This window comes from Schistocerca americana, chromosome 9 (assembly GCF_021461395.2).
Source record: "Schistocerca americana isolate TAMUIC-IGC-003095 chromosome 9, iqSchAmer2.1, whole genome shotgun sequence".
Lineage (NCBI taxonomy): Eukaryota > Metazoa > Arthropoda > Insecta > Orthoptera > Acrididae > Schistocerca > Schistocerca americana.
This window is the reverse complement of record NC_060127.1, coordinates 19,284,606-20,261,558: the sequence shown is the minus strand read 5'-3', so window position 1 is coordinate 20,261,558 and position 976,953 is coordinate 19,284,606. Positions and strand designations below refer to the sequence as shown.

The 976,953-nt window shown below is 41.7% G+C and overlaps 4 protein-coding genes and 3 non-coding genes across 27 annotated transcripts; 3 read left to right on the top strand and 4 right to left on the bottom strand.

The window, feature by feature from the left end:
- The first annotated feature begins 17,121 nt into the window (after positions 1–17,121).
- On the top strand, positions 17,122–102,192 carry LOC124550842 (N-alpha-acetyltransferase 30). 2 transcript variants are annotated; one of them, XM_047125571.1, is made up of 5 exons: positions 17,122–17,500; positions 17,657–18,335; positions 47,315–47,438; positions 82,091–82,146; positions 95,225–102,192. In XM_047125571.1, exons 2-5 carry the CDS (start codon positions 17,658–17,660, stop codon positions 95,360–95,362), a joined length of 996 nt encoding a protein of 331 aa, XP_046981527.1. In that variant the 5' UTR covers positions 17,122–17,500; position 17,657; the 3' UTR covers positions 95,363–102,192. The 2 variants fall into 2 exon arrangements, with proteins under 2 accessions (XP_046981527.1, XP_046981526.1); XM_047125570.1 differs by having other exon boundaries at positions 17,124–18,335.
- A 49,968-nt stretch (positions 102,193–152,160) lies between these two features.
- On the bottom strand, positions 152,161–199,585 carry LOC124551215 (probable H/ACA ribonucleoprotein complex subunit 1). The gene is made up of 4 exons (XM_047126205.1): positions 199,314–199,585; positions 186,383–186,497; positions 162,922–163,423; positions 152,161–155,202 (listed from the first exon to the last, which is right to left on the bottom strand). The coding sequence occupies exons 1-4, from the start codon at positions 199,583–199,585 to the stop codon at positions 155,114–155,116; spliced, it is 978 nt and encodes a 325-aa protein (XP_046982161.1). The 3' UTR covers positions 152,161–155,113.
- LOC124551077 (gastrula zinc finger protein XlCGF7.1-like) lies at positions 199,570–629,812 on the bottom strand. 12 transcript variants are annotated; one of them, XM_047125991.1, is made up of 8 exons: positions 629,627–629,812; positions 629,233–629,557; positions 612,826–612,894; positions 597,467–597,535; positions 595,122–595,181; positions 559,527–559,628; positions 523,313–523,362; positions 509,281–511,098 (listed from the first exon to the last, which is right to left on the bottom strand). In XM_047125991.1, exons 3-8 carry the CDS (start codon positions 612,847–612,849, stop codon positions 510,183–510,185), a joined length of 1,221 nt encoding a protein of 406 aa, XP_046981947.1. In that variant the 5' UTR covers positions 612,850–612,894; positions 629,233–629,557; positions 629,627–629,812; the 3' UTR covers positions 509,281–510,182. The 12 variants fall into 12 exon arrangements, with proteins under 12 accessions (XP_046981954.1, XP_046981947.1, XP_046981948.1 ...); XM_047125992.1 differs by having other exon boundaries at positions 629,229–629,544; XM_047125990.1 differs by having other exon boundaries at positions 629,233–629,544.
- A 147,751-nt stretch (positions 629,813–777,563) lies between these two features.
- LOC124551076 (zinc finger protein 501-like) lies at positions 777,564–914,878 on the bottom strand. Of its 9 annotated transcripts, XM_047125981.1 has the most exons (9): positions 914,559–914,878; positions 909,635–909,699; positions 908,208–908,270; positions 902,414–902,482; positions 897,351–897,419; positions 894,975–895,034; positions 851,764–851,862; positions 812,220–812,269; positions 777,564–780,964 (listed from the first exon to the last, which is right to left on the bottom strand). In XM_047125981.1, the coding sequence occupies exons 3-9, from the start codon at positions 908,265–908,267 to the stop codon at positions 779,794–779,796; spliced, it is 1,578 nt and encodes a 525-aa protein (XP_046981937.1). In that variant the 5' UTR covers positions 908,268–908,270; positions 909,635–909,699; positions 914,559–914,878; the 3' UTR covers positions 777,564–779,793. The 9 variants fall into 9 exon arrangements, with proteins under 9 accessions (XP_046981937.1, XP_046981941.1, XP_046981942.1 ...); XM_047125985.1 differs by lacking the exon at positions 902,414–902,482; XM_047125986.1 differs by lacking the exon at positions 902,414–902,482 and having other exon boundaries at positions 908,208–908,267.
- Positions 785,475–785,549, top strand: Trnas-uga. The gene has a single exon. It is a non-coding gene; the product is annotated as a tRNA-Ser (tRNA).
- Trnas-uga lies at positions 872,488–872,562 on the bottom strand. Its single transcript has one exon. It is a non-coding gene; the product is annotated as a tRNA-Ser (tRNA).
- On the top strand, positions 872,922–872,996 carry Trnas-cga. Its single transcript has one exon. It is a non-coding gene; the product is annotated as a tRNA-Ser (tRNA).
- Positions 914,879–976,953: the final 62,075 nt, after the last annotated feature.

Here is a 976,953-nt window from a genome sequence, read left to right as displayed (position 1 = left end):
CTTTCCTAGGCCAGCAAGGTAGCCAGATCCTACCCCAATTGAGAACGTTTGGAGCATTATGAGCAAGGCTCTCCAACCACCTCCGGGTTCTGATGATCCAACATGTCAACTGAACAGAATTTGGCACAATATACCCAAGGAAGACATCCAACAACTCTATCATTCAATGCCCAGCTGAATAATTGCCTGCATAAGGGTCAGATGTGGACCAACACAATACTGACTTGCTCAGTTTGTGAAGCTCTTTCTCTTGAATAAATCATTCAGTTCTTCTGAAACTGTAATAATTTGTCTGTCTGTGCATGTACATCACATCTACAAATTTCCATCCAATTCGGATATTTCCTTTGTAGTGCATCTTCTCTCCCCTCCTCCTCTTTATTTTTATTTATTAGTAGAGTGTATTTAGGCCGAGACAAAGATTGGTTATGAAATCTGATATCACAGAAAGGAAACAGTCTTCAAGCATACCAAACATATTTACAACAAAAAAATGCATCTCAAAGAACACAAAACTGAGACAACAACACATTCATCAAACTAGAGTGTTTCTTTATGGTACTGAAACACACATTTGAAACAGAAAGACACCAAAGAAATTTGAAAGAGAAAATGGAAAGTAATAAAAAATCTTAGGTCCAAATTATTCTAAAGAAGGCACTCACACACTAAGAGCACATAAAGAAACGGATTCAGATAAAAAACACCCACACATGGCTAACATTCTATCGGAATATTAAAGGAATGGAACCAACCACATTAATTACTTAAGTCGTGGAATTCTATGGAAGTCACAGAGAGGCTAAAACTAAAGTAATAAAACAGATTGGTGCAATGAAACAAGACCAGAAGGAAGCAGGAATCACACAATTTCATACACCGGACTGAAAATTTTTTTCATATTAACAGAATCTTCTGTCATGTTGGTTCTTGGTAGAACAACATTATAATAAATATTCTACAACATTGTAGAACAAAAGCAAACTGGTGCTATTCATTTATTATATTGAAAAATTTTTAAGTCAGAAAATTCATGACTAGGCAGTTGGCCTGTCAGAACAACCCACGGAAACTATACCAACTTGGTTTGATGATAGGAAAGAGAGATCAATCTCAGAAAATTAAAGAACATGGGCACAAATACAATTTAAAATGAAACTCTGAAAATGCCCTTTTTCTTCATTGGGTGGTCCAGCAGGGATGAAACAACAGTATTATGTATCTATTACAAATGCAAAATGTGTGTGTGTGTGTGTGTGTGTGTGTGTGTGTGTGTGTGTGTGTGCGCGCGTGCGTGCGTGCGCGTGCGTGCGTGTGCGCGCCCACACAAACTGCTGGATGGATATGGATTAAATTTGGAATGGAGATAGCTTACATCCTGAATTAATACATAGGCAACCTTCATATACCTATCGAAAGGGGAAAGGTGAAAAAGAAGTGTGGCCCACGACATGCGAATACCTGTACTTTATTCATCCAATATTTGAGAATGGGGACCACTCAGTGATTTGCAACAGACTTTACACTTAGTACAAAACCTACAGAATTTTTTTTCTCACTGACAAGAAGATGAAAGGAAAAAAGTTTTATTGATTACTACATTTTCACCGTTCATGTAGTTAAACTGCTGCATGAAGCATGATGTTTTTATTTATTACTTGTTTACTACTAACTGCATTCGCAACATACTTTGCAGACAGTGTTCACTATACCACCAAATGTACCAGCAAAATTGTATTCTACAGCACATAATTAAGGAGATGTGACATGATAAATACTGAGACGCATGGAAAACTCCTGCATCGTGTACGACATTTAAAATTGTTACTTCTTTGCCACTAACTCTATTCCCAACACAATTTCACAAACATGATCCACATATGTTAGTCAATGTACCTTCAAAAAATATCACTGTACAATACATAGTTCAGGAGATATGACGTCAAATACTGAGATGGGGGAAAAACTGCCTCATGACATTTCAATTTATTACTTCTTTAGTACCAACTCTACACACAACACATAAGACACACAGTAGCCACATACGCCACTGGACGTACCACAAAATTATTTCATTGGATGATACACAATTCAGGAGGTAAGTCATCAAACATTGAGCTGTGACTACAGGATAAAATTTGCTAGTGACACAAGTGAAATATGTGAACAATTGTGTGTGAAATATGTTAAACACATGTGAAATATATCTGGCATGTGCACACATAGGGAAAGCCATGTATCAAAAGCTTCGCCTAAACCCCTGAAATTATTTCAAACTAATTTGATATCCATCTTAGTTATGAGATGAAAAGAAATACTGTGAGTAAACACCATCAGCATTCTATTGTTGTGGAGGTGATAAAATGCAAATAAAAGGGAAAGAGGAGATGCACAAGCAGAGAGGGGGAAGGACATGATGGAAGCAGATGAAGGGGGAGGGGGTCGGAGCACATGGACACAGATGAGGGTGAGATAGGAGATGGACAGGGGGGGGGGGGGGGGGGGGGGGAGAGGCAGACAAGGAGAGGGGGAGGGGAGGAAAGAGAGGAGCTGGACAGAGAGAGGGAAGGAAGGGGGTTATGTATTGTCAGAAGATTGGAATAAACACAGACCCCTCAACCGTGGGGCACAGCTAGTAATAGTAACAAGAGTAAGACTAGTAGCAGTAGCAGCAGTAGTAGTAGTAACAACAACAATGGGGTAAAAAGAAAAAGAAAGAAACAAAATTTTGATGTTTCAGCTGCTAGAGAGTCTTCCAGGTCCATGAAACATTCCCATTCCAAGCATTCCATCCAGAGCTACATTGTACATTTTCAGATGTGCTCTTGATTCTGTCGAGTATTGCAGACTGCCTTCGGGAAAAGAAGTAAACAGGACTCTACGACCAAAGAATAGTAGGCCACAGGGCAATGATAAAATACAAAAATGCAATAACTCAGTTTCTCTTCTCTTTTTTAAGTCACCAATAAAAAAAAAGGGTAAGAAAATATAACAAACACTCCAACTTGCAAAGGATAAATGTCCTCCTCTGTCAGCATGCAGGGTACATAAAATTCCATGTACACGTTCTTCAGTCAGGAAATCATTAAGTGAAATTTTCTGAATCCGAAATTTGATCTAGAATGATTATTATTCACAGCTATAGATTGTGTATCAGGAGGAATGGACAATATTCAGGAATAAGACAGGAACAATCAGCTGAAGCAGAAAAGCTTTTTAAATGTGGGCTTCAAAATGCATACCTTAAGAGCTATGAGCACTTGCACAGTAGAGGATGTGTTTCACAGTAGCGAAGATGAAGTGCTCATAGCTCTTAAGGATGTCTTGGAGCCCATGTTTACTTGTCTTTTTTGCTTCGCACAATCGTTCCAATCATACCAACGAAATACTGTCCATTTCTCCCAATGCACCCCATATAGAGGGGCCATCGAAATATGTAAACGAGGGGATAATTTTGACAGAAAAGAAGAACTCGTGAAACTCCGCAATATAAATGGACAATGGATCTACAGAATTGAGAGATAAGCTTTATCCTCAGAAGACAACAATCGACAGACATGTTTTATCTCTGACAGACAACAATTGATACTTAAGTTTTATCTCTAACAAGGATTCTCTCTTTTGGTCATGTGTAAACTATGACTTCGCACTTTCCTGCAATACTTATGTAGCTCTGCAACACCAAAGCCATTAGTCAGCAAGACTCAGTGGAGCCAGGAGCACCTGAGATGATGTCCCATGCAGCTGTGGACAAAATATTTGAAATAGAAAAGTTTCATGGACCACAGCCGTACAACCCGAAGTAGCTAAAACATTTGATTGTTAAACCCTTCACCACATGACTTTCTAGGTTTTCCTATGATGTAGTAATTCTGTGAGACATATGAAAAGACTTAGAGGATCAGTTGAATGGAAGGGATACTACCTTGAAACAACGTAAATATCAATAAAAGTAAAGAATGGGTAATGCAACCGTAGTGTATCATGTAATGTGATTAACTTTTCTATTGTCATGTATTTAACGAGTTGGTTTTGCTTCCTATGGAAACAACAACAACATTTTTATCTAAAGAAGTATTTGTTCAAGATATACTACAAACAATACTGATACGGCCCCCTCAGGAGACACCATCTAAACGAAACACTGTCCTTGAGGGCGAGGGGGTTTGCGTGATCCAATGAAGTGGAGGGCTATACTGGCGGTAGTCTAACTACCGGCAGGGCCTCCCACACCGGATAGGTCTCCATAGAGGATCCAGATGAAGTGTGTCTCACAAAGTCCCATCTAGTGTCCGGCCCTGTCCTATCATATTCTATTCTATCCTTTACTCTCCCTTCCTTTTCTTCTCCTTTCTGAGATTGTGTGACAGCAGGCACAGTCTCCTAATGTGGACAGCGGAAGATCCTTGGAAACCAGGGCAACAGTGATGCACATAGGCCTTATTGCAAAGGGGTGGATAGCATTCTGTAGTCGCGGTGAAGACAAACTATCTAAGGGGTAAGGCCCTGAAATAAAACCGTGGCAGGTGTCCAGGCCATGAGGTGGCAGCCCCACAAGGACACTCAAGGGCTGTGGGCTGATAACCTGCACAACCAACAAATATATATCACAGAAACTAAAAGGAGAAACAGCCAGATGGATCTTAAGGATACAGGATGACTTATACACGATTTCTGCTTGGTGTGTCAAATGGCAGGTTACTCCAAATATAGAAAAATGTAATTAATGAGTAGGAAAAGCAATTCTGTAATATTCTTATCCCGTATTAGTGGCTTGCTGCTTGACAACGCCATGTCGATTAAATATCTAGGGATAATGTCCCAAAGCAATATGAAGTGGAACGAGCATGTGAGGATGGTATTAGGGAAGATGAACAGTTGACTTTGATTTACTGGGAGAGCTTTAGTGAAGTGTAGCTCATCTTCATAGGATACTACATATAGATCACTAGTGCAACCCATTTAGATCCCCACCAGGATCGACAGAAGGAAGACATTGAAGCAATTCAAGAGCATTCTGCTACATTTGTTACTGGTAGGATTGCTCAATGTTACCTATAGGCTGCAGAATGATTCTATTGCCATCAATGTACATTCCAAGTAAGGACCACAAAGGTACAATAAGAGAAATTTTGGCTCGTACAAAGTCATAGACACAGTCATTTTTCCTTCTTTCCATAGGGAAGAAAATGACTAGTGGTGGTACAAGGTATCCTCCGTTACTTACCATACAGTAGCTTGCGAAGTATGTTTGTAGTTATAGATGTAGATGCTGCAATAAATAATACTAAAATAAACAGAATAATGGTAAAGGTTAATCTTATTATCAGTGTAAATGTCATTAGATTAACTACTAATGGTCTGTGTCTGAGTTCCTCAGCTCACCTACAGTATGCCGGGGTAAGAAATCCTAAACCTTCTCAAACAAATGATTCTGTACTCCCATAAATCAAGTTCAGAAGAATCATTTGCTGGAATGTTTTGTAGATGTGATGCAATGCAGTTTGCAAATACTCATTCTCTCTCTCTCTCTCTCTCTCTCTCTCTCTCTCTCTCTCTCTCTCTCTCTCTCATATAAGCTGGACAACAAGTGCTAATTTTATTTAATTATTTCTGGGACTCTCATGATGCATATAGCCTACAGTCAGCAGTACCTGCATTACACAAGACAAAACTACATTTATATCCCGCTGAAAAGCAGCCCAAAGACCTGCAAATTAAATTGCAAAACGGCTTAGAATTATGATGCTGTGTACAGACACAAATAGTGCTGAACCACGAAGGGGCACAATACTGCACACGCTGGCTAGGAAATGAGTGACAATTGATTGAATTGTGATCACTGCTTCTGAATTGGTACCCCATTGACACAGATCAAAACATAAAATAAAGGAGTACTATTCTGATCTTGATAACAAATACTCCTACCCCACTTTCTGTCACATTTTTGATATAACTTTGTAGATCCTGACTGCAGAAGCATAAGCTACTGTTTTACTACAAAATTCGTTCAGCAACTGCTATTAACCCATGGAGGTTAACAGCAACTGATATGGAATGATATTCCGAAAACCAAGGAATCATGCTACTACTTAAAGAGATTCAAAATCTGCGACACACGAAATGATCAAAGTGGATTGAAGAGGTGGGTGAAATACAGAAGAGATGAGGCAACATGTAAGAGGCAACAGAGACCAGTGGTAAAAATATACCTCACGATCGTCGGTGCATTAACGCAGGATGTTTATGAGACTGCAGGATGACACTGTTGATTTTATGAAGTGATGCTGCAGTAAACTACTGAAACTACCAGTTCAGTTATTTTTGTATACAAGAAAGCTGGGAACTCCACACACACACACACACACACACACACACACACACACACACATTCTCTCTCTCTCTCTCTCTCTCTCTCTCTCTCTCTCTCTCTCTCAGGGGAGGGGTAGGCAAGTGCATCAAGGAGCTGGCAAAAATAAAGAACTTATGCTTGTTTCTGTTTATTTTCACTGGCGTGATGAACATTACATAAGAAATATTCATATTACAGCAAGATATGATTACTAGAGCTTGTGATATTTTCTTCTGCTGCAAATTATAAATATGCTACTGAAAAAGTTCTATGGTTAATCTATCTTAGATTAAGGGTTTGGTTTAGTTATATAAACATTATATCTAACAAATTATGAAATGATAGTGAAGAGCATAATCAGCCACAAATACTTTTTATTTCCATGCTACGAGTGGTTTTAGGCTATTGTGCTCCTCTTTGAATAGTTACACCTGCTGACAAATGTAATAACGTAGTTAAATAAGCATAGCCTTCTGAGGTTAGGTATGATAGCTCAAATCCAATTGTTGTATTGAAATAAAGCTTTTTAAAAGTTTCTGTGACTGGCTGGATCCTCTACCAACAATCTTTAACTGAAAAACAGTTGTGGAGTTCAACACATATCAAAGTTTTCCTCTTTAGAAGATAAAATATTAGAAATGGATCAAGAAGTAACAAAAATAGCGAGGGGAGGGGGTGGGGGGACATTATTTATTAGGAAGAAACACACACAAAATGTAAAAGACAAACTTTCAAGCAGAAGACCAGTCACTGACAGTAGAAAATGCTATAAAATATGATACTTTTTAAATGCTCAAATACTACACAACACAGTGCATGCCGTTTATTAAAAACACAGGCCTGTTAACAATACACTTTTCATTCAGTCATCTTGTTTTGCTGACCCTGTTAAAACATGTAGTGCCTCATGGGTGACAAAAATTAAAGATTTCACGCTTATTTTAGATTAGTTACCAAATTTATCAACTGGACTAACACCCTTGGAAGTATTAGGTAAACCCTTTGTACGTGAACCACTTATTAAATGTTTTACTTGGGCAGAACAACCTATTACCGATTACCAACTGAATCAAACGATAGTTGCTAAGAAGAAAATTAAGAGAGCACAACGGCGAGTAGGTAGGCATAACGAGCAGGCTATAGAACCTCAGTATAAGGTTGCTGACCTCGTCTTAGTAAAACAAAATCTTCAGAGCACTGCCCCGAAAAAAGAAACGCATAAATTTTTTCAAAAGTATGTGGGGCCTTACCGAGTACAATCGGTGATCCACCCAAAAACCTTATTTTTAGTGGACCCTACAACTGGAGAAGGAAAAGGGAAATATAATGTTAAGGACATAAAGTGGTATATACTCCATGGATGTTAACATTCCACAATGTGTGGAGTGACGACCATCGGTTCCGGAGTTGGGTTCAGTGTTACTTCCACATTAGTTTTCCTAATTCGAATTGCCTTCAAATCTTCGACTATTCTGTAATCTATCCATAACCTCTTAAACTATCCAATCATATTAGTATTTAAGTGACTGAACATGACAACACGATTGTGACTAATTTAGGGAATCATGAATAACCAGTGATTTCCAGACATAATATGGATCAAACAGAAAAATAATCTGGTGGTAAGCGGAGTGCTATCTCGATGACATAAAATGAATAACAGTAGTTTCTCTAAGAACGATATAGTGTGAAGTGACTAGCTGAACAAGTATTTGATTATAGCGTACAATTTTCTATTTTTATAGAATACTTTATACCTTTTGGTGAGATAGGAGGAGGGTTTGTATCGATTTTGAAAGGGGTGGGTAGTGTAGGTACACAAGGTTAACATTAACACTACACACACACACACACACACACACACACACACACACACACACACACACACACACACCCACCATTTGCCATTCCATAGGAGTTGCTAAGATCTTTCTTCGGGGACTTCAAAGGTGAAGGTGAGAATGTCTGTTCTGCAGGAGACGTTTCACATCATACCTCCTCCGGCTTCTCAACAAGTACTGGCAAAGTGGGAATCCTGGGGAAGGCTGGTGGCAAGGGTTTCCTGTCTTTGGGGCTATCTTCTTTCACTTCATCCATCTTAGGAACCATTTCTACTGTTTCCTTTTTTACTTCTCTTTTGAGTACCAGTCTATTTTTCCCTCTGTCATTATGTGTACACTTCTATTGCTGAAGTCCTTCTCAATTTCCGTGGTTTTCTATAACCTTCAACTTATTTTCCATAAGCTGGCCGAAGTATCAGGCTACATAACTACCCATACGCATACACACAATGAAAAACAAAGACACAAACAAGAAGGGTACAGTTTAAGATCATGTGGGAACAGTCATGTGTTGGGGAGAAAAGTGTGCACATAGTGATATGTATGCACACCTGATTATGTGAGGTGACAGTTCTACATCACGTAAAGGTATGTACAGGGATATACTTTTATATGTAAGAGCTAAGAGCTACCCCCATGAACCATGGACTTTGCCGTGGTGGGTAGGCTTGCGTGCCTCAGCGATACAGATGGCCGTACCGTGGGTGCAACCACAACGGAGGGGTATCTGTTGAGAGGCCAGACAAACGTGTGGTTCCTGAAGAGGGGCAGCAGCCTTTTCAGTAGTTGCAGGGCAACAGTCAGGATGATTGACTGATCTGGCCTTGCAACACTAACCAAAACGGCCTTGCTGTGCTGGTACTGCGAACGGCTGAAAGCAAGGGGAAACTATAGCCGTAATTTTTCCCGAGGGCATGCAGCTTTACTGTATGGTTAAATGATGATGGCGTCCTCTTGTGTAAAATATTCTGGAGGTAAAATAGTCCCCCATTCGGATCTCCGGGCGGGGACTACTCAGGAGGACGTCGTTATCAGGAGAAAGAAAACTGGCGTTCTACGGATCGGAGCGTGGAATGTCAGAAAATTTAAAAAGGGAAATGGATAGGTTGAAGTTAGATATAGCGGGAATTAGTGAAGTTTGGTGGCAGGAGGAACAAGACTTTTGGTCAGGTGACTACAGGGTTATAAACACAAAATCAAATAGGGGTAATGCAGGAGTAGGTTTAATAATGAATAGGAAAATAGGAATGCGGGTAAGCTACTACAAACAGCATAGTGAACGCATTATTGTGGCCAAGATAGACAAGAAGCCCATGCCTACTACAGTAGTACAAGTTTATATGCCAACTAGCTCTGCAGATGATGAAGAAATTGATGAAATGTATGATGAGATAAAAGAAATTATTCAGGTAGTCAAGGGAGACGAAAATTTAATAGTCATGGGTGACTGGAATTCGAGAGTAGGAAATGGGAGAGAAGGAAACATAGTGGGTGAATATGGATTGGGGGAGAGAAATGAAAGAGGAAGTCGTCTGGTAGAATTTTGCACAGAGCATAATTATAGCTAACACTTGGTTCAAGAATCATAAAAGAAGGTTGTATACGTGGAAGAATCCTGGAGATACTATAAGGTATCAGATAGATTATATAATGGTAAGACAGAGATTTAGGAACCAGAAGACATTTCCAGGGGCAGATGTGGATTCTGACCACAATCTATTGGTTATGAACTATAGATTAAAACTGAAGAAACTGCAAAAAGGTGGGAATTTAAGGAGATGGGACCTGGATAAACTGACTAAACCAGAGGTTGTACAGAGTTTCAGGGAGAGCATAAGGGAACAATTGACAGGAATGGGGGAAAGAAATACAGTAGAAGAAGAATGGGTAGCTCTCAGGGATGAAGTAGTGAAGGCAGCAGAGGATCAAGTAGGTAAAAAGACAAGGGCTAGTAGAAATCCTTGGGTAACAGAAGAAATACTGAATTTAATTGACGAAAGGAGAAAATATAAAAACACAGTAAATGAAACAGGCAAAAAGGGAATACAAACGTCTCAAAAATGAGATCGACAAGAAGTGCAAAATGGCTAAGCAGAGATGGCTAGAGGACAAATGTAAGGATGTAGAGGCTTATCTCACTAGGGGTAAGATAGATACTGCCTACAGGAAAATTAAAGAGACCTTTGGAGAAAAGAGAGCCACTTGTATGAATATCAAGAGCTCAGATGGAAACCCAGTTCTAAGCAAAGAAGGGAAAGCAGAAAGATGGAAGGAGTATATAGAGGGTCTATACAAGGGCGATGTACTTGAGGACAATATTACGGAAATGGATGAGGATGTAGATGAAGATGAAATGGGAGATATAATACTGCGTGAAGAGTTTGACAGAGCACTGAAAGACCTGAGTCGAAACAAGGCCCCGGGAGTAGACAACATGCCATTGGAACTACTGACGGCCTTGGGAGAGCCAGTCCTGACAAAACTCTACCATTTGGTGAGCAAGATGTACGAGACAGGCGAAATACCCGACTTCAAGAAGAATATAATAATTCCAATCCCAAAGAAAGCAGGTGTTGACAGATGTGAAAATTACCGAACTATCAGTTTAATAAGTCACAGCTGCAAAATACTAACACGAATTCTTTACAGACAAATGGAAAAACTGGTAGAAGCCGATCTCGGCGAAGATCAGTTTGGATTCCGCAGAAATGTTGGAACACGTGAGGCAATACTGACCCTACGACTTATCTTAGAAAATAGATTAAGAAAAGGCAAACCTACATTTCTAGCATTTGTAGACTTAGAGAAAGCTTTTGACAGTTTTGACTGGAATACTCTCTTTCAAATTCTGAAGGTGGCAGGGGTAAAATACAGGGAGCGAAAGGCTATTTACAATTTGTACAGAAACCAGATGGCAGTTATAAGAGTCGAGGGGCATGAAAGGGAAGCAGCGGTTGGGAAGGGAGTGAGACAGGGTTGTAGCCTGTCCCCGATGTTATTCAATCTGTATATTGAGCAAGCAGTAAAGGAAATAAAAGAAAAATTCGGAGTGGGTATTAAAGTCCAGGGAGAAGAAATAAAAACTTTGAGGTTCGCCGATGACATTGTAATTCTGTCAGAGACAGCAAAGGACTTGGAAGAGCAGTTGAACAGAATGGACAGTGTCTTGAAAGGAGGATATAAGATGAACATCCACAAAAGCAAAACGAGGATAATAGAATGTAGTCTAATTAAGTCGGGTGATGCTGAGGGAATTAGATTAGGAAATGAGACGCTTAAAGTTGTAAAGGAGTTTTGCTATTTGGGAAGCAAAATAACTGACGATGGTCGAAGTAGAGAGGATATAAAATGTAGACTGGCAATGGCAAGGAAAGCGTTTCTGAAGAAGAGAAATTTGTTAACATCGAGTATAGATTTAAGTGTTAGGAAGTCGTTTCTGAAAGTATTTGTATGGAGTGTAGCCATGTATGGAAGTGAAACACGGATGATAAATAGTTTGGACAAGAAGAGAATAGAAGCTTTTGAAATGTGGTGCTACAGAAGAATGCTGAAGATTAGATGGATAGATCACATAACTAATGAGGAGGTATTGAATAGAATTGGGGAGAAGAGGAGTTTGTGGCACAACTTGACGAGAAGAAGGGACCGGTTGGTAGGACATGTTCTGAGGCATCAAGGGATAACAAATTTAGCATTGGAGGGCAGCGTGGAGGGTAAAAATCGTAGAGGGAGACCAAGAGATGAATACACTAAGCAGATTCAGAAGGATGTACGTCGCAGTAAGTACTGGGAGATGAAGAAGCTTGCACAGGATACAGTAGCATGGAGAGCTGCGTCAAACCAGTCTCAGGACTGAAGACAACAACAACAACAACAACAAGAGTATTTATGGTGATGACAGTATTGCAGTATATGTGTACATGAGAGGAGGAGGAACATATTGTGGTTCGTTATGCTACGTCGTATACTTAGGATAATGGGTCAAGCAGAGAATAAGTAGGAGTGTGTGTGAGAGAGAGTGGGGGAGAGAGAGAGAGAGAGAGAGAGAGAGAGAGAGGTGGGGGGGGATATTATATATAATATCTGCACCACAATTATGTGTGTGCAGGGTGGATGTGTATCGGACGGATGATCAGCGCGGCCAGGTAGTCGCCGGGCCTGCCTAAGAAGTTACATGTCCAGTACAAGGAGTAATCGTGGCAGTGCGACGTCAAACATTATTGTGCGAACATTTGAATGGTGTTAAAAGCAGAGAAGAGGTAATTAGGCTACTTAATCATTCATTCTTACTTTCGTAATGTCCGGACACTTGTCTTGTTAAACTTGGAGAGATCTGTACACTGTATTTAGGGAAAAATAAATGTGGTAGTTTCTGACGGACCGGAAGGTGTCGAGCTTATAAAAAATGTCTTAGTTGTATAAAAACAGTTGTGTGTGATGAAAATACAGTGAGACTGAGTGCAAAGTATTCTCGAGTGTAAGGAGTTATTTTAAAAGCATAAAAAATTCCTCCAAAGTAGCAGCTTATCTTCAGAGAAGAAGTTGTGCAGGACATCGAAGCCAGCTATCCTGAAAAGAAGATCGGCGAAGCAACTTCAAGTAAGTTCAATAGCCAAGAGGGAGTGTGAGTCTTGCACACCAGTTCCACACTGACACCCACCGGAAACTGCCAGAAACAGAACATTTAGGAACTAGAACGAGTCAAGGTATACATTAAGAAAAGACAAAGAACTTTAATCTGTATGCTGTATTAGCAATAAACTATCGCCACATTTACACTACCTAAATTTAATCAAGTAAATTAGAACGAAAGCTACTATTTCGGGAAAAGGTTGGGAGTGCTGTGCCACTTTTGCCACCTCAGTATATGGCTGAGGTTTATCTGCAGTTAGATGCTAATACTTACTCAATGACAATGGTAGTTTTCAAAGAAAATGATTTCCAAAACTGTCAATACTCAGTTCGTTCACAGTACCAAACTACCTGTCACAAAGCTTTACACTGAAGCGATGAAAGTCATGGGATACTTCCTAATATCATGTTAGACCTCCCTTTTGCCCAGTGTAGTGCAGCAACTCAACATGGCATGAACTCAACAAGTCGTTGACAGTATCCTGAAGAAATATTGAGCCATTCTGCCTCTACCCACATGGATAGCTGTGAAAGTGTTGTCAGTGCAGGAGTTTACGCATAAACAGATCTCTCGATTATGTCCCATTAATGTTTGATGGGATTAATGTTGGGTGATCTGTGTGGCAAACTCATTCGCTCGACTTGTCCAGAATGTTCTTCAAACAAACTGCGAACAACTCTATCGCAGTGACAGAGTGCACTGTCATCCTTGAAAATTCCACCACTGTTTGGGAACATGCGAGTCCATGAATGGCATCATATGGTCTCCAAGTAGCCAAACACAAACGTTTCCAGTCAATGAAACAGCCCACACCACTGTGGAGCCACCATCAGCTTGCACAGAACCTTGTTGAAAACTTGGGTCCATGGCTTCTTAGGGGTCTGCGCCACATTCAAACCCCACCATCAGTTCTTACCAACTGAAATCAGGACTCATCCAATTGTTGAATATCTTCCAATTCTGAAGCCTGAACTAGGAGACAAAATCCACACGAAAATTATTTTTTTTGTCTTTTATTGTGACAGTCAATCAAAGTTCGCTTCAAACTGATTTTTATAATGGGTAAATAAACAATTAACGAGTAGATGTTTAGGGAAGTGAGTGTATGAATTCTACAATCCTTACAAAACTTCTACAAGATGTATGGTTACCTACTTTGCACAATATTCTCACTGCTCATTTCTGCTGAGTACACACTTTGTTGGAATTATGTTAGGTGCAGGCCCCAAACTATAATTCTCTAAAACCAAGAATGAAGATTGCAGAATGAGCCACCTCTCGTCTTTAGGCAAACGACAGATGCTTTCTCAGAGTGTGACACAGTGAAGTGATTAGTTTCATGAGACTAAGAATAACACTATTAACTGTAACACACTTGCATATCTGACCAGCTATCATCCCACTTTGTCAGCTAAAGTCGAGTTTGGACCCCGATACTACACTTATACCTTACTATGGCAACATTGAAAGTAGGACTGGAAAACACTTTGAGTTCTAAGAACACAGTTCCTGCCTACTTCAATTCTAGAAATAATGGTCAGAGGCTCAGACAAAGGCAAAAGCCGAGATTTGAAAGTTATAAATCTCCTGGAGTGTTTGTCATTAAATGTGACGGGTGTAGTTCAAGGTATATTTGTCTAACTGACAGAAATTTTCAGATACACTGCAAGGAGCACAATAACAACCAATCAGCCTTAAGTACCCACATACAGGAAACTGTAAACTCAATTACAGGTCTCCACTCTAATGTGCAGATACTTCATCGAGAAAGCGAGTGCAATACAATTAATATTTTGCAGGAATTGGAAATTTCTCTCTCACTGAAATAATTTCCTGAAGAAATACTTAACGTCCAGATGGATTTATGTCATAAAAACCTTTTGGCTAATTTTGAATCCTTGAATAGGCAGTTTATTGGTTCCAAGAAGCACATTCTTTACTCACTGTCTTTAGATCTCACTGTGTTGATCTCCTTGCTTGTTGGAGGATTAGTTCATTAACACTGTAAAGCCTCTTTCCATCCTTCTAATCTGTACACACATCTTGGCTGTTCTGTAGCTCTGCACATTTGCCATTTCCCCTGCGGTCTCTGAACAGCGTCCAGCCAGTTCAGCTCAGTTTGATGATGTGTTACCTGCCTGAGCAGTCTATGCTTAATTAACGTTACCAGCCTTGCTTCTTTCTTATCTGGTCCCTACTTGAATTTAGGCTGTGTTTATTTGACTTTGTTTATTTGGATGTTCTTGCAGTACCTCCAGTTTTCTGATTTCTTCCGTTATGTACTAATTCTACGGGTTGCTTTTCCACAGCAATCATCTCAACTTGAACTATGGCTTCACAGCAAGTTACTTAATTTTATTGCTTTGATGATGATGGGACTTGGCATTAACTGTTTTCCCTGTATGCTACAATAATTTAAAAGGAAATGTAAGTATAGTACTCTTAGAGGCCTTATGTGATTATTATCAATTATCTTTAAGAACTGGTTATTCTGAAGAGTAAATATGCTATTCTTCCATGAAGAGTAAATATGCTATTCTTCCAATGTACAGTCACTTAACGGTGAATTTTAAGTTGAGGTACATGCTGTGATCTTTCAGAAAAGGACTTTAACAGACTGAGCAGAAGACTTTCTATTCAGCATGCACTATTAATAGTATCTGCAAGGTCATTAATATACAACATGACTGCTGTAAAGGGTACTTTTACAGCAGTCAGTGACTCTCCATTCAAGATAATGTGCCGAGTTCTCTCTACCAAGATAGCCTCAATCCAGTTACAAACTTCACTCGTTAACACAATAATACTTTTGATAATTAGTAAGTATGTCAGTGAGTCAATTTCAGAAATCAAGATGTCATGTGAGAAAAGCAGGTGTTGGGTTTCCCATGACTAGTGCATTCTGAATCCAAGCAGGTCAGCACAACAATGTCATTCTGTTTGAGATATTTCACTAACCACGTGAAGTTGGTGATGGTTAAGACATTGAACTCACGTTTGGCGAGTGATGTTACAAATCCCCATCTCGTCTTCCAAATGCACAAAAGAACACAGCTAGAATCCTTTTCCATCCCTACCACAGTTTGTATTGTGCATGTCATCCATTTTTTCACTGTGTCCATGGAACCCACCATGTAGGACAACATTCAGGGATGTGGAGTGAGTAAATGTAACTTATACATCAACACAATACAAAGAAATCATAGAATGTTAATCTGCACAAGGACTCAGCAATAGAGATTCACAGTACTATTTGTCCTTAAAGCCAGCTAAGCGTAACCTAGTGTCTACATCTAATAAACTGATGATACAATGAATCCATCCGATTAGTGTTGATCCGCAGCTTTCAAGATGTCACACAATAAAAGTGCGGCTTGGGTTTCGCATAGTAAAAGTTCGAATCGAGACTGGTTCTCACCGAGATGATATTGTTCACTATAACTCAGTATGTCTGTTCTCAGAATATGTTCTAGGCTACTACAGCAGATAGACGTAAATGAAACTGCACATTAGTTCTGTGGATAGCTTCCGTAACCCTTCTCGTACCCAGGTGTAAACTGTGATCTTTTTTCCAGTCACTAGGTTCTTTCCCAAGGGACCCTTACACGTGGAACACCCATTATAAACATCACCTGTAATGACTGTGATAGTGGTTAAATCAAAATGAATGGAAATGCTCGATCTACCTCACTAACATAATTATGAGAAACTGTAGCGGTTTTAAAACAGTAGAAGTGACTTCAGAAACTAGTACATGATATTACTTCTCACCCGCCACTGCAACAAATCTGGCACAACAATCGCAGTACCCATTGTCCGGTATGCAATACACACAACACAATTAGTTCACGTACAGCAATTTACAGTCGTCATTTAAAACTTTATTATGCAAATATTATTAATGTTTCACTGGAGCTTTCTTTTAGTTCTCATGCATAAAAGGTACAGTATTTTTACCTAGTTAAATAACATTCGGGCTCATTCTCTCACACTCCTCTGGAGTCAACCAGTCACCAGTGGGCACATGCGTTCACCGATTATGCAACCAATTTTATACACCAAAGATATAATACGACTACTCCAGGAAATATAAACATCTGCGACCGCATAAAAACTTACAGAGGTCGTAAGTAACCATCACAAGCAGCGTAGTAGCATGAAGTACCCGCTTTAATTTGTGACAACAAATTAATGGTCTGATTTATGTAGGAAATACGAGTACTCCCGACTTACCATCACAGTTATTAATAGCTCTGGAAATCTTTGCACCCATGCCAGCCAACATAACACATGAAGTTTTCGTCCCTGCGTTGACCTTGCACAGTGGTACTGTTTTAAAACGTGAATGTTGTAATAGTAAATTTGTCTCTATTTTCCATGGAATACATTCAAAGTACACTACAAACGGAGGATAAAGCCTAAAAGAGCTTTAAAAACTGCGTAATAGTAACTTGCAATGGAAATCTTTCGTCTTTGCGCACTAATATTTTCTTTACAGTGACGTCAAAAAGTAGTTCAAAGATAAATTATTGAATAATGCAGCATCCTGAAATAGCTGTGTTCTACACGAAAGGCCTTCTTACAGTCTGGATATGGTGAAAATTTTTAAATTGTGATGTGACATCGAAATCATGAACGCATTGCCTAACCCATTGCGCAAAATCCAAGATGGTTGTAAGTCGTGAATTGTGTGTATAGTTTTCTGTACAGTAGTAGCGAGTAACTTTTTTTAATGTTGTACATACGATGTTTCATAGTTTGTAACCTCAACTAATATATGCCCGTGTGGCATGACATAAAGTTTCCGCGTTAACAAGTTTTCGTTTCAAGTATGGGCAGTAATGCAGAAATCATGGAATCGGACGGGCCTGTTGCACCACAAGTTCAGTCACCAATTTGCCCAGGTGCGACGAGGTCCGAATTTAATTGCCTGCAAGCCTTGGATGATTCTAAAATAGCAGCAGAAGACACGAACTGCAACTTGACCATCATGCTTTCAGCGCAAAAGATGTCATCGGACGAAGAAGGAAGAGGCGCAGCACAACTTTGTTCTCATTTCAAAGAAAAATTAAACCTGAAGGGTGGTCAGGGTGTGAACGGTATCGTTAATGGTTTATCTGTTAATATTGATATACCCAGAGCAGGAGAGATTGAACAGAAGACTGCGTCAATCGAAAAAACAGTGAAATCAGAGCACTCGTCTAGTCATTGTGATAAATGTGAAAATGAGCGTCGGAATAGTGCAAGTACAGACAGTTCGACTGAATCAAATTGTGTAAATAGTCATGAAGACAGTATAGGTAAATCATGTGAAAATGGTGAACATAAGAACGAAAGTATGAGTGATGTAACATCAGAAACTGGAAGTGGAGATGTTGCATATGTATCTTACAAATCGGAGCTGCAAATGCCTGATATTATGAGGCTTATTCAGAAAGACTTGTCGGAACCATATTCCATATATACTTACAGATATTTCATTCACAACTGGCCAAAACTGTGTTTCTTGGTAAGCATAAATGCAAGTAATCTATTATTCTTTACTGTAAATTATTGTTGTGGCACAGCATTCGTTGGATTGAACAAGTTAATTGAGTTATGGCATAGAGACTCAGCACATATTGACATGAATTATGCATTTCATCGGCATATCTAAAAGTAGTGTTCTGACCCTCATTTATAGATATAAATTCTGTTGACTAGTTACTCCAATAGATTACTTTCCAGCTATGTTCTGCTTACATATCACAAACGTAACAACAGTCAGGCTATGAAAACATTAATGTAAATATAATAATTTATTCTATTCAGTTGTTTGATTGTTGTTCACATAAACCACCTTTAATGTCACCAACAACATGCAACATTTTACAGAAGGCAAACTGTATTTCAGAAACTACAACCCTGAGATGTTCATGGTACTTGCCATAATGTAAACAGCCTGTAGCCTATCAAATTAGCTACATACGAATTACAAAGATGCAAATATGCTGCCAATATGTCTGGGTAATAATGCTATGGTAGTTAGTTAGCTACCTCCGTAAACCTACTTGCTTTGACTGAAATGAAAGAAAGAAAAAGGTTTAGGAAAAAAAAGTGCACTATGATATTGTCGAAATGTGTATCCATCTGTCTAACCTAGACCATTATATGTAATCATGGCATATGATTTGAGGATCTATTGTTAAAATTCTGTGAGAGAATCTTGATGATGTGCTAACCATATGCTATTCTGTTACTTTACAATCTTGTTACTGAATTGTCCAAATGCTGTGGGCTTTGTCACTGCACTAGTCATACAACAAGCAGCTTATTTAGCAATGGCATAGACCAGCTAAGTCATTGTTTTTAATATTGTTCGGCAAAATTTGCGAACAAAAACATTTAAAGTCTATTGCAGAGGCTCCAGTATGAGCATTGCTTGTCTAGCCTTTGAAGATAAAAAGTAGGTGGAGTTATCTCTGTCTGCTTCACATAGCAGGTCTGTAGAAAAATGTGCACAGACATAAGAGTTTGTCATGAACAGTGTGCCTCATATTAGAAATATCAATCATGACATGTAGTCATGAGAGAGCACTTGGTTCAGATGTTATGCCATTAAACATTTGACAGATGCACAAAAAAAATAAGAATTTCGGTTTGGCAGAGGGTGCCACTATATGGGAACCTACTGACATATCATCCTGGGAAAGAGTAGTAATCCCTTGGAAGCTTGAAACATTTGTTGTTTAACAAATACAAAAGTACATTTATTATTTTTTTATTAAGTGATTAAGGCACTAGACTTGAATGTGGAATCAGTTTCAGATTTCGAATTTCCATAAAGCTTGGTTTAGGTTTTGCACTGTTTCTCTAAATCATTACAATCAAATGCAGTGAACGGTTCTTCAAAAATTAATGCTCAATTTCCTGCTCTATCCTTGTTTATCTGACCCAGTATTTCTGGTCCTTGAATGTTGACATCTGTCCTCCCTTGTGTGCAGCCATTTGCATATCTAGTAATTCAAGACAATGTTTGGGACTACCTCATGGAATGAAGATGTAAATTTAAAGCTATTGAACTATTGCAGTGGACTGTATTTAGTACTAACTGTCCCCAATGTCCTATATACTAATTTGTGGCTTGCATGACATAATTGACGGAAGATATACTTCCAGATATATGTTTATTTTAACAATTACTTCTGCTGTTCTATATTTGGATATCCATCTCTGTTGGGTATACCAACTTTCCTGGATGCCAACAATCATGTGAGCTATTGTTGGTAATACACCATGATCTACATGAGAATTTGATTCTTGATGCTGTGCACATTCTGTTTTCTATTTACATGGTGCTAACGGCTGTGATGTGTAATACATCTGCTCCCTTTGCTTGCTGTCTGTTATAATGTTTATTGGTATGTCTCTGGACTTATAATCTGTAAGTTCTGAAGGAACAGAAAAGGTTAAATTAATTACAGCATACACAGAGGCATTTCCTGTGATCCGTATGTGAATGGAATGGGAAAAAGCCCTAATAACTGGTACAGTGGCATTTACCCTTTGCCACGCACTTAACAGTAGTTCACAGAATGTAGATGTAGATACTGTATGTGTCTGTTTTTTGTATTGGTGAGCACACATTCTAAAGAAATGACGTTGGTCACATCTGAATCATACTAGTGTCAAAATGATGTGTGTGTTGGTTCAGTGAAATCATTACATATCAGGTATAGCTTCATATCTGTTAGTAGCTAACACCTTTTTTAAGTGTATGGAATAGTTCGATGTCAGTGCTGCAGCTATCAAAAATACCGCGGTATAACTCTCTCTCTCTCTCTCTCTCTCTCTCTCTCTCTCTCTGTCTCTCTGTGTGTGTGTGTGTGTGTGTGTGTGTGTGTGTGTGTGTGTTATAATGAACATTCTACTTTAATAATGCTGGGCTCACTAAGAGTTTGTTTCATTATTTTGAGTAATCGACATCAGATGTGTAGTATACAGGCTGAATTTCACAACAGCCTGTAAATATTTGATCCCAATTGGAACGTGCTTTAATCACACATCTGCAAAGTTCCTTGCAAATTATAGAAGTGTACCTGTTCTTTTATTAAACAAATGGCAGAAGAAAGTAGATTCCATATAGCTGATACGAGACTTTAAATGTGAACATTTTAGGTTAAGCATATAATGCTTGAATTCTAAATGTTCCAGCAATGAACCTGATTGTTTATCTTCTCCAAATCTCTTGGACTATCTTATTGAACTAATTTAGCTGAATTATATCCATGTAGGACTATGGATGTATCACACAATATTGCAAACATTTTGTCTGAAAAGTGCTTAAGAAAATGCTGTGGAAGAAAGAACTGATTGAGAAAATTTATTATATGCACATTTCAGTCTCTAATGAGAGATGTCTTTGTAAAGTTGAGTGATAATTCCTTGAAAGCTCCCAAATTTGTGTATAATTCTTGAACAGTTCTCACAGTTTTAGCTAGCGACTGTTCTGTTGTCGTTATCCCAGCAGTCTCCTGATCATCTTGTCGGATGGATCTTCTTTCTTTTGAGTTAGGCCTTTCCATGCGTACCTAACATAAAAAGGCTCTTGTATGCTAGCAGTTTCTTCCACCAAAACCTTAGACATTTCTGCAATAACATTGGAAACTTATTGAAAGAGGAGACAATCTAGTGAGTAATGCATCAACAGTAACTCAAACCACAATTTGAATTACTGCAACAGCTATTGAAATCCAACCGTTTACATCTGCATCTATATAGGTACTCTGCAAGCCACCGTACAATGCATGGCAGAGGGTACCCTGTATCACTACTAGTCATTTCGTTTCTTGTTCCACTTGCAAATAGAGCGAGGCAAAAATGTATGTCTATATATCTTCATATATGCCCTAATTTCTCTTATCTTCGTGGTCCTCATGCACAGAGTATGTTGCTGGCAGTAGAATCATTCGACAGTCAGCTTCAAATACTGGTATTCTAAATTTTCTCAACAATGTTTCTCAGAAGACTGTTCCGTTACCTCCAGGGATTCCCATCTGAGTTTCTGAAGCATCTCCGTAACACTCACGTGTTCTTCAAACCTATCAGTAACAAATCCAGCAGCCCGCCTCTGAAATACTTCGATTTCTTCCTTTAATCTGACTTGGTATGGATCTCAAACACTTGAGCAGTACTTGAGAATAGGTCGCACCAACGTCTCATATGCAGTCTCTTTACAGGTGAACCATTCTTTACCCCAATACAATGAAAAGAGTGTAAATGGCTGTTTTAGTACTCTAAAATTTAAATAAGTATCAACTGTTCACAAGTGCAGACTAGTTATTGGACATGCATTTATTATAGCACAGCCAAGCAGTGACCATGAGTGAGAAACTATACCAAACAACATTATTACTCATAATTATTTCCAGTAGAAAAGTGCAAACGAGAAATAATGAAGACACAATGTCATTCTTGCTAGCACTTCCCAGAAAAGAAAAAGTAAATAGGTGTTGTCCAAATGCTAATCTCAACTGGTCAAACTTTATTCGTAGGTTTTCACTCATGTAATTCTTTCAGAACACATACTTCACAAAAAAATGTTTCATAATGGAGTAACATTTGTGCCTTCTCTTTAAATGGTCATTCATTAAATTCCAAATGAAATGGCTGATTTTTCTCACAAACACATAACATACCTGCTATATGACGAGGACCTTCTATGGATGACAAGCCGAAATACTCGCCTCTCCTGCATCGTCATATAAGCACTCTACTGTTGTTTCCTAATGTTTCACATACGTACAACAGCATATGATATAAATGATGCATATATGGTAGTGACTAGGTGACAAAAGAATATATTTTGTTAACTATGTCTAGTCTGAGATTCCACTGTTTAACACAATGTCTTAGTTTTTACAAACATTTTTGCATGTTAAAGTGGCAATGTTTGGGTTGAAAGATGATTCAGTTCAGTGACTTTTGACGGAAAGTGAAAGAGAATAACTTTTTTATTGTTGCCTGATGAAGTGATTGTGGAACACATGCAGATTTGTCTAATTCAAAGCCAGACGACAATTTTTCTGTTCCAAAAATATTTATACTGTGCCTGATTAAAAGTGCAGTTTGTCCACAGTAACTTGACAAATTTACTGGTGCTACCAGTCAGAAAGAAAATTGGCACTAGTTGAAAGACATTTGTCTCCAACAGCTGCCAATGTTAAGAAGCTCATAGGTGTGAGGTATTAGTGTACACACTGAAAGGCACAAACCATGTTTAAAGGTGCCAGCAGTGCTGCAAGCAGCTGCTGCCGTCCCTTCATTGCACCATTCCCTCCTTCCATATCAGTCTTAACACAGTTGCAAGGCACACATTCCACCATTTGCAACGGTACTGTACAGATTGTCAACTTATCGTGGACAAACTATAGTCTGAAATGCCACAAGCCTACTAAAACAGTGCCATTAGTTGACTTAGTTGACTGAATTGTCTTTGAAGAGAAAATAAGGGTGGTTATAGTCAAAAAATAATATGTCACACACAAAAAAAAAATATGAAAAAGTGTTTTCAAGTAACGTTGAGGCAATAAATAATATCAACAGGACCAGAGTAACCGTGTGGTGAGCACTAACATAAAAAAGGGATTTCACAAAGAAGCAATGCTTAGAATGGAGACCAAGCTTTAAGTTGTTACATTTTGCTGTTACTTTTATCACATAAAAATTTAGAAATTGTCATTTTGAGTAACTGAATTAAAACTGTTTGGAGCTAAAGTGCACTTGCCTACTACATCTGCACAATTGCATTAGACACACTTGAAGAGTCTCTCTACCTTTGTCAGTTATTGAAGAACTGAGGGGATATTAAGCCCAAGATCTTCACCCATACAAAAGTAGGAGGAGGACATTTGTAAGAAACTTTGTCATAAAGTCTAAAACACCAGTGGTAGGGGAGGGGAAGAGTTTTCAATCAGTGTGTGTGTTCCTTTTATCTTACACCTGTGAATCATGGATATTAGTCAAATTGATAAAAAGAAAACCGAGAAATGAGCATAAATATAAGAGGATTAAATAATTTGTGGTGTAGTGGTCAGTGATTTCTTGCCGTGCATATAGATCTATTTGTTTATCAGCATGTGGTACATTCAGAAATGCAACTCGTGGTGAGATGAGACTAAACCTTTGTAAATTTAGGATTAGCACTTTCTTTTATTGACACTTTCAACCTGTGCATGTATCTGATTTTTCTCCTCAACCTTGTGATGGGCAGCAGAATGGTTTAATGACAATCTTTCGTGGACTTGCCATTTTATTTGCCATTATGTGTGCTGTCTTCTGACATGAGTTATCATAAATGCCCACTACATCTGTTCAGTTTCTCTTCAGTGACTGCCAGTAAAGTAAATTCCTCTTTTGTGTTTCTCAATATCCTTTCCTTGTTTCATCAATTTTTTGAGGATTTGTGCAGCATTCAGCAACAGTGTCACGTCTCATATGCCTCTCGTCAGGTCTTATACTCCTTCAATGAGGTTCAGATATCTGATCTGTAGTTGCCACACTTCAAACTTAAAGTCAGGTTCATATACATTAGCAGATTATACTTTTCACGTAATATTATTTTGGTCTGCATAATCCTAGTGTGGACATCTATTTTATATATTCCATAAGAAGAATGCGGCTTCTCAAGTATCTGAATCTGGTAACTTGTGCTAGTTATTCCCTTTAGCATCAGACTGTAATGTTTACTCCTTTTAGCATACACATTCATTGCCTTACTTTTTGTCTTCATTATTTTCAGCTGACATTTTTCATATGATGAGTCATTCTTATATTTAGTGAAGATTCAAAGTCTTTTCATTCATTCATTCATGTCCCTTGGATACCATCATGAAGGAAAACCTTCAGGAATGTGAAACAAATCAATTTATACATTAACAAAAGACGAAGAAATCATAGAAGCTAAGTCTTTCTCATTTTCTTCTTTTACTCTTGCCCTTTTGCAAAAAAAATCCATTTATTTTAATACCACAGGTCTTTTGGATTTGAAATTATGTAATTACCTTTTTCATAAGTATGCAGTGGTGAGAAATTGAATCTTTGACTTACTCCTTGGTCCTTCTAGTTCCTTCTTTCTCTTTCCCCATTAGTGTCATTTGGTTCTTGTGCACCAAACTGATAAAGGATTTTCCTACAGTTTTTAAACTACTTTCAAATTCTTTCGAGCATTAAGCAGCACATTGGAGTTAACACTGTCAGATGCCTTTTTGTGTTTGTAGGAGACAGACTGGCTGGAGTTGTGAAGTAGCTGTCATGTGACTTTGAATAGAGTGCTCCCTGCTAACACACCGATTGCTCCTCCAGGAAGAAGCCTCTCCAGTACGCATTGTTTACAACACACCACTTAAGATGTGCTACATTTTAGTTAGTTGCGCTTTATTGGCAAACAAGAGGGCATTCCTCAATTAGCTGTGGAGGTGCCTTTGATTTGTCTGATAGTAGGACGAGTGTGGTGCAAGTTTGTGCAATGTCATAACTCCTCTCGAAATAGATATTGAGATGTGTCAGAGTGGCTGGCTCTTTTCCGTTCATATGCCAGTGCTGAATTAACCACGCACGTCGGAAGATAGGATTTAAGTACTTGCTATTGAGCATAATTTTAACATTATAGTTTTATGAAAGATGATGTGTGCAGGCTTGTATGTATACATTGTGTGTGTATGCTGGCAGTGCCTGCTGTAAGCAGTTGTGGAAAACTATAACGGTAGAACAGCTGATTTGTGTAGCCAGTGATGGAACGTTTTCACCTCAACTGTGGGGAATAAGTATTTACTTACTAGGTGCTAGTGTGATATCACATAATTGAGCTCTGAGTTTTCATTTTCTGCTTTTTCCACATCTTGGTGTTTCTATTATATAATGATACTTGTCAGTTTCCAAGTTAATATGGAACTCCAGCTAAGCTATAGATCAGTTTTGTTATCACAAGTAAGATTTTCAAATTTGTTGGCGTCACGAATCCATAACCGAATTGTCACCATCAAACCTAATGTAGACTTGACTTTGGGCCATGCTACTTATGTTTGTCATCTCAACCAAGATTTTAGTTCACATTGTAGGCTTCACCATGGGAGGAACGAAAGGCTACGAATGACAGAGAGACGTATTCGCCCCGGTATCTAGTCGGTATGAGAGCTGATGGGGAATCCTTTGTGTCCATGAAACCACAGTTCTTTGTAGAGCATTTAGAGGACAAGTTTGAGGAGGTGGTGGGCTTGTCAAAAATGCGGTCTGGGTCAGTCTTGATAAAAATAGCATCTTCTGCCCAGTCACCGGCATTACTCGCTGGTAAGAAACTGGGGGATGTTTCTGTTACTATCACACCCCATATAAGCTTAAATATGGTCCAGGGCATTATCTTCCACAGGGACCTTCTTTTACAGTCGGATGACGAGCTGCGCGCTAGCTTAGAGCGACGAGGTGTCCCTTTCATCCGGTGCTTCCACCAGGGTCCGAGGAATAATCAGGTTGCCACCAGTACCTTCATCTTGGCATTCAAGTGTGACACATTACCCGAGAAGGTGAAGGTGATGGTCTACTGCTGTGATGTCAAGCCATATATTCCTCCCCCAATGCGGTGCTTCAAGTGTTGGAAGTTCGGCCATATGTCTTCCCGCTGTGCTTCCAGCCTCATATGTCGCAATTGTGGTGGTCCATCCCATCCCGATACTCCATGAGCCCCACCTCCCATCTGTGTCAACTGCAGAGAGCACCATCTCCCTTGTTTGCTGGACTGTAAGATTCTACAGAAGGAATAGAAAATAATGGAAGAAGAGACCCTGGACTGACTGACCTACACTGAGGCTAAACGGAAATTTGAACGAGATCATCCCGTGCGCATGACATCATCTTGTGCTGCCACTGTCACTCCTGTTACTGCTCCATCCGTTGCACCACATACAGTCAGCTTCGTTCATTCCGCGTGCAAGTTGCGGCCTTCAATAGTTCCTCCCGAGTTCAGGAACCACAAGGATCTGTCTTAAGTATCTGCCTCTTTTTTATTGCAATTAATCGGCTCGCTGTGGCGGTGGGAACGTCTGTCTCAGCTTTCTTGTATGCTGACGACTTTTCCTTATACTTTAGCTCCACTGGCATTGCAGCTGCAGGGCGCTATCTGCAAGGTACAGTCTTGGGCTGTAGCGCATGGCTTCCAGTTTTTGGTTGCCAAGACCTGCGTTATGCATTTCTGCCAGCGACCATGAGCTACGGCTTTATCGTACTGTTCACCCTGAGCCACGGCTTTATCTTGACGGCAAACCTCTTGCTGTGGTGGAGCTGCATCGGTTTTTGGGATTGGTTTTTGAGACCCGGTTGACTTGGCCCCCTCATATTCGGCAGCTTAAACAGACGTGCTGGTGGCATCTTAATGCTCTTCGTTGCTTGAGTCCACCAGCTGGGGTGCCAATCGATCTACCCTTCAATGGCTGTACCAGGCATTAATTCAGTCCCATCTAGATTATGGGAGCCTGGCTTACGGTTCGGCACCATCTTCTGCATTGCAGTTGCTTGACCCCATCCTTCACAGCAGGATCCGACTCGCCACTGGAGCTTTCCTTACAAGCCCTGTCAACAGCATACTTGTGGAGGCAGGTGTCCCTCCATTGCAGTTCTGGTGCCAACAATTACTGGCCGCTTATGCTACACACATTTGTAGTTTGCTCGGGCATCCCAATTATCGTCTCCTGGTCTTCTATCTGGGTTTGAGTGAGGTTTTCCCTCTTCCACCTCTTTTCCGGGCCCCTCTGCATATACCCCTGTGGTCTTTGCCCCACCCATTCCTTTGGCTTGATTTGGCACAGTGCCCAAAGGACTTAGTCCCTCCTGAGACCCTCCGCCGCCAATTTCTTTCAATCCTTGCCGCATTTCAAGGCTCTGACGATGTCTGTACTGACGGTTCGATGGTTGCTGGTTGTATCGGTTATGCTCTTATTCTAGGGGATCATTATGAACAACACTCATTGCCGGCTGGCTGCAGTGTTTTCACTGCCGAGCTGGTCGCCATCTCTTGCGCCCTAGAATATATCTGCTCCTGCTCAGGTGAGTCCTTTGTTATCTGTAGTGACTCCCTGAGTGGTTTACGAGCTATCGACCAGTGTTTCCCTCACTCTCGTCTGGTGATGGCTGTCCAGGAGTCCCTCCATACTCTTGCCCGTGGTCTTTGTGTGGACCCCGGGTCATGTTGGCATCCCGGGAAATGAACGTGTTGACACGCTGGCCAAACAGGCTGTTGGTGCACCAGCCTAGGAGACTGGCCTTTCGGAGAGTGACCTCAGGTCAGTTTTGTGGCAGAAGGTACTTCGCAAGTGGGGTGAAGAATGGCGCACCCTTCCTTGACCCAACGAACTTCGGGCCATCAAGGAGGCTACCGGTGCGTGACGCTCCTCCTTGTTGGTCTCTCGCAGGGACTCTGTTGTCCCTGCCGGCTACGCATTGGCCACATCCGGATAACACACAGCTATTTACTGCGCCACGAGTACCCACCTTTATGTCACTGCGGGTCAGCTTTGACGGTGGTCCACATCTTGTTGAACTGCCCGCTTTTAACTCCACTCAGGCAGGCGCTTGTGCTGCCTGACATGCTTCCTGCACTTTTATCAGATGATGTTGCGATGGCAGATTTAGTTTTGGGTTTATTCGTGCAGGGGGTTTTTATCGCTTGATCTAAGTGTTTGTCCTTTTTTTGTGTTGAGTCTGGCCTTTGGCCTCCGATTTTAGACTGGGGTTTTTAGTGCGTTTCTTGGTGGTTGGCTTTTCCTTTTTTGTTTCTATGGTCGGACAACCACTGTCACACTCTGTGTGATTTTAATTCCTTTTTTTCTGGTCTCTGTCTGTGTCTTTCTTGTCCTGTGTCATCTCTCGTCATCTCCACTGTTTGTTCTTATTCTTTGTGGGTGTTTAAAGTTCATGGAAAAAGGGACCAATGGCCCTAGTAGTCTGGTCCCTTCAATCCCACAAACCAACCAACCAAAGCATATGTATACTGTTATTCGTTCGTGTTTCATTCCTGTAAAGAACAGCAGCGTCTGTAGGCAGGTGACCACTGCCAATGTTTAATGTTGGCATGCAAAAACCACTCGCAGATGGCAGGTGGTGGCACTAGCAGAGGAGAGTGTGTAAAGAATATCGGTGGCGTGCAAACCAGTGCAGTCATTGTAATGTGCAAAAAGAGTGATTTATTTGAGGTGCAGAATGGCGTGATCATTAGCTATCGGACCAAAGGTAGTAGTATTTCTGAAACTGTTCGCTTGTCGCATTGATTAAAATACACCATGCCTGGCAAAATAGCAGTATTCAGAATGGGTGCCAAGGAAATTGTGGGGTCATAGATGACAGTTACAATATTGCAGTGCCTGTGGTGTTCCAAATTACGATGAAATGTTCCTTCGGACATGCGTGCATTGTGGCGACTATAGCCATTATGAAAGACATGAAATGTATTCACAGTTGCAAATAAGGACAACTGTCAGCTGTGTAATGGAATGACAACAATGAAAATTTGTGCTGGATCAGGACTCAAACTCAAATTTCCCACTTATCGCAGTCCATTCGGCTATCCGAGCACGACTCACGGCGAGACCCAAACGTTCATATATTGTCAACCGTGTGACTATACCCTGTACTTGTAAACCTGTTATATATATTTCCATAGAGGGGAGAAATTTTACTTGAAAGTCACTTGTCGGGTGTCAGTGTATAATTAAAATATTGCAGTACCTGTGTTGTTCTGAATTTGATGCAGTGTTCCTTTGCACATGGATGCATGTACGAAGGAACAGGCCCTGCGGCAGCTCGAGCCGTTATGAAAGACGTGAAATGTATTCAACACTCAGCTGTACCATGGAATGATGACAAAGAAAAATTGTGCTGTACGGGAATTCAAACTTGGATTTCCTGCTTGTTGCGAGCAGTTGCCTTACCTTGGACAGGCATGCATGTCCAAAGGAACATTGCCCCATTGTTTGGAATAACATAGGCATTGCAATATTTTTTTTATCTACTGGCACTCGGCATTCGACTTTCAAGTAAACTATCTCCCCTGTACGGCAATATACATAATGGATGTATGAGTACAGGATGTAGGCACGTGGTTGAAGACGTGTGGGAGCTTGAGTCTAGCTGTGAGTTATGCTCGGATAGCCAAATGGTGAGGCGACTGCTCGCGATAAGCAGGAAATCCAGTTTAGAGTCCTGATCAAGCATAAATTTTCATTGCCATCATTCCGTTATACAGCCAACGGTTGTCCATATTCTCAAACATGAATACATTTCATGTCTTTCATAGATGACAAGGGTGAATGACTGCTGTGGAGATGTGCAACTGTCGAACAGCTGACCACCCAGATGAATCAGGAGGCTATCAACTGTCTCTCCTCAATGACTGCTCAGCGAACGTTGGTCTGTATGGGCATCTGAAGCAGGTGCCTGGTTCGTGCACCCATTCTGACTGCTCTTCATTGGCAACAAAGGCTGGAATTTTTGTGTGGATGGGAGGGCAGCAGTTGAAATGCAAGTACTGTTCGTGGTTGGCTGATTTAATGTGGACAGAGGTTTGAATGAAGCCATCAGAGAGAAAGTAGTAAACATACAGAAATATGACATGTTGGGTTGAGGAGGACCAGATGAAGCATATGGGATATGAATAGTGAAGATGGTGAAGGATGGAAGATTGTGTGTGTTGGGCCTGAGTCCAGATCTTGAAAATATCATCAGTGAACCTGAACCAAACAAGGGATTTGGATTTTGGGAGAATAGGAAGGTTTCCTTTAGATGGCCCAAAAACAGGTTGACATAGTAGGGTGGTATGCGGGTGCCCACGGCTATGCCACAGATTTTTTTGGAAACCTTCCCTTCAAAAGAGAAGTAGTTGTGACTCGGGATACGAACTGGGAGAGACGGGATTCAGTGTTGGATGAGATTGGCTTTGGTTGGAGGGGTTGGTGGCAAAGAAGTGTTTCCATTGGAAAAATCGGGGGGGGGGGGGGGGGGGGGGATAGTAGTCTTTGACAAATCCAACATGGTTAAATTTGGGTGTAGGACCAAAGGTGAGGCCTTTGGATAGGACTCAAAATTTTGTGAGACTTAAGCTTTTGGTGGAAAAGTTAGCAACAGTGTTCTGGGAAAGTTTCAACTCTAGATTTGGTGAAGGGTTGATAGGGCATTTTGGGGGGACGGGAGGGGGGAGGGGGTGTCAAGTTGAAAAGGCCAGCCAGGTATGGTTGACGAGGTGTGATTGACAAGGAGGAAAACTGCGGGTAGGACAGTGGTTGGATACTGCTGCCCCGAGTTGGCAGTAGAATGTCAGAAGGTTGGAGAACTTATGGAGATGATGTCTGGCATGCTCCTTCAGGTGCTGGAGAGCAAGAGATTCAATTTGAGAGATGTGATGTATGTAGCAGGTGCAGAAAGTTGGAGCAAGGGACCATTATGGCAAGGATGGCATAGGAGAAAAGGGAATGATTTGGAAGTGAGTAAATGAAAGTATTGTTGGCTGTGAGGGAACTGGATGACAGAAAAGATGTGTAAAAGTAAGTAAGTAAATGACTACTGCTTTTTCCTTTGTGTACATTGTCTTCAGTGTGAGGTATTCAAGACTCATCATCAGCAACTTATGATAATGGTTCACAGAACTGGATAATCTTGAGTGTGGAAAAGGTTTGCTTGGGAATGTGGTTCAGTATTGGATCACTGTATTGGATCACTTGTCTCAATTATTTCAGTGGTTCCTATGAAAAGTCAAAAGAGGCTGTGACTTCCTCACACTCACGAGGGATTTTGGGTATGATTTTATAAAATTACTGTCCTCTTTGCACAGATTTTACAATATTTCGTAGGGGAGTTTTGTTAGACCTCAGTGTACAGGTTGATATACTAATGTTGCATGTATCACTTGCAGTTTGCAGAACTAGCCAAAGTCAGACAAGATAATTTTTGTAACAAACTTTCCAGACCTGTGTAACTAGGATTGATCATCTTCTCAATACAAAGAATGTTGTCGGAATGTATTCTGTCTCCAAAATCATTACCATTCCAAGTATCACACAGCTATTCTATCCTTTATGTATACATACAGCACTTTTTCACTTTCTGTGTTGGGATGTTATTAATGATTTCCTCAAAAGTGGAATTTATGTTGTGGTGACAGACTAACCTATAATGTTACCCAAGGTCTACATTAAGTTGGAAGGTGATCATTCGGTTGAGAGTTGTCTAAGCTAACAAAACTGAAATTTAAATCTAGATTGTAGTGATAAACTGATCTGCAGTCTATGTTAACTTTAAAGATGACAGTTTTGTTTTGAATGTGTGAAGCCAACATGTGTGAATGTAAAATCTTGGATGAGATGATGGACTAATATTGAGCATATGCAGAGATCTAAGTCATCCTTGAAGCTGCTTATTTCATTGTGAATTATTTTGCCTCCAAAGTGTATTAAGAGAAATGCCAAAGTGTGAAGTATAAAGTGAAAACTTGGCACTCAATTATTTATTACATATTTAAGTGTATTTCCACCACTTGATGAAGTATTGTTCTCAAAAAATTCACCCTGCACATGGGTTAGCAAGGTAGCTGTTACGTTAAATTCTCAATATGTATTTCTCCCATGATTGAAACAAAATGTTGTGTTGTTGGCTATACAAATGAGCAGTGCTGCCATCATAACTTTTCTGTGATCGCTTGCAACCGGTGTTACCAACATATACCTTGAGGTTAGAGCATGGACGGTCCCTCTTAAAGTTTTACAAGGAAGAGACATTCATTTTGTTTTTGTCCACTAGGTTGTGATTGAGCCAGTCTTTGCTGAATTTCCTCTCCCAAGGGTTCTATTCAAGGAAGGTACAAACAAGAGCCTTTGTGGACTTTGAGAAGTAGCATAGAAGTAAGTAGTATGCAAACAGGATTATGTGTGGACTCCACATACAGCTGCGATTGGTCGAAATAAACTTATATGTACTAATTGGAGGGCTAATGATACAACAATGATACATTAAGGATAGTTTGTGGTAACAGGTACAGAAAGTGTAGTAGTAGGTGCTGTTCCCATTCAGCATAGGAAAAACTCGATAATACAGCACTGAACACACAAGAATGCCTTTAAAAATTCATATTGGTTATAAAGTTGTAAAAGTAAGGTATTTTCATTTTGTTAACATTTAAACTACAGTGTCTTCTTAAATAACTGAGTTCCTTCTGCTAAATTTTCTTTTTATCAGTTGCTCGATTATTTTGCATGAAAACAGCCATAGAGTTACATCTTTGTACTTGGAATATTCAATATAACATTATGTAATGCCAGTACTTATCTCCAGGAGCTGAAACATGTAATGCAGCTGAAAGACACACATGAAAGTGGCACACTACCTAGCATTCATAATTAATAGTTCCCTTGTTGGGCAGGAGGGAGGGATAATTTGGGGGAGGATTAAAGAGAATGGGGAGATGTCAGAGGGGTAGGTCATAGATGCTTTGGGAATAACTGTACCTGCTTCAGTACAGAGGTAAGGACAGAGTGAGAAGTAAAGGTAGATTAGGAGGATGAGAAACGAATAGTGCAGTAAAAAATTATGACAGAGAAAAGTAATAGTAATTTATACATAATGAAGAAGAAAGAGGGATGTGTTAATGGAGGTTAAGTTCAGGCCTCAATTACACCAGTATTTCACTGTGCCAGAGATATGATTTTCGCAGGTTGAGATTCTCCCTGATATCCTTCCCACACCACCCACTTTCGCCTTGTCACCCTCATAACCCCCGTAACATCCTAATCCAAACCAGTTGACATTCCCAGATAATTATTCTGACCCAAGGTTCCTCCCAGTGCACTTGTCCCCACTGTGAAACCTACCCCGTGCACCCACCTGCTACCAACTACTCTGGTGTTGTCACTGGCAAATCCTACAATATCAAAAGTAGAGCTGCTGTGAAATAGTGCATGTTGTTAATTGACTAACTTGTGTCCACTACAAGGGCATTTTACATAGATGTGACCACCACTAAACTGGCAGAGTGTGTGAGTGGGTATAAAAGAAGTGTCCACCTTGGGAACACCCAGTCCTTAGTTGCTGAGCATGCTCAACTGCATGACTAAAGGTAGCTGAGCGTCTGGTATGGGCTATACACCCGATACTAGTTTCTCTGAACTCTGAATATAGGAACTTGCCCTCTGGCACATCGCTGGCATAAAACTGCACTTACTGTGTACTGTAGCTTTTCTGTTGCTTGCTGCTGTTGGTAATTGTTGATATGATGGATGACAGGAAGTGAACACGAGTCGTCAGTCAGATGTTGGTAGCCAATGAGAGTGTTCATTTGTAATTTTGTATAGTTCATAAATTAAGTTAGCTGGTATTTTCTTCTAGTAGTTTAGAATGTAACCACATTGTCAAGATTTTCAGTGCAATCAAAAATAAGACGTAAAATTAGATTATTGCAGCAATGGGTGTATATCTTGGGTTATGCTGTACATCAGTCTGTTACGGCAATCCTATTTTTGTATTTAGATACATTGGCTTTGCCAGGGCACAAACAGATTGTCACATTCCAACCTAACCTAGGCCTTGATTTCGCTACAGGTCAGGATGTCTGCACATCAAGTTTTCTTTCATCCACATTCATTGGTTTTGCCAACTTGCAACAAAAGTGTCACATTCTGCTCTAATCTAGGTCTTGGGCTATGCTACAGGTCAGTCTGTGATGACAATGACATCTAGTTTCCTTCCCACTCTCCATGTCACCCCCCCCCCCCCCCCCCCCCCCCAGCCCCTGGGGGATGGGGACACTCATCTTTATTATGAGTATGCTGTTGGTCAACATGGGGTCTGGTGCTTTATTATGCTGTTGGTGAACATAGGGTCTGGCCCTTGCAATGCTGCTTCCCTTTCCGTGCTGCAAGTCCATCCTTCAAGTGTATTTTTTCTCCTCTGCCTTTCCATTGGATAGTCTTCTTGGTACTGAACATGCTTGCCTATTTTGTTTATAGTTTCGATACTCATTCTTCTCTCTCTCTCTCTCTCTCTCTCTCTCTCTCTCTCTCTCTCTCTCTCTCTCTCTCTCTCCCCCCCCCCCCCCTCTCTCTCCCCCCCCCCCCCCCTGGCATTTTGTAGAACTTTTCAACCTTATCACATGGTCCCAGTTGTTGGATTTGACCTACTATTCCTCTTCCATATTTTACAGAAGTGTGCATTGTGCAGGGAAGATCACCTGATGTGGTGTACAATCCACCCTTTGGCCTTTTCTATCATTGCATTTTTCCTTTCTGGGAAGAGTAATAAGCCAGCACATAGCCATTGTGGGTGAGGGGGGAGGGTGTCAAATTCCAGCATGGTAGTAGCCCCCTGACTGTGCAGTGATCACACTGTTGGTGCCTGAGCTGGAAACTCCCCACGTATGCCAAGGGGTATGCACTCATTGTGGCTGGGGCAGGCAGACTTGAGGCAATGGTTAACTGTTCAGGTTGCAGTTGCTCTGACTGGGTGCATCCGAGGGGAGAGCCTCCGTTCAGAGTGGGTGGCACCAAGGCAGATGATTTGCAAATGAAATGGCATAAACTTTTCTTCTGCTGGTGGCCGCAAGGCCCTAGCAGTTATATCTGAAGAAAGAATTGCTACAATCCAGAGATGTAGGACCCCATAATGTTTTCTTCCTTGGCTTCACTATGGAAGGAAGATAGAGGAGTTAAGGAAAGAAATACAGTCTTCTGCAGGACTAACGAGTGTTCCTTATGCCACAAAGCCATTATTATTTGTTCAACACCTTGAAGACAGTTTTGAGAAAGTATCAGAAGTAGCAGCGATTTCAAAAATGAAGAAGTTGTTCAGTTCTGATTGAAACAGCATACCTGTTTATTTATGGGCACTGCTTGCCTGTGACCAGCTGGGTGACATTCCTGTAATTATGACCCCCAAACAGTCTTAAACGGTACAGGGTATCATCTTTCACCATGACTTCCTTTTACAGACCGATGATGAGTTATGTCCCAATTTGGAGTGATGAGTTGTGCATTTTGTCTGTCCTGTTGAGTGCACTGGGGCCTTCATCCTGGTCTTTGAAGGAAACTCATTACCTGAAGAGGTCAAGGTTATGGTGTATCGATGCAGTGTTTGAAGCCTTATGTCTATTCAGGCACATGTCTTCACTTTATAATGCCAGTCCCTCTGTAGGACAGTGCACTTCAGCTGCATACTGACTGACCCCTCACTGGGGACATCAATCCATAACGCCCCTAGCTGGAGAAGCAACACCCTGCTAGCTGGAGAAGCAACACCCTGCTCATGTGTCCCGTACCAGGTTGTGATGTTCATTCCCCAGGATTGTGATGATCTGCAATTGGATGCCAGATAGTGGCTTAAGAAGCCGCAGGTTGCTGATTGTGGGAATCTACATTTGTCCTCTTTCCCTGAAACTGGGACAGATGAGCCCTAGTGGACATTGAAACCATCCAAGGAGTAGAGGGACAAAAAGATAACCTCAAAGATGGAGGCCCCAGTAATCCCCATGCCATCGGATCCCCATGTACTGATCTGTACATGAGGTGGAGTTTCTTGTGGCCTGTATGGCACCGGATCCCCAGACACAACCTGTTTCAGTATCAACATATATTGGTTGGTATTATATTCTGGTGACCAGTGGCAGCAGGTTACCCTGGAGTATAACCTGCCTCCTCAGTTCCCTCACGCCTCAATTGGATTCCGATGTTGTCATCCTTCAATGGAACTCCAACAGTTTTTTCCACCACTTGGCTGAGCTACGACACCTCTTATGCATTTCCCATGCTTTCTGCATTGCCCACCAGGAGACCCTCCGCAGCTATCTGGGGCATATTCTAATAATCAAGCTGATTATGGCAGTGTGTTGAGCAGAGTTTGCACAAATGTTCTGACATTCTGGACTCAGTCTACAGAGAACACATGGCACTCGATACTACTTTGGAGGCTGTGGCTGATCGTGTGTGGATGTCTCTGGATTTTACTCTCTGTAATATTGCCTTCTTATGGTTGGTGAAGTACCTTAGAACATGTTGTCTGCACTGATTTCTCATCTCAGCACTCCCACCCCTCTTTCCTCCTTTTGGGTGAATTCAATGCCCACAACCCTTTGTGGCATGAACTGTGTCCACTTGCCATGGTAAAGCTATTGAAAAGTTACTCACAGAGCTCGATCTTTTTTGAATACCAGTGCCCTCTTACACTTCCTCACACTTCAGCGTGGCATGCTGATCTTATTTGGCCATAGGTCTTTCCATTTGCAGCCCTGATCTTTCCCCTATGTCCATTGCTAGTGGTCACTATCCAGTCATTGTGTTCCTTCTCAGCATCACTCGCTTGGGCATCAACCCAGATGGGCACTCAACAATGCTGACTGGTATGCATTTGCCTCTACCATTGTCCTTCGCACCCCACCATGTGGAGGTATTGATGCGGCTGTCCAGAGCACAACTGCAGCTATTTAATTGGCAGCAGACTTGCCAATTCCTCTATTCCTCAGGATCCCCTTGTCACAACACAGTACCTTGGTGGACTTCTGAAGTCACCGAGGCCATTAGAAATCTCAGATGGGCTCTCTAATGCCATAAGTGACACCCATCAATTGAGCACGCCATTGCCTTGAAAAATGGCTTCGTGCCTGGTCCACCACCTAATAAAATGACGGAAACAAGACTGTTGGGAAAGGTATGTTACTACCATTGGACTGTGTACCCCTCCTTTGCAGGTTTAGACGAAGGTTTGATGCCTTTATGGTCATAGTCCCCCACAAGTGTATTTGATGTCACCCTGATTGATGTTGTCTAAAGACCAAAATGCTGTCACCAAACATTTTGCTCTGCATTATGCTTGATTACCTTTCACTGTATCACCTAGAGCCATATAATACTTCATTCAGTAATTGGGAATACCTCAGTGCTCTAGTCCTTTGCCCTTACGTGTGGCTCCAGGATCAGACTGCATTCACAGCCAAATGCTCGAAGACCTATCAGCGGATACTGACACATCCTTGCCATTTTCAACTGTACCTGGCACGAGGATGAGTTCCCGTCTCAGTTGTGAGAAAGTGTGATCATCGCGGTCTGAAACCAAGTAAACACTCCCTTGAGATGGACAGCTGTCATCCAGTTAGTCTCACTAATGTTCCCTGCAAGTTGCTGGAACATATGGTGAGCCAGCAGCTGTGTTGGTACCTTGTGTCTCGAGGTCTTTTGGCTCTGTCCCGTGGCAGTTTTCAGAAAGGCCGTTCTGCTCCTCACAATTTGGTCTTCCTGGAATCTGCTATCCGGTCAGATTTTGCCCGGTGTCAGCACCGTATCATTGTCTTCAAATTACAAAAGGATTATGTAAAGGGAGAGAGAGAGAGAGAGAGAGAGAGAGAGAGAGAGAGAGAGAGAGAGAGAGAGAGATTAATCACATAATGTCAGAGGCCACACGTCAATTCCCATTTCTTAGATATTCATGTCAAAAAACCTAAATATAATAATACTAATTCTTTCTTGTTTTCTCGTTATTTAAACAATAGCTTTCCAAATAAGTGTAACTTCACTTTATATCTCACTACTGTCTCTAAAGACCTTGATATTGGCAATACGTTAAACACTAATCTTCTTTCCTTCCTTCCTTCTTTCCATCCATCCATCCATCCATCCATCTCACTTCTTGATCATTTTTGTCAAAGTCCTTATAGCTTTCACCCATCGCTTCTGGTTTCCAGCCACAAAGGCATGAGTCATGTGCTTCTGGCTCCATCGTACTATCCTTCTGCAACCATAAATTTACCTTAACCAACAATTATTTAATGTAGTGGAGTTGTATTACTCTTTGGGACTGGTCTTCAATGCCCGGTTGATGTGACTTGACTTTGCCAACTTGAGTGAAAATGCGCTGGTCACGCCTTAATACTCTTTGCTGTCTCAGCAACACCAACTGAGGTCCAGACTGCTCTATACTTCTGTAAGCTTACAAAGCTCTGTTCTTGTCTTGTCTTAGTTATGGGAGTATGGCATATGGCTCTTGAATACCTTCAGCCAGCTGATGCTGGACCCAATATACCATTGTGGGGTATAACTTGCGACAAGTGCTTTCTAGGCCAGCTGGAGCCTAGTGTCCTTCCATTACAGATCAGGCACCAATTGCTGCTCGACTGTGTGATACATATTCACCGCTCTGCTGAGCACCCAAACTATTATTCTTTTTTCCAGATTGGGAGAGCCACCTGCCACAACAGTGACGCAGGACTGGAGTCACGGTTACAGTTCGCATACAGTGTCTCTACTCTGAATGCCAACTTCTTCCACTGTTACCTCTTGTTGGGGAGCAATTGGATATGCCCATCTAGTGTGTATCCTGTCCTCGAATCTGTCTCGACCTATCCTTTGGACCTAAAGACTCTTCGCTGTGTGGTTTATTGCAGGCTATTCCTGACTGTTCTTGATGCATTTGTGGGTGCAAAAGTGGTGTACACTGATAGCTCCATGTTTGATAGACGAACCTGTTTTGTCCACAGACGCGCGAGGTGCCGGGAACTACGCTCTCTGCCAGATGCAGTGTATTCACTGCACAATTGTTGGCCATTGCTTGAGCACTTATCATGTTTGTTCTTACACAACTGAGACATTCTTAATTGACAGTGATTCCCTGTGTAATCTTAGGGCTGTCAACTGTTGCTATCCTTGACATCTGTTGCTTGTGACTCTCCAGGATCTCCACTCTGACTTCAGTCAAGCTGGACAGTCGGTGGTCTTTGTACCCCAGGTCACATCGGGATCACAGGGATCAAAAATGTTGTCCAAGTTGGCTCCAGAACACTGACTTTTGAGATGTGGTTGCCAGAACCTTCAATCATATCTACACCGTCAGTTGTTGGAGGCTTGGAACACGGACTGATGTGCTTCGGTTTCTGGGAACGAACTGCGAGCAACAAAGAGGACCGTGACCATGTAGCAGTCTTTCCTTTGAGCTTCTTGGAGAGACTCTACCATTCTGTCAGCTTCGTATTGTCTGCACTTGGCTGACTTGCAACCACATCCTACGATGTGAGAAACCACTGCACTGACGGTGTGGTGCCCATGTGGTGGAGGCCCACATCATATTGGATTGCCCCAATTTGGCCACCTTATGACGAAACCTTAAACTTGAAGAGACATTACCTCTGCTGCTAGTAGACAATGCTAAAGCAGCTGACTTAGTTTTACATTTGATCTGTGAAGGTGATTTCTACTCCTCTCTGTGAGGTAAGGTACATTGGCATCATTGACTGCTTGAGGGACTGGAGGGGTGCCCCGTCACCTGCTCCAACCCGGGGGCCCATCGTTACCCTTGCTCGGTGGTCTAGCCTGGCTCCTGCCCTTCCTAATCTTTTAATGCTTCTTATTTTTTTTCCTTCTCTTGTTAATTTACTGTCTCATTTTGTCAACTTATCTGAATTGATAGTTTTCTTGCAATAATCCAGGGTGACAAAACACCGGTCAGATGTGCAGAGGGTGCATCTTCCATCGCACAGCATACTCTGGGGGTCTCTAGCTGCTTTGTGGATGGAGCAACTTGCCCAACTTCACCCTCTTACCCCTCTCTCATTTCTGCTTGCTTCTATCTCTTGGTTTTATTAATTTTCGGTTTAGTTGGATTCATCAGGATTTGTCGTGTGTGTCATTCCTCTCTGAGGACTCTTTCCAGTTGACACATACAGGATTGATGGACTGATGACCTCATAGTTTGGTTCCTTTAGCTTCCGTCACTCCAATTCCCATATCAGTTTGTATACCGGTAATCCACCAAAAGGAACCGTTAGATTCAGTGATTCTCATTGGCTTCAGCATATCACTCAATTGGCTGCAACTGACACAAATTGCCAACAGCAACATGCAGTGGAAGAGTCTGGTATAATGCATCCTGACACCCTCTTGAACTTGACTAACTTCTTTTTCCTCTGTCCTAATTTTAAATTGCAGTATTCATTTCTCTTCCCCCTGATCTATCTTTACCTCTCTCTCTCTCTCTCTCTCTCTCTCTCTCTCTCTCTCTGTCCTCCAACCTTCATATTCACTGGCTTCCTGTCAGCATGGGGTGGTATGCCTCTGAAGGCAAGTACTGGCTAGTGATTTCCTCTCATGATTTATTAGTTTTCTCAAATGAAATGGCTGTTGATAAATTGTGTATTGCATGTATTATGCAACCAGTTTTATAAATACAAAAGGACACTTATCAAAAATCAGATAAATGGGCAAGAGTTTCTGGCAGATTGGAGTTTTAAGATGGACTTTGAGTTGTGACTTGCTAGTTGTTTCAGCAAGAACATTATCCACAAAAGGAAAGAGCCTTGGTTCGACTCTCAGTGCTTTACATTGTTTCCACCTGCTAGGTTTTTCAGCTCTTCATTGTATTTGCTCCGTGGCACAAGTTTGTGCATATAGTTTTCTGTGCCCTCATGTTACCTCCCAGTTTACCTGAAAATAATCTTCATATTTGCTTTATTCAAACTGAGTGACGGATTTCTACTTGCTTTCAATGTATTTTTGAATATAACAGTCTCAGTTGCAAAAATACTGTTTTAATGATGCATTTCACCTCTGTAGGACATTATCAGATTTTCATGGGTTGAGAGACCTTTGTAGAACTATTACGCTGTGGAATAAACATACATCCAGATTAAGCTAACTGGGACATGTGCCTTCGATACAGTTATGATGGCTGGTGCAGTGATAGAACCATACTTTCAGAATTGTGCACGTCTCATTTCCCTTAACACAGTGCAGTGAAAAACCACCAATCACAGTAGAAGACAAGCATGTATACAGTTGAGCATTATGCTGGATTGATTTTATCACATATGTTTTGAAGTAGGCATTTCTCCGCAGTGTTTTATTTAATACCAGCAGCTAAACCAGGCAGCATTCTGAGGAACAATTCAGGTGCCGAGGCATCCAGCAGCATGTGACAACTAAACCTGACATGAGTTTATATATTTAGTTTCCAAACATTGGCTTTAGATTTTTCCAGAATATTTTAGAAGTAATGCTGTGGAAACATATCTTTCTTATAAATGTGAACATCTCTCTTTCTGTTTTTAGGCAGCTAGACATTTGATTGTAGAAGTTACCAAACTGTGTCAACCATGATATCCTTTTAAAATAGCTGTTACTTTGCATATAAACCTGTTTTATTGCATAGCCTGTAGCCTTGCTCTTTATTCACATAAAGGATGGACTGCTGTGGCCTAGCCATTGAAATTTTCTGAATTAATGAACACATGTTTGATTATTTGTGCAATTAAAAACAGCTTCCTATCACAAAATAATATTTGCTTTTGAGAGATTGTAATTCACGATTTGAATTTAATCTTGATGTTTCTGGTGAAGACTGTAACATGTTGCTGGTTTAATTAAATTAAAGGTTCAAAATAATATTGCTTCTGAGGAGTAGTGACTAAACTATTCATTCTGTTAGTTTCTTTGGAATTCTAGTCAAAGAAGGCGAAGAAACGCAGAAGGTGCTACAAGCAGAAACTTACTCAGTCCAGAATAAGTGACTCACATCTTATGAGTGTCTCGCCATTAGGAATTAGTAAGTTTTAAATCTGAAATTTGCCATTGTGTCCAATATTTTTAAATTGTTTAGCGGTTGTTGTCTCATAAAGTTGATGGTGACCCATGTCACTTAAAGAACTGTTACGATATCATGGATTTTCTGCCATGTGATTTTATAGCAGTAATGATGTGTTGTAATAGACTTCATAGTCTAAGAGAAAGAAGCATACAGCTGGATAATGAATTTTTTATGGGGCTGTGAGATACTTTGCAAAATTTGTATGTTGTTGAAATTTTGCTCTTATAGTAACACTTGAAATAACATTCCTGAACAGCAAGGAAGTAAATCACGCACACTGTTCGAGAGTGGAGCAATAGAGAAGTAGCTTAAAGGTGGCTTGATGAACTCTATGCCAGGCACTTAAGTGTGAATCGCAGAGTAATCATGTATAACAATGAAAATAATCAATTATTGACAATTCCTTCTCATCCTGTCCGGTAAGTCTCCCCTGACCTGGGATTCTGGGTGACTTTTCTGAACTGTACCCCTTTCCCTAAACTTCTCGAGTTCTTTTCCTTCACCCCTCTTCCTTCCTCTTCAACTCTTCTGCTAGGAGGAGGAGCCACTGGCTCACATACTCTGTGTGTGTGTGTGTGTGTGTGTGTGTGTGTGTGTGTGTGTGTGTGTGTGTGTGTGTTTTTCCCCTGCTGCCACTTGTAGAGTAATCATGTAGATATATACTTGTGAATATACAATGAGGGAGGATTGGGAAGAAGAGATGGCTTTCATAAAATCACTTGATCAAATGGGGGAGGAGTGGGAAGAAGAGATTGCTTTCATAAAATCATGTTGTGATCGTGATGTGCTGCATATTAAGTGTGGTAAACTGGCAGGGATTTCTATAAAAAATGTGACTGATTTCATTGATACCATGTTCTGGCTTTAATGTAGTCGATAAACGAGAACATCAACCGTGAATGTGCAGAATCAGATTGGGCACAAGAAATTAACTAAAATATTGTGGCTGAAGATAACATAGTGTTATGCTTATTCTGTTACTTAGCAGATGTTAAACTTTTTGCAAGCAACATAATAGAGACTCAGGCAGAACCAAAATTCACTGAAATAAAAACAGATCTTATTGTACTGCACAAATGGGGGGAAAAAAGACAGAAGGCCATTGTGTATGAAGATTTATAAATTTGTGTTTTCTGAAAGGAAAAAAATAAATTAGTAATTTCTCAGGATTTTTTCAAATGTTCATGAAATTTTTTAAGGTTGAAAAACAAACTTTGTTTTTGTTCTGCTAATATTTGTTTATTTTGACCTAGTTTTCAGCTTATTGGGCCATTTTCAGTAAATAAGTGACTACCATCGTTAAGAGATGTGTATAGGAGACCAAACACAGAAGCAAAGATACGTGTTTAGTTTCCTAGATGCTCTGTCACTATTTATTGTTTAGTTCCAATGTGTTTCGGAGCTACAATGTCATTTTTGAGGACTTATTTATGGTTTGGGCTTTCATTTGCATCAGTTCCTGTGCCAAGATGCGTGGGCCACCTCCACACTCTAATGGTTAACATTGCGTACATCTTGGGTTCAGTTCTTGGACGCCACCTAGGATTTTTCCATGGTGGGAACATCTGAAACGGGATTCACTCAGTCTTGTGAAGCCAAATCAGTACTGCTTAATAAAGCAAGAAGCTAAACTGACGCACAGGCTGCCACGGTGGCATGAAATCAAAAAGCTTGCGCAGGGCTGGGGTCCTTGTGACATTTGTTTATTGTAGATGATTTTCATTTATGCCACATTTTGGCTTAAGTCAGGTGATAAACTATGACAGTGACAATAAAGTTGCAGCTTTGAAACAGATTGGTCACAAGAAGTTAACTAAAATAATGTGGCCAGAGATAATACACTATTATTGATAAGTTCCTTACATAGGAAGCATCATTAACAGACAGACCACAACAATGAAATGGATGTTTATGGTGTAACTGGCATAAGTTCCTGATTGGCCACGTTCTTAAGGTATGCCATTGGGCAAGCGCTTGTAGGGATGCCATAGGGCAGGTACAGGATTCACAGTGCCAATACTTGGAACGACATGCCATAACAGGTCAATGTTCCAGAACTATAGAAATTAATATTTCCTCCTGTCTTCACCTCATCCATAACTATGCTCATTGAAGCACTTTTTTCCTGTTTATAGCTTCAATTGTGTTGGGTCATCATCTGTTATTGCATTGAAAGCTTTGCACTTATGTAACAAGTCTCTGGTTACAGTGTGTTTACAGGTGAAACATCTGTCGCTTTGTGACTAATAGTGTGATTTTTTTGCAAATTGGGGCATATTTTAAATGTTTTGTTTATTTGTTTGAATGATAATATTCACTGGCAATTTTGTTCTTGAGACAAATGTATATGTAATATATGGTATTAATGTTTTAAAGTATCAATAAGTTAAATGGAAATTTGACAAAATGAAGTAATTTTCACCTTTAGTCAATAATCATTGCACATTACTATTCACGCCATTATTGCCCCTCCCCTGGTCCCTCTCTCCCTCTCTCCCTCTCTCCCTCTCTCCCTCTCCCCCTCTCCCCCTCTCCCCCTCTCCCCCTCTCCCCCTCTCCCCCTCTCCCCCTCTCCCCCTCTCCCCCTCTCCCCCTCTCCCCCTCTCCCCCTCTCCCCCTCTCCCCCTCTCCCCCTCTCCCCCTCTCCCCCTCTCCCCCTCTCCCCCTCTCCCCCTCTCCCCCTCTCCCCCTCTCCCCCTCTCCCCCTCTCCCCCTCTCCCCCTCTCCCCCTCTCCCCCTCTCCCCCTCTCCCCCTCTCCCCCTCTCCCCCTCTCCCCCTCTCCCCCTCTCCCCCTCTCCCCCTCTCCCCCTCTCCCCCTCTCCCCCTCTCCCCCTCTCCCCCTCTCCCCCTCTCCCCCTCTCCCCCTCTCCCCCTCTCCCCCTCTCCCCCTCTCCCCCTCTCCCCCTCTCCCCCTCTCTCCCTCTCCCCCTCTCTCCCTCTCTCCCTCTCTCCCTCTCTCCCTCTCTCCCTCTCTCCCTCTCTCCCCCTCCCCGACCATCGCCCCCCTGACTCTCCCCTCCCCCTCCCTCTCTGGCACTCTGTCTTAAAGTAGTTGTTATTCCTAAACCTTATTTGCTAACTATACAACATGGCTTTTTTTCTTCCTCACTGCCGTAAATTCCCAAATGTGAAAACTGCCTTCTGTGCCTAATTGAATGCTCCAACCTATAGCTTGGACTGATTGTGTTGGGAGAGGGAGCTCAAGGACTATAAGCTCAGTATTCTATAAGAGGCAGTCGTATGAAAATGAGACAAACGAAAAAAAAGTAAGTAAACTGTGTGTTATTTGAAAACTAATTGCTATAATTGTTAATATATTTATTCTACTGTGAGGAATTGGTGGTCAGTACCTTCTTCGAAAAATGTTTACAATTGCCCACAGAACCACAACTGTACCCAGGTGTGCACCTCTGCATCGGAAGCAAATCAACAAATCTTTCTTTTTTACTCCAAAAATTTTGAAATTGCATGGGAAGGGACTGGGACTGTATGGAAGATATGTTAGGGCTTTCCAGGAAACTTCTGCAGTGTACTTCAAGCTGATGAAAATGTAGGCAGGCCCACTGTCTGACTGTGCTGCAGAAGTTTCACTGGGAATGCCGTACACATTCTCCGTACAGTCCCAATCTCTCCCCATGTGATTTCTGTATTTTCAGAGCTTGGGGAAAGACATTCTTGGCCATCGATTTGCTTCAGACAGAGGGGTAGATGCCTGGTTACGATTGTAGTTCTGCAGGCGATTGCAAACATTTTTCCATAAAGGCATTGGCCTTCTTGTCTCGGAGTGGGATAAATGTATTAAGATTTATGGTGGTTACTTTTGAAATGATAAAGAGCTTACTTATTTTTTTTCCATCTGCCTTGTTTTCATTTGACTACCTGTTATACTTTAAATTATTATGGGTTTTGCTAACTCTTGAGAATTTCTGTAGTTTTTAAAATGTAATTATTTCACATCAGAATGTAGAAGTAGCTGAATATACAGGGTGATTCAAAAAGAATACCACAACTTTAGGAATTTAAAACTCTGCAACGACAAAAGGCAGAGCTAAGCACTATCTGTCGGCGAATTACGGGAGCTATAAAGTTTCATTTAGTTGTACATTTGTTCGCCATTTCAGCCAATAAAGTTTTTGGTCCCTTTTTCTTCGAAGGTGCTACTGTAACTGGACTACAGTATCTGGAGATGTTAGAGAATTGGCTGTTCCCTCAGCTCGAACAAGAAGCACAACAATTCATATTTCAGCAGGATGGAGCGCCACCACATTGGCACCTATCTGTCCGTAAATACCTGAATGTCAACTACCCGAGGCGATGGATCGGCCGCCAGGCAGCCCGTGACAGAGCACTTGATCACTGGCCTCCAAGAAGCCCTGATCTTACCCCCTGCGATTTTTTCTTATGGGGGTATGTTAAGGATATGGTGTTTCGGCCACCTCTCCCAGCCACCATTAGTGATTTGAAACGAGAAATAACAGCAGCTATCCAAACTGTTACGCCTGATATGCTACAAAGAGTGTGGAACGAGTTGGAGTATCGGGTTGATATTGCTCGAGTGTCTGGAGGGGGCAATATTGAACATCTTTGAACTTGTTTTTGAGTGAAAAAAAACCTTTTTAAATACTCTTTGTAATGATGTATAACAGAAGGTTATATTATGTTTCTTTCATTAAATACACATTTTTAAAGTTGTGGTATTCTTTTTGACTCACCCTGTATTTGAAAAGTATCAGTTGTAGAAGTGAAAGAAGTACCTTTCGATTAGAGATATATACATAGTAACACATTTGAAACAGTTGTTGACTTATTTCTCACCAGCTCTGTCTCGATTGCACTGATACCAGTTTTCCTGTTGGTTGCAGGCTATGGACGGTGGCAAATGTGTGGGTGCAATTGTTTGCAAGCTCGATGTACATCGCAAGGTTGTCAAGAGAGGATACATTGCCATGCTTGCCGTTGATGAAAAGTATAGAAAAAGAAAAATAGGTAAACAGAGACCTTGTTCAGTTTACAATTTGTTTATTGGGATTTTCATAAGCTTAGATTGCAGTTGTCACTGTACTAATTGGCATGTTTTAGGTCTGTGGCAAAAAGTTTTCAGATAATGTTCCTTTCAGTATTGCTGACTGGTTGAGTGATCATTATTATTATTAATTATTATTTTTTAGCACAATTTGTTTGTTGCATTGCACTCGGATGATATTGAGGGTGTCAGTCCTACGGATCGTAGGGCATGTTTTCTCTCATGTTTCACCAGATGTTGGCATTTTCGTTTTTCCAGCGTGGAGTTAGAGTTGGCCCAAACAAATACTGCTCATCAATTCTTTCATATGACCCCTAGCATCAATGGAAGGTGTCAGTTTGTTCTCTATTACAAAGAAAGTGATTATTAAATCAGAATTTTCCTTTTCCATTTTATAGAACAGTACCATTTTTTTGTAATGCATTATTAGTTTTATTGATATGTATTAACAGGATCAGTAAAACGTGAAGGACAATCAGTAACCCAGCAGTGACTGAGCAGCACTTCTGCACGCAGTAGCAGTCGGCAGGGGCCAGGGCAGTGTTATCACTGCTGGAGTACAGGTTATTCTTTGTGTTTTCTGTCCCTGATAATACACTCTGTCAAAGGGGCACATAAAATTCCATTTTAGAAGTAATTTTGTTTGTAACAGGAGGCACTGACTCTTCACAGTGACACTTCATCATGCATGAAGGACATGACGAGCAGTATTTGTTTGGGGTGACTCCAGCCATACATAGCAAAAACGAAACTGTAAATATCTGCCAAAACATCAGAGATCACTTGCCTAATGACTTTTAGGAGAGAGACACTGCATATGCCCCCTCTTTGCCTTGCATCAACAATGACAGACTTCACTGAGAGCGTGACACCCATTCCTGCCAAGAAGGATTTTTACTATTCTGCATAAATATCAAATTTTGTTCTTTCCTTTTAGATACTGTTATGACGGCGGGTCATGTAAAGAGGAGGGTGCCACAGTGTACTGCTGGATCATTGCTTCAATGATCTGCCACTAAATGTGGCAGATGATTCAAACAATTCTTTTGTTTCAAATGACACAATTGTAATTGTGAAAGACATGAATCAGTATATAAATGATGTAGCTAATAGGGTAGTCAGTAACAACAGCAGATCTTTCAGAAAACATATCAACATTTAGCTGCAACAAAGCACAGTGCATGTTGCTTATAACATGAAGAACTTGGAAAAGTGAAATTTTCTGTCCAAACATGGTCAGTGAATTCAACCAATTTAAAATCTTAGGACTGAGGGTAAATGGAAAGATTTCTTGGAAATATCATGTGAAAGATCTTATGCAGAAAGTAAATACTGTTATGTTCCCTATAAGAATAATGTCTACTGTTTCCGACACTGATCGTGAAGGCTTGTTTACTTGGATTACTTTCACTCTATTATCTTGTATGGTAGTATATTTTGGGGTAACTTTTTACACTCAGCAAGGATATTTTTAGCCCAGCAAAGGGCAGCCAGACTAATCTGATGTGTCAGTTCACGACCTCCGTGTAAGCTGTTGTGTGTTTGTCTCGGAATTCTAACGCTGCCGTCCCGATACTTATATTGCATCACGAGATTTGTTGTTGACAATACTGACTCATTCTGAAAAATATGCGACATACATTCAGTGAAAACTAAATGCTAAAACAATATACACTTGGTTAAAACTTCCTTAAGCACTGCACAGAAGGGTGTTCACCATCCAGCAAGTTTCATTTTCAATAGCCGTCCAGCAGAACTGGAAAAAATCAGTTGATAAACTGTAAGCATTCAAAACAAATTTGCTGCAAACTACACTGCTACACACCTTCCGTATCCAGGTGAAGGTGCACCGTACTTTAAATTCATCATGGGAGGTGGTTTATACATGCTCATTCAATGGATTATCCAACGACAACATTCAACACTATCTGTCTGACTGGGGCGTAACGGCTGTACATAGTCATGAAAAAGATTGACAGAGACTTGGAACCGATCCGTACTCTCTTTTTGATGTTTGACGGAGTTCAACTTCCATCGAACATTAAAGGAGGATATGAGATCATTTCCGTTCGTCCTTACATCTCCAACCCTACGCGTTGCTGTCGGTGTTGGTGGTTTAATCGTACCAGCCAGTCGTGTTCCAATCCGGCGAAATGCATTGCATGTGACAGGCATGCCCATGAGGGTGATTGTCCACATCCATCTCCTTGTTGCATCAACTGTATGGACGACCACGCTGCTTCTTATAGAGATTGCCCTATTTTCAAAGATGAAAGAGTTACTCAGGAAATCCGAGTGAAGGAAAAAGTGTCCAATTTGCTGCTCATAAGTTATTCGCCAGTAGAAAGCCCCGCTCCCAGTGGGTAAATATAGCACTGTCCTCGCATCTCCTTGGCCTACTAAGGAGGTAGCCACACAGACTTGCGATCTCACCTTTAGCGCTACAGTTGTCAGATCAGCCAGCCCAAAGATCGCCTGTTCATCCTCCCCACTATCGCCTGCTCACTCTCAGGCTCACCCTTCATCGGCTCCTGCTAAATCATGGGCCCCAAATCGGACGCCTGGTCTTCCAAAAAAAGAGCCTACTTGCGAAGATTTTTTTTACGTATCCTGACCTCCCAACCATCAATTCCTCCCTCCTCTCACCGTCCTCCTTCCAAGAAGGCTCAAAAGAAACTAAAGTTCCTCTCCAAGGCGTGTCTCATCTATAGCACCACCCAGCGGTAGCTGCCCTCGGCAATCTTCCGTGTTGCTGGCGGCCGATCCACCAGTCGATTACTGGTGGCAGGAGCTGCGAGCAACCTACGGATCGGGATCTTCTGCCTTTGGCTGAATGCTGTTCCATGCCATCAGCCGCTGGCTCTCGGCGGTCGTTGAGTTGACAGCAACCGTAGTGAGATTTTCCCCTTTTCTGTCCACCCTATGTCCATTATCCATTGGAATATCCACGGAATTCATTCCAATCGGGATGAATTGTCAATCCACTTACGATCCTATTCCCCGGTCATCTTAAGTCTTCAGGAAACAAAGCTACATCCCCATGATCGCTTTGTCTTCAGTCATCTCCAATCGGTCCGGTTTGATCTCCCCTCTGTTGATGGCACTCTGGCACACGAGGGACTTGTGATTCTTCTCTATGATACTATCCATTATCACCCAGTCCCCTTAAAACAGTTCCTTCCAAGCTGTCCTGATTGGGGACTTCAGTGCCCACCACCCGCTTTGAGGATCTCAGCATCCTTGTCCACAAGGCTCCCTGTTGATTGAACTCTTCCACCAAGCGGATCTTGTTTGCCTGAACACTGGGGAACGTACATTTTCGTCTGCCACCGTGTCAAACTTCTCTCATTTGGACCTTTCAGTCGGTAATGTTCCACTAGCTAAGCACTTTGAATGGTTCACTCTTGCTGATACACACTCTAGTGACCATTTTCCGTGTGTCCTTCGATCACAGCCACAACTGCCATCTATGCACACAAGGTGCTAGAAGTTTTCCCAAACCGATTGGACACTTTTGTCCTCTCTAGCGGCATTCGATGACCGTCACTTTCCTAGCATCGATGATCAGGTCACCCATGTTACGGAAGTTATTCTTACAGCCGCGGAATGTTAAATACCTCGTACCTCCCCTTTGCCCCAGTGCCCCCCATTTCCTTGGTGGAACAAGACGTGCTGTGACGCAATACGCGAGCGGAGATGTGCTCTTCGCATTTTCCACCACGATCCTACATTGGCCAATTGTATCCGCTATAAGCAATTGCGTGCACAATGTCATCACATCATCCGCGATAGCAAGAAGGCAAGCTTAGACTTATTTACCAGCTCCTCTAATTCCTTCACTCCCTCATCTATAGTTTGGAGTCGATTTCGATGGTTATCCGGCATGTCTAGTTTCTCCCCAATCTCTGGGCTCACTGTCGCACATAATACCTTAGTGGACCCAGTCGCAATTTGTAACTCATTGGGTCAACACTTTGCCAAGATTTCGAGCTCTCCTCTCAAAACTGCCAAAGCTATAAAACTGTTTTCTGTATGTGGGAACTCCAACATGCACTCTCTTCCTCTCGCTCTTCTGGCCCCGGGACTGGATGGCATCCACGTCCAAATGTTGCTGCATTTATCATACCATAATCTGCATTACCTTCTTCGCCTGTATAATCGAATTTGGACTAACAGTTCCTTTCACAGAAGATGGCAGGAAGCTATTGTCATTCCTGTTCCGATACCTGGAAAGAATAAACATCTCCCCTCTAGCTATAACCCCATATCTCTCATGAGTAGTGTATATAAGGTTTTGGAGTGCATGGTGAATTGCCATTTATGCTGGTAGCTGGAGTCCTGAAACCTTTTAACACGTGCCCAATACAGTTTCCGAAAGCATCATTCTGCAGTTGACCATCTTGTTGCTCTCTCGACTTATATCATGAACAATTTTCTCAGGAAACACCAAACGGTAGCGATATTTTTTGATCTGGAGAGAGCATATGTTACCCATTGGAGGACAGGCATCCTCTGCACACTGTTGTCTTGGGGCCTTCGAGGGCAGCTACCCCTTTTTATTCTTGAATTTATGACAGCGCACACCTTTAAGGTGTCGGTGCACACCACTCTCTCCCATACATTTTCCCAAGAAAATGGGGTGCCCAGGGCTCCGTGCTGAGTGTTGTCCTGTTTGCCATTGCTATAAATCCAGTTACGGATTGTCTCCTTCCCCATGTCTCAGGTTCTCTCTTTGGCAACAGTTTTACGATCTAGTTCAGCTCTCAACGGACCAGCCTTCTTGAACTACATCTTCAAGGATGTCTTGATCACCTCCACTCATGGAGCATCGAAACAGGCTTCCGCTTTTCTCCCAGTAAAACCGTCTGTGTAAATTTTTGGCATTGTACGAAGTTTCCTCTGCCTTCTCTACATCTAGGCCCTGTCGACCTTCCATTTGCCGACGTTTGACAATTCTTGGGACTTATGTTTGACAGAAAACTGTACTGGTATTCCCAAGTGTCATATCTTTCGGCTCACTGTATGCGATCCCTCAACACCCTCTGTGTTCAGAGTGGTAACTCCTGGGGAGTGGACCGAGTGGTCCTCCTCTGCCTGTATCGTGCCTTAGTGCGCTCAAAATTTGGCTATGGAAGCATAGTTAACTCCTCTGCTCGACCGTCTATCCTTCGGCGTCTTGACTCTGTCCTCCACTGTGGATTGCGTTCAACATCTGGAGCTTTTTATACCAGCCCCGTGGAGAACCTTTATGCTGAGACTGCTGTACCTCCGCTGTTGAATCAGTGAGCTGTCCTACTGAGTCGTTACGGTAGTCATCTGTCTTCCATGCCTGCCCCTCTGACCCATGGCCTTTTTTTTTTTTTCAATGTCTCCTTGGATGTAGGGTATGCAGGCTGCCCTTCCTCTCTACTACCACTGGGAGTCTGCTGCTGTCAACTGTTACATTCTCTTTCCTTCCACTTTCCTAAAACTTGCTTGACAAATGGGGTACGGCGCCACCTTGGCTTCTCCATGCCCTTTGTCAGCTTCCCAAGGATAGTACCACCCCTCCCCCCTATGGTTTATCATCAGCCATTTGCTGCTCTATGCGTACAAATGGAGGATGCCACATTTATTTACACTGGCATCTCAAAGATCACATTTGGTTTTGGGTGTGCCTATATGTTGGCGACACCCCTAATAGATTTCAACTTCCCGACCAGTTTTCGGTTTTTACTGCGGTGCTTTATGCTGTTCTCCTGGCTGTCCAATAAATCTGTCGCCATAAGCTGCTACAGTATATTATACGCTCGGATTCGCTCAGCTCTCTTCTCAACCTCCAAGCTCTTTATCCCATGCACCCTCTGTTCCACTGGATTCAGGACAGCCTCCAATTGCTCCACTTAGGGGAGTCTCTGTGGCATTCTTCTGGATCCCAGGGCACGATGGTATCTGCGGAAACGAGGCAGCCGATATAGTGGCCTAGGCTGCAGTATCTCTTCCTCGGCCCACTGTTCACATGGTTCTCTATGCTGATCTACAGAGCATTTTATGTTGTTGTTACTTTTTTATGGCACACACATTGGTCTACACTTCCTGATAATAAGTTAGGGGACGTAAAACCTTTTCCCTGCACTTGGACCTCTTCCTGCCGGCCTTGTTGTTTTGAGGAGGTAATTTTAACTAGACTCTGGATAGGACACTGTCTTTTTTAGCCAACAACGTCTTTTAAGTGGTGATCCTCCCCCACTTTGTCCTCACTGCTCTCAACTGTGGACAGTGAGACACCTTTTACTTCAGTGTCCCTATTTTAATCCGTTATGTGCCTGTTTACAGTTGTCACCTGATACATCTTCCCTTTTAGCAGATAACATGCGCTTAGCTGATAGCGTCCTCGAGTTTATCGGTGTCAGTGAGATGATGTTGGTCATTTGAAGCTCTTTTTTCAGGGAATGCAAACCCCGCTTCAATAGTAGTTTTCTAAGATCTCCTTCCGTTTTTAGTTTCCCTCCTCCTTGAGTTTCGCTCCCATTGCTGCTGTTTTCACGTTCAGTTTCTTACCCTTCATTAAACCACAGAATGGTCTTCCATGCCTACTTATGGATTGTAGCAGTTTTGCGCCCTAAAACCATAACAAAAAAAGAAAAAAAACTGTGTGTTCCTTTAGCTTGGGGAAGAGGTGATAATCGCCAGGGGCTAAGTCCAGGCTGTACGGGGATGGGGCATAACAGTCCACCCAAATTTCTTCAAAAGCTCCTGTGTTTGACGAGTGACATGGGGTCAAGTGTTGTCATGAAGAAGCACTACTCCCTCCTTCAGTCGTCCTCTCCAGCGATGCGATTCTGGATTGCTCACTGGAGTTTGGCCAATGTTTCACAATATCTGTCGGAGTTTACTGTCATCCCAGGTTGCATGAAATCGATGAGGACCCCCTTCTGATCCCAAAACACATTTGCCATAACCTTTCCTGCCGACCGCATTTGTTTGAATTCCTTTGGTGGCGGTGAACTGGAGTGACGCCACTGACGAGATCATTGTCTTGTTTCGGGAATGTAATGAAACACCTACGTTTCATCTCCCATGACGATAGAGTCCAACAACTTCTCCTTGTTGCCTCCCCCCCTCACATTGTTGAAGAATCTTGTGAGCACAGTCAAGGCGTTGCTCCTTGTGTCCATCAGTCAGCATCAGGGGGGGACCCAGTGAGTACACATCTTGTGATAACCCAACGTTTCTGTTAAAGTTCTTTCAGTTGTGCTGTGGGAAGCTTCATGAATGCGTTTCACAAGTTCACGGACAGTGACCTTTAAATCTTTGAGCAGCTGACTGTTGATTTTCTGGACAATCGCATCCAAAACCGGCAGTCTTCCATTACGTTTTTCATTGTGAACTTCTGTGCAACCCTCAGCAAAAGTCCTGCACCATTTTCGGACATGCTGAGCGGACATGGATTCTTCACCATAAACCTCAGTTAGTTGCCAATGAATCTCCACAGGCGGTAACTTCCTTGTGTGGAGAAACCGGATTCCTGCTCGAACCTCGCAGTTGGCAGGAGCAGTGATCAATACTCCCTTCTCTGACGGCTGCCAAGCCAACACTGAGCGACGCAGCGAATCGCAGACAGGCGGGCTCAAGTGTGGGGGAACCACTGTGCACGGTACTGTTGTCGGATTTAGCATACTGGGAACCGTACTATTGGTACAACCCTCATATATTCCATTCTTGAACAACCTTGAAAATGTTATTGACATCTTTATCCATTTCTGAGACACGCATGTTCACAGTTACTTGCCAGAGAACAGTGCAAGGAAAATAATGAAAGAGACTTTACCTGTGGGAGAGGAATAAAGACAAGAAGAAAGTGGAAGTGGGTGAGAGCCAGTGATAATGAGAGACAAGAGTATATGACAGTGACTATGAGGAAGAAAGAGATTTTGACAGTAAGAAGAGAAAGCAGCAGTAGGAATGAATGAATGAATGAATGAATGAATGAGTGGGACATTAGCATTATGAGGGAGCAAGAGGAAGACAGTGAAAGCGAGATGAGAAAGTAGTAGTAAGACAGAACAAAGGTGACACTAGCTGTGAGACAGGAGACTGTGACTTTTGGAGAACCTCAAAGAGATAATGCAAGGCATGTACGTTTTTCCAGGAAAAGCTCGGGAAGTTGTTCACCTGGGAGAAAACTGGGAAAACTGGGCCACATTCAGCTGCACTCGTGGGCTCCGTCAAAGATGATTTGCTGCTCCGAAAATCTGGAGTTTACAAAATTCCATGTGAATGTGGCCTTTCTTACATCGGACAAACATCTCGTACTGTCCAAGGAAGATGTACAGAACACCAGAGGTACACACGACTTTTACAACCTAACAAGTCGGCAGTGGCAGAGCACTGTATTGATAATGGTCACAGTATGTTGTATGACAGTGTCGAAATTTTGGCAACTACATCATCCTTTTGGGACTCGATAGTGAAGGAGGCAATTGAAATTCGCTTGACGACGAATTTAATTAATAGAGATAGTGGTTTCAATCTTGATAAATTATGGAATCTGGCACTTGCTGTAATAAACTCACAAAGACGTCACAGTGCAGCTCACAATGATATATCGATATGCCAACACAGATCAACTGCGGAGTCATAGATACAACTCGCGCATTGTGCACGTCTCTGCCGCCGACCAACGTCTCTGGCGCATTTGCATCTGTGGCCGCATGCGCAGTCGCGCGGTACAACAGTATAAAGGGACGAAGCGAGCACTGGAGCGGCAGTCTTGCAGCTCACTCTGAAGATGGCTGAACGTTATACAGCCGAAATATTAGAAGAAAGAGATTTCTTGCGGCTGCACACCCGAAACTTAATGGGACAATGTTGCTATTGGCTGACTTCATTGTGTGTCCTTTGCTCTGAATATCTCGTGTCATCGGCTGGCGAGATCCCGTGACATGAACTATGACTGGCTTACAAAAGTGCATCACAGTGTCCATTTCACTGCTTTGATAACTAATGTACTGTGTTTGGTGGTATTCAAATTTATACTTTTGTAATAAGAAAATATGCAGCCTACGTGTTTCTGCAAATCAGTGTTCTTTCCAGAACATGTCTTTATTCTAGATTTAGTGTTCTAAAGTGTCCAGAAGAAGTTCTACACTGGTGTACAAAACCTTAGCCATTCAAAGGATTTATATGTTTCGCATTTCTGAGGGAAAGTATACTGTCACTTAAAATGAATAAAGTGTATGTTCACCCAGGGAAAAGTGTGTTTTTAATTGGGAAATCTCGTAAATATCTGGAAATTTTTTTCTTTAGCCCCTTATACACCCTGTAATGACAATGATTTGGGCTGAATGAATGAGAGAGAGAGAGACTGGGCAGTTGAGTGGTTGGACGTGATAGACCTACAGCGATGTTCTAGTGGATATGAGAGTTACAGTTAGGGCAGCTTGGTGGAGGTGAGTTGCATGTTAAAAAGAGCACAAATATTTTCACATGCTGATATTTTTGTGAAAATTTTTAAAGGTGCTGGGGTAGGTAGAATGAGGCAGCTGGTACCCCACTTTTCAGTCAGCCTTTAATAAAGAGGAGCATATTCGCCTTTTTTGTGCTCTGATGGGAGCATTTTTCCTTTGTTGTTTAATTCTTTAACACTTTTGTTTATAAATTTTCTAAACAGTATTCTGTACATTATATACTGTCTTGTTCCATCACAAAGCAAGTGTGACTTGTATTATCCCACAGAATCTGATAAATAAATAAAATACCGTGATCTCACCTGTAGCCCTAACACACGACAGCATTGTTCATGAACACGGATTGCGTTTGCTAGTGACAGTTTTTGCCGCTATGATTCCAAATATGCCTACCTAATTCTGGACTTGATTTGGTTGAAGATCAGTTTAGATTCTGCAGAAATGTAGGAATGTGCGAGGCAATACTGATTTTACAGTTTAGCTGAGAAGGTAGGTTGAAAAAAGGGAAACCTATGTTTATAGTATTTCTCGATTTAGAGGAAGCTTTGGACAATGTTGAGTCCATTATTCTCTTCAAAACTCTGAAGGTAGCAGGGAGCAAATTTTGTTCACAGAAACCGGACTGCAGTAATAGCAATTGAAGGATCTGAAATGGAAGTAATATTTTGGAAGGGTGTGAGACAGTGTCTTTGCCTATCTTTGATGTTATTCAATCTGTACACTGAGCAAGCAGTAAAGGAAATTAAGGAGAAATTTGGAAAGGGATTTGAGGTTCAGAGAGGAGAACAAAAACATTGAGGTTTGCATATGATTTAATTCTGTCAGAGACGTCAAAGGACAAGAAATTAGGTTGAATGGAACAGATAATATCTTCAAAATAGGTTTTAAAATGAAACCAAATGTTAATCTGAAACTTTCTGGCATATTAAATAGTGTCCCAGACCTGGACTGAAACTCAAGACCTTTGCCTTTTGCAGCCAATTGCTCTCCCATCTTCATATTTTTGCAGTGCAAAGACTGTGCCGTAAAATTTCGGGCGTGCAGCTGCATAAATTCAACTCCTAATATTCTGGCTGAGTACCATCGAGCTATCTTCAGAGTGAGCCAAAGTGACTGACGCTCCAGCACTTGCTCCGTCTTTTTAAACCTGGGGAGTGAACCACTGCGCATCTGGCCACAGGCACGCAAGGCGCCAAAGATGTTGATCAGCGGCAAAGTGGTATGACATGTGCATGGAATTAGATCTATGGCTGTGCAGTCGATCCACATGGTGATATCGAAGTATCACTGCGAGCTGCACCGTCGCGATGTCTTTGTGATTTAATTACAGAAATTGCTGGATTCAATGAATTGTCCAAGCTGAAGCTGCTATCTCTATTAATTAAATTCATCGACAACCGAATTTCAATTACTTGTTTCACTACTGAGTCCCAGAAAGATGAAGTCGAGGCTAAAATTTCAACATTACCATACACCATAACGTTCCCAGTGTCCGTACAGCGCTCCGCCACCACAGAATTATTACATTGTAAGAGCTGGGTGTACCAGCAGTGCTCTGTGCATCTCTCCTGGACTGTATGTGTTGTCTGTCTGATATATGAACAGCTGCACTCACGGGGGATCTTGTAAACCCCAGACTTCCGAAGTACCACATCATTTTAATGGAACCCAGGAGTGCTGCTGTCTTTGGTGAAAAGCGAAAAACCACTTTCACTTTGTGTTTACTGAGGATCTGTCATATTTTTGATGAAAGGCTTCCCATGTATGGCAGGAAAGCCATGGATTTAAAACTTTCCATGTCTTCTTCCGTTTTTCTTGTGTGCACTGTGGATTTCATTTTTTTATTTTTTATTTACATTTCAAGTTCTGTAGGACCAAATTGAGGAGTAAATCTACAAGGTATGGAACATGTCAGTACATGAAATTACAACATAAAAATAATAACAGATAAAAATAAAATGTTTATGAACCCAAAAAAGTCAATCAATAAATAAACGCAATAACAATACAACAAGAATCAGTTTAATTTTTCAAGGAACTCCTCGACAGAATAGGAGTGACCCATGAGGAAACTCTTCAGTTTCGATTTGAAAGCGTGTGGATTACTGCCAAGATTTTTGAATTTGAGCGGTAGCTTATTGAAAACGGATGCAGTGGTATATTGCACACCTTTCTTCAGGTTTGAGTTCTGCCGAGTATTAACTGAGTTAAAGCTGCTTATTATTGGGAATAAGCTAATATTGTTAACAAGAAATGACAATAAGAAATATACTTATTGAGAGGCCAATGGCAAACTACCCAGACTTGTGAACAGGGGTCGACAAGAGGTTCGTGAACTTACACCACTTATTGCCCGAACCGCCCGTTTCAGAAGCAAAAATATCCTTTTAGAATGGGAAGAGTTACCCCAAAATATAATTCCATATGACATAAGCGAATGAAAATTGGCAAAGTAGACTAATTTTCATGTTGAACGATCAGTCACTTCAGATACCGTTCGAATAGTAAAAATGGCAGCATTAAGTCTTTGAACAAGATCCTGAATGTGGGATTTCCAAGACAATTTACTATCTATCTGAACACCTAGAAATGTGAACTGTTCAGTTTCACTATTCATATGCCCATTCTGTGAAATTAAAACGTCAAGTTTTGTTGAATTGTGTGTTAGAAACTGTAAAAAGTGAGTCTTGCTGTGATTTGGCGTTAGTTTATTTTCTGCAAGCCATGAACTTGGTCATGAACTGCAATATTTGAAACTGACCCACTGTTGCACACATCCTTCACTACCAAGCTAGTGTCATCCCAGCAAACAGAATTATTTTAGAGTTACCCATAATACTAGAGGGCACATCATTATATAAATAAGGAACAGTAGTGGCCCCAACACTGATCCCTGGGGCACCGCCCCCACTTGACTGTACCCCATTCAGACCCCACATCAAAGTCATTCTCAACATTGTTTTTACAGTCTGTTGCTAAAGTAAGAGGTGAACCAATTGTGAGCTACTCCCTGTATTTCGTAATGGTCCAACTTTGGAGCAATATTTTGTCACCAACACAATCAAACGCCTTAGTTAAATCAAAAAATATGCCAAGCGTTCGAAACCTTTTGTTTAGCCCATCAGTACCTCACAGAGAAAAGAGAACATAGCATTTTCAGTTGTTAAGTGGTCTGCTGAACTGTACATTTGATAGCAAATCGTGTGATATAAAATGAACAATTATCCTTACATACAGAGCCTTTTCAATAACTTTAGGAAACACTGATGGCATAGAAATAGGTCTAAAATTGTCTACATTATCCTTTTCTCCCTTTTTATAAAGCAGCTTTACTACTGAGTACTTAATTGTTCAGGAAACTGACCATTCATAAAGGAAAAATTACAAATATGGCTAAATACAGGGTGGACATGTGCAGCACAGTACTTTAATATTCTGCTGGGCACTCCATCATATCCATGAGAGTCCTCAGTCTTCAGTGATTTAATTATTGATCTCCCCTTGTCTGTATCACAGAGGAGTATTTCAGACATCAATCTCGGAAAGGCATTTGCCAAGAAAATTATATGATGCCCTGTGGAAACTAAATTTTTATTTAATTCACCAGCAATGTTCAGAAGAGATTGTTAAATATTGGACATATATCTGATTTATCAGTAACAGAAATATTTTCACTAAGAACTGACTTTATATTGTCGACCTCGTGCTGCTGACCAGACACTCCCTTCACAACTGACCATATGGTTTTAATTTCATCCTGTGAATTAGCTATTCTATTTGCATACCACATAATCTTTGCCTTCCTATTAAGATTTTTAAGCATATTACAATACTGTTTGTAATGGGCTACTGTAGCTTGATTGTGACTACTTCTAATTCTAACATTTTGATATAATTTCCGCTTTGTTCTGCATGACATCCTTGTCCCACTAGTCAGCCACCCGGGCTGCCTACTACTGCTAGTACCCCATTTAGAACGTTCTAATGGAAAACAAGTCTCAAAGAGCAAGAGAAATGTAAGGAAAGCATTATATTTATCATCTGTGTATCGGCACTAAAACATACTGCCACTCTTGTTCCTTGACAAGGTTTAAGAAACTCTCTTTTGCTGTTGGATTAACTTTCCTACATAGTTCGTAATTATATGTGACATTTGTTTGAGTACAAAAGGCTTTTAGTGTTAAAATTTGTGCATCATGGACTGAAATGCTGTTCACCGTTTTATTAACAGAATGCCCATCTAGTGATGAAGAATGAATACAAATATTGTGTCCATTGTGCTACTGTTCCCCACACCCTAGTTGGAAAAAACACAGTCTGCATCAGATCATATGAATTTAGAAGATCCCACAACATCCTTTTTCTTGCTCCATCATTTACAAAATTTATATTGAAGTCACCACATATAACTAATTTCTGTTACTTCGTTCGAAGTGAATCAAGAACCCTCTCTAGCCTGAGCAGAAATGCTCTGAAGTCAGAGTGAGGGGACTATAAACAACAACAATTAGAAGTTCAGTTTCACTAAATTCAACTGCCGCTGCACAAAATTCAAATATCTGTTCAGTGCAGTGCCATGATATGTCTATGGACTCAAATGGAATACTGTTTTTTACGTACATAGCCACTCCCCAACCCCACAAGGAACTCCTTGAAAAACAACCAGCTAATCTGTATCCTGGTAAAGGAAGCCTCTGAATTGTCGAATTATTTAAGTGGTGCTCCGATATACCAGTAATTTCAGAGTCAACATCTATAAGCAGTTCACTAACTTCCATGAGTGATCCCACCACCACCCACTACGCTGTCACCTATAAGCATTGCCAGCCTCCCCTTCCCATATCTATTGAGGTGCAGGCCATGCCTAGTGAAACCCGATCTATTAGACCCATCTGGCACCACTGAAATGTAACCCATGCCTTCTGCCATCAGCACCCTCTCCGGCCCCACGTTAATGCGCCTAACAGGCCAATTGTGAGATCGTGACGCTGAAACAGTTGCACGAAATGCACATTAGTGCCACCAGTTTGAGTAGCTATCTTTACCAGGCCACCACCTACATCATAGTCTCCATACTAACAAGACTATTTCCTGCTCCATCCACTAGCACTACCTGATCCTGCTTCGTAGAATTCCTACATAACTCCCTTATGCTGTCAGTCACCTGAGCCAACCCTGCACTACGCTTCACAATGCTGGTGATGTGGTACTCATTCCCCAACACTTCCTGCAACTGCTGGCCCACACATCTACCATGCGAATTACCTATCAGTTGAACCTTCTTCTTTCTGTTAGACTTTGCAACTGATATAAGCCTTCTAACTGCTGCATGTTCCTTACATCTACAGTCACAGGAGGCTCCTCCCCACTCAACTCTGACAGTTGGTCAAAGCTGTTGCATATACGCAAGTGCATTTATAGTGCCTTACGTGTCTGCTGTGGAGAGTTCCCATTGTCTTCAAAAACTCTTCTCAGGTGTAGAAACTCGTCCTGCGGACTGTTCTCGTCAGCAATAACGTGTGTTATATGTACCAGAGTTCTGAGTACACTCATCATCTGTGAAGGGTGGTGGCAGTTATTTGCACGTAAATATAAAACCATATGGGCCGGTTTTCAGATTCCAGCGCCTTCTTCTCGAAGTCCTCTATTGTCGCCCTTGGTGGCCAACTTTTTTATGGCTGTAATCTGCTAGCTTGAAGCCCACAGTGTTTTGGAGTTATGTTGTAAAGACAAGCTAAATCATCTGAATTCTATCCACAGACAAATTCAGGTCATGATGGAAATCGAAAAAGATTGATGCCTTCCATTTTTGGATGTGTGGGTATAACACAGACGATGACACTGTAATGTAATGTATCGAAAACTGGCCCATATGGATTTATATTTACGTGCAAATGCTGCCACCATCCTTCGTAGAAGATGAGTGTACTCAGGACTCTGGTACACAGAGCACACATTATTGCCTTACGAGAGCAGTCTGGAGGATGGGCTTCTATACCTGAGACGAGTTTTCAAAGACAAAGGGTACTCTCCACTGCAGATACATAAGGCGCTAAAAATGAAATCCACAGTGCGTACAAATATAGCGGAAGAAGACGCAGAAAGTTTTAAAGCCATGGCTTTCCTGCCATACATGGGAAGACTTTCATCGAAAATAAGATGGATCCTCCACCAAAGACAGCAGCATTCCTGGGTTCCATTAAAGATGATTTGGTGCTTCGGAAGCCTGGGGCTTACAAGACCCCTGTGAGTGCGACCGTTCATATATCGGACAGATGACGTGTACAATCCAGGAGAGATGCACAGAGCGCCCCAGGTACACCTGATGCTTACAACCTAATAAATCTGCAGTGGTGGAGCACTGTATTGACACTGCCCCCCTCCCCCTCTGGAAATCATTCTCAGAGGTGTACTTGTAAGAAATTTTAAATTGTGAAGCAATCTTTTTGGTGCATATGTTAACATTGAGTTTGCCCTCAGATTGTTCATCTATGGTGTACGATAACGTCGAAATTTTAGCCTCGAATTTATCTTTCTGGGACTCAGTAATGAAAGAAGCAATTGAAATTTGGTTGGTGAGGAATTTAATTAATAGAGATAGTGGCTTCAGCTTGGACAAAGAATGGAATCTGGCAATTTTGCCCCCCTGCGGGTTCGGGTGTAAGAATAGGCCCGCGGTATTCCTGCCTGTCGTAAGAGGCGACTAAAAGGAGTCTCAAACGTTGCGGCCTTCTGTGATGGTCCCCTCTTGGGTTTGACCTCCTTTTTTTTTTTCCAAATTTCCGTTGTTAGTGCGTGCCATTTGGGGAAGGACACCTTACGTGGTGTTTTTCTATTGGTCCATCATGCTCCACCATCTTGCATGTTACCTATTGTCGTGTGGGGGGGACTACGCCCAACATCTTCTGGGTTGTCTCCTTCTCGCCTTGTGCGCACTCTTCTTAGCGCCTACGACAACTGTGGACCCTTTCAACACCTAAAATCCAGCACGGTAGCCAGTCCGTTGTGGTGGGGTCGTCATGTACCCTCTTGGTGGTAGCCCCCTGACCACGCAGGGATCGCACTACAGATGCCAGAGCTGTTCCTCCCCATGCATGCCAAGGAGTATGTGCCCATCTTCTCTGGGGCACGGGGACTCCAGGCAACGGGATATCGGCCAGGTACCCGTTGCTGTGGCTGGGTGGCGCCCTTGGGGAGAGCCCTCGTTCGGAGTAGGTGGCATCTGGGCGGATGTGGCGCAATGAAGCGCAATAAATCACACCAAGCTGGTGGTCGCACGGCCACCAGCGTCTCTAAGCGTGGTAGAGTCGACTTTGATGCTGCACAATATGACCCTCAGTCGTTCCCCTCGTTGGCTGCGCCATGGGAGGGACGCCGATCTAGTGCCAAGCGGGAGCCTTACGTACCGCAATACCTTGTCTGCAGCAGGACTGATGGTGACTCCTTTCTTATGACGAAGCCTCTGTTTTTTGTGGAACACCTGGAGGATAAGTTTGGGGAAGTGGCGGGGTTGTCTAAAATGAGGAATGGGTCCATCCTCCTCAAGACATCCTCCCCAGCCCAGTCACGAGCGTTGCTCTTGTGCGATAAGTTGGGTGACGTCCCTGTTACCGTCACTCCCCACAGTAGCTTGAATATGGTCCAGGGGATTATTTACCATCGTGACCTCTTGTTACAATCCGATGACGAGCTGAGAGCCGACTTGGAACGACGTGGTGTCCATTTTGTCCGTCGTGTACATAGAGGGCCCAAGGCTAACAGGGTGGCCACCGGTGCCTTTATCTTGGCCTTCGAGGGTGATGTCTTGCCCGAGAAGGTCAAGGTGATGGTTTACCGTTGCGACGTGAAGCCATACGTCCCTCCCCCGATGCAGTGCTTCCAGTGCTGGAAGTTTGGGCATATGTCCTCCCGTTGCCCATCCAGCGCTACATGTCGAGATTGCGGACGCCCCTCTCATCCCGATTCTCCATGTGCGCCTCCGCCTGTATGTGTCAACTGTGGGGAGCACCACTCTCCATGCTCGCCGGATTGCCCCGTTCTTCATAAGGAGCGGAAGATCATGGAATTTAAGACCCTGGACCGGCTTACTTATCGAGAGGCAAAACTGAAATATGAAAGGTTGTATCCTGCTTCCATTCGACCATCTTATGCTGCAGCCACGTTATCGTCGCCCACGCGAGCGACGGTTGTCGCCTCATCTGTGCCGCCTTCAGTGGGCCCTCGGGGCCGTGTATCTCTGTCTGCCCCCCTCGTGTCTGGGGGCAAGCCTTCCTCTGTTGCCCCCTTAGCAGTTGGGGGCAAACCCTCTTCTGTCGCTCCCCCCACGCTTACTTCGGGAGTGACATCTGCTCCACAACCGGGAGGCTCGATTCCTCCCCCTCCTTCTCCGCCGGCGTTGCCTTCGCCGGTTCCTCTCTCGCGGAAGGGGTCCCTCGGGGCTCTCCCTTCCTCCGTTTCTTCTCCTTCCCAGCCAGATGTCAGCCAGTGGCTGAGGGTTCCGCCACCTGCTGGTCGTAGGGCTTCTGCGTCGTCGTCAGCCTCAGACGCTCCTTCAGAGAAGCTCTCCCAGCCCTCTCACCCTAAGGGCCGACGTGAGAAGAAGGAACGGCATGTGTCCAAGAAGAAGGAATTTCTGGCGGTTTCAGCACCGCCTGCTGTACATAGTCCTGGCTCCGAGGATGAGGTGGAGATCCTCGCCTCTGCCGCGGATCTCGCCCTCACGGAACCCTTGGGGGCCTCTCCTATGGACTCGGCTGACTCTCCCCCGGTGGCGGCAGTTGGCTCTGAAGCGCTGTCTGCCTCTTAGTCGCATTCACGCCCTCCCAGTCCCTTCCTGCTTCCATTCTCCAATGGAACTGCGGCGGTTTCCGCCACCTGCCTGAGCTCCGGATGCTTCTGAGTGATTCCCCTGTTCTCTGCATTGCTCTGCAGGAAACTTGGTTTCCTGCACTGCGGACCCCCGCCCTTCGCAGTTATCGGGGATGCTATAAGAACCGTGCTGCCTGTCACCGAGTGTCAGGTGGGGTTTGCCTCTTTGTTCACCACTCTGTCTGTAGCTCGCCAGTACCCCTTCAGACGCCTTTAGAGGCAGTTGCTGCCAGGGTTGAGCTCTCGCCGGCTATTACTGTTTGCTCTGTTTACATTCCTCCGGATGGGGAGCTCCCCCGACATGTCTTGGCTGCGCTGCTGGCTCAACTCCCGCCACCATTGCTGCTTCTGGGCGATTTCAATGCCCACAACCCTCTATGGGGTGGGACTGTCTCTGATGACCGCGGCCGGGCCGTGGAGCATTTGTTGGCTCAGCTCGACCTTAGCCTCTTGAACACCGGTGCTCCCACGCATTTCAGTGTTGCCCATGGCTCGTTCTTGGCCATCGATCTCTCTCTTTGCAGCCCCGGACTTGTCCCATCCCTCCACTGGAGGGTGCACACTGACCTGTGCGGTAGTGACCATTTTCCCATCTATTTGTCACTACCCCAGTGTCGTTCTTCTGGGCGCCTGCCCCGCTGGGCTCTCCACAGGGCAGACTGGCCGGCTTTTACTTCTGCTGCAACCATTGAGTCTCCCCCACAGGGTGACATTGACGAGGTGGTCCGTGTTTTAACCACATCCATCATTTCAGCGGCCGAGGCTGCCATCCCCCGATCTTCTGACCTCCCTCGGAGGAAGGCTGTACCCTGGTGGTCGCCGGAGATTGCTGAGGCTATTCGCGGCCGTCGGCGGGCTCTCCAGCGTCATAGGCGGCACCCGTCTCTTGAGACCCTCATCGCCTTTAAGAGGCTCCGTGCCTTGGCCCGTCGTCTTATTGCACGGCGTAAGCAGGAGTGCTGGGAGAGGTATGTCTCATCCTTGGGCTCCCATGTCTCCCCCTCACTCGTGTGGTCCCGGATCCGACGGATTTATGGATACCAGACCCCTATGGGTGTCCCTGGGCTCTCCTTGGACGGCGCAGTCTGCACGGACGCTGCCGCCATTGCTGAACGGCTTGCCACGCACTTTGCTCAGAGCTCTGCTACTGCATCTTATCCCCCCGCCTTTCGCTCTGTAAAGGAGCGAGCCGAGTGGACGCCGTTCTCATTCCACACGCGTCGTTCTGAAACATACAATGCTCCTTTCAGCGAGAGGGAATTCCTCGCTGCCCTCGCCGATTGCCCTGATACAGCACCAGGCCCAGACTGCATCCACGCGCAGATGCTGAAGCATCTCTCCAGGGACTGCCAGAAACTCATTCTCTCGATATTTAATCGCATTTGGAGCGAAGGCGTGTTCCCGTCGCAATGGCGAGAGGGTGTTATTGTCCCCATCTTGAAGCCCGGTGCGGACCCACTGGCGGTGGACAGCTATCGTCCCATTACCCTCACCAACGTTTTGTGCAAATTGCTCGAACGTATGGTGGGGCGGCGTTTGTGTTGGGTCCTTGAGTCGCGCGGTCTCCTCGCTCCATCCCAGGGTGGCTTCCGTCGGGGCCGGTCTGCAGTGGACAATTTGGTGCGGCTGGAATCTGCTGTCCGTACGGCCTTTGCCCGACGTCAGCATCTCGTTGCTGTATTTTTCGATCTGCGGAAGGCGTATGACGCCACATGGAGGCATCACATCCTCGCCACGTTGCATGAGTGGGGTCTTCGTGGTCAGCTCCCGGCTTTTCTTCAAAGCTTTTTATTGCACCGCTCTTTCCGGGTGCAAGTCGGTGCCACCTCTAGTTCATCTTATATACAGGGAAATGGGGTCCCGCAGGGCTCGGTGTTGAGCGTCTCCTTATTTCTAGTGGCCATTAATGGTCTGGCTGCAGCAGTGGGGTCATCGGTGTCTCCTTTGTCTGCCGACGACTTCTGCATCTAATTTAGCTCCACGACTACGGGAGTTGCCGACCGCAGGCTGCAAGTCGCCGTTCGCAAGGCAGCATCATGGGCTCAGACTCATGGTTTTCAGTTCTCTGCACCCAAGACTCAAGTTATGCACTTCTGCAGGCGTCGGACGGTCCACCCTCATCCTGAACTTTACCTCGACGGCCACCTGCTTGAAGTGGTGGACACTTGCCGCTTCTTGGGACTCGTGTTTGATGCCCGGCTCACATGGGTTCCTCATGTTACTCAGCTGAAGCAAAAATGCTGGCGGCACCTCAACGCCCTCCGCTGCCTTAGCCACACGTCTTGGGGTGCAGATCGCTGCACGCTGCTGCAATTGTACAGTGCCCTTGTGCAGTCCCGGCTTGATTATGGGAGCCTGGCCTATGGGTCTGCGTCACCCTCAGTGTTGAAGTTGTTAGACCCCATACACCACTGTGGGGTTCGGCTTGCCACTGGCGCTTTTCGCACTAGCCCCGTGGATAGTCTACTGGTGGAGGCCGGGGTTCCCCCGCTGCGGATTCGCCGCCATCGTCTGCTCGCCGACTATGCTGTCCACGTGCATTGCACGCCAGGCCATCCCAATCGTCGCCTGCTTTTCCCTGCCATGGTCCTCCATCTGCCCGAACGGCGACCTAGGTCTGGGCTTTCCGTAGCTGTCCGCGTCCGGTCCCTGCTGTCGGAACTGGGCTCATTCCCTCTTCTGCCTCCCTTCCGGGTCCGTGCACCTACGCCTCCCTGGTGTTTGCCCCGTCCGTCCGTCCGTCTGGACTTGGTGCAGGGACCCAAGGACTCGGTTCCGCCTGTGGCCCTCCGTCGCCGTTTTCTTGCGCTCCTTGCCTCATTTCCGGGCTGTGAGCCTGTCTACACTGATGGTTCTCTGGTTGATGGTCGCACTGCCTACGCTTTTGCTCATGCTGCCTATGTTGAGCAACGCTCCTTGCCGGCTGGCTGCAGTATTTTTACTGCAGAGCTGGTGGCCATCTTACGCGCTCTTGAGCATATGCGTTTCTGCTCAGGTAGGTCCATCGTCATCTGCAGTGACTCCCTGAGCAGCCTTCAGGCCATTGACCGCTGCTATCCCTCTTCTCCTCTGGTGTCCTCTATTCAGGAGTCTGTTTCCGCCATTGCCCGTTCTGGTCGTTCGGTGGTCTTGGTTTGGATGCCAGGTCATGTTGGCATCTCGGGGAACGAACGTGTTGACAGGCTGGCCAAAGGGGCGATCGACGCCCCAGCTTTGGAGATCGGCCTCACAGCTCGCGATCAGCAGCTGGTGTTGCGCCGTAAGGTGCTTGGGGTGTGGTCTGCTGAGTGGCGAGGCATGACGGCGCCTAATAAACTGCGGGCTGTCAAGGAGACGACCGATGTGTGGCGCTCCTCCCTGCGGTCTTCTCGCAGGGACTCTGTTATCCTGTGTAGGCTGCGCATCGGCCATACGTACCTGACGCACGGCCATCTTTTGCGTCAGGAGGATCCCCCCCTGTGTCAGTGTGGGTCCCGGCTGACGGTCGCCCACATTTTATTGGAGTGTCCCCGACTGCGCACCCTCCGGCAGTCTTTTAATCTCCCGGGCACTTTGCCTTTGGTTTTAAGCGACAATGCCTCCGTGGCTGATGACGTTTTAAATTTTATCCGTGGTAGTCCTTTTTATTGTTCCATTTAGGGAGGTCCTGCTCCTTTCCCTTTGTGTGTCTCTTGTCCTCGAGTCTCTCATATTTGGTTGCAGATTTTAGTGTGTAGTCGGTTGGTTGACTCTTTCCCTTTTTTGTTGTCGTGGTCAGTCAACCAGTCTCCGGTCATCTTCTTTTATTCTGTTTCCTTTTGTCTGGTGTCTTCCTGTCTGTAGTGTTCGTTACCGCGTTTGTGTTCTTTTAGGGCCTGGGGGGGAGTCTCCTTCCCCTTGGGGTTTTACCTGTTTCGTGCATTTCTGTCTCGCCTTTTTTTTTGGAATGGGGGACTGATGACCTTAGCTGTTTAGTCCCCCTTAAACATCCCAACAACCACCACCTGGCAATTTTAGTAATTAAATCACAATGACTTCGCGACGGTGCAGCTCAGGGTGATACATCAATATCACCATGTGAATCGACTGTGCAGCCATAGGTCTAATTCCATGCATGTCATTCCTCTTTGCCGCCGATCAACATCTCTGGTGCCTTGTCGCTGTGGACACGTGCTCAGTGGTTCAGCCTGAGGGTTTAAAAGGACGGAGGAAGTGCTGGATCGTCAGTCACCTCGGCTCACTCTGAAGATGGCTGGACAGTATTCAGCCGAAATATTGGAAGAAGGAGGTGAATTTATGCGGCTGTATGCCCGAAATTTTATGGAACAACTGCTCTCCTGGCTGAGCTATCGGAGGAAGACTCACGACCTGGCCTTACAACATTACTTCTGCCAGTGCCTCTCCCGTGTCTTCCAAACCACACAGAAGTTCTTCTGTGTACCTTGTGGCACTGTGGCTTTTCGTGCAGTGGTCCCTAATTTCTGAGAAAGTTGATGTTGAAGTTTTATGTGTACCCCTGATACCTGTAACATTTTTACCAGTGAGCGTAGTGGCATGCCTAGCTAACATGCTAGTGATCTGGGTTCAAATCCTGTGGGTTGCCCCCCTCCCCACCCCACTGCACAGAATGTCATTAAATAGTATATGTTATACAAAATTATTCAAAGCAGTTTATTAAATAAAGTGATCATTACAGTCAACTTTTCTTCAGATGTGTACACTGTTTGTTATAGAATAGAATGGCATGTGTTAAATCATCCCCAATGAAATTTCGTCTTTTGGCCAACAGATCTTTAATTGCACTGGCTACTGTGTCTTTGATTGCAGTAGAATTAGTGGAAATCATTCTCAGAGGTGTATTTGTAAGAAATTTTAAATTGTGAAGCAATGTTTTTGGTGTATATGTTGGCATTGCTGACTTTGCCGTCAGATTGTTCATCACGCTCTGATGGATCTTCTTGTGGCTGTTGTTTTGTAGAAATATTTGCTTCTCCCATTTCACTGTACTTTTTTGACATGCACTGTGCTGAATACATGTTGTGAACAACTTATGCCAGTGACAAATGCCAGCTTCCAGTGTTCGGGCCAGGGAATTGTGTGTCCATGAGGGAGAGGACAACAAGAAGTGAGATCACATATTTGGAATTTTAACTACAAACAGAACAGACATTTGAAGAAAGTTTACATTAATGTTTGAAGTGTTAATGTAATTACTACAGCAAAAATGACTATTTTTGGATAATGTTGTGTGTCAGGTGGTGTTTATTGATGTTCTGTTGGATTAAAAAAAATTGAAAATTGAAACAAAAAAAATACGCAAGCAGGATTTGAATCCGGAACACCCATGTGGTAGCCATGAACCTTAGCCACTGCACTAGCTCATTTGTTTGAAACATGACTAACGTTACACTTATAGGGGTTAGGCATAAAAGTTCAACATAGATTTTCTCAGAAACTAGGGGCCATCGCATAAAAAGCCACTAGGCAGGTACTCAGGACAGGTCCCTTTACATCATGCCCAAGACTCATCAAAATCTGCAATTAACAGGTCTAATGAACTCCTTACTAGCCACAGCCTGTGGGATTGTTTCCAGACTGCATTTTTGCTCTGTAGGAGTAGTCCTGGCAGATTAAAACTGTGCACCTGAATGGGGCGGGGGGGGGGGGGGGGGGGGGGGGTCAGATCTGAGACCTTCGCCTTTTGCGGACAAGTGCCCTGCAAAGTGAGCTACCCAAGTACAACCTTACAGGAAAAATTGGCGCACTTTCCACTGTGAAAATTCATTTGGGAACTGTCCCCTAGACTGTGGCTAATCTGTCTCTCTGCACTATCCTTTCTTCCAGGAGTGTTGGTCGCACAATGTATAGAGGAAAATTTGTGTATAGTTTGGCAGGTTGGAGAAGTGCTGAGGAAGTAAAGCTGTAAGTGTAGGTCGTGCATTGTGCTTTAAAATCGCAGCCAGTAGAGCGCTTGCCCACAAAAGGCAAAGGTCTCTGGCTCGAGTCCCTGTCAGACACACAGTTTGTCTTCCCGGAAATTTCAGATTGGTGCACACTTCACTGCAGAGTGAAAATTCATTCAGAATAGGAACATTATCCGTAATCTTCTGTTGTAATTCTTGGAAGAACATTAGTGTCCTGATGTTCCTTTCCATTCGTGTACTGCAGGCTAGTTTCTCTTTATGATGTAGAGCTTACATTCCAAGTTTTGATTTTGATTTTTTTCTGGATGTTTGTAATCAGTTAATCCAATATCTGGTCTGACGAAGAGATTACAACCAGAATCTCTGCTTTGTGTCCCGGGGCTGCAGAGGGCACCCAGTTCTTGTATCCAGAGAAGTCATACCCAATTTCCCACACAGCTAGCACAGGCCAGTAATCCTTGATATGGGGCTCTGTGGGACCAGAGCTGTCAAGTTATTGAAGAGCATGAGTGGTTCCGAAAGTATAACTGTGATATACTGCTGGCACAGAACTCGACAGGAAACTATGGTCAAGTTGGACGATGCGCAAACTCTTTTTACAAATGGGGTGCTACAGTGTCTCTGGTTTGTGAATGTGGGGCTCTGACCTAGACATCGAGCACATTTGAGATGAAAGCCCCTTGCGTTCGTACCAGGGGAGTTGCAGCAACCTCATTATGTGGATTAGGAACCTAGGTATTGACATTTAGTTAATTTTATATCTAGTTTCGTATTTTCGTGTTCCTGTTATATATAGTATTACTAATGTTGTATACCTGTAATTTTAAAGTGCAGGTGAGCCATATGAATAAATAAATTCCAAGTTTTCCAGGACCCGTCATTAATTGCAGTCAAAAACACAGAAATTTTTCATCCAACATCTAAGTGTCTCAAAAGACAAGCACATAATTTATGTCTCTAATAATTAATTCTATTGTTAAATAAACTGCTAATAAAAAGGGTTTTACGACCTGATACCTGCAAATGTGTCGGGGCTTACATTTGAGGGGGGTAGTAGGGAATGACAAAATGAACGTTAGCAGAGGTTGGAAATACCGCTTCAGTTGTAAATTTCTTTGTTTTCACACGACCAGTTTAAGACTGTTATAAGTGCATCTTCAGGTATTGTAGCTGTGCTGTGGTCCCAGAGTGCCGCGTGTACCAGGTGCGATGTGCTGTCTGTGAGTGCAGAACAGGGAGTCATGAATATTATTAAATTGAAATAAGTAATTTACTGTGAAGTACAAACCAAACAATAACCAAAATAAAGGCAGTTTCTTTGAAAATACACATCTGTCGAATAAAAATCTGATGCCAGTTAACATTTGACACAGTGACACCCATCCACGTGCATTGTAATGTGCTCAGCTTTATGAGGTGGACAAGATGTCGTTGCTAAAGCCTATTCCACTGTTCGACAGTTGTCTGCTCTGGTTGTCCAGTGTGTGATGAGGATTCCTGTGTTCCTGTGATGAGACATTGTTTTTTCTTGATACCCATTGAAAGTTAGTCAGATTATGTCAGCAGATACTGCATGCAGTTGTATTAGACATATTCCTGCCTTCTGGAGAAATGTGTTAACTAAGTGGACATCTCAAAAGTTGAAACAGTCACTGAAATGACAGTAGTATGGGACATTAGGTCAGAGAATCTCTTGAATTACCCTCGAAAATGGTGAGAGGTGTCTGACCTCTGTATGTGACACTGCGAAAGGCAGTAACCCCGATGGCAAAGACTGTTAACAATTACAAAGAAGTTTACTGATCTCAGGCACGCCTCTCCTCACTGACCCTGGCTGGGGCCATTGTAAGTGCGGTGGCTTCGGCCCGGCACTGCTGCTGAGACAGCCTTCCGTGAGCCACAGGTCTCGTGTCAACATCGGAGGCACATCGTGTCATGCTGCAGTGGCATCCCACTTGGGAGACGGCCCCTCAGCTCTGCACACAGCCACGACGGCAGCACAGAGGGACTGTTGTGTGCTTACTTACCTCTGTGTCGTGGGCCCAACAATCTCTCGCCTCGCTTGTGTCACTACAAAGTAACATGAAGACAGCTGTGCCTGGGGTACATCTCGCTGCCCTCAGGCAGATGTCGGCCAGGGGTTGGTGCTGTGGCGCCAAGGCCCACTAGGAACTCAATGTCGGTTATTACAGGAACTAAAGGCAGGTCAGTCCCACCTGGTCCTGTGAAGGATTTAGTGTAGGTGGCAGGCATTGCCCAGTCTTGAACCCATGGCTGCAGCGGGCAGAGTCCAGTTGTCTTGCTGTCTGGTGTTGCTCTGGCATCTTCTTAAAATCCAGACTTATTTATATGCCTCCGTCACCCATGTGTGTCACTAAAACCCAGCATCTAGTTACGTTGGCACGAGAGACTTTCCTGGTGTGGTGACACCACCTCACTTGCTGCACTGTTATAACTGTGTAGCACCACTTTTCACTCATCTCTGCTATTCTTGCTGCGCTATCCACAGGCACGTCAGTAATCACGACCAAAATATTGCCACAATGGCTGCTACTGACTCTCAGCTGCCAAGCCATCACTCTACGGTGCTTCCATGTTACTTCTGAGTCGTGTCACTGCACTGTATGGGTATTTAATTAGTTGGCAGCATATACAGGCTTTAGGATGAGTAGGTGTGCATAACCTCAAACTTTGTCTAGTATTGGAAGCAATACTGATGACTTTTGCTTGTTGACAATCCCAAACGAGTGATGGGTCACTACGATACCTCCTGCAGTCTGTCGCTTGCTTTGGCGCCGCCACACACAAATGGTTAACTAAATAGTTTCAAGTGATACTTTCAATGTCAGTATCACTCTGTTGTGAAGTTCTGCTGTGGGAAATGAACTGCCATATTTGTCAGCAGTTGCTGTCAGTCTCCGTATGTCGACTAATAATAATAATAATAATAATAATAATATTATTATTATTATTATTAAATAATTTAATAATTATTAAATACTTATTATTAAAAATTAAAAAGAATTGAAGACCACATCTGTAGCTGAATGATTAGCGGACTGTCTCTGGTTGGGGAGGACCGAAGTTTGTTTCCTGATACCTCCTCGGATTTTTCAGAGCTATTGAATTCTGGAATGTGGGGTCCTCTCAGCCCCACGAGACCACAATAGGAGCTGTTTGAATAAAGTAGTAGTAGTATCTCTGGGGTTCAGATGCTGGCAACAACAGCTGGAAAAAATCAATTTATTGGCAAATAGCCAACACGGATTCAGAAAGTATCATTCTTGTGAAACACAAGGAGCTCTTTATTCTCAGGAAGTAATTAGTGCTATTGACAGAGGATGTCAAATTGATTCCGTGTTTAAGATTTTCAGAAGGCCCTTGATGCCGTTCCTCACAAGTGAATTCCAATTAAATTGCATGCCTGTGGAGTTTCGTCTGAGTTGTGAGACTGGATTCGCGATTTCCTGCCACAAAGGTAACCGTTCGTAATAATGAATGGAAAGTCATAGAGTAAAATGGAAGCAATATCTGGCGTTCTCCCAGGACACTGCGATACCTCCAGCAGTCTGTCTCCTGCCTTGGCCCATGTTGTTCCTGATCTTCCTAAATAACTTGGGAGACAATCTGAGCAGTCGTCTTATGTTATTTGCAGATGATGTTGTCATTTACTATTGTGTAATGTCATCAAATGATCAAAATGAATTCCAAAATGATTTAGACAGGATATTTGTGTGATGCAAAAAGTGGCAATTGGCACTAAATCATGAGAAGTGTGAAGTCATCCACATGAGCACTAAAAAGAATCCGCTAAATTTTAGTTACACAATAAACCAGACAATTATAAAGGCTTTAAACTCAACTAAATACTTAGGTACTACAACTATAAATAAATTACAGTGGAATGATCATGTAGCTAATGTTGTGGGGGAAAGCAAACCAAAGACTGCGATTTATTGGCAGAACAGTTAGAAATTTTTTACAGGTTTACTAAGGAGACTGCTTACACTAATCTTGTCTACCCTCTTCTGGAGTATTGCTCTGCAGTGTGGGATCTGCACAAGACAATATTGACTGAGGACACCAAAAAAGTTCAAAGAAGGGCACCTCGTTTTGTATTATGAAGTAGGGGAGAGAATGCCACAGACATGATACACGAATTGGGGTGGCAGTCATGAAAGCAAAGGAGCCTTTTGCTGTGGCACGGGACATTCTCATGGTATTTCAGTCACCAACTTTTTCCTAAGAGTATGAAAATACTATTACAAACAGCATAGTGAAAGCATATTATTGTAGCCAAGATAGGCACGAAGCCCCATCTACCACAGTAGTACACATTTATATGCCAAGTAGCCCCACAGATGACGAAGAGATTGAAGAAATGTATGAGATAAAAGAAATTATTCAGATAGTGAAGGGAGACGAAAATTTAATAGTCATGGGGGACTGGAATTTGGTAGTAGGAAAAAGAAGAGAAAGAAACGTAGTAGGTGAATATGGAATGGGGGTAAGGAATGAAAGAGGAAGCCACCGCCCCCCCCCCCCCCCCCCCCTCCCGCCACTGGTAGAATTTTGCACAGAGCATAAATTAATAATAGCTAACACTTGGTTCAAGAGTCATAAAAGAAAGTTGTATACATGGAAGAAGCCTGGAGATACTGACAGGTTTCATATAGACTATATATAATGGTAAGACAGAGATTTAGGAACCAGGTTTTAAATTGCAAGACATTTCCAGGGGCAGATGTGGACTCTGACCACAATCTATTGGTAAGAAACTGCAAAAAGGTGGGAATTTGAGGAGATGGGACTAGGATAAACTGAAAGAACCAGAAGTTGTAGAGTGTTTCTGAGAGAGCGTTAGGGAACAATTGACAAGAACAGCGGAAATAAATACAGTAGAAGAAGAATGGGTAGCTTTGAGAGATAAAATAATGAAGGCAGCAGATGATCAAGCAGGTAAAAAGATCAGGGCTAGTAGAAATCCTTGGATAACAGAAGGGATGCTGAGTTTAATTGGTCAAAGAAGAAAATATAAAAATGCTGTATATGAAACAGGTAAAAAGAAACACATACGTCTCAAAAATGACATCAACAGGAAGTGCAAAATGGCTAAGCAGGGATTGCTAGAGGACAAATGTAAGGATGTAGAGCCATATTTCACTAGGGGTACGATAGATACTGCCTACAGGAAAATTAAAGAGACATTTGGAGAAAAGAAAACCACTTGTATTAATGTCAAGAGCTCAGATGGAAAATCAGTTCTAGGCAAAGAATGGAAAGCAGAAAGGTGGAATGAGTATTTAAAGGGTCTATGCAAGGGCAGTATACTTGAGGGCAGTATTATGGAAATGGAAGAGGATGTAAATGAAGATGAAATGGGAGATATGATACTGCGTGAAGAGCTTGGCAGAGCACTCGGAGACCGAAGTCGAAACAAGGCTCTGGAAGTAAACAGCGTTCCATTAGAACTACTAATAACCTTGGGAGAGCCAACCCTCCCAAACTCTACCATCTGGTGAGCAAGATATATGAGATAGGCAAAATGCCCTCAGACTTCAAGAAGAATGCAGGTCTTGACAGATGTGAAAATTACTGAACTACCAGTTTAATAAGTCACAGCTGCAAAGTACTACCATGAATTCTTTACAGACGAATGGAAAAGCTGGTGGAAGCCGACCTCAGGGAAGATCAGTTTGGAATCTGTAGAAATGTTGGAACACGTGAGGCAATACTGACCCTATGACTTATCTTAGAAGATAGATTAAGGAAAGGCAAGCCTACATTTCTAGCATTTATATACTTAGGAAAAGCTTTTGACAATGTTGACGGATAATCTCTTTCAAATTCTAAAGGTAGCATGGGTAAAATAAATGGAGCGAAAGGCTATTTACAATTTGTACAGAAACCAGATGGCAGTTATAAGTGTCGAGGGACATGAAAGGGAAGCAGTGGTTGGGAAGGGAGTGAGACAGAGTTGTAGACTCTCCTCGATGTTATTCAATCTGTATATTGAGCAAGCAGTAAAGGAAACAAAAGAAAAATTTTGAATAGGATTTAAAATCCATGGAGAAGAAATAAAAACTTTGAGGTCTGCACATGACATTGCAATTCTATCAGAGACAGCAAAGGACCTGGGAGAGCAGTTGAATGGAATGGACAGTGTCTTGAAAGGAGGATACAAGATGAAATCAACAATAGCAAAATTATGATAATGGAATGTAGCTGAACTAAATCGGGTGATGCTGAGGGAATTATATTAGGAAATGAGACACTTAAAGTAGTGGATGAGTTTTGCTATTTGGGAAGCAAAATAACTGACGATGGTCAAAGTAGAGAGGATATAAAATGTAGACTGACAATGGCAAGGAAAGCGTTTTTGAAGAAGAGAAATTTGTTAACATCGAGTATAGATTTAAGTGTAGGGAAGTCGCTTCTGAAAGTATTTGTATGGAGTGTAGCCATGTATGGAAGTGAAACATTGTCGATAAATAGTCTAGGTAAGACGAGAATAGATGCTTTCAAAATGTGGTGCTACAGAAGAATGATGAAACTTGCACAGGATAGAGTAGCATGGTGAGCTGCATCAAACCAGTCTCTGTACTGAAGACCACAACAGCAACATTAGTAAAAAATAAAAATTAAAAAAATCTGTTTTAACAGAGGCCAAACAAATATTGGAAAATACTGGTTATCCAGAACTAAAATACCGATATCTTTAACCTGGTTGGTTTTTCCCTTCCCTAATTTGTCATATGCAATTCATCTGATTTTTTGGAAATTAAGAGAGGTGAGTGAGTGGTCACTGCTGTCTGTGATATGCCCACACAAGTACGATCTGCAGACAGATCGCGTAACCTACCGTTGGATTTCTACAATCTGTTGCTCGCATGTATGGGGAAGGAGGAGAGCGGGATCACTTTACACCCAATGTCCTTTGATGAGATAGTGATAAACAAGTGTTAATTTTCTCAGTTACTGTAGCCATTAAGGTGTTAACTTTTGTCATTTAAAGTGAGTGTGCCTTCTTGGTTTAGAAATTTGCTCCAATTGCTGTTATGTCAGTTTAAGCAACACATTCATAGTTTCTGAAAAAAATGTATATCGTGATATAATAAACTGCACACCGTGTATTATAATCTGTTGTAACAGCGGGCATTGTACAATGCCCACTGTACACAGTCAGCATGGGTAGAAAAGGAACGAACAAGTGACTGCATCCAGTAGGTGCAACCATTGTCACATCCCGTCTACATTATGTGATCAAAAGTATCAGGACACCTGGCTGAAAATGACTTAAAAGTTCTTGGCACCCTCCATCTGTAATACTGGAATTAAATATGGTGTTGGCCCACCCTTAGCCTTGATGACAGCTTCCACTCTCGCAGGCATATGTTCATCAGGTGCTGGAAGGTTTCTTGGGGAATGGCAGCCCATTCTTCACGGAGTGCTGCACTGAGGAGAGCTATCAATGTCGGTTGGTGAGGCCTGGGATGAAGTCGGTGTTCCAAAACATCCCGAAGGTGTTCTGTAGGATTCAGGTCAGGACACTGTGCAGGCCAGTCCATTACAGGGATGGTATTGTCGTGTAACCACTCCACCACAGGCTGTGCTTAATAAATAATCATGTTGAAAGATGCAATCGCCATCCCCGAATTGCTCTTCAAGAGTGGGAAGCAAGAAGATGCTTAAAACATCGATTTAGGCCTGTGCTGTGATACTGCCATGCAAAACAACAAGGGATGCGAGCCCCCTGCATGAGAAACATGACCACACCACACCACACCACCACCTTCTCCAAATTTTACTATTGGCTCAACACGCGCTGGCAGATTACGTTCACCGGACATTCGCCTTACCCACACCCTGCCATCAGGTCGCCACATTGTGTACTGTGATTCGCCACATAACGTTTTGCCGCTGTTCAGTCGCGCAGTGTTTATGCTTCTTACACCAAGCATTTACTGGCGTGATGTGTGGCTTATGAGCAGCCGCTCGACCATGAAATCCAAGTTTTCTCACCTCCCGCCTAACTATCATAGTACTTGCAGTGGATCCTGATGCAGTTTGGAATTCCTGTGTGATGGTCTGGATAGATGTCTGCCTATTACACATTACGACCCTCTTCAACTGTCAGTCAGCAGACAAGGTCGGCCTGTATGCTTTTGTGCTGTACGTGTCCCTTCACATTTCCATTTCACTATCACTTCAGAAACAGTGGACCTAGAGATGTTTAGGAGTGTGGAAATCTCACGTACAGACGTAAGACAGAAGTGACACCCAATCACCTGACTACGTCCGAAGTCCGCGAGTTCCGCAGAGTGCTCCATTCTACTCTCTCACGATGTATAATGACTACTGAGGTCACTGATATGGAATACTTGGCAGTAGGTGGCAGCACAATGCACCTAATATGAAGAACGTATATGTTTTTGGGGGTGTCCAGATAATTTAGATCACATAGTGTATGTGTGTGATGTGATAACATGAGACAAACCAGTCAAAACATGCATCAGTACAGCTGAATTTCACGAAATTAACAGCTGTTTTGCAAAAATGTTCACTATGTAATTTGCAGCTGCTGCTGGAATATCGATGTGTACATGTGTGCAAAAATAAAAATTTCTATCTGTAGCTGCGTTTGAGGTATAGCTGGCTTTGATATATTGGGATGTAAAATCTTTTGCTTTTTAGGATCCTGCCAGTTTTGGATGAAACATTGCTAGCAGACAGCCAGAAGAGATCTTTTTGACAGTCTATATTTGTTCAGGTTCCATTTTTTGCTTTGAAGGGGCAAATTGATATGGATGCTGAATCTTTTGCTCTGGGTATGCATTCTGATGAGAAAATGATTTATAGACGACCAATCTGTTCCTGTAAACATTTTGAATAATGCATGCCCTATGTAACACTGCCCTCTGTAACCTGTTACACGATGTGAATGACTTTGTTGTGTGAAGATACAAAGACGATGACTTGTTGGTTCTTTGCCAGCATACTGCACTATTTCTGGCAGCATGAACTCAATATCCAAGAGCCTCCATAATATTTGCTGTTTGAGTGTTATTTTAGCCAGGTTTTATATCAAAATACATAAATACTGAAGATTGTCCACACTTTTGATTTGGACATGGGGAGCTACAGAATGTCTTTTTCCATCAATCTTCTGATTGGTTTGATGCGGCCAGCCATGAATTCCTGTCCTGTGCAAACCTCTTCATCTCAGAGTAGCACTTGAAACCTACATCCTCAATTATTTGCTGGATATATTCCAATCTCTGTCTTCCTCTACAGTTTTTGCCCTCTACACCTCCCTCTAGTACCATGGAAGTCATTCTCTGGTGTCTTACCAGATGTCCTATCATCCTGTCCCTTCTTCTTGTCAGTGTTTTCCACATATTCCTTTCCTCTCCGATTCTGTGCAGAACCTCCTTATTACTTACCTTATCAGTTCACATAATTTTCAACATTCGTATGTAGCACCACAACACAAATGCTTCAATTCTCTTCTGTTCCAATTTTCCCACAGTCCATGTTTCACTACTATACAATGCTGTGCTCCAAACACACATTCTCAGAAATTTCTTCCTCAAAGTAAGGCCTATGTTTGTGGTAGACTTCTCTTGTCCAGGACCACTAGTAGGCTGCTTCTGATGCCCTCCTTGCTCCATCCATCATTGGTTATTTTGCTTCCTATGTAGTAGAATTCCTTAACTTCCATCTACTTTGTGACCATCAATCCTGGTGTTAAGTTTTTCAGTGTTCTCATTTCTGCTACTTCTAATCTCTTTAGTCTTTCTTCATTTTGCTCTCAGTCCGTATTCTGTACTCATTAGACTGTTCATTCCATTGAGCAGATCATGTAATTCTTCTTCACTTTCACTCAGGATAGATATCCTTTCACTTTGAATTTTAATTTCACTTCTGAACTTTCTTTTATTTCTGTCATTGCTTCTTAGATGTACAGATTGAATTGTAGGGGCAAAAGACTACATCCCTATCTTACACTCTTTTTTAATCCAAGCACATTGTTCTTGGTTGTCCACTCGTAAAGTCACATGGTGCTTATGGTAGTTTTATCATGGAGCTCATACCAGAACATCAGTGTGATCTGCTGATAGATTTGCAGAGCAAAATGTATGCACTGTGTTGTTCACAGAGTTGTAAAAATCCTTGTTGGCATGTAAGCACTTTAAATAATTGTTTATTTTTTCTGATTTGTAACTATTTTATTGAGAAATTAAGTATTTAAAACTAACTTACAAATAAAGTAGAAGTAAATCATTATTTTATTAATATTGGTGTTATTCCTTCCTGATTTTTCCACTGTTTGATATTAAAGTAGCAGATATTTATATTTGAATTTATTAAAATAGAACATTCTTTGCATTTTAGGTTCCAATCTGGTGTTGAAAGCAATCCGAGCCATGGTCGAGGATGAGGCAGATGAGGTAGTGTACTAATTCATTTGGTTTATTCCAGTTGTCACATTATGTATCTGAATGTTTCAGAAATGAATTATGTCATTTAATGAAATAGTTGTTTATATGGAATGTGTTGTCCTGCCATTGGAGTAGAAAACTTCCCCAGAGGGATGGGTAGCATCGTCAACATTAAGTTAAGCCCAGATTATTGAATCTTTTTTAAAATGGTTTCAACCTGAAATTGTGTGTGACCGAGACGTAATGAAAAGTTCACTCATTATCCATTCAGAATTCTATGGTTTTTCAGATGCTGCTGCAATCAGTTACTATAGTGCACATTTCAGTCAACACATTCAAGAGAAAATAGTACTTACCAACAGAGCATTTGTAGAGCAGGTGATGAAGTTTTTGTATTAAGGGCAGTTAAAGATAACATCTGGCTGGACAGTAAAAGAAATATGTAGAATGTTGAAAATGGGCAGGACTTCTTTTCATGAACAATTCAGGGTTTTTGAGAACAGGTTTCTGGTGCATGTGAAACTGAAATTTTACAGTCAGTGCATCACCAGTCGTTATTTTACAGCAATTGTACATGGATGTTTAATGTGAAAATTATTCAAGCTGGGAGTTGCTTCGCAAGCAGTAGAGAGACAATAGGATAAACAAGTGGATCAGAGAACATACAGGTGATCTTCCAATGAATTTGGAGGGTGATTCAAAAATGTTAGTGTTTGTTGATCACCCAGACATTATGATCAGAGGCCCAAATTCAACCTTAATATGCAGAGTTCAGATGGTAGGAGTGATTTGCAGCAAACAGTTAGTCTTATTCTCACAGTGACTCATATTATGTGATTTTAAACAAACAATGGTGACTTTTCAGTGCCAATAGTAAGACATTATCAGTGGTAAGACACTGAGTGAAATACAGTGTGAAAATTCTTTAGGGTCCAATGGGATAACAAGTTAATAAGAAATCAACACACAGATAAACTAATAAAGAGGTTAAGTTCAGCATGTTTTGCCATTACAAACATCTGTCAATATGAAATATTGTGAAAATGTTATCAAAAAATAAATATTGTGAAAAGTCTAGCATAAGCTTTTGTTAAGGATGTTGGAATTTGAACTCGCTTTCCAACATATTTACTCATTACATGTTTTTGTTGCCAGTTATAAAAATCAGTTTAAGTTACACTGTTAGTTACACAGTCACAACATAAGAAACACAAATAATTTTTGTGTACACTTTATATCTTGTTTTAGAATAGAGTTATGTGCTCTGGTAATTATAAAATATTCAACAAACTACCAACTGACAAGGCAAGAAATTGAGAATCCCAACCAATTCAGAGTAAAATTAAGAATATGCCTTATTAGCCACTCTTTCTACAAATTAGCTTTATTTTAAATTTAAGGATTGAAAAGCAGCAGCTATGCAGTAGAACAGGGCAGGCGTAATTTCTGCTCCCCTGCCCCCCCGAAAAGCAGCTTTCTATTTAATTTTATATTTAGCTATTATAAGAATGGATAGAATCAATCTGTGGAAAATCCAGGGTGGAATGCAGCAGTATTTGAGAAGGAAAGTTGCTACTCACCATATAATGGACATGCTGAGTCGCGTATAGGCACAACAAAATGACTGTCAGAATTAAATCTTTCGGCCATTGGCCTTCTAGGTCTACTAAAGGGGTATGAGCCATGAGATAAGGTATTGCGAGTGAACCTACACAATATACTCGTCCATCCTTAGACAATCCTTGCTCCCCATTCCTTACCTCATGGTTCATATCCCTGTTATAGACCTAGATGCAAGACCTGTCCCATACATCCTCCCACCACCACCACCACCACCACCACCACCACCTACTCCAGTCCGGTCTCTCTCTCTCTCTCTCTCTCTCTCTCTCTCTCTCTCTCTCTCTCTGTGTGTGTGTGTGTGTGTGTGTGTGTGTGTGTGTGTGTGTGTTGTTGACAAAGGCCAATGGTTGAATGCTTTGTGAGTCTTTTGTTGTGCCTATCCATGACTCAGCATCTCTGCTATATGGTGAGTAGCAACTTTCCTGGTCTACTACATAATATAATGTGCTATTAACATAGTATACAAACTTCTATGACTTCTAGTCTTCTGTTAATGTATACCTTGAATCATTCAATGTCCCTGAAGATGTCTTGTTTTTGATGGCATCTATGGGACATGATGGATGGACGAATGAATGAATCAATCAATCAGCCAGACAATAGTGGTAGATGTAATCCTTCTCTCTTCCAAATTTGGCCAACTGATGAGAATCTTGTGGAATTTATGGCTTCATGGCATTTCTTTTCCTCTCTTCCCGGTTAATGATGTGATGTAATTAAAGATCTTTTTGCTCAGTGCCTTTTATCCATTGTCACTAGTGTCTATAAAATTTTAACTATCTTTTTCGCACTGTGTCCATGATCTTTCTGGTGTACCTGTAATAGTCCTCATTTTTCCCAGTCTTTGGAGTGCTAACAGTAGTCTTCTGGGGCCCCATAATGTTCCTGTGATCTCCCTTTCATTTTTTCATGTTCTTTCAGCTGTCCCCTTTTTATTTAAGGTACGCCACTCCATAGTGTAGTCCCCTTCCGGTGTTATAACTGAATTATTGATCCTGATTTTGGCCTTGTAAGATATCCCTCATTTGTTGCACTTATTCTGATAGATGCTATATCGAAAGTTAAGTTTTTTAATCTCTGAACCCTTTGCAATCAAGATGGGGTCAGGCAATTATCTTCAGTTTTGTCTTGGAAAATGGTTCAAGTGGCTCTAAGCATTGTGAGACTAAGGCACATGTATGTGAGACCACATGATCTCAGACTGCAAACTAAAATTGCATGTACAAAGTAATAATATTACCAACTTTACTCTACGCCTCAGAAACCTGATGCTGTTATAAAGCTGACATTAGGAGGCTAGACACCTTTCATCTTCGCTGCCTGAGATCAATTTTCCGCATGAAATGGGAAGATAGTGTTCCAAACACAGAGATTTTGCGTCGCGTCAAACTGCCTGACATTGAAGCCCTCTTAATGAAACATCAACTGAGATGGAGTGGGCATATCATACGCATGAACGACAGTAGACTTCCTAAAGCGGTGTTCTACTCAGAGCTCTTGTGTGGAAAGCGGCGGCAAGGTGACAAACACCTGTGATATAAAGACACCATCAAACGCCACGTCACAGTCTGTGGCATTCTGAGCAAACGTTGGGAAGAGCTTGCATTGCACCGATCAGAGTGGCACTCAGCTGTACACAAGAGCGTGGAACAATTTGAGCATATCTGCCTAAAGAAACTGGATGATAAACGAAAGCTCCACAAATCTAAGTCCAAGCCTAATTACATCTATGGGTATTACTCCGCTGGGCACCTGTATTGCACTTCGTGCGACCGGATCTTCAAAGCAAAGCTCGGTTTTGCAAGCCACATTCGAGCCCGCCACAAGCTACAATATGGACTAAATGACTGACAGTCGCTGTCGCCGGACACAGCAAGGACTGTCGCTTTTCTTTCGGCCCTTTATGTTAAGTATAGTCGTCCCGATTCCTTAAATTTAATATTAGCAGACAATCCATGGATGGTTGAACTGGTTTTCAATGTCCTCCGTGAAAGTGGTTTTTATTTCCAGATATAAGGTTCTACTTTAGTCATGGAGCTGGGGCAGGTTGGTTGTGCTAGGGACTTTTTACATTCCTATCAGCCTGTGACCCCATGACTGCCCCTCTTTTTTTTTCCAGTTTGCAGATTTGATCTCACCTTTTATGGCTTTGCTGTGTGTGTTTAATGACCATTATTTTATAATTTGACTCCTCTGACTAGATCCGTCCATTTTAGCAGACCCTTTTTGTTTCTGATGACTGCACCGTTTGGTCCCATAATCCGTCTCAGTTAATCAGGGCTAATCTGGAACACTGCACTGTTCATTTCATCCAGGGAGTTCATGGAATGCCTAAGAACAATCACGTTGTTACCGGCAATTTGACCCTGGCTTTTGATGGGGACACCCTTCCGGAAAAAGGCTAAGCTACAGTTTACTGTTATAATGCGATGTGCTGCTTCCAGTGTCACCAATTTGGTCACATCTTCATGATGTGAGGTGAATCCTATCTGCGGCAACTGCAACCACCCTCTCCTTGCATCCCACTGCCCAAGTGTGGGAACCATTCCAGCACACATTTTCCTCGTCCATCAAATTGCCCACTGTATGAAAAGGGAAGAAAGACTCAGGAATTCAAAACTCTTAATAATCTGTTATACTCTGAGGCCCAACAAAAATTCAACAGTCTTCACCTGGTATCTTTTAACATCTACCATTACTTCTGTTGGGTCCTTTCCTCCTCCTCCTCCTCCTCCTCTTCGTCCTCCTCCTCCCTCCCCCTCCTTACCTCCATCTAATCCTCCTCCTCCTCCTCTTCCTCCCTTCCCTCACCAAACCACTCCTTCTTTTTGCCTGGAGAAAAAACCTTCTTCTCTGATCTTTTCTGACACCCACAGGGGGTGGGGCTACCTCTAGGACCCCCATCCCTTGCATCTCCAGGACAAGAGGTCTTTTACTTCAAGTCGGACATGAGACCCGCGCTCTGTGGGTCTCTAGGCTTCTCATTCTCTTTTTTGGATCTTGATATTACTGCGCCTTTCTCTCTTCCCTATGTGTAAATCTCGGGATGAGCACACACACACACACACACACACACACACACACACACACACACACACACCGTATATCTCAGGGGGTTTCACCCCCTCTATCTCTGTCAGGGTCCAATCTTACATTCATGGATGTCACTCCATCCTTACCGAAGATGGACACTGTCTCGGCACAGTGACAGATTGTGGCCCATTCGGTGTCCACCCAGCCTCTTGTAATGCTCTCCTCCAACAGAACTGTAATGGTTACTATTGTCTCCTTCTATAATTCCAGTCTGTTCTTTCTCTCTGCTCCGTAGCTTGTGTTACGTTGCAGGGCTCTCTTTTTGTGGATACTTCTTCCCCTTTCTCTTCATGGTTTCCAAACCTTCTGTCAGAACAGCTCCTTTGTGAGCTTCCAGTAGGTTGGTCCACACTGACATTGTTAGTTCCTGCATTCCTCTATATTCTGGGATGGAACAAGGGGCCATTCGGATATGTTTACACTATATGGTAAGGGTATGCAATCTTTATCACCCCTCCTGCCCTGCCCTGCCCTGCCCTGTCCTGCCTCCCCCCCCCCCCTCCCCTCCCCTCCCCTCCCAATAGGCCTCCTACGCTTCCTGCTCTTCATACCCTCCTTCAGCAGATCCCTCCTCCCTTCCTTCTCCTCATAAAGCCCATAACTATAACTCTCTGTGGGGTGGTACTGCTGATGGGCAGGAGTGTTGAATTTGTGCTGTCAGGTCTTGGTCTCTGCCCTCAACACTGAAGTGACCACACAATTTAATGTGACACACAGCACTTTCTCAGCCATTGGTCTTTCCATCTGTAGCCATGGGTCCTCCTCACCCCTCATTTAATGGAGAGTTCAAGACAATTTGTGTGACATCGATCCTTTCCCGATCATCTTGTCTTCTCTTCAGCATCAGCCAAATGGACACACTCCCAGACGGCTCTTTACTAATGCAGGTGGGGATGCCTTTTCCTTGGCTGCCATTCCAGCTGCTCCACCACCATTGATGTGCCCATATGGAGTTTGACCAATACCATCCTTTTGGCAGCTGCTTCGGCGATTCCTTCTACCTTGGGTTCTCGACGGAAGACGGCCACTAGGTGGACCCCCCGAAATTTCTACAGTTCATAAAGACCATCGTCGTGTCCTCCAATGCTTCAAATCGCATCTGTATCTCAACCACCTTCTGGCCTTTAAACTGCTTCATGCCCAGGCCATTACTTTAAGTGCTAGAAACAGATTTGTTGGGAACAATATGTCACTGCCATAGGGCCACATACATTCTCTTCACAGGTGTGAGGAAAAGAGGAGGTTCATTTTTGGCTACCATCCTCCCACAGGCATCCCAGGAATTTCTCTGAGTGGTGTTATCCTCATTAGGCCACACTCTATCGCTGAACAGTCTGCTCGGCATTTCGCCTGGGCCTCAGTGTTGGTCCACTATGCACCCGCATTCCATCTTCTCAAACATGATCTGAAACAACTCCCTCTATCTTTCATTCCCCACCACCTGGAGCCCTATAACGACCCATTTAGCAAGTAGAAATTCACCAGGGATCTTGCTCTCTGTCCCAACGCAGCTCCTGGACCATATTGTGTTCACAGCCAAATACGTCAACATTTATTAGAGGTGAGTCAGCGTAATATACTTACCCCTTTATTAATCATCTCTGGAGCGATGGGGAATTTCCTTCCCAGTGGTGAGAAAGTGTTGCCATTCCAGTTTTGAAATCTGGTAACAACCTCTTCAGGTGGACAGCCATCATTCAATCAGTTTAACTGAAGTTAATTGAACATATAATGAGTCAAAATTTGTATTGGATCCTTGAATCCTGGTACCTTTTTTCTGGAGCCAAGGATGATCTTTGCCGAGGCTGCTCTACTGCAGATAATTTAGTCCACCTGGAGTCTGCTATCAGAATGGCTTTTGCCCAGTGTCGACACCTTGTCGAGTCTTCTTTGATCGACTTAAAACGTACAGTGTGATGTGGCTCCACCATATCCTTACATGAGTGGGGCCTCTGTGGTCCACTCCCAGTTTTTATCCCGGACTTTCTTTCATGTCACAATTTTTGTCTCCAGTGGAATAGGGTTCTGCAGAGTTCTGTTTTTTGTGTGTGTGTGTGTGTGTGTGTGTGTGTGTGTGTGTGTGTGTGTGTGTGTGTGTTTAGTGGCTATCAATGGTTTGGTAGCAGCTCTGGATGTACTCTGTCCCCCTCTTTGCATTGTGATGATTTTTGCATTTATTTTTGTTCGTACGTGATGGGCATTTCTGAACACAAACTGTAGGGAGCAATAAACAGAGTGCAGTCTTGGGCTCTCACTCATTGCTTCCTTTTTTCAGCTGCCCAGACCTGTATTATTAATTTTTGTTGTCATCTAATAGTCCTTCCCCATCCATATCTGTACCTTGATAGCAAGGTCCCTCAATGCTGACCTTATAATCGCCGCTAGCAATCATGTTTCTTTACAGACACACGCTCATTTCAAATATTGTTTTAATTAAACTATGTTGTTTGCCTTTACACGTGTACTGGGCCCATAACCTGATGAAAAATATTATTTTAAAGACAAGAAAACATTTTATTAACTTTATAATTACACCCTGGATACGAAAAGAAAAAAAAGACATTTACTGGGGAAAAAAAAACCACAGAAGTTACACAAAAGCAAACAATAAAGATATTGACAGCAGAGTCATGGAGCAGCACATAAACATAGACCTCAAGGAATTTTTTTTTCTTTTCTTTTAACAGTATGGAAGCACATCATTCGCAAGAGGCACATTTGAAAAGATAGGACCATTTCATTAAAACAGATACACTATCTGATCGAAAGTATGCGAACACCTATTAGTGGACATTGATATGGGATGTGTCAGTCATTTTCCCTTATGCTGGCTTGAACTGTCGTGGGGATTCCTTCAGTGAATTGTCTGAGTGTCTGTAGAGGAATGGCAATCCGTTCTTTCTCAACAACTGAAACCACAAGAGGACAGTGGGATCTGCAGCAAACCTGATGTTCTAACTCTTCCAAATGTGTTCTGTGGATCTAGATTGGGACTATGGTCAGGCCAGTCAGTTTCAGGGACATTATTGTCCAACCACTGCCTCACAGATGTTGCTTCACAACGGTGTGTTGTCATGCCGATACAATCAGTCATTGTCTCTGAACTGTTCCTCTGCTGTACGCAATACATAAAGCTGTAGAATGTATCATATCCTTCCACATATCATGTTTTCTTAAGCACGATAAGGGAACCACACCCTAACCACAAGAAACAACCATAACCCCATCTCCTCCATACTTCACTGCTGGTGCTGTATGTGATGGCAGGTAATGTTTTCCATGCATTTGCCAAACCCAAATCCTTCCCTCAGGTTGTCAAATGGTATAGTGTGATTCATCACTGCAAATCAGATTTCAATTCATCCTCTGCCAAGTGTTGTTACTCTTTATACCACCTCAAGCATCATTTATCATAGACTACAGAAATGTGTGGCTTATGAGGAGCTGCTCGACCATTTTACCCCTTTCTTTTTAACTCCCTACGAACTGTCCTTGTTTGCTGGACTATAGTAGCACTTTGCCACGAGTGACTCTTTCCACTGATCTGTAGGAAGGTTGAAATGTCTCCATTGGATTTGTTACTCAGGCGACATCCAGTGACAAGTCCACGTTTAATGTCACTGAGTTCTGCAGACTGATCCACTGTTATAGCTTTTCTACTTTCAACATAATACTCCCCACCTCCATTTATACTGACAAGTTCGCCTCTTTTGAAATCTAGTGGTCAATTCTGCATTATGTATGGGTGTCCAGACACATCTGGTCTTGAAGGTTGGTTGGTTTAATGATTAAAGGGACCATACTAAGAGGTCATCAGTCCTTCCTAACTGGAACAGCCAAGTCAACAAAACTACACACCAAAGAAGGGTCTAGTGTGCGAGACCTGAGGAAAGAAAATTCCAAGGTATCCTGAAGGTCAACAAAGCCTAGAGAAAGGAACAAGGAAGAAGAAAAGAGGAGGGAAGGAAGAAAAGTTGTGAACGTGCCCTGTCCAGGGTGCATTCAGATCCCCCTAAGGTAGAAAGTGCAGTGGGGGACATACAGCCCACCACTTACTGTAGACATCCCACCGAGCAGTACCTAGAAAAGATTAGCGACATGGACAGGGCAAGAGAAGCAGAGGAAAACGGAGCAAGAACACCAAGTCAAACATGACATGTGATGAGAGGGAAGAAGAGCAAAAGAACTGGTAGGGCGAGGGCTGGGGGCAGACCACCAAGCCCAGACAGCCACTGCCCGTTCAAGGCAGAGGGGCATAAAACCAGGTCAGCCACTGAGGCATCGTTTGCTAAAACCACGAGTAACGAGTCAGGAAGATTTAGTCCGCTGCAGGGTGACTAGGTTAGGACAGTCCAGCAAAATGTGGACCACTGTCGAACAAGCACCATAATGACAATGGGGGTGGACCCTCGTGATGGAGGAGGTGATCATGAGTCACCCAAGTATGGTCAGTGCTGAACCGGTCTAAGATGATGGAATCTTTGTGAGAGGCTAACATAGAGGACATCCTCAAATCCACCGTGAGCCAGGGTCCAGACAAAGGACACAGAGAATCCACATTGTTCAAGGACAGAAAAGGGAATCCTGGATAGTTAGGATCAAGGGAAGTGGAGGGTAACACCAGTCACAAGATTGTAAACTGTTCAGAGTCGCTACAGGTGAGGAAGCACTCGTCAATGAAGGAACAGATATGCTCAAGAGCATGAAATATGGCTACCAACTCTGCAGTGAAAACACAAGGAATGGAGTTCATTACATCCTGCATGGACGTAAGCAAAGCCAGAGTAACTGGCAAATATCAAGCCATCAGTCTAGACTACTTCTGAACCCTGAAACACACTGAAAATGGAGGTGAATTGGAAGCAGATATCCTCAAAATGAACAGAGTCTTTTGGACATTGTGATAGGTCTAAACAGATATACCACAAGGGGCACATGAGCAGGCCAGAGAAGAGGTGGTAGAAGGAACAGCTAGAGTTCAGAAAAAAGAGACGGGATGCAGATGGCAATCATAACACCAGACCTAGGTCATTGTTACAGGAGGTGGAGATGGATCTCCTTATCTGGAAAGAGGAGATCATAGTTCGGGTGCTGTGGGGAGCAGTGTGTAAGCATAACGCATAAATGATCAACTGTTGTTGGTGCAGAACGAGCAATGGTAGAACCCCTGCCTCCACTAAGACGTTGATCACAGCACTAGTCTGAAAAGCCCCAGTTGGATCCAGCATCTGTAACATCGAAGGTGATGCCGAGCCGTGTGCGAGACTCCCATAATCTAGATAGACCAATGCTATATGAGAGTAGAGTAGTGCACACCCCAGTTTATGTTGCTTCGAGCTATTGAAGACCAACATGTCCACTTTAGTTGACGAAAATGAGATGTCACATCAACCGGGCATCAAAGGCCAGTCCCAAAAAACAATGAGTGTTCACCACATTGATTGACTACTCATCGAGGCGCAGATCCAGATGGGGATGGACTATATGGCAGCAGCAGAAATGAACAATGCCGGCCTTGGCAGCTGAAAAATGGAAGCCATGAATGAAAGCCCAAGATCGCTCCCTACATTCAGTGTTCAGCAACATCTATCACAGATATACAAAAATAAATGCAAAAATTATCAGCATACAAAGAAGGGAACACCACAGGGCCTGCAGCCACCACCAGACCATTGATAGCCACCAAAATTAGAGGGACACTCAAAACAGAACCCTCTGAAACCTCATTCTCCTGGAGATGGGAGGTGCCGACCTTTACCTGAAAAGGGCAGAGCTGGATAAAAATTGGGAGCAGACCATGGAGGCTCCACTAGTGTAAGATGGCAAGGATATGGTGTCACCATGTGGTATCATAAGCTTATGCAGATCGAAGAAGACTGGAACAAGGTGCTGACACTGGGGAAAAGCTGTTTGGATAGCAGGCTCCATGTGGCCTAAATTATCTGCAGTAAAACTGCCTTGGTGAAAACCACCCTGAGTTGAAGCCGAAAGGTCCCACGATTCAAGCACCTAGTACAGCCTTTGCCTCACCATATATTAAAGTACCTTGCAGAGGACATCGGTTAAACTGATCAACAATAGCTATCCATCTGAAGAGGTGATTTATTCGACTACAAAACTAGAATAATGAAACTTTCTCACCTTTGGGAAGGGAGTTCCCCCCTCATTCTGGATATGATTAAAAAGGGAAGTATATGTCATTGGCTAGCCACCACCCAATATGTATTGAAGCATTTGGTCAAGAACCGAGTCTGGTTCAGGAGTTGTGTCAGGGCAGAGAATGGGGTGCTAAACGGGGCATTATGAGACTCCAGGCAGTGAGGAACAAAAGATAAACGGAGTTGTTTCAATTGGTGTTTGAGAATACGGAACACAGGTGGATAGGGGACCAACATTAGCACAGGTCAATAGTGTACCGACGCTGAGGTTTGGATGAGATGTAGAGCAAACTGTTCAGTGATAGTCTGGTCTGGCGAGGATAACAGCTTTCAGTGAAATTCCTGGGACACTTTGTAGGAGGATGGTGGCCAGAAATGCACCTGATCTGTTCTCACACCTGTGAAGAGAAACTATGTGGCCCTATGTGCTGCGACATATTGTTTCCAGCAAATCTACTTCTGGCATTTGACAAGATAACAGGCTCGGGCATGGAACCGTTTAAAGGCCAGGAAGTGTTAGAGAGGTAAATGCCATTTGTAGCATTGGAGGGCACAACAGTGTCTTCCATTGAGGAGAACTCGAGGAAGAAGGAATCATTGAAGCAGCTCTCAAAAGGATGTCCTTGTTCAAACTCCATACAGACACATTGATGCCGTTGTGTAGTGGAGTGGTTGGGATGGCAGTCGAGGAAAAGATATCCCGATCCACATTAGTAAAGTCCCACCTGGGAAAGCATACATGTGTGGGTGATGATGAAGGAAAGGTAAGATTATCGGAAAATGATGGGCTGTTCCACAAATCATTGTGAATTCCTCGTTGAACAGAGGAGGGGGAATCCAGGCCTACCAATGAAAACATCAATGGCCGATAAAGTGCAATGGGCCTTACTGAAGTGTGTGGTGACTCCACTGTTAAAGAGGCAGAGATCAAGACCTGCCAACCAGTCTTCAAACATTGTGCACTGGTCAGGGGTCACAGTACCACCCCACATATCTGTAGATCACTTTGACAAGGATATTGGTCATGTCATGGTATTATAGTTTAAGAAAAAATCATATATGGAGGCATTTACCTACATACAGGTAAAGTTTGAAAGGCTCAGGTAGGCTATGGTGGCCTTTTAATTAGAACTATCTCAGCATTTGCCTGATGTTATCTAGGGAAACTACTGACAACGTAAAGCATCATGATCAGATAGAGACCAGCACATCCATCCACCTGACTACAAAACAAGTCTTTTTTATTTATTTATTTATTGTCATCTCATTTGTTTATCTCAGGTGTACATTACTGTCTTGCAAAGAAAATATTAAATAATGTAAAATGCAAGCACTGCAGTGATGATTCATTTCTCGTTACATATTATGGCGCACACTAAACACACATTATTTTCATACTGTAACACTGCACACTGTATGCTGAGATGGGAACTATAGCAACATTGTTTGTTTTCCATTTTGTATGCTGTAACATTCCATTGGTTTATCTGATAAATTGAGGCAGCATCTCTCTGTAATTGAATCAGTTGTTGAGCTCAGAAATAAAAGGCATTTGTATTGTAAGTTGCAGATCAGACAGGAAGATTTTTCAGGGGAGGGGGCCAAGTGAAGGAGAGAAATTATGTAGTGTGAAAGTGTTGTATGAAGAGAGAGAGATTTTATTATTATTGTCGTTGTCGTTGTTGTTGTTGTTGTTGTTGTTGTTGTTGTTTACTTGTTTTACGCTTTTAGCAAACCTTACTCTTCGTTGTGTAAGTAATCCTTCGCTGTATAGAATGTTTGTGGGGTAAGAAATTTTTAACAGTCTTTAGTTTGTGTTACTAATCTCTTTAATCTCCTGGGGTGAATTTTTGTACAGTTTTGTTCCTTGGTAGGGTATGTTGTTTTGAGTTTTATGTTTATTATTTCAAGGTGAATGTAAGTTCAGTCTGTATTTTGTGCTATAAAAATGAAAGGAGTTGTTCGTGCAGTGTTTATAGTGTGTGTTTTTGATGCACATAACTGATTGGTAAATGTACTCTCATGGTGCAGTTAATGTCTCCAGTGTTTTGAAAAGGTTTTTACAGTGAGTGTAATTACTGTTTTTGGTTGTTATTCTTATGGCTGTTTTCCATAGTGTGAAAACTGTGTTCATATTTCTGAATGTATTTCTCTTATATTGATTGTTTAAGTAATCAGCACACATTTCTCACATAAGATTTTATATTTTACAGGTTGTGTTGGAGACAGAAATTACGAACCGCCCTGCCCTGCGACTGTATGAAAATCTGGGCTTCGTTCGTGACAAGCGCCTTTTCCGTTATTACCTGAATGGTGTGGATGCTCTTAGATTAAAGCTGTGGCTGCGATGAGTTATTTGCTGTGAAACTTATAAAACTCAGGAAAATTTACCTACCTTAATGTGTTATGGAACAGTGAAAATGCAAGTGTGCTCTATCTCATTCCACCAGTTTGTTTCTCCTTTGAACGTGCCAGGCAAATCATTTTGGCAGCTTGTCAAGAGTTTCCTGGCACTTCAAAAATGATGAAATAATATTTAAAAGGAGCTAACTTGGAAAATAATGCTGCAGTACACCTATATTAAACACCATAAGTCAATGAACATCTGCCCATTGCAGCCGTACAATAGAACTGTGAGGACAGTCAAAAGATTCCTTGCTTTCAGAAAGCAAACACTTGACGGCTGTGAAATTTATGATTATCGGATGTTTGCGGCAGTTTGTTAGTTGGCAGCATGTGGAAAGAACCTCGTGACAGTTGTACGTGCCAGATAAAATGCGAAGAATTATCTGTGTTTGTGAAATGTTTTAAAGGACCTTTAACGTTATTATAGCTCTCAAAGTTTTGGTGATTTCCAGATCCTGTAACTTTATTTTTCCCCTCTAAATTATGCACATTTTAAATGTGAGTTCATCCCTGTTATAAGATTTATGACTTGTTAAAACTATTGTTCTGATTTCCTGTGAATCACTGTTTACTTTGACAGGTGGTTGTTACTGGCCGAACATTATTATGAAAGTAAATTTTGATGAACTGGGTATGTTTTGTACATTACAATTACCTGGTTTTAATGTTTCCAGATATATTTGTTGTATTCACATTTCATTTAGCTGAACTGCAAATATATGCCTAATGTTTGCTGAGACTCGTCTTCCAAAGTCTTGTGTTTCCTAGTAATATACCAGCCTTCCTAATTTTGCTTGCAAAGAAATCCTTAAAATCAGACGTTTGCAGAATGCAAACAACTCTTGGACTGAATGTTGGACGTCAAACCATTTGCTGCATAATAGATTCATGCTTTTGGAGGATATCTTAAAAGTACTACATAATCTCAGTTTAACAATAATTTGAGATAGCTTTTTGCATTGGAAAATAAATTATTTTAATCTGTCAAAAGTTTTGTACTTTAGTCATTGCTATTGTCTGTGATATTAAAAGCCCAGTTATCACTATGAATTTCTTAACTGACTAGTCTTGGAACTGATAGCACTATTGATTGTGCCTACAAGTGGAATTGTGTATTGTGTGAATTTATTTACAAATACGGACTCTAGACACTGTGCTTCTGTATCTTCTTCCTTTGACCTGTAGTATGGAAGGAAGCATAAGCACATGGTCTTTTTTTTATTTTTGTCCACAGGTCACACATTTTATGTATGAGCTGAATGTAAATGCACAGCAAATTGGCCCACCATAATTGGAATGTTAATATCCACAGCTGTTGTTATCCTCATGCTTAGATGTATCTAACCTTATCATCTTGTGATTTGAAATATATTTGTTTTGCTAGAAGTTTTTTTTGTCAGTTTTTTCTAGTTTTCATACAGTTTCAGGGGATAACCATTGAAACACAGTATACAACGTTGTTTAGAGCAATTAACATCGAACACTTCATTTGGCATGCAGTGTTGTTTAGGTTCAGCTTGTGGTTCTTTGTTGGAAAATTTTGTAGAATTTAACACAGTATTTCAGTTATATACAATACAAATACATGTGCCAAGTGTGTGTGCTTTGGTCAGTATTCTGTACATTTTAAAGAAACTGAAGCTCAAAGCTGCAAGTTTATGTTGTTTGTGCATCTGTGGATTTTTCTGCAAAATTCATTTTCGAAATAAAGGTTCTTTTGAAATATCCATTTAGCGAACTTCAGATTTCAACCATGTGTTGGCATATTATTTTTACTAAGGCTTTATTTATAAACTAAGTGGAGACTTTTGCCACCATAAACTATTTTACCTTTCTGGGCAGTCTAAGAAGCTAATTATCAGTTTGTAATTAAGCTTTTTCATTTGCTGTATTTCAAGACAATGGCTTGTAACTTGTGTTGTGAACATAATTTGAGTTTGCCTACCAGTTTTCTTGTACTGTCACCCAAACATTCCGGTGGAATTAATGTTTCAAGACACTAATGAAAACACTAACTTAGTGGCCACTTTGTGTGTATAGCGTAATACCGATGCTCAGCTTCTTGTATCTGCTGTAACAATCTCTCATTATTTGTCCATATAAGTACCTGAAATCTGGGAAATAGCGCATACAGTTAGTTTTTTAGAAAATTGTGTAATTAATTATTCTAACTACCTGAATAAAGGGTTGTATTTCAGCTACAGCAATATTAAAGAGAAAGACACAACATAATCATGTTCTCTTTTGGCTGACAGTTATGTTAATTTCCAGCAAAACCCTTTTGTGGTTTATGACTTTGATGTTGATCACATTGCTTCCATTTGTGGTATAGACAATATTATTGCTATCATATACATTATCTTGCCACACACTACAGAGAACTTATACTGATGTTAAATCTTTGTTCTAATGGCAAGAAATTTTTATAGTTTAGCATCCTTCTAAGTATTTCATTTATAATTCTTTGCTCTCATGTTTTGTTTGTGACTTTTGTTGCTTTGAATTAATACTAATCCAGTTCCAAATAACATTCGTCCTCATTTAACATACTTTGACTGTTGTTGTGTCATAATTCACCGTGTTCCAGTATTGCATGACAGATCCTTAATCATTAAACAGTTTCATTTTATCCTTTTTTTAAATATTTTTGTTTTAATGTAAAAGATGCCATTGATGTTTCTTGATGTATTCAGGTCACACACAAAATTTAAGAGAGACAACGTCTGTTTCCCAGAGCTCACATCCAGTCTCCTAGCAATGTCATGGTGCTACAGTTTTGTGCTAACATACTATAAAAAGAAAAATTTTTAAAACTTCTATTTTTCCATCAGACTAAAAGATGTTCGCAAATGGAGCAGGGACATAGTATTTGCTGCAAATCACAGGCACGCCTGAATTTCATTGTGGCAGATGCTTTCGATTTACAATGAAGGCCCCCCCCCCCCTCCCTCTCTCTCTCTCTCTCTCTCTCTCTCTCTCTCTCTCTCTCTCTCTCTCTCATGTAAAATATCTGCGTGCCACAGGGGACTGAGCTGCTAAAAAAATAAGTTGTGCATATAAAGGATGTCTTTTTACTTCATCACACATGTGAGAAAGAGAGAACCAAACCAAAAGATTGGTTTTCAGTTAGAGAAAGTTAAATAAGAAAACACAAAACAAAAAGATTACGTGAGAAATAGTCTTTAAATACAGTAAACTCTTGATTATCCACAGTAATTGGAGACTTGTAACCTGTGGATTATAGAATTCCACAGATAATCCACAGTTAAAATAAACAGTAATGTATTAGGGTTATTCAAAAATAAAATTTAATTACAGTGTCATAAATAAAACCACTTAACTAATTATTTACAATAAATTCTACTTTAATCATCATGGTACATGTGAAAATAAAGTACTTACAAAGAAAAAAATACAATCTAATTTCACATTACATTACACTACTTTGAAACAAAATAGTCTTGAATTGATTTCTGTCTTGGTTAGGTAGCTTCTTATTTACATATCACACTACAAATTTTACACTTCACCAATTTGTCAGAGAGGGAAGCATCTTCTTGCTGCTCCATGTAATCCAGTAACCCAGGATTCTATTAAAGTGCTGATGCACAGTTGATTACTGTTTCTGGAATTATAGGAATGTTTTCATCATCATCACTGTCATTCATCTCCTCAGAATTCCCTTGTATTCACTGAACAATAGCATTGTCACTCAACATCTCATGACCTGGCTCTGTGAAGTTGTTGTCAAATCTTTCAGATATACTTTCTGTGCCGACAGTTCTACACCCATAGGTATTTTCCAAAACAGCAGCTAATATTGCAAATGAGCTGTCTTCTTCATCATCGTAATTACTGATTTCATCGATTTTATAATTAATGTTTTTCCATGTATTGACTATGTTTGGTTGTCTTACCTTACATAGTGCCTTCAACACATCATAAATTGTGTCCAGCACAGTTAATTACTTCCAGAATGTTTGGAGATTTCAGTCCTCAACAATAAGTTTTTGTACCAGTTTCCTCTATAAATTGTCATCATGGCAGCAATGACACCTTGCTTCATTGCTTTAAGGCTGTCACGTTGTGGTAAATGTTTTATAAATGTCAACCCGTCATCAATTTCAGAACATTTCTGTTTGGTTGAGTAGCTGCATTTTCCCGTTACAATAAAGCCCTTGCAGGTAGCCCCTCCAGCATTAAATGTTCTCACACCTGTGGCACAAAGCAATTATGGAACCGTGTTTGGAAAAACTGTGTGGTACACCCAGGTACCTTTCTGGTGAAAATAATGGAGAGGGAAATGGCGCATTTCATTTCCTTTGAAACAGTGCAGTTTTTAGCTTTATCTACTACACCAACAGTTATCCTTTCCATGCTTGATTTATAACCAGGCACACTACACTCTGTCACTAAAGCTGAAGTCTTTGTTGGTAGGTACCTCCAAAACAACTTGGTTATATCTGCATTAAATATTTGCTCCAACTCTAAATTTTCTCATTGAAATCAGTACAAAATTCAGAAGCAACTTTATTATCTTTTGAAATCATTCCAACACGGTTTTATCCAGATCTGCGTATGTAAGATTTTTTTGTAGCCTTCAGCCTTGAAAAACCTTTAAATGGGTCAAAATTGCTAGCAAATTGAATTATTTTGTCTTTGTTTTTCCAAATATCGTGGATCGTAGTTTCACCCACACTGTAAACCAATACCAGATTTTGTATACCAATATTGCCTCTTTCAAGTTTGTGCATTATTTCCAGTTTCTGCTGAATGGTTAACACAGCATGTTTTCACTTTTTACACATTGTTTGGGACTAACAGAAACTGATGACTATCTTTCGCAACAATTAAAATCCAGTGCTTGCAGTGTTACAGCAGCATGTTGTTTACTACACTTGTTGTAACTTGAGATTATCACTCAACTGTGACTACTGTCAGCTTAGAGAAAAACTCTCTGCAGCAAAAAAAGTGAGGGAAATAGGCTGCGGATAATCTGCAAAACAGATAATCCACCCGTGGACAATCAAGAGTTTACTGTAACGTCTTCTAGGCAGTGCTTGCAACCAGTACAGAGATGATTATGCATACAAATGAGAGATCTAAACCCAGTCTGTGCCTGCTGAAAAGATAAGGAGCAAGATTTTATATATGATGATGATTGTAATTGTCTTCATGTAAAATTTACTGTAATTGTTGTTTGTATTTGATATGTGAAACATGCGCTTCATACAGAAACAGTTACTAAGTCTTCTGTCTGGAAAGAGAAAATGTTGCACAGTTTGTATTGGTCTGTTGGATGTACTGTTTCCATTAATCTCTGCTGATATTTGGAGTAAAAATAACTATTTTAACAGAAAATGTGAAATTTGTGGCACCTACGATTCAGCTCAAAGTGACTTAAGCTGTCCTAAAATGGGATCACATTGAAGTCGCTAATTGCAAACAATGAAATGATTGCACTAGGACTTGTTATTTTGCTACAGGTGTGCACTTGATATTTAGAATTTGGAGTTTATTATTTACAGCATATTATACTGAAGACAATTTTATGTCTTTGCAGATTAAATAAAACATCTGTATAAAAGAAATACTGTTATGGTATAACATAGCATCACTGACTCAAACTTGAACTACAGACGAGGATTAGTTTCATTATTCAGAAAAATCCTGTTAAATGAAATACATTTACCTACTCAAATGAATGTGTGTGTGTGTGTGTGTGTGTGTGTGTGTGTGTGTGTGTGTGTGTGAGTGATTGAATTCACGAATATACTATATGGTCCAAATTTGTTGTGAGCCTGTCCAGATCTAAGAAAGAAAATAATCCACAAAGCTCTTGGTTAGAACATATGTCTTGTTTTAGCACTTCCCTTTTGTGTTTCTCAAACCTCTCAGGTGTGCTTGATAAGACAGCTAAAAGTTGAAGCTTTGATTTAGATAGATCTTAACTACATTTTTAACAGGTTTGTATGTCAAGAAATTTTCTATGTAGTATTCAGATAACTGTAAGTTGTTTGTATTTTCACATCCGAGATAGAAGGGGAGCTTCTACTTTTCTGTAACCAAAAAAAGAACAGTCCTAGAAAGCTTGTAGGCATGCAAATACAAGAAGTCTGTTCAGATTTGAGACATCTACAAAATATTCATTGTACAGCTCCAGTTGTCTCCATCTCAACAGTTAACTAGAATGCTCTCATCTATCTCATGAGATGCTGAACCCTACTTTTGTTATAATTTTTTTTTATTTTGGACTTGTATTTTTCTGTTACCTTAGTACAGATATGTGGTTTAATCACCCTTATAAAACCCATAATAATGAGTTACGGTTTGTTTCAAAAGAAAACTATTCGTACAAAGTTACTTTTGATGTAGTATCTTTGAGTCTTGCTGAAAATGGGTCCCCCTTTTTGAATTACAAACGCTGAGCTTTGAAATGCACTCTCAGACAATCTGTTAGCTCTTCTGGGGCAACAGTGTAACTTGGTATGTAATTACTACTGACATTTTAGGTTAGATGTAAATCTTTGAAAGTGCACCCACTAAACAGTTGAGAGGTTTGATAAATTTATGTAACAGCAGTGCTTTCAAAAACTAAATTTGATTTGTATTACTGTTTTTAAAAAATAAAATAATTGTTACGTTTATGTAACAAAAGCAAAAAAGAATGCAAGAGATTTATATGTTAACTGTATTTTATTACAGCAGTGTTATGTAATTATATACTGGTGTACTAAAGAGCAAGCTCATTAAAACCGTGATTTTAACAAGTGTACAATTAAATTCTTTACTTTATATGTGCTGAAAACTAGAATATATGTATCTGCAAAATCAATTCATTTACAGACTGGACATGTTTGCTGTCATAAAGCTCCACAGTAGATTGGGGGAGGTGTGAGGAGCTGATAAACACAGGATGGTGACTTCAATGGAAAGCAAGGAATTCTCAGACAAACTGAATTTACTGCATAAATCTGGAAGAGTTGGGGAATTCTGGGAGACTCTATGAAGAATTTATGATGATCCAGTCCTGCGTATTTAGAACTGTAATTACCAGTTTTGCGGTTTACTCTTGACATGTGTTTCAAACTGCATTTCCAAATGAAAGTCAGTTAATGGATGCCTCCATTCTGGAGCTACTTGAGTTTCAGTTGCAAGTAAATTAAATATTTCTTTTGGCATACAAAGAACTTCAGTGACAGACTCCACAAATAAGTTCACTGCTTCAATGTCTGCATGAAGCATGCGTGAGCTATATTCGGCACAAGTCGTCTTACAGAAGGTCGTCAACTGAAAAATCATTATGTTAAGACTACTTTCATTCAACGCCGTCATTGTATCGTGTGTGTCCTCTCTTTCAAAGCTTCCAAACAATGGAAACTCCAGGTTGGAATATGAATGACATAAGGGGAAGACAGATTGCTACTCACGGTGTAGATGACAGGTTGAGTTGCAGACAAGTACAGTGAAAAGGCGTGCATTAGCTTTTAGCCAAAGCCGCCTTCAGAAAAGGAAACACACACACATAGATGTATTCACACAACCAAGCACACCTCATACGTACATACATACATACATGACCGTCGACTCTGGCAGCTTGAACCTCCGTCAGACAATCTGTGGATGGAAAAAGCGGGCTGCCTCTGTTGTCCAAACTCAGCAGGTGAGTACGATCAAATCTGCATGGGACTCTGGGGAAATACTGAAACTCTCGAAATAATTGAGTCAATATTGTACCATGGGTGAATGCATATCAACTCACTTTTCTCTTTTTATGTAGGACAGAAACTAACTGTACATTCATTTATGGTGCCTCTAAAATGAGTCTACCATTGCAACAAAGGTTCTTCCTTGTTAACATGTCCATCTACCTCATAAAGTACCTTTTAGCTGCGTAATGTGATAACTCATTCAATACTTGCTCGAAACCCACATCTAGTGTCTTTCTGAACAATGAGTTCATGCCAATTGGATATCAGCATGTGCCTCACTCCTACCAATGCAAAAAATTTTGTTGTTATTATCTACAAGAGCCTCTTAGATTTACCAGTTTATTTATTAAAATAATGCTCTCATAGGCACCTTTTATGACTGTTTGAACAGTGACATTTCTTATTGGATGTAACTTTGCCAATATAGACCAATATTCTAGTGTTGTAAATATATATGCTAGATCTTCCCTGCCCAGAGGCAATGAACTTGAAAGAATCCACTAGTACTATTAAATCCCATAAACCTGTAGCTATAGTAGGGTCAGCTGAAACAATGGAAACTTCAGGTTGGAATAACAACAATGTAAAGAAGATATAGCTTGCTACTCATCTTAAAGATGGCACGTTAAGTTGCAGACAGGCACAACTAAAAGCCACTTACACATTAGCTTTCAGCCACAGCCTTCATCATAAAAATAAACATGCACACACATTCATTCGCACAAGAAAGCACACCTCACACATGACAGTAATCTCTGGCAGCTCGGGCTGATCCAAGATGTCAGTTTAGTGATTTAAAAATACTTTTCCTTACATTATAGGATACAATTCAGTATAGTGGTGAATCTTGCTCACTTTTATTTTATGCCATACAACCTCTGACAACAAAGTTCGGTGAATAATCCTGTAGCATTAACATAGATGAACTATGAACTACAGTTACCTTGCTGTCCTTAGAAATAGTCGCCTCCCATAACTGTGCACCACTGAGCTCTGCAATACATGTCCCGGAAGATTTACACAAAGTCTTCCTTTGGGATGGCGTTCAAAAGCTATGTCGCGTTTTGTTCGATCAAATCTGTTTCCTTTCAAAGCGAGTTTGAGTTGAGGGACTAGGAAGAAGTCCGGAGAATTGAGATCTGGCAAGTATGGTGGATGTGCAAGTTGCACCACCCCCATTTTTGCCAGGAACTGTTTGACGATATTGGCGACCATTTTCTTGAACAAAAAACCAGGAACCTTGTTGTGCGTACTGGAGTCATACCCTGCGTAGACGTTGCACGAAACGTCTCAAAATTTCAGCGTACTGTGTAGCGTCCAATGCCATTCCCTCAGGTCGAAATTCCTTGTTGATAATGCCTTGGTTGTTGAAAAAGGTGATGAGCATCGTTTTGATGCATGACTTTTTGGCTCTGACCTTCCTCCAATGAGGTTATGTCAGAGAAAGACATTCCCTGCTTTGCAGTTTCATTTCAGGGTTGTACTGGAGACACCAGGTTTCACCCTCAGTGACAATATGGTTCAAGAAATTGGGTGTCGCATCCACTGTTTCGATAAAATCCTGTGAAGCCTCAAAACGTGCCTGCTTCTGCTCGTCAGTCAAGTGGTGTGACACAAGATGATGAACACGTTTTCCTCTTCCCTGACTTCTGGGTAAGGACTTGTCACATGGATTCACAGTTCATCTGCAGTTCATCTGCTATGGGGGTTGCCAGGAACACTTTCCGGCGTTCTCGAAAATAGGCAAACCACTCGTACACACACTTCATGGACAGTGATGCCCATAAACATGTACCAGCATTGTGTGCTTTTCTTTCGGTGTCTTCATCATCATCATCATCATCATCATTTAAGACTGTTTATGCCTTTCAGCGTTCAGTCTGGAGCATAGCCCCCCTTATAAAATTCCTCCATGATTCCCTATTCAGTGCTAACATTGGTGCCTCTTCTGATGTTAAACCTATTACTTCAAAATCATTCTTAACCAAATCCAGGTACCTTCTCCTTGGTCTGCCCCGACTCCTCCTACCCTCTACTGCTGAACCCATGAGTCTCTTGGGTATTCTTGCTTCTCCCATGTGTGTAACATGACCCCACCATCTAAGCCTGTTCGCCCTGACTGCTACATCTATAGAGTTCATTCCCAGTTTTTCTTTGATTTCCTCATTGTGGACACCCTCCTGCCATTGTTCCCATCTACTAGTACCTGCAATCATCCTAGCTACTTTCATATCCGTAACCTCAACATTATTGATAAGGTAACCTGAATCCACCCAGCTTTCGCTCCCATACAACAAAGTTGGTCGAAAGATTGAACGGTGCACAGATAACTTAGTCTTGGTACTGACTTGCCAAGCTTAAAACAAAATGTTAAATTTATACTTTGCTCGTTCATTGTCCTGTTTTTAGTTCAGAGCCAACGCACTAAACAACCACTTCGTCCAACAGGTCTAACACGGAACACACACAATGCTCAAATGAACTACGGTAGCAGCAGGTTGTCAACACCACCCACTACACAGGTGCAGCGTTATGAGTCGCCAGTGTTGCGCGATCAACCATTCTGTCTTTGTTCACCGAACTTTGTCAGAGGTTGTATATCGCATGTAGACATAGTTCTTTTGACATGACTACTCACATTCTTGAAATAATAGTTTTTACTTATTTGTAACAGGTACTTTTTTGCTCCTAAATGTGTGTAACATGTATGCAAGTACAATATTATAAATTCTGCTCCTTTTTGTGGTACAGGTGTATTGTTACACTACTGGCCATTAAAATTGCTACACCAAGAAGAAATGCAGGTGATAAACAGGTATTCATTGGACAAATATATTATACTAGAACAGACCTGTGATTACATTTTCACGCAATTTGGGTGCATTGATCCTGAGAAATCAGTACCCAGAACAACCATCTCTGGCTGTAATAACGGCCTTGATATGCCTGGGCATTGAGTCAAACAGAGCTTGGATGGTGTGTAGAGGTACAGCTGCCCATGCAGCTTCAGCACGATACCACAGTTCATCAAGAGTAGTGACTAGTGTATTGTGACGAGCCAGTTCCTTGGCCACCATTGACCAGACGTTTTCAGTTGAGAGATCTGGAGAATGTGCTGGCCAGGGCAGCAGTCGAACATTTTCTGTATCCAGAAAGGCCTGTACAGGACCTGCAACATGCAGTCGTGCATTATCCTGCTGTAATGTAGGGTTTCGCAGGGATTGAATGAAGGGTAGAGCCACGGGCCGTAACACATCTGTAATGTAACATCCACTGCTCAAATTGCCGTCAATGCGAACAAGAGGTGACAGAGACATGTAACCAATGGCATCCCATACCATCACGCCGAGTGATACGCCAGTATGGCGATGACGAATACACACTTCCAATGTGCATTCACCGCGATGTCGCCAAACACGGATGCGACCATCATGATGCTGTAAACAGAACCTGGATTCATCCGAAAAAATGACATTTTCCCATTTGTGCACCCAGGTTCGTCGTTGAGTACACCATCGCAGGCGCTCCTGTCTGTGATGCAGGGTCAAGGGTAACTGCAGCCATTGTCTCTAAGCTGATAGTCCATGCTGCTGCAAACATCGTCAAACTATTCGTGCAGATGGTGGTTGTCTTGCAAACATCCCTATCTGTTGACTCAGGGATCGAGGCGTGGCTGCACGATCCGTTACACCCATGCAGATAAGCTGCCTGTCATCTCGACTGCTAGTGATACGAGGCCGTTGGGATCCCGCATGGTGTTCTGAATTACCCTCCTGAACCTCCCAATTCCATATCCTCCTAACAGTCATTGGATCTTGACCAATGCGAGCAACAATGTTGCAATACGATAAACCGCAATCACGATAGGCTACAATCCAACCTGTATCAAAGTCAGAAATGTGATGGTACGCATTTCTCCTCCTTACACGAGGCATCACAACAACGTTTCAACTGCTGTTTGTGTATGAGAAATCAGTTGGAAACTTTCCTCATGTCAGCACATTGTAGGTGTCGCCACCGGCGCCAACCTTGTGTGAATGCTCTGAAAAGCTAATCATTTGCATATCGCAGCATCTTCTTCTTGTCGGTTAAATTTCGTGTCTGTAGCACGTCATCTTCGTGGTGTAGCAATTTTAACAGCCAGTAGTGTATAAGCTCTCTTAGACAGAAAATTGTTACACACTATCCATCTATAGAAGTCGATAATGTACAAAAAGTATGATACAGTTTGATTATTCTGTGGAAGTACTTATTCAAATTTTTCAAAAGTTGGCAATCCCTCTTAAGCACTGGTCATTCTCCACAAAGTAAACACAAAATTCTGCTCTTTCTTGAACATCTAAAATGTGCATCATCACAGGTAACAGTGACAGTGCTTGTGGCACACAAGTTTACATGTCCTTTAATATAGCTTCCTTGAAAGCAAAACTGTAAATACGCAGTCCATCTAGGAAGTCTAAGATGAACAATTTACTGCTTATAAGTTTCGAGCATGAGCATGGAAAAGCGCCAATTATAAAAGAGATGGGAGTCAGTTTTGACAGCAGTGTTATCTAAGAGCAGCAATTATGAGTTGGCATTGTGTAACGATGCCAGTGGTTTTGTGTTTCAAGGAATGTTATATTTTTACACAAAAAATAGGTATGCAAAATGTTTAGTGTACCACAAAACACTGAATGTTTTCTGTAAGTTCAATTTACAGGTGCACAACTTGTCTTACTACGTCAAAGAATACAGAAATGGGGAGGACCCTAGTGTGGACAAAAATTTTTCAAAGGAAGCTCCAAAGTGGAGGAAGAAGTAGGTGAAGTAAAATAAAGTGAGTGTGCCATTCAGATGAACTACAAAATTGTACTAGTTTTAACATAGTCCTTTTGCCCTTCCATGGATGGTGATTTAATAAAAGAATGATTTGTACACACATCAAAAAAAGTTTTGCATCACCTCGGTTCTGAGAGTTCCGGAACCTGTACAGAAAATTGGAATAGAGATCAACATAAACATCATTTCCATCCTTTTTATTGCTCATGGAAACCGCACATTGCATGTTGTACCACCACCATACACCGAGACCTTCAGAGGTGGTGGTTCAGATTACTGTACACACCAGTAACTCCAATACCCAGTAGCATGTCCTCTTGCATTGATGCATGCCTGTATTCGTCGTGGCATACTATCCATCAATGCACTGTTGGTCTAGATTGTCCCACTCCTCAATGGCAATTCAGCATAGATCCCTCAGATTGTTTTGTGGGTCACGTCGTACATAAACAGCCTTTTCAGTCTATCGAAGTCATGTCTGATAGGTTTTGTGTCTGGAGAACATGCTGGCCACTGTAGTCGAGTGATGTCATTATCCTAAGGGAAGTCATTCACAAGATGTGCGCGATTGGTGCGTGAATTGTCGCCCATGAAGACGAATGCCTCACCAATATGCTGTCGATATGGTTGCACTATCGGTCAGAGGATGGCACTCACATATCGTACAGCCATTACAGTGCCTTACATGACCACCAGTGGCATATGTCAGCCTCACATAATGCCACCCCAAAACAGCAGGGAACCTCCACCTTGCTGGACTGTGTGTAAGGCATTCAGCTTGACCGGGTTGCCTCCAAACACGTATCCGACAATTGTCTGGTTGAAGGCATATGCAACACTCATCAGTGAAGAGAATGTGATGCCAATCCTGAGCAGTCCATTCGGTATGTTGTTGGGTCCATCTGTACCATGCTGCATGGTGTTGTGGTTGCAAAGATGGACTTCGCCATGGATGTCGAGAGTGAAGTTGCACATCTGCTGCCTATTGCGCACAGTTTGAGTCATAACACATCCTGTGGCTGCACGTAAAGCCTCTCAAGGTGGCGTTGCTGTGAAGATTCCTGTGAGCCATAATCCGTAGGTAGCGGTCATTCAATGCAGTAGTAGCCCTTGTTCAGCCTGAGCGAGGTATGTCATCAACAGTTCCTGTCTCTCCGTATCTTCTCCATGTCCGAACAACATCGCTTTTGTTCACTCCGAGACACCTGGACACTTCCCCTGTTGAGAGCCCTTCCTGGCACAAAGTAACAATACGGACGCAATCAAACTACAGTGTTGACCATCAGACAACATCAGCCGTGTTCTTCCTTCCTGGTGGAATGATTGGAATTGATTGGCTGTCGGACACCCTCCATCTAACAGGCGCTGCTCATGCATGGTTGTTTGTATCTTTGGGCAGGTTTAGTGACATCTTTAAACAGTCGGAGACTGTGTCTGTGATAAAATATCCACAGTCAATGTCTATCTTCAGGAGTTGTGGGAACTGAGGCGATGCAAAACTTTTTTGGTGTACCTGGACATTATGTCAACTACAGGTAGGATAGTTTTGTGTGATGTTGTTACCACACGTGACAATCATACTTCCCACACAGATTGTGGCAGATGATGTTCAGAGCCAACTTGCAAAATATTTATAAGAGTTTTTTTGCATATTCTTTATCATTTCACGAAGGTGTAGATACCACAGACACACAAAGCTGATTGTGATAGTCTCAGCTGTATTGAAGAAAGTGTAGAAAATATATATTTGTCATGATATCTATTAAATTATGTGTGTACAGATGGAGCACCAGGCATGTTGAAAAATAAATCAGGCCAAAAAAAAAAAAAAAAACTTCCATTACCCAAATTCACACTGATCTGCAGCTTAAAGTAATTGATCTGCAATGCAGCAGGGAGTACAAAGTCAGCCTACAACCATCCAAGCATTTACCTCAGTATTGATTTTCCCATTTACCCAAGTCTCCACTCGGCTACCCACCTCATTCCCTGTGACAACAGAGGGGATACGGTACTCGTCTTTCTCAGGCCTGCGTTCGCCTCCCACTTGTGGTGCATGCTGGCTGTGGAGCTGTGCTTTAAAATGTTGGAGCCTTGTGATCGGTAAGAACTACAGTTTCATTCACTGCTGGTAGATACCTAAATTTCTTGCAACTCTATATAATGCACAGAACTTCTTTTTCAGTGATACCATAATTCTGTCATGTTCAGTTGGTAATCTGCTGGCAAATGCAATTGGACAATGAACCTTCAACCCTTGTCATTCAGTAAACTGAAAACCAGTGCCCTAATCCATACTTCAGAAATGATACTCAAAATTTGGAATAATATGCATTACACGTGCAATTTCGAATTGTGTGAGCTGTTGTCTGAAAATTTGTCCACTCCTGATCTCTTTTATTTAAATTCCATGCACGTGTGAATAAATTTATGAGTTGAATCTTATTTTGTGGTTCTGGGCATTTTCTTATGGCCAATAGTTTCTTTGGGTTGGGCTTAATATCACAGCTATTGATAATATGACCTAAAAATCTTGCCTCGTGACACCCAAATTCTTATCTGATCATTTTGATAGTCACTCCTCCACTTCTCTGCTGGAAAAATCTCTCAATAGTTTCACAATGACCTCGCGTAGAACTAAGAATACATATGTCAAGATCTAATCACATAATTCCTTATCAATTACTATGTTTAAAACTCTGATAAAACCAAAAATGACACATTAAGACCAAAACCCAGCAGTTCAAAATTTTGATTCAAAGAGAAAATTAATGTACTTAGTGGATTCTTTAGTTGGAGGCATTTTCCAGTACCCTGGTGTGGAATCTATTGCACTAACATTCCGAGTTCCCACAAATCCACTTAAAGGTTCGTCAGTGATGGGTGGTCCGTCCCTTCTATTACACGATTAAGAGCTCTAGTGCCTAGGATTACTCTTACTGTACCAGTAACTTCCTTCATAGCTGCTAGGTAATTAGTAATTTTAATATTGGCACATTCTATTATTCATAAATGCTCCATATACTCAATTTCCTTTCGTGCAGTGGCTTTGGCTGTAATCAGGCTAGGATATGAGTTCACAAAAAATGAAGTGTGAACCTTAATTTACACACAAATTCCCTTATAACTTTTCTCAGAAAACCAACAAATAGTGATTTCCCACTTATTCAATATTATTTTATCGAACATACATTAGGGAAGTCATCCTCTTCTGTAATGTCCCCCTTATCACTCTGCCTCTCTTCCCTTATTTCTTCTGTGTTGTATCTGTTACCAATAAGATGCAGTAAGTCAGCTGCTAAACTTGCTTTAATGTAATTTAAACCAGAAAAAGACACTTGTCAATATCAATGAAATTCTTCATTAGCCTCGTAACTAAGATGTTATTTTATTTTATTTTGACGGCAACCAGTTTCGACATTCCAATATGGCATCTTCAGGTCCCTGCATAATAAAAGAGTATACATGTAGTGTATACCAGGATGCACAAAGCAAGCTTACAGAAAGTGACAGTTTATCAAGTTCCCACAAGCCTGTCTGATCTCGCATGAGCCAGCCGGTTGCACATAGCTGTGACACCTGCAATTTTGTAATGTGCGGACACTCTCATTCGACAGGTCACAATCCGACAACTTGCTGCTCAGCTAGACATCTCTGTTGGTAGTGCCGACACACTCATCCACCCTCTGTGATACTCAAAGGTGTGTGCCGGCTGGGCTCCTCACTGCCTAACAAAAGACCACAAAGAGCAATAATGGGCCATCTGTGTATAATTGCTCGCACATTACGAGGATAAGTCTCAGGCAATAAAGAGTGCTTTCATCTGTTCGAATCCCCACTTCAGCCGGTTCATGCTTATCTACCAAGGGGCCTCAGCCTTTGCAGCACCTTTTCCCTTCCATGCTGCATGTCTGTCCTCTCGCTGTTCTTTTTCCCCTCCCTCAGGGAACATGTCAGGGCTATTTTCAGAAATGTATCCTGCATTTTTGGTAGTCAATAACAGAATACCCTCCACTATTTTCCCTACCTTTTTTCTTTCCTCGTTCACCTTCTATCCTTTCTCCGCTTCAATGTTTGAAGTTCCTTTTTTTCTTCCTCCCTGTGCACTCCCGAAGGCCAACCCATGCATCTGACGTGTAACAAGTGACTGTGTAATGCGTCCCAGGTCGACAGGTGACAGGTAGGGTTTGCACATACCCCCCCCCCCCCGCCCCCCCCCCCCCCCCCCAGTATAGGCGAGGCCCGAGGAGGGGTGATTGCCTGAGCTGCTACATTGCCAAATTGCCGATTGATCCCTCTGTCAGGTGTTCGGGAGGTGTGAACAGTCACCTAAGACTGTGCACCCCCTCGCGAAGGGGCCCCCCCATCGGAAGGAGCGCACCATCGGAGACACTTGCAATCGTGGGGGATTTTCTCGCAATGAGCCGATTGTCTTCAAAGCTGATGGCTACGAAATGTAAACAGAATGAGGCTAACAATTCAAAGACCCTCCCAGCTACACCGTGGTTCTTTATGGTTTCACGTACTGAAGATGATAAATTCATTTCTTATTCAGAAATGTGTTGATGCAATTGCTGGCCCTGTGAAATGCTTCTCTCATATACACAATGGCTCCTTGCTCTACTTCTATTCTCGAGCACAACTGCTCACAGCTTAGCTCCTGCGTGGCCTTCCTGTGCCACTGCGTGAAAGGAAATTGAGCATATGGAGCATTTATGAATAATAGAACATGCCAATATTAAAAATACTAGTCACCTAGCAGCTGTGTAGGAAGTTACTGGTACAGTAAGAGTAATCCTAGGCACTAGAGCTCTTAATCGTGTAATAGAAGGGACGGACCACCCATCACTGACGAACTTTTAACTGGATTTGTGGGAACTCGGCATGTTAGTGCAATAGATTCCACACCAGGGTACGGGAAAATGCCTCCAGCTAAAGAATCCACTAAGTACATTAATTTTCTCTTTGAGTCAAAATTTTGAACTGTGATGAAAAAAGTAGATTTCTTCTTAGTGCTCATGCACACTCTTTCTCACTTTTGACAGACTAATTCTTCTGTCAAAGATCAAAGCAGGTTATAAAGTTATCACTGTCAAATCCGATGTGCTCCTACCGGTGTCAGTGTTCACAACTAGCCAAATTTGTAACCTGTGGTAGAGATCCTCACAAAGGCAATCTCACTGCATCAACTGCAATGGCAACCGTGCCGCCTCCTCAGTGACTGTCCAGTGTATCTTAATGAGCAGGCTGTCCGGGAGATCTGGGTGAAGGAAAAAGTGCCTTATCTGGTCACTCGCGAGTTGTCGGCTACTCGGAAAACCTGCGTTCTGCCGTCTGGCACCTACAGTGCCGTTCTCGCTACATCTCACTCCCCGTAGGACACGGCCACGCAGACGTGCGACGTCAAATTTAGCACCGTAGTTGTGAAATCGCCGAATGTCATGGTACCACCCGCAGCTCTGCAGCACATCACCAAACTGTCACCTCACGGGGCAAAGTCACCAGCTACACAATCAGCAGGCTGGAGAGGACAGGAGGAATATTCCCGTGAAGACTTCGTGTGTCCCTCCAGCCAACCGACACCTGAGTCTTCCTCTGCTAACTGGAAAGGCTCGAAGAAGTCAAACAGAGGCAAACAGTCTTCTCCTTCGCCAACTCGAAGATCCTCTTTGACAGTGTCACCACACGGTGCCCTCTCCGGGCAGACCTCTGTGTCACCGATGCGCAACACTGACAGTTTTTATGCCCTGGACTCTATAGGCCAACAGCAGAAGTACGCCGACACTTCTGTAGACCTCGTGGACCGGGATCCTCCTACCTCTGTGCCCTGTAGCAGTGAGTCTTTGAAGGCTAGCACTCGGCAGCTGCCAAGGCGACACCCCTTCATTTTTTCATCGCCGTGACTCTCATCCAATGGAACGTTTGTGGCCTTCAATACAGCAAAGAAGATTTGTTCTCTGCCTTCAGGAAACAAAACTGCATCCTCGTGACTGCTCCGAGCTGTCGCATTTCTTCCCTGTCTGTTTTGACCTTCTCCCCGAGGTTGGCATTCGTGGGGATGTTATGCTTTTCATATGGGATGATGTTCATAGGCAACCCATCTCCCTGACTACCAGCCTTCAAGTTGTTGCAGTTCACCTTTTCCTTCCTTACTTGACCTTTTCCCTTTGTACCATTTACATCCCTCCATTATACAATGTCACCAGAGCAGATTTCCACCAGCTTATTGGGCAGCTACCTCACCCTTTCTGCTGCTATGTGACTTTAATGTGCACCATCCCCTTTGGGGTTATCCCAGAACGTGTCCAAGAGGTGTCCTCTTGGCTGACCTTCTCAATCAACTTAATCCCCTCTGCCTTAACACAGGGGCACCCACGTTCGTTTCAGACCCCACGCACACCTATTCCCAGTTGGACCTATCCTTCTGCACTGCCCAGATTGCCTGTCATCTCGAGTGGTCCATTCTCTGTGACACGTACTCAAGTGACGATTTCCCATATGTTATCGGTTTGGTGACTCCTATCCCACTTCCATGCACACCCAAATGGCAAAGGCTGACATCAGGCTTTACTCCTACCTGGTGATTTTTGCTGAACAACATTCCCCAGTTGTGACGATCTGGTAGAATATCTTACAAACTTTATCCTTACTGCCGCAGAACGTTCCATTCCTTGCACTTCCTCTTTACCACGCCATGTCCCAGTCCCTCAGTGGCCTGTGGCATGCCGTGATGCAATTTGCACGTGGAGACATCCTCTCCACCTATTTAACTGTCATCATACGATGGCAAACTGCATTCATTCTGAACAGATGTGTGCACAGTGTTGTCACGTTCTTCAGGATAGCAAAAGAGCTAGCTGGATTTCATCCACTAGTTTTTTTAACAGTTCCATTCCCGATCCCTGTTCTGTGGTGTGGCTAACCTCCAATAGCTCTCTGTGACCAAGATCCTTCCCCCAATTTCTGGCCTGACAGTAGCAGATGATGTCATCATAGACCCTACTGCTATCTCCAACACCTCGGGCCATGATTTTGTGGAGATTTCGAGCTCCTCCCAGAATCACCCTGCCTTCCTCCATCAGAAATGAGCAGACGAGACTCAGGTGATACCTCTCTCTTCTCTGAATCATTACAATGCCACCTTTACTATGAGGGAGCTAGATCACGGTCTCACTTCATCCCGATCCTCTGCCCCAGGGCCAGATACTGTTCACATTCAGATGTTGCAGCACCTTTCTCTTGCGAGCAATCACTTTCTGCTTAATATGTACAACTGCATCTGAGCAGAGGGCACGTTTCCCAGATGCCGGTTTGAAGCCACTGTCATACCCATACCTAAGCCTGATAAGGACAAACATCTTCCTTCTACCTACCACTCCATTTCTCTCACCAGCTTTGTTTGCAAGGTGACAGAACGTATGATTCATACCCAGTTGGTATGGTGGCTCAAGTCTCACAAATTTACTAATTGCTGCACAGTGTGGATTTTGAGTGCAGCGTTCTGCTGTTAACTGTCTCTTCACTTTGTCCACCTATGTCATGAATGGTTTTCTGCAGAAATCCCAGAGTGTAGCTGTGTTCCTCAATTTGGAGAAAGCCTACAACATCTGCTGGAGGATTGGTACCCTCAGTACTCTCTACACATGGGCTTGCATGGTCGCCTGCCCCATTTCCTTCAGATATTTTTAAAAGACTGAGTTTTCAATGTACACTATGTGATCAAAAGTATCCTGACACCTGGCTGAAAATGACTTACAAGTTCCTGGTGCCCTCCATCGGTAATGCTGGATTTCAATATGGTGTTGGCCTACACTCAGCCTTGATGACAGCTTCCACTCTCGCAGGCATATGTTCAGTCAGGTGCTGGTAGTTTGTTTGGGGAATGGCAGCCCATTCTTCACAGAGTGCTGCACTGAGGAGAGGTATTGATGTCGGTTATTGAGGCCTGGCATGAAGTCGGTGTTCCAAAACATCCCAAAGATGTTCTATAGGATTCAGGTTAGGACTCTGTGCAGGCCAGTCCATTACAGGGATGTTATTGTCGTGTAACCACTCCTTCACAGGCTGTGCATTATGAACAGGTGCTCGATCATGTTGAAAGATGCAATCGCCATCCCCGAATTGCCCTTCAACAGTGGTAGGCAGGAAGGTGCTGTGATAGTGCCACACAAAACAACAAGGGGTGCAAGCTCCCTCCATGAAAACCCTGACTACACCATAAGACCACCGCTTCCGAATTTTACTGTTGACCCTACAAACACTGGCAGACGACATTTGCTGGGCATTCGTCATACCCACACCCTTCCATCGAGTCGCCACATTAAGTACCATGATTTGTCACTCCACACAGCATTTTTTCACTGCTCAATTGCCCAGTGTTTATGCTCCTTACACCAAGTGGGGTGATGTCTTGCATTTACTGGCATGATGTGTGGCTTATGAGTAGCTGCTCGACCATGAAATCCAAGTTTTCTCACCTCCCATCTAACCGTCAAAGTACTTGCAGTGGATCCTGATGTAGTTTGGAATTCCTATGTGATGGTCTGGATAGATGTCTGCCTGTTGCATGTTATGACCCCCTTCAACTGTCTGTGTATCTGTCAGTCAACAGACAAGGTCAGCCTGTATGCTTTTGAGCTGTACATGTCTCTTCACATTTCCATTTCACTATCACATCGGAAACAGTGGACCTAGGGATGTTTAGGAGTGTGGAAATCTCGCATACAGACGTATGACACAATTGACACCCAATCACCTGACCATGTTCGAAGTCCGTGAGTTCTGCAGAACGCCCCATTTCACTCTCTCGCGATGTCTAATTACTACTGAGGTCGTTGATATGGAGTACCTGGAAGTAGATGGCTGCACGATGGATCTAATATGAGAAACATATGTTTTTGCCCTGATACTTTTGTGGTTCTGCCTTGTTAGACACGTTTATCCAGGAAAACGGTGTGCCTCAGGGTTCCATCCTGAGCATTGATCCTCTTTGCTATCACCATTAACCTTATAATGGCCTGCCTCCTGCCAGGCATCTACGGCTTTCTTTTTGTTGATGATTTTGCCATCTATTTCAAATCTCCACAGACTTGTCTCATTGAGCAGTTACCTTCAGCAATGTCTTGATTGTCTTTACACATGGAGCATCGATGGTATCTTTTGTTTTTCCACTGACAAAACCATTTGTATGAAGTTTTGGTGGCCCAGTTGGTTTCTTCCACTGTCATTACATGTTGGGCGTATTGCTGTTCAGTTCATTGCAACTACAAAATTCCTGGTGCTCATGCTCAACAGGAAACTTTCTTGGTCCTCCCACATCTCTTACCTGGCAGCCCACAGTATGCAACCCTCAATGTCGTTCGTGTTCTCAATGGTACTTCCTGGGGTGCAGATTGAACTGCCCTACTCCATTTGTATTGGTCCCTTGTCTGTTCAAAACTAGGCTATTGGTGTTTCATTTATACATCTGTACTTCTGACACTCTTATGCCATCTCAATACTGCCCATCATTGTGGCATCTGTTTGGCCACTGGCGCCTTTTACACTAGCCCGTTTGAGAGTCTGTATGCAGAAGTTTCCAAACTACCACTGTCCTATTGCCTTGACTTTCTCCTCAGCAGATATGCATGCCATTTGTCTGCCATGTGTGGCCACCTATGCTAGCCTCATTCTTTGATGACTCCTTTGATTGCCAGTATGGGGCGTGTCTCTCTTCTCTGTTACCTCCTGTAGCTGATTTTCAGCTCTTGCTCCAGCAGCTTAACTTCACGCTACATGCAACTTTCCCACATGGGTGCGAACCCTTGGCTTCGTGCAGTGGCCCGTGTTCACACTGGCCTTCATTCACTTCCTTAGGACACTACTCCAGCCTCACTCTATCGCCAACAGTTTTATGACCTTCACACGGAATTTTGTGATAGTGCCTTAGTGTACACTGATGGCTCTCGGACTGACCGTGGTGTCGGGTGTGCTTTCGTCATTGGTGCCAACATTTTTCAGTATCAGCTTGTGTTACAGTGCTCAGTATTTACAGCAGAGCTTTTCACCCTGTATCAGGCCACGCAGTACATCTGGTGACACAGGCTTTTCAATGGCATCATCTGCTATGAATCTCTCAGCGCCCTCCACAGCCCCTGTGTGCTGCACGCCATCCATCCCTTAGTGCAACAGGTCCAAAAAAGCTGTCACTTGCTCACTATTGATGGAGCGACTGTGACGTTTATGTGGTTTCCTGGTCATGTCGGTCTGACAGGAGATGAGCCCACTGATGCTGCTGCCAAGGCTGCAGTCCTCCTACTGCTAGTTCTTACATTCCCTCTGATGATCTCTGTGTTGCCGTTTGCCAGGAGGTGGTGTGACTTTGGTATCGCCACTGGTGCTCCGTTCATGGAAACGAACTCCAGGTCATTAAGCCTCTCCCAGTGGCTTGCACAACCTCCTCTCAGCCCTCTCGTTGTGAGGAGATCATTTCAACTAGGTTGCGTGTAGGGCACTGTCTCTTTAGCCATCACCATTTGTTAAGTGGTACTCCCCCACCACTTTGTGCACAACTTTTGACTGTCCACCATTTTATGATGGAATGGTGGATTCATCTATGATGCAGAAACTGAACTACTTGCCAGAGCATCACCTAAAAATGGTATCTATTGCTTGAATACCAATGAAATGAAATAATACTACTGCTACACAAAAACTAGTGATTCCTTTGTCATCACAGGCTAGGACATGTGAATCACAAAAATATGCTGAAGTTGACAAAGGTTTCAACAGAACTAAATGATGATATTGTGGTCAAGGATCCCAGTGAGTTTTGCATCTTGTGAAAACAGTCTTATCTTCCATTCAAAACTAGCAAAAACGTCTTGGACTTTATAACATGCATATGTATTCAGCAAGGAAAAATAACGGATATTTTAATTGCCTGTCTTATCTTGTGGCACATTGCAAAATGAAAAAGAACTTACTCATAAATTGTTGTAAAAAGTAATATCTTCAATAATAAATGTATCTGCAGGTTCATTTCTTTACTGTAATTAATCTGAGCACATATTGTCTCTAGTAATTGCCTTTGCAGAGAACAACACAAATATATAAAACACTATAAGTCATAAAAATCTTGGTGCTCCTTCGCATTTAAATTTACTCTTTCACATGATAACAAATTTAATGACTGGTGTAACATAATTGGAATACAGCACCTGCATATAATGTTTAAGAAATATTCACTTTTATTTCTATATAAACACATGTAACTTCGATATTTGTCAGTCAAGGAATGTGGCAAGAACAAATGTGAGAATTTGATATAGCTGTATTGAGTTATATAATACTTTTTAGCAACCAACAAGCTATATCAAAAAATGATAGCAATTGAAATTGAACACTTCAGGTTCCAGTGTAAGGCTATGTCATCTCCAACAATGAGCAAATATATCATTAATTAATGACATTATGCTATGCTATATTACAACTTAATTCATTCTTTCTTAGGTGCACCAATGGAGGCAGTGTCAATTGGTGGCAGTTATTATTTTCTGACAGTCATTGACTACTTTTTAAGATTCAAATTCATCTATGTTTTGAAGAAAAAGTCTCAGATCTTACAAACGTTTAAAAACTTCAGTAATGGTGGAAGCCTGACAGACAAAAATATCAAGAGACTATGATCTGACAATGAAAAGGAATATGTTAATGATAAACTAATAAGATTTCTGACTCCTGAAAGTATCATGCACCAGCTTACAATATGATACAGTCCAAAGCAAAATGGTGTTGCTGAGAAAGCTAATCACACATTGGTTGAAAAATCCTGTGCCATGACAGTTGATGTCACCTCATGAAAGGTATAATGTGTACCTCCTCCTTTGTAGCTGATTCTTCAGGGTGGTGGAGGTGGAGGGGGGGGGAGGGGTTAGAGGAGTGTGGGGATATAGTGTGGGATATCCATTTGTCCATTAGGTTTGGGGTAGTGCCTATCTGTGAAACTCTCATGAGACCTTCAGCATACTGGGCATGGCAATTCTTGTCACTGTAGATGTGTCCCCTGAGTCCATCTCCCTCCTCACCAACCCCATTGTAGCTGGTATTGTGCTCCTACTAAAAGAATTTCCACTTTTATTGACCAGCACCTCCAACCAATTGCATGAAGTCTAGCCTCTCACATCAAAGATAGAAGGCACCTTCCTAGCATCCAAAAACGCCACACCCCTAATCTAGTTCATACTCAGGGCCAAGACACGCTTTACCTGGTTCTTCTCAACCCAATGTGCCACCTTCCTGGACATTGACCTCCTTCTCTCTGATGGCTCTATCCACCCACCAACCACTAACAGTATGTCCATTTCAAGAGCTGTCACTCCTATACATCCTGACCATGCATGGACAGCGTATCTGCAGTGACAAGAATTCTGTTGCCTGGTATACTGAAGGTCTTGTGAGGGCCTCCACAGACAGGCACTACCCCACAAACCTAGTCCACAAACAGGTTTCCACGTCATATCCTCACGTGTCCCTGATCCTCCCATCAACCCCAAGAAACAGCCCCTAGGACAGGAGCAGCTGAACCTTATCATTCACCAGGGCTTTGATTATCTCTCATCACACCTAGAAATGAGGGACATCCTGCTCAGTATCCTTGCCATCCCTCCTAAAGTGATATTCCATAGTCCACCCAAAATCCTGGTCCTTTCCTTTGCTACTCCTACTCCCAACCTGTTGATCCCTATGGAATACGCACATGTAAGACCTGCCCCATTCACCCACCCTGAACTTTCTACTCATCACAGGCTTATCCTATCCCATCACAGACAAGGCCACCTGTGGAAGCAGCCATGTCATGTACCAAATCTGCTGCAATCACTGCACAACTCTTTATGTCAGTATGGCAACCAATCAAATGCCTGCCAGAACGAATGGCCACTGCCAAACTGTGGCCTAGAACAGTGGTGACCACCTGCTGGCACAACTTGCAGCTGAGTGCAATGTGTTCAATTTCAATAGCTGCTTCACAACTGGTGCCATCTGGATCCCTGCCTCCAACACCAGCTTTTTTTAACTATGCAGATGGGAGTTGTTCTTGCGACACATCATTCACTGCCATAACCCTCCTTTCGTCAATTTCCACTAATCCACTGTCCCCACTCTCTGTACCCAACAGCTTCTCCTTTCCCTTTCCTGTCATCCTGTGTCAATCCACACCTCCATGTCAACCTTCATCATGTACCACACCTCACCGACTCCAGCACTTGTGTATCACATGCCTGGCCTGTGCATCTGTCTCCTCTCCCTGTTGCATTCCTAGCCTGCAAACCTGCTGCCACCCTCCAAGCTACTAACTACCCATCCTGAACCTGTCTTCCTGTGTCCCATGTCTCTCCGTAGATCATCAAATTATGTACTCCAAAAGCTAGCAAGTTTTCTTTCTCTTTTGTATGAGGCTATTGACGACTCAGTGCTTCTGCAATTTGATGAATGGTACACTTTACTCCTTGATTATTTTACATTCTGACAGAACTTTCCTTACAATATTTATATCACCTGTATCTGACAACATCCACATTGCAAATCATGATTTGTTAAGACACTTCACCAGTCCTGTGGTATTCTTTTCCAAACTGAATTTATTATTATATATTTTATTGTAACACTACTATCCTCTTCTATCTCATTGTGATTATGTTTTAGATATATACTGGTAGGCATATAGTGTGACTTTTTGAAGTTTAGTGACAAAGAATTGGCTAGGAACCATTTATTACTGCCCATGAAAATTTCTTTGATCGCTCTTTGTGAAATTATACCTGATCAGAAACACTTATTTTTTGACGTCATTTCATCCACAAGTGCAGTTACATGGATTATTTTGATTTCTGAGGGTTATTTACCACAGCTGTTCTTTTGTAGACTTTTCTTTCCTACTGTAAATCTATGCTGTGCTTTATCCAGGATAATTTATTTTTCTATGAATTTTATAACTGTGTTTTTAATAGCTGTTTCTACACTTTTTGATAAGATGGGTATATTTGTTACAGGTCTCTGGTTTTCAGGATCCCCTTGCCACTGTCTTTGTAAACTCTTTTTCAGACATGCTGGGAATAGAGCCTTCTCCATTAGCAAGTGTACTAGGAATGAGAGGCTTTGCTAGGTTCTCTGAGCAGTATCTGATTACATTTGTTTTTTCAGTGATCTGATTATATGAGATCTGTCCAAAAATTCTGGAACATGAAATGCAGTTGGCATCCCTGTGCGCTCGTCTGTTTAATGTATAATAGTTGGAAGTTTTATTATTGTATGTGTGTTAGTTATTGTTCAGTGCTGCACTGAGTAGAACCACACAGTTTGCAAACTTCAAGGTGGCAGAGCTGGAGGAACAATGCGTTTGCATTAAATTTTGTGTGAAACATGAAAGAGACACACCAAATGATGCAGTAAGCCTACGGTGATGAGTGCTTAAGCTGTACTTGGTGTTGTGAATGGTTCACACAGTTTAAAAATGGCCAGATGGAAGTTAAAGATGACCTCATTCAGGACTCCCTTTGACATCTACTGGCAATGCTCACGTCAGGAATGTCAAAAAAACTGTGTGTGCCAATTGAAGACTGACTATCTGAGAAATTGAAGAATAATGTAACATTTCAGTTGGATGATGTGAGAAGGAAACAGTCTGAAATATGGCAAAACAATTCATGCCTCTTGCATCACAATAACACACTGGTTCATTCATCCCTAAATGGTGTGTGACTGTTGCACAAAAAACAAAATCACTGTGCTGCCTCATCCTCCATTGAAAACGCCGTGGAAAGGATGAAGATTTACAATGATGGATGAGGTAAAAGAAAATTCACAGATGGCGCTTTGTGCGATCTAGCAAGAGGCATACCAAGATTTCTTCCAGAAGTGGAAATGGCATTGGGAGTGGTGTATCAACTATGGAGGAGAGTATTTTGAATGAGACCGTGCACACTAAGTAAAAAGGTACGTGCAGAAAAATTTTATGGACAAAATTCTGTAATTTTCTGAACAGATCTCGTATTTGTGACGTCCACTCCATCTGTTGGAAATAGGAAAGTGCATTTCATTATTTTTGTTGAATGTACTCAATGTTTCATTTTGTTTCATTAGATTTTGAGCTATATTTACATAATGCTGATTTAAAGTGGAACAAGTACTATCTTTCCACTTTTTGCCTTATTTGGTTCTTTTCTGATCATATATATGTGCAACAACACCGTCTTGGAAATATTTGTTGAAGTTCCAGTTTGATGTTCATAACATCCAGATTTTGCTTGCTTATTATCTTGTAACTAATGAGGAGGTATTGAATAGGATTGGGGAGAACAGAAGTTTGTGGCACAACTTGACTAGAAGAAGGGATCGGTTGGTAGGACATGTTTTGAGGCATCAAGGGATCACAAATTTAGCATTGGAGGGCAGCGTGGAGGGTAAAAATCGTAGAGGGAGACCAAGAGATCAATACACTAAGCAGGTTCAGAACGATGTAGGTTGCAGTAGGTACTGGGAGATGAAGAAGCTTGCACAGGATAGAGTAGCACGGAGAGCTGCTTCAAACCAGTCTCAGGACTGAAGACCACAACAACAACAATTATCTTGCTATATTCTTTATTCTTATGTCTGTACATTTCACATTTGCTTCACTATTACATCTACAGCTTTTCTCAGCATTCATGTTTTTTCTGATGATTCATGAGAGTACATAACTCCAGTCTGAATCCTAGACAAAGATGCAAAGACTATGTGAATATTATTTTTGTGTATTGTAATTAATAGTGCAAATAACTGTTCAGTTAAAACTGATTTGTATCATCAGTAATGAAAACCAGTAAGGAGTAAATGTATTAGGAAGTGAGTGTAAGATTCCCAATATCCTCAAAGATGCTTCTGCAAGATGTACAGTTACCTCCTTTACATAATATAGGGTAAAGAACTGACAAACTGCAGGTATGGATTCCTGATTGGAAATGGAGGAAAAAGGTCTGATGAGCACGTGTCTGGAAATGGACGGTTGGTGTGTAATGACAACAAATTACCTCTTAACACAGTACAGAGCTGCTTCGCATCCACATCACAACAGATGCTCAACTCATTGTGGGTGATAGGCATAGTAGCGGTTATCATGCAGGATACACATAATTGTACTTTGGCTTACAACGTGTTGGAGGACCACTTTACTGGAGCTTGTATTAGAGTTTGTCTTAATATCCTGCAGAACCCAGTCCTCCAGACCTCGTGTACACACTGTCTGCCACATATTTGCATGTTTGTCTATCTGCAAGGACCCATGATCACACAAACAGCTAAAAAGGACTTGAAATGTTCTGGTATAGCCTTGCTGCCTCTCAGCTGTTTCCATCTGCTTGGGCATACACATACATCATCTTCGCTTGATTCTAACACAAATACTGGGCCATTCTGCTGCTTATAGTATGCTGCATCGATCACACAGCCTGCAACATACAAGGAACATAGGGCACATGGTCAAAGGACTTTCATTCTTCAGTGTCATCTTCTGTGGCAATGATGCATTTCCAGACACATGTTCATGGGGCCTATTTTCCATCATTTCCAGTCAGGAATCTGTCCCTGTAGTTTGTTGGTTCTATTAATGTTAAACTTCTGCTGATATCTGTGTTAAAGTAAGCTAGTATGAATAGAACATATAAAGTTATGCTATCATATGAAAGTTCTCTGTTACCATGTGCTCACTATTCTGTGGCCTTGGTTTGTCATTTAGCTAAAATAAAAAAAAAGCATTCATCATGCTTTTTATCAATACTACTTCATCCTCTGTTGGAGTTAATATGCTGAACCTGACGAGTCTGCTTTCTGATCTGCTGTTCCTTTTGTGTGAGAGAATAAAGAAAAGCAACATGTATTTGATGGGTGCTGTAATGCCCCACGTATAAGGTAGCTGTGCTCATGCAATGTTAATGTCCCCTGTAAGTGAGAAATTTGATACACGTCTTCTTTACATTCACTATCTTTAATTTGCTGATTGTTCTGTACTCATCTGATTTTCTGCAGTCTTATACAACTCTGCTATATTTTTCTGCATCTCATATACAATTAGTAAAAAAAAAGTCACTGTATCAAACATCAGAACCACCCCTCTACAAACACATAGGTAATTGCAAAAGCTTGTCCATTAGTAACTGAAAAATTTGATCAAAATTTTAATTTTAAGAGTTTTTGTTAACTTCAGTTTTTATAAGCCTGCTTAACTTGAGTGACAGAAAGGCATATGCAAGATAAAACCAGAGTAAAGGTAAACAGTGCTGCAATGAGTTAAAATGTGGTTGCAACTGAAGACAACACCAATGGCTTTTTCTTGTCAAATACACTAGTTCCAGCCATATAACTGAATTTAAGCAATGTCGGGTGTGGCCAGTACTCGGATGGCTAACCACCTGGGTATGCCATGGGCTGTTGATATTTATGGCAAAGGGGAAGAAGGATGGTGGCGTATACTTCCTGACCTTCAGACTATGCACCAGCATCCTGGATTAAATACCAACCTCTCCATAGTGTATGATTAAGTGTGGGCATGCAACATGGTTAAGGGTGATCTGTTTATTAGATGGAGACATTATGCCCAACAGCCCCCTTGGTGTATTTAAGAGGAGCAGAATGTGTGCTGGCACTGGCTTTCACCCTCTCCCTTCTCTCATCATCATACAACACAAACATAACATTACACTACACACACAGATCCCTTACAGTCACCTATAGTTCTCAAACACACATAAACACACAACTCTCATACTACACAAAGGAAAGTTACCATTCTGCATGAACAAACTGAAAAATCTCTCCAATTAGGTGGATGAGCTTGCCCTCAGAGTATCAGAACCAGTCATGCCATGTGACTTTACGTTTAACAGTCATACTGTAATACCACAACCCCTTTTGGAATCCTGTATCCTGTTCCAGTCTCATCCCCTCTATCCTGAAGAAGGCACATATGCAATATCAGTAATTTACACCAATTTAAACTGCTGCTTTAACTTTGTCATTTCTGGTTATCTGGATTTGAAATCACTGAAGTTTTTTTGTGCAGCAAATTAGTAATTTGCACTAGTTTAAGCTATTGTTTTGACATTATTTATGTTGGGCCTCACGATATGTAGAATGAAGGAAACATGTTGGATTAAAAGCTAATGTACCAACACAATTTGTACATAATACAAACTACAGGTACATGGTAAGAATAAAATTGCTATTTTAATTATGGAGTTAATAATGATTAAAGTTCTGATATTTCTGGTCATCAAGAGACAGCTATTTTTATGCTTTGTTTAATCAAGACTATTTGTATCCCTAATAGAAATATGACATAATGATTTTTCATTCATATTTAAGCATATTCATGTTTCAATGGTGTTAGTTAACAGAACTGTAATTATGACCATATAGAAATGTAAAATTTTACTCATACAAAATTTAATTAATTGGATCCAAGCCTTTTATTCAATAAAACTAATTGCTCTGTTCACCTGAAAATGATAGGATGATATTCCTTTAAGTCAGTAAAATAATATATGCAAATTAATGAAATACATTGTTGCAATATAAAACGTAATTTATAGTCTTAATAGAAACAAATTCTTTCCTGTCTTTGTATGAAATTATTCACTTTTATTTCATGTAAATTTCTATGTAATTTGAGAAGATTTAACTGTATAAATCCAGAATTCATTATATAACAATAACAGTAATTGTTTAAAATCATATAATAGAGGTGGTTTGTGTGGCACCTTAAGTCAGTCTTAGGTCAGTCTTAAGCAAGTCTTGGATAAAATTTTGTTTCAACAGCATGTAGTCTGACTTTGTATATTCACCACCAAACATCTAGCGTGTGAAATAAAATTGTCTGTGAACAGGAAGTACTGAAACTTATTTCTTCCATTGCATGATTCCTGTGTTGTGATGCAGTAACATCAAAATGAACCTACAGCAGCATTAAGAAGCAGCACCCCTGAGTACACAAGATACATGTTATTTTATTGGTGGAGGATATCTGTAATAAGACATGGTATAATAATAATATGCTTCTTGTATTAAGCAATGATACACATCCCTAACTTCAACCATGAAAACATTTTTGCCATGTTATATTACAACACCCTTACTTCATCAAATCTTTCTAGTAACTCTCACTTGATAGTGACACTTATGTTGCTGTGTTCCACTGCACTCCAGTGAGACATTTGCAGACTTAGCCTGCCTTTACTGCAGTTGGTTGGATTTCCAATGCCAGAAACAAGAAAAAGTACATTTAATACTATCAAAACATTAATATTAAAATCAGTGTATGACATATCAAAGCATAATAAAGAGATATATGTTTGAAGATTCAGCTACTGTGTTCAAACTCCTTTGTTTTAAGGTGTGGAACATGAAAGTTGTGAGTAGATTAGTACAACTCCCCTATAATCAGCATGTTGAACCTTCTAGAAGCCAGTGTACATTGTACTACATAGAAGCCATACCTGCAAACCTCTGCTACAGGGAGCTAACTGGCATCATTTCATTTTGCACCCCTAAGCCTAGATGCTACCTGGCTGAAAAAATCACTCAGTACTAAAATAGTCACAACTCTTCCCAGTAACTTAAATTCAGAAGTAAATTACTTCATTTTTGCTAATTTCATTGTAAATAAGCCTGCTCCATGCAGTATATAGTCACTGTCAATCTTCAAAATTCATTACATTATTTTTAAACACATTGCTGCAGACAAACAGTAGTTAGAGACTATTAGATTGGAACACAAGTTTCTAGCATTTTTATTTTGCATATTCATATTTCGTTTGCTATGGTATTATTTATTGACTGTCATTTTTATTTGTAGCGCACTGTTGCTATTTCAGTTTACATTTTGTCATTTGGAGATAGTGAGTGGAGCTATGGATGCTAGAAAATGGAGTGCCAAGTGAAGAAATTGAAGCATTTCTGACATATTCTTCTGTTTGAGTTCAGTAGATGGTTGACAGCAGCAGAGGCACCAGAAACATTTGTGCCATGGTTTGCTCATTTTAAGGATCATCATTTTGACATTAGTGACCCTACACATTCAGGAAGACGTTTTGGATTTGGTGAAGATCGTTTAAAGGCATTAATCCACAATGATACCCATCGGTAGAGTCAAGAACCAGCAAATGTGGTCATTCCATGATTGTGCAACATTTGCATGCAATGAGGAAGCTTCAAAAACTGGGTGCATCAATACCACGTGCTCTAAGCCAAAATCACAAAAATCAGCAAGTGCCCATAAGTACATCTTTGCTTGCTCAGCATCAATTGACTTGTGAGCAACACCAACAGTCCTATCCTGTATCATTGCTGGTGATGAGAAAAGGTGTCTTTATGGTAACATAAGGGGAAAAAAAGGAATAGTTGAGACCAAACTGAGCAGCAACTCCCTGTACAAAGGCCTACACGCATTCACAGGAGGTAAAGTTACGCATCTGGTGGAACAGCAACAGTGTGGTATACTACAATATGCTTCCCTGTCGTGTAACCATCATTGCTGACATTTATTGTAAATAACTGAGATGTCTTGAGGTGACTGCGTGAAGTATTGCCACTTCATAATAATGCCTACCCCTTCCCCCCCTTTCTGCTAGACTGTCAAAAAATACTATGCAGGAGTTGGGTTGGGAAGCTATTGCACATCCATCTTGTTCGTCTGGTCATGTGCCCTCAGATTTTCACCTTTTCTACTCACTGTCAGACAGCCTTCAAGCAACTTCATTTCTGCATGAAAATGCACTCTGAACATGGCTTATCAAGTTCTTTAGCTCAAAACTACATGATTTCTACAGTCATTGCCACACTATTGTAAATACAGAAGGAGAATATGTTATTGATGATTGAAGTCTCTGTTAAGTGTATGCGGTGCATTAATTAAACTTGAGGAAAAAAACATTACAGATTTATGCACCAACTTAATATAATTAGATTTTATTTTTTTATTTTGCTGATTTTCTGCTTATGATGTCAGACATTTAGTATTTGTGTGCATGTAGATGGGAGTATTGAAGGTTCCTGCAACAATTAATATATGCTATTGTAAAAACAATTCAGTCTTGACCACAATTCTGTACTAACATTTCAAAATCTTACACATTTTGGAGTTCTACCATTCTCAAGGGATTTAGAAATAAGTAGTAGTATACATAACAAACAGAGCCATGACTTTAAACAAAATATAAGCAACACATTGCGAACAATAAATGAACATTGCAGAAATGACACCTACCCGACAAACATAGATACACAGTATCTTGTCAGTGTTACTATTATTGGCAGACGGTTTGGAATGCATTTCTGACAGTGTAAGGAAAGCAGTTCCTCAAGATGGTGCTCACATGTATGGCTGTTCTAATATGCAATGGTAACATATCTTTGTGTCACAAAAATAATTTAATTTTGCTAATCTACACACATTAACATGCAAAGTACATTCATGAACATTTTAATTCCAATTTTGTGTTTAAAATACATAAAATAATGCTTGAGGCTATTTTCCATATGATGTTTGTGTGCACATTCCATAATAGATGGCACTGACACGCCATGTAGTGCCTATGCTTATTTTTAACAATGGAAAATCCAGGATGGAATGTAACAATACAAGAGAAGGAAAGCTGCTACTCACCCTATAGCAGAGATGATGAGTCGCGACAGGCACAGTAAAAAGATTCACACAGTCATAGCTTTCGGCCATTAAGCCCTTTGTCAGCAGTTACACACATACACACTCACACACTCAGGCAAGCGCAACTTGCACACACAACTGCAGTCTCAGAGAGCTGAAACGACACTGCGAGCAGCAGCATCAGTGCACGATGGGAGTGGCGACTGGCTGTGAGTAAGAAGGAGGCGGGGGCGGGGAGGGGGAGGGATAGTATGGTGGGAGGGGCGGACAGTGAAGTGTTGCAGTTTAGATGGAGGGTAGGAGAGAAGGTGCGGAGGGGGGAGGGGGTAAGTAGCGGAAAGGAGAGAAATAAAAATAAAAGAAATTAAAAAACTGGGTATGGTCATGAAATGACAGCCGTATAGTGCTGGAATGGGAATAGGGAGGGGCTAGATGGGTGAGGACAGTGACTAACGAAGGTTGAGGCCAGGAGGGTTATGGGAACATAGGATGTATTGCAGGGAAAGTTCCCACCTGCACAATTCAGAAAAGCTGGTGTTGGTGGGAAGTGCATGTGCATATTGGCACAGGCTGTGAAGCAGTCATTGAGATGAGGGGATGAGGGGTATCATGTTTGGCAGCGTGTTCAGCTACAGGGTGGTCTGCTTGTTTTTAGGTCACAGTTTGTTGGTGGCCGTTCATGCAGACAGACAGCTTGTTGATTGTCATGTCTACATACAATGCAGCACAGTGGTTGCTGCTTAGCGCGTAGATCACATGACTGGTTTCACAGGTTGCTCTGCCTTTGATGTGATAGGTAATGTTAATGACCGGACTGGAGTAGGTGGTGGTAGGAGGATGTATGGGACAGGTCTTGCATCTAGGTCTAGTACAGGGGTATGAGCCATGAGGTAAGGGATTGGGAGCAGGGGTTGTGTAAGGATGGATGAGTTTATTGTGTAGGTTTGGTGGACGGTGGGATACCATGGTAGGAGTGGTGGGAAAAATAGTGGGTCGGACATCTCTCATTTCAGGGCACAACCTGAGGTAATCGAAACCCTGGTGGAGAATGTAATTCAGTTGCTCCAGTCCAGGATGGTACTGAGTTACGAGGGGAATGCTCCACTGTGGCCGGACTGTGGGACTTTGGGAGGTGGGGGGAGACTGGAAAGATAAGGCACAGGAGATTTGTTTTTTCACAAGGATGGGAGGATAATTACGGTCAGTGAAGGCTTCAGTGAGACGCTTGGTATATTTTGAGAGGAACTGCTCATCACTGCAGATGCGACGACTACGGGTAGCTAGGCTGCACAGAAGGGACTTCTTTGTATGAAACTGGTGGCAGCTGTTGAAGTGGAGGTATTGCTGGTGGTTAGTAGGTTTGATGTGGACGGAGGTACTGATGTAGCCATCTCCGAGGTGGAGGTCAACATCTAGGAAGGTGGTTTGTTGGGTTGAATAGGACCAGGTGAAGCAAATGGGGAAGAAGTTGTTGAGGTTCTGGAGGAATGTGAATAAGGTGTCCTCACCTTCAATCCAGATAGCAAAGATGTCATCAGTGAATCTGAACCATGTGATGGGTTTAGGATTCTGGGTTTTTAGGAAGGATTCCTCTAGATGACCCATGAACAGCTTAGCATAGGATGGTGCCATGTGGGTTCCCATAGCTGTACCGTGGATTTGTTTGTAGGTAATGCCTTCAAAGGAGAAGCAATTGTGGGTGAGGATATAGTTGGTCATGGGGACTAGGAAGGAGGTTGTTGGTTTGGAATCCATAGGGCATCTGGAAAGGTAGTGTTCGATAGCAGTAAGGCCTGCTGGATTGCTGGAGTGGGATCACTGTGGCATGGTTTGTAGGTGGAAGTGTCTGCCACCTGACAGATTCCATCTGCCATGTAATCTTTGCGGTTGAAAACTACTGTGGTGGCGCCTTTGTCTGCAGGTAGGATTATAAGATCGGGATCAGTTTTTAGATGGTGGACTGTGGTTCTTTCTGTGGATGTAAGGTTAGTATGCATGTTGAGGGATTTGGGGAATGATGGTGAGGCAAGGTTCAAGGATAAGAAATCCTGGAAAGTTAACAGGGTGTTGTTTGGAGGCAGTCGGGGTAGATCACGGTTGGATGAAGGAGTGAACTGAGTTAGGCAAGGTTCAATGTTGGTCTTTGGTTGAGTCTGATTGGTCGGGTTGGTGACGGAAAAGTGTTTCCACTGTAGGGACCGGGAGAAGGTCGTTAACTAGTCCTGCATGGTTGAATTTGGGAGTGGGGCAAAAGGCGAGGCCTTTGGAAAGGACTGATATTCCTGTGGGACTAAGGCTTCCGGAGGAAAGGTTCATGACTGTGTTGCGGGTCTGTTTAGGTTTTGAGTTCTGTGTGATGGTGGGAGGGCATTTTGGAGGGTGGGGTAAGTGTAGTAGGTCTGCAAGACAAGGTATGTAAGGTATGAGGGGGCGTGGGGAAGGTTTGGAGGTTGTTGTAGAGGTAGTGGACAGTGGTACTCCGAGGCAGGAATAGGAAGTGAGCAGGGTTGAGAGCTTTTTGAGGTGGCGTTGTGCATGTTACTCAAGTTCCCATTCCAGCACTACACAGCCATCATTTCACCACCGCACCTAGTCTTTTAATTTCTTTTATTTTTATTTTTATTTCTTTCCTTTCCGCTACTTACCCCCTCCCCCCTCCGCACCTTCTCTCCTACCCTCCATCTAAACTGCAACACTTCACTGTCCACCACTCCCACCACACTAACCCTCCCCCTCCCTGCCCGAGCCTCCTCCTTACCCACACCCAGTCACCACTCCCATCATGCACTGGTGCTGCTGCTCGCAGTGTAGTTTCAGCTCTCTGAGACTGCAGTTGTGTGTGCAAGTTGCACTTGCGTAAGTGTGTGTGTGTGTGTTTGTGAATGTGTGTAAGTGTGTCTACTGCTGGGAAAGGCCTTAATGGCCAAAAGCTGTGACTGTGTGAATCTTTTTATTGTGCCTATCGCAACTCAGCATCTCCGCTATATGGTGAGTAGCAACTTTCCTTCTCTTGTATTGTTACATTCTATACTTACATTGAATAATCAAAATTACAAAAGTTTCAAAAGTTACAAAATGTTGGAAGTAATTAATGTTGCGTCTGCTTGTATAGCATACTCAAAAGTTCAAAAACTTACAAGTATACATATTTTCAGTGTTTTTGCAACATCTGTAGTATATATTTAGTGTACAAAGTGATATATGATAAGAAATATATACAGAAGAAAATGGAAAGGTGAGACCTACAACTATATCTAAGGTTAGAATTAATCAATGTTATGTATCATGAAGGAAATGAGGGCATTTTGATTCTGATGCACTGCAGGTTGGTAGGTCACAAAAGAGTTGCACCATCCAGTGCCCTACTTTCACATGCAATGATTATGACAACCAGGAATACACAAGTGATGCAGAAACATTGACACTCTTATCATTTAGATTTGTATTCTGCAATAGAGAAACAGATATACATGAAACATTGAAGGATCATAACAGAACATTTGTTGACTTAAAATGGGAAAAAACTGAAAATAAAACAGTACAGACAAAAGCTGATGGATTAGTAATAAGTAGAGACAGTGGGATGAATGATGGCAGTAATAACTAAAGATAAAAGTTCACAGTAACCAACCACAAGCAGCTGTGATTTTAAAATGCATATAGATAGGGTTACATATTTTGCCGGTGATCCATTTAAAAAAAAAAAAAAAAAAAATTAAATGTTCATTATCGACAATGAGCAAACTATGATACTAGCATCCAGCCTTTAAGCTCATGGTAGGCAGTGTTGAACCACAGGATTTCTGTAGTTATTGGGTTAAATAGACAAAAAGTTATCAGTTTTTATGTTAAATCATTTATAAAAATAATTTGTTCACTGTCTTTGAGAAGAAAAGCAGTAGAGACCTTAAGTTAGCAGCAGCTGCAAGGCTGGTGGCTACGGTAGCTGGCATAAATATAAAGCGCCACTTTATAACACTATATGAGAAGGAAAGTTGCTACTCACCATATAGCGGAGACGCTGAGTTGCAGATACGCACAACAAAAAGACTCTCACAATTAAAGCTTTTGGCCATTAAGGCCTTTGTCAACAAGACACACACACACACACACACACACACACACACACACACACACACACACACACACAAACCCGACTCACACGCACAACTGCAGTCTCAGGCAACTGACACCACAATGTGAGTAGCAGTCCTGCCCATTATCCTTCCTGGCCCTCCCACTGTGGTATTCCACCGTCCACCAAACCTACACAATATACTCACCCATCCTTACACAACCCCTGCTCCCAATCCCTTAACTCATGGCTCATACCCCTGTGATTGACCTAGATGCAAGACCTGTCCCATACATCCTCCCACCATCACCTACTTCAGTCCAGTCCCTAACATCACCTATCCCATCAAAGGCAAGGCTACTTGTGAAACCAGTCATGTGGTCTACAAGCTAAGCTGCAGCCACTGTGCTGCATTCTATGTAGCTATTACAACCACAAGCTCCATTAATTAAAACTTCCGGGCTGAATTGCCGTGGTCCATATATAAAACTTCTTCTCCTTCCTGACATTTCGTTGCCGACTGCGGGCAACATCTTCTGAGGTGAGTTGGTGACTGGCGGCTAGACGCTGGTGGTCCCACTTATATAGAGCGCTTAGATGGCGCCACCGCTTGTCACGTGCTTTCGACTTTAAAATTATCTCTGGCTAGTGCCATCTCTCTTGATTACAGGTAATCAATTGTCACTTCGTTGGTACAAAGTCGAACACCACATCTTGTCTAGTTTTAATCCTTCTCCTTTTTTTCTATTAAAATTATTTTCATGCTTGTAGATCTTTATAGCTATACGGTCCGTATCGATACGTGGATGACACCTTTGTGATATGGAATCATGCTGAAGAGGAACTGAGTGAGTTTTTGGTGCACATAAACAGTTTCAATCCAAGGATACAATTCACCATGGAGCAAGAGAGTAATGGACAACTAAATTTTTTGGATGTATTGGTTATTAAATGGGCAGATGGGACTTTAGGGCACAAGGTATATAGGAAAGACACACACACCGATCGTTACCTACATAAGAATTCGAATCATCATCCTAGGCAGAAGAGAGGAGTCATAAAAATTTTAGTGGACAGAGCTAATAACATCTGTGAACCAATTTACTTGCAAGATGAATTAAGCCCTTTGCGAACAGCTCTCAAGAGAAATGGGTACACTGACAAGGAAATAGATCAAGCACTCCAACCTAGAAGAAAAGTGTCTGAAAATACACAACAACAACCGTCGGCTGGAAAAGTTTTTCTTCCATTTATTCATAACATCACAGACTGTATTGGTAAAGTTTTGGCCAAGTTTCAAGTGGAGACAATCTTTCGACCTACCAAGAAAATTAGTGAAAGTTTAAGATCGGTGAAAGACGCACGACACCCTTTAGCTACCCCAAGTGTGTACAAAATTCCATGTAGCTGTGGCATGGTTTATATTGGAACAACTAAAAGGAGTGTTAATACTCACCTAACAGAACACAAAAGGAACTGTAGATTGGGACAGATTGAGAAATCAGCTGTAGCGGAACACGTTTTCAAAGACGGTGATCACGAAATAAAATTTAGTGAGACAAACGTGACAGCTAGGACCTCACATTATTATACTTGCATGTATAGAGAAGCTATAGAGATCTACAAGCATGGAAATAATTTTAATAGAAAAGAAGAAGGATTAAAACTAGACAAGATATGGCGTTCGACTTTGTACCAACGAAGTGACAATCGATTACCTGTAATCAAGAGGGATGGCACTAGCCAGAGATAGTTTTAAAGTCGAAAGCACGTGACGAGTGGTGGCGCCATCTAAATGCTCTATATAAGTGGGACCACCAGCACCTAGCGGCCCGTCGCCGACTCACCTCAGAAGATGTTGCCCGCAGCCGGCAATGAAACGTCAGGAAGGAGAAGAAGTTTTATATATGGACCACGGCAATTCAGCCCGGAAGTTTTAATTAATGAAGATGCCGGCTGTGAAAGCTTACATGCTATAACCAACAAGCTGTCTGTCCACATGAATGGCCACCGGCAAACTGTGGCCAAGGAACAAGTGGACCACCCTGTTGCTAAACTCGCCGGCAAACATGATACCCTTCCTTTTAATGACTGCTTCACAGCCTGTGCCATATGGATACTTCCCACCAACACCAGCTTTCCTGAATTGCGCAGGTGGGAAATTTTCCCTGGAATACATCCTACATTCCTTTAACCCTCCTGGCCTCAAACTTCATTAGTCATTTTCCTCAGCCATCCAGCCCCTTCCCTGTTCCCATTTCAGCACTACACAGCCATCATTCCACCACCACACCCAGCCTTTTTATTTATCTTGTTTTCCGCTACTTCCCCCCACCCACCCAATTCTCACCTGCCAGCTGTCTAGCCTGCAGCACTTCACTGTCTGCCATCCCCACCATAATAGCCCTCCCCCTCCCCACCACAGCCTCCTCCTTACCCCCGCCCAGTTGCCACTCCCATCATGCACTGGTGCTGCTGCTCTCAGTGCAGTTTCAGTTGCCTGAGACTGTGTGTGTGTGTGTGTGTGAGTGTGTGTGCATGCATGTTTGTGTGTCTATGGTTGACAAAGACCTTAATAGCCAAAAGCTTTAATTGTGAGAGTGTTTTTGTTGTGCATATCTGTGACTCAGCATCTCCGCTATATGGTGAGTAGCAACTTTCCTTCTCATATATTGTTACATTCCATCCTGGATTTTTCATTGTTTGAATCGCTTTAAAACACTGTTACATCTGGCCACAAATTTAGTATACATCAGGTAAGAAATGGCAAGGTTACTTAAAGATGGAGAATTTAACAAGGTGTAAATCAAGAAAACTGAATCTATAGTAACCAACACAAATGTGAGTGAGCTGTGCACTGTATCGCCATCTATGGGAGTAATATCTATACTTGAGGGAAAAGCAGGAGCATTCACAGATGTTCAGTGAAAATATTGGAAAAGCAATTTTTATTAAAATCTGCTGGCTCATTTGGCATATTTATAGAATCTTTTCTCTTATTATCATAGATTTTTGAGTTTTACAAAAATTTTAGGTATAGGGCATTTGGGAGCATTGTGCAAAATTTTAATACTGCCATTGACTGTGCCTAAAAGTATGGTTGTGTTGTACCATTTGATTCTTTATGTAACCATCATTACTTTTATATATGTATGCTCACAGAATCTTTTCTTAATTGCTCCCCCAGTTTGTTCCAAGTAATAACCTTTCAGTTCCAACATTCCACCTTATACAAGGTGATTATAATTCAAGTTCCATTATCAAAATACTATCTTCTGCTGCTGGCAAAGCTCTTTTTAAAGAATGGTGAATGTGTACCAATAGCACTGCAGAAGATCCAGATACTTAAGGGTATGAAACAGAGTGATGGTCTGGTACCTGCCAAGGATCTGGAGAAAATGATTGTGAAATTCAAAAAGACGGGTTCTTTATCTACATCTACATCTACATATATACTCTGCTAGCCACCAGGCAGTGTGTGGTGGAGGGCAAAATTCACAGCAAAGTCATTTCCCCCCCCCCCCCCCCCCCCCCCTCTGTTCCACTCGCAGATCGTTTGAGGGAAAAACAACTGAACGCCTCAGTACGAACTCTAATTTCCCTCATCTTTGCATGGTGATCATTGCGTGATTTGAAAGTTGGTGGTAATAATATGTGCTCTACATCCTCAGTGAAGATCGCATTTTGGAATTTAGTGAGTAGCCCCTTCAGTTTAGCACACCGTCTATCTGCAAGTGTGTCCCATTTCAAACTTTCTATGAGATTTGTAATGCTCTCATGATGGCTAAATGTACCAGCCACGAATCTTGCCACTCTTCTTTGGACCTTCTCAATCTCTTGATCAGACCCAACTGGCAAGGGTCCCATACAGACGAACAATACTCTAAGACTGGATGAACTAACTTATTGTAAGCTTTTTCCTTTTTTTGAAGGACTGCATCACTTCAGGATTCTACCAATAAACCGCACTCTATAGTTTGTCTTACCTGTTACTTGTGTAATCTGATCATTCCATTTGAGATCATTTTGAATAGTCGCACCCAGATATTTGACAGATGTTACCGCTTCCAAAGGTGGCGCTCACATAAGGGTTGGGTTAGGGTTGTTTGGGGGAAGAGACCAAGCAGCGAGGTCATCGGTCTCATCGGAGTAGGGAAGGATGGGGAAGGAAGTCGGCCATGCCCTTTCAAAGGAACCATCCCAGCATTTGCCTAGAGCGATTTAGGGAAATCACGGAAAACCTAAATCAGGATGGCTGGACGCGGGATTGAACCGTCGTCCTCCCGAATACCGCTTCCAAAGGCTGAGCATTTATTTTGTACTCATAAATTAATGGGGATTTTCGACTTGTTGTACACAGTAGGTTACACTTACTAATATTGAGAGATAACTGCCAGTCATTACACCACACATTTATTTTCTGCAAATCCTCATGGATTTGTTCACAACTTTCATATGATACTACTTTCCTGTAGACTACAGCATCATTGGCAAACAGTCCAATGCTGCTGTCAATACCATCAACCAGATCGTTTATGTAAATTGTAAAAATCAGTGACCCTTTTATGCTGCCCTAGGACACACCTGAAGCTACGCTCATTTCTGTTGAAGTCACCCTGTTCAGGACAACATACTGCTCCCTGTCTTTGGAAGTGCAATATGTCAAAGGGAGGAAAACTATTCAGCTGGTGTCAGTAGAAGGTGTGGACATGCAGTGCAAAGAAAACTGCCCAAACTTTGTACATGCCTGTGAGCATAGCACATAACAGTCTATGAAACATCCTGTGTTGCTATCCATACCAAACTACCATGTTCAGGAGTTACTTCATGCTGACCTGCCAGTAAGACAAATCTTTGCTCTAGAGTTCCTTGCTTGTGTGGAAGTAGGCAGTCAGTGGCCTTGAACATTCTGGGGATGGACAAAGCCCCATTTCCATCTCAAAGGGCATGTCAGTAAACAAAATTTCAGAATATGGGCAATCCCCTTGCACATCAACTACTTCATTCTGACTGCATCGTTTATCGTGAGCCCATATTTTTCTGACGAGATGGGTCCTGTAGGCTCTGTTACTTGTACCATCACTTGTAAAGAGTGTGAGAGTCTTTTGTGCACAAACATCATTCCAACTTTCCAGAATGAGATTTTCACTCTGCAGCGGAGTGTGCGCTGATATGAAACTTCCTGGCAGATTAAAACTGTGTGCCCGACCGAGACTCGAACTCGGGACCTTTGCCTTTCGTGGGCAAGTGCTCTACCAACTGAGCTACCGAAGCAGGACTAGTCCTGCAAGGTTCGCAGGAGAGCTTCTGTAAAGTTTGGAAGGTAGGAGACGAGGTACTGGCAGAAGTAAAGCTGTGAGTACCGGGCGTGAGTCGTGCTTCAGTAGCTCAGTTGGTAGAGCACTTGCCCGCGAAAGGCAAAGGTCCCGAGTTCGAGTCTCGGTCGGGCACGCAGTTTTAATCTGCCAGGAAGTTTCATATCAGCGCACACTCCGCTGCAGAGTGAAAATCTCATTCTGGAAACCTCCCCCAGGCTGTGGCTAAGCCATGTCTCCGCAGTATCCTTTCTTTCAGGAGTGCTAGTCCTGCAAGGTTCGCGGGAGAGCTTCTGTAAAGTTTGGAAGGTAGGAGATGAGGAACTGGCAGAAGTAAAGCTGTGAGTACCGGGCGTGAGTCGTTCTTCGGTAGCTCAGTTGGTAGAGCACTTGCCCGCGAAAGGCAAAGGTCCCGAGTTCGAGTCTCGGTCGAGCACACAGTTTTAATCTGCCAGGAAGTTTCATCATTCCAACTCTTCAACAGTGTGGATGTGTAAGTAAGATCATTTTCATGCAGGATGGTGCTCCTCCGCAAGTTGCACAGCCAGTGAAGCAGCTGCAGAGGCCTTTTGGAAATGCTAGAATTATCAGCTATCATTTTTGTACAGCCTGGGCATCCAGGACACCTGATCTGAATCCATGTGAGTTCTGGCTGTGGGTTGATCTGAAAGATACTGTGTCCAGTGCTCTGATTACAAATGTAGCTGAACTGAAGGCACATGTTACGCAACTCATTCTGAATGTGACCCCTGAGACACTCTAATTTGTTGTTGAACATGCTGTTTCTTGATTTCAACTTGTGGTAGAAAACTATGGACAGCATATCGAACATGTCTTGTGCCAGTCTCACTATGATTAAAAATTGATTTCATTGTTGGTTTTTATGCAGTTTTTGGCCTCAGGACAATTGAAAATTGATGTCATTGTTGCTTTTTACATCATTTTAGGCCTCAGGGCAATTAAAACCTGGTTTTTTTTTTTCATCCAATGTGTAACAAACTTGCCGTGGTGGACAGCTTATCTAACTAACACTGCCAAACTTGTGCAGTCATGAGCATTGCACAGTATGGTTCCTTTATTGTATAACTCACACCAAAGCCATCATATTTTGATTCATCTGTCATTTGTAGGAAAACCAATTTACATTATGACACTTATAGCGCCATCTAGTGGTAAAATTTTCATTGAATTTTTTGTTTTCATAGCAGTTCCCCATCTTTCATAATATTCCATTCAAATTTGACTTCACTGCAACTGGAACTTTAATTATAATCACCTGGTATATAGCTGTGTCAGTTCATCTATCTAGTGTGCTTTTGAGATGTGCAATCTATGTCCAAGTGTACCACAAGTCCATAAACCTACTCCTATCTCCAATATTTTAAATTGGTTCACCACTCCATTAATAAAGGGACCATTGTATGTTAAAGTGGCCACTACATGCTGTTTATTTTTAGAATGCTGAGCTACTATATTTTTTAGTACATTATACAATAACTTAATTTCAGTGGCCTTATACCCACTGGACTTAGCAGTCTGTTCGAGAGTGCTCAGTTCATTTTCTATGTCTTGTAGTTTTAAAAGCAATTTTATTAACCTGTGTAACATAGATCGAAAATAGTTCAATTTTCCACCTTTGTGTACCTTTGCCATCTCTTATCTGCTCCCTCCATACTAAAATTATGGCCATATGTTAAAGTACTTTAATGTGACACTTCATATTCATACCAGCTATCTGATCCTCCAACTTTAAAGCTGCTGCTAAACTAATGTCTCTGTTGCTTTTTTTCTCAAACACTGTGAACAAATTATTTTTATAAATGATTTAGAATAAAAACGATAAATTTTGTCTATAACACCATAACTAAATAAATCCTGTGATTGATTGTTGTCTACCTTGAAGACTCGGTGCTATATAATATTTGTTGTAGGTAATGTACATTTGATTTTTTTTTAAAAAAAAGGTAATAAGCAAAATATGTAACCCTGTGCTTATGCATTTTAAAAACTCAACAGCTTGCAGTTGATTACTGGTACTTCTATCTTTAATAGTTACTGCCACCAATCATCCCAGTATCCCGACTTATTACTAGTCAATTGGCTTTTATCTTTAATGTATTTTCAATTTTTTTTTCTTTTTTATGTCAGTTGAGGTTCTTTAATGCTCCTTAAACATTTCATACACAATTTTTAACCTTACTTCTTGTTCTAAGGTTCGTGGACTTTGCTTTATTATTTTATGTGAAATATAATCAAATGTATGCAGACAGCCCTGTTTTTTTGTTGTGTAATTTAAATATCATTGAGAGATGTGTTTATGCTTTCGGTCTTCATATTGATTGTATATTCATGGTTGTTATAAACACAGCATGTGAAAGTTGGGCCCTGGATGGTATGACTGTTTTGTATCAGAATCAAAATATCCTTATTTCCTTCTTGTTGCACAACATTGTCTAATTCTGATCTTAGGTATACCTTTCCTTTACATTCTGTGTATTTTTTTAGTTTTTAATTTTTTTTTTGGTTACATATGATTTTGTACACTAAATCTGTAGTGCACATGTTGCAAAAATATTGTACGTGGAGGTGAAAAAAGTCATAGACTATCTCCTATAATCATGTTGGACCTCCTTTTGGCTGGTGCAGTGCAGCAGCTTGATGTGGTGTGGAATAAACATGTCATTGGAAGTCCCCTGCAGAAATATTGAGCCACACTGCCTCTGCAGCAGTCCATAATTGCAAAAGTGTTGCAGGTGCAGGATTTTGTGCACAAACTGACCTTTCAATTCTGTCCTATAAATGTTAAATGGGTGGCCCAACCATTTGCTCAAACTGTCCAGATAATTTTTTACACCAGTCATGAACAATTGTGGCATGGCGACATGGCACATTGTCATCTATAAAAATTTCCATCATTGTTTGGGAACATGAATTCCATGAAAATCTGGAAATGGTCTCTAAGTCGCCAAACATAACCATTTTCAGTCTATAAACCATGTAAATATAGCCTACACCATTATCGAGCCACCACCAGCTTGCACAATGCCCTGTTGACAACTTGGGAGCGTGGGTTCTTGGCGTTTGCGCCACGCTCGAATCCTACCATTCGCTCTCAACAACTGAAATTGAGACTCATCTTCTGACTGTGCCATGGTTTTCCAGTCATCTAGAATCCAACTGATATGGTCACAAGCCAAAAAGAGGCACTGCAGGTGATGTCATACTGTTAGTGAAAGCACTTGCATCAGTTGTCTGCTGCTGTAGCCCATTAATGCCAAATTTCACTGCACTATCCTAACAGATACGTTTGTCAGACATCCCAAATTGATTTATGTGGTAATTTCACACAGTGTTGCTTGTCTGTCTGCACTGACAACTCTACGCAAATGCTTCTGCTCTCAGTCATTTAGTGAAGGCCGTCAGCCACTGCATTGTCTGAGGTGAGAGTTAATTTAATTTTGGCACACTCTCGATGCTGTGGATTTCAGAATATTGAAATCCCTAACAGGCTCTGAAATGGAATGTTGCACATGTCTAGCTCCAACTGCTGTCGCATATCTTAAACATTTTCATGTGAATCTGAGTACAAATTACAGCTCTGCCAATGCACTGCCCTTTTAAACCTTATGTATGTGATATTACTACCATCTGTACATGTATGTATTACTATCCCATAATTTTTGTCACCTTCGTGTAAATATTTATGCATGTAAGTTTCTGAACTTCTGTAATTTTGAGTATTCAATACAAGTACACAATCTTATGAATAGCTTAAGGCTCACTTTTTAGTTCTCTGTATATTTGTACCATGTATGTATCATATTGCACACTAGATTTGTTTCAAAGTATTGTAAATATATATGCTTGTAACTTTTTGAACCTTTGTTATTCTGAGTATTTAGTATAAGTACAGGCATCATTGTTTGTCAGCACAAGCTGTTATGAAATACGCTCAAGAAAATTATATAGAAAACATCAATCTCAAGCACTGTCTTTTGTACTTCAAACTGAAAACTGAAATTAAGAACGGAATGTCCTTTGTATGTAAATGTGTGTGGATTAGCAAAAACCAAATTATTTCTTGTAACGCAAAGATATGTATTCACCATTCATTAGAACAGTGAAGCACATGAACCATCTTGTGGAACTGCTTTCCTTATACCATCAGCAGTGCATTCCAATCAGTTGGTATTTATTCTTCACAGTAGTAACATTGACATGATACTGTGTATCTGTGTTTGTTGGCTAGGCGCATTTCTGCTATGTTCACATTGTATGTCATTGCTTGTTCATGATGTATTTGTTATATTTTATTTTAAGTTAGTGCTCTGTTTCTCATGTATGGCTGTACTTAATTTTTAGATCCTTTGAAAATGAAAAATTCTGAAGTGCATAAGATTTTGTATTGTTAATAAAGAATTATTGTTGTCAAGACTAATGTGTTATTAAAATGCAACAAAATGACTGCTACATCTCATAAAGCATTTATGTAGCATATGTCTAATATCAATACCCTATGTCTAATACAATGTGAATATAGCAGAAATGCACCTAGCCAACAAACACTTATACACAGTATCATGTCACTGATACTGTGAAGAATGAATAACAACTGATTGGAATGCACTGGTCATGGTGTAAGGAAAGCATTTCCACAAGATGGGTAGATCACATAACTAATGACAAAGTATTGAATAGAATTGGGGAGAAGAGGAGTTTGTGGCACAACTTGACTAGAAGAAGGGATCGGTTGGTAGGACATGTTCTGAGGCATCAAGGCATCACCAATTTAGTATTGGAGGGCAGTGTGGAAGGTAAAAATTGTAGAGGAAGACCAAGAGATGAATATACTAAGCAGATTCAGAAGGATGTAGGTTGCAGTAGGTACTGGGAGATGAAGAAGCTTGCACAGGATAGAATAGCATGGAGAGCTGCTTCAAACCAGTCTCAGGACTGAAGACCACAACAACAACAACAACAACAACAACATGTTGTCTAATATAAGGTACTTACCTTTAATGCTAAATGTTAATATACTCTAGAAAAATGGTTTGTCACAGCTGTTGTAGTGTGTATTTTGACTTGCTCCATACCCTTTAGGGCTTTCATTCATGACGGGATCTGTAGTATTTGGATGATAGAGGGTGTAGGATCATAGAGCAAGGTTTTTACAAATCAGGATCATGTTGTGATAGTGGGTGGCACAAGAAGCAGTATTGATAGGGGTCATGGCTAAAATACTGAGTGTGACCTTGTAAAAAAAGCATCTGCAATGAATCCTACAAATGTTAGCTCGATTCCTGCTTCCTTCATGCGCTATGATCAGTCCCCCCTCCCAATTGAACAGCTCTGTGAGGAGTGACTTATGGAGTTAAAGATCACTTGCTTTGGGCAGCTACTTTGTCTGGCATGGGTTTTGATCCTGTTGACACTATTGGTCAAAAGCTAATTTGTGACAGTCTTTTTTTTGTGCCTATCTGCGACTCAGCATCTCTGCTATATGATGAGTCTCAACTTTCCATTTCATAATAAAGTAGATGAGATTCTTGTTTGTTTAGAAGACTTATATAAAGTGATGGTAGGATAAGTGTACTATGCACATCTGAACATTATATAATCATGGATATGGAAGTGATAAATGTGGGGGGATATAAGCTTTTAGCAAATTTTAGGGAAAGCTTGCAATAGTAAGACCGGAATGAGGTGTGCAGGGAACCTGATGCCAATTTAAAATTTAACCTATTTTGTGATATCTTTGTGAATTTTAGAAAACAGTTTCCCTAAGAAAACAGAGAAACATAATTGCAAGAAACCACCTAAAAGGCCATGGCTTACTGTTTGCTGCTGTGTTCTTCAGTATGAAGACTCGTTTGATACAGCTCACCATGCTACTCTATCCTGAGAAGGCCTTTTCATCTCGAAGTAACTACTGCAACCTACATCCTCTTGAATCTGCTTACTATATTCATCTGTTCGCCTCCCTCTATGATTTTCCCCTTGGACTTCCCATCAGTATTAAACTGGAGCTCCCTTGAGGTCTCAGAATGTGTCCTACCACTAATCCCTTCTTCTAGTCAGGTTGTGCCATGAATTTCTACCTCCTCATTAGTTACATGATCTACTCATCTAATCTTCAGCATTTTTCTGTAGTACCACATTTCAAAAGCTATTATTCTCTTCTTGTCTAAACTATTTATCCTCCATGTTTCACTTCCATACATTGCTACACTCCATGCAAATACTTTCAGAAAAGATTTCCTGACACTTAAATCTATACTCAATGTTAACAAATTTCTCTTCTTCAGAAATGCTTTCCTTGCCATAGCCAGTCTACATTTTATATCCTCCCTACTTTGACCATCATCAGTTATTTTGCTCCCCAAATAGCAAAAATCATCAACTACTTTAAGTGTCTCATTTCCTAATCCAGTTCCCTCAGCCTCACCTGGTTCAATTAGCCTACACCCCATTATCCTCGTTTTGCTTTTGTTGATGTTCATCCTATATTCTTCTTTCAAGCCACTGTTCATGCTGTTCAACTGCTCTTCCAGGTCCTTTGCTGTCTTGGACAGAATTGCAATGTCATCGGCAAACCTCAAAGTTTTTATTTCTTCTCCCTGGATTTTAATTCCTACTCCAAATTTTTTCTTTTGTTTCCCTTTCTGCTTGCTTAATGTACAGACTGAATAATGTTGGGAATAGGCTACAACTCGGTCTCACCCCCTTCTCAACCACTGCTTCCCCTCGTGCCCCTCGACTCTTACAACTGTCATCTGGTTTCTGTACAAGTTGTAAATAGCCTTTTGCTCCCTGTATTTTATCCTTGCCACCTTCAGAATTTGAAAGAGAGTATTCCATTCAATATTGTCAAATGCTTTCTCTAAGTCTATGAATGTTATAAACTTAGGTTTGCCTTTCCTTAACCTATCTTCTATGAGAAGTCATAGTGTCAGTTTTGTCTCATGTGTTCCTTCATTTCTCCAGAGTCCAAACTGATTTTCCCCAATATTGGCTTCTTCCAGTTTTTTCATTCTTCTGTAAAGTATTCATGTTAGTATTTTGCATCTGTCACTTACTAAACTGATAGTTCAGTAATTTGCACACCTGTCAGCACCTGCTTTCTTAGGAATTGGAATTATTATATGCTTCTTGAAGACCGAGGATATTTCACCTGTCTCATACATCTTGCAGACCAGATGGAAGAGTTTTTTAAGGGCTGGCTCTCCCAAGGCCATCAGTAGTTCTAAAGGAGTATTGTATACTCCTGGAGCCTCGTTTCACTTAGGTCTTCCAGCATTCTGTCAAATTCTTCGCACTGTATAATATCTCCCATCTCATCTTCATCTCTGTCCTCTTCCATTTTCACAATATTGCCCTCAAGTACATCTCCCTTGTATGGACCCTTTCTGTTTTCCCTACTTTTCTTAGGACTGGTTTTCCATCTGAACTCTTGATATCCACACAGGTGGTTCTCCTTTCTCCAAAGGTCTCTTTAATTTCCCTGTAGGCAGCATCTATCTTTTGCCTAATGATATATGCTTCTAAACCCTTACATTTGTCCTCTAGCCATCCCTGCTTAGGCATTTTGCACTTCCTGTCAACCTCATTTTTTTGACATTTGTATTTCCTTTTGCTTGCTTCATTTACTGCATTTTTATATTTTCTCCTTTCATCAATTTCATTTATATCTCTTGTGTTATCCAACTGTTTCTACTAGCTCTCATCTTTTTACCTACTTGATCCTCTGTTGCCTTCACTATTTCATCTCTCAAAGCTATCCATTCTTTTTCTATTGTATGTGTTTTCCCTGTTCTTGTCGATCATCCCTAAGGCTTCCTATTAAACTCTCTACAACCTCTGGTTCTTTTAGTTTATTCAGGTCCCATCTCCTTAAATTCCTACCTTTTAGCAGTTTCTTCAGTTTTGAACTACAGTTCTTGACCAATAATTAGTGGTCAAGTACACATCTGCTGCTGGAAATATCTTAAAATTTAAAATCAGTTTCCAAAATCTATGTCTTACCATTATGTATTCAGTCTGAAACCTTCTAGTGTCTCCAGGTCTCTTGCATGTATATAACCTCCTTTCATTGTTCTTAAACCAATTGTTAGCCATGATCAGATTATGCTCTGCGCAACATTTTATCAGATGGCTTCCTCTTTCATTCCTTTCCCACAGTCCTTATTCACCTACTGTTTTTCCTTCTCTTCCTTTTCCTACTGTCGAATTACAGCTCCCATGAATATTAAATTTTCATCTCCCTCAACTATCTGATTAATTTCTGTCATCTCAACATATATTTCTCCAAACTCTTCATCATCTTCAGAGCTAGTTGGCATATAAACCTGAACTACAGTGGTGGGTGAGGGCTTCATGTCTAGCTTGGCTAAAATAATGTGTTCACTACACTGTTCATAATAGCTTATCCACATTCCCATTTTTTTATTCATTATTAAACATACTCCTGCATTACCCCTATTTGATTTTGCATTTATAACCCTATATTCACTTGACCAGAAGTCCTGTTCCTCCTGCCAACAACTTCACTAAATGTCACTATATCTAACTCTAACCTAGCCATTTCCCTTTCCAAATTTTCTAACCTACATGTCTGATTAAGGGATCTGACATTCCATGCTACAATCCGTAGGATGCCAGTTCTGTTTCCCCTGATAAAGACATCCTCCTGAGTAGTTCCCACCCAGAGATACTAATGTAGGACTATTTTACCTCCAGAATATTTTACCCAAGAGGATGCCCTCATCATTTAACCAAACAGTAGAGCTGCATGCCCTCAGGAAAAATTATGGCTGTAGTTTCACCTCGCTTTTTACCTGTTTGCAGTAACAGCACATCAAGGCCATTTTGGTTGATGTTACAAGACCAGAGCTATTGGTCATCCAGACTGTCTGTTGCCCCTACTACTACTACTACTGAAAAATGCTGCTACCCCTTTCCAGCAACCACACATTTGTCTGGCCTCTCAACAGATACCTTTCTATTGTGGATGACAAAAGTCTATGGTTCAGGGGGGGGGGGGGGGCAGAGGGGGTTGCAAGGGGGGGAGGGGCGCCTTACTAAAAGCATAAAAATATCTTGTAAACAGAAAAGGTAAATGTGTCTTACAGCTAGAGGGAGTAATGGTCCAGAAATAAACATTATAAAAACTACTGCACTATATTAGAGAAGTCATTAAAAAGCCCAGATGTATATGGATTATGTCTGAGATTATCACCTCTGATAATAAAATTAAAATAATTTGGAATATTGTCAAAAGGGAAATAGGACAACCGAGACCACAGGAAGACTGTACTTCTACCTATGTTTTAAGTGTTGTAAAGAAAATAGGATCCAGCTGTTCACTAAAAAAATGCAGTACTTTAAATGGAAGGGGCAATATCTAAGCAATTCAACAAAACTGAAATTCAGCCGACCTCTCATACTGAATTCAGGAAAATAATAAATTCATTCCACAGTAAAAGCTTGTGTGGAATTGGTGGCATTTCTAACAGAATACTAAAAGTTGTTCCCAACAGATAAATAGGATTCTCAGCCATATATGTAGCAGCTCACTGAAATGGAGCATTTTATCAGATATACTGAACTATGTTATTGTTAAATCATTATATAAAAAGGGTTATAGGTCTGCTAGCAACTACTGCCTAGTCTCACTTCTGACATCTTTATCCAAAATTATTGAAAAAGTAATGTATTTAAGAGTACCTTCACATATTTGCAAAAATGAAGTACTAAAAAAATGTCAATATGGTTTTCAGAAATGCTTTTCAACAGAAAATGCTGTATATGCTTTAACTGATCAAATATTAAAACCTCTGAATAACTGATAATCATCCATTTGAATTTTTTGTGATCTCCGAAAGACTTTTGATTGTGTGAATCATGAAATTCTTCTAGATAAGCTTAAGTATTGTGGTACAAATGGAGCAGTGCACAAATTGTTTAATTTATATTTAACTGGAAGAATGCAGAAGGTTGAAATTAACATTACAGATAGTATGCAAATATCAACAGATTCCTCTAACTAGGGAGGTATCATGAATGGTGTCTCACAGAGCTCAGCCTTGTGTCCCATATTATTCTTAATACAGGGGCTAATTATGATTAAAGTTAAATTTTCAAAATGCTGTAGAAATAACACCACTGGCCAGAATGATGTCAAATTGCAATGGAATATTATCGGAGAAGGGGGGAAATGTATGGCAGAAGAAAAAAAATAGAGTGAAAATTGATCAATAGATGGTGCTGTATGTGTCAGAATATGTAAATGAAAACACATGTCACATGCACAATGAATTGAAGCTGGTACAAACACACCGGGTACACAGATTTCATCCCTTCACATCGGCGATGGTTACCATGACTGTTTCAGTGTAGGATCACGCTCTGCTTATAAAGCTGTATTACAAGAATGATGACTGTGCACACATCACTCTGCATGAGTTCCAGACACTGAATAGTTTGAAAAAAGGCATTGGTCTGATGACTGCCGCGGGTCTGGAGAAAATGATTCAGAAATTCGAAAAGATGGGCTCTCTAGGTGTGCAACCTGGTAGAGGGAGAAAACAAATTGATTTGACATCAGTGGAAGTGGTGGCCACAGCAGCACTGTAGGAGATGAGTAGTGGTGTGCAAGTGTGTAGTGCATGGAGAACTGCCTGAACATTGGACATACCCATGAGTAGGTGCATAAAATCCTACAAAACATCCTCCTTTGGTATCCATTCAAAATCACCCATGTGCACATGTTGCTTCCTGTTGACTTACCAGCAAGAGAGATCTTTGCTTTAGAATTTCTTGCTCACATGGAAGTGGTGAATGACTGGCCATGGAAGATTTTGTGGACAGTAGTTATTTCTACAGCATGTCCATCTGACAGGATATGCCAATACACAGAATTGTCGAATATGGGCAATGGAAAATCCACATGCAAATCAACCAGTATCCCTTCATCCTGAAAATATCACTGTGTGGTGCAGGTTTACGGCATTATTTATCATAGAGCCATATTTTTTTGAAGAGACAGATGCTTCTGGTCCTGTAACCTGTATCGTCACTGGTAAGCGCTGTGAGTGTCTTTTGAGCAATCTCATCATTCGAGCTATTCCAACAGTGTGGATGTGATCAATGCAATATGGCACACCTGTGCACATTGCAAATCCAGCTAAGCAGCTGCAGAAGTGCCACTTCGAAAATGCTAGACTTATCAGCCGCCATTTTCCTACAGCCTAGCCATCCTGATCACCTGATCTTAATCCATCTGACTTCTGGCTGTGGGGCTCTCTGATGCATGTTGTGGTCAGTGTTCTGAATGCAAACTTAGCTGCAATTGAAGGCACGCATTGCACAACACATTCTGAACATGACCCTTGAAACACTTCTATCAATTGTGAAACATGCTGTTTCTCGATTTAAACTTGTTACTGAAAGTGGTGGACAGCATATTGACCATGTTTTGCACCAGTCTCATGAAAATTAATAATCCAATTTGATTTTGATTGATGCATTTTATATGGGTTTTGGCCTCAGGACAATTAAAAACTAATTTTTCCCGTCCGATAAGATATGTCCTTGTCATGATGGATGGGTATCACACCTATACAGCTACACACACTGAGTAGTACAGTTTTTTTAACATCAAATGTACACCTTAGGCATTGTTGTATCATTTATTTGTCATTTGTAGTCAACCACTATTAAATTATGATGCTTACAGCGCCATCTATTGCTACATTTTGTAGCTTTTTTTTTCTGCCATACATTTTCCCCCCTTCTCTGATAACATTCCATTGCAATTTGACATCATTCTGACCAGTGGTGTTATTTCTACAGTGGCTTTAAAGTTTAACTTTAATTATAATCACCCCGTATATTAATGACTTGCCAATCTAAATTCATAAAGATGCAAAGCTAGTTCTTTTTGCTGATGATGCATGTATAGTAATCACATCTGACAAACAAGAATTAGCTTGGGAAATTGTAAATAATGTCTTTCACAAAATTATTAATCAATACTGCAAATGTACTCTCACTAAATTTTGAGAAATACAGTACATACAGTTCTGTACAGAAAATTGCATAAAACTATTGATAAATATAGACTTTGAACAGAAGTCTGTTGCTAAGGCAGAATATTCAAAATTTCTGTGTGTGTGTGTGTGTGTGTGTGTGTGTGTGTGTGTGTGTGTGTGTGTGTGTGTGCATTGATGATCTGCTAAAACATTTGAGTTCAGTTACTTGTGCAACCAGGATTATTGCAAATTTTGGTGATAAATGTATCAGTAAATTAGCTTACTATAAATATGTACATTCACTGCTTTCAAATGGCATCATACTTTGGGGTAATTCATCATTAAGAGAAAAAGTGTTTATTGCACAAAAGCAAGCAATGAGAATAGTAGCTGGAACCCACCAAAGATCACCTTGGAGACATTTGTTTAAGGAATTACGGATACTCACAGTACTTTCACAATACATACATTCACTTATGAAATTTGTTATTAATAACCCATTCCAATTCAGAAATGATGACAAAGTGCATAGCTACAACACTAGAAGAAAGGATGATCTCTATTCTGGGTTAAATCTGATTTTGGTACAGAAAAGTGATTTACCAGATGGCATTAAAAGTCTGACAGATAACCAATGAGTGTTAAAAGAATTAAAAGAATATCTGAATGACAACTCTTTCTACTAGGTAGATGATTTTTTAGATATGAAGCTGTAATTGCACATAATAATAATTTAATTATATCATTTAGAGAAACCTTATGTTGACACATTACACATCATTACAGAATCTCATATTCATGATCTGCAGAACAAGTGCAAATGTAATGTAATGGCGTATGAATAACTCTCATCGAGCCTCCACAGTGTGAATCCTGCTGTATTAGTGGTAACATTTTGTTATGTACTGCATGCATTGTTGTGATTATAAATGTCTATGCAAAGTTGTAAGTGGTCTCTTGTAACTGGAATCCTGGTGAACATCTTTACCTGGAAAGCTGACTCTATTCTCTAGATAATTCAAAACTGTAAATATGGAAACTGGGGACTCATATAATAATTACAAAAAGATAAAAAGCCCATCACATTTTATTTTTAATTTTTAGAAAGTTTTCTAATACTCTATTTCATACATTCTCTGTTTTAAATGACACGGAATTTTGAAAGGCACAAATATATGATTTGAATCGTGTAATGCATGATTACTTATGAATTGCATAACAAGGCAATAGTTCAGTAGTTGTATAAAGAGTGTCTTCATTGCACTGTAATGATATAAATATGTACAGTATTCTGCTTACTTTTTTGACACTTGTGGTATTTTCTTTTTGGTTTAAAGTCAAATGAAATTACATGGCTCATATTAAAATCCCATGTCCCAGGAAACAAGAGATTACTACTTGACACACATACAAAATTCAGTCTCATTTATATTGCTTAAATGTAGGTTACATCAACATGAAATGTTCTTTAAGATAAAACGCAGTCAGTTCTCTGTTCACACTACATTTGGATGACATTTCAGTTTTTAACAATAAGTTCAACCATTTTTATCAGGAGCAAGCCACTACATGGTAGACACACATCTATGTTCTACTTTAATGTCCAGTATTCAAGTCACTCAAAAATACAGGCATTTGAATTATGAATTTCACAAACATTTCTAATATAAAAAATAGCCAGGCATTTAAAACTTTCTTCCCACATTGATTGTTCCACAAAATTTTGGGGAAACTAGCTAGATGTCCATAGCTTACTAGTATGATATTTCAATGTAGAGCCTTCTGACAATATATAGGTGCAGTGTGTAATACAAAAGTATAGACAGAATCTGAGCTTGGGGGATAGGCAGTGTGGGGCAGGAGGGTAGAGAACTCACATTAGTTTCTTGAAAGTGGGAGAGGTTGAGGGAATAATATCCAACTTATTACAAAACAAAAGTCAAAACTGTTGAAAAACTGTGATTAATTACCAAACGTATTAATGCCACCACTTTCTCCTTTTCATTCTTTATGTTGTCAGTTGACATCATCATGTTTCATTAACTACAGCATGGAAACGAGAAATGTCTGTTTTGAAGCACTGGTAGAGGACGACATTAGCTTACCTGTACTGTCTGCAATTTGAATTCCTTTTGTCTCTTTCAGTTTGAAAATGCATTAGTTGAATGTTCCCCGTGCTGTGCAACATAACATTTTTTTTAAAGTCCATGACAGAGTGACATCAAATGACAGCACAATAATATTCAAAACTATAAGTTAAATATTGATCTGTTTTCAGTAAGGATGGTTAGGTAAATGATTTGATTGAGGAAAATATGCATATTATTTTTGTGTCAGGCAACTTCATATGCTTGGGATGATTTTACGTATTCTCAGTTGTAATAGGTTTCGACAGTGGCTGCTAGGATGAGAGAAAACATTGTGAACTGAAGGTATAATGCTACTCAAAGCTTTTAGAAACCAGAGCTATCTGGCATTTTTAGTTGTAAGGAGAACAGTGGCAAAAGAGTTTTGAGATTTCATGACAAATAATTTGGATACAATTGATACTAGTCGGTGTTCACTACATGTTCTGCTCTTCTTCAAACTGATACTCAGTTGATATATCTGTCTGTCTGGCTTGCTAGGATGAGAGTTTGGTTTTTTTAAGTTCTTTTTTTCTGCCCTCTTTCTTCTTGGAGGGGAGGAATCAGTTGGCCTCCACTGCCCCCTCCCATCCTCTGGGTATGTTCTTACAGATGTATAATGAGGTCTGACACTTTTCTAAAAAATTTTGAACAGTCGTTATACAGTTATTTGTTTATAGAAATGGACATTTGATGTAAAGAGATCACAAAGTAAGTACAACTGGTACCTTGTTTAAATTATAATGTTAACAATGATGCTGTGAATAACTTTGTGTCAGACGTTCTGTATGCACTTCTTGTTTGTGGAGTATGCTACATTATATGAAAATTCAGCGCCGTCTCTGTGACATAAAATTTTCTATGACATCAAATTAATTTAGGCGATGCTAAGAGAATTATATTACGAAATGAGACACTAAAAGTGGTAGATGGGATTTGCTATTGTAGAGATGTTATAAGAAGCAAACTGACAAAGAGGAGTTTATTAAGATCTAATATCAATTTTAGAATTAGAAAGTGTTTTATGAAGCTATTTGTCTGGAGTGTAGCCTTGTATGGTAGTGAAATGTGGATGGTAAGCACTTCAGACATGAAATGTGAAATGTGGTGCTACAGAAGAATGCTGAAGATTAGGTGGGTAGGTTGAATTGCAGATGGGAGATATTGAATAGAATTGGGGAAAAGTGAAATTTATGTCACAAGTTGACTAAAAGAAGGGCTCAGTTGATATGACACATCCCGAAGTGTCAAGAAACCATTTGCTAATGGAGGGGAGTGTAAAGGACAAAATTGTAGAGGGGAAACTAATGGATGAACACAGTAAGTACTTCAAAGGGATGTTGGTTGTAGTGGTTATTCAGAGATGAAGAGGCATGCACAGGATAGAGTAGCATGGAGAGCTGCATTAAACCAGTCTTTGGACTGAAGACTAAAACAATTAATACAACTCTGTGGCTTTGATGTAACATAGTGCATCATACATTGGGTACAGAGCATGAAAGGAGAATACAAACTAATTTCCAAATTATAGTTGCTCATTTCTTACTAACAAATGGAAACATCCATTAAGAGCCTGAGATATTATCCAAATATGATATGTCAAAAGAAACTGAGTGTGAATTATCAAAGTGTGCCCAAGTGACAGAATTTTTAGCCCTCTTACTGTTTTATTTTCTGAATTTCACTTACATCTTTCACTGAAGATTGTAATTATATTTCATAGCAGCTAAGTCATTTGAAATGTTCAAAATTTTACTACAAATGAGTCAGTCACTAGTGGATACCATATTTGTGATGTGTTGACATGTCTCAAGTGAACAAAGAAACAATGGAATGTGTCAGATACAGTGAGAGAAGTCAAGTGTTTGTCCTTGACAGCTTAGGAATGTTGATTATATGGTATTTTTCAGTCTTTGGATTTGCTAACATTCTGCGTCAGGCACTGTCACCAAATGTGGTGCCCTCCTCCGACATCTCCACCTACCGGAACGTAGGAGCCAAAGCCAAATCCAAACTCGCTGCCTCCAAAACCACCTGAAACATAATGGGATCATGACTGCCATGATAACAGCTGTATTTCTGAAGTGAAATATTTTGTTGAAGTTGATAACAACTAAAGTTTCAAAGTAATAGAATTCTGAGAATTAAGTCAACAATGCAACAAGTGATGTTGAAGACAAGCTCTCTTTCTTTCATACTCTATCATGAAAAGCGTGTTGTTTGTGACTCTGGTTAATGACTTCAGCAACCAGAAGCCAGAGTCAGTTTCCCAATGTGATACACACAGCGCATTTATGCAGCACGCGATATGGTCCCACACTGTCATGCACTCTGCAATTACACTGCCTATTTTTTCAAGGGATACTTAAGGTCTCATAGTATTAAGTTAAAATAATAATATTGTACTGTTTATGATTATGGCCACATAATTGTGGAATTTTTTAAAACACTGAAGATAACTGAGCAGTTGCAGAAATTGTGTCTTTTCAAACTTTTCAAGAACACTTTTATCACAATTCTACTTGATTAAACTGTGTTTCACATCCTGAAAACTAGCACAAGATTTTTACTTACATGACTTGTACCACTCTGTTCTGCTACATTTTTTTGCATAAGTGTGCCACAGTATTGTTGATAGTGATTGTTTTTGAAACATTGTTAACAAAACTGTTAACAAAGTTTGTCTATCAATTGTTTATTGACATACCCTCACACCAAAGGTGTGCACAAGTGTGAGGGTAAGGTATAAGAAGTGGAGGGTGATATGAGAAAAACTAAATTGTGCTACATTGGAATAATTTCTTTTTGCCTCTAATGGCCTCTGCCCCTGCTCACGCACTCTCTCTCTCTCTCTCTCTCTCTCTCTCTCTCTCTACATCTACATCTACATCCATACTCCGCAAGCTACCCGACGGTGTGTGGCGGAGGGTACCTTGAGTACCTCTACCAGTTCTCCCTTCTATTCCAGTCTCGTATTGTTCATGGAAAGAAGGATTGTTGGTATGCTTCTGTGTGGGCTCTAATCTCTCTGATTTTATCCTCATGGTCTCTTCGTGAGATATACGTAGGAGGGAGCAATATACTGCTTGACTCTTCAGTGAAGGTATGTTCTCGAAACTTTAACAAAAGCCCGTACCAAGCTACTGAGCATCTCTCCTGCAGAGTCTTCCACTGGAGTTTATCTATCATCTCCGTAACGCTTTCGCGATTACTAAATGATCCTGTAACGAAGCGCGCTGCTCTCCGTTGGATCTTCTCTGTCTCTTCTATCAACCCTATCTGGTACGGATCCCACACTGCTGAGCAGTATTCAAGCAGTGGGTGAACAAACGTACTGTAACCTACTTCCTTTGTTTTCTGATTGCATTTCCTTAGGGTTCTTCCAATGAATCTCAGTCTGGCATCTGCTTTACCAATGATAAACATTATATGACCATTCCCTTTTAAATCACTCCTAAAGCTTACTCCCAGATAATTTATGGAATGAACTGCTTCCAGTTTCTGGCCTGCTATTTTGTAGCTAAATGATAAGGGATCTATCTTTCTATGTATTCGCAGCACATTACACTTGTCTACACTGAGATTCAATTGCCATTCCCTGCACCTTGCGTCAATTGACTAAAGATCCTCCTGCATTTCAGTACAATTTTCCATTGTTACAACCTCTCGATACACCACAGCATCATCTGAAAAAAGCCTCTGTGAACTTCCGATGTTATCCACAAGATCATTTATGTATATTGTGAATAGCAATGGTCCTATGACACTCCCCTGCAGCACACCTGAAATCACTCTTACTTCGGAAGACTTCTCTCCATTGAGAATGACATGCTGCGTTCTGTTATCTAGGAACTCTTCAATCCAATCACACAATTGGTCTGATAGTCCATATGCTTTTACTTTGTTCATAAAGCGCCTATGGGGAACTGTATCGAACGCCTTGCGGAAGTCAAGAAACATGGAATCTACCTGTGAACCCATGTCTATGGCCCTTTGAGTCTCGTGGCCGAATAGCGCGAGCTGGGTTTCACACGACCGTCTTTTTCGAAACCCACGCTGATTCCTACAGAGTAGATTTCTAGTCTCCATAAAAGTCATTATACTCGAACATATACATGTTCCAAACTTCTACATCTGATCGACATTAGAGATATAGGTCTATAGTTCTGCACATCTGTTCGACGTCCCTTCTTGAAGACGGGGATGACCTGTGCCCTTTTCCAATCCTTTGGAATGCTACGCTATTCTAGAGACCTACGGTACACCACTGCAAGAAGGGGGGCAAGTTCCTTCGCGTACTCTGTGTAAAATCGAACTGGTATCCCATCAGGTCCAGCGGCCTTTCCTCTTTTGAGCGATTTTAATTGTTTCTCTATCGCTCTGTCGTCTATTTCGATATCTACCATTTTGTCATCTGTGCGACACTCTAGAGAAGGAACTACAGTGCAGTCTTTCTCTGTGAAACAGCTTTGGAACAAGACATTTAGTATTTCGGCCTTTAGTCTCTCATCCTCTGTTTCAGTACCATTTTGATCACAGAGTGTCTGGACATTTTGTTTTGATCCACCTACCGCTTTGACATAAGACCAAAATTTCTTAGGATTTTCTGCCAAGTCAGTACATAGAACTTTACTTTCGAATTCATTGAACGCCTCTCGCATAGCCCTCCTCACACTACATTTCGCTTCGCGTAATTTTTGTTTGTCTGCAAGGCTTTGGCTGTGTTTATGTTTGTTGTGAAGTTCCCTTTGCTTCTGCAGAAGTTTTTTAACTCGGTTGTTGTACCACGGTGGCTCTTTTCCATCTCTTACAATCTTGATTGGCACATACTCATCTAACGCATATTGCACGATGGTTTTGAACTTTGTCCACTGATCCTCAACACTATCTGTACTTGAGACAAAAATTTTGTGTTGAGCCATCAGGTACTCTGTAATCTGCTTTTTGTCACTTTTTCTAAACAGAAAAATCTTCCTACCATTTTTAATATTTTTATTTACGGCTGAAATCATCGATGTAGTAACCGCTTTATTATCACTGATTCCCTGTTCTGCGTTAACTGTTTCAAATAGTTCGGGTCTGTTTGTCTCCAGAAGGTCTAATATGTTATCACCATGAGTCAGTTCTCTGTTTAACTGCTCAAGGTAGTTTTCAGATAAAGCACTTTAAAAAATTTCACTGGATTCTTTGTCCCTGCCACCCGTTATGAACGTCTGAGTCTCCCAGTCTACATCTGGCAATTTAAAATCTCCACCCAGAACTATAATATGGTGGGGAAATCTACTCGAAATATTTTCCAAGTTATCCTTCAGGTGCTCAGCCACAAAAGCTGCTGAGCCAGGGGGCCTGTAGAGACATCCAACTACCATGTCTGAGCCTGCTTTAACCGTGACCTTCACCCAAATTATTTCACATTTCGGATCTCTGTCAATTTCCTTCGATACTATTGCACTTCTTATCGCTACAAACATGCCTCCCCCTTCACCGTCCAGCCTGTCTCTGCGGTATACATTCCAATCTGAGTTTAGGATTTCATTACTACGTCTGGTTTCAGCCAACTTTCTGTCCCTAGTACTATATGGGCACTGGGGCCATTTATTAATGGGACCTTTCTATAGGCGCTCCTGCAGTTTACTATTAGGCACATTAATATTGTTATTCCCTGTTGCATTTTGCCTGCTCCTACCTTGCCGCGTCTCAGGAGGTGTCTTGTCGGGCCTAGGGAGGGAATTCTCTAACCTAAAAAACCCACATGTGCACTCCACACGTACTCCGCTACCCTTGCAGCCACTTCCAGCGTGTACTGCACATCTATTCAGGGGGACCCTACATTTCTCCATCCGATAGTGGAGGTCGAGAAATTTGCACCCCAGATCTCCGCAGAATCGTCTGAGCCTCTGGTTTAAGCCTTCTACTCGGCTCCAAACCAGAGGACCGCGATCGGTTCTGGGAACGATACTACAAATAGTTAACTCAGATTCAACAAAAAAATACTACAAATAGTTAACTCAGATTCCACCCCGCGGGCGAGGCTTTCCACCTTCACCAATTCCGCCAACCGCCTGTACAAACTGAGGATGACCTCTGAACCCAGACGGCAGGAGTCATTGGTGCCGACGTGAGCAACAATTTGCAGTCGGGTGCACCCAGTGCTCTCTATTGCCACCGGCAGGGCCTCCTCCACATCTCGGATGAGACCCCCTGGCAAGCAGACAGAGTGAACACTGGCCTTCTTCCCCAACCTTTCTGCTATTTCCCTAAGGGGCTCCATCACCCACCTAACGTTGGAGCTCCCAATAACTAATAAACCCCTCCCCCTGTGTGCCTGCTTGGACCTCTCTCTCTCTCTCTCTCTCTCTCTCTCTCTCTCTCTCTCTCTCACTCCCCCCCCACCCACCCCCACCCCCCCCCCCTCCCCTCCTCTCCACATACACCATTTTTTCGGTTAAAGAGGAATATTTGATACTAGTCATTAGTCCTGACCAGTGAAGAGGAAACATCTAACAAACACCATGAACAACATGATGAATATAACACGATATCAGTGGCGATTTTTCCAATAGGACTAAGCTGCAGATCAGTCTGTCACCACAATCAGGTTTTTTGCTTTCGCATTTGTTGGCATCACCAACTCCCAACCTGTCACTTTCCAAACTAACCTTCGGCTAAGGTACAGCACATTCTGTCAGCACAAACAGGTTATTGCACTTTCTCTTTCATTGGCTTCACCAACTCACAACCAAACTGTGAAAATACACACTAAAAATGACATCACAGCAGGAGTTAACATTACATCACTGGTGAAAGCCAATGAATGTCATCAAACATCCCTCTTGATCTGTTTTCTCAATGTTTATGCTAAACTGAAATGAGGCTCCATTAGAACTACTGATAGCCTTGGGAGAGCCAACCATGACAAAACTCTACCATCTGGTGAGCAAGATGTATGAGTCAGGTGAAATACCCTCAGACTTCAAGAAGACTATAATAATTCCAATCCCAAAGTAAGGAAGTGTTGCCAGGTGTGAAAATTACCAAACTGTCAGTTTAATAAGTCACAGCTTCAAAATACTAACATGAACTCTTTACAGATGAACGGAAAAACTGACAGAAGCTGACCTTGGGAAAGGTCAGTTTGGATTCCGTATAAATGTTGGAACACTTGAGGCAACACTGACCCTATGAATTATCTTAGAAGATAGAATAAAGAAAGGCAAACCTACATTTCAGCATTTGTAGACTTAGAGGAAGCTTTTGACAATCTTGACTGGAATACTCTCTTTCAAATTCTGAAGGTGGCAGGGGTCAAATGGAGCAAAAGGCTATTTACAACTCGTACAGAAACCAGATGGCAGTTGTAAGAGTTGAGGGGCATGAAAGAGAAGCAGTGTTTGGGAAGGGAGTGAGACTGGGTTGTAGCGTACCACTATTGTTATTCAATCTGTATACTGAGCAAGCAGTAAAGGAAACAAAAGAAAAATTTGGAGTAGGAATTAAAATGCATGGAGAAGAAATAAAAAATTTAGGTTTGCATGTGATAATGTAATTCTGTGATATTGTAATTCTACCAGAGACTGCAGAGGACCTGGAAGAGGAGTTGAACAGAATGGACAGTATCTTGAAAGGAGGATATAAGATGATCGAAGATACTGGAAAGTAGTCGAATTAAATCCAGTGATGCTGAGGGAATTAAATTAGGAAATGAGACACTTAAAGTAGTAAAGGAGTTTTGCTATTTGGGGAGCAAAATAACTGATGATGGTCAAAGTAGAGACGATATAAAATGTAGACTGGCAATGTAAAGGAATGCATTTCTGGAGAAGAGAAATTTGTTAACATCAAGTATAGCTTTAAGTGTCAGGAAGCATAGCCATATACAAAAGAGAAACATGGATGATAAATAGTTCAGACAAGAAGATATTAGAAGCTTTTGAAATGTGGTGCTATAGAAGAATGCTGAAGATTAGATGGGTAGATCACGTAACTAATGAGGAGGTACTGAACAGAATTGGGGAGAAGAGCAATTTGTGGCACAACTTGACTAGAAGAAGGGATCAGTTGGTAGGACACATTCTGAGGCATCAAGAGATCACCAATTTAGTATTGGAGGGCAGCGTGGAGGGAAAAAATCATAGAGGGAGACCAAGAGATGAATACACTAAGCAGATTCAGAAGGATGTAGGTTGCTGCAGGTACTTGGAGATGAAGGAGCTTGCACAGGATAGAGTAACAAGGAGAGCTGCATCAAACCAGTCACTGGATGAAGGCCACAACAACATAGGCTTAACATTTATTTGTATATTCTCTTTAAAGTTACTTACTGTTTGGATTAAATAATATTGTGTAACAAATGTATTGTCAGAAATTGTGGTGTCATGTGTCATACCACCCCAAAGCATATGAAAGTTGTTAACAGAACGACAAGTTTCTGTTAGATGCTGATAGCTGTTGTGCAGGAACCAGCACATCAGATGGAGCACACTCACTGAGCCACACCACCGGTACCTCTGGAGTATGAGTGCCCTCTGTTGTTGCAATACAGGATGGCCAGTACTAGACACATGGGCCAATTGTGCTCAGAGCCATTTTGCCACATGATGCTATGCAGACACTGCCTAGTCACAGCTTCAACTTCATCATGCGTGCCTTAGTATGGGGAGCATTTTCCTTGTGGAGAGTGTGATAGTTGGACTCTGTTTCTTGCTTCATTATTTGCAATGTGTCTTTGTGTGCTTGGAGAAATACATGTCAAGTAAATTTTCTGTTTGTTGTATTTACTTGTTTGCTAATCATTTCTGCTCCTGTCCAGCTTTCCTACAATGACAGATCTCAACCACTCTGTAGTGCACCTCGCCTTATCATTGTGTACACAACAGAGATGATATTTCATCTGCTTTTACATCTCTGTATTCTTGCTTCTCACATACATTTAGCTGTTCCTTCCATCCCTACTTCATCAAATATGTGGTGATTTCTGTGGGTGTACTCGCTCATGGGAAAAAGTCAGTGTCATTCATGGCTTACTGGGTTGACTGCTATCAAGTTTCACGGTCACTGAGTGACAGACACATCATTTCGCTTTTGCCACGACAACTGTCAAACTCAGATGGCATCATAGAAAATATGGGAGTTACACCTGAACAAGATCTTACAGACCAACTATCTTTGATTTTCTAAGGATTTGAAGTTTAGAGCCTAGACATCAGTTTCCAGGGCTATTAAAGTAGTGACTTTAATAGGTAGCTCAGTGCGTGGTGTCAGTGGTTTGAACTTCACAAGTAGCAGTTTCTGGTTTGACTTTTATTTAAATTCTAAAGTTATTATCAAGTGATAATGTTAATTAACAAATATTGAAACATATTTTTAATAAAATAACATCTTTCTATTTTTAATTTCTGGCCATATGAAAATAAATTAAAATTTGATACAGATGTGTGAAATGCCCTACTGTTAACAAAAAAAACTTTTCTTGTGAATGCTGTTGTTCAATCTCAAGAATTAGAAAAGTATTAAATTTTTTTATATGATTTTTGAAGTTTTGTACCAAATTATAATTTCTTGTGATTACTCACATCTTCAAGCAATTAGTAATTAAAAGTTAAAACATGTTATTTTTATTAAAAATTTCCAGTTTCAATATTTTCTCTCTGTTCTTGCACACATTATGTATCCCCTGACTTTCACTGAAGTGACATTTGGACTGCACAAAATTGGTAAAAAGACTGATAAGTTTAAAATATAAAATATACGCACCTTGCAGGTGGTCAAATGAAAACTGCGGATGTGCGCCAACAGCCCCTTGTCCTCCATCTGCGACACCTTCACCGGCGCCAAAGCCCACTCCAAAGTCGAACCCTGTGCCCTGGAAGCCAGCTTCACCTCCAGGGAAGGCCAGTGTGTCTCCAAAGTCGCCCAGCAGACCTCCGTCGCCCTGACCGTTACCTCTGCTGCCTCCGCCACCTCTGCCTCCACTGACACCGCCGCCACTAACGTCACCGCCTGGGACGCCACCCCCAGGGGCGGGCTCCGGCACGGGGGCCAGCGAGGGTTCCGGGCTGACCGGCGGGGCGCCGGTGGCTGGCGGCCTCGAGGTGCCAGTGGGTCTGGGTCTCGGCCTGCGCACCGCGTTGGCCAGTGCCTGCAGCTTCAGCCGCGTTGCTACCCCTGCCTTGTAGGCCGCCGCCCCCGCAATGCTCACTGCCGTCGACGCTGCCTTTGTCGCCACTGCTCCTGCGACCGCCTTTGCTGCTGCTGCCTGCAATAACCGTGATCTCATTTTCTATCATCCAACTGAAATACATTGTGCAGTGTGATCATGAATTACTGGACAGTTTCATAAGCTTCGGGGTATATTGAGAGTACTTGTCAATTGTACAACACATTGCAGAAGGTCTTCTACCAGGAATACATGATATTTTCAAATGAACTGAGTTTCTTTAATATTTTAGCAATTTTCTGTGCCTTGAAAATTGAACTTTCTGTTAGTTGCCATTAACGTCTACCCCAATGTGTTTGAACTTATAACTGAATTTTGATAAACTACTCCATCATTTGCTTTCACTTATGGATCATTGATGTGTTGTAGGGTAATAAAGCAAGACACAAACTATTAAACACATTAATTAGAAGATTTTCTCAACTGCAACACTATTAAATCTGAATAAAATATGTGTTCCTAGGTATGCTGCTGGAAAGAAAAGTAGTCGACTTGAAAAGACATCTTCAATTATGATCCACTGTTGGCATACGCCACCTGTGGGAAGTAAGTGTACTGATAATAGTAATAATGTCATCTGACAACAGACAATGTAGTGGCTTAGCTACCAGAGTGCCATCTGTGTCTACCCTTTTATAGAGAATGCTCACAGCCAGAAGGCTCGGCGTGGTGCAAATGTGTGAAGCGAGCGGGAACTGTGCTACGGAGATGCCTTCGTGCTTCCTAGAGCCAACAGTTTCAATGCAGTCAAATTGTAGCCTTTTGAGTGGTGGGATGGTCCTTTTGGAGAATTTCGACACACTTGTATGTGCTGCATCAGTTATGGAACAATGCTGGTATCAGAGGTCACATGAACATATCTCACACCCACATCTATACCTACATCTACATCCATACCCCGCAAGCCACCCGACGGTGTGTGGCGGAGGGTACCTTGAGTACCTCTATTGGTTCTCCCTTCTATTCCAGTCTCATATTGTTCGTGGAAAGAAGGTTTGTTGGTATGCCTCTGTGTGGTCTCTAATCTCTCTGATTTCATCCTCATGGTCTCTTCGCGAGATATACGTAGGAGATCTCTCCTGCAGAGTCTTCCACTGGAATTTATCTATCATCTCTGTAATGCTTTTGTGATTACTAAATGATCCTGTAATGAAGCGCGCTGCTCTCTGTTGGATCTTCTCTATCTCTTCTATCAATCCTATCTGGTATGGAGCCCACACTGCTGAGCAGTATTCAAGCAGTGGGCGAACAAGTGAACTGTAACCTACTTCCCTTGTTTTCAGATAGCATTTCCTTAGGATTCTTCCAATGAATCTCAGTCTGGCATCTGCTTTACCGACGATAAACTTTATATGATCATTCCATTTTAAATCACTCCTAATGCGCACTCCCAGATAATTTATGGAATTAACTGCTTCCAGTTTCTGACCTGCTATATTGTAGCTAAATAATAAGGGATCTTTCTTTCTATGTATTCACAGCACATTACACTTGTCTACATTGAGATTCAATTACCATTCCCTGCACCATGCGTCAATTCGCTTCAGATCCTCCTGCATTTCAGTACAATTTTCCATTGTTACAACCTCTCGATATACCACAGCACCATCCACAAAAAGCCTCAGTGAACTTCCGATGTTATCCACAAGGTCATTTATGTATATTGTGAATAGCAACGGTCCTGTGACACTCCCCTGCAGCACACCTGAAACCACTCTTGCTTTGGAAGACTTCTCTCCATTGAGAATGACATGCTGCGTTCTGTTATCTAGGAACTCTTTAATCCAATCACACAATTGGTCTGATAGTCCATATGCTTTTACTTTGCTCATTAAACGACTGTGGGGAACTGTATCGAACGCCTTGCAGAAGTCAAGAAACACGGCATCTACCTGGGAACCCGTCTCTATGACCCTCTGAGTCTCGTGGACGAATAGCGCGAGCTGGGTTTCACACGATCGTCTTTTTCGAAACCCATGCCGATTCCTACAGAGTAGATTTCTAGTCTCCAGAAAAGTCATTATACTCTAACATAATACATATTCCAGAATTCTACAACATATCGACATTAGAGATATAGGTCTATAGTCCTGCACATCTGCTCGAAGTCCCTTCTTGAAAATGGGGATGACCTGTGCCCTTTTCCAATCCTTTGGAATGCTATGCTCTTTTAGAGACCTATGGTACACCGCTACAAGAAGGGGGGCAAGTTCCTTCGCGTACTCTGTGTAAAATCGAACTGGTATCCCATCAGGTCCAGCGGCCTTTCCTCTCTTGTATACTTGGATGGAATCTATTCTTTAGGACATGTCCGAAAGAACAGATATCATCGGTGACCATACAGCTTGTTAGAATGAAATTACAATGAAATAAACGCCCTTAGTTGCTTACAAGCATTGACATACGTCAACAGAGGCAGATGAAAATGTGTACCCTGACCAGGACTCGAACCCGGGATCTCCTGCTTACATGGCAGATGCTCTATCCATCTGAGCCACCGAAGACACAGAGGATAGAGCGACTGCAGGAATTTATCTCTGGCACGCCTCCCACGAAACCCACATTCTCAACATATTGTCCTGTACAACATTCGTAGTGCCCCCACCCATTATACTCATTACTCGCGGTGTGTTGCCGATTCCCGTAAGAGTTCGGGCACTGTTTGTGCATTCGCACAGACGAAGAAGATGGTGAAGTGGCCAGTGAGCCTTAACTATATATATATTAAGATGGTATCTGTTCTTTCAGAGAATGTGGGTTTCGAGGGAGGCGTGCCAGAGATAAATCCCTGCAGTCGCGCTATCCTATGTGTCCTCGCTAGCTCAGATGGATAGAGCGTCTGCCATGGAAGCAGGAGATCACGGGTTCAAGTCCCGGTTGGGGCACACATTTTCATCTGTCCCCGTTGACGTATCTCAACGCCTGTAAGCAGCTAAGGGTGTTCATTTCATTGTAATTTCCTCTTTTGAGCGATTTTAATTGTTTCTCTATCCCTCTGTCGTCTATTTCGATATCTACCATTTTGTCATCTGTGCGACAATCTAGAGAAGGAACTACAGTGCAGTCTCCCTCTGTGAAACAGCTTTGGAAAAAGACATTTAGTGTTTCGGCCTTTAGTCTGTCATCCTCTGTTTCTGTACCATTTTGGTCACAGAGTGTCCGGATGTTCATGCAGCACAGACACCTACCAGGATCATCATATTGTAAGGGTAGCAGTGGTAGATCGTACAGCTATCACAGCACTAACAAGATGGTTTCTGATTCGAGACGTGTCAACATGAACTGTTGCACACTGGTTATTAGCAGTGGGACTATGGGCACACACATCTCTAGCCTGCCTTCCACTGACACCACAGCACCGACATGCATGACCTGACTGGTGCTGCAGAGGATCAATTGGAATATGGTAGTCGTCAGCGACAAAGCAGATTCTGCCTCCACGCAAGTGGCGGTTCTGGTGAGCTCTGTCTCATAGACTGCATTCATTCAAGGCACACTGCCCCACACCAGGCCTTACAGTCCGGTTTGCAATAGCTACAACTTTCGTTCACCTTTGATATTTGTAGAGGGAATCCTAACTAGCATTCGATATGTACAGAATGTTGTTAGACCCATTCTTTTGCCATTCTTGCAACAGAAAGGTGATGTGTTGTTGCAACAGGCTGATGCTCACCTACATACAGGGTGTCCAAAAAGACCTTCCCTGGTTACATAAATTGATAACTCAGGCTAGAAGTATGATAAAAATATGAAACTTGTGTCGAATTGTTTACAACTATCAAAGTTTTTTTTCTGTTTTAGGTTCGCAGTACGTAAATAGTGGATGAGGTGCAGTGCCCAAGAAGCCATGTTAACCAATCAGGAGAAGGCACAGTGTGTCCTGTTGCACCGTGAGACACGATCACCAACCACAGTGCACAGACAATTCCAGACAACATTTGGAAGGAATCCACCTGATGTCAAGAGCATTAAAGCCTGGTATAAGAAGTTCAAGAACACAGGATCGGTTGCTGACCTTTTGAGGTCTGGTCGACCAAGAACCTCAGCAGACAGGGTGGAAGCTGTAAGGCAGTCTTTTCTGCGAAGTCTGAATAAATCAGTGTGCAGGGCCTCACATGAATTACAGATGCCAAAAAGCTCTCCCCATGACATTTTAACAAACGTTTATTGTTTCCTGCATACAAAGTGCAAATCGTTCAGGCCTTGTTGCCCAATGACAGTACACGTCGATATGACTTTGCGGTCGAAATGCGTATTGAGGATGTATTGAGGATGATGATGGTTATCTCAGACGAATTGCCTTTTCCGACGAAGCGACCTTTTTTGTCAGTGGAATAGTGAATCACCATAATGTGCGCATTTGGGGTTCACAACCCCTTGGCGAGGTCATGGAGTGCATCAGAGGCAGTCCAAAGGTGAATTTTTGGTGTGCGCTATTGCACGATCAAATTATCGGGCCATTCGTCTTCCCTGAGGCTACCATGACATCTGCAGTGTATCTGGACATGTTGCAACTGTATGCTGTTCCTCAGCTGCTTCAGTATCACCCCGATGTCTTGTTTCAGCAAGACGGTGGTCCGCATCATTGGGGTTTGGTCGTCCGTGACTATCTCGATATGACCTTTCCTTGGCGATGGATTGGTTGTGATGGGCCAACGCTTTGGCCTCCACGCTCTCCTGACATAACCCCATTAGACTTCTTTTTATGAGGTTATGTCAAGGACAAGGTCTACCGAACACGTGTACCAGATCTTGAAACCCTGTGGCAATGGATAACCACAGACATTGAATCAATCCATCCAGTGATGTTGGCTAATGTGTGGATGGAAATTGAGTATTGCCTAGATTTGCTACGTGATACCAAGGGTGCTCATGTGGAAGTTTACCAATGTGTGAAAAAAACTTCTAGCCTGAGTTATCAATTTATGTAATCAGGGAAAGACTTTTCAGACACCCTGTACTGCCTGCGAAAGTCAACGTGCTCAGCAAGATGTTCAGCAAATGCCCCGGCCAGCATTATCTCTGGACTTATCTCCAATTGAGCACATGTGGGTTATGATGGCACGAGAAGTGACTTGTGCGACTCTTCAGCTGACAACTCTTACAGAATTATATGAACAGGTCAAGCAGGTGTGGAATAACACATCCCAGGACAGTATTCGTCATCTGTATGATCGACTGGATCCCCAAGTGAGTGCTTGCATTTCCGGCACATAGTTATGAGGGTGTTTCAACACGGGTTAAAAAATTGGAAACCGCTAAAAGGGAGTACTAATTTTTTTCTGGCATTGCACATGGCAATGTTGTGCCGTGGAACAGGTTTTCACTTTTCAGAAATTCTTACTTTTCCAGAGCAATTTTTGTAATTAAAAAAAAAAGACTGCAGCACACACAAAGTGAACCCTATCCTTTCAAAATGGAGTAAGAAAATATATTTTAGTTTTATTGCAGAACTGGCTGGAGGTAAAAGCCTGAAAAATGTTCCAAGGTGCAACACTCTCTGCTGTTCTGTCAAAAGAGGAGAAGTAATTACAGCACCTATTGCACAGAGTCAACAGTTTGATAAGCACATGCTATTGATTTGCAAAATAATATGTGATGGATGAAGCAAAGAGGACATAAGAAATTCACAAGCAAAGGCGAAGAAGGCATATCTCACCAAAATGAGTCTAGCATCAGCTTTAATTTCGAAATGTAATTTCTCAGAATATACCAGTTGTGTATAAAAGTAATGAGACTGACAAGACTTTGATTGATCTGGCAATGCTGTGTTGTTCTACTTGAGAAGGCCAGTGAGTTAACCTCTTCCAGATGCTCAGTCCAAGTTTCAGCTCCATATAGTCATCACTTGTTTTTGAGAGTGCCATAAGTGAAGTTTTGATTTTGTTGAAACTTCCTGGCAGATTGTGATTTTGTTGTCTGTTATGGAAATGGAACATTGGAATTTAGAGCAACTTTATACCATTAAGTTTTGTGTTAAGCTTGCAGAATCTGAGAGTGTGACCTTTGAAATGTTTAAACAGGCCTATGGGGAACATTGATTATGAAGAGCATTGCTGGCCATCGTGTGAACTTTCAGTTAGACACAGGTGCCTCGGTAACTTTGCTTAATTGTACCATGTATGAACAGTTAGGCTCACCATACCTTTGTCGATCTAGCAAGCACCTCACTGCTTATAATGGACAGGAGATTCCAGTGCTTGGACAGTGTAGTTTGCCTGCCACTTACAAATCTCACACTAGGACAGTAAATTTTGCTGTGTTGAATCAAGAGACAATGAGAACATTTTCGGTTTAGATGCCTTTGATTTGTTTGGCCTTAGCATCCACGACAATGTCCGCCCCCGGTAGCTGGTCAGCGCGACAACTGTCAATCCTAACGGCCCTGGTTCGATTCCCGGCTGGGTTGGAGATTTTCTCCGCTCAGGGACTGGATGTTGTGTTGTCCTAACCATCATCACTTTAACCCCATCGATGCTCAAGTCGCCGAAGTGGCGTCAGATTGAAAGACTTGCACCAGGCGAGTGGTCTACCCGACAGGAAGCCCTGGTCACATGCCATTTATTTATCCACGACAACGTACTTTCCGTATCAGCTTGTGATCTAAAAGACAGTGTCGCTAGCCTGCTTAAAGAATTTCCTGAACTATTTTCAGAAGGAATGTGAAAAGTTAATAACCTTGTACCGTGTGTTACATTGAGAGACAATGCACAGCCTAAGTTTTTCTGGCCCCGCCCCATTCCAATTGCTTTAAGATACGAAAAAGCCAGTCAATTGAAAGAATTTTAAGATGATGGTGTAATTATTACCATTCAAGCTAGTCAACGGACAAGTCCACTAGTTTTGTTGCCTAAGCCTTCCGGTCACATTTGCATTTGTGACTACAGTCAACCCACAGACAGTAGTTGACACTTATCCGTCGCCTCACCCTGAGGAACTCATTGAAAGTGTTTGTTGTAAATAAACACTTAGGACTGTTCAAGTATTTGCGTTTTCCCTTCGGCAGTGATTCCGCACCCGCCATTTTTCAACGTTACTTGGAACAGCCGACTGCTTAAGTGCCATTTTGTTCAAACTACCTTGACAATATTGCTAGTAGAGTTGTGGCGATTCGTGAATGAGTCGTTTATTTGAACGACTCTAAATAAAGAATCGTAAGAATCGAATCGTGATACGGACGAATCGTCGTTCAAAATAATCGTAAGAACGATTGCGTGTTTCCGAGTCGTGAGTTCCAACGATTCATCGATTCTTAGTACGCTATGCTTCGAAGCAACTTCCGAATCATGCCGAGTCGTGCCGAATGATTACGACCGCCAGATGGCAGTCAAGTGGAGGATGCGTGTGAACAAAGGAGGCAATTTTGCACCACCTTTCGCACAAATCGACTCCTCTTTCCTGGCATACTGAACTAAAACAATAGATGCAATCAAATCAAACGTGACCTTTCATCAATTAAGGCATTACACGTATAAAACGAGAATCACGCTTGTAACGTCATATGCATGTTTACTCATAAATAAACTATTTCTGGCATATCGTATCATGAAACAGTTCAATTCTAACCCCATTGACAATTTCAGGCATGTCCTACCATCTGTGAGTAAGATGTAGAACTTTTTGCATTCTGTAAGAATCGTGCCATCGCAGACTAGAATGAATCGTGAAAGAATCGTGAACGAATCGTAGGAATCGATTCGCAATGTGAGACTGAATCGAAGGAATCGAATCGGGAAAAAGAATCGTGTTGCCCAACTCTAATTGCTAGGTGAGGAGAGCCCTACGTCAACGTAACGTAGGCACGCGTCATCATGGGTTTCACGAGTTGTCCTATCGACTGTTGTGTGCGTTCTGTATACGTCGACTGTTGTGTGCGTCTTGAATCTGCACTGTTCATTGTTCTTAGTTGATTTACAACATGAAGGCAAAATTAAATGGAACTAGATGGTTTAATATTTCCAGCAACATTCCGAATAACTTCGAACTTCAGTTTCTCAGTTTAACGTTTCTGTCCACATGAATTATGTACAATTCATTGGCTTTTATAAAACTACGAAACACTTTAATTTCTCCCTATTTCACGTTTTTATCCACATGATTTATGCACGATTAATCGGACTAAAATATGCCTAAACACTTTCGTTATGGTTATCATTCCTTCATTCAGATATTCGTTATGTTCATGAAACACACAATAACATCCCACATTCTTTGGATTGCAGCTTAATAATTAATTATTTCATGTTTCTATCCACAGGATTTATGCACGATTCATCGGATTTTTTTTTAAAAAAAATAGGAGTAGCATTCATTTCAGGCTAGAAAAATAACAAGACACTTTCGTTATGGTTATGATTCCTTCATTCAGATATTCGTTATGTTCATGACACACACAATAACATCCTACGTTCTTTGGATTGCAGCTTAATAATTAATTATTTCACGTTTCTATCGAAACGATTTATGCACGGCTCATCGGATTTTTTTTTTTTTAAATGACTAAAAGCTTTTTTTTTACTTTCGTTATGGTTCCTTCGTTCAGACATTCATTATGTTCCTGAAACACATAATACCATCCCAAATTGTTGGGATTACAGCTTAATAATTAATTCAACTGGGATGAGCGTAACAGATAACTCCTGTCACTTCGTTTGTCCACATGTATTTACATTTAGCTTTGACGTTATCGGTACAATCGCAAAGATCGATATGCGCACTCATGTAGTCGATTTACGTCACGATGACGTAGTGTTACGTCACTATGACGTAAAGTTCTCCTCACCTAGCGTGAGATGAATGCTACCCGATATTGTACACCAGAGGAACACACTGCTAATTTGCGTACTCTTTTTCGAATGTTGTCAGAAGCAGGACTCAAGTGTCGTCGCGAAAAGTGTGACTTTTTCAAACTGAACTATAGTACTTAGGTCATGTGATAAACAGTCATGATGTGCGCCCCTCAGGTCTCATTCGCTTGCAATCCGTGACCTGCCTGTTCCTCGCAATGTGTCTGAACTGCAGTCAGTACTAGGTAAGATGACACACTATATTTGGTTCGTACCGAATGCTGCTCAGACCGCGGCTCCATTGTATCCCAAAATGTACCCTTTGTGTGGTCTAAAGACTGTTACGACGCCTTGCAGGAACTCAAAAATACTTTGCTTAGTGACAGATGTTTGGTGTATTTTGACCCTGCCATGCTGGTAGTTTTGCAAGTCGTCGCTTCTTCCCATGGAAACAGCGCTGTACTTTCGCACGGAATTGATGCTCAAGACAGACCTATTGCTTTTGCCTCAAAGTTGTTAACTCAGACTCAGTGCGTTTACTCTCAAATTGAAAAAAAAGGTTCTCGCTATTGTGTATGGTGTGACAAAATTCCATCACTATTTGTACGGTCGCAAGTTCTATTTAGTGAGAGATCACAAGCCTTTGCAGTGCTTGTTTCATCCTTGAAAGCCGATTCCTAAACGCACTGCTCAAAAATTGCAACATTGGGCATTGTTGGTTTAGCAGTACCAGCATGAAATTGTGTACAGGTCTACGGCGAAGCATGGCAATGCAGACGCCCTATCTCGCCTTCCGATTGTCCTAAAATTTGATTTTGATGCAAGTGCTACATTTTATTACCAAATCGATGCGCAAGACTCTGAATTACTGAAATATTTTCCCTTCCACTACAGAAAAATTGCACAGGCCTCAAATTTTATTGCATTGAAATGCGATGCTACAGAATAATGCTGAAGATTAGATGGGTAGATTACATAACTAATGAGGAAGTATTGAATAGTATTGGGGAGACGTTTGTGGCACAACTTGACTAGAAGAAGGGATCGGTTGGAAGGACATGTTCTGAGGCATCAAGAGATCGCCAATTTAGTATTGGAGGGCAGCGTGGAGGGTAAAAATCGTAGAGGGAGACCAAGAGATGAATAAGCAGATTCAGAAGGATGTAGGTTGCAGTAGGTACTGGGAGATGAAGAAGCTTGCACAGGATAGAGTAGCATGGAGAGCTGCATGAAGCCAGTCTCAGGACTGAAGACCACAGCAACAAAAACAACAACAACATGGCTTCTAACACGTCACGCAGCACCATTCACGCATTGTCCTCCATATTTGGCATAGAAGGTTTGCCATAACTACTTGTGTCAGACAATGGACCACAATTCAGTTCACATGGCTTTGAACAGTTTTGTGAACGAAATGGCATTCATCATCTAACAAGTGCTCCGTCATTTCACCCGCAGTCCAAAGGAGAATCAGACTGCTTCGTACACACTTTTAAGCAATATATGGCCAAGCTTTGCGCCATTCACACACGGGACAAGGCGCTGCAACTCTTTCTCACCTTATATCGCTCCCACCCGCGAGACAGACCATCACTGGCGGAACTTCTGCGCGGTCACCACCATTAGACGCTGCTTCACTTGCTACACCTACCACAGCTTCTGGCGCCGCCAATGGTCGGCAAGAATCTTTTTGCACTGCACGACCTCGTTCTTTTCACGGTTCGTGGCAACCACGCATGCCGGGAAAGAGGCGTGATCCAAGAATGCATTGGCTCTTCTGTGTATTTGATTGCAGGTCCTAATGGTTTGCATCGTCACCACTGGAACCAAATTCGCACATGCCTTGGCCACGTGATTCTACTGCTTTTTCTTCCCCCAGATACACGGCCTCATGGGACCAAGCGACCATGAGAGCATACCAGGACGAGTGGATGGGCGATGTGCCCTCACCCCCACCATCCCCGCTCGCAGACCCGATGGACTCGGACCCGCCACCGCCGTCACTGTCATCGCCCCACGACGTCCCCTCAGGCCTGGATGTGTGCCCTGGCAGCAGTCTTCTCGAGGATGTTCCTGTTCCATCGCAAGCCAAATGGCGAGGTACCGTCGGCAGTACGCCGTCCTCCACAGCCATGGTTGCCAGTTCATCTCTACGTCCAGCATCTGGCCTCCCTCCCCATTGTTGTTTGCTGTCTCACTACACGACAGTGGTGCGGCATTTCAGGAGGGAGGAATGTGCTGGCGTAAGCTGTCGCCAGCACACCAAGTGGCAAAGAGGTTGCGAGAAGACCGATAGAGCCCAAATACAGACTCTCAAGAAACGCGCTACCAACGCCCTCTTGTCTGCCAGTATTTAGATCGCTGCCGCAGATCGGAGGGTCCGGCCAGTCAGTCATCCAGTGAGTCAAGTGCCACAAGGATCAGTAACGACTCCTTTTCTGTTGTTACTCTATGTAAATGACCTAAACATAAGCAATGACAGCAGTAAAATATTTCAATTTGCTGATGATACGAGTGTTCTAATTACAGGAAACTCAGAAGAAACTCTTGTAAAAAACATAAAAGAAGCCACTGACAGGCTAACATGTTACTTTGATGACAATGACTTAATAATAAACACTGTAAAAACTGTAGCTATGGATATACACACAGCACAAACAAAAAATCTGGTATCACCCAATCTAGAGCTATACGGACAGACAATTGCCAAAACAGCCTGTACCAAATTTTTTGGACTTCATCTACAAGACAACTTGAAATGGAAAGCACATATTGAGCAAATGAACAAAAAAATTAAGTACTTCTTGCTTTGTGCTGTGTACATTAAAAAATTGTACCAGCTACAACACCCTTCAGTGTATGTATTATGCAGTTGTACACTGTCACCTCCGGTATGGGATTATGTTCTGGGGAAATTCTGGAGATGCCATCAAAACATTCAAAATTTAAAAAAAAATTATAAGAATAATGGAAGGGGTAGATAATCGCAAATCATGTAGACCATTGTTTCAAAAAAGGATGATCCTGCCACTTCCTTGCATATATATACCTGAAAATATAATCTATTTAAAGCAAAACTTACATACAAAAAGACCATTCATCACTCAAAATTACACAATACACAGCTATGATACAAGACAAAAATTGGATGTACATGTTCAAAGTACCAACACAACGTTGTTTCAAAACAGCCTTATTCATCCTACTATCAAACTATACAATGCCTTACCAGATACCATTAAACGCATACAAAACATTGGTCACTTCAAATCAAAATTGAAGTTGTACTAGGTTGATCACTGCTTTTATACAGTAAATGAATACCTACAAAACTAAATTTTTGTGTGTTTACCCACTGTAGTCTCATTCAGAAGAACATTTGTATTTTATCTCTCTGTATATAGCGTAACAACATTTATTTAAGTATCCATCATTAATTGATATATTAATGTGTGTTATTATGTACAAAGGTATATTATATGTAAAACTGTTAATATTAACAAAAAAATCCAAATATCTCTTGCACATTTTGCAGCTGTAGATGAAAATGGATCAATAAATCAATCAATCAATCAACGAGTCGAATCATCAGTCACAGCGCAATCGGAGTCGCACACGCAGTTGCTCAGCCTCCAGTTTAGAGCCAGTCAGTACCTAGTGGCCAGAATAGTGCACATAGCGAGACTTGGTGTACTTGATCAGCAGTGAGGCTAACGTGGACTATTACAGAGAGCTTGTATCACTACACCTGGAGTATCTTGAGTTAAGTAGCTTTCTTATTCTCATTAACAAAGAACCCTGTTAACACATGCGTGCAGTTTGTGTTATAGAGGAGGATACCGGCCACCAATCAACATCCTCTCCTTGCTTCTCATGGTAGAAGTGATGACGAGACGATGCAAAACGGATAGTCGGTCTTTGAATGACAAGCACAATTTTGTTGACGTCCCAGACATGAGCGTGGTCGATAGATGTCGATGGGCATTTCGAACGAGTGTAACTTCCGTCCAGCCATATTTAAACCGCGTGAACCATTGGTAACACTGAGTGCGGCCTAAGCACTCATCACCGTTCACGCAAAATTTACCGCAGACGCGTTGCTCCTCTAACTCTGCCATCTCGAAATTCGAAAACTGTGACACAACGTTCTACTCAATACAGCACTGAACAGTAAGTAACATACAACAATGAAACACATTAAACACAGGCGAGTGAAGGGATGCCAATCGCATTTCGCTGTTACCGGTAGCTGCCAAGGTGGAGAATAGTTCGTGTCGTTGGTCCATATCTACCTCTGTAAATGGATCCGTTATCACTCTCTGCCTTGCTTCCTGTTTTTCTCGCTGAGGTGGTTAAGGCAGTTCTGGAGAAGCGGTGCATCACGGTTCAAGTACTGGTCCGGCACAAATTTTCAACTCTCACCATTGCACAGCCTCAAAGTCCTGTGCGGCTGGAAGTTATTATTTCTTTCTTATCTCTTTTCCATCCAATTTCCTTTCCATTCCTTTCACCCAATTGTTCAACTATATGCCATATCTGCTTCATCGCAAATGCTGAACATATTCAATGGATCAGACACTATTCATACGTATAATTCTACAGGTGTGATGGGTGTTTAATGAAAAAGTGTTGCCGGTCGGTGTGGCCGAGCGGTTCTAGGTGCTTCAGTCTGGAACCGCGCGACTGCTACTGTCGCAGGTTCGAATCCTGCTTCGGGCATGGATGTGTGTGGTGTCCTTAGGTTGGTTAGGTTTAGGTAGTTCTAAGTTCTAGGGGACTGATGACCTCAGATGTTAAGTCCCATAGTGCTCAGAGCCATTTGAAGCATTTTTTTTTTTTTTTGAAAAAGTTTCAGTGCAGATGCACAATCAACGCCCAGACTCCTTCGGGAATCAGAAGCCTATGAGGAGGGGTTAAAGTGTCGTAGTGCAGCGAGAGAGATGTTGATAACATAGGTCAGACGGTAAGCCAGTCTGTATGGGCGAGGCGGTTACGGCAACACTTTTAGAAAAGCGGAGCATCCAGTTTCTAGTACTGGTAGAGTGTTCTACCAGTACTCGAAACTGGATTTAACTTCTGAGGTCATCAGTCCCCTAGAACTTAGAACTACTTAAACCTAACTAACCTAAGGACATCACACACATCCATGCCTGAGGCAGGACTCGAACCAGCGACTGGAACAGTAGCGCGGTTCCAAACTGTAGCGCCTAGAACCGCTCGGCCACCCAGGCCAGCCACAGCTTTTCAATTCTCGCCATCCCATTGCTGTAATGTTATTCGCAGCTGGAATTCTTTATTTCCTTCCTATCTCTTTCCCATCCCGTTTCCTTTCACCTCATTATTCACACAAAAATATTTTAAGAGACAAAGACGAAAGTAGCGTTACGTATGGGCAACACTTTACAAACAAAGATACAATCAAGAAAAACAAAAATCCTAATTTTCCCAAACTCAGGAATTTTAAAAATCTGATGCAATTATTATAACCAATTTTACACTGGAGGAACTTCTCAACTACACTCCTGGAAATTGAAATAAGAACACCGTGAATTGATTGTCCCAGGAAGGGGAAACTTTATTGACACATTCCTGGGGTCAGATACATCACATGATCACACTGACAGAACCACAGGGACATAGACACAGGCAACAGAGCATGCACAATGTCGGCACTAGTACAGTGTATATCCACCTTTCGCAGCAATGCAGGCTGCTATTCTCCCATGGAGGCGATTGTAGAGATGCTGGATGTAGTCCTGTGGAACGGCTTGCCGTGCCATTTCCACCTGGCGCCTCAGTTGGACCAGCATTCGTGCTGGACGTGCAGACCGCGTGAGACGACGCTTCATCCAGTCCCAAACATGCTCAATGGGGGACAGATCCGGAGACCTTGCTGGCCAGGGTAGTTGACTTACACCTTCTAGAGCACGTTGGGTGGCACGGGATACATGCGGACGTGCATTGTCCTGTTGGAACAGCAAGTTCCCTTGCCGGTCTAGGAATGGTAGAACGATGGGTTCGATGACGGTTTGGATGTACCGTGCACTATTCAGTGTCCCCTCGACGATCACCAGTGGTGTACGGCCAGTGTAGGAGATCGCTCCCCACACCATGATGCCGGGTGTTGGCCCTGTGTGCCTCGGTCGTATGCAGTCCTGATTGTGGCGCTCACCTGCACGGCGCCAAACACGCATACGACCATCATTGGCACCAAGGCAGAAGCGACTCTCATCGCTGAAGAAGACACGTCTCCATTCGTCCCTCCATTCACGCCTGTCGCGACACCACTGGAGGCGGGCTGCACGATGATGGGGCGTGAGCGGAAGACGGCCTAACGGTGTGCGGGACCGTAGCCCAGCTTCATGGAGACGGTTGCGAGTGGTCCTCGCCGATACCCCAGGAGCAACAGTGTCCCTAATTTGCTGGCGGTGCGGTCCCCTACGGCACTGCGTAGGATCCTACGGTCTTGGCGTGCATCCGTGCGTCGCTGCGGTCCGGTCCCAGGTCGACGGGCACGTGCACCTTCCGCCGACCACTGGCGACAACATCGATGTACTGTGGAGACCTCACGCCCCACGTGTTGAGCAATTCGGCGGTACGTCCACCCGGCCTCCCGCATGCCCACTATACGCCCTCGCTCAAAGTCCGTCAACTGCACATACGGTTCACGTCCACGCTGTCGCGGCATGCTACCAGTGTTAAAGACTGCGATGGAGCTCCGTATGCCACGGCAAACTGGCTGACACTGACGGCGGCGGTGCACAAATGCTGCGCAGCTAGCGCCATTCGACGGCCAACACCGCGGCTCCTGGTGTGTCCGCTGTGCCGTGCGTGTGATCATTGCTTGTACAGCCCTCTCGCAGTGTCCGGAGCAAGTATGGTGGGTCTGACACACCGGTGTCAATGCGTTCTTTTTTCCATTTCCAGGAGTGTACATTTAAGGAGCACACGCGAATTTCTGAACGTCATCCACGCACATTCTACATACACTTATGCAACCGTAAAAGCAGAACAAACAGAACATTCATGGAGGCATGTTCTGTCTATGCAACTAAATGAAAGGCAATTTGTTTTTTGCCACGCATGTTTCGCTTCTTTTATTTGTGAAGCATCTTCAGTGGCGATTTCCAGTGTTGTTAGTCCACATTTGTGTGATCCTGTCCTCCCTGAGAGCTGAATGGTAACTGGCACGGTAGCTCAGCGTGTTCGGTCAGAGAGCTGGTTGGCCTCTGTAGTAAAAAATTGAGTGGAAGGATCAACAAACGAACTTTAACGGTTGTCATGTGACGTCCGCAACGACCAAATACAAAGAAAAAAAAATGGTCAGCGTGACGGACAGCCATCCTCAGGGGCCCGGGTTTGATTCCCGGCTGGGTTGGGGATTTCCTCCACTCAAGGAATGGATGTTGTGTTGTCTTCATCATCATTTCATCCCCATCCGGCGCACAGGTCGCCCAATGTCGCGTCGAATGCAATAAGACCTGCCCCGTAAGGTGCCTCCCGGCCGATGACGCCAAACGCTCATTTCCATTTTTCCATATGTGTGATTCTGGAGAAGTGTTCATTCGGTTAACGAAAGGTGAAAGTGACGTTTTACAATAAATGTGAGTGGAAAAACGCCGGAAATCGGTCACCTGGTGAGTGAGGGCCGAATGAACACATCTCCATGATCACACATATGTACTAATATGGACTAACAACAACGTAAATCGCCACTGAAGATGCTTCACAAATAAAAGAAGCGACACGCGTGTGGCAAAAAAACTGCCTCCCATTAGTTGCGTAGACAGAACAAACCTCCATGATTTTTTAAGCAACTGAGGAACGACGGAAAACGAAAAAGATAAACAGAAAACGCAATGAAAATTCTACACAGTGTCGCATGTTTCCTATGTTATTGGTCAAACCCGGCGATTCGTATCGAACATTCCTCTATACCCCTGTACCCAAAGGAGCCACAATGAACATTTTGGAATAACTCGAACTTAAAAGTCCACACAGAAACATTTCCAGACAAAATTCTTAATGAGAAAACGGAGTTAAAGCACAAGCAATATTTAGAAAACTTTGTAGGATAAATTCGAGCGCCTCACGATGTCAAGAAATAAATCACGACAGTGGACCTCTTATGCACCACGTTTACATGGGACTCTCAAAACCAGATTTCGTGCACCGATTTCCTAATATCGCTTCTGGCTGATCGTGTAGACACTTCAAAGTCGATTCTGGAAGTCAGCTTCTAGTTGCGGTTTTCCATTTAGGCTATCGATTTTCGTTTCCTTGCAAACGCAAACGGTTTTGAAACGTGCTTAAGTTATCAAGTTAGGCATTTTTTCAGAATATCCGGTAAATATGGACTTATTGTGCAGAGAAAGAGAAGATTAAGTTGAACATCAAGTTGTCCATCTGTAATGTTTAAGTGAAGAGAAATAACGATTGTGCTGACTGAATCAGCAACTGTGTCAACTGTTTTCCAGACGTCGTATTTAACTTGGCTACCAAATACGCTTCAGACGTTAACCAGTAAACACGACCACGACGAAGATGTGTCGCCCATAAACGTAGTGATGGAAGAATAACAGACTGTGGGTATAATGTACTCTCAACAAAAATTATATTTGCACAGTACATGAAAACAGAGAATAACACGATCTTTGTATGTAGTTATTATCATTGAACTTCCGCGAATATGACGAATATGAATTCTAAATTCATTGTAATCATATAGCGTCACTGGACGACTGGAGTGAATTTTGCTATCAAACGAGCTACAGTACAAATAAAAAAGTGTACACAATACATGAGGTTCTGACAATCTCCATCAGCAACAGAAACTCAGAATAAATTTCAACAGACACTCCAAGCCACTAGATTGTGACACCTAAAACGTAAATATTAAAAAGTGTCTACCAAAATAGACATAAGGCATCAAACTTATATTTCTGTCATCTTACATAAAAATTCTATATATTCTATGTTGCAGGCTTACTTTAAAACGGCAGACTGCCGAAAGGAGACTCGTCGTATGTAAATATCGAGCTAATAAAGTCAGTGTGCACCATAAAATCTAAAAGTACTTAATATGCCATTCAATGATCTAATACATTCTGTGAGCCCATCTCAAAATATTTCTGTATTCAATGTGGCATGGAAGTAAAAAGTTTCACAATATCATCTGAAGGAATTTCTTAGCAGCCTGAAACAGATGTGGTATCAGTTCATGAAGACTGTTGGTTGCAAGCTGGTGCAAAAGTATTCGTCGTCCCATTGCATCCCAGACTCTATGGGTCACAAATCAAGGGACCAGGCCGGCCAGTCAACGATCCACAAGTTCCTCGAGACGTTTCTGCTTGAAACTGTAGCCTGAGGTGCTGTGTTATCCTGCTGCAATATGTCACTTGAGTACAAAAAATAGAAAAGGATATAAATGCCAAAATTAAAAAAAATACTTTTATAGTGAAAAGCCAAGCGTAATGAAACGAGAAAGATTGCAAGTGCCAGAAAAATTCCTACTAATATCAAGAGCAGTTCAAAGATAGCAGCACTGTGCAAGCACCAGCGGGTCTGAGATGGGAAGGGATGTGAGTGCCATCGCCATGATGTATGTGCCTCAGCTACATAGTTGCTTTAGTTGGTAACAGTAGATTGACAAGGCAGTGATTTCGGTCGTTTCACGTGTGTGTTTCAGAGTGTTCTTCAGTTCTATGTTTAGTGTACCAACCAGCAAATGGAAAAGCCTGTTAGGAGGAAGGTGACTGTTCGTAAGAGACGCGAAGCAAGAGAAAAGGGCCAGCTGCACATTAACAGTCATGAGAAAGAGATACCTGCAAAAAAAACCACCAGCAGAACAGTCAAGCTGCTCCTGAAAGTAAAAGCATAAAAACATAAGCAGTGAACAAAAACAGCTATTGTTTTTGGAGTTTTATGAAGTTGATGAAGAAAGCCAAGGAACATATTTGTTTAATCATATACGTATGTTGCCTATTGGTCGCAGACGTCATAGAACGTACGAAAGTGCAGCAGAGAGTAGGCGGACTTGTACTTTTGCTTATAACATCCCTGATGGTAGAAGGAAAAATGTACAAGTGTGCAAAAAAACCTTGCAATAAATTTTTTCTACATCCGAAAGGAAATTGATTGTTTTACAAACAAAAAAGAAATCAGGTTGCTTGGTTTTTGAGGGCAAAAGAGGGGAAACACCTGCATCAAATGCACATAAGTTTAAAATTACTGAAGATGATCGAAATCTTGTAAGATATCATATAAAATCATTCCCCAGATACGATAGTCACTACAGCCGAAAAAAATAAAGTAATGAGTTTTTGTCACCTGATCTATATAAACACCGAATGTACATGGCTCTTAAAAAACGAAATCCTGCAAGTGATGTTACATATAGTTTTATGCAAAAGTGTTAAAACAATATTTTCCAAACCTGAAATTTAAAGTTCTTGCAGTTGACATGTAAAAAGTGTGACTTTTTGAAGGCAAAGTTGCAATCTATGACCAGCGAAAAGGTAAAACAGGAAGTAAAAGCCCAGCAAGAGTTCCATCACAGAAAATGGGAAAATTCTCATAAGTGTACAAAACAAGATGTTACATCTTCACAGCTTCCAACGGCTACTTATACACCCTAATGCATGGACCTACAACAAGTTATGTTTGTTCCAATGCACACACATAGCACTATGTTTTATTGGAGACGGATACCTTGCTACAATCTAGGAATACATGTTGGAGACAATGGCTCTGTACACATGTGTATGTGGCATGAAGGGACTGGAGGCCGTGGCGCTAATGTAATAGCTTCTTGTTTGTTCAAAGTTGCTTCTACTGGAGGCCATTTTCCTCGCAAAAGGCTTCTGTTATGGTGCGGTGATTGCGGAGCACAAAACAAAAACCAGATGATGTTAATGTCTATTATTTATTTAGTCCACAAAAGAATTTAACGTTCAATTGATGTGAAATATCTTGTAAGTAGACACAGCTACATGAGCTGTGACTGTGATTTTGGGGTGATTGAGAAAAAACGCAAAGCTGCGAAAGTGATAACACCTAAAGATATAAATGCCAAGTGTTAGCTGCAAGTGAAAATTGACAACACATTTTACTGTAGTATCTATGAATACTGATGACTTCATAGATTTTAAAGGCCTTGCTAAACACTATCTAAATACAAAAGATCTGGCTATAAGTAAAATTTCATACTTCCACATTTCCCACAAGAATCTTAGCACAATGAAAGTGACATCAGTTTTGGGTCTTGAAGGTGATGTTATGGTAACTTGGAAAGAAGTTGATGTTTTAAAGAAAGACGCTAATCTGGACAATGTACTGGATATTCATGACCTTCCAAAAATACACTTTAAATCCAAAATCTCTCAAGAAAAGAATAATGATCTTTTGGGAATGATATGCAGAGAAAGAAGAAGACAAGGACTTCTATAGAGCCCTGTTGGAGAACAAAGATGAAGAGGCATACAACGTGGATGTGTAGGAAGAAGATGAGGAATGGGACTGCTTGGAGGAAAGAAGTACAGCACTGTAAGTTTATTTCGATTACTAAATGCAGATAACTTTGGAGGTGTGTGTGTGTGTGTGTTTGTAAAATAAAATTGATTTAGTCGAAAATGATCAACTGTATCAGAACGTAATTCGAAAGTGAATAAAAAGTCAAAATATTATTTACCTAGATGAGACATCCAAAATAAATTTAGACATCTGATTCAGTTTTTGGTTTTCAGGTGGCTTGTACTTACCGGTGACAGAAGAAGTGGAAGAAACTGAAGACAAAAAACTTTGCTCCAAAAAACCATCCAAAATTTTATTTTATACCTTTTTAATGTTAGCCTAGCACTGAAAGAGTAAAATTATATGTAAAGTTATTAAACGTTCTCAAAACTACAATGGACGTATCATGTTTTTTTAACATAAACCCTTGACTTACATCCTTTTCACAAACTTAGTAAGGCACTTACAGCGTTTTCCAGAAAATGAAAGGATGGCACTTACTTTTTTTCCATATAAGTTTTGTTCCATTTATATATGTTCATAAAAAACTGTTTCATGTTTTGTAGAGGTATTTTGATATACACGTATTTCTTCATAAAATTAATATAATCATCCAATATTTAAGACACATTTATTTGAATATTGAAAATTTTAGTTTGTGGCACTTACATCCTGTTCCATTTTTTGTACACACTTGTAACCCTGATCATGAAGGATATAACTAGATTTACAAATTTTGCCACACACTGGCGAGCGTTCAGCCCTGTTGTTAAATCCAGCAGTTCCCCACATAGTTATCACAAAAGTTGGAGAAGTATAGATCTCAAGAACTGCTGCTTCCTGTGACATCCCACCAAGACATTAAAGGTCGTGTAGTTGTTGACCACAAATGGACGCAAAATCACCACAAAATGCCGCTCAGTGTCGCAATAGACTCTTACTCCACGCTATGCAAGTATCTGTTGACTATGTTGTATGGTGCCTATTGTAAACGACGTACGCAAGCTCAAGATGTCACCCAGCTTCCAGTAATCTGATCCCATAGGATCGTTGTAACAGCCTGTAACCCCTGCACGGTTTTCAGCCGATGTTATCCTTCTGTTCTTCATAAACAGTCAGACAATCCAATGATACTTTCGTATTGTTGTCCTTACGGAATGATTCATGGCTACTTAGGCTGTTGATGTTTTTAAAAATATTAGGAATCTGATATCATTAAGGGCACTCGACATATCGACAACAGTTATCGATACATCGACGGACAAAACATCGAAGTACCGGCAAAAAAACAATATCGGCTGCACATTGTAAATACACTGCCAGTTTCAGAGTTGTACATTTAAGTATTGATTTTTTATTAGATATTCTGTACATCAACAAGCTAAACGGACTGCTTATCCTCCTTAGAGCAAGAATTGAAAGGAAAACGACACACGTTCATTCTTGGCTATAACCACTCTGCTAACAATGGCAACTGCATGTAAATGGCACAATAAAAGGTGTCCAATGGGTCCTTCGTTCAGTTTCATCACATCGCGTTTTTCTGGAACACTTCATGGCGATCTCCCAATTTTGTTATTTCTGCAAACGCCAGGAGACTAGCAGTCTCAGTGTCAAAATTGCGTAGTGAAGTTAAACATTGCAGTTTCTGATGGTAACGTCGAGCGTCGATTGCGTCCGCATTTCTCCTCAAACGTCTCGCCCTCCGCAGAGAGAAATCTTTGTCATTTAGATTTTTGTTCATCACGTACAGTAACTATTTTTGAAGAATGCCGATGAGAAGTAATAGCACACTAGTTGCGTTAAAATTGTTTTTTAACTCAACTGGTGTGCTATTTCTACACAGAGCATATCTTGTTATTCATTCACACCGCCGCCCACAAGTGGAATTGGACTTCTTCGAGTCATCCGTGCTTCACACAAAGAGAAAGACTGAACGTGATGAAAGTTCAAAAAGTAGTTAAACTCATTCACCCAGTGAAAGCAAAATTATTTTTATTACAATTTCAAAAGAACAATTTCGAATATTTACCGAAAACTGTGAAAAATATAATATAAAATAAAAATATCGTCACTCGATATTGCCATTTTGATATCGATATATCAACAGTAATGACGGTGCTCATATATATCGACTGTTTATTGGAGAAATATCGATATATCGATATTATATCAACGACGCAAAATGCCTACTGTTTTTGTCACACTGTCGTCCTGATTCCGCGTCATCGCCACTCATTCTGCAGCCATTACACTACAGCCAACATGTCAGTAAAATGCTATCATTTCCGTCATTGCAATAATTCGATCTTTATCAAAGTCCGCAAGATGAGAATAAGCTACACATGTTCGTTTTCTGTGCATGTTCTGCCATGGTATCTGCATTTGTAGAAATGGCTTTTTTGTGTACTACCAAGAAAATGTGCAGGAATAAGGATGAAACATTAATCAACGTATTCCACGCCCCGGAACTAATGGAGCATCAGTTTGGATCGTTCCGTCGAGGTAGGCGTTAATGGTATAAACTTTCCATTTCATTATTGTAATTCGCTATGGTGAGTCATGCATTCTTCTCTCTCATTACTGGAGGACGTCTACTGGGCTATGTTGTTCAGCTTTTGCCACGGTGGTATGTCCAGGAGGAGGTTTTACATTGCTCCAGCTGCTAATTCAACACACACACAGACACACACAGTCGTACCTTCTGAGCCGCAGCTGCCGATGCTGCTCCAGCGATGGCATTCTTCACAGACGTGACGAGCTGAGGGTTGATCAAGTTCTGAACAGACAGCTGCGCTGAGCCGCTGGAAGAGGGCCTGCAACAGGCGGAAACGACATTTCTCCTTCAGCTATCAACATGGAAAAGAGACGCAGCACTAACTAATTAACGTACCAACAGAGATGGGACATTGAACTTCTAAATGAACTAAACATCATGCCGTCTTAGACGCAAATATTTAGTTAGTGGGTAAATCCCGATGTCTGATACAAACTGATTATTTGTACTGATGTTATTTGTCTGCAACAACTCAGTGTTATGACTCTCATTCTTCACATTTACCATTCTGTTTGCTTCCATTTATTTAGAAACTGACGGCTGATCTACGATTGATGATGACGAGGTCCCATACTCCAAGGAGCGTAGGGAACGATGCGGGAGACCTGCACCACCGACTACGCAAGGTCGTAGCGGAGGTGGTTTGCCATTGCCTTACTCAGACTGTAATGATGATGAAGACAACACAACAACACCCAGTCATCTCATTCTGGAAACGTCCCCCAGGCTGTGGCTAAGCCATGTCTCCGCAATATCCTTCCTTTCAGGAGTGCTAGTTCTGCTAGGTTCGCAGGAGAGCCTCTGTAAAGTATGGAAGGTAGGAGACGAGGTACTGGCAGAAGTAAAGCTGTGAGGAGGGGGTGTGAGTCGTGCTTCGGTAGCTCAGATGGTAGAGCACTTGCCCGCGAAAGGCAAAGGTCCCGAGTACGAGTCTCGGTCGGGCACACAGTTTTAATCTGCCAGGAAGTTTCATATCAGCGCACACTCCACTGCAGAGTGAAAATCTCATTCTGGAAACGTCCCCCAGGCTGTGGCTAAGCCATGTCTCCGCAGTATCCTTTCTTTCTACATCTACATTTATACTCCGCAAGCCACCCAACGGTGTGTGGCGGAGGGCACTTTACGTGAAACTGTCATTACCTCCCTTTCCTGTTCCAGTCGCGTATGGTTCGCGGGAAGAACAACTGTCTGAAAGCCTCCGTGCGCGCTCTAATCTCTCTAATTTTACATTCGTGATCTCCTCGAGAGGTATAAGTAGGGGGAAGCAATATATTTCAGGAGTGCTAGTTCTGCAAGGTTCGCAGAAGAGCTTCTGTAAAGTTTGGAAGGTAGGAGACGAGATACTAGCAGAAGTAAAGCTGTGAGGACCGGGCGTGAGTCGTGTTTCGGTAGCTCAGATGGTAGAGCACTTGCCCGCGAAAGGCAAAGGTCCCGAGTTCGAGTCTCGGTCGGGCACACAGTTTTAATCTCCCAGGAAGTTTCACTCCGTATCTCGCTTGCACGTGACCTTGAAGATTCTGCAGAAGTATTGTGGATGCAACAGCCTCCACCACGCCAGACACGCTTGTGCACACATTTGACGTGTTATGAAAGGGCGAATATGAAAATATATTGATTTTTTTATAAAATTTTTTGACTCACTGTACATGATAGCACAAACTACAGGTGTCTACGTCTCATAGATTTTTATAATTGCATTTGGAAATAAGAGAGGTTTCATGTGGGCACCCTGTATAACGTTTTACTTTGAATACCGTAAGGGGGTGGGTTACTTTGGTCCTTTGCTGGTAACTTTGGTCTACTGGTCGGAAAAAGTTTCAAATTTTTACCACTAAAAATACATGATTAGGATGGAGTAAACAGTGCGGTATGGATTTGCAGTGTGCGATGAGCAACCTGGAGATTGTGAATCCCCTGAAGTAATATTGTGTTGGAAGCATTGGAATCAATGATGGTTATAAACATTTTAACAGCCCTTATACACTGATAACTTCTGCCTGGAGGGCTCACATCAGTTAAGTTAAAAATATGGTCAGTGTAATTTTGCATTCCGTCAGTATTAGGTAATAAGGCGAGACACTGTCACTTGTGTGAAACTCAATGTAGGTCATACGTTTAACACTTTTGTAAAATGGTGTATATTTTTCGAAAATATGGGGTTACTATAGCCCGACACAAATTAACCCCAAAATGAAGATGAAGTGGTGCTAGAATGTGATGGTGATTCTGAAAGTTTTTCTGATGTGTAAGATGATGTCCAGCACCACAAAATGTTGAAAGAAATTAACAGTTGGTCAACATGGTACAGATTTATATGATAAAGAACAATGTTCCAGAACTGGGGCTAAGGTGGGTTTGTTGTTGTTGAGGTCTTCAGTCCAGAGACTGGTTTAATGCAGCTCTCCACGCTACTCTATCCTGTGCAAGCTTCTTCATCTCCAAATAGCTACTGCAACATACATACTTCTGATTCTACTCAGTATATCCATCTCTTGGTCTCCATCTACGATTTTTACCCTCCACACTGCCGTCCAGTACTAAATTGGTGTTAAGTCCCATAAGATTTCACACACATTTGGGCATTTTGAACTGAATTGGTGATCTCTTGATGCCTAAGAACATTCCCTACCAAGAAATCCCTTTTTCTAGTCAACTTGCGCCACAAATTCCTCTTCTCCCCAATTCTGTTCAATACTTCTTCATTAGTTATGTTATCTACCCATCTAATCTTCAGCATTCTTCTGTAGCACCACATTCCGAAAGCTTCTATTCTCTTCTTGTCTAAACTACGAGGGCCGTTCAGAAAGTAACCTCCGGTTGATTTAAAAAAATACACCAAGTTAAATAAAAATATTTTAATATATACATCTTACAACTACATCTTTGCACTATTTTTCTACATAGTCTCCATAGCGATTGAGGCACTTATCGTATCTCTTCACAAGCTTTGAAATTCCTTCTGTATAAAAATCACCCGCTTGTGCCTGGAGCCAGCCTGTGACCGCATCTTTGAGCTCTTCGTCGTCATCAAACCGCTGTGACCCGAGCCATTTCTTCAAATGCATGAAAAGGTGATAATCACTTGGCGCCAGGTCTGGGCTGTAAGGCGGATGGTTGATAACGTCCCAGTTAAAGGACTCAAGAAGGGCCGTTGTTCTGCGAGCAGAGTGAGGACGGGCGTTATCGTGCAAAAAAACGATACCGGAAGTCAGCATACCACGGCGTTTGTTCTGTATAGCACGTCGTAACTTTTTTATTGTTTCACAGTACACGTCTTGATTAATGGTCGTACCACGTTCCATGAATTCAACCAACAACACCCCTTTGGCATCCCAAAACACCGTTGCCATCAGTTTTCTGGCAGAAAAATCTTGCGAGGCTTTTCTTGGTTTGGTAGGCGAATTTGAATGTGCCCACATCTTTGATTGTTCTTTTGTCTCTGGGTTCACGTACTTAATCCAGGTTTTGTCACCGGTCACGATTCTGTTTAACAATGGTTCCCCTTCGTCCTCATAACGTGACAGAAAGTCTAATGCAGAGGCCATTCTTTGAGTTTTGTGGTGGTCGGTAAGAATTTTGGGCACCCATCGTGCACAGAACTTACGGTAACCCAATCTTGCTGTCACTATCTCGTACAAGAGAGTCTTAGAAATCTGTGGAAAACCAGTAGACAACTCTGACATTGAGAAACGTCGATTTTCACGAACTTTTGCATCAACTGTCTGAACGAGTTCGTCAGTCACCAATGATGGTCTACCACTCCTCTCTTCATCATGAACGTTTTCTCGTCCACTTTTAAATAAACGTACCCATTCACGGACAACTCCTTCACTCATAACTCTTGGTCCGTACACGGCACAAAGCTCACGATGAATAGCTGCTGCAGAATATCCTTTGGCTGTAAAAAACCTTATGACAGCACGCACTGCACATTTGGCGGGGTTTTCTATTGCAGCACACATTTCAAATTGCCACAAAAACTAAACTAGCGCAGGTACGACGTTCACTCGACCACGGCTTGATGCCGACTGACCTGTTGAGTGCGTGAACGCACAGATGGCTTCGCTACTCCCCCCACAACCCGCACTGTGACCAATCGGAGGTTACTTTCTGAACCGCCCTCGTATTTATCATCCATGTTTCACGTCCATGCATGGCTACACTCCATACAAATACTTTCAGAAAAGACTTTCTGACACATAAAGCTATACTCGATGTCAACAAATCTCTTTTTTTCAGAATCGCTTTCCTTGCCATTGCCAGTCTACATTTTATATCCTTTCTGCTTTGACCATCATCAGTTATTTTACTCTCCAAATGGCAAAACTCATTTACTACTTTAAGTGTCTCATTTCCTAATGTAATTCCCTTAGCATCACCTGATTTAATTTGGCTACATTCCATTATCCTCGTTTTGCTTTTGTTAATGTTCATCTGATATCCTCCTTTCAAGACACTGTTCATTCTGTTCAACTGCTCTTCTAGGTCCCTTGCTGTCTCCGCCAGAATGACAATGTTTCTGGAAAACCTCAAAGTTTTTATTTCTTCTCCCTGGATTTTAATTCCTACTCCAAATTTTTCTTTTGTTTATGCTTGCTCAGTATATAGATCGAGTAATATCGAGCTTTGAGGGTGTTAAAGTAAACTATTACAAAAGTCCTACTGCAAATGGCCAGACAAGGTGACAAACTTTTTCATCCTCGCTAGGATATTATAAGAATTATCGGACCAACTTACTAACAAAATGAGGCCATTTTTAAGTACCAGAGCCTCAGTAATTTGTGTAATAAGACTCATATCCTTATTCTACAGTAAACATATTATATATTCTCTTAGCAAATAGTTACCATAATGTAACGTGTTTCTTGAAAATTAAGTAGTCATTTGATGTACTATACAACACTTTTATCATTTTATGAATAAAGTTCAATGTTCCCTGTCCTTACCTCTACTCCTTATACTGCTGAATGTCTGCTCTAGAGATAATCATTGAGTTTAATTTGCCTCAACATAATATTACAACCTTTTCATGAACAAATCGCTGGGTGGGTCAAAGTGGCCCTTAGTATTGGTAACATTGGCCCGCTTTATTCTTATGGAATCTCAGCTATAGATGTGATTTTTTTATTTATTAAGTTATTTAATTGATGGTTCAAGTCTTTGGCAATATTAGAAAAATGTATTTGGAATTTCGTATCTGCCACTATCCTTTTTTCTTGCCACATATAAAGGGACAAGCAAAAATTGAACTAAAATAACCCCAGTTTATTGTACTTCAATAATAATTGTTCTGAACACAATGCTTTTATATTACACTGTTTAGAACTTTTTACATAGATTTGGAATTTATAGGATAACAATTCCAGCTTATTTAAAACCTTTAATACTACAAGATAACAAAAATTACTAATTTCTCTGTTTGCATTTCTTTAATATATCGTATCTAAAATTTATATTACCCATAATTTGTTTACAATTGTAATTTTCTTGCATATTATAAAGATCACAGTTTGCCAATTTCATGTAAATTGGCATCACCATTCCTCTTTATGAACATTTCGAAAACTGTTGAAAGGTATAATTTCATTCATTCATTATTTTCACTCAAAAAAGTTTGCATGAGTCCAATTGCAGTCGAAACAGCAAATTTTTCTGGGAATTGGTTGTATTTTGTTAGAAGTATGTGAACAACAGTGCATCATTTCTTGCTTATGTACACCAGTCTAGAAAAATATTTATTACTGAAAATATTTACGTGTAAAACCGACAAATTATCAAACACTCAAATCTCCAAGAGCTTACATACAAGATGTAACAGTTGGCTTCTAGACTCTCTTCAGGAAAGACAAGTATGTCTTGTATTTAAGTTAATTGCAGTTTTGGGACTTCACTGAAATTGGCAGCAATGTGTAATTATATTTCTACATATAAGAAGTTATGATTAAAAATAAATTTAAAATGAATATATTGAAATTATTTTAACAGTTCGTTTCCAAACAAAGTTGTGCTTCAAAAACCAACGACAACGAAGTATGAAATGAATGTGAGGTAAGTATATATTTTTAAAAATTTTATTCCATCCATTTACTTGATTCTTCAGGCTCCTTACAGTCGGATGCAGAACCATACTACAATCACAACTGTTTCGTGTGAGAAATCATTATTATGTTGCTGAGAAGAAAAATTATAATTCTAATTTTACTTTCTTCTTTTGCATCCTATTGCATTGAAACTAATCCTTATATATTCCTACTTGGTTAACCACCTAAAACCGCGAAATGTAGGAAAGCTATCAGGACAGACGATACACGTGAACAATAACATACAGATTACGCAAAATAACTGACTCCCCATCTAAGTGCAGGTTATCGCAGGTCTCTGAGGTGAAGTAGGGTACCGTGAGATTGAGAGGGGAAGAGAGAGAAAGAGAGAGAGAGAGAGAGAGAGAGAGAGAGAACATACCCGTTCTCAAGAACAGTATCCAAGGAGTTCCCATACCTCTTTTGACTTTGAACAGTTGGGAAAATAAATAGTTGCTGTATAGATTTCCCTTTTTGAAGCTGACGAAAGTCTATCAGCTCAGCAGTATCCAGCGAAATCCATTCAGAAATGAGGAGCTGAAGTTAAAGCACCGCAATCAACAAAACTTAACCGCATGAAAAAATATTAGAAAATGAATGGATGTAGAGGGATTTTTGTAAATGAATTGTCTGACAACAAGGACATCCAGCAGCGATTTGCCGACTGCCGTGCTTTGTTGACACAATTTCGAAATGCCACATCTCGCGCAAGTGTATTACTTTGAGATAACTGTGAGATATATCGCCGTTCAACATGATAATGTGGTTTTCTGATCCAAAGAAAATCCACATTGTCCAAGTGTTGGGAAGAAACCCTTCTCATTTTATGAAATGGGCCAGGATATCATCACAATACCTCTGTGGACCACATTTTTTTCGAAGTTTATGTGAATGGAAATTATTATTTGGACACGTTGCCAGGGTGATTAGTATCTCAGTTTGAAGACAAGGGAATCGTGAATGAAGTGTGGTTAGGGTAGGAAGGACCTCCAGCAGCTTGACGAACGATTTCGAGTCCACTGGATTCGACAAGGCACAGTAACATTTCCCATCCTATTGAAATGGCCACGATGAAGCCTGGACCTTTATGGCGGACAACCCATTATTGGGATATGAAGTTCCATGTGGCCCAACATCGGCACAAGACTGATCAATAACTATGAAAAAGCGTTGAGGAAGTCTTTTGAAGCAAAATTCCTGAGATGCTTCACTAGGTCTCTGGCAAGGCAGGATGGAGCACATACAAATCTGCTGGGTATGTGCCACTTATAATTAAGTAATGCAATAGACAATGTACTATTGTGACTTTTGGTTAGGGGTACTTTTGGGACACATTGTACATCACTAAAATCAATGTGTCATATAATAATTGAATACATTTGTAGCTCAGTGAATACCTCCTCTATGAACTCAACCCCTTATGTTCATGAGATCCAGAAGGCCATAGCTACCACACCCAGATTAATTCCATGTTCCTTCAGTTCTGAAAAGCATTTGGTACAGTCCCACACTCTCACTTCATGAACAAAATAAGAGCTTACGAAATAGCGAACCATCTTTGTGATTGTGTTCAAAATGTCTTTGAGGGTTAAGTGTAACATGCCACTCTTAATGGCAAGAAATTGTCAGATATAAAAGTTGCTTTGAGAGTACTGCAAGGGAGTGTTATAGGGCTATACTAGTTATAATGAGTGGTTGTTATAAAAAGTGCCCCATCGTCTTGCACGAAACAGCAATGGAAAGAGTCAAAAAGAAAAGTCCTTTAAATATATGACTGCAGACAAATATTTGTTGAGAAGATTATCTGATCAAAAGTACCTGGCCACACTATTGTAATGCTGAATTGAACACTAGATGTCACGAGAGATGAATGCATCATTATGAAAGGAGGTAGGGAGTATCGTGTTGTCAGCAGAGAAGAAGTAACAGGAGGATGCGTCTGTCAGGAGGGCTCACTCGCTTTGAACGTACACTGGTCATTGGATATTACTAAAATAACAAATACATCAGGGACATTTCAACCCTTCTAAAGCTGGCCAGATCGACTGTTGGTGATGTGATTTTAAAAAAATGGGAAAGTGAGAAACAACCACAGTTAAACAAAGACCAGGCAGGCCTCCTACATTGACAGACAGGGACTGTCTAGCAATGTGGAGGGTGATTGTAGAAAGTCGTATGCAGTCAGTGGAGGGAACTACTTGTGTGTTATAAAGTGCTTCTAGACCAGCGGTTACCAATCTTTCTTAGACTATTACACCTGTGTGCAGTCAGACATTAGCTAGTACCCCGCTCCCCCTGCCATTTGTTGCGATGCCCCATCTCTTTGCGACATCATCATCAACTTTAGCAGCTAACTAAACTGTAGAATGAGAGCCTTTTCTTGGAACATTTTTATTTTCAAGATGATGAAAGATGAATGGTATTTAGTTTGTGTGTGTTAGAATGAATGATGAAACAATTCATGGTGTATCACAAGTGCTACCCACAATTCCTTCTCAGATAATAAAGCTAACTACCCACATTGAGGCTAGACACTTGCTACTAAATTCTCTTCCCCTGGATTACTCCTCTCCATTGCAGCACTTGCTTGACCTACACACGCAACCCTATTTAAAGTCAAACAAGGTTTGTAAATCACTTGGTTGCTGAACTCCTTACTTCTGAACTGTCAGAAAGTAGACAACTTAACATTGGTAATGCTTTGTGTGTAACTGCCATAATAATAATAATAATAACAATAGTAATACTGTGTACAGCACTATAGTAGCCCTTATGTAGTTACTGCTGTGTCTCGCTGTCAATTAATTCATTTATCTTTTGAAGCGAGTAATGGGGCAATTTCTGGACTACTGCAGGTACTATCTACAACTTGGAAAAGACATTTTCGTGAGATATGTAGCATTTGTTTTATCACTTTTACCATTCAGTGAAGTACGGGACAAATCACAACATATGTGTATAGTGGGTGAACTGTGTGAGGAACCTGTAACCTCCACCACATTAATGGTACTAAATGAGAAAAAGTAATTAGTGATAACATATAATCAATATTAGAGTCTTACGAAATCATGATAATATTAATGATCTTTTGAAAATAATTAAGTTTCGTTATCGAAACAGAATTGAATCGTTAGTTTTTACCCTTCAGAAAATTTGATTTTACCCCTCAGAGAATAATTATCACCAAGTTGGAACCACTAATCTAGCACAATGACTGTCTGTAAGGAGCTGAAAAGAATGGGATACAGTGGTCGGGTAGCTCTTCATAATCCACACATTTTTGTAGTCACTGATAACGGACACTTGAGATGATGCAGCGGACGACTGGAAGCGTGTTATTTGGAATGTACCCTGTGGCAGTCCAATGGAAGGATTTGGGTTTGGTGAAAGCTCGTAGAGCGTGACCTGCCTCATGTGTAGTGCTGAAACTTAAGTATAGAGAAGGTGGTGTTAGTGTATGAGGGTGTTTTTTCATGGTTAAGGTGAGGTCCCCTCACTGTGCTTAAGAAAAACCTAAATACGGAAAGATCTGAAAACATTTCGTGGCTTTGTGCACTTAATACAGTTCAGAGAGGACGACTGTATCAGGATGACACTGCACCCTGTGACAAAGCAGCACCTATGAGCCAATTGTTTGTGGACAACCACTGAAATGGACTGGACTGACCAGAGTCCTGTCGCCAACTCAATGGAACACCTTTGGGATGAATTAGAATGTCGAATTCGTTCCAGACTCCAGCATCCAACATCACTAGCGTCTGTGGATTCAGCTCTTGAGGAAGAATGGGCTTCCATTCCTCTACAGACTTTCATATACTTCATTGGAACTGTCCCCAGCAGAGGTCAACCCATCATAAAGGGTGTACACATGCCATATAAATGTCCAATATTAGGTATCTGCATACTTCTGATCAGATAGTGTATGCACCGTCCTGTGCTATGTCAGTTACCTGTGTTGACACTATAGGAGGTGCTCAATCTAGTTACTACTTTCTTAAGTGTCCTCCATCCCTGTTCCCCAAGTATGAAAAATCACATGAAAAATCCGGTCGCCCTCAGATTTGGTCACACACATGGGTCACATCTCCTGTAACATTTGAACGTTGTCTGTTATAAAGGGTGTTAATAAATTAGTTATACAAAAGTATACCTTTTATTGTGAAAAAGGTAAATAATTTACAGAAATGTTTAATACAGGACTGAATGCAGTACATGCTCAAGTTTTATTTACAAATGTTCACTGTGGGTGCCTTTTGTAATACGGCAAATGTACCATCAGCAATCAGTTTCCTACTAAATTCTATGAAGTAAATCTTGATGTATGGTGACAGCTGCTTGTGTTAGCTGTTGTCGCAGCTCGTCGATGTTTCCCTGAAGGGGAGGAGCAAACACTCTGTCCCTGATGTACCCAGATAAACAGAAGTCCTCTGGGGCTGAGCCAGGTGATCTTGGTGACCAGGATATTGTTCCACTATGTCGAATCCAAGCATCTATGGAGCTATGTGACAATTTCACAGTGATGATGTGGTGGTGAGCCATCTTGCTGGAAAGTTAATTCTGTGTGAATATCCTATTGTAATGAGGCATTAGATAATGTTCAAGCATGACCATGTACCATATGCCAGTTACAGTTGTCTCAACAAAAAAGAAAGGGCCATAAATCTTGTCACAGCTTACTAGAAATAAAATATTCACCTTAGGCAAGTCCTGCATATGTCTGATTAAGTAACATGGTTTCTGTTCACCCCATATCTGTGCTACATTACTACATACATGGAAGTAGTGATGGGGAGCTCGTGAATGAGTCGTTCAAATGAACGCTTCACTCCTGTGAAGTGTGAACTAACCATTCAATTTCAATGAACTGGTACTTCAAACTCTTCACAGATAGCACACTCCACACTTTTTTCTAGTTCACTCACTCTCTTCCCCTCTCCCTCGCCCACGTCACTCCTCCTCCCATCACTTCACTCCTCCCTCTACTGCCTATCGACGAATCACGCGGTGTTAGTGGGGAACGATAGGTTTAGGACGGGCGGGGGAGGTGAGGGGTGGGGAGAAGGCAGCGTCAGCTGCTACCTGCAGTGCTGACATCATTACCCGTGACTATTTGTGCAGTTACACTTCGCGTCTACGGGTAGCCTACCGTTGGCAGCGCTTGAAGACAAATGAATATTAAAGATAGAAACGAAGTGGCTATCTGTGTGAGCACGCACAGCAAACATGAAAATAAAAGGTTTGTTAATAACACTGAAAGAGGGATTTTACCTGAAATCGTACCAGTGACTACAGGTGACAGTTTACGTTTTGAATCTAGTGGGTTATTATTGTCAACAAAAATAAAATCTACAGGAAAACTTCTGAATAATTACTTAACGTAGGTATATAGACTTTGTGACAGCGTTAAACATACTCATTTTATTTTGGATTAAATTTTAAAAGGAACATAAAATTGGACTGCATTTCGTTGGTAGCCCTATTTTTCAGTTCATGAATACAACAAATAATGTTTCATTTGGCAGATAAAGACTTTTTTGGGCGCTTCATGAGAAAATGTCGAGCAAGATTAAATGTAGTACCTTCTTTATATGTGACAGCCTTCTCTGTTTATCTTTCCTTTGTCCCCCTTTTTTTTCTTTATTGTCGTTTTGAAACCTTTATACAGGCAGGCCTGCAGCAGCATACTATGCCGCTCTTTGGCCGCAGAGAAACACAAAAGATAGAAACGAAGACAATTAGAGAAAAAAGATGGTGGACATATAAACGGAGCCAAACACTTTTTAAAATACAAGGTGCCGTTGACGGGCGTAAAGTCCAAGATAAAATTGTTCAGACACTTGGACACAGACAGAAACGCCCTTTGTCCCCTTCGACCATGCTGTATTTAAGATAATTCAGACGCTGTAAGAGCGTAAAACGTTGCGTGCACGTTACTCCATAGTTCCGCCATCTGTTGGTAAAATTGTGAAGTATTACGAAGGTTTATTGTACGAGCGAGGTGAAGTGAGCGTAGCCGCGGCTGAGCGGCGAACTGGGCAACTTCGCCAGGCTTCCGCACTTCACGAATTAACTACTTCATTTGAACGCTTCACGGCAAAGAGTGAAATGAATGAAGTAGTTCACGGGAATGAACGAGTTCGACCCACCTCTACATGGAAGGTGGCTTCATCACTGAACATAACTTTATCAAGAAAATCATCCTGAGTCTGCATTTTGTTAAATATTTCTACACAAAACTCAGTTTATTTTTCTTTATCACTTTGTCTTAAAGCTTGCAACAGTCCCAGTTTGTAGGGCTTGAATGACAGGCGTTTCCATAATATCTTCCAAACTGTAACACTTGGTATATCCAATTCTATTCTGTCACATCTCATTGATTTACCTGGACTATGAATGTAAGAGTGCTAAACTTGTTCAGTTACTGTGCCAGAGACTGCTGGCCGACCCTAACCTGGCATCCTATGTGACACACAGATGGTTTTGGTGAAACGATTGTACCAATTAATAACAGTTTGTCTTTGAGGTGGCGGTCTGTAATATTTACTTGTGAATTGTCTCTGAACTGTAGTACTGAATCTGGATTCATGACACACTGTAACACTGAAAACGAACAACACTGCAAACACACTGTACCGTTATATGACTCCGTGGTAACTGTTGGAGTAACTCATTCGCCACTTCGCGGGAATGAAAGGAACGAACAATGTTAGGTGTCGAATAAAAGTTGAAGATATACTGCATTCAAGGCTGTATCAAACATTTCTGTAGGTTATTTACCCTTTTGAGGATTAAAGATAGCTTTTGTATAGCTAATTTATAAACAGCCTGTATACTTTCCTTACCACATCACAAGCGCACAACAGCACAATATGCCATTAAATGTCGCAGTGAGCAGTGGTCATACTGTTTCGGCACATCAGCATATGTCTCAGGGAGGCAGTAGAGGATTCAGATGAGGCTAGAAGAAGATGACTTGCTGGGCCTGTGCAGCTCACCTGTTGTTCTGTGGGGGTGGGATGCTGACAGTGCCATATGCCCCAGCACTGATACCTCCATCCCCGTTCCCACCACCGTTGGCAGCGTCCGCGCCCTGCCTGGAAGACCCTGCCTGCTGCTCGTCCCCTCCCCCCTCACCTTCCCCTCTTCCTCCACCTTCCCCACCCCCACCTGACCCTGGCCCAGTGAAAGGTGTGAAGTCCAGCTGCTGCTGAGAGTCTGGTGGTTCGTCCTGAGCAAGTACCGCCGCCACTGCCACCAAACACACCATCAGCACCTGCAACACCACAGGACATCACTCTTACTTCACTCCCATTATCATTCTTAATACAGCCACATCTTATGACATCCATTCATTAAACCAGCAATCAGACATCTACGAGGGAAAGTCATAAAGTTTTAATTACATCGAGAAAATAGTTTAAGTTATTAATTTTTCATATATTTGGAGGCACATATCTGCAGTCCTAGCAGAAATCCCAGTGGGATCAAACAGCATCAGAACTCTTGTATTACTTTAAAATCATGCAAATCTTCCCATCAGAGTTCTATAGAGTTTGGAAGTAGACGAAAAATTTCAAACCATACACACAATACCAGAGAAGGAAAGTTGCTACTCACCATATAGTGGAGATGCTGAGTCACAATAGGCACAATAAAAAGATTCACACAATTAAAGCTTTCGGCCATTAAGGCCTTGGTCAACAGTAGACGCACCCACGCACATGCGCGCACACACACACACACACACACACACACACACACACACACACACACAGGATAATTTCTCACTGAAGCCTTCACTGACCATAATTATCCTCCCATCCTTGTACAAAAACAAATCTCCCATGCCTTATCTTTCCAGTCTCCCACCACCTCCCAAAGTCTGACAGTCTGGCCACAGAGGAGGATTCCCCTCGTAACTCAGTACCATCTGGGACTGGAGCAACTGAATTACATTTTCTGCCAGGGTTTCAATTACCTCTTGTCATGCCCTGAAATGAGAAATGTCCTACCCACTCTCCTTCCCACACCACCTACCGTGGTATTCCGCCGTCCACCGAACCTACACAATATACTCATCCATCCTTACACAACCCCTGCTCCCAATCCCTTACCTCATGGCTCATACCCCTGTAATAGACGTAGATGCAAGACCTGTCCCATACATCCTCCTACAACCACTTATTCCAGTCTGGTCACTGATATCTCCTATCCCATCAAATGCAGGACTACCTGTGAAACCAGTCATGTGATTTACAAGCTAAACTGCAACCTCTGTGCTACATTCTAAGTAGGCATCACAACCAACAAGCTGTCTGTCCACATGAATGGCCACTGACAAACTGTGGCCAAGAAACAAGTGGACCACCCTGTTGCCGAACAATTCTGCCAAACATGATATCCCTCTTCTTAATGTCTGCTTCACAGCTTGTGCCATATGGATACTTCCCACCAACACCAGCTTTTCTGATTTGCGCAGGTGGGAGCTTTACCTGCAATACATCCTATGTTCCCGTAATCCTCCTGGCCTCAACCTTCGTTAGTCACTGTCCTCACCCATCCATCCCCCTCGCTGTTCCCATTCCAGCACTACACAGCCGTCATTTCACCGCCACACCCAGTCTTTTATTTTCTCTCCTTTCCGCTACTTACCCCCTCCCCCCTCTGCATCTTCTCTCCTGCCCTCCGTCTGAACTGCAACACTTGATTGTCAGCCACTCCCACCATTCTATCCCTCCTCCTCCCCACACCAGTCTCCTCCTTACCCCCCACCCAGTCGCCACTCCCATCATGCACTGGTGCTGCAGTTCACAGTGTGGTCTCAGCTCTCTGAGACCGCAGATGTGTGTGCAAGTTGCGTTTATGTGAGTGTGTGTGTGGGCATGTGTGTGTCTACTGCTGACAAAGGCCTTAATGCCTGAAAGCTTTAATTGTGTGAATCTTTTTATTGTGCCTATCGTGAGTCAGCATCTCCACTATATGGTGAGTAGTAACTTTCCTTCTCTGGTATTGTTACATTCCATCCTGGATTTTCCATTGTTTGATGTAAACCATACACACATATACATACATACAAATGCTGACAATGTGACTACTGAATAATGTAGGCTACATTTAAATAACATTATTTATCTCCGCATCTGTATACAGGGTGACTCACGAAGGCAAGCAGATATTTGATATGTTATTCTACAAGCAAAACTAAAGAAAAAAGTTCATATAAACATAGGTTTGCAAATGTTTAGTTACGGAGTTAGGGCTAACAAAAGATTTTATCTGAAATGCAGCAACTTCGCTAATACGAAGCCATCACAAAACTGTACAAGGTTAAAGTAAAGCACGATTCCCGTTTATTTTGTTGTTATTGATCTGGTGGATCAGTCAGACGGTTAGCTGCACTCTGTACTGAAAATATTGAGTAAATGCGTCAACGATGAACTTTGAACGGGTGCCATGGGACATCCATCCCGAACAAATGTAACAAACAAAATAAGAATAAAAAAAAAGTGGTTAGTCTTCGCGCTTTGCAAGAGGGACGTGCACGAGGCGACGGTTCGAATCGTCATGGCATTCATTCTCTGCAGTAGTCGAAGAACAGGGAGTCACCTTCAATTTTGTAGTAAAAATGTAAATTCTGTGATATTAAAAAAAAATTGCACCTACTCTATTCGTTCTTGCTACATTAGCAACGTCTCACCACTATGCAGGTTAACTACCAAATGGTGACTGCAGCTCGAAGCACCAAAGTGGAAAGTAATTGCGGGTACCTTACCAGATTGCATGTATAAGAGATTTCGCAATTCATGACAGGCATCCGTTTTCAGGAAAATTCTACGTGTTTCTTTGCTTTCTTGTCGATAGTTATGAAAATGTTTGTTCTAATAATTACATTTAATTAAAAATTGTAACTAGTCAAATAACATGAAATTCACTAGAACATCATGCAGATACACGTGCTTTTTTTAAAAATTATATTACCTCTCACATGTCATATACATTAAATAACATGACCAGTGATGAAAAAAATATAGATCAAAATTTAGGCTGGAGTGGGAGTCGAACTGTCGTCTATTCACGTTCGTCTTACGTTGCTCAAACGCTAACCACTTTTTTTTCTAATTAATTCCTCTGGAAAGTATAAAAGTGATTCAAAAATAAGGAAGGAAAATTGCCACTACCACCTTTGCCCCAAATATAAAAAACCCCTAGTCCTACTCCCAATACGACGATCCAAGAGCTATGAAGGGGTGAGAAAGGATCAAGGAAAGGAAACCACAGGGGAGCCATGAAAATTTAACATAATTAGTTTTTGTTTTTATTTTTATTTATTTATTTCTTATGTTATTTCATTTTCCTTTTTTTTTTGTTGTATATGTGAGCGCCTTGAGTAGTGGGTCCTGCGTCGGCCAGCTCCTCCCAAACGTGTCTTCTCATTGATTGGTAGTGGATTCCATTATCGGTTCAGTTCGGCTCGGGTAAGTTCAGATCAGCTCAGATCAGTTTTCAACTTCTCATGGCTTGGAAGTTTCAGCTGCGAGACGGATCATTAAACATGCTCCCTAAGAAATTAGAGCAGTATTGCTAATAGTGTGGATTGCGTGTTAGGATGCAGTGTCGTTCGTTGAGATAATTCTAATATCCTGGCACTGACATATGGCCAGAGTTAAAAAGATGAACTCAGATCCAGTTCACAGAGTGACGTTTGGTGGTGGGGTAAAAAGTCCCCTCTGGGAATAAAAGTGTGTTGATGTCGATCTGAGCCGCGCAAGTGTCCAGACATCGGATACTGGACCACAGTCGTCCACTTCACAGCGGGTGCAAAGAGCCAAGTCGGCTAGATGGATGTGATGCTGTCGATATCAGTTAACTTGTTTGCCATTCACTGTGATAGACCACGCTGATTGGGCGTCGGATTCGATAAAGTGGGTGTGGACTTAATTTCGATGAAGTTGGGTGGGCGGCATTGTTGTAACACTTGGTAAGCTGTTTTTGACTGAAACAACCCTGTAAGGGGCAAAGACCAGTAGACTTAACAGAAGGCCAGAAAAAATCGCAGAATATGTTAAAAGTGGGATGAGATGGTCAAGACCAGAACTGAGGTGGACAAAGAGACTCATGCAAAGTCTTGGAATAGGAGTTCAGTGAGGCTCTGCGGGCAACAATCCCAGAGTTCGAGCTGGGAGCTGACGTACAGCGCCATGAGTCTGGTCGGCACACGTATTAATCCCACCACATCACTGTCCCGTAGGGACAGGGGAGTCGTAATGCATTTTGAATAACACCCCCGAGCTGATGAAGGAGCCCAATGCCATCAACAGACGTCGGGCCAGGAGAGTTGGGACCAGTAGTACCTGAGCCACACCTGGTATGTGGGAGACATGATAGATGTTCACATGTTGCGTGCGTTGGATAATGTCAAGTACTCATAGCTGGTGATCTGCAAGGCTAGCTCTGATGGTGTGTAGCAAATGCCTCCCGTTAATAGCCGCTGATCAATGGAGATCGGCTGAAGCCAGGACAGCGCAGCCTGGATTTCGTCTGCTGACTTGACCAAATGAACGTCGTCGTCGGCGTATGTGCGGCATTGGAAAGATGCGGTACGTAGTTGGACGCCTTCAAGGAGTCGTTGGAGGCCTTGTAGTGCAGGTTCAAGAGTGACTGCAAATAGCACGGCTGAAAGGGGGGCAACCTTGCCGCACCAAGCGCTGCAAGATCATGTCCAAAACGTGAGGGGGTTCCCATCCGTTCCATATCTCGTAGGAACACATGGTCCACTAGGTCGAAAGTGTGATCGAAATCCACTGGCACTAGGGCTCCTCGTAAACTACATGCCGAAATCAATGCTATGACATCACTGTATGTCCCTAGCGATGTGTGTATATTGCCCTTCCCACCTAGACACGTTTGATCTAAAATTATTTTGTCCTTTATCGCCTCTTGAAGGCGAGCACGAAGGATGTGTGCAAAGATTTTGTAGTCTCCGTTCAATTGTATCAAAGCCTGGTAGTCTTGCAGTCTACGACCACCACTTGGGTTTTGAAATGGGTATCATGATACCCTCTGTGAACTCGGTAGGGGCGTGTAAGGTAGGTTGTACATCTGTAATGTGACCCCCATGAACTCTAACGTCCAACATTTTCGCACACATACATTAGGCACATAATAATCATCATCATCATTTTCTGGGGTCTTTGTCCCACTGCAAAGCGGGGTCGACCTTTTTGATTTGTCGATGTTAGTGCTGGAGGTTGGCCGGATGCCCTTCCCGTCGCCACCCATATCCTCTGGGACAGAGTTAGTGTACCCCAACTGTCTGCATCTAGTGTAAGCTATGAAATAGTGCGAACGTTTTTCAAATGTCTGCAAGTCGTGTAACTGAAGCGGGACATGGGGAGCAGCCCGGCATTCACCTAATGGGATGTGAAAAACCGCCTAAAAGCCACATCCAGGATGTTTGGCACACCTGCCCTCGTCGTTAATCTGCCGGATGGATTCCGTCCGGGGCCAGTGCGCCTGCCGGTGTCCAGGAAGCAAATTGCGGTGTGCGTACTGTAAGACCTTCAGTACACACACCACCAGATTATTTGACTTGTCGCTCTAACAAAGTAGGCAAGTGTCAGCAATATGTCTCGTGGTCTTATCGTGGCGTGTTTATCTTCTGCCATTAGGTCAGATGATAGAAATGCCACTTGCATGCTTAGAGTAGCAGATTGACGGTGACCCACTTTAAACAGAACTTGATTAATTTTCACACACATTTATTAAAATAATAACAAACATAAACCTTTGGTATTGGTACGTTAATCTTATTCTCACGTATATCTCTGATACTTGACAAAAGTGTCTATACATTTATCTTCATGCTATTTACAGGAATATGGTAATCTTATTGGGTGCAGACTGAAACTTGACTATAGACTGGTACAGACAAACGTAGAACTCGTACAGACTGTTGCAGTCAAATGCAGACTGGTACAGCAGACTGGTACAGACTGGTGCAGACAAATGCAGAGTGACTAATCGGAGGTCTGTACGCTCGTTGTAATACCTCGCGCGTTCATGTATCACTGCGCGAGTGTGATCCGTGAGGAGAAAAGGTTCTACGTTAGCAGCAATCTCATTGGCTGCATTACATATCAATACGCAGATCGGGGGAAGCAGAATTTGGTCCGTCTCTATGGCAGCGCCATCTCGTAGTGCGGAGACGGACGAGTGCTGCGCCTGAGCTGTTGTGCTTAGCGGGACCCGCTCTATTGGGAAAGTTGTGTACACGCTGACTACGCAGAACTATGTACACAAGACAGATCATTAGCACTCTGTGCTAACCTGGCGGGAGCATTAGGTACACGAGAGAATCGTAAAACTTCTCCTGCGATTTTCTCGGAATTACCGGAGTAGTGCACCTTACTACTTGCACATTATGTTCTTTTAATGGCCCACAAAAGGTGTGCAAAGTCTGAAGTTAATCTGCGATCCCAACGCTGTGGCCTCCTCTTGTAAGATCTAGTTCTTGTTTAGTTTATTCACAGCACAAGGAGTGAAGTTATCTGTTAAGATTGTCACTTTTACATATCAACAATAAGTAGTGACAGTTTTCTACACAAAAGCGTAAGAACTGTTCCGTCGCAGCGCAAGGGATTATCACACAATGAGCCTGTCCTAGCCGGCTGCTGTATTTCCGTGACACCCGACTTCTCGAAATCGTTTCTTCCACGCAAACACACGCACACGCGACTTAACTGTGCTGGTCATACACAGCAGGCATTCGGTCGAGTGAATTTCGTTTCCTGACACACCTTCCGTAATCGAAAATCGTACTAAACCTCATTACTCCTCTTTCTCGGCCTCCATAGACAGGACTCGCTGACCTCACGCCGAGCACATCTGACAGACAAATGGCACGGCGGTGAAAGTTCGCGCTGTTCCATTCTGATTCACAATAGAGTTCTATACAAACACCTACCTGCATTACCAACGTCTGCGCCGTGCTCGTTATACACTAATGAGCCAAAATATTATGACCACCTACTTGTTTGTCCGTCTTTGGAACGAAACACGGCACTGCGTCGGCGTATCAGGGATCCGACAGTTTTTGGTAGCTTTGTGGAGGTATGTGACCTTAAAGTGTCTACACACAGCTCATATAATTCTAGTAAATAACGGGTCGCGAATTTGGTCGCCGAGACATCAACGTGAGTTCACTATAACGCTCCTCAAACCACTGTAGCACGGTTCTGGCTCTAACAAGGGGAGGCCGCCAATTGCGAAATTCAGATTCGATTCATACTGCGCATAATAAAACCTCATGGCCAGAGGTGTAATGTGGCAAAGCACCAAGATGCACTTCTCAGCCGTTGTCGAGAAAATCGACAGTTAAAAGAAACCGTTGTGGTGAAATACTCTCTACGATTAATAATTCTCTACAGCGTCGTGGCGCAGTGGTAAGCGCTCGGGCTCGTAATCCGAAGGTCGCCGGATAGAATCTCGCACTATGCAACCCTTTTTCTTTAGTATTAGTTTTTTATAATTCATATATATATATATATATATATATATATATATATATATATATAATTCCCGGCAATCAGTTGCAACAATTATGCATATAATAAGTTGTTGAAAGTCGTTTGTCGTGGAAAAACTGGCGACTTCGAACATCATTATGTTTTCCGCAAACAAAGTTGTATTTCACAAATGTTATTAATTGTCTTCATAATGTTAACCACGTATAGTTAACGGAAGACGTAGAAACGATATTCCGAAACGAATACGTATAGCGTTAAGTCAAACGTTCGAATTAGAATAGAGACTCCACGAACACAAATTTGCTGTGGCAGGTATGAAATATAGACTCCGTTACTCGCTCGTTACACTTGAATGACAGATGTTGAATGGGCCGAAACGAGCCGCCGCATAACAGCGTAGTTGCCTGCTAACTTCGAAAGAAGGTAGATGCGGTCCCTAGCGCAACTTATAACATTGTCGAAAATCAGTGCGGACGGAAGATCTTTGGTACACCCTGTTAAAAAAAACGGAAAAATGGAGGCGGTACAATTGGAGAGCGATCCGCCTTCACCAACATGCATAAGCAATTCATTAATAACTGTGGATTTTCTGTACAACGGCTGAGAAGTGCATCTTGGTGCTTTGCCACATTACACCTCTGGCCATGAGCTTTTATTATGCGCAGTATGAATCGAATCTGAATTTCACAATTGGCGGCCTCCCCTTGTAAGACACGGACAGTTATACTGCTGAAAGATAACATCGCAGTGGGGGAAGAATTCAAGCATGAAGGGATGCAGGTGGTTCGCAGCTGTCAGCGTATCTTCGATTACTACCACAGGTCCCATTAAACCGCAGGAGAATTTCTCCCATAGCAGAATAGTGCTCTTACTGGCCTGAGTCCGTGGCGAACTGCACGTTTCGAGCCGCCGTTCACATCCATGACGGCGTTTGTAGAGACGACCATTGGCCTAATGTGGCAAAAATGTGATTCACCCAATTCCAATGCTCCTGTGCCCACTGCAATCGTAACTGACGATGTCGTTGGATCACTGTCTGAACACATAGGGGTGGTACGCTGCGGAGCTCCATGTTCAACAATGTACGGCGAACAGTGCGTGCGTGCACCAGCATTGCGCTCTTTCGGCAGAGACGCCGCAGATCACCATCTATCCCACTTTACAGAGCAGACAAGCCCCCGAACCCCGCGTTCTGTGAAGAGTCCTGGACGTCCAACCATTTAGCGCCTACTGGTAGTTTCAGTGTCCTTCTACCTCTTTCCGTAGATGCTCACGATGGTGGCACACGAACATTCGGTCAGATTCGCCGTTTTCGAGATACTCGTTCACAGAATCTGCGTAATAATAACCAGATATTTGTCAGAATCGCTTATCTCAATGGATTTCCCCATTTGCAGTCCGTATCTTCACTAGAGTGATTCCCGTCCGTGTCTGCTCCACTTATATGTTTTCGTTAACGCGTCACGTCCCCACGACGCCACCAGACGGCATCCAACGTTGGCGTGGGCAATGGTCATAATACACTACTGGCCATTAAATTTGCTACACAAACGAAAAAATGGCTGACATCGAAATAAGTGTCCAAGGAATAGAAAAGCAACTGAAATCACTCAACAGAGGAAAGTCCACTGGACCTGTCGGGATACCAATTCGATTCTACACAGAGTGCGCGAAAGAACTTGCCCCCGCCCCCCCCCCCCCCTTCTAACAGTCGTGTAGCGCAAGTCTCTAGAGTAACGGAAGGTTCCAAATGATTGGAAAAGAGCACAGGTAGTCCCAGTTTTCAAGAAGGGTCGTCGAGGACATGCGCAAAACTATAGACCTATATCTCTCACGTCGATCTGTTGTAGAATTTTAGAACATGTTTTTTGCTCGCGTATCATGTCATTTCTGGAAACCCAGAATCTACTCTGTAGGAATCAACATGGATTCCGGAAACAGCGATCGTGTGGGACCCAATTCGCTTTATTTGTTCATGAGACCCAGAAAATATTAGATACAGGCTCCCAGGTAGATGCCATTTTCCTTGACTTCCGGAAGGCGTTCGATACAGTTCCACACTGTCGCCTGATAAACAAAGTAAGAGCCTACGGAATATCAGACCAGCTGTGTGGCTGGATTGAAGAGTTTTTAGCAAACAGAACACAGCATGTTGTTCTCAATGGAGAGACGTCTACAGACGTTGAAGTAACCTTTGGCGTGCCACAGGGGAGTGTTATGAGACCATTGCTTTCCACAATATATTTAAATGACCTAGTAGATACTGTCGGAAGTTCCATGCGGCTTTTCGCGGATGATGCTGCAGTATACAGAGAAGTTGAGCATTAGAAAATTGCAGCGAAATGCAGGAAGATCTGCAGCGGATAGGCACTTGGTGCAGGGAGTGGCAACTGACCCTTAACATACACAAATGTAATGTACTGCGAATACAGAGAAAGATGGATCCTTTATTGTATGATTATATGATAGCGGAACAAACACTGGTAGCACTTACTTCTGTAAAATATCTGAGAGTATGCGTGCGGAACGATTTGAAGTGGAATGATCATATAAAATTAATTGTTGGTAAGTCGGGTGCCAGGTTGAAATTCATTGGGAGAGTCCTTAGAAAATGTAGTCCATCAACAAAGGAAGTGGCTTACAGACCTATACTTGAGTATTGCTCATCAGTCTGGGATCCGTACCAGGTCGGGTTGACAGAGGAGATAGAGAAGATCCAAAGAAGAGCGGTGCGTTTCGTCACAGGGTTATTTGGTAAGCGTGATAGCGTTACGGAGATGTTTAGCAAACTCAAGTGGCAGACTCTGCAAGAGAGGCGTTCTGCATCGCGGTGTAGCTTGTTCGCCAGGTTTCGAGCGGGTGCGTTTCTGGATGAGGTATCGAATATATTGCTTCCCCCTACTTATACCTCCCGAGGAGATCACGAATGTAAAATTAGAGAGATTCGGGCGCGCACGGAGGCTTTCCGGCAGTCGTTCTTCCCGCGAACCATACGCAACTGGAACAGGAAAGGGAGGTAATGACAGTGGCACATAAAGTGCCCTCCGCCACACATCGTTGGGTGGCTTGCGGAGTATAAATGTACATGTAGACGAAGAAGAAATGCAGATGATAAACGGGTATTCATTGGACAAATATATTATACTAGAACTGACATGTGATTACATTTTCACCCAATCTGGGTGCATAGATCCTGAGAAATCAGTACCCAAAACAACCACTTCTGGCCCTAATAACGGTCTTGATACGCCTGGACATTGAGCTTGGATGGCATGTACAGGTACAGCTGCCCATACAGCTTCAACACGATACCGCAGTTCATCAAGAGTAGTGACTGGCGTATTGTGACGAGCCAGTTGCTCGGCCACCATTGACCAGACCTTTTCAATTGGTTAGAGATCTGGTGAATGTGCTGGCCAGGGCAGCAGTCGAACATTTTCTTTATCCAGAAAGGCCCGTACAGGACCTACAACATGCGGTCGTGCATTATCCTGCTGAAATGTTGGGTTTCGCAGGGATCGAATGGAGGGTGGAGCCACGAGTCATAACACATTTGAAATGTAGCGTCCACTGTTCAAAGTGCTGGCAATGCCAACGAGAGGTGACCGAGAAGTGTAATCAATGGCACCCTATACCATCACGCCAGGTTATACGCCAGTAAGGTGATGACGAATACAGGCTTCCAATGTGCGTTCACCGCGAAGTCGCCAAACATGGGTGCGACCATCATGATGCTGTAAACAGAACCTGGATTCATCCGAAAAAATGATATTTTGCCATTCGTGCACCCAGGTTCGTCGTTGAGTACACCATCGCAGGCGCTCCTGTCTGTGTTGCAGCGTCGCCGGCCGCAGTGGCCGAGCGGTTCTAGGTGCTTCAGTCTGGAACCGCGTGACCGCTACGGTCGCAGGTTCGAATCCTGCCTCGGGCATGGATTTGTGTGATGTCCTTAGGTTAGTTAGGTTTAAGTAGTTCTAAGTTCTAGGGGACTGATGACCACAGATGTTAAGTCCCATAGTGCTCAGAGCCATTTTTGTTACAGCGTCAAGGGTAACCACAGCCATGGTCTCCGAGCTGATTGTCCATGCTGCTGCATACGTCATCGAACTGTTCGTGCAGATGGTTGGTGTATTGCAAATGTCCCCATCTGTTGACTTAGGGATCGAGACGTGGCTCCACGATCCGTTACAGCCATGCAGATAAGATGCCTGTCATCTCGACCGCTAGTGATACGAGGCCGTTGGGATCCAGCACGGCGTTCCGTATTACCCTCCTGAACCCACCGATTCAAAAATGGTTCAAATGGCTCTGAGCACTATGGGACTTAACTTCTGTGGTCATCAGTCCCCTAGAACTTAGAACTACTTAAACCTAACTAACCTAAGGACATCATACACATCCATGCCCGAGGCAGGATTCGAACCTGCGACCGTAGCAGTCCCGCGGTTCCGGACTGCGCGCCTAGAACCACTAGACCACCGCAGCCGGCCCCACCGATTCCATATTCTCCTAACAGTCATTGGATCTCGACTAATGCGAGCAGCAGTGCCGCGATACGATAAACAGCAATCGCGACAGGCTACAGGCCGACCTTTATCAAAGTCGGAAACGTGATGGTACGCATTTCTCCTCCTTACACGAGGCATCACAACAACGTTTCACCAGGCAACGCCGGTCAACTGCTGTTTGTGTATGAGAAATCGGTTGGAAACTTTCCTCACGTCAGCACGTTGTAGGTGTCGCCACCGGCACCAACCTTGTGAGCATGCTCTGAAAAGCTAATCATTTGCATATCACAGCATCTTCTTCCTGTTGGTTAAATTTAGCGTCTGTGGCACGTCATCTTCGTGGTGTAGCAATTTTAATGGCTAGAAGTGTATTATGGCTTATCAGCGTATGTATAGTCTGTCTCGTTTTAATATGATTGCCTATTATGCTATGTATGAACATTCACAAATTTTTCACCTGAATATGTCTATTTAACAGTGAAAACCGTATAAAAAAGCTCTGCAATAGTTCCTGAGATTATGTTTCATAGACAGACAGAAAAACATAGTGAGGGAATTTCAATACATAATTTGTACAGATTCTGATAATAACTGTGCGTGGCTCAATGGCCGAGAGCAAGTCTTTCAATTGGACACCACTTGAGTGACTTTCATCTCCTCAGTCTACTCCTGTTATCGAACTGGGAAAGAGACCTTACATAAATTAGGTTGGGGAGCGTTCAACACCGCGATCATCAGCGCCCGTACGAAGTCCCAATTTGTACACAGTCCAATTCTTAACCCAGTCCAATCTAGCAACTGTCACGAATGATGATGATGATGACGAAATGATGTGGACAACAGAAGCACCCAGTCCCCAGGCAGAGAAAATCCCCAACCTGCCGGGCATCGGCCCCGGGACCCTGTGCTCAAGAGGCAGCAAAGATAGCCAGCACACCACAAGCTGTGGAAATAATCCACGAAGAGCAGCGACCTGATTCTATATTTAAAAATGAACAGTCGAGATCGCAATAATATTTATTAACCGGTTTCGACTAATCTACAAGTCATCTTCAGAATTTTTGGTCCCCTATGGCTGGTGCTGGCGGTTCTTCGGATTTTTCGTGATACCCAGATCTCGACTGCTCATTTTTAAATAAAAAAAGGGATCTTTTTTTCATATCGTTGAGAGATGAAGGGCTAGATTCAAAACAGACTTGAATTTTCCGCGGTTCAATTAGGGTTCGATGCTGTGAGCACTTGGTTTCCAGGTATGTACATTATCACCAGAGTGCGAGGACCGACATAAACTGTGGTCTAGCTTCGCTGATCTCTCGAGTTACGATGGCTGTTTACCGCGTTTTGCACCAAATATCATCTCCTCTGCAAATGAACAGCTTCCAGCCCCCATCATTACTACGAGATGTCATTCCAAACGCCAGTTAAATATGAAACAGATGAAAAAGATGAAATAGAAAACATGGAAAAGAAAGAAAGGAAAATTTTGAGGAAAATATTAGGACCGAGAAAGATTGGAGAAGAGTACAAGCTAAAGAGTAATAAGGAAATATACAAAACTATTGAGAAAGTGAGTGAGGCAATGCGTAAACGCAGACTAACGTTTTATGGTCACCTGTCGAGGATGGATGGAAACAGACTAACAAGAAAAGTGTTTGAACATAGTAACAGGAACGAAAAAACCAACAATAAATGGATACAGATGGTGAAAAAGGATTTGGCCTATTTTAATGTCACCCGTGAGTCAATCAGGGACAGGGAAAAGTTTAGACAAATAGTGAACGAAATTAAGTGTTTTCCAGAAGAAACGAAACTAAAGAATAATAACAGGAAATGGTCGGAAGAGCGGAGGAGGAACCACTCGAAAATGATGAGGAAATATTGGGAAGAGAGAAAAAAAGATCAAAAAGCCGGGCAAGTGAATTGTTGAACGTGGTCCAAAGATGGCCGAAATCGAAAGAAGAAGAAGAAACAGATAACAATAGATATATTACGCACTCATCATTACATATCGGTAATACATTATACACACAAACCTATCTCATAAATCAGTTTATCTGTTAGTGAAAATCGAATCACAATACCTAAAGTAGCTGAAGAGGCAACACATTATCACCACATACTTAGTAGCATATTGGCCCCCACTGGAAAGCAATAAAGCACCAATTCTGCGTGCAAAGGATTAAGAAGTCCTCGGTAGTTTTCGGAGGTGCATATCCCCAGACTGGTGGGACCTAATTGGCGTTCCGCACGTGTCCTATTGTCGCAGAGCAGGCGAATTTGGTGACCAATATATCAATGTGAGTTCACAATCAAACGACTGTAGCACTATTTTGGCCTTTGTGAACGGACAGTAATCCAGCTGGAAGAGGCCACCACTACTGGAGAAGATATCAGATATGAAAGGATACAGGTCGTCTGCAGTAGTGTTCACGTAATTCACAGCTGTCAAGGAGCCTTCAGTTAGTACCACATCTTACATGGAAACCAAAGTTAAGATGCCAAATAGCATAACACTGCCCCTACCAGTCTGAGTCCGTGGTGCGACCATTTTTAGAGCAGCCATTACTTGGATGACAGCGTATCCAGATACGGTCATCGACCTAGTGTTAAAAGAAGCGTGTTTCAGTCGACCAGTCGACACGTCTCCATTGATCCAAGATCTAGTCTCGATATTTCCATGCCCACTGCATTCGTGACGATGACGGTGATGATGTTGTTGGTTCAACATGGGAACACGCAGGCATCGTCTGCTGGGGAGTCCAGTATTTAACGGTGTGCTCCGAAACGTACCTGCACCAGAACTCTGTCATGACGCATGCCACAAGTCGCCACTTATCCTGCTGTACAGAGCAGGTAATCCTTCCACCACCACGTTCTGTGATGAGGTGATCATCCAACAACTTCTCACCTAGGCGAGGTTTCACTGTCCTTCAGCGATGTTCTGTAGATGGAGACGACAACAGCTCTCCATTTGCGCCGTTTGGGAGATGCTCGTTCCCAGAACGAATGGCCCCACATCCACTGAGCTTGCTTGCAAAATGAGTGCCAGGGATCTTTCGAGACGGTAAAGGACGGTTGAGGTGATTGACTTGGTACCCCTCACGCTCCTAGCGGCACGGCGGATAGAAGGGCTGCAGTACACCTTCAGTGCGGGCGGTCACGGGCTTGTGCCACCGACGTAACATTTTATAAGCCACAATGACTCAGTGCAAACCTACCCCGCCCGGCTAGCTGTGCGGTCTAATGCACTGCTTTACGAATGGGAAGGCGTGCCGGTCACCGGCACGAATCCGCCCGGCTGTTGTGGAGTTGTGTACCACTGAGGGATATGGACGAAGCCTCTCCGTCGTTTCTAGGTCCCCAGTTCATTACATACATAGTGCAATCCTTGAGTGACAGGAGTAAATGAATATATAATCCGTCCGATTCACTGAGTCTCTGCATAAATGAGCATCTATAAACCCAAAATTAGTTCCAGAACTTTGTAGCGAATTTTTGAAGTAGAGTTCAGCATTGAGTCCCTAAGCTCTTTCTACAACTGGATCATTACACGTCGGCCGCGGTGGCCGAGAAGTTCTAGGCGCTTCAGTCTGGAACCGCGCGACTGCTACGGTCGCAGGTTCGAATCCTGCCTCAGGCATGGATGTGTGTGATGTCCTTAGGTTAGTTAGGCTTAAGTAGTTCTAAGTTCTAGGGGACTGATGACCTCAGATGTTGAGTCCCATAGTGCTGAGAGTCATTTGAACCATTTTGAGCATTATATTGCCTTCTGAGTCTGGAAGAGAACTCCCTTAAGACATTTCCGTATGTCCACACAGAAGTCGAATTAATTTTCTCTCCGAGTTCAATGGGAAGGATAATGCAGAAAAGGAACGGAGGGAGAAGAAAGGAAATGAGAAGGATGAGGAATGGAAAAGGAAAGCACCAAGAAAAAGAAAAAAGAAGGAAAAGGTAAAGGAAAAGAAAACGTAAAGGCATAAGTAAGGGCAACCAAAAGGAAAGGAAAACGAAAAGGACAGGAAAATTAAAGGAGAGGCAAAGAAAAAGGAAAGAAAAGGATAAGGTAAATACAAAAGCAAAGGTAAAAGAAAGGAGACAGAAACAGAAAGAAAAAAATTGAAGGAAAAGAAAGGGAAAAGGCAAAGTTAAAGGAAAGGAAAAGGAGAGGCAAAGGAAAGGAAAGGAAAGGGAAAGTAAAAGGAAAGGCAAAGATAAAAGCAACGGAAAGGAAAAGGAGAGGCAAAGGAATGGGAAAGGGAAAGAAAGGGAAAGGAAAAGGAAAGGTGACGGTAAAGGCAAAGGGAAGGAAAAGTAAAGAAAAAAGGAAAGGAAAAGGAAAGGAATCGAAAAGAAAGCGAACAGAAATAAAGGATAGGAAAGGAAACTAAAAGGAAAGGAAAGGAAATTACAGGAAAGAAAATGGAAGGGAATGAGAGAAAATGAGACGAAAGGAAAGTAAAAGGAAAGGAGAGAAAAGAAACAATGCAGATAAACGCATACCGTGGCGTGAAACCTTGATGGAGCTGCCTAAATGTCATGGCTGTACCTCCAGTTACATTAGTGGGCGAGTGTACCGGCTGAAAAATAGAGCTCTACGCCATTAGGAATGCGTTTTGCGAAGGTAGCAATCAGAGCGTGTAATTCTGACCCCCTCTCTCTTCGAGCATTTGAACAAGGTCACACCTTCACCAGCCAGGAAACGGCCGTTGGTAACTGCAGAAGAGCCTACTGCATTCGCGAATATAAAACACGCTGGGACGGCGACGTAATGCGGTATTAGAAAGATGGTTTGCGCTTAACAGTGTTTTGTAAGGGTTTCCGTAGAGGAACATCGACATCGGATGCAGAATTTGTGATGAAACACGTCGTTGGAAAACAAAATTTAATCGAGAGGCCCACATGGCATTTATTTATTTGGAAAAAGTCTTCGATGAAACTAACAGAGAAAAACTATGGAACATAATTAAGAAAGGAGCGTAACCACTATTTCACCGATATCTGTACAAATAAATACAGTTAATCTGTGTTTTTCAAGCGATTTCCCACGTCCTCTTGGTGATGATCCTTTTTAATATTTAAACCCAAATGACCCCCGTAATTCGCCAAATACTGTAAAACACTCATAAATGTCTAAAATACATTGTTTAAGAATATTCATTGCATTGTAGCATAATAAATTTTGTATACAGCAACATTCTTTGTTAATGTTACTCCTCTATCGGATGTAGCTATCTAGGCCACCAAGATGTTTAAAGTCAAAACAACGTCTCTACGGCAATATTTATTTATTTATTATTTTTATGTTCTGTAGTATGTGATGTTAAAACTAAGAAATTGTTGTTTGAATGTAAACACACTCTAAGAACCATGTGATATCACGATTAACAGCAACGAGAGCTTCCACCATGGGGTGGTGGGTTTTCAGGTTCGGCTTAATAGGTCAGCGGTCCATTACACGCAGGAAGCGACAACACAGATAGCATGGGCTGTTTGGAGTGAAGTGGGCAGTGTTAGAGGTTCTCGGGATATTACAGAAAGATGGTCAGTCTAAAAGGGTGCAGGGCAAACATAGGACGAGGGTAGACCCAGCGTCAGTACTGAAGTTGTAAACTGTCGTAGCCGTGTTGGGAAAGAACCAGTACTCCAACGCTAGTAGAAAGCACGGAAGCTCAAATAGTTACAGGTACTGAGAGCTGACTAAAGCTGGAAATAAGTCCAGCCGAAAGTTTTACAAAGGACCTGGTACTAGATTAAATACAATTGGCGGTGGAGTGTTTATTGCTGTTAGAAGTGGTTTACCTTGTAGTGAGGTTGATACAGATAGTTCCTGTGAGTCACTATGGGTAGAGACTATACCAGGCAACCTTAATAAATTAATTATTGTTCCCTTTTAGTGACCCTCCAACTCGGTTGATACAGTTACTGAACAGTTCAAAGAAAAATTAAGTCCCATTTCAAACAGGGCCCACTCATACAGTTATAGCTGGTTGTGGCTTCAATCTACCTTCGATACGTTGGCGAAAATGCATGTTCAGAGCCGGAGGTAGACATAAAATATAGTCCGAAATTGCACTGAATGCTATCTCCGAAAATTATTTTGAACAGTTAGTTTAGTATCACGTCCTCTTGCATTGATGAATGCCTGTATTGGTCGTAGCATACTATCCGCAAGTTCATCAAGGTACTGTTGGTCCAGATTGCCCCACTCTTTAACGGTGATTCGGTATAGATCCCTCAGAGTAGTTGGTGGGTCACGTCGTCCATAAACAGTACTTTTCAATCTATCCCAGGCATGTCTGATAGGGTTCACGTCTGGAGAACATGCTGGCCACTGTAGTCCAGCGATGTCGTTATCCTGAAGGAAGTCATTCACAAGATGTGTACGATGGGGACGCGAATTGTCGTCCATGAAGACGAATGTCTCGCCAATACGCTGCCAATATGGTTGCACCATCGGTCCGAGGATGGCATTCACATATCGTACAGCCATTACGGTGCCTTACATGACCACCAGCGGCGTACGTCGGCTCCATATAATGCCACCCCAAAACAGCAGGGAACCTCCACCTTGCTGCACTCGCTGGACAGTGTGTCTAAGGCGTTCAGTCTAACCAGGTTGCCTTCAAACACATCTCCGACGATTGTCGTGTTGAAGGCATATGCGACACTCATAGGTGAAGAGAACGTGATGCCAGTCCTGAGCCGGCCGCGGTGGTATCGCGGTTAAGGCGCTCAGTCCGGAACCGCGCGACTGCTACGGTCGCAGGTTCGAATCCTGCCTCGGGCATGGATGTGTGTGATGTCCTTAGGTTAGTTAGGTTTAAGTAGTTCTAAGTTCTAGGGGACTGATGACCACAGCTGTTAAGTCCCATAGTGCTCAGAGCCATTTGAACCATTTTTTTTTTTTTTAGCCAGTCCTGAGCGGTCCACTTGTCACGTTGTTGGGCCCATCTGTAAAGTGCTGCATGGTGTCGTGGTTGCAAACATGGACCTTGCCATGGACATCGGGAGTGAAGTTGCGCATTATGCAGCCTATTGCGCATTAAAGGTTCAAATGACTCTGAGCACTATGGGTCTTAACTTCTGAGGTCACCAGTCCCCTAGAACTTAGAACTACTTAAACCTAACTAACCTAAGGACATCACACACATCCATGCCTGAGGCAGGATTCGAACCCGCGACCGTAGCGGTCGCGCGGTTCCAGACTGTAGCGCCTAGAACCGGTGCATTAAAGTCTGAGTTGTAACACGACGTCCTGTGGGTTCACGAAAAGCATTATTCAACCATGGTGACGTTGCTGTCAGGATTCCTCCGAGTCATAAGCTGCAGGTAGCGGTCATCCACTGCGGTAGTAGCCCTTGGGCAGCCTGACCGAGGCATGTCATCGACAGTTTCTGTCCCTCTTTATCTCCTCCATGTTCGAATAACATCACTCTGGCTCACTCCGAGACACCTAGACACTTTCCTTGTTGAGAGCCCTTCCTGGCGCAAAGTAACAATGCGGACGCGATCGAACCGCGTTATTGACCGTCTAGGCATGGTTGAACTACAGACAGCACGAGCCGTATACCCCCTTACTGGTAGAATGACCGGAACTGATTGGCTGTCGGACCCCCTCCGTCTAATAGGCGCTGCTCATGCATGGTTGTTCATAGGTTTGGGTGGGTTTAGTGACATCTCTGAACAGTCAAAGGGACTGTGTCTGTGATACAATATCCTCAGTCAATGTCTATCTTCAGGAGTTCTGGGAACCAGGGTGCTGTACAACTTTTTTTGATGTGTGTATTTCCCCTCCATCTGTTCACGTACTTACTTCTTTTTTTCGTTATTTTTTCCTTTTCAGGCCTATTTCCTCTGTCAGATAGACTCGGTTCCTTATCATTAGGATCAACAGTCAGTTAATTTAGCTTGTCCTGATGCATGTTCATTAACACCAAAAAAGCTTCACCCATATAAATTCAATACTCAGGACTGTATGGCTGATTTGTGATTAATGGGGATTTATGTGGTTTATCCTCAGAGCGTCATTGTCTGAAAGAAGAAAATTATACAGGGCGTTACAAAAAGAATATCTGATTTCAAATCTCCATGTTTATTGAAAAAAAGGTGCTGCTAACATGGGATGAACTGCAAAACACTAAAAAAATATTAAATTTTTAGCTATGGCATTAGAAATCTTCTATGTGTCCACTAGCAGCAGCTCGAGCCTCACCCGGACGATAGCCAAATTCGTCATAAACTTTACACAACGTATCTAGTTTTACAGGACTTTTGGCGGCTGTAATTCTGTTCTTAACTTCTTCTATGTCATGACGTAAAGGGGAGATAAACACACTTTCCTTCACATATTCCCACAGCAAAAAGTCGCATGGGGTCATGTTTGGTGATCTTGGAGGCCAAGAATAAAGGGCAGCGTCTTGGGTTCCGCGCGCCCTATTCAGCGCTGAGGCAGAGAGTCATTGAGAAACTGGTGTATATTGTCGTGCAAGCATGCTGGAGCTCCATCCTGTTGGAAAATGAAGTCATCAGAGCCCTTCTGAAGTTGTGGAAAAAGCCAACTCTGCAGAATTTCAAGATAGCTCATTCCAGTCACTGTGTTTTCCTCAAAAAAGAAGGGATCGTAGAGATTTTCACAAGAAGTGACACAAAAAACGTTCACCTTAGGTGAGTCTCTCTCGTTCTCAGTAACGTGATGAAGGTTCTGGAATCCCCATACGATCAAACTTACGTCGGTTTACTTTACCTTTAACGTGAAATGTTGCTTCATCACTGAAAATTAACTGTGGTAAAAATGTATCGTCTTCCATGTCCTCTAGCAGAGTATTGCGTCAACTAGTTTTCTTTTATCATCATCCTAAATAGCTTGCACTAACAGTAATCCAAACGATGCCTGAACACTCGCCAGATAAACGTATGAGGCATTGCCAGTTCTCTGCTGGCGCGGCTAGCAGACTTTCGTGGACTCTGCTCAAACGTTTGCCGATTTCTTTCTACCACGTCATCATCAGAAGTGCGAGGCCGACCTGGACTCTTACCTTTGCACAAGCATCCTCTCTCTTCAAGCTGGCGACACCAATGACGAATGTTTTAAGGTGCCAAAACGCCATCGAATAACACACGCTGGAGCGAAATCACTGACTCACTCTTTGCAAACTTCAGCACACAAAACTCCATCTGTTGAGCGGACGCCAACTTACTTCCGACTGACGGAAAACTCAGATGACGTATTGACTGACATCTAACGACGATTTTCTGAAACTCTACGCCACGACCCATTCAAACAACACACATTTCCTGCCGATGTTTCGTAATATTATTACCGTCCTAAATCAGGTCATTCTTTTTGAAGCACCCTGTGTTATTAATGCCAGTGCATTATCTAGAATTATATAACGCATTAATCAATACTACATCTCACCTAGTTCCGTTTGACGCTGAAACTCATTATATGTGGTAATTGTGACCAAATCTACCATGTTACCCAAAGTCAAATGTGTCCCTGGGTGTAACGATTATGCAGTTCTCTTTCAGTAAACAGGAAAATAGCGCACAAATGCAGGAAAGCGATATTACGCAAAACAAGCAGATAGTGGTCTCTGCTGGGTTAAAACATGTTTCCAAATTTACTTAGCGAAGTAAGGAGTCTGAAAAATGTAAGAGTCGATACGTTTTGCTGATCCCACAATTGAAATGCTCTTCTTCGAGGTAGAACAACGTATGTGCCAATAAGTCCTTCTGTTTCTAAAAAGCTCGCAACTTGGAAATACACGGAATCTTATTCTCTCCAGGAGAAGAGATAGAGATGGTCGTTTTGCCACAACATACGGCTGATTACCATGAGGACATACGTTAAAAAGGCCGAATAATCGTGTTTCTGGAGATACCTTCCTCTCACATCGGTTGAAGCCATTTTTGGGCGTTCATGTGATGAAGGGTCCTTTCAGACAGACGATCAAGGAGGGAGATGGCGGAATGTTTGTACACCAGATTTGGAGGACAGGGCTCTACAGGATATTGGGACAAACCCTAGTACAAGGCCCACACAAGTGGTTCACCAGCATGGTGTGAGCCAAAGTACGATTATGCGTATACTGCATGACAAGCCCTACTGACCCTACCACCTGCATTGAGTACAAGGATTATCAGCAGCATATTTCCCTCTATGTTAAGGCTTTTCTCGATGGTTTTGCACTATATCATCACAATTATGGGGTTTTGTCATCAGTCCTCTTTACCGACGAAGTAACTTTTACTAGAGCTGCAATCATCAATTTACATAATCGTCAGCTGTGGTCTATAGAGAATCCTCGGGGAATGGTTGAGGCATCTCATCACATCAGTTCAGCATTAATGTGTGGGCAGGTATGTGTTGACGACATACGGGGAGCGTTTGAAAAGTCCGTGCAGAAATAAAAGCTACTTACGTGTTTGGGGTAAACCTTTTTTTATTTTTTGACAGTCTCTTTTAAGGCTTATACATTTCGTCCAACGCTGTTCTAATTTGTTGATCCCTTCCGAATAATAGGAATTGTCCAAGTCTGCAAAACAGCTATTAGTTGGTGCAATCTTTGTCCCGCCAGCCATTTCTTCAAATTGGGGAACAAATAGTAGTCCGAGGGAGCCAAGTCTGTAAGATAGGGGGGATGTGTAACGAGTTGGAATCCTATTTCCAATAATTTTGCGATCACAACTGCTAAGGTGTGTGCTAGTGCATTGTTGTGATGGAAGAGGACTTTTTTGTGGTCCAATCGCCGGCGTTTTTCTTGCAACGATGAGTAATAATAGTTTTACCCTTTTCCAGATAGTCGATGAGGATTATCCCTTGCGAATCCCAAAAGACAGCTGCCATAACCTTTCCGGCCGAAGGAATGGTCTTCGCCTTTTTTTGGTGCACATTCTCCCTTGGTAACCCATTGTTTAGATTGTTGTTTGGTCTCAGGAGTATAGTAATGTATCCATGTTTCATCCACAGTAACGGAACGACGCTTTAACTCCTGTGGATTCTTCTTGAACAGCTGCAACCCATCCTTGCAACGCTTCACACGATTCAGTTTTTGATCAAGCATGAGCAATCGCGGAACCCATCTTGCGAATAGCTTTCTCATGTCCAAATGTTTATGCAAAATATTATGTACCAGTTCATTCGAGATGCCCACAGCACTAGCAATCTCATGCACCTTAACTCTTCTGTCATCCATCACCATATCATGGATTTTATCAATCCACAGGGCGTCCAGAACGTTCAGCATCTCTTGTGCCCATATGGACACTTCAAAAATTTTGAAACCACTTATAAACTGTTCTAATCGAAGGTGCAGAGTCACCGTAATATTTATCAAGTTCCTCTTTAGTCTCCTGAGGAGTTTTGCCTTTCATAAAGTAATGTTTAATCACCACACGAAATTCTTTCTCACCCATTTTTTGACAATCACTCGACTTCCTTGATTCACACGAATGCCAAACGCAAAGAAATAGACCAATATGGCTGAAACTTGGTGTGCGTTCTTTCCAAAGTTGCTACTATCTAAACATGACCTCATACGCGCCGGTGGTGCCATCTCTCGGACTTTGCGCGGACTTTTCAAACGCCCCTCGTACTTGGACCGATTATTATTCCACAACGCCTCGACAAAGGACCGTACCTGGCATTCCTGCGGAATACTCTGCCTGTGCTGTTTGAAAAGGCGCCTTTAGCAACACGACAGTTCACATAATATGCAAAAAACTGGTGATTTCTCAAACAGGGGAACAATCAAGAATGGGGTGCCACAAGGTTCGGTCTTGGGTCCTCTGCTGTTCTTAATATATATTAATGACTTGCCATTCTATATTCACGAAGATGCAAAGCTGGTACTTTTTGCAGATGATACAATTATAGCTACCACACCCGACAGACAAGAATTAACTGGTGAAATTGTAATCGATGTTTTTCAGAAAATCATTAAGTGGTTCTCTGCAAATGGGCTCATTAAACTGTCAGTTTCCGGACATATGTTCATAGGGAGAGAAAGGCTATTTACAATTTGTGTAGAAAAAAAACACAGTATATACAGTTCCACACAGTAAATGGAATGACACCATTAATAAATATAGACATCGATCAGAAATCGGTAGCTAAGGTAGAATATTCAAAATTTCTAGGTGCATGCGTTGATGAGGGGTTGAACTGGAAAAAACACACTGAGGATCTGCTGAAATGTTTGAGTTCAGCTTCTTATGCTATTAGGGTCATTGCAAATTTTGGCGATATACATCTCAGTAAATTAGCTTACCACGCCTATTTTCATTCTCTGCTTTCGTATGGCATCATATTCTGGGGTAACTCATCATTGAGTAAAGAGTGTTCATTGCACAAAAGCGTGTAATCAGAATAATTGCTGTAGCTCATCCAAGATCATACTGCAGACACTTATTTAAACAGCTAGAAATCTTCACTGTAGCCTCACAGTATATCTATTCACTTATGAAATTTGTTATTAACAACATGAGGGAGTTCGAAAGTAATAGCAGTGTACATGGCTACAACACTAGGAGAAAGGATGATCTTCACTACTCAATGTTAAGTCTAACTTTGACTCAGAAGAGGATAAATTATGCTGCCACAAAAGTCTGTGGTCACTTACCTAATAGCATCAAAAGTATGACAGATAGCCATATAGCATTTAAAAGGAAATTAAAAGAATTTCTTAATGTCAACTCCTTCTACTCATTAGATGAATTTTTGTTTATAGTAAGTGGGTAATTCCCCAACCTCCACAAAAAAAAAAAAAAAAAAAAAAAAGACTATTGGGTGTTATGTAATATTTTGTGTAATGTAATATCTTGTGTAGACACCTTTTATTAACCTGACACGTTCCACATTATTACGAAGTGTCGTATTCATGACCTATGGAACAAGTACTAATCTAATCTATGTGGTTTCTGCATGACGGAAAAACCACACACTTCCGCATTACAGTTCGCTGATACCTCAGTATCTCCCCGTACGTTGAATAGGACGCGGAGGCCCTGTAGCATGGCGTGCTAGATCGCCGGGCTTAAAGCCCGTCGATTTTTACCTCTGGGAGCGCCTGAAAAGCACTGTGTATGCTGAACCGGTTCCTGATGTGCAGACGCTTTAATAGCGTTTCAACGACACCTGTGATGCTATTCGGGGAGAGGCTGGAAAGAGTGCGGCAATCCACAATACATAGTATGAATGCCTGCATTGCATCCCATGGAGGCCACTTAGAGCATCTGTTGTAATGCGGATGCGACGCAGCTCTGAACTGTGTTCCGGGACGATTTTTTGTTGCACACGCGCTCTCGGTTTCCGGACATATGTTCATAGGGAGCGAAAGGCTATTTACAATTTGTATAGAAACCAAATGGCAGTTATAAGAGTTGAGGGTCATGAAAGTTTCAAAACGGTTCAAATGGCTCTGAGCACTATGGGACTCAACTGCTGTGGTCATAAGTCCCCTAGAACTTAGAACTACTTAAACCTAACTAACCTAAGGACATCACACACATCCATGCCCGAAGCAGGATTCGAACCTGCGACCGTAGCAGTCCCGCGGTTCCAGACTGTAGCGCCTTTAACCGCTCAGGTCATGAAAGGGAAGCAGTGGTTGGGAAGGTAGTGAGACAGGGTTGTAGCCTCTCCCCGATGTTATTCAATCTGTATACTGAGCAAGCAGTGAAGGAAACAAAAGAAAAATTCGGAGTAGGTATTAAAATCCGTGGAGATGAAATAAAAACTTTGAGGTTCGCCGATGACATTGTAATTTTGTCAGAGACAGCAAAGGACTTGGAACAGCAGTTGAACGGAATGGATAGTGTCTTGAAGGTAGGATATAAGATGAGCATCAACAAAAGCAAAACGAGGATAATGGAATGTAGTCGAATTAAGTCGGGTGATGTTGAGGGTATTAGATTAGGAAATGAGACACTTAAAGTAGTAAAGGAGTTTTGCTATTTGGGGAGCAAAATAACTGATGATGGTCGAAGTAGAGAGGATATAAAATGTAGACTGGCAATGGAAAGGAAAGCGTTTCTGAAGAAGAGAAATTTGTTAACATCGAGTATTGATTTAAGTGTCAGGAAGTCGTTTCTGAAAGTATTTGTATGGAGTGTAGCCATGTATGGAAGTGAAACATGGACGATAAATAGTTTAGACAAGAAGAGAAGAGAAGCTTTCGAAATGTGGTGCTACAGAAGAATGCTGAAGATTAGATGGGTAGGTCACATAACTAATGAGGAGGTGTTGAATAGGAGTGGGGAGAAGAGAAGTTTGTGGCACAACTTGACTAGAACAAGGGATCGGTTGGTAGGACATGTTCTGAGACATCGAGGGATCACCAATTTAGTACTGGAGGGCAGCGTGGAGGGTAAAAATCGTAGAGGGAGACCAAGAGATGAATACACCAAGCAGATTCAGAAGGATGTAGGTTGCAGTAGGCACTGGGAGATGAAGAAGCTTGCGCAGGATAGACTAGCATGGAGAGCTGCATCAAACCATTCTCAGGACTGAAGACCACAACACCAACAGCCTTTTTTCCTCAATTTCCAGTCAGGAATCCGTCCCCTGGTATTTGTCGATTGTATTAATGTTCACTCTGTGCATGTAAGATACAACAGACAAACGCTATTGATAAAAATCTCTGAAAAGTTCTTGGTCGATTTATTTCTTTTTTTTTTTTTTGCATGATACTCTAATAAACATTCAGAGGCTGTACATTTTCTTAAACAACACTGCTAAGTTTTCTATCAAAACGGACTGCGAGAAAAAAATGCTGACTTGTGCTGTGAAAATGTGTAGTTTAGTTTTCTTTATCGCCATTAATTTAAACTATGATTTCAGGGTATTTAAACCAATGGACAAATTGTTTCTCCTATATACTGGGTGATAGCAATAATAGCAATAATTAGCATAACAAAGTAAGACAAGGCAAAGATGATGTTCTTTACAGGACATGCTCAATACGTCCAACATCATTCCTCAACAATAGCTGTAGTCGAGGAATAATGTTGTGAACAGCACTGTAAAGCATGTCCGGAGTTACGGTGAGGCATTGGCGTCGGATGTTGTCTTTCAGCATCCCTAGAGATGTCGGTCGATCACGATACACTTGCGAATTCAGGTAACCCCAAAGCCAATAATCGCACGGACTAAGGTCTGGGGACCTGGGAGGAAAGTGGCGGCTGAGCACACCACATCACCAAACGACGCGCGCAAGAGATCTTCCACGCGCCTAGCAATAGCTTTTTTTTTTATTCTAATAAAACCCCATGTCATTCCAAACATGTGTGTCAATTTTCACCTCTCATCTACATTATTCCTTGGTTTATTAAGTTTTCAAATTTATACTGACTTTTTGATCACCCTGTATATTCCTCTTCCTCAAATATAAAAAATGGTTCAAATGGCTCTCAGCACTATGGGGCTTAACATCTGAGGTCATCAGTCACCTAGACTTAGAACCACTTAAACCTAACTAAGCTACGGACATCGCACACATTCATGCCCGAGGCAGGATTCGAACCTGCAGCAGCAGCGAGGTTACGGACTGAAACGCCTAGAACCACAGCGGCCGGCCCTTAAATATAATTTCAAACAAAATTTGCACCACAAGGATGTGTTTTTCGCTTTATTCCTCATTGCCGGTTTTGACCGAAAACAGGGAAGTTGTATAAGGGGCGTTCAAAAACAAACGAGCTGGAGTTTGGAATGCGCAAACCAGTGACAAGATGGTAATATCGTGCCGTGTGCAACGAGGTGTGGTTCCGAGCAGAGCGTGGGTGTTCACAGCCCGCCGCTAGAGGACACGGGTGCACGTCACGTGACTATACAGGGCTAACAGCAGCATGCATCAATCGTCCAACGCTGCCAGTCGCATTGCAAATAGTGACATGGAGGTGTCAAAAGAAGAGCAAAGTAGGAGGAACGGATATTCATCGACGTATGTTACAATTGTTCAGCGGACACTGCATGTCCCTTGCAAGGGTCAAGGAGTGGCACAAGCGCTTCAGGGAAGGACGGGTGTCGTTAGCCGATGTTGCACGGTCTGGAGCACCACACAGCATTACCGATGACATCGTGCAGCTGGTGGATGCACTCATTACCCAGGACCGTCGAGTGACAGTGAAAGTGGTCGGATTGAACGTCGGAAGTGTTCACACCATCATGAAGGAACGACTGCACATGCGCAAAGTGTGTGCGCAATGGGGTGCCCCACAGTCTTAAACCACACCAGGAAGCATGTCGAATGGCCCACTGTCTTGCTCATCTGACGGCTATGCTCTGGAAGGGAATGCGTTCCTGGCATGAGTGGTGGCTGGAGAAGAGTGATGGTGTCATCACTTCGAACCAGAATACGAAGTCTCCAGTGGAAGCATCCAGGGTCACCACAACCAAAAAAACCCAAGGCCAGGAAAGGTTATGCCGACGTTCTTCTTTGACCAAGATGGCCCTCTTCTGATTCACTTCCTGCAGCATGGGACAACAGTGAATGACCAGCATTACTCGCAAACCTTGACCGCCCTTACCAAGCGATAAAATCAAAACGACCAGGCAATTTCATCTACGATAATGCAAAGCCAACACAGTCGCGGCACTCCTGCAGAAATTCAAATGGGAGGTTCTCGACCACCGTCCATTTTTGGCGTAATCACAGGGAGATTCAACGAAGTGCTTTACATCGCAGCCCCAGGAATTTTATGAGACAGCCATTTACCGCCTTGTGTCACAGTGGGACAAGTATCTCGACAGCCAGGGTCAGTACTTCTAGTATACAGGTACTGGTTTCTGTAATTATGCCCCTGGCTCGTTTCTTTTTGAACGTCCCATATATTTATGACTAGTCAGCTAATGAATGCTACAGCGGAGTCTGGATCGTCCGAAAGTTTGTAGTACTACCCATCCGCAAATTAAAACCATGCGAAATTTTGTCGTTGTAACAGATCTATCAGCTGGAGAGGTCTCTCTCATGGCCTGTATACTAATAAAGTCAACCGATTTACCCATTCATTTTAAGCGGTTTCAATTTACTATCAAGATTTCCTTTTCAACACAAATAAACAAGGCTCAGTGTCAGAGATGGGAGGGGGGCTGGTGGGCGGGGTACGAGGAGGTGGACACAGAGGGATGAGGAAGTAAATGTAGAGAGGGTAGAAGGAGATGGACAGAGCGAGGGGGCACGAGGGGAACGACAGAGAGAGAGAAAAGGGAGAGGAGGAGCAGATGGACAAAGAGAGGGGATAGGAGGAGATGTGCAGAGAGAGGGGGAGGGAGGGACGAAGAGAACGATGTACTGTACATCCAGTCCCCATGCATATTCAGCAATTGCGAAGCATCGCCGACTTTTTTAGCCAAAATATTAGCAAAAATCTCGAATAGTTATTCACCAATTTACTTCAGACCTTTATACGATACTCTAATAAACATGTATGTTACATCGTAGTACGTCGATCACATCGCGATTACGAGCAATGTGTGTTTCACGATTGCATCTCGGGTTGTGCAATAGCGGTGCGTTTCGTTTATTTCAAGCATCAGCTGCGCTTTGCAATTTCTCAGGATGTATCGGTGATTGACGTATTCTATTTTTGATTTCTCAAGTTACTGATAGCGTAAGAAATAATACGGGCTGTGAATTTAAAAAAAAAAACGTAAATTTGTGTTGAAAATAATATTTGCTTACGTTTTAGAATGTCGCGCAGTATTTATTTTCATAAGCCCTTGCCTTACACTGATACCCGTGAAAGCCGTTACTCAATGTCTATAATTGATCCATAGATATTTGCGCTAAAACGTTTAATTTACTTCAGATGTTTGTACAATGCTACATTGAACATTCGGATGGACAGCAAGGCGTACAGAGTTTGATTTCCAACATCTTTTCTATCACACCACGTCTGAATCCCTTCTTTTCTTTATTATTCGACAGTTCATGATTCACTTTCACACGATGCTGTGCTCCCGGTACACATTTTGAGCTGTTTGCTACTAGGTGAGTTTTTTGGCCTGTTTTAGTCTACTTCTTATTTCCTCTTTCCTTCGTCTATCGTGCGTTATTTTAATTCTAAATCCCACCTGTTCGTCTGCTATTTGGTCCCCAGTCCCAGTGTCAAGCCTGTCACTAATCTCATTTCTGCAGCAATGTCATCAGATAAACTTGTCAACATTTCACGTTGAAAATAATCCTGTTCCTGCTATTACCACTGGTCACCAAGCGAATAAGTTGTGGCCAGGACTGGAACTCCCTGTTTCTAGAAGACTCTGATAAAGCTCGAGGTCTGTTCAAAAAATTACGGAAATTTGTCAACGAATTTTTTCTAGGCTTAGCTTTTACTTATTGTGCACGGTCTTCTTCGAAATTCTCTCTTCCACAATTGATAACACCGCTCCCAATGTCGTTTCCACTTCCAGAAGCAGTCTTGGTACGCCTCTTGCTGGATCGCGCGAAGAGCCGTCTGCGAATTTTCTTTTATCTCGTCTATCGTTGCAAATCTTCGCTATTTCAGCGGGGTTTTCAACTTTGGAAATAAAAAATAGTCCGTAGGGGTCAGGTCTGGAGAACACGGAGGATGGGGCAGCACAGTGATTCTGCTTTTGTGCAACAGTCACGCAACAACAGGGATGAATGTGCGGATGCGTTATCGTGGTGCAAGGGCTATGAATTGTCTCGCCACATATCATACAGTTTCCATCTCACATTTTCTCGTAGACGTCTCGACACGTCCCGGTAGTACCAACGATTAACAGTTTGTCCCTGTGGCAATAGTTCATGATGAAATAATCCTTCAAAGTCAAAGAAAACTCAGCATGGCTTTGACATTTTACCTGACCTGACAAGCTATTTTTTATTCTTGGTGAACCTTTCCCGACCCATTGTGAAATTTGAGCCCTGATCTCAACGTCATAACCGTAGACTCGGGTCCCATCATCAGTTATGATTCTCATTTGCGCGATCGAAAAGCTCTTGGGAGACGAAGGTTTTTCCGGTCTTGCTTCATGAGCCGTGGGACGAAATTGGCAGCAAAAATGGTTCAAATGGCTCTGAGCACTATGGGACTTAACATCTATGGTCAACAGTCCCCTAGAACTCAGAACTACTTAAACCTAACCTAAGTACATCACACACATCCATGCCCGAGGCAGAATTCGAAACTGCGACCGTAGCAGCCGCGCGGTTCCGGACTGAGCGCCTGGAACCGAATTGACAGCAACACTATGCATTCCATGATACTGTGTCAGGATTTCATGACGTAATCCAACTGGAATGTTACATTCTTCTGCAATCTCTCGGACAGTCAGTCTTCGATTGGCACGCATAATTTCGTTGACGTTCTTAACATGAGCGTCGTCGGCAGACGTCAAAGGGCGTCTTGAACGAGCATCATCTTCTGTCCGGCCGTTTTTAAATCGTGTGAACTATTCGTAATACGGAGTACAGCTGAAGCGTTCATCACTGTGGGCTTCCTGCAGTGGTGTGTCTCTGTAAAGGTTTTCTTGAGTCTCACGCAAAATTTAATGTAGACGTGTTTGCTCCTATAACTCTGGCATCTCGAAATTCGCAAACTGTGCGACAATACGTTCTACTCAATACAGCACTGAACAATAAATAACAGACATACAACAATGAAACTTTTGACAGTTACACATAAAACACAGGCGTGAGCAGGGGTGCCAACCGCATTGGGCTCCAACACACCACCATTGGCGCAAAATTACGTTCGTTCCTGTATTTTTTGAGCAGACCGCGTGCAGCTAAAGTATTACAGTGTGGTCGGGTATCTACACTACTGGCCATTAAAATTGCTACACAAAGAAGAAATGCAGATGATAAACCGGTATTTATTGGACAAATATATTATACTAGAACTGACATGTGATTACATTTTCACCCAATTTGGGTGCACAGATCCCGAGAAATTAGTACCCAGAACAACCACCTCTGGCCGTAATAACGGCCTTGATACACCTGGGCATTGAGTCAAACAGAGCTTGGATGGTGTGTACAAGTGTCCTGCCAATGAAACGCAACCTTTGGCTCGCCTTCCCCACAATATTATCTATGTGGTCTTTCCAACTGAAGTTGTTCGTAATTTTAACACCCAGGTACTTAGTTGAATTGACAGCCTTGAGAATTGTACTATTTATCGAGTAATCGAATTCTAACGGATTTCTTTTGGAAGTCATGTAGATCATTCACACTTTTCATCGCACTCACAAGCGAAATTCCCCATCGTATCCCCTAAGATTTAGTGGTAACATTGCCCGGTGGATAGCTCGCTAAAACGAACACACATCAACCATGAAAACAGGAAGAAAGCTTACTGAACTGTGAAAGAAGAAGCAAACTCGATACAGCGAGAGGTCCAAGCTCTAGAGCCCCGGTGTCCTGGTTGTGTTGTCACGGTGTTGGATTATAAAGGGGGAGATCCGTGTTCACATCTCCCTCGTGCCCTTATATATACTTTTTTTCTCACAAAATTATTAACTGTACATTTGGCCATTGATGTGTCTGTTCGCTGTATTCAAATTTGTGTTTGAGTCGTGGTGTAACGTCCTTTTGCAACAGCGAGGTGTAAGATAGGGTCCTCCAGACGTACTTACTTCCAGTTTGTTTTACAGAAGTACCGCTCTTGCGTTCCGTTTTGGAAGTTTTGACTCTTGAATTCCTTTGTTTTCATTTCTGTGAGAGGTCTATGCGACATCACGAAGGCACTCACTATTCATTGTGGTGTCACCGCCAGACACCACACTTGCTAGGTGGTAGCCTTTAAATCGTCCGCGGTCCGTTAGCATACGTCGGACCCGCGTGTCGCCACTATCAGTGATTGCAGACCGAGCGCCGCCACACGGCAGGTCTAGAGAGACGTACTAGCACTCGCCCCAGTTGTACAGCCGACTTTGCTAGCGATGGTTCACTGAAAAATTACGCTCTCATTTGCCGAGACGATAGTTTGCATAGCCTTCAGCTACGTCATTTGCTACGACCTAGCAAGGGGCCGTTACCAGTTACTATTGATGCAGTAAAACATGTACCGTCAAGAGCGATGTTCACCATTTGTGTATTAAAGTTAAGTATTCCACAGCTACGTCCTTTTTTGCTAGTCTCGTTTCCTTGACCTGTTCCAGACCTCACGCCAGCCTGCGTGAGCTAAAACGCGTGCCATTCGGCTTCCTCTCTCGTAGTGGATTGGCCCTCTTGCCAATCCACAACATTCATCACATTTACTTGCGACGGTAATATATTCTTACAGTATGACTCATACTCTATAACCAGTGTGCAGTATGATAATTTCCAAGGTTACAGAAGAACAGGCGCGCCGATGACCGGACGGATAGTTCATAATTTTATTTAAAAAAAGGACATGATTTGAACACGAATCTCCCCCTTCATAACCCAACACCGGGACCACATAACCATGACCCTGGGGGCTCTACAAATTCGTTCCATGTTGCACATCTTGAGCTTGGACCGTTCATTGTTTAGATTTTGCTTCTTTTTTCACAGTTCGGTACACCTTTTTTCCATGCTTGATATGTGTTCAGCTTTTGACAGGCTATCCACTGGCCGAACTTACCACTAAATCTGAGGCAGGTGCGTTGGAGAGTTCAAATGGCTTTGAGCACTATGGGACTCTAACATCTGGGGTCATCAGTCTCCTAGAACTCAGAACTACTTAAACCTAACTAACCTAAGGACATCACACACATCCATGCCCGAGGCAGGATTCAAACCTGCGACCGTAGCGGTCGCGCGATGCCAGACTGAAGCGCCTAGAACCACTCGGCCACAACGTCCGCCTTGCGCTGGGGAGTTTCGAGATAGGTAGAGGCAACGTATTTACTTTCGTTAGAGTAAATAAAGACTTATTAAGCATCTTTTCTATATGCTCTTTAAAACAATGCAGTGTTTAAATTTTTTCTTTTTTTCTCCTCATTTGCTCAATTTTTTCGCTGTTTGATTTGAAGTTAATTTTTTCCGCCATTTGCCGCGCCTAAGTTTTTGCCTCCCTAGGAGACCGCCTTATCTTGCCTGATGGTAGAAACGGCCCTGGCTATGAGTCCTGTTTGGATACGATGTTGTTGTATGTTGTGGTCTTCAGTCCTGAGACTGGTTTGATGCAGCTCTCCATGCTACTCTATCCTGTGCAAGCTTCATCATCTCCCAGTACTTACTGCAACCTACATCCTTCTGAATCTGCTTATTGTATTCATCTCTTGGTCTCCCTCTACGATTTTTACCCTCCACACTGCCCTCCAATGCTAAATTTGTGATCCCCTGATGCCTCAGAACATGTCCTACCAACCGGTCACTTCTTCTTGTCAAGTTGAGCCACAAATTCCTCTTCTCCCCAATTCTGTTCAATACCTCCTCATTAGTTATGTGATCTACCCATCTAATCTTCAGCATTCTTCTGTAGCACCACATTTCAAAAGCTTGTATTCTCTTCTTGTTCAAACTATTTATCGTCCACGTTTCACTTCCATACATGGCTACACTCCATACAAATACTTTCAGAAACGACTTCCTGACACTTAAATCAATACGCGATGTTAACAAATTTCTCTTCTTCAGAAACGATTTCCTTGCCGTTGCCAGTCTACATTTTGTATCATCTCTACTTCGACCATCATCAGTTACTTTGCTCCCCAAATAGTAAAACTCCTTTACTACTTTAAGTGTCTCATTTCCTAATCTAATTCCCTCAGCATCACCAGAATTAATTTAACTACATTCCATTATCCTCGTTTTGCTTTTGTTGATGTTCATCTTATATCCTCCTTTCAAGACACTGTCCATTCCGTTCAATTGCTCTTCCAAGTCCTTTGCTGTCTCTCACAGAATTACAATGTCATCGGCGAACCTCAAAGTTTTTATTTCTTCTCCATGGATTTTAATACCTACACCTAATTTTTCTTTTGTCTCCTTTACTGCTTGCTCAATATACAGATTGAATAACATCGGGGAGAGGCTACAACCCTGTCTCATTCCCTTCCCAACCACTGCTTCCCTTTCATGTCCCTCGATTCTTATAACTGCCATCTGCTTTCTGTACAAATTGCAAATAGTCTTTCGCTCCCTGTATTTTACCCCTGCCACCTTTAGAATTTGAAAGAGAGTATTCGAGTCAGCATTGTCAAAAGCTTTCTCTAAGTCTACAAATGCTACAAAACGTAGGTTTGCCTTTCCTTAATCTATTTTCTAAGATAAGTCGTAAGGTCAGTATTGCCTCACGTGTTCCAACATTTCTACGGAATCCAAATTGATGTTCCCCGAGGTCGGCTTAGGCAGTATTAATCTGCCACGAAGTTTCCAACACGCCAGAACTAGACCAGGTGATCGGAATGTTGTTAAGTGTAACTCTGACTGACGGTCCTTTACTGTGTAATGTCACGCTATCTGATAGTTATCGCCGCTCGCAGTTTACTCCCACGAGAACGCGGCACTACGCAGTTCGCATTGCCGAAATGCCAGCGGCCGGTCGCATGGGGAAACGTGCAGTCGCCGCTCTGTCTCGCCGCCGCTCGCAATGAAAGTGGTCCCGTCTAATAGAGGAAAGGTGTTCTGGCCGCCGCGCCAGGAAAACCAGACGCGTGTCTTTTCTTTTTGGCGAGCGGCGGGCGTATTGACACACCTGTAGCCAGACAGGTTAATGCTCCGGTACGTTCATCGCGGAACTGATCCCATTTTATAACCAGACTGCTCGCCATAAAAATGCACCACCAAATCTCACACAGTAAGGGTCAACTGGCACGAGGTGTGTTACACGCCTGTTTACGCCGTAAAGTAGCAGCAACGCCATCTACATTATGTATGCAGGGTGTTTGACTGTTGTAGGTACAAACGAAAGGGGGCGAGAAGGAAATGGAACAAGCAACTAATCCTAAAGGTGAGTCCATGAGATGTCTTGCTTGTGTTCAACTTAGCGCATGCGTATAAATTTCCAACTGTGCAACTACGCATGTGCATTTGCCCACACGTAATTTCCTGGAAATGCAGGTCGTGCGTAAATCTTTGCGCTTTTTAGCTGACGACAGGTAGCTGGGACCCATATGTGTTTGGCTGTCTAGTGTGCGATAGTATCTATTAACTCCAAATGAAACACGCTTAAATTTAAAGATGACTGCAAACAAAAACAGTCGTTTGGAACATCGCTTCTAAAGATTATTTGAATAAAAATTTGAGATGTGATGTCCTGAGCGCCGAGTATTAGATAAAATATGTCTGATGATGTATCTGTAAAGAATAAGATACCGCAAGATTCCAAGCAGAAAAACAGAAGAATGAGCCACAAATTTATGAAATGTGTGTTTCGAAAATGTGGACGAATATTCATGCTATGGCAACTTAACAGGACAACAACTAAAAACAAATGGTTCAAATGGCTCTGAGCACTATGGGACTTAACATCTTAGGTCATCAGTCCCCTAGAACTTAGAACTAATTAAACCTAACTAACCTAAGGACATCACACACATCCATGCCCGAGGCAGGATTCGAACCTGCGACCGTAGCGGTCCCGCCGTTCCGGACTGCAGTGCCTAGAACCGCACGACCACCGCGGCCGGCAACAACTAAAGAACTTGACATCTGAACAAAGGAAATGATGGGTTATTTGTAGCTTCTCAACAAACTACTATAAATAGAAATGAAGGACACTAACGATGCAAAAAATACAAAATTGGAAAGTGCAATCTCTGTTCCAATCGATTCTGACATCTGTGAAAGTCACAAATTTGTCGAGTCCGAGGATGTTAATCTACGTATAATATTTGATGATTAAAGTCGTGTGAACAACTTCTTCTATAAAATAAAATACAAATGACACATGGAAAATTAATTAACCTTCACATAAAGGTTGAGAATCTCCCTTAAATATTTCTCAGTTTCAGGAATAATCACTGAAACGTTTTGTTTTGAAATAAGAAATAAATTGTTCAATCTGGTATACAAGTCGCCGGTTACTAACTAACGAAATTTTACTGCCAGCGCTATCGCTGAAGTTTCCCAAGCAGAAAATCTAAAACCTCGCTGTGACCCCCTTCAGAAACCTGCAAACAACTCGTTATCACTCTGCATTTCTCGTGCCTTTGTTATTTAGATACTTCTTTACGTACAATCACTTTTGGGCTTTCTTTTTCTGTCTCCTTTCCATCGCAATAAACACAGCCCAAGCTCACAAGCAAAGAAGTAAATCCATAGTAGACAGCTTGCGAAGTGTGGCAACATGTGAACACCAGACGTCCCACCCGTACATGTGTTCTTTCCACAAATTTTCGTGCGCGCCCTTTTATTCCCGGCCCTCTGCGATTACGTACAAGCAATGAGGTATCCTGTGGACATACCTTAATAAAAACAGATCCGGAAGCCAATCGTTCCCCCACGATAACGTATGCAGGCATGCCAACATAGAACTCTGCAATCTGTTTGGGTGATGTTCCTTATGCTGAAGGGATGCATATGTGGTACATACATGGTGGTGCACCGGCATATTTTCGTGTCCTTTTTCGGGAATACTCAGCAAGAATCTTCTACAGATGTATAGATAGTGGCATCCAACGTCTCTCGACTTGAACCAGTTGGATTTTTTTTTGTGTTGGGATATTCAAAACCTTCGGTGCGTCCCAGACTTATTGAGAATGTCGACGAAGTCCTGGAATGCATTATGGATGGTTGTCAGTATATTCGGAACAGGTCTGGGGCCTTTGAACGTGGGCGGTGAGGTTTTCCGCCCGACAGGCTATAAGCCTCGAAGTTCAGCACAAGTCACTGCATAAATGCCGATGGGGTGAGCCTGTTTCCTCTCAATGTAAATAGACGCTTTATTCTTCCTTCGGACAAATTAGAAATAGCAAATATCCTTCAGCGGGATTCTTTCGTAGACATAAGTGACTGTGTTAAAACCATACAAATACTTCTTCGTATTTCGTTTGTGTTCTTCTTGAAGGAAAATGGATTCCTACCTCTTCACATATACCGCATGATCGTTTAGTCTGGCTAGCCGAGAAGGATCTGCTCCTAAAACTTAATGTAAATCCATGAAATATGTACGCAGTTGCGTACTCGGACAATCATCAGCTGTATAATGGAATGACGACAATGAAAATTTGTGTCGGGTCGGGGCTCGAATCCAGATTTTCCCGCTTTACACGAGCGGACGCCTTTACAGCTTTGGCTATCCTTGAACGAATCACGGCCATACCCAACCGTACGTCGTCGATCATGCGTCACAACCTTCACTCATTATGTAATTCCCGAAAGTGGGGGGAGGGGGGGACGTTTTAATTGAAAATCGCTGCGCGGTATAGGCGGATAAATATATTTCCATTATACAGCTGATCGGTTGTCCATGTTCGCAACTACAAACACGTTTAATGCATTTCACGACGGCTGTGGTCGCCGTTGCGCGTGTTCCTTCGGACGCGCATGCACGCATGTCCGAAGCATCGTACATCTTAACAATACAGCCACTGCTATATCGTCTCCATGTTAATCGTCGCTGTAGTCCAAGAACTGTCTTTAGATGTTTCACAAAACAATTACACGCGTCACTGCAGAGATCGATCAGCCACAGATATTACTTGAGTGTGCAGCGGCGTGATACTTAAATATATCACTTCAAACTGTTCTGCTACAATTTCAAATAATATTTTCGGTGCGAATGTAGGCTCTGTTGTTTTTCAGAGGCATTTCCTTCACAGAAACATCGAACCGATATCAAGTCTTAAACTGTTATTGAGAAATTAACGCAGATTCTATGATATGAGGCAAAGTTCGCGTAAACGTAATATTTTGATATTCACCAGTTTACATTGGGCTCCCAAAATCGGATTTAGTAAACCGATTTCCCAATACCGGTTCCGGGTGGTCACGTAAACACATCAAAATCGATTGTGGAAATCCGCTTCTGGTTGCCGATTTTCCAGTTCCGCAATCGATTTTCTCTTCCATGTAAACTCAACCAGTTTTGAAACGTGCTTGGGCTGTCAGATTTTGTCTTGTTTCTTAGCATTTGTACGGATTGGCTTTCTGTACAGTGAAGGATAAGTAGAAATACTAGACTGGAGCTGACCAATAACGAGTGTGCTGACGAAATCATAAACTGTATCAGCTGTCCGCCCCTGGTAGCTGAGTGGTAAGCGCGACGGAATGTCGTTCCTACCGGCCCCGGTTCGATTCCCGGCTGGGTCGGAGATTTTCGCCGCTCAGGGACTGCGTGTTGTGTTGCCCTTATCATTATCATTTCATCTCCACCGACACGCAAGTCGGCGAAGTGGCGTCAACTCGAAAACTTGCACCAGGCGAACGGTCTACCCGAAGGGAGGCCCTAGTCACACGGCATTTCCATTTACACTGTAACAGCTGTTTTCCATGCGCCATATTTAACTGGGCTAGCGAATCCGCTTCTTACCTTCACGTGTAAACACGACAGCGAAAAACGGTTTCCGAAATTCGATTTTCGTCTTTCGGAAGATGTGTCGCATGTAAACGTAGTGAGTAACTGTTGAGTTAGAACCAAAGTCAAATGTCAACTCTAGGAATTAACTGAGTCTGTTTCAAGTGATTTTTCTGAATTAGTCACTTTAGAGAAATTAAGTTTTCCCTTTTTTTATTTCCCCAGAATTATGATTCACTTCTTCTCGAATTAGTTTTGATTTTCTGTACGTAGGCGAAACTTTCAGCATATGTTCCGACATGCTTAATATTTACCAAAATAGAATACTCTAAATGGTTGCCGGTTTAATACAGTAGTCAAAATTATAGCCATTTCCTTTAAAAATGTATATCACTAATAGGCTTAAAAATGTATGTCACTGTTGCTCAAGAGTCAGTAAAATTGAAAAATCTCTTGCTTGCTCGTTGGTAGGATCACTGTGCTTCTCAACAAACGTAGTCGACACACATTTAAATTAACACACTTTTTATTAATAAGACGTTGGCATATGGTGAGTGACAAAAATCGTGGGATACCTCCTGATATCGTGCGGACGTCCTTTTTTCGTTGGAAGCCACCAGCAGAAACAGTGAGCCATACTGCCTCTACAGCCGTCCGTGATTGCAAAAGTGTCGCTGGTGCAGAATTTTATGCACGTACTGATCTCTCGATTATATTCCATAAACGTTCGATGAGATTCATGTCGGGTGACCTAGGTGGCAAAATCATTAGCTCGAATTTTCTAGGGTTTCTTCAAACTAATCGCGAACAATTGTGGCCCAGTGACATGGCTCATTCTCATCCATGAAAATTCCATGGTTGTTTGGAAACATGATGCCCATGAATGGCAGCAAATGATTTATAGGTAACTGAACATAACAATTTCCAGACAAAATGTCGAATCAAACAACCTTCAAACGTTTGAATTTCCATTTGTTATTGATATGTCTGCATAAGTAGAAGAAACTAACGATCAAAGTCCGAAAACAATTTATTGGACTGTTCAGTTAACCAAAACAAATTCTCCAAGTATAACACCAACACTAAACAATGATCAGTCTTCGAATCACAACTACATACAAGAATAATATAGAAAACAACTGAAATAATTTCCTACTAGTCTCTGCCAGAGACTTCTCTGATATACCAAGCCTAATTCAGAGATCAGCGAGAACATCCAAGCCGGGCTGCCGGGGCGGCAGCTATCCACGTCTGCTGGCGGTCGATGAACTGCCGACGTGCGGCCGAGCACCGGCCTTTATAGCGATTCGGCGGATGAGTACCTCGGAACTATTTTCCATCATGTGGTTTGACGTGTGAAAATAGTTCGGGGATCTGCAGCGACCTCTTCCTTATATTTACGTGGGCCAGTAGTGGACCCTGGTGGCCGCTGGTGTCTTTGCTGTGTTGTTGTTGTTGTTGTTGTTGTGGCCTTTCATCAATATTGCCTGTCGGTTGTGTAGTGCTTCAGTGTACCTGCGAAGCGGGCAACCCGCGGCTGCAGGCTGTCAGTTTGGTTGCTGATACTCTAGGCGCCGTGATGTCTGGCGGAGAAGGCCACAACAGTTATTTTATTTGAGTAACCAGTTGCAGTGCTACATTACGCGATCCCCTGACCGACATGTAGGAAAAATCAAACCTCTGGTCCAGTCAAAATAGGGGTAGGCATTCAGTGACCGTAGATTTCTTCTTAACTCAGCGATCCTTTCAATCCTTGTCGACTCAAACCATTTCCAGTCAATAACTCAGTCCATTCCATCCAACACAGCCCACATCATAATGGAGCCACCACCATCTTGCGCATTGCCTTATTGACAACCTGGGTCCAAGGCTTCATTGGGTCTGTGCCACACTCGAATCCTACTGTCATCTCTTACTGACTGAAATGGAGACGTATCTGACCGGGCCACAGTTTTCCAATAGTCTAGGGTCCAGCTGATATGGTCAAGAGGTCAGGAGAGCCGCTGCAAAAGCGATGTCGTGCTGTTAGCAAAGGCACTCCCTTCAGTCGTCTGCTGCCACAGTCCATTAACGCCAGATTTCGCCTCACTGTCCTAACGGATACATTCGTCGTATGTCCCACATTGATATCTGCGGTTATATACCTCAGAATATTGAATTCCCTAACGATTTCCGAAATGGAATGTCCCATGCCTCTAACTGAAACGACCAAACCGCGTTCGACGTCTATGAATTCCCATCGTGCGGCTATAATCACGTCGGAAGCCTTTTCACATGAATCACCTCAGTACAAATGACAGCTCCAGTAATGCATTGTCCTCCTGTACCTTGTGTACGCGATACTACCGCCATCTGTATATACGCATATCGATATCCCGTAACTTCTGTCACGTGAATGTATTATACAGGATCATTACATGCTCAAAACTCTTATGAACTAATACATTATTCATAAATCAGTATAAAATATCCGTTTAATAAGAGTGTGCATAGTTTTGTCAACGATGGCACGATGTTCTCGCCTTCGGGAGTCATTGGGGCCCAATTGTTTAGTGACCCTCACTGCCAAATCTGCATGAGCAGAACAGAGTAGGCTCACTTTGCCAGAATCTTCCATGTGCGATACGTTACAAACAGAAAGAACATTTTAGTAGACACATCATATGCAAAATATGTAATAACTTTTCTTGGCAATCTGATGTCGCTGAAGCGGAAACTATTGAAGGTGCTGCTCAGTAAAATCTGGAACACCATAGCGAGGATCGATGAGGAGATGAACCGAGGGCTGCCTTCGCAGAACGGTGGTCATGTGGAGCGCTATATGTGACGTGTCTGTCCTCCGGTTCCTACCTGCAGTTTGGGTTCTTGGAGATTCTTGTTGTCCACAGCTCGTGGTCTAGTGGCTAGCGTAGCTGCCTCTGTATCGTGGGGTCCCAGGTTCGATTCCCGGCTGGGTCGGGGGTTTTCTCCGCCCGGAGACTGGGTGTATGTGTTGTCCTCATCATTTCATCATCATGGACAGTGAAATGATTGGGAATTTGTACGGGCGCTGATAACTGCGCAGTTGAACGCCCCACAAGGCAAATATCATCATCATCGAGGTTCTTGTTACAAGGTGTTCGTGTACTCAGCCACAACACGGGGAAGCCATTGGTTTGCTGACCAATGTTTATTAGGATTATTTGCTTATTTTATTGTCCTCTATTCGCCCGTTTGGTCTGTACCTATATTAGTCAAACGCCCTGTAGAAAGAAAGGTTATGCAGCGGTTTCTCACTCAGAAAAGGAATGTGAATGTTGGTTGTATCTGAGAAGATCGTGTTGTACCTTGCGTAAGCAGGAGCGTGAACTATTGAGGAAGCGGTTTATCGTTCTGCTGTAATGCTGATCGTTTTGGTCAGGATCCCGCGACTGCCATGTGAACATGGAATCTACGGTTTCTGGAAGATGATATTCAATTCCCTGTAGGATCATAATAGCCACAGTCGACTAGCGCCCGAGAGGACAGACATATTGCTCGCTCGACCGTGGAGGGTCGAACAATCATGTCAACGAACTATGAGTGAGAATGACCTTGTTTGCGGTAAGACGAGTATCGACGTTAACAGTGCGATGACGTCTGCAGCTGCACAGGTTGTCAGTATGACGTACTTTGTTGGGGTTCCCGTGACGCGGCAACAGAGAGAGACGCGCCTACAGTGGTGCACATGACGACAATAAGGCACAGAAGTGCTGATTTACTTACAGCATCATTGTGGATTTAGCAGTGTGTGGAGGTACAGAGCAGAGTTAATGTTACCAGGATGCATTCGTCAATGTCTCACATGCACACAACATGATCACCTCTGTATCGTAGCGGTGGTAATTTGGACAGCAGACGTGATCACATTGGTGGCTCTGCCCTATAGCCGAGCTCCCTTGACATTATCTTTCAACAAGATAACACATGACCTCCTGATGCCTGTGCTGTCCTGACCTACCTTGACTATACAATAAATGTATTCAGAGTTGCGAATATGGTTCTAGACGCTTCAGTCCGTAACCGCGCGGCTGCTACGGTCGCAGGTTCAAATCCTGCCTTGGGCGTGGATGTTATGTGATGTCCTTAAGTTAGTTAGGTTTAGGTTGTTCTAAGTATAGGGTACTGATGACATCAAATGTTAAGTCCCGTAGTGCTTACAGCCATTTTTTTGCGAATATGGACACCCGTCAGCTGTAGAATGGAATGACGGCAATGATAATTTGCGCCGGACCGGGGCTCGAACCCGCATTTCCCGCCTACCGCAAGCGGTCGCATCACCATTTGGCCAGCCGTACACGACTCACGGCCAGCTCCAAACTTCCACATCTGGACCATCGTGTGTCTACAACCTGTACTGGTATATCCATTACGTATATTCCCATACAGAAGAGACCAGAATAACACGCATGTCCAAAGTAACATTGCAATCGCAATTAGGAATACCACAGGCAGCGCGGTTTGTATATCGCGACTATTGCCGTCAGGGCTTAATTTCGGCGGCAACAAGTCTACATCGGGGATTTTAAAATGGTACAAGTGTGTTAAATTGCAACGTAACTATAGTTTGACGCTGCGCTGGCACCAGTGAACGTGTCTGTAGCAAATCTTGTTGTATTATTGTTATCATTATAAGAAATAACGTTTTAAAAACCCAAATTTCAGGAAATAAATCTGTAAAAACTGATCTCATTATTAGTTTGACGCTGCGCTGGCACTAGTCAACGTGTTTGTAGTAAATCTTGTTGTATTATTGTTATCATGATAACAATTAATGTTTTAAAAATTCAAATTTCAGGACATAATTCTGTAAAAACTGATCCCATTATTAGTTTCATCACAAGTTTTCAAAAATGGAAACTTGTGAGTGGCGGGGATAGGGTTTAATTGTTGAAGAGATTCTTTGAATCATCTAAAATTTTAGAAATTAAGCAATGATTGTTGTGACCAGAAGGTTCTCCAGATCTCTCACCCATCGGAAAGACCTGTTCAAGTGTTACCACTACTCGCCAGCCACCACGACTGATCTACAGTTTGAGGAATATGGAACGATAAGTGTTCGATTGTGTCATGTAATCCCAGTTCGACTCAATGCCCAGCACTGTGTACTAAATTTTGTAATCTTTGTACCCACAAATTAACTGCAAAGTTAATGGCGCATTCTTCCTACTGCACTCTACAGGGTGAAAAGTATTTAAACCGACAAACTCTGGGAGGTTGTAGGGGACATCAAAACAAATATTTTTCCCTAATGTCATTTTTTCCTATGATGAGTATTTAAACTGGTAGAGGAAGATTTCTCAGGCGGCAAATTAATTAAACCAGCAAACACTTTTCCATTTTTTTATGACCAAGAGACAACACATTAACACAACCCAGTTTCAATTACAGTATATTTTCAAAAATGCCTCCATTGACACGTAAACAAAGGTTACACCGCCGGATCATATTCTGTCTGACACGGGAAAAAACCCCAGGAGTATCCTGAATTGTTCCTGCTCTTGCTACTATCCGGACAACCAGATCCTCTTCTGATGCAACAGGAGTTGTGTAAACAAGGCTGCGCATCTCTCACCAGACAAAAAGTCCAGAGGGGTCATATCTGGGGATCGAGCAGGCCATGGTACAGGACCACCTCTGCCAATCCGCGTTTCTCAGAACCGTCGGTCCACGAATCGACGCAGACGACGACAGAAATGTGCCGGCGCCCCGTCATGTTGGAACCACATGCGTTGTCTTGTAGGGAGCGGGACGTCTTCCAGCAATTCTGGCAATGCTCTGGCGAGAAAATTGTAATAGTGCCAGCCATTTAATGGTCTAGGTAGCAGATACGGCTCAATTAAACAGTCCCCAACAACACCGACCCACACATTAACGAAGAACTGCACTTGATGGGCGCTAGTAACTGTGGAAACTCCAATGCGAATCGTGCATGTTGAAGACTCCATCACGCCCGAACATTGCTTCATCGGTAAACAACACAAAAGATGGAAATATAGGACGCATTTCACACTGTTCCAGGTATCACTGCGAAAACTGTGCTCTGGGTGGATAATCAACTGGTTCCACGTTGTGGACACGCTGTAATTGAAATGGACCTAACAATTGCTCTCGAAGGACTGTTCTTACATTCGTCTGATTCGTCCCCATGTTACGTGCAGTTGCACGAGTGCTGATTGAAGGATCCCGCTCCACATGCTGCAAGACAGCTTCCTCAAATTGGAGCGTTCTTACCGTGCGACGGCGTCCCTCTCCAGTTAATATGCTAAATGACCCGGTCTCACGCAGACGTTGGTACACAGCAGCAAAGGTCGTATGATGCGGGATACGGCGATTAGGATATTTTTGTTGATAAACCCGCTGTGCAGCTCGTCGGTTGTGGTGCGCTACGTAGTACGCACCAACCATATCAGTGTACTCACTCCAGTTGTATCGCTCCATTAGTAAACAGAGACAATGCACTACTACACTGGTGGACAGCAGTTGCCTACAACTGAAGAGCGTAATACGCCCTCTTCAACTGAAGATCGTAATACGGCCTCTAACAACTGAAGAGCGTAATACGGCCTCCACCGGTTTAAATAATCCTCATAGAAAAAAAGGGGTTAAGGGAAAAATATTTGTTTTGATGTCCCCTACAACGCCCCAGAGTTTGTCGGTTTAAATACTTTTTGTATAGTCACAATAAGTAAAATTTGATTATTTACTGTGCGTCCGTCTGTTGTTGGAATTGTGAAGGTTTGCATTGTCGGTTTAAATACTTTTCACCTTGTATAGTCACAATAAGTAAAATTTGATTATTGACTGTGCGTCCTTCTGTTGTTGGAATTGTGAAGGTTTGCATTGTTGTTTCGACGTACAGTCTCGGTCTGTGGTTGTGTAAATGTGGCTACGTTGGAGGACACAGACTCGAGAGAAATAACTGTCTTCGGGAACCACCTGAAGGTCGCAACGAGTGTGTTTGCAGCAATGTCGAGCAGAACTGATGACGTAAACCGACTGGACACCCGACTGTCCTGCAAGCTGAAAATTCGCCTCGAATACGCCATATTGCAGCTTTACCACCACTAGAGTTTTGTATAGTCCTTCCACTTTCGACACGAATGACAATTAGTACGTTCATATCTGAGCAGTGCCGCCCAGTGGACGTTATCCTCGGAGCAGCCACGTGTGAGTGAATTGCTCGTCGTGCTGATCAGACCGCGCAGTGCGACACTTTCCCGGGTGAGGGGCGCTCTCACGGCTGGACGGACAGGGGGCGATGTGAAAGTGGCCGCTGCTTCCGGCTCCTGCATGATTACTGGCCAACGCAAGTATTACCCGGGGTCCGCCTTTCGCTGCTCCCTGTCGACTTCTTGTCAGTCCACTGGCAGTACAGGCCTATGAGCTAGAATTAACTCACGATCAAAGTGCATAATACTGCGTGTCAATGTCTATCCTTTGTAGCAACACGGAATTTGGGTTGTGCCACTATGGACATTTTCCGCCTCAACGATACGAGGTGCGTTCAAGTTCTAAGGCCTCCGATTTTTTTTCTCCAGACTGGAAAGAGATAGAAACATGCGCATTGTTTTAAAATGAGGCCGCATTCATTGTCAATACGTCCCAGAGATGGCAGCACCGTACGGCAGATGGAATTTTACCGCCAGCGGCGAGAATGAGAACTGTTTTAAATACTTAAAATGGCGATGTTTTCCTTACTTGAACACCGTGCAATCATTCGTTTTCTGAATTTGCGTGGTGTGAAACCAATTGAAATTCATCGACAGTTGAAGGAGACATGTGGTGATGGAGTTATAGATGTGTCGAAAGTGCGTTCGTGGGTGCGACAGTTTAATGAAGGCAGAACATCGTGTGACAACAAACTGAAACAACCTCAGGCTTGCACAAGCCGGTCTGATGACATGATCGAGAAAGTGGAGAGAATTGTTTTGGGGGACCGCCGAATGACTGTTGAACAGATCGCCTCCAGAGTTGGCATTTCTGTGGGTTCTGTGCACACAATCCTGCAAGACGACCTGAAAATGCGAAAAGTGTCATCCAGGTGGGTGCCACGAATGCTGACGGACGACCACACGGCTGCCCGTGTGGCATGTTGCCAAGCAATGTTGACGCGCAACGACAGCATAAATGGGACTTTCTTTTCGTCGGTTGTGACAATGGATGAGACGTGGATGCCATTTTTCAATCCAGAAACAAAGCGCCAGTCAGCTCAATGGAAGCACACAGATTCACCGCCACCAAAAACATTTCGGGTAACCGCCAGTGCTGTAAAAATGATGGTGTCCATGTTCTGGGACAGCGAGGGTGTAATCCTTACCCCTTGCGTTCCAGAGGGCACTACGGTAACAGGTGCGTCCTACGAAAATGTTTTGAAGAACAAATTCCTTCCTGCACTGCAACAAAAACGTCTGGGAAGGGCTGCGTGTGTGCTGTTTCACCAAGACAACGCACCCGCACATCGAGCTAACGTTACGCAACAGTTTTTTCGTGATAACAACTTTGAAGTGATTCCTCATGCTCCATACTCATCTGACCTGGCTCCTAGTGACTTTTGGCTTTTTCCAACAATGAAAGACACTCTCCGTGGCCGCACATTCACCAGCCGTGCTGCTATTGCCTCACTGATTTTCCAGTGGTCAAAACAGACTCCTAAAGAAGCCTTCGCCGCTGCCATGGAATCATGGCGTCTGCGTTGTGAAAAATGTGTACGTCTGCAGGGCGATTATGTCGAGAAGTAACGCCAGTTTCATCGATTTCGGGTGAGTAGTTAATTAGAAAAAAATTCGGAGGCCTTAGAACTTTAATGCACCTCGTATATGGCAAATACAGTGAGATAATAAAAGTGTTGGAATACCTCCTCAGGAGCGCCGACTTATAAAAAATATTGGGGGAGGCCCATAGTGGGAGTCTTGCTCCGGGAAATTCTCTAAATTTTAGATGAAAAATAGTGAGTTTTAAAGTTTTTTAAGCATTTTAGATCATATGATCAACATTAGAACCCCAAAAACTGGACCATCGATAAATCGACACTCCGGGAAACTCGACAAGCCTGACACATTTGTTGGACTAGAAAAAAGAAACAAAACAGAAACTCACACGGTATTTTCGTAAAAAGCTAATTTAATTTACAGCAGTAACCATGCTTATAGACTATTACAGAGCAATGAATATATAGCTGTGCAAAGACTGAAATTATATTTAAATAAATCCTAAACTATCATTAAAAGAATAAAACATAAAATATTGTTGTCACACAGTAACAGCACTTTGATTAATAAGTGTGATAGCTATTTTAAGTTTACTTTGAATAAGGCTAAGGATTCATTAAATAAAAAACAATGTCTCAAAGTTAATGCTTTAATACAGTTAATAAAGTTAATACAGTATGCCTAATACTTTCAGTCAAAAATTATCTAAATAGTGGTTTTTAATTGGGTCTCACACCCTAAAAATATTTAAGTATTTGAAAATAACTAATACAGTACTATAGTAATATAGTAATACAATACTAAACTAGTGAATGAATGAATGAAATGTCGTGTGACGAGGGCCTCCCGTCGGGTAGACCGCTCGCCTGGTGCAAGTCTTTCGATTTTGACGCCACTTCGGCGACTTGCGCGTCGATGGGGATGAAATGATGATGATTAGGACAACACAACGCCCAGTCCCAGAGCGGAGAAAATCTCCGACCCAGCCGGGAATCGAACCCGGGCCCCTAGGGTTGACAGTTTGTCGCGCTGACCACTTTTCTTTCTTTCTTTTTTTTTTTAATGTCTCATTTTGTTCGTTTTCGTTCGTTGTATCTGCTCGGGGCGGACGTCGAAAGACACCCGTTTCAGTTCGTTGTTGATCCATTGAGTCAGTTTTTTTTTTATTACAGAGGGCAGCTAGCCCTCTGACCGAACACGCTGAGATACCGTGCCGGCATTAAAAATGGTTCAAATGGCTCTGAGCACTATGGGACTTAACATCTGTGGTCATCAGTCCCCTAGAACCTAGAACTACTTAAACGTAACTAACCCAAGGACATCACACAACACCCAGTCATCACGAGGCAGAGAAAATTATGTATGTATTTAATTCTCTATTTTTATAAATATTTTTAGTATTGCTCTAAATGCCATTATTAGGGGTAGAGTGTCTTTAGAAAGGTGTATAAATGTCGACCGTCTGAATGGATTACTGAATATGAAGTCGTTGATGACTGGTCGGATATCCAATTCATCCAAAACATCTCGGTGGGCATGAAGAAACAGCCAAGTTGTTCAATCGCTTCTGTCCCATTGTTGATCGGAGATATGACTTCAGACGCCTAAGGGCGTTAAATGACCGTTCTGCTGTTGCTGTCGTGATTGGAACTACTTGGAGAAGCTTAATGCACTTCACTACCTCACATAACATTTCTCCAACTGCAGGATCTTGTGTAACGTACTTTCTTACGTCAAGCATGTTTCTTTAAGTCCAGTTGTTTTTTATTAGCGATATCGGCTAACATATTCAAGTGTAAGCGCAGTCTCTCAATGTCTAGGTCATTTTTTAAAAACTCAGTTGATTTTTTCCAAATTTATTTCACCTCTGTTTACTAAAGGCTAGCACTCTTGTTCAACTATAACGACCTGTGTGAGTCCAGTTGAAGCAAACCGCTCGGTAATGCAAGACTGCACCGTTTCACAAACTTCAAAGTAAATACCTTTGTAGTATTCCTTTGGGGTTTTGAAAGTGTGCGGTGAGCTGGCTTCGTTGTTTTCGTAGTTCTGTGGTATACTTCGATACCGAGGAAGTGAAGGATCATCAACTTGCGAAGGTTTTTCTTTTAAACACAATTCCCAAAACTGTTCAAAATTATCACGCCTTCCATTCAAATATACAAATCAAGCCCTCATATATATTTTTTGCAGATCAGCAACACTTAGCTGAGGACACTGAATTTTTTCATTGACATCTTCTACTGGGTTCATTGCATGGCAATAAAGACGTAAAAAGAAATAAGTTTTGAATTGTAACATTGACTCAAGATAGCCTGCACATTCGTAACCTGACTCTGTTTCATCCTCTGCAGAAAATTTTTCAAAAAACTCTAGAAGCTCTTCAAAGTTTCTCAATATTCTCAAGATACTAGAAGCTTGCGTAGTCCATTGAGTCGGGCAAAGGCGTCGTAGACCATCTTGGTCGTTGGCGCTCTCACAGCGTATGCTTCTGAAAAGTCCCATCGTTTTATTGGATTCCCTACGGTGTCTATTAAGTCCTTAGCCAAAGCCATAATATCCCTCATAGACGTAAGATGGCGGAGACTGTCTACAACTGCCAAGTCTAAAATGTGAGCAGTGCAGTATACGTCACGTGCTTTTGGTTGTATATCCAAAACTAACTTTTTTAGTCCTTTGAACTTACGTCTCATATTCGAGGCACCATCATAGCACTGTCCTCTTGTCTTTTAAAATACTAAACAGAGTTTGTGATTCAATGCTGGGGGTCTCGTATAAGCCAATAAAGTCTTCGTTGATGATTTTGAACAGTTTTGGGAATTGTGTTTAAAAGAAAAACCTTCGCAAGTTGATGATCCTTCGCTTCCTCGGAATCGAAGTATACCACAGAACTACGAAAACAACGAAGCCAGCTCATCGACAGTACGTACACAAAATGACACTTGTTCGTGATTCGAAGAATCACTTGTTTCGTCAACCATAATAGAAAAATGTTCAGTCTTCTTTCTAAACACAGACTTTCCTAATAGATCAATGATCTCGTTTTGAATATCGTGGGACGTCCACTTATACCCCAAACGCCCTAACCAATCTTTAAATTCACGTATGTCATTCCTTCGGAGTTCCAACAATTGAAAAAAAAACTGAGTTTACATCTTCGTGCCCTCTAATTGCTAGTCCTTGTCGGCATAGAAATTGCACGGTAGTAAAAATTGTCTCAAAAGCTAAACGGCCTTTCTTCATATCACTATCCAACTGTTCATTCAAATGGGAGGCCACACTTCGGTTAGTGTTAGAATTTAGTTTCAGATCACCTTCTTTATGCGTAAACGTATTTTCATGAAGACGGAAGTTTTCTGAAGCCTTTTTCCATTTAGAAAACTCTACGGAAATAAACGCATCTTCTTTTTTTTTTTTTTTTTAAAAAATTGTAATAGATTTTTAGCATCTGCCTATTTGCAGGTTTTGCAAAATACTTTTTCGGTAGATGCTTCATATTCTAGCCATGTATATTTAATCAACCAAGACTTCCGAAATGATCTTCGCTTACCGGATTGTCCAAGTTTCGGCTGTGAACGGTTCTCACCTGAAGACGACGAAGCAATTGACGACACAATAATTGTTGGATGTTGACTTACAGTATCAACTCCCAAGCGTGCGTTTTTGGTAACAGATTTATCCGTTGCAAACTTAATTCACAATACACTAAGAGACTAAAGTAAACAAATAAATATAATCATATAAAACAGTCCACTAGACACTAAAGTCGGAACACTAAACATATCTGCAGCATACACTGAACGAAACCATCCACACTGAATGACTGCGACAGCAGGGTGGGCTTTATATAGCCGCGTCGTCGTAAGGTCTCGAAGCGTCAAGGCGATGCGAGGCGGAGGGTTCCAGGCACTTCTGCTATAGTCCTTTGGATGTCGCCGCGGCCACAGCGCTGGCCCACCGGCGCCAGACTTTACCCAAAGATTCGCGCACCGGGACAAATTCTAAGTGTGCCAGCAGCACAGTAACGCTATCATGTTTCACACCACTCGTTTTCAGTTAACCTGCTTACTACCGTAATGATTATTTGTTTTAACTCATCACTCAATGTATTCCAATAGGTATCTATCGTCAGACAAGGAAATTAAAAAATTTCTAACATAATTTTGTGATTTTACAAAGCATAATATAACTAATAATTTTCTTAAATTGCCTCTACAACCTTCCTTAATTGCATAAGTGTTGCCGGTGCAGGATTTTGTGCACGAACTGATATCCCAATTCGGTCCCATAAATGTTCGATGGGTGGCCAATTCATTCCCTTGAACTTCTTCAAACCAACCACGAAGAACTGTCGCCTGGTGACATGATGCATTGTCATGGGAACACAAAGTCCATGAATGGCTGCAAATGGTCTTCAGGTAGCCGAACATAAGCATTTCCAATCAATCATAGGTTCAGTTGGACCAGAGAACCCAGTCCATTACATGTAAACACAACTGACAACATTATGGATCCGCTACCAGCCTGCACAGTGCCCTCTTGACAACTTGGGTCCATAGCTTCGTGGGGTCTGCGCCACACTCGAACCCTACCATCAGCTCTTACCAACTGAAACTGAGACTCGTGTGACCTGTCCACGGTTTTTCAGTCGTCTAGGGTCCAAACAATATGGTCACGAGCCTAGGACTGGCGCTGCAGGTGATGTCGTGCTATTAGCAAAGACACTCGCATCGGTCGTCTGCTGACATAGCCCATTAACGCTAAATTTCGCAGCACTTTCCTAACAGATACGTTTGTTGTATGTCCCACATCGATTTCTGCGGTTGTTGTTTCTCACTGTTTTGCTTGTCTGCTAGCACTGACAACTCTATGGAAACGTCGCTGCTCTCGGTCGTCAAGTGAAGGTCATCAGCTTCAAATGGTTCAAATGGCTCTGAGCACTATGGGACTTAACATCTGAGGTCATCAGTCCCCTATACTTAGAACTACGTAAAGCTAACTAACCTAAGGACATCACACACATCCATGCCTGAGGCAGGATGCGAACCTGCGACCGTAGCGGCCTCGCGGTTCCAGACTGTAGCGCCTAGAACCGCTCGGCCACTCCGGCCAGCAAGGTCATCAGCCACCACGATTGTGTGGGGAGAGGCAACTCCGGGAACTTGGTATTCTCGGCACGCTCTTGACACTATGGATTACAGAATATCGAATTCCTTAAGGATTTCCGAAATGGAATGTCGCATTTGTCTAGCTGCAACTACTGTTCCGTGTTCAAAGTCTATTAATGACCGTCATGCAACCATTATCACATCGGAAACCCTTCCACATGAATTAACAGAGTACAAGTGGCAGCTATGCCAATGGACCATCATTTCATAGCTTATGTAGGCGACACTGGCGCTATGTATACGAGGGTTGGAACTTTAATAGTGGCAACCATTTATTTACAGCTCGTACATAATACGTACATGTTTCAAAGTTTTACTGTTTGTTGTGTACATAGTTCCGCGTAGTCAGCGCGTACACAACTTCCCCACTAGAGCGCGCCCCGCTAAACACAACAGCGCAGTTGCAGCGCTCGTCCGTCTCCGCACTACGAGATGGCGCTGCCTTAGAGACGGACCAAATTCTGCTTCCGCCAATCCGCGTATTAATATGTAACGCAGCCAATGAGATTGCTGCTAACGTAGAACCTTTTCTCCTTGCAGATCACACTCGCGCAGTGATAACTGAACGTGCGAGGTATTATAACGAGTATACAGACCTCCGATTAGTCGGTCTGCATTTGTCTGCATCAGTCTGTTCCAGTCGGCATTAGTCTGTACTTAAGTTTCAGTCTGCGCCTGTCAAGATTACCATATTCCTGTACATAGCTATGAAGATAAATAAATAGACACTTTGTCAAGTATCAGAGATATGTGAGAATAAGATTAACGTACCAAGACCAAAGGGACTTCAGATTGTCAATTGTAAACAGGATACAGAATCAAGTTACGTAATATCTATGATTTTTATTATTTTAATAAATGTGTGTGAAAATTAATCAAGTTCTGCTTAAAGTTGGTCACCGTCAATCTGCTACTCTAAGCGTGCAAGTGGCACTTCTATTGTCTGACCTAACGGCAGAAGATAAACACGCCACGATAAGACCACAAGACATATTGCTGACACTCGCCTACTTCGTTAGAGCGACAAGTCAAATAATCTGATGGTGTGTGTACCGAAGGTCTTACAGTACGCACACCACGCTGTTCTTCAAAGTAGTCACCAGCATTGTGTATAACCCGCTCCCAGCGAAGTGAAAGTCGTAGGATATTCTTAGCAGTGCCAGTTGTGTTGACAGTTCGAGCGGCGCGGTCTATTGCCCGACGAATTTGTAACAGTTCTGAAGCGAATGCCGCGAAGTGTTTCCTTCAGTTTAGAAATCGAGTTGCACTCATGAGGGCTTAAGTCAGGAGAGCAGTCAAACAAATCAGTAACAGCTTGCTCTGTACATGCTTGACCATTGTCCTGCAAAATGATGGTCAGGTCCTGCAGAAAGTGTCATCAATCTGCCTCTATGCTGTTCATTTTTAGAACACGACCTACGACCAGTTTAGAAACAGAAGTTATGACACTGCTTGACCTGACCATCATTTTGCAGGACAATGCTCAATCACGTACAGTGCAAGCTGTTACTGATTTATTTGACTGATGGGGCCGCTAACTGCTTTGCCACCTACTGCACTCCCCTGACTTAAGCCCTCGAGTTCAACTCGATTTCTAAACTGAAGGCAACACTTCGCGGCATTCACTTCAGAACTGTTGCAAATTCGTCGAGCAATAGACCGCTCCGCTCGAACTGTCAACACAACTGGCACTGCTAAGAGTATCCTACGACTTCCACATCACTGGTAACGGGTTATACACAATGCTGGTGACTACTCTGAAGGTAAGTGAAACTTTGAAACACGTATCTATTTTGCACGAGCTGTAAACAAATAGCTGCCACTATTAAAGCTCCAACCCTCGTGTATGTGCATATCTCTATCCCCCCTGAACAGAATTGGGGAGAAAAGAAGTTGTGGCAGAACTTGAGTAAAAGAAGGGATCAGTTAGTATACCACATTTTGAGGTACCCAGGAATCAGCAGTTTAGTATTGGCAGGAAGCGTGGTGGGTAAAAATTTCAGAGGGAGACCAAGAGACGCCTATAATCAAGCATGTTTAAATGGATGTAAACTGCACTAGTTATTTGGAGATGAAGAGGCTTGCACAATATGAAGTAGCGTGGAGAGCTGCATTAAACCAGTCTTCTGACGGAAGACCACCACCACCGTCACAACAACAACAATAACAACAACAACATTCTATTAGTAAGTGTTAAATACAAAACTAGAAAGTGTTCTGTGTTTCTTTGTTGCACGGGCGATGCAGAGAACGGGCGAGAGCTGATGGCTATTATTTGCACCTCACGAACTGGCTGGTATTAGCAAATATACATTGGAAAATCGGTAATGTTATTGTTCAGTATTATAGTCAATTTATAGTCTCGCTACGATACGGTACACATTATACAAGGCGTCCTAGGAGGATTGGTCAGTATTCAGGGATATGACAGGAACCACTACTAGAAGCGAAAAAGTGTAGTAAATATGAGGTCTAAAGGGCTTAGTTCAAGAGCTGTGATCACTTGTTCGTCTTCACTACAGTGACACACATCTCTTCTACTGAACAAGTGGTCATAACTCTGAAGGCATGCATTTTAGAGCCCATGTTTACCAGACATTTTTTTCTTATTTTGGTTCATACTATCTCATCCCAAAATATGGAAGACATTCGTCTCACACATCGAAGGTAGAGAAATAAGGTATGCATTTTAGGGTGTGCATTTTAGAGCACGTGTTTAGTAGTCTTGTTTGCTCCGACGGTTCGTCTCATATCCATCATATGAGAGGCTATTTTGAAATGCCTATTTTTGAACGATGATTCAAATGTGTAATGACATCGAAATCAAATTGAGTATCGACGAACGTCTTCTAAGCAAGGATATCTTTGACCGAGAAAAACATCGATAAAAACTATTTTTCTGAGTAATAAGTATTTTAAAGAGCAGTGTAACATGGGACTTCCTACCAGATCAAAACTCTGTGCCAGATCAGGACTGGAACCTGGGAGGTTTGATTTTTGCACAGAAGCACTCGCCTGCTGAAGGCGAAGGTCCCAAGTTCGAGTTCTAGGTCAGCGCAGTTTCAATCAACCTGGAAGTGTCAGACACATGCACATTCCTTTGCAGAATGAAAATTCATTCTGGAAAAAATCCCTTTGGCTGTGACTAAGCCATGTCTTTGCAGTATCCATTCTTCCATGCGTGCTAGTACTGCATGATAGGCAGGAGAATTTCTGTGAATTTTGGAAGGTAGGATATGAGGTGCTGTGAAAGCAAAGCTGGGAGTTGAGTGGAGGGGGGGGGGGGGGGGGGGAAATGTCTTGAGTTGTGGTTTAATAGCTCAGTCAGTAAAACATTTGCCTATGAAAGGTGAAGGGCACAGTTATGAGTCCCAGTGTGGGATAAAATTTAAATTTGGTAGGAACTTTCAGATCAGAGCACAGTCTGCTACAGTGTGAAAATTCATTGGGGAAGCATAAGTACAGTACAATGGACTATTACGTCGTGCAATAATCGAACTGTAAATTACATAAACTAGCTAATTATTATCATTTCCAATGTGTTGATAAGGGATATCACAAATAAAGTTGATACACAGCTTTGCTTATTGTTTTACAAATGCATTCATCCATAAAGGAAAATAGAAAAAATTATTGTCAACTTCATCATATTGGCAATGTGTTTTCAGTTCCAATTGGATATCTTGTTTACAAGGAAGCGTTCTATGTTAAGTATAAAATTCTTACTTTAAGTCACCATTTCAATGAATGTCACTGTCAGGTTTTTAGTGACCTTAAGGTTGTTCTCTTTTACTAATCACGCAGTTAGTTTGGACTAAATGTTTTTGTTTCATTTGTGAATGAGACAAAAGTGGCAGAAAGGCAGAGCATATAATCAGTTAAGGGAAAAATTCCCACTGCTACTAAATCAAAAGCCAAAGAGGTCATCTTCGTTGGCAGATTCGAGTACTTTTGGAAGATATGCAGTGCGATGAAATGTTACACGACGATGAGAATTTTACTGGGGAAGCTTCAAAAATGTTTCAGTTTTAGGAAGTACCAGGACACAGATTTATAATGAGGTCGCGTAAGAAGTGTCGTGATGTTAAAAGGTTGGCCGTAACATGTCTCAGAAAATGCACTTCCGTCATGATCTACTTCTACACTGACAATTGCTGAGCACTTACCGACGAAAATGGCGAGCGATTTGATAAGAATATTGCAGTCATGGAGCAGAACTGTGCAGGGAAGTTGTCTGCTGCTATTTTGAAAGACTCAGTACTACTGGGCTGTTACTAGAAATGCTTCAGATCCAACCTAGCAGCGACAAGCCGAGCGGAAAGGCGCAACCGATTTATAGAGTGATCAAAAATTTATGAAAATGTCAGAACATTGATGATGGTAAAAGTGTTTATACTACTGAATGGTTTATACACTCACGTTCAGAAAAAAAGAACAGAATAGCTTGAACGACGAGAGGTAGGGCGTTCATATTCACAGGACATGCGCATTAGTATGTTCTGCAGAAATGATTAGCATCTCAGTCACCTCATTTCAGCATGCGTCCTGTTACCTAGTAGATACAGGGTCCGCAGTGGCCCCTGATAACTTTTTCCATGCGTGATGGCATCGACGAATATAAGGCGAGAATGGCGTTCTGTGGTATAGCCATCATGCTGTATTCACCTGGTTCCAATGTTCATCCGGGGTGGTTGGTCTTATGCTGGAACCAAGGTAGCCCCTGAGGGCCGGCAACCCATATTACACCACAGAGGACGAGGTTATCTATGTCCAAGGCGTACAAAAAGCACCATGGTAAACACCTGCTATTTACATACAAGATAATGGAAACAGACATTCCGAGCACTACTTCCTGCAGGGTGAGCTCGAGCCACGGCCTGCAGGAAGTATCACTACGCCAAAACCTGACTGGCTGGAGGCAGCAATTTAGGGGCTAGAACCAGCCCCGAAGTCCAGTTCACTCTGGATGCAGACCTCGCGTACTTCGACCATTGAAGATTACGTCTTCATCTCTGAATTGGACTCTTACTAGTGTGTATATGTGTTAGTGGAAATTTAGAAGGAACTTTTGTTTGGCTCACTTAGGTGACTTTTACTGTCATCGTTATTGTTACCTTACGTTTGTTGTTCAGTCATCAACCTTGTGAACTTACATCAATAAAACTTGTCTTTGTGAAAAATTGTGAATTGTCAGTCACAACAGTTGGCATTGGGTCAAAGCACTGCACCTGTCGTTTCACCATATCTTAAACATTTTCGATTGGCGACAAGTCTGGTGATCTGGTGGAGCAGGTGAAAAGGCTGACATCCTACACGCGACCGTGCTTTTGGGGTGTTTTGCAGAAAGGGTATGACTACGTGTCGCAGGATGTCATTCACATAGGTCACACCGGTCACAGTGCCCTAGACACGCACCAACTGTGATTTGTGGTTGTACCCAGCAGCACCCCACACAAAAAGGCCTTGAGTTGGTTCTTTATCTTTTGTGCGAGTGCAGTCACTGTGATATCGTTCCCCCTGCCTATGGCGAACCAAAATGTGGCCATCATTTTCGAACAAACAGAACCTGGTTTCGTCTGAAAACACTTCATGATGTCGTTCCTGGCCCCAGTGACGTCATTCCATTCACCATTGCCGTCTAGTATGTTTCTGCACATTCGTCAAAGGTAGGCGGAGAAGTGAAGACGCGCACTAACCCATGCCGTAATAAACGGCGGGGGGCTGTCAAACTTCATAGTGTATGATGTGTTCCACCGCTACTGCACCGTTGCGTCAGAGCCGCGGAGTACACAGATCTGTCCTGCAATGCCATTCGGATGAGGTGTCGATATCCTCGAGGGGGGGGGGGGGGGGTCTGGGTGGTGCAACCTGACCCATCTCACCGTGGCCGGCCGCTGTGGCCGAGCCGTTCTACGCGCTTCACTCCGGTTGCTACAATCGCAGATTCGAATCCTGCCTCCGGCGTGGCTGTGTGTAATGTCCATAGGTTAGTTAGGTTTAAGTAGTTCTAAGTCTAGGGGAGTGCCCTACTCTTGAGTACTGCTCGAGCGTTTGGGAACCCTATCAGATCGGATTGAGGGAGGACATAGAAGCAATTCAGAGGTGGGCTGCTAGATGTGTTACGGAAATGCTTCAGGAACTCGGGTGGGAGTCTCTGGAGGAAAGGAGGCGTTCTTTTCGTGAATCGCTACTGAGGAAATTTGGAGAACCAGCATTTGAGGCTGACTGCAGTACAATTTTATTGCCGCAAACTTACATTTCGCGGAAAGACCACAAAGATAAGAGAGATTAGGGCTCGTACAGAGGCATATAGGCAGTCATTTTCCCATCGTTCTGTTTGGGAGTGCAACAGGGAGAGAAGATGCTAGTTATGCTACGAGGTACCCTCCGCCAGGCACCGTATGGTGGATTGCGGAGTATGTATGTAGATGTAGATGTAGATGACCTCAGATGTTCGGTCCCATAGTGCTTAGAGCCATTTGAACCATCTCATCGTGTTCTGCTGCCTTCCGTGAACCATTCTGCACACACCCGTGGCACTGCCAAAACCATTCGTGCCACATGAGCAGCAATTTCCTGGTTGGATGCGTCACATTCTCTCATGCCGATAACACGCCCTCTTTCAAACTCACAGCTCGGGCTACGCCTGCGTGCGATCTTGCACGTCCTCTCAGGACACACTGATTCATCACCTTCGGCTTACACAGACAACGAAAGCCGCAGGCACATTTTACTGGTAGGTGGTGTTGTGCCGCGATATCAGTGTTGACCTCGAACCCGCGGGCCGACATGTTTAAAATACTATTTCTGCAGTACATACTGTTGTGACTTGGCAAGACAGCCAAGCCACTATGAGATAGCCGAAAGGCACGCGTTTAAGCTCACGCAGGCTGGCGTGAGGTCTGGAACAGTTAAAGGAGTTGAGTCTAGTAAAAACAGTACGGAGCTTCTGGAATACTTAACTTTAATCCATAATTGGTGAACATCGGTCTGACGGTACATGCATCACAAGATAAATAGCAAATGATAATGGCGCCTTGCTAGGTCGTAGCAAATGACGTAGCTGAAGGCTATGCTAACTATCGTCTCGGCAAATGAGAACGTAATTTGTCAGTGAACCATCGCTAGCAAAGTCGGCTGTACAACTGGGGCGAGAGCTAGGACGTCTCTCTAGACCTGCCGTGTGGTGGCGCTCGGTCTGCAATCACTGACAGTGGCGACACGCGGGTCCGACGTATACTAACGGACCGCGGCCGATTTAAAGGCTACCACCTAGCAAGTGTGGTGTCTGGCGGTGACACCACACATACTAATGTACATGTCTTGTGAATATGATTGTCCTACCTCTAGTCCTTCAAGATGTTCAGGTTTTCCTGATACTGGGTGTACATCTACACCTGTATGGATACTCTGCGGATCACACTTAAATGGCTGGCAGAGGGTTGATCGAACCATCTTCACGATTCTCTATTATTTCAATCTCGTATAGCACACGAGCTCTGATTTTCCTTATTTTATCGTGGTGATCGTTCCTCCCTATGTAGGTCGGTGTCAACAAAATACTTTCGCATTCGGAGGAGAAAGTTGGTGATTAGAATTTCGTGAGAAGATTCCGTCGCAACGAAAAACGCCTTTCTTTTAATGATGTCCAGCCGAAATCCTGTATCATTTCTGTGACACTCCCTCCCATATTTCGCGATAATACAAAACGTGCTGCCTTTCTTTGAACTTTTTCGATGTACTCCGTCAGTCCTATCTGCTAAGGATCCCACACCGCGCAGCAGTATTCTAAAAGAGGACGGACAAGCGTAGTGTAGGCAGTCTCCTTAGTAGGTCTGTTACATTTTCTAAGTGTCCTGCCGATAAAACGCAGTCTTTGGTTAGCCTTGCCCACAACATTTTCCACATGTTCCTTCCAGTTTAAGTTGTTCGTAATTGTAATACCTAGGTATTTAGTTGAATTTACGGCTTTTAGATTAGACTGATTTATCGTGTAACCGAAGTTTAACGAATTCCTTTTACCACTCATGAGGATGACCTCACACTTTTCGTTATTCAGGGTCAACTACCACTTTTCTCACAATTCCAATATTTCTTCTAAATCGTTTTGCAGTTTGTTTTGATCTTCTTATGACTTTATTAGTCGATAAGCGACAGCGTCATCTGCAAACAACCGAAGACGGCTGCTCAGATTGTCTCCCAAATCGTTTATGTAGATAAGGAACAGCAAAAGGCCTATAACACTACCTTGGGGAACGCATGAAATCACTTCTGTTTTACTCGATAACTTTCCGTCAATTACTATGAACTATGACCTCTCTGACTGGAAATCACAAATTCAGTCACATAACCGAGACGATATTCCATAAGCACGCAATTTCACTACAAGCCGCTTGTGTGGTACAGTGTCAAAAGCGTTGCGGAAATCCAGACATACGGAATCGATCTGAAATCCCTTGTGAATAGCACTCAACACTTCATGCGAAAAACGAGCTAGTTGTGTTTCACAGGTGTACAACTAGTATAGCGGTATCGACTGTTAAATTCTTTATTCGTTATAAATCAACAGATTTTTGTGCTTGTTTAATAATCTCCATAAGATTCTATTCAAATGATTTATCACCTCAACATTCACAATAATTAATCAGTTTCTTATGCTGCATGTTTCTAGTTTCCTACTTGAATAAATACGTGTATTGATGGTAAACAGAACATGTATTTCTGAAGATGCAGGTATGGATTTCTTTTAATGTTTGCTGTTGATCGTAGTATGGCTTAATAAAGGTAGATGTTCGAATGTGTGTGAATTCCTAAGGGACCAAACTGCTGTGGTCATCGGTCCCTAGACTTACACACTACTTAAACTAACTTACGCTAAGGACAACACACACACCCGTGTCCGAGGGAGGACTCGAACCTCCGGTAGGAGGGGCCGCATGATTCGTGACATGGCGCCTCTAACCCGCAACCGTTCCGCGCGGCAATAAAGGTAGTGTTATCCGTTCAATAAGCACCACACACTACGATCAATACTCACAGTACATACTCCCTGTTCCCTGTACAAAAAGAAAGATAGTTCTGCTCTGTGAGAAATAGATGTCCGTAATACAGCCGCCTCAACGAACTGTCGGGTCTGGAGTGAAAAATGAACGAGTTCTCATTACGAGAGAAAGCACGCTTTACTTTCATTCTGGAACTGCTACTTTCAACATGAGCACGGCTACTCACAAGCAGAGTGCGCGAAAAAAACTGGTGTAGCTTTCCACTGCACGGTGCATAACCCGGCACTAGTATCAGGCAGTCCTCGAATGAGGCGGGAAGCAGACGGAGCGTGGGAGGTGAACGAGTTCGTAGGTGCGGAATCTACATTATTAAAACACTATTCCGCAACCCCGTACCAGTTGCAGATTGCTTCCAGCAGCAACCAAAAATTGATTTCCAATATTTCCCGTAATTATTGAAAACTTGCAAATTTGTGGTAAGGTCCTATGGGACCGTACTACTGAGGTCATCGGTCCCTAGGCTCACCCACTACTTAAGCTAACTTAACTTACGCTAAGGGCAATACACACACCCATGCCCGAGGGAGGACTCGAACCGTGGCAAGGCGCCTGAGACCGCACGGCTAACCCGCGCGGCAGATATTGAAGAAATTTAAAAATTTAAAATGCTGTCATAATATACTCATTAATACTTATAATCTTACGTTTGACGTTCAACACAATAATGCAAGTATCGCAGTTAGAAAATGTGTATTGGTATGTCCTGAGGCAGTGAACTCACTACGTGCAAATACCCAGATTACATTCGTCTAGTATTTGAGACAGAGAGCACTTAGTGGCTTCCAGCAAATTTCGCTCATAATTTCAAACCTTTATCAAACTTTTTCTCTCTGACAACCCCACAAAATGACGAAAGAAGGTTTATTTATTACCACATTTTTGCTGTTCGTGCAGCAAAACTTCGCCGAAAGCCTGACGTTGCACTTCGTCATATCGTCGCTACTGACTTTTCTCTCGCAACACATTTTGCAGACAGGACTCACATATAACACTGAATGTACCTGCAAAATTGTGTCATTTTTCTACGTATAGCTGTGGAGATATAACGTCATAAACATTGCGATGCGTGAAAAGCTAACTTTTGCTTAAAATTGAGGGCAAATTACCCAGACTACATTCATCCAGTGTTTCTTAATAAGAGAACTTACCGATTTCCAACTAAATTTAAACATAATCTCAAACCATTCGTTAACTTTTTCTCGCAAATAGGCATAAAGATAAATATTGAACACATCACCTCCTTTATAAAATAATCATACAGTTTAAGCTGTTTCACACAGGGGAGTTCGATTATTTCAGTAATCAGGTGTTTACTGGTCGTACAAGGGGCGTTTGAAAAATCCGCGCAAAGTCCGAGAGATGGCACGACCGGTGCGGCTCGAGGTCATGTTTAGTTAGTAGCATATTTGGAAAGAACGCACACCAAGTTTCAGCCACATTAGCCTATTTCTTTGTGTTTGGCATTCGTGTGAATCAAGGAAGTCGAGTGATTGTCAAAAAATGGACGAAAAGGAATTTCGTGTGGTGATTAAACATTACTTTATGAAAGGCAAAACGCCTCAGGAGACGAAAGCGGAACCTGATAAACATTACGGTGACTCTGCACCTTCGATTAGAACTGTTTATAAGTGGTTTCAAAATTTTCGGAGTCACCATATGGGCACAAGTGACGCTGAACGTTCTGGACCCCCTGTGGAGGTTACGATTCCAGAAATCATTGATAAAATCCATGATATGGTGATGGATGACAGAAAAGTTAAGGTGCATGAGATTGCTAGTGCTGCAGGCATCTCGAATGAAGGGGTACATAATATTTTGCATAAACGTTTGGACATGAGAAAGCTATCCGCAAGATGGGTTCCGCGATTGATCACGCTTGACCAAAAACGGCATCGTGTGAAGTGTTGCAAGGATGGTTTGCAGCTGTTCAGGAAGAATCCGCAGGACTTTAAGCGTCGTTTCGTCACTGTGAATGAAACATGGATACATTACTATACTCCTGAGACCAAACAACAATCTAAACAATGGGTTACCAAGGGAGAATCTGCGCCAAAAAAGGCGAAGATCATTCCTTCGGCCGGAAAGGTTATGGCGACTGGCTTTTGGGATTTGCAAGGGATAATGGTCATCGACTATGTGTAAAAGGGTACAACTATTACAGGTGCATATTATTCATCGTTAATGGACCGTTTGAAATCCGAGCTGCAAGATAAACGCCAGCGATTGGACCACAAAAAATTTCCGTCACGACAGTGCAAAATTATTGCAAATAGAATTCCAACTCGTTTCACATCACCCCTATTCTCCAGACTTGGCTCCCTCGGACTAATATTTGTTCCCCAATCTGAAGAAATGGCTGGCGGAACAAAGGTTTTATTCAAACTAGGAGGTGATTGCAGCAACTAATAGCTATTTTGCAGACTTGGACAATTCCTATTATTCGGGAGGGATCAACGCATTAGAACAGCGTTGGACAAAAGGAGACTATGTCGAAAAATAAAAAAGGTTTACCCCAAACACGTAAGTATTTTTTATTTTTGCATGGACTTTTCAAACGCCCCTCGTAGTTCTAAAAAAGGCGAATTTTATGGCCTTTTCCTCTTCAGAATCCGATTTGTAGCCTCATAGAATCTACAGTATTTAGAATTTAGGATTTATCGGTTCTGGACAGCACCGTCTGCCGTGTTATTTCGCTTCCAAGGTTGCAAAATTTCTTTACTTCGTGCTCCTCAGTTCTGATGCTATAAATTAATTTCTTTTCTGCTGCTCCTCATTACTTTCGTTTTCCATCGGTTTACCTTCTAGCAATGTTGAATTAGTACCTTTACTGTGTAACAATAAGTGTCTGTAAAACAGAGAGGTCTGCTGGACCATAAGTTACATTAAGCGACCTATGGACTTCAGCCACCAATTGATAATCGCTCTAAAGATAGCAGCCATCTAAGCAATGTTGTGTAGAACTTCTGTTTACTTCTGTTACAGTGTTTAATTTCTAGACGAGGCTTTCCACAATCTCTGCCATTATTTCTTAAGTAAGGTGAGCAACAGCTGGCCGAATGGACAAGCAACGCTGGTTTCATCTCGTAGAGACTGAATAGGTATAATCGTTCATTATGCCAGTATCGCTTGATAATTACGCGAAAAATGTGTGTGAAATCTTGCGGGACTTAACTTCTAAGGTCATCAGTCCCTAATCTTACACACTACTTAACCTAAAGTATACTAAGGACAAAAACACAAACACCCATGCCCGAGGGAGGACTCGAACCTCCGCCGGGACCAGCCGAATTACGCGAAGACTTCAAAAAGTAAGTTATTCATTATTATGGCAGACCAAGTAAGTATTACTGAACGCTGCACTAAACGTTAAAGCGACACATATGCATGACACTATTTTTCATCATGGTCACCAAGTCTCTGTACTCGACGGTTGGATCGTGACACAATCGTTCAGTTCCTCGACGATGGAAATTCGCTCCTCAGTCAGGGATCAATTCGAGAACAGCTGTCTAAAAGTCCTTATCGCTGGAAAAGATCTTTCCCCCAAATGTTTCAGCGTGTTCTAAAGATGGAATCGCAAGATGCAAAATCTAAGCTTCCCGATAAGCATCACCCACGTAATTGCGTCCTTGGTCAAATTGTTGGCTGGATACCATATTGAGTTCCGTCCATATACTGTCAGAATTTCACGGTGAATCTGTGTGAAATACAGACGTTTCGCCCTTGAGAATAGTACTGTTCCGTGTACTTCAACTTTGCGAGTACGTTTCCAGTTGCTGTGCCATTTCGCACGCGCGCTGCGATGCATCTGTTCTCCGTAACGCCGGAGTAGTGTCTCTGCACGACACACGGAACGCGCACTCCCAACTCACAGTGCGCCACTCCTGTTGCTTAATGGTCTACAGTAGGACTGTTTATATTTTCAAAAATTTCTGGAGTCCGACATACTGACATTTAAAAAATATCATTATTGGCTCTTGACATATCGAAGCAACGTGCCGATATATAGGTATATCGGCAGAAAATGGCTCTGAGCACTATGGGACTTAACATCTGTGGTCATCAGTCCCCTAGAACTTAGAACTACTTAAACCTAACTAACCTAAGGACATCACACACATCCATGCCCGAGGCAGGATTCGAACCTGCGACCGTAGCAGTCGCGCGGTTCCCGACTGAGCGCCTAGAACCACGAGACCACCGCGGCCGGCGTATATCGGCAGAAAACATATCGACGTACCTGCTATAAAAATATCGGCTGGACTTCGTAAATATTCTGCCAGTTTTAGAGCTGCATATTTAAGTATTGATTTATTATTAGATATTCTGTAAATCAACCTGCCTATCACCCTTAGAGCAAGAACTGAAAGCAAAACGATATATGTTCATAGTTGGCGATAAACACTTTGCTAACAATAGTAACTGCATGTAAGTGGCACGATAAAAAGTGCTTGATGGGTCCATCGTTCACTTTCATCACATACTGGATTCGTCCGGAGAACTTTATGTCCACTCCCTGTTTTCTAATTTTTGCAAACGCCATCGACCTAGCAGTTGTAGTGTTAAAATTTCATGGTGAAGCTAAACGTTGCAGCTGCTATTGGTAGCGCCGAGCGCCGATTACGTCAGTATTTCCCCTCACACGTCTCCGTCCACTCAAAGACCAATCTTGTCATTTAGATTTTTGTTCATCAGTTTCAGCACCTTTTTTTGAAGCATGTTAATACGAAGAAATAGCACACTGGTTGCGCAACTGGTGTGCTGTTTCTTCACATCGAAAAACTTGTTATTCGATTCACACCGCCACCCCCCTGTGCAATCGATGCTCTCCTTTTGTGCCACAAATACTTGCTTCATACAGTCAAAGAGAAAGATTGGATGTGATTAAAAAAAGTAGTAGATTCCTTTACACAGTGAAAGTAAAATTATGGCCTATTAAAATTTCTAAAGAACAACTGGAAATATTTTCCGAAAATTGTAAAAAAAATATAAAATAAAAATATCGGCAGTCGATATAGCAGTTTAGTTTGTCGATATATCGGAGGGAAGACATCGTGATAGATAAGGATACTTTTTGGAAAAATATCGATAATTTGATATTTTGTTAACACCCCTAGTTTGTGGGTGTGGAGTTGGATCCCGATAGTGTCCCAGACGTGTTCCATCAGGTTCAGACCAGCCGAAATTGAGGCCAATACATCAGCATGAATTCATTATAATGCGCCTCAAGCCACTGTAGCACTATTCTGGTCTTGTGACACGCACAGTTGTCGTGCTGGAAAATGCGATCACTGATGGTGAAGCCGTCAAGCATGAAAGGGAGCATGTTTACCTTTGATTATTACCACAGCTGCTATAGAACCCTAGATGTATGGGGTGCTATCCAAGATGTTGAGGACTGTTGCTGCGATCTGTTGAAAACCTTACGTTTGGGCAAATGGTCACCATCACCCTCGAACTAGTTCCCAAACGCACGTACACACCAGTCCCAGCGCTTCTGCCACTAGTCAAACGTTTTCTGGAAGCCCTGTTCTTTGAGGGTGTTTATCACCACCAGCGATGCTTCTTGAACTTCTCTAGAGTGTCGAACTGACGGCCTTTCAACTTGAGTATCAGTTTTGGGAATAGCGCGAAGTCGCAAGATGCCAAATCTGGCGAGTACAGTGGGTGGGGTACAACCGACATGTTGTTTTTTGCCAAAAAGGTCCTGGCGAGCAAGGACGTGTGACAGGGCATGTTGTCGTGATACAGCAGCCAGTTACCTTGACGCCAAAGTTCGGGCCGTCGTCGCCACAAGTTTTCATGGAGCTGTCGCAAATCGTCACAGTAGTAAGCGGAATTCACTGTTTGGCTGGGTGGGACGAATTCGTTGTGCACAATTCCCTTGGTATCAAAGAAAACGATGATCATGCTCTTCACTTTGCTCTTCACCTGTCTCCCTTTTTTGGGTCTTGGAGAGCTCAGGCTCTTCCACTGGGACGATAGTTGTTTTGTCTCTGGGTCATAACAGTAAATCCAGCTCTCGTCGCCGGTGATAATCCATGACAAGAAGGTTGGATCATCAGATGCGGTCTGACGAAGGTCCGTGCACACTTCAACATGCTGTGCCTTCTGATCGGCAGTCAAGATCCTCGGCACAAATTTTGCGGCGACACGATGCATGCCCAAGTCATCAGTCAACATTCGTTGACATTTCCCATAACCAATACCCACTTCATCCGCAAGGTCTTGCATAGTTCGACGTCGATCCGCACGAACCAATTGTTGAAGTTTGGCAACAATGTCTGGCATACGGCTAACGGGCCTTACAGTGTGGCATCACCTTCGACGTCTGTACGGTCGGCCCTGAACCAAGCATGCCACTCAAACACACGCGTACGGCTCATGCTCTGTCCCCCAAACACTTGTTGAATCATTGCGAGGGTCTCCATAGCACTTTTCCCTAGGTTCGCACAGAATTTGATACACACGTGCCATTCTATTCACGGATCCATGCTAAAATCGCCACACACCAAACACAGAGTATTACGGAAATCAGTGTGGACACGCAACACGTCCTCTCAGCTGAATGCCACTCCGCACACTGACTCATCAGATATGCAGCTCTCGCCACCTAGCGGTGTAAAGATCTACTATTCCTACTTTCCAGATTGCAGCACTAGTTCCGAAAATTTTGGATTCCACCTCATAATATTCCACAGCATAATATTATCCTCACTTGCGTCCGTGGCGCGGTGCATGTTGCGAGCAACCACTTGCCTGAGTGATGGCGTATCCAGACAAGGCCATTGGCCTGGCGTAACAAGAAATGTGACTCAGCCGACCACGCTACACCTCCCCATTAATCTATGGTCCAGATTCGATAATGGCCTGCCCACTGCAATGCTAGTTGATGATGTCGTTGTGTCAACATGGGAACACACAATAGTCATCTGCTGTGAAGTCCCATGTTCAACGATGAGTGCTAAGATAAAAAAAAATGTTGTGTGAGGAGGGCCTCCCGTCGGGTAGACCACTCGCTTGGTGCGAGTCTTTCGATTTGACGCCACTTCGGCGACTTGCGCGTCGATGGGGATGAAATGATGATGATTAGGACAAAACAACACCCAGTCACTGAGCGGAGAAAATCTCCATCCCAGCCGGGAATCGAACTCAGACCCTTAGGATTGACGGTCCGTCGCGATGACCACTCAGCTACTGGGGGCGGACAATGTTGGGTGCTGACCGGTGTACTCCGAAACACTTCTGCCCCGACCAGCACTGTACTCTATCGTTAGATCTGTCACAGATACCCTCTATGTTACTTTACAGCGCGGGTAATCCTCCGACCGCCACTGTGATAAGGCATGGACATCCAACACGTTTTCACGTACTCGTGGTTTCGCTGTCCTTTAACCGCTTTCCATACAACTCAGGACGATAGCTTTCGAAAAGCCAACCATCATCGTCGTTCCCGACATGCTCATTTGTAGGTATTGCCCTTTTGGAAAGTCGCTTATTGTATTTCACCGTTTGAGGCCCGTATCGTCGCTGGAATCGTTTCCCATTCGTGTCCACTCCGCTTATATACACTCCAAGATAAAAAGGAGAAAGACGCACCCCAAAGAAAATATCCGAATGGCACGGAAATCGGTAGATGTGATGTACATGTACTGGCAAACAAATGGTTACAATTTCAGGAAAACTGTACGATGTATTCAAGAGGAAGAACTTCAAAAATTGAGCAAGTCAATAACGCGTTGGCCCACTCTGGCCCTTATGCAAGCAGCTATTCAGCTCGGCATTCATTGATAGTATTGTTGGATAGTATTGAGGGATATTGCACCAACTGGCGCGTTAGAGTCGCGAAATCCCGAGCTGGTTGCAGGGCCCTACCCGTAATGTTCCAAACGATCTCAATTGGGCAGACATCAGGCGACCTTGCTGGCCAAACACGAAGACAAGCAGCAGAATCTCTCGTCATGTGCATGCAGGAATTATTTTCCTGAAATGTAAGCCCAGGATGGCTTACCACAAAGGACAACAAAACGGAGCACAGAATATCGTAAATGTACGAGGGGGGACCCAAAGGAAAGCGGACTCCGAGGGCACTGCCACTCGTAGACGTAGTGCAGGGTTCTCACGCTAGATGGCGTTAGTAGAGACCTTCATGAAACAGCTGTGCAGACGGCGTCAGTGTAGAGCTGAACGTGCAAGTGTGGTATTGTGTTTCTCTGACTGTTGGCGGGTTACCTCTGCGGAGTGGTTATGGCAACTTTAAAAGAACAAAGAGTGTGTGAAATTTTGTTTCCTGCTTAAAAAAAACTGCAGCAGAGACACACCAAATGCTTCAGGAAGCTTTCCAGGTGGACGCTATGAGCCGCACACAGGTTTTCGAGTGGTTTGGGCGCTTTAAACGTGGTGAGATGTGTGTTGAAGACCAAGCTCGTTCTGGACGCCCTTCAACATCGCGAAATGAGAACATTGAAAAGGTCCGCCAAAAGATCAACGAGGACAGTCGCCAAACGATCGACCAAATTTCAACAGAGACGGGAATCAGTTGGAGCTCGTGCCAGCGGATTTTGAGTGAGGATTTGCACATGAGACGTGTTGCTGCTAAATTTGTTCCGCGCCTTCTCACACAAGAGCAAAAAGCCATCTGCGTGAATGTGTGTCAGGACTTTAAAACAGAGATTGCACGTGATCCAAAGTTCTTGAACAAAGTCATTACAGGGGATGAGAGTTGGTGTTACGGGTATGACCCAGAAACCGAGCAAGCGTCGAGCCAGTGGAGGACTCCCAACTCTCCCAGACCAAAAAAAAAGCGTGGCGAGTGAGGTCACATGTGAAGACGATGATCATTGTCTTCTTTGATGTTCGTGGAATTGTGCATCAGGATTCGTACCCCCTGGCCAGACTGTTAACCAACACTTTTACTCGGATGTTTTAAGGCGTCTGCGAGAGGATGTGAGGAGGAAACGCCCGGAACTTTGGCGATCAGGTGACTGGTTTCTGCATCACGACAACGCTCCAGCACACACGGCCTTACGAGTGACCCACTGTTTGGCACCTCAGAGGTGGTCTGTCGTTCCCCACGATCCGTATTCGCCGGACCTAGCCACGAATGAAAAAAACGCTAAAAGGGGAGCGTTATGACGATGTGGAGGCGGTAAAAACAGCTTCGCAAAGGGCACTGGACAATATCAAACTAGAAGATTTTCCAAACATGCTTCCAACAGTAGGAAAAGAGACTTGACATGTGCATCGCATATAATAGAGAGTATTTTGAAGGTGACTGAAGTAATTTTGTAAAAAGGTTCATCAATAAATTTTATATGACAACAGTCCGGGTTCTTTTGGGTCCCCCCTCGTACCTCTGTGCCATGAGAGTGTAGTTGATGACAACCAAAGGGTGTCCTGCTATGGAATGAGAGGGCATCCTTCACCGTCACTCCTGGGTACATCTACATCTACATTGATACTCCGCAAGTCACCCAACGGTGTGTGGCGGAGGGCACTTTACGTGCCACTGTCATTACCTCCCTTTCCTGTTCCAGTCGCGTATGGTTCGCGGGAAGAACGACTGTCTGAAAGCCTCCGTGCGCGCTCTAATCTCTCTAATTTTACATTCGTGATCTCCTCGGGAGGTATAAGTAGGGGAAAGCAAGATATTCGATACCTCATCCAGAAACGCACCCTCTCGAAACCTGGCGAGCAAGCTACACCGCGATGCAGAGTGCCTCTCTTGCAGAGTCTGCCACTTGAGTTTATTAAACATCTCCGTAACGCTATCACGGTTACCAAATAACCATGTGACGAAACGCGCCGCTCTTCTTTGGATCTTCTCTATCTCCTCCGTCAGACCGATCTGGTACGGATCCCACACTGATGAGCAATACTCAAGTATAGGTCGAACGAGTGTTTTGTAAGCCACCTCCTTTGTTGATGGACTACATTTTCTAAGGACTCTCCCAATGAATCTCAACTTGGTACCCGCCTTACCAACAATTAATTTTATATGATCATTCCACTTCAAATCGTTCCGCACGCATACTCCCAGATATTTTACAGAAGTAACTGCTACCAGTGTTTGTTCCGCTATCATATAATCATACAATAAAGGATCCTTCTTTCTATGTATTCGCAATACATTACATTTGTCTATGTTAAGGGTCAGTTGCCACTCCCTGCACCAAGTGCCTATCCGCTGCAGATCTTCCTGCATTTCGCTACAATTTTCTAATGCTGCAACTTCTGAGTATACTACAGCATCATCCGCGAAAAGCCGCATGGAACTTCCGACACTATCTACTAGGTCATTTATATATATTGTGAAAAGCAATGGTCCCATAACACTCCCCTGTGGCACGCCAGAGGTTACTTTAACGTCTGTAGACATCTCTCCATTGAGAACAACATGCTGTGTTCTGTTTGCAAAAAACTCTTCAATCCAGCCACACAGCTGGTCTGATGTTCCGTAGGCTCTTACTTTGTTTATCAGGCGACAGTGTGGAACTGTATCGAACGCCTTCCGGAAGTCAAGGAAAATGGCATCTACCTGGGAGCCTGTATCTAATATTTTCTGGGTCTCATGAACAAATAAAGCGAATTGGGTTTCACACGATCGCTGTTTCCGGAATCCATGTTGATTCCTACAGAGTAGATCCTGGGTTTCCAGAAATGACATGATACGCGAGCAAAAAACATGTTCTAAAATTCTACAACAGATCGATGTCACGGTCTTTGTTCCTTGAACGGTAATGCAGGCGACAGTCAGGTTGGTATCCATCTAGGGCGTCTCTAGTCATGTGCTCGGCCCGGAATGTCACTGACTGGAGTGGAATTGTCTTAAGTAATGAGTCCTGCTTCTGAGTTCCGATTACCGGTGGAGACGTGTATGGAGACACCCCAGACAGTGGTGGGACGCAAACCTGCCTGTTGTCTGCCATACAGGCCGATAGGCGGATAGGCACTTGGTGCAGGGAGTGGCAACTGACCCTTAACATAGACAAATGTAATGTATTGCGAATACATAGAAAGAAGGATCCTTTATTGTATGATTATATGATAGCGGAACAAACACTGGTAGCAGTTACTTCTGTAAAATATCTGGGAGTATGCGTGCGGAACGATTTGAAGTGGAATGATCATATAAAAATTAATTGTTGGTAAGGCGGGTGCCAGGTTGAGATTCATTGGGAGAGTCCTTAGAAAATGTAGTCCATCAACAAAGGAGGTGGCTTACAAAACACTCGTTCGACCTATACTTGAGTATTGCTCATCAGTGTGGGATCCGTAACAGGTCGGGTTGACAGAGGAGATAGAGAAGATCCAAAGTAGAGCGGCGCGTTTCGTCACAGGGTTATTTGGTAAGCGTGATAGAGATACGGAGATGTTTAGCAAACTCAAGTGGCAGACTCTGCAAGAGAGGCGCTCTGCATCGCGGTGTAGCTTGCTGTCCAGGTTTCGAGAGGGTGCGTTTCTGGATGAGGTATCGAATATATTGCTTCCCCCTACTTATACCTCGCGAGGAGATCACGAATGTAAAATTAGAGAGATTCGACGGCGCGCGGAGGCTTTCCGGCAGTCGTTCTTCCCGCGAACCACACGCGACTGGAACAGGAAAGGGAGGTAATGACAGTGGCACGTAAAGTGCCCTCCGCCACACACCGTTGGTTGGCTTGCGGAGTATAAATGTAGATGTAGATGTAGATGTAGGTGCTTACGCGGACCATGGAGACGTAATCATCAGAGACCAGGCTGATGGGATACAACTAGAGATGGTACTTGCAAAATATTGTTCCGTATCAGGAGCGAGGGTAAATGAAAAGAAAAGTAAATTTCTAAATATAAAGCGGCTTGCTAACTCGGGCATTGAGTGGGCGAACCATGTTAGTGAATACAAGGCTCTTGGAATAGCATTGACAACTTCCCTTTTAAAAGTGATAGCAATAAATTGGCGGGAGGTGGCAAGAAAAATCAAGGAAGCTTTGATTGAAAACTGTCAACGTAGCGTAGACCAGTTCCCGAGAATACTGTTTATCAACACGTATATTTTATTCGAGACCTACTACATAGCTCAGGTTCTCCCCATCCCATCATTGGCGGCGAAGACGATCATGTCCACCATAGCAAAGTTTTTATGGAAAGGGGAATTGTTTCGAGTGCTCGTGAAGACTGCAGTGTTGGATCCAAGCAACTGAGGAATGGGACTAATCGACATCAAGTCTGAAGCGATGGCGTTGTATGTCAAACGAACATGGAGCACAATGTGTAACGATCCAGGGTGCATTACAGCAAAACTACAGGACATTGTCAGGCCATAAAGTGTAGAGCCGCCGATAACCATACAAAAAATAAGTTTTAAACTAAAACGTATTAGGAAGTTTTATCTTGAACTAAGCTACCTCATCAAAAAGCTTTTAAACTCCAAAAACGTTACAGCAAAGGGGATTTTAGCTGAAAAACGGAAACGTGAAAGGAAAAATAACATAGAAACTAAATATGCTGGAATAGCATGGAATGTAGCCTGGAAAAACATCAGTAGTGATGTTCTTTCGTCTGAGGCGACAATAGCGTGGTACAACAGAATGAGGTTTTCACTCTGCACTGAAGTGAGCGCTAATATGAATCTTCCTGGCAGATTAAAATTGTGGGCCAGACCGAGACTCGAACTCGGGACCTTTGCCTTTCACGGGCAAGTGTTCTACCATCTTTTTTTTTTAATCTCTTTTTTTCGTTTTCGTTCGTTGTATCTGCTCGGGGCGGACGTCACAAGACACCAGTTTCAGTTCGTCGTTGATCCATTACCTCAGTTGTTGTTGATAATTCTTCCGGGTTATATGGTCGTAGTCCATGGAATACTTCTATTCCTAACGTTTCGTCCAATACTACGTTGGACATCCTCAGAGGTATGGCTGGTCCTGTTGAGTCCTGCCGACAGGACTCAACAGGACCAGCCATATCTCTGAGGATGTCCAACGTAGTATTGGACGAAACGTTAGGAATAGAAGTATTCCATGGACCACGGCCATATAACCCGGAAAAATTATCAACAACAGTACCATCCGGTCGTGAAAGCCTTCATTGTATCATTACCTCAGTTTTTTTTATTACGGAGGGCAGCTAACCCTCTGACCGAACACGCTGAGTTACCGTGCCGGCGGCAGAATTGAAGCTGTGAGGACGGGTCGTGAGTCGTGCTTGGGTAGCTCAGGTGGTAGAGCACTTGCCCGCGAAAGGCAAAGGTCCCGAGTTTGAGTCTCGGTCCGGCACACAGTTTTAATCTTCCAGGAAGTTTCTGCGTGCTATAAGGTAGTCAACAAAATCATCAGCACTAATGAGCGTCTCTTTGCCATCGGTTTAAGTGATACTAACCTCTGCAGCAAATGCAGCCTCGTTGATAGTGTACCTCATCGGTACACATGTGGAGGTCGGATAATCAGCTGGAGATGGGCCAGGGAGAAAATTGCTTAAATAACAAAAACTACAGCATCAATGTCCCGACCAACATTTTCTTCAGACCAGAAGAAAGTTGCTACCCTCAGGCAAAAAATAACGCAGTGATTTGGTTAATGGGCAAATATACGTTTTTGACAATACTGGGAGTGATGAACACACTGAATACAAAATGTCTATGGAAACTGAATTCGGAGAAACACTTAAGTATCCGAACCACAATAAAAATATGGTAATATTCTCCGAATTGTCTCCAACAGAATGCGTCTAGGTTAAGGAAACGTGGATTCCTCGCGGAGAGGGGATGGGGTTGGTCCGCGAAGCACTAGCAGTGGAATGAAAGGCCCCACTGCTTCTGCGGCGCTTTCCCGACGCTAACCTCACCTGCAAGTCACACATGAAAAATAAATCAGTAGTGCTGTAGTTACAAGACAGCAAACATCTGGTGTCTGTTATAAAGGAAGATCTTGAACTCCCTAAGGATGCGTTCAGAAGGCTGAAGCTGACAAAAAATAACACGGCAGTGAAGGACTTCGTCGTGTTGCTGCTCGGGACTGCACTCCTGTCCACATAATTTACGCTGGAGGAGACTTAGGAACACACATCAAGGAATTACTGAATGATTAATTTGGGTCTGAGAAATGATGAGGAGGGACCTCAGGCTGCAGAAGAAGAAAATGTGCATGTCGAACTGAAACCAGTTGAAGGCGACAGTGAAGATGCTAAATGTGTGCTACCGCTAAATACTGAATATCATTTCTCATTCTATGAATGCTGTAATGAGTGACTACAATTATATGTCACCTTACTTATGTCATTTCATTGTAAGCTAGTCCGCCTCCGGTAGCTGAGTGGTGCCGGCACGGTAGCTCAGCGTGTTCGGTCAGAGGGTTAGCTGCCCTCTGTAATAAAAAAAAACTGAGTTAATGGATCAACGACGAACTGAAACGGGTGTCTTGCGACGTCCGCACCGAGCAGATGAAACGAACGAAAACGAACAAAATCAGATTAAAAAAAAAAAAAAGAAAAAAAGAAAAAAAAGTGGTCAGCACGACAGAACGTCAATCCTAAGGGCCTGGGTTCGATTCCCGGCTGGGATGGAGATTTTCTCCGCTCAGGGACTGGGTGTTGTGTTGTCCTAATCATCACCATTTCATCCCCATCGACGCGCAAGTCGCCGAAGTGGCGTCAAATCGAAAGACTTGCACCAGGCGAGCGGTCTACCCGACGGGAGGACCTCGTCACACGACATTATTTATTATTATTGTAAGCTAGACATTTTTGTTACTGTTCCTGTGGAATAAAAAAATATGGCCCGACGACCAAGGGTGATGGTCTGGGGTGCCATTTTATTTCACAGCAGAACTCCTTTGGTTGTCATTCAGGCGTCCCTACGGCACAGCCGTGCGTTGACTATATTCTGCACCCCGTTTTGTTTCCTTCAAGGCAAGCAATCCTGAGCTTACATTTCAGCTACATATTGCCCCCCCCCCCCTCCTCGCCCGCGGCAAGAGTGTCTACTGCTTGACTTCGTGTTTGTCAACCCCTACGCTGGCCAGCAAGTTTGCCGGGTCCCTCGCCAATTGAGAACGTTTGGAGAAAGCAACTAACTCGCGATTTTGAAGATCTAACGTGCCAATTGGACAGAAATATCTGTCTGTGAATCAATGCCATGCCAAAAAAATTGCTTGCTTAAGAGCCAGAGATGGGATAACTCGTCACTAACTTGCTCAATTTGTGTAGCTTGTAATCCTGAATAAATCATCCAATTTTTCTAAAAGTGTAATCGTTTGTTGCCCTGTACATGTACATCACATCTACAGATTTCCATCATTCGGATACCTCCTTCAAGATGTGTTTTTTTTCCGGATGTTCCGGGTGATCAAAAAGTCAGTATAAATTTGAAATCTGAACAAATCGCGGAATAATGTACATAGAGAGGTACAAATTGACACAAATGCTTGGAATGAAATGGGGTTTTATTACAACCATAAAAAATACAAACGTTCAGAAAATGTCAGACAGATGGCGCTTCATCTGATCAGAATAGCAATAATTAGCATAACAAAGTAAGACAATGCAAAGATGATGTTCTTTACAGGAAATGCTCAATAAGTCCACCACCATTCCTCAACAATAGCTGTAGTCGAGGAATAATGTTGTGAACAGCACCGTAAAGCATGTCCGGAGTTATGGTGAGGCATTGGCGTCGGATGTTATCTTTCAGTATCCCTAGAGATGTCGGTCGATCACGATACACTTGCGACTTCAGGTAACCCCAAAGACAATAATCACACGGACTGAGGTCTGGGGACCTGGGAGGCCAAGCATGACGAAAGTGGCGGCTGAGCACACGATCATCACCAAACGACGCGCGCAAGAGATCTTTCACGCGTCCAGCAATACTTTTTTTTGTTCTCATAAAACCCCATGTCATTCCAAGCATGTGTGTCAATTTTTACCTCTCTTTCAACATTATTCCTTGGTTTATTAAGTTTTCAAATTTATACTGACTTTTTGATCACCCGGTACTTGCCGTGGCGCATCACGAACCAGCAATGCCATCAGGCAGCATTGACATTGGCGGTGGACAGTGCTCCTTGCGTTTTGGCTCATCAGTGTAGAATGTACCAAGCTAAACCATTGTTTTACAGGAGCAGGTTTTGAACAACCATTTCATATGAGATAAAACAGGAAAAAGTAAACTGTTTCGTTCCATATCATTTCTCAGAAAATCGTTTAAAAGAAGTCATGCAATATACAGGGTGGTCAGAAACTGTCCGAAAAGCTTGTAAGGGTACTGCGCGGTAGAATGTACTGAGAAATAACTGTTAAGTAAAAAATTCGCTACGTTGAGCCGTTTCTGACTTAATTAGCGTTGAAGTTAGCCTATCAGGTCGTTGCGCACGCAAATTGAAGCTGTCTGCCAGAGATCGAGTCGCCAGACGTGGGTTCTTTTGGTTTCCTAAAATCGAACAACAGAGCGATGAAAAATTGTACATGGGACAGTAGTAAAAGCGAATCCGAGCCAAAGATGGAGCAGTCTCGTCCGCTATCATCTTTGCTATGAGAGTAATAGCATTTTGCGGGCAGCTTGAATTTTCGCACGCAAGAGCCTAATTGGCTAACTTCAGTGCTAATTAGCGTGGAAACGGCGCAACGTATCGAAATTTCACTGAACAATTATTTTTCAGTACAACCTACTCTGTAATACCCTTACATGCTTTTCTTAGTGTTTGAGACCAACCTGTATGTACAACATACGAGTTAGAAAACTGCTACGGAAGCAATGGGAACGTCACAGTAAACATAAACATAGCCAAAGCCTTGCACACAAACAAAAATTACACGAAGCGAAATATAGTGTGAGCAGGGCTATGCGAGAGGCGTTCAACGAATTCGACAGTAAAGTTCTATGTACTGACTTGGCAGAAAATCCTAAGAAGTTTTGGTCTTATGTCAAAGTGGTAAGTGGATCAAAACAAAATGTCCAGACACTCTGTGACCAAAATGGTACTGAAACAGAGGATGATAGACTAAAGGCCGAATTACTAAATGTGTTTTTCCAAAGCTGTTTCACAGAGGAAGACTGTACTGTAGTTCCTTCTCCAGATTGTCGCACACATGACAAAATGGTAGATATCGGAATACATGACAGGGGGATAGAAAAACGATTAAAATCGCTCAAAAGAGGAAAGGCCGCTGGACCTGATGGGATACCAGTTCGATTTTACGCAGACTACGCGAAGGAACTTTCCCCCCTTCTTGCAGCGGTGTACCGTAGTTCTCTAGAAGAGCGTAGCGTTCCAAAAGATTGTAAAAGGGCATAGGTCATCCCTGTTTTCAAGAAGGGACGTCGAACAGAGGTGCAGAATATAGACGTGTATCTCTAACGTCGATCAGTTGTAGAATTTTGGAACACGTATTATGTTCGAGTATAATGACTTTTCTGGAGACTAGAAATCTACTCTGCAGGAATCGGCATGGGTTTCGAAAAAGACCATCGTGTGAAACCCAGCTCGCGCTATTCGTCCACGAGAGTCAGAGGGTCATAGAGACGGGTTCCCAGGTAGATGCCGTGTTTCTTGACTTCCGCAAGGCGTTGGATACAGTTCCCCACAGTCATTTAATGAACAAAGTAAGAGCATATGGACTATCAGACCAATTGTGTGATTGGATTGAAGAGTTCCTAGATAACAGAAAGCACCATGTCATTCTCAATGGAGAGAAGTCTTCCGAAGTAAGAGTGATTTCAGGTGTGCCGCAGGGGAGTGTCGTAGGACCGTTGCTATTCACAATATATATAAATGACCTTGTGGATATCATCGGAAGTTCACTGAGGCTTTTTGCGGATGATGCTGTAGTATATCAAGAGGTTGTAACAATGGAAAATTGTAGTGAAACGCAGAAGAATCTGTAAAGAAAGAAAAATCCTTTATTATTTAACTACAATATAGCAGGTCAGCAACTGGAAGCAGTTAATTCCATAAATTATCTGGGAGTAGGGATTAGGAGTGATTTAAAATGGAATGACCAAATGAACTTCGGTAAAGCAGATACCAGACTGAGATTTATTGGAAGAATCCTAAGGAAATGCAGTCCGAAAACAAAGGAAGTAGGTTACAGTACACTTGTTCGCCCACTGCTTGAATACTGCTCAGCAGTGTGGGATCCGTACCAGATAGAGTTGATAGAAGAGATAGAGAAGATCCAACGGAGAGCAGCGCGCTTCGTTACAGGATCATTTAGTAATCGCGAAAGCGTCGTGGGGATGATAGATAAACTCCAGTGCAAGACAGAGAGGCTCAGTAGCTCGGTACGAGCTTTTGTTGAAGTTTCGAGAACATACCTTCACCGTGGAGTTAAGCAATATATTGCTGTCTCTTACGTAAATATCGCGAAGAGACCATGAGGATAAAATCAGAGAGATTAGAGCCCACACAGAGGCATACCGAGCCGGCCGGAGTGGCCGTGCGGTTCTAGGCGCTACAGTCTAGAACCGAGCGACCGCTACGGTCGCAGGTTCGAATCCTGCCTCGGGCATGGATGTGTGTGATGTCTTTAGGTTAGTTAGGTTTAATTAGTTCTAAGTTCTAGGCGACTGATGACCTCAGAAGTTAAGTCGCATAGTGCTCAGAGCCATTTGAACCATTTTAGAGGCATACCGACAATATTTCTTTCCAAAAACAATACGAGACTGGAATAGAAGGGAGAACCGATAGAGGTACTCAAGGTACCCTTCACTACATACCGTAATGTGGCTCGCAGAGTACGGATGTAGATGTAGATATGTACGAGGATGGCAGAGTCAGAACTGTGAGATATCTGAACTTCAGGTCAGTCTGACCGCCCTTTTTTTGGCTAACAACTTGACGAGTGCGCTGAGTTACTCCAAAATATAATACCACATGAGATAATAGAGTGAAAGTAAGCAAAGTTAAAAAGTATGAGTGTGAAAAACATTGGTAATCATTATTATTATGAAGATAGCAGCATTCAGTTTCTGCACAAAAACATGAACATCACACTGCCAAGAAAGCCCCCCCCCCCCCCCCCCCCTCTACCGTTCAGTCCCATGGTTGACTTACGTACTCGTAATCCCGTAATCCATGTAAGTGTCTAGCAACAAATCAAGGATCTCACTTATCTTAAGGGCCTCACACACGAGCGACGAATCGCAGCCGTCCGTCCCACATACTCGTAATATCGCTGCAACCGGTCGCTCGCTGCGCTCCCGCCACACACGAGAGCTTTGCTAAGCAATTTGAGCTAGTACTACAAACGCCTCTGGGTCGAGAAGTTCTGCTGTAGAAACTGAACGACTGCGTACAGCGGCAGTCGGAGCTGATCTCCATATCCCTACGAGTACTTGCAAACAATGAATTTAAAAAACGGAAACTGTAATTTATTAGATTTGTTTCGAAACGCTTAACTTGGGAGCGTTACAGTTTATATTAAACTTTTCACAGATAGCAAGTGGATTGTGTAAATCTTTGCAGTGCATTAATTCACTTCGTTTTCGTTTATTAGACCCCAAGTCCTTTTTCATTCATTTGATTTTGTAGTTCAACTTCAAGCAGTCCCAGAACACAAATTGTTTTGCAATCTCGATTTGGTTCAAATGGCTTTGAGCACTATGGGACTTAACATCTGTGGTCATCAGTCCCCTAGAACTTAGAACTACTTAAACCTAACTAGCCTAAGGACATCACACACATCCATGCCCGAGGCAGGATTCGAACCTGCGACCGTAGTATCTCGGTTTGTCTACAGAAGTGCTGTCATTAGCAGCAGTGCCGTGTACCATAACTGTTTTTATTAACAGTAAGAAGGAGAGTTAAATTATATGAAATGACAAGGGACTTGAGTGTAATAAATTTGCGATGAACATTTAAATTAAAATGTCCACTTAATACACCACTGGCCATTAAAATTGCTACACCAAGAAGAAATGCAGATGATAAACAGGTATTCATTGGACAAATATATTATACTAGAACTGACATGTGATTACATTTTCACGCAGTTTGGGTGCATAGATCTTGAGAAATCAGTACCCAGAACAACAACCTATGGCCTTGATACGCCTGGACATTGAGTCAAACAGAACTTGGATGGCGTGTACAGGTACAGCTGTCCATGCAGCTACAACACGATACCACAGTTCACCAAGAGTAGTGACTAGCGTATTGTGACGAGCCACTTGCTCGGCCACCATTGACCAGACGTTTTCAGTTGGTGAGAGATCTGGAGAATGTGCTGGCCAGGGCGGCAGTCGAACATTTTCTGTATCCAGAAAGGCCCGTACAGGACCTGCAACATGGGGTCGTGCGTTATCCTGCTGAAATGTAGGGTTTTGCAGGGATCGAATGAAAGGTAGAGCCACGGGTCTTAACACATCTGAAATGTAACTTCCACTGTTCAAACTGCCGTCAATTCGAACAAGAGGTGACCGAGATGTGTAACCAATGGCACCCCATACCATCACGATGGGTGATACGCCAGTATGGTGATGACGAATACACGGTTCCAATGTGCGTTCACCGCGATGTCGCCAAACACAGATGCGACCTTCATAATGCTGTAAACAGTACCTGGATTCATCCGAAAAAATAACGTTTTTCCATTCGTGCACCCAGGTTCGTCGTTGAGTACACCATCGCAGGCGCTCCTGTCTGTGATGCAGTGTCAAGGGTAACCGCAGCCATGGTCTCCGAGCTTATGCTGCAAACGTTGTCGAACTGTTCGTGCAGATGGTTGTTGTCTTTCCAACGTGCCCATCTGTTGACTCAGGGATCGATACGTGGCTGCACGATCCGTTACAGCCATGCGGATAAGATGTCTGTCATCTCGACTGCTAGTGATACGAGGCCGTTGGGATCCAGCACGGCGTTCCGTATCATTCTCCTGAACCCACCGATTCCATATTCTCCTAACAGTCATTGCATCTCGACCACAGCGAGTAGCAATGTCGCGATACGATAAACCGCAATCGCGATAGGCTACAATCCGACCTTTATCGAAGTCGGAAACGTGATGGTACGCATTTCTCCTCCTTACGTGAGGCATCACAACCAGGCAGCGCCGGTAAACTGCTGTTTGTGTGTGAGAAATCGGTTGGAAACTTTCCTCATGTCAGCACGCTGTAGGTGTTGCCACCGGCGCCGTCCTTGTGTGAATGCTCTGAAAAGCTAATCATTTGCATATCACAGCATCTTCATCCTTTCGGTTAAATTTCGCGTCTGTAGCACGTCATCTTCGTGGTGTAGCAATTTTAATGGCCAGTAGTGCATTATTTATTAATATAAATGGCAACTCTGGCCTCCGTTTCACTTCTCAGAGTAGATCTTCCTGCCTCAACAACTATAAATGGTAATGTAAATGTTTTATTCGGCGTGGGCAGAACGAAACGAAAAAAAGCACCTCAACAACTATAAATAGTAATGTAAAGGTTTTATTCGGCGTGGGCAGAACGAAACGAAAAAAAAAGCACAACAACACTTGATCTTAGATTACTGGAGCTCTAAAAATAATGGTAATTAACTAATGCATAACCTATAAATTACGACTTCCTTTGAATAAAATGTTGAGTAGTAAGTTTGATTATCATTTAGTAGCAATGCAACATTTTGCTGTCTATAGTGTTCCAGGATTAATAACTAGAGAAGCGAGTCCGTGCCATATGGCCATACATCGCTGTTAACTAGCCAGGTAGCCCTATTACAAGCACGAATCGCATATAGAGCAGCAGACTGCCTGGGAGTTTCATATGATTAGCGATCAGCGACTGATCGCTGCGATCCGTCGCTCGTGTATGGGCCACACAGAGATCTCTTTGGTGTACCCCTTAGATGTTTGACGTAACATCTTTGACTTGTTAGTACAGATCTTATGTTAGACATATGAAATAAGATCTCTGACTTGTTATCAATCGCTTAACTGAATATGGATCACAAGTGTTCCAGGCGACAAAATTTATGTTATCTGGTTAATAAATTGTGATGCTGAAGTTTAAAAATACAACACTTTACAAAACTGTAAGTAAGGAACACATGTTTGACTTCTAGCAGTAGCTCCAAAATTTCTTCGTATGTTGCATTTTCTCTTACTGCATGTCAAAAAACCCTATTGTGAGCTAACCAACTCATTCCGTCGTAGAATAAAGGTGTAGCTTCCATTAAACTGCACCTGATGATAAAGTTACATACTTCGAAATGCACTGTACGATAAATAATTAAGCACGATTTCTTAACACAGACTTTTGGTGGGTCATTTATAATACGATCCACTTCTTTCAGAATAATACGTGTGTCATCTGGAAAGATACAAAAAAGTAAAAAAAATCGATAAAATGTTTTGTGGAATGATTTGTCTAAAAGTGGGAAATAAAAAAAAAATTAGAGAATCACCTGACACATCTCATTTGCTGTACTTGATTTCATGAATCATTCAAAGATGCGTCAAATGTTTCTCTAACCCGTGTTACTTTTTTAGACAAATCATTTCACAAAACTTCGACCGGTCCTTTTCCAAAATCTTTTTATCTTTAAGTTTTGTGCAGAATACATTCTCTTATTGGTATATCACTTGCTCTCCTAGAGTCTCCTTTTCTCGAAATGTCCTGAATTTAGTACTTGATTCGAAGGAAATAATTTTATAAATCAAATATCACACTGGAGAGCGACGGTTATGGCTGAAACAACAGGTTTTCGATTTTACAGTTTTTTTCATCTCCAATTTAGCCTGATTCTTAAAAACGCCGAAAATAAACAGCTCCTGAAATAAGCGATTTTTAGCATGCTGCTGCTGTTATTTCCGTTAATAAACGTTGATATCGTACGAAGACTGAAATATTGAAAGGCCCCTCAGGCGTTCCAAGATATGCAGAATCAAAATAGTAAATACAACAGGTAAATAAAAGAAAAATTAGTCCGTCTATCGTTCGTTGTTTTTCTCGATAAGTAATGAGCGGCTGTATACTACAAAACACCACCAGAATCCTATTGATTCTAATTTTCAACAGGTTACCCTCCATTCAGAGGCTGTTGCACACAGCTACTGTTATTCTGACTTGTAAATAATAGATTTCAGCTATCAGTCGTGGTTTAGTATTTTTATTGGCAGATCTAGATTTCAGCTAGAAACTAGCCATTCTCAATGCACTATCACTTTTTTTGGTCAGTGCATGTAAAGCCTGTTGGTCGGGCTTTGTCCACAGTACGTTGAGTATCAAATGCATTGACAAAAAAAAATGATAGTGCATTGAGAATGGCTAGTTTCTAGCTGAAATCTAGATCTGCCAATAAAAATTCCAATGGACGATTGATAGCTGAAAGCAATTATTTACAAGATTCTTATTTTGTTGGGACTCTGATCAAAAATAATTTTGTAATCGAGAATCATACGACATTTTGGGCATTATGAATAGTCAGTGCTATAATGGGAAAACAAAGGATGGAGAACTCTATTCTTCGTGTTAAGTTGTCCATTTCCAAGGACTACAAGCAGACGGAAGCCTATTATGGAGTCACTGGCAGCAGATCAGCCATTTCATATTTTTGTTATAATCTGTGAATGAATTATTGTCTCAGGAATGATGGACCAGAAGTGAGCAAGTGTTGCATACTGTAAATGTAAGTGCATCGTCCAGCAGAGCACACTACACGGCAACAGGTACGTTATTGGCTCAGCAATGCTGTAGCGATTCTTATGCCATCTCTTTGTTGCGCGTTTCTAATTGTTCGCGTTGTTAAAGTAGCACTCATTGCTTTTCACATTTTCTATAATGAGCCAATGTTTGAAAGCAACGGAAAATTCATAGATTAGATTAGATTAGTACTTGTTCCATAGATCATGAATACGACACTTCGTAATGATGTGGAACGAGTCAGGTTAATAAAAGGTGTCTATACAAGATGTTACATTAGACAAAATATTACATGACACTCAATTTTTTTTGTGGAGGTTGGGAAATTACCCACTTACTATATCCAAAAATTCATCTAATGAGTAGAAGGAGTTGCCATTAAGAAATTCTTTTAATTTCCTTTTAAATGCTATATGGCTATCTGTCAGACTTTTGATGCTATTAGGTAAGTGACCACAGACTTTTGTGGCAGCATAATTTACCCCCTTCTGAGCCAATGTTAGATTTAACCTTGAGAAGTGAAGATCATCCTTTCTCCTAGTGTTGTAGCCATGTACACTGCTATTACTTTTGAATTCGTTCGGATTGTTAATAACAAATTTCATAAGTGAATATATATATATATACATATATATATTGTGAGGCTACAGTGAAGATTTCTAGCTCATTAAATAAGTGTCTGCAGGATGATCTTGGATGAGCTCCAGCAATTATTCTGATTACACTCTTTTGTGCAATGAACACTCTTTTACACAATGATGAGTTACCCCAGAATATGATGCCGTACGAAAGCAGAGAATGAAAATAGGCGTGGTAAGCTAATTTACTCAGATGTATATCGCCAAAATTTGCAATGGCCCTAATAGCATGAGTAGCTGAACTCAAACGTTTCAGCAGAAACAATCGTTTCTGAAAATAGTTTTATTTAAAAACCAAAAATTTTAGCACCGCTCCTATGAAAAACCGGTATACCGACCTTTCACCCTGTTACTAGTAAAAAAAAAATCTTTTGGAAGCGAGACATAACAAATATCGAAAAACACCGTTAATTATGAGCTAAAATATAAGCATCGGTTTAAACCGACCGGTTTTTTGCCTAGTTCGGTGAATGGACAAAACGTACAAGAGAACAATTACATCCCCTGCCAACAATAAATTTTTTAACGTAAAATAGTTAGGCAATGAAAAAGTGAAATTTTTAAACCTTAATTTAGATGGTCTAGTTAGTCGCAGATGTCTACATCTACGTCTACATGACTACTCTGCAATTCACATTTAAGTGCTTGGCAGAGGGTTAATCGAACCACAATTATACGATCTCTCTACCATTCCACTCCCGAACAGCGCGCGGGAAAAACGAACACCTAAAACTTTCTGTTCGAGCTCTGATTTCTCTTATTTTATTTTGATGATCATTGCTACCTCTGTAGGTTGGGCTCAACAAAATATTTTCGCATTCGGAAGAAAAAGTTGGTGACTGAAATTTCGTAAATAGATTTCGCCGCGACGAAAAACGTCTTTGCTTTAATGACTTCCATCCCAACTCGCGTATCATATCTGCCACACTCTCTCCCCTATTACGTTGTAATACAAAACGAGTTGTTCGTGAAATATTTCAGTTTTCCCTTAAATCACTAATGAAGCTCTTTTAATTACTCTGATAACTTTCAAGCGATTAAACTTTTTTTTTTTCAAACCTAAACCTAACGCTGGTCAGTTCGATATTTTATTTGTTCACTTCCCACTCTTCGTTTGGCTACGAAAATTTGTAGCAAACACATTGTGTAATTTATAGACAAGCTTGTTTTCGCCCCGCTCAAACATTTGACCAAAAAGTACACTCCAGAGGTCTTTGCCTAGACTGGAGCGGCTACTCACTAGCGAGGTCCTCATGTCGGCGCTGACGATGGTCCGGGGTTCGAAGTCCGGAACGCCTCAGCTGCACTGGCCTAGTGGGTGGGGCCGGCGGCTGCCGCGCGGCTTATATAGGCTCGGTGTGCTTTCCCTCGGAACGCCACCTCTCACTCACTCACACACACTCAGCGCAGTTTCATAAGAGGCCGCTAACCGGGACGGCTGCTGCCTTACGATGTTGCAGGAGGATCTGGCTTGGATATCGCGCGCTGAAACCTCGTAGCCCCAGGGCAATGGCCGCCAAAGCGGAAAATTACTTGCCTAGTTCGGTGGCTGGACAAAAGGTACAAGAGGGCAATTATATCGCCTGTCAAACGGCGGTTCCAATTTCCAGCACGACTGTGTTATAATCACAGACATATTGCACACTAAGAGCAGTTAAGTTGGTGCACGAGCTCTTAGCGTTGTTTTGCATGTTGGTATTCAGTTTGCCATGGGTTTATTTACCGATTGTCATTTTTTGTTTGTAGTTCACTGTTGCTACACTACTGGCCATTAAAATTGCTACACCACGAAGATGGCGTGCTACAGACGCGAAATTTAACCGACAGGCAGAAGATGCTGTGAAATGCAAATGATTAACTTTTCAGAGCGTTCACACAAGGTTGGCGCCGGTGCCAACACCTACAACGTACTGACATGAGGAAACTTTCCAACCGATTTCTCATACACAAACAGCGGTTGACCGGCGTTGGCTGGTGAAACGTTGTTGTGATGCCTCGTGTAAGCAGGAGAAATGCGTACCATCACGTTTCCGACTTTGATAAAGGTCGGATTGAAGCCTATCGCGATTGCGGTTTATCGTATCGCCACACTGCTGCTCGCTTTGGTCGAGATCCAATGACTGTTAGCAGAATATGGAATCGGTGGGTTCAGGAGGGTAATACGGAATGCCGTGCTGGATCCCAACGGCCTCGTATCACTAGCAGTCGAGATGACAGGCATCTTATCCGCATGACTGTAACGGATCGTGCAGCCACGTCTCGATCCCTGAGTCAACAGATGGGGACGTTTGCAGGACAGCAACCATCTGCACAAACAGGTCGACGACGTTCGCAGCAGCGTGGACTATCAGCTCGGAGACCATGGCTGCGGTTACCCTTGACGCCGCATCACAGACAGGAGCGCCTGCGATGGTGTACTCAACGACGAATCTGGGTGCACAAATGGCAAAACGTCATTTTTTCGGATGAATCCAAGTTCTGTTCACAGCATCATTATGGTCACATCCCTGTTTGACGACATTGCGGTGAACGCACATTGGAAGCGTGTATTCGTCATCGCCATACTGGCATATCATCCGGCGTGATGGTATGGGGTGCCATTGGTTACACGTCTCGGTCACCTCTTATTCGCATTGACGGCACTTTGAACAGTGGACGCTACATTTCAGATATGTTACGACCCGTGGCTCTACCCTTCATTCGATCCTTACGAAACCCTACATTTCATCAGGATAATGCACGACCGCATGTTGCATGTCCTGTACGGGACTTTCTGGGTAGAGAAAATGTTTGACTGCTGCCCTGGCCAGCAAATTCTCCTCTCACCAATTGAAACCGTCTGGTCAATGGTGGCCGAGCAACTGACTCGTCACAATACGCCAGTCACTACTCTTGATGAACTGTGGTATCGTGTTGAAGCTGCATGGGCAGCTGTACCTGTACACGCCATCCAAGCTCTGACTCAATGCCCAGGCGTATCAAGGCCGATATTACGGCCAGAGGTGGTTGTTCTGGGTACTGATTTCTCAGGATCTATGCACCCAAATTGCCTGAAAATGTAAATAAATGTCAGTTCTAGTATAATATATTTTTCCAATGAATACCCGTTTATCATCTGCATTTCTTCTTGGTGTAGCAATTTCAATGGCCAGTAGTGTACTTGAGTTTACAAATTGCCATTTTTCCATTTGAAGGCAGCGCCTGGCGCTGTGGGTGATAGAAATAGTGACTGGAGCTGTGGATGATAGAAAATGGAGTGCCAAGTGGATTAACAGGAACAACTCCGATATATTATTATGGTTGAGTTCAGTAGAGGCTTGATAGCAGTGGAGGCAGCCAGAATCATTCGAGCCGTGTGTGGGGACAATGCCTCGTTTTAAGCGGGACCGTTTTGACATTAGAGACCTTCAGGGTTTGATCGTTTAAACGTCATTGTACTCGAGAACTGAGGAATGTGATGAACTGCGATCATTCCACCATTGTGCGACGTTTGCGTGCAATGGGGAAGCTTCAAAAATCGGATGTATGGGTACTGCATGCTCTAAGCCGAAATCACTAAGATGAGCAGGTGGTTATATGTGCATCTCTGCTTGCTCGTCATCAGTTGGCTCGTGAACAACACCGATCATTCCTATACCATACCGTTACTGGTGACATAAAATGATATCTTTATGGTATTCTAAGAAAAAAAAGGAATGGTTGAGCCCAAACAAAGCAACAACGTCCCATACAAAGACCACCTCGTGTCCATAGAAGATGGTATTATGCATCTGGTGGATCAGAGATGGTGTGGTGTACTGCGAATTGCTTCCCCGAGGTGTAACCATCACTGCTGACATTTACTGTTAACAACTGAGACGTCTTGCAGACTCAGTCCAAGAACAACGATCAGGAAGACTGCGTGAACTGATGCTGCTCCACGATAATGCACGCCCACATTCTGACGGGCTGACAAAAAAACAGTATAAAGAGTTGGGTTGGGAATTTATTCCATACCCACCTCATTAACCTGATCTTCGCCCTAGATTTTCACCTTTTCCCCTCTCTACAGGACAGCCTTCAAGGAATTTCATTTCCGGATGAAAATTCATTCCGAACATGGTTCGACGAGTTGTTCGCCTCAAAACCACGAGATTTCTACAGTCGCGGAACCGACAAGTTAGCGCTGGCAGGCTGTTGTAAATAGTGAAGGAGAATATAGTGTTACTGATGACTCAAGTCTCTGTTATGTGTATCTGTCAACTAATGGAAAACCGCTGCGAACTTATGCACCAATCCAGTTATTTTCTGCGACGCATCAGTGCTTACTGCTGTGTTTCGTCCATTAGCCTAGCCTCGTAATTGACAAAGTCACCCTAATGAGTGTATGCAATGTACATCTGCCATTTTCAAACACATTTCTAATGGCTCTGAGCAGTATAGGACTTAACATCTGAGGTCATCAGTCCCCTGGACTTAGAACTACTTAAACCTAACGACATCACACACATCCATGCCCAAGGCACGATTCGTACCTGCGACGTAGCAGCAGCGCTGTTCCGGACTGAAGCGCCTAGAACCGCTGGGCCACAACGCAGGCGGGAGGGGGGGGAGGCAATTCGATTCCCGGTTGGGTTGGAGATTTTCTCCACTCAGGGACTGGGTGTTCGTGTCGTAGGTTAGATTAGATTAGATTAGTTTTTCGTTCCATAGATCCGTGCTGAGGAGATCCTCTTGGATGTGGAACATGTCAATTTTTTTTTAAGTTGAAATAACAGTACTAATGGTATGAGTACATACAATGCTTCATTTGTTTCTATTAAAAAATTCGTCAATGGAGTAGAAGGAGTTGGCCACTAGTAAGTCTTTCAGGCTCCTTTTAAACTGATCTTTATTTGTAACTAAATTTTTTATGTTTGCTGGCAAATTATTGAAGTGGATCCCTTTTTGAACTAAAGTAAGTGCTTTTAAGTCCTTGTGCAGATCATTTTTGTTCCTGATATTGTACGTATGAACTGAGCTGTTTGTTGGAAAAAGAGATATATTATTTAGGACAAATTTCGTTGAGGAGTAAATACACTCCTGGAAATTGAAATAAGAACACCGTGAATTCATTGTCCCAGGAAGGGGAAACTTTATTGACACATTCCTGGGGTCAGATACATCACATGATCACACTGACAGAACCACAGGCACATAGACACAGGCAACAGAGCATGCACAATGTCGGCACTAGTAAAGTGTATATCCACCTTTCGCAGCAATGCAGGCTGCTATTCTCCCATGGAGACGATCGTAGAGATGCTGGATGTAGTCCTGTGGAACGGCTTGCCATGCCATTTCCACCTGGCGCCTCAGTTGGACCAGCGTTCGTGCTGGACGTGCAGAACGCGTGAGACGACGCTTCATCCAGTCCCAAACATGCTCAATGGGGGACAGATCCGGAGATCTTGCTGGCCAGGGTAGTTGACTTACACCTTCTAGAGCACGTTGGGTGGCACGGGATACATGCGGACGTGCATTGTCCTGTTGGAACAGCAAGTTCCCTTGCCGGTCTAGGAATGGTAGAACGATGGGTTCGATGACGGTTTGGATGTACCGTGCACTATTCAGTGTCCCCTCGACGATCACCAGTGGTGTACGGCCAGTGTAGGAGATCGCTCCCCACACCATGATGCCGGGTGTTGGCCCTGTGTGCCTCGGTCGTATGCTGTCCTGATTGTGGCGCTCACCTGCACGGCGCCAAACACGCATACGACCATCATTGGCACCAAGGCAGAAGCGACTCTCATCGCTGAAGACGACACGTCTCCATTCGTCCCTCCATTCACGCCTGTCGCGACACCACTGGAGGCGGGCTGCACGATGTTGGGGCGTGAGCGGAAGACGGCCTAACGGTGTGCGGGACCGTAGCCCAGCTTCATGGAGACGGTTGCGAATGGTCCTCGCCGATACCCCAGGAGCAACAGTGTCCCTAATTTGCTGGGAAGTGGCGGTGCGGTCCCCTACGGCACTGCGTAGGATCCTACGGTCTTGGCGTGCATCCGTGCGTCGCTGCGGTCCGGTCCCAGGTGGACGGGCACGTGCACCTTCCGCCGACCACATCGATGTACTGTGGAGACCTCACGCCCCACGTGTTGAGCAATTTGGCGGTACGTCCACCCGGCCTCCCGCATGCCCACTATACGCCCTCGCTCAAAGTCCGTCAACTGCACATACGGTTCACGTCCACGCTGTCGCGGCATGCTACCAGTGTTAAAGACTGCGATGGAGCTCCGTATGCCACGGCAAACTGGCTGACACTGACGGCGGCGGTGCACAAATGCTGCGCAGCTAGCGCCATTCGACGGCCAACACCGCGGTTCCTGGTGTGTCCGCTGTGCCGTGCGTGTGATCATTGCTTGTACAGCCCTCTCGCAGTGTCCGGAGCAAGTATGGTGGGTCTGACACACCGGTGTCAATGTGTTCTTTTTTCCATTTCCAGGAGTGTATACTGAGAGGCAGCAGTTAGTATACCCAGTTCTTTGAAGAGGTTTCTACAGGACGTCCGTGAATTTACTCCACAAATAATACGTATTACACGCTTTTGGATTCCGAAAACTTTTGTTTGACTTGAAGAGTTACCCCAAAATATTATTCCATATGACATTATGGATTGCAAGTAGGTAAAGTATGCAGACTTTTTCATTGTTATGTCGCCTATGTCTGCTAACACTCGAATTGCAAATACAGATTTGTTAAGGCGTTTCTGCAGTTCTGTCGTGTGCTCCTCTCAACTGAATTTATTATTGAGTTGGAATCCCAGGAATTTAAGAGTGTCAATAACTTCTATCTACTTTTCTTCATACTTTATGCATATGCTGGGTGGAAACATCTCACAGGTTCTGAATTGCATATAGTGAGTCTTTTCGAAGTTTAATGTCAGTGAGTTGGCTTCAAACCATTTATTAATATCCATGAAAATATCATTAGCAGATCTTTCTAGAGCTACACTCGACATACTATTTATTGCAATACTTGTGTCATCTGCAAGCAAAACGAATTGCTACTGGCCGTGTAACTGATGAGATATCATTAATGTACACAAGAAAAAGCAATGGCCCTAAGATGGATCCTTGTGGGACACCACATGTAATTTCTTCCCATTCTGATGATGACTGATGACTTAATTCACTAGTCCCTTGCACTGACGCCCTTTGTTTCCTGTTCTGAGGTATGACTGGAACCATTTTGCAGCACTGCCCATGACACCATAGAATTCCAATTTATTTAAAAGGGCGTTGTGGTTCACACAATCAAATGCCTTTGACAAATCACAGAAAATACCTGCTGCTTGTAATTTGTTATCTTATGAATTAAGTACGCTTTCACTGTAGGTGTAAGCCCTTCAGAAATCCAAACTGTGCTCTTGATAATATGTTATTTGTTGTCAGATGGTTGAGAAACTGCCTGCACATTACTTTTTCTAAATTTTTTTAGTATGCTGGCAAACGTGAAATCGGTCTGTAGTTTGATGGTATCTCTTTATCCCCTTTCTTGATTAGAGGCTTAACATCTGCATATTTTAGCCAGTCAGGAAATGTCCCAGTTATAATTGACTGGTTACACAAGTAACTTAGAATTGTACTAAACTCACAAGAACATGCCTTAATTAACTTTGTTGATATTTCATCGTAACCACTAGAATGCTTTGTTTTTAAAGATTTTATTATGGAAGTTATTTCTTTTGGTGAAGTGAATGGCATATTCATGTACCTGAAGCTGTTTGTAAAGGCTAGTTTCAGATATTCAAGGGGATTATTTACTGATCCTGACAATCCCATTCTATCAGGAACTGATATAAAATACTTGTTAAATAGATTTGCCGCACTGTGTCTTCATCATCATCCTTACGTCCTCATCGACGCGCAAGTCGCCGAAGTGGCGCCACCTCAAAAGACTTGCACAGGCGATCAGGCCTAACCACCGGGGGGCCGTCGCCACACGACATTTCATTTCATCCACTATCCAGTGGCCTCGCACTTTACACCATCTGAGGCGTCGCTTGGCACAGCAACACAAATTTTTGGTGTACGAGAAACTGCTCTACCGTTTTACCCTCTTATTTCTAACTTCCTACGCACAGTAGTTGTCCTGCGTAGAGTGCTGGTAGCATTTTGACACTCACGAGTGATTGCTTCAGCTGATTTCGTGCGATCTTTTGCAGTCACCCCCTGCAAATGCCCGACGATCTCTGTTCGGCAGTACATGGGCTCTGCCTGGACTCGATTGCTCCTTCGCGTCTCCACAGTCACATCACTAACAGTCGGCTAGGGCAACTTTAGCCCCCGCAGACCCAAGCAAAATTTTTTCTATTATTTCAAGTATTTTTTGATAAGGGCGTGGTACATGGACGTCATAAATGAGCGTTGTAATGATAGTTTTTAGTTACTGCTCATCCGGACAGATATTTTCCTATGTCCAGCTGGCTCGACTTCATAGTTTACTCTTAGAAATAATTGATAAGTAACGGGGTTAGGCTACTGCACATAATTTGTTGATCTATTTGCAACAACGACGACGATAGGTACTAGTAGAAAACGAAGTATAACATTCGTACTTGCGTTTCTGTCTGGAAGACATTCAAGAGAGATCGTCAGGAGCGGCCAGCATGACGCAGTTAGTGGAACATCGCAATGTAGCCAACAGTACAGAAAAAGTATCACTGAGAAAATAAGTCTGGACACAGCTAAAATGTCCAGCTTACTGGACACATGGATACAGTGTAGAAGAAACTGAAATTGCACTTGAACCAAAGTAGAGAAGTAACGTCCAGCCGGTTGGACGCGGAGACTGAAGCGGTTAGAAGTGTTTTAGTGTCCTTGATGAATTTGTTACTCACAAGGGGAGGCCACAACGATTGGAACGCGGATTTTCTGTAAACTTCGTACACTCGTAGTACTCCATGAGGACAACAAAAGGTGTAAGCAGTAGCGCGTACTTCTCAAGCGTTAATGAGAAAATCGCAAGATAATTTCGGTCGTCAAACATATATCTCTGCGTGGCTATCTTTACGATGAAGCGGCGGCAGGCGAGTGGTGCCGGCACGGTAGCTCAGCGTGTTCGGTCAGAGCATTAGCTACCCTTTGTAATAAAAGAATTGAGCGAGCGGATCAACGAACAAACTGAACGCGTGTCATCGGACTTCCGCCCTAATAATAATGCCGTGTGACGAGGGCCTCCCGTCGGGTAGATCGCTCGCCTGGTGCAAGTCTTTCTATTTGACGCCACTTCGGCGACTTGCCCGTCGATGGGGATGAAATGATGATGATTAGGACAACACAACACCCAGTCCCTGAGCGGAGAAAATCTCCGACGCAGCCGGGAATCGAACCTGGGCCCTTAGGATTGACAGTCTGTCGCGCTGACCACTCAGCTACCGGGGGCGGACACGTCCGCCCTGAGCAAATTCAACGAAAAAAATTGAAATTAAAAAAAAAGAAGTGGTTGGCGTTCAAGCCCCGTAATCGCTGGATCGAGTTCCGTTCGTCAGTTTTTTTTTTTTTTTAATTCTCAACACATTAATTTTCTTTACTATTTATATTACAATTGATATAATGGCAAAAATGCGTGTGATCGGATGAACTTTTATTAAATTTACAATGTTATTTGGCAGTCTACTAACTTTTATGATCGCAAATAATATACACTCCTGGAAATGGAAAAAAGAACACATTGACACCGGTGTGTCAGACCCACCATACTTGCTCCGGACACTGCGAGAGGGCTGTACAAGCAATGATCACACGCAAGGCACAGCGGACACACCAGGAACCGCGGTGTTGGCCGTCGAATGGCGCTAGCTGCGCAGCATTTGTGCACCGCCGCCGTCAGTGTCAGCCAGTTTGCCGTGGCATACGGAGCTCCATCGCAGTCTTTAACACTGGTAGCATGCCGCGACAGCGTGGACGCGAACCGTATGTGCAGTTGACGGACTTTGAGCGAGGGCGTATAGTGGGCATGCGGGAGGCCGGGTGGACGTACCGCCGAATTGCTCAACACGTGGGGCGTGAGGTCTCCACAGTACATCGATGTTGTCGCCAGTGGTCGGCGGAAGGTGCACGTGCCCGTCGACCTGGGACCGGACCGCAGCGACGCACGGATGCACGCCAAGACAGTAGGATCCTACGCAGTGCCGTAGGGGACCGCACCGCCACTTCCCAGCAAATTAGGGACACTGTTGCTCCTGGGGTATCGGCGAGGACCAATCGCAACCGTCTCCATGAAGCTGGGCTTCGGTCCCGCACACCGTTAGGCCGTCTTCCGCTCACGCCCCAACATCGTGCAGCCCGCCTCCAGTGGTGTCGCGACAGGCGTGAATGGAGGGACGAATGGAGACGTGTCGTCTTCAGCGATGAGAGTCGCTTCTGCCTTGGTGCCAATGATGGTCGTATGCGTGTTTGGCGCCGTGCAGGTGAGCGCCACAATCAGGACTGCATACGACCGAGGCACACAGGGCCAACACCCGGCATCATGGTGTGGGGAGCGATCTCCTACACTGGCCGTACACCACTGGTGATCGTCGAGGGGACACTGAATAGTGCACGGTACATCCAAACCGTCATCGAACCCATCGTTCTACCATTCCTAGACCGGCAAGGGAACTTGCTGTTCCAACAGGACAATGCACGTCCGCATGTATCCCGTGCCACCCAACGTGCTCTAGAAGGTGTAAGTCAACTACCCTGGCCAGCAAGATCTCCGGATCTGTCCCCCATTGAGCATGTTTGGGACTGGATGAAGCGTCGTCTCACGCGGTCTCCACGTTCAGCACGAACGCTGGTCAAACTGAGGCGCCAGGTGGAAATGGCATGGCAAGCCGTTCCACAGGACTACATCCAGCATCTCTACGATCGTCTCCATGGGAGAATAGCAGCCTGCATTGCTGCGAAAGGTGGATATAACACTGTACTAGTGCCGACATTGTGCATGCTCTGTTGCCTGTGTCTATGTGCCTGTGGTTCTGTCAGTGTGATCATGTGATGTATCTGACCCCAGGAATGTGTCAATAAAGTTTCCCCTTCCTGGGACAATGAATTCACGGTGTTCTTATTTCAATTTCCAGGAGTGTAATATCCATAACTATCGACTAGTAAACGACCAAACGCATAAAGTGATACTGAAAATGTATGCTTGTCTGCGTGTTCAAAATTGTTCGTATTTAATCGAAAGAGAACGAGAAATTGCTTCTCCTGAAGACGCTATTAAAATACACTCGATACTGCAAGACAAATTATCAGCGCCGCTATTTAAGGAAATGCTGCGTTATGCATGGTTTGCTTCCAAATTATCGGCTGAAAGAGAGGTTTCTGAAAATGTTAACGAGGTTTGTTTTTCCACGGAAAACCTCAAAAGACCTTGCGTATGCGGGAACAAAGCATTTATTCAATGCAGCTGGTTCCGTTTAGCTTTATGTTTTTAATTTTTTTACGAAAAATACCATCCTGCAACCTGTACTCGTAATGTCGATAGCCGTCTGTGCCGGTCAAAACTTGGAGGTAACAAGTCGTTTCGGGCTCCTACCAGGTATAAGGGATTTCTCAAATCACTTTATGCGTTTGGTCGTTTACTAGTCGACAGTTATGAATATTATATTACACAGCTCTACAAAATAATTTTTTTTTTTTCGTTGCCAGGGAAGTTTGAACGAAAATGGGATATTGTTATGATACTCATTCCGAGTATATTTGTACTTTTTCCAAATTGGCTCTGGTTTTTGAGATATAGGTTATTTGTGGAAATGAGAGTTTCATGTGGATAATATCGACTGCAGGGTCCATATATGGTGTAATGTATTTGCTACCTGTTTTTTAATTAGTGATATTGTACTAACTTTATTAAACAATTGTGCTCAGGGAGTGCATCTGTGTGGTTGAGGATTACATCATGCAAACATCACACTATCAGCATGTGTTCAGTCCTGTTGTGTGGTGCGTGTGTTGAAGATATTGAGGGTTGTGCAGATTTGAATTCGGCGGTACTCGACATTCATTTGTTGGCCGAGGTAATCCCCGCAACAGCCGATAGGTAGCGTTCAGTGTAAACAAGAAAAATGACGATGGTCGAAAGTCACACACATGTGCAGTGCAGCTTCAAGGAGATAGAAACTTTTCATCGTGACGTAGCAAATAAGAGGTGAGTATTCATTTCATACAAAACAATTAATGATGTTTGTTGGATGTGATTGACATGCAAATACAAGAAAGTTCTGCATAATATGTAGTATTTGTGCAATTTTGTTTTAGGAAAACATGAGTTCTTCACGCCGTCTTTGCGTGAACCATCCAGATGAGTTCTGCTACATTTGTGGTGAATACGTTCTTCAAAAGAACAGGAAGAATATCACTCCTTTTGTGAAGGAAGCATATCTGGCATATTTCGGAATTAAACTTGGAGATCAAGACAAGGCGTGGGCACCCCATAAAGTTTGTAAATGCTGTGTGGAGTGCTTACGGCAGTGGACAAAACGAAAAAGGAAAAGCTTAAACTTCGGAGTGCCTATAGTATGGCGAGAGCAGAAGAACCATACAGATGATTGCTATTTTTGCATTGTTAATGTGAAAGGTTTTAATAGGTTCAAAAAACGAAAGTGGGAATATCCCGATTTGGAGTCAGCAAGAAGACCAGTGGTGCACAGCAACGATGTTCCTGTACCAACCTTCACAACATTACCCACGCTAACATCATCAGATGACGATGTGCACGGCGAGGAATGTACAAGTAGTGGTTCGGAATACGAAGGACGTGAGACACAACCCCAGCAGTTCGACCAGAAGGAGCTCAGTGACTTGATACGAGAACTCAATCTTTCAAAGCAAGCATCAGAACTCTTAGCATCCAGGCTTAAGGAAAAGAACTGTCTTCATCCAAGTGTTAAAATAACAGCTTACCGGACGAGAGAAGAAAACCTTCTTCCATACTTCAACCAAGAAGAGGTTATAGTGTATTGCAGCAATATACCTGGACTTTTACTTGAATTGGGGCTGCTGGAATATAGACCAGAGGACTGGAGTCTCTTCATAGACAGTTCCACTAGAAGTTTAAAATGTGTTCTCCTACACAATGGCAATCGTTACGCATCTATTCCAATTGCCCACTCAACAAAACTTTGTGAAGCATATGCTAACATCAAGATGGTTCTGCAGAAAATTCAGTATATGCAGCACCAGTGGTTGATTTGTGTTGATTTGAAAATGGTGAACTTTTTGCTTGGACAACAAAGTGGATACACAAAGCACCCATGTTTTATCTGCATGTGGGATAGTAGGGCAAAGCACGAACATTGGAAGCAGAAAACATGGCCTCCAAGGGAACATATGGCTGTTGGTGAAGCAAACATCATTAATGAACCTCTGGTTAGTAGGGACAAGATTGTTCTTCCACCATTACATATTAAGTTAGGACTAATGAAGCAATTCACCAAAGCTTTAGACAGAAATGGTAATTGCTTCACTTACATCTGCAATACGTTCCCTGGACTCAGTAGTGAAAAACTTAAGGCAGGAATATTTGATGGTCCTCAAATTCGCAGGCTCATCAACGATACCAATTTTACAAGTGTCATGACTGTCACTGAAGCATCGGCCTGGAACAGTTTTGTCGCTGTTGTAAAATGTTTTTTGGGCAATCATGAAGCTCCCAATTACGAGGAACTGGTCAAAAACATGCTCACTAACTTTCAGAACTTAGGAGCTAACATGAGCATAAAATTGCACTTCGTTCACAGCCACTTGGATCGATTTCCTCGTAATCTAGGTGATTTCAGTGAGGAACAAGGAGAGCGGTTCCATCAAGATATGAAAGGAATAGAGGAAAGATATAAAGGAAGATGGGACAGGCATATGATGGCAGATTATTGCTGGAATCTGTTACGTGACTGTTCTGAAGAGACCTATAAAAGGAAAGCGTGCAGGAAGCGGTTTGTCATGGACGGAAAATGATATACTTATAGAGAAACTTTTCAATTATGTTTTATACGTTGACAAATGCCTATCAGGTTTTCATAGAAGCTATTTATAAAGATTATTTTCTTTTTTCATTGTAGTTTGTAGCGCTCGAGTTCAGTATTAGCAATTTTTTCTAATTTTTTGAATAAATCATGCATTATCTCAAAAACTAGAGCCAAACTGCATAAATGGTTGCTATATTCGTCCTCAGCACCACTAACTCATCCTAAAGCCACTCAAATATCCTTGGCAAGAAAATGAGTGTTGACCAGTGTTATTTGTGATAATAAAAATTAGTAGACTGCCAAATAACATTGTAAATTTAAAAAAAGTTCAACCGATTACACGTATTTTTCCCATTATATCAATCATCATCATCATCATCATTTAAGACTGATTATGCCTTTCAGCGTTCAGTCTGGAGCATAGCCCCCCTTATAAAATTCCTCCGTGATCCCCTATTCAGTGCTAACATTGGTGCCTCTTCTGATGTTAAACCTATTACTTCAAAATCATTCTTAACCGAATCCAGGTACCTTCTCCTTGGTCTGCCCCGACTCCTCCTACCCTCTACTGCTGAACCCATGAGTCTCTTGGGTAACCTTGCTTCTCCCATGCGTGTAACATGACCCCACCATCTAAGCCTGCTCGCCCTGACTGCTACATCTATAGAGTTCATTCCCAGTTTTTCTTTGATTTCCTCATTGTGGACACCCTCCTGCCATTGTTCCCATCTACTAGTACCTGCAATCAACCTTGTTGATAAGGTAACCTGAATCCACCCAGCTTTCGCTTCCATACAACAAAGTTGGTCGAAAGATTGAACGGTGCTCAGATAACTTAGTCTTGGTACTGACTTCCTTCTTGCAGAAGAGAGTAGATCGTAGCTGAGCGCTCACTGCATTAGCTTTGCTACACCTCGCTTCCAGTTCTTTCACTATGTTGCCACCCTGTGAGAATATGCATCCTAAGTACTTCAAACCGTCCACCTGTTCTAACTTTGTGCCTCCTATTTGGCACTCAATCCGTTTATATTTCTTTCCCACTGACATTACTTTCGTTTTGGAGATGCTAATCTTCATACCATAGTCCTTACATTTCTGATCTAGCTCTGAAATATTACTCTGCAAACTTTCAATCGAATCTGCCATCACAACTAAGTCATCCGCATATGCAAGACTGCTTATTTTGTGTTCATATATCTTAATCTCACCCAGCCAGTCAATTGTTTTCAACATATGATCCATAAATAATATGAACAACAGTGGAGACAGGTTGCAGCCTTGTCTTACCCCTGAAACTACTCTGAACCATGAACTCAGTTTACCGTCAACTCTAACTGCTGCCTGACTATCCATGTAAAGACCTTTAATTGCTTGCAAAAGTTTGCCTCCTATTCCATAATCTCGTAGAACAGACAATAACTTCCTCCTAGGAACCCGGTCATATGCCTTTTCTAGATCTATAAAGCTTAGATACAATTCCCTGTTCCACTCATAACACTTCTCCATTATTTGCCGTAAGCTAAAGATCTGGTCCTGACAACCTCTAAGAGGCCCAAACCCACCTTGATTTTCATCCAATTGGTCCTCAACTAATACTCGCACTTTCCTTTCAACAACACCTGAGAAGATTTTACCCACAACGCTGATTAAAGAGATACCTCTATAGTTGTTACAATATTTTCTGTTTCCATGTTTAAAGATTGGTGTGATTACTGTTTTTGTCCAGTCTGATGGAACCTGTCCCGACTCCCAGGCCATTTCAGTTATCTTGTGTAGCCATTTAAGACCTGACATTCCACTGTATTTGATGAGTTCCGACTTAATTTCATCCACCCCAGCTGCTTTATTGCACTGCAATCTATTGACCATTTTCTCCACTTCCTCAATTGTGATCCTATTTCCATCATCATTCCTAACCCATTCTACCTCGAAATCTGAAACATTACTGATCGTATTTTCACCTACATTGAGCAACTCTTCAAAATATTCCCTCCATCTGGCCAAAGCATCCACAGGATTCACGAGCAGTTTTCCTGACCTGTCCAAAATACTTGTCATTTCCTTCTTACCTCCCTTTCGAAGACTGCTAATTACACTCCAGAATAGTTTTCCAGCAGCTTGACCAAATGTCTCCAACCTGTTTCCAAAGTCTTCCCAATATTTCTTCTTGGATGCTGCAATTATCTGTTTGGCTTTGTTTCTTTCTTCAACATAACTTTCTCTGTCTACCTGAGTTCTAGTATGTAGCCATTTTTGATACGCCTTCTTTTTCCTTTTACAGGCTGCCTTGACTGTGTGATTCCACCAAGCTGTTTGCTTCATCCTACTTTTACACACTACTGTTCCAACACATTCTTTAGCCACTTCTAGTACTGTGTCCCTGTACCTTGTCCATTCCTTTTCCAATGACTGTAATTGACTACCTTCAACTAACTGGTACCTTTCTGAGATCGCTGTTATGTACTTGTTCCTGATTTCATTACCCTGAAGTTTCTCCACTCTTATCCTCCTACATATGGACCTGACCTCCTGCACTTTCGGCCTCACAATCCCAATTTCACTGCAGATTATATCAATTGTAATATACATAGTAAAGAAAATGAGTGTGTTGAAAATAAAAAAAAAACACAGACGAACGGGACTCGATGCAGTGATTACGGGCCTTGGACGCTAACCACTCGGCTGCCGCCGCTTCATGGTAAAAATGGTCACGCACAGGTATATACACTCCTGGAAATGGAAAAAAGAACACATTGACACCGGTGTGTCAGACCCACCATACTTGCTCCGGACACTGCGAGAGGGCTGTACAAGCAATGATCACACGCACGGCACCTCGGACACACCAGGAACCGCGGTGTTGGCCGTCGAATGGCGCTAGCTGCGCAGCATTTGTGCACCGCCGCCGTCAGTGTCAGCCAGTTTGCCGTGGCATACGGAGCTCCATCGCAGTCTTTAACACTGGTAGCATGCCGCGACAGCGTGGACGTGAACCGTATGTGCAGTTGACGGACTTTGAGCGAGGGCGTATGGTGGGCATGCGGGAGGCCGGGTGGACGTACCGCCGAATTGCTCAACACGTGGGGCGTGAGGTCTCCACAGTACATCGATGTTGTCGCCAGTGGTCGGCGGAAGGTGCACGTGCCCGTCGACCTGGGACCGGACCGCAGCGACGCACGGATGCACGCCAAGACAGTAGGATCCTACGCAGTGCCGTAGGGGACCGCACCGCCACTTCCCAGCAAATTAGGGACACTGTTGCTCCTGGGGTATCGGCGAGGACCATTCGCAACCGTCTCCATGAAGCTGGGCTACGGCCCCGCACACCGTTAGGCCGTCTTCCGCTCACGCCCGAACATCGCGCAGCCCGCCTCCAGTGGTGTCGCGACAGGCGTGAATGGAGGGACGAATGGAGACGTGTCGTCTTCAGCGATGAGAGTCGCTTCTGCCTTGGTGCCAATGATGGTCGTATGCGTGTTTGGCGCCGTGCAGGTGAGCGCCACAATCAGGACTGCATACGACCGAGGCACACAGGGCCAACACCCGGCATCATGGTGTGGGGAGCGATCTCCTACACTGGCCGTACACCACTGGTGATCGTCGAGGGGACACTGAATAGTGCACGGTACATCCAAACCGTCATCGAACCCATCGTTCTACCATTCCTAGACCGGTAAGGGAACTTGCTGTTCCAACAGGACAATGCACGTCCGCATGTATCCCGTGCCACCCAACGTGCTCTAGAAGGTGTAAGTCAACTACCCTGGCCAGCAAGATCTCCGGATCTGTCCCCCATTGAGCATGTTTGGGACTGGATGAAGCGTCGCCTCACGCGGTCTGCACGTCCAGCACGAACGCTGGTCCAACTGAGGCGCCACGTGGAAATGGCATGGCAAGCCGTTCCACAGGACTACATCCAGCATCTCTACGATCGTCTCCATGGGAGAATAGCAGCCTGCATTGATGCGAAAGGTGGATATACACTGTACTAGTGCCGACATTGTGCATGCTCTGTTGCCTGTGTCTATGTGCCTGTGGTTCTGTCAGTGTGATCATGTGATGTATCTGACCCCAGGAATGTGTCAATAAAGTTTCCCCTTCCTGGGACAATGAATTCACGGTGTTCTTATTTCAATTTCCAGGAGTGTATTTGACGGCCGAAATTATCGTGCGATTTTCTCAATTACGCTTGAGAAGTACGCACTACTGCTTACACATTTTGTTGTGGAGTACTACGAGTGTACGAAGTTCGAAGTAAATCCGCGTTCCAAACGTCGTGGCCTCCCCTTGACAAATGAAATAGAATGACTAGTATACTTTCGAGTCACTGACCCCTTTTGAGCGACCCATTCTTCCCTTACTGTTTTTCTACTGACAACGTAATCCCTTGGTGCTTCTATACGGGGGCGTCCACCTCTGCTGACATCTAGTGGTCAAATTAGCAATACATATGGCTGTCCAGGTATTTTTTATCACATAATGTGCCCTGAGGAGCAAACACATCATAACCAACTGCTTAATAGGTACCTTTGGAACAAAATACAGAAGACATTCTATATGACATGGTTCGACAAATCCTTTCTAGGATTCCGGAGGCAAGTGGAAACCAGATTTATAAGCACAGGTCGCGAAATTCCCGCAAATACGGGCCGGTGGTTTGTGGACGCTGAGTTGGCATCTGAAAGCGACCCAGGTGGTTTTCATTTGGTTCATGTCAGGTGAAACTGGTAGCGAATACGGCAAAGTAAGCCCACTATCATGCTCCTTGAATCACAGTAGCACGATTCTGAACTTGTGACACTCAACCTGCTGCAAGATGTCTACGCAGTTGAGGCTGACAGCAAGCACGAAGGCATGCAGCTGGTCTACAATAATGATCACATACCACCGTCATTCCAAGAATCTATGAGACTGGATTAATAAAAAATGAAAGAAGGTACAGTAATTTTATGCTTTAGGTGTTCTATTGGGTTGGTTCGTAAGTTCTGGCGCTTTTTTAAGTGAAAATTCTGTGTGAAAATAAAAGGTTTTGGAAATGCGTTTTATGTTATTCGATAGACAATCGTATGCTCTAGAAAACAGTGTCTTTAGTTTTTTTCTGATATACTTCCCGCATTTTTCAGGCCATTAAAATAGAAAGTCGACACAAAAATGGTTCAAATGGCTCTGAGCACTATGGGACTCAACATCTTAGGTCATAAGTCCCCTAGAACTTAGAACTACTTAAACCTAACTAACCTAAGGACATCACAGACACCCATGCCCGAGGCAGGATTCGAACCTGCGACCGTAGCAGTCCCGCGGTTCCGGACTGCAGCGCCAGAACCGCTAGACCACCGCGGCCGGCAAAGTCGACACAAAAGAGCATTTGGGACAGATTCTACTTCTTGCTTTTAATCGAGGTGCCAGAGCGACAAAAGTTGCTCGAGAGATTGGGAAGTGAAGGACAGCTAAAATTGCTTTACGCGACAAAGACGATAGCCTCGGCCTCAAAGACATGTGTGATCCACCACGAATTGATCGGCCTGCTTTATTACAGTCTGTATGGAAGGTTTGGATCTGTTCATGGACTTTTCATAGGATCACAAAAAATTTATGATATCAATTTGCCCATGTATTCATTTGTGGTGAAAGAGTGGCAGTCTCTGTTTTGACAACAATCTTTGAATTGTATCATCCGTTATTACTGTATTTGGTATTCACATTTCTCTATAGCCTAAATTAAGATGCCTTTGAACTTAACATAGAACTCTTCTAAAGTTACCATATTTCAACAAAATTGTCTCATTTCATACTTTAAATACAGCGATGAAGGCTATAATTTCTTGCTTGCTTTTTTCTTTGTCTGATCTGGACCTTAGATCTCCTTGTAAAGAAACTTAACAAAATGCCTTGTTATATCTTTGTCTGTCCAATAAGTAATTGCTTTTCTTTTTAAAAATAAAGCAGATCTAATGTGTATAGCCTCGTGGCAGTAGTCTACAGTGTTTAGAGTAGATGCAGAGAATATGAAAGAGTAGGGCTAGTGTGGATGTATAAGAAAAGTGTAACCTGTTCCTGCAGGAGGTAGTACTGCTTGAAACTGAAAGAAAAGTCTGAAGGCCAATATCTGTTGTGGCATAGGTCAATCTGTCATTCATTCCCATCTGTCTGTTACTTAGAAGCAGACACTCTAGGCAGTGCTGTATGTGGTTGTTGTGCATTCTGACACACCACTCAGCCCTTCTTTACAGCGGATCACACATTCTTTCAATTAAACCTGGCTCCGTTTGGATTGCATCACGTGTATTGAGCACGAACTCTCGTAACGTCTGCACATTATGGGTATCCTTAAATGTCCCCATAGCTAAAAGTCCAACGGATTCAGGTCAGGTGATCAGGAAGGCCATGCTGCCAGGACTCTTTCAGTCCATCGTCCACGAATCGTTGTAGTGGGTAGACGATGAAGCGGTGCCCCATCATGCATAAACCACGGCCATTGACTTGTGCAAAGAGTGTCCTGCATAACAGCACTGGCAATTAATTGCACACTGAACTGCAACAGTTAGACAGGCTACACCACCAAATAAACCAGCATGGCTTTAGAAAGCATCGCTCCTGCGAAACGCAACTCGCCCTTTTTTCATATGATATCTTGCAAACCATGGATGAAGGGTCTCAGACGGATGCCATATTCCTTGACTTCCGGAAAGCGTTTGACTCGGTGCCCCACTGCAGACTCCTAATTAAGATACGAGCATATGAGATTGGTTCCCAAATATGTGAGTGGCTCGAAGACTTCTTAGCTAATAGAACCCAGTACGTTGTCCTCGATGGTCAGTGTTCATCGGAGGTGAGGGTCTCATCTGCAGTGCCCCAGTGAACTGTGGTAGGTCCGCTGTTGTTTTTTATCTACATAAATGATCTTTTGGATAGGGTGGATAGCAATGTGCGGCTGTTTGCTGATGATGCTGTGGCGTACGGGAAGGTGTCGTCGTTGAGTCACTGTAGGAGGATACAAGATGACTTGGACGGGATTTGTGATTGGTGTAAAGAATGGCAGCTAACTCTAAATATAGATAAATGTAAATTAATGCAGATGAATACGAAAAAGAATCCCGTAATGTTTGAATACTCCGTTTGACACAGCCACGTCGATTAAATATTTGGGCGTAACATTGCAGAGTGATATGAAGTGGGACAAGCATGTAATGGCAGTTGTTGGGAAGGCGGATAGTCGTCTTCGGTTCATTTGCAGAACTTTGGGAAGATGTGGTTCATCTGTAAAGGAGACCGTTTATAAAACACTAATACGACCTATTCTTGAGTACTGCTCGAGCGTTTGGCATCCCTATCAGGTCGGATTGAGGGAGGACACAGAAGCAATTCAGAGGCGGGCTGCTAGATTTGTTACTGGTAGGTTTGATCATCACGCAAGTGTTACGGAAATGCTTCAGGAACTCAGGTGGGAGTCTCTGGAGGAAATGAGGCGTTCTTTTCGTGAATCGCTACTGAGGTAAGAGAACCAGCATTTGAGGCTGACTGCAGCCAGTTTTACTGCCGCCAACTTATATTTCGCGGAAAGACCACAAAGATAAGAGAGATTAGGGCTCGTACAGAGGCATATAGGCAGTCATTTTTCCCTCGTTCTCTTTTTGAGTGGAACAGGCCCAGAAGATGCAAGTTGTGGTACGAGGTACCCTCGCCACGCACCGTATGGTGGATTGCGGAGTATGTATGTAGATGTAGATGTAGATGTACCTATTACTCATCACAAGTAAAACAGTCCATATGTCAACAGCAACTGCTTTCCAGACGTATAGTATACAGTGACTTTTCTTCTAGTTTTGACCAATACTACCTCTTGCAGGAATATGTGACACTTTTTTTTTAAGTACTCGGTCCAGACTTTATTGTTCTTTCGCTCCATGCATGACAACAGGACATAAAGTCATTAATAACGGTAGTGTTACACCCTAAGAAGACGTCCTGTGTGAACGCAAAATTTTTTAAGTCTCTCCCAGGCCAGCACCAAGCTAAAGGCAGGCACATGCACAACGTCTATATCTAAAAGTAAACCAGGCACTAATTCGATATTGCAGATAGCGTGGCACACAACCAAGGCCATTGCTACACATTATTCAAGCGAGATGCCTGAGTCGCCAATTCAGCAGTGTGAACTCACTGAGAAGGGAGCATAAAGGCTGTCTGACAACCACACTCAGTGGAGTAACAATGCGTGAATCATACGCAGGAACGACTTTCAGCACTCTAACACTGCAGAAAATGATAAGCTGCAAGACTGAAACGAAACGTTGGCACGTTGTAGTGCGATGAAGAGGGCTGGTGAGCCCAGAAGACGAGGCCAGACTCGGTCATCTTTGCCAGTGGATAACTTCATTGGCTCTAACAGTCAGCTACAAATACTTGGGTTTCTGAGTCCTCTTCAATTGCAGAGCTATTTCTGAGGTGCGACCTGTAACATGCTGTCTACCATTCGCCACATGAATGCCACTTTCATGACATCAGCCATATCATCGTGCTGGAGTTAGCCATTGCGAACTGCAATCTTCATCTCTGTCGATGTGAAGATGTGGAGCCTTCTACCATATGCTCACTGGAGCCAAAATGATGTTGTCAGGCAAACTGTCTGGGGAGGTACACTATCTGCTGCTGTCCCCAGACTTGCATTAGTGAGTGGACACCAGCGTCCACGGCCTACCTCTAATGGAGAGGCAGTGATATAAATCTGCACGACTATTACCCTCCAATGCAGAGCTACTAGGAGCATGCTAGACCACTGTCTTCGATGACCACGAGTGCGCCCTACTAATTTGTGTCAGTGCTCTGTCAGGCACTGTGACCGAGTGGTCAATGCCTGGCATTCGTTGGGTCAGCTACCTTGCACAGCACAGCTTCTGCTGTGTTTGCGGCGTTGACCTAGCCACGCTCCCCTAGTACTGCTGAGATGCACACATCAGCATGTCTCAATTCCGTGTGTCCACTGGTACTGCTATCACCACTGCCCATAGAGAAGATGATTCAATTTTAAAACTAAAAACAATCAAGGTGTCAACCGCAAATTCTGTCTAATAAGTGCCCCTGTGTTCCTGACAGGTACTCACCACAGCACTCCACATATCGCCATCATGTGTCCACGGGGGTCATACCTCACCGTCCGCTGCAGTAGAAACTAATCCCCAATGTAGTGTATTGTGAGTAGCGGAGTGGTTGTGAAGAGCTACACAGGAGCATATCGTGGTGCATCAAACTTAAAAAAAAACAATGGTTTTGCCGAGGACGTGGTATGAATGCGTGTCCAGGACATCACCAAAGCATAAACCTGTGCAGCAACAGTGTACACAACTTGTGCCCCAAAGTCACTCGACATCTCTTTAGTAGGCATTCCGGTCGGGTAGATACTTGGCGTGTACATATAGCGTCCGCAATCGATATTTGGATCTATATTAGCGTAACTAGACGCTAAACCTGATGACCAAATAGAGCGTTCGACTTTTGCTTTCATCAGACACAGCGTGGGACAGAGCAGAAAAAATAATATGAGATAGGAAAAATCTACATCTAGATCTACATCTACCGGGTGATCAAAAAGTCAGTATAAATTTGAAAACTTAATAAACCATGGAATAATATACACTCTTGGAAATGGAAAAAAGAACACATTGACACCGGTGTGTCAGACCCACCATACTTGCTCCGGACACTGCGAGAGGGCTGTACAAGCAATGATCACACGCACGGCACAGCGGACACACCAGGAACCGCGGTGTTGGCCGTCGAATGGCGCTAGCTGCGCAGCATTTGTGCACCGCCGCCGTCAGTGTCAGCCAGTTTGCCGTGGCATAGGGAGCTCCATCGCAGTCTTTAACACTGGTAGCATGCCGCGACAGCGTGGACGTGAACCGTATGTGCAGTTGACGGACTTTGAGCGAGGGCGTATAGTGGGCATGCGGGTGGCCGGGTGGACGTACCGCCGAATTGCTCAACACGTGGGGCGTGAGGTCTCCACAGTACATCGATGTTGTCGCCAGTGGTCGGCGGAAGGTGCACGTACCCGTCGACCTGGGACCGGACCGCAGCGACGCACGGATGCACGCCAAGACCGTAGGATCCTACGCAGTGCCGTAGGGGACCGCACCGCCACTTCCCAGCAAATTAGGGACACTGTTGCTCCTGGGGTATCGGCGAGGACCATTCGCAACCGTCTCCATGAAGCTGGGCTACGGTCCCGCACACCGTTAGGCCGTCTTCCGCTCACGCCCCAACATCGTGCAGCCCGCCTCCAGTGGTGTCGCGACAGGCGTGAATGGAGGGAGGAATGGAGACGTGTCGTCTTCAGCGACGAGAGTCGCTTCTGCCTTGGTGCCAATAATGGTCGTATGCGTGTTTGGCGCCGTGCAGGTGAGCGCCACAATCAGGACTGCATACGACCGAGGCACACAGGGCCAACACCCGGCATCATGGTGTGGGGAGCGATCTCCTACACTGGCCGTACACCACTGGTGATCGTCGAGGGGACACTGAATAGTGCACGGTACATCCAAACCGTCATCGAACCCATCGTTCTACCATTCCTAGACCGGCAAGGGAACTTGCTGTTCCAACAGGACAATGCACGTCCGCATGTATCCCGTGCCACCCAACGTGCTCTAGAAGGTGTAAGTCAACTACCCTGGCCAGCAAGATCTCCGGATCTGTCCCCCATTGAGCATGTTTGGGACTGGATGAAGCGTCGCCTCACGCGGTCTGCACGTCCAGCACGAACGCTGGTCCAACTGAGGCGCCACGTGGAAATGGCATGGCAAGCCGTTCCACAGGACTACATCCAGCATCTCTACGATCGTCTCCATGGGAGAATAGCAGCCTGCATTGCTGCGAAAGGTGGATATACACTGTACTAGTGCCGACATTGTGCATGCTCTGTTGCCTGTGTCTATGTGCCTGTGGTTCTGTCAGTGTGATCATGTGATGTATCTGACCCCAGGAATGTGTCAATAAAGCTTCCCCTTCCTGGGACAATGAATTCACGGTGTTCTTATTTCAATTTCCAGGAGTGTAGATAGAGAGGTAAAAATTGACACACATGCTTGGAATGACATTGGGTTTTATTAGAACCAAAAAAAGTATTGCTAGATGCGTGAAAGATCTCTTGCGCGCGTCGTTTGGTGATGATCGTGTGCTCAGCCGCCACTTTTGTCATGCTTGGCCTTCCAGGTCCCCAGACCTCAGTCCGTGCGATTATTGGCTTTGGGGTTACCTGAAGTCGCGAGTGTATCGTGATCGACCGACATCTCTAGGGATGCTGAAAGACAACATTCGACGCCAATGCCTCACCATAACTCTGAACATGCTTTACAGTGCCGTTCACAACATTATTCCTCGCCTACAGCTATTGTTGAGGAATGATGGTGGACATATTGAGAATTTCCTGTAAAGAACATAATCTTTCCTTTGTCTTACTTTGTTATGCTAATTATTGCTATTCTGATCAGATGAAGTGCCATCTGTCGGACATTTTTGAACGTTTGTATTTTTTTGGTTCTAATAAAACCCCATGTCATTCCAAGCATGTGTGTCAATTTGTACCTCTCTATCTACATTATTCTGTGATTTATTCAGTTTTCAAATTTATACTGACTTTTTGATCGCCCGGTATATTGCTTACGCCACCTTACGGTGTGTGGCGGAGGGTAGTTCTCTAGTAGCACTATCTCTTCCCCTCTTTCTGTTCCATTCGCTATTTGTGCGTAGGAATAACGATTAAAATTAGACCTACGGAACGTATATCGGAAAGACAGTTTAGAGGCCATAGGAGGGGGAGCTGAGAAAAATATTGTCTCTACTGAGGTCGAAGTTGAGTCGTCTGGTCACGTATAACAGTTGTAGGTGCAACCAAGTTAATTTTTGGATGTTTTTACCGGCTACCCGATTCCGCTGTGGCAGTTCTAGAGTCATTCAAAGGAAGTCTACGGTCAATAGCGCGTAAATACCCAGATCATGCAATATTAGTCGGAGGCGACTAGGCGACTTTCATCTGCCGAGCATAGGCTGGGATGTATATGTACATGGATTCATTGGGGGGGGGGGGGGGGTACAGACAACAGACAGTCATGCGAAATACTTTTGAACAGTTTTCTGAAAACTGTCTTGAGCATCTAGCTCGGCAGCCCACAGGCAATGGAGATATGTTAGGCCACGAAGCTACAAATAGCCTGGACCTTATCGACAATGTCAGTATAGAAACGGGGATTAGCGATCATGATGTCATTGCAGCATCTATGATTACGAAAGTTAATTAATCAGACAAGAAGGCTAGGAGAGTGTTTCTGCTAGATGAGCAGATAGGCAGTTATTAACATCTCACATAGACAATGAATTGGCATCACTTGGTACCAGTAAGATGGATGTAGAGGAATTAGGGGACAAGTTTAAGCAGATTGTAAATCGTGGTTACGTGCCTAGTAAGTGGATTAGGATGGAAAATTCGTAGAATGCTGAGGAAGCAGAGGCTGTTGCACTCTAGGTTCATAAGGGAACGCACAAACGATGAAAAGCGGAGGATACTAGAGATTCGTGCGTCTGTGCAGAGACCTATGCGCGACGCATACGACTACCACCGTCACACCTTAGCAAAAGATCTGGCACAGAACCCGAGAAAATTCTGCTCGTGTGTACCGATAAGCCGGCCGGGGTGGCCGAGTGGTTCTAGGCGCTACAGTCTGGAACCGCGCGACCGCTACGGTCGCAGGTTCGAATCCTGCCTCGGGCATGGATGTGTGTGACGTCCTTAGGTTAGTTAGGTTTAAGTAGTTCTAGGTTCTAGGGGACTGATGACCTCAGAAGTTGAGTCCCATAGTGTTCAGAGCCATTTGAACCATTTGTACCCACAAAATCGCTAGGCGGGTCTAACGCTTCCATTCGTTCCTTGCTGACCAGTCTGGTGTGGTAGTTGAAGATAGCAAAGCGAAAGCCGAAGTTTTACATTTCACGTTGAAGAAACCGTGCACGCAGGAGAACCGTACAAACATACCGTAATTTGACCATCGGACAAACTCCGGTATGGACGACATAGAAATAAGCATACCTGGCGTAGAGAAGCAACTTAAAGATTTGCAAACAAATAAATCACCAGGTTCGGGTGGAATCCCTGTTCGATTTTACTCTACGGCGTTGGCCGCTTACCTAGCTTGCATTTATCGTGAATCTCTCTCCCAGCACAAAGTCGCAAGCGACTTGAAAAAAGCGCGGGTGACTCCAGTATATAAGAAAGATAAAAGAAAGGACCCGCAAAAGTACAGACCAATATCGTCAACTTATATTTGCTGCAGAATCCTTCAACACATTCTGAGTTCGAATATAATAAACTTTCTTGAGGCTAAAAATCTTATTTCCACGAATCAGCATGGTTTTAGAAAGCATCGCTCGTGCGACACTCAACTTGTCCATTTCTCACATGATATACTGAGAACTATGGATGAAGGGCAACAGGCAGAGTCAATATTTCTAGATTTCCGGAAAGCATTTAAGACGGTGCTCCATAGCAGGCTGTTAACGAAGGTACGAGCATATGGAATAGGTTCACAGATATATTTAATAACAGAACCGAGTATGTTGTCCTCGATGGTGAGTGTTCATTAGAGACAAGGGTATCATCAGGAGTGCCCCAAGGAAGTGTGATACGACCGCTCTTGAAACTTCCTGGCAGATTAAAACTGTGTGCCGGACCGAGACTCGAACTCGGGACCTTTGCCTTTCGCGGGCGTGCTCTACCAACTGAGCTACCCAAGCACGACTCACGCCCCGTCCTCACAGCTTTAATTCCGCCAGTACCTCGTCTCCTACCTTCCAAACTTTACAGAAGTTTACTCCGCTGCAGAGTGAAAATCTAATTCTGGAAACATCCCCCAGGCTGTGGCTAAGCCATGTCTCCGCAATATCCTTTCTTTCAGGAGTGCTAGTTCTGCAAGGTTCGCAGGAGAGCTTCTGTAAATTTTGGAAGGTAGGAGACGAGGTACTGGCGGAATTAAAGCTGTGAGGACGGGGCGTGAGTCGTGCTTGGGTAGCTCAGTTGGTAGAGCACTTGCCCGCGAAAGGCAAAGGTCCCGAGTTCGAGTCTCGGTCCGGCACACAGTTTTAATCTGCCAGGGAGTTTCATATCAGCGCACACTCCGCTGCAGTGTGAAAATCTCATTCAGGACCGCTCTTGGTAGACAGATTGGGAAGCAGTCTGCGGTTGTTTGCTGATGATGGCGTGGTGTACGGTAAGGTGTCGAAGTTAAGTGACTGCAGGAAGATACAAGACGACTTAGACATAATTTCCTGTAGGTGTGATGAATGGCATCTTGGCCTAAATGTGGAACAATGTAAGTTAATGCGCATGAGTAGCAAGATCAAACATGTATTGTTCGGGTACAGTATTACTAGTGTCCTGCTCGACACAGCCAAGTCATTTAAATATCTGGGCGTAACGTTGCAACGCGATGTGAGGTGGAACGACCATGTGAAAACTGTGGCAGGGAAGGCAAATAGTCGACTGGTTTATTGCGACATTTTTAGGAAACAGTGGTCCACCTGTAAAGGAGACAGCACAGAGAACACTGGTGCGATCTTTACTTGAGTCCTGCTGGGATGTTTGGGATCCGTACCAAGTCGGATTGAAAGAGGTCATCGAAGCAATACAGAGGAGGGGTGCTAGATTTGTTACCGGTAGGTTCGAACAAAACGTGTTTCCCCTGGGGGGGGTGGGGGGGGGGGGGTGGGGGGCGGAAGCGGCGTTCATTTCGGGAAACACTACTGAGAAAATTTAGACAACCGGCATTTGAAGCTGAAAAATTCTGCTGCCGTCAACATACATTGTGCGTAAGGACTACGAAGATAAGATGCGAGAAATTAGGGATCACACGGATGCGTACAGATGCGGATGGAACAGGGGGGGGGGGGGGGATGACAAGTAGTGGTACAGGGCATCCTCCGCCACTCACCTTACGGTGGTTTCCGGAGTATCTATGTAGATGATGTAGACGCATCACTTCTAATTTCGCTGATTTTCTCGTCGTTATCATTTCGCGAAACGTAGGAAGGACTGAGGCCGAATGGCCCGCCTATCGTTTGGCACAAATTTTTGAGGTCGCAATAATAAATAAAATTTTTAGAAAAATTAGGAACCGTTTATTCAAACATTTTTGTAATACATTTTGCAAATGAAGATAGCAAAAAATAACATATTTCGTTAGTTATATCATTAAGCTAAGAAAATATCTTTAAGTCCATTCCGCCCCGTACACGGGGTGGAATGGACCCCTTTCTTTTCTTTTCTTTTCCTTTTTTTTTTTTTTTTTTTAATTTCTTAGATGACACATCTTACAAATAAGCTGGGCTCCATCGTCTTCCCTATCTACGCCAGCACATGAGTTATGGGCCCACTGCTTATTCTTCTGATGTGCACTCCAACCCTCAGTTGAAGTGGAACATACAGGGTGCGTCAAAAAAATGTATACACACTTTGAACTGTCATAGACAATTTATTTCCCGTTCAACAAGGTTAAGTATCTGTGAGAAAGTAATGTTATGTTTCTTCAACAGGTGGCAGCAGTGGCAAGGAAGTAACTGCAACATGGCGGACGTTCTTTTGAACTTTGAAGCGCGGAAGCAGATAAGTGGTACTGGAACGTTGAGGATGTAGCTGCGGTTCGAAGACAGTGAAGAAGTGAGTATGGTACAGAACCACCTTCAAGGTTAACAATTACACGTCTACGATACAAATTCGAAATTCATGGAACCGTGTGTGATGTGCATAAAGGTCGATCAGGGCGACCTCGTACAGCTACAAGTGACGATTCCACAGCTGCAGTCTTGGAACTGTTTCAGCGTTCGCCTCAAAAATCTTCAAGGCAAGCGGCACGGAGAGTAATGTAAGTGCTAGTAGTGTGCTACGCATTCTGAAGAAAGGCAAGTTTCGTGTGTACATTCCAAGGCTGGTGCAACAGCTAAGTGACGATGATCCAGATCGAAGGTTAGACTTTTGTGAATGGGTTCAGGAGATGGTGAGACGTGAACCGGGATTTATGGGTAGCATAATTTGGTCGGATGAAGCCCAATTCAAACTCAATGGAACTGTCAATAGGCACAATTGTGTGTACTGGGCAGAAGATAATCCTCACATTACAGTTGAAAAGGCTGTGAATTTGCCTGGCGGAAACGTGTGGTGTGGTTTGTCTGCAAGGGGACTTATTGGGCCTTTCCGCTTTGAAGGTACTGTTACTGGAGAAACGTACCTAACAATGTTTGCTCACTCCATATTCCCTGCCATTCGTGCATTATACAGTAATGATGAGTTTTATTTCCAACAAGATGGCGCCCCGCCGCACTATCGTGGGGACGTACAAGCATACCTGGATCACAATGTGCCAGGCCAGTGAATAGGACGCAGGGGACCAATCGAGTTTCCTACACGCTCTCCAGACCTCACGCCGCTGGATTTCGTCTTATGGGGCACAGTAAAAGATGAGGTGTACAAACGTAAACCACGTAACCTGGACACACTTTCGAATGAGATTCAGGCGGTGTGCGCAAAAATCTCATTGGACACTTTGGTACAATGTACGGAATCAGTGGTGCCTCGTACTCAGAAATGTATTGATGCTGAAGGCCACCAGTTTGAACATTAATCATATTTGCAAAGTACATTTATTTTTCCAATTGGACTTTAAGCTTTCCATTTCCAGAAATTTAACATTGTAGAACGGGAAATAAATTTTCTATGACGCTTCAAAATGTGTATACATTTTTTTTGACGCACCCTGAAGTTACTAGCAATATATGCAAGACACATCTTCGGATGTTTCATTTTTCGTAGACTCACTGTCTTTTTTTGGTCTTCCTCTTCTTTGGAGGAAGATCTTTTCCTTTAATTTTCTTCTCTTCTCGAGCTAGCGGCTTGATCTTTGCTCTATTTTCTTAGTTTCCAGAGACTTTTTTGACCGCTCCTTGTAGCTCATTCTTGTAGGGATATCTTGTGAGAATATCGCTTTTACCTTTCTTTCTTGTCACTCGTTTCTGCCCCAGTGAAGTCTGGGTATTTTTGTAAAGTTTTCCGGGCTAAGAGTAGGAAAGCTTGACCCAGTGCAGTTAATGATGGATGCATTTGGAATATCAAGCATCAAAGAACAGTGAGGTACAGGTTCCAGCTCAGAAATCTGGGACTGCAAGTAGTTCGTGCTAGTTGAGGAGGTAGGTTTGAGCAGTCAGTAGGAGCATTAGTGACTAGGTTTGCTGAACGAATCACTGAAGAATTTTCAGTGGTACTGACTGCTGCCTCAATCGAAATGTCAGTTGTCGCAGCTGTTAGAAAGTCATCGTCTGAAAAGAAGCTGGAATACGTTGCCAAATACCAGTTTTCTCGAATCCTTTCATTGCAGTTCTCATGTTCGCAGCACACACAGAAGCTTGTTGTCCAAGCAAGGATGACACTGTATCTACAATGAAATTTTCACTCTACAGCGGAGTGTGCGCTGATATGAAACTTCATGGCAGATTAAAACTGTGTGCCAGACCGAGACTCGAACTCGGGACCTTTACCTTTCGCGGGAAAGTGCTCTACCGACTGAGCTACCCAAGCACGACTCACGCACCGTCCTCACAGCTTTAATTCCGCCAGTACCTCGTCTCCTACCTTCCAAATTTCCTCTTCAAGGATGACATTTGCCACAAAATGACAACTTTTCATAACACAAGCTCAATGGTTTCATAAATGCCACATTCTAGGGCTGGAGTTTACGGGAGGAATTTGGCCAAAAGCGCAGAAAAATAACAGCGTTGCTCTGAGGTGGTTCGATTACCTCCAAGTTTTTCGTATGTGCGGTATGCCCAACAAGGAGCAGCAGAGTAGGATTTTATATCCCTGCATTAAAAAAGTCGATACATTGTGGAAGCGGCGTAAATATTTCACTTGTCATGAGCTTCGGCCCCACCTCGTGGTGGCAAACCACATTCGAATTCTTTCTGCTTCCTTTTCCTGGGATAGATCAACACCCGATGCACGAATCTTCCGTCAACTGAGCAACAGATTTCGGCTGTCACTGTGTTTCCGCGTTCTGCAGATCTGAGCCTCCAGCATGACGCTATCGTTCATTTGCAATGATTTTTGAGCAATGTTCGGTACGACAGTTATACGGTATCGTCACACTTGTAAATTCTTTCTCCTGTGTTTTTCGTCGATAATTTTGACAATAAGCCAAAAAACTATGAGGATACCAGTATAACTGTCGAAACATTGCACAAAAATTATTGGAAATGATGTATAGCGTCAAACTGGAGTGCTCACATCTGCCGAACGTGGAAATACAGTGACAGCTGAAATTTTGTTCAGCGGGAGAAGGATACATGATGTGATCGAAAGTGTCCGAACACTTGGCTGAAAATGACTTAAATGGTCGTGGCGCCCTCCAACGGTAATGCTGGAATTCAGCATGGTGTTGGCCCACCCTTAGCCTTGATGACAGCTTCCACTCTCGCAGGCATACGTTCAATCAGGTGCTGTAAGGTTTTTTGGGGAATTGCATCAAATTCTTCACGAAGTGCTGCGCTGAGGAGACGTATCGATGTTAGTCGGTGAGGCCTGGCACGAAGTCGGCGTTCCAAAACATCCCAGAGGTGTTCTATAGGGTTCAGGTCAGGATTCTGTGCAGCCCAGTCCACTACAGGGATGTTATTGTCATGTAACCACTCCGCCACAGGCCGTGCATTATGAACAGGTGCTCGATCGTGTTGAAAGATGCAATCGCCATCCTGGAATTGCTCTTCAACAGTGGGAAGCAAGAAGTTGCTTAAAACATCAATGTAGGCCTGTGCTGTGATAGCGACACGCAAAACAACAACGGCTAAAAGCCCCTCCCATGAAAAACAGACCACACCATAACACCACCGCCTCCGAATTTTACTGTTGCCATTACACACGCTGGCAGATGACGTTCACCGGGCGTTCGCCATACCCACACCCTGCCATCGGATCGCCACAGTGTGTACCGTGATTCGTCACTCCACGGAACGTTTTTCCACTGTTCAATCGTTCAATGTTTACGCTCCTTACACCAAGCGAGGCATCGTTTGGCATTTACAGGCGTGATGTATGGCTTACTAACAGCCGCTCGACCATGAAATCCATTTTTCTCACCTCCCACCTAACTGTCATAGTACTTGCAGTCGATCCTGATGCAGTTTGGAATTCTTGTGTGATGGTCTGGATAGATGCCTGCCTGTTACACATTACGATCCTCTTCAACTGTCGGAGGTCTCTGTCAGTCAACAGACGAGGTCGGCCTGTACGCTTTTGTGCTGTATGTGTCCCTTCACGTTTTCATTTCACTATGACATCGGAAACAGTGGACCTAGGGATGTTTAGGAGTGTGAAGATCTCGTGTACGGACGTATGACACAAGTGACATCCAATCACCTGACCACATTCGAAGTCAGTGAGTTCTGCGGAGCGCTCCATTCTGCTCTCTCACGATGTCTAATGACTACTGAGGTCGCTGATATGGAGTACCTGGTAGTAGGTGGCAGCACAATGCAGCTAATATCAAAAACGTATGTTTTGATCATATAGTGTACATGCCTCCGATGTTGATCTATCCTAGGAAAAGGAAAATGAAGAATTCTAATCTGGTTTGCCACCAATACTCATGACTCTGGATGGACGCCAACAAAATAATCTCATTCTGGTTCCACAAATTCATCGATTTTTCTAATGCAAGTATAGAAAATCTTGCTCTGCTACTCCTTGATTGACATGACTCTTATACGAAAAACTTGGTGGTGATCGAACTAGGAGCCAGGAAACCAAGGGCTTAATATTCTCCAGCCATTTCTATCTTGTTGTTGAAAGGATGTGGGCATCCGTTTCGTTCTGTGAGTTGATACGCTAATTAGCGCAGTTCTTTCATAGTTATGCCAAAAAGTTGCTTTTGTAGATCCGTAAGATATTTAGAAAATTCGAACTCTTGCATTTTATTGAAAACGCATTGATATTTTCCACACGTTTCGTCAGCTGTTGAAAGGGTATTGTCCTTTTTCTTTTTTACGGACTGTTTTTAAACTTGCCAAAGGCACGATAATTTATTTCGATGGTTTTCCATGGATTGTCGTTTTATTAATTCCGGTTGAACAGCTTTCTCCACGTTTTTCGTGGTCCAATGTGCTCTCCACGTTTTCGTGGTCCAATGTGCTCGCTTCGTTTCCCGTACGTATTGACATACCATTTGCAAACAGAAACACAAATGAAGAATAACAGGCGACATGGAGGAACGAACTATTATAATAGACTATTCCCTCCCAAACTCATATAAAGGTCGGATTGTAGCCTACCGGGACTGCGGTTTATCGTATCGCGACATTGCTGCTCGCATTGGTCGAGATACAATGACTGTTAGGAGAATATGGAATCGGTGGGTTCAGGAGGGTAATACGGAACGCCGTGCTAGATCCCAACGGCCTCGTATCACTAGCAGTCGAGATGACAGGCATCTTATCCGCATGGCTGTAACGGATCGTGAAGCCACGTCTCGATCCCTGAGTCAACAGATGGGGACGTTTCCAAGACAACAACCATCTGCACGAACAGTTCGACGACGTTTGCAGCAACATGGACTACAGCTCGGAGACCATGGCTGCGGTTACCCTCGACGCTGCATCACAGACAGCAGCGCCTGCGATGGTGTACTCGACGACAAACCTGGGTGCACGAATGGCAAAACGTCATTTTTTCGGATGAATCCAGGTTCTGTTTACAGCATCATGATGGTCGCATCCGTGTTTGGCGACATCGCAGTGAACGCACATTGGAAGCGTGTATTCGTCGTCGCCATACTGGCGTATCACCCGGCGTGATGGTATGGGGTGCCATTGGTTACACGTCTCGGACACCTCTTGTTCAAATTGACGGCACTTTGAACAGTGGACGCTACATATCAGATGTGTTTCGACCCGTGGCTCTACCCTTCATTCGATCCCTGAGAATCCCTACATTTCAGCAGGATAATGCACGACCGCATGTTGCAGGTCCTGTACAGGCCTTTCTGGATACAGAAAATGTTCGACTGCTGCCCTGGCCAGCACATTCTCTAGGTCACTCACAAATTGAAAACGTTTGGTCAATGATGGCCGAGCAACTGGCTCATCGCAATACGCCAGTCACTACTCTTGATGAACTGTGGTATCGTGTTGAAGCTGCATGGGCAGCTGTACCTGTACACGCCATCTAAGCTCTGTTTAACTCAATGCCCAGGTGTATCAAGGCCGTTATTACGGCCAGAGGTGGTTGTTCTGGATACTGATTTCTCAGGATCTATGCACCCAAATTGCGTGAAAATGTACTCATATGTCAGTTCTAGTATATTTGTTCAATGAATACCCGTTGATCATCTGCGTTTCTTCTTGGTGTAGCAATTTTAATGGCCAGTAGTGTAGAACAGCGATTTCGAGGATTTACTGGCACACAACAATCGGTCGAACAAGGCTTTCGTACGCCAGTTCTTTCGTTCGTGAATTTAAACTGCGTACGATTGTCCCAGTGAACCTAAGCCTGGCAACTGGTTACTAGTTTGAGAACACTTAAAAGATCGATAACAGCTGGTACCTCTGTACGTTCCGTGCCTGTACCGCAAGTAGCTGCTTTGGACAGCTTGGGTGCTCTTTCATGTTGGAATGACCCTGACCCATACTATTGCGAAAAATCTTTAACATGTTCGTATTTGAAAAACGTCAAAACAAGTGCACTTTTTTTAGCAACGGCGACGCTCGTATAATGAAGCTAATTAATGCCTGAGAAAGAAAGGCCATTCAGTAACAGTTCCCTTTTGTTCATATGTACGTTGCGGCCACACGTCGATACCATGGCTCACTGAAAAAATGTCTGCCCCCGGTAGCTGAGTGGTCAGCGCGACAGAATTTCAATCCTAACGGCCCGGGTTAGATTCCCGGCTGAGTCGGAGATTTTCTCCGCTCAGGGACTGGGTGTTGTGTTGTCCTAATCATCATCATTTCATCCCCATCGACGCGAAAGTCGCCGAAGTGGTGTCAGATCGAAAGACTTGCACCCGGCGAACGGTTATACCCGACGGGAGACCCTAGTCACACACACTGAAAAAATAGTGTTATATCTAGACAGAAGAATAATAAGTGGTGAATTTGTACCCATTCGTCGGTTTATTTCCTTGATTTTATATTTAATATTTATATTTTTTGATAATGCTGCGTGCACCAACAACAGCCACAACCAGTCTCCCGCCAAGTCCATTCTCCATCTTCAACTTAGAACAGAACAGGACGCACTTGACTACTTTTAACATGCGCCAAAACATATTAAAAAGTTTTTTATGGCGTTGAGCCATAGTCTTGCAATACTTTTTAAAAGAGTAAACCGCCATTTTGACTGTGTATTATTATATTCATCGTTTGTACTATCCAGATTTCGGCTTTTATGGCATTATCAAGTGCAATGCTAAATGTTGTTAGACCATTATTAAGTCACTTCTGTTAAGGCAGTCCAAAGCAGGTAAGCACGGCTAACACATGTCTTTAAGATGTAACTGTCAAAGAATTCATCTGCTTGTTGCGGCGCCATGTCGAAACCATGGCTCGTTGAATGAATAATTTTATGTCTAGATAATATGATCCACGTTGTATTTGGCAGATAAGGACAATGGGAAGTCAAATTGTATCCACCCTTTGGGTTGTTTCCTTCACTTCACATTTACTGTTTGAATGTTTCCACAATGATGAAATTACAACTGCTTAACAGAATTCTTTGACAGTTACATTTTAAAGACATATATTAGCATCGTTTACCTGCTTTGGGCCACCTTAAGAGACATGACTTAATAATAGTCTAATAACTTTTAGCATTGTACTTGATGACGGCATAAAAGCCGAAATCTGGGTAGTACAAAAGATCAATACAATATTAAACAGTCAAATGTCGGTTTACACCTTTAATGAAACATGTTAGATGAAGATGACCAGAGATACAAAATGACGACGGAGGTACAATAAGGAGAGTGGTACTACAAGCTCAGACTGTACGTTACTTTGAAGCCATGTTAGATGACCCAAAACATTAGCATACTACTGTTTACGATTGCTTTTTGTTCCTCATTTATGTCGTGTGCACGCAACATTTGTTTTAAAAGAAAATGTTACAGTGCTTTCATGAATAACATACGGCCAGGAAGGATTTGTCAGACGTTATTCTGATCCTAAATTCATGTTTGGTCCAGCAATATGACGCATTTCGAATCGCTAACAACTTTGTTTTTGCTGTGGGTTTCGAATAACGAAGACGATAAGTATATGAGAAAAGGCTGCTTTGTAAACTCGTAAATCTCTAATAAAATATCACTCGACCGTGTACATGTACGAATGAAATGTGGTTCCATTGCACTTTACGCTATAATCAGGATGCGTAGTACACCCATAAATAACGCAAGCTGGCAGTTTTGATTAAAACACTTCTACCAGAAGCTAACGTTTGGGGCTTCAACTTTGTGACGTCAGAACAACTCCCTTTACTATACCTGCATGACAGAAATCATACAGAGAATCGATTTTTACATCCAGAGAAATTTATTTATATTGTTCTTGTTGTGACCTTCAGTCCAGAGACTGGTTTGATGCAGCTCTTCATGCTACTCTATCCTGCCAAGTTTCTTCATCTCCAAGTAACTACTGCAACCTACATCCTTCTGAATCTGCTTCGTGTATTCATCTCTTGGTCTCCCTCTACGATTTTTACCCTCCACGCTGCCCTCTAATGCTAAATTGAAGATCCCTTGATGCCTCAGAACATGTCCTACCAACCGATCCCTTTTTCTAGTCAAATTGTGCCACAAATTCCTCTTCTCCCCGATTCTATTCAGTACCTTCTCATTAGCTACGTGGTCTACCCATCCAATCTTCAGTATTCTTCTGCAACACCACATTTCGAGGGTTTCTATTCTCTTCTTGTCTAAACTAGTTATCGTCCATGTTTCACTTCCATACGTGGCTACACTCCACACAAATACTTTCAGAAAAGACTTTCTGACACTAAAGCCTATATTCGATGATAACAAATTTCTCTTCTTCAGAAACGTTTTCCTTGCCATTGCCAGTCTACATTTTATACCCTCTCTACTTTGACCATCATCAGTTATTTTGCTCCCCAAATAGCAAAACTCATCTACTACTTTAAGTGTCTCATTTCCTAATCTAATTCCCTCAGCATCACCTGATTTAATTCGACTACATTCCATTATCCTCGGTTTGTTTTCGTTGATGTTCATCTTGTATCCTCCTTTCAAGACACTGTCCATTCCGTTCAACTGCTCTTCCAGGTCCTTTGCTGTCTCCGTATCATAGCTTCCGTACTATGAGAGTATGCTGTCACAGGGCAACGGCGCATCACGTCATTCTAGGTACGATTTGTTGTAATTAAATGTCAGCTAAGGGCACATCAACTGTAAAACGTCCTTAGGAGATTCTACGATGAACGATAATACTGTTCGAAATTGTAACTGATGGTTGCGGTCATGTGATTACAGACGGGCAGTTGGGGAGTCGAAGAAAGGACGTTCGCGTCCTGGTGCATGCTTTCGCGTTCGTTACACATTCTAGGGCTCTCTTATTATGTAACAGATATACGTTCTGAAGTGTTCGATGTTATCTGTACATAAGGATTGAGTTTCTTCGATTTCGTGACTTCATGTGGATTAAAAAACGGAAGAAAGTGAAACAACCAGCAATGACATTTATATTCTTTCTTGCCATAAGCATTTGAACTTTTTTCTGAATATTTCGTGATTTCAAAACGTTCGGTCGGACAGGAATCTAATCTCATTGCTGGGAGTGAAATGAACAGCAATGACATTTATATTCTTCCATGTCACAAATACTTGGTTGTTTATTTCCGAACATATGCGTTTTCCGAGAGTGTGAATGGGACGGAACCTAAGAGCGCAGCTTAAATTGCTGTGAGTGTAACGAGCAGCAGTGATACTTATAGCCTCGGTTGTCACCAAGATTTAACTGCGATCGAATCATTAGCAAAGCTTTCGTAAATCTGGCGGTCAAGACGATGATCGCACTACACAGCAACCAACTGCCGCCGTGTGACTTATTTCCGAACGCCAGTTGCGCACTGCAGTACTTCCTCATTTCAGTAATTCGCACTAGAGATGGGCAAAGCCGTTCGCCCTTGGGAACTAGTTCACTAGTGAGCGCTCTTTTTTGGGAAACGTTCACTTTTACTCGTTCACAGTTCATTGCGCTTGGTATGTGGTTCTCATCACAAATTGAAAATTAGAAGCATAGGTGACTGAAAATGGAAGGCGCCAAGAGGGGCACTTGCCTCCACCCTGGAGTACACAGTTTTTATTCATAACAGAATTCTCACATACTTGTAATTTTCGTGATTCTGCAAAACGTCTCGTTTAGCCAACTATAGCGTTATGTGGCTGATCACAGTGAAATACTATAATGTGGCGCACGAAAAACCGGCCCCGAGTACAGACTGCTCGCCAGTGACGCACGATTTGTTGACAGCTACGAGCAGAATAGATAAACATGTGAAACGTCCCCATTGAACAATTATACTGGACTGTGCTTAAACTGACACACAATATTTTGTTAGCGCAACGCAATCTGACTTTCAAAATTCCCTACAAAAGAATGGCCCTGACTAACATTAAACTATACCTTTCACAAATCACTTACCTCACAAAAATCTTCGCTGCTCAAGCTACTGCAATACAGCGAGCGCCACTACTGCCAGCTAAATAAAAGATTCAAACTATGGAAGGCACTAACTACTGATAGGGATAGTTAGCAAATGAAAGATATTAATAGAGAACAAACAATGTATTTACCTTGATATCATCATATATAAATATAGCAGTTCATGACAAATTTCAAAACTCCGCCATCTCTCTCCCCACATCCACCACTGCTGGCGGCTCACCTCCAACTGCGCAACGCTACGCGCTGTTCACATCCAGCTGCCGCTGCCCAACACTACAATGGCGAGTATTACAACAATGCAAAGCAGCCACAGACTACACACAGCACAGCCAGTGATTTTCATACAGAGGTGGCGTTACCAATAAAAAAACCTTAAACAGCCTACTTACATAGAGAAAACATAAACAGCCTACTTACATAGCCCCCATGCTCCCCACAAAAAAATTTTTACAAATGGTGTTGGGCACTGGCCAATACAGATTTGACAAAAATTTTTCACAATTACAGTAACAAAGATATAAAATGCACACACTTATTGATACAATGTTGGTCAAAAGCTAAAATTTTCTCACAGTCCATAAAGACAGTCCTGATCATTCACCACAGTAAAACTCCCGTTTCTTTTATCAAAGTCTGAGCAGTAAAAGACAATGCACACGGAAGTAGTGGATTTCCATGCAGTCTTGAAGAAGTAGTGTTGTCCTTCCAATGGAAAGACAGTGCTGACTCTCGACATGCAGACAGGTAATGGGCCACAACAGAGCAAACCCACAGCAGAGTCAGTCGAAATTTTGAAGAGTATTGGTAGGTAGGTCATCACAGAGCAGACCCACTGTAGTCCTGGTAGAGATTACGGTATTGGTGGGCCACCAGAGGTGCAGACCCACTGCAGTCCTTGTAGAAATAATGGCATGGTGGGTCATCATAGATGCAGACCCACTGTAGTCCTTGTAGAGATAATGGTACTGGTGGGTCATCAAAGATGCAGACCCACTGTAGTCCTTGGAGAGATAGCCAGCAGCCATCTGTTATGACTGTGCAGGTGCACAATCACCATTGAAGAGTCTTGCAGATAATATAACAAGTCCATAACCACCACTTGTGCACTCACGAAGTTTTTGGAATTGTCCTTAGAACCAGCAATGCTGTTATCCAGTCCCTTGCTGAGTTATTAACACACGTGCAAACACTAACAGTCCCTACTTCTCACATATTGTCCATATACTATGACCAACAGAAACGTGTGCAGTGAAATGTAACTAACAAGTTAATAATATCATGAACTGGTGACAATTACAATTTTATGATGTAAGAATACAATTACAAAGGTACAAAATACATCATTAAAAACATAATAATACAGATAACGTTTGTAGTAATAGGGGCTTTACAAAAGAATAGAAATAAACATATACATCAGTGTTACAGGAATTATGACATAAGTAAATACATAAAAGATCAGAATAACTTCTGAAACATCAACTTTACACATGAGCATTAAAACAAAACAGAATTAATAATGTCTAACATCTTTACAAAGTAAATAACATATTATTAACGCAAATTATATTTGAGGATAACAGTATTCCTCATCATAGTTCATGTAGCTGAGTATGCGAAAAATTCTACAACAAAAGTCTGATGAGGTAAACATATAAAGACAGGAAGAACATATATACACAAGGGTACCCAAACACATAGTGGGATAACACAAAAGGAAAGGACAGGGTTTGTTTCATTGCAGTATTTTGCAAACAAAACTTTCTTTGCTTCTTGGAGATCTCCCTTCATTCATCATTATTCCCAAAAGTCCTATCTAAGCCTGCCATCTGTATTTCGTTCACATCCTCTGTCAAAAATAGTTTTTCTCTCTGCTTTCTGTATTCTGTTCACATCCTCTGTCAATAATAGTTTTTCTCGACTGTACAGTATCCTTTTTATTTTGCCAGACCATTTTCTGATAGCTTCTCAATGCATTTCTTATAAATTTATAATAGTTAGTTTCTTATATAGTCTCCTCTTAAGCTAACTTAAATTTACTGAGCTCAGATACTAAACCAAGGGACGAGGCAATGCAGCAGCACATAACAAATTAACACAAACAGCAATGCAAAAAAATGGAAAATTGCAAAGCAAGCTACAGTAAATATAAATTACCAAGCAATGCAACATTACAACTAATATGAGCCAATGTACAGTAGCAAGAAAAATAAGTCAGTAGTAAAATTAGCTTAACAGAGTAACACAATTTAAAATTCAGTAGCACTATGCCTGGCAAACAGCAGCAGCAAATATAAAAAATATAAAACTTATATCTATACATGACAAAGCTCAAGCAGAAAAAATATTACAGTAAAAACAACAATGCAGATAAGGGAAATGTATATTCACATCTTAATATCTATGTAATTAAAGTGGTGCACCACAACAACTGATTGTAAAAAGAAATATTACCATGTACTTGAAAAGAAAATTATGTGTTACTGTTACTAGTTCCTTCTTATTGTTCTTTCCTTTCCAAGTGCTCCTTTTTTAAAGAATGTGGATCATAAAATAATTATTTAATAGATCTGTTGACAGAAAGTGTTCACATTAGCAAATGCATTTTATTTTATAAAAGCAATGCTGCAACACAGCTGGAAACCAGATATCAAGTGAAATTAGCAACTACGAAAAGCAAAGCATAAAAATATCATTTAATAGTCATGTGGCATTTCGTAAGTCAGTAGCTCTCAACTCTCATAGAAAGACACTTGTCATAATCAGGTGTGCAGATGTACGAATATTTCCCATCAATTCATAAGCATTGCAGTAATTAGCACAAAGTACGAGTAATCATATGTTTTCAGGTAATGAGCGTGTAATATTTGCGATGCTTTCTACAAAGGAATGTCAATAGCAAGGTTAATGGAAGTAATGAGGGTGTCGCATTTGCAATATTTTCTCTAAAGGAATGCCAATGGCGAGGATAAAGGCCTGCCTTTTTTCTTTTTTTTTTCTACCTGTGCTTCCGGAAAGGCACACCCTAATGGCTTGTTCTCCAGGTGTTTGACACAGCTGCGTGCCCACGACGCATTACGTGCAGGTGGTCACTTAACTTTCTTACGGAAATATTTACGACACCAGTTTCCGCTACAGTGACAGTCTCACATAAAAATATTTCACAGGTCAAGAATTAGCGTTGCAAATCTGTAGAAAGAAAATCCTATGAATATAACGTTGTCCAAAAAATTTTCGCCGGCATTGTGATACATTCACGCATTTACACACATTTCATAACTCTTAAAGTACGATTCTTGGTTTCCAACATCCTTTTTCACAAGTCAAGAGTCCCTACCCACTATTCATTACTCCTTACCTTATTACACATATATGTATCCATTGACACTCGTCAATATTTCGTCATTATAAATATGAAGCATAATCAAATAACTCATATAGCCTCAGCCTATTAATCGTAAACATACCTCAGCAGCATAATACACATCGTCGTCGTAAAAATAACATCATAACACCTCAGTCAAATCTCAAAATCGTCGTAGCTTCCTCCAATAATTAAAAAAATTCTCTGCTCATGTCAAAAGTGTCATCTGCCTCAAACGTACTTTAAAAATCATGAATCCATACCAAATACATCATTCAAAGCTCTCATAGTATCACAATGGTTCCGAAAAAATATGAGCATTTCACAAAGTACAGACAAAATACAATTTCATAAGTGTGAAGTTATCCAACTGTGTAATTGCGTAAACATCTGTCACTGATGTAATAAAAAAAGTTTATCTCTCAGTTACATGATCAGATAGCTGTGTAATTTGTGTGTTAGAGAAATATGGTACCGATGTGTAAAGTTGTATAAGCAAATACCATATTAGCTAGGGTTCCTTGTGGTTGCCAAACACATGGTACACAAAGTAGGCGTATACCCCCCTGAGGATAAATGTAATTATACTCCCAGGTGTTACAGATTAGAGCAATAGAATGAAATATATCACGGAAAACTTTCTCTGTAATTCAAAAATCTTGAAAAATAAATGGCTTAAGTACAAAATCTCTCAAATGCGTGTCCTGTAGCGCTAAATGTGCGTCTCGCTGTAAGATAATTCTGTGGAAGTGTCGTACTTATCGTCCTCCGAAAGCTAAGTTCTGCAGAAGTCAATGTACTTACCTCATGATAAACAAAAGTGAAATGCTTTATGTATAGATATCTTAGTTATTACGCTTATTGCCGTGATGAAGAAAGCACTGTGCTGTAACGTATTGTTGTGCTACGGAAAAGGCAATCTCATTATAGCTATACCACAAAAGTTACTACTAAAACATGTTTTACTTTGCAGAATAAAACAGAAAAACTGTGCAGATATAAAACAGAAACACCGCAAAAGCAACATTGTAAATTGTCACTCATTAGTAGCGTCGTGATAAGATCGTGTAGCTGTCACATAAACTAACCACTGTGCCATCTGGTATCTCACTGAAAGTACTTTAAATCCAGAATATATTTTCAAGTAAACCAAAATGTTGCATTAAAATCTCATTAGCAGTACTGGTAAATGTTCTAAGTATGTAAGCCTTATAGTCGTTCCATAATCGTGCAACTAACAAGCAAGAATGTACACACACAATAACACTGTGACGTCTGTTCACTATAACAATGCATTCGTCATTTCTGTTTAAGTAAGTTCTCTTGGTTCTTGATTGGATATTTAACTTCAAACATTGTTGTATGTTAACAGATTCTAAGTCTGACAAAGCGTACTAGTAGCGTCAATTGAAAAGTTTTATGGCAAAGACAAAGTTAAAAAGCAGATTATCTTTCAATAAACGGTTTTATATGTGAAGTGTGGCGAAATCCTTTACTCTTCATAGTACTCAGAGTTTGAACTCGAATGCGATTGTCATGCGGTATACGTCGGTAAAGAATGCTAAAATTTTTCTCAAGGCTAGCGCCTTATGTTATTTTTCTCGGAGCCAGCGGGCGCACGCGGCTGCCTGCTGTGGAGTCATTGTCTGTCTCTTTGTTGGCGAGCGCCGTTATTGGGATTTGGAGACCTAACTTCTACAAATTCACTCTGACGAGAAGGCCCTGCTCTGTTTGAATCCCGCCAGTTCTGATGCAATTCAGGTCTGTCGTTACGATCACATCGTCTGTCGTCATGTCGGTAGTTCCTGTAGTTTCTTTCTTGTCGGTTAAGTGGTGGAGAATTTCTCCCTGAATCGTAACTGTGCGCCGAACTGTTGCGTCTGAAGTTATTCTGCCTCCCTTGATAATACTTGTTTTGGTTCCCATATTGTCTGTTTCTCTGATTGTCTCTGTGATAGTCATTACTACGGAAATGCGATCTTTCTCTGTAACTATTATTACTCTGCCAACGGTTGTCGTACGGGTGGTGTCTATTTTGGTCACGATTTGCGTTGTAAGAATAGCCTTGTCGCGTCCAGTTATTATCGAGGAATTGTGACGGATGTGACCTGTAATTGTTGTGTTCCTGTTTCCGCATTCCGCGATTGTCAGTGTCAATTTCCAATTCTTGTAACAGTCCCTGAAAAGCTTCAATGTCGTCTTTGCAACGTCCTGCCAAAATAATGTGTCGTAAATGTTCAGGCAATTTGATTAAGCAAATGCGGATAAGTTCTGAGGGGCTGTATTGGTTTGACAGGTACTGATTCTTGTGCAACATGTCTTCAAAATATTTCATAAGACTGGAAAATTCAGATTGTTCGAAACGTTTCATCATTATGATGCTTTGCTTTACTCGGTCTTGTGTGGCCTGAGACCAATATGCTGAGAGGAAGGCATGGTAAAACTCTCCTTCACTGTGGCAATCGTGAATGACCGACCGCATTCTTACAGCTGGTTCATTCTCTAAGTAGCCACACATAAATTCTAATCTGTGCTCTAATGACCAGTTGGGAGGAAAACAATGAGAGAATTGATGGAGCCATGCTTGTGGATGAATGTCGTTGCCAGAATTCTTAAATGTTTTGAATTTACGTGTAGTAATGAACAGCTTATAGTCAAAATCATCATGTCGGCGAGTCGCATATCGGTCATTGTTACGTCGTTTCGGCGGTTCCATTTCAAAATTCGGTGCACCTTGCCAATTTCTTTCATAACTTCCGAAGTGTCCTGTGTTATTATTTTGTGGTTGTTCCGTATTTCTAAGTCCCTCTTCCCGTATTGGAGCGCGAGTGGCCTCTGAAATACGTAATTCTTGTATTACCTGAGTCAGCTGATCTTGTACTTCCCGGATTTCTCTTTGGTGTTGCGTATTAATTTGATTCTGATTTTGTTTGAATTTCCTAATTTGTTCGCACTCTTCTGTGTCATTAAAGTCTACCGGTTTTGTGTCGTTCAGATTATCATCTACCTTCGTAGATAAGTTAGTGAACTGATCCGAAAGTTCGGCTACTTTCTCCGATAGTGAACACATTTCCTCAATGTGTTTTTCTGAACCAAGTTTCAGAGTGTCCATTTGTGTTGAAATCGAATCTACTGTGTTCTTTAAGTTTTCCTGAGTTTTTGCAAGTTGCGTAACCGAATCGGTAGATGCAACTGAGTCAAATTGAGCTTGCAAGGTCTCATGATTTTCATGAACAATAATTTGCAGTTCTTTTATGGCTGCTTCGTGATTCTGTAATGCCTTTTCATGCCGCGAAAAAATAGGTTGAAAATGCTCACAAATTTGAGTTTTTACGTCATTACAGACTTTTTGACATTTCGATTCACTGTTACGTAACTCAGTAGTTAAATCTTCACGCGTTTGTTCAAGAGTTTGTTCCAATGAGTATAACTTTTGAAGCTGTTGCTGTGTTTGTCTCTGATTTTGTTCCAGTGTGTCTAACTGTTGCTGTGTTTGTCTCTGGTGTTGTTCCATTGTGTCTAACTTTTCAAGCTTTTGTCCCATTTGTTGCATTAATTGTAATAACAATGCACTGGTGTCTGAAACATGTTCCTCAGTGCTTTTCGGCAGTGAAGTTGCACCGGCAACATTCACATTTTGACAAGCGGAAAATGTGTCTTGACTCATTTGAGAAAACGGTGAGAACCCAAAACCTGAGTCTGCAGTATTTGCAATATTGTGTTCTGTCATTCCCGATTCCTGAGGCGAGCTGTTGCCGACCAATCGATCGATAACGCTTCCCTGTTCACTACCTGTTTCACTGTCTACACCATTGTTTGCCGCCCGCTCCATTTCCCTATGCGCAATTACCAAATTACTACTTTGAACATTAGTTAATTCATTACTCTGCGGCGCTAACACACTGCTTTCGTCTTCACTGTCATTTTTCAGTTTACTTTGGAGCCTAGTATTACGTTTTTCACACGCCATAATTGTCACAATATTTCACACGATAACACAGAAAAGCACAATTTGAAGAGCAAAATAAAATAACATAGCAATGGAAATAATGTCTACTTAATTGCCAGCGCAGCTGCGAAATACTTGGTGCAAATCTACATGCATGCCACAACTGTTTTACTGTACAACAATGAAAAACTACAACTACAAAGGAAATTCTCTCTATGATTACGCGCTATCAATAAACAAAATCTACACTAATTACACAAACTACAAGAAAAAAAATCAGAAGATTCCAGTGAGGTATCCTCGGCTAAGGGTCGACATATGAAACGTCCCCATTGAACAATTGTACTGGACTGTGCTTAAACTGACACACAATATTTTGTTAGCGCAACGCAATCTGACTTTCAAAATTCCCTACAAAAGAATGGCCCTGACTAACATTAAACTATACCTTTCACAAATCACTTACCTCACAAAAATCTTCGCTGCTCAAGCTACTGCAATACAGCGAGCGCCACTACTGCCAGCTAAATAAAAGATTCAAACTATGGAAGGCACTAACTACTGATAGGGATAGTTAGCAAATGAAAGATATTAATAGAGAACAAACAATGTATTTACCTTGACATCATCATATACAAATATAGCAGTTCATGACAAATTTCAAAACTCCGCCATCTCTCTCCCCACATCCACCACTGCTGGCGGCTCACCTCCAACTGCGCAACGCTACGCGCTGTTCACATCCAGCTGCCGCTGCCCAACACTACAATGGCGAGTATTACAACAATGCAAAGCAGCCACAGACTGCACACAGCACAGCCAGTGATTTTCATACAGAGGTGGCGTTACCAATAAAAAAACCTTAAACAGCCTACTTACATAGAGAAAACATAAACAGCCTACTTACACATGTAATAATTAGGCAGTGAAGAAATAACAAATGGGATAACGCAAGCAACTTCGAAACAACAGATGACGACTGGTAAGAGACAATGAGCAGTCTAATACTCGGGGACGACTTTTCGTGCGCCGCCCTGAGCCACTGAAATATTATTGTAGGAGTTATCATATTCTCTTTACAAAATGTGACACCATACACTCGATTACGAAGTGCGGGCTTCATTCGGTTGTAAGTCGGTCTGCCTTCCATAACAATGAACATGCTCTTTTACCTTGGATCAAAAAAAGAGAGAAAATGGCCACTCGTGTGTGCCGTGCCGACGTCCTTTGCATGTGTAATAACAAAAAATCTTACATTTTTACAAGTATTCCTTCTGTTGTTTATCGATATGTGAGTAAGCTGATACGCCGTTTTGTTACCTGAAAAGATGTATGTATTACATACCACATAATTTTTATGTAGTTTGCGTAGTTACAAAATACATTTTAATTACCGGTCGTGGACGCTGAACAGAATACGAAAAAAAAAAAAACGGATGTTCAGAGTTCAAAAAAGGTTTTAAACAGTGAAACACGTATGTAACGCAGCAGCGATGGCGAGGCATTGTAGCATCTGTGACCAGAGAGTATGCGCTTGACCGCGCGAGTGTTGCGAGCGGTTCTCAGTCAGTAGTAGTCTTTGCGAGTTAGTTGTCGCTATGCAGAGTAGCAGTCAGTCAGTCGTTGCGAGTCTGTAGCTCTGTCTAGTTGAGAGCAGTACTCAGTCTGTAGTCGTCATGCAGAGCGGTCGGTCAGTAGTAGCAGCCCAGTGCGGTTGTGTGATGTAGGCGGTCGGCAACAATGGTCAAGATGAGGAATAAGGTATACTGTTAATTAATATAATCATTAGATAATGAAAAATTTTATTTATTGTAATTATTCTCCAACAAGTTCCCCAATAATAATTTTTTATTTCAAAAGCATTTTTTCAAAAATTTAATATTTTATTGAACTAAAGATCTCGTTGCACTTCCCATTTCATTCCACTTCTTCTGAAGAAAAAATTTCACTAGAATCACAAAAAAAAAAAGAGAATATTATTATTTGCAATGCAGTTCCTCCGAGCGGTGCGCAACAACAAGAGCAGATATGTGACATCTATTTATTCTGAGGTAAGACTTTAATTCTGATTGTTTTACACAGGGCCAAAGACCAATATTTCGGTTTAATTGAAATTTCTTGTTACTGAATGGACTTTAATTTTGAAGGATTTATATTTGAGTCAGATTGCGAATTTCACGTTTTTGTTGCCATTGTCAGTACATTTCATTGTGGGCAGGTTACGCATAGAGCAATGTCCATTAGCATCCCTAAATAATATTGTCAATTATTATAAATTTTGCGGGGAGGTTACACTCGGCCCCCATTTCTATTAAGTATTGTCCATTTTCTTTCTTTTAAAATTGCGGTGGGGAGGTTACACTTGGCGACACCCAGTCCAGGATCGAATTTCGTTGAGAGTCTTTTGAGCGACAGTCAGATATCTGCTCTTGTTTGCTTAGATATAATTAGGATTTAGCGCAACGCTTTTAATAATATTGTGACTTTCTCTCTACAGGTCAACGGCAATTTGTTGCTTTGTTGTATTTGTGTGTTGCTTTTGCTTTGTGCTTATTTGCTTTGTGAAAAATTTTGACTATTGTAAAAATGCCGCGAAAGACTGTGAATAGTGTATCGCGAAGTATTGTGAATGAAATTACCGACTTAAACAACGTGACCGATAGTAATTGTGATACGCAACGTAATGATGACAATCCTGCGTTCACTAACAATCAATGCATTCCAACCACTAATGATGACTTTCACCTTAATGATGAACAAACGAACTCAATTGTCTCGTCTGTTAACTTGACGACAATTGATGACGCAGAACGCTCTATTGTAATGAGCGCTGCAGAGCTTAACACACCCGATTTGGAAAACCCAAGTAACGAACAGACAAATTTGTCTAATGAATATGAACAGATCACACAAAGTACGATGGATCTATTTAATTCCGAAATAGTGACCGACAGTATACATACGGCTGATAAACCTTTTTGTAAATTACAGAATGACCAAATGGTCATACAAAACGCGACAATTGTAGACATACCATCAAACAGTACTGAGAATAGAGTAGGTAATGTCACCTTGGAGCAATTTATGGCAATATTGATAGATATCAAACAACAGAATGAGAAAACAGACAACAATTTCAAACAACTTAGGGAAGATAACAAACACTTAAATGAGAAACTTGACAATAATGACGAAAATCTCAAACAACTTAGGGAAGATAACAAACAACAAAATGAAAACCTCAAGCAACTTAGTGAACAGGTCAGACAACAAAATGAAAAATTTGACGACAATTCGAGGCAGCTTAGTGAACAAATTAAAGCTGTTGCCGCGCAGTGTCATGACACTAAGGAACAGTTGCGCGCGGAAATTGAGGCGTGTTCACAAAAAAATAGCGAAGAAATTAAATCTGTTGCGCAAGAATTAAGAGAAATGCAAACAGTCGCAACAGAAACACTCAGAGACGAAATTAGCGGAGTCGCTAAACAATGCTCTGAAAAAGCTGCACAATTACGGGACGAGTTTAAAGCAATGACGGTAGAACTTTCGCGCACTATGGACGCAAAGATAGACGCGAAATTCGAACAGCAGAACACTCAGATTAACGAGCGCTTTAGTCAGCACATACAGAACAGTAATACGCGTTTCCGCAGATTTATTCAAGATCAAAACAAAGTAAAACGACAAGTCATGGAAACAATCACTGCACAGAGACAAGAGGACAAACGTAAAATATTCGCGAAAGCGAAGACGTATGTAGACAATAATGTTACTACAGTGTCCGACAAAATTAATACCATAGAACAATTGAACGCGGAATTACAGGATGAAATTTCTGATCTTAAAGCAAAAACAGATACACACACAGTAAATATTCAAACAGTGACAGATAGATTCGAACAACTAGATCTAACACAGGATTGCGATGTCATCAAAGCTGATGTTAAAAAACTGAGCGAAACTACGCGCAAGTTGCAAAAACAGATTAATGCGTCTGATTCTAAAACCGATGATCAGGTTAAAATACTGACTGAAAAATGTGATGAATTGGCCAGTCGTATTGATGTTATCGAAAATACTAATGACAATAAATCAGACGATACTGCACCGGTTTCTTTTATCCAAACACCTGAATTTCAAAATTTACAGCTGACAATTAATGAAATTGATTCATCTAACAACACGTTACGTCGGAAGTTATCAAATTTACAACAAGAAGTAACAGAGATGAAAAACATGTCAGTTAATAACATACCACAACAGACGCCACTTTATGAACATGTGTCAGAGTCACGCAGCGTGTATAATGTGAGCAATTTACAGCAACTACGCGACTTAAAATCCGAAAAGCCACGCGACTTAAAATCTGAAAAGCTACGCAACTTGAAATCCGAAATGACACAGACGAACAGATTCACACACAAACCTGAACGTGTTATCAAACTGAGTGACGAGAACGTAGATTTCGAGCAATTTGCATTTGTAAGCAAATGTAAAGAATTTAATAATGACAGAACACAGATACACGATTTGCACTGTATACGACAATTTATCTTTGTACATTCACCGCTATTATCGGTAATGGAGAAACTAGCTTTGAACCAGATGCGACAATTTATTTTTGTATTTACAACAGCATTGCCTGTAATGAAGAAATTTGAATTAGCACGAATACAACAATTTGCCTTTGAAATTTTACCGCTATTGCCTGTAACACAAAAGCTAAAATTTATTTGCAGTGCGTAAATGACCTCAGGGGATTCATTACGCTTTAATGAATATGTGCCGTAGCGAGCATAGGGCCCCGAGCTGTAGTAGTGCTGTTTCATCTTTAGTTTTCTGCACTGCTGCCTTCTCTTCTACTATCCTTTATATCTATCCAAACTGCTCTTTAACTATTGCTCTTTGTAGTATTAAGAAACATGTAATGAATATCCGATGTGACAAACTTTTACCGAATGTGACAATTTTCAGTAGGCACTCCCGTAATGACAACTACCGCCGTAATTTTAATTACAGATAAAATCGTAATCATCAGTATGTGTAAAAGTAAAATTAACAGCAAACGCATTTTTTGGTAACAATAGATGTTTTTCACCACAATAGCATGAAAGTCAACCGCTTAGCATACGTAACCAACAATGCAGTCTACAAGGTCAACCAAACTTTAATGTTTCGCCGCGTGCACGTATAGTCCCAGCCCCAACAAATAGTAACGCATGGCAGCAAAGAAATAACTACGTACAGACAACACACTATTTCAACTCGCATCGCTATGCGCCGTATAGAAATTACTATCATGACAGACGTAAAAATGATGAGCACAATTTTCAGCGTACATTTAATAACAGTCGATCTTTTCAGCAGCAAGAACATTAGCAACAACACATTATCATGAATGATCCAGACAATAGGTGTCATCCATAGCGTAACACGTCAGTATGAAATAACAGAACAGTTCATACAGTGGATATGCCACAACATTCTCCCGTAAATAATAACACGTACGATAGAATTTAACCAGATACAGCACAGATTGCATACTACAGTAACGCAAACATTACTTTTGACAAGCAGAATTTTGCTCACGAGAATGTTATTTGAAGCATGCTTTGTTGAATGCTCCACTATTATCGCACCCAGATCTTACTAGAAATTTTTCCATTGCCACCGACAGTTCTAACACCGCTTTAGGCGTACACATTTTCCAGGAAATTGAAGAAGATGGTTCAATAGTAATCAAAAACATCGCATTTGGAAGCCGCATTCTGTCACCTGCTGAGCGAAATTACTCTGTTACAGAATTGGAAACATTATGTGTTGTATGGGCTTTCACGAGATTTAGGCACTTTCTTTACGGCAGACATACCACCGTCTACACAGACCATAGAGCGATACAATTTTTACTTTCAGCTAAATTCACTCACGACAGGTTAAGCAGATGGAAACTATATTTACAGGAATTTAATTTTACAATAGTTCACATTCCCGGTACGCAAAATGTTATAGCAGACGCACTATCGCGTTCTCTCAGTAACAATCAGCAAGACGTAGCAACCAACTTCTGCAAAGCAAATTTCAGTGTCATGTACATTCAGCAGGTTGCATTTGAAAATTTTATTTCATCGTCATTACAGGACATAGCACAAGAACAAAATAAGGACAATGTGTGGAAAGAAATTAAACACCTTTGGCAAGATAGGAAAAATGTTACGATTAGGAACCACTACACTGTACGCAATGACATTCTGTTTCGCCGCTCTCATCCTGACAGCAACATTTGGTTATTATGCATTCCTGACGAACTGGTTAACAAACTAATTTGGTACACTCATTTAAGTTACGCACATTACGGAGCACGAAAATGTTTTCTTATACTGAGACAGAACTGTTATTTTACCAACATGGAAAAACGTATACGACGAGTTTTAGCGTCTTGTAAAATTTGCCAGAAAGCTAAATCAGACACCACTTCACATATTCCTCCTTTATATCCCATTATACCTGTGAAATTAAGACACATGGCCGCAGTAGATATTTTTGGTCCGATTCCGAGAACTAACAGAGGTTTTTGCTACATTTTTGTCGCTGTTGAGCTCACTTCAAAATTTGTTACTTTCACTCCGTTACGCAAAGCTACTGCTAAAACTGTTTCGAAAGCATTTGTAAAACATTTTCTATTTCATGTAGGGCATGTAATGAAAGTAATTTCTGATAATGGATCTCAATTTCGTAGTAGTGTATGGACACGCATGTTACGAGCTAGAAACATTTCTCCGATCTATATATCCAAGTACCACGCTTCTTCGAACCCTTGTGAAAGATTAATGAAGGAAATTGGTAAGCTGTGCAGAATATACTGCCACAAAAGACATATTGATTGGGATACACACATACTCTCATTCCAAGATGTAATTAATTCCATTCCAAATGAATCCACTATGCTATCTCCGACTGTTATACTGAAAAACGTTGAACCACCGAACAAAATTAAAGAATTAATAGAATTCCCCAAAAATCGTCGCCTACGACACCACGAAATAATTGACATTGCGCTGAACAACATCAAACGTGCCGCAGAGCGCCGGAGAAGACAGCAAAAACAGGTTTGTACACGCCGCGACTTTCACGTTGGACAGAAGATATTAGTACGTACACACTATTTATCCAGCAAATTAAAAGGTAAGTGCAGTAAATTTGAACTTCTATACGCAGGTCCGTATCGGATTCGCAGCATCCCTCACCCCAATGTTGTACACGTCGAAACTTTGAGAACCAGAAAATCGAAAGGCAATCACCATATCTCAAACATTAAACCGTTTATTGAGTGAAACCACTGTATGATTCAACACACTATGATGCCATTTACTAATGCAATTAATTCACCTGACTAATTATTGATGATTATCGTATTTTTTTTCTTGGCAAGTGCCCGGCAAGGTAAGGTTAGCAGGTCGCTCTTCTTGTCGTTACACATCAGACCATGCATATTTTTCCAGATGAATTTACACATTTACGACTATTTCTGCAGTTATATTTATGTGACTACTTATTGATGATTATCGTATTTTTTTCTTGGCAAGTGCCCGGCAAGGTAAGGTTAGCAGGTCGCTTTTCTTGTCGTTACACATCAGACCGTGCACATTTTCCATTTTTTTGTGTATATGACTGTACTCCAGTTTTGTTTGTATGCACTATGAAATAGTTAAGATATAACACACACTAGTCGACTTTGACATTTTTTTTTTTTGCCTTATGACATCTCAACATCGTGACTGTTTCACATTTTTTTTGCTACTGCATTGTATTATTCTGTGTACATTTTTTCGCATCCGAACACTGTCAATGTCTTGGACATATTACGTTTTCTGTCATGTTATGCTGTATGGTTAATTGTGTCACCATAAACCAGTCATTATTTAGTGGGTATAGGATTTAAATGCAAGACATTAATCTTTGTTCATCAATTTCAGAAAGGAATGATGATTCTAAGAAATAAATTTAACATAAATGGGAATTTCACCTACGGAATAAACGAAAGGAGATGCAATAACTTTATGAGGAAGAGTAAAGGGATCAGGATTAACAAGCATTAACAAGACTATACTATACTCATCACAGAATAGCAGTCTTAACTAATTTTTTCTTTCAGAATACAAGGTGATTGATGCAGGCTGTCAGAGAGAACTACACATCTTAGTTTTAGTGATGAAATATGCTAAAGATAAGGAATAGTTATGTAATGAGTAATGAAGTGATTTTTTGCAGATGATAGTGAATACTGATGAATAATGACGAAGGATATGGTATTATGAATAATGAAGTTTTTCTTTACAGGTGATGATAATGGTGAAGTTATGATGATATGGATAATGAAGTTTTTTTTTCTTTATGCCACGTAGTTATTTAAGTATTTGTTGCGGTTTGCTTTGACTGCAGGTGTTACATTGCATAGTAGGATGACGGAAAGTTTTGGAAAGGACAGCTATGGAACACATTTTATACACATTTCACTACTTGTTAATTCGAAGTTCACTACTTTTCAGCATAGTGTGCGTTTCTTCTTTCAGGTCAATAATCCGTTTTTGTATTTTTTCCAGGAGAAGTTTTTCATGACACTTACTAAACCTGTTACTTATTATACCTGTTCTAGTACTTGCATTTTATATTTTTTACCCATTTGTGTTTATCATTTATAAATGTGATCACATGTACTGCCTTGTTACATAATCTTGCTACAGCTGACTCATGACGAATGACGTTACCTATCCTCATTTGCAGCAATAGGTCAAAAGCAAAAAGTATTATGCCTCAGCAATTAATTATCGATTCCAACGCAATGCATTGCTACCAAAAAAATGTATTACCAGTCCCACATAATGTCACTAGTTTATGATAATTCTGAATAATACTGATCAACTCTGAATAGCATGTCACTCGAGTAATGACCTCTTAATGAGACTATATTCAAAATAATGCTTTGTCACTAGCTAATAACTGCCACTGTTTATTGTAATGCCTGTGATTACTAATGATTTGACTGTAATTAACTGATTTTTAATAATGACTTTGTAATGATCTGAATAATACTGAATGATGAACTATGTTTTATTCTATTCAATACTTGATGGCCACTGAGTGCCAATAATTAATGTCAATCAACGAAATTGTTATTAATTATGCCATTAATTAACTCTTGTTTTCAATGTTCATACTTTGTAATTGGAAATAAATGTGATTGTTTAATAATTCTTTGTAATTAGGAAAAGACTAATGATTCTTAATAGATTGGAATGACACATAATTAATTAACTATGGTACTGTTTAATAATGCTTTGTAATTAATTAAGGCTACAAATGATTAATTAATTAACTGTAATTAGACAAATGATTAATTAACGACAAATGATTAATTAACTGTAATTATACAAATGATTAATTAACTGTAATTAGGAGAAGGTTAATGATTCTTGATTATACTCTGTAACTGAAAAGAATGCGATTATTTCATAATATTTTGTAACCAGGAAAAGAAGGCTACTGATTCTATGTAAAACAATTAATGAACATTTTTTTCTGTAATACTACATACTTGGTACAGAAATGTTCAATAACTGGGCTATGAATGCCACGAACTATCAATGAAGACTGTAATTGTCAATATTATGTGACTTGATGTCCTTCACCTCATAAGCTGACTACCCTGAATTACTGCAATGTCCATTTGTCCTGTTTATCCCAGTGATCATGGAGCACTATATTTGGTTTTGCACTAATTCTACGTTGGTGTGCCTTGTAAGAGTGTGGTGTTGACACGACATGCTGTCCACCACCATGAGCGATGAAGACATTATTATGGTCCCACTGTTTGGTGTACCTAATGTACTGCCAAAATGAAAACATGGAACATTACTACGACAGTTCAGTGTCTTGGCTACACTGATAAATTCTGATGGGAAAAGAACTTCAAGTTGTGTCACTTGGTGTTGTACTACTGTGGAAAGATATGGACTTTCAGAGCAGCTGTGTGCAATCTAAAGTGCTACAACCATGATGCAATCCTTCCCTTTCCTATCCTGATTCTTGTCACATAAAGAAAAAATTTTTTTTTGGTAACATCATTTATGTTCATAGGTTATACATTTTTCGATTCGCTAAACTCCAGTGTGAGTACACTTATGTCACTGGTCGACATGATGTTTGCCATTATGTTTATTTGTTGTGAAAATACTAAAGACATTTTTCAGTGCATGTGCACTTTGGACATGAATTTTTTTTTTGCCATTATGTTTATTTGTTGTGAAAATGCTAAAGACATTTTTCAGTGCATGTACACTTGTCAACATAATATTTTTTGCCAGTCTGTTTATTTGTTCTGCATATGCTAAAGAATTTTTTCAGTGCCTGTGCACTTTATCTGCATTTTTTCAAAAATTTAATATTTTATTGAACTAAAGATCTCGTTGCACTTCCCATTTCATTCCACTTCTTCTGAAGAAAAAATTTCACTAGAATCACAAAAAAAAAGAGAATAATTAACAGTATACCTTATTCCTCATCTTGACCATTGTTGCCGACCGCCTACATCACACAACCGCACTGGGCTGCTACTACTGACCGACCGCTCTGCATGACGACTACAGACTGAGTACTGCTCTCAACTAGACAGAGCTACAGACTCGCAACGACTGACTGACTGCTACTCTGCATAGCGACAACTAACTCGCAAAGACTACTACTGACTGAGAACCGCTCGCAACACTCGCGCGGTCAAGCGCATACTCTCTGGTCACAGATGCTACAATGCCTCGCCATCGCTGCTGCGTTACATACGTGTTTCAACAGATCTAGAATAGGCGTGCAAAGGCAACGAAACGAACAGCAACAACTCGATACTGAACTATGAGCAGTCGGCAGCGGAACTGCGACGAGTGGCCACCTGAAGAAGGACGAGTCATTCCGAGCGAGACCGAGACAGAGACAGAGTGGGAACGGGACCGAGGCTGGAACGAGACCGACCGACGTGCCGTTGCGGGAACGAGGCCGACCGTTTCCCGTTCCCGGGAACTGTAAGTAGAAAGCCGCGACCGAAGTGAACTATGAAAGACCGTTCCCCAGAATTCGTTCCTCGTTCGTTCCGTTCATCTTGGTGAACCGTTCCTTTGGACCCGTTAGTTCACGAATGACCCATCTTTAATTCGCACACGATGACTTCCGAAAGTATGGCGGATAATAGTACAGCGTGCCACTGCAGGGAACACTGAACAACGTATCAGAGCTTCTTTATGTATACTCTATCTCTTTGATCACACTAGTATACTATATGTAATCAGATTCATTGCATGTAGATGTAAAGCATACCATTACTGCCCTTTCGAAATTAATTAAACTGCTTGTCGTAGTATACATCTCAAAAATATCATATTCATTATTAGCCCCTTCAGGTTGCACTTATACAGCGTACAACAAAAACCTATAGACAAATTTCTTGAGGCATCATTCCTCACATATAGAGGAATAAAAATTTGAAACGTTCTCTTACATGAGATGTTCAAAATATCCCTCGGTCACCTTTGGTTAAAATATACAGTAAGTTGTAATTCTTAGGATCACCCTCAGTGTTTGTTGTTCCATTGCAACGAAGGTATTGTTGACACGTGACACAGCTCATTGCTTGTGTTGACATGCGACTAAACTCACTTTTCTACTAGCATCAAACACGTGGTACGACTGTTTAGTGTTCATCACGGACTCTGCAGGCGCGTGGCAACTGTTCAGTGTTCGTCACGGACGTGGTTTCTAGTACAGTGCTGTGAGATAAAAAAATGTTCAAATGTGTGTGAAATCTTATGGGAATTAACTGCTAAGGTCATCAGTCCCTAAGCTTACACACTACTTAAGCTAAATTATCCTAAGGATAAACACACACAGCAATGCCCGAGGGAGGACTCGAACCTCCACCGGGACCAGCCGCACAGTCCATGACTGCAGTGCCTTAGACCTCTCGGCGAAATCCGGAGTTGGCAGGTGCCAATTTGCTGTGCGGATTAGCATACGGTACTGGCCGTTGCCCTCCACATTTGTATCGGGAGAGATTTTCAGAAAGACAGTGCTCCGACAGCGGGACATTTGATGTAACTAAGAGTCGTCTTAAGGAGCATGGGACGTTTAAACCTACTACTCGCATCTGGGGAGGCCTAGGAGGGCGAAGACACCTCAGCTGGGAGCTTCCTTGTGGGGTTGATGACAACCCTAGTGTCAGCATAAGACAATTAGCTGCAACAGATAACGTTGATTACATGACTGTCGGCATGTGCAGGCACTATCAGCAGCTGATTTTCCTGCACGGGTACACCTCTGCGAATGGCCCATCCAACAACGTATAAACAATTTCTTTAGCGTAAATGTGCTCTTCGTTTACAAGGCTTCGCTTTCAGCGTGATCAGATTGAAAATTTTCACAGTCAGCACGTATGAGCTGTCGAGAATTCTCACAAAATTGGGCAATCGCGTCATCAACAAAGATTTGCTGTTAACGTTAGGATCGGCGCTGTTGGTGACTGTTCTTTCTGCAACCCAGGCTCAACAGGGAAACTTAGCATGCATTCTTAGAGAATATTCCTCAGTCCTGCTAGAACATGTGCCTTTACGGGTCGACGAAACATGTACTTCATACACGATTGAACAACTCTTCATTTCAGTGTTAATGTTCGTAGGCTTCTAAATAGCAGATGGACAGGTAGAGGTGGACCACTTCCTTTGGCTCCACGCTCTCGAGACCTAAACCCATTACATTTTTGTTTGTGGGCGTTTTTGAACGCTCTTGCGTACGGAACCGTGGCATAATTAAGATGCACAGAGTCTTCGTGCCTCTATTGTGGAAGGCTGTGAAGCAATATGCACTTCTCCTGGGATACGTTAGTGCGTCATGGATTCAGGCCGGCCGCTGTGGCCGAGTGGTTCTAGGCGCTTCAGTCTGGAACAGCGCGAGCACTACGGTCGCAGGTTCGAATCCTGCCTCAGGCATGGATGTGTGTGGTGTCCTTAGGATAGTCAGGTTTAAGTTGTTCTAAGTCCTAGGGGACTGATGACCTCAGATGTTAGGTCCCGTAGTGCTCAGAGCTACTTGAACCATGGATTCAGTACCACGGTGGGTTCATACATGTATTCATGCTAACGGAGGGCATTGTACTGGTTACTCTGGGGAGAAGAATATCTATTCATTTTAATACTTTTATGATTCTTGAAAGATGTGCAGAAAAAAAAACACTTGTCATCCAACGTAATTGTATTTAAAAACAATATCTATTTATTATGTATATTATTCTTTCTTCTATGTTAAAAATATTAATAACTGTGAGACAGTGGAATGATTTTATGTAATTACCTACTCTGGTCTTGATCTTGGATGAGAGACACTGTAAGTTGTGTTGCGGTTTGGTTGCTCTTAAAACTTTTATTTACCTATTTTTAGCATTGCTACATGTTAGTAAACTAATAACTTGTTTTTTTTTCTATCAGAACCTGCACTACAGTGCGAGCGAAAGATTGGTTGTTGTCGACCATTTGCATGCCTACGAGGTTTTATTTGAATATTTCCAATATTAAACGGCACGGAGATGCGAAAAAAACTCCAAAGTTTGCATTTTAATTGTGCTATTTAACTTCAATGTCATTTTAATTTATTTGCAAATGTTAGTAGCAGTTTTCATTAAATTCTTGTGATTGCCACATAATGGCTATCTTTATCTCAGCTATGCAAATTCACAGAAATTCACTTGCTCCGAAATGATCAGTGAGAAATATGCCACACAATTATATTTCTCTGTGCAAACCCATGATGTTAATGCAGTATTAATTTCAATGAAATTGCAATGAAAAAAGAACCTGGGATATTTTGTTAACTTACGAGCTAGTACCGTGCTGAAACTTCCTGGCAGACTAAAACTGTGTGCCGGACTGAGACTCGAACTCGGGACCTTTGCCTTTCGCGGGCAAGTGCTCTACCAGCTGAGCTACCCAAGCACGACTCACGCCCCGTCCTCACAGCTTTACTTCTGCCAGTACCTCGCTTCCTACCTTCCAAACTTTGCAGAAGCTCTCCTGTGAACCATGCAGAACTAGCACTCCTGAAAGAAGGGATATTGCTGAGACATGGCTTAGTCACAGCCTGGTTGATGTTTCCAGAATGAGATTTTCACTCTGCAGCGGAGTGTACGCTGATATGATATGAAAACATGGTTCGCAGGAGAGCTTCTGTAAAGTACGCACCCATCGTTATTAATGAAAGCCCCATGCCCTGCTAAGTGTGTATCCATGGTCTCTGTCTCCAGCAGCCGCAAATTTCTTCATGGAGCACTTTGAGGAGCAGGCTCTGCAAACTGCGACATTACGGCCATCTTGCTTTCTACGATACGTTGATGACACCTTTCTGATGTGGCCTCATGGTAAAGATACACTACAGTAGTTCGTCGATCATATGAATGGTGTCCATCCCAACATTAAATTTACTGTCGAGATGGAGAATCACGGCAAGCTACCATTCTTGGATGTTTTGGCTGAGCGGAAGGCAGGAGGTCATTCAGTGTACCGGAAACCAACACACACTAATCAGTACTTGAACGCCAATAGTTTCCATCACCCTGTACACAAGAAAGCTGTCCTGAAAACGTTGGTTCATAGAGTCAAGATTATCTCTGGCGACAACCACCTACAGTCTGAATTGCAGAACTTAAAACGTGGTTTCGGGGGAAATGGATACAGCAAAAGAGACATCGCAAACGCTTTCAAGGGCCGCCGACGAAAGACACCTAATGAATCAGTAGAAGAGGCCAAACGGACTGTATTCCTGCCATACTGTGGAGCAACTAGCAGTAAGTTAGGACGTCTGCTGCAGAAACATGGGCTAAGACCAGTGTTCCGGCCCGCCCCCAAGATACGAGATACGTTGCGTCCTGTTAAAGACGACATTGTTCTTCGAGTGTCCGGTGTGTATGGTGTACTCTGTGAATGTAACAGCATGTACATTGGACAGACAATTCGCACGGTTGCGGAGCGTTGTACTGAGCACAAGCGCCATATAAAACAAAGGGAGCTTGACAAGTCGGCCTTAGCGGAGCATTGCCTAGAAAACGGACATAAAATACGGTTCGAAAATACAAAAGTGTTGGCTCATGCGTCTACATATTGGGACTCCGTTATAAAGCAAGCGGCACAGATTCGCTTAAACAACAACAATTTCAACAGAGACCAGTGGCACACACTCAGCAGGGCATGGGGGCGGGCGTTGGACGTCGAAAGAAAGCAGAGACAGATGCGCGCCGCGGGAGCGGCAGTTTCAAACGTGGTGCCTGCCCCTGGCGCCACCTGACGTCACCGGTGCTGCCACAGGCAATAGCTCCGCCAGCTGCCCGGGTCGACTTACGCGCGCGCGCCACATTGGATCGATCTGATTGGCTGCTGATGATGTGATCATGCCTATATAAGCGGGAGACCGTAACAGCCCCGGCTTCCCACACCTTCTACCCCCCTGCAGGTGTGCCCCAGGGCTATGTCCTCTCCCCTCTACCTCCTGCACATGGCAGATATGCCCCAACCCCCCCCCCCCTCCAGTACACCTCTTGCAATATGCCGATGACACCGCATTCCTCGCCCTCGCTCCTACCCTCCAACGGTCGCAACGCCTTCTCCAGAATCACCTTGACCTTTTTGCCGCTTGGTATAACCAGTGGCTCCTGAAAATCAATCCTTCCAAACTCAGGCAATCATCGTAGGTCGTACCACTCGCTCCTTCCGGCTCCTGGATTTCTCCCTTACCATCTGCGCCCGTCCTGGCCGCCTCACCCCCACCCTCACCTACCTTGGCCTCACCATTGACCGTCACCTCACCTGGATCCCTCATCTCCGCTCCATCCAATCTAAAGCCCACAACCGCCTCCGACTCTTCCAACTCCTCTCTGGCCTACATGGGGGTTGCACCCCTCTACCATCCTCCACACCTACAAATCCTTAACCCGTCCCATCCTCTGTTGTGCCAGTGCCGCCTGGATATCTGCCCCGCCTAATTTTATAAGTCCCTCCAGATCCTTGAGCGTCATGCACTCCGCCTCGCCTTCCGTATACGCCTCCCATCCCCCACGCGGATCCTCTATGACCTCATTCCTTTCCCCCATCTGCTCCTATTCCTTGAACATATCCGCATCCTCTACACCCCTGCTGCCTTGATCACCCTCACCCCCTGTTTGCTTCTCTTATCCCCGCCACCTCCCATGTCTTCACTGTTGCGTCCACCCTACCCTCCATCTCTACACCCTTCATCTCCTTTCCCAAGGTGGCTTCCATCAACTCCCCCTCCCGAATGATGCCCTCTCTCCCTCCATTTATCCCTCTGATCCTCACCCCCCCCTCATTTCCTCCATCCTTTTCTTGGGCTCCCTCTCCCCCCCTTCCATCCTCTTTTTTCCCCACCTACCCTCTCTCTGCCCCCCTGCTCTCCCCCGAGTCCATTTCCCTCCTCTGCCTTTTCCCATTCCCTCTTGCGTCTGCCCTGCCCCTCTCCCTCCTTTGGTTCCCCCCTCCTACTTGTTTTCCCCCTCATCTGTCCAGGTCCACTCCCCCCCCCCCCCCCACCCCATCTGCCCTAGGCTATGGTGTGTCCTCTTTGTGCTGACATTTTAGTGCAGTGTTTACAGTGAGTGTTCAGTGTTGTGTGTCTTTTCCGAAGAGTTGCGAATGGCCATCATACTGTCGCTGGGTGTGATTTTATATCTCTTGCGAACAGAAACCAGACTGTCGCCTTGTTTTTTAATTGTCTGTTTACTGTTTTACCTGTCTGCATCCTGTGTATTTTTATTCGCTTTGCCAACCCTTTGCTTTATGTTTTATCTTTCCCCAATTTTTCACCATTTTACAATTTAAATCCCCGTTTTATCGCCTGCTTTTATTGTTTCTTAACTTACATTTTAAAAAGTCTGTAGGCTGCAGAGCAGCGTAATAAGCTGCTGCCAGCCCACCCCCTCTGGGGGAAATCGAAATTCAATAAAGGAAAAAAAAAAAAAAAAAAAAAACAGCCCCGGCAGTCAGAGAACTCCTGACGACGATGGCGGAGATCGCCATCGAAAGCTCGAGGATTTTATTCGAATTGATGCGACTGGAAAAGCGAGAACGTTATACTTCTTATTGCTGACACGCACTGAATGAAGAATATTATCAAGATTAATTTTTTATCTTATTACTAAAAATAACGGGCGAGTGAACGAACAACGCCACTTCATCGCCACTAATAGCAAACGACCAGCATAGGTCAAATTATGTTTTACATGTGAAAAATATGGTAATTGCGTAAACATAAAACTGCAGTTTCGCTGTTTTATGTCCTACGTGATCTTTCATTAATAACTCATTGATGCGTTACGCAGCATTCGTTGTGAAAGGGCCGATATATTCTAATAATGTTAAGTCGGGGTAGTGTGTTCGAAATCCATGCATAGTTTCCATGCATAGTTTGTTAAATTTTAGTCATAACCTGGTGCAGAGGCTTTATGTTTAAGATTTTCAACCTTTCTATAAGTTATTTGTTTTAAGATATAACTGCGTTGGTCTTTTATCTTTGACAGTCTTGGTCTCAGTTAGACAGGCGCAATGTTCCCCGCCATGTTGATTTGCAGCGCGTTATCTAGTCCTACTTAGTATCACGTGAGCTCCCGAGGCCCACCGCATGGCGTCCATGGAGACGAGGCGCACGCCAGAGCGCAAGTCAAGTCTTGGTGTTGACTTGGTACTTAAGTAGCGCATCTTTAAAATGTGACTATGTCTATTCAGGTTGTTTTGTTTTATTTCTAGACCATGCCCACTTAGACAAATTATATATTCAGGCATATCTTCTGAAGAAGGCTCAATTATTTGGGCTGAAACATAAATAAAGGTTGGTTTCATTACCGCAATCGAGACTGATAGTTTCTTATACATTAGATTATCACGATTGCTGACTGAGCTGCAATGTTAAAAGTACAAAAACCCTTTTCCTTGTTGACATTGAGAGCTGAACTGTATTTCATGCTGTATTATGTGTAGTGAGTCTTTGTACACTTGGAGAAATACAAGTTAGTTAAATCTTCTGTTTACTGTGTTAACATGTTCGCTATTGATTTCTGCTCTCCTTATCATTGTGTATAAAGTTGTATCCAACAGTTCCATTTTCGTACTGTTGTTGATACATTCTTTACCAGTGAGTTTCATATGACTAGCGTGCCGAAGAATTCCGACGAGGAAATAAAGCATTTCCGGACCAATGTCCTCTATGTGTGAGGAATGTCTCCTGAAAGTATGACCTACACCTCTTTATTTCACTTGTGCACAAGGTCAACAATTTTACACAAGGAATCCATTGGCTATTTCGTAAAAGAATAAAGCACTTACAGAATGAGATTTAATAAAGAACTTAATCGTAAACCTATGGTGGTTAGTAAAGTTCATGCACCACATGGCCTGTTACTAAACTGTCGAAGGCTTGATTGTCAAAGATGTACTTTCTTTATGACGTTATCGTAGAATTATATTTGATCCTTCTGTAAAATTGTTAACAACTTACACGAGACTTTCACTTCGTACTCTTCCATACCATGAATATGGATTCGCCAACCCCACTGGACGAACTGACATACACTGGCCATTTTGAAGGTGAAACATGATATATGCTCTGTTCTCAAAGCCTTCGCCAAACTATAGACCTAGAGTAGTTGGGTACAATTGTGTTCCGATTCAGTGTAGTACGCATCGTAATCTCTCACTGCGAGTGTGGGAAGTGACAGGGGGAACTACCTTCACAGACAGGTGCGACAGCCTGCTGTTAATCTCTTTGAATTTATTGACAATCCACATCTACATCTCCGAAAGCCACCATTCGGTGTATGGCAGTTATTCCCTATCCTGTTCCATTCGCAAGTGGAGTGGGGGAAAAACCGCTGTCAGTATGCCTAATTTTTCTTATCTTGTCCTCGCTCCCCTTAAGCGAAATGTACGTTGGTGGCAGTAGGATCCCTACACAATAAGCTGCAAATACCGGTCCTTTAGCTTCTCTCAATAGTATTTCGCTGAAAGAACGTCGCCTTCCCTCCAGGGATTCTTATTTGAGATCACAAAGCACCTCTGTAGTACTTGTCTGCTGATCGAACCTGCTGGTAAGAAATTTAAGTGCTTAGAGGCCGAGGCAATGCAGTAATCAGCACACTGGACTCGCATTCCGTCCAGATTTAGGCTTTCCTTGGATTCCCGAAATCGCTCCAGGCGAATGTCGGGACGGTTCCTTTGAAAGGGCTCGGCTGATTTCCTACCCTATCCTTGAATCATTCCGAGCTTGTACTCCGTCTCTGATGGCCTAGATGTCGACGGGACGTAAAACTTTAATTTTCTTTCTGAATTACTTCAATATCTTCCTTTAATCTGACCTGGCGGGGGTCCCGAACACACGAGCAGTATTCAAGAACGGGTCGCATTAGTGTTCTATAGGTGGTATCCTTTACAGATGAGCTACACCGAAGTCGACCATTCGTACTCCCATCCTTGCATGCTTGGTCCATTTCATACTGTTTTGAAACATTAAGTCTAAATACACTCATGCTCATAAATTAAGGATAATGCTGATACATTGTGAAACAACACTCTGGTGGGCGGTTTGCGGGTTTAAATTACCTCGGGGTATGACCATGTGGTGCATTTGACCTGCGGTCGTCGCACGGTGGCGCTGGCAGCAGTCCACATACGCAGAGGTGTGTTGGTGCATGTCAGAGTACGGTGCAGCGAGTAAGTGTGCAGACGTTTTCAGACGTGCTAATGATGACTGTGTGTTGAAAATTGCTCAGAGACACGTATTGCTGATGTTATAAGGGGTAGAATACTAGGGTGACTGAGGCTGGTCAAACGCAGCAGGTCGTAGCACGGGCCCTCCGTGTGCCACAAAGTGCGATCTCAAGGTTATGGCATCCATTCCAGCAGACGGGAAACGTGTCCAAGCGCTACAGTACGGGACGTCCACAGTGTACAATACCACAAGAAGACCGATATCTCATCATCAGTGCCCGCAGACGGCCACGGAGTACTGCAGGTAGCCTTGCTGGGACCTTACCGCAGCCACTGGAACAGTTGTCTCCAGACACACAGTCTACGGACGACTGAACAGACATGGTTTATTCGCCTGGAGACCTGCAAGGTGCATTCCACTGATGCCTGGCCACGGGAGAGTCCGTAAAGCCTGGTGTCAAGAACACAGTACATGGTCATTGGCACAGTGGTCCCAGGTTGTGTTCACGAACGAGTCCAGGTATAGTCTGATTCTCGCCGGGTTTTCATCTGGCGTGAACCAGGAACCAGATACTAACCCCTTAACGTCCTTGAAAGGGACTGATGTGTTGGTAAATGTGCCAGCACCTTGTAGATAGAGGAGGCCGAAAGGCAAGCTACCTAACGCAGACGGGCGTGAATTCTGGAACAGGATAAGTAGTGAATGGTATGCAAGAAAAGTATGCAGCTCCTCGAATACTTAACTTTTAATTATCCTTGTGGTACATCGCTCTTGATAATACAAATAAGACTATCTTCAGATACGGTTAATGGCGCCTTGCTAGGTCGTAGCCATGGACTTAGCTGAAGGCTATTCTAACTGTCTCTCGGCAAATGAGAGGAAGGCTTCGTCAGTGTAGTCGCTAGCAAAGTCGTCGTACAACTGGGGCCGAGTGCTATTCCGTATCTCGAGACCTGCCTTGTGGTGGCGCTCGGTCTGCGATCACACAGTGGCGACACGCGGGTCCGACATGTACTAAATGGACCGCGGCCGATTTAAGCTACCGCCTAGCAAGTGTGGTGTCTGGCGGTGACACCACAGGGACCTGTACGGAGGTCGTGGTTTTATGGTGTGGGGTGGGGTTATGATTGGTGCACGTACACCCCGTGCATGTCTTTGAAAGAGGAACTGCAACAGGTCAGATGTATCGGGACGTCATTTTGCACTAGTATGTCGGCCTTTTCAGGAGTGCAGCGGGTCCCACCTTCCTCCTGATGATAACGCACGGCCCCACCGAGCTGCCATCGTGGAGGAGTACCTTGAAACAGATGATATCAGGTGAATGGAGGGACTTGCCTGTTCTCCAGAGCTAAACCCCATCGAGCACGTCTGGGATGCTCTCAGTCGACGTATCGCTGCACGTCTTCAAGCCCCTACGACACTTCAGGAGCTCCGACAGGCACTGGTGCAAGAATGGGAAACTGTACCCCATGTACAGGATGGCGGGTATGGGCAGGCGGTGGGCGTTATGGAATAATAGTGTAAATTTTAGAGAAAGGCCATTTATTGGCTAAAGCATGATGAAAAGGGGCTACATAGGCCTAGGGAGGTGAGGGTGAGCCAGAGCTTACAATTTGGCGAACATTGTTCGCGAAGCTACCGAAATTGGTTGTCTGCCAAAACTAAGTCCACAGTGCCGCAACACCGGGAGAAGCGGGAGATGTTCAATGCTACAGGGCGCGCATCCGCCTCGCGGGTGAGCAAGAATACAAGAGGGCGAGCCCGGTGACGGGCGGCCGGGTATATTCGACGCACCACGCGGCTTCCTCCGCCCTGATTGGTCAGGACCGAGCAAACCGTGCGGGCGGCATGGAACTTTCCAGAGCGTTGCCTGCTAAGCGACGCCTGGGGCGGCGTTACCTCGTCAGCACATGAGAGAGGCGCGTGATCAAGGTGCCCTTCGTCGGTGCTGACTTCCTGTTATTAGACCGTGGGACGAAGGAATTTACAGGCAGCTAACACTGCCGGCCGTGGCTTGGCCGCAATACGGGCTCATATAATAAAGTAAAATCCCTTATTGTCTGGCTCATCCTTTACACCCAGAAGCTGCTCGACCACCTGATCCAGAGTATGCCAACCCGTTGTGCGGCCTGTGTACGTGTGCATGGCGATCATACCCCGTATTGATATCGGGATACATGCGCAGGAAACAGTGGCGTTTTGTAGCACATGTGTTTCGGGACGGTTTTCTCAACTTATCACAAATACCGTGGACTTACAGATCTGTGTCGTTTGTGTTCCGTATGTGCCTATGCTATTAGCGCCAGTTTTGTGTAGTGCCACGTTGTGTGGCACCATATTCTGCAATTATCCTTAATTTATGACCATGAGTGTATTTAGTGGCCGTACGGGCTTAAGCAGCACATTGCTAACACTGTGCCTGAATAGTACAGGTTTGCTTTTATACATTTAGAACAAGCTGCCAAATAGAAATTCTGTATCCTCCTGCAGTCACTCAACGACACTTTCCCGTACACTACAACGTCATCAGCAAACAGTCGCAGTTTACCGCTCACCCTATCTGTCTGTATCCGTTACCTGTTAATAGTATACTCGGTAGAACTTTTCGTGGTGTAGATTGTAATGTTGTACCAATGCGTTAAGGCTTAAATATGTAGGTTACAGTCAGTAAGGGTAACTTTGTACCCGCCAAGGTATCTTTTTACAACTTACAGTTTCTGTTTCAAATGGCTGGTTTCCTTCTTACTGGCATTATTTTGTTCCAAAAGTAACAGAGATTGTGAAAGTGTTACTTTTAGAACAAAATAACGCCAATATGTGAGACACCTGCCATTTGAAACAAAAACTGTAAGTGGTACAAAGAAACCTTGACTGGCAAAAAGTTGTCCTGATTGCCTGTAATTGCAGAGACACTCGAAAATGTCTACAAGGGCGGAATTGGCGTAGTGTGCCCAAAAGGAATAAAACAACAGTTAAATGGTGAACGCCTACATGACACCGAACTGGAAGACGGCTGGTGTGGGTGATGCGAGATGTGGATCGTAGGTTGGATGCGACAAGAATTACCACTTCAGCGGACTGCAAATGTTCATTGAACGCCATGAGGTTAGGGTGGTTGTTCGTTGTCATGCGAGAAATAGATATCCTTGCCATTTCGCTTAGAATAAGTTGTTATATCGCCAGATAGTAAACGTGGTCTGGTCATTGGTAGTGAGTTGCCATGGCACAGTTTTCGAAAGATAGTTCTTTCCTGACCCAAAAGAATGGAGATTCTCCGAATGGAACTGAACTTTTTTCTCACTTGTTCTGTGGGAGGGTGCGCTGCCCACGAAAGAATATACTGCTGCCACTTTCATTGCATATCTTGCATGCGCCGCAGTGAAAGGCTAGTTAATTAAGAAGGCTAGTCGTTAGGCTCTTCTAGTAACGGTAATTTTTCCGTCCTAATTGAGTCGTAAATTACAGTTATTAATAAAAAGGGAAGCGGGGTGATGGATGACTTGTTACTCGCAGGTTACCGTAACTCCTTTCACGCAGAGGAGACACAAAAAGCCAGAACGAAAAAAATAACATTTTAATCGCTTAATTTTATCTACAAACTTGGGAAGTGTAATACTACTATCCTGTACATACGCGCAAATTTTGGCGAAATATTCTGTATTCGGCGCTCGTTAATATTTTGCCTTTATCAAATGGGCCAGGATAATATTTTGTTCCCGAATACAGATGCTGCAGGTTCGAATTCAGAAAATCTTAAAAAGAATAACGACCACAATAATTTCTCATATGTTGTAATTAAAAATTTTCAAATAATACCATTAAATTCTAGCTGTCATTTACTACGTTACTGCGACAACCAGAGTTTCTCAATGATTGCATCACAGCAACTCTGAGTTTCAAATTGGTTATTCAAATGAATTAAAATAGATTTTGTTACTTTTTTCTTACTTTTGTTTGCCTGTCACTTCTCGGGTAACTAAAAGTTGTGTTTCAATAATAGATAGCTTGCAGATCTTTCATATCACAAGTGTTAAAATCTATTATAGTACATCAACATCTTCGTAAATTTTTAAAACTAGAGATGCATTTATATCGGTATGCTACCGTCGTATTTGTAATGGGTATTTGACCTGGTATTTTCAATGCCTTTCAAAATCATTCCTTCACTATAAATCTATTAAACGTTGCAAGTAAAATATCTTCAAAAAATAACCACTTATTTGTTTTGAACAGTGCTGAAATAGTTTATTGCACATCAACTATGTACGCACTAATGCGACGCATTAAAAACGTTACGTTAGATCATAAGCATTTGCAATGAAACGTGGCTAGAGATGGAATGATACATTGTTACATGAACATTTCTCTCATTCTTATGTTTTTGCAGTCTTTATAATGATCAGCGGCGTCTTAACACGACGACTGGCATTTTATAGTGAGGAATAGCTGCCGTATCGAGATTAACTTGGTCTGGCACCTCGAACCGCACAATAATTGAACATGAAAGAATCAGAAAAAAAACACAAGAGCACTTAATATAACAAAATTAGCTGGACTGTAATGAAATAAAGTAATTTACTTCATTATACTCCGCTAATTTCTTAAAGCTTTTATTAACGATTCTGTCAGTTGCAGTTTTTACGGGGTGACAATTATTGAAGTATATGAAAAAGAAACGCAAATTAGTTACAAACTTCTGCATGCACTCACTTTATTCAACATGTAAACGTCATTACAGATATTCGGATTTAAGTTACGACACGTTCGATATGCCTGCCGTCATTGTCGATGACGTGGCGCAGACGAATAGCGAAATTCTGCATGAGTCGCTTAAGTGTCGGAACATCGCTACTGTCGATGACCTCCTGAATGGCTGTATTCAGCTCAGCAATGGTTATGGGGTTATTTCTGTACACCTTGTCTTTGTTCAGATACGAAGAAAATGGCGGCCCTTGCCATTGGCTCTGGGTACCCCAGAGCCAGAATGCAATGCCCAAAGTGCTTCTCCAGGTCATCAAACACACTCCTGCTTCGATGGGGTCGAGTTCCGTCTTGCATGAACCATGTCTTGTCGAAGTCAAGGTCAGTGCGGATAATAGTGATGAAATCATCTTCCAAAATCTTCACATACCGTACAGTAGTTACCGTGCCATCAAGGAATATCGTACCAATTATTCCGTGCCTGGACACTATACACCACACAATCACCCGTTGAGGGTGGGGAGACTTCTCGATCGCGAAATGCGGATTCTCAGTCCCCCAAATGGGCTAATTTTGCATATTAACGTATCCAAATGAAACTGGGCTTTGTTACTGTGGTGTGCATACTGTAAGACCTCCCTTACACACACCATTACATTATTTGACTTGTCGCTCTAACGAAGTAGGTGAGTGTCAGCAATATGTCTCGTGGTCTTATTGTGGCGTGTTTATCTTCTGCCGTTAGGTCAGACGATAGAAATGCCACTTGCACGCTTAGAGTAGCAGACTGACAGTGACCAACTTTAAACTGAACTTGATTAATTTTCACACACATTAATTAAAATAATAAAAAGCATAGCCACCATGTAACTTGATTCTGGATGCTGTTTACAATTGACAATCCGAAGTTCCTTTGGTCTTCTCACATATCTCTGATACTTGACAAAGTGGCTATTCATTTATCTTCATGGCTATGTACAGGAATATGGTAATCTTATTAGGCGCAGATTGAAACTTGAGTATAGACTGGTACAGAGAAATGCAGACTGCTACAGACTAATGCAGACAAATGCAGATTGACTGATTGGAGGTCTGTACTCGTTGTAATACCTCGCGCGTTCAGGTATCACTGCGCGAGTGTGATCCGTGAGGAGAAAAGGTTCTACGTTAGCAGCAATCTCATTGGCTGTGTTACATATTAATACGTGGATCGGCGGAAGCAGAATTTAGTCCGTCTCTAAGGCAGCGCCATCTCGTAGTGCGGAGATGGACGAGTGCTGCGCCTGTGCTGTTGTGCGTAGCGGGGCGCGCTCTAGTGGGAAAGTTGTGTACGTGCTGACTACGCGGAACTGTATACACAACAGTTACTAAACCAAACAATATGTACGCTTACTAACTCCTAACATGCCCCGCGGTCAACCGTTCAGTTTGAACATCCTAACGCAAACGGTTCAGAAGTTATGGAGATTTTATTTCATATAGTTCACTAACTATTACCCTGTATATTAGGCGACTAGTTTCGATCTGTTACAGGTTCATTTTCAACTTTGGCGTACTGAGGCTGCACTGACAGCGCCTGATCTTAATATAAACATCAAAGTGGCAACACATGCTTTATAAAAGTTTGCAGAATAAATACCACAATCCACATGTGACCCTTACTAAGCCAAAATCAAACTATTTTGCCATGCTTGAAAATGAACCTGTAAGGATTCGAAACTAGTCACCTGATATAAACACCCCTACTATGAACAGAATCGTTAATAAACGCTTTTAGAAATACGATAAAGTTACTAGTTCCCTATTAACAAGATGTTGAAACTGAAGAAATATACTTGCCCAAAGAAACTGGTACAGGCGTCCCAATTCAAATACAGACCTATGTAAACAGGCAGATCCGGCGCTGCAGTCGGTTACGCCTGTATAAGACAATAAGTGCCTGGCGCAGTTGTTAGATCGGATACTGCTGCTACAATGGCAGGTTATAAGGATTTAAGTGAGTTTGAACGTGGTCTTATACTCGGTTGACGGGCGGCGGGATGCAGCATCTCTGAGGTGTTGATGAAGTTGGGATTTTCCCGAACGACCATTTCACGAGTGTACTGTGAATATCAGGAATCTGCTAAAACATCAAATCTCCGACATCGCTGCAGCCAGAAAAAAATCCTGCAAGAACAGGACCAACGGCGACTGAAGAGAATCGTTCAATGCGACTGAAGTGCAATCCTTCCGCAAATTTCTGCACATTTCAGTGCTGGGCCATCAACAAGTGTCGGCGTGCGAACGATTCAACGAAACATCATCGATGTGGGCTTTCGGAGCCGAAGGTCCACTCGAGTACCCTTGATGACTGCACGATACAAAGCTTTACGCCTCGCCTGGGCCCGTCAACACCAACATTGAACTTTTGACGGTTGGAGACATGTTGCCTGGCCGGACGAGTATTGTTTCAAATTGTATCGAGCAGATGGACGTGTACTGGTATGGCGGCAACCTTATGCATCCACGGATCCTGCATGTCAGTAGGGGAGTGTTCAAAGTGGTGGAGGTCCTGTAATGGTGTGGGGTATGTGCAGTTGGCGTGATATGGGACCCCTGATACGTCTAGATACAACTCTGACAGGTGACACGTACTTAAGCATCCTGTCTGATCACATGCATCCATTTATGTCCATTGTGCATCCGAAAGACTTGGGCAATTCCAGCAGGACAATGCGACACCCCACACTTCCAGAATTGCTACAGAGTGGCTCCAGGAACACTCTTCTGAGTTTAAACACTTCCGCTGGCCACCAGACTCCCGACACATGAACATTATTGAGCATATCTAGGATGCCTTACAATGTGCTGTTCAGAAGAGATTCCGCTCCCCCCTCCCCCACCGCCCCACTTCCCCCCTCGTACTCTTACGGATTTATGAACAGCCCTGCAGTATTCGTGGTGACAGTTCCCTCCAGCACTGCTCCAGACATTAGTCGAGTCCATGCCACGTCGTGTTGTGGCACGTCTGCGTGCTTGCGGAGACCCTACACAATATTAGGCAGGTGTACCAGTTTCTTATGGTCTTTATTGTATATTGCAAATACAGAGGGCTTAAACCCACAGTCGTCAAGATCCAAATGTTGATTCAGTACAGAAGACGGAAAACAAGGAGAAGAACGTGAAGACCGTAACTCAGCTCTCGGAACCGATCGTTGTTTCAAAAGATACGTTACTGTTAGTATATCTTTCGTTATTTTCTTTGGCATTTTATTGCTTTATAGCCACCACATGCAATGGATAATCGCCGTAGTCAATTTTGCATTGCCATGTTGCTTCTCTGATTCGGTGAACGTGTGGGTAACTGTCAGATTGCGTACCCAATAGTCCAGGGTTAGACCTCCAGTCAGTCCTGTGATTTTTTCTGTGACTGCATCTCTGGGAATTTTCCGTCAGGTGTGGAAAATGCGTGATTGCGAATTCATGTTGAACTGTAGGACCCTCTATCGCTAGGCGATCCAGCTGAGTGGTGAGAATAAGGCGACGGCTTACCCAGCCTCTGATAGGTCCGTGCCTAGCAAAGTGCTGTGGCGTTCGGACCGACCTACTCACTGGAGACAGCTTCGCCTGTAGGTTATTTACGTCTCGGCACGCCACGTCTACTGATACATGTCAGTTTAAATCTAAGGCAGGCGGAGGAGCTTGTGTGAGAGTTGTTTTAGAAATTTGTTAATGAAATTTTATTCTTCAATAAGTAATGAACAAAACAGAGAGCTACAGTTCTACTCATTCCCTGTAAATGAGAAAAGTAAAAATAATCTAAATTCTCTTGACAAGGATACTGAGATTAATATAAATATTGCTGATGGATGGGAGCATCCAAACGAAGCTCAGTTTTACGTGAGCTTTAGGAGTACTAAAGCTTATGGATCGGATTACTCAACTTGTGATGGAAAATCCAGAAAAAATTAATTGACAGTTATGTGGCAAAGCTATTTCATTTTATAACCGTAAACAAAGGAAATAATGTTCTACCTAGAACTCAACATCGTTTTATTTCATCATCAGTTTTGTTACATTTAACATCGTCTCTTGCTGATAAAATAAGTGTGGAAGGACATAGATTAGTACTTAATAACAGAAAAATAAAAGAGTAAGAAAAAGAGGTGTTTCATCCACTTGGAATGCTTGGCGGATTTTTCATAGATTGTTAGGAAATTATGTGGGAGGGAGATCTTACTGTAATTTTTACTTGGAGGTCATGTGCTCGATATTGTGTTCGTAGATGGGTTTATTACAATAATGCTGGAATTGAAATAAAAGATACATTACCAAACGCAAAATTATAGTAGACTCTACAGCACATTGTTAAATATGAACCGAATTATGAGCTTGAACAACGAGAAAATATAATAAAATATGCTTAAGTTCCTATGTCTTTTTACGAAATTCAAACAGTTGAGATAGCAGGATTAAGTGGCAAGACAAATTCGAGCTATATATATCACGAATTACTGTAGCCGAGTTGAGTCTGATATTCCTCATTTCATTTTGGTTGTGTTTCTAAAACACGAAAATCTTCATAAATAAAATTTATTAAACATTAAAATAAAATTAATTTAATTAATTGGTATTAAGTAAAACTGATGAAATTAATTCGTTGAAAGGGGTGTGCAATAAAAACATGCCGGCTGCACTCAGTGTGCCCACTTACTACACCCCCAACCCAACTGAGCGGATAATCGCCACGGCAGGGTCATGCGTCAATTGTCACGAGGAGTCGTACTGACGCAGCCTTGGAATCTATGAACTGTGATGCGGCTGTAACTGTCCACCCCTGGGCTCTGACTGCTGAGGTACTTGGCAGCTCTGCACCCTGCCACCTCCAGGTGACGTCACCACCAGGATCCTGCTGGTGGCTGCTTCCCATCTCTGTGCCGTCAGAGGCTCCCAGTTGTCATTTTCTCTTTACAAAATGTGACAACAGACACTCGACTCGATTATGGAGCGTGGGCTACATTCGGTTGTAAGTCGGTCTGCCTTCCACAACAATGAACATGCCCTTTTACCTAGGAATAAAAAACAAAACTGAAAATGGCCACTCTTATGTGCCAGTGCCGTGTGCCGACTTCCTTTGCATGTGCAATAACGAAAGTTTTTTACCTTTTTACAAGAATTTCTTCTGCTGTTTATCGAAATAGTTAAGTATGCTGTTATGCCGTTTTGTTACCTGAAAAAAATATATGTATTACATACCACGTAATTTTTATGTAATTTACGTAATTATACAATACATTTTAATTAGCGGTCGTGGACGCTCAATAGAATATGAAAAGAACCAGAAGTTCAGAGATCAAAATAGGTTTGAAACAGATACAGAATAGGTGTGCGAACAACAACTCGATACTGAACTACTGCAGTCGGCAGTGGAACCGCGATGAGCGGCCAAGCGAAGAAGGACGAGTCAGGCCGAGAGAGACCGAGACCGAGACAGACGGGAACGGGACCGAGGCTGGAACGAGGCCGGCAGACGCGCCATTGCGGGAACGAGACCGACCGTTTCCCGTTCCCGGGAACTGTAAGTAGAAAGCCGCGACCGAAGTGAACTACGAAAGACAATTCCTTAGAATTCGTTCCTCGCTCGTTCCGTTCATCTCAGTGAACCGTTCCTTTGGACCCGTTAGTTCGCGAACGACCCCTCTCTACATCTGAGGAGCTATTCGGTTCAGAGGTAGCGGCTCTGGTCACAGAAACTAACAACAGTCGGGAGAGTGGTGTGCTAACCACATGCCTCTCCATATCCGCAACCGGAGACGACTATTGATTGAAAATGCGGTCAGGCGATACCATTGCGCCTTCTAAGTCTGTTCGGACTGACTTTAGTTTGTAACCTTGTACTATTGTTTACTACTAACAGACATACAAAAGTGAGTGGTGGGTAAAAAAACTTGAGTTTAGATTCACTGCCTCTGACTCTGCAACGTGCGTGCAATGTAAGTTACCAAGACACACAACCCCATGCACCAAGTTGCAGGTGTATAATTTGTTGGGCATGCTACCAAGAGGATCGTTGTGCTAGCCACTGCTGGGAGTGTATCTGGCTTATATGTAGGTACCGAGAGTTCTTACGAAGAGGCTGGTAGGCTATTTCTATTTTGAACTGCAATTTCCTTAACCTTTAATATAATGGAGTGGAAGGACTTGACCCATACAGTGTCCATTTCATTTCAACATATTTATTTGCATCATAGATAAATCATTAAGAGAATTACAACCATAAATCAGATAATTTCTTTAAGAATTGCCATTGAGGCAAACTTTACAAACTGCTTGTTATATAAAACCACAAATGAATTAATTCCTTTAAAAACACTTAAAAAACCGCTACTCGGGTCAAGTAAATCATTTAAAATAAACTTTACATCAAATAACCAAGAAATCAATTATAATTTCCACATGGATTGAAAACCGCCCCTCCCGGGCGAGATATTACAAAAGAACTTTACAAGGTTATAGACAGTCTGATCAATAATAACCCAGTTATTTCCCCATCAAAACTGACGTACGCCACTAAGGCTGAATTGCACCGCAATTTCAGAAAACGGTTTCAATTAAGACACATTCTTCTAGAGATCCCTCAAAATTCTTAAGACAAATGTTTAAAACATTTAACCCGGGCAACCTTGCAGAGCCACCACAAGTTTTAGAAAACTGCTGCTTGTACAATAATAACTGAGGCCCGAGATTGTGAGGCCGTGACTTGGCCACGAACGGTGGAGGCGACTGAGTACTTATCTTAGAATTAAGATGTGGACTCTGTTTGTACTTCCACCCCGTTCAGAACACCGAAATCGGAACCAAACAGCACACGCGAGCTCAGGTGAAGTCCACCCCCCGTACGCCCGCTAGTAATTTAAAAGGGGAGGCTCTGCACTTTGGTGGCCCACTGCTTCCGATCTCTCAAACATAAATCAGAAGCGGCAATAGGGAAACAAACAACCCTTCCTTCACCTTAATACTCAAACTTATACAGAAAACTACTTCGATACAATTGACAATAATAAAACTGATTTCATTCCTTTAAGCAGAACCACGTACACGAATGATGCAAACGGAACTGGCTCATTAAAAACCAAGCATCATATGGAGCACCTTATGTGGGCCTGTAAGGTACTACACGGCAATCTTCAGACACGGGATATAGATCGTTCGGTAAGGCTGCGCACACGTATTAATGTTTTAGACACTTGCCAGCTGAAGTAAGAACAATGCTATTAAGGAGCGAAGCACACACTTAATAAGAGGCATGACATCACAGTCCTTGCAACGCTTTGCTACCTCAAGAGCAATTATCATTATTTTTCACTAATCGTTGGCAGGACTTGAATTACTTAACTTGATGCCAGCTCCTGGATCGATGTGGCGAAGACACCAGACGTTGCTTAGTCCGATAGTAACAGCGTGTTCCTTCACGGAAGAGAGCACATGCATAGCTGTACGAAGTTGCCGAGAAGCCACAGCGCCGGCCCGCTGTTACTGACCCCAGTACGATCAGGCGCTGACTGCCGCCCGTACTCAGCCACACCGCGCTCGCTGTCGTCTCTCCAACGTCCGCGTGCCGTGCCCAACGTTCTTTCTCTCCACTCCGTACTGCCCGCTATATCCTGAGCCGGCCCAGGCCAGAGGGAATCGATAGTGCCTAACCAATAATAGCCCTGGCACCATTCCCGCCACGGCTCAGAGGCCAACATAGCGTAGTTTTTTTTGCAAGCAGTAATTTTACAAAGTAGAGTCAATACTGTAAATACTAAAGCTTAGATAACAGATTAGAGGAGCTTTTACATTAAACTGATATTAACAAGGCATGTATGAATAATTGGAGCTTGGCGTGTTTAGTAATAAAGTAGACGTAACGAGTAGAAGTTCAGCACTGCCGAAGTTGAACATGGTCTAAGGTTCGCAACGGAAACGGATGAATCCGATTTCTCGTCTTTACATTATGTAACCCTGACTCAAAGCAGCAATATGCTGAGGAACTAAGCCAATGTGAGACGAATCATTAGTTCAAATGGTTCAAATGGTTCTGAGCACTATGCGACTTAACTTCTGAGGTCATCAGTCGCCTAGAACTTAGAACTAATGCAACCTAACTGACCTAAGGACGTCACACCCATCCATGCCCGAGGCAGGATTCGAACCTGCGACCGTAGCGGTTACGCGGTTCCAGACTGAAGCGCCTAGAACCGCACGGCCACACCGGCCGGCGAATCATTAGTACTGACGACATCAATTAAACTGCTGCCCGTATGTCAGGACACAGTGCACATGATAGCAAAAAATCCGCTAGTGACATCTGTAGCCACCTGACATTATGGCAAAACACATCATTTACTAGGGAAAGTTTTACGAAGATTTTCAATAGTATATTACGGGGAAAGGAGGGCAGCTGAAAAGCAACTGTGACCCAGGAAGTAAGTCAATGGTATCAGTGAGCTCATGAAGCGGGGCGACTGGACTGCTTGTATTCTCCCGGAATGACAGATAGCTTTGAGTTTAGATGTTCATTGTGAAGTATCGTGAACAATACGATGATATTATGTGCGTTTATTGATGTATTGTGAGGATGAAGCATGTCTTAAGGAGATAGTAATGCTATCATAGACTCCTTTCCTTATGTAGATGGTTTTCATTACTTGCTACGTCATAGAGATAAGGCAACAGGATAGTATGCATATGGATTAGTGAAAAGAGAAGTGGAAACGTCAAGGTCTGCCTGGTTCTTTTATGTTAGTATTAGAGAGTTTGTTGTATTGTTTGTGTAAATTCCATCTGTACGAGTATATGAATCTATTATTCGCGCTATTAGAGGTATGTGATGTAAAGTTGGTTGGTTGGATTGGGGGAGGGGACTAAACAGCGATGTCATCTGTCCCACCGGTATCGAAAGGATGAGGAAGGAAGTCAGCCGTGCCCTTCCAAGGAAACCATCCCGGCTTTTGCCTGAAGCGATTTAGGGAAATCACGGAAAAACTAGATCAGGATGGTCGGACGCGGTTTTGAACCATCGTCCTCGAGAATACAAGTCCAGTGTGCTAACCATCTCGCTCGGTGTAATGAAAGTAATATGAGGATTTGGATGAAGCGGATTTTAGCATGCAATTACACTACTGGCCATTAAAATTGCTACACCACGAAGATGACGTGCTACAGACGCGAAATTTAACCGACAGGAAGAAGACGCTGTGACATGTAAATGATTAGCTTTTCAGAGCATTCACACAAGGTTGGCGCCCGTGGCGACACCTACGACGTGCTGACATGAGGAAAGTTTCCAACCGATTTCTCATACACAAACGACAGTTGACCGGCGTTGTCTGCTGAAACGTTGTTGTGATGCCTCGAGTAAGGAGGAGAAATGCGTACCATCACGTTTCCGGCTTTGATAAAGGTCGGATTGTAGCCTATCGCGATTGCGGTTTATCGTATCGCGACATTGCTGCTCGCGTTGGTTTACATCCAATGACTGTTAGCAGGATATGAAATCGGTGGGTTCAGGAGGGTAATACGGAACGCCGTGCTGCATCCCAACGGCCTCGTGTCACTAGCAGTCGAGATGACAGGCATCTTATATGCATGGCTGTAACGGATCGTGCAGCCACGTCTCGATCCCTGAGTAAACAGATGGGGACGTTTGCAACACAACAACCATCTGCACGAACAGTTCGATGACGTTTGCAGCAGCATGGACTATCAGGTCGGAGACCATAGCTGCGGTTACCCTCGACGCTGCATTACAGACAGGAGCGCCTGCGACGAACACGGGTGCACGAATGGCAAAACGTCATTTTTTCGGATGAATCCAGGTTCTGTTTACAGCATCATGATGGTTGTATCCGTGTTTGGCGACATCGCGGCGAACGCACATTGGAAGCGTGTATTCGTCATCGCCATACTGGCGTATCACCCGGCGTGACGGTATGGGGTGCCATTGGTTACACGTCTCGGTCACCTCTTGTTCGCACTGACGGCACTTTGAACAGTGGACGTTACATTTCAGATGTGTTACGACCTGTGGCTCTACCCTTCATTCGATCCCTGCGAAGACCTAAATTTCAGCAGGATAATGTACGACCGCTTGTTGCATGTCCTGTACGGGCCTTTGTGGATACAGAAAATGTTCGACTGCTGCCCTGGCCAGCACATTCTCCAAATCTCTCACCAATTGAAAGCGTCTGGTCAATGGTGGCCGAGCAACTGGCTCGTCACAATACGCCAGTCACTACTCTTGACGAACTGTGGTATCGTGTTGAAGCTGCACGGGCAGCTGTACCTGTACACGCGATCCAAGCTCTGTTTGACTCAATGCCCAGGCGTATCAAAGACGTTATTACGGCCAGAGGTGGTTGTTCTGGGTACTGATTTCTCAGGATCTATGCACCCAAATTGGGTGAAAATGTAATCACATGTCAGTTCTAGTATAATATATTTTTCCAATGAATACCCGTTTATCATCTGCATTTCTTCTTGGTGTAGCAATTTTAATGGCCAGTAGCGTAGCAAGTGGCTTTGAACGCCATCCTGATCCCCATTCTGTTCCACGAAACGGAATGCTGTAGCTGCTCGTAGGACTAAAAGTGAGAGTTGAAGCGAGGGAAGTGCAAACAAGGCCCTAGAGACTCAGTGCTTGTTAGATAGAATAAATGGTGCAAAGCCGGGATAGTCAACCTTTTTTACCTACCGCTGACTTTTGTATGTCTGTAAGTAATTTCTAACCGCGCACTGGTGCCACAAAAAATGGTTCAAATGGCTCTGAGCACTATGGGACTTAACATCTTAGGTCATCACGCCCCTAGAACTTAGAACTACTTAAACCTAACTAACCTAAGGACATCACACACATCCATGCCCGAGGCAGGATTCGAACCTGCGACCGTAGCAGTCCCGCGGTTCCGGACTGCAGCGCCTAGAACCGCACGGCCACCGCGGCCGGCACTGGTGCCACAGTGATGGTTTTGATAAAGTAGGAAAGTAACTTATAGCAAGTTGAAACATATAATAACAATTACATACCAGATATTTTATGCCAGAATTTTATGAGAACTTAATGAATTTTTTTTTTTTTTTTTTTTGAAATTCCTACTGCCTTCCGCCTACCGCCTACCAAGCTGGAACGCGCAGTAGTGGGCAGAAGGGACCAAGTTGACTAGCACTGGTCTAAGGAACCAAGTGTTACTATGAGTGAACTGGAGGACACAGACTTGTCAAAACTTGTAAAAGAATATGCGCGTGTGCTGCAGGAATCCAGAGGGCCGGGAGAAGGAAGCGCTGTGCCTGGAGCCCCAGCAGCCGCCGACAGAAGCACCCTGCATCCGTGTCGTCACACTTCCGCTTGCTAATGGCCTGGGACGTTGACCAACCTCCAGGAAGTTTCTGCAGTTCGACCCACTGCCACATGGCAACAGGTGTGACACCAGAAACCACACAGTGTCGTCACAAAAAGTTTTGCGTCGTCAGTGAATTACATCTTTCTTTCCGTCTGCCTCTCTCTCTCTCAGAAACACACACAAACGCACACACATACACACATGGATGCGCAAAATTGTCACAATGTTATTTCCACGTATAAAATGTACAAACGCACACACATACATACATGTGTGCGCAAAATTGTCACAATGTTATTTCCACGTATAAAATGTCTGTATTATTTTTAAAAAAATCGTGGACATATTGACAATACCTGCGCAACTTACAGAATTTCCACATCTAGCGTGTTTGTATTATTTATCATAAATACGGACGCTTAGTCAGAGGAAACACAATCATTTATTTATAAATGATGCTTTTATTCTTCACTAATCAAGTTTATGTCAAAACACTGTACTTAAAATTCTCCCTCGTCGATAAATGTCATCTGTCTCTCTCTCTCTCTCTCTCTCTCTCTCTCTCTCTCTCTCTCAGACACACACTCACACTCACACACACACACACACACACACACACAAACACATTTATTCATGAACTTCGTCTTTGCTTTAACCAACAACAAGAGACGTAGAGAGTCAGAATCTTTCACTCTGCAGCAAAGTGTACGTAGTTATGAAACTTCCTGACAGGTTTAAACTGTGTGCCGGACCGGGACTAGAACCAGCGCATATAGAATCAGCTTCTAGCCCTTCAGCATAGCCGGCCGCAGTGGCCGAGCGGTTCTAGACGCTTCAGTCTGGAACCGCGCGACCGCTGCGGTCGTACGTTCGAATCCTGCCTCGGGCATGGATGTGTGTGATGTCCTTAGGTTAGTTAGGTTTAATTAGTTCTAAGTTCTAGAGGACTGATGACGTCAGATGTTATGTCCCATAGTGTTCAGAGCCATTAGAACCTTTTTGAGCTCTTCAGCTCACCTAATATGCACCACAAACAGCCTTCTTCGACGCAAGTCCAAAATAAAGAAATATTCTTCTCCACATGTTCTCCTCATTAATCGATAAAACAGATGAAATCCCCTTGTTGTAAGTATTTCTTGACGACTAAATATTGAAATATTAAACACGTTGGGTAACATAAAGCCTTCTTGAAAGAGTTGCTATCTGATACGATGACAAAAGATATCACCATATTGTGATAGCTTAGCTATTTTGCTACATAATTACTATTTAGATTTAAGAATTTATATACACTTTAAGACTTGCGAGAAAGAAAAGAGCAACCAACTCAGCTACCGGCCACTGTTAATAACGTTATTTATTCACACAAACAGCGGCGTTACCGGTTTCGAGGCGACAGGGTCCATCTTCAGACACTATTCACGTTTAAATGCAAATTTTTGATATTTACGTTAGTTTTCAGCTCTTTATTTTCCCTTCTAGCGAACGTTACGGCTTCCTCCGACGGCTCCAAAAGGCACGGTTAAAATACACTCCTGGAAATGGAAAAAAGAACACATTGACACCGGTGTGTCAGACCCACCATACTTGCTCCGGACACTGCAAGAGGGCTGTACAAGCAATGATCACACGCACGGCACAGCGGACACACCAGGAACCGCGGTGTTGGCCGTCGAATGGCGCTAGCTGCGCAGCATTTGTGCACCGCCGCCGTCAGTGTCAGCCAGTTTGCCGTGGCATACGGAGCTCCATCGCAGTCTTTAACACTGGTAGCATGCCGCGACAGCGTGGACGTGAACCGTATGTGCAGTTGACGGACTTTGAGCGAGGGCGTATAGTGGGCATGCGGGAGGCCGGGTGGACGTACCGCCGAATTGCTCAACACGTGGGGCGTGAGGTCTCCACAGTACATCGATGTTGTCGCCAGTGGTCGGCGGAAGGTGCACATGCCCGTCGACCTGGGACCGGACCGCAGCGACGCACGGATGCACGCCAAGACCGTAGGATCCTACGCAGTGCCGTAGGAGACCGCACCGCGACTTCCCAGCAAATTAGGGACACTGTTGCTCCTGGGGTATTGGCGAGGACCATTCGCAACCGTCTCCATGAAGCTGGGCTACGGTCCCGCACACTGTTAGGCCGTCTTTCGCTCACGCCCCAACATCGTGCAGCCCGCCTCCAGTGGTGTCGCGACAGGCGTGAATGGAGGGACGAATGGAGACGTGTCGTTTTCAGCGATGAGAGTCGCTTCTGCCTTGGTGCCAATGATGGTCGTATGCGTGTTTGGCGCCGTGCAGGTGAGCGCCACAATCAGGACTGCATACGACCGAGGCACACAGGGCCAACACCCGGCATCATGGTGTGGGGAGCGATCTCCTACACTGGCCGTACACCACTGGTGATCGTCGAGGGGACACTGAATAGTGCACGGTACATCCAAACCGTCATCTAACCCATCGTTCTACCATTCCTAGACCGGCAAGGGAACTTGCTGTTCCAACAGGACAATGCACGTCCGCATGTATCCCGTGCCACCCGACGTGCTCTAGAAGGTGTAAGTCAACTACCCTGGCCAGCAAGATCTCCGGATCTGTCCCCCATTGAGCATGTTTGGGACTGGATGAAGCGTCGTCTCACGCGGTCTGCACGTCCAGCACGAACGCTGGTCCAACTGAGGCGCCAAGTGGAAATGGCATGGCAAGCCGTTCCACAGGACTACATCCAGCATCTCTACGATCGTCTCCATGGGAGAATGGCAGCCTGCATTGCTGCGAAAGGTGGATATACACTGTACTAGTGCCGACATTGTGCATGCTCTGTTGCCTGTGTCTATGTGCCTGTGGTTCTGTCAGTGTGATCATGTGATGTATCTGACCCCAGGAATGTGTCAATAAAGTTTCCCCTTCCTGGGACAATGAATTCACGGTGTTCTTATTTCAATTTCCAGGAGTGTATTTGTGATCGGAAACGCCACGGGTAGCAAAGTTGTAAGTAGGCTGTTTAGGTTTTTTTATTGGTAACGCCACCTCTGTATGAAAATCACTGGCTGTGCTGTGGGCAGTCTGTGTCTGCTTTGCATTGTTGTAATACTCGCCATTGTAGTGTTGGGCAGCGGCAGCTGGATGTGAACAGCGCGTAGCGTTGCGCAGTTGGAGGTGAGCCGCCAGCAGTGGTGGATGTGGGGAGAGAGATGGCGGAGGTTTGTAATTTGTCATGAACTGCTATATTTATATATGATGATATCAAGGTAAATACATTGTTCGTTCTCTATTAATATCTTTCATTTGCTAACTATCCCTATCAGTAGTTAGTGCCTTCCATAGTTTGAATCTTTTATTTAGCTGGCAGTAGTGGCGCTCGCTGTATTGCAGTAGCTTGAGCAGCGAAGATTTTTGTGAGGTAAGTGATTTGTGAAAGGTATAGTTTAATGTTAGTCAGGGCCATTCTTTTGTAGGGAATTTTGAAAGTCAGATTGCGTTGCGCTAACAAAATATTGTGTGTCAGTTTAAGCACAGTCTTGTATAATTGTTGAAAGGGGACGTTTCATATGTCGACCCTTAGCCTAGGATACCTCACTGGAATCTTCTGATTTTTTCTTGTAGTTTGTGTATTTAGTGTAGCTTTTGTTTATTGCTAGCGCGTAATTGTAGAGAGAATCCCCTTTGTAGTTGTAGCCTTTCATTGTTGTACAGTAAAACAGTTGTGGCATGCATATAGATTTGCACCAAGTATTTCGCAGCTACGCTTGCAATTAACTAGATATTATTTTCAGTGCTATGTTAATGTGTTCTCTTATTTTTGATCTTCAAATTGTGTTTTTCTGTGTTGTCGTGTGAAATACTGTGACAATAATGGCGTGTGAAAAACGTAATACTAGGCTCCAAAGTAAACTGAGAAATGACAGTGAAAATGAAAGCAGTGTGTTAGCGCCACCGAGTAATGAATTAACTGATGTTCAAAGTAGTAATTTGGTAATTGTGCATAGGGAAATGGAGCGAGCGGCAAACAATGGTGTAGACAGTGAAACAGGTAGTGAACAGGGAAGCGTTATCGATCGATTGGTCGGCAACAGCTCGCCTCAGGAATCGGGAATGACAGAACACAATATTGCAAATACTACAGGCTCAGGTTTTGGGTTCTCACCGTTTTCTCAAATGAGTCAAGACACATTTTCCGCTTGTCAAAATGTGAATGTTGCCGGTGCAAATTCACTGCCGAAAAGCACTGCGGAACATGTTTCAGACACCAGTGCATTGTTATTACAATTAATGCAACAAATGGGACAAAAGCTTGAAAAGTTAGACACAATGGAACAAAATCAGAGACAAACACAGCAAAAGTTAGACACAGTGGAACAAAATCTTCAAAAGTTAGACACAATGGAACAACACCAGAGACAAACACAGCAACAGTTAGACGCAATGGGACAAAATCTTCAAAAGTTAGACACCACACTTGAACAAACACGTGAAGATTTAACTAGTGAGTTACATAACATTGAATCGAAATGTCAAAAAGTCTGTAATGACATAAAAACACAAATTTGTGAGCATTTTCAACCCATTTTTTCGCGGCATGAAAATGTATTACAGAATCACGAAGCAGCCATAAAAGAACTGCAAACCATTGTTCATGAAAATCACAACACCTTGCAAGCTAAAATTGACTCAGTTGCATCTACCGATTCGGTTACGCAACTTGCAAAAACTCAAGAAAACTTAAAGGACACAGTAGATACGATTTCAACACAAATGGACACTCTGAAACTTGGTTCAGAAAAACACGCTGAGGAAATGTGTTCACTATCGGAGAAAGTAGCCGAACTTTCGGATAAGGTCACTAACTTATCTACAAAGGTAGATGATGATCTGAATGACACAAGACCTGTAGCCTTCACTGACACAGAAGAGTATGAACAAATTAGAAAATTCAAACAGAATCAAAATCAAATCAATACACAGTACAAAAGAGAAATCCGAGAAGTACAAGATCAGCTGACACTGGTAATACAAGAATTACGTATTTCAGAGGATACTCGCGCCCCAATACGGGAAGAGGGACACAGAAATACGGAACAGCCACAAAATAATAACACAGGGCATTTCGGAAGTTATGAAAGAAATTGGCAAGGTGCACCGAATTTTGAAATGGAACCGCCGAAACGACGTAACAATGACCGATATGCGACTCGCCGACATGATGACTTTGACTATAAGCTGTTCATTACTACACGTAAATTCAAAACATTTAAGAATTCTGGCAACGACATTCATCCACAAGCATGGCTCCATCAATTCTCTCATTGTTTTCCTCCCAACTGGTCATTAGAGCACAGATTAGAATTTATGTGTGGCTACTTGGAGAATGAACCAGCTGTAAGAATGCGATCGGTAATTCACGATTGCCACAGTGAAGGAGAGTTTTACCATGCCTTCCTCTCAGCATATTGGTCTCAAGCCACACAAGATCGAATAAAACATAGCATCATAATGATGAAACGTTTCGAACAATCTGAATTTTCCAGTCCTGTGAAATATTTTGAAGACATGTTGCATAAGAATCAGTATCTTTCAAACCCATACAGCCCCTCAGAACTCATCCGCATTTGCTTAATCAAACTGCCTGAACATTTACGACATATTATTTTGGCAGGACGTTGCAAAGACGACATTGAAGCATTTCAGGGACTGTTACAAGAACTGGAAATTGACACTGACAATCGCGGAACGCAGGAGCACAACAATTACAGATCACATCCGTCGCAATTCCGCGATGAAAGAAATAATAACTGGACACGACAAAGCTATTCTCACAACACATATCGTGACCAAAACAGACACCACCCGTACGACAACCGTTGGCAGAGTAGTAATAGTTACAGGGAAAGATCACCTTTCCGCGGTAATGACTATCACAGAGACAATCAGAGAAACAGACAATATGGGAACCAAAACAATTGTTATCAAGGGAGACAGAATAACTTTAGACGCAACGGTCCAGCGCGCAGTTACGACTCAGGGAGAAATTCTCAACGACGTGACCGACAAGAAAGAAACTATGTAAACTACCGACAAAACGACAGACGTGAATTTCATCAGAACCGGCGGGATTCTAACAGAGCTGGGCCCTCTCGGCAAGGCGAATTTGTAGAAGCTAGGTCTCCTAATCCCAATAACGACGCGCGCCAACAAAGGAACAGACAATGACTCGCACCGCAGGCAGCCACCTGCGCCGGCTGGCTCAGAGAAAAATAACACAGACACTAACCTTGAGCAAAGATTTAACATTCCTTACCGACATATAAAACATGGCAATTGCTTTTCAGTTGAAACTCTGCGTACTAGAAAGAGTAAAGGTTTACACCACATTTCACATGTAAAACCGTTTATTGAAAGATAATCTGTTTTTTAACTTTGTCTTTGCCATAAAACTTTTCACTTCACATTTCTAGTATGCTTTGTCAGACTTAAGAATCTGCTAACATACAACAATGTTTGAAGTTAAATATCCAGTCTAGAACCTAGGGAACATTTTTACACAGAAATTACGAATGCATTGTTATAGTGAACAGACGACACAGTGTTGTATTTGTACATTCTTGCTTGTTAGTTGCACGATTACGTAACGACTATCAGGCTTACATACTTAGGACACATACTGGTACTGCTAATGAGATTTTAATGCAACATTTTGGTTTACTTGAAAATACATTCTGGGTTTAATGTACTTTCTGTGAGATACCAGACGACACAGTGGTTAGTTTAAGTGACAACTACACGGTTTTATCACGACGCTACTAATGAGTGACAATTTACAATATTGCTTTTGTAGTGTTTCTGTTTTATTTCTGCACAGTTTTTCTGTTTTATTCTGGAAAGTAAAACAGGTTTTAGTAGTAACTTTTGTAGTATAGCTACAATGAGACTGCCTTTTCCGTAGCACAACAATACGTTACAGTACAGTACTGTCTTCATCACGGCAATAAGCGTAATAACTAAGACATTTATACGCAAACCATTTCACTTTTGTGTATTATGAGGTAAGTACATTGACTTCTGCAGAACTTAGCTTTCGGAGGACGATAACTACGACACTTCCACACAGATTATGTTGCAACAAGACGCACATTTAGCGCTACAGTACACGTATTTGATTGATTAATTTTGTACTTAAAACATTTATTTTTAAAGATATTTGAAGTACAATGATACAAAGGTTTTCAGTGATACATTTCATTTCATTGCTGTAATCTGTAACACCTGAGGGTATAATTACATTAATCCTCAGGGGGGTATACGGCTACTTTGTGTACCATGTGTGTAGCAACCACAAGGAACCCTAGCTAATATGGTATTTGCTTATACAACTTTACACATCGGTACCATATTTCTCTAACACACAAATTACACAGCTGTCTGATTATTTACCTGAGAGAGACAAGCATTTATTTTACTACATCAGTGACAGACGTTTACGTAATTACACCGTTGGATAACTTCACACTTACAAAATTGTATGTTGTTTGTTCTTTGTGAACTGTTCATATATTTTCGGAACCATTGTGATACTATGAGAGCTTTGAATGATGTATTTGGTATGGATTCATGATTTTTAAAGTACGTTTGAGGCAGATGACACGATGTGTATTATGCTGTTGAGGTATGTTTATGATCAATAAGCTGATGCTATATGAGGAATTTGGTTATGCTATGTATTTATTATGATGAAATATTGAAGTGCTGTCGCAAGATTGACGTGTCGACGAATATATATATATGTGTAATAAGGTAAGGAGTAATGAATAGTGGGTAGGGACTCTTGACTTGTGAAAAAGGATGTTGGAAACCAAGAATCGTACTTTAAGAGTTATGAAATGTGTGTAAATGCGTGAATGTATCACAATGCTGGCAAAAATTTTTTGGACAACGTTATATTCATAGGATTTTCTTTCTACAGATTTGCAACGCTAATTCTTGACCTGTGGAATATTTTTATGTGAGACTGTCACTGTAGCGGAAACTGGTGTCGTAAATATTTCCGTAAGAAAGTTAAGTGACCACCTGCATGTAATGCGTCGTGGGCACGCAGCTGTGTCAAACACCTGGAGAACAAGCCATTAGGGTGTGCCTTTCCGGAAGCACAGGTAGAAAAAAAAGAAAAAAGGCAGGCCTTTATCCTCGCCATTGACATTCCTTTAGGGAAAATATTGCAGATGCGACACCCTCATTACTTCCATTAACCTTGCTATTGACATTCCTTTGTAGAAAGCATCGCAAATATTACACGCTCATTACCTGAAAACATATGGTTACTCGTACTTTGTGCTAATTACTGAAATGCTTATGAATTGATGGGAAATATTCGTACATCTGTACACCTGATTATGACAAGTGTCTTTCTACGAGAGTTGAGAGCTACTGAGTTACGAAATGCCACATGACTATTGAATGATGTTTTTATGCTTTGGTTTACGTAATTGCTTATTTCATTTGACATCTGGTTTCCAGCTGTGTTGCAGCATTGCTTTTATAAAATAAAATGCATTTGCTAATGTGAACACCTTCTGTCAACAGATCTATTAAATAATTATTTTATGACCCACATTCTTCGATAAAGGAGCTCTTGGAAAGGAAAGAACAATAAGAAGGAACTAGTAACAGTAACTGCATACATAATATTCTTTTCAAGTACATGGTAATATTTCTTTTACAATAAGTTGTTGTGGTGCACCACTTTAATTACATAGATATTAAGATGTGAATATACATTTCCCTTATCTGCATTGTTGTTTTTACTGTAATATTTTTTCTGCTTGAGCTATGTCATGTTTAGGTATAAGTTACTGCTGTTTGCCGGGCGTAGTGTTACTGAATTTGACTTTGTGTTACTCTGCTAAGCCAATTTTACTACTCGTTTATTTTTCATGTTGCTGCACATTGGCTCATATTAGTTGTAATTTTGCATTTTATCTGTTAATTTAGATTTGCTGCTGCTTGCTTTGCAAATTGGCATTTTTTTGTCATTGCTGTTTGTGATAATTTGTTATGTGATGCTGCATTGCCTCGTCCCTTAGTTTAGCATCTGAGCTCAGTAGATTTAAGTTAGCTTAAGAGTAGGTAGCCTCTAAGAGAATGAGTTTCGATGAATTGGAAGAAATGCATTGAGGAGTTATACAAAAAAAAGTACAGAAAACAGGTTTAGGTAGGATTTTCTTGGAAATAAATGTTGAGGTGAGAAATGTGTGAACATATAAATACAGAAAGCATGCTTAGATAGAATTTTTTTGGTGGAAACAAAGGATGAAATAAGAGGAAAGATATATGAAGTTTTGGGTTGGACTGCAGTAAAACAAACCCTGTCCTTTCCTTTTGTGTCATCCCTCTACATGTTTGTGTACTCTTGTATATTTGTGTTTTTCCTGTCTTTATGTGTTTAGCTGATGAGAGCTATGTTGTAGAATTTTTCTAATACTATGTTATTTACTTTGTAAAGATGTTTAGACATTATTTATTCTGTTTTGTTTTAATGCTCATGTGTGAAGTTGTTGTTTCCAAAGCTATTCTGATCTTTATGTAGGTACTTATAATTCCTGTAACACTGATGTATATGTTATTTCGATTCTTTTGTAAAGCCTGTATTACTACAAATGTTATCTGTATTGTTATGTTTTTAATGATGTATCATGTACCTTTGTTATTGTATTTTTATGTTACCAAATTGTAATTGTTACCAGTTCTTCAAATTAAGTAACATTTCACTGCACACGTTTCTGTTGGTCATAGTACATGGACAATATGTGAGAAGTAGGGACTGATAGTGTTTGCACGTGTGTTAATGATTCAGCAAGGGACTGGATAACAGCATTGCTGGATGTAAGGACAATTCCAGAAACTTTGTGAGTGCACAAGTGGTGGTTTATGGACTTGCTATATTGTCTGCAAGACTCTTCGATGGTGATTGTGCACCTGCACATTTGCAACAGATGGCTGCTGGCTGTCTCTACCAGGACTACAGTGGGTCTGCATCTTTGATGGCCCACCAATTGCTACAAGGACTGCAGTGGGTCTGCACCTCTGGTGGCCCACCAGTACCGTAATTTCTACCAGGACTACAGTGGGTCTGCTCTGTGATGACCTAACTACCAATATTCTTCAAAACGTCGACTGACTCTGCTGTGGGTTTACTCTGTTGTGGCCCATTACCTGCCTGCATGTCGAGTCAGCACTGTCTTTCCGTTGGAAGGACAACACTACTTCTTCAAGACTGCATGGAAATCCACTACGTCTGTGTGCATTGTCTTTTACTGGTCAGACTTTGAGAAAAACACTGCAATTTTACTGTGACGAATGATGAGGACTGTCTTTATGGACTGTGAGAAATTTTTAGCTTTTGACCAACATTGTATCAATAAGTGTGTGCATTTGATTTCTTTGTTATTGTAATTATGAAAATTTTTTTTCAAATCTGTATTGGCCACTGCCCAATCCAATTTGTAAAAATTTTTTGTGGGGAGCATGGGGGCTATGTAAGTAGGCTGTTTAGGTTTTTTTATTGGTAACGCCACCTCTGTATGAAAATCACTGGCTGTGCTGTGGGCAGTCTGTGTCTGCTTTGCATTGTTGTAATACTCGCCATTGTAGTGTTGGGCAGCGGCAGCTGGATGTGAACAGCGCGTAGCGTTGCGCAGTTGGAGGTGAGCCGCCAGCAGTGGTGGATGTGGGGAGAGAGATGGCGGAGGTTTGTAATTTGTCATGAACTGCTATATTTATATATGATGATATCAAGGTAAATACATTGTTCGTTATCTATTAATATCTTTCATTTGCTAACTATCCCTATCAGTAGTTAGTACCTTCCATAGTTTGAATCTTTTATTTAGCTGGCAGTAGTGGCGCTCGCTGTATTGCAGTAGCTTGAGCAGTGAAGATTTTTGTGAGGTAAGTGATTTGTGAAAGGTATAGTTTAATGTTAGTCAGGGCCATTCTTTTGTAGGGAATTTTGAAAGTCAGATTGCGTTGCGCTAACAAAATATTGTGTGTCAGTTTAAGCACAGTCATGTATAATTGTTGAAAGGGGACGTTTCAAAGTCAAAGGACGAAGAGTTCACGACACCTCCACCAGTGGATACTTTTTTTTGTTAACAATCCCTTACAATTTGCGTGTGTAGTACTCAGTCTTTGCATCGTATCCCTCCTGCACCGACCTGTTTATAATTGAACAAGGCCAGGGTGAGTGAATTTAACACTGACTGCTATCTGCACTAATAAAGGACAAAAACAGTGCATGTTCCCAACTTCCAAAATGCCAATCTAAAGGCTTCTAGGGACAATAAAAAACTTGATAAAATTTTAAAATTTAAAATGCTATTCATAAAGAGGCATGATCTTACGACAAGAATGTAATACAATAATTCTAGTATCAAAATTAGAAACTACATACACTGAAGTGACAAAAGCCATGGGATACCACCCACTATTGTGTCGCACCTACTATTGCTCGGCGTAGTGCAGCAAAACTACATGGGATGGTCTCAACGAGTCCTTGGAAGTCCCCTGCAGAAATACTGAGCCATGCCTGCCTCTGTAACCATCCATAGCTGCCAAAGTCTTGCAGGGGCACGATTTTCAGAACGAATTGAGTTGTTGATTATGCCTCAAAAAACGTTCGATGGGGTTCATGTCGGACAATCTGGATGGCCAAAATTGCTCAAATTGTCCAGAAGGTTCTTCAAACCAGTCGCGAGCAATTATGGCCTGGTGGCATGGCGCGTTGTTATCCATAAAAATTCCATGATTGTTTGCGAACATGAATGGCTGCAGATGGTCACCAAGTAGCCCAACCTGAAAGTTTCCAGTCAATGATCGGTTCAGTAGGACCAGAGGACCCAGTCCACTCCATGTAAACTCAGTCCACATCGTTGTGGAGCCGCCATCAGCTTGCAAAGTGCCTTCTTGACAACTAGGGTTCCTGGCTTCGTGGGGTGTGCGTGATACTCTGACCCTACCATCAGCTCTTACCAACTGATACCGAAGCCCATCTGACCAGGCCACAGTTTCCCAGTAGTCTAGGGTCCAACCGATATGGTCACCAGCCCAGGAGAGGCGCTGCGGGGATGTCATGCTTTTAGCAAAAGCATTCGCGTCTGTCGTCTGCTATCATAGCCCATTAACGTGAAATTTCTCCTCCCTTTCCTAACAGCCATAAGTCCCACATTGATTTCTGCAGTTATTTCATGCAGTATCGCTTGTCTGTTAGCTCTGACAACTCTATGCAAACGCTGCTGCTCTCAGTCGTTGAGTGAAGGTCATCGGCCACCGTGATTGCGTGGTGAGAGGTAATCGCTGAAATGTGATATCCTCGGCACACTCTTGACGTTATGGATCGCAGAATATTGAATTCCTCAACGATTTCCGAAATAGAATGCTCCACGTGTCTAGCTCCAACTACACTCATGCTCATAAATTAAGGATAATTGCAGAATGTGGTGCCACACAACGTGGCACTGCACAAAACTGGCACTGATAGCACAGGCACATAGGGAACACACACGACACAGATCTGTAAGTCCACGTTGTTGGTGATAAGTTAAGAAAACCCTCTCGAAACACATTTGATACAAAATGCCACTGTTTCCTGCGCATGTACGCCGACATCAATATGGGATATGATAACATGTACACGTACACAGGCTGCACAATGGGTTGGCATACTCTAGATCAGGGGGTCGAGCAGCTGTTGGGGTATAGCCTCCCATCGTTGCACCTGTGCCTGTCGGAGCTCCTGAACTGTCGTACGGGTTTGAAGACGTGCAGTGATACGTCGACCGAGAGCATCTCAGACGTGCTCGATGGGGTTTAGGTCTGGAGAACAGGCAAGCCCCTACATTCACCTGATATCATCTGTTTCAAGATACTCCTCCTCGATGGCAGCCCGGTGGGGCCGTGCATTACCATTCATCAGAAGGAAGGTGGGACCCACTGCACCCCTGAAAAGGCAGACATACTGGTGCAAAATGGCGTCCCGATACATCTGACCTGTTACAGTTCCTCTGTCAAAGAGATGTAGGGGTGTACGTGCACCAATCATAATCCCACCCCACAGCATCAAACCACGATCTCCATACAGGTCCCTTTCAAGGACATTAAGGGGTTGGTATTTGGTTCCTGGTTCACGCCAGATGAAAACCCGGCGAGAATCACTGTTCAGATTATACCTGGACTCGTCGGTGAACATGGACCACTGTTCCAATGACCATGTGCTGAGTTCTTGACACCAGGCTTTACGAGCTCTCCAGTGACCAGGGGTTAGTGGAATGCACCTTGCAGGTCTCAGGGCGAATAAACCAAGTCTGTTTAGTCGTCTGTAGACTGTGTGCCTGGAGAAAAATTTTCCAGTGGCTGCGGTAAGGTCCTGAGCAAGGCTACGTGCAGTACTCTGTGGCCGGTCTTCTTGTGGTGTTGTACACTGTGGACGTCCCGTACTGTAGCGCCTGGACACGTTTCCCGTCTGCTGGAATCGTTGCCGTAATCTTGAGATCACACTTTGCGGCACACGGTGGGCCCGTGCCACGGCCTGCTGTGTTTGACCAGCCTCCAGTCGCCCTAGTATTCTACCCCTTATAACGTCATTAATATGTGTTTTTTGAGCCATTTTCAACACTTAGTCACCATCAGCACGTCTGAAAACGTCTGCACACTTACTCGCTCCACCGTACTCTGGCATGCACCAACGCACCTCTGCGTATGCGGACTGCTGTCCGCGCCACCGTGCGACGACCGCAGGTCAAATGCACCACATGGTCACACCCTGAGGTGATTTAAACCCGCAAATCGCCCACCAGAGCGTTGTTTCACCATGTATCAGTATTATCCTTAATTTATTAGCATGAATGTACCATTCCGCGTTCAAAGTCTGTTAATTCCCGTCGTTCGGCCATAATCACGTCGGAAATGAATAACGTGAGTACAAATGACAGCTCCGCCAATGCGCGGACACTACCACCATCTGTGTATATACATATCGCTTTCTCATGACATCAGTCATCTCGGTGTATGTGTGTTGAGCCAGGGTACTCACAGCGTGCTAGTTACCCATATGTTCATCCAGTATTTGCAAATGGAACTTATTCTGCGCCACCCTCCAGACACAACCACATTCATAGCAATAACAAAACGATTAGGCACTACAGACGCACAATAAGTAAGGGGAGAGCAACGTCTCTGTAATTTTTCCTCCTATCTACGTGCTTATGTAGCTCTCAATTCGTTCGAGCAATCAGTCATTCATAATATGAAACGCAGTCATAGCTCATTCACTCAAAATGATTCAGAAATTTTACTTGTTAGAATGAAATCAGGCGATGATTCTTCTTCTCTGGAGGCTCGTGCTTTGCGGTAGACTGCTAATCTGTACGAATGAAATGCCTCGTAATTTTTGGGAGCGTTATATAATCAGTCGGGAAACCTGAGATCAAGCCGATATTTGGCTTTGATGAAGTTTAACCTTCCGAAGAAGTAATGGAGCTCTTGGATTATTAAATGCAGGTATCCAGTCTTTAGGAAGTTCCCTTCTAATTAACAACTGCCGGCCGAAGTGGCCGTGCGGTTAAAGGCGCTGCAGTCTGGAACCGCAAGACCGCTACGGTCGCAGGTTCGAATCCTGCCTCGGGCATGGATGTTTGTGATGTCCTTAGGTTAGTTAGGTTTAACTAGTTCTAAGTTCTAGGGGACTAATGACCTCAGCAGTTGAGTCCCATAGTGCTCAGAGCCATTTGAACCATTTGAATTAACAACTACGCAATACATCGATGAATATCATTAATTCTCAAATGTCAAATACACACCTTTTGTAAGAAAGAGCAATATATATATATTTCCCTTTTAATTGTACAATTTCGTATCAGTTATCAGGATAATGGAATGTAGTCGAACTAAGTCGGGTGATGCTGAGAGAATTAGATTAGGAAATGAGACACTTAAAGTAGTAAAGGAGTTTTGCTATTTGGGGAGCAAAATAATGGATGATGGTCGAAGTAGAGAAGATATAAAATGTAGACTGGCAATGGCAAGGAAAGCGTTTCTGAAAAAGAGAAATTTGTTAACGTCGAGTATAGATTTGAGTGTCAGGAAGTCGTTTCTGAAAGTATTTGTATGGAGTGTAGCCATGTATGGAAGTGAAACATGGACGATAAATAGTTTGGACAAGAAGAGAATAGAAGCTTTTGAAATGTGGTGCTACAGAAGAATGCTGAAGCTTAAATGGGTAGAACACATAACTAATGAGGAGGTACTGAATAGGATTGGGGAGAAGAGGAGTTTGTGGCACAACTTGACTAGAAGAAGGGATCGGTTGGTAGGACATGTCCTGAGCCATCAAGGGCTCACCAATTTAGTACTGGAGGGCAGCGTGGAGGGTAAAAATCGTAGAGGGAGACCAAGAGATGAATACATTAAGCAGATTCAGAAAGATGTAGGCTGCAGTAAGTACTGGGAGATGAAAAAGCTTGCATAGGATAGAGTAGCACGGAGAGCTGCATCAAACCAGTCTCAGGACTGAAGACCACAACAACAACAACATCTTCTGTCATAAATCTCAATAATCAGATTACAGTTCTTGAAACAAAGCTCAGACTAATCGGCACGAAGACAATCTCGGAAGCTTTTTCTAACAACCACCAGAGAGAGTACTACAAAGAATAATTATGCGCTCATGGCATAGCTATTGTATGAAACTATTTTGCGCATGGATTTTGCGAGTATGAAGATAGAAAATTTGTAAACGTCATTCAAGGGTAGAATTGTATCAGAATAATTCATTGAATATAAAGAGATATTACATCTCACAGCAGAAACCAACACCTTAGTTTTCTTTAGTTGTACTCAAGAAGCACAATTCATGAGTCTACTATGTTAGCTCCATTGCGGAATTATGTCACTAAACTTCATAGGTAAGACTACGCCTAAGATAAGCAACGGGCGTGAACTTCTGTATGAGAAATATAGTCTCTCCAGATCACAACACAGACACTTTTACTTGGACGTTGAAATTCTCTCGATACAGACTGCGTACCACTATGATGATGTGCACTACAGAATTGCCACGAATACTATTTGTGGTGTGACAGACTAGTGGCAGCTACAGGATTATGATAATAATGACATTAATAACGTGTTTGACTATCAAAAGATTTACAAAGTCCGTACGAATAACTACTACTAAAGACGATCTCAGCAACAATAGAAAATTGTGTACCCTATAGTATACGTTGGGTAGAAAATCAGATACTTGATCTCACCACTCACAACAACGGAACAAGAGCTTCCCACTGAACAAGACGGCGCGGTGGTTAGCGCACTGGACTCGCATTCGGGAGGACGACGGTTCAAGCCCGCGTCCAGCCATCCAGATTTACAATAAATTCCAGTGTCCGATTGTTGGCTTTGACTAATGATGTCATACTTAAGTCAGAGACGCTACGTATAGGCAATCTATGAGAGCAACGGATCACACTCGTAAACAAACGAATGTAGCATACGATAAAATTACAATCACATTCACGCAGTTATTTACTCAGTCATGAATTATATCGAAATGAACTGAAGATAACGAAAATAATAACAAGGATTAAAAACAAATTTTCATGTCTGATAAGAAGTATTCTGATAGTTTATGCGACTAGAAAAGCACAGAGAATCTTTAAGTTGCATTATAGTAAAGCGCATGGTGAAGTCATGCTGTTATAAAATAGCGTAATTGTATATTAATTACTGAATCTAACGGGAGAAGCGCGGGAAAGTGGGAGTTTTGGGCGAGGGGAAACTAAAACGTATCAGAAAAACGGGAAAATTAAATGAATGACAACAAATACGAAACAGTAGCTTAAAATATGAAGAAACCGAGACACTAAATTCTAAAAGAAAAGTCAGTAAATGACAAATGAATATCTACAAAAAATAAAGAATATTGCAATCGATAATTAGAATTAAATTATGTACGTATATTCCAGTAACAGATTCCAATCGCCCCGTGATTCATATGTAAATTATTTTTGCAGTTGTACGCACTGAAACGTAATACCATTTCTACGTTTGTAATTGCTCTCTAAAACTGCTGCCGGCCGGGGTGGCCAAGCGGTTCTAGGCGCTACAGTCTGGAACCGAGCGACCGCTACGGTCGCAGGTTCGAATCCTGCCTCGGGCATGGATGTGTGTGATGTCCTTAGATTAGTTAGGTTTAAGTAGTTCTAAGTTCTAGGGGACTGATGACCTTAGAAGTTAAGTCCCATAGTGCTCAGAGCCATTTGAACCAATTTAAAACAGATGCGGTCTACAGCAAAAATTGGAATCGGTAACTAGAACTGACCTTCTATATAGGTCAATTCTAGTTACTGATTCCAATATCAGTAACCTTTCTGCAGTAGTTCAGAGAGCAATTACAAATGCAGAAATCATATTAGCCTACATTCTAGTGCGCACACGTGCTGAAAATAACGATGTAATTAATGAATCATTGAATGGTAACTAGAAGTGACCTAGGTCAATTCTAGTTACCGATTCCAATTTTTCAACTGTTCATAATTTTGGACATTTTTACACTAAATCTGTGGATTATGGTTTTGTAGTATTTCTAGGCTTCTTATTGATCTCAGAACTACTACGAAAAACTAATAAGTACTGTAGTTGCAGCTTGCAATTTTTCTCTTTTTCATAGTAACGAAGACAAGTAATGCCATATCGTCGCTAGGCAATGAAAACCTCGTAACTCCATCTGACAATGAAATCCACTTAACTCCATTACCAAATGTAGACAATTATGCCAAATAGCCTGTTGAAACCTTCCTTCTTCAAGTTGTATGGTGTCGCCATCTAGCGGCAATAATGAAAAACTCACATCTCCAGCGATATGTAGTTTGTGCTGTAAATCTCGCATCTTTGGTAATCGCCATTGTTAGTGTGCTGGGCGAACACATGCTCCGACATTAAAACGTTTTTTGATGTGGATAGTAACCTTTTTGACTGACAGACCGAACACTGCTTTATTGCTACAGGTACGTGTTAGTATTTCTAGGTATAGTTATGTATTGTATTTTAATATACAGAATTAATAATGACCTCGTTAAATACAATGTTGATTTATGAGTTTTTCATCGCGCGTAAAGCAGACTGCACTCGCTATATACGAGGTTTCAATTTTAGAACTTAAGAGAATCCTATACATTCTACAGTAACTACTTTGTTTTCAGCTATGGGTAAAAAGAGTAAATTCACTCTTCACCTTTTGAAACAAGCCGACAACGGGTCATATTGTATACAATCACCGGAAGAAGATTCTAGTCAGGTTCCTCCTTGTACTCCACCAAAAGAAAGAGTAGACCTACAAAATGAAGGCAAACCGTAGTTTATATTGCTGTAACTTCAAGTAAGATCCTTGTTTGAATGTTGAGGTGATTAAATTATTTGAATATAATTGATGGCGTTATGGTTTACACTACAGATAATGCGGAAAAATGAAGCCAATACAGAGGCGGATTCCACTTCTGAGTTTGAAAGTCTTTTCGAACACATCAGCGAGGATGATATCTCCAGTGGCAGTAGTGATGTGTATGATCCAGATAAAAACAAAAATGACCATAGCAGTAACAACAGCACGGAAGACGACGATGACGAAGTTGATGTGGGAGTAGAAAGTACTAAGCAGCGCCGTAAAAGGAAAAGCAATCAATCACTTCAAAGTTTGCAGAAAGAGAAACGTATGAGGGGACAGGATTAGTTAGGAATGCAAAAAGATGAGTTTGGCAAAAAGAGACCAACAATGAGCAGAAGGAGGAGGGAAATGAAACCACGATGTACTTGTAAACATTCTTCCTTAAATCGGAACAGAAATTGCAAGGATATTACAGAAGAGCAGAGACACCTAATATTTAATCATTTCTGGCAGGATATGTCTTGGGTGAAGCCATGTCTATTCTGTTCCAGTTAAAAGACAGAAATAATTCAGAATCTAATAAATCTCACCGTTCTAACACACTATATTACAATTTTGTAATAGGACAGAGAAAAACTGTCTGCAAGACTATGTTTCTGAATACTTTGTGCTTAGGCGAATGGAGTGTCAGAACATGGGCATCTAGTGCATCAGGAAGAACGCTTGCAGAAGGGCCTCAAATGCAGGAGACCAACGAAAGTTTCAAGTGGACGACAATCAGCGTCAGATGTTTTTTTGCTGAGTTGCCGAAACTGGAATCGCATCACTGCCGTCGTTCTTCCACAAAACTCTACTCTGAACCTAACTGGCAGAGTAAATCAGAACTACATAGAGTATATATAGAATTTTGCAAGAAAAGAGGACAAATCCCAGCTGCTTACAAACAGTTCTGCGTGGTATTCGATGAAAATAATCTTAACTTATTTATGCCTAAAAAGGACCAGTGCGATCTTTGTTGTTCTCACCACACAGGCAATCTCTCAGCCAATGAATACTCTTTGCATATGGCCCGAAAAACTGAGGCAAGGGAAGCGAGAAATGGTGATAAACTAGGACCAGCTAGAGTGTCCCAGACTAAAAGCATCTGCACTGCACTATAAAAGCAAACTGAAGGTCCACAACTTTACCATCTACGATTTAAAAAGTAACGATGGTTATTGTTACCTTTGGCAAGAGAGTGAAGGTAGACTAACAGCTTCGGAATTTGCCAATATACTCGTGCATTTTATAGAAACGTATGTCCAAAAATATCCAGAAGCTATTTTCTATAGCGACGGATGCACGTACCAGAATCGAAACTCAGTCATGAGTAATGCACTGGCTCATCTCACCAATCAGAAAGGCATTACAGTAGTGCAAAAATTTCTGGAGAAAGGTCACACTCAAATGGAGTGTGGTTCTATGCACTCCACCGTAGAAAGGAAGTTAAAAAACAGACACATTTATACTCCTGCTGACTATGCAGAAGTTTGTACTACCGCAAGACAAAGTCCTAGACCTTATGTTGTCAATTATTTGGACCACACGTTTTTTAAGTCCTATGATAAACTCTCGTATTCGTCTATTCGGCCAGGATCCAAGATTGGGGATCCAACAGTGACTGATAACCGTTGTCTCAAGTATGATCCCTCCGGAAAAATGGAATATAAATTGAAATTCAGCGATATGTGGGAACCACTTCTAAGATGTCAAACATATCCAGCTTATACAGTTCACCACTAAAGATCAGGGCAGAAAAGTTAACGCATTTGCAACAATTAAAGCTGGTCCTTCCAAAGGATGTGCATTCATTTTATGACACACTGTCTCACATTTGTAATGAGAGAACATGTCCGTGCCTAAAAAAAAATACAGCCGAAAATAAACTTCTTTACAGCCACCTATGACTGTGATTGTGATAGTAGCAGTAACAATAATAATAATAAATGTTAATAAACTGCACAAATGTTTACGGTAGTAAAATTTTAATTAAAGTTAACAACATCGTTTCTGTTTTTTAAACACTGTAATTTATTAACATCCAGATTCCAATATTTTGATCAATGTGCAATTATTCATTTCACTTTATATCTGTAATAATGTAACCTTACAGATGCTTCATAATACACAAATAATGCAAAGTTTAAGTGAGTACTTTTTAAAACAAATTAAACATTCATGCGTTTCAATTTTTAACCGTGCACTCGTTACATGCCTCTTATCTCCATCACTACAAAAAATAAAAAAAAAATAAAAATAAAAAAAAAAGCTGTGAAAACCTCGTAACTCCAAAAACAGGAAGACAATTTGAAGTGCACAAAAAATGTCTTATGTACCAATGACCGGATCCATATTGTGTAGCAGAAACCACTACATTTGACTAATCAGGACCCCATGTGATTTCAATAATTAGTTTTTTGTTTCTCCTGTAAAAATTGACCAATTTGAGTTACGAGGTTTTGCATTGCCTAGCGACGATATGCAGAAATCCTGTAACACTTTGGTTGGAATCGGTAACTAGAATTAACCTATATAAGTCAGTTCCAGTTACCGATTCCAGTATTTGTTAGATCGTACTTTTTGTCAGTTTTCGTTATTTCTGTCCCCGTCCCGTTAGACTTAACAATTAGCATTAAAAGTTAACGCTGATTCATAATATTATGACTTCACCATTGGCTATACTGTACTGGATTTAAAGGTTTTTTGTGGTTTTCTTACTCGCACAAACTACGATAATAATTTATTTCAGACATGTATACTTCTATTTTTCTGTCCTTATTTATTTTCGTTTCCTTTGATTCTTGTCGACAAACACAGTCGACTAATTAATCACGTGAACTGTGTTTTGTAATTTTATCGTATGCTACATTCGTTTGTTTACGAATATGATCAGTTGCTTTGAAAGACTACCTCTGCATAGCGTCTCTGCTTTAGGTATGATGTCATTGCTCGAAGCTGACGTGTGGAATCTGACACTAGAATTGACCCCAGAATTTGGTTTTCCGTGACTCCCTTAAATCGCTCCAGACAAATGTCGGGATGGCTTCTTTGAAAGGGCACGGCCTATTTCCTTCCCTATCCTTGGTACAATCTGAGTTTGTGCTCCGTCTCTAACGACCTCGTTGTCGACGGAACGTAAGCCCGATCTTCCTTCTTTTTTTTAAAACTTTTAATGAGTAACTCTACTACGCGGCAGCGTACCTCGCTAAGCAACGGCGAAACAGAGAGGGTCAACTCTTTTATAAAAAAAAAAAAAAAAAAGAAAAATACGGATTGTCGTGCTCGATAACACCGTATAAATATCTTTCCAATTCAGAACCACAACCAAATTAGGATCAACTGAAGAACGGTATATAACCCGTCGGCTTTGACCAGTGACGTCACATGTTACTCATAGATGTCAATGTGTTTACTTTCGAGCCACAGATAATACATCGGTTGTCTGCTGTGGATAAGCGCCATCATCGTAAATTGAAAAAAAAGAATGTGGTTTTAAAAAACAGCGCTAGACGTTGCGTAAGATTTTTTTCGTTTGCATTGATTTAAATAATTGGTTCTTTCTAGTTCATTCGGTACTTAATTTCATTCTTAGTGAGTGTCAGATGATTTAGAAAATTTTTTTGTTTTTCATTTTCGTTTGTAAGTATGGATTTATCTAGTCCCATGAATATAGAAGACTTAAAGGTGGATTAGACATGATGGCGATCATTCGATTTTTGCATATATTTGGTTTTCATGCTGATTACGTTCGATGTAGTGAGTGCGGCGAACATATGCGCCTGATAAGTGTGTCTGCTCGTCGTACTCACGATTTAGTCTTATGGAGGCGTAGCAAGGATCGACTATGGCCCTCAATTAGGCGAGGAACATGATTTTATAGAAATCGTAGCTGGCCTCGAGGGATATAATAAAAACTACGTACTGTTGGTGTTTGAGGTATCCTGTGTGGTTGTGTGAACATGAATGTCGTGTGAGTGAGCGTACCGTTTTAGATTGGTATTCTTTTTGTAGGGAAGTTTGTGACGAATGTATAAAGTATAGGGAGCATTTGGGGGGGGGGGGGGGGGGAGGAGGGGAGGTGTTATATAAGAAATCGATGAGTCTCATTTTGGCAAAACCAGTTGCAACAGAGCGGAACCTGCGGTAGGATTATGGGTGTCGGGGGCTGTAATTTCAGGTCCAGAATGTGACGATGTAGTTTTTAAAGTACTTTCGAACCGAACGATGAAAGTCTTGGTGATATTAATTGAATATCATGTTACAGAGGGTTTTGTAGTTATTTCCGATGGGTTTTCTTCGTACAGGGACTTCAGTAATAGAGGTTTTCAGCATCTTGTTATCAATCATAGTACTGAATTCAGATCTTCATCGACTGGGGCTTGTACCAATAATATAGGTTATTGGTCAGCCATAAAATCTGTTGTACAAGGGGGAAAAGACGGATTTCGACACTACAGAGCGATTTAGACTAATATACATGGTGGCGTAGAGTACCCGATACATATTAAGTGTTTCCTTCAACGTGTTGGGCAAATGTGTAGTCCTAAATTGGTTAGTTAGTTTCAAAATGGGATGGGGGGTAGGGGGGGGGGTGTAAACGATAATTAAGGAAAAGGGTGGGTTTGATCGTGATGGATAAAATATTGATTTGGATTTTTTGGAGTTGACCCGTCATTCTTCATTTCCTTATGTTACGCAATTTTCCTCTTTTACTTCATTTCGTTGATGTGAACTTCTGGGGTTATACACTCCTGGAAATGGAAAAAAGAACACATTGACACCGGTGTGTCAGACCCACCATACTTTCTCCGGACACTGCAAGAGGGCTGTACAAGCAATGATCACACGCACGGCACAGCGGACACACCAGGAACAGCGGTGTTGGCCGTCGAATGGCGCTAGCTGCGCAGCATTTGTGCACCGCCGCCGTCAGTGTCAGCCAGTTTGCCGTGGCATACGGAGCTCCATCGCAGTCTTTAACACTGGTAGCATGCCGCGACAGCGTGGACGTGAACCGTATGTGCAGTTGACGGACTTTGAGCGAGGGCGTATAGTGGGCATGCGGGAGGCCGGGTGGACGTACCGCCGAATTGCTCAACACGTGGGGCGTGAGGTCTCCACAGTACATCGATGTTGTCGCCAGTGGTCGGCGGAAGGTGCACGTGCCCGTCGACCTGGGACCGGACCGCAGCGACGCACGGATGCACGCCAAGACCGTAGGATCCTACGCAGTGCCGTAGGGGACCGCACCGCCACTTCCCAGCAAATTAGGGACACTGTTGCTCCTGGGGTATCGGCGAGGACCATTCGCAACAGTCTCCATGAAGCTGGGCTACGGTACCGCACACCGTTAGGCCGTCTTCCGCTCACGCCCCAACATCGTGCAGGCCGCCTCCAGTGGTGTCGCGACAGGCGTGAATGGAGGGACGAATGGAGACGTGTCGTCTTCAGCGATGAGAGTCGCTTCTGCCTTGGTGCCAATGATGGTCGTATGCGTGTTTGGCGCCGTGCAGGTGAGCGCCACAATCAGGACTGCATACGACCGAGGCACACAGGGCCAACACCCGGCATCATGGTGTGGGAAACGAACTCCTACACTGGCCGTACACCACTGGTGATCGTCGAGGGGACACTGGATAGTGCACGGTACATCCAAACCGTCATCGAACCCATCGTTCTACCATTCCTAGACCGGCAAGGGAACTTGCTGTTCCAACAGGACAATGCACGTCCGCATGTATGCCGTGCCACCCAACGTGCTCTAGAAGGTGTACGTCAACTACCCTGGCCAGCAAGATCTCCGGATCTGTCCCCCATTGAGCATGTTTGGGACTGGATGAAGCGTCGTCTCACGCGGTCTGCACGTCCAGCACGAACGCTGGTCCAACTGAGGCGCCAGGTGGAAATGGCATGGCAAGCCGTTCCACAGGACTACATCCAGCATCTCTACGATCGTCTCCATGGGAGAATAGCAGCCTGCATTGCTGCGAAAGGTGGATATACATTGTACTAGTGCCGACATTGTGCATGCTCTGTTGCCTGTGTCTATGTGCCTGTGGTTCTGTCAGTGTGATCATGTGATGTATCTGACCCCAGGAATGTGTCAATAAAGTTTCTCCTTCCTGGGACAATGAATTCACGGTGTTCTTATTTCAATTTCCAGGAGTGTATATTTGTGTGTATGTGTGCAGTTTCGTGATGTTGTGTACTTGTGTATGTGCATATGTGATTTTTGTTGATGTCTTTCAAGGCGAAGTTCGGTTTTTTGCGGAGGAATTTGCGTATGGTAAGTTTAGTTTCTTATTTTTGTGTTGTACTGAATTTGTCTATTTCGATGTAGTTCTTTGTCGTATTACACTGTACCGCGTTAAGTATGGGTTCGTCAGCTGCAGCAGGAATACAAATTTTGCAGTTGTTGCTCTTTTTCTCTTCCCCAGTATTAGTATTACTACGATTTTTTCAAGTCTATACTAGCACTACTGAAGACGACAAGACCGACATACGTAAAATTGGTACCCCACCTGACGTATACATGTCAACTGAAGTAAGGGATACCAGGACTAGCGAGACGAAAAATGTGATTTACCTATATAGGTCAACTGAAGAACAGGATACAAATGTTATGTATGTCGCTGTTTTTCGCCTTACGTAGCACTTATACCCTATTCTTCAGTTGACTTTATTTATGAGGTGCATTCAAGTTCTAAGGCCTCCGATTTTTTTTCTCTGGACTGGAAAGAGATAGAAACGTGTGCATTGTTTTAAAATGAGGCCGCGTTCATTGTCAATACGTCCCAGAGATGGCAGCGCTGTACGGCAGATGGAATTTTACCACCAGCGGCGAGAATGAGAACTGTTTTAAATACTTAAAATGGCGACGTTTTCCTTACTTGAACAACGTGCAATCATTCGTTTTCTGAATTTGTGTGGTGTGAAACCAATTGAAATTCATCGACAGTTGAAGGAGACATGTGGTGATGGAGTTATGGATGTGTCGAAAGTGCGTTCGTGGGTGCGACAGTTTAATGAAGGCAGAACATCGTGTGACAACAAACCAAAACAACCTTGGGCTCACACAAGCCGGTCTGATGACATGATCGAGAAAGTGGAGAGAATTGTTTTGGGGGATCGCCGAATGACTGTTGAACAGATCCCCTCCAGAGCTGGCATTTCTGTGGGTTCTGCGCACACAATCCTGCAAGACGACCTGAAAATGCGAAAAGTGTCATCCAGGTGGGTGCCACGAATGCTGACGGACGACCACATGGCTGCCCGTGTGGCATGTTGCCAAGCAATGTTGACGCGCAACGACAGCATGAATGGGACTTTCTTTTTGTCGTTTGTGACAATGGATGAGAGGTGGATGCCATTTTTCAACCCAGAAACAAAGCGCCAGTCAGCTCAATGGAAGCACACAGATTCACCGCCACCAAAAAAATTTCGGGTAACCGACAGTGCTGAAAAAATGATGGTGTCAACGTTCTGGGACAGCGAGGGCGTAATCCTTACCCATTGCGTTCCAAAGGGCACTACGGTAATAGGTGCATCCTACGGAAATGTTTTGAAGAACAAATTCCTTCCTGCACTGCAACAAAAACGTCCGGGAAGGGCGTGTGCTGTTTCACCAAGACAACGCACCCGCACATCGAGCTAACGTTCCGCAACAGTTTCTTCGTGATAACAACTTTGAAGTGATTCCTCATGCTCCCTACTCACCTGACCTGGCTCCTAGTGACTTTTGGCTTTTTCCAACAATGACAGACACTCTCCGTGGCCGCACATTCACCAGCCATGCTGCTATCGCCTCAGCGATTTTCCAGTGGTCAAAACGGACTCCTAAAGAAGCCTTCGCCGCTGCCATGGAACCATGGCGTCAGCGTTGTGAAAAATGTGTACGTCTGCAGGGTGATTACGTCGAGAAGTAACGCCAGTTTCATCGATTTCGGGTGAGTAGTTAATTAGAAAAAAAATCGGAGGCCTTAGAACTTGAATGCACCTCGTATTTATTATTTACACATCAAATTCCGTAGGACCAAACTGAGGAGCAAATCTCCAAGCTCCTGGAATATGTCAGTACATGAACTTAACAACATAAAAGTAATAACAGATAAAAAGAAAATGTTTATAACCCCAAAAAAGTCAGTCCATAAGTTTAAGTACGCGCAATCAACAATCCAACAAAATTCAACTTATTTTTTCAAGGAACTCCTCAACAGAATAAAAAGAGTGACCCATGAGGAATCACTTCAGTTTCGGTTTGAAAGCGCGTCGATTACTGCCAAGATTTTTGAATTAGAGCGGTAGCTTATTGCAAATGGATGCAGCAGTATACTGCACATCTTCCTGCACAAGAGTTAAGGAAGTCCGATACAAATGCAGGTTTGATTTCTGCTGAGTATTAACTGGGAGTATTCTTGGGAATAAGCAAATATTGTTAACAAGAAATGACACAAAGGAATACACACACACACACACACATATATATATATATATATATATATATATATATATATATATATATATATATATATATATATATACTCCTGGAAATGGAAAAAAGATCACATTGACACCGGTGTGTCAGACCCACCTTACTTGCTCCGGACACTGCGAGAGGGCTGTACAAGCAATGATCACACGCACGGGACAGCGGACACACCAGGAACCGCGGTGTTGGCCGTCGAATGGCGCTAGCTGCGCAGCATTTGCGCACCGCCGCCGACAGTGTCAGCCAGTTTGCCGTGGCATACGGAGCTCCATCGCAGTCTTTAACACTGGTAGCATGCCGCGACAGCGTGGACGTGAACCGTATGTGCAGTTGACGGACTTTGAGCGAGGGCGTATAGTGGGCATGCGGGAGGCCGGGTGGACGTACCGCCGAATTGCTCAACACGTGGGGCGTGAGGTCTCCACAGTACATCGATGTTGTCGCCAGTGGTCGGCGGAAGGTGCACGTGCCCGTCGACCTGGGACCCGACCGCAGCGACGCACGGATGCACGCCAAGACCGTAGGATCCTACGCAGTGCCGTAGGGGACCGCACCGCCACTTCCCAGCAAATTAGGGACACTGTTGCTCCTGGGGTATCGGCGAGGACCATTCGCAACCGTCTCCATGAAGCTGGGCTACGGTCCCGCACACCGTTAGGCCGTCTTCCGCTCACGCCCCAACATCGTGCAGGCCGCCTCCAGTGGTGTCGCGACAGGCGTGAATGGAGGGACGAATGGAGACGTGTCGTCTTCAGCGATGAGAGTCGCTTCTGCCTTGGTGCCAATGATGGTCGTATGCGTGTTTGGCGCCGTGCAGGTGAGCGCCACAATCAGGACTGCATACGACCGAGGCACACAGGGCCAACACCCGGCATCATGGTGTGGGGAGCGATCTCCTACACTGGCCGTACACCACTGGTGATCGTCGAGGGGACACTGAATAGTGCACGGTACATCCAAACCGTCATCGAACCCATCGTTCTACCATTCCTAGACCGGCAAGGGAACTTGCTGTTCCAACAGGACAATGCACGTCCGCATGTATCCCGTGCCACCCAACGTGCTCTAGAAGGTGTAAGTCAACTACCCTGGCCAGCAAGATTTCCGGATCTGTCCCCCATTGAGCATGTTTGGGACTGGATGAAGCGTCGTCTCACGCGGTCTGCACGTCCAGCACGAACGCTGGTCCAACTGAGGCGCCAGGTGGAAATGGCATGGCAAGCCGTTCCATAGGACTACATCCAGCATCTCTACGATCGTCTCCATGGGAGAATAGCAGCCTGCATTGCTGCGAAAGGTGGATATACATTGTACTAGTGCCGACATTGTGCATGCTCTGTTGCCTGTGTCTGTGTGCCAGTGGTTCTGTCAGTGTGATCATGTGATGTATCTGACCCCAGGAATGTGTTAATAAAGTTTCCCCTTCCTGGGACAATGAATTCACGGTGTTCTTATTTCAATTTCCAGGAGTGTATATAGGATACTAGTGCTAACGAAAACGAATAACCCGACGTACGTTAAGTTTGTATCCCGTACTGCAGTTATCCTACACAGATGTTAGAGATGCAACTTATATATATGTCAACTGAGGTATTCTATGCTACCGCTAGTTCTGTCCCTTTTCTTTCTTTCCTTATTTTTTACGGAAGTACTGGGTCTCAAACAAGCAATATCCTTACCAGTATGGCCGAAATATTACTGGATGTGACATATGCCCACCATCTGTTTTCTCTCCTGCATTCCTTTGTTTATGAACACTCTGCTGTTAAATCTGCGTAATATATCATCGCTAGCAAATTCTGACACCCCATCGGTAAAGGTGGAATTCAGTATGGCGTTGGCCCACCCTTAGCCTTGATAACAGTTTCCACTCTCGCAGGCATACGTTCAATCAGGTGCTGGAAGTTTTCTTGGGGGATGGAAGCCTATTATTCACGGAGTGTTGCACTGAGGAGAGGTTGTCGGTCGGCGCGGATTGGCACAAATTCGGCATTCGAAAACATCCCAAAGGTGTTCTGTACGACTGTCAGGACTCTGTGTAGGTCAGTCCATTAAAGGAATATTACTGCCGCCGGCCGAAGTGGCCGTGCGGTTAAAGGCGCTGCAGTCTGGAACCGCAAGATCGCTACGGTCGCAGGTTCGAATCCTGCCTCGGGCATGGATGTTTGTGATGTCCTTAGGTTAGTTAGGTTTAACTAGTTCTAAGTTCTAGGGGACTAATGACCTCAGCAGTTGAGTCCCATAGTGCTCAGAGCCATTTGAACCAGTATTACTACCGTGTAACCACTCTCCCACAGGCCGTTCATTATGAACAGGTGCGCGATGGTGCAGTCGCCATCCCCGAATTTTTCTTCAACGGGGAAGCAGGAAGGTGCTTAAAACATCAATGTAGGCTTGTGCTGTGATAGTGCCACGCAAAACAACAAGGGGTGCAAGCCCCTTCCATGAAAAATACGACCACACCATAACACCACCGCTTCCGAATTTCTGGCAGATGACGTTTACCAGGCATTCGCCATACCCACAGCCTGCCATCGGATCGCCACATCGTGTACCGTGATTCGTCACTCTGCACAATGTTTTTCCATTGTTCAATCGTCCAATGTTTACGCTCCTTACACCAAGCGAGGCGTCGTTTGGCATTTACCGCCGTGATGTGTGTCTTATGATAAAAAAAATGGTTGAAATGGCTCTGAGCACTATGGACATCAGTCCCCTAGAACTTAGAACTACTTAAACCTGACGAACCTAAGGACATCACACACATCGATGCCCGAGGCAGGGTTCGAACCTGCGACGTAGCGGTCACGCGGTTCCAGACTGAAGTGCCTAGAACCGCACGGCCACATCGGCCGGCTCTTATGAGCAGCCGCTCGACCATGAAATTCAAGTTGTTTCACCTCCCGCCTAACTGTCATAGTACTTGCAGTGGATCCTAATGCAGTTTGGAATTCCTGTGTGATGGTCTGGGTAGATGTCTGCGTATTACACATTACGACCCTCTTCAACTGTCGGCGCTCTTTGTCAGTCAACAGACGAGGTCGGCCTGTACGCTTTTGTGGTGTACGTGTCCCTTCACGTTTCCACTTCACTATCACATCGGAAACAGTGGACCTGGGGATGTTTAGGAAATCTTGTGTACAGATGTATGACAGAAGTGACACCCAGTCGAAGTCCGTGAGTTTCGCGGAGCAGCCCATTCTGCTCTCTCACGATGTCTAATGACTACTGAGGTCGCTGATATGGAGTACCTGGCAGTAGGTGGCAGCACAATGTACCTAATATGAAAAACGTATGTTTTTGGGGTTGTCCGGATACTATTGACCACATAGTGTATAATACGCCGTAGCCACTACTGCTACCTCACACAAAAATTCTACGTTCCCACACAAATCAATCACTTGACGCTTTTCGCCGCACGAAGTGAATTCAAAATTATCACAGATCGGCGTAAATATCTTTCGAACAAACCTATATCAATCTCACTGAATTCTCTTAAACGACTTTACTGTTTGACTCACACTCCCGAGTCCAACCCCGACTGGTCTGATATTAGTCCTGCTATCAACCAACAACGACTAACTGAATTTATCATGGGCAAACAAAGCACGCAGTTACTCCCTTTTAACAACAATTGGTTTTTCTTTGCGGCTGTCGTCGGAGTCCGTAGGTGTTACCTTTGCCGCAGTCGTCCGTGCATAGTAAACTCGCTGGCTTTGACCAGATTCTACTGCTCAGATAAATGAAATGATCGTATGGCATTGTCGGCCTGGAGGCCCCGTGCGGGAAAGTTTGGCCGCCATGTTGCAGGCCTTTATTTCATGTGACGCCACATTGGGCGACTTGCGCGTTGATGACAATGAGCTGATGATTAGGACAACGCAGCACCCAATCTATGGGTGGAGAAAATCTCCAACCCGGCCGGGAATCGAACCCGGGCTCGCTGCATGGGACGCAAGCACGTTACCACCCAGCTAAGCAGCCGGACTAGCGTTCAGATATTTTCAGGCGGCAATCTCTACAACATTTTACAAAAATATATATAAGAGCGCTTTCGAAACGACTAATTAAACTCTCGTTACTTTTCATAACAGCAAATTTTTATAATAAGTTGAGGTGACACCTTCTAGTAATGCCCATTTAACGCAACAAAAATTCTGGCACATCACAAAAAATGGTTCAAATGGCTCCGAGCACTATGGGACTTAACTTCTGAAGTCATCAGTCCCCTAGAACTTACAACTACTTAAACTTAACTAACCAAAGGACGTCACACTCATCCAAGCCCGAGGCAGGATTCGAACCTTCGACCGTAGCGGTCGCGCGGTTCCAGACTGTAGCGCCTAGAATCACTCGGCCACTCCGGCCGACGGCGCATTACAAGCTCTTAGCGACATCCAACAAACTTTAAACATAATTTTGCATCATTTCGGCACTCTTTATAGTTGAAAGGAAAATTGTTAATCGTTTCCTACACTTTCGCTGTTCGTGATGTAAAGTTCGACATCTGGTATGACGTTTTAATTATTACTTTTTTAGTACTGTCTCTATTCGCAACACATTTTGCAGACGGTATCCAGAGATATTACTGAATACACCCGCAAAATTATGTCATTCTACGAGACATAGTTCTGCAGGTATGGGTACTGTATACGGTAGTTCGATCCCTTCAAGAACTGGAGGTACGGGTGGGGCGTTTACTGGTTCAACCTGTTAGGAAAACTAGCTCTAGGAGGAACCAAGGCTCCAGTGTTATTGAAAGAGGTTATTTTGTTGGACACCAGCGATCGACGTTTTTTTTTTTTTTTTTACAAAGCAAATTTATCCGAAAGTGTGGCCATTTATTTTCATTAACTCTGCGTAATGTGCAGTCGTACAATCGCCGTGTGACGCTAAGTCGAATATTTAGTCTTTGGAGATGTTATTTTTAATTATATTTCTTTTTAGCTGAACCCGTAACGGCGCAACATTTTATTGCAGTAAGATGCCAAGTTAAGGGCCGCAGTTACGGCTATTCTACTGGTAACTTAATGTTTTCAGGCCATTTTTATTTGAGCTCTCATTGCGGTGGCTCACGTGAGGCAAATTACGAATTTTAGAACTTTAATAGTGGCAACTATTTATCTATAGCTTGTACAAAATAGATACGCATTTCAAAGTTTTACTGACCTTCAAAGTAGTCACCAGCATTGTGTATAACCCGTTGCCAGCGATGTGGAAGTCGTAGGATACTCTTAGCAGTGCCAGTTGTGTTGACAGTTCGAGCGGCGCGGTCTGTTGCCCGACGAATTTGTAGCAGTTCTGAAGCGAATGCCGTGAAGTGTTTCCTTCAGTTTAGAAATCGAGTTGAACTCTCGCGGGCTTAAGACAGGGGAGTGCAGTATGGGTGGTATAGCACATAGCAGCCCCATCAGCCAAACAAATCAGTAATAGCTTGAACTGTATGTGCTTGAGCATTGTCCTGCAAAATGATGGTCAGATCCTGCAGAAAGTGTCATCACTTCTGTTTCTAAGCTGGTCGTAGGTTGTGTCCCAAAAATGAACAGCATAGAGACAAAAGTGGTGACACTTTCTGCAGGACCTGACCATCATATTAAAGGACAATGTTGAAGCACGTACAGTGCAGGCTGTTAATGATTTGTTTGACTGATGGGGCTGCTAAGTGCTATACCACCTACTGCACTTATCTGACTTAAGCCCTCGTAAGTTCAACTCGATTTCTAAACTGAATGAAACACTTCAAGGCATTCGCTTCAGAACTGCTACAAATTCGTCGGTCAATACATCGCGCCGTTCGAACTGTCAACATAACTGGCACTGCTAAGAGTATCCTACGACTTCCACATCACTGGCAACGGGTTATACACAATGCTGGTGACTACTTTGAAGGTCAGTAAAACTTAAAAACACTTATCTATTTTGTGAGAGCTGTAAATAAATAGTTGCCACTATTGAAGTGCCAACTCTCGTATATAAGGGATGATCAAAAAGTTTCCGTTTGACTGCGTTGCTGCAGCGTATAGTATGCAACGTAGCGTGTTTCCAATACGAGTATACGTATAAACAACGACATGTAGGCAAGGGATTAGAGTAGCATTCGTGTCTTGACGACGTGCAAACGAAAATGCGGAGACGTGAACTATGGCGACGTTATTTTCTAATGTGTCCAAACATAACCAACGGGCTGTTATTCTTTTCTTGGCTGGCGAAGGATGAACATCGCTAGACGTCCATCGGAGACTGAAGAATACGTGCGGAGCAATTAAAGCGAAATACTGGGATAACTCCGACAGGGGTGTTGCTGCTACTTCGTGATAACGCACGTCTCCATTTCGCAAATGTCGTTCACGTAGAAGTTAACGCCAAAGCATCGGGTGACACTCGAGAACCAGCCCTATAGCCCTGGTCTCTCCCCATGCGATTATCGCGTCTTCGTGGCTTCAAAAAAAAAAAAAAAAAAAAAATGATTCAGATGACTCAGAGCACTATGGGACTTAACTTGTGAGGTCATCAGTCTCCTAGAACGTAGAACTACTTAAACCTAACCTAAGGACATCACACACACCCATGCCCGAGGCAGGATTCGAACTTGCGACCGTAGCGGTCGCGCGGTTACAGCCTGTAGCGCCTAGAACCGCTCGGCCACCCCGGCCGGATTCGTTGCCTTAAAATAGGCGTTGAAAGATCGACGCCTTCTGTCGCACGAGTGTGCAGCGATCTGTTACGGACTTGTTCACAAAGCAGGACATTTTATTTTACCATACGGGTCTTTTCAACCTGTTCTGTCGGTGAAATCATTGGCTCAGTGCTCACGGCGATTTTGTCTGATTGACATATCGATCCTGGATTGTAAGGCCTTCGAACCGAAACTTTTTTATCGCTGTTTATAAGAAGTAACTTAACCTTCTACTGAACTTACGCGCTCGGGATTGGAGGCAATTTGAAATGACATTTAAAGAAATGCAGTTTTCATTTTAAGAACGAGGAATGCCACAAGAGTATGGGAGGAACACAGTAATATCACAACTGAGTCCGCCTTGATGCAAAACACCTTTTTATTCGTTTATTTCTTTATTATCCCAAACTAGTTTCGGCGACAAATATCACCATCATCAGTGGGGTTTTTTAATCTAAAACATGCAGAAAATGGTATGGTTGTACAAACACAGTAAAACATTATTACATTTTTACAAATCGTCTTTTGAAATATAGTTTTATATTGATATTTTCACACTACCTTATATGTTGTATGCTACAGCATGTTTTAAGCAATTATTGGCGCTGTTTGTGACATATTTTCTGTGCTTTTTTTCTGTTGCCGTCTTTTTACTTAGCGAACATCATGTCATCTGCAACCATGTGAGCGGCTGTTAGTAAACAAATGCTCGAAGGTGTCAGCAGTATACACTTGCGGTTGTGGTAGCGTTGTGGAAACCAGTTATTTTGGTGTGTAATTAGTTGTTGCTTAGCTATTCGTGTAACACGTTCGTTGGATGGTGTGTGGCTGCTTTTTACACAGAAAAAACAAAACTTTTGCACTTTGTTTCAGATCTTGAATCTTACGCCATCTTGCTGTTCACGTGTTCATAGCAACTGTAGCGCGAATTACGACTTCTGTTCATTATTTATGTCTCTGTGTGTGATGGTGAAGTGGTTCTTTTGCGTGGGTGTGCTTTCTGTTCTGTGTCCTTGGTCAGTTCTCTCAGAGCGGTAAAGAGTGTGTTGTTGCAGAGTGTTCTGTTTCCATTTACTACATTTTCCCCTTCGACTATAGCCTTTTGTATGTGGTAATTTTCTTTTATTGTTAGTTTTCAGTATAGACTGTTGCTGTTTCTCAGAATGCGTAGATCGTTTTCCATATTAGTGAGGCTATGGTTTTTGTTCAATAGATGTTCTGCAAAAGTTGAATGTTTGCTGTCACTTCTTAGAGCTCTCATGTGCTCTGTGTACCTCGTTCGGAAATTTCTGCTTGTTTGTCCTATGTAGTGGGCCTGACAAGAGTTGCAAGTGAGTTGATATATTCCAGCGTTGCTGAATTTGTCTGAGGTTTCTCTGATTGGTCAATATAAAACTATATTTCAAAAGACGATTTGTAAAAATATAATGTTTGACTGTGTTTGTGCAACCATACCATTTTCTGCATGTTTTAGATTAAAAAAAAACCACTGATGATGGTGATATTTGTCGCCGAAACTAGTTTGGGATAATAAAGAAATAAACGAATAAAAAGGTGTTTTGCATCAAGGCGGACTCAATTTGTGACATTACTTTTTTTCTATGCAAACACGGACCAAATGGAAGAGTTCCAAGACAATATTATAGTATGGGAGGAGAAAGAAGGAAAATTAGACATATAACACGTCAGCCTGAGTTGCAAATAGAAACCAATCTACCTAGGTTTCAGTCAAAATAATTTGGCCTTCTTTAGAAGCTATTGACACTGAACTATTGACCGAGCGAGGTGGCGCAGTGGTTAGCACACTGGACTCGCATTCGGGAGGACGACGGTTCAATCCCGTCTCCGGCCATCCTGATTTAGGTTTTCCGTAATTTCCCTAAATCGCTTCAGGCAAATTCCGGGATGATTCCTTTGAAAGGGCACGGCCGATTTCCTTCCCCATCCTTCCGTCACCCGAGCTTGTGCTCCGTCTCTAATGACCTCGTTGTCGACGGGACGTTAAACACTAATCTCCTCCTCCTCCTCCACTAAACTATTGCATGCCAAAGTTTGGCCATGTCAGGTATAAAACTATAGCCCTGTAGTACCCAGTCATAAACTGGCTGATGAGAAACAGCAGGCCCCACTGCGCGCACGAGGTTGGTAGTCCGCGAGAGCTGCCCCGGAACTAATCGCAGCGAGCAGCTATGTACCGAGCACCGCCGATAGTCATGTGCACGCGCGCGTGGAAATACACAGGGTGAAAAGTATTTAAACTGACGAACTCTGGCAGGTTGTAGGGAACATCAAAACAGATATTTTTCCCTAATATCATTTTTTCCTATGAGGAATATTTAAACCGGTAGAGGAAGATTTCTCTGGCGGCAAATTAATTAAACCAACAAACACATTTCCATTTTTTTATGACCAAGAGACAACACATTAACACAACCCAATTTCAATTAAAGTAGATTTTCAAAAATGCCTCCATTGGCACGTAAACAAAGATTACCGTTGGATCATGTTCTGTCTGATACGGGCAAAAAGCCCAGGAGTATCCTTAATTGTTCCTGCTGCTGCTACTATCCGGGCAACCAGATCCTCTTCTGATGTAACAGGAGTTGCATAAACAAGGTTGCGCATCTCTCACCACACAAAAAAGTCCAGAGAGGACACATCTGGGTATCGAGCAGTCCATGGTGCAGGACCATCTCTGCCAATCCACGTTTCTGGGAACCGTCGCTCCAGAAATCGACGCACACGACGACTGAAATGTGCCGGCGCCCCGTCATGTTTGAACCACATGCGTTGTCTTGTAGGGAGCGCGACGTCTTCCAGCAATTATGGCAATGCTCTGGCGAGAAAATTGTAATAGTGCCTGCCATTTAATGGCCTAGGTAGCAGATACGGGCCAATTAAACAGTCCCCAACAATACCAACTCACACATTAACGAAGAACCGCACTTGATGAGTGCTAGTAACTGTGGCATGTGGGTTATCCTCACTCCAAACATGCGAATTGTGCATGTTGAAGACTCCATCACGCCCGAACGTTGTTTCATCGGTAAACAACACAGAGGATGGAAATGGAGGATGCATTTCACACTGTTCCAGGTACCACTGCGAATATTGTGCTCTGGGTGGATAATCAACTGGTTCCATGTTGTGGACACGCTGTAAGTGAAATGGACGAAACATTTGCTCTCGAGTGACTGTTCTTACATTTGTCTGATTCGTCCCCATGTTACGTGCAATTGCACGAGTGCTGATTGAAGGATCCCACTCCGCATGCTGCAAGACAGCTTCCTCAAATTGGAGCGTTCTTACCGTGCGACGGCGTCCCTGTCCAGGTAATCTGCTAAATGACCCGGTCTCACACAGACGTTGGTACACAGCAGCAAAGGTCGCATGATGCGGGATACGGCGATTAGGATATTGTTGTTGATAAACTCGCTGTGCAGCTCGTCTGTTGTCGTGTGCTACGTAGTACGCACCAACCATATCAGTGTACTCACTCCAGGTGTATCGCTCCATTAGTAAACAGAGACACTGGTCGACAGCAGTTGCCTACAGCTGAAGAGCGTAATGCGGGCTCCACCGGTTTAAATAATCCTGCTAGGAAAAAATGATATTAGGGGAAAATATTTGTTTTGATGTCCCCTACAATCTCCCAGAGTTTGTCGGTTTAAATACTTTTCACCCTGTAGATGCTTAACAGTAGCTACCTTTACGTTAGGAATTGAATTAACATAAGCATTGAAACTGTTAATGGCGTAATATGTAACCGAATTTACTTCTGAGGAGAATGAGAACCCTATAAACGGATTCGGAGCCCGTAAGAAAGACTAGCTCAATTATTCGGCAAAATTATTGGGAAAATTATTCCTCAATTTTGAATACATTAGTATTCGACTAAAGTCGGGCGTCGGCGACTGCAAAGGCAAGGTAACATCAGGGACGGTGAAGCAATAGTTTAAAACCTTCAAAAAAGTTCTTATTACTCAATTGTAGCTGGTCATTAAGTAGGTTTTCTTTATCAAGCAACAGGGGTTTAAAGATTTGCAACTCCTCAAGGATGTCAAGCCTAGTGCCTTTAACCTCGCAATTTAATATGGTTCAAATGGCTCTGAGCACTATGGGACTTAACTTCTAAGGTCATCAGTCCCCTAGAACTTAGAACTACTTAAACCTAACTAACCTAAGGTCATCACACACATCCATGCCCGAGGCAGGATTCGAACCTGCGACCGTAGCGGTCGCGCGGTTCCAGACCGTAGCGCCTAGAACTGCTCTGCCACCCCGGCCGGCCGCAATTTAATAGCTCTGTGTTATTTGGTGGATTAGGAGCATGCGCAAATTGAACAATGTGATCGGCAAAAGTCGAGCCTCGCGTGCCATCAGCACTTTTCGTGGGTAAATGTTCTTTATATCTGGCTGAGAGGGCTCTTCATGGTGATTTTGTACACCCCACAACGAGATAATTTGTCATTAGTATTCTTTAACGAGTGGACCAAGTTCTTTTTGAGGCTGTTATTCGTAGAATATGCACTCTTAAAGCCGTGGATCTTTAAGAGTCGCCCTATTTTATAGGATGCTTTGCCTATCAAGAGAATAGAAATGAAGCTAGTGGAGTTATACTCTGGTGCGACACCTAGTGTAGATGAGATCGCAGTTTTTCACCTGTTTTCTTGTTAAAGACCTGTCTCACAATTTCTGCTTTATATTCATTATTATAGGCGACAATAGTTTAGTGTCAATAGCTTTTGAAGAAGGCAAAATTATTTTGGCTGAAACCTAGGTAAAGATTGGTTTTTATTTGCAACTGAGACTGTCGTGTTATAGGTTTAATTATCACAGTTGCTGGCGGGACTGCACGATGTTAAAATTCTTAAAGGAAAATTAGGATTGCGTACCGTCGACAACGAGGTCATTAGAGACAGAGCACAAGCTCGATGTGGGCAAGAACGGGTTAGGAAGTAGGTTGTGTCCTTTTAAAAGAAACCATCCCAACATTCACCTTTCGCCATGCAGTGAAATCAAGGAAATCATAGAGTCAAGTAAATCTTCTATCGGATAGGGATTAGAATCTTCAGCTGCTTTATCACTGCCTTAGCCAGTTTGGCCGGTTGTAGTGCACGGGGCAGCAGGCGGGAAAGGCGTGCCTTACGAGAAGCGAACAATAAGGCTGCGCCGGCATTTGCGCTGACCGGTGGCTACCCTTGAGGAAGTCAGTGAAAGTGAGCGCTCCGTGGCCGACGCTGAAGGAGCAACGGCCTGCTGGGGAACCGGTAATACCCAAGCTAATAACCAGGTACCTGCTACTCAGCGTCGCTCTCGTGAGTACTCATCCACATGTACATCAGTACTCCACAAATTAACTTGTGGTGTATGGCGGAGGATACTCCTGGGATTGCTAACTGATCCTCCCTTCCCTGTTCCATTCGCAAATGGTGCGTGGGGTGGACGGTTGCCGGTACGGCATCTAACTTACACTACTGGTCATTAAAATTGCTACACCAACAAGAAATGCAGATGATAAACGGGTATTCGTTGGAAAAATATATTATACCAGAAATGACATGTGATTACATTTTCACGCAATGTGGGTGCATCGATCGTCAAACACAGCTTGGATGGCGTGTACAGGTACAGCTGCCCATGCAGCTTCAACACGACACCACAGTTCATCGAGAGCAGTGACTGGCGTATTGTGACGAGCCAGTTGATCGGACACCATTGTCCAGACGTTTTCAATTGGTGAGAGATCTGGAGAATGTGCTGGCCAGGGCAGCAGTCGAACATTTTCTGTATCAGAAAGGCCTGTACAGGACCTGCAACATGCGGTCGTGCATTATCCTGCTGAAATGTAGGGATTCGCAGAGATCGAATGAAGGGTGGAGCCACGGGGCGTAACACATCTGAAATGTAACGTCCACTGTTCAAACTGACGTCAATGCGAACAAGAGGTGACCGAGAAGTGTAACCAATGGCACCTCATACCATCAAGCCGGGTGATACGCCAGTATGGTGATGACGAATACACGCTTTCAATGTGCGTTATCCGCGATGTCGCCAAACACGGATGCGACCATCATGATGCTGTAAACAGATCCTGGATTCATCCGAAAAAATGACGTTTCGCCATTCGTGCACCCAGGTTCGTCGTTGAGTACACCATCGCAGGCGCTCCTGTCTGTGATGCAGCGTCAAGGGTAACCGCAGCCTTGGTCTCCGAGCTGATAGTCCATGCTGCTGCAAACGTTGTCGAACAGTTCGTGCAGATGGTTTTTGTCTTGCAAACGTCCCCATTTGTTGACTCAGGGAACGAGACGTGGCTGCACGATCTGTTATAGCCACTCGGATAAGATGTCTGTCATCTCGACTGCTAGTGATACGAGGCCGTTGGGATCCAACACGGCGTTCCGTATTACCCTCCTGAACCCACCGATTCCATATTATGATAACAGTCATTGGATCTTGACCAACGTGAAAAGCAATGTCGCGATACGATAAACCGCAATCGCGAAAGGCTACAACCCGACCTTTATCAAAGTCGGAAACGTGATGGTACGCACTTCTCCTCATTGCAGGAGGCCATTACAACAACATTTCACCAGGCTACGCCGGTCAACTGCTGTTTGTGTATGAGAAATCGGTTGGAAACTTTCCTCATGTCAGCAGGTTGTAGGTGTCGCCACCGGCGCCATGCTCTGAAAAGCTAATCATTGGCATATCACAGCATCTTCTTCCTGTCGGTTAAATTTCGCGACTGTAGCACGTCATCTTCGTGGTGTAGCAATTTTAATGGCCAGTAATGTATCTTTTTTCCGCTCGCGGTCATATTCCGACAGGTATGCCGGAGGAACCAATATGTTGTCCAACTCCTCGCACAAAACTCTCTCTCGGAATTTCAACAGTAATCCTCTCCACGACGCACCTCATGTAGTTTCTGTCGCTGCAGTTTGTTGCGCATCTCTCTACCGCCTTCGCGCCGACGAAAAAAATCGCGCGGCGAAATGCGCCACACTTCGTTGGACCTTTTCTACCTCTTCTATCGGTCCCACTGATTAGGGTCCATGCCGGTCGCTGTGGCCGATCGGTTCTAGGCGCTTCAGTCTGGCACCGTGATGCTGCTACGGTCGCAGGTTCGAATCCTGCCTCCGGTATGGATGTGTGTGATGTCCTTAGATTAGTCAGGTTTAGGTAGTTTTTAGTTTAGGGGAGTGATGACCTCAGATGTTAAGTCCTGTAGTGCTTGGAGCCATTTGAACCATTTGAATTCATTGTCTCCTGTAATTTGTCATCAACAGTGTGATTCTGCAATAGTGAATTTCTTCTCCTATGGTCTTGTATGTATTTACTTTCCGCCTAAGCGTCACTCCCTGCAGTCTTCATCAATCCTCTGCAGGTCCTCCTACACTTCTCTATAGTCTTCTGACGATAGCACTTTCTTACAGACAACCACATCATCCCCATACAGACTTCTGAACACTAGATCATTTATATTTATTGGGAACAGTAACGGTCCTATCACACCTTCTTAGGATATTCCAGAAATTACCTTTACATCAGTCCATTTTGCTGCATTAAGAGCGACGTGATGAATTGTGTATGGGAGAAAGTCCTGAATCCAGTCACAAACCTGGGTAACTACCTGGTAAGTTTGTTGTTGTTTCACTAAACGACAATGCAGGACTCTATCAAAATGCCTTCCTGAAGTCAAGGAACTCAGTATCAAGCAGGGCGCCACTGTCTATAGCTCTCTGTATCTCATGGGCGAACGGAACGAGCTGCATTTCAAAAGATCTCTGCTTACAGAATCATTGTTGATCTTTACGAAGGAGATTTTTGTTCTCTAGAATCGTCATAATACATGGTGAGGTTACGTCAATGTGACCATCACCTACGTACGACGTCAGCGTGAAATAACCAGTGACAGACGGCAGATGGCAGCACTAGCAGAAGAGGGGGGACTCGGTAAAAGTTATGGGATATCGATATGCTCATACAGGGTGTTATAAAAAGGTACGGCCAAGCTTCCAGGAAACATTCCTCACACACAAAGAAAGAAAATATGTTATGTGGACATGTGTACGGAAACGCTTACTTTCCATGTTAGAGCTCATTTTATTACTTCAAATCACATTAATCATGGAATGGAAACACACAGCAACACAACGTACCAGCATGACTTCAAACACTTTGTTACAGGTTCAAAAAATTGGTTCAAATGGCTCTGAGCACTATGGGACTTAACATCTGAGGTCATCAGTCCCCTAGAACTTAGATCTACTTAAACCTTACTAACCGAAGGACATCACACACATCCATGCCCGAGGCAGGATTCGAACATGCTACCGTAGCGGTCCTTTGTTACAGGAAATGTTCAAAATGTCCTCCGTTCGCGAGATACATGCATCCATCCTCCGTCGCATGGAATCCCTGATGCGCTGATGCAGCCCTGGAGAATGGCGTATTGTATCACAGCCGTCCACAATACGAGCACGAAGAGTCTCTACATTTGGTACCGGGGTTGCGTAGACAAGAGCTTTGAAATGCACCCATAAATGAAAGTCAAAAGGGTTGAGGTCAGCAGAGCGTGGAGGCCATGGAATTGGTTCGCCTCTACCAATTATCGGTCGCCGAATTTGTTGTTGAGAAGCGTACGAACATTTCGACTGAAATGTGCAGGAGCTCCATCGTGCATGAACCATATGTTGTGTCGTACTTGTAAAGGCACATGTTCTAGCAGCACAAGTAGAGTATCCCGTATGAAATCATGATAACGTGCTCCATTGAGCGTAGGTGGAAGAACATGGGACCCAAGAAAGACATCGCCAACAATGCCTGCCCAAACGTTCACAGAAAATCTGTGTTGATGACGTGATTGCACAATTGCGTGCGGATTCTCGTCATCCCACACATGTTGATTGTGAAAATTTACAATTTGATCACGTTGGAATGAAGCCTCATCCGTAAAGAGAACATTTGCACTGAAATGAGGATTGACACATTGTTGGATGAACCATTCGCAGAAGTGTACCCGTGGAGGCCAATCAGCTGCTGATAGTGCCTGCACAAGCTGTACATGGTACGGAAACAACTGGTTCTCCCGTAGCACTCTCCATACAATGACGTGGTCAACGTTACCTTATACAGCAGCAACTTCTCTGACGCTGACATTAGGGTTATCGTCAACTGCAGGAAGAATTGCCTCGTCCATTGCAGGTGTCCTCGTCGTTATAGGTCTTCCCCAGTCGCGATTCATAGGCTGGAATGTTCCGTGCTCCCTAAGACGCCGATCAATTGCTTCGAACGTCTTCCTGTCGGGACTCCTTCGTTCTGGAAATCTGTCTCGATACAAACGTACCGCGCCACGGCTATTGCCCCGAGCTAATCCATACATCAATTGGGCATCTGCCAACTCCGCATTTGTAAACATTGCACTGACTGCAAAACCACGTTCGTGATGAACACTAACCTGTTGATGCTACGTACTGATGTGCTTGATGCTAGTACTGTAGAGCAATGAGTCGCATGTCAACACAAGCACCGAAGTCAACATTACCTTCCTTCAATTGGGCCAACTGGCGGTGAATCGAGAAAGTACAGTACATACTGACGAAACTAAAATGAGCTCTAACATGGAAATTAAGCGTTTCCGGACACATGTCCGCATAACATCTTTTCTTTATTTGTGTGTGAGGAATGTTTCCTGAAAGTTTGGCCGTACCTTTTTGTAACACCCTGTATACAGCTGGCGGTAGTATTGCATACGCAGGATATAAAGTGTAGCGCATTGGCGGAGCTGTCATTTGTACTCACGTGATTCGTGTGAAAAGGTTGCCTACATGACTATGGCTGCACGATGGGAATTAACAGATTCTAAACGCGGAATGACAGTTGGAGCTAGACGTATCGGACATTCGATTAAGAAAACATTAGGTAATTCAGTATTTCGAGATCCAAGGCGTCAAGAGTGTCTCGAGAATATCTAAAAGGCATTACATTTCACCATGGACAACGCAGTGGCTTGCGGCACACTTAACGACCGAAAGCAGCAGAGTTTGTGTAGAGCCGTCAGTGCTAACAGAGAAGCAACATTGAGTGAAATAACTGCAGAAATCAGTGTGGGACGTACGACCGCCGTATCTGTTAGTGCGGCGAAATTTGGCGTTATGGAGCTACAGCAAGAGACGGCCGACGCGAGCGCCTCCTGCGACAGCACTAAATCGTATGCATCGCCTCCTCTGGGCTCGTGGCCGTAGACGACTAAAAATCTGGCCTGGTCAAATGAGTACCGATATCATTTGGTAAGACCTGATGATAGGATTCGATTGTGGCGCAGACACACAGAAGCTGGATTCCAACGTCGCCTTAAAACATCAGTGGCCTTTATTGATCTTACAGCTGCCTGCGATACAGTATGGAGATAAGGAATCTTGTACAAACTCGACAGTGTTATACACTGCCAATCAGGCTCATGAACAACATGCTGTCTGAGAGATACTACCAAGTAGTCCTTGGCGACCAACTAAGCAGACAGAAGAAAGTTGATAATTTTTGGCACCAATCCTGTTCAACTTTTATATATCTGACCTCCCTGAAAAAGGGTCAAGGAAGTTTATCTACGCAGACGGTCTGGCCTTGGCCACCCAATAGAGAACTCTTAAAGCTGGTGAGCAGATCCTATCCGCAGATCTAAGCACAATAGATGAACAAAAACTGAAGACTGATGCCAAATCCAACGAAGACTGAAGTTAGCTGCTTTCACCTTAACAACAGAATGGCCAATGCGAAGCTGAATGGTCATGTCCTTCAGCACCAAGACTCTTCAAAATACCTAGGAGAGAGTCTTGATAGAACCCTCTCTTACAGGAAGCACATAGAAAACACCACAGCAAAGCTGAGATCACGCAAGACACTGCGACGTGCTGCCTTAGGGCTGGTATACTCTGCTGCCGAATACTGTTCCCCAGTGCGGCTTAATAAAAAATTGACGTCCAGCTAAATGCAGCAATGAGGACAAGAACAGGCCGCATCAAATTTAATTCTCCGTAGTGCATACCACCTCTAAGCAACATTGCACCACCAGACCTGCGAAGACAGAACGCCCTCCTCAAGGAATATCAAAAATTATTTAAAATCCCCGAGCTTCCAATGCACTCTGATGTTCCTGCATTCCGAATGAACCTATTAAAATCTAGGCAGCCATCTGTCCTACTTTCAGTATCAACAAAAAGTGGACAGACATGTGGAACGTCAGACGTCCAGACCTGACACAAGACCAGCCAGTATGGAACTAACGCGACATGCCTGGAAAACAATTAATTGGATCCGCACAGGCCACGGCATCTGTGCTGGAAACCTCTATTGATGGGGAAGGGCTTCATCTCCTCAATGTGACTGTGGAAATGAACACCAGACCATGGGTCCACGTCGTCAACAAGGCACTGTGCAGGTTGGTGGTGGCTCAACAGTCGTGTGGGCTGCGTTCACCATATATGGAATAGATTGGCTCCTCCGGTCCAACTGAACATATCATTGACCGGCAATTATTATTTTCGGCTACTTGGAGACCATTTGCAACCATTCGTGGACTTCAAATTCCCGAACAACAATGCAATTTTTATGGGTAACAATGCACCATGCCAGAACATTGTGGAGCGAATGATTTGACCACCCTGACCGCCCTACGTCAATCTCATCTAACATTTATGGTGTATAATCGAGAGGTCAGTTCGTGCACAAAAACGTGCACCATCATCACCTTCCCAATTATGGATGGTTATTGAGACAGCTTGGCTCAATATTTTTCAGGGGACTTCCGACAAGTTGTTTTAAGCGGTCATTTCCCTCTAGGCCGCACCACTCAGTTACTTCTAGGTGATAATCTGAGCAGCCTCCTTAGATTGTTTGCAGATGACGCTGTAATTTACCGTCTAGTAAAATCATCAGACGACCAATTCCAATTCCAATATGATCTAGAGAGAATTTCTGTATGGTGCGAAAAATGGCAATTGGCAATAAACAAAGAAATGCGCGAGGTCATCGACACGGGTACTAAAAGAAATCCGGTAAATTTTGGGTATACGATAAATCGCACAAATCTAAGGGCTGTCAATTCGACTAAATACCTAGGAATTACAATTACGAGCAACTTAAATTGGAAACACCACATAGATAATAATGTGGGGAGGGCGAAACAAAGACTGCGCTCTGTTGGCAGAACACTTAGAAGATGCGACAAACCCATTAAAGAGACAGCCTACATTACACTTGTCCGTGCTCTGCTGGAATATCGCTGCACGGTGTGGGATCCTTACCAGGTGGGATTGACGGAGGACATCCAAAAAGTGCAAAGAATGGCAGTTCGTTTCGTGCTATCGCGCAATAGGGATGAGTGTCGCTGATATGATACGCTAGTTAGGGTGCCAGTCACTGAAACAAAGGCCATTTTCTTTGCGGCGAGATCTATTTACGAAATTTCAATTACCAACTTTCACTTCCGAATGCGAAAATATTTTGGCGAAGAGTTCTCGGGCTTCCAGCCGGGTGGCGCCACCCGGCTGGAAGCCCGAGAACTCTTCGCCAGCTGTATACGCCGGGAAAGCATACATTCACATTTACGAAAATATTTTGTTGACACCCACCTATATAGGGAGCAGAAATGATCATCATAATAAAACAAGAGAAATCAGAGCTCTAACGTAAACATTTAGGTGTTCCTTTTTCCCACGCGCCATTCGAGAGTGGAATGGTAGAGAAGTAGTATGAAAATGGTTCGATGAACCCTCTGCCAGGCGCTTAAGTGTGAATCGCAGATTAACCATGTAGATGTAGATGCAGGTATTTTATGCCTGCATTGTTGTGAACCGGCCGCTGTGGTCGAGCGGTTCTAGACGCTTCAGTCCGGAACCACGCGGCTGCTACGGTCGCAGGTTCGAATCCTGCCTCGGGCATGGATGTGTGTGATGTCCTTAGATTAGTCAGGTTTAGGTAGTTTTTAGTCTAGGGGAGTGATGACCTCAGATGTTAAGTCCTGTAGTGCTTAGAGCCATTTGAACCATTTGAATTCATTGTCTCCTGTAATTTGTCATCAACAGTGTGATTCTGCAATAGTGAATTTCTTCTCCTATGGTCTTGTATGTATTTACTTTGCGCCTAAGCGTCACTCCCTGCAGTCTTCATAAATCCTCTGCAGGTCCTCCTACACTTCTCTATAGTCTTCTGACGATAGCACTTTCTTACAGACAACCACATCATCCCCACACAGACTTCTGAACACTAGATCATTTATACTTATTGGGAACAGTAACGGTCCTATCACACCTTCTTAGGATATTCCAGAAATTACCTTTACATCAGTCCATCTTGCTGCATTAAGAGCGACGTGATGAGTTCTGTATGGGAGAAAGTCCTGAATCCAGTCACAAACCTAGGTAACTACCTGGTGAGTTTGTTGTTGTTTCATTAAACGACAATGCAGGACTCTATCAAAATGCCTTCCTGAAGTCAAGGAACTCAGTATCAAGCAGGGCGCCACTGTCTATAGCTCTATCTCATGGACGAACGGAACGAGCTGCATTTCAAAAGATCTCTACTTACAGAATCATTATTGATCTTTACAAAAGAGGTTTTTGTTCTCTAGAAACGTCATAATACATGGTGAGGTTACGTCAATGTGACCATCACCTACGTACGACGTCAGCGTGAAATAACCAGTGACAGACGGCAGATGGCGGCACTAGCAGAAGAGGGGGGACTCGGTAAACAGTGCACTCGTTGTCCTAATCCGGAAACGGAGCGTTTCATCTGACGTCACAAAGAGTAGGATCGTTGGTTTTCGAGCCAAGCGTGGAAGACTTGTCGAATCTGTTACGTTTGTAAACTGTTAGCGTGCCGCTGTGGTTGAAGCATATCGTCCATGGCAAAATGCCGCTATCCAAAAGTGGCGTCGACACCACGAGCCGCTGATGACAGGGGTGAGCGACAGCTGCGGAGATGTGTACGGTCGAAAGTGGGTGCAAATGTTGAGCAACTTGTGACACTTTTACCGATTAGAAGTAGGTTTTATTATGTAACTTATCTGCAATTATGGAGTGCGTATTCTTTGTTATTTAAAGTCCTTGGCTTGTGACAGGAAAATTAGAGTTTTGTAATGTATATTTGAAAAAAGCAAAATGATTTGTTAAAATGATAAATTAGTATAATATGTGCATGTTCATAAAAAGAAAATGTTTATTGAAAACTGGTTCGTGCTTAGGGCACTTGTATTTGTAATATATAAAATATGTAGAGAATTCTCTCTGCAACCCACCAGGATAGCCGAGAGCACTAATGCACTGCTTCCTGGACTCGGGTAGGCGCGCCAGCCCCGGATCGAATCGCCGGCCGCGGTGGTCTCGCGGTTCTAGGCGCGCAGTCCGGAACCGTGCAACTGCTACGGTCGCAGGTCCGAATCCTGCCTCGGGCATGGATGTGTGTGATGTCCTTAGGTTAGTTAGGTTTAACTAGTTCTAGGTTCTAGGGGACTGATGACCACAGCAGTTGAGTCCCATAGTGCTCAGAGCCATTTTTGAACCCGGATTGAATCCGCCCGGCGGATTAAAGATGAGGACCGGTATGCTGGGCAGCCTGGATGTGGTTTTTAGGTGGTTTTCCACATCTCGCTAGGTGAATACTGGGCTGGTTCCGCCTCAGTTACACGATTCACAGACATTTGAAAACATTCTCATTCATGGCTTACACTAGATACAGACAGCTGGGGTACACTATTTACATCCTGTGGGGTTCAGGGTGGTGGAAGGAAGGGCATTGGGCCACCTTCTGCAACTAACGCTGCCAACGCCATAACAACACGCCCAACCCGACGTGAGGCGGGATGAGGCCCAAAGAAAGAAAGAAAGGGAAGTCCCTCCGCAACAGAAGTGGGGGTGGTTTTGGCGGTCGAACTGAGCGGCTCCTTGGTGTGAACGGTACACAGTATGTGGCTAGCCGTAGCACGGTATACTTTGACGGTGCTAAGAGAGGCGATTGGAAGCTGCTTTACAATGGATTTGCTTCGGATGTGGATCTGGCTATTATTTGGTATTCTTAGCAAAAAGGAATGGCTCTACTAAGGTGAAAATCCGACACCAAGAAGAGATTTTATAGGGCATTCAAACATCAAGAGCCGTGAGTAAAGTTAGTCACCATGTCGCTTGCCACCAATCTTCGCCACTGCTTCACTAACTTCATACATTCAGTAATGTATATGGGCATGGACCAGTTAATTTGTGTGTGGTTTGAATAATAATCACAAAAACAAATTTATGTCCAGAACCATATTTTCTATCCTGATCACGAACCTATGCAGGATCCTCACCTAAGTGCTACTAAAACTGAGTATCCTGATTTAAATGAACAATTCTTGCGTTCAAGTGTTTTAAAGTGATTTTTTGCCTAATGTAAAAGTAGTAAAAGTTAAAGTTAAAACCACAAAAGTGAAGTTAGACAGGACTTGGTTAAAGTATCCTTAGTGTATTGAAAAGTATAGTTTTGTAGGGATACAGTGAAAGGTTGTGTAAATATTATTGTCTAAAATACCTGCTACACAGGTGATAAAAAGGCAAATAAGTTAAGCTCATTTTCAAAAATAGTGTGGTTTTGATTTCTATCATGAATGTTTCCTTTTTTGAAGTTAATTAGGCCTTACAAAGCAAATTATGGACTACTCCAAGTGAAGTGAATGATTATCTTTTTGAATTAGGCTTTTTTTTTACTGTAATAAGCAGAGAGAGTTGACTAGAGAAACTATACTAGTTTATGGGTCCCCATCATATTCTCGACTTATTAGGAAAAAATTGAACTATTACTGTTGCTAAGGCAAACTGATATATATAGAAGAGCTTAAACAGTGTGTTTATGAGGTTATTCATCCTTATTGATTTTTTTATGTCAGTTAAGATCAAATCCCCTCATGTCCAAATTTAGCTCTTCACTTCATGCAGTAACTTTTCAGTAATTGATGAAGTAACACTCTTGAGTGTAGCTGTCATTGGTATGAACTTGGTGCAAAACTACTTCTTATAAATTACTGATGTGTTCGTTATTGGTAACTGCTACTACATACGATTCAGAGTACACTGTGTCAGTTTGTATTCTGTTTGCTGTTCAAAGGGAAATCTCAAAGAAAGTAAGTTCAATAAACAATAATCAATTTTCTTAAACGTATATTTCCAAATTAATGTGCCTAATTGGGCTGGCGACCGTCCATTTTTTTTCATTCACTTATGATTTTATCACTTTCATTAACTGCCAAGGTTAAAGCGCGTTTCGTTTTTTTTCTGTTAATTTCACTAAATCCAAAATTATAGTCCGATACCTTTGTCCATTAGATACATGCGCAGTCAATCTTAAAAATCCTCCCAGATGGTAACGTTAGCTTCTTTCACGGCAAGTTAATGTTATAAACTGACCACTTAGATGAACCAAGCGGCTACCACCAATAGTGTCTCGTCAAAGACCGTTTGCTAACGTTATTGGGTATGGGCCTCCACAGCAACTACCAGGTCCATACATCCATGCTGACGACTGTTCATTGGTCACTAAAGCTGGACTTTGCACACCAGTACCACAACAGCAAGCCCACTGAGTGGTAACAGGTGGCCTTTTCAGATGACAGATGGTTGTCAGCGTGTACGGTATGAAATGTCTGAAAGCAAACATCCTTCAAAACCTGTCGGAAGTGTCCAAGTCAGAGGACAAAGAGCGATTCTAGGTGCTTCAGTCTATTACCACGTGGCTGCTATGGTCGCAGGTTCGAATCTTGCCTCGGGCATGGATGTGTGTGATGTCCTTAGGTTAGTCAGGTTTACGTAGTTCTAAGTCTAGGGGACTGATGACCTCAGATGTTAAGTCCCATAGTGCTTAGAGCCATCTGAACCATTTTTTGGAGGAGAAAGCGTTGTGCTCTGTGGAATGTTGTATCGAGGCATTGCCTGCATTATCTCATCATTCTGGAAAGCACAATGGAACAAGTATGGATCTATCCTTGAGAACCATGTCCTTCTCTACCTGCAGTTTCCTTTTCCTTAGCACCATGGCATCTGGCAACAGGATAATGCACGAGACTCACAACTTGCAGTGTACGTGCATGGTTTGATGAGCATCAGAATGAGTTTGCCCTGCCCATCAAACTCCCTTGGCGTAAACTGAATCGAGAATTTGTGGGACCAACTCTATTGGGCCATGCAACAAGGATTTGAAACTGAGACACCTAGTGCGGCTGGCCACAGAATGGGGTCGGCATGACTCCACATCTTTGTCAGTTCATTGAATCTCATCCTGCACAACTCATGGCAGTCTGCTCTATAAAATTTGGTTATTTAGGCTTGTCACAGGAGGACGCATTAATTTGACTGGGCAGTGTAAATAAGAATAAAACTTGTTTCATCATTCTGCAGCAGTATGCTGGCACATCTGCAGAAAGTGTAGGCGACTGTCTGAAGGGTTGGAGAGGGGGGATACCCAGAGTGAGGCCTGTTCAATGAAAGAGAAAAATTCCTGTAACTTGGTATCTGTATTCTTAATGACAGGGCACATGGAGACTCGCCCTGGGGAGCTAAAGTTACAGGATGGCTGTCAGTCTAGGATTCGGGCCTAGCTAGAGGAATGGGTGTGGGGAAGGTGGTGGTATCACGTCTACGCAGCTGGTACTCCCTCTCGATGAGCAGAGAGACATGCGGACGGCACTGGGCCATCCACTTTGGCTCAAGTCTTGTTTACAAGAGAACCTGCTCTGTCTGAAACTGGATACAAAGAGACAGATACAACTGCTCTCTGTTCCATGGGACCCTCCAACGACCACACACGTCGTCTGCTTTCCACACTATGCATGGGCAACACTGATATTTGGATACGCCAGCAAATTCAACAGAAGTCTGAAGGCGCCTCTTGTCATTGGCCCTACCAAACAGGACTGCCTCAGCTCTGAAAGGCAGGCAACTTATGCCCTGTAGTCGCAGAAGAAGTTGCTCTGGAAGAATACTTGTAAAGACACAATATAATTACAAACATTAGCTGTAAGCGGGCATTGACTGAAATCAATGGCGAAAGTTAAAAATTTGTACTGGACCGAGAATCAAACCCACGTCTACAGCTTACCAGACAGATGCTCTGACCACTGAACCCTCCAGATACAGTAGTCATCGCAACTCCATGGACTACTCTCTCGTTAGAAAAATCTGGAAATTTGTGGTAAGTTCCTATGGGACCAAACTGCTGAGGTTATCGTTCCCTAGGCATACACACTACGTAATGTAACTTACACTAACTTACGCTAAGGACAGCACACACACCCATGCCTGAGGGAGGACTCGAACCTGTGAGAGGAGAGGTGTGCAAGTAGTGGCAAAATGTCTCAAACCGTGCAGCTACCCAGCACGGCCTCCTGTTGGACCCATATTCTCAGGCCATCCACACACTACTAATGTAGTGCCCCTCACCCATTATCCTAATTACTTGCCATTTTTCGCCGATTCCCATAAGAGTTAGGGCCTACTGTACCACACTGAACAGATCATTGGCTGTCCTCCTGTCAGTTAGATATAAGTACATAATATGTAATACTTGTAAGGAGATACATTTTGTAGGTTCTGGACCATTTAAACCAACTTTACATTTTGTAAGTAATTTAACTGATTTTTAAAAATTCAGTATATTTCATTAACTAAACCGATTTTAGAACGTTAACAACAAAAATACATTTAAAAAATTCAGATTGTGAAGGTAAGTAAATAATTGAAATGTATTAGTTAAAACCAAAGTACATTATTTTAAAAATTTTAGATTGTGAACATAAGTAAACTAATTAAAATATATTAGTTAACAAAAGTAAATTATATTACAAATTTTACATTGTGAATGTGAGTATATAATTAAAATATATTAGTTAACAAAAGTAAATTATATTAAAAATTTCTGTTTCTATTTTTTCTATCTTTATTAAAACGATTCAGAAATATATATAAGCCTGAAGTTAATACTTTCATATATTTTTCAAGTTTTTCATTCATTTATATAGAAGCAATGTTAATAATTAAAATTTTTAGTAAGTAATCTATGTTTTGCATCCTATGTAAGATTCTTTTTACCATACATAATTACATAAGCAAGTGTATCGTTTGGAATTTTATCATTAAAAGTTGCACAAAGTTTCATATTTGTTTTTTGTGTAGCTGTAACATTATTTCTACAGGTCATATTGATTACATAAATTGGATAATTAGTTATAAAACTAAATGGATTAATATCAATATCTGATTTTAGTAAAGTTATTCTTTTAAAATCATGAAATGCATCATATGCTTTTAGAAAATTATTTCGTCGATAAATATTCCACATTTCTTGAGGAAAAACCTCATTTTTTAAATATATATTCTGTAGTTTAACATGATCACATAATGCTGCATCAACTAATTGATTATTTTTACAATTTGTCTGAAATACTACAAAAACTATTTTTATTACATTTCTTCTGTTTGAAGTTAATAAAAGATATAGGAATTTATGTATTTTTAAAAATATTTTGATGTTGTTCAAGTTTATAATTTTTGTTCATATTTAAAAGCTGGTACACGAATTTCCACAGATTCTATAATAATTTTACCTCCTTTAGGAAGAGTATCTTTTATTTCAACACTAGCATAATTTTTATCAAACCAACATAAAATTCCATCTCCAGAAGAAGAACTATGTGTTTCCTTCAAATGTAATTTCTTTCTAATCTTTAAAAAATCCACCAAGCACTGACAAAGGATAAAGTACTTCAGTTCTTTTACTATTTATTTTTCCTGTATTAAGAATATGTCCTCCTAAACTTATTTTGTCAGTAACAGATGAAGTTAAATGTAGTAAAATGTAACGAAATAAAAGGATGTTCTAGATAATATTTTATTTCCTTTTTCTATTGTTATAAATCATACTGAAGATAAAGTATTTGTTTTAAAACCTGTTGGTATGTTTAAATATGTTGGTAATTTACCTGTAAAATTTAATGGCGATAAATTAATAATTGTTGAAAAAACAGGAAGGCACAGAAGGATTAATGAGACTTTTAACTGCAAAACAAGTTACTATATACGATTTAAATAAAAAGTTTAATGGTGAAGATTTATCAAATTATGCAGATATATTATTAAATTCAGTAGAACTATATTCTGATAATAATCCAAATAAGATAAAATCAAGTAAAGATATAAATATTTATATTTAATGAAAGCAATTGTTGATGATTATTGTCCAAACATAAGAAGAAATTCAACTATAGATTCTTCAGATATTAGTTCTCCTTAAAAAATAGGTGAAACTTTAGTTAAAAAATATACAGACAAAGCAACTGAATATGTTTGGATGAATGATGATAGAGATTTAATTGAAAGGTTAGCAGTAGTTCATGGTGAAGAACCAGCTGGAAATAAAAATTATCATAATGAAAAAGGAAGTTTTGCACAAATGTTAACAAATAAATTTAGTGATTTTATAATTGATAATCAAAAAGGAACTGCATATATAATTAAATGTTTAAATAATCTTCCTTATAAATGCAATTTCCAGGCTATAATTAGTGTGGTCCAGGTAGAAAATTAGAAGAGAGATTAGATAAAGGTAATAAAAATGTATTGTGATATTATGAATATATGTATTGTGACATTAGATAAAGCCTGTAAAAAATATGATATTGCTTATAGAGATAATAAAGATTTAGAAAAAAGACATAAAGCTGATAAAGAACTTCAGTTAGCTGTGAAAGAAAGAATATTTGCAAATGATGCTTCATTTTGTGAAAAAGTTGCAGCAACAGCTGTTAAAAGAATAATGTATGGAAAAGAAAAAAATTAGCGATGGGAATTAATGTTAATATTGATGAAAATGGTCAGGGATTTAAAAATTTTTTTAACTATATAAAAAACTTTATACATTTTTTAACTATATAAAAAATCTTTATTATATTTTAAATTATATAACCAAATAACTTAACAACTGATTATACCTTGCTACCTACTGGTAAAACTAAAAAAAATCAGTTAAATTAAAGTTAAATAATGAACAATTAAATGCAATGGAACCATTTTTAACAGATATTCAAAGAAGGACAAAAGAAAAAAAAGATGGTGGATATTTACTTGTTACATTGGTTATTCCTGTTGTTAAAAAAATTATTCAATATTGAATAAAAAAGAAAATTGGTAAAGGAATAATACAACATGATGGTGGATTTTTACCATTATTATTAGCTGCATTACCATATTTAGCAAAAATTGTTTCATTAGCTGGTGAATCTGCAGCAATTGCAAATACAGTATTTAACAAAAAGAAAAATGATAAAGAATTAGAAGAACAAAAAAGACATAATTGCTAAATATTCTAATGCATTAACTAATTTTGATATAGAAAAACTTACTAAACAATTAAAAATTAAACACTTTGGTGGTGTATATATGATTGATGAAATAGTAAATAAACCATTAAAATTGAATGTGGTATAGTAAATTTAGATACATGTAATTATTCTGGTACTCATTGGATTTGTTATTTTAAAATAATGATGAAAAAGTTATTTTTGATTCATTTGGTACTAATATACCAAAATAATTAGTTAACTATTTAGGAAAAAATGAACTATACTACAATACAGAAAGAATAGAAAATTTTGATGAAGTAATATGTGGTCATTTAAGTTTGCTTGTTTTAAAATCGCTTTGTGAGAATTATAATTTAATGGTATTTTAGACTGAATAAATGGGCATTTTTGGAAATAAGATACATCTTACTAAACGAACTGAACAAGTACTTAATACACTTACATTCAATTTCGAAAAAATTAATAATTGGAAATATTATTAAACAACAACAATCAACAGATTTAATGATAACTAATGAAATTAAACAATTTCAAATAGAATTTAATTCTTTTTTTAAAATAACTGAAGTTTATATTGGTATTAAAATAGAAGACTCCATACTTAAATAAATTAAAAACTCCTAATGTTAAAGTATATGATAAACAAATAATTGAATTTACTTTTATAACAGGTGATGAACAAAGAATGTTCAATTTTGAATATGATTTAATACTTAAAACGATTATTGTTGTTGGTAATAATATAAATAGAGATTTAAACATTGATGATTTGAATATAACAGTATGTATAGCTGATAAGCTATATAAAATAAATAATAATAATCAATCAATAATGGTACACAAACCAAATTTTATAACTGTAGAATTGAAAGATTCTGTATAAACTGTTCCTGTAGATGTATATATAATTATATTTGGTGAAAAACTGAAAAAGTTAATAAAGTTTTTATCTGTATAAATGAATAATAACAATTCACATTTAGCACTTAAAGACGATCATATTTTTGTTTTAAATGTAAAATATTTACAGAAACACATAATCCAGATAGAGTAAGAACTAAAAATGGAAGACAAAAGAGTTGAAGGTATTTGTACAATTTGTAAAAGTAAAAAAATCACATTAAATTTTTTTTGTAAATGGTGAAGGTTAAAATAAAATTCGTGAAAATATAATTAATGAATTACATAAACCAATTAGAAAGAATTTTAAAAGAAGAAATGTTGTTTCTGTTAGTATAGATGATTTATGGCAAGCTGATCTAGTTGAAATGGATTCAGGTAATTTAAAGGAATTTCAAAAATAAATAAAGGTTATAAATATATATTAACAATAATTGATGTTATTTCAAAATATACACTTGCTGTTCCTATTAAAGCTAAAACAAGTAATAATGTAGTTGATAATTTTCTAAAAATTTTAATAATTAGAAAAAGAAATAATTTAAAGAATTTTATAACAAAATTTTCAACAATTAATGAAAAATATAACACTAAATAATATTCAACTTTTTCAGAACTAAAACCATTTGTTGTTGAACATTTTAACAGAACACTTAAGGAAAAAATAGATAAAAAATTTGCTTAGGAAGGAAATTACAAATGGTTAAATTTAGTTAAAAATCTAATTTACGAATACAATAATACAGAATAATTTATAATAAATATAAAACCAATAGAAGTAAATGAAACCAATTTAAAAATAAGTAATATTGTATCTGATGAAGAACCTAAATTTAAAAAAGATGATAAAGTTAGAATTAGTAATCTTAAAGGTTTTTTTGAAAAAGGATATGCAGCTAACTGGTCAACAGAAATATTTGAAATTGAAGATATTATTTATTCTAATCCACTTACATATAAATTTAAATATATAAAAGGAAATTTTTATGAACAAGAACCACAGAAAACCAAATATCCAGAAGTATACTAAGTCGAAAAAGATTTAAGAAAGACAAGTAATAAAGTTCGTTAAATGGTTAGGTTTTGATAATTCACATAATACTTGGATGAATAATTTTTAATAAAGCATTAGTTTACTATTTATTTTAATAATCAATTAGTTTCTAAAAGGAATTAGTTTCTCTTTAGTTTAACAATCAAAAAGTTTTTAAACAATTAGTTTTAAAAGAATAAGTTTACAATTTAGTTTAATAATCAATCAGTTTTTAAATAAGTATGAAATATTTTCATCAAATTTTGAATTCGAACATATTGCACTTTAATTAATTCATCTTTTACTTTAATACTTTCGTCTTTCATTTTAATTCTATCATCTTTTATTATCATAACTTCTCTGTTTAATTTATTCAATGTTTGTAATTTTTGTATACAAAAATCTTTGTGTTTTATTTCATCTTTTTTCCATTTATTTAGATATATTTTATATATAAAAAGTTTTATTACATTTTTCATAACTTATAATTACCTTATGGTAATGTATTTATTTTATTTTATACAAATCTTTCATCATCCTGAGGACTCAGTGCTTTTTTGTTTCCTTGAATAGAATGTATTTCATGTTTTTCACTTTTAATTAAATTAATTTTTATGTATTGTTCTATATTATTAAACATTGTATATTGTTAAATAATCTTTGTAATCTTCTTAACTTGTTTTGATTTTAATAAGAAATTTCTTAGTTCCTTTAGATTTTTTTTCTATATTGTCACCAACTTTATAAGCATAAATTTTTGCTTTTAAATGACAAAATTCTTCAGTTACTTTTCCTTTACTTTCATCTCTCATCTGTATTACAATATTTACAAAATTTAGTTTTCACAGAAGTTTCTTCTCGAACTTGCTCCATTTATATCTAACAAAATTGTTTAATTTGTGCAAAAGTAAATTTTAATAGCTTTTATATTTTTTACAATTTAAATATATAATTAGTCACTATTATAACCATATAATCCTGCTTCATTATAACCACTAATCCCACACGGCCAATTTTGGTTCCATCCCTGCTCTTTGCAAAGGTGAATGACCTTCTAATTGACATTCGACAGGCAGAACTGGTACTTTTTGTTGAAGATACTGCTGTTACAATAAATCCCATTAGAGAGGAAGTTCAGAAGGCATTTTTAATCATGGTTTAAAGAATTATTATCTGACTCTCAGAAAATGGCTTCTCCCTCAATTAAAAAAAAACACACTGTATTCAGCTGTGCAGAACAAATAAAGTGATACCAAACAACTTATGTAGCACATGAACAGTAGTCGATAAACGTGGTAGAATGCTCCAAAGTTTTGGGTATACATATTGATGAAAATGTGAACTGGAAGAAGCACATTAGTGCACTTCTCAAACAATTAAGTTCAGCTACTTTTGCTCTTCGTATAATTGCTAATGTTGGAAAGAAATCAATTAACCTCCTGACATATTTTCCATTTTTCCACTCAATAATGTCTTATGGATTTATTTCCTGGGGTAATTCAGCACTTAGAAAAAAATTATTGATTACACAAAACTGAGCAGTAAGAATAATACTTGTTGTTCATTGATGTATGTCTAGTAGATACTTATTCAAGGAGCTAGGCATTTTAGCTGCACTGTCACAATACATATATTCACTAATGAAATTCGTCATAAATAATCCATCATAATTTGAGAACAATGATGTATTATGTAAATGTGAATGTATGCTTTCCCGGCGTATACAGCTGGCGAAGAGTTCTCGGGCTTCCAGCCGGGTGGCGGTGTCTTCAAACTGCGACATTTCGACGAGTGACATACTCATCATCTTCTGGCCAGAAGAAACGTCGCAGTTTGAAGACACCGTCACCCGGCTGGAAGCCCGGGAACTCTTCGCCAGATTTATGATGTACTTTTTATGTTTCCACTCTCTATGCAGTAATGGTATATTATTCTGGGCAATGCTGCAAGAGGTGAAAAAGATCTTAAAACAGTAACGCCCCACAAGGGTCTCTTGACGAATCTGTTATTTATTTGTAGTTTACTTATAGTCAATTATCTAGAATGTAAAGACGAGCAGGGAGACTGATATCTCGTGTTAGCTATAGAGATTCATGAAGGTACCTGTTAAATTGTGATTATATCTACTCATTAACGACATCCGCGGCTAACAACAGAAAACTTTTCCACATAAAAGAAGGGCTTTATGAGCATAACTCGTGACAGAAGAAAAGTTTACACAAACGCACAGTAACCTTCGAGGGGGTGCAGAAGGTATTCAGTATGGAATAACAGTTTACAGGCATCTTCTCAAGATAAGGCAGGGCATTAACTACCCACAAAAATTCATGAGAAAACTGGAAACATTCTTGAAGAACCATAAAATGTGTTTTGTTATGTTTGTACAGCTACTTATACTTCTAAGGCTACCCAATATGAAATAATATTCTCTAGCTAATAAAGCATTACTTGACTTGGTTTATGTTACAAGTACATCCACTGAGAGAATGTAATGATGGGTTCAAAAAATCAAAATGAGAATAAAATTTTACATTGTCACTAAGAGATCATTTTTGTTACCACGTATTGAACTCTTTCCTCAGCCACTGACAGCTTTAATAACTCTGAACAATAAATTTGAAGTGAAAGTGTGTAAATTGCATGATTTTGAGTTAGTTATGTTTATTTCAGTATAAAATGATGCAAAATCATCATCTTCATAAATATTTATCTCTTGTTTTTTTAAAAAAGTAATCTACATTTTCGTATAAATAACTCACTAACTAAATATGCATTCATGTTCCAAGGTTCAGCATAACAAATTTTAAGTGAATAATTAATTAGTTGAATTATGTTACATGTCGTGCATTGATAAATTTCAGTGCCATTCTGGAAGCAAAAAACGAAAATATTAAGAAAAAATGAAGATAATATTACAGGAATGAAAATACTTTGTACCAGAACTATGTAAAGCACAAAAGAAAGTATAAATTAACTGGTTAGAAACGTATATAAAGGATTGCAAATGTTAAATGTCCGTATGCACAGTATATAGAATTACATATGTTGTTCAGAGATAAATTCAGAACATGACTGTTTTTGCTTGGCTTGACATTTATACACATACTCGGGAACATCCCTTAATACTGTCCAACAGTCATCTGCTTAAAATAGTAGGGCTCCACTTTGCAGCATACCTCTTCTCAAATGTGGCAATATCTTGATGAAATCGCTCCTCATCACTTAGTGCACCACAATCTTCGGCGGAGAAGTCAAGATGACTATGTAAGAAATGCATTTTCAATGATATGTTGCAACCAAGTTTTTTATAAGATGACAACATGTTATCTATAATCTCCTTGTAATTTATTGCTCATTTGTTCTCTAAGAATTGTAAACAGGCTACCTTATAACATTCCCAAGCATGCTTCTCATCACCTTGTATGATTCCACCAAAAGTATGGTCTCCTAACAGGTCTCAAATCTGTTGGCCTACAAAGATGCCCTCCTTTACTTTGGCATCACTTAAGTAAGGGAAATTTTGCCTTAAGTGCTTAAATGTGTCACCACCTACGTTCATTCCCTTAATAAAGATTTTCACGAGACCCATCTTGATGTTCAAGGGGGGAGGGGGGGGGGGAGCAGAATCTTTTTAGGGTATACTAGCGGTTCACTCTTAATGTTCTTTATACCTGGTTGAAGAGATTTTCGATGGCTTGTAGTAAAATTTTTTGATGTTTTGATATGACTCTTTCATATGCACACTATGCACAACTGGAATAGAAGGAAGCTCATTATCAATATGTACAAGCACTGATTTTAAGCTCAGCTTTGACGAATCAATAAAGAGTCTCCACTCATCAGGGTTGTAATTAATTCTGAGAGCCTTCTTAGACCATTTATGTCTATACACGACACAAGACTATCTTCCATGTTAAAAATAGGAGTGAATTGTTGCTCTTTTCTGCGGTAAAATGAAACATTTTCATTGCTTTCCAGAAAATTGCGCTACTGCAATCTTGATGCTAAAATCTCAGACTTAGTTGTAGAGAAATCCAAAATTCTAATGAGACCACTTAACTCATTTAGAAAAATTTTTTGTGGATCATCAGTTGATTTTTAATTTGGAAGAAACTGTGGATCTTGGGGTGTACATGGTTCAGGACATTTAGAATCCTCATCAGAAGTAATCGCGTACTCAGTCGATGATTCAGGTATTGGCAATCATTCCCCATGTAGAACTGGGAATATAGTAGATGGAATGTTAGTATAGATCACTGTCCACTTCTTCGTCGGAGATATTCCCTTCTTGATATTAGGAACCATACAACCAGAATATGGTTAGTAGGCTCACCCCAGATCATGGGTGCTGCAGAGGGCATTGAACATCCTTTCCCATGCATCCAATTCCTGAGGTTGCTGGCACAAGTGTTGCAGATCACATGTGGATCCCAGGGTTTCTCCTGATCACCTATTTTGCACCCAAAATAACAATTGTAAGATATTTAATCAATGGAATTATTTGCTGTTTTTGTGAAGCAAATGTCACTTCTCCACACACATAGCAAAATGTGTCAGCACTTTTAACACATGTCATTTTTGTTCACTTCAAGAGCAGTCAACATGAACAACTGGTAGTTAATCTGGAAACAAATGTGTAAGAATTATTACATGCATTAATAAAGTTACTGAAGTTGATGAGGAGTGAGACAAAAAGATCACTAAAATTGGTATCAGAATATTTATATCCAAAATATTACACACAAGTAAGACCAGGCACAATAATATAATCCATTATTATGACTTTGACAAACCATTATAATATTTGATTTTAAACTTAACATAAAAAACGTATATAATTATCTCACCGTTATAAAACAGTGCAAAATGCAAACTAGAGCTACTTTTGAATTGTCTTTGTGATATTTGCGATCAGCATATTAGAATTGATAGGACTGACTATTTTCATTCGATTTACATTTTCACTGTTGCACAGTGTAGTGGATAATAAAGGTCATCTTTCCCTCTAGTGTTGTAGGTACGGACATCATTGTTCTCACATTATCAATATATGTACTGTGACAGTGCAGCTAAAATGCCTAGCTCCTTGAATAAGTATCTATGTGACATACATTGATGAACAACACGTCTTACTGGTCGCTTTTGTGTAATCAATAATTTTTTTCTAAGAGCTGAATTACACCATTAAATTATTCCATTAGACATTATTGAGTGGATAAATGGAACAGTTCCTGAGATTCGACAGGCAGTAGACCACTCCATTTGCACTATCAACAAAACGGGCTCTGCTAACGGTATACTACGCCTTCCACATCGCTGGCAACGGGATCTACACAACGTTAGTGACTACTTTGAAGGACAGTAACAGGTGCAAACATGTAACTCTTTTGTATGGGTTTTGAACAAATAGTTGCCACTATTTAAGTTCCAACCCTCGTACATCAACATGTCTATGTCCCACTTTTCTACGTAGTCTCCATCACGTTCTATGGCCGTACGCCAACGATGTGGAAGAGGATGTATTCCCTGCTGGTAGAAGCTCTTGCCCTGTAGGCATAGCTATGTTTTCACTGCACGACTGATACTCTCGTCATCTTCAAAGTGTGTACCCTGTAGAATCTTTAAGCAGCCCAAAGAGATGGAAGTCCGAGGGTGCCAGGTCTGGACTGTAGGGAGGATGAGGTAGTGATGTGCAACCCAGTTTGACAATGTGTTCCTGGGTTCTCAGACCAGTGTGTGGGCGTGCATTATCGTGTTGGAGCAAGATTATTGCTGGATTCTTGTCCGATCGAACACATCGGAAACGGTTCTTGAGTTTATTCAGAGTCTTCACTTTTGCCTCTGAATTGATTGTTGACCCTCTTGGCATCACATCCACGAGAATGTCGCCATCAGAATCCCAGAAAACTGTCACCATGACTTTCCCGGCAGAGAGGGTTCTCTTGAATTTCTTCTTTTGTGGTGGATGAGAATGATGCCACTCCATGGACTGCCTTTTTGTTGCCGGTGCAAAGTGATGCACCCAGCTTTCGTCCCCCGTAACCATCCGTGACAGAAAGGTCTCTCCATCGGTCTCAAAACGCTCCAACAAATCGGCTGAAATGGCCTTTCTTTGACTCTTGTGGTCCTCTGTGAGCATTTGTGGAACCCATCGCGAGCATCTCTTTGAATATCGGGCCGGCCGCTGTGACCGAGCGGTTCTAGGCGTTTCAGTCCGGAACTGCGCTGCTGCTATGGTCGCAGGGTCGAATCCTGCCTCGGGCATGGATGTGTGTGATGTCCTTAGGTTAGTTAGGTTTAAGTAGTTCTAAGTCTAGCTGACTGATGACCTCAGATGTTAAGTCGCATAGTGCTTGGAGCCATTTGAACCATTTTGAATATCGGAGAGTCTCGATCATTGGAGACGCACTTCCAATGCTGACCGACAACTGTAGAGCCAATTATCGAGTTGTGATGCGCCGGTCGGAACGAATGATGGCATACGCACGATTCAGCATGTCTGGAGCAGTGGCTGTGACAGGATGTCCCGAGCATGGCGGATCACAGAGCTCTGTTTCTGCATTTCCTGAGGCTGTGACTTTCTTTACCCGTCGCCCAACTGTACTCCTATCAACTGCATCATCGCCATACACTGCACACTAACGTTTGTGGATGTTCACCACAATTTCTTTTTCTGCACACGAGAATTCAATAACAGTATGCTGCTTGTGAGTCGTTTGTAGACACCATTTTCACGCTGCACTACGGCTCTGCCATCTGCCAGAACTGTTCGAAACTTCACCGGCGCACAGCACAAACATGAAATGTGAAGCACCCATAAGGATGTTTGTCTATACATATTAATGGTTTGAAAAAAAATGTGTGCCATTACTTATTGAACGTCCCTCATACAGAATTTCATGATGCAGGCGATCAGGGAAGAAAGCGAGTGTGGACAGATGATCTTGTTCAGCGAGTGGATCAGGCGGTATGAGAAAATTGTCAGTTCATAATTTCAGTTTAGAGCGATTCGTTTTGCGGATATTCAAGGTCAGCTATCTATACCACTACCAAAAATTCTGTGCACGAAGGGTTCCCACGATGCTGTCCGACCATCACAAAAACAGTGAATGGGCGCCGCCTTAACGTTTCTCTAGCGTTACACTGATAAAAGAAAATATTTCTTGAACTAAATTGTCACGGGGACGAGACGTGGGTCCATTTCGAAAGGAGAAAAAGAGCAATCCAGACAGATGATGCATTTTCATTCCCCGAGTAAACCAGTCAAGTGGAAGTTAATCTTCTCCATCGGGCAACATATGATTATGTTCTGGGACCGAAATGATGGAAATCATGGAACAAGGCACGACCATCACTGCAGCCTCATACAGGGTGACTCTTCAACGTCTACGAAGAGTACTTCGGAACAAACGAAGAGGAATTTGTCATCAGGCATTTTCCTTCATGACAATGCTCGGCCGCACATTGCAGCTGCAACAAAGACGCCGCTGCTGCGTTTACGATGGGAAGTGTTCGATCACTCACGATACAGCCGGGAACTCTACGCTCACATAAAACACTGACCATTTGGACAGCTTTTTGGTACAGACAACGAGCTGCAAACCAGGGTAGCGAACTGGCAGAAAGCACAGATGGCTTCCTCCTATTACGAGGATATTGGAAAGTTGGCACCATGTCACGACGGATGTGGAAGTCGGAGCACCGACTATGTAGAGAAGTAACTTAAAGGTGTAGCAAATAAAACTTCTTGATTTTCATTGTGGCTTCCATTCCGAGAACTAACGGTCTTTAGAAAAACAATTGCCATCGTATAATTTTGCATACATTGAGTATTATTCGTAATATTAACACGTGAACACGAAAATTGAACTTCCGATTTTTAATATTAATTGTACAAGGAAGCCAAGGGTACTTACATAATTCGAAAGGAACTTTGTCATAGACGGCCAAAGAGGAAAAATAATCTTTGTATGTAGCCGTAAAGAGTGGTAAAAGGAAACAGAAACTTTCACATTCATTACACTGATGTTACATTCTCTATCGTGCATTAAACCCTCCAGTGCCTGTACGTCGACAATTGAAGAGCTACCAACTTCTGCCCTACGCACCGATCAGGTACTATGGTAGAAATGACACACGAAACAAAATATTTCGAGAAATCGCATTCTGGGGCCTTCATGTTTACACGATTCATCTGCAGTAAAACATTCATACTGGACAGCTGCAATGCGACAATTGCTAGGTCGGGGACGTTGTCAGCAGTGAAAGTCAACGTATCGTAGTAACGAAATCTGTAAATAACGTTGTATATTGGCGTCATTATTTCGATTACTTTTCTGTAAGAGTAACTGTGTGGTCATTTGCTGCCATTATCAGAAAATCTGAAGTGAGTTCCTAATTTTTAAATTCTTCATTTTCCTTCTTCCCTTACTATGCGGAAGCTATATTTGTTTTAGGATATACGTAGAAGCAGAATGCCACCGGGTCAGAGTGCAAGGCACAGAGCTAGACAGATAAAACTTTTGCGTAGAGAAAGTAATAGCAATGTGGACATTCTTAATGATAATTCGCCTGTTTAATTTAACGCTTATAATACTAATGAGCGAACATTGAAAATTGAAGTCACGATTTTGAAAATGAATTATGCAAGTAGGCGAGTGAAACGTATACAGGATAATTCGAAAGGAACTTTGCCGCAGATGTGCAAAAAAGAAAAAAAATACATGAGTAGCCATTAGGAGAGGTAAAAGGAAGGAGACACACACATGATAAAAGTTTTCCTTTGTCTCTGACATTGCCACCACCAACTACTACTACTACGCGTAACGACCAGGTACTTTGGCAGAAACGACACACGAAAGTAACAACGTTTCATGAAGTTCTATTCTAGGGACGTTCATGTTTAAATGTTGCAGATAGCTCAATTGCAGTAACACACACATACTGGACAACTACAATGTCGCAACTGTTATGTCGTTGATGTTGTCAACAGTGGAAAACGAACCGTAGTAACGAAGCCGTCGGGGAGAACAAACGTTGTTTATTAGCGCCGTTTTCTCACTTACTTTGATCGAAGAGTAAACGATAGTACCTCTGTCATGGTTTGGCGCCGTCACCGCAGAATTTAGTGTTCCTAATTTTCAGTATGTTCATTTTTCGTAGGTAAAACGTCACTTATTATGAGGAAAATCAAAGAGGTACAGTCTTAGATATAAAAATGACCGCCGGACGGTCGCCACAGAGACTTAAGTCCGAGTTGTTCACTTAAGGTGGCCAATAAAACCGACCGCCCCTGACAACGCTAAGTCCGGCCATCTGCACAATCTCGCAACACTGTTAGATGCGGAAGTGTCAGGAAGAAGTGTGATCTACTTCCGGGACGTCGTTACATTGGGTGAACCAGTGGTCTGGTGGTAATCGTCACGAATTCCAGACTTAACAGTGCGTGTTCGCGTCTAACTGTATTTTATTTTATTTTTGGTCACCTTTCGGCCCTCGTCTAAAGTTATAAGTCTGAGTGAATATCGAAGGTGGCTGGCTTCACATCCTACCCACCAGTAATAACTAATACTTCCAGAAACAATTCCGCAGGACAGCTCGTGGCTGCGTCGCGATCACAACAGCTTACGCACGAGTATTTCCTCGCGCTGCAGCGGCTACCGGCCACTGGCCACCGGCCAGACGCCACCCGCCGCCTGAAATCCGGCGCCGCGCAGGTGTATGTATCAACTGTCATTTTCGAATTTGCAGTTCTAGTTATCATCTTGCAGTTAAGCATTGGATTTCGCATACTTGAAAATCATGAACTGCGGTTAAGCGTTGTAAAATTGGGACGTAAGTGGAAAAAAGGTGTAACATCTGCAACACAATATTTACTTTTCGTATAATAGAGGGGTGAATGCAGAGGAGGCAGCTCGAAAGATTTGAACTGTGTGTGGAGTGAGTGCATTTCGGAAAAATACGCCAGAAAAAGATATTCTTGTTTCAACAAAGATCGTTCTGGCATGAATGATATTCCGGATTAAGAAAGTCTCGACTACTGATATAAGTAATGCATTACCATTTAACCATCATGCGACATTTACATTCAACAAACTAGGTCCAAAAGTCTGGTGTAGGTGTACTGCACGCACTAATTCGAAACAACAAAAAACTACGGAGTGACTATTATTGGAATTTTGCTTGAACGTCATCAGGTCGCTCATTGAGCATTCTTACGCAATACTGTTACAGGTGACGAGTTATGATGCCTTTATCGTCAACTTCCTAAGTAGAAATGAAAGGCTGAGCCCTACCAAAAGACGTAAACTCGAGCAAAGAGTAATGTGAACACAATATTTTCCATCTGATAGCTGTAAATGTGTGTTTTACACTACGAATTCTTCCCCAAGAATTTGTCCATCACAGCTGGAATTTGTTGCCAACAATTGAGACGCCTTTCGGTCGCAATGTAAGAAAATCGACCAACAAGACTACATCATGTGCGCTACTGCATGATAACGCACTCTGTTGATTTGAGAAACAAAGCTATCCAGGAGCTTGATAGGGAAGTCATCTTACAGGCACTTGTACTGATAGGAAAGTCATCTCTCAGGCACTTGTCCCTCTTATCGTTTACTCGTAACCTTTTATTTTTCCCGCTCTTGATCGATCAACCGTCAACGTGATTCATTTCTAGACGAAAATGCTCTTCAAATTACGCTGGTTTAATGACATCGTTAGATACAGTAGGTTTCTACAGGCGAAGAATTGGTAAACTACTTTAGCATTGTCAGATTTTTTTACATATTGTGGAAGAATATACTGTTGCTGATTAATTTCTCTTTGATGATTACCGTTGTGTTCATTAAACTATTGGAAAACGCAGTTAAAATATTCAATATACTAATACAAATTAAATTCGACTTACTACAGAAACATCACGACGGCAGTCTACCTTAATAAAGCATTAAGAGACTGTAACACGACTGTGCTTATTTTAATACGAACTGGTAGGATATTACCAGCTTTTGACTCCGATAAGGTATGTATTTACTTCATGTCCTGTATCATACTCAAGTATTATGAAAATGTGGCAGTTCATAGATACAATTACATATTCACAACATCAAACAATATGTCGGCTGAAAACAAAAGTGGCATTACGAATACTTGCAGTACCATAAGGTTTGCGCTCTGACACTAAGGGGTACTGAAGGTAGGAAGACGACCTTTGCTCCAGCATTGTCCTACGATTGCCTTATTGAGTTTCTACCTGCCTGCTTGTAGCTCTGCTACAGAAAGAACTAGAAACCTTTCAGCGAATCTCGAAAGGCGAACGAAAGCAAATTGCACTTCGTAGGCAAGCACTTTACCGCGGACCTAGCGGAAAGGTGTGGCTTATGTGACTTACTTATTGGCCCAGTAGCCTCTATGACAGATAAATCGCAACACAAGAGACGAGAGTATTTCTACTTCCCGTGTGGAACGACGTTCGTGGACTCAAAAGCATTAACTGATGTCCTTTTATTGCATCTCAAGAGAAAATCACTCACATTACTGTTGAAGTGACATGATAATATCAAGTGAATTTAGCAGGATAGTTCTGTACCATCAAGAAAATAACGCGTCGGTCACTGAGTTGCCATACATATTCTGTGTAGTTGCAATGTTTCAGTAATACTACGCGGAAGGATACCAGCTGATGTGTTCTGCGAATAAGCGAATAAGTGACTATAGCTTCATCTCAAAGCTGCGGGTGGCAAGGGCCGGTATATACTCATTATATGTCAAGGAGTCTTATTCGCATTTCTCTAACTAGGTTTTGGGGCTAGAGTATAATTACTTGTAACACGTCGACGCACTGAGTGCAAAAGAAACATCATAAAGTAATAACTGCGAAATTATTTATGTTTTACCGTCTTGATCGGACCGAAACCTTGAAAGCGTATTCACCAGACGCGATTCACAATTTTGGAGCTTCTCCAGTGGTTGAGTTGGCAACGTATCTTTGCTATACAATATTATTATTGAGATCACTGTCATTGGCACACCCGCCAGAAGAAAGGCATGACCTGGCATATTGTTGTCAGCTTTTCTGACGGATATTCTGCCGTTGCTCGAAACGTGAAGACTTCAATTGAACTCGAATATTCCATATGGCGAAAATCTGATGTTGCTATTCTTCCAGCTCTAAAGTTCAAAAGATAGTTACAATAAGCGTCAGAAAAGCACCTTTGAACCAACAATTAATAAAGTAGTCATAATTAGCGGAATCTGACGAACACCATCTGAATCCTGGTAATTGTGAAAAACTACTTTTTTCATCTGCACAGCACCGCAGTATGAACTTAAGAGTTTCTTTGGATTCCTACACTTAATTTCGTTGTGATTGTTTTCAATTACAGTAGAGGAGGAGCAAAACCATCTGACTTGAAATATACTTTTCCAGCGGGATTTGGATCTTCGGCTTCAGTTGCAGCAGTACAGTGTTAATCAATTAAATGTCGAAGGAAGGATGTCCAGGCTGCCTCAGGGCGTTAAAATTATAGCTACGGCGGCAGATGAAAATTTGTGTCTGACCAGGTTCGAAGCCAGATTCGTGGTGTCTTTTCTTTCGGACGTGTCCGAAAGAACAGACACCACACATATATGCATACACAGGGTGTTTCAGGAAGAATAGTAGATGTTTTAGCAGGTGTTGGTATAGACGAATTGCATAAAAATTCCATATAAATGTGTCCACTTTTTATTGAGTACGGAGATACAGCTGTTAGTACGTAACCCTTAAAAACTCAAAGCAAAGGCAAATGAGAACGTTCAAAGTCTGTTTTCAAAATTCCCCCACCAACTTCAATGCCCTTTTGACTTGTAGCTCTTTGCATTCTTTTATGAGGGCTGGACAATTCATAACCCGAACGATTAAATCGGGTCTTGGATTTACTTTCTCTTTGTAGACTTCGCCTTTCAACCATCCACACAGGCAAAACTCCAAAGGGATAATTTCCGGAGACCTTGGTGGCTAGCCGGCCGGAGTGGCCGAGTGGTTCTAGGCTATACAGTCAGGAACCGCGCGACCGCTACGGTCGCAGGTTCGAATCCTGCGTCGGGGGCATGGATGTGTGTGATGTCCTTAGGTTAGTTAGGTTTAAGTAGTTCTAAGTTCTAGGGGACTGATGACCTCAGACGTTAAGTCCCATGGTGCTCAGAGCCATTTGAACCAACCTTGGTGGCTAAGAAAAGTACCCATATCTACTGATCCATCTTCCGCGAAGTGTTAGGCTAGATGATGTGTCACCTGACGACTAGAATGTGCAGAAGCCCCGTCATACTGGAGGAGCATAAGCTTCCTTGTAGCCAAAGGAACCTCTTCCAATAATGCTGGAAGCTCATTTTCAAGGAAGTGTAGACAACACAGTCCTGTAAGGACCAACAAACGAAACGAAAATACATTGAACCCAGCTGTATGTACTCAATAAAAATTGAACACATGTTTATGACATTGGTTTTGCAATTTGTCTATACTACCACCTCCTACAATATTTAATATTCCTCCTGAACATTCTGTATAATTATTCAGGTCTCGATGGACCATCGAAAGTTTTTAGTGCTAGACGCACGTCATCGTCCGAACCCTCGCGGGAATACAGTGTGGCTGCGAGCGAGTGGAAGGTACCGCGTATGTGGTATTTGGCAAAGATGGGAATTTGCGTCTGACTAGGAGCGTATGTAGATAGGTCCTGCAGGCAGGTTGGCCGTTGTGTCCCGATAGTGGAATGGTCAGCGCGTCCGCCTTCTAAGCAGGATGTCCAGGTTTCAAAAATGGTTCAAATGGCTCTGAGCACTATGGGACTCAACTGCTGCGGTCATTAGTCCCCTAGAACTTAGAACCAGTGAAACCTAACTAACCTAAGGACATCACAAACATCCATGCCCGAGGCAGGATTCGAACCTGCGACCGTAGCGGTCTTGCGGTTCCAGACTGCAGCGCCTTTAACCGCACGGCCACTTCGGCCGGCTGTCCAGGTTTGAACCCCGGTCAGGCGCAAATTTTCTTCTGCCGCCGTTACTGTATTTCAACGCCCTGTGACAGTGTGGACGTCTGTCTTTCGATATTTAAGATGCAATTGTTTTCTGAGGCAATATGGGTGATTTGCGAACATTTATCTTGGCATCAATATAACGGGACTTCAACGGCATCCATTCCTCAGTCATTGCTTTGTGATGGCGCTAACCAATGCCATACACATGCGAATCAGATTCTAGCGCATATTTAGTCGAATAACGAATGATCAGTATACAAGTATTTATGAACTGTAGAAGCAGGATTGTAGCGAGCTGATCGTTTAACCAAGTGAAACGTAGAGTACCCGTGTAGTGAGTCATTTCAGCTGCATAGCCGACGGTAATGTTTGTCAAGCAATCCACTTCAGAGTTAATGTAATACCCGCACGATGATCTCTGTAGTCATACTGTATCATTAGCAGCTCGTAAATGGCGTACTGTGTTCGTTAAATCAGATTGGCTCTGAGCACTATGGGACTTAACATCTGTGGTCATCAGTCCTCTAGAACTTAGAACTACTTAAACCTAACTAACCTAAGGACATCACACACATCCATGCCCGAGGCAGGATTCGAACCTGCGACGGTAGCAGTCACGCGGTTCCGGACTGAGCGCCTAGAACCGCGAGACCACCGCGGCCGGCGTTAAATCAGATTACTCAAGCTGATACCAAATAAAGAGGAGCGACGACACCACCTCACTATCTTTGCTTAGGTATTCAGCGCTAGATTATGTGCGCCATCATTAACGTTATTGTAAGCAGTTTGGCAGCATAACACCGCAACACCCATTGACAACCTGTACCATTATCATCACACAGTTGTTACTCGTAGTGATTACAAGTTGCTGATGATTGTCAAGAATAGCGGAAAGCGCGTCATGAACGTGAAGTTCCATTTGCATAACGCCTAGGACAGAGAGAATCGTAAGTAACAGTAAGAGGTTACCCAGCGGAGGGAAGAGTCCACGTATTGTCTCGAGTTCTAGCAGTTTCATAGTAATGTAGTTCCCGATGGTTTCACACTAGCTGGTTCGTTTGGCTATCGGAATACTCATATGGGCATTATCAAAGTGTGATTGCTAGAACACTCAACTACCTTAATATCACTTCATTTTGGATTGAATATGACTCGAAAAGCGACGTTAATTTGACGTTTCCGTCCGTCTCCTGACGACTTACTGATTGAAGTCTGAAGTGCACTCACAGTTGTTGCCTACCGCATGAATTCAAGTGTTGTGGCAGCAGGCAGTCATTTCTGAATACAGACATGAGCAAGTATCTTCACTGCTCTAGGGCAACTCGTCTTTGTTGCATTTTTTCCATAACGTAATTAGTACAATAACATAAGGCTCATTCTACTGAAGAACTTGATGCCCGCAAGTCCTTAAATAAGAATCTGCGAGCAGTAGTAATGCATGAAAGGAAACAGAATGTTGGACAAAAGGAAGGAGTGCTGCCTGCGTTTTGCGTTTCCATTCGGCCTAAGATAAGAATCTGCTGTCATATTATGCTTCAGAACCCTAAACTGTTTGCCGGCCGGGGTGGCCGAGCGGTTCTAGGCGCTACAGTCTGGAACCGCGGGGCCGCTACGGTCGCAGGTTCGAATCCTGCCTCGGGCATGGATGTGTGTGATGTCCTTAGGTTAGTTAGGTTTAAGTAGTTCTAAGTTCTAGGGGACTGATGACCTCAGAAGTTAAGTCCCATAGTGCTCAGAGCCATTTGAACCATTTGAACCCTAAACTGTTTATCCTTCACTTCACACTAAAATAAAAGCTATAACATGAGAAGCAGAAATGACTTACACGCTTTTCCGAAACTTTAGTTTTTTTATGTTTATTTTCTCAAGTCATACTAAAACAAGGGCGTTGATATGAGAGGAGGAAATTAAGTATACGCTTCAAGACATGGTGGGGGGTACCTTTTACCACTGTTAGTCATTCCTTTTCCTCGTCCAGTGCAGATAGAGAAAACCGACTGACTATAGACCTCTGTACGAGCCCCAATTTCTCAGATCTTGTCTTTGAGGTCCTTACACGAGATGTATGATGGTGACAGTAGGATTGCTCTGCAGCAGGTCGTAAATATTGGTTCTCTAAATTTCTTCAATAGCGTTTCTCGGGAACAACGTTTTCTTCCGCCCAGTGATTGCCACATGAGCGCAAGGAGCATTTATGTAATACTCGCGTGTTGATAGAGCCTGCTGGTAACAAATCTAGCAGCATACTTTTGAATTGCTTCGATGCATTTCTTTAAAGTGGGGATCTCAATCACTCGTGCAGCACTGGAAACTGGGACGCATAATTGTTCTGTCCACAGTCTCCTTCATCTGGGAAGGCAGTTCTGAAGTAACTTATCTTTACAGAAGCAAGACTTGAGAAAAATCAAGATATTCTCACACCAGAAAACTTTTGAGGCTTTCGTGGCCACGTCCTGATGCTTTCCTATTGGGATCTACCGCCGACGTTTGTTTGAAGTTTTTTCTGAAGTTGCACCGGCACGAGTGCCAGCCACTCTCTCAGGTTTCGTTTGTGAAGAAAAAGTGGTCTACATTTTGAGTGATGAAAGATGTCTGAAATCCTCAGAAAAATAGGTATAGGCTTGATGGGTAATATACAGAAAATCTACAAAACGAAAACAATTGAAGACCAGGAGACAAGTGCGTGGAATGACGAGGGCGTTAGGCACGGATGCGGTCTTTCCCTTTTATACAGACAAAATCCTTAACATTTGTTTCCTGTAGAATTCTATAACATATTTTGAGATCGAATGTAATAAATTTCCTACAGAACGAAAAGCTTATGTTCACGAATCAGCATGGTGTTAGAAAGTGTCACTCATGTGAAACTGAGCTTGCCCTTTTCTCACATGATATATTGTGGACTACTGATGAAGTACAATGGGCAGATTCCATATTTCCATATTTCTAGATTTCTGGAAAGCGTTTGACACTGTACTCCATTGTGGGCTGGTACAGAAGGTGCGTGCATATGGGACAGGCTCACAGATATGTGAGTGGTTTGAAGACTTCTTAAGTTATAGAACCAAGTGAACCTTGCTGCGGCTTGCGTTGGTGCTGTTGTAGGTTTCCATTCTGTTGGAGGCCAGACTGTATCGTTTAGTTGACATGGTTGCGGTTGTTTATCTTCTTCTTGTGATGACTGGTGCCACTTGGTTTCACAAGCGTTGTCTGTCCGCTAGTGGCAGCAGCAGCATTGTCGATATGTCGTAACTGTGGCCCTATCTTTGGGGTGACGTGGTTCTTCTTCCGGGTCGTGTGAGTGAGCAGTTTGGTTGGGACTCCAGAGGAGCCAGGAGTGGTGTGGTCGCGAGGGTACACGACCTAGTCGTCAACCGGATCCAACAAGCCTTAAGTTGAGCGGATTTTAATCCGAGTAGTGAAACCTTCACCATTGTAAGATCTCGCGATTCTCCAGTGACTTGAGTTCGTGTTGCTGCTTGCAGTGTCGCTGAGACGAAGAGCAGCGAGTGGAATGCTTGGGGAAGGCGGATCTAATTAACTTTCCTCTACTTCTTGTTACTAATTGCTGCATTCTATGTGTTAAGTTCAACCAGCGGTATTTTTCTTGCCTGGTGGCTAACGCCCCATTTACTTGCCCTGGAGGTTAGTGTATGTAACGGCAGTGTATGTTTCTTCGCCTTGTAGCTGCTGTCCAGTAAGGTGTACAGTTTTCTCAGTTTCCTTGATTTGTAGTTCGGTTGATGTTTTTTCTGCTCTGGTAGTTGTTGTTCCTTTCTCCTTTTGGACGCTCTAAACACAGCATTCTGAGGATGTAGTGCTGACCGCCGGTTCCGGCCAGGGTTTGTTGTTCCATCGTTGCATTGGTTATCGGACGTTAGGTAGCTTCAGCAGATTATAATCAGTGATTTCTTAGACTCCCACTAGTCGAGTTACCATATTGTGATGTGAATGCAGCTCTTGGTGCCATTATCATTGTTCGCGAAAGTGTTTTTGGCCTGATCTACTCAGAGGTAGATTCCTGGAGCACCGTCTGTGACTGGCCCCAGTGTTTTAGTATTGTGTGGAAACACTGGACCAAAACTTACAAGCTATCATGATTCGTGAGAGTAATGACAGAATTACCCCAGGTGGTAACCAATCCACTCGTCGACAGACGACAACTGGGTTTTCGGATTCTGGGGAACCCGGGCCATCACGATCAGAGTTCTCAAGCAAACTTCGTCCCAAAGTTCCCATGTACATTGGTACCTTTAACATTCAGACCCTAATTCAACCTGGAAAATTACACAACTTAGTAACAGAGCTAGACCAACAAAAAATTAAGATCTTAGCGTTACAAGAAACTAGATTCACGGATGAAAATACAATAGACTATGGAAACTATCGCATCTTCAAGAGCAAGACTGACAAACGAATTGCCAATGGTACGCCACTCCTGGGCATGGCATTTGCGGTGCACAGAAATATATTAGGCTCAATTAGAGAGGTCTCTTCCATAAATAATCGCCTCATGACCATGCGTATCCAGTGCGCCAACAAGAAATACACATTGATAAATGTTCATGCACCCACAAACATAGACAACAAAAAACGCCAACTACAAACTGAAAAATTCTGGACTAAACTTGAAGATGTCATGGCCAAAATTCCCCGGGATGATATCAAAATCTTAATGGGAGATTTCAATGCACAAATTGGCAGAGAGAAAGAACACCAAAGAGCTGTAGGAAAATATCCAGCACACAGATTCACCAACAGAAACGGACTGAGATTTATTGAACTATGCCAACAAAATAATCTAAAAATATTGTCTACATCTTTGAGAAAAAAACCTAGAAAACAAAAGACCTGGAGGTCCCCCATACAAGAGATCGGCGAATATCAGATTGACCACATTGCCATCTCCTATTTCGTACAGAAAGAGATCCATGATGTCCAAGTCCGCAGAGGGGCGAACATTGACTCAGACCACTACTTAACACGCATTAAAGTGAAATTCACCCCAAAAAAATTCTATCCGAAGAAAACACACATGATGAAATTTGACACACGAACAATCAAAGAAACCAATCTGAAGGAGGAGTGGGAAAAGGAACCAGCTGACTCTTGGGAAAAATTTCGAACAAAAATTACAAAGAAGGCAAAAGAACTGATCCCATTGAAAAAGAACACAAAACACCCCTGGTGGGACTCTGGATGTGAAAAAGCGCTGGAAGAAAGAAAGAAAGCCTTTCTGAAGTATAACAGTAAAAAATCCCCAGAAAATCTAGATCACTTCCACAACACCAGAAGACAAGTGGCAAAAACAATCAGACAAGTCAAGAGGAAGTACCTCAAGGAACAGTGTGAGTCTATTGAAGAAAATTTCCGTAACTATAATGTACGAGACTTCTATAAGACCTTTGCTGGGAGAATCAATGGATACGGCTCACGAAATATATGTTTCAGAAAACCAGATGGAAAACTAGCGCTCACAAATCGGGAAAATTGTGAGGAGCTGGCGAGATACTTTTCCGGACTCCTCAATTGCCCTGAACCTTCTTCAAGATTCCCTCAAGAAACTGCTGTCTACACAAATCCAGAATCCCCACCACCTACACTAGAGGAGATCCAAAGACATATTCATAGACTGAAAAACAACAAGGCATCCGGAGAAGATAATATCACTGCAGAACTACGTAAAAATCTTGGACCAAATTCCCTCAAAGAACTCACTCAAATCATCGCAGACATTTGGCAGACAGAAAAACTACCAGAAGATTGGAAATGCGCCCTAATTCATCCACTGCATAAAAAGGGAGACATGGCAGATATAAACAACTATCGAGGAATCTCCCTTCTCCAAGTCACTTATAAAATCCTCTCAGCTTGTCTTCTTCAACGAACACAAGAACAACTCGAACACAGTATTGGTGAATACCAAGCTGGCTTTCGCCCTCACCGATCCTGTGCAGAACAAATTTTCAATTTGAAGACAACACTAAAATACAAAGCAGTCAGAAACAGTCCGATCATTTGTTCCTTTGTTGATTTCGCAAAGGCTTATGATTCAATCGATAGGCAATCTCTCTTTATTATCCTTGAGGAGCTAGGACTCGATCCGAAAACCCTAAACCTTATCAAAGAAACGCTCACAAACACAACTTCTAAGATAAAATTCCTGGGTGAAATATCAGAGCCCTTCCTGATCAAAACCGGCGTCAGACAAGGTGACGGCTTGTCTCCACTCCTCTTCAACCTTGTCTTAGACAAAGTCATCCGAGAATGGGAAAAAGAACTGAAGAATCAAAATTACTGGAAGCCTATACAACTAGGAAGATCTAAAGATGGTATTAAAATTTCATGCTTGGCATTTGCAGATGACGTGGCCATTCTAGCAGAAAACGAGACCACAGCAATTAAACAGATAGACATTCTCAAAGAATGCGCCGAAAAAGTTGGGCTACAAATTTCCTTCCAAAAAACCAAATTCATCTGCTCAAAATTTGAAACTCAAAAACTGACTACAAAATGTGGACAAATTGAGAGAGTTCCATTCTTTAAATACTTAGGCGAGGTCCTAGAACCCACAGGGGGAGAGAAAACTGCACAAAAAGTTCGACTGCAAAAACTGAAAAGAGCATACTGGAAAACCCACAACATCTACAATAAAAAGTGTCTCTCCATTCACTCAAAAATACGACACTACAATACAGTAATCAAGCCCGAAGCACTATATGCCAGCGAAACACTCACACTCCATAGAAAAGGCGACCTGGAAGGCATCCTGAAAGAGGAACGCAAAATTATCAGAAAGATTCTTGGCCCAAAAAGAACTGAAGATGGATACAGGTTACAGTCTCGGAAAACTACAGAAAAATTATCTAACCTCTCCGCAGACATCCGGAAAAGAAGACTAAAATTTTACGGTCATATCCACAGACTCCCAACACCCAGACTCTCCCACAAAATTTTAATATACATTGAAAAATTGAAAACCATACCCTGGATAAAAGAAACCAAAACAGATCTAGCAAATGCACAAATAAATTCTTCAGAAGTTATAAACAGAAATGTATACAGGCAAAAAATCAATAGTTGGAAAGTACAACCCGAGAATGAAGTTTGCAAGAGACAGGGGACAAAATGGACAGAGGAAAGAAAGAGAATTCATGGGGAAAGAATGAGAGAAGTTTGGAGAATTTAAAAATTGAATCGGAAAAGCTTTGCGTGATCCGTATGGGTCCAATCGCACATAATAATAATTTATTACCAAGTTACCATCATTTGTCTCACCTGTTTGGGAATCAGTTGCTTGTTCTTTTGAATTAACCTTGTTATTATATTTGCTGTTTTATTGTATGTTCTAAATTTTTTTTAAATAATTGCCACTCTTGGCGTTACAGCAAGTTAAACGGTTGTGCTAACAAGTTTATTATTATTTTGTCTCACCTGTCTGGTGATCAGTTGCCTGTCTTTTAAATTTACTATTGCTATTGCATTGCTGTTTGACAGTATGTTTGTTAAATTTTTTTAATAATTGCCATTCTTGTCGTTTAAGGCCTTCAGCCGTGAAATAATTCTTAATTTATTGCCAGTAAGGCATTTGCCGTGAAACAATTCTTAATTTATTGCCATTAAGGCCCTCATCTGTGAGTGTCGTTACTTGTCTTAAAATTCTAATTTGGCAATTGTATTTTTGCAGCAAGCTTTAAGACCTTTGGTCACTTGTCTTTTATATTTTAATAACTGTAATTCTAAGTTGCAGCAAGTTTAATCAATTCTTAATTTATTGCCATTAAGGCCTTCAGCCGTGAGCATGTTTACTTGTTTTAAACTCCTAATTTGGTAATTGCATTTTAGCAGTGAGTTTTAATATCTTTGGTGGTGTGTCTTTTATATTTTAGTAACTGTAATTGTAAGTTACAATAAGTTTAAAAAATTCTTAATTTATGCCCATTAAGGCTTTCAGCCGTGAAACAACTCTTAAATTATTGCCATTATTTTAATTTGTTGTTGATTTTAAATACATTATGTGTGATAAAAGAAAGGCCAACCACTAGTAACTGATTACGGTGCCGTCCACAATCGCAGCCGAATCCTGCCTTCCCTGACATCCAGGTTTCACCCAGTATGTTGTCCTCGAACGGCTGGTGTTCATCAGGGACAAGAGTATCGTCAGGACTGCCCCAGGGAACCGTGATAGGACCACTATTGTTATTCGTATACATAAATATTTGGCAGACAGGACGGGCAGCAATCTGCAGTTGTTCGCTGATGATTTTGTGGTGTAAAGTAAAGCGTAGGAGTTGAGGAACTGTAGGAAGGTACAACATGACTTAGACAAAATTTCTAGTTGATGCAATGAATGGCAACTATTTCCGCTAAATGCACAAAACTGTAAGTTAATGCGGATGAGAAGGAACAATGTTCGGATACAGTATTACTAGTGTCCTGCTTGACACACTCACATCGTTTAAATATCTGGGCGTAACGCTGCAAAGCAATATGAAATGGAGTGAGCATGTGAGGATTGCGGTTGAGAAGGCGAATGGTCGACTTCGGTGTATTGGGAGAATTTTAGGAAAGTGCCATTTATCTGTAAAGGAGACCGCATACAGGAGGCTAGTGTGATCTATTCTGTTCGAATGTTTGGGATCTTCAGCAGGCCGGATTAAAGGAAGACATGAAAACTATTCTGAGACGTGCTGCTAGTTTGTTACCGCCAGGTTCGAACAACGCACAAGTGTTGCAGAGCTGCTTCGGGAAAAATGGGAATCCCTGAAGGAGAGACGCCGTTCTTTTTGAGGAAAACTATTGAGAAAATTTAGACGACACTCATTTGAATCTGACTGCAAAACCACCCTACTGCCGCCAACATACATTTCACACAAAGACCACGAAGATACGAGAAATTAGGGCTCATACAGAGATATATAGACAGTAGTTTTTCCCTCGGTCTATCTGCAAGTGGATTAAGAAAGGAAAAGACTAGTAGTGGTACAGTGTACCCTCCGCCACGCACCAGGAGTTGGCTTACGGAGTATGTATGTTGACGTAGATGTACTATTCAGAAGTGCTATTAAACTTAAAAGTGAAGCAATATCAATTATAAAATTTTCTGATGACGTCGTAGCACACTGTGATAGCGAGGAAGAGTTACATAAGCTGTCAAATGGAGTAATCCGTGAATTGAGTCCAGTACACGGAGTAACGTTAACCAAGAAAGACGAAAGTAATTACGTGTGGGATAAATGAATAAGCGACAGATTGAACAATGAAAGTGGGAACCACACAGTAGACGAAGCGGAGGAATTTTGCTATCTTGGATGAAAAATATGCATGAAGAATGAAGCAAAGAAGGTATAAAAAGCAGGCCAGCACAAACCAACTGCGAATTCCTCGCCAAGGGTGAGTCCGCTAGCACCAAATATCGGCCTTAATTTTGGATATAAATTTCTGAGAATGTATGTCTGGAACACAGCATTCTTCGCAATTGAGTCATGGACTGTGGGAAAACGTGAGAAATAAAAGAAAATAGAAGCCTTTGAGATATTCTGTCACAGAAGGTTGCCAAAAGTGGAATGACGAGAGAGAGAGAGTAGTTTCTTCCCTGGATTGGCGAGGAAAGTAATAATGTCGAAAACACTACACAGAAAAGGGAGATGCATTAAGACGGCAGAGAATAACTTCCAGTGTACATAATGGAGCTGTATAGTGTAAAAAGTGCAGGGGAAGAAGATTAGAACGTATGCAACAAATAAATGACGTCTCTGAGTGTAAATCCTACAGTCAGATGAACATGCTGCAGAGGAGATGAAAGTGTGGCAGACAGACTGAATTCAACAAGAAGAGCAACGGAAAATATGTGCCACAGGATTCTACTTTGGGTCCTATGTTGTTTTTCGTACGCAAGGCGTAAACAATAGTTGTACCACCTACATTACAGGGCATACGCTTCGTGCGAGAATTTTCGGTGTTCTTTCACTCTCTTCCTGTAAACTTTTAGTCCTAGAGTAAAAAATGAATGTGGTATTTTCTTTGCAGGAAAAGTAACGTAGTTTAATTTTGTATTGAGAAAATTTTTCGCTAAGGGCCATTCTCACGTAAATCTGTAGATGTTACGGATGGTGAGTCTACTTACGTTTGTAAAAGTTAGGGTCTACTGAAGAACGGGATACAGCCCGTCAGCTCTTTGACCAAAGACGTAAGAATTTGCCAGAGAGAATTTATTACACAGATGGTTGAGAGGAGTGTTCAGAAACAAAGGAATACCGTAGAGGAAAAATATGGTAGACATATATCAAGGCGAGTAATATTTAGACCTTAATGTTAAGGATTTTGTTTGTTTGTTTGTGTCCTAGTACTTCTGTGGAAAATAAAGGGAAAAAAGGGATAGAAGTAGCGGTAGCATAGAGTACCTCACGTCACATATATATGAGTTGTACCTCGAACTTCAGTCGAGCTGTATAGGTTAACTGCAGTACGGGATACAAAATTAGTATCCTATTGTTCAGTTGAAGTACATAAGTCACCTGAAGTACGGGATACAAATTTTACATGTGTTGTTTCTTTCGCCTCCACTACCTCTAATAGTCTGTTCTTACGTAGATAGTAGTACTGCCGCTGGTGGAAAGATCTACGTACATAATATTTGTATCACAGAAAAACAATCTGAAATCATTAAGGAAACCTCTGCAACACGATCTTCAATTAACGTGACCAAAACTTCCTTCGTTCGACTTGGCACTCACGAAAAATCATCTAAACGATATTCTCAATGAACAAATCGATCTTAAACTACAAAAATTATCTAGAGAATTTTGTTGACATTTTTGAAAATGAGAACGGTTAAAACCAACACAGAAAGCGAAAATACAAACTATAACAAAATTATAATACCAATAAAACACAACTAACATCACCGACTAGCAAAGATTATACTGTAAACATGAGGCATCGACGAGAATAAACTGTCATTCTCAGCTGTCAAAAGTATTTCACGAAAAAATTCTACGCAAATAGAAATTACGTACTTATAAAATTACAGCAACAAACAGACAGTCGACAGTTTACTCAATGGTGCAATGTGGGCAAACGTAATCTACTGAATATACACTACTGGCCATTAAAATTGCTACACCACGAAGATGACGTGCTACAGACGTGAAATTTAACCGACAGGAAGAAAATACTGTGACATGCAAATGATTAGCTTTTCAGAGCATTCACACAAGGTTGGCGCCGGTGGCGACACCTACAACGTGCTGACATGAGGAACGTTTCCAACCGAAATCTCACATACAAACAGAAGTTGACCGGCGTTGCCTGGTGAAACGTTGCTGTGATGCCTCGTGTAAGGAGGAGAAATGCGCACCATCATGTTTCCGACTTTGATAAAGGTCGGCTTGTAGCCTTTCGCGATTGCGGTTTATCGTATCGCGACATTACTGCTCACGTTGGTCGAGATCCAATGGCTGTTAGCAGAATATGGAATCGGTGGATTCAGGAGGGTATACGGAACGCCATGCTGGATCCCAACGGCCTCGTATCACTAGCAGTTGCGATGACAGACATCTTATCCGCATGACTGTAACGGATCGTGCAGCCACGTCTCGATCCCTGAGTCAACAGATAGGGACGTTTGCAAGACAACAACCAATTGCACGAACAGTTCGACGACGTTTGCAGCAGCATGGACTATCAGCTCGGAGACCAAGGCTGCGGTTACCCTTGACGCAAACCCGGGTGCACGAATGGAAAAACTTCATTTTTTCGGATGAATCAAGGTTCTGTTTACAGCATCATGATGGTCGCATCCGTGTTTGGCGACATCGCGGTGAAAGCACATTGGAAGCGTGTATTCGTCATCGCCATACTAGCGTATCACCCGGCGTGATGGTATGGGGTGCCATTGGTTACTCGTCTCGGTTACCTCTTGTTCACATTGACGGCACTTTGAACAGTGGACGTTACATTTCAGATGTGTTACGACCCGTGGCTCTACTCTTCATTCGATCCCTGCGAAACCCTACATTTCAGGAGGATAATGCACGACCGCATGTTGCAGGTCCTGTACGGGCCTTTCTGGATACAGGAAATGTTCGACTGCTGCCCTGGGCAGCACATTCTCCAGATCTCTCACCAATTGAAAACGTCTGGTCAATGTTGGCCGAGCAACTGGCTCGTCACAATACGCCAATCACTACTTTTGATGAACTGTGGTATCATGTTGAAGCTGCATAGGCAGTTGTACCTGTACACGCCATCCAAGTTCTGTTTGACTCAATGCCCAGGCGTATCAAGGCCGTTATTACGGCCAGAGGTTGTTGTTCTGGGTAGTGATTTCTCAGGATCTGTGCACCCAAATTGCGTGAAAATGTTATCACATGTCAGTTCTAGTGTAATATATTTGTCCAATGAATACCCGTTTACCATATGCATTTCTTGTTGGTGTAGCAATTTTAATGGCCAGTAGTGTATGTAACCCGAAATTCATGCATAACTTTTATAGTCGTAAGTAAAGTCACCATCTCACAAAGCTTATTTTAAGTAAGTGGCACTACTAATTAGACTATTTGCAGCTTACCTGGAATCATTAATCATAAAATGTAATATTTCGATGAATTGTAAATTGGCTAAACTTTACTATCAGCCGTCCACGTGCTTGTATCATTCATTGGTGGCAGCCATTTGCAGACAAGCTTTTGTAGAGTTAATGAGTTAGCCAAAAAATGAGAAAATAAGAATGAATCGCGGTATTTTCACACACACGTTTTTGGCCCGATACTTACGTTTATGGTCTAAATAAAGATCAGAATACATTTCACTTATGGCGAGGGACAAACAAAAATTATTTGCGTGTTGTAGACGGCTCTTTCTTTAATTTTTACTGTTGTTGCATATTGACGTTTCTGTTATTGATATATCTAGCAATTTGTGCGGCGAAATATTATTAATGACTTTTTTGTTTAAATGTGGAATGGATTCTTCGTGATTTATGGGCGACGCTTTATTAATTTTATAGTTATGCTTCATTTTGGCGTTTCTATCATATATGTACATAGACAGTTTGGCGTTTCTTATGTTGAAGCAGTTATTATTGGTTCTATCTTAATTACAGAAATTTGTTTTGCGACAGTCTGATCGCAAGTATTTAGTATACAATTGTGAATTTTTGTTCCGATTTGAGACGAATTACTTACGTTGTGTAGACGGTCCGTTCTTCCGTTTCTGCTATTACAGCATGTTGTTGTTTCTTTTATTGATATATGTAGCACTTTCTATGGTGAAATATTTTGAATAGATCATTTTGGAATGTGGAACGTTGTGCTGGCGACGGCCCAGTATTAATTTTCTGTTATGTACATAGCACTCTCTACCGTGAAATATTGCTATTGTTCACTGCGGAATGTCTTGGTGACGGACTGCTACGAATAATGCACGTTTTATGGACAGCGCTTTACTAATTTTCTAGTTCTGCTGCATGTTGGCGATTCTGTTCTCGATGTATATAGGAAGTTGTGATTTTTGTGTTGAAGTTACTGCGAGATATGTCCGAATTTTGTGACATTCTGACAGGAAGTAAATTACATAGAATAGTGAATTTTGGTTGTGATGAGAGGCGTTGTGTAGATGACCCTTTCTTTAGTTTTTGCTGCTACAGAATGTTGGCGTTTTAATATGACCTGTAGCCAAGCGATGCCTAACTTAGTTGGGAATACGACAGTATGATTGTGAATTAGCGAAACCATCAAATGAGAAAGCAAAAAACCTGGTTATGGTGACAGACTGACCCGTAGCATAGCCCGAGCCCTAGGGTAGTTTGTAAGGCAATAGTTTGGTTGTGATTTGGCGAACCCAACGAATGTGGAAGCAGAAAAACTGGTTGTGATGACAGACTTCCCTGTAGGATAGCCCGAGGACAGGGTTATATTGGAAGATTACAGTTTGGTTGCGAGCTGGAGAAGCCAACGAATCTGAAAGCAGAAAAAACTACTTGTGGTGAGAGACTGACCTTCAGCGTAGCCCGAGGCCTAGGTTATGTTGGAAGATGACAGTTTAGTTGTGAGTTGGTGAAGCTGACGAATGTGAAGACAAAAAAACTGGTTGTGGCGACAGACTGACCTGTAGCATAGCCCGAGGCCTAGGTTAGGTTGCAAGGCAACAGTCTGGTTGTGAGTTGGAGAAACCAACGAATGTGAAAGCAGAAAAACTGTTTGCGCTGACAGATAGACCTGTGGCGTAGCCCGAGAACTAGGTTAGGTTGGGAGGCAACAGTTTGATTGTGAGTTGGCGGAGCCAGTGAATGCGACAGCAGAAAAACTATTTTTGGTGACAGATTGACCCGTAGCGTAGCCCGAGGTCTAGGTTGGAAGGCAACAGTCTGGTTGTGAGTTGGCGAGACCAACGGATGTGAAAGCTGAAAAACTGATTGTGGTGACAGACTGACGTGAAGTGTAGCCTCAGGTGTAGGTTAGGTTTTAAGGCAACAATTTGGTTTTGAGTTGGCGAAACCAACGTATGTGAATGTAGAGAAATTGGATGTGGGGACGCACAGAACTGTAGTATAGCCTGAGGCCTAGGTTTTGTTTTGAGGCAACTGTGAGTTTGTGGAGTCAACAAATGAGGAAACTGGAAAACTAGTTTTGTTGTCGGACTTACATCTATCGCAGTCGAAGGCTGATGTCTCTCAACCTGTAACAGTATTTATAGTTATAAATAGATATTAATGTGAGTTCCATTAATAGTTTTTTGTGTTGCACAGATCCTTCTGATCATCCCACATCAAAAGGGGAGGGTTTGCATAAGGGGGTTATTTCGCCCTAACCTAAAGAAAAATTTACTCAGGCGTATTTATTTCCAGGGATATTAGCTTTAAAGTTTCTGACCTGAGTTTGTGCATTTGGTGCCCCTTTAAGTAACCAATCAAAAATACCGAAACAGATGACTTCAGCCTCTTTTAACTGAATAATTCTTCTTCATTTCATTGCGCTTCCAGCTATGGCCTCCGTATGCGTTCGCTACAGGGACCTTGTCTTATGGAACACGAAGGCCATGTAGTTGACTGGTGTATGTCGCACGGTTTTATAGCCAGTCGTAGAATGTGTCGGAAATGTGGTGGGGATATGAATCTTGCTTCTCGTACAAAAGGTACAGATGGGGTGCAGTGGAGTTGCTGAAAGGCTGAACACTGAGTTAGTAGCAGCATTAAAAAAAATTCGTGGTTTAAGAGAAGCAAGTCAAGTATCCCAAAAATTCTACAATTAACTTGCCTCTGGGACAAAAGGCGCAGAATTTTTGTTTTATTTCGGAAGAGCTACGGTTATCCAAGAAGCCAGTAGTGGACTGGAAAAGCTTCAGAAATATACTTCAACGAAATCGAGTAACTTGCGGGTGATGGGGTCATTGTCGAGATCGATGAGACTATGTTCGGACGAAGTAAATATAGAGAATGGTGATTTGAATAGCGTTACTTTCAAAGTAAATTTCCTTTTACGCAAGATGGATTGTGTTACGTGTGAGAACGTGCAATGATTTTTTTAAATTACAGATCGTTTGTCTCTCGTTTAAAACGTAACACTTTGAGGACCAGCCACTTCAAAGAATATCGAGCCCAGAAGACTAGACATTTAAATTTTACTAGCACATTTGTGTGAAGTATTTTAAAGTGTAACACACGCAAAAAAAGACCAATATCACATGTGAAAGCATAGCTTCTGTTGTAGCATATTAATCTCCGAGATAAATATTATATGTGAAGGCTTAACTTTTTACTGTAGCCACACTATGTTTATTAATTTAAACCATTAACTTTTCTCATTTGTGTGTCCGCTTTACTTAAGTGATGTTGCTAGTGGCTGACAACATCACGTGTCCTATGCTCTGAATATCTGCTGTCATGGCTGACGAGATCACGAGATCGCAATCTCTATTTCAATGCTTTGGAAACTATCGTGCTGTGTTTGGTGTAGTTTGAACTTATACTTCCTTAATTACGAAAATATACAGTGTACATATTGCTGCACATCAGAGATCTTTCCATGTAGCGTTGCTCTTGGGGAACGAAAATAAAAAGAATTGTTACTTTTTTTTAATGTGGAAAAAGTGAATATTTTGGTGGGCCACTTGGCAACAGAATCAGGGATTTATTACGATATTATAATAACATACGTTGACCATTAAATACCTGAATAAGAGCAGAATATTGATATATATATATATTTGAGATCGTTCTGAAGAAACATTATCATTTCTGTGCATTTTTATAGTCGCGATGTAGTCATACCCGGATCAACACTAAGGGACCAGAAGATTTATAGACTTTAAAAGAAATGCAACACTACACAATTAAAAAAAACTTGGTTCAGAAATAATAGGAAAACGATAATGTTCCTTCTGCCTCATGCTGCGTTCGGCCCATCAGCGTGATCGTAATTTCTGATGATGAAGTAACACAAAATAATTAGCAGTTAAGTAAATAAGGAGATGGACTCATCAAGGTTAATTTACGAAAATAAGCACACTTATCTATAACACACGTTTTTTTTTAATGCTACGTACCTTTTCATATTAAATTACAATAGATGACCATTGTGGTTAAATACTTTATACATAACAGTCAAAATGTCCTCTTGATTCTGTCTGTTCGATATCAGTTACAAGAAACTACATCTTTTCTGATTGGAAAAAATAACAGTTAGCATATTCACTCAATATTTTCACATCAAATATAAAATACAGTTGTGGAACGCAGCAAGTCCGCGTCCGCCTCTCATGGAATACAAACAGTAAAAGGGGAGGCGCCAAAAGCCTCATTTGTCTTGAAACAACAGAATTCTTTTTTATACCATTAATCGATACATGTACATAGAGATTTACTGGCACCGCGCAAGAACGGCAAAGATAAAGAATAATAGATTCTGTCGCTGCTATGCGATGATTCATTTCTTTTACTTTACAATTGTTCGATAACTTTAGGCCATCAGGCGTTTACTATTGAGCGTATATTAATGTTTGTGAGGCGAAAATTACTAATATTACACTGCCTCCCATGAGGAGAGAAGGAATACCGAAGGTATTACTTTCATCCTCATGCCCATTGGAATATTTGTAATTTTCGGATGTAACATACAGGTTATTAAAAGTCTCATTTCATATTCATTCCATAATAAAACAATTAACGTTTCAATTTGTAATTACTGACGGTGGATCATTGTGAATTTGTTCTGTGTTTCTATCAGTGTTTGTATGGATTCAGTCTATCTTGATGATTCTTAAAATTAAGGCTATAAGTACACATACTTACAAAATTTATAAGGAAATAGAGTCACACTTCATTTTTCATCGTTGCAAAAGTAATTTGACTATCACAACTGGTACACAACTTTCTGTTTTGACAGTATTCATTATATTGTCATCGTCTTGTCGATTGATTGCCTTGTCCGTCGTCGCACTTAATTATACATTTATTTTCGTCGCACATACACTATTTATGATAGACTTGGATTGTAGAGCGGCCACTGGTGATGGCTTCGACAAGGAAGTCCATATCTTTCACTTTCAGGGCTCGAGTGTGGCTCTCCGAATTATTTCACATATGAAACAGATAAAATATATTATATTAGAATAGCTTACAAAACTAATTTTATATACATGTGGGATGGGATATAGGAAGGATCGGATCCTTTGACGTATTTTCGTATACTTATTTTCATTCGTATCGTGACCTCTCATTAAAGTTTACATTTGAACAGTGTTCAAAGGTGACCTTGTGACTTGTCTCTGTGTACAATCAGTCATTATAATAATTACGTTAACTTCTCTATCTTAGAGTCTCTCGGAAGGTTTATGATACATACAAAATGTTTTCAGTACTGGGTGTGAATGTTTTTGCTACAGAATGTAGCGCACAGCAACTGTATTGGCGGTTGAACGTTTACATTATTTCGTCACGTGGTGGCTGTCCGCCTCCACTGTTGCGAGCAATCTTGAAATTCAGTCTGTTCGCGCGCACGTGACCGGAGCTTTCTTGTAGAGCGTTGCTTTCGCGCTTGAGGTGCCGTGCGTCGCTTTTATTCGGCGGATCGTGGCTTTGTGCTTTTTCGATTGCTGGAGGGAGCTTCTGCCACCGAAACTGCCTCACATCACTTCCTGTCCACTATCCAGTTACGGGTTCACAGGTGAGTGGTAGCTGCCGCTGCAACTGCATGTGTGGAATGACACTTTAAAACTTCACTTGCACTGTGGTGAGCGTCTGCGTGAACGGTGTATTAACAGAAATTCTCGCGTCATAACATCACACGGTGTTTACAAGTTGATTTACATACTAATATTTACAAGAGTTCATTTAAATCGAGAAATAATCTAATTGACCACTTTGAATCAAAACAATTGTTTCTGAATTAGTCTTTTTTTTTATTTATGCCTACGGTCACAGGTAGGCTATTATAAGTCCTTTTTCTTTGACCAAATCCATTCCAATCTCCTTTACAAATTAATTTCATTCATAGTAATCTTTATCACGCTTGCTTATTCATTTTGTAGGACCAATACTTTTTCTTTTTTAGTGCTCGTCTTATTTAGTGACTTGTGAGGGGAGCTTCATTTATGTCAAAAGTTTTTCTCGTATGTGCTTGTCTTTAGAGAAAGTTCGAGGACAGATTTGAAAATAGCAATTCCGCCTCTGAGTTTCGTGTAGAAATACAAACAGTCGAAAAAAGAAAGGTGGGAAAAGCGGGTCTACTCGCTGATCGTCGACAGAATTTAAATTACTCCTCAACCAGGTCGAAAATTTAATTTACCTTGCGCATTACAAAAGCAACATGCGCGTCGCGAACCTACTCATTTTTATATGTAGTGCTTCACTTCCTAAGCACACGTACATCTTTACAAGTTGATCCTGAGGAGTGGATAGGATCAAGGATCTTAAAGGATTTGCACTTAGGAAAGGGATTCAATAATCACGTAACCACAGAGAAATCAATAAATATTGCAGTGCACACTTAAAATAAAATCTATCACTTCAAGCATGTATATCTAATATGTATCTTGCTGCAGCTTGCTTACTACTCTTTGCTCATTTCTTAGACTAAGTCAAGTTTATGCATTACGCATTTGGGTATTAATTATCATTTGTATATATAAGCCTCTCACTAGAGTGTTGTTGTTTGCTGCTGTCGCTACCTGTGAAGCTTGGGCGAGATCCTTATTCTATGTGCTGCTAGCTTGTGAATTTGCAGTATCGCTAATGCTCAATAGTACCGTGAAGTTGGCATAATAAACCATGTTACTCATGTGTTCTTTTACTCAGCTTGTTTATAGTCTGGACTCATCTTACTTTGCGTTATATAATAAACTTCCTTTTTATTCCATCACGCTTTTACTTAAGGTTAACGTCAGGCCTTTTTAGAACAATTGCACTGCGTCATCAATCTGTTCATGCTTAATCCTAGGTATCTGTTCACTTCAAAGAGATGTTATTTAATCGCTGGCACAGCACTGTGCTGGAATTTACAAGTTAAATCTACCGACTGTTTTACGCAAACAGGTGGTGCCTTATTTACGTCACCTTTGAAAATAGGGAATAACCTCATGGAATCGAATCTTTCTCACAACTTTCCTCTTTTGTCTGGACGTTTAAGTATTTCCTTTTAAAACAGGTCATTAATTTGTCCTCGATTAAATTTCACTTACTAATACTAAGCACATATAATCATCATTTTCATATTACTATTTAGTGAGAGAAGTGCATTATTCGCTCCTTATTGCTCATTCTCAAATTACTATTTAGCGAGAGAAGTGCATTATTCGCTCCTTCCTCTTTCCTCATTTTAGTACCTCGGGGCTAATTAATACCTCTCGAGTACATCATTTTCCTTACATACTAACTTATAACTAAAATTGAAAATCGCCTCTAGGACATGTCCTCCTGTTTGCATAAAGATTATTCATGTAAATACTTGTCTACAACTTATTCTGTATTTTATTTTCCAGACGCGTTGTTTTAATACATAAGGTTTCCTTTCAGCACCGGTTAACGTCCGTAGTCAGTTCAGTTCCGTTCTTGTTACTCATTGGTTAATCCTGATCTCCAATACCTTAGAATTTTCTTACAGCTTAAATTAACTTAATTCCTGGCGTTATAAAATTTTCTTAAATCTTGATGGTGGAACAATCCTTTGATTTTATTCGTGGCAGGGTCAGATAACAAATAGCTACCAATGTGTGGTTTCCTCATTATCACAAAGGGACCTTCATAAATGTGTTGCCACTTACGATTCTTCTTTAACAACAGGGATGGTTTAAAGTGAGTCCTGACTAATAATTAACTCCAAGAAACTTCTGCAGATGCTCTTCAAGATCCTCTGGTCTCGTTCTTATGGGTACTATAATTTTATTGATTAATCTTGCATCTAGGACTAGCCTTACGCTACCATCTGATTTTAGCACAGACAATAAGGGACTCGAATAAGGTGAATGAGATACTTCTATCACATTCCAGCGTAACATTTTCCTGATCTCGCACTTGACAGCTTCTCGTCTCGCATATGGAATGGAATAGCTTGTTCTACAGTAGGTTGAATGGGGCAGGACATCCATTTGATATTCAAAGCCTTTTATTAGTCCAGGTTTCTTAGAAAATACTTGAACGTAATCTGTTAACAAATTGTAAAGCTCATTCTTCTGTTGTTTGGATAATTCAATGGACTCACTAGCTTTACCGTATAATTCATTCTGACCGGGAATTAGGTCTTTATACTCATCGTTATTAACACTTTCAAGATCTGTCATGTCTTCTGTCTGACTGTACTGTTGTCTTTTAGTCCATGGCCGTACTGCTATTTGAAGCACCCCAAAGTTTGTCTTCACCTTACTTCTTAACAAATTTACAGTTACTTGTTGCTGGCTCGCTACTAGAGTACAGATTCCACACTCGATGTCAATTTTAGCTTTCGTCTGCCCAAGAATTCCATACTCAGGATACATGGCACTGATAGGTTTTTAACAATAAGAAAAATGCACGTTACTGAAATAGACTCTATCTGGATTTGAAGCTGAGTCTGAAGATTTACACGTTGTGTTAGTGGACCAATTGCTCCCGATACGGTGCAACCTTGAATTGGAAGTGATAAAACTTTGTATACAGAGGATATTTGCTTAAATAAACATAAAGATAAGACATTTATATTAGCTCCTGTATCTACAATGGCTTTTACTGGTATGTTGGCAATTGATACTCTTATGGAAGCTTGAACTTGTTCGTCCCATACGTCATCATTGTCTTTCGTCTCAGTGTCTGCTACTAGATCATCCCGTAAGTTTGTCTCTTTGTCATACCTAATTGCTTTAATTTCGTGTGGACTAAGGGACAGGGTGCCCTCATTCAAACTTGCAGCATCCTCTAGGAGGCTCAAAGGTGCTGCTTTTAATTTTTCGCTCGACGCTTACTTTCCTGCTGATTTATATTTCTTAATGTTTCGTAGAGGGAGACCAAGAGATGAATACACTAAGCAGATTCAGAAGGATGTAGGTTGCAGTAGGTACTGGGAGATGAAAAAGCTTGCACAGGATAGAGTAGCATGGAGAGCTGCATCAAACCAGTCTCAGGACTGAAGACCACAACAACAACAACAAACAATGTTTCTTCCGTCTGGAACTGGTGTTGGTTTTGTGGTACGAACTCGGTTGGAAACGGATCTTGTTGTCCTGGCATATTCGCTTGCGCATAATAAATTTGCGTATTATGCGGGCGTTTAGGCTTCAGAGTTCCCGAAGGTCCGTTCGCTTGTGGCTGAAAAGTATTTTGCTGTGGCTTGTGTTGATTGTAACCGTTAGTGAAAGGTGTACATTGGTCTCCACCTTGATTATGCCATTTATTTCTTTTCCACTGTCGATTTGAATCGTAAGACTGATCGTTTTGATAATTCCCGTTGATCGGTTGCGTGTTTCCATATTGCTGGGGCTGTGTGTTATAATGTGCATTTTCGTACTGAGGTGGTGACGAATTATATATTGGATTGTATCTCTGGCCGTTATTGTACTTATTTTTGTATTTGCTGTTGGAGTACGTAGTGTGTTTATTTTTGAAACCGCTGTGGGGTTGGTACTGGCTGTCGCTGTGACGCGCTTTCGCTCGGCCACCATTGTTGCCTGCGTATTCTGTACTGTGCTGGCCGCCTGCACTGAAGTGGGCGTTGCCAACATCAACTCTAGCGTCCTCGTAAATCAGATCTAACACAGATAGGAAAGTGTCCGTATCGTCCTCAGACACGTTTACTAACTTTTCTCTGATCGCAATCGGTAGCTTAGTTTTTAGAATCATAATAACGTCTTTGGCGGTGATCGGCGAATCCCAGAACTTGATTTTCGCTAAATACTTTTCAAAATATCTTCTCAAACTACCGCGCTTACTGTTAAACACTTCGGCGTTGTAAACCTCTTTTCTCAGGCGCTGCTGCACACCAGAACTCCAGAATTTACCTAAAAACATCTGTTCAAACTCTTTGTAACTTTTACAAGAGTCGACCATTTCGGTTCCCCATAAGGCAGCATCGCCTACGATAAATCCACTAACGAATTGAATTCGCTGACGGTCACTCCAGGTATTCGGGAAAATTCCTGAAAAATTTCGGAGGAACACTATAGGATGAATTTCTCTTTTCTGAGGGTGAAAGGTCGGAAAAATACGATGCTTGATCACGCTTTCCTCCTGCATCAAACTGACAAAAGTGGGTGGGCTGGTAGTCTGGTTAACTTGTGCTTCTATAGAACTATGAGTTTGAGCGTTATCAAATGGTGAACGGTAATGTACCTGCTGTTGTTCATTACTTCGTGGTGAATTATTCCAGTTTCCTGACACGGGAGGTGGGGAATTTTCAACTTGACATTTTAGTGTACGAACTTCATCAACTATGTGTTGCCGCCATTCAGGTAAATCTTGAGCTAACGTTCGTCTTATCTGGCCTAATTCTGACATCACCGTGTCTCCTGTTTTTCCAGGGGCTGCCAATATTTCAAAGGTCACGTTTTTGACAGTTTCCCTGAGTTCGTTCTTGACCTTGCTTTCTATGAATCCGTCTTTGTTTTTAATCCACTCTTGGTAGTGGTCGGACAATGCTTCAGCATGTGCCTTAACAGTATTCTTTATTTGATCATCTACATTAAGAGTCTCAATCTGTTTCGAAAGATCATCAACAACATTCTCGATCGTGTCTACTGCGGTTTTAACTCCTTTGACCTCATCAGAGATTGCAGTATAATCTTCTTTTAAGGTCGCAGCTTGTTTTTGATATTCTATCACTTTTGAATTTATCTCTCCCTTGGCTGCTCCGATTTTTTTATCTAACCGTTTTGAAATATCCTCTATTTTTGACTCTACTTGTGTGTCAATTTCTAGCCTCATGATCGTGATCTGACTACTGATTTGGCTTTGGACATTACCCAACAGGGTATTTAAATCAGCTGTTATTTCTGCCTTTAGTTCGGCCTTTACCGAATTTAACCGTGTATTTAGGTCATTTATCTCCGTTTGCAGATCTGTTTTTACTGAATTTATGTCTGTTTTTACTGAATTTATTTCTGTTTTTACTGAATTTATGTCTTCTTTTACTGAGTTGCACAGATTTGTAAGGATCTGATTTTTATTATGCCGTCTTTCGGCCTTCTCTTTTTCTTCGCGGGCCTTTTCATCTAATCTTTCCTGTTTTTGGCTTTCGAACTTGCGTTCCATTATTGCTTCGATCATTGCAGCCAAGTCATTTTTTTCAAAAGCGGGAATAGTTTGCACACTAGGACCAGCTTCTAAAACTTCGGTCGAGGCTGCTTCTGCCTCCGCTCGTGTACCTATCGCGCGTGATCGTAATGGATAGTGAGGTCCATTCGCATCACCGCTGTCGTCTGGTTTTGTTTGTGTGCGCTGTTTACCGTCAGCCATGGTCGTGAATTATTTGTCAAATGTCAAAATGCTACAGATACTGTTTGTCACTGCCGTCAGTCGTTTGTCTGTGACGTAGTGCTATGGCTTACTGGGACCTAAGATGAAATTTTAACTCTAAGTAACAACTGACGTTCATTTACGCCAAGAAGACAAGATGGTTCCCACTAATTACAAACAAATGAAATATCACACGTTTTACCAGTTTTTGAGCGTAGTTAACCGCCATATCGTAAATTTTTTTATGCACTGACAACAAAGTTACACTTTCACTGAATTTAACTACGTAAGAATGGACTATGGACAAATTGAAATAAAGCTGTTTCAAGGCAAGGAAAGACAGGTTTACATTCTGATCAACTCGAAAGATGCTACGTCACTACGAAAGCTTGGCTACTGCGTATAAAAATTTGACTTACTATGGCTGTCTTGATGGTGATACGGATGAATACTCGCGTTTTTTGGTAATTTCATCAATCGTTCTTCTGAATTAATTAAAAGGTTTTCCCACTTCTCTTTCTCAGTTGAATTGCATCCACATGAAAAAATGAAACAATTACTAGAACAAGCACTGAAAAATTAATAAACACATACATGAAATGATTTTTGATCAAGTCCCTGTTCGGGCGCCAAATGTAGCGTTGCTCTTGGGGAACGAAAATAAAAAGAATTGTTACTTTTTTTTAATGTCGAAAAAGTGAATATTTTGGTGGGCCACTTGGCAACAGAATCAGGGACTTATTACGCTATTATAATAACATACGTTGACCATTAAATACCTGAATAAGAGCAGCATATTGATATATATATATTTGAGATCGTTCTGAAGAAACATTATCATTTCTGTGCATTTTTATAGTCGCGATGTAGTCATACCCGGATCAACACTAAGGGACCAGAAGATTTATAGACTTTAAAAGAAATGCAACACTACACAATTAAAAAAAACTTGGTTCAGAAATAATAGGAAAACGATAATGTTCCTTCTGCCTCATGCTGCGTTCGGCCCATCAGCGTGATCGTAATTTCTGATGATGAAGTAACACAAAATAATTAGCAGTTAAGTAAATAAGGAGATGGACTCATCAAGGTTAATTTACGAAAATAAGCACACTTATCTTTAACACACGGTTTTTTTTTAATGCTACGTACCTTTTCATATTAAATTACAATAGATGACCATTGTGGTTAAATACTTTATACATAACAGTCAAAATGTCCTCTTGATTCTGTCTGTTCGATATCAGTTACAAGAAACTACATCTTTTCTGATTGGAAAAAATAACAGTTAGCATATTCACTCAATATTTTCACATCAAATATAAAATACAGTTGTGGAACGCAGCAAGTCCGCGTCCGCCTCTCATGGAATACAAACAGTAAAAGGGGAGGCGCCAAAAGCCTCATTTGTCTTGAAACAACAGAATTCTTTTTTATACCATTAATCGATACATGTACATAGAGATTTACTGGCACCGCGCAAGAACGGCAAAGATAAAGAATAATAGATTCTGTCGCTGCTATGCGATGATTCATTTCTTTTACTTTACAATTGTTCGATAACTTTAGGCCATCAGGCGTTTACTATTGAGCGTATATTAATGTTTGTGAGGCGAAAATTACTAATATTGCAATATCTGCTGTCATGGCTGACGAGATCACGTGTCATGAGCTATGATTGGCTTACAAAAGGGCATCGCAATCTCTATTTCAATGCTTTGGAAACTATCGTGCTGTGTTTGGTGTAGTTTGAACTTATAGTTCCTTAATTACGAAAATATGCAGTGTACATATTGCTGCACATCAGAGATCTTTCCAGGACCTTTTCTTTTTTGCTGGGTTTCGTTTTCTAAAGTGGCTGCTGGTAGGTCTACGCCGATGTATAAAACGTTAACCATTCAAAGGACTGACAAGTTGTAGAGTTCCGTGAGAGAGTATACTGTTACTTAACACGGAAAAAGTGTACCGCTATTTTTTTAATCGGGAAATCCGGGAATTTTTTTTCCGTGTCCACATATACACCCTGTTGTAATAATTTTTCTGCTTGATTAACGGTATTGTTAGAATATTTTTGTTTTCCAAGCGCTAGTCAATTATCGAGAGACGTGAATGATTGTGAGCCAGATCTCATTGATTCAGTGGCATAAGCTACAATTTATTCATGAAGAAATACTTTCGAAACGTGTGTAATTGCAGCTGATACCGCTGAAATGAAGAGAAAATGAATACATATTTCATTCATGAAAAGCATGTATTTCTATTGTTGTCTGTAATTTTATAGGCATTTTTCCCGATGTGTAAAAATTTTGTGTTTAGTCTAACGATTCACACTTTCATACACTGCAGTGCACGAATATTTTTATAAATGTAGTGTCTCAAATGTGGCACCAAGAATGGAACTTGTTTCTCCTTTGTCGGGAAACAGTTTTATTACTTTTGACGTTTAATTATCATGTATGTGTGGTTTTCCCTTCAGCTACAGTTGTGGTGGATTATTTGGTACGTAGTTATAATGTAGGTATTGCATTTCATACAGGTTTCGTATGTTCCACATTCACTGATTTGACTGGAAGTGTAGTGAACAAAATGACGTGTTGCTGAGCACGTATAGAACGTGTTTCAACAAAAGGTATGTCTTCTGTCGTTTACTAGCCATTTTTACTTCTTAAAAAAGTTATATTCTTCAACAAATATCTGTAGGTTACAAGAGAATCGTGAATAAATCATTCTATAATGTACCGTTTCATAGCTAGCAGGGTCCTTAGGTACCTCAAGAAAGAAAAATGTGATGTAATTTTTTAGTTGTTGTTGTTGTGGTCTTCAGTCCTGAGACTGGTTTGATGCAGCTCTCCATGCTACTCTATCCTGTGCAAGCTTCTTCATCTCCCAGTACCTACTGCAGCCTACATCCTTCTGAATCTGCTTAGTGTATTCATCTCTTGGTCTCCCTCTACGATTTTTACCTTCCAAGCTGCCCTCCAGTACCAAACTGGTGATCCCTTGATGCCTCAGAACATGTCCTACCAAATGATCCCTTCTTCTAGTCAAGTTGTGCCACAAACTCCTCTTCTCCCCAATTCTATTCAATACCTCCTCATTAGTTATGTGATCGACCCATCTAATCTTCAGCATTCTTCTGTAGCACCACATTTAAAAAGCTTCTATTCTCTTCTTGTCTAAACTATTTACCGTCCATGTTTCACTTCCATACATGGCTACACTCCATGCAAATACTTTCAGAAATGTCTTCCTGACATTTAAATCAATGCTCGATGTTAACAAATTTCTCTTCTTCAGAAACGCTTTCCTTGCCATTGCCAGTCTACATTTTATATCCTCTGTACTTCGACCATCATCAGTTATTTTGCTCCCCAAATAGTAAAACTCCTTTACTACTTTAAGGGTCTCATTTCCTAATCTAATTCCGTCAGCATCACCCGACTTAATTCGACTACATTCCATTATCCTCGTTTTGCTTTTGTTGATGTTCATCTCATACCCTCTTTTCAAGACACTGTCCATTCCGTTCAGCTGCTTTTCCAAGTCCTTTGCTGTCTCTGACAGAATTACAATGTCATCGGCAAACCTCAAAGTTTTTATTTCTTCTCCATGGATTTTAGTACCTACTCCGAACTTTTCTTTTTTCCTTTACTGCTTGCTCAATATACAGATTGAATAGAATCGGGGAGAGGCTACAACCCTGTCTCACTCCCCTCCCAACCACTGCTTCCCTTTCATGCTTTCATGTTCCTCGACTCTTATAACTGCCATCTGCTTTCTGTACAAATTGTAAATAACCTTTCGCTCCCTGTGTTTTACCCCTGCCACCTTTAGAATTTGCAAGAGAGTATTCCAGTCAACATTGTCAAAAGCTTTCTCTAAGTCTACAAATGCTAGAAACGTAGGTTTGCCTTTCCTTAATCTTTCTTCTAAGATAAGTCGCAGGGTCAGTATTGCCTCACGTGTTCCAACATTTCTACGGGATCCAAACTGATTTTCCCCGAGGTCAGCTTCTACCAGTTTTTCCATTCGTCTCTACAGAATTCGCGTTATTATTTTGCAGCCGTGACTTAATAAACTGATAGTTCGGTAATTTTCACATCTATCAACGCCTGCTTTCTTTGGGATTGGAATTACTATATTCTTCTTGAAGTCTGAGGGAATTTCTGCTGTCTCACACATCTTGCTCACAAACCAATGTAAACTATACTATTCGCACTCATCCAGTATCGTATTCAGATGTGTAGCTTGCTGGCCGCATGGAGCGCAGCTGTCGCAGAGTATAACATAAGTGAGCAGGAGTGTTGTGACTGTGAGAGCAGCAATATCGTTCTACTGTCAGTAGGTGTCAACACTGGAGTTGTAGCGCCTGGTTTGTGACGCAAACCTCGGCGCCGCCTCGGATTTCCGCGACCAGCTTGCATCCACAGGCGGCTACTTTTACTGCATCGCAGGTCAATGGGCAGGCCTCCCCGCCACGGCCGTAAGTGGACCATCAGCTGGGCGAAAGACTAGGCCCGCGGTGGGAAACCTGTTCCTGCAGAATTCTCCGTTCGCTGCGCCGTTACGAAGTGGGCCTTACAAGGAAGGGAGTCAGTAGCCGTTCTCTAGGGCTAGCGAAATGCCGTACACGCTGTTGAGACAAGACGCTGTGACCACCGCCGACCGCGGGAAGGAATGCCATCTGGTGCTGTTATAGGAACGTGACGCGGCAAGGAAAGTATGTGCTGAGGCGACAAAAGTCATGGGATACCACCTAATATCGTGTCGGACCTCCTTTTCACCGCCATAGTGCAGCAATTAAACATGGCGCGGACTCAACAAGTAGTTGAAAGTCCTCTGCATAAATATTGAGTGATGCCTCTGTAGGGTTAGGTGGTACAATTTCAGTCATTTCGAACAAATGCTATTGTAACTGGAAACATACTAGGATAGAAAAAATTTAAAATATGGCACCTTTTCTTTGATGTTTAATGAATATGTGACACAAATATTACACCGTTACAATTGTTGGTTTAAACGCAAGAAAAGGTTACAGAATCGAGTAAAATGGTTCGAAAATGTGAATTTCAGGTAAAAGTGGTTTTCCGCCCACCATCGAAGATTGCGGACCTTGTGGAATCAGTTAAGGACAATCTGTTACTACGAAAGGCCGGAATTTACAAGATACCGTGCCAATGTGGTACGGCTTACATAGGTCAAACCACTGAACATCAACGTTACACCCGCCTTTTGCAGCCTAGCAAGTCCGCTATTGCTGAACATTGTACTTCTACTGGGCATTCAATGGAGTATGAGAAAACAATGATTTTGTCCACAGCAACGTCTTTCTGGGACTCCATTATTAAAGAATCCGCAGAAATACGACTGGCGAAAAATCTGTTAAACCGTGACAGCGGCTACCAGCTGGACAGTGCATGGAATCCCATCATCTCCACGATTTGCTCAAATCGAAGACGACAGAGTGCGTCGACGGCCGTGGCAAACAGAAACGCAGAGGGCGACTGAGTTGCGCTATTCCACCAGCGAGGGCGCTGCCGGCGGGCAGTGTGGTTCATCTATCAAGTTTTCGACGCATGCGCAGAATAGTTACAGTACGCTATATATTGCGGAACGGAGGACTTTTTCGCCAGTCTGCGACGGCTCACCTAAAGATGACTGGCAGGTGCCCACTTGAAATATCGTGCGAAGTATTGAACGACGACCGGCTGGAAGCCCGAAATTTGTTTGAATGGTTCGAAAATGTACCACACTAGGTACAACTGTGATCACTTCTTGAGATCGTTAACATCTACATAAAAAGCACGTTTTTCCTCGGCCACCGACGCAAACTTTGTGGTAGCAAACACTACGTTTTTGGCAGCGATTCCGCGTTATAATAAGTCAAGAAACAAAATCCACCATCTTTCTCGTTTTTGCTGGCTATTTGAAGCTTTTAATACTTCGTTCTTCATTACTCACGGACATAATTTCTGTTTTTTTGTTCTTGTCGCATTTTTTATTTCTTTCTTCGTTCCACGTTAAAAAGATTTCTCATGCTGCGGAGGTTTTCATCTGAAGTGAGTCTAATTGATGTCTGTGACTCCCTTTTTCTAGGTGACACTTTTTTTCTCTGGAGTTGACAAAATGTCCTTGACAACATCGTGCTGAGTAATGGTAGTGGATGCTGGTGTTACGGATTTGCCGTGCACTTCAGTTATATCTTTTAAAGATATGCATTCTTCGCCCAAAATGTTGGTAGTAGCTTGATTGGGTACGGGCTGAAGGAGCAGAAGTCTCGAATAACGCTGAAGGTTCTTAACTCCTCGCTTATCTTTACGACTAACTATTTTTTTTTGGAGGGGGGGGGGGGGTCTGTTGTTAAGAGAAAATCCGAATTCATCTATATCATAAATACGCTCTGGTTTACCAAACAAAACATATTCCTTTAAGATTTCTTCCAAATTCTGGAAATAATTACTTATTTTCACTTTATTTGTGCCTTTAGATCCGGCTTGTGAAAGTCCCTCGGGTTTCCACAGGCTCAGGTTAGCGTGTCTCTTAATTAATACTCTAAACCAAACGATTCCAGCAATCTTGCTTTCTAAGGTCCATGGATGTTTCAAATTGTCCGCAGCTCGTGGTCGTGCGGTAGCGTTCTCGCTTCCCGCGCCCGGGTTCCCGGGTTCGATTCCCGGCGGGGTCAGGGATTTTCTCTGCCTCGTGATGACTGGGTGTTGTGTGATGTCCTTAGGTTAGTTAGGTTTAAGTAGTTCTAAGTTCTAGGGGACTGATGACCATAGATGTTAAGTCCCATAGTGCTCAGAGCCATTTGAACCATTTTTTGTTTCAAATTATTTTTCTCAGCCAACCGAAATGCAACTCTTCTTAACTGGAGAAGACACAGATCCAATCCTCACTGTTCTAGAAATAAAGCTCTCTGGACAAAACTATCTTCCATTTTAGAATTGACTATCGTTGAATGACCATTGCTGTTTTCTACAATTGAAGGTAATCCAGCTTGCATTTTCTTTTTAATTTATACTTTACCAAGCAGAGTGCTGAAAGGAATGTCGTATAATTCTGACGCAGCTCGAAGGCTGAAATCTTTTTATTGCCTCATGTAATGCAGTTGGCCTCCATTTATTGTAGATTTTCTTTTTTGGTCGTTTTCGGGGCATCTAAGATAAAAAAAAATAGGGATTTGGTTTAATGACTCGCGAGAGAAAACATGTTTAAATATACATTACTTCAAATTGTGTGTAATATGACTACAGCAATCAGTCTTGATGGGCTAAACTAAAGAACTGCGTTGTTGAAAATTGTACTAGGGTATCGAAATTGTACATTTTTCTGATCGAAAATGTTTTATTGGCGAGGGTGAAATCACCCATAAATGATACTGAACTGTGGCAAGAAATGGCAATACATGTCACAGAGTGTTTCTCTGTACATGCGTCAGAGTACACGGCAATGGGAAACAAGTCTGTAACTTCACTAATACAGAATTTACAAGCACATGGAAACTAGTCAGAGCGTATAAAACTAAGTTACTTCACATACCTCTCAACAAGAAAAAATTTACGAGGAATATTTGTAAAGCAATTTTGATCGGTCAAGAAATGGAAACCACTGCGAAAATCTAATAAAGCTTTGCACATATGTGTTCGACAGTGCCTCTAATATGCCTGTCGGTTACATCACTTCGCTCTTTTCAGTTGTGAGCGCATGGTGAGCACATAAAGATGCGTAGAAAATAGTGTCTCCCGCCAAGTGTGAGGTCCTGGTGAGAGATTTCGCCTGGTGTTAGGTAACCCACATTACAGAACTGTCATACGGTTCCTACTTTGTGACAATTCTCGGTCGTAATCTGCAGGGGCAATGAAAATGCTCCTGCAGCGTCTTCGATGGGAAGTGTTTGATCACCCGTTCTACAGCCCGTAATTGGCTCCCTCTGTGTTTTGTCTCTGCCCACATTAACTACTGGCTATGAAGAAAACATTTTCGCACAGACAACGAGCTGTAGATGAGCGTAGAGAATGGGCGGGAAGCATAGGCGGCTGCCTTCTGTGACGAGGGTATGGGTTAAGTTCGTACAACGCTACGACAAGAAGGTATGGGTAAAGTTGGTACAACGCTACGACAAATGTCTAAGTCGGAGTGGTGACTATGTATAGCAGTGGCTGGAAGCTGTAGCTAACTGTTGCAGATAAAATATTTCTGATTTTCAAAGTGGTTTCCATTTCGGGATCAATCGGAACTTACTTTCTGAATATCCCTAGTATATCTCTGTAGTACAATTTGGTGTACTCGGGGAAAAAACAGAGCTGCAGAAACCTTCCGCAATGCAAAGCCACACAAAGGCAAATGCTACCAACTACACTCCTGGAAATTGAAATAAGAACACCGTGAATTCATTGTCCCAGGAAGGGGAAACTTTATTGACACATTCCTGGGGTCAGATACATCACATGATCACACTGACAGAACCACAGGCACATAGACACAGGCAACAGAGCATGCACAATGTCGGCACTAGTACAGTGTATATCCACCTTTCGCAGCAATTCAGGCTGCTATTCTCCCATGGAGACGATCGTAGAGATGCTGGATGTAGTCCTGTGGAACGGCTTGCCATGCCATTTCCACCTGGCGCCTCAGTTGGACCAGCGTTCGTGCTGGACGTGCAGACCGCGTGAGACGACGCTTCATCCAGTGCCAAACATGCTCAATGGGGGACAGATCCGGAGATCTTGCTGGCCAGGGTAGTTGACTTACACCTTCTAGAGCACGTTGGGTGGCACGGGATACATGCGGACGTGCATTGTCCTGTTGGAACAGCAAGTTCCCTTGCCGGTCTAGGAATGGTAGAACGATGGGTTCGATGACGGTTTGGATGTACCGTGCACTATTCAGTGTCGCCTCAACGATCACCAGTGGTGTACGGCCAGTGTAGGAGATCGCTACCCACACCATGATGCCGGGTGTTGGCCCTGTGTGCCTCGGTCGTATGCAGTCCTGATTGTGGCGCTCACCTGCACGGCGCCAAACACGCATACGACCATCATTGGCACCAAGGCAGAAGCGACTCTCATCGCTGAAGACGACACGTCTCCATTCGTCCCTCCATTCACGCCTGTCGCGACACCACTGGAGGCGGGCTGCACGATGTTGGGGCGTGAGCGGAAGACGGCCTAACGGTGTGCGGGACCGTAGCCCAGCTTCATGGAGACGGTTGCGAATGGTCCTCGCCGATACCCCAGGAGCAACAGTGTCCCTAATTTGCTGGGAAGTGGCGGTGCGGTCCCCTACGGCACTGCGTAGGATCCTACGGTCTTGGCGTGCATCCGTGCGTCGCTGCGGTCCGGTCCCAGGTCGACGGGCACGTGCACCTTCCGCAGACCACTGGCGACAACATCGATGTACTGTGGAGACCTCACGCCCCACGTGTTGAGCAATTCGGCGGTACGTCCACCCGGCCTCCCACATGCCCACTATACGCCCTCGCTCAAAGTCCGTCAACTGCACATACGGTTCACGTCCACGCTGTCGCGGCATGCTACCAGTGTTAAAGACTGCGATGGAGCTCCGTATGCCACGGCAAACTGGCTGACACTGACGGCGGCGGTGCACAAATGCTGCGCAGCTAGCGCCATTCGACGGCCAACACCGCGGTTCCTGGTGTGTCCGCTGTGCCGTGCGTGTGATCATTGCTTGTACAGCCCTCTCGCAGTGTCCGGTGCAAGTATGGTGAGTCTGACACACCGGTGTCAATGTGTTCTTTTTTCCATTTCCAGGAGTGTATATGAAACTAAAAAATGGCGCGAAACCATAACGTTGATCGGAGTTGTATGACCTTAGCCAGGTCGCCCCTAATTGCGGAAGTGTTGACGGTGCAGGATTTTGTGCACGAACCGACCTCTCGATTATATCCCTAAATGTTCGATGGGATTCATATCAGATGGTCTGGGTGGTCAAATCATTCGCTCGAACTGTCCACTATGTCCTTCAAACCAGTCACGAACAACTGTGGACTGGCCATCCACAAAACTTCCTTCGTTGTTTGGAAACTCCACGAATGAATGCAGGTGGTCTATAAGTAGCCATACATAATCGAGGACCCAGTGCACTCCGTGTTAACAAGCGCACACCACTATGGAGCCACCACCAGCTTGACAGTGCCCTGTTGACAACCCGCGGCGCTGCCTTCGTGGTGTCTGCACCGCACTCGTGCTCTATCATCAGCTCTCACCAACTGAAATCGGGGATCATCTGACCAGGCCACGGTTTTCCACTGGTCTATGGTCTAACCGATATTGTTATAAGCCCAGGCAATTTCGTGTTGTTGGCAAAGGCTCTCGCATCAATCGTTTGCTGCCGTTGCCTGATAACGCCAAAATGTGTCGCACAGTCCTGACGGATACGTTACTCTACCATCAGCTCTGACCAACTGAAATCTGGAATCATCTGACCAGGCTACAGTTTTCCAATGGTCTATGGTCTAGCTGATATTTGTTATAAGCCCAGGCAATTTCGTGTTGTTGGCAAAGGCTCTCGCATCGGTCGTTTGCTGCCGTAGCCCGTTAACGCCAAATCGCGTGGCACAGTCCTAACAGTTGTTGTACGTCCCATATTAATTTCTACGGTTATTTCACGCAGTGTTGCACTGACAACTCTACGCTATCGTCGCTGTTCTCGTTCGTTAAATGCAGGCCTGAAATTTAGTATTGTGGACACACTCTTGACACTGTAAATCTCGGAATATTTGATTCCCTAAAGATTTACGAAATGCAATTTCCGATGTGTGTAGCTGCAACTACCATTCCGCGTGTTGCAAGTCTTTTAATTCCCATCGGTCATAATCACGTCGGAAACCTTTTCACATGAATCGCCTGAGTACAAATGACAGCTCCGCCAATGCACTGCTCTTTTATATCTCGTGTACGCGATACTATCGTCATTTGCATATGAACATATCGCTATCCCACGACTTTTGTTACTTCAGCGCTTATGCGGAGCAGAGCCGTCTGGGGAATCATATTAGCTACGACGCGGGCCGCAAATGAGGAAATCCACTGCCATGAGCGACTTTGACAAAGTGTAGGTGACCGGGCGTCTATGAAGGCGCATCTCGAAAACTGGAAATCTGGTCAGTTGTTCACCTGCTGCTGTCGCGAGCTTTGATGATAGGCCGTGGACGGACGGTGAAACCACATTTAGATAACAAGGTGCCGGACGTCGACACCTCGTCACAAAATATGAATGTCGGAGGCTTGCCTAGTCTCTAATACAGGAGAGGCGGCGATATGCGGCAGATTTGACGTCTGGGCACAGTGCTCGTGTAGGCACACTGATTCGAACCACCCCACTGAGCGCACATTATTGAACGTAAGGCTCTGCTGCAGACGACCCCTATATGTTCCCATCTTGACCCAACAATCGTCAGTTACGAGTGGAGTGGGCACAGGATTGTCGAGATTGGACTGCAGATTTGTTGGAACGTGCTGTATGGTCGGATGCTACACTATGGCAGTTATCGTCTCCAGGTACACCGTCAACCAAGTAAACAGCTGTTCGAAATTATTGTGACGGATTGTTTCAAATGGATTGGCTTTTAAACATGTGCTAAATAAAATGATATAGCACACCTAAAATATAAGAATTGAAACGTATTTACAGGCAAAATGGACACTTATCTTTTGTTATACAAATTCTTCTTGCTGTGACAGTTCTCCAGAGCGTAGGTGCATATAGAACCAATCTTAACATTTGTGCTGAAACAGACCCTTGTTGGTAATACAACTCAAAGCACTCTTCAATAGAAACTCTTATCTCATAGCCCTGTTGTCCGCTCCAATGGTCAGCATGACGGACTGCCGTCCTAAGGGGCCCGGGTTCGATTCCCAGCTGGCATTTTCTCCGCTCAGGAACTGGGTGTTGTCTTCATCATCATTTCTTCCCCATCTGGCGCGCAGGTCTCCCAATGTGACATTGAATGTAATTAGACCTGCACCAAGGCGGCCGGACCTACCCCATAATGGGCCTCCCGGCCACTGACGCCAAACGCTCATTTCCATTTTTCCATAGTCCTGTTCAAAAACATTGTTCACAAACAAATGCAAGGACTTGCAAATTAACTTGAAGAGTGTGACTGGTTGTCTCTCTGTTGTTGCCGAACTGGTGCCCTTCTCGCTGCTTGCTGTGGACAAGGTGTAGACTGCAACGTAGCCTGGTGCAGGACTGACCTCATGTCTGTTTCGAGGCAAGCCGCCGTCACTGGCGTGGATAACTTCTGTGGGCAGTTATTGCTACTTCCGTCTCATTGGTGCGGTCAGCGATGTTCCAACAGCGGGGAACATCTTTGTGGTGACGACGGCAGGCACCAGTGCTACACCTATCCACTACACCGCACCATGGACTGAGGTTAGTCTGTCAGTACTCACTATGAGAGACACTGGCCTGGTAGTAATCGAAGGGACCATGCAGATGGAGACAATGTGAAAGTTATTGAGGACCAACTGCATCACTTCATACTTGTTGACTTCCCCAAAAGCGATGTTATCTTCCAGCAGGATAACAGTCCATGTCACAAACCACAGTCGTCCTGCAATGGTTTGAGGAGCATGATAGTAAACTCACGTTGATGTCTTGGCCACCAAATTCGCCACCGAGCAAGGTGGCACAGTGGACACTGGACTCGCATTCGGGAGGATGACGGTTCGATGCTGCGTCCGGCCATCCTAGCTTAGGTTTTCCATGATTTCCTTAAATCGTTACAGGCAAATGCTGGGATGGTTCCTTTGAGAGGGCATGACCGACTTCCTTCCCCGTCCTTCCCTAATCCGATGAGACCGATGACCTCACAAGTTTGGTCTCTTCCCCCAAACAAATCAACCCCAACCAAATTAGCCTCATCTCTGCCAGACCGAGCTCATCTGGGTCCCTAGCAGCTGCAAGCCTTGGCCCACAAACAGCCGGCCCATAATTTAAGGAAACAGCGTAAACCTTGCGTAGGCATCTGGTGCCACATACCTCCAGAAATATGCCTAGGCATTGTCGAATCCATGTCAGGCTGAATCGCTGCTTTATTACGTTCCAAACGTGATCCAACATGCTAATAAGCAAGGCAATGTTTTGGCTCATCTGTGTCTTTCCAGGTATAGCTGAGCACGAGGACGAACGACGCAGATCCGTGAGGCTATTCACAGGCGATGCAGTTGTCTACAGAACGTAGCAAGGTCAGGAGACTGCAGAGAATTACAAAAAGATCTCCAGATGATCGATGGGGCAGCTAATCCTGAGTGTATGAGGGTTTCAATAAGTAATGCAACAGTATTTTCTGAAAAGAGGTTGGTTTTATTCAGGATTCCAATACACCATATTATTCCCCATTCTTTTGGCTACAAAATCCTCTTTTTAAACGTCCTCTCCGTTCAGGCCGGTGGCCTTACGCCACGTTAGTGCACGGCCTGAATGCCCATATGGTACCAGTCAAATGGTTGACGTCGGAGCCAACGTCTTACTGCATCAATAACTTCCGCATCGTCCAAGTACTGCTTCCCGTGGAACGCATCTTTCATTGGACCAAACAGGTGGAAGACGGTAGATGCGTGATCCGTACTGTAGGGTAGATGAGGAAGAAGAGTCCAATGAAGTTTTATGAGCTCATCTCGGGTGCACAGACTTGTGCGAGACCTTGTCATGGAGAAGTCGTTTCTTCAGTTTCCCGAGGGTAGCACAGTACACGTCAGAATTGATCGTTGCACCATGAAGGAGGACATAAAGTGGAATAACCCCTTCACAGTACCAGGAAACCGTCATGGTTTTACTGGCTGAGGGTGCGGCTTTGAACTTTTTGTTTGGACAAGAGGTAATGTGGCGCCACTTGCCGTTTTGTTTCCGGTTCGAAGCGATGATTTGATGAACCCATCTTTGATCACCTGTGACGATATTCGACATAAATGATCACGATCAGCCTCGTAACGGTCGAGCAATTCTGCACAGATGGTCGTTCGTTGGTCTTTATCTTCTGTTAGGCGGCCAGGAACCTAGTGGCCACACATCTTTGAGTACCCCAAATGGTGGACGAGTGTGTCAGCACTACCCACAGAGACGTCCAGGTGAGCGGCGAGGTGTTTGATTGTGATCCGTCGATCACATCGAATAAGAGTGTTCCGCACACTCCAACACTGCAGGAGTCGCAGCTGTGTACAGCCGGACGGCAGGCAGGAGATCTGATGGGTTTGCGCGACCTCGTTGTGAGCGAGCGAGGTGGCGCAGTGGTTAGCACACTGGACTCGCATTCGGGAGGGCGACGGTTCAATCTCGCGTCCGGCCATCCAGATTTAGGTTTTCCGTGACTTCCCTAAATCGCTGCAGGCGAATGCCGGGATTGTTCCTTCGAAAGGGCACGGTCGACTTCCTTCCCCATCCTTCCCTAATCCGATGAGACCGATGACCTTGCAGTTTGGTCTCTTTCCTCCAAACAACCCAACGACTCACCGTGCTTTTGTTCATTGCCAGGTCTCCGCAGACATTCTGCAAGCGCCTATGAATATGCGCGATGCTCTGGTTTTCCGCTAAAAGAAACGCAATGACAGCTCTCTGCTTGGGATGCACCTCGGTTACAGACATCATTTTCAGGGCAACGTAAAGCGCCGGCATCTACCGGAACTTGACGAAGCTATAGGGGCCGAAGCGGGAATATTTCACGATGCCTCACAACAAATTCTGCATTTTATCAACCGAAACTGGCCTAGAAAAAAATGTGTTGCATTATTATCTGAACGACCCTCCTATATAAATGTGGCACATTACGAAAAACAGTCGAAGGCATACATAAATGTGACGTATTGCGAAAAATAGTCGATGGCGGTACGATATTGCAGTGGCTGTGTTATTCCAAATTACGATGTAGGTTCTATCGGATATGCATACATGGCCGAAGGAACAGCTACTGCGGTGACTACAGCTTTTGTTCAACACATGAAATGTATTCTCATTTGCGAATATGGACAACTATCAGCTGTATAGTGGAATGACCACAATGAAAATTTGTGCAGGACCGAGACTCGAACCCGAATTTCCCTTCTCGCGAGCGATCGATTTACCACCTCTTTTTTTTTTTTTTTTTTTTTTTTTTTTTTTTTTTTTTTTTTGTATCTGCTCGGGGCGGACGTCGCAAGACAACCGTTTCAGTTAGTCTGACCAAACACGCTGAGTTACCGTGCCGGCAACTGTGTGCCGGACTGAGACTCGAACTCGGGACCTTTGCCTTTCGCGGGCAAGTGCCCTACCATCTGAGCTACCCATACACGACTCACGTCCCGACACTAGGCTACCCGAGCATGATGGTCAGCAGACCCAGACTTCCATATGTTGCCAACCACATTTCCTCTGGATAGAATATATACACTACTGGCCGTTAAAATTGCTACACCACGAAGATGACGTGCTACAGACGCGAAATTTAACCAACAGGAAGAAGATGCTGTAATATGCAAATGATTACCTTTTCAGAGCATTCACACAAGATTGGTGCCGGTGGCGACACCTACAACGTGCTGACACGAGGAAAGTTTCCAACCGATTTCTCATACACAAACACCAGTTGACCGGCGTTGCCTGGTGAAACGTTGTTGTGATGCCTCGTGTAAGGAGGAGAAATGCGTACCATCATGTTTCCGACTTTGATAAACGTCGGATTGTACCCTATGGCGATTGCGGTTCACCGTATCGCGACATTGCTGCTGGCGTTGGTCGATATCCAGTGTCTGTTAGCAGAATATGGAATCGGTGGGTTCAGGAGAGTAATACGGAACGCCGTGCTGGATCCCAACGGCCTCCTATCACTAGCAGTCGAGATGACATTCATCTTATTCGCATGGCTGTAACAGATCGTGCAGCCACGTAATCGATCCCTGAGTCAACAGATGGGGACGTTTGCAAGACAACAACCATCTGCACGAACAGTTCGACGACGTTTGCAGCAGCATGGACTATCAGCTCGGAGACCATGGCTGCGGTTACCCTTGACGCTGCATCGCAGACAGGAGTGCTTGCGATGGTGTACTCAACGACGAACCTGGGTGCACGAATGGCAAAACGTCCGTGTTTGGCGACATCGCAGTGAACGCACATTGGAAGCATGTATTCGTCATCGCCATACTGGCGTATCACCCGGCGCAATGGTATGGGGTCCCATAGGTTACACGTCTCGGTCACCTCTTGTTCGCATTGACGGCACATTGAACAGTGGACGTTACATTTCAGATGTGTTACGACCCGCGGCTCTACCCTTCATTCGATCCCTGCAAAACCCTACATTTCAGCAGGGTAATGCACGACCGCATGTTGCAGGTCCTGTACGGGTCTTTCTGGATACAGAAAATGTTCGACTGCTGACCTGGCCAGTACATTCTCCAAATCTCTCACCAATTGAAAACGTCTGGTCAATGGTGGCCGAGCAACTGGCTCGTCACAATACGCCAGTCACTGCTCTTGATGAACTGTGGTATCGTGCTGAAGCTGCTATACCTGTACACGCCATCCTAGCTGTGTTTGACTCAATGCCCAGGCGTATCAAGGCCAGTATTACGGCCAGAGGTGGTTGTTCTAGGTACTGATTTCTCAGGATCTATGCACCCAAAGTGCGTGAAAATGTAATCACATGTCAGTTCTAGTACAATATATTTGTCCAATGAATACCCGTTTATCATCTGCATTTCTTCTTGGTGTAGCAATGTTAATGGCCAGTAGTGTACATAATGAACGTATGAGTGCAGGTTGTTGACACATGGAAGTTCGGGCCTCGCTGTGTGTCGTGCACGGATAGCCTGATTGTAAAGCGACTGCTAGCGATAAGCGGGAAATCCAGGTTAGGCTCTCGGTCAGTTACAAATTTTCATTGTCGTCATTCCATTATACAGCTGGTGGCTGCCATATTGGCAACTGAGAATACATTTCCTGTAATACTTGAATAAGCCGATTGTTGTTGTGCTACACTATTGGCGACCAACAACTGGGGACAGTAATCACAGAAAAATACCTAGAAGTAACTATCTGGAGCCTCCTGGGTGGAATAACCACATAAAAGAAATCCTAGGAAAGGCGTATGTCAGGATGAGACTCGTTGAGAACTCTAAAGGGGGTAGTCATCTTTGAACGCATGAAAAATACGTAATTTTCGAGATCTTTTTTCAAACAAAACAAGAAATTATGTTAAATATGATTATATAGTTTTATTCCTTACATTTGCGTCTTTAAGAAATCATTTTGTGTCCACATCGGACGCTCCCTATAACCGCTCCACCATGTGTGAGGACCCATTGCAGCCAGAACATTGTTGACCGCTGGGAATTCCTGAAGCGCTCCTATTGGATGCGTGACAAAATGACTTCGTATAAGCCATTTTCAATATATTTCCTATCAGCATGTATAGGATAATTGACAAATATTAAGCGCTACAAAACGGTGACATGTTGAAACAAATGTCACTTTCATCGCCCACGAACAGGGACAAAAGCGTGCACCGAAAGTAGAATGGCTACGTACGCTGATAGAGAATTAAATTTAGAATGCCGGAATCGAGTTACGATCAAAATCGTCTGTACCGCTCTCAAGTTATGTTTGCCAACAATTTGAAAAACACGGTTTCGAGAAAAACACGTTTAAAGTTTTGTGTTATATTTTCTGTAGTTAAGTGAAACATGTCGCAAGTCAGCGATCCATGGGCCATACAACAATCCTTCCAAACCCAAAATGAGGTCCTCTTACACCTCCTCCTTCGCCATAGTGGTCCTGTGGCCCTCTTTGGCAGCTTCTGTCATCAGCTGCCCTTTCTTCTGGATACACTTTTTGTCCAGTTTTGTGCAGAAGTTATAATAGGCTGGTCCGATCTCAAGTATATAATTTCCGAAATGCCTGTTATGGCGCAGTTGAAATTACATGTCGACTATTTCTTCACTGCTGCCACTGGTTTTCGGACACATTTTTTCACAAATTGCTTTGTGACTCTATAACAGAATTTCTGGTGAACTTAGGATGGACACCACAATAGATATCGCAGAGAACACAAAAAGATTTTTTGAAAATTTCAAAGAGGACTGCTGCCTCTTAATAATCGGCTGCTTAGCTGAGTGGTAACGTGTTTGCTTATCATGCAGCAGGTCCGTGTTCGATTCCCGGCTGCGTTGAAGAGTTTCTCCGCCCGCGGAGTGGGTGTTGTGTTGTCCTCGTCATCATTTCATCATCACCGACGCGCATGTCGCTCAATGTGGCGTCACCTCGAATAAGACTTGCAACCCGGCGGCCGAACTTCCCCGGATGGGGCCTCCCGGGCATTAATACCACAAGATCATTTTTTACCCCTTAAGAGAATGAAATTAATCGACGAAAGTAGTTACTTACAAAGCAATGTTCGACCTATTCTGGAGTATTACTCATGGGTGTGGAATCCTTACTAGGTATGACTGATAGATACAGAAAAGCTCCAGCGAAGAGTGGTGCGTGTTGTCATGGAACCGTTTACTCGGCGCTAGAGCGTTACGGAAAAACTCAGGGAAGTCAAATGGCAGACGCTACAAGAGAGCCGTGGTGCATTACGGAGAGGTTTACTACTGAAATTTCGAGAGAGTACTTTCTGGGTCGAAAAAGAGATTACTTCCTTCCACATACACCTCACGAAATGATCACAACGACAGAGTCAGAGAAATTAGAGCTAATTCGGAGGTTTACGGACAATCTTTCTTCCATTAGCCATTTTCGAATGCAAACCATGATCTCCTGCAAACCACGAATAATGGTGAGCAACAGACAGATTTCATATTCCTAAATTTCCCGAAAGGGTTTGACAGAGTGTCAAACTGCAGACTGTTGACGAAGGTCCATTCATACGGATTAAGGCCACAGATATATGAGTGGCCAGAAGGTTTTTTTAAGTAACAGAACTCACTACGTTGCCCTCGAGTGTGAGTGTCCATCAGGGACGAGGGTATCGTCAGGAGTGTCCCAGGGATGTGTGGTAGGTCCACTCTTTTTCTCCGTGTACATAAATGATCTGATGGGCAGGGTGAGCAGCAATTTACAGCTATTTACTGATGACGCTGCAGGGAAAGGTGTCGTCGTTGAGTGACTGTAGAAGGATACAAGATGAGTTAGACAAAAATTTGTAATTGGTGTGATGAGTAGCAGCTTGTTCGAAATGTAGAAAAATGTAAGTTAATGGTGATTAGTAGAAAAAACAATCCCAAAATATTCGAATGCAGCATTAGCAGTGTGCTGCTTGATACAGTCACGTCAATTAAACGTGTAGGCAAAGCGATATGAAATGGGATACGCACGTCAGGTTGGTAGTAGGAAAGGCGAATGGCCGACTTCGGTTTATTTCACGAATTTCAGGAATATGTAGCTCAGCTATAAAGGAGACGGCGTATAAAACGCTAGTGCGACCCATTCTTGACGGCTGCTCGAGGGTTTGGAATCCCCATCACGTCAAATTAAAGGAGGACATCGAAGCAATTCAGAGGCGTGCTGTTATATGTGTTACCGGTAGCTTCGATCAGCACGCAAGCATTGCGGAACTGCTTCGTGAACTCGGGTGAGAATCCCTGGAAAAAAGACGCCACTCTTGTCGCAAGTCACTATTGTGGATATTTAGGGAACGGGCATTTGAAGCCTACAGCAGAGCGATTCTGCCACCGCCGAGGTACATTTCGCGTAAGGATCACGAAAATAAGATGTGAGAAACTAGGATTGATACGGAGGCTTATAGATAGTCGTTTCTTCCTCGCTCTATTTGGGTTTTGAACAAGAAAGGGAATTCAGATGTCAGCCGTAGGCGGTGCGCAACTAAACAGCCCAAATATAAACAAACGAATAAAGTTTATTTGAATAGAGAGAAACACAATTCAACTTAATAGTAACAAATGCCGGGAATCAAAAAACAAGCCAAACTATACACATAAAAAAAAAAGTTTTGCGTCACCCCGGTTCCCAGAACTCCTGAAGATAGAGAGTGTGGATATTGTATCACAGACACAGTCCCTTTGACTGTTCAGAGATGTCACTAAACCCCCCCCCCCCCCCCCCAAGATGCAAACAACTATGCATGAACAGCGTCTATTAGAGGAGGTCCAACAGCTGATCAGTTCCAGTCATTCCACCAGGAAGGAGGTACACGGCTCGTGTAGTCTGCCGTTCAACCATGCCAGTTAGATCTGGTCCGCATTGTTACATTTTGCCAGGGAGGGATCTAAAGAAGAGAAGTATCTAGGCGTCTCGGAGTGAACCAAAGCGATGTTGTTCAGACATGGGAGAGGTACAGAGAGACACGAACTGTCGATGACATGCCTCGCTCAGGCCGCCCAAGAGCTACTACTGCAGTGGATGACCGCTACCTACGGATTATGGCTCGAAGGAACCCTGACAGCAACGCTACCATGTTGAATAATGCTTTTCGTGCAGCCACAGGACGTCGTGTTACGACTCAAACTGTGCGCAGTAGGCTGAATGATGCGCAGCTTCACTTCTTTGCAACCATGACACCATGCAGTGCGGTACAGATGGGCCCAACAACATGCCGAATGGACCGCTCAGGATTGGTATCACGTTCTCTTCACCGATGAGCGTCGCATATGCCTCCAACCAGACAATCGTCGGAGACGTATTTGGAGGCAATCCAGTCAGGCTGAATGCCTTTGACACACTGTCCAGCGAGCGCAGCAAGGTGGAGGTTCCGTGCTGCTTTGGGGTGGCATTAATTTGGGCCGACGCTGGTGGTCATGGAAGGCGCCTTAACGACTGTACGATACGTGAATGCCATCCTCTGACCGATATTGGCGAGGCATTCGTCTTCATGGACGACAATTCGCACCCCCATCGTGCACATCTTGTAAATGACTTCCTTCAGGATAACGAGATCGCTCGACTAGAGTGGCCAGCATGTTCTCCAGACATGGACCCTATCGAACATGCCTCGGATAGATTGAAAGGGGCTGTTTATGGAGGACGACTTAGCCACCAACCACTCTAAGGATCTACACAGATTCGACGTTGAGGAGTGGGACAAACTGAACCAACAATGCCTTAATGAACTTGTGGATAGTATGCCACAACGAACACAGGTATGCATCAATGCAAGAGTACGTGTTACTGGGTATTATAAGTACCGATGATTACAGCAATCTGCACCACCATGTCTGAAGGTCACATCGTATGGTGGTCCAACATGCTATGTGTGGTTTTCATGAGCGATAAAAAAGGCGCAAATGATGTTTGTGTTGATCTCTATTCCAATTTTCTGTACAGGTTCCGGAATTCTCGGGACCAAGGTGATGCAAAACTTTTTTTGATGTGTGTAGTTTGGTTAAACGCAAATAGTCTTTCAACCCTTGGAAGCGGAAAACAAAGATTTATAGTTCTGAGTTATCATAGTAAAGGAAAAACTCAGATGTAGACTCCTGAGCACAACAAAAAAATAGTACAACTGTCTGGTCATGAGGAAAATAAAGTGCGCTAAAGACGGAAAATAAAGTGCGCTAAAGACGGCAAAACAACTCTGATCGTAAGTTCTTAACACACTTCAGATAAACACTGTAGCTGTAAAGTTTGTGAGTCACTTAGAAAATTAACTAAGTCTGTTCAAGTTCACAACACATTTAGGATAATAACAAATTCCGACAGAAATTGCAAATCTCACAGCACAGTCCAGTAGGGAAGAGTCTAAGTTGCGAGAAAGAAATCTACCATCCTAAGCGACGGAGCCGCCAAAAATAGTTCGAGCGGTAAGTTAATATGACGCAATATTGGGATAATCCCGTCGTACCCAAGGATGTGATCAGGATACTTAAAGGCAATTTATCGGTGGACCTTGTATAAGTACATGATGAAAGGCCCCCAGGATGCGGTGAAATTAAGATTTATATAAAAAAAAATTTGACACACCGTGTAACCACAGGGTTGGCAAAGACGTTAATTATGAATGCGCGGTAAGGCGCCGACAAACGAAAACATTTCCTCATTCAATTTGCTGTACAGTTTTTTGTTTTAGAGAGACACAGTCTAACTCTCTCCTATGTAGAAGGACGATGAGGATGTGCCGTTTTAGAGATGAAGTATTGCCATCTCGATGTATCATATGTGTGAATGAGTAATATAATGATAAAAACCGTATCGAGCAATTTATTTATTGAAGTAAATCAAGAGGAAAATTACAGGAGATGATTTTCATGATTACGACAAGCGCCAGTGTCTCCGGAGTCCTCTTCCGCCTGCACCTTCAACAAAAATGTAAGAAGTCCGATGCCGAAAAGAATACCAACAAGCACAGAACATTTTAACATCATATAGAATTATAATTTATTCAAAAATCATTTTTTTATATTACAACTGACGACCTGTGTGCCAGAATTTCAGGGCACCGGCCGTGTGTAATGTTTGTTAACTATTGTTATAGTAAGAAATTTCTATGACATTGTTATGAATTATAAGAACTAATTGCCAGTATTTTCTGTTTGCATCAATTACGGCGGGGAGCAAGTATTACAAAAAGGCAAAAATTGGGGAGAAAAGTTTTGAAAGGAATAAAATTTGGACACAGGTTACGTAAATATTTTTCCATTTTTGCTTGCATGATTACGATTGGTGGCGCCTCGTTTGATGTAGATAGAATCCTTTTCCTCATTATTTCCTTCCTTGAATTTTACTGGTGTAAAATTTACAAAATTTTTTCAGTCTGATATACACTGCCACCAAAACAAAGATTTGTGACACTATAGTTTGAGCATTGTAATAGACCTAAAACAGGCTTTGACATTACTTAATTTACATTTACCAAGCGTAATACTTAGTGTATACTAGTCTCAGAAAACAAGGACTCGAGACAACATACAGCACTTTTTTAATAAACATTTTAAATACAAGAATGCACTTGTACAATCCGAGAAAACATGCAGCATTTCTTATTAAATAAAAGAGTAAACTAGTGAAAAACTGCGAAAAACTGCAGCTGGCCCTCTCCCCCTGTCCCTCGCTGGGTACGCCCATGCGCATAACATTTTAACAACAAAATCATATACAGTTATAATTTATTCAAAAATCAATTTTTTTATATTACATCCTATGTGAAAAGTTAATTCACGTGACGGTTTTTAAAACTGACGGTTTTCTTTCTGTCGTCGATGCGTTAGATTTAATCCATTACAACACACGAACGGAAACGGTGGCACGCGAACGGTGCATTCCTGCCGCCTTAACAACAATGGCCGGAACGGCACTGCTCGCAACAATGCGACCCCCCCTCACGCAAGATGCGAAGCAAAACGTAAACAGAAATCAGCAGGTGCATAACGGCGCCAGATTCCAGCGTAGAAAGCGGAATGACAGGTTTCGCCCTGCGTACCAGGATGATAGGAATGGATCACATGCAGGGCAGTCGTCATTGTGGCAGAACTATGGTAACTAGTGGATACAAAACTGTCCGCAGAATAATAATCCACTGAACGGAAGTCACGACTGGAATCAATCTATTTCCAAGCCGAGACCACCAACAGGATGGTCACAAACTCCGCGAAATTAGACAATAGAGATTGTGGAGAGCATGGATGAGCGCCCTCCACAAACGAACAATGCATCAAACTAAATGCGGGCTCATCATGCTCCATGTTTGTGGTCGAAGGAATAAATGAGGCAACAGTTCCTGTAATTCAATGAACGTGCCCCGTTATGATGACAATCAATACATTCCTGATAAACTGTGTAGTGATCTAGTATTCATGTAGGGAGGTCTGGGCAGGTCAGACACAAGTGGCAGTGTATGGTGTAGTCGGAGGTATTCCATAGTGATTGACACCAGAGCAAGGATGAGTGTGATGGCCACACAGAATTGCGTTGTGTTGGGAGCTACTGACGCCCACAGGCAAAGAGTAGAGAAGCAGGTATTGGTTTAGTCAGCGCGTACACAACTTTCCCACTAGAGCGCGCTCCGCACTACGAGATGGTGCTGCCATAGAGACGGACCAAATTCTGCTTCCGCCGATCTGTGTATTAATATGTAGCGCAGCCAATGAAATTGCTGCTAACGTAGAACCTTTTCTCCTCGCGGATCACACTCGCAAGGGGATACGTGAACGCGCCAGGTATTATAACGAGTGTACAGACCTCCGATTAGTCAGTCTGCATTTGTCTGCAACAGTCTGTACCAGTCTGCATTAGTCTGTACCAGTCTATAGTCAAATTTCAGTCTGCGCCCAATAAGATTACCATATTCCTGTACATAGCCATGAAGATGAATGCATAGACACTTTTGTCAAGTATCAGAGATATATGCGAGAATAAGATTAACGTACCAATACCAAAGGAACTTCAGATTGTCAATTGTAAATAGCATCCAGAACCAAGTTAAGTAATTTTTATGCTTGTTATTATTTTAATAAATGTGTCTGAAAATTAATCAAGTTCTGTTTAAAGTTGGTCACCGTCAATCTGCTACTCTAAGAGTGCAAGTAGCATTTCTACCGTCTGACCTAACGGCAGAAGATAAACACGCCACGATAAGACCACGAGACATATTGCGGACACTCGCCTACTTCGTTAGAGCGACCGGTCAGATAATCTGATGGTGTGTGTACCGAAGGTCATACAGTATGCACACCGCAGGCCATTGAGCGCATGTTGTTAGTGGTAAAGAGTCTAACCGTACTTTGCTTAGTGGGGATGGAATTCTTAAGGCAGAGGAATGCGTGTATCAGTTTCAAGCAAGAACATGCACCCTACTTGTTAATGAGAAGGAGGTGAAATCAAAATTAATTCGTACCACAGAACGTCATGACATATTATGCGAGGGCCTGTCAGTCAAATTAGTTGTTGTGAATGTGTCGGGGGGACAGTCATTTTACTAACACTGAAGCAAAACCCGTGTCAGTCAATGCAAATGATGATCTCCCCGATGTAAACGAAATTCACACCACGGCTCGGGAATGTAAATGCCTTGATGCACAGCAAAAGAGTGAACTTATGCAATTATTGATGATGTATGTACATGTTTACTCTAAGCAGCCTGGTATTGTGAAAGGATAGGTCTATCATAAAATGTCGCTGCCCATTACACTTATTGTAATCAAACCTATGCCATCTCGTGGGCCGGGAGGGAGATGATGCAACAAGAATTACACAAGATGCTCGTATGGGGCGTCAATGAGAGCTCATTCTCTCCCTACTGCAGTACATTGTTTTGCCACAGTGAATCCAGGAGGTGGCATGCGCTTAGTTATAGGCACACATAACATAAGCAAAATCATTGTGCCTGTAGAAACCCGTTCAGAAGCTCTTGAAGAATTATTGCAAAGGTTTTCAGGAAAGAATTTCCTAACGACACTCGATGCTCAATCATCGCACTGGCAGATCCAGTTGTCAGAAGATTCTAAGAAGTACATTGTTTTTATTTTCACTGGGCGGTTGCACTCTGGCATATTTGTTACAGCCCCTACACTGTTCTCAGGCCGGGTTTGTTAGACGAAGTTACTGTCAATGTTGCTGATGTGTTAATAGCCACCGCTTCCTGGGAGCATCACATCAAGCTGTTGGGGCAAGTTTTGTAACGGTCTTCACAGTCAGGAATGACTGTGAACTTGGAGATATCGAAATTCGGTAAGCAACAGATCAAGTTTTTAAGACATACCATATCTCCAACAGGTACAGAATCTGATCTGCTCAAGATACAAGCTGTAGCCAAATGTCCACCACCAACGTCACGAAAATAGTTGAAAGCCTGATGCAATATTGCATCAAATTTTACTGGGCGAGTTTATCGCTCATTTCTGTGGGTGATAACATGAAACAAAGTCTGGTTTCACGTTTCCTCCCTGATAGTAATTGCACAGAACGAATTTTCAAAGAATTCGACCGTTTTATTCGGACCTCCACACTATATAAAAAGACAAAGTGGCTTGATTCTGTCACTCTCTTTGAGAAGATAATGAACCATCTTTCGCAACTTTCAACAGTACACACACCAAATGAAATTACGCTAAACAAAGTCAAGGAAAATGAGTAGGTGGATCCACTTACACTCTCCCCGAGCCGTGACACCTCATGCGAAAAGAAAACATGCAAAGCGTATGTGTCCTTGAATGCCAGAGCTGTGATGCACAAGAAAGCATATGATAAAAAACTGGGCCAAACCCAGTTGTTTGACCTAGACGAGATGGTGTACTTAGGTCTTATCCTAAGCCATCCCTTCTACAGAAAAAGAAGTGGCAATTATTACACAGGATGTAACAAAAATGTATGACACAAATGGTAAGACACATTCCTCACATGTAGCTGAAGAATTTACGTTATATGAACATGTGTCTGGAAACTGTTTTCTCATTACAACTCTCCAACTCATTAATCGTCAGAATCACACACAAACAGAACACACCAGCATATCAAATGCAACTATTTCTCGCAACAGATGTTCAGATGTCATCTGTGAGCATTGACATACGCATTAACCCACCAATTTAGTGAATCTCAGATGTGCTGATGTATCCCTAGAGTATTTTATATGGTTTCGCAGCCTTACATAATATGAGGACAGAGACTCTGAACATCTTGTACCAGGGTACCATACACACAAGGTTTCAAACGCCCCCACAAAGAAAATTGCAGTAGGTGTAGGTCAAGAGAGAATGGATGTTAGACTACTGGTTTGTGTCTACCTATCCAACTGTCTCTGAATCTTTTATTTAGAAGCCGATGGGCATTAACGCTAAAATGAGGAGGTGCAGGAAGTACGTTTCGTCACACATCTAAATGTACATCTGCTAAAGATCAAGTAGAACATCCTCTACAAAATTATGATTTCTTTGTCCATTGTGTCTGGATTGAAGAAAGTGAGGCCGTACCAAACTGTCACCAACAATGCCGTCAGCTAATTCATACATCAAAAGCGAATCTGCCATCATTGCATTTCTGTACACTGCCATTGCATGAGCCAAGTCTGGTTAACTCTACACAGTAACCCATGTGCTTGCAATGGTCATACCAATAGCTGGAGGGGTTGATGTAATCTGTGAACAAGCAATGATGTAAGTTGCATGGCGTCAGGGACATGTAAAACAAAACACTGGAGGTGCCCAACGTAACCAGACGTTACCAAGAGTGCATATTACCCATGAATCTAACGTTCTGTTCTTGCGTGTTTGCCATTATTAATGAGTTAGAGAAAATGAGTTAAGCGTTCCCAGACCCATTTTCACAGAAAATAATTTCATCTATGTGTGAGGAATGTGTCCTGCAATTTGTGTCGAACATTTTTGTTACACCCTGTATACTGACCCGTACCGAATAGTGAAAATTTCACACAATGGACGGTTCTTCTTAGCATATCCGAACCCATGTCAAATCAAAGGGCTCTATCACCTCCGGTACGTAAGGAAATGTGCGTGCCTAATAAGATGTTCATAACCAGCCATTACATAGATAGTAATAGTAGCAAGCACATACTTAGTGCTGGTCACTTTTAGATATATTTCTGACACACAGACCTCTATATAGTAGTTTTAAGTTTCATGAACTGAATACTTCAGTTTAAGTAATTCTTAAGTGCCTAATCAGTAAACAATTTTAAATTCTGTCATTTGTGTGTTTACTATGATGTATTACTTTATATGATTTTCTCAAGTGTATTTGCATTAAAGCTTTGGGTGTATGTATGCTTGTATATATTGTCTATGTCCTGAACATGATATTTAAAGTGTGTCAAGCAAGGTTAGCTTCTGTCTTACTGTCATTTGGCACTCGCGTTCGCGAGCCTTGTTGTTTTTCTGACTTCGGTTGGTTTGCTTTGCTTCCTGTCACGTTTGGGTTTAGGAGGCTTGATGCTCCAGCCTGTTTTCTATATTCTCTTATTTGTTAGACCCTTGGCCATTTGAAAGTGTCTGACTGACTGACAAATTCCAAACTTGGAAAACAGAGCCAGCTTTTGCTTACACTTTGTGTTTAAGAATCACTTACTAGTTGTTAATTGACCATTTCTATTTGATTAGAAAGTACGCTCCTATGAAAAAGAATCTTAAACTGATTGTTGTCATTATCCTGGACATGGAGTGCACATATTATGCATAGGTCATTCATAGACAGTCATGTGATGAATAATGATGCATAGAAGTGAAAAAACTTGTGAACGCTTAGTGGAGCGAAACTTTCTCACCTCCATGTGAGGTCAATATACATGAAAGAGAAGAACGTGTTTGTAGTGGTGTTTACTCACTCTTGCGCATCCTTACTCAGGTACTGCACTGATGTATTGTGAATACCTTGGACACTGTAATCCTGTGACCCTGAAAAGCTTTACATGAAACCACAAAGTGCATCAGGACATCAATTCGGAACAAAGCATTGGCGTCAATGTGTGAATGAGTCTTTATTAAGCACTGATACTGGGATTTGATTTGTTTCATGAACCCTGTGGAGTACTGAGCAAACAGCTGTAAACACTCCTGAGCCTGCCAATGTATGCCTGTGCTCTTGAGGCTCATGGTTCCTGCACTCAATCATTGCACTGATAAAGTATTAGAGGGGCCTACCTGCACTCATCAACCTAAGGGGTGGCCTGCTCTCAACCCCCCCCCCCCTCCTCCAAACGCTCTACCACTGATGTGGGGAGTAAAAATTCCGAGTCTACATTGAGTTTATATAATTTCAACAAATCTAAAAACCACTCTGCCAGATGACCACGACTGTACTTTGCTATTGTATACACTTATTTTCCCACAAGATTCCGATGTTACTCGACATAAGACGACCTCAAGACTAGTTTGCTTTGAATAAAGTCCTTACAAATTGAGTATTCTGTTCGACAACCATCTCCAGAAGACCCTCGAATTATTCTACATCAACCATCATCAGACTACTACGAGTCTACTTTGTGTTTTTGTGAATTCAGTTCTCGTAAAACTAAATTACTGATCCGTCCACGAAGGGCATTGAGTCTACATTGTGTTTGTGTAACTTCAATCTTTGGTCCATCGCTGAGCATCAATCCATGAAGACATCGAGTCTACTTAGCATTGCATCAAGCCAAATTTCTAGAAAATAGTAGTGACCTGAAATACGATCATTCCAAAATTTACTAAGTGAAATCTTTAACTAACCAAGTTGATGTGAAATATCTGACTTCTAAAGCGCTGTACTTCTGTGAAAACTTGTAATAATTTTAAACTATCAATGATATACGAATCCTTGAATCACTTGTAAAGATGCAAATACTTGAAGATTGAATTTGAATTACAATTCATTAAAATAATTGTAACATAAGCAACCAACCAAATCAAAATCATTATCTCATTCTACTGTACAAGCGTTGAATTTCTTATGGTATTTGTATACTTATCCTGTGTGCCAACTTACGTACTGAAATACTTTGTGGAATGAAAATACTGCAATCCGTAGCACCATTGGTTTCACCCTGACGTTGGTTGAAGACTTGAAGATATTTGGTGTGTCATATATCTTCAAGCCTTTGAGGGGGCCATGTATTATTTACACTACTGGCCATTAAAATTGCTACACCAAGAAGAAGTGCAGGTGATAAACGGGTATTCATTGGACAAATGTATTACACTAGAACTGACATGTGATTACATTTTCATGCAATTTGGGTGCATAGATCCTGAGAAATCAGTACCCAGAAAACCACCTCTGGCCGAAATAACGGCCTAAATACGCCTGGGCATTGAGTCAAACAGAGCTTGGATGGCGTGTACAGGTACAGCTGCCCATGCAGCTTCAACACGATACTACAGTTCATCATGAGTAGTGACTGGCGTATTGTGACGAGCCAGTTTCTCGGCCGCCATTGACCAGACGTTCTCAATTGGTGAGAGATCTGGAGAATGTGCTGGCCAGGACAGCAGTCGAACATTTTCTGTATCCAGAACGGCCCGTACAGGTCATAGTATGAAGGCTTTCACGATCGGATGACATATCCTCTGGTAAACCTTCCGGGATGTAAGGTCGTGGTCCATGAAACTCTTCAGCTCCTAACGTTTCGTCCAGAGCTGCGCTGGACATCTTCAGAGGGGTGTTTCTCCTCCGGTGAGTCTTGCCGACTGACGGGTCGGACGTCTGAGAGCGACTTACACTCCTGGAAATGGAAAAAAGAACACATTGACACCGGTGTGTCAGACCCACCATACTTGCACCGGACACTGCGAGAGGGCTGTACAAGCGGACACACCAGGAACCGCGGTGTTGGCCGTCGAATGGCGCTAGCTGCGCAGCATTTGTGCACCGCCGCTGTCAGTGTCAGCCAGTTTGCCGTGGCATACGGAGCTCCATCGCAGTCTTTAACACTGGTAGCATGCCGCGACAGCGTGGACATGAACCGTATGTGCAGTTGACGGACTTTGAGCGAGGGCGTATAGTGGGCATGCGGGAGGCCGGGTGGACGTACCGCCGAATTGCTCAACACGTGGGGCGTGAGGTCTCCACAGTACATCGATGTTGTCGCCAGTGGTCGGCGGAAGGTGCACGTGCCCGTCGACCTGGGACTGGACTGCAGCGACGCACGGATGCACGCCAAGACCGTAGGATCCTACGCAGTGCCGTAGGGGACCACACCGCCACTTCCCAGCAAATTAGGGACACTGTTGCTCCTGGGGTATCGGCGAGGACCATTCGCAACCGTTTCCATGAAGCTGGGCTACGGTCCCGCACGCCGTTAGGCCGTCTTCCGCTCACGCCCCAACATCGTGCAGCCCGCCTCCAGTGGTGTCGCGACAGGCGTGAATGGAGGGACGAATGGAGACGTGTCGTCTTCAGCGATGAGAGTCGCTTCTGCCTTGGTGCCAATGATGGTCGTATGCGTGTTTGGCGCCGTGCAGGTGAGCGCCACAATCAGGACTGCATACGACCGAGGCACACAGGGCCAACACCCGGCATCATGGTGTGGGGAGCGATCTCCTACACTGGCCGTACACCACTGGTGATCGTCGAGGGGACACTGAATAGTGCACGGTACATCCAAACCGTCATCGAACCCATCGTTCTACCATTCCTAGACCGGCAAGGGAACTTGCTGTTCCAACAGGACAATGCACGTCCGCATGTATCCCGTGCCAACCAACGTGCTCTAGAAGGTGTAAGTCAACTACCCTGGCCAGCAAGATCTCCGGATCTGTCCCCCATTGAGCATGTTTGGGTCTGGATGAAGCGTCGTCCCACGCGGTCTGCACGTCCAGCACGAACGCTGGTCCAGCTGAGGCGCCAGGTGGAAATGGCATGGCAAGCCGTTCCACAGGACTACATCCAGCATCTCTACGATCGTCTCCATGGGAGAATAGCAGCCTGCATTGCTGCGTAAGGAGGATATACACGGTACTAGTGCCGACATTGTGCGTGCTCTGTTGCCTGTGTCTATGTGCCTGTGGTTCTGTCAGTGTGATCATGTGATGTATCTGACCCCAGGAATGTGTCAATAAAGTTTCCCCTTCCTGGGACAATGAATTCACGGTGTTCTTATTTCAATTTTCAGGAGTGTATATATCGTAGAAAGTGGGCGTCACCAAAGTTACACATGATATCCAGAGATAATCTTTGTCAGAGATAAAACTTAACTATCGATCGTAATCTCGTCACGGGTAAAACTGTCTAGCAATTCTGTAGTGCTACTGTCCAAATATCACTAAGTTTCATGGTCTCTTCTTTCCGATTAAAATTATCCCTATGTTTATATATTTCAATTGCTTCTCTACAAAGCCGTGGGTAATAGTTCGTCGTCGTAGATAAAATTTTTGTTTCGGTTAACTTCACTTGATGATTTCCTGACTGAAAAGCGTGTTCTGCTACAGCCGACTTATCTGTTTTTCCTAATCGGCAAAGACTTCTGTGTTCTTTTATCCGTGTATTTACGCTTCTTTTTGTTGTTCCAATATAAACTTTACCACATGTGCACGGAATTTTATATACGCCACTGGCTGATAGAGGAGCGCGTTTATCTTTTACAGACCGGAGAACATGACAAATTTTCTTCGTTGGTCTAAAAACAGGTCTAATATCATGTTTACTTAAAATCTTTCCAATCTGATCCGTTACTTTCTTTATAAAAGGGAGAGAGACTGTATTCTTCCATCGTTTTTCGGGCTTGTCCTTAGGCTTTTTGTTGTTTGAGTGCAGAATTCTGCTTACTTCTTTCTTTGAGTAGCCATTTTTCTCAAAAGCGTGCTTCAGATGTCTTAATTCGACGTCTAGATACTCCGGCGTGGAAATCCGTCTGGCTCTGTCAACGAGACGAGACGAGAAACACCCCTCTGAAGATGTCCAGCGCAGCTCTGGAAGAAACGTTAGGAGCTGAAGAGTTTCATGGACCACGACCTTACATCCCGGAAGGTTTACCAGAAGACATGTCATCCGGTCGTGAAAGCCTTCATACTATGATCAGACGACTCTGCCGGGAGCAATTCTCAAAATCAGTCAGACGCCTGGAAATTTTACGTAAGAAGAGAGCGCATTTAATTTGTACTTTAACTTTCTTGTTGCGTTGTAGGGATTCGTCTACCATACCGAATTTTCTAAAGTTGAAGAGGATGTTCCAGACAGCCCGTGTTCATCGGATATTTGAGTATACAGAAGCAGCACTACTTCGAGAGAGGATACATTATACAAGACGAGAGATGGATTCTGTTGACCGTAAGTTACTGCAGCTACATTTATTCCTTGCTAGTAAGATACAGATAGACCTGTGGAATAAAATAGACTGCCTTACATTTCGATCTATGGAAACCATGATGGAAACGACTACTAGAAGGCATAAGAAGAAGTTCGAAAAGTTACAAACTTATGCAGAATCTACAAATAGTACAGTGATGTCCGAAACTGTTATTAACAAGTCAGACAGAGTTTTATCTCAAGACGAAATTTCAGTTCTTGCAAAAGGAGGAAACTACGCTATAACACCTCCGAAAGTTCCTGTTGAGGATATTATTGCAAATGTAGAAGCAGGTATACGTACTCTCCCCAAAGAAACTGCAAATGCAATCTGGATCGAAACCACCAGAGTATTATGCCGCAGTAAACCTCTGGAAAGTAATTTAACTAATGGCGAAAGAAAGGCTCTGAGAGATTTAAATGCAGATGAAGACATAGTGATTGTTCCTGCTGATAAAGGGAATGCTACTGTCGTTTTAAATACAGAAGATTATCAAAGCAAAATTTTGAATCTTTTAACGTCAGGACAATACAAAAAACTTAAGAAAGATCCTACAGCCAGCGTACTACGGAAAACAAATAATCTGATAAAATCGGCCACTTCTATTCAAAAAGAAGAAAAAAGAGCTTTATTGAAGACTGAAGCTATGTGTCCTAGACTCTATGGCCTACCCAAGGTACATAAGAGGGACCTTCCTCTGAGACCGATTGTTAGTACTATCAATTCTTCTACGTATGAAATAGCAAGATATCTAGCAACTCCTTTACAACCATATATTGGAAAAACTGACTCATATATAAAGGACTCACGTCATTTTATAGAGAAAATTGAAGCTTTAATTCTGACTCCTGAAGATATTTTATTAAGTTTCGATGTAGTATCTTTATTTACTATGATTCCAGTTAATGAAGTTATGGATTTTATAGCGGATATTTTTCCAGAAGATCTGACTGCTCTTTTCAGACATTGTCTTACTTCCAGTCAGTTCCAGCGGAATAATGAATTTTATGAGCAACTTAATGGCGTAGCAATGGGTAACCCATTGGGTCCTGCAGTAGCTAATTTCTACATGGAGAAATTCGAACAGTCAGCCTTGGAAAAAGCAGATAAGAAACCATCTCGCTGGTATCGGTATGTAGACGATACATTTGTGGTCTGGCCACATGGTAGAGAAGCCTTAGACGAATTTTTTGATTACCTTAATAATATAAATCCAAGAATCCAGTTTACCATGGAGAGAGAAAATGATAACAAAATACCGTTTTTGAATGTTTCAGTTATGAGACAGACAGATGGAAGATTGAAACAACAAATTTTTAGAAAAATAGCGCACACAGACAGACACTTACATAAAAACTCTAACCACCATCCACAACAAAAGAGAGGTGTGATTAAAAGTCTCGTTGGCAGAGCCAGACGGATTTGCTCGCCGGAGTATCTAGACGTCGAATTAAGACATCTGAAGCACGATTTGAGAAAAATGGCTACTCAAAGAAAGAAGTAAGCAGAATTCTGCACCCAAACAACAAAAGCCTAAAGACAAGTCCGAAAAACGATGGAAGAATACAGTCTCTCTCCCTTTTATAAAGAAAGTAACGGATCAGATTGGAAAGATTTTAAGTAAACATGATATAGACCTGTTTTTAGACCAACGAAGAAAATTTGTCATGTTCTCCGGTCTGTAAAAGATAAACGCGCTCCTCTATCAGCCAGTGGCGTATATAAAATTCCGTGAACATGTGGTAAAGTTTATATTGGAACAACAAAAAGAAGCGTAAATACACGGATAAAAGAACACAGAAGTCTTTGCCGATTAGGAAAAACAGATAAGTCGGCTGTAGCAGAACACGCTTTTCAGTCAGGAAATCATCGAGTGAAGTTTACCGAAACAAAAATTTTATCTACGACGACGAACTATTGGTTCAAATGGCTCTGAGCACTATGGGACTTAACTGCTGAGGTCATCAGTCCCCTAGAACTCAGAACTACTTAAACCTAACTAACCTAAGGACATCACACACATCCATGCCCGAGGCAGGATTCGAACCTGCGACCGTAGCGGTCTCGCGGTTCCAGACTGCAGCGCCAGAACCGCGCGGCCACTTCGGCCGGCTGACGACGAAATATTACCCACGGCTTTGTAGAGAAGCAATTGAAATATATAAACATAGGGATAATTTTAATCGGAAAGAAGAGACCATGAAACTTAGTGATATTTGGACAGTAGCACTACAGAATTGCTAGACAGTTTTACCCGTGACGAGATTACTATCGATAGTTAAGTTTTATCTCTGACAAAGATTATCTCTGCATATCATGTGTAACTTTGGTCACGCCCACTTTCTACGATATATAAGTCGCTCTCAGACGTCCGACCCGTCAGTCGGCAAGACTCACCGGAGGAGAAACACCCCTCTGAAGGTGTCCAGCGCAGCTCTGGACGAAACGTTAGGAGATGAAGAGTTTCATGGACCACGACCTTACATCCCGGAAGGTTTACCAGAAGATAGGCCCGAAACATGCGTTTACCAGAAGATAGGCCTGAAACATGCGTCGTGCATTATCCTGGTGAAATGTAGGGTTTCGCAGGGATCGAATGAAGGGTAGAGCCAAGGATCGTAACACATCTGAAATGTAATGTCCACTGTTCAAAGTGCCGTCAATGCGAACAAGAGCTGACCGAGACATGTAACCAATGGCACCCCATACCATCACGCTGGGTGATAGGCCAGTATGGCAATGACGAATACATGTTTCCAATGCGTGTTCACCGCGATGTCGCCAAACACGGATGCGACCATCATGATGCTGTAAACAGAACCTTGATTCATCCGAAAAAAATTACGTTTTGCCATTCGTGCACCCAGGTTCGTCGTTGAGTACACCATCGCAGGCTCCCCTGTCTGTGATGCAGCGTCACGGGTAACCGCAGCCATGGTCTCCGAGCTGATAGTCCATGCTGCTGCAAACGTCGTCGAACTGTTCGTGCAGATGGTTGTTGTCTTGCAAATGTCCCCATCTGTTGACTCAGGGATCGAGACGTGGCTGCACGATCCGTTACAACCATGCGGATAAGATGCCTGTCATCTCGACTGCTAGTGATACGAGGCCATTGGGATCCCGCACGGCGTTCCGTATTACCCTCCTGAAACCACCGATTCCATATTCAGCTAACAGTCTTTGGATCTCGACCAACGCGAGCAGCAATGTCGCGATACGATAAACCGCAATCGCCATAGGCTACAGTCCGACCTTTATCAAAGTCGGAAACGTGTTGATACGCATTTCTCCTCCTTACACGAGGCATCACAACGACGTTTCACCAGGCAACGCCGGTCAGTTGCTGTTATGAGAACTCGGTTGGAAACTTTCCTCATGTCAGCACGTTGTAGGTGCCACCGGCGCCAACCTTGTGTGAATGCTCTGGAAAGCTAATCATTTGCATATCACAGCATCTTCTTCCTGTCGGTTAAATTTCGCGTCTGTAGCACGTCATCTTCGTGGTGTAGCGATTTTAATGGTCAGCAGTGTATTTTAGTTTCATCCTATTTTGTATGTATGAACTGTTTGTGAGGTAGCCCTGTAAACGATGCACTGGTGCTCTTTAAATTTATACATCTGTGTAAGTGTATCGACTAATAAAACGTCATATTTAATCGCTGGACTAATTTCGTTTGATATTTTTGTACTTAGGATGTTTTGTTATCTCTTTCAGTTTTGTCTGTCGTTCTTTCATTATCGTAAAGGAGGGAACCCAATGCGTTGTGCTTAATGTAAAGATTATGGAAATGATAATTAAGGTTTTCTTAATATAGTATGAAGATAAAGTTATCCTCCCTTTTATTTCCAACAAAAACCCTGACACATTTATATGACTCTCAATTTGTATGATGTGTTTTCAGAAGATTGTGGCAGAAACAGAGGCATTGACAGCACATTTTTAGTGGACATTAATGAATAGACACTTTTTGTTGCAGTCATTAAGTTTCATTGCATCCTGTACTACACATCCTGATATTCTTCAACCAGACATTTTTTTTCTACCTTGGAATATTTTCATGCAGGCTATGCAAAGAATGATTCGGTCATATGTAGTGGTGTACGTGTTCCGCTTTTAACCCGCCCATGCTTGCCCGGTGGCCAGGCGGCCAGGCCGCCGCGCGTTGTCAACAGAACGGGCAGGCTGCTTCACTCCCAGCCAAGCCAAGCAGAACCCGACCCGGGCAGGCTGCGGGAAACTTGCTTGTCTGCCCACATTACTGCTGAGCTGCGCTACGCAGCCGTTTAAACAGCGTGCGTCATGAACGTTAATTAAAAGTTTTTATTTTACCTGAGCAGCAAAAGACAAACCCCAACATTGTATATTTCAGGTCAAAAAATATTGGGTTTTATTTGTACATTCTTCCTTTATGTGTATATTTCGGGCTTATTATCTATACAGGGTGTTACAAAAAGGTACGGCCAAACTTTCAGGAAACATTCCTCACACACAAAGAAAGAGAATATGTTATGTGGACGTGTGTCCGGAAACGCTTACTTTCCATGTTAGAGCTCATTTTATTACTTCTCTTCAAATGGTTCAAATGGCTCTGAGCACTATGGGACTTAACATCTTAGGTCATCAGTCCCCTAGAACTTAGAACTACTTAAACCTAACAAACCTAAGGACATCACACACATCCATGCCCGAGGCAGGACTCGAACCTGCGACCGTAGCAGTCCCGCGATTCCAGACTGCAGCGCCTAGAACCGCACGGCCACCGCAGCCGGCACTTCTCTTCAAATCACATTAATCATGGAATGGAAACACACAGCAACAGAACGTACCAGCGTGACTTGAAACACTTTGTTACAGGAAATGTTCCAAATGTCCTCCGTTAGCGAGGATACACGTATCCACCCTCCGTCGCATGGAATCCCTGATGCGCTGATGCAGCCCTGGAGAATGGCGTATTGTATCACAGCCGTCCACAAAACGAGCACGAAGAGTCTCTACATTTGGTACCGGGGTTGCGTAGACAAGAGCTTTCAAATGCACCCATAAATGAAAGTCAAGAGGGTTGAGGTCAGGAGAGCATGGAGGCCACGGAATTGGTCCGCCTCTACCAATCCATCGGTCACCGAATCTGTTGTTGAGAAGCGTACGAACACTTTGACTGAAATGTGCAGGAGCTCCATCGTGCATGAACCACATGTTGTGTCGTATTTGTAAAGGCACATGTACTAGCAGCACAGGTAGAGTATCCCGTATGAAATCATGATAACGTGCTCCATTGAGCGTAGGTGGAAGAACATGTGGCCCAATCAAGACATCGCCAACAATGCCTGCCCCAACGTTCACAGAAAATCTGTGTTGATGACGTGATTGCACAATTGCGTGCGGATTCTCGGCAGCCCACACATGTTGATTGTGAAAATTTACAATTTGATCACGTTGGAATGAAGCCTCATCCGTAAAGAGAACATTTGCACTGGAATGAGGATTGACACATTGTTGGATGAACCATTCGCAAAAGTGTACCCGTGGAGGCCAATCAGCTGCTGACAGTGCCTGCGTCCGCAGCTCGTGGTCGTGCGGTAGCGTTCTCGCTTCCCACGCCCGCGTTCGATTCCCGGCGGGATCAGGGATTTTCTCTGCCTCGTGATGACTGGGTGTTGTGTGATGTCCTTAGGTTAGGTAGGTTTAAGTAGTTCTAAGTTCTAGGGGACTGATGACCATAGCTGTTAAGTCCCATAGTGCTCAGAGCCATTTGATAGTGCCTGCACACGCTGTACATGGTACGGAAACAACTGGTTCTCCCGTAGCAGTCTCCATACAGTGACGTGGTCAACGTTACCTTGTACAGCAGCAACTTCTCTGACGCTGACATTAGGGTTATCGTCAACTACAAGAAGAATTGCCTCGTCCACTGCAGGTGTCCTCGTCGTTATAGGTCTTCCACAGTCGCGAGTCATAGGCTGGAACGTTCCGTGCTCCCTAAGACGCCGATCAATTGCTTCGAACGTCTTCCTGTCGGGACACCTTCTTTCTGGAAATCTGTCTCGATACAAACGCACCGCGCCACGGCTATTGCCCCGTGCTAATCTATACATCAAATGGGCATCTGCCAACTCCGCATTTGTAAACATTGTACTGACTGCAAAACCACGTTCGTGATGAACACTAACCTGTTGATGCTACGTACTGATGTGCTTGATGCTAGTACTGTAGAGCAATGAGTCGCATGTCAGCACAAGCTTCGAAGTCAACATTACCTTCCTTCAATTGGGCCAACCGGCGTTGAATCGAGGAAGTACGGTAGATACTGACGAAACGAAAATGACCTCTAACATGGAAACTAAGCATTTCCGGACACATGTCCACATAACATCTTCTCTTTATTTGTGTGTGAGGAATGTTTCCTGAAAGTTTGGCCGTACCTTTTTGTAACACCCTGTATAAATAAAAAATGAATTGCCAAATGTGTTGATAAGCGTGAAACTCGAGAACGGCTGGACCAATTCGGCAATTTTTTATTTATTTTTTATTTATTTTTTTTGCTGTGTTCGCAATTCTCAGGACAAGGTTTTTATGAAATAAAGTTTTTTGAAAATCGACCGAAAAATTGGAAAGTTTGAGAGAAACTGAAAGCTCCGTGTGTCCGTGTGTAGTATTGCATACAATCTTGATGAAATTTTGCACACTATACTTTGAAACCAAGAGGAAGGTCACAGTCTACATAAAATTTCGTAGGGTGCATGGCAGAGGTTACTTTACCTAACGGAATTCGACAAATTGTACGTTTTTATTCCGATCTTGATGAAATTTGCCACACTTGATATTCAAAGCAGGATGAAGGGCGCTGTCTGCTTAAAATTCTGAATGGTGCATGGCGGAGGGTACTTTACTTACACACTTCTACACCAACCTACAGTTTTATTGTGAATATTTGCACGTGCATCTTTGTATAATATATATATATATATATATATATGTGTGTGTGTGTGTGTGTGTGTGTGTGTGTGTGTGTGTGTGTGTGTTTTTGTGTGTGTGTTTTTGTGTGTATACATAATTTTTTTAAACGAAATGTCTATGATCTTTTTGAAATTTGAGAGATGTCTGACACATTCACAGTCATCGTGTTTCACAATTCACGCACAGCAAATGTCGTTTAACAGTTGCAAACCATTTCTGGTTGAGCGAACGTGTTATATTGGCTGTAAAAAAACCTTGATGTTAACGAAATGAATTTTCATATTCAAAATACGATACCTGGCGAATTGATGACATACAAGTCGGTTTATTCCGCTACTAACCAAGATGATGTAGTCAACTATCCTACGGAATTTTTAAATTCGCTGGATTTGCCCGGATTACCGCCTCCCAATCTGCAATTAAGTCGGATCGGCAATCATTATGTTGCGAAAGGTAAACCAGCCACGTCTTTGCAATGGCACCCGGTTTGCGGTGAAGAAATTAAAAAACAACGTAATCGAAGCCTCAATTTTAAAAGGAAAGTACAAAGGTGAAGACAGTTTGATTCCACGTATCACTATGATTCCGACCGACATGCCATTCGACTTTAAACGGTTATAATTTTCAATGCAGCTTACATTTGTCATGTCGATAGATAAATCGCAAGGGCAGTCGTTATATGTTTGTGGAATCAATCTTGAAAATCATGTTTTTCACATGGCCAATTGTATGTCGCATATTCCCCTGTCGGCACACCTTCAACATCATTTGTTTGCGCACCAGAAAACAAAACTATCAATGCTGCGTATCAAAAAGTATTACAATAAATGCTACCTAGCAATAAACTTTGACACTGCTTCACTGATCACCACGAAAGTTGACAGATATATATAAGTTTTCATAGATAGGTGAAGAGGAGATGAACTGAGGTGGAGAAGTCCAACAGAGAGAGGACGAGGAGAAGGATAGAGGGTGGGGGCACATGGGTCAAGGGATGGGGATGGGGGGATAGGTGAACAGAGAGATAGTGGGAGAGGAATAAATGGTTAGAGAGAAAATAGGGGAGGGAAGATGGTCTACGAGAGTATGGAATAAATAAATGCCCAGGCAACGCCGGGTTTTCAGCTAGTTGTCAAATATAAAAGGATTTCTTCGAGACTTCACAATCTATCAACACTAGATGTTCTCAATTCGAACCACCATCAGATCACATCTCAAACAGGTTTGTGTAGCAAGCAGAACAATCGCTGAAAATGGAGCTCCTTTGTACACTAAAAGCTACAGATAACCACCAGGGGCGTAGATAATGGGGAGCCCATGAACATAGTGTTTCTTGTTTTAGTGGAACGCAATGCAGTCTGTGTTGCAGTTTTCAACACTAAAACGGATGGATATTTGTACTAAAGAAGTGAACCTCCACCCCCCCAAAAAGAAGATTGGTCCCCTCCCAAGAAGAATAAATTATCTACGCCCCTGATAACCACTGTACTGCAATGAGAACCAAATTAAGATTTTGGAAGTCTAGATTCGTTAACTTTAGTATGTTTCAGCCACGTATGACACCAGTTATACAAATATTTAACTACTTTTCCAGGATGTATTTTACTGGTTCTGTGAATTCATTCGAAGTTGGCAAAATCATTCTAAATTGCCAAAACGCATTTTAACAAAATCGAAGCACTTGTTTCGTGTCCAGTTCGTCTAAAAACTATAGTACTGGGAATACAATGGCGACTCTGAGCCATTTTTCGCGGCGTCTACGTTTGCGTCATGAGAGGCCACACATGTAGCTCGGACCCTCATGATGCAGACTTAGACGACGAGTGTTTACTTGCATGATGCAAACCTAAACGACGACTGCAGACCCTCATAACACAGACTTAAACGACGAGTCAGAAACCTCATGACGCAGACGTAGACGCTGTGGAGATGGCTCAGAGTTTCCATTATATTCCTACTACAATACATTCGTGGAAAAAGACGCTCTCCATTCTAAAAGCATTTGTAGTGTCTAGGTCTTCAGCATCTTGCCCCTGCTTGTGGGATTCCCCTTAATATAGAAACACAGGAAGAAAATTACATTTCGCAATGTGTGTGGAACTCAACAAAATAAATTGTAATTTAAACTCATAATGTGTATTGCCCTAATCCACAAATGAATATTTTATTTTGCAGAACACTTTTCAATACAAAATATTTACAAATTTTCCTTCAGTTCCCCTGAAAGTATTATTTAGGCCAAACCAGATACTCCTAAAAATATTTGGCTACTTTTGCAAACACAAGTAACAGAAAATGGTTTACAAACAATAATAAATGTCACTTGGAATGATGGAAATCAAAAGGTTTAGTCTAAAATAAAAATGAACTGTATAGATTACAAAATTTCTATCTCAGAAATTGACGCCCAGAAAGCACAAGAAAGAAAACTGCACTCTTAATTAGTAAATTTGCACCCAAACTCATAGTTTCCTGTTTAATGTTCTACTGTGTTCTTAATGTGTCTGCTGATTAGTGTTTGAATTAATTATGACGAGATCGTTAAGTCTGTCTGCATTAAGACGTGAACGTTTTTCGCTAATTACGTTTCCAGCGCAACTAAAAATTCTCTCGCTAGAGGCGCTAGTGGCTGGTATATTTAATATTTTTCTCGCCACACACGCAAGTCGAGGAAGTCGTTGGGAGTTATTTTTCCACCACTGTAGAATATCTCCCTCGTTCACACAGTGTTCTTGCAAGTGTCTGCTGACTTCATCATGTAGGAGAGGAGACTCTTCTGCCCAGTCCTCAAATTTCGCCATTTTGTACGGTCCTGGATTTGTTTCTTGGGTGCTGTGATTGGGCACTTGTACTGAAACTATACAGGTTCCAATTAATATTTGCAGGACAATGTGAAGATCGTACTACACATAGTTGAAATTATAATAGTTTTTAGATGATTCTATCATTTATCGTCCAGTAAAGTCACCAGAAGATCAAAACTAACTGCCGGACGATTTAAATACGATTGGCAATAAATAATGAAAAGAGCGATGTTATCCGTGTGTGTACTAAACTAATTCCTTTAAACTTCGTTTACAAGATCAACCAGTCAAATCTATAGGCTGTAGATTCTACTTAATACCTCTGATTACAATTACGACCTACTTAAATAGGAATGGACACACAGAAAATGTTGTCGGCGTTTTAATGACAAAACACTGTTTTGGAGCATTGCTACGCAGTTGGAGAGCCTTTGCTGGTACGATTGATGGAGGAGGTTGAAAGAGTCTAAAGAAGGGCAGCTCGTTTGGTATTATCGTGAAACAGGGGAAAGAGTGTCGCGGAAATTATACAGGAGTTGGGGTGGGACTCATTAAAACAATGGCGTTTTTTGACGTGGCGCGATCTATATATGAAATTTCGATCACCAACTTACACTTCCGAATTCGAAGATATATTGTTGAGTCCCATCTACATTGGAAGAAATGATCATCAGAATAAAATACAAAAAAGCAGCGCTCAGACGGAGAGATGTAGGTGTATTATCCCGCGCGAAATTCGAGAATAGGAGACAAATAAGTTGAAAGTGGTTCGATGAACCCTCAACCAAGCACTTGCGTGTGACTTGCAGAGTACCCATGTACATGTAGATGAAGAATATATGCATTATCTTAGGAGCTTACCTTCAGCACACATGCCGGCTGGAGTGGCCGAGCGGTTCTAGGCGCTACAGTCTGGAACCGCGCGACCGCTGGTTCGAATCCTGCCTCGGGCATGGATGTGTGTGATGTCCTTAGGTTAGTTAGGTTTAAGTAGTTCCAAGTTCTAGGGGACTGATAACCTCAGAAGTTAAGTCCCATAGTGCTCAGAGCCACTTTCAGCACACATCTGTCGTGCTGCTTGGTAAACATCAATTTTTTCATCCTCGGTTAACTTTCTTAATGTACGGTAGTTAGGCACCATAAACGTTCCAATTTTATGCAACGTACTAACGCACATTTTCTGTTCTAGAAAGGCACCGGCGGCTTGTTTCAAAGGTTTCATGTTATGAAAATACATTTTATCAACATACATATTTCACAAGTGGTTCTATAATATTCAGATGGAATAAAATTACAAACCTCTTCATCATTATCCCGTACAGTACAGTGAGCTTATAAGGCATAAAACCACGGTAGAACTAAATGTAGGGTTGGCTCCTTGTCACCCTCTAGATCAACTGTGGCTTCTTTAAACGGCTTAAGAAATTCTATAAGCTGGCCAGTTATATGGTGGTCATAACCCGGCATCTTATCAGAGGCACCTTCGTTATGTAAGACAGCCTTCACTGAATCAATATGAGAATGGACTGATACAAGCATGTCAAAATAACTATTCCAACGAGTTGAAACCCACTGCTTTAAAGATGAGTTCAGTCTCACACAGAGACCTCTTCTCTTGAAGTTGGAAACCGTAGCCCGCACTGTATTAAGAATGACTAATATATTTGGAACATTTTCTTTCAAAAACTGTTCGCTCAGAACATGTTTCAAGACTGTGTTTATACTATGAGCTATGCATGGAAGACGCTGATATATTTCGAGAGCTTTGACAATGTTACTGCCCTGGTCTGTGACAAACGTAATTTTGGCAATGTCTTCACGAGAAACACCCATAGTTTCTAAGCGATCTTCCAGCTCGTTTCGAATATTCGAGCCAGTTTTTGGGCAGTCAGGAAACGCAGAGCGCATCAGTACATATTTATTCAAACGCCAGTCTGAATTTATGTTATGCATTGTCACGGACATGTAATGCACCCCTCTGTAATTGTCTGTCCATAGATCAATTGTACTGGCACATATACCAGAACGAATCGCATGCATTATATCTGGGAGCATTTTGCTGCGCACTTTATCAGCTAAGGTTTGAACTTTCCTAGCTACTGTCACTCGGGAAGGCATAATATTTTTAATACCAACTGAGCCATATTTTTTACCTATGTCGATTAGTGTCTGCTCTAAATTAAGAAATCCTTCTCCCTCTATACTTCCAAATGGTCTCAGGTCCTTAGCACACATTTCGACGCACTTTTCGGCCACTAAATCTTTGTCCTCTTTCAAGATATTTACGGAGTGAGGGAACTGCTTGTCAAATTTGCACACATGTCGTAACATACTCGAGGTTCCCGAATAAGTACTTAAGAGCTTTTTACATAGTTTGCATTGAGACACACCTACCGATTTATTTGAAGGTGAAGCTTGGCAGGCCTGCGGGAACCCAGATAGACCGGGCTTGCGGGAGCCCAAGCCGGCCGCATTACCCACTATGCCTCAGTACACGCGCACTCTTGTGTTTACGTCGCGGCAGGCTGACCTGCATGAACGGTTGCAGAGGAGCTAGGGGCAAGCAGGCTGCAAGGGGAATTTGTACACCTCTAGTCATATGTCTGCTAACAATGATGTCGTCGTGTGGCCGACACCAGTCGGACTCAGGTATCAAGAACATTTAAAGCTTTTTATGGTGGTTAACTTCCCTTATATGTTGCATTCTCAGTTTCATGACGAACTCGGTACAAAGCATTGGCTGTATTACCACACTGAGAGGTACACACTGTGGATAACAATACATGCAACCACCATCTGGTAACACCTACCAAGTTTTTTGGATTTATATTAAATCATTGAAATAACTGTTTTTGAATCTATTTAAGAGTAGTAACATGTCAGCGCACACACACACACACACACACACACACACACACACACACACACACACACACACACAAGGGAGGGACTATTTTGTTAACATTTTTGTAAGATATTTGTCTGAGTATATAATATATGTAACGTTTAATATTACAGAAAGATGAACACTGTTATGTACCAACCGTTTATCACTGTGAAAATTACAGGTGAAACAAGCATTCTGATAAAGAACGAAATCTTGTTTCTCAATAAAACGTGCAGTAGCACAGATTTGTAAAACGTTTTTAATGTCCAACACATTATTACCTAAAACGAAAAGCAGATTGCTACAAGATGTTAGTATTATTTTTATTTCACAATATCAAGCATAATTTCAATAAAAAATGAATTCCAATCACAATGATGTCTTGCAACCAATCAATCCTACTGTGGCTTTGGATGGAAAATATGGCCAAGTGTCACTGCATCAGATAACCACATTTTACAATAAGACAAAAGGAAAGGGAGAGGAAAAACTAAAGTTAGGTAGTCTTTGTTGCAGATACAATTCTGGAATTCTTGGATGCTCTGAAATCCCTGTGCCAAAGTACTTCACCACACCGCTAGAGGACAGGGAAAAAAAATGACACAGGCTACTGGTAAAGTGGAAATGGGTTGCTCCACATCGTTTTAGTTAGTCTAGCTGCATGCAACTGCACAGAGGCACAGAGATCTCAATGTGTACCAGATATGTACATATAAAACGAAGAGACATTAACTATTTAACTTCACTTTTTAGATGAGATAATGAAAACTATCACTACTCCCTGTGACCCTGCAGGACCTACAGATATTGCAATCACACAAGATGTGAGATTTCACAAGTACTTTTTAAGCTGTTTCTCCTCTTCAGCTACTTATAGTACAATCACAGCATTACCAGTATTAACCACTGTGCACTCACAGTCCATTTTCATGTGGCACTTACGCATACTGTGGGCATTGTGAACCTCTGAGGAAATACATAAGTATAGAATGGCCGCTTATGTGGAGAACTAGGTGCATTTGCATGTTGCTGCAGTAAAAAGTTACATCTGATAAATGTTACAAATTTATTTTTTCGTCACCAGTGTGCAATCACGAGTGTTCCTTCAACATGGTGATGACTCTGCTTCTCTTATGACACACTAGACAGCTTTATAGGCGTTCACTGGTGTGCAGCTGCGAATGCTGCTTGAGTGTCGAGCTACGAGTGAATGTCTTGTTGCAAACGACACACCTGTGGGGGCGTTCACTACTGTGCAATCGTAAATGCTGATAAAATGCCGAATTACGAGCGAATGTCTTGTTGCAAACGCCACAGGTGTAGGGGCGTTCGCCAGTGTGCACTCGCAAATGATCCATCAGATTATTTTTGACAATGAAAGTCTTGTTGCAAACGCCACAGATGTAGGGGCGCTGGCCAGTGTGCACCCGCATATGATCCCTCAGTTTTCTTTTGACAATGAAAGTCTTGTTGCAAATGCCACAGATGTAGGGGCGTTCGCCAGTGTGCACCCGCAAATGATCCCTCAGTTTACTTTTGACAATGAAACTTTTGTTGCAAATGTCACAGATGTAGGGACGTTCGCCAGTGTGCAACAGCAAATGATGCTTCAGTGAATCATTATGTGCGAATGTACTGTTGCAAACACCACAGCTGTATGGACGTTCACCAGTGTGCAGTCGTGAATGCTGCTTCAGTGCCGAATTTCGAGCGAATGTCTGATTGCAAACGCTACAGCTGTAGGGGCGTTCACCGCTGTGCACTCTAATGTGCCTTTTCAAATCGGAACTCTTTGTGAAAGTTTTGTGACACATGCTACACGATTGCGTAAGTTCATGTCTGTTCAAGTGCGTGTGCTCCTTCAGTTCCTGCAACTGTGCAAATGTCGTTTTGCAGATGCTACATCTGCGCCCCACATATCTAGCACAGATTTTATTCCCACAGGATGCTTCCTGCTTGGTGCTGCACTGTAGCCTGTCGCCTGTTCCTGAAGCCAGTGGAATGCAGGTAATCAAATCTCCGCTGTCATCATTAGTCTTGTCATCCTCTGCACCAACATGGATAGCACTGTAGAAAGTGGAGAAAACTGTGTCAGAAACTATTGTGATAACAGTGCAAGCATGGTGATGAAACTTATATTAACAAATGCGAGATTGGGAAATGTCTCAAAAGTTCCAGTAAACCATGTTACAAAGTAAGAGCACAATGTCTTGAATTTATATAATGTTTAGGCCCTTTTCATGAAGCAGCAAAGGGAGTTGACTTCCTTTGAGGCACCACTTTAAAATCCAAAACCTTCTAAATTTGTCAGAGAGTATTACACAGAAGTTAAATGTAGGTAGATTCACTGAAAGAGGGATTACTGAAAAGTGAAACACCAGGATAACACTAACAACAATAATTACTCCAGCAGATGTAAAAAAGTAACTGAGACTGATTACAGAACTCTAATGCATATTGCATGAAATTCTACATCAACATATATATTCTGCAAGCTTTGGATGGTGTGTGATGGGTGCTTAACTTTCAATATTCCTTTTACCTTAGCTCAGTGATATGATGCAACAGGTTTAGGCTATTGTCATAGCTGTCCTACCATCTAGAAGTCACTGGTCTTAAAAACAAATGAGCGACTTTGCTTAGTTTATTATAAACAATTCCACCTAGATCGTGGAGAAGAGGCTGAATAAAAACATTGACAGAGTGATGGACCATGGAAGGAATGTTGCACTATAGGGAACGTAAGTCAACCTTGAAGGTGTTTGGAAAAAAACTATTTGAATGACAGTAGGAGGTAGGACAAAGTTCAAACTAGAGTCTGGTAGAAATCTGCGTAAGTATTCATCCTGAAAACAAAATCGAAACCTAAAGTAGTACTGAGGTGAACAGACAATAATATATAAAAATAATCTAGACTATTTGTGTTGTTTACATCCTAAGTATTACATTCACAATGTTGATGTGTTACTATATTTATTCACCCAATATCATCAACTAATTTGATTAAAATGGGCTATTAGTTTTGCCAATGCCCACACCCACTTGCACCCAAAGAACAATGGTCATCAAAATGATCAAGGTAAAAAGTTATTCTTTCTGATGGTACTACATTCTAACATTCTACAAAATCGAAATTAATATAAATACATATCTTAACTGACAACTTGAAGAAAATATATCATAAACTAGTAACTATCAAATAATTAATACAATATAATCTATAAATTAAGAAGGATCACACACAAACACTTGAATATCCACATCTGGATTGTCAGACGCTATTTTGTAGCTCATATGATATATGTGCTTTGAAAATATGAGACTGTGTGTAAGATAGCCTGTTTGAATATTTTCTTATGCTGGGCTGATAATTGATCCAATATCCTTCTGTTCTCTTTATTTCTACAGTTTTCCAAACAAATTTCAGGGTTGTAATGGTTGCTTACTCTCTGTGTTTACATAAAACAATCAAACTGTGCACGACCAAATGTTTCTTGTTGTTTTGTTTTAGGGAACAAAAACAACTAGGGTCATACGCACCTATGTCAGAATCATAGATCATGAAAACGACAAAGAAAAAATGACTCAATCGACAGAATGAAAGACAGCTAAAAACAGGGACTTGTAAAAAGGTCCATAAAATACGCAATAGAGACAATGGAGGTCCTGAAATAAAAATTAAATGTCCTTTGCCATATTTCTACGATGGACAAAAAGTAAAAAAGCAGTTGACAGCCCAGGCGTCATTTGCTAGAACGGCCGATAACTCAGACACCAACCAAAAATGAGAATGTAAGTAGTTAAAAAAATGGTATTCCATAACAAAATGGCGAACCGTTAAAGGCTGAAGGCAATGAGCACAAAGATGTGGGGATCACCACTTAACAAATGCCGATTGCTGAAAAGACAGTGCCCAATACACAATCTAACTACAATGATCTCCTCGTGGTAAGAGGGTCGAAAGGAAGTCGTCCAAGCTGCTAGCAGTAGCTTAAGTCCCTGGATCTTGTTGCCATGAAGGAAAGACCAGTGCTGATGCCAAAGTGACACCACCTGCTGACCAATGGCAACACAGAGATCATTGAGGCGAATGGAAGAACTAACAGGCCAAGGTGCAAGGACTGTAGCCTTGGCAGCAGTGTCAGTGGACTGGTTTCCGATCAGACTGACGTGACCAGGGACCCAGATACACATCACAGTGGCTCCATCAAGAGTGAGCAAGTGAAAGCTTTCCTGAACCTGTTGCACTATGGGATGGATGCTCTACGGCACACAGAGACTCTGAAGGGCAATGAGTCAGAGAACATGACAAATTGAAAAGCCTGTCACTAGATGTACTGGGTGGTCTGAAATAGGACGAAGAGCTCCGCTATAAATACTGAGCAGTGTTCTGGAAGCTGATTCCGAAAATCGTCGGCGCCAGCGACGAAGGCACATCCAACATCACAGTCAGCCTAAGACCCATCAGCGAATACAAATGTACTATTACGGAGTTCCGTGCGAAAGTCGTGAAACTTACAGCACTAGAGCAAGGCTTGAGTAGCGTCCTTAGGAAACAAATGAAGTCCAAGGTGAACACGGGCCACAGCATGAAGCCAAGATGGTGAAGGGTTCACACACACTGGGAATGTGTCAGGTAATGTGAAGTTAAACGAACTCCAAGAGGTAACAGAGAGGAGGCGATCAAAGTAGTCATTGAAGAAAGAGGCATAGGATGGGTGGCTAGGCATGGCAGACAAACAGCATGCATATCTGCCGAGGAAAAAATTACAGTGGTATCACAGCGGTAGTTCGGAAGCTTCTGCAAGCAGACCCTCAACTGGGCTCATATAAAAGGCGACAGTGGCCAAACAGATGCCACGATGGTGGACTGTATTGAGACGGCATAAGATGGACGGACGTGCAGATGTGTAAACAAAAGACCCATAGTGTAGTTTCGAATGAACGAGGGACTGGTACAAAGGGAGGAGGGTGATCTTATCTGCTCCCCAAATACCGCTGAGTACATGTAGCACACTGAGAGACATCGTACAGTGGGCAGCCACGGAAAATTTTCCTACCGAGCGTGAGCCACAGTAATGTCGTAGTTTCAGTGAACAGAAGAGCAACAGGCCCAAGATTTCAAAGACGGTGGAAGAAACCCATTGCGCCGCCGGAAATTCACACAAACGGTTTGTAAATGGAAAAGTGAAAGCCACTGTCGATGCTCCATAAGCAAAGACGATCGAGACAATGCAGAAGACGCCACTCAAGGAGGGAAGTCCATGGAGAACTGCAATAGATGGCAAAATCGTAAACAAAAATAAGAGCCGGAGATGCCCAGCGGAAGACAGACCGTAATAGGGTTATTGGCGATAGCAAAGAGGACAACAAGGCAAAACGCACACGTACCTTCAAAACTCGGTCTTTTTAAAATTCCTGAAGGAGACATGGCATGCGACTTCAAAAGCCCCACATGTAGAGACTAGAGAGGATACCAATCTCCCAGTGTATCGTATGCTTTCTCTAAATCGAGAAACACGGCCACAGTCTGGTATTTATGCAGAAAACCATTCATGACATGGGTTGACAAAGTGATGAGATGGTCAACTGCAGAACAGCTTGCTCGAAATCGACACTGTGCAGTGGTTAGTAAATCCAAATGTTTATTCTGGTACCCACATTAAATGGCACACATCAGACGCTTCCCACATTGACAAAGCGTGACCCCAAGACTACTGAGGAAAAGGTACTCCTGTTTTCGGCTGAAAGAGCCTTACTTTTAATACTGATTCAACATTGGCTAACATATGAGTGGTTATATCAGGATTTTTGTCTACTGGGTTGAGACCTGGACACTACAGTGATATATCTTACTCCACATTTTACCACATATTTGTTGATCTAGTACAAATTTCAATTGTCCAGAATCCCTCTACTTTCAACATTAATTCGAAATTTTATTTTTAACTATAGGTTTGCAGCACAAAGCGACACTGCTACAAGAACTGGAACCGAAAAACACCTAACAACACTAACTCTGCTGTGCATGTAACAATGGTTTGCAGAGTACATACCTAAATGTACGAGGATCACCCAAAATGTAACTTTCCCTACTTTATTTCTCATAAAAGGTGGCTGTGACATGTGATGGATGTGCGCTCAGATGGTATGTGTTGACAATACTAAAACCGACTTACAATGAACACCGCAGTATCTTGCCAGTAAGCTGCCAATCAGCATGGAGTTACCACTAGAAAGTGCGTCCACATATATGCTGTGCTCTGTCATTCGTTCCTGCATGAAAACTAATATCCACTGTCGATATCCATGGAGTTAATTTCTGACTATGAGGAAGGTTGTATGAGCACTGTAATGGGGAAGAGTCATGAGTCATCCGACTCCTGAGACAAAATGTCAGAGCATCGTGTGGAAGAAAGAAGGGACAAAAAAAGGCAAACGTAACACATTCGGCATGGGAACTTGTGGCAACAATTTTTTGGAACTGTCAGGGGATGTTATTCGTTCATCGCCTCCCTTGCAACGCTACAGTGAATGCAGTGAGATACTGTAATTTCTTGAGAAACCTGTGAGCTGTCAGCAAAAGAAAACGTCGTGGATTTTTGCCGTTCCCTTCCTTTATGACCATGCTCTGTCTCATGCAGCTCGGCACACTCTGATAGGGCTCATAAGATTTAACTGGAAAGTGTTCCCACATCCTCCATGCTCACCAGACCTTACCCAAAGTGATTTTCACATTTTTCGCGCAACTCAAATATCATCTTGGAGGTAAGCACTTCAACATCAATGATGAATTCAGATCTACAGTGAACAGCTGGTTACAAGCACAGGAGCTCACCTGTCACAACACTCGTTTGGAAAAACTTGTGAATGTTAATTAACATGCTTGGAACAACTTTGTGATTATGTAGAAAAGTGACAGAAGCATTGTATAGTGTCAATAAAATTATTTCAGCATGATAAATTGTGTGTAGTGTTTTTATAAAATAGTGAAACTTACTTACTGGATGTTTCTCTTAGAAATGATGATTCTCTGACAGCCGAGGATGGTCTCACAAAATTGAGTCTGATTACCGAGGCAAGCCGAATTCTTCTGCTGATAGATGTGTGTGTGTCTCCACGATACTTAATCGTTTATTATATATTAATGTAGCTCTTCTACTTGCTTTCTGGACATCAGATATAACAAAATCTGGTAAGGGCATCACATTCAGGTGAATTCAGATCTGGTTACCTATTACGAGGAAATTATCTTTTTTATATAAGGGTCTGCAGCCACTGTAGTCTTCTTGTATGGTGTCATTTTGCTGAGTAGTTTGATGTTTTCTTCTAAAATAGCCACTTAATTTGGTAATTCAGAAATATTACAAACATCTATGTGGAGGAAGCAACAAATGATGTTGTCCATAATAATAATAATATTTACTATCTTTACAAAACTGCATTGATCCACAGTTTCCATGACGTCATGTAAAAGTAGGTTTTCATAAAAACAGTGTTTTGGAATCCACACTGGTTGATACGGACGAGGAAATCTGTTCTAGAATTTTCACTATGTTTGGTCACAGATTGTATTCTATGATTTTACAACAGACAGGTGAAAAAACAAAATATATTGGACAGTAGATTCGTAGATCAATTCCGCCAGGCTTCCTGTACACGAGTGAAACATGTGCTATCTTCCAAGACAGCTTTTTGTTTGAGGAATGTATGTGTTACCGTGAATGACCGAAATTGGAGAATGTCGACTTCCACCGGTGAATGTCAATAGATGCCATATACGTCGGTGAAAGATCGAATATTTCATTACATTGTTGTACATTCGGACCCTCTCCGGCGTGTGTCGACAATCACAGATATGCTCTGGTGGAGGTCCAAAACAGAAGAGTCAAAAAACAAGCTACTGGCTCTCTCCCGCCAAATCCTTTGTTCTGCTCGGAGTCAATCACCTTTGTCAGTCTTATGCAAGCTTTGATAACACGAGCAACGTTTTTTAATTTTTTTCCCGATATACTAATTTATATCAAAGGGATACTGCAATAAATCGTGATCTTATTCATGAAAAGTTAAATGTATTAATTGCGGGTAAACGAGAAGACAATTGTTTTTATTTTTCACAAGAAAAGTATTCCAAAATACTTTCTGAAGTGGTTTCTGCTAAAATTAAATGCAATATACCTTTGGATTATAGACGATTAAAACGTTTTGATGTTTTAAAAATTAATGATGAAGAGAAGTTAATTGTACCATTAAAACCAGGGGAAACGAACATACAGTATTATGTTACCAATGAAGAATTGTACAGTATACTATATGAAACTCACATCAGAACAGGCCACAGAGGAAGAACACGTATGCTTAAAGAGTTGCAAGTTAAATACAAAAATATTACATATGAAGTTGTAATGTTGTATTTAAATTTATGCAAACAGTCTCAAATGAAACAGTGCACCTAAGAAAGGTATTGTTGTGAAGCCAATGGTTAGTTCTGAATTAAACTCAAGACGTCAAGTTAATCTGATAGATCTGCAGTCAAAATGAGATGGCGAATATAAGTCCATAATGGTATATCAAGATCATTTAACTAAGTTTGTCCAGCTACGACCTTTTAAAACTAAACGAGCTGAAGAAGTAGCGCAACACGTTCTTTCATTATTTTTAACATTTGGTGCACCAGCAATATTGCAATCCGATAATGGTAGAGAATTTAGTAACCAAGTCATATCCGAAATACGCGCTATGTAGAAAGAAGTTAAACTAGTTCATGGAAAGCCCCGTCACAGTCAAAAACAAGGTTCAGTTGAAAGGGCCAATCAGGATATACAGAATATGCTAACTGCATGGATCAATGATAACGATACAAATAAATGGTCAGATGGTTTATCCTTTGTTCAATTTGCCAAGAACACTACGGTCCACGAAGGAATACGCCAAAGTCCTTATGAAGCCATGTTTGGCGTTAAAGAAAAAAGAGGCATAGCATCGTCTTTTTTGCCTGGTGAACAAATCGCAAATATTGAAACTGAAGAACAACTCGAAGAAACTGCCAATATTTCTGAAACCGAAGAACAGCTTGAAGAAACTTTTAATGCTTATAAAAAAATTTGAGCGGTGGTCATAGCGAAAACCATATTCCAAAGAAAAATATTGAAGAGGACCTAAAACCTACAACGTCTTCACATAAAATTCTGCCTGAAAAACACGAGTTGATTTCTACAAAAAGAGCGCCCGCGAAAGAAAATCTTCTACTGCAAGCAACAAAGATGTTACGAATCTCACAAAAACAATTTCCTCCTGCTGAAGTTGGTGATAATGTACGAATACAAGTCCCTGATGTCGACCGTGGTCGTACAGATAGCCGAAATGTGTTAGCGGTTGGTGTTGGAACAGAAGACTCCGACTTCTATAAACGGGCAAATAAAAATGGTACCCTCAAGCAGCTTTACACACGTAATCAGTTCGGAATTTGTAAAGAAAAGTTACTTTCCATAGATGACATTTCTTTTCAAGAAATGTCGCTGAGAGAAGCAGCTGCAGCTAATTCGAGAAGCGGAGGACAAGGCTATACACGTTGTCATTGCAAAAGGAAGTGTTCCACAAATAAATGCAGTTGTAAAAGCAAGGGACTCTTGTGCACTTCAAAGTGTCATAATAGTCTAAGTTGTTGCAATAAATAAGATTTGAATCACATTAGTAAGTAATTTTTTATAACTATTATTTTCTTTTCTCATGTAGGTTGTACGGTGTATTTTAAATTCTTGGTCATTCCTATCAGAAAAAGAGGCGAAAAAGTTACGTCACCCTTGTGACGTTTTATAGCTACTGAAATACGGAGAAGAAAATACAAATCTCCAACATGTTCAACATTCACCATTATTGCATGGTGAATGTCAACATTGACCGGTGAAAGTCAGAAATAAGGGTAGGCCTATTTAGCAAATATTTCGGACATACACTAAGCGACTATGTGAATGTTGACATTCACCGGTGAATGTCGACATTCTCCAGTTTCACTGTAACATATGCACAAAATATGAACAAAGTTTTCAGACTATAGGAAAGTCCATAAGAATAATAAACAAAAATAGTAGTTGAGCTCATGTAAAGATCCGTTCAAAACACGCATATTTTAACTAAACCATTTGAGTGCATTTGATAAAGACTACACAGACAGCTCAACCATGGAACGAAAGGTAGACTGAACTTACATTTAGCAACAAAGAATAAACATACAACTCAAAGCAGAATTTTCTACCACAGACTAAAACTCTACAAAAAGTTGCACAAAGAGCTTCAAGAGCTTACTAAAACAAATTTATCTAGGAAGGCATTTATGAAATACTCGTTAAGCATTACATTCTATACATTGAAGGATTACTTAGACAATACAGAGTAGGGATTTGGTACAAAATGTAGCACGTGTAAATAATAATGACGATAATAAAACATGTATCATTTCACGTAACACTTTCACACTATGTTTCTTCTTTCTTCTTCTTTCTTTTCTGGAAAAACTTTCTTTTGGAGCTATGTAAGGCATAATACTAACACATTCTCTTTCTGAGCTCAACATCTCGGGAACCAGGTTTCATCACTATGGTCCTGAGTCAGCTGATAGTTTGTATACTGTTACACTATGAAACAATGCGTATATAGTCTGTGTTGTGAATGCAGTGATTGGGAGTGAGAAATGAATGAACAGCATAGCATTAGCCTTTTACATTGTTAAATAGCTGCTTTGTAAAACAGTATTGTACATTGGGAACAAACCGAATGAGGTAGTAGTTTTAAACAGACCGGCCTTCTGTGTGTAAGAGCGGAGGGTCTAGTCTTCATCCAGCCATCGTTACTTATGTTTCCTGTGGCTTCCGAAAATTACTTCACGCAAACGCCACAATAGTTCCTACTATAATGCCACGGTCTACTTCCCATCCCATCATTGTCCAAGCAGACCTGTAAGTATGCAAATACATGAATATATGAATTTAATTATTTTTCTTGTCCTTAAATAGCAATATGAAGGCAGGTACAATATCCTCATGATCTACTCCTACTATTAAACTTGAAATAGGGTCTACCTCTAACAACAATTACATAAACTTCTGGCACTTATGCAACTTTCGAGATTTCGGCTATTTCTAAATACCCTTGAAAGTAATATCTATATTATTCATTTCTGCAGTAATATGAGAATTACACTGACTCAATACAAAGAAAATCTCCTTTGTAATGGAAAATTTGAAAATGCAGATCAAAAGTCCTTCACACTGCTACTCTCAGTTTCCGATTCTATATGATCCATCATTCAAGAGCTTCTGGACACAATCTTTGGCGCTATTGAAAGCCTTCCAACATGCTGACGAGGCTATTGTGGCAGCCATTCCGGGGTGCATTTGCGAGTGGAACAGAAAAGGAAATGACTAGTTGTGGTACAAGGTACCCTCCGCCATGCCCCATACAGTGGATTACCGAATATGGATGTAAATGCACGTGTAGAAACAACTGTAGATTGAAGCACACATTGGAACAAATGACACCTGTCGTCTGGACCCTAAGGCTGTACTTGGATGATTCCAGCGACTGGTAGAGAAGCTAAGAAGACCTGCCTTGTTCATGGACTTTCAACGAAGCTCACAATTTGCAGCATTTTAACAGAAACTGATCGTGGCCTCTGGTTCTGAGTCGAGTGCAACGAAAGAACCATAGAATTTGAGGTTCTGTGACAAGCCACACTGCAACTTCCTGTACTTGCGCCATGAAGTTGAGAACTGAAGGGTCCCCCTTATTAGGTCAGATGTGCATTATACATCAGAAGCTGCTACCCAGGCACTGACTGTGTGTGGGGTGCACATAAGAGTGTTTCAGATCAGGCAGATAACGACAGTTGTAGGAGACCTGGTTTAAGTCCAAGGAATGGCCCCCACAGGGGAGAGTGTTAAAATGTTAGTCTGAGGGGCAGTACAATGAAAACGAGATAGAAGTAAAAGTAAATTGTTTATTATTTCATAAGTATTCGCTGTAACTGTTAATACATTTATCTCAAAATGAGACAAGACAGCCAGTGAGTTCAAGAAAAAAAGTTTGCAGTTGCCTACAGAACGATGGTTGTATTAACGCCTTCATATTTTAATCCAAAGATCCACGAACGTCTTTCTTCATGACTCCAAAAATATGGAAATCGCACGGGGAGAGATTGGGACAGTATTGTGGTCGTGAAAGAGCTTCCCAGCGAAACTTCTCCAGTGTAATCGAAATAACATTCGCAACATGTGGGCGGGCATCATCTTCCAACAAAATGACGCTGTCCATCAAGATTTCTGCGTGTTTGCGCATGAGAGATCACTTACGTTTTTACGAAGTGTTGACATACCACTGTGCATTACTTGTGGCGCCTTTTCCACAAAGTCAATGAGCCGCAGACTCTTGCTGTAAATTAAAATAAAATAAAGGTCATCATGACTTTCCTGAAGCTGCTGTACCTGTTGTTTCGATTGTGTTGCAGAAATTCCGTCGAGAATACCCCACACATACGCTAAGCAGTACCAATTTCTCCCCATGCGATTTCTGTATTTTAGGACCCCTGAAGAAAGAAATTTGTGGCCAAGGATTTCCTTCGGATGAAGAGGTGCACACACTCACGCGAAACAACGAAATTCACTGTGTCAAATCCAATACACTGTGAAAGAGTGAAAAAGCAGTATAAAGAATTAAAAGAAGACAGCAGATACTTGCAGCTGGCTGATTCTGGAAGAAAAGAGTTGGAACCAGCCACTCTGGAACACACTGAAATCTCCAACCTAAAATCTTAGGTCGGCTCTTCAACTGTAAGTCCATATTCTCAAGAGCATGATTCCCATCAGAGAGGGAGAGTGCTCACCGATCCAAAAGCTTAACCACCACTTCTTCGACTTGGAACTAGTTTTCAAAGGACGTTTTTTTTTTACTTATGGGAGGAGGTGGTTGCTTGTGTTGAGGGGAGAGCTTAGTAGGCTTCTGATGGTGGGCTGAGGGATTTGGCTTAGGTGGTAAGCTAATTGCCAATGGCTTCCAAATAACTTATTTCAAGTGCAGCGTTTCCCGCACAGGAAAACTGACAAGTGCATGTGCTCGTACCTGAATCTTTGGTTCTTATATATATATATATATATATATATATATATATATATAGCGGTGTGTACCTTCCTTGGAGTCCAGGCGGTGAAGCCAAGGCACCAGTTCTCCAAAACACACAAAGTTCCATTGTTGCACTGCACAGTGGTCGCTGAAACATGCTCAGAGCTTACAGTAATGGAGGACTGATGACGCTTACCATCCCCAGCTTACGAACCCAGCGTCACCATACCCGCATCCAAATGCTGAGCCCCTCAGGACCGCACAGGATGGTGACAACTGCCCTCTCGCAAGTTAAGATACAAGTTGTTGGCTCATGAAAGACACCATGACCCAGGGTGATGTGTTTTACACTGAACCAATATTTCCAACAATGGGAGGTATCTGTAATTTTCAAACTCGTGCCAAATTTGATGTTCCAATGAATGGAATTCACAATTTTACCACAGTTTCGTGTAAGTAATTTCGAAGAGTGGGCATTCTCCAGCCCTGTAGATACTAATTAATTAATTACAGGAACACAAGCTGTGGGCAGAATAGGAGAACATGGCTGCATGTTTCACAGTGGATCAAGGGTGTAAACATTACAGGTCTGGTACCGCGCACCGCGGAATTTGAATCCGCGCCAGACGTCATGGACGTCGAAGATCCATAGAGGTCTCTGCACCATCGCGCCGTAAGCTGTGGCACCGCGCGTCTCCTGCCCTGCTTTTAGTGTGAGGGCACCACAGTGGAGCACGTGGTTCCAGCGGCCATTAGCAGCGCCCCCCATAGCGTACTCAAGCGCCTGCCTCTCGCTCAGCCAGCCAGTCTGATCTCGCGTACGTCTGTTGACACCTCGCCTCGCGTTAGAGTGGACGTGTTTGTTTCCTTGTGACTCTGTTGTTCGATCTTGTTGTATTCATTCGGTCCTTAGTTGGTCGTGTCCGTCCACTCTCGTTGTGTTGTTGTTCGCGGGCCTCTCCGCGGATCCCGCACGCTTTCCGGCATTGCTACCCCACGACCATCCCGGTCGCAGTTACAACAACAGGCACCTGTCACCAGTGTTCAATATTCTGTGTATACATGTGTACATCGTTATTTGCTGCGACAATGCACACAATATGAAGCTGTGGGACACCCCATGCACTAAATGAAAAAGAAGAGATACAAGAAAAAAATTGTACAATACCGTTCTGGTTCACTGCCACTACTTCTTGGCTCCACTTTATGTCTGAGCTCCTGAAAAAAGGATTAAGAGAAACTGCAATAACTGTACAATGCACTAACTACTTTTCACCCTTCAGTACAGATGGATAATTGTTTTTGGATTTGTCCATATTTCTCAACCATATTTCCTCACAAAGAATACTCTTTATTTCCCATTCCTCTGTATTCAATAGGTCTTTCTGTGTAACTTCACACACCTTCAACTTCCATCTTAGGCAAGCATACCTAACCTCAAACCTCCCTTTTCCTCTAGTCTCCTACTTGTCTGTTTCACACTGTACATCACTCCTTCTTCTCACATACTGCAAGGTAGTTGTCACGCCTATCTGCATGACAGCTGTTCTCCATACCTGCAGGCTTACAATTGAAACAATTTGCAATTTGACAGTGGTGTGGTACCAAGTATAAGCGCAAATCTATTCCCCAGGATCATGCTCATGTCAAGAAATGAAGGCAAACAACCTAAACACATGTTTATTGAAATTAAATATACAATCCCCCGCCCCCCTTCCCCTGCATTCTAAAGTTGTGACAGATCTCTAACTTCAAAAATAATGCTCTCATGTTTGGAATCCTTGTATGAACACATAAAAGCACAGGCCAACTACCACGTTTCAGCTTTTTAAAATTTTCCAGGAACAGCAGGACATTTAAAAGCCCTTTAATTTATTCTTAATTTGATCCCAAAAACAGCATCACATTTAAAAGCAAGCAGCAGCGTCACATATGATGCATACAAATTAAAGTCATATGTTATAGCAACAAACAATATTGTTCACTGCGAAATGATGAAAGATAGTATGAGGTGGAACAAAACATCACCTTTTGATGCTTCATACAGAATATATGCCTATAAAAGCCTTTTTAATAACACTTCATTGGTAAAACAAAAATGAAAAGACTAGGTTTTCCCTCCCACTGTACCAAATGCTAGGGCCCAAAATAGCACATGACAACATGATGTATCTGTTTAATCCAACAGTAAAGTAGGAATGTTAGATGTTTGAAATATATGAAGGATTAAAGCCAGAAAGCAATGGCCATTCCGGGGAGAGGCTAGAAATGGAACCACTCCAGGGGAAAAAAAACGAGTGTGGGGGCTAGGGAATGGTTTCTTTATTTGGGGGGGGGGGGGGGGAGGGGGTAGGATGCAGGGAATGTCTTTATTACAATTTACAATAACCAAAAATAAAACAACTGATACAATATAGTACAAGTCAACAACCACATGTATGCTCACATGATTTTTTTGCTTTGAAAACAACAGGACATGTAAAACCAATTAACAGTCAACAACAGCAGCACCACTTACAGCGTATACATACAAAATTCATGAAACAAAAGTCATACCCACTATAGCAACACATATCATCAATCATTACATCCATAAAAGAGTGTGGAAAGAAACCAAATTAGTATGACATTCAAAGTCATCACCACCTTTCAAATTACATCATCATCATAAATTACCTTATCACAAACAGACCTAACAGAATGTGTAACTATAACTTTTTTAAAACTGACACTTCATTGGTGCAAACAGATGTTAAAATCCTAGGTTGTGTCTCATACTGTAGTAAACGCAACGCCTCATTATGGTATGAATCTATTTAATCCAACACTACAGTAGTGATGGCACGTAAATGAAATATAATACAAAGGATTAATGCAAAAGGGCAATAGCAATTCCAGGAAGAAACAAGAACTGCAACCTTTCCTGAGAAAAGGGCGGGGGGAGGGGGGGGGAGGTTCGGGATGGAGATAGGCGGGCAAGGAAATGCGTGAAAGGAAGGAGCCAAACCAGAGGATTAATAAAAGGGGGCAACAAAAAGATATCACAAATTTTCTAAGTTTTATACTTGGATTGCATAGATACATCATGTTGTAATTTACTATCATGAGCACAGGCATTTGGTACAGTGTAAGACAAAATATGTTAGTGCCACTGAAGTGCCAATTTAAAAAAGTTTTTATAGTTGTGCATTCTCTTAGGCTTGCTTGCGATTAAGCTTTCTACAAAGATGATGTAATTCTAAATGTGGTGGTGATTTGAGTTTCGTACTACTTTGGTTTCTTTGCACACTATTTTATGGTTCACAGTGGTTGATTTTATGTGTTGCTATAACATATGGCTTTTGTCTGTATATAAGTGGCACTGCTGTTGCTGATTATTCACAGGTTTTAAATGTCCAGAAGTGTCTCGACAATTTTAAAAAGCTGAAATATGGTAGCTAATTTGTATTTTTATTGTATTAATTTTTTTGTCCTTGATATTTGGAAAATGTAATAAAGAAATTCCCTGCATCCTGATATGGCACTCCCCACCTGAGGTTTCCTTGTGACAGCGTAGGAACTAGACTATCAGTTGTATGTTTGTCCTGCCAATGTTCACAAAAAATCTTGACTTTGATACACATATATGTATAGTCTTAACATGATTTGCAAGCCATTACAGAATGTACCATTTGGTCCGTTTGGTACATATACCCTGGTACGATATGCTCTGTATCCTGCAATATGCACTTCATTTTTGTAACCGTTTATTGGATAAATCATAATTTTAACTTTTCATTTCACAGGATGATTTCAAAATGGGTTCAGGTAAATCAAAACTAGTCATCAATTACATGAAAACTGACTCTTTTGCATTATATGTATGCAGACAACCTTCAGTCATACCTAAGAGAAAGTCCAACATACCTGTGAACAGCCATACAGCACCTAAATGCAGACTTACATGCTTTACCCGAGTGAGCGCATAATGCAGGTTCAAAACTTAACTAAAATGCAAGCAATCTTAGTCACTCACAAAATACCTATTACGCCTCATTTCACAGAATCTTTTCCACAATTAAACCTAAACAGCACAAAAAGAACCTTTTCTTCAGTAGTTCTGAAACATTACCTAGACTGGACTAAACAAACAACTCAAGTATGTAAGAAGGTGTCACCATCACTTCATTCACTACAAACCTATAAAAAAGTATTTCCCCTCAAGTTTAAAAAGAAACTCACAGTCACTAATATTGCCCATTCTTAATTATGGTGATCCTATTCTCCACGGGCTTCCATATGAGAGTCCATGCCAGTTGAAACCGGCAATGAATGCTTTTGTGCTATAGATTTGTGACAAACATTATTTCAATAATATCATTACTGCCTATGGACAATTATCAATTTTTAGGTTAGAGGGACCCCCCTTGGGCGAAACGATAAAATACCTGACGGCTTACCAGAGAGGACATTATCATCGTCGATAAAGAACGTCCGTCCTCAGAGACCAAAAACAGGAAAAGTTAACGTATTATTGGTAAACTGCAGGAGTATCCAGGGCAAGGTTCCTGAATTAGTATCTCTTATTGAAGGAAATAGTGCGCATATAGTATTAGGAACGGAAAGTTGGTTAAAACCGGAAGTGAACAGTAACGAAATCCTAGACACAGAATGGAATATATACCGCAAGGATAGGATAAACGCCAATGGTGGAGGAGTATTTATAGCAGTAAAGAATTCAATAATATCCAGTGAAGTTATTAGCGAATGCGAATGTGAAATAATCTGGGTTAAGTTAAGTATCAAAGGTGGGTCAGATATGATAGTCGGATGCTTCTATAGACCACCTGCATCAGCAACCGTAGTAGTTGAGCGCCTCAGAGAGAACCTGCAGAACGTCGTGAAGAAGTTTCGTGATCATACTATTGTAATAGGGGGAGACTTCAATCTACCAGGTATAGAATGGGATAGTCACACAATCAGAACTGGAGCCAGGGACAGAGACTCTTGTGACATTATCCTGACTGCCTTGTCCGAGAATTACTTCGAGCAGATAGTTAGAGAACCAACTCGTGAAGCTAACCGTTTTAGACCTCATAGCAACAAATAGACCGGAACTTTTCGACTCCGTGAATGTAGAAGAGGGTATCAGTGATCATAAGTCAGTGGTTGCATCAATGACTACAAGTGTAATAAGAAATGCCAAGAAAGGAAGGAAAATATATTTGCTTAACAAGAGTGATAGGGCACAAATCGCAGAATATCTGAGTGACCACCATCAAACGTTCATTTCTGAGGAAGAGGATGTGGAACAAAAATGGAAAAAATTCAGAAACATCGTCCAGTACGCCTTAGATAAGTTCGTACCGACTAAGGTCCAAAGCGAGGGGAAAGATCCACCGTGGTATAACAATCATGTACGAAAGGTACTACGGAAACAAAGAAAGCTTCATCATAGGTTTAAGAGTAGTCGAATCATAGCTGATAAGGAAAAGCTGAACGAAGCGAAAAAGAGCGTAAAGAGAGCAATGAGAGAAGCATTCAACGAATTCGAACATAAAACATTGGCAAACAATCTAAACAAGAACCCTAAAAAGTTTTGGTCATATGTAAAATCGGTAAGCGGATCTAAATCCCCTATTCAGTCACTCGTTGACCACGATGGCACCGAAACAGAGGACGACCGAAGAAAGGCAGAAATACTGAATTCAGTGTTCCGAAACTGTTTCACTGCGGAAAATCGTAACACGGTCCCTGACTTCAGCCGTCGCACGGACGCCAAAATGGAAAATATTGAAATAAACGATATCGGAATTGAAAAACAACTGCTATCACTTAGTAGCGGAAAAGCATCAGGACCAGACGAGATACCCTTAAGATTCTACAGTGATTATGCTAAAGAACTTGCCCCCTTTCTATCAGCAATTTATCGTAGATCGCTGGAAGAACGTAAAGTACCTAGCGACTGGAAGAAAGCGCAGGTCGTTCCCATTTTCAAGAAGGGTCATAAATCAGATGCGAATAATTATAGGCCTATTTCGCTTACGTCAATCTGTTGTAGAATAATGGAACATGTTTTGTGTTCTCGTATTATGACGTTCTTAGATAATACAAATCTCCTTCATCATAACCAACATGGATTCCGCAAACAGAGAACATGTGAAACTCAGCTCGCCCTATTTGCCCAAGAAATTCACAGTGCCGTAGACACTGGCGAGCAGATTGATCCCGTATTCCTGGACTTCAGGAAGGCATTTGATACGGTTCCGCACTTACGTTTAGTGAAAAAAATACGAGCTTACGGAATATCGGACCAGGTTTGTGATTGGATTCAGGATTTCCTAGAAGAAAGAACACAACATGTCATTCTTAACGGTTCAAAATCTGCAGATGTAGAGCTAATTTCGGGAGTACCGCAGGGAAGCGTGATAGGACCTTTATTGTTTACAATATACATAAATGACTTAGTTGACAACATCGGTAGCTCCGTGAGGCTATTTGCAGATGACACGGTTGTCTACAAGAAAGTAGCAACATCAGAAGACTCGTACGTACTCCAGGAGGACCTGCAGAGGATTAATGCATGGTGCGACAGCTGGCAGCTTTCCCTAAACGTAGATAAATGTAATATAATGCGCATACATAGGGGCAGAAATCCATTCCAGTACGATTATGCCATAGGTGGTAAATCATTGGAAGCGGTAACGACCGTAAAATACTTAGGAGTTACTATCCGGAGCGATCTGAAGTGGAATGATCACATAAAACAAATAGTGGGAAAAGCAGGCGCCAGGTTGAGATTCATAGGAAGAATTCTAAGAAAATGTGACTCATCGACGAAAGAAGTAGCTTACAAAACGCTTGTTCGTCCGATTCTTGAGTATTGCTCATCAGTATGGGACCCTTACCAGGTTGGATTAATAGAAGAGATAGACATGATCCAGCGAAAAGCAGCGCGATTCGTCATGGGGACATTTAGTCAGCGCGAGAGCGTTACGGAGATGCTGAACAAGCTCCAGTGGCGGACACTTCAAGAAAGGCGTTACGCAATACGGAGAGGTTTATTATCGAAATTACGAGAGAGCACATTCCGGGAAGAGATGGGCAACATATTACTACCGCCCACATATATCTCGCGTAATGATCACAACGAAAAGATCCGAGAAATTAGAGCAAATACGGAGACTTACAAGCAGTCGTTCTTCCCACGCACAATTCGTGAATGGAACAGGGAAGGGGGGATCAGATAGTGGTACAATAAGTACCCTCCGCCACAAACCGTAAGGTGGCTCGCGGAGTATAGATGTAGATGTAGATGTAGATGTAGATGTAGATGTAGATCATGCATATGAGCCAATAAGCATAGATATTATGATACCCTGTGTTTCCTTCATCGTCTTCCCAATCGCTGCCCTTCCTCTTATTTATATTCAACCCTCACACAGCAGAAACGAAAGGAAGATGACTACTTCGACACTGAAGAAGACTCTAGGAGTGTTAACCCACACCAACGTGATTTTCATTCATGTGCCTCATCGACATGATTTGCCCCAGTGGTCATGTGTGAATAAGGAAGTGGAGCAGACCAACAAGGAGTACAAAGCTACTCTGCAGATGACGAAGAAATTGAAGAAATGTATGATGAAATAAAAGAAATTATTCAGACAGTGAAGGGAGACGAAAATTTAATAGTAATGGGTGACTGGAATTCGGCAGTAGGAAAAGGGAGAGACGGACACGTAGTAGGTGAATATGGACTGGGAATAAGAAATGAAAGAGGAAGCCGCCTGGTAGAATTTAGCACAGAGCACAACTTAATCATAGCTAACACTTGGTTTAAGAATCATGAAAGAAGGTTGTATACATGGAAGAAGTCTGGAGATAGTGACAGGTTTCAGATAGATTATATAATGGTAAGACAGAGATTTAGGAACCAGGTTTTAAATTGTAAGGCATTTACAGGGGCAGATGTGGACTCTGACCACAATCTACTGGTTATGAACAGCAGATTAAAATTGAAGAAACTGCAAAAAGGTGGGAATTTAAGGAGATGGGACCTGGATAAGCTGACTAAACCAGAGGTTCTACAGAGTTTCAAGGAGAGCATAAGGGAACAATTGACAGGAATGGGGGAAAGAAATACAGTAAAAGAAGAATGGATAACTTTGAGGGATAAAGTAGTAAAGGCAGCAGAGGATCAAGTAAGTAAAAAGACGAGGGCTAGTAGAAATCCTTGGGTGACAGAAGAAGTATTGAATTTAATTTATGAAAGGAGAAAATATAAAAACGCAGTAAATGAAGCAGGCAAAAAGGAATACAAACGTTTCAAAAATGAGATCGACAGGAAGTGCAAAATGGCTAAGCAGGGATGGCTAGAGGACAAATGTAAGGATGTAGAGGCTTTTCTCACTAGGGGTAAGATAGATACTGCCTACAGGAAAATTAAAGAGACCTTTGGAGATAAGAGAACCACTTGTATGAATATCAAGAGCCCAGATGGAAACCCAGTTCTAAGCAAAGAAGGGAAAGCAGAAAGGTGGAAGGAGTATATAGAGGGTCTATACAAGGGCGATGTACTTGAGGACAATATTATGGAAATGGAAGAGGATGTAGATGAAGATGAAAAGGGAGATATGAAACTGCGTGAAGAGTTTGACAGAGCACTGAAAGACCTGAGTCGAAACAAGGCCCTGGGAGTAGACAACATTCCATTAGAACTACTGACAGCCTTGGGAGAGCCAGTCCTGACAAAACTCTACCATCTGGTGAGCAAGATGTATGAGACAGGCGAAATACCCTCAGACTTCAAGAAGAATATAATAATTCCAATCCCAAAGAAAGCAGGTGTTGACAGATGTGAAAATCACCAAACTATCAGTTTAATAAGTTACGGCTGCAAAATACTAACGCAAATTCTTTACAGACGAATGGAAAAACTAGTGGAAGCCGACATCGGGGAAGATCGGAACACTTGAGGCAATACTGACCCTACGACTTATCTTAGAAGAAAGATTACGGAAAGGCAAACCTACGTTTCTAGCATTTGTAGACTTAGAGAAAGCTTTTGACAATGCTGACTAGAATACTCTCTTTCAAATTCTGAAGGTGGCAAGGGTAAAATACAGGGAGCGAAAGGCTATTTACAATTTGTACAGAAAACAGATGGCAGTTATAAGGGTCGAGGGACATGAAAGGGAAGCAGTGGTTGGGAAGGGAGTGAGACAGGGTTGTAGCCTCTCCCCAATGTTATTCAATCTGTATATTGAGCAAGCAGTGAAGGAAACAAAAGAAAAATTAGGAGTAGGTATTATAAACCTTGGAGAAGAAATAAAAAATTTGAGGTTCACCGATGACATTGTAATTCTGTCAGAGACAGCAGAGGACTTGGACGAGCTGTTGAACGGAATGGACAGTGTCTTGAAAGGAGGATATAAGATGAACATCAACAAAAGCAAAACGAGGATAATGGAATGTAGTCGAATTAAGTCGGGTGATGCTGAGGGAATTAGATTAGGAAATGAGACACTTAAAGTAGTAAAGGAGTTTTTCTATTTGGGGTGCAAAATAACTGACGGTGGTCGAAGTAGAGAGGATATAAAATGTAGACTGGCAATGGCAAGGAAAGCGTTTCTGAAGAAGAGAAATTTGTTAACATCGAGTATAGATTCAAGTGCCAGGAAGTCGTTTCTGAATGTATTTGTATGGAGTGTAGCCATGTATGGAAGTGAAACATGGACGATAAATAGTTTGGACAAGAAGAGTGTAGAAGCTTTCGAAATGTGGTGCTACAGAAGAATGCTGAAGATTAGATGGGGAGATCACATACCTAATGAGGAGATATTGAATAGTATTGAGGAGAAGAGAAGTTTGTGGGACAACTTGACTAGAAGAATGGATCGGTTGGTAGGACATGTTCTGAGGCATCAATGGATCACCAATTTAGTATTGGAGGGCAGCGTGGAGGGTAAAAATCATAGAGGGAGACCAAGAGATGAATACATTAAGCAGATTCAGAAGGATGTAGGTTGCAGTAGGTACTGGGAGATGAAGAAGCTTGCACAGGATAGAGTAGCATGGAGAGCTGCATCAAACCAGTCTCAGGACTGAAGACCACAACAACAACACTATTTTCAATAATGTACAAGACACAAAAGTACTGGCATGAGTGCAATCTGTCGAGTATTCAAGTTTGTAACACCATGTTTTTTGCTCGCTGTGGACGAACCAATTTTATTACAAATATGTGATGAATTCCAACGTAAATACACTGGGGTCAATAATTAAAGCAACAAGCGGTAATTTTGCAAAGTTGCATTTATTTTGCCACAAAACAGTATAAACAGATGGTACTAAAACAGAAACAATGTAAAGAATACAAAACGTAAGCAACTGCAACATGCACAACCGTAGACAAAAATGTCCTTCGTTTTTCCAACATAACGGATCTGCACGTAACTTTCAGACAACTGGAAAATGTACTAAGTACAGGGTGCGACCACCTCTGACAGCAATGCAGGCCTGACAGTAGTGGGGCATACTGTGAATGATGTCACCAATCTCATATTGAGGCAATAACGGCCATTTTTCATGCAGAACTGCTCGCAAGTCTTGCAGAGCGGTTGGTGGATGCTGACGTGATGCAACCCGTCTCCCTAGTGCATCCCAGACATCCTTCTATAAGATTCAAATCAGGAGAACGCGCAGGCCGCGCCTTGCAAGCAATATCTTTCACTTCCAAGAAAACATCAACCACCTGTGCTCTTATGAGGTCGAGCACTTTCGTCCATTAACACGAAGTCTGGCCCACAGCACCTCGCAACAACCACATATGAGGTCCCAAGATCTTATCAAGATACCTGACAACAGCTAAACCTTGTCGATTCACCCGTACCACTGCACCAAGTTGTGTTCGAGTAGTCAGCGTAATCCTGGCCCACGCCATTAAGGACCCTCCTCAATATTGGTCTCTTTCCACAATATTTGGGTCCAGGAATCGTTACCACGTCCCCTCCAGATACGAATCCGTCGAGAATCACTCTCCAGACCAAATCGGGACTCATCTGCGTAAAGAACATTGGCCCACTGTTCGACTGCCCAGGTGGCATTTTGATGCATCCACTCAATATGTTCCCTTCTGTGAAGATACGTCAGGGATACATGTTGGCCGAGCGGTTCTAGGCGCTACAGTCTGGAACCGCGCGACCGCTACGGTCGCAGGTTCGAATCCTGCTTCGGGCATGGATGTGTGTGACGTCTTTAGGTTAGTTAGGTTTAAGTACTTCTAAGTTCTAGGGGACTGATGACGTTAGAAGTTAAGTCCCATAGTGCTCAGAGCCATTTTTTGATACATGTACAGCAGGTCTCCTGATAATAAAGTCCACTCTGCTGAAGCCTTCTGTGCACCATTTGTCTCGATACAACCCGTCCAGCGATTACTGCGAGGACAGATGCCAGTTGTCGTGTACTACTAAGGCAGTACCATCGTACCCTTATAGCCAAATAATGGTCCTCTCTTTCTGATATCACATGCAGTCGGCCCTACTCTGGTCTTCGCGATACAGTTTCGGTCTCTATAAACTGTCGCAACATCCGAGAAACAACAGAACCATTCACATTAAACCCACCAAGCCACATCACTTTGAAACTGTCCTGCTTATGTTTTTTCCGTGGTCCTTCACTGCAAAGAGTCTGGTAGGCGTCTTCTTTGTGCCATACGATCGTACGGACATATGTGTGATTACATTGTGAATTATACACAAGGCAGGGAAATAGCGGTTTGTTGCTTCAATTTTCGACACCAGTTTTTGGTATAACAAGCCCTTATTTTTCACTTAAATTTATTAATACTTATCATACTGTTCTACCTAAATTCACTCGGTCATGGACTTTTCACCAATCATGTACGGAAATTGTAATTTAATATGCGATGCTAGAATGCGACATTACGGAAGTGTTGACCGCAATTTTATTATTTTATACAATACGTCTCATTTATGCAATAGCCGAAAGATCATTCGGCAAATTAAAAATAATCAAAACTTATTTAATTCTACATCTACAGCTACATCCATACTCCGCAAGCCACCAGACAGTGTGTGGCGGAGGGTACCTTGAGTACCTCTATCGGTTCTCCCTCGTATTGTTCGTGGAAAGAAGGATTGTCGGTATGCCTCTGTGTGGGCTCTAATCTCTCTGATTTTATCCTCATGGTCTCTTCGCGAGATATACGTAGGAGGGAGCAATATTCTGCTTGACTCCTCGGTGAAGGCATGTTCTCGAAACTTCGACAAAAGCCCGTACCGAGCTACTGAGCGTCTCTCCTGCAGAGACTTCCACTGGAGTTTATCTGTCATCTCCGTAACGCTTTCGCGATTACTAAATGATCCTGTAACGAAACGCGCTGCTCTCCGTTGTATCTTCTCTATCTCTTTATCAACCCCATCTGGTACGGATCCCACAGTGGTGAGCAGTATTCAAGCAGTGGGCGAACAAGCGTACTGTAACCTACTTCCTTTGTTTTCGGATTGCATTTCCTTACGATTCTTCCAATGAATCTCAGTCTGGCATCTGCTTTAACGACGATCAACTTTATATGATCATTCCATTTTAAATCACTCCTAATGCCTACTCCCAGATAATTTATGGAATTAAGTGCTTTCAGTTGCTTACCTGCTATATTGTAGTTAAATAATAAAGGATTTTTCTTTCTATGCAGATTCTTCTGCATTTCAGTACAATTTTCCATTGTTACAACCTCTCGATATACTACAGCATCATCCGCAAAAAGCCTCAGTGAACTTCCGATGTCATCCACAAGGTCATTTATGTATATTGTGAATAGCAATGGTCCTACGACACTCCCCTGCGGCACACCTGAAATCACTCTTACTTCGGAAGACTTCTCTCCATTGAGAATGACATGCTGCGTTCTGTTATCTAGGAACTCTCCAATCCAATCACACAATTGGTCTGATAGTCCATATGCTCTTACGTTGTTCATTAAACGACTGTATCGAACGCCTTGCAGAAGTCAAGAAACACGGCATCTACCTGGGAACCCGTGTCGTCTATTTCGATATCTACCATTTTGTCATCTGTGCGACAGTCTAGAGAAGGAACTGCAGTGCAGTCTTCCTCTGTGAAACAGCTTTGGAAAAAGACATTTAGTATTTCGGCCTTTAGTCTGTCATGCTTTAGTCTGACATTTGGCAGTCACAGCAATCAAAAACCAAGGCCGCATCATGTTTACATTTAACGGCAATTATCGATAATTTTCCAAAAACTAAAGCCAGAAGCAAATTGTAAAATAAATTGTTATAATAAAACTGTCTATTTCGTTTTATTGTCTACCTATATTATCAACTGTAATCTACTACAGCCACGAAAATACAGGCCCTGCCTCTGACGCTTACCGACCGGAAATCGTAGCTCTAAACGAAATCAGGCTGATCGGTACGGCGCACTGAGCTCACAGCGTACTAGTTTAGCGAAACTGCCAGCACTGACAACAGGCTCTCTCTCCGCACCTCTGTGCCACTGCGGACACAACAAATACTCATCTGACTGTTCCCAACGTGTTTCGCGGCAAGGGGCCATGATTTCGCGGCCGAGTAATATTTCTTCATTGTTCATTTTTTTAATGGTATTTGCCCGCAATTTTGTTCGTCTTGTATGGGCCAATACTGAAAATTATCCCACTTAATCATTTTATCAGCATGAAAGTATCCTGTGTCCTACCCAGGTTGAACTCTATGTGTCTGCAACATTTCATCCTAATGCAGCTAGTAGTTTTTGTACGAAAGCGTAACAAACAAACTTTCACATTTATGATGTTGTTAGGAAGTACGACTGTAATTTACTTAGCAATAAGTAGGCTTGCATTGTTATGCCACCGAGAGAGGTGGCGCAGTGGTTAGCACACTGGATTCGCCTTCGGGAGGACGACGGTTCAACCCGCGTTCGGTCATCCTGATTTAGGTTTTCCGTGAGTTAGGGATGGCTCCTTTGAAAGGGCACGGCCGATTTCCTTCCTCATTCTTCCTTAATCTGATGGGACTGATGAACTCGCTGTTTGATCGCCTTCCCAAAATCAATCAATTAACCTTATTGTGCCACGCAATGGACGGGAGGATGTTGAAGTAGTTTTGCATCTGTAAAGTATTTACTTCCCAAGTGTGATCTCTCAGACGGCTAGCACTTATTGTTACTCTGTTGCTAATGCATAACGGTGAGGTAGGACATTACAGCATTATCTAGTTGTCCTTTCCCAAAGCTTCCGTGGTTTCCTTTGTCAGTAGCAACTTGAATGTGATGTGAATCTACACTCCTGGAAATTGAAATAAGAACACCGTGAATTCATTGTCCCAGGAAGGGGAAACTTTATTGACACATTCCTGGGGTCAGATACATCACATGATCACACTGACAGAGCCACAGGCACATAGACACAGGCAACAGAGCATGCACAATGTCGGCACTAGTACAGTGTATATCCACCTTTCGCAGCAATGCAGGCTGCTATTCTCCCATGGAGACGATCGTAGAGATGCTGGATGTAGTCCTGTGGAACGGCTTGCCATGTCATTTCCACCTGGCGCCTCAGTTGGACCAGCGTTCGTGCTGGACGTGCAGACCGCGTGAGACGACGCTTCATCCAGTCCCAAACATGCTCAATGGGGGACAGATCCGGAGATCTTGCTGGCCAGGGTAGTTGACTTACACCTTCTAGAGCACGTTGGGTGGCACGGGATACATGCGGACGTGCATTGTCCTGTTGGAACAGCAAGTTTCCTTGCCGGTCTAGGAATGGTAGAACGATGGGTTCGATGACGGTTTGGATGTACCGTGCACTATTCAGTGTCCCCTCGACGATCACCAGTGGTGTACGGCCAGTGTAGGAGATCGCTCCCCACACCATGATGCCGGGTGTTGGCCCTGTGTGCCTCGGTCGTATGCAGTCCTGATTGTGGCGCTCACCTGCACGGTGCCAAACACGCATACGACCATCATTGGCACCAAGGCAGAAGCGACTCTCATCGCTGAAGACGACACGTCTCCATTCGTCCCTCCTTTCACGCCTGTCGCGACACCACTGGAGGCGGGCTGCACGATGTTGGGGCGTGAGCGGAAGACGGCCTAACGGTGTGCGGGACCGTAGCCCAGCTTCATGGAGACGGTTGCGAATGGTCCTCGCCGATACCCCAGGAGCAACAGTGTCCCTAATTTGCTGGGAAGTGGCGGTGCGGTCCCCTACGGCACTGCGTAGGATCCTACGGTCTTGGCGTGCATCCGTGCGTCGCTGCGGTCCGGTCCCAGGTCGACGGGCACGTGCACCTTCCGCCGACCACTGGCGACAACATCGATGTACTGTGGAGACCTCACGCCCCACGTGTTGAGCAATTCGGCGGTACGTCCACCCGGCCTCCCGCATGCCCACTATACGCCCTCGCTCAAAGTCCGTCAACTGCACATACGGTTCACGTCCACGCTGTCGCGGCGTGCTACCAGTGTTAAAGACTGCGATGGAGCTCCGTATGCCACGGCAAACTGGCTGACACTGACGGCGGCGGTGCACAAATGCTGCGCAGCTAGCGCCATTCGACGGCCAACACCGCGGTTCCTGGTGTGTCCGCTGTGCCGTGCGTGTGATCATTGCTTGTACAGCCCTCTCGCAGTGTCCCGAGCAAGTATGGTGGGTCTGACACACCGGTGTCAATGTGTTCTTTTTTCCATTTCCAGGAGTGTATACTATTACTGCTTCTTTCATGCTAATAGTCTCTGACACTGCACCTCGGTCTTCGCATTGGGGATTCAGTAGCCAGGTTTTTGACTACTGTTCATGTTTAATGGGCACTTACTTTGAGGGTACTGTTTTAAAATGGACTGAGGACAGTTTAGAAAGCGATGTTGGATCAGATAGTGACAAAGAAACGGAATGTGGGCATAATACAGTATAGGAACAGTGCGAAAGTTAAGACGACTTTATTTTGCCACCTGTGAATTTCTTGAATGAAACAAGTGATCAGAGTGATGAAGACAGAAGTGTGGATGCTAAATTTTTAACTAGAGGTTCTGCAAGAAACACATTAGTTTGAAACAAATATCGTTGCTTGTCGAAACCACTTCCAATGATGACCAATGGTATTATTTTTCTGCATTGTCTTTCACAATTCCTATGAAGACAATACTCAGGTGAAGTGCTTCAACTTTTGAAGAAGCATGTAAACCATTGGTGACATCTCAGATAAAAAGCGAGTCAACAAGTATCACATAGCCCGTGAACTTCATGCATACTTCACCTTGTTTCGAGTGTTGCAGAACCAAGACAAGTCGATACAGAACTATTGGAAAAACGCAAAACATGCTCCAGCTGTGAACCAAAAATAAAGAAAGACACCTCCTATTTGACATTATTGCAAACGCCAATCTGACATGAAATCTACACAAAAATTTCCAGTGAATGCAAAGAAAACTCCTGAGAGAGAAAGTAAACACCTAAAAGTACTAGAGCAATTTTAATTTTTTGAATGTTTTGTGCGATTTTTTTATGTTTTTATTATAATAAGTGTAATATGCAATAAAAATACAGCAAAAAGTAAAATTTAGAGTGCAGGGCAATGAGTTTTCATAGCACTAACATTATCACATAATATTATGTTCATTTTGTGTAATTCTGTGTTTAAATGTGGTTTTTTCCGCAAAAATAAACTTTAAAATTTATGTGAATGTATATTTTTTGTCTAGTATTAATGTAACCTCTTACATGAAGTCGAACTATTCCACTGAAACTGCTGAATGGAATTTTTATGGCTATTTAAATATATCGGTCACTCAGACCGCAACTGGGACAGTGTGTGACTACAAACTGACCTGGAAAGCTAGGGATTAAATTGGGCCTTAGTTACATAGCTACGTCACTGTAAACACAATCACTGCCAGAATGGGAGATGTCAGCATAGACACTCTCTCGAGAGTTCCACCACTGCAGCAGCAACTTCTCTTACATCACAGTGGAGTACCACTCATCCCAGTCTGAAATCACTGCCGAAAATGACAGCATCATCTCACTACAACCATCAGTGTGAGAGTTGTATTAGACAGAGTATGCAGAAAAGTTTATTGTCAATTGTACTTCAAAACAAGACGCTATCATTGTATGCCATATCACGTGACAAATCGTGTTCAGTGATAGTGATAAATACAAGACATCCTGTGGCCAAGGTTATTTCAGAGTTAAGTATTTCATCTTAGTTAGGTTATGGTAAAGTGATCAAATATTTCGTCAGTGCTACAGTATGAGCATGGCCTCTTCCAGAAATAACATCTAAGAACCCAGCACTGCACTGGCAAGTGTTATTTTGTTCCAGCACACCAAAAGTAGACGAATGTGTTCCTTGCTGATTATGTGTGCACATTGTTGTAGTGTCCACCCTGGTTTGTATTATGATTATTTTTAGTCTTCCGCTAGTCACAACGGCCAAAATACTATTTCTATATATATTTTTTTTTACATCGCATACTGTTCAGTTTCAGATGTAGTGTATCGAACGACTTCTACTCAGTATACAAGAATGGCTACCCTACTATCAACAAGCAACACCCAAGTTTCACCCATTTAATACGAGCGTCGTTTTTTTTTTTAAAAAAGCCAACGTCCTTGTTGATGCCTCACATTTGTTCTGTGCGCTGGTGAAGTTTCGAACCGTTCTGGCAGATGCCAGAGCTGTAGCATGGCGTCTACATACGACCCACATTACAAGGAGTGCGCTGTTATTGAATTCTTGTGTGAAGAGAAAGAAACAGTGGTGTACATCCATAAACATTTCTGAGCAGTGTATGGTGATGCTGCAGTTGATAGGAGTACGGAGTTGGGCGATGGGTAAAGAAAGTTACAGCCTCAGGAAATGCAGAAACAAAGCTCCATGATCAGCCACGCTCGGGGCGTCCTGCCACAGCCACTGCTCCAGACATGCTGAATCATGAAGATGCCATTGTTCGTGCCGACCGGCGCATCGCAACTCGACAGTTGGCTCTACAGCTGTCGTTCAGCATTGGAAGAGCGTCTTCAATTATCGAGACTCTCGGATATTCAAAGAGATGCTCATGATGGGTTCCATGAATGCTCATAACGGACCACAAGATTCAAAGAAACGACTTCCATCTCTTTGGGTCGCTTAAAGATTCTCTACGAGGAAAACACTTTGAAGCTGACGAGAGCGTCAGTCAAGCAGTGAAAACATGGCTACAACTACAGGTCAAGATCTTTTACCAGCAGGGAATACATGCTCTTCCACAACATTGGCGTGTGGCCATAGAATGGGATGGTCTATGTAGAAAAACAGGATATGGACAAGACATGTTGATGTATATTGCCACAAAATTCTGACTTTTAACAATAAATATGTTCTGAGAAAAATGTGGGGAATTACTTATTGAATGACCCTCATATTAATGAAGAGGATTAGTTAGAATACCACACGCGGAAGGAAGCTCACTTCACCACGCACAACATTACAGCTATGGCACACAAGGTTTTTTATGTTTTTTCAATGGTAGGAGTCGAAGTGTACTGTCTATTTTTAAAACTGTGCACATATTCTCATCCAGAAAATGCTAGTTACGATGAGCTCATTCAGCTGCTAGGTGAACATTTTGACATTCAGGCTTTTGTATGTCCATCTGCCTATACAGTAATGCAACTGAGGGGTTATGCACGGGGTTATCATCAACCTTACCGCATCAAAGACAGCCTGAAGATGACGCAATGAAGCATTGAAACTGGTAGCGACAAAATAAATTAAAATCATAAGGACAGCTGTAGGTGTTTTTATTTTTTGTCACGATTTTGACACTCAGGTTCATGTTACTGGAGAGCAATTAAAATTTTTCTGGGTCAAGAAGCAGCTTGATCTGACATTAAAACAGTGCACGGCCAAACTTAGGGGGCTAACAAGTTTAAGTGATCTTGTGAACTAAGCTATAGCGGTGTTATGTTACACGATTTAATCACGCAGAATGTGTTGGATGCACACACTCCTGCTGTCATTCTCAAATTGCCAGATAAAAATATGAAAACAGTTTTGTCTATTGTGGAATCTCGAAGTACTGTGGACACAACTGAGGTTGATTTTACGGCTCCATGTATTTCTCACGTTAAAAGTGCGCAGAACACTCAATCTAAAGTTCATGCTAATGTCAAAATGAATAAGAGCATGCTCAGACTAACAGTAGACCTAAAGGTAAAAATCTTCTGTCTCGTGGTACACGACATGTGCTACAAATACAGTGAGGAAATCTTGTAAACAGTAATTTCAAATCATGCCAGACAAGCTTGTCCTTGTCATGACATGAAATATTTCTAGTGTGGAACGTACTAAACATGAAACACCAGTGCTTGGCATATGCAATTTGTCAGCAACTTTTCGTGGTATTAAATAATATGTTTCATTTCATGTACTCAGTTCCAGGAACAGTGCAAACATTTTTGGTTTAGATTTGTTTGATTTGTTCAAACCGTGCATACAAGACAATGTGTTACTAATCAGTGTTTCAGTGCCTGATACTAATGTTTCTCATTTATGTAATGAGTACAGACAACTGTTTGATCCAGGATTAGGAAGGGCTCAGTATCTTGATGGGCACATTACTGTCAAAGACTATGCACAACCATGGTTTCCTCATGCAAGGCCTGCCGCCATACAATATGTCAGCAATCTGCTCAGGAACTGCAATGATGGAAAGCATGTTTCTGTAAGTCACTGCACCTTCGGGCATTCTTAAAAAGCCATTATGAAATTTACTTGTGTGTGCTGATTTTCATATATTCATTTCCTCTCTCACAGCCGCAGGCATTAATGGAGAGACTGGGACAAGGCAGAGTCTTTTCAAAGATAGATTTACATGATGCATATTTCCGGTTACTACTGGACAAGCAGTACAAGCAATATTTTGCTGTCAGCACTCACATGGGATTGTTACAGTTTCAAAGACTACTGTTTGGAAGTGCTTTGGCTCCTGTTATTTTTCAAAGGTTGCTGCAGCAAATAACTTTGAAAATCCCTACATGCACAAACTATTTCGATGATATAGTGGCTGGCTTAAATGCAACAAGAAATAGTGCTCCTTCCTTCACAAAGAACCTGAACATTTAAGTCATGCAATAAATACACATGGTATTCGTCCTGATAATTCACACTTGTCTGTGAATGAAGATCTGCCAGCACCGTGTAACATGCAGGAGGAGGAGGAGATTAGTGTTTGATGCCCCTTCAAGAATGAGGTCATTGGAGACCAAGCATAAGCTCTGATTAGGGAAGGGTGCAGAAGGAAATCACCGTGACCTTTCAAAGGAAGAGATTTAGGGAAATCACGTAAAACCTAAATCAGGATAGCCAGATGCGGGTTTGTACCGCCGCCCTTCCCAATGCGAGTCCAGAGTGCTATCCACTGTGCTACATCACACAGTGTGCAACATTTAGGAATACTAAGCAGTCATGTGGAGCATGCCTTAAAAGATTTTTCTTTCCTCCTACTGCTCCTTTCCAACTGAAGGAAAACAACCGGCAGAACTATTATATAGTCATCGCCAGCATATCCTGTTGCATTGTCTGTGGTCATTGTAGAAACAATGTGTTTTGTCAGGTAAGACTAAGTTTCGGCCACAAGATGAAGTCTTCTTTAAATTTTTTGGCAAGACAGTGTTGAGAGCATGGTGTCATCACAAAAGATTTTGGATGTTCATCTTACATCGTCCAAGGTTCCACTGGGCTGCATCGACATCACCAGAACCACCTGTGGCACTCTACATCAGTGGTTCTGGCACAGAATATTTGCTACCAGACACAGCACTTCGATGGAGTCAACAACAGCAGTCATCTGTGGCTGTTGCAGCAGACACCACCAGAATGGTGCCCATGGTGATTGACGTTGCACCACTGTCATCACAGCTGTCTCTGTCAACGACACATGTCCTGCAGCCTGAGCTGATGTCTGCCCAACCACAGCATATTTGTCACTGGATGTGGTGTGCACTTTGTGCCCAGTTTTTCAGCTGGTGTTCCCAGTCACAAGATGGACACTGTGGTGCAAACAGCTGTCATCTGTCACTGCACTCCCTGTCTCCTCTTCTACATTTGCATTCAGTGTCTCCCCAAATCCCTCTGCAATCGTCACGTGACACAGCATTACAAGGTGATGGTGAGGAGGTTTGTTGAGGAGGAATGTGATGTAACCTGCAGAAGGAGGTGCCATGGCAGGATTTGTACCTTGCAGCAGAATCAAGTGGTCACAGTCACTGCCAGTTGCACCAATGAATGGGAGGAAGTTGTGTTTTGTGACATTCACAAATATACCCGACATTCCTGTAACCATGGATTGTTTCAAAGTTGAGCATTTTATCTTCTTCAAGTCATAATACAGTGGTCTAATGTTTTGTATGTTACACAGGAGTTGCCCAGAAAGTAATGCACCACATTTCTTTTTCTCAGCCGAAAACAATGCTACGAATGCGAAAAGTTGCGTATGTATTATTTAAAGTCTCCTGAGTGGGTGCACCAAGTGAGCTTCCGACATACAGAGTAGCTGCAGGACAGTTTCAAAATGGAGTCTGTAGGTGATGTACATTACAAGCAATGTGCCATCATTGAATTTCTCATTGCAGAGATTGAAACTGTGAGCAATATTCACAAACGCTTGTGCAAAGTCTATGGAGCATTACCTGTTGACAGAAGTACAGTTAGTCGCCGGGCACGGAGGGTGAGGTCATCAGAAGGCAGTTTGGTGGAGCTCCACGATTTGCAGCGGTTTGGCTGACCAGTCACGGCTGTCACACCAGACATGTAGAGCAAGCTGATATTGTCAATCGCGAGGACAGATGCTAATACGACTTGGTAGTTGACGCTGCATCTGTCAATCAGCAAAAGAAGTGTGGATGCAATTATCTGCACTCTTGGACATTCAAAAGTGTGTGCAAGATGGGTCCTGTGGTGTCTAACGGCGGATCACAAATTGCAGAGGGGGTTCACCATTTTGAGCCCGAAACAAAACAACAGTTGATGGAATGGCGCCATTCCCACTCCCAACTGAAGAGAAAATTCAAAACCACTGCTTCCGCCGGTAAAGTCATGATGATCTTGTTCTGGGACTGTGAACGTGTGATTCTCATTGATGTGATCCGATGAGGCGGTACTATTAATTCAGAAGCATATGTCAACACATTAACAAAACTCACAACGCGCTTCTGCCAGCCAGGAGTCGTTTTGCTGCAACACGATCACGCTTGGACCAACATAAGTCTGAGGACTGCTGAACACATCGCAAAACAGGGCTGGACAGTGTTATCCCATCCACCCTACAGCCTTGACCAAGCCCCCTCATACTTCCACTTGTTTGGGCCATTAAAGGATGCCATTCATGGAATACATTTTGAGGATGATGTGGAGGTGATTCACACAGTGAAGCACTGGCTCCACCACCAGGACAAGGATTGGTACCAACAGGGCATACATGCCCTTGTTTCGTGCTAGAGGAAGGCCATAGAACAGAGTGGAGATTACCTGGAAAAATATAGTGTGTAGATAAAACACCATTCTTTTGTGTGTGTAATGCTGATTATGTTCAATAAAGAATTGTTGAACAAAAAAATGCAGTGCATTACCTTCTGGACAACCCTCGTAGTATGAACTCAGCCTCCTCCAGAAATGATCTAAGAACTCACCACTGTGCTGACGAGCCTTATTTCGTCTGATGCAATGCAATGGGCAGATGTTCTGTGAGAAGTGACAGGCTCTTTGAGAAGGACGGAACAGGGTAATTTTTTCAATTATTCAACTGCTTAACATCAAGGCATTCGTGATCATATGGAGGCTATGTTTCCTGGAGGTGTACCATAAGGTTTCAGTGTCTGTAGAACTTAATTCCAGCACATTCTAACTGAAGCCCTAGAACAACTATTATGAAATAATTTATTTGACCTTTATTGTAATACCTGTCAGAAGTGACACACTTCATTGTTATTTTACCTTTCTTTCATTCTATAAGGGGAATACTATATTTCAATTTACTGCATGGATAATGATACTAAACGTGTGACTTTTTGATGTGGTTTGGCCACTATTTACTTATAATTACAAAATCAGTTAACAGTTTGCAAACTTTCTATCTTTATTAATGAATATTTTATATCTTAAGTCTTATATTGAAAGTAAAAGATTAAGAAATGAGCATGTATTCGCATAGAAAATTACATTGAAATAATTAACACTTCTAATTCTTTTTTTGTTAAAATGGTACTATGAATGGTTTTTTCTTTTATAAACACCAGACTGGAGAGAATCTGCATCTCATTTCTGATTCTGAACTACTTTCTGAACCTGGTGAGCACCTATAAACATGGCTTGTTAAAGTCTTGCTTCTTGAAAATATTTCTTCTGTAAGGCAACCTTCAGCCATACATTAGCTCCAGAGATCTGCTTTTGAACTGCCATAAGTTATTCTTGTTCCTGATGTCTTTTTTGTTTAGTTATTTCTTTACATGATGAAATCTCCTTTATGTCTGCTCCAAGTTTTTGTGGAGTTTCATCATCTTGGACTGATCTTTTTCCTCTTCATACTTTTGTTTTTCCTTTCCTTGCTTCCTTCCTTCCTCTTCTTCTTCTTCTTCTTTTTCTTTCAAGTAGTTCTGGTACTTCTTGTATGCACACTGCACCAAACAAATTCTTTCATCATAGGTAACTTTTTCTGCTTTGTTATCATATAATTTCATTGTATCTTTTATTGTTGTAAGTGCACTGACAGTTGTTTCTGAGAGTGGTGCCCAATCCTCTGTAAGACATCCTTTTGATGCAGAAAAACCCCTTTCAACCTCAGCATTCCCATGTGACACAGTTAGAACTGTGTTCATCATTTTACTTGTGTGGAGATAGTTTGGTTCTCCTGTCATACACTCCATACTGATGAACTGGTTCTCATAACCATCAGCTCAAGTCAGTGTTGCAATTGAACTTATGCCTGTTTCCAACTGGAGAAGCTTCCATTCATCCAGTAACTAATCACAATTAATATCCAGCGGTAATGCTTTTGTGACACAGTATCACCGATACTCTCTGCTGATCTTCTGTTACAGAACTGAAGATACAATACTGCAGATTCTTTGACCCTGCCAGTTTGCTTTAAGAAGAATGTGTTCATCTGGTACATTTGTTCATGGTGTTTTGTGTAATAGATACACATAAGAGACTTAATCATTTATAACGTATTCTCATTTGGGGCACATTTTCATCCTGAAAGGAAGTTTCTTGAAGGTTGTTTGGCAGAGAGCACAAAAGGGCATAAGATCAGGAGAATAAAGATAGTGCGAAATGACTTTCCAACCAAACTCCTGTATTGTGTATTTTGTCAGTCTAGCACAATGTGAGCAGGCATTATCGTGGAGTAGCATCACTTCACGCAATCTTCCTGGTCATTGTTCTAGGATCACACCTGCAAGACATCTCAGTTGTTGACAATAAATGTCAGGAGTGATGGTTACATCTCAAGGAAGCAATTCATAGTGCACCACACCATCCCTCTTCCACCATCCTTTTGTGGATGTGCATAGGTCTTTGTACAGGCAATTACTGTTTTCTTTGGGCTCAACCATTCTTTTATTTCCCTTATGTTAGCATAAAGACACCATTTATCATCACCAGTAAAATATAGGATAGGAATGGTCAGTGTTACTCATGAGGCAATTGATGACAAACAAGCAGAGATGCATATATGACCACTTGCTGATTTTTGTGATTTTGGCTTAGAGCAGTCAGTACCCATTAACAAGAGTTTTGAACCTCCCCCACTGCATGCAAATATCACATGATGGTGAAATGATCACAATTCATCACATTTGTCAGTTCTTGAGTACACTGAAGTGCAACATTGTGGACTAATGCATTTAAATGATCTTCGTCAAACCCCAAAGATGTTCCTGGAGAGCAACTATTGTCAGAACGGTCATCCTTATAATGACAAAACATTTTCTTGCCATGCTCTGTGTAATGACATTATCCCCATAGAAACACATGAATATTTGTAATTGCCTCTGCTGCTGTTGCCTCTCCACTTAGTATTCCATTTTCTAGTGTCCATGGTTCTACCCATTACCTCCCAATGACAAAATGAAAATGGCACAAACTTATGCACCAACCTAATATTTACATGCCTCAGTAAACTAGTTCTTAACATGTGGCAAGAACTGAAGGTGGTCCTTTTCCGACACCTGCTGTAACATCATCGCCGTGAAACATGTCTTGCAGAGACTCCAAATTGAATTCCTGCAAAATATCTGCTGAAAGTTCATACATCTTAAATACTAATGGTTACAAATTCTTCCTACTAACACCTGAACAAGTCTCTCTATTTCACATTGAAGCAAAGGTTCAATGGCTTCTTTTACTGGGATGTTCTGGTGAATTGGATAAAAATGTATGCAGTGGTGCAAACAAATGCCAGTTCAACTTTCATTGTGAGAGTCTACAGAAGATGAACAAAGTGTTGGTGTGTACTGTTGGAAATTAGAGCAACACCAGCCCACTGTGAAGGATTCTCTCTGCAGCTAATTCCAGGGTTAGCTATCTGGATGGGCAATGAATTATGAAATGATGCCTCGACAATCCCAATGAACGCTGTGTGTCCAAGAAGTCTTCTATGCTTTAAGGCCAACCACTGAAGTTATTTACAGACACAATCAGATCAGAAGCACCCTCTCCTAGATGATGCACTCCTTTTCAGAAAGCATTATGCAGGTGGTGAATACTACAGAACTCTAGATCAATATGTTACTTTTTTCTTGGATGACAGACATGTGAATTAAGCAGCCTTATTACTTTCTTACTACCATTTGGGTCTCACTTCTACACATTAATAGTTTATGCAAAGAAAGTTTTCCTACATCTAATGCACTTTTAAGTTCATCAACAATATCCTCCGATGTAGCTTTACCACTAAAAAATGTCTGGAAATGATGGCCCACAATTTTACTCTGAGCTGCTGACCAATAGAAACCCTCAGTTTCTAACACCTTTGCACCACTATTGTTCGTTGTTTCATCAAAACACAGCGAATAATACACATTATACATATCATTTGGCAGCTGATTTTTAAAATAAGATTCTGGGGCTTCAGTTCAAATGTACTGGAATTAAGTTCTACTCAAAATGAAACCTTGTGGAACAGATCCACGAACCAGAGCCTCCAAAAAGATCAAGGATGCCTTGACAAAAACAGGCTGAATAATTGGAACAAACAATTTTAATGATCATATTATTTCAGCTATATGGCACTGTCCTTGACAATATGTGATTTCACTGCTCATAGAGACAGTGATGAACTGCCACTGTTCACAGAAGATGCTGAGTTGCACTTGTAAGACTAAACTTGTGGTGCACATTTTTGTACAAAATAACAGTTCTGTCTTGATGTCACTCCACATTGGTTCAAAGGCTGGAAGCCTTCCATTTCCACATTTATGACACTATCACACATAACATGAAGACCTTAATGATCACTGTGTTTCTTTGCCGACTCAAACATTTTCACTCCTCCTCCACCCTCCTTGACAAACCGGTCACTTCTCATAAAACAATTGCTCATTGCCCTTCGCGTGATGCATCAATACAGTAGGTTGTTGCAGAACAAGATATGACAAATGAAAACTCTGATGTGACACTCTCACAAGAGCCTGGAATGTGTAAACATTTTTCGATGGTCAAGGTTACCAGTATCAAGTTTGCACATTCACTTTCCTTGCAAATAAATGCCTCTCTCTCTCTCTCTCTCTCTGTCTCTCTCTCTGCTACCAAGCTATCCAAATCACATCTGATTACAGAAAAAGTAATTACTCGTAAGAGTGACTTCTAACAAGAAAAAGCACGAGTTGAAAAAAAGGCGACTACACGTGATAAAAGTGACCTGTTGGTAGCAGTGAGCAATGTCTGCTGGGACTAGCACCACACATGCTCTTAATACTGTAATACTGCATATATCACTTACAACTATATTAGATAAGTAACGGTGTCTTTTAGTTATACTACAGAGAAAGCCTGCTTCTCCTGGTTGTTCTATTGTGCAGTGTAATCCACTGTATGTTCATTTGTTGTTGTTGTTGTCTTCAGTCCTGAGACTGGTTTGATGCAGCTCTCCATGCTACTGTATCCTGTGCAAGCTTCTTCATCTCCCAGTACCTACTGCAACCCACATCCTTCTGAATCTGCTTAGTGTATTCATCTCTTGGTCTCCCTCTATGATTTTTACCCTCAACGCTGCCCTCCAACACTAAAGTGGTGATCCCTTGATGCCTCAGTGTGGTGTCACTGCCAGACACCACACTTGCTAGGTGGTAGCCTTTAAATCGGATGTGGTCTGCTAGTATATGTCGGACCCATGTGTCGCCACTATCAGTGATCGCAGACCGAGCGCCGCCACACGGCAGGTCTAGAGAGACGTCCTAGCACTCGCCCCAGTTGTACAGCAGACTTTGCTAGCGATGGTTCACTGACAAATTATGCTCTCGTTTGCCAAGATGATAGTTAGCATAGCCTTCAGCTACGTCACTTGCTACGACCTAGCAAGGCGCCATTATCATTTGCTATTTATCTTGTGATGCATGTACCGTCAGACCGATGTTCACCAATTATGGATTAAAGTTAAGTATTCCCGCAGCTACGTACGTTCTTTGCTACTATAACTTCCTTTACCTGTTCCAGACCTCACGCCAGCCTGTGTGAGCTTAAACGCTTGCCTTTTCGCTACCCGTCATTGTGGATTGGCTGTCTTGCCAGTCCACAACACTCAGAACATGTCCTACCAACTGATCCCTTCTTCTAGTCAAGTTGTGCCACAAGCTTCTCTTCTCCCAATCCTATTCAATACCTCCTCATTAGTTATGTGCTCTACCCATATAATCTTTAGCATTCTTCTGTAGCACCACATTTCGAAAGCTTCTATTCTCTTCGTGTCCAAACTATTTATCGTCCATGTTTCACTTCCATACATGGCTACACTCCATACAAATACTTTCAGAAACGACTTCCTGACATTTAAATCTATACTCAATGTTAACAAATTTCTCTTCCTCAGAAACACTTTCCTTGTCATTGCCAGTCTACATTTTATATCCTCTCTACTTTGACCATCGTCAGTTATTTTGCTCCCCAAATAGCAAAACTCCTTTACTACTTTAAGTGTCTCATTTCCTAATCTAATTCCCTCAGCATCACTGACATAATTCGATTACATTCCATTATCCTCGTTTTGCTTTTGCTGATGTCCATCTTATATCCTCCTTTCAAGACACTATCCATTCCATTCAACTGCTCTTCCAAGTCCTTTGCTGTCTCTGTCAGAATTACAATGTCAACGGTGAACCTCATAGTTTTCATTTCTTCTCCATGGATTTTAATATCTACTCTGAATTTTTCTTTTGTTTCCTTCACTGCTTGCTCAATATACCAATTGAATAACATCAGGCAGAGGCTACAACCCTGTCTCACTCCCTTCCCAACGATTGCTTCCCTTTCATGTCCCTCCACCCTTATAACTGCCATCTGCTTTCTGTACAAATTGTAAATTCCCTTTTGCTCCCTGTATTTTACCCCGGCCACCTTCAGAATTTGAAAGAGAGTATTCCAGTCAACATTGTCAAAAGCTTTCTCTAAGTCTACAAATGCTAGAAACGTAGGTTTGCCTTTCCTTAATCTAGCTTCTAATTCTGAATTCAAAGGTTTGTAATCCAATATTTCTATGGAATCCAAACTGATCTTCCCTGAGGCAGCTTCTACCAGTTTTTCCATTCGTCTGTAAAGAATTTGTGTTATTATTTTGCAGCCGTTTCTTATTAAACTGATAGTTCAGTAATTTTCACACCTGTTAACACCTACTTTCTTTGGGATTGGAATTATTATATTCTTCTTGAAGTCTGAGGGTATTTCGCCTGCCTCCTACATCCTGCTCACCAGATGGTAGAGTTTTGTTAGGACTGGCTCTCCCAAGGCTGTCAGTAGTTCTAATGGAATGTTGTCTACTCCTGGGGCCTTGTTTCGACTCAGGTCTTTCAGTGCTCTGTCAAACTCTTCACGCAGTATCATATCTCCCTTTTCATCTTCATCTACATCCTCTTCCATTTCCATAATATTGTCCTCAAGTACATCGCCCTTGTATAGACCCTCTATATACTCCTTCCACCTTTCTGCTTTCCCTTCTTTGCTTAGAACTGGGTTTCCATCTGAGCTCTTGATATTCATACAAGTGGTTCTCTTTTCTCCAAAGGTCTCTTTAATTTTCCTGTAGGCAGTATCTATCTTACCCCTAGTGAGATAAGCCTCTATATCCTTACATTTGTCCTCTAGCCATCCCTGCTTAGCCATTTTGCACTTCCTGTCGATCTAATTTTTGAAACGTTTGTATTCCTTTTTGCCTGCTTGTGGCTAACATATGTAAAAGCACTGACTTTGCCTTACAGTTTAGCATTTGGTCACATCTGCAGTGTGGACATAGGTCTACATATCATATATTCCAGCAACAACAGGACCATGTTAATTACTTTTTCTATTAACAATCTTTTGCATCCTCAATACAAGCTATGTAAATGTTGTATATATTATGCTATATTTCAGTCTCTTTTACAACCAATTTAGTTCTAGAACTGGAATTTGTAACACAGACATAGGTCTATGTATCATATAGTCCAGCACCTGATGGGTCCAAAATTTTAATTCTATTATAATCTTGTATATCTTCATTACAGGTTGTATGAATTATTGTATATATTACATTACATTGTACTCTCTTTCACCACAACATTAGTTCAGGAAGTAAAGTCTTGTGTTTAAGAAGCCACAATTTACACCTAGAGTCTGGCAGTGTTTTTTAAATTTTATACAGCATTTGGTAAGAGTTGGTTTCAGTGCATATATTGTACTACCTTTTTAAACTTAAGGTCAACATTTATGCATGTTCAGTAACATGTCTGTCATTGTTTGCCTTAACCCTTGTGTCCACACTCAAAAAACTATACTTTGGGATAACCCAATGAATTTATTGTCGTACAGTCATGGATGGCAACACTCAGCTCTGGGTATATACAGAATCATTGCAATGAGGCATTCTAATTATTGCTGGCTACTGTTGTGCAACATTATGAACTGTTTATTATTGTGTAAGCTTTCCTATGGTGAACCTCAAATTCTAGATTCTCATGGATGACAAACTGAAATACTCTACATCTGAATACAGCAGATTAAACTACAAAGCAAGAAAAGTCTGTATTAGAAAATTATCAACTGTTGATACAGAAGAGGATGATGCTACAGATTTCAATGATAAAGATCCTACCCACGAATGGATTCCAAGTAAAGCAGATGCTGCTGATTCAGATATTGGTACTTGTAATTATATTGAAGTTGAATGAGAGACAAATAATAATAGTAGCAATGAAAATCACAGAGCTAGTGGAAACAGTGGCGCAACTGTGTCTTCTGCAGGCGTTCTACTTAGAAAAAAATGGAACTAAATGGCATAAAGTGTTGTGGATTGGCAGGAGAGCCAACCCAGGAATACTAGAGGAAGCCGAAAGGCACGCGTTTGAGCTCACGCAGGCTGGCGTGAGGTCTGGAACAGGACAGGGAAATTAGACTTTAGAAAAATGGGCGTAGCTGGTGGAATACTTAACTTTAATCCATTAATGGTGAACGTCGGTCTGGCGGTACATGCATCACAAGATCGATAGCAACTGATAATGGCAAGCTGGCTGCATTAGGGGATCTCAACTTTCATGTTACCATCTCCTAAAGGTTTCAACTGCTCATATGGCATTATCTGACATTTGATCATAACAAATTGTACTAAGAATGACATAGTTTTTTTAACAAATCTTCAGCACATTGTTGCCTTGAAATAGCAACATAAGAGTCATAATAGTAAAACAATCAAATACGAAATGTAATATGACACCTCCCAGAGAGAGAGAGTGTTTGTAGTGCACACACACACACAGCTTACTCCTACACATCATTTTGAGGCCACTTCTGAGTAATTCCGAGTGAGCCATGAGAGTGTGTAATGCCTCTCGTTGCCACCTAAATTGCTTCTAAATGCATACATAGCCTCTGTATGTTCATCATATGCCTCTTTGATGTTCACCTTATAGACTCTTTTTAAGATTAAGAACTACCTTATGCAGTGCACAGCTGTATCAGTGTATTATTACAGGTATTGATTTTAGTCTTGGATCAGACCATCATCGGGTGCAAAAAACATCTCAACTATGCATTTGTGTAGCTGGACAAACAACTAATAGATGCATATTGTTTCATCACTAATAGTAGCTATATATATGTAATGTGTATGTCCATTTCACCTCACAGACATTTATCCAAAACAACTGTAACCATCTTTCTAAGACATTACCCATTCTGTTCAAGTGCTCTTCCAACTCCTTTGCTGTCTCTGGAATTGCAATGTCAGTGACAATCCTCAATTTTTTCTGTTTGCTCTCTGCAAACTTTAATTTCCTTTCCAAATTTCACCTTGGTTTCCTTCACTGCTTGCTCAGTATAAGGTAAACTAACAGGATTTTTTTTTTTTTTTTTTTTTTTTTTTTTTTAATTTTGCAGGCTTCATACTATTGATTTTCAAAAAATTTTTATCTTCTTAGTACTCATGTCCCTGATGTATGTTTGCATTTTCTGCTGTTTTGAATATTTAATTTATTGTTGAAAGTCAAAAAGGTTGTGTGTGTTTTCGAGTACTCGATGAATTTTTTTTTTTGAAAAAGGTGGATCAAAGAATTTGCTTAAATTTTGCTTGAGAAACAGAATAAAGTGCAGTACTGCATTTGAAATGTTGATTGTGGCTTTTGACAAATCTATTACGAATAAGGCAAGAGTTTATGAGCAGTATAAATGTTTCAAATAGGATTGAAAACAATCTGAAGACAAAGGCAACCCTGGAGAGCTTAGCACATCAATTACTGATGACAATGTGAAAGAAGTACAGAAAATACTTCTGGACAATTGCTGAATCACAATCAGGGAGGTTGCTGATGATGTCAGCATAGCCCTTGGGTCATGCCAAGCAATTTTCTTTTTTTTATGTTTTGGGCATGAAGCATGTAGCAGCAAAATTTGTTGTGAAATTATTAAATTCTGATGAAAAATGATGTTGCATCGACATCACTCAGGAAATACTGAGTAAAGTCAACAATGATCCAGAACTTATAAAGAAGGTTAGAAACAGGTGGCAAAACATGGGTATACGGGTGAGACACTGAAATCAAGGCCCCATCATACCAATGGAAACTGCCTGAAGAGCCAAGACCAAAAAACATTCGACAAGTTTGATCACGTGTGAAGGTTCTTCACACCATTTTCTTTAATTACAATGGAACAGTGGACCACCAATTCCTGCCTTGTGGCTGTGTGGTCAATAAGGAATACTAACTGGAATTTATGGACTGTCTGCATGAAGCAATCCAAAGAAAATTACCAGAAGTGGGGCAAAAACCACTCTGGAAGACTGCATCACGATAATGCTCCCATTCACACCTCATTGCTTGTTCATGATTTTTTGGCAAAAAACAAAACCATTATGTTGCTTCAGCCACTGTATTAACCAAAGTGTATTATATCAGAGGCGGCTCACTCTAAAGGGGACATAGTTGATGTTGATAATGAATAAATAAGTATTCTTTAAGAAAAACAAAAATTTCCGTTACTTTTTGATCACACCTCATATACAGATTCACTAAAATCTGCGATGTGCTACAATCCTGTCTCACTCTCTTCTCAATTAGTATTCTCCTTTCATGTCATTGTACTCTTTCAACTGTAGTTCCTGTATATATTGTAAATAACCTTTTACTCCCTATATTTTATCTATGAAATCTTCAGAATTTTCAAAAAGTATATTTCACTCAACATTTTCAATAGCTTCCTCTAAAATATACAGATGCTATAAACAAATGTTTTCTTTCTTTAACTTATCTTCTAAGATAGGTCAAAAGGTTCCTATTGCATTGTGTTCCTACATTTCTCTGGAACGCAAATTCACCTTCCCTGAAGTTGGCTACCACCAGTTTTTTGATTCTCCTGTAAGTAATTTACAGGCATTGTTTATTAAACTAATAATTCAGTAATATTCACATCTGTCAGCCATTGTCTTCTTTAAAACTGGAATTATCACATTCTTCTCTAAGTCAGCAGGTATTTCGCCTGTCATATCTTGCAAACTATGTGGTACAGTTTTGTCATGCTTGGCTTTCGCTAGGTTCTTGCTAATTCTAAGGGAATATTGTCTACTCCAGGGGTCTTGTTTCCACTTGGGTCTTTGAATGGTCTGTCAAATTCTCACTGCAGTATCATATTTCCCATCTAATCCTCATACTTCATCATTCTTTTCTATAATGGCATCTTAATTTCCCTCATCTGATAGCCTTTCTATATATAACTTCCATTTTTTAGTTTTCTCTTCTATGGTTGGTACTAGCTTGCCATCCGATAACTTGATATTCAAGCAACTGCTTCTCTTTCTTTAATTTTTTGAAAGGTGGCATCTGTCTTGCCCCTATATATGTATTTTTGTACAGTTTTGCATTTGTGCTCTAGCCATTTCTCCTTAACCTTCTGCACTTTCTGTAAATATCATTTTGTAGACATCTGCAGTTCCTTTCACATACTCATGTATCACATTTTTATATTTTCTCTCTTCGTCATTCAAATTCAGTATCTCCTGTTTTGCCCAAGACTTTCTTCTAGGCCTTGGGTTTTAACTTAGTTGATCCTTTGCTGCCTTCACTATTCCATTTCTCAAAGCTACTCATTCATCTTCTATTGTACTGGTTTCCTATGTATCTCAAAAGCAAATATTTACAGTTACAGGAACAATTCTCTTTTTAATATTTTTTTAGACCACTGAGAGTGCCTGCTGCCACCAGGTGAAATGTTTTGCTACAAAAATAATAAAAATTCAATTGCAAAAGAACTTAGTTATTCTTCTCTACAGGATAACAGCATTCTCCAGCAGACTGGGTAGCTTACTGCAGAGGAATTGATGATAAATGTGGTGTCACCACCAGACACCACACTTGCTAGGTGGTAGCCTTTAAATCGGCTGCGGTCCGTTAGTATACGTCAGACCCGCGTGTCGCCACTATAAGTGATTGCAGACCAAGCGTCACCACACGGCAGGTCTAGAGAGACTTCCTAGCACTCGCCCCAGTTGTACAACCGACTTTGCTAATGATGGTTCACTGACAAAATACGCTCTCATTTGCCGAGACGATAGTTTAGCATAGCCTTCAGCTATGTCATTTGCTACGACCTAGCAAGGCGCCATTATCAGTTACTATTGATATTGAATCATGTACCGTCAAGACCGATGTTCACCATTAACATTTTAAAGTTAAGTATTCCACCAGCTACGTCCGATTTTCTAAATTCTAATTTCCTTGTCCTGTTCCAGACCTCACGCCAGCCTGCGTGAACTAAAACGCGTGCCTTTTGGCCTCCTCTAGTAACATGGTGTTGGCTCTCCTGCCAACCAAAACAATAAACAGCACCTCTTAAATTGTCTGGTAAAGTATATGGTTCTATGAGTCTGCTGCTCCCAATTCATACTCAGTATTGATACTACAATGAAGCTGGTAGGCTGCTTCCAACATTGCTCGAAGACTTCCATATGCCCACAGACAGTTAATGCAATAATTTATTATCTCACTGAGTGTGACCCATGTTTCATCCAGAAATTAAATGCAAGCCATGAACTGTGGTTTTTTAGGTCTCTGTTTTAGAATCCATGACATAATCGTAATCTGGCACTGAGGTGATGTGACTCGAGAATTTGCAGAGTGCTCATGGAAAATTGACCATGAAAAGTAATTGTTTGTAGCTTCAGAAGCTCAAATTCTTTGCACACTTGTTCAGGATAATTTTCTTCTTATTGCAACACTAGCTCCTCTCCTCTGTACCCATTTTGCAAACTGTGGGGAGTCTACCGCAATCCCTTATCCCACTTGCAACTGATCACGTGTCTGTAACTTGCTGGAAGACTCTGCTGAATATTTTTCCAGACAGATTGCACTACTGAAGAGGTCACTTGATGCATACAAAATATGGCTGTCAATTAACACAATCAGATAAACCATAGTACTATACCCTGACTGCCTTTTTGTCTGTATTTTCCCACGTGGAATAATAGAACTTGATTACACTCTTCAGAATCACTAGTTTTATTCTAGTTCCCACAGACACTGATATACACTGATTTAGAAGGCAGTTGTAAGTGCTACTGTCTGACAGTGGCATTACAATCAGAGCCCTAACAAGGAGACCTTACAGACTGATCTGCCCTCTTTGATTTTCTTCATACTTACAGTATGCAACGCAGTGCCTACAGCAGTACAGTGAAATCTCAGATAAACTCCATAAAACTTTCCACAGAATGAGATTTTCACTCTGCAGCAGAGTGTGCGCTGATATGAAACTTCCTGGCAGATTAAAACTGTGTGCCCGACCGAGACTCGAACTCGGGACCTTTGCCTTTCGCGAGCAAGTGCACTTGCCTGCGAAAGGCAAAGGTCCCGAGTTCGAGTCTCGGTCGGGCACACAGTTTTAATCTGCCAGGAAGTTTCCACAGAAAGTTAGAAGATTGCTGAGTACTTAAATACAAAACATTTGTTATGTTTTAACACTGTCATCGCAAGCTGGGTGCGTAGCATGAAATTATAGTAATCATAAAGTTGCTGGTCTGAATCTCATTACTTACACCTTTATTTACTATTACTTACATTTCATTTTTATTAACAAATAAAAATGTTTGTTAACAAATATTGAATAATAATCTTACTAAAAATATATTTTCATTTTAATTACAAATTGCATGAAATGACAGAATTCACAGATAATTGAAATTTGGAGCAGAAATGCAAAGTGTGAAATGGGCAACATTATATTTTTCTATTTGTGGAGACTGTTTATTATTGTGAACCTGTGGTACAGCCATTAATTGAAAAAGTAACCCAATGAAAGCAGGATTGGAAATAGCACATACTGTGTATGTCACCTCAGAGAATCCCTCGACAAGCAATACAATACAACCCTATTGGATGAAGGAGTGTGAGAAAGTCAAAGAAGGGATGGTGAAGCAGGGACACGCCATAAGGTCTAATCCTGAATGAGCAGTAGCAGCAGCAGTAAAAGAAGATGAAGATCATTACTATTGAAGAACATAATATTTTTTCATTGGACAATAACGTATTTCTCATGTCTGTGACAAATTGTAATTTAGTTGCATACACTCAGTAATTAAAAGTAAGCATATGTTATTTTTATTAAAAGTATGATTCAGTATTTGATAACTAATATTTCTACTTGGTGCTAAATATGAAATTTGAAAACAAGTAAAAAGAAATGTAGATTCAATCCAGCAACTCCACGAATGCTAGGCTCCTATGCTATGGGCTGAGTGATTGCTGATTATGTTAACTCTGAACTCTTCTCATCTTTAAAGATGAATCTACCAAGTTGTTTCAAATTCAACAATATGAAGAAGATCCAGACTGTGAGCTCCCCTTGTATGAACAAAGACAGACAGAACTATAAGAAACGAGCAACGGATATCATCAGAAGGACAGCCTGCACACTGAGTGCTGTTCCCTCCACGGACAAGCAGAATCGCTCATACTTCTTTAAGAAATTATTTCCAGACATTGGTTGATAGGACTTTTGTTTCTAATTTGGCAGCTCCATCTGTTGTCCAAATATGAGAACTTTTTAAACATGCTGCATATCTCTCTATAAGAAGCATAATGCACTGAGTGATGCACATTTTTGTTACTAAATTCCCTACTCACTAGATTACATTAGCAGGAAGGTTTACAAGTGAATCTAACACTCTATTGACAGCTGTAGCTGAAGTCACAAATGAAGGCAAGCGAGTTTAGGCTGTTATGCACACCTATGTCATGCATTCTCTGACAGCCAATGCAAATTCATTACTGTTCTGAGCATTCTGTTGTGAATGATGTAGCCAATGTGAGCATTAAACATGATTTTAGTGAGCTACTTAGTGAATTTTTAATGCATTTCTTGTGAGTTGTCTTACCTGGCAGTGGTGGTAAGCGACAAATTCTACTTAAGCAAGCAAGGGACATAATTTGCAAAATAAAGGCTTTCTTCTACCAGAAAGCATGTTTACGTGCATAATGCAACTGTCATTCAGAACCAGCAACAATGCAATCTCCATCCATGCCTCGACCTGCACACACCACCATTGTTCATGAATTGGACTATACGTTATATAAAGCTTAACTTTCCTGTGTTATACACGGCTGTCAACAACACACCAGCAGTGGACAGACCACAGGGAACATGGCTCACCTGAAAGTCATCCTCCCTCATTGTGTCCTTGTATTTCCTGTCCTCTTCCTCCTTAATGCTGAGAGCTCTAGAGCTGAGAAAATCTTCTGAAGATGAACATTCCTGGAACAGTTTTAAAAATGCTTCACAAGATGAGAGGTAAAACAGAGTTAATGCAATGCAGTCAAGTGAAATCATGTGGTACTGAGCAAATTATATGAGGAAATAGGACACCAAATGTAGTAGATGGCTTTTGCCATGTTGGCAGAAGAGTAATGGTGGCTGAAGAAAACAGGATACAAAATGTAGACTGGCTACAGCAAGAAAAATATTTCTGATGTAGAGGAATTTGCAGATATCTAATACCAATTTCAGCATTAGGGAATCTTTGCTGAGGATATCTGTGTTGAAGTGTAGTTTTGTACAGAAGTAAAATGTGGACAATAATCAGTTCAAACAAGCAGCGAACAGATGTTTTTGAAATATGTTGTTACAGAACAATGCAGAAGATTAGGTGGGTAGATCGAATAACTAGTGAGGAGGTATTGAACTGAACTGGGCAAAAAACAAATTTATGATAAAATTTGATTAAAAGTAAGGAATGGTTGATAGGACACATCCCGGGGCACCAAGCAGTGACCACTTTTGGTTGCAGAGGGAAGCATAGGGGATAAAAACTGTAGAGGGAGAGAAAGGCTTGAATACATTATGCAGATTGCAATGGATGTAGTTATACAGATATGACAAGGGTTCCAACGAATAGACTAGCATGGAGAGCTGTATCAAACTAAAGACCACAACACGCAAGGCAAGAAAGAGTCTACAACAAACTTTCAGACAAAATCACACAGAAATACTCTGCCCACTTCCGTTGTTTTGCATCTAACAAATGCCTTTACAGAAGTGATTACATCTATATGCATGGTATTAAGAAGAATCATATAGAACATTTGTAATGCACACATAGACATTATAGTCAGTCCAACAGATAATGTAAATGTTCAAATGCATTAAATGTCAACAACTGCAGCCGATGTAATGCAGAGTTGGGGATGGAATGTTCTTTTAAGAAAATGGTGGTGGTTTCACACAAGAGAGAACATCAATACTGCATCACATTGCTCAGAACATTAGGAACAGTGAAAGTAAGTGTATGGAAATGCTGTCCGTCTTGCAAAAGGAAGATTAGGGTTTAATGTCTTGCTGGCATTGAAATCATTAAAGACTGCATCTTACAAAAAGTCAGAACATAGAATTTACATCAAGGAATTGGCAACAATGCTACAATTTGTTAATGGCCAAAGAAAAATGAATAATAGATGTTCTTGATAAAGACTGTGTGGTAATTTTGCATAAATTGTGGTACACTTTTCAAAATAACCTCTATTCAATGAAAAAGATGATGGTGAGTCAAATGAAAACCTTAAATATTTTTAAAAATATTATTTATTGTGAAGAAGTGGTACAAAGCTGCATCACTTTTCAACATAATCTCCCCCACACTCAAAGCAAGTCCACCAGTGCTTACAAAGTGCATAAATTCCTTTAGAAAAAAATTCTTTTGGTAGTCTGTACAACCACTCATGCACCGCGTGGCGTACCTCTTCATCAGAACGGAACTTATTTTCTTCCATTGCATCTTTGAATGGTCCAAACATACGGAAATCACTTGGGGGCAAGGTCTGGTGAGTGTGGTGGATGAGGAAGACACTCAAAATGCAGGTCTGTGATTGTTGTAACTGTTGTATGGGCAGTGTGGGACCTTGCAATGTCATGTTGCAAAAGGACACCTACTGACAGCAATCCACATTGCTTTGAGTTGATTGCAGGCTGCAGATGATTTTTTAGGAGATCTGTGTATGATGCACTTGTGACCCTAGGCATGTAATGCTCCAAAATGACACCTTTTTCATCCTACAAGGGAGTCAGCATAATCTTCCATGCTGATGGTTCTGTTCGAAACTTATTTCGTTTTGGTGATGAGGAATGGCGCCATTCCTCGCTCGCTCTCTTAGTTTCCAGTTAGTGGAAGTGAACCCAGGTTTCATCCCCAGTAACAATTCTTGCAAGGAAGCCATCACCTTTTTGTTCAAAGTGCCAAAGAAGTTCTTCACAAGCATCAACACGTCGTCCTTTCATTTCAGAAGTCAGCTGTTGTGGCACCCATCTTGCAGACACTTTATGAAACTAGAGCACATCATGCACAATATGGTGTGCTGACCCATGACTAATTTGTAAACATGTTGCAATGTCATTCAGTGTCACTTGGCAGTTTTCCTTCACCATGGCTTCAACTGCTGCAATGTTCTGTGGAGTCACAACTCATTGTGCCTGATCTGGACGAGGAGCATCTTCCACTGAAGTCACACCATTTGCGAACTTCCTAATCCAGTCATAGACTTGCTGCTATGACAAACATGCATCACTGTACTGAACCTTAATTCGTCGATGAATTTCAATAGCTTTCACACCTCCACTATGCAAAAACCGAATAACAGAACACTGTTCTTCCCTGGTGCAAGTCGCGAGTGGGATGGGCATCTTTATACTGCCACTGCGACAGTATGTGTGCATCTGCACTATGCTGCCACCTACAGGTCATTCTGTATGCTGTTTGTTGCATGCTTACCAACTTACAGGATAGCAGAGCGAAATTTCGATTTGTTATTACAAATTTAAGGTTTTCATTTGACTCACCCTCGTAATTAACTAGTGGCATGAAAGTTTTTTGTAAATGATAACACAAAATCAGTTAATTTTAACAACATAATGTGAAATCAGCAGTTCCCTTGAAATACAGTGAAATTTACTATTTTCTTCATTCCTGTGTAAAAATGTTGTACATCTGTGGGCAGCAATTCACTGGTATCATTAACTGACAGTTATTAAATGTTGAATATTGAACTGAATTATTATTATTACTATTATTATTATTATTATTATTATTATTATTGTTATTTCCACAAGATTAAGGTAAGGTTTGCATATAACCTTAAAATGAATGACACCCTATCTTTGACTTCACTTGCAAATATCCTGCTTTCAACATTCCAGTAACAATGGCGGTTTTGCACCTCAAATTGTACCAAAACAATAATGTTATCAGAGAGATCTTTAATGTGATGCATCAAGTAAACTGTTTATTTTTGTAGAACAAACCAAATATCACATTTAAGCTTCATAAGTACAGGGCATACATTAAGTCAGAGAAAACTTTCAATTATTTATTGCACAAGAACCAAACATTGTACAAATATCATACATATGTCATTTTGAAGAGAAACCTTAAAAGTTTTCTTTCATGTATACCGCCACAGCATAGTTTGCTAATTAGCTGATAGTCAGCGCTAGTTGCAAACACTGTGAGTTCAGGTGTGGAGCGAGTTTTGTGTGTGTTGGAATTCGTGTAATTTTTTTCTGTGGGGACACATTAAAGATCTGGTGTATGTACTGCATCTACCATGTGATGTAACAGAGCTCCGGGAGAGAATACGGGAAGCGACTGCCACAGTCGACAGTGCCATGCTGGGACGGGTATGGCAAGAATTCGATTACCGTATTGACGTCTGCTGGGTCACTCGTGGTTCACATATCGAATGTTTGTAAAAAAAAAAAATTTCCGAGTTTCTCTTCAAAATGCAATATGTATGACATCTGCACAATGTTTAGTTCTTGTGCAATAAATAATTGAAAGTGTTTCCAGACTTTATATACACCCTGTACACCCTATACAGATCAACTTGGAACATGTCCAATTTCCTCCTCCTAACACTCAATGACAAGCACAAGATATAGAAGAATGGAAAAGAAAATTAAGGTTCTGCTAGATGACTGTACAAGACTGGCAATTCTGAAGTTGTGCTTAATAATGGATGCAATACTTTAAAGAAAATCAAGACATGTTCATAGCATTTGATGAGCTAGAAATAGTATTATGCAACCTAAAATGGTGCAACATGTTCTCAAGACAATAGATATAAGTTAAAGGTAAAGATACAAAATATTCAATATGAACAAAAACCAAGAAGGAAAAACGAGAATGGAAAACCAAGAATCAAGTGCTCAGAAAGAAAGGCTGTACGACAGAATATCACTCCTGTTCAATCCATACACCAAAGATGCAATGATGTGAAAGGATGACAACAATAAGATATGTTGATGACACTGCTAGCCTCAGCAAAAGTTTCAAGAAACAGCAGGATTCATTGAATGGAATGAACAGTCAAAAACAGTCCGGAACACACTATGGAGTGAGAGAAAACCGAGATTAGCAGTTAACTTCATATTAAAATTAGTGACCAAGACGTAGATGAAGTGAAGGAATTCTGCAACCTTGGAAGGAAAATAATCCCATGAGAGACAAAACAACTTCAGAAAAAGTAGATTATCATTGTTGAAGAGTGCACTAGTGGCCAAAAAATGTCTTCAATATCAAACATCAGCTTTAATTTGAGGAAGAAAGTTCAGAGAATATATGTTTGGAGCACAACATTGTAAGAAAGTGAATCATGGACCATGGCAAAAACAGAAAATAAGAAAATCAAGGCATTTGAGATGTGGTGCTATAGAAAGATGATGAAAATTAGCTGGACTGATAAGACAAGAAATGATAAGGTTTTCCGCAGAATCATTGAGGAAGGGCATACATGGAGGACACTGGGACTGGATGATATGATGTGTGTTAAGGCATAAGGGAATAACTCCCACAGTACTATAGAGGGCTGTAGAAGGTAAAAACTGTAGGTGATGTCAGAGACTGGAATATATCCAACAAATATTTTCTACCTCTTAGATGGGAAAGGTTTCATACACCAGCACAGAACTTTCCGGCACTTTAGGAAATAAAACCTAGCAAAAAACAGTGCACTTTGGAAAGATGTTTGATCCGTGGAAATATGTAGACTGCGCCTTCTCGTATTAAGAAAGTATAAATATGAATTCCACCAAATACAGCATGGTAGCTTCCAAAGCAGTGAAATTGAGATTGCCATTCACTTTTGTCAGCCAATCATAGCTCACATCACGTGACCTTGCCAGCCAGTGACAGCAGACATTCAGACCATAGGACATGTGATGCAGTCGGCCAATAGCAACATGACTTAAGTACCATGAACATGAAACAAGAAAAGTTAATTGTTTCAACTGATATACGAACAGTACACCAACAACAAAAGCTAATCTTTCACATTGGTCAATTTTAGTGAGTAAAATTTTAAATATTGGCATAAATAGCTGGTCTTAAAGGCCCAAAATTTTTTTAAGTAGCTGGTCCTCAAATAGTTAGGTTTTGAATGAGAGTCAAATGCTCTATAATTTAGGAAATTCAGAGCAGATTTTCATACTTAACATAATTCATTTTGAGAAAATTTACTTTGAAAATACAGCTTCTCAAATCACCATTTGCAATATATTCCCATGACCTGTCAGATTTTCATTCAGTGTTTTAACTTCACTTAGTGTTACAGTTGCCGTCTGAATTTTTTGGTTTTAGCGTATAATTTTGTGAAGTTTTGTTGGTATTGGTATTAGCTGTGGTGTAGTAGTATTAATACAAGTAGTTGCTTTCTTAGTAGGCATAGAATTTCGAGACCATTATTGTTAGTTCTTAAATAGTCCTACTGGTGTAACTGAACTTTGGTAATATAGACGTATGGTTTTTTTCAGAAACTGTAAAATTTTACCATGAGTGAGAAGTGTGGGCTCTGCTGTAGGTTTGTGAGTAGTGGATTACAGTGTGGGATTTGTTCAAAGTATTTTCATTGGGGGGAATGCAGTGGGGAAGCCAGTGGTCACTTTAGTGAGATCCTCTTCCGGGAATGCAGAATTTGTAGTAGAAACAAGTTGATAGAGTAGCAAGAGCATGAGATCTGTGCCCTTCAAGTGCAGTTACAAAGCGCAAAGGAGGAACTACATAGGTTAAGGAGGGTGAAAGGTGGTGGGGAATGGGAACTGGCAGTTGGCAAGGAGGCAGCTAGGAAGAGGAGGTATTCAGAGGGTTTTATGCAATAGATATGATCAACTGTCAGAGTTGAGTGGAGAGGAGCCTCGTGTAGCTGTAGATGTAGGGAACTTGCAGCAGTCCTCAGCAATTAGGAGGCCTAGGTTAGGTGCAAAGTCTAGCAGAAAGAAGGTTCTGCTGCTAGGTAGTTCCCACAGTAGAGGTGTGGGCCAGCAGTTGCAGGAAGTGTTGGGGAGTGAGTACCAGGTCACCAGCATTGTGAAGCGTAGTGCAGGGTTGGCTCAGGTGACTGAAAACATAGGGGAGCTATGTAAGAATTTTACAAAGGAGGATCAGGTAGTGATAGTGGGTGGAGCGGGGAACAGTCTCGATAGGGACGGAGAATATGATTTCAGTGGTGACTTGGTTAAGATAGCTACTCAAACTGGTGGCACTAATGTGCATTTCGTGCAACTGTTTTAGCGTCATGCTTGGCCTCACCTTAATGCGGCTGTTAGGTGCATTAACGTGGAGCTGGGGAGGGCACTGATGGCAGAGGGCATGGGTCACATCTCAGTGGTGCCAGTTGGGTCTATCAGTAGATCGGATTTCACTAGGCATGGCCTGCACCTCAATAGGTATGGGAAGGGGAGGCTGGCTAAGCTTATAGGTGACAGTGTAGTGGGTGGTGGTGGTGGTGGTGGTGGTGATGGCGGTGGTGGTGTCACTCGTGGAAAACTTCCTGTAGTATGTCGTGTTAGAGCTGCACCTTTTTGAGATTGAAGTCAGCTGATATGTATATCTGCTTATAGGAAGTCCCTCTAACCAAGGGCTCACCTTCAGAGGATGTAATGTTTCCAAGTAGAGAAGGAATTAGTACATTTCATCAAAATATAAGAGGTATTAGAGATAAAGTTAGTGAACTGCTAATAGATGTTGACTCAGAAATTATTGGTAATCTGAGCACCACTTAAATAATTTGACAATTCAGAGGCTTCCTTTACCAGGCTACAGATTAGCTGGCTGTTTCTCAAGGAGTTCCTTGTGGGGTGGGGGAGTGGCTCTGTACGTAAAAAACAGTATTCGATTTGAGTCCATAGACTTATCACGATACTGCACTGAACATATATTTGAATGTTGTGCAGCATTAGCTGAATTTAGTGAAACTAAACTTCTAATTGTTGTTGTTTATAGGTCCTCTAACTCTGACTTCAGAGCATTTCTGCTCAAGCTAGAAAGGATTCTTGATTCACTTTGTAGGAAGTACCGGAAACTAGTTATACGTGGTGACTTCAATATTAATTTTGTATATGATTGTGCAAGAAAAAGGATGTTAGTAGATCTCCTAAATTCACACATTTCTCATGCTCTTTGAGAGTTGCTTTCCATTAGAACATTCTAAATGGGGTACTAGCAGTAATGGGCAGCCCGGGTGGCTGACCAGTGGGAATTACATCAAAATGTTAGAAGTAGTCACTATCAAGCTACAGTAGCCCTTTACAAACAGTATTGCAAGGTGCTTAAAAATGTTATTAGGAAGGCAAAGAGTATGTGGTATGCAAATAGAATTGCTAATTCACAGTATAAAATTAAAATCATATGGTCAGTTGTGAAGGAAGTGTCTGGTCAGCAGCACAAGGTCAACGATATAAAGTCAGTTCACAGTAAAAATATTTCTGTTACTGATAAATCAGATATATGTACAATATTTAACAATCATTATCTGAGCATTGTTGGTGAATTAAATAAAAATTTAATTTCTACAGGAAATCATATAACTTTCTTGGCAAATGCATTTCCGAGATTGATGTCTGAAATACTCCTCTGTGATACAGACAAGAGGGCGACTGAGTCAATAATTAAATCACTGAAGACTAAGGACTCTCATGGTTATGAAGGAGTGTCTAGCAGAATATTAAAGTACTGTGCTGCATATGTTAGCCCTGTATTTAGCCATATTTGTAATTTTTCCTTTAGGAATTGTCAGTTTTCTGAGAAATTAAAGTACTCAGTAGTAAAGCTGTTTTATAAAAAGGGAGAAAGGGATAACGTGCCATCAGTGTTTGCAAAAGTTATTGAAAAGGCTATGTATGTATGGATAATTGATCATTTTATATCATACGATTTGCTATCAAATGTACAGTTCGGCTTTAGAAGTTGTTTAACAACTGAAAATGCTATATTCTCTTTTCTCTGTGAGGTACTGGATGGGCTAAACAAAAACTTTCGAATGCTTGGTGTATTTTTTGATTTAACTAAGGCATTTGATTGTGTTGATCACAAAATATTGCTCCAGAAGTTGGACCATTACAGAATACGGGGAGTAGCTCACAATTGGTCCACCTCTTACTTTAGCGACAGATAGCAAAAGGTCATTATTCAGAATGTTGATAATGGCTGTGATGTGGGATCTGAGTGGGGTACTGCCAAGTCAAGGGTGCCCCAGGAATCAGTGTTGGGGCCACTCCTGTTCCTTATTTATAGAAATGATATGCCCTCTAGTATTACAGGTAACTCAAAAATATTTCTGTTTGCTGATTACACTAGCTTGGTAGTAAAGGGTGTTGTGTGCAACATTGGCTCGGTTTCAAATAGTGCAGTACATGACTTCAGTTCATGGCTTGTAGAAAATAAACTAACGTTAAATCACAGTAAGACTCAGTTCTTACAGTTTCTAACACACAATTCAACAAAACCTGATGTTTTAATTTCACAGAATGGGCATATAATTAGTGAAACTGACCAGTTCAGATTTCTAGGTGTTCAGACAGATAGTAAGCTGTTGTGGAAAGCCCACGTTCAGGATCTCGTTTAAAGACCTAATACTGCCATTTTCACTATTCCAACTGTATCAGAAGTGAGTGATACTTTGACACGAAAATTAGTCTACTTTGCTTATTTTCATTTGCTTATGTCATATGGTATTATATTTTGGGGTAACTCTTCCCATTCTACAAGGATATTTTTGGCTCAGAGACAGGCGGTTCAGGCAATAAGTGGTGTGAGTTCAAGAACCTCTTGTCGACCTCTGTTCATGAGTCTGCGTATTTTGAATTGGCCTCTCAATATGTATATTCCTTATTGTTGTTTCTTCTTACCAATATTAGTTTATTCCTAAGAATAAGCAGCTTTCACTCGGTTAATACTCGGCAGAAATCAAACCTGCATTTGGATCGGACTTCCTTAACTCTAGTGCAAAAAGGTGTGCAGTATATTGCTGCATCCATTTTCAATAAGTTGCAACTTGAATTCAAAAATCTTAGCAGTAATCCATGCGCTTTCAAATCAAAACTGAAGAGTTTCCTCATGGGTCACTCCTTCTATTCTGTCGAGAAGTTCCTTGAAAAATTTAGCTGCTTCTTATTGTATTGCTGATAGCATTTACTTAAACTTATGGACTGGCTTTTTTTCAGGTTCATGAACATTTATTTTTATCTGTTATTACTTTTACATTGTAATTTCATGTACTGACACGTTCCATGACCTTGGAGATTTGCTCCTCTATTTGGTCCTACGGAACTTGATGTGTAAATAAAATAAAATAAAATGTAAACACTTGTGACATAATGCTCATTGAAAGCAGTTTGTTGTTACAAAGCACTGCATATTCTCTTTCCTAAGGCCTTTGACATACTTTGGTGTCGGCAGACAACTGCATGCACAATGTGTGTTTTGTGTTTTTGTTGTTGTTGTACATAGTGCATTTCCTTTGCAACTAGAGTTGTATTTTGACGTTAGTCTGTCATTTATATTTTACTGCTGCAATACTATTCTGCAGAAGTGGTTTGAAGTAAAATTCTTTGTTAGAGTGTCAGTTCTTACCAGTCAAAATTACAAAATTTGACTGAAAAATACAACAATGAAAAATGCCTGTAATTCTAAAAAATTCCCAGGTTTTCTCCAAATTTTTCCCAGAATTCCCACACACTTTTTCCAGATTTCCCAGTTGTTCCAGGGCATATACACCCTGGACTAATGAGCTGGAAAGAGTTAAACACATGAAAGAATCCTAATGTGCTACAGAGAGGGCAAAATGCATGAGATTATGAGCGAGTTGGGCAAAGGGGGGCGGTTGCAGTGACTTCCTCACACAAAACTGAAGATGTCATTTCCTGCCAAACAGCAGAATCCAGTCCTTCATGGAAGTGAAAATGGTGGCACCTATATGCAAGTGATTACTATCTTCTACTTCAAGTAATGAACAGGCAGACTGTATTCTGACTCAAGGCAGCAAGTGGCAAGAGTGGAAATGTCTAGCAGCAACCGTTGGTCAGAAGAGAAGCTGGCAAAAAGTGAGACTGGAGTGGCTGTACTTCAAGATTTTATGAACTGTGAGTGTCCACTCACATTGACCTTCTGACCTTTTTTAAAAACCAGGACCAGTACCAACTGCTGGGAGGAGCAGTGGCTCCAACACAACAGTCGCCTTATCTGAATTTAACAGTTGCTGTCATCTTGGGGAAATAGTTGCCAGTATACAATTCATCAATGTATTACAGTCTCTTTTGTCTTTAAATTTTGAATAAGGGATTAATCTGAGTTTAAAGATTAGGGAAACTTGGAATACAACAAGTAATGCAGGTTAGATATTAGGACTGGCCCAAATCTGAATTGAATGTATGAAACAATAACTATTCTGGGTCTCTTTCTTGGTCAGAGGCCACATGTCAATGTACATGTACGTGTTCTGACATGTAGAGAGTCTGGTTATGGTCGTTGTGTTACAGAGAAAAATGACTCACCTCTCAACTGTCCTTGCTCACTACCTTCTCGTCATATTCATCATTCTCACATGAGGAAATCTTTTGAAGGGGAGCATTCCTCAAACAGTTGAAAGAAAAATGCCCCCATAAGATGACACGGTACACAAAACTTTCAAGCAAAGTTACAGAGAAATAACCATTCCACTACCTTTGGTTTTCGGGCATTTCGGGAAGAGATACAGCTAGGAATGTGGTACTTACAAACATCATATAGAACATGTATACTAAAAATTAGGATAAAGGTCCATCACACTAGCATTCTGGAATGCAGTTTAGATATGCCTAAGTCCTGTACACTTTAGGAAAACCAGGTTGTCAAATAAATAATCAACAATAGCAAGCAATCAGAAAACTGCTCCAGAGGTACTGGAAACTGAGAGAAAGGGTACAAAAAAAACAAGCTCCTCTATGGATGTCGGCTGAACTCCCAACAGTTTATTTGGGAACAGAAGAATGCGCACAAAAATCATTACCAGCTAAATCACCTCAAGGCAGAAAAAATTACCAGAAAATAAATCAGGAGTTAGGGAACAGAATTAAATGAGAAGCAAACACTGTGTGAAATAGAAACACATTCAAGATGTGAGTTTAATACAGGTGTGGAGGACAATTACAGGTATGAAGAAAATGCCAGTAGACAAAGCAGTCAACAACTTCATTCTTTTAACAGAATAGAAAAAGCACTAAACAGATGTTTCAATTGAAGCCAAACTCCAGAACACAAAAGGAGAAGACCGTAGCACTGAATAAACTTTTTGAAACATGACCATTATGATAGAGGAGGTGAATAATGTAGTACCTAAAATGAAGAATGGCCAATCACCTGGTCCTGGAAATACTCCTGTGGAATTATTGGATTATGGAGGATACCATTTGAAGAAAAGAGTAACGCACCTTATGAACAACTCTTTTCAATGGATTGAAAGCCCATCAAAGTGGGAAAGTTTCTATTCTCATGAAGGAGCATAACAGAACACACTAAATGCTACCGAGACATTCGTGTGAATAGTCAACAACTCACTAGCCTGCTTATTTGGCAAAATCATATGTGACAAAATAAAGCAGATTGTTGGCCACCATACTGGTGAAGCCCATAGCGGATTTAGACAGAACAGATTCTGTACAGACAAATTGCGGGAATTTATAGCTGTAAGGAAGGAGTTACACATTGTCTTTCTAGATATAGCAAAAGCTTATAAGGTTGTTCTTAGAACAAAATTGTCACGAAAGTTCTAAGATAAGACTGCAGTATGTCTCCTTGTGAGGGTACAGAATTCTGTGTAGTTAAATTGTAAATATTTTCTTTTTAAACTTAAGAAGTGTTAAGTTTTCTTTACCCTCACCCCCTTTTATAAATGAGTAATCATGTAGTCTACTAATGATCTGATGGCATAGAAGTCCATGATTTGCATATAGTGTTATATATTTGTCCATATACTTTGTTTTTGTTGTGTTGTTATCTATTTGAGGTACTCCTCGGGCAGTGTGTAGTGTTTGAAGTTAGTCAGAAAACTCCCATTACATCACACCAAGTATCAGTCAGAGTTTCCAACTCTACATAGACATAATAAGGAGCACCTCGGAATAAAAGTGTCATAGACAATCGAAGAAGTCAATATGCAAGAATTTGACATTGATCTTTTCAAGTATATTGAAGAGGATAATTATAAGGAATACATTTGACGGCAGGATACCACAAGATTTACTACTTCATCACTCAGTGAACATTCTCATCCTATTTTATTCAGTTTAAATGTAGAAGTGGCTGTCCGAAGATGGAAGGACAGCTGCGGAGGAGTGGGAATCGTTATTAATGTTGTACATATGTCTTCATCAGTTTGTGATATGACATTTATATCAGAAACATGGCAGATGGGGAGTACAGATGAGTCTACCACAAACTATCTAGTAGTGAGAAGCGAAAATAAATCTCTACTATCAGTGACAGTGCAGTTATGAGACAGACACAAAAATTTAAATATCTTACAGCATGTATTCACAAAAGTGGTTTGGACAACATAGGACAAAAATACAGAAGACAACAAAGAAGAAAAGTAACAGAGTGTATGAATTCCTTTTGGTGGGACAAAAAACGCAACAACAATAAGAAATAGATGAGAATTGTGGATTTTACATGCTGACTTCAAACAAAGGCTGATAAATGTGGAAATGGATTATTAACAAAAGAGTGTTAGTGTATTAATGACAGAGAAAAATCTAGTGATTAAGAGCTCTAGTGATTAAGAGCTCTATTGAGTGCAAGTGAAACAGTGGTAGATAAGACTGGGGGAAAATGATTAAACTGGAACGAACGTTTGTTGCAAAATTTTTGAATGGAAACCACCTGGCAGACAGAAATGAGGAAGACCATGTTCCCGGAGAGACCACAAGAACAAAATCATGGTGCATGCAAAGTGTATTCCCTGAAAAGAGGGGCTAGGCAGAAGGTAACAAGAACAGAGCAACATTTTCTTATTCAATGATCTTTGTATTAATTAATCCTGAATAACAATATAATAATAATAATAGCAACATACTCCAAAGGCCAAGATAATGCGTTATGTTACTGTAAAAAATGTAACTTAGAGAAATCGAACAATGGAAGTTCCAGGTGGGAATATCAATAGTATAAGGAAAAACACAGATTGCTACTCATTGTAAAGATGACACACTGAGTTGCATACAGGCACAACAAAATGACTGTTACAGATTTAGCTTTTGGCCAAAGTATTCTTCAGAAAAGGAAACATACACACACGTTCATTTACACATGCAAGCGCACCTCATGCACTCATGGTTGCAATCTCCAGCAGCTCAGACCGGACTCCGGAGTTGTGGTCTGAGCTACCACAAATGGTGGTCGTGTGTGTGTGAGGTATGCTTGCTTGTGCGAATGAATGTGTGTTTGTGTTTCCTTTTCTGAGGGAGGCTTTGGCCGAAAGCCAAATGTGTAACAGTCTTCTCGCTGTACCTGCAACTCAAAAAATCATCTCCACAGTGGGTAGCATTCTATCTTTTTCATTATACTGTTAACTCAGATAAATGTGACTCGTGCAAAGGGCAAATCAATACAAAGGCATAACACTGTGAAAGCTGTTGCATTTAAATGTACACTATCTCAGAAATAAACTCTACTTACTGCAAATATTCATAGAGGGACATTCACCACTTGTTTTAGCAGTAACTGAAAATTGACTGTCTACTGAAATAATGTATTATGGATTAGAGCACTACTTACTAGTGAATAGTTATTGCAAGCAGTGCGATAAAGGTGACGATGTGGAAATTTATGTTTGTAAACATACAGCAGTCAAACAACATCTCTTTTTGAACACCACATCACAGAAGGATCAATCGAAATGAAGAGTTCTATGCTCCAAAGTAATCATGTTAAGTTAGTGACCCATACAGTGCTGGAGGTGTATCACCCACCAAATGCTGATGTAATGTCGTTCATGGATAGACTTTGTAATGTAGTTCGTCAGACTGGCCTTAATGACCCTCCTATATTTGGTGGCTTTAATACAGATGAAAATTCAAATAGCATTCTGGGGTCCCACACCACAGAATTTGAATCCGCGCCAGATGGCACGGATGTCAAATACCCTAGATGTCTGTGCACCGTCACGCCGTAAGCCGTGGCGGCGCGCGCCTCCTGGCCCACGTTTAATTAGAGGGCGCCACAGTGGAACATGTGGTCCCAGCGGCCAATAGTGGTGCCCCCAATCATGTATTTAAGCACCAGCCTCTCACTCAGCCAGTCAGTCTAATCTATGTGTGTGTCTCTTGACGTATCGCCTCGACATCAGACAGCGTGTTTACCGTTCTTTGTTTTCGTTACTAGTGGACATCATGGATTCTTTTGGTTGTCTCTGTCACCCCGTTGCTTCTTGCATGTTGTTGTCGTAAGGTATCGCTCGATCGTCCATTGTCATTTCGTGTCCGTAATTTCCATTCATTTGTGTGTTTGTGGGCCGCTCTCCGTTTGGTCCCGCCGCACTTTTTCGGCCACCCCGGGATCGTTCCGGTCGCGGTTGCAACAAGTATAGTAAACGTGAAACTACCTGATATATAAACCTTGTATAGTCTTTTAAAGATATTAAGCTCAGACACTAGTAGAACAAGCACATGCTCCAATAGGGTAGCTTATACTATAATCAGCAAAAATGTTATAGATAATGTAAATACAGCAGCTTAGATTTCTGATTATTTTGACCAACAGTACCTAAATTCAACTGCATCAAAAATAACAAAAATTATTCTGCAGAATCGAATTCTGACTATTTCTAACTCAGTATTGAGAATGCTCCACACCAGTTGTCAAACATGTTAAACATTTATCACAACAAGTTTTGCGGCTACATTATCCTATTACTGGGTAATCTCACAGACAGCATGAGGGCATTGCACTTTGTGGACAAAGGGTGGTTGCTGTCAAATTTAGAGGAAGTCGAGATTTTTTGCACTTTAAGGCAGACATGTGCCAGCATGTCAAATGAGAAGACTGGAGTGTCCATGGGGTATTTCTAGGCCCAATTTAGTTATGTCCACCTTGAGAAGCAGCCACCAACTTCATCTAATTAGTGCATAAGAGTGTAATATTTTCTGTTGGTTATTCTATATGGATGAACAAATTGTGACATAAGTTTATTATTGGTTTTTATAATTTGTTATGAATTGACACAAAGTTAAAAAATATTATACAATAGACAGTAGAACTGTTTGGACTGTGATGCATACAGTCTAGGGTAGTACCATTTTTGGTAGGTGATCACAGCTGCCTTTAGTTTACAACTGAGCTTTATGAGAATTTGATGCCCAATATGAGATATGCCAGGATAGATCTAATGTTCCACAATTCATGTTTGCTGCTGGCCTTTCACATTTGACAATGCCTAATGGCATAGAAGTTTTAAGGTAAGGCATACAATTCTAAGTACTACCAGATGAGACAGTTGTAAGATGGCTTCACAACAGATAATCTGAATATGTCTAACAATGATGCCATTAAATATAACTAGCTGAGGAGAAATGAAATTCTGCATAGCAGGGGAAATGATCTGACAGCAAATAGAATTAGTTCTATTCAGTCCTATTGAAACATTATCACAACTGCTGCCCTGTCAGAGAAATCCAGAAGGTACTAAAAAAATTGCCAATATGGCATTAATTCTAGACCCAATCCCCCACCAAGTTTGATTAGGGTCAGGCAGGGCGTACTTAACCTAAACTGCTTTATATAGCTCCTGCTCTGCATATTTTCATGGAGAAAGACATTCACACTATCATTTTGATGGCTCTGCTAAGAAGATGTAAACAAATAATTAAATTAATTAATCAATTAATATGCATCATAGTCTTTGCAGTGAGCAACACTCCTGCTGAAATGCATTAAAACTCAAACAACTAAGCTTCTTTAATACTGATTCAAGTGGACATCTACGTATTGTTATGTCATTATAAATGGTGGTGTTTTCACACTGGTTAGAATGTCAACATAATATCAACTGCTCAGACACAATGGCTATAGCAGGAGAGGACACAGTCACAGTGGCGACTAGTTCAGAAATTCCTGTTAAAAACTTCTAGCACTTGTAGAGGGGAGTGAGTACATAATATTTTAAATAGAAACCCATGTCTGGAAACATACCGTTTTTGTGCTACAGTCATTTGAAAACATGTTGCTAGGTAGGTTTGCAACAGGGTAGTCGTAATGGGGGGTGCTTATATCACATTTGACATCTATCCTACGTCTCTGACCTGGCTTGAGCCTCATTCCCTTGTCTATGAGTGTTAGAGCAATATGACTGAGTACATGTTTGCAGAATACACCAACATGCTCCTTCTGAACGCCGAAGTTCACGGTAATGGAAGAGCTGCTTGTCACCTTTATCAGGATCACTGTACACGATCTCAGACTCCATCACATACCCTTTTAGCCACAATTACGCAATGGCTTCGAGTAAGGGGTACCTTCACATTCAGCAGGTGTGCCTGTGGTCCTCTAAGGAGACACTGCACACCAAAACTGGAAGAAGTCGTACTGCATCATGTTGAGGAGAACTCGTCAATGAGTACAGGAGCAATTGCTTATTCAATGGGTGTTGCTCTCAGCACTGTCTAGTAAGCTGTAGGTCATCAACAACTACATCCATACCACCTCCAACACTTCATACCATCTCTAACACTCACAGACATGTCAATGAGGCTCAAACCATATGAGAGGTAGGATAGTTGTCAACTAACTTCAGCCAGTCTGATGTAAGACCCTCCCCCACCACGACTACCCCGCTGCAAACCTACCTGACAAGCATGTTTTCAAATAGCTGTAGCACAAAACTAGCACAGTTCCGAGCATGAGTTCCTATTCAGATCATTAGGTACTCACTTCACCCTCTAGAAGTCATAGAATTTTGTAACACGAAATCCTGAATAACCTGTAGACCTACGAGCAAAAACAGCACAAGAAACTGGGATAAAATATTTTTTAACTGGTGTTTCAGAAGGTCTCTTACAACTAAGGCCAGTTAAAGAGCATTTCACCCATGAAAGTGGCCTATAGCTCCTTAAACATGCAAGGAAAATGGGACCAAACATTGAAAGAAGCTAGAAATACATAATCAAACAGTAGTAGTTTCAGGCCTTCATTAAAGATTATTGTCACAGTTAAATGTTGGCTAGTTTTCTTAATAAAAATACTGAAAGTTTGCTGACACTATAAGAAAGGAAAGGTTTACATTGTCAGGTATACCAAAACTAGTCACAAAGAATTCTGATGAAGCAAGATTGTTGCTCTCTCAGTTCAAAAGAGAATGTGGAAATGATGACAGGAAAAGGTTAGTAGAGATTTGTGTGTCTGTGAAAAGATCTATGCGTGAGGTATACAGCTACCACCATCATACCTTAGCGTAAGATATGTCTGAGACTCTTAGAAAATTATGCTCCTATGTAAAATCACCAAGTGGGTCTAAGGCTTCCATTCACTCATTCAGTGACCAGTCTGGTGCAGCAGTGGAAGATAGCTAAATGAAAGCTGAAGTTTTAACTTTCGAGTTTAAGGAATACTTACATAGGTCCGGGATGGTTCCTTTGAAAGGGCACGGCCGATTTCCTTCCCCATCCTTCCCTCACCCGAGCTTGCGCTCTGTCTCTAATGACCTCGTTGTCAACGGGACGTTAAACACTAACCACCACCACCACTTACATAGGAGAATCATTCAAACATGCCATCGTTTGACCATCACAAAGAGCCCTGTATGGACAATATAGTAATAAGCATTCCTGGTGCAGAGAAACAACTGAAAGAGTTAAAAACAAACAACTCACCAGGTTTGGATGGAATCCCAGTTCGGTTTTACGAAGAGTACTTTACTTTACAGCATTGGCGCTTGTCTTAGCTTCCATTTATCAGAAATCTCTCACCCAGTGCAAAGTCACAAATGACTGGGAAAAATCACTGGTGACTCCTGTTTTTAAAAAGGACAACACAACAGACCAGCAAAATAACAGACCAATATCCCAAACATTGGTTTGCTGCAGAATCCTTGAACATATTCTCAGATCAAATATGGTAAATTATCTTGAGACCAAGAATCTTATGTCAATGAATCAACATGGTTTTGGAAAGCACTGCTCATGTGAACTTCAGCTTACCCATTTCTCACATCATATATTGTGAACTATGGATGAAGGGCAACAGGCACATTCCCTATTTCTAGATTTCCGGAAAGGATTTGACACGGTGCCCCACTGCAGGCTGTTAAAGAGGATTCGAGGATATGGAATAGATTCACAGATATATGAGAGGCCTGGTGACTTCGTAAGTTATAGAACCCCGTCCATTGTTGTCAACGGTGACTGTTCATCAAAGACAAGGGTATCACCAGGAGTGCCACATGGACGTGCGATAGGACCGCTATTATTTTCTACATAAACAAATAATCTAGCAGACAGGATGGGCAGCAATCTGAGGTGGTTTGTGATAATGCTGGGGTGTATGGGAAGCTGTTGCAGTTGGGTGACTGTAGAATGATACATGACGACTTAGACAAAATTTATAATTGGTGTGATGAATGGCAGATAGCTCTAAATGTAGAAAAATTCAAATTAATGCAGATGAGTACAAAAATCAACTCTGTTATGCTGGGGTACAGCTGAGCCATGATAAAAATTGCTGTTTTGAAGAGCGCGGCGCAGCGCGTAGTGTGAAGCAGTGAGCGTCCGTTTCTGGCGGTGGCACCGCTGTGGCAATCGCAGCTTTGGTGTCTCCCTCTGGTGGTAAAGGGGAAAGGTTGCCTGTTCACGTGCCTTTAAGGGCCGCTATGAGCTTGCCAGTGGGTGAGTTTGGGTTAGTCAGTCTGGGTCAGTCTCTCGTCCCCAGCTTGCTAGTCTGTCTCTCATCCGCATCTGTGAGGCAGTTAGTGTCTGTCTGTCGTCTGGAGTGCTAGTATGTCTGTTGAGATCAACCTTTAAAGCCGGCAAAATGAGAGTCTTTCCACTCTGCCAGTAAGAGTAGTCAGCGAGTGGTCGCCTGGTCAGGGCTTAGTTCCAGCATCTGAGTCTGTGCGTTAGGCAGCCAGTCTGCTCGAGTTTGCTCAGACAATGGTCATTGGCAGTTAGATCAATCGGTTGGTTGGTTGCGCACTGAGACACAAGATGACTTGTCCGTCTTGAGTGTCAGCACATGTGAGGTCGCCATGTGAGTCCAGTGGGCCGCGCCGTATAGCGGGAGGTAGTGGCTTCGCAGTCGACACGAGAGCAACAGGAGTCAACCCACAACATCGGTCTGGCCGGTGCGAGCTGTGACGCCGCGAGACGGGAGGTCAGCGCGTCTTCCTGCGTCCGTTGAAGCGGCTGGCAGCATACGGTCCGGGAGAGCGATTTGGGGGTGCTGCGCCAGGTCTTCTCGAGAAATCGCAGCTTATTAGAAGTTAAGTGATTGGTGATAAGTTGTTTCATTTACTCTTGTTAAATTCTACTTGTTTTCCTGGTGAGGTCACCAGCCGTTTTGCTTTGGGGTCGTCTCACCATTCTTCTCCGTTTGCCCACCCGCAGGAAGGTGGTTGTTTGTAAATTGGGTTTTTCCCTTGTGGAGTAGGGGCGGGTTAGAGCAACCTGCGGTTTGGGTTGTTCGGTAATCTCCCTATCAATCTACCATATGTTAGAAGCTGCCTCTGTCATGTTTGTCAGATTTGGTGTGTTAATGAATTTATTGCTTGGAGCTTAACGGCCTAATTCCTGAAATATGTTTTGATCTTGCCTATCATCTTGAGAGGCGGTATGTGTGTATTGTAGAGCACCTTAACTTGTTTGGCCAACCTTGTAGAATTTAATATAACATTGCATTTCATGGGCTTTTATTTAAATGATCATTTTAGTATATAAAGTTGCCACCCTTTCACCGTAAGGCTTTTCTAAGAAGTTAAAATCAAGTTGCACCTTCAGTGGCAAAGTTAATATTTTAATTTTTAGTGTTTTGCACCATTTATATCCCTCCCTACGGGGGTACATAGTTTGTGTTCTTGTGTAAATTGTTAAAACTTTTAGTTTAAAGTAATCTGGTGTGTTGCAGATTTGCACCAGTGTAGTCTTTCAGTGGCTGTTGTGAGTGGTCGTAACTACGGCCGTGTCAAAAGGGAATGGCAAGGTTCTCTGCCCAAAAGCTCATACAGTAAAAACTTGTTTCTTTCTGCCTCTGAATACATTGTAACTTGATATTTAGAGGGTGCTTTCTGATTATAATTTTAAATCTGTTTCTTTTAAAAAATACTTTTAGGCACTATTAAAGTGAATAAAATTCCCATTCGTTAAAAGGCATTTGCTAATGATTTCGTCAGTTACTTCCTGGCAACTACTTCCATGCTTACATAGTGTGATTAAATGTGTTAATGTTCTTGATGAATCGCTAGTAAATAAAATAAATTATTAACAATATTCTTTGAAAATAAATCACGGTTCAACAGCAATAGTAGTGTCCCACTTGAGACAAACACATTGTTTAAATATCTGGGCATAATGTTGTGAAAATTTTAGGAAAGAGTGATTCATCTGCAAAGGAGACCACATACACGGCAATAGTGTGACCTATCCTTGAGTACTGCTTGAATGTTTGGGATCCACATCAGGTCAGAGAAATGGGAGACATCTAAGTAATTCCAAGGTGGACAGCTAGATGTGTTGCCAGTAGGTTTGAATAACATGCAATTATTGCAGAGATGCTTTGGGAACTCAAATGGGAATCTCTGGAGGGAAGGCAACATTCTTTTCAGGGAATACTACTAAGAATATTTAGAAAACTGGCATTTGAAGCTGACTGCAGAATGATCCTACTGCTACCAATATATATTTCACATAAGGACCACGGAGATACGAGAACTTAGATCTCCTCAGTGATGGCTCCAACCACACCTCTGTTCACATTAAACCCAACAACCACCAACAGCACTACATTTTGACAGCTGCCATCCATTTCACATCAAAAAGTCCCTCCCATACAGCCTTGCTACCTGGGAACAGCGTATCTGCAGTGACAGGAACTCCCTTTCCCAGTACACTGAAGGTCTCACCAGGACCTCCACAGACAGACACTACCCCTCAGACTAGTCCACAAATAGATTTCCCAAGCCATTTCCCCATAGAACCCCAATCCTCCCACCAACCCCAAGAGCCAGCTACAAAAAAGTGCCCCCTTCATCACCCAGAACCATCCTCTGGACTGGAACAACTGAATCACACTCTTTGTCAGAGCTTTGATTACCTCTCATAATGTCCTGAAATGAGGGACATCCTAACCTGGATCCTTCCCATCCCTCCTAAAGTGATGATCCATTGATCACCCAACCTCCATGACATCCCTGTCCATCCCTATGCCACTTCCAATCCCAACCTATTGCCACAGGGTTCTTATCTGTGTGGAATATCTAGGTGCAAGATCTGTCCAATCCATTCACCCAGCCCTTCCTATCCCAGTTCTCTCACAGGCTTATATTACCCCTGTCAAAGGCCGAGCCACCTGTGCAAGCAGCGATGTTCTGTACAAGCACAGCTTTTTATGTCGGTATGACTACCGACCAGCTGTTCATCAGGATGAAGAGCAACCACTAAACTGCAACCAAAAGAAAAGTAGACCACCCTGTGGCACAACATGCAGCAGAAGATAGCATGGTAGATTACAGTGACTGCTTCACAACCTGGGCCATCTGGATCCTCCCCTCCACCACCAGCAGCTTTTCCGAACTGCACAGGTGGGAGTTATCCTTACAATACATTCTCCACTCACAAAATTATCCCAGTCTCAACCTACAGTAACTTACTGCCCCCACACATTCCACCCAACAGTTTCCGACCCCTCATCCTGTCATCTCCTCCTCCCTCATATTCCCTTATCCTCCTCGTGTGCCACCTGCTGCCAATGTACCTGTCCATCCTTTCCCCCTTCATTGCTCCCCTCCTTTTCCACATCTCTCCTTTTCCGCTCTCCTGCTTTTCCTCTCCTTTCCTTTTCTGCTCACCGCCTCCTCCTCTTCTCTCTTTTTTGCTCCCCATTTGCCCTTTTATTTTATTTTTATTCCCCACACTCCACCTCATGATGCTGTGCCTAGCAGTTTCTAGTCCCTGAACACCTTGCCTCTTCTCTCCCCCCCACCAACACATTGCTATCCCTCCTCTTTCCTTGGCCCACTCCAGAATGCTATTCATGCGACAGTCACATTCCAGTTAGAGATGCCTTTGGCGGCGGCCCAATGTACGTGAGCTGTACCTGCTTGTGTGTACGTTTTCTTTGCTGAGGAAGCCTGTGCCTGATAGCTGCATGTATATGTCATTTCGTTGTGCTCATCTGCAACTCAATAGGTCATCTTTATGGTGAGTAGCACTCCTCCTTATTCCTTATACGGTATTGTTATTATTTCAACCTGGAGTTTCCATGTCTGACAACCTTAATTTGTGTTCTTCATACATGTCTTTATGAGGATTATTTGCAATGACACTCAATATAACTTCACACTCCCAACAGAAATCATGGTATCAGTTCTTGGTTTTCAAAATGAATATGGACTAGTCTCCCTAAAGAACTTATGACAAGTTGTATGCTTCTTCTGGAGCAGCATACTCATTTCATGGAGAAAATGAACTCTGAATTATGTGAATAATTTTGGAACACTTAACTCAGGGTTGTTAAAATATTTACTTTCTGATTTGCTGTGACAATAATGTGATGGTTTGGAAGGAAACTAGTGCCAGTGAGATGAGACCATGTCCCACATTTCCACTGCTGTTTCATGCAGTCTATTCTGTGTTCCCCTCTCTTGTCTTCTACTGTGAGAGCACCAGCATTTAATGCCTTTAAAAAATATTTGGCAAAATAATTTTTCATCTCTGTGTACTGACACTAATCTAAACTAATACAATTAAGAAACCCTTGAATCAATACATTAATAAAACAACTGTGCTTTGAAACTTCACATAACAGCATAACATAAAATAAATACTTTTCTTTTGGTTGCTGAATTTCAGGAGGTCAAGTAAGGCACTATATTACATTGAATACTAATAATCTACTTTGAAGACGTACAAACCAGTAGCTTCTGTGAGCAGTGAACTCTGTATTTGTAAAGTTAGCTAATAATCTGCATTTTTCTTTTGTTAACTACAAACTACTAAAATGTTACAGTTTTGTGTCTAGGCACAGAAATGAATATGGTTGCTGTGAGTTCCAGTTTTGGACTATTTTATGTCATGAAGAAATGGAAGTAGTATAACGTGATTTAAGCAGTTTTTCAGTTAATTCAACTGGGAAACCTAAGTGAAGTAGTTTTTATGTGTGTTACGAAAGTGTCATGATATATTAAGTGATTTGTTTTTTCTGTATTTGTAATATGGGGGAGAGAGTACATTATTTTCAGATCAGTTCTTCATGCACAGAGCAATTCGTTAGGTCAGTATGCTTGGATTTTATTGCTAGTGAATTAATTGAAAGTCCAACCATGTATAGTTAGTAACATTGGTAAAAACCTCATTCATCGGGCCCTCATTAATCTGAATTACCAATTCATCCAGATCTTTGTTCATTATTTTAAGTACAGTATAGCACAACAATCATTGACAAAAATCATAAATTTCAATTCAGTCAACTGCGGCACACACATTAAGGGGGCAGGACATCAAATGGGCCAACTTAGAGCAGGAGAGGCACCACAGGACATTTTAATTTCCACTGTCAATTCTTTTACAATATACTTTGTCAGCATTACCAGGAAGGATTCAGGATTCACATTCATTCATAACAGTGGAAGCTCAAAAACATAACAAAATAATTTCTTGTTACATGTGAAATTTCATCATTTTTTTCACTTACTACTGGCTGAATTTGTTGCTATAAGTACACTTTTCTTTATACATAAGAGAAATTCTTCAATGAATTTTGCACAGCATACAAACCATACTTAAAGGTGTATGAAACTCTAGAACTTATTTGATTTACGAAAAAAGAATGAGCTGCTATATTTTAAACTTCATATTTAGAAAAAACTCAAATTTTGTAGTTAATTGCATCTTTTTAACCACAGTTTTTAATAGATCAAGAAAATTCTAGAGTTTTGCATTAAGCAGTTTGTGTTTAATAAGAATTCCAAGAATGAAAGTAATAGCATATTTATTTTGGATGTTACATGCACCTAAGTACAGAAATTTGTGTTTTGCGGAAAATGGCCGTTAAAGTTTATGCTTGTATTTGGCATTCTTTTAGAACTATCCAGCGCCATAAGCAGGTTATTTTTCATTTTCTAAATCAGTTTTCTTCCTTTTCACATTCCTATGATGCACTATTCTTGATTTTATAACCTCCAAAAATGATTTATCTGCTTTCACTACACGCTCTGTCTATCACATACAAAGCTTTGATGCAGTTCACTCTGGGCTTAATTCCCATTTTCTCTAAAACATATTTCCTGCTTTGCACACCATCATTAAAACATGAAACTGCATCATAAACACAAATAGAAAGTGCATTTCTTCCCACAAAAATGGTTTTTGGCAATCTTTCCCCTACACATCAGATAAAACTTTCATTTGGGTTTTGAGTATCGCCATGAAGACATTTCTTCAATAAGTTTTCATTTGCAAGGTCCCTGAATATAGGTTTGATGGCTTCCGTTACAGCAGTTGATAGAGAATTTCTGTGACGATATTCTTCACCACCAACAACTGACCTTTGGTAGCTCTGAGAGGTTGCGGTCTTGAGCCACTGGGGTAATATTTGTTGCAGCACCCTTTACTGTGTATGTTACCCTGGTGACTTGTTTACGATTGATGCAATGAATTCTAGACATTTTGTAATATAATATGCCACAAATGAACACAAAACAACACAACCAAACGAAAATAATTTCAAAATTCACACCACCACACTGCAAGCCTTTCAAAACACAGAACAAACAAAATCAGCGATCAAAACAATGCACGTCGATAGCAGCAGAGACAGTATCGATATCAATAATCCCTTGTTTCGTGTTTGACAATCTCTGATGGAAATATAAACATTCGAATTCTACAGAGTAAAAGACACTTACGTATGAAAGAAGAATGCTTTGCAAAGGGGTTTGGCGCTACATCTTGGCACACTAAATCCAAATAACATGCCTTATAATCTCTCAAATATATATATGTTTTATACAACAAACTATTGTGGAAGATGTGCACTACAAAATAGGCATATTTCTCAAAAACTTTTTTGACGTCCTACCCCCTTAACAAGTGGGGACTGATATGTACAGTCCAATCTTGCCCCTATTTGTTGTGAGTGTAAAGTGGGTTCAAAGGCAAAGAGAGTGCACATGTCCAAGGACCAGAAGTCAGATGCACTGCATAGGATGAATAATGAAGATTAGGCTACAAAGAGTAAGTACAGAACCACAATAATGCATCCAGGGAACATAAAATCACTCTAATGTTAACAGGAGTAATAATAAAAAGAACTCTGTTTAAATCGGTCTTCCCTGTCAGTTTCTTACAAGTCACAAAAGAATCTGTAGATGGGCAGTTTGCTTTTTGAAAACTGATTCTATGAAGATTTTGTGCCAAGTATAACAAAATTTCTAAAAGGGGAAGATTTGCCTCTGGAGGCCTACTGTCAACTGACAATTCTCTACTACATCCAGGTGTAGAATAACATGACAGTGGCAGCATCAATGTGAAATTTCTGCAGCCTAACATACAGGTCTGTTACAGCCATTGAATCAATGAGATCTACAAAATGTTATGCACAGTGGTAAGAGACAGAAGAAGGTGGGAAGTGTCAAGTTCTTGGCAAGCATGATAGAGGAAAATGCAAGAAATGAGCTAGAGATCAATGAATGTGGCAGACACGTAGAAGCATTCTCGTGCCTTCCTGGTTCTCTGTCTACTTCTATTCCTTCATGACACTCTTGCTCATCACCAGTGGTCACTATCCAGTGCCTCAGATGATATTACCTTGATGTCCGTTAAAATCCTCTTTTGTTTCCCAATCATGGAGTAAGTAATCCAACAAAGATTTATATGCTAGATTCCTCCTGTAATATGTTACTTTGTTGCTCTCTTTCTTCCAAAACCAGGAGCTATTTATCACTATACCATTTCTCTTGCACAATTCCAGAAATCTCTTTCCTTTTTCATTTCTACATCTCCATCCTTAGGCTCCCAGTACATTTTCATACCCTCGTCTTTCACTCCACACATGTGGATTCAGGTCTCCCATAACTTTGTCCATTCAATTGCCGTTTTAGAATCCTCAAAGTAGTCCTCCTCCTGACATGTATAGCCCATTTAAGGGGCATACATCTGAACAATCTCCATACTTCTTTTCTTTGTCTACATCTGCATGATTACTCTGCAATTCACAAATAAGTTCCCAAGAGAGGATTCATCAAACTATCTTCAAGCTACTTCTCTACCACTCCACTCTCGAACAGTACACGTGAAAAACAAACCCTTAAATCTTTCTGTATGGGCTCTCTGAATTCTCTTACTTTATAATGGTGATCATTTCTCCCCAAGTAGGTGGGCACCACATTTTCACACTCTGAAGAGAAAGGTGGTGATTGAAATTCCACGAAAAAGTCCTACCACAGCAAAAATGCCTTTGTTTTAATGACTGCAACACCAATTCATTTTCAGATCGGTGGCAATCTCTCCCTTACTTTGTGATAATACAAAATGAGCTCCCCTAATTTGAACTTTTTTGAAGTCTTCTGCCAGTCCTATTTGATGCAGATCCCACATTGCACAGCAATACTCCAGAAGAGGGCAAACAAGCATAGAGTAAGCAGTCTCTGTAGTAAACTTGTCGCATTTTCTGTGTTCTGCCAATAATTCACAGTCTTTGGTTTGCTTTTCCCAGAACATTATCTATGTGATTGATACAATTTTAAGTTATGTGTATTTAGCTGAGTTTACAGCATTTGGAGTTTAAAAAAATTGAAAATCCAGGATAAAATAACATTGTGTGCCTTTAGATTTGTGTGATTTATTGTGTAACTGAAATTCAGCACGTTGCTTTTAATGCTGGATGACTTCATACTTTTCATTATTTAGAGTCAATTGCCACATTTTGCACCATACAGATACCTTGTCTAAATCATTTCGCAATTCATTTTGATCATCTTACGACTTTACATGATGGCAAATGACAGCATTACCTGCAGACAGTTTAAGAGGGCAGCTCAAATTGCCTCCGAGGGGACAACAGAGGGCATGTAACAGTTCCTTGGCAAGCACCAGATATTAGTTTCATTTTAATTGGCAACTTTCCATCAGTTATTACAAACTGTAATCTTTCTGATAGGACATCATGAATCTAGTCACACAACTGAGATAATACTCCACAGGCACACAATTTAATTAGAAGTTGCTTGTGAGGAACAGTGTCAAGCGTCTTCCAAAAATCTAAAAATATGGAATCAATTTGATGTCCCCTGTCAACAGCAGTCATTACTTCATGAGAATAAAGAGCTAGCTGTGTTTCACAAGTGATATTTTCTGAATCCGTGTTAGCTATTTGTCAATAAATCTTTTTCCTCAAGGTGATTCATAGTGTTCGAGCAAGTACATGTTCTAAAATCCTACTGCAAATTGACGTTAGTGATATGGGTCTGTAATTCAGTAGCTTACTCCTATTGGCTTTCTTGTGTATTGGTGTGACTCATGCAACTTCCCAGTCTTTGGGTACGGATCTTTCTACAAGCAAGTGGTTGGATATGATTGCTAGCTAAGGAGCTATTGTATCAGTATACGCTGAAAGGAAGCTACCTACTATACAGTCTGGACTGGAAGCCTTGCCTTTCTTAAGTGTTTTAAGCTGCTTTGCTACACCAAGGATACCTATTTCTAAGTTATTCATGTAGGCAATTGTTCTTGATTTGGATTCTGGAATATTTACTTCATAATCTTTGGTGAAGGAATTTTGGGAAACTGTTTAATAACTCTGCTTTATTGGCACTATCGTCAATAACATCACCATTGTTATAGCACAGCGAAGGTACTGATTGCGTCTTGCCCTTGGTGTAATTTACACATAACATGAATTTCTTTGGGTTTTCTGCCAGATTTCGAGGCAGAGTTTCATTGTGGAAACTATTAAAAGCATTTTGCATTGGAGTTCACACCAAATTTCGAGCTTCTGTGAACTTCGGCAATCTAGGGGATTTTGTGTTCTTTTAAATTTGGCATGCTTTTTTCATTGGTTCTGCAATTGTGTTCTAACCTATTTTGTGTACCATGGGGGATTAGTATCATCTCTTATTAATGTATGTGGTATACATCACTCCACTGCTATTAAAACTATTTCTTTGAATTTAAACAACATCTGGTCTAGACTAACACAGTCAGACTGGAAGAGGTGGGGACTGTCTTTAGGAAGGTGTCAAGTGAATGTACATCTGCTTCTTTTACCTGCTTTCTTAAGTAGATGTATTTTGCATTTCTTTTTGATGGGTATGGATGTTATGGTATTCAGTCTAGCTGCAACAATCTTGTGGTCACTAATGCCTGTCATGATGCACCCTATTTTGCATAATTATTTGTTTCTAAGAGGTCAAGTTTGTTTTTGCAAACATTTACACTTCCAAGTAATTTCCTGAAGTAGCTGTTCAATGTAATTTTTCGAGAAGGCATTCAGAATGATTTGGACAATGTTTTATTCCCAACACCAACTTTAAAATCTAAATGCAGCAGCCCATTACAAACAGTATTGTAAGGTGCTTAAAATGTTATTAGGAAGGCAAAAAGTATGTGGTATGCAGATAGAATAGCTAAGTCTCAGTGTAAAATTAAAACCATATGGTCAGTCACAAAGGAAGTGGCTGGTCTGCAGAGACAAGTTGAGGATATACAATCAGTGCGTAGTGGGAATGTCCGTGATACTGATAAGTCGCATATATGTACAGTATTTAATAATCACTTTCTGAATATAGCAGGTGAACTAAATAGAAACCTAGTCCCAACAGGGAATTATATGGCGCTCTTAGAAAAAAGTGTTCTGAGACTGTTACCTGAAATGCTTCTCCATGATACTGACAAGAGGGAGATTGAGTTAATAATTACATCACTAAAGACCAAGAACTCTCATGGATATGATGGGGTATCTAGCAGAATACTGAAGTATTGTTCTATGTACGTTAGCCCAGTACTTAGCCATATCTGTAACTTTTCCTTTAGGAGTGGTCGGTTTCCTGACCGATTAAAGTACTCGATAGTGAAGCCACTTTATAAAAAGGGAGACAGGGATAATGTTGACAATTATAGACCTATTTCTATGCCATCGGTGTTTGTTTAAGTTATCGAGAAGGTTGTATATACAAGGTTACTGGAGCATTTAAATTCACATAATTTGCTGTCAAATGTTCAGTTTGGTTTTAGAAATGGTTTAACAAGTGAAAATGCTATATTCTCTTTTCTCTGTGAGGTTTTGGATGGATTAAATAAAAGGTTGCAAACGCTAGGTGTTTTCTTTGATTTAACGAAGGCTTTTGACTGTGTTGACCACAAAATATTACTGCAGAAGTTGGACCATTATGGAGTAAGGGGAGTAGCTTACAATTGGTTCGCCTCTTACTTTAAGAACAGAAAGCAGAAGGTAATTCTCTGCAATATTGAGGTTGGTAGTGATGTTCAGTCCCAATGGGGCACTGTTAAGTGGGGCGTTCCCCAAGGGTCGGTGCTGGGGCCACTGCTGTATCTTATTTATATAAATGATATGCCTTCTAGTATTACAGGTGATTCAAAAATATTTCTGTTTGCTGATGACACCAGCTTGATAGTGAAGGATCTTGTGTGTAATATTGAAACAGTATCAAATAATGTAGTTCATGAAATAATTTCATGGCTTGTGGAAAATAATTTGATGCTAAATCAGTTTCTGACTCACAATTCAACAAGAACCGATATTTTGATCACACAGAATGGGCATATTATAAGCGAGACGGAACAGTTCAACTTCCTAGGTGTTCGGATAGATAGTAAGCTGTTGTGGAAAGCCCATGTTCAGGATCTTGTTCAGAAACTAAATGCTGCTTTATTTATGATTACAACAGTATCTGAAATAAGCGACACTTCAACACGAAAAGTAGTCTACTTCGCATATTTTCATATGCTTATGTCTTATGGTATTATTTTTTGGGGTAATTCTTCTGACTCAAAAAGGGTATTTTTGGCTCAAAAACGGGCTGTTCGAGCTATATGTGGTGTAAGTTCGAGAACCTCTTGTCGACCCCTATTCAATAGTCTGGGAATTCTGACATTGCCCTCACAGTATATATTTTCTTGTTGTTAGCAATATTAGCCTATTCCCAAGAGTTAGCAGCTTTCACTCAGTTAATACTAGGCAGAAATCCTATCTGCATGTGGAATGCACTTCCTTGACTCTTGTGCAGAAAGGAGTGCAGTATTCTGCTGCATCCATTTTCAATAAGCTACCACAAGAACTCAAAAATCTTAGCAGTAACCCAAACTCTTAAGTCTAAACTGAAGAGTTTCCTCATGGCTCACTCCTCCTATTCTGTCAAGGAGCTCCTGGAAGAGCTAAAAAATTAAGCAAATTCCAGTGTTACATTGTTGATTTTCTTTATTTAAATTTACGACTTGTCACCTGAATATGTTTTTTATATTTTATTTTATCTGTTTCCAATATCGTGTTATAATTTCATGTATTGACTCATTCCATGACCATGGAGACTTCTCCTTAATTTGGTCCCACGGAACTATAAATAAATAAATAAAATAAACCTGTATCTTTGCCAACATATGGAGGGTAGAGTGAGGTCTCCACCAATTTTAATAAGATGAGTGGTGATACCTATTTGAAATTATACATAGCTTTTCTTTGAACTGTTCGCCAACTGTCTCTCCTGAGTCAGGGGGTGGGGGGTAATGATAAACAATTATTAATTTATTCTAATTGTTAAGTATAACCTCTAACAATACTATGTCACAGGAACTATCTACTTCAGTTTCACTACAAGGTAAACTATTTCTGACAACAATATAAACACTCTACCACCAACTGTATTTAATCTCTCCTTTCTTAACAAGGTTAGGTCCTTTCCAAAATTTCAGCTGAACTTATTTCCAGTTTTAGCCAACTTTCTGTGCCTATAATAATTTGAGATTCACTGCTTTCTATTAGCACTTGGAGCTCTGGTTCTTTTCCAGCACAACTATGACAGTTTATAACTACAATTCTGACCATTCTTATGTCACTACCATGGGGTATCAGTACCATCTCTTATTAATTTATTTGGCATATATCTCTCAATTGTCATCAAAACTATTTCTTTGAATTTACACTACATCTGATATATGGGTATGTAGATAATTCTGATCTCCGTTATTCTGTCACTTGTTCTTTGTAACTTTTATTTTAAAGCATCCTTCACAAAAGCTCCCTCTCCTTTTAGTCTTCTTTCTTCATTTTCATTCCACTACAATCTGTAACCTTTCCTCAGTTAAGTAGTGTCTTCTTCTTCTCTCTCCTGTGCCTTTAATACCCAGCTTTTTTCCTCTCCATAATATCCACTTCTTTTCTAGCCTTCCTGTCTGTATACCAATGTTCAAAGTTCCAATTTCATAGTCCATTTGCCTTGCTGGGTCATTGTCTTTTTGTCCATCCTTTCTGACGCTAGTTCCCTTGTTGTAAGCTGATCTTAGATCCAATATTGACTAGCTAGGTATATCATAGCTTCACCAAAGCCCCATTAGCCGCCACTTTTTGGAATATGATAGCACTTGAAAGGAAAACAAAAAGTTTTTTTGGGAGGGGCAAATAAACAAGCCATCTCTATCACAACTTTACAATTGATGAAGTCCACTAAAAGACTTCAAATGTTCAAATATGTGTGAACTCCTACGGGACTTAACTGCTAAGGTTATTAGTCCCTAAGCTTACACACTACTTAACCTAAATTGTCCTAAGGACAAACACACACACCCATGCCCAAGGGAGGACTCAAGCCGCACAGTCCATGACTGTAGCGCCTTAGACTAAAAGACTTAAAATGACGGCAAAAATAAGGCTGGTTGTTCAAAAAACCAGACTAATCACTATTATTTCAAGACTCAGTGTTATGTGTGTTTGCCTGCAAGTAGAAACATATGTTAATACATACCAAATTAATTTGGAAATGGAAAGTTCTGGCAGAATGTAAATAATTTAAGAGTGAAGATCCTAACTGCACTCTTCCTGGATCCACACCCTCTTCCCTACAGTCTCCCTTCCTTGCTCTGTCACCCCATCCACACGACTGTCACGCCGTATCACATGCATCGACATGTGCTGCTGTCGTGAATTCCTATCTTACACACCTGCTTCCTCCCCGTGAACCATCAGCCATCCTCCTCCAAGCCTCCCTCCCACTCCCTGTCTCTTTTCTCCCCTCACCCTCTCCAGCCGGCATAATGCAACCGTACACGCATGTGTGCGTGTTGGTGAGTAGCAATTATCCTTTTCATAATATCATAACAATTATTTTAGAATGAATTCAGATATGAAATTACAAATTTAAAATATAATGCTGGAATTTGTCAACTATTGCGTAACTTATTAGTTGTTGTTCTAAGTTCTTAAAAAGTTGTACTTAACATTAAGGTTTGAACAAACAAAAATACAACCAGAAGTTTATTACTCTTTGTAAATTAACTGATTTAATTATAGTCAAGTTTACTAACAACTAAATACTGCTCTGTATTATTAAAAATTTCATAAATAGCCCACACACTTTTAACTGATGTAAAATATTTAGTCAGGTAGCATTCAAGAACAGCATGTGACTGTTTGGACACTGCATTGTACAGAAACATGGCACTGCTTTTTGTCGGAAGGAGTGGAAGAAGCTAACTAAGGTGTGTATCCATGTTTTCCCGCTAAAAAAATAAATAAATAAAAACTGAAGCTATTAAAAATGTATGTCAGGTTGAATAACAACTATAATGTTGGACTTTTGTATCCTGCACTGCAGTTCAGTACAATATATATTACTACAGTTGTAACAATATCAATTTAATTTCTTTCAAGTGATGGTATATTTGGGTTGTGTTACCAAGAAAAATCCTGTAAAAGCTATATTTTATGTAAAAACAGAAATGGGTTACCTTGGGACATGAACATTTTCTGGACAATTCCACCTGCAAAAATTGTAAATAATTGTGTCCATTTATTCAAGGACGTGGAAAGAACGGTTTAATCAAGATGTCACTGACAGTTCATGTCCAGACATTTGTTAAAAATCTTTCCTAGTCACCATTTTACTGAGTTTGATAAGGATTTTTATTTTGATAAGGATTTTCATATGTAGACTGGTGATGGTTGTGGCCATTAAATATTTCTTCCACTGTAAAAGTAATGTCATCCATAAACAAGATGAAGCAGGGAAAGTTAACATTGTTGAGACATTGGTGGTGACCTGAGGCTCAGGTACAAAAATTGGCTTGTCTTAGATAATCTTCTATTTTCTCATTTTGGATTGTCTGCATGATGAGGATGTAAAACATTTTCCTTTGTAATGTTCCATTCAAGCTACTGTATAACATTGAGTTTGTGAGCTGTTGGTCTGATGCTGAGTGAAAGAATTTTTTTGAAATATTTGAGTTCTGTAGGCTCTCTTGTCATTACTGTATACCGGTAGCTTGTCATCTGCAACTGCAAGATGTTAGTATGAGTTTTGTTGATAAGTCAGCATATCATTTTATCTATGACATGTAATTTCACTGTACAAAGACTTTTGTGACCATACTTTGTGTTTACTTACAGTTAGTTTTTCAGTATCCATTATCATCTGTTGTGGAAATGAATGCAGAAACACAATAATGTTTTATGGAACTTCACTAACAAATTACACTTTTTCACATCATTAAACAGTATTTAGGCTGCTGACACGTGTCTAGTCACCATCGATGCTCATTTGTTTTCATCTCAGTTTGGAGCGATATTTGAAGTTTATCTACTTTCTGTCTTCCTGTGTGTGTGTGTGTGTGTGTGTGTGTGTGTGTGTGTGTGTGCACGTTTGTGTTTTTTTGCAGGGATGTTTTTACCTGTTTGTGTCATCTTCTCTGTATAGCTCCCTTAATGTATTAAGCAGTGTGCCACTGCATAGTGTGGTGTATCACTTATCTATTTTTCTTCTTCTAATGCCTTCTGCATGTAGAAGTTTTCTTCTACCGTGCACCTATAGTACAGCCTGTGGATGATAAAGAAACACTTATCAAACTTAATTCTCAATATGTCATCATCAGCCATCATTTTGTAGAAGTTACCAGGTTTCACAACTTGCTGAGGTTTCTTCACTATCTGCTGAATTATCAGTTTTAGAGAAAAGGACAACGATTTTAAAGAGGCACTTTGTGCAAAAGTCAAAATTCTGGGGCCAAACTATGCTCTTGCACACAGTTTCTGCTGCCAGGAAGTTTCAATTAAATTTCTGCTGCAACTATTCAATCACCTAACAATGAATGAATATTGGTGATACAAAAATGAAACTGGATGACATAATTGCCTTTCCCAGTCTAATGTTAGAGGGGTATCTGTGTCTTGGGAACATCACACTCATTTTTTAAGCCACAAATTACAAAAATCAATTTGAATTGTGATCAAAGGTAAAAGGCATATTTTGCAGTAGTGTAGGCCGATCTGTAACTTGCATTTGCAACTTAAGTAAGGGAGCATGCAGCAGTCAAGCATATGAACAGAAGATTCATCCTCACCCAAATTTACTGGTACTATGTGTGGACTTCATCCTATAACGTAATGAAGTCCAGTCATGTAATGTCATTCAAGTGCAAACAGGAAGGGAACAGAACACTGACAATTTTTATGCACTTTTTTATTTGTTGGAATGTAGATTGTTGTGAACACCATAATGAAGCACAGACCAAGGTATAGGTTAGTGAACCTCAATGCGTTTGGCAGTATGTGTAACGACGTTCCTCTCAACAGCGAGTAGATCACCTTCCATAATGTTCGCACATGCATTGACAATGCACTGATGCATGTTGTCAGGCATTGTTGGTGGATCACGATAGCAAATATCCTTCAACTTTCCCCACAGAAAGAAATCCGGGGACATCAGATCCAGTAAACGTGTGGGCCATGGTATGGTGCTTCGATGACCAATTCACCTGTCATGAAATATGCTACTGAATATCTTAATAATATCTTAATAATAAGTGTTTTATAGTATTAATGAAAGTACTTTAGAGGAGTAGATTAACTTTCTTTACACCATACCATCCATACCTAATTGAGAGAGACTGTGTTTTCGTGATTGTTTCCAGCAAGTTATGACATGACTTTTAGTATACATGTTTAAAATCCAGTTTCTCTATAGAGAATAATTAAATTTCTATTCTACATTATGCAGGGCAATTATCCATCACAACATAATAACAACTCACCTCTTTAGTGATGCTTAGTGGATCATGTATACTATAGTGGTCATCAGGCATGTCCCACTCCTGCAGACAATGAAAAGAAGTAAACAGATTTACTCTTGTGTGTTAAGTCTTGTCGTGAACATCAACCAACATCTTCCCCTTCTACAATACATAGCCAATGATGTACACAGAGCCAGCCAGCTCTTTCTAATTTAGTGTCCTCTGCAATTAATAGTGTTTTAAGTAATGGTGGAGCTAACAAATGTAATTTCTAATTTTATGATTTTTATTTAGATACCTACCTGAAAAACTGGGCATTACCCAGGTATTCATTTTGTCAATTTGCCACTAGAAACAAAAACAAAAAATGAACTGCTTTTGGGGTGAAGTACTGAAAAGATTTCAATTCCACGTATTCAAGATATACCTTCAAAATTATAAAATTTCTTTGAGAAATGCACACAATACACAAATGTGTAAGTACAGAATCCAAATTATGAAACATAATCCCAGGCAGTTTCTCTACATTGTGCGTAGCGTATGCATGCCTACAATGTAATTTTGTAAATGGAGGAAGAGGAAATCAGTGTTTTAACATCCCTTCAACAATGAGGTCTTTTAGGGATGAGCATAAGTTCTGACTATGGAACTATGGCGAAGGAAATTGGCTGTGGCCCTTCAAAGGAACCATCCTAGCATTTGCCTTAAGTAATTTGCCTTAGTGGCCTAAATCAGGATGGCCAGATGTGGGTTTGAACCGTCATGCTATCGGATGCGATTCTGGTATGCCAACCACTGCGCTACCCTGCTAAGTAATTATGTAAACGATTCTATGGCAATGCCTCTTCATAGCTCAATAGACTGTCATCATTATCACCTACAGCTGTTTGGGCTTCACAGTTGAAAGATGTCAAAAGCACTCTCAGATGCCAGTGATTTCCGAAGTTGACTCGACTGCCTGAGTGTCTTAGCAGTAAAGAATAAATGAATTAAAATACGATGCATGAAGTGACATTTTTTCACATATCTCAGTGTTTACATCATATGTTTTGAACTATGCATAATTTAATGATATAATTTTATAGGTACATTCAGTGGCATATGTGGATTCTGTCTGCAAAATGTGTTCTGACTAGAGTTACTACAAGAGAAGTAATAAATTTAAACATCATGCACTATATGGCAGTTTTTCACACATCTCAGTGTTTATGATGTCATATCTCCTGAACTATGGGTGTATGACATACCATAACATTTTTCTAGAAGCATTTGGTGGCATTTAAAATAATACATTTAACTGGCATGCATGTCATGGCAATTTTTCATGCATCTTATTGTTTACGGTATCATGTGTTCTGAACTATGATGGGCAGATTGTTCTTACCCACACAGTTGTCACTGCTCGACAGTAAGGGATATGTGTAGCACATTGAGTTTCAAAGCTTGAGGAAAAAACAGTGACAATTCAGGTTTATCATTTCAAGACAAGATTGACACTTAGTGTTCAACAGTGGCAAGGCCAAGGGCATTTGGGATGTTATTAAAAAGGAATGATGAGTAGGTCGCCATGTGATGAAGGAACAGGAACTGTGAACAGTTGGTGGAGGAAATGGCTGGTGTTTTTTATGTAGGAGGGTAGACTGGGGTAATAGGATGGAAGGTTTCGGTCTACAAAAGCAGAGATTCTCTCAATGACGGCACAGCAACTGGCCATAATGAGGTGTCCCGGGTGATTGGGTTTATGAACTTCATGAAGCATGTAGAAGGTGGGAACATAGGGAGTGGTATAAGTGGTGAGAGAGGTAGACTCAGGGGAGGTGGTCTGGGATGGACCTCATGATTTGAGAGGACACTGGAGACCCTGCTGGATTTCTAACATAGGGTCATTGTAGCAGGGTTTGTAGTTGGACAAATCAGATAGCTGATGCAGTCCTTCCACAAGGTAATGTTTGCAGTTCAAACGCACCCTTCAGAGGTAGGCCTTTTGGCAAAAACCTTATTGTTTAGCAGTCTTTTTGTTGTGCGCGCCTGAACACCTGCAGTATAAGGTGAGTAGCAATCTAACCTTTTCATGTATTGTCTTTATTCCGTCCTGTGTTTTCCATTGGTTGATTTTGCACATTATCATGTGTGTTTGGTTACGATGAGCTTCTGGTGTGCAAAGTCTGCAGTGAAATGATATGTTGTAGAGAGATAGCAGTGAGAATGCTCAAAGTGCGCAGGTCAGCAAGCAACAGTAAAATGATGCAGCCATCACTTTGGGAGAGAGGGACAGAATCACCCAGCACTCGAGAAGACAATGTGTTTCTGTGCATAACCACATTACCTTTTGCAAGCTCTGAAGACAGCTCAATTTTAGTACTTACTGGAGTTTCTTCCTTAATAGGTATGTACTCGATCTCTTGCTTTGGGAATGCAAGTGGGTCAGCCTCAACCTGAATGAAAAGAAATGAGTTAAGTACAGGTGCAACACCGAGTACAAGCAGTATTTATGAAACCAGTCTACAGAATATAAATGATTGCATTGTGGCAACAGAAACTTATCCATTAGAATATCTGAACGCGCTTCCCACCCTGATTCTGACTTCCATTATTACCAGTTTTTCCACCTATGATTTCTGAACACTGCAACCAGAGGTTCTCAAATGGGGTATATGTGAACAGAACAACTGGAGGAATGGAGTCGGTGAAGCCCTGTGGCTTATCCTCTCTACCCAGCTTCCTCTTTACATAGAATTATCTTGCAGGTGACTTTTTTTAAAGATTGCCCAAATATATTGCCATATGACTAGAATGAAATGGGTACTCTTAGTATAATAACGAAAATGTGACTTCACCATTTCAGTTCAATAAGTTGAGTATAATAATTATTAGCCATCACCTGCCAGAACAAAAATAACTTTTAAGGAGATCTGCAGCAGTAATCTGACAATCAGACTTTAAAATTCCTTGTTGGATTAAGAAAACAGTTAATTTGCATAATAGTTGTACACATGTTACTCACACAAGTAGATGAAATAAGGAAAAAGATACATTATACTATGTTACATTATATTATATTGGATGGTTCTGATATGCTCATATACAAGTTACATGTGTGTGAACTACTCACATATTTTTGAGTAACACAATCTGATTACCAAAGAAGATCAACTAAAACAAATATAAATAATTATATGCTCATCAAATTAGATACAGACACACTGTTGTTATATCTCACTGTGGAAATACAAATATTTTGCTCTGGGTGACCGCAGTAAGTAAAGGAACTACAGTGAAATCCGGCTTTTACACTTTTGAAGGGACTTCAAAGAAATGGTGTAAAATGCAGGAAAATGTGAAATTTGGGAAATAACGTTTTATGCTGTCAAAGTTATGTATAGGATACCCCCTTGCACATTATGTTTCATACAAGTACATAACAGGCATCAAAAGACTTGTCAGGGACTTGTTTATTATCTAATGAAGGTTTATTATCTAATGAAGGTTTATTATCTAATAAAAACTGCTGATGTAATTGGAACTGATAAATGACTGGGACGTAGGAATGTTTGACTCAATTTAATATGTCATAATCAATGTGTCTGAAATCCAGCAACTGTCATTCGTTATTTAAATAATGAAATACTGCACTAGTTACAATTTTTTCATGCTTCACACAATGTGTTTTGAGAAATTTTTCTCATTATCAAGTGGAAATATGTACATAAGTATTTTGTGCGGTGTTTGAATGTCTGCGTCTCTTACACTGTTGTCGTCTTTTTGAGCTTATACGGTACTGTGCCTCATCAGTTATGTAGAAAACCATGCACACAGGCAAACTATCACTCACATTGTCTGTTTGTGTAATATCACAAAAAATACATACGTAAATACTGCATTTGACAAGAGAACAAATTCTCGAAACGCGTTTTGCTCAGCATGAATGAAATATGTAACCTGTGCTGTGTTTAACTAAAAACATTTGAGCATCGCAAAGTGAATGACTGTGTCAACTGGCGCTCCAAGAGGCCATACGCCAAAACACACTAAATATGGTAGGACAAAGGTGTCACAATGATCACAACAATCACAAAACTGTGTTTGTGCAGAAGAGACAGTTTGGAAATGATTGTGATTGGTCACAATATCTTCATTCGAATGAACCTAGTTTCTCACATCAGCCACCACGCCAAGTAGAGCTTGGCAGCAGTGGGAGATATGGCACGAATTGTTCTATCTTTTACATGTTTACCACTTCCAGTCCGCTGAGTCGAGTGTTGTGGTGTCAAGAAACTTAACCACATAACATTTGTAAACACTACCAGACGGTCAACATCATGCCGGTGCTATTTTTCTCCACAAACATTTTTTAGTAATGCATAAATTACAGGAAAATGAAAAATATGTTGATCCAAAATTGGTTGCAAATTAACATTTGTGGGCATAGGAAATCTGATGGGACTGATAAAAAATGTTGTAAACGGCGGGGAAACGTTGATTCTGGGAATGTAAAAGCAGGGTTACACTGTACTGCTCAAGTGTAAAGGAATGGTTAACCATCAATTTGATAAATCTGTATTTAGCACAACAGTTTATGGTGGGAGCGACTGTTTGTGGTACACAGTAACTGTTAAGAAATTTCTCAAGAAAAAGACACTACTGCGTAACAGGTCTAAATGACAGATAGTACGCAGGTACAGAGATGGTGTATGAAATATGTTTCGCTGCCAAGAGGGCAATGTGTGAAGCCATCAGTGACTACCACAGCAGAATATTATTAAAAGATCTCTCACAAAACCCAAAGAAATGCACGTCATATGTAAAGGCTGTTAGTGGTACTAAGACCTCATTGACAAGATGAGAACTAAAGTTGAGGGTAGCACAGCAAAAGAAAAAATTGTCAACTCTGTTTTAAAATGTTCCTTTACAAAGCAACATCCAGATGTGTTGTATCAATTAGAAATGCAAACAAATAAAGACACACCGCAGAATAGGACAAACAGGTTGAGACCAAGGAATAAATAGTTGGAGATAAAAGAGATACACTGATAATTGTAGAAAATGTTCTTTTTATTGATTCATTTAGTGTACTAAGGGTCTTGTTTTTTATTCTCACTTTTTTCCTTAAGGGTGAAGGGAATACATGTAAATTATTTCCTTTGGGTGATGGTGAGAATGACACTTAGATGGAGTTTAGCAATCTTCAGAGCACAATAAATTGTCAACCTGCCTTTGTCGAATGGGGTATTGCTATTGCAGCAGCCAGATGTAGTCCTCACAAATCACATACAGTCATTTAAACTGACCTTCAACATCTGAGAGGTGAGGAACGGAGATAGAAGGTTGCAAGATACATTCTTAGAAGTGCTAAAGGAAGCAAAATGGGGCAATATGACAGGGGATATACAGAGTGAATATTATGAACTTAATTTTTCCTATGATAATATAAGACAGCAGTTGCAGAAAGTAACAGGTACAATCCCATATTCTCTAGGGCAAAGAAAGAGAGTATGGCTGAATGTGAGTGGTGAACTACTAAAAGCAATGTCTGGCACAATACACAATGATGATACTTCAAATTTGAATAGTGAAACAGGTCAAGTGCAAGAAGTAGCAAGACACAGAGAAAGAACATCTGACTGGCATATGATGCAAATTACAGGTATGGATCAAGGATTTTTAAATATAGCTAAAATGTTGCATAAAATAACAACTGAATTACAGCAATATGCTAATGACACCATGATTACTGTAAATAAGGGTTTAGGTATAATACAGACTCACCTGAAGACATTAGAATACAAAGTAGTGATAGCTAGGCTAATGAGAGAATTAGAAAGCAGCTTAAGTGATGCTACAATAGAAATGGAAAGAGTTTAAGAAGCTGTCAACCATGCTACACACAGATATTTAAACACGATGCTGTTAACACCAAAAACATGTTTGAAAGGTTTACTGCAAGCGGAAAAGGAACTTCCTGTAGGTCTATAGCTTGTTGTTACTATAAATAAGAGCAGTATAGCATTTTACTATTGTGTTTTCAATGTTAAAGGTTGTTCTGATAAAGAATATTCATATGTTAATGTGCAGTTCCCACTAACTAGGTGTAAATCACAATCTGAATGTTACACTTGGCACGCGTATCCATCTGGATGGAGTCGTATTGACAGATGGATTAAATTCTTGGTTTAATAAAGTATAACTTTTATCTAAATGACAGGAAATGCACCTAGTTCTATCTGTACAAGATTTTGGTAACTCTATTAATGAAATTATCACCATCTGTCCTGCATGAGTAGTTCAAACTGATAACTAGTCATGTGAAGGACAACTATTTTTGAGGAATATGAATGCACCAGAATGTAAGAAGGTAGTTATGATGCCAAAAAACACACTTTCAGTGAGTTGGAAATCATTGGGTTTATTCTGTGTACAAGCCACAAATGGTAATAGTAAATTATTACAAAAACAAGACTTTCAGAAGAATGACAAGATTGTAATTGCAGTTTAGTAGTATATTAATCAATGGAACAGAATGTGCTAAAGCGGGAGTAGAGTTTCATCTATCAGCAACCATTACGGCTACTATGTGTACAATCAACATTGTTTTCGCCAGAAAATCCTTTCAGCATTTTATCTATTCAAAACATTTCCTTTCTAAATTGTACACTAAATGCTATGGTACTACACGTAGAAAATGGCAAATTGCTGTCGATGAAATAAGATATGTTCACAAATATCATTGTGAACAAAAGCAGAACAGGATTACCATTAATGTAACAGCTACAATATAATCACAGTACTAGAAGCCATTATTGCAGTTTATCTTTTCATAAGACATAAAATAACATAAGCAGAGTTAAAAACTACACACGAGATCCTCTGGAATCAGTTGTACCAGAAAGATGATGATGACTGTGAATGTAGAGGGAGAGTAAACAACAACAACAACAACTACTACTACTACTACTACTACTACTACTACTACTACAACACACACACACACACACACACACACACACACACACACACACACACGCACACACACCTAACACTGGAAGCGGAATAGTATTACAGTTTAGAGTAAAATGCACTCTTGCTCAGGAAATATAATAGTTTGGTAGTGGCCATCTTGCCATCCACAAGCATCCATGGTAGTGAGGTAGGCAAGCTAATAGCGTGCTGCAGATGGGCCAGCAGGGTGCACTCAACAAGAGCATGCACTATCGTCAGCAGACTACCGCAGCTGCAGTGATGACCATCCTCCTAATGCAGAATGAACTCATGGGTGAGTCTCGTGTGGTCAATGCGTAGTCGGCACAACACAACGACATCCTTCTGAGAGGTCTAAAAAGATGTATGCCACACCTAGTTGGACCTTTTAATCACTCTCAACTTGTTTTGGGTCATAGTAGCCTGCCATTCAAATTCCCAGAACCTCAAAATGTTGCGTCAAACTTCAGATAGATGGTCGGCAAGTTCATTTCTTGAAATGCCTATGTGTCTCGATGTCCAGATGAAGGTCACAGTCTTTCCAGAGCTGTTGGCAACCAAAAGATTTTTGGGATAGCACAGGGTTATGCCTTATAAGCAACTCATAATGTTTGTCAAGGCCTGGCATTTGCTGTACCACAACGCCTGAGATATGGCAACCAATTCTGAACTGTATACACTGCAGGCACACAGCAGAGTCTGCTTCTCGTGTCCACTTGCACGTGCAAAAGTGTAACTGACACTGTCACTGACTTTTGATCCACCAAATTAGAATAATTGTGGAGGATCGAAAGAAACAGGTGTCGCAGAAGAGTTGGATCAAAGAGGTCCCACCATATCACAGGACAGGGTACAGACCACAAGGGGTGGGAGTGCTGAGAGGGAGCCCTGGGAACATAGACTAACAGTGGTTGTTGGAGGTCCTCCAGTAGTATATCACGTCGGATCCCAGCTGGTCTACCCAATTTTGGGCAATTCGCAAACAGCCTTAACTGCTGGTTGTGGAACAGAGTTGAGTGACATGGGTGACTAGGCATCTGACTGACTGTATAACCCACAGTGGTGGGACACTGGCTCCCGCCAGGAGGCTGTCAACAGGGCTTGTACGGAAGGCTCCCATTGCCAACTGCATGCCAGTTTGGTGAACAGGACCAGCAAGCTCAGTATGGATGGTGCGGCCAACCCATAGGCAACACATAAATAGTCCAAGCAGGATAAAATCAGCACTTTGTAAAATGTCAGGAGAAATGTGCGGTCTGCACCCCATGAGGAGTGACTGAGAAAGCAGAGAGCATATAGCTTCTACATGTAAGTCATCTTGAGCTGCAGATGTGCAGAAGCCATGTTAGCTTCTTGTCAATAAAACACCCAAGAATTGAAAATTCAGGGCCCAGTCATGGACTCTCCAGACAGCCCCTTGAAGTTGGCACTCAGCAGTGCACAGTGATGCAGAGAGGTAGTACAGGCAAAGATCACCCACATACAGTTACAGAGACTGTGGGGCCCACTGCATTTGCGATACCACTCAGGGTAATAGCAAACAGCATTACACTCAGACCTGATCCCTGAGGGACTCCAGTTTCCTGAACATATTGGTTGCTGACAGTTGAACCTATCTGGACCCAAAAAAGTTGGAGGGATAGGAAGTTCTGGCTAAAAATAGATAAATTTCCCCAGAAACCCCAGTGTAGATAGGATGTGATGTCGTCAGATGATATCATATGGCTTCTGTAGGTCAAAGAACACAGCAATCAGATGTTGGCAGTGTGTGAAATCATTGTATACTGAAGATTTCAAATGAACCAGGTGATCTGTGGTGGACTGGAAAGCTCAAAAGCCACTTTGGAATCGTGATATATGCCATCCAGCCTCAAGGCACCAACAAAGACACCAGTTGACCATTCATTCGAATAGCTTACACAGTTCATTCGTCTGAGAGACTGTCCAGTAGCTAGTTAAAGTATGTGGGTCCTTCCCCAGGTACAGGACAGGAAAAATACCTTCCCACCACTGAAAGGGAAATTCCCCCTAACACCAAATGCAATTAAAAAGCTGGAAGGTATGTTTCATGCTGTCAGCATGAAGATGTCTGAACATTTGGTTGTGGATTTTGTCAGGTCCAGCAACTGTATGTTGACACACTGCCAAACTGCTGCAAAGCTCCCACTCACTAAACGAGATGTTGTATGGCAGAGAACTGTGTGCATGGAAGGATTCCAAACAGCTCTCAATGAGGTGTTTACATTCCACGAAATGAGGATGGTAATTATTACAACACTTCAGCAACATGTGCCACAAAACGTTAGGCAAGTACCGCAGAAACAGTGAAGATGTTACCATTGGCAAGGATGTCAGGAAATGATGCGGGTAATGGATGGCCGCAAATGTGGCAGAGTTTAGTACATACTTGGGACAATGGGGTGTGGGATCACATAGATAAAACATATTGCTACCAACATTCCTGCTTCCTTTTCTTTATGAAAAACTGAACTCCCCCCCTAAGTCTCTTTAATGCTACTAAATTATACATAGAGGGATGGTGCTTGTGCCGTTGAAACACCCAGCTGCATTTCCTGATAGCTGTGGCTACATCTTCAGATCACCATGGCACCGGGGATCATCAGGATGCACCAGAGGAGTAGGTTAATAATGTCAACAGTATCCTGTACCAATTTTTTGATACCTGTCACACGACTGGCTGCAAAAGTGGCTATAAAGGAGAAAGCTTGCCAATCATCTTTCCAAAGTGACCAAGATGAAGCATGTTGCAGATGTCTGCGAGTGGAGTGGGAGAGAACAACAGAAAAATGGTCGCTGTCACAAAGACCGCCAAGGACGAGCCACTGAAACGGGGGTAAAATACTCAGCTGTAAACTGTGAGATCAATAGCTGAAAACATTCTGTGGGCCACAGTGAATTGCAGTTCCAGTGTTGAGTAGGCAGACATCCAACTCTGGAAGGAGGTGTTCCAGTACTCAGCCTCCGTGAGACATATTGTTGCCACCCCAAAGAGGATTATGGACATTTAAGTCTCCCAACAGGAGGAGGGGGGCAGGGATCTGTATCACTAACTCAAACAGCTCATGATAATGTAAAAGTCCTTGTGGAGGTAGATAAAAATTTCATATTGTCATCCTAATTGACAGATAGACACAACACCCACGGCTTCTAGTGCAGTGGTAAGAGGCACCTGCTAACTGAAAGTATCAGAGCGTATGAACGTACAGACCACACCGGATGCTCTCTTCACATTAGAACAATTGGTACAGTGGGATTTGTAGGTTTTCAGACCAGGGAGGCGTGTTGCTATAAACCATGTTTCCTGAAGTGCTATGCCAATTGCGCAACAAGTACGAAATAAATGATGGAGTTCGTTCAATTGGCAATAGTAGCCATTACAGTTCCATTGAAGGAGCATTGGAGTCAGGTCTGAGAAAGTGTCAATTGGAAAGGATGAGCTACCAGATCATGGTCCACCTGATTGCGTGATCCGTTGTCCGTGTGCATAGGCTCGACCACTGCTAGGATGTGGCGGAACATCCAAAGCCTCAAAAAGTAGTTTATCTTTCGACTTATCCTTCTTGTCCTTGTGAGACTTTGATTTCTGTGGAGATTATGCCATTTTATCTTCTACGAGTGGAGAGGACTGTACTTTGCCACTCAGCCTGTGGCTACTGGTCCTTGTCTGGAGAGTGGGACACCTTGACATGTGTCCTCATCCCTGACAACACAAGAAAATGACTAGACATCTCTGGCTTCACCAATAGTGTTGGAACCACTGGCACTATAGGTGTAGGGAATGAGGGAGCTGATGTTTCCTCCCCCAACTGTAGGGTAGGCCCTGGACACCATCACGGCCAGGAGCTGCCAAGCGAGACCTTGTCATCGCGCGAGGTATGGATATGACATGGCAGTCACAAAATTTGATACCATATCCATTGGATGAAGTCTTTCAAAGCTTTTGTTTGCATCTTTGTAAGACAGGTGGCCAAGTCTTACGTTCTTGAATTTTCTTCTCTTTCTTGAACACTAAGCTATGCAGTGAATGAGGAGGGTTCGCTTCTGGACTCGACACACTGAGTGGATCATTCACAAGGGCTGCCCTCATGGGATGCCCGTCCACATGTCCTATAGATAGCCTCATTAGAACAGTGGGAGGACATGTGTCTGAACCTTTGGCATTTAAAACTTCTCATCGGAGGATGAAAGTAAGGCCTGGCATCACACCTATAAACCATGACCTTAACCTTCTCAGCTAAAATGTTGCCATCAAAAGCTAGGATAAAATCTCGAGTGTCAATTCTATTATGCGGTGAACAAAATGGACTCCACCCCGTGGCACATTAATATGCAGCTCTTCATCCATTTGCAGCATTGTGCCCCAATGGAAGATAACACCTCGAATTCCACTTAGCTTATTACGATTTGGTTAGGGTGTGATGTTTTGATCAGCAAAGACTGATTTCTCACCTTCTCTAATGCCACAACCTCCCCAAACTGATCTGCAACATTTTCAATGAAAAACATTGGCTTTGTTGTAGGAAAACAGCCACCTTTAGTGCACGAACAAACCAAGAACTCAGCAAACTGTCCACTTACCTTTCTCCTTGGCTAGGTCTCCTCTTGAGGCATGGTCAATGACAGAAATGCCATCGGATTCTAAACCTCGGCATTAAAAATTACTGTTCCTGATTGATGTGAGGACTGTGTTGGCATGGCCACCATTAAGTTTGATCCGTTTCATTGTGGATCATCTGCCCCAATGCCACTCACTCCAAATGGAAGCTCTCCCCGTGGGTTCCACCCCGCAAAGACAAAGGCCACTGTAGTCATTGCCCCATGTCCCAGTACCCCAAAGTAGACTGCTTGGCTGATGAGGGCAGGTTGCAGCTCAGCCATCAGCAGTGCGATCCCTACATTGTTGGGGGGCTACCACCAAGAGGGTACATGACAACCCCACCAAGATGGACTAGCTACTGCGCTGATTTCAGGTGCAGAGGCAGATCAGTTTGATTGGTAGGTCCAAAAGATAACACCGCACAATGGAGAGTTAATGCACCACAGTAAAGCGCTCTTCCTCAAACAACCTGTGCTTTGGTAAAATTTGGAGAGTAGAGGTCAAACCCAAAAAAGGGTATTAGAATTTCAAAAGCCAGAACAGGTGAGGGACAAAGCATTTAAAAAAAGCAAAAACCTTCAAAAGTCCGAAGACCATTCACAAGACCAAGGTAAAAAACTTGACCCAATAGAAAAGACTCCCACTAGCTGCCTCTTATGGCAGGCAATGAAGGGCCACATGTCTACAAGCTAAGCTGCAACCACTGTGCTGCATTTTATGTGGGCATGACAGCCAACTAGCTGTCTGTCCACATTAATTGCCACTGACTAACTGAAACCAGGTTACAGCTGGAAAACCCAGTAGCTTAGCATGTTGCCCAACACAACCTTCCTCACTTCAGTGACTGCACCACAGCCTGTGCCACCTGAATCCTTCCCGCCAACACCAGCTTTTCTAAATTGTGCAGGTGGGAACTCACCTTGCAATATATCCCAAGTTTCCACAGCCTCCACTGCTACAATCTTCATTAATCAGCATCCTTCACCAACCTGTCCCCCTCCCCACTCCCACACTCCAGCACAACACAGCCTTCTGTCCACTCTTGCACCCATAGATGTACCAGAAAGAAAAACAGAAACTGTAACATAGGTTAAGCTGCAAAGGAATTCTGCGAGTAGACTAAAATTTTTATATTGAAGATTAATATTTTTCTTTGTTTTTCCTAAAATTCAGGATGAATTTTTGGAGGACAGGGGTAAGTTGCATATCAACCTTGTACAAGGCAGCAAATGGTTAATACTGTCAAAGTCCCAGAGTGAAGCTGTCTCATTTACATTACAGCAGTGTCAACATGAGGCAGGCACGAAGAACATTTCACCACCGCGAGTGGGTAAGGGGGAAACACAACACTGGCATTTCTGGTGAACCAGACAGCAAACCTTTGCAGAAATGTAGTGGGGCAGAGCAGTTAGACATGATCATGTCACTTTAATTACATTATGAAAGAACTGCTGTTGCTAATGCAACACTGTGTACCAAGAGCTTTTATGAACTATACTTTTACTATAACAAACTAGTTAAGTAAGCACAGCAGAGTGAGAATCACTGATACCTTTGTAATAGTAAGACCTATGTGATCATGACAAGTGATGTTGGGTAAACATTAGCCACCACTATCTTAACAATCGATTCCCTGCTTACAATAAAGTGACATCTGGCACAAGTCTTTTGTATATTTCTTGCATGCAACTGAGCAATAACATGTGGTACTGAGAGAGATTGATACCCTGCCATAATCAGCAGTTGCAGAGTTCAACACCACAGTCTGCTGCTATCACAACTGGCTGGGCCCAGATGCCTTGCCTATCGTCTCACGTCATGACAACAGTGTTCCTGATGATACTTCTGCGGACTGACGAGGGCCTACCTGAATGCCAGGTCAAAAACATTGTATTACACAGCAATTGTCAACATGGTTCAACAGATGAAGAAGAACGAGGGTGAGTGGGTGGGGACGAAGCAGCTCCGATATCATTGTGTGTAACTCTAACACACATGCCCTCTTCTCTCTCTCTGCTACAGCATCGCTGTAAAGCCATCATCAGACACACCACGTGTGGCGAATCACCACAGCAGCATCCGGCCAGGAACGGTGAATGCAGTGTCAGCTGCCTTGAATAGCTGGAAGGCCGCTTACGACACGAATCCTCGATGAGTTTCGACAATTGACGTCAACAGCAAGCCAAGAAACTGACTGTAATGTATGGAAATAAATAATTGTCAGTCTTCTCTCACTGTACCTACAAGCAAAAAAGGTCACCACCATCCTTCTGATGAAGACTGGCAACAAGGCTGAATTGGGAGAGTGCCTCCTGACACAGAACAATCTGTCCTTCCACCCTCACAACAGTCACCTCTTGCAGGACGTTAATAATTAAATAAATTGAATAAAAGCTATTAAAATGGACTAGCTTAAGATATGTGTATAGTTTTTAAAGCTTTTATTACTACATGCCTTTAAAATTATTTATTGCATTGCTCTCAGAAATTAGTTTTTAAGGGTAATTAGAAGCTGAAATTTTAGAAAAGTTATAAAGACATCTGTTCTATTCCAGCAATTCTTAACATAAAAATGGAGCTTCAAATTAAAAAGTTTAATGTTTCAGCTAACAGAACTGGCAATCAGATTTGTAATGAGAAGATTTTTTATTTTCATGATTTATGTCCATATTCTCATGGAACAGCCCGTGTCTTTTCTGAAGGTATTTGTCTAGAGAGCAGCCTCGTAAGGAAGCGATATGTGGATGATGAGACAAAGAAATTAAAAAGAGTTTTGAAATGTGGTGCTACAGAAGAATGCTGAGGATTAGATGGGTAGATCAAATAACAAATGAGAAGGTAGTGAATTGAAATCGGGAACTAACAAATTTATAACACAAACAGGCTGGTTGACAGGACACATCTTGAGGCTCCAAGGAATCATCAATTTGATGATGGAAGGAAGTGTCAAAGGTAAAAATTGTAGAGGCATACCATGGTATGTATACAGCAAACAGTTTCAAATGCATGCTGGTTACAGTAGTCATTCAGAGATGAATGAATAGTCTTGCACAGGATACAATAATGTGGACATCTATATAAAACCAGTCTTTCACTTGAAGACAACAACAAGAACAAGAACAATAACAACATGCAAAAACATGGAAAATTCTTGCCAAATTTTTTGATTTAATTTAGTATGTCTGTGAGATGATGTTTACTGAATTTTATCACAGGATGTGTTTTCATTTTATTCTAGTGATTTATATATGTCACATAATCATACATCAATATTATGAAAACAATAGACTGCTACTCACCACATAGTGGAGATGTTGAGTCGTAGACAACACAACATAAAGACTGTGTCTGTGTAGTGGGAACAAGTAAGGGGATAGGTGGGTGAAGGGCAGCGACAAATGAAGGCTGAGGCCACGAGAGTAACAGGAATGTACGATACATTACAGGGACGGTGCCCACATGTGCAATTCAGGATAGCTGGTGTTGGTAGGAAGGATTCAGATGACACGGGCTGTGAAGCTGTTACTCAATTGTTGTGTTGGCCAGTGTGTTTTACAACTTGGTGGTCCAGCTGTTTCTTGGCTACAGTTTGTCAGCGGCCATTTACGTGGACAGACAGCTTGTTGGTAGTCACGCCCATGTAAAACACAACACTGTAGTTGCATGTTAGCTTATGGGTCACATGACTGATTTCACAGGTAGCCCTGCCTGTGGTGGGATGGGATAGGTGATGTTGGCGGCCAGACTGGAGTAGGTGGTGGTAGTGGTGGTGGTGGTGGTGGAGGTGGTGGGAGGATGTATGGGACAGATCTTGCATCTAGGTCTATTACAGGGAAATGAGCCATGAGATAGGGACGGAGGAGGATATTGTGTAGGTTCAGTGGGCACTGACATACCACTGTGGGAGGGGTGGGAAGGATAATGAGGAGAACACACTCATTTCAGGGCATGATGAGCGGTAGTCAAAACCCTGGTGGAGAATACGATTCAGTAACTCCTGTCTTGGGTAGTACTGAGTCACAAGGAGAATGCGCCTTTGAGGCCGGACAGTGACACTTCGGGAGGTGGTGGGTGACTGGAGAGATAAGGCACTGGAGATTTGTTTGTGTGTGAGGTCGGGAGGGTGATTCTGGTCTGTGAAGGCCTCTGTGAGACCACTGGGATATTTCAAGAGGGACTGCTCATGACTACAGATGTGATGGCGATGGGTAGCTAGGCTGTAAGGAGGGGATTTCTTGGTATGGAATGGGTGGCAGCTGTCAAAGTTTAGATGTTGCTGCCAGTAAGTAGGTCTGATGTAGACAGAGATGCAGTCATCTTTGATGTGACAGTCAACATCGTAAAAGGTGGCTTCTTGGGTTGATATCAAATCCGAAGCAATGGGAGCAGAAGGGGTTGAGGTTCGTGGGGAGGGGGCGGGGGGGGGGGGGGGGGGGGGAGGAATATGGGTAGGGAACAGTCACCCTTGATGTATATCGCAAAGATGTCATCAATGAATTTGAACCAAGTGAAGGGTTTCAGATACTGGGTGGTTAGGAAGGATCCCTCTAGACGACCCATGAACAGGTTGGTATTGGATGGTGCCAAGCAGAGGCCCATTGTCATACTGTGCATTTGTTTGAAGATGATGCCTCCAAATGTGAATTAATTGTGGGCGAGAATGGTGACCAGGTAGGAGGTTGTAGGTTTGAAATTGATCTGGTCTTGGGGAAGTTAGTGATCAATAGCAGCAAAGCCATGGTTATTAGGTATGTTAGTGAAAAGGAAGGTAGCATCAATAGTGATTAAAAACAGGAATTTTGGAGACTCGGTGGAAGAAATGGTTGTGGTCTTATATATAGGAGGGTAGACTGCTGGTAATAGGCTTAAGGTGTTGGTCTACGAGAACAGAGATTCTGTCAGTGAGGACACAGTAACTGGCCACAGCTGGTTGTCCTGTGTGGTTGGGTTTATGAACTTTAGGAAGCATGTAGAAGGTATAAGTGCAGGGAATGGTACAGGCGGGAGAGAGGAGGACTCTGAAGAGGGCTTCTGGGATGGGCAGACAGATTTGAGGCGACACTGGAGATCCTGTTGGATTTCTTTAATAGGGTCACTGTGGCAAGGTTTGTAGGTGGATGAATCTGACACCAGGAGAATTTCTTCCGTGAGGTAATCCTTGCACTTCAAAACTACAGTAGTGGAATCTTGTGTGAGAGTTGTGTTTTTGTGAATATGATATGTGTGTGTGCATGTGGGGGGGAGTCTACTTCAGAAGAAGGTCTTTTGGTGAAACTTACTTGTTAAGCATTATTTTTCTTGTGCCTGTATATGTCTCAACAACATCTCCACTGTGTGATGAGTAGCTATGTATTTGTTTCATACTACTTACCAAGGAATATCATCAAACAACTGTACATTTTGAGATGATGTTATATTTTATTTTGACAACCAAGTTTGGCATTTAAATATGCCATCTTCAGGCCCCACATTCACTTCATGTGTAGACAATCAGACATATCAATATTAGCATATTGGAGTAGTCAGTATCTGGATACCATGAATATGTTATTCGTGTGCTTCCTTCAAAGACTTGACAGCAAGTTGTTGTCAGGTCTTTGAAGGAAACCCTAATAAAGATCTCATGGCATCCAGATACTGATGGCTCTAGTACGGTAATATCTGTACATGTGATGGTCTACACATGAAGTGCATGTGGGGCCTGAAGATAGCATATTAAAATGTGAAAACTGGTTGTCAAAATAAAATAAAGTAACTTCTCAAAATGTGTGGCTGTTTGGCTATTTTCCTCAGTAAATATTTGACCAGGAGCTATCCTGTGTCCACAATGGATCAACAGAGATCTTCACATTAATGTCATTATTCCATCCTAGACTTTCAATCGGTTGTTTTGTAAGTAATCATGTGTGTGATTGTGATGAGCTCTCCGTGCACCTAAGGTGTGTAAAGACTGCAGTGAAATGCTATGTTGCAAAGAGATGGCAATGAGAATGCTCAAGGTGTGCAAGTTAGCAAGCGACTGTTCAAAACAGAGGGGACAGAATCGCCCAGCACTCAAGGAGGCAATATGTTTATGTGCAGAGCAACATTACATTTTGCAAGCTCTGAAGACACGTGGAGATTAGTACTTACTGGAGTTTCTTGCTTAACAGACATGTGCACGATCTCCTGCTTCAGGAATGAAAGTGGGCTGGCCTCAACCTGAATTAAAGGAAATGAATTAAGTACAGATGCAACACTGAATACAAGCAGTGCTTATTAAACCAGTCTACAGAAATATAATTGATTACACTGTGACAACAGAAACACTCTGCCTGGATTTCACACTTATCATGAGCAGTGGCCTTATCCATTTAGGGTATCCGACCACACTTACCACCTTGATTCTGACTTCCATTATCACCAGTTTTTCCACCTAAGATTTCTGAACACTGCAACTAGAGGTTCTCAAATGGGATATACAGGGTGAAAAGTATTTAAACTGACAAACTCTGGGAGGTTGTAGGGGACATCAAAACAAATATTTTTCCCTAATGTCATTTTTTCCTATGAGGATTATTTAAATAGGTGGAGGCCATATTACGCTCTTCAATTGTTAGAGGCCGTATTACGATCTTCAGTTGTTAGAGGGTGTATTACACTCTTCAGTTGTAGGCAACTGCTGTCCACCAGTGAAGTAGTGCATTGTCTCTGTTTACTAATGGAGCGATACACCTGGAGTGAGTACACTGATATGGTTGGTGCGTACTACGCAGCGCACCACAACGGACGAGCTGCACAGCGGTTTTAATTGCCGTATCCCGCATCATACGACCTTTGCTACTGTGTACTAACGTCTGCGTGAGATCGGGTCATTTAGCAGATTACCTGGACAGGGATGCCGTCACACTGTAAGAACGCTGCAATTTGAGGAAGCTGTCTTGCAGCATGTGGAGCAGGAACCAGTTGATTATCCAGCGAGAGCACAATATTCGCAGTGGTACCTGGAATAGTGTGAAATGCATCCTACATTTCCATCCTTTGTGTTGTTTACCGATGAATCAACGTTCGGGCGTGATGGAGTCTTCAACATGCACAGTTCACATGTTCGGAGTGAGGATAACCCACATGCCACCGTTACTAGCGCCCATCAAGTGCAGTTCTTCGTTAATGTGTGGGTCGGTGTTGTTGGGGACTGTTTAATTGGGCCGTATCTGCTACCTACACCATTAAATGGCAGGCGCTATTACAATTTTCTCGCCAGAGCATTGCCAGAATTGCTGGAAGACGTCCTGCTCCCTACAAGACAACGTATGTGGTTCAAACATGATGGAGCACCGGCACATTTCAGTCGTCGTATGTGTCGATTCCTGGACTGACAGTTCCCAGAAATGTGGATTGGCAGAGGTGGTCTTGTACCATGGCCTGCTCGCTCCCCAGATACGTCCTGTCTGGACTTTTTTGTGTGGGGAGAGATGCGCAACCTTGTTTACGCAATTCCTGTTGCATCAGAAGAAGATCTGGCTGCCCGGATAGTAGCAGCAGCAGGAACAATTCAGGATACTCCTAGGGTTTTTGCCCGTGTCAGACAGAATATGATCCGATGGTGTAACCTTCGTTTGCATGCCAATGGATGCATTTTTGAAAATCTACTGTAATTGAAATTGGATTGTGTTAATGTGTTGTCTCTTGGCCATAAAAAATGGAAAAGTGTTTGTTGGTTTAATTAATTTGCCGCCAGAGAAATCTTCCTCTAGCGGTTTTAATGCTCCTCATTGCAAAAAATGACATTAGGGAAAAATATTTGTTTTGATGTCCCCTACAACCTCCCAGAGTTTGTCAGTTCAAATACTTTTCACCCTGTATGTGAATAGCACCACTGGAGGAATGGAGTCAGTGGAGCACTGTGGCTTACCCTGTCTACCCAACTTCCTCTTTACATAGAATTATCTTGCAGATGACTTTTTTTTAAGATAGCCCAAATATATCACCATATAGCAGGAATGAAATGAGTACTCTTAGAACAATAACAAAAACATGACTTCACAATCTTAATTCAGTTAAGAGGATTACAATTATTACTAGTTGTCATCTACAGGAACAAATTCCTTCTAGGTAGATCTGCAGCAGTAGTCTTAAATTATTTTTTGAATAATCAGACTTTAAAATTCCCCGTTTGAATAAGAGAACAATTAATTTGTGTAAAAACCGTACATGTGCTATTCTTACAACTACATGAAATAAAGAACAAACTTATATTAGACTTTGTTACAATATATTATATTGGATGTTTGCAGCTTGCTCTGTTATAAGTTACATATACATGAGCTGCTTACACATTTTGTAACAACAAAATTTCATTACCAAAGAAGATCAAATAAAACAAGTAGAAATAATTATATGTTCATCAAACTAGATAGAGAGTCACTATTGCCACATCACAATGCGAAACTACAAACATTTAGCTCTGGGCAGGAACAGGTAAAGGAAATACAGCTCAAGTGTAAAGGAATGGTTACCATACATTTGATAAATTTGTACTTAGTACAACTGTTGATGATGGGAGTGACTCTCCATGGTACAAAGTCACTGTAAAGAAACTTCTAAAGAAACAGGCACTACTGCATAACAGGTGTCCAACAAAGCATAACATATAGGTGCAGGGACAGTGCATAAACATGTTTGGCTGTCAAGGGGTGCAATGCATGAAACCATAAATGACTACCACAGCAAAATATTATTAAAATATCTCTCACAAAACCCACAGAAATTCAGGCCATGTTAGTGGTGCTAAAGTCAGCGTTCCAACACTCATAGACGAGATGGAAACTAAAGCTGAGGGGTTGAGAAGCAAAAGCAGAAATTCTCAACTCTGTTTTAAAATATTCCTTTACAAAGGAATATTCAGGACTGTTGCACCAATTTAATTTTGTCCCACTACAAAGTGACAACATCAGGAGAATTGAGAAACCGCTGCAATTGCTAAAATTGAACAAAGCTCCAAAGCCCTATGAAATCCCTATCAGATTCTGTACTGAAGTTGTAGCTGAGTCAGTCCCTGTTTTAACTATAATATACCACAGATCCCTCTAATGAACAATAATGCCTAGTGGTTGGAAGACAGTTCAGATCACACCTATCTACAGCAAGGGTGATGGAAGTTACCCAAAAAATTACTTTCCAATATTACTGACATCCATTTGTTATACTGACATCCATTTGTTATATAATCTTACAACATGTTGGTGCTTGTAATGAACTATCTCGAACACAATGACCTCCACCCACACAATCAGCATAGACCCTGAAAACATAGATGATGTGAATCCCAGCTCACAATTTTCTCACATGACACCCTGAAAGCTATGGATCATAGCAGCCATGTATACAAAGTATTACTTGGCACCCAAACCATATGAGTCACTGCAACACCTACTGTTATTGCCAGAAGTACAGCTGTATAAGGTATCAACCAACATTTGCGACAGGACTGAAAATTTCTTGGTAGGCAGGGGGGTTGGGTTGGGTTGGGTTGGGTTGGGTTGTTTGGGGAAGGAGATCAGACAGCGAGGTCATCGGTCTCATCGGATTAGGGAAGGATGGGGAAGGAATTCGGCCGTTCCCTTTCAAAGGAACCATCCTGGCATTTGCCTGGAGCGATTTAGGGAAATCACGGAAAACCTAAATCAGGATGGCCGGACACGGGATCGAACCGTTATCCTCCCAAATGAGAGTCCAGTGTCTAACCACTGCGCCACCTCGCTTGGTTTGGTAGGGAGGACACAGCATGTTATCTCAGATGGAGTGTCAGTGGCAGACACACAACTAAGTTGAGGTATGCTTCAAGGAAATTTGTAGGGACCCTTGCTGTTCATGTTACATATTAATGACCCAGTAGACAGTATTGGTATATACTTGCTGAAGCAGCAACCGTAGTAGGAAGAAATCATCTTTAAGAAATAATAAACAGCCAATCATCTCCAAAATGAAAGTTTATTTAAATCCCTTAAGCCCATCTCACACGGAGCAAGGTTCGCCGCAAGTTTGTGAGATGGTGTGCATGCCCGCCGGCTTGCAGGCAAAGGAGCCAGCTATCTTCCATGCCGAAGCTCTCCCACAGTGCAAAATTGGCAGCTAGTTGTCTTGTGATCGGCTGCATGTTGTATCGAACGAAGATGGCTGCTTCAGGTACAGATGTTCAGAGCAAACTGGCGCTATTAGCTGTTTTGGTGCTAAACGATGCAGAAATGCATCCTAATGAGAGAAGAAGAAAGAAAGAATGGGCGAAAAACTGGATTAAGAGGAGAAACGCTGGAAAAGGTGTGCTCCCCATGCTTCATAAACAGTTGAGGTTAGTTCGCATAACACCTACTTTTGTTTGAAAGGTATCACCATTTCATTACTGTTTGACTTTATAAATATACCAATAATGACGTAATCCATTACTATTCAAGATTATGTGCTTTCAAAAATCAGGTGAATATTCAGTGTGATATTTCTAGGAAATTTAAATGTGTCCGATTTTTGCAAGTAGTAGGTTTCTACATTCAACACAAAATTCAAAGTTTTGTACTTACGTTGTTCATCCCAGTGTCACTGCTTTTCTATGATTGTACTTTGGTGTACTCCACTTTAAATTGAGTACGTAAATTGTGCATTTTGCCATAGCAATCCTTGCTCGGCGTATATGGTCAAACAAGACACACGGCACTTGCAACTCTTTCGAGTGCTTCTGCACGCAAATGTTTATTCTAGTAGTTTGCGCTTTTCACAACTTACAGACAATGTTCTTCCCTATAAGTACATATCAATGCTTCAATCGTTTCCTTGGACCACTGCGACTGAAGTGCCATTATTTAATAATTGTAAGAACTTCCTACCGTACCTCATAACAGCAGAAAAGCGACTATCAACAAAGGCTTCCCACCCAAGCTTTCCGCATCTGACGTCACAAACGAAACGTCTCATGATTGGCCAACGCACATAGCCTGCAGGGAACCTTACAAGAAAAACAGCATCGGACCTATCCTGGAAATCTTACAAGGTTCCCAGCAAGGTAGCCCGCTAGCAGACGACGGAGCCCGCAAGGTAGCCGTCGCGCGAGCCAGCAAGGAAACATACAGCGAATCTTGCTCTGTGTGAGACGGGCTTTAATCATGGTTTCAATGTTTATAAAGCCATCTTCAGAAGGAAATATTAACAACCTTAACAGGTTAACAGCGAATACATGTTAATATATAATAATACAAAATATTATTCAAACTTACCGGTTTACATGTCATGGCAGAGATATGTGAAAAATACATGTAAAGACTGTCCCAACAATTACAAAAGACAGACATGGCAACCACTCAAAGTAAGACATGAAGAGCATCTCCTAAGTAAATGTGGGAGAATTGTGTACAATTCCACTTTTGCTGAACGCTACAATACCATACATCCAATATACGCCAGCACATACAACAAAAGCATCAGCTTCAAAGGAAGTGCGATTCCCAGTTCCAAAGGGCAGAGGGATGCAATATCTTGGATGGTCATAAAACTGAACCTCTTCTATGAGGAAACAATCTGATCTAAGAAGGACCTTCGTTTATGGGACCTGTTTCCTTGTTTCAATGAGTATCACTATCTCTCTTATTATTTTACATACTTTTAACACCCTGTATACTGTAAGCACTGACTTCTACTATGAACAAGCAACATGACCCTGCATATATGGATCTATGGAATTACTGTATCATAAATAAATAACCCCCCGCCCCATGCACCATGGACCATGCCATTGGTGGGGAGGCTTGTGTGTTTCAGCGATACAGATAGCTGTACCATAGGTGCAACCACAACGGAGCGGAAACTGTTGAGAGGCCAGACAAACATGTGGTTTCTGAAGAGGGCCAGCAGCCTTTTCAGTAGTTGCAGGGGCAACAGTCTGGATGATTGACTGATCTGGCCTTATAACACTAACCAAAACGGGCTTGCTGTGCTGGTACTGCAAATGGCTGAAAACTAGGGGAAACTTCAGCCGTAATTTTTTCCAAGGGCATGCAGCTTTACTGTATGGTTAAATGATGATGGCGTCCTCTTGCGAAAAATATTCTGGAGTAAAATAGTCCCCCATTTGGATCTCCGGGCAGGGACTACTCATGAGGACGTAGTTATCAGGAGAAAGAAATCTGGCGTTCTATGAATCAGAGCATGGAATGTTATATCCCTTAATCGGGAAGGTAGGTTAGAAAATTTAAAAAGGGAACTGGATAGGTTAAAGTCAGATATAGTGGGAATTAGTGAAGTTCGGTGGCAGGAGGAACAATACTTCTGGTTAGTTGAATACAGGGTTATAAATACAAAATCAAATAGGGGTAATGCAGGAGTAGGTTTAATAGTGAATTAAAAAATAGGACTGCAGGTAAGCAACTACAAACAGCATAATAAACACATTATTGTGACCAAGATAGACATAAGCCAATGCCTAACACAGTAGTACCAATTTATATGCCAACTAGCTCCGCAGATGACGAAGAGATTGATGAAATGTATGATGAGATAAAAGAAATTATTCAGATAGTGAAGGGAGATGTAAATTTAATAGTCATTGGTGACTGGAATTCGACAGTAGGAAAAGGAAGAGAAGGGAAAGTAGTAGGTGGATATGGAATGGGAGTAAGAAATGAAAGAGGAAGCCGCCTGGTAGAATTTTGCACAGAGCATAACTTAATCAGAGCTAACACTTGGTTCAAAAATCATGAAACAAGATTGTATACATGGAAGAGGCCTGGAGATACTGGAAGGTTTCAGATAGATTATATAATGGTAAGACAGCGATTTAGGAAGCAGCTTTTTAAATTGTGAGACATTTCCAGGGGCAGATGTGGACTCTGATCACAATCTATTGGTTATGAACTGTAGATTAAAACTGAAGAAACTGCAAAAAGGTGGGAATTTAAGGAGATGGGATCTGGATAAACTGACAGGCAGAAGTTGTAGAGAGTTTCAAGGGAGAGCATTAGGAAACAATTGACAGGAATGGGGGAAAGAAATACAGTAGAAGACGAATGGGTAGCTCTGAGGGATGAAGTAGTGAAGGCAGCAGAGGATCAAGAAGGTAAAAAGACGAGGGCTAGTAGAAATCCTTGGGTAACAGAAGAAATATTGAATTTAACTGATGAAAGGAGAAAACATAAAACTGCAGTAAAGAAGCAGGCAGAAAGGAATACAAACATCTCAAAAATGAAATCAACAGGAAGTGCAAAATTGCTAAGCAGGGATGGCTACAGGACAACTGTACAGATGTCGAGCCATATCTCATTACGGGTAAGATAGATACTGCCTACAGGAAAATTAAAGAGACCTTTGGCGAAAAGAGAACCGTATATGAACATCAAGAGCTCAGATGGAAACGCAGTTTTATGCAAAGAAGGGAAAGCAGAAAGGTGGAAGGAGAATACAGTGGGTCTATACAAGGGCAATGTACTTGAGGACACTATTATGGAAATGGAAGAGGATGTAGATGAAGATGAAATAGGAGATATGATACTGCGTGAAGAGTTTGACAGAGCACTGAAAGACCTAGGTCGAAACAAGGCCCTGGGAATAGATGACATGCCATTAGAACTACTGATAGCCTTGGGAGAGCCAGCCCTGACAAAACTCTACCATCTAATGAGCAAGTTGTATGAGACAGAAGAAATGCCCTCATACTTCAAGAAGAATATAATAATTCCAATACCAAAGAAAGCAGGTGTTGACAGATGTGAAAATTACTGAACTATCAGTTTAATAAGTCACGGCTGCAAAATAATACTGTGAATTCTTTACAGTCGAATGGAAAAACTGGTAGAAGCCGACCTCAGGGAAGATCAGTTTGGATTGCATAGAAATGTTGGAACATTGAAGAAATACTGACCTTATGACTTATCTTAGAAGATAGATTAAGGAAAGGCAAACCTACATTTCTAGCATTTGTAGACTTAGAGAAAGCTTTTGACAATGTTGACTGGAATACTCTCTTTCAAATTCTGAAGGTGGCAGGGGTAAAATACAGGGAGTGTAAGACTATTTACAGTTTGTACAGAAGAGTCGAGGGGCATGAAAGGGAAGCAGTTGTTGGGAAGGGAGTGAGACAGGGTTGTAGCTTATCCCCAATGTTATTCAATTTGTATACTGAGCAAGCAGTAAAGGAAACAAAACAAAAATTCAGAGTAGGAATTAAAATTCATGGAGAAGAAATAAAAACTTTGAGGTTCGCTGGTGACATTGTAATTCTGTCAGAGACAGCAAAGGACTTGGAAGAGCAGTTGAACGGAATTGACAGTGTCTTGATAGGAGGATATAAGATGGACATCAACAAAAGCAAAACGAGGATAATGGAATGTAGTCGAATTAAATCAGATGATGCTGAGGGAATTAGATTAGGAAATGAGACGCTTAAAGTAGTCAACGAGTTTTGCTATTTGGGGAGCAAAAAACGGATGATCGTCGAAGTAGAGAGGATATAAAATGTAGACTGGAAATGGCAAGGAAGTGTTTCTGAGAAGAGAAATTTTTTAACATCAAGTATAGATTTAAGTGTCAAGAAGTCATTTTTGAAAGTATTTGTATGGAGTGTAGCCATGTCTGGAGGCAAAACATGGACAATAAATAGTTTGGACAAGAAGAGAATAGAAGCTTTCGAAATGTGGTGCTACAGAAGAATGCTGAAGATTAGATGGGTAGATCACATAACTAATGAGGAGGTATAGAATAGAATTACGAAGAAGAGAAATTTGTGGCACAACTTGACTAGAAGAAGGGATCAGTTGGTAGGACATGTTCTGAGGCATCAAGGGATCACCAGTTTAGTATTGGAGGGCAGTGTGGAGGGTAAAAATCGTAGAGGGAGAACAAGAGATGAATACACTAAGCAGGTTCAGAAGGATGTAGGTTGCAGTAGGTACCAGCAGATGAAGAAGCTTGCACAGAGCAGAGTAGCATGGAGAGCTGCATCAAACCAGTCTCTGGACTGAACACCACAACAACAAATAAATAAATGCTAGTGCATTATGACTAGCAAAACACATGAATAACATCAACCACAAAAAACCAAGAGAACTCTGACACTTCTGTTAGCCAAAGATTTTTGAGGTGTGAAACTGTGAAGAAACTTGTTGAGAGAGAGAGAGAGAGAGAGAGAGAGAGAGAGAGAGAGAACCGGCTCACAGATTAACCCAAAATATTTGTAATAATTCATTCCGTTGTTACTAACTGATTAAACAAGATAGCAGAGAAATTGCAAAAGGTGGAGTGCAAACATTCCCCAGATAAGTTGCTACTTACCATATTACAGAGGTGCTGAGTCGCAATTAGGCATGCGCGCTTGCGGAACAGTACCAGAGAGTGTGGTCTCGTGTGTGTGTGTGTGTGTGTGTGTGTTTTGTCTATTCTGAGTAAGGCCTGTCTGGCCAAAAGCTTTGATTGTGACAGTCTTTTTGTTGTGCCTACCTGCAGCTCAGCATCTCTGCTATATGGTGAGTAGCAACTTTCCTTTTCGTAATATTGACATTATTCCCTCTAGGACATTCCAAGTCTTAAGTGTGGTTAACTTTCAGACCTAAAATAATAACAAAGAATACCAGTCAAACTCTTACTATATTTTCAAAAAAGAAGTTGTCATGTGTGTGCCAAAATAGGTAAGAGCAATCAAAGAACTGAAGACAGCTGGTGACGGTCTCAATCAATAATTTCTATTTTAAATTTTGTTTGACTGCACTGAATGCTAAACTAGTTCCCAAGACCATTATTGATAAAATAATAGTTACTGGTTTTATTTTTGACCTATTGTCTGAATGATAAACACAATGTAATTAGTCATATTAACATTATGTACTGGCTCTTGTTTGATGAGAGGAGCACCACAAGCAGAACTTCTACATTTCACTGGTGCCATCTTCTGCAAAAGAAGAAGAAGAAGAAGAAGAAGAAGAAAGAAGGAGAAGAAGTAAGTGAACACCAATCACAAACAACAACCTGAGGCTAAATCATGCACCATAATAAAAGTACATGGAAAATTCTAGGTTTCCAGAATGAGATTTCCACTCTGCAGCGGAGTGTGTGCTGATATGAAACTTCCTTGAAGATTAAAACTGTATGCCGGACCGAGGCTTGAACTCGGGACCTTTGCCTTTCGCGGGCAAGTGCTCTATCAACTGAGCTACCCAAGCATGACTCACGCCCCGTCCTCACAGCTTTACTTTTGCCAGTACCTTGTCTCCTACCTTCCAAACTTTACAGAATCTCTCCTGCGAACCTTGCAGAACTAGCACTCCTGAAAGAAAGGATATTGCGGAGACATGGCTTAGCCACAGCCTGGGGGATGTTTCCAGAATGAGATTTCCACTCTGCAGTGGAGTGTGTGCTGATATGAAACTTCCTGGCAGATTAAAACTGTGTGCCGGACTGCGACTCGAACTCGGACCTTTGCCTTTCGCGGGCAAGTGCTCTACCATCTGAGCTACCCAAGCACGACTCACGCCCCCTCCTCACAGCTTTACTTGTGGTAGAGCACTTGCCCATGAAAGAGACAGGTCCCAAGTTCGAGTCTCGGTCCAGCACACAGTTTTAATTTTCCAGGAAGTTTCAATTCTAGGTTTGTTCGTTGGAGAATTAAAGCGTGTATTTGAAGGAATGTTTTCATTTTGTTTCACTGATCCTTTGACTAGTTTATTAGTGTTGGTTAAAAGTAAGCACTTCTTTGAAACCTTAACTGTTCCACACATACATAGTTTCAATCATGGAATCCAGATCAAAATGAAATCAATATCTTGTTAATGACTCATTCTATAAATTATCTCAACATACTGACTACCGATTTGCAAAGCACTGTTAGAATTGTAGCAAACAATGTTCAGTGAATAAACCATTTCATGATAAAGCATTAATTTTTTTTTCCAACAGAAACAGTGTGGGATCTACTATTTGATGAATAGCAACTGAATAATCTATAATATAAAATTAGAGATTTTCTGGTAATAATTCAAGATGCTACATCTATACTCCGCAAACCATCATGATGTGCATGGCACAGGTGCATCTCATTGTACCAGTTGTTAGGGTTTCTTCCTGTTCCATTTGTGAATGGAGTGTGGGAAGAATGATTGTTTGAATGGCTATGTGCATGCTGTAATTATGCTAATCTTACCATCTCAGTCCCTACATGAACAATATGCAGGAGGTTGTAATATATTTCTAGATTCAACATTTAGAGCTGATTCTTGCAACTTTGTTAATACACTTTCTTGGAATATTATACATCTATCTTCAAGAGTCTGCCAGTTCAGTTTCTTCAATATCTCTGTGACACTCTCTCAAGGATCAAACAAACCTGTGACCATTTGTGCTATCCTTCTCTGTATACGTTCAATATCCCCTATTAATCCTATTTGGTATGGGTCACACACACATGAGCAATATTTTAGAACCAATCACACTAGTGATTTGTAAGCTATCTCCTTTCATAAACTAATTGCCCTTCCCCAGTATTCTACAAAGAAACTGAAGTTTGCCAGCTACTTTACCCACAACTGTGCATTTGTGATCATTCCGTTTCGTATCCCCACGCAGTGTTACACCAACATGTTTATATGAGTTGGCCGATTCCAACAGTGACTCATTGACATTACAGCCTAGGATACGATGGTTGTTTTTTTTTTTTTTTGTTTTGTTTTGTGATACACACAATTTTACATTTTTAAAATTTAAATCGAGTTGCCGATCTTCGCCCCACTTTGAAATCTTATCAAGATCACTCTGAACATTCATGCAGCTTCTTTCAGACTGTACTTCATTCTAGGCAACTGCATCATCTGCAAAATGGCTGAGGTTACAATTAACATTGTCTGCAGTGTCATTAATATACAACATGAACACCAAGGGTCCCATCACACTTCTGTAGGACACACCCGAAGTTACTTCTACATCTGAAGAAGTAACTGATAACAACAAGAGGTGTCTATGTCTAACCACTTTTATTAATGGGTTTTCATATAAGTCTGCTATAGGAATGTATATTTTTCTTGAAGCATCTCTGAACAATTTTCTTTAGTCCTGACAGCATTCAGTCTCATAATAGTTTGTGTAATTTTTCTTGCCTCACTCACTCTCGCCTCTTCATTGTTGTGTGTGCTCAACGAAAATTATCAAACTTCTTTTACATGTTAGCTTCCCAACAGTAACAGAATTCCTTTTCCCACAAAACACGGTTGAAAACAAATTAGCCTATGCAAAGAAACTGCCAGTTCAGTGTCAACAACCAAGAGTTATATTGATAGAACAGCTCAGCACTGGAAAGAGAATATATGTAAGAGGAGATTCTCCAAATACTGGGAAGTTGCTCTTCTGTCTGAGGGAAGTTTCATTTGTGAATAGCAAACTTCTTTTCCTCCTAAACACAAACCAAGGTGGAGCAACATGACACTTACATTATTCTATTTGTAGTGATCATATTTTAGGAACAGAAGACAAAATCTAAAAAGTGATAGATGTGGAAATACATTTTAGTTCCAAGAATGAAACAACTGTACATAGGACTTGGCAGTGAACTTTAAAAGAAACAGGAAAGATGGCAACAGAATTTTGAAGTCAGCTATTAGAGCTTTGCAACTAAGTGTCTTAAATCTTGTAACATAAAATATATAATAATAAATCACCAGACGTGTTCATGTAAACATTTCAGTCTCTCTCAAAAACAGAATACTTTCATTTCATCCCCAACCCACACCTCAAAATAAATAAATAAATAAACTGCGGCAAGGGAGTATTTGTCAAAACTTTGTAAGGCAACAGTAAGTAAAAAATAAAATAATCAATGTTTGAAAATATAAAATAATGTTGTTATGGTCTTCAGTCCCAAGTTCTCCACAGCACTCGATCCTGTGCAAGTCCTTCGTCTCTGAATGACTACTACAATCACCATCCATTAGAGCCTGCTTACTGTACTCGTCATCTAGTCTCCCTCTGGAATTTTTACGCCTCCCCCCCCCCCCCCGACACACACACCACTACAAAACTGAAGTGACAATTTCTTGATGTCTCACAATGTGTCCTATCAACTGATCCCTTCATTTAGTCCAATTATGCTACAAAATTTCTTATCTTCTTGAACCTATTCAGAATTTCTTCATTAGTTACCTGACCTACCAATCCAGTCCTCAGCATTCCTCTCTAGCACCAAAAGCTTATGCCCAGTACCACCGAAGGCCGCGCCACCTGTGAAAGTAGCCACACCGTATGTCAGCTCTGCTGCAATTTCTGCACAGTATTTTAAGTGGGCAGAGCGATGAACCAACTGTCCACAAAATGAATTGCCACCACCACACTGTCAAGAACAGAGCTGGTCGGCCCAGTGGTGGAAACACACTGCTCAACACAACATGCTTGAATGTAATAACTGCTTCACAACACTTGTCATCTGTATCCTTCCACCTCATACCAGCTTTCCTGAACTGCACAGGTGTGAGTTATCCTTGCTCCTGTAATCCTCCTGGCCTCAATCTCCAGTAACCCACAGCTCTCACACACTCTACCAAATAGCATCCTCTTCCTCTGTTCTGTCACCCCATATCAATAAACACCGTGTCACTGCCATTTGAGCCACTGTATACCTTTCCTCAACTCCTCCTCTCACTTTCCAGTCTTTCTTCCTCTACCCACCCCATTGTGTGCCTGTCAATGACTCGTGACTTCTACTATTTCGTTAGTGCCTGAAGTTTTGGACACACTGAGGAACAACCTGGACAAAAGTTCAAATATGATGCAGGATCAACATATGCTGCTAAACTGAATTCACAAACTCATCTTCCTCCCCCCCCCCCCCTCCCCCCAGTGTAAAGAAGGAAGAAAGGAAGATAAGAGTTAACATCTTGTCAATTCTGAGGTCATTATAGGTGGAGCACAACCTCACATTTTTTCAAGGAGTGGGAAGGAAATTGGCCATGACCCTTCAAAGGAGCCAGGCCGGCATTTTCGTGGAATGATTTGAGGAAATCGTAAAATTCTTACACGAGACAATATTATAAAAAGGTTAGATTGCTATTCACCATATAGTGGAGATGATGAGGCACAGAGAGGCACAACAAAAAGACTGCCTTCTTGGCCAAAAGCTCACTTTTTTGACAGCCTTTCTGTTGCACCTATCTGTGACTTGGTATCTACGCTATATAGAGAGTAGCAATCTATCATTTTCATAATACTGCCATTCTTCCATCCTGGCTTTTCCATTGTTTGAAAACTTATAAAGGATGACCAGATGTGGATTTGAACAGTCATCCTCCCTTATGGGAACCCAGTGTGCTAACCACTGCATCATCTCACTTAGTTTTATTTCTGTATAAAAGATCACTTATCAGCCATGTATGCATTAGCTACAAGTTTTGGTAGATAATCAGTAAAGAAGTGTATGTTCCAAATATGGTTCATAGTTCTGACAAAGTGAAACCTAAAGCAGCAACAAAACACTGCAAATAACAGAACATATTGAAATAAGAACTATACTTCAGAAGACACTCAAGGATCTGACAACAGTACAAGCAGTTAAGCTAAACAAATGGAGAACCACAGGTAAAAGTGCAACATCACGTAAATATGATCTTCCTAACATATTGGAAGTTTACACAACTGGGCTAGTACAAGATACATTATATTAGATAGTTCATAAAGCTCTACTTAGTTGTGAGATACTTGGAGTCTCTTACAAATATGATATGGGTCCTATTGCTCAGTGATTGTTCTCCAATATCAAATTATATTAAATTTTGTGTGTGGCACATTTTACACAAAACACTCCCTATGCAAAGTCAAAGCTACGGAAATTATTGCACACACAGTTTCAAGCCTGCACAATACAATCAAGAGTCCAGCTCGGGTACTACCCCACTAATGGTCACTTTGACGCAATTAGCGAATTTTTAAGCATCCTTTGAATAACAGCCAATTTTACATTAGCTTATTGCAAACAACATGACATGTGCCATTCACTTAAATATATAAGCATTTGTTTGTTTGTTTGTTTGTTCTTAAAAAGCTGGTGCATTAATTAAATATGATACAACCCAGAGACATACCATTAAATTTCTATGGCCATCAACAGAGCCATATTCAGTCTTGGTTCCCATTATGGCCATAAGTACAGTCATGTGTGTCCTCTTTTGGCCACTTTTAAAAATTTATGTAAACCATCTATAATACATGTTTGGTCTGCATTGTAACTAGGCTAATTTTATTTCAGTACACTTATTTAAAATATTATGATATTTTTATATCAACAGAGACCTAAGAGACATGCTTGACCATGTCATATTAATTTAGCTATCCTTGCAACACAATAAAATATGCATTACAAATTCTTTGAGAAACCAAAGAAATTCAGTATTCTATCAGTGAAGTTAAAAAGGCACTGGAAGCTATTGTTGAGGGAATGAAGATTGCTATTGCGAGCAAATTATACAATGCTCCAATAACATTAAGAAATAAAATTTGTGGTATGTCTCCACACGGGCTAATGTGGCCCAAATCCTAACTTAGGGGAGGCAGAAAAAAGAAAAGATGTTGATGGGATTGGTTCTAGACTGTTCCAAACTGGAAATTCCAATTACAATGAATATTTATAGATGTACGTATGTACAAACTTACTGAAAAGGCAGATTTATGAAGTTCTAAGGTTGCACTGCTAACAATCAACCTGGAAAAGTGATTTACGGCTCTCTTAAAACAAGCAAAGTTTTGTTACAAAAGGATGCTGAATGTTAATGGGGCTTAAGGTTCTATTACCAGGGAGAGAAATATTTCAACGAAGTATCTGAAACTAAATGATATGTTAAATGACCATAACAGAGTTTTTAATATGCGTGAATCCTCCCTCTTCTTTGGATCCTAAAGGGGAATTAATCACAGATTGTTTCTAGGCAAATCATTACAATACTTTTTGTTAATTTTTTCTGTTCCACTCAGTTGCTGTAAGTTAAAATTTATTTACTTTACTGATGTTTGATTTCTAATGTATAGTATAGAGTACAAATTACTTTCTAGCAAATCGATTCTACAATTATTTAAAGCCACACTTTTATCATAATATGCAACAGAGTAAACTTATAGATACATTGGGTTGTCCTTAAGATGGCCATAAGTAGTGCATCAACCTGCAGTTCTCTAGCTACCCTTAGGACTTTTAGAATGCAGAAGAAAGCCATGTGGATCATTAAAGCACACAAAACTACAGACTCCTGCAAATATACTTCCAGGACGCTGGACATGCTAACACTGCCTTTCTTGTATATTTACGACACCGTAAAATTCTTTCTCAAAAGAAGGAAAACGCACACAGTGCCATGTAGACTAAAGAAAAACTGTTTTATTCACAGACTTGCAAGTGTGCTAATAGACAACTTAGCCGAAAGCGAGCATTCTACATTCGCTTTCAGCTGTCCAATTAGATCCCCAAAATACGATATAAAGTCTATTAAAGATAACGAACAACTCTGGAAATATATTAAGCCTTATTTGCTGTTTATAATCTATAAAAAAAATACCTACAACAGTAGATATGCTGGTTACGTTTAATTACAACAAATGTAGTATAGCTAATTTTGTAAACTTGTTTTAATGAATCGTAAACCATATACTACACAAAGTAAATATTTAAAAAAATGTCCATCTGTTGCACTATTCGATGAAAATGAACGTATGGCATTGTAGGTCGGAAGGCCCCATCGGGCGAAGTTCGGCCGCTTGCGCGCCGGTGAAGATGATAACGCAACACCCATTCCACAAGCGGAGAAAATCCCCAACCCAGCCGGGAATCGAACCCGGACCCGCTGCATAGGAGGCAAACACGTAACCACCCGGCTAAGCAGGCGGACTGAAATGTTAGATGCTATGGATAAAATAAATAAAGATATGCAACGCTTATCGCTTCGATAAAACTAACCATTTACAGTGTAAATGTTCCGAGGATCAATTCCGGTTATTTCTTTTAGCGCATCACTACTGTTTCACAAACGTTACGTCAAAACTTGATTTTATCTCTCTCTGCGCTCCTTTTACGTTCCATATTTATTTGTTTGTAAACTTAAGAGTTACATAGTAAGACGTTTGCGCGTTTAGTTGCAATCGAGAATGTTCTCATAATCGATTATGAATCTGCCGATATTTTTTTCGCGACAATTTAATTTTACTTAATCGATCCTCCTCACTATTACTTTGTTCAATTATTCATTTTTGGTTTTAAAATCTGTTAAATGTTGACTTCCTGTCTACAAACTTTTTACTTAAGTAAAACCAGATAAATATTCCAACTGCGAGGGAACAGTTCATTAACAGCAAAACTGGAATATATTAGCTGAAGGCTCAAACTTTACGGAAAGTTTGCATAACTACAGGCTAACACATGGAGTAAATCTTTTTTAGAAAAAAAGTGTGCATTTAAATGCCAAATGACAAAAGAAACATTTTGATTAAAGAATAACTTCATTGCTAATCACCGCTTCTGTGAAAATAAACATCTTATTCATAATATTTTTTTGTATCCTTATGAAAACGAACCTTTTCTCTTTTTAGTTTCTGGATAACAAATTAGATAGTACCCTTCATGAGTGATATCTACAACAATGCACGGTCCAGATTAAAGAGATCACCACTTTCTTTTTTAAATAAAGACGCTTTAGGGTACGTTCTGATGAGAATCTTGGCTTCAATTATGTTCTATTTTATTTTTCCTAACCTGTTATTGAACTGGGACTTTGTCTTTTGACCATTACGTCGCTGTTCTTGTAAAACTCCACGTATCTGATAATTTTTGTTGCCGGCTCACTCGGATACTTTAGTTACTGGCTTTATCCATCCATTCTTTTCTATTTCGTTAAACATTACCTCAGATGGCGTGTGTTTAGTAAACGAATTAGATAAATTTAATTGTCTAATACAGTTAGGTAGTCAGTCCATTTTGACTGCTTTTTTTTGGAGCATATGCCCTGATAAATTTATTAAAGCTATTTCAGAATTGACCTTGGTGTTAATTTCGGTATTTTTAGCTTCCATCCATTCGGACATGTCCTCTTCCCACTTTTTAGATTGTTTACTCAAATATTCATCGATATATTTTGATTGTCTACTTCCAAGTCCAAGTTTTCGGTCTTTTATGTATGGTATTTTCAATCTTGGTCTGCTTTCCCTGGATACCTTCTAAGTCTAACTTTAATTGAGCGACCAGCTCAGAAAATTCTCATATTTACGGTTAAAGTTGGCCAATTTGGTATGGATTTGTTCCAAAGCATCGAAAATCTTGCTATCTTTCCCTACTAATTTTCTGTCACATTGTTTTTCCTTTTCCTAAGCTTGGCGATTAATCTCTTACCCCTTTCCGCCTGTCTCTTCTCCCTTTCCTTACGTCGTTCATCTAATCTGATTAAAAAAGGAGTAAGTAGGTCAGACGTCATTCTTTAACTGCGTATCTCCTCCAGTAATATCACAGATTCTATGATTTCATCAACATGTTGATGCAAAACCGCTTCAGGACATGCTTAGCTGTGTTCAGTAACGAATTCAGAGGCATCTTGGGTCGATGACTTACGACTACCAAATCTGCTATTTACTGGCATTGGAATATTTTATATCTCTAAGTCGTCTAAATCAGCTACATTTTCCTGTGATACCAGATCGGTCGGCCTGTCAGATGCCATGGTTCCTTTATGTGTTCTTACCATTGCTGTTGAAACACGATGCCTTAAACAAATCACGATAGCTTCAACAACAGATTCTCCCAGTAAATGAAACTTCATAATAAGTTGAATGCACACTAACTGACGAAATCGCGGAAACTATGTATTATTGCAAACTACAAAATATCTTGACTTAGTTAACCAAACCAAACCAAATTACAGCACTATCAGTCATCAAGATCAAAGTGCAATGAAAATGCAAGATCGCAAATATCAATGTGCTTACCTTATTGTAGACTTGAGTAGTTCTGTGTACATCGATACCCAGTGTTAAACTTTCTCTTTCATTGAGGCTCAGCCAATAAAACAGGCACATGCAACGGAAAATCACAGGCTAGTCACAATAAAAATTAATAACACTACATTGTTCGATTAATCACACTTGCACCATTATTCAATAATGGAAAACACAATAAAGCCTTAATTGATGATAATTACCTAACTGATCTCTTCCTTGTCTGGATCCCACGTCAATCTGTTAATTGAGGTTTACAATTCTTGCGCTATTTTCGGACGTCGAGTTCGTTTGCACCTAGGTTCCTTCTGACCTCAGAATGTGATAATTGTTAATTTTCTTTGCGAGCCGATGCCACAATTTCCTCCGATGCCATAATTTCCTGTCTTAAAAATTCGTCTTAAAGCAGAGCTCGGTAATTTTCAAGAATGATTGCCTATCGAAGTCGCTAGGTCCAAATGATACATATTGAAAGTGCGATCGTAAATCCATCATGCGACTCCGGTGGCGGGCGTCACTACAGCAACGACAAAAGAAGAGCGTTACAAAACTACCTGTAATTGCAAAGGAGACGACTTACCTTACTCGTCGTCGGTGTTGTCGCCATATGAAAGTTCATTACAGTGGTCTGGATGGATAATTTAAAGGAGTCGAACCATGTACTCTTCCTGGTACTCGTTCGTTTTCTGCACTGTCGGAAATGAAATTGTAACGGTATTTCAGCATCGCAACTGTTCTTACGATGTTTTACACACTTCGCACCACCACAGTGTACACAGTCCCTTCTTTCCTCGTCCCTTAGTACTCCATATTTACGACAAAAAGTCAAACAATTTTCTACGCTGGATAAACATGGAATTAGATTCTTCCATGTGAGAGAATCTGCCGAAGAAACGTCAAGAACACCAGACATCCCACTCACTAACGATATAATTAGTCTGAGTTTTCCTAGTAACTCACAAATAATTCGCGGAGGTATGTAATTTACAGCAAGTAAGGGAACGATTGAAAAAAGGTAAAAATGATAATCACAAATAATTGACCACAACACCCGCCACTGCAGACGCATGATCGATTTACGATCGCATGTTCGACATGTATCGTTTGGTTCCATCGACTTCGATAGGCAATCATTCTTGGAAATTACCTAGAGCTCAAAAAAGGGGTTGAATACTTTGTAGTATCTTTCTCTCTTTAACTTTGGCGGATTAATCAATTAATATAGTCTATAATCTTTAAGCAAGTTCTGCCTAGATTAATTTTACACTCTTGCAAGTAAGTTGAATTCACGTCAAAAGTTATTTTTGGGAGCTGTTATAAAGTCAATGTTCGTTAATGTTGGCAAAGATAGTATGCCTGTGTTAAATTTCGTTCGACTAATGAAACAATGACAATTGGTGTACTGTGCTGTGTGGTACAGTGATCGAGAATGTTTAAAGTTCTCGCAGTTTCAACTATGAATAAATTTCTATTCACTGAAGCTCCTTATCTTTCTTCTCTGAATTCACTTAAAGAAAAATAAATATCAGTTTATTTTAATAATAAAAATTTCCCCATTCCCAGTTATAATTACTTCCAGGTAGGGTGGAAGGTACTTCTGAAATTAAAGCATTGAATAGTTTCACACTATATATTTTCACAATTAAATGTCATGAGGGCTCACACGACCAAACAGAATACAGGCAGCATGAGACAAAATGAGCTGACATAAAATGACAAAATGACAGAAACGAGAGTGAGACTCTATTCTCTCCACTATTTATAGACATAGACAAAACAGAAGTGATGTAACTACAACTTCTTCTGTCTAGAAGTTCTTAATACACTAATTATTCTTTTGAAATGGTTATTCTTAAATGATTCACAATTATACATAAACATTAACGAAATTATTTAAAATCATGGCTTATGGTCGTATAAGAGTGGCTTCACAGGCCAAGACAACATGTCGACACTCTGTAGAGCATGTTGGGTTACAACAGCATTATATGAGCGGGCGTTATCACGCAGGAAAACACCAACTCGAGTGCTGTTCATAAATGGTACCACAACAAGTCGAATCACCAGATTGACATACAAATGTGCAGTCAGGGCATGGGATAACCACGAGAGTACTCCTACTGTCATACCAAATTGCACTGCAGACTATAACTCCAAGCATAGGTCCAGTGTGTCTAGCACTCAGACAGGTTGGTTGCAAGCCCTCAATTGGCCTCCTCCTATCCAACAGATGACCATCAATAGCACCAATGTAGAACCAGCTCCCATCAGAAAACACAAGAAACCTCCATCCTGCCCTCCAATGAGTTCTCACTTGACACCTCTGTAGTTGCAAATGGCAGTGGTTTGGGGTCAGTGGGAATTTGCACCACAGAACATCTGACTCGGAGCTGTCCTTGAAGTAACCAATTTGTAATAGTTCACTGCGTGCCAACTGTTGTTCAAATGTTTGCTATAGATGCAGTGTGATGTGTTAGAGCCATACATTGAACACAATGGTCTTCACTCTAGGTAGAGCCACGTGGCCATCCAGAGCCCAGTCTTGTTGTGACTGTAAATTCTCATGATCACCACTGACAGCAATCATGTACAGTGACTACATTCCCTCCACATCTTTGTGCAGTATCACAGAAGGAACATTCGGTTCTGCTGTCATACGGAATTGTACCCCAGACCACAACTCCGAGTGCAGGTCCAGTGTGTCTACAGTCTACAATGCAGGCAGGTTCGTTGCAGGTCCTCAACTTTCCTCCTCCTAACCATCATATGGCCATCACTGGCAGGGAAGCAAAACAAACTTTCATCAGAAAACGCAGCAGACCTCCACCCTGCCTTCTAATGAGCTCTCGCTTGACGCCATTGAAGTCGCAATTGGTGGTGGTAGTGTTGGGTCAGTGGAATGCACGTCTGCCTCTCAGCCGTCTTTGAAGTTACCAATTTGTAAGAGATCTTTGTGTCGCTGTGGTGCCAACTGCTGCTCAAATTGCTGCGGCAGATGCAGTACGATGCAACAGAGCCTTATGCCAAACGCGATGGTCTTCCCTCTCGGTACTGCCATGTGGCCGTTTGGAGCCCAAACGTCTTGCAAACGTACATTCTTGTGACCATTGGTTGAAATGGTTCAAATAGCTCTAAGCACTATGGGACTTAACATCTGAGGTCATCAGTCCCCTAGACTTAGAACTACTTAAACCTTACCTAAGGGCATCACACACATCCACGTCCGAGGCAGGATTCGGACATGTGACTGTAGCAGCAGTGCAGTTCCGGACTAGGCGAAGCGCTCGGCCACAGCAGCCGGCGTGACCATTGGTACCAGCAACCATATAAAGTAGCTACATTCGTTCCAAGTCTTTCTGCAGTATCACAGAAGGAACATCCAGCTTCTCCTAGCCCTATCACACAAGTTCTTTCACCGAGCGAGGTGGCGCAGTGGTTAGCACACTGGACTCGCATTCGGGAGGACGACGGTTCAATCCCGTCTCCAGCCATCCTGATTTAGGTTTTCCGTGATTTCCCTAAATCGTTTCAGGCAAATGCCGGGATGGTTCCTTTGAAAGGGCACGGCCGATTTCCTTCCCCATCCTTCCCTAACCCGAGCTTGCGCCCCGTCTCTAATGACCTCGTTGTCGACGGGACGTTAAACAACACTAACCTAAGTTCTTTCACCGATCCCGTTATCTGAGTGGTCAACACGGCGGAATGTCACGCCAAGGTTCGATTCCTGGCTGGGGCAGGAGATTTTCTCCGCTCAGGGACTGGGTGTTGTGTTGTGTTTGGTTGTGTTGTCCTCCCATTGTGGCGTTGAATGCAACAAGTACTTGCCCTAGGCGGCCGAACGTCCCCGAATGGGGGACTCCTGGCCCATAATGCCGTACGCTCATTTCCTTTTTTCCACCATCTCTTTCGAACTCAATAAGGTGCTTATAATTGCATCTTTGTCGCCTTAAGGCATACGTGACTAACATCAACTCATCAAGTCCAATATCATAGGTAACCTAAAGCTCAAGACCGTTACAGCGTATATTTAAAGCGAATCTGATATACAGGGTGTCCGAAAAGATTTTCCCTGATTACATAAATTGATAACTCAGGTTAGAAGTAAGATACAAATATGAAACTTGTGTCGAATTGTTTACAACTATTAAAGTTTTTTTTCTGTTTTAGGTTCACAGTACGTAAGTAGTGGATGAGGTGCAGTGCCCAAGAAGCCATGTTAACCAATCAGGAGAAGGCACAGTGTGTCCTGTGGTACCATGAGACACGATCACCAACCACAGTGCAGAGACAATTCCAGACAACATTTTGAAGGAATCTACCTGATGTCAAGAGCATTAAAGCCTGGTATGAGAAGTTCAAGAACACAGGATCGGTTGCTGACCTTCCGAGGTCTGGTCGACCAAGAACCTCAGCAGACAAGGTGGAAGCTGTAAGGCAGTCTTTTCTGCGAAGTGCGAAGAAATCGGTGAGCAGGGCCTCACATGAATTACAGATGCCAAAAAGCTCTCTCCATGACATTTTTCACAAACGTTTATTGTTTCGTGCATACAAAGTGCAAATCGTTCAGGCCTTCTTGCCCAATGACAGTACACGTCGATATGACTTTGCGGTCGAAATCCTATCACGTATTGAGGATGATGATGGTTATCTCAGACGAATTGCCTTTTCTGATGAAGCGACCTTTTTTGTCAGTGGAGCAGTGAATCGCCATAATGTGCGCATTTGGGGTTCACAACCCCCTGGCGAGGTCATGCAGTGCACCAGAGGCAGTCCAAAGGTGAATGTTTGGTGCGCGCTATTGCACGATCGAATTATCGGGCCATTCTTCTTCGCTGAGGCTACCATCACACCTGCAGGGAATCTGGACTTGTTGCAGCTGTATGCTGTTCCTCAGCTGCTTCAGTATCACCCCGATGTCTTGTTTCAGCGAGATGGTGCACCGCCTCATTGGGGTTTGGACGTCCGTGCCTATCTCTATATAACCTTTCCTGGGCGATGGATTGGTCGTGATGGGCCAACGGTTTGGCCTCCACGCTCTCCTGACATAACCCCATTAGACTTCTTTTTATGGGGCTATGTCAAGGACGAGGTCTACCGAACACGTGTACCAGATCTTGAAACCCTGCGGCAATGGGTAACCACAGTCGTTGAATCGATCCCTCCAGTGATGTTGGCCAATGTGTGGACGGAAATTGAATATCGCCTAGATGTGCTACGTGCTACCAAGGGTGCTCATGTGGAAGTTTACTGATGTGTGAAGAAAACTTTGATAGTTTGTAAACAATTAGACACCAGTTTCATATTTGTATCTTACTTCTAGCCTGAGTTATCAATTTATGTAATCAGGGAAAGACTTTTCGGACACCCTGTACATCCTCACTGTGGCGCAACTATCGCCACTCTTCTGCGACTGGCGTGAAATTTGTACAGCCCTCATCTTTCAGACGTAGAAACACGCCTATCAACTTTCGTTTATGCTGCACAACTCCTTCTTGGTGATGGGATTTTTTCGTATTTAGTTAACAAAGTGAGACTCCGTAAATATCGTGTATCTTCGGGAACGAAGTTTTTCGCGACGGCACTTATATGTAAAACAATCTCGGTATTCTTGCCGCGTCAGTTCTGGATAAAATTTCGAGCTTTTGACGATTACCTCCATCGTCATCGTCAGGAGCTGACTGTCTTGGACAGTTGTTGGAGGGCAGTACATATAAATGTCTTAAACGGAACCCAACAATGACGTACAGCAGAAAAACCATGAAGTTACTGAAGAATTCCGGGCTGCCAGACGATGTTACAAAAAATCTCAGAGTCCGAGCTCCTAGACCGCCCAGGTTGCACGGACTACCGAAGATCCACAAGGATAATGTTCCCATGAGACCTATTGTCAGTGCAATTGTTTCTCCTACTTATAAGCTGGCAAAATACCTAACAAAGTTGATGACTCCTATAGTCGGCCGGTGTGAACATCGCATCAAAAACTCCCAGATGTTCACTGAGAAAATCAAACAGATTAAGATGGTCCAAATGACATTTTAGTCAGTCTGGACGTGGTATCGCTGTTCACTAAAGTTCCTGTGGAGGACACTTTGAAAATGCTGGCGGATCTTTTTCCTCCTGAAACTATAAGGTAGTTCCGGCACGTGATGACGACCACCTACTTCTTGTATGCTAACAAATTTTATGAAATGACAGATGGTATGGTGATGGGCTCTCCATTGTCTCCATCACTGGCTAACATTTTTATGGAGAATTTTGAGGAACGCGCATTAAATTCGGCTCCCCTCCGTCCATCCTTATTTTATCGTTACAATGACGATACATTTATGATCTGGCCACACGGCGCAGAAGCTCTCGAAAAATTCATGGAACACATGAACAGCATGCATTCGAACATCCAGTTCACTGTCGAGATGGAGACGGAAGGGAGACTGCCTTTCTTAGACGTTTTAGTACAACAACAGGCGGACGGGTGTCTTGGCCACTTTGAATACCGTAAGCCGGCACATACAGATTTATACCTGAATGCACAGAGTTTCCATCATCCTGCTCAGAAGAGAGCCGTTTTGAACACGTTGGTATATAGAGGACCACTTAAAGTTCGAGATTAACCATCTGTGTTCCGAAAGAATGGCTATGGTGCACGCGATATGAAAGCAGCGTTCTCCAAAAAAAGGGAACGTGAAAATGCTGCACACTCACAGGATGAAACACCTATTGCGGTTCTTCCTTTTTTTGCGCCGATTTCCAGCAACATAGGAAGAGTCCTGCGTAGACGAGGTATAAGACCGATTTTTCGTCCTCCTAAGAAAATTAAGGAGATGATGCACCCTACTAAGGACAATCTCGGCCTCAGGGTCCCTGGAGTTTATAATATACGCTGTGAGTGTAGAAGCAATTATATAGGTCAGACGATTCTTACCGTTTCCGACCGCTGCGCAGAACACCAGCGCCATATTAAAAATAGAGAACTGGAGAAATCGGCAATTGCAGAGCAAGCTTCACGAACAAACATAAAATATTGTTCGATGAAACAAAAATTCTGTCCCATGCCTCCACGTACTGGGATTCTGTTATTAAGGAGGCTGTTGAAATAAGAATGAGCCAAAATAACTTTAACCACGATAGCGGATACCACCTGAGCTGTGCATGGAAATGAGCGCTTGATGCAGAGAAGCACCAGAGACGTTCCTTCCAAGGTTTACATTCCAACGGAAGTGGTGGCGCTACCGGCGCACACAGTGACATCGTCTGCGACAGCAGCACGTAATGGCCGACCAATCATAAGCCGACCAATCAGAAGCCGTCCACGGGCTATAAAAAAGGGCTACCACAGCAGCAGTCAACACAGTCAGCTCCTGACGATGACGATGGAGGTAATCGTCGAAAGCTCGAAATTTTATCCAGAACTGACGTGGCAGGAATACCGAGAATGTTTTACATATCATGTATCTTTGTCACACTAGCCTTAAAAGGCCATTAATAATAACTTTAGTATTTAGGATACCCTTTACAGTAACATCTAGAATGCTTGACACTACACACCTTTACGCCAACATGCCTGTATCGTGGTTATGTGCATAAACACTATTTTTTCTCTTTGGGTTGTCATTACATTATGAAATACTCATTCAATGTGACTGATACTGACACTATCTAATCTAGAATATCCAGTCATCCATTACTGGGCATTAATAAGGAGTGTATCCACCCTTCACCTTTATGACTGCTTGAACTCTCCTGCAGACACTTTCAGTGGGGTGTCTGAATATTCATAGCAACCCATTCCTCCTCAAGAGCCAGAACCACAGAAGACAGCGATGTCGGGCACTGTGGTCTGGCGCGGATTCGACGATCTAATCCATCCCAAAAGATGTTCCATTGGGCTCAGATCGGAACTCTGGAATGCCAGTCCATTTCAGGAATGTTACTGTCTGCACACCGTTGCCTCACAGATGATGCTTTATCGCAGGATGTGTTGTCAAGATAATATAAGCAATTATCGTCTCCCAACTGTTCCTCTACTGTATGGAATACAGAATGCTGTAAAATGTGTTCGCATACTTCCGCATTTAGTGGTTTGTGTACCGTAATTATGAGGCCATAGCATAATCACGAAAAACACGACGATGCCATAACACCATCTCATCGATTAATTTACTGTTGGCATTATGCATGATGGTAGGCAACGTTATCCATCCATCTGTCACAGGGTAGAGCGTGATTCATCAGTGAAAATCACTTGTTTCCAGTCAGTCACTATCTGGTGGCATCGTTCTTCACACCATCTCAAATATCGCGGAGCAATGACTACAGAAATTCGTGGCTTATGAGGGGTTGTCTGACCATTGTATCCCATTCTTTTTAACCCCCAACGTACTGTAACTGTTCGAGCTGCACTAGTGGTGGCACTCTGGGGCTCACAAGTGATTCCTTCCGCTAATTTAATGCGATTTTTACAACCACGAACCATAGTGCTCGACGACCCCTGTCTGTCAGTACATCTGCCCAGCCTGGCCTCGGGTTAGCTGCAGTTCTTCCTCCGTGTTTCCACTTCTCAATCGCATCACCAGCATTCGACTTTGGTAACTTGCAGTGTCCGTGACGGATTTGCAAGTCAGGTGGCGTCCAATGAGTAGTCCTTGTTCAAAATCACTGAGCTCTTCTGACTCACCCATTCTGCTGTTACTGCTTGTCCACTGACAACACTCCTTTTATAGTGGTGGGTCCTCCTCATGTGACATCCAGTGGGCTATCTGCTTAACATAGGAGTGCCGGGATACTTTTTATCGCATGGTGTAGATTGTCTGTTAGGTGACAGTGGTTTCTCGATGTAGTTCTTAAAGAATAACCTGGTTGTATTATCTCTTGATATGAACCTATTGCAGAGTTTATGAGGAGCAGTAGAATGACCTGCTTGTGCTTGTATTGTTTCATGGGCATGTACGAAGCAGACACCATATGTTACTGAAGCGGTACACTCAATATTCGTCCATATGGCTTCGTCCAGTTGTTGTGTCAATGTCAGAAGGGTCGTAGAAGACGTGACCGTCTGCTAATTATACAACTTCAAAAAGCACCATGTCTTAAAGTACCCACAGTGGAGTAGAACTCCATCCCCGAAAAACTAACAGTTATTCAGACAGTTCACAGTCTCCAGTACCAAGATTGCGGTCACAATGACTCCGACATCGATGGATACTACCGATGACTGTCGTCGGGCGAAGACTCCCGGTCTTTCCAAATCAGTACCCCACTACATGGGCGGTCATAATGTAGCCGGTATCATCGCCCAACGACAGTAACTGAAATTCAGAAAAAGTCTGTTTTCTTCAGTCAGATCGGCCGACGTTTTCACTCACGAAATACGGACTGTGAGAAACTGATAAGATTAGTCCAAGACAGAAGGAGTTCGTTGGATCCTCTGGATGAAAAATATCTGAATGAGGAAGTAGTTCGGAGTCTATGGACTGAGATCGTAGGTTTATTGGAACCCACAAGTGGGCATAATCAATATTGGAAATTTTAGGCGTAAATTATAGCCTGTTGTTTGTTGTTGTTCTTGTTGTTGTGGTCTTCAGTCCTGACACTGGTTTGATGCAGCTCTCCATGCTACTCAATCCTGTGCAAGATTCTTCATCTCCCAGTACTTACTGCAACCTACACTCCTGGAAATTGAAATAAGAACACCGTGAATTCATTGTCCCAGGAAGGGGAAACTTTATTGACACATTCCTGGGGTCAGATACATCACATGATCACACTGACAGAACCACAGGCACATAGACACAGGCAACAGAGCATGCACAATGTCGGCACTAGTACAGTGTATATCCACCTTCCGCAGCAATGCAGGTTGCTATTCTCCCATGGAGACGATCGTAGAGATGCTGGATGTAGTCCTGTGGAACGGCTTGCCATGCCATTTCCACCTGGCGCCTCAGTTGGACCAGCGTTCGTGCTGGACGTGCAGACCGCGTGAGACGACGCTTCATCCAGTCCCAAACATGCTCAATGGGGGACAGATCCGGAGATCTTGCTGGCCAGGGTAGTTGACTTACACCTTCTATAGCACGTTGGGTGGCACGGAATACATGCGGACGTGCATTGTCCTGTTGGAACAGCAAGTTCCCTTGCCGGTCTAGGAATGGGAGAACGATGGGTTCGATGACGGTTTGGATGTACCGTGCACTATTCAGTGTCCCCTCGACGATCACCAGTGGTGTACGGCCAGTGTAGGAGATCGCTCCCCACACCATGATGCCGGGTGTTGGCCCTGTGTGCCTCAGTCGTATGCAGTACTGATTGTGGCGCTCACCTGCACGGCGCCAAACACGCATACGACCATCATTGGCACCAAGGCAGAAGCGACTCTCATCGCTGAAGACGACACGTCTCCATTCGTCCCTCCATTCACGCCTGTCGCGACACCACTGGAGGCGGGCTGCACGATGTTGGGGCGTGAGCGGAAGACGGCCTAACGGTGTGCGAGACCGTAGCCCAGCTTCATGGAGACGGTTGCGAATGGTCCTCGCCGATACCCCAGGAGCAACAGTGTCCCTAATTTGCTGGGAAGTGGCGGTGTGGTCCCCTACGGCACTGCGTAGGATCCTACGGTCTTGGCGTGCATCCGTGCGTCGCTGCGGTCCGGTCCCAGGTCGACGGGCACGTGCACCTTCCGCCGACCACTGGCGACAACATCGATGTACTGTGGAGACCTCACGCCCCACATGTTGAGCAATTCGGCGGTAAGTCCACCCGGTCTCCCGCATGCCCACTATACGCCCTCGCTCAAAGACCGTCAACTGCACATACGGTTCACGTGCACGCTGTCGCGTCATGCTACCAGTGTTAAAGACTGCGATGGAGCTCCGTATGCCACGGCAAACTGGCTGACACTGACGGCGGCGGTGCACAAATGCTGCGCAGCTAGCGCCATTCGACGGCCAACACCGTGGTTCCTGGTGTGTCCGCTGTGCAGTGCGTGTGATCATTGCTTGTACAGCCCTCTCGCAGTGTCCGGAGCAAGTATGGTGGGTCTGACACACCGGTGTCAATGTGTTCTTTTTTCCATTTCCAGGAGTGTACATCCTTTTGAATCTGCTTAGTGTATACATCTCTTTGTTTCCCTCTACGATTTTTACCCTCCATGCTGACCTCCAATGCTAAATTATAACCTAAAAAAATAATTTGTTCAAGTGAGAAGCGTGACATCTTATGTTTAACCCTTCCAGTACCATGAGGTTGGGAAGGGGGGGGGGTTACTTTGTGCCCACCATGTGAAAATATCATAATCTATTCTAACACTATGTATTTTAAAGTTTTGATAAATATTTGTCATTGCTTTTTATTTCTTCTTCTTCTTCTTTATCTTTTTCTTCTTTTTTCTTTCTTTCTTTTTCGTATATCAGACCAGCTGTTACCTGCGGCTGTGTTCCCATATCAGTAGCTCTGGTATGATGTTTAATGGTGAGGGAGTCTTTTAGGAATTTGTCAATAACTGGATATGTAGTTTTGCAGATGTTTGTAGTGCTGGTGTATAAATGCATTATGAATGTGTTTGTATTATTTTTGTCATATTTGGAACCTTACTAAAAAATATTAAAAACTACAAAAATATGATTTCCTATCAATTACTTATTGCGACATCTTATCTCAACACAGTTGTATAAACAATGTTTTTCGTCTTGCCTTTCGTGGGTTGGATGCACGTGAGTACACCACATAAAGCTGTCCAAGAGAAAATACCTTCCTCTAAATGCACACCAGCAGCTTTGAGTGTCTGCCCTTGTGCTTTATTTATGGTCACTGCAAAAGCCACTTTTAGCAGGAATTGCAATATTTTAAATTGAAAAGACAAATCCGTCGGTGTAATTGGAATTCGTGGAATCAAAGCACTTTCTCCATTAGCTGAAACACTAATTATAGTAGCTCTAACAATGTTTCGGCCCAGATGTGCAATTTTTAAGCGTGTAGCATTACACAATCTCCCCACATCAAAATTTCTCACTAAGAGACTGAAACATCAAATTTAAAGTCAGTTTATGAGAAGGCACTCCTGAGAGTTCCAAAGAGGTAAGAAACTTTCTCGGGCAAGAAATGGCTTATTCAGTGTCTATAATATTAACCACAGAGAGATACTCTAAAATTTCTCCTTCTACTTGTGACATAACTTTTTTTCATTTATCTGTCCTACAAATTCATTAGTCGGCGCCAAAATTGCTCTCTGACACAACCAACCTTTGTTTCCCATATTTGTTTGCAGATCATGATAAACTTTGGTCACCAACTCTTCTGCACAGTTAACATATTGCAGAATCCACCACGTAATGTGATCATGCCATTGGTGTCTTTATCAAAACGATTCTCCCCGATTTTCAGAAGAGCATCTGCACATTGCCCATGTTCTGTGTCATTGGGCAGTTGTACACACATATTTGTTTCCAAATTAAATTTTTTTAACTTGTTGCCATAAGACTGACGCCTTTAAACATCCATTCACTTCATCTGCCAGTGTTATTTTAGTTACTACTGGCAGAGTCCGTTTAAAATCGCCAGTCAATAATACGACCTTCCGTCCTACGACAGTTTGGTTGTTTGTAATATCTTGCATGGTACGATTTAGTGCTTCAATTGCTGGATGTTGTACATTCGTCCCAAACCAATAGCTTACACTGCTGCAACATCAGTCCACGATCGCTATTTTTTTCTGTTTTTCTTCGTGAGCTAAGTTTAACGGCAGCTTAAGTACTGAATGAGCCATTTGGCCACCATCCAGTAGTGTGGTAATTAATCTGGAGGAGGTGACTGCAACAATAATTCTTTTATCATTGCAAATTTGGGCTAAGAGCAAATTTAAAGGAAAAGTCTTACCATTTCCTGTCAGAGCATCTAAGAAGAAGAAAAAAACCATCTTCATCACTTTCAGTTTGTTGCATAATATTGTTGAAAACAGTTGTCTGTTCTGGATTTAATTGTGGAACATATGTATTGACTTGCTGTTGTGAGGAAACAGTGTCATAACTCATTTCTCGTAGTAAATCACTACTAATTTCTTCAATTCTAATTGATTCAACACAAAGTTAGATGAGTCTTTTCCATTTATTATTATTACGTGGTCTACCATATTCGCGAGAGCTTCTTTGAAGAGTAAATCATTGTATGGAACAGTAAGGGATTCCAACCTGTACAATATGTCTACTGCCATGTAACTTTTGTATTTCTCCCACATTTTCTGTGGATTTGAAAGCCCACAGGTTGCTATTAATATTGCAAAAAGCTTTCTCAATTTGGTCGCTAATCTGTACCGTAGGGTCTCCTCTAGTGTTGGATCACAATGATTATCGTTTTCTAATAACCCTTTGGTCTCACACCTGTCTGAATGTTCATAACTCTGACCATGTAGACTCTACCTAAAGCATCTTTGGATTTAGCACCAGACCAGTTATGATCAGGGGTTCCTTGAACACGACGTTTCCATTATTTTCCTGATATGATCCAGGTATAATATCTCGGCACCTCAATAGAAGAGCTTTGGCGAAATCGTCCCTTTTACGTAGATAATAAAATGCAGTCAGGGTTGTTTTTGGCGTGCTTAATATTCGCTCACGAAAATTATTTTCATTAACATGCACTATTTCACCATTCTCTAAGTGAACATTGAGGTGTGTTGCAGTGGGATGTCTTTCGTGTAGCGGAAAACCTGAAAGATGCTACACAGCTTCGTTTCTGCTGACATAATGGCCGGACTGATATGCGTGTATTTCATTTATGGTATTTGTGAGGTCTTTGTTTCTGAAGTTGAAAATAGCTTGACCACTGCCTTTGTTAATGTATTTAGAGATACATTCTATAGCACACACTGAATTACAAGCCTCCAGATTGGTATGCACGTTAAAAAAAATTGACAAAATTGGGAAATGGGGACCCCCCAACGATTATTGACATTAACGTCATTGCCGTTTCGAAGCTTTATCATTACCTTCCAAACGCCGTCTTCTGGTGCTCTTCATCTGTTTTTATTGTGTATGGTCTCCTTTTAAAGCCTACATGAGAACTTTTTTGTACATTGTCCATCTTTCACACAAGGAGACTGGAGAGTGTTAGGGGCACACGGGCCATGAATCATATTTTTTAAATAATTTTGTGTAGTGTCGCGTCAATGGTTGAATCAGGTATTTCTGTACTGATGGTGTTATCAGTTTGATTAGGTCTCAATTTGTCTCTTAACCAAAGTAAAATACGCTCATGTGGTAATCCACGCTTTTGCTATTCAATGGAATACATAAAACACATCATTTCGCCATATATTTTTCTCTTAGTTATAACTGACACTAGTTTCTTTACTTTTCATCCAAAAACTCTTGCAACAATATCAATCTAACAATAGCAGCCTGTTCTGGTAATAATTTATCGACTACTTACTTACATGATGGGTTACATGTGAAGGTTCTGAATAGATCAGTATGACCCTATGTGCAGACATAGGCGAATGTAACTTGAGTATACTCATGCAGGTATCGTGGACCATTCACAAATGAAGAGGGCAGGATTACCGTCTTTCCCATTATTAGGGTTTACATTTGCAGCATTTACCACTCTCTAAGATGAATGAAATTCTTCAGTCTCAACTTAGCTTGATTTAGTGATTTATATTGTAGTCGTTCACTTTCCACCTTAACATGTGTATCCACATAAAACCGATTGCCCAGTTATTTGCATTATGTTATCAAATTAAAATCATTTTCTCATATCATCATACGGTATGCATTGTAGTCCATACATGACACTTTTTTGTTTGGCGAGGACAAGTACATTTCAGGGTCGAATTGCAGAGCTGTAAACGATAACCTTTCTGTCCCTTGCTAAAAATTAGTGGGTACTGCAATGCATCATAGTATTTATGTGTATCAAATACCCTGGTTAGCCTGTCATCAGAGATGTAAAAAATAATGTCATGACTTACAAAATGTCCACCCACAATCAAGGCTGCTACGTCATTTATCAATGATGCATTAAATCGCCTCTCATGTTCCCCACTTGTTGTATGGTCTGAGTGGATCACAAATTTGTGACTTTGTCCTGCTATTTTCTCCAAAGCAGTTTTAAAAGTGGTTATTTGATGGTTACGTCCATGCAAGATTCTCTGAATAAACTAAACTATCTTGTTTTCTACCAGATATTATTACACACATAGTCTGCTTCATTGGTTTCATCCCCCACAATATAAATCTGTGGGAACTTATGCTGATGGTAAATTTGACCTCAAATCGTAAAAGTAGGTGAAAAACCTCGCATTTTGACTGCTGCATCCACACCAAATGAAGTCATCTGAAAGCATGCATTATATTTTCTAATTACATTTAAAAAATACTTCAACTAGTTACATTTGGACAGAAGTAGAGTTCTTAGGCGTTCTTCAGGGGTCATCTAGTACCAGAACAACACATACCAAGCATTTTTTCCTTCCATTTCAATGCATTACAATGCTTACATTTCTGACCCTTTCTCCCTAAGATGACTAATGGACGATTAATATAGTCAATTAATGGATCTTAGTGAAATACTACCTCACTAAATACCGTCCATGCTCTACATGTAATGGCATGACGTCTCTCTGTTTGTCGCACAGCCTCTAAATGATGCAATCATTGTGAACCTTCAAGCTTCTCAGAAGCTACAAGAAGAGATGCGCGAAGCTCAGTGTCTAAAAAGCGGTGGGCTTGTGTCTGTTCTGCTCTCTCTGTAGCTCTTATGGCTGCATGACGTTCTGTATCTAAGGGCTGGTACACCTCAGATGATTCTCAGCTTTGTTGCGTTCTAGTGGCTTTAGCAACTGGAGCTCTCTTTGATCTATGTGCTAAATCAGACGTAACGTTTTCGAAGCATATCTTAATAGTTTTGAATATAGTTCTCAGACTTACGGTAAGATTTTATTGTGTCTCCACAAAAACTCTCCAGCTATGTCAGATGGTGTAGCAACTGAATATTATAATAGAAGGTTAACTCTGTCACCTAATAAACACCAAAGCCTCTATTAGGTGAACATGTACACCTCTGCTGCTGCGGCTCATGCGTATATATTTATTTAGAAATGCAGACTGGTTCACGTCGCCTGATTACAGTGCGTGCAAAGTGCTGTTCCTGCTAGATGCATAGTCGTCTGGGTAAGCATGGGTACACTGGCAGTATTGGGGGGCCGCTCAGAGCACTGAAGGGGAAATGCTGAGCGCTGGGGGGGGGGGGGGGGGAAGTTCCTTTCTAAACTGAAGCCTACACTCGCATCTTCTGTAAATATTTGGATGGTGACCATTCAAAAAGATTTACTGTCACCTCTGGATTCGTTGGTATCTAAAAAGTATTCCGCTGAAAATGCGGTGGTTTTTTTCGCCTGGCTTATTAACCGTTTCTAACTTTCAGAGAAGCATCACGAGTGGCGAATTTTGAGTAAAATGTACACATTTCTCTAGTTGACATGTCAAAATTTGCATCTTCTGCCAAAACACAGCAGAATTTACACTGTCTCACCTCACTAACATGTTGTGCAGACACAGTTACGAGAGAATTCTGAAACAGTGGTTTATTAAATTTATTAAGAGAGAAATTGAGGAAAAGTAAAGTCAGTAGCTTATGAAAAAGCCCATCCTCGGTATAAAAAAATGTGTAACGTCTTCACACATGTTGTTCCAAAATCCATAGCATTTCTCGTTTTACTAGCTATCGATGGCCCCTAAAAATTAAATTCTTTCGCTGAAACAGCCTATAGTTATTGGGATAACATGGCAAATAATAACGATCTATATAATAATGATATCGTAAAATAGTCTCCTCTTTGCATGCTATCATTTGCCAAAATCTCATTTCGATATCTAAAAGCGTTTACGAAATGTGAGGAATGTTGCGGGTATTTCACTCTGGTTTTATCAATGGTGTGGCGCAATCGCGAATGAGTGTACTACATCGGATCAGTTTACTCTATATTGGTGACAGATAGATACCTGTACTCAAGTGCAAAGAAAAATTCAATATGTTAGCTAAATTTCATATGCAAGAACATATTATCGACGATGGTCATTCAATAATTAAAGGGACAAATTGGTCTGAAGAAAAAAGAGTTTATTTTTGCAAAACAATACTTTTTCTACTTTTCAACATAATCCCCTTGAATATTTATGCACTTGTTCCAATGTGCTACTAGCTTTTTCATTCCAGCTGCAAAGAACTCTTTATCTTGAAGTTTAAACCAATTTCCCACAAACTTTTTCGTGTGCTCATTGTCCTGGAACCTCTTTCCATGTAATGCCTCATTCAGTGCACCAAGAAATGGAAATCACTAGCTGCCAAATCAGGACTGTAAGGAGGATGAGGCTGTACTTCCGAGCCCGTTTTGTCGATGGTTTCACGGGTTAGTTGAACAATATGAGGGCATGCGTTGTCTTGCTGGAGAATCACACCTCTCTCATGAGATCCGTCCACAGCTTGTGGTCTCGCGGTCGCGTTCTCGCTTCAACATCCACATATACATATACATTTATACTCCGCAAGCTACCCAACGATGTGTGGCGGAGGGCACTTTACGTGCCACTGTCATTACCTCCCTTTCCTGCTCCACTCGTGTATGGCTCACGGGAAGAACGACTGCCGCATAGCCTCTGTGCGCGCGAATCTCTCTAATTTTACTTTCGTGAACTCCTCGGAAGGTATACGTAGGGGGAAGGAATATATTCGATACCTCATCCAGAAACTCACACTCTCGAAACCTGGACAGCGCCTCTCTTGCAAAGTCTGCCACTTGAGTTTGCTAAACATCTCTGTAATGCTATAACGCTTACCAAATAACCCTGTGACGAAACGCACCGCTCTTCTTTGGATCTTCTCTATCTCCTCAGTCAACCCGATCAGGTACGTATCCCACACTGATGAGCAATACTCAATTATAGGTCGAACGAGTGTTTTGTAAGCCACCTCCTTCGTTGATGGACTACATTTTCTAAGGACTCTCCCAATTAATCTCAGCCTGGCACTCGCCTTACCAACAATTAATTTTATATGATCATTCCACTTCAAATCTTTCTGTATGCATACTCCCAGATATTTTACAGAAGTAACTGCTACAAGCGTTTGTTCCGCTATCATATAATCATACAATAAAGGATCCTTCTTTCGATGTATTCGCAATACATTACATTTGTCTATGTTAAGGATCAGTTGCCGCTCCCTGGACCAAGTGCCTATCCACTGCAGGTCTTCCTGCATTTCTCTGCAATTTTCTAATGCTGCAACTTCTCTGTATATTACAGCATCATCCGTGAAAAGCCGCATGGAACTTCCGACACTATCTACTAGGTCATTTATATATATTGTGAAAAGCAATGGTCCTATAACACTCCCCTGTGGTACGCCAGAGGTTACTTTAACGTCTGTGGACGTCTCTCCATTGAGAACAACATGCTGTGTTCTGTTTGCTAAAAACACTTCAATTCAGCCACACGGCTGGTCTGATATTCCGTAGGCGCTTACTTTGTTTATCAGGCGACAGTGTGGAACTGTATCGAACACCTTCCGGAAGTCAAAGAAAGAGGCATCTACCTGGGAGCCTGTATCTAATATTTTCTGGGTCTCATGAACAAATAAAGCGAGTTGGGTCTCACACGATCGCTGTTTCCGGAATCCATGTTGATTCCTACAGAGTAGATTCTGGGTTTCCAGAAATGACATGATACGCGAGCAAAAAACATGTTCAAAAATTCTACAACAGATAGATGCCAGAGACATAGGCCTATAGTTTTGCGCATCTGCTCGACGACCCTTCTTGGAAACTGGGACTACCTGCGCTCTTTTCCAATTATTTGAAACCTTTCGTTCCTCTAGAGACTTGCGGTATACGGCTGTTAGAAGGGGGGCAAGTTCTTTCACGTACTCTGTGTAGAATCGAATTGGTATCCCATCAGATCCAGTGGACTTTCCCATGTTGAGTGATTTCAGTTGCTTTTCTATTATTTGGACACTTATTTCGATGTCAGCCATTTTATCGTTTGTGCGAGGATTTAGAGAAGGAGCTGCAGTGCGGTCTTTCTCTGTGAAACAGCTTTGGAAAAAGGTGTTTAGTATTTCATCCCAGAATGTCTGGATATGCTGTTTCGATCCCCTAGCTGATTTAACGCAAGACCATAACTTCCTAGGATTTTCTGTCAAGTCGGCACATAGAATTTTACTTTCGAATTCACTGAACGCTTCACGCATAGGCCTCCTTACGCTTTGACATCGTTTAGCTTCTGTTTGTCTGAGAGGCTTTGGCTGTGTTTAAACTTGAAGTGAAGCTCTCTTTGCTTTCGCAGTAGTTTCCTAACTTTGTTATTGAACCACAGTGGGTTTTTCCCGTCCCTCACAGTTTTACTCGGCACGTACCTGCCTAAAACGCATTTTACGATTGCCTTGATCTTTTTCCATAAACACTCATCATTGTCAGTGTCGGAACAGAAATTTTCGTTTTGATCTGTTAGGTAGTCTGAAATCTGCCTCCTATTACTCTTGCTAAACAGATAAACCTTCCTCCCTTTTTTTATATTCCTATTTACTTCCATGTTCAGGGATGCTGCAACGGCTTTATGATCACTGATTCCCTGTTCTGCACTTACAAAGTCGAAAAGTTTGGGTCTGTTTGTTATCGGTAGGTCCAAGATGTTATCTCCACGAGTCGGTTCTCTGTTTAATTGCTCGAGGTAATTTTCGGATGTGCACTCAGTATAATGTCACTCGATGATCTGTCCCTACCACCCGTCCTAAACATCTGCACGGGGTCCCAGATTCGATTCCCGGGGGGAGGGGGAGGAGGGGGTGGGGCAGGGATTTTCACCTGCATTGAGATGACTGGGTTTTTGTGTTGCCTCTCACCATTTCATCATCATTCCTGGAAGTGGCGAGATTGGACTGAGTAAAGATTGGGACTTTGTACGGGCGCTGATAACCATGCAGTTGAGTGCCCCACAATCCAAACAGCATCATCATCATCATCATCATCCTTTGAGATCCACGATGTCTGTCACTCATGGCTGGCTTCACCTTGTTTAAAAGCAAATCCGGGTAGTATTGGCTGTTCATTGTACGCTGCTCTTTGGGATAATCATAACCTTCAGCATCCCAAAACACTGTGAGGGAGTTGAAACTAAACACCAGAACGGTGTTTGTCAGTCGCTGAGTCGCGACCATTTTTGAACTGCTCTACGCACTTGTAAAAATCTGCAAGATTCATGCTACTTTTACCATAAACTTTAGACATTCTACAGTATATATTCACTTGTTTCTCGCCATCAGAAAGTAAAAAAACGAATAACAGAAAGTTGTTGAACTAACGTGGACGTTTCAAGTGGATTCGCCATCTTGAAATGTATTTTTGAGGTTGTAAGCAAAACAATGTTGATACATCATCCAAGTGACGCCAACTTAAAGCTATAAAAGTATCAAACTTGCCCTGCTAACAGTTTTTTCCCAGACTGATTTGTCTCTTTAATTATTGAATGAACCTTGAAGTATGCGCTAGACGCAAAGACATAGTGACATCTACTTTTCATTGCACACTTTTTCGAATTTCGCGCAGTGTTTTACTTTCACGTAAATATCACAATGAGTATAACCATTAACGAAATGAAGGGCACATCATCATGAACCTGACATATAAAGGTACAACTAAAGCAAGAACGATTTTTTTTACCGAATAGTTTCTGTTAAAACGTTTGAGAAAGATTGTAGGATTCTACCATCTCCTGTATACATTCAACAAATTCTGGCAGTCCTATTTGGTACGAGTTTCACACACATCATCAATATTCTAGGATGGGTTGCTCAATTGATTTGTAACCAATCTCCTTTGCAAACTGATTATATTTCTCCAGTATTATATTTTAATTTATGTTTGTTCAGTATTTGGCACAATTGTTTTTGAACCTATTGCCTTGGCAATGTTTGTAGCCCTTAAGATTAGGGCAAGATAACGAATATGAGAAGCCAAATGTTGCAGGAACCAGACAAGTCTGGGATGTAGGGGCGAAGGCGGTGTCAAGCAATAAATATTTTTCTCTAATTTGCAATATTCTTCAAAACAATGTGTATCTTTTACACTTTTTGAAGTAGCCTATGTTCATCTGCAAGGTTCAAGCTATCTCATGTCAAAAATGTGATCGGCATTGGTGCAGCAGTTTAGTGCTGAAAACATAATAGTGTTGCTTTCACATTTATGATATTAGAGTAGAAGTATGGATTAGTATGGACTAAACACCTGGAGCATTGTACAGACATTTAATTCTAGCTGTTACTTGAGGTTGCGTTTGCATATCAGTAAAATAAAATGAAATGAAATTTGCATATGGCATTGTTGGTTGGAAGGGCATGTTAGATCTGTTTGGGCTCATGGTGCAAGCGTTTATTTGATGCCATTTCAATGACTTGCCCTTCAATGATTGTAAGGTGATTGTAAGGACAACACACACACCGTGAGCACAAAGAAGGGACCTATTCGAAATTGAGTCCAGGACTGCACAGCTAACATTTTACGATGCTAACCACAAGACTAAGACCTGATCTCCTTAGCTATTGCCCAGTTTAGAATTTAAAAAAACGCATGGCGCTGTGCGGCTAAAATGTGACAGGTATGTGATTGATATTTGTATAAAAGCCTGGACTAAACACACAGAGGATAATATAAACATTGCCTTCATTACATTGAATCGCCTTATGCAGAACATATGGAATAATAAAGGGTTTTGACAAACATATTTTTCAAAATTTAAAGAGTAAATAGCTTTCTCAGGGAGTCATTGTTGATCCATATTTCACATTATTCCCTTAAAATCAATAAATATGTTGTACCACACAGTTTCTAAAGTAGCTTGTGTTTTTCTTCAGTATTCAAGCTATCTCCATACCAAATTTCATCAAAATCGGTTCAGCAGTTTAGTCGTGAAAGCATAACAGAGTTACTTTCGCATTTATAACATTAGTACGGATTCCGCAATTGTTTTAAATTTTTCAGTAAAACTTAACCCAAAACTTTAAGTCTTTATAGTGATTGTCACTTTTTGCAACAAATGTCATATTCATTTTTCAGGTTCACGACCATTCTTAGACATTTTTATAACTTTAAAAGGTATGTTGTGAACGAATACCAACGGCAATTAATGAATTTGTACTTTTTTAATTTTTTGTGGTGCTGATAAAATACTCCTCCACTCAGTGTGAACATAATGTAAAAAGCTTTGGTATTGCTAAAACAACGCTGAAAGATATTTATACATCAGTATAAATTATGTTGTTCATAAAAGTTACTTTTAATAGCGAAATTTGCTTTATTTTTGTTGGTGGGCACAAAGTACCGCCCGCTTCCCCCACCCCCCCCCCCCCCCTCCGCCTGCTAGTATTACAGATAATGGAAAATGCATTGGTATTGCTAGGGTTAAGGCTACTGTGTAGTGGATCTTTCTTGTGTTGTGGTAGCAGGGCATTACTTGCCTACAAATTAATATTGCTGCTTCATGGCGTTTTTATGCCAGTAGAATGGTTGTTCTGCTATATGAGGTGTTTAGCAAATGTTGTGTATATGTTTCCAATGCTTTAGGTGGTTAGAGTATCTTATTTTAAACTTCATGTTTTACACGTGTACTGGAAGATAGTCACTGAATATTAATTGACATATGTTTACACAATTTCAGATAAATTCGGCAAAATAGAGTGTTTGTAATCTTGCTTTCCTAGATCACCATGAATCATCCCGAGTACGTAACAGAGCGCTTTTCCACCTCATGTATTCAGGTAACTTGTCTGGTAGTTCCAATAACAGAGTACAGAGTGTACAGTACTCGCCATGTTCTTTTCGAGACAGATATAGCTCATTCACACGTATTGTATGCCTTCTTTTAATAGCAAAAAGGAAATTGCAGCACTCGTCTTCAAGCACAGAGGCGCCGTGGTAGCCATTCCACAGCAAGAAGTTAAAATTTGCCATAATTCATACATGGAACAGGATCTAACTTAACCTCATCAACCCTGCTAAAAACTGACAGATGAGATCTACATCTACATCTACGTCGATACTCCTCAATGCACCATACGGCGCGTGATGAAAAGTACCCCATACCTCTACTAGTCATTTCCTTTCCTGTTTCACTCGCAAATAGAGTGTTTGTGATCTTGCTTTCCTAGATCACCATGAATCATCCCGAGTACGTAACAGAGCGCTTTTCCACCTCATGAAAAACGACTGTCTGTGCGCCTCAATGTGAGCCCTAATTTCTCGTGTCTTATCTTAGTGGTCCTTACACGCAAATATATGTTGGAGGCAGCAGACTCTTTCTGCAGTCAGCTTCGAACGCCGGTTCTCTAAGTTTTCTCGATGGTGTTCCTCAAAAAGAATGTCGCCTTCCCTCCAGGGATTCCCATTTGGCTTCCCGAAGCATCTCTGTAACATTTGCCAGATGTTTTAACCTACCAGTAACAAATCTACCAGCCTGCATCTGAATTGCTTTGATGTCTTCCTTTAATCTGCCCTCATATGGATCCCAAACACTTGAACAGTACTCAAGAATAGACCGTACTAGTGTACTCTATGCAGTCTCCTTTCCAGATGAATCACAATTTCCTAGAATTCTTCCTACCACAATCCTCACATGATTGTTCCATTAGATATTGCTTTGCAACGTTACACTAAGATATATAAACGACGTGACTGCGTCAAGTTGGACACTACTTATGTTGTATCCAGACATTAAGGGTAGTTAATCCAACTCATCCGCATTAACTTACATTTTTCTACATTTCGAGCCACTTGCCATTCATCACACCAACTAAAAATTTTGCCTAAGTCATCTTGTATCCTTCTACAGTCACTCAACTTGGATACCTAACCGTATACCACAACATCATCAGTGAACAACCACAGATTGTAGCCCGCCCTGTATGCAAGATTATTTATGTACACTCCTGGAAATGGAAAAAAGAACACATTGACACCGGTGTGTCAGACCCACCATACTTGCTCCGGACACTGCGAGAGGGCTGTACAAGCAATGATCACACGCACGGCACAGCGGACACACCAGGAACCGCGGTGTTGGCCGTCGAATGGCGCTAGCTGCACAGCATTTGTGCACCGCCGCCGTCAGTGTCAGCCAGTTTGCCGTGGCATACGGAGCTCCATCGCAGACTTTAACACTGGTAGCATGCCGCGACAGCGTGGACGGACTTTGAGCGAGGGCGTATAGTGGGCATGCGGGAGGCCGGGTGGACGTACCGCCGAATTGCTCAACACGTGGGGCGTGAGGTCTCCACAGTACATCGATGTTGTCGCCAGTGGTCGGCGGAAGGTGCACGTGCCCGTCGACCTGGGACCGGACCGCAGCGACGCACGGATGCACGCCAAGACCGTAGGATCCTACGCAGTGCCGTAGGGGACCGCACCGCCACTTCCCAGCAAATTAGGGACACTGTTGCTCCTGGGGTATCGGCGAGGACCATTCGCAACCGTCTCCATGAAGCTGGGCTACGGTCCCGCACACCGTTAGGCCGTCTTCCGCTCACGCCCCAACATCGTGCAGCCCGCCTCCAGTGGTGTCGCGACAGGCGTGAATGGAGGGACGAATGGAGACGTGTCGTCTTCAGCGATGAGAGTCGCTTCTGCCTTGGTGCCAATGATGGTCGTATGCGTGTTTGGCGCCGTGCAGGTGAGCGCCACATTCAGGACTGCATACGACCGAGGCACACAGGGCCAACACCCGGCATCATGGTGTGGGGAGCGATCTCCTACACTGGCCGTACACCACTGGTGATCGTCGAGGGGACACTGAATAGTGCACGGTACATCCAAACCGTCATCGAACCCATCGTTCTACCATTCCTAGACCGGCAAGGGAACTTGCTGTTCCAACAGGACAATGCACGTCCGCATGTATCCCGTGCCACCCAACGTGCTCTAGAAGGTGTAAGTCAACTACCCTGGCCAGCAAGATCTCCGGATCTGTCCCCCATTGAGCATGTTTGGGACTGGATGAAGCGTCGTCTCACGCGGTCTGCACGTCCAGCACGAACGCTGGTCCAACTGAGGCGCCAGGTGGAAATGGCATGGCAAGCCGTTCCACAGGACTACATCCAGCATCTCTACGATCGTCTCCATGGGAGAATAGCAGCCTGCATTGCTGCGAAAGGTGGATATACACTGTACTAGTGCCGACATTGTGCATGCTCTGTTGCCTGTGTCTATGTGCCTGTGGTTCTGTCAGTGTGATCATGTGATGTATCTGACCCCAGGAATGTGTCAATAAAGTTTCCCCTTCCTGGGACAATGAATTCACGGTGTTCTTATTTCAATTTCCAGGAGTGTATATAGAAAATAATAGCGGTGCTGTAACACCTGGTCCGCAGCTCGTGGTCGTGCGGTAGCGTTCTCGCTTCCCGCGCCCGGATTCCCGGGTTCGATTCCCGGCGGGGTCAGGGATTTTCTCTGCCTCGTGATGACTGGGTGTTGTGTGATGTCCTTAGGTTAGTTAGGTTCAAGTAGTTCTAAGTTCTAGGGGACTGATGACCATAGATGTTAAGTCCCATAGTGCTCAGAGCCTGTAACACCTCACTGGGGAACGCCTCACGATAACCTTGTCTCTGATGAACACTTGCCATCAAAGGCAACATACGAGGTTCTATAACTTAAGAAGTGTTCGAGCCACTCACATATCTGTGAACCTGATCAGTATGCTCTTACCTTCTTTAACAGCTTGCAATGGGGCACCTTGTCGAACGCTTTCCGGAATCTTGAAATATGGAAGCTGGCCTGTTCCCCTTCATCCATAGTTCGCAGTTTATCATGTCAGAAAAGGCCATGATGAATTTTGCACGAGCGATGCTTTCTACAACTATGCTGATTCGTGGACATAAACTTCTCTGTCTCACGAAAGTTTATTGTATTCGGACTGAAAATATGTTCGATGATTCAATAAGGCACTGCGACAAAGTAGCTGGCCAATGTCACCTTGCGACTTCTGGCGATGGTGTGGCGACCGTTGTCGCTGCCACCCTGAGCACATCCTAATTCTCAATAGCCACCCAAACCTTTATGCAAAACAATCATCATTTATCGGCATCTTGCGCTACAATGACGCGTGTTCGATACAGGGTGACTCACAGTGATATTGACTTGTGCTGTTCCAGTGTAATATTAGTAATTTTCGCGTCACAAACATTAATATACGCTCAATAGTAAACGCCTGATGGCCTAAAGTTATCGAACAATTGTAAAGTAAAAGAAATGAATCATCCCATAGCAGCGACAGAATCTATTATTCTTTATCGTTGCCGTTCTTGCGCGGTGCCAGTAAATCTCTATGTACATGTATCGATTAATGGTATAAAAAAGAATTCTGTTGTTTCAAGTCAAATGAGGCTTTTGGCGCCTCACCTTTTACTGTTTGTATTCCATGAGAGGCGGACGCGGACTTGCTGCGTTCCACAACTGTATTTCATATTTGATGTGAAAATATTGAGTGAATATGCTAATTGTTATTTTTTTCCAATCAGAAAAGGTGTAGTTTCTTGTAATTGATATAGAACAGACAGCATCAAGAGGACATTTTGACTGTTATGTATAAAGTATTTAACCACAATGGTCATCTATTGTAATTTAATATGAAAAGGTATGTAGCATTAAAAAAAAGTGTGTTAAAGATAAGTGTGTTTATTCTTGTAAATTAACCTTGATGAGTCCATCTCCTTATTTACTCAACTGTTAATTATTTTGTGTTACTTCATCATCAGAAATTACGATCACGCTGATGGGCCGAACGCAGCATGAGGCAGAAGGAACATTATCGTTTTCTTATTATTTCTGAACCAACTTTTTTTTTAATTGTGTAGTGTTGCATTTCTTTTAAAGTCTATAAATCTTCTGGTCCCTTAGTGTTGATCCGGGTATGACTACATCGCGACTATAAAAATGCACAGAAATGATAATGTTTCTTCCGAGCGATCTCAAATATATGTATCAATATGCTGCTCTTATTCAGGTATTTAATGGTCAACGTATGTTATTATAATAGCGTAATAAATCCCTGATTCTGTTGCCAAGTGGCCCACCAAAATATTCACTTTTTCGACATTAAAAAAAAAGTAACAGTTCTTTTTATTTTCGTCCCCCGAGAACAACTCTACACCAGCCAAGGTGCTGGAGATTCACAGGGCTACCATTACGTGCCAGGCTACGCTCGCGTCGAGCTGCACCGCACACTGAAGCACTGAAGCCGTGGTCGGCAGCGAAGAAGACCTGCGAGCACGTGGGGACACAGCTGGTGCTTCCACGAGACCGTTACGCCTTTGGTGGGCTGAAGCATATCTTCACCACAGTGAAAGGGTGACTCATACACAGGCGCTTCCTTGGAATCTAAAATCAACTCAGCGAGGGTGTATTCGTAGGAATGGATGGTAATGTAACTTACAACTTAATTTACACATGTGACTCTTCTAGTATCCAGTACAACAATTAAGACCTCCGCTTCAATCCTCGTGGTTCACAGTCATTATTTACCTTGTTATACAGGGCGATTCACCTAAAACTTGCACAGCAAATATTTCGGAAATGGAAAGTGCTATTGATGCGTGGTTTTGACGCAATGGATTCGTAGTAAGGGGTTCGTATTGTTAGCCAATCAACAGATTGTATTAACACTTAGAAAGCCCTTCTTTTGTGTAAACGTACACTTTTTTAAATGGAGCAATGCCTATTCACATGAACAACCTGTAAAGGCTACTAGTGTCAGATGTTAGCCGTGGCTTGAGAAAAGAATTAAGAGAATGTAGATCTCAAGCACAGTATTACATCGAAGTGAATCATGGACCATGAAAAAAGCCAGAAAAGAAAAAAAAAAGTGTTTGAGATGTGATGCTGTAGAAAGATATTGAATGTTAGGTGAACGAATAAAGTAAAAAATGAGGTTCTCGGCAGAATCGGCGAGGAATGAGATAAGTGGAAATCACTGACAGGAAGAAGGGACAGGTTCATGGGACACGTGTTAAGAAATCTGAAAATAACATCGATGGTAGTGTAAGGAGCAGCAGAGAGTAAAAACTGTAGGGGAAGAGGCAGAATGGAATACATTATCTGGTCAAAAGTGTCCAGGCACCTATTAGTGCACATTAATGCGGAGTGTGCCCATCCCTCACCATTATGACGGATTAAACTTCGCTGGGGATATTTTTAAGTGCGGTGTCTGAATATATGTGAAGGAATGGTTGCCAAAAGCAGAGGATGTAATGATGCTGGACTCTGGAGCCGGGGACGAATTCGATGTTCCAACTCATCCAAAAGTTGTTCTATTGGGCTCAGATCGGAACTCTGGCCTGGACAGTCCATTTCAGGAGTGTTATTGTCCACAAACCACTGCCTTTCAGATGATGGCAGAGTGCACTGCGATGCTGATAGAAACACTGTTCTTATGTATGGAGCACACTATACTGTCAAATGTGTCCATACACTTCCACATTTATTTTCTTAGGCACAATAAGGAAACGGACCCTAACCACGGAAAATTCGCCCATACCGAAACACCACCTCCTCTGCAGCTCACTGTTGCCACTACACATAATGGCAAGTAACGTTCTTCAGGCATTCGCCAAATCGAAACGCTTCCGTTGAATTACCACAGGGTATAAATGAATTCCTCAGCCGAAATTTATGATTTCCAGTCGTCCACTGTCCTCTGGTGTCGCTCTTTACACCAGCTCAAATGTCGCTTAGCAATGACTGAGGAAATGTCAGAGGTGTTTGTTACAAGATTTTAGTGCGAGTCGTTTACGAGATATCGTATTTCAAAGAGTTCCCACACTGGTTATTGAACAATACCTGTGGCAGAACACACTAAGGAGCAACATAAGTGCATGTACCAGTTGTGTGAATTTTGACCAGCAACGACACAATTGACCATCACGGGTTATGTCCAAAATGACCCCCAGCAGCAACAAGCAGCAACGATACACGCTTCCAGTACCGTGTGGCATGACTGCTGCACACAAGCTAGCATTTCAGCGGAGATGTCCAAGCAGGCTGCAGTAATTCGTCGTTGCTATCATCGGGTGTAGTTGGTACGTCGTTGTAAACAGCGTATTTGGCCTTTCACTTCAAAATTTGTCTACAGGTATCAAATATGGGGAAAGGCTGGCCAAGTTACTGGTCCCCCACATCCAATCCAAAGATCTGAAAACAATTCGTGAAGACATGTACTTCGTGCACTGTGGGCTGGACAGCAATCATGTTGGTACCACAGGTTCCTCCTAATCTGCAGAGGACCACCTTCTATCATCCGTGGGAGATGGCTTGTTACGATACTTGCACATGTTCAGTGTTCCATCGATGAATAACGGGCCTATGAGCTGATCGTTTACTATTCCACAGCACATGTTTACATTCAGTGGACAATGACGTCCCATGGACATGGAGGAGATACAGAGAGACAGGAATTGTCGATGACATGCCTCGCTCAGGCCGCCGAAGGGCTACTACTACTGTGGATTGCTACCTACGGATTATGGCTCAGAGGAACCCTTACAGCGATGCCACCATGTTGAATAATGTTTTTCGTGGAGCCAAAGGACGTCGTGTTATGACTCAAACTGTGCACAATAGGCTGAATGATGCGCAACTTCACTCCCAACGTCCATGGCGAGATTCATCTTTGCAACCACGACACCATGCAGCATGGTACAGATGGGCACAACAACATGCCGAATGGACTGCTCAGGATTGGCATCACGTTCTCTTCACCAACGAGTGTCGCTTATGCCTTCAACCAGACAGTCGTCGGAGACATGTTTGGAGCCAACTCGGTCAGGCTGAACACCTTAGACACACCGTCCAGTGAGTGTAGCAAGGTGGAGGTTCTCTGCTGTTTTGGGGTGGCATTATGTGGGGCCTACGTACGCCGCTGGTGGCCATGGAAGGCGCTGTATTGGCTATGAGATACGTTAATGCCAGCCTCCAACCGGTGGTGTAATCATACGGGCGAGGCATTTGTCTTCACGCACGACAGTTCGAGTCCCATCGTGCACATCTTGTGAATGACTTCCTTCAGGATAACGACATCGCTCGACTACAGTGGCCGGCATGTTCTCCAAACATGAACCCTATCGAACATGCCTGGGATAGATTGAAAAGGGCTGTTTATGGACGACGTGGTCCACCAACCACTCTGAGGGATCTATGCCGAATCGCCGTTGAGGAATGGGACAATTTGGGTCAACAGTGCCTTGAGGAACTAGTGAGTAGTATGCCACAACGAACAGAGGCATGCATCAATGCAAGAAGACGTGCTACTGGGTATTAGACGTACCGACTAGTAAAGCAATCTGGACCATCACCTCTGTAGGTCTCACTGTGTGGTGGTACAATGTGCAGTGTGTGGTTTTTATGAGCAATAAAAAGGGCAGAAATGATGTTTATGTTGATCTTTATTCCAATTTTCTATACAGGTTTCAGAACTCTGCGTATATCCATTTTTAGCAGTATCTGACATTTCACTTATATTTGTACAATCGAAAGAATCTGATTCATCCCATTCAAATCTTCTACATGGCAAATATTCTGTCATCCGTGGGAGATGGCTTGTTATGATACTTGTGCGTGTTCAGTGTTCCAGTGATGAATAACGGGCCTATGAGCTGATCGTTTACTATTCCACAGCACATGTTTACAGTCTGTGGACAATGACTCATATCACAATCATATAAATTATTTGCATCTAAATAACCTAAATAATATGATATCTTAGTCACGTGATACGGTTGTTTGCTTTTACATATCACGTGCAACATTGTGATATTCCTCCTCTTGTTACTTTTTCAACCATTAAAATCATATCATAATCATGTAATAAATCAAGTGGTTGTTTGGTCTTTTCAGTATAGCATCCCAAGATAAATCAGAAGCTGTAAAATACCTAGAAGGATCTAAATCATAAGCTTGTATACTAGTTTTTCTAAAATTTTCAAAAATATCAAATAACAATAGCACATCAGTTTTAAGATACAGATTGTGATATTCACCAAGATTTTTCATTTGAATTTTTTTCAAAGCATTTTTGAATGTTTGTAATCTTCATCACTTATTTCACAGTCATTCAGTTTACTGTACAATCTTTTTTGCTGTTAATTGTATCTCTTCAAATTTCTTCCAAGGATTCATGTAATCAAATGGATAGACACTTTTTCTGGTCACTAAATCGAATAATTCTGCTTTGAAAAACTTTTTAATATTTTTATTTGATCTCTCTTATAATTTTATCAATGTTTGTCAAGTGAAGAAGCCATAATTTAAATGTGTCAATAAATCTCATATTCAAACTTTATGTCCTTTTACCATATCTAATATATCTGTCTTCATTGTTGGATATTAAATCTATCTATTTCTCATCATACCCAAATTCTCTCACCAAAAAATGAGAATCATATCCAGATAAATTATGTAAATAAATTGGTACAAAGCTCAGCTGTTATAACTGTAAATTGCAATTATTACAAAATGGAGTTATATATTTTCCAGTCAAATGATGATTATGTCGAATCTTTTAATTATTTCTTGTACAATGACATCCACACATTGTACAAACTTTAGATTTATTATATCGTGATTGTTCTTCAGGGGTTAATGGTCTCATTCCTTCAATTTCAGAATAAATTCTACCAATTTCTTCAATCTCTTTTTTGTGCATTCGATAAATTTCTTATGACAATTTGGTCCTCTGTAAACAACAGAATTTTTATGATGTCAATTGGCACACTTGATATAATAACAGAAACCACTTGGTTCACGTTTTTGATATTTAACTATATGAATTTTCTGGATTCAGTTGACAGTTGTCCATCTTCAATAGTAATCTTTAAAAATCAGTATAAATAACAAATGGAACTTTTGGTGTATGTTTATTGTTTTTAACATTAACATATGACCCTCTCTGGCATTTCTACTTTTAATACTTTGTTAGTCAAACGACTCGGTGTGTGATTATATAGTTTGTCTTTACTAGTAATGTAAAGCAAACACATATCACAAATAAACTTTACTCCTTCATGTTTATTAATTTGAGTCAAAACAAGCCTAGATAAATTTTTATATAACAGTAGTGTGAATTACTTGCTTCCTTGAAATAAAGGAGATTTATATGTTTCTCTCTTCTACTTTTTGTAATTTTTAATGAATACACTCGATATTTTTTATCAAATGAATAGACATTGATAGATACATCAATTCTGCTCTGAATTTTTGGAATATGATCAACCACAATATGAAATTCAAAATTTTCAAGTTTCTGATCAATATCAAGACCAATGTTTTTATTTCTGAATTTTTATTTACTGGATGTAATGCAGATTTTATAGGCCATAGAAAACATTTTGATCTTCGTTTTTCACATTAATACATGCTTTTTACTTCCTTATTTCATTTGGTAATACAATGTAAGATGATCCTCTCAGTGGAATATACTTGTTAATTCCTGATTGTAAACCAATAATTCTGTGTAATGCCCATCCAGATCTATGAGCTTGAAATTCATTTATTCTTGATAAAATATTTTGTTTACCAATTTTAAATTTTTTAATTAATTGTCTTTCATTTGTGATCATAAAGTTTTGTGTTTGGAAACCATATTCCATAATATTTCTGTTCATTTGCATCTGATACTCACAACAAAGTTTTAAATTTATCCTCAACCCATAATGTCTTTTACAATTTTCATAATTTTCTGTTTTACTGCAGTTAAGAAATGATTAGGTTCAAATGAGTTTATGCTATTTTCAAAATTTATTGTTTATAATCTGTTTACAAATGCAGTATCAACTACATAAATGCTAACCATGTTCCTGTCTCTTGGTTTCTCAAATAAATAAGTGTAAAAGGGGAATAGTTTTTCTTCATCATGTCTAGTTTTTGGTTTTGCAAATGCATTGGTAGAAAATGGAAATATTTTTTCCGATGGCTTATCCACTTTAGTTTCGAAAATTTCATCATCATTGTCAATGCTATGATAAGGTAATTTTATTTCTCTCACAGTAATCACAATGTTAAACAACTGTGAAGTTCTCCATTTGGCCTCTCCAATATTCATCTGTGAATTACTCCATTTGGCCCTTCTATTTATAGGATGTGATAAATAACAGCTTTGGAAAAAAATTAGATTTCCCAACTTTAACACTTTTACTTTCTTATTTAAGTTCAAGGTTATTTTACTTTCTCATTCTTCATATATTCTTAAGTATGCTTCTTACATTTATTATTATGTTCATTTTTATGGGAAGGATTTACATAAAAGCAAATCTTTAATGTCTTGACAAGCTTTACATTTCTTTGTAGATGAATCAGTTTCCTGCTTTCCAATATTTTCCATTGACAGTAGTATTTTCGAATGTTCTTCACCCAGAATCCGCCCTAAATGTTCTTTACAATAATATTTAGCAATATTTTTTCCACATACACGAGAAATTCGATTTTCATTGCAAGTTTTTACTTGATATTTATTTATACATGGTCCACAAATCGTTCTGTAACCATCTTTTGTGTATTTCTGTAATGTAAAAATATTAATTGCCTTCTCAGTATTACAATATTTACATAATTAGGATTTAATCAGAAACAGTCCTAAGGCTGGTATAGACTCCATTTATATAGAAACTAATTTATTAGATTTGTGGAAAAGTAGAATTTCCTTATTTTTCCAATGTGTCATTCAAACTACTTATTATTTCAGGAACTAAAGCAGATGGTTGATTACAATCAATTCCAAATAGAGATAAATCATTTATATAGAACAAAAATAATAAAAGATTTAACTATGAGTTGTATTAAACTTTTTATTATATTTTTAATAACACTTCTACACACTTTATCATGTTCTTTCAACCATTCATCAATACACTCTTTATCAAAAATATGATTACAACTTGTTTTGTCAAATTGGTGATTTTCGTCAGTTAAGCATATATGACATTCTTCTCCTTCAGAGTGCTCGATTATTTCATAAGGATAAAATGATTTTTGTAAGAATAATTCAGGTATATTTTTATATGTTAAAATTGTTTCCCAATTAATTTTATCTTTAAATACCATTATAAATTCTTCAGACAGTGCTTTTGCACTCAATATAATTATGATCCCAATCCAATTTGTCTAGAAATTTTCTCATAAAATTTTCAGACATTTCTTGCGTAATTGATTTTTCTCCCCAGTTTAATTTGTCTTTAAATTCTACAATAAAATCTTCTGTTGGTTTACGATTACTTGCTATTCCTCCCCAGTTTACTTTATCTTGAAATTCTCTAATAAGCTCTTCAAACAATACTTGAGTATGTGATATATTACCCAATTCAACTTATCTTGAAATTCTCTTATAAATTTTTCAGATAACACTTTATTTAATGAAATAGAATCCCAGTTTAATTTATCTTGAAATTCCCTTATAAAATTTTCTGACAATTTTTGATAGATTGATAATCTTACCAATTTAATTGACCCTGACATTCTCTTATAAAATTATCAGATAACTCACTACTTCTTAGTAAATAATCCAAATCTAATTTGTCGAGAAATTCTATAATAATATCTTCAGATATTTAACTATCCCTTGAAATTATAATTTTTCATAAATGTACACTAAACACATTTTCCTTTCTAATATGATCAACAACTATACAACTACACATTTCATTTGTTAAATACAAGTTATATATTTGTTAAAAACGTAAATCTTTACAGATAAGATGAGTCATCTGAATAAGTTGTTGTTGTTTAGCTTTTAATTCATTGATCTCGGTTTTCAGTTTGCAGACTTCCAGTTTTATTAGGCTCGTCATTTATTAGAAATAATTTTTAATATTTTTGTGAAAATAGAATATATATGGACCCACCCACCAGACAGGTCTAACTTATAATGAAAAAGAACTATATTTATCAATAAAAGTAAGGTGTCTGTGATTTACCATGTCCAGAAAAGAAATAAAAAATAAACATGTTACTGTTGCTGATTACTGATGATATTTTCACTTTACTATACTGATTTCCATGTGCTAAATGTTTAGCATTTCAGACGAAAGAGATTATGATGAATTTCTGAAAGATATGTTTATGCTTTATTCGTTATGGAATTTCAGGGTTGCAAGTGAGAACCCTGAAAATCAAGTTCAGTTACTTCCACAGAAATACAACATGATGAACAAAGAACTAGAACTTTGTGAACATACAAGAGAAAAACATTGTAATATTTATGGAATACTAGGGGTGAGCAAATCACTCACCCCTGCAAAAATGCAGCCAAATTTTGTTTCTATCAAAGAACCAGCGACAGCAAAAACAGTCTTTGACTGCATCAGGTTTTATGCTCTGATTATGAAATCACTTTATTTTTCATTCAGCTCTTTCTTATTTTTTGCAAATCTAATAAAAATTATTTATAATAAATGGAGGTGATTGTAGATCTGTTCAACAACAACCTTACACAAAATAATAAACAACTTTTTATGATTGTTGATAAAAAGAATAATCCATGCTTTTATGGAGATCAAGCCACTTTACTTCTGGTATATAATCGTCTTCGAGATGCTGTAGAACTTCATGTTAAAGAAAAGTATTGTAAAACATATGCAAATTTCAGTAGCAGCTACCTAAATATATACAAAATTCAACAAAATATATCAAGGGACCTTATCTATATTCTTTAGTTATGGAACCTAAAATGCCTTTTGCAGAAAATTTCTAAGATTTGGTTTATGAAGAAGTTTACCTTCAATTCGAAAACATGGAGAATATAAAATTTAGGAGATGTATAAAGCTCAAAAAACTCAATTACCAAATTTGAATAGAATTCAAGAAGATCACATTCAAAATTTAAGTGGAGTAGTTGATAGAGCTATAGAAACTTGACATGAAAGAAACAAAGAAATAAATACTTTATTACCTCACATTGTTCCTCAACTATCCACTAAAGGACACAGAGAATTCACAAAACTGTGCTTAAGATCTTCCTTGCCAAAACATAATATCACTCTTTAACAGTGTGGTATATGACCAGGCTTCCAATGAACGATACTGTAAACCTAGGTTTCGGTACGGCGGTGAGGCTATAAACATACAGCAACATCTTATCAGAGTGTGTGTCTGTATAGATCAATACCTCACCTGTTAATGTGTCTCAACCCATCCCGTCCACCTGGACAACAATGCTCATGATTTTTGATGTTGTGAGGCTAGCGTTGATTAGATAGGCAAGCTAGGAAAATGTGCAAACTTCCGCCAGAAGCCAGCATTGGTACTGAGAAGCTCTTCGTCATGTGTCTAAATTGTCCCCGACTCCATTTTTATAGTGACTAATTCTAGAAGTACCTTAGAACTTTTAGAAGATCATAAATGGAAGTTAAAATGCAATGGAGTTTTCTCTACAATACCCTCATCAGCCAACTACGTAAGATCCACTATATCCACCTTTGGCACGAATAACAGTGGTGATGTGTTGTGGCACGGAAGCAGTGATGCCCTGGTAGAAAACTGGAGGGTGATGACACCACATCTGTGCACACAAGCCACTTGATACCCGTAAATGCCGGAGAGGGGGCGATGAGCTCTGATACCACGTTCAATCATGTCCCAGATGTTCGATCAGGTTCAGCTCTGGAGAGTTGGGGTACTATCACATCAATTGGAATCCGCCACTGCATTTCTCGAACGACTCCATCCACACATCAGTGTGTATACGTTCACATTTACTTTGGATAAAAGGAAACACCATCATTACACAGCATGAGACAGTAGGACAAGCGGAAAAGTGGGATGGAGCAGGAGGATACCTTTGTTACCCTTGATTTAGTCCCTTTGATGTTGTTTCTATCGTGAAGAAGCACAACTGACTGGGATGGGAAGAGATGTGGTAGTCAGTCAAATTCACGAAGATTCGACAGTATACAGCAGTACAGTCTTCTATATCTAAAAAGTATATGTCCGTCAAACTAGATTGCCTAAATGTCAAACATTGGAAATACATTGGAAATGGCGGTACAAGGACGTTACTTGTCACACCTATACGGCTTGGAAAGACTGGCATCCACATGCTGCGATTCTCTTTCGGTCTCAACTACCTGATATGTGGGATATGCAGAACTCGAAAGGTAGCGGGAAAAGCTTGATACATTACTAATCAAAGCTGGAATTTGTCTACCCACATGCATTATGACAACGCTCTGGCAGTTAAGCAATGCGGAACACGTCATCCTTGTGATTTTGGGAAGAAGTGGACATCATCTTGGGAAGAAGCTGTGTGGATACCAAAAGACCACGGAAAGAGGAATCTCGGGACACCTCTCGAGTTTTTACCAAATCCACCTTTTATATATCGGTCACGGTATTTTCACGTTACCTTTAGGTGGGGGTTAAAGATACGTAAAAACATGCAATGAAATCTATATCAGCAAATCCAAAAATTGCTAAATATGTTTGGTTATCATGAAGAGGCCAAATAAAAATGTGATTAAAAGCGAGCAGTCCTTGAACAGCTTTTTCGCGCCACACTCGTGAGTCATGATAATTACTTGTCCTCTGTTTCGACAATGGATGTACAGCCACTGTAACCACGGAAACGCTCATTTGGTGCTAAGCTGTCGGACAAGATGGTTCTGATCTTGCTTATCGCTATCCTCGAGGAGTTCGCATTCGCGATTGTCTGTTGGTAAGTTGCCGCCAGCTGTCGCATCCTCGCAAACTCGTCGTTCTAAACGATGTTGGCCGGTATCGCTGCGTCAGCCACGCGGTTTGGTAGCGGGCGAGCTATAATGTGGCTGGCGAGGCAAACCGGCACTAACTCCTCTTGTGTCTCCAAGTTTTTACAAAGTTTCGCACAGAAACACTTATTTCGAAAAGCTATTGCTCTTTGAGCTTTTACTCTTTGTAAATCAGGAGTGCTAGGGTAGAAACTGTAACAGAGTACATTTGCTGAAGCGTATCTACTACTGCTTCTTATAAGTCAAAATAAATAGCCTACCTACGTCAATCGAAACGACACTTAATATTGTTTGGTTTTCTTTTTCAGGTTTCTCTGGGAGCTCATGTTCTCAACCGAAATGTAAGTACGAAGTATTCGTGAATAGTAGATGAGTTGGAGATCCCTCAGTTATATCAATTACGTCAATTGGTTTACTGAAATTTATATAACTACAGGTGTTGCCTACAGGGGAGGGACAGGAAACTTATGTTGAATATCACCAGTACATGGACACATCGCAGTGGAGAAGAACGAGTGAGGGAGGTTGTGTTAGTATTGACGTAGCTGTTGTAGAAGCTGTCCGTAACTGACGCTAACCTTACGGAGATTGTACTGTAACACCCGTCCACATCCGTGTTCTTGGTGATGATACTGTATTAAAAGTTGACAGATTTCAGACCCCTTAACAGGCGTCATATATTGATCCACGTCGCGAACACGATCGTATAGTCCAGCAACATGCAGTCCGCGAGATATGCCGGTAGTGTCAAGACACATATGGAGTTAATCACTTCAGTAGTAGTAAACGGTCAGCATGAGAGACCAATGTACTTTGTTAAATTGTGTTGATGCATTTTTTTTTACCATATGTTGTATTTCCCATGTAGGATGGTAGGTAGAGAATGAAGAATTCACATATTCAGTACGGTTTAGCTTACCTCTGTGTCGTACCGTTTACTTACAGTCTGCAAACGCTTTGTGTAAGATCATCAGATAATGTGTTTTAGAAGTATGTCAGCTTGCTGCTGATAATGCTTTGGATATCTTGGTTTGCTGTACTGTAACGTTTCCTACAAGAAAGTGCTATGCGACAGGTATAGTCTTACTAATGCTGTTTAAGGATACGATAATCGTGGTGCAATAAGTTCCAAAACAAAGCAACTTTGTGTTTGTTTTTGTAGGTGGCAATCGGAACTGGATTTACTGGACAATGAATTGGAGGAGTATATACTGGACATCGAGGCAGACCTGGCGGAAGAAATCGATCTACCCTAGTTAGTCCCTGACGAGACGGATTATTCAGATCCTCATCTCTGGTCGATTGACGTGGTTTCCGAACTGATGCCAGAAGAATATTAGCCGTTGTAAGGGAGTTGGTCGAGGAGGAAGACGCCTCTTCTGAGGGAGAAGTCGTTGTCATACGGATACATTTCATTGCTCTAAAGGAATTTAATATTCTGAAACGTAAAGTTGTGGCTTTCTTTGAGTCTTTATTAAGCCAAGAAATGAATGACGTTTCTTAATTTTCTGAAATTATTTTTTTAGCTCCATTGGTGAATACCTAGTGGTAAAGGCTAGTACTGTAAATATTCTGTCCTCAGCCTTCACAAAATAAGTACTGGAGACGTTTCTTTCTCTTTGGATCTGTAAGCGGTCGCTTTTGGGACCGTTCGTCATTGAAAATTGAAGTATCCGAGTCAAAATTATTATATCGAACAAAAAATGAACAAACATTTTCTTGACAAGTCATTTTCTATTAGTTTTACATTTTCATCAGTATAAAGGACATTTTGTCATTATTAACGGGTATTACATAAAATACAGGTAGCAAAAGTTTGTGTAGTACTTCTACAGAAATCGAGCTTAACTTGTAAGAGTTAAAGAACCCGAAATGAACTCATCCGTTGAGGAAAGGGCGACGCACGGTTGTAATCTATTTTTACCCATGTTATTTGAATCTGGAGATCGAACAAGAAACAAAGGAAACCAAGTGTAATTTGAACTGTGAATTAAAGTTTAGGAAAGGGAAGGGCTTGCCAATAACAATGTCAAACTGTAAGAAACGGCAAAGATCCTTTGGGAGATCTCTTGAAAGGAATGAATAGTACCTAGAAATAGGTTATAAGATGAACAAAAATACAAGTAAACAAGGATACTAAAACGTTAAATTAAGACACTAAACTTAATAGACAAGTTTTGCTACGTTATTGTTTAGAGAAATTTTTACTCAGCGATAGTCGCAGTTTCGAATCCCGGTCCGTCAATCACATTGAGTCTCTCGAGAAGCTCAGTAATTTTTATAATTTCCAAACAGAGGTACTCTACCAAGAATTTTAACCGCGAGTAAAATGCAGAGTTAAGTGCGGCCTTGAATAGAAGAACGAGGGAATCATTGTGCCATTTAACACTCCTCACTGCTGAGTCCGAAGCAACTGCTCACTGGGCTGCGGAAAAACCCACAATGAAAACTACCAAAGTAATGGTAGCGCATCGACGCCAGACAGTATTGGTGGGAGTGAGAAGTGCAACTGGCCGCTGCAGTGTGTGCATGAGGCGAGGACGATCATCAATGGCTCTTTCACTATGACGAAACATACCCGCAATTAACAGAATACGCGAACACGCAGAAGGATTGTCGCTGGAGTTGTGAAATTTCCCATGAATTATTACAATAGTTCGTTATTGGCGGAATATGATATGCGATCAGCGTAGTATGATACTGATATATTTCCACCGAACCACGATTTCTGATGGATGTGTACACCTTTTACAGCGATCCCTCTTCAGCGAACTCTAAGTACATAACCAACGGCTATTTCATGGTGGAGAATGATAAGAGCCCAAACTGCGTAACTGTCTAGGACAAAATACTACGAGGTGGTTTCGATGATGCGGTATTCGGCTGGTCTCTTTGTTCTACGACTTTTGAAACCAAGTGGTTTTTATCCGTGGGAAAACGTTTCCAGAAGGTGTCAGTCTGCAGTAGCTGCTTCTCTGAGATCGAGGCCTTCCTTAGTTTCGCAAAAGTCGCACACATACACACAAGAGAATTTTATGAAACAATTAGATTATCACCAGTAATTAATGTGTGATGTGATCAAGATTCGGCGAGTAAGAACAGAATAGTGTGAATTTTTGGGTGTACGTGTAGAAAGTTTGAATGGCAGGAAACGTTTTTGAGCTCCGCAAAAAATGAGTTATGCAAATTTTTGTCATGATACAACATGTGGCCGAAAACATATCAACTATTTAATGCGTATTTCCAGTGAATAATGTCTCACGGTATAACTCATCATTTGGGTAGAAGCAGTGGCTGGTACAATAAAAGAAAAGCAGAGAAGTAATGTGCGTCTTTCACCCGCGCTTCCACTGTAGGTGTATCCTCGAAGAGTTATGTGTTTTAATCGGATAGAATATGTATTCAGTGAAGAAACAGGCCATAAATAATACTTTGAGGTTTGGACACAATAGTAATGTCCACAGCTATGACACAAGAGGAAAAATATGACCTTCGATACCCATTACTAAAGCCCTCATTAGATGAGATACGGGCTCATGATGCTTCCACAAAGACCTTTGAGCATTTGCGTAATAGCATGAAATATCTTGCACATAGTGAAGCAGATATTAAATCTAATATGGAATCATTCTCTGTGGGCAAGTGCTTCGATTCCACAGACAAATCAATACATATTACAAATGCAAGTGTACAATGTGTGTGCCGCTAAAACTCAGAAACCAGGCTCGGTACGATCAAGGGAATTATATATATGGTCGGTAGCCATCTATACACCATCCATGAAGAAGGTTCAAGGTTTTACCTGAAGGGAGTGCTTCTCAAGATGTAAGGGGTGGGAAGTTTCGCCCTCTGTAATTTTGTAGAACTTTGCTGAATATTCGATAGTATTCGAGAACATTTCAGAACGTTCGAGAGTGTTCGAGAACATTCTACAACATTCCATATTGTTTCGGAATATTCCACAATGATCTGGGAATTTCTACAACGTCCGAGGACAGCCTGGAAAATTCGAGAAGATTTCAGAATGTTCGGGAACAGGCCAGATTATTGTGGAACATTCCACAACACACTCGAAAGATTTGAAATGTCCTTCAACATTGTGCACCATTTGAAGTCTTTTTGGTATCTTGTCGAAATCACCACTGCCGTGACCCCCACCGGTATCGGTGTATAAAGTAAGACTCGTTTTGCCTTCGAACGTCGTTTCTTATCAATGACGAAGGGAGGAGCCCAAAACGTAGTGCAGTGACTGAATAAAAATGAACAGTGGAGTATGAGTAGTCAAAGCGATGCAGTGACTGAAAATAAATCGAAAATAAATTAAGGAAAGTGTTGTTAGTGTGTTTTTTTTAATAAAAACTTGATTTGATTTGTATTTTAGACAGTGCCCATACTTTAAAAAAGGAGGAGATCTCACCAGTTCTGAAGCAAAACGGTGAAAACAAAACGACCAGCTAAAAAACGAAACAGACAATGAGCGCGAAGCACGTTTAAGTTACCAACGTTGGAGAACGAGCACCGTGACAAGCAGAGGAAATGAACGGATTGAAGAATCAAGATTTGCGACACAACCTTATAGTAAGACGTTGCGAACTCAAGCCAGCCTTGAAAATGTACCCTAAGGGAAGCGCGGACGAGGAAAATTTAACACTAAAACCTCACAAATGAAGCATTCCACTACGAGCCGATGAGAGACTATAAAAATCGCAAACACGTTATAATCGGGGCATTGAATACCATCTGGCAGTTTTGCAACGCGAATAAATACAGTAGAGAAATACTAGGGATTCTATCGCTTGAATGAAAATATTGGATTACCACCACTGGAATAAATTCCACAGGAATTTTTACACTATGGGACCGGGCAAACTCCAGAATCAAAATACTTTCTTGAAGATATTAAAAGCGTACAACGCCTGCTTCCAAATGACTTCTCTGGGTGTCACTACGATCAACACTAAAAGAGATTAAATCGATTATGTTTTTTTTCCAACCAAGGCCAAATTCATCACAACATGGGACCATTACTACCACTGCATAACGAAGACCGTAAAGTTCTAGAAGCATATTTCATTTTCTGATCAACTGATCAACGATGCAAAAATATCAATAGAGTGAGACGAGAAGTAGTCCAAGATGTACTGATGATCTTACACAAATACAGTCAACGGATTCACATATTCAAAACCGATTTTTTTCTGATATCCCTCTTTTTTTTCTTTAATTTCAGTCGACAAAAGACCAAATGGAGAACACGGACGTCGATTTACTGCATCTCAGACAGACGAAACGGCTATTGTGACAGTGGCCAACATAAGCGCAAGCCGTGACATAATTGTACAACGAGCAAGAGAAGGACTACAAACGCACTGCAGAGGCACACCGTTCATACGATGTCTCCAGTATCCATTAATATTTTTACAAGGACAGGACGGATATCACTTCAATGTGCTTCAGATCTAACCTGAAACGGGCGTAGAAGCAAACAAAAGCGTCACTTCCAAGGAGTTCTATGCTTACCGATTAATGATCAGAGACAATGAAAAATGCAATTAAACACTCAGCACTCGCCGTTCATTCCAAAAATTCCTATTAGACACGTGTGCAAAAACTGAAACGGAACGGATGCTTTACACAAGACTGAATCAGAAGAAACTACGCACAGAACGACACATCCACCTTCGAGACGCAGCTCAACTACCGTTGAATACAGGCGAAGTACAATTCCCGGTTTGTCAAATCTGAAGAGCATCTCGACGGGTGAACTTTGAAAGGAAGCTGTAATTAACTTCTGGTACAGATGCACAATGGCACATAAAAAAATCACTCCAATCCATGGACAGAACTTTACAAGACTTGCGAGGAAACTCTGAAATGATAGGAGGGACCCTATTCATATTTTCTACAAACAGTTCCACTTATCCCCAAGTTAACACCAGCAGACGAGATGAATGCATGCTTACTACAAATGTAGCTCTGGCCCTACATACAAATATCGCGAGTAACAGCAGCATATTTTGCTCAACAACTTTAACAAATAAGCCTAGGTACGTACACTACTGACGAAATGGCAGGCCTCGTTAAACTCAACTGTGATTTCTGCAAAATGACCACTGCTGAAAACGAACCCATCGACCAATTTTATACAAATATTGTTAACAATTATATCAGTCAGGACCGTCTATTTAAAGGGGCAATTTTGGCACCTAAAAATATTTTGTCCTCGATATTAGCTTTAATATTCAAAACAAAATTCCCAGTTAAGAGAGAATGTACAACTTGATCGACACAAAGGTCAACGCTGAAGTAAGTGTGAACTTCCCCACAGGATTTCTAAACTCTCTGCAAGTAGCAGGAATGCCATCACACGATCTTCGACTTAAAACTGGATCACTCATTATACTACTCAGGAATCTCAACTCAACAAAAGTACGTAATGGAACAATGATGATCGTCAAACAGCTATCGAATAACATCATCGAAGCCGAACTTATGACTGGAGCGTACAAGGGATACGTGTTACTTATATTCATAACAGAACTGATCCCTTCTTTAGAATCGAATTACCCTACATCAACTTCAAAAACTCCTTATTCTCACACGTTCAACTATACATACACTCCTGGAAATTGAAATAAGAACACCGTTAATTCATTGTCCCAGGAAGGGGAAACTTTATTGACACATTCCTGGGGTCAGATACATCACATGATCACACTGACAGAACCACAGGCACATACACACAGGCAACAGAGTATGCACAATGTCGGCACTAGTACAGTGTATATCCACCTTTCGCAGCAATGCAGGCTGCTATTCTCCCGTGGAGACGATCGTAGAGATGCTGGATGTAGTCCTGTGGAACGGCTTGCCATGCCATTTCCACCTGGCGCCTCAGTTGGACCAGCGTTCGTGCTGGACGTGCAGACCGCGTGAGACGACGCTTCATCCAGTCCCAAACATGCTCAATGGGGCACAGATCCGGAGCTCTTGCTGGCCAGGGTAGTTGACTTACACCTTCTAGAGCACGTTGGGTGGCACGGGATACATGCGGACGTGCATTGTCCTGTTGGAACAGCAAGTTCCCTTGCCGGTCTAGGAATGGTAGAACGATGGGTTCGATGACGGTTTGGATGTACCGTGCACTATTCAGTGTCCCCTCGACGATCACCAGTGGTGTACGGCCAGTGTAGGAGGTCGCTCCCCACACCATGATGCCGGGTGTTGGCCCTGTGTGCCTCGGTCGTATGCAGTCCTGATTGTGGCGCTCACCTGCACGGCGCCAAACTCGCATACGACCATCATTGGCACCAAGGCAGAAGCGACTCTCATCGCTGAAGACGACACGTCTCCATTCGTCCCTCCATTCACGCCTGTCGCGGCACCAGTGGACGCGGGCTGCACGATGTTGGGGGGTGAGCGGAAGACGGCCTAACGGTGTGCGGGACCGTAGCCCAGCTTCATGGAGACGGTTGCGAATGGTCCTCGCCGATACCCCAGGAGCAACAGTGTCCCTAATTTGCTGGGAAGTGGCGGTGCGGTCCCCTACGGCACTGCGTAGGATCCTACGGTCTTGGCGTGCATCCGTGCGTCGCTGCGGTCCGGTCCCAGGTCGACGGGCACGTGCACCTTCCGCCGACCACTGGCGACAACATCGATGTACTGTGGAGACCTCACGCCCCACGTGTTGAGCAATTCGGCGGTACGTCCACCCGGCCTCCCGCATGCCCACTATACGCCCTCGCTCAAAGTCCGTCAACTGCACATACGGTTCACGTCCACGCTGTCGCGGCATGCTACCAGTGTTAAAGACTGCGATGGAGCTCCGTATGCCACGGCAAACTGGCTGACACTGACGGCGGCGGTGCACAAATGCTGCGCAGCTAGCGCCATTCGACGGCCAACACCGCGGTTCCTGGTGTGTCCGCCGTGCCGTGCGTGTGATCATTGCTTGTACAGCCCTCTCGCAGTGTCCGGAGCAAGTATGGTGGGTCTGACACACCGGTGTCAATGTGTTCTTTTTTCCATTTCCAGGAGTGTAGCTTCTTCTCGCCGAGAAAATTCGAAAAATGTGTACAATATTACTCTGGAGAACAAATTAAAAAAAGTTGTTTATAAACAAATATAGTAAATATAATATGTTTTCAGTAAAACTGTTTAGCTCTTATACATTAAATTTTTCCTTTTATTCCAACAGCCACACGCTCTCATATCAACACCCTGAGCGAAGCCGGGTACGCGAGCTAGTATTTAACTACACGGTGGTAGCATATGTAGTGTAGCAGAAAGACAATGCGCTTATTCCGTGTATCATTTCTAACTCGTGTAGTGACGAAAACTGTGATGTTGATTTCATTGGGTATCAACCACTCTGGTGTCTAATACCGTGCAATTGGGCAGGATGAAAGCACGCATATTTATCAATCATGCATGCACAGCCTGCAAACTGTTTCACTTTGCGTTACCTCCATAGAAATTTTAGCAACTGATCTACGCAGTGTGCATTTGATTAAAGAAATACCAAACAAATGTTATGTAACATAGTTAGAGTATACCGTTTCACATATTATAGCAATTATAATTTACCCCGAAACATTAATTTTCTACTTTTAATAAATCTTAAAACCACGGGATGGCAAATAAAATATTTTCTTAAACACCTTCAACCACAGCGTCACACATGTCAGTTGGTGCACACGCTAAATAGTATAACATTTAGCAGAAGACAGGTGGACGCATAGCCTATGTGGGACCTCTTCGCTTCTCTACTCAGTCACAATATATATGGTTAGCTACACAGACCATACTGCTTTATTTTGATTACATCACATATCAGCATGAGTGTTCTCCTACACAAGTCGCTCTCTGGTAAACTAAGCTATCGATGAGGGCCAAACAGTACATTCTAATTAAAAATAAATTCTTCATGTAGTTACATTTCAACGTGTCATAAAAACACAAATCTGGAATACGACACTTCGTGGACCAACCTTTACTCACAAACTGTAAGCGGACGACTTAGATTTGCAAGTAGCTTCTAACAGTTTTATACTTTAGGAGAAGAGCAGGCTTTTCGGTCTTTCAGATGTACCTATACCGCTTGTTTATTGAAGAATCGAAATAAATAAAGTAAGTATAAATCCTGATTGCAGAACAACAGCACTGACGTTTTGCGATGGACACCGTATTAAATTATACACTACTAGTTTATGTTTTGATCCGATCTTCAGAAAAAATAATGGCAGTCAAAATGACGTATATTTTGTATACTGTTCTATTTTTAAATAGATAGGCCTGATACAGACGTTGCTTTTGTTACTGAACACTCGTAGGACCTAAACGTGTGCAGGCAAACAAGTTGTACCGATGTATTATCATAATATTTTTAGCTCGCTAACGTTTAGTTAGTATTTGTATGGAGTGTAGCCATGTATGGAAGTGAAACATGGACGATAAATAGTTTGGACAAGAAGAGAGTAGAAGCTTTCGAAATGTGGCGCTACAGAAGAATGCTGAAGATTAGATGGGTAGATCCATAACTAATGAGGAGGTATTGAATAGAATTGGGGAGAAGAGGAGTTTGTGGCACAACTTAACAAGAAGAAGAGACTGGTTGGTAGGACATGTTCTGAGGCATCAAGGGATCACAAATTTAGCATTAGAGGGCAGCGTGGAGGGTAAAAATCGCAGAGGGAGACCAACAGATGAATACACTAAGCAGATTCAGAAGGATGTAGGTTGCAGTAAGTACTGGGAGATGAAGAAGCCTGCACAGGATAGAGTATCATAGAGAGCTGCATCAAATCAGTCTCAGGACTGAAGATCACAACAACAACAACAACAACAACATCAACAACGTTTAGTTACGTCGACTCTAACTGGAAGGATGGTTTTATTTTAGTTTACCAAAACAGTTTACGAAAGGTATAGATTTTCTGTATGTAAGTGCCATTATATTCATCAGTCGAATAGTTCTACATTCAGTGAGGAATGTCGGCCCCGCATAACGCTACAGAGTAAACGGAGTATTGACGAGAACGTTCGGGGGGAGATCCCGGCACTTGCGGTGTTTGCCAAATACGTATTTCGACGTTAAGTGGTGTCGGAACTGATTAAGGACGCCATTTCGAGGCAGCATTACATAACTAGACAAGAAAGGAGCTTCAATCTGAACAAGACAGCGCAACAGCAAACGATATTTCTCTGCCACCACGAATTACCCTCCATCTGTCGGAATTATGATAACCGAAGCATGTTTTCGCAATAGCTGGATAATAATTAACACCATATGCCAGCAAAATAACAAAAAAACCCGCACGTAACGGCATCTCCAGACATGTGCATTACATTGATTTTCGTACACATTAAGCCAAGAAAATAAGAGGCGCGCCACGGAGGAATCATCCAAATGGGACGGAAATCATTACATGTGACGTACATCTACAGACAAATAATGATTACAATTTCCGACAAATTGACTTGATTTATTCATGAGATAAAGCTTCACAAATTGAGCAAGCCAGTAAAGTGTTGCTTCACCTCTGTCCCCTTATATAATAAGTTATTCGTCTTGGCACTAATTGATAAGAATAGCGACAAATTTTGCCGAACTGGCGCGTTAGACCGTCAACATCCCGACCTGGTTGGCTGGCGATGCGAATAATGCTGAACCATGTCTAGTACTGCTTGTCATTAATAAAATAAACAACTTAACTGCGTCAGTCGATACGAAAGATAAAATTGTTTCGTTTTCTGTTTCAGGCTTCTGTGGGAGCTCATGTTTCCAAACTAAATGTTAATACCAAGTATTTGTGGAGAGTAGATGACTCGATGATTCCTCAGTTACATCAGTTACGTAAATTAGTTTACCGAAATATGTAGAACTTCTGGTGTTGCACACGGGGGAGGAACAGGAAAGAGGTGTTGAATATCGCCTGCACAGTGGGCAGTATGGACACAGTGCTCCAGTGGAGAGCGAGCAACGGAGGTTGAGTTTCTGGTGACTTCACTAATGTAGAAGCAGTCCGTAACTGACGCTAACATAAGGGAGATGGTGCTGTTAACACCCGTCCACATCTGTGCTCTTGGAGATGGTAGTATATTAAAACATGACCGTCTTCAGGCCCCATACGGGCTTCATGTAACGATCGATGTCGCGAGCACGATCGTGTAGGCCAGCAGCATGTTGTAAACGAGATAAGCCGGTAGTGTCACGATAGACATGGAATTAATCACTTTAGTAGTAGTTAACGAGCAGCATGAGAGACCGACATACTTCGTTAAATTGTGTTGAAGCACTGTTCTACCATATGTTCAATGTCGCATGTAGGATGGTAGGTAGTGCATGAAGAACTCACACATCCAGTACGGTGTAGCTTACCTGTGTGTCTTAGCGTTTACTTTCAGTCTGGAAACGCTTAGTGTAAGTGTAGTGTCACCGCCAGACACCACACTTGCTAGGTGGTATCCCTTAAATCGGCCGCGGTCCGCTAGTATACGTCGGACCCGCGTGTCGCCACTATCAGTGATTGCAGACAGAGCGCCGCCACACGGCAGGTCTAGGGAGACTTCCTAGCACTCGCCCCAGTTGTACAACCGACTTTGCTAGTGATGGTTCACTGACAAAATACGCTCTCATTAGCCGAGACGATAGTTAGCATAGCCTTCAGCTACGTCATTTGCTACGACCTAGCAAGGCGCCATTACCAGTTGCTATTGATCTTGTGATGCATGTACCGTCAGACCGACGTTCGCCATTAACGGATTAAAGTTAAGTATTCCACCAGCTACGTCCGTTTTTCTAAATTCTAATTTCCCTGTCCTGTTCCAGACCTCACGCCAGCCTGCGTGAGCTGAAACGCGTGCCTTTCGGCTTCCTCTATTATTAAGGTGTTGGCTCTCCTGCCAACCCACAACAGTAAGATCATCAGATAAAGTGTTTTATAAGTATGTCGGACTACTGCTTTGAATAACTCGCTTTGCTATGCTTTAACGTTTCTTACAAGCACGTGTAATGCGAAAGTTACAGTTTTAATGACACTGTTTAGGAGTAAGATGTTTCAGGGACATTGTGGTGAAATATCTTCCAAAAGAAAGCAGTCTTTGTTTTTGTTGGTGGCAGCCGGAACTGGATTTACTGTCATTGATTTGGAAGAGTATGTACTGGACTTCCAGTGCGAAGTGGTAGAAGAAATCGAACTATTCGAGTTTTTCCCTGACAAGACGGATTATTCAGATCCTGATCTATGGTCGACTGACGAGGTTGGAGAACTGATGCCAGAAGGATATTTAGCCGGTGTAAGGGAGATACTGGAGGAGGAAAACACTTTCCTAAGGGAAAAGTCGTTGTCATATGGACACATTTCATTGCCGCAAAGGAATTTATAATTCCGAAACGGACAGTAATGGCTTCCCTTGAGTCTTTTCTAAGCCAAGAAATAAATAACATTTCTTAATTTTTTGAAATTGTATTTTTCCTTCCATTGCCGAAGAGTGCTAAGGACTATAGTATTATTTGTTCAACCTCCAAAAAATAAATACTGGAGTCATTTTCTTTTATACTGGAGTCGTTTTCTTTTTCTTTGAAGCTATCAGCGGTTGTTTTTGACACCGTTCGTTACTCACAATTGGAGTATCCCTGTCAAAATTATTATATCGAGCAAAAAATGAAGAAACATTTTTTTGGAAAGCCACTTTCTCTTGGTTTTAAATTTTCAGCAAAATAAAGGATGAAAATTTTGACATTCCTGCATGCAAAATGACATTCTAGTGTTACATAAAATACAGATAGCGAAAGTTTCTGTACCACTTCTACAGAAACCGAATTTTACTTGTAATAGTTAAACAACCGGAAATGGCCTCATCCGTTGACAAAAGAGCGACACATGTTTGTAACCTATCTTTCTCCGTGTTATTTGAATCTCGAGGTGGAGAAAGAAACAAGGGAAACCAAGGATTATTTGCTATGTGAATTTCAGTTTAGAAAAGAGATAGAAACTGTATAAGGCTTGCCAATAACAATGTCACTCTGCGAGAAACGTGAAATATCTTTGGGGAGGTCTCTTGAACGGAATGAATAGTGCCTAGCAAATAGGTTATAAGATGAACATATATAAAAAGAGACGAGGATAAAATGTTGAAATGTTTGTGAATTAGTAAGGGACCAACCTGCTAAGGTCATCTTACACACTACTTAAACTAACTTATGCTAACAACAACACAGACACCCATGCCCGAGGGAGGACTCGAACCTCCGACGGGAGGGGCCGCGCAGAACGTAACATAACGCCTCAAACCGCGAAGCCTCGCCGTGCGACGCAACAAGGATACTAAGACGCTAAATTAAGACACTAAACTTAGTAGACAAGTTTTTCTATGTTGTCGGTAATACACGTATATAACTGACAACGATAATTACAAGGAAAATGCAAATTACAGACAGGCAACACTAAAAAAAGCATTTTAGAAGCAGAAGTATTTTCAGTCGACATATAAATATAAGTGTCAGGAAGTGCGCTGAATGTATTTCTTTGGAGTGCAGCGTTATAGGCTCTATGGGAATATAAAACTGTTGTGACTTGGCAAGACAGCCAAGTCACTATGAGAGGAAGCCGAAAGGCACGCGTTTAAGCTCACGCAGGCTGGCGTGAGGTCTGGAACAGTTAAAGGATTTGAGTCTAGCAAATAAAGTACGTAGCTGTTGGAATACTTAACTTTAATCCATAATTGGTGAACATCGGTCTGACGGTACATGCATCATCATCATCATCATCATCATCATTTAAGCGTTCAGTCTGGAGCATAGCCCCTTTATAAAATTCCTCCATGATCCCCTATTCAGTGGTAACATTGGTGCCTCTTCTGATGCTAAACCTATTACTTCAAAATCATTCTTAACCGAATCCAGGTACCTTCTCCTTGGTCTGCCCCGACTCCTCCTACCCTCTACTGCTGAACCCATGAGTCTCTTGGGTAACCTTGCTTCTCCCATGCGTTGAACATGACCCCACCATCTAACCCTGTTCGCCCTGACTGCTACATCTATAGAGTTCATTCCCAGCTTTTCTTTGATTTCCTCATTGTGGACACCCTCCTGCCATTGTTCCCATCTACTAGTACCTGCAATCATCCTAGCTACTATCATATCCGTAACCTCAACCTTGTTGATAAGGTAACCTGAATCCACCCAGCTTTCGCTCCCATACAGCAAGGTTGGTCGAAAGATTGAACGGTGCACAGATAACTTAGTCTTGGTACTGACTTCCTTCTTGCAGAAGAGAGTAGATCGTAGCTGAGCGCTCACTGCATTAGCTTTGCTACACTTCGCTTCCAGTTCTTTCACTATGTTGCCATCCTGTGAGAATATGCATCCTAAGTACTTGAAACCGTCCACCTGTTCTAACTTTGTTCCTCCTATTTGGCACTCAATCCGTTTATATTTCTTTCCCACTGCCATTACTTTCGTTTTGGAGATGCTAATCTTCATACCATAGTCCTTACATTTCTGATCTAGCTCTGAAATATTACTCTGCAAACTTTCAATTGAATCTGCCATCACAACTAAGTCATCCGCATATGCAAGACAGCTTATTTTGTGTTCACATATCTTAATCTCACCCAGCCAGTCTATTGTTTTCAACATATGATCCATAAATAATATGAACAACAGTGGAGACAGGTTGCAGCCTTGTCTTACCCCTGAAACTACTCTGAACCATGAACTCAATTTACCGTCAACTCTAACTGCTGCCTGACTATCCATGTAAAGACCTTTAATTGCTTGCAAAAGTTTGCCTCCTATTCCGTAATCTCGTAGAACAGACAATAACTTCCTCCTAGGAACCCGGTGATATGCCTTTTCTAGATCTATAAAGCATAGATACAATTCCCTGTTCCACTCATAACACTTCTCCATTATTTGCCGTAAGCTAAAGATCTGGTCCTGACAACCTCTAAGAGGCCTAAACCCACACTGATTTTCATCCAATTGGTTCTCAACTAATACTTGCACTTTCCTTTCAACAATACCTGAGAAGATTTTACCCACAACGCTGATTAAAGAGATGCATAACAAGATAAATAGCAAATGATAATGGCGCCTTGCTAGGTCGTAGCAAATGACGTAGCTGAAGGCTATGCTAACTATCGTCTCGGCAAATGAGAGCTCAATTTGTCAGTGAACCATCGCTAGCAAAGTCGGCTGTACAACTGGGGCGAGTGCTAGGAAGTCTCTCTAGACCTGCCGTGTGGCGGCGCTCGGTCTGCAATCACTGATAGTGGCGACACGCTGATCCGACGTATACTAGCGGACCGCGGCCGATTTAAAGGCTACCACCTAGCGAGTGTGGTGTCTGGCGGTAACACCACAAAAACGACGTCCGAATGAGACGGAAATCAGTAGATGTGATGCACACGTGGAAACTAACAGTTTATTACAATTCCAGAAAAATTGCATGTTTTACTCTAGAGAAAGGGCTTCACAAACTGAGCAAGACAATAACACGCTGGACCACCTCTGACCATTATTCAAGCAATAATTCGGCTAGGCACTGAATGAATTGCTGAATATTCTTCTGAGCAATAAATCTCTTGCAGGCGTAAATACGTGCTGGACAACACATCGCACTTCCACACTTACGGAAAAAGGATGAACTGTCCACTCCACCTACACTGCTGAATACAGCCGAAGAACAGTTCCCCATACGCAAAATCCTAAGAGCAGCTGGACGGGGTGAACTTCTAAAGCAAGCTAAAATTACATTCTGGTACATACAAATGTACAATGGCACGTAAAAAAAAAAATTACTCGAAGCCATTCACAGAACATTACAAGACTTGCGGGGAAACTATTAAATGAAGGGAGGGTTCCAACTCACACTCTCAGGAATATGAGTATCCCCAAGTCAACACCAGCAGACGAGATGAATGCATGCTTAAAAAAATCATAGCTCTGGCCACACATACAAACATCGCGACTAACAAGAAATATGAGATCGGAACTGTCGAAAGACGAAACAGCAGCGCATTTTGCTCAACAACTTTTACAAATAAGCCCAGGCACATATGCTACTAACCAGATGGCCGTCCTCGTTCAACTCAGCAGTGATTTCTGCAAAATGATCACTGCTGAAAACTCCTCCGCCAAATTTAGAGAAACACTGTCCGCAATTATACCAATACGAACTGTCTATTTCAACGGGCAACTTTGGCACTAAATAAAGTTTGTCGACGATATCAGCTTTTTTAATCAAAAGAAACAGACTGCAAAACAAAAACGTAAAATAAACAACGTCCCAGGAAGAAATTATCACTTTTGGTTGTTGAGCCGTATGGCGGGCGACAGTGATGTAGGTATCCCACCGCTTTCATGAGTGTCTCGAGACACGTCCTCACTGGTCACTGGAACTTGATTCGAAACATGACCCATCACGGAAGACAGTTGGACTTCCAGTGAATGAGATTCCAGCCGCCTGTGAGTGGTCCTTTTGGTCACTGAAGCACCAGCTGCACGTCGAATCGACGATGATGGAGATGAATCCGTGGCTCTGAGCGCCTCCCTGGCGACTGCTCGGCCGTCACGCTGCGTTGTCTGCGTACGTCGACCGCATCGTTCTTGACGGGTGTCCGCCGGTGCTGCACTCACTCCTGCCAACATCGTTGAATTGTGGCGTAGCTCCTATTCAAATGTCGACCGATTCGGCGATTACTCCAACCGGCTTCTTTGAGTACAACCTCACGTGCAGACATCTGTCTATATTTTTCATGATCCTGTCTGCGAGGCATAGTTATTGCAAAGACTTTAAGCCCTGGTATCGAATGCCCCTGTTTACCTTCCTTGCCCACTTGTAACGCCGGAAATGCATATCCTCCTATTTTCATCTATTGTACTATTATTTTTTTTCCTTGTTTTGTTACCTCAAGATATGACATTTCTGTCTCTTTATATATTGTAATTGTTTTACTGTTTGTATATATATATTTATGCACTTATGTCGATGTATAATTGGTTTGCCGGCCGGTGTGGCCGTGCGGTTAAAGGCGCTTCAGTCTGGAACCGCGTGACCGCTACGGTCGCAGGTTCGAATCCTGCCTCGGGCATGGATGTGTGTGATGTCCTTAGGTTAGTTAGGTTTAATTAGTTCTAAGTTCTAGGCGACTGATGACCTCAGAAGTTAAGTCGCATAGTGCTCAGAGCCATTATAATTGGTTTGTTTCGTAAATTTAATTTTTGTATTTTTACGCTGGGTCTTGCCTAGGGAAAACTGCTATCGAACGATTACATCGATGGGTCGTGTGAAGAATCAAAGTGTGTAGGATCTTTGGGAGTGTTAACTCTGCCGCGTGGGGCGCGGGCAGTGGGAGTCTGGCGGGAGTAGCGAGTGGAGCAGGTGTTGTGTGACGCTCCCGCGAGTTGCCGCGCTTTCGGGGTTTGGCAGCATGTAATTGCGCTCGACTCGCGATGATAGTTTCTGACATGGTGTCGCGGACGGGAAGCATTAGCTGGCGCACATCAAGAGCCCGTTTCGCCTGGTGACCGTGTCGAGAAGAAGGCGCGCCAACATCCAGCTTCTGCAACAGCGACGGCCGACAATGAGTGACTGTCGCCACCTCCTCGATCGACGGCTTCAAACCTTCAATCAACCAACAAGGAAGACTAAAAGCACGTAAAGTTTCAGAACTGTATGGCAGACCTCAGCTTTTCAAATTGTTCCATTTGCCTCGCAAAATTACAGCAACTTAGCATGAACCTTTGTTGCTCATTGTCCCAATTGCATTGCCAAGCAGGGTCCCTTCCTTTTCCGAAATGAGCCCGAGGGTCGTTGAAATTCAAACGCCAGCATAATTCGATTTCACTGCTTTAATTTCAAAGTTCAGCTGGCTACAATATTTAGATTGCACAAGCACAAATTAAGAGTGCGAGTTTTGTTACCGTATTTTAGTTACCTGTGACTGCAGCTCAGCTTGGTACGTACTAAATTTTACTATTGTTAATTGTTCAGAATCGTTTAATTCAAGTTCAAAGTTAAATCTCTTCTTTCTAAATTGCGTAAATTCAAGTAGCTTTAGAAATGATTGTTGAGGTAGTCCAAGACTAACTGTATTTCGATGTGCTTCAGAAAGAAAGCTCACTATTAACTTCAGTCACTAAATTAACTTTCGATTTTCCGGTTTTATTAATTCTTTTGCTAAATTAAGCCAGAGTGTAGCGAAATTTATTACTTCTGACAAACTTTCAGTTTTCACACTACACGTGTCAACCTTCAGTTGCCACGCTTCTAGTGTTAATTATATGTGTAATAACCTTTCTTTTTCAGTTACTATAGTAATTGTCCTTAGGACTGGCGACCGTGATTTCCCCCAAATCTCAAATATCTAATTACCGCTGGTTAATTGTTAACGTAACGGCCGCACATTTACTTTCTTTATTAACTTTAACCCTTTTCAAAATTAATTTCCACCAGTTTCATTTGCATTTTTCCTTTCATTTAGAAGTAACCCTTTCCTCCCTCTTTACCGACAGATTAACTTCGGTGACGATTGCTTTTCCCAAATTTCCATTAGGTACACGCGGTTTAATTTTTCACTGTCATTAAGGTCGAAAAGTGAGGGGGGAGGTTACACGTGGCGACCTGGTGACAGGACAATCTTCGGATTTGAGGTTGTTCTGGACACGAATTTTGTATGTTGCAAATCTCGTAACAAAGTACTGGTTACGTACAGGGCGTTACGTCAGCGAGAATAAGTAGTGGGAGTAATCCTAATTATATTTGAGATTTGGAAGTTATATTGAAAATTATTAAAATGAGTGAAGGCAACAATTACCAAAATTTGGTAGACTTGGATACGGAACAATCGGTCGAACAGTGGGAAACGCGCACAGCGGTACCCATTGTTCCGGGGCAGGCGGCTAGCATGAAAGATGCGACCGCCGAAACGCAACAAAGAGCAGAAATGGAATTCCAGACTTCAGAAAATGTTTCGGAATCGGAAGTGAAAATCAAATCTGAATCCCTTGATGACGAATACGGGGGGACAATGAAAGAGGAAGCCGCTACGGAAGTAAAACCGGTGGTTTCCAGGAATTTAACTGATTTATTGAATGCTTTGATTAACGAAATCAAGAGTCAATCGGCAGAAATTAAAGATCAGGCTGCCAAGCAAGAAGCTCAGGCTGCCGAGCAAGCAGCTCAGGCTGCCAAGCAAGTAGCTCTGTCTGAAAAAATTGAACGAATGCTAGACAATCAGAACAAAGCTATTAATGTTGTTAACAACAATGTTGAAGTTGTTAACACAAAAGTTGATAAAATCAAAGACGATATTGTCGTGATTAATACCGAAATCGGTAACCTTAAACAGGAAATGATAGGCGTTCAGGCGGAAATTGCGAGCATAAATACTCGTTTTGATTCCGAAATTAGCAGAATCGAGAAAAGTGTAGGAGACGCAGTTGCTCCGATCATCGAGAATAAGGTGACGGAACAAATTCAATTAGTGAGAAAAGAGGATCAACAGAAGGTGGAAACTGTAAAGGCTTTAGTATCCGAAGTAGATACCGAAGTGACGAAGCAGGCTAACACCTGCGAAGAGAAAAAGAGGGAAGTGGAAACGCTTGCGACAACCACTTGCCAAGTGATTACGAGGGTGTCGGAATTAGAAAGGAAACTTGACAAAAAACAGAGCTATGTGCCAATCTGTGCACATAGTTCGGAGTTGTTGACGAAAGAGGAGCGGTTCGACCCCTTGAAAAAAGGCGGTATACACCCGACGGATTTCATTAAAAATTGTGAAAGAGTTTTACCCAGATCATGGACTAATGAGAGAAAAATTAATGCGGTTATTGATGTGTTGGCTGGTGATGCCAAGCGTTGGGGCCTAAACCTCAACATTACGAACCTGACTTTTGACGAGTTTAAAAATTTGTTTCTGGCTGAATACTGGTCAGAGCAAAAACAGCAAAGTGTCTGGCGCGAATTTGTCGTATCGAGACCTTTCGAAACGAATTCGCGCGGCTCGATGAAGGAGTTTTGTGAGGGCTGGATCCGCAAGTTGGAATATTTGCGTGATCGCCGCACGGAATCCGAAATAGTCTGGGAACTCTACAAAAAGCTTCCAGATGATACAAAACGCTACGTAGGAAGCAATTACAGGACAATAAATGATTTCCTGGAAAGAGTGGAGGACGAGGACAATTGGCGCAATAATCGCGGTACTGGTAGAGGCCGTGGTAACAACAACGGGTACCACAGCAACCACACCAACGATAACCACGGGAATAATGCATACCGCAACCATGGCAGCAATAACAATAATGGTTCGGACCGTAATAACAATCGGTACAATGCAAATAATAACCGGAATGACGGAAACCAGTATCATACTAGCATGATACGGGCTGCGCAGAATAGTAATAACGCCAGAGGGTGTGACCAGCCGCCTCAGCAGTATCCGGGGAGCGTATCTGCTGGGACGAGACAGGGAAACCATTAGCCGCGCCGGTGAGGGGCCGACCGGGCGTGGAGAAATTTTGGCGGACCAATAACAGGAGAAAACCCAGGTGTCGTCGTTATGAAAATTCCGTATGGAATAATCAACGGCGGGAGAGTGTGCCAGTATTAGGAGAAAGGAGTGCGCCCACAAGTAGTAGATCAGCTGTAGACCCGGCAGTAGAAAATACATTCACTGTCAGTGAGAACAATTTAAGTAGTGTTCCGGAAATCGACTATAAAGTGGCAGCTGTAATACCCACAGCGGAACTGGAAATTGAGTTTAAGAATGATTCGCAAGTGTTGAAAGAAGATCAGATGTCGGATAAAACGTCCGTCATCGAGCGAGGAGATGCAGAGAGGGATGAGGTCTGGTTAAGGCAGTTCGGTCGCTTATACGACAAACTAAGAGATTATAGGGGCCTGTACGGGAGAAGTGATTATGGGGAGCGCGGGCAGGATTTGCCGCGTCTCGTCCCGCAGGAAGATAGTGATTGTGAAGTGATAGAAAGTTCTGGCCCTAACCGGCAGACTTTACTAGAAATAGTTGATGTTAATGGGGAGCACGAGCAAGATGCGTCGTGTTTCGTCCCGCAGGAGTTGAATGTTGAAGTAGTAACGGAAAGTTCTGGCCCTAACCGGCAGACTTTACCGAAAGTTGTAATGGTAGAAGTAGCCGACCCATCCGACGCGAACATCCAGTTTAAACATTGCGAGAGTATTAAGGAGGAAGATTACGAAAATTTTAGTGATAGCCGAACACGATTGGTAGAAAAACACGTAGATTACAGCGTGTATGAGGTTAGAGCTGACATTATACGGTCAGAAGATAACAGTGTGGGTTGCGCAGATCTAGAGGAAGTAATTGCAGATACTACTGGGCACATGTCTCCAGGTAGATTGGCAGATGAGATCAATCTGATTAAAGAGGAATCAACGAAGGTGACAATTAGTGAATTGATAGCAAAGCAACACTCACTAGTTGACGAGTTACAGGAAAAGGTTTCGGTATTGGAGGCGACGCTACAGACTAAGCCTCAGGACAAACGTGTTGAAATTAAAACTGTATGTGAACAGAGGCTGAAAAAGCCGCCAGATAAACCGGATTTAGGATCAAAACCGGATGGTTTTTTCTGGAATGACCTGGATATAGACGAAGATTTACTGTGGGAAAATAAAGAAACAGTCGAGGACAAGTGTAGACAGATAGTAGTGTCTGTTAATATGCACGAACTACAACTAAACGTGTTGATTGACACCGGTGCAGAATTGAGTGCTGTATCTGGGAAAATATTTGAGTTACTGAAAGACAGACCTGGCATCGTAGTTATGCCAGTAACAGGAGTGAAAATTATCGGTGCTACTGGGAAGGCCAGTAAACCGGTCACAAAACAAATTTTTGTCAACTTCGAGATATGTGGGGCACGATTTGAACAAGAGTTTGTCGTCGTGCCAGACTTAACTACGAAAGTAATTATCGGGTTAGATTGGCTATTAAAGTACCGTGCAGTGATTAACTGCGAAAGCAAAACTTTGACATGTACGTCCCAAGATAAAACAATAGTAGTTAGTTTTGACGAGGCAGGAGACGGTGTGCATAGGCAATACCAGCCTATACACAGTGTTAACTGGCCGAATGGTATTGACGTAGGTATGAATTTGAACTACTGTAATGTGAGGAATCTCGGCATTGACAATAGTGTAGAAAGTGAATTGGAAAGTATTGTAGACGGTGTGTCAAACGTAACACACGAACAAAGACGAGGCCTGTATGAAGTAATAATGAGGAATAAGAGTGTGTTTTCAGACAAACCGGGTCTTGTGGAAGGATATAAATGCAAGTTGCATGTAATTCCGCACGAACCATTCTTCGTGAGACCGTATGCTATACCGCTGTCCAAAAAGGAAGCAGTGCAACGGGAGATAGATAAGATGATCGAATGGGGAGTGATTGAAAGAAGTACGAGTCCATACAATAACGGTTTGGTCATTGTAGCAAAACGGGATGGTAGTGTGCGTATTGTGATTGACGCACGCACGTTGAATAGGGTCGTTCAACGCGAAACAGACAGACCAGAGAGTATGGAGGAGATTTTGCAACGATTTCATGACGTTAAGTTCATGACTAGCCTCGATCTGACGGCTAGTTACTGGCAAATAGAACTCGAAGAAGAATCTAGGTCATACACCGCCTTCTTGTTTGCGGGCAGGTGTTATCAGTATAGAGTACTGCCGTTTGGACTTAATATATCTGTGTCCGTATTCATCAGGGCCCTAGATAAAGTGCTAGGACCGGCTTTGAGTTCAAGATTAACTGTATATGTTGACGACCTATTGTTGGCCAATGCCACTTGGCATGACCATTGTGACCTGTTAGATGAAGTTTTTAGAGCATTGCGCCGTGGCGGAATGACTCTAAAGCTAAAGAAATGCGAATTTGTGAAGCAGGAACTGAAATTTTTAGGGCATGTAATTACCACTGCTGGTATTACGAAAGACCCAGAGAAACTAGAGGCAATAAGGAATTGTCCTCCACCCAAGTCTAGGAAACAGTTAAAAAGTTTTCTAGGGCTCACAGGATTTTACCGTAAATTTGTAAGAGGACAAGTGTTTAATGGTGAAAATTTGAATAACCTCTTACGCAAAAATGTTCCGTTTGTGTGGACTGACGGGTGTCAGACCGCTTTCGAGAGATTAAAAGACGAGTTGTTAAGATCTAACATACTATTTCATCCTGATTTATCGCTACCCTTCCATCTGGGAACGGATTCGTCGAATTACGGGGTGGGGTAGAACTGTTCCAAGAAGTTGGTAAAGGAGAGGATAAGGAACACCGGACGATAGCGTTCGCGAGTCGAACTTTATCAAAAAGTGAGCGAAACTACACGATTTCTGAGAAAGAGTGTCTCGCTATCGTGTGGGGATTCAAGAAGTTCAAGGGTTACCTATGGGACCGTAAGGTGATTATTCATACGGACCATAAGGCGCTCACTTATCTGAAGGATTGTAAACTACTTCACGAAAGACTGACTAGGTGGTCGCTGTATTTACAGCAATTTAACTATGACATCTGTTACGTAAAAGGGACCGACAATTGCGTAGCGGATGCGCTGTCGCGGTTGCCCGAGTCTAATCAAGGTCTATTGAAAGATGAGGCAGATGGAGTGGTCAAATTGTACTATTTTAAAGAAGTTGAGGGACGTAAATTAATAATGAACATTTGTAAGAATCTACGTCGTCATCAGAACGAGGATGGTTGTTTAAATATGGTGAAAACCCGATATGATGAAAAGAGTCCAGAAGGAGAGAAATTAAGGAAGTATTACAAGATATACGATCATATCTTGTACATACGTAAGGGTGAAGATAGTAATATTTGGCGGGTATGCTGGCCCACCAAATTCGTCGCGGAAATAATAGACTACTACCATTTGGCGTATGGTCACTGTGGACCAAAGAAATGTACGGAAAAGCTGAGTGAAGTAGTGCATTTCAACAACATGTTAAAACGAGTTACTGACAGAGTGAAAACTTGCGATTTATGTCAGAAGGTGAAGGTTACCAACTGTACGAGTCGTGGTCCTATGCAAAGTATAAGGCCTAACGACACCTTTGAGTTACTGTGTGTGGACTTGTACGGACCTTTGCCCAAGTCATCAGGAAACTTTGCCTACATTTTAGTAGTGCTAGAAGATTTTTCCAAGTTCATCAAACTATATCCGATTAGGAAAGCTACAGCCAAAGCGGTCTATAGCAAGCTTGTGAACGATTATTTTGTTCATATTGGCAAGCCCAAGGCGATTCTATCAGACAATGGGGCACAATTTACTTCTAAGTTGTGGAATGAAGGCATGGAAAGTAATGGGGTCGACGTGATCCATATTTCAGCTTATTGTCCGGCTGGGAATCCCGCTGAGAGGTATATGCGCGAGCTAGGCCGACTTTGCCGTACCTATTGCCATCACAACCATAGGGCATAGGGCAAATATGTAGCAGTATTTGAGAGAATTATGAACACCTTGAGACATGAATCTACGCGATTTTCTCCAGAGGAAATCCTGTTGGATGACAGAAGTAAAAGTTTAGTGGAAGAGATAATTAAATTCCCTCCACGGATTGACATTAGTATTGGTGTGAAAAAAAGATCGTTTGCGAGAAGTAATGAAGCTTAAAGCCGATGCTCGCATACGTCGTCATGACGCTAAAGCGCGTTTTGCTAAGTTTGCAATCGGAGACTTAGTACTTGTAAAAGCTCATGAGAAATCGAGCGAGATAGACAATGAAATGTCTAAATTTAAGTTTGTTTATAATGGACCATATAAAGTCATTGGTATACCTCACACAAATGCTTATTGCTTAGAGTATCCAAGCTCTGGAAAACGATTAGGTATACGGAATATAGTAGACTTGAAATTGTACCAACCTAGGATCGATTAATACCACACAATGCGTAATTTGTACAATATGTAAATATAGAGTGTAAGATTTAAGGTTTGCTAGATTGCCATGCTTTTGCCTGACCAAGAGGACATTAAAGAAGTTGTAATTAATAAGTAATTAATTTTGACTAAATGATTTAAGAGAAAGTGATTATTTATCAATTGAAAAATCCAAGCTGCTAGTTTAAGTTTTCAGCTGAGTCACAGTAGATTAAGCAATGTAAATATGATTTTGTAACTAGCTGTAAGATTTCATGAATATGTGTTTTACTAGTCATTGCCGATGCACTTAGACGGTGTTTTAAGTTTCAGGCTAGTACATGCGTGTGATGATGGACAGTGTTGAGTTATCCACTGTGATAGTGTTAATGGACTCCTTGAGATTACTCGGGAGTGAGTTCCTCCCAAAGAATTCAGTGAAGCGGACGTTCTGGAAATGCCGTTACAAGGGCGAGAGAGATCAAGCGTGCCGCGCAGGCGGGCGCAACAATACTGGCGGGGCGGAACCGCTGTCGGCTCTGGTGCCGCTGTCGGCTCTTGTGCCGCTGTCGGCATTCTTTGTACTTGCGAGTACGAAAGGCGGAATAGTTTTTCTTCCCGGACAGCTGATGTGAAGGAATTCTGCTGTCAATATTTATGTTTTTTTCGATCTACTGAATATTATTTTCTTGTTTAGCGTTAAGTAGATTTTCGTGACGAGAATATTAATTATGAATAGGTTATATAAAATGTGTAGTCTATTTAATTATTTATTTGGGTATTTTGATCTACCTGTATTTATGACCATGCAATCTAATTAATTTTGCAAATAGTATTCCATTTCTCATAGTGTTACGAATTTTAATGATTTTGGAATAGCTAAACCATTTTCTACATTTTCTATGAATTTTAATATGTTGTCAACCTGTTTTATTTTGTGCAAGGTGACAGAGTGGAATAAGATTAGGAGTGTCTCCACTCAATTATTATGGTCTAAAAATTGATTTATGGTTAATTAGACGAATGCTAACTTTTGTTGATGTTTTGAGCATATGCATTTCCGCTGTTTCTTTTTTGGGACATTTTCTGGGTCTGTTTACGTTACACGAACATCCTCAGACAATGTGGGGCACGTGTAACGCCGGAAATGCATATCCTCCTATTTTCATCTATTGTACTATTATTTTTTTCCCTTGTTTTGTTACCTCAAGATATGACATTTCTGTCTCTTTATGTATTGTAATTGTTTTACTGTTTGTATATATATATATATATATATATATATATATATATATATATATATATATATATATATATATATGCACTTATGTCGATGTATAATTGGTTGTTTCGTAAATATTATTTGTATTTTTACGCTGGGTCTTGCCTAGGGAAAACTGCTATCGAACGATTACATCGATGGGTCGTGTGAAGAATCAAAGTGTGTAGGATCTTTGGGAGTGTTAACTCTGCCGCGTGGGGCGCGGGCAGTGGGAGTCTGGCGGGAGTAGCGAGTGGAGCAGGTGTTGTGTGACGTTCCCGCGAGTTGCCGCGCTTTCGGGGTTTGGCAGCATGTAATTGCGCTCGACTCGCGATGATAGTTTCTGACATGGTGTCGCGGACGGGAAGCATTAGCTGGCGCACATCAAGAGCCCGTTTCGCCTGGTGACCGTGTCGAGAAGAAGGCGCGCCAACATCCAGCTTCTGCAACAGCGACGGCCGACAATGAGTGACTGTCGCCACCTCCTCGATCGACGGCTTCAAACCTTCAATCAACCAACAAGGAAGACTAAAAGCACGTAAAGTTTCAGAACTGTATGGCAGACCTCAGCTTTTCAAATTGTTCCATTTGCCTCGCAAAATTACAGCAACTTAGCATGAACCTTTGTTGCTCATTGTCCCAATTGCATTGCCAAGCAGGGTCCCTTCCTTTTCCGAAATGAGCCCGAGGGTCGTTGAAATTCAAACGCCAGCATAATTCGATTTCACTGCTTTAATTTCAAAGTTCAGCTGGCTACAATATTTAGATTGCACAAGCACAAATTAAGAGTGCGAGTTTTGTTACCGTATTTTAGTTACCTGTGACTGCAGCTCAGCTTGGTACGTACTAAATTTTACTATTGTTAATTGTTCAGAATCGTTTAATTCAAGTTCAAAGTTAAATCTCTTCTTTCTAAATTGCGTAAATTCAAGTAGCTTTAGAAATGATTGTTGAGGTAGTCCAAGACTAACTGTATTTCGATGTGCTTCAGAAAGAAAGCTCACTATTAACTTCAGTCACTAAATTAACTTTCGATTTTCCGGTTTTATTAATTCTTTTGCTAAATTAAGCCAGAGTGTAGCGAAATTTATTACTTCTGACAAACTTTCAGTTTTCACACTACACGTGTCAACCTTCAGTTGCCACGCTTCTAGTGTTAATTATATGTGTAATAACCTTTCTTTTTCAGTTACTATAGTAATTGTCCTTAGGACTGGCGACCGTGATTTCCCCCAAATCTCAAATATCTAATTACCGCTGGTTAATTGTTAACGTAACGGCCGCACATTTACTTTCTTTATTAACTTTAACCCTTTTCAAAATTAATTTCCACCAGTTTCATTTGCATTTTTCCTTTCATTTAGAAGTAACCCTTTCCTCCCTCTTTACCGACAGATTAACTTCGGTGACGATTGCTTTTCCCAAATTTCCATTAGGTACACGCGGTTTAATTTTTCACTGTCATTAAGGTCGAAAAGTGAGGGGGGAGGTTACACACTGCACGGCGAAACTGCATTGCAATGCAACACGTTCATCCATCGGCTGCCATCGCTTACTATTTTGCACTTTCCGCCGATACCTGTATGAATATCGACTTGTGACCAATTTGTATAACTCCTTCGTGATGTGCCGCTAGTTTTTTCTTTTTTTGTCTTAAGAGTGTATGTAACTAATGACGGATGACTTATAGAAAATACAAATGCCATACAGGCAATAGGAAGAAATGCATTTATAAACGAGAGATATCATCCCATGTAGGCTTTCACGGTCCGCGTCTTCATCAGTAAACACTTCAGGGCTAAATTGCCGTGGTCGATCTGTAGAACATCTTCTCCCTGACGTTTCGTTCTCAACTACGGAGAACATCTTCCGAGGTGAGTCGACGACTGGCTGCTAGGAGTTTTTTTTTCCTTTATTGTAATTTTAATCACCTATACAGGCGGGCTGGCAGCAGCACATTACGCTGCTCTTCAGCCTTACGTGGAACAATAACATGACATAGAGGTGATACAGACAATACAAAAAACGGCGGGCAAAAAATGGAGGTACAAAAAAACAATAAACATGCAGCCGTTCACGTTGGACGATAAAACACTAACACTTGTGGACACGGCGCACAAAACACGGAGAACGGCGATGGCACATGTGAACAGTTGAGTTGTAACTGCACGAAACACAAAACGAAGCACACACACGAGATACTGATGTTGATGATCTCCGGCGCGCGAATGTTCACTGTGCGTGTGCGAGTCCGGGGACCAGCCAAGAGAGGAGGAGGAGGAAGGGGAGTGGGAGAGCGAGAGGGGAGAGCAGAGATGCCACGGGCAGGGGAGAAAGGGGTGAGGGAGGAAGGGGGAGGGGAAACCCGGGGGAAGAGGGGCGGAGGGAGGGGACGTGGGAAAAGGAAAGAGAAGGGAAGGGAAGAGAAGGGAGGGAGGGTGCCCAAAGGAAAGGACACCGGAAGTGGGGGGTGGGGCAGAGTCAAAGTTGATAGGAGGGGCAGATGGAGGGGAGGAGGACATCATCAGGGAGGGGGAGCTGGCGGAAGCCACCTTGGGAGAGGGTAAGGAGGGTGGAGAGATGGAGACTGGGTGGGACGTGCGAATACAGGCGCGGCAGCGGGCGGGGGTGGGAGAGGATCGGGGAGACGAGAGGGTGAGGAGGATCGAGTTTGCGGGAGGTGTACAGGATCCGTATCCTTTCAAGGAAAAGGAGGAGGTGGGGGAAGGGGATGAGATTGCACAGGATCCGCGTGGGGGAGGGGAGACGGATGCGATAGGCGAGGCAGAGAGCATGACGTTCAAGGATTTGGAGGGATTTATAAAAGGTAGGGGGGGCGGAGATCCAAGCCGGATGGGCATAACAAAGGATAGGGCGGATGAGGGACTTATAGGTGTGGAGGATGATGGAGGGGTCCAGACCCCACGTACGGCCAGAGAGGAGCTTGAGGAGACTGAGGCGGGAGCGTGCCTTGGCTTGGATTGTCCGGAGGTGGGGAGTCCAGGAGAGGCGACGGTCAAGGGTGACGTCAAGGTACTTGAGGGTGGAAGTGAGGGCGATAGGACGGCCATAGATGGTGAGATAGAAATCAAGGAGGCGGAAGGAAGGGGTGGTTTTGCCTACAATGATCGCCTGGGTTTTGGAGGGATTGACCTTGAGCAACCACTGGTTGCACCAAGCGATGAACCGGTCAAGATGGGATTGCTGCTAGGAGCTGGGGCCGCCGCTTATATGGAGATCGTAGAGGGCGCCACCGCACGTCACGTGGCGTCGATGTGTAGCTATCTCTGGCTATCGTTTGTTCTCTCGATTGCAGGCAATCTCGGAAGATGTTCTCCGTAGTTGAGAACGAAACGTCAGGGAGAAGAAGTTCTACAGATCGCAGGTTCGAATCCTGCCTCTAGCATGGATGTGTGTGATGTCCTTTTTTTTCTGAATTTTTTTTTCTTTTTTTTGTGTAATTGATCAGAGGCCTTCTGCGCCCCGCTGGTAATATGTTGAGTCACGTCTTCTCGAAATTGATGTGTTCCGTTCATTTGTTCAGAAATGTTCATTGGTACAAACAGGAAACCTTCTTCTCTCTTGGCTTAACACATTCCAGCTGCGAGGCGGCTCGTGGAAAGCACTCCCAAGGAAGTTCGAGAAAACTTGTCTGTATTTTGGGTGACGGACAACGACATAATGACGGTCATTGAGGTATGTCCAAAAATCGAGTACAGACTTTACAGTTTGTCCAAATAAGTAGTGAATGGCATGGCCACGAATCCAATTCACAGCATTGGTCTTTGTCCGAGGAAAATAGTCACGTTCCGGAAATAATAATGAAAGGGGAGTAATCCGATCCGGAATGTCCCGCGTTAGAAAAGCCACAGTACATCGAACCAAGTGCCAAACCTCCGCCGCCGGTCCGCTAACAAACCGATGTTCATCATTGTCTGGCACTCCACACGTGGAGCATAGAGGTGATTGGGCGAGGTGGATACGATGAAGGCGAAATTGGTTGATTTGCTTACCATTGACAGTTAGGTACCAGACAGACTGAACATTCGTGTCAAGGTAACAGGCGAACACCGCGCGCCATACATGACGCCAGTCAACCTGGGGGAACTTTTGTTCAATCGGGTTAGGTGGACGACCTAATTGGAGGACATTGTATACTGCCTTTGTCTTGAGTAAAAGCTGTCTTGGTAAGGTGAGGCGTAGATAACTGAGTTCCAGAAAGAAGTACCGTATATAATGGAACTGGGCCGGAACATCCGAGATCATCACTGGGGCTGAGAGTGAGACCGGCGAGTATGCCGACAGGAGGAGACCAGTGAGGCCCGTTGGGCAACGTGTCCATACCGTCATCTGGGAGCTGACAAATAGGGCGCGAGCTCTATCCGGCACGTGAAACAGACCTATCCCACCTCGTTCACGGCGAAGAGTAAGGGTTGCATAGTTAACTTTGAACAACAGCCCAGAGCTGACGAAAGATGCCATCGCTGCCAACATGCGTCGTGCCACAGTAAGCGGGAAAGATAGAACTTGTGCTACATGGGGAACTCGGGATGCGATATATGTATTGACATATCGAGCTCGTTGGAGAATATCTAGGGATCGAAGGCGATGGTCCATAAGACTTGCTCTGATCATTAAAAGGAGGCGTCGGCAGTTGATGGTAGCTGAACGCTGGAGATCAGATGAAAAATCTATTCCCAAACAACGAATGGTATTAACGGTGGTGAGAGGTATAACGCACTCCACGGGAAGTCCCGTGCCAATGAACGTAACTTGTGACTTATGCACGTTTAAAGAGCTACCCGACGCCTCACCATAAGTCGCTACCCACGTCAAAACAGCTCGAACCTCGTCGGCATTACGTAAACAGATGACTACATCGCCAGCATAGGCCGTGCAACAGAATCGGTAGCGATCTATGGACAACCCTACCAAACGTTGTCTTAGTCCACATAGCAAGGATTCCAAGGAAAAGGCGTACAAAAAGGTTAGTTAGGTTTAATTAGTTCTAAGTTCTAGGCGACTGATGACCTAAGAAGTTAAGTCGCATAGTGCTCAGAGCCATAGTATACGCCAATGATCTTCCTGTCATGTACAGAAACGCGCCATCCAATCTGTCAATGACATTGCAGTACTTCTTACAGAGGGCATCACGGTGGAGGATATCTTGTACCTTCATCCAGATCCGCGAGGATTTTATATTAGGCGGCGATTTAATTGAGTACTTGTACCGAAAGATCAATTTCCTCGATATATCCCCAGGGAGCGAAAAGCTATTTACAATTTGTACAGAAACCAGATGGCAGTTATAAGAGTCGAAGGGCATGAAAGGGAAGCAGTGATTGGGAAGCGAGTGAGAGTCTATCCCCAATGTTATTCAATCTGTATATTGAGCGAGCAGTAAAGGAAACAAAAGAAAAATTCGGAGTAGAAATTAAAATCCATGGAGAAGAAATAAAAACTTTGAGATTCGCCGATGACATTGTAATTCTGTCTGACACAGCAAAGGACCTGGAAGAGTAGCTGAACGGAATGGACAGTATCTTGAAAGGAGGATATAAGATGAACATCAACAAAAGCAAAATGAGGATAATGGAATGTAGTCGAATTAAATCGGGTGATGCTGCGGGAATTAGAATAGGAAATGAGACGCTTAAAGTAGTAAATGAGTTTTGCTATTTGGGGAGCAAAATAACTGATGATGGTCAAAGCAGAGAGGATATAAAATGTAGACTGGCAATGGCAAGGAAAGCGTTTCTGAAGAAGAGAAATTTGTTAACATCGAGTATAGATTTAAGTGTCAGGAAGTTGTATCTGAAAGTATTGGTATGGAGTGTAGCCATGTATGGAAGTGAAACGTGGACGATAAATAGTTTGGACAAGAAGAGAATAGAAGCTTTCGAAATGTGGTGCTACAGAGGAATGAGGAAGATTAGATGGGTAGATCACATAACTATCGAGGAGGTATTGAATAGAATTGGGGAGAAGAGGAGCTTGTGGCACAACTTGACTAGAAGAAGGGATCGGTTGGTAGGACATGTTCTGAGGCATCGAGGGATCACCAATTTAGTATTGGAGGGCAGCGTGGAAGGTAAAAATCGTAGAGGGAGACCAAGAGATGAATACACTAAACAGATTCAGAAGGATGTAGGTTGCAGTAGGTACTGGGAGATGAAGAGGCTTGCACAAGATAGAATAGCATGGAGAGCTTCATCAAAACAGTCTCTGGATTGAAGACCACAACAACAACAACATCCCATGCTCATAAATATGAATGATGTTGCAGAAAACGGATATGATTCACACCTGGGAGTACGTCGATGGCCTCCACACGATATACATCCATTTAACGAGTCATTCCGATGGTTCTCTTGTTCGGGTATAAGTTATGTGCTATCTTAACGCTGAAGTCCTCCATCCCTAACTGTGACCAGTAACCTACATCGACCATAAGGCATTCACACCGAAGGGCCAAAGAAACTGGTACAACTGTCTAATATCGAATGCAGAAGTGTCGAAAGACAGCGTGGCATGGGCTAGACTAATGTCTCTCTGAACAGGACGTTGCAAGGCATCTCATATATGTCTTGAAAGTCTGGTTACCAGCGGCAGCGTCTTAATCTCAGAAGAGTGTTCCTGGAGCCACTCTGTAGCAAATGTGGACGTGTGGGGTGTCGCATTGTTCCATCCCAAGTACGTCGGGAATCACAATGGACATGAATGGATGCAGGTGATCAGACAGGATGCTTATGTACGTTTCACCTGGCAGAATCGTATGTAGACGTATAAGGGGTGCCATATCACTCCAAATGCGCACGTCCCACATCATTACAGAGCCTCCATCAGCTTCATCAATCCATACTGAAATGCAGGGTCCATGGATTCATGACGTTGTCTTCATATGCGTACACGTCCATTCGCTCAATAGAATTTGTAACGCGACTCGTGCGACCAGGCAATATGTTAACAGTCATGAACAGACCAGTGCCGTTAAGCTTTGTGTCGTGTAGTCATCAAGAATGCACGAGTGTTCTTTCGGCTCCGGAAGTCGACATGGACAATGTTTTTTTTTTTTTTTGGAGGGTCGCACACTAACGCTTGTTGATGGCCCAACATTAAATCTGCAGCAACTTCAGGAAGTGTTGCTCTTGTGCCATGCTGATCGATTCTCTTCAGCTGTCGTTGGTCCCTCTCGTGCAGGTTCTTTTTCCGGCTTCAATGATCTCGGAGATTTGATGTTTCTCCAGATTCCAGATATTCACGGTACACTCGTGAAATGGTCGTATGGCAAAACAACCACCTCGTCTCTACCTCTGAGAAGCTGTGCCCCATGGCTCATGCACTGACTATAGCACCACGTTCAAGCTCACTTATATCTTGATAACCTGCCATTGTAGCAGCAGTAACCGATCCAACTACTGTGCCATTTTTTAAAAGAGGTGGAGCCGTCCACGGCCACTCCGTCGTTATGGCCAACACAAAAGGTCTACTGCCACTTCTGTTAAAGGGTTAAATTTCGCAAGAGTGAAGTCTCCCGGGATGTGGGTTCTGCGATGTTTGGGTACGTCTGGTAAAGGTTAACCATTAAAATGCGCCCATCTGGAGATAGATTGCGTCGAAAGTTGAACGGAGGGTAGCTGTTTAAAGGGCACAGGAAAAAAAGTGCCAAGGCAAGAGCCAAGGGGAAAAATCTTTGCGTTAGTTGGGTCGGGTTATAAGGGCAGTCGAGGGTTTCTTGCTGCCTGCGATAGGTCATGCAAGGATAGGCTTTGTTAGTAGTGGGTATCATGCAGGTCGATAACTTTGACGTTGTGCGGTGGTGTTACTCGGTGATGCCGCTGGGTGCCGGTGTTGATTACTCGGTCAGCGTCAGCATACCTGTAACAGTTAGATTCATCATCGTTTGTACGCAACTTGTCGATAAGCCATTGGAGACGTTCGGAGCTTCGTGAACGACGTCTTCAGGCGTATCTCGTGTGGTGTCACCGCCAGACACCACACTTGCTAGGTAGTAGCCGTTAAATCGGCCGCGGTCCATTAGTATACGTCGGACCCGCGTGTCGCCACTGTCAGTGATTGCAGACCGAGCGCCACCACACGGCAGGTCTAGAGAGACGTCCTAGCACTCGCTCCAGTTGTACAGCCGACTTTGCTAGCGATGCTACACTGACCAATACGCTCTCATTTGCCGAGACGATAGTTAGCATAGCCTTCAGCTACGTCATTGGCTACGACCTAGCAAGGCGCCATTACCAGTTTATATTGAGATTGTTTTATGTATCATCAAGAGCGATGTACACCAATTATGGATTAAGTATTCCAAGATCTTCGTACTTTATTTGCAATTCTCAAGACATTGTCCTGTTCCAGACCTCACGCCAGTCTGCGTGAGCTTAAACGCGTGCCTTTCGGCTACCTGCGAGTGGCTTGGCTGTCTTGCCAAGTCACTCCACCTCGCGACTATATGTTGGTGGGTGGTTTGTGCCAAACTGGTGCTAAGGCTGTGCAATGATGACATGTGGTCGTGAGCAGGAAGTGTGGTAATGTGAGACAGCGCTACAGAAATGCGCTGATCTCGCACCTTGTCTGAAGTGGCAAGAGGTGGTAGAACAAGCCAAAGGCAAAATTACATCCGTCGTGGCACCACGAAGGGGCAGTTGTCCCGGCATCGACACTAAAGTGGGTTACAGGCGAACACCCTCAGTGTTTCATATCGTCAACTAAAGCAAAATACGATGAAGAGCCCTGATAGATGTCGTGGACAAGGATGATGGCAGACACCTAAAATAACAACATTACACATATTTTTCCCCTGCAGTGGACAGCGATATGGCGGCCATTACCGAAGTTACGCAGACGATTTCTGGCACCACTAAACCAGTTTTGGAACCCACTACTATTGGAGGAAGGTACTGAAGAGGAAGTGGTGGAATCCATTGATAGGGGAGCGGTGAGTAAATCACTAGGAGCGGATGGGTTCCCTTTGGAATCTGATAGAACCTCTAGCTATAAGATGGCTTTCCGATGAACTATTTGTCGTGAATTAATGTCTTGTGATGGCCCTTATCGTAGGCTTTGAGGACCCTATGATTATTCCGATACACAATACCTTGGGTGTCAAATGCATACGGGACTGACAGCAGACGCTCCATAACTGCAGCTTTGAAATATTCATTAGGCTATTGGCAGCAAGTTTCCAGAGAGCATTGCGCTAGTGATCTCCCTCGATCATACGGCGCCCTACGGAGGTAATGTCCAGACGGTGTTTGGTGAATATCACGATGTGTTCGCCCTAGAAAAGGCGTTCTGTCTTCCTGCAGCACTACAGCCGATAGACATTGATCAAGCTCTCGATAGAAATAGTCGTACCTACTTAGCATGATTCCTGACACACATACGTTTTCCACGGCCTTTTATCACAGTCGTGCTGTTGTAATTCGTCCTCCGAAGAGCTACTCAATGCATGTAAGAAGAAATTCCTCATTGTATTGAGATACGTCAGACGGAGGTGTCCTTCGTCTATGACGTCGTATGTACCAGCCCTTGATCCATTACCCTGTGGGCTTCGTCACTTATGGACAGGATTGGCTTTTCAAGGGTACACATTTAAATGTAAAGCATACACTGATGATCTGGTGCTGGCGGTGCGGACTGACAAAGATGTGCATGTGGCTTTAGACACCGAGTCACAAATATGGAATGACCACTGGCAGCCATATAAATGTGGGTAAGTTGCTAGGAATCAATACTGGTGTTAGGCTATCAGAAGAATATGTAGCACATTTACGGATCACAGATACAATGAAATGCCTAGGAATCATTGTTACCAACAGCATACGTCACACGGCAGCGACCACCAGTAAGAGAATTTTACAGTCAGTCCGAGGGGCGTCAAAGGGGAATTGACATGGACCTTAGACATCTTCCAGCGAGTCACATATGTAAGCACCCACCAGGATTTACGGATTCTGCACCTTCCCTAAGTAATCCCAGTGTGGTGGTTGTAGCACAGCACACATTGGAAGACTCTGGTTCCTTCATTAGTGCAGGTCTACCTTTTAAACCCAGATACGCAGCGCCCTCCCCTCCCCCCCCCCCCCCTACCTCTTTGTAGCCTTGGACTGGGTCTTGCCACATGTTCACGATCGAGTGGCAGCCCAGTGTGTCAGCACGATGTCGAAACTGTGGAGACATGTCTGAATGGAATTTTAGTAGAAGAACTAGCGCCAGTTAGTGTCCACCATATTTCGCAGTCACTTCGCAATACACGCAGTTTTTCGACCGAATACAGCTGTGTTCAGTCGGCTCTGGTAGAAATCGGACCTGCGGCAGCTGGCAACTTCTATCCAATACTAACGGCAGGACGACCTAGCAGTCCTGTTGTGAGAAGGCCTCCACAAGTCATTTCGCGTGTGGTACGGCGACCAGTACACCATCTGGACTTAGATACAGAGACATGCGCACTGTGGTACCTAAAAGTAAATGGAAAGCCGTTGAACTGATGCAGACGCGGTGCGACTCTGTGCTTGATTGGCAATTATGCCCTCTGTTTCAAAGTCTCGATGCCTCGTCATAGCGTCTCATCGCGTCGTGGTGGACGGTGGCGAGTCCTTTAACCTCTTCGTACACTTATAAAAGCCAATGAAACCAGCCTACCTTGCATTCCTCAAATCTGAATTTGCATACATGCAAAGTAATGTCATATCGCATACCGCATTACACTGCCATGCAAAGCAGGTAATCGGATGCTATGTGTTGGCACTCACGCTATCGGAAAGAATCTGGCGACTTTCTGCTTTGATTACGGGTTTCAGGAGCCAGAGCGATGGACGCTCGCTATTTTCACAATTTTCGGTAGAAACACGCCAGCTCAGAGCCAGAGCTGTGCTATTGTTTGGTACATTTTGGAGAAATGGTCGTCGAGCTCTACTGGAGAGCTGACGAAACGGCGCCACGTGCAGCAACCCAGTTACCTAATTCCGTTGGTGCCTGTAACCATACAGCAAATTCCTGAGGGAGACTATGAAAGGCTGCTCGACTGTTAAGTCAGCACCCGTTTGCAGTCATCATTGGTAATTAGCGGGGAGGTACGGTATTGGCTCCCAGGTTGACGGAGTATGGTAGTGAATCAGTTGTAAGGCCATGATAGGCTAAAGCTTTCTTTACCGGGGATGACTGGTCGAGTTCATCCCCCTGGACTGAACCTACGTTAAACAACCTCACTCCCATTCACTCTTCAGTCTTCTCCTCTTTCCCTTTCCTCTTTAGCCATTCACGCATCTTTTCGTCCTACATAGTTGTGTTTATCTTTATACTTTACTTCTGTATGCATCCTCTTTGGTTTGAAGCTGGCACAGTACTTACAGTAGAATATCTTTGGCTTCCCTCTGACAACCATGCCTCCATCCTTGCTACCCTCCCTGTTTACCTTTCCCTGTTGCTTCATAACCTGGGTTGTGAGTAACTGAATCCACTTTCCCTTCTTCCCTTTTTTTCCCCTCTCTCCTCCCTGATGAAGGAACAAAGTTCCGAAAGCTAGGAATGTAAATTTTCAGTTCTGTTTTATGTGTATCTATCGGCTGTACTGAGCTGAGGTAAGTACTGGCCAGCCCCTCTATCTCTTTGTTAGTATTTGTTCCACATCTTATATGAGATTTTCCATTAATCATTTAGATCACCTATATGGTCCACATCCTTCATTGTTTTGTCCCTTTTGTTAGCTATCACTTACGTCTGTCATCTTAACACTTTCTCTTCTTCAGTGTTTTATATATACATAAATAAATATTTTCGTCACCAACTGTGCTAGTTTCATCTTCCTCCTATTATCTTGTTCCGTTTATAGTCCTCTTCTCTTTTTTATTTTTTGATTTATTTATTCAACATTCCATAGTTTTAACGTTCGTTATTCGCTGTTTCCCAGCCAACAATCACTGCCAACAATCTCTTCCACACCTACCAGTATCATCCATTTCCGTCGATTTCTTGTTGCTGGCGATATTTTTGTGCCATTGGCTATCTTTCTCTGCCACAAGAAAAATTTTTTGGGACATTTCTGCCCCACCCGCGATCTTTTTTGCGGCACGCGCGATCTTTTTCGCGGCACGCGCGATCTTTTTTGCGGCACGCGCGATCGCTTTTGCGGCACGCGCGATCGCTTTTGCGGCACGCGCGATCGCTTTTGCGGCACGCGCGATCGCTTTTGCGGCACGCGCGATCTTTTTTCGCCACTCGCTATCTCTGTTTTTGAGCTACGTGTGTTCTTTTTCCCCTGATCTGGACATACTTGCTTGGTCTGGTCAACTTTTTCCGTATTTTTCTTATTTACTGGTCTTCCTTTGGTATTGAACATTACCAACACAATTTCTTTCCTTCTCGTCCTTCCCTCCGTGTTTTACTCCTTCTTATGATTACTATCTCAACTTTAGTTATTTAATTTCCCTATCCACCAGTTACCCACTATGTACCCTAATCCTATACCACATTATTTACATTCATTCCGGAAACATGCATTCACTGTAGCCAAACTGCAATCCCACATACTTTTCCTCCAGTCCTGCTTAACCTTTGGAATTACCCCTAAAGGGCTTACCTTAAAAGTTCCCATCTCTGGGTGCAATTCCTCCTTCCACCAGTCTCTCCTGGACTTCCAGAACCTTCAATCCTTAGCCCTTACCCAACTTGTCCTGAATCTCTACACTACTTCATGTAACCACCACTCCCAACAGCTCCTATCTCTCTTCAAAGTCCTCCACCTCTCAAACCCTTGCTTGGAGAACACACTGAGGAACATCATCCTAGAAGCCAGCTGCAAACTTGAGTTCCATGCCACACAACACCTGAAAAAACTATCCACAGTGCTAGTGCAACACCTAAGAAGTGGGGTCCCTCTCCCTATCCCTCACAAACACCAACCACAACAGAACCTTCAACAAACCCCCCTCATAGCCAACAAACCTAGCCTAGCCACCCTACTCAATCTCCCCATCCCAGCACATACCCCACACAGACGAAATCTCAACTATAGCCACAGTCAAATGCCACATATCACCAGTCCCAATTCAGTCCTAAACCTCTCATCCAGATCCCTTTCTCCTCCAGAGACATCTGTTCTATCAAAAGGCTTAACCTTTAGCCCCACACCTAAATTCAACCACACTGCCCTGGTTAAAGATCTCCTCTCATTCACCCGGAACCTCAACTGGAAATATCACTTCACTACCCAAACACAGCCCCCAAGTACTAGACCCAGTGTTGAACCCTGTCTAGAACAGTTTCGACTGCCTTCTCAAAGGGATCCTCCTCCCCTCCCCCAAAACCATCCCTTGCAGACATTTCAGGAATTCCTCACATCCAGTGTTGCCTCCCAGTCCTTCTTGAAGAACATCCCGACAACCCCCAACATCACCCCAGCTGAATCCCGTGCCATTAAAGAGCTGAAAATAGACCACTCTATTGTCATCCTCCCGGCGGATAAAGGCTCCACAACTGTCGTACTTGACCGTGTGGAGTACGTGGCAGAAGGACTACGTCAACTCTCTGACACCTCAACCTACAAAGCTGTTACCCAGGATCCCATTCCCTCCATCCAGACTGAGCTGCAAAAAATCCTAAAAATCCAAGGTCCCTCACAAGGCCTCACAACGGCTTCCATAGACTTACTCACTCCACCTGAGCCACGTACCCCTACCTTCTACCTATTACCCAAAATCCACAAAGAGAACCATCCTGGCCGTCCCATTGTAGCAGGCTTCAAATCCCCAACCGAACGTATCTCAGCTCTGGTAGACCAGCACCTACAACCTATCACCCGCAGACTCCCATCCCACATCAAAGACACAAACCACTTCCTAGAACGCCTCAAATCCATTCCCACTCCTCTCCCACCTGAAACCTTTCTTGTCACCATAGATGCTACATCCCTTTACACAAACATCCCACATACCCATGGTCTCTCTGCCCTTGAGCACTACCTCTCCCAACGACCACCCGAAGATCTTCCAAAAACCTCGTTCCTTATCACACTTACCAACTTCATCCTCACCCATAATTACTTCACTTTTGAAGGCCAGACCTACAAACAAATCAGGGGAACGGCCATGGGAACCAGGATGGCTCCCTCCTATAGCAACCTCTTCATGGGCCGCATGGAGGAGGCTTTCCTGAAGACCCAACAGCTGCTTCCCCTGGCCTGGTATAGGTTTATAGATGACATCTTTGTGGTCTGGACTCATGGTGAAGAAACACTCCTTAATTTCCTCCATAACCTCAACTCCTTTTCGAATCTGAATTTCACCTGGTCCTTCTCCAAAACCCAAGCCACCTTCCTGGATGTTGACGTTCATCTTGTTGAAGCTCACATCCACACCTCTGTCCATATCAAACCCACAAACAAACAACAGTACCTTCACTTTGATAGCTGCCATCCTTTCCACATCAAACGCTCCCTTCCCTACAGCCTAGGTATTCGTGGTAAACGTATCTGCTCCAGTGACGAATCCCTCAACAACTACACCAATAACCTGACCAGTGCTTTCCTCTCCCGCAACTATCCTGCAGACCTTGTCCACAAACAGATTTCCCGAGCAATACATTCCTCCCCGTCCAACAACAATGTTCCTACCCCCAGACCACACAGAAGCATCCCCCTTGTCACCCAATATTATCCTGGCCTCGAAAACATCAACAAATTACTCCGCCAGGGATATGACTTTCTCAAGTCAACCCCTGAAATGAGATCATCCCTTGACAAAATTCTCCCCACACCACCCAGAGTTGCCTTTCGTCGCCCCCCTAACCTCCGTAACATCCTTGTTAAACCCTACAATATTCCCAGACTACCTTCTCTACCCAGCGGTTCCTACCCCTGTAACCGACCCCGCTGCAAAACCTGCCCCATGCATCCGCCCACAACCACCTACTCCAGCCCCGCTACTGGTAAAACATACACAATTCAAGGCAGGGCTACGTGTGAAACTACACATGTCATTTATCAACTGACGTGCCTGCACTGCACAGCCTTTTACATCGGCATGACAACAACCAAACTGGCTGAGCGAATGAACGGACACAGACGAACTGTCCGCCTATGAGATGCCCAATACCCAGTAGCGGAGCATGCCCTCCAGCATAATTCTAGGGACCTAGGAACCTGCTACACCGTATGTGCCATTTGGCTTCTCCCACCCAACACCAGTCCCTCTGAACTGCGGAGATGGGAACTTGCACTCCAACACATCCTTTCATCCCGCCATCCCCCTGGACTGAACCTACGTTAAACAACCTCACTCCCATTCACTCTTCAGTCTTCTCCTCTTTCCCTTTCCTCTTTAGCCATTCACGCATCTTTTCGTCCTACATAGTTGTGTTTATCTTTATACTTTACTTCTGTATGCATCCTCTTTGGTTTGAAGCTGGCACAGTACTTACAGTAGAATATCTTTGGCTTCCCTCTGACAACCATGCCTCCATCCTTGCTACCCTCCCTGTTTACCTTTCCCTGTTGCTTCATAACCTGGGTTGTGAGTAACTGAATCCACTTTCCCTTCTTCCCTTTTTTTCCCCTCTCTCCTCCCTGATGAAGGAACAAAGTTCCGAAAGCTAGGAATGTAAATTTTCAGTTCTGTTTTATGTGTATCTATCGGCTGTACTAGCTGAGGTAAGTACTGGCCAGCCCCTCTATCTCTTTGTTAGTATTTGTTCCACATCTTATATGAGATTTTCCATTAATCATCGAGTTCATTTGTCCTCTGGGCGCGGAGCGGAGGAGAATTTAGCTGCTGGTTCCTTCCCGCCGCAGGAGTCTGTCGCGTGCTTTTCCGCCCTCGCCGCAGAGTAATTTCATTCGCAGTTTTCACACGACCGTACCAACCGGACAATTACCTAGTTTTGTTTTCGTGCTCGCCGTTCGATCGGTCCCCAAGGCGGAGTCCGTCTCCATGCAGCGCACCCGACCACGAGTAGTAGCTGTCATTATCACGCCGCCTTGCGCCGTCTTGTCGGCAATACAAGCAGCCCTGGCCTGTCGGGTTTCGATTGATTTATCAGCCGCCCTGAATTCGAGTGAGGATTCGCACCGGCGGAATCTGTAGGACCACTTTGCTTCCTTGGGTGATATCGTGGTATTGCATCCGATTACCGTCTTGCTCATCGTTATTGTACATTTCACCTGTTGTCTTTGCGTCCCCTTCCCGTAGTAGAGGAACACACTAGATTCTTTGCAGTGTCGTTTATAGTAAGTTCTTGAAAACATCTTACCAAATGAAGACTATTTTCATGTTTGGCTTGCGTTAATAAACGTGCCTGTGCCTTATACAAATTTACGATCAGTTTTGTATTCCTTTTACAAAAATAAATATAACTGTAAATTTTCAGGACAGCATTGATCTGTTCAACAGTTACGCTCACTATAATACTTCTCCACCATCATTTTTGGAGGGAAACTTCGATCATTTAACTGAAAGAATAAATTATATAAGAAACTAGCACCCCACGCAGGATTTATACGATGGCCATCGTAAGATTGCGTTACACAGCTTTTGCACGTTCACTATATAAAATACCTTTGGTGTGATCTGCATAACATCGTGCTTCTGCCCGCTAATCTGCATATCAGTGAAGTGCAAGTATAGCAGACACGTTTCCAGGTACATCGTGTTGCCTCATATAGACTTTGTCAGTCAGTCACAATGCAGCAAAGTCTCCATTTACGTATCATTGCCAAACGACCATTCTGTTGCCAGTGTGTGACGTCATATCATTAGAAGCAATCAAATTCGTGAAAATAATGACGTCCTAAAGAACTCTATAAGCACTACCAATTTCTAATCAAATATACTGTATATAAAAGAAATACCACACAGCAATAGAGAAACCACCACTACATTACTAGATTATGTTACGCCACATAAAAGTGGATCCGCCCGAATTAGTTGTTCGACGTTTCTTATGCTCTCTGGAGCAGATCTAGCTGTGCAAACTCTGGGATAATGCCTGGGGTGGACCAACATGCGCTATAATAGCTCGTTATTGTTCCATGTGGATCCACCCACGTATGATCTAGGGTAGCATCTAAAATGTTAATCCTCCCCCGTTAGGTCCAATGCTGCCGCCAACGACTACTCGAACGATGCCTCCGACGTGAGAGGGGAGAGGGAACACCTGCCAACAGGCGTAATAGTTTAACTGTGCTATGTATGTTTACAGTAGAATGTCGTCAACATACTACCTCCAACAGGAATTCATATATTTGTATGAGTGTGCGTGTGTGTGTGTGTGTGTGTGTGTGTGTGTGTGTGTGTGTGTGTGTGTGGTTTTATTGTTCGCTTTGGCACTTAGTGTTGCTATTTTTATGAATATGTAGATACTCTGGCTGAGTTGGGACGCTGTATCAGGAATGGTTAGTCTAAAAACATAGCAAAACACAGATGGTTATATAAGCAGTAAGAGCATATTTATACTTGTACACATTATGGAATATTAAGAAAAAATCAATATTGAAAAATGCGGAAAATGTCAAAAATTCGGTAGAAAATCTGGATACATTGTGATCATACAAGATATCTGCTTTTATGCTTACCGTGATGTCGAAATGTGACGTAAGCACTACTTCGGAGTGGCTGGGGAGAACTCTTCGATGGTTTCTTAGAAAGCTATGAGTATGAGTGATCTTTTAGAATCAGTTCACCATCCTCCTGTAAACTGACCGAGACGTTTGCTAAAGGCTGAGGGAGAGAGAGAACCTGTCACAGATCGTTTGGAAAAAATACATTTCGTTATTTATGAAGATGGATGGAAGGACATTCCATCAAAGGTATGCTTGGAAAAAAACAGAATTATTACACAGAGGGGATTACAGGTCGAGAGGAGTAATAGGTCGATAGGAGCTGTAACGATTAAACAGAGGTATTGAAAGCGCATTTGCATTAGTAGCGGAGCGATGGTGCATTCTAGAAAGACCAGACGAAACTGTCGCCGGCCAGATAATGCAGCATGTGAGGATTGGGTTGGGTTAGTGTCTAATTTTTAAACCAGTTTAGCGTACACTGAACATTTTTATCGATTGTTCTCTCCGGTGGTATCAGTTGTAGGAGATTTATTGATTTCTACGCATGTAGAGTGGAGTGTTTAGGAAGAAAATGAAAGTTCTTTGAAGAGAGAGAGAAGGAGAGAGAGAGAGAGAGAGAGAGAAAGAGAGAGAGAGAGAAAGAGAGAGAGGGGGGGAGGCTCCTCAGATGTTCTGAGCCCCGGCTGCGAGCTTACTTGTCGCTACGATTTCGTGCGGTAGGTCGTGTCTATCACACACTTGAATAATCAGGGTCAGGCAGATAGCTGTATCTGGCTGTTTGCCTGCGACATCTGTTGCCGTCAGCTTGCGAGGGTTCAGTCAATTTATAAATTATCTCGTCGCTGGTCTTCAGCTTCGACGAGTCTGTGAACCCAAAACTCGATGATAATTCTAATTACGTCTGTAGAAGAATTCGGTTTATGTCAAAAGCAGGACTCACCAGCTGTTATTGATAGGAAGGCTTTTATTAAGCCATAATTTACAAAACGTGATCCGAGGCTGATCAGCTAGGTACAGCTTCCGAAAGAAGCAAGAGTATCAATAATCTGTTTTTACATTATTGTTATAATCCACTGGTCGCTGGTATTCCTTGACGCCATGGTTCGCGCAGAAGATTCGTTGCCGCCTCCGAATAATTTTCCCATCATGACGGTGATTACAGCTTGAAAATTTTGCTACACTACATGTGGGAAATCTCCTATCCTCACACACTGTTACTGATTTTACAGACACGCCGTATTATTATTCAACTAAACATTTACTACCTACCTATAAATGGGAAAGGTTGTCTTTTAACTGGAATTCCTCTATTAGTACGCCGTCATGTATACAGAAAATAAAACTATATCCACCCTACTCGCTGGCTCTTGGATATTTTCATGACAGCATGCACAAAAAATAGTGTAATTACAAGCACATTTAGAGGTATGACTGAAAGACTCTAATCCTTCACTCACGCCTGTTATACAAGACATCGACTAACTTTGATTGACATGTGAGAAATGCAACCCATCTGTTTCTGTTTTAATTATTTAGCATGGAAATCGATTACACAATGTCGATATTCTGGGGTGTGCTCGTATATAAAAAAAAATGTATTCAGAGGCCTTTACTCTTTTCACAGAGTGTGCATGGGAATTGAACGCGAAGTCTGGATTCTGCACATTATTATCAAAATACACGTTATAGTTTTACTTAAAACGGTACACAGTCATCCATTACTTACTTTAGCGCAGCATTACCACGCTATTCCCTATGTCTTTTCTTAAAGACAGTAGGACTAGTAAGTACGAGGGCTATCCACAAAGTACATTACTTTTGGAATTAAAAATAAATAAAAGTATTGGAAAAAATTTTTATTACATACGGATGAAAGCCACACTTAAATACTACTTTTCTACATAGTTGTCATTTAAATTAAGGCACTTATCGTAGCGATGGACGAGCTTGGAAATTCCTTCGTCGTAAAATTCGGCCGCCTGCGCCTCCAACCACGTGGTTACCTCTTCTTGAAGCTGTGCGTCGTCATCAAAACGCTGCATAGCCAACTACTTCTTCATTGCTGGGAATAAGTGGAAGTCGCTCGGTGCCAGCTCGGGGCTGTACGGCGGATGAGGAAACAACTCCCACTTAAAAGATTCGAGAACTTCACGAGTGGCATTTTCCGTGTGGGCCCGGGCGTTGTCGTGAATCAGCAAGATCTTTGAGCCCTGAGGTTGTGCAGAGTTTGGCAATACCTTTGAGAGTTTATTGTAGTGCCTCTTTCCAGGAAGTCCACAAAAATCACACCTTTTCTGTCCCAAAAGAGGTAACCACGTGGTTGAAGGCGCAGGCGGCCGAATTTTACGACGAAGGAATTTCCAAGCTCGTCCATCGCTGCGATAAGTGCCTTAATTTAAATGGCAACTATGTAGAAAAGTAGTATTTAAGTGTGGCTTTCATCTGTATATAATAAAAAAAATTCCAATATTTTATTTATTTTTAATTCCAAAACGTAATGTACTATGTGGATAGCCCTCGTATATACCGCTCAGTATGCGTTTTTGGTGTGTTAAGTTCCTGCTGGACGCCACTCCCCCAGCTCACGACTCTGGGGTATGTGATTCACGGTGCCAACAATATAGTCTGAGTTAAATCATGTTTAGATGATCACCTGACTGATAGTGTAGCCATCATGGCAAATATCCTATAGTGTTTTCCTATTTGTCAAAAGGTTCAAAACTGCCTGTAGACAGAAAGCAGTTGGTCCTCCAGTTCTAGTCTATACAAGGAAGTGTCGGAGTATAAAAATAGCAACGGGTCAGCTAGGTCCTTTCACGATTGAGCCTAGAGCTTGGCTAAATTACTGGCACTGTTTTTTTACTAAGAGCCGACGCGGCGTCGACATATTGAATACTTAGCAAGCAAGGTTGGGCGTTTACGAGTCATAGTAAGTGCAGCACCTCGGGTGTGGACATTCTGGTTTTATTTTAAGCTTTGCCATGGCAAAGTACACTCGTCGCCGAATTACTGAAGTAAGCTACGTATATGGCACTACACCGAGCTGTGCACTAAAGGACACAGAGAACTCACAAATCCGTTTTATCAGCGTGTAGGTCTGGATAAATCAACACCTCACCTATTAATATGTCTCAACCCGTCGCGTCCACCTGGACAACAATGTTCATAATTATTTCATGTCGTGGGACTAGCATAGTTTAGATACGCAAGCTAAGAAAATGTGCAAACTTTCGTCAGAAGCCAGCACTGGCACTAAGGAAGCCTATCCTGTGCAGAAGCTCTTCATCATGCGGCTAAATTGTCTCCGAACACCATCTTTATAATGACTGATTCTAGAAGTACCTACCTTAGAAGTATTAGCAGATGATAAATGGAAGTCAAAATGTAATGGAGTTATCTCTACGACACACTCATCAGCCAGAACATTATGACCAACTACCTAAGACCCAGTATGTCCACCTTTTGCACGAATAACAGTGGTGACGTATGCGTGGCACGGAAGCAATGAAGCCTTGGGAGACCACTGGAGGATGTTGGCACTACATCTGCATACGCAAGTCACTTAACTCCCGTAAATTCCGGGGGTAGGAGAGATGAGCACTGACGCCACGTTCAGTCACATCCCAGACGTTCGAAGAGGTTCAGATCTGGTGAGTTCGGGGACCATCACATCAATTAGGATTCGCCACTGCGTTTCTCGAAGGACTCCATCCACACATCTGTGTATACACGTTCACATTTACTTTGGATAAAGGGACACAACACCATCATTACACAGCATGAGATAGCAGGCCAAGTGGAAAAGTGTGATGGAACAGGAGGATACCGTTGTTACCCTTGATTTAGGCCCTTTGAAGTTACTTGTATCTTCAAGTATATGTCTGTCAAACTAGATTAGCGATACCTCAAACATCGGAATTTTTTTTAAAAAGGACAGTACAGGGATGTTTCCTGTCACACCTATATGGCTTGGGAAGACTGGTAACTACATACAGAGATTCTAACCTAGTCGGACTTTGTCTGTCCACATGCATTAGGACAACACTCTGGCAGTTAAGCACTGAGCAAGAACGCAAGGCTATGGATTTTTAGAAAAAGCGGATATCCAGCTGCGAATGAGCTGTGTGGATACAAGAAGACCACTGAAAATGGAACCTCGGGATACCTCTCGACTTTCTGCCAAATCCAACTGTTATCTATCAGACACGGTATTTTCACGATACCTTTATATCACACATAAGGAAATGTGAATAACAACCTTTAAACTATTATAAAAGGCAATGAAATCTATCTTAGCCAATGGAACTACCGTTAAATATGTTTGGTTATCATGAAGACACCAAATAAACATTTGATTGAAGCAAGCATTCCTTAAGCAGAATGAGATTTTCACTCTGCAGCGGAGTGTGCGCTGATATGAAACTTCCTGGCAGATTAAAACTGTATGCCCGACCGAGACTCGAACTCGGGAACTTTGCCTTTCGCGGGCAAGTGCTCTACCAACTGAGCTACCCAAGCACGACTCACGGCCGGTACTCACAGCTTTACTTCTGCCAGTACCTCGTCTCCTACCTTCCAAACTTTACAGAAGCTCTCCTGCCAACCTTGCAGAACTAGCACTCCTGAAAGAAAGGATATTGCGGAGACATGGCTTAGCCACAGCCTGGGGGATGTTTCCAGAATGAGATTTTCACTCTGCAGCGGAGTGTGCGCTGATATGAAACTTCCTGACAGATTAAAACCGTGTGCCCGACCGAGACTCGAACTCGGGACCTTTGCCTTTCGCGGGCAAGTGCTCTACCAACTGAGCAGAAGTAAAGCTGTGAGTACCGGGCGTGAGTCGTGCTTCGGTAGCTCAGTCGGCAGTCGGCTCTCAGCCGTGGCAGCGTGCGGACGGCCCCGCGCGCCGGCCAGTGCTCCGCTGCAGGCGTTGTTTACATCCGCGTCGTAGCTTTCAGGCTTGCGTCCGTCCACCGTGAACAACATGTCGAGCGCTTACCGCCGTGCGACCCTTAAAGTTTCCTTCCCAGCTGAACATGCGCGACCTCGTGCACATGAAGTTGAAACGTTCATACGTGAAGAAGTTCGTTTAGATCCTAACCACGTTATCGGAATCCATTTTTCGATCACGAGTAGTGTCGTTCATATTAAAATGACAAACACCGAGGTGTGTGAAGATGTTATTCGCCGCCATGCCAATGGACTTAAGTTCAAATACTCTGATGGACACGTCGGAGCCGTAACACTTGAACTCGCAGAGTACGGTCAACGCACGATTAGGGTGTTTGAACTACCTTTTGAAGTGCCGAAGGACGAAGTTGTCTCTGCGTTACAACCATACGGTAACGTCATCGGTTACGTAGAGGAAAAATGGCAAACCTTCACGACCTACCATGTCCTTAATGGTGTGCGTCAGGTCAAAATTGAACTGAAAAAACATATTCCATCATACCTGACCATTGGCGGGGTGCGAGCCATTGTCATGTACGACGGCCAACCCCGAACATGTGCGGGTTGTGGACAAGAAGGCCACGTCAGATCCGCCTGCATGCGACGCCGCCTGATCCAGACGCCGGTCGGCGAGGAAGCGTCCCCAGCGGTGATGACTCAGATCCCTGTCACATACGCCAAGGTTGCCCAGGAAGGTAGCACGTCTACACAGAGTCTTCCTGCTCCGTTGACGTCGTCTGATCAGGTAGATGCAACCGCTCCTGAGATTCCTTCTGAGGTGCCCCAGACGCCAGATCCTAACCTGCCGAATCATCGCAGCACTGTGACTGAAAATGCTACTGAGATGGACGTTGATCCGGGAGTGGTACCTACTTCTGCTTTCCTTCAGACTGGTCCGGAGTCAGACGAAAGCCACCCGCAATCGGACTCTGAACGACTTGTTCGAAAACAAGGGTCGACACGAAAGAGGAAGAAACGTAGCCGTACACCCCCTGATGAATCCATTCTACGGATGGATACCGGGGATGCAGACCCGAAGATGGACGACAAACCGATCTTTGATGACCGAAAGGCTGATGCGAAAGACACGCTACAGGCGACCACTGGCAACGAACACCCCTCCTTACTGACGCCGTCGCCCCCACAGGTCGACGTTGAAGAGAGCCTATCCGATGAGACGAAAACTACGTCTCCTCTCCACGTGGATGACGTGCACAGCCGATACCCTACCGCAACATCAGTCTCCTGGGCGGACGACGTGGAGATCGAAGGGACTGGGGCGGATGCTGCTGATGATGGGGCACCCCCATCGGTTGCGCCCGCGCCCGCAAACTCTCTACAATAGCAGCCTCTTCAGCGGACCGGCAAGATCGACGACCTCTCGCTCCTGAAGAAGTCCCGCCTGTGCCTGTGGGACTCCAACACCAGCATTATCGTGTCGCAACGATTAACCTCGCGACCATTCGTGCGCCCCACAAACTAGCGCTGCTCCGCGATATGATTTATGATGCGGACATAGATATTGCGCTTTTTCAGGAAGTGCATGTCGCCGATTTTTCACCACCACATGGCTTCACGGTGCATCTTTCTCCCGCTTCGGACACCGGTAGTGGTGTTGCCATCATCTTACGCGAAGGTCTTCCTGCCGAAGATGTCCTATACCTCCCCAGCGGCAGAGGTATGGCCCTTACTCTCTTTGGTGTACGCATCATCAATATTTATGCGCCGTCGGGCTCCAGCTACCGTCGTGAACGCAGTGCCTTCTTCGCGAATGAAGTCACACCCCTTTTTATGGGACCACACGATGACTGGATCATGGGTGGAGACTTCAACTGCACCCAGCGACCTCAGGATCAATTGCCGCGTCACTCACCATGCGCAGCTCTGGAAACAGTCGTCACGCGGCTACAATTTGTCGATACGTGGAGACATGTTCACGGTGATCTTTTGGGCTTTACATACCACACTGCGCACTCCTCTAGCCGACTGGATCGCATCTACATCTCGCGATCCCTAATTCAACACACTCGACAGGCTGAAATCTGGCCTGTTGCTTTCTCAGACCATGAGGCTTACTTCTGTGATGTTGTTCTCACAAGACAGGCAGTATGGCACGGACGTGGTTTATGGAAACTGAACACGGCACTTCTTAATTCACCTGACTGTCGACTTCTAATAGAAGACACTTGGATCACATGTAATAGACGCCGACCCACGTATCCGTCTACCATATCCTGGTGGATCCAGTGTGCAAAACCTGCTCTTCGAAAAACTTTAATCCGGTATGGCAAAGATGTTGTCGCCTGGAGGAAGAGCACTATGGACTTTTACTACAGGATCCTACGAGAATGCTCCACGATGCCAGCCTCCCCTGAGCGCCATACAAGGATGAACCAAGCTAAGGCCCAAATCTCCAATCTCATGCGACGGCATTTGGAAGGGGTGATAGTACGATCTCGTACTGCTGATCGCATGCCTCATGAACATCCGTCGATGTACCATATCATCCAAGAACGACAAAATCGACGCCGAAAATTGATTCACGTCCTAACGGATCAAGAAGGGCGTCGCTACGTAACCCAATCTGCCATAGGGAATGTGCTTCACGCCCACTACCGGCAGCTCTACGCCGCAGTTCCACATTCCCCAGAGTTGATCGAGGAAGTCTCACAGCTCAACTTCGGTGGTATCCCAGGAGATGCGGCGATTGACTTGATGTCGGAGGTGACTGATGAGGAAGTCCGCGATGCGATCCGGGCAGGAACCATCAATCGCTCCCCGGGCCCCGACGGTCTTCCCCTCGAATTTTATCGCACCTTCCGTGATTTGTTAGAGTCCACCTTCACCTCCATCTGTCGGGAACTGATGTCTCCGGAAGTACCAGTGCCGGACGCTTTCATGGAAGGAATTATTATTCCTGTACATAAACCGCACGGTGGCAACAATATCAGTGATTATCGGCCCCTCACCCTCCTTAACAGTGATATGAAAATCTTCACTCGCCTTTTGGCAGCACGACTTAAAAACGTTGCCCGCTATGTTGTGTCGCCAGACCAAGCATCTTTGGGAGGCGACAACAATATTCGCACGGCTTTATGCCGCTACAGGGATATGATCGCCGTTACCCAGGCACAACGCCTCTCTGGGGCACTTGCGTCTTTGGACTTCAGTCAAGCTTTTGATAGGGTTGACCATTCGTTCCTTACGGCCGTTCTCCACCATATGGGTTTCCCGGTCGCCGTTATCACGGTAGTGATGCGCCTTCTGCGGGGTGCCTCATCCAGGATTCTGTACAATGGCAGACTCACTCCACCGATAATAATAGGTCGATCCGTACGTCAAGGTTGCCCTCTATCAGCAATTTTGTACGCCTTTTCCTTGGAATCCTTGCTATGTGGACTAAGACAACGTTTGGTAGGGTTGTCCATAGATCGCTACCGATTCTGTTGCACGGCCTATGCTGACGATGTCGTCATCTGTTTACGTAATGCCGACGAAGTTCGAGCTGTTTTGACGTGGATAGCGACTTATGGTGAGGCGTCGGGTAGCTCTTTAAACGTACGTAAGTCACAAGTTATGTTCATTGGCACGGGACTTCCCGTGGAGTGCGTTACACCTCTCACCACCGTTGATACCATTCGTTGTTTGGGAATAGATTTTTCATCTGATCTCCGGCGTTCAGCCACCATCAACTGCCGACGCCTCCTTTTAATGATCAGAGCAGGTCTTATGGACCATTGCCTTCGATCCCTAGATATTCTCCAACGAGCTCGATATGTCAATACATATATCGCATCTCGAGTTCCCCATGTAGCGCAAGTTCTACCTTTCCCGCTTACTGTGGCACGTCGCATGTTGGCAGCGATGGCATCTTTCGTCAGCTATGGGATGTTGTTCAAAATTAGCTATGCGACCCTTACTCTTCCCCGTGAACGAGGTGGGATAGGTCTGTTTCACGTGCCGGATAGAGCTCGCGCCTTATTTGTCAGCTCCCAGATGGCGGTATGGACACGTTGCCCAACGAGCCTCACTGGTCTCCTCCTGTCGGCATACTCGCCGGTCTCACTGTCAGCCCCAGTGATCATCTCGGATGTTCCGGCCCAGTTCCATTATATACGGTACTTCTTTCTGGAACTCAGTTACCTACGCCTCACCTTACCAAGACAGCTTTTACTCAAGACAAAGGCAGTATACAATGTCCTCCAATTAGGTCGTCCACCTAACCCGATTGAACAAAAGTTCCCCCAGGTTGACTGGCGTCATGTATGGCGCGCGGTGTTCGCCTGTTACCTTGACACGAATGTTCAATCTGTCTGGTACATAACTGTCAATGGCAAGCAAATCAACCAATTTCGCCTTCATCGTATCCACCTCGCCCAATCACCTCTATGCTCCACGTGTGGAGTGCCAGACAATGATGAACATCGGTTTGTTTGCGGACCGGCGGCGGAGGTTTGGCACTTGGTTCGACGTATTGTGGCTTTTCTAACGCGGGACATTCCGGATCGGATTACTCCCCTTTCATTATTATTTCCGGACCGTGACTATTTTCCTCGGACAAAGACCAATGCTGTGAATTGGATTCGCGGACATGCCATTCACTACTTATTTGGACAAACTGTAGACTCTGCACTCGATTTTTGGACATACCTCAATGACCGTCATTATGTCGTTGTCCGTCACCCAAAATACAGACAATTTTTCTCGAACTTCCTTGGGAGTGCTTTCCACGAGCCGCCTCGCAGCTGGAATGTGTTAAGCCAAGAGAGAAGAAGGTTTCCTGTTTGAACCAATGAACATTTCTGAACAATTGAAAGGAACACATCAATTTCGAGAAGACGTGACTCAACATATTACCAGCGGGGCGCAGAAGGCCTCTGATCAATTACACAAAAAAAAAAAAAAAAAAAAAAAAAAAAAATAAATAAATAAATAAATATAAAACAAAAAAAATTAAAATAACATTCAGAAAAAGGAAGATTATGTTTTGTTTTTCAGGATAGCCCTAACCTTGATTTCCCATATTTCCCCTGGTATATAGGCAGCTCTCTGGGGTAGGTTTAGTCAGGAGCCAACGCCTGAAGTGGCCTAGTTTTTTTTTTTGTTATAGGATGAAAAGTGGCGGTGGCACTTGTAAAAAAAAAAAAAAAAAAAAAAAAAAAAAAAAAAAAAAAAAAAAAAAAAGTCGGTAGAGCACTTGCCCGCGAAAGGCAAAGGTCCCGTGTTCGAGTCTCGGTCGGGCACACGGTTTTAATCTGCCAGGAAGTTTTATATCAGCGCACACTCCGCTGCAGAGTGAAAATCTCATTCTGGATACGAAAGTTAATATTGTTTCGTTTTCTTTTTCAGGTTTCTGTGGGAGCTCACGTTCTCAACTGAAATGTAAGTATGATGTATTCGTGAATAGTAGATGAGGTGAAGATTCCTCAGTTAAATCAATTATGTAAATTGGTTTACTGAAATTTATATAACTACAGGTGTTGCCTACAGGGGAGGGACAGGAAACTTATGTTGAATATCGCCAGTACACTGATCAACATGGACACAGCGCAGTGGGGCAGAACGAGTGAGGGAGGTCGTGTTAGTATTGACTTGGCTGTTGTAGAAGCTCTCCGTAACTGACACTAACCTTACGGAGATTGTACTGTAACATCCGTCCACATCTATGTTCTTGGTGGTGATACTGTATTAAAACCTGACCGATTTCAGACTCCTTAACAGGCATATAATGATCGATGTCGCGAACACGATCGTATAGTCCTTGCAACATGCAGTCCGCGAGATATGCCGGTAGTGTCACCACACATATGGAGTTAATCACTTTAGTAGAAGTGAACGACCAGAATGAGAGACCGACGTACGTTGTAGCATTGTTTCACCATATGTCCAATGTCGCATGTAGCATTGTAGGTAGTGCCTGACAGATTCACACTAACTGCACTGTGTGTGTAGCTTACCTGTGCGTCGCACTGTTTACTTACTATCGGGAAATGCTATGTGTAACATATTCAGGTAATGTGTTTTATAAGTACGTCGGATTGCTGCTGATAATGCTTTGGATAACTTGGTTTGCTGTACTGTAACGTTTCTTACAAGAAAGTGCTATGCAACGGTTATAGTTTTACTAATACTATTTAAGGGTACGATAATTGTGGTGCAATAAGTTCGAAAACAAAGCAATTTTGTCTTTATTTTTGTAGGTGGCAATCGGAACTGGATTTAATAGACAATGAACTGGAGGAGTATATAATGGACATCGAGGCACACCTGGCGGAAGAAATAGATCTCTAATTTGCCCCTGACGAGGCGGATTATTCAGATCCTGGTCTGTCGTCGATTTACGAGGTTGCACAACTGATTCCAGAAGAATATTAGCCGATACAAGGGAGTTGGTAGAGGAGGAAGACGCCTCTTATGAGGGAGAAGTCGTTGTCATACGGATACATTTCATTGGTGTAAAGGAATTTATAATTCCGAGACGTAAATTGTGGCTTTCTTTGCGTCTTTATTAAACCAACAAATAAATGTCGTTTCTTAATTTACCTGAAATTGTCTTTTTTTTTTTTTTTTTTTTTTTTTTTAACTCCGTTGGCGAATACCTCCTGGTAAAGACTTGTCCTGTAAATATTCTGTGTTCAGCCTCCAGAAAATATATACTGGAGTCATTTTTTTTCTCTTTGGATCTATAAACGGTCGTTTATGACACCGTTCGTCACTCAAAATTGAAGTATGCATGTCAAATTTATTATATCGAGCAAAAAATAAACATTTCCTTGAGAAGTCATTTTCTCTTAGTTGTAAATTTTCAGAAAAATGTAGGAACAAGATATTGGCATTATTGACTGGAAAATGATATCCGTGTCATACATAAAATACAGATAGGTTAAGTTTGTGTACTACTTCTACAGAAACCGAACTTTACTTGTAACTGCTGAAGAACTCGATATGGTCTCATCCGTTGAGGAAAGGGCGACATGCTGTTGTGTTCTATCTTTCCCTATGTTTCCAACAAAGAAAACCAAGTATAATTTGGAATGTGAATTAAACTTTAGGAAAGTTAAGGCAAGCCAATAACAATGTAAATCTGTGAGAAACGGCAAAGACCTTTTGGGAGATCTTTTGAAAGGAATTAATAGTACCTAGCATCTAGGTTATAAGATGAACATAAATAAAAGTAACCAAAGTTACGAAGACGCTAAATGAAGATACTAAACTTAGTAGACAAGTTTTGCCATGTTGTCGCTAATACTGGCAACGATAACGGTAAGTAAATCAGAAATTGCAGACAGGTAACACTAAGAAAAGCATTTTTAAAAGCAGGAATGTTTTGAAACGACATGTAAATTTAAGTGTCGGGAAGTGCGCTGAATATAGTTGTTTGGTTCAAATGGGTCTGAGCACTATGGGACTTAACATCTGAGGTCATCAGTCCCCTAGAACTTAGAACTACTTAAACCTAACTAACCTAAGGACATCACACACATCCATGCCCGAGGCAGGATTCGAACCTGCGACCGTAGCGGTCGCACGGTTCCAGACTGAAGCGCCTAGAACGGTTCAGCCGCACCGGCCGGCAAAGTTGTTTGGTGTTCAGCGTTATACGCTGTATGGGATTGAGAACCATGTCCACGTAGTAATTATCCGAATGAGACGAAAATCAGAGGATGTGATGCACGAGTGAAGAGAGACAAATTATTACAATTTTAAAAAAATGCATTATTTACTCGCGAGAAAGGGCTTCACAAATTGAGAAAGTCAATAACACGCTGGACCACCTCTGACCCTTATTCAAGTAATTATTCGGCTAGGCATTGATTGAGTAGCTGGATATCAGTCTGAGAAATATAGTGCGAAATTCTGTAAAATCGGAGCGTTAGATCGCTAAAATTCGGAGCTGCTAGAACGGCCCTAGCCATAATGCTACAAACTTTCTCAGTTGGGGGGAAACCCGGCGACCTGACTTGTCAAGATAGGTTTCGGCAAGCACGAACACAAGCAGTAGAAACACTCACCGCTTGCTGGCTTATATTATCTTGCTCAAATGTAAGCCCTGGATGACCTGTCATGAAGGGGAACAAAATGGGGCATGGAATATCGTTGACGTACGGCTGTGGTGATGGGTACTGTGGATGATACAGAAGGGCTCCTGCTATGGAATGATATGGCACAACAGAATGTCACTCCCTGTAGGCAGGCTGTATGGCGGGTGACACTCAGGTTGCCATACCAACGTTGTCCGGGGATCTCCTGAAACGTCGTCTCTGGTCATCAGGCCCCAGTTCGATGCGGGACCCGTCACTGAAGACAGTTCTACTCCAGTCAATTAGATTCCAGGCCAAAGACGTGTGAGAATGGGTATATTTACAGCGAGGCTTAGTTCAGTTTGCGTTTAGTCCTCAAGCTCTGATCTCTTTACGTATTCTTTCTTTCACTTGTTTTTCTTCACTTCTCGAACTAAGCCGGAAGTGTACTATGCGGCTACGAGCAGGTGTAAATTATTTTACATCTAATATCGTCGTATCGCGCTAGTGCGGTCACATTCGATACGCACGTAAACGACTCGAATCACTAGATGTGGTGAATGTTAACGTCCAAGAATATACGTGGTGGTTAAAATTAAACATTCCCCATCTGGAAGGGCCCCCATGAAGAATGAGAGGGCATTGGAACATAAAGCTCTGTGGAAACTTTTGTAGGGACACGAGGAAGACAAATAAGGAATAAAGAGATAAAGGAAACATTTTAATTTCCACATGACAGGGTGACATTTGTTACTTGCATACCGTGTTTACGCTCAAGGTTACAAACATTGTTCATCGTGACGACCATCTACATCATCGACAGCCCGGAGGCGCACTAGTTATACCGTTTCTCAATTGTTCGCAGCACTATAAGAACTGTATGCCATAGGATGTTCAGCTGTCGCGGCACAGCACGTGGACTGCTTCAAGATCGCACATTTCGTCCAGCATTCTAAAAGTGTTGGCAACAGTAACTTCTTCAACAATTCGTGGCGCAATAGGCTGACGGTTTCCACCAGAGAGGAGATCCCAGGAAAGAGGACATCTCCGTATTCCTTTAATGCGTCGATATTCGCCAAAAGCTGCAGTACTGTTAGTGTCGTGTTAATAAAACAGCTTTACGAGTAATATAGAGCGACGTGGAGTACAGTTGCAGACAGTCACATATGTCTGGACAAGGTGAGCAGGAAAATGATCTGCCAGAAAGGGATGAGACAAAGGTTTATAATGTCGCTAATCGTCACCTTTGCCTATTTCAGACGTGTATCTTCCTTATTTTTCCTTGTGCTGTTTACCCATGAAGAGGAACAACGGTTAACAGCTGAATCCACAGATGAAATTCCAGTGTAGCGAATATTACTTGCAGTGAAATTTTTACTGAAGCCAAGCTTCTTCGAATGTTATGTACAAAGCTGCTCAAATGACAGTGTGTGATAGAGGATGACACACAGATTTTCAGGGAAGTTCTTACGGAAAATTTGGATCCAATGAAATACCACGAGTGTCTCTAGAGTACATACGTTTACATATTGTTGATCCTACTGGTGTGCTGATGACAGCATGGTAGGTCAGTGTGTTCTGTCAGGGAACTGACCAGCGTCTTAGTAGAAAAAAAACTGAGGGAATTCTCGTCGATGGTATTTGAGAGATGTCAAGTGCACGAACACGGCTTTTGTAGGTAAACGACGAAGAATGGGGCAGAAGAATAAAGCAAATAACGTAGTTTAGAGCATGCCTGGAATCATAAATGTGAGATCAGATCCTGGTGTAACCAACCAAGCAATATTTCAGCTTACCTTTAACCCAGTCTTCATGTCTGACTGAAGGAACGAGACGTGATTCAGATTCTATGTTAAAGTGTTGATCTTTACTCGTGGATAGTATTAGTATGGTTGGTTTGGCACACGCTAGTCACCGAAATGCCGTCCAATTGGCAGTTTTGCTCCAGGCCGTTGTCCCAAACGGGGCTATCGTTTTTGTGGACCTTAAGCACCGCGACCGCTGTTTTATTGGCTTTGGCTGAAGTGTCCATTTAACAGAAGACAGCAGATATCTCTGGATGCCTGATGCTGGAAGAAACGGGTTTCAACCAACCATTCTGCAAAATACTAAAATCTCCAGCTTACATGCTTAGGCCAGCATCCTGACATATCTCAAAATTTTAAAAGCTTGACTACACTCACCTCGTCATCAGATAAAATACAGAGCAGATCCCCACGTAATTTCGCTTCTGCCTGCTTGTCACGAAATAAAATGCACTCCTTTAAAATGGGGCATGGTACTGACTTGCACACCACAAGTATCACAGACAGACAGATAGGGAGGTTCCTTCGACTGGTTAAAATGCCATGTGTGAGGGGAAAATGCCATCATCCGCAAGTCAGGAACATTTAAAACTGAATGCGATCGGTTAAGAAGGACACAGACAGACTTCTCGGTTGAGAACTTAAGACCCCCGCTTCTCTTTCCATTCAACCAACTGTAATATTATTGGGATTTCCGTAGTATGAAAGCTGTGAGTACCCTTGGGAAGGCATTCACCTATCTGTATATTAAATGATCAACTTATGAGATGAGACCTATTCTTTGAAAGACATTTGTTTTGTATAATTTACGTAACTGTAAAGATGCGCATCTAGCGTGGACGCTAATACATCGATTGCGCAGTCAAAGAAACATTTTAACAGAAGCTGAACTGAACGTTCCGCTTCGATCTAAATAAAAGATGACAGTTAAAAACTTTTGTAGATCTTCAGATTTTATCGTACTTCTGCCTGTAATGTGAAAGTGTAAAGAAGGTCGTCTTTAGGTCATAAAAGTGAGCGGTCTTGCCAGCGTGCAGACAACAGTTATTAATTCATAAAATTCAAGTAATTTATGTTCGATACTGTAAATCGGCAAGTTATTGTTATGAAGGTGTTGAACGGTGCAAGAATTGTCTCGAAGGAAGGAGAAAAGTAATGACTGTAATTTGTGATAAAAACGTGAACCAAGGAACTAGTACAGGACAGGCTGAAATCTGATCGCACCATACAGTTAGAAAAGTACTTATGTAAATTATACTGTCTATAAATAAGCCCTAATTTCTTGTGAGAATTGTTTGAATATATTTAGTGTTTACCAGATTTCTTATTCTATTCTTTTCCTTTATATTTTTTTTTACCTCCATGTCATATTATTTTTGTAAATATCAAACAGGTGATTATAAATTTCATACTGGTTACGTAAAGAAATCCGGGTTGTTCTTTTCCAAATAATAGAAGTCTTTGCGTAATCAAAAACTAGCCTCCTTCTGGCAACGATCAGGAGCCGACCAGAAGACGGACGTCTTCGACAGCTTTCGTGTTTCCTGTGTCAAAGCTGTGCCAAACTGCGAACGCGACATTCTAGTATGAAACACTATATATATATCAGATTAAAATAAAAAAATTCAAATATATCTAACCTATTTTTTTTTGTATCATATTAGACAACCGACAAAGAGTCAGTTGCAACTGACAAGTTGTTGTTGCGGGCTTAGAGAGGAACGAAAGATGGAGAAGCCGTCAACGAATGAAGAATACTGGATGGGAAATTTAACAACAGATGCGAGATTTTTAATAGCTGTTGTAAAGACAGTCACACTTACAACATTACCTCGACGGATTTCGTTCTCCTGTTAAAGCAGTCAGAGAGGACATCACTGAATCGATATCTAAAATAGTGGGGAGAGGAGAGGGACTGTATAAAGATGGGAAGACATCTTCGAAAAGACCATTCATGGAGCTGCCTGAGGTTAATACGCAGGCAAGCAGTACCACAGGCCTTCTCGATGCCAAAAAATATACCCTGCAGGTGACAGTGGCGCAGGAAAGCCTGTTGTATGGACGCTTCAAGGAAAGCCATGCTATAAAGGTGGAGCAATATATCCTGAATCGACACTGAAAGCGACTATGGAGCTGTTTGATGCTAAAATCCAGACAAGGCGGCAGTTGACCATCTGCTCCACGGTTTTCCCCACACAGCTAGTGAGGTCTGCAATAAGATAACTGCTCAGGTAAGTTCGGCACTTTCCAGGTTTCAAAAGTGGAACTGAGATGGCCGCTCCCCCCGATTTAGGTAAGTGAGCTGACGCCCCAGTTATGTTAAAATGGTGAAGTGACCTCTTTGCTAGCCCTGTGATGTGCCTTCGCATACAAAAATATATCTATCATGAGCAGGGAACATGTCACGAGCTGCAGAAAATGCAGAATCCAGCCCCCAAATGGATCAGAAGTCCCAACCACACCTCTTAGCAACCATTCTGTGGCGCCAGAAAGCTGCCACTGACAGTCGTCAGTGGCAGTAACAGAGGCAAACTAGGCCGTCGTAGTCTGTGCAGTGTCTCGCAAGCTGGTTTGTCATTCCCCAGAACAGCAGCCACTGGCCACCTCCCATCTCCCAGAAACCCTGCTGATAGCCTCCCATACAACTACACTTTTAACGCAGCGACATGTGATGGTTAGGAACTGCTGCCACGCTCTCTTCTTGCTCTCACTAACAATTCGGCGTCATTTCATCCTCGCTACCCAGAAGGCTGGAAAGTTCTGGACCTGATAGCAGTATGACATTCACTGCTCCACCAATGAAGAGATTGCCTTTTAGACTGGCAGAGTGGATGCTTCAGGCATCATTTGGGTAAAATGTTACAACCATTGCCGGATGCTGTCACGGTGTTCAAACACAGCTAGGTTACTGTCACGTGTCCAGTCTACCCTACATAGCATTTTTCATGGCAGATGTCTTTCAGGCGCTGAAGGTGTGGGTAAACTGAGTAAGGAAATCACATGGAGCCTCCATGTCTAGCACATCAAACGGGGGTAGGTAAATTGAACATATCATCAACTGATGGTGCACATGCACAAGTACAGCGACTGCTTGTTGGGTGGTTGTGAGGGAGAGAACCGAGGAGTGGTAGGCGTTGCTGACAAAAATAGTCACTCCTTCTTTAGTTGTTCTCTCTCCGCACTAAGGTCATCCTCCTTGTGGAGAATGTAGCCACGTAGCTCAGGGGTGTCAGGGGATTTAAATGTGTTTCTTGAAGACAGAGACACGTTTCGCTTACCCTGTGCTGATAGACAGATTTCCTTCACATATCCTTAAAGCATTCAAGTTTCACTGCAGTATGGAAGCCATTTTAATGGTGAGGTTTTCCATTGTACTTCCCCTTGTCCTTCCTCCGTGGTGGGGAGATTGCATTGGGGCGGGGTGGTGGGGTGATTGGACTTGAAAGACTCGCCAGTTCCCTCTGGCAGATATCGATGTCCAACCATCGAAAGTACAGTCATTTTCTATTCCATCAGACAGGATCGATCTTGCATGGTACGACAGTTTCTCAGCTGAACATTTGCCTTGATGGTTTCGTCCTCAGCTTGGATATTAGGGATGGTGATAAGGCTAGGTCTCGTTACTGTCTGCCATGACGTTCCGTTGTCTTTTCTGACACTATACTCTGCAGCCGGTGCTATTGCTGTGGTGGGCAAGCTGGATTGTTGGACTACCGGTTGCGCTTACACCTGCATTTACAAGTGAAGGTGGAGTTGCCTTGATCAACTGCCGAGGCTTGGGTGCCAACACTAGTTTCTGTACAGGCTGCTTCAACACTGAGGCAAACAACTGCACGAAAGTGAGTGGATACGAAGTCTTAACATCTTTTTCGCGTCGGAGTGTGAGAGGTGTTGTGTCACGTTACTCTCCTGGATTTTCTTCTGTTCTGCGAAGATAGGACACTGAATGCCGGGTTCGTCGGCAGTGAAGCCACAATTTTTGCATTTAGCCTGACCATTGCAACCGATGACTACAGCATGTCACTTATAGCACCAGATTGGGTTAGGACATAGAGGTGAGCTTTAACGTGCGTTTGGCGGCTGCAATACGTTCCGGCAGATTTGGTAAACTGAATGTCAGAATAAAAGATGTTGACTCTTTAAATACACTCCTGGAAATTGAAATAAGAACACCGTGAATTCATTGTCCCAGGAAGGGGAAACTTTATTGACACATTCCTGGGGTCAGATACATCACATGGTCACACTGACAGAACCACAGGCACATAGACACAGGCAACAGAGCATGCACAATGTCGGCACTAGTACAGTGTATATCCACCTTTCGCAGCAATGCAGGCTGCTATTCTCCCATGGAGACGATCGTAGAGATGCTGGATGTAGTCCTGTGGAACGGCTTGCCATGCCATTTCCACCTGGCGCCTCAGTTGGACCAGCGTTCGTGCTGGACGTGCAGACCGCGTGAGACGACGTTTCATCCAGTCCCAAACATGCTCAATGGGGGACAGATCCGGAGATCTTGCTGGCCAGGGTAGTTGACTTACACCTTCTAGAGCACGTTGGGTGGCACGGGATACATGCGGACGTGCATTGTCCTGTTGGAACAGCAAGTTCCCTTGCCGGTCTAGGAATGGTAGAACGATGGGTTCGATGACGGTTTGGATGTACCGTGCACTATTCAGTGCCCCCTCGACGATCACCAGTGGTGTACGGCCAGTGTAGGAGATCGCTCCCCACACCATGATGCCGGGTGTTGGCCCTGTGTGCCTCGGTCGTATGCAGTCCTGATTGTGGCGCTCACCTGCACGGCGCCAAACACGCATACGACCATCATTGGCACCAAGGCAGAAGCGACTCTCATCGCTGAAGACGACACGTCTCCATTCGTCCCTCCATTCACGCCTGTCGCGACACCACTGGAGGCGGGCTGCACGATGTTGGGGCGTGAGCGGAAGACGGCCTAACGGTGTGCGGGACCGTAGCCCAGCTTCATGGAGACGGTTCCGAATGGTCCTCGCCGATACTCCAGGAGCAACAGTGTCCCTAATTTGCTGGGAAGTGGCGGTGCGGTCCCCTACGGCACTGCGTAGGATCCTACGGTCTTGGCGTGCATCCGTGCGTCGCTGCGGTCCGGTCCCAGGTCGACGGGCACGTGCACCTTCCGCCGACCACTGGCGACAACATCGATGTACTGTGGAGACCTCACGCCCCACGTGTTGAGCAATTCGGCGGTACGTCCACCCGGCCTCCCGCATGCCCACTATACGCCCTCGCTCAAAGTCCGTCAACTGCACATACGGTTCACGTCCACGCTGTGGCGGCATGCTACCAGTGTTAAAGACTGCGATGGAGCTCCGTATGCCACGGCAAACTGGCTGACACTGACGGCGGCGGTGCACAAATGCTGCGCAGCTAGCGCCATTCGACGGCCAACACCGCGGTTCCTGGTGTGTCCGCTGTGCCGTGCGTGTGATCATTGCTTGTACAGCCCTCTCGCAGTGTCCGGAGCAAGTATGGTGGGTCTGACACACCGGTGTCAATGTGTTCTTTTTTCCATTTCCAGGAGTGTAGCATGATTTACTTCAGTGTCCTTCACGCTTGCCCATTCCTAATGTAGTTCTTTGGTAACCATATTAATAATGTCACAGCATGTCACAGCTCCTGTACAATAACTGAGCCTAGTGTCGAGTTCATTCTTGGTTGGATATTCTCGAAGTAAGTTACCATGCAATAGCTTGTTTACTTCGTTAATCTGCAGTGTCTCAATCAGGAGCAGGCTGTTACGAAGCTTTTTGATAGATTTAACGTGTCCTGCAAGTCCCTCTAGAGCTTTATGAATGTATTTGAAGGTGACAACTTTTCAAACGAAACTTTCACGCACCTTACAACAATAAATACATTATTAACCGTATGATGTGGTCCGTTAATAAGACTGGATGCACTCAAAAGCGTCTCAGATGGACTAGTCACATGAGGTCTCTTCGAGGTTTATGTGCTAAAACTGCCCAAGCGACTCCTGTACCGCTGGGAATACACGAAACAGGTTTAGACTTCACAGAAGCCCAACGTGTAGCTGGGGAATCAGGTGTCTGCCTCGACAGAGCTACGCTTGTCTGCGTAAACCCTATGCAACTGAGGTGCAGCAGATTCCCCAGAGGTTGCCTTCAAACGACTGCTCCGCCTTGGCCACCATGCATCATATTTGTGTACAGCACACCTTGGCATTGAGGGTTTATTTTATAGAGGTTTTTACATCTGAACGATCCAGGCAGTCAAGGGAAGATCCCCTTTCGCTGTGGCACACAACATTCCACTGTCGCACCACATACTGGCCACTAAAGCATGCCCAGAGCTTACAATGGAAGAGGACTAGCGCTGCTTACTACTCCTTACTACTCCTCAGTTGAGAAACCCTGAAGTCACCAATCCCATACCAAACTATCGAATAATGGGCCCCTGAGGGGACCAGTCTTTGAACCGAAAATCAGAACAATAAGAACAACAATGACAATATGTGGAACTGAGAAAGGGGTTTCAGATGCTCCACTATAGCTCGGGAGACGAGTCTTTGGTATTGACAGCTCGGTAGCGTCTTTCCGTTGCCTAGCGACCGCAGGCAGGCAGCCAATGACGGCCTGACTTTGAGCGGGTAGCAAGGGCCACGTTGCCGCTCTGAAACCCGGTCGCGCGCGCTTATGAAACTTACCAGTGTGCGGTCGTTCGTCGTTTGTCTGAAGTTGAATTCGCAGTTTATTTCGTTTTTGTTGTTTATAGTGTTTCTTTGTTTATGTTTCGTTGTAAACAATGTCTAGTGCGGCGGGTAGTACCAGCCCAACACAAGAAGTGAAACGGAGGAAGAAAAGCGTGCTACACACCCAGGCCCGTGAATTCGTGTGCTCTGTGAGGGATTACTTTGAGAAAGAAAAGGACAAAGGTGGGCCCTTAATTCCTGTTGTTCAGGTTGTGAAGAGAACTGCAGCAGCATTGAAAACAAGTAAGAACATCCCACTCTATCTAAATTACTGGTGCCGCTTCAGAAAGACGATCTTTTTAAAGGGAGCAAATTTTCACTGCGTACAGTGTTGAAAGACATAGGCTTCAGCTATTCACTGTTTAACGGACGCAAAATATTAATGGAAAGGACAGATGTAGTTGCATGGCGGTGCAGATTTCTGCGCAGGATCGTGGGTGTGGAATTCGAAAGTATAGTGTGGTTAGATGAAACTTGGTCAATGCCAGCCATTCTTTACGTAGAGGCTGGAATGATGGAACGCCCGTTTGCCGTTTGGCAAAGGAGGGCGTATTGTTGTCTTACATGCAGGAACATCGAAAGGTTTTGTGCCAAACTGCATGAAAATGTTTCGGTCAAAAAAGACGGGAGATTACCATGAAAAAATGAACAGTGTAGTATTTCAAGAATGGTTCGAGACATCGCTTATGACGAATCTGACAAGTCCATCAGTGATTGTTATGGACAATGCGCCTTATCATTCCGTTGTTCACGATAAGGCACCAACCTTGGCAAAAAAAAAGACGATATCATTCAGTGGTTGAAACGGCGAAAAGTAGATTTCAGAGAAGATTTAAGGAAGGCGGAACTGCTCGAAATTGTGGCACAAAAGAAACCCCAATTTCCAACATATGTAATTGACGAGATTGCTAAAAGGCACGGGCATGAAATCGTTCGGCTTCCTCCATACCACTGTCACTTCAATGCAATTGAAGGAGTGTGGGCGCAGATAAAAAATTACATTGCTGCAAACAATAAAAAATTCACAATCTCTGAAGTGGAAACTCTCCTTCCAGCAGCTATCAAAAGTGACAAGCGAGACGTGGGCTAAAATTGTAAACAGCACTGCAAGTGCCATCAGAGAGGCGGCCAAAACCGAAGGGGTTGTGGAAGAATGCATCGAAAATTTAATTATACATCTGGGAGAGAGCAGTGATAGTTCGAGTAGTGCTGAGGAAGACAATGTCAAATCTGATTCTGACAGTGATGTGAGTGGTGTTTTTCCATTACAGTAACTACAACGTATTCAGGAATGTAAGGAGGGAGTTTGCTATCGATCTACAACCAGATCATCATATTGTGAGTACTTTCTTCAGATTATAACTTTTAATACACTGACCAATTATTCTGTAGCTTGTAGTAGAACAAATTAATAATGCTAATACTTAACAATGGAAACCAAAACTGCTAATGTTCAACAACTTGCGAAAATAGTTTTCATTTCAGTTGTGAAGTTTAACAAATAACTTTATTATGTTTCAGCATCTTAGATACTTGTACTAAATAGCTCTTATCAGTTTTCGAATTAATATATTTCAAGCATCAACTTTAAATAGATTCACGCGTACCAATACGACTTGTATTTTGTCTCGCTTTTATTTCTGCTGCTAGAGAATGCGTGTAGCAGACAGGGCGCCGCGTGCTGTGAGCCACGTTCGGCAACAGCGCCGTCTGCCCGCCGGAACTGTCACTACCAATCACTCGTCTCACGGACTATAGGGAACCAAGAGAGGTTCGAAACAGGCTTTACCTAGGTAGAATATCTGATAGAAAATGTGGTAAAGGTATAGGCAATCATATTACCAGCTGTCTGAAAGATCCTACAACAATTACACGAGAAGCTACTAGAAATACCCAAAGTCAATGTGATGGCCATGAAATCTGCGTTAGGACAATTGCATACACTAAACGAGCATCGAGGAGCCGGCTACCCAGGAAACAATAGAAACTTGGGAGAAATTCTGGTCATCTATAAAGGCTGTTGCTGGTGGTAAAGTTAGTGTCGAGACTCTCACTGACGAATCAGAGACTGAAATTGAGAATAACAAAGCGAAAGATGCATTGTCGAACTTCGTTTTAGAATGTTCCTTTACAATGGAAAACCGAGAAGCACTGCCCCAATTTAATCTTCGTACTACTGCAAAGATGACTGGTATCGATGTTAGTGCCACTGGCGTTGAGAAACTACATATATTGCTAAAATTGAACAAAGCTCTAGGGTCCAGTGAAATCCCTATCATATGATATGCCTTATTTTCAGCTGAGTTAGCACATTATATGCATTAACAAAGATCCATGTCCGTTAGTTGGAAGAAAGTGCACATCACACCCGTCTACAAGACAGATAGCAAAAATTATCCACAAAACTACTATCCAGTTTCCCTGACATCCATCTGTTGTACAGTCTTAGAACATATTCTGAGTTCAAATATAATGAGGTATCTTGAACAGAATGCATCCTTCATGCATACCAGCATGGATTTCAAAACATCAATGATGTGAAAGGTAATACGTAGTTTTCTCACATGACATCTTAAAAGACAAGGATCAAGGCAGTAATGTTGTTGCAGTATTTCTTGATTACCGAAAACCATTTGACACAGTATCACATCTGCACTCTTTATCTGAATTACGATCATATGGCACATCAAGCGAAATTTCGTACTGGGTTCAGGATCTCTTGGTAGCAAGGATGAGGCATGTCATTTTAGATAGAGTTGTTGATAGACGTAACAGTAACTTTTCCCAGGGAAGCTATAAATTTATGACATTGTAGACAATATTAATAATAATCTCAGACTTCACTATATGATGCAGTTATCTATAACGAAATAACTTCTGCAAAAGCTGCACAAATATTGTCATATCTAGATAATATTTCAGAATGGTGCAAAGATTGGCAACTTGCTTTAAATGTTCAAAAATGTACCCTAAAATATCAGTGAGTCACAGTTGGATTCGGTCAACTCATACAAATACCCAGATGTCATAATATTTATGGATATGAACTGGAACGATCACATAGCCTCAGGCACAAGTAAAGCAGTTGGCAGACATTGATTCATTGGTAGAATACTAGGCTAATGCAACTAGTCTGCAAAAGATATTGCTAACGAAACACTCGTTTGACCAATCCTACAATGTTGCTGAAGCATGTGGTACCCATACCAGATACGACTAACGGGGCGTATTGAATGTATACAAAGGAGGGCAGCACAAATTCTCACAGATTTGTCACACCCGCAGGAAAATCTCAAAGCGACACAGAACAACAAACTGTTCCGAGTAAGTATACTTACAAGGTTTCAAAATCCTGTTTTAAGTGATGCATCTAGGAATGTGGTATAACCCCCTACACATCACTCCCATAAGGATTGCAAGGGCAAAATTAATTTAACTACAGTGCGTCCAGGGTTTTAAGCAGCCATTCTTCATTGGCTTCATATGTGAATGGACTTGGAAGACGATCTGTTAAGTGATACAATGGTACACCCTCTCTGCCGTGCCCTTCACAGTGGTTTGAAGAGTATGGACGTAGATGTAGAACTTTGGCACAAGGCCTCTTAACACAGGCAACTGTGATTACGTGCAGCTACCACGACCTGCATCAAGGCCAAGAAATATGTCAGATTTGAGAGGAATTCTCGCTGAGCGGCAGCTACACGTTCTACCAAGCAGAAAACGCAACAATATGGGAAGAAGAGCCGGTAGGTGGGTGACAAAATGACAACAACCATGGTCGGCCACATCACGATATTTGTAATGTTAACTAAACAGTTTTCCTTATGAGGTCTGGTGGTGGATGAACGGTATAGTTCCAGTGGTGATGTTGACAGGTTGAGTGGGCAACAATAGTTATTTGCTGGATGACATGTAGAAGAAAATCGGCAAGATACTAGTGAGACACTATGATTAGCTGTTACGATCTATTTTTGTTTCCTTTTTTGTAGTGGTAGCTTTACGGAAACATCTGCAAAGAAAATGAGGTGACCTCATGAGTGGAGGTTAGATCTTTGAATGTCATGTATGCAGTTTAAAAAATACATTACTACGTTCAAAGAAAAACAACAATTGAGATAATTACTGCATGGTGGCCGTTACACTTGTTGCACTTGCAGCTAACCTCATAGTCGTAGTCGCACGAAAATAAGAACAGAAAAGAAAGCAGTATCAATGATGCCGAGATACACCTAGCCACTTCTGAACAAGAAAGGAAGAAAATCAACCATATACTGTTTCCAGTAAATATTGTACAGGAGTTAGAACGATTTTAGTTTGTTGTTTAGTTCGCCTTGAAACATGAGACGAAGTAATTTCTTTGATGTTGACGGGAGATACTTGACAGTTTACAGGTTCAGGTTTGAAAGTTGGGTTGAGAGGCTTAAATTACAACTAGAAGCGACCTTTAGTCCTTGTTTGCTACATGTTGGCACTAAATTTCAAGTTATATGATTATTGCTGAGTATTTGCGGTGAAACTTCCTGGCAGATTAAAACGGTGTGCTGCACCGAGACTCGAACTCGGGACCTTAGCCTTTTGTGGGCAAGTGCTCTACCAACTGAGCTACCCAAGCACGACTCACGCCCCGTCCTCACAGCTTTAAATCTACCAGTACCTCGTCTCCTACCTTCCAAACCCACTCTTTGATAGCTAAGTCTGATAACAGCATTATCATAACTAAGATCCAGGAGCGAGCTAGTGTCATTAGTCACATTAGTCAGTACTGTGTACCAAAGGTTACAGTTAAAGAAACGAGTAGAACTATCTTCAGTGAGGAGTCCCACTTCCAACTGAGTCGCAATTACTAGCAAAGTTGTGCCTTGAGATGCCCCAGACACTAGTGGGCTACCAATCTCTCTACCAATTATGGCCCAACAACCACAAGTAATGGTCTGGGTTGCCATCTCATTCCAAAGCAGGACTCTGGTTGTCATCTGTGACACTCTTACAGCACAGTGCTACGTCGACGAATTTTCAATGCCCCCTCTTATTGCCCTTCATGGAATACCACTCTGGGCTTACAAGGTGACTCCCTTCTGCACACAGCAAGAGTTTCTTCGTGCTTGTCAAACCCTAACTCGACCGACAATGTCACCAGCTTCCTCGCCCACTGAGAAAGTCAATGTTATGGGCAGGGCCCTCCAACTAACTCGAGAGTTTGGCGATCAGATATGGCCATTGGATAGAAATTGGAACGATAGCCCTCAGGAGGACATCCAATAACTAATCAATGCTAAGCCAACTAAGTGCTTGCACAAGGGACAGAGGTGGATTAATGTGTTACTGACTTTCTCAAGTTGCGAAGCTCTTTTTATTAAATAAATCAACCATATTTTCTAATATGTTAATCCTTTGTTTGTCAGCACATGTGTGTCACATCTAATGTTCAAAAAAATGTTCAAATGTGTCGAACCTCCACCGGGACCAGCTGCACAGTCTGTGACTGCAGCGCCCAGACCGCTCGGCTACTCCCGCGTGGCTCACATCTAATGATTTCCGTCCTATTTGGACATACTTTTGTGGTGCTTTCTTTTTCTGTTTTCCTCTTAAGACTGTATTACTGTGCTCTGTGACAGTGCTAAATACGAGGGTTATTCGGAAAATAAGGAACGATCGGTCGCGAAATGGAAAATACAGTGAAAATCTGATGAAGTTTTGCAGAGATGCGTTGGGCACTGTGTGTAATATGCCCGTCGATCACACCATGTCGCTCTTTTCAGTTCTGAGCTAACAGTGAGAACGTAAAGATGCCTATAAATTAGCGTCTCCCGCGAAGTATGACGGCCTGGTGAAAGATTTCGCCTTAAACTATGCAATCCACATAACGTACTTGTCGACCGGTTCCTTCTACACGACAATTCTCAGCCGCTCTCTGCAGGGGCAATGAAGATGCTCCTGCAGCGTTTTCGATGGGAAGTGTTTGATCACCCATAATACAGCCCATAATTGGCTACGCCTGAGATTCATCTCTGCTCAAATGAACCGCTGGCTATGAAGACAATATTTTGACACAGACAACGAGCTGCAGTCTTGAGTAGAAATTTGTCGAAAAGCACTGGCGGCTGTCTTCTATAACGAGGGAATTGAAAAGTTGGTACAAGGCTATGACAGTCTGAGCGACTGTGTAGAGAAGTAGCTGAAAGGTGAAGCTAACCGTTGCAAATAAAACAGTTTTGATTTTCACTGTGGTTTCCATTTCGCGACCTATCGTTCCTTGCTTTCCAAATAGCCCTCGTACATATTGTCATACATGTGGACATGGATTGCATCCAAATTACTGTATTAACGAATTTTACTAAATTGAACTAATATTCTTCTTATGTGTCACAGTAATTGCTGGACCTCTTCGAGACTATTGAGCTGTCATCTAGGCCTGCTACAATACATACAGGGTGAAGAAAAAATTTGCGCACTCGGACTTCGCAGCGCAATTCCTCGCGTACTAGTAATACTAAAACTTCTCTCACAAAATTTCATCCTGCGCATGTTTCCGGCAGTAAATGGATGTTAAAGATTGGCAGTCTGGCAATACTGTAGTCACATGTACGGTAACTATCTCTGTCATCTTATAGGAGTACTGCTTACAGTTGGTGCAGTGGTAAGGGTTTTGAGTTAGGGTGCAGGACGTCGAGACTTCGCTTCTGGGTCGAGGCAAACATCATCGTGCTATTCCTCAGGCCCAATGGTTACTCTGCAAACTCGCATTATTATTATGTGACCATTTCAGGTGATCAGGCCCTTCCCATGGAACAATGTTTATTTCCCAATATGGAAACTATGTTTCAAGACGGCGTGTCCATGTTCAAACATCTCACATTTTCTAGTTCTGATTTTGGAGCACGAAGATGAATTGTGACATCTCCCCTTCGGCACAACAGTTAACAGATCTTGATATTGTTGGCTCTTTGTGGTCCGCTTTGGAGAGAAGGGTGCATGATCGGTGTCCACCTCAATCACTGTTAATTGGTCGACGTCTGTAGTTATGTGGTCAGAGCAGCTGAATGCCATGTGATCGTCCCTGGCTTCAATTCCTGCTCGCGTTGAAGTTTTTCTTTTCTTGTCCTCGTCATCATTTCATCGTCATTGACTTGCAAGTTGCCGAAGTGACGTCAAATTAAAAGACTTGTACCAGGTAGCCAAAATTACGAAAATGGGAACACCCGCCCATATGTGTCTTTCGTACATTGTTAGATGATGTTGCCACTATTTTTCTGGAAGAATTATAAAATATTTCCGCCAAAATTGTACGGGACTTGTATGAATCCATTCGGAGGCAACTGGATGCTGTTCTGAACGCCAGCTGTTTTCCTACACCGTACTGGGCACAGCAATGTGTTTTTTGTATTTTCATATTTTTGTCCACCCCTTAGTTACAGATACATCAGTGCCGTATAATGAAAAATCAAATGTTACAGAACACTTCTGTTCAGTTCATTGTCAGTGACAATGTGGATATATCAGTGACAATGTGGATATGGATACATGCAGCAAAAGTGAATCTGTGACAGCAAGGTAAAGTGTGTGATCCTGTGTTGCTACAAAACTCGTCTCACATGTTAGTAATGGACGACCAAGCTTCATAAGTTCTTGTAAAAGGATTCTAATTACTCCATGGAGTCTGGGACACGCAGAGAAAAGGTCGTCTGCGTCCTCTTCTACTCCACAAGAGTAGAAAACTGTCACAGCAATGTGCAGTCTATGAAGATCTAAAGGGAAACATCTGACGTTAAATTTAAATCTGGCTGTTAGAGAGGTATCTCGGCATTGAATTCGAACGTGCTATTGTAGAATGGGGGATCTACAGATGAGTTATTTGACACTTCCTGCCTTTGTGTCTTGTTGTTTCCTCTCCATCCAATTTCCAGTCTTCTGCCACGCATCATATCGGTAATCCGTATTTGGGATTGCCGTCCTGGTGGTTAACCTCTCACAGCAGCTTCTTTTTCTAACTAGTCGACAACCTTGCAGCGCTCTCACAGTGTGATTTCACTCAAGCAAAGTTTACGGAATGGCCTTCTTCAAGCACTAATTCTAACACTTCAGTAGTCGTATGAACAATGGGGTTTTCAATCAAACAGGTGCTACAGATTTTAAGTACTGTTGGAGCAGGTAAAGTGCAACCGAGTAGAAATTATAGGGAACACGTCATCTGCATGCAAAAGAGAAGTGCGTCTAGTATTCCCACGGGTTCATAGTCATGATATATACTTGTCTCTACCAGTAATTCGAGTAGCCCAAGACACCTGCAAACATTGTGTGCAATACTTGCTTGCGATACAGTCACTGATGGAGCTGGCAGTATAGATATATGTTGCCTCTGTGTACTGTCTTAAAATAGCTCCAAATTTTTATTGTCAGTTGAAACCTGAAGATCAAAGGTATTGCCAGTCATTACATTCCTCTTAGAAAATTTCCACTGCACGGGGTCACTGAAACTATTTGTTCCAGGTGCTCTAAAGCTCTTATTTGAAATCTGCTGGAAAATATGTAGTATACTCTATTGTCTATCCTCTTTCTCCCGACTCAGGGGAAGAGTGTGTACAAGTTGTTCATCACAGCAGCAAACTGAGATGCTCTTCAGTTTCAAAAAGTGTTTTAGAATTATAAGAGGAATGGGTCAGTGCTTTACACGCTGTTGAAAAGATAACTGCTACTATGGCAATCGGAACATGAGTGTCTGAGGTTGGTAAGCCACTGCAGCGCCTTGACAACATAGTCTTTCATGTTGCTACATAAAACACCATACACAGACCACCACAGTCTGCCATGGTTTACCTTCGCTGTACCACCAGTCTGCCACAGTCCACCATCTTGCCTGCCACCTTGTGTCCTGACATTATGTATTATACCATAGTCTGCCATCCTCTGACCTTGAGCTTGAGGAGGAAGGAGAGGAGTGACCTCAACCTTAACAACCCATTTGCATAAATCTCGCTTGCATAAAAGTGGCTGAGGATGCCCATAGCTGTACTACTCTTAAATTCCTGTGAATCATGGGGCAGTATTTAGTTGATGCGGAGCTGGGGCATGATAGTGTTCCAAGTGTGTTGCATGGTTCAAATCACACGCATTTGTGGCCAAGACATCAATGTGAGTTCACTCTCATGTCTTCATACCACTGTAACGCAATTCTGGCTGATGATGCAGACTGGTATCTTACTGGCTCATGTACAGGGCTAGTGTGTTATTAATGCATGTACAACCACAGTTGTGCTAAGCCCTGCCCTGTGAAAAACTAGCTCTAATTATCTGAATGTATGAATTACAAGTAACTAGAGACATTCTTGTTCTTTGAATCATTAGCTATGATGCAGTGGGGTAAAGCTGTAACTAAACTTACATTTCTTTAAATCAGAGATGAGTTTCACACAGCTACTGCAAGAGATACTACTTAAATGCTGCTTTTCTGCAGCTAAATAATTTCTGTAGTGTTCCTTTCCCAACAAGAAGAAAATGTTATTTGATATTTTTTTTGGTATAACAGACAGCTTTAATTACTTTCTTTAGTGCAGTCGTTAATGTTACCTCACCATAGAATAATACCAGCTGAACTGTATTTTTTTCTCCAACTGAATTAGGCTGTACATTTCCTATGTCGTTTAGGAAAGTAATCAATACAAATGGTGCAAATGGCTCTGAGCACTATGGGACTTAACATCTGAGGTCATTAGTCCCCTAGAAGTCAGAACTACGTAAACCCAACTAACCTAAGGACATCACACACATCCATGCCTGAGGTAGCATTCGAACCTGCCACCGTAGTGGCTGCGCGGTTCCAGACTGTAGCGCCTAGAACCGATCAGCCACCCCAGCCGGCTAATCAATACAGGCACTCTTCCTACACTTTCAGTAGGCTATGGTTACTTTATACAGAGGGAAGAAAAATCCCCAAGATCAGACTTTACAGTGCAATTTCTCACATGCTAACTATACAAAAAATGCCGGTCACAAAATTTCATCCTACTTATATCTCCAGCAGTAAATGGACGTTAGAGATTGGCAACCTGGTAACACTGTAGTCACATGTACGGTAATCACCTCTGTCAACATGCAGGAGTAGTGTTGTGCAGTTGATACAGTGGATAGCGTTTTGGGTTAGCATGCAGGAGCTGGAGAGTTCAATTCTGGGTCGAGATGTATTTGTTTTTATTTGCCAATTTCATTCTGGCATATAATACTGTAGTATGCAGCGTTAAGCCATATGTATCTGATATTGACATGGTAAAGTGTCTTGCAATGGCGAACGTGGCAAAAACGTGGTCAGACAAGTCACAAATGACAGTTTAAATAAATCACGTGTCATAGGACCGTTTAACTGAAAAAACAATTTCAGTTTTTAGATGCCAAAGACGATTGTATGGTTAAATAACTCAACGTCCACTAGTCATTTATACTGCATGCAGTATATCTGCTTAAATGTAATGCATTAGCAACCAGTAACAATAATAATTTCCATGTTAATGACCACATGACGTTTACAAAAGAGTACATTGTCTTCAGAGCAGATGCACAACAAAGTGACCCCCCCCCCCCCCCCCCTGCACATCCACACACTGCAGAACCCACTGGAACATACAGCACCAGATTCTTTGCAACATGACTGCATCTGCAGATAGAAGAACACAATGAAAACACAGGCTATCAGTTATGTCAGGAGAGTGGAATGCATATACTCCTTCAAGTGTCTCCACATGAAGAAATCCAGGGGATTTAGGTTATGAGAACATGGAGGCCATACAACTGGATCGCCCTGTTTGAGCCGTTTTCCTGGAAATGTTCTGTCTAAATATCATCACACATTCGTTCCAAAGTGTGGAGGTGTTGTTGTTGTTGGAACCATTCACAGAATTGCATCTGCAGACAGTGATCTGCAGGATGCAGATGTTGTGTTACAGAATAATGATAGTGATGCATTCCATGTTCATCCAGCACATCAATGACCATGTGTTGTGAGAGATGCAGCTACCATGCTATAGAACGTGTATTTCGCCGTGGTTCTTCGTGTATGACGTGCAGAATAGCTTCCTCGGTAGCTGGAGTATGGCCAGCTCATGGGCAACCTCTGTCATGCAGTGGTGGAAGGAGAGAAACTGTGTCCCGAAGACGAAAGTCCAGATGACGAAACACATTTTTATCTGGATGAAGTCGATGAGGAATCTAGCAGCATATTTATGAGCAGCAACATCAGTCCGATGAACAGATGCACCAAGGACCAGAAGGACTCATCTTCTGTGTATGTCGTATGTCTGCCACAATGTCTTAAAATAACACAAGAAGAAAATAGGGTATGTGTACGAATGTACATGGAGTCTGTCAAGGGTGCAAATTCTGATGGCAACTAGTACATCTCTGCTGAATAGAGCGTGCAGTATAGACACATCATTACTCACAGTAGGCTGTTCCAACTAACGCCATCACCTCTCGTTTGTTCCGCATGCTTCATTCTGACACTGCTAATGGTGAAATGTTCGTTTCGAATTACACTGTTTCCCTAATGGTAATGGACATGATGATTCCACTTTTCTATAGATAATAATAATAATAATAATAATAGAAGCAGCAGCAGGAGTAGTAGTAGTAACACAGGGATACTTACTAATCAGCAGGCGCTTATCAGATTCAATGTTGAAAGGCATAATTTGTGGTTCCATGGTGATAATACATACTAATGGTAACCGAGTTTGGAAATTACTTGCAAAGCACTTTGCTAGCACTACTGACAACGTAAGGCCCTAACAAAATGTAATGGACCTGAACGTGGCAAGAATAATAGTTGGTATTAAGCTATGGGAAATTGGGGGACAGTAAGCTGAAAACAGCTTTGGAATCTAGTAGATGCAGCAGTGTGAAACAATCGAGTCCACAACGTGCAAAAGGCTACTTTAAAAGTAGCCAATCAAATGATTGTACTTCCATTTTCTGTATCCAGTGCACATAATTGCAAATGTTTTATAGATGATCCACTGTAATTGCTGTCTGACAATTAATGTACTATATATATATACTAAGATGGTATCTGTTCTTTCGGACAAAATATGTGAAGTCTTCATATGACCACAACCATATCTTTCTGCGATTTCCGATCCAGAGAACATTTTCTTAAAACGGGCACTAGCATGAACAGGAGCAGCTAACATAATATTATGTTCAATTAAAAATGAAGTGAACAAACCTTCTGCTCTTATGAGAATGAAATTTTCACTCTGCAGCGGAGTGTGCGCTGATATGAAACTTCCTGGCAGATTAAAACTGTGTGCCGGACCAAGACTAGAACTCGGGACCTTTTGCCTTTCGCAGGCAAGTGCACTACCAACAGATCTACCCAAGCACAACTCATGACCCTCCTCGCAGCTTTACTTCTGCCAGTACCTAGTCTCGTACCTTCCAATTATCACAGAAGTTCTCCTGAGGAGTGTTGACATGACTGCATTAGTGCATGCACACCAAATTCGTTACCCTGCAGGTCTTGAGAGCATGGTAGGAGTGGACAGGTGAAGGAAGCTGCAGTTCCAGCTATGGCCTGTTCCATAATTATCCATGGCTCTGGAGACAACTCGGGATTCTCAACCACCAGCAGCAGCATCACCACCAGCAACAGAGGCATCTCAGCAGCATCATCGGCCATGTTCTTTGTCGTCCACACGGCTACAACATCATAAGAGTGTAAGGTGACAAAATATAAGTAACCTTGTAGTGGCATTATCCAGTACATTTCTTTCACAAAGTATGACTAACATGAATAATAACCTGCAATAGTTAAAACTTGTAGGGCACCAGTGTTGTCATGTCCTTAGACATTATTACCTAGCAGGGTTCCTTTCTTTTCCACGCAGTCACCAAGGGTCATAAAATATGAAAATTCGTTAACTATTTACTGCCAGATTCGATTGTTTCCTAATAACCAGTTTTAGTCTAAATTTTTGTGCCTCAGTAATTGTTCTTTCTTGTAAGCATTACAAAGGGTTAACTAATTTGCAGTTTTGAGTATTGACTTTCTTCACTTAAAGTAACATAAAATTTCACTGGAAAAACCAATAATTACGGTACAATACAAATTAAGAGTGCACAATTTCATTTGTTCTGTATTTAGCTAAAGCAAAAGACTTCTGCTGACTTGGTATGTATTTTATTGTTGTTATATTAAAATCAAAATCAATTACTCATTTCATTAAGTAAATTCAATTCAGTCTTTCAATAATCAAAAGTAAACTGTTTGCCTTTTTCTAAATTTTGCATTATTTCATGCTAAAGTGACTGAAAGTCATTTTTACATAACAAAGTTTAAGTTAAAGCAATTCATTTATTTAACCCATAACTTCATTTAACTTTACCTTCAAAATTTTGTATTTCAGAACAAGTAACTGCAAACTCAGTGCTTTCTGATTCGTTTACTTTCTCATGGACTGTTGAGAAGTGAAAAAGTGTAAAAATATCCTGTTGCCAAGCCAGTGACTACTTGCTTAAATTTCTTTGCCTTAATTTTCTTAAGGTTCTTGAGACTGATTGCTCTAGGGGGCTGGTGACCATTTAATTAGCCCCTTTTAGGTAATCAGTGGCAACGGCGTGGCCGCAGTGGATACACCGGGTCCTGTGAGATCACCGAAGTTAAGTGCTGTCGGGCGTGGTCGGCACTTGGATGCACTGTTGCCATTTTTTTGGGTGCTCTCAGCCTTGTGATGCCAATTAAGGAGGTACTCGACTGAATAGTAGCAGCTTTGGTCAAGAATACCATCATAACGATTGGGAGAGCGGTGTGCTGATCCCAGCCCCTCCTATCCACATCCTCCACTGAGGATAACGTGGCAGTTGGATGGTCCCAGTAGGCCGCTCATGGCCTGACAACCGAGTGCTTTTTAGGTAATCAGTATTTTTTTGTATTTCTGGTATTAAATAGTATATGCTACCGTTTTCCCCTGAGGGGTGGTTTGTGAGCAATTTCACTAGGCTTCCATCCATTTCAAAATTATCATCAGTATTTACATTAGGTTGAGAACAGATTCTTCTTTTAGGAGGATTTGTTGTACACTTTCCTCATACTAACAGGTATTACTTTCCTTGAGTAATGAGAGCTTTGCCCAATGTAAAATTTCAATAGGCATAAGCGATTACAGTCAATTATATCGCAATCCAGCAAGCCAATTAGGAAGGGGTAGCCTACAAGTAATATATTCATACCGATTCTGGCTCAAAAACATTTTTGAGTAAAAATTTCAGATTATAAACCAGTTTTTCTCAATAAAATTCTACATAAATACAACAAAAACAAAATGACCTACAAATTTGAGTTATTTAAAAGCTTAAAAATTTATAGAAATGGAAATCTTAATTTACTTAATAGAAAATACAAAAATTTTTAAATTTATTCAAATTCAATAATGTGAAATGGATGAACTTTGTTTTCTTTACCATGATAAATAAAATCTAAATTGACAATTTTATTTAATGTATCATCACCAGTTCCAAAGATTTTAATATATGGATCTGAAAGAGTATTTTTATTAATATTGTCTAAAAGTAATAAAACTTTATCTCCAAATTTATCTGTTGGAATTTATGTTTTTAAGTATCTGATAATATAGTCAATGCTTCTGAACAACCATTACTATAATTGTTAAGTTCAGTTAAAATATTTTCAGTGCTATCATTCATATTCACTTTTATTTATATAGAAAAAATTTGAGGAATCAAAAACTAAAAAATTTTCTAAAGGTTTGAAAAATGTTTTGAAAAAGTTTTAAATTTTGGGAAACTAAAGTTTTAAGTTTCTTTTGTCTCTAGTATTCTGAAATTTTTTTAAAATATCTTCAATTTTTTCTAATCTTTCATTCATTTGTAGAAATCGAAATTATCAGTAAGTATTCTATGCTGTGAATCATCAGTTAAATTCCTTTTACCAAGCATAGTAATATATACAATTGTATCATTTAGAATATTTTCATTAAAGAATGCACATATTTTGATTGTTGTTCTTTAGTAGTTAAAACATTGGTTCTTCTACACATATAATCACAAAAATGTGATAATTTTGAATAAAATTGAATGGAATTACATTTACATCATTATTTAACTGAGTTATTCTTTTAAAATCTCTAAAAGGATTATAAGCTTTTAAGAATTTATTTGATAGTTCAACATTCCATAATTCTCACGGAAGAATTTTTTCCATTTATAACATTGATATTTTGTACATCAATAAGATCAAATAAAGAAGAATCACGCAATTGCTTATTTTTTCGTTTACTTTGAAAAACAACAAAAATAAAGTAAGGAATATCAAATTCTGTAGAATTATAATAATTAGTAATATCTAATTCAAAATTTGTTTTCCATTTAAACCAGCAAATTCGACTGTTTGAAGTTTGAACAAAGAAATTAGAAGTTTTGGATTATTCAGTCTTTCTTGTTCTATTTAAAGTGAATATTCTAGTTCATATTTAACAACAGTAATTGTCACGCTTTTTACAACAAATTTACCTTCTTTTGGAAGTGTAGAACTATCGTTGTCAGTAGTCCAACGAAGAATAGAATCTTCCTGATCGTTTCTCGAACTCCAAGTAATAATTACAGTTAAATCACCTTCAAATATAGTTTCTTTATAATCCTTAAAAACTTCACCAGATAATTCTAATGGATACAGACCCCGATTTTGTTAATTTTTCAGTTTTCCATTCTTATGAATATGTCCTTTCATATTTAATTCATTAAAAAGTGAAGAAGTTGTTCAAACGAGTTAGGGAAGAAATTAATGGTTGTTCGATTCTAGATAAAATATTATTCCCTTTTTCAATTGTAATAAAATCAATCAATTTTAACATATAATTATTAATTAATTTAAAATTTCATTTACCATCATATTCAGAAAAATCGGTTCTTTCTGTATGAATATCATTAAAAGTCGTATAAAGATGTGAAAGATCTGGATGACTCCAACCATTACCAATATTAATATTAATTTCAGGTATGTCATTAAGAAGATTTAAATAATTTTTTGTTTTCTCATTAACAGGAAATGGATAAAAATTGGTAACTTTCGATTTGGTTCATGAATTTATTAAGGATAAAATTTAATAATTCATTTCTAAAGCAGCTGTTACATAAGAACCTTTAAAGTCAATTAAATTATCGTTTTCATCAGTTATAGTAATTTCTAAATTCGGAATACTATCGAAATTGGAGTTTTTATAGCATGATTTGGTCATAAATTGTTGTACCACCAAATTCAGAATTAGGTTTAAATGAAGAAATAATATTAGTTTCTTGATGAAAATGAGCAGTATGTCTTCCATAAGCCAAATTAAAACATACTTTAATTACATAAAATGTAATGATTTTAGGAACATCTTTAACAAAAGTGTTTTATTAAGTTCAGTAATTTGATTACTAAATCGTAAAACTTGGCAACACAATCGAAGTACAATTTTTTATCACTTTTGATAAAATTCTATTTAAAATCTTACCTGTTTTAACATGAATATTTGAACTTTTCAAATAAATAATTTTTTCTAAATTTCTCGAACTATACTGACCAACAGGAATTTCTATTGTTTTACCATCAAAGTAAAGTCTATTATTAAACGATGTAATATTTGGAGTTAAAAACGGTCAGTTGTAAACCAACTAGTGAAACGTTTTTATAAGTTTCTCTTATTGAAACAGTCAGATGTGCTTTCAGAACAGAAGTGTTATCAGTCAACTGAAATAGTCTACTACTAAAAATAAGAATTCCAGAGAAGAAATTAAAAAATTAACATGAAAAACTTTTGTCAAATTCAATTTGTTGTGCAGTTACAGAACCAAGTAGTTGTGGGAAATAACATTAATGATTGATAACTACATTTGGCATCTGGATGGTTAAACTGGAAAAATAATCATTTGTATATTTGTTCCAAAAGTTTAGATGAACCAAAATATCAAGAATTTATAAGAAGATGTGAAAACATTGTGGATAAAATTAATGGATAAATTGTTACTTTCGTTGAAAATAATGATGAAATCATACCATTAGATGAATGTCAAAATAATTCAGTTTTCATTTCTGATGTTGTCATTGTTGAAAATCACAATATAATTAGAGGATGTTTTACTAGATGAAGACATAAAGGAATAGAATTTTTATATAATCTAACATATAATGAAAGACGAAAACAGTTTGTTGTAGATAACTGTAAATTTTTAAATATTTTTAGACGATATAATAGATATTTAAAACGTATGTCACACATCACACTTCATTTGTTGGTATTGATGTTAAGTTCAATGAATGTAAGGAAATGTGTAGTAAATGTTAGAATAAAGATAAATTTGTTTGTATTACAATAGATATGACAAGAAATACTAATGAAGGTAAATATAGAAAAAAGTATAAGAATTTTTCAAACAATGAACATAAGCACTGAACATTATCATTGAATGTACACATTCAACATAAATGTCGAACATACAGAATTGAACGTAAATGATAACATAAATGTTAAGTTTAAAATAAAAATAATTACTATATGTTTTATTCTTAATAAATATTTGCAAAATAAGATTTGGAAATTGTTAAAAAACCTACCAAAATAAGAAGGTAAAAGAACAATTAAAAGATGAGTTTAAGAAATGAAAGAAAAACAAGAACAAAATATGAAAAATTTAAAAGAGAACAATATACAGTTATCTATATAACAGCACTAATTAACCAAGGAAATGAAGTATTAGGAGAAAATATTTAAAAACTATTGAAGAAAACAGAGAAGTTGAGAAACAAATGGTTCCTTATAACCAACATTATTTTGGGAATTTAATGATATTCCAACAATTAGAAATATGAAAGCTGACAGTTTGATACTACTTTAAGTGAATCATCAATAAATACTTTGTTGCAGAATTATGAAAAAGAAATAATAAACAAAGATGTTCAAAAGAAATAGAAGTGAAAGTTTTATAACAAGATTTGACAGAACTTTCTTAGTATCATTCTTGGAATTTAGCACACTGGACTCGCATTCGGGAGGACGACGGTTCAATCCCGTCTCCAGCCATCCTGATTTAGGTTTTCCGTGATTTCCCTAAATCGTTTCAGCCAAATGCCGGGATGGTTCCTTTGAAAGGGCACGGCCGATTTCCTTCCTAATCCTTCTCTAACCCGAGCTTGCGCTCCGTCTCTAATGACCTCGTTGTCGACAGGACGTTAAACACTAACCACCACCACCACCACCATTCTTGGAATAATTATTTTGAAACATAGTTAACACATTTTCATATTGTTGTTTGGTTCTAAAAGTGAAAGGAATATTTGAAGAAGGATATACAACCAATCTGTCAACAGAAAATTTTGAAAATTTCCAATCCAATCCAATCACATATAAACTGTACATGGCAAACAAACAAAAGGAACTTTTTATGAACAGGAACACTGAAAACGACTTTTCGAGATGTTTACTTTGTTTAAATAAGAAGGGTAATAAGGTTTGTTTTAAAAGGTAAAGTATTATTAATTCACACAAGGGTTGGGAAAATAAAAGAACAATACATTTTTTAAATGTATATAAAAAGAATTAAACACAAATGGAGGTTGTTAATAAAAATTTAAAATTATTGGGTACTGAAGAGAAGAGATTATTTCGAAACTTCAAATAGAGGTTACTGAACGATTTAATGTCAAAATTATATTAAATAATTATGGTTGCAAACAATTCTTAAATTTTCATTAATTAATTATCATAAATTTACTGAATTCGCTAAATTATTAATTCATAAAAATTCTTCACAATATTTATGTCTATGTATGATAATATCTATTTACTTTTACACATTTTTAATAACATAATATTCATAATAAAACTGCTGTAATCTCGAAATAACAAAAGTTGATCTTACATTTTAATCACTTAATTGAGGGACAACTAGTGGTTATTATGTATTTATTTTTTCATTTCTTTCACGATAAATTTCTATAGCTTTACCAAACTGTTTATGTGATTTTTGTATATAACTATTTCTCATTTTAGATAGTTCTTTTAAATCATTTATTTGCACTTTATAAAGTCGTTTTTGATTATTCTTTATCTTATATTCACCATATTTTCTAATGGATGGTTGACTTCTACATAAACCCAATTGATTTCATAATCAAAGGATATAATCCAGGTTCATTAATAAAGCCTGTTTTCTCAATAGAACAGGAAAGAATTGATCACATTTAAATTTTTACTTTTAATATGGTCCATTTCTCTAATATTATCTATAATTGCCTAACTTGTGTTTGTGAATTCTAGAAGATGAACAACATCTTTTGCTTTGGCGCAGTGGTTAAACACTAGACTCACATTCAGGAGGACGACGGTTCAATCTCACGTCCGGCCATCCTGATTTAGGTTTTTCGTGATTTCCCTAAATCGCTCCAGGCAAATGCCAGGATGGTTCCTTTCAAAGGGCACGGCCGACTTCCTTCCCCGTCCTTCCCTAAACTGATGAGACCGTTGACCTCACTGTCTGGTCTCCGCCTGCCGAAGTGGCCGTGCGGTTAAAGGCGCTGCAGTCTGGAACCGCAAGACCGCTACGGTCGTGGGTTCGAATCCCGCCTCGGGCATGGATGTTTGTGATGTTCCTAGGTTAGTTAGGTTTAACTAGTTCTAAGTTCTAGGGGACTAATGACCTCAGCAGTTGAGTCCCATAGTGCTCAGAGCCATTTGAACCATTTGTCTGGTCTCCTTCCCCAAAGCAACCCAACCCCCCAAAGTTTATCATTTTTAGCAGTGGTTATTAAAGCATGTTCATTATAAAATAATATAATTAGTTTTAGTTCCGCAAGCCACTCCATGTTAATAAAATATTTAACATATTTTTATTTTTTTAATCCCACTAAATTTTTTCCTCTACTATGCAATGCGAAAATAAAATGATTTGTCCAGTTTGCAATCAAGAAGTAGAAACTGATATAGAAATATAAATAACAAGACATAAGTTGTCCAGAAAATCGAATTGTAAAACAAATAAACATTGACAACTTCTTAATAATTGGCATATTAAAACATTTATTTGTGAAATTATGGAAAGGAAATTGAAAATTCTTCAAAATATATTCGTAACTATGATCACTCGAAAGATGTGATATTAGATTCAAAATATGAGAAAGATAAAAGAAGCTGTTGTTATCAATATGTTGAATGTTTTTGAGGAAAATTTTATTGTTAATTTTTTTGAAAATATATGAAATGTTAACATATCATGAAAAAAATATAAACAATTTTTTTTTATTTTTATCCTATCTTCTCTGCAACTTTTTCATTCACGTAAGAAATCATTTTATCATCTTTTATTTGAATGGAATTCAATTTATTATGACCATAAGATAATGTATTAATTAAATAATGTAGTACAACATGTTTATTATCCTCAGAACTGAAGACAATTTTAAGAAAAATTCAACTGCATATAATTGATGCTTAAATGATCTAATCAAATTCAGTATTGTATATTGATTTATTTTGTCAATTAAATATTTTTATAATCATCAAAAGTAATATCATTTTCCACAACTGATTTCTTAACTCCTTTAGATTTTTCTCTTCTTTTTCACTAACTATACAGGTATAATTTTTTTTATTTTAAACTACCATGTTCTGACATAATTTTTCCACAATTTTCTTGTTTCATTTTTCATAAAACTTCCTTATTAGTTGCAGAAGTTCATAAATACCATTTTTTGGATAATCACTTCTGTCCAATTCATTTATCGCTGATTTCATGTCTTTACAAAAATCTTCTATTCTTATATCATGAATAAATGAATCAGTATGAATATAACCTAAATCATCATTTAAACTGTATTTTAGTTTCATAACACTATAATGAAAATCATACATTCTTATTTTCGAAATATCAAGAATACTCATACCAATATATATTCGTCGATTGAATATTATTTCAGTATTGAGATGCTTCTAAATTTTCTGAAAACATGTTAGTATGTTCATAATTTGCCTTTGGAATAGAATTTGTGTATTTTCTTGGGTCTGTCGTTATTTTAATATTTTGTTCATTTCCAATATTTTCCATTGTTTTTCCAAACCCTGAACTATTCATTAACTTGTAGAAATTGCTTGAAATGGCTCTAAGTACCATAACACTTAACATCTGAGGTCATCAGTTCCCTAGATATAGAACTACTTAAACCTAAATAACCTAAGGACATCACACACATCCACTCCAGAGGCAGGATTCGAACCCGCTCGTGCACAGTGGCCGGCTTGTAGAAATCATTATAAAAATCATTAGCTTCCTTTTCCTCATTTTTGTCTTAAAATTAATGTATATATATCTTCAACCAAGCTTATTGTTGTTATGATAAGATTCTATGATTTTTCTGTAATTTTATCCTACATTTAAACTTTGTATAAGATATCCATAACATAAAAAATATTTTTCTTTTCATTTCAAGTTGTTAACAATATATTGACTCATTCATGTGCTGATGGTAAATCATGTAATTTTCTTTAATATTCCAAATCAGCTTCTAATATAAAACCATATTTACAACCATCTGACATTTTAAGTATTTTTTCAGCATTATAAAGTTTATATTGCATCAACCTGAAATTTTTAAATGGAAAAAATTGACACATTTCCCCACCATTTACGTATCTGCAACTGGATATTCAATATAATTTGATTGTGTTTGGTCAAAATTTCATATATTTATTATTTGATTTTGCCTATCTTTCAATACTTTGAGAAAACCCACTTCAAATTCATTTTTCTAGAAATAAACTCATATTGTAATCATGAGATAAATCCAATTCAATTTTTGTCATTTTTAACAAAGTATTCCAAGATAATCCTGGAACTGTAAAATACCAAGTTTGATCAAGTTTATATAAGATTTAATACACACAACTCAAATATTTTCGAAAATATCAACTAAATTTAGAGCATCAGATTTATTATAAGATTCCTATATTCATCTAAGCTTTTAATATTTAATATCTTCGTGAGAAATATAATCTTTATAAGTTTTGAATACAAACATTCTTTTGTATGCAATTTAGTTTCTTGTAACTTTTTTTCAGAATCCATATAATTGTAAGGGTAAACTACTTTATAATTATTAAATCTTATTTTTCACCTTCAAAATAATTTGCTGTTTCTATAAATTACTCTTTTGTAAGATTAAAAGAAATACCTAAAGCCAAAAATTTCAATCTGTCGAAAAATTTTAAAGTTCATCCATCTCCAGCATGTTTACTAACTGAAATAAATTTTTCTTCATTATTTGAAAGTGTATCAATATTTTTATGATCAACTGCTAATTCTTTAATAAACAAATGAAGATCGCAATATCGTAAAATATGAATCTCAACTGGAATAACCTTTAGGATTTTGGTACTTATTATTACAATCTTTATGTGCAGCTCCTCAATATTTTCCTGTTAAATGGCAATGAATAATAACTTTCTTTTTGCTAAAAGTAAACACTTTTTCACAAATATGACAAGTTCCTAAATTTTTATAATTGTTTTCATATTATTTAGTCATTTTCATTGAATATTTCGTTCATATATTGTAGGAATTTCTTTAGATTTGCCTTTTAGCATTTCAATGAGTATTTTTGCTGTATGTTTACCAGTATATTTAACTAGACTTTTATAATTTCCTTTAGAATATTGAAGAGAATAACTGAATGAAATTGGTTTATGTTTTTGATATTTGTTAATATAAATTTTTCGGGATTAGGTTGGCAAGTTTAAAAATCCATTGAGCAAATTCGAAATCGGCATAAATTACAAATGGTACACTTAATAAATTATAATTTTTGAGTTCAATTTTTGTGACGTTTTACGAGCATATCTATTTTTACTTCTTTATATTCTTTACAATCATGTTCATAAATGTCTAATTCTCCTTGCAAGTGAAAATATCATAAATATTGATCACAAAGATAAATATAAGTTCACTTTTAGTTGCTTGTAAACCAGTTAATCTAGAAAGATTTCTTATCTACCAATAATGTGAATTATTTTCATTTCGAATTACAAAAATATTACCATGTCTTTGTTGTTTATTTTGTAATATGGTAAACAGGATATACAATTTCTTTTCCTTCTTCATTGCATTCATGTGCATAAACTCTAAATGAAATATTTCTTTTCAGACTTTTGAATATCTTTAACTGAACAGGAAAATTAATTTTCGCTTTTTCACAAATTTCATCCACCTGTAATCCAATATTTTTATAATTATTAACTCTTTCTGAATTTTTATCTAAAGGTTATAATGCAGATTTTATAGCCCACAGAAATCATTTTTGACCTGTGTTTCTTATGTTAACTACAGCTGTTTTCTTTAATTACGTTTGGTTAATCAATATAAGAAAAACCAATAATTGGATTGTGTTTATTAAAATTTAATTCTAAATTATCTATATAAAATAAAGACCAACCACATTTCTTCGATTAGTTACTAGTTGTTAGTCGATTTTTGATAATAATTTTCTAAATCAGTTGTTATTAATAAAACCTGATTGGGTTTTTAAAATTAAATTTTTACATTTCTTCTTGTCTTTCAAAATTGCAATAAAATATCATATTAACTTTATTTGCACTTCTTTGAATTAAAATTCTATAATTTGGTTGTTAATTCTTCTTTAATTTCATAACAAAATTCTCATGCTTCAACAATATTATCATTATTATTAATTCAATAAGTTATTAATCTTGATTTAAAAGTAGAAACTTTTCTATAAATTCGTGTAGTTGATTTCAAAAGATCTTCATCATGTAGGAAATTTAATTGGTAAATTTTTTTGATGTTTTCATTGTTCAGTTTCTTGATATTTAAGTACTAGCAGGTTTTGAAAATAATTCCCATAACTGTTATTTTTAATATTTTATTATGATCATTACTATTAGGTTTGTACTCACTTAAAGATTTTCTACTCAAATCGTTATAGAAAGTAACTTTCTCGTAAGATGAATTATCGACTTTTTCCACATTTAGAATAATTTATATTGTTTTCCTTTTACAGATTTGATAAGTTCCTTTAAAGATTTTTTATTCAGTTCATTATTGTTGTCATTGTTATTAGTATTGTCAACAGGATTTAAAATAAGATTTTAGTTATCTCTTCTTTATTTCTTTATTCATTTCTTTCCTATACAATAATCAAGAAATGCCAATAGATCTTCTCTAGTTATGTTTGAGTAACCATTTTTTTAATAATTTCCTAAACCTTAACAACTCAATCCATACTTTCCTTTACTATAATTCTGCATTTCTTCAATAGTTTACATTTATAGATCCTTTTTATTTCTGTTGAATTCATACAGAATGAAATTTGATTCTTTGTTAAAACATTTATGGCGAAAAAGTACGTTTCAGATTTTAGGTTTGACGGTTCTTATTTATAAAGTATAAAATTTAATATATTTGAAAATGTCTAATTTAGAAAATGGTAATTTGGTTTTTTTCGACATAAACAAATGAGATTTGAAAATTTTTAAGTGAAAAAATCTCAATTTGGTTTTTTCGATGTAGGCAAATGAGATTTTTTGTTTGGGAAAGACAGCAAAATCAGGTTCGTTATTTGCAACTTGGAATTTTTACTCGAAAATCCTCTTTGAGTCAGGATAAATATGAAAATACTACTGTTACATGTGGCGACCATGACAGAACACGTACGTGCCATCTTCGGATAAAGTTGTTGATGCATGGCAGTACTAAGTGGTGGAAATGAGATACAAAATTTCTAAACTTGCTTTAATCAGTAAAACAGGTAACATGACAACATAAATGAAACTGACAATCTGATTGCACTTAACAGTAGAACAAAGGGGAACGCAGGCAGAGGAAAATGGAATTCCTGGCATTGGCAGATGCTACAGAATTTGGAATAAAAATCAGAATCGTATCTATTCATGGTAGATACGAGGAAATCATTAAGAAAGAACCAGTGTTATGAGTCAAAACCAGTAATAGCTGTTATTATAAACGATTTATTGAGCATGTTGAGCAGTACAATTAATGCTCAGTCCTCATAAATTAATGCTAAAATGCTGAGTCAATAAAGGCTCAATCCAAATCAATTAATGCGCAATCCAAAGCAATCAAGACTGTTAACAATGATACTAGGGTTGTTAACACAGACGTAGATGAAATCAATAAAGAAATAATTGTAACGTCTATCGAAAATGGTAATCTTAAACAGGACATGACAGAGGTACAGCCAAAAATAGGAATCATAAATAGTTGTCTTAAGATGCAAGTAGAGAGAATTAAACAGAAACTGGAACAGACTGTTGACACCACTATTGAAAAGAAAGTAATTAAGAAGGTAGAATTAGCTCAAATAGACGATAGGGAAAAGGTTACTTTGGTATCAGACATAAGTAATGGAGTGAAGAAACAGCTGAATATGTGTGATGAGAAAAAGAGGGAAGTGGAAACATTAGCGATGACCACTTGCCAAGTAATTACAAAAGTAACCTATCTAGAAAAGAGATTATCCAAAAACCTGCACTATTTGTTATGCCACATACATAATACTGAAATATTAGCGGAGGAGGAGCATTTCGATCCCCTCAAAAAGCAGGGTGGATTGCACACTACTGACTTGATTAAAAATTGGATGGAAAAGAGGAAAATTAATGCTCTAATTGACATGCCAGTGGACGAGCCTAAGTGATGGGAGCTTAAACCTCGATGTTATGAACTTGGGGTTTCAAGAATTTAAGAATGTGTTTCTTGAAAAATATTGATCAGAGCAGAAGCAAGAGAGTGAATGGCAGGATTTTGTTGTGTCAAAATCCTATGACGCACATTCGCTTGTCTCGATGAAAGAATTTTGTGAAAATTGCATCCCCAAATTAGAATATTTGCGTGATCAAAAACTAAATTGGAGACTGTCTGGGAGTTGTGGAAGAAGGTTCTAGATGATTCCAAGAGGTACATAGGCAGTAGTTACAGAACAATTACTGCAGTCCTAGAAAAAGTCGAAGATGAAGACAATTGGCAGAATAACTGCGATAATTTAAAGAGTCGTGGTAATAGCAACAATTACCACAACAGCGACAACCACAATAACAATAAGCATGGCAATAATGGTAACCATCACCATGGTAATAACAATACACATCACTGCAACAAAAACAGTCATAGTGAGAGCAATAATAGTAGCAATGACAGAGGCCAGTATCAAGTGAATATGGTACATGGTTCTCATTAGAATGTTATTAGGCCGGAGCAAAATCAGCAATTGTGACAGATGAATAGAAACAGGCCTGTCACATTTAATCAGGGATACCAATAGCCACAATGGTTTATGGACCACCGGGCAATGGAAGACCTTGGCAGCCCAGAAGAAAGCCTAGGCAGCATCGCTACGATAGATCCGAATGGATAAATTGACTATGGGAGAATGTGCAAGAAAACAGAGCAAGTAATGCGTCCGCAGTAACAATTGAAATCAAAGTCAACAAAGTGATCACTGTTCATATTAATGGTGGAAATAGAGTACCGGTCAACAAGAAAGAGGTGGTAGCTATTAAAACAACCAATGATACCGCAGGCTATAGTATAGTGTGATTCGCCAGCGGAATTAAAGAGCCAATATCAGAGAAAACTTCCGCTATCGTGTAGGGAACACAGAATGCGTGGATGTGTGGGTAGGTCAGTTCTATCGGATATATGATGAACTGAAGAAATACAGAGGATTGTAAGGGCGGTATCTAATGATGAGAGCAGACAATATTTGACGCTTCTCAACCTGTTTGAAAATAGCGTTTATGAAGAAATGGAAAGCTCTCTACCAAAGAGGCAGGCTTCTCCAAATGCTGTAGTCATTGAAGTAGCCAACCACAATCAGGGCTGTCCTAAAGAAAACTGAGGCGAAATTTCTGAAGAGGTACAAAACGAGTTTGATGATGATGACCAGGTACAACCAATTGAAATCCACATAGTTTACAAATGCGAGGTTGAGGCCGATGTCATATAGTCAGACAAGAGTGGTATGGGTTGCGTGAGCTCGGGAGAAGAATTGCAAGGAAAAACAGAGCACATTTCATCAAGCAATTGGGAAGATGGTAGCCATCTTTCCGAAGAAAATTTATCTGATTTGACAGTGAGCGAATAACTTGGTAATACAAGGTTCGTTAATCGAAGAAATTGATAAAATGGTTATATGTTGGGGTCAAAACGACTGCAGAACAGGCAGACGGAAATTAAGAAGATCAAAGAACAGACAATTAAAAACCACCAGATAAACCGCTATCGGTGTCAGAGCTGGGCGGATTTTTCTGGAATGACCTTGATGTGAATGAGGACTTGTTATAGAGTAACGATTCCGAAGGTGTACTGAAATTGTACTAATTTCAAGATGTAGAAGGACGAAAGAAGATAGAGTGTATTTGTAAAAGTATGTGTCGTCATCTAAACGAGGGCGAATGCTTGAATATAGTGAAGACCAAGTATAACAAAAAGAATGGAGATGGAGAAGAGTTGAGAAAGTACTACAGGATGTACAACAATATCCTGTACACACGCAAATATGAGAATGAAGACATTTGGTTGGTATGTTGGCCCACCAAGTACATCAACGAAACAGTAGACTATTATCACTTAGCCTATGGTCATTGCAGACCAAAGAAATGTACAGAGAAAATGGCTGAAGTTGTGAATTTTAGCATGTTAAAAAGAATAACAGTTAGAATAAAGACTTGTGGTAAGTGTCAGAGGTTGAAACTGACCAACTGCACAAATAGTGGTCCTATGTAGAGCATAAGACCTGATGATGTACTAGAGTTAGTGTGTATGGCCCCCTGTCAAAGACCTCTGGTAATTTCGCTTACATATTAGTAGTGCTGGAAGCCTTTTCGAAGTTCATTCAGTTATATATGATAAGAAAAGCAACAGCTAAAGCGGTTAATAATAAAAATGAAAACGTTTACTTTGTGCATGTCGGCAAAACTAAAGAGATTTTGTATGATAATGGGACACAGTTTACTGGACTGGAGGGATGGAAAGCAATGGGGTTGAAGTGATACACATCTGGGCCTACTGTCCAGGCGGAAATCAAGTGGAACAATACATGCATGAGCTGGTACGACTTTGCCTGTCACCACAATTACCAGTGTGGGGCAAATATTTAAAAGATTTTGAAGAAATTATGAATGCTGTGTTGCACGAATCTATGGTGGAAATCCTGTTACACAATTAGTCTAAGAGTTTGGTGTAAGAGAAAACTGATTTCCCTCTGTGAGTTAATTTTAACATTGAGGAGAAGAAAGAATGTTTACGAGAGGTAACGAAAAAGAAACCTGAGGTGCGAAAACGGCGTCATGACGCGAAATCTTCTCATAAAGCGAAGCAGAAATTCAGTGAGATTGATAATGCGATTTCAAATTTTAAAGTCATATATAATGGACTATGTAAGATTGTCAGTATACCTCACAATAACGTTTACTGGTTAGCTTTTCCTAACTCTGGCAAGTTGTTAGGTGTACATTGTTCACTTTAAGTTGTATCAGTCAAGAACTGATTAATCTTAGAAAGAATTTCCAGTAAAAAGCTGAGTTATTATTTTAATTTGAAAATTTATTGCAAATTTATTTCTTGGACCAGATTGTCATCAACGAATTTGCAGAAAGTGTGAAGAGAAATTTAATTTACAAAGTAGATGTTCTAAAAGCACCTGAAGTTAAAGCAAAAGCCGAGGTATGACCAATGTGTATAAATGTCTCTATGATATACATGTCATTTGTAGTTTTGTAAGTAATACAAGGGATATTAAAAAGAATCATTCAATTTGGCACATTTATATTTCTGAAACTAAGACACACATACAATAAATTTTGTTTTTTGATGAATGGTAAGCTCAAAATTTTTTTTCATACCTATTCATAGGTGTTCAATATAGTCCCCTTGAGATGCATGGCATATGCAAATGCAGTGTTCAAATTGTTCTCACACTGCAGCAAGCACGTCTTGAGTTAAAGCTTCGACAGCTGTTGTTATGCGTTGTCTCAGTTCATTTATTGTTTTTGGTAACAGTGACACATAAACTGTCTTTTATAAACCACGTAGGATCCACACCACAGAGTGAAAGTCCTGTTGAACAGTTATTAGCAGTCCATACTGCACAAAACATAGAACACAAAACGCTTTCTGTTCTCCTGACATCAGTTTTACTAGAACTGGGCACACACTGCTGCTACCTAGAGGGAGCCATGTAAAACTCGAGATTTTTCCGAAAGATACAACAGTCATCGCTTGTGACATCATCTCCAAAGCTGTTCTTGCATGATAATTCGGCCGAGGAGAGAGAAAACAATGTAACATCCCAGCAACATACTAGACCCTACAGTTTGTCAGGATATTCCCCACTGGAATGCAAGGAAGCAGCAACGACTTTAAACGGGTATTGGTGGAAAAAGAATTACTGGAAGACCACCAATTTCAGAATTTTATTTCTGACATGAAATTCCATCACCCCATTGTGTTAATAGGAGGTTTTAGAGGGGTGTTCCCTATATTATGGACAGACTGCCAGTAAATAAAATTCGTGGCAGCTTTATGCAAGACGAATCTGGATTGCGTGTCACAGCAAGTGCCGAACAATGTTCCACATATGATCAGTTCGAGCAAGCATTCTTGGCCAAGTAGTGGTCACTGCACACACAAGCCTGCCCATTTAAATCCAGAAATGTACACTTGGATAATCCCATTGCACGCAAGGATGTGATCGAGATGCTAAAAGGCAGATTACCAGTGGACATACGTGAGAAATTAATTCACGTGCAAGAAGATACCATAACTGTCTGTCATCAGTGTATTAGACTTAACCCGTGACAACACGCGACAGGCGAATGGAAACAGTGGCTCGCCAATAATGCATTCCTGCAGCGATAACAACAATGGTCAGACAGGTGCTGTTCACAACAATGCGACCCCTCCCACACAAGACGGGCGGCAACACATAAACTGAAATAAGACGCATATCAGCGATGGATTCCAGTGTGGAAACCGGAATAATAAGTTCCACCCCGGTTACCATAATGGTAAAGATGGATCATAAGCAGGGCAGTCATCATTGTGGGAGAACCATGGTAACCAGTGCAGACAAAAGTGTCCAGAGAATTATAATCAACTGAATGGTAGTCGCACTTGGAATCAACCTGTTTCCAACCCAAGACCAACAACTGGATAGTCACAAACCCCACGAAATGAGACAATACAGATTGTGGAGTGCCTGGATGAGTGCTCTCCACACATGAACAATGCATCAAACTGAACACGGTCTTATCACACTACCTGATGTGGCCGTGGGAGTTAATGGGACAAAAGTTCTCGTAATCTAATGAACATGCTTCGTTGTAATCATAATCAAGATATCCATGATGAACTGTGTATTGATCTGATACCATGTAGGGAAGTCTGGGCAGACCAGATACAAGTGGCAGCGAATGGTGTAATCAGACCTATTCCAGTCATCATAGTGACTGACACTGGGGGTAGTATGAGTGTGATGGCCACTCATTTCTTAAAATTTTTTTTGGAAAAAACTAAGGTTCCAGCGTTGTTGATACAGAATTGTGTTGCGTTGGGAGCTATTGATGCCTGGACGCAAAGAGTAGAGAAGCAAGAACTGGTTTTAATAGCATTTGAGAGTGGAGATGTTGAGTGCACATTCTTAGTGGTTAACCCATAACTTCCCATCGTGCCCATATGGACACAATTGTTGACTAGTTTTGTTTTTACTTCATTGTTGGCTTACAATTATTTTTAGCGTTGGCGGTCACATATTGCTTTCAGGGAGGGTTTGAATTTTACGTACATTGTGTTGACACTTCATTGTTACCATTTACACTGTGATTGTGAAAGCCTGTATTTCAGGGAGTGCTTTGATGTCCGCAATGGAGCATGTTCATGTAAAGTAAGTAATGTTTCGTAAAGAACTTCTTCATTATGGCATGTGAAACTGTTTGCAGTATATCTAAACATGTTTATAGAGATTTTAATTTGAGAAAATTTGTTATCCATCGATTCACTTTCTGTTTATGAAGTGATTATTTCAGCCGTGTCCATATGGACACGCTGGGCAGTTGCAGGGTCAAAAATGATTTCGTTTCTTTTTCTCTTTTCATATCATAACAGAGGTCTGGCAGAATCTTTAGAGCCTGGTTTGACTGTGCAGGATGTTTTAGACATCCTGTTTGAGGATTCAAACGCTCCTTAGGCTGATGGAATTTACATCACACCCCCTGATCCAGCAGAACTGAATTCGAGTGATGAGGATGAAGGAGGAATACCAGATAATCTCAATCCTAGACAACTCAGGGCTAAAGCTGAAATAAGATTAACAGACACACACACAGAAACAGATTTCAGAAATATAGATTACAAGAACAGAAATATGCAAAAAAACTGGGTTCATGGTGCACTTGTTTCGAATTTGAAGTCTTTTCCTGACAAGTATGTTGATAAGTCTGCAGTGGAAATTTTCGAATTATTCTTTGACGCCAATCTGGTGAGTCAAAAAACTACGCACTTTTCAAGAACTTTCCAAATCCTAATATAACTTGTGAAGAAATGAAGTGTTTTCTGGGGATCCTCATTCCAAGTAGTTATAACCCTCTCCCTAATAAGAGGTTATACTGGGATTCCAATTTAAACACATGAAACGATTTTGTATGCAATGCCATGATGAGAAATAGTTTTGAACAAATTCTTAGATTTCTGCACTGTAATGACAATAACAAATTTGATGAAAAGGACAAGATGTGGAAAATTATACCCTTTATTGAAATAGTAAGAGACAAATGAAATAAGCTGTTTGTTCCTCAGCGACATCTGTCTTACGATGAATCAATGATAAAATATTTTGGGAGACACTCTTGCAAGCAATTTATTAGGGGGAAACCGATACGATTTGGATATAAAGCATGGGTTTTATGCACTACTTCTGGAAATCTGGTAAATTTTTCCTTTTATCAAGGAAAATCACCCAATTCAAATACAGTATAGGAAGCACAGTTTGGTAATGCTACTGACCCACTCGTTCAGATGATAGATGGTTTGACACTGGATGTAAAGCTACTGCCATTCCACTTTTTCTTTGACAACCTATTTACAGGTTTTTCTGTTCTGTCATACCTGAGAGAAAAGGGCTATGGAGCAACAGGCACTATCAGAGAAAACAGAGTTCCCAAATCGTGCCCAATTTCCTCAAAGAAAGCGCTAGTTAAAAAGGAAAGGGGGAATTTTGAATCCTCACTTTGCAAGGATGATGGTGTTACAGTCACAAAATTGGTGAACAATGCAGTGGTTACTGTAGCTTCTACCTGTGAAGGAGTTGAATCCGTATCATTTGTAAAAAGATATTCCACAAAGGCGAAGAAGACAGTTCAAGTACAATGTCCTCAGAGTATCACAGCCTATAATAAACACATGGGAGGAGTGGACAGGATGGATGAAAACATTGCCATGTGCAGAATAAACATTCGAAACATGAAGTGGTACTGGGCTTTACTTTCTTGGCTGATCTGTACATAATATGTGGCAGCTGAAGAAAGGAATAGGAGCTAGGACTACCCAACTTGAATTCAGAAGAGAAATTGTACAAATTTACCTAAAAAGATATATGAATCACGTAAAAGGAGCAGGCAGGCCGTCTATCAATCCTATGTTTGTATACAAATCGCTTGTTCCAAGTGATATCAGATATGATGGTATAAAGCACTATATCAATAAAACTGAGAGGAGAAGATGTGTATGGAAACAGAAATCATCAGCTGTTCGCTCAAAATGTGGGAAACGTGATGTAGGACTGTGTCTAGAATGCTTTGAAGTGTACCATGAAAGTCACTAAAACAAATGATTAGAATTATTTTGTGTATGGTGTTATAAATTGGTTTGTAAGAATTATTTTGTTCAAATTTTGCCTTACTTGTATTAAAAGTCTGATTAATAAAACATATCCTCAAATATATTTCAATATCACAGAAAATATTTCAAATATGCATCTGAGTGCCCAGCGTGTCCATATGGCCACATTATGTTGCAGACGAACTAAGACAGAGAGGAGTCAAATAATAGCTTATATGCACTACTTAGACGCACAAGAAGTCAAAAAATTGAAAATAAATTTAAATATACAATTTTGAAAAATTCGGGCAGTTGAGGGTTAAGGATCTAACGGTACCTTGCTAAGTGAGGATGGAATTCCTAAGATGGAGGAATGTGTGTGTGAGTCTCAAATATGCAACACACAAACTATTTGTTATCGAGAAGAAGATGAAATTAAAATTAATTCGTACCACAGAATGGCAGCGCATATTATGTCAGGGCCCGTCAATCAAATTAGTTGGTGTAAATGTACTGGGGCCAATCAGTCATTTTACCAACATCAAAGCAGAACCAGTGTCAGTCAATGTCAATGATGATCTACCTGATGTACATCAAGTTCACACCAAGACTCAGGAATCTGAATGCCTTGATGCGCAGCCAAAGAATGAACTTATACACTTATAGTTGACGTATGTTTTCTCTAAGAATCCTGGTATTGTGAAAGGATACATCTATCACACAGATGTTGTTCTCTATAACACTTATTCTAATCAAACCTATGCCATCCTGTGGGCCGTGAGGGAGGTGGTGAAACGAGAATTACACAAGATGCTCGTGTGGGTCATTAATGAGAACTCGTTCTCTCCATACTGTAGTCCGCTGTTAGCCACAGGAGGAGGTTTGTGCTTTGTTCTAGATGCATGTTAACATAAGCAAAATTATTGTGCCCATACAAACTTATCCTGAAACTCCTGAAATTTTACTGCAAATATTTTGGGAATGAATCTCCCAGTAACACTAGATCTCTGATCACTGTACTGGCAGATCCTGTTGACAGAGGATTGCAAGTAATATACAACTTTGTGCGAATGTCAGCTCTGACATACTTATTACAGGCCTCAGGCCACGTTTTATAGAGTTACCATCTATGTTGATGATTTGGTAATAGCCACAGCCTCCTGGGAAGAGCACATCAAACTGTTAGGGAAAGTTTTGCAATGGTTTTCCGACTGCAAACTTGAAGAAATCGAAATTTGGTAAACAAAAGATCAAGTTTTTAGGACATACCATATGTTTATAAGTATAGATCCTGATCCAGACAAGATATAAGGTGTAGCCAAATGTCCACCATCAGTGTCACGAAAACAGGTGAAAGCGTTTCTGGGCATGATGTCATCCTTTAGGCAGTTCATTTTGAATCAACTCTTAAAACAACCAAATACTATTTGCTTTCTTGAAGAAAAATGCTCCCTGGTCCTGGTCTTCCCAGTACTAAGAAGCTTTTGACAAAATTAAATATGCGCTAGTCCAAACTGAGGTCCTGCACCATCCCAACATGGAAAAGGATTTTTGAATTGACTCAGATGCATCATACTCAGGGCTCCAATCTTGTTCATTTCAGATCGCCGATACTGATTGAAGAACAGAAGTTCGTGTCATCATTTTTGCTAGTAGGGTGTTGACAGTGTGTCAAAGCTCATACCTGGCCGCGGAATTAGAGGCCCTCTTGATGGTCAGGTCTTTTAATAATTTTAATTTCCCTCGTTTTGGAAAGCAGGATGCAATTTCATCCAATAATGCATCAAATTTTACTGGTCTAGTTTGGTGCTCATTTCTGCACTATGATAACACCATCAAATTCTGGTTTCACGTTTCCAACGTGAAAGTAATTGTACAAAACGTATCTTCAAAGAATTCAGCCGTTTTATTCGGACGTTCAGGACACATAAGCAAAGTGGCTTGATTTTGTCACCCTTTTTGAAGAGAAAACGAATAACCTTCTGCATATTTGCACAGGGCACACACCAAATGAAGTTATGCCAAACAAAGTCGAGGAAAATGTGTTGTTGGCTCTGCTTCCACTCTCCCAGACACGTGACACTTCACAGGAAGAGAAAATATGCTAACTGCTTGCATCCTTGAATGCCAGCACTGTGACACACAAGAGAGCATACGAAAAAAAGCTATGGGAAACCCAGACATTTGGCCTAAATGAGATGGGCTATCTAGGTCTTATCCTAAGCCATCCCTTCTAAAGAAAAGGGACAAGAAGTGACAGTTATTATACAGGGTGCAACAAAAATGTATAGCGAAAATTTCAGCACACGTTCCTCATATGTAGATGAAGAAATTATGTTACATCTACAAAGGTCTGGAAGCACTTTTTTTCCACATTACAACTCATTTTCTCCAACTCAATAATCAAACGACTCACACATAAACAGAACACATCAAACACCACATGCAATTCTTTCTCACAGTACATGTTCAATATGCCCTCCATGGCCACTGACGCATGCACCAACCCACCATCATAGTTAATCCTGGATGCACTGATGTATCACTGGAATATTATGTGTAGTTTTTCAGCCTCCCTTAATATGTGCATGGAGACTCTGAACATTTTGCACTAAGGTTCCAAACGCAAGAGCTTTCAAATGCCCCCACAAATAAAGGTACTGTGGCCGTAGTTCCAGAGAGCATGCAGCCAGGTAGTTGGTCCCACTCTATGTATCCATGTGTCATTGAATCTGTTATATAGAAAGAGATAGACATTAACACTAACATGAGGAGATGCATGAAGTACACCAAAAGACACATCTTCTAACAAATCAAATAGAACATTCTCTAAGAAATTATGATTTCTTTGTCCGTTGAGCCTGGGTTGAAGAACGTGAGGCTTCACCAAACATTCACCAACAATGCCGTCAGCTAATCCATGCATCAAATAAGATCCTGCCATCTCTGCATTTGTGTACACTGCCATTGCACGAGCCAAGTCTGTGACTAACTCTATGTAGTAACCACTGTGCTTGCAATGATCATACTGATGGCTGGAACGGTTGATGTTACCTGTAAACAAGCAATGACACACATTGCATGGCGACTGGGATATCTAAATAAAACAATGGCAATGCCCAATGCAACTATACATCACAAAGAGAGCACGTTCCCCATGATTATAATGTTATGTTCTTGTGTGCTTGCCACGATTAATGCGTTAGAGGAAATAAGTTGTAACATGGAAACAACGTGTTTCCAGACCCATTTTCACAGAAAATAATTTCTCCATCTATGTGTGACAAATGTATACAGCAATTTGTGCCGTATATTTTTGTTACAACCTGTATACAAGCACGTACCGAATAGCTAAAATTCCACGTGATGGATGTTTACTCTTACAGTATCAGAACTTGTGTCAAGCCAAAGGAATTAGCATCACCGAGACCTAAGGAAATTTATAAAGTCAAATTTTGTTTTTGTAATTGTGTATAGCTATATATGTGCTCGTTTTATTTTTGATGTATTTTTATCTTGTACTTTGTATATGTGAGAATTGTAAAATATTTAAAACGACTTAACATCTTATCAAATAATGCATGGATGAAAGAGCCTGTCGCTCAAAATAATGAATTCAAATGATGTTTGTGCAAGTAGGACAGTGCCCTCCACACACCAGTTAGTGCCTTCTGTACCACAAATTTTAGTAATGTAAGTGAATTCAAGCTAACATTTTCTATTTTGTCATTTGCTAATATGTTCTTTTTTGTAAAGTAAAAAGTAATCTAGAATTTAATCATTTATGAAGCGGATTCTCTCATTACATGTGTCCCTAGTGAGTGAAATGTCACTGTAATTCCATCTATAAGGACGACTTTTGCACCTGGAGCATGTCTAACAACATTCATAACCAGCTATCATATAGACTTCTTATAGTAGCAAACATGGACTTTGGCCAAGCCCCTTTTACCTTACTTTGTATGACACAATCACTAGAACCAAACTGTATATAGCAGTTTTGAGATTCATGAACTGAATACTTCAGTGAAAATAGTTCTTAAGTTCCTAATTAGTAAACCAATTTTAAATTCTATGATTTCTGTGGTTACTATAATGTATAACTTGATACTTTTTCTCAAATGTGTGTGTGTATATTCTTTGAGCATATTTATGTATGTATACTTTGTCTATGCTCTGAACACGATTCGGAACTCGAGTTATTAAGTAAATGTTTAAAGTGTGTCATGTGAATTTTGTTTTTCTGGCTTTGATCATTTTGCTTTGATTTCTAGCATGTTTGGGTTTTGGAGTCATTATGTCCCAAACTTTTATCTACGTTCTCTTTTTTGTTATACCTTGAGCCATTTGCAAGTGTCTGACTGACTGATTGATTCCAAACTTGGAAAAATAGAAATAACTTTTACTTAAGCTTTGTGTTTGAGAATCACTAATTACTTGTTTATTGACCATTTGTATTTGATTAGATAATACGAAAAAGAATCTTAAAAAGACAGTTGTTATGATCCTGGGACTGGGGTGCAAAATATTAGGCACAGTCCTTGTGCTAAAGTTATTCATACACAGTTGTGTGATGAATAATGATGCACAGACACACTGGAATGTGAGAAAACCCTCAACACCTTGTCAAAACTAAACTTTCTCATCTCCCTGTAAAGTCGATAAACATGAAATAGAAGAATGTATGCAATAATGATCTTCATTCACTACGACCCATCCTTGATCAGGTACCACACTGATGTATTATAAATACCTTGGACACTGTAATCTTGTGATCCTGCAGGTAGTGCACTCTTCAGAAACAATATCACAGAATGAACACGCATGTGACAAATCTAATAGTATGAGAAGATAAGAAGTGTTGCCTGCCCATGCACATTAGCCATCACACACAGACTCAGCTATAAATGTTATTACTGACACGGCATGTGCGTTATTAAACTTTAAAACTTTCTGCTATTGCAGCAAGAATTTGCATGTATTCCACATGTGGACATTCCAGCAGTGTGTGTGTCATCATTTTAATATAAATGTGAATTTCAGTCACATTTCTACTCTCTCAAGCAGTGTTTCTCGTCTAGGATTAAATGTTTTGAACATTAGTGAATGTTGAGTCAGCAGATAAGCTTTAATGTTTCAACTTACAGACAATGTATATATAAAACGAGTCTCCGGTGAAGCAGATTATGACCCAAGTTTTGCATGAAACCAGAATGGGTGTCAGTACATCAATACAGAGTATAGCCTTCACAGCAACATGTGAAGAAGTCTTTATTAACCACTGATGCTGTGATTTTACTTTGTTTCATGAACCCTGTGGAGTACTGAGCAAACAGTTGGTAACACTCCAGGGCCGTCCACTGCACATCTGTGCTCTCGAGGCTGATAGTTCTTGCATGCAGCCATTGCACTGATTGTGTCAGAGGGAATTGGGGGCTACCTGCAGTCATCAACCCAAGGGGCTGGCCTGCTCTCTTCCCCTCTCCCACCAAGTGCTCATGCAGGATGAAACTTTCAGCGATGAGTCTACAATGAGTTTATATCATTTAAACAATTTTATAAACCATCTGCCAGATGACCACAAGTCTACCTTGTTATTGTATACATTTGTCTTCCCAGAAGATTCTGATGTTACTCAACATAATATGACCTCAAGTCCAGTTCGCTTTATATAAATTCCTTAAAATTTGAACACTTTCATCAACAATCATCACCAAAAGACCTCAAGACTATTTTGCTTTGTATAAATTCATTACCTTCGAACTTTTGCACATCAGCAATCGTCACAAGTCAACAAGTGTACTTTGTGTTTATAAATTCACTTATTGTCAAACTAAATTCCTTGTCCACCCACAAAGGCCATCGAGTCTACATTGTATTTGTATAACTTCAGCCTTCCTTTGGAGGATCGCTGACCACTGATCCATGGAGATGTCAATTCTACTTAGCATTGTATTGAGCCAAATTTCTAGAAAACAGTAATGATTTGAAGCACAATGATTCCAAAATTCATCGTTTGCAAACTTAAGACATGAAATAATTGGAACCTGCTTAACAAACCAAGTTGGTGTGTTATGACTAACTTCTATAACACTGTAGTTATACAAAAACTAGTAGTCCTTTTAAGTTATCAGTAATCCGTGAATACGTGTATCACTTATAAAGATGCAAATACTTGAAGACTGGATCTGAATTATAACTTGCTGAAATAACTATAACACAATCAACTAAATCAAAATCATTATCTGATTCTACTGTATGTAGTATGATCTTAATTTCTTATGGTATATGTATACTTAACCTGTGTACCAACATATGGACTGAAATGCTTCGTGAAATGAATATATGGCAACCCATTGCACCATGGCTTTTACCCTAATGTTGGTCAATGATTTGACAATTTTCAGTGTGTTGTGAACCCTCAAGCCTTCAAAGGGGCCACGTGTTATTACTTTTAATTTCATCCTATTTTGTATGCATTAACTGTTTGTGAAATAACTCTGTAAACTATGCACCTGTGCTTATACTTTAAATTTACACATTTATGTAAGTGTATCAACACCTAAAACCACATATCAAATTGCTGGGATATTTTAGTTCATCTGATATTTTTCTATGCTGGATGTTTTGTTACAGGGTGTTTCAAAAATGACCGGTATATTTGAAACGGCAATAAAAACTAAACGAGCAGCGATAGAAATACACCATTGGTTGCAATATGCTTGGGACAACAGTACATTTTCAGGCAGACAAACTTTCGAAATTACAGTAGTTACAATTTTCAACAACAGATGGCGCTGCGGTCTGGGAAACTCTATAGTATATTTTCCACATCTCCACCATGTGTAGCAATAATATGGCGTAGTCTCTGAATGAAATTACCCGAAACCTTTGACAACGTGTCTGGCGGAATGGCTTCACATGCAGATGAGATGTACTGCTTCAGAAGTTCAATTGTTTCTGGATTCTGGCGGTACACCTGGTCTTTCAAGTGTCCCCACAGGGGTTCATGTCTGGCGAATAGGGAGGCCAATCCACGCCGCCTCCTGTATGTTTCGGATAGCCCAAAGCAATCACACGATCATCGAAATATTCATTCAGGAAATTAAAGACGTCGGCCGTGCGATGTGGCCGGGCACCATCTTGCATAAACCACGAGGTATTCGCAGTGTCGTCTAAGGCAGTTTGTACCGCCACAAATTCACGAAGAATGTCCAGATAGCGTGATGCAGTAATCGTTTCGGATCTGAAAAATGGGCCAATGATTCCTTTGGAAGAAATGGCGGCCCAGACCAGTACTTTTTGAGGATGCAGGGACGATGGGACTCCAACATGGGGCTTTTCGGTTCCCCATATGTGCCAGTTCTGTTTATTGACGAAGCCGTCCAGGTAAAAATAAGCTTCGTCAGTAAACCAAATGCTGCCCACATGCATATCGCCGTCATCAATCCTGTGCACTATATCGTTAGCGAATGTCTCTCGTGCAGCAATGGTAGCGGCGCTGAGGGGTTGCTGCGTTTGAATTTTGTATGGATAGAGGTGTAAACTCTGGCGCATGAGACGATACGTGGACGTTGGCGTCATTTGGACCGCAGCTGCAGCACGGCGAACGGAAACCCGAGGCCGCTGCTGGATCACCTGCTGTACTAGCTGCGCGTTGCCCTCTGTGGTTGCCGTATGCAGTCGCCCTACCTTTCCAGCACGTTCATCCGTCACGTTCCCGGTCCGTTGAAATTTTTCAAACAGATCCTTTATTGTATCGCTTTTCGGTCCTTTGGTTACATTAAACCTCCGTTGAAAACTGTGTCTTGTTGCAACAACACTGTGTTCTCGGCGGTGGAATTCCAACACCAGAAAAATCCTCTGTTCTAAGGAATAAACCATGTTGTCTACAGCACACTTGCACGTTGTGAACAGCACACGCTTACAGCAGAAAGACGACGTACAGAATGGCGCACCCACAGACTGCATTGTCTTCTATATCTTTTACATCACTTGCATCGCCATCTGTTGTTGAAAAATGTAACTACTGTAATTTCGAAAGTTTGTCCGTCTGAAAATGTACTGTTGTCCCAAGCATATTGCAACAAACAGTGTATTTCTATCGCTGCTCGTTTAGTTTTTATTGCCGTTTCAAATATACCGGTCATTTTTGAAACACCCTGTATCTCTTGTGAGTTTTCTCTTTTGTAGCCTTGCTATTGTAAGATATGGACGCCATTCTGCTGTGCTCATTGTAAAGATTATCCTATAACTGATAATTAGGTTTTCTTAATAAGAGTATGAAGCTAAAGTTATTCAGCCTTTTGTGTATAACAAAAACCATGTTACTTTTATATGATTTTTAATCTTTGTGATGTTTTCAGACAATCACGGCTGGAACACGGGTGCCAGCAGCACACTGTTTGTGGACGTTAGTACCTGAACACTTTTCATCTTCAGTCATTACTTTTCATTGCATCTTACACTACACTTCCCTGAGATACTTCGACCAGTAATTTTTATTGTACCTCACAGGATCTTCACGCAATCTATGCAATGAGCTATTCAGTCTTCTGTCTAATACAATGATGTCGTCATGTGGCGTACATTAGTAGCATGTGGGGCCCACAAACATTTAAATTTTTTGATGGTGGTTAATATCCCTTATATGTTGCATTCTCAGCCTCATGATGAACTCAATATGAACAACTCGGTGTATTACAACACTGGGTCACACATATTGTAGATAACAATACATGCAACCACCATCTAGTGACATCTACCTTTCTCTTTACATTTTTATTAAATCATTGAAATAACTGTTTTTGAGTGTATTTAAGAGCAGTAACGTGACAAATAAAACACACACACACACACACACACACACACACACACACACACACACACACACACACACACACACACACACACAAAGAGCAACTCTCACACACGCACACGCACACGCACGCGCGCACACACACACACACACACACACACACACACACACACACACACACACAGCAACTCTCGTTAACATTTATGTAAAATATAAGCCTGTCTGAGGGTACAATGTATATGAATTTAGTATTACAGAATAATCAACACAACTACATACCAACAGTTAATCACATGAAAATTAGAGATGATCCAAGCATTTTGGTAAACAATGAACTTCCATATCTTAATAGAATTTGCAGTAGCATATATCTGTAAAACATTTTTAATGCACAACACATTATTACCTAAAATGAAAAACATATCTCTACAAGATGATGGCATTATTTCTATTGCACAACATGAAGCATGATTTCAAGAACAGGTGAATTCTGAAGATAATCACGTCTTGCAGGCAAAAAATGCTACTGTGACTTTGGCCGGAAAAGATGGCCAAATGTCACTATATCAGATAACCAACCAGCACATTTTTCAATCAGAGAAGAAGGAAAGAGAAGGGAAAAACTAAATTTAGGTAGTCATTGTAGCAGAAAAAATTGTCGAATTCTGATATGCACTAAAATCTCCATGCCAAACTACTGTAGCACACTGCCATAAGAAAGAGAAGGAAATGGCACAAGCTACTGATAAAGGGCAGCTGGGGTTCTCCACTTTCTTTTGGCTGCTCTAGCTGCATGCAGCTGCACAGTGGCACAGGAATCTCAATGTGTACCGGATATGTACATAAAAAAAAGTAGGCACATTAATAATGTACGTTTACCTTTTAGATGAGTTAATGAACATTTTGTCGCTACTTCTTGTGACCCTACACACATCTGAATTACACTAGATGTGAGATTTCACAACCGGTTTTTCATCTGTTTCTCCTCTTCAGCAGCTTACAGTACAATCAAATCATTACCAGTATACACTACTGTACACTCACAGTGTATTTTCAAGTGGTACTTATACAACCTCTGAGCAAATGTGAATGCTTCTCCAATCTGTGGCTCATTGTGAATAACTGTGGTAACACATAAGTATAGAATGTTCCCTTGTTTGGAGAACTAGGTGTATTCTCAAGTTTCTACAGTACAAAAATTACATTTGATAAATGTTGAAAATGTATGTTTTTTCATCAGTGTGCAATCACAAGTGTTCCTTCAACTTGATCATGCTTCTGATCTCTTATCCTTTTCCGCCTGAGGCCACACGATCGTGCTGGTTCGGTTTTTTATTTTGTATGCCGACCTGTTGCTTCTGCTTTGCTTCCAACCAGCCTGAAACGATCGTCCAACTTGTGTGCTTCACGTTTCACTTGTTTTTGTTCCGATTCCACGTCAACAGAGAGCAGCAGAATGAAACGGTGAATGTGGGTGTTAACAGAAGCGTCACGTGTTCTTCAGGTTAGTAGCTGACTTGTGTTATTTAAAGTCTTTTGACGTATATCCGTTTGTGTTTTTTTGATATTGTATATACAACAGACTGGCAATGAATAACGTCAATAATCTCATACTTCTTAACAGTAATTGGGCAGGTTGTTACGTCGCTATTTAGTTGGTTTTACTTCCGATTTCCATACAACATTAGGCATTATATTTATTACTTACCATACACCTTGGATTTTTTCTTCTTTGTTACAGAATCCTTCGCCCATTCAGAGCCCCACTCGGTATTTGGATACAACAGCTAGAGAAATTAAGCTGTTTTTTGGAATTAACTATGGGGTGCATAAGGTATCCTAGGTTACCTATGTATTGGCAGAAATGCATTTCTCTGAACAAAGTTAGTGACAGTACGTCTCGAGACCGTTTTATTGCCCTGCAATACAACATACATTTTGTAGATGCTGTAGACGAATAAACTGTGGAAGATTCAACCACTCATTGATGCTGAGAGAGAGAGAGAGAGAGAGAGAGAGAGAGAGAGAGAGAGAGAGAGAGAGAGAGAGAGAGAGAGAGAGAGAGAGAGAGATACCATACTTCATCCTGTACAGTCAATTGTTACAGCATCGATGAACAAATGATATCCTTCACAGGGCATTGTAAATTAAAACAATATGTCAAAGGCAAACCTAGACCTATAGGGTTTAAGAAATTTATTTTGGCTTCAGCTTCAGGTATAGTTTTAGATTTTGAGATATATCAGGGTGCCAGCACGAATTTTGGTGAGAAATCATTAGGCTTAGGACCACCAAAGATTTTCAACTTTCCCAAACTCTACCACAGGAAAGTTTCATTTATTTTGATAGATATTTCACTACCACTCCCCTCTTAGAGAAACTCAGAGAGGAATCGAAGGCACAGGAACAATAATGACAAACAGAATAAAAATATTAAACTGAAAGTAAATGAATAGAGGAGAACGTCATCAGTACATTAGATCAGATGAGCCAGTCATGATCAATAAGTGGCAGGATAATCAAAAGATTGTTGTGGCATCCACTTCTGCTGGCATAGAGCCAAAGTGCAAAGTCCAAAGGTGGGGTAAGAAGGTATATAAATATTTAGAAATAGACTGTCTTTCTGTCATTAAGAAGTACAATATTAATATGGATGGAGTAGATATTAATGACCAACAGACTGAATGCTATCAGACATGGATCCGAACAAAAAAACGAACCCTTAAGTGCTTACTTTACTTTACAGACCTGATTGTAGTAAATTGTCGGTTTATGTATAGACAGCACTGCAGGGAACAGCAACTTCCAAAATAGAATGTAATGGATTTGCTGAAATTCAGGATGTCTTTGGCTGAAGCTCTATTGTCATGTCCAGATAGGAAAATGACAGAAGAACGTGAGCTAAAATTAAAGTGAAGTAGTTCCACCTAGAAAGGCATAAATTTACAAACCCCATCCAAAACCAGGACTGGACAAGAGGTATGATGGCTATGACCACTGGCCAACAGTGGATGACATTTATTCCCCAAGGACTTGCCAGATTCAGTACTGCAACAGCAGGGCAAAAACTAAACATGGCAAATACAATCAGTACTTAAGTCTATTCAAAGAAAAAAACTGTTTCAAGTCATTTTGCAAAAAATAATGTTTGATTTTATGATGTAATTATTAAAACATTTTTGCTATGATTGTAATATTTTTGATGAGAGCATGAGATCATATGAACTGTCTAATGAATTAAAACCTGACGTGCATGATCATGCTAGTGCTTTTTTGGATAATTATAAATGAAAAAATGTTTGCAGTATTTTTTCTGCAATCAATGACATCAGGACACTATAACAATGCTACTTGCAGTTCTTGCACAATGAAAAATATTTCAGGGTGTAAAGGGATATGACACACTTGACAGCTTCATAGGCGTTCGTCGGTGTGCAGCTGTGAATGCTTCTTCAGTGCAGAACTTCGAGTGAATGTCTTGTTGCAAATGCCACAGCTGTGTACACGTTCACCAGTGTGCAATCGTGAATGCTGCGTCAGCGCCCAGCTTTGCGCGAATGTCTTGTTACAAACGCCACATGCGTACGGGCGCTCGCCAGTGTGCATGCGCACATGCTTCTTCAGGCTATTACTGCATCTGAATGACTTGTTACAAATATCACAGCTGTGAGGCCGTTCATCAGAGTGCACTCGAGAATGCCGCTTCAGCGAAGAACTTAGAGCGAAAGTCTTGTTGCAAACACCACAGATGTATGGGCGCTCGCCAGTGTGGAGTCGAGTATGCTTCTTCACTTCTTCTCTGTCTCTGAATGTCTTTCTGCAAATGCAACAGCTGTATGGGCGTTCACCACTGTGCAATCGTGAATGGTGCCTCAGTGCCCAACTTTGAGCGAATGTCTTGTTGCAAATGCCACATACGTAGGGGCGCTCGTCGCTGTGGATTCGCAAATGGTCCTTCAGGCTACTACTGTGTCTGAATGTCTTGTTGCAAACACTACAGCTATGCGAGCGTTCACTAGTGTGCACTTGTGAGTGCCGCTTCAGTGAAGCACTTAGAGCGAATGTCTTGTTGCACATACCACAGACGTACGGACGCTCCCCAGTGTGCAATCGTGAATGATTCTTCAGTTTATCACTGTCTCTGAATGTCTTTCTGCAGACGCAACAGCTGTATGGGCGTTCACCAGTGTGCAATCGTGAATGCTGCTTCAACGCACTACTTTGTGCAAAAGCCTTGTTGCAAACGTCACAGGTGTACGGACGTTCACCAGTGTGCACCCGGAAGTGCTTCTTCAGATCAGATTTTTGCATGAATGCCTTGCTGCAAACGCCACAGTTGTATGGGTGTTCGCCTGTGTGCCGCCGCGAATGTTGTTTCAGTGCCCACCTTTGCGCAAAAGTCTTGTTGCAAACGCCACAGCTGTATGGGCGTTCACCACTATGGACTCTGAAGTGTTTCTTCAAATAGGTACTCTTCGTGAACATTTTGTGACACACACTGCACGAATGCAGTGGAATGCTGGTAATCAAACCGCTGTTGTCTCCGTTAGTGTCGTTGTCGTTGTCCACACCAACACCGATGGAACTGCAGAAAGCAGAGAGAATGGTATCAGAAACTATTGTAGTACCAGTGCAAGTATGTGAATGAAAAATTATAGTAACAAATACAAGGTTCACAAACATCTCAAAAATTTCAGTGAACTATGTAGTAGCACAATGAATGAAATTAACAAAAATTTTAGGTTCTTTTCAAGAGGCGGCAGTGGGAAATGAGTTCATCTGAAGCACTACTTTAGAATTCAGAACGCTGTAAATTTGTCAGAGTTAAATGTAGGCAGATTTGATGATAGTGGAATTGCTGCAAAGTGAAACATCATGAAAACACGAACAACAATAATTACTCCTATAGATGTAAGAAAGTAACTGGAAGGGTCTATAGAACACCAATGCATACCAAATGAACTTCTACATCAACAAATATACTCTGCGAGCCACTGATGATGTGACATATACGTAACTTCAGATACGCCTTTATTAAGCTGTTGTATGCTGTTTTCATAGCTATCCTACTACCTAAAAGTCATTGGTATAAAAAGAAATGAGCGACTTTGTTAGAATGGTTCAAATGGCTCTAAGCACTATGGAATTTAGCATCTGAGGTCATCAGTCCCATAGATTGGAACTACTTAAACCTAACAACCTAAGGACATCACACACATCCATGCCTGAGGCAGGATTCGAACCTGCGACCATTGAAGCTGCCCGGTTTTGGACTGAAGTACATAGAACCACTCGGTCACAGTGGCTGGCGACTTTGTTAGATTATTATAAGCAATTCCACCTTGCTTATGGAGCAGTGGTGGATAGAACCTTGACAGCGTGACGGACCATGGAATATATGTTGCACTATGGGGAACCTAAATTAATATTACAGCGTTGGAAAGAACTATTTAAATGATAGTGGGAGGTAGGTAAAGATCAAAGTAGAATGTGGTTGAAATGTGCGTAAATATACAACTTGAAAACGAAATTGAAACCGAGCCCTGAGGTATACAAGCAATAGAACATATAAAAATATATAGTTTATTTTGATTAGTTAATATATTCATGCATTGAATATCATCAAATAATTTGATTAAAATGGGTTATTAGTTCTGAAAACAATGGTAATCAATATAGTCAAGGGACAAAGTATCTCTTTCTGATAGCACAATATTCAACAAAATCAAAACTAATCTGAGTGCATATCGTTATTTACCAACTTTAAGAATATGTCTCATAAACTAATGAAGAGCAAATAATGGAGACAATATAATTTATAAACTAACAATGATCACACACAATCTCAAGACTTCACTTCTGGATGATCAGACACTATTTTGTAATTCACATGACCTAACCTGTACTCTGGATATGTGAGACTGATATGTGCAGAATATATGGTCTGAACATTTTCTCAAGCTGTAGTGATAATTGATCGAGTATCCTCATGTTTTCTTTATTTCTACAGTTTTCCGAACAATCGTCAGGCTTGTAATGATTGCTTACTATCTGAGGCAAACTGTGTTTAAATATAAACATCACATTGTCCATAAGCAGACTTTCTTCTGGTATCCACATCAAACAGCACCCATGAGACACTTCCCACATTGACGAAGTGTGGACCCATGACCACTGAGAAAAAGTTATTCCTTTATTTTGGCTGAAAGTGTCTTATTGACTGAGCACTAGCTAACATACGAAATGTTGTACCAGAATTTTTGTCTACTGGGTTGAATTGTTGACACTGCAGTTAAATATTACACCTTTCTTGATCTAGTACAAATCTCACTTATTCAGAATCCCTCTACTTTAAACATTAATTCGAATTTGTATTTTTAATTGTAGTTTGCACAAAGCCAAGTTATTACGAGTACAAGAACTGAAACAGGAAAAACCCCTAATAATCGGGTACCTCCGCAGTATCTTGCCAGTATGCTTCCAATAAGCATAGAGTCACCACTACAAAGTCTGTCCACTTGTATGCTGTGCTCTGTGATTCGTTTCTCACAGGATAACAAATATCCACTGTCGATATCCATCAGGAGTTAATCTCTGACTATAAGGAAGGCTGCATGAGGATTGAAAAGGGGATGAGACACGAGTCCATCATTCGGACCCTGAGACAAAACGTCATAGTGTCATGTGAGAGAAAACTGGCGAAAGTGCCGGAGAAAAACAGCAAAGGTAACTCATTCGGCAGGGAAAGTTGTGACAACCATCTTTAGGGACTGTCAGGGGGTGTTATACGTTCATACCTGCCTTGCAACACCACCATTAATGCAGCGAGCTGCCATCAAAAGAAAACTTCCTGGAATTTTGCCTCACAAAGTTCCTCTCGTTTATGACAATGCTCTGCCCCATGCAGCTCGAATGACCTTGGCAGGGCTCGAAAGATTCAACTGGGAAGTGTTCCTGCATCCTTCATATTCAGCAGATCTCTTGGCTCTGAGCACTATGGGACTTAACATCTATGGTCATCAGTCCCCTAGAACTTAGAACTACCTAAACCTAACTAACCTAAGGACAACACACAACACCCAGCCATCACGAGGCAGAGAAAATCCCTGACCCCGCCGGGAATCGAACCCGGGAACCCGGGCGCGGGAAGCGAGAACGCTACCGCACGACCACGAGATGCAGGCAGCAGATCTCTCTCCAAGTGATTTTCACATGTTCCTCCAACCCAAAGTTCATCTTTGACGTAAGCATTTCAACACCCATGACGAATTCAGATGAACAGTGAACAGCTGGTTACAAGCACAGTAGCTGATCTGGTAAAAAACTGGCTTGGAAAAACTTACGGAATTTTACCGAACACACTTGGAAAAACATGGCGACTATGTAGATAAGTAACAGAAGCATTGTACAATGCCAATAAAAGTATTTGAAGATGATGATTTGTTTCTAGTGTTTTTATAAAATAGTGAAACTTACTGGACACTCCTTGTAGGAATGATGTTTCTCTGACAGCCGAGGATGGCCTCACAAAGTTGAGTCTGACTACTGAGGCTACCAGACTTCTTTTTCTGATAGATGTACATGTGTCTCCTCAACACTTGATCGTTTACCAAGTAATAACATAGCTTTTGTTCTTGCTTTCTAGACATCGGATACAACAAAACCTGATGAAGGGATCATATTCAACATTTGCTGATGTATTCAAGATCTGCTTACCTTTGTGCAAAAATTATCTTTTGTATATAGGGGTCTGTAGCTAATGCAGATTTCTTGTATGATGTCATTTTCCTACATAGTCTTATGCTTTATTCTACTACAGCCACTTTATCTGGTAATTCAGAGGTTAGCTAATTTCACCCCCTTGGTCATTATCAAGCCATATGGTGTCAAAAACATTCCAAAAGTTACAGCATCTTCAGGACGAATCAAGAAATAAAATAACATATAGGTATATAAAAAATGTTTACACAACTCAGTTACTTACATCGCTGTACAAACTCAATGCTTACAGTAGACATATTACACTCATCTGTGTGGAGGAGGAAACAAGTGATGATGCCACTAATGTAAATGTTAACTACATTTACCAAACTGCATTCATCCACGTTTTTCATGACATGTAAAAGTAGGTTTTCACATGAACACTGTTTTGGAATGCATACTGGTTGACATGTATCAAAAAATCTGTTCTAGACTTTCAGTACCTTTGGCCTCAGGTATAATAAACAAAAATAGCAGTCGAGCTCATAGTAACAATTTGTTCGAGACACACAGATTTTGAAACTTCCTGGCAGATTAAAACTGTGTGCCCGACCGAGACTCGAACTCGGGACCTTTGCCTTTCGCGGGCAAGTGCTCTACCAACTGAGCTACCGAAGCACGACTCACGCCCGGTACTCACAGCTTTACTTCTGCCAGTACCTCGTCTCCTACCTTAGGAGGTAGGAGACGAGGTACTGGCAGAAGTAAAGCTGTGAGTACCGGAGGTAGGAGACGAGGTACTGGCAGAAGTAAAGCTGTGAGTACCGGGCGTGAGTCGTGCTTCGGTAGCTCAGTTGGTAGAGCACTTGCCCGCGAAAGGCAAAGGTCCCGAGTTCGAGTCTCGGTCGGGCACACAGTTTTAATCTGCCAGGAAGTTTCATATCAGCGCACACTCCGCTGCAGAGTGAAAATCAATATCCTTTCTTTCAGGAGTGCTAGTTCTGCATGGTTCGCAGGAGAGCTTCTGTAAAGTTTGGAAGGTAGGAGACGAGGTACTGGCAGAAGTAAAGCTGTGAGTACCGGGCGTGAGTCGTGCTTCGGTAGCTCAGTTGGTAGAGCACTTGCCCGCGAAAGGCAAAGGTCCCGAGTTCGAGTCTCGGTCGGGCACACAGTTTTAATCTGCCAGGAAGTTTCATATCAGCGCACACTCCGCTGCAGAGTGAAAATCTCATTCTGGAAACATCCCCCAGGCTGTGGCTAAGCCATGTCTCCGCAATATCCTTTCTTTCAGGAGTGCTAGTTCTGCATGGTTCGCAGGAGAGCTTCTGTAAAGTTTGGAAGGTAGGAGACGAGGTACTGGCAGAAGTAAAGCTGTGAGTACCGGGCGTGAGTCGTGCTTCGGTAGCTCAGTTGGTAGAGCACTTGCCCGTGAAAGGCAAAGGTCCCGAGTTCGAGTCTCGGTCGGGCACACAGTTTTAATCTGCCAGGAAGTTTCATATCAGCGCACACTCCGCTGCAGAGTGAAAATCTCATTCTGGAAACATCCCCCAGGCTGTGGCTAAGCCATGTCTCCGGAATATCCTTTCTTTCAGGAGTGCTAGTTCTGCATGGTTCGCAGAAGAGCTTCTGTAAAGTTTAGAAGGTAGGAGACGAGGTACTGGCAGAAGTAAAGCTGTGAGTACCGGGCGTGAGTCGTGCTTCGGTAGCTCAGTTGGTAGAGCACTTGCCAGCGAAAGGCAAAGGTCCCGAGTTCGAGTCTCGGTCGGGCACACAGTTTTAATCTGCCAGGAAGTTTCATATCAGCGCACACTCCGCTGCAGAGTGAAAATCTCATTCTGGAAACATCCCCCAGGCTGTGGCTAAGCCATGTCTCCGCAATATCCTTTCTTTCAGGAGTGCTAGTTCTGCATGGTTCGCAGGAGAGCTTCTGTAAAGTTTGGAAGGTACGAGACGAGGTACTGGCAGAAGTAAAGCTGTGAGTACCGGGCGTGAGTCGTGCTTCGGTAGCTCAGTTGGTAGAGCACTTGCCCGCGAAAGGCAAAGGTCCCGAGTTCGAGTCTTGGTCGGGCACACAGTTTTAATCTACCAGGAAGTTTCATATCAGCGCACACTCCGCTGCAGAGTGAAAATCTCATTCTGGAAACATCCCCCAGGCTGTGGCTAAGCCATGTCTCCGCAATATCCTTTCTTTCAGGAGTGCTAGTTCTGCATGGTTCGCAGGAGAGCTTCTGTAAAGTTTGGAAGGTAGGAGACGAGGTACTGGCAGAAGTAAAGCTGTGAGTACCGGGCGTGAGTCGTGCTTCGGTAGCTCAGTTGGTAGAGCACTTGCCCGCGAAAGGCAAAGGTCCCGAGTTCGAGTCTCGGTCGGGCACACAGTTTTAATCTGCCAGGAAGTTTCATATCAGCGCACACTCTGCTGCAGAGTGAAAATCTCATTCTGGAAACATCCCCCAGGCTGTGGCTAAGCAATGTCTCCGCAATATCCTTTCTTTCAGGAGTGCTAGTTCTGCATGGTTCGCAGGAGAGCTTCTGTAAAGTTTGGAAGGTAGGAGACGAGGTACTGGCAGAAGTAAAGCTGTGAGTACCGGGCGTGAGTCGTGCTTCGGTAGCTCAGTTGGTAGAGCACTTGCCCGCGAAAGGCAAAGGTCCCGAGTTCGAGTCTCGGTCGGGCACACAGTTTTAATCTGCCAGGAAGTTTCATATCAGCGCACACTCCGCTGCAGAGTGAAAATCTCATTCTGGAAACATCCCCCAGGCTGCGGCTAAGCCATGTCTCCGCAATATCCTTTCTTTCAGGAGTGCTAGTTCTGCATGGTTCGCAGGAGAGCTTCTGTAAAGTTTGGAAGGTAGGAGACGAGGTACTGGCAGAAGTAAAGCTGTGAGTACCGGGTGTGAGTCGTGCTTCGGTAGCTCAGTTGGTAGAGCACTTGCCCGCGAAAGGCAAAGGTCCCGAGTTCGAGTCTCGGTCGGGCACACAGTTTTAATCTGCCAGGAAGTTTCATATCAGCGCACACTCCGCTGCAGAGTGAAAATCTCATTCTGGAAACATCCCCCAGGCTGTGGCTAAGCCATGTCTCCGCAATATCCTTTCTTTCAGGAGTGCTAGTTCTGCATGGTTCGCAGGAGAGCTTCTGTAAAGTTTGGAAGGTAGGAGACGAGGTACTGGCAGAAGTAAAGCTGTGAGTACCGGGCGTGAGTCGTGCTTCGGTAGCTCAGTTGGTAGAGCACTTGCCCGCGAAAGGCAAAGGTCCCGAGTTCGAGTCTCGGTCGGGCACACAGTTTTAATCTGCCAGGAAGTTTCATATCAGCGCACACTCCGCTGCAGAGTGAAAATCTCATTCTGGAAACATCCCCCAGGCTGTGGCTAAGCCATGTCTCCGCAAGATCCTTTCTTTCAGGAGTGCTAGTTCTGCATGGTTCGCAGGAGAGCTTCTGTAAAGTTTGGAAGGTAGGAGACGAGGTACTGGCAGAAGTAAAGCTGTGAGTACCGGGCGTGAGTCGTGCTTCGGTAGCTCAGTTGGTAGAGCACTTGCCCGCGAAAGGCAAAGGTCCCGAGTTCGAGTCTCGGTCGGGCACACAGTTTTAATCTGCCAGGAAGTTTCATATCAGCGCACACTCCGCTGCAGAGTGAAAATCTCATTCTGCACACAGATTTGAATTACACCATGTGAGTACTTTTGATAACAACTGCACTGACAGCTCTGTCATTGACCATGGAGCGAGAGCTAGACTGAACTTACATTTACCAACAAAGAATTAACTCACAACTCAAGACAAAATTTTGTGCCACAGGCTAAAACGGTACAAAAAACTGCCGAAAGTGCTTCAAGAGATTACTTAAACAAACTTATTTAGAAAGGCAGCTACAAAGTATGTATTAAGTATTACATTCTATAAACTGAACGATTACTTAGACAACACAAAGTAGGGATTTGGTACAAAATGTACACACATAAATAATAAGGACAATAATAAAACACACCATTTGACATAACCCTTTCACACTATGTTTCTTCCTTCTTTTGCTTCCTTTTCTGGAAAAACTTTCTTCTGAAACTATGCAAAATATAATACTACACCTTATTCTCTTTCCGAACTCAAGATCTCACTCATTATAGATAGATTGTGACTCAGTTTTTCAAGATACTGTAGTTAGAGAAGTTGTGGTACACAGAATGGAAACCAGCTGTCATCACTATGGTCCTGAGCCAGCAGATGTGTGTGTAGTGTTACCTTATGTAACAATACCTATATAGTCTGTGTAGTGAATGCAGTGACTTGGAGTTAGAAATGAATGAACAGTGTAGCACTAGCCTTTTACATTATTGATCAGCTTCTTTGTAAAACAGTATTGTACATTAGGAACAAACCAGACGATGTAGTACACTTTCAAACAAACTGGTCTTGTTTTTGGAAGGATGGAGGGTGTAGTCTTCATCTGGTCATCCTGACTTTCATTTTCTGTGTTTCCGGAAATTACTTCTGCCAAATGCTGCAATGATTTCTACTATAAGGCTACAGCCTATTTCCTGTCCCATCATTGTCAAAGTAGACCTGTCAGTATGTAAATGCCTATACATATAAATTTTAAGTACTTTTCTTGTTCTTAAATAGCAATATGAAGACAGGTCCAATATCCTCATAAAATTGATCTTGGATGGATAAAAACAACAATTACTACAGCTGCTGCTGCTATTACTATTACTGATATTAAACTATGGTCTACCTCTAGCAACAATTACATAAGCTTCTGGGAGTTATTTAATTGTAGTGATTTCAGTTATTTCTAAACACCCTTGAAAGTAATATGTATATGAATCATTTTTGTAGTGATGTGAGAATTACATTGACTCGGTACATTGGAAATCTCCTTTGTAATAGAACACTTGAAAATGAAGTTCTGCTTCACATTGCTGCTCGCAGTTTCAGATTATGTATGATCCATCCTCCATGAGTCTTTGGACACCATCTTTGGCGCCACTGAAAGCTGTCCAATATTTCAGCAGCCATTAAGGAGTGCATTTGCAAGTGGAGCAGTAAAGGAAACGTGGTACAAGGTACCCTCCACTGCGCACAATGCACCATACAGTGGCTTATGGAATACATATGTAAATGTATATGCAGAAACAACTCTATATTATGGCGCATGTCGGAGCAAACGATACCTGTCATCTAGGCCCTGAGGTTGTACTTTGATGATTCCACACAATGAGGTGTCTTGAAGAGAATCTCCCCATCCAAACATACTAGCATGGATTCCAAAAACAGAAACGATGTGGAACCTAACTCGCATCTTGAAAGCCAGGTATCAAAGGCAGTCATGTAGTGGCAGTATTCCTTGACTTCCAAGAAGCATTTGACACAGTGCCACATCCACACTCATTGCCTAAATTACAATCATGTGGGATATCAAGCTAAATTTTTGAATAAATTGGGGATTTCTTCATAGGGAGGATGCAGCATGTTATCTTAGATAGAATTGGCGACAGATAATTCATGTGACAGATAATTCATGTGACAGATAATTCATGTGTGTCCCCCAGCAAGTTATATATTTTATGAAATTGTAGATAACATGAATAATGAACTCAGACTTTACTATATCATGTGGTTATCTATAATGAAATGATGTTTGAAAAAGGACAAATTTTCAGACTTAACTTGATAAGATTTGAAAGTGGTGCAAAGATTGGCAACTCGCTTTAAATTTTTATAAATACAAAATTCGCGTTTCCCAAAACAAAAGCACATAGTATCCTACAGCTAAAATAAGTCACAAGTGGAATCGATCGTCTCATATACCTAGATGTAACAATATGTACAGGTATGATCACATACCATCTGACACAGGTAAAGAAGGTGGCAGACTCTGCTCCACTGGGAGAACACTAGGTAATGCATTAGGTAATGCAATCAGTCTGCAAAAAGTACTGCTAACAAAATGCTTGTTTGACCCATCCTCGAAAATTGCTAATGGATGTGGGACCAGCATCAGGTAGGACTAATGGAGCACACTGAACACATACACAGGACAGTACAAATGGCCAAAGGTTTGTTTCACCCACATGAGAATGTCACAGTGACGCTGAAAAAATTGTACTGGCACATGCTCGAAAATCCCAAGAAAACCTGCTTACAGATTTTCTAGAACAAGTTTTAAGTGATGAATCTATAAATGTACTACAACTCATACATATCACTTCTGTAAGAATTGCAAGGACAAAATTAATTTAATTACAGTGTACTGGGGGTTTTAAACAAATATTCTTCACTTGCTACATATGTGAATGGAGAGGGAAAAAGACCTAGTAAAGGGTACAATGGAATGTACTCCCTGCCATGCACTTAACGCTAATTTGAAGAGGATGTATGTGGATGTAGAACTTCAGCAGACCGCCTCTTCACACAGGCTACTTTATGACCTGCAGCTACCATGACCTGCATTGCACCTACCACGAACTGTATCAATGCCAAAAATTACATTACATTGGAGAGGAATTCTCGCAGAGTGGTAGCTGTAGCGACTACCAAGCGGAAAATGCAACAATGCAGGAAATTGAGCGAGTTAGCAGGTAGCAAACTGACAACACAAAGGCTGACCACGTCATGACAATGGTGATGTAAACTCTTGAAGTGGTCAGATGGTGGAGAAACTGTAGATGTACAGTAGTGATTTGACAGGAAGTGAGGCCAACAACAATGTTTTGTTGGATGAACTGTTATGAGAAAATTAACAAGGTACTAATAATACAGCACAACTAGTTGTTACGATCCTTCACTATCCTCTATTTTTTTCCTCCTCCGTGGCTGTGCACGAAAACATACAGTACAGTGGTATTAACTTTACAGACAGTCCTACAAACAGCTCATGTCAGGAGTGGAATATCTCTGAATATTCCAGATGCATTTTAAAAAAACTTTATTAATAGGTTCACACAAAAAAAGGAATAGTGGTAAGCACAGCACATTACCAGTTCGATACATGGCACTTTCAGTTCATGAGCAGACACATCTGTAAGCCATGGTGCTAACCACTGTGTTGTATGAAATTCAGAACAGAGAAGAATGAATGTCAGTGATGCCGAGATACATCAGGCTATATCTGAACAAGACGAGAAAAAATGACAACTATAAATTATCAATGTCTGTTGGTCCACCATGGCCAGGGGACATCAGCTGGTAAGTAATTTCCAATGCCAATAAAATTCACCAACAGCCGTATACTTTACTCTGAAAGCAATCAGTTTTGGGATTTCATTTGTCATCTTCAGGCCCCATATGCTTGTCTCCAAATTAACGAACTTGTATAGTACCATACATTACTGGACAGTTGCTGTCATGTCTCTGTGTGAAGCAATTGCATAACAAATGAAATTCACAATATCTTAAAGTGTACAGCTGTTGGTTAATTTTATTGATGCTGAAGAAAGGGAAAAAAACAAATTATTGTCAGTAAACACAGTACAGGAGCTAGAACGTTTTTAGTTTGCTGGGAGTTCATGATGAGATGTGAAACAAAGTGGTTGCTTTGATGTCCATGACAAGATACCAGCCAATTCTCATGTTTGGAAGTTGGGTTGAGAATCCCAAAATTCCACCATGAAATGATCTAGAGTCATTGTTTAGTGTAGGTTGGCACTAAATTTAGCATTATGCCACTATTTCTGTGTATGTGGTATATAAACTCCAAGAAAAAAAAGATGATGAACCATCAAGGACAAATCCGAATGGGATGGAAATATGTACATGTGATTTACATGTACAGACAAACAAATGATTAAAATGTGACAAATTGGATAACTTATTCAAGAGAAAGAGCTTTAGAAAATGAGCAAATCAGTAATGGGTTGGCCCCCTCCATCCCTTATGCTAGCAGTTGATTGGCTTGGCATTACATTTCATGAACACTTGTTCCATAGAACACGAAAATGACATTTCATAATGATCTCGAATATGTCAATTTAACGTAAATTTTCTTTGCACTATAAAATTGTTACTTTCTTTTTTTACAATTACACTACTTTGTATCTAAAAATGCATCTACTGAGTAGAAGTTAATTGCTCGTTGGCTATTTGCAGAACTTTTAATGCTGTTTGGTAAATAACCAAAGACTTTTGTTGCAGCATAATTCACCCCTTCTTGTGCCACAGTCAGACTTAATCCAGTATAGTGAAGATCATCATTTCGTCTAGTATTGTAGCTACGCACTTTGACATTATTTTTGAATTGGGATGGGTTATTAATAACAAATTTCATATGTGAATATACATATTGTGAAGGTACTGTGAATATCCCGAGTTCCTTAAACAAACGTCTCCATGGTGTCTTGGGTGGGCTCCAGCTATTATTCTGATAACATACTTTTGTGCAATGAAAACTTTAAAGGTGAATTACCCCAAAATCTGATCTCATATAAAAGTAGGAAATGAAAATGGGCGTAGTAGCCCAATTTACTGATTTGGTTATCACCAAATCTTGCAATAACCAAAATAGCATAAGTAGCAGAACTAAAACATTTCAGCGTATCTTCAATGTGTTTCTTCCAATTCAATCTCTCAGCGATGCAAATACCTAGAAATTTTGAATATTCTACTTTTAGCAACAAACTTCTGTTTGAAGTCTCTCTCTCTCTCTCTTCCTCCCTCTCTCTCTCTCTATGCCATTTACTATACTGAACTGTATGTATTATGTTTTTGCAAAATTTAGTATGAGTCCATTCGCAGAGAACCACTTAATTATCTAAAAGACATTATTTACAATTTCCTCAGCTAATTCTTGTTTCTTTGAAGTGATTACCATTTTTTGTATCACCATCAAACAGAACTAGGTTTGCATTTCCATGAATATAGAGTGGCAAGTCATAAATATATATATTATGAACAATAACAGACCCAAAACTGAATGTTGTGGGACATCCTTCTCGATACCTCCCCAATTAGAAGACTGTGCTGATTTTTGCAGACTATCTGTGCTGTCAATTTCAACGTTCTGCATTCTCCTAGTTAAGTAGGAATTAAAACATTTGTGCATTGTCCCACTCATACCACAATATTTGAACTTATCCAGAAGAATGTCACGACTCACACAGTCAAAAGGCTTTGAAAGATCTAAAAAATCCCAATGGGTGATGTTACATTATTCACAGCATTTAATATTTTATTAGTGAAAGCAAATATAGCATTTTCTGTCAAAAAGCCTTTCTCAAAACCAAACTGACATTTTGTTAGTACTTCATTCTTACAAATATGTGAAGCTACCCCTGAATACATTAGTTTTTCAAGAAGTTTGGATAAATCTGTGAAAAGTAAGTTTGGGTAGAAGTTGTTAGCATCACACCACACCTATCCCCCTTTTTTTGCAATGGTTTAACAATAGCATATTTCCATCAATCTGGAAAAATTTCCTCTTTCGGTGCGCTGCTACATATACGGCTAAGAATCCTACTTACCTATTGGAAACAAGCTTTTATTACTGTGTTGGAAATACCATCAATTCCATGCGAGCTTTTACTTTTGAGTGTATTTATTTTTTCCTAATTTCAGTAGGAGAGGTGGGCTGAATTTCAATTGTATCAAACTGCATAGGTATTGTCTCTTACATGACCAAAGTCCATTGTGTTTTCTAATGCCCAGCTGGATCCTTTATTTCTACAACAGTTAAAAAATTATCATCAAGAATACCTTCTACTTTTACTTTTTGTTAACAAAATTCATTGACTGTCACAGAAAAGCAGGCTTCCTGTGCTCTCGGTTGCCCTGTTTACCTTTTAACAATATTCCAATTGTTTTAATTTTGTGTCATCTCTAACATATTGCACATACCTATGAATTTTTTAATAATTTTCCTTAATACACTGCAGCAGTTTTTATGATATTTGACTGTTTCTGGATCATTACTCCTTCTAGTTATAGGACACATTTCCCTCTTCTTCTTGCAAGATACTTTTATCTCTCTACTATGCCATGGCTTTTTAGATAGTTTCTTACAATAATAACAATTTCACAATCTTCTTACAGAAAACGTTTTGAAATACACTAAAAATAGTATCATGAAATTAATTACATTTTAAATTTGTGTCAGATTCCATGTACACCTCATTCCAGTCTAAATGTTGCAAGCTTTCCCTAAGATCTGTGACTGTTATATCATTATTCGAACACACTATTTTGGAAGACTGTATACAGCTATTGTTATACTGTAACTGCACTCATGCTCGTAAATTACTCATGCTCATAAATTAAGGATAATTGCAGAGTGTGGTGCCACACAACGTGGCACTACACAAAACTGGTGCTAACAGCATAGGCACATAGGGAACACACGATAGAGATCTGTAAATCCACATTATTGATGAGAAGTTGAGAAAAACGTCCCGAAACACATGTGCTACAAAACGCCATTGTTTCCTACACATGTACCCTGACATCAATATGGGATATGATCACCATGCACATGTACACTGGTCACACAATGGGTTGGCATACTCTGGATCAGGTGGTCGAGCAGCTCCTGGGGTATAGCCTCCCATTCTTGCACCAGTGCCTGTCGGAGTTCCTGAAGTGTCGTAGGGGTTTGAAGACGTCGACTGAGAGCATCCAAGACGTGCTCAATGTGGTTTCGGTCTGGAGAACAGGCAGGTCACTCCATTCACCTGATATCTTCTGTTTCAAGGTACTCCTCCACGATGGCAGCTCGGTGGGGCCATGCATTATCATCCATCAGGAGGAAGGTGGGACCCACTGCAACCCTGAAAAGGTGGACATACTGGTGCAAAATAACGTCCAGATACACCTGACCTGTTACAGTTCCTCTGTCAAAGGCATGCAGGGGTGTATGTGCATCAATCATAATCCCACCCCACACCATCAAACCACGACCTCCATACAGGTTCCTTTCAAAGACATTAAGGGGTTGAAGGGTTGGTATATGGTTTCTGGTTCACACCAGATGAAAACCCAGTGAGAATCACTGTTCAGGCTGTACCTGGACTCGTCCGTGAATGTAACCTCGGACCACTGTTCCAATGACCGTGTACTGTGTTCTTGACACCAGGCCCTATGGGCTCTCCTGTAACCAAGGGTCAGTGGAATGCACCTTGCAGGTTTCTGGGCGAATAAACCATGTCTGTTCAGTCGTCTGTAGACCGTGTGTCTGGAAACAACTGTTCCAGTGGCAGCGGTAAGATCCCGAGCAAGGCTACCTGTAGTACTCCGTGGCTGTCTGTGGGCACTGATGGTGAGATAGTGGTCTTCTTGTGGTGTTGTACACTGTGGACATCCCGTACTATAGTGCCTGGACACGTTTCCTGACTGCTGGAATTGTTGTCATATTCTTGAGATCACACTTTGTGGCACACAGAGGGCCCGTGCTAAGACTTGCTGTGTTTGACCAGCCTCCAGTTGCCCTAGTATTCTAACCCTCATAACGTCATCAACATGTGTTCTTTGAGCCATTTTCAACACACAGTCACCAGTAGCACATCTGAAAACGTCTGCAAACTTACTCGCTGAACCGTATTCTGACATGCACCAACACACCTCTGCATAAGTGGACTGCTGCCAAAGCCAGCGTGCGATGACCGCAGGTCAAACGCGCTGCATTGTCATACCACAAGGTGATATAAACCCGCAAACCACCCACCACAGCGTTTTTTCACCATGTATCAGCATTATCCTTAATTTATGAGCATGAGTGTAGCTGTCAGGTTCACAAGTTACATGGGCGGCAGTGCAAACGTTTCTGTTCATAGCAGTATACTTTGGTTTTCACCACAGCACTGTTAGTGCGTGACAGTACACATCACTGATATTCTACATCCAGTTTTGTTGCCCTTTATGGCAAGCAATCCCTCGCTTATATTGAGCAAGATAATACCCACCCATCCATGGTTGAAGTTTCCACTCCTTGTCTTCGAGCTTGCCAAATCCTACCTTGGCCAGAAAGGTCACCAGATCTCTGCTCAGTTGAGAACATTTGAAGAATTATGGGCAGAGCCCCCAGCCAGCTTGGGTTATTGATGACCTAAGGGGTAAATTGGTCATAATTAGGTACAGTACCCCTCCTCAGATGGACGTCCAACAACTGTCAGTCAAGCAAATTATTTTTTGTGGGGATTTCAATGCAGATTTTCTGAAAGAGTCTGACAGAAGCACAACCTTGAAGTACTGCTTGGTTCTTTCAATTTTAAATCATTTACTGTTTCCTACTTGGGTAGTACAGGAAAGAAGCACACTGACAGACTGGTCAACAACATTGCCAGATCTCTCCCCAGAAGAGAACATTTGCAGCACTATGAGCAGCATCCTCCACCATCTCAGGATTTTTGACGATCTAATGGGCAAATTGCAGAGAATTGGCATGTTATCCCTCAGAAGGACATCCAATAACTACCAATCAATGCCAAGCCAAATAACTGCTTGCATAAGGGCCAGAGATGAACCAACACATTAGTAAAGCTTTTTCTCTTAAATAAATCATTCAACTTTTCTGAAACTGTGGCCATTTGTTTTCTGTACATGTACATCACATCTGTAATTTTCCATCTCATTCAGCTAATTCCTTCATGGTACATCGTCTTTTTATCTTAGAGTGTACTTTTAAATACAGCTAACATGACAAGTGGAAAATAGGATGAGGATTAAATCTAAGTGAGGTGTCATCTGAAAAGTGAGGTCCAGATGGAACCACAAGCTAAGGACAGTTGCTGCCAGACACATTCATGAAGAGAGACAGCAAAGACACGTCCTCATGAGGTTCAGAATGCCACTGCTGCCGGAAATCTACTTACATCAGAGCACAGCGCTGCTTGCCCCATTCTGTTAGCGCTGATATCAGTATCACTGTAACTGGGATTCAGGAGTAATCTAGTATTGTTAGTCAGAAGCGAGTACCAAACTTTATAGTTAAATGAATGTGATACCTCACTGTCATTTAGTACCAATCACAGTAATTGACAGTTATTATTCTGTTACGCAACAGAACTAAATATATATTGTCATTTCCATGGGCATGGATTGCATCCAGGTTAAGCATACTGTATTAAGAGTTTTACTAAATTGAACTAATATACGATATGTGTTTTGTAGTATCTGCTCAACCTCTGAACTGCCATCTGGGCCTGCTACGACATACATGAAGTAACTATAGCCTACTGAGAGTATAGTAAGAGAGTTAGTTCTTATTATCTTCCTGAATAACATCAGGAAGGTACAGCCTAATCCAGTTGGAGAAAAAATGAAGTTCAGTGAGTCTTATTCTACAGTGAGATAGTTTTAACCATTGTGCTAAAGAAAATGATCAAAGCAGAGTTTCTAATATACAAAACATATCTTGTGTTTGAAATCACTGCTTATGTAAGGAACATCACAGAAATTATTTAGCTGCGAGAAAGGAGCAGTTAAATAATATCCCTCGCAGTAGTTGAGTGAAGCTTGCCTCTGATTTAAAGGCAACTTAAGTTCAGCAGACAGGGATTAGATATTTAGTTATGGCTATCTCATAGAATAGTAGCCACTGATTCAAGGGACAATGCCTGCAACTACCAGGAATTTACACATTCACACAATTAGAGTTAGTTTCTCACAGGGCTTGGAGCAACTGTAATTGCAGGTGCGTTAATAACACACTTGCAGTGTTTGTAAGCCAGCAAGATAACAGCCTGTAGCATAAGGCCAGAATTCCACTACAGTAGTCTGGAGACATGGTACTGAACTCAAATTGGTGTCTTGGTCACCAAATGCAACTGAAATGAGCAATGTAAGGCATCTGGAACACTATCCAGTTCCAAACCAAAAACTCTCGGATTCATAATTCACGGGAAAGCATAGAAGTATGACTATGGGCATCCAGGGCCACTTTTATGCAAATGAACTTAATGTAAATCGGTTGCCACAGCCAACTGTTTTGTTTTGTTTTGGGGCGCAAAAACAACTAGAGGGATACGGCCCACGTGGGAACTGTAGAACATGACGACAAAGAGAGAAGTTACAAACCACTACACATTACTCCCAAGTGACAGAAGAGAAGCCAGCTAGAAACAGGGATGTGGAGAGATGTCTATAAAATAAGCCATAGAGAACTGGAGGTCCTCATTTAAAAACTAAATGTCCTTCGCCATATTGCTAGAACGGATAAAAAGTAAAACCAGGTCAACAGTCTGCGTGTCGTTTGCTAAAACGGCCGGTAAGTCCAATGGTAAACACAAATGAGAACATAAGTGGTTAAAAAAATGGCATTTCATCAGGAAATGACGGATCGTCATGGGTTGAACACAATGAGCACAACATAGTGGGGGAGCACTATTTAACAAATGGTGATGGCTAAAAAGACAGTGCCCAATACGCAACATAGCTAAAATGGTCTCCCCAAAGGGAGAGGGCCGAGAGAAGGTTGTCCAAGCCACTAGAAGATGCTGAGAACCCGGAGCTTCTTCCCATCAAGGGAGGACCAGTGGTGATGCCAAAGTGACACCAACTGCCGACAGATGGCAACACAGAGATCATCGGAGGAAATGTAAAAACTAAAGGATCAAGGTACAAGATCTGTAGCCTTGGCAGCAATGTCAGCGGCCTCATTTCCTGTAAGACTGACGTGACCAGGAACCCACATAAACATCACAGTGGCTCCATCAAGAGTGAGCAAGTGACAGCTTTGCTGGACCCATTTCATAAAGGGACGGACAGTTACAGCACACAGAGGATTTGAAAGGCACTGAGAGTCAGAGTACTTGACACAATTGAAAAGCCTGTATTCCCAGATGTACTGTGTGGTCTGATACAGTGCGAAGAGCTCAACTGTAAATAATGAGCAGCATACCGAAAACCAATGCTGAAAAATGTCAGTGCCAATGACGAAGGCACACCCAACACCGCTGTCAGTCCAAGAGCCATCAGTGTTCACTAAGGTACTATCGCAAAGTTCCATGCAAAAGGTCATGAAACTGAAGGTGACAGGGTGAGGCTCGATCAACATCCTTAGGAAGTGAATGAACGCCAAGGCCACCACAGACCACCAAACAAAGCCAAGGTTCACACCCAATGGTAAAGTGGCAGATAGTGTGAAGTTAAGCTGCCAGAGAAAGAGCTGAAAGTGAACTCCAGGATGTAACAGAGAAGAGGGACATGCACCATACTGGTGAACAAAGGAGATGTAGGGGGAGGCGGCATAGGATGAGTGGCCATGCATAGCAGAAAATGGCATGCATATCTGCTGAGGAGAAAATTACGATTGTAGGACAGTAGTAGTTCTGCATAAAGACTCTCTACCCGACTTGTGTAAAAGGCACCAGTGGCCAAATGGATCCCACGATAGTAGATAGTACTGAGACAGCAGAAGAGGGATGGAAGTGCTGATGCATAAACAAAACACCCATAGTCTATTTTTGAACGGACAAGGAACCAGTACAAGTGGAGGAGGGTGGTACGATTGGCTTCCCAGGAACTATCACTGCGGACATGTAGAAAATTAAGGGACGGCAACAAGCATGAGCCCCAGGAATTTCATAGTTTCAGTGAACAGAAGGGCAACAGGCACAAGATGTAAAAATGGTGGAAGAAACAAATTGCACCACCAGAAATTCATACAAATGGTTTTGTCAGTGGGAAAATGAAAGCCACTGTCGATGCTCAGTCAGTAAAGATGATTGAGACATCACTGAAGGTGCCGTTCAATGAGGCAGGTCTGTGGAGAACTGCAATAGATGCAAAATTGTCAACAAAAAGGGTGCTGAGGAAGCCCAGTGGGAGACAGGACATTATAGGGTTGATGGAGATAGCAGTCAAAGTAAGCCAAGGCCAAGGCGAAGGTCACAAGATGATGGACTACGACATCACATAAGATGGGGCCAAACATGATGAGGGTTTATGACATCATACAAGGTGGGGGCAGACAAGATGGCAGGCTATGATGTCACAAGCTGTCGAACTGTGTGTTCAAGGTGCTGCAGTTGTTTAACAACCTCCGTAACTCATGTTCTACTTGCCATAATGACAGTTTTCTTTTCAACAGAATATAAAGCACTGAACAATGCTTCTCAGAATTCTGCAACATGTTTTGAAGCAGAGGAAGTTCTCAACATGCTGCTGTGATGATGAACTCTGAATGTACCCGACCACATGCACGTGCCCACACACACACACACACACACACACACAACTTCCCCCAAATCAGTAAAATGAGGAATAGAGTATACTACATCATACAAACCATATGAATCACTTCAGGGGATCCAATTTCAAGATGTCGTCTTTCAAAGTATTCTGACAAAAAGTGAAACACTGAAAAACATAAAGGAGCCATGGGAACGTCTGTAAAGCAACATGAGGAAGTTATTATTGACAGAAATTGTTACTGTCTATAGACAAACATAATGCATGTGTCGAAAGTGAGCTAACGCTAGTGTCAAGGCTTGATAATAATAACCAGGAGGTTGGCATTATTATATATGCTCACGCATGCTGTTGCCTTCAAGGAGTCTGTCAGAGAAATCTTGCCTGTAAAGAAAATTATATGCATTGGATAAGACCTCATCCCTTAGGAAAAAATAATGTTGTTGCCTAATGCCTATCTCTCCTGTCCCATCCCCATTTTCAAACAACTGGGAAAAGTTGGAACAGTTTATGATGCCAAATGATGACATCACAAGATGTCTGCCAAGATGGCAGACTATGATGTCACATAGCGGTTGGTGCTGCAACTGCTTACCAATCAAGTCAGGAGGAGGAGGAGGAGGAGGAGGAGGAGGAGATCAGTGTCTAATGTCCCGCCAACAATGAGGTCATTAGAGATAGAGCACCTGCTCAAATTAGGGAAGGATGAAGAAGAAAAGCAGCTATGCCCTTTTTAAGGAACCATTCCAGCATTTGCCTTAAGCAATTTAGAGAAGGCCCGGAAAACCTAAATCAGGATGTCTAGATGTATGTTTAAACTGTTGTCCTCCCACATGCAAGCCACTGCACCACCCAACTCTATATCAACAAAGCCACTTGTGTACTGTTCACTGTAGTGAAAGGACCATGAAGCCTCATCATCAGAAGAGATCAGCCATGGAGAAAAAAAGAAGAATACTGCCACATAGAAATGTAACTGCTGTATTATTATTAACCCATCCATTATTATTCTGTGTGTTGTCTCACATACTCATGATCTTTTCTTATTTTCAACAGCTCAATAGTAGCCTCCTGATGTGTCACTAGCTACCATGTTGGAACAGGACATGCAACACATGCACCGTTACTTGTTGAGTCACAGCATTACACAGATAGGCTATGGGTTCATCTGATTAAAATACCCATGGCTATGAGTTTCCAGCGCCTAACAGCCCCAGGCAGGATAAGAAGAGAGATTTTGCATGCAAGTACTAAGTCACACTTCATAATAGTTGTTACTATCTTACATTTATTTGGCGTAAAGTAGTCTTTACATTTGCTCTCTCATTTTCTGTGTGCTTTCTCAAATACTTATGATGTTCTTTTCAACAGACCAAAACCCCATTGAGGTATTAGAGCAGGGCTCACGTCTGTTTGAAGAAGTGGAAATTGACATACTGGAACTGGATCGCCCCAAAGTGATTCACATGGACTGTATGATGTTCAAACATCTACTTGTTGAGCCACAGCAGTGCAGATATATCTGATTAACACACTCACCCTTTCATAAAGTGACAGTTATGTGGTTTGTTTACTACTGTTTACCAGAACACATAATTTGACCATCAGTGGATCTATGTGTGGGAATAAAGGCAATAAAAGCAGACAGTGAATACCAAGTAGTAATAAAAATTGAGAATACTGAACACTGTGCTACAGTGCAGTTTGTACCGAGTGAGTGAGATGAGCTACATTGTACAAAACTGTACATCAATACTCAGATGACAACAGAGTATGAACCATCTCAATCTCCTCTTCCAGATATAGTTCTACTTCATATTAAGGTCACCATCACAGAGATGTATGGGAATGCAACACTCAAGGTAAGATCTGGGGACTCATCCATTTACCTGCATCATTCAGTTATTATCAACTTATGTGAACTACAGAGTGCATTATCAATTGTGTTAGAAAGACTGAGTCCATGGCAATCATATGTTAGAATTATATTCAATAATGACACCTGTTATAGGCAGGAGCACAGTGTACATGTGAACGACTCAGAGCAATGTACAAATTCATTTACCCACAGTACCTAAACCTGCACTTGTTACACTCATAAATATTAAATCCATACATGTTGAATTTACAAATTCCATAACAAAGTATATTGTTGGTCCTATTGGTTTGATCACCATGCAGGCAGAATTTATGATGAACAAAAAACAGTTACTGAGAAAATATTGTATCTGTGAAAAATGGCTTACTGCACCTCACATATGATGTAAAATAGTATACCACCAAAAAATTGCTTTTATTTTCCAATCAAATTAAGGATAAATATATGCAAGGCAACAAAATAAATAGAGCTGCACATGTAGTCTTCCAGCAGTGACTTAATGGGTGATTTTAGACAGAGTATTGGCAGCTGTGGAAGGACTCTGGATATATACTAAAGTAGTCATCCATAATCTGGACCTCTATTATGAAATTAATGAAAAAGTGATCATATGGCATTGTCGGCTTGGAGGTCCCATTTGGGTTCAGCCAGCAAGTGCAAGTCATTCCAGTTGGCACTTCATTGGGCAACTTGTGACTGATGATGAGGACGAAATGATGATGAGGACAACACAACACCCAGTCCACGAGTGGAGGAAATCTCAAACCTGGCCGTGAATCGAACCCCGGCCCAGTGCATGGGAGGCAAGCAGGTTCCCACCCAGATAAGCAGGCATATGATTATGTAATTAACACCAATCAAACTGGCTTCCAGTGCCAATCAACATACAACAGATCACGTTCAGAACAAGATTAGTCATTCCTTCACCATAATGGCATCAGGAAAGATATTTCCTTATGTTTTCTTATTTATGCATGAACCATCCAAGAAGTGTGATAAGATTGCTCAAACCAGAGTTCACTCACAAATTAGAAAATGTCACTGTGACCTGCATTGCAATCGATTAACGGTGTAACACAAACGGCTACATGATCAATGCTAATATAGCAATGGATGGATGATGGGCAGACAAACTCCACATATGTATCCAAGAACTGAATGGAAAGTTTGGATCCATTGCATCAAGGGAAATAGGAAAACAAAAAACAATGGCATCCAAATATCTTTGTAGATGCAAGGACAAAGATGAAAGAACATTTGCAGACATTTTTTCTGCGTTTTGAATCCACATTTCCGGCCAATATCACTAGTACTTTGTGACTCCAAGTCTGGTCATCAGGATGAGGAAGTACTACTGGAAGCCTCTGAAGCAGAAGATGTAGATCATCATCATCATCATCATCATCATCATCATCATCATCACCATGATCATCAACAACAACAACATCACCATCAGCCAATTCAATCATTAGATGATGTGGCCTCTTCGAGTTGTGGATTCAGGTAGGCTTTCAGAAGTCTTCTCCAAGTGGGATGGTCTTGGGCAGTTCTCTGCCAGGTGTTACCAGCGATCTTCTTGATGCCTTTGTCCCATCTGTCTGGTGGTCTTCCTCTAGGCCTCCGGTGCTCTCTCGGACTCCACTCCAGTACTAGCTTCGTCTATCTGTTGTCTTTTCTTCTTGCAACGTGGCCAGCCCATTGCCATTTCAAGGAACCTACTCTCTCTAAGATGTCATTAACCTTCATCACAGACCGGATGTCATCTGCCCTTTTCCTGTCCTTTCTTGTATAGCCCAGCATTGATCTCTCCATGGCTCTCTGTGCTGTCCTAAGTTCCGTTTTGTTAATGAGTTCAGTGTCCATGTCTCGCAGCCATACATCATCACAGGAAGAATGCATTGATCAAATACTGCTTTCTTCAGATTTACTGGCATTTTTGATCTGAATACTTTTGAATTCTTCCCAAATGGTTCAAATGGCTCTGAGCACTATGGGACTCAACTGCTGAGGTCATTAGTTCCCTAGAACTTAGAACTAGTTAAACCTAACTAACCTAAGGACATCACAAACATCTATGCCCGAGGCAGGATTCGAACCTGCGACCGTAGCGGTCTTGCGGTTCCAGACTGCAGCGCCTTTAACCGCACGGCCACTTCGGCCGGCTGAATTCTTCCCAAATGCTTGCCAGCCAAGCTTGATGCGTTGATAGATTTCTGGCCTTATGTCTCCCTTCATATTTATAATCTGGCCAAGGTAGACATATTCACTGACCTCTTCTAGTAGACTGTCCTTTACTTTCACATCCCCAGCTGGGACCCATTTGTTGGATATTACTTTTGTTTTGGAAAGGTTCATGTTCAAGCCAACCAGCTGACATTCCGATGCAAGATCTGTAACTAAGTTTTGGAGCTCTGTGAAGTCTTTGGCCAGTAAGGCAATATCAGCAGCAAATCTCAAGTTGGTAAGCCTTCTTCCACTAATTCTAATTCCCTTACCTTCCCAGCTCAGCTTTGACATAGCCATTTCCAATACAGCAGAGAACAGGTATCCACCTAAAATTACAAAATATGCTCAACATCTGGACATGTATTTCTTCAGGCAGCTTATAATGTATGCCAAGGGAATAACAGACTTTCCTAAACTACATTTGGGGAACATGCATCCAGAATTAAACAACAGATTCTGTATCATGAATCTGCATTCTGTCGTTTACAGTCAATTATCTGCTGAACTATATAGAGCAGAAGCTGGATCCAATATTGGTGAAAAACTACAAAACTGTCAGTCACATGATGTTCAGAACTAACTTTAGAGATTCATACTGCATTGAGGTTTGCATTGAAAGTCCTCAATTGCATTTATAGTTAAGATATCTGCATTACATTTGACATCTACAATAACATCTGCAGAAAAACGACTCACATGTTGGGAGGTATGTAATGATTGTGAAGGTATTTAACAGAAATTCTACATCTGACAAGATCACAGCATGATGTACATTTAATATGGCTGTAGTGTCCTGCAGACAATCATATCACATTGACCATACCTGCAATCTTGTGAATTACAGAATATACACTCCTGGAAATTGAAATAAGAACACCGTGAATTCATTGTCCCAGGAAGGGGAAACTTTATTGACACATTCCTGGGGTCAGATACATCACATGATCACACTGACAGAACCACAGGCACATAGACACAGGCAACAGAGCACGCACAATGTCGGCACTAGTACAGTGTATATCCACCTTTCGCAGCAATGCAGGCTGCTATTCTCCCATGGAGACGATCGTAGAGATGCTGGATGTGGTCCTGTGGAACGGCTTGCCATGCCATTTCCACCTGGCGCCTCAGTTGGACCAGCGTTCGTGCTGGACGTGCAGACCGCGTGAGACGACGCTTCATCCAGTCCCAAACATGCTCAATGGGGGACAGATCCGGAGATCTTGCTGGCCAGGGTAGTTGACGTACACCTTCTAGAGCACGTTGGGTGGCACGGGATACATGCGGACGTGCATTGTCCTGTTGGAACAGCAAGTTCCCTTGCCGGTCTAGGAATGGTAGAACGATGGGTTCGATGACGGTTTGGATGTACCGTGCACTATTCAGTGTCCCCTCGACGATCACCAGTGGTGTACGGCCAGTGTAGGAGATCGCTCCCCACACCATGATGCCGGGTGTTGGCCCTGTGTGCCTCGGTCGTATGCAGTCCTGATTGTGGCGCTCACCTGCACAGCGGCAAACACGCATACGACCATCATTGGCACCAAGGCAGAAGCGACTCTCATCGCTGAAGACGACACGTCTCCGTTCGTCCCTCCATTCACGCCTGTCGCGACACCACTGGAGGCGGGCTGCACGATGTTGGGGCGTGAGCGGAAGACGGCCTAACGGTGTGCGGGACCGTAGCCCAGCTTCATGGAGACGGTTGCGAATGGTCCTCGCTGATACCCCAGGAGCAACAGTGTCCCTAATTTGCTGGGAAGTGGCGGTGCGGTCCCCTACGGCACTGCATAGGATCCTACGGTCTTGGCGTGCATCCGTGCGTCGCTGCGGTCCGGTCCCAGGTCGACGGGCACGTGCACCTTCCGCCGACCACTGGCGACAACATCGATGTACTGTGGAGACCTCACGCCCCACATGTTGAGCAATTCGGCGGTACGTCCACCCGGCCTCCCGCATGCCCACTATACGCCCTCACTCAAAGTCCGTCAACTGCACATACGGTTCATGTCCACGCTGTCGCGGCATGCTACCAGTGTTAAAGACTGCGATGGAGCTCCGTATGCCACGGCAAACTGGCTGACACTGACGGCGGCGGTGCACAAATGCTGCGCAGCTAGCGGCATTCGACGGCCAACACCGCGGTTCCTGGTGTGTCCACTGTGCCGTGCGTGTAATCATTGCTTGTACAGCCCTCTCGCAGTGTCCGGTGCAAGTATGGTGGGTCTGACACACCGGTGTCAATGTGTTCTTTTTTCCATTTCCAGGAGTGTATAATAAGCACCAGATTTCAATGAGTCCTATGTATGTTGTAGAGGGACCAGTCCTGAGTACCTGGAGAGTGGTTTATCTTGTGAAGAACCCTGATTTTCTGCTAAAACTGATGCTGAAGTTCTAGACCTATCACCATTATCTGTAACATTAATTATGTTTTGACAGAACAAGTGTAGTGCACACCACATGGGTTAACATTCATGATTAGAATTCTTACCAGTATACCTTTTTTTCCACCATCCAGAATATCACTAAGCTGTAAATGTGATGAAAATTAATTAAGAAAATATTTTCACCTTAGTAATTTCATTAATAAATTAATCATTATGGTGTGATTTCTTTAAATGTATATCCTGTTTGTGCTGCATAGTTAAAGTTCAAAATGTTTGCACAGTTCTCAATGATGGAACATTAAGACAAAACTATCTGAACCCAATATACGCTCCACGAAAAAAAAAAAAAAAAAAAAAAAAAAAAAAAAAAAAAAAAAATCCCACACACCACAAAGGTATAACTCAAATAGTGCAGAAATCTGTAGGTGTGATGTACATGTGTGAAGAAACAATTGATTAAAATTTCATAAAAAATTGGATAAATTATTTAAGAGGAATAGCTCCACAAATAGATGGTGTTGCTAATACTTTGGTCCAGCTCTGCCCTTTAGGCAACCTGTTATTTGGCTTGACACTGATTGGTAGACTTGTTGGATGTCCTCTTGAGGCATATTGTGCCAAATTCTGTCCAATTGTCACGTAATACTATCAAAATCCCAAGCTGATTGGAGGGCCATGCCCACAATGCTCCAAATGTTCCCAATTGGGGAGAGATGCAGTGACGTTGCTGGCCAAGATAGGGTTTGGCAAGCATGAAGACAAGCAGTAGAAACTCTCATCTTGTGCAGATGGGCTTTGTTTTGCTGAAATGTAAGGCCATGATGGCTTGCCATAAAGGGCAATAACATGGTGCACAGAATATTGTCCACTTACCAGTGTTGTAGTGATGCCACAGATGACAACCGAGGGGGTCCTGCTATGAAAAGAAGTGGGACTCATCATTGCAGATAATTCTATTCCAGTCAATGAGATTACAGGCCAAAGAGATGTCACTAAATGATCCGAACAATGGTGGGATGCCATACATGCTGCTGTCTAATGCATGGCCTGACAACCTGGGGTAATGGTCTGGAGTATTATTGTTTTCACTGCAGGACCCCCCCCCCTGGGTTGTCATCTGCACCAATCATATTGAACAGTGGTACATCAACAATATTCTACTCCCTTGCCCTTTTTTATCAATCTTTTTTATGTAGCTTCCTAATACCCTTTTCAGACTTGTGCGACTGATTTTCGATGATCATGTCACAAGTTCTTGAGCTAGGTGGAACTTTCTTATTTATTGGTCTTTTTTTATATGGCTTCCTATGATGCCAATTTGAACATATCCAATCAGTTTTTGACAAATCACTTGTCAATGTGGACGGCACTCTTGGTGCTTCGACATCTTCTGCGAAGGGTAAAAAGAATGAAGTATGGGGAGTAGGTAAAACTACTCAATTTGTTCTTATTCATGGACCTACTTTATTTTGTGGTGCGAAGTTAAATTTTTCTTTAATGAAAGTTTCTTCTTCTTCCAGTTTGGGTAACGGATGGATAACAGTTGCTTTCGTTGCTTGTAACAATGCAGGGAGAGCCGGTTTGGAATCCTTTGAAACTCGTGAAATCTTGGCTTACCGTACTATTCCTGTTTCTGAGATTATTATTGCTAGCGAGGGTTCCTACCTTTTACCGCACGGGAGTTTGTCTTTGTCTTGTCGTAGACGTTGTAAGATAAATTCCGATTGTAGTACTCACTTATGGGTGAAGGCTAGTGGTCCTTCTTCTTTGGAAGATTGTCGCATTGTGGGTGATTGTACTTTATATAATCATTGAAAGCAGTTCTCAAAATCGGCCCTGATGATGATGATCATGTCACAAGTTCTTGAGCTAGGTGGAACTTTCTTATTTATTGGTCTTTTTTTATATGGCTTCCTATGATGCCAATTTGAACATATCCAATCAGTTTTTGACGATCATGTGATTGGTAGTGAAGCAAACACATTTCCTAAATTCCAACAAGATAATGGACAGATTTTTTCTACTTGTACAATGCACGTGGTGTCATCATAACACAATTGCCTTAAAAAGGGGGGGGGTCACAAACTATGTGACATAATTGTTCACCATCTTTTCTCTGCTGTCATCTGGTGTGACATCATAGACCATTGCCCTCTTTTGTCTGCCAATACCTTGTCACCCTGAGCTTGACAGTTCATTTGCATAAAAGCAGTCCAGGATATCCATAGCTTCATTACTTTGCATGACTTGTGCATAAACATGTGTTGTCACGTACTTCTGGAAACCTATGGAGGAATTGTTGAATCAATGCCATGCAGTACTGCTGCTGCACTGGGTTCCAAAGTGGGAGCAGCATGCTTTTAAGCAGGGAGTCATAATGTTTTGAGTCATCAGCCCATGTTCCTTGTACAGGGCTGCATGAGAAATTTTTTTAGTTAGTGGGTTTAACATATTTATCTTAACCATTCTCTACACCACTATGTAATATGCAATATGGGCCTATATTTGCCATTTGCTACTGTGTCATGGGACACCTGATATCACGCCTCCCCTTCTCTGTTTCATACCCAGAGAAACGTACACATCTACTTATTGAATTTTTTGACAACATTTTTGAAAGGTTTTGCTGCAGAAATGTAGACATATAGCCATATCACTGCGTGGTGCTCATATTGGCATCATGCTACCTCTGAAAGCGTGACTGTAACTGTCACAAATAGCAGTCAAAGTTAAAGTGTAGCATGTGTTCTAAGACGTTTTGGGCTTGCAGCCCTTTGTCATTCACGACACTCCACAATATTTCGACTGGGCGTGTGCCAGTCATTCACCATTCTGCAATTTATTAGCATGCTGGGTCTCTGTATTCCATGCATGCTTTAAAATCATACTCACAGAGTGACCACATTATATAGCAGGCACTGTTGTCACTTGTGGAATTGTGGAGCTCTACTTCCTTCTGGGTTGCTGCTCACTGTTGGCATTGGTGTACTCTTTCATCTTCATTTAGAGCAAATGACGGAAATGATGTGGTTCCACAGGTTATCTCACTGATACCTGTTGTCACAGTTAATTTTCTGCCATGTGTATTTCCACAGATTCTTTAATAAAGGAGGCCAAACAGATGTTTCTCTAGCTAAATGTTCATCACATACCATTTAATTCTCTGTGGGGATACAATGTTGACCAGTAGCAGACTTAATTGACTGCAAAAGCTTAGTGCAGTGTTGATATCCAGTGCAGCATTTTTCCCTGGTGTGCATGGCCTGGCATATGTAAGCCCTACCACACAGCCAAGGTATTTTGAGAATTGCAGCCTTTCACAACAACAAATCTTCTTTCACTGATCACTGAAGATCTGCAATCTTCGATGGAAGGTGAAAAACCATATGAACTGAACTTTCTGGAGAATCCTGGGAACGTTGATGGAGATATAGCCAACACATAGAAAAATCCTGAGGGTGTTGCTGGCTTGCACTTCTCTTTACCTAGTTTCTAGTTTTTGGCTTTAAATGACAGTGTTTGTGCTTCATGAGCAACAAAGGTGTTTCCAAATGCTTGCTATCACACTGAAGAGTATAATATTGAGCTGTATAATATATGGGCTCTGTGTAGTCTATACGGGTAAATAATAATATAAATATTTCTAACTTTTAATCATGTGTGACACACCGTGGAGGTTACCTAACATGTGCATTTGGGCTGTTTTCAGAAGATGTGAGTATACATGGATCTGATGCTTTTATATGAATATCAATGCAAGCAAAAGCATATTCTACAATGTAAATGACATTGTAATGGTCAAGAAGTGTCAGAAATTTCATCTCTTATCATGTTACAGAGACTACAGTCATGTGCAAAGCAAGAATCGCTCTCACCATTATGAACAGGAACTGAGCACCTTACACGTATCAGCAACTGTACTAAACAGAACAAAATACATATTACAAAGCTGTATACATCAGGCAAGATGATTTTAAATATGGATTGCCATTAGAAATTAGCAACACTTTCAAATCAGTATAGACTGAGAAGTGCAGCCCACATTTATGTGTGAATTTTCTGCTCTCAATATATGAATAATTTTACCAGAGATCCATAAAACTTGATGAAATCAACAAGAATCAAACCCTGTTTGCTGCTAATATTTTGGCTACAAGCCATTCGGCCACTTTCAGAGTTAGCCAGAAAGAGTGATGGCAAAGCAACTTTGTCCACCTGATATACTGATGGTGTGAGCCAAGTGTGTATTACAATGTGATAAATCATTGTGGAAGAAATACAAGGATGGCAAAGATACAATGTAATGTGATCCTACTGTGAAAGATGTTTCATAATTCTGGTCAACAGTTGTTGCCTATAAGAGAGAACTACTGCCAGTGCCAGATTCAATATTTTGTGAAGGTTGAAACCATCACAACCAATATATTTCAGTACCCTCCCTGAAAATTGAATCTCAGATGGGTGAAACAGATGTTGAAATCTGCATGTTCTTGCAGTCAACTGCTCGACTTGCTTTTATATTATGTCTGGCGACAGCAGGTTTATCATGCCGAGGCAGGAGGATATAAGGTCAATGTTCCACGTAACTTTCTTGAACTATAAGCAAAGTATGTCCTTTATTTGATAAATCACACTGACAGGGAAACTTATACACATCTGCCATCTGTAAATCAAGTCACCCTTCACACAGTCAAGGAGTGTAGCAATCTTTGGTGCTGATAGAAAAATAGCCTGAAACATGTTTCATGAGCGTAGGACCTATTTAAGAACAAAGATTCCTCATGATCCTTTCCTCTTCAGCCACTTGAGATGGTACACACTCCTTCAGTTTTGATTGCAAAGCCTTGCAGATTTTCCATGGTGGATATCATTTATTTCCAAAAACTTCTTTGAGGTGTTCGAGTTCTTCCTGTAGATGATCCCAGTCCTCGTCAGCAATAATATGTGCACCATGAACAAGGTTATTGGGGACACAACTGCCTTCACTGAATGGCAACAGCTGCCCCCTCGAAAGCAAATATATTTAGTTGTCAGCTTGCGGAAGACACCATGACCCACGGTGATGTCAGTTTTACATTTAACCCAGACGTCCATCAATGGGAGGCATCAATAATTTCCAAACTCATGGTAAATTTGATGAAGTTTCTCCTCACTGTGGGGCCCTCTACAAAAGTGTCATCCACACATCTTCAAAATATGACAGACTGAAAACTTCCAGAGTCCAAAGGCTTCTCTCAAAATCTTCATCGTGATATGCAATTTTACGGGAGGTTCATGTAAATAATTTCAAAGAGTTGACATTCTCCAGCACTACAGATACCAACTAATTACTGGAACACAAGCTGCTGGTGGAAACGAGTTCATGGCTGAATGTGTCAAGGCATATCAAATGTGTAAACATTACAGGCACTTGTCACCAATGTTCAGTATTATGTGCACACGTGTAACATTATTTTCTGCCACAATGCTTACAACATTAAGCTGTAAAACAACACATGCACAAAATGAAAAAGATGAGATATAAAAAAGTTGTACAATACCTTTCTGATTCACTGCCACCACTTCTTGACTCCACTTCATGCTTGAGCTCCTGAAAAAGAGGATTAAGAGCATTTACTGTAAAATACATTTACTAATTTTAACCCGTTAGTATAGATGGTTAATTGTTTATGCATTTGTCAGTATCCTCAACCATATTTCCTCACAACAAATAATCTTTGTTTCCATTCTCCTTTATTTAATAGGTCTTTTTGTGTAACCTCACAAGCCATCAACTTCCACACTAGGCAAGTATACCCGACCTCAAACCTCCCCACTGTCTCCTGTCTCCAATCTGTCTGTTCCACTATGTGCATCACTCCTTTCCATCACATACGATGCCTGTCTCCAAAGCAGCTATTCCTCCTACATGCAGGATTACAGTGGAAACAATTTCCGATGGCCATACACTGCAACTTGCCCATGTGAACGTTGAGCCCTTAACAGCCCACTTGAGTGAATTCAGATACGTATTTCAGGAACTCCGCTTTCATGTCATACTTCAGTTGGGGAAAGTGCCTGATGCACATTCTTCCCGGTTCTGCAAGTCTTGATGGCTAAGTCTTTCTGAGACAGGTTAGATATAACTAATGAGACGGTGGTGTGGTGGCGTGTGTAAATGCAAATTTATTCCCCAAGGTCGTTCTCACGTCCAGACATAAAGACAAACAACCTAAACACATGTTCATTGAAATTAAATCTCTCACCAGAAAGTATCTTCTCATGTAATATACCATCATCATCCCCCCCCCCCCCTCTCCTCCTAAAGTTGGACAGCTCTCGAGCTTAGAATTCACTGTACGGTCTGGAATCTTTGTGGTGAACACCCAATTGTGGCCAGAGATATGAACACAAATATTCTAAACAACAGTCCCTCCATATCAAAATTGACATATAGACTTTCCTGCTCAAACATTACACTGCTTTCACTTGGGCCATATCATCATGCAGTTGACACTCATAGTGACCAAGTCTCCAAATAGGGAAATTCACACCAATCAGATCTCCATGGCTGTCTGGTTTGCTCATGATTTAAGTTACATGACTTACTTGTTATAACATCCAAAGAATGAATTGCAAGTGATGATTTTTAAAGATTTTAAGTGCTTGAATATTTTCGAGTTTACAGCTGAGACCTGACATTTCTTGGCAGGCAATGGCAAAAAATACGTTTCACATGAATTATGAAGTAGCTAACTTCACTGAGAGACTCAATAATTTCTACAATAAATACACTCCTACAAAAATTGTATGAGTCAGGGGAAAATCAGCACCACAGCTTACTGATCAACTTGGAATCTTATGAGTATCAGAGATGCAGCATACAGGAAATATACATGGCACCTGACCTCTGATAATCAACACACATACAATCAACAATGGAAACAATTTAGGATAACTGTGAGAAAAGTAAAACTCAGGTGTGCCAAACATTAGCTGAGGACTTTTACATACTCTTCATACAACAACAAAGTTAGGAAACTACTGCGAAATCAAAGAGAGCTTCACTGCAAGTTTAAACGCAGTCAAAACCTCTCAGACAAACAGAAGCTAAATGATGTCAAAGTTAGCATAAGGAGGACTATGCGTGAAGTGTTCAGTGAATTCGAAAGTAAAATTCTATGTACCAACTTGACAGAAAATCCTAGGAAGTTCTGGTCAGACATTAAATCAGTAAGTGGCTCGAAACAGCATATCCAGACACTCTGGGATGATGATGGCATTGAAACAGAGGATGACACGCGTAAAGCTGAAATACTAAACACATTTTTCCAAAGCTGTTTCACAGAGGAAGACCGCACTGCAGTTCCTTCTCTAAATCCTCACACAAACGAAAAAATGGCTGACATCGAAATAAGTGTCCAAGGAATAGAAAAGCAACTGGAATCACTCAACAGAGGAAAGTCCACTGGACCTGACAGGATACCAGTTCGATTCTACACAGAGTATGCGAAAGAACTTGCCCCCCTTCTAACAGCCATGTACTGCAAGTCTCTAGAGGAACAGAAGGTTCCAAATGATTGGAAAAGAGCACAGGTAGTCCCAGTCTTCAAGACGGGTCGTCGAGCAGATGCGCAAAACTATAGACCTACACCTCTGACGTCGATCTGTTGTAGAACTTTAGAACATGTTTTTTCTCGCGTATCATGTCGTTTCTGGAAACCCAGAATCTACTCTGTAGGAATCGACATGGATTCCAAAAACAGTGATCGTGTGAGACCAACTCGCTTTAATTGTTCATGAGACCCAGAAAATATTAGATACAGGTTCCCAGGTAGATGCTATTTTCCTTGACTTCTGGAAGGCATTCGATACAGTTCTGCACTGTCGCCTGATAAACAAAGTAAGAGCCTACGGAATATCAGACCAGCTGTGTGGCTGGATTGAAGAGTTTTTAGCAAACATAACACAGCATGTTGTTCTCAATGGAGAGACGTCTACAGATGTTAAAGTAACCTCTGGCGTGCCACAGGGGAGTGTTATGGGACCATTGCTTTTCACAATATGTATAAATGACCTAGTAGATAGTGTGGGAAGTTCCATGCGGCTTTTTGCGGATGATGCTGTAGTATACAGAGAAGTTGCAGCATTAGAAAATTGCAGCGAAATGCAGGAAGACCTGCAGCGGATAGGCACTTGGTGCAGGGAGTGGCAACTGACCCTTAACATAGACAAATGTGATGTATTACGAATACATGGAAAGAAGGATCCTTTATTGTATGATTATATGATAGCGGAACAAACACTGGTACCAGTTACTTCTGTAAAATACCTGGGAGTATGTGTGTGGAACGATTTGAAGTGGAATGATCATATAAAATTAATTGTTGGTAAGGCGGGTACCAGGTTGAGATTCATTGGGAGAGTCCTTAGAAAATGTAGACCATCAATGAAGGAGATGGCTTACAAAACACTGGTTCGACCTATACTTGTGTGTTGCTCATCAGTGTGGAATCACATTGGGTTGACGGAGGAGATAGAGAAGATCCAAAGAAGAGCGGCATGTTTCGTCACAGGGTTATTTGGTAAGTGTGATAGCATTACGGAGATGTTTAGCAAACTCACGTGGCAGACTCTGCAAGAGAGGCGCTCTGCATCGCAGTGTAGCTTGCTGTCCAGGTTTCGAGAGGGTGCGTTTCTGGATGAGGTATCGAATATATTGCTTCCCCCTACTTATACCTCCCGAGGAGATTGCGAATGTAAAATTAGAGAGATTCAAGCAAGCACGGAGGCTTTCCAGCAGTCGTTCTTCCCGCGAACCATACGCGACTGGAACAGAAAAGGGAGGTAATGACAGTGGCATGTAAAGTGCCCTCCGACACACACCGTTGGGTGGCTTGTGGAGTATAGATGTAGATGTAGATATTGCAGAAAAACCTATGAAGACTAGGAAAAGCAAAACTCAAATTCAGAGCTGAACCGCTAACTCCTATTGAGGATCTAAATGAATATTTCACCACACCAACATTTTCACTTCACCAAGGTATAAGTGTACATACCATCCATTCCCTTAACGAATCAGTGGTTGATAAATAAAAAAAATATTTCTGCAGCCAATAAGCTTTAATAAGGTTCAGAAGACAAGTTCGTTCAGCAGCTGAAGGACACAATAACATTACAGTGCCAATGATCAATTTCCTTGTCAATCCACAACTCTGTTCTCTGACCTCCTAAAGCTCCCAATAGCCTAGAAGCAGTGACTCATAAAACCACTCCCCAAAATGGAATACTCCAATGAACACACTGACTACAAGCCCATCTGTGTTCTACTAGCATTATCTAAGCCAATGAAATACATAATTCACAATCAGCTTACAAAGTGCTATACATCAAATAACCTTTTTCCCAGAGAAAGCGCACCATGACAATTGCTCTTATAAAAGTGACTGACAAACTGAAACCAGCTATGAACAAATGAGAAGAAATTATTATGTACTTTTAGGATTGCAGCAAAGCTTTCAATACTGCCAACTTTGATGCTCTACTTGCTTAATCAAAAGTCAAATTTTTCTACACATGCTGTACAATGGCTCCAATCACACTTATATTCTGCCAACATTGTGTAATAAAGCGAAAACACCACAATGGAGGAATGTATTAACAGAGGTCCCACAAGGACCAGTATTAGGCCCATTACTTTCTTCATTTTATGTTAATGATGGTCAACTATTATCTCCCATTGAGAATATTATTTATATGGATTTCCAGCACGCTAGATAAATAATGGGACAGCAACTTGTGTTAACCAGTTTCATGTAGAAAACAGCCAAATTAGTAAGATTCAATTTTTTTCAAATTTCATTCACGAGTCTAATTTCAGGTTACTTGAACCCATTTTCAAATCATTCTGTGAGGCAGAAAGTTAAAATTAATATTTATTCATACACTGTTATAAAAACTGAGTGCATATTACAGGATACAGAGCATATCATACCATGAGATATTTACCAAATACAGAAAATGGTATATTCTGTAACAGCATGCAATATGTGTTAAGATTGTACATACATGTCTACCAAAGTCATATTTTTCTATGAACACTGGCAGAACAAACATAATACTGATGGTCTAGGTCCTACACTGACACAAGGAAACCTCAGGTGGGGGGAGGGGGGGCGGGGGGCACCCTATCACGATGCAGGGAATTTATTTATTACAATTTCCAGTTACCAAGCACAAAAATTAATACTATGAAAGTACAGGCAACTACCACATTTCAGGTTTTTAAAATTTTCCAGAAACAGCAAGACATTTAAAGGCTTTTTGATATATTTTTTAAAATGTTTCCCAAAACAGTAGTGCATTTAAAAGCAATGAACAGTGAACAACAACAGCAGCACATACTATCAGTCAATGCTACAGCGACACACAACATTGTTCATTGCAAACCATAAATAGTATGGAAAGAAACCAAATTAGTATGAAATTCAAAGTCATCACCACCATCTGCATTACATCATCGTAAACCACTTACTCACAAACAAACCTAACAGAATGTATTACTATGAAATTATTTAACATGACACTTCATTGGTGCAAACAGTGTTAAAATGCTAGGCTGTGTCTAACACTGTACCAAATGTGACAGCATATAAAAGTACATGGGTGGTTTCATCTCAAATCACACAGGTCATGTCAACTTGTTGTCATGAATCTCTAGGGAAAAAATATATGTTAGACCCCCATATCGTAAGTGTTAAGAAATAAGGTAGTTTCATTTTATCTTAGTTTCTGTAAATGGTCCAGCCCTTTGAAAATGTATATTTTGTAAATAACTCTTAAAACTATGGAGAAAAAAAAAAAAAATATAACTAATAAATCAAAAATACTGGAGACATGGCAGATGTTTTGCATTAAGGCTCTCTCTTAGTGTGCTGAAATTTAGCTGACACCTGCTCACTTATTTGCTTCCTTTAACTTACAATTTAAGACAAAAATACAAAATTTAAGTTAATTTTTACAATTTTTTTCTTATTTGGAAAGACACAGAATGCTATCTTTTCTGTTGCATTACCAGATACAACTGATGTAATTATAAACAGTATCTTCTCTGTTCCAGCTATCTGCATTACATAAATACTTATTACTAAAAATGTAAAAACTGCATTTTTACAGTTTTACAAATTATTTACTCAAAAATCCCCATCTGAAAACTTTTGAGAATCACACAAGATGATGTTTGGTTAATCTGTTACCAGTCAATGCAAACACAAATGGCAATATTTTTTTGTGTAAAGTGATAAAATTTTTTTAACATTCTGCATTTTTTGTAGCACTGAATTTCTAGTGTAAAATATGCATGTCGGCAACAGTTTCCAGCACTCTTCTGTTTGTAACAAACAATTGAGAACTTGCTCATACCATTCTGCATCGAGTTTTCTCATTTGACATACCAAAAGTTCTGGATCAAGGCAACCAGGTGGATGCAATGTTTCTTGAATTTCGAAAAGCACTTGACTCTGTACCACATCTACACTTATTGTTGAAAGTAGAATCATATGGGGTATGAACTGAAATTTGTGGCTGGATTGAGCACTTCTTGGTAGGGAGAACACAGCTTGTTATCTTGGATGGAGAGTCATCATCAGATGCAGAAGTAACTTCAGATGTGCCCCAGGGAAGTTTGTTGGGGCCCCTGCTGTTCATGTTGTATATTAATGACCGTCCAGATGAGAATAGTAAAATCAGGAGTTTTGCAGATGATGCTGTTATCTTCAATAAAGTACTATCTGAGAGAAGCTGCATAAATATTCAGTCAGATGTTGATAAGATTTCAACATGGTGCAAAGATTGGCAACTTGTTCTATTTGTTCAGAAATGTAAAATTTTGCACTTCACAAAAAGAAAAAATGTAGTTTGCTATGACTATAATATCAGTCAGTCACTGATGGAACTGCCCTGGTCATACAAATACCTGGTTGTAACACACTGTAGGGATATGGAATGGAATGATCACACAGGTTGAGTTGTGGGTAAAGCAGGTGGTAGATTTCATTTTATTGATAGAATACTGGCAAAGTACAATCAGTCTACAAAAGAGACTGCTTACAAATCACTTGTGTGACCCATCCTAACAATCCTAGAATATCGCTCAAGTGTGTGGGACCCATACCAGATAGGAGTAACGGGGTATTGAATACATACAGAGAAGGGTAGCACGAAGTACTATTTATATATTTTGTGCATCATATAAAGTGTTCAACCATATTTGGGCTGCCACAGCAAATGTTTGTAAATTATACTGTTTAGTTTCAGTTGCAGCAGATCGAGTGACTTCTTCATCAGCTTACAACAAATGGCTACAATACTATCACAACAAGCAGTACCACAGCTGGTTGCTGCACCCAAGTTTCACCCATTTAACAGTAATGAAGAGGATTACTTAGAATATCAAATGCAGACAGGAGCTCACTCCATCACATACAGCATTACAGGTATGGCACACAATGCTTTTTCCTTTCACTGGTCGGAGCCGACAAAGTACTGTCTGTTTTTAACACTGTGCTAAATTTCTCACCCAGAAGATGCTAGTTACGATGAGCTTGTTCGGCTGCTAGGTGAACATTTTGATGCTCAGGATCATGTCACTGAAGTGAGGTTTAAAATTTTCTGGCTCAAGAAGCAGCCTGATCTGACTTTAAAACAGTGCATATCCAAAATTAGGGGACTAAAAAGTTCAAGTGTTCTTGTGGACTAAGCTATAACAGTGTTACGTTACATGATGCAATCACTTAAAATGTTTCAGATGTATGCATTCATGATGCTATTCTAAAATAGCCTGAAAAAAGATTTGCCTCTTGTGGAATTACTGAGGTTGATTTTGAGGCTCCATGTATTTCTCATGTTAAAAGTGCACAAGACACTCAGTTCACGCTAATTTTAATGTGAATAAAGACAGGGCTCCGATTAACAGTAAACCTAAACATAAAAACTTTCAGTTTTGTGGTACATGACATGCACTACAAATAAGTGTGGACGTCTTTTACTCAGTGATTTTCAAATTGTCAGACAAGCTTGTCCTTGTAATGACACGAAATATTTCCAGTGGCATATACTGGCCATGAAACACCAGAACTTGACATATGCAGTTTGTCAGCAACTTTTTGTGATGTTAGATAATGTGTTTCATTCCATGTACTTAGTTCTAGGAACAGTGCAAAAATTTTTCCTTAGACTTGTTTGATTTCTTCAAACCGTGCATACAAGACAACTTGTTACAAATCAGAGTTTCTGTGGCTCATACTAATCTTTATGACTTTTGTAATCAGTAAAGAGAACTGTTTGTAGCATTATGAAGTGCTAAAGATCTTAATGTGTACATTACCATTAAAGACAATGCGCAACCATGGTTTTCTCATGCAAGGTCTGTCTCCCGTGCAGTATGTCAGAAATCTGCTCAGGAATAGCAACAATGGAAAAAAGTGGGGTTACACAACAGTTTTCTGCAAATCAGTGGGCATCACCTTTGGTCATTCATAAAACCTGCTAGGAAATTTACTTGTGTGTGCTGATTTTCATATATTCACTTCCTCTCCCACAGCTGGAGGAATTAATGGACAGACTGAGACAGATCAGAGTCTATTACAGGATTGATTTACATGAGGAATACTTCCTGTTATCCCTGGAAAAGCTGCCCAAGCAATATTTTGTGGTCAACACTCACAATTGGATTGTTACAGTTTCAAACATTGCAATAAATAGCAAATCAAGTGTAGTCTTAGAAAGATCAGCCAATAAAATATTTGTGGACATTAATCACTGGTTCCTAGCCAATTCTTTGTCACTAAACTTTGAAAAAACACACTACATGCAGTTCAGACCTTGTAAGGGGTGTCCCAAGAATATATGTCTAACATACGATGACAAGAAGATAGAAGAAGTGGACAGTGTTTAATTCTTGGGATTACAGCTTGATAATAAATTCAACTGGGAGGAGCACACCACAGAACTGCTGAAGCGTCTTAACAAATCTCTGTTTGCAATGCGAATTTTGTCAGACTTAGGGGATATAAAAATGAAAAAGCTGGCATACTATGCTTACTTTCATTCCATAATGTCATATGGGATTATTTTTTTTGGAGTAATTCATCAAGCCAAGCTAAAGTTTTCCGGGCACAAAAACGTGCAGTGAGAGTTATATGTGGTGTGAACTCAAGAACATCCTGCAGAAGCCTGTTTAGGGAACTAGGGATACTAACTACTGCTTCCCAATATATTTATTCCTTAATGAAATTTGTCATTAAAAATATATCACTTTTTCAAACCAACAGTTCAATTCATGGAATCAATACTAGAAATAAGAATAATCTTTACAAGGATTTAAAGTCACTTAGTCTTGTACAAAAAGGTGTGCATTATTCAGGAACACACATTTTCAATAACTTGCCAGCAGCCATAAAAAGCTTAACAACCAATGAAATTCAGTTTAAGAGAAGCCTAAAGGATTTATTGGTGGCCAACTCCTTCTACTCCATTGATGAATTTCTTAGTAAAACCAACTGATTTGTATATAAGTACAACATAACTTCTGCACAATTTCAGTGCAGTAATGTGTTCATTGAAAATATGTGTGTGTGTGTGTGTGTGTGTGTGTGTGTGTGTGTGTGTGTGTGTGTGTGTGTGTGTGTGTTAGTATAATCTAACTTCTGCACCATTTCAGTGCAGTAATGTGTTCATTGTAAATAAGTATTACAGTAGTTGTATTACCTTATAAGTAAATAAAAAACTTTTTTATTTTAAATTCAGTGCATTAGTATTTGTAAAATGACTCTTAGTGTTCACTAAAAAATTACGATCATTCCACTTGGGACCTGTGGAATGTTACATTAGCGTATTTGTTTTAGTTGTAAACATTTGTCATGTATTGTTGTTTTTCTGACATGTTCCACATCCTGGAGGACCTCCTCACTACAGATCAATTGGAATGAAAGTAAATCTAATCTAATCAAAGACTACTGTCTGGAACTGCTTTGGCTCCTGCTATTTTTCAACAGGTGCTGTAACAAATAACTCTGAAAGTCCCTCCATGCACAAACTATTTTGACAATATTGTTGTCATGGGTCATATGCCTGTTGAATGTATAGCAAATTTAGACTGCTTGTTTCGAGTTCTTTCAGTGCCTGGTTTAAAGTGCAACAAGGAAAAGTGCTCCTTCTTTCACAAAGAACCTGAACATTTAGAACAGGTAATAAATGAACAGGGTTTATCCTGCTAACACACACTTGTCTGCGAATGAAGATCTACCAGTGACCTGTAATATTCAGGAGGAGGAGGAGATTATTGTTTAACGCCCCATCACCAATGAGGTCATTAGAGATGGAGCACAAGCTCTGATTAAGAAAGGAAGGGGAAGGAAATTGGCCATGACATTTCAAAGGAACCACCTCGGCATTTGCCTGAAGTGATTTCTGAAAATCACAGAAAACCTAAATCAGTCTAGTCAGAAACAGGTTTGAACCGTTATCCTTCTGAATGTGAGTCTAGTGTGCTAACCACTGCACTACCTCCTTTGGTGTGTAACATTCAGTAACTCTAAGCTCTCATAGGGAGACCACCTTAAAGATCTACCACTCTTTTCCAAGTGACAGGAAGTCACTCGCAGAACTATTATATAGTCATTGCCAGCATAGCCTGTTGTATCTTCCATGGCTCCTTGGTAACAACGTGTTCTGTCAGTTTGAGTAAAGTTTCGATCACAGAATGAAGTCTTCTTTTAATATTTTGGAACAGCGTTGAGACCATGGTGTCATCACAAAGGTTTTTGGATGGTCATCTTATGTCTTCTAAGGCTCCATTGGGCTGCATCAGTGTCAGCTTCAGCACTATGTCAGTGATTCTGTCACAGAATTTTTACCAGCAGACACAGCGCGTCACTGGGTCAACAACAGCAGCAATATTCACCTCTAGTCCAGTCATGGCTGGCGCTGCCAGAGTGGTGCTGACAGAGATTGATGTTGCACCACCAGTATAACTCATGTCTCCATCATCAGCACCTGTCCTGCAGCCTGAGCTGACATCTCCCCAACTACAACATGTGTTACTGGATGCAGGTGTGCACCCTATGGCCAGTTTTTTAGCTGGTGTTCCCGGTCACTCACAAGGTGGCTACTGAGGTCCCTACAGCCATCATCTGTCATTACACTTCCTGTCTCCTCTTCTACATCTCCGCAATCCACCATACGATGCGTGGCGGAGGGTACCTCGTACCAGAATTAGCATCTTCTCTCCCTGTTCCACTCCAAAAGAGAACGAGGGAAAAATGACTGCCTATATGCCTCTGTACGAGCCCTAATCTCTCTGATCTTATCTTTGTGGTCTTTCCGCAAAATACAAGTTAGCAGCAGTAAAATTGTACTGCAGTCAGCCTCAAATGCTGGTTCTCTAAATTTCCTCTGTAGCGATTCACGAAAAGAATGCCTCCTTTCCTCCAGAGACTCCCACCCGAGTTCCTGAAGCATTTCCGTAACACTCGCGTGATGATCAAACCTACCAGTAACAAAGATAGCAGCCCACCTCTAAATTGCTTCTATGTCCTGCCTCAATCCGACCTGATAGGGACCCCAAATGCTCAAGCAGTACTCAAGAATAGGTCGTATTAGTATTTTATAAGCGGTCTCTGCTACAGATGAACCACATCTTCCCAAAATTCTACCAATGAACCGAAGACGACTATCCGCCTTCCTCACAACTGCCATTACATGATTGTCCCTCTTCATATCGCTCTGCAATGTTACGCCCAAATATTTAATCGATGTGACTGTGTCAAGCGCTACACTGCTAATGGAGTATTCAAACATTACGGGATTCTTTTTCCTATTCATCTGCATTAATTTACATTTATCTATATTTAGAGTTAGCTGCCATTCTTTACACCAATCACAAATCCTGTCCAAGTCATCTTGTATCCTCCTACAGTCACTCAACGACGACACCTTCCCGTACACCACAGCATCATCAGCAAACAGCCGCACATTGCTATCCACCCTATCCAAAAGATCATTTATGTAGATAGAAAACAACAGCGGACCTACCACACTTCCCTGGGGCACTCCAGAAGATACCCTCACCTCCGATGAACACTCACCATCGAGGACAACGTACTGGGTTTGGGTTCTATTACTTCAGAAGTTTTCGAGCCTATATGCTCGTCCCTTAATTAGGAGTCTGCAGCGGGACACTGAGTCAAACGCTTTCCGGAATCAAGGAATATGGCATCCGTCTGATACCCTTCATCCATGGTTCACAAGATATCATCTACATCTGCATTCAGTGTCCTGCCCCTCCTCTGCCATTGTCATGTGACACAACAATATGACAATAGTATGGAAGTGTTTTGGGGGAAAATGAGGTGTCATCTAAAGAATGGGGTGATATGGCAAGATCTGTACCTTGCAACAAAATCACAAGTGAGTACAGCCACTGCCAGGTGCAACAATGAATGGTAGGGAGTTGTGCTCTGTGACAGTCGCAAATATACACGACATTCCTGTGGCCATGGATTATTTCAAAGGTAAGCATTTCATCTTGTTCAAGCCATAATAAAGTAATCCAATGTGTTAGTATATGTTGTTGTATGATCTCGGCCTCCTCAAGAAGTGATCTAAGAACCCACCACAGTGCTGAAGACAGTTATTTTGTCTGACACAGAGCAATGGACAGATGTTCTGTGAGAAGTGACATGCTCTTCGAAGAAGATGGTACAGGATGATTGTTTCAATTAGTCAACTGCTTAACATCAAGACATTCGTGACGGTGTTGAGGCTATGTTTCCCTGTAGCTGCTCCACAAGGTATCAGTTTGAGCAGAGAGTAATTCCCATACATTCTAACTGAAGCTTTAGAACAAATAAGAAGAAATAATTTATTTGTCCTTTACTGTAATACCTGTGTGGAGTGACGTGCTTTATACTTATTTTACCTTCTTTTCAGTTTAATGCATGGATATTGATAGTAAATGCATGACTTTTTTACGTGGTTTGGCCATTATTTACATATAATTACATAATCAGTGAACAGTTTGCAAACATTCTATCTTTACTAATGAATATTTTATATCATAACTTAAGTCATATATTGTAGGTAAGAAAAGATGGATAAATTAGCATGTTATTGCATAGAAAATTACACTGAAGTAATTAACACTTCTAATTCTTTGCTTTTTTTGTTAAAACAATTTTAAGGAAAAAGAGTATCTGCATCTTGTTTCTGATTCTGAGCATCTTTCTGAACCTGAAGAGCACCTATCAACATGGGCTGTGAAAATCTTTCTTCTTGAAAGTGTTTCTTCTGTAAGGCATCCTTCGGTCATTCATTTGCTCCAGAATTCTGCTTTTGAACTGCAGTAAGTTATTGCTGTTACTGCTATCTTTTAAGTATTTCTTCACATGATGAAATCTCCTTTACCTCTGCTGCCAGTTCTTGTTGACTTTCTTCCTCGTGTGTTGCTCTTCAGATTTTTGTTTTTCCTTTCCTTCTTCTTCTTCTTCTTCTTCTTCTTCTTCATCTTCTTCTTCTTTGTAGTTAATGGTGTTTCTTTTATGTACACTGCACCAAAGAAAGAATCTCTTTCATCATAGATACCTTTTCTGGTTTGTTGTAATACAATTTCACTGTATTTTTTACTGTTGTTAGTGCACTGACAGCTGTTTCCAAGAGTGATGTCCAGTCTTCTGTAAGATATCCTTTTGATGCAAAAAAGCTCCTTTCAACCTCAGCATTCCCATGGTAAACAGCTAGAAGAGTATCACTTTACTTGGGTGCAGATAGTTTGGTTCTCCTGCCACACATACTATCCTTATGAATTGGTTCCCAGAACTATCAACTGGAGTCAGTGTTGCACTTGAACCTATGCCAGTTTTCAATGGTAGAAGCTTCCTTTCATCCACTAGCTGATCACAATCCACATCCTGCACCAATTCTTTTGTGAGGCTTACATTATCACTGATACTTTTTGCTAATGTTCTCTTACATGGCTGAAGACACCAAAAATACTACAGATTCTTTGACCCTGCCAGGTTTGCCTTAAGAAGAATGTATTTGTTTGGAGCACAAGTTCATAACATTTTCACATAAGTTTAATAAACACAACAGATACACATAACAGAGACTTAAGTTGTCTATAACATATTCTCCTTCACTATTTATAACAGTCTGCCAATGCTGGAGTAATGTTCCAATACTGTGACTGTAGAAATCATGTGGCTTTGGGGTGAAAAACTCATCACGCCATGTTTGGAGCACATTTTCATCCTGAAAGGAACTTCCTTCAAGGTTGTTTGAAAGGATGGAAAAAGTGAAACTCTTAGGGAAAGAGATAAGGTGAGTAATGTTTGCGCAGAATGACTTCTCAACCGAACTCCTGTATAGTGATTTTTGTGTCTACCAGAACATGACAAGAGGGGTGGGGGTGCACTAACATGGAGTATCATCACTTCACATAGTCTTCCCAGTTGTTGTTCTTGGATTGTATCTGCAAGACATCTCAGTTGTTGTTCTTGGATTGCTTCTGCAAGACATCTCAGTTGTTGACAATAAATGTCAGCAATGATGGTTCCACCTCAAGGAAGCAATGCATAGTGCATCACACCACCACTGTTCCACCAGGTGCAAACATTATCTTTTGTGGATGTGTGCAGATCTTCGTACAGGGAGTTACTGCTTTCTTTGGGCTCGACCATCCCTTTCTTTTCCTTATGTTAGCATAAAGACACCATTTCTCATAACCAGTAATGACAGGATAGGAATCATCAGTATTATTCAGCTGCCAATTGAAGATGAACAAGCAGAGATGCACGTCTGGCCACCCGCTAACTTCTGTGATTTTAGCTTATAGTACAAGGTGTCCATACATCCAATTTTTGAATCATCTCCATTGTATGCAAATGTCGTATGATGGTGGAATGACAACAGTTAATCACATTTACCAATTGTAGAGTACACTGAAGTGGATAATTGTTGATTAATGCATTTAAACCATCTTCATCAAGCCATGAAGGTCTTCCTGAATGTGTCCGGTCACTAATGTCAGAACAGCCATCCTTATAATGAGAAATCCATTTTCTTGCCATGGTCTGTATAATGGCATTATCCTCATACACAGCACAAATATTTGTAATTGCCTCTGCTGTTGTCACACCTCTATTGAACTCAAACAGAAGAATATGTTGCAAAAATTTTCTGATTTCTCTGCTTGATACTCCATTTTCCAGCATCCACTATCTCCTAATAACAAAGTGACAATATGTAAACTCAAATTGGGACAATTTATTATAAATATAAAAATGAAAATCAATAAATAACCCAAAGCAAATGGAATATCAACACGCAAAACGAAAATAGCTCAAACTTATGCACAAAACTAATATTTACAGGCCTCAGTAAAACAGCTCTCAACATGTGTCAAGAATTGAAGGTGGACCTTTTTAGACACCTGCTGTAAAGTCATCACCACAAAACATTTTTGTAGTGGAGGCTGCACATTGTATTCCTGTGAAATATTTCCTGAAAGTTCGTACATCTTCAATACAAATGGTTTACAAACTCTTCCTGCCAATACCTAAAGTCGCTCCATTTCACAGGGAAGCAAAGGTTCAATGGCTCCTTCTTCTGGAATGTTCTGGTGAATTGGACAAAAATGTATGCAGTGGAACAAGCAAATGCCAGTTCAGCTTTCACTGTGGGATTGTAAAGAAGCTGAACAAAGTGTCTGTTTCACTGTTTGAAGTTAGAGCAGCAAGTGTAAGAAATATTTTCTGACAGGAGCCTGCAGCTGAAGCATTCTCCCTGTAGCTGATTCCAGGATTAACTGTCTGGATGGACAACACGTTATGACAGAATGCCTAGACAATCTCAATGAACGCTGTATGTCCAAGAAGTCTTCTACTCCTTATGGACAACCATTTAAGACATTATTTACAGACATACATACACAATCAGATCAGAAGCATACTCTCCTAGACAATGCAATCAATTACGCAGGAGGTGAATATTATAGAAGTCTACATCAATAAGTTTCTTTTTTCTTACAAGACAGACTTGTGAATTAAAATGCCTCATTACTTTCTTATTAACATTTGGGACTTACTCCAACACATTAACAGTTTATACACAGAAAGTTTTGCTGAATCTAATGTGCTTGTAAGTTTACAAACCATTTCCTCAGATGTTGCTTCACCACTGAAAAAGTCTGGAAACAATGGCTCACAATTTTACTCTGAGCTGCTGACCAACAGCAAAACACAGTTTCTTGTTACTTTGTCCACCACTGTTCGTTGTTTCATCAAAACACAGAGAACAATATGCATTATCGATGTCATTTGGCAGCTGCTTTTTAAATAAGTTTCTAAGTCTTCAGTCAGAATGTACTGGAATAAGTTCTACTCAAAATGAATCTCGTGGAACAGCTCCAGGAAGCAGAGTTCGCAAAAAGATCAATGATGCCTTGACATAAAGCAGCTACACAATTTGAACAAACACTTTTTAATAATCATATTGTTTCCACAATAATGGCACTGTCCTTAACAATATGCAATTTCACTGTTCAAAGAGACAGTGATAGATCATCAGTGTTCACAGAAGATGCTGAACTGCACGATGGACCTGCAAGACCAAACTGCTGTGGCACACATTTTTGTACAAAATAACTTATGTCTTGATGTCACTGCATGTTGGTTCAAAGCCTGAAACCCTTCCTTTTCCACATTTATGACAGTATTACACACAACAAAAAAATTAAAGTTCACAGTGTTTCTTTGCCCACTCAAACATTTTGGCTCCTCTTCCATCCTCCTTGACAAACCAGTTACTTCTCACAGAACATCTGCCAATTGCCCTTCAGATGATGCACCAATGCAGTAAGTTGTTGCAGAAGATAATACGACAAATGGAAACTCTGATGTCACTGTCTCACGAGAGCCTCGAATGTGTATATTTTCATTTGTTAAGACGCCAATATCAAGTCTACATATCACTTTCCCAACAGATCATTTTTGTTTACTCTCTCTCTCTCTCTCTCTCTCTCTCTCTCTCTCTGCCACCAAGCTGTCCAAATCACATCTGAGTACAGAGTACAGAAAAATTGTTCAAGAGTGACTTCTAACAAGAAAGAGTAACTAGAAGAAAAAAAATGGTGACTACAGGTGACAAAAGTGACTTGTTGGCAGCACTGAACAATGTCTGCCATGCTAGCTCCATATGTGCTCTTAACACTGTAATTCCTTACAGTGATCACAATTTGAGAAGAGTCTATTTTGATCTTTCATTATATTTACTACCTACAAATTTCATTTCCAACCAGCTTTATAACTTGTTTCATTAGAAAATTTCAATCTTTTCTCAAAACCAAATAAATTCTGGGACCTTTTTTCCACAGTATGAACAGAGATGGAAATGATCATTCTCAATGCATTTGGCAAACTATTGCAGAACAAACAACTAAAAGATACAATTTTCTTCCAGTGATGTGCTTAGGGTCATATCACACATTTCATAGGACGGCATTTTGGCCTCTGACTGTTAGCTTCACATAAAACTCTATTATTACCTCACATAGTTGGCATGGAGAGAGTGACATGTAAACAGAAAGAAATAGATTTTTTCATTAAAACCTTTATGTATGAAGATCACAACATAGGAAACAATGTTTACTATTTTCAACCAGTTACAACAGTCATCTTCAGATCTAGAAGTTGTTATAAAAGGTCACAAATGAGAAATACTTCCAAAAACCATACCAGTAATAGGAGTAATTACAGAAAGGCTGTTGGAAGTACATACCAGGTACAAAAATGTGGTGCCTTTATTGAGGGAATAGGTAAGATACTTAGCAATTTCAGTTTTAATATCCTTAAGTAAACGTCAACTGTAGAACAAAATATAATAAAATTATATGGATATGACTTAAAGTCAATGGCACAAAGCTATGTACAATAAAATTTCAACACAACGTACCTTACAATTGTATTTACAATATACGTATGTGAAACATAGTGTGCAATCATGATTTTAGCGACTTGGGTGTGACGTAAGAGAAGATGTCCTGCCTGGCCATAATGTCAGTCAGTCAAGGTCACCAACATTGAGGCAGCAAATCAACTGACTGACACTGTGTACATGGGTTCACAGATTCGTGACAATAAAATGAAATGTAAATGTAACACAATAATGTAAAGGGGGAAATACTACACAGTAATTTAAAAACAAATACAACCAACAATTACGGTTATAAAACTATTACAATTTGCGTAATAAAACTTAGGCAGCACAGATAGAAGACACCTACTAATGGTATAATTGCTGTATCAGTGCACACATCAGAATCCAGAAGAGATCCACCTGAAGCTGCAAGTGGGAGTGCAGCCTGTGGAAGAGAACAAAATGTCAAGCAGTAGCCTAGCTGAACAAAGCTGCGTGAGGGCGAAAAGGACACCAAGGAGGACAAGAACAAACCAACCTATGTAAACAATGAAGTACCAATTGGAAACCTTTGCCACTATGTCAACAGGCAAAGGGCAAAGATAGACACAATTCCAATTGCGACCAGAGGGAAGAACCAAATGAGATTGTTATCCAACAGCCCGCAGTGAAGTGATGACAGCAACTGACAATATCGGACGTGAGTACAGAACTGATAAACCGTTCGCTGAGCAGCCGTATTTATACAGACCACAAGGAACACTGTGGGAATCGTATTCACGCAGTGAGATCAGTGGTGAGCTCAAGCTGTAAGTGCAGGACAGCAGCAAGTCTGTACCCTCTAATGGCCATGTAGGTCCATTACCTTTAGCAGGCATTCTACTTCCACAGAGCCAAATGCCAGAGTAATACACTCCTGGAAATGGAAAAAAGAACACATTGACACCGGTGTGTCAGACCCACCATACTTGCTCCGGACACTGCGAGAGGGCTGTACAAGCAATGATCACACGCACGGCACAGCGGACACACCAGGAACCGCGGTGTTGGCCGTCGAATGGCGCTAGCTGCGCAGCATTTGTGCACCACCGCCGTCAGTGTCAGCCAGTTTGCCATGGCATACGGAGCTCCATCACAGTCTTTAACACTGGTAGCATGCCGCGACAGCGTGGACGTGAACCGTATGTGCAGTTGACGGACTTTGAGCGAGGGCGTATAGTGAGCATGCGGGAGGCCGGGTGGACGTACCGCCGAATTGCTCAACACGTGGGGCGTGAGGTCTCCACAGTACATCGATGTTGTCACCAGTGGTCGGCGGAAGGTGCACGTGCCCATCGACCTGGGACCGGACCGCAGCGACGCACGGATGCACGCCAAGACCGTAGGATCCTACGCAGTGCCGTAGGGGACCGCACCGCCACTTCCCAGCAAATTAGGGACACTGTTGCTCCTGGGGTATCGGCGAGGACCATTCGCAACCGTCTCCATGAAGCTGGGCTACGGTCCCGCACACCGTTAGGCCGTCTTCCGCTCACGCCCCAACATCGTGCAGCCCGCCTCCAGTGGTGTCGCGACAGGCGTGAATGGAGGGATGAATGGAGACGTGTCGTCTTCAGCGATGAGAGTCGCTTCTGCCTTGGTGCCAATGATGGTCGTATGCGTGTTTGGCGCTGTGCAGGTGAGCGCCACAATCAGGACTGCATACGACCGAGGCACACAGGGCCAACACCCGGTATCATGGTGTGGGGACCGATCTCCTACACTGGCCGTACACCACTGGTGATCGTCGAGGGGACACTGAATAGTGCACGGTACATCCAAACCGGCATCGAACCCATCGTTCTACCATTGCTAGACCGGCAAGGGAACTTGCTGTTCCAACAGGACAATGCACGTCCGCATGTATCCCGTGCCACCCAACGTGCTCTAGAAGGTGTAAGTCAACTACCCTGGCCAGCAAGATCTCCAGATCTGTCCCCCATTGAGCATGTTTGGGACTGGATGAAGCGTCGTCTCACGCGGTCTGCACGTCCAGCACGAACGCTGGTCCAACTGAGGCGCCAGGTGGAAATGGCATGGCAAGCCGTTCCACAGGACTACATCCAGCATCTCTACGATCGTCTCCATGGGAGAATAGCAGCCTGCATTGCTGCCAAAGGTGGATTTACACTGTACTAGTGCCAACATTGTGCATGCTCTGTTGCCTGTGTCTATGTGCCTGTGGTTCTGTCAGTGTGATCATGTGATGTATCTGACCCCAGGAATGTGTCAATAAAGTTTCCCCTTCCTGGGACAATGAATTCACGGTGTTCTTATTTCAATTTCCAGGAGTGTATTACGATAAAAAAATATTATAATAATAATAATATGTAGAGAGAACTGACAGTAAAAATATTTCATTATTTAGTCTTTGTTATAAAAACACCACCTAATACACACCTAGGCTAAAAGAAAACTTACTACACTGAACTGCACAACATGACAGCCAGGAGAAACAGCTTCTGTCTATAATAGCAGCTTTATAACCAAAAAACATTGTTATTCATCTAATATAGCTGTAAGCAATATATGCAAAAAAAATACATGTATGATTCAACTACAACTTGTTGTACGGGGAAAAAAGTTTCAATAATCAGCTGGTAGCAGAAGTGATATGTAGCCCAATATCTACATGAAAACTTACTGATGTTTGGGATACATACCAACTGTTCTCAATAGTTATAATTACATGATGGTTAATTCTGTTGGATACCACAATGTATTTCAATTTAAATTGATTCTTAGATGATACTTACTAATATCAGGCACTATAAATATCATCCATGTAGCACACATTAAGGCAATTTCAGGTGTACACTTAGACATCATACTTATGACGATATTTTCTCCTCGGTACAAACACACTACTTGCTATTAGTTAATTAAAATTGCAGCATTTGTTACTGCACAACAGTTCTTACTCTCATAACCTAGGCATCTAGCATCAAGACAGGCATTGACAAAGCTCATGTTGTCACTTCATCCAGTATGATGCAGTTTCATGGTTATTTATACACAGAACCATTGGTACTGTATTGTGATTTAGAATGTTTTCAAGCCTGTACCACAGACATAGGTCTACGTATAATATGCACCATTAACAAATAAGCATTTTGTTCAGCACTTTGCCATCTAAATACCAACATAAGCACTATGACATTTTCACTATATCTGTGGGTGACTGTCTTAACAGTCTAACCCCACAGTAGCATGTCTTTTATAATTCCTTGTTCTGTAGCTGACATACAAAAGGGCACTGACTTTGCCTTACAGTTTATCATTTGGTCAAATGCAGACACAGGCATTAATGTTGTTGTCATTGTTGTTGAAGTCTTCAGTCCAGATACTGGTTTAATGCAGCTCTCCATGCTTCTCTATCCTGTGCAAGCTGCTTCATCTCCCAGTACCTACTGCAACCTTCACCCTTCTGAATCTGTTTAGTGTATTAATCTCTTTCTGTCCCTCTATGATTTTTACCCTCCACGTTGCCCTCGAATACTAAATTGGTGATCCCTTGATGCCTCAGAATATGTCCTACCAATCAATCCCTTCTTCTAGTCAAGTTGTGCCACAAATTTCTCTTCTCCCCAATTCTATTCAATACCTCCTCATTAGTTAAGTGATCTACCCATCTTATCTTCAGCATTCTTCTGTAGCACCACATTTCGAAAGCTTCTATTCTCTTCTTGTCCAAACTATTTATCGCCCATGTTTCACCTCCATACATGGCTACACTCCATACAAATACTTTCAGAAACGACTTCCTGACACTTAAATCTACACTTGATGTTAACAAATTTCTCTTCTTCAGAAATGCTTTCCTTGCCACTGCCAGTCTACATTTTATATCCTCTCTACTTTGACCATCATCAGTTATTTTGCTCCCCAAATAGCAACACTCATTTACTACTTTAAGCGTCTCATTTCCTAATCTAATTCCCTCAGCATCACTCGATTTAATTCGACTACATTCCATTATCCTCATTTTGATTTTGTTGATGTTCATCTTATATCCTCCTTTCACGACACTGTCCATTCCATTCAACTGCTCTTCCAGGTCCTTTTGCATCTCTGACAGAACTACAATGTCATCAGTCATAAAGTTTATGTTTGACCTCTGCTTAAGACAGTATTACTACTCAGGGCACATATTGGTTGAAATCACCGATGATGGCTGTTAATCAGTAGAAATCGATTTGCAAAACTGAATAAATAAAACATGATTTTGCAACTGGTTGCTGCATATTTGGTAATTTTATGGTTTACAGTCGCTGCACCACTTGGGAACCACATGGAGCCCATCATTCATTTCAAAGGTACTCGCAGAAATATAGTCACTGACAATTTATTCATAATTCTAACATTTGCAAGGCTTTTGACTTGGCATCTGTCCACAGTTGGTACTGGTACCGTGAAAAGAAACAAGCCCTATGCGCCGCCAGAAATGCACCCTTCCTCTTCATGCCAAGAGCTGTCTTCTATATTTGGAATTAGTGAAGGTAATGTTTCTCTGTGTTCGTATGCTCCAAAAAAGAAGAAACTAGTTCTAATGTTATCCTTTATGCATTATGGTGCATCCACTTCTGGCCCTGCTTCAAAGCCAGATGTTGTACATAATTATAACAGGGGCATTGATAATATGGACAAGGCGTGTTCTCATTACAGTGTAAAATGGAGGACACAGAGATGGCTACTGGCATTTTTTTACAACATTCTGAATATTGTTTGCTTGGGGGTATCATTTACACAGAAAACAATCATCAAGTAAAAAATGTCACACTCGTATGCAGACTGTTTCTACTGGATCTGGGGAAACATTTGGCAATGCCTTCCACTGTCTTTACATCATCTAGTCCTAACTGTATGAGAAATTTTGCCGGCCGCGATGGTCTCGCGGTTCTAGGCGCGCAGTCCGGAACAGTGCGACTGCTACGGTCGCAGGTTCGAATCCTGCCTCGGGCATGGATGTGTGTGATGTCCTTAGGTTAGTTAGGTTTAAGTAGTTCTAAGTTCTAGGGGACTGATAACCACAGCAGTTGAGTCCCATAGTGCTCAGAGCCATTTGAACTGTTTGAGAAATTTTTCTGTCAAAACAGGTATTAAGTGCATAATAGGAGGACCTCTAATTCTAGTTCCTGAAGAAGTGGAGATTCAGCCAAAGCAAGATGCTTCTGGATGGCTGAAAATCATTAGCGACTTGTGTGTGCAAATCTCAATTAAACAAAAGATAGAGGAGTTGCAAGAAATGTAAGAAACCAATATGTGATGAACACCGCATTACAACCGTCTATGTACTTTGTAAATAAATAATAGTTCCAAGTTTACATTTACACTGTAATGAGCAGCAAAACTTAATAGTTATGTCACATTGATATATTTTCCACATATTTATGACTATATCTGTTGTATTATTGCTTGGTTTCTAAGAAATAACAATACTATTAATATATTATTCAAAACAAAATCTTTCATTTGTGAACTCCACACCTGCTCTAACGGAGATGTGTGTTTACATGGGTAACCCAAATATAGATGAGAGGGTGCATTACATTCCTTCAAATTTAAATGCTGTTCTTTGAAGGTATTTAAAGTTTGCTTTTATTATGACATTTGTAAAGACAAAATTAGGAATAAACTGAGGATTGTGTACACTAGTTTCAATACATCTGAAAAACTGCCTGTTATAATTATAAAGGTAACGCAGGTAACCCAACGTGGACACAAGTGTTAAAATGATCACATTCAATGGTCATTCGTACTATTTTTCCTCTTTTGATTGTTATTCTATTCCATGTATCATAATAGACACGCACACTGCATATACTCTTAATACTATAAAAACAACCATTATTTTCAATGAATGTTTAGAATATGGAGTTTTTATGGATTCACTCAAAATCTCAGAAGTTACCCCATATTCGAGATGGGTGATATGCAGCTCCCTCAGTACTACCAACCAGTTTATATTGTGGCAATATTCTAAAAATTCTTTGAATTACTCATGAACATTCAATTAAGCAATTATTTTGAAAAACAAACATGAACTCCTTTGCAACAGTCAGTACAAATTTCAATCTGGTAAATATACCACTGTAGTTGTTCTGGAAGTTGCTGATAAGATTTTAACAGTTTTAGAAAATAAGAAGAAAATGTCATTTGATCTATGTAAAGCATTTGAATGCATTCCTTTTGCTAACAAAATTAGGGTATTAAGGTATAAAAAAATCTACATTAGCAGTAATTTCTTCTTACATGAACAGCAGCAGACGGCTTCTTAGTAGAAATGGGTACAGGTGTTCCACAGGGTTCTGTTCCTGGCCGCTTGTGTTTAACTGCAGCTGTCAATGACATGCCCCATTGTGTATCACAGTCAGTTATCAACTACACTGATGATACAGCTTTACTTACTTCACATCATGACATCCCAACTCTTGAGAACATTATGCAAGAAATTCTTGACTGCCTTAAATTGGTTTGGCAAATAAACTTGTTTGTAATCCTAACAAAACCCAAATGCTTTTGTTAGGACTGTCAAAGAATGTAGATAATAAATATGTCAAACTCTTGGGAATACATACTGATGGCAAACTCAATTGGGAAGAATGTATCAACAAAGCCTGTAAGAAGATTTGAAGAGTGTTCTAACTCAGGTGTAAACAGAGTTACGATTATCAATAATTATGTATGACTTATTTCACACTCTTTTAGTCACATATTTCATATGGCCTACTCATATGGGGACATTCTCCTCGTACCAGGAACATAAAAGAAAAGAAAATAAAGACAGAAAGAAGAAAAAGCTGCCAGTGTCATATGAAAGGCTGGTCCTAAAGAGCACTGCCACCCTCTTTTCATCAAGCTTAGGGTACTAACAGAGGTGAATAAGTATGTCTATGAGTCTGCACTTTTCATCAAGAACAACATTAAAGAATGTGTTACCAGAGGAACAATTCATAAACATGAGACTAGAACTAAGGCGAACATTGACATCCCAAAGCACAAGCGAACAATAACAGCAAACTCCCATAAAATGAACACTGAAAATTTTTGGCATGTTTCCTTTTGCTGCTTGATCCTTGTCATTTAAAAATTTCAGATTAAAATTATATGACTGGCTAACAAGAAAATCTGTGCTAAAATATAAGAGAGTTTAAATGATATGGACAATGGTTTGCAGAAAAACACACACACACACACACACACACACACACACACACACACACACAGTGCCATCACAAACCAAAGGCAATCAACTTCAGAACTTTTGACAATGGAGAGAGCAGGATTCCATATAAAGGTTCAACAAAACTCACAGACTATATTTATAAGGTTTTACTTGCTGATTTAATTTGGACCGTTTGCTGAATAACATGATCTCAACAGCTGAACGTGCATGCCAGAATCCCCATTTTGTTATATTCCATAGGATGACCGGTGCAAAGACAATGTTCTGCAATGGCAGATTTGCTCAGCTGTTGCAAACGTGAAAGGATCCACTACACTTGTCGTCAACTTAATTGTTCCCAAGTAATTGTTTCAGCTTCATTTAATGACTGCTTCAAAAATTTCAGCTTTCTTGGTATTGCTTGGATAGTGCTTCATGGACACAGTCTGAAAGGGAATTACATTCTGTAAGTGTCTGGCATTTGGCAGTTTTGAACATTTACTGGCCCAGAGTCTAATAATATACCTTGACTAGTCTTGCCAGACTCCCATATTTCCCACATAATTTTAAATGTTTCGCCAAGACAGGCTCTGTCCCATATTGCGAAATCTTTTGTGCTACAGCTTGTATGTACCTATTACTTATGCATGGGCATCACGAATATATGACTAGCTCAGGTCTCAGTCTATGATTGTGCCAGGCAGGGCTGATTTGCAACGATTCCCATCCTCTTATGCAGTGCCACACATCCCTGTTTAACTCAGTCTGTGTTTTACATTATTCTATTTGTTTATTATCCATCCCACTTTCACTCTACAATTTTATGTTTAACAATTTTGTGTTTAACATTTTCGTCCCTTTGCTAACACGTTTAAATGCTGTGTCAACATGTATTAACAATACTGGTAGGATTTTTTAATTCCATTCTTGAATGTCATCCTAGTTTAAAAGTTTTTCATTGTTTTGTGACAACTGCTGAGTGTTAAACGTGTTAATCTCATGAAATATTTCTAAAACTGTAGACAAAATGTGTGGTTTAAGTGACAGTGACACAGATAATTCTTCTACAAGTGATGGAATACTTTCTAAGAAAGCCAAAAGGCTTACCAAGTATAATCCAAACTGGGAAAATAGTTATTTCTGGTTAAGACAAGGAAACTCATACAAGGTGTACTGTTGCCTCTGCAATAAAGATTCCTCTATGCTCATGGAAGCGCCACTGATGTAAAACAACATGCATCTCAAATGACTGTTGTTATAGTTGGAGTCACGAACAATGGCAATTGAGTTTAGGACAGTTCTGCACACCTATGTTATGTACGCTCTGACAGCCAAAGAGCGTTCAGTATCTTCGAAGCCCTCTGCTGTGAATGCTGTACATAAATGCAAGCATTAAACATGATAGTTGCACATTGTTTAATGAATTTCAGTTCCATTTTTTGCAAGTTGTCATTGTCGATTGTGGTGATAAGTGATAAATTCTGCATAAGTAACTGAGATACATAATTTGCAGGATATACACTTTCTTCAAACAGAAAGCACGGGCATGCGCTTACCGCAATGGTTGCTTGGAACTGTCAACAATGCAATCTCCGTCTGTGCCTCATCACACACAAACCATCATCTTTTGTGTATCGGATGATGATTAGAGGATCAAGTACCTCATTCAAATATTTCTCAAGGCCTGAACCACCTGCCTTACAGATGGACAAGATTACTGCTGGAGAACATACATCTGTTCATCATGTGGTAAAGCATTCTCTTAGTTACAATAGTATGGATTCTACAAACAAATTATTAGCATGTATCCACAGAGTGTCAAAAAGCACTGAAATTTTAGCTGTGCAAGAACAAAGCAGAAACTACTGCATGCAAAGTATTGTCCAACGAATCAAATATACGTTTTTCTGTAGTGACAGATGCAAGCAATAAAAAATAGAAAAATGTTTCCAAATTGCTGACGATACTTTAATTATGATACTGTTGTTGTAAACCATCTGCTGGAAATTGTAGACTGTAATGAAGAATGTGCATATCAAGTTTCAAAGTTATTAACAGACACAGTGGACAAGAATGGATTATCTTTCAATAAAGTTTTGGCATTCACTGTTGACAATACTAGTGTAAACTTTGGTACAAAATATTTCATTTATATACTTCTTTTAGATGAAAATGATAAAATTTCCAAAGCTGGTTGCCCGTCCATGCTCTCCACAATGCTGCAAAATACAATACTGGTAACCTAAAAGTAGCTGTAGAAAGTTTGATGCTGAATATAGGCATTCAGTTCAGTAGATCTGCAAAATGAAGAGTGGACTTGCAACTCCAACTCAAAGTGAATGAGATGCAATGGGAGGAAATAATAAAACATGTTACCCCAAGATCCTTATCTCTTAGTTCTGCTGTTGAAAGAGTATTAAAAATATGGCCTGCCCTAAAATCTCATTTTCTATAATTCCACAATGAATTATTAGAAAAGATAATCACATGTGAAGAAGAAGAAAGAAAATTTTGGTGTATTTGTCATTTTTGGATAATGTAATGTTTTTGGTAGAACCAATGAAGAAGGCTGAGTCAGAATCTCCGTCTGTTGTTGAGATGCACGCAAAAATGCATGGGATTCAAAGAAAGGTTGAGCAAAAAATAAAAGACAACTTTTTTGGAAGTAACATGAGAAATAAGTGAATTAAGCATTAATACAAAAGAATCCATTCAGAACGATTTCCTGCAGTTCCGTACCAATTTTGTGGGATATTTGTTTTCTCAGAAAACAACACCCCTTCCACGATGCTGTTTTTAACCCACCAGTAAATTACAACCATTTTCAAAAAGTTGTGGAACTGTTAAGGATCATTTACCTGAACATGGATCCCTAATACCAAGAATTTCAAATAATTAAAAGAAGCCTAGCTGTGGCACAGTCTTTTGATGTCACAAGTAAAGGTCTATTTAACAAATGGAAGAAAATCAAATATAGGTTTTCCAAGAATTAAATCCTTAACATTTTTCAAGTCTTTTCGTTTATCTATAGTACCCCTAGCTTCAACTGCTTCGCAGGAAGTGTTTTTTCACAGATGAGATTGAAATGGAATGATGTACGAAATAAATGCACCTCAAATTTGATAAAAAGTGAATTAATGACCATTTTCAACAATGGTTATAGCTGCATTGCTTTTTTTAATATGGGAAATCGAACAAATGAATGTTAAAACTTACAAATTCTTCATTAAAATATAATGAAGACCAATAAATCACAAAAAGTAATTTTGTGCTTCATTTGTCCATGATAAAGAAATGAAATCCCGTTTCTTTTTCCCAATGAACATTTATCCCTCACAGGGTAAAAAAAAGATTTGGCAACACACATCTTGAAACTGTGTGGTAGATCACATGGATAAAGGTTGTGGTTGTCTATGTTAGGAAAAGGTTTAAATTTTGCATCAATGCCCAAGCATTTGCCAGTGGTTGATTTAATTAGTTCTGTTGAACAGGCTGGTTTTAAACTATCTCCTGATGTTGCAGAGGAGGGTAGGAGAGAAGCGTGTCGTGTTGACTGGGGCACGTCCACCCAAGAGTAATATAATAGCAACTGAGAGGGCTGCTTTATATTCACTTGGAGTGCAGTTCATCCAGATATTGTTATTTTACTTACGGACAAGAGCAATACTACCAATGTTTTGGACAAGCAGGGCTATGTTCAAAAGATGCAGTGTTACTAACTGATTCAGCAGACTGCAGGAACAGTGCTGATCCCACAAAAGACCCAAGAGAAAAACTAACAGCCTTCTGAAGAAAAGTTCCTTGTCACAGGAGACTATCTAGAATCTTAATTCTTACTGTGCTGTTACCCCTATGTTGTATAGTCTTTTAAGGTCCATAAAGAAAGGGTTCCTCTTCGTCAGATTGTGATGTATCATGCAGCAAAATACCTTGCTATTCTCTTGATCCTTATAGCAGAAATTGGAGGGGAGGGGAAAGGAGGAAAGGGGAGGGGAAAGGAGGAAAGGGGAGGGGAGAGGAGGAAAGGGGAGGGGAGAGGAGGAAAGGGGAGGGGTGAGGAGGAAAGGGGAGGGGAGAGGAGGAAAAGGGAGGGGAGTGGAGGAAGGGAGGGGTGAGGAGGAAAGGGGAGAGGTGATGAGGAAAGGGGAGGGGAGGGGAGTGGGGATTGTGCTGGAGGGGAGGGGAGAGGAGGGGAGAGGAGAGGAGAGGGGGAGAGGGTGTATGAAGGGGGCAGGGGAGGAGAGGGGGAGGGGAAGGTGAGGCTAGAGGAGAGGGGGAGGCGAAGGGGAGGGGAGTGGAAGGGGCAGGGGAGATGGGGACGGGGAGGGGAGGCAGGGGATAGGGGGGGGAGGGGATGAGAGATAGGGGGAATGGGATGAGAGAGGGGGGAAGGGGGTGCGAGAGAGGGGGAAAGGGGTGAGAGAGAGGGGGAAAGGGGTGAGAGAGGGGGTAAAGGGATGAGAGAGGGGGGAGTGGGATGAGAGAGGGGGGAAAGGGATGAGAGAGAGTGATGGGGATGAGAGTGAGGGGGATGAGAGAGAGGGAGGGGTGAGAGAGAGAGGGTGGGGTGAGAGAGATGGAGGGGTGAGAGAGAGAGGGAGGGGTGAGAGAGAGAGGGAGGGGTGAGAGAGAGAGGGAGGGGTGAGAGAGAGAGGGAGGGGTGAGAGAGAGAGGGAGGGGGTGAGAGAGAGGGAGGGGGTGAGAGAGAGGGAGGGGGTGAGAGAGAGGGAGGGGGTGAGCGAGAGGGAGGGGGTGAGAGAGAGGGAGGGGGTGAGAGAGAGGGAGGGGGTGAGAGAGTAAGGGGATAACAGAGTAAGGGAATAAGAGAGAGAGAGAGGCGATGAGAGAGGGGTGATGAGAGGGGGAGGGAGGGGATGAGTGGGAGGAGGGAGGGAGAGGGAGAGGGAGGGGGAGGAGGGATGGGTTGAGGGAGGGGCAGATGGAGGGGGAGGAGGGAGGGGCGAGGGAGGAGTGGGAGAGGGAGGAGTGAGGGGGAAGAGAGAGGAAGGAGGGAGAAGAGAGGAGGGAGGGAGAAGAGAGGAGGGAGAAGAGGGAGGGAGAAGAGAGGGGGAGGGAGGGAGGAAGAAGAGGGAGGGAGGGAGGAAGAAGAGGGAGGGAGGGAGGGAAGGAGGGGCAGCAAAAAGAGGGAGGGAGGGAGGGGGGAGAATCTTTCCAGAGTTCCTCTGCAAACTGAGGTTTTAAATTTCTTTGTACAGCACTTACTCTCCACAATTTTGCCTCAAAAATGACAGCACGCGCTCCTGTCAAAATATGGGCAGGTGCCGATGAAGTCACCCATCTGTAAGTTATTTGATCATTACCACAATGATGTTCACACACTATGTTTGACATACATATATCGTAAATATGACTGTAAGATATGTTTTTACTGAAATTTCATTTGCATGTGGCTTCATACCACTAACTTTGGATCATACACATACAATTATATTTTACTTTCTTATATAGTTGACATTTGCTTGAGAATGTCAACACTGAAAATAATTAAGTGTCATACCTATTCTCTCCATACAGACATTGCAAGCATGTATCCTGCTTTTGCACAATTACTCTAGTTAATTCTATGGTACTCTGAAGTATTTCTAACTTGTACCTTTTTATAACAACTTCCAGATCTGAAAGTTACTGTTTAAACAGTTCAAAATAGCAAGCACTGTTTTCTATGCTGTAATCTTGACAAATATTTGCATAAAAAACTATAGTGTTCAATAAATATTTATGAATGATGCAGAAAGCTTGTTGTTTTGACATGCACTTAGGTAAGAAATCTTTTTCAAACTATGTTATTGATAAACCTGCTTCAACAATTAAGAGGAAAAGCAATTTCTGTCAAACATTATGAAACAGAGAAACTGATATTTTAGACACTGGTCTTACCATTAGTGTCAGAGAATACAGCACTGCCAGCCACAGTTCCAGAGAGACATTTCTGCTTCTTGTGCAACACACACCCTGCCTTCACAAATATTATTTCCGCTTGTACAGACCTCACCACAGTTAGTTTACTAATTTGCTAGGATGTGTACACCAGGCTAACACTTTCTATTTTTCTGCCATATAGTAGGAGGTCTACAGAATGAAGTGCACAGAACTCATGCCACACAAGATAATAACAGGTATTAATGTAACAGTGCAAAGGTATGGTATGGATAACACAATGGAGAAATTTTCGTGAGGTGATATTAGCCTTATCACAATGTGAAGTAAAATAAAACTGGAATAGAACTGTTAGCAGAACAATAATTGCAATACTGTTTTCTTATGCACGGGTACATTTAGTACAGTGGTTTAGCCCCTTTAAAAACTGTTGTGTAGAGTAGACATACAGTAGAGGCTGTCCTTCCTACAAACAAAATCAACATAACATTTCTTTTGTTGTTGTTGTTGTTGTTGTTGTTGTTGAAGGTAGGTGAAATGCTACGCAAGCAGCAGAACTGTACAGAAAGTGATATCCTGATAAGAACCCACCTTCCCGATGGATGTTTTCTCATCTTGCTGCAACGCTTCAGGAAACGGGAAGTTTCTACCCATGACAACGTAATCGTCATAGCATTCACACAGACAAAGCAGCCGCAGTTACTTTCTCGTTTCCGTTGCTATGAATCCACATGTGAGCACACAAGAGCATGAACAAGAGATTATTGTTGTTTATTGTTGTCGTCTTCTGTCCTGAGACTGGTTTGATACAGTTCTCCATGCTACTCTACCCTGTGAAGGCTTCTTCATCTCCCAGTACCTACTGCAGCCTACATCCTTCTGAATCTGCTTAGTATATTCATCTCTTGGTCTCCCTCTACAATTTTTACTCCATCCTGCCCTCCAGTCCTAAATTGGTGATCCCTTGATGCCTCAGAACATGTCCTACCAACCGATCCCTTCTTCTAGTCAAGTTGTACCACAAACTCCTCTTCTCCCCATTCTATTCAATACCTCCTCATTAGTTAAGTGATCTACCCATCTAATCTTCAGCATTCTTCTGTAGCACCACATTTCGAAAGCTTCTATTCTCTTCTTGTCCAAACTATTTATCTTCCATGTTTCTCTTCCATACATGGCTACACTCCATATAAATACTTTCAGAAACGACTTCCTGACACTTAAATCAATACTCGAAAAACTCCTTTACTACTTTAAGTGTCTCATTTCCTAATCTAATTCCCTCAGCATCACCCAACTTAATTCGACTAGATTCCATTATCCTTGATTTGCTTTTGTTAATGTTCATCTTATGCCCTCCTTTCAAGACACTGTCCATTCCATTCAACTGCTTGGCATTCCTAAAACAAGTGTATATCATATTCCTACACATCACTGGTTCCATCCTTATCACGTACACTACATCAAGAATTACGTGGGAATGATTACCAGAATCATGTACAGTTCTGTCAGTGGGCACAGCAGCAAATCCTCGCCAACCCGAACATCTTCTCCGATGTTCTATTTACAAATGAATGTTCCTTCTCAAACAAAGGACAGGTAAATACAAGGAACATGCATTATTGGTCCAGCAACAACCACAATGGCTTCGGCAGGTGGAACATCAGCGTCAATGGAGAGTTAACGTCCGGTTTAAGATGCTTGGTACTATAATTATTGGTCCTTATTTCATCAGTGGTAGTCTAAACAGCACAGCGTATGTCAACTTCCTCAGATGAATTCTTCCTCCTCTTCTGGATGAAGTGCCGATAAGAACCAGAACACTTATGTGGTATTGACACGATCGATGTCCAGCACATAATGCCTTATGTGCACATTGTGTTCTGAACCGAAGGTATCCTGCCAGATGGATTGGTTGAGGAGGAACAGTTACTTGGCCTGCTAGGTCTCCTGATTTAAATCCTCTGGACTTTTTTCTTTGGGGATGCATTAAAGACATTGTCTATCGTGATATTCCAACAACTCCAGAGGACATGCAGGAACGTATAACGGTTGCTTGTAATTCTCTTCAGTAGGCAACACTGGAAGCAGTAAATAATTCCTACATTCAATGTGTGCCCCAGTGTATCAGTGTCCAGGATCACCATTTTGAGCGCCTTTGACTCTCCTGTACCATTGCCCAGGAGGAGAACATTCAAAGTTAATTTTGTGCTATGTTTTTACTTGGTTTTCATTTGTTTTCTGACAACTCCAGCAAGTGGATGAGTTTGTGATCCCAGGCTCAAAGTCAGTGCTGTGTTATGTAATGAATAATGTTGTGTTTCAGTGAATGATACACTGTGATACATTTTTGAATAGGTCTTTACGAGAGGAAATGAATTACTGAAAAAATACTGGGTGTCATTTAAATAAGTCATACCACTGTTCATATCTTTGTAAAAAACAAAGCTACAATGAAGGCAACTTTGCTGATTGATGTCATCCTGACAGCTAAAGAACATTTGCTTGAAACATTTTTTTAATTTGCATCTGGAAAACAGTTATTTAGGGTAGTCAAGATAAATGGGACATCCTGTATATCCAGATTTTGAAAAACCTTTTATTCTTTTGACACACACTTCAGATTACACTGTCGAAACTGTTTTAAGGCATGACTATAATGGTGAGAAAAGACCAATTTTTTACGCCTCCAGACAAATGAATTCAGCAGAAATTGCAGTACCACTGAGGAGTTGCTCGCTCTCATGTTTGGAACAAATTACTTTAAGCGTTATGTCAGTTTATTGAGGTTATGGACTGCGCTGCTTTAGTATGGATGTTAAGCTTAAAAGATCCCAATAGTCACTTGACTAGATGGGAATTAAAATTGTCAGTATACGACTATACAGTTCGGCATATGCCTGGTCGCCTGCACAGCAATGCCGACGGCCTAAGCAGGAAGGTTAGAGTTGTGCAAAAAGATGAGGTTTCCATAGAAGAACTGAAAGAATTACAAGGAAAAGAGATGTAGAATGCCACTGGTATGCATCACAAATTGATTTTGTTACAGAAGATGGTATAGTATATCATAAGACACCGGTGGGTAACAAAGTAGTAATATCTAAAGAATTGCAACAACAAATAATAGCACAGTGTCATGACAGTTTACAGGCCTGACAAAATGGGCATTGAGCCACTAATGCAAGAATAGCCTCAAATTATTGGTGGAGAGGTTGACAGACAAACATTGTCTGCCTTGTGTGCAAAGGGCGCCTCCACCAACGACTAAAGTTCCCTTATAGACCTTACCAGAAGCAGTGAAACCATTTCAAATTGTGGCTCTAGGTATCTGCGGCCCATTTCCACAAAGCACCAAAAATAATAAATATATAGTGTCCATTAATGATCATTTTTCTAGATACTTAATTTTGGTACCAATTGCGGATATGACCACTGAAACTATTGCTTGCGCCTTTGACAATCACTTTGTCCTGCCTTTCGGAAGTCCTGATGCAATACTTACTGATCAAGGCTCAGACTTTATGTCTACACTGTTTGCACAAGTTTGTAAAATGTTATAAATAAAAAATGGCGAACTATGCACTTTCAAAACTTCCTGGCAGATTAAAACCGTGTGCCGGACCAAGACTCAAGCTCAGGACCTTTGCCTTTCGTGGGCAAGTGCTCTACTATCTGAGCTACCCAAGCATGACTCACGCCCCACCCTAACAGCTTTACTTCCACTAGTACCTCGTCTCCTACTTTCCGAACTTCACAGAAGCACTTCTGCGAACCTGCAAAACTAGCACTCCTGGAAGAAAGGATACTGCGGAGACATGGCTTAGCCACAGCCTGGGGGATGGTTCCAGAATGAAATTTTTGCTCTGCGGTGGAGTGAAAATCTCCAGTCCAAAAAGGTGATATATTCACCATCAAGTAACATCTTGGTGTCCGTGTCTGGTATAGCTTTCAGCTTCTTTAGATTGCTAGGGTTCTCTGTGTCATTTATGTATTTATTAATCGATGTCAGCAGAGTTCTCCCCCTCCCCCCTTCTCCCCCCCCCCCCCCCCCCCCCGATAACACTTTTATAGTAACTAGTATGTTGGTTCATTGTAGGAGCCAGGTGGTCAAGTTGGTATAGCTGTTGACCCGATCCAAACAGAACTACCGTGTTAGTCAAGAGTCTTGTACACTTTCTTGATGGTGAGACGCTATATTGCATTTGTCCTACTCATTAGTACTGAGGGTGCTCCACCCTTTCCAAACCATCCATCTTCATCAGGTATGGCATTCAAACATTTGGATAACTTCTTGTACCTGTCACATCAAATGTTCATAGTGACTGACTTGAATTTGACAGTTTTACAAGAAGAAGAAACAGCCTTAAAACAGGTTACCAATTGTTTAATTTTTTATAAATCAATACTCTGCCTTTTAGGCCATACTGAGACCCTTCATACCCTATGGGATGTCAAACGGGTACTTACTGCCGCCCAGAAACAATTGGGAAGCACCGCAAACACGGTACCATCCCATCGGGTAAAACGAGCAGGTAATATGATACTGAAAACAGTATTTGGCACTCCTGATCAGACTAATGCTGATCGATGGGACAACACTTTGAACCAATCACGTCCCTTTCCAACAAAAACCATGAGATTCTTGTACCCAAGCACGTATGTCTTGAACATATTGAAGATAGAAGGTTATCAACCACCCAACAATTTAATACACCACTATGAAGAATTGAGAAGCTCGATACAGCTGGAATTGGTTAATGTGTGCCATAAGCTAATGAATATGTCTTCTCTTGAAGTAACCAGAGCGCCACAGATCTTACTCTACAATACACATGCACTCCAACTGCATGTCAATATCCTTCATACTACTATTCAGTTAGGCCTACAACAAAAACTAAGCCCTAACTTACTAACCGTAAAGATGTTCTTACACAGTGTTTCTCACTAATATGTCATCCCACTTGTTGCCACCCATGCAGCTGATTTATACTATTTGGGAATCAACTCTATCATGATATTCCTCCACTGCTCAGGTACATTTGTTCCAATCAGCAAGCACACCCATCACATGTGCCAACTGCAAGGTTGAATGCTACCACTTACACCCATTCCCAGTTATCTGGCCTGCAACTGAAAAACACATACTCTAGCAAACCAATGACATACTGGTAATTAGCAGAGATCGTCAAACACACGCTACCTTGCATCTCAATGACCTTCAGTCTTGTTCACACACCAATTACTACATGTGTCCCTCTTTATCACTTAATACCCAGGTAAAGAGGTGTGAGCTGATAATGTTTCTCGAAGAAACTACCAGCTCTTCTTGCCCTCGCATTGTTCTGACAATGCATGGTCTTGGTTCACCCCTGTCGGCAATAGTCTAATGTTACCCATGCATCAGCTTACTACAATCTTCCCAACTTGTTACCAGACTATGTCCGTGTCTCAGGCATGCAATATCACCTTAGTAGACAGCAGCCTTTTACTGAACATCACTTCTACTATTAAATTTTCAGCTAATTTGCTTTATACCCATAATGTTGGTCTTAAGCCATTCCTGCTGTACCTGCCTGAAGTATCAGTACCCTTACCCTACCTGACATTATCCAACATATCTCAAAGCCACCTCTTACAGCCCATAAATGGACTCCTAGTCAAGGAACATGGACAAATTGCTCTTGACCATGCTACCATGCACATTGCTGTATGGTACGCTCAGAATTATTCCAATCGGGTGGTCGTTCCAAGGGTTATGTCTGTGCCTGCATCTCTACTAATCATTACAATTATTGTATGGATTTTGAATAAATATGGCTACTGTAAGTCTGTGGGCCACCACCACAGGTTGTACCAGAACCCCCAGCCAAATGGTGAATACCATTGGTAACTTCTGATGAGTCACATCACTTCACAGGCATAGCCCTCCCAATAGCTTTCTATAACTATCTATTTAAGTTACAAGCAAATTTATGAAAGACAGGTTACGGGCAAGTAGTTTTCAGATACCATGAGTAAAAGTAAACTATTTGCAATGAAAATAATAATACTTCATTTTTTTAATTGCCAATTACACCTCTTACAGGCCTGTTCTGTATTCATATTGTTGAATTACCCCTGTTTATTCTGAGTCTGTTGAGCCCCCATTGACATGATTCCTGCCTGTGAGTATTGCAGTCGCAGGTACTTGACATCCTCTCATTCGCCCAGTTGACCCTCTATCCATTTTGACTCCGGGGACGTATTACAGTGCCTGGATGACAACGCTTCCAGCCGAGCCAGTCAGCACCACGGTGCCTACCAGTGCATTGGCTCCAGGCATGCATTCCACTACCGGCTGCTGCACCGACTCCGATGGCTTTGCAAAGTGTGTAGAAAAAAGACATTATATTAACAGAGACTTCCAATTATGAACAACTCAAGTGACACCAATGGATCATGGTACTGTAAAGTAAAAACAAACTTTGTACCCCTCTGCCCTTAGTGCATATTTTACGATCAACTTTCAAAATGAGAATTCAACCCTCCACTAGCTTTAAGGCCCCTTTTTAAATAAGAAACACTAATGTTGGCCATCTTCCATGTACATCAAAAGAAAAACTGTGTGTTTTGGATTGATTATTCAGAGTGATTAGTGTCAACAATTGTAGCAATCACACACCTACAACTGCCTCTCATGGAAGGGGGAAGAAATTGTACATGGCAACAAATAACTATAGTAAAAACTTTAACTGTATTTTACTTCCATCATTTTAACTTAGCCTCGGGCAGTGGCACGAGCTGTTACATAAACTACTCCACAGTACTCTTGGCTGGGTCCCATGCTTCCTATTGAGGGTGAAATGCTCTTTTCGTACAATGTGCAGTTTACTCCATGGTCATAGCCAATTTACATGAATGGTGTATAACTTAGTGGTAACTTTTAGCAATAAAGTCCACCTTTTCCATGAATCCTGGCAGTTATCAATTTCTGTAGAGGGAAAACACCCCAGATGCCCACCTGCTACCATCCTGACACGCACATTAAATGCAAGCCGTGAACTGCGCATCTTTAGCTCTCCATCTTAGGATCCATTGACAGAAGTGTAATCTGCCATTGAGGTCTTGTGGCTTGACAGCTTGCATTGAGTGCTCATGGAGAATTAAACACTTGCACACTTGTCTCAGGATCTATTTCTTTTCATTGTAACACTTGTTCCCCTTTACCTGGTTTACAAACTGCGGGGATTCTACTGCAATCCCTTATCCTACTTGCAAATGATCACTTGTCTGTAAGTTGCTGGAAGAGACCACTGAATACTTTTCCACACACAATGCAAAACTGAAGAGGTCACTTGAGGCATACAAAATATACCTGTCAGTTGACACTATTAGATAAACTGTAGCATTATACCATGACTGCTTTTTTGTCTGCCTTATCCCATATGGAATAATAGAACTCCATTCCTCTGTTAATGTTGTTCGCACTCCACAGAATCACTAATCTTATTCTAATTCCAACAGACACCAATCTAAGCCGATTTAGGAGACAGTTTTAAGTGCTGCTGTCTGACAACAGCATTACAATTAGAGCCCAAACAAGAAGACCTTACAGACTGATCTGCTCTCTTTGATTTTCTTCATACTTACAGTCTGTAATGAAATGCCTACAGCAGTACAGTAAAAATCTCAAAAAAACTCTAAAAACTGCAATTGAAAATTAGAAGATTTCTGAGGTATGTACGAAACATTTGTTATGTTTTAATGCTGTCATTGCAAGCTGAGTGCATACCATGAAATTCTAGTAATCGTAAGTTTCCTGGTTAGAATCTCATTATTTGCACCTTTATTTATTATTACTTGCATTTCACTTTTATTAACAAATATGTTATTTTTATTAAAAGCCAGTATTTGATAACCAACATTTCTACTTAGTACTAAATATGAAATCTGAAAACAAGTAAAAATAAATTGGGATTTAATCCAGCAACTCCATGACTGCTAGGCTTCTACATACAGACTGAGTTACTGCTAATTATATTAACTGATGATAAAAGTTTTGTACTTAATAGCACTCTGAACTTTTCTCATCTTTAAATATGAATAACCAAGTTGTTTGTGTGTATTCTGTTATACTGCATTAGGAAATTGATGCCCAGGCAATAACCTTGAAATCCTTCAAGTATGAAGAAGAGCCAGGATGTGAGTTTGCCTTGTACGAATAAAGACAGACACAACAGTAAGAAATGAGCAATTAATACCAGCAAAAAGATAGTCTGCACCACTGAGTACTGCCCACTCCAGAGATAAGCAAAATGGCTCATACTTCAAGTACTTATTTCCAGACATAAGTTTATAGGACATTTTATTTCTAGTATTGACAGCACTATTTGTCATACAAATATGAGAACTTTTTAAACACACTGCATACCTCTTTATAAGAAGTATAATGCACTGAGGGGTGCACCTTTTTGTTACTAAGATTCTCCATTCACTAGACTACATTACCATGAAGGGTGACAAGCAAATTTAACATTCTACAGACAGCTATATTTGGAATCACAAATGACGGCGGGGTACATTAGGCTCATTCCACGTACCTACATCACACGTTCTACAACAGCCAATGAGCATTCAGTAGTGTTCTGAGCTGTCTGCTGTGTGAATATCATAGCCAATGTGAGTATTAAATGTGATTATAGTAAATTATTCACTGAATTTTTAATCCATTTCTTCCGAGTTGTCTTAAGTGGTGGTGGTGGTGGTGGTGGTGGTGGTGGTGGAGGTGGTAGTAAGCGAAAAATTCTACTTAAGCAGTGAGGGATGCAATCTGCAAGATACAGGCTTTCTTCAAGCACAAAGCACATGTACACAGGTAATGCAACTGTTATTTGGAACAGGCAACAATATAATCCCCATCCTTGCTACGACCTGCATGAACCGCCATTCTTTGTGAATCGGACTATACATGATATATGGCTTGACCTTCCTCTGCTACACGTGGCTGTCAGCAACACACCAGTGGTGGACAGGCCACGGGAAACACGACTCACCTGAAAGTCATCCTCACTCACTGCATCCTCATTTTCCTCGTCGTCGTCCTCAATACTGGGAGCGCTAGGGCTCAGAAAGTCTTCTGAAGATGAACACTCCTGGAACAGTTTTAAAAATGCTTCATAAGACAAGAGGTAAAACAAAGTTAATGTAGTGCAGTCAAGTGAAATCGTGTGATACTGAGTGAATTAGATGAGGAAATAGTGCACCAAAAGTAGTTGATGGCTTATGCAATTTGGCCATAAGAGTAACTAATGATGGCTGAAGAAAACAGTACATAAAATGTAGACCGGCTACAGCGAGAAAAATATTTCTGATAAAGAGGTATTTGCAGATATCTAATATCAAGTTAAGCATTAGGAAATCTTTGCCGAGGGTATTTATCTGGAGTGCAATCTTGTACAGAAGTCAAATGTGTACAATAATCAGTTCAGGCAAGTAGATAATAGATGTTTTTAGATGTATTGTTACAGAAGAATGCTGAAGATTAGATGGGCGGATCGAATAATGAGTGAGGAGGTACTGAATTGAGGAAAAAGGAAATTTATAGCAAAATTTCAGTAAAAGAAGGGAGTGGTTGATAGGACACATCTTGTGGCATCAAGCAGTCACTACTTTGGTCGCGAAGGGAAGTGCTAGGGGTAAAAGTTGCAGAGGGAGAGACAGGCATTAATACATTAAGCAGGCTGAAATCAATGCTGTTACGCAGATATGAAGAGGGTTGTAAAGGACAGAATAGCATGGAGAGCTACATAAAACTGAAGACCACAACACACAAGGCAAGAGAGAGACTACAACAAACTTTCAGACAAAATCACAGAGAAATACTCTGTCCACTTTCTTTCTTTCACATCTAATCAAACGCGTTGACCGAAGTGATTACAGCTAAATGCATGGTATTCTGAAACATTATATAGAACATTTGTAATGCACAGGTACATGTAGGCATTATAATCAGTCCAGCAGATAATGTCCTTGTTCAATTGCATCAAATGTCAACAACTCCAGCTGGTTTAACACCGAGTCACATGGTTGGGGATGATGGAATGTACGTCATAGGAAATGGTGGTGTCTCCACAAGAGAGAAAACATAAACTCTGTATCATGTTGCTCAGAGCATTACGAAACAGTGAAAGTGAGTGTATAGAAGGCTGTCCATCTTACAAAAGGAAGATTAGGTTTTGATGTCATGTTGACATAGAGGTGGTCAGTACTCAAGTCTTCTAAAAAATCAGAACATAGTATTTACATCAAAAAACTTGCAACACTGCTACAATTTGTTAATGGCCAAAGCAAAATAAATAATGGATATTCTTGACAAAGGTTGTGTGGTAATTTTTGCACATTGCGGAGAACTGAAGGAACAGGAAAACTATGGTACAAACCTTTCAAAATGTATGAAAATTTTGTGTAAATAAATAATGGAAAATCCAGAATGGAATGCAACAATATTATGAGAAAGAAAGTTGCTACTCACCATATAGCGGAGATGCTGAGTCGCACATAGGCACAACAAAAAGACTCTCACAATTATAGGTTTCAGCCATGAACCACTGCAGTGTGGTTTCAGTTGCCTAAGACTGCAGTCATGTTTGTGAGTGCCTATTGTTGATGAAGGCCTTAACTGCCAAAAGCTATAATTGTGAGAGTCTTTTTGTTGTGCCTATCGGTGACTCAAAATTTCTGCTATATGGTGAGTAGCAACTTCCTTCTCATAATATTACAACACAAAATCAGTTATTTTTAATGACAAAGTGTGATATCGGCAGTTCCCTTGAAACATAGTGAAATTTGATATTTTCTTTATTTCTGTGAAAAAATGTTGAACATCTGAGAGCAGAAGTTCACCAATATTGTAAACTGATAGTTGTTAAATGTTCATACTGAACTCAGTTAATCATCATCATCATCATCATCATCATCATGAGGCTAAGGTTTGCATACAACCTTAAAATGACTGATGCTCTCTATTTGACTTCACTTGAAAACAGCCTGCTTTCAACATTCCATTAACAGTTTTACTCAACTATGTATTGGCAGTTTTGCACCTCAAATTGTACCCAAATAATAATGTTATTGGAGAGATCTTTAACGTGCAGCATCAATTCAACTGTTTATTTTTGTAGAGCACCACCAAATATCACGCTTAAGCTACATAAATACAGAGATCACCTTGGAACCTGTTCAATTTCCTTCTTCTAACATTCAATCACAACCATAATATACACAAGAATGGAAAAGAAAATTACGAGGCTCTGTTAGATGACATTGAGTTGGTTTTCAGAAAGGTACAGGTACCAGAGTGGCAATTCTGAAGTTACGCTTGATAATGGAAGCAAGACTTTAAAGAAAACCAAGATGTGTTCAAAGTATCTGATGAGCTATAGGAAGTATTTGGCAATGGTGCAAGATGCTCCCAGGACAACAAATGTAAACCAATGGGAAAGATACAAAATACACAATATGTACAAAAACCAAGAAGGAAAAACAAGAATGGAAAGCCAAGAAAGTTAAAAAAAAAGTTGTAAGACAGGAGGTATACCACTATTATTCAATCTACACACTGAAGAATCAATGATGGAAATGTTCATGAGTGGGATTAAAATCAATGTAAAAGGATGACAACAATAAGATCTACTGATGACATTGCTAGTCTTAGTGAAAGTTTAGAGGAACAACAGGATTTGTTGAATGGAATGAAGAGTCAAGAACAGTCCAGAACGCACTACGGAGTAACAGTAAACCTAAGAAAGATGAAAGTAATGAGGAGAAGCAGAAATGAGATTATAAGTTAACTTTATATTAAAATTAGTTATGAAGAAGTAGATGATGTCAAGGAATTCTGCAATCTTGAAAGGAAAATAATCCCATAACAGACAACACAAGGACATAAAAAGTATATTAGCACTGCTGAAGAGGGCAGCAGTGGCCAAAAGGTGTCTTCTATATTAACATCAGCCTTAATTTGAGGAAGAAAGTTCTGAGAATATATGTTTGGAGCACAGCATTGTAGGGAAGTGAATCGTGGACCATGACAAAACAAGAAAAGGAGAAAATCGAGGTATTTGCGAATTGGTGCTGTAGAGACATGTTGAAAACTAGCTCGACTGATAAGACAAGAAATGAGGAGGTTCTCCCCAGAAACACTGAGGAAAAGAATACATGGAGAACACTGAGACAAGATGACAGAATGTGTGTTAAGGAATCAGGGAATAACTTCCTTAGTACTAGAGGAAGCTGCAAAAGGTAAAAACTGTGGGGGATGTCAGAGACTGGACTACATCCAACAAATATTCAAGACATTTTCTACAAGTACTTCTCTGAGGAAAAATATTAGCACACGAAAGGAAGTTGTGGCAGGCTCATCAAACCAGTCAGGTGACTGATAACAACAAACATTATACAAACATAACAGTCATCATAGTAATCACATATGATATGTGGAAGGACTTAAATCATGCTGCATGAGCACCAGTGGCAAGTTGTAACAACAATCAAGTTAAAATCTGAAAGCAGGCTCAGTAGTGAATTCCAACACTTAGCACTGAAAATGTATTTACAGCAAAGCCAGTACAGAACCGAATTTCTGGACTGAGAGTGTAGCTATTCACACAAACATCAAATATTCCAGAACATACAAATATTACAGGCATAAGAAATTTCAGCAATCTTCCAAAACTGATAAATTCCAAATGACAAGAAATTGTGGGCAGTCAGGTTAGAACAAGTGACCCACATCATGGCAGTCATCGGTACTAACCGCTAGGCCACACCAGACACAGCACATCTCATGACAGTATGATAACTTTTTATGGAATCACATTCCTTGCCTTTGCCAACTATCAAATTGTCACCTTTCAACTGAATGTAGACCTCAACTTACATTACAGATCAATCTGTCACCACTAACTTCTTTCATGAAATAGTAAAAATAATACTGAATAAAAATTTTCAGTGTTCTTTAGTACCACCCAATAACACGTTTATATCATGTGACATCATCTACACTGTGACTGGCTGACAGAAGCAAATAGAGCGGCCACCATGTTGATTTTGATGTTTGTAAAGCTGAAGTGCCATAATTTGTGTTTTTTTATATTTATATCAGCATACTGCATAAATATAGATTAATCGATGCTGCACATTAAAAATCTCATCTAAATGCAACATGCCTCATACAGTTTGTTGTTGTGGGATGGAGTTTCACACCTGTTGCACTTGATCAGCCAATACAGGGATGTTTAATGCTGTTTGTGGATGATGCTGAAGTTGGTATCCAATGATCTCCTATGTGTGCTTGACTGGAGACAGACAGGACAACACAACATGTTGACACATGGTAGAGTATGTTGGGTTACAATAGCAGTATGCGGACGAGCGTCATCTTATTGGAAAACCCCACTAGAATCCTGTTCATGCATGGCAGCACAACCAGTCATATCATCAGACTGATGTACAAATTTGCAGTCAGGATGTGTGGAATATCCACAAGAGTGCTCCAGCTGTCATATCAAACTGCACCCCAGACCATAACTCCAAGTGTAGGTCCAGCGTGTCGAGCACACAGACAGGTTGGTTGCAAGCCATCAAATCGCCACCTCCTAACCAACACACAGCCATCATTTGCACCGAGGCAGAACCAGTTTCCATCAGAAAACCCAACCAATGTTCACCCTGCCCTCTAACAGCTCTCACTTGACACCACTGAAGTCGCAAATGACAGTGGTTTGGGGTCAGTGGAATGCACGCCTGTACCTCGGGGCTGTCCTTGAAGTAACCAGTTTGTAATAGTTTGTTGTGTGACAATTGTTGCTCAAATATCTGCTGCAGATCAGTATGATGGACCAGAGCCATATGTCAAACACGATTGTCTTTCCTCTTCATAGTGCCATGTGGCCATCTGGAGCCTAGCCTTCTTGCATCAGTAAATTCTCATGACCAGCACTGCTGCAATCATGACAGTGACTACATTAATGACAAGTCTTCCGACAATATTGCAGAAGGAACATCCAGCTTCTCGTAGCCCTATTGCACAACCTCATTCAAACTCAGTGAGATGTTGATAATGGTGTCTTCGCCACCTTAAAGGTATTCTTGACTTACGTCAACTCACCATGTCCAATCAATATCTACATCTATACTCAGTAAAGCACCATGAGGTGTATGGTAGAGGATACACCCCATTGTACCAGTCGTTAGAGTTCCTTCCTGTTCCATTCGCTAATGGAGTGTGGGAAGAATGATTGACTGAACGTCTCTGTGAATGCAGTAATTATTCTAATCTTATCCCCATGATCCTAAGGGAGCGATACACTGGTGGTTCTAGCGTATTCCTAGAGTTACCATTTTCCCATTTCTTGAAATTTTGTTAATAGACTTTCACAGGATAGTTATGTTTATCTTCAAGAATCTTCCAGTTCAGTTCCTTCAGTACCTCTGTGGCACTCTCCCACAGATTAAACAAACCTGTCACCATTTGTGCTGCCCTTCTCTGTATATGTTCAATATCCCCTGTTAGTCCTATCTGGTATGGGTCCCACACACTTGCGCAGTATTCTAGAACCAGCCGCACAAGTGATTTGTAAGCAATCTCTTTTGTAGACTGATTGCACTTCCTCGATATTCTACCAATAAACCAAAGTCTGTGTTACCCACAACTGAACCTATGTGATCATTCCAGTTCATATCCTTACAAAGTGTTACACCCATGTATTTGTATGAGTAGCCCAATTCCAACAGTGACTCACTGATATTACAGTTGTAGGATACTATGTATTTTACATTCCTGAACATTTAAACGAAGTTGACAATCTTTACACCACTTTGAAATCTTATCAAGATCCGAACGAATATTTATGCGGTTTCTTTTAGACAGTACTTCATTATAGATAACTGCATCCTCATAGTGGCGCTACCAGCACCTCTCTCACACGAGTGGCACAAAATATGAAGAGACTTATTTCAGATTTGGAAACACGCCTATAAACTTTTGTTTATGTCACAAAATTCCTCTTTGGTGCTGCAATTTTGTTTCCATCAGTGTACTCTATAAGTCTGAAAATAGCTGATCCACTTTCTGATACAGTCAACACAACTGTTATTTCTCTTCACTTAAATATTACAGACAGTTTCATGCTCAGTCTAATATTTCTGCTTCTCCTTCGTTGCAAAGTAAGTCCATATTAAACGAATGTTCTGAAAACAAGATGTAACTTGACAACCCAAGCACATTTCAAAACCTGCTGCATTTACATGGGAGCAAAAACTGATTGCAGAATTGGGAAACCAGTAACTAGAAGCAGATTTCCAGAACAAATTTGTGGCACCCACAAGCAGTATTAGGAAATTAGTTTACGAAATCTGGTTTTGGGAGCCCTTTCCAAACAGATTGGCAGAGGCCAGTGCAGCTGTCACTGATTTTCTAAAACTACAAATATATCACAAAGATAGGGGTACCAACCAATGAATACAGGAATCAATACATGAAACTACAAATTGCCTTAAACACCATATGAACTACTGCATAGTGGGTACATGGACAAGAGAAAAATTCTTGGATTTTCCAGTTACAAATACATCTTTTCCCAAGGTGAAAATACACTATAATCCAAGTGAAAGCACCTTTTTTGTGTGTTAAGGGGTAAGATACTGTCTCTCTGAGCTGTAAAATTTATCAATCCTTTAATTGGTAAAGATTTTATACACCAGTATTAAATTTTCCAGCACTTTAGGAAATAAAACCCAGCAAAAAACAAGGTGGTTTGGAAAGATCTTTGATCCACGGAAACATGTAAACTCCACATTTTCGTATTATGAAAGTATAAATATGAATTCCACCAAATACAGCATGGTAGCTTCAGCACCACTGAAATCAAGATTGCGATGCACTTTTGTCAGCCAATTATAGCTCACGTCATGTGATATCGCCAGCCAATGACAGCAGATATTCAGACCATAGGACACATGATACAGTCAGCCAATGTTGTTGTTGTTGTTGTTGTTGTTGTGGACTTCAGTCTACAGACTGGTTTGATGCAGCTCTCCGTGCTACTCAATCCTGTGCAAGCCTCTTCATCCTCGAGTCGCTCTGTAACCTGGAGTCCTTGTTAACCTGCTTAGTTTATTCATCACTTGGTCTCCCTCTATGATTTTTACCGTCCACACTTCCCACCAATACTAAACTGGTGATCCCTTAATGCCTCAGAACGTGTCCTAACAACCAATCTCTTCTTCTAGCCGGGCTGCACCACAAATTACTCACCAATTCTGTTCAGTACCTCCTCATTAGTTATGTCATCTATCCATCTAACCTTCAGCATTCCTCTGTACCATCACATTTCTATACCTTCTGTTCTGTTCTGTTCTGTTCTTGCCTAAACTATTTATAGTCTATGTTTAATTGCTATATGTAGCTACACTCCATACAAATACTTTCAGAAAAGACTTCCTGACAATTCTACACTCAATGTTAACAAATTTTCCTTCTTCAGAAACACTTTCCTTGCCATTGCCAGTCTACATTTTATATCCTCTCTACTTTGACCATCATCAGTTATTTTGCTTCCCAAATAGCAAAACTCATCTACTACTTTAAATGTCTCATTTGGTAATCTACATTCCATTATCCTTGTTTTGCTTTTGTTGATGTTCATCTTATATCCTCCTTTCAGGTTTGCCTTTCCTTAACCTATCTTCTAAGATAAATCATAGTGTCAGTATTGCCTTACGTGTTCCAACATTTCTACGGGATCCAAACTGATCATCCCCAAGATTTACTTCCACGTTTTTCCATATTGAACTAATAGTTTGGTAATTTTCACACCTGTCAACACCTGCTTTCTTTGGGACTGGAACTGTTATATTCTTCTTGAAGTCTGAGGGTATTTCAACTGTCTCATACATCTTGCTCACCAGATGGGAGGGTTTTGTGATGACTGGCTCTCCCAAGGCTATCAGTAATTCTAATGCAATGTTGTCTATTTCCGGGGCCTTGTTTCAACTTAAGTGTTTCAGTGCTCTGTCAATTTCTTCATGCAGTATCATATCTCCCATTTCATCTTCATCTATGTCCTCTTCCATTTGCATAATATTGCCTTCAAGAATGTTGCCCTTGTACAGACCCTCTATGTAATCCTTCCACCTTTCTACTTTCCCTTAGTTGCTTAAGACTGGTTTTCCATATGAGCTCTTGATATTCATACACGTGGTTCTCTTTTGCCAATAGCAACATGAATTAAGTACAATGCACACGAAACAGGAAAAGTTAACAGTTTAAACTGATATACACACAGCATAGCTACAACAAAAGCTAAGTTTTCATATTTGATACTGGTCAATTTTAGCATGTGTTACCCTTTAAGATACGCCTCTAAAATTTTAAATAATGACATAAATAGCTTGTCTTTTAGGCAAGATTTTTTTAAATGGCTGCTGCTCAAAGATTTGAGTTTTGAATGAGAATCAAATGCTCCATGAGTTAAGAAATTCAGCACACATCCTCACAACTAAGATAATTCATCTTGCATAAGAGGAAATATACTTTGAAAGTAAAGCTTCTCAAACCACCATTTGCAATATTTTCCTATGAGCTTTCAGAAATGTAAACAGTTGTGGTGTCATGCTCATTGAAAGCATTTTGTTGTTACATACCGTATTTACTCGAATCTAAGCCGCACCTGAAAAATGAGACTCGAAATCAAGGAAAAAAATTTTTCCCGAATCTAAGTCGCACCTGAAATTTGAGACTCGAAAATCAAGGGGAGAGAAAAGTTTTAGGTCGCACCTCCAAATCGAAACAAAGTTTGCCTAGTTGTAATATGAGACACAATTTAGGTCGAATGAATGACGATAGAGCTGCAGTAGTTTGGTTCGAGTCGTAAGCTTAGCAGTTACGGTTTACCAGGTAGCCGTTGCTACGCGTCACGCGCTCCGTCCGTATTTATACGGATATCCTTCCTTTTTCACGTGCTTCGTCTGGTTTGAATTGATTGCTTATTTTTCTTTGATCTGATAAGTGCCGTTCTCTTTGTTATAGGTGTTTACGTCACTCTACGCTGAAAATGCATTACTGTACTGTGTCATGCATTGTTTGTCGCATTCTGATAGTGCGTGTTTACGGCCCGTCGCCGCTCGCGGCGTGGCTTCCTTTTGTGCGCGCTACCGCCGCTTACAAATAAAAAATAGAGAGGAGTCGTCTCATTAGCGAAACATTTGTTGTTACTTACACTACCTCTTCCTTTGATAATGATCAACAAGAACCAAATAATAGACTGCGTATGATAGACGATGTTCTGAACGAAATTTTAGCGAAAATTTTTCTCCGTTTGAAAATCTTTGCAGGCGCCTCTTTGGTTCATTACATTCTGCACAGAAATTAGTCATCTTAGATTTAAAAATCTAGTCAGTTGCCGTGCTTCATTTCTGACTGTATCACTATCAGGCATAAGAATAATACGAATATAAACATGACATGATACGTGTATTCTTCCGCGTTTGCTGTTGTCTCACTCTAGTTTCGGAGTTTACTAGGCAGATAGGATTTAAATGAGATAGTAGTAAACACGAAACAATACATGGCAAAATGTTATATTCGTATTAATCTTATGGCGAAGAGAATACTACATGTGATTCACAATTCATAAAAGCTCCTATTAGCAACCATCTCTTCTCACAGGTAGAAAAAAATTCAGAACGTAGAGTTGGCCATATTGACAAACATCCCAAACAGTCTTGCCAGTCGGATTTTCGTAGTACATTGAAATGCTGCTACATTCGAAGATCAACAATACAGAATTTGTATTTACTTCGTTGGATAATGTACCAAAACGCAGTGGTCCAAACTCTGAGCGGAGGAAAAAGGCTCGTCTTCCACTTTTTTTTTAATTTATTTACTGACGCAGAGATTTTGGTACCAGTATTTATCTTTGTACCTACAATGCATGCCTGTGTGGCGCTACATATATTCGACGGCAGAAGTTAGTTGTGGCGGCACCCACCAACATTTTTCAGAACTCCCGCTTGCTTTGCACTCGATTCTAAGCCGCAGGCGGTTTTTTGGATTACAAAAACCGGAAAAAAAGTGCGGCTTAGATTCGAGTAAATACGGTAGTACTGCATAGTCTTCGTCCTAAGGCCTTTGACATACTTTGGTGTCAGCAGACACCTGTCTGTGCACTGTGCATGTTGTTGTAAATGACACATTTTCTTTGCAACTAGAGTTTTATTTTGGTGTCCGCCTCTCATTTACATTTTATTGCTGCAGTATTATACTGCAGGAGTAGGTTAAATTAAAATTCTTTGTTAGTGACAGTTCCTCCCAGTTAAAATTATAAAACTTAACTGAAAAATGAAAAACCCCCAGTATAAAAAATTCCCAGGTTTTCACCATATTTTTCCTGGATGAAAAAATCCCACAATTTTCCTAGATTTCCCAGTTGTCTCAGGGCATATACACCCTGCACTAATGTGCATGAAACAATTCAACACATGTAGGAATCCTAATGTGTTACAGAGAGGGCAGAAATTATGCGATTACGACAGAGGTGACAAAGGCAGGCAGTTGCTGTGATTTCCTCCCACAAGGCTGAAGCTGTCATTTAATGGCAAATACCACAACCTACTCCTGCATGGCAAGTGAAAATGGTGGCACCTATATGCAAGTGACATTACTATCTTCTACTCAAAGTAATGAACAGGCAAAATGTATTCTGGCTCAAGGCAGCAAGTGACAAGAGTGGAGTGTGATCATATTGGAGTCATCTAGCTGCAACCAACGGTCAGAAGAGAAGCTGGCAAAAAGTGAGACTGGAGTGGTTGCAATTCACAATTTTATGACCTCAGAGTGTCTACTCATAATGACCTTCTGGTCCCAAAAAAATAGGGCCAGTACCAACTACTGAAAGGAGCAGTGGCTAAAAAGTACATGCTATGACTTGGGTACAACAGTTAAAACAGTCGCCTTTGTATCATCGCATCTCCTCAAGGAAGGAGAAAGAAGTCATTTAAATTTTTATCTGAATTTAACAGTTGCTGTCATCTTGATGAAATACCTGTATTACAGTTTCTTTTCTCTTTAAATTTTCAATAAGGAAATAATCTGCATTTAAAGGTTAGCGAAACTTGGAATACAGGAAATAATGCAAGTTAGTTATTAGGTCCGTCTCCATAATCTAAACTGTATGTATGACACAATAACTATTCTGGGTCTCCTTCTTAGTTGGAGGCCACATGTCAATGCACATGTACAAGTGCTGACACTTGGAGAGACTGGCTATGGTCATTGTGTTACAGGGAAAAATGACTCACCTCTCAACTGCCCTGGCTAAATTTCTTCTCCTCATCTTCATCATGCTCACATGAGGAAATCTTTTTTAAGGTAACATTCACCAAACAGTTCAAAGAAAATGCCCCCATGAGGTCAAAGGGTACACCAAACTAACAATCAAAGTTATAGAGAAATAATTATCCAATCTCCTTTGGTTTCAGTCTAACAAGTGGTTTTTAGGAAGAGATATAGCTAGGAATGTGGTACTTACAAACATCATACAGAACATTTATACTGTGCATTAGGATAAAGTGCCATCATACTAGCACGTAGGAATGCAATTTAGATGTGCCCAGGTCCTGCACACTTCGAGAAAAACCAGGCTCTCAAGTAATTAATCAATAATAGCAAGAAATTAAAAGAATTGTTCTGGAGGTACTAGCAACTGAGAGAAAGAGTGCAGAAAAGCAAATTCCTCCATGACACATCAAAAATACACTATGTGATCAAAAGTATCCGAACACCTGGCTAAAAATGATTTACATGTCTGTGGCACCCTCCATTGGTAATGCTGCAATTCAATAGAGTGTTCGCCCACCCTTAGTCTTGATGACAGCTTCCACTGTCACAGGCTACATTCAATCAGGTGCTGGAAGGTTTCTTGGGGAATGGCAGTCCATTCTTCACGAAGTACTGCATTGAGAAGAGGTATCAACGTCAGTCGGTGAGGCCGAACATGAAGTCAGTGGTCCGAAACATCCCAAAGGGGTTCTATAGGATTCAGGTCAAGACTCTATGCAGGCCACTCTATTACAGGGATGTTATTGTTGTGTAACCACTCTGCCACAGGCCGTGCTTTATGAACAGGAGCTCAATCATGTTGAAAGATACAATCGCCATCCCCGAATTGCTCTTCAACAGTGGGAAGCAAGAAGGTGCTTAAAACATCACTGTAGGCCTGTGCTGTGATAGTGCCATGCAAAAGAACAAGAGGTCCAAGCCCCCTTGATGAAAAACATGACCACACCATAACACCACTGCCTCCAAATTTTACTGTTGGCACTACCCACGCTGACAGATGGTGTTTACTGGGCATTCCCCATACCCACACATTGCCATCGGATTGCCACATTGTGTACCATGATTCATCACTCCACACAACATTTTTTCCACTGTTCAATCGTCCAATGTTTACACTCCTTACACCAAGCGGGGTGTAGTTTGGCATATATCGGTGTAATGTGTGGCTCATGAGCAGCCGCTTGACCATGAAATCCAATTTTTCTCACCTCCCACCTAACTGTCATAGTACTTGCAGTGGATCCTGATGCAGTTTGAAATTCCTGATGTGTCAATTACACATTATGACCCTCTTTAACTGTAGCGGTCTCTGTCAGTCAACAGATGAGGTCAGCCTGTACACTTTTGTGCTGAATGTGTACCTTCATGTTTCCACTTCACTATCACATCAGAAACAGTGGACCTATGGATGTTTAGGAGTGCGGAAATGTTGTGCACAGACATATGACACAATTGGCACCCTATCAATTGACCACTTTTAAAGTCTGTGAGTTCCATGGAGAACCCCATTCTCCTCTCAGGATGTCTAATGACTACTGAGGTCACTGATTTGGAGTACCTGGCAGTAGGTGGCAGCACAATGCATCTAATATGGTGTGTCCGGATACTTTTGATCACATAGTGTATTATTTGATAGACAGTAGCATTGTTTGGGCTGTGATACATATGGTCTAGGATAATACTATCTTTCAAACAATGGAAAATAATACTATCTTTGGTAGGCGAAAGCATATGCCTTTAGTTTACAGCTGAGCCTTGTTAGAGTTTTATGCCAGATATGAGATGTGCTAGGATCAGTCTTTATGTTTGACAATGCATGTTTCCTGCTGGCCTTTTACATTTGACAGTCCCTAATGGCATAGAAATTTTAAGGTAAAGCATAAAATTATCAGTACTGACAGATGAGACAGTTGTAATATGGTTTCACAACAGATAATCTGAATATGTCAAAAATTTATGCCATTAAATACAAACTAACAGAGGATAAATGGAACTCTGCATATCAGTGGAAAGAGTCTCACGATAAATGGAAGGAGTTCCATTCAGTCCTGTTGAGGCGTTGTGACTACTGCTGCTCTATCAGAGAAATCTAGAAGAAAAACATTGCCAAAATGGCATTAATACTACATTGAATCTCCCACCAAGTTTGATTAGGGTCAGGCACAGTATACACTGCTGCTGAAAAACATTAAAAATCAAACCACTAAGCTCCATTATACTGATTCACCTGGACATCTATGTTATGTAACATCATGGCAAATGGTGGTGTTTTCACAATAGAGAGAATGCCAACATCACATCACACTGCTCAGCCACAATGGTCATAGCACGAGAGGACACTGTCACGGTGATGACTGATTTACTTGAAACAGATAGCACTGGGTGGCACTGTAGTATACAATGTGTTCAGATATTTAGTTTACAGACTTCTAGAACTTGTAGAAGGGAGTGAGTAGATATTATTTTGAATAGATACCCAAGGCCAGAAATGTACCGTTTCCATGCTACAAAAGTTTGAAAGCATTTTGCTAGGTAGGTTTGCAACAGGGTACTCACCATTGTGGGTGGGGCAGAGGTGCTTACATCAGATTAGCTGATGTCATTTGATGTCTAGCCTATCTCTCTGACTTGGTTTGAGCCTCATTCATGTGTCTGTGAGTTTTAGAGCAACATGGCTAAGTACAGGTTCACAGAATACACTGACATGCTCCTTGTGTGTGATGAAGCTCACAGTACTGGAAGAGATGCTCATCGCCTTTATCAAGATCACTGTGCACAATGTCCGACTTCATCATATACCCTTCTAGCCACAATTATGCAATGGCTTCGAGGAAGGGGTACCTTCATCTTCAGCGGGTGGAGCTATGGTGCTCCAAGGAGACACTGCACACCCAAATTGGAAGAGGTTGTATTGCATCATGTTGAAGAGAACTCGTCAATGAGTACACGAGCAATTGCTCATGCAACCAGTGTTGCTCCCAGCACAAACTGGAAAGTTGTGGAGGATGACCAACAACTATATCCATACCACCACCAACACTCTATACCACCTCTAACACTCACAGATGTGTGAATGATGCTTGAACCATGTGAGAGGTAGGATAGACATTAAATGACATCAGCCAATCCCATGTAAGCAACCCCCACTATGACTGCCCTGTTGCAAAACCTATCTGGCAAACATGTTTTCAAATGGCTGTAGCACAGAAATGGTACACTATTGTGCATCGGTTCCTATTCAAAACATTCTCACTCGCCTCTTCAAGAAGTTTGTAACACGGATTTAAAAATGCCCTGTTGACCTATGAGGAGAAACAGTGCAATAAACTGGGATAACACATTTTTATGTGGTGTTTCAGAAGGGCATTTTATCCCCAGAAGTAGCCTAATGCTCCTTAAACATGCAAGGAAAACAGGACCGAACACCCAAAGAAGCTAGAAACACATAATTGAGGAGTATCAGTTTTAGGCTTCCACTAAATGTTATTGTCACAGTTAAATGTTTGCTAGTTTTCTTAACAAAAATATTGAAAATCCATACAAATGGCTGACATTCTAAGAAATGAAAGGTTTACATGGCCAGCAACCCCAAAACTAGAGACAAAGAATGCTGAGTAAGCAAGGCTGTTGCACTCTTGGTTCAAAAGAGAATGTAGAGCTGATGAAAGGAAAAGGTTATTAGAGTTTTTTGTGTCTATGAAAAGATCTACACATCAAGCATACAACAACTACCACTGTCATACGTTAGCACAAGAACTGGCCGAGAACCTGGAAAAATTATGTTCCTATGTAAAACCACTAAGGTTTCCATCCAGTCACTCATTGACCAGTCTGATGCAGCAGTAGAAGATAGTAAAATGAAAGCTGAAGTTTTAACTTTCGAGTTTAAGAAATCATTCACACAAGAGATTCATACAAACACACCACTGTTTGACCATCACAAAGAGTCTTGTATGGACAACATAACATTCCTGGTGCACAGAAACAACTGAAAGAGTGCAAAACAATTAAATTGCCAGGTTCGGATGGAATCCCAGTCCAGTTTTACAATGAGTACTTTACACCATTGGCCCTTCTCTTAGCTTGCATTTATCTTGCCCAGTGCAATCACCAGTGACTGGGCAGAAAGCACAGGAGACTCCCAAGACTCGCATACGTAAGAACAGCAACAGAACACACCGACAGAATTAAAAATCAACAACCCTTACATTGATTTGCTGCAGAATCCCTGAACATATTCTCAGTTTGAACATAATAAATTTTCTTGGGACCGAAGTTATATGTCCATGAATCAGCATTAGTATTTCAAATACTCATGTGAAACTCAGCTTGCCCTTTTCTCACATGATATATTGGGAACTATGGATGGAGGACAACAGGCAGATTCCCTATTTCTAGACCTCCAAAAAGCATTTGACATGGTGCCCCATTGCAGGCTGTTAAAGAAGGTAAGAGGATATGGAATAGGTTCACAGATATATGAGTGGCTCGAAGACTTCGTAAGTTATAGAATCCAGTATGTTGTTCTTAACAGCAAGTGTTCGTGGAAGTTTTATAGGACTGCTGTTATTTTCTTACATAAATAATCTAACAGACAGGGTGGGCAGCAATCTGAGGTGGTTTGCTGATAATGCTGGGGTGTATGGGAAGCTGTTGAAGCTGAGTGAGTATAGGACGATACAAAATGACAGGCAGAATTTCTAGTTGGTTTGATGAATGGTAGCTACCTCTAAATGTAGAAAAATTTAAATTAATACAGATGAGTGCAAAAATCAATCCTGTTATTTGCAGATACAGTATCAGTAGTGTCTTACTTCACACAGTCATATTGTTTAAATATATGGGAATAATGTTGCAAAAAGAACATGTGATGATGGTGGTGGGGAAGGAGAATTGTCGACTTCAATTTATTGTGAAAATTTTAGGAAAGTGTGATTCATCTGTAAAAGAGACCACATATAGGAAACTAGTGAAAACTATTCCTGAATACTGTTCAAGTGTTTGGGATCCACACCAGTTAGATAGAAGGGAGACATTGAAGTAATTCAGAGACTGGCAGCTAGATTTGTTACCATTAGGTTTGAATAACATGCAGTTATTGCAGAGATGCTTTGGGAAATCAAATTGGAATCTCTGGGGAAGAGGGGGGTGGGGGGTGGGGGGTGGGGGTGGGGGGTGGGGGGGGGGGGGGTTAGGCGATGTTCTTTTTAAGGAATACTATTGAGAAAATTTAGATTGATTGATTGATTGAGAGAGGTATGGGACCAAACAGCAAGGTCATCAGTCCCGCAGTTCCAAAGTGAGCTACAGAAGAAAGAGGGTCTGCTAAAAGTGGACAGATCATCAGGGGAGTCAAATTACAAAATAATGAACATTAAAAAAACACAGTAAAAACATGAAAGGTAAAACTAAATCTAAAAACTGCAAAAAAAGGGAGGGGGGGGGGGGGGGGTCATGGGGCCACAGACTGAGAAGACTGTACAAGAAGTCCCTACTACAACCACCCCACCCCTGCTCCAAGACTAGAGGAGATCCTTATACCTGGAAATAAAAACTACCACTTTCCTGGAGGAAACCGAGGACCAGGTCAACCATCTGTGGAACCTCTGCTAATATTACATTTCAGGAATTGGGAAGACTATACTTTACATGAAGGGCTGAAAGAAGGGGACATTCCACTAATGTGTGAGATATCGTCAGTCTAACTCCACAACCACATTGTGAGGATGGGCCGTTACGTACAAGGAAACGATGGGTGAGACGGGTATGACCAATGCAGAAACGGCATAAAACAGTGGACTCCTTCCAAGAGGAGCAGAAAGAAGAGCACCAAACTGCAGAACACTCCTTGATTGTGCGGAGTTTTTTACTATGAGCAGTGGCACTCCAGATGGCATGCCACTGTTGGGCTAAGAGAGATTTGATGTAGCTCTGAATATCTGCAGCTAGAATCATGAAAGGAAATGGGGGGTAAGTATCTGGTTCTCTAGCCAAATGGTCAGCCAATTCGTTCCCTGGGATACCCACATGACTTGGGAACTAGAGAGAGACAACTGAACAGGCGACACACTCAGGGGCAGAGAGGTGGTCATGGGCAGCAGAGACCAAAGGATAACGAGAGTAACATCAATTGATAGTCCGCAGGCTGCTCACGGTGTCTGAACAAATTAAAACACTGTGGAGGGAGACCTGAGAAACAAAAAGGAGTGCCCTGGGAATGGCTATAAGCTCTGCTGTGAACACACTGCATGAACCCAGCAATAAATGGTGCTCGAAGCCAGTAGGAGATGTGACAGCATATCCCACCTAATCAATAGTCTTAGAACTATCAGTGTAAAAGATGGTGGCACCCCGTAACTCTACAAGGATGGCACATACAAGTCGCCGGTAACCACCATAGGAGCAACAGAGACCTTAGGACCCTCGTATAGATTGGTCCTATCCATGGTCTAGGCACCACCTGGGGGTGGGGGGGGGGGGGGGGTATGCGAGGAAAGACACAGGGAGCAGTCCAGTGAGTGGAGATCCCAACAGAGGGAAGTGAGACGTATGCCAACCAGCAATCCCACCCATGGGTGGGTGTTAGGGGGGAGACATCCCTCATTGGCAAAGAGTACAGGGTACACAGGATGGTCAGGGAATTGGCGAATGGCGATTGTGTAAGAAACAAGGAGTTGGCTCCGTTGGATGTGTAGAGGAGGAATCCCTGCTTCTGTGGGGAGACTATCTACAGGATTAGTGAGAACGGCACCAATCGCCAGACACACCACACAATGATGGACAGGGTCAAGGAGTTTCAAAGTGGAAGGAGCTGGTGAACTGTAAACCTAACTACCAGAATCTAGTCTGGACAAGAACAGAGCACGGTAAAGATGGAGAAGACCGGAACGGTCTTCACCCTAAGATGTGTGGACCAGGATGCAGATAGCATTAAGCTTCTGCATAAATGTAATCTTTAGGGGGCGAATGTGGGGGCAAACATGTCAGCTTGTTATCAAAAATAAGACCCAAGAAACGGGAATGTGCTACAACATCGACAAGCTGGTCACCTAAATGAAGTTCTGGATTGGGGCGTACTGTGGGTCAATGACAAAAATGCATCACCTGCGTTTATGAGGGAGCAAACTGGAAGCCATGGGCAGTGGCCCACGCAGACGACTGTCGGATGATGAATTGGAGCTGGCACTCAGCAGACAGTACTGAGTGGGAGCTGCACCAGATGCAAAAAAAGTCAATGTACAATGCTGGGGTAACCAGAGGCTCAACAGAGTTCGCAAGCCCATTGATGGGGATGAGGAAGAGCATGACACTTAGCACAGAACTCTGTGGGGTACTATTCTCCTGAATCTGAGGGGCATCGAGTGAAGTGCCAACTCAAACCCAGAAGATGGTTCAAATGGCTCTAAGCACTATGGGACTTAACATCTGAGGTTATCAGTCCCATAGACTTAGAACTACATAAACCTAACTAACTTAAGGACATCACACACATCCATGCCTGAGGCAGGATTCGAACCTGCGACCACAGCAGCAGCGCGGTTCCAGACTGAAGCGCCTAGAACCGCTCGGCCACAGTGGCTGGCAAACCCAGAAGAGCCAGTAAGATAATAACTCCCAGATAAAAATAGGAAGGGGACCACAGAAGCCCCAGTCATGGAAGGTAACTAAAATTTGATGGCGCCAAGCCATGTCATACACCTTATGTAGGTCAAAGAAGACTACGACAAGGTGCCGGCAGTGAGTAAAACCCTGTCGGATAGCTGATTCCAATTGGAGTAAATGGTCAGTTGGAGATCGCCCTGCCTGGAAGCCACACCAATACGGGAACAAAAGGACCCAAGATTCAAATACCCTACATAATCTGAAGTTGACCATCCTTTCGAGCAGTTGACGAAGTACATTTGAAGGCTAATGGGGCAGTAACTATCAAGAGATGTTGGGTTTTTTCCAGGCTTAAGGACAGGGATTCCTATACTGTCTCACCAAAGTGACGGAATAGCACCCGTGAGCCAAATGTCATTGAAGACCTTGAGGAGCTGTTGCCAAGTGTTTTATGATCTAGTTGTGGATGGAATCCGGCCCTGGGGCTGTTTCTCATGAAAAGCTAAGAGCCTGCACCAATTCCCATTCAGTGAAAGATGCATTATAGAGCTCAACGTGGTGCAGGATGAAACAGAGGGGGGGTCTATTCAACTCTGTGTTTCTGCAGGAGAAAGGTAGTAAGGTATGAAGAGGATGACGATGCCATCACAAAGTGAGTCACGAGGTGTTCTGTGAGGACCAATGGATCAGTGCACAGAGTTCCTTGGAGGTTGACAACCTGGACAGATGATTGTTGCTGGTAGCCCAGAAGGCTACGAAGCTTTGACCAAACTTGTTATGATGGGGCATATGCCCCCAGGGAGGAAACAAAGCACCGCCAGCATTCCTTTTTACTCCGCTTAGTAAGGTAATGACCCTTAGCATGGAGATGCTTAAAAGTGAGGAGGTTGGTCTGTGAAGGATGTCACTTAAATCACTGCAGTGCCCGTCGGCGGTCCTGGATGGCAACTGTGGCATCCTTGGTCCACCACGGTACTGGCTGATGAAGAGGGGGACCTGTGGATAGGGGGCAGCAGTGCCAGCAGCATGAAGAAGAGCGGCAGAGATGCCTTGCATGACTACATCAATGGAATTTGGGAGGGGGGGGGGGTGTTTTAAAGTGGACAGCAGACATATATAAAGGCCAGTTGGTCCCAATAGAATCATCAGAAAGTGGCCACTGTCACAAAGGTTATCACGGGATGACCAATGTAGGGAAGCCATGAGGGCAGGGGAGGAGATCGTGAGATCCATAGCAGAGAAGGTGTCATGAGCGGCACTGAAGTGGGTAGGGGAACCATCATTGAGGAGAAACAAATCGAGGTCTGTGATAAGTTGGTCAATTAGGATACCCCTACCTGTTGAAGTGACACTCCCCCACAGTGGATGGTGGGCATTGATGTCCCCAAGGAGGAGAAATTGGGGCAGGAGTTGCTGGATTAAGGTATACAGTGCAACATAAGCAAGTGGCCTTCCTGGAGGGAGGTAGACATTGCAAATGGTGATTGCAGGAGTCATTTGCACGCTAACTGCTATTGCTTCCAAGGTGGTAGGGAAATACAGTCACTAATGACATCTGAGCAAACCAAAGAGTAGACCAAACCAAATGCTACCCAATTGCCAGCACAGTTCTGACAGAATGCCCGATAACCACAAAAAGTTGGAGAGTGGTCATCACAGAAATGCATTTCTTGAATAACGAGACAGAACGCGGAATAAGAGACAAGATCCAGAATGAGATTTTCACTCCGCAGCGGAGTGTGCGCTGATATGAAACTTCCTGGAAGATTAAAACTGTATGCCCGACCGAGACTCGAACTCGGGACCTTTGCCTTTCACGGGCAAGTGCTCTACCAACTGAGCTACCGAAGCACGACTCACGCCTGGTACTCACAGCTTTACTTCTGCCAGTACCTCGTCTCCTACCTTCCAAACTTTACAGAAGCTCCCCTGCGAACCTCGCCCGCGAAAGGCAAAGGTCCCGAGTTCGAGTCTCGGTCGGGCACACAGTTTTAATCTGCCAGGAAGTTTCATATCAGCGCACACTCCGCTGCAGAGTGAAAATCTCATTCTGGAAACATCCCCCAGGCTGTGGCTAAGCCATGTCTCCGCAATATCCTTTCTTTCAGGAGTGCTAGTTCTGCAAGGTTCGCAGGAGAGCTTTTGTAAAGTTTGGAAGGTAGGAGACGAGGTACTGGCAGAAGTAAAGCTGTGAGTACCGGGCGTGAGTCTTGCTTCGGTAGCTCAGTTGGTAGAGCATTTGCCCGCGAAAGGCAAAGGTCCCGAGTTCGAGTCTCGGTCGGGCACACAGTTTTAATCTGCCAAGAAGTTTCATATCAGCGCACACTCCGCTGCAGAGTGAAAATCTCATTCTGGAAACATCCCCCAGGCTGTGGCTAAGCCATGTCTCCACAATATCCTTTCTTTCAGGAGTGCTAGTTCTGCAAGGTTCGCAGGAGAGCTTCTGTAAAGTTTGGAAGGTAGGAGACGAGGTACTGGCAGAAGTAAAGCTGTGAGTACCGGGCGTGAGTCGTGCTTTGGTAGCTCAGTTGGTAGAGCACTTGCCCGCGAAAGGCAAAGGTCCCGAGTTCGAGTCTCGGTCGGGCACACAGTTTTAATCTGCCAGGAAGTTTCATATCAGCACACACTCCGCTGCAGAGTGAAAATCTCATTCTGGAAACATGCCCCAGGCTGTGGCTAAGCCATGTCTCCGCAATATCCTTTCTTTCAGGAGTGCTAGTTCTGCAAGGTTCGGAGGAGAGCTTCTGTAAAGTTTGGAAGGTAGGAGACGAGGTACTGGCAGAAGTAAAGCTGTGAGTACCGGGCGTGAGTCGAGCTTCGGTAGCTCAGTTAGTAGAGCACTTGCCCGCGAAAGGCAAAGGTCCCGAGCTCGAGTCTCGGTCGGGCACACAGTTTTAATCTGCCAGGAAGTTTCATATCAGCGCACACTCCGCTGCAGAGTGAAAATCTCATTCTGGAAACATCCCCCAGGCTGTGGCTAAGCCATGTCTCCGCAATATCCTTTCTTTCAGGAGTGCTAGTTCTGCAAGGTTCGCAGGAGAGCTTCTGTAAAGTTTGGAAGGTAGGAGAAGAGGTACTGGCAGAAGTAAAGCTGTGAGTACCGGGCGTGAGTCGTGCTTCGGTAGCTCAGTTGGTAGAGCACTTGCCCGCGAAAGGCAAAGGTCCCGAGTTCGAGTCTCGGTCGGGCACACAGTTTTAATCTGCCAGGAAGTTTCATATCAGCGCACACTCCGCTGCAGAGTGAAAATCTCATTCTGGAAACATCCCCCAGGCTGTGGCTAAGCCATGTCTCCGCAATATCCTTTCTTTCAGGAGTGCTAGTTCTGCAAGGTTCGCAGGAGAGCTTCTGTAAAGTTTGGAAGGTAGGAGACGAGGTACTGGCAGAAGTAAAGCTGTGAGTACCGGGCGTGAGTCGTGCTTCGGTAGCTCAGTTGGTAGAGCACTTGCCCGCGAAAGGCAAAGGTCCCGAGTTCGAGTCTTGGTCGGGCACACAGTTTTAATCTGCCAGGAAGTTTCATATCAGCGCACACTCTGCTGCAGAGTGAAAATCTCATTCTGGAAACATCCACCAGGCTGTGGCTAAGCCATGTCTCCGCAATATCCTTTCTTTCAGGAGTGCTAGTTTTGCAAGGTTCACAGGAGAGCTTCTGTAAAGTTTGGAAGGTAGGAGACGAGGTACTGGCAGAAGTAAAGCTGTGAGTACCGGGCGTGAGTCGTGCTTCGGTAGCTCAGTTGGTAGAGCACTTGCCCGCGAAAGGCAAAGGTCCCGAGTTCGAGTCTCGGTCGGGCACACAGTTTTAATCTGCCAGGAAGTTTCTAGAGACAAGATGTTGCATTTCCAGCAGGTGACAATAGTATCTGCTACAATTCCACTGGATGATCATGTGGTGCGAGTCCAGGATAGACATGAAGAAGCCAAGGAGGAGGTCAGGTCACTTGGTCAGTAGCTGTCACCGACAAGAATGGGGTGAGATAGATAAATAATACGTCAGACACAGGTTGCAAGGGGGGAGATGGCACCTCCGGGGGCACCGGGGACACCTTGTCTTGGTAGTTATGTTGCTTCTTCTTCTCTTTCTGAGGTGGAGGAGGGCAGGGCATAGGGTGAGTACAGGCTTCTGCAAGATTGGGAACCAAAAGAGAGCGGGCAACCTTGGGGTGCTCAGATGGTGCACCTCGCAGCCAAGTGGTAGTAACAGATGTCTGGCCTGAGATACGCCGGAGAGAGAGGTCCCAGGAAGGAGCCCGATCACCGGTGCAGGTGCCAAAGAAGGGAAACATTTCTTTGGCCAGGGAGGGGGAGCAGCTACCTGACGGGAGGTTGTGGGAACTGCAGGGGAGGCGGAGGGGAGAGTGGCATGGAGCTGGGGTAAGAACAAGGGAGGAGGAGGAAAGGAAGTAACAGAGGCAAAAGTTGAAGATAGTGACACTGGATGGAGTCTCTCATATTTTTGGCAAGCCTCAGCATAAAGCAGATGATCCAGGGACTTGTATTCTTGTACCTTCTTTTCTCTCTTGTAAGCCGGGCAGTCCAGCAAGTGAGGGGAGTGGTGGTCAGCACAACTGACACACAGACGGCGGAATACAAGGGCTTCCATCATGGAGTGCGTGGCCACAGTCACCACACAAAGGGTCTGCGTACAGCAGAAGGCACATGCCTGAAGCGCAAGCACCAAAAGCACCGTGTCGGTGGAGGGATGTACGGCTTAACATCACATCTGTAGCACATAACCTTGACCTCTGGGAGGGTATTCCCCTCAAAAGCCAGAATGAAGGCACCAGTATCGGTGTGATTGTCTTTGCGACCATTCAGCACACGTCACAAAAAAAAAAAAAGAATGCCACACTGCTCCAGATTAGCCCGGAGTTCTTCATCGGTTTGCAGGATGAGACCCCCATCAAAAATTACTCCCTGGACCATATACAGAGATTGGTGAGGAGTGATAAGACACCGGGACATTGCCAAAACAATCACAGACACGAAGAGCTGCAGACTGGGTGACAGAAGGAGCTTTGATCGACAGGGAGACCAACCGCATCTTACTAAGAGACTCCACCAAAGTTGTCCTCAATATTTTCCAAGAAAAATAATGGCTTTGTGGTGGTGAAAGTGTCCCCATCCATCCCAGTAGGGACGAGGTGACGAGCCTGGCCCTCCTCCCATGGTGTAGCCAGGGAAGGGAAGTTGCTGGGTCATACAAAGTAGCATTCAAGGGTCCTTCACCATTCAAAGAGACAGTTGTTTGAGAACAGTCAGATTTTTGCAGCTTGATACACTTTGTGTGCCAAGCACCCACCCTGATACCACCCACTCTGACCAGGGGCTCTCCCCATGGGCACCACTCAGCCACAGCAAGGGCTGTCTGGCACGGCGGTCATTTCCTGGAGTTCCAATGCTCCAAGAAGACAAGCAACCACTCCTTGGCATACATGGGAAGGGAATAGCTTAGTCATCAGTAATGTGATCCCTGTGTTGTCAGGGAGTTCAGCCATATGGGTACACAACAGCCCCACCACATGGACTGGCTACACGTGCTGGTGACCTAGCAGGGCAGAAGGGGCTACAGTTGGAAAGGGAGAGGGGAAGGAAGAGGGCAGAGGAATCCACACTGTAGATGCCGGGGAGGGAGTTCTTCCCCCCATGGCTCACACTAAAAACAGGAAATTTTGAAGTGGAGGTCAAACCTCAAGTTGGGACCTAAACACCAAAAGGGTGAAAGTACAGGCAAAAGGAACAAAATTACAACTACTACAAGAAACAGGTGGTTAGCCAGGTCAACATAAATCACAACACTAAAAGAGGGAAAGGAGGCAACAATGCGAAAGGAGCGAGGATAGGGAGGGTGGGCAGGGTGAAGGAAACACAGCCAGGGAAAGAAGAATTGGCTGCCATAGCGCGGGGCCCCATGTGCACCACGCATGAACTCGTGAACGAACCATGAGCCCCCTGGCAGGGGGGGGGGGGGGGGGGGGGGGGAATTTATAGAACTGGCATTTGAAGCTGACTGCAGAATGATTCTACTGCCACCAATATACATTTCATCAACAACCATGAAGATAAAGTTAGGTCTCATACAGAGGGCTGTAGATAGTCATTTTTCCCTTGCTGTATTTGTTGGTAGAACAGGTATTGATATGACTAGTTGTGGTACAGGGTACCCCCAGCCACCCACTGTATGGTGGCTTGCAGAGTATGTATAAAGATGTAGATTTAGAAACATAAATAAATAAAACAAAGGCAAAGTGTAGCTATGGAAATAATTCCACAACAAATATTGTGATTAGAATTAATTGAGTTTATCTGACTTAAGCACATCTTCTGCAAGAGTGCTGCTAATCTGTAAAACTGTACAATAGTGAGTCTAAATAATGTAGCTCTGGTCTTTAGTCTGAAGACTAACTAGATGCACCTCTCTGCACTATCCTACACTGTGCAAGTCTTTTCATCTCTGAACAGCAACCACTACCCACATCCTTCTGGATCTGCTAACTATATTCATCTCTTGGTCTCCCTCTATGACTTTTAACCCCCTTCCCCCAACTTCCCTTCAGTACTAAATTGGTGATCCCTTGATGTCTCAAAATGTGTCCTATCAGTCAGCCACTTCTTTCAGTCAGGTTGTACCACCACGCTATTTTCTCCCAAAATGGATTTACCACCACTTTGTTTACCCAAATAGCCATGTAATCTTCAGCATTCTCCTGTAGCAATAAATTTCAGAAGCTTCTAGCTTATATTCTCTGCTTGTTTGCCCTGATCGTCGTCCACCTTTATTTCCATATACAGCAACATTCCATAAGAATACTTATAGAGAAGACTTTTCAGAATTTTATATGCTGTTTACTTCTAACATGATTAGTTTTTCAAATACTATTCATTCCATCCAAATAATTTTGCAGGTTCTTTGCTTTTCTTTAATTTTCTTCAATCTTTAGAGCTGCAGTCAGGAATCTGTCCAGGTTGTAGATGACCTATTGCTTCTACACAGTCTTCAGTTCTTGGAATAGGCAGCCATGACAAAACTATTCCACATCATGCGCAAGATTATCACACAAATAAAAACCCCTCAGATATGCAAAAGTATGTAATAATTTTGGTCCTAAACAGGCAGGTACTGACAGAAGCAAGAATTACTGAACCATCTAATATGTCATGGTTTAAAAAGTCCAACATACATTACTTAAAGTATAACAGAAAACTGGTAGAAGCAGCCTTGAGGAAGATCAGTAAACATTCCGGAGAAATGAAGAAACACAACAGGCAATGTTGACCCTATGATTTATCTTACAAGATACGTTGAAGAAAGGCAAACCTACATTTACAGCATTTGCAGATTTAGAAAAAGTTTTTGACAGTGTTGACTGGAATACGCTTTCTGAAATTCAGAAGGCGGCAGGGATAAAATACAAGGAGTCAAAAGTTATTTGCACCTTTACAGACTCCAGACCAGAGTTATAAAAGTCAAAAGGCATGAAAGCGAAAAAGTAGATGAAGATAACGAGACAAGGGTGTAGCCTCTCCCTGATAATGTTCAGTCTGTAAGTTGACCAAGCAGTGAATGAAACATAGGAGAAATTTGGAGAGGAATTAAGGCGCAAGCAAGAAATTAAAACATTTCTGTTAGCCAGTTACATCATAATTATGTCAGGGATGGAAAGAACTTGCAAAAGCAGTTGAATACAATGAATATTGGCTCAAAAAGAGGGTATAACCTGAATATCAATAAAAGTAAATGAGGGTAAAGGAATGTACTCAAATTAAATCAGGCAATTGATGAGGGAATTAATTAGGAAATAATAGCAAAGTTTTGCTATTAGGATAGCAAGGTAAGTGATAATGGCCAAAACAGAGAGGAGATAAAATACAAATTGGCAATAGCAAGAACAGCATTTGTGAAGAAAAGGAATTTTGAACCACCTAATGTAAACTATTCCCTGAAAGTGTATAGTGTGTAGCCTTGCATGGAAGTGAAATCTTCACAATCAGCAGGACAGGCAAGGAGAGAATAGAAGCTTTTTCAAATGTGGTGCTACAGATTAATAAACAGTTGGATGTGTGGATCGGTAGATAGGACACACCCACAAGGATTCAGGAAACAACAGTTCAGTAGTGGAAAGAAGTTTGTGGGAGAAAAATGGAAGAGGCAGTCCATGTCTTAAATACAGTAAGCAAGTTCAAACGGATAATGTGTACTGATTTTTACAGATAATACAGTACCATACTTAAGATGTGTTTCCATAGATTACTGGATAATGTGAAAAAATGACATTTTCCATATTTGTCTATTAGAAGTAGCATACTCAGGCTGTAAAGCAACAAAACCTGTGTTTTTATTTGACAGGCATATTTGCTTCACAAAGTAATCAGACACTGTAATGGTGTTCCTGGCAGCATTATATAAGCCTATGTGAGCCGTAGCGCGGCTCTTGGGTGCAAGACGCTATCAATTACTCCTCTGGTTGAGGTCGGCACTACGTGCGATCGCGAGCGCCTCCTGTCGGAGCGGGTCCTAACGAGGGAGGGAGTACGAGTACGGGAGTCTGGGGTGGACGGTAGGAGAGAACGGACATTGCGGCCGCACTCTGAGGCGACAAGAGAAGAGTTGTTGTGCACGGCCGAGAAGGGAGCATTGAGCAAGGCGGCAGTCAGCATCGCTTTCCGGGGGACAGAGCGTTGCGGCAGTCCAGTGAGCAGATACCAGCTCCGGGAGCAGTGCTCCGGTTTGTGGACGTGACGTGGGTCGCATTTTGGCGCAGTATAGTTTGCTTGGTACATATCTGCTGCTCCCTTTTGCCCACGTGTGTTGTTCTGTCCGTATGTGCATTGAAAAGGTTACGCTCCGACTGGAACAGTGGCTTGTGCTTTAAGTTCATGCACCATGACTCATTTGTTTGCTGCAGGCAGCTGTAATTTCAGAGTTTTCTTTTTTTTTTTTTTTTTTTTTTTTTTCGTCGCGATTGTCTTAGCCCAGTGGTGCCTAGTATCCGAGACCAAGACAGCTAACGTGTGACCTGTTGTTTTGGGTTTTGGAGTCCTGTTTGGACAACCTAGTTATCACGCACACAAATGTATTGCTGCTGAGTGAGGTTAGTCCTAATCTTGTGAAACTGAGCTTTCAGTGACTGGCTTGTCTGCAAATTAATTAATTTAACCTTTGTGGTGTGTTGTTTTTTTGCTTTCAATGGTGAATTTCTTGTCATTCATTTGTGTATGTTTCGCCGTTAATGATAACTGTGAGTAAGATAGCAAGGTCTTGAAGGGCTTGCATATCGTGACTGTATTTTTGGCAACTGTTTAATTTGATTTCTTGTTTATCGGTCTGGTGAAAACTTATGCCAAGTTTACTAATTTCCGCCTGTGGTCCGGAAGTTGGTTGGAAGGTAAACGCATTGGTAAATCTTTACTGGACCTAACTGTTCACTGATCTTGCGTTGAACTAATGCCATTATTAAATCATTTCTTGTATGCTATAAATTGTATTACCATAGACAAGGAGACAGGGCACATTCTGTGGTCGAGGGGTAGGCACGGTTGCTGCTTTGCATGTGGCATCTTGTTGCTCGCTATCATTTGCTGCGTTAGTACAGGCAGCGTGAGATTTGTTTGCTCGTGGTTGTCTGGTCGCTAGTCAGCTGTGCCTGCTCCCCCTTCAGGGTGTGCCGTGTTTCGTAAGGCGTACGCCGACTTTCAGTCACTGTTACTCCTGTGCTGCTGTCGGTCACTTACCGAAACGTTAGTCTGTTTTAGCACGGTGGCCACTGGGCCGTGACGATGTCGGTTGATGACCAACGTTGGGACGGTAGCCCGCTCTGAGTGGCTTCAGTTGCTTGGACTTGGCAGTAACCTTCTGGTTAAACAGATCAAACTTGTTTATTTGCTGTAAATTCCTAAGTAGTTTGTGAGAAAAGTTGTAACTCAGCTTTTCATGATTTTACACAATTCAAGCATTTTGGTAAGGGATTTTCCTATGTATGTTTTATTTAAATGAGAATTATTTATTGGGGTTATTCACCTGTTGAAGCTTAACATAAAAATTGTAACTTAGCTTTCATGATTTTACTTAATTTAAGCATTCTTGTAAAGCAGTCCTTTATCTACGTTTTATTGATTGGTAATTCTTTATTGGCGTTATTCACTGGTTGAAGGTTAACATATGTTTGCAACCAAGTTTATGTCCTTGCTTAATTGAGATTTGTTAAGAGCCTTTATTGCTGGAAGATCATTAAAGCTTGGGTGCTTGTAATTGTGAATACTGTTGTCTGTCTATGTTGTGGGCTACCCTTCCACTTCCACAGCCAAGCTGTCCTATCTACCAGTACAATGGTAGCAGAGTGCGGTTGTGTCTGGGTTATGTGTGCTAGCAGCACTATTCACAATTGCAAGCTTAGGTAGCATTATGTTTGAAATTTGTTTGGAGCGCATACTTTCTCTTGTAAAAATGTTTCAGCCTGAGCAGACAAGCCACTCGCAGCTGAGGAGTTGCCCGAGTATAGGTTATTTGCGCAGAGAGCAGTTAGCTTATAAATTGGAGGTTCATGGGGCGGTTACGGGGCGTCTCGGACCAGCCGGTGTGCGCAACGGTAGAGGGCGTCGGTGAGGTAGGTGCCGCGCTTGCGTTGCGCAGCACGTCCCTTTCAAGTGTGCAAGACAATTTGGAGTTTATGGGTGGTAGTAATCCTTCTCGCAAACAGATCGGTCGTATTCAAGCCCATCTCAATCACTGGGCGGATAGACTGCATGATTTAGAACAAGTGCCGGTTACTCCGGAGCAAAGTACTACTATTGGACAATTAGTCAGGAAGGTAATGCAGTTGCAGACTCAACTTAACGCGGTAGGTTGCCTTGAAGAGAGCGTAGGGCATGTTGAAGAGTTAGTTTACCGCAGGGGGGATGATTCTGATCTAGCAGGTGGTGGCGCTAGGACTAATCCTTGTCCCCAAGGGCCCTTTGCTAAGCTACCTAACCCTTTGCTCATATTTGTGCATGGAATAAATAAACTGACCTTGGATGAGTTGCCCGGTGTTGTCAAAGTTCTATGGTTATTAGTACGTTTGGAAATTCAAGCTGATATATTAGAGGTGACACATCGTACTATTTTGCAGTTTATTTATCTCTTGTGTGAAGGAATGTTGAGTTCTAGCATTGGTCAAGTCTTGGAGCACGGAGAGGGCTTGTCACACTTGCGTAGGAGGATTATTGATAGTCGCTTGACCGAGCGCATGAGAGCAGATTTAGTTAACCAGTATTACTGCCGGGTTCAGAGGTCGACTCAGACACTCCAGCAGTATATTGAGGATGTTAGGGTTGTCATACAAGCTCCGAATCTAAATGTTGTTGAAGGAGAGGCGATAGACATCATTTTGTAAGGTAATAGGCCCGAGGATAGGTCGCGAATAATGTTTGCCAATAAGCCCGTGTCCTTCCGGGATCTAGATAGGCTCGTGTTGACCATTGAAGGATTACGTTATGCTGACACTAGGCATGGTGGGGCAGGTCATGCGGGAGCGCAGACCTGTGTAGGAGAATGTGTTGGTAGTCGAAATGTAAGTTCCGGGAACCCCGTGCCCAATTTCTCTAACTGTCAACATAACCATAGTGGGGGATCGAGGATGGCAGGTAAAAGAGGCGCTTGTTTCCGTTGTGGTGCTTTGAATCATTTGGTGCGTGAATGTCCTGAGCAGAGGAAGCCGCGTCCAAGAAGCTGACGCCAAGTTTTTGGAGGTACTGGACGCGATAAACCACCTTTGAGGTCTTGCAAATGGATAAGGGCCGTGTTCGGTCGGTCCTTGCCGTTGATCTGTGCCTTCCTTAACCACGAACCAGTCTGCACCTTGTTGGATTCATGAAGCAGTTTTTCTTTGTTGGATTACCAGTGTTATCTGGATAATAAACAGAAGTGTCGCTTACCCTCCTTGCGATTTGCCTTACAGGGATGTCGTGTTGTCAATGGACAGGTGCTACCTCTAGTAGGTTGCTGTATGGGGAGTGTGTCTGTAGGTGATTTTTCCTGGCCTGTCGAATTGTTGGTGGTTAAGAATCTTGCTGTTCATCTGTTGCTCGGATGTGATGCATACCGGCATGATTTTGAATTATGCTGCTAAAAAGTTTTTCTTTAATTTTTGTCCTAATAGGGAGTTTTCGTTGTGTTCTTGCCAGAGGGTATCGGGTGTTAATAAGGTTTTGGTGTCTGATTCCGGCTTTGATGTCGGTCATCTGGAGAAGGGGGAGCGAGAAAGCATTTTGGGGCTCTTGAGCCAGTTGCCTGATGTGTTAACTGATGAGTTACAAGATACAATTAACTGATGATGTTCCTGTTAGGCTGCCGCCTTATCGCCTGTCGCCCCCTAAGATGGTGCTTTGCGTCGTATTATAGATAAAATGTTATAACAGGGGATAATTAGACCATCCACTTCTGCCTATTCATCGCCCATGTTCCTGGTCCCCAAGGGGGATTCAGGCTACAGGCCAGTTGTTGATTATAGGCAGCTTAATCCGAAGGTAGTTTTGGAATCAGTGCCATTGCCAGACCTACATCACTGCTTTACTTGGTTTGCGGGGGCAAAGATCTTCACTGTACTCGACTTGAACCAGGCATACTACCAGATTCCTCTTGCTGAGCAGTCTAAACCAGTCACTGCATTTTGCACTGACTGGAGCTTATTCGAGTTCAATAGAGTCCCTTTTGGTCTGTCTGCCGGTGCTGCCGTCCTTTCTAGGTTGTTGGATAATGTCTTAGGCGATGTTAAGTATAAATTTCTTTAGAATTATCTTGACGACGTGGTAATTTTTAGTGCGAGTCTTGAGGAGCATCTTCGACACCTGGAACAGGTCCTTCTACGCTTGCGTAGTGTGGGTCTTACCGTCAAACGATCTAAGATTAAGTTAGCATCCAAGGAGATTTCATTCCTGGGGCACTTGGTGTCGGCCGGTGGGGTCCGTATTGATAAGGACAGGACTAAGGATCTTCAAAAATTTCCTCCTCCAAAGAATAGAAGGGCAATTGCTCGCTTTATTGGAATGGCGAACTTCTTTACGAAGTTTGTACCCCAATTCGCTCAGTTGGCTGCGCCCTTGAATCTTCTGCATAAGAAAAATCAAGCATTTCAGTGGTGTGAGTCCCAGCAGTCAACATTTGAGGCAATCAAGGCCGCTCTGGCAAACCCACCTGTTCTTGCTGTCCCCGATTTTCGTAAGGCCTTCGTAGTTCAAACTGATGCTTCGATTTCAGGCGTAGCCGCTGTTCTCCTGCAAGAAGGTGATCGTGAGAAGGGTCCTATTGCTTATGCTTCAAGAATGCTTTCTCCAGCGGAGCTCAAATATTCCATGTATGAGTTGGAGGCGCTTGCCGTTCTATTCGCACTTGATAGGTTCAGGTTCTACCTTGAGCATAGGCTTTTCTTACTGGAGACAGACAACCAGGCCTCGAGTTGGGTCTTGGCGCACCCCAGGAGAACTGGTAGAATAGCTCGGTGGGCAGTTAGAATATCAGCCTTTAGATTCACTGTCCGACATATTCAAGGAACGGAGAACTCTGTCGCCGATGCTCTAAGCAGGATGTTTGACGAAGGGACTAGTAATGAGCAGGAAGCCGTTGGGGTCGAACCCTGTAGTTGGGCAATGGGTATTTTATCCGAGGTTCCTGAACTCTTTGGTAACCTTCATGAAAGGCAAGAGCAGGATGTACACATCGCTGCGATTAAAGGCCAGCTTGCCGAGGGGAAGGAGGTGCCAGGGTATTGTGTCCATAAAGGGATTGTCTGCTATCGCACTAAGAGAGATAACAGAGAAAAGATTTGTCTTCCTACGGAGCTGGTTCCTGCTGTCTTCCATAATTCGGTGGTTGGTGGACACTTGGGTCTGGCCAAGACTTTAGCTAGAATCAGGGAACACCTTACTTGGCCAACCTTGTATAAGGATGTCTGCAGATTGGTCAAGCAATGTTACCAGTGTAAAGGGGAGGGGAGGGGAGGGGAGGGGAGGGGAGGGGCGGGCAGGGGCGGGGCGGGGCGGGCAGGGGCGGGGCGGGGCGGGGCGAATCTATAGATAGACAGTTTGCTTTTTGAAAACTGATTCTTTGAAGATTTTGTGCCAAGTGTAATAAAATCTCTAAAAGAGGAAGATTTGTCTCTGGAGGCCATAATGTCACTTGACAATGCTCTGCTACACCCACATGTAGAAGAACGGTTCAGTGGTGGCATCAGTGTGAAATTTCTGCAGCCTAAAATAACAGATCTGTTACAACCACTGCACCAATAAGATCTGGAAAATGTTATGCACATATATAAGATACAGCTGATGTATAAGCTTCATGAAAAGGAGCGGAAATGGTGTAATAAAAAATTTGAAATTGATAAATGTCGAAGACAAAATTTATGTTATGACAGCCGCATGGGACCGTGTTGCAGAATTAACTACTACAGAGTCTAGAAAAAAATCTTTGGTCAGCCATTTGTGAGTTTACTGATTATTTTGCACTTCATTTACAGAAAATGGTGACAATGTTGACCTGTCGGAGTGCATTTAAGCATATGTAAATATTCAAGGGAGCTCAGATATAGGTGTTAATGACATTGGGATCATGTGAAAGCGTTCACTTACATAAGTGGTAAGTTTGCACTGATGAAAGAGAGGAGTTATCAAAGATGAAGAATAATTACATCAAGTATCATATCATTATCGTCGTCATAATCATCATGAAGATGAACAGTTTCCTGCCTCTGGCTGAGTCTGTCTGGAACGAAAGGCTCCCCATCTAGTCCTGCTTTCCCACCATCTTCTGTGTACACTCTGGTCCGCTCCTCGCCTATCTTTTCAGCACATTCCACATTTTTCAGCCATTTACCCCCTTGGTTTTCCTCCAGGTCACTTCCTTCTCACCTCCATTTGATTTATCTTCTTGGGAATCCTCTTGCTGTCTACTCTCTTTAACTGACCATTCCATCTTAGCCTTGATGTCTCTGCAGGGGTTCCTATTTCACTATTTCCCTTACCATTTTATTCTCCTAGCCTACTTTTGAGGAAATTCATTTCACATGCCTGTAATATGCTTACATCTCTTTTTTTGTGGGAGGTCTTTGATCCAAACCAGGCTCCTAACACTTCACAGGAATGTTTCTACCTGTCTCCCACATTCACTGATCTCTTTCTCGTTTCTTCTATTTTCCTCTGTCGCACTTCTCAAGTACTCGACACTTCAGTTTTCTTCAATTGTTCACCTCCAATCTTTATCCCACTAGTTGATCTATCTTTCCTTCCAGCTGTAACAGGATCTCACATTTGTTTACATTAAATTTCATTCCATACTGTCCCACAGTTCTCTCCCAAGCATTCAGCTGTTATTGAATCTCTTCCTCCCTATTTCCCCAGATTATCATCAAGTCATCCATGACCACCATTTCTTTCATCTTGTCTTCTCCAGTTTTTTACTGCCATCACAGTCATGACCTCATCCATGATGAGGAAATATAACAATGCACAGCCCTTGACACCACTTGTTTGCATAAACCAATCTATTCTTTCATTTTCCATTTTCACACAACTCAGACTTCCGCAGTACACCTTCTCCACTATGCTTGTTGTCTTTTTTCCCAGAACTTTCTTCTATAGCAACAAAGGCCACCACAAGGTCTCCCCCAAATTCATATTGGTGCTACTAGAGCAGCCTCATTGCAGATATGAGGTCAACAGTTGACCTCCCCAGGTCTGAAGCCATGCTGTTCCCCTCTCAATTTGTTCTTAACCCTTGTCCAGATTCTGCTCTCCAGGATCTTTTCATATACCTTGGCACAGTATGGTATCAGTGTGACTCCCCTGTAGTTCCTATAATCCTCCCTACTACCTTTATTGAATACAAGGACAATTAGTGCCCTCTTATAGTCTTCTAGAGTCTTCTCAATCCACATCATCACCGTCCCCTGCCGCCTTCACCAATTCGATACTTACCTCATCCATCCCTGGTGCCTTTCCTCCTTTCATCTTGCCCAGCACCATATCCATTTTTTACCATGTTAAGTTCTCCTTCCCTCTCCCTTCCCATTTCTATCCATCATCGTTACATCTTCTCTCAAACCTCTCCTCTTACTTTTGACCATTCCATATGGTACTTTCTTACTTCTGCTGCTAACTTCCTTTATCATCTTTATCCATTCTTCCATCCAGTTTCTTCTCTCCTCAGCCACTGTCTTATGTGCCCCTTTCTTCTTTTTCTGATATTTCTCTATTGGTAATTCAGTCCTTTCTAAGAAGCACAATCTGAAGGCCTTGCTCTTCCTTCCCACTACCACCCTGACATTTTCATTCTGCCATGGTGTCACTTTCCAATGTTTCTGCCAATTGTTCGTCCAGATACACCTACCATAGCTTCAACCATAGCACTTTTGAATTGTGCTCCATTCCTCTTCTCCTGCTTTTAGATCATTGTTTGGTAACCTTTCCCTTATAATTTCACTGTATTCTTCCCTCACTTCCTTTTCCTTCAGTTTACATACTCTAATTCTCCCTTCCTGGTTCTCTCTCTTCCTCCATTCCTTCATGATTCTCATGCTCATCGCTAGTAGCCAGTGGTCACTATCCAGTGCGTCAGATGGTAGCACATTTATATCCATTACAGTCCTCTTTGTTTCCCAGTCACAGAGAACATAATCCACCAAAGATTTGTGTGTTAGATTCATTCTGTATCACACTATTTCGTGGCTCTCTTTCTTCTGAAACCAGGAGTTACCTATCACTAAACCATTTCTCTTGCAGAATTCCAGAAAACTGTTTCCTTCTTCATTTCTACTTCCCCCATTCTTCAGCTCCCAGTACATTTCATACCCTTGGCTTTCACTCCCTACATCTGCATTCAAGTCGCCCATAACTTTGTCCATTCAAAAGATTTTTTAGTTTCCTCAAATTCCTCCTCCTCTTGACATGTGTAACCCACCTGAGTGGCATACATCTGAACCACCTCCATACTTCTTTCCCTTGTCTATATGTATATGATTAACTGCAATTCACAATTAAGTGCCTGGCAGAGGATTCATAGAACCACATTTAAGGTACTTCTTTACCGTTCCACCCTCTAATAGTGCATGGAAAAATCAAACCCTTAAATCTTTCCATATGATCCCTAATTTATTTTATTATGGTGATAATTTCTCCCTAAATAGGTGGGCATCAAAAAATATTTTCACATTCTGAGGAGAAAGGTGGTGATAGAAAAAATTGAAAGAAAGGGAGCTCATTTTGTATTATCGCAAAATAAGGAAGAGATTGCCACAGATGTGATACGTGAATTGGTGTTGCAGTCATTAAAACAAAGGTGTTTTTGCTGTGACAGGACCTTCTCATGAAATTTCAATGTCCTCCATCAACTCTATCTGATGCCAATCCCACACCATACAGCAATACCGCAGAAGAGGGAGAACAAGTATAGTATAAGCAGTCTCCTTACTTGACCTGTTATGTTTTGCAAGTTATCTGCCAATAAATCACAGTCTTTTGCTTTCTTTCCCCAGAACATTATCTATGTGATCGTTGAAATTTCAATTATCGGTATTTAGTTGAGTTTACACCATTTAAATTTAAACAATGGAAAATCCAGGATGAAATAATTTGTCAGCCTTTACATTTGACTGATTTATTGTGTGCCTGAAATTCAGCAGATTGCTTTTAGTGCTGGATTACTTCATATTTTTCTTTATTTAGAGTCAATTGTCACATTCTGCAACATACAGATATCTTGTCCAAATCATTTTGCAATTCATTTTGATCAACTGATGACTTTACATGATGGCAACTGACAACATCATCTGCAAACAATCTAAGAGGCTTGTCCAGACTGCCTCCTTAATGGTTTACATAGCTGAAGAACAACAGAGGGCCGCCTGTAACACTTTCTCGGAGACCACCAGATATTAGTTCTGTTTTAAATGGTAACTTTCCATAAGTTATTACAAACTGGAACCTTTCTGACAGGACACAAATCATACTCCACAGACACACAATTTAACTAGAATTCACTTGTGAGGAATGGTATCAAAAATGTTCTGAAAATCTAAAAATACGGAATTAATTTGATGTACCCTGTCGACAGCACTCATTACTTCATGAAAAACAGAGCTAGCTGTATTTCCCAAGTACGATACTTTCCGAATCCATGTTAGCTATTTGTCAATACATCATTTTCTTCAAGGTGATTCATCATGTTCAAACACAGTATATGTTCTCAAATCCTACAGAAAATTGACATTAGTGATATGGGTCTGTAATTTAGTAGATTACTCATTTCCTTTCGTAGGTACTGGTGTGACTTATGCAACTTTTCAGTCTTAGGGTACAGATCTTTCTACATGCAAGTGGTTGGATATGACTGCTAACTAAGGACCTTTTGTATCAGCATACTCTGAAAGGAAGCTGACTGGTATACAATCTGGAGTGGAAGCCTTTCCTTTCTTAAGTGTTTTAAACTGCTTCGCTACGCCGAGAATACTTATTTCTAAATTACTCACGTTAGCACTTGTTCTCGATTTGAATTCTGGAATATTTACTTCATCTTCCTTTGTGAAGGAATTTCAGAAAACCAAGTTTAGTAACTCTGCTTTACTGGCAGTACCATCGATAACATCACCACTGTTATCGTACAGTGAAGGTACTGGTTGCATTTTACCATTGTTGTGCTTTACATATCATGAGAATCTCTTTGGGTTTTCTGCCAGATTTTGAGACAGAGTTTCACTGTGGAAACTATTAAAAGCATCTTGCATTGAAGTTCACACTAAATTTCAACCCTCTGTAAAGCTTTGGCAATCTCAGGAATTTTGTGTTCTTTTAAATTTTGCATGCTTTTTTCTTTCTTTTTTTTTTTTTTTAGCAAATAAACAGGCCTTCTCTATCGCACCTTTATAATAGATGAAGTGCATCAAAATATGTAAAAATGGTAGCAAACATATGGCTGGTAGTTCATGAAATCACATTCATAACTAATGTTTAAAGCCACTGCCAGGTAACCTTAAGTGGTTGCACTAGAGTGCAGCACTCAGTCGTCCTTTTTTACATTTTACTATGCAAATCCAGATTTCAGCTAGGATCTAGCCATTCTCAATGCACTACTGTATTCAAAGAACTGTGACTGATGCCTGGACAACAGGGACTTACATGCACTGAGAATAGAAAACAGTGCATTGAGAATGGCTAGCTACTAGCCAAAATCTGGATTTGTGTAATAAAATCTAAAAAAGGACCACTGATTGCAACACTCTATAACTTACAATGTCACTGTGTTACATGAGTGTGTCTGCAAACAGAAACATATGTTAATAAGGAGCAAATAAGTACAGGCATGGAAGGTTCTAGCAGAATGTAAATCATTTATGAGTGCCGGTTCTGACTACCCTGCTCTACAAACACCCTCTTCCCTGCAGTCTCTCCTTCCTCTATTCTGTCACCACGTTCACATCATCACATTGTCACGTGTGTCGACGTGTGCTGTTGTCGCAAATTCCTATCTCACACACCTGCTTCCTCCCTACGAGCCATCGGCCATCCTTCCCCAAGCCTCCCTCCCACTCCCTGCCTCTTTTCTCCCCTCACCCACTCCATTTTGCATAATGAGGCCATACATGTACGTGTGTGTGTGTGTGTGTGTGTGCGCCTGTGCATACTCCAGTGCAAAAGAAACATTTGTCCAAAATCTAGGAAAGTTTTCTGTCTTTTTTTTTTTTGCGCCTGTCAACAGTTGAAAAATAAAATAGGAGTACAGATTAATGTGTCTAACTGCGGAATAGTAATGGAATGCAGCTGAATTAAATAAGGTGATGTTGGGAGACTAAGACTGCAAAATGAGATATTGGAAACAGAAAAGTTTTGCAATTTGGGAGCTTAATAACTGAAGATTTTAGAAGCAAAGAGGATCAAAAATACAGGCATATTTTCTGAAAAATTTGAAGTGTAACTTTATGCAGAAGTGAGAGGTGGGAGATAGACAGTACCATCCAGAAAAGAGAGGAAACTTTTGAAATGTGCTGCTACAGAAGAACACCCCAGATTAATGGGGTCATTGGTTAATTAATAAAGAAATAATGAATAAAACTGTAGAGAAGAAATTTATAGCAAAACTTGATTAGGTGAAGGGATTTGTTGATAGGACACGATCTTAAGCATCAAGGTGTCATCTGTTTACTAATGAAACTCTTCACATTAGTCTATCCTGAGCAAGCTTCTTCATGTCGGTGTAACTACTGAAATGCACATACGTTTGAACCTGCTTACTACTGTCTAACCTTAATCCCCCCTGTAATATTTTCCCCTCACACTTCATCCTATTACCAAACTGACTTTTTTGGCACCACAGAATGTGTCCTTGACTAATCTCTCCTTTTACTCAAGCCTTACCATCATTACCTCCCCCCAATCAGTCTGATTCAGTACTCCCTCATTAGTTATTTAATCTACCCACATGCCATACAATTCCTGCCTTTGACATTGGTGCAAAGTTAACATCAGCAACATCAGCAACTGTCTAACATGATGAGCATTCTCTCAAAAAATGATTGCAATCAGCTCTTAATGAATGTTGAATGGTGTCCTGTAGATGTGATCTTTCACGAAACTCGACATAAAAATGCCTAGTAAAGCAATCTGACAGGCCACTCTCAGAGCGGGGAGGGGGGAGCAACCACACCCAATCTACCTGCACTCTAATACTTGACTCAAATGTCACCAGACTGCCATAGTAGTATGTGGTAGAACACTGTTCTGTTGCAACAACATCCTTTGGTGTACGTGAAGAGCATAACATATATTCAAATGTTGGGTAGTGCTGGTGAACACAATTCTCATGTAGTAAATAACACAATGCCATGTGTATTTCACATACTTACATTAATTTATTAAGAAAACAATGTTCATTTCACCATGCTGAGATGTAAATAAATGACATATGTATGATTTATATTTATTCTGTGCTGATATAAGTTCTTACAGCATTTTACTTTTTGTTAACACTTGCTCGTAAACAAAATGCACTCATTGTATCAAGAGTTTTCACACAAATTTTCAGCAATAAGAACAATATTATTTGTAATTCAGTAATATAGCACTGTAAAGAATTCATAATGTATCTCTTAAAGTGTTAACAATAATGTTACAATGAACACAGATATGAAATTACAAATTTAAAATACAGTGTTGGAATTTGCCAACTATTATGTACTTACTACGTTCTTAAAAAGTAGTACTTTCAAATATCAAGGTCTGAATAACCAAAAATACCACTAGAAATTTATTACTCTTTGTACACTAACTGCTTCAATTATGGTTAAGTTTACTAACAACTGAATACTGCTCTGTACTATTAAAAATTTCATAAATAGCCACACACTTTTAACTGATGTACAGTATTTAGTCAGATAGCATTCAACAACAACATGTGACTGTCCGGTCATTGCACTGAATAGGAACATGGCACTGCTTTTTGTTGGAAGGAGTGAAAGAAAGAGGGTGTGTGTGTGTGTGTGTGTGTGTGTGTGTGTGTGTGTGTGTGTGTGTTTTGCCATTGAAAAATAAATAAAAACTGAAGCTATTAAAAAATGTATGTCAGGTTACTCAATAACAACCAGAATGTTGGACTTCTGTATACTGCACTGAAGTTAAGCACAATATACGAGGTGTGGCTAGAAAAAAACCGGACTAGTACTGGTGAAACAATAAAACGAATGCAATAAGGCTGAAAGTCGCGTGGCCTGTCACGTGACTCTCGCTCCGCGTACTGCTCGAGTTTCATCTGCCTCCTGCACTCAGTCTGCCCGTGGCGTCTGTTTTAAGTAGTTGACGTTTTGTCTGTGCGTCGGAAAATGTTGAGTGTACAGAAAGAACAGCGTGTTAACATCAAATTTTGTTTCAAACTAGGAAAATCTGCAAGTGAAACGTTTGTAATGTTACAACAAGTGTACGGCGATGATTGTTTATCGCGAACACAAGTGTTTGAGTGGTTTAAACGATTTAAAGATGGCCGCGAAGACACCAGTGATGACACTCGCACTGGCAGACCACTGTCAGCAAAAACTGATGCAAACATTGAAAAAATCAGTAAACTTGTTCGACAAGATCGCCGTTTAACAATCAGAGCAGTGTCTGAGTTAACAGGAGTTGACAAGGAAAGTGTTAGGCAGATTCTTCATGAAAGTTTCAACATGAACAAAGTGTGTTCAAAAATGGTTCCAAAGTGTCTCACAATTGAACAGAAGGAACGCCGAAGAATGATTTGTTCTGACATCCTGGAAAACATTGAAAGTGATCCCACCTTCTTACAAAATGTTATTACTTGCGATGAATCGTGGTTTTTTACTTACGATCCCGAAACTAAACGCCAATCGATGCATTGGAAAACTCCTGGTTCTCCACGACAAAAAAAAGCACAAATGTCAAAATCGAAATTCAAGGCAATGATGATAGTTTTTTTTGACACCAAAGGGATTGTGCACATTGATTGGGTACCAGAGGGACAAACAGTGAATCAGCATTACTACATTAGCGTCCTGGCTACCCTACGTGAGCGAGTACGGAGAAAACGGAACGATTTGTGGAGAAAAAAGTCATGGATCCTTCACCAAGACAATGCCCCAGCTCACAGTGTGTTGTCAGTGAAGACGTTTTTGGCAAAACACAACATTCCCATCTTAGATCATCCACCCTACTCACCTGATTTGGCCCCCTGTGACTTTTTTCTTTTCCCTGAAGTCAAGTCAGCTTTGAAAGGAACTAGATTTGAGACTGTTGAAGCAGTAAAAGAAAAAGCGATGGAAGTAATGTATGGACTTACCGAAAATGATCTGCAGCATTGCTATGAACAGTGGAAAATTCGTATGGAGCGGTGTAGAGACCGAGGAGGAGAGTACATTGAAGGAGATAACATGAAATTGTAAATAAATATTTTTTCCAGCATCAGTCCGGTTTTTTTCTAGCCGCACCTCGTATATTATTACCATTCTAACAATATCAATTTAATTTACTTCATGTGATAGTACATTTAGATTATGTTACCAAGAAAAATCAGGTGAAAGCTAAATCTTGCATAAAAATATAAATGAGTTACCTTAGGACAGGAACACTTTCTGGGCAATTCCACTTGCAAGAACTGTTAATAATTGCGTCCACTTATTCAAGGAGGAGGGGAAAAAAGGCTCAATAAAGATGACCAGACATTGTCAAAAAATCATAGTGACCAATTTACTGAATTTGATTAGGATTTTCATATTAATACTGGCAACAGTTGTGGACATTAAATACTGCTTCCATGGTAAAAATTGTCATATACATAAACAAGATGACATATGGAATATTAACACTGTTGAGCACTGATGTTGCCCTCAGCTCAGGCACAAATATTGGCATAGCTTGTATAATCTTCTACTTTCTCATCTAGGCTTGTCTGCATGGTAAGGATGTAAACCATTTTCATTTGTTATGTTCCAAACAAGGTAGTGAGTAAAACTGAGTTTGTGAGCTGTTGCTTTGATGCTGACAAAGTATTGTTTTCAAATATTGGAGTTCAGTGGGCCCACTTTGCATTACTGTACAGTGGTAGCTTGTCATCTTAACTACAAGGTGTTACTGTGAGCTTTGTTACTAAGTTAGCAAATCATGTTATCTATGAAATGTAATTTCGCTATACACAGACATTTTGTGACTACATTTTGTGTTTACTTACAGTTGATGATGTAGAAATGCACACACAAACACAATAAATGTTTTGTACTATTCCACTCACAAGTTACACTTTTTCCCTCCACTGAATACAGAGTTAATGTTGCTGATGTGTGTAGTTACCATTGATGTTCACTTGATTTGATATAGCAACAACTGAAGTTTGTTTATTTTCTCTGTCCACATGTGTGTGTGTGTGTGTGTGTGTGTGTGTGTGTGTGTGTGTGTGTGTGTGTGACCTGGCAAGGCACTATACAAACTACAGACTGTGTAACATAGGAATCAAATTGTTTAACAAGCTTCCAAAGTACCTAAAGGGAAGTCACTCTACAGGAATATCTTAGTAATAAGTGTTTTATAGTACTAATGAATGCACTTTAAGGAAGTAGATTACCTTCATTTGCACCATACTATCCATACTTAATTGAGATAAACTGTGTTTTTGTAATTGTTTCCAGCAAGTTATGACATTACTTGTGGCATATATGTTCAAAATCCAAATACTCTATGGGGAACAAATAAATTACTATTCTACATTATGTAGTGCAATTATCCACTACAACATTAGAACAACTCACCTCTTTGATGATGCTTTGTGGGTCATACGTACTATCGTGGTCATCAGGCACATCCCACTCCTGCAAACAATGACAAGGAGTAAACAAAGTTACCCTTGTGTTCGTATAAATGCTTAAGTCATATCATAAACACCAACCAACTTTTTTCTCCCTTCTACAATGTGCAGCCAATGATGCATGCAGAGCCAGCCAGCCCTTTCTAATTTAGAGTCCTTTGCAATTAATAGTTTTTTTTAGCAGAGATGGGGGCTAACAAATGTAGAATTTAAATTTATGATCCTTACATAGGTAGCTAGCTGAAAAACCCAAGTGTTCATTTTGTCAATTTGCTATTAGAATTTCCATGTATTTGTGAAACCACCTCTAAAATTATGAAACAGTTGTGCAAAGAAATATGTATAATGTACAAATGTATAAGTACAAAATCCAAATTAAGAAATGTGATCCCAGGCAGTTTTTGTATGTTGAGCATAGCTGCTATGCCTGACTACAATAGCACTGTAAAAGGAGGAACAGGAGATTAGTGCTTTAACATCCGGTCAATGCGGTCATTAGAGATCGAGCACAAGCTCCAATTAGGGGAGGATGGAGAAGGAAATCAGCTGTGCCCTTTCAAATGAACCATCCTGGCATTTGCCTTAACTGATTTAGGGAAATCACAGAGAACCTAAATCAGAATGGCCGGAAGTGGGTTTTAACCCTCTTGCTCCCAGATGCAATTCCAGTATGCTAACCAGTGCATTGCCCTTCTTGGTGATTTTGTAAATGTTTCTATGGCAATGCCTCTTCACAGCTCTACAGACTTATCGTTGGATATAGCTGTTTCAGTTTCAAGTTGAAAGACAGTCAAAAGTGCTGCCAGATGCCAGGGGTTTCCTGAATTGACTCGACTCCAGAAGTTTCTTTGTAGTAAAGAATAAGTGAATTAAAAATCTATGCACGATGTGGCATTTTTTCACATATCTCATATCCCTTGAACTAACAGAAGTGTCATACAATGATCTAATTTTGTACTACATTCAGTGACATATGTGGATACTGTCTGCAAAATGTGCTCTGAATAGAGTTGCAACGAGAGTAGTAACAAATTTAAATATCATGCACTATGCAGCAGTTTTTCACGCATCTCAGTATCTATCATATCATATATCTCCTGAACCATGGATAGGTTCAGTGGGTGGCAAAATACGAGTCAGAGAGGTGGGAAGGATAGTAGGCACACATTCCTCATTTCCAGTACAACAAGAGGTAATCGAAACCTCGGTGGAGAATGTGATTCAATTGCTCCTGTCCTGGGTTGTACAGAATCCTGAGGGGAATGCTCCTCTCTGACCAGAAGGTGGGAGTTTGGAAAGTGATGGGTGACTGAAGAGATAAGGCATGGGAGATCATTTTCTGTACAAGGTCAGGAGGTTAGTTTAGGATTGTGAAGGTGACCAGGAAGGAGGTTGTAGGTTCATAATCTGTCATCGTTGGGAAATTTAGTGTTCAACAGTAGCAAGGCCAGGGTCATTAGTGCTGTTACTGAAAAGGGAGGTGGCATCAATAGTGATGAGGTCACCAGGTGGTAAAGGAACAGGAGTGAAGGTTTTTGTCTACGAGAGCAGAGATTTTGTCAGTGGGGCCACAATAAGTGGTGACAATGGGGCATTTCGGATGGTTGGGTTTATGAACTTTAGGAAGCATGTAGAAGATAGTGTAGGGTGTGGTAGACGTGAGGAGAGAGACAGATTACGATGAAAGGTTCTGCGATGGGCCTACGGATTTCAGGAGGGACCAGAGATCCTGTTAGATTTCTGGAATGGGATCACTGGAGCAGGATTTATAGGTGAACGAATCGAGTCCTTCGCAATGTAACCCTTGCAGTTTAAAAACACAATGGTGGAGCCTTTTGTGTGTGTGTGTGTGTGTGTGTGTGTGTGTGTGTGTGTGTGTGCGCGTGCGTATGTTGTGTACTTCTGAAGGATGCCTTTCAGCCAAAAGTATACTTTTTGTGTTTCGCACTGTTTTTGTTGTTTCTGCCTGTGGCTCAGCATTTCCAGTGTAAGGTAAGTAGCAATCTACCATTTTCATACATTGTCTTTATTCCATCCTGGGTTTACCATTGGTTGACTTTGCAATAATGATGTGTGTTTGGTTATTATGAGCTTTCCCTGCACCTAAGGTGTGCAAAGGCTGCAGCCGAATGCTATGTTGTAAAGAGCAAGAAATTAGAATGCTGAAAGCACGCAGGCCAGAAAGCAACTGTAAAATGAGGCAGCCATTCCTTCAGAACAGAGGGACAGAATCACCCAGCACTCAAGAAGACAATGTGTTTCTGTGCAGAGCATCGTTACTTTTTGCAAGCTCAGAAGACAGGCGAATTTTAGTACTTACTGGAGTTTCTTCCTTAGCAGATACATACTCCATCTCTTGCTTGGAGGATGCAAGTGGGTTGGCATCAACCTGAATGAAAGGAAATGAGTTAAGTGCAGGTGCAACATTGAGTACAATAATTGCTTATGAAACTAGTTTACAGAATATAAATGATTACATTGTGACAACAGAAACACTGCCTGAATTTGCCAGTTATCTTGAGCAGACACCTTCTATTACGATATCTGAGCACACTTCCCAATCTGATTCTGACTTCCATTATCACCAGGTTTTCCACCTGTGATTTCCAAACATTGCAACTAGAGGTTCTCAAGTGGGATATATGGGAATAGCACCATTGAAGGACTCACGTCAGTAGAACACTGTGGCTTACCCTGCCTATACAGTTTCCTCTTAACATAGAATTATCACAATATGGCAGAAACAAAATGTGTGCTCTTAGAATAATAACAAAATGTGAGATTAATTTACTAAGTTTATTATCATAATTATTAGTCATCAATTGCAGGAACAGGTTAAATTTAGGTAGATCTGCAGCAGTGATCTGTAAATTATATTTTGAACAATCAGACTTTGAAATTCCCTGTTGGGATAAGAAAACAGTTAATTTCTGTAACAGTCATACATGTGTTACTCATATGACTAAATCAAATAAGGAAAAAAATTAGATTATATTATGCTATGTTACATTATATTACATTACATTACATTACATTGGATGGTTCTGACCTGCTCTGTTATAAATTTCATGTGTGTGCGCTACTTACAAATTTTTTAACAATGCAATCTGATTTCAAAAGAAGATCAGCTACAACTAGTAGGAACAGTTATACGTTCAGTAAACTAGATACAGAGGCACTATTGTCATATCCTCAATATGGAAACACATTTAGCACTGGGCAGGAGCAGGTAAAAGAACTATGGCTCAAGTGTAAAAGAATGGTTAATCATCCATTTGATAAATCTGTACTCAGTAGAACTGTCCATGGTGGGAGCTACTCTTTGTGGTACACGGTCACTGTAAAAGCCATTAGTGGTACTAAAGTTAGTGTTCAGATACTCACAGATAAGAAAGGAACTGAAGTTAATGGTAGCAAAGTAAAAGTAGAAATTCCCAAATCTGTTTCAAAATTTTCCTTTAGAAAGAAATATCCAGGAGTGCTACACCAATTAGAAAAGCAAATGAATAAAGAAACACCACAGAATAGGCCATACAGGTTGAGACCAAGGAATACATAGGATGACACTTAGTTGGAGTTTAGTGAATGTCATGATCTTGCTCATCTTCAGAGCACAAGGAATTGTCAAGCAGCCTTTGAGAAATGGGCTATTGCTAATGCAGCAGCTGGATATACTCCTCACAAATCACAGATGGTCATTCAGACCAATCTTCAACATCTGGGAGGTGATGAACAAAGAGAGAAGGTTGCAAGGTATCCTCTTAAAGGTGCTAACGGAAGCAAAATGGGGAAATATGATGGGAGACATACGGAGTTAATATTATGAACTTAAGTTTTCCTATGATAAGCTGAGAGAGGAATAGCAGCAAGTAAGAGGTACAACATTCTCTAGTAAGGAGCAAGAGAGGATGGCTGAATATGAGTGGAAAATTACTAAACACCATGTCTGGCACAGCAAATAATGATGATATTTCAAGTTCAAATAGTAGAATAGGTCAAGTGCAAGAAGTAGCATAACAGAGAAACAGCAGTGCATTAGCATATGACTCAAATTACGGGTATGGAGCAAGGATTGTTAAATATGACTAAAATGTTCAATAGAATAACAATTGGATTACAGCAATATGCTAAGGTTCAATGATTGCCATGAATAAGGATTCAAGTATAATACAGAATCACCTGAAAAAAAATTAGCTAGGCTAATGAGAGAAATAGAAAGCAGTGCAAGTGATGCTAGAATACAATTGGAAATTTAAGAAGTTGTCCACCATCCTACACATAAACAATTGAGCACTATGCTGTTAACACCAAAAACATTTTTTCAGAGATTATTGCAAGCAGAAAAGGAATTTCCCTGCACGTCTGAAGGCTGTGATTTCTGTAAATAAGAGCAGTGTAGCATTTTACTATAATGCTTCCATAGTTAATTATCTATAATTATCAGTAACCAGCTTTACATCACAATTTCAATGGTATACAAAGTCATGCACATCCAAGTGGATGGAGTCATTCTTATAGACAGAGGATTACATTCTTGGTTAATAAAGTATTACTTGTATCTAAACAACAGGAAATTCTCATAGTTCTATCAGAAAAAAATTGGTAAGTGTCCTAAATGAACAGTTCAGACAGATAACTGGTCATGTGAAGTACAACTATTTTTGAGAAATATGAATGCTTCAGAATGCTGTTGATGAAATGATGATATGTTCAGAAATACCACTGTGAACAAAAGCAGAACGCAATTACCATTCATGTAACAGCTACACATCTAATTGCAGTACTAGCAATCGTTTGTGCAGTTTACCTTTTCTTAAGGCATAATATAATGTAAGCAGAGTTAAAAACCTCTTTGTGGAACCGAAGGCCACAAACATTCCATGGAGGAGAGTCATGATGAGGAAGAAAGGAAAGGGTGTTAGCTCGAAGGCTGCCGAATGGTAGCCTGCAAAGACATGCTACTACAGGGTACAAAAGGAAGAGGATCCTGCTCCATGAGGTCCACAGAAGCATCAGCTTGCTTGAGAGGTCAGTCCGTGGAGTCCAACACTGAAAAACAGTTGGTGGTGCATACAGGCGACACAGAGGCCGAGTGGGCTAAGGTATCATGTGATAACACTGTCAATGAGGATCTTGAAGTCAGCGAAGAAGACCATTTGCCTTTGTTGGACTTCTTTGAGCTTTTCCAGTTAGCAGAGGAAAACTCAGATACTGGTTGGCAGGTGGCTCCGCCCCTTGAAGTGAGAGTTTGATGGCTTGTTGCACAGCTGGATGACGGGGTTGTGATGCTACCTTGACACTGGACGATTTCACAACCTCAGAGCTGAATTTGAGGTTGCATGTCTGCATGGCAATGTCCTTCATGGAGCGAGAGGTAGCAAGAACAGAACTATAAGTGCCAGATGGGAGAACACAGGGTTTGTGACTAGCCAATAACTTGCGAGTGACTGTCTAGGCACTTTTTCCTTTACACTGATCTCCTGGACAACCCGCTCATCAAGATACATGGGACAATCGTGAGAGGACATAGCAGGGCCGCCGTTGCAGTTGATACAGTGGGGAGGAGGAGGCAGACAATCACTCTCGTACACATCCATAACACAGATTACACATTTGGCTGGGTGTCGACAAGACTCCTAGTGTGGTTGAAATGATGACACTGGTACAGCACATTGGGTTCAGAATATACGGTCAGAATTTGATAATTTCATGGCCTGCTTTGATCTTGGATGGAAGCACCACTCTATCAAAGGTGGGAAAAAGTGTGAGGGTGGGCGCTACAGAGCAATCTACTTCTTTCATCACCCAATGGACGGCAATAACATCCTGATCAGACAGATATGATTGGATTTTGGCATTAGTTAGACTGCCAAGCAGCCCAGTGTGAATAACACCACAGGAAAAATTCAGAGCTGTATGGGCCTCAACACGAATAGGATAGCAATCGAGAAGAGAGGCAGCAAGCAGCTGTGCTTGAGAGTCAGAAGCAGCCTCCAAAAGCAAAGTGTCATTCTGTAAATGAGAGCAGGATTTCACAGGACCGGCAATTGCATCAACACCTTTCTGAATAATGGATGGAATTACCATTGTGAAGGACTGACCATCTTCAGCACGTGAAACTACAAGGAACTGCGGTGTAGCTGGAAGGGTCCCTGAATCATTAGCCTGATTCTGTTTACATTTCGTAGACGCTGATTGTGAAGATGATTGGCTCATTGAGAGAAAATCCCCCATGATTGCCAGTATCTCAAATGGTGCACTCCTTCCAACTGAGGTCCCCTTTCACAAGAGGGCACACCTGCCTTAGATGACTGTCCACACATTAGGTCACACCTCCCAAACACCTGACAGAGAGACCACTTGGCAATTTGGGAAGGTAGCAGCTCAGGAAATCACCACTCTCTGGTCCTGACCTGTAGCAAGGGGTACGTGCAAACCCTACCTGTAGACCCAGGGCTGGGAATTACAAATTACCTAGTCACCTGTTTCGCATAAAACGCATGGGCCAGCTGTCTGGAGCGCACAGGGAGGAAAAAGAAAAAGAGGAACTTCAAGTGCTGAAGCGGAGGAACAAGAGGAGAAGGGAAACAAAAAAGGAAAAGGGAGCGAAAAACAAAAGTGAGACTGTTCTTATGTCAACGACAGACAATGCAGAACATTCCCAATAACATCCTAGACATGTTCCCCAAGAGAGGGGAAAAAGAATAGCAAGAGAATATACATTCAGCATGGAAGGGAAAAGACACCAAAGAGTGGCGAGCCCCCAGGATGGTCTGTGAATATGTTATTCCAGTGCTTCCTTTGAGAACTTGACAACAAGTTGTTATGTCTTCAAAGGAAGCACTTGAATAATGAATTCACGGCATGCAGACACTGATGGTACCAGTATGCTAATATCAGTACATATGATGGTCTACACATGAAATGCATATGGGACTTGAAGATGACATTAAAATATCAGAACTACTTGCCAAAATAAAATAACTTCTCAAAAGATGTGGCAATCTGGCGATTTTGCTTGGTAAATATTTGAACAGTCGCTGTCCCGTGTCCACAATGGATCCAGAGAGTTTCATAGCACTGTCATCAGTCCATCCTAGATTTTCCATTGGTTGTTGTGCACATAATCATGTGTGTTTGATTATGATGAGCTTTCCCTGCAACCAACAGGTGTGCTAAGACTGCAGTGGAATTCTATTTTGTGAAGAGATAGCAATGGGAATGTTCAAGGTGTGCAGGTCAGCAAGTGGCTGTAAAATGAGGCATCTACCTGTTCAAAACAGAGGGACACAATTGCTCAGCACTCAAGAAGACAACATATTTCTGTGATGAGCCACATTACTTTTTGCAAGCTCTGAAGACAGCTGTCTTTTTAGTACTTACAGGAGTTTCTTGCTTAACAGATATGTGCTCGATCTCTTGTTCTGGGGATGCAAGTGGGTCAGCCTCAACCTGAATGAAAAGAAAAGAGTTAACTACAGATGCAACACTGAATACAAGAACCAGCCTACAGAATATAAATGATTACATTCTGACAACAGAAACTCTGTGCCTGGATTTCCCACTAACTGTAAGCAGCTGCCGTAACTATTAGGGTTCTCACCCTGATCCTGGTCTCCATTATTACCAATTTTTCCACCTATGACTTCTGAGCACTGCCACTGAAGGTTCTCAAGTAGGATATATGGGTTGGTTGGTTGGTTGGTTGGTCTGGGGGATTAAAGGTTCCAGACTGCTATGGTCATCGGTCCCTTTTTCCAAAACTTAAAAACACCAACACAGAATTAAAGTGAACAAGGAAAAGATGGCAGACGACACAGGACAAGAGAAACATAGACAAAGACCAGAGAAAACAAATTAAAATCACACAGAGTGTGACGGTGGTTGGCCGAACATAGAGAAAAAAAAAGGCAAAGCCAACCACCAAGAAACACATTAAAAACTCAATCTAAAATCATAGGCCAAAGGCCAGACTCAAAACAAAAAGGACATGACAAACACTTAGATTAAGTGATAAAAGCCCCCTGCCTGAATAAAATGCAAAACCAAGACTGCCATGGCAGAGTCATCAGTTAAAAGGGCAGGGAGCATGTCAGGCAGCGTGAACGTCTGCCTGAGCACAGCTAAAAGGCAACACTCCAACAAAATGTGGATCACAGACAAAACGGATCCGCAGCGACATAGAGGCGGATCCTCACAGCGCAATAATTGGTCGTGCGTCAGGCGAGTGTGCCCAATGTGCAGCCGGCAGAGGACAACAGACTCTTTGCGAGAGACCCGCATGGATGACCGCCACACAGTCGTCGTCTCCTTGATAGCACGGAGTTTATTGGGCGTGGTCAGACCGCGCCATTCAGCGTCCCAAAGCGCATAAACTTTGTGGCGGATGACTGCTCGCAAATCAGTCTCCAGGAGGCCAATGTCGAGAGTCAGTTCACTGGTGGCCTGTTTGGCCAGGCGGTCAACATGTTCATTGCCTGGTATCCCAACAAGGCGTGGGGTCCACACAAAGACCACAGAGCGTCTGCAATGGGCAAGAGCATGGAGGGACTCCTGGACAGCCACCACCAGACAAGAGCGAGGGAAGCACTGGTCGATAGCTCATAAACTGCTCAGGGAGTCACTACAGATAAAGGACTCACCTGAGCAGGAGCGGATATACTCTAGGGCACGAAAGATGGCAACCAGCTCAGCAGTGAAAATGCTGCAGCCAGCCAGCAAGGATTATTGTTCGTAATGGTCCCCTAGAGTTAGAGCATAACCGAAGTGACGTTGATGGATGAAACAAGGAAACAAGTGGGCATCCGTGAGCGTTTTGGAGGCATAAGCAATGGGTTGTTCAGAACCGTCAGAAAAACGGTGCGCAAGGACTGCACCGACCCCGTACTGAGAGGCGTCTGTGGCAAGAACAAGACGTTGGCCAGGTCGATAAGTAGCCAGGCATGGGGCCTGTTTCAGCATAGTCTTCAATTTCTGGAAAGCCGCATCGCATGACGCGGACCAGTGAAAAGGCACGTTTTTATGCAACAGGGGATGCAATGGCTGAGCCACCGAAGCCGCAGACGGTAAAACTTGTGATAGTATGCTATTTTCCCCAAGAAGGCCTGCAGTTCCTTAGCAGATGTAGGGCGAGGAAGGGCATCGATCGCAGCGACAGTTTGCTGAAGCGGACGAATACCATTCCGAGAGAGTTTAGATGCCTCAAAAATTGTGATTTCTGAAGATTACACTTAAGACCGGCAGTCTGTAAGACATGAAAAAGTGTGCGGAGATTTTGAAGATGTTCTTCAGTGGTGGAGCCAGTGACAACAATGTCGTCCATGTAATTGATACACCCAGGGATAGGGAGCAATAATTGTTCCAAGAATCGCTGAAAGAGAGCAGGGGCGCTAGCAACCCCGAAAGGCAAGCGTTGGTATTGATAGAGGCTGCAAGGCGTGTTAAGGACCACAAACTGTTGGAAGCAGCGTCGAGAGGAAGTTGACGATAAGCTTCCGACAGGTCAATTTTAGAAAAATACTGGCCTCCAACAAGTTTCGTGAACAGTTCTTCAGGTCGGGGCATAGGGCAAGTGTCGATGAGGCATTGAGCATTTACAGAGACAAATATCACCATTTGGCTTAGCAACGACGACGACAGGAGAGGACCACTCACTGGACGTGACAGGAAGCAAGACCCCTGAAGTAGTGAGACGATCCAGCTCCCGCTTTACCCGATCACGAAGGGCAACAGGAATGGGCCGAGCCCAAAAAAACTTAGGCCGAGCAGTGGATTTGAGCATGATATGAGCTTCAAAGTCGTTTGCAAAGCCTAACCCAGGAGAAAAAAAGGGACGGAAATGTCGTCGACAAGGGATCCAATTGAGCATAAGGAATAGCATCAGAGACGATGTTGACAGAGTCATCTATGGAGAACCCAAAAACACGAAAGGCATCGAAACCAAAAAGATTCTCTGAGTTACTCTGGTCGACCACAAATATGGGAACAGTGCAAACAACGGATTTGTAAGATACCTCAGCATTAAATTGTCCCAAGAGAGAAATCTTCTGCTTATTGTATGTCCGTAATTGCCGAGTGACAGGTGACAGGAGTGGAGAACCCAATTGAAGATACGTCTGAGAAATAATTATAGTGGCAGCAGAACCGGTATCCATCTGCATGCGAACATCTTGACCAAGGATTTGGACATTGTGGAATAACTTTCCTGAAAGGGAAGAAGTGCAATTGACAGACAACACAGAATCAGAATCAGCATCATGTTCATGAACATCATGTATGCGGTCGGATTTGCAAACAGAAGACACATGACCTTTCTTTTTGCAATTGTGACACACAGCCCAATGTTGGGGACAATCCTCGCGTGAATGTTTCGTAAAACACCGCGGACATGAAGGAAGTTGCCGGGGGTTTTGCTGCAGTTTCTTAGCAGGTTGTTTACGGTTAGGTCGAGGCTGTGCGTGGGAGCGCACTGCGGCCACGTTGGCCGGCAGGGATGCGCCGCACGCGTCAACAGCGCACAGAGGTTGTATTTCCCCAACATCACCCCACGCCTCTATTTGCGCCCCAGCGGCGGGAGAAATTTCAAAAGACTGCGCAATGGAGAGAACTTCATCTAGAGTCGGATTTGCCAACTGAAGGGCACGTTGCTGAACATCTTTGTCGGGCACCGACTGGATAATAGCATCCCGTACCATGGAATCAGCATAGGATTCTTTGTGAACGTCAGTAACAAATTGACACTTTCAACTGAGGCCGTGAAGTTCAGCAGCCCAAGCGCGTTAGGATTGATGCGGCTGTTTTTGACAACGATAAAAGGCAACACGAGAGGTTACCACATGCGTTTGCTTTTGAAAATAGACAGACAGAAGTGAGCACATTTCAGCAAATGACAAAGACAACAACCGATACATTTGAGGTGAAATCCAGGAAAGGAATAGAGACTTACATGGTTGTTCGTCCATGACATGAAATGCCAAGAAGTGCTGTCGAAGACGTTTTTCATAATCAGACCAGTCTTACGCCGTCTCGTCGTAAGGAGGAAAAGGAGGTATAGCCAACGACGAGAAACGCCCCGCATTTGAAGCCGCAACGAAATCGCGAATCGCCGCTGTTAGAAGCGTTTGCTATTCAAGGAGATTTTGCAATAGTTGCTCGACAGTAGCCATGGAAACCTGTGGGTCAACAGTGAAAAGGAAAAATCCACTACCTTGTCGCCAATTGTTATAACATCAAGTTGAACACATATATTTCAGAACGACACAACACATATAAGTCACAGAGTAAGTTGACAAGCGAGACATGTGCACACGTTAACATTCGAATGAGAACTGAGTCCCAGTCTAGCAGCCGCTGCTCGGCTGGCCGCTTAGGTGGCGCAGCTGCTGCATGGCTGGCAGACAGCGCCGCACGTAGAGGATGCGCATAATTGCGTGGCGCCGCTTTGAATGATCGGCGAGTCACAACAAGTACTAACTTTTTTAACTTTTGTACATGGCTGAAGCAGCAATCGTAGAACAAAATCATCTTGACGAAATAATAAACAACCAATCAGTTGCAAAATGGAAAGTTTATTTAAACTCCTTAATGTTTATGAAACCATCATCTTCAGAAATAAATACTGACAACCTAGACAGCTTAACAACGAAAACATGTTAAGATATATATAAAAAGGCACAATAATATCTCATTACAAATACAAAAGATTATTCAAACTTACTACATACTATGTTATGGCAGAGGAACATTAAAATGACATGTAATGACTGTACCGACAATTACAAAGGACAGATACGGAGACCGTTCAAAGTAAGATATAAAGAGCACCTCCTAAGTGAAGGTGGAAGAACTGTGTACAATTCCACTTCCCCCGAGCCCTACAATATCCAATACATGCCCACACGTACAACAAAAGCATCAGCTCAGAAGGAAGTGTGATTTCCAGTTCCAAAGAGCAGGGGGATGCAATGTCTTCAATAGTTATCACATTGAGCCTCTCCTATGAAGTAATGTTCTGATCCCACAAGAAATGTGTTTCTGCACCTATATTCCTCAGACCTGTTTTCTTGTTCCAATGAATACTATCATGTCTCTTATTATCTGACTATTTTGAACACCCTACATACTGCAAATACAAACAAGCAACATGACTGCATCTATGGAAGTACTATATCAAAAATAAATAAATGGTAGTGCATTAAGACTAGTAAAACACTTGAATAATATCAACCATAAAAACAAAGAGAGCACTTCAATTAGCCAAAGATTTCTGGGGTGTGAAACTGTGAAGAAACATGTTGAGAGAACCAGCTCACAGATTAACCCAAAAATTTGTAATAATTCATTCTGTTGTTAATAACCGATGAAACAAAATAGCAGAGAAATTGCAATAGGTGAGATGCAAACATTCTACAGTTAACACACCAGGAAGAGCAGCGAGGCTAAAAAAAAAAACAACCTGCTGACAGGTCACAAAATCTACAACATGTTGCTTTGTTGAATCAAAGTCTTAAGTATGACAATATTAAGAAAAGGAAAGTTGCTGCTCACCATATAACAGAGATGCTGGATCAGCCCTGCCCCCCCCCCCCCCCCACACACACACACACACAGTCTCTTGCACCCAAGGCCAGTGAAACAGTGCCAGTGCCAGGTCAGATACTGAGGTCGCGTGAGGGGGCGGGGGTCGGGGGTGCACTTGATGTCTGTTCTGATTACGGCCTGTTTGGCCAAAAGCTTTGATTGTGACAGTCTTTTTGTTGTATGTATCTGCAACTCAGCATCTCCACTGCATGGTGAGCAGCAAATTTCCTTTTCATAATATTGCCATTATTCCATCTCCTCAGACTTTCCAAGTCCTAAGTATGATAGATACACACAAACTAACTTTGAAACCTAAAATAATAACAAAAAAAACAGTCAAACATGTACTATATTTTCAAAAAATAAGTGTGACTCACTGAAGTTGGCATGTAGGTGCCAAAACAGGTATGAGCAATAAATGATCTGACTACCTTAATCAATAATTTCTGTTTGAAATTTTATGTGACTGCACCGAATAATAAACCATTTTTAACACCTACTCCTTTTCCTTTATTGATAAAAGAGGAAGTGGTTTTATTTTTGACTTATTGTCTGAATGTTAACAAACAACATAATTAGTCATATTAACATTACATACTGGCTCTTGTTTGATGAGAGTTGCACCACAAACAGAACTTCTGCATTTCCCTGATGCCATCTTCTGAAAAACAAAAACATGTAAATGAACACCAACAACAAACAACAGTCTGAGACTAAATCATGTACCATAACAAAAGTAGGTGTAAAGTCCTAGATTCGTTTGCTGGAGAATTAATGCATGTATTTGAAGGAAGGCTTATTTTGTTTCACTGAAGCTTCAACCAGCTGATTAGTGTTTTGTAGAAGTTAAAATTAGGCAAATCTTTAAAACCTTAACTGCTATACACATACATAGATGGAGTTAGTTTGCATTCACTCATTATTGTTTGTTTACAAGAATCTAGATTCTCTTAAAATCAACTGCCCTTAGACTAGAACAGGAAAGAGTAAATCTTTCAGAAATTCAATCAAAATGAAATGACTATCTCATTAGGCACTCATTCCATAAATTATCTCAACACTGACTACTGATTTGCAAAGCACTGTTAGAATTTGTAGTAAATAATGTTCAATCGAAATGCTACTTCATGATACAGCATCAAATATATTTTTTTCAACAGAAACATTATGGGATCTAGCATTTGATGAATAGCGTCTGAATAATCTATAATACATAACAGGAGATTTTCTGGTAATAATGTAAGATGCTACACTACATATGTATAATTGTAAACAGAATATAGTAAATGCTTCTATATCCATATCTAAATCTATACTTTGAAAACCAATGTGAAGTGCATGGTTAAGGGTACATCCCACTGTACCAGTTATTAGGGTTTCTTCCCATTCCATTCAGGTATGGAGCTAGGGAAGAATGGTCGTTCAAGCCTATGAGTATGCTGTAATTATCCTCAAAATCCCTATGCGAGTGATTTGTAGGAGATTGTAGTATATTCCTAAAGTCATCATTTAAAGCTGGCCTCTTGAAACTAACAGAGTTTCTTGGGATAGTTTACATCTGTCTTCCAGAGTCCGCCAGTGCGATTTCTTCAGTATCTATGCAACACTTTCCCATGGATCAAACAAACCTGTGACCATTGTGCAGCCCTTCTCTGTATATGTTTAATATCTCCTCTTAGTCCTATCTGGTACAAGTCCCACTCTCGTAAGCAATATTCTAGAACTTGTCGCACTAGTGATTTGTTTTCAATCTCCTCTGTAAAATGATTGCCCTTCTCCAGTATTCTACCAACAAACCAAAGTCTACCATCTGCTTTATCCACAACTAAGCCAATGTGATCATTCCACTTCATATCCCTATGAAGTGTTACACACCAGTATTTGTAGGATCTGGCTGATTCCAACAGTGACTCACTGATATTACAATCTAGGATACTAGGTTTCTTATTTTGTGATGTGCACAATTTTACATTTTTTTTAACATTTAAGCAAGTTGCCAATCTTTGCACCACTTTGAAATCTCACCAAGATCTAACTGAATATTTATGCAGCTTCTCTCAGACTATCTTCATTCCAGGTAACTGCACCACCTGAAAAAAGCCTGAGGTTATACCAATATTGTCCACGAGTCATTAACATGCAACATGAACAGCAAGGGTGCCATCATCCTTCCCTGGAGCACGTCTAAAGTTACTTCTATGTCTGATGATGTAAGTAATAAAAAAAGATATCTATCTCTAACCACATTTATTAGTGTTTTTTTTGGATAAGTAGGCTACAGAAATGTATATTTTATCTTTTTCACATTATTGTGGATTCTACTGAATGAAAGAGTCTTCAAAACATGTCTGAATGAACAGTTTTCTCTAGCCCTGACAGCATTCAATTTCATTATAGTTACTGTAATTTTCCTTGCCTCACCCAGTCTCACTACTTCACTGTTGTCTCTGCTCAAGGACAATTTTCCATCTTCTTTTACATGTTACATTCTCAAGAGTAACAGAATTCCTCCTCACACAAAACACGGTTGATAACAAATTATACAAAGGAAGTCACTTCAGTGTTGATAACCAATAGTTATGTTAGAATACAAACTGACTCTAGAGGATAAGAGTTGACAGAACAGCTCAGCAGTAAAAACAGATTATATTTAAGAGTAGATTCTCCAAATACTGAGAAGTTGCTCTTCTGGCCGATAGAAGTTTCATTTGTGAATAGCAAACTTCTTTACTGCTTCAACACAAATCAGGGTGCAGCAACATGGATTGATATTACTTCCTCATAATTCTATTTGCAGAGCTAGCACTTAAGGAACAGAAGACAAAATCTATAAAATGATAGATGTGGACATGCATATTCGAATCTAAAAACGAAACAACTGTACATAGCAGAAACTTAATGTTTTTGGAGGCAAAGTTAAGAACAATTAAACTTCAATGCCCATTAACAGATCCACATTTAGTCTTTGTTCCCTGTTATGGTCAGAAGTACAGAATTATGTGTGTCTTGTTTTGGTCACTTTCAAAAATTTATACAAGACATATATAATACACAGTAAATCTCTACAGATTGTGGTGTTATTTGCATCTCTCTCTCTCTCTCTCTCTCTCTCTCTCTCTCTCTCTCTCTCTCTCTCCACACACACACACACACACACACACACACACACACACACACAAAGAATAAGATATTTCAGTATTCTATTGGTGAAGTTAAAAATCCACTGGAGGCTGCTGTTGAGGGAAACAAGATTGTTACTGCAAGCAAATTATACAATTCTCCAAGAACATTCAGAAATAAAATTTCTGGTATGTCTCCACAAGAATGTATTGGGCACTGCTGCCCAAATTATTTCCTGTTCCACTCAATTGCTTTAAGTTAAAATTTATTTACTTTATGCATGTGTGTTTTCTGATTGTATAAAGAACAAATTACTTTCTACCAAATTGATTCTGCAATTATTTAAAGCCACAATTGTATTATAATATGCAGTGTAGTAAATATATAGACTATCTCGAACTGTTAGGATAGGAAAATAGCTGAACAGAAAGGGAAGATTAGAGGCCTTAAGGCTGAACTGCTGCTTAATGCTAGGGAGGAACTGATGAGGTTAAAGGGGGAAAAGGGTGAAGACAGGTGGGAAGTGGTAGAAAGGAACAGGGGTCACAGAAAGAGAACAGTATCTGACAGTTTCATCATTGGCACAAACAACAGATTTGCCTTGCTACCTCAGTCAATTAAGGAAGAGGCTCAAGTAGATGTAAGTGTAGTCAGCACTCAACAGACTTTCACTAGGAAACCAACCATTTCAAAAAAGTAGAAAGTAAGAGAAAAGTTATGTTGTTAGGTAGCAGCCATGGAAGAGGTATGGGCCAAATCTTGCAGGAAAAATTAGGTGACAGGTACCAAGACACAACTATTTTCAAGCCCAGTGCAGGTCTTAGCCAACTGATAAAGGATGTACAATCATTGTGCAAGTGTTTTACAAAGCAGGATCACGTATGATAGTGGGTGTAGCAGGAGATAGTACTGATAGGGTCAGGGCTACAATATTGAGTGTGACCTATTAAAAATAGCATTTGCAGAAAACCATACAGATGTTGGTTTCGTTCCAGCTTTTATTGGCTCCAATTGAACAGCTCTGTCAGCAGGGCCAATATGGAGCAAGATCAGCTGTTTCAGCTACTACTTTGTCAGGCATAGGTTTGGTTCCTGTTGGTGGTACTGGTAGGTGGGATTTCACAAGACATGGCCTACATCTCAGTGGGAAAGGGAATGGTAAACTGGATGGGGTGATAGCAAAATCTTTGGGGAAGGGGGGGGGGGGGGGAGGGGGGGGGGGACAGAGAACCTCTTTTTTAGGCTAAGGTCAGTGTCCAATCATCCAACATTGGTTGAAATTAAGCTCAATAAGAAGCTCAAACAGGCAGGTAGTAGAGATCTTAAAACATCAGAAGATTCTCATAGGAAGACAGTGAAAAACAATGCTAGTAGGTCAAAAGATTCTCATAAAAGCAGTGAAATATAATGTTAGTATATTGGATCAGAAGGTCAGCAAATTAAAAACCAAGTAGATGAGCTTCTTGTTTGTTTAGAAGATTTAGAAATTGAGGGTGGAATAGATGTACTATGCCTGCCTGAACATCATATAGTCAGAGGTATGGAAAAAGTAAATGCAGGTGGATATAAGCTTTCAGCAGACATAAGTAGAGACACTACAGAGGGAGGATTTTCCATATACTGTATGTTAAAATGAGTTATAGTGTAAAAAATTTGGACCCTAAAAATTTTTGTGTAGAGTGACATATAGAAGCATGTGCATGTGCGCTTAAACTCAATAATGGTACTTTTATAATTGTAGCCACTTGTAGGTCCCCACAGGGAAATTTTCAGTTATTTTTGAAAAACTTGGATTCTTTGTTGTGCTCTCTGTCAGACAGAGGAAAGCAAATTATTGTTTGTGGGGATTTCAAAGTGGATTTTCTGAAAGATTCCGTATCTCCCATGCAAGTTGGCCTGGATTCGATTCCCGGCAGGGTTGGAGATTTTCTCCTCTCATGGACTGGGTGTTGTGTTGTCCTCATCATTTCATCCTCATCATTCATGGGCAAGTTGCCCAATGTGGCGTCGAATGAAATAAGACTTTCATTGGGCGGCCGATCTAGAAACAGTGAAACATTATAAAAACTGCTGCACTGTATTAAGAAATGTTATTAAAAAGTCCAGAAGTTTGTGCATTATGTCTGAGATTAGCACATCTGGTAATAAAATTAGGCTAAAACAATTTGGAATATTGTTAAAAGGGAAACTGGGCAACCAATAGCACAGGAAATGAAAAATTTGTTAACAAGAAGTCAAAAGTAGAAAACCTTTTTAATACCCATTTTTTAAGTGTTGTAGACAAAATAAGATCAAGCTATTCATTAGAATAGACAAGGCAGTATATGGAAGAGGCAATGCCAACACAATTTGATAAATTTGAAATTCTAGCCACTCCTACTGAAATAAGGAAAATAATTAATTCAGTCAAAAGTACAAGCTCACATGAAATTGATGCATATTCCAACAGAGAATTAAAGGTTGTTCCCAACAGGTAAGTAGGATTCTCAGCCACATATGTAGTGGCTCACTGAAACAGGCCATTTTTCCAGACAGACCGAAATATGCTATTGTTAAACCATTGCATGAAAAAGGGGATAGGTCTGATGCTAACAACTACTGCCCAATCTCACTTCTGGCAGCTTTATCCAAAATTCTTGAAAAAGTAATGTATTCAACAGTAGCTTCTGTAAAAATGAAGTACTAATGAAATGTCAATTTTGGTTTACAGAAAGGCTTTTCAACAGAAAGTGCTGTATATGTTTTCACTTATCAAATATTAAATGGACTGAATAACCAAACATCATCCACTGGGATACTTTGTGATCTCTCAAAGACTTTTGATTGTGTGGATTATGAAATTCTTCTACATAAGCTTCAGTAATGTGATACAAGTGTGACAGTGCACAAATGGCTTAATCAATATGTAACTGGAAGAATGCCAAAGGTAGAACTTAACAGTACAGACAGTTTGCAAAAATCGGGATAACACCATTGATAAGTATAGACTATGAACACACATCTGTCACTAAGGTAGAATATTCAAAATTTCTGGGAGTGTGCACTGATGAGAAACTGAATTGTTAAAAAACACAATGATCTGCTGAAATGGTTAGGTGCAGCTACCTATGCTATTAGGGTCATTGCAAATTCTGGTGATAAACATGGCAGTAAATTAGCCTATTATGCCTATTTTCATTCGCTGCTTTTGTAATCAGAATAATAGCTGAAGCCCATCCACAATCACTTTGCAAACATTTATTTGAGGAACTCAGGATATTCACAGTACTTTCCAATACACATATTCACTTATGAAATTAGTTATTAATAACTCATCCCACTTCAAAAATAACAGCTAAGTGCATAGCTACAACATTAGAAGAAAGGATGATCTTCACTGTTCTGGGTTAAATCTGACTTTGGCACAGAAAGGGGTGAATTATGCTGCAACAAAAATCTTTGGTCATTTGCCAAATAGCATTAAAAGTCTGACAGATATTCAACCAACAACAAAACTTATGTTAAAGTGACACGTTCCACATCATAACGAAATGTCGTTTTCATCATCTATGCAACAAATATTAATATATGAATGTCCTTAGGATGGCCGTAAGTGGTGCCTCAATCCGTCTTCTCTAGCTAACTTTAGGACTTTCAGAATGCAAAAGAAAGCCATGATAATCATTAAAGCAAGTAAAACTATAGACTCCTGCAAAATCCATTTCCAAAACGCTGAGATGCTAACACTGTCTTGGTTACATATTTTCGACACTGTAAAATTCGTTTTCAAAAAACGGGACACACAGTGCCACCGATTGCAGACTAAAGCAAAACTGTGAAATTCACAGACCTGCATGTATTACGCGCAAATACACAATTTAGTCAAGAGGAAGCATTCCACATTGGCCTTCAGCTGGTCAATAACGTTCCCAAAAGTACCGTATAAAGTCTCTTGACGACAACAACTCTTGAAATATACGTAAACATTAAAAAAAAGTCCTTCTGTTGCACTGCATGAAATATCAGATGCTAAGGACAAAATAGATATACATCTCCGGCGTGAATGTTCAGAGGGTCAGTTAAGGTTATTTATTTTGGCATGTCACTTCTCTTTCACAAACATTAAGTTAGAACTTGATTACATCTTCAATGAGTTTGTTTGACGTTTCACATTTGTTTGTAAAATTACGAGTAGGGGGTTTGGGGCTTTTAGTAGGAATTAATCGAGCTTGTTCTGATAATCGATTTTACTTAATCGATCATCCTCACGAGTAATAATTTCAATGATTCCTATTTTGTTTTAAAGCCTGTTCATTGTTGACTTGCTATTTACACATTGGTTGATGTATATCTGCGATTGATGTTTACGCGTTATGTTCAACAGTTTTAGAACATTTCAGACAAGTCGTTCTTAAAGTCAGTAACACCATGTAAAACGACCTAATGGCTTATACAAATATGATTCATTACTATTTGAAAATGAGCTGATGGCACTTTAAAATAGTATAGTTATCATATTTTAACAAAACATCATTAAGAACATTGTAACAACAAATAAATATTGTAACTGCGAGAGAACAGCAGCACCTCTAATATGAGCTGAAGGGTCTAAGTTTCTGGAAAATCTCGTAACTTACGGCATTTTTAGAAAAAAATCCCTACGTCTGGATACTATATGAAAACAGAAACATTTTATTTACAAAATTACTTGACAGCTAACTGCGACATCTGCGAAAATAAATATGTTATTCATAATATTATTTTAATAGCACAGAAACCAGATGGCAGTTATAAGAGTCGAGGGGCATGAAAGTAAAGCAGTAGTAGGGAAGTTCGTGAGACAGGGTTGTAGACTACCCCCAATGTTATTCAATCGGTATATTGAGCAAGCAGTAAAGGAAACGAAAGACAAATCGGAGTAGGAATTAAAATCCATGGAGAAGAAATAAAAACTTTGAGGTGCGCCGTTGACATTGTAATTCTGTCAGACACGGCAAAGGACCTGGAAGAGCAATTAAACGAAATGGATGGTGTTTTGAAAGGAGGATATAAGATGAACATCAATAAAAGCAAAACGAGGATGATAGAATGTAGTCAAATTAAGTCGGGTGATGCTGTGGGAATCAGATTAGGAAATGAGACACTTAAAGTAGTGAAGGAGTTTTGCTATTTGGGGAGCAAAATAACTGATGATGGTCGAAGTAGAGAGGATATAAAATGTAGACTGGCAATGGCAAGGGAAGCGTTTCTGAAGAAGAGAAATTTGTTAACTTCGAGTATAGATTTAACAAGTGTCAGGAAGCCGTTTCTGAAAGTATTTGTATGGATTGTAGCCATGTATGGAAGTGAAACATGCACGATAAATAGTTTAGACAAGAAGAGAATAGAAGCTTTCAAAATGTGGTGCTACAGACGAATGCTGAAGGTTTGATGTGTAGGTCACAGAACTAATGAGGAGGTATTGAATAGAATTAGGGAGAAGAGAAATTTGTGGCACAACTTGACTAGAAGAAGGGATCGGTTGGTAGGACATGTTCTGAGGAATCAAGGGATCACCAGTTTAGTATTGGGGGGAAGTATGGAGGGTAAAAATCGTAGAGGGAGACCAAGAGATTAATACACAAAGCAGATTCAGAAGGATGTAGGTTGCAGTAGGTACTGATTGGGAGATGAAGAAGGTTCCGCAGGACAGAGTAGCATGGAGAGCTGCATCAAACCAATCTCTGGACTGAAAACCACAACAACAACATTTTAATATTCTTATGAGAATACAAACTATTTATCTTTTTATTTTCAAAAGAATCAAGGCCAAATATGTTCTCATAAACGTATGATTGTAGTTCTGTAAAGGTCACTGGTCACGTATGCGAGCACTACATAGCATGCAAAGCACATGTTCCATGAACGGGAATGTCTTGTCCATTATAAGCCGTCAGTTGCGTGCTAGTTTTAGACAGGCGTATGGAGCCTAACAGTTCAAATGTGTGATAATTGAGCAATGTGACAGCCCCCCCCCCTTTTGTCCAACTGAAATTTCACACGTTTCCCACAAAAAAGTATGTAAATGAACAAAAAGTTCGTTTGACTGACGTATCAGTGACGAAACTGCCCTCCTGCTAGTTGCAGATTTGGAATATACTGCATTAATGACGTGGGCCTTGTGACGAGTTTTTTTGTGAGTGGGCCGAATTCTGACGTTTGTTCCGTTGCAAACACATGTCTTTTCCTACCACAAGCTTGGCGGGAGGGGCAGTATTGGCATTTGTACCGCGAATAACATCTAGGGCAAGACTTAATTCTGTTCGCTTGTGTAGCCCCCTGTTTAGCGAACTGCTTACGCTGTGTGGGACGTTGTTTACTCGACGTGCCCAGCACACGCCGCGGTGCGGAATGGGGAGAGTGTAACTAAGGGACTAAACCCAACAAATATCAGGCTGCTCAAATGTATGAGCCGACAAGACACCGGAATCGTACTGATCCAAGATTTGCATTACTTGCTGAAATGATGGATCTGACCGTTTCGAAATTTGATCTCTGAATTTGACATCAGGTGCGTTGCACATGATCACATCACACAACGTAACATCCGAATATAAAGCATTGCAAGTAGATTTGAATTTACATTTCCTTGTGATACCCTGCAAATCTGTTGCCCACTCGTGATAAGATTTATCTGACGGTTTTTTTGCAATTACAGAACTGATCGAGCTGCTACCACATTCACTTGTTGGTCATAAGAGTTAGTTAGAGAGGCTTTGATTTTGCCCGCTATGACTCTTCCTGTTTGGTTTGAGTAAATCGAAGAACAAGCAAATAATAATTATTAATGATAATAGTATGTTGTCAGTTTATACAAACTTTGCGCACTTGATAATGGCTTTTTGTGTAAGGTCCGTTCATTCTAAATTGACCATGATTTTATTGAAAATATCGGACTTCGTAGTTTGAATAATTCCAAAGTTTTAGTTCGTAATGGACCTTTGATATAATTTGTGACACGGAACCTTTAGCCTTGCCAAGACGCCGTTTAGTTGAAACAATAGCTTGTAACATGAATGAAACACAAAATTAAGTGATAGCACTGTATTCACAAAATATTATACTAAATTAACCATACAGACATTTACATAAATTCTGTTGCTGTGTGCAGCTATGAGTACGCTTAGTGAGATTGGGCCTCGATATATATTGTATATTAATGGTGGTGTGCCCAATAATTATCTGCAGCGATGGTAGAAATACATCCGGTCAGGACGGCTTCCAGAACAAAAAAGATGCCGTCTTTTCGGCAAGGCAACTGAACTGCATAATTATTCTAATGTTTCAGCGGTTGCATGTCACAATCAATACAACTGCTTATACTAATTAATATCTTATGTAATTCTTTATTTATACTCTGAACTTATACCAACGTTTTCGCTATATATCCATGCCCATCCTCCAAATGAGCCTTCAATTTGTCTCCTGAATTGCGAGGCGAAAGAACGCACCTGCAAGCGAGTAATTCACTCTAAAGCACATTCAGTACAACATTTATTCAAATACAGTTCATGGTATACAATGCTGAATGAGGCGCGTGGGCCCAGAAGATTTCAATGTTGGTATTGCGGCTGCTGTGCATGTGCAGTCTCGTATATTTCAGTCTGGCAGTAGCCGTTAGTTGAACTCGCAACAATGATCACAGTTTATATACAGTTCATGTGTGCAAGATATCACTGTGACAGGACATTCCAAGAAGTTTTTACAAAAAATATGCACTAACATCTAAAACAGGTAGAATAATCTTAAAACTACTACATATATTAACCCATGGTCACTAGTGTATATTGTTGTCACGCGACAACTCCCAAGTCAGATTTTTTCTATCAATGAGATCTTGCACCTTTTATATCTCTTTATGCCATGCAAAGACATGTTTATAAAACAAATCATTTCTTTATTATTACCAAAGCATTATAAATTAGTATAAACATGGTATGGAACATGTAATTTGCTAAACTTAAAAATATTTCAACATGCAAAGATTTCACAAACTTTTTTGATTACAATTACAACACTTGTGTGAACAGCAGTTCGTAATATTTATAGGAAGTGATGAATTAAGATTAACCACACTCCTTTTTACTCATCAAATTCAGATATGGGTTCTTGTGGCATACACCCCTGGCAAATAAGCTCACTTGATGTTGTATATTCTTTACAGTTAGGGCTGGAACAAGGATGGCAGCGATGCTGTGTCAATCTGTTTTTCCTTTTAGGGCAGTAGTGAAATCTTGTTTTTTCTCTTGATACATTTTCTTCTTTAGCAGTCGGTAGTTTGCAAATGTGTTCAACATCTTTTATTTTCTCCTTCAAGCGAAGTAATATCCTCGGAATCGACATGCGTTTGATCGTGTGGGCTTTTGTAAGCATCATACTCAATTCTGTGATGAATCTTCTCCATGTAATTAAGTCATTTGTGGTTACTTTATATATTATTTGAGCATTTATTGCTCCAATATTCAACAAGCTGAAAACCAGTGTAAGAGGTCAGTGGTTGCTTATTCTTGAAACAGCATATTCTGATTTCAACGATCGACAACATCCACATCTCCTTTTGTGAGATTGTAAAATGTAATGGCTTCATATTTGTTTACTCCGCCACTGTCAGCGAGTATAGCATCGTCGCTGTGCATGGAGGATAACATTATAACATTCTTTTCCTGTTTCCTTTTTGGGATGTGTTAGCAAATCAAGCAGTTGTTGATTGGTTATTCTCCAAATGCGAATATGCTGCTGTTTAGTTGCCTACACTTTACGTCCAGACGTTCTGGTGGAATTTCTCTTTTATCCTTCGGTAGAGTACCTGCTACTGTGAGTCAATGATTGACATACATTTTGTTAGCCAATATTATAGACGTAAAATAATTGTCCATCGCCACGTTTCTGCCTGTTTTGTCAATCGGTCGAATCAATGGTAACACCACATTATCTGCATCATTGGGTACTTGATATGGCCCAGTAGGCTGTTTGCCTGCGTATACTTCCATATTTAGCGTATAAAACGTTCTGGCATCACAGAGCGTATATACCTTGATGCCATATTTTGCAGACTAATTTGCTATATACTGCCTGAATTTGCAACGTCCACAGAATGGTTCAAATATCTCGTCTACCGTTGTCAAAGCACCGGCACTATAGCTCTTCTTGCAAACATCCACAAATTCGTCAAATATTTCTCTAATAAGTGGTAGATTAACTGTTTCCCTTCCCTCAGCTCTCGGAGATTTGTCGTCAAAACGTATAGCTTGGATCATACACTTATTAAATAAAAACTAGACCGCACATTGGCGCTAGTGTCGCGTCCCCACATTGAACGTGATAGAAGTTGCCATTTTCAGGGAAACAGTGCGTAAACATGGTTCGTTCGTGTGCTGCTTTTAATTGTAACAGCAAGAATGGAAGCTAAGACGAAGACGGAAACAATGTTACATATCACAGGTCAGTCATTTCTGGTCGTTTGTTACTTTCTATTACTTGTATATAGTATTTTCATGGAGAAATAATACATCATGTATCATGTTTAGGCTTCCCCTTACATGTGATTTTCTAAATCGGAAATGGATAGTTGCTACTCGGAGAGAGGACTTCCAACCGACAGCAAATCATTTGCTGTGCTCTCTTCATTTTGAAGAGAATTGTTACATGGAAAATTATGTAAATAGACGTCAACTGAAGGACGATGCTATGCCGACAGTATTTGGATTTCCAACTCATTTGAAAAAGGTATAGTGTCCTGGAAATCGTGCAATATAGGCCTAGGTTAAATAGTGTGGAAATACTGTCAGTGTGTATAATTTTGAACGTTCCTTTTCCAGGTTACTAAGGCAAGGAAACCTACAAAGCCAAAGCCAAGAAATGTTGAGACAGCAGAAAACGTGTGTGTGGATGTGCACGTTTCTGCTTACACTGGAGACCACAATTATTCATTTCCATCAAGTCTAAGTCAGCTGAAGGGAAAGTTCGAAAAAACTGAAGAAAGGAAGGAAGAAAAAATTGTGCAATATAAGACAAAGTTAAATACAGTGAACAAAAAGTGCAAAAGACAGATGCAGAAGATTTGCAAATTAGCAAATATTTTAGAAGAACTAAAAGCTAAAAACTTAGTAAACGATAAAGTAATCTCGCTTATTAACGCTACTCACAGTGACATGTTATTGGAGATGGCCATTACAGTGTTGTATGATGTAAATGTCAGTGTGTTAGCTGCTACTTGTGATGGACTTTTCACTAATATTGCAATGGCAAAGGAGTTACGGGCAAATATAATCGTACTATCTGCTACTTTAAAAGTTTCATGTAATTATCCAATGCAAATAACTCGATGTAAACACGCTCCACCTTGTCAGGAAAGAGCCTTACATTCTTAAATTTCGCGTCTCTATGCAGACGTATTTCGGAAATTAGGAAACTTCATTCATTTAAGTATACTTTTAAAATACACTTGAATACTCAGTATTTTTTTAAACAAACGTGTTTAATTTGTGCTTCAATTTGCTCCTGTTGCATCTCATATACTTCAAATCACAACACCAGTACTAGGATTCATCCCTGCAAATGGCGAAGATCAGCTGCTTCAATTGGGGGACAGTTGCCTCGGTTCTCCGCTACGGCGTGGTAGGGACTTGGCTTGGATAAGTGTGTGGAACCTTCATTTGCTCAATGATGCAATAAAAAAATCCGGTACAGTCCCATCAGTGGCCCATAGCTCATCAGTATTGAGATTCTGTGCCTTTTTCATTCCTACGAGATATAATACACCAAAGAAAGCAGACAACTCTTCAAAATCTGTCCGTGAGCAATCTCGAGCAGTCCGTGAATAGGATGCTGCCATTCTGTCAAGTTCTTGGTTTGTGTATTCCACAATGCCGCCAATTACACTGTCTGGAAAAAATAATATCCACCATTCCAAAATTGTTTTCAAATTTTTTGCAACACCCTTCACACCTGGAAGCTGTGTTACAGTACTCTGATGGGCAGTTTTTGCTGGAGGAGCGTGTTGCTTCAACCAATCTTATTTATTCCATCCTTACCAAGAAAGCTGTAGCAGAAATATCAGATTCGCTGTTTGACTGATATGTTGCGGCATTGATTTCTTCATGCTCAGAGGGTGTGTCAGTATCTGATGACAGACCCACTATGCAAATATCCTCCTCTAGTGGTTCATCTAGCCACACCAATATCTGTTCTTCTGACATGACTTCTTCCCTGGAAAGTTTTATATATTTTCATGTCCGACAGAGAATGTCATGTACTCTGTATAAACAATTGTTTCATTCGATTCGTAAAACCCAGTAAGAATACTAACTTTTCTTATAAAAGATGTAACATACGCTGAACATTTTCAGGAGAAAACAAACGAACACAGCCACATGTTACAAGTACAAGAAACAGACTCAAAGTGAAGCAAGGCGGTATTCCACGAAAGCAGAAGTAATTGTTACGGGAAGACTCCCGTGTTAGAAAAAATCTAACACTGCACACCACTTCAAATAATGGCACAACTATCAAGCTATTCTTGAAATTTGATTGCCGAGTCACAGATTAATTGAAGCACGGGATATGAAAGAAAATATTTCTAGATCATCAGTTCATTATCTTTGAAATGTGCTGGAATATTTCACTAAAACAATAAATGCTAGATTTTTTCTAACAACGCAAGTGATCGCGGGTTAAAGCAAAATACATTTCATCATTGGTTATTGTCTCTCATGGAAAGTATAACATTTAAAATGTCTTTCTGTTTTAGATTAGCTGTTCTTGTACAATGTGTCCTCCTTTGCAGTTCGTATACATAATACATACAATAATAGCGCAAAGGTGAGCATTGTTTTGGTAGTTTGCCTAATGTACATATTATTGCATATCGACGTCACTGTACACAGATTTGTCAACCGATATTGGGCATGTTCACTCGTTGCACTGTTTATTTTCACTGATAACACTGTTCTTCCTAGGTCATGCGTCGCATTATTAAAGACCAGTGGATTTCCATTCCACAACATAAGTTCCGTGAAGGCATGGATGCAAGACTTCGGACGGCAAACTGCTGGCATCGGTCAGCGATTTGTCCAGGTAAGAGTGGCTGTTGTATTCCCAGAACATTACATTCCCTGAAGTCCCATCCAAAATTCCTCCACTCGTGGAGTTGTCTTCGGTGCTTTTGTGCGTCTCGACCGTAGGTTCAGTATTTTCCAGGTCCTTATTATGCACAGTTACATTGTGGTAAATGTCATTAGTTGATGCGCTACAAATGTTATTGCACTTCACATGCAGAGTTCCAGCGCGCTCACAGTTCATATGGCGACGTACAAAGAATGTTATCAAGTTTTTTACATAATTATTTCATCGCGATCATTCTCATAGCGATATATGAAGAATAGTTGTAACAATTTTGCACACATACTTCATCGCGGTTACAGACATTGCGATGTATGTAGAATATCTTTAAAGCAGTCTCTTTCACGTAAATCTCGTGGTTTACACAGTTTTATACGTATTATAAATTCTGATCACATTTACATACCAACATATTACATTTTGCTTTACATCAATATAGATAATTATACATAAATTACATCTTGGGTTTACATAATTTTATAGACATTACAGATTTTTGAACCAAATCTTGCATTCGCGCAAGAATGTCACCTGAAATTGGAAAGATTAGACACAATATCTGGATACATCAGCAAACGAGCCCAAGCGCACATATACTAATGGACAAACGTCTAATTGCTTTAGACGTTTGTCCATTAGTATATGTGAATCAAACCTATAGAATTCTCGCGTTACGAATGTGTGTAGAGTGTGTATATGGCCTTGGCTTCACAAAACATGTGTTATGCAGTATGAAGTGCATCTAATCTGTTCCTAGGTGATAGTGTTTGGTTGATGTGTGGTTTTGTGTACACGTCAATCAGTCATGAATAGTCCTTGACCGACGCTACAGTTAGTCAATAATGTTGCCTCAAAAATATTGTCATCGCACTTGTGTAAATGTCGTCATAACATTTGCGTTAAAATTCAGGCTGAGGTTATTTATGTACGTTCGGCGAAGTCGAAATCTCTTCTTTCTTCTTCTGCTGCTGGCTGGATCAGTTGAAATAAAATTTCTTATGCAGCCTTATTTCCCTGCAGTAGTACTGAGAGGTACCTGTTTTATAAATATACAGTTTACTTACTCATTACTACCAGATATATGTTTTCTACTTAGAATGAAATACTCTTGTCGATGAGCGTAAAGCCCAATGATTCTATTTGTTTTTATGTTCTGCAACAGGTATGCACCAGGATGCTGTATGTTGACAATTACATATGGACTGTCGTACAACACACACCACTTCGCATTGCGCCGTTTTAGTGCAGAAGATTTGTGGTAAGTACGCAATAGTGCATGGATGCCTACCTTGAATTCCTGGTTTTGCTTAATAGTACTCAGTGTGCGATTTTCAGGGGGGGATGGGGGGGGGATTTCCCCCCCTCTGCATCAGACCATCCCCTCCTCTGGTTTTAGTTTATGCATCCCAACCTGGGATGTTTAGTTCCCACACACTGTAGTAAAACTTTACATATAATTTAAATTTGTGGAGCCAAACACTGAAAGTTTTTAATAAGTCTTATTATTAATACTATAAATATGTTTCAGTTTTCTATCATCAGAATAAGTACAGCTTTTCACAAATGTGCCTCTGCTTTTTGAATTCCCCTTGTATACCTGTATGTAGATGATTTTGTAAATAAGCGTTATCTATAATGTACTTTTAAAGATATAACAAGGGATGGCTTTTCTAATAGTGCATACGCGTGAATAGTGAGTTTCGGCATTAACATCTATTTATAAATAGCTGTTTAACCATGCGTAACGCCACAGTCCAAGCTAGTAACATATATAATTCTACTAACCCCCTAAAACGTCCCCACCCCCTCCCCCCCCCCCCCCCCCACTGGTAAAAGCACAAATCGCACCCTGATAGTACCAGAATAGTATCTGTTTCTTGCATTAACATGCTGCGTCAGCGTGTTTAGTACTTCTCTTACCTTTTCATCATGCGGCAGCTGCTGAGGTGAAATCTTCGGCAGCGGATCACTCCACTCATTTGATTCTTTGCGGTCGAACATAAGCTCATTAGGTGTATAGGTTGTGTCATATATATTCAGGTTGTTGTGAACTTCTTCAAATACTGACAAATAACTTACCCAATTAGAATGCTGTGTGGATATATACATCCTCATGAATCTGTTCACTTCTCTGAAAATTCGTTCAGTAGGATTAGATTGTGGGCTAAACTTGGAGATAAAGAAGCTCTTAATGCTACTGTCCTTCAAGAATTTACGCCATTTGTACCCTGTGTAGTACGTAGAGTTGCCAGATAAAATTGCCTTGGGTTTTCCCACGCGAGGAATGTAGTCATGTGAGAATCAGCTGATGACTGCGTTAGCAGTTGCAGATTTTATGGCGTACAGCTCAACATGTTTAGAAAATATGTCATAAAACGTTAAAACATACTTCACACCACCACTACTTGCTAGATGTGGACCACTTATGTCCGTACTTACTATCTCCAGAGGTTTGCTGGGTAGTATGGAATGTGGATCTGTCTTTGAAGATAGGTTCTGAGGTTTAGATTTCTGGCGAGATGCGCGTTTTAAGTACATTGTGAATTTTTCGTCTCATATTTGCGCAATAACAATACATGCTAAGTTTTGCAACGCACTTCTTCATTCCATAATGTCCCCAAACTAAGTGTCTCTCCCAGATTAAGTTGTGTTCCGAGCTGTTGGGAATACATTGACACCAGTTAAGAGTCATGAGGATGACGACGATAGAATAACACGTCATTATATATTAGATAACGACTAGACAGTGGATGGTTAGGTCGATCTATGACTGAAGTTCTTACCTTGTTCCAGTGCGGATCAGATTTTTGTAAAGCTGCCATATTTCTACCCAAAGCAATGTAATATTGGTAATATTGTTTATCCTGCATTAGGAGTTCTCTGTAGTCGTTGACATTATCAAGCTCAGTTTTAGAATCATCCATACTTTGTGGAAGATGGGAAAAAACATCATCAATTATGTTGTCTTCACCTTTAATGTACTCAATCTCAAATGAGCGTGATAATCTAGGATGAACTAACTTACATGTTAACAAAAATGTCAGAGCTTGGTGATCTGTATAAATTTTCGTGTGTTTTCCGTACAAATAATAGTTAAACTTTTTGAACACCCAGGCAATAGAAAGAGTTTCAAATTCCGTGGTTGATTAAGTACGTTCACATTCACTTAAGGACCTGATGAAGTATCAGTGGACATGATAAGAGCAGCAGCTCCAGTGGGAATGCAGTGGCTGTATAGAGTACTATCAAGCGTGTGGAGAAATAGTAAAATACCTGACGACTGGAGAACAGGAGACATTGTTCACATCTTCAAGAAAGGCAATAAAAGACTTTGTAAAAACTACAGACGAATAACCCTTATGAGTCATACAGGCAAGATTTTTGAAAGAATTTTACTAAATCGAATAAGTGAAAAGATAGAAAAGGAGCTGAGTGAAGAACAGCATGGGTTTAGGAAAGGAAGAAGCACGATCGACCTGATATTTTCTATCCGTCAACTGATGGAAAAAAGTTGGGGGTATAACAAATGGGTGATAATGGTTTTTATAGACATAGAAATGGCATATGACTCAGTTGACAGGGAAAGACTCTGGGAAGAAATGAAGAAGATAGATATAGAAGGTGGATACATTAATGTTATAAAGACAATGTACAGAGGACACAATTGTAGCATTAGAACACCATTGGGGAACTCTGAATACTTCGAAATAAGACAAGGACTTAAGCAAGGAAGTACTCTATCTTCTGCACTTTTTAATGTTGTGATGAAGGGAATGAATAGGGCAGTTAAAGATATAGTAAAAGAAAAAGACAAAAAGATGATTTTTGCAGATGGTAATAGGGGGTGATAAAGAGGTAGATGTACAGTTACAGCTTGATGTGTGGAAGGAAATAATGAAAAGGTATCGATTAAAAATAAATAAAGATAAGAGTGAAGTAATGGTATTTGGAAGAGAGAAAGGGATCTACGGAAATATTACCTTGAATGGAGAACCCCTCAAAGTGGTAGAAAATTTCACTTATTTAGGGAGTGAAATATCTAGGGATGGAAGAATAACTAACTAAATTAATAGGAGGTTACAGAAGGGAGGCAATTTCTACCAAACAATAAAACACCTGATTTGGAATGATGAAGTTTCAGAAAGAGCAAAACTCCTTATGTATAAGAATTATTACATCCCTATGGGACTGGAGCAGACTGAAAGCAGGGGAAATGAAATTTCTCAGAGCAGTTAAGGGAAAAACAAGAATGGACAGAGTAAGGAATGTAGAGAATAGAAATGACCTTAAACAAGAAAGTATCAGAGGAGAAATTGAAAGAAAGAGATTAAGATGGTATGGGCATGTTAAGAGGATGCATGGGCAGAGACTCCCCAAAATTATGGAAGAACTAAAGATCGATGGGAAAAGACCTAGAGGGCGCCCAAGAACACGGTGGAAAATGGGAGTGAGAATATCTGTAGAAAGAAGAGATGTGACCTGGCAGCAAGTGGAGGAAGAAAAGTGGTGAGAGGACCGAGCCAAATGGAGAGGACTCATCAGCACCCAGACCCAGCAGTAGCTGGAGCGGGATTCGGATATAGATAGATAGACTTCCACTTAAAGTACGGCTTGCAAATCCAATGATTTTTACCTGCTCCTATTCCTCATTCTTAACTATTTGAAACAGGTAACAACCCAAGCCACTGCATGACGTGTCTAAAATGTTTGCATGTACCAGTGCATGCTTAATGTTATCAAAATCTATCCGGCACTGTGCAGACCAGATTCATACCTGATTCTTCTTAAGTAAATCTAGGAGATGCTTACTGTTCGATAGTTGTGACAGGAAACGTCGAAAGAACAGAGTCTTAGAAAATACTTCAGTTGTTTTTTAGTGTGAAAATTCTAAATAGTGTCCAACTTACCTGGATCAGGATGTATACCTTGTGCATTAATTATGTGTCCAAGGTACCTAATCTCGCTACAAGCAAATTTTGACTTCTTTAGGTCAGCTGCTACACAAGCTTGCACAAATTTATCCAGAATCTTTTCAAGAGTGTCAAGATGTTCATTCCAAGTCTTGGTAGCTATCAAAAGATCATCGACATAATGTGTAACAGTCTCAACTAACTCGTCACCACGCACAGTATCCAAAGTAGTAATAAATGCGCGTGAACTGACGCTCAGTCCAAAAGGAAGAACACAGAATTGATACGTTCGCCCCTCCCCCCCCCCCCCCCCCCCTATATGGAAGCAGTGTATTTTCTGGAACCAGGAGTGCTTGCGACTTGCCAAAACGAATTTGTTAAGTTGGTGGTGGAAAAGTACTTAGCATCTACAAGTTTTTGTAATCATCCCTCTAAACATTCTGGTTTAGTGCGTACAGGTAGTATAATTTAATTTATGGCACGCACGTCCAACACCTCTCTAATATTTCTGTTAGATTTTTTGACAAGAAGTCATGGACTACAGTAGGGAGATGTGGAAGGTTCGATGATTTTCCACTCTAACATCTGTTTGAGTTCTTGCCACACTGCAGTCCGTTGAGATAGTGGTACATTATAGGTTTTGTGATAGAAAATTTGACGAGGCCTGACTTCAGTTTTATAAACAAATGTCTTAATGACACCTGGTTTTTTGGTAAAGATCTGTATACACTTAGATAGTACTTGATACAGCTCATTGCGTTCATCACCAGTAATAGCAGTAGTTTCACTTTACTTACGGCTAATCAGTGTTTTCAAGTCGTCATATTCTTTATCAGTTGCGAGTACCTGTATGTTTGCTTCGTTGCTCTTCTGCAAAAATTGAATTTTGTACCCCGTACAATACTTGTCATGTTTGAGGGTCCTGGTATCCAATCCAATCGTGATTGCACTGCGCTTATGTCTAAGGAAACATTTACGTTTCGAGAAGTCAATAATACTGTCCTTCTCACATAACATATCCAAACCTATAATGCAATTAGTAATTAGATTCTGGACCACGAGAAATGGCCATTGTAGTGTTCCATTACCTATCTTAATGGTCACAAAAACATGTTTCGTAGCTGTTCTAGACTTATTACCCCGGCAGTTAAAATCTTACACTTCTGAAGAGGGAACTCTCGTACAGGTTCAAATTCGATAATTTTCTTATAGAAATTATACGACAAAACACTCACAGCCGCTCCTGTGTCCAAAACAATACTGGTTGGAATTCCTCCGACTATATCATTTGTTGTAGTAAAACTAGTTCGTTGTTATATGAACGACAATGTGTGTTCTCCTGCAGTAGTTCATCAGATAAGCTGCCGTCATGATCGTAGCGTATAAATAACAGTAGTTGCTGCTTAAAACTATTTGCTACATAATCATTGTGTTGTTCATCACTGGGTGTATCAAACAATGATTTGATATCGAAGTCTTCCCCCCAAACCTTCTTCAGCCACGACCTGGGGCTCAGTAGTGACTGTCTTTGGTTTGACGTCGTCGTAAACGGTGCAGGTGATGATACAGGCGGAGGTGGAGTTTCACTTGACAAATTGGAAATTTGTGGTAAGGTCTTATGGGACCAAACTGCTGAGGTCATCGGTTCCTAAGCCTACACGCTACTTACTGAACTTAAACTAACTTACGCTATGGACAACACACACACCCATGCCCGACGGAGGACTCGAACCTCCCACGGGGGGAGTCGCACAGACTGTGACAAGGCGCCCGAGACCGCGCGGCTATCCCGCGTGGCTTTCACTCGACACTTCTATTACGTTTACATTAGGGTATTGTGTATTCCACTCTCCAATCTGTTGTGGCTTTCGCGGTTTAGCACCTTGACTGCTGACTAGTGGGAAAAGCCCAATTTTGATTTTGTACAAGCTATGGCGGTATTTGCCAAGGATCTGTGTTGATGCTGTACTGTGGTGGTGGACCAGTATTACCGTTGTTACTGTTCCAGTTTTGCTGTTGATTTTGTACAGGCTGATAATTGTTTCTGCTTTTGTTCCAGCTTTTGTTGTTTCCGTTTCTGTTATTTCCATTACCATTGTCGCGGCGCCTCCTGTATGGGTTGTAGCTTGATGTGTAAGATATTATGATTATTGTTCATAATGGCGTGTGTCTGCTGATGTTGGTACTTGTATTGGTTGGCGGAAGGAAGGTGTTAATTCTGCGCTGCATAACCGACAGCGGCCGGCGCGCTAGGATTAAGTTGGCTAGCCAGGATTAAGTTGGCCAGCTTGCGCGTTTTGCATGCCACTGACGTACACATTATGACAGCTATTTTGCTGTGCGGAACGTTGATCCACATATAACATATCAACAGAATGAAGCACAGACAGAAAATATTCTCCATTATTGTCTGGAATGTGCAGCAACTTCTCTTTAATGTTAAAAGGCAGTCTGACTTTCAGTGCGTGGAGTATGTCGTGCGTAGCTACAGGTTCATCAAGAAAGTGGCCCATATTCAAATATTTCTCAAAATACCGGCGCAAATTACCATATTTAGCATTGAAAGGCTCTGGTTCCACAATACGGTCTTGTACCAAAATTTGGCCAAGAAAGTTCTTTCAGAATGCTCAATATCACGCATTTGTCGGCTTCATTATATGCCTAGACAGCTGCTTTACCCTGGATAAATGTAAATGTCGGGTAGACCGTTCGCCGGGTGCAAGTCTTTCGATTTGACGCCACTTCGGCGACTTGCGCGTCGATGGGGATGAAATGGTGATGACTAGGGCAACACAACACCCAGTCCCTGAGCGGAGAAAATCTCCGACTCAGCCGGGAATCGGACCCGAGCCCTTAGGATTGACATTCTGTCGCGCTGATCACTCAGCTAGCGGGGGCGGACGTTGCCTTGGATGAAACCTATAACGTAATAAATTCTCTTTCGGTCACTCCATGCTCTTGGGAACGCATTTCTAAATACTTTCAGAAAAATTACAGAATGTATAGTGTATCTAGTGAACCTGTCTGACGAATATTAGCTCCAAAAAACAACAACGCATCGTTCGTAGGGTAATCAGACCTATTGTGGTTTTCTCACCTTCTCCTCTGTTTCCTACGCTGTAAACACTTCACAGGTACAGTGCGAGGAATCGTAATGAACAACGGCGAATTGTCTGCACACGATTCCACTCCCACAAGTGCAAACGATGTTTAACAACAACATTAGCCACTTTGACGCAATCTGGGTGAGAAAAATTAAACATGGATCATTATGAAGTCCGCTCGTGGGAAAAAAAACTGTACAACAGCAATGATGATGCAGATATGAAGGGTGGACAGTAATATGATTGTTATGAGGAACTTGTTACGAGAAAATGAAGAAGATCCTAGTGAGGTAGTACAACCAGCTATAGACGTCCATTAGTGGTCTCTGTTAGTAATATTAATGGAGTTTCGCAGAAATTAGAAAGCACATGCCTGAAATGTGGCGCAACGATACCAATCCTACCAGTGAGTGACATCTGTACTGCGATTGCTTGTAGCGTTGCTCTTGGGGGACGAAAATAAAAAGAATTGTTACTTTTTTTTTTAATGTCGAAAAAGTGAATATTTTGGTGGGCCACTTGGCAACAGAATCAGGGATTTATTACGCTATTATAATAACATACGTTGACCATTAAATACCTGAATAAGAGCAGCATATTGATATATATATATATATTTGAGATCGCTCGGAAGAAACATTATCATTTCTGTGCATTTTTATAGTCGCGATGTAGTCATACCCGGATCAACACTAAGGGACCAGAAGATTTATAGACTTTAAAAGAAATGCAACACTACACAATTAAAAAAAAGTTGGTTCAGAAATAATAGGAAAACGATAATGTTCCTTCTGCCTCATGCTGCGTTCGGCCCATCAGCGTGATCGTAATTTCTGATGATGAAGTAACACAAAATAATTAACAGTTAAGTAAATAAGGAGATGGACTCATCAAGGTTAATTTACGAAAACAAGCACACTTACCTTTAACACACGTTTTTTTTAATGCTACGTACCTTTTCATATTAAATTACAATAGATGACCATTGTGGTTAAATACTTTATACATAACAGTCAAAATGTCCTCTTGATGCTGTCTGTTCGATATCAATTACAAGAAACTACATCTTTTCTGATTAGAAAAAATAACAATTAGCATATTCACTCAATATTTTCACATCAAATATAAAATACAGTTGTGGAACGCAGCAAGTCCGCGTCCGCCTCTCATGGAATACAAACAGTAAAAGGTGAGGCGCCAAAAGCCTCACTTGTCTTGAAACAACAGAATTCTTTTTTATACCATTAATCGATACATGTACATAGAGATTTACTGGCACCGCGCAAGAACGGCAAAGATAAAGAATAATAGATTCTGTCGCTGCTATGCGATGATTCATTTCTTTTACTTTACAATTGTTCGATAACTTTAGGCCATCAGGCGTTTACTATTGAGCGTATATTAATGTTTGTGAGGCGAAAATTACTAATATTACATGCTCTAGGTGCAAAAAGCGAAATGATGATTGAGAAGATCTTAGTCGCAGCAGGATGAATGGAGAGGACCGAGATATTTCATCATTAGTCGTATGTTGTTGTTGTTGTGGTCTTCAGTCCTGAGACTGGTTTGATGCAGCTCTCCATGCTACTCTATCCTGTGCAAGCTTCTTCATCTCCCAGTACTTACTGCAACCTACATTTTTCTGAATCTGCTTGGTGTATTAATCTCTTGGTCTCCCTCTACGATTTTTAGCTTCCACGTTGCCCTCCAGTACTAAATTGGTGATCCCTTGATGCCTCAGAACATGTCCTGCGAACCGATCCCTTCTTCTAGTCAAGTTGTGCCACAAACTTCTCTTCTCCCCAATCCTATTCAATACCTCCTCATTAGTTATGTGATGTACCCATCTAATCTTCAGCATTCTTCTGTAGCACCACATTTCTAAAGCTTCTATTCTCTTCTTGTCCAAACTAGTTATCGTCCATGTTTCACTTCCATACATGGCAACATTTCATACAAATACTTTCAGAAACGACTTCCTGACACTTAAATCTATACTCGATGTTAACAAATTTCTCTTCTTCAGAAACGCTGCCCTTGCCATTGCCAGTCTACATTTTATATCCTCTCTACTTCGACCATCATTAGTTATTTTGCTCCCCAAATAGCAAAACTCCTTTACTACTTTAAGTGTCTCATTTCCTAATCTGATTCCCTCAGCATCACCCGACTTAATTCGACTACATTCCATTATCCTCGTTTTGCTTTTGTTGATGTTCATCTTATATCCTCCTTCCAAGACACTGTCCATTCCGTTCAACTGCTCTTCCAAGTTCTTTGCTGTCTCTGACAGAATTACAATGTCATCGGCGAACCTTAAAGTTTTTATTTCTTCTCCATGGATTTTAATACCTACTCCGAATTTTTCTTTTGTTTCCTTCACTGCTTGCTCAATATACAGATTGAATAACATCGGGGAGAGGCTACAACCCTGTCTCACTCCCTTCCCAACCACTGCTTCCCTTTCATGTCCCTCGATTCTTATAAGTGCCATCTGGTTTCTGTACAAATCGTAAATAGCCTTTCGCTCCCTGTATTTTATCCCTGCCACCTTCAGAATTTGAAAGAGAGTGTTCCAGACAACATTGTCAAAAGCTTTCTCTGTCTACAAATGCTAGAAACGTAGGTTTACCTTTCCTTAAACGATTTTCTAAGATAAGTCGTAGGGTCGGTATTGCCTGACGTGTTCCTATATTTTTACGGAATCCAAACTGATCTTCCCCGAGGTCGGCTTCTACCAGTTTTTCCATTCGTCTGTAAAGAATTCCCGTTAGTATTTTGCATCCGTGACTTATTAAACTGATTGTTCGGTAATTTTCACATTTGTCAGCACCTGCTTTATTTGGGATTGAAATTATTATATTCTTCTTGAAGTCTGAGGGTATTTCGCCTGTCTCGTACATCTTGCATACCAGATGGTAGAGTTTTGTCAGGACTGGCTCTCCCAAGGCCGTCAGAAGTTCTAATGGAATGTTGTCTACTCCCGGGGCCTTGTTTCGACTCAGGTGTTTCAGTGCTCTGTCAAACTCTTCACGCAGTATCGTATCTCCCATTTCATCTTCATCTACATCCTCTTCCATTTCCATAATATTGTCCTCAAGTACATCACCCTTGTATTGACCATCTACACTCCTGGAAATGGAAAAAAGAACACATTGATACCGGTGTGTCAGACCCACCATACTTGCTCCGGACACTGCGAGAGGGCTGTACAAGCAATGATCACATGCACGGCACAGCGGACACACCAGGAACCGCGGTGTTGGCCGTCGAATGGCGCTAGCTGCGCAGCATTTGTGCACCGCCGCCGTCAGTGTCAGCCAGTTTGCCGTGGCATACGGAGCTCCATCGCAGTCTTTAACACTGGTAGCATGCCGCTACAGCGTGGACGTGAACCGTATGTGCAGTTGACGGACTTTGAGCGAGGGCGTATAGTGGGCATGCGGGAGGCCGGGTGGACGTACCGCCGAATTGCTCAACACGTGGGGCGTGAGGTCTCCACAGTACATCGATGTTGTCGCCAGTGGTCGGCGGAAGGTGCACGTGCCCGTCGACCTGGGACCGGACCGCAGCGACGCACGGATGCATGCCAAGACCGTAGGATCCTACGCAGTGCCGTAGGGGACCGCACCGCCACTTCCCAGCAAATTAGGGACACTGTTGCTCCTGGGCTATCAGCGAGGACCATTCGCAACCGTCTCCATGAAGCTGGGCTACGGTCCCGCACACCGTTAGGCCGTCTTCCGCTCACGCCCCAACATCGTGCAGCCCGCCTCCAGTGGTGTCGCGACAGGCGTGAATGGAGGGACGAATGGAGACGTGTCGTCTTCAGCGATGAGAGTCACTTCTGCCTTGGTGCCAATGATGGTCGTATGCGTGTTTGGCGCCGTGCAGGTGAGCGCCACAATCAGGACTGCATACGACCGAGGCACACAGGGCCAACACCCGGCATCATGGTGTGGGGAGCGATCTCCTACACTGGCCGTACACCACTGGTGATCGTCGAGGGGACACTGAATAGTGCACGGTACATCCAAACCGTCATCGAACCCATCGTTCTACCATTCCTAGACCGGCAGGGGAACTTGCTGTTCCAACAGGACAATGCACGTCCACATGTATCCCGTGCCACCCAACGTGCTCTAGAAGGTGTAAGTCAACTACCCTGGCCAGCAAGATCTCCGGATCTGTCCCCCATTGAGCATGTTTGGGACTGGATGAAGCGTCGTCTCACGCGGTCTACACGTCCAGCACGAACGCTGGTCCAACTGAGGCGCCAGGTGGAAATGGCATGGGAAGCCGTTCCACAAGACTACATCCAGCATCTCTACGATCGTCTCCATGGGAGAATAGCAGCCTGCATTGCTGCGAAAGGTGGATATACACTGTACTAGTGCCGACATTGTGCATGCTCTGTTGCCTGTGTCTATGTGCCTGTGGTTCTGTCAGTGTGATCATGTGATGTATCTGACCCCAGGAATGTGTCAATAAAGTTTCCCCTTCCTGGGACAATGTATTCACGGTGTTCTTATTTCAATTTCCAGGAGTGTATATACTCCTTCCACCTTTCTGCTTTCCCTTCTTTGCTTAGAACTGGGTTTCCATCTGAGTTCTTGATAGTAATACAAGTGGTTCTCTTTTCTCCAAAGGTCTCTTTAATTTTCCTGTAGGCAGTATCTATCTTACCCCTAGTGAGATATGCCTCTACATCCTTACATTTGTCCTCTAGCCATCCCTGCTTAGCCGTTTTGCGCTTCCTGTCGAACTCATTTTTGAGTTTTTGCCTGCTTCATTTACTGCATTTTTATATTTTCTCCTTTCATCAATTAAATTCAATATTTCTTCTGTTACCCAAGGATTTCTACTAGCCCTCGTCTTTTTACCTACTTGATCCTCTGCTGCCTTCTCTACTTCATCTCTCAAACCTACCCATTCTTCTTCTACTGTATTTTTTTCCCCCATTCCTGTCAATTGTTCCTTTATGCTCTCCCTGAAACTCTGTACAACCTCTGGTTTAGTCTGTTTATCCAGGTCCCATCTATTTAAATTCCCACGTTTTTGCAGTTTCTTCGGTTTTAATCTACAGTTCATCCTAAATATCTGTCTTTCCATTATATAATCTATCTGAAACCTGTCAGTATCTCCAGGCTTCTTCCATGTATACAACCTTCTTTTATGATTGTTGAACCAAGTGTTAGCTATGATTAATTTGTGCTCTGTGCAAAATTCTACTAGGCGGCTTCCTCTCTCATTTCTTAGCCCCAATCCATATTCACCTACTACGTTTCCTTCTCTCCCTTTTCCTACTACCGAATTCCAGTCACCCATGACTATTAAATTTTCGTCTCCCTTCAATATCTGAATAATTTCTTTTATTTCATCATTTATTTCTTCAATTTCTTCGTCATCTGCAGAGCTAGTTGGCATATAAACTTGTACTACTTTAGTAGGCGTGGACTTCGTGTCTATCTTGGCTACAATAATGCGTTCACTATGCTGTTTGTAGTAGCTTACCCGCTTTATTCATTATTAAACCTACTCCTGGATTACCCCTATTTTTATTTTGTATTTGTAACCCTGTATTCACCTGACCAAAAGTCTTGTTCCCCCTGCCACCGAACTTCACTAATTCCCACTGTATCTAACTTTAACCTATCCATTTTCCTTTTTAAATTTTCTAACCTAGTCTTATAGTATTAATTTCAAAGAAAATTGTGTCCATTTGCGAAGAGGAGGAATTAAGACGACTATTAGCTTGAAAGGCAGCTTAGATTGAGAGAAGTAGTACAATTGACAGATATGCTGGCTGACGTTTTCGTTATTAGCAGCACCCAACACTATGAAGGCAAGTGCAGTGACACTGCATACATAACGATGGAGATGAAAGGGCAGAGGAAACGACATGATCCCGAACTGCCTGTCAGCCAGGACACAAGACCAAGGAAAGTATCAACAGTGTTGCTGAGGTATTGCACAGGCATAAGAAGATATTTTCCAACCAGACAATGATCATAACGACTGCAGAATGTAAGGTACACGCGACGGAACAATACTTTTCTTACAACTGTGCCCAATTCAACAATTCAAAGTACAAGACAGTAAAAATTTTGAAGAAGTAGGAATCGGGAATAAGTGAGAGCTCAAAGAGTCAATCTACACCACTGGCCATTAAAATTGCTTCACCACGAAGATGACGTGCTACAGACGCGAAATTTAACCGACAGGAAGAAGATGCTGTGATATGCAAATAATTAGCTTTTCAGAGCATTCACACAATGTTGGTTCCGGTGGCGACACCTACAACGTGCTGACATGGGGAACGTTTCCAGCCGATTTCTCATACACGAACAGCAGTTGACCGACGTTGCCAGGTGAAAGGTTGTTGTGATGCCTCGTGTTAGGAGGAGAAATACGCACCATCACGTTTCCGACTTTGATAAAGGTCGCATTGTAGCCTATTGCGATTGCGGTTTATCGTATCGCGAAATTGCTGCTCGCGTTGGTCGAGATCCAATGACTGTTAGCAGAATATGGAATCGGTAGGCCCAGGAGCGTAATACGGAACGCCGTGCTGGATCCCAATGGCCTCGTATCACTAGCAGTCGAGATGACAGGCATCTTATCTGCATAGCTGTAACGGATCGTGCAGCCACGTCTCGATCCCTGAGTCAACAGATGGGGACGTTTGCAAGACAACAACCATCTTCACGAACAGTTCGACGATGTTTGCAGCAGCATGGACTATCAGCTCGGAGACCGTGGCTGCGGTTACCCTTGACGCTGCATCGCAGACAGGAGCGCCTGCGATGGTGTACTCAACGACGGACCTGGGTGCACGAATGGCAAAACGTCATTTCTTCGGATGAATCCAGGTTCTGTTTACAGCATCATGATGGTCGCATCCGTGTTTGGCGACATCGCGGTGAACGCACATTGGAAGCGTGTATTCGTTATCGCCATACCGGCGTATCACCCGGCGTGATGGTATGGGTTGCCATTGGTTACACGTCTCGGTCACCTCTTGTTCGCATTGACGGCACTTTGAACAGTGGACGTTACATTTCAGATGTTTTACCCCACGCGGCTCTACCCTTCATTCGATCCCAGCGAAACCCTACATTACAGCAGGATAATGTACGACCGCATGTTGCAGGTCCTGTACGGGCCTTTCGGGATATAGAAAATGTTCTACTGCTGCCCTGGCCAGCACATTCTCCAGATCTGTCACCAATTGAAAACGTGTGGTCAATGGTGGTCGAGTAACTGGCTCGTCACAATACGCCAGTCACTACTCTTGATGAACTGTGGTATAGTGTGGAAGGTGCATGGGCAGCTGTACCTGTACACGCCTTCCAAGCTCTGTTTGACTCAATGCCCAGGCGTATCAAGGCCGTTATTACGGCCAGAGGTGGTTGTTCTGGGTACTGATTTCTCAGGATCTATGCAACCAAATTGCGTGAAAATGTAGTCACATGTCATTTCTCGTATAACATATTTGTCCAATGAACACCTGTTTATCATCTGCATTTCTTCTTGGTGTAGCAATTTTAGTGGCCAGTAGTGTATATCTACATCCGCTCTTCTCAAGCGACCTTATACTACTTGGGGGACGGTACTTCTCCTATTCCAGTCGCAAGTGGTTCATGGCAAGAAGGATTCCTGGTAAGTCTCAGAGTGGGCTCGAATTCCTCTGATTTTAACTAAATGGTCCTTTCTCTAGATTTGCGCATGTGGAAGAAATATGCAGACTGACTCTTGTAGGAATGTGTTCTCTCGAAATTTTGACGGTAGACTGTGCGCCTCTCTGTTGCAGCGTCTGCCACTTGTGTTGGTTGAGCATTTCCACAACACTTCCGCGCCTGCTACATCAACCTGTAACGAAATGTTCTATTTTTCTTTGGATGTTCTCTCTTTCCTGTATCAATCCTCTCCGGTACAGATCACAGGCTGAGTGAGCTATGTCCGACTTCTCTCCATTCAGAATGACATAATGCGTTTTGTTTGCTAGAAACTAATCAATCCAATCACGCAGTTGGTCTGATATTTGGTACACTTGTATTTTCTTCACTGAGCGGCAGTACAATCCCCTCGAAGTTCATTTGTCCTATCCTTGAACCCCTTCCTATACCCATTTATGTCTAGGTAAAGTTCCCTAATGTGTTTTGTTTTACTGTTTGTTTCCATTTTTTTAATTTGATTGTTCAAATAATTCCTCTTCTTTGCCAGTAGCCTACAACCAACTTCCCTTCTCATGTTCAAGAACTCTTCTCGTTTTCTGTCTCCCATCACAAAGTGATAACTAAAGTATGGAACTCAGAGATGATACCTGAAGAGTGACCGGAATCGATTCTGATCCCAATTTTTAAGAAGGGCGACAGAATAGATTGCAGTATTTATAGAGGGATATCGCTATTACCAGTATGTTCCACAATTTTCTCGAATATTCTGCTAAGCAGGCTTACACCATATGCAGATGAAATTGTGGGGGATTACCAAGCTGGCTTTCGGAGGAACAGATCAACTATAGACCAAATATTCACCCTGCGTCAAATTTTGGAAAAGAAATGGGAATACAATAAACCAGTTCATAATCTTTTCATAGATTTTACAAAAGCATATGATTCAGTATTGCACTCAAAATTGTACAGAATTCTTTTGGAACTTGTACCAAAGAAGTATGTTAGACTTATAGAAGCGAGTTTGAAAAACACAAAAGATAGAATACCCATGGGGAAATTGGAGCCAGAAGAATTTGTAATATAGAACTTTTTAATTTAGCCCTAGAATATATTGTACGAATGGCAGCAGACAATTCAGAGGTTGTGGAGTTAAAAGGAAATATTAAGATATGAGGGTATGCAGATGATCTAAACATCATTAGCGATAGTAGGAAAGAATCTGTAACAGCAAATGCGAATGCGTTAATCAAGGCTAGTGAAGATGTAGGTCTAAGGATGAGTGAAGAAAAAACTAAACACCGGGTTACCACTAGAATACCAGCAGCAGTAGATCAGGAAATGTTGAGAGCTGGAGACATGCAGTTTGAAAAAGTGAACACATTTAAGTATCTAGGCGTGGACATCACTTCGAGAAATGAGATTGAATACGAACTGAAGAAGAGATTACGGGCGGGAAATGTGTGCTACTTCTCACTGAATAGATTACTTTCATCACGGATATTGTCTAGGAATTTAAAGATTAGAATACACAAAACTATTATTCTACCAGTTATGCAGTATGGGTGTGAGACTTGGTCTCTCACTGTGCAAAATGAAAAGCCGTTTCGAGTATCTGAAAACAAAATTTCGAGAAAAATTTTCGGAGCAAAAAGGGATGACATTAGCGGAGAGTGGCGAAAACTGCATAACGAAGAGGTTCACGAACTCTATTCAAGCCCTGACATAATCAGTATTATTAAATCACGTAGGCTGCGATGGGCGGGTCACGTAGCTCGAATGGATGACGGCAGGGCAGCGCGCAGAGTACTGGTAGGGCACTTAGAGGGAACGCGTCCCGTGGGGAGACCGAGGGGTAGATGGGAGGACAATGTGAAGGCTGATTTGAGGAGCCTAGGTATTGAAGGTGAATGGAAGGAAATAGCCCAAGACAGGGAAAGATGGCGAAAATACGTTGCTGCGGTAATGGACTCCCGAGTCTGGTATGACCAGTGTATGAGTGAGTGTAAGTGGCAGTGCACAACTATATCGAATGTCTTCCGGAATTCAAAGAACTACATGGGCATCTGCATCTGCTCGTGGATGAACAGAGTGAGCTGTGCTTCACACGATCGGTGTTTTCAGAACCTATGTTGATTACCATAGAGAAGATTTACCGTCTCCAGATGTGTGCTAATAAGTGTATATAAAACAAATTTCAAAACTCTACATCAGATCAACTTCATAGATTTAGGTCTACAGCTGCGCGGCTGTTCGATGATCCATCTTGGAAATAGGAGTGGCTGTGCTTGTTCCAACTACTAGGAGCACTTCCAGAGGCCTACAGTACTCTGCTAGTAGAAGATGGTTACGTTCTTGTGCATACTCTGTGCAGAATCGAAATGGTATCCCTCCAGGTCCAGTTGCACGATTTCAGTTGCTTTTCCATTCGTTGTTCACTGATTTCTATATCTGTCATTTATCCAACGATTCAGTGGACGAATAAAAGTGTGAAACGGTTTTCGAAAAGGGTGGCTAGCATTTTCTGCGTCTCCTCTGCTTCAATGTCATTATGACCGCAAAATGTCTGGGCAGATGGTTATGACCCGTTTACTGATTTAACCTAAGGTCAAAACTTCTAGCATTCTGTGTCAAGTCAATGATCTGCCATTTCTATTTGAGAAGAACAACGGTAATGGATAGGTAGTGCTGGATGCACGCGAGTAAACCAAATCACACTGTTACAGATGGACAAGCCACAAAGACGAGAGGTATTAATATAAAAATTTTGTGGACGAAAAAATTCAGCACCTCTGCAACAAAGCACTCAGGGATCTGTCTGTCGATATTCCAGAACAATACAAGTCCCTTGCACATCTTTGCAGAGGCTTGTAAAAAGGATTTAAGATCTCAATCCTCTAGGCTGCAAATGAGAATGCACAATTACATTACTGAACAGAACAGACCAGGATGACTCCTTTATGAAAAAAATGTTGTGGTGTTTGACGAGACAAATTTTCATCTGAATGGGTTTATTAGTAAAAAAAATTTCTGATATTACTAGGACAGGAACCTCAAACTCATTCACGAAAAGGCACATTGTAGACCAAAAGTCGTTGTATGGTTACCACTGAAATTGTTAGACCTCTGTTTTGAAGACAACGGCCGGCGACTGTCTATTCTGAGCAGTAGGTGGCTATGATTAACAATATCTTCTTTTAATGAAATATTCTCTGGTTTTTAAGCCATGTCTAGTGGTTAGCTGTACGAGACCTTTTGACAGGGAACTCCTCTGCCACTGTCAAGTGGTTGACTGTCGTTTGGATGCTGTTTTTGTGGTTGTATAACTTATATAACCATATGTGGTCGTCGATATTGTTGATGTGTTGCAGGAACTCTTCCAGCTTTTAATGTCCGTGATATCATGACCACATTAAGTCCATGATGGAAGTAGAGAAGAAGGGTTCCTTGCCATTCCTGAACGCCCTTGTCTTCCGTGAAACCAATGCGTGCCTCGGTCTGCTCCGAGGACCTTTGTACATCGAGCTGAAACCATTTCAGATGTCAAAAATCTGCTGAGGGAACTCAGCCACTTACGTAAAGTTTTCGCGGAAAATGGTTGCAACAACAGACAAATTTCGCAAGCAGTTTCATCCAAGCCACGACAGCAGAAAGCCTCTGAAGAGGACACGAACAAGATTGCGTTTTTACCTCTTTGTGGCTCAATAACAGGGAAGATTAGACGGGTCCTGAAGAGACATAAAATCGATACAGCCTTCAACCCCAGTAAATCGGGTGACTATTAAGGGTATACGGAATGAGTTTTTCGATGAAAAAATCGATTTTTGGGTAAATGCATTTTCGAAAAATTTAGACTCTCCCGTTTAATACCATGCATAAAATATTTGGATGACGTGAATAGAACTATTTTAAATAATTTTTTAAAATAATTTCGACACACGATGTTCCGCACCTTGTATATGAGACGTGAAATATACCTGATATAGACAGCCTTGCCAGAGATATAATTGAGCATAAGAGAGTTAGCTTTTCTGTTGGCTACACTGCTAGACAGTTGACAATAGATTCTGCACCATTTGTATTGTTTCCTTTGTGAGTACATCCATGTCATTGTTGTGAAAGTCGTATGTGGAGAAGTCATTGAGTTTTCTTTCCTTCAACATGCCAAGACCTAGTCTGAAGGTATTTAGAAAGCGTGTACATTGGCGCAAGAAAGTAAAGTGTACTAAAAATTCGTCTGATTCATCTTCATCAGTATCTGATGTCCCAGTAGCGACTAACCTCAACACTGGTAGTGATACATTGAGTGATGCTGCTGCCACTACACCGGAAAGTGCTTCAAGAAGAAAACTAGCTGGAATTGAAGAAGAATACAAGAAACTAAATGCTGGGACTACAAAATATGAGGTAATTAACGTCTCTTTATTATCAGACGTTTTGGAGAACAATGTGTGCTGCAAACAATGTGGAAAATGTGGTGTTTCATTGAAAACAAACTTACATGTAGGACTTGCTTGTGAATTAGAGTTAATGTGCAGTTATTGCAAACACAGTGTTACTTTCTTCAATTCCTCACATGTTACTGCAGAGACAGGTAAACTATACGATATAAAGATTAGACTGGTTTATGGATTACGGTGTATAGGAAAGGGCAGGGCTGCAGGTGCCATGTTGTGTGGTGTGATGAACCTCCCTCCTCCACCTTCAGAATTTAACAAACACATAATTGCAATAGGCTCTGCTGTAGAAGATGTGGCACAGGAAAACATGAAAGATGCTGTTGAGGAAGCAGTTGTTGAAAATAATAATAGCAGAGACTTGTCCATAGCTTTTGATGGAAGCTGGCAGAAGAGAGGCCACACATCTCTGAATGGTGTAGTAACAGCTACAAGTGTGGACACTGGTAAGGTAGTTGATGTGGCAATACTTTCCAAGCATTGCAGATGTGAGGAGAAAATGAAAACTAAACATGAAGAGGAGTGCGTGGCAAATTACTATGGGTCAAGTGGTGATATGGAAGTTGCTGGTGTAAGAAGTATTTATCAACGCTCAGTAAAATGGTACAACGTTAGATACATAAATTATCTTGGAGATGGTGACTCAAAGGCTTTCAAAGAAATTGAGGAACTGAGACCATGTGGTAACGATGTGAAGATTTCCAAATTGGAGTGTGTTGGCCATGTTCAGAAAAGGATGGGATCAAGACTTCGACAGCTCAAGGCTAGCATGAAAGGCAAGAAAATGAGCGATGGAAAAATAGACTGACAGATGCTACAATAGATCATATTCAGAAGTGCTATGGTCTAGCAATAAGACAGAATACAGCAGATGCAGAATCAATGAGAAGAGCAGTCTGGGCTCTGTTTTTTCATACAGCTTCAAACAATGAGAATCCCCAACATGGACTATGTCCAAAAGGAGACGATAGTTGGTGCAAGTACAACAGAGGCAAGTTAACTAAGAAACAATACATTCACCCTCATCACCTGCCACCTGCCATAATGGATGAAATAAAACCAATAATCCGAGACCTCGCAGATATTAGTCTACTAAAGAAATGTCTTCATGAACGGACTCAAAATCCAAATGAGTGTGTGAACCATGTGATATGGAATAGACTAGCTAAAACTGTGTTTGTGGGTATAAACACACTTCACTTTGGCGTTTATGATGCTGTTCCATCATTCAATCAGGGCAATATAACAATGTGCAAAGTTCTGCAGAAGTTGGGGCTCTGTGTAGGACTACGAACTGCCGCAGCTATGCTTTGTTTGGACAAGGAACGGCTCAGGTCTTCAGATAATACCATAAAAGTATATTCAAAGATGGCTAGACAGCATATCAGAGCCATCAAGAGGAAGCTGTTGGACGATTCTGATGATACAAGCTATGGAGCAGGCTTGTACTGAAGTAAAAACTGTGAAGCTAATTTCCCGTAACTTTAGTTTTTTTGTGTATAAGGTACATTTTCTCAGGGCCTATTTATAGTAGAAAGATGAATTTTTCTGTAGTTGTTCCTTAAAACCTTCTAATATATCTGAATTAAAAGATATGTGGAATTATTTTGTATTAATGCATGTAAATTTTAAAATACTTGTTAAAATGTATAACTTTTTTTAACATTTACAAAAAATAAAATATCTGAAAAACTATACATTGTTTTTTCAAAATTAATAACTCAGCATAACAGCAGAACATATCTCTGCGTTCTGTGAAAAAATCAAGAGTATCGTCCAAATAACAAATGAGAAAATGTTCCTAACTTTTAGCTCAATTTAACGTTGTAAGCATAGGGCGTTCTGTATACCCTTAAACCTTTTGAATGACGATGTAGGCATATGCAAAATACCGTGTGGGTGTTGTCAGTTTTATGTCGGTCAGACTGTCCGCACTAATGAACAGCGCTGCACAGAACATGCACTATGCCGAAAAGTCGGCTGTAGCGGAACATACACTGAAAAATGAACACAGAATTGGGTTCGACGAGACTTCTGTTTCTGAATAGAGCAAAGGCTGCTGGGAAAGCGTAATAAACAAGGCAACAGAGATCAAAATATTGGGCAACACCCTTAATAAAGGCGTCGGATTGCAGTAGAGTAAGGCCTAGGATTCTGTGACTGAGTAGTTGAAGTGGGCATGACAGTCACGCCACCGAAACATTACCGTGTATGGTGTGCGACTGAGCACCGGTGACGTCACTGGTGATGGTGCAGCTATGTAAGCACGGCTGCGGCACCCACACGACAGTGAAACTCTGGACAATGGTAGAGGAGGCCTCTCGCGGAAGCTCGTGGACACTAAACCATCTGATGCAGCTTTAATCCTGAGAATATTTTATGAATGGGTTTTGCTGCGACAGTGTGTGTTCGTACATAATAATATCTTCATTCCACAGATGCAGGAACATTGCATCTAAATGTGATATGTTTATAGGAAGTAGGCCTACAGCCCAGGTGGTCTGTAATTCAATGACTATGCTGATGATATAGCCGGCAAGATCATCTGATCATTCAGTCCCTAATTTTTTCTGTGGAGTCATCTCCAGAGCAATGTTTTTTTCACGGCAACTCTAGAATACTAATGAGCTGAAAGCTATAATACAGGAAGAAAGAGAGGCTATCCCTCAAAAAATGTCTGAGACCGTAATGATCAGCTTCCCTGAATATCTTCAGCAGTGAAGCACCAACGATGGAAGCCATTTGTGTGAAGTACTGTTCACGAAATAAGCTTGAGATTCGCTATACAATAATGGTGATGTCTTTAGAACAGTTGTCTATACTTACAAGAGTCTAAATATATGTTAAACCTCACAATAATCAAATTAAAATATACAACCTCCTTGTGACACTCAACATTTTCGACACAGTCCGTATTGTCCAGGTACACAGCTCATCTGTAGTTCAACCACGCCAAGACGGCCAATACTGCGGTTCGATCGCGTTCGCATTGTTACTTTGTGCCAGGAACGGCTCTCAACAAGGGAAGTGTCCAGGCATCTCGTAGTGAACCAAAGCGATGTTGTTGGGGGATGGAGGAGATACAGAGAGAGAGGAACTGTCGATGACATGCCTCGCTCAGGTCTACTACAGCAGTGGATGACCGCTACCTACGGATTATGGCTCGGAGGAACCCTGACACCAACGCCACCATGTTGAATAATGCTTTTCGTGCAACCACACGACGTCGCGTTACGACCCAAACTGTGTGCACCCCCAACGTCCATGGCGACGACCATCTTTGCAACCAAGGCACCATGCAGCGCAGTACACATGGGCCCAACAACATGCCGAATGGACCGCTCAGGATCATCACGTTCTCTTCACCAATGGGTGTCGCATATGCCTTCAGGCAGACAATCGTCAGAAACGTGTTTGGAGGCAACCCAGTCAGGCTGAACGCATTAAACACACAGTACGGCGAGTGCAGCAAGGTGGTGGTTCCCTGCTGTTTTGAGATGGCATCATGTGGCACCGACGTTCACCACTGGTGGTCATGGAAGGCGCCATAACGGCTGTACGATACGTGAATGCCATCCTCTGACCTATAGTGCAACCATATCGGCAGCATATTGGCAAGCAATTTGTCTTCATGGACGACAATACGCGCCCCCATCGTGTACATCTTGTGAACGACTTCTTTCAGGATACGACATCACTCGACTAGAGTGGCCAGCATGTTCTCCAGACATGAACCCTGACGAACATGCCTGGGATAGATTGAAAAGGGCTGTTTATGGACGACGTGACCCATCAACTAGTCTGAGGGATCTTCGCCGAATCGCCGTTGAGGAGTGGGACAATATGGACCAACAGTGCCTTGATGAACTTGTGGATAGTATGCCACGACGAATACAGCCATGCATCAACGCAAGAGGACGCGCTACTGGGTATTAGAGGTACTGTTGTGTACAGCAATCTGGACCACCACCTCTGAAGGTCTCGCTGTATGTGGTACAACGTGCAATGTGCGGTTTTCATGAGCAATAAAAAGGGCGGAAATGATGTTTAGGTTGATCTCTATTCCAATTTTCTGTACAGGTTCCGGAACTCCCGAATCCGAGGTGATGCAAAACATCTTTCGTGTGTGTACAAATCTGCAATTCTGGTATGCGCTGAAATCCATGCATCAAAATGCCGTAGCACACCACTAGAGGAGAGAAGAGAAAGTGGCGCAGGCTACTGACAAAGCGCAGATAGGTTGATAAATTTTGTTATGTGTGCTCTAGTTGCAACTGCATTGTGGCACAGAGATATCCATGTGTACCAGGTATTTACACCAAGAAAAGTAACAATATAACATTACTTTTTAGATGAGATAATGAAAACTTTTGACCCTACAGGACATAGAGACATCTGAATCACATTTGATGGGTGATTACATAAGCACTTTTTAAGCTGTTTCTCCTCTCCAGCTACTTACAGTACAATCACATCAATACCACCATTGTGCACTCACAGTCTAGGTTCTGATGGTTTTTACGTGTGCTGTGAGAAAATGTGAATATTTCTCGTCTGTGGCTCATTGCGAATCTCTGCAGTATAACGTCACAAGTATATAAACATGAAAAAGTAGGTATATTCTAAAGTTGCGTACATTTGGCGAGTGTTGCAAATCTATGTCTTTTCATCAGTGTGAAGTCACGACCATTCTTTCAACTTGCTGGTAATCCTGAACACCTCACAGCTTTATGAACTAGCCTGCAGCTGTGAATGCTGCTTCAGTGCCCAACTTTGCTCAAATATTTTGTTGCAGATGCGACAGATGTACGGACGCCCGCCAGTATGCAACTGTAAATGCTGCTTCAGATGACTTTTTTTTTACGAATGCCTTGCTACGAGCCCCATAGCTATGGGAGCGTTCACCAGTGTGCAGCTGTGAGGGATGTTTCAGTTGCCAAAGGCTGATTGTCTCGTCGCAGACGAAACAGATGGGGGACTGTTTGTCAGTGTGTAGCCGTAAATGCTCTTCAGACAAGTTTTTCGTACGAATATCTTGCTGCAAAACCCACAGCTGTATGGGCGTTTGCCAGTATGCATAAGCGACTGCTGCTCCAGGTGACAACTTTTGCACGAATGTCTTGTTGCCAACGCCACAGCTATATGGAAGTTCACCAGCGTGCAACTGCAAATGCTTGTTCAGGTTAATTTTGTGTGAGAATGCCTTGCTGCAAACCCAACAGTTGTAGCGATGTTCCCCAGGGTGCTCCGCTGACGTGCTTCAGCTGCGAATTTTGAGTGGAGGTCTTGTTGCAAACGCCATTGCTGTATGGGCGTTCACCACTGTGCGCTTCAAACTGCTAAGTCTTCAGACGTTTTGTGACACATGCTACACCACTGCAGAAGTTCACATCTTTTCAAGTCTGTGTGCTCCTTCAGTTCCTGCAACTGTGGAGCATCTTTTTGCAGCTGCCACATCTGTGCCTCAGATGTCTTGTACAAATTTTATTCCCGTATATTGCTTCCTGCTTGGTGGTTCATGGTATCCTGTTACCTGTTGCTGAAGCTACTGGACGCAGGTAATCAAAACACTGCTGTCATCATCAGTCTTGTCGTCCTCCACATCAACAGGGATAGTAGTGCAGAAAGCAGAGAAAAATGTGACATGAACTATTGTCATAACACTGCAAGTTTGTAAACGAAAAATTGGCTGTGATGTCAACCGTCTCAAACATCCAGCAAACAAGGTTATAATGTAGGAACACACTGCCTTCAATGGACATAATCTTTTGGCCTCTTCGAGTGGCAGCACAGGGACCAGAGTTCATGTGAGGCATTACTTTAGAATCCAAAATCTCGCAAAATTTGTCACAGAGCATTCCAAAGAAGTTAAAATTAGACAATTTCGTTGATAGCAGGATTACTTAGAATGAAACATCAGGATAACGCAAATAACAATAATTACTCTGGCAGATGAAAGAAATTAATTGAGAGGGACCATAAAACTCTAATGCATATTTCTATATCAACACATATACTCCGCAAATCACTGTCGGTGTGAGAAGAATACTTAATTTCAGGTATTCCTATTGTCTTAGTGATATGAGGAGACAGGTTTAAGCCCTTCTCATAGCTCTCCTCCCACCCAGAAGTCATTGATCACAAAACAACGCTACCTTGCTTTTGGAGCATTGGTGAATAAACACTTTTACAGAGTGAGGACCACTGAAGAGATGTTCCATTAATAGAAGCCTATGTAAACCTTGCAGATGTTTCGAAAAAAACTATTTAAATGACAGCAGAAAGACAGAAAACGCTCAAACTAGAATTTGCTGAAAATTTGCACAAGTATTCACCTAGAAATGACAATCGAAACCTAAAGTACTCCTCCGGTTAACAAACAATTGTCATAAAAGGACATGGACCTTTTTGCTACTATTTCAGAACGTTGATGGGTTAACATATTTATTGAACATTATTTACTTGTTTCATAAGTGAATGAAAAGTGAAGAAGACCAAGTAACAGGTACAACGGAATGTAGTCTCTGCCATGCACTCCATAGTCGTATGAAGAGTATGGATGTAGATGTAGAGCTTCGACAGACGGCCTCTTAACACAGGCAGCTACGATAGCCTGCACCTACCACGCCCTGCGTCAAGGCCAAAAATAACGACAGATTTGAGAGGAATTCTCGCAGAGTGGCAGCTGTAGTCGCTACCAAGCAGAACACGCAACAATGCTGGGATAGGAGCCAGTTGGCGGATGACAAAATACACTACTGGCCATTAAAATTGCTACACCAAGAAGAAATGCAGATGATAAACGGGTAGTCATTGGACAAATATATTATACTAAAACTGACATGTGATTACATTTTCACGCATTTTGGGTGCATAGATCCTGAGAAATCAGTAACCAGAACAACCACCTCTGGCCGTAATAACGGCCTTGATACACCTGGGCATTGAGTCAAACAGAGCTCGGATGGCGTCTACAGGTACAGCTGCCGATGCAGCTTCCACACGATACCACGGTTCATCAAGAGTAGTGACTGGCGTATTTTGACAAGCCAGTCGCTCGGTCACCATTGACACATGTTTTCAATTGGTGAGAGATCTGGAGAATGTGCTGGCCAGGGCAGCAGTCGAACATTTTCTGTATCCACAAAGGCCCGTACAGGACCTGCAACATGCGGTCGTACATTATTCTGCTGAAATGTAGGGTTTCGCAGGGATCAAATGAAGGGTAGAGCCACGGGGCGTAACACATCTGAAATATGACGTCCACTGTTCAAAGTGCCGTCAATGCGAACAAGAGGTGACCGAGACGTGCAACCAGTGGCAACCCATACCATCACGCCGGGTGATACGCCAGTATGGCGATGACGAATACATGCTTCCAATGTGCGTTCACCGCGATGTCGCCAAACACGGATGCGACCATCATGATGCTGTAAACAGAACCTGGATTCATTCCAAGAAATGAAGTTTGGCCATTCGTGCACCCAGGTTCGTCGTTGAGTACACCATCGCAGGCGCTCCTGTCTGATGCAGCGTCAAGGGTAAAAGCAGCCATGGTCTCCGAGCTGATAGTCCATGCTGCTGCAAATCTCGTTGAACTGTTCGTGCAGATGGTTGTTGTCTTGCAAACGTCCCCATCTGTTGACTCAGGGATCGAGACGTAGCTGCACGATCGGTTACAGCCATGCGTATAAGATGCCTGTCCTCTCGACTGCTAGTGATACGAGGCAGTTGGGATCCAGCACGGCGTTCCGTATTACCGTCATGAACCCACCGATTCCATATTCTGCTAACAGTCATTAGATCTCGACCAACGCGAGCAGCAATTTCGCGATACGATAAACCGCAATCGCGATAGGCTACAATCCGACCTTTGACAAAGTCGGAAACGTGTTGATACGCATTTCTCCTCCTTACACGAGGCATCACGACAACGTTTCACCAGGCAACACCGGTCAACCGCTGTTTGTCTATGAGAAATCGGTTGGAAACTTTTCTCATGTCAGCACGTTGTAGGTGTAGCCACCGGCGCCAACCTTGTGTGAATGCTCTGAAAAGCTAATCATTTGCATATCACAGCATCTTCTTCCTGTTGGTGAAATTTCGCGTCTGTAGCACGTCATCTTCGTGGTGTAGCAATTTTAATGGCCAGTAGTGTAACAACAACCATGGCGGGATACGTCACGATATCGGTGAGGTTAACTAAACAGTTTTCCTGATGGGGCCTGATGGTGGATGAACAGTACAGTTCCAGTGGAGATGTTGACAGGGTTAGTGGACAACGGGAGTGATTTGTTGAATTACATGTTACGAGAAATACAACATGATACTACTCTGACAGTACGACTCGTTGCAACGATCTTTTTTTTTTCCTTAATGGAGGTGTTCAAAGGTTCAAATGGCTCTGAGCACTATGGGACTTAACTGCTGAGGTCATCAGTCCCCTAGAACTTAGAACTAATTAAACCTAACTAACCTAAGGACAACACACACATCCATGCCCGAGGCAGGATTCGAACCTGCGACCGTAGCGGACGCGCGGCTCCAGACTGTAGCGCCTAGAACCGGTCGGCCACAATGGAGGTGTATGAAGACACAGTACAGTGGCGACAGCTTTACGGACATCCCTGGAACGAAAATCAGTCGACGTCATGAATGGAAGTTAGATCTTTCAGTGTTACATATGTAGTTTAAAAAAGTGTATTACTATGTTCATACACTCCTGGAAATGGAAAAAAGAACACATTGACACCGGTGTGTCAGACCCACCATACTTGCTCCGGACACTGCGAGAGGGCTGTACAAGCAATGATCACACGCATGGCACAGCGGACACACCAGGAACCGCGGTGTTGGCCGTAAAATGGCGCTAGCTGCGCAGCATTTGTGCACCGCCGCCGTCAGTGTCAGCCAGTTTGCCGTGGCATACGGAGCTCCATCGCAGTCTTTAACACTGGTAGCATGCCGCGACAGCGTGGACGTGAACCGTATGTGCAGTTGACGGACTTTGAGCGAGGGCGTATAGTGGGCATGCGGGAGGCCGGGTGGACGTACCGCCGAATTGCTCAACACGTGGGGCGTGAGGTCTCCACAGTACATCGATGTTGTCGCCAGTGGTCGGCGGAAGGTGCACGTGTCCGTCGACCTGGGACCGGACCGCAGCGACGCACGGATGCACGCCAAGACCGTAGGATCCTACGCAGTGCCGTAGGGGACCGCACCGCCACTTCCCAGCAAATTAGGGACACTGTTGCTCCTGGGGTATCGGCGAGGACCATTCGCAACCGTCTCCATGAAGCTGGGCTACGGTCCCGCACACCGTTAGGCCGTCTTCCGCTCACGCCCCAACATCATGCAGCCCGCCTCCAGTGGTGTCGCGACAGGCGTGAATGGAGGGACGAATGGAGACGTGTCGTCTTCAGCGATGAGAGTCGCTTCTGCCTTGGTGCCAATGATGGTCGTATGCGCGTTTGGCGCCGTGCAGGTGAGCGCCACAATCAGGACTGCATACGACCGAGGCACACAGGGCCAACACCCGGCATCATGGTGTGGGGAGCCATCTCCTACACTGGCCGTACACCACTGGTGATCGTCGAGGGGACACTGAATAGTGCACGGTACATCCAAACCGTCATCGAACCCATCGTTCTACCATTCCTAGGCCGGCAAGGGAACTTGCTGTTCCAACAGGACAATGCACGTCCGCATGTATCCCATGCCACCCAACGTGCTCTAGAAGGTGTAAGTCAACTACCCTGGCCAGCAAGATCTCCGGATCTGTCCCCCATTGAGCATGTTTGGGACTGGATGAAGCGTCGTCTCACGCGGTCTGCACGTCCAGCACGAACGCTGGTCCAACTGAGGCGCCAGGTGGAAATGGCATGGCAAGCCGTTCCACAGGACTACATCCAGCATCTCTACGATCGTCTCCATGGGAGAATAGCAGTCTGCATTGCTGCGAAAGGTGGATATACACTGTACTAGTGCCGACATTGTGCATGCTCTGTTGCCTGTGTCTATGTGCCTGTGGTTCTGTCAGTGTGATCATGTGATGTATCTGACCCCAGGAATGTGTCAATAAAGTTTCCCCTTCCTGGGACAATGAATTCACGGTGTTCTTATTTCAATTTCCAGGAGTGTAGATCGGCGGGACTGCTGCATGCTGGCCGTTCAATACGTGGCACTTGCAGCTGACGAGCAGAGATACCTGTGACCCATCCACCTACAGCTAACTACATAGTCGTACGAAATTCAAAACTGAAAAGAAAGCTGTGTCAATGACACTCAGATATACCTGGCCGCTTCTGAACTAGAAAGAAAGAAAGGCAACCATAAATTATTGTCAGTAAATATTGTACAGGAACTAGAGCATTTTTAATGCTTGGGGAGTTGACACTAAGACATGAGATGCAGTATTCGCTTTGATGTGGAGGAGACATACCTGTCAATTGACAGTTTCGGGTTTGAAAGTTGGGTTGAGAGGCTTAAACTGCATCTAGATACGATTCTGATTCCTTGTTTAGTATAGGATGGCACTAAATTTAAAGTTACATAGTTATTTCTTTTTATGTGGTATACGCCAACGGCCTCGCCGCAGTGCTGACAGTGTTTCCCGTCAGATTACCGAAGTTAAGCGCTGTCAGGCGTGGCTAGCACTTAGGTGGGTCACCGTGCAGGTCTGCTGTGCGTTGTTGGCAAGTGGAGTGCACTAAGCTCTTGTGAGGCCAATTGAGGAGCTACCAGATTAAGAAGTAGCGACACCAGTCACGAAATCTGACAATGGGGAGGAGAGTGGTGTGCTGACAACGTGCCATTCTCTATCTGCATCTGGTGGCACTTGAGGATGACAAAGTAGTCGATCGGTACCATTGGGCCTTCAAGACTTGTAAGGATGGTGTCTCTTTGTTTATTTTGTGTGGGACACAGTTTAGAGACAGCTAACACAAGAACTCAGAAGTAGGTTTTTAATTATATGTAAATGTAGTGTTGTCTGATGAGTGACATTACACGCAAAACCGTATCCTAAGGACACTCACTGACACACACAGCCATGAATAAGAGATGTCTGCTAAGACACGCCTTCAAGATGGTTGGTTGGTTGGGTGATTGGTGGACAGGGTCAAACAGCGTGCTCACTAGTCTCATATAAGGCGGCAGAAACCAAGGGTGGAACTAGACAAAGAGCACAGTCCAATCAAGGGGAAGGGAAAACGGGCAAACAAAGAGGTAAAAGAAATGTTGTGGCTGCAGGAAGAGTAAAGAGCAGGAGGGAGGAGACAGCGAGAGCAGGAATGCCCCAGAGACACTATATGCATAGGGGCATCAGCACTGCCACTGATTCTTCCTGATCCCCACACCATACCACGATCATAACAGGAACAACACCAGGGAAAGCAGACACAAGGAAAGGGGAAACAAATTGACTGGTGTGGAGGCATGCCCAATGACTCCATAACCAACGCCAATGTTAACTAAGAGACTCCAGAAACAGAGGGAAATCAGGTGCTCCAATCTGCGAATACAAATCACTTATCCACTAACACCTAGGACAAGAAAGGTGGGAGGGTGTATTTAGTGTGAAGGGCAAAAAGGTGGGAGCAACTCAGCAAAATATGTATCACTGACAGAGGACCCCACAATTACAAATGAGAGTCAGTTCATTGTGGAGTAAAAAGCCATGGTCAACCTAGTTTGGCTCATACAAAGACATCAGAGGGTGGTAGATTCCTGCCAGGGGAGGTGGAGCAAAGAACGCCATTTTGTGGAAGTTTTATGGACTACACGAAATTTATTAGGTAGGTGGAGGCGGGGATTAGGTGGGGGGAGAGGTGGGGAGAGGTGCCTCCCCCCCTCCCCTAAAAGAATCTCCCCACAACTGAGCAAAAAGGTATTTGACATAAAGCCACAAATACACCCCCAGAGAGGTGGAGGTATGCCAGCCACATCATCAAGTTCATTACCTGGGAGTCCAAAGGAAATCAAATGAAGAAGCAGCAGTGTCAAGATCAGCAAGAAGGTTGTGGATGGCAGCGTCAAGTGGTGGTGGGAAAAACAGTGACATAGCCTGAAGGCCATTTATTGACTTCACATATAAGAAAACACAGGTGATGGATGCGGTCCCAATAGATGACCATCAGCTCTGCAGTAAACACCCCTCATATGGCAGGGAAGAGATGCGGTTCCACGCCAACAGAAGATATGAAGGCATATCCCACATCACTGGTGGATTCAGAGCCATCAGTGCAAGAAACAACAGCATCCCGAAACTCTCAAAGAGCTAGTGGAACAAACAGCAGAACACCATTGTGGCAAAGGCGGCCTTTGAACTCCAGATGAAATTCAGTTGTGCCCAGGGTCGAGAAACTAATCAAGAGGGGTGGGGTGGGGGGGGGGGGGGTAGGGAAAGAAGGTGGCGAAGCGAAGGAAGGGAGATAGAAATGGCAATAGTGAAACGTCAGGAAGTGCCTAATCAGTAAACATGCCTGAGGATTAGTGGCAACATCCCAGAGCTGCAAAAAGAATAGAATACGGGGTGTGACCAGGGGAAGATTGGGTAGCACTGGCATAGGAAACCAGGAAATGAGACCGCCAAACCAAAAGCGGAGGGATCCCAGCATCAACCACAACATCAGCAACAGGTCTAGTGCGAAACGCATCAGTGGCTAAAAGGATACCACGATAGAAAACCTGGTGCAAGAGGAGCAGCATGGGAGTAGCAGCTGATCCATAAACTTAACAACCATAGCCCAAGTAAGACAGAAATAATGCCCAGCAAAGGTAGAGAAGAATCAGACGATCCATGCTCCAAGATGTGTGGGCGAGGAAGCAAAGGACATTGAGTTTACAAAAACTGCCAATATTCAGAAAGCAGATACGGGGCAACCAAGTAAGACTGTGGTCAAAAAGAAGATCCAAGAAATGGATCATGGGGAGCACGGTCAGATGTTGGTTGACAAGGTAGAGCTCGAATTCAGGATAGACCATAGTACGGCGACAGAAATGCAGCACCACCAACTTAAGAAGAGAGTGCTGAAAACCACTCGAGAATGTCCATGCAGAGGCATACCAGATAGCACCACAGAGCTGCCGCTCTGCAGAGGCTACTGAGCAGGAGCTAGCCCAAATACAGAAATCACTTACATACAAAGCAAGGTTGACCAACAGTCCGTGGAGGCCACAAGTCCATTAATATCAATGGGAAAAAGAAGGACATTTAATATGGATTCCTTTGGAACACTGTCCTCCTGGGTCGGGGGAGAGCTGAGAATGGTGCTAACCCAAACTCTGAACGATTGGTGCGACACGAACTGGTGAATAAAAGTAGGGAGGGTGTCCCAAAGGCCCCAATGATGGAGTGTAAGTAGGCTCTGACACCGCCAAGCTGTGTTGTAGGCCTTACAGAGATTGAAGAGAACTGCGAAAAGATGGTGGTGCAGAGAAAAGGCTTGTCGAGCTGCAGTTTCCAATCGAAGCAGATGATCAAGATGATCGATCAGAGAGCTGGGTCTGCAGAGAGCTGAGAACGGTGCCAACCCAAACTCTGAACGATTGGTGCGACAGGAACTGGCGAATAAAAGTAGGGAGGTTGTCCCAAAGGCCCCACTGATGTAGTGTAAGTGGGATCTGACACCGCCAAACTGTGTTGTAAACCTTACAGAGATTGAAGAGAACTGCGAAAAGATGGTGGTGCTGAGAAAAGGCCTGTCGAATTGCAGTTTCCAATCGAAGCAGATGATCAAGATGATCGATCAGAGACTGTCACTCTCGAAAGTCTACACCTATATCTACATAGATATCCCGCAATCCATCATATGGTGCGTGGCGGATGGCATCCTGTAACACTACTAGACATTTTCTTTCCAGTTCCACACGTAAATAGACCAAGGGAAGAACGACTGTCTATATGCTTGTGTATGAGCCTTAATTTCTCGTATCTTCCCTTCATGGTCCTTACGTGCAACGTCTGTTGCCAGCAGTAGAATCTTTAAGCAGTCAGTTTCAAATGCCGGTTGTCTTAATTTCCTCAATAGTGTTTCCCAAAAAGAACATCGCTTTTCCTCCAAAGATTCCCATTTGAGTTCACGAAGCATCTCCGTAACACTCATGTGTTGTTCGAACCCATCAGGAACAAACCCACCAGCCCACCTCTGAATTGCTTCTGTGTCTTCCTATAATCTGTACTGGTACGGACAAAGTTCTCATACGCTCATTCCATTTAATATTGCGTTGCAACGTTATGCCCAGATATTTGAACAACTTGACATGTCAAGCAGAACACTAGTAATACTGTGTCTGAACATGACAGGTTTGATCTTCTTACTCATCTGCATAAACTTATATTTCTCCACATTTATGGCTAGCTGCCTTCCATCATACCAACTGGAAATTTTGTCTACGTCGTCTTGCATTTTCCTACAGTCACTCAACTTCGACACCTTACCGTACACCACACCATCGTCAGCAAGCATCGGCAGCTCGGTGCCCACCCTGTCGGCCAAATGATTTTTGAATAGAGAACGACAGCCCTCCTATTACACTTCCCTGGGGCACTCGTGTTGGTACCCTTGTGTATATTATTTAAGAGGTCTTCGAGCACTCACATATCTCTCAAGTTTTTCCATATGATTGTACGTTCGTTAACAGCCTACAATGGGCCACCATGTCAAATGCTTTCTGGAAATCTACACTACTGGCCATTAAAATTGCTACACCACGAAGATGACGTGCTACAGAAGCGAAATTTAACCGACAGGAAGAAGATGCTGTGATATGCGAATGATTAGCTTTTCAGAGCATTCACACAAGGTTGGCGCCGGTGGCGACAACTACAACGTGCTGACGTGAGGAAAGTTTCCAACCGATTTCTCATACACAAACAGCAGTTGACTGGCGTTGCGTGGAGAAACGTTATTGTGATACCTCGTGTAAGGAGGAGAAATGTGTACCATCACGTTTCCGACTTTGATAAAGGTCGGATTGTAGCCTATCGCGATTGCGGTTTATCGTATCGCGAAATTGCTGCTCGCGTTGGTCGAGATCCAATGACTGTTAGCAGAATATGGAATCGGTGGGTTCAGGAGGGTAATACGGAACGCCGTGCTGGATCCCAACGGCCTCGTATCACCAGCAGTCGAGATGACAGGCATCTTACCCGCATGGCTGTAACGGATCGTGGAGCCACGTCTCGATCCCTGAGTCAACAGATGGGGACGTTTGTAAGACAACAACCATCTGCACGAACAGTTCGACGACGTTTGCAGCAGCATGGACTATCAGCTCGGAGACCATGGCTGCGGTTACCCTTGACGCTGCATTACAGACAGGAGCGCCTGCGATGGTGTACTCAACGACGAACCTGGGTGCACGAATGGCAAAACATTTTTTCGGATGAATCTAGGTTCTGTTTACAGCATCATGATGGTCGCATGCGTGTTTGCCGATATGGCGGTGAACGCACACTGGAAGCGTGTATTCGTCATCGCCATACTGGCGTATCACCCGGCGTGATGGTATGGGGTGCCATTGGTTACACGTCTCGGTCACCTCTTGTTCGCATTGACGGCACTTTGAACAGTTGGCGTTACATTTTAGATATGTTACGCCCCGTGGCTGTCCCCTTCATTTGATCCCTGCGAAACCCTACATTTCAACAGGATAAAGTACGACCGCATGTTGCAGGTACTGTACGGGCCTTTGTGGATACAGAAAATGTTCAACTGCTGCCCTGACCAGCACATTCTCCCGATCTGTCACCAATTGAAAACGTGTGGTCAATGGTGACCGAGCGACTGGCTCGTCACAATACGCCAGTCACTACTCTTGATGAGCTGTGGTATCGTGTTGAAGCTGCATGGCCAGCTGTACCTGTACACGCCATCTAAGCTCTGTTTGACTCAATGCCCAGGCGTATCATGGCCGTTATTACGGCCAGAGGTGGTTGTTCTGGGTACTGATTTCTCAGCATCTGTGCACCCAAATTGCGTGAAAATGTAATCACATGTCGGTTCTAGTATATTTGTCCAATGAATACCCGTTTATCATCTGCATTTCTTCTTGGTGTAGCAATTTTAATGGCCATTAGTGTAGCAATATGGGATCTGGCCGTTTCCTGTCATCCATAGCTCGTAGTATATCATGTGAGAAAAGGGAAAGCTGAGTTTCGCACGAGCGATGCTTTCTAAAACCATGCTGATTCGTGGAAATATGGTTCTGTCTCAAGAAAGTTTATGGTATTCGAACTGCAGCAAAGAGAAGTTAGTGGGGGTATTGGTCTGTAATTCTGCAGGTCCATTCTTTTACGCTTATTACATATTGGAGTCACCTGCACCTTTTTACAGTGGTTTGGGACTTTGTGCACGATAAACACCAGCTAGATAAGCTGCCAATGCTGTAGAGCACTCTTTATAAAATCGAACTGGGATTCCACATAGACCTGGTGATTTGCTTATTCCCATATCTTCCAGTTGTTTCTCTACATCAGATATGTTTATTTTATGTCGTCCATACGGGAGTCTGTCCGATGGTCAAATGATGGTATGTTTGTACGATTCTCTTGTGTGAACGATTTCTGGAACATAAATTTCAAAACATCGAATTTCGTTTTGCTATCTTCAAATACCACGCCATACTGGTCAACAAGAGACTGAGTGGAAGCCTTAGACCCACATAGCGATTTTACATAGGACCAGAATTTTATCAGGTTATCCACCAGATCTTTCGCTAAGGTGTGACGGTCGTAGTTGTTGTATGCTTCGTGCATAGATCTTTTCATAAACGCACGAATCTCTACTAACCCTCACTTATCGTCATTTGTACATTCCCTTTTGAACCAAGAGCGCAACAGCCTCAGCTTCCTCAGCATCCTCTGAATTTCGTTACCAAACCACCGTGGGTTTTTTTTTCCACACTTTATCCACCTTCTAGGAAAATAACTCTCTATACCATGATTTACTATCTGCTTGAAATTTGCCCATAATTCCTCTAAATGTACTTTACTGGAACCCTTATCTAGCAGAAACACTCTCCTAGCCTTCTTGAGTGATTTATTAACTTTTGTAATCATAGTCGCTATAATGATTTCAAGATCGCTAATCCCCGATTCTATACTGACATTGTCGATAAGATCTGGCCTATTTGTAACTACAAGGTCTAAGATATTTCCATTGCATGTGGGGTGCCGAGCTAACTGCTCAAGACAGTTTTCAGAAAACGTAAAGTATTTCGCATGACTACTGTAACCCTCGCAATGAATCCAGGGACACACAGTCTATACTTAACAGGTTAATGCCGCCTCAAACTAGTATTGCATTATCTGGGTATTCACGAGCTATCGACCATAGACTTTCTTTGAATGACTCTAGAACTGTCACAGCAGAATCATGTGTGTGGTAAAAAATTCAACAATTAACTTCGCTTCACCAACATCTGTTACAAACAACCAGATGATTTCACTGTCACACTTAACATCAAACTCAATAGAGACAATACTTCTGTTAATTGCTATGAACACTCCCCCACCTATGGCCTCTAACCTGCCTTTACGACAACTGACAAGGAGTAGAAGATACCAAGAATTGAGGAACCAACTGAGCCCTCAAACCACCAACTGTTAAGATAAATTGCAGAGGACGGCCGGTAAATATCGAGGAACAATAGCTCCTTGCCTTGCCTTAAGGACAGGAATCACAATACTGTCTCTCCATTGAAAGGGGAAAATGCCTTGGAGCCAAATAGGATTAAAAACCAGGAGGAGATGTTGTCATTGTGGACGACTGAGGTTCTGAAGCAGTTAGTTATGGATGGAACAGGGCCAGGTGCTGAATAGTGGGAAGAGAGGGCCAGAAGACATTCCCATTCAGTCAAAGGTTCAATGTAGGACTCAACCTGACCAGGAGAAAAATATGTGAGAAGATTCATCCCTCTGTTTCCTAAACAGGAATGCAGCTGGATAGGAGACCGATGCGGATCCATTGCAAAATGGGTCATGAGGTGTTTTGTGGGAGATCATTGAGCTATCCACCACCTGGAAGCAGAAGGCCGTGAATAGCTGCTGACAGTCTTGGGAGAGGGGGTGGGGTGCTGAATGTCACCCATAACTGTGACAAAGGGACAGAACCTAGGGAGGAGACAACGTGATCTCAAGTTTGATTATGGAACAGGCTTTGGTGTGAAGATGGTTAAAGGTTATATGACTGGTCGGGGACAGTTGCCATTTAAGATGTTGCAAGGTTTGACTGCGAGCATGGATGGCGGTGTCAATGCCCATGCTCCATCACAGAACTGGTCAGCAACAAGTCGAGTGAGGAACAGTAATGTTGCAGCATGAAATATCTTATTGCACAGATCACTCCTACTCCATCAATACAACCTAATGAAGAAGGCAAAAATACGACCTGATAGGTACAGCGTGGCCAATCAGCACGATGGAAATCCTAGTGGGGTAATCTGGCCATCTGGAATTGGGAAGGGAATATGAGAATCGATGGAAAGTGGTCACTGTGGTAGAGAGCATTGTTTGGCGACCAGTGTAAGGAATGAAGAAAGAGACGGGAAATGATGCCATAGACGACACTAAAACAAGTAGGGGAAACAACATCAAGAATGCACTGGTCATGGTCTGTAAGAAACGGTAAATTAGAAGCCGCCAACTAGAAAAAAAAGCACTATCCCGCAAAGAGTGATGGACACTAAAATTCCCTGGGCGGAAGAATAGAGGGGGCAGCTGTTGAAGGAGTGCAGTTCGGCATCAAGTGTAGGTGATCCATCAGGAAGGAGATGAAGATTTAAATCATGACCACAGAGTCCAAATGGACATGGAGAGCAAATGCTTCCAATGTGGTACAAAGGGGCCCATGTACTAGCAATGTCCATACAGACCAATATGCAAACACCACTGTAAGCTCTCAAAGCACCGACCTGGTTTTGACAGAATGCGTGGAATCCATGAAAGGTTGATGAGTGAGCATCAATAAAATGAGATTCCCGGAGAACGATACAAGCTGTAGAGTAAAAGGAAATAATGAATTGCAACTCCAGTAAGGGAGAATTAATTTGAATAAGCATGGAATGGCGATCCTCTTGAAAGGCGAACGAGTTGGAGCCAATCATGCCACTAAGTCATCACAAGTCACCCTCCATCACCAACATGGACATGGTGACATCGATACATAGGAGGTTAACACTCAAGTTGAGAGGAGGCAGGTAGTTCGTCAGGGGGCACCGAATGGGGCCTTGTCCTGGAAATTATGTTTCCTCTGTGTGAAATGTGAAATGTCACGAGGGTAGGGAATGGAGGAAGACAGAGAGAGAGAGAGAGCAGACTTTTGTAAGATCTGGAACTGAGAGAGAGCTGGAGGTCTTGCAAACCATGTACTTTGGGTTCCATGGCCGAGTTTTGGCAGTAAGCCTTTAGCCTGGAAGACACCCAGTCAAGGGGTGCTGGAAGGAAGCTACATTACCAATGGGCACTGGAGAAGGGAACGCTTCTCTAACCAGGGAGGGGAACCGACAATAGGGGGAAAGACCATGGAATGTCAGGGGATGAGGAGAGGAGAGGGGGTGCGATTGGCGTAAGGAAAAGGGAGGGTAAGGTCATAACAGAGGCAAGTTAGGTGTCATCGACACAGGATGAAGATGATCATATTTCTCGTGAACCTTAGTTTAGGATAAACAATGAAGAGAGTTATACTCCTGTATCTTCTTTTAAACTGGGCCGTCTGGTGGGGTGGACATTGACAGTCATAACAACATACACAGGCAGCAGAACGTAAAGGGTCCTCCACACAGTAGGAAGACATGGCCTGAAATGAAAACACCGAAAACACCTCATGGGTGATGGGATATACACCAATAAAACAGAACCATGGCTTCTCCAGAGAATATAATTGAATCATCTGACAACCAATATGGCATGATTACTAGCTTTCAAGTCACGGGTCGAACCATTTCCGAAACAGTTAAGTTTGTAAAGTGTTTGATTTAAAATGTGCTAAAATTGTACTATGCATGACAAAAGGGCGCTATCCAAAATGGGCACTGAGGCAACTGTGGTGCACCACATGCCATAGATGACAGGGCTGAACAACAGCTGCGGAAATGTGTTCAGGGGAATAAGTGAGCAACGCTGAGAAAATGAAAGCGCAGATGAAGCAAGGGGCTACCAACAGCGTCTCTTCGAGAACTGTTAAGAGAACTCTGCAGCAGCTGCTTGCCTCGTCCACCGATACTGACTGCTCCTCACCAGCGACAAATCTGCATCCCATTACTGTTACTGGACGTCCACTGAGTGGTGAAAAGTTGTTTTACAGATGAATCATGTATCACACTACATCATACTGCTAACCACTGGCATGTATTGCCCTGGAACAAGTCAGAAGGGTCCAGGCCAGAGTAGGGAGTGTTATCAACATCTCCATCTACATGGATACTCTAAAAATCACGTTTAAGAGCCTGTCAAAGGGATCCTCGAACCACCACACAATTTTTTATTATTTCAATCTCATATAACGTGCAGAAAGAACAAACACCTATATCTATCACTAAGAGCTCTGATTACCCCTATTTTATCATGGTGATCGTTTCTCCCCATGTAGGTAGGCGTCGATAAAATATTTTCGCATTTGGAGGAGAAAGTTGGTCATTGAAATTTCTTGAGAAGATCCCTCCGCAACGAAAAACGCCTTTGTTTTAATGATGTCCATCAAAAGTCCTGTATCATTTCAGTGACACTCTCACCCCTATTTCGCGGTAATACAAAACGTGCTGCCCTTCTTTGAACTTTTTCCATGTACTCCGTCAATCTTATCTGGTAAGGTTCCTACACAACGCAGCAGTATTCTAAAATAGGATGGACAAGCATAGTGTTGACAGTCTCCTTAGTAGGTCTATTACATTTCCTAAGTGTCCTACCAATGTAACGCAATCTTTGGTTAGCCTTTCCCACAACATTTTCTATGTGTTCCTTCCAATTTAAGTTGTTTGTAATTATAATTTCTAGGTATTTAGTTGAATTTATGGCCTTAAGATTTGACTGATATGCCGTGTAATCGAAGTTTAACTGATTCCTTTTACCACTCATGTGGATGACCTCACACTTTTCATTATTTAGACTCAATTGCCAATTTTCGCACCATACTGATAACTTTCCTGAATCGTTTTACAATTTTTTTTTTATCTTCTGATGGCTTTGCTAGAGAATAAACGACAGCATCATCTGCAAAGAACCGCTGCTCATGTCTCCCAAATCGTTTATCTAGATAAGGAACAGCAAAGTGCCTATATCACTACCTTGGAGAAAGCCAGAAATCACTTCAGTTTTACTCTATGACTTTCCGACGGTTACTACGAACTGTGACCTCTGTGACAGGAAATGACTCATCCAGTCACATAACAGCGACGATATTCCATAGGCATGCAATTTCGCTGCAAGCCGCTTGCTCGGTACAGTGTCGAAAGCCTTCCGGAAATCCAGAAATATGGAATCAATTTGAAATCCCTTGTCGATAGCACTCAACACTTCGTGTGAGTAAAGAGCTAGTTGCGTTTCACAAGAACGATGATTCCTAAATCCGTGTAGCCTGTGTGTCAATAGATAATTTGCTTCAAGATATTTCATAATGTTCGAACACGATATATGTTCCAAAACCCTGTTGCATAGCGACGTTAATGATATGGGCCTGTAATTTAGTGGAATACTCCTACTACATTTCTTGAATATTGGTGTGATTTGTGCAACTTTCCAGTCTTACACATGGTCTGGGGAATGTTTCCATAGCATTCCCCAGGAGATCTCGTCATTCTAGAATGCACAATGGATCAACAGAAGTATGTATCTATCCTTGGGGACCAAGTCCACCCCCATATGCGATTTGTTTTTTTCCTCGTCACGATGGCATCTAACAGCAGGACAATATAAACTGTCACACAGCTCACAGTCTACGTGTGCAGGTTGAAGAGTACAATAATGATTTTGCCATACTTACCTGGTCACCTGACTCCCAGGATTTAATCCCAGTCGAGAATATAAGGGGCCGCCTTGATTGGCCTGCTCATGTCATAGATCCTCAACCAAGAAACCCAGTGGACCTGGCAATGACAATAGAATCAGCAAATACATCTCCCTGTCAGCACAGAGCAGAACCTCACTGAGCCTCTTCCTGAGCGCTTCACAGCAGTCCACGCCATAAAAGGTGGTTATTCAGCCTACCGTGTATGTGGTAAAACCTCTTTGACGATTATTAACTCCAGAAAAAAAAACATAATGTACTATTCATGGGGTGATAAGACTTACTGCCAATAACTCACTTTCTCTTCTGTACACACAAGAGTAAACGCTTGGTAGGTACAACACAGGGAGTTGTAGTGAACAATGACGAATTGTCTGCACACGCTTCCATTCTCACAGGTGCAGACGAGATTTAGGAACAACCATAGCCCTCTCTGACGTAATCTGGGGGAGGAAAATTAAGCAGTGTTCTTGATGAGGTCTAATGAGGAGACAAACTGTATAACAGCAACGTTGATACAGATATAAAGAGCGGACAATAATACTGACTGTTATGAGAAACCTATGATGAGAAAATGAAGAAGATCAAGTAAGGTAGTACAACCAACTATAGACGTCCATTAGTGGACACTAGCAGTAACATTAATGGAGTTTTGCAGAAATCAGAAAACAAATGCTTGGAATGTGGTACAACGTACCAGTCCTTCTAGTAAGTGGCATTTATATTATCAGTGCTGTAGGTAAAAAAATGCAAAATGATCCACGAGGACGACTTAGTCACAGTGGGGATGAATGGAGAGACCTAGATGATTCAGCTGTAATCATACATAATTAATTTTGGGTAAAGTTGTGTGCATTTTTAGAAAAGGAGGGATTAAGACGACTATTAGCTTGAAAGGAAGCCTAGATGTGAGAGAAGTAGTAAGATTGACAGCTATGCTGGATGATGTATTCGCAATTAGCAGCACCCAACACTATGAAGGTAGATGCAGTGTCACTGCATGCAAAACAATGGACATGGGAGGGCAGCTGAAGTGACATCACCTCGAACTGCCTTTCAATCAGCACAGAAGACCAAGGAAAGTATGAATAGTGTTAGTTGACTGACCATCTCCACAACACTTCCACATATACTAAATGAACTTGTAAGTAAACGCGCTATTTTTTGGGTCTTCCTTATTTCCTCTATCAATCCTATTTTGTTTCAATGCAAATTACTCCATAAACATGCTCCTAGGTATTTGATGAAAGTAACTGTTTCCGCTGATTTTTGAGCAATGGCGTGATCATATGACAAATGTTCTTCTGTCTATGTATTCGCAATGTGTTACATTTGTTTATGTTGAGGGTCAGTTGCCACTGTATGCATCAGGCATCGATCCCCTGCAGGTCTCCCTCATTTCGCTGCAATTTTCTGACATTGCGAGTTCTCTGTGTACAACGCTATCATCTGCGAAAAGCCTCATGGAACTCTCGACGTTATCTTCTAGGTCGTTCATTCATATACAGGGTGCGTCAAAAAATGTATACACACTTTGAAGCGTCATAGAAAATTTATTTCCCGTTCTACAATGTTAAATTTATGGAAATGGAAAGCTTAAAGTCCAATTGGAAAAATAAATGTACTTTTCAAATGTGATTAATGTTCAAACTGGTGGCCTTCAGCATCAATACATTTCTGAGTACGAGTCACCACTGATTCCGTACATCGTACCAAAGTGTCCAATGAGATTTCTGGGCACACCGCCTGCATCTCATTCCAAAGTGTGTCCAGGTTAAGTGGTTTACGTTTATACACCTCATCTTTTACTGTGCCCCATAAGAAGAAATCCAGCGGCGTGAGGTCTGGAGAGCGTGCAGGAAACTCGATTGGTCCCCTGCATCCTATCCACTGGCCTGGCACATTGTGATCCAGGTATGCTCGTACATCCCTATGATAGTGCGGCGGGGCGCCATCTTGTTGGAAATAAAACTCATCGTTACCAAATAATGCACGAATGGCAGGGAATATGGAGTCGGCAAGCATTGTTAGGTACGTTTCTCCAGTAACAGTACCTTCAAAGCGGAAAGGCCCAATAAGTCCCCTTGCAGACAAACCACACCACACATTTACACCAGGCAAATTCACAGCCTTTTCAACTGTAATGTGAGGATTATCTTCAGCCTATTGACACTTCCATTGAGTTTGAATTGGGATCCATCCGACCAAATTATGTTACCCATAAATGCCGGTTCACGTCTCACCATCTCCTGAACCCATTCACAAAATTCTAACCTTCGATCTGGATCATCGTCACAGCTGTTGCACCAGCCTTGGAATGTACACACGAAACTTGCCTTTCTTCAGAATGCGTAGCACACTACTAGCACTTACATTACCCTCACATGACACTTGCCTTGAAGATTTTTGAGGCGAACGCTGAAACAGTTCCAAGACCACAGTTGTGAAATCATCACTTGTAGCTGTACGAGGTCGCCCTGATCGACCTTTATGCACATCACACACTGTTCCACGAATTTCGAATTTGTCTCCTAGACGTGTAATAGTTCTGTACCATACTCACTTCTCCAATGTCTTCGAACCGCAGCTGCATTCTCAACCTTCCAGTACCACTTAATTATCTGCTTCCGTGCTTCAAAGCTCAAACGCACGTCCTCCATGTTGCAGTTACTTCCTTGCCACTGCTGCCACCTATTGAAGAAACATAACATCACTTTCTCACAGGTATTTAACCTTATAGAACGGGAAATAAATTGTCTATGACAGTTCAAAGTTTGTATACATTTTTTTGACGCACCCTGTATTATGAAAAGAAATGGGCTTATAACATTCTCTTGTGGCACAACCGAAGTTACTTTTCGTCTAAAGACTTCTTTCCATTTGAATGACATGTTGTGTTCTGTTTGCTAGAAAATACTCAATGCAGTCACACATTTGGTCTGATATTCCGTACACTCGTATCTTCTACATTAAGCGGCAGGGCGGAACTGTATCAAGTGTCTTCTGGAAGTCAAGAAACACAGTAACTACCCCCTTTGTCTACTAGTGGACGAACGGATGTTGATTCCTACAGAGGAGATTTTCTGTCTCCAGAACTGTCATAAAACGTGTTCCAAAATCCTACATTAGAGCAACATCGAAGATTTAGGTCTATAGTTTTGTGCTTCTGTTCGATGAGCCTTCTTGGAAATGAATATGACCAGTGCTTCTCCAACTACTTCTCCAACTACTAGGAACAATTAGCTCTCCTAGAGATCTAGAGCACACTGCTGCTAGAACAGAAGCAAATTTCTTTGCATACTCTGTGTAGGATAGAACTGGCGTAACGTGAGGTCCCATTGAGCGATTTGAGTGTCTTTTCTATTCCTTGGTTACTTGTTTCGAAATCTTTCATTTGTCCCACGATTTAAAAGAGAACTTACTTTGTGGTCTTCCTCTGTGAAACAGTTATTGAAAAGGCGTTTAATATTTTGGCCTTTTCGGAGTCTTCTCTGTTCCAATGTCTTATGGTTTAATAAAAAAAGAAATGAATAAATTAATTAAATAGTACTAAATATTATTGACTATGCGTCTGAAAACACATTTTTGTAGGATGTAATACGATTGTGTTATTAAAAAAGTGTTCTGTGCTTATTTGTATCTTTTGGGCATCGGATTTCGCTTGCATTTTAATTGTACCTACAGGCGACGGACTCCATGAACACCGGCGCATGTCGTAATCAAGAAAATTCTGCGTGTGTATTGTTCTCTTCACTTCAAAAAATAAAAAATATAATTGATAATATTGTTCAGCATAATATTATTCACACACACATGTGATACATAGAGCTCGCAATATTTCATATCTAAAATCGTACATCTTCATCGTCTAGGGTGGCCATATTTTCTTCGGACAAAAGTGGGACTTTCATACATTTTCTTGGCCAAAAAGTGGGACAATTTTTATTTCTCGTTAAATATCACTTTTACTGCTAACATTTCTTCTTCCTCTGCAAATATAGTCTTCACTGATATTTGCGTGTGTGTGTGTTTGTGTGTGTGTGTGTGTGTGTGTGTGTGTGTGTGTGTGTGTGTGCGTGTGTGTGTGCGTGTACAAAACCAAACAAAGAATGGAAGGACTGGAAAGAAGTACATTTCAAGTTTTCAGAAATTTACTTATTGAGAAATGTAACATTTATAACACAGAATGTAGAAAGACATACAGTAACAATCACTACAAAAAAGTTCTTAGTGAACACAAGGAATTTATAGTGTTGTGGATTCCACACTGCAATCATATTTCTTCGAAGATGAAATTTCATTCAGCAACTCAGGTTTGCCTAATAGAAGTCAGTGCAACTGTATTTACAGAAGTTTAAACAGGTCAGTAAAGTACACTTAACGCTCCTCACCGTAAATCTATTCCTCTCATCTGTCCACTGTGACGATAGTAAGCCGAAAACTCTAGCAACATTTGCATTGTGGGCAGAGAGTGAAAAGAAGTACTGCGCTATATTAAGCGATTCTCTGAACTTTTCATTACACTCGCAAGACCTGAAAAACCTACACCATTTTTCATGTGTCATTAACTGATTCCATTGGTCACTGTCTGTTTCCACTTGTTGTTTTACAACTATTTCATCAAATAAGAGGCTGTCATTTACTAGAATGCCCTTTTCATTTAGCCACATTAAAGTATTTTCAACTACTTACTATTCTGGTGGCTCTGTGAGCATCATCCATGAGAATACAGAAAACTCCGCTATTTCCTGTAACCATGAGGATAAATTGTCTACTGACGCATCATAAAACGTTGATACTGCTGTGTTAAATTTCTTAACAGACTGGTCTTCACAATCATTCAGCAGTTTTTTTACACTTAGTGGTACAAAATGTTCATGTTTCCTTGAATTTAGACTTGTCAAAGCTTTATTTAAGACTGCTAATACTTCACATATGGAATTATTCTGTTTCTCAATGCTCAGAATGGATTGTTGGAAAACACTCATTTGTGAATGTACAAAAAGTAAATAACATTCATATATAGGATCACTGAAAAACTCTTTAAGATTGCAGGGCACTTTGAGTTAGACTGTGACAAAAAGTAAGATTTCAAAGGTACATATATTTTCAAGATCCTTTCTATGGCTGGCAACAATGAAAGCCACCTTGTTTTGGAAAAGGAAAGTAAATTTTTGTAAGTGACACCAACAAATTCACAGAATTCAGTGAGTTCTGCAACACGAATAGAGAAAATATGAAAATGGTTGTACAACTTCATGACAATGCAGTAAATGTCAACAGGTAAAACATCATAAGCACTTTGAAGTCTGTTATGAACAACATGTGCTGGACAACCTACGCCAACAATGTTAAAGTTTAATTTTTCTTTCAGATGTGTGAAAACATTATTACCCTCTTTCTTCATTAACCCCCCAAAATTACAGTTAGTATTGTCTGCACCAAATGCAACGCACTTTGTGATGATACTGAATGACTGTATAACATGAGAAAGATAATTGGAAATTGTTTCGGACTTTTCGTTCTGCAGTTCATCAAGCTCAAGCAATTTCGTCTGCTGTCCACCGTCACTTACAGAAAAATACTGAACTATCACAGGAAAAATTTTCTGATGCCCATGATTGCTAGCATCAGTAGATATTGAAAAGTATTTTGCACTGTTTACAGCAGCTATTACCTGTTTCTGGGAATGCGGAGCTATAACATTGTTGATAATTGCTTCACACTTTGTTCTTCCACACGAAACATTTTCTGCAATCTCAGAATCAGGAAATTTTTTTTTGTTTAGTTGAATACTGCAGTCATTAGAACGATAGGTTTGGTGGTGTTTAACAACATGGAATGACAGGGTTCCTTCTACTGCAGCTACGTATTTCTGTTCCTGTGTATTTGAAGTTACAAAATATCTCGTAATTTTTTGCGAGGAACCTGCCGATCAAAGATTCTTTCTCTGTTTCTCTGATTCCATATGATGCTTGAGATCTGCAGCACCACCATGAGACACGGATACAGCACCGTTACATTTTGCTGAACAGTCATTGTCTGTAACAGTGAAGAAAGGAAATTTCCTCTGAAGCTCTTCCGAAAACTTTGATTTTCGTTTCGGCATCGCCACGACGTGCTAGCATGTCACGAAACTGAGTGCTGACAACAATGGCAAGCAAATGCAAAGAAAATAAGAGTACGCATCAATTATAGTGCTTAAGCTGTACATTATCAGGGGTACCAACGTACGGAATGTCAGTTTCAATTGATAGTTTATAAAATCGACACTCAGAAAATATTTTAACCACTTTGTAAATGTCTGAAGTTACCCTTGAAAACCGGGACAAATTGCTTGTTTAAAAAAAAAGTCGGGACAAATTTTTGAGCCTCAAAAAACGGGACAATCCCGATTAATTGGGACGTATGGTCACCCTATCATCGTCCTCCGTACGAGAGAGTAAAAAAGTAAACAAAAAACCTGTACAAAAATTGAATGTTTTTTCTTTCATTTGTCTGGGCCTTACCGCGCATTCATAATTAACGTCTTTGCCAACTCTCTGGTCGCTCAGTGTTTCATGTTTTTGTTTTTTTAATAAATCTTAATTTTGCGGCATCCTGGGGTCTTTCATTATGTACCTATACAATTGCCCCCCCCCCCTTTTTTTTTACATTTGCCGATAGGGGTCGATACCCTTATTGTCGGCTTCCTTTTTTATTTAATGGAATGGATATGTCAACTTATCCTATGCATGTTAGAATTCTACAATAAATTAAAAGATTATTTACATAATCTGACAGTCCATTATATATTTGAATTTAGCGCGCTAACAATATTGTTCAATTTGCTTCATTCTCGCTGCTGAGTTTCGCGCTGGCGCACTGGCCGATTTGGCTACCAAGTGCTGACGCTAACGGTCAACATGCTAAAAGCTACCGTCACACGTGCGAGCACTCGCTTTCTTAGTGTTGATTTCACGCAGTGTCACACATTCACCTGAGTGTCACCTATCGAAGAATCGCTGTGGCTTTGTCTTCATTCTGGGTGCAGTGGGTGTGTGCTTATCGTTCAAAATCCGTCGCTGTGGCAGAAGATCGCCATTTTTACGGCCCGGGCGTCATTACTACGCTTCGTACTCGCAATTTTAGCGAAGAGAACCCTGACCAACAGCATCCGTCGATGAGGTAAGTACGGGCTCGAACAATTACAGTTCACTTGCAGTGTGTCAAGCGTTGTGAGCCACGATACTCGGAAGTTATTTCATTGCACACGCATGTGGATGTCGCCGCACTTGACCGTCCTCTTGTTGAAAGACACACACAGCCGTCCAAAACATTGTCTATATTGCTCGTCTTTAACGTTCATTTCTTCACATAGAGTTTCGTTTCCAATGAAGGTTCACACAAGTACTGACTTACAACAATATACATAACATGATAGCTTATACCTGTGGCTGGCATTCCATCCATCGCTTATATGACGAACATATATTTCTTAACTTTTAAAACGTCATAAAATTTTCATTAACTGGGTTCTGTTACTACAGTTTGTTTGTTCGTTTCAACTTCTCTTCATTCACATCACATGTACAAATTAATTACATATCACATTATGATGACACAATACAAGCATATGATAAGTTTCATTTTATACATAGGCTTTTATCACTTATGTGAGCTCATTTCTTCCTTAGGTAGAAGAGGGAGAAAGACGTTGGAAATAGAACTAAAACATCGCGCATTGCTGGCCTAACTACGCTTGGCGCCGCCTCCTTTGTTTGGGAGGGAAGAAGGGAAATGTAACTCATCTACTGGTTCAAGGATTTATGAAGAAATGTTACTCGTACAGTGATGGACTAGTTGCCAAGGAACTTTTGCTTCATTGAAATGATGTGTACCGACTAATCACCCAAGTGGTATCATGTTATTTCTTCATATGTTAATGCTGTTTACTTCAATCCACGTGTAGCTTAGTGTGAAATCTGATATTTTAACCATCGCAGACTTACCTTTCTCAAATACCGGGAAATGTCATTATTCAAGCTTTCATGTGGCACAATAAAAATTAATTGGTTTTTGTAAAACCTCATACTTAAATGTTTGTGTGTATTCTGCAGCGAATAGGTACGGATAATTGTCACGAGGACAAAATGCGATGCTGCATTTTTCGTTTACCTTATGACCTTAGTACAAATATCCTTATAACTAAATTGTTTACTCGAGGTGCTGCCAGTTTCTTCATTTGGTACCCGCTGCTCTAGACGTAATTCTCTTCTGCGCCGTGACGATGCACTGGTCGCCGAAAGAAAAAAAAAATTAAAACTAACTTAAAATTAATTGCATTTCGTAGCTCGGTGGCCACCGATACATTTGGTCATTGCATATCTTCCGCAAATATTTCCATACTTTGAGTAAATTCATAGACATTCGTTTATTCTGTCACCCATTATGATCATTTACTCTGCAAAGAAAATTATTTGACATTTCTCACGGTATTTTGTCGTTAGCTCTTAGCTTAGACGTCTCGTATAGTTTTTCATAATGCTTCCTTTTGGTTACAAATATGTTGTACATAGCTTAGTATTTAATTAAATCTCTGTGTACATATATCAATAGTTTCTTTAGTTCTTAGATAGTAGATGTATTTGCGTAGTATTTCCGTTCACTTTGTATTTGAGTTAGGTACATATTGCATTCCTATTCTGGTTGTGCCTTCTGCCAATCTGTCGCGCATGCACACAGGTCAATGTTTCCTCTCCTGCTACTGGCGTCATCGCATATTGCTGAGTGCGCAACAGCTGAGCCATAAGCTAATTTCGTTTATACTTTCGCGTCGCATGAAGCGGTGTGTTACTTCTCATTGCTGTTAATTTGTATGCCTACGTGTACAAATCAAAAGAATTAATTATGCCTATACACTTTACTTTATCTTAAAACACACTCCAGAAGACAAATTACACTTAGAATTATGTACACTATGTACAATTATCTTGCGATTCGTGTGCCTTCAGTGTTTGTGTTTGCGTCTGTTATTTTCTTTACCTGTTGTTCTACTAGATCATTATGATCGTTAAAAGAATCTACCTTCTGTTTTAATTCCGTAATGTTACTGTTAACTTCAGAAAACACTTCACGCTTTACCTGTGTTTTCATATCATTCAATTTTTCGTCGATTTCAGTACGAAAATTTTTGGTTATTGCGTCGTCAAGGTTGTTCTGCGTGGAGCGTCGCTATATGGTAGGTACGATAGGCGATTATGTCTCTATCAACGAGACTTTCAAGTCCAGGTACATTAGAAACTCCAGTATCACCACGTACAATGGCTACAGTGAGCCAACCATTACCATGATCGAAAGTATCATTAAATGTCAATACTAAAATTAAGTCTACAACCAGAGAAAACACAAGGTCCGTCGACAAGTGCAGTAGCAGCAACAGTCTTAACAGGAATGCGGTTCTTCTTGTCTCCAGATGTCGTGGCGAACTCGATGTTCTCGATGGTTTTATACACTGTCTGTTTAATATTGACATTAATGATACTTTTGATCATGGTAATGGTTGGCTCACTTTAGCCATTGTACGTGGAGGTACGGGAGTTCCTAAAGTACCTGGACTTCAAAGTTTCGTTGACAAAGACATTATTGCCTATCGTACCTACCATATGGCAGAACTTGCAAATAAAGACTTTGGTAAATCAGCTTATATGTCGCCTTCTGCCACACTCATCTCTGATCTACTTAAATTTTCTGCAGGAGGCATGCACGGCGCCTGAACTTCAATTGTTCGATCTCGCAATTCTACACCATCTTGGCTGATTGCGTTTTCGCTTTTGTTATCATCAATGGGCATATACTTTTCGGCCATGTTGTGCGAATACGCAAAAAATAAAATTTTCACGAAAATGTTAAAAATTTCATATGCTAACCGTTACACTTGACAAATACAATTCACGTGATGTCAAAGCCTGTATTACATCTATTATGATGTGCAAACTATTGTGTCACAATTCTTTATGTTTTACTGATAATATGTACCACACTGAAAAATTTCTGTAAATTTATCGCAAATAAATTCAAGAAAGCGAATAATGAGGAAAAGGTTTCTATCTACATCAAAAGAGGCGCTACCAAGCTTAACCATGCAAGCAACTTGCGTAGCCGCCCTACCTTTGCTACGAAAAACAAAACAGTTTTTATTCCTTTCAAAATTTTTATCCTCAATTTTTGTCTTTTTGTAATACTTGCTCCTTGCCGTGATTCATGCAAACAGAAAATACAGGCAATTATTTCTTATGATTCATAACAATGTCATAGAAATTTGTTACTATAACAATAGTAAACAAATATTACTCCCACCTTGAAGTCCTGGCACACAGGTCGACAGTTGTAATATAAAAAGGAAATGAATAAATTAATTAAATATTACTAAATATTACTGACTAAGCGTATGAAGACACATTTCTTTGGGATATAATACAACTGCGTTATTAAAAAAAAATGTTCTGTGTTTATTTGTATCTTTTGGCTTACACTTTAATTGTAGCTGCAGGTGGCGGACTCCGTGAACAGTGGTGCTTGTCGTAATCAAGAAAATCCCCCTTATATGTTCTCTTCACATCAATAGATACTTGATACTGTTGTCCAATATAATATTATTCACGCACACATGTGATACATAGAGCTCGCAATACTTCATATCTAAAATTGCACATCTTCATAGTCGTTCTACATACGAGAGAGGGTAAGAGTAAAAACAAAAAAACTATACAAAATTTGAATGTTTTTTCTTTTATTTGTCTGCGCCTTACCGCGCATTCATAATTAACGTCTTTGCCAACACTCTGGGCGCTTGGTATTTCATTGTTTTGTTTTCTAATAAATCTTAATTTTACGGCATCCTGGGGGTCTTTCATCCTGTAGGGGAACCTGGCCTAAAATAACACACCCTAAGCAAAACTGACTCTGTACTCGATGTTTATTTATATTTGTTTGTACAAAGTTGCAAACACGAAGATAACTAACAAACACATGTTTTAGTACAAAAGCAATTTTAAAAAAGAAAATATTTTTTGCAGAAAATTAGCATTGCAAAATTACTTCAGTGTTTCATTTTACCCTAATTACTAGGGGTAAAATGAAACACATGTAGGTCATTTTACCCTAGTTACTGGGGGTAAACTGAAACACATGTATATCATTTTACCCTAGCAAAAATATCATGTTATAAAGTATTGTCTTTGTATATGTCACATACAAATCTCTTAGCTGTCCTAGGAAGACCTGCGCATTCAGCATGTGCCCACATGGCACATTTTACACACCGCAGCCAAGTTTCCCTAGGCTTAGAACGACTAAAAAGGTCATTGCAGTAAATACAAGGAGAATCGTCCTCGTCAGTATCTCCACCCAAAATATCTGCTTCTTCTTCACTTTCATCCCTGAATGTCAGCTGTCCTTTTGCATTTCTTCCTGCTTTGCTCTCTTCTAATGCTCGCTTTCCCGCGACCTTTGCTTGTAAATTTAATAGATATGGTCTACTGATTAAAATTTGGGAACCATCCCGTTTTCTTTAGCTTCGAACATAAGATCCAGAATCTGATGGGACAGGTAATATGTCCTGTGGTGAAATTCGGATATGCTGGGTCTTGGAACAGTACGTTTCCCTTAGATCTGGTAGAGGGGTATCTGGACTATTCTCACTATTTTGATTAGAACCGTATGGAAGTGTAACGTCTTCTTGTGAAGTCAAGTCATTCTGGATACGTTGTTCTTCTGAATGTGTTGGCTCAACTATATTCTTCACTGTAACTTCTCCATTGCCAGTCTCTTCGCACTCTTCATCAATGTTTGTTACTAAAGAAGGCAAAAATTCGTGCTCCGGAAATATTTGTGGGTTTAACGGCCAAATTCCGGTTTTCCTGAATCCACTTAAGGCATTACTAATAGTAGCAGC

Bases quoted from the DNA above. Each gene is read 5' to 3' on its own strand.
- LOC124550842 (XM_047125571.1), top strand. From the start codon at position 17,658: ATGGGCAGTAATGCAGAAATCATGGAATCGGACGGGCCTGTTGCACCA. The intron at 18,336-47,314 runs GTAAGCATAAAT...TGTTGGTTGCAG, and splicing joins GGCCAAAACTGTGTTTCTTG to GCTATGGACGGTGGCAAATG. The intron at 82,147-95,224 runs GTAGTGTACTAA...TATATTTTACAG, and splicing joins TCGAGGATGAGGCAGATGAG to GTTGTGTTGGAGACAGAAAT.
- LOC124551215 (XM_047126205.1), bottom strand. From the start codon at position 199,585: ATGGTGTGTTTGGTGGCAGTGGCGGCGGTACTTGCTCAGGACGAACCA. The intron at 163,424-186,382 runs GTACGACTGTGT...CGGTTATTGCAG, and splicing joins CGGCAGCTGCGGCTCAGAAG to GCAGCAGCAGCAAAGGCGGT. The intron at 155,203-162,921 runs GTGCGTATATTT...ATTATGTTTCAG, and splicing joins TTCATTTGACCACCTGCAAG to GTGGTTTTGGAGGCAGCGAG.
- LOC124551077 (XM_047125988.1), bottom strand. The intron at 559,629-595,121 runs GTGAGTTGTTAT...AAACTGTTCCAG, and splicing joins CACTAAGCATCACTAAAGAG to GAATGTTCATCTTCAGAAGA. The intron at 523,363-559,526 runs GTGAGCCATGTT...TCCTTTTTTCAG, and splicing joins TGAGGGAGGATGACTTTCAG to GAGCTCAGACATAAAGTGGA.
- LOC124551076 (XM_047125978.1), bottom strand. The intron at 897,420-902,413 runs GTAAGTACTAAA...CCTTTCATTCAG, and splicing joins CTGTTAAGCAAGAAACTCCT to GTTGATGCCAACCCACTTGC. The intron at 812,270-851,763 runs GTGAGTCGTGTT...CCTCTTTTTCAG, and splicing joins TGAGTGAGGATGACTTTCAG to GAGCTCAAGCATGAAGTGGA.